General features: G+C 44.8%; 3 protein-coding genes across 6 annotated transcripts; 1 reads left to right on the top strand and 2 right to left on the bottom strand.

The window, feature by feature from the left end:
* Positions 1 to 107,515: 107,515 nt before the first annotated feature.
* On the bottom strand, positions 107,516 to 141,925 carry LPL (lipoprotein lipase). The gene is made up of 10 exons (XM_066574149.1): positions 141,682 to 141,925; positions 125,712 to 125,890; positions 120,143 to 120,322; positions 119,766 to 119,877; positions 118,255 to 118,497; positions 117,900 to 118,142; positions 117,434 to 117,554; positions 116,214 to 116,396; positions 115,218 to 115,325; positions 107,516 to 111,368 (listed from the first exon to the last, which is right to left on the bottom strand). Coding segments are annotated over exons 1-10 (1,467 nt in total). The 5' UTR covers positions 141,779 to 141,925; the 3' UTR covers positions 107,516 to 111,367.
* A 183,771-nt stretch (positions 141,926 to 325,696) lies between these two features.
* On the top strand, positions 325,697 to 343,276 carry LOC136573033 (uncharacterized). Its single transcript, XM_066574148.1, has 3 exons — positions 325,697 to 325,762; positions 339,419 to 339,545; positions 340,771 to 343,276. Exons 2-3 carry the CDS (start codon positions 339,477 to 339,479, stop codon positions 342,679 to 342,681), a joined length of 1,980 nt encoding a protein of 659 aa, XP_066430245.1. The 5' UTR covers positions 325,697 to 325,762; positions 339,419 to 339,476; the 3' UTR covers positions 342,682 to 343,276.
* A 189,739-nt stretch (positions 343,277 to 533,015) lies between these two features.
* On the bottom strand, positions 533,016 to 1,095,125 carry PSD3 (pleckstrin and Sec7 domain containing 3). Of its 4 annotated transcripts, none has more exons than XM_066574143.1 (16): positions 1,094,400 to 1,095,125; positions 934,683 to 934,797; positions 896,068 to 897,121; positions 883,779 to 884,171; positions 836,150 to 836,344; positions 834,281 to 834,361; positions 815,997 to 816,109; positions 812,496 to 812,554; positions 790,331 to 790,420; positions 656,840 to 656,883; positions 629,696 to 629,892; positions 598,229 to 598,299; positions 572,203 to 572,360; positions 568,582 to 568,726; positions 564,224 to 564,367; positions 533,016 to 536,002 (listed from the first exon to the last, which is right to left on the bottom strand). In XM_066574143.1, exons 1-16 carry the CDS (start codon positions 1,095,123 to 1,095,125, stop codon positions 535,787 to 535,789), a joined length of 3,801 nt encoding a protein of 1,266 aa, XP_066430240.1. In that variant the 3' UTR covers positions 533,016 to 535,786. The 4 variants fall into 4 exon arrangements, with proteins under 4 accessions (XP_066430240.1, XP_066430242.1, XP_066430243.1 ...); XM_066574145.1 differs by lacking the exon at positions 1,094,400 to 1,095,125 and adding an exon at positions 947,848 to 948,058; XM_066574146.1 differs by lacking the exons at positions 934,683 to 934,797; positions 1,094,400 to 1,095,125 and adding an exon at positions 913,418 to 913,471.
* Between the last annotated feature and the right edge of the window lie 58,308 nt (positions 1,095,126 to 1,153,433).

Genomic DNA, 1,153,433 nt, shown 5'->3' with positions numbered 1-1,153,433 from the left:
TCGTACCTGGATGCATCAGGGAGGCCAAAAACTATATGATTTATAGTAATCAGTTCCCACAGATACGTAGAGATGAGCCGCGGCAAGTATACAGCCCACTCTGCTTAAGGCGCGTACACTGGAAGTTTATTCACTTTGGTATAGTTCTAATACAGGAAAGGAATACGTCATTAGTCACGGGGTTAATCTTATTGGGTTAGAAAAACATTAAGAATCATATATTGTTCAGCAATCAGCGTAGTGAGAATATATCTGTTATGTTCTCAAGTGTCTGTTTCTCCCAGCATTATCTGGTCCTCCCTTGTATTCACTTTGTGATTCAGGTGGCTGTAGTACAGTCAGTTCCTTTGTCCAAGTCTCCGAATAGAGGCGTGGGAGGGTTTCTTCTGATAAGAACTGTGTCCAGATTTGTTTCTCATGAAAAAGAACAGAGGCACATCATTAGACATTGTACCGAATCTCATGCTCTAAAGCTATTTCTGCTTGAATTATTGTTTCACTACACACAAGCTTATTTACATCTTATAATGCTCCATTTTGTATCTAGCGGCCATTTTGAGACAGATTCTTCCATTTTATGAGCCTGTACTTTCTCAAATATACATTAGGTTTTTTAAATTAAACATTCTCTTTAATGATGGTTTCTAAAATAATTTACTGCAAACTTTTTAATTATTGAAATGAATAATAGATACCTAATATGGGAAGAGATTATACTTAATTAAACATTCCCCCATTTTATTCTACTACTGCTGATGATATATTTTATTTGACTTTTTATTAAAGCTGAAACGGGACTACAATAAAGTGACCATGAATTACAGGGAACAATGAACGTGGTGCAAAAAGTATTCAAGGTAAACTGGATTATGGCTTTTTTGGATCACTATTGAAGCAACCAAAAAATAACATTACATAGAAACCCATGAGACATGTCAGTTCTCACTCTTCTTAAAGGGGGTTATCCCACAAAAACATTTATTTCCTATCTACAGGATAGGTGGAAAATGTATGATTTAAGGTGGGATCCATCTGTTGGAGCCCCCAGAGCTCATGTACCCAAGTCCCGCTAGTAAATGGAGCAGTCTTCATATGCTCTCGGATGGGGGTCTTTGTTAGAACATTGAACAATTGTTTTATGGAAAATAAAGACACCAAAAACATGGAAGTAAGTTTAGTATTTTTTTTTAGTCAGACACCAAGTATTCTTTGAGAAATTTATCTAACTTTTTTTAAAATTAGTTAAGTTGCCCAGTAAGACCACTTTTACTATACGATTCTGTTACAGAAATATCAAAAGTAAACCAGAAAAGGATTCTGCATTAATATCCTGCTCCATGCTGAACAAATAATATATTTAGCCTCTGAAGGCATGAGATCTAGTTCTTAGAAATACTATGTACACATATCATGAGCTTGGTTCTTGGAAAAGGATTAATAATTATAGTAACGATATAGCAGTATATTTCAATCTGGATACAAAATTATCTGACCTGAAGTAAACTTCTCAGATATTAGGAATAATATTGTACAGTTATACAACTTCTGCATGAAAAACCATTCAGCATACGGTATAAATACAGTATAGCTATTATTAGCAATTTCGGACAACTAAACTATAAGGTGTATGGGGGCATTTACGTTTACATTTTCACATCATTCCACTGTTTTCAGATAGTGCTGCTGAAAGAAATCTTTGAGAAATTATGCTGATTACATAACTAAACCTTCAAGGACCAATATTAGTAACGTGCTTAAAGAAGCACAAAATGTGATATAAAGCTCAACTCTTCAATTTTAATTAAACGCATTTCAGGGCTGCTGCCCCCCTTCCTTAGTATTTAGTTGGGGTACACTATGCATGTAATGGGGGGTGCCAGATTGAGAGGTTTGGTAGATGAAGTGAAGACATTACAGCTTGTGACATAGTGATAACCATTAAATTTATACGAAAGAAAGCAGTTATGTGAAAGAAAAAATGGTGTATAAAGAAAAAGCAAAGAAACAAACAGATAAATGAATAAAAATATATGTTAATTAAAAATAATTAGTTATGTATAATAGCAATACTGTTACGTCTGCGCAACACCAGGGCAACAAGCCAAGAACATGTAATATTGGACTGCTCAAGAAAGGCATCCAGGCCACTCTTGAACTCTTTGATCGAGTTCGCCATCACCCCATCCTCAGGCAGAGAGTTCCATAATTTCACTGCTCCTACAGTAAAGAATCCCTTTCTATATTGTGTAGAAACCTTCTTTCCTCCAGACGTAGAGAGCGCCCCGTTGTTATAGTCATAGTCCTAGTTATAAATAGATGATGTATAAATGATCTCTCTATTGTTTACTGACATCTATATATATAAAGGTGAAAGCCCTCACTCACTGACTCACTGACTGACTCGCCACTAATTCTCTAACTTCCCGATGTCGTACAAACATGAAATTTGGCAGGGGCATCCTATAGGTTCTTAATAGGAAAACTAATGGGGTTACAACTCGAAAATTTAATGCTAAGCGCAAAAGTATTGGCGCCACTGCAGATTGTACGAAATCTAATTCTCTAACTTCCCGATGTCGTACAAACATGAAATTTGGGATGATCATTCTTTAGGTCCTAAATATGCAAAGTAAAGGGGTCACAACTCAAAAATGTAATGCTAAGTGCAAAAGTATTGGCGCCCCTGTGTAATGTACGAAATCTAAGTCTCTAACTTCCTGATGTCGTACAAACATGAAAGCTGTGATATGATTGGTTGTTATATATTATACTGGTGTGGTAACATGAAAGCTGTGCTGTGATTGCTTGTTATATACGGTATTATACCGCTGAAGTCAAAGTAACCGTGACTTTATAAAATTTTCCATGCAAACAACACGTAAACACCTGTATCAAATTAACTCGGGCGAGGCCGGGTATATCAGCTAGTATCTATATATACAGTAGTTATTAGAGCGCCCCCATGTTACAGTTCTGGGTATAATAGATGGGAGAGATCACTGTATTATCCCCTGATAGATTTATGCATATTTATTAGAGTGCCCCCTTGTTACAGTCCTGGGTATAAACAGATCATGGGACTGGTTGTTCCATTTAAGTTTACAGTTAACTAAAATTCCCAAGTCCTTTTCCATGTCAGTGTTCCCAGTGGTTTCCCATTTAGTGTATAATGGTGACATGTATTCCCTCTGTCCATATGTGTAACCTTACATTTATCAGTGTTACACCTCATTTGTCAGTTGTCTGCCTAAGTCCCCAGCTTATCCAGATCTTCTTGCAACCACCTTGCATCCTCTCTAGTGTTAATTGCTTTACATAGTTTTGTGTCATCTACAAATATTGATATTTTACTGCACAATCCCTCTACCAGGTCATTGGTAAATATATTAAAAAGAATTGAGCCCAAAACTGTGGTCATTATCATAGGCTATCACTCATGGCTGAGCATGATTGTCTTCCAAGTATGGGGTTCTTGCGGTGGCTCCATAGGTGACTATAGAGACCTATTCTTGATCCGCAGGTTCTTTCATAGTTGGGACATTGGTTTTCCAGTGGAAAACAGTCCCGACAAGGGTTGGCTTGATATGCTTTCTTTTTGATACGTTTCTCCCTTTTGCCCTCTATTCATGCCACTTCTAAATTTACTGCACTCCTGGTAACAGCTTGCCCCCAAATTGAGCACTCGAGGGGCAGGGCTTCCCAATTCTCGATGCTATGCCAAGGTTAGCTTTAAGGCCATCTTTAAACTTTTTTGCTGTCCACCAACATTCCATTTTTGAATTGAGAGTATAGTAATTGTTTTGGGAGATTGTAATCGGGCATTCACACAATATGGCTAGTCCAGCAAAGTTGATGGCAAAGGATCATCGCTTCAATGCTGGTGGACGTTGCTTCTTCCAGAATGCTGACATTTGTCCACCTGTCTTCCCAAGAGATTTGCAGGATTTTTTGAAAGCAATGCTGATGGAAACATTCCAGAAGTTGAGAGTGACGTTTAACCTTATGAGGTCCAGATGTATTCTTTTCTCCCATGCTTCTGTGCAGCTTTTAATGCATTTGCGAGTGTATTGAATGCGCATTCACACACCTCCCATAGTCTTCTATGGAACCTTTGCTGAGCAAATACACAGAAAGATAGAGCATGTTCTATTTTTTTCTGAGCACACAAAATGTGTGTGCAAAAAATGTTAATGGAAACAAACCCATTGACATCAATGGGTTCTATTCTCTGCATATTGCACGCAGTTTTTTTTGCATGCACAAAAACGTGCACAAATACGTCCGTCTGAAGAAGCACCAATGCATAGACATGTCTATAGTGCTGCAAATGCAGATAAGTTTTCCAGATTTTTAAAAACTTCCCCAAAAGCCTAATTGTACACACTGTTCACAACAAACCACCCAAAGTAGGAAAGTTGGCAAAGAGTTTCTCATCTGTAAGTATAGTACAGTCAGCCATTACAGGTCATTCATTGCTTTTATCGCTCACATTGTGTGCTCAGTCCTTTCAAGCGCATGAAGGTCAGACATTTGTGCAACACTTGTGATCCTGTCAACAGTTCTGATGTCGGACAGATGTTCTTCCTATATTAGTACATTGAGGATAGCTATCATGTGGGGCTGCTTTTACAATGTGTCAGAAATGTCCCTCCAGTGAAAGTAAATTTGTGAGAGACATGGAAACCTTCACAGTATGTCAATCATTTACTTCTTGTATGCTATTAACCTCTTAGTAAAATGGAAGTACTTCATCATTAATATTCTCTGAACTTCAGCCAATAAAAAAGAAGGCAATGTTTTCAGGTGTTTGTATATTAAACAATTAGATTTTACCAAGGAAATCGAAAACATTAACTATCCTATAGTACAAAAACAAAATCCCATGGGGAGAATGTACGCAACTTATGATGGCGGGCATGTAGTTGTTGAGCTCCACATTTCCAGCTAATTCCATGGCAGCTAAAACAAGCAACAGGAAGCAAACTTATCCCACTTCCGACAGATCAAACGTAGCATTATTCTCTCGTCACCTTGAATGGCTCCAGTCAGTCGAAAGAGAGCAATGATGACTTTAAGAGGCACTCTATGCTCTGTGAAGGTGCTTCTCAAGATGGAGTTGAGACCATCACCAGCACCAAAACAACAGGCAGCAGGTTAGTAGGTAGTTTCAACCAAACCTGTCTCAGGGTAGCCCTTACTCTCAAGTGTTTCACTTGCTTGAATCATCAACTGAGCAACCTATCAGCCCAGGGGGGTAGACTCCTCATTCCAGGAGTCTCTATTCCCAGAAGAGTCTAATGCACTTTCGGAGGTCCAGTTTAGCAAGTCAGGCCTCTCACCAGCTCCAAAGGCCACAATCCTTGCGCTGGCCCAGTACTCTCCTGACACCATACTTTTTTTCATGTGATTTATTAGCAAGTGAACTTTCTAAAACCACAGTGACAATCACTAATACTCTTAAGTAGGGCTTGACAGATATCAGAAGATTTTTCGATAATAAGGTGGACATCAGTGTCCTAAAATTTTAACAGACTCTTAAAATTCTAAAATGATGACAGATTTCCAGGAACAACTGTAAGCTGCTCATATGAAAATCAAAGACCTAGAAAACAGGTCTAAAAGGAAAATTTTAGAATAAGGGGGATGCCCTTAATCTTGGATTTTGATCCTGTTCAAATGAAGATTGATAGAGCTTGTCATGCTTATCATGCCTTAAAAGCTCTTCATAAGGACAGCCCATCTAGAGATATTGTGGTGAACCCATTTGTATTTAACGAAAAGATGATAGAGGCCTCCAGAGACCATCAATTCATTGTAGGATACGAAATCCAGATATCTTCAGCTAAACCTTAACGGTTTTCAAATTGGTGACCAGTTTTGTTGTTTGTTTCCTCTTATTGTCTTCCACCAAATTTATAAAATCTTAGTTAAATTTGTGGGGTCTCAAGATATTTAGCTTAAAAAACTCTTGGTTCTTTATCTGATTCAACCCGACCAGATGAATAAACTTCTGAAGCTTAATTTTGATATCCTAGCCTAATGTGAGCTCACGGTACCTGGGTGTACATTTCACCAACTATTATGAGACCCTGTACCAAGCCAACTACCCCCATCAATAAAACGTTTAGTACACAATCTAATTGCTTGGTCCTTTTATTTATCTTGGGTGGGCAACATGCATTCCATTAAAATAATTTGGCTCCCAAAAAGTTTACTCTCCCGAAAATTAACTTCACATACTTTTACTACCTGCCCCATTTGGTATTGTTAAGCAACTCCAATCCTAATGATCTGTCTTTATCCAAACTAATAAACCACATCATGTCTCATAGAACACTTTTTATACACCTTGTTCCTCAGGTAATATGGGAGTTCCTAATTTAATGAAATATAATATTACAATGCAGCCCAATTGGCTCAGTTGTTCACTGTTTTCTTCCTATGCCATACAACTACATGAGTGAATATCGAGTAATTTTCAATTAGACCTTATACAATGAATTATATATTTTCGAGTAGAAATCTGGATGGAGGCCTTATAATGTCCCTGGTTCTTTCCATGTCCCTCTCACTTTCGGATAGCTTGGCAAGGAGGCATTTTTTGGTTTCCATGCAGTGCCCTACATCTTGCCTGTTTGGTAACCCAGGATTCCTCTCTGCCTTGAAACAACTAGCTTTGAACAGTGGATTTCCAGGAACCTTACAAGAGTAATTGACTTGGTAGATAGGTTGGTCTTTACACAGCTCGAAAAATTTTGTATAGTCTTTCCCCAACTCAGAGTTATTTTGCCTACAGGAGATCAAACATTGTTTTATGATTTTCGGAAAGTAGAAGGACCTTGTTTAATATGTCAATCTTCAAACAAATTTGACACACTAGCCCAGGAGGTTCTAGAGCGTCTTGAGACTCTACTCCTATTTTGTTTCTCCACTAGGAAAATTACTAGAGATGAGCGAGCGTACTCGGCCACGCCCCCTTTTCACCCGAGTACCGCGATTTTCGAGTACTTCCGTACTCGGGCGAAAAGATTCGGGGGGCGCCGTGGGTGATTGGGGGGTTGCAGCGGTAAGTGGGGGGGAGAGGGAGAGAGAGAGGGCTCCCCCCTGTTCCCTGCTGCTACCCCCCGTGCCGCCACACCTCCCCCCGCCCCCCGGCACCCCCCAAATCTTTTCACCCGAGTACTGAAGTACTCGAAAATAGCGGTACTCGATCGAGTAATTACTCGAAACGAGTACGTTCGCTCATCTCTAAAAATTACCTATATATGAAAATAGGAAGCAGAATTTAATGAGGATTTACCTACATGGGTGTAGCAGAAAATTGCTGTCTCAGTTTCTAAGCTTTCTACCGTATATATGTGACCATCATGAAAGCAGTCTATAAAGTTTTCATGTGCTGCTATTTAACTCCACAGAGACAGTTATATATGTTTCTAGGTGTGGTGGGACTCCATTTTGGTGGTTGTGGAGCAGAGGGTACATTTTTACAAATCTGCTTCCTAGCGGCTAGAATAGCAATTGCACACTTCTGGAGGAAAGCCTCAGTTAGCATAGAAACTGTTAATATTGAGCTGGCAATCATCTTCTTTGAACGCTACGAACTATTTGAGAAAAACAATTTTTTACTAATAGTCTCTGTCCAGGCTGGACAGACATCTGTCTGGGATAATTTAGTGAATCCTGCATTGACCAGAGGGTTGGCCCCAATGACCCTGGAGGTCCCTTCCAACTCTAGCATTCTATGAGTTAATTTGGGGTAAATATAAAATATACAACTTGTAGGAGCCACAACACAATTACACAAACAAGATAAGCTGTAGTCATTAGAAATTATCTTTATTAATTCTGTATAACAAATTTTGAAACATAAAATGAAAGAAAATGATATATGACTATGAGAGGACAATTATTAGGAAATAATTAGGAAAATATATTTCACAATTATTACAGTTCTCCAAAATAGAGCTAATGCATGATCAAGCATTAGTCACAACAATATACAATTAGTTCAGTACTAGAGATGAGCGAACGTACTCGTCCGAGCTTGATGCTCGGGCGAATATTAGGGTGTTCGGGATGCTCGTTACTCTTAACGAGCACCACGCGGTGTTCGGGTTACTTTCACTTTCATCTCTGAGACGTTAGCGCGCTTTTCTGGCCAATTGAAAGACAGGGAAGGCATTACAACTTCCCCCTGTGACGTTCAAGCCCTATACCACCCCCCTGCTGTGAGTAGCTGGCGAGATCAGATGTCACCCGAGTATAAAAATCGGCCCCTCCCGCGGCTCGCCTCAGATGCGTTGTGAGTTAGCTGAGGGAAAGTGCTGTTGTGTTGGAGCTGCTGTAGGGAGAGTGTTAGGAGTGAGTGTAGGCTTCAAGAACCCCAACGGTCCTTCTTAGGGCCACATCTATCCGTGTGCAGTAGTGTGGAGGCTGCTGTTAGGAGTGTTGCACAATTTATTTATTTTTTTCAAAATCGGCTGTGCAGAGCATTGCGCCCTGCAGTAATACTACAGGGACAGAAGTGGTGGTTAGGCAGGGAGAGTGTTAGGAGTGAGTGTAGGCTTCAAGAACCCCAACGGTCCTTCTTAGGGCCACATTTAACCGTGTGCAGTACTGTGCAGGCTGCTGTTAGCAGTGTTGCATTTTTTTTTTTTTCAAAATCGGCTGTGCAGAGCATTGCGCCCTGCAGTAATACTACAGGGACAGAATTGTGTAGGCAGGGCCAGAAGACATATATTATTGATTGAATATAGTCAGTGGGCCTTTTCTTTAAAAAAAAAGGGAAACATTCTATTTGGCCTGCCTCTGACAGTCCTCAGCATTCTGGGTACGTGTGTGGTGGGTGGAGAACGTAAAGAAATCATACGCAGCCAGCTACGTTTAACAGCAGGCTTGCGCCAATTTATTTCCTGCCTGGGAAAAATCACCGCTCTGCTGCACTTCATATAACACTGCAGTTCTGTGGAACACATTTCTAATCTTATCTGATTGAATATAGTCAGTGGGCCTTCCCTTTAAAAAAAAAAGGGAAACATTCTATTTGGCCTGCCTCTGACAGTCCTCAGCGTTCTGGGTACGTGTGTGGTGGGTGGAGAACGTAAAGAAATCATATGCAGCCAGCTACGTTTAACAGCAGGCTTGCGCCAATTTATTTCCTGCCTGGGAAAAATCACCGCTCTGCTGCACTTCATATAACACTGCAGTTCTGTGGAACACATTTCTAATCTTATCTGATTGAATATAGTCAGTGGGCCTTCCCTTTAAAAAAAAAAGGGAAACATTCTATTTGGCCTGCCTCTGACAGTCCTCAGCGTTCTGGGTACGTGTGTGGTGGGTGGAGAACGTAAAGAAATCATATGCAGCCAGCTACGTTTAACAGCAGGCTTGCGCCAATTTATTTCCTGCCTGGGAAAAATCACCGCTCTGCTGCACTTCATATAACACTGCAGTTCTGTGGAACACATTTCTAATCTTATCTGATTGAATATAGTCAGTGGGCCTTCCCTTTAAAACAAAAAAAGGGAAACATTCTATTTGGCCTGCAGGCTTGCGCCAATTTATTTCCAGCCTGGGAAAAATCACCGCTCTGCTGCACTTCATATAACACTGCAGTTCTGTGGAACACATTTCTAATCTTATCTCATTGAATATAGTCAGTGGGCCTTCCCTTTAAAAAAAAAAGGGAAACATTCTATTTGGCCTGCAGGCTTGCGCCAATTTATTTCCTGGCTGGTAAATCACTGGTAATACAGCATGCTGAGGGGTAGGGGTAGGCCTAGAGGACGTGGACGTGGCCGAGGATGCGTAGGCCCAAGTGAGGGTGTGGGCACAGGCCGAGCTCCTGATCAAGGTGTATCGCAGCCGACTGCTGCGCGATTAGGAGAGAGGGACGTTTCTGGCGTCCCCACATTCATCGCCCAATTAATGGGTCCACGCGGGAGACCTTTATTAGAAAATGAACAGTGTGAGCAGGTCCTGTCGTGGATGGCAGAAAGTGCTTCGAGCAACCTATCATCCACCCACAGTTCTGCGCCGTCCAGTGCTGCAAATCCGAATCCTCTGGCTGCTGCTCCTCCTTCCTCCCAGCCTCCTCACTCCACTACAATGACACATGCTCAGGAGCGGGAAGACTCCCAGGAACTGTTCTCGGGCCCCTGCTCAGATTGGGCAGCAGTGGTTCCTCTCCCACCAGAGGAGTTTATCGTCACTGATGCCCAACCATTGGAAAGTTCCCGGGGTCCGGGGGATGAGGCTGGGGACTTCCGGCAACTGTCTCAAGACCTTTCAGTGGGTGAGGAGGACGATGACGATGAGACACAGTTGTCTTGCAGTGAGGTAGTAGTAAGGGCAGTAAGTGCGAGGGAGGAGCGTACAGAGGATTCGGAGGAAGAGCAGCAGGACGATGAGGTGACTGACCCCACCTGGTGTGCAACGCCTACTCAGGACAGGTCTTCAGAGGGGGAGGCAAGGGCAGCAGCAGGGCAGGTTGCAAGAGGCAGTGCGGTGTCCAGGGGTAGAGGCAGGGCCAGACCGAATAATCCACATAACTGTTTCCCAAAGCGCACCCTCGCGCCATGCCACCCTGCAGAGGCCGAGGTGCTCTAAGGTCTGGCAGTTTTTCACAGAGACGCCTAACGACCGACGAACAGTGGTGTGCAACCTTTGTCGCGCCAAGATCAGCCGGGGAGCCACCACCAACAGCCTCACCACCACCAGCATGCGCAGACATATGATGGCCAAGCACCCCACAAGGTGGGACGAAGGCCGTTCACCGCCTCCGGTTTGCACCGCTGCCTCTCCCCCTGTGCCCCAACCTGCCACTGAGATCCAACCCCCCTCTGAGGACACAGGCACTACCGTCTCCTGGCCTGCACCCACACCCTCACCTCCGGTGTCCTCGGCCCCATCCAGCAATGTCTCGCACCGCACCGTCCAGCCGTCGCTAGCGCAAGTCTTTGAGCGCAAGCGCAAGTACGCCGCCACGCACCCGCACGCTCAAGCGTTAACCATCCACATAGCGAAATTTATCAGCCTTGAGATGCTGCCGTATAGGGTTGTGGAAACGGAGTCCTTCAAAAGTATGACGGCGGCGGCGGCCCCGCGCTACTCAGTTCCCAGTCGCCACTACTTTTCCCGATGTGCCATCCCAGCCCTGCACGACCAAGTCTCCCGCAACATTGTACGCGCCCTCACCAATGCGGTTAGTGGCAAGGTCCACTTAACAACGGACACGTGGACAAGCACAGGCGGGCAGGGCCACTACATCTCCCTGACGGCATATTGGGTGAATTTAGTGGAGGCCGGGACAGAGTCAGAGCCTGGGACCGCTCACGTCCTACCCACCCCCAGAATTGCGGGCCCCAGCTCGGTGCTGGTATGTTCGGCGGTGTATGCTTCCTCCACTAAAGCACCCTCCTCCTCCTCCTCAACCTCTGTCTCGCAATCTAGATGTGTCAGCAGCAGCAGGACGTCGCCAGCAGTCGGTGTCGCGCGGCGTGGTAGCACAGCGGTGGGCAAGCGTCAGCAGGCCGTGCTGAAACTACTCAGCTTAGGAGAGAAGAGGCACATGGCCCACGAACTGCTGCGGGGTCTAACAGAGCAGACCGACCGTTGGCTTGCGCCGCTGAGCCTCCAACCGGGCATGGTCGTGTGTGACAACGGCCGTAACCTGGTGGCGGCTCTGCAGCTCGGCAGCCTCGCGCACGTGCCATGCCTGGCCCACGTCTTTAATTTGGTGGTTCAGCGCTTTCTGAAAAGCTACCCACGCTTGTCAGACCTGCTCGTAAAGGTGCGCCGGCTCTGCGCACATTTCCGCAAGTCCCACACGGACGCTGCCACCCTGCGGACCCTGCAACATCGGTTTAATCTGCCAGTGCACCGACTGCTCCACATGTTGGCCAGGCTCTATGAGCAGCGTAGAGCTATAGTGGAATACCAACTCCAACATGGGCGGCGCAGTGGGAGTCAGCCTCCTCAATTATTTTCAGAAGAGTGGGCCTGGTTGGCAGACATTTGCCAGGTCCTTGGAAAGTTTGAGGAGTCTACCCAGGTGGTGAGCGGCGATGCTGCAATCATTAGCGTCACCATTCCTCTGCTATGCCTCTTGAGAAGTTCCCTGCAAAGCATAAAGGCAAATGCTTTGCGCTCGAAAACGGAGGCGGGGGAAGACAGTATGTCGCTGGATAGTCAGAGCACCCTCCTGTCTATATCTCAGCGCGTACAGGAGGAGGAGGAGCATGAGGAGGATGAGGAGGAGGGGGAAGAGACAGCTTGGCCCACTGCTGACGGTACCCATGATGCTTGCCTGTCATCCTTTCAGCGTGTATGGCCTGAGGAGGAGGAGGTGGAGGAGGAGGAGGAGGAGGAGGAGGATCCTGAAAGTGATCTTCCTAGTGAAGACAGCCATGTGTTGCGTACAGGTACCCTGGCACACATGGCTGACTTCATGCTAGGATGCCTTTCTCGTGACCCTCGTGTTGCACGCATTCTGGCCACTACGGATTACTGGGTGTACACACTGCTCGACCCACAGTATAAGGAGAACCTTTCCACTCTCATTCCCGAAGAGGAAAGGGGTTCGAGAGTGTTGCTATACCACAGGACCCTGGCGGACAAGCTGATGGTAAAATTCCCCTCCGACAGCGCTAGTGGCAGAAGGCGCAGTTCCGAGGGCCAGGTAGCAGGGGAGGTGCGGAGATCGAGCAGCATGTTCAGCACAGGCAGTGCAACACTCTTTAAGGCCCTGGACAGCTTTATGGCTCCCCACCAAGACTGTGTCACCGCTCCCCAGTCAAGGCTGAGTCGGCGGGAGCACTGTAAAAGGATGGTGAGGGAGTACATAGCCGATCGCACGACCGTCCTCCGTGACGCCTCTGCCCCCTACAACTACTGGGTGTCGAAGCTGGACACGTGGCCTGAACTCGCGCTGTATGCCCTGGAGGTGCTTGCTTGTCCTGCGGCTAGCGTCTTGTCAGAGAGGGTGTTTAGTGCGGCTGGGGGAATCATCACAGATAAGCGTACACGCTTGTCAACCGACAGTGCCGACAGGCTTACACTCATCAAGATGAACAAAGCCTGGATTTCCCCAGACTTCTCTTCTCCACCAGCGGACAGCAGCGATACCTAAGCAATACGTAGGCTGCACCCGCGGATGGAAGCATCGTTCTGTATCACCATCCAAAACGGTGACATTTCTGCTTCATCAATCTGTGTATAATATTCCTCCTCCTCCTCCTGCTCCTCCTCCTGAAACCTCACGTAATCATGCCGAACGGGCAATTTTTCTTTGGGCCACAAGGCTCACTCATATAATTTTTCCAAACAATTTTTATACGTTTCAATGCTCTTACAAGCGATGAAACTTTAACTTCAACAAATTTTTCGTTAAACTGGGCTGCCTCCAGGCCTAGTTACCACTTAAGCCACATTAACCAAAGCGATTAATGGGTTTCACCTGCCATCTTGGTTGGGCATGGCCAATTTTTTCTGAGGTACATTAGTACTGTTGCTACACCAATTTTTGGGGGCCCTCACCTACAGTGTAATCATTGTAATTTCTATGTTCTTCGCCTGCACTCATGGTACAGAAAGGTGTGTGGGGTTGGCCTACACTTTTGCTACATAAATGTAACTGGGGCCTTGTCTATACTGCAGCTACTGAAATGTGAAAGAGACTGTTATCTCCCTAAACTGCTGCAATGGGAATGTTACTGGGGCCTGTCTTGAGTGCTACTATTACTGAAATGGAACTAAGACTGTGCTCCCCCTATACTGCTGCTAGTGATATGTTAGTGGGGCCTGTCCCTAATGCTACCGCTGAAATGTTAATAATTCTGGGCTCTGCCTATACCGCAGCTAATGGTATGTCACTGGGGTGTGGAAACAGAGGCTTCACAAAGACATGATGGCGGCGAGGCCATTTCCCACCAACGCTGTTACTGTTAAGGTGCATATAACCACGGAGACGTGGAGAGGACACATAGTGCCTCCAAAACATCCCCCTCCTCCTCCAACAATGAAAACATTCTTGGCAAATACCTTTGCATTGGTCCGTCTGGTGGCAGTCCAAGAATTTCACCTTTAACGACACAACAAGAGAGCACCACCACCATCCCCCCGCCACGGACCACTTAATCATGGCCACATTCCGAAAACCAACTACATAAAACCGCGCTACTAGGTCCGCAGTCACCACCACATTACCACCAACGAGGTTACTGTTAAGGTACATATTATCAGTCTGACTGGGGCATGCAGTGTGGCCCAAAGCCCACCTGTATTGTATCTGACGTTAGCTCTGCTGAGTAGGGCACTGCAATGGGATATATTTATGTACCACCGGTGGGTTCCAGGGAGCCACCCATGCTGTAGGTGCACACGGAGTTTAACCTACATCTGTCCACTTGTAAAGAACCCCAGTCAGACTGGGGCATGCAGTGTGGGCCGAAGCCCACCTGCATTAAGCACGACATTACTACCTCAGCTGTGTTGGGCAATGCAATGGGATATATGTATGTACCGCCGGTGGCTTCCTGGCACCCACCCATGCTGTAGGTGCACACGGAGTTTAACCTACATCTGTCCACTTCTAAAGTACCCCAGTCTGACTGGGGCATGCAGTGTGGGCCGAAGCCCACCTGCATTAAGCATGACATTACTACCTCAGCTGTGTTGGGCACTGCAATGGGATATATTTATGTACCGCCGGTGGGTTCCAGGGAGCCACCCATGCTGTAGGTGCACACGGAGTTTAACCTACATCTGTCCACTTGTAAAGAACCCCAGTCTGACTGGGGCATGCAGTGTGGGCCGAAGCCCACCTGCATTAAGCACGACATTACTACCTCAGCTGTGATGGGCAATGCAATGGGATACATTTATGTACAGCGGGTGGGTTCCAGGGAGCCACCGATGCTGTGGGTGCACACGGAATTCCCATTGCGGAGTTGTACCTGCCTGTGACTATTTATAAAAAACCGCGGTCTGACTGGGGCGTGCAGACACCTTGACAGAATGAATAGTGTGTGGCACATAGGTTCCCCATTGCTATGCCCACGTCTGCAGCTCCAGATTGAGGTGGCACAGGATTGGATTTCTCATTGCTTCTGTACAGCATTGTGGGCTATCGCCCCGCCCCTTTTAAAGAGGGTCGCTGCCTAGCCGTGCCAACCCTCTGCAGTGTGTGCCTGCTTTTCCTGTGGCAGACGCACTTATAAATAGACATGAGGGTGGTGTGGCATGAGGGCAGCTGAAGGCTGGGCAGGGACAGTTTGGTGTGCGCTGTGGACACTGGGTCTTGGGGGGTGGGGGGTGGGCAGCATGTAACCCAGGAGAAGTGGCAGCGGAGTGTCATGCAGGCAGTTATTGTGCTTTGTTGGAGGTAGTGTGGTGCTTAGCTAAGGTATGCCATGCTAATGAGGGCTTTTCAGAAGTAAAAGTTGTTGGGAGGGGGGGGCCACTCTTGCCGGTATTGTGGCTTAATAGTGGGACCTGTGAACTTGAGATGCAGCCCAACATGTAGCCCCTCGCCTGCCCTATCCGTTGCTGTGTCGTTCCCATCACTTTCTTGAATTGCCCCGATTTTCACACATGAAAACCTTAGCGAGCATCGGCGAAATACAAAAATGCTCGGGTCGCCCATTGACTTCAATGGGGTTCGTTACTCGAAACGAACCCTCGAGCATCGCGATAAATTCGTCCCGAGTAACGAGCACCCAAGCATTTTGGTGCTCGCTCATCTCTATTCAGTACCAAAGTGGGTAGAAAATATATATAAAGACATACATTTTAAGCAGTGTACTGTGTAATGATGAGGGCAAGAGCAGAGATACAGCTGTCTGGGCATGGGCATTGTGTTTAGCTTACATCCCTAGTCATGTTGCAGGGCCTGTTAAAAGGACGTATATTGCCTCAGAGTAGTGCCTTTCCAATAGGTGGCGCTGTGGAGAAATTATTTAATCACTCATTTGCATACAAGTATAAGTAGCATAAGGCATATTAATTAAGTACATTAATGTCAACCACGGTCTCAGTGGGCCTGCGCTTTGTCAGCAGTCTTCTTCTGTGAATGAAACCAGTCACTGTCACAAAATTCCTTATGGCTACTGAGAAAGCAACTATGAACAATGAGATACAAAATAATAGGATTTTTGGATTAAACCATAATAAATCATTTGTGGGTACTCAAACGTTATTTTGGTGGTTAGGACAATCAGCAGTTTTTGTACCAACACTAGAAAAAAGAAGAATTTCTGCCTTTAGGCTGGCTTCTTGTATTCTTTTTTGCAAAAATGCTACGTTTTTTAGCGTTTTGACCAGAGAATTTTTTAGGCCAAAAAAAAGGGCTACATCTGGATGTTTTCTGAAGGAGGGTAGTAAAAAATGAAATGCCCTACAAAACATAAAATTTTTTGTAGTGGCATTTTTTGTCACTTATATTGGTTTTTGGGTCCATGACATTTTTTGCAAGTCATAGCAGGCTCTGGGTATGGTGTTTTTTAATGGTGTTTGTTCATTACAGTCTCTATAAAAAATAAACACCATTGTAAAGAAACACGTATGACTAAAAAAAGCGACCAAAAATAAGCCAATTTAAAAAAAAAAAAGGAGACATGAGTCAAATGCACACCATTTTTCTGACTTTTCTTCACCTCAAAAACCAGAAAATAGACTATGTCTAAAGGTAGCCTTTAGGCCTTAGTCAGACGGGCGATTTTTCGCACGATTTGCGGATCGCATGACGGATGCGCATCCGCAAATCGCGTGACCGGTGCGCGCAAGTCGCCCGCAAATCGCCCGCAAATCGCCCGAAAATCTGCTCCTAGCCGCGTTTCATTAGAAACGGGCCGGAGCTGTCCAGCGCATTGCATTCAATGGAGACAGCAATACAGCCGTCTCCATTGAAAGCAATGCGCTGCGGGCGAGCCCGGGATGAATTGTCGGTAAGGGCTTAAATATATAAGCCCTTCCCTCAATGCATCCTAAAATGTGTTAAAATAAAAAAAAATTGTATACTCACCTTCTGCCGGCCGTCCTGCAGTGGGTGTGAAGGGGGTGTGAGTCAGACCTGCCCCCTGATTGGCTCAGCGCTGAGCCAATCAGAGGCATGCCTCACTCACACCCATTCATGAATTCATGATTGGATGTGAGTCAGACCTGCCCCTGATTGGCTCAGCGCTGAGAGGCAGCAGTCACTCACCCATTCATGAATTCATGAATGGGTGTGTGAGTGTTTTCAGCCTCTGATTGGTCAGGGCTGTGACCAATCAGAGGTAGATCATTCAGCAGGCGGGGATTTTAACGCCCCGCCGGCTGAATAGTGCCAAGAAGCAGTTCAGGAGAACTGACAGCGGCCGCGGCTGGACTCCGGCTGCAGCGGAAAGGTGAGTATACATTTTTTTTTTATTTTAACACATTTTAGGATGAATTGCAGGGAAGGGTTTATATATTTAACCCCTTCCCGACAATTCACCCCGCGCACGCCGGCAGCCCATTGCTTTCAATGGAGCGGCTGTATTGCCGCTCCATTGAATTCAATGGGCAAACATCGTTCTTCTCTGCCACAGCTGTTACAGCTGTGGCAGAGAAGAATGATTTGTCTTCTATATGTTCTCAATGGGGTCGGCGCTGCTGCCGCCGGCCCCATTGAGCGCATATACAGAAGAGAACAGGAATCACAGATCGCAGATAGGTGCGATCTGCGATTTTTTGTTCTATAATTTATCGGACGAGCGCATAAAAAGTGCTCATGTGTCCGATACCATTGCAAAGCAATGGTTTTAAAAAATCGCCAGACGCATGCGCATGCGCAAATCGCGGCTAAAAACGCCCGTCTGACTAAGGCCTTAGAGTACTATTTTGTATGAAGAACTGCACACACACCAAGAAAGAAATGTTAACACTACTATATATCTATAGATGCAAGAAGTAAGCATTTATAGGATCCTTCCCAATCATTCTCTAATAAGTTTCTTTTTCACAGGAGTATTAATGATGCATTTTTCTGCAAGTTGAACAACACAAACTATAACCAATGTAAAATGGTGGGTCTTACTGACAACCTTCCAGAACAGTTTATATTCTATACAGCCAACGGAAACACATAGAGGGAGATTGATCACTTGAGCCAGTTTTCTGGCGTAAAAAAGTTGCAAAGTTTAGAGTATGCCAACATGTTATCTGTACTAAACTTTTTTGTATATTCTGCCACTCTTGAAACTTCCGAAAAGTTGGCAGGGTTTAGAAGGCATGTACCTTGGCCTCCATCGAACTGAAAAATTTACTATAATTTATGGCAGTAATTAGTGTAAATTATAGCATAAATTTTGCCACCTCAGATCTGCGGTAGATTTGCTTTTCAAGCATTTAGATGGTGCACTAACTGTAATAAGAACACAGATCTGCGACTAAAAAGCTGTTTGATTATTTTCAACTAATTTCCATGTATTTTGGTGTGCTGAAAACGGAAAAAAAATTGAAAAAAATCCTAGACATCAGGATTCACCACAAGATGCATAATAATCTTCAAATTTAGCAAATTTTTCTCAATGTTTGGTATTTTTTTTACCTTATGGTTTTAAACTAAATTTGAAGTCAAAATTACTATTAATTAATTCACATCAGTGCATTTAGGATATACAATGCCAAAAAAACATAACTTTGAAAGAAAAGAACTTCCAGAGTAAGCTAATGGAAACCAGCATCAACATGTTGCAAGCTGATCGTGCAGGCTCTGACATGCATGGGCTTGATTCAATTTTTTTTCTTAATTCTCACCTGTGGTACTATTGTATCTTGACTCCACCGGACGTATGGATGGAGACAAGATACAGGGTGCTTGACAGGGCGGTGATGCCCCCAGCAGCTGATTGGCTGCCATGAGCAAGGTCCTTGCACGCCGCAGCAATCACTATCCCCGGAGCAGCCGTCCCCTTTCCTTCTCCCCCTGGAGAACCACCAGGCGGCCTCTGCACTGACAGTGTGATACTGCAGCCACTCTAGGATTCCCCCTGCTGTGAGGCTGCGCCCTCCCATCTCCCCTGGAAAAGCCCTTGCACTGTGACTTACAAAGTCGCAGAGCATCTCCCCATGCCATCTGCTTCCTCACAGCTCCCTCCACAGACGTGTGTATGCCACCGTGCCACCTCTCAGCTCTGTCCCAGATGCTGGCTCTCTGCTGCTGTGGCCACTGACAGCTCGCTCCCCTACTCAGTGCCTGCCGCCACTGCCAGTGACACCATCTCATTGCTGCTGACAAAAGAAAAGAGAGTCAGTCTCTACGTGTTAGTACGTAATTCTTAAATCATGTTTCCCAAAGTTAGTGTTATGGCTCCGCGGAAGTGTATTAATTCGCCTGACAGTTTTGGTTTCATTTGTGGTGAATATACAGTGTTTAAGCAACAGCTGAATATTACAGACTTTGTGAAAAAAGTATACTTTGCATAACTTGGACTAAAATTTGGAGATCAAGATAAAGTTTGGGGGCCTCAAAAAGTGTACAAACGGTGTGTTAAAGACCTCCGAAATTGGTTCAAGGATAAGAAAAAAGCTTTCCATTTTGGGATTCCTATGGTATGGCGAGAGCAAAAGAACCATAGTGACAACTGTTACTTTTGTATATGCGATGTGAAAGGGTATAATTCCAAATGGAAGCATTCCATTTTATACCCCAATCTTCACTCAGCAATTCGTCCCATGGCACAGATATACCAGTACCCAAGCCCCCTGCTACCTTGGAAGAGATATTTAGCGCCGATGAAGGTGGAGTCATACCTGAATCAGATGACGAATCAAGTTGGATATACAAAATACCCTTGTTTTCTGTGTCTATGGACCGTTAAGACCGACAAAATCACTGGACCAAGAAGAGTTGGCAGTCGAGGGTGCTCACAGTCGGTCAAAAAAATGTCCTCCAAGAAACTTTGGTATCTCCACTTAAATTTCTTCTACCACCTCTTCATATAAAATTGGGATTGATGAAGCAACTCGTGAAATCACTTCCAAGAGATGGAGAATGCTTCAAATATTTGGTTACCAAGTTTCCAAGCCTCTCTGAGGCAAAATTGAAGGAAGGTGTGTTCATCGGACCAGACATTAGAAGGCTTATAGCTGATCAAGAGTTTGTGAATACCATGACGGATTCTCGAAAAGAAGAGTGGATTGTACTTAAAGAGGTCGCAGAGAAATCTTTAGGCAATGAGAAAGATTCTGACTACAAAAAGATCGTTGGACGAATGCTGAAAACATTTCAAGCTTTCGGTTGCCTGATTAGTTTGAAAGTGCATTTCCTCCAATTCCACCTTGACTACTTTCCTGAAAGACATCCCAGATGGTAAATTTATGCTTGTGAGTAGCAAGAGGAGCCTCACAGGGAAGAAGAAACGATTTTAGTGTGTTTTAGTGAGCTCATTTCAGTTCAAAAATGATTTTCATGTAAAACTTGTAATTAAAAATTGATTTTATAAGTCTATTTTCATTTATTTTGAGGTATTACCTTTGACATAGATAACTGAATTGTCAGTAAACGGGATGTCCTATGACAAAACGTAGGTCATTTTTGGATTCAGGATACTGAAAAATATAAAGATCACGTGGAATAACCAAAACAGCTCTTAAAATTTTTTTTTTGCAGAGCTGTGGAATCATGCACTTCCTAATAAAATTGGTGCATTTTATTCCAGAGGACTTTAGATTATGATCAGCGTATAAAACACCAGACATTGTAATTTTTACTTGTAATCCTCTAAGAGTAAAGAACCTTGAGAAGTATAATATCCTTAACCCATTAAGGACCAGGTGCAGTAAATATGTGGCGCCTTGTCTTGGGCTTAAAACCCCACCGATATTAAAAATACAGCGGCTCTTTAAGCCTCCTGCCTCTGCAATCAATTAGAGGCAGGATGGGTTATCAGCTATTAGTGACAGCTGATAACCCGGAGTAGAAGGCAGGAAGGGTATTTAATAGAGATGAGCGAACACCAAAATGTTCGGGTGTTCGTTATTCGGAACGAACTTCCCGCGATGCTCGAGGGTTCGTTTCGAACAACGAACCCCATTGAAGTCAATGGGCGACCAGAGCATTTTTGTATTTCGCCGATGCTCGCTAAGGTTTTCATGTGTGAAAATCTGGGCAATTCAAGAAAGTGATGGGAATGACACAGAAACGGATAGGGCAGGCGAGGGGCTACATGTTGGGCTGCATCTCAAGTTCACAGGTCCCACTATTAAGCCACAATACCGGCAAGAGTGGGCCCCCCCCCCTCCCAACAACTTTTACTTCTGAAAAGCCCTCATTAGCATGGCATACCTTTGCTAAGCACCACACTACCTCCAACAAAGCACAATCACTGCCTGCATGACACTCCGCTGCCACTTCTCCTGGTTTACATGCTGACCAACCGCCCCCCCTCCCCCCCACAGCGCACACCAAAGTGTCCCTGCGCAGCCTTCAGCTGCCCTCATGCCACACCACCCTCATGTCTATTTAGAAGTGCGTCTGCCATGAGGAGGAACCGCAGGCACACACTGCAGAGGGTTGACACGGCTAGGCAGCGACCCTCTTTAAAAGTGGCGGGGCGATAGCCCACAATGCTGTACAGAAGCAATGAGAAATAGAATCCTGTGCCACCGCCATCAGGAGCTGCACACGTAGGCATAGCAATGGGGAACCTATGTGCCACACACTATTCATTCTGTCAAGGTGTCTGCATGCCCCAGTTAGACCGGGCTTTTTAATTCATAGACACAGGCAGGTACAACTCCCTATTGTGAAGTCCCTGTGGACCGACAGCATGGGTGGGTGCCAGGAAGCCACCGGCGGTACATAGAAATATCCCACTGCATTGCCCAACACAGCTGAGGTAGTAATGTCGTGCGTAATACAGGTGGGCTTCGGCCCACACTGCATGCCCCAGTCAGACTGGGGTTCTTTACAAGTGTACAGATGTGTTAAAAACTCCGTGTGCACCTACAGCATGGGTGGCTCCCTGGAACCCACCGGCGGTACACAAAAATATCCCATTGCATTGCCCAACACAGCTGAGGTAGTAATGTCGTGCATAATGCAGGTGGGCATCGGCCCACACTGCATGCCCCAGTCAGACTGGGGTTCTTTAGAAGTGGACACATGTAGGTTAAACTCCCTGTGGACCCACTGCCTGGGTGGGTGCCAGGAAGCCACGGGCGGTACATAGAAATATCCCATTGCATTGCCCAACACAGCTGAGGTAGTAATGTCGTGCGTAATACAGGTGGGCTTCGGCCCACACTGCATGCCCCAGTCAGACTGGGGTTCTTTAGAAGTGTACAGATGTATTAAAAACTCCGTGTGCACCTACAGCATGGGTGGCTCCCTGGAACCCACCGGTGGTACATAAAAATATCCCATTGCATTGCCCAACACAGCTGAGGTAGTAATGTTGTGCTTAACCCTTTCCAATCCAATTTGTATATGGTTTTCCTAGGGGGCTTACTCTTTTTCTGCCGTTATACAACGGCGCTATATGCTGGCTAAAGCCAGTACTGCATGAGCTGACACGTAGGATAGGCTCCGACAGCAGAGAGGCTGGCAATATACAGTAAGAGAACCCCGACGGACGTCTACCAACAACGGAGCTGTACAGCCTTAAACCCTAATGTCTTCACAGGTCACACAGTGGACTGGAAAGGGTTAATGCAGGTGGGTTTCGGCCCACACTGCATGCCCCAGTCAGACTGGGTTTCTTTATTAGTGGAAACAGATGCATTTATAATTCCCTGTGGACCCAAAGCATGGGTGGGTGCCAGGAAGCCACCGGCGGTACATAGAAATATCCCATTGCATTGCCCAACACAGCTGAGGTAGTAATGTTGTGCGTAATACAGGTGGGCTTCGGCCCACACTGCATGCCCCAGTCAGACTGGTGTTCTTTAGAAGTGGACACATGTAGGTTAAACTCCCTGTGGACCCACTGCCTGGGTGGGTGCCAGGAAGCCACCGGCGGTACATAGAAATATCCCATTGCATTGCCCAACACAGCTGAGGTAACGTCAGCTGTAATGCAGGTGGGCTAAAAATTAATTTGATTACACTGTAGGCGAGGGCCCACAAAAATTGCTGTATCAACAGTACTAATGTACATCCCAAAAATTGGCCATGGCCAGCCAAGTGGGCAGGTGAAACCCATTAATCGCTTTGGTTAATGTGGCTTAAGTGGTAACTAGGCCTGGAGGCAGCCCAGTGTAACGAAAAATTGGTTCAAGTTAAAGTTCCAACGCTTTTAAGCGCATTGAAACTTATAAAAATTGTTCAGAAAAAATTATTTGAGTGAGCCTTGTGGCCCTAAGAAAAATTGCCCGTTCAGCGTGATTACGTGAGGTTTCAGGAGAAGGAGCAGGAGGAGGAGGAGGAATATTAGACACAAATTGATGAAGCAGAAATGTCCCCGTTTTGGATGGTGAGAGAGAACGTAGCTTCCATCCGCGGGTGCAGCCTACGTATTGCTTACGTATCGCTGCTGTCCGCTGGTGGAGAACAGAAGTCTGGCGAAATCCAGCCTTTGTTCATCTTGATGAGTGTAAGCCTGTCGGCACTGTCGGTTGACAAGCGGCTACGCTTATCTGTGATGATTCCCCCAGCCGCACTAAACACCCTCTCCGACAAGACGCTAGCCGCAGGACAAGCAAGCACCTCCAGGGCATACAGCGCTAGTTCAGGCCACGTGTCCAGCTTCGACACCCAGTAGTTGTAGGGGGCAGAGGCGTCACCAAGGATGGTCGTGCGATCCGCTACGTACTCCCTCACCATCCTTTTACAGTGCTCCCGCCGACTCAGCCGTGACTGGGGAGCGGTGACACAGTCTTGGTGGGGAGCCATAAAGCTGGCCAGGCCCTTAAAGACTGTTGCACTGCCTGGGATGTACATGCTGCTCGATCTACGCACATCCCCTGCTACCTTGCCCTCGGTACTGCGCCTTCTGCCACTAGCGCTGTCGGCTGGGAATTTTACCATCAGCTTGTCCGCAAGGGTCCTGTGGTATAGCAACACTCTCGAACCCCTTTCCTCTTCGGGAATCAGAGTGGGCAGGTTCTCCTTATACCGTGGATCGAGCAGTGTGTACACCCAGTAATCTGTCGTGGCCAGAATGCGTGCAACGCGAGGGTCACGAGAAAGGCATCCTAACATGAAGTCAGCCATGTGTGCCAGGGTACCTGTACGCAACACATGGCTGTCTTCACTAGGAAGATCACTTTCAGGATCCTCCTCCTCCTCCTCCTCCTCCTCAGGCCATACACGCTGAAAGGATGACAGGCAATCAGCCGGTGTACCATCAGCAGCGGCCCAAGCTATCTCTTCCCCCTCCTCCTCATCCTCCTCATGCTCCTCCTCCTTCTCCTGTACGCGCTGAGAAATAGACAGGAGGGTGCCCTGACTATCCAGCGGCATACTGTCTTCCCCCGCCCCCGTTTCCGAGCGCAAAGCAGCTGCCTTTATGGTTTGCAGGGAATTTCTCAAGATGCATAGCAGAGGAATGGTGACGCTAATGATTGTAGCATCGCCGCTCACCACCTGGGTAGACTCCTCAAACTTACCAAGGACATGGCAGATGTCTGCCAACCAGGCCCACTCTTTTGAAAGGAATTGAGGAGGCTGACTCCCACTGCGCCGCCCATGTTGGAGTTGGTATTCGACTATAGCTCTACGTTGTTCATAGAGCCTGGCCAACATGTGGAGCGTAGAGTTCCACCGTGTGGGCACGTCGCACAGCAGTCGGTGAACTGGCAGCTTAAAGTGATGTTGCAGGGTGCGCAGGGTGGCAGCGTCCGTGTGGGACTTGCGAAAATGTGCGCAGAGCCGGCGCGCCTTTACGAGCAGGTCTGACAAGCGTGGGTAGCTTTTCAGAAACCGCTGAACCACCAAATTAAAGACGTGGGCCAGGCATGGCACGTGCGTGAGGCTGCCGAGCTGCAGAGCCGCCACCAGGTTACGGCCGTTGTCACACACGACCATGCCCGGTTGGAGGCTCAGCGGCGCAAGCCAGCCGTCGGTCTGCTGTGTCAGACCCTGCAGCAGTTCGTGGGCCGTGTGCCTCTTATCGCCTAAGCTGAGTAGTTTCAGCACGGCCTGCTGACGCTTGCCCACCGCTGTGCTGCCACACCGCGCGACACCGACTGCTGGCGACATGCTGCTGCTAACACATCTTGATTGCGAGACAGAGGAGGAGGAGGAGGAGGGTGCTTTAGTGGAGGAAGCATACACCTCCGCAGATACCACCACCGAGCTGGGGCCCGCAATTCTGGGGGTGGGTAGGACGTGAGCGGTCCCAGGCTCTGACTCTGTCCCAGCCTCCACTAAATTCACCCAATGTGCCGTCAGGGAGATGTAGTGGCCCTGCCCGCCTGTGCTTGTCCACGTGTCCGTAGTTAAGTGGACCGTGGCAGTAACCGCGTTGGTGAGGGCGCGTACAATGTTGCGGGAGACGTGGTCGTGCAGGGCTGGGACGGCACATCGGGAAAAGTAGTGGCGACTGGGAACTGAGTAGCGCGGGGCCGCCGCCTCCATGATACTTTTGAAGGACTCCGTTTCCACAACCCTATACGGCAGCATCTCAAGGCTGATGAATTTTGCTATGCGGACGGTTAACGTTTGAGCGTGCGGGTGCGTGGCGGCGTACTTGCGCTTGCGCTCCAACAGTTGCGCAAGCGACGGCTGGACGGTGCGCTGAACTACACTGCTGGATGGGGCCGAGGACAGCGGAGGTGAGGGTGTGGGTGCAGGCCAGGAGACGGTAGTGCCTGTGTCCTGAGAGGGGGGTTGCATCTCAGTGGCAGGTTGGGGCACAGGGGGAGAGGCAGGGGTGCAAACCGGAGGCGCTGAACGGCCTTCGTCCCACCTTGCGGGGTGCTTGGCCATCATATGTCTGCGCATGCTGGTGGTGGTGAGGCTGTTGGTGTTGGCTCCCCGGCTGAGCTTTGTGCGACAAAGGTTGCACACCACTGTTCGTCGGTCGTCAGGCGTCTCTGTGAAAAACTGCCAGACCTTAGAGCACCTCGGCCTCTGCAGGGTGGCATGGCGCGAGGGGGCGCTTTGGGAAACACTTGGTGGATTATTTGGTCTGGCTCTGCCTCTACCCCTGGCCACCGCACTGCCTCTTGCAACCTGCCCTGCTGATGCCCTTGACTCCCCCTCTGAAGACCTGTCCTCCTGAGTAAGCGTTGCACACCAGGTGGGGTCAGTCACCTCATCGTCCTGCTGCTCTTCCTCCGAATCCTCTGTGCGCTGCTCCCTCGGACTTACTGCCCTTACTACTACCTCACTGCAAGACAACTGTGTCTGATCGTCATCGTCCTCCTCACCCACAGAAAGTTGTTGAGACAGTTGGCGGAAGTCCCCAGCCTCTTCCCCCGGACCCCGGGAACTTTCGAATGGTTGGGCATCAGTGATGATAAACTCCTCTGGTGGGAGAGGAACCGCTGCTGCCCAATCTAAGCAGGGGCCCGAGAACAGTTCCTGGGAGTGTTCCCGCTCCTGAGCAGGTGTTATTGTAGTGGAGTGAGGAGGCTGGGAGGAAGGAGGAGCAGCAGACAGAGGATTCGGATTGGCAGCAGTGGACGGCGCAGAACTGCGGGTAGACGATAGGTTGCTCGAAGCACTTTCTGCCATCCAGGACAGGACCTGCTCACACTGCTCATTTTCTAATAACCGTCTCCCGCGTGGACCCATTAATTGGGCGATGAATGTGGGGACACCAGAAACGTGCCTCTCTCCTAATTGCGCAGCAGTCGGCTGCGACACACCTGGATCAGGAGCTTGGCCTGTGCCCACACCCTGACTTGGCCCTCCGCGTCCTCGGCCGCGTCCACGTCCTCTAGGCCTACCCCTACCCCTCAGCATGCTGTATTACCAGTGATTTGATTTCACAGGCAGCTAATAAATTGGCGCAAGACTGCAGGCCAAATATAATTTTTTCCCTTTTTTGAAAACGAAAGGCCCCACTGCCTCTAGTGAATGAATAATCTAAGTTTAATAACTGTGCTGTTTTCCTGCTAATGTGTCACAGAACGTGAGGGTAGCAGAGTTATTAACTGTGGCAGAGCAGGTATTTTTTTTCCCAATTAAGGAAAGCAAATGGCGAAGCCAGGAGTAAAACGTAGCTGGGTGCGTATGATTTTTACAGGTTGCACACGCAGCCGACACGTGTCCACCGGCGTTAGTACGGACAGAGGCAGGACAAATAGAATTATTTTCCGTTTTTTTGCACCAAAAGGCAGCACTGCGTATATTCTATGAACATGAGAAGTTTAATAACTGTGCTGTTTTCCTGCTAATGTGTCACAGAACGTGAGGGTAGCAGAGTTATTAACTGTGGCAGAGCAGGTATTTTTTTTCCCAATTAAGGAAAGCAAATGGCGAAGCCAGGAGTAAAACGTAGCTGGGTGCGTATGATTTTTACAGGTTGCACACGCAGCCGACACGTGTCCACCGGCGTTAGTACGGACAGAGGCAGGACAAATAGAATTATTTTCCGGTTTTTTTGCACCAAAAGGCAGCACTGCGTATATTCTATGAACATGAGAAGTTTAATAACTGTGCTGTTTTCCTGCTAATGTGTCACAGAACGTGAGGGTAGCAGAGTTATTAACTGTGGCAGAGCAGGTATTTTTTTTCCCAATTAAGGAAAGCAAATGGCGAAGCCAGGAGTAAAACGCAGCTGGGTGCGTATGATTTTTACAGGTTGCACACGCAGCCGACACGTGTCCACCGGCGTTAGTACGGACAGAGGCAGGACAAATAGAATTATTTTCCGTTTTTTTGCACCAAAAGGCAGCACTGCGTATATTCTATGAACATGAGAAGTTTAATAACTGTGCTGTTTTCCTGCTAATGTGTCACAGAACGTGAGGGTAGCAGAGTTATTAACTGTGGCAGAGCAGGTATTTTTTTTCCCAATTAAGGAAAGCAAATGGCGAAGCCAGGAGTAAAACGTAGCTGGGTGCGTATGATTTTTACAGGTTGCACACGCAGCCGACAGGTGTCCACCGGCGTTAGGACGGACAGAGGCAGGACAAATAGAATTATTTTCACTTGTTTTACAAGCAAAAGGCAGCACTGCGTATATTCAATGAATAATAACTGTGTTGTGGCCCTGCCTATACAATTCTTTCCCTGCAGTATCAATGGAGGGTGGAATGCTCTGCAGAGGCGATTTTGAGAAGCAAAAAAAAATGCAGCACAGCTAACAGCAGCCTGGACAGTACTGCACACGGATAAATATGGCCCTAGAAAGGACCGTTGAGGTTCTTGAAGGCTACACTCACTCCTAACACTCTCCCTGCCTATGCAGCACTTCTGTCCCTAATGCCGGGTGCAACGCTCTGCAGAGCCGATTTTGAGAAAAAAAAAATGGCACTGCTAACAGCAGCCAACACACAGCTATCAGTGGCCCTAATAAGGACCTTTGGGGGGTCTTGAAGCCTACACTAACTACCAATTCTTTCCCTACAGCAGCTCCGGTACAAACAGCACTGTCCCTCACTAACTCACACGGCATCTGAGCCGAACCGCGGGAGGGGCCGACTTTTATGTTCGGGTGACACCTGATCTTCCCAGCCACTCACAGCAGGGGGGTGGTATAGGGCTTGAACGTCACAGGGGGAAGTTGTAATGCCTTCCCTGTCTTTCAATTGGCCAAAAAAAGCGCGCTAACGTCTCAGGGAAGGAAGTGAAAGTAACCAGAACACCGCATGGTGTTCGTTACGAATAACGAACATCCCGAACACCCTAATATTCGCACGAATATCAAGCTCGGAAGAACACGTTCGCTCATCTCTAGTATTTAACCCTTTCTGCCTTTTCCTTCCCCGAGTACACTTCGCTCAATGAGCACTGTGTATTAGAAAGTGAAAGTAAAGTGTAACTTTCACATCAGGAGCCCTGGCCAGCTCTGCCAGTGACTAATGTCACTACAGGGGTTGCTTTCCCTAGGTAAAGTCTGAAAGTGTCAAATTAAAAAAAAAAATGAATGTCCCCCAGAGGTCTTATATGACGTCATGGGGGACATAGATAGTAAAAAAAACATAATTACATACACAAATAAAACAAAATTACAGAATAAAACAACAATATATACATAGGAAAGAAAATAACACAAAGCAGACGCCAACCAAAACTGTAGCCATATGCGCCCAGTAAACCAAAAACATACATACTATATATCAAAACATCTGAAACAAAGAGAGGAACCCGTTCCCATAATTTATTTTAGCATAAATATACTGAATAAAAAAAATAATTATAAATGTTAAAAAAACATTTTTTTAGCATTTTACCCCCAATAAAACTAAAAAACAGGAAAAAAGCCAGTGAAAAAGATATTTTAAAAATCATCCTACATGTCACAGAAAAAAAAACGCAGTAAAAATAATTTTGGTGGCTAAAAGAAACAAAATAGGGCAGTAAAACCTCCACAAGGGTAAAATCCCTAAAAAGTGTCTAGTCCTTAAGGTACAAAACAGCTTGGTCCTTAAGGGGTTAAAGAATTTGTAGCAGAATATAAAGTTATTTCCTATCCCCAGCATAGCTGATAATGTTATGATCAGTATGTGATTAATTGCTGGGATCCCAAAAATGTAACACTACTTCACTGGGACAGAAGAAAGTCTATTAGGCCTTAGTCACACGGGCGTTTTTTCGCGCGATTTGCGGATCGCATGACGGATGCGCATCCGCAAATCGCGTGACCGGGGCCAAAAAAATCGCCCAAAAAATCTGCTCCTAGCCGCGTTTCATTAGAAACAGGCTGGAGCTGTCCAGCGCATTGAATTCAATGGAGCCGGCAATACAGCCGACTCTATTGAAAGCAATGCGCTGCGGGCGAGCGCAGGATGAATTGTCGGGAAGGGCTTAAATATATAAGCCCTTCCCTGCAATTCATCCAGAAAAGTGTAAAAATAAAAAAAATCTATATACTCACCGTGTCCCGGCAGACGGAGTTCAGAGCGGCCGGCCTGCAGTGGGTGTGAAGGGGGTGTGAGTCAGACTTGCCTCTGATTGGCTCAGCGCTGAGCGCTTATATATTTAAGCCCTTCCCGACAATTCATCCTGCGCTCGCCGGCAGCCCATTGCTTTCAATGGAGTCGGCTGTATTGAATTCAATGGGCAAACATCGTTCTTCTCTGCCACAGCTGTTACAGCTGTGGCAGAGAAGAATGATTTGTCTTCTATATGTTCTCAATGGGGTCAGCGCTGCCGGCCTCATTGAGCGCATATAGAGAAGAGAACAGGAATCGCAGATCGCAGATAGGTGCGATCTGCGATTTCTGTTCTATAATTTATCGGACGAGCGCATAAAAAGCGCTCATGTGTCCGATACCATTGCAAAGCAATGGTTTTAAAAAATCGCCAGACGCATGCGCATGCGCAAATCGCGCGAAAAAACGCCCGTCTGACTAAGGCCTTATAAGGTATTAGCCCTTCACAATATAGACAATTATTAAAACTAAAGTTTATTAATACATTTTAAAATAGGGCTCAGACGGACATGTAGAAGTGACACAATAATCCCCACTCTCTAGAATAGACTTTGAATGATGGTGGTTTGTGGGGATGATATTGATTACAATGATAAACAAACAAAACTGAAGGAACTCAATAATCCTCAAACCAGTAGATAGACCCACCCACACTAGAGGAGGAATGACGGACCAAGATTTAAGTGTGGCGAGCTCTAGATTCTTAGTGGCAAGTCAGAACACAATTCTTGATCTATCCCCTAAAAAAAAAGAGGATATAAATGAAGAAGACCCTAAGCTCAATAGTATCCCTGTTCCTCCTTCGCATCAATTCCTCAGGAGCAGGGACATGGGTCTATAAACACGGGTCTAGTCTACAAGGACTAGATAAAGAAGTACTGTCAATAATTGTTACTAAATAGGTCTCTGGTTATGAAAAGTGATGCTAAATAGCTAGAATTCCCCATGGGAAAGTAAGTTCATGAATTCAAGTCCTCGATTCAACGCATTTCCCTGGAGGGTGCAGTTCATCAGGAACCTGATACTTCTCTTCTATTGGAAAAAGCTCAATGACTAGTCCCTAAAGAGTAATGTAGACAAAAATATATAAATCCCTATTAGGACTAAGATATGATTTCACTCGTGACCCTTAAGGATAAAAACCTAGCAGATAATAAGTCCTTCAATGAGGGCTAGCGGCACGAGAAGAGTAAAATAACCCTGCCTACCTAGCTAAAATAAAGCTCAATGAGGGTTAGCGGCACTAGAAGAGTATAACAACCAGGCCCACCTTGCTGAAAATAACAAAAGTAGTATTATCAGCAGTCCTGTAGGAACTGCGTAATACGCAAGTGCGGCAATAAAACGCAGCATGTACTATTTTGCAGCGTATTACGCGAGAGAAGGACCATTGTTCTCTATTGGCACAAAATCAACACCGCCGTTGATACGCAATGGCATGGAAAATGTAAGCAAAAAAAGAAGTGGACTGCGCATGACAGCATGTCTGAGATACGCTGTTGTGTGCAGTACAATTTCACTGCCATTTAGGCTGGGTCACCAGTGGCTCCACCATTTTACGCTTACGGCCGTGTGAGCCCGGCCTAACAGTCCCTGTCCTGTCCTGTGACATATTGTAGAGGCTTTTATATTGCATCTGCAAACTCTTGGGAGAGGACAGAGCTTCCAAACAGAGCTGACAAGTGCTACTAATTTTTGGTGCTTCATGATCCTAAATTCACTGGCGTGCACGTAAATCTGGTGCACGGCTCTCTTCTTTCTCCGCTTATCCCTGCCTTGCCTGATGGAGAGTGGAGCTTAGCACGTATGAAGCGACTGCTGTCAATAGTGAGCAGGGAGTGGGATAGCGCTCTTCCATCTTACATGCGGACCATCGGGGGCCCTTATTCTTTGGATCCTTGAGGTCTCAGTAGTCAGACCCTTACCTATCATAAAGCTATCCCCTACCTTGTGAATAGGAAATAACTTTATATTTCGGTACAACCCCTTTAAAGACGTTAGGCCATTTTGACACAGCAGTGTTCTGGTCAGTATTTTGCATCAGTATTTTTAAACCAAAACCACAAATGGATCATAACCAGAAAAAAGTTATGATGAAAAGATTTGAACCTCTTGTTTTCTGGACCCGCTTCTGTCTTTTTCAAACTAATAATGTAAAATACTGAGCAACATACTGCCATGCAAAAGTGTCTTTACAGACATGTAGAAGGTGGGTCAAAATGAAAAAAATACTGCCATGAAGTTTACATAACTTTTGACCAACCTGCTATTTTCAGCAGTTGATAGTTTTTAATTTCAGAGTTGCTGTCCCAATTACTAGACCAACAATATTGTCATATGATATACCTGAATTTCCCTCGTTCAAGCTTGTAATACTTTTTATCCCAAAGTTCATGCATTTTCGCTTAATATGGACTATTTTAGTACAGAAATTCTAAAATGTCCAGATTACACATTTCAAAGTAGCATTGCTAAACTGAACTTTGTGTGCTAGACACAAGAACCCAAGGGAAATGGATGTAGACAACATGACTCCTTCCAGTTGGGAGAAATGTAACTATTTCAGCCCAGTTTTGGATAGTTCAATGCCGGGGCCGGCTGGCAAATTTTAGCATGAGAGGCAAGCATAAGTAGTGCCCACCCTTTGGGTATGCTCACATGACAGAATCAGAAACCAAAGCATAAATTTGCAGCTAAGCTGTCACTACTGCATGCAGATCCACCTGAAGACGCCAGAATATTGCATATGTGGATTTTGGCCATTGAAAGAGCTAAAACCAGATGTGAGTGTACAGCGAAATTCAAGGCAGAATATGGTTTTAGAAACACAATTGCATTCCGCTGCGTGAACATATTATAAGGGTTCATTCACATGTCTCTGATTTGCTGCAGATTTTCATGCAGAATTGCAGCAAAATTAACCCCTCCAATTTGAATTTAATTTAAAGGATGAAATCTGCTGCACATCTGCCACAAAAGTGGTGGAAAAACACAGTGCAACGAGCCACACATAGCCAAACCATGGGGGGCAGAAATAACTGCCTGAGAGCTGCTAGATACACAATGTCCTTCCATCTTCAACTTATCAGTTTAACATGAATATAGCACCAGAACAAATTTCAGTACATAAATAGATCCCTAAAACTAAGCTCATGAGATAAATAGAGTACCAGAACCAAGCTCATAATTACAGCATCCAAACTAAGCTAGTGTACCCAGTTACTAGTGACGTAGCATTTACTGTCTAGCAGGGAAAGCCGAATCCTCAGCAGCCTGCTTTATCGCACAGGTGCAGTCTATTACCGCAACTGCTCATGTGCGCTGTATTGTCTCGAGTGTTCATATACTATGTGAACACCAGCGGCCAGGCACTGCGCGTGCGCAATCAAGGCGATAGACTGCGCCCGTGCGATAAAGCAGGCTGCTGAGGATTCGGCATTCCCTACTAGGCAGTAAATGCTACGCCACTAGTAAGTGGGTACACTGACCTAAAGGAAGTGAACTGTAGTGAATGGACGCTGCATCACAGGAAATAGAAGAATCGGGTGGCTGGAGGTGAGGTGGGGGGACTGGAGGAGCCAAGAGAAGATCGGGGAGAAGATGCAGTGGTAAGTAGACTGACAGGGGAGGAATAGATAAGCATAGAATTTTTTTCATGACAAAACCTCTTTAATAACTACAAGATAAAAACGCGTAACTGTTATTCCTACTAACCGCATAAAAATGCAAGTTTCTTAGTGCACAATTTGATCAAATTCATGTGAGGCCATCCACCATGCCAAGGCAAACCTTAAGTGGTGAGTACCTAACTCTGCAGACACCTCTTTTTGGGAACCTCTCCTATGTGACACTGCGTGTGGTGCATGCTGTCTCGCATAGCATTTCCTCACTTCTTCACCCAGCTGCAGCACTCAGAGAATGCTGCAGCAGCACAGAGGAGTGAACAAATGCTGTACAAGACAGCGTGCACCACGCAGCATCAGGTGGGAGAGACGGGAGATGGAAGTCCTATCAACCTCCAAGGAAGCTGTTGCAAGCGCTACCGGCTGCTGGACCTTTAGGAGCAGCAGCTGGGCGGCCCTAAACGGCTGTTGGGGTCCCAGCCCAGGGTACGCATGCGCCCTAGCCCAGCCACCCATGGTTCATGGTGAAAATGATTAAAACTGCAATTTCTTTTGAAGGCTTCACTTAGTTATGATACTACACACTACTACACCAGAGAACTATACCAAGATCTGGGCTGTACAGCTACTGCAGTACCATATGTGATGTCCTTATACTGGCCATATACTCTGATATCTTGGGTCAAAGCAACAATAAAGCTAAAGATCATATAGACCGTTCCATGATACTCTCCTGATGATGAGAAAAAATGAGTAACATAAAGATGTTAACATTTGTTAACATGTGATTGATTTTTTTCATATGAAATGGAATTGTTGAACCTCAGCTGTAAGGTCTCAAGTTCTGACATATTGCAGTTTTGAATACAATATATATGTTGCAACTCAGGATGAATGCTAAGTAATGTATTTACTAAGTGTCTCCAAGTTCTTATCTACTCATGTCACTAAATGCAAAGCAGCAAAAATTCCTAGATGACTTGGAGATGCTATTGAGCACAATCACAGAGCTGTGTAGAAGCAACATACAGGGTGTTCCAAAAGTCACAATAGGGTTTCAAATGATGTACCTGGAATGAAATACGGCAGACAGATGAAATGTGTGTCAAATGAAGGGCAAATTCTCAATTTTGTCTCCCAGAAGTCATGCGGGAGGTTCAAAAGTAAATTAAATAACAAGTTAAACAGATTTTTCCATGTTTATTGAAGTTCTATGTGGGTTTCATTGGTGGCTCTGCAACAAACCCAAGCAACACTCAACCAAGAACATCACGAGTGTCAGATTCAGCAAGGTAATCTTGTAGACATGATACCTTTTAATGGCTAACAAAAAACTACTTAGGGTTCTTCTTCAGGCCTGATTTGCCTCATGAAGCAGGTTTGAAAGCTTGCTGTAAAATCATTTCTTTTTGTTAGCCATACAAGATTTAGGTGCGTTTACATAGAACGATTATGGCTCAAATTTGAACAATAATCATTCAGTGTAAACACAGCCAACAATTGAATGATGAGCGATAATTGTTCATCGTTTATTTCAGGAAAGCATGAAAATCATCCTTGGCTTGTTCGCTAATTGTTCGGTTTAAATAGCAATTGCACAGTCGTTCTCATTCACTAATACAGTAAATGTGAATGACTGACCGATTTAGCGAGTGATTGAGCCAACGATGTATCTGCCTATATAAACAGGCCGCATGACAAACTCTGAAATTGTTCACTCATGAGAACGATAATTTGTTCCATCTAAAAGATATCTTACTTTGGTTCTCTTGCTGAGAACAATCAGATTTTGCTCTACTGGCTAACACTAGAGATGAGCGAACACCAAAATGCTCGGGTGCTCGTTACTCGGGACGAAAATTTCGAATAACGAACCCCATTGAAGTCAATGGGCGACCCGAGCATTTTTGTATATCGCCGATTCTTGCTAAGGTTTTCATTTGTGAAAATCTGGGCAATTCAAGAAAGTGATGGGAACGACACAGCAACGGATAGGGCAGGCGAGGGGTTACATGTTGGGCTGCATCTCAAGTTCCCAGGTCCCACTATTAAGCCACAAAAGCGGCAAGAGTGCCCCCCCCTCCCAACAATTTTTACTTCTGAAAAGCCCTCATTAGCAATGCATACCTTAGGTAAGCACCACACTACCTCCAACAAAGCACAATCACTGCCTGCATGACACTCCGCTGCCACTTCTCCTGGGTTACATGCTGCCCAAACCCCCCCCCCGCACGACCCAGTGTCCACAGCACACACCAAAATGTCCCTGCGCAGCCTTCAGCTGCACTCATGCCACACCACCCTCATGTCTATTTATAAGAGTGTGTCTGTCATGAGGAGGAACCGCAGGCACACACTGCAGAGGGTTGGCACGGCCAGGCAGTGACCCTCTTTAAAAGGGGCAGGACGATAGCCCACAATGCTGTACAGAAGCAATGAGAAATATAATCCTGTGCCACCGCCATCAGGAGCTGCACACGTGGGAATAGCAATGGGGAACCTATGTGCCACACACTATTCATTCTGTCAAGGTGTCTGCATGCTCCAGTCAGACTGCGGTTTTTTATAAATAGTCACAGGCAGGTACAACTCCGCAATGGGAATTCCGTGTGCACCCACAGCATGGGTGGCTCCCTGGAACCCACCCGCTGTACATAAATGTATCCCATTGCAGTGCCCTGGACAGCAGAGCTAACGTCAGATTAAATGCAGGTGGGCTTCGGCCCAAACTGCATGCCCCAGTCAGGCTCGAGTTTTTTATAAGTATACACAGGCACATACATCTCCCTAATGGGAAGTCCATGTGGACCGACAGCATGGGTGGGTCCCAGGAAGCCACTGGCGGTACATAAATATATCCCATTGCAGTGCCCAGCACAGCTGATGTAACGTCAGCTTTAATGCAGGTGGGCAAAAGATTAATTGGATTACACTGTAGGCGAGGGCCCAAAAAAATTGGTGTACCAACAGTACTAATGTACCTCAGAAAAATTGCCCATGCCCAACCAAGAGGGCAGGTGAAACCCATTAATCGCTTTGGTTAATGTGGCTTAATTGGTAACTAGGCCTGGAGGCAGCCCAGTTAAAATAAAAATTGGTTCAGGTGCAAGTTTCAACGCTTTAATGAGCATTGAAACGTATAAAAATTGTTTACAAAAATTATATGACTGAGCCTTGTGGGCCTAAGAAAAATTGCCCATTCGGCGTGATTACGTGAGGTTTCAGGAGGAGGAGCAGGAGGAGGAGGATGAATAGAATACACAGATTGATGAAGCAAAAAGGTCCCCGTTTTTGATGGTGATAGAGAACGATGCTTCCATCCGCGGGTGCAGCCTACGTATTGCTTAGGTATCGCTGCTGTCCGCTGGTGGAGAAGAGAAGTCTGGGGAAATCCAGGCTTTGTTCATCTTGATGAGTGTAAGCCTGTCGGCACTGTCGGTTGACAGGCGGGTACGCTTATCCATGATGATTCCCCCAGCCGCACTAAACACCCACTCTGACAAGACGCTAGCCGCAGGACAAGCAAGCACTTCCAGGGCATACAGCGCGAGTTCAGGCCACGTGTCCAGCTTCGACACCCAGTAGTTGTAGGGGGCAGAGGCGTCACCGAGGACGGTCGTGCGATCGGCTACGTACTCCCTCACCATCCTTTTACAGTGCTCCCGCCAACTCAGCCTTGACTGGGGAACGGTGACACAGTCTTGCTGGGGAGCCATAAAGCTGGCAAAGGCCTTGGAGAATGTTCCCCTGCCTGCGCTGTACATGCTGCCTGATCTCTGCGCCTCCCCTGCTACCTGGCCCTCGGAACTGCACCTTCTGCCACTAGCGCTGTCGGATGGGAATGTTACCATCAGCTTGTCCGCCAGGGTCCTGTGGTATAGCATCACTCTCGAACCCCTTTCCTCTTCGGGTATGAGAGTGGAAAGGTTCTTTTTATACCGTGGGTCGAGCAGTGTGTACACCCAGTAATCCGTAGTGGCCAGAATGCGTGTAACGCGAGGGTCTCGAGAAAGGCATCCTAACATGAAGTCAGCCATGTGTGCCAGGGTACTTGTACGCAACACATGGCTGTCCTCACTAGGAAGATCACTTTCAGGATCCTCCTCCTCCTCAGGCCATACACGCTGAAAGGATGACAGGCAAGCAGCATGGGTACCCTCAGCAGTGGGCCAAGCTGTCTCTTCCCCCTCCTCCTCATGCTCCTCCCCCTCCTCCTCAACGCGCTGAAATATAGACATGAGGGTGCTCTGACTATCCAGCGACATACTGTCTTCCCCCGCCTCCGTTTCCGAGTGCAAAGCGGCTGCCTTTATGGTTTGCAGGGAACTTCTCAAGAGGCATAGCAGAGGAATGGTGACGCTAATGATTGCAGCATCGCCGCTCACCACCTGGGTAGACTCCTCAAAGTTTCCAAGGACCTGGCAGATGGCTGCCAACCAGGCCCACTCTTCTGTAAAGAATTGAGGAGGCTGACTCCCACTACGCCACCCATGTTGGAGTTGGTATTCCACTATAGCTCTACGCTGCTCATAGAGTCTGGCCAACATGTGGAGCGTAGAGTTCCACCGTGTGGGCACGTCGCACAGCAGTCGGTGCACTGGCAGATTAAACCGATGTTGCAGGGTCCACAGGGTGGCAGCGTCCGTCTTGGACTTGTGGAAATGTGCGCTGACCCGGCGCACCTTTCCGGCAGGTATGACAAGTGTGGATAGCTTTTCAGAAAGCGCTGAACCACCAAATTAAAGACATGGGCCAGGCATAGCACGTGCGTGAGGCTGCCGAGCTGCAGAGCCGTCACCAGGTTACAGCCGTTGTCACACACGACCATGCCCGGTTGGAGGCTCAGCGGCGAAAGCCAGCGGTCGGTCTGCTCTGTCAGACCCTGCAGCTGTTCGTGGGCCGTGTGCCTCTTCTCTCCTAAGCTGAGTAGTTTCAGCACGGCCTGCTGACGCTTGCCCACCGCTGTGCTGCCACGCCGCGCGACACCGACTGCTGGCGACGTGCTGCTGCTGCTGACACATCTTGATTGTGAGACAGAGGTTGCGTTGGTGGAGGAGGAGGAGGAGGAGGAGGGTGCTTTAGTGGAGGAAGCATACACCGCCGCAGATACCAGCACCGAGCTGGGGCCCGCAATTCTGGGGGTGGGTAGGACGTGAGCGGTCCCAGGCTCTGACTCTGTCCCAGCCTCCACTAAATTCACCCAATGTGCCGTCAGGGAGATACAGTGGCCCTGCCCGCCTGTGCTTGTCCACGTGTCCGTTGTTAAGTGGACCTTGGCAGTATCCGCGTTGGTGAGGGCGCGTACAATTGTCCGGGAGACGTGGTCGTGCAGGGCTGGGACGGCACATCAGGAAAAGTAGTGGCGACTGGGAACCGAGTAGCGCGGGGCCGCCGCCGCCATCATGCTTTTGAAAGCCTCCGTTTCCACAAGCCTATACGGCAGCATCTCCAGGCTGATCAATTTGGCTATGTGCACGTTTAACGCTTGAGCGTGCGGGTGCGTGGCGGCGTACTTGCGCTTGCGCTCAAACAGTTGCACTAGCGACGTCTGGACGCTGCGCTGAGAGACATTGCTGGATGGGGCCGAGGACAGCGGAGGTGAGGGTGTGGGTGCAGGCCGGTAGGCACTCGTGTCTTTGTCCTCAGAGGGGGGTTGGATCTCAGTGGCAGGTTGGGGCACAGGGGGAGAGGCAGTGGTGCAAACCGGAGGCGGTGAACGGCCTTCGTCCCACCTTGTGGGGTGCTTGGCCATCATATGCCTGCGTATGCTGGTGGTGGTGGCTCCCCAGCTGATCTTGGCGCGACAAAGGTTGCACACCACAGTTCGTCGGTCGTCAGGCGTCTCCATGTGAAAAACTGCCAGACCTTTGAGCACCTTGGCCTCTGCAGGGTGGCATGGCGCGAGGGGGCGCTTTGGGAAACAGTTGGTGGATTATTCGGTCTGGCCCTGCCTCTACCCCTGGCCACCGCACTGGCTCGGCCTGTGCCCATACCCTGACTTGGGCCTCCACGTCCTCGCCCGCGTCCACGTCCTCTAGGCCTACCCCTACCCCTCAGCATGCTGTATTACCAGTAGTGCAGAAACAGAACGCTGTAATTAAATGTGCCGCTTATTGGCCTGTGGTTGGAGGCTGACTTCGCTTACGGAACGCACAGCAGAGCTGGGAAAGAATTTTGCGCAAGCCTGCTGTAACACTTAGCTGGCTGCGTATGAATTAGGACAACTACCCCCAGCAGAGACCCAGTACACTGAGGACGGTCACAGGCAGCCCAAATAGATTTTTTTTCCCAAATGTTTTTGGAAAGGCCCACTGCCTATATACACTAAATATGCCTTCTGTCCCTGCCTCACCACTACTGGCCATGCACTATGTAAAATTACTGCAGACTGTTTCACTGTGCACAGGAATACAGCGGTGATGTAACAGGCAACACAGAGCCAGGAAAGAATTTTGCGCAAGCCTGCTGTAACACTTAGCTGGCTGCGTATGAATTAGGACAACTACCCCCAGCAGAGACCCAGTACACTGAGGACGGTCACAGGCAGCCCAAATAGATTTTTTTTCCCAAATGTTTTTGGAAAGGCCCACTGCCTATATACACTAAATATGTCTTCTGTCCCTGCCTCACCACTACTGGCCCTGGACTATGTAAAATTACTGCAGGACGCAATGCTCTGCACGGCCGATATACAAAAAAAAAAAAAAGTGCAACACTACAAAAAGCAGCCTCCACACTACTGCACACGGTTAGATGTGGCCCTAAGAAGGACCGTTGGGGTTCTTGAAGCCTAAAATAACTCCTAACACTCTCCCTATAGCAACTCCAGCAAGACAGCACTTTCCCTGAACTATGTCAGAATGCATCTGTGGCGAGCCGCGGGAGGGGCCGATTTATATACTCGGGTGACACCTGATCTCGCCAGCCACTCACTGCAGGGGGGTGGTATAGGGCTTGAACATCGCAGGGGGAAGCTGTAATGCCTTCCCTGTCTTTCTATTGGCCAGAAAAGCGCGCTAACGTCTCAGAGATGAAAGTGAAAGTAACTCGAACATCGCGTGGTGCTCGTTTCAAATAACGAGCATCTCGAACACGCTAATACTCGAACGAGTATCAAGCTCGGACGAGTACGTTAGCTCATCTCTAGCTAACACTGTACCAAATGTTTTTCTAGAGTCAACACTATGTCAAAGTAATTGTGTCATGTCGCAGTGCTTTCCTCAAAGATCTCTGGCTAGAACACACCACACATTAATTTTATGCGCATATTCAGCAGGTTCCTGAGATCCTTTGGGAGCCCATATTCTTAGGTTGTGCAAATGAACAAGTCCCAAAAAAATAAAGTGTCCTCCTCACTGAACAATACACAATGTTAAAACTGCTGCTTGTCAGTTTCCTTAATCGTTTATTTTGTGATTATCTGGGTGAATTAAACAAAGCAACTAAAGTGTTTCTTAGAACTCAAAACAGTTTAGAACAGTTGTTTTTGAAAAGCCTAATTGTTGAGCACATTTATGCACCTATTTCTTTCGACTGTGGGTGTAACGTCTTCAATTGTCTTCCATAGACTCATCACTAATGAAGGGACTTTCTGGGCTTCTCATCCAGTAGGCTTCCCATAAGATTCAACTGCCTACCCCAACGATAAATGAGCTATAGATTGAAAAAAAACCACTGCATTTTCCTTTAAACCGCTGTCATATTGTATACATATATCACCATGGATATCTATTCCTACTAACCTTGAGATTGAAAACTTGGAGACTTTGTCTTTCATTTGACACCTACTTCATGTGTCTTTTGTAGTTCATTTCAACAGCATAGCCTTTTAAAACTCCACTATGACTTTAAGAAGAGTTGGGCTAGCCATTTGAAAGGGTCCAATATAGCTAAAAGAATGGTGCAAAGAAAGTACAGCACAATCTACAAATACTTCTGCACAACTTAGTGAAAGGTGCACATATTGATAATGGCTTCCCCACCGCACCTCGTTCCTTGTTGCAAGACCTGTATGCTGACTTAGTATAATAGCAAACTGACATAGTAAGCATGGTGAGTAGAGATGAGCGAGCACCAAAATGCTCGGGTGCTCGTTACTCGGAACGAACTTTTCGCGATGCTCGAGGGTTCGTTTCGAATAACGAACCCCATTGAAGTCAATGGGCGACCCGAGCATTTTTGTATTTCGCCGATGCTCGCTAAGGTTTTCATGTGTGAAAATCTGGGCAATTCAAGAAAGTGATGGGAACTACACAGCAACAGATAGGGCAGGCGAGGGGCTACGTGTTGGGCTGCATCTCAAGTTCACAGGTCCCACTATTAAGCCACAATAGCGGCAAGAGTGCCCCCCCCCCCTCCCAACAACTTTTACTTCTGAAAAGCCCTCATTAGCAATGCATACCTTAGCTAAGCACCACACTACCTCCAACAAAGCACAATCACTGCCTGCATGACACTCCACTGCCACTTCTCCTGGGTTACATGCTGACCAACCGCCCCCCCCCCCTCCCCCCCACAGCGCACACCAAAGTGTCCCTGCGCAGTCTTCAGCTGCCCTCATGCCACACCACCCTCATGTCTATTTAGAAGTGCGTCTGCCATGACGAGGAACCGCAGGCACACACTGCAGAGGGGTTGGCAAGGCTAGGCAGCGACCCTCTTTAAAAGTGGTGGGGCGATAGCCCACAATGCTGTACAGAAGCAATGAGAAATAGAAGCCTGTGCCACCGCCATCAGGAGCTGCACACGTGGGCATAGCAATGGGGAACCTATGTGCCACACACTATTCATTCTGTCAAGGTGTCTCTGCATGCCCCAGTCAGACTGGTAATATGTACCTTAACAGTAACCGCGTTGGTGGTAATGTGGTGGTGACTGCGGACCTAGTAGCGCGGTTTTATTTTGTTGGTTTTCGGAATGTGGCCAGGATTAAGTGGGCCGTGGCGGGGGGATGTTTTTGAGGCACTACGTGTCCTCTCCACGTGTCCGTGGTTATATGCACCTTAACAGTAACCGCGTTGGTGGTAATGTGGTGGTGACTGCGGACCTAGTAGCGCGGTTTTATTTTGTTGGTTTTCGGAATGTGGCCAGGATTAAGTGGGCCGTGGCGGGGGGATGGTGGGGGGGCTCTCTTGTAGTGTCGGTAAAGGTGAAATTCTTGGACTGCCACCAGACGAACCAATGCAAAGGCATTTGCCAAGAATGTTTTCCCTGTTGGAGGAGGAGGGGGATGTTTTTGAGGCACTACGTGTCCTCTCCACGTGTCCGTGGTTATATGCACCTTAACAGTAACCGCGTTGGTGGGAAATGGCCTCGCCGCCATCATGTCTTTGGGAAGCCTCTGTTTCCACACCCCAGAGACATACCATTAGCAGCGGTATAGGCAGAGCCCAGAATTCGTAACATTTCTGCCGTAGCATTAGGACAGGCCCCACTAACATATCACTAGCAGCATTATAGCGGGAGCGCAGTCTTCGTTCCATGTCAGCAATAGTAGCACTCAAGACAGGCCCCAGTAACAATTCCGAAGCAGCATTATAGCGGGAGTGCAATCTTCGTTCCATGTCAGCAATAGTAGCACTCAAGACAGGCCCCACTAACATATCACTAGCAGCATTATAGCGGGAGCGCAGTCTTCGTTCCATGTCAGCAATAGTAGCACTCAAGACAGGCCCCAGTAACAATTCCAAAGCAGCATTATAGCGGGAGCGCAGTCTTCGTTCCATGTCAGCAATAGTAGCACTCAAGACAGGCCCCACTAACATATCACTAGCAGCATTATAGCGGGAGCGCAGTCTTCGTTCCATGTCAGCAATAGTAGCACTCAAGACAGGCCCCAGTAACAATTCCGAAGCAGCATTATAGCGGGAGCGCAGTCTTCGTTCCATGTCAGCAATAGTAGCACTCAAGACAGGCCCCACTAACATATCACTAGCAGCATTATAGCGGGAGCGCAGTCTTCGTTCCATGTCAGCAATAGTAGCACTCAAGACAGGCCCCAGTAACAATTCCGAAGCAGCAGTATAGCGGGAGCGCAGTCTTCGTTCCATGTCAGCAATAGTAGCACTCAAGACAGGCCCCACTAACATATCACTAGCAGCATTATAGCGGGAGCGCAGCCTTCGTTCCATGTCAGCAATAGTAGCACTCAAGACAGGCCCCAGTAACAATTCCGAAGCAGCAGTATAGTGGGAGCGCAGTCTTAGTTCCATTTCAGTAGCTGCAGTATAGCCAAGGCCCAAGTTACATTTATGTAGCTAAAGTGTAGGCCAACCCCACACACACTTCTGTACCATGAGTGCAGGCGAAGAACATACAAATTGCTATGATTACACTGTAGGTGAGGGCCCCAAAAAATTGGTGTACCAACAGTACTAATGTACCTCAGTAAAAATTGGCCATGCCCAACCAAGATGGCAGGTGAAACCCATTAATCGCTTTGGTTAATGTGGCTTAAGTGGTAACTAGGCCTGGAGGCAGCCCAGTTTAACGAAAAATTGGTTCAAGTTAAAGTTTCAACGCTTTTAAGAGCATTGAAACATATGAAAATTGTTTAGAAAAATTAGATGAGTGAGCCTTGTGGCCCTAAGAAAAATTGCCCGTTCAGCGTGATTACGTGAGGTTTCAGGAGGAGGAGCAGGAGGAGGAGGAGGAATATTAGACACAGATTGATGAAGCAGAAATGTCCCCGTTTTGGATGGTGAGAGAGAACGTAGCTTCCATCCGCGGGTGCAGCCTACGTATTGCTTACGTATCGCTGCTGTCCGCTGGTGGAGAAGAGAAGTCTGGGGAAATCCAGGCTTTGTTCATCTTGATGAGTGTTAGCCTGTCGGCACTGTCGGTTGACAGGCGGGTACGCTTATCTGTGATGATTCCCCCAGCCGCACTAAACACCCTCTCCGACAAGACGCTAGCCGCAGGACAAGCAAGCACCTCCAGGGCATACAGCGCTAGTTCAGGCCACGTGTCCAGCTTCGACACCCAGTAGTTGTAGGGAGCAGAGGCGTCACCGAGGATGGTCGTGCGATCGGCTACGTACTCCCTCACCATCCTTTTACAGTGCTCCCGCCGACTCAGCCTTGACTGGGGAGCGGTGACACAGTCTTGCTGGGGAGCCATAAAGCTGGCCAGGCCCTTAAAGACTGTTGCACTGTCTGGGCTGTACATGCTGCTCGATCTACGCACCTCCCCTGCTACCTGGCCCTCGGAACTGCGCCTTCTGCCACTAGCGCTGTCGGATGGGAATTTTACCATCAGCTTGTCCGTCAGGGTCCTGTGGTATAGCAACACTCTCGAACCCCTTTCCTCTTCGGGAACGAGACTGGGAAGGTTCTCCTTATAGCGTGGGTCGAGCAGTGTGTACACCCAGTAATCCGTAGTGGCCAGAATGCGTTGAATGCGAGGGTCACGAGAAAGGCATCCTAACATGAAGTCAGCCATGTGTGCCAGGGTACCTGTACGCAACACATGGCTGTCCGCACTAGGAAGATCACTTTCAGGATCCTCCTCCTCCTCCTACTCCTCCTCCTCCTCCTCCTCCTCAGGCCATACACGCTGAAATGATGACAGGCAAGCAGCATGGGTACCGTCAGCAGTGGGCCAAGCTGTCTCTTCCCCCTCCTCCTCATCCTCCTCATCCTCCTCCTCCTCCTCCTGAACGCGCTGAGATATAGACAGGAGGGTGCTCTGACTATCCAGCGACATACTGTCTTCCCCCGGCTCTGTTTCCGAGCGCAAAGCGGCTGCCTTTATGGTTTGCAGGGAACTTCTCAAGATGCATAGCAGAGGAATGGTGACGCTAATGATTGCAGCATCGCCGCTCACCACCTGGGTAGACTGATCAAAGTTTCGAAGGACCTGGCAGATGTCTGCCAACCAGGCCCACTCTTCTGAAAAGAATTGAGGAGGCTGACTCCCACTGCGCCGCCCATGTTGGAGTTGGTATTCCACTATAGCTCTACGCTGCTCATAGAGCCTGGCCAACATGTGGAGCGTAGAGTTCCACCGTGTGGGCACGTCGCACAGCAGTCGGTGCACTGGCAGATTAAAGCAATGTTGCAGGGTGCGCAGGGTGGCAGCGTCCGTGTGGGACTTACGGAAATGTGCGCAGAGCCGGCGCACCTTTCCGAGCAGGTCTGACAAGCGTGGGTAGCTTTTCAGAAAGCGCTGAACCACCAAATTAAAGATGTAGGCCAGGCATGGCACGTGCGTGAGGCTGCCGAGCTGCAGAGCCGCCACCAGGTTACGGCCGTTGTCACACACGACCATGCCCGGTTGGAGGCTCAGCAGCGCAAGCCAACGGTCGGTCTGCTCTGTCAGACCCTGCAGCAGTTCGTGGGCCGTGTGCCTCCTATCTCCTAAGCTGAGTAGTTTCAGCACGGCCTGCTGACGCTTGCCCACCGCTGTGCTGCCACGCCGCGCGACACCGACTGCTGGCGACGTCCTGCTGCTGCTGACACATCTAGATTGCGAGACAGAGGTTGAGGAGGAGGAGGAGGAGGAGGAGGGTGCTTTAGTGGACGAAGCATACACCGTCGAACATACCAGCACCGAGCTGGGGCCCGTAATTCTGGGGGTGGGTAGGACGTGAGCGGTTCCAGGCTCTGACTCTGTCCCAGCCTCCACTAAATTCACCCAATGTGCCGTCAGGGAGATGTAGTGGCCCTGCCTGCCTGTGCTTGTCCACGTGTCCGTACTTAAGTGGACCTTGCCACTAACCGCATTGGTGAGGGCGCGTACAATGTTGCGGGAGACGTGGTCGTGCAGGGCTGGGACGGCACATCGGGAAAAGTAGTGGCGACTGGGAACTGAGTAGCGCGGGGCCGCCGCCGCCATCATAGCTTTGAAGGACTCCGTTTCCACAACCCTATACGGCAGCATCTCAAGGCTGATAAATTTGGCTATGTGGACGGTTAACGATTGAGCGTGCGGGTGCGTGGCGGCGTACTTGCGCTTGCGCTCCAACACTTGCGCTAGCAACGGCTGGACTGTGCGGTGCGAGACATTGCTGGATGGGGCCGAGGACAGCGGAGGTGAGGGTGTGGGTGCAGGCCATGAGACAGTTGTGCCTGTGTCCTGAGAGGGAGGTTGGATCTCAGTGGCAGGTTGGGGCACAGGGGGAGAGGCAGCGGTGCAAACCGGAGGCGGTGAACGGCCTTCGTCCCACCTTGTGGGGTGCTTGGCCATCATATGTCTGCGCATGCTGGTGGTGGTGAGGCTGTTGGTGGTGGCTCCCCGGCTGATCTTGACGCGACAAAGGTTGCACACCACTGTTCGTCGGTCGTCAGGCGTCTCTGTGAAAAACTGCCAGACCTTAGAGCACCTCGGCCTCTGCAGGGTGGCATGGCGCGAGGGTGTGCTTTGGGAAACACTTGGTGGATTATTCGGTCTGGCCCTGCCTCTACCCCTGGCCACCGCACTGCCTCTTGCAACCTGCCCTGCTGATGCCCTTGCCTCCCCCTCTGAAGACCTGTCCTGAGTAGGCGTTGCACACCAGGTGGGGTCAGTCACCTCATCGTCCTGCTGCTCTTCCTCCGAATCCTCTGTGCGCTGCTCCCTTGGACTTACTGCCCTTACTACTACCTCACTGCAAGACAACTGTGTCTCATCGTCATCGTCCTCCTCACCCACAGAAAGTTCTTGAGACAGTTGCCGGAAGTCCCCAGCCTCTTCCCCCGGACCCCGGGAACTTTCGAATGGTTGGGCATCAGTGACGATAAACTCCTCTGGTGGGAGAGGAACCACTGCTGCCCAATCTGAGCAGGGGCCCGAGAACAGTTCCTGGGAGTGTTCCCGCTCCTGAGCATGTGTCATTGTAGTGGAGTGAGGAGGCTGGGAGGAAGGAGGAGCAGCAGACAGAGGATTCGGATTTGCAGCAGTGGACGGCGCAGAACTGTGGCTGGACGATAGGTTGCTCGAAGCACTTTCTGCCATCCAGGACAGGACCTGCTCACACTGCTCATTTTCTAATAAAGGTCTACCGCGTGGACCCATTAATTGGGCGATGAATGTGGGGACGCCAGAAACGTGCCTCTCTCCTAATCGCGCAGCAGTCGGCTGCGACACACCTGGATCAGGAGCTCGGCCTGTGCCCACACCCTCACTTGGGCCTACGCGTCCTCGGCCACGTCCACGTCCTCTAGGCTTACCCCTACCCCTCAGCATGCTGTATTACCAGTGATTTGATTTCCCAGGCAGGAAATAAATTGGCGCAAGCCTGCAGGCCAAATATAATGTTTTCGCTTTTTTGCAAAGGGAAGGCCCCACTGCGTATATTCAATGAACAATAACTTTTAGAACTGTAGTGTGGCCCTGAAAAAGTCACACACAACTTTAGTGTAGCAGAGTTATTAACTCTAGCAGAGCAGGTATTTGCCAGTCAGGAAAGACAATGGCGCAAGCCTGCAGTAAACCGTAGCTGGTTGCGTCTGATTTTTGTACGTTGTCCACGCAGCACACACGTACACGGAGACCTTAGGACTGACACAGGCAGGCCAAATATAATTTCTTTTCCTTTTTTGCAAAGGGAAGGACCCACTGCGTATATTCAATGAACAATAACTTTTAGGACTGTAGTGTGGCCCTGAAAAAGTCACACACAACTTTAGTGTAGCAGAGTTATTAACTTTAGCAGAGCAGGTATTTGCCAGTCAGGAAAGACAATGGCGCAAGCCTGCAGTAAACCGTAGCTGGTTGCGTCTGATTTTTGTACGTTGTCCACGCAGCACACACGTACACGGAGACCTTAGGACTGACACAGGCAGGCCAAATATAATTTCTTTTCCTTTTTTGCAAAGGGAAGGACCCACTGCGTATATTCAATGAACAATAACTTTTAGAACTGTAGTGTGGCCCTGAAAAAGTCACACACAACTTTAGTGTAGCAGAGTTATTAACTCTAGCAGAGCAGGTATTTGCCAGTGAGGAAAGACAATGGCGCAAGCCTGCAGTAAACCGTAGCTGGTTGCGTCTGATTTTTGTACGTTGTCCACGCAGCACACACGTACACGGAGACCTTAGGACTGACACAGGCAGGCCAGATATAATTTCTTTTCCTTTTTTGCAAAGGGAAGGACCCACTGCGTATATTCAATGAACAATAACTTTTAGAACTGTAGTGTGGCCCTGAAAAAGTCACACACAACTTTAGTGTAGCAGAGTTATTAACTCTAGCAGAGCAGGTATTTGCCAGTCAGGAAAGACAATGGCGCAAGCCTGCAGTAAACCGTAGCTGGTTGCGTCTGATTTTTGTACGTTGTCCACGCAGCACACACGTACACGGAGACCTTAGGACTGACACAGGCAGGCCGAATATAATTTCTTTTCCTTTTTTGCAAAGGGAAGGACCCACTGCGTATATTCAATGAACAATAACTTTTAGAACTGTAGTGTGGCCCTGAAAAAGTCACACACAACTTTAGTGTAGCAGAGTTATTAACTCTAGCAGAGCAGGTATTTGCCAGTCAGGAAAGACAATGGCGCAAGCCTGCAGTAAACCGTAGCTGGTTGCGTCTGATTTTTGTACGTTGTCCACGCAGCACACACGTACACGGAGACCTTAGGATTGACACAGGCAGGCCGAATATAATTTCTTTTCCTTTTTTGCAAAGGGAAGGACCCACTGCGTATATTCAATGAACAATAACTGTGTTGTGGCCCTGCCTACACAATTCTGTCCCTGTAGTATCAATGGAGGGTGCAATGCTCTGCACAGACGATTTTTAGAAAAAAAAAATGATGCAACACTGCTAACAGCAGCCAGCACAGTACTGCACACGCTTAAATTTGGCCCTAGAAAGGACCGTTGAGGTTCTTGAAGGCTACACTCACTCCTAACACTCTCCCTGCCTATGCACCACTTCTGTCCCTAATGCCGGGTGCAATGCTCTGCACTGCCGATTTTGAGAAAAAAAAAAAAAAAAAACCACTGCTAGCAGCAGCCTGCACACAGGTAGATGTGGCCCTAAGAAGGACCTTTGGGGTTCTTGAAGCCTACACTGACTCCTAACGCTCTCCCTACAGCAGCACCAGCACGATAGTACTTTCCCTCAGCTAACTCACAAGGCATGTGTGGCGAACCGCGGGAGGGGCCGACTTTTATACTCGGGTGACATCTGATCGCCCCAGCCACTCACAGCAGGGGGGTGGTATAGGGCTTGAACGTCACAGGGGGAAGTTGTAATGCCTTCCCTGTCTTTCAATTGGCCAGAAAAGCGCGCTAACGTCTCAGAGAGGAAACTGAAAGTAACCAGAACACCGCGTGGTACTCGTTACGAGTAACGAGCATCCCGAACACCCTAATATTTGCACGAATATCAAGCTCGGACGAGTACGTTCGCTCATCTCTAATGGTGAGGACTCATCTGATGTTACAGTACGTATTCCAATGTAGTAGACAGGAGGTTTCATAACCCAAAATTATTATTCAAATCCATTTGTTAATAAAAAAAGTGAAGCATTCTGGGACCAAATTGGTGCATTTTTCCATTTAGCCTATCACTCTAGCGTGTCCCTAAAGTTCGTTTTATTTGCCCATGTAAACGAGCGCTGACCAACAATGAGTCTGTTGGTCAGCACTCATTTGTATAATTCATATGGGCAGATGATCTGCCATATGGGGACCAACAATCGTTAACACAATCAGTCTTGCCTATACAGCCATCATTTTTACACAAGAAGATGTAGCAAGTATTTGCTCATTTGTTGGCCAATCATTTGTGCTGTAACAACAACCTAATGATTAGGTACACGAACGTTCAAGTAACCCCAAAGACTCTCTCCTGTGTTATTGTGGGCCAAACCTAAGGACAGTCTATGGCTGCTCTCTGGGTTTTCATTAGCATTGCCAATGTAAACTAAAGGCCCATTTACACGGAGCGATGATCGCTCAAAGATCACTCAAATGACAGTTTGAGTGACAACTTTGAGGGATCATTTTGCATAAACTATTAAGTAGCTACTCAGCTACTTAAGAGCAATTAGGTGTGCAAATGAAGCCTTAGCTGAAAGCAGTTAATAGCCGGAGGGCTCTTATCTGCATTCAGTGCCTTTGTTCTCCAATGGGAAGCAATGCTATAAGCACTGCCTGTGGAGAACTGCTGATAAGGCTGAATGACGATTTTTAGGTTGGACTGAATTTAACGATCAGCTAGCTGTGCACGAAAAGTGCACGATGGCCACGCGATTAGACACAACGATTATCGCTCGAACGATCGCTTTTTAGCGATTTTTGAGTGATCAACCACGCTCCGTGTAAATGGGCCTTAACTAAGAACGTTCCTGCTATTTGTACTTCTAGTGCCGTTTTTTATAGTCTTAGAGATATTCTCCTAGTTTCTTTGTTACCCAAAATCAGGTCAGAGTTGAGCCGCATATATATATTTGGCATACTGTGGTTTTACTGGCATTCATTATAACTATATGTAACTACATGCTTGCACCTCTACCTTCTGTTACTTTCTCAATGACCAATGAATTATCCTCACCTATATTAATCAATACACTTACCCATGTGCATTATTTGCTAAAATGGTGTTCCAGTTTTTGATATCCACTTTATAAATCCTCTATCTAGGCAAGATTACTAAATAGAGAGAAGTTCAGTGCCCAGGACTCCATGTACTTGCCATGATTTAAGCATTCTCAGCACTAGAGTAATGCAAGACTGTAAGATAAAAGACATAACTGTCTACTCATTACAAAGGGCACTTGGAATTCATTGTTTTCTCACCAGCCTGCATAAAAAAAACTAACATTATGCCCCTCCGTTATAAACCAGCAGCCGCAACCCCAATAATCTGCTCATGAGAATGGAACTGCAATCCTAAACAGGATATACATAAAATTGATATGTTTTATAGAAGAGCTCCTTTGAATCCACAAGTCACTGGTCAGACGACCCATGGAATATTGTGTACAGTTTTGGGCACCCGTATTCAAAAAGGTCCTATTAGAGCTTGAGCGGGTGCGCAGGCGGGCAACTTAAGTAATAAACGGAATAGGCGAACTACAATAATCAGAGAGGTTATCAAAATTTGGGTTATTTTATTCAGAAAAAAAGACAGTCGACCTAATAACTATGCATAGATATAGCAGGGGACAATACAGAGATCTCTCCCATCATCTATTTATTCCCAGAACTGTAACAAGGGGGCGCTCTAATAACTATGTATAAATATATATGGGGACCATACAGGGATCTCTCCAATCATCTATTTATACCCAGGCCTGAAACAAGGGGGAGCTTTAATAGCTACAGTATGTATAGATATATCAGGGGTCAGTACAGAAATTTCTCCCATCATCTATTATACTCAGGACTGTAACAAGGGGTGATCTAATAATTATGTATAACTACTGTATATCCGAGGACAATACAGAGATCTCTCCCATCATCTGTTTATGCCCAGGACTGTAACAAGGGCATGCTCTAATAACTATCAGGGACGGCGGGGGACAGGAAGTAGCGGTGGACTAATGCGGTCAGAAAGGATTCATCTGCATACAGGAATTGGGAAGCCCATAATGGGTGAAAGTGACAGGAAAACCTGCAAAGATATCAGCAAACCCTTACCCCAAAGCCAGCTGAGATGAGGGGAGCGGAGGCCTGTACAGAGGTCAGTACAGAGATCAGGGGTCAGTACAGGGGTCAGTACAGAGATCTCTGCCATTATCTATTACACTCAGGACTGTAACAAGGGGGTGCTCTAATAACTATATATAGATATATCAGGTGGCAGTACAGAGATCTCTCCCATCATCTATTTATACCCAGGACTATAACAAAGGGGCGCTCTAATACCTATGTATAAATATATCAGGCGTCAGTACAGAAATTTCTCCCAACATCTATTTATACCCAGGACTGTAACAAGGGGGCGCTCCAATAACTATGTATAATTATATCTGGGGACAATACAGAGATCACTTCTATCATCTATTCATACCCAGGCCTGTAACAAGGGGGCATTCTAATAACTATGTATAAATATATCAGGGGTCAATTCAGAGATATCGTCCATCATCTATTTATACCCAGGACTGTAACAAGGGGGTTCTCTAATAACTATGTCTAGATATATCAGGGGTCAGTACATAAATCTCTCTCATCATCTATTTATACCCAGGACTGTAACAAGGGGGCGCCCGAATAACTATATATAGATATATCCGGAGACAATACAGAGATCTCTCCCATCATCTATTTATACCCAGGACTGTAACAAGGGGGTTCTCTAATAACTATGTCTAGATAATTTAGGGGTCAGTACATAGATCTCTCCCATCATCTATTTATACCCAGGACTGTAACAAGGGGGCGCTCTAATAACTATGTATAGATATATCCGGGGACAATACAGAGATCTCTCCCATCATCTGTTTATATCCAGGACAAAGGGGCGCCATCTACGTCTAGAGGAAAGAAGGTTTCATTACCAACACAGAAGGGGATTCTTTACTGTAAGAGCAGTGAGACTATGGAACTCTCTGCCTGAGAATGTAGTTATGGCAAATTCGATAAAAAAAACTATAAGAGGGCACTGGATGTCTTTCTTGAGTGTTACAATATTACATGTTATATCACTGATTACTTCAGAAGGGTCGGTGATCCAGGGATTATTCTGATTGTCAGATTGGAGTCAGAAAGGAATTTTTCCTTAAATGGGGAAAATTGGCTTTTACCTCATTATTAGTTTTTTTTGCCATCCTCTGGCATTGTATGAACAATCCTCGTACAGACACGATATGGGGGGCACTCTAAAACCTATGTATAAATATATCAGGGGACAGTACACGGATCTCTCCCATCATCTACTGAAACCCAGGACTGTAACAAGGGGGCGCTCTAATAACTATATATAAATATATCAGGGGACAGTACAGATATCTCTCCCATCATCTACTGAAACTCAGGACTGCAACAAGAGTGTGTTGCTGTGGTGTTCAGTGCCTCTGGGTTTTGGAAAGAGACAGACCTGTATTGCTGTCTTTCCCCTCCCTAGGGAGGGGGGAGCCTTGTGTTTCGTACGTGCTATGCTTCTTATTGGAGCAACCACTGTTCCTTGGGTGGGGACGGCGAGGGACAGGAAGTAGCGGTGGACTAATGCGGTCAGAAAGGATTCATCTGCATACAGGAATTGGGAAGCCCATAATGGGTGAAAGTGACAGGAAAACCTGCAAAGATATCAGCAAACCCTTACCCCAAAGCCAGCTGAGATGAGGGGAGCGGAGGCCTGGGGAGTCCAACAAGGAATGAAACAACTGCATACGTGAGTACACAAGAGAGTGCGAGAACTGTTGCAGCAGATTGAAGACACTGAGGGCAAAGCTGCAGTCTGCAAAGGCTGCATCTCACACAGTGTCTTAAGTAGAAGAGGCTGGAGTATGCTGCTTAAATCAAAAGTCTAAATGAAGGAATGAAACGTTTGACAACTAGGAAGAAAAGGACACCATCCTGCAGATAGGGGGCCCCTTTGCAGAAATCAGGAGTGCTTTCATACCCGCCACAATATCTCCAGCAGGGAGCTGGGAGGGACCTCTCGGTCAGACAGTGATGAAGAAGAAGCAAGTGTAGAGAATAATAAAGTAATACATGGTAAAATATTGAGAACTAATGGTGAGAAGGTGGCAGGTCTGGAGGCGGCTCCATTTGCCCCCACCACCCACCACCACCAACACCCCACCTGCTGGCAATAGAAGTTATGCCAGTGTGGTCACCTGGACGGAGGTGGAGTTTCTCTCTGGTGGTGCTGAGGATCCCAACTTGAGGCGACGTCTCCTAAAAGCCCTGAAGTGGGGTGAGAGGTCGGCTATCATAGAGGATGAACAGTTGGATTTAGAATTTTGGATCCAGCGACATGAGCAGGTAACTGTCTTACTTGGACATCATAACCTGGTTAGGTCGGTATGGGGATGTCCAGGGCGCCACAAAAAAGAACCATGATTAGTATGGTATTTGGTCTGGGGCCTGGACCTTCTTAGTTAAACTAAGGAGATCCAGGAATTCCATTACCCATATTCCCGCCTCAGCATTTCTGGGGGGACAAGATCCTGGCCTTCTACCAGGGGCAGTCAAAGATCTGCCAATGGTGCAGTGACCCCCACACATTTCAGTGCAGCATGCCCTGCACAAGTGTGTGCTTTGTGTGGGGGAGTAGGCCACACTGCTGTGTCCTGTGGGGACAACTGCTGCCACCTGTGTGGTGTCCTAGGGACCCGGTGGAGATTTCTCAAGATGGGGGGGCCTCTGCCGGTGAGCGGACTAGTGGAAATATGGGCGCTAAAAGTCCAGTAGGAAAAATAAATACCTGAGTAAGTTGAGACGTGAGGGGTTTCGGAGGTTGGCAAGAGAAAGGGGGAAGTCCGTTAGGATGATGCCCAATCCTCTCTCAGGTAAACAGCCTGCCTCTGAGGACCGGATGGACAGTGAGTTGGAGGAGGAGGTCAGTAGACTGGAGGAGGAAGTTGCATCTTTGTCCTCTCGCCCAGAAGATAGTATGGGTGAGGGGGACAGGAGGTGGCTGGTAGAAAGCATAAAATGGGTGTACAGAAAAGAAAACAGCGAGGGGAGTTCAAGTACTAAAGGAAGGACTAACCAGTTCCTGGTAGGTCTTTCAAACCATTTTCAACCTCTGGGAGGTGAACCTGAGTCCTCTTTGGTAGAGGAGGAGAAAGGGGAGCTGAGGAAAGGAGGAAGGCTGCTCCCTCCTACTAAGGGGGACTGGAGCCCCACCAGATAGAGACAAAGAATCACAGGGTAAGATGGACACCTCAGAATGCTTGAAACATGGTAATAGGAGTGACAGATACTCTGGGGGGAAGGCTGACGAAGGCTCTGTGCAGTCGATACACATCTGGTTAGAGATGTGTATACCTGGCAATTTTAAATATAACTTAATAAAGGAAGATTACAAATTTTACTCTGCAAGCAAGCGTGGATCACACTTTTTCCTGCATGGAATTTTTTGTTGTTTAAAGCCCAGGACCAGGGGCAGGTGAACCTGCTTGAGCAAGCAGTGGATCGTGAAACATAGCTGACAGCACAGCATACCATATTCAAGTGTTTGTACTCTGGGGGGAAGGTGGTGAGGAAGTGAGGGTCATCTAGCTTGATCATTCAGGATGGTAGCACCCACCCCGTTGACGATGGTGACCAATAATGTTGCCAGCATAAAGTCAGATGCGGCTAGATTTATGCCATTTTTAATTTTTTCAGTCAGGTTGAAGCTGATCTTTTATTTTTGCGGAAGACCAGGCTAACCGATTTAGCCAGTCTTTACAAGGCTAAAAAATAGTAGAGACAGGGTCCCTTTTATTGGTCTTTGAGCCTGAGCAATATAGTGGGCTGGCATTACTTTTTAAAACCACAGCGGTAGAATGCAGACGAATGATCAAGGTAGAAATGGGGAGGTGTTTGGTCTTGGACATTCTTATTGGGGGTCTAGAGCTTCAGCTCATTAATATCTATGGTCCAAACCAAGAGTGATAGGGGACCTATCAGGGAAGAGGAAGTACGGCTGGCTGAACATCCCAGTTTTATAAGACCTTTAAGGAGCAATTGGCTCCACTATTGATCCAGGTCTATAATGAGTGTCTTTCCTCAGGCACTCTGCCTGAGTCAATGGGGAAGTCATAGAAGTGATAGACCCCTCTCTGAAGAGGTTGGGTCGCAGACTGTTGGCCAGGGTCAGCATGGGCCAGGAGGGGCCGGTGTCTGCCCTGAAGGTGATGGGTAATTCTGCTGATGTTTCTGTCTTTGTTTCCTCTCCAGGGGAGGCAGGATGGGTTATGTCAGAGGTTAATGAGTATTCAGAGGTTTCTGGATCTGAAGTTTACTGGGATATGTGTAAAAGTCTCTGGCTGGGAGGAGGGGATCCTTGTTTTGATCTCCAGGGCACTTTCCCTATGCCCCAAGAATTTACAAAAGTGTTTGCCATCTATTTCGGCCAGGGTGATTACCTCTCAAAAAATTGGGAAGGTAGGCCGCTATTTCTAATATTTATGGATACTATTAAGACCAGGGTTGTACCACTGGATTGTCGCATTGCCAATGTAGTTCCAATATACAAAAAGGGGTCCAAAAGAGAGTCTGGTAACTACAGGCCGGTAAGTCTCACTTCAGTAACTGGAAAAATATTCGAGGGGTTTCTGAGAGACGCCATCGAAGAATACCTCAAGGAGCACAACGGAATAACTCCTCACCAGCATAGGTTGATGAAGGGTCGATCACTTCAGACCAATCTGATCAGCTTCTACGATGAAGTAAGTTCTAGGCTGGACCTGGGAGAGTCTATTGATCTTGTATATCTGGACTTCTCTAAAGCATTTGACACTGTGCTGCATAATAGGCTGATATATAAAATGAGACAGCTCGGATTGGGTGAAAACGTGTGTATCTGTGTAAAGAACTGGCTCAGAGTTAGAAAGCAGAGGGTGGTAATAAATGGTTCATACTCAGATTGGGCCACCGTTGCTAGCGGGGTGCCACAGGGTTCAGTATTAGGCCCCATTCTGTTCCATATATTTATCAACGACCTTATAGAGGGGCTGCACAGTAAAATATCAATATTTGCAGATGACACAAAATTATACAAGATAATCAATGCAACGGAGGACAATGTACGGCTACAAATGGACCTAGATAAGCTAGGGGCTTGGGCGGAAAAATGGCAAATGAAATTCAATGTTGATAAATGTAAGGTTATGCAGATGGGCAGGAGAAACGGATGTCACCAATATACAGTAAATGGGGTACTGCTAGGGAAAAGTGATATGGAAAAAGACCTGGGGGTACTAGTGGATTGTAAATTAAACTGGAGCAACCAATGCCAGTCAGCTGCTGCAAAAGCTAATAAAGTCTTGGGGTGCATTAAAAGAGGTATAGGGGCGAAGGATGAGAACATTATTCTACCATTATATAAGGCACTTGTTAGGCCCCATATGGAATACTGCGTACAGTTCTGGTCACCAGTGCTCAGGAAAGATGTTACAGTGCTTGAGGGGGTTCAAAGAAGGGCAACTAAACTAATACATGGAATGACGGGACTGGAATACCCAAAGAGACTATCCAAATTGGCATTATTTATCCTGGAAAAAAAGACAGCTAAGGGGTGATCAAATAAATATGTATTAGGGGACAATACAAGGATCTCTCCCATGATCTGTTCATACCTAGGACTGCGACGGTAACCAGAGGGCCTTAGCTACGTCTAGAAGGAAGCAGGTTTCATCGCCAACACAGAAAAGGGTTCTTCATTATAGATGAGCAAGTATACTCGCTAAGGCACATTACTCGAGCGAGTAGTGTCTTAGCCGAGTATCTCCCTGCTCGTCTCTAAAGATTCGGGGAGCGGCGGGGAGGAACGGAGGGGAGATCTCTCTCTCCCTCTCTTCCCCCTGCTCCCCGCCGCAACTCACCTGTCACCCGCGCCGGCCCCCAAATCTTTAGAGACGAGCGGGGAGATACTCGGCTAAGGCACTACTCGCTCGGGTAATATGCCTTAGCGAATATACCCGCTCATCTCTATTCTTTATTGTAAGAGCAGTGAGACTGTGGAACTCTCTGCCTGAGGATGTGGTGATAGCATCCATAGAGGAGTTTAAGAGGGGACTTGATGTCTTTCTAGAGGGGAAGGATATTGCAGGATATAAATTTTAGGTGACCAGCGGGTTGTTTATCTGGGTATACAGACAGGTAGGAACTATTAGAAGTTGATCCAGGGATTAGTCTGACTGCCATTAGGGAGTCGGGAAGGAATTTTTCCCCCCAAAGGGCTAATTGGCTTCTGCCTCTTGGGGGTTTTTTTGTTTGCCTTCCTCTGGATCAACAAGGAGGTTAAACAGGCTGAACTAGATAGACATTGTCTTCATTCGGCCTTACATACTATGTTACTATGTAAAGTATGCCAGTCGAAAGGTAGATCAAAAGAAGGGATGGTCATTAACCCTGAGGGAAAGGGTGAGTCTTGTCAAGACCTTCTTGCTCCCTTTGCTAATATATCTGGGCAGTGTTTGTGTCTTGCCAGAGCTTTTTTGGACATGGGTCTGTAGTTTGTTTTTCTAATTATTATAGGGGAACAAGCTGAGCCTAATCATGCATGAGATTACATTCCACATAAGAGGACTAGGGGAATTAGGTATGGTTATTCCTGTGATATTCCTGGTGAATACCTTTCTTAAAACTAAGATAGGAAACTTCTGGAATCCAGGAAAGACTCCTTTGTGGGTAGTCTCTTGCAAGGTATGGTTTCGGCCCTTCTCCCAAGAATGGGAGGCAAGGGGACATGTGAAAGACGTTTGTACAACTCATGAACATCTCCCAGCTTATGTTGCACTGGTACTAAAGGTTATCTGTTGGTGGGCTTGGAGGCTGTGGAGATCAGGACCCTGTCAAGGAGATTCCTTGACAGAAGGGTTCTGGCCTCGCACTTCCAGAAACCATTGGCTCTCAGGGACTGCCCAAGCCAGGAACTGGAGGGAGGTGGTTAGTGTTGCTTAATTCAGCCAGGGTCCCATTGAAATTTTGGGATTTGGTTGGCGTTTCTTCAACGGTAAGCTGTATGTGAGGAATAATCTGAAGTACAGGAACTCAGAGGAAAGAAATTGCCCCAGAGAGGCGTGTGGCTCCACAGTGGAGACCATGGAACATTTTTTGCTTTGCTGTCCCTTTAATACAGAGGTTTATAGAAGCGTAGGGGTTTCCATTGGTTGGCATCAGCTGTCTGTCCTCTCCTAACCTGAGTAGGTGTATGGAGCCTTCAGTCATCTAGGTGATCGGTAGAAGTGCCTTTATATCTAGTTAGCTTAGTGGTTAGATATTACATGTGACATGCCAGGTGTTTAGTGTCGACACACCAGAAAATCCTTCCTGTGAATGTGGTAAGTAGGGGCATTATTGGTGACCTGGTGAAGGTGCGTTCCCGAGTGTGTAAAGGGCTGGGGACATCAAGGGCCTCTAGGTTGTGCAGAGGTCTCTCTTTTCGGGTGCCCTAGTCTGATGCCTTCCTCCATGGTGGTGGATTGTGTGTTCACATCATAGCTTTTTGTTTTCAAGTTGATCAGATTGAAAAGGGGCTTGAAAATGCTGAGCCTGGACTCAGATTAGTAAGGTTGGTTAAAGAAAAATGGGTGGTGGGTATGCTTTGATTGTGAATATTTCATTGTATTATTTGTTATTATTAACATTTGTAGTTTGCGTATTTGCATATTATGTGTATAAAAAAAATATGAAGGCTAGTGAAAATTCCCATATATAATGATAAGATGGGATATGTTGTGTTTTTTTTTTTTGGGGGGGGGGGGTTGTTTCTGGGTTATAAACTTATTTACAGTTTTCTTGGTTTTTGGTCTGGAGGTTTTGTCTACTGTTTGGTGATCAGGGTGGCAAAATCCCTGCCACTAGTTAAGGGTTTACAATAGGGGAAAGGAGAAGAAAATTAGGTATGGGTGTATTGGGCTGCATAAATTCTATGTGTGTATGTGTGTGCACGGAGGATGTGGAAGTATGGTATGGTGGTTAGTTCCCTTGCACTGTCGGTAATTAGTTCCTTCTTTCTTTAAAGAGTAGGAGGGGTATAAATGGCTTTTTATTAAAACAGGTCCAAAAATACAGACGGTAGGAACTCAAAGGAAAGTAAAAGATAAAGTCAAGAACAAGAAAGTTTCAAAGAACATTTTCTTTTGGCTTGTTTTTCTTTAATTGGGTTATTCTGTTTATAATTCCATTTGGTATTTTGTTACTTTTGTCACTTCTGTTATGTTACTTCGCTATGTTATTTTTTTTTAGTTTAGGTCTGTTAGCACATGATTTTTGAGTTTTGTTGATTTTTCAATAAATGTAAAATATGCCTTGATTTTGTTTGTAGATGTTTTGTAATGTAATAAATAAAAAGAGTTACGGCTCCTGTCCACGGATGATTTTGCATTGCATTACTCACGGCGATAATCCATCCGCAAATAACGCAGTGCACACTTTCCATAGCGCTGCTATGAAAAGCGCAGCCTCCTGTCCATGAGCGGAGAATCATAGCGATTCTCCGCTCACAGGACTCAAATCACAGCATTCTGCAATTTGCTGTAATTCTCCACGGTCAGCCTATCTGTCAGAGATCTTTCCCATCATCTATTTATACCCAGGACTGTAATAAGTGAGTGCTCTAATACCTATGTATAGATATATCATGGGTACAATACAGAGATTTCTTCCATGATCTGATTATACGAAGGATTGTAACAAGGGGCGCTCTAATAACTATGTATAAATGTATTAGTGGTCAGTACAGAGATCTCTCCTATCATCTATTTATATCTAGGATTGTGACAGTAACAAGGGGGTGCTATAATAGCTATGTATAATTATATTAGGGGCAATACAGAGATCTCTCCCATCTACCTATTTGTATCTAGAACTGTGACTGTAACAAGGGGGCGCTCTCTACGTCTAGAGGAAAGAAGGTTTCTACATCAACATAGAAGGGGGTTCTTTATTGTAAGAGCAGTGAGACTATGGAACCCTCAGCCTGAGGATGTGATAATGGCGAATTCGATAAAAGAGTACAAGAGGGGCCTGGACACCTTTCTTGAGTGTTGCATGTTATATCACTGATCACTTCAGAAGGGTCAGTGATCCAGGGATTGCCAGATTGGTAAAAGGCTGAACTTGATGAACCTATGTTTTTTTGGCCTAATATACTATGTTACTATAAAAGAGAATATTTGATATTTTTGTTTTGCCTTTTCATGCTATTGGCAATTTCTTTTGACTAATATTTAAACCAGAAACTCAACACACATCAATGTCCAATAATGAGTAATCGTTTAGCCTTATTTGATCTACCATAGCAAAATCATCTGATGATGTATAAAATGTCCTCCACAGGTCTTCTGACCTAGAGTGGGTTAAATTGACATCATGGGTACCTTCAGAACTTACGCCAGACCACAGAACAGTCAGCAATCTTTCTTGATGAAGCAATGTGTGCCTTTCTGGGAGCATGCTGTTCTGGAATAAAGTTGATGGAACGATATTAGCAGTTGTGACATGTCAAATCACATATCAGACCCATACCTAGCACTGATATACGTTATCTAAAATAAATAGAGCTACCCGTCAGCCACGGAGGGTTACCTGTCTAAACATGGAAATCTAGTGTGACAAGTATAAAGTAAACTTGAAGAGCATCTGCTGGTCTGTCATACAGTGTGACATTGTTTATCTACTGCATCAAACATATTGATATCCAGATGACACACTGAATGCAGCAAATATAAACTGTAGAACTAACACTAGAGGTTTTGGGTACCTTCAAAAAAACATTTTTGCATGTATTTTTGTAAATAAGACATACTTGCATTTGGTTTTAATTAGCTCTTTAAGTACCAAGCATTGAAAAGAGTTCAAGCATGGCATTAAAAGGACTTGTGCTCTGATTGAAAATTATTCCCTACCCACGTAAGGGGTAACCTTCACATCAATTGGGGGCTGACTGCAGGGATCCCCACCGATTCTGAGAAGGGGACTCCAGAGTGCCCTGAAGTAAAGACAGCTCCATTCAAGTACTCAGCTATCTCTGGAGGTCCCAGTGGAATGATTCAAATGTTAATGTCACGTGTCATTCAGGGGATGGGTGGGGGTCCAAGTGCTCAGAACTTCACCATTCTGATTAGCAGTACCCTGTCCTGTAGATAGGAGATAATTGTCAGACATGGCAATCTTCTTTAACCCCTTAGTGACGAAGCCTGTTTCTGCTATAGTGACGGAGCCAAATTTTGGAAATATGACGTGTCTCTTTAACATAGAAAAACCCCATAAAGGTTTTGCATATCCAAGTGATTCTGACACTTTTTGCCAAAAAATTGTACATTATTTAGGTGGTAAAAATAGACCGATAGAATTTGTGAATATTTATTAAAAGTGCCAAAATTGGGAAAAGTTTGGAAAAAATGTTACTTTTTCACATTTTCAACTGTAATATCTCAAATACATACAAATATTTGCTAAGATATATATTTCCATCTATTTACTTTATTCTGGCACACATTTGAAAAACTTTGTTTATTGAACATTACTTATCAACATTTTGAGGAACACTTTGTTTTCCTGCATCAAGGCATGATTGAAAAGGCTCATAGGTGTCAGACTGATAGCTACCCCTAGAAATGATACAATTTTAAAAACTACACCTCTTAATATATTCATTGAGGGGTGTCATGAGTATTTTGACCCCACAGGTTTTTTTCAGGAATTAATGCAATTTAGAGGAGAAAAAATGAAATCTGATAATTTTGCAAATATGTCATTTCAAAGCCTTTTTTTTCTAAAGTGCACATGAAAATGAGAATTTACACCCCAAAATGGATACCCCTGTTTCTCCGTATGCACAACGGGGCTCAAACCGAAACATACATTTTTCTTGAAGGTGATTTAGGCCCTATTGCCCACTTGTAGAACCCTTGAGTGGCCAAAACGATAGAGAACACCCACAAATGACTCCATTTTGAAAACTAGACCCCTTAACAAATTCATCTAGAGGTGTATTGCGTATTTTGTCCCCACAGTTTTTGAATTAATCTAAGGAATCATGTTATTTAAAGAAACAGTTTTTTATTTTGTACAGCACACACATAAATGAAGATTTGCACCCCAAAATCGATACCCTTGTTTGTCCTGTGTTCAGAAACATACCTGTTGTAGCCATAATCTTCCATCTGTACGCGAGGCTCAAACCAAAAGCAGCAGCCGGTGACTTTCAGAACAAACATTTTGCTTGAAGGTGTTTTAGACCCCATTGCACACTTATAGAGCCCTTGAGCGGCCAAAACAATGGACAGACCCTACAAATGACCCTATTTTGAAAACTAGACCCCTTAATGAATTTATCTATTGGTGTACTGCTAATTTTGACCCCACAGTTTTTGAATGAATCTAAGTAAAGCAGAAGGAAAAAATTACGATTTTCATTTTTTTGGCAATTCTGTCATTTTAAAAACAGTTTCTTTTGTACAGCACACATATGAATGACGATTTGCACCCCAAAATGGATACCCCTGTTTATCCTATGTTCAGAAATATACCCATTGTGGCCGTAACATTATGTCTGGCTGCAAAACGGGGCCCAAACTGAAAGGAGCATTGAAGTTCAACTGTTTTTAACCTTTATGTGATCGCCGTTATCCATTGGATAACAGAGATCACGTGACCAGACACCACTCACTGCAGCCCTTGGTCACCACTTCAGGCTCTCGGTTACTTTTAGTAGCCAGGAGCAAGGACATTTCAAATTTCCCAGAGCCTCCCCAGCTTCTGCTCTTGCATCCGCCATTTTGCCGATGTGTGCATGCGCTAAAGTTGGGTAAAAGGTCAATGGATAAAGATCCCATTGGGGGACATCGCCGGAGGCCTTAGGGCTTCTGCACACAGGAGGGTCGGACCCCGCATGCGGGATTCCTGCAGCAGAGTTTGACCCGATGCCCCCAGAGTACCTGTCCGGCGGCTTCTGCACACGCTGTGGATGTGCCGGCCAGCACTCCATCACGCATGCGCAGTTGCTCCCGGTGCTGGGGGGATGACACGTATCCCGCGATACTTCCACAGTGTTCACTGCGGAAGTGCCGCGGGACGGACGGCTTCGATTGACTTCAATGAAAGCTGGCAGTGCGTGACCCGCACAAAATCGTAGCATGCTGCAATTTCTTCTCTGCGAGCGGAAAATCACAATGGATTTCTGCTCATGGAGATGAAATGGCATTTTGCCATGGAATACTATGGGCTGTAAAGAAAGAACTTCAGCATCTTTCTTTACATTGGATACTCTCTTCAAAAGCAAGATTCGGTTTCTTGGACACTTTGGCTGCTGCATTAGTTGCCTAGCCCTAGATGGGTGTAAATTTGGTGCTGCTGACGTATATCTTCGCTATATTTGGGCTGTATTTGCTGCAGAGTCCGGAGTTGGACGCTCACTGCAGACTCTGCAATGCAAATACGCCTGTGTGCAGGAGGCCTTAGGCAAGTAATTTCACCTCCCCTCATGGATAAGATCTGGGACATGAGGTTAAATTTTAACTTCTTTTTACTTATACTTGATCACCGTTATTTATTGGATAGCGGCAATCACGTGACTAGGGACCGCATACCGCGGCACCCCATGAAATCTCTCTAGGCTCTCAGCTACGTTTGGTAGCCAGGAGCAGGGAGATTTTAAATTACCTGGGCAATCTGCGGCTTTTGCGCATGCGTCCACTATTCTGGCGATGGGCGCGTGCGCAGAAGCTGGGGTGAGGTCCACGGATAAATCCGGGGGCCTTAGGGACGTAATATCATCCTCCTTCATGGATATGGTTCGTGAGAGGAGATGAAACTTTAACTTTTTAAACTTTTTTTTTAACTTTACATGTGAAACGGGAACCGCATACAGCGGTCCCCAGTGACATCTCTCTGCTCCCGGCAATACATGCTAGTCGGGAACAGAGAGATGTTAAATTCCCCATGGTGCGAGCCCTTCTGTGTATGCAGAAGGCGACGTGAGGTTCCCCACGGGACATCAAGGAGGACGTGGGTGAGTATCCCCCCCGCTTCCCTAATCTCCGGTCCACGGTGACATCTCCTGTCTTTCGGCTACCTGTAGGTAGCCAGGAGCCAGGAAATTTTAAATCTCTCAGTGATCCAGGCTTCTGCGCATGCACCACCAATTTTTTCTTGGCACGCATGTACAGAAGATGGCGGAGGGTTCGTTCTGGAGCAGGACATCGCCGGGCATCACGGAGGACCTGGATGAGAAGTTTCAGCCCCCCTCATGGATGCGAATAGTGAGGGGAGCTGAAACTCTATCCTTTTTCACTTTTTATTTACTTTAATGCAATTGGCACTATCTACCGGATAGCGCCAATTGCATTGCCGGGGGGGGGGGGGCCTCCCCACAGCCCGGGATGACAGCTCAAGGTTTGTCGGCTACCTCCGGTAACTGACAGCATGGAGCTCTCACGTCCAGAGCCTGCAGCGCTGTAATCCTTAGGGAATGCATGTTTTTACATCCCTGAGGATTAAAGCACACAAAGCCAGGACGTAAAAAGGCAATAGGGCCGTCACTAAGAGGTTAAAGCCCACAGGACTATTTTTTGTTTTTGCATTGCCTCATTCACAATGTCAGAGATTTTTTATTTCTTCATACAATAGCACGATATTGGGGTACATACAGGAGCATTCCATCCATAAGGCAGATTGAGCCTCAGGCAATGCCTCATAGAAGAATGGGATGGACCTAGACACTGTTTAGTTGATAACTAAATCAGGAACTGCAATGATGTTTTATGGGTGGAGTTTGCCATTGTAATTAGAATGTGTTCTAGATAGTCCTGAAGGTCCTGTGATGATGTCTCAAGGGGCAGAGCTCAGCAGTTTAGACTGAAGGTCCTGTGATGATGTCTCGAGGGGCAGAGTTCAGCAGTGGAAACTGAAGGTCCTGTGATGATGTCTCGAGGGGCAGAGCTCAGCAGTGGAGACTGAAGGTCCTGTGATAATGTCTCGAGGGTCAGAGCTCAGCAGTGGAGACTGAAGGTCCTGTGATGATGTCTCGAGGGGCAGAGTTCAGCAGTGGAAACTGAAGGTCCTGTGATGATGTCTCGAGGGGCAGAGCTCAGCAGTGGAGACTGAAGGTCCTGTGATGATGGACATTGGGTGAAATCCTATTGCCAGGGAAGTGCTGAAACTTGTACTTCTCTTCTCTTATACCTTTAGAAATTCCATAACAACAGCCTGGATGTGCTGTAAGTTGTAGTTCTGTTACACCCCCTCCATGTAATGTCTTCTAATATCAGATAGTGAAAATATGGGCGCATTGGGACTTTTAATCCCCCTCCTATAGTCTTCCCCTGTAATTTCCTCTGATGACCTCTAATGTCCTGCACATGCTGGTACATCTTCTTAATGTATGTTCACATGTTCTACGCTGCAGATTTTCAGCAGCAGCAAAGTGCATGGGATTTTGAGAAATTCTGTTCACATGTCGCTAGAAAAAACTCTGCAGCATAAATTGACTTGCGGTGTGGATATTAAATCCTTAGCATGTCAAATTTTGCTGTGGATTTTCAATGTGGATGTCACCTCATTAAATAATGGTAAAATCCACATCAAAACCCATGCTGAAATCAACGCTACATGTGGATTTTGCTGTGGATTTTAATGTGAATCCTCACCAAAATCGACCACATAGTCAAAGTAGAGGTAGTTCAATGCTTTAAAAACAAAAACAGAAAATGTCTTAGGCTGTCTGCACATGTGCTTAATTCACTGTATGCTGCAATGCATGTGACTGTCACACGGCAACTAGCAAGTGCGCAATGACTATCTTGAAGTGTATGCACATGGAATTTGCGCCAAGATAGAATATGCTGCGATCTATATGTGTGATCCGCAGCATGGGAGCCTAAGGCGTATTTGGAATATGCTGTACCAACACGGTCATAGGAAGGAGCCCTAAGGATAAAAACTTTCAAATAAAACAGCACCCACCTCCTCAGTCTTCCACTAATACAGCGCGCAGGTTCCGGTGGCTGCCCGCTGGTTTTTGCTTATAGGTTGCCAGCAATGATGTGCTAATAACAACCGCTGCAGCTAATCACTGACCTCAAGTAACCCTCGTCTATCCATTTTCTATCACTTACCAAATATACATAAAAGTCTAACAAACCCTTCGGGAAGGCCCGTTGTGTCAGGGATTCATTATATAATAGACAATCTTTACCAATATATAGACATAATGCTTCAAAAATGTTACACAATTAGATTCATTTTTTAATATAAGGGATATGGAACAATACCTCTGCAGCGCCACCTACTGGAAGGCAGCATTCCTGAAAGTCAATGTTAGACTCTTTCTACAAGCCTTGTAACAATGGCTGGGAATTGAAAACCAAGCCAGAATCCATACACAGACAGCTGTTTCAGGGTATTTGCCCTTCATCAGTGTGTGTTAGGAGTCTGGCTTGGCTAGCGAGAGGCCTGTGACGTGTGTCCGGAACGCTATCTTTTCTCGCTAGGGAGAGCACCTAGAAGAACACCCTGGGTAAAATAATCACTAATATGAGCTGGAAATCTTCCTCTCATTGGGCAATCTCTGTGTTCTCTCAGTGTATTTGTTTTACCATGGGATTTTATTCGCTCCTATTTCTAAATTGTCATTCAAATTTTATTTTGTATCTGTTTTCTAACCTTTGTTGTTTCTTTTGTTGTTCGTTATCTGTCTTCCTAACTTTTAATCACTTCTTTACTGATTTTTCTTGTCTCATATTTTAGTACTTTTGCCCAGTTGTCTGATAAAGAGGTTTTAGGTCTCGAAACCCATTTTTTGCTGTTTTTTGAATAAAGCTATTCTTTGTTCACTTCCTTCAGCACTTATCATTTCTTTACATACCCGGGCTGATAGGTTGCATCATGGGTTTATTGCACATTTTCCACCCTGCTTTATATCTTGATGCTAAACACAACCTTTGATCAACCAGCGGCCGGCAGCGCCTTTAGGGCTAATGCCCACGGCTGAATTTCCGCCACGTCGTTGCCTGCTGTTTTTTGCTTATAGGCTGCCAGCAATGATGTGCTAATAACAGCCGCTGCAGCTGATCACTGACCTCTAGTAACCCTCGTCTACCCATTTTCTATCACTCATCAAATATACATAAAAGTCTAACAAACCCTCCGGGAAGGCACGTTGTGTCAGGGATTATGTCTGCATCACTCAGAATATTCCAATTCACTTTTAAAAGCCGCTGGAGATATTTGCATATCACATTATGTTATTTTTTATCCTTCCATTAAGTTTATCAGCGTTGCACCAGTAGTCTAAAATCTTACTATGTCATGTCCTGTCTGCTCTGATTGGACACAGGGTCACCAAGTGATTCCCGTAAGAAATGTATAAGCAATATGTTCTGAGATCTGAAATGTACGATCGCTTAAAACTAAATTTCCACTAAATAAATAGTTTGTAGTACCGAACAAAGTCAATAGACATCTTCGTCATGATGGTAAAATAAAGTATTTGATGTCTATCTAATAATTAACTACAAGTCGGAGGTAATACAAGTTCTTGTTCCCACAGTTCCTGAAAATGTATTACATAACATGATTAGCATCAGGAAATCTCAAGACCAGATTCACAAGATGTTCTCTATGTCTTCTAGAAGATCACCAAATATCTTAATTTTAAAGTACATTCAGGGCAACCTTTTTATTGGGCAGACTTAGGGGTGCGCGACCCACGCCTGCTGAAGGTGATGCTACAAATTTTAATATTAATTGCAGAGGTCTTTTAATAGATCTCTTTATGCACAAAGATATTATTTGGTCACTGTATACTGCAACCTGAGTACTGCATGATGGTATTTACTGAGGCATTGCAAGGCATTGATACATCGGCACTATACTGTATTATTTTTGCAGTGGTAATGTTATTCAGGCTTGGTTCAAACAAACATAACTCTGAGTTGCACCCAAGAGACTTAAGCACAACTTGCATCAAGCAGCACATGGACACCAGCCTGTATGCTGTCCGATGTACTAGAGCCTCCATGTTCACCTGTATTACATCTTGTATCCAAGCTAGAGGTGGGATAACAGGCTACTACAGCCTCCATGCCCACCTGTATCACAGCTTGTATCCAAGATAGAGGCAGACCAACAGGGTACTAGAGCTTCCATACCTGCCTGTATTACATCTTGTATCCAAACTAGAGGCAGCCCAACAGGATACTAGAGCTTCCATGTCTGCCTGTATCACTTCTTGTATCCAAACTAGAGGCAGCCCAACAGGGTACTAGAGCCTTCATACCTGCCCGTATCATATCTTGTATCTAAGCTAGAGGTGGTACAACAGGGTACTAGAGCCTCCATGCCCACCTGTATTACATCTTGTATCCAAGCTAGAGGTGGTACAACAGGGTACTAGAGCCTCCATGCCTACCCATATCACATCTTGTATCCAAGCTAGAGGTACTAGAGCCTCCCTTTAAGTGGTCAGTTCTCCACAATAAATTCTCCTTTTGCTCTGATATTGTAATCACTTACTTATATAAACATTACAATCACACAGAGAAAGTTTAATTCCATCCCGACAACTTCTAGGGGAGGGATTGATTTTGACGATGAGTGTAATTCACTAGAGTGGAAATCCAATAAGGAAGAAAATTGTTTTTAAAGTGCTATTTGCATTCCAACAATTCTGTAAGTGTCTCACTTGCTAAGAAGTTTTCAACATGACTCAGATGCTTATTGAAGGGCAGATCTGTTTTTTGCCTTCCGGACCTTATCAGCAGATAGCCAGTAGTCCGGTTAGTAAAGTGTTTGCAAAGAGTTTCTACAGTTTGCAATGCACTTGCATAAGGTTTAGCACAGACCCTGAGAACATACATTATTATGCATATACTGATCAACTCACCATAGTTTTATGCATGTTAATTATTAAAATACATAAATGTCAGACTACCACTATAATGAACAAATGGAATGTGCGCCACAAGGTCCTGTTGTTCCCTTTTAAAGTCACCGTCCTCAAATCACCTAAGCATAGGGAGAGCTGCAGGGTGGAAGGGGGTTTCTCAGTAGAGAGCCCCCAAAAAAGACAAGAAACAAAAAACTGTTAAAAACACTCTGCGCTGCCAGAGAAGGTGAACATAAAAAGATTATTTGCCTCTATTTCATAAGTAAGTCCAGTCTGGTCTTGAGAAAGGTACCGTTGAAGTACTGAAACGCGTTGTCCGTTCTGCATGTGTGTGTTATACACATACGGCATCTGTGTTCGTCCGCTCTACACATGGGTGTTGTACTCACACGGCATCTGTGTTTGGAGGAGGAGAATAAACCTTTGAAGAATCTTTCTTATATCATTTGGAGTCTTCACTACAAGGAGGGGGATTCTGCATCACATACCCCCCTCCTATAGAGTAAGTGTTTGTTCATCACCTTACTTATGAAATAGAGGCAAATAATCTTTTTATGTTCACCTTCTCTGGCAGCGCAGAGTGTTTTTAACAGTTTTTTGTTTCTAGACTACCACTATAGTGCTGTAATACATCATAGCACCATGCGCAGACTAAGGCTTTCCCGAAACGTGCAGTGGTCCAGATGTTATATTCTCTGTGGGGAAGCTGGTACAAATGTTTAGACAAACAGGTATGAAGAAGAAACATGGGTCTGTTTTAATTTACAAAGATATGCGAAGACAAAAAAACTGCTATCTTGGCGCCATTCTCTAATAAAAGTCGTAAAACAATAGGATAGACTATCCAACTTCTCTTTTATTAAATGAATCAAAAGCCAGCAGAAGATATGTGTTTCAGAGTGAACCCCTTCATCAGTCACAGGGTTGAACTAATAAATAAAGGATAAATGAAATAGTTGAAATAAGTGCAACATACAGTGCGTGTATATTGCGAGAGAGAGGGAGGGTGTAGAAAAGATGGGGAAACAAACAACAGAAAATCTTAATATGAGCAAGTTAATAAATAAATAATGCAAGTAGGACAACAAACATTGTGTCCCATAGTGATAGAAGTAGATTATTGGGTAGTTCTCTGTTTCAGAACACAAAAAAAAGCAACAGAATAACTTATTCACTTATGGTTTCAGGTGAGCTAACTGTTGATCTCCAGAATGGGATGCCAGTGTGCCATTCTGCCTGTCACAGCTGGAATCGCTTGTCCCCCTAAAGGGAGCGGTGGCTAAGTATGCGCGATTGACGCATTATTCATTTCAATGGGGCTTACGGAAATAACTGAGCGCTTTTCATTTGGGTATCACTGCAGCTCCACTGAAAGTGAATGGAGTGCTAATGCACTTGTGTGACCAGCTCTCAATTCAATTTCCTCCTCACTGCTGGGGATGCAGTAACACCACAATGAGAAGGATGGGGGGCTTCTGATCTCCTGATGGAAGGGGGTCTCAACAGCAAGACCCCCACTGATCAGCAAGTCATCCTCTATCCCGTGGATAGAGGATTTCTTGCAATCTTGGTACTGCCCCTTTAACTTATATTATTGCATTATATTCTAGCTGAAATAATAATTGGAATGTATTTTTTAGGCCACGTAATGGGTCTGTATTTCTAAATAATGAACAGCGACGATTAGCAAATGCCAAGGACAGTGTTACATTGTCATTTCTAGAAGTCTTTCGGAATGCAGGGTTTTCAAATCAGGATAAACGGTCACTGAATATTATTGTAATGTCTCCATGATAGCACGTCGTCCTTCAGAAAAGTCTAGCAAAGTTTATGAAATAAAAGGAATTTACTTTTCAAATGTCCATGGAAATGTTTGGTCAAGAAAATACTATAGGAAATCTACTGTTGCCTCTTGTCTTGATATAACTCTTCCTATTCTTATTAGTATAAATTTTATATATATTAAAGTATACCCTCAACCATTAAAGATAATTAAAGGGGCAAAACAAACAAAAAACAACCTTCAAATCCAAAACCCCCTATTAAAATTGACATTTTATTATGATACTTGTTAAAATTTCTTAACACATAAATAGCCTCCCCCCATGTATAGAGAATCAGTCCACGAAAAATCATCTAATATTTAGCACAATAAACTGGAGGATTCCAGAGACACTTATTTTAAGATATATAATAATAAATAAACCATACCACAGGTGTGGCCCGTACAGACCACCAGGAAAATCGATAATCGCCTTCCAGAAATCCCCTATTTACACTGGATGACTGTCAGCTAAACGAGTGTACAGGCGGGTAATGTCACCGCTAGTTGTTTGCGATTGTGCAGAATGTTTAGGCGGGCAGATCACCGCTGAAAATTGCTGACTTCTCGCTCAGCACTTCACATTTTATGTAAAACACGGAGCGGGGAGCATTTAGACGCAGGGAGAGATGAGCGAAGCAGCAATGATTTTTATGCAAACAAATAGTGCACGATCGCTTTGCATTTAGACATAACGATTATCATGTATTTTCCTCTGTTGAATGAATTTTGTGCGACAATCGTTACATGTAAATGGCCCTTAAGCTTCTCTTCAGATAATCCTTTCAGACAGATGACAGTTCTTTCAATACATATTCTGAGTTGGTGTCAGAGAAAGATAAAAGCGTTGAAGTCCAAATGGCATCCCTGGGATGATGGAAGGATTAAAAGACACAAGGTGGTGCTGCAGTCGTTAAGTCTGGAGGGACGTCAATTTGCTCAGAGGCAAAATAGGAGCAGCTGGGAGTGTAGTCAAAAAAGGCATCTTGCTCGAGACTTTGTATACCAACCCATGGGTGCAGCAACAACAATTTAAACCAGACTGGCATATGGTTGAGGGGAAGACCTCTTTGGAGAGTGCTGAATTATGCCCTCCATTGGAAGTAAAGAGATAGGTGGAGGAGTATCCTGTAGTGGTGGGCAAGTTCAAAGGAATTGAGCTATTTTGTCTAGTGGACACAGGGCCCAGGTAATAGTCATGGCTAAGGCTATCTTCAAATCCCACTTTTCCTCCCTGCTACGTAAAAACAGTGCGACTTGGGTGCACCTCAAGGTGGCTAATACAATGCTAATTCTAGTTATAGGAATAATGCAAGTAGACATTCCAATCTGCGACCAAGAACAGAAGAAAAGGAATAGTAGACAGTAATGGGCTCTAGTGTTCCAGTGACACTCAGGATAAATGTATTATGAGAGCTAGATGGGATTATGGCCCATGAGCTGGGGCTCAAGTCCTGGAAAAATTATTCAAGTCTGAACCCCTCAGATAGCTCAGTAGAGAACACTACAACAGCGCCAGATCCAGAGGGCATTGCTAAACCTGTCTGGTATAACAGGCTGTATAAGAGTACCCACTACCAGAAAACTAAAAGTGCCAGTTGGCCATGAAGGGCCTTTTTCTTTTGCCAGTTGGCACCAGGACTAAGAAGTGGTACTCTATTGACAAAACCAGCCCTACAAAGAGATGGGGCAGCTGTGGCTTGAACCCTATGTACTGTTCAGTCGGCACAGGCTCTGCTTAGGGTGACTCTTGCACCCCAAGAGATGATGACAGACGTAGTCCCCAATAGAAGAACATCAGGTTTCTCAATAATTTGAATGGCAGACTGAGCTTGCAGACACAGGTCCTCCTACCCTTCTAGTGTGGCCAGTCAGCTCAAACTTAACAGAGTCTTCAGATGAACAGTTTCTGAAGGAGATGTAGCTAGAGGAAGCTTAGTTTTCCACTGGACAACTTAGCAAGGTAACCAAATTATTGGGAGCCCTTCTTATTGCTTTTATTCACAGTGAGGCAAATTTTGCATTGATCCAGACCCTAGAACATGAGATACTCACAGAGGATGCCATTGTACTTGTGATAAAGGATAGACACTTATGGTTCTGCGTTGACTACAGATCTCTGGTGCGTGTATGGTGTGAGATGGTTACCCGGAATAGAGGACTCCTCTGCAATCTTGGGCCATGCTAAGTTCTTAACCTTGAATATAAATAGATAGGCAGCAGCACAACCCAGTGAAACCACAATGTGGGGGAGCCTTAGTAAAGATTGGTGCACGATTTCAGTGCCGGGTCCGGACTTATCAACCCAAGTTGATATAGTTACCAGATATTATGTTGTAGTGAAATCAGCACTCCAGGACTTCTTTAGTATGAATAAAAAGATCCTTTATTCCTCCATCTGAGAACTGCGATGTTTCGACCTTTAAAAGGTCTTTGTCAAGCATGCAGCACCATTAACAACACATGTATATATAGTAAGCCTACACCAATCACAAATTGACACCCATTAAACAACAACTACATACATATGTTCCAGGACGTGGCTCTCCGTAACTCAGGTGTCGCTATCCAGTGATATAGATCATATACAGCACTGTCCCTGAGGCACATACCTGTTACACTCCATATTGTGGCGCCCCCAGAACCAGACAGAGCATGCGCGATAACAGCAAATCGGCATCCTGCCCATACCCAAAACAAGCACTCATATTCTACAGAGCATGCGCGGGATTAGGGCTCTAAGATCGCACGAGAACGTAGCCCGCTCGATACCCACATGATCACCACATCGTGCCCTTGTCCTATCCGCGCAAGCGCACGTTGAGCCTGACCGAATGCCAGATACATTATTGGCACCAATATCTCGGCAGGCATACCTTGTGTTGTCTTAAAGGTATATTTGGACATGCACTGGTAGATATTATCCAATCTGATGCTTGCACATATTCCGGGCGCCTCAATCCCACAGCGCATGTGCAGGGATAAACCACAAAAGCATATGAGGGTGAATTCAACATATGGCTGTTTTACCTCAAAATACTCATAGGTACTGTCCCAATTAAAAATTGAATATCTCAATAGCCTGCATTCCATTGAGATTGATCTAAATGCATGTGTGGAATAATCCCAACAAATCAATAGTATGGTAAAACAGCATAAACAGAGCCCAAATCTAAAATGGATAGGGCGAGGGCACGATGTGGTGATGATGCGGGTATCGAGCAAGCTACGCTCTCGTGCGATCTTAGCGCTCTAATCCCGTGCATGCTCTGTAGAATATGAGTGCTTGTTTGGCTATATCCAATATCTGGTAACAAGTTCTTAACCTTGAACCTGGCCAGTGGATAATGGCAAGTGCCTGTTGCTGACACAGATAGGGAGAAAGCAACCTTCATTATCGACTTGGACAATTTCATCATCTTTTCGCCCACTTTCTCCATAAACTTAGAAAGGTTGGACCTGGTGTTGACCTGACCAGAGCAGTATGGTTTGAAGGTGAAGGCCAGCACATGTCAACCGTTTAAAGAGAACCTTGAGTACCTAATTAAGACAAGTAATGCAATAACCAGAGAGAGAACAACCCATGGACTCAAAGATGTGGGCAGTGCAGCAATGCCAGTGCCTGACAATATGACAGAGCTCTGAGCTTTCCTGGAACCTGTAGGATATTATCAGAGGTTCATAAGACTTTACAAAGTAGCCGCACCCCTATATGATCTCCTCAATGGTGACCACTGCTGGAGATAGGAAGTGAAAGATTATAGTGTGGAGGGCTGAGGCAAAATAGGCCAAAACCATTTTTCGGATGAGTCGAAAAAAGTGTCCAAAAGTGTCTAAAAACATGGCAAATGTATCTCAAAGCATGTAAGACAGTTTTCTGGTGCAATTTGTATGAGAAAACGGACTAATTTTGAATAGTTAATCTGTCCCTCTGATGTCAGAACACACTGAAGCTTATTTACTAATACTGTATAAGCCTGCCTGCACACGGGTGATCCGTATTCCGCATGTGGGAGCCTGCAACTCTGCGTACCTTGTCTTTTCTGTAATACGGATAACCGTGGGTGCTCGCTGTCATTCATGCACAGTGCAGATTTAATAGAAGAAATATTTGTTTTTCCCGCACTGTCGCTGAGCGATGATGTGGGTACCAGCAGCCGATCTGCAATGTCAGATGGACTGCAGGTCAGATGGCTTCTATTGACTTCAATGAAAACCGTCCACGTGGAGCCCGTAGCGAAATACAACATGCTGCGAATTCCACGAGTGTAAAGGAAAAAGCCATTTTTCCATAGCATGTTTTGAACGGTATTTTCTGCAGATCCTTTGTGCGGACGCCGACTGCGGATTCTGCAGCAAATATCAGTTCGTCTGCAGCTGGTCTAATAGTTAGACAGTGTAAAAGATGTGCCAGATTTATTACGGTAGCTCTGATGAATAATAAATCTGTCAAATGTTAAGACTGGTTTAACTTTGGGCTACCTTTTAGTTGGCTTATGTTACAACAAAGATTGAACCATTTTTTGGTGCAATCTCGGCCACACTTCTTCGCCAGACACAACAAAAAGTGGCTAAAACACATGATAAATGTGGCGCAAAGTATGAAAGACTGTGCCAGAAAAACTGACGAATTTTTCAATAGTAAAATAAGCCCCACTATTTATACAGGTATTATATCCACACAGCATAAAGTGACTTCAATACCAATAGACACTATGCAGTCCGGAGAGGTTACTAATTCTTTAGATATTTGTGTATCAAGGACGGTGGAATTGCAGGCTGTACTAGACCTTCTTATCAAGTGTCCTTAGGCTGATTAAGCAGACTCCTGAAGTAAATCAAAATACTTGATTTTGTAACTTTGTTTGTGTTAAAGTATTGCAGTAATCACTGATTTGTTTTAATGGTCTCTCTTTACATTCGTGATTTTGTGTGCTTTACTCACTGCTTAACTGTTCTGGTAAATTTACATTTTTCATGTGAGCATATTAAGGAACTCTAAGCTAATTGAACAGAAATGTATGAAGCAACAAATGTATTTTCATACAGCCGGCTTTCAAAAGAGTCCCCAGTCTAGACATGTCTGTGTTAGATAATACTTGCATTACCCAGAAAATAGCAATTCTGATGCAGTGGCCCAGTACACCATCCTGGTCCCCTCCATAAATAGCATACATGTTTTGTCCTGTATAGATGCACTGTGCAGAGCATGTCTTGTTATATCCAGTGTGTGTGGTGCACAGCTGCGGTGCTTGAGAGGTTCAGGCCGCCTGCTGACGGGCAGAAATTCCACGGCAGGATTCCCCGCAGAATTTCCGCCTGTACACGCCTGCATAGGATTGCATTACAATACGCAATCCTATGCAGACGGCCGCGGTTTGTCTGTGGGAAATCCCGCGCAGAAAACAAACCGCGGCATGCTTTAGTTCTGTGCGGGGCTCAGTATGTAGTATGTTGCATGCATGTAGATGTATCAATTTATCATGTCATGTGGTATAAGTGAGGGTATAAATAGGAGGGTATTATTGTATCTTAACGCCACCGGAAGCTAGTGGTTTGACAGGAGGAATGCCCCTGTCACACCCATAGGTCCAGATTGGGTGTATTTCCAAAGGTCCTGGAAGCTGGACGTCACGATACAATAATAGGCATAAGGGGCTCTGGCGTTCCCAATACTCTGCTTCCCCTATGCTGCAGCTCTGAGGGATTCAGATGTGGGAAGCGGCGGGTCTGTTGCCTCCCTTGTCCCACACTGTGTAACGAGCCACAGGGAGGGTTGGGGAGCGTGCAAAAAGGTCCGACTAGCCGCTGGAGAAGAACGCGCTTCCGGTGGCAGCACGGAGAGGCTAGAAGAGGGGCCAGGAGGCGGCACTATTGATGTATACTCGCCTGCCAGTGGCCATCAGGAGCTTCTGCGCCTAAGGGCAGGGCAAGCAAGTGCACCATTGCCAAACACAGTGCACAGCCTGGGAGGCTTGCACACTCACAGCAGCAATCATGTTCAATGGGGCCCTTAAGCAGGGGCAGAATTACAGCAGCAGTGATGAACTTCAAGCAGCCGGGACGGGAGGCTGCATATGACAATTATAGTGCGCTGCCAGGACCTACAGGGGAGCCTTCAATGCAGCCAATCTGGTACAGGGGGTGTGACCCCCTGTCAATCTTGTCTCCACCAGGACTTCCTGGTGGTGTCAAGATACAATAATACCAAATAGGAGTGCTTGAGAGTGGGAGAGTTGTTCCATCTTGTCTACCTGAGAGAGTGCTAACACAGAGCCACATGGAAGCACCTTCAACTTTCGAGTGTCTGTGAAGTGACCCCTACCCCCTTCCTCCTCTGCAGTGCTCCTAGTCCAGGAGCGGTGCTGTACGAATAACGTGGACTCTAGGACCGGTTTTCATCCTGTGTATCCTCCCTACCTCTGAGCTCTTCTGTCACTAAAAGAGAATTGTACCTGCATTGTCTGAATACCTGTGTTGTAAAAGTTTATTCTTTAAGTAAAAGTTATACTCGGCCCTAACCATTCCTGGGGACCCGAGGTACTATACCCAAGTCTCTGTTATTTCTCCTCCGCGTAGCATACCGGTGTGTGGGAACGGTGGCGGCATGAGTGATATCTACTACTACCCCCATCAACCCGTTTATTGGCATTCCCTATCCTAGGGGTGTCGAATGTGGCCTGCGATCCTGCTCTGGCCTTGGCTACATGATATTCTTCAAAGACCAGAGCCTGGTAAGTGGCGCTGTGACAAGCCAACACTTATTCCTCCCAGCTCTGCACAGTAGACAAGTGTCCAGGGTCATCCCTCTGGGGTGTTGCACTGAAACATATTTTTTAAAACTTTGCATTATGGTATTCTTGTGCTATTCCTCTTGGAAATGTATTAAAAAAAACTAAGGCTACATGGTGACTTTGGCCAAGTGTAGCCTTGTGATCTGCCAATGCCGTAGAATTCAACGTAACACCTTTGCAGTACGATTTGCTATGAACATGGCTATACCAATTATTTTCAATTTCGTACGTTTGCAGACTTGCCATAAATCATGTTTTAGTGGGAAAATAGTGACATTTTTTGTGCATTTTTTTACATATGTGCAAAAACTTTTTTTTTTTTACCAGATTTATTCGTTCCATAAGAGGACTTAAACATGCAACCTTCAACAGTTATTTTCTTTGACGACACCTAAGCCTATTAGATGACAGCCATTTTCCCCCTGTGAGTGCGTTATGGAGAGGGCATTAATTGAGGCAGGGGTCTCCAATTTACTTAGATCCAATCCAGTCAGTATTGACCACAGCATCTAAGGGGTTAAATCATCCAATGCTGTTAGAAACAGTGTAAGGCCGCTCTCACACGGGACGCTTTTTACCGCGATTAGTGCTCGGAACGCTGCACTAGTTGCGGTACAACACTCACGTTGATTTCAATGGGGCCTGGCAGATCTGCGCTCGAACTTGGCATCTTTAACACTGCGATTTTATCGTGCTGTCTGTTCTACTTTGTGCTTTTTTTGTGTTTTTTTAACACACCTCACAATGATGAGGTGCATTAAAAACTGCTGTCAACCGTTTTGACGTGTTAAAAGACTCCACTCAAAATCACAGTAAAATGCTGAGAATTGGAACGCAGCGTTTGGTGAACACATGTGTGAGGGTGGCATTGGGACAGCAGACCACACAGCACTTCTAAGTCATCCTGAAGTGCTGCTATAGAAAGGCAGCACATCAGAAGAAGTACACTGAACAGCCACTGTAAGAATAATATATGTCAGTCATTTAGGGTTAAAAAAATACCATAAACCGCTTACCACTATATAAAACTACGGAAAAGTTTTGTAAGCATTTTTGATGCCTTTTAAATTAACCGGGACTTACAATGATTTATGCAATTACTGTTATAGCATCCTGCATCACAAAGTCATATGCTTCCAAGAGAGCTTGATGGGGTTTTCCAGGCAGTGCCGGTATGCCCAGGGATGGAGCAGAAGCCACTGCTCCGACCCCTGTATTGTGGACGACGCTTGTAATTGTAAGTGCAGCTCTCATTGAAATCAATGGGACCCCAGCCAACAATTACAAGCGCAGCTCCCATTGATTTCAATGAGAGCTGCGCCTAAAATTTTGAGCACTGGCCACTACACCGGGGTTGGCGCAGTGTCTTTCGCTCCAAATGCGGTGTATCCTGGCACTGATAGCTGGCACTACCTGGAAAACTTTAAACTGCATGCACAGTTAAGGACTAAAATATTTCACCCTATTAAAAGGCTTGTCCCACAATTATATATTATATTACTCTTTTTCAGGTAGGATAATTATTTTTTTATGTTAATGAGTCAAGATATTGCTGTTACAAACTTGGTTTTCTTCTGTTTCCTTTTGAGAACCTAAAACCTAAAAGGATTGTCTAAAGCTGGCAACACATGTTCTGTGGCTGTTAAAGGTGGCAAAGGCTATCTCCTGTGGGAACAAAGGACTAAGCATGTTGCAATCTACCAAGCCAAATCCTTCATACCCTTGACTTCTGCCTACAAAGGACACTCTACCATACGCATTAGATGGTCAGCCAGTCCCACAGAAAGCAGCAACTATATTCAACTTTTAATGTGTATGGCAAACTTAAAGGGGTTTCCCAGCAACTTTAAATTGCTCCACAGTCCCTCTGTCCTTGCTGACTACTGCTGTCCAGGACATGTGTCTACGGCAGCCAATCACTTGCTAAAGAAGGTCACTATTGTCACCAGTGATTGGCTGCAGCAGTCACTTTTCCTGTCAGCAGCAACTAGGAAGGACAAAGCGGTTGTAGAGCAATTTAAAATTGTGGAAAACCCCCTTACAGATATGGAAGAGACTTGATCTAAGTTTATCATTTATTTATTGTTCTAGTAGTTTTCCAATGGGCTCAAACGTTTACTACAGATGGAGAAGCTATTGGTTGTCTTTGCCCGTTATATAAAGCTGTTGCATGAGAATGTTACATAGTGTACACTTCAATGTCATGTTGTCTCACATAACGACTGTAATCATTTGCCAGTGACTCTTGTGACTGTCATGTGGTTGAAGAAAGGAATTTCTCCGCTGATGACCTCTGTGAAAGTATTAGAAGCCGGCAGGAACAAGATGTTTACTGTACATTGTTCTATATCGAAATGTAGTTTAACTGCTCCCATATGTTTGTACTGTACATATTCTCAATTGTCATACCCTTTTACCTTCAGTCCAATGAAATCATAGACTTGGGACCAACACCCATGTTACTGTGGGATACTGCAAACACATACTGAAATTAGGTTCAAAAGCAGATTACTTTTCAATACAAATAGCAACATATGCAACAGTAATACCAAACTACTTGCAGTATAGCACTTTTAGAACAAGATATAACTTTAAAAACTTAGGTTCTCAGTACATGTAACTCCAGGGAGGACATAACCGGCCTTTAGGGGACGCTGTACTTTTCAGAGGCAGCACAGTCTATAAACTTGAGTTTTAGGGCACTCCGAGGTCATATTTGAGCAGGGAATACTTGGCTTAGGAAAATTTGGGAGCCTACAGTATTTAAGCAGCAATATGAACTAGGAGATGGTGGTTGTACGTTTTATGGTGTTATTAATATATGCACTTTTTAAAGAAACACATTTCATTTAGTGTTTAATCTGCTAATGTTGCAAAGAGATTCCGCAACTCATCAAAACAGAATGACTTCTCTGAAAGCTAGTAAAAAACCACATACTCAGCAAACAACCATCCAAATAGCTTTCCACTGTTTAATGTCAAAACTAATTTCTTTGACACATAAACCAACATAAAACGGAGAGCAATGTCCTCTTGTCTGTAGTCACTATAGCAGCATGCTTGCAACACTTCTCTGCTGATATGTGAAACCCAAGAACTACTAGAAAACATAAAGCATATTAGTAAAATGTAAACAATGTGTTGGCATGTTGTTTTAGTTCAGAGCTATCTATCTATCTATCTATCTATCTATCTATCTATCTATCTATCTATCTTTCTCATAGGGGGTTAAGAGAAATTAGGGGGCCCAAGATAGACTTTTGCACCCGGGCCCATGAGCCTTTAGCTACACCCCTATCACTGGCGTAACTATAGGTGATTCAGGAGATGCAGTTACACACGGTCCCAGGAGCCTTAAGGGGCCCATAAGGCCTCTCTTCTCCATATAGGGAGCCCAGTACTATGAATAAAGCATTATAGTTGGGGGCCCTGTTACAGGTTTTGCATTGGGGCCCAGGAGCCTCTGCGTTAAGGTGTTAAGTGAAGTTGGGGGACCCCAAGATAAAAACTTTAACACCCGGGCCCATGAGCCTTTAGCTACACCCCTATCACTGGCGTAACTATAGGTGATTCAGGAGATGCAGTTACACACGGTCCCAGGAGCCTTAAGGGGCCCATAAGGCCTCTCTTCTCCATATAGGGAGCCCAGTACTATGAATAAAGCATTATAGTTGGGGGCCCTGTTACATGTTTTGCATTGGGGCCCAGGAGCCTCTGCGTTAAGGGGTTAAGTGAAGCTGGGGGACCCCAAGATAAAAACTTTAACACCCGGGCCCATGAGCCTTTAGCTTCGCTCATCTATCTATCTATCTATCTATCTATCTATCTTTCTTTCTTTCTTTCTTTCTTTCTTTCTTTCTCATGTCTATCTATCTTTCTCATATCTATCTATCTATCTCATATCAAAAAATCATAGAATGGTAGAGTTGGAAGGGACCTCCAGGGTCATTGGATCCAACTCCCTGCTCAGTGCAGGATTTACAAAATCATCCCAGACAGATATTTGTCCAGCCTTTGTTTGAACCTTTCCATTGAAGGCAAACTTACCACCTCCCGTGGTAACATGTTCCACTCATTGATCACCCTCACTGTCAGAAAGTTTTTTCTAATATCTAATTTGTGTTTCCTCCTTTTCAGTTTCATCCCATTGCTTTTTTGTTTTTCCTTGTGCAAATGAGAATAGAGCTGATGCCTCTGCACTGTGACAGCCCTTCAGATATTGTAGACAGCTATCTATCTATTTATCTATCTATCTATCTCACGTCTATCTATCAATTTATCATCTCTCTCTCTCTCTCTTTCTCTCACACACACACACATCTATCTATCAATTTATCATCTATCTTTCTTTCTTTTTCACATATCTATCTATCTTTCTCATAACTATCTATCTCATATCTATCTATCTATCTATCTATCTATCTATCTATCTATCTATCTATCTATCTCATATTAATGAGACTGTAGCTGTACTAGCATCCGAGTCCGCTTTATGCCCACGATTGCTGAGGGTGTGGGCAGAGGCCGAGGTCCTGGGGGGATGCAACTGCGCCAGGTTTGGCCTATCGTCTTTGGAGCGATGAAAGCAAACATAACTGATTTAATGAGACGTTTGAGGGGTCCGCCTATACACTTGCTACAGAAATGTTTGAGGGGTCCGCCTATACACTTGCTACAGAAAGGTTTGAGGGGTTCGCCTATACTGTGGGTGCACAAAGATTTCCCATTGCAGTGTTTTAGCCATCTGGCACAAATACACTGAATGACTTGGGTAGGGCGCAGAAGGCTTTCCCATTGTGGTGTTCAGCTATCTGATGCATACAAAGAATGAATTGGTCAGAAGTGTGGGCAGAGGCCGAGGTCCTTGGCGGGGTGAAACGCTGCCATGTGTGGGCACTCTGATTTCTTCATATTTAATATTGTCCCTGGGTTGCAGGGGCTTGCCTATGCTGTGGGTGCACAAAGACTTCCTATTGCAATGTTTTAGCTATCTGGCACAAATACACTGAATGTCTTGGGTAGGGTGCAAAGTGCAGACGGCTTTCCTATTGCGTTGTTCAGCTATCTGACACATACACAGAATGAACTGTGTGGGGACACATGGATTTCCCATTGCTATGTAACTCACGGCACCTTGGGTCACACAAGGTTGAGGCTGGGACTGAGTCTGACCCTGGGCCCGCTCATGTGCTTCCCACAGAGAGTATTGCGGGTCCTACCTCGGTCACGGTTTCTCGGGCCTATTATGCCACCTCCTCCTCCTCCTTGGGGTCTGGGGATCAGCGTTGGTCGGCATGTATTATCTCTCATGCTACAAATTACCACAGTTATCCAAGATACTGGATTGGAGCGTTCACAGGAAGCGTAACTGAGTTAATGAGACTCTCACAGGGTCACTGTACACCTGTGGTGGCTACTTTTGCGACACCTCCTGCTTTAAACCAATCTTTGGTGTTAGTATGTGCTGTTGCATTGTGGAGATGTGTAGAAGTGCTGGCACCTAAGTCCCCTTTATGCCCACGTTTGCAGCTCCTGACAATTTTGTGACGGGGGTGGCACGGGATTGGAATTTTAATTGTACGTCAATTTATCATTAATTCCTACCAGCATTGTGGGCTATCGCCCACACTTTCAGAGAGGGTTGCTGCCAGGCCCTGCCAACCCTCTGCAGTGTGTGTCTCCGGATCCTCCTCATCCAAGACGCACTTATAAATAGACATGAGGGTGGTGTGGCTATCAAGCCAGCATGTGGCATGAGGGCAGCTGAACGCTGCGCAGGGAAAATTTTGTGTGCGCTGTGGACGCAGGTTCATGCAGGGGGTTGGACACCAATGCCAGCATGTAACCCATGAGAAGAGGCAGTGGTGTCACCCGCAGGCGGGGATTGGCCTTAGATGCAGCTAGTGTGGTGCTTAGCTAAAATGTGCCAGCGCGTGTGCCTTGCTAATGATGGTCTGTCGCAAGTAAATTGTTAGGGCGGTGACCACCAGGGTCTTGCCCACATTTTGTCTTAATAGTGGGACCGGGGTGTCTCAGATGCACCCATGCATGCCGCCCCTGCCGTTCCCTATCCGTTTCTGTGGTGTTTTCATGACTTTCTCATTTTTTCAGGTGTTTCACACAACCTCCCTCATGCGGAGCATCGGTCAGCTTGAAAAATGCTCGAGTCCCCCATTGACTTCAATGGGGTTCGTTACTCGAAACGAGCTCTCGAGCATTACGAAAAGTTTCACTTGAGTAATGAGCACCCGAGCATTTTGGTACTCGCTCATCTCTAATGCTGAAGCTAAAAGTACTATGTAGCTATAGCATCAGTCTTCATCTCCAATTAAAAACGTAAGACATCACAAATGGCTAAAAAATGTACTAAAAATTCTTAGTTATGATTACTTTATTTTTAGTTTGCTCCTAAACTAAACTTCATTCCATTATCAAGATACCTCAACTTGTTCCCCGTGATGGAACACAGTGATCCCTAATAGAGATGAGCAAGCGTACTCGGAAAAGCACTACTCGCTCGAGTAATTTGCTTTATCCGAGTATCGCTGTGCTCGTCCCTGAAGATTCGGGTGCCGGCACGGAGCGGGGAGCTGCAGGGGAGAGCGGGGAGGAACGGAGGGGATATCTTTCTCTCCCTCTCTCCCGCCCGCTCTCCCCTGCTCCCCGCTGCGACTCACCTGTCAGCCGCAGCGGCACCCAAATCTTCAGGGACGAGCACAGCGATACTCGGATAAAGCAAATTACTCGAGCGAGTAGTGCTTTTCCGAGTACGCTCGCTCATCTCTAATCCCTAACAATCCTTCATCACTTATCAGTGACTAGGCTCCATAGCTGCCGCTGTGTCTACTACCCCAATAGTTGTATTCTCTCCTCATAGGGATATATTAAGATTAGTGTGATACTGTATCCCCTGTGAATAACAGGAGTACCTGTGCAGGGCGCATCCAACAGAGACTTTTTGTGTACTTACAACTGGAAGTTGAAAAAACGGAAGTACCTTGACATATATAGCTCTACTGCAAAACTACATGTTCGCTGCTTAACCCCTATTTTAGCCATAAGGATTTGCGGGGGATTTTCAACTCCTTTTTTCAAAAGCTATGACTTCTTTATTTTTCCGTCGACAAGGCCATGTGAAGGCTTGTTTTTTGTCTGGTGAACTGTAGTTTTTATTGGTACAATTTTTGGGTACATATAATGTATTGTAAAACTTTTATTATTGTTTTGTGGGGGTCAGGGAGAGAAAACGCATAAATTCTGACAGTTTCTTTTTTTTACAGCGTTAATCATGCAGCATAAATGACATAATTAGAGATGAGCGAGCGTACTCGTCCGAGCTTGATGCTCGTTCGAGTATTAGGGTACTCGAGATGCTCGTTACTCGAGGCGAGCACCACGCGATGTTTGAGTTAATTCCTTTTCCTTCCCTGAAAGTTTTGCGCCATTTTCTGGCCAATAGAAATGCAGGGAAGGCATTACAACTTCCTCCTGGGACGTTCCAGCCCTATCCCACCCCCCTGCAGTGAGTGGCTGGCGAGATCAAGTGACCCCCGAGAATTTAAAGTGGGGCCACCCACGGCTCGCCACAGTCACACACTGGGAGAGATCAGGGACAGTGCTGGTGCTGCTATAGGGATAGTGTTAGTGTAGGATCCTGTGTACAAGAACCCCAACAGTCCTTCTTAGGGCCACATCTGACCGTGTGCATTACTGTTGTGGCTGCTGGTAGCAGTTTTGCAAATTTATTTTTTTTTTGTATATCTGGCATGCAGCCCCATTACAGCTATAGCGTTCTCAGGCTGCAGTCTGTACTACATAGTATAGGGACAGCGTTGCTGAGATGTGGTAGTGTAGGATCCTGTGTACAAGAACCCCAACGGTCCTTCTTAGGGCTACCTGTGACCGTGTGCATTTTACAGGTTGTCTGATGGGAGTTGTAGTCCATCACTATTGCACAGCTAGGCCTGTTTGCAGCCTTCCGAATAATTTTTTTCTGGCTGCAGTTAGCGTTACATAACCGCAGTCAGCCTCCAACTGTACACCAATAATTCCAAAATTTTTTACACTGCTCTGTGTCTGCCGTCAACTTCACGCACAGCGTACGGCCACAGCCCCTGATAGAGGGAAAGTCATATACACGCTATATAGCCGGTATTCTTTTTCCAAAAAATTTTTAAATAAAAGCTCCTTCTTACGGCTACCTGTGACCATGTGCATTTTACAGGTTGTCTGATGGGAGTTGTAGTCCATCACTATTGCACTTAGGCCTGTTTGCGGCCTTCCTGACTATTTTTTCTGCCTGGAGTTTGCCTTACTATACTGCTCTCAGCGACAAAGTCTACGCACATAATTCCAAGATTATTTACACCGGGCTGTGTCTGCAGTGAATTAGAAGTAGATGAAGAAGAACAGCAGCACTCACCACCACCAGTCCGGGGGGGAGGAAAATCTTAGACTGTATCCTTCAGCCTTGTCTGCACGCCCAGACCGGGAACGAGTACAAATTCCCAAAAGTATACATATAATAAAAGAGACGTCAGGCAGCAGGTTTGGTGCGGGTGTATTTTATGCATTCATGAGAATACAGAGACAATAATGCCTCCTCAGCACACAAGATGGCGACGTTTCGACTCTAGAATCTGGAGGAGGGCGCAAGCACAACAGAGCGAGGAAGAGAGACTATGCAGACCCGAGCAACCACCAGGAGACTCCCGTAATTGGTTATCAGGCGTTAGTGGTAAATATTTAATCTATTACACTAACTGAATTGGAGATTTCAGTACTCTCCAAGGGCCTGTCGTTTTGCCCGAAACCAACGGTAGATTGGTTCCAATTAGATGTGGACTTGGATGCCTTTATGAGGCGATTAAAACTTAAGACATTTTTTTCCACTATACCATCAACTAATGAGGTAGGCAGCACCCAGACTAATTCCCGTGAGGTGTTTTCCTCGAGGGAAATTGGTCTTCGTCCTGCAAGTCGTTTTGTACCGCCTTCCAATGACCATGTAATTGAAACTTTTTCTAAATTTGTAAAACAGGATGTTCATCATTTGAGATCTCATAGATTATGTAAACCTTGTCGCACGAATATGCGCAAGGATGAATGGCTGGCGGTCAAGAATTTAAGTAAGAATCAATCAGTAATTATTAAACCAGCGGATAAGGGTGGGGCCGTAGTAGTGATGGATAGGTTTAAATATCTGAATGAAATTCGTCGCCAATTGAACGATGTCTCGACATATGAGAAACTAAGACAAGATCCAACTTTACGGTTTCAGATGCAATTACGTGTTTTGATTAATGAGGCGGTCAATCAAGCTATCATTGACCAACAACTTGCGGATTATTTACTTATTGCACATCCTATTACACCCACTATCTACGTCCTACCCAAGATCCACAAGGATCTTGTAAACCCGCCGGGTAGACCGATCATATCCGGCAGGGAGTCTCTATTTAGTACCATTTCCCGCTTCTTAGATAGAGTTCTAAGACCCTTTGCCATAAAAGGCCTATCTTACATAAGTGATACTAGTGACTTCTTAAATAAAATCAAGGAATACAGAGTGAGTGAACACTCCCTACTAGTTTCACAAGACGTGGTCTCACTCTATACTATAATAGCACACAAAAAGGATCTAGATGCGGTACGTGATTCCCTATTAACCCCTTGAGTGGCACGCCCGGAAATTTTCCGGGACGAGCTCCACTGCTCATAGTGACATAGCCCGGAAGATTTCCGGGCTATGTATCACTATGGGAGCTGCAGAGCACAATGCCACAAGCTGTGACATTGTGCTCTGCCTGCACAGACCCACACAGAGCAGTGCAAGGGCTTTGAAAAACCAGCAGAAGATATTGCCGATATGTCGGCAACCTCCTGCTTTGTTTACAGGTTGCCATAGAGACCATCGGCTTGTCAGAAGCAAGCCGATGGTCTCTGTGGCAGGGAGAGCTTGATGCTTGGCTGTCAATGGACAGATAGGTACTAGCTCTTACAGCAGAAATCAGAGAAAACCTCCGATCTCTGCTGTGTTAACCCTTTACATGCTGCAGTCTATGTGACTGCAGCATGTAAAGGTCGGTCACTGCAGCATGTAAAGGGCTGTCACCATCGGACCCCTGGAATGTGATCAGGGGTCCTGATGGGTCCCTGTGGAAGTCCCCTAAAGGGACAAAAAAAAAAAAATTAAAAAAAAAAAGAAAAAAAAAAAGGTAAAAAATTATTTAAAAAAATAATAAAAACACTTGTCTCCCTTTACTAAAAAATCAAAAATACAATCACACATGTGGTATCCATGCGTCGTAATGACCCAGAGAAGGAAGCTAATACATTATTTAACCCCTTAATGACATGGCCCCTTTTTTTCTTTTTTCCTCATTTCTTTTTTTCCTCCCCCCTGTTTAAAAAATCACAACTTGTCCAGCAAAAAACAAGCCCTTATATGGCCATGTCAATGGAAAAATGAAAAAGTTATGGCTCTTGAGACGCAACTGCAAAATTAGTTGAAATTCCATGATTAGACCATTTTAAAAAACCTGCCCTGGTGGGCACGACAGGGTGGTAGGAAACCCGCCACTCAAGGGGTTAAGCTCTGATTGGAATAATGATACTATTCAATTTATTCTGACCTTACTGGAATTCATTTTGACCAACAATTATTTCATCTTTGAGAATGCCTTTTATCGGCAATGCCGTGGGACCGCGATGGGGTCGAATGTGGCCCCAACATATGCGGTTATTTTTATGAATTATGTTGAGACAACATGGATCTATACCTCCCCATCCTGGCACTACGAGCGTGGATGGTGGAGGTATATTGACGATGTCTTTCTGATTTGGGAAGGCACCAAAACGGAACTGACATCTTTCTTTGACGAATTGAATAATATACTTCCAGAACTTAGGTTCACTATGTCGACATCTACTACCGAACTCCAGTTCTTGGACGTACTAGTCATTAAAAAAGATGGCTATTTGGAGACTGACCTTTTTTACTAAGGTCACTGATAGGAATAACCTATTAGTCTTTGATAGCTTCCACCCAAGAAAGACAATAGAATCCTTACCCTGGAGCCAGCTCCTTTGGGTGAGGCGGATCATAAGCAATGAGAAAGTAAACGATCGACTTGAGCAAATGTACTCCAAATTCAGAATGCGGGGTTATCCAGCGAATGTGGTGGGCCCATTAATGGAAAAAGCTGGACAATTTCCACAAGATCAGCTTCTCACCCCGAAACATCGAGATACTGAAGTGTCTCGTATCCCTTTTGTATCCACCTACAGCCTGGCCAGTGATCAAATCATGAGAATCATCAGACGACACTGGCCCTTACTTTCCAAGGGTTGTGGTAATGTTCCCGAATTTCTTTCCAATTATGGCTTATCGACGAGGGCGTAACCTGAAAGACCGATTAGTACGCTCCTATCTGTCAGATATTAGCCCCCCAAAACAGAGGGTTTTGTACCCAGTGAAGACTGGGAATTTTCCATGTCTGAGCTGCACATGTTGCAGCAACATGAGTTGTGGTAACACGTTCAATCACCCAAGGACTGGTAAAAGGTTTCATATCTGACAGAGATACACTTGTAAGTCATCATACGTTGTTTACCTTATATCATGTCCCTGCGTCCACCTGTACGTGGGTGAAACTATTCAAGAGATTCGCTCACGTATTACCAAACATAAGAGCACGATCAGGAATGAGAATATTGAACTGCCCATTCCTAAACATTTTGTTAGTGCTAGACATAGCATAAGTCAACTAAAATTTAGAGTTATAGATGATGTCCCTGAAAACATCCGAGGGGGGGATCGGGTAAAATTACTCAAAAGGAAAGAGGCCAGCTGGATCTTTAATCTGGACACCCTGACCCCATTGGGACTTAACCTTGATTATAATATCTCTGCATTTCAGTGATTTATTTGTTTGCTGTCTGCTTTCTCTATCCTTTATGTGTTTTTAATATTTTTTCTGTTTATTTTTGATTACAGATATTCATATCTGGGTGGATCCTCCTCAGACACTGGAATTCTTTCCCATGACATTGAGCCCTTTTGATTTTCTGTTGTTTTTTTGAAACTTTTTGTGCTAATTTTTTTTATAATTTTAATTATAGTGTATATGTAATATTTATTGGCACATTTATAGATTTTTGTGCATTAATAAAAATCCATATTTCTTGGCAGCTATTTCAGTGTATGTGTGACACCCGATTTTTTACCTCTCATTATCATCGTATATGCTTGGGTGTACTTATTAGGATCTACCTCAGCCGCATGCTTAAAGGGGTTGTCCCGCAGAAGCAAGTGCAGTTATGCACTTCTGTATGGCCATATTAATGCACTTTGTAATATACATCGTGCATTAAATATTGGCCATACAGAAGTTATACACTTACCCCATCCTGGTGCTGGCGTCCCCTTCTCCATGGCGACGAGCAAACTGCTTCTCTGGTCGCCGGAACAGTCGCGCTTGCGCAGAGAGGAATCCCCTTCTGTAAGGTCCTTGCTCACAAGCTGCGTCATGGCTCCTCCCCCTTCTCAGCGTCATCGCATAGCTCCGCCCCCGTCACATGGTGCCGATCAGCCAATGAGGGGGCTGGAATCGGCAATGGAGCTCAGACAGCAGAAGAACATCCACAGTGCACCATGGGAGAAGACCCGTGGTGCATCGTGGGAGAAGACCAGCGTCAGCCATCTTGGAAAGAAGATTTTTTAAAGTTGCTGAACGGGGATTCAGGTAAGGGATTTTTTTTTTTAATAACACCTGGCAGCAGTATTCTTTTACAGGTACTGGGGGACTGGGCAAAAAAAAAAAATTCACTTTAGGCATGGGACAACCCCTTTAAGTATGCCTTCGGGTACCAGTATTGGTAGGATACTCTGAATGAATGGACATTCGGTATGATTACTTTCCCTTTGAGATGTGATCACCCTCTAGGATCTCTGCTCTTAAAATAATCAGGTTCTCTTTCTGGTGTTATAATTGTTCCTCTTAGTGTTTGCATCTATGCTAATTAATACACAGTACTGATATTGTTCCATTGTAAAAAAAAATCCCTTTGGCATAGTTAGGGATGCCGTGCTGGAATTGACTACACATTTGTGCATCAATAAAATCTGTTTATTCAACTAGATATCTGGGTCTTGTAACCCAATTAATGTGAGTTAAATCCTTTTGTCAGTTCAGAAATTATATGATATTATGCGTTTTTTTCCGTTTCATAAGTGAACTATGGGACGTGGTGACAGAATAACTTATGGAGAATACCCCACACATCTCTATTATATGATGTATGGAGTCCCTTACAATGGGTTTGGACTCCTGCCGTTACTCCTTCTTTGCTTCTTGACTGTTTATGGAAGTAATGTGTACATCAGTAATGAGAAGGAAGGATACGGCGGCACTAGGACCATGTGATGACCAGATCTGGTGCCCTGAGAACACGTCATACCATTCAAGTAGGTTTAACACTCTATAGGAAGGCAGAGGCTCCGGATACCATAGCGATGGACTCTGCGTATGCGCAGTGCGGAGTGGGACTCGTAGCAAGCTCTAAGCTGGGATACAGTTATCGCGAGATCCTGGGTTGAAGTCGCAGCTGCGCTCTGCTCTATCTTCAGGGGGAATGATTACCGGTTACTATGGCAATGGTGGATGACCTGTCACGGGCTCTCCCAGCAAGCTGAGGTCAAGCACTTCCGGGTGACACACATGACTGCAATGGCGTACGCCAGCTATGTATCTTATAGGCTGTGAAGTTCACCTTGGGTATCCAGCGCTGAGGTAAGAAACACACCTGTTCCACTTTTTCTTTTTAATGACTGATATATGATTGGTAAAGGAGATTATAAAAACATAGGTTGTGTCAATCGGTAACTAGCTTGACAAAGACTCATTTCTAGAGTCGAAACGTCGCCATCTTGTGTGCTGAGGAGGCATTATTGTCTGTGTATTCTCATGAATGCATAAAATACAACCACACCAAACCTGCTGCCTGACGTCTCTCTTATTATATGCAGTGAATTAGAGACACACAGCATACGGCCACAGCGACTGATAGAGGGAAAGTGATATACACACTATATAGCCTGTATTCTTTGACCAAAAAAAACCAAAAAGCTCCTTCTTAGGGCTACCGCTGACCGTTTAAATTTTACTGGGTGTCTGGTGGGAGTTTTAGTCCATCACTATTGCACTTAGGCCTGTTTGCGGCCTTCCTGGCTATTTTTTTCTGCCTTGAGTTTGCCTTACTATACTGCTCTCAGCGACAAAGTCTACGCACATAATTCCAATATTATTTACACCGGCCCGTGTCTGCAGTGAATTTGACGCTCAGCGTACGGCCAACACAGGTACTTATAGAGGGAAAGTGATATACACAGTATATAGCCTGTCTTCTTTTTCAAATAAACCCCAAAAAGGTTCTTCGTTGGAATACCTCTGACCGTCTGCATTTTACTGGGTGCCTGGTGGGAGTTTTGGTGCATTACTATTGCATTGCTAGGTCTGTTTGCGGCCTTTCTTCCATTTTTTTCTGCCTGGAGTTAGCGTTACGATTCCGCTCTGTGTGTGAAAGTATACGCATATAATTCCATAATTATTTACAGCGGTCTGTGTCTGCTCTATTTGTAATCCACCATGCTGAGGGGTAGGGGTCGAGGATGTGGACGTGGGCGAGGATGTGGAGTTCCAAGTGAGTGTGGGCACAGGCCGAGTTCCTGGTCCAGGTGTATCCCAGCCGGCTGCTGCGGGATTAGGAGAGAGGCACGCTTCTGGGGTCCACAGCTTCATATCACAATTTATGGGTCCACGTGGTAGACCTTTATTACAAACAGAGCAGTGTGAGCAGGTCCTGTCGTTGATGGCAGAAAATGCATCCAGCAATGTATCGACCACCCAGTCTTCTATGCAGTCCACTGCTGAAACTCTGAATCCTCTGGCTGATGCTCCTTCCTCACAGCCTATACTGCTGCTACAAAAATGGTACTGGGGTCTGCATATGCTTCTGCTACATAAATGTTACAGGGGTCTGCTGATACTGCTGCTACAGAAATGTTACAGGGGTCTGAGTATACTGCTGCTAGAGAAATGTTCCTGGGGTCTGCCTATACTTCCACTACAGAAATGGTACTGGGGTCTGCCTATACTTCCACTACAGAAATGGTACTGGGGTCTGCCTATACTGCAGCTACAAAAATGTTACAGGGGTCTGCCTATACTGCTGCTACAGAAATGTTCCTGGGGTCTGTTTATACCTTTGCTACAGGAATGTTACAGCGGTCTGTCTATACTATGGGTGCACTAAGTCTTCCCATCGCTGTGTTTTACCTATGTGGCACAAATAATACAGTGACTGACTAGGCCAGAATTGCTGGCCGAGGCCAAGTTGCTTGGCGGGGTGAAACTCTCCCATGGTTGGGCACTCCGATTTCTTCCTGTGTAATACCATCTTTGTGCACTTACAGCATAGGCTAGGCCAAGGAACTCAAAGACTGCCCCTTCCAGTTTTGAGCTATCTATGTTGCGACACATGGATTTCCCGTTGCTATGTAACTCAGGACACCTTGGGTCACAAAGGTGGAGGCTTGGAACCGAGTCTGATCCTGGGCCCGCTAACGTGCTTCCTACACAGACTATAGCGGGTCCTGGTCATGGTGTCTTGGGCTTGTAATGCCACCTCCTCCTCCTGCTTGGGGTCAGGGGATCAGCACTGGGCATCATGTATTTTCTCCCGTGTTACCACAGTTATCTGAGACACTGTTTTGGGCCAAAGAAGAGGAGCGTTACTGCATTGATGAGACCTTCACAGCTGTACTAGCATCGGAGTCTGCTCTATGCCCACGATTGCTGAGGGTGTGTGCAGAGGCCTATGTACTCGGCACAGTGAAAGTCTGGCATGTTTGGGCACTATCATTTCTTCATGTTTATTACTGTCTTTGGGTTCCTTCGGCTCGCCTACGCTGTGGGTGCACAAAGACTTCCCATAGCGGTGATTTACCTGTCTGGCACAAAGTCACTGACTGACTTGGATAGGGTGCATAGTGCAGATGCCTTTCCCCTTGCGGTGTCACTAGAGCTATCCGACACCTAGACAGAATGAATACTGTGTGGGCACATGGACTGCCCATTGCTATGTCAGTCGCAGCACCTTGGGTCTCACAAGGTATTTGCTGGGACCGAGCCTGGCCAAGGGCCCGCTCACATCCTTTCAACACAGGCTACAGCGGGTCCTGGTCATGGTTTCTTGGCCTTGTAAGGCCACCTCCTCCTCCTGCTTGGGGTCAGGTGATCATCAATGCGCATCATGTATTTTCTCTTGTGTTACCACAGTTATCTGAGAAACTTGTTTGGGCCAAAGGAGAGGAGCGTAACTACATTAATGTTATAGGGGTCTGCCTATACTTCAACTGCAGAAATGTTACAGGGGTCTGCCTATACTTCAGCTGCAGAAATGTTACCGGGGGCTGCCCATACGTCAGCTGCAGAAATGTTACAGGGGTCTGCCTATACTGCTGCTACACAAATGTTACAGGGGTCTGCCTATACTGCTGCTACACAAATGTTACTGGAGTCTGCCTATACTGTTACTACAGAAATGTTACTGGGGTCTGTCTATACTGTTACTACTGAAATGTTACTGGGGTCTCCCTAGACTTCTGCAACATAACTGTTACTGGGGTCAGCTTATACCTTTGCTACAGGAATATTACAGGGGTGTGTGCATACTATGGGTGCACTAAGTTTTCCCATCGCGGTGTTCTACCTATCTGGCCCAAAAAAAAACACTGACTGACTAGGGCATGGAGTGTGGGCCGAAGCCAACATGTATTTTCTCTCACGTTACCACAGCTATCCGGGGCACTGCAATGGGATTTCTTTATGTACCTTTTCTGGGTTCCTGGTCCCACCCATGCTGTGGGTGCACACAGACTTCCCATAGCGGAGTTGTACCTGCCTGGCACTTTAAAAAAAAAACAGACTGACTAGGGCATGGAGTGTGGGCCGAAGCCAACATGCATTTTCTCTCACGTTACCACAGCTATCCGGGGCACTGCATTGGGACAAACAAGAGGAGCGATACAGCGCTAATGAGACGTTCACAGCTACGCTAGCATCGGAGTCCGCTCTATGCCCGTGATTGCTGAGGGTTTGTGCAGAGGCATATGTCCTGGGCGCAGTGAAAGTCTGCCATGTTTGGGCACTCTGATTTCTTTATGTGTACTGTCTTTAAGTTCCTTGGGCACACCCATGCTGTGGGTGCACACAGACTTCCCATAGAGGTGTTTTACCTGTCTGTCCTCAAAAGACTGACAGACTCGGGTAGGGTGCAGAGTGCAGATGGTTTACCCCTTGCGTTGTCGATGAGGTATCCAACACCCAAACAGAATAAGTAGTATGTGGACACATAGATTTCCCATTGCTATGTCACTTGCAGCACCTTGGGCCCCACAAGGTGTTTGCTGGGACCGAGCCTGGCAAAGGGCCCGCTCACGTCCTTTCAGAACAGGCTACAGCGGGTCCTGGTCATGGGTTCTTGGCCTTCTGAGGCCACCTCCTCCTCCTGCTTGGGGTCAGGGGGTCAGCGTTGCGCATCATGTATGTTCTCTCGTGTTACCACAGTTATCTGAGAAACTCGTTTGGGCCACAGGAGTGGAGCGCTACTGCCTTAATGAGACCTTCACAGGTGTACTAGCATCGAAGTCCGCTTCCTGCCTACGATTGATGAAGCTGTTGGCCGAAACCTATGTCCTGGGGGAACTGCAACGGCGCCAGGTTTGGCCCGTGGAGCTTTTTCCTGGCTAATCCAGTCTTTGGAGCGGTGAAAGAAAACGTAACGGATTTACTAAGACCTTCACAGGTGTACTAGCATCGAAGTCCGCTTTCTGCCTACAATTGCTGAAGCTGTTGGCCGAGGCCTATGTCCCGGGGGAACTGCAACGGCGCCAGGTTGGGCCTGTGGAACTTTTTCCTGGCTAATGCAGTCTTTGGAGCGGTGAAAGAAAACGTAACAGATTTACTGAGACCTTCACAGGTGTACTAGCATCAAAGTCCGCTTCCTGCCTACAATTGCTGAAGCTATTGGCCGAGGCCTATGTCCCGGGGGAACTGCAACGGCACCAGGTTGGGCCTGTGGAACTTTTTCCTGGCTAATCCAGTCTTTGGAGCGGTGAAAGAAAATGTAAGTGATTTAATGAGACCTTCACTGGTGTACTAGCATAGAAGTCCGCTTCATGCCTACGATTGCTGAAGCTGTGGCCCGAGGCCTATGTCGTCAGCGCAGTGTAAGTCTGCCATGTTTGGCCACTCTGATTTCTTTATTGTTCATGTCTTGGGTTGCGTTGGACCCACCTATGCTGTTAGTGCACACAGACTTCCCATCGCGGTGTTTGACCTGTCTGGCGCAAAGACACTGACTAACTTTGGTAGGGGGCAGAGTGCAGATGGCTTTCCCCTTGCGGTGTCGATTGAGATATCTGACACCTAGACAGAATGAATACTGTGTGGGCACATGGATTCCCCATAGCTATGTAACTCATGCCCACTTTTGCAGCTCCTGACGGAGGTTGGCACTTTATTGGAATGAAGATCGAACGTCAATTTCTCATTGATTCTCAACTGCATTGTGGGCTATCGCCCCGCCCCTTTTAAAGAGGGTCGCTACCTGGCCCTGCCAACCCTCTGCAGTGTGTGCCTCCGGTTCCTCCTCATCGCAGACGCACTTATAAATAGACATGAGGGTAGTGTGGCTATGAAGTGAGTGTGTGGCATGAGGGCAGTGAAGGCTGCGCAGGGACACTTTTGTGTGCGCTGTGTACGCAGGGTCATGCGGGGGGGGGGGGGCAGCGGTGTGTCAAGCAGGCAGTGATTGTGCTTGGTTGGAGGTAGTGTGGTGCTTAGCTAAGGTATGCCTTGCTAATGAGGGTTTGTCCGAAGTAAAAATTGTTAGGGAAGGGGGGGGGGGCAATCTTGCCGCTATTGTGGCTTAATAGTGGGACCTGGGAACCTGAGATGCAGCATGTTGCCCCTCGCCTGCCCTATCCGTTTCTGTGTCGTTTCCATCATTTTCTTGGGTTTTCCAGATTTTCACAAATGAAAACCTTAGCGGAGCATGGGTCATATACAAAAATGCTCGAGTTGCCCATTGACTTCAATGGGGTTTGTTACTCGAAACGAACTCTCGAGCATCGCGAAAAGTTCGACTCGAGCAACGAGCACCCGAGCATTTTGGTGCTCGCTCATCTCTAAACATAATACATTTTTCTGCAAGCAATTAAGATTATGACGATGCCAACGTTTTTGTTTTTTTTCCACGATAAAAACCCTTTTTTTGTAAATGTTTTTTGTACATCACTGCATTTAAAGTCCTATTAGAGAGATCTATGAGGGCTTGTTTTTGGCATGAAGAGCTATATGTTTTTATTGCTACACTACTGGGGTACATATGGCTTGTTTTGATCACTTTAAGGGTGCATTCAGATGACCGTATATCGGCCGGGTATTCACGCCAGCCGATATACGGCGTCTCTCTCTGCAGGGGAAGGAGGCTGGAAAAGCCGAGAGCAGTGCTCTGAGCTCCCGCCCCCTCTCTGCCCCTCTGCACTATTTGCAATGAGAGGAGGTGGGATGGGGGTGGGGCTAAGTGTCAGGAATTAGCTCCGCCCCTGCCCCGCCTCTCTTCATTGAAAATAGTGCAGGGGGGTAGAGAGGAGGCAGAGAGGGGGCGGGAGCTCAGAGCACTGCTCCTGGCTCTACCAGCCTCCTCACCCTGCAGAAGGAGATGCCATATATCGGCCGGCGTGAATACCCGACCGATATACGGTCATCTGAATGCGCCCTTATTGTGTTTTTTTGAGAGGCAAAATGAAAATAAGAATTTTGCCTGCTTTTTAGGGGTTTTTTTTCAATTCATTGTACAGGTTGTTAAAGATTAGAGATGAGCGAGCACCAAAATGCTCGGGTGCTCGTTACTCGGGACGAGTTTTCGCGATGCTCGAGGGTTCGTTTCGAATACCGAACCCCATTGAAGTCAATGGGCGACCCGAGCATTTTTATATATCGCCGATGCTCGCTAAGGTTTCCATTTGTGAAAATCTGGGCAATTCAAGAAAGTGATGGGAACGACACAGCAACGGATAGGGCAGGCGAGGGGCTACATGTTGGGCTGCATCTCAAGTTCCCAGGTCCCACTATTAAGCCACAATAGCGGCAAGAGTGGGCCCCCCCTCCCAACAATTTTTACTTCTGAAAAGCCCTCATTAGCAATGCATACCTTAGCTAAGCACCACACTACCTCCAACAAAGCACAATGACTGCCTGCATGACACTCTGCTGCCACTTCTCCTGGGTTACATGCTGCCCAACCCCCCCCCCCCCCTGCACGACCCAGTGTCCACAGCACACACCAAATTGTCCCTGCGCAGCCTTCAGCTGCCCTCATGCCACGCCACTCTCATGTCTATTTATAAGTGCGTCTGCCATGAGGAGGAACCGCAGGCACACACTGCAGAGGGTTGGCATGGCTAGGCAGCGACCCTCTTTAAAAGGGGCGGGGCGATAGCCCACAATGCTGTACAGAAGCAATGAGAAATATAATCCTGTGCCACCGCCATCAGGAGCTGCACACGTGGGCATAGCAATGGGGAACCTATGTGCCACACACTATTCATTCTGTCAAGGTGTCTGCATGCCCCAGTCAGACCACGTTTTTTTATAAATAGTCACAGGCAGGTACAACTCCGCAATGGGAATTCCGTGTGCACCCACAGCATGGGTGGCTCCCTGGAACCCACCGGCTGTACATAAATGTATCCCATTGCAGTGCCCTGGACAGCAGAGCTAACGTCAGATTTAATGCAGGTGGTCTTCGGCCCACACTGCATGCCCCAACCTGACCGGTCTTTTTACTTCATAGACACAGGCAGGTACAACTCCCTATTGTGAAGTCCCTGTGGACCGACAGCATGGGTAGGTGCCAGGAAGCCACCGGCGGCACATAAATATATCCCATAGCATTGCCCATCACAGCTGACGTAATGTCATGTTTAATGCAGGTGGGCTTCGGCCCACACTGCATGCCCCAGTCAGACTGGGGTTCTTTAGAAGTGGACACATGTAGTTACAACTCCGTGTGGACCGACAGCATGGGTGGCTCCCTGAAACCCACCGGCGGTACATAAATATATCCCATTGCAGTGCCCAGCACAGCTGATGTAACGTCAGCTGTAATACAGGTGGGCAAAAAATTAATTGGATTACACTGTAGGCGAGGGCCCCAAAAAATTGGTGTACCAACAGTACTAATGTACCTCAGAAAAATTGCCCATGCCCAACCAAGAGGGCAGGTGAAACCCATTAATCGCTTTGGTTAATGTGGCTTAATTGGTGACTAGGCCTGGAGGCAGCCCAGTTAAAATAAAAATTGGTTCAGGTGCAAGTTTCAACGCTTTAATGAGCATTGAAACGTATAAAAATTGTTTAGAAAAATTACATGACTGAGCCTTGTGGGCCTAAGAAAAATTGCCCGTTCGGCGTGATTACGTGAGGTTTCAGGAGGAGAAGCAGGAGGAAGAGGAGGAATATTATACACAGATTGATGAAGCAAAAATGTCCCCATTTTTGATGGTGATAGAGAACGATGCTTCCATCCGCAGGTGCAGCCTACGTATTGCTTAGGTATCGCTGCTGTCCGCTGGTGAAGAAGAGAAGTCTGGGGAAATCCAGGCTTTGTTCATCTTGATGAGTGTAAGCCTGTCGGCACTGTCGGTTGATAGGCGGGTACGCTTATCTGTGATGATTCCCCCAGCCGCACTAAACACCCTCTCTGACAAGACGCTGGCCGCAGGACAAGCAAGCACCTTCAGGGCATACAGCGCGAGTTCAGGCCACGTGTCCAGCTTCGACACCCAGTAGTTGTAGCGGGCAGAGGCGTCACCGCGGACGGTCATGCGATCGGCTACGTACTCCCTCACCATCCTTTTACAGTGCTCCCGCCAACTCAGCCTTGACTGGGGAGCGGTGACACAGTCTTGCTGGGCAGCCATAAAGCTGGCAAAAGCCTTGGAGAATGTTCCCCTGCCTGATCTCTGCGCCTCCCCTGCTACCTGGCCCTCGGAACTGCACCTTCTGCCACTAGCGCTGTCGGATGGGAATGTTACCATCAGTTTGTCCACCAGGGTCCTGTGGTATAGCATCACTCTCGAACCCCTTTCCTCTTCGGGTATGAGAGTGGAAAGGTTCTCTTTATACCGTGGGTCGAGCAGTGTGTACACCCAGTAATCCGTAGTGGCCAGGATGCGTGTAACACGAGGGTCACGAGAAAGGCATCCTAACATGAGGACAGGCATGTGTGCCAGGGTACATGTACGCAACACATGGCTGTCCTCACTAGGAAGATCACTTTCAGGATCCTCCTCCTCCGGCCATACACGCTGAAAGGATGACAGGCAAGCAGCATGGGTACCCTCAGCAGTGGGCCAAGCTGTCTCTTCCCCCTCCTCCTCATGCTCCTCCCCCTCCTCCTCCTCCTCCTCCTCAACGCGCTGAGATATAGACATGAGGGTGCTCTGACTATCCAGCGACATACTGTCTTCCCCCGCCTCCGTTTCCGAGTGCAAAGCGTCTGCCTTTATGCTTTGCAGGGAACTTCTCAAGAGGCATAGCAGAGGAATGGTGACGCTAATGATTGCAGCATCTCCGCTCACCATCTGGGTAGACTCCTCAAAGTTTCCAAGGACCTGGCAGATGGCTGCCAACCAGGCCCACTCTTCTGTAAAGAATTGAGGAGGCTGACTCCCACTACGCCGCCCATGTTGGAGTTGGTATTCCACTATAGCTCTACGCTGCTCATAGAGTCTGGCCAACATGTGAAGCGTAGAGTTCCACAGTGTGGGCACGTCGCTCAGCAGTCGGTGCACTGGCAGATTAAACCGATGTTGCAGGGTCAGCAGGGTGGCAGCGTCCTTCTTGGAGTTGCGGAAATGTGCGCTGACCCGGCGCACCTTTCCGAGCAGGTATGACAAGTGTGGTTAGCTTTTCAGAAAGCGCTGAACCACCAAATTAAAGACATGGGCCAGGCATGGCACGTGCGTGAGGCTGCCGAGCTGCAGAGCCGCCACCAGGTTACGGCCGTTGTCACACACGACCATGCCCGGTTGGAGGCTCAGCGGCGAAAGCCAGCGGTCGGTCTACTCTGTCAGACCCTGCAGCAGTTCGTGGGCCGTGTGCCTCTTCTCTCCTAAGCTGAGTAGTTTCAGCACGGCCTGCTGACGCTTGCCCACCGCTGTGCTGCCATGCCGCGCGACACCGACTGCTGGCGACGTGCTGCTGCTGCTGACACATCTTGATTGCGAGACAGAGGTTGCGTTGGTGGAGGAGGAGGAGGAGGAGGAGGAGGGTGGTTTAGTGGAGGAAGCATACACCGCCGCAGATACCAGCACCGAGCTGGGGCCCGCAATTCTGGGGGTGGGTAGGACGTGAGCGGTCCCAGGCTCTGACTCTGTCCCAGCCTCCACTAAATTCACCCAATGTGCCGTCAGGGAGATATAGTGGCCCTGCCCGCCTGTGCTTGTCCACGTGTCCGTTGTTAAGTGGACCTTGGCAGTAACCGCGTTGGTGAGGGCGCGCACAATGTTGCGGGAGACGTGGTCATGCAGGGCTGGGACGGCACATCGGGAAAAGTAGTGGCGACTGGGAACCGAGTAGCGCGGGGCCGCCGCCGCCATCATGCTTTTGAAAGCCTCCGTTTCCACAAGCCTATACGGCAGTATCTCCAGGCTGATCAATTTGGCTATGTGCACGTTTAACGCTTGAGCGTGCGGGTGCGTGGCGGCGTACTTGCGCTTGCGCTCAAACAGTTGCGCTAACGACGTCAGGACGCTGCGCTGAGAGACATTGCTGGATGGGGCCGAGGACAGCGGAGGTGAGGGTGTGGGTGCAGGCCGGTAGGCACTCGTGCCTGTGTCCTCAGAGGGGGGTTGGATCTCAGTGGCAGGTTGGGGCACAGGGGGAGAGGCAGTGGTGCAAACCGGAGGCGGTGAACGGCCTTCGTCCCACCTTGTGGGGTGCTTGGCCATCATATGCCTGCGCATGCTGGTGGTGGTGGCTCCCCAGCTGATCTTGGCGCGACAAAGGTTGCACACCACTGTTCGTCGGTCGTCAGGCGTCTCTGTGAAAAACTGCCACACCTTAGAGCACCTTGGCCTCTGCAGGGTGGCATGGCGCGAGGGGGCGCTTTGGGAAACAGTTGGTGGATTATTCGGTCTGGCCCTGCCTCTACCCCTGGCCACCGCACTGTGCCCACACCCTGACTTGGGCCTCCGCGTCCTCGCCCACGTCCACGTCCTCTAGGCCTACCCCTACCCCTCAGCATGCTGTATTACCAGTAGTGCAGAAACAGAACGCTGTAATTAAATGTGCCACTTATTGGCCTGGGGTTGGAGGCTGACTTCGCTTACGGAACGCACAGCAGAGCAAGGAAATAATTTTGCGCAAGCCTGCTGTAACACTTAGCTGGCTGCGTATGAATTAGGACAACTACCCCCAGCACAGACCCAGTACACTGAGGACGGTCACAGGCAGCCCAAATAGATTTTTTTTCCCAAATGTTTTTGGAAAGGCCCACTGCCTATATACACTGTATATGTCTTCTCTCTCTGCGTCACCACTACTGGCCCTGGAGTATGTAAAATAACTGCAGACTGTTGCACTGTGGACTGGAATACAGCGGTGATGTAACAGCCAACACAGAGCCAGGAAATAATTTTGCGCAAGCCTGCTGTAACACTTAGCTGGCTGCGTATGAATTAGGACAACTACCCCCAGCACAACACCCAGTACACTGAGGACGGTCACAGGCAGCCGAAATAGATTTTTTTTCCTAAATGTTTTTGGAAAGGCCCACTGCCTATATTCAATAAATATGTCTTCTGTCCCTGCCTCACCACCACTACTGGCCCTGGACTATGTATAATTACTGCAGGGCGCAATGCTCTGCACGGCCGATATACAAAAAAAAAAAAAAGTGCAACACTGCAAAAAGCAGCCTCCACACTACTGCACATGGTTAGATGTGGCCCTAAGAAGGACCGTTAGGGTTCTTGAAGCCTAAAATACTCCTAACACTCTCCCTATAGCAGCTCCAGCATCATCAGCACTTTCCCTGAGCTATGTCAGAATGCATCTGTGGCGAGCCGCGGGAGGGGCCGATTTATATACTCCGGTGACACCTGATCTCGCCAGCCACTCACTGCAGGGGGGTGGTATAGGGCTTGAATGTCGCAGGGGGGAGTTGTAATGCCTTCCCTGTCTTTCTATTGACCAGAAAAGCACGCTAACGTCTCAGAGATGAAAGTGAAAGTAACTCGAACATCGCGTGGTGCTCGTTTCGAATAACGAGCATCTCGAACACGCTAATACTCGAACGAGTATCAAGCTCGGACGAGTACGTTCGCTCATCTCTATTAAAGATACAATAATAGCAAATGTTTTTTAATTTTCTTATTTTTGTTTATACAAGCAGGGGAAAGTAAGGAACAAAGGGGTTTTTGTTTATTTTAATTACAATTTTTTTTTATGGGGACTTCAACCATAAAAGCTCTTATCGCTATGATAATGCATTACAGTACTTCTGAGAGAACATTGATCTCTGCTACTGCAGCAGGAGGCCGGCTATGAGTCACAGCTGGCTGACTTTTGATCCCATATCATCCACAGGACGTAAGTTTACGTTCTGTTGTGTTAAGTGCTCCACCGGCCAGGAGTAAACTTATGACCTGCAGCGTTAAGGGGTTAATATTTTATATTGTTACAATTAACACAAAGACCTTCAACATACAAAAATTACACAGGTTTTTTTGCACTAATAACTTTATTTCTGTAAACATACAATGTTTATTGCATGTTCTGAAAATAAATGATTCCACATATTCAGAAGAAACTATATTTACACTTAGAATAAAAATGTTGTAAAGTCCTAACATATATACAAAATATAATTTACATTTATACATAGTGTGAATAAATAGTGTGTAATATGTTTGTTATGTAACAGTCTTCAGAATTCTCATGTGGTGCGGTATATGCTGTAGCCCCATGACACTTCCACTCAGCTAAAGGTTTAGTTAGGTGTATCGTATGCAGAGTCTCCTTCTATATACCTTTCATATACTGTGTTCATTAACACGAAATTGGCCAATCTTCATATGGCTGCAGCTTAGCTGTTAGGCTGGCGTCACACAAACGTATGCGTACTTAAACGCACATGAGAGTGGAATTTTTTGCAGAAGTAACAATGGTTTTTTGCGCAGGTATCAGCATATATTTTACTGCACTTTTCAGCAGGCAAGGGCATGTTGCTTTGCATGTGGGAAAAAATGCATCAATGCGCTTATTAGTCTAATGAGTTCCAGATGTGTTCTTTTTACTGCACAATTAGGGCTTATTCACACGAGCGCATATACGGCGCGCTTTTACGCCCAACCGTATATAGCCGACCATCTGAGGCATTGGTTTCCAATGTATTCGTTCACACGGGCAAATATACGGCGTGTAAAAATGCCAACCTACTGAAAATAGAACATACACGACCGAAATACGTAATGACGAATATACAGGGGCCAAAAAGATAAGTCTGAAAGTCTGAACAGGCGAGAATACGCTAACTAGCTCCGGCCATGATTGCCAGAAAACGTCCTTCCCGGAGATTACCTGCCGAGGACGTGCGAACGCAAATATGCCTACGTTCCCGTGAATCCAGCCTTAGGGCTCCTTCCCACGGACGGATTTCCGCCGTGTAATTCGCGGCGGAAATCCGCTGTGTTGCCCGCAGCTATTAGGTTGAATTGAACCTAATAGCTCAGGGCTCACGGTGCGGAATTCCACCGCGTAATTCCGCACCGTGAAATCACTCGTCCTCACCTGTGGCATGCTCTATTTGCCGCGGGTGTATGCGCAGAAGGCTTCCATTGCAGTCAATGGAAGCCGTCCGTTCATGCTATCTTCCACTGTAGCACAGCAGAAGATAGCGTGAAATCGCCTCTCCGCCTACCGCCGCCGCGTCATATGACACGGCCAGCTGCGTCATGTGACGTGGTGGGCGTGTCATGTGACGTGGCCGGCGTGTCACATGACGCTGAGGCGCATCACGCTGAAGCATCATGCGGGAGCGAAGACTCAGGATCAGCAGGTAAGTTTGGGGGTCTCTGGGGGGGCGCCGTGACAGCCGGCCTTATGCATTGTTTCACGCATCTCCTTGCGTATTTTGTGTGTATTTGTGCATTCCCATTGACCTCTATAGGGACATTTGGTGTGGAAAGACACAGGAAAATAGAGCATGCTTTTTTTGTGCAGCCACAATGCGCAAGAAAAATAAGCGCATGTGAATGAACCCATTGAAATCAATGGGTTCTATTCTCTGCATATTGTATGCACAAAGTTTGCGTGTGCAAATACACCCTTGTAAGACTGGCCTTAGGACAATAGAAGTACACTTTTCATGTATCGTTGGATACTTAGAAATCAGAGAAATTATTTGGACATAAATTGCAGTGAGATAATGACGAAGTAGATTTTAAAGAGACTCTGCCACCATCTTTTTGCACCCTTCTATGAGGGCAGCAGAAATTAGTGCCTGTCATTTTATTTACACTGATTTCAGTGATATGTCTGCTGTGCAGGAGTTCGAGAAACTTGCATTTTAATCAGTAGCAGCACATTCATAGAGGACTACTTAAAGTAGTCCTCGATATTCATGGGCTGCAGAGTTGCAGTCTATTCCCACCAACCTCACCCTCCAGTCAATTATTGACTGCTTTCTGCTCATTACCCTGCAAAGAGAGCTGCTAATCCTTGGCAGGAGGGCGGGGTGGGTGTGGCTATCCTGCAGCTCATGAATATGCAGGACTACTTCTGTGTCAGGTGGCTACTAATGAAATGCAATTTTCTCCAAACCTTCTGCACTGATGGACACAGGAGACATAACACTGTAATCAGTGTGACAGGCACTACCTTATGGTGCTTTTGGTAAGGGCTGCAAAAAGATGGCGATAGATTCACTTTAGCCTGGGTTCACACAGGGCGGATTTGCTGCGGTTCTGCCGCGGTTTGCCATTGCATATCCGCACTGCGGCAAAACCGCTGCGTTTGCGGTGCAATGCAGTGCAAATGTGTTTGGGCAAAAAGCTGTTCTCACAGGACGAATTTTTTCCGCACTGCCGCAGTGCGGAAATGCAGCTGCGGTGCGGTTTTTCAAGACGCAGCATGTCAATTCTTTTGACTTTTCCGCAGCCCTTTTTGGTCTATAGACCTTTGTGGACACAGCAAAATCCACACCATAATACGCTGCAAAAGTAAAAAAGCGCTGTGGAAAAAAACGCTTGCGGATTTTCTGCGCAGAAAATACGCAAGACAAATATAACCTTTGAAGCGGTTTTGCCACAGAAGCAGTTCTTCTGCGGCAAAACCGCAACGGAAAAACCACAGCAAAACCGCAACAAATCCGCCCTGTGTGAACCCAGCCTTAGGGTGCATTCACACGAACATATATCGGCTCGGTTTTCACGCCGAGCCGATATACGTTGTCCTCATCTGCAGAGGGGGGAGGATGGAAGAGCCAGGAGCAGGAACTGAGCCCCCGCCCCCTCTCTGCCTCTTCTCCGCCCCTCTGCACTATTTGCAATGGGGAGAGGCGGGACGGTGGTGGGGCTAATTTGCACCATTTAGCCCTGCCCCCGTTCCGCCTCCTTTCATTGCAAATAGTGCAGAGGGGTGGAGAGGAGGCAGAGAGGGGGGCAGGAGCTCAGTTCCTGCTCCTGGCTCTTCCATCCTCCCACCCCTGCAGATGAGGACGACATATATCGGCTCGGCGTGAAAACCGAGCCGATATACGTTCGTGTGAATGCACCCTTAAGATAAAATTCTGGATTCAATATTGTACTTGGTAACAAGATGATGTCAAATTTAAAAAAGTTTTATTGGCAGATTACTACCAATATCGATGAGATATAATTGGATGGGAAGCTTAAAGCATTAGTCTCCTTTAAACCCAATTTCACAGTTAATGGCTGCATGAGTTTTTGAGACAGTTTACACATATTTAGTTATACTAGTTAGTACTGATTATTACTAATTTCATGTCTTTTTACTGCATTAATACACATAGATACATACATAAATCTGCAGGCTTTCAATGGAAAAATAGTTTTTTTCAGAAGTGTTGAAAAGTTGAAAATCCTGGGCCCTAATGCAAAATCCATAATAGAGTCCATCAATTATTGTGTAGTATTTTACCACTAATTTTGTGTGTATTGCGGTCTTATATGGAACAGTGGCCATTAGACCCCCACAAGCTCCAGGGCTGAGGTGTGACTCTAACTTCAGCACCCTTTATACAGGATGGTTCTCTCACTAAGGCTGCCTGTCCATGGGCGGGTTTTCATTGCATTCCCTGTGGCGATAATCCGGTGAATGCAGTGAAAGCTCTCAATAGTGTTGTTATAGAGAGCGCCTTCCCCTTGTCCATGAGCGGAAAATCAATGCAATTCTCTGCTCGCGCCCGGTAAATCGCAGTATGCTGCGATTTGCCGCGATTCTTCGCGGTCAGCCTATCTGTCATATAGGCTGACCGGCGGAGATCCTCCTGCTGGCTCCTGCTCCCGGGCGTGGACAGGCAGCCTAAGAAACCCAAATATTCCTCAATAACTTAATTTTTTGTATGAAAATTGACATGGACAAGGATTACGGGTCAGATTTAGGAAAACTGTCTAAGTTAAAAATTGTCTATGTTGCAAATAGCAACCAATCACAGAGCAGCTTTTATATTTCAAGAGCAACGTGAGGAATGAAATTCAAGCAGTGATTGGTTGCTGTAAGCAATAAAGTTTTTGTTTTATACAGTAAAATAAATCTTCCCTATCCCACCTCTCAATGAAGCGAACTGTTCTTGTGATGACGCAACCGCCAAACAGGCGTTAAGAGTTTTGGTTGAACAGCGTGTATTTATTGTTCGTGAATACTGGCAATTGGATTCATTTAAACAATGTAAGAAGGCATTTCGATCCCGTATTTTTCAATCAAACTGTTACCATAGAGGTGTACTTGAACATAGTCAGTGAATTGGTGAATCAGTTAACAGATGATGAATTAACGGAAGATTTCTTTCAACAAGATGGCACAGTGTGCCCCACATCGAGCTTGAGGGGAATTGAAAGTTACTTTGGGGACCGATTAATCTCGAAAAATCTGTGCCTGCCAAGATAATCAGACATGACACCACCTGATTTCTTCTTGTGAGGTTTACTGATAACCCATGTATACAGTAAGCTGCAAACAACTGATGCCTTCAAACAAACAGGATGATGGGAGGTTGCTGTATTACCAATGTCACATTATCAGATGTCTTTGCCAGTAGGCAACCTCACATACAAAGTGCTTGGATACCGGAGAGGGCCATTTCCAGCATACGCTCTAGGGCTTGGCAGACCAGTTTTGCAACATATTGTACGAGGTAAATATGTATCAATTTTCATATTGAAACACACAAACATTAAAAAGTTATTAAGAAAGTTTGGGTTTTTCTCTCTGTAGCTATGCCTCTCAGTTTGTCTCCACTTTGCTGTCAAACATTTGACATTACGATTCAGATCTAAAGACCTAAGAAATAAAGATGAGCGACCGTGTCCGTTACGGACACATCCGCACCCGGACACCGGCTTTGCCGAACACTGCATTGTTCGCGCGTAAAGGTCCGGGTGCCGCCGGGGGGCGGGGAGATGCGCGGTGGCGCGGGCGGCAGTAGCGGAGAACAGGGGGGAGCCCTCTCTCTCTCCCTCTCCCCCCCACTCCCCGCCGCACCCCCCCGCGCTGCCACGGCGGCCCCCGAACTTTTTCGCCCGAACACTGAAGTGTTCGCAAAGTTCGGTGTTCGGGCGAAAAAGGGGCGGGGCCGAACGTGTTCGCTCATCTCTACTAAGAAACAGTCATCTGAGCCGCCACAGGACATTGTCGTAAGGAGGCAGCAGAATGACACGAAAGGAAAAGAACCAATAATGTAACTCAAAATCAGTGAAAGATATGTGGACTGAAATCATTAGGAAGTAACTATTGGCCCTATTCAGATTTAGTCTTTGGTCAGTATTTTTCACCAATCTCAAATATGGAAGATATGAAAATCTTTCCATTACATTTTTTCTCTGTAGGTTTCATTTTTGTTTTTGACTTTCAAATATTGATGCAAAATACTGACCAAACACTGTGTGAAGGGGGCCTAACGGTTCTTTTAGACACGTCAATTATCGTTTGAACGAGCAAGTGACGTCACCATTAGCTCGTTCACTCTCGTGCCACCAGTTTAGATAAGTAGATACATCGTTGGCTTATTCAAATGCGAATCATTCAGAATCGTTTGTTCATTCGTATTCGCTATAAAAGTGAATGAGAACAACTGAACGAGCGCTGTTTAAACCGGACGATAAGGTAACGAGCTGACTGATTTTTTTTGCCTGCATAGAATGAAAAACGAACAAAACTTGAACGATTTTTGCTCATCATTCAAAGATTATCTTTCAATTTCGCTCACTTAAACTATTTTCTGAACAATAATTGTTCCGTCTAAAAGCACCCTTACTTTACACTTCAAATACTTTCACTAAAAATCATCATTACAGCATATAAGGGCACTTGAGGGCAGTTTTTGACCATCATTTCCACAACCATTGGCTGAATTGCAAAAAACCTGAGATATTTATCATATGCACCAACAAACTGAACGATATGAGGTTTCATTATTACTCCTGCTGATAATTGATGGCAGCAAGAAAGTTTCCCATATAATCAAAGTTGATAAAAATAGTTGTCCATTCTTCTGGTCTGGATATATTATATATATTATAAAGGATTAGTTAATATAATAAAATACAGATGTTAATCATTTGTAAAAGCCCTACACAAACTGATTTAAAGGTTAATGGATTTAGGAATGTTTTTATGTGTAACTTGTGATTAAACAATTCGTGTTACCAATTTAGGCTAATCAGATCTGGAATAAATATGTAACCACATTGACCATATTGTGAATGTGCCAACATATTCCAAACTCCTACCTGTTCTAGCGATTAATGACAAAAATAGTGGCTTTTGGAACAATTTAAACTAGATAACCTACGTTTTTTTTAAAGCATGGGCATTTCAAAAACATAACACTTGCACATCACTGTATGCATGTAACCCTTTATATGTGGCGTTGCCCATGTCGAGGTAAGATATTTCGAAGTGGCGGAGATGATAGTTGTGTAGCCCAGAATGGATACTTGTTGGTACAGTGCATGAGTGGACATCTCACAGACACATCTCCTTTAATACAGATATGGCTTTCAAGTCATTGTAAGTGTGTAGCCCGTTGGCTAGTGGGAGTATGAAGGAAGCCTACACGGAACAGTAATACTTTTGACTGTAAAGAATATTGTTACCAAAATACATTTGCACAATATGCAGATGGCTTGGAATGGAAGGTCGATGACCACAAGTTGACTTTTTGTTGTAGAGTCGTTGGTTCTGTCATTGCACTACAAAGAAATGGCTTGTTCACTCTTGTTGGCAAAAGGAGTTTGAGTAGTAACAAACGCCACTTGAATGTTTTCTGCAGCATCAATAACACTGGACGCATGGTTCAAAGTGCAAATTCATTATCACATCTGAAACAAAAATGACATTGCTTATTACAAGGTGAATAGAGCATTTGGCTTTGAGCTAATGGTATGGTATTAATACTAAAGTAAACAGTTAGTGCTGCTTTGCAGGGGCGTACACCTGAGTGCAACCTATTTGCTTTATGTATGAGGCTAATTTGCACACATATTGACACATTTTACTATCACTTAGGGCATGTGCATTTGGGTGAAGTAGACGACACGCCCCAATTCAAATAGCAATTTAGCCTAATAAGGTCGAGTTGTGTTCTTTTCACTTCTTTTCACAAAATTGCACAGTGTATTATGCATATCATTGTGTGTGCAATTGCATACCACCCAATAGATGTCTATGGGGACTTCAGGTGCGCAAATGCACACAAAAATAGAGAAAGTGTGTTTCTTTGCACATGCGAGAAATGTGCACACAATATCAGGAAATGAGAACAAGCTCATTGATATCAATGGCTTATCTTTCTTTGTATTGCAGGAATACATTTTATGTACGCAATACGCCCGTGTGAAGCCGCCCTTATTCTAGCTACACAATTCACGCTGATTTACTAGGAATGAACTGAACATAAAAATTGAAGGTAAGTGAATATGTCATCTCGTCATCATAAATTAATAAAGGTTACATTTGAACTATTAATATCACTGCAACAATGATATATAATGGCAGGGGCACCTATCACTGCTAAAGCATACCCCTTTAAAAATGTAAACCTTTATTCAAAGATACTTTAAAATCTTTATTACCCCCAATATACACACACAACATTATAATAAACAAAAACTATATGCATGCCGTCTTAGTGTTAAGGCTGGGGTCACACGGGGCGGAATCCCGCTGGAAATCTCGCGGTTTGGCCGCAGCAAAAACCACGAGATTTCCGCCGGGAGAAGCTTTGAAGTGGCCCGGCCGCTCGCTCTTCCGCTGCGGCCGACGCTCCCATAGAGGAGAGCGGGGCCGCAGAGGAATGAAAAAATAAGGCTGGGTTCACAGAGGGCGGATTTGCCACGGAAATTCCGCACGGCAGATCCGCCTGCGGCCGCTAATCTCGGGGTTAGCCAGCCATGTGGACGAGATTTCTCATAAATCTCATCCACACAGGGCGGCCCATCCACTGCGGTTAATCCGGCCGAAACCGCGGCTGCGGCGACCGCAGCCGCGGTTTGCCGAATGCAGCATGTCTATTTATTTTTTCATTCTGCTGCGGCCGCGCTCTCCTCTATGGGAGCGCTGGCCGCAGTGGAAGAGCGAGCGACCGGGCCGCTTCAAAGCCAAACCGCGAGATTTCCGGCGGGATAACGCCACGTGTGACCCCAGCCTTAATAGACATGCTGCATTCGGCATTCGGTTTTCGGCCGGATTAACCGCAGCGGATTGGCCGCCCCGTGTGGACGAGATTTCTGAGAAATCTCGTCCACATGGCTGTCTAATCCCGAGATTAGCGGCCGCAAGCGGATTTGCCGCGCGGAAATTCCGCGGCAAATCCGCCCTGTGTGAACACAGCCTAAGGGTTATATAGCAGGTATTACTGCAGTAGTCATGATTTGTTGACTCAAACTCTGATGTTAAGGGTACTACACACACAGAGAACTTTCCAATCACAGCTGGTCTATATTGAAGGCGCTGATCTGATAGCCCAGAGACCAGAGTTTTGTAGGGTTACAGCAGAGTTAGCCGTCAATATAGGCTGGTTGTCCCTGGAAAGTTATATGTATGTGTACGACCATTAGCATCAGAGTTTGAGTCAACAAACCGTGAGTACCTGCTGTATAACCCTTTACCTTAAGGCTATCTTCACACAGGTGAGCGCAATCTGGGGCCGTGAATCCCACCCACATATTGCGCTCCCCACCATGTGAAATCCCTAAGGATGCAAGGTATTTTCATGTGAAAACAGTTTCGCATTACTTCGGGGATGCAGGGATCCCCGACCGTGGTGGAGGTTCACAGAGTTGCTCCCATTGTTTTCAAGAGAAAACAAGAGATCTTGCATTGCATGCACGTGGTGTGATGCTGCTGCCGGTCCCATTGAAAACAATGGGTGGTGCGATGCGAGAGCATGCAGAAAGATAGAACATGCCGTGATTTGTTTCCCACATCACATAAAAAAATTTAAAAACGCTCATGAGTATGACCCCATTCACATCAATGGGGTTCATATTTATGTGAGATTTGTGCATCTCGCAAAGCACAAATATGTCATAATTTTCTTGCCCATCTGAAGTCGGCTTAAGATGGCACGTATATAATTTTTGTTTACTATCATTTTGTGTGTGTATATTGGGGTAATAATGGGTTTTAAAGTATCTTTGAATAAAGGTTTATATTGTTAAAAGGATATCCTTTGGCAATGGTAGTTACATTTGAGCTATTACTACTTTGAATGGGCAGTGGGATTCCTTAGCTGCCATTTATTTGGGCACATTTTTCTTTAATGGTTTGATTGTAGCCTCATCTCTCTGGGTTTTTTTTTTTTTTTAATTCTGTGACAAGTTCATGGAGTTCTGTGAAGGCCCTTTTAAACGGGACGAGTGTTGAGCAAACGATGCCTGACACTCGTCCCGGTGTGTACTCGCTCCTGTGCTGTTATGCAGGAGCGAGTATCGCTGGATCGCTGACAGCTCGGCCAGCAGACGGCTGGAGGAGCATTCTCTCCCCCGCCCCTCTTTATTCTCTGTAAGCAGCAGCCATTTAGTGCTGAATGGCTGCTGTTTACACTGAATGATCATCATTCAGGATTTTAAGTATGCTTAAAACTGAATGAATGGATGATTCTCGTGCAGTCATTCAGTTTCTGAATGCTTTTACACGGGATGATTATCACTCAAAACCCTGCGGGAGCGCAGGAGCTGGAACAACCAGAACGATAATCGTCCCGATTAAAAGGGCCTTAAGCCTCATTGAGGTGACTGGGACAAACACAGTGTGAATATGCCCTAAAGCTGATCATAGCTATGAATAACCTGTTAACCATTTGTCTGTGAACCTCCACTTAAATTGCCTAGATCTGAGAAAAAAATGTCTAATGCCTACGGTGGTCTTTTTTCGTTTGGATAAAATAATTCTGGAAAAACTACTACTAGTATAACCCTTGCTCTGATCTACGCTAGTTCATAGGCTGTCAATGTCATACCAGAACCTATCCGTCTAAACTGGTGTGTAAATAAACTGACTATTGATCTCATGAAAAGGTGATTGGATATATTTGATTTTTGGCTTTTGGTCAGCTAGTTATTGGTACTTCGGTTGAGTATGTTGATAGGGTGATCATTCATATGAATGGTCCTACGATTGGCTGCCTGCAGCATGCCTTCTTTAGGATGTGCATAGACAGCTTAAAGACAACCTTCGCAACATAGTAACATTGTATGTAAGGCCAAAAAAAGACATATGTCCATCCAGTTAAGCCTATTACCCCCCAATGTTGATCCAGAGGAAGGAAAAAAAGCTCCAATGAGATAGAAGCCTATTTTCCCCATTTAAGGGGAAATGTTTTTTCCTGACTCCAATCTGGCAATCAGAATGATTATGTAATCTGATATTTTTCCTAGAGAAGATTTAGCAGCTGGCTACAATATGCATTGAGATGAATAAACGTCTATGTAACATGTGGATGGGTCAGCTCCACTCTGTTCTGGCTCATAGAGGGCCATAGAGAACTCTGGACTATGGCTACTCTACACTGATATCTGAGTGCCCCATCCTCGCATATGAATAGGAGTTGTCCTGATGGAACCAACTGTTTCAGTCAAATTTATACATACATTAACATAATACATTTTAGTGATAAATTCAAACAAGTAAAAAACTTTTAGACTTATGAAAACTAAATCTGCTCATACCAATCTCCTTTTTTCATGTTGGAGTGCTCATTACATCTCACAAAAACCACAGATCCTTGCCCTTGTGCAATAGATGCACGTTCTCCATTTTGAGGACAAAATATTAGCCTGAAAGATATAAACACGTGTTATTTTCTGGTGAATAGGAATAAACATGTTTTTGTCATTTATTATAATTCCTGCTCTGGGTCTCATGATCTCAACCATGCAGGGTCAATTTGCTTGTTTTCACATCTGCGTCAGAACCTCAGTCCGGAGGGTCCGTCACTCAAAATACCAGAAGAAAAAAGCACTGCATGCAGTGCTTTTTCTTCCATTCAAAAGCCGGGCAACCAGGCAGAAAGCTGGTGGACCTCATAATAGTCAATGGAGTCCATCTGGCGCTGTTTGGTTCTGTCCCAGAGATGGAGCTGTTCGGCCATGAGGATTCTACTTTCCTGCTCCCTGAATCCCCAATGCAGATGTGAAACCACCCAGGGCAGGAACAGACTAAAAGTGTGATACGCCCCTGTGCCGCAAAAGTCACATTGGTCCTCCATTCCAACCACTATAGCCATGAGACAGTTAGCTTTGGTTGAGAAATTGCATTTGTAGGAAACTTATTACTCACATTTCTTTACAGCCCCAACATTTAAAGATTAAAGTGGGCCTCCTCTAGCTGTCGGACTTCAATCTCTGACCTATTGCCTGAATAGTCAGTCTACTCCTGCCCCAGTGATCTACTCTATAGTTGGCCAACAAACTCAATATTCTATAGAGTAAGTGCTTGTACAGATCTGATAAAGGTTCATTAGACTGCTATATTGATCTAAGCTATACTGATCTAATTTAGAATAATCTAATTCTGCTCTTACTTCTTTATCCATTGGCTTATGTACATTCTTAAAAAATACTTATTAACGCCTGAACATATAATACAGTCTACAAACATTTTAAAGTGCTAATTGGTTCCATAAATATGACATCATTCAATAGTTGAGAGATAATAGTACTTACTTCTCCTGCATCTCTCCTGATTTTATCCTGATTTTCTGGACATCAAATGCATTTGTTCTGAACCAGTTTGACCAGTTTAAATATGATTCGCTCTCCCATTTAATCTTCAGCATTAGCAGCTCTCCTACATCCAGTTCAGTGTAAATTAAGTAGGAATAAGTCTTGTTGGTCGACATCTCCTCACTAAAAGAATAAATGACATTGGATGTAATTTAATGATTCATTGCATTTTCTGGATGATTCTATGAAAATTTTACTCATTTTCTATGGAATAACTGTTGTAAAGGAAAACATTTACAAAGGTAGCATGGGATAAAAAAACCTGACAATTTGCTTCCAGAAACAACTCCATGTGTGTAGGACTGCAGATATGTTAGAGTCAAATGAATATAATGCCAGACAAAGCCAATGAACAAGAGTGGGATTGTTTGTGGAAGAAAACAGCCTTGTTATAATAATGTTATACAACCACTTTATGATAATATGATAATATAAAGTTAATGTTTGCAGATCAACAGATTATCCTTAAGGGTGCATTCCCTAAGTTCCGAGAATTAGCCCCACCCCTGCCCCACCTCTCCTCATCGCAAATAGTGCAGAGGGGCGGAGAGGAGGCAGAGAGGGGGTGGGAGCTCAGTCCCTGCTTCTGGCTCTTCCATCCTCCCCCCCCCCCCGCCCCCCTGCACATGAGGACGACGTATATCGGCTCGGCGTGAAAACCGAGCCGATATACGTTTGTGGGAATGCACCCTTAGACCTTGTTTTAATTAAGTTAAATTGTCCTTGCAACATATTAAAGAGGAACTGCACTTTTGACTGTTGACTTATTAGGTCATGCTGCAGAGACCCTCACTTAAACGAGGGGGCTGTAGCGCTCAACAGAGTGCTGTTCCCCCTAGGCTGTCTTTGTTGCTTGCAAGTTCTTCTCGGTAGCTGAAGACAGATGCATAGAGGTCTATAGAAGATGGAACCAGCAAACGACAAAGACAGATAGAGGGAGGCAGCGCTTGGGTGATCGCTACATGCCCACATGTTTCAGCAATCAGCAATGGGACCCTGAAGTAATTTGGCATGGAAAAGTTGGTGAATAAAAATATACCTAGTAATAGGTGATTTATGTTAATGTGTGAAATATCCCTGTGATGTATATGGCCAACTGAAAGCTATGATTACAATATATTGTTACAGTTGTATATTTGTAAATATTACCCAATACTTACAGAGTGAGGGGTCTGTTTTCACTTTCTCCCTTTGCTCCATACAATGAAACCAAGAAAGGTTGGTTGGTTACAGTGAAGTTTCTCTTTGCAAAGAAATGCACTTTCACTTGATAGTGGAATACTACAAATTCATGAAAAGAAAAGAAATCAAACATAAGAACTGAAATACAACTATCATGTTAGAATAAGAGCGAAGATTATACTCCTCGTTACTGTTGACGTAGGTTCAGTGGCAAAGCAATAGTAGTTGCAATCGTGACTCTAAGCTAAGTTGGCCTGAAGGCCCCCCCTAACCAATATACTAATGTCTGGGTTTCTCCACCTCCATCCAACCCCCAACCCCACCCCAACCTCCATCCGTCTGCGCTAGTCAGAACAGGCGGACTTCCTCATTCAGCTCAAGGACTCTACTACTTTAAATTGGTCCTCCAATTAAAATATATATTTGCTGTTTTCATATTATTACCTTTAAATGGCATCTGAGCATTTGTTTTTAAGTACATCTTCACACTTCTCTTTCCCCGGACCTTGTTCACTTTGTAGCCCAAAGTATTGCAGCGGTTCTTCCGGCAGCTTAGACAAAGTCCTTTATCAAAGGCCTCCTTTGAATTGCAGCGATAGGCCATGGTTGGCTTCTCTTCGTGAAGTAGAGAGTCAATGAAGAGGTGAATTGAACGTTCATGGGAGCATTTCACAATCTGATCCATGTCTTGAAAAAATAAGAATGTTATTAATTCAACCACCACAGACTAAGGGGTTTATGAACATATCTAATAAAGTTTAAAATGTTAAATTCTAAAGAATAATTGTTTATATTTTACCTATAAAGCCACGAATTCCATTTTCTGCTATAAGTCGTATGGTGTCTCCAATGCTGCATCCTGGTTGAAAGCTTCCACCATTAGGATAAATGTCAATATGCCCAACTGGCCTTTGAATACCAATGCTGCGATCAGGGGTTCCTACACTGTAAGTATGTACAACATCCACAAAGTCTGCATCATCAGGAGATAAAGTAACTGATGTCTCTGCGTATTCAAAGCTGGGACCAGCTGGATCCAAACCTACATAGAAACACATGATGAGTTGGAGAACCTTAAACCAGCAACTAATGTATAGTCAACAATGGGCCATTGACTTTTTTCCTTTCACAGTCTAACAGTGAATCCAATGTCACTGCTAAGATGGCTCTCAGTTCACAGTGGGCTTCTACAACACAGAAGTCAAAATATATTCTCAACCAAAGAGACAGCTGTGGCACTCACTGATACTTAGTCGGTTCCTTTAATGACTCATATATTCGTTAACATCATAGCCATGGGATAAGAGGTGAGTGAGAAGATTCAGATGATTTCCACTTGCGTTAGTTTATACTTCTTCCTGTTCTTGCCATCTCCTGAAACTTCTCACACTCCTTAGTCCATGGCTGTGGCTTTAATAGATATATGAGTCAATAAAAGACTATACAGACACAATGTGTTTGGTTGAGGACTGACTTTTTAGGTTTCGATGTTCAGTTGGCTGTATGCAAAATGATGTTACCCTAATTATTGCCCATAACATTGTCATTTTCAGCCATCTTGAATACAGATTGCATGTTCTAACTCCCTTCCTGGGATTTTCTTTTCAAGGTATCCTTTTTCAGGCTGAAAACTGTTCTATGCAGAAAAATATCTACAAGTCCTAGTACAATTGAACAGGGATGTGATATGCAGCCCTCTTTCTGTTACTGAGTTGTGAAACTACTAGATTTCACGCCCATAACCAGACTCTCTACTCCCTCTTAGAGCGCGTTCACACGGGTGCTGTCGGCGCGCAGTATAGGGGCATGAAAAGATCGCTCCCATATTGCACTACAGATCACGTGAACGGGTTAATTCCAGCTATTTGAGGTAGCCCGTTGACACGATCCGAGGTGTGTGTTATCCAGCTCCCATAGGAGTCTATGGAAAGCACCCACCAAAAATAGGTCAGGTCCTAACTTTGAGCACACCACAGAGCTTAGATGTGACCTTGCAGTTGCATGTCCTATCTTTGATTGATGCGGGGATTTTTAGCGTCTAAAATTCATTCATCTGAACGGTTCTATAGGAAACCATTGGTTCTTATAGAAGCGCGTTCTGTGCATGCCTCAAATGCGCCCAAATAGCGCTCGTGTGATTGAGGCCTTAGACATAGGAGAACTTGGAAGGTCCAACCTCGAATCAAAACTCAGCTTATAGTTTTTGGCTTATGATTAGCCTCACATCTTAAATTCAAGGTCAATTGGTACAATCTTGTTTGTAAGGTCCCTAAAGTGAACACAGAAAAGTTGCCTCCTAAGCACTCTCACCTGTTATCCTGTTAACTTTGTTAGTTGTCAGACTGCCAGCAACACCTGCTGCATGAGCACCAAGACTGTAGCCCAAAATATGAATGTTATCCAATGGGTAATTGAACTTTTCCTTTTGAAGAGATAAAGTACATAAAATAAATGTTAAATAAAGAACAATAAAGCCATTCTTCCTATTCTATTGTAAAGCTCTGGTAATGCAACATAATAACTATTAAGTTATATTAGCCTGTCATGCGCATAATAATTAGCTGTTACTGTAATTAGATTTGAAGTATATCTTATATTCTAACTATCTGATCTGACTTCATTCCAACCTTTCATGTCTGTCTAAAACACATTGATAGTTATGTTAAAATACATTTGTCTTTCCTTACCTCCATCCAGTCTATGAAACTTGCCACATCTTGGCCCACCAGTTGGGTATAGCCTGCTGACACGGGATAGTGCTGTTGTGCTCGATACAGCCAATCTACAACAATCACATTTGAGTGTGGCTCTCTTTTATATAACGCATCTACCAGTTTGGGAACCCAACTTTCATACATGCCAGTTACCTGTATGGAGATGAATATGTAACGTTATTAAAGTGTTTGAGCAGTTTCTGGGATGAATGTAATATACTGTTAGCACAGGCAAATAAAATAGCAATAAAGGGGTTTTCTGGGACTTTAAAAAAAATTCCCAGGCTCAGAATAGTGTAAAATAAAGACATCAGACATGCTCTTCTGCTCCAGAAGCTCCCTGTCTTGTCGGAGCCCAGAAATAGCAGGCTGGTGGTCATGTGCTATTAACTGACCATGTGAACACTTAGCCAATTGCAGTCTTCACTGGTGATTCTTTCATGACCACTGAAGTCTCTGATTGGCTGAGCCGTCACATGCACGATGAACTGCTTCTTCTGGATTCTGAACGGCAAGAACCTGAGTTTTAATACTGAATGAGGAACCGCTGGAGAAGGTCTATTTTCTTTATTTTACACTATTATGTTATATTACTCAATCCTGAGCCTGGCTTCCATTAGAAAAGAAGTGGTACATGGTATGTAGCGATTGGTCACCCTTGTTGACATATTTCCGAATTAATTTCTACATCAGTTTTTTTCGCTTCCTAGTCCTCAAGTATTTCAACAGGTAATCTTTTCAGAATTTCCTCATTATTGCACATTATTGTTGGTGCCTCAGAAATTGTCACAGGTGTTCTTACTATAGGATATCCTGAAAACATGATATCTGCATGATAAATTGTAAGTATTCTGGATTATGTTTACCTTTGGAGATGATATCTATTTGTTGGTGTATTTATTAGTTATGTGTTTTATTATGCCATATTGTGTTCAATGAGTTGATAAACTCGAAGAAGATAGCAAAGTCTAACTAGGAAACATGGAGTAAAGTTTGACTGTAATCTGGATTGACTGACTCGGAACCTTTTGTAGCAGAACAATACTGCTGTTGCTTGGCTATATCAGTCCATACCAGTGGACTCTAACCAGTGGCTCACAATCCCTTGCTGTGCTGTGGGACTCATCACATATTCTTGATATAATATGATATCTACTTTACCAATATTGCATACATATCCCATCCCCGGATAGTTTAAAAACAGCATATCAAATGTTATTTTTATATTGATTTTCTTTAAGACAAGACATACAAAATAGTTTGAACAGTAAAGTCATGAAGCAATGGCAGGGACCAATACTAATATATATATATATATATATATATATATATATATATATATATATATATATATATATATATATATATATATATATATATATGTATTTTATATATATATATATATATATATATAAAATCAATCATAGGGGAGGTCCCCAAGAAGATGAAATCACAAGAAACTTGTGACAGACACAAAACAGGACAGATGTGGAGGAATGGGAGAGATAATGGCTCAATTGATTAAAGACAGTGGAGGGTGACTGTGTAACCCTGCCAACCCCCAGATAATGAGAACAAATGGACCAGACTACAAATTAAATAGGCAGAGTGGAAGATACACTAAAGCCCCATTTACACACAATGATTAACACTCAAAATTCGCTCAAAAGCCATCATTTGAGCGATAATCGTTGTGTGTAAATGCTCCCATTTTTCAGTCTTCGGCTGAACCAATATTTTTTAGGTGAGCATAAAATCCATCCTTTAATTGGAGAGATGATAGCAGGGACCGCACCCTGTGATTCTCCACGAGAGCACTGATTACATTGTATTCAGCTTGCAGCCCCTTGACAGAACAAAGGAACTGTATACAGAGAACAGACCACCTGCTGTTCTCTGCATACAGCTCTGGAGGCTCATTGAGATGCAAATGAAGGTAATAAACTGCTAATAGGCAGCTATTAGTGCCCATTAGCAGCTTATGCAAAATGATCGATCACTGAAACTGTCATTCTCCCTATCTTTTGAATGAATACTGAGCGATTATCTTTGCATGTAAATGGGTCTTAATATACTGACTAATATTTACTTGGGAGAATCTGGACTTGGACTGAGGGGCTTCAATTCATCAACTTTTAAACTGAAGTATTTATCTGAAAATTGAGATTTCATGATTTTGAGCTTCTCGGAGTTACATTTTTTACTTGAAAGTATCACTTGATCATCATTTAAAGTCATATGTGGCTCACAATGTATTAAAGGTTGGGGATTTCTGATCTATATAATAAATGCAATCTTACTAATTTGTCCACATATGTTAAGTATTGTGCCCCCCTATTGTACCACTTTTATTTTTACTAACATGGCTAACTGGTGAAGGACAGAAAGTTCTATCAAAAGGCAGATAAAAGAAATAAATAAGAATAATATTAATTTATTAATCAATTAAGAATTCACCAAATCCCCCTAAAACTATAAAGTAGACTTAGCCCTGCACATAGATCGTATTGATTTCTGCAAGTAATTTTGCAGCAACGGCTGTCACTGCTATGGCAGGTAAAATCTTCCAAGTAACGGATGCCACTGAAATATTCATGTTTGTATAGCTAGAGCCATCTGCTTTCTCTTGTCATATCGTATGACATTCATGTTTGGTGAAAATCCTAATGTATCCCCAAATACCTGTTAGAACGTCATATTCAGGTTTTACTGTATAATATGTTTGGTTTTGATACTAACTCGGTATGCTACATTTGTAGCAGTGATAAATAACATGGTTTGCTACAATGAGAAGCACATGCTAGTGCCGTGCAGAGCTGTTCCCAAGAACAATACGGCATGCAGCCAAATTCTCTAAAGTTTCCAATCTGTTGTTTTTCCCAGCCATTTATTTTACAAGAACCGTTTCATTCCTGACACCACTGGCTGTGACATTGCAGATAAATCTCTTAAGAGACCATTAAAAAGTTTATACAAGTTATAGCTATTTATTAATCTTATCCTCTGAGGTTCTTTAGAAAAGGAAGTAGTTGACAAAGGAAACTACTACATGGAAAAGAAAGTGGACAAAAGTTCTGGTGATAAGACATAAACCATATTACATTAAAGGGGTTGTCCCGCGCCGAAACGTTTTTTTTTTTTTTTCAACCCCCCCCCCCGTTCGGCGCGAGACAACCCCGATGCAGGGACCTAAAGAAAGCTTACCGGAGCGCTTACCTTAATCCCCGCGCTCCGGTGACTTCTATACTTACCGGTGAAGATGGCCGCCGGGATCCTCTTCCTCCGTGGACCGCAGCTCTTCTGTGCGGTCCATTGCCGATTCCAGCCTCCTGATTGGCTGGAATCGGCATGTGATGGGGCGGAGCTACACGGAGCTACACGGAGCCCCATAGAGAACAGGAGAAGACCTGGACTGCGCAAGCGCGGCTAATTTGGCCATCGGAGGGCGAAAATTAGTCGGCTCCATGGGAACGAGGACGCTAGCAACGGAGCAGGTAAGTATAAAACTTTTTATAACTTCTGTATGGCTCATAATTAATGCACAATGTACATTACAAAGTGCATTATTATGGCCATACAGAAGTGTATAGACCCACTTGCTGCCGCGGGACAACCCCTTTAATATGGGGGAAATATCGCATTTCTCTAAGGAGAAAATATACTGGAACGCTATATTTTCTCCTTAGGGAGAACACCTAGATGGTGAGTGAGTAGACTTGTAAGGCCATTCATGCTCCTCTGGGTAATATGCAAATAAGGGAGATGGATTACCCAGAGGAGCATGAATGGCCTTATAAGTCTCCTCACTCACCTTCTAGGTGCTCTCCCTAATTAGAAAAGATAGCGTTCCTGACCCCTATCATAGACCTCTCGATAGCCAAGCCAGAAACCTAGTGCACACTGACAAGGGGCAAACACCACAAAACAGCTGTTTGTGTATGGATTCTGGCTTGGCTTTCAATTCCCAGTCATGGTTACAAGGCTTGTATAGAGTCTAACATTGACTTGCAGGAATGCTGCCTTCTGATAGGTGGGCTGCAGCAAACTAAAATGCACCAATTGCAATGCCTAGTTAGTCTAATGAGTTCCAGATGTGTTCTTTTTCCTACACATTTATGCAGAATTTCACGCATCTCATACGGTATTTTGTGTGCATTTGTACATTCCCATTGATTTCTATGGAGACTTTTGCTGTGCAAATGCGTAGGAAAATAGAGCATGCTGTGGGTTCTACTAAAATGCACCGGAAAAATTGAAATCAATGTGTTCCACTGACTGCATATTGCACGTGCAAATTTTGTGTGTGCAAATTCCCCTGTGCGAAGGGCGTCTAAATGGAGCGAATTTGGCTGCATTTTTAGTTGCGGAACAGCTGAGGAATTTAACCCTTGTATTTCAAGGGTTGAATTTCGCAGCATCATTCCACACATAAATAGACGTGCTGCGGATTTGGAATCTGCAGCATTTTTTTAAAAAGGAGTTGTCGTGGAAAATGTCTACACCATGCAAAGGAGATTTCTGAAATCTCCTCCATATGGCTCGTACTGTAAACACTGTGAAATTTCTGCAGTGATTTCGGTAGTAGAAATTCTGCAACGTTTACTACCTGTGTGGAGGTGGCCTTATGTGCGGATTTGGCAACCACTGAAAATCCACGAAAAATACTCGCCATATGAACATACCCTAGTATTGCCAACTACACTGCTCAAAGAGGAGATGCTTCAGCAAGAAAAATCATTACTGACACCTATGGCATGATTGCCATGGGCCCGCAAATTTGAGAATTGAAGATGCCTTAGGTGATATGCTAAGCCTGCCATGTGGCAACTGCACCCCTAGTTTTGCAAAAGCCAATTTATTAGACGTTAGTAACCATGATAATTTGTGGAGTTTGTACAGTGATCAGTGTCTTTGTGTCCCATTCATGTTCATTCAATCATAAAGAAATAGATGAAAGTCATGTAGCCAGCAGATCTGATGGATCCAAATGAAAGAGCTATACTCTGCCTGCGATAGATAACATCCTCTATGATCTAATGCTGCAACAGCTGCTCGGCTGCGGGATGTGTTGGGTTTCTACACCATATCCATTTGTTCAATGATATATACTGCTGGATTTGTGACACAATTAGTTCTCAGTAGACAAATCCATGCAGAGTGTGTCAGCTGCTCAGTCACTTCCTGAAGAAGTGCTATCAATCTTGCCTGGACGCCTTACTTGAGCATTACTATATTACAAGTTATATCACTCCAGAAGGCTTGGTGATTCGAGGATTATTCTTATTGCCATATTGGAGTTAGGAAGGAATTTTTTCTCTTTAAATGAGGAAAATTAGCCTCGACCCTATAAGGGTTTTTTTTGCTTTCTTCTGGGTTGGGGTGGGTGAGGGGGGGAATACGCTAAATTGAATGGACACATGTTGCACTTTTTTCAGCCTGACTTACTGTGTTACACATTTATATGTAAGCCTCTTTTCAGGGATGTGCCATTTAAATTAACCCTTTAAATTCTGCAAGCAGTTTCATTTCGCCAGGTACTTACCGTCCAGCCATGGATTACTACAAAGCTTTTACTTGTATGATTGAAATGGCAATTTCCAACCGTTTGGTCTTGGCCAGGTATGAGATAACAGGTGTCCTCATCTGGTTCTTCTGGAGTCCGAAGCGAAAATTTGCTCTCGATATCTTTGAAATCAGTTTTCTTCCAGACAGAATTAGCTACTGCAAAATAAGCAATGTGCATATGAAAGTGTGATATGTCATCATGCGTCTTATATATTTCATTTGTATCAATGTAGATACTATATTCCGTTGCATGTGAAAGCACCCTTAAAGCTCTTTGTCATTATTCAAGCTTCTGTAATGTATGGCTGAGCGCTACTGTATCTTTTGTGCGCTGTGATGACTCATATCTGTACTCATATTGAAAACTCCAGATCACACATCCCATATACCGAAATGTAAACTCGCGAATTTACGCCACGGGAGTATCGCGGTGGTAAACAAAAAGTCCCTGCTGGTGATCGCGGAAAAACGCTCATTTTTCTGCAGTCTCCATTAATACTATATTAATGGAGACCTCCACTGCGGTAAAATAGAACATACGCTATTTTTTTCCCGCAGCGGAAATCCATGGCAAAATCACACATCTGAGCACTGACAGGCAGAAAAGCTATAAGGTTCAATAGAACCTAATAGCTGCGTTATTCCGCCGCGAGGAATGCAGCAGAAATCCGTCCATCGGCATTAGCCCTTAAGCTGTTCTCCATGCCCTCAACGGAATCTGAACCTGTGCCCAGCCGGCATCCACGTGTACCTGTAAACCTGTGATGCGGATGATTGTGCGGACATGTGCATTATAGATTTTTTTTTTTTAATCCCTGCTTTTCCCGCGCCATCACTAGGTGAGGCGAAATCCGCGACCTTTCCGCAATGTCAAAAATAGAGCATGCTGCATTTTATTTTCCGCGAGCGGAATTTGAGCTTGCTCGTGTGTGTGGACTAGAGATGAGCGAACGTACTCGTCCGAGCTTGATACTCGTTCGAGTATTAGCGTGTTCGAGATGCTCGTTACTCGAGACGAGTACCATGCGATGTTCGGGTTACTTTCACTTTCATCTCTGAGACGTTAGCGCGCTTTTCTGGCCAATAGAAAGACAGGGAAGGCATTACAACTTCCGCCTGCGACGTTCAAGCCCTATACCACCCCCCTGCAGTGAGTGGCTGGCGAGATCAGGTGTCACCCGAGTATATAAATCGGCCCCTCCCGCGGCTCGCCACAGATGCATTCTGACATAGTTCAGGGACAGTGCTGCTGGTGCCGGAGCTGCTATAGGGAGATCGTTAGGAGTTATTTTAGGCTTCAAGAACCCCAACGGTCCTTCTTAGGGCCACATCTAACCGTGTGCAGTAGTGTGGAGGCTGCTTTTTGCAGTGTTGCACATTTTTTTTTTTTGTATATCGGCCGTGCAGAGCATTGCGTCCTGCAGTAATTTTACATTGTCCAGGGCCAGTAGTGGTGAGGCAGGGACAGAAGACATATTTAGTGTATATGGGCAGTGGGCCTTTCCAAAAACATTTGGGAAAAAAAATCTATTTGGGCTGCCTGTGACCGTCCTCAGTGTACTGGGTCTCTGCTGGGGGTAGTTGTCCTAATTCATATGCAGCCAGCTAAGTGTTACAGCAGGCTTGCGCAAAATTCTTTCCTGCCTCTGCTGTGCGTTCCATAAGCGAAGTCAGCCTCCAACCACAGGCCAATAAGCGGCACATTTAATTACAGCGTTCTGTTTCTGCACTACTGGTAATACAGCATGCTGAGGAGTAGGGGTAGGCCTAGAGGACGTGGACGCGGGCGAGGACGCGGAGGCCCAAGTCAGGGTGTGGGCACAGGCCGAGCCAGTGCGGTGGCCAGGGGTAGAGGCAGGGCCAGACCGAATAATCCACCAACTGTTTCCCAAAGCGCCCCCTCGTGCCATGCCACCCTGCAGAGGCCAAGGTGCTCTAAGGTGTGGCAGTTTTTCACAGAGACGCCTGACGACCGACGAACAGTGGTGTGCAACCTTTGTCGCGCCAAGATCAGCTGGGGAGCCACCACAACCAGCATGCACAGGCATATGATGGCCAAGCACCCCACAAGGTGGGACGAAGGCCGTTCACCGCCTCCGGTTTGCACCACTGCCTCTCCCCTTGTGCCCCAACCTGCCACTGAGATCCAACCCCCCTCTGAGGACACAGGCACAAGTGCCTACCGGCCTGCACCCACACCCTCGCCTCCGCTGTCCTCGGCCCCATCCAGCAATGTCTCTCAGCGCAGCGTCCAGACGTCGCTAGCGCAACTGTTTGAGCGCAAGCGCAAGTACAACGCCACGCACCCGCACGCTCAAGCGTTAAACGTGCACATAGCCAAATTGATCAGCCTGGAGATGCTGCCGTATAGGCTTACGGAAACGGAGGCTTTCAAAAGCATGATGGCGGCGGCGGCCCCGCGCTACTCGGTTCCCAGTCGCCACTACTTTTCCCGATGTGCCGTCCCAGCCCTGCACGACCACATCTCAGGCAACATTGTACGCGCCCTCACCAATGCGGTTACTGCCAAGGTCCACTTAACAACCAACACGTGGACAAGCACAGGCGGGCAGGGCCACTATATCTCCCTGACGGCACATTGGGTGAATTTAGTGGAGGCTGGGACAGAGTCAGAGCCTGGGACCGCTCACGTCCTTCCCACCCCCAGAATTACGGGCCCCAGCTCGGTGCTGGTATCTGTGGCGGTGTATGCTTTCTCCACTAAACCACCCTCCTCCTCCTCCTCCTCCAACGCAACCTCTGTCTCGCAATCAAGATGTGTCAGCAGCAGCAGCACGTCGCCAGCAGTCGGTGTCGCGCGGCGTGGCAGCACAGCGGTGGGCAAGCGTCAGCAGGCCGTGCTGAAACTACTCAGCTTAGGAGAGAAGAGGCACACGGCCCATGAACTGCTGCAGGGTCTGACAGAGCAGACCGACCGCTGGCTTTCGCCGCTGAGCCTCCAACCGGGCATGGTCGTGTGTGACAACGGCCGTAACCTGGTGGCGGCTCTGCAGCTCGGCAGCCTCACGCACGTGCCATGCCTGGCCCATCTCTTTAATTTGGTGGTTTAGCGCTTTCTGAAAAGCTACCCACACTTGTCATACCTGCTCGGAAAGGTGCGCCGGGTCAGCGCACATTTCCGCAAGTCCAAGACGGCCGCTGCCACCCTGCGGACCCTGCAACATCGGTTTAATCTGCCAGTGCACCGACTGCTGTGCGACGTGCCCACACGGTGGAACTCTACGCTCCACATGCTGGCCAGACTCTATGAGCAGCGTAGAGCTATAGTGGAATACCAACTCCAACATGGGCGGCGTAGTGGGAGTCAGCCTCCTCAATTCTTTACAGAAGAGTGGGCCTGGTTGGCAGACATCTGCCAGGTCCTTGGAAACTTTGAGGAGTCTACCCAGATGGTGAGCGGGGATGCTGCAATCATTAGCGTCACCATTCCTCTGCTATGCCTCTTGAGAAGTTCCTTGCAAAGCATAAAGGCAGACGCTTTGCGCTTGCAAACGGAGGCGGGGGAAGACAGTATGTCACTGGATAGTCAGAGCACCCTCATGTCTATATCTCAGCGCGTTGAGGAGGAGGGGGAGGAGCATGAGGAGGAGGGGGAAGAGACAGCTTGGCCCACTGCTGAGGGTACCCATGCTGCTTGCCTGTCATCCTTTCAGCGTGTATGGCCGGAGGAGGAGGAGGAGGATCCTGAAAGTGATCTTCCTAGTGAGGACAGCCATGTGTTGCGTACAGGTACCCTGGCACACATGGCTGACTTAATGTTAGGATGCCTTTCTCGAGACCCTCGCGTTACACGCATTCTGGCCACTACGGATTACTGGGTGTACACACTGCTCGACCCACGGTATAAGGAGAACCTTTCCACTCTCATACCCGAAGAGGAAAGGGGTTCGAGAGTGATGCTATACCACAGGACCCTGGCGGACAAACTGATGGTAACATTCCCATCCGACAGCGCTAGTGGCAGAAGGTGCAGTTCCGAGGGCCAGGTAGCAGGGGAGGCGCAGAGATCAGGCAGCATGTACAGCGCAGGCAGGGGAACATTCTCCAAGGCCTTTGCCAGCTTTATGGCTCCCCAGCAAGACTGTGTCACCGCTCTCCAGTCAAGGCTGAGTTGGCGGGAGCACTGTAAAAGGATGGTGAGGGAGTACGTAGCCGATCACACGACCGACCTCGGTGACGCCTCTACCCCATACAACTACTGGGTGTCGAAGCTGGACACGTGGTCTGAACTCGCGCTGTATGCCCTGGAGGTGCTTGCTTGTCCTTCGGCTAGCGTCTTGTCAGAGAGGGTGTTTAGTGCGGCTGGGGGAATCATCACGGATAAGCGTACCCGCCTGTCAACCGACAGTGCCGACAGTCTTACACTTATCAAGATGAACAAAGCCTGGATTTCCCCAGACTTCTCTTCTCCACCAGCGGACAGCAGCGATACCTAAGCAATACGTAGGCTGCACCCGCGGATGGAAGCATCGTTCTCTATCACCATCAAAAACGGGGACCTTTTTGCTTCATCAATCTGTGTATTCTATTCATCCTCCTCCTCCTGCTCCTCCTCCTGAAACCTCACGTAATCATGCTGAACGGGTAATTTTTCTTAGGCCCACAAGGCTCAGTCATATAATTTTTGTAAACAATTTTTATACGTTTCAATGCTCATTAAAGCGTTGAAACTTTCACCTGAACCAATTTTTATTTTAACTGGGCTGCCTCCAGGCCTAGTTACCAATTAAGCCACATTAACCAAAGCGATTAATGGGTTTCACCTGCCCTCTTGGTTGGGCATGGGCAATTTTTCTGACGTACATTAGTACTGTTGGTACACCAATTTTTTGGGGCCCTCGCCTACAGTGTAATCCAATTAATTTTTTGCCCACCTGCATTAAAGCTGACGTTACATCAGCTGTGTTGGGCACTGCAATGGGATATATTTATGTACCGCCGGTGGCTTCCTGGCACCCACCCATGCTGTGGGTCCACAGGGAGTTGTAACTGCATGTGTCTACTTCTAAAGAACCCCAGTCTGACTGGGGCATGCAGTGTGGGCCGAAGCCCACCTTCATTAAACATGACATTACCTCAGCTGTGATGGGCAATGCAATGGGATATATTTATGTACCGCCGGTGGGTTCCTGGCACCCACCCATGCTGTCGGTCCACACGGAGTTGTAACTCCATGTGTACACTTCTAAAGAACCCCAGTCTGACTGGGGCATGCAGTGTGGGCCGAAGACCACCTGCATTTAATCTGACGTTAGCTCAGCTGTGATGGGCACTGCAATGGGATACATTTATGTACAGCCGGTGGGTTCCAGGGAGCCACCCATGCCGTGGGTGCACACGGAATTCCCATTGCGGAGTTGTACTTGCCTGTGACTATTTATAAAAAACCGCGGTCTGACTGGGGCATGCAGACACCTTGACAGAATGAATAGTGTGTGGCACATAGGTTCCCCATTGCTATGCCCATGTGTGCAGCTCCTAATGGCGGTGGCACAGGATTATATTTCTCATTGCCTCTGTACAGCATTGTGGGCTATTGCCCCGCCCCTTTTAAAGAGGGTCGCTGCCTAGCCGTGCCAACCCTCTGCAGTGTGTGCCTGCGGTTCCTCCTCATGGCAGACGCACTTATAAATAGACATGAGGGTGGTGTGGCATGAGTGCAGCTGAAGGCTGCGCAGGGACACTTTGGTGTGCGCTGTGGACACTGCGTCGTGCGGGGGGGGGGATTGGGCAGCATGTAACCCAGGAGAAGTGGCAGCAGAGTGTCATGCAGGCAGTGATTGTGCTTTGTTGGAGGTAGTGTGGTGCTTAGCTAAGCTATGCATTGCTAATGAGGGCTTTTCAGAAGTAAAAGTTGTTGGGGGGGGCACTCTTGCCTCTATTGTGGCTTAATAGTGGGACCTGGGAACTTGAGATGCAGCCCAACATGTAGCCCCTCGCCTGCCCTATCCGTTGCTGTGTCATTCCCATCACTTTCTTGAATTGCCCCGATTTTCACAAATGGAAACCTTAGCCAGCATCGGCGATATACAAAAATGCTTGAGTCGCCCATTGACTTCAATGGGGTTCGTTACTCGAAACGAACCCTCGAGCATCGCGAAAATTTCGTCCCGAGTAACGAGCACCCGAGCATTTTAGTGCTCGCTCATCTCTAGTGTGGACATTTGAATGCACTATTTTTTTGAATGTGTGTGGAATGCCACGGATCGTCCGTGCGGGTGATGATCGCGGATTAAGCAATTGAAATTTGCCCATGTGAGACTGGCCTTACTTTGAAGTATCAGCTGTTTAACAGACAACTATTTCCCTTCATGTGCGAAGAGAAATTCCAGAAATCAGTATCCACAGATGGACAGACAAGGTATAAATAATGGTTTGCTGGCATTTTGCATTTATTCAATTGAGTACATATGTGAGCAATGTTGGATTATTTTCCCAGAAGATTCTAACAGTAAGGGCTTAAGCGAAGCCATTGATTTTGGTGGATTCGTTCTCACAAGTGTATTTCTTGCACGCAATTATAATGTGCGAGAAAAGATAGGCCTTGCCCAAACTTTCTTGCACATATTTTTTATAAATAGGTCCTGGCAAAGACTTATAACTTGCTCATTCACAACTACGATGTATTGCGGCAGGAGTACTTGCACATGCATTTATCTGTTAAAGCCTTAAGTGCAAAAAAACACGGGGGTGTGCGCAACTACGTTCGCCGCTACGAACCATAGTTGAGCATAAACTGTTTTTTTTTTATCAAGCCATTCAAACTCCGCCCAAAGTCCTATCTTTCCTCGCCCGTACTATTAACAGGCAAGAATACCGCTAATAAAAATGAAACCATTGAAATCAATGGTTTTGTTTGTCTTGTTATGTGGCCAAGATTATCATGTCTGCATAGTAGGACTTAAACACACCCATGTGAAGAAACCCTAAAAGTATTAAAGTAGTACTGCTAAACTGGAGCGTCCTCGTGCTAACGCTACATTCTCACATACTCTACTGCTGCACAGGTCCGTTAGGAATTGTATGAACAAAGCTATTCTTTCCTGGAACTAATGGTCCCCAAAGAAACCCTTCTAGAATGTTCTCTACATACGGCATCTGATGGATAATACTGCAATTTTATTCATCAATTCATATGGAATTCAATTGAAAAACAACCTCCCCATGCCACTTTATGAAATCGGAGGCGTGCACATGTACACTAAGGCCCCATGGGTGCCCTACCACGGATCCCTGCAGAACAGGAAATAATACTAATTGTGCGAGGAAACTCAAGCCTTTCCCATCCACATTTACCCTGCAGCGGTCATGGAAGGTCACGTTCACATCTGTGATAGAACCTCGCAGATCCGGAACAAAACACCAAAAAAAAAGGTCTACATGCAGGACTTAGTCGTCTGCTAACATGCTGGACAGCTAAACAAACGGACACCATTAAAGTCAATGGGGTCTGTTTGGCGCCATTTGCTTCTGTCATAAGACGGATTAATTCGGCCAGGAGATTCCCCTTTCCTGCTCCCATAACGAATAAGGAAAACGGAACACCCGAATGCAGATGTGAACATAGCCTAAGCAATGAATGTGAGGTCGGAGCGGAGAAGAGCGGATGAGCAGGTGTGAGAAGGTAAGTGAAGACACTTTATATTTAGTTTCTTCTACACCGTTCCCTACCCCGGGGCGGTTATGTACACAATGATAGTACTTACCTATGAAAAAGTATTAAATATTTAAGAGTTATTAGCTGCATTACACAAGGTAGGTTATTATGATTTTAGGGTCAGATACTAGTAGGCCAATTTAGATTGTGAGCCCAATGCAAGGAATGTCCATCTCTGTACAGCGCTCTGGAATATGTATGCACTATGTTAATGAGGAAAATAAATACATCTATGTACCATCAACAAAGTTTCCTCGCTTTATGGAAGCTGCTAGTCTGATCTCTTGACCCTTGTGAATTTCCAAGCCCACCCGTGGGAAGCAGTCAGGCCTAATCCATGGCCATTGGAAGGTGAAAACAAAGAATTAGGAATTGGTTAGAAACTTCTGCCAGAGGAGGACTAAGAAGACCACCCCATTCTTGTGATATCAGTTTACATTCAATCCTCTGCATTCACGCTGCCGGTGGTGGTCAGTTGAGGGTTTCTGTTTCTCTCTGCTCTGATTTTGGAGAGAAACTGAAATAAAACTGAAAAAAAAACGGATCTGTTATTTTTTCCCCATTGAATTCAGTGGGGTATCAAAAAACGGACAGCAAATGCAAAAGCTTCAGTTTGCTTCCTTTCATCTCAGGTTTCAGGGGTTTTTTGGATGGAAAAATAAGACTGCAGACTGTTTGACTTCTATTTTTTCACAGGACCAAAAATCGTGATCTACAGCGCTATTGGTTCTGTAAATGAAGTCTAATGGAACAAGTTCAAAAGGAAACATTTCTCTTTTTTTATCATTGATTTCAATGGGAAGAAAATATCTGTTTATATTCAGTTAAGACCCCTTTCATGTATGCTTTTGGGAAAACAGAAATGTTTCCACTTGACTTCCGTTTTCTTTTTACACAACCAATAGCGCTGCATACTTCATTTTTTGATCCTGTGAAAAAACGGATGTCAATTGGAACAGATTCAAATGGAAACATTCTGAGGAAGGGGGGGGGGGGTTCTATAATTGGTTTCAATGGAAAAAAACGGATATAACATTGTCCCATCCATCAGTTTAACTTCAGTTTCTCTATTCCAAAAACAGAACAGAGAAACAGAAAGCAAGAATGCAGATGTGAATGGGCCTTCTGCAGTCTTCCTGGGATACATTACTATGTCAGTGACCTTTACGGCATCAGAGCGGGTGGCGATGCCCGTGGAACAGGATGGGATTTGTCACATTTGTCTTTCATTATCTGCTATGGAAAACTTCTATAGAATAAGAAAGTAAATGCAACCACTCATAGTGTTACTACAACATGTGGCAGCAGGGAATAATCTGCATGCATCAGTATCCCTAGACTAGCAGGAGATACCAGAAAGCAATAGCTGCCAGTTTTCAAGCAGGGGTAATGAGGTGTATAAAGCTGGCACATGGGACCCCGCTGCTGGCGTTCCCAGATTCCTCACTTTTCCCACAGTTTTCACATTCCTTTCCCGTGTTTTTCTCTCCTCCAATGTTCTTTGTGGCAGAGTACGAATAGTTTTTGGAGACAAATTCGCTCTCAGCATTTAGCTTGGCAGATCCAATCCTCCCGAGGATTACTTTCCAAGAACTGCTTGTATTATTGACACTGTCTAGGAACTGCAAGAGTTGGCATGTGAGCGGGGAACAGACACGGAAAGAACTCTTGTTCCCGATGGGACAACATTATATCCCAGCATCATAGAAATCCGCCTGCGATATTCCATGGATGGGCAGCTGCAGTGACAGCCATGAGGTTGATGATGTACAGCCACTAATGCAAGGGTCACCGCTACTCTCATCTCGTGTCCTCACTTTACGCTTTTACTAAGGCTACCTACACACGGAATAACGCTTGCCAATGTGCATTTTACCTGCAAAACACACCTTGCATCGCATCTGTGAAATTCCGATCCTCTTGCGCAAGTTTCGTGTGCGATGGAGGACCGAAAGTGTTTCCCATGTTTCGCATGCGAGGCATTAAAGGCCCCATTGAAATCCATAGGCAATACGTTCCAAGGAACGTGAAAGATAGCTTATGCCACAATTTTTTCGTGTATATGACTCCATTCACACACAAATCTTGCGCAATTTTCTTGGCCGTGTGAAACCGGATTTAGGGCTTAGACACATTTCTGCGCAAGTGAAAATCACGCCTGCAAAGTGTGCTGAATAGAACTCAATGTGATTGTTCTCAGCAAGAGAAACGACGTAATCTTGTAGATATGATACCTTTTAATGGCTAACAAAAATACATGATGTAATAATAGCGAGCTTTCGTACCAACGCAGGGTACTTCTTCCGGCTTAAATGGATTGGATCTGAAGAGGCATGGATATTTATATAAATATGCATGCCTCTTCAGATCCAATCCATTTAAGCCGGAAGAAGTACCCTGCGTTGGTACGAAAGCTCGCTATTATTACATCATGTATTTTTGTTAGCCATTAAAAGGTATCATATCTACAAGATTACGTCGTTTCTCTTGCTGAGAACAATCACATTTTGCTCTACTGGCTAACACGGTACCAGATCTTTGTTTTGAATAGAACTCATTAAAGGAGATGTCCCGAGGCAGCAAGTGGGTCTATACACTTCTGTATGGCCATAATAATGCACTTTGTAATGTACATTGTGCATTAATTATGAGCCATACAGAAGTTATAAAAAGTTTTATACTTACCTGCTCCGTTGCTGGCGTCCTCGTCTCCATGGTGCCGACTAATTTTCGCCCTCCGATGGCCAAATTAGCCGCGCTTGCGCAGTCCGGGTCTTCTCCTCTTCTCTATGGGGCTCCGTGTAGCTCCGTGTAGCTCCGCCCCGTCACGTGCCGATTCCAGCCAATCAGGAGGCTGGAATCGGCAATGGACCGCACAGAAGCCCTGCGGTCCATGAAGACAGAGGATCCCGGCGGCCATCTTCAGCAGGTGAGTATGAAGACGCCGGACCGCCGGGATTCAGGTAAGCGCTGTGCGGGTGGTTTTTTTAACCCCTGCATCGGGGTTGTCTCGCGCCGAACGGGGGGGGGGGTTTAAAAAAAAAAAAACCCGTTTCGGCGCGGGACATCTCCTTTAATTTCAGTGGGTTTGTTCTTAAGAGCATGTTTCTCATGCGCAATTCCTTTACGAGAGAAGAGATAGGATCTGCACTATCGTTCTGTGTTTTATGCAGAAAGCTACCATATGTTCTATCTTTTGTAGGTGCGATTTTTTTTTTTTTTTTGACGAACGCAATACGAACTCTTTTACGTGCGTATAAACACTAGTGTGACTAAGCCCTATGTGCGCAAAAAGTATAGGACTTTGCACTGCTACACACACAAATCATCATTGTTCACTGCGCTGAGGCAAGCTTATTTGCGCAAATGTTCTCCTTAGGCGGCTCTACATTTTTTACCTCCATATCTACTGGTTTATAAGTTTGCCCTCTTCTATTAGCCGGTGTCAGATGAGTGTATAAGACATGTCCATAAGGGCGGCTTCAGGCAAGCATATTTGCACACATAAAATAAAAGTGTGCAATATGCGGAGAATACAGCCCAGTGATGTCAATTACGAATTATGCATGCAAAAAATATAGAAAAAGCTCTATTTTGCTGCGTCTTTGTGCACTAAAGGGCCCCATAGAAGTCTACGGAAGGTGCGCAATTTCGTTAAATAAAGAATTTATCTGGACCCCATTAGGCTAGGCCTTCTACAACAGGGAGGGGAGGGGGGTGTTGCCCTGTGTGTACAAAAAAATGCGATGTGATGTTTGCCGATCCCCTGATGTGCGCAAAACAAGCGCAGGAGGATCGGGATTTCAGAGAAGTGAAGCGAGGCATTTTTGCAGAAGAGAGTATTTTTGCTCCATGTTTGGTCTGTGTTGGGGGTTGGCTGTAATATAGGCTAATGTAAATCTATAGGGTTGATCACATGGTTGTATTTCTTACTTCTGTTTTTCAAAAAAGCAGCATGATCTATTTTTGGCATATATGACTCCATATTTGTACTCTGCTCTGTTGGGCGAATACGGATCTGTATCTGAGCAATAGAGAATAATAAAAATATGGAGCAAATAAAAATGAAAAACCGTCATATGGATGTAATGTCTTGTGAAACACCTCCATAGTATAGATCTGTATGAGGGCAAAAACTCAGTGCCATAGGCACAACTATGCTCGCTGGTACGGAATGTAGCTGCGCCTGAACGAGAGAAAAATGTTTCCCCTACGCAGGTTGTTCAAGCTCCACCCCAGAGTGCAGGAGTTTGAAAAAATACGCGAGAAGATAGGTGCTGCCTGATCTTCCCTGCACCATGTATGCACTACCTGCAGGGAAGATGGCACACATCCTTTATTTTCTTGGCCGTAGTCTTCACAGACGAGAAATCCGATAGTGACATCATGCTCACCCGTATGTGTGTATGTATGTATGTATGTATGTATGTATATGTATATATATATATATATATATATATATATATATCTTTGAATGTAACTCCAGCTCAGCCAAACACGGCATGGGAACAGCAGCTTGCACTCAGCGGCCAGCTCAGGATTACGGAAACGGCTGCGCTGTTCTAAGCGGGTCCCATGACTCCTAGGTTCAGCTGTGGTGAGACTTCCCCTTTAAGTTATAACAGCATCAGTTTAGTGTAATTCCTCCCCAGAGACGGTAACTTCGCTGTAACGTCTCTCCATGTGTGCAAATATTTGCCTTGTTGAAATCCTTTAGAAGATCCCCGCCTGATTACTTGTGATGTTTTATTCATGCCTTTCATTAGCGCTACACTACATTGTGCAGCTCCATTTGTAACATAGCTTCTGAAGTAGATGTGAACCAAACTTACACGGAATCCCTCACCTACCTTTATCCCTTTGAGCTAAGCTTATAGGCTGACAGTAGGTGACCCCCCTGAGTCCGGGAATGTAAGTGCTATACTTTCCTTTGCCACCGTTCCCCCGGTATCAGCGCTGGAAGACGCAGGTCAGTGCATTGAGTGGAGCGCTAAGTAGTCCTCCCACAAAGTATACATGCAGCTATTTAGCTGCATCAAAAAATCACAGCCATCTGAAGCATTTTTTTCCAATTCAGATGGCCATTCATTCAGATGAACGGCTTTGAGCACGCAAAAAAATCACGCAGGGAAAAATAGGACATCGGCGTCTGTTTTCGGTCCATAGGCTTTTATAGAAGCAGGGGAAAAAAGGGAGGGGGAGGGAGTTACTTGGTGTACAACGCTGGGAAAAGAAGACAGCTGGCTCTATTTAAGCATTAGCAGTCTCTCCCGGGATTTCTACCGATCGATGGATTTCCGCGTTGCAGTGTATTTTTTTGCTGGTACACAGCAGCCGTCCGCGTGAACAGCAAAAATACGCTAAAGCTCGGTACTTGATCATAGCTATCATTTATTCATGCAATTTTACAGCGCGTACGGGCAAACGTAAAAACACATACGGTCGTGTATATGAGGCCTAAGGGCGGATTCACACAGGTGTATTTGCATGTATATTTGCATGCACAAAGTTTGTACAAGCAAAATGCAGAGAATAGTATCCATTGATTTCAATGGCTGCGTTCACACTTCCTTACTTATTTTTCACGCATTTCGCACGCACAAAAGAAAATGCAGCATGATCTACTTTTGTGGATATTTGCAAGCCAAAGGTCCCCAAAGAAGTCTATGCGGGGGGCGCAAATGTGTGCGCAATATGCAAGGAGGTGCACAGTACGCCTTCCATAGGAAAAAGAACGCATCTGGAAATCATTAGACTAAAGAGCCATTTAAATTGGTGTGTGGTTGTGTCCCGTGTGCAAAAAAACGTGCATAAAAAGTAAAATACGCTGATACGCGCACAAAAAGCCTCATTCATAGCACAAATCCATTGCGCTGAGACGCAGTCAAAAGGCATACACCCGTGTGAAGCCACCCTAAAGGTCCATTCAGACCTGCCAATTTCTGGTTAGAACAAGTGAACGATATCAGAGTTAGATACATCGTTGTCTCGTTCAGTCGTTCACATTCGCTGTATAAGAGCGAACGACTGAATGATTGAAATTTAAACTGAAGATTAGTGAACGAGCAAGCAATTATTTTTTTTGCCTGCACAGCGATGAACAAAAAGCGTGAACGTTCTATCATTAGTTGTGTTTACACTGAATGATGTGCCTTAAGTGCCACTAAAAGCGCTGACACCGCTGGAACGACACGTTCTCCCTGGACTTAGCAGCTCGCCTACTGTCAGCCCATAAACTCAGTTTCTAGTAAACTGTAAACTCCCTGTGACTTCAGCTACTGTACATGAACTACATGGCTGCAGGTGACAGAGGAAGCGATCAGAGGACAGACAGAGGCAGAGAACAGCCTTCTAGAGCTGCTCCACTGACAATAGCTGGAGGGACCAGCCCCCTCCCTGCACCAATCAGCCGGCCAGTAGAGGGGGTGTGCGCCGGGTGGAGTCACAGTGACCTTGGATTGGGTTAGAAGAATTTGAAGCCTGAGCCTGAGGAAGGTAACCAGCGGTCAAATTCTTTCTTTTTTTTCCGCTTGTCATTCAAACAGCCGTCCCTCCTAGATTCCTGTTGTGTTTCCTAAATTTCAGCCCTGAAGGGGATTATCATGGGAATTAGTATGATTAGTCTGTACAGAGGGAGACAAAACTCCGGCTGCCGTCTGTTTGTCCTTCTGGCGCTGGATTATTATATGTTTTGTACTAAATTTTTCCAGTACGTAAAATATAGAAAAACTGTAAAAGATTACATTCCGGGAATAATTGCATGATTAAGTGCGGCTTCACACGAGTGTGTGCGAAAATGCGTAGGCTTCAGCACAATAGTATTTGTGCTATATGCAACGCTTTTTTCAATGAATATCAGCGCATTTTGCTGTACTTTTTGTGAATGCTTCGCATTTTCTTTTGTGCACCTCCAATATACGTATGTGGGGAGACACTGTGCGCAAAAAATAGATCAGGTCGTATTTTCTCACACATGCAAAAACAGAAAATGTGTACAAACCCATTGATATCAATGGCTTCTATTCTCTGATCATTGCATGCACAAATTAAGTGTACGCAAATACATCCATCTGAACGCTTTGTCTGCCTGTATGATACATATAGCCACTGTTCATTTCATAGACTTTTCCTTGTATACGCTAAAGTTGGGTTTAGCAAACTTTAAGATGTCAAAACCTTACTGTACCTCTAAATACCATGAAGCGTTTTTTGAGTTCATGATGAAAACAGAATAACAGTTTTTTCAGGTGCGACAGATTTGCGTGATGTTACCGTACATCTGAATGGCGTCATTTGGCATTACATGCATAGATTTCTGCAAACTGCATTGAGAAACTAATACTACAAACTACTACATAACACAAGCGTACTTGCGCTGCATATTATGTGCGCAAGTTTTGCGCACATAACATACAGTGACTAAAAGCAGTTAATTTAAATGGGTTTGTTCACATGAATGTATTTTGTTTGTGCAAAAAATATGCAGCATGTTGTCTTTTCATGCATAAACAAATGAAACTTTTAATTGCCTATTGAAATCAATGAGAGCGTGCTTGGGTGTTTATTTGCTTACACAAGTATGCACAAAAAAATACAGTAAAATACATACACGCAACACCGATTGTGCAAATGTGCACGTAAATACGCCTACACCCATGTAAACCTGGCCTTAAATACTTTATAATAAACTTTTCTCAAATCATGAATGCATGAAGGCTGCAGAATTATCATTATATCGAAAGATACATTCAGCAGTGACTGTAAAGCACCTTCTCTCTATGGACCTTTCACATGCAATGAACAGCAAAATCTGCACTGCTGATGTACGGATTTTGATGCGGAATTAAAAATAGCAACAATTCTGCATCAAAATCTGCTTTTAGCGGTGTGGATTTAGGTGCAGTATTTTTGGACGGCGCATTCCGCAACATTATTGCAGAATATTCCATCCCATGTGAAAAGTTCCTATAAGGATCCATATGTTGGCATCAATGTGCCAAAAATACAGTCACCTTCCTTAAGATATACAATTAGCAATACGATACAATGATTTGCACTGCCAATTCAGAGCAGCATTAAATGTATACAGCTGCACAAACAAACATCACACACTTGTAAACAGGACACATGCGAATGAAAAAAGTTGGCAACTTTCTAAAAAAGTGACAATGAATGAAGCATAAACGGATTATCCCGGGACAGATTAAATTCCTTAATTTGTAATCCACCCGTCCAGCACAAAGTAAATTGTATACGTAGTCAGACTTACTTGTAGTAGTAGGTGGCTCAGTAGTGGCTAAGACTTTGTAGCAAGCCAACAGACAGTGCATCCACATAAGCAGTGCAGGGACTTCTCCACTTCTCATGGTTTTTACAACCTTTGCCTACAATAAAATAACAACACCCGTATTCCTTCCTCAGCGCCGAACTCTTTGCAGGCTTTTATTCAACTTTGACTAATGTTTCAGTAACTACAGTGCATTGAATGGAAAAAAGGTCTTCACTAGCAGGAGGAGTCATGGACTGCTATTGGCAGCCTGGAGTCTCCTTATGTTGTGAGCGATATGCAAATCATCCCCATCCCACCCCAAGGAGGTTCTCTGGGCCACTTCTAAAGATTGCTGAGGGCTCTTTACTGGCAACATTCAAGCATTCAGAATATAGTAATATGTATTCACTTATGTAAAGATACATCTCAATCTATTCCTCACTTGAGATCTATCTGCAGGCAATACATAAGAAGTATATATATGTGCATTACTGCATGTATATCTACACACATATATGCACAGTGTGTATATATATATATATAATGTGTGTGTGTGTGTATATGTGTATATATATATATATATATATATATATATATATATATATATATATATATAATGCACATATATTGAACTGTAGAGCCTGCATTTCTTCCGTTTAGGGCCAAACACTGCGAGTTTCGCATGCAAGTTTTGTGCATTGAAGCACTCAAAACGTGCGTGAAAATAGACCTCACTATTTTTAGTGCGTCTATTTACAGTAACGTTATGAGATATAAAAATTGCAGCTTCTTCTATTTTACAGAAACTTTGCCCATTATTTCCCTTGGGTGAGCTAAAAATCGCATTGCAGTCATTTGTACGTGCGAGTGCAATGTGACCTTTCAATTTTCCTGTTACAAAAACATGCAATTTTCACACATATGGAAATCACATGTTCAACAATGTAATGCGGTTTTCTTGTAAATCGCACTCACATAGAAAATTGCAATGTCAGTTTGAGTTTTTCGGACCAATATTGCTCTTTTTTGTGTAAATAAAGCCTAAGGGCTCAGTCACACGGGCGCATCGGCACCCGTACACCCGCGCCGATGCGCCCGTGTGACTGACAGAAGACGGCCGTCTCTCTCTTCAGCGCTGATGAAAGAACACATGACCGGCAATGAAGCCAGTCACATGTTCTTCCTCCTGGCGCTGCAGAGAGACGTCCGTCTTCAGGTACGGCCGTCTGCTGGCTGCAGTAACATGGGCGCCGATGCTCCCGTGTGACTGAGCCCTAAAAGTATCTAAAGGTGGAAGTCTGCTTCTACATGTAGCAAGTACCATGCCCATAGCCAGAGGTGCTGAACTCTTAGGCTAATTTCACACCGGTGAGCACGATATCGGGAGAGGTATGTGCGACGTACCCTTGGATGCGATGCCTTTTTGTGTCAAAAAGCCTCACATCACTTCAGTACAGTTGCGATCCTCCAGCAAGTGTTTCATATTGTTTTCAATGGAAAACTTCACATCACACTTGCGTTCACCTCACATGCCATGCAACTTGTTTTCCGGCCCCATTTAAAACAATGGGCAATGCGTTCCGAGGAAACGCCCAAAGATGAAACATGCTCACGTATATAACCCCATTTCAAAGAATGGGGTTCATTTTCATGCAAGAGTTGTACGTCTCGCAACGCACAAATCTCGTGTGATTATTTTCAACCGTGTGAAAACGGCCTGAGGGCGGCTTCAGACGACTGTATATTGGCCTGGTTTACACATAGCTCCGCCCTTGTCCCGACCCCTCCCATTGCAAATAGTGGTGAGGGGTGGAGAGGGGGCGGGAGCTAAGTGCACTGCTCCCGGATCTTTCACCCTCCTCCCCCTGCAGAGAGGGACACTGTATATCTGCTAGGCATGAAAACCCGGGCGATGTACGGTCGTCTGAATAAGCCCTTAGGGCGAGCACCCACTGGCGTTTTTTTACCTGCGTTTTGCGTTTTGCGTTTTTCCTGCACAGGCATAGAGATAACATGTGTTCCTGTCCACTGGCGTTTTTTTTGTGTTGCGTTTGCGTTTTTAACATAGGAACTGTCAGTTGCATATGTGTCCTTATTTTTCTCCATGGAAATTAATGGAAAAGCCGCGAAAACGCCGCGAAAAACGCGCGGAAAAATCGCGGGAAACGCAAACACCAGTGGGTGCTCGCCCTAAGGCTGCATTTACACTTAGAAGCATGATATCCATTAGAGAATCTCAGACCGGTATCGTACTTGTAAAATTGTGATTTTCTTTGTGAGTGCGATGCGATTTGCAAGAAAGTTGCATTGCATCGCTGAGCATGCAATTTTCACACATTTTTTTTCCAATAGGAAACTTTTAAAAAATTGCACTCCCATGTACTCGCCTATAGGAAATGGATTTTCTGCAAATTCGTTGAAAAATGAAACAAGCTGCAATCCCTTACGAGAGAAAAATCGCACATGCTTGCATCTATTTCTAGGCCAGTTTTGTGCATCTCGCAATGCACAAAACTCCTACAGGAAACTCGCCTGTGTAAATGCAGCCTTGTACAAGTTGATAGCCTGCTCTTCATCTCTCCTTCGTACTCTTTTTTTCCTGTAAGTTACCATACCATGCAATTATGTTTCTAGTAATGTTTTACTTATATTTAGTATGTGGCAACATTGCTGATACATTTTCTCACCTTCATTTTTCTATTGGGATTCAGAGACTTCAGAGAAGTCAACGTGTGAGAAAATAACAGCGAGTAACTTAAAAGAGTGTGAAAAAAAATGAGTGGAATGTTTCAGACAAGGTCATACTCTGCGACTTAAAGACTAAACTCATTAGAACAACAAATCCTGAGCTGCTACTATATTTGCAGGAAACCCATTTAGAAAGAAATGACAACGATTTTAGTGAAGTAACTAAAAGTCCTGTGAATAGGTTGGAAGGGTTAATAAAATGTAGCCTCTAGCATTCATCTTGTGACACTCTTATCCTATAGATTCTCATTACATCAATCACTTATTGAAGATTCTACAGGAAGATCTAAATGTTTGATTGCAAAACTAAAAGTTTGTTTTCGGAGCAGAATTTCAGCCCAAGTGAAACAATAATTACTGTAAGGCCTCATGTTCACGGGCAAAAGAAGAATTAAAATCCGCAGCAGATTTTAACTGTTCTCCTGCACGCGGATCCGCACCCCATAGGGATGCATTGACCACCCACGGGTAGATAAATACCCGCGGATGGTCAATAAAAGGGATTTTTAAAAAAATGGAGCATGAAAAAATCTGGACCATGCTCCATTTTCGTGCGGGTCTCCCGCGGGAGACAAAAATCAGATTTTACTCACTCGCTCCGTTTCTTCTCTTCGCCGCGGCGCCATCTTCTCTCAGTCGCCGCCGGATCATCTTGCTTCGGGCCGGCGCATGCGCGGGGCACGTCACCGACGTCATCCTGCGCATCCGCCGGGCCAAAGAAAAAAGATCCGGCTGCGACGCAGAGAAGATGACGCGGCAGCGAAGGAAGGATCCGGAGAGTGCGAGAGGTGAGTTAATTCTGATTTATTCTTATTTTCAGCGCTCATGTCCGCGGGGCAGGAGGGACCCGCTGCAGATTCTCCATGGAGAATCCGTAGCGGGCCTGATTTTCCCCGTGGACATGAGGCCTAAAGCTATTAAGGCCTCCTTCCCACGATCGGATTTCCGCCGCGTAATTCGCGGCGAAAATCCGTTGCGTTGCCCGCAGCTATTAGGTTCTATTGAACCTAATAGCACAATGCTCATGATGCGTAATTCCACCGCGGAATTACGCACCGCGATTTCTCCCGTCCTCACCCGCAGCATGCTCTATTTTCTGCGGGTGAGGACGGGCTGTACGCACTGACGGCTTCCATTGCAGTCAATGGAAGCCGTCCGTTCACGCTATCTCCCGCTGTAACCAGCGGGAGATAGCGTGAAAAAACGCTTTCCCGCCCACCGCCGCGCGTCATATGACGCCATATGACGCGGCCGGCCGCGTCACGTGACACGGCCGGCCGTGCACGTGACACGGCCGGTGACGCGACGGCGGTGGGCGGTGACGGGCGGTGACGCGGCGGCGGTGGGCGGGGAAGCGATTTCACGCTATCTCCCGCAGGTAAGTATAGGGGCTCTGGGGGGCGCCGTGACGGGCTTCACTGCGTAATATTACGCGGCGGACCCCGTCACGCTCGTGGGAAGGAGGCCTTAGTTCTTCAGTTCCACATTTTGTAGGAACATCCCATTACTACAACATTATCTTGACCCTTCTATCACTGTTCTGTCTGTTACAGCTGCTCTTGCTTGTTATGAGTTTATTGAGCAAATAAGGGAGTGCTACAATGTATTCTACACAGCCAGGGTCAGGCTGACATTTTTTATAATACAATCATTTAGCTTTTTAGCAATTAACACAGAAAAGACAGTATTGCAGATTAATGTCCGAAGTGTATCCACACATTACGGTATATGACTAATTTTCTACTCAAATTCTACTCCAATATATTGCCAACGCTATCATTAATAGCCAGTTTCTCAGGGGCAGGTTTCAAATTTCCCTACTTGACTGACAAAAGTCCATGCACAAGGTGGTGACATGCCAAAGAAGATTATCACTAAACTAATAATCAAAGCAATTAAAAACTAATTATTAGTACACCAGAAGAAGAAAGCTCTGTAAATAAATACAGCACTAGAAGCAAGCTCATAACATAAATACAGCACCAGAACAAAGACCTCCCTTTATCACTCAGCAGACCATACAGCAAGACTGATCAGATGCAGAATAAATTATTCTGACATCCAGGTGTAGTCTCCTCTGATTGAGGTCATTCTTCTTTTCTTCTTCATCTAGCCTAGACTATCATGATTACTTTTGCTGACTAAGACTTCTATTAGGAAAGGTTGCAATGCAGATATTTTTTGCTCTTCATTGTTTTAAAAGGCACACTCCGGCAAAAAAAAACGTTTCCATCTCTACCACACCCGCCACCTGATTACCTGTCATACTCTGGAGCTCTCCTCTGTGTATTCCAGCCACCTCTCTGCAATGCAGCCCCCTTATCAGCCACCATGTTGTTGCATCATAACAGTTATACCATTCCTTTCTGCAGGGGGGATAGTTTAATAAGCATTATTTCCTGTAGTCTTCTAAAGAACAATTAAAGATAAGTACCTTACCCAACTTGCACAGGAACCAACTAGGGGGAAGGCCACCCTGGACTTAGTATTAACTAACAAACTAGACCGAATAACGGGGGTACAGGTTGAGGGGCACTTGGGGAACAGTGACCACAATATAATTAACTTCCAGCTGTTATTCAATAAGAAGCCTTATCAGGGAGTGACAAATAAACTAAACTTTAGTAAAGCAAAATGTGATCAGCTTAGAACTACTATCAGTAACATTAATTAGGACAACGTCCTCAAAAATAATAGTACAGGCAACAAATGGGGGAAGTTTAAAAACATCCTAATAATCTTATGTAAGCAGTTCATACCCTTTAAAAATAAAAGAACAAGTAGAAGGAAACCAATGTGGTTTAACAAGATTGTAAGGGGGGCAATAAACGATAAAAAGAAAGTGTTTAAACTACTAAAACAAGAAGGCAGCGAAGAAGCGCTAAAATCATACAGGGAAAAAAACAAAATATGCAAAGAAAAGATCAAAATTGCTAAGGAGGAGGCAGAAAGACTGATCGCCAAAGAGAGCAAAAACAACCAGAAACTATTCTTCAATTAAATTAACAATAAAAGGATTTGCACTAAGAGCACTGGCCCTTTAACAAATAATGCAGGAGAAATCATTGAAAATGATGGAGGGAAGGCAAACATATTAAACAGTTTCTTTTCAAGTGTATTCACGAACGAAAAGGAAATATCACACAAGATGCAGGGGAATAAAATGAACCCCTCGCAAAATATTACATACCTAACACAGGAGGAAGTGCAGAACCAGTTAAAAAGGATTAAAATCGATAAATCACCGGGCCCAGATGGAATACACCCAAGAGTTCTAAGGGAACTAAGTGATGTGATAGCTAGGTCGCTATTTCTAATATTTATAGACACTATAAAGACCGTGGTTGTACCACTGGATTGGTGCGTTGCCAATGTAGTTCCAATATACAAAAAGGGTACCAAAAGAGAGCCTGTAAGTCTCACTTCAGTAACTGGAAAAATATTCGAGGGGTTTCTGAGAGACACCATCGTACAATACCTCAAGGAGAACAATGGAATAACTCCTCACCAGCATCGGTTCATGAGGGGTCAATCATGTCAGACCAATCTGATCAGCTTCTATGATGAAGTAAGCTCTAGGCTGGACCTGGGAGAGTCTATTGATCTCGTATATTTGGACTTCTCTAAAGCAATTGACACCGTGCTGCATAATAGGCTGATATATAAAATGAGGCAGCTCGGATTGGGTGAAAACGTGTGTATCTGGGTAAAGAACTGGCTCAGAGATAGAAAGCAGAGGGTTGTAATAAATGGTTCGTACTCTGATTGGGCCACGTTCGCTAGTGGGGTGCCACAGGGTTCAGTATTAGGCCCCATTCTGTTCAATATATTTATCAATGACCTGATAGAGGGGCCGCACAGTAAAATATCAGTATTTGCAAATGATACCAAATTATACAAGATAATTAATGCACCTGAGGACAATGTACGGCTACAAATGGACCTAGACAAGCTGGCGGCTTGGGCAGAAAAATGGCAAATGAAGTTCAGTGTTGATAAATGTAAGGTTATGCACATGGGCAGGAGAAATGAATGTCACCAATATGCACCAAATGGGGCATTGCTAGGGAAAAGTGAGATAGAAAAAGACCTCGGGGTACTAGTGGATTGTAGATTTAACTGGAGTAACCAATGCCAGTCAGCTGCTGCAAAAGGAAATAAAGTCTTAGGCTGCATTAAAAGAGGTATAGGGGGCGAGGGACGAGAGCATTATCCTCCCACTATATAAGGCACTGGTCAGGCCCCACATGGAATACTGCATACAGTTCTGGTCTCTGCTACTCGGAAAAGACGTTGCAGTGCTTGAGGGGGTTCAAAGAAGGGCAACTAAATTAATACATGGAATGAAGGGACTGGAATACCCGGAGAGGCTATCCAAATTGGGATTATTTACCCTGGAAAAAAGTCGGCCAAAGGGCGACCAAATAACTATGTATAAATACATCAGGGGACAATACAAGGATCTCTGTTTATATCCAGGGCTGCAACGGTAACAAGAGGGCATCCTCTACGTCTAGAAGAAAGCAGGTTTCATCACCAACACAGAAAAGGGTTCTTTTACTGTAAGGCATAGTGCCCACGGCCGTGACGGGCTCCGCAAGCGGAATTCAACCATGGCGCCCCCCCCAGAGACCCCATACTCACCTCCGGATCCGCTGCCCGATGTCCCGAATCCCGTGCCGGCGCGCAGCGCAGTACAGGGATTTAAGAGGGGACTAGATGTCTGTCTAGAGCAGAAGGATATTACAGGATATAAATTTTAGATGACCAGCGGGTTGTTGATCTTACAGACAGGTAGGAACTATTAGAGGTTGATCCAGGAAATAGTCTGACTGCCATTAGGGAGTCGGGAAGGAATTTTTTCCCCGAAAGGGCTAATTGGCTTCTGCCTCTTGGGCTTTTTTGCCTTCCTCTGGATCAACAAGGAGGTTGAAACAGGCTGAACTAGATGGACATTGTCTTCATTCGGCCTAACATACTATGTTACTATGTTACTAAATAAGTCACAGACCATAATTATATAGTGCGTATAAGCTATGTCATCATTATCAGTAACAATGATTGTGCCTCCCTACAACCAGATCCTGTGTAACAGCATCAGGCTTTATCCACATGAGCGTATATCGGCCACGTTTTTATGGATGATCGGTATACGCGACCATCTGAGTTATTGGTTTCCAATGCATTCGTTCAAATGGGTGAATATACAGCGCGTAACGTCACACCTAAAAAAATGGAACATATGTGATCAAAATATGCGCCGACGCTTAGACGGTGTCTACAAAAATAGTTTTGGTTCTATCTTTTGACCTCTATACGCCGGTGGGTTCCAAAGACTCTTATGGGAGCTGGAAAAAAGGGAGGGGGAGGCATTTTAGCAGCGTCCAATGCTGCGCAAAGCTAACAGATGCCTCTATTGAGGCATTTGAAGACATCCCGAGGAGTTATGCCGAGCAAGGGTTTTCCGGGGGGCGATGTATTTTTTCACTGTTGTGTGAACAGACGAGAAAAAAATAATTATCTCTGCCCGTGATAGCGGAAAAACATTCATTCATGCAAATTTATGAGTAAAAAGAAACCAGTAGTTTCAGATAGAAAGAAGTAACTTACCAAGGTAACACTAGCCCACTTATATATACTGGGGGGATAGCTATATCATGAATGAATAAAAAAATCATCGGTGTGGCCCTTTAACATCCTAACCCCTATATTAAAGGGGTTGTCCCGCGAAAGCAAGTGGGGTTATACACTTCTGTATGGCCATATTAATGCACTTTGTAATATACATCGTGCATTAAATATGAGCCAAACAGAAGTTATTCACTTACCTGCTCCGTTGCTAGCGTCCTCGTCTCCATGGTGCCGTCTAATTTCAGCGTCTAATCTCCCGATTAGACGCGCTTGCGCAGTCCGGTCTTCTCCCTTCTGAATGGGGCCGCTCGTGCCGGAGAGCTGCTCCTCGTAGTTCAGCCCCGTCACATGTGCCGATTCCAGCCAATCAGGAGGCTGGAATCGGCAATGGAACGCACAGAGCCCACGGTGCACCATGGGAGAAGACCTGCGGTCCACCGTGGGTGAAGATCCCGGTGGCCATCTTAGCAAGGTAAGTAAAAAGTCGCCGCAGCGCGGGGATTCGGGTAAGTACTATCCGTTTTTTTTTTTTTACCCCTGCATCGGGTTTGTCTCGCGCCGAACGGGGGGCCTATTGGAAAAAAAAAAACCCGTTTTGGCGCGGGACAACCCCTTTAAGAATAACTCTTAATAGTGCTATACACAATGGCCCTAAATATAATAATGCCCTCTGAATTTAGCATAACTTAACTATAGCAGTGCTACACATCTTGCCACTTGAATAAAATTATGCCCTACACTGTGTCTCTAAAACAAAAATTTTAGTTACACTGTACCCCCTCAATACATAATTAGCCACACTGAGCCCCCTGAATACATATTAGCCAAACTGTATCCCCTGAATGCATAATTAACTACACTGTGCGTCCCCGAATATGTAATTAGCCACACTGAGCCCCCTGACTCCAACAATGGAGACAATGAAGCTATTCTTAATGGCACAATCTGTAGGCTGTGATAAAGAAGATCTTGGCTGGCCAAGGTTTTATTAGATAAAAGTTGCTATATGTCACTCCAACAGCCCACAGATTCCCATATTTTGGGGGACCAGTCAGGAGTGTTCCTTTTCACCGCTATCGTTCGTGGTTTTATTGGGCCCTGGGTTGCCATGATATGAACCTCTACTGACATAGAGGGTTTTAGATATGGGGGAATGGAGAAGCACAAAGCCCTATATGCTGTTGACCAGCTGTTATTTGTTGGAGATGTATACAGTTCACCTTGTAATCTTATGCAAATTTTTAACTGGTTTGGTAAATATTTAGGATTGTCCATTAATTGTACCAAGTGGGTACTCATGGCCTTGCGCAAGAAATTGTATTTCTGCAAATGGAGGGAGTGAAGATCCCCTTATGTGAGTAAATTCAATTATGTTGGGTTATGGATCATCAAAGATGTGTCTGACTCTGCTACCCTCAATTTTCAACCATTTATTTAAAAAGAATAAACATAAAATGGATGGTAGGCATAAATGATCACTGTCAGTATTAGGTAGGCGAGCGTCATCCAAGTGACACTGCCACAATTGCCGGGTATGCTACATGGCTCACCAATGTGGTTTCCATTTAAAATTTAAAGAAAACTATAGCCTATATATAGATTTCTTTTGGAAGAAGGGGGTACCTTAGATTAAAAGTCCAATCCAGTTGGCTGAAGATGATGGCAGAATAGCCCTGACAAATATGAACAGAGAAAGAAAGAAAAAAGTAGGCCACGCTCAGTTGGTATAATGGAAGCAATTCACATATAAGCAAAGCATCCAATGTGAGTGCCATGTGTAAAGACCATGTGATATACATAAATCATTTACTAGTTTAGGGGGACTCCTCCGTGGGTCCCCCCTGCAGCGTACCACAGTGATGAAATATGGAAATTGAAATATGGTTTGCTGTATTCACCCCGTAGCTCACGCACCAATGATGTGACTGTTCCCAGTAAGAGAAACCAGAACCTTAGATACATCCTTGTGGTGGAACAATTTCCATATTTTAGCGCTGTGGTACGCTGCAGGGGGGACCCATGGACCCCCTAAACTAGTAAGTGATTTATGTATATCACATGGTCTTTAAACGTCACCCACATTGGATGCTTTGCCTTTATGTGAATTGCTTCCATTATACCAACTGAGCGCAGCCTGCTTTTTTCTCTGCATAATTTCCTGGAACGCCATCTGGGTCTTCTGGTGTTTTTGCTGACTGCTATCCACACACACTGTGTATCTTAGCTGCATTTGGAGCATTTCATCACTTCTTTTATCGTTTGGAGTGCTGTACCCACCCTGTTTGCCTGACAAATATGTGGGCATACTCCATAGCATCTCAACTCCTTCGGGGAGTGGACACTAAAATAGATTCAAGATTTAACATAAGTGAATATCTATTGGTAGAAAAGCCATCCCTGGACTCATTAGAGGTACATAGACTCCAAATGCACATCCCTGAAATACCTGCTCTAGGCTTAATCCATAAAGTGTGATGGAAATCTGGAAAACTGTGTGGTATAACAGGCTGCACAAAATATATCCCCGTCACCTCCCCGCCCCTGAATAACTCATACCCCTGGGAACTATATATTTTGTAAGGATTTGAGCAATGGATGCGTATGAGAATCCAATATGTATGCCAACTGTATGAGGCCACAATGCTGAGGTCCTTTCAGAACATACAGGAGGGATTTGGATTTCAGCATTCAACTTTTTACTCATATCCACCGTTAACACACAAACTACAATGCTGAGCGCGTACAATTGAATTGACAATATCTCCCTCAGGGGTTTTTGATCACATAATTTTCTTAAATTGATATTTCTAGCATACCAGAGATTAATGATCGGTGTTTTGAAAGATTCCATCAAAGGTCTAAAAGAAAAATGCAAACTTGATATATAACCTATCACTAATGAGCAATGAGAAGAGATTATGGAGGCAATACCTACTATTTCCCTTCATGTAGCTAAACACCACTGTCAACTATTTTTGATATACATGTTGTACTGAACACCACAAATACCGTGTTTCCCTACAAATAAGACCCTGTCTTATAGTAATTTTTGCCCCAAAAGAGGCACTAGGTCTTATTTTCGGGGGCGTCTTATTATATTTACCCAGCAGGTTCAGTCCAAGTCGCTTCCGCTGCTCTCAACAACTCCAACGTGCTTCCCACAGTCCTCGGCTCCTCATACAACATCACTTTCTGGTTATGGGATGCAGCGCTGGATGAACCAATGCAATGGCTGTGATTGGTTTATCCAGCGCTGCATTGATTGGCTGAGCATCGGTGGAAGAACCAATCAACAGCCATCACGCTGTAGTGGCAGAATTTATGAATTGTCTGAGCCTCAGACAATCATAGCCATCGCATTGGTTCATCCAGCGCTGTATTGATTGGCTGAGCAGCAGTCAAAGAACCAACTCTAGCCATTGCTTCCTGGAGGTGGGATTTATTAATCCCGTAACCATTAAGTGATGTACGAGCGGCTGAGGACTGCAGAAACCACGCCGAAACTCTAGAGAGCAGCGGGAGGGACCTGGACCAAGCCTACTAGGTAATGTTTTTTTTTTTTATGTAGTGTAACTAGGGCTTATTTTCGGGGTAGGGTTTATATTTCAAGTCTCCTTGAAAAATTAGGCTAGGGCTTATTTTTTGGGTAAGTCCTATTTTCAGAAAAACTGGGTATTAATCAAGATGGGAGTCTGAGATGATGCTACATGCCCTAGATGTTCAGAGATCAAAGAAAATCTTAAACATATGCTATAGTCTTGCCCATCAATGACCTGGAATGGAGTATACATGATAAAACTTTCAAAGGCCCCATTAATGGACACAGCAGCTGATGCAAGAATTGGTTATTGCCAAAATAGTACACCAAGCTTATTACTAGCAAGTAGTACAGAGTTGTAAAGTGGCACCCCTAGAAGTATGTAGCACTCTATTACACCTCTGTAAGAAATCAATTTCAAACAGAATTCAACAGAAACAAAATGGAATGCTACTAGGTTAGAATACCGATGCAATGAAACTGAAAAGGAGGAGACACAGATTAGATATTAAACAATGAGGGGGATCATTGAGTGGAACAGGTTACCACAGGAAGTGGTGAAAAAAGCTGATGAGAGACGGCGCTCCAACCGCTATGGTATAACAACTATACAGATTAGAGATGAGCGAACATACTCGGTAAGGGCGATTTCGCAATCGAGCACCGCAATTTTCGAGTACTTCACTACTCGGGTGAAAAGTACTCGGGTGTGCTGTGGGTGAGCGGGGCGTTGCAGCGGGGAGTGGGGGGGAGAGGGAGAGAGAGAGGGCTCCCCCCTGTTCCCCGCTGCTACCCCACACTCCCCTCTGCAACCCCCCGCCCCACAGCGCAACCGAGTACTTTTCACCCGAGTAGTGAAGTACTCGAAAATCGCGGTGCTCGATTGCGAAATCGCCCTTACCGAGTACGTTCGCTCATCTCTAATACAGATAATGCAAAGTGGGACTTACCCGGTGTGGGTGGGTGGGCCTCACCAGAGAACCCCCCACCTAACACCTCCACGTCCTGGTAGGCTTTGTATATATTTGTTGGAAAACTTGGTCCAAGTTTCCTCAGGCTCCTATCTCCAGTCAGGAAAAAAGGAAGGGAGCAAGCAGTGGTCTGTCGCCCCCCTGGGTGGGGATGCGACCATATGTCAAAGGATGAGAAAGAAAAAGTAAAAAAGATAAAGTAAAAAAGATTAATACAGCAAGGAGGCCTTTTCTGGGAGCGCTGGATCTTTTTTACTTTTTCTTTCTAATCCTTTGACAGGAAGTGGTGAGTTTTCCTTTAATGGAGTCTTCAAACAAAGGCTGGAAAGATAACTGTCTGGGATGATTTAGTGATCCTGCACTGAGCAGGGGTTGGACCCGATGACCCTGGAGGTCCCTTTCAACTCTATCATTCTAGGATTCTATTAACCCTTTCCAATCCAATTTGTATCCTGGTTTTCCTAGGGGGTTACTCTTTTTCTGCCATTATACAATGGCGCTATCTGCTGCCTAAAGCCAGTACTGCATGGGGTGACACATTGGATAGGCTCCTACAGCAGAGAGGCTGGCAATATACAGTAAGAGAACCCAGACGGACATCTTCCAACATCGGAGCTGTACAGCCTTAAATCATAATGTCTTTAGATGTCAGACAGTGGATTGGAAAGGGTTAATACTTATTTGATTTCAGAAGATTCAAAGAAAAATCTGTTTCAGCGCTCAAAGAGCAGGTTTATCAGCAAAGTGTGTATGGAATAAAGTAAGCTGAAGGGTGGTCCAGGAACCACCAGCAACCCACAATATCCAATTCCTCCAAGAAAGGCTGTCATCAATCAAGCTCAGATATCTTGATCAGACATTCTAAAGTTAGGGCGAGCACCCACTGGCGTTTTTTTACCTGCGTTTTGCGTTTTTCCTGCACAGGCATAGAGATAACATGTGTTCCTGTCCACTGGCGTTTTTTTTGCGTTGCGTTTGCGTTTTTAACATAGGAACTGTCAGTTGCATATGTGTCCCTATTTTTCTCCTAATGCACCCATGAATGTCAATGGAAAGTAACGGAAAACGCCGCGAAAACGCCGCGAAAAACGCCACGAAAAACGCGCGGAAAAAACGCGAGAAACGCGGCGAAAACGCTGCGTTTTTTCCCCGCGGAGAACGCAAACGCCAGTGGGTGCTCGCCCTTAAGCTTATTTTATTGTAAATAAATATATGTATACATAAAATCAAGCAATGCGTTTTGAGGAAGGCTTTCTCTTTTATCAGTACATTGTGTGATTTATATGGATGGATATATCTGTTTATCTGAACACCATTATGATGTGTATATTTTTGCCTATATATGGCTACTTTAATGGACACTGTCTCTCCTTTTTATTTTTATGTCTGTTTTTATGTTTATTTTTTTGTGGCATTGTGCAATGAAGGATGTTATTTGTATTCATACTTTTGTCCTGTATTTTAGACATAATAAGTGTATTAAAATAGAACAGAAGTAAAATAATTTCCTGCTGGGAAGGAACAACATACTGTACCTTCCTCTTTGACGGACCTCAATAGTTCTTTATATAAGAATTTCTAAGTGCATTGTCTCTGCGTTGTAGATGTTCCGTTTGGCAATCTATACAATGACCAATACAAGTATGGCTTTCTGAGATGGCTTATTCACAGTTGGAAATTAGTCTTGATGCCTTTGCATTTGCCATCCAGAAATAAATCTATCATCAGTATTGAATGATTTAGAATGTAGTGTAATACACATAATTCACCAACATGATGCTGTGTTAATTGGTCGAATTCTATGATGGTGCCATATTTAGGTTACACAATCCTGGTAGTGTTCCCATTGTAAATGAAACTTTATTACAGGGTGTAAAGGATAAAACACAAAACATTGATTTCATTTTTTTATGAGCTTACGCAATATGCTCATGCTCCGATTTCCTGCCTAAATTTGTTGTTTGTCAGAAATGTAGGTCAGATGGAATCTGGCGTAGAGATTGTCAGTCTATTTGAAGTAACAGAACTGTGTACAGGAGTCATGTAGTATTCATGGAAAGAAGAACATGTTCTTCTGTCCCTGATTTATTTTCATACTCTCACCTGTTTGACCGCCCCTTATTCCATACATATAAATACATTTTCCTATCAACACATAGTCAATGTGAACATACAATAGGGGGAAGTTTATTGCTAGCATCTGAGGATAAACCAAAAGATGGGAATACCCCTTTAAAGGTGTATTCAGACAGAACATATTTGCTGTAGATTTAGGGTTCATTCACAGAGTATTTGCACCGTATATTAGGCACAGGGTTTTTGCATGTATAATACACAGTGAATAGAACTTATTGATTTTAATGCGGTGGCATAGCTATAGCGTTGCAATTGCAACCCAGCCCTAAAGCTAGGAGGGACCATATGCTACGACACTGAAATGTTGGCTGACCACTGGGTTTTCCAGTCAACGCCTCTAGGATACACCAGAGTCACATTGGTTCATTGAGCACCGCATTGATTGGCTGAGCAGCGCTCGAAGAACCAATCAGAACTATCGCTTCCTGGAGATGGAATTTATGGATCCCGTAACCAGGAAGTGATCTTCTGCGGGCGGCCGAGGACTGCAGAAATCGTGTCAGAGCTCTGGAAAGCAGCAGGACGGACCTGGACTAAGCCTGCTAGGTAATGCATTTTTTTTATGTTATGCAGCTAGGGCTTATTTTCAGGATAGGGCTTACATTTCAAGCCTCCCCCAAAAATCCTGAAAAATTGTCTAGGTCTTATTTTTGGGAAACCACTTTACTAGACCCTCCATGCCCGCTCGTATAACATCTTGTATCCAAGCTAGAGATGGTACAACAGGGTACTAATGCCTCCATGCCCACCCATATCACATTTTGTATCCAAGCTTGATGCAGTACAACAAAGTACTAGAGCCTCCATGCTCCATGGGCCAACATATAAGCAACAACGAATGTCACCAATCAGAAAGATGTCACCTGTGATCTCTGGAGGTAAGATGAGCCTTACACAGAATAACTACCCCCTTTCCTCTAAAATAAGACCTACACTGAAAATAACCCCTATCCTGTTTTTTCAGGATTTTCGGGGAGGCTTGACATATAAGCCCTACCCCAAAAATAAGACCTAACTACATTAGATTAAAAAAAAAGGAATAGATTACCTAGCAGGCTCAGTCCAGATCCCTCCCGCTTATCTCCAAAGCTCCAACGTGTTTATTGCAGTCCTTGGCCACCTACAGAAGATCACTTTCTGTTTACGAGATTTATAAATCCTACCTCCAGAAAGCGATTGCTCTTATTGGTTCTCAATCGCTACTCAGCCAATCAATGCAGTGCCGGATGAATCAATGTGATGCCTCTGATTGGTTTGTCGAGCGCTGCATTGATTGACTGAGCAGTGGCCGAAGAACCAATTACAGCCATCTCATTGTGTAGGCGAGATTCATGAATTGGCCAATCTATGCCGCGGCTCAGACAATTTATAAATCCCACCTACACAATGCAATGGCTGTGATTGGTTCTCCGACCACTGCTCAGCTAATCAATGCAGTGCTCAGTGAACTAATCACAGCCATCGCATTAGTTCACCGAGCGCTGCATTGCTTGGCTGAGCAGTGCTCAAGAACCAATCAGAGGCATCGCTTCCTGGAAGCGGGATTTATGAATCCTGTAACCAGGAAGTGATCTTCTGTGGGGAACTGAGGACTGTGAGAAGCGCGTCAGAATTCCGGAGAGCAGCAGGAGAGACCTGGACCGAGCCTGCTAGGTAAGTATAGTAAGACATCTCCTGAAAATAAGACCTTGTGCCTCTTCTGGAGCAAAAATTAATATAAAACAGGGTCTTACTTTCGGTGAAACACATGTTGGCAAAGAAAAAAATTAAAAATCGCTCAGTTGAGCAACTTTCAGTGAGAGTTGTCTTGTGTTAACATGAGACCCAATCAGGTATTGATCAAGAAATAGCTCAGTAGTTGCTAGTCGCTTTGTTTCAGCTGACTAAAATTAAATGACTAGTGTGTGCCTCACGCTCAGTGTAAATAGGCAGTTGCTCATCTTTGAATGACTGCTTATTCACAGTGAATGGAGACGGGAGGTCCGGAGTGATCTCCAGTGTGCTCTGTCTCCATTCACCGAATGATTATCGCTGCTGTCATGTGGTTATGCTCCCAACAGTCATCCTGTGTAAAATAACCCTAAATGCAATGTATTCACTATCGCCGTGTATAGCTGGTATCTGACTATCATATTATTTTGAGGTATCCTAGTGCAACACCCCAAAGGGATACCCTGGACACTTGACAAGCGTAAAGAGCTGGGAGGGATAAGTGTTGGCTTGTCACGGCGGCACTTACCAGGTCCTCTTTCCTGAGGGATGACACATAGCCAAGGCTGGAGCAGGATTGCAGGGCACCTTCGACACCACTAGGATAGGGAATGCCAATAAACAGGATGAGGGGGTAGTAGTTGTCACGGATGATGCCACTGTTCCCACATACCGGTATGCTACATGATGGAGAATGAACACAGACACGGCTGTATAGTACCTCGGGTCCCCAGTAATGGTTAGGGCCCGGAATAAACTTTATTTGAAATAAACTTTTGCAAAACAATTATTCACAGTAATTCAGGTACAATTCCTCACAGTGCAGGTAGAACAAAGATAAGAGGTAATGGAGGATACACAGGATGAAACCGGTCCTACAGTCCACGTTATCTGTAAGGTACCGCTCCTGGACTGGGAGCACTCCGGAGGAGGAAGAGAGGTAGGGGTCACTCTACAGACACTCTGGCAGCAATTATCTACATTAGAGCTTAAAGGGGTTGTCCCGCGCCGAAACGGGTTTTTTTTTTTTTTCAATAGCTCCCCCGTTCGGCGCGAGACAAACCCGATGCAGGGGTTAAAAAAGAAAACCGCACAGTGCTTACCTGAATCCCCGCGCTCCGGTGACTTCTTACTTACCTGGTGAAGATGGCCGCCGGGATCTTCTCCCTCGGTGGACCGCAGGTCTTCTGTGCGGTCCATTGCCGATTTCAGCCTCCTGATTGGCTGGAATTGGCACGTGACGGGGCGGAGCTACAAGGAGCCGCTCTCCGGCACAAGCGGCCCCATTCAGAAAAGAAGAAGACAGGACTGTGCAAGCGCGTCTAATCCGGCGATTAGACGCTGAAAATTAGATGGCACCATGGAGACGAGGACGCTAGCAACGGAACAGGTAAGTGAATAACTTCTGATAACTTCTGTATGGCTCATAATTAATGCACAATGTACATTACAAAGTGCATTAATATGGCCATACAGAAGTGTATAACCCCACTTGCTTTCGCGGGACAACCCCTTTAACACCCCGCACGGGACACACATGGGTGTGACTTATTAGCGTACTTCTACACAACTTGTGGGATTGAATTAGTGCCTCTGCACTGGGTCTCTCTGTGTACAGAATTACTTATGAGTGCTCTTTCTGTTGTGTTTTGGGGCTCATTCCACTCACATCCAGACTGCTATTGCTATGGGATATATCTCCTTCTCCTCCATCTTCACCACAAGGAAGCGGAAGGTGCATCCATGTGGCTCTGTGTTAAGGCTGATTTAGACACATAGATTATCGCTCACAATTCGTTATAATGATAAAAGTGAGCGATGGTTTTGCTTTTAAAGATGGATGTTTTTCACCTAACGAAAATTGTTGGAAAATATCGGGCTTTTCAGTCGTTGTATTATCGTTGTGTAGTGTTTGCATTAAAAATTCCCCTCAAATCGCTGGATGACTGAAAAAGTGTCATTTTAACCAAACGATAAGCAAACAGCCGAACGACGGATTTTAAGCGGACTGAAAGACAACAATGAGCGAATCTTTAACGAAAACTGCACGACGGGCGCAAGATAAACACAATGATTATCACTTAAACAATGGCTTTTCAGCAAATTTCGAGCGTTATCGTTGTGTCTAAATGGGGCTTTAGTAGAGATGAGCGAACGTACTCGTCCGAGCTTGATACTCGTTCGAGTATTAGCGTGTTCGAGATGCTCGTTACTCGAGGCGAGCACCAAGCGATGTTCGAGTTACTTTCACTTTCATCTCTGAGACGTTAGCGCGCTTTTCTGGCCAATAGAAAGACAGGGAAGGCATTACAACTTCCCCCTGCGACGTTCAAGCCCTATACCACCCCCCTGCAGTGAGTGGCTGGTGAGATCAGGTGTCACCCGAGTATATAAATCGGCCCCTCCCGCGGCTTGCCACAGATGCATTCTGACAGAGATCAGGGAAAGTGCTGCTGATGCCGGAGCTGCTATAGGGAGAGTGTTAGGATTGATTTTAGGCTTCAAGAACCCCAACGGTCCTTCTTAGGGCCACATCTGACCGTGTGCAATACTGTTGAGGCTGCTTTTTGCAGTGTTGCACTTTTTTTTTTTTTTTTGTATATCGGCCGTGCAGAGCATTGCGTCCTGCAGTAATTTTACATAGTCCACTCCACGGCCAGTAGTGGTGGTGAGGCAGGGACAGTGAAAGACATATCCAGTCTATATAGGCAGTGGGCTTTCCCAAAAGAATTTGGGAAAAAATTTTTATTTGGGCTGCCTGTGACCGTCCTGACTGTACTGCGTCTCTGCTGGGGGTAGTTGTCCTAATTCATACGCAGCCAGCTAAGTGTTACAGCAGGCTTGCGCAAAATTCTTTCCTGCCTCTGCGTTGCCTCTTACATCACCGCTGTCATCCTGTCCAGAGTGAAACAGTCTGCAGTAATTTTACATAGTCCACGGCCAGTAGTGGTGGTGAGGCAGGGACAGTGAAAGACATATCCAGTCTATATAGGCAGTGGGCTTTTCCAAAAAAATTTGGGAAAAAAAATCTATTTGGGCTGCCTGTGACCGTCCTAACTGTACTGCGTCTCTGCTGGGGGTAGTTGTCCTAATTCATACGCAGCCAGCTAAGTGTTACAGCAGGCTTGCGCAAAATTCTTTCCTGCCTCTGCGTTGCCTCTTACATCACCGCTGTCATCCTGTCCAGAGTGAAACAGTCTGCAGTAATTTTACATAGTCCACGGCCAGTAGTGGTGGTGAGGCAGGGACAGTGAAAGACATATCCAGTCTATATAGGCAGTGAGCTTTTCCAAAAAAATTTGGGAAAAAAAATCTATTTGGGCTGCCTGTGACCGTCCTGACTGTACTGCGTCTCTGCTGGGGGTAGTTGTCCTAATTCATACGCAGCCAGCTAAGTGTTACAGCAGGCTTGCGCAAAATTCTTTCCTGCCTCTGCGTTGCCTCTTACATCACCGCTGTCATCCTGTCCAGAGTGAAACAGTCTGCAGTAATTTTACATAGTCCACGGCCAGTAGTGGTGGTGAGGCAGGGACAGTGAAAGACATATCCAGTCTATATAGGCAGTGGGCTTTTCCAAAAAAATTTGGGAAAAAAATCTGTTTGGGCTGCCTGTGACCGTCCTGACTATACTGCGTCTCTGCTGGGGGTAGTTGTCCTAATTCATACGCAGCCAGCTAACTGTTACAGCAGGCTTGCGCAAAATTCTTTCCTGCCTCTGCTGTGCGTTCCGTAAGCAAAGTCAGCCTCCAACCACAGGCCAATAAGCGGCACATTTAATTACAGCATTCTGTTTCTGCACTACTGGTAATACAGCATGCTGAGGGGTAGGGGTAGGCCTAGAGGACGTGGACGCGGGCGATGACGCGGAGGCCCAAGTCAGGGTGTGGGCACAGGCCGAGCTCCTGATCCAGGTGTATCGCAGCCGACTGCTGCGGGATTAGGAGAGAGTCACGTTTCTGGCGTCCCCACATTCATCGCACAATTAATGGGTCCACGTGGTAGACCTTTATTAGAAAATGAGCAGTGTGAGCAGGTCCTGTCGTGGATTGCAGAAAGTGCATCCAGCAATCTATCGACCACCCAGAATTCTGCGCCGTCCACTGCTACAACTCTGAATCCTCTGGCTGCAGCTCCTCCTTCCTCCCAGCCTCCTCACTCCATTACAATGACACATTCTGAGGAGCAGGCAGACTCCCAGGAACTGTTCTCGGGCCCCTGCCCAGAATGGGCAGCAATGGTTCCAAATCCTCTCCCACAGGAGGAGTTTGTCGTGACCGATGCCCAACCTTTGGAAAGTTCCCGGGGTCCGGGGGATGAGGCTGGGGACTTCCGGCAACTGTCTCAAGAGCTTTCAGTGGGTGAGGAGGACGATGACGATGAGACACAGTTGTCTGTCACTCAGGTAGAAGTAATTGGAGTAAGTCTGAGGGAGGAGCGCACAGAGGATTCGGAGGAAGAGCAGCAGGACGATGAGGTGACTGACCCCACCTGGTTTGCTACGCCTACTGAGGACAGGTCTTCAGAGGGGGAGGCAAGTGCAGCAGCAGGGCAGGTTGCAAGAGGCAGTGCGTTGGCCAGGGGTAGAGGCAGGGCCAGACCGAATAATCCACCAACTGTTTCCCAAAGCACCCCCTCGCGCCATGCCACCCTGCAGAGGCCGAGGTGCTCAAAGGTCTGGCAGTTTTTCACTGAGAGTGCAGACGACCGACGAACAGTGGTGTGCAACCTTTGTCGCGCCAAGATCAGCCGGGGAGCCACCACCACCAGCCTCACCACCACCAGCATGCGCAGACATATGATGGCCAAGCACCCCACAAGGTGGGACGAAGGCCGTTCACCGCCTCCGGTTTGCACCGCTGCCTCTCCCCCTGTGCCCCAACCTGCCACTGAGATCCAAGCCCGCTCTGAGGACACAGGCACTACCGTCTCCTGGCCTGCACCCACCCCCTCACCTCCGCTGTCCTCGGCCCCATCCACCAATGTCTCTCAGCGCAGCGTCAAGCCGTCGCTAGCGCAAGTGTTTGAGCGCAAGCGCAAGTACGCCGCCAAGCACCCGCACGCTCAAGCGTTAAACGTGCACGTAGCCAAATTTATCAGCCTGGAGATGCTGCCGTATAGGGTTGTGGAAACGGAGTCCTTCAAAAGTATGATAACGGCGGCGGCCCTGCGCTACTCAGTTCCCAGTCGCCACTACTTTTCCCGATGTGCCGTCCCAGCCCTGCACGACCACGTCTCCCGCAACATTGTACGCACCCTCACCAACGCGGTTACTGACAAGGTCTACTTAACAACGGACACGTGGACAAGCACAGGCGGGCAGGGCCACTACATCTCCCTGACGGCACATTGGGGGAATTTAGTGGAGGCTGGGACAGAGTCAGAGCCTGGGACCGCTCACGTCCTACCAACCCCCAGAATTGCGGGCCACAGCTCGGTGGTGGTATTTGCGGCGGTGTATGCTTCCTCCACTAAAGCACCCTCCTCCTCCTCCTCCAACGCAACCTCTGTCTCGCAATCAAGATGTGTCAGCAGCAGCAGCACGTCGCCAGCAGTCGGTGTCGCGCGGCGTGGCAGCACAGCGGTGGGCAAGCATCAGCAGGCCGTGCTGAAACTACTCAGCTTAGGAGATAAGAGGCACACGGCCCACGAACTGCTGCAGGGTCTGACAGAGCAGACCGACCGCTGGCTTGCGCCGCTGAGCCTCCAACTGGGCATGGTCGTGTGTGACAACGGCCGTAACCTGGTGGCGGCTCTGCAGCTCGGCAGCCTCACGCACGTGCCATGCCTGGCCCACGTCTTTAATTTGGTGGTTCAGCGCTTTCTGAAAAGCTACCCACGCTTGTCAGACCTGCTCGGAAAGGTGCGCCGGCTCTGCGCACATTTCCGCAAGTCCCACACGGACGCTGCCACCCTGTGCACCCTGCAACATCGGTTTAATCTGCCAGTGCACCGACTGCTGTGCGACATGCCCACATGGTGGAACTCTACGCTCCACATGTTGGCCAGGCTCTATGAGCAGCGTAGAGCTATAGTGGAATACCAACTCCAACATGGGCGGCGCAGTGGGAGTCAGCCTCCTCAATTATTTTCAGAAGAGTGGGCCTGGTTGGCAGACATCTGCCAGGTCCTTGGAAAGCTTGAGGAGTCTACCCAGGTGGTGAGCGGCGATGCTGCAATCATTAGCGTCACCATTCCTCTGCTATGCCTCTTGAGAAGTTCCCTGCAAAGCATAAAGGCAGACGCTTTGCACTCGGAAACAGAGCCGGGGGAAGACAGTATGTCGCTGGATAGTCAGAGCACCCTCCTGTCTATATCTCAGCGCGGTGAGGAGGAGGAGGAGGAAGATGAGGAGGAGGGGGAAGAGACAGCTTGGCCCACTGGTGAGGGTACACATGCTGCTGGGCTGTCATCCTTTCAGCGTGTATGGCCTGAGGAGGAGGAGGAGGAGGAGGAGGAGGAGGATCCTGAAAGTGATCTTCCTAGTGAGGACAGCCATGTGTTGCGTACAGGTACCCTGGCACACATGGCTGATTTCATGTTGGGATGCCTTTTCTCGTGACCCTCGTGTTACACGCATTCTGGCCACTACGGATTACTGGGTGTACACACTGCTCGACCCACGGTATAAGGAGAACCTTTCCACTCTCATACCTGAAGAGGAAAGGGGTTCAAGAGTGTTACTATACCACAGGACCCTGGCGGACAAACTGATGGTAAAATTCCCATACGACAGCGCTAGTGGCCGAAGGCGCAGTTCCGAGGGCCAGGCAGAAGGGGAGGCGCGGAGATCAGGCAGCATGTACAGCACAGGCAGGGCAACACTCTTTAAGGCCCTTGACTGCTTTATGGCTCCCCAGCAAGACTGTGTCACCGCTCCCCAGTCACGGCTGAGTCGGCGGGAGCACTGTAAAAGGATGGTGAGGGAGTACGTAGCCGATCGCACGACCGTCCTCCGTGACGCCTCTGCCCCCTACAACTACTGGGTGTCGAAGCTGGACACGTGGCCTTAACTCGCGCTGTATGCCCTGGAGGTGCTTGCTTGTCCTGCGGCTAGCGTCTTGTCAGAGAGGGTATTTAGTGCGGCTGGGGGAATCATCACAGATAAGCGTACCCGCCTGTCAACCGACAGTGCCGACAGGCTAACACTCATCAAGATGAACAAAGCCTGGATTTCCCCAGACTTCTCTTCTCCACCAGCGGACAGCAGCGATACCTAAGCAATACGTAGGCTGCACCCGCGGATGGAAGCATCGTTCTGTATCCCCATCAAAAACGGGGACTTTTTCGCTTCATCAATCTGTGTATAATATTCCTCCTCCTCCTCCTGCTCCTCCTCCTGAAACCTCACATAATCACGCCGAATGTGCAATTTTTCTTAGGCCCACAAGGCTCAGTCATATAATTTTTCTAAACAATTTTTATACGTTTCAATGCTCATTAAAGCGTTGAAACTTTCACCTCAACCAATTTTTATTTTAACTGGTCTGCCTCCTGGCCTAGTTACCAATTAAGCCACATTAACCAAAGCGATTAATGGGTTTCACCTGCCCTCTTGGTTGGGCACGGGCAATTTTTCTGAGGTACATTAGTACTGTTGATACAGCAATTTTTGTGGGCCCTCGCCTATAGTGTAATCAAATTAATTTTTAGCCCACCTGCATTACAGCTGACGTTACATCAGCTGTGTTGGGCACTGCAATGGGATATATTTATGTACCGCCGCTGGCTTCCTGGCACCCACCCATGCTGTGGGTCCACAGGGAGTTGTAAATGCATCTGTTTCCACTTCTAAAGAACCCCAGTCTGACTGGGGCATGCAGTGTGGGCCGAAGCCCACCTGCATTAAACATGACATTACTACCTCAGCTGTGTTGGGCAATGCAACGGGATATATTTATGTACCGCCGGTGGGTTCCAGGGAGCCACCCATGCTGTGGGTCGACAGGGAGTTGTAAATGCATCTGTTTCCACTTCTAAAGAACCCCAGTCTGACTGGGGCATGCAGTGTGGGCCGAAGCCCACCTGCATTAAGCACGACATTACATCAGCTGTGATGGGCACTGCAATGGGATATATTTATGTACCGCCGGTGGGTTCCAGGGAGCCACCCATGCTGTGGGTGCACACGGAATTCCCATTGCGGAGTTGTACCTGCCTGTGACTATATATAAAAAAACGCGGTCTGACTGGGGCATGCAGACACCTTGACAGAATGAATAGTGTGTGGCACATAGGTTCCCCATTGCTATGCCCACGTGTGCAACTCCAGATGGAGGTGGCACAGGATTGGATTTCTCATTGCTTCTGTACAGCATTGTGGGCTATCGCCCCGCCACTTTTAAAGAGGGTCGCTGCCTAGCCGTGCCAACCCTCTGCAGTTTGTGCCTGCTTTTCCTGTGGCAGACGTACTTGTAAATAGACATGAGGGTGGCGTGGCATGAGGGCAGCTGAAGGCTGGGCAGGGACAGTTTGGTGTGCGCTGTGGACACTGGGTCGTGGGGGGGGGGGGGATTTGGCAGCATGTAACCCAGGAGAAGTGGCAGCGGAGTGTCATGCAGGCAGTGATTGTGCTTTGTTGGAGGTAGTGTGGTGCTTAGCTAAGGTATGCATTGCTAATGAGGGCTTTTCAGATGTAAAAGTTGTTGGGGGGGGGGCCCACTCTTGCTGCTATTGTGGCTTAATAGTGGGACCTGTGAACTTGAGATGCAGCCCAACATGTAGCCCCTCGCCTGCCCTATCCGTTTCTGTGTCGTTCCCATCACTTTCTTGAATTGCCCCGATTTTCACAAATGAAAACCTTAGCGAGCATCGGCAATATACAAAAATGCTCGGGTCGCCCATTGACTTCAATGGGGTTCGTTACTCGAAACGAACCCTCGAGCATCGCGAAAAATTCATCTCGAGTAACGAGCACCCGAGCATTTTGGTTCTCGCTCATCTCTAATAACGAATATACAGAAGCAAACTTAGACCTGTTATGACCTCAAAGTTACGTATGGTCTCCCTCCCTGTCACTTCTTATTTTTTAATCAGTAGATAACTATTATCTGGGTCTGTTCTTGGCGTGTCCACACACTCAAGACAGACCCCCAATTAACGGAGTGGAGAACTGGCCTTGAGTCCTGGAGTCCCCCCCACTGCACCAGCACTACAATCATGACACCCTCAAGGGGAGGATCCCCCAATACCATCTGTTCTTGATACCAGCACGTGTGATAGAAACAATCTCTCAGTCTCTCCCTTATTCTCTGTGGGAGCATTCTGACAAAGCTCTCCCAAGTCTCAAAGAACGCCTGCACCATCTTTTCTTTAAACAACAACGTTTCGGCCCAGTCCATCTGGAACAGAAATGCCAGCTTATCCAGAAACATTCTAAATGGAGGGGCCATCACATATAATACATTGTAAATGATAAATGTTTTCAATCATGATGAATCTTCATTAGTCTATTCTAATTTAAATAATATGACAGAAAGCACAAGATCAAAATAAGTTATTCAGAATGAACTTTGTAAAGATTGCACAATTATTAACGGAACATAAAACTATTACTTCTCAATCTATTTATATGAGTAATGTATGTATATATAGTAACAGAAATACGCATAGCCAAAAAAAACAGATCACTGACAAATAAATTGTCACGAGTTATATTATCCAGCGAAATTCATATAGCAATTAATATTTAAAATTGGTTAAGGGTGCCTACCCACTGGAGTTTTTTTTCCCTGCGAAATTCGCAGCATTTTTTTTTCTGAAGAGGTCTATGGGACTTGTAATGTTAAAATCGCGATCGCGCAAAATCGCAATTTCCCGTGATTTTGCGGTAAATTGCGATTTTGCGCGATCGCGATTTTAACATTACAAGTTCCATAGACCTCTTCAGAAAAAAAAATGCTGCGAGTTTCGCAGGGAAAAAAAACTCCAGTGGGTAGGCACCCTAAAGGGGTTGGCCGAATTATTTATTTTATATAGTTATGGACCCCTAGTGCCCGAAACTGTATAAAAAATGTACTCAACTTGATGCCAGATCGCCATGACATTTGACAGGTGATGTCACTTGGCAAGAAGACCCACTAATATCTTGTAAACCTGTTACGTTGTCATCAGTGGCTTTATATTGGACCTTCTACTGACTTGGATAAACAACCCTCTTGACTGCTGCACTGCTTGTAAATGGAGTGCAGTGAGCAGCAGCGGGGGAGTAGCATGACAGCGGGAAAGTGAGTACTTTGTTTATTAATTCTATACTTACTGCATCTCCCTACTTGTCACTACTTATTCAGAAAATCCTTTTAAGTATATGATGAAAGAAGTATCACAAGCTAAGAAAAAAAAATGTAATCACACTGGTCATTGAGTCTCATTATAACCTGTTCTGTATAGGTCAGCAGTCATCTAATTATCACTGCAGACCAGATTATAATAAGAGTGGATCAATGAGTGGAGCAGGTTGCTATCGAAAGTGGCGAGTTCTCCTTCAATGGAAGTCTTCAAACAGAGACTGGACAGACATCTGTCTGGGATGATTTAGTGATCCTGCACTGAGCCAGCGGTTGGACCAGATGACCCTGGAGGTCCCTTCCAACTTCACCATTCTAGAATTCTATGAAGAGGTAACACTTGTAGATGTGCCAAAGTTTAACTTGACTCTTAACGACTCTTAGTCGAATTACAATTGTGGATAGACAGCAAAACATTGAGTGCTTTTTAATACCATTATGACAGGGAAAAAAGCACCATTTGTGATGCTGTGTGACCTCTTTTGTGGTTTGCGCTCCACATGCGTAGCGCAAGAAGGGCGTCTCTTGGCATGAAAGAAAGAGGAAAGATGTGAGAAAGGGGGCGGACATTTTAAACAAGTGAGGAATAGATAGATTGACACGGCACAATTTGTTTCTCCCTCTCAGAACTCGGGGGTTCTGATGGGCTGCATTTTTCAGGACCTGATATGTTCATTCTCCCTGGCCACACTGCAGTTTGTCTCTTGCCTCATGCAATTCTTCCCAGTCTGAGCTGTCAGTAGAGCTCTTCTCTACTCTCCTCCTTCCCTCACTGCGCTGGCATAACTATAGGGGATGCAGGGAATGCGGTTGCACCAGGAATCTTAGGGGGCCCATAATGCCTCTCTTCTTCATATAGGGAGCCCAGTGCTATGAAAAAAGCATTATAGTTAGAGATGAGTGAGCATACTCGTCCGAGCTTGATGCTCGTTCGAGTATTAGGGTGTGGCAGAGGATAACGATCTTTATGCTCACAGTGCGGGGGGGGGGGCGCTCTTGCCGCTATTGTGGCTTAATAGTGGGACCTGGGAACTTGAGATGCAGCCCAACATGTAGCCCCTCGCCTGCCCTATCCGTTTCTGTGTCGTTTCCATCACTTTTGTGAATTTCCCAGATTTTCACAAATGAAAATCTTAGCGAGCATCGGCGATATACAAAAATGCTCGAGTCGCCCATTGACTTTAATGGGGTTCGTTACTCAAAACGAACCCTCGAGCATCGCGGGAAGTTCGACTCGAGTAACGAGCACTCGAGCATTTTGGTGCTCGCTCATCTCTAATTATAGTTGGGTCCCCATAAGGCTTCTCTTCTCCATATAGGAAACTCAGTACTATGAATAAAGCATTATATGCGTGGGCCCTGTTAGAGGTTTTGCATTGGGGCCCAGGAGCTTCAAGTTACGCCTCTGCCTTAAGGGGTTAAGAGAAGTTGGGGGGCCTCAAGATAAACTTTTGCACCCAGGCCCATGAGCCTTTAGCTACGCCCTGCCTCACTGTGTCTACTGCTGTCTACTATATGTCATGGGGAAATAAAAAGACGTTTTTACACCGACAACCTGAATGCTGCTGTCTTTACGCATTATATTATCTCCCTGCCTCACTGTGTATGTCTTCTGTACCTGACTAGGGAGATTTCATAAATATATATTTTCTATAGTAACATAGTATGTTAGGCTGAAGAAGACAATGTCCATCTAGTTCAGCCTATTTCAACCCCCTTGTTGATCCAGAGGAGGCCAAAAAAAACCAAGAGGCTATAGTACAATACCTGAACTTTTTCCAGAGCTTGGGTTAACCCTCTCTATGCCATTCATTTCTACTTTCATCTCTGTTCACATGTGTTTATCGTAGATCCAGTCCTAAATGTTGGACAAAAAAGCTGAAAATGCTGCACTATTTTGCATGGTAAAGCACATGGCAGCGTGACAAATATGCAACGCACTCCAATATAGCCAATTGGGTTCGATGGGCTCCATTCATGTCCAACATATACAATAACTACCACGACTTTCATTATTTTGCTCCAGCATAGGAGCACAACAAAAATCAATAGAGCAGACATAAGCAGATGCTTACAAGTAGCCTAGCTTGTATCAGAAGTTGGTTTGTCATGCAATAAGTTTCCAAATCCCAGAAAAACTTGTTTGATTGTGAGGCAACAATGAGTGCGTCCGGTAACATATTTGTTATAATTTTAGTACTTCCTCTAGCTAATTTTTTTCTAGATAAACTGTATTTTTTTCTTTTAAGTAAATTGTAAACTAGATTTTACGTATTTTTTTTATTTCTTATTACTTCACACAGGAGCAAATGAGAAGATGTAGGTTTTGGTTGCCCCCTCTTCTTTTGCACAAAGGGTCACTTTATGAACCTGTATAGTGATTTATGCAGTTAAGTAAGCATTAGAGATGAGCGAACACCAAAATGTTCGGGTGTTCGTTATTCGGAACGAACTTCCCGTGATGCTCGAGGGTTCGTTTCGAACAACGAACCCCATTGAAGTCAATGGGCGACCAGAACATTTTTGTATTTCGCCGATGCTCGCTAAGGTTTTCATGTGTGAAAATCTGGGCAATTCAACAAAGTGATGGGAATCACACAGAAACGGATAGGGCAGGCGAGGGGCTACATGTTGGGCTGCATCTCAAGTTCACAGGTCCCACTATTAAGCCACAATACCGGCAAGAGTGGGCCCCCCCCCCCCTCCCAACAACTTTTACTTCTGAAAAGCCCTCATTAGCATGGCATACCTTTGCTAAGCACCACACTACCTCCAACAAAGCACAATCACTGCCTGCATGACACTCCACTGACACTTCTCCTGGGTTACATGCTGCCCAACCGCCCCCCCTCCCCCCCCACAGCGCACACCAAAGTGTCCCTGGGCAGCCTTCAGCTGCCCTCATGCCACACCACGCTCATGTCTATTTAGAATTGCGTCTGCCATGACGAGGGACCGCAGGCACACACTGCAGAGGTTGGCACGGCTAGGCAGCGACCCTCTTTAAAAGTGGCGGAGCGATAGCCCACAATGCTGTACAGAAGCAATGAGAAATAGAATCCTGTGCCACCGCCATCAGGAGCTGCACACGTGGGCATAGCAATGGGGAACCTATGTGCCACACACTATTCATTCTGTCAAGGTGTCTGCATGCCCCAGTCAGACCGGGCTTTTTAATTCATAGACACAGGCAGGTACAACTCCCTATTGTGAAGTCCCTGTCGACCCACAGCATGGGTGGCTCCCTGGAACCCACCGGCGGTACACAGAAATATCCCATTGCATTGCCCAACACAGCTGAGGTAGTAATGTTGTGCTTAACCCTTTCCAATCCAATTTGTATATGGTTTTCCTAGGGGGCTTACTCTTTTTCTGCCGTTATACAACGGCGTGATATGCTGGCTAAAGCCAGTACTGCATGAGCTGACACGTAGGATAGGCTCCGACAGCAGAGAGGCTGGCAATATACAGTAAGAGAACCCCGACGGACGTCTACCAACAACGGAGCTGTACAGCCTTAAACCCTAATGTCTTCACAGGTCACACAGTGGACTGGAAAGGGTTAATGCAGGTGGGTTTCGGCCCACACTGCATGCCCCAGTCAGACTGGGGTTCTTTACAAGTGGACACATGTAGGTTAAACTCCCTGTGGACCCACTGCCTAGGTGGGTGCCAGGAAGCCACCGGCGGTACATAGAAATATCCCATTGCATTGCCCAACACAGCTGAGGTAGTAATGTCGTGCGTAATACAGGTGGGCTTCGGCCCACACTGCATGGCCCAGTCAGACGGGTTCTTTAGAAGTGTACAGATGTATTAAAAACTCAGTGTGCACCTACAGCATGGGTGGCTCCCTGGAACCCACCGGCGGTACATAAAAATATCCCATTGCATTGCCCAACACAGCTGAGGTAACGTCAGCTGTAATGCAGGTGGGCTAAAAATTAATTTGATTACACTGTAGGCGAGGGCCCACAAAAATTGCTGTATCAACAGTACTAATGTACATCCCAAAAATTGGCCATGGCCAGCCAAGAGGGCAGGTGAAACCCATTAATCGCTTTGGTTAATGTGGCTTAAGTGGTAACTAGGCCTGGAGGCAGCCCAGTGTAACGAAAAATTGGTTCAAGTTAAAGTTCCAATGCTTTTAAGCGCATTGAAACTTATAAAAATTGTTCTGAAAAATTATTTGAGTGAGCCTTGTGGCCCTAAGAAAAATTGCCCGTTCAGCGTGATTACGTGATGTTTCAGGAGGAGGAGCAGGAGGAGGAGGAGGAGGAATATTAGACACAGATTGATGAAGCAGAAATGTCCCCGTTTTGGATGGTGAGAGAGAACGTAGCTTCCATCCGTGGGTGCAGCCTACGTATTGCTTACGTATCGCTGCTGTCCGCTGGTGGAGAACAGAAGTCTGGGGAAATCCAGCCTTTGTTCATCTTGATGAGTGTTAGCCTGTCGGCACTGTCGGTTGACAAGCGGCTACGCTTATCTGTGATGATTCCCCCAGCCGCACTAAACACCCTTTCCGACAAGACGCTAGCCGCAGGACAAGCAAGCACCTCAAGGGCATACAGGGCTAGTTCAGGCCACGTGTCCAGCTTCGACACCCAGTAGTTGTAGGGGGCAGAGGCGTCACCAAGGATGGTCGTGCGATCGGCTACGTACTCCCTCACCATCCTTTTACAGTGCTCCCGCCGACTCAGCCGTGACTGGGGAGCGGTGACACAGTCTTGGTGGGGAGCCATAAAGCTGGCCAGGCCCTTAAAGACTGTTGCACTGCCTGGGATGTACATGCTGCTCGATCTACGCACATCCCCTGCTACCTTGCCCTCGGTACTGCGCCTTCTGCCACTAGCGCTGTCGGCTGGGAATTTTACCATCAGCTTGTCCGCAAGGGTCCTGTGGTATAGCAACACTCTCGAACCCCTTTCCTCTTCGGGAATCAGAGTGGCCAGGTTCTCCTTATACCGTGGATCGAGCAGTGTGTACACCCAGTAATCCGCCGTGGCCAGAATGCGTGCAACGCGAGGGTCACGAGAAAGGCATCCTAACATGAAGTCAGCCATGTGTGCCAGGGTACCAGTACGCAACACATGGCTGTCCTCACTAGGAAGATCACTTTCAGGATCCTCCTCCTCCTCCTCCTCCTCCTCAGGCCATACACGCTGAAAGGATGACAGGCAATCAGCCGGTGTACCGTCAGCAGCGGCCCAAGCTGTCTCTTCCCCCTCCTCCTCATCCTCCTCATGCTCCTCCTCCTCCTCCTGTACGCGCTGAGAAATAGACAGGAGGGTGCCCTGACTATCCAGCGGCATACTGTCTTCCCCCGCCCCCGTTTCCGAGCGCAAAGCAGCTGCCTTTATGGTTTGCAGGGAGTTTCTCAAGATGCATAGCAGAGGAATGGTGACGCTAATGATTGTAGCATCGCCGCTCACCACCTGGGTAGACTCCTCAAAATTACCAAGGACATGGCAGATGTCTGCCAACCAGGCCCACTCTTCTGAAAGGAATTGAGGAGGCTGACTCCCACTGCGCCGCCCATGTTGGAGTTGGTATTCGACTATAGCTCTCCGTTGTTCATAGAGCCTGGCCAACATGTGGAGCGTAAATTCACCCAATGTGCCGTCAGGGAGATGTAGTGGCCCTGCCCGCCTGTGCTTGTCCACGTGTCCGTAGTTAAGTGGACCGTGGCAGTAACCGCGTTGGTGAGGGCGCGCACAATGTTGCGGGAGACGTGGTCGTGCAGGGCTGGGACGGCACATCGGGAAAAGTAGTGGCGACTGGGAACTGAGTAGCGCGGGGCCGCCGCCTCCATGATACTTTTGAAGGACTCAGTTTCCACAACCCTATACGGCAGCATCTCAAGGCTGATGAATTTTGCTATGCGGACGGTTAACGTTTGAGCGTGCGGGTGCGTGGCGGCGTACTTGCGCTTGCGCTCGAACACTTGCGCAAGCGACGGCTGAACGGTGCGCTGAACTACACTGCTGGATGGGGCCGAGGACAGCGGAGATGAGGGTGTGGGTGCAGGCCATGAGGCGGTAGTGCCTGTGTCCTGAGAGGGGGGTTGCATCTCAGTGGCAGGTTGGGGCACAGGGGGAGAGGCAGGGGTGCAAACCGGAGGCGGTGAACGGCCTTTGTCCCACCTTGCGGGGTGCTTGGCCATCATATGTCTGCGCATGGTGGTGGTGGTGAGGCTGTTGGTGTTGGCTCCCCGGCTGAGCTTTGCGCGACAAAGGTTGCACACCACTGTTCGTCGGTCGTCAGGCGTCTCTGTGAAAAACTGCCAGACCTTAGAGCACCTCGGCCTCCGCAGGGTGGCATGGCGCGAGGGGGCGCTTTGGGAAACACTTGGTGGATTATTCGGTCTGGCCCTGCCTCTACCCCTGGCCACTGCACTGCCTCTTGCAACCTGCCCTGCTGATGCCCTTGACTCCCCCTCTGAAGACCTGTCCTCCTGAGTAAGCGTTGCACACCAGGTGGGGTCAGTCACCTCATCGTCCTGCTGCTCTTCCTCCGAATCCTCTGTGCGCTGCTCCCTGGGACTTACTGCCCTTACTACTACCTCACTGCAAGACAACTGTGTCTGATCGTCATCGTCCTCCTCACCCACAGAAAGTTGTTGAGACAGTTGGCGGAAGTCCCCAGCCTCTTCCCCCGGACCCCGGGAACTTTCGAATGGTTGGGCATCAGTGACGATAAACTCCTCTGGTGGGAGAGGAACCGCTGCTGCCCAATCTAAGCAGGGGCCCGAGAACAGTTCCTGGGAGTGCTCCCGCTCCTGAGCAGGTGTTATTGTAGTGGAGTGAGGAGGCTGGGAGGAAGGAGGAGCAGCAGACAGAGGATTCGGATTGGCAGCAGTGGACGGCGCAGAACTGCGGGTAGACGATAGGTTGCTCGAAGCACTTTCTGCCATCCAGGACAGGACCTGCTCACACTGCTCAATTTCTAATAACCGTCTCCCGCGTGGACCCATTAATTGGGCGATGAATGTGGGGACGCCAGAAACGTGCCTCTCTCCTAATCGCGCAGCAGTCGGCTGCGACACACCTGGATCAGGAGCTTGGCCTGTGCCCACACCCTGACTTGGCCCTCCGCGTCCTCGGCCGCGTCCACGTCCTCTAGGCCTACCCCTACCCCTCAGCATGCTGTATTACCAGTGATTTGATTTCACAGGCAGGAAATAAATTGGCGCAAGACTGCAGGCCAAATATAATTTTTGCCCTTTTTGGAAAACGAAAGGCCCCACTGCCTCTAGTGAATGAATTATCTAAGTTTAATAACTGTGCTGTGTCCCTGCTTATGTGTCACAGAACGTGAGGGTAGCAGAGTTATTATAACTCTGGCAGAGCAGGTATTTTTTTTCCCAATTAAGGAAAGCAAATGGCGAAGCCAGCAGTAAAGCGTAGCTGGGTGCGTATGATTTAGCACTGTTCTTCACGCAGCTCACACGTCTCCACCGCCCGTAAGGACGGACAGAGGCTGGACAAATAGATTTGTTTTCACTTGTTTTTCCACCAAAAGGCAGCACTGCGTATATTCTATGAACATGAGAAGTTTAATAACTGTGCTGTGTCCCTGCTTATGTGTCACAGAACGTGAGGGTAGCAGAGTTATTATAACTCTGGCAGAGCAGGTATTTTTTTTCCCAATTAAGGAAAGCAAATGGCGAAGCCAGCAGTAAAGCGTAGCTGGGTGCGTATGATTTAGCACTGTTCTTCACGCAGCTCACACGTCTCCACCGCCCGTAAGGACGGACAGAGGCTGGACAAATAGATTTGTTTTCACTTGTTTTTCCACCAAAAGGCAGCACTGCGTATATTCTATGAACATGAGAAGTTTAATAACTGTGCTGTGTCCCTGCTTATGTGTCACAGAACGTGAGGGTAGCAGAGTTATTATAACTCTGGCAGAGCAGGTATTTTTTTTCCCAATTAAGGAAAGCAAATGGCGAAGCCAGCAGTAAAGCGTAGCTGGGTGCGTATGATTTAGCACTGTTCTTCACGCAGCTCACACGTCTCCACCGCCCGTAAGGACGGACAGAGGCTGGACAAATAGATTTGTTTTCACTTGTTTTTCCACCAAAAGGCAGCACTGCGTATATTCTATGAACATGAGAAGTTTAATAACTGTGCTGTGTCCCTGCTTATGTGTCACAGAACGTGAGGGTAGCAGAGTTATTATAACTCTGGCAGAGCAGGTATTTTTTTTCCCAATTAAGGAAAGCAAATGGCGAAGCCAGCAGTAAAGCGTAGCTGGGTGCGTATGATTTAGCACTGTTCTTCACGCAGCTCACACGTCTCCACCGCCCGTAAGGACGGACAGAGGCTGGACAAATAGATTTGTTTTCACTTGTTTTTCCACCAAAAGGCAGCACTGCGTATATTCTATGAACATGAGAAGTTTAATAACTGTGCTGTGTCCCTGCTTATGTGTCACAGAACGTGAGGGTAGCAGAGTTATTATAACTCTGGCAGAGCAGGTATTTTTTTTCCCAATTAAGGAAAGCAAATGGCGAAGCCAGCAGTAAAGCGTAGCTGGGTGCGTATGATTTAGCACTGTTCTTCACGCAGCTCACACGTCTCCACCGCCCGTAAGGACGGACAGAGGCTGGACAAATAGATTTGTTTTCACTTGTTTTTCCACCAAAAGGCAGCACTGCGTATATTCTATGAATAATAACTGTGTTGTGGCCCTGCCTATACAATTCTTTCCCTGCAGTATCAATGGAGGGTGGAATGCTCTGCAGAGGCGATTTTGAGAAGCCCAAAAAAAATGCAGCACAGCTAACAGCAGCCTGGACAGTACTGCACACGGATAAATATGGCCCTAGAAAGGACCGTTGAGGTTCTTGAAGGCTACACTCACTCCTAACACTCTCCCTGCCTATGCAGCACTTCTGTCCCTAATGCCAGGTGCAACGGTCTGCAGAGGCGATTTTGAGAAAAAAAAAAATGCCACTGCTAACAGCAGCCAACACACAGCTATCAGTGGCCCTAATAAGGACCTTTGGGGGGTCTTGAAGCCTACACTAACTACCAATTCTTTCCCTACAGCAGCTCCGGTATAAACAGCACTGTCCCTCATCTAACTCACACCGCATCTGAGGCGAGCCGCGGGAGGGGACGACTTTTATATTAGGCGAACACCTGATCTCGCCAGCCACTCACAGCAGGGGGGTGGTATAGGGCTTAAACGTTGCAGGGGGAAGTTGTAATGCCTTCCCTGTCTTTCAATTGGCCAGAAAAGCGCGCTAACGTCTCAGGGAAGGAAGTGAAAGTAACCAGAACACCGCATGGTGTTCGTTACGAATAACGAACATCCCGAACACCCTAATATTCGCACGAATATCAAGCTCGGACGAACGCGTTCGCTCATCTCTAGTAAGCATTTATGGATCTATAATAGAGATGAGCGAGCGTACTCGGAAAAGCACTACTCGCTCGAGTAATTTGCTTTATCCGAGTATCGCTGTGCTCGGGTCTGAAGATTCGGGTGACGGCACGGAGCGGGGAGCTGCAGGGGAGAGCGGGGAGGAACGGAGGGGAGATCTTTCTCTCCCTCTCTCCCGCCCGCTCTGCCCCGCTCCCCGCTGCGACTCACCTGTCAGCCGCAGCGGCACCCGAATCTTCAGGGACGAGCACAGCGATACTCGGATAAAGCAAATTACTCGAGCGAGTAGTGCTTTTCCGAGTATGCTCGCTCATCTCTAGTCTATAATAATATTTATATGAATTTTTAGGATTTAAATTTACATTTTAAAGGTATCAAAAGAAGTTTATATCTTTCTCCAGACTGACCATTGGCGCTTTTGAGAGATTGCTGGAGTTAATGCATCAGCAGTTGGCATATGTCAACTGTATGATGAGGAAAGCAATTTCAGTAGAAGCAAGGCTGCTCATCACCTTGTGATAAGAAGCAGTATTATTGAAATATATATTATGTAATATCTTTGTTAGATATATCCACTACTCCAAACAAAAACTTTACTGACTTTTCAAAAAAGATTAATACTATGACACGATTGAAATAATGGCATACTGAGATGTGAACACATTCTAATTTGAAGTTGTTAAATTGGTAATACTTTTTTTCTTATCGTTATGTCATTAATTTATGTATAAATTCAGCATTGTAAGAAGCAAACTGTGTTCCCATGCCTGTTCATCATAACTAAGGCTGTTAAGTGTTTAGAACTTCTTTTCTTAACTTAATAGTTGTGTTTGTATCTAGAGATGAGCGAGCGTACTCGTCCGAGCTTGATGCTTGTTCAAGTATTAGGGTACTCGAGACGCTCGTTACTCGAGACGAGCACCACGCGGTGTTCGAGTCACTTCCATTTCCTTCCCTGAAAGATTTGCGCCATTTTCTGGCCAATAGACATGCAGGGAAGGCATTACAACTTCCTCCTGTGACGTTCCAGCCATATCCCACCCCCCCCCCCTGCAGTGAGTGGCTGGCGAGATCAAGTGACCGCCGAGTATATAAAGTGGGGCCGCCCCCCGCGGCTCGCCACAGACGCACGCTGGCAGAAATTAGGGAGAGTGCTGCTGCTGCTATAGGGAGAGTGTTAGTGTCTACAAGAACCCCAACGGTCCTTCTTAGGGCCACAGCTCACCTAGTGCATTACTGTTGTGGCTGCTGGGAGCAGTTTTGCACTTGTTTTTTTTTTTTTTTTGTATATCGGGCATGCAGCCCTATTACAGCTATAGCGTTCTCAGGCTGCAGTCTGTACTACGTAGTATAGGGGAAGTATTGGTGAGGCAGGGACAGTGGTAGTGTGGAATCCTGTCTACAACAACCCCAACGTTCCTTCTTAGGGCTACCTGTGACTGTATGCATTTAACTCCGTGGTTGCTGGGAGTTGTAGTACCTCAGTATTGCACAGCAAGGTCTGCGTGCAGCCTTCAGTTAATTTTTTTTTCTGGGTGCAGTTAGCGTAACGTAAGCACTGTCTGCCTCCAAGTGCACGTCAAGAAACCACAATTTTTTTTACACCGCTCTGTGTTAGCCGTCAGCTGCCTGCACAGTGTATGGTGACAGAGACCCATAGAGGGAAAGTCCAATACATGCTGCATAGCCTGCACTCCTTTGAAAAAAACATTTTAAAAAAGAAATCCTTTTTACGGCTACCTGTGGCCCAGTGCATTTGACTACGTGGCCTGTGGGACTTCAGGTGCATCAAAACTGCATAGTGCACAGCAAGGCCTGCGTGCAGCCTTCAGTTAAATTTTATTCTGGATGCAGTTAGCGTAACATAAGCGCTGTCTGCTTCCAAGTGCACGCCAAGAAACCACAAATTTTTTTACACCGCTCTGTGTTACCTGTCAGCTGCCTGCACAGTGTATGGTGACAGACACCCATAGAGGGAAAGTCCAATACACGCTGCATAGCCTGCACTGCATTGAAAAAAACAGGATTTTTTAATTTGGTGGTTCAGCGGTTTCTGAAAGGCTACCCACACTTGTCAGACCTCCTCGGCAAGGTGCGCCGGGTCAGCGCACATTTCCGCAAGTCCAACACGGACGCTGCCACCCTGCGGACCCTGCAACATCTGTTTGATCTGCCAGTGCACCGACTGCTTTGCGACGTGCCCACATGGTGGAACTCTACGCTCCACATGTTGGCCAGGCTGTATGAGCAGTGTAGAGCTATAGTGGAATACCAACTCCAACATGGGCGTCGTAGTGGGAGTCAGCCTCCTCAATTCTTTACAGAGGAGTGGGCCTGGATGGCAGATATCTGCCAGGTCCTTGGAAACTTTGAGGAGTCTACCCAGATGGTGAGCAGCGATGCTGCAATCATTAGCGTCACCATTCCTCTGCTATGCCTGTTGAGAAGTTACCTGCAAAGCATAAAGGCTGATGCTTTATGGTCGTTAACGGAGGCGGGGGAAGACAGTATGTCACTGGATAGTCAGAGCACCCTCATGTCTATATCTCAGCGCATTTAGGAGGAGGAGGGGGAGGAGCCTGAGGAGGAGGAGGGGGAAGAGACAACTTGGCCCACTGCAGAGGGTACCCATGCTGCTTTCCTCTCATCCATTCAACGTGTATGGCCTGTGGAGGAGGAGGAGGAGGATCCTAAAAGTCATATTCCTAGTGAGGACAGCCATGTGTTGCATACAGGTACCCTGGCACACATGGCTGACTTCATGTTAGGATGCCTTTCTCGTGACCCTCATGTTAGACGCATTCTGGCCACTACGGATTACTGGGTATACACACTGCTCGACCCACGGAATAAGGAGAACCTTTCCACTCTCATTCCCGAAGAGGAAAGGGGTTTGAGAGTGATGCAATACCACAGGGCCCTGGTGGACAAACTGATGGTAAACTTCCCATCAGACAGTGCTAGTGGCAGAAGGCGCAGTTTCGAGGGCCAAGTAGCAGGAAAGGCGTGGCGATCAGGCAGCATGTTCAGCGCAGGCAGGGGAACACTGTCCAAGGCCTTTGCCAGTTTTATGGCTCCCCAGCAAGACTGTGTCACCACTCCCCAGTCAAGGCTGAGTCGGAGGGAGCACTGTAAAAGGATGGTGAGGGAGTATGTAGCCGATGGTACGACCGTCCTCCGTGACGCCTCTGCTCCGTACAACTGCTGGGTGTCAAAGCTGGACACGTGGCACGAACTCGTGCTGTATGCCCTGGAGGTGCTTGCTTGCCCTACCTCTAGCGTCTTGTCAGAGAGGGTGTTTAGTGCAGCTAGGGGAATCATCACAGATAAGCGTACCCGCCTGTCAACTGACAGTGCCGACAGGCTTTCACTCATAAAGATGAAGAAAACCTGGATTTCCCCAGACTTCTCTCCACCAGCGGACAGCAGCAGTACCTAAAGATTATTTTCGCTGCAACCGCGGATGCAAGCATTGTTTTCTATCACCGTAAAAAATGGGGACCTTTACCTTTGTCAATCTGTGTATGATATTCGTCCTCCTCCTGCTCCTCCTCCTGAAACCTCACGTAATCACCCCGAATGGGAAATTTTTCGGTGGCCCAAAAGGCTCATATAACTTTTGTAAACAATATTTATACGTTTCAATTCTCATTAAAGGGGTTGTCCGGCCATGAAGAATATATCTCATTACTTCTGTTTGCCCATTATCATGCTCTTTTTAATATACATTGTGCATGGTAAATTAGGCAAACAGAAGTTATTGACTTACCTTTAGGGGTGCCCCCCCCACGGGGGGTGGGGAGTGCTGGAGGTGGCCAGGCTGTCAGATGCCGCGGGGGGTGGGGGTGCTGGAGGTGGCCGGGCTGTCAGATGCCGGGGGGGTGTGTGGAGGGGTGCTGGCGGTGACCAGCCTTTAGGTGCCACGGGGGGTACTGGAGGTGGCCAGGCTGTCAGATACTGCGGGGGGTGGGGGGGTGCTGGAGGTGACCGGGCTGTCATATGCCGCAGGGGGTGGCTGGTGGTGGCCAGGTTGTCACATTGACTTGGTGGGGTGTGCTGTCACATAGACTTCTTGCGAGGGTGGTGGGGGTGCTGTCACATTATAGTAGGGTTGGGGCGCTGACAACCAGCCGGGGGCCGGGGCGCTGACAACCAGCACCCTGACCCCGACCGGTTGTCAGCACCCTGACTGGTTGTCAGCACCCCGACCGGTCGGGGTCGGGGTGCTGACAACCAGTCGGGGTGCTGACAACCAGTCAGGTCGGGGTGCTGTTAGTGTTACTTGTGGTGGGGGAAGGGTGTCTGTCAGTGTTACTTGTGGTGGGTGGGGCGCCTGTGGAGTAGGTAGCCATGCAGTGGGGGGCTGCAGGAGAGTTCTCTCACAGCTCTCCCCTGCCCCTCTCCATTCACTATACACAGTGCTGCTGTTTACACTCATTGTAGGATTTTATCCTGAACCATGAGTGTATAACACAGTCTCTCCTGGCCACACCCCCTCTGAGTATAGTATGCAGCAGGGGGCGGGGCGATACTGTAGATCAGTTCAATAGAGGTGGGCGTGTCACGGGCGTGCCGTGGGCGGGGCTATGACGGGAGAGGAGCGAGGCCAGGAAATCCTGCCTTTTCATGCCTCTTACTGCCATCGGAGCGCGCACACAGAGGAGGGACAGCGCAGAGCATTGTGGGAAGGCAGCACAGAGGCGCCATCTTTGAAAGCTGCAGTGAAGATCAGATTCTAAGGTAAGAAACTGACATTTCAGCTAATCTGCCTGCCGGTTTGCGCCCCTGTATGCTGTGTGTTACTATCCTTACTGAAAGAGAAGCAACAGCATTATAAAAAATTTGTATCCTGTGTGGCCGGACAACCCCTTTAAAGCATTGAAACTTCCACCTGAACCAATTTTTATTTTAACTGGGCCGCCTCCAGGCCTAGTTACAAATTAAGCCACAGCAAGCTAAGCGATTAATGGGTTTCACCTGCCCTCTGGGTTGGGCATGGGCAATTTTTCTGGGGTACATTTGTACTGTTGGTACACGAATTTTTCAGGCCCTCGCCTACAATATAATCCAAGTAATTTTTATGGGCTTTGCCTGCACTCATGGTACACCAATGTGTCTGGGGTTCGCCTACACTTTTGCTACAGAAATGTAACTCTGTTCTGCCTACCTATACTTCTGCCACAGTAATGCTAGAGGGGTCTGCCTATACTTCTGCAACAGAAATGTAACTTCGGTCTGCCGATACTTCTGCTCCTGAAATGTTACCTTGCTTTGTGTATACTGTTACTACTAGAATGTTACTAATATTGGCCTCTGCCTATACTGCTGCTATGGAAATGTTACTGGGGCCTGTCTATACTGCTACTACTGAAATGTAACTAATACTGTGCTATGCCCATACTGCTTCTACCGAAATGTTACTGGGGCCTGTCTATACTGCTGCTACTGAAATGTAACTAATACTGGGCTCTCCCCAAACTGCTGCTACGGAAATGTTACTGGGGCCTGTCTATACTGCTGCTGCTGAAATGTTACTAATACTGGGCTCTTCCTATACTGCCGCTACGGAAATGTTAATGGGGTCTGTCTATACTGCTACTACTGAAATGTTACAAATACTGTGCTCTCCCTATACTGCTGCAACGGAAATGTTAATGTGCTGCTATGCCTATACTGCTGCTACAGAAATGTTACTGGGTCTGTCTGTACTGCTACTACTGAAATGTTACTAATACTGGGCTCTGCCTATACTGCTGCTACGGAAATGTTACTGGGGTCTGTTCATACTGTTACCACTGAAATGTTACTAATGTTGGGCTCTGCCTATACTGCTGCAACTGCAATGTTATGGGCTCTGCCTATACTGCCGCTACGGAAATGTTACTGGGGTCTGTCTATACTCTTACCACTGAAATGTTACTAATTCTGGGCTCTGCCTACACTGCTGCTACTGCAATGTTACAGGCTTGTGGAAACGGAGGCTTTCCAAAGACATGATGGCGGCAAGGCTGCGCTACTAGGTCCACAGTCGCGACAATTTTTCACCAACGCTGTTACTGGGAAGGTGCATATAACCACGGACATGTGGACAGGACATGTACTGCCTCAAAAACATCCCCCTCCTCCTCCTCCAACAATGAAAACATTCTTTGCAAATGCTTTTGCAGTGGTCCGTCCGGCAGCGGTCCAAGAATTTCACCTAAAACGACACAATAAGAAAGCCGCCCACCACCCCCCCACCACGGCCCACTTAATCCTGGCCACATTCCGAAAACCAACTAAATAAAACCGCGGTACTAGTCCGTTATCCCTAGCTGAAGCTTTCAGCCGACTGGTAGAGCAATGGTGGCTTCCAACTTGTTGGTACTGCTAAGTCCAAAGATAAGCGTACAGCTTAAGAACACAGCATCCCTGCAGGGCAAGGGACAGAGTAGCAGCAGGCACCGATCCCTGGTGGAAGCAGGCCAGCTGAGAACCACATACTCCCTGAATGATTTTGGACTGACTGATGACGAGGCCTTTACTTGTGATCATCTTTGGTAATTCCTAAGAAAGATGCGTGGTAGTAGCCGGAAACTTGGATTGCTATTTGCTAACACTTTGAAATGGACAACAGAAAACATATGAATGAAGCCTTTCCATATTTCAGCTTGAGATGAGGAGGAGTGCAGACTTTCAGTACCTTCAATATCCTTTTCATTGCATTCAAATGCCCCTCTCTTGTCTCAGAAAATACTAGCTTTTCCACATAGGTGTTGTCTATCTGTCTATACTGTTACTACTGAAATCCCACTAATACTGGACTCTGCCTATACTGCTGTTACGTAAATGTTACAGGGGTCTGTTGATACTGTTACTACTGAAATGTAACTGATACTGGGCTCTGCCTATACTGCAGCTACTGAAATGTTACTGGGGTCCGTCTATACTGTTACTACAGAAGTGTTAATAGGGTCTCCCTAGACTTCTGCAACATAACTGTTAGTGGGGTCAGCTACAGGAGTATTACAGGGGTCTGTGCATACTATGGGTGCACTAAGTGTTCCCATCGCGGTGTTCAACTTACATGGCCCAAAAAAAATAACCCAGACTGACTAGGGCATGCAGTGTGGGCCAAAGCCTACCTGCATTTTATCTCACGTTACCTTAGCTATTCGTGAATAATTCACTGAAAAAGCCAAAAATCCAATACCCCTTACTCTTCAAAGCAGACACAGTCGCCAAAGGCAGTATCACCACAAGGCAGGCACAATCGCCATCGGCAAAATCGCAGTAGGACAGGCACAACCACCATAAGCACTACAAATATGCCGGCAGCCAGACAATGCTGTGGAGGACAAACTTGTCCATGGCAGGCTAATATGCTGTCACTCACTCAACCCACCCCGTCGGTGGGTTCCAGGGAGCCACCCATACTGTGGGTGCACACAGACTTACCATAGCGGAGTTCTATGTACCTGTGACAATGTAAATTACACATACTGACTGGAGCATGCAGTGTGGGCCAAAGCCAACCTGCATTTCTTCTCACGTTACCTCAGCTTTAAGGGCGGAACTGCAATGGGATATTTTTATGTACTGTCGGTGGCTTCCTGGGACCCACCCCTGCTGTGGGTGCACACAGACTTCCCATAGCGGAGCTGTACCGACCTGTGACTATGTAAATTACCCAGACTGACTGGAGCATGCAGTGTGGGCCGAAGCCAACCTGCATTTCTTATCGCGTTACCTCAGCTTTAAGGGAGGCACTGCAATGGGATAATTTTATGTACCATCGGTGGGTTCCAGGGAGCCACCCATGCTGTGGGTCCACTCCACACAGACTTCCCATAGCGGAGTTGTACCTACCTGTGACAATGAAAATTACCCAGACTGATTGGGGCATGCAGTGTTGGCCGAAGCCAACCTGCATTTTATCTCACGTTACCTTAGCTGTCTGGGGCACTGCTATGGGATTAATTTATGTACTGTCGGTGGGATCCAGGGAGCCACCCATGCTGTGGGTGCACACAGACTTACCATCAGGGAGTTCGTCCTATCTGTGACAAATCTTAATTACCCAGACTGACTGGGGCATGCAGTGTGGGCCGAAGCCAACCTGCATTTCATCTCACGTTACCTCAGCTATGAGGGGCACTGCAATGGGATTTATTTATGTACCATCGGTGGCTTCCTGGGACCCACCCATGCAGTGGGTGCACACAGACTTCCCATAGGGGAGTTCTACCTACCTGTGACTATGAAAATAAGCCAGCCTGACTAGGGCTTGCAGTGTGGGCCGAAGCCAACCTGCATTTCTTCTCACATTATCTCTGCTTTAAGGGAGGCACTGCAATGGGATATTTTTACGGACCGTCGGTGGCTTCCTGGGACCCACCCCTGCTGTGGATGCACACAGACTTCCCATAGCGGAGTTGTACCGACCTGTGACAATGTAAATTACCCAGACTGACATGCATGCAGTGTGGGCCGAAGCCAACCTGCATTTCTTCTCGCATTACCTCAGCTTTAAGGGAGGCACTGCAATGGGGTTAATTTATGTACCGTCGGTGGGTTCCAGGGAGCCACCCATGCTGTGGGTGCACACGGAATTCCCATTGCGGAGTTGTACCTGCCTGTGACTATTCATAAAAAAACCCAGTCTGACTGGGGCATGCAGTGTGGGCCAAAGCCCACCTATATTTTATCTTACGTTAGCTCAGCTGTGCAGGGCACTGCAATGGGATTTATTTATGTACCGCCGGTGGCTTCCAGGGAGCCACCCATGCTGTGGGTCCACTCCAAACAGACTTCCCATAGGGGAGTTGTACCTGCCTGTGACTATTCATAAAAAACCCCAGTCTGACTGGGGCATGCAGTGTGGGCCAAAGCCCACCTATATTTTATCTTACGTTAGCTCAGCTGTGCAGGGCACTGCAATGGGATTTATTTATGTACCGCCGGTGGCTTCCAGGGACCAACCCATGCTGTGGGTGCACACGGAATTCACATAGGGGAGTTGTACCTGCCTGTGTCTATTTATAAAAAAACCCAGTCTGACTGGGGCATGCAGTGTGGGCCAAAGCCCACCTGTATTTGATCTGACGTTAGCTCTGCTGTCCGGGGCACTGCAATGGGGTTTATTTATGTACCGTCGGTGGGTTCCAGGGAGCCACCCATGCTGTGGGTCCACTCCAAACAGACTTCCCATAGGGGAGTTGTACCTGCCTGTGTCTATTTATAAAAAAAACCAAGTCTGACTGGGGCATGCAGTGTTGGCCGAAGCCCACCTGTACTTTATGTCACGTTAGCTCAGCTATCCGGGGCACTGCAATGGGATTTATTTATGGACCATTGGTGGCTTCCTGGGACGCACCCATGCTGTGGGTCCACACAGACTTCCCAGAGCGGAGTTGTACCTGCCTGTGACTATGAAAAAAGGCCAGACTGACTCTGGCATGCAGTGTGGGCCGAAGCCAACCTGTATTTTATCTGACATTAGCTCAGCTGTCCGGGGCACTGCAATGGGATTTATTAATGTAGCCTCGGTGGCTTCCTGGTACCCACCCTTGCTGTAGGTCCACACAGACTTCCCAGAGCGGAGTTGTACCTGCCTGTGACTATGAAAAAAACCCAGTCTGACTGGGGCATGCAGTGTGGGCCGAAGCCAACCTGTACTTTATCTCACATTAGCTCAGCTATCCGGGGCACTGCATTGAGACAAACTAGAGGAGCAATACAGCGCTAATGAGACGTTCACAGCTACGCTAGCATTGGAGTCCGCAGTAGGCCCGCGATTGCTGAGGGTTTGTGCAGAGGCCTATGTCCTGGGTGCAGTGAAAGTCCGCTTCCTGCCTACGATTGCTGAAGCTGTGGACCAAGGCCTATGTCGTCGGCGCGGTGCAAGTCTGCCATGTTTGGCCGCTCTGATTTATTTATTGTTCATGTCTTGGGTTGCCTAGGACCCACCTATGCTGTTGGTGCACACTAAGTTCCCATCGCGGTGTTTGACCTATCTGGCACAAAGACACTGACTGCAAGGGGAAAACCATCTGCACTCTGCCCCCTCCCCAAGTCAGTGTCGATTGAGCTATGCGACACCTAGACAAAATGAATACTGTGTGGGCACATGGATTCCCCATTGCTATGTAACTCATGCCCACGTTTGCAGCTCCTGACGGAGGTGGCACAGGCTTGGAATGCAGATCGAACGTCAATTTCTCATCGATTCTCTACAGCATTGTGGGCTATCGCCCCTTTTAAAGAGGGTCACTGCCTGCCCCTGCCAACCCTCTGCAGTGTGTGCCTCCGGTTCCTCCTCATGGCAGACGCACTTATAAATAGACATGAGGGTGGTGTGGCTATGCAGCCAGTGTGTGGCATGATGGCAGCTGAAAGCTGCGCAGGGACACTTTTGTGTGCGCTGCGGACGCAGGGTCGTGTGAGGGGGGGGGGGTTGGGCAGCATGTAACCCAGGAGAAGAGGCAGCGGTGTGTCCCGCAGGCAGTGATTGTGCTTTGTTGGAGGTAGTGTGGTGCTTAGCTAAGGTGTGCCTTACTAATGAGGGTTTGTCCAAAGTAAAAATTGTTAGGGGGGGGCACTCTTGCCGCTATTGTGGCTTAATAGTGGGACCTGGGAACCTGAGATGCAGCCCAGCATGTTGCCCCTCGCCTGCCCTATCCGTTTGTGTCGTTTCCATCACTTTCTTGGGTTTTCCAGATTTTCACAAATAAAAACCTTAGCGGACCATGGGTCATATACAAAAATGCTCGAGTCGCCCATTGACTTCAATAGGGTTCGTTACTCAAAACAAACTCTCGAGCATTGCGGAAGGTTCGATACGAGCACCCGAGCATTTTGGTGCTCTCTCATCTCTATTTGTAAGACATATTGCAGAATAGTTTACAGAGATTACAAAGAAGCGTATAATCCAGCAACCACGAAGGAAAGGATTACTTTCTGTTTACGTAAAACTTTATTTCTTCTTTGTAGATTTTTGGTCAGAGGAGAGAGCTGCGCATCTCTGCATCTCCAAATTTGGGTTAGTTATTCTGCCATTTCTGAAATTATAAGGCATATGTGCAAAGTTCTCTAGCAGAAATTTCAGACCATTGTAATGTCTTGCCGAACCGAGGAGACCTGGCTGTAAATTGCACTAGGCTTTCAAACTTTAACCAATTTCACTAACAGTCTAGACACTGTTGATGGTAAACATGTAAATGTGTTTCAGCCATTGTATTCTGGGTCGCACTTTTTTAATTATAATTGTTTTTCTCTAAGTGGTCTTAGCGGCAGTAGCTGATGCACAATACAAATTTGTTGCCATTGATGTTGGTGCCTATGGCAATACTAGAGATCCTCGGGTGCTACCAACATCACAGATTGGGCTACAAATTACTCAAGATTGCAGAACAATTCTGAGCCATTTTCCTCTCTGGGGAACTAAGAATCCAGTCCCCTTTTTGATGGAATTGAAAGAGGCTTTCATTCTTATGACAAACCTGCTGTGCCCCTACACATGAAGAGTGCTGGATGACCGTAAAAGAATTTTTATTTATTGGCTAAGCCGAGCATGATGAGCTGAGGAGTGTGCCTTTGGAATAATGGTTAGTCAGTGGAGGGCATTAACAATAACCATCCAGGTCTTAACCCACCACAGTTAATGCTATAATCACAATGTGCGGGATGAAAGCCCAGATATAGATGTGGACTCCATGGATGCAGCTTTTGACACAACTATTCACTGGGGTCCTAGGCGACCAACAATTTTGGCATCACTTGTCCGAGATGCCTTCTCTGACTATTTCATTAGTTCTGAAGGTGCTGTGCCCTGAGATTACCCCTGTGTTGGTGGTGCTGCATACCTGAAATTGTGTTCCTCATTTAGCAATACTTTTTACCATACTCTAAATTATTGTTACTTACTGACCAACATTACTTTTATACATGTACTTAGCCCCTCATTTACACAAAAGCATACACATTAAGCTACCACGGAGCAGTATGTTTTTTTTTTACTTTTAAAAACTATGTTCCACAACCAACATTTATTTTAAATAACTTTTTTTTACACAAAAGTACACCATATATTGTTACTTTTAGAATATCCATCAATCCTTTAACAGTTTTTAAAAGAAAAGAACTTTATACTGCGTATCTTTCCATAAGGAAATGTTACATTATATAGCATTTACATGGTTGTCATTTGTCAGTACATCTTTTTATATATGGTATCACGTAGGTGAATAAGCAGACGCAGATGTAAAGGAGGAGCTGCAATTTGTGCTCGCTGTAACTATGGCTGTGGAATAAGTGGAGCTATAATGACCCTAGTAATTATTTGTATTATAAGACGTAGTGATGGAGTTCTTAAGGAGAACAAGATGAGAAGTTGCTAAGCAAGTTGAAGGGTCTTTAGTCTGGTTGACTCAGGGTAAACATAATTTGCTTACTGCTGATTTGGCTAGTAAGGACCAGCTTCGCTTGGTACATAAGTGTCTAATGTTAACCCATTAACCCCTTAGTGACGGAGCCAAATTTTGGAAATCTGACATGCGTCGTTCAACGTAGCATAACTCCGTAAAGGCTTTACATATCCAAGTGATTCTGACACTGTTTTTTCGCCACATGTTGTACTTCATTTAGGTTGTAAAAAGAGACCGATATCATTTGTGTATATTTATTAAAAGTACCAATATTGGAAAAAATTTGAAAAAATTGTCATTTTTTCACATTTTCAACCGTAATATCTCAAATATGTCCAAACATACTGTACAAATTTTTGATAAGATATGTATTTCCATCTGTTTACTTTATTCTGAATGCACACTTGAAAAACTTTTGTGTTTTTTTTAACCATTTAGAGGACGTACAAATTTAACATTACTTTTCAGCATTTTGAGGAGCACTTTGTTTTCCTGCACCAAGCCAAGTTTGCAAAGGCTCATAAGTGTCAGAATAATAGACACCCCCACAAATGATCCCATTTTAAAAACTACACCCCTTAATGTATTCACTGAGGGGTGTCATCAGTATTTTGACCCCACCAGTTTTTTTCAGGAATTGGTTCAATTTAGGGGAGAAAAAATAAAATTTCATATTTTTGCAAATAATGTCATTTTAAAGATATATTTTTTTCCTATAGAACCCATGAAAATGAGGATTTACACCCCGAAATGGATACCCCCGTTTCTCCCGTGTTCAGAAACATACCCATTGTGGCCCTAATCTTATGTCTGGATGCACAACGGGACCCAAAATGAAAGGAGCCGTCGGTGTCTTTCAGAACATAAATTTTCCTTGAAGGCGTTTTAGGCCCCATAGCACATTTGTAGAGCTCTTGAGCGGCCAAAATTAAAGAGAACCCCCACAAGTGACCCCATTTTGAAAACTACACCCCTTAACGAATTTATCTAGGGATGTACTGCCCATTTTGACCCCACAGTTTTTGAATGAATTGAAGCAAAGCAAAAGGAAAAAACTGTGATTTTCGTTTTTTTGGCAATTCTGTCATTTTAAAAACTGTTTTATTGGTATAGCACACACATGAATGAAGACTTGCACCCCAAAATGGATACCCCTGTTTCTCCCGTGTTCAGAGACATACCCATTGTGGCCCAAATCTTTTGTCTAGATGCACAACGGGGCCCAAAATGGAGTAGTCGGTGGCTTTCAGAACAGAAATTTAGCATGAAGGTGATTTAGGCCCCATTGCCCACTTGTAGAGCCCTTGAGCAGCCAAAACGACATTGAACCCCCACAAATGACCCCATTTTGAAAAGTAGACCCCCTAACGAATTTATCTAGGGGTGTACTGTGTATTTTTATCACTACAGTTTTTGAATAAATCTAAGCAAAGCAGTAGGAAAAAAATTACAATTTTCATTTTTTTGGCAGTTGTATCAATTAAAAAAATTTTTTTTGTACAGCACACATAGGAATGAAGACTTTCACCCCAAAATTGATACCCCTGTTTGTCCCGTGTTCAGAACCATACCTCTTGTGGCCCTAATCTACTTAAAGGACACATGGCTAGGCCTATAATGGAAGGAGCACCCGTTGGATTTTACGGTACAACGGAATAAATTCCAGGCCTCATTGCCCACTTATAGAGCCATTGAGCGTCCAAAACTATAAAGAACCCCCCCAAATGACCCCATTTTAAAAACTAGACCCCTTAACGAATTCATCTAGGGGTGTATTGCATATTTTGACCCCATAGTATTTGAATAAATTTAAGCAAAGCAGAAGGAAAAAATTACGATTTTCATTTTTTTTGGCAATGTTGTCAATTTAAAAACTGTTTTTTTTGTACAGTGTACATAGGAATGAAGACATTCACCCCAAAATGGATACCCCCCGTTTGTCCCGTGTTCAGAAACATACCCATTGTGGCCCTAATCTACTTACAGGAAACATGGCAAGGCCTGTAATGGAGGGAACACCCGTTGGATTGCAGGGCTCAACTGAAGAAATCCCAGGCCCCATTGCTCATTTGTATGGAATAAAAATTGACTCCCTAAAAATATCCCCCCCCCCCTCCACGCCCTTTTCGGCGTTCCCCAAATCATAGATAAAAGTAATAATGTGAACTGTGTGGTATTTACAAAGACGGGTAATTATGGAGGCTGGTTGGGATGGGTACATGGGGCAATAAAACCATGTATCCCCCCTCCTCTCATGGGGGTATTTCTTTACCTCAGTGGCGGGTATGGGGTATAAAAAGTGGCGCTCCGTGAGTCTCCGTAAGCTTAATAAGGTGCGGTGGTCTCACATAGAAGGCGCTCAACAAGCTGCTCCTGGAACTGCAGGAAGGCGAGCGTTCCCAGGGCTTCTTGTAAAATACGTATAACAGGTATGAATAACGCCGGGCTCACGCAGCCGTAGGCGGAATCTGCTTGCGGAGGCCCGCAGCGGATCCCAGCTGTGAGCCCGGCTGTGACCCTGCGTACGGCCACATAATGTACTGCGCATAACTGCCTATTCACACAGGCGGTCATTCGTAGTACACTTTTTTTTTGTTGTTGTTTTTATTTCCCGCACCGTCGCTTAGCGATGACACGGGTACCCGCAGCCCGTATACAACGTAGTTGCGTATGGACAGCGGGTATATCTACAACCATGGAGCACAATTGGCTCTATGTTGCCGATATCCGCGGTAAAATAGAACCTGCTGCGTTCTCTTTTCTGCAAGTGGATTACATAATTCCAACCCGCTAATGTGAGCGGAATTGTGTAATCCAATGCGATTGATCTGCGTATTACCGCAGATCAGACGCATGCGGAATCCGTAATTCCTATCCGGTCATGTGAGACCGGCCTAAGGTAGATAGCTACCTTTTTTTCACGTGACCGGGGACCGCTCAATGAGGCCACCCGTCACTGCTCCAGGCTCTCGGCGACCGATGGTCGCTGAGAGCAAGGAGATTTTAAGTTTCCTGGGCTCCCCGACTCCTTCGGTGTTTTGCCGGCGGTCGCATGCGCAGAATACGGGAAAGTTCACGGAAGAAGATTGTGTCGGGGTGCAAATACGGAGACCTCCGGTAAAAAGTTTCATCTCCTCTCACCGATCGCATCGGTGAGGGGAGATGAACCTTCACTTTTTTTTACTTTTACGTGATCACCATTATCCATTGGATAACGGCGAACACGTGACCAGGAACCGCTCATTGCGGCCCCCCGTGAAATCTCCAGGCTCCCGGCTAAGTTTTGTAGCCAGGAGCAGGGAGATTTTAAATTACCACGGCTTTTGTGCATGCGCCTGCCATATTGGCGACGGGCACGTGCGCAGAAGCTGGGGTAAGGCCCGCGGATAAATCCGCGGGCCTTAGGTACGTCATTTCATCCTCCCTCACGGATATGATCCGTGGGGGGAGATGAAACGCAAGCTTTTTTTAACTTTTTAAAACTTTTTTAAACTTTTTTTTTTACTTTTTGCACTTTTTTTTTAACTTTACATGATCACTGTCATCCATTGGATGACAGTGATCATGTCCCTTGTGACATCCCTCTGCTCTTGGCTACACATGGCAGCCAGGAGCAGAGGAATTTTGAATTTCCCGGGGCTCGAGCCCCTCTGTGCACACGCCCGATGTCAATCATCGGGCGCGCATGCGCAGACGGGGATTTCGGGTCCCGGGACATCGCAGAGGACCGGGGGTGAGTATTTTCACCTCCCCTCATGGATCCGATCCATGAGGGGAGGTGAAACTTCACTTTTCTTTAACTTTTTCAACTTTTTCGCGATCGCCGGTATCCAATGGATAGCGGCGATCGCGGGCCCGGGGACCACTCACAGCGGTCCCCGGTAACACCTCCTGGTTCCTGGCTACCTTCAGGAGCCGGGAGCCAGGAGATTTTAAATTTGCCGGGGACACCCGGGCTTCTGCGCGTGCGCGTGATGTCATCGCCTGGCGCGCTTGCGCAGAAGGCCGCCGGCGGGTCCGGGAGGACCAGATCTCCAGGGGACACTGCCGATAAGCCGTGTGAGTATTTTCAGCTGCTCTGATGGATCCGATCCATCAGAGCAGCTGAATTACTACTTTTTTACACAGTTTTGTTTACTTTATTGCGATCGGCGCTATCGATTGGATATCGCCGATCGCAATGCCGGGGGGGACTGCCCGCATCCTGGGATGACAGCTCCATGCTGTCGGCTACCTGCGGGCACCGACAGCATGGAGCTGTCACGTCCTCAGGCCAGTGGGCATCAATCCAAAGAGGATGCATAAAACTACGTCCTCTAGGATTAAAGCCCACTTTCTGAGGACGTAGTTTCCCGATGGGGCAGTCGTTAAGGGGTTAAGGAAGGAGCCATTTTTTTACATTTTTGTTTTAAATCTTTTTAATACATTTTTTAGTTAGGAATTAACAAGCTTACAAAATAAAATATATAATAATAGTTACAGCTGACAAAATTGATAAAGCGTAAAACTTTGAGATACAACCACATAGTAATCAAAAATCCTCACGGGCGGAGTCCTGCATGGTGTAAATGGTCACCATCCTCTAATATACATAAACAAATCATCTCCATTACAAACTTTCTTTGGTGTCCTGCTTGACCCGACTGGCCAACTACTCCGGTTCTCATAGGAGGGCCGAAATGGTTCCCACCGGGGCCCCGCCGGACACCAATAAGCTATAGAAAAATTTCTTTATAAAACTGACAAAGACAAAAGCAGCAAAAAATAGGAGAAAGGAAAAAAAAAGGGGGGGGGGGTGGGAAAGGAGGGAGGGGAGTCTCCGGCCTTACTACCAACCTCGTAATCTGATTATTCTACTTGATTCTATATCCTCTCGCCTCTCAGGCCTCTCCAATGACCTAACCCTTCTCCTATGTTGGCACCCAATGCACATTGAGGACCAGCTGAATCTTTTCCAGATCTCCCAGGTTGCATTATATGCCAACCAATTAATTTCATCCTTGGCTCTGAGTTCCTCTATGTCATTAATCTCATCTATGGCGAACATCCAACTGGTGCATGTAGGTGGAGCCTGAGATTTCCAGGATCGTAGAATCACGATTCTCATGGCCAAGATGAAAGAACACAGGATGTCCCTTTTACTTTCTGCAAGAGAGTCTGGTAAAATTGAGAGAAGGCCATCTCTGGGGTAAGTACCACTGATCTCCCCCTCAAAGTATTATATAAAGTCAAATCTCCAACTAAAGGACAGTTATAGTGGGCCAGGACCCAATCCCACTGAGCATCTCGAACACATATTCAACAACCCAGAGTGCATCCTGGCAAGGAGATTATAGTTCAGTTCCTGATGTCTACCCGACAGAGATTTTATGGGTCATAGTCAGAGACCTGGACCAATCCCTATCTAATAGGGGTTTACCCATTTCCCCCTCCCCCCCCTCCACTGTTCCCTGAACCATACCTCTTGGCCCAGTACCTCCCTGGCTGCCAAGAGTCTATTGGCCACATAGATCTCGCCCCTAGAGGCCTGAGGAGAGGTACATAATTCCTCAAAGGGTGTAGACGGAACAAGTCAGAGTCATAAGAGAACCCTGACTTTCTATAAAATGACGGAGCTGTAAGTATTGGAACCATGCACCTTCCATAGGTCCGCTGTCCCCTAGAGGCTCAGTTAATGTTTTAATTCCATCTGCCCGCATGATATCTCTAATCCTGCTAATATATACCCTCAGCCTATCTAGCAAAGGCAAAGCTACATCTCCCAGAATGTCCGGATTCCCCACCAATGGAGTCCAAGGGCAGGGCCAGGGAATGTTACTAGGCCACTTTGGCTCATGAAGCCATCCCAGGCCCTTAATAGGGAACTCAGGAAAGGCGAGCCCCTCACTCCACTCTCTCTTTTCCCTTGACCCCTCTGAGCCAGAAAAGGCCCTCTATTCCAGCTATAACCGAGGTCTGCTCCAATTCCACCCACAGTTTAGTGTGCTGCCTATTTAGAAAATGTATTACTGTCTTGCCAACTACTGCTCAATAATAAAGAAAGAAATCTGGGAGACCTGTGCCCCCATTTTCCTTTCGCTAGGTAATAATCTTATAACTGAAATGGGGCTTAGACTCTCCCCAAACAAAATAACTAATAGACCTTTTTATTTTAAGGATAAATTTCCATGGAATCCGTATATGAAGAGTTTAAAAAAAAAAATTCGCAGGAGATTCATTTTAATAGTATTGATTTTCTCGAACCATGAGAGAGTCAACGGATGTAGAGATGAGCGAGCACCAAAATGCTCGGGTGCTCGTTACTCGAGACGAATTTTTCGCGATGCTCGAGGGTTCGTTTCGAGTACCGAACCCCATTGAAGTCAATGGGCGACCCAAGCATTTTTGTATATCGCCGATGCTCGCTAAGGTTTTCATTTGTGAAAATCGGGGCAATTCAAGAAAGTGATGGGAACGACACAGCAACAGATAGGACAGGCGAGGGGCTACATGTTGGGCTGCATATGAAGTTCCCAGGTCCCACTATTAAGCCACAATAGCAGCAAGAGTGGCCCCCCCCAACAACTTTTACATCTGAAAAGCCCTCATTAGCAATGCATACCTTAGCTAAGCACCACACTACCTCCAACAAAGCACAATCACTGCCTGCATGACACTCCGCTGCCACTTCTCCTGGGTTACATGCTGCCAAATCCCCCCCCCACGACCCAGTGTCCACAGCGCACACCAAACTGTCCCTGCCCAGCCTTCAGCTGCCCTCATGCCACGCCACCCTCATGTCTATTTATAAGTGCGTCTGCCACAGGAAAAGCAGGCACACACTGCAGAGGGTTGGCACAGCTAGGCAGCGACCCTCTTTAAAAGGGGCGGGGCGATAGCCCACAATGCTGTACAGAAGCAATGAGAAATCCAATCCTGTGCCACCTCCATCTGGAGCTGCACACGTGGGCATAGCAATGGGGAACCTATGTGCCACACACTATTCATTCTGTCAAGGTGTCTGCATGCCCCAGTCAGACTGCGTTTTTTTATATATAGTCACAGGCAGGTACAACTCCGCAATGGGAATTCCGTGTGCACCCACAGCATGGGTGGCTCCCTGGAACCCACCGGCGGTACATAAATATATCCAACTCAGATCTCTCATTTACTCCCTACATCCAGTCAGTGGCCCGAACATGTCGGCTGCACCTAAAGAACATCTCAAGAATCCGCTCCTTTCTCACCATAGACACGCTGAAAACGCTTGTTGTTGCCCTCATCCACTCACGGCTCGACTATTGCAACTCCTTGCTGGTCGGCCTCCCCTGCACCAGACTCTACCCTCTACAATCCATCCTGAATGCGGCAGCCAGGCTCATATTACTGTCCAGCCGCTACTCAGATGCCTCTGCCCTGTGCCAGTCACTGCACTGGCTGCCAGTTAAATACAGAATTCAATTTAAACTTATTACCTTCATCAACAAAGCCCTCCACAGTGCAGCGCCCCCCTATATCGCCTCCCTCATCTCAATCCATCACCCAGCCCGGGCTCTCCGCTCGGCAAACGAAACTAGACTGCACACCCCTCTAATTCGAACTTCTCACTCCCGCCTCCAAGACTTCTCCAGAGCAGCACCAGTCCTCTGGAACGCACTACCAAAGAACATCCGGGCAATCCAGGACTCGAAAAACTTCAGGTGTGCTCTAAAGACGCACCTCTTCAGGGATGCATACCGCATTCCCTAAACAAACCCTTCTGTTCACCGCCTGATAACATGTTTTCCTGACCTACTGACTGCAATCCCTGCTAGCCATCATAAACCGCTCCTGTAGTCATATTGATCCTGCCGTCGCATAGCTAAATGTCTGACTGTTGTCTGTATATAGCATCCCTCACTCTCCAGCACGCAATACTGTGCACACCTCCAGCCATTTTACCTTCTGTATCACCCCATTACTTGTAGTATGTAAGCTCGTTGGAGCAGGACCCTCACCCCTATTGTTTCCATCAGCTGATTACGATTGTAACCGTGGTTCTGTAATTTTTTGTACTTTTGTCTTTCTGTATTTCCCCTGTCTATGTAAGCGCTGCGGAATATGTTGGCGCTATACAAATAAAGATTATTATTATTATTATTATATCCCATTGCATTGCCCATCACAGCTGAGGTAGTAATGTCATGTTTAATGCAGGTGGGCTTCGGCCCACACTGCATGCCCCAGTCAGACTGGGGTTCTTTAGAAGTGGAAACAGATGCATTTACAACTCCCTGTGGACCCACAGCATGGGTGGGTGCCAGGAAGCCACCGGCGGTACATAAATATATCCCATTGCATTGCCCATCACAGCTGAGGTAGTAAGGTCATGTTTAATGCAGGTGGTCTTCGGCCCACACTGCATGCCCCAGTCAGACTGGGGTTCTTTAGAAGTGGAAACAGATGCATTTACAACTCCCTGTGGACCCACAGCATGGGTGGGTGCCAGGAAGCCACCGGCGGTACATAAATATATCCCATTGCATTGCCCATCACAGCTGAGGTAGTAATGTCATGTTTAATGCAGGTGGGCTTCGGCCCACACTGCATGCCCCAGTCAGACTGGGGTTCTTTAGAAGTGGAAACAGATGCATTTACAACTCCCTGTGGACCCACAGCATGGGTGGCTCCCTGGAACCCACCGACGGTACATAAATATATCCCATTGCATTGCCCATCACAGCTGAGGTAGTAATGTCATGTTTAATGCAGGTGGGCTTCGGCCCACACTGCATGCCCCAGTCAGACTGGGGTTCTTTAGAAGTGGAAACAGATGCATTTACAAATCCCTGTGGACCCACAGCATGGGTGGGTGCCAGGAAGCCACCGGCGGTACATAAATATATCCCATTGCATTGCCCATCACAGCTGAGGTAGTAATGTCATGTTTAATGCAGGTGGGCTTCGGCCCACACTGCATGCCCCAGTCAGACTGGGGTTCTTTAGAAGTGGAAACAGATGCATTTACAACTCCCTGTGGACCCACAGCATGGGTGGCTCCCTGGAACCCACCGGCGGTACATAAATATATCCCATTGCATTGCCCATCACAGCTGAGGTAGTAATGTCATGTTTAATGCAGGTGGGCTTCGGCCCACACTGCATGCCCCAGTCAGACTGGGGTTCTTTAGAAGTGGACACAGATGCATTTACAACTCCCTGTGGACCCACAGCATGGGTGGCTCCCTGGAACCCACCGGCGGTCCATAAATACATCCCATTGCAGTGCCCAACACAGCTGATGTAACGTCAGCTGTAATGCAGGTGGGCTAAAAATTAATTTGATTACACTGTAGGCGAGGGCCCCCAAAAATTGGTGTATCAACAGTACTAATGTACATCAGAAAAATTGCCCATGCCCAACCAAGAGGGCAGGTGAAACACATTAATCGCTTTGGTTAATGTGGCTTAATTGGTAACTAGGCCTGGAGGCAGCCCAGTTAAATTAAAAATTGGTTGAGGTGAAAGTTTCAACGCTTTAATGAGCATTGAAACGTATAAAAATTGTTTAGAAAAATTATATGACTGAGCCTTGTGGGCCTAAGAAAAATTGCCCGTTCGGCGTGATTATGTGAGGTTTCAGGAGGAGGAGCAGGAGGAGGAGGAGGAATATTATACACAGATTGATGAAGCGAAAAGGTCCCCGTTTTTGATGGGGATACAGAACGATGCTTCCATCCGCGGGTGCAGCCTACGTATTGCTTAGGTATCTCTGCTGTCCGCTGGTGGAGAAGAGAAGTCTGGGGAAATCCAGGCTTTGTTCATCTTGATGAGTGTTAGCCTGTCGGCACTGTCGGTTGACAGGCGGGTACGCTTATCTGTGATGATTCCCCCAGCCGCACTAAACACCCTCTCTGACAAGACGCTAGCCGCAGGACAAGCAAGCACCTCCAGGGCATACAGCGCGGGTTCAGGCCACGTGTCCAGCTTCGACACCCAGTAGTTGTAGGGGGCAGAGGCGTCACGGAGGACGGCCGTGCGATCGGCTACGTACTCCCTCACCATCCTTTTACAGTGCTCCCGCCGACTCAGCCGTGACTGGGGAGCAGTGACACAGTCTTGCTGGGGAGCTATAAAGCAGTCAAGGGCCTTAAAGAGTGTTGCCCTGCCTGTGCTGTACATGCTGCCTGATCTCCGCGCCTCCCCTGCTACCTGGCCCTCGGAACTGCGCCTTCGGCCACGTATGGGAATTTTACCATCAGTTTGTCCGCCAGGGTCCTGTGGTATAGCAACACTCTTGAACCCCTTTCCTCTTCGGGTATGAGAGTGGAAAGGTTCTCCTTATACCGTGGGTCGAGCAGTGTGTACACCCAGTAATCCGTAGTGGCCAGAATGCGTGTAACGCGAGGGTCACGAGAAAGGCATCCTAACATGAAGTCAGCCATGTGTGCCAGGGTACCTGTACGCAACACATGACTGTCCTCACTAGGAAGATCACTTTCAGGATACTCCTCCTCCTCCTCCTCCTCCTCCTCCTCAGGCCATACACGCTGAAAGGATGACAGGCCAGCAGCATGTGTACCCTCACCAGTGGGCCAAGCTGTCTCTTGCCCCTCCTCCTCATCTTCCTCCTCCTCCTCCTCCTCACCGCGCTGAGATATAGACAGGAGGGTGCTCTGACTATCCAGCGACATACTTTCTTCCCCTGGCTCTGTTTCCGAGCGCAAAGCGTCTGCCTTTATGCTTTGCAGGGAACTTCTCAAGAGGCATAGCAGAGGAATGGTGACGCTAATGATTGCAGCATCGCCGCTCACCATCTGGGTAGACTCCTCAAACTTTCCAAGGACCTGGCAGATGTCTGCCAACCAGGCCCACTCTTCTGAAAATAATTGAGGAGGCTGACTCCCACTGCGCCGCCCATGTTGGAGTTGGTATTCCACTATAGCTCTACGCTGCTCATAGAGCCTGGCCAACATGTGGAGTGTAGAGTTCCACCGTGTGGGCACGTCGCACAGCAGTCGGTGCACTGGCAGATTAAACCGATGTTGCAGGGTGCGCAGGGTGGCAGCGTCCGTGTAGGACTTGCGGAAATGTGCGCAGAGCCGGCGCACCTTTCCGAGCAGGTCTGACAAGCGTGGGTAGCTTTTCAGAAAGCGCTGAACCACCAAATTAAAGACATGGGCCAGGCATGGCACGTGCGTGAGGCTGCCGAGCTGCAGAGCCGCCACCAGGTTACGGCCGTTGTCACACACGACCATGCCCGGTTGGAGGCTCAGCGGCGCAAGCCAGCGGTCGGTCTGCTCTGTCAGACCCTGCAGCAGTTCGTGGGCCGTGTGCCTCTTATCTCCTAAGCTGAGTAGTTTCAGCACGGCCTGCTGACGCTTGCCCACCGCTGTGCTTCCACGCCGCGCGACACCGACTGCTGGTGACGTGCTGCTGCTGCTGACACATCTTGATTGCGAGACAGAGGTTGCTTTGGAGGAGGAGGAGGGTGCTTTAGTGGAGGAAGCATACACCGCCGCAGATACCACCACCGAGCTGGGGCCCGCAATTCTGGGGGTGGGTAGGACGTGAGCGGTCCCAGGCTCTGACTCTGTCCCAGCCTCCACTAAATTCACCCAATGTGCCGTCAGGGAGATATAGTGGCCCTGCCCGCCTGTGCTTGTCCACGTGTCCGTTGTTAAGTGGACCTTGGCAGTAACCGCGTGGGCGAGGGCGCGTACAATGTTGCGGGACACGTGGTCATGCAGGGCTGGGACGGCACATCGGGAAAAATAGTGGCGACTGGGAACTGAGTAGCGCGGGGCCGCCGCCGCCATCATACTTTTGAAGGACTCCGTTTCCACAACCCTATACGGCAGCATCTCCAGGCTGATAAATTTGGCTATGTGCACGTTTAACGCTTGAGCGTGCGGGTGCGTGGCGGCGTACTTGCGCTTGCGCTCAAACACTTGCGCTAGCGATGGCTGGACGCTGCGCTGACAGACATTGCTGGATGGGGCCGAGGACAGCGGAGGTGAGGGTGTGGGTGCAGGCCAGGAGACGGTAGTGCCTGTGTCCTCAGAGCGGGGTTGGATCTCAGTGGCAGGTTGGGGCACAGGGGGAGAGGCAGCGGTGCAAAGCGGAGGCGGTGAACAGCCTTCGTCGCACCTTGTGGGGTGCTTGGCCATCATATGTCTGCGCATGCTGGTGGTGGTGAGGCTGGTGGTGGTGGCTCCCCGGCTGATCTTGGCGCAACAAAGGTTGCACAGCACTGTTTGTCGGTCGTCTGCACTCTCAGTGAAAAACTGCCAGACCTTTGAGCACCTCGGCCTCTGCAGGGTGGCATGGCGCGAGGGGGTGCTTTGGGAAACAGTTGGTGGATTATTCGGTCTGGCCCTGCCTCTACCCCTGGCCACCGCACTGCCTCTTGCAACCTGCCCTGCTGCTGCCCTTGCCTCCCCCTCTGAAGACCTGTCCTCAGTAGGCGTAGCAAACCAGGTGGGGTCAGTCACCTCATTGTCCTGCTGCTCTTCCTCAGAATCCTCAGTGCGCTCCTCCCTCGGACTTAATGCCCTTACTACTACCTCACTGATAGACAACTGTGTCTCATCGTCATCGGCCTCCTCACCCACTGAAAGGTCTTGAGACAGTTGCCGGAAGTCCCCAGCCTCATCCCCCGGACCCCGGGAACTTTCCAATGGTTGGGCATCAGTCACGATAAACTCCTCTGGTGGGAGAGGAACCACTGCTGCCCAATCTGAGCAGGGGCCCGAGAACAGTTCCTGGGAGTCTGCCCGCTCCTCAGAATGTCTCATTTTCATGGAGTGAGGAGGCTGGGAGGAAGGAGGAGCAGCAGCCAGAGGATTCTGAGTTGCAGCAGTGGACGGCGCAGAACTGTGGGTGGACGATAGGTTGCTGGAAGCACTTTCTGCCATCCACGACAGGACCTGCTCACACTGCTCATTTTCTAATAAAGGTCTACCGCGTGGACCCATTAAATGTGCTATGAATGTGGGGACGCCAGAAACGTGCCTCTCTCCTAATCCCGCAGCAGTCGGCTGCGATACACCTGGATCAGGAGCTCGGCCTGTGCCCACACCCGGACTAGGGCCTCCGCGTCCTCGGCCGCGCCCACGTCCTCTAGGCCTACCCCTACCCCTCTGCATGCTGTATTACCAGTAATGCAGAAACAGAACGCTGTAATTAAATGTGCCGCTTATTGGCCTGTCGTTGGAGGCTGACTTCGCTTACGGAGCGCCAGGAAATAATTTGGCGCATGCCTGCTGTAACACTTAGCTGCCTGCGTATTTATTTGTAGAACTACTACACCCAGCACACACGGACCCAGAACACTGAGCAGCACAGTGACAGGCAGGCCAAATAGATTTTTTGCCCAATATTTTTTGGAAAAGGCCAACTGCGTATATTCAATCAATAATATATGTCTTCTGGCCCTGCCTACACAATTCTGTCCCTGGAGTATTACTGCAGGGCGCAATGCTCTGCACGGCCGATATACCAAAAAAAAAAAAAAAGTGCAACACTGCAAAAAGCAGCCTCCACAGTACTGCACACGGTTAGATGTGGCCCTAAGAAGGACCGTTGGGGTTCTTGAAGCCTACAATCACTCCTTCCACTCTCCCTGCCTAACCACCACTTCTGTCCCTGTAGTATTACTGCAGGGCGCAATGCTCTGCACGGCCAATATACCAAAAAAAAAAAATGTGCAACACTGCAAAAAGCAGCCACCACAGTACTGCACACGGTTAGATGTGGCCCTAAGAAGAACCGTTGGGGTTCTTGAAGCCTACACTAACTCCTAACGCTCTCCCTATAGCAGCTTCGGCACCAACAGCACTGTCCCTCAGCTATGTCACAACGCATCTGAGGCGAGCCGCGGGAGGGGCCGATTTTTATACTCGGGTGATACCTGATCTCGCCAGCCACTCACTGCAGGGGGGTTGTATAGGGCTTGAACGTCGCAGGGGGAAGTTGTAATGCCTTTCCTGTCTTTCAATTGGCCAGAAAAGCGCGCTAACGTCTCAGAGATGAAAGTGAAAGTAACCCGAACATCGCGTGGTGCTCGTTACGAGTAACGAGCATCTCGAACACGCTAATACTCGAACGAGTATCAAGCTCGGACGAGTACGTTCGCTCATCTCTAAACGGATGTCATCTTTCTAAGTCTTTCACAAGTGAGGCATACAGGGGTTTGTAATTCAAGTCAAATAATTCTCCCGGATCTGAAGACAGCTATCCCCTAGGTACTTGACACAGTCTTTACTCCATTTCAGTGGAAAAATGGGTCTAAGTTGATTAACCTCTATAGGCCGAAGTGTTATATTTAAAACTTCAGATTTATACATATTAACCTTAAAATTACTAACTATACTATATGTCTCAAACTCGCACAAGATGGCGGAAAAAACTCGTTGGGGGTTTGAAATATAAATTAAGAGGTCTTCAGCGAATACAGCCGTCTTATGCTCTACACTCGCTACTTCATAGCTGTGAATATCCTTGTTTGCTCGTAGAGCATTTCCTAGAGATTCCATTACTAGGACAAATAATGTTGGAGATAGCAGACAGCCTTGTTGTGTTATATTCCTGATACTGATTGAATTTGAGTATTTCCCATTCAATCGTATCTTTGCTGAAGGGCATTCATAAAGTGACATTATCCAACCCCGTAATCTATCTCCCAATCCTATCTTCCGTAAAGTGGCCTCCAAGAATTTCCGGTCAAATGCCTTCTCAGCATCGACTGAGAGAAGACATAAAGGGTGATTTGCAGCGCTTTTTCCATTTTAGTTTTTTTCTCCCCCCTTTTTAAAACTCATAACTCTTTTATTTAACCATTGGCATATATGTCTGAGGGCTTTTTTTTTGCAGGAAAAGTTGTATTTTTCAATGGTACTATTTAAAGTACCATATAGTGCACTTTTTAACAATTTGAAGTGGACTGAAATGAAAAAAATGAAATCCTGCCATCTTTGGGTGCGTCTTGTTTTTACCGCATACACACTGCAACAAAAAGGGCATGATAATTTTCTTCTATGGGTCAGTTTGATTACTACGATACCACATTTATATAGTTTTTTTTTGCTGTACTACCTTTTTTTCTGAAGATATTTAATTTTTTAACATTATTTTCTGCTGCCATCTTCTGACCGCCATAACTTTTTTATTTTTCCATCAGCATAGGTGTGCAAGGGCACATTTTTTGTGGGACATCCTGTAGTTTTAAATTCTAACATTTCGGAGTAAGTACAACTTTTTAATCGCTTTTTTTTACATTTTTTCTTGAAGACAGAGTGACCAAAAAAAGTACAATTCTGGTATTGTTTTGCTTTTCTAATGATGTTCACTATGCAGGTAAATAATGCATAACCTTGATAAATCAGACTTTTACAGACGCAGCGATACCAAATATGTTTTTTCTTTTATTATTTAGATTTTATTAGGAGTATGGCAAAAGGGGTGTTTTTTAAACTTGTATTGCTATAAATTCTTTTCAATAATTAATGAAACTTTTTGAAACTAATGTTTACATTTTTTTTAAGTCCTCATGGGGGACAAGAACTTACGATGGTTTGATCGCTCTTGCAATATGATGTAATACCATAGCCTTTTAGAAGGCACCATGGCAACCGCACAGCAACCTGCGATCTCATTGCGTGACCCCCAAACATCAATTGGGACATATAAAGTGTTAATAGCTCTGATAAGTGGCACGGCTTATCGGAACTGTTGTGGGTAGGTGTTGGATGTAAAAGAAAAAACAACCAACACTCGCATTGTATGGAGTGGGATCAACCTGCGATACCCCTCTATACATATTCCTAACCTGCAGGACGTAACTAAGGGTCACCTGATGAATGCTGTTGAGTGTGTGCTTGATTTTTTTAGAGAAATTAATCAAGTCTTATCTAAAGGGTATATGATGTGGGGAGCCAGAAAGGTCCATCACAGCAAACAGTACACATGGCCAACATCTATGTTCTGGCAGAGCATTGCTTTCTCTACGAAGGGCTTTAAATCCCCGCCTCCAGAAACACACGTGCCTTCAGCCAATCACAGCCAATGACAATGATGTCATTGAATGGCTGTGATTGGCTGAAGGCACGTGTGTTTCTGGAGGCGGGGATTTCAACCACTGCGTTCCAGAAAGCAATGCTCTGCCGGGGACCAGGAGGGAGCGACAGCCTGCAGCAGCACCGCAGAACGCCAGGAGAAGTGAGTAATGATTTTTATTCTTTGCTCCGCTGTATTCCCGGCGTATAAGGTGACAGTTGGGGGGTCGTCTTATACGCCCCGTCGCCTTATACGCCGGTATATATTTTTATTGTAACACATTTCTGGATGAATTGCAGGGAAGGGCTTATATATTTAAGCCCTTCCCGACAATTCATCCCGCGATCGCCGGCAGCCCATTGCTTTCAGTGGAACCTGCTGTATTGCTGGCTCCATTGAATTCAATGGGCAAACATCGTTCTTCTCTGCCACAGCTGTTACAGCTATGGCAGAGGAGAACGATCTTTATGCTGACAGTGCGGGGGGGGGCCACTCTTGCTGCTATTGTGGCTTAATAGTGGGACCTGGGAACTTGAGATGCAGCCCAACATGTAGCCCCTCGCCTGCCCTATCTGTTGCTGTGTCGTTCCCATCACTTTCTTGAATTGCCCAGATTTTCACAAATGAAAACCTTAGCGAGCATCGGCGATATACAAAAATGCTCGGGTCGCCCATTGACTTCAATGGGGTTTGTCACTCGAAACGAACCCTCGAGCATCGCGAAAAGTTCGTCCCGAGTAACGAGCACCCGAGCATTTTGGTGCTCGCTCATCTCTAATATTTATATATATATCATCATAGACTATCACTTGTGGTAAAGCATGATTGCCTTCCAAGTATGGGGTCTTTGTGGTGGGTCTGTAGGTGACTATAGAGACCTATCCATGATCCGCAGGTTCTTTCGCAGTGGGGACATTGTTTTCCAAGTGGAATACAGTCCCAACAAGGGTTGGCTTGACATGCTTTCCTCTTAATACGTCTCTCCCTTTAACCCTCCATTTGTGCCTCTTCGAATTTCACAGCACTGTTGATAACGGCTGACCCTCAAATTCAGCGCTCAAGAGCCAGGGCTTCCCAGTTCTTGATGTCTATGCCACAATTCTGTCTTTCCTAGACTTTAAGGAACTGGCCGTACAGGTGCTAAGTAGAGAAGTCCTGACAGGGACTAACGTAACGTCAAAAGCCTCTCCCTATAAGACAAAAGAACATTTGTATACAGAATCCCTGAAGAATGTTGTGGTGTTACAAGTGGGTCAGAGCCAGTCTGACAAGAAGGGGGTCCTCGATATTGTACAGCAGGATGTTGCAGCAGTAGCCCATAGTGTATCTGCCCTCTGCAAGAAAATGGAAGAACTGCAGGCGAGATTAGACAGGCAAGAGGACTTAAAAGTCCTGCAACAGAAGGGTAATTTCCATCCAGCTACCATGTCTACCAGAACACGACCGAGTAGACCAGGCTCAGTTATCTGCAAGCATTGCCAGAAGAGAGGACATACCGAAAGAGACTGTTGGCAGTTAAACGGATATCCCCTGAGGCTAAGGACTGTCCCTCTGAGAACCATCTGGGGACTTCAGGACCTACTCTTGGTTTCCCTAAGTATGTGGGACCCTGCCCGGAGGTTATCATCCACCTTGATGGCATACCTTTTCCAGCGCTACTCGATCTCAGGTGACCACCATATGCAGAGCCATATTTCAGAAGTATTGGTCCTTAGAAGAACTAGTACAACCTCTGGAACAGGTTATGAAAATTGTCGCTACCAGTGAACAAAATGTTCCCTTTAGTAGGCTACTGGGAGGCTACGGTGATGACTGGAAATGCCGAACTGCCCCATTAAGGAATCTTAGTCATAGATGTAGTAGAGAGAAATGCTCCAACATCATTATGGGCATGAATATTCTTAGAAATTGTTATGGAGAAATGCTGGAAGCCTTATAAAATTAAATTTCTTCTGCTTCACAAGTCCAACAACAAATCTTACATCAAACCATTAAAGTCTTGTCCACCCACCAGAAATTTACCAACGATAAAGGTCAAGTAGGATGTGCAAGAATAATAGATGTGAGACCGATAATTTTTAAACCCGGGACTGAAACTATTATCTGGTGTCAAACTTGACCAGGTCTCCAAGGAAGATATTACCAAGCCTTGATAGAGCCTCTTTAATTGGAAGAACTTCCAAGTATCATGGCAGCCCAAAGTATAGTAAACATCTCAAGTGGAAGACTGCCTGTCCGCCTACTTAATATAGGAGAGTCTGCGGCACAATTGAAGAAATATTACCCAGTGGCACAGATCTCACTCTTACACGCCGACGATATCATCACCCTCTCCGGAACAGAGGTTCAACAAAATACACAGAGTTTTGACCACAGAAATAGCCAACCTGAGACCCCTTGGTGGGCTGAATTACAAATTGGGAATGCTGACACCCCTGCTATTGAGAAAAAAGGAGTAGTCAGAGTGGCTCAGAAATTTCACCGAGCCTTCAGTAAAAACCCATTAGACTTTGGCCGAACTGAAGGTGCCTGTCACTACATCTCAACAGGATCTCATCCACCAATCAGAGAAAAATACCAACCCATATGACCAGCCATGTACCAACCTGTAAAGAGACTAATGAAAGAAATGAAAGACACCAAGGTGATACAGGAAAACCATAGCCCATGGGCAGACTCACTGGTACTAGTGAGGAAAAAAGATTGAGGCATTCGATTTTATGAGGATTATAGAAAACTGAACAACATCACGCATAAAAATATCTATCCTTTGCCCCAAATTGAAAAAATCCCTCAATGCTTAGGGGTCAGCAGCTTACTTCTCCACCCTAGATTTGACTAGTGCATACTGGCAAGTACCCATGGCTCCAGAAGACAAAGAGAAAACAGCTTTTACTACCTCAATGGGGCTATATGAGTTCAATTCTATGCCCTTCGGCTTATGTAATGCTCCTGGCACTTTTCAAAGACTCATGGAAAGAAGCTTTGGGCATAAGGATTTCGAAACGGTATTACTATATCTGGATGACATCATCATATACTCCAAGACTTCTGACGACCATCTGAAACACCTGGCTAAAGTATTCAAGTTACTAGTTCGCCATCACATAAAGGTTAAGCCGTCCAAATGTCATGCTACAAACCAAGTACGATAGTTAGGACACGTTATGAGTGCAGAAGGAGTTAGACCCGATCCAGAGAAGATTGCAGCAGTGCAAGAATGGCCAATATCCAAAACTGTCAAATAAGTGGGCAGTTTCTTAGGATTTGCAGGATACTAGCAAAGATTTATCCCAGATTTCACCAGAATTGCAGAACTATTGGTTGCCCGACTTTGGTTGCTACAATGTTCAACAGAACTTTATCCAAACCGCCAGGACTAATGAAGACAGATCTGTGGAGGAAAAACAGTGGATTGATCTTCAAACTGAAAGTCGCACCTTAGGAGAACTCAGTCTGTTCTTGACCCATGGTACTGTACCCATCAGAGAGAGAAACAGGAAAACAAACCCAGTGTTTCCCCGGTTGTGGCGACAAAGAAGAAGACTTTGTAAAAAGAGGTCCCTTGTACAGAGGAACCATAGACCCTATCACTTATACAAAGATACACCAAATCCTCATTCCCCAAAGAGATGCACATCTTGTACTAACAATCACCCATGACCAATCTGGGCACTTTGGAGTGCACAAAACAGAGAATACCATCTGGAGAACATTCTATGGGGTAGGAATGAGATATAGAGACATGGTGTTCAGAATGTCAATTATGTGCTAAAAGGAGTAAGAACAAAGCTGACCAAAAAGCTCCTTTACATCCAATTGTGACAAAGAAACCATTAAAACTACTTGCCCTTGACCACTTGAAGACTGAGCTGAGTAACAGAGTGGCTATACCTACTTATTTACCATAATAGACCATTACACCAAGTTCATAGTAGCAATTCCCCTAAAAGACTTATCTGCCAAAACATCTGCCAAAACGCTCTGGAAAAACTTCATATTGCCTTGTGGAACACCAAAAAAGATACTCACTGATCAAGGAACAGTATTTGAGCCTCAACTATTTCAAGAACTGTGTAAACTTTATTAATGCATGAAGATCAGAATGACAGCATACCATCCTCAAGGAAATGGAGTCTGTGAGAAAATGAACCAGACGATTCTAAATTTATTACGTACCATACCAACCTCCAAGAGAAGTGACTGGCCGGATTTACTACCAGAATTGATGTATGTATACAATAACACCATCCATTGTTCAACGGGATATACGCCTTATCTAATGTTTGGTTGATAAGGGAAGTTGCCTGCTGATTTGTCAGTGGAAGTACAAGTGTTTAAAACTCAACAGAAGACTCAATTAAGTTAATACCGTAGTAACGTTCAAGTTTTAGTACCCTGAAAAACTATTCAGAGATTTGTTAACCCCAGTTCATAGTTCCTGTTTTACCCAAAGACTATCTCCGACATCCAGTTTCTCATGACTTGTTACAGCCGGCACAAGAAACTTGTTATGGACTGTGCACCCCAGGTTGTGTCTGGGGGCGATGCCCTTAGTTAGTGGTAGCAAGGCTGTCTACCAAGGTTCCTAGAAGGACTGCCTGAACCCTACTTAGGTTTGTTGTTCGAGCTACAACCAGAAGGACAAAGACTCTAACGAAGATGAATCAAGAATAAAAATCGTAATATTTGATTTGCATGCCTGCATAACCAAAATTTTTGCTTCCACCAGGTAGATCATATTAAGAATGTCTAAATATTCCAAATGTTATTATGCATAATTTTGTTGTATATAAAACTTCAGAAATCCATTATTTGATGACTGTAGGGAGAATAAGTGTAGGGGACCCATAGCTCTTTTGAAGTAGGTGGTTCAGCCCCGCTTCAAATCCCTTGCTAAATAATAAGTCAAATTTACGTTAACAGGCATTTTGTCATATACTCTAGCCATCAACCTGCTCCATCCTCAGAAAAAAAAGAAGAAAAAAAAAGAGGACGGCTGTTCTCAAACAAGGAGATGTAGTGGCCTGGAAAAAAAGGCACTACATAGCATTGCTTAGTTATGGGACCAGTAATATAATAACCTGCCCTAAGGTTTAATCTGAGTGAGTTTACACAAGGGATACAGGTAACCTAGCAACCAGTTAGAACATTTATTAGCCAGTTGCACAAGATAGAAAAAATGCAGAGTCTCAGAAAAGGCAGGTAGCCTAGCAACTAGATAGGCTGTGATTGGCTGCAGACAAGCTGGTCAGGTGACAGAGATTATAAATAGCTGGACAAAGGTCACAGGTTAGAGTGAGCCAGTGAGGGAGGGAGGGAGACGTGCCAGGCAGAGAGAGCACCAGAGAAAGAAGTGCCCTACAGGAAAAAAGAAAGTGCCAGGCAGGAGAGAGAAGTGAAAAGATACAGAAAGAAAGAGGAACAAGAGAAAAATCTGAGAAACCATGAGTAACTGAGGAGGAATGACAGCTTTGACAGTGAATATAGGGAAAATAAAAGCTGTAAATATGAAGAGAGGGAGATAAAGAAATAAAGAGATATAAATACAAAGAAGTATAGAGAAAAGAAATCCAGAGTAAGCTCCCAGTATATGAATGAGTTAGACACAGGTGTCTATATTGTTGTAAATTAAGTATAATTTATTATGCACTGAATGTTATGAAGAAAACTCTCTCATCTCACTACCTTATTTAATAATACTGATTTTACAAGAAATTAAGCAAAATATCTGGCTCCCTGTATTATTCCACACCACACCACTCACAACTACAAATTGTGCCCAAGGGCACTGGCATCCGAACCAAACACATCACAAGTAATTGCCAGCCACAAAGAATAAAAATAAAATTAGTGCTCACCATAGCACTTTGTGGCATCACAATACTGCTTTGGGCTGGTATGACAGCCATTTGTGGTGACATGGCACGCATGTCATGTAGCAGACCTGCGTTTGTAACATTCGCATGTCATGTAGCACAGCTGTGTCTGTCATGTACATATAATGGAGCAGAGTTGTGTTTGTACCTTGTGCATGTCATGTCTGCCAGGTGCATGTCATGTGCCAAAGCTGTGTCTTTGACGCGCATGTCATGTAGTAGAGCTGAGTTTGAAACATGCGCACGTACTGTGGCACAGTTGTGTCTGTCATGTGCATATAATGTAACATTCTAACATAGTAACAGTTCGTAAGGCTGAATGAAGACAATGTCCATCTAGTCCAGCCTGTCTAGCCTCCTGTTTTGTTGATCCAGAGGAAGGCAAAAAACCCCAAGAGCAGAAGCCAATTAGCCCTTTTGGGAAAAAATCCCTTCCCGACTCCCTAATGGCAGTCAGACTGTTCCCTGGATCAACCCCTAGCAGAGCTATGTTTGTACCATGTGCATGTCATGTTTGTCAGGCGCACGTCATGTACCAAAGCTGTGTCTATGACACACGTGTCATGTAACAGAGCTGTTTCTGTGCTGTGACGCACATGTCATGTAGCTGGGCTGAGTTTGTAATATGCGCATGTACTGTGGCACAGCTATGTCTGTCATGCACATATAATGTAGCAGAGCTGCATTTGTACCATGCGCTTGTCATGTCTGTCAGACACATGTCATGTACCAAAGCTGTGTCTGTGATGCACATGTCAGGTAGCAGAGCTGTTTCTGTGCTGTGCATGCCATGTATCAGAGCTGTGCGTGTCTGTCACACGCCCATGTATGACAGCTGTTTGGGTGCATGATGTGCATATAGCAAAGCTGTGTGGCGTATTGCGCCACCATAAACACTGGTACTATAATTTCCTAATAATTGCTAGTACTTGTAATATACATGGAGTGTAAACAATATATTGACATATATGTGTACACACTGTTAAAAATGAAAATACGCTACTTATTATCATTTGCTACTTGGCAGTAGCTTTGTCCCAGTTTGGGCATAGTGCCCTGAAAACTCAGGCGCTCACTTCCTGCAGAGTGAATGACCTCTATCCAGGTGTCAATTTTCTTGTCCCGATCATTATAGCTTTCGGAAGCAAGATCTCGTATAACAGACAGGGCCTTAACGTTTTGTGTTTAAAATGTCATATTTATTTACAATTTTTAAAATAAAATGATTCTGTGTCACCAGGGCCAAATATATATATTTGGCCCTGAGGATTAAAGCCCACAAAGCCAGGATGTATAACAGCAATGTGGCAGTCACTAATGGTTTAAACTTTACAAATTATTTCTGAAAATGTATAAATAAATACTGTCTTTCCCCGAAAATAAAAACTGTCTCATTTTAATTTAATTTTTGTTCCAAAAGAGGCACAGTGTCCTATTTTTTTTTTTTTTTGGGGGGGGGGGGAGGCTTATACTCACCTGTGTCCTCCCCGTCTGACTTCTGACCTTCTTCCTGGTACGAGGCTTTGAATACCCCACCTTCAGCAAATCGAGCACTGTGATTAGCTAATCGAGCCCCAGCCAACCAATCACAGCCAGCGCTCGATGAGTCAATCACAGCCATTCAATGAACGACGATGTTCTGTGAGCACTGAGAACTGCAAACAAGCCTGCCCAAAACTGCAGAGACCAGCGGAAGGAACCTGGATGGCAACTGCAAGGTAAGTATAAGACATCCCCTGAAAGTAAGACCATGTGCCTCTTTTGGGGAAAAAATTAATATAAGACAGGGCCTTATTTTTGGTGACACACAGTTTATATGTTTTAAAATGTGAAAAAATTCAGTGCTTTTATTATACATATAGATATAGACATATATAAATAAATATATGTGAACTAAATTACAGTTAAATGAACGCTGTTAGATATACCCTAAATAAACAAACAAACAAAATAAATATATATATATATATATATATATATATATATATACACTACCGTTCAAAAGTTTGGGGTCACATTGAAATGTCCTTATTTTTGAAGGAAAAGCACTGTACTTTTCAATGAAGATAACTTTAAACTAGTCCTACCTTTAAACAAATGCACTCTATACATTGCTAATGTGGTAAATGACTATTCTAGCTGCAAATGCCTGTTTTTTTGTGCAATATCTACAAAGGTGAATAGAGGCCCATTTCCAGCAACTATCACTCCAGTGTTCTAATGGTACAATGTGTTTGCTCATTGGCTCAGAAGGCTAATTGATGATTAGAAAACCCTTGTGCAATCATGTTCACACATCTGAAAACAGTCTAGCTCGTTACAGAAGCTAAAAAACTGACCTTACTGTGAGCAGATTGAGTTTCTGGAGCATCACATTTGTGGGGTCAATTAAACGCTCAAAATGGCCAGAAAAAGAGAACTTTCATCTGAAACTCGACAGTCTATTCTTGTTCTTAGAAATGAAGGCTATTCCATGCGAGAAATTGCTAAGAAATTGAAGATTTCCTACAACGGTGTGTACTACTCCCTTCAGAGGACAGCACAAACAGGCTCTAACCAGAGTAGAAAAAGAAATGGGAGGCCGCGTTGCACAACTAAGCAAGAAGATAAGCACATTAGAGTCTCTAGTTTGAGAAACAGACGCCTCACAGGTACCCAACTGGCATCTTCATTAAATAGTACCCGCAAAACACCAGTGTCAACATCTACAGTGAAGAGGCGGCTGCGGGATTTTGGGCTTCAGGGCAGAGTGGCAAAGAAAAAGCCATATCTGAGACTGGCCAATAAAAGAAAAAGATTAAGATGGGCAAAAGAACACAGACATTGGACAGAGGAAGACTGGAAAAAAGTGTTGTGGACGGATGAATCCAAGTTTGAGGTGTTTGGATCACAAAGAAGAACGTTTGTGAGACACAGAACAAATGAAAAGATGCTGGAAGAATGCCTGACGCCATCTGTTAAGCATGGTGGAGGTAATGTGATGGTCTGGGGTTGCTTTGGTGCTGGTAAGGTGGGAGATTTGTACAGGGTAAAAGGGATTCTGAATAAGGAAGGCTATCACGCCATTTTGCAACGCCATGCCATACCCAGTGGACAGCGCTTGATTGGAACCAATTTCATCCTACAACAGGACAATGACCCTAAACACACCTCCAAATTGTGCAAGAACTATTTACAGCAGAAGCAGGCAGCTGGTATTCTATCGGTAATGGAGTGGCCAGCGCAGTCACCAGATCTGAACCCCATTGAGCTGTTGTGGGAGCAGCTTGACCGTATGGTACGCCAGAAGTGCCCATCCAACCAATCCAACTTGTGGGAGATGCTTCTAGAAGCGTGGGGTGCAATTTCACAAGCTTACCTCAACAAATTAACAGCTAGAATGTCAAAGGTGTGCAATGCTGTAATTGCTGCAAAGGAGGATTCTTTGACGAAAGCAAAGTTTGATGTAAAAACAATGTTATTTCAAATACAAATCATTATTTCTAACCTTGTCAATGTCTTGACTCTATTTTCTATTCATTTCACAACGCATGGTGGTGAATAAGTGTGACTTTTCATGGAAAACACAAAATTGTTTGGGTGACCCCAAACTTTTGAACGGTAGTGTATATATATATATATATATATATATATATATATATATACTAGCTGATATACCCGGCTTCGCCCGAGTTAATTTGGTACTGGTGTTTATCTGATGTTCAGACGGAAAATCTTCTGAAGCCGTGGTTACTTTAGAGATACCGGAAAAACATATGTTCACCATTTTGCATAGTTCTCTGCGTTACCCAGGAAACATCATGGGAAGGTAACCATGCGAAGTTTCCTTTATATAAAATGACATGAGGAAGTGAGAGAATTAGATTTCATACGTAAAATTTGGACGCTAATTCTTTTGCACTTAGAATTGAATAATTGAGTTGGGACTCATTAACTTTTCCTATTTATGACATAATCAATGCCCGTGCAAAATTTCATGTTTCTACGACACCAAGAAGTGAGAGAATTAGATTCCGTACGTAAAATTTGGATGCTAATTCTTTTGCGCATAGAATTGAATAATCAAGTTGGGACTCATTAGCTTTTCCTATTTATGACATAATCAATGCTCGTGCCAAATTTCACGTTTCTATGACACCGGAAAGTGAGAAAATTACATTCTGTACGTAAAATTTGGACGCTAATTATTTGCGCATAGAATTGAATAATCGAGTTGGGACCCATTAGCTTTTCCTATTTATGACATAATCAATGCATGTGCCAAATTTCACGTTTCTATGACACCGGAAAGTGAGAAAAATACATTCCGTACGTAAAATTTGGACGCTAATTCTTTTGCGCATAGAACTGAATAATCGAGTTGGGACCCATTAACTTTTCCTATTTATGACATATTCAATGCCCGTGCCAAATTTTAAGTTTCTATGTGAGAAAATTACATTCCGTACGTAAAATTTGGACGCTAATTCTTTTGCGCATAGAATTGAATAATCGAGTTAGGACCCATTAGCTTTTCCTATTTATGACATAATCAATGCTCCTGCCAAATTTTGAGTTTCTATGACACCGGGAAGTGAGAGAATTAGATTCCGTACGTAAAATTTGGACGCTAATTCTTTTGCGCATGGAATTGAATAATCGATAGAGATGAGCGAGCGTACTCGGAAAAGCACTACTCACTCGAGTAATTTGCTTTATCCGAGTATCGCTGTGCTCGTCCATGAAGATTCGGGTGCCGCTGCGACTGACAGGTGAGTCGCAGCGGGGAGCAGGGGAGAGCGGGCGGGAGAGAGGGAGAGAAAGATCTCCCCTCCGTTCCTCTCCGCTCTCCCCTGCGGCTCCCCGCTCCGTGCCGGCACCCGAATCTTCAGGGACGAGCACAGCGATACTCGGATAAAGCAAATTACTCGAGCGAGTAGTGCTTTTCCGAGTACGCTCGCTCATCTCTAATAATCGAGTTGGGACCCATTAACTTTTCCTATGTATGACATAATCAATGCTCGTGCCGAATTTCACGGTTCTATGACACCGGAAAGTGAGAAAAATACATTCCGTACGTAAAATTTGGACGCTAATTCTTTTGCGCATAGAATTGAATAATCGAGTTGGGACCCATTAACTTTTCCTATTTATGACATATTCAATGCTCGTGCCAAATTTCCCGTTTCTATAACACCGGAAAGTGAGAAAATTACATTCCGTACGTAAAATTTGGACGCTAATTCTTTTGCGCTAGAATTGAATATTCGAGTTAGGACCAATTAGCTTTTCCTATTTATGACACAATCAATGCACGTGCCAAATTTCACGTTTCTATGACACCGAAAGTGAGAAAATTACATTCCGTACGTAAAATTTGGACGCTAATTCTTTTGCGCATAGAATTGAATAATCGAGTTGGGACCTATTAGCTTTTCCTATTTATGACATAATCAATGCCCGTGCCAAATTTCGAGTTTCTATGACACCGGAAAGTGAGAAAATTACATTCCGTACGTAAAATTTGGACGCTAATTCTTTTGTGCATAGAATTGAATAATCAAGTTGGGACCCATTAACTTTTCCTATTTATGACATATTCAATGCCTGTGCCAAGTTTTAAGTTTCTATGACATTGGGAAGTGAGAGATTTAGATTATGTACGTTACATTTTGACGCCAATTCCTTTGCGCTAGAATTGAATAATCGAGTTGGGACCCAATTACTTTTCCTATTTTGGAGATAATCTATGCTCGTGCCAAAATTCATGTTTCTACGACATCGGGAAGTTGGAGAACTTTTGGCGAGTCAGTCAGTCAGTGAGTCAGTGAGTGAGTCAGTGAGTGAGTCAGTCAGTGAGTCAGTGAGGGCTTTCAGCTTTATATATATATATATATATATATATATATATATATAATATATATATATATATATATATATATATAATATATATATATATATATATATATATAATATATATATATATATATATATATATATATATATATATATAGTGGCTTCTCTGTGAGTAGTGGCCGTGAAGCTTCGCCTCCTGAGGCAAATAGCATGTAATCACTCTGAAGATACAACCCCAGTAGGGATTGTAAATGAGGCTAGCTCCCACCTAAACTCTGCCTACCAGTGACATGTTGGCCAACTGCCATCTTTGCTATAAAAAGAATTGTGGCTGGAGCTCAGTAGACACAGCAGAGCAGTGGTAGTGGCCATAGAGCCGTGACCTGCATGCTGTCTTTAGGCTGGGATTTGGACCCAAAAGATGCATATGGCATTGTGGATCCAAGACAATGAGAGATGCAGAATATGTAAGACTGGTCCAGAAAAATTAGTTATCACATACTATGGACACTATGATAGATGAGTTTGGACTGATACTTCATGTAGTAGCTCAAGATTCCATTATATTTACTCAGTTGTTGACATTATGATACCAACAATTGTACTTTTATATTTTCATTATCTAAAAAGCACTTAAATATTGACAACACTATTGTAATATAGCGAATCCCAGTTAATAAAATCTATAAACTATTTCCAAGATGACATCATCCTTCAGTACCCATGATCTAGGATGGCCAGTTCAAGACCTATGTCTGATAGCATTACCGTGCCGTCATGCAATCACTCTTATGGACTATTTAGACTGGCATACAGTACATTTTTAGAATTTAGCAACTCTCTCCTGCATTTCTATATGAGCCATTCGGCCCAGGGATTCCCCTTTCCTGCTCCCCAAACGGACCAGGAAAGCAGAAGCCCCGATGCAGGTGTGAAACCACCCTAATTTTACTAATTAATTTTTATATAACTTCTTTATCCAACATTCTAATAAACTTTATGTACTAATTTCTTTCTGGACCCTGCTGGATACTAGAACTTGTGACAATGTGCTTCACAGTGATCTCTATTTATAGTCTTTGACTAAATATGGGATGTAAATATCTTTTAGAGATGTAGACATTGTTTATTCTATTTATACTTGTGCAATCTTTGCAAAATTCATTATGAATCATTTTTTACATATATTTTATTTTATTACCCCTAATGTTATATTTATCATAAAAAGGGGTCTGATGAGGGTTCATAGTGAATCAAAATGTTTACTAATGAATCTGAATTGTGAGCCTGTTCTACTTTTAAAGGTGATCTATCACATCAAAAATGGCATCTCATCTGTAAGCATTACATATGGAAACAGGAGAGGCTACACAGTTTGATATATAGTTATTGGGAAAGGATTTAGTCTAACTAGTAATTTATTCATTTCAACCTCTGGTCATTATGGGTTTACTTGTCATGTGAGCGATCTCAGTCAGTGATTGATAGCCATGGCTGTATGCATACCCGTATTGAACAAAGCTGTCAATCACTGATTAGAATGGCACACATGACTAGTAAGCCCAGGTCTAGTGACCCAAACTCAAAGCATCATAGATCCCTATGATACTTTGTGTTTGGGTCAGTAGACCCCTGTTCGGGTCAAGACATTCATCCATATTATGCTTCGGTGAAATTGATTTATTTTGATTTTTTTTTTTACTATTTATCTGATGTATCTAGTATATTAAAATTTACAGGAGTAGAATGCACGCTGGCAGGAATTGGGTTCATTTTTGCTGATCTTACTTATTCATTGACAATAGCATTTTTCTAAGATAGAGGTGTTTAAACTAAGGTTTGACCATTTATGCCAAAAATGGTCACAAATTTTGTGCTACACCTTGCTTTGCAAAATATTGGCGCAAAAGGAACAAAGTAGAAAACTACTAGGCAAGCAAATAACGTAAATGGTATAGCAAAGTCATGACTGTTCTGTTAGGTTTTCTCCGTTATTTTGTCTAATATACTGGCTATGCATAAAAATAAAAAAAATAATAATTTCACCCATCCTGCCCCAAACACTAAAGTCTGTGATTGGCTGCAGCAGCCTGTGATATTCCGTTCACAGGCTAACTTTCCAGATTTTAAACAGACCTGATGGGGTGAAGCTAGACCCGGTGCTGGAGCTGTCGGGATGAGTGAATACAGTCAATTATATTATTTTTCCACATAACCAGTATTTTTTACAAAAAGTATATATATAACATAACATGAACTTCATTTACAGGTTTTCGGAGGAAAAATGTATATTATACATTGTGATAATAATGGTCAAGTTGTGGATGCACTAAGATTGCACTACACAGCCCGGTGATGATGGGCATGTTATATAAGGAGTTTGCTCACAGCACCTTGTGACAGTTGTTAGAGTGGTAAGACAGTGATAAGGGCAGAGGAGTGTGAGCGGTTGCACATGGGGGAGGAGTGTGAGCGGTTGCGCACAGGCAGAGGAGAATGAGCGGTTGCTCATGGGCGGAGGCACATGAGGAATGTGATCTAGTCAATCTTCACTACTTCCACAAGTAAATTGTTGATCCCCATTAGGATGAGCTCCATGCCTGACAATGTCATCCAGTGTGCTACTTGTGCAATGTATGCAGTCTTTGATCAGCTGATCGAGGGTGCATACTGTTGGGCAAGATGCGTGCTCATCACACATTTGGAAGCCCAAACCCTGGATCTAAATGAGCAACTGGCAACAGTGAGATCTATTGACAACATGGAAGGGAATTTGCTTCTGACTTAGCAGGCACTCGCTGGAGTAGAGGCAGGGGCGGACGGTAGTACGGAATAGCTGGGGGAGCAGGCAACTCACTGGGTGACAGATAGAAGGAGGGGTAAAGGAAAGAGAACCTGGGAGGCTAGTCTTGAACTGGCACAACCCAACAGGTTTGCAAAGTTGGCAGATGAGGGGGCTGCCATTACAGAGCCAGCACCACTGCAGCCCGACATACCCTCTGAACGCCAGGGGGATGACTGCTCCAGTGAGAAAGGGACGAGGAGTACAGGGTAGGCTAGACAGATCCTAGTGGTGGGGGACTCAATTATAAGGGGTACAGATAGGGCAATCTGCCATAAAGACCAGGATCGTCGAACAGTGTGTTGTTTTCCTGGTGCTCGAGTTCGACACATCACGGATCATATTAACAGATTACTTGGAGGGGCTAGTGAGGATCCAGTGGTCATTGTGCATATTGGCACTGAGGAACAAATTTGAGGTCAATGGAGGGCCCTCAAAAATGATTTTAGGGACCTAGGATCCAAGCTTAGGGCAAGGACCTCCAGTGTAGTTTTCTCTGAAACACTACCTGCACCTAAAGCCACACTAAAAAAGGCAGCAGGATCTTAGGGAGGTAAACAAGTGGCTCCGGAGTTGGTGTAAGAAGGAGGAATTCGGGTTCCTGGAGAACTGGGCTGACTTTGCTGTCAGTTACAGGCTATACCGTAGGGACGGGCTGCATCGTAATGGGACGGGTGCAGCTGTGCTGGGGGAGAAGATGGCTAAAAGGCTGGTGGAGTGTTTAAACTAGGTACTGGGGGGGCTAAAAGTGAAACAGGGGGGTAGGCAGTGTAGATAGCAACCTGGGGTCAACTAAAGGGAATGGGGGTCGAGCAGGAAGATTGGTTAGTACAGTTAGAACTGACAGAACAGCTAATAGTACCATTAGTAGCAAAAAGAATTTAAAGAACAAAAACAGCCATTTAAGTTGTATGGCAGCGAATGCAAGAAGTCCGATCGGCAAAGTGGGTTAGCTTGAAGCGAGAATGACTGATGAAAATTATGATATAGTTGGAATAACGGAAACATGGCTTGATGATAAGTGCAATTGGGTGGTGAATTTACAGGGTTACAATCTCTTTAGAAGAGACCATGGGGAACAGAAAGGGGGAGGGGTATGTATGTATGTTAAATCCTACTTAATGCCGAGGCTACGGGAGGATATAGGGGCAGGAGATGAACACATGGAATCTCTATGGGTAGAAATACAGGGAGAAAAAAAACCCAAAATACTTCTAGGGGTTTTCTATAGACCACCAAAAGCAACAGAAGAAACTGAAAAATTATTATTTAGGCAGATAGAAGAGGTGTCAAACCGCAATTAATTAATTAATATGGGGGACTTTAGTTATCCAGATATAACATGGGAAAAAAAACCTGCAAATCTCACAAGGGTGTTAAGTTCTTGAGAACAATTAAAGATAATTACTTTACCCAACTGGTGCGGGAGCCAACTAGAGGGAAAGCCACTCTGGACTTAGTACTAACTAATAAACCGGACCGAATAATGGGGTTGCAGGTTGAGGGGCACTTGGGTAATAGCGACCACAATATAATTAATTTCCAGCTGTCATTCAATAAGAAACCTTATCAGCAAATGACAAAAAAAAAAAAACCTTAGTAAAGCGAAATTTGATCAGCTCAAAACCACTATCGCAAACACTAATTGGGACAGCATTCTCAATAATATCATCAAACATGGAATGAGAGGACTGGAATACCAGGAGGCTATCAAAATTAGAATTAAGGGGCGATCAAATAGCTATGTATAAATACATGAGGGGACAATACAAGGATCTCTCCCATGATCTGTTTATACCCAGGACTGTGTCGGTAACAAGAGGGCATCCGCTACGTTTAGAAGAAAGCAGGTTTCATCAGCAACACAGAAGGGGGTTCTTTACTGTAAGAGCAGTGAGACTGTGGAACTCTCTGCCTGAGGGTGCGTTCACACGAGCGCATAAACGGCGCGTTTTTGCGCCCAATCGTATAAACGTGACCATCTGAGGCATTGGTTTCCAATGTATTCGTTCGCACGGGCGATTTTACGGCGCGTAAAAACGGCAACCCGAAAAAAAAACGGAACATATGCGACCGAAATACGCACCAACGCATATTCGATGGCCGAAAAGATAGTTTGCAAAGTAGGAAGAAACGATAATACGCTTTCTAGCTCTGGTCATGATCGCCGAAAAACGTTCTTTCCGGCGATTAAACGCTGCGCATGTGCGAACGTAAATACGCCTACGCTCGTGTGACCGCGCCCTGAAGACGTGGCGATGGCAAAATCAATTGAGGAGTTTAAGAGGGGACTAGACGTCTTTCTCGAGCAGAAGGATATTACAGGATATAGACATTAGGTGACCAGTGGGTTTGTAGTTCCGGGTCTTACAGCCAGGTAGGAACTATCAAAGGTTGATCCAGGGATTATTCTGATTGCCATTATGGAGTGGGGAAGGGATTTTCCCCTAAATGCGCTAATTGGCTTGTGCCTCTTGGGTTTTTCGCCTTTCTCTGGATCAACTAGTGGGTTGAAACAGGCTGAACTAGATGGACATTGTCTTCATTCAGCCTAACATACTATGTTACCATGTACGTTGTGTCCAAGAGAAGTTGTTATGTCGGTCTGAACTGGATGGAGAATAAAACAACAATGCTACTTAGAGATGAGTCACCATATCATTTTTTGTTCTGCCACTAGTTGCTTTTCATCAGTCATATAGTCACTGTATGGTCTATAGAATGATGATGGGTAGTAGCTTTCTTGTTTGTGAACTGACAACTCTCATCATACTTTACCATTGTACAGGTTGTACTAGGAAGTTCAAACTTAAATAGCAGGGATTGACTTGACTTTATAGCTTATCCCTTTATAGATCTTGGTTCTGGTACTATATTTATGTACTGAGCTTGGTTCTGGGGCTGTATTTATGGTATGAGCTTGGTTCTGGTGTTATACTTTAATTATGATTTTGGTTCTGGTGCTGTTCTACTATTAATGATTACAATAATATATATTTGGAGTATTGTAATTGTTTTATTGGATTATTAGTTTATGGATCATTTTCTGTGGCATGCTACATTGTGGGCATTTCCCACACATCACATCCCTGAAAGCATCTCCTTGTAATAATTCTGGCCACCATCAGATGTTCTGTGCAGGCTAGTGAGATCTGAGTAGAAAATGTTTTCGAAGTCCTCATTTATTGTATTTACCCAAATGATTACAGCCAATGATGCTTTTTAGCTCAAAAATAGATCGAAATTTGTCGCAGCATGCATTGCATACCCCTATTTTTCCCGTAGTTTGGAGGGGCAGTATTGTATGTGGACCAGTGAGGTTTATGTGCTACAACTGCTTTTTAATCCCAGGTACACCATTTTCTGTCATAAATTATACATAAATCTGTTAGACCGAGGTGACCATGCTGGTTCCCGATAAGCCCCATCCACTTTCTTAGAAAAGTGGTGGGGCCGGCGCAAAAGTCGCAATGTTATTGTAGGAGCAGGGCTTGCGCAAAAACTAGCGACTTTTCTATGCCAGAATTCTTATGAAGACCTGATAGTAAATGTCCTTAAAGTTATTGTCCACTATGTTTCCGGTGGATTCCTTGCTCTCTTACCCAATAGCGATATTTTTTCCTGCGATGCACAAGCGATGATTATGAAACTAATGATTTTCAATGGTCTCATACTAATTTGTGTTTTTTCACTGCAGCCTCGCAGCACTGAGAAGATATATGCGATATCGCTCAGTGTTGTCAATGGAGCCAGCGGCAGCAGCCCCATTGAAAACATAGGGAGTGCATTATGGACTTCTGCCACAGCTGTGACAGCTGTGGCAGAAGTCCAGGATGCTAAACTATTGCTTTTAATGCGGCCGGCTCTGCCTGTGATTGGCTGAGCGTTCAGCCAATTAGCACAACCCTCTCAGGAGGCAGGGATTTTTAAATCCCTGCTGAAAGAGCTTCACAGCAGTGCGATGGAGCCAGACGAAGGATGCGCCTGACCGGCGGAGAGGTGAGTATATAATTTTTTACCTTTTTTTTCTAGCTAGGGATGATTTTCAAGGAAGGGCTTATATTTCAAGCCCTTCCCCGAAAATCATCGCTGTGGTGGTTGCCTGCTACCCATTGCTTTCAATGTGGCCGCAGCAGCACCAACCCCATTGAAAGCAATGGGATAGCATTCTGGACTTCTGCCACAGCTGTGACAGCTGTGGCTGAAGATTCCTTCATCCCCACGGTCCCTACGGGGATGAAGGAAACCCCGATATACTCTTTATGTTTTCAATGGGGCTGACACTGCTGCTGGCCCCATTGAAAGCATTTAGCGATATGCAGAGTTTTCTTTGCACTGCGAGGCGTGTTCACTTGCTCTCGCAGCTCAAGAAAAAAAAAAATCGCTAGTGGGTGGGAACCCTTAGGCTGGATTCACACGAGCCTTTTAATTGCTTCAATTTTGCTGTGATAAAATGCTGGCCGAAAATCGCGACCATCTGAGGCATTGGATTCGAATGCACTTGTTCAGATGGGCGATTTTCCGGTGCATAAAATCAGATGGACGAAAAAGATAGCGCATACGGTTTTTACGCCCGGGCCTGAAAAGATGGTTCTGGACCTATCTTTTGTGGGAAAATGGCATCTGGTTCCATAGACTCCTATGGGAACCAATGAGAGTTGCCTGAAAAGGGGCGTTTAGCGGCTCTGCAAAACTCCCTCCCCCTCTTGGCTCCTTACCAGCAGCCGTCAGAGAGAGGGGGTGGATCAGGACAGGGCGGTAGAATAGCCCACTATCTCTGCTAAGTTCCCGAGCAATCCCGCCCCCCCCCCCCCCCTTCACCCTTGCCAGCAGCCAGCAAGGGGCGGAGATGGGAAGGGAGTTTAGCAGAGTTAGAGTCTCTCCCCCCGCCAGACGTTATTCCGGTCTGCGGCGTATACACGCCACAGCTAGCTGTCTGAAGGGGCGTTAAAACGGGAGAGGCAGGTGCGACTTGGTCACAGCTGCCTCTCACTCATGCGAACTTTGGCCACGATGCGGCCATGATGTGGGTGGACGAAAATCGCAGAGCCCATATGAAGGAGCCCCAATTGAGATATTCAGATTTTTCATTTATGTTACATGACAATATGTCAATTGTTGGCAAAAATTACCACATCTTTTTTTCCCCTTTTGTTTTATCTTTAATACCTTTTTTAAAGGAAAATCTGTTTCAATTTTGAAGCAAGAAAATCCAGCAAAGGAGGATTAGTATACACAATCCAAGAGCAAGCTAACATTTATCCAGCACTACCCTCCACAACAAGACAATATCTTCCTCCCCGTTGTACATCCTAAATAAATTGGAAGGGCACGTCTCTAATTAAGAAGGCAGCTACCTGCAAGCGGCTTCTGACAAGTTTCATCCAATTTTTTTGTTCTGTAACCAATATAACCCAATCAAAGATCTCATAATAAATTGACATCAGTTTGATTTAGCGTTTCAATTTCTCAACAGATCAACTCAATGAGTATAAAAAAAGCAAAGAAGCAAATACAGCGTGACGTATACCGAAAAGAAACATACGCTCATATTGACTTCTATCTGAATTAATTTGATGCGTTGTATAAATTCATCAGAAGCCATTATTTTTCATTAACCCTTAAAGGGGTTGTCCCGCGGCAGCAAGTGGGGTTATACACTTCTGTATGGCCATATTAATGCACTTTGTAATATACATCGTGCATTAAATATTGGCCATACAGAAGTTATATACTTACCCCCTCCCGCTGTTGGCGTCCCCGTCTCCATGGCGACGAACAAACTTCTTCTCTGGTCGCAGGAACAGTCGCGCTTGCTCACAGAGGATTCTTCTCCTAGATGGTCCGGGCTCATGAGCTGCGTCCTGGCTCCTCCCCCTTCTCAGCATTATCGCGTAGCTCCGCCCCGTGACATGGTGCCGATCAGCCAATGAGGTGGCTGGAATCGGCAGTGGAGCGCAGACAGCAGAAGAACATCCACGGTGCACCATGGGAGAAGACCAGCGGCAGCCATCTTGGACAGAAGATGTTTTAAAGTTGCTGAACAGGGATTCAGGTAACGATTTTTTATTTTTTTTTAAAAACACATGTCAGCGGTTTTCCTTTACAGGTACTGGGGGACTGGGCAAAAAAATTTTTTTTATCTTTCGGCGCGGAACAACCCCTTTAACACTGGCAGCATGCTGTACAAGGCCCACTCCCCAATGTCCCATACTCTGAAGGGGTTCTGAATCTGCTCGAGTCCAACAAAGGTTCTGATGCTAGCCAACGTGAGGACATTGTGTATTTTAGCAGAAGTTCATACAAGTCAGAATACAGTGTCTAAAACCGCTCAAAGGGTTTATTTACATGGGCATGAAAATCATGCAGGAGTTAGCCGTGCCAAAAAAAAACAAAAAAAACGCTGCTAACCTTCGAGAAAATCGTATGAATAGACAATTTCCTGCTATCAAGTTCCAAGATTAATTATCAGTGAAATTGCAAATTCACAGGATTGGGAGCTGCATGTTGCTGAAAAAAAGTGCTGCTGCTCCGGGAGGAGAGAGAGGGGTTTTCCTTCATTGTTGGGGACTCCCTTCATCTCAGCGGGGATGTGCAAATACGCTCGCCTCAGTGTCACATATTTGCGCAGTAAAAGTGGTTGATTTGCCCCTGTATAGGCAGATTTTACTGTACTTTGTGCATGCAGGGCCTGTTCACATGTGTGCGCAACACAACCCTGCCGTCAGAGGCGTAACTTGAAGCTCCTGGGCCCAAATAAAAACCTGTAACAGGGCCCCCAACTATAATGCTTTATTTATAGTACTAGGCTCTCCATATGATGAAAAGAGGCCTTATGGGCCCCCTAAGGCTCCCGGACCCAGGTGCAACCGCATCCCCTATAGTTACGCCAGTGCCTGCCATCATATATAGAATGCATTCGGAAAGTCTTCAGACCCTTTCACATATTTACATTTTATGGTGTGAGCTTGTACAAATTGAAAAGAAAAAACATTTCCCCATCATTTTGCCCTAAACACCCCATAATGACAAAGTTAACAGAATGTTAGAAACCCTTGGAATTTTTAAAAAAAGGAAAAAGTAACATTTTGCATTGACATAAGTATTTAGAAGCTTTGGTATGACACTTGAAATTGAGCTACGGGGCCTCCCATTTGTCTTGATCATCTTTGAGATGTTTTTATACCCTGATTGGAGCCATCTGTGGTAAGTTCAGTTGATTGTCTTGTAAAATTATGTCCACACTGCTGTCTTTATAAGGTCTCACAGCTCACAATGCATATCAGAGCCAAATACAAGCCTTGAGGGTGAAAGAACTGTCTGTAGAGCTCAGAGGCAAGATTGTGTGGAGGCACAGATTTGGAGAAAGCTACAAAAAATTTTCTGCACCAAAAGTTCCCAAGAGTACTGTGGGCTCCATAATTCTTAAATGGAAGAATTTTGGAACAACCAGGACCTTTTCTAGAGCCAGACGACCAACCAAATTAATCAAAGGAGAAGGGCATTGGTAAGAGAGGTGACCAAGAACTCAATGGTCACTCTGGCTGAACTCCAAAGATCCTGTGTGCAAATGAGAGAAACATTCAGAATGTCAAACATCACTGCAGCCTCCACCAATCTGAGCTTTATGACAAAGTGGCCAGAAAGAAGCCTCTCCTCAGTAAAAGACACATAAAAGCCACCTGGAGTCACCAAAAAGCAGCTAAATGACTGTCAGACTGTGAGAAAGAAGATACTTTGACCTGATGAAACCAAGATTGAACTTTTTGGCCTACATTTTTCAGCGTCTGGGACAGGGAGACTGGTCAGGGTTGATGCAAAGCTGAATGGTGCAAAGTACAGAGATATTCTTAATGAAAACCAGATCTACAGCGCAAAGGAGCTAAGATTGGGCAGAAAGTTCACCTTCCAACAAGACAATGACTCTAAGCGCACAGCCAAGACAACGCAGGAACGGCTTAGGGACAACTTTGTGACTGTCCTTGACTCGTCCAGCCAGAGTCCTCACTTGAACCCAACCAAACATCTCTGGAGAGACCTGAAAGTGGCTTCCACAGACGACCGCCATCCAACCTGACAGAGTTTGAGACGATCTGCAGAGGAGAATGATAGAAAATCCCCAAACAAACCTTGTGGCATCATACCCAAGAAGACCGGAGGCTGAAATCACTGCCAAAGGTGCTTCAACTAAGTCAGGGTGTGAATACTTATGTCGATGCAAAATGTTAGTTTTTCTTTTTTTTTATTTGAAAAAAAAATTCTAACATTCTGTTTTCACTTTGTCATTATTGGGTGTTGAGTGCAGAATGATAGGAAAAAAACATTAAAAAAATGTAATAAAAAGTGAAAGGGACTCAAGACTTTCCAAATGCATTTATATGTATTTATTTATATAATTTAAAAATCTATTATGCCTATGCACCTATTTGTTTATTAATATATATGGTTACATGTATGTATGCATAGAGAGATAGAGGACATATATGACATATATGATTAGATTTATATACCCATGCTTTTCTCTCTTATATACATCTACACTTAAAGAACACTGCATTAGGAACAGCTGGCACATGACATCTTATGATCAGTATCATAGTACCACATGATGGGTGCATCACAATTGTCTCTTTGATAATGGGCTGACTTGTCCTCTGCACAGCAGTAGGCAACATTTGCCAGTTATAGGTAAATGTGGTGGTCACTTCACAAAATATGCATGAACTAATGGAGCTGCTGCAGCAGGCATGGGTCAGGTTCTGTAAGCAAGGGCAAAGTTGGTAAATTGTTTCCCACACCCAGGGCTTTTTTCATTGATGCATTACAGTAAGAAGTACCTCCAGAAGTTACGGGGTGCCATATTCTTATTTGTGCTCAATGAGAACAGTGAGTACCTATGTTACTTTCAACAGGATGGCGCACCTCCGCACTTTGCTGTGGCTGTATGCAAATAGCTGGATGTGCTATTCCCTGAGCACCAAATTGGGCATAAAAGGTATGGTAGAATCATTGTCAAGGTGGCCAAATGTAAGACCTTTGAACCTTTATCTCTGTGGCCATTTAAAGGCCCTTGTGCATGCAGACAAAATATGCAATATGGTTCACCTGAAATGGCGAATCCTACAATACTGTGAAGAAATATCACCTGCAATTCTTCAGCTTGTTCACGATGACTGGATTAACTGTTTAACCACGTGCATCTGGCAAAATGGTGGAGACATAAAATACGTAATGTACAGCACTTTGTGAACATTTGCCCTTACTTAACCCCTAAACAATTAAGATAGGGAAAAACTGACATTTCCAATGTCTTTCTGAGAAAATTTTAAGTTTCATATATCACATGACTCTCTTCCCATTTATAAAACCTGATATGAATTCAATATGGTAGAGTTCAAAATGGCAGCCAAAAATGAACGGCACACATCTTAAAAGCCTGAGTCTCAGGTTGAGAGGAATGGTAGGTCAGCCTGAGTAGCACAGAGTCAGTAAGGCTCTGGGCTTATCATGCTGAAATGAATGTCAGGTTAGCCTGAGCATCACAGAAGCCATTGGGCTTCTCTCAGACAAATATTTGGTCAGCCTGAGATATCAGAGATACCATAGCCTATTACAGTACTTGTGGTACCACGTTTGTCAATTAAATATAAAAGCAAGATTTGCACATCTAAATGTCATGGCCAAGCTGTGCTGGATGGGCATGAGCATGACATAGAAAAATGTTTGATTATCTGTTTCTGTTCCAAAGTCTTTTCATATTCTTAATTACAATTGTATTGTAAGTGATTTGTTTTGGAATTATGCATATTTCCAAAACAGACCTAATACTTTTTCTACTTTGCTGAAGGTCTCAAAATGAACCAAAAATTGAGGATGAATCAGATGTTTTGAATTAGAATCTGACTTTGAACCATCTTTCCAGTAATGATTTTACACTTATACGTCAAAGTGTATGCAAAACTAATATTTTCATTAGTGAAAAAAAAAAAAATTATAATTTGTAGAGTGGTATGTCTAAGGATGAAATAACCAATACAGTCATTCCCCCAACCAGAAATACTAACCCAGTGAGTATATAAGGCAAAGTACTTGAAATGTATCATTTTTTAAAATTCTGTTTTCATATAAAATTTTAAGCAGGAATTTCAATTTTTTAATCAAAAGCCTCATACACACCGGTGGATTTGATTGCGGAATCCGTGGCGGGCATCCAGCTCTGGATTCTCCGCAAATACAGCCCACAGCGTGCTATGGGTAAGTGATTCTTCATGCATATGAGCGGAAACCAATTGAAGTTTCTGCTTGTAGATGAAAAATCGTAGCATATGTCATTTTTCGCAGATTCTGCTGTAACGGCTTACATTGAAGTCAATAGAAGCCGTCTGACCTGCAGCCCTCCTGTAATTGACATCGCAGAAAAGTCACAGATTCCAGGAAATGCAGGAAAAGCAAGAGCTTAAAAAATCTGTACTGCGTATGTACGACGGCGAGCTGTGTGGACCATCTGCAGTACAGAGCAGCCATGATGAAGGCCAAAATTGGTGCGGGATTCTGCAACCGGAATCCGGACGTGCCCTGTGAATGTACCCAAAAGCTTCTGGATATCATAGATGATGAAAATCGATTTACAGTCTTGGTGGTTTCAGAATGATCCACATTGCAGATCTATTGAGGAATATACTACTGCATTGGAGGATACAGAGGTAGGCTGAATTACTTAAGCCCCATTTACACGGGACGAATGTTTGGTAAACGATACCCGACACATGTCCCTGTGTGACTCGCTCCCATGCTGTTACACAGGAGCAAGTATCGCTGGCTCTCTGACAGAGCGGCCAGCAGGGGCCTGGGCGGCTGGAGGAGATTTCACTCCTCGCTCTCCCCACACCCTCTCTATTCACTTAACGCAGCGGGTGCTGTTTATACTGCATGATCATCGTTCATCTCATCTTTCTTTGTTTAGGCTGCATAAAATCCTTAAAGGGGTTGTCTCGCGAAAGCAAGTGGGGTTAAGCACTTCTGTATGGCCATATTAATGCACTTTGTAATATACATCGTGCATTAAATATGAGCCATACAGAAGTTATTCACTTACCTTCCCTGCGCTGGCGTCCCCGTCTCCATGGCTCCGTCTAACTTCAGCGTCTAATCGCCCGATTAGACGCGCTTGCGCAGAAGGGTCTTCTGCCTTCGGCTCTGTCCGGCAGCAGCGGCGTTCTGGCTCCGCCCCCTTCTACGCGGCATCGCGTAGCTCCGCCCCAGCACGTGTGCCGATTCTAGCCTCCCTTCTGTTATGTAAAGTGATTTTAATCACAATTAAATGTGATTTTTTTTGCAAATATATGCCTCATTTTGATTTTATTTTCATATTTTATGAACCTAATAAAACTTAGATATTATTTTAGAAATAAGATAGAAACTCATTGTCCACTGTGCCCTAAGAGATTCTTCTAATGTCTTTCAATTTGCATCTGGAGTTATGAGCATTTATGTTTTTTTTCCTGTTATGAGCTACTGATGGTTTATCAACAGGATAGGCTATCAAAAGCTGATCAGCAGGGGTCTGCTCCTCTGAACCTACACAAATAAACTTTTCAACAGACTGCTATATTCCGCCCAAGCTGCATTCAAAGGGAACCTGACGACAACCTTCGCCTTGCGTGCCCCGCATTGCTATTGCAAGCCAAATTTCCATTTATGTCAGTGGAGACATGGACTGCAATTCCAAGCTTTGGGAACGTAAATGGGAACAGAACTGTCCAGTTGTGACAGAAATCATCTCCGTCACAACCAGAGAACACCTTACCTGTGGAGTGCTCCTGAGCCTCAGCCAGTCATCAACCTGTTATAGAAGGGTAACCCTTGTGATAGCACATCCTTTGCTTATTACTTAACTGCCATTACTTTGAAAGGTTGTTTTTAGTGATCCAATCTAGTGAGTTTTGCTTCCAGTGGCATTTGAATGGCAGATTTTGTTCACCTAAGGCCTCAATCACATTATCATTGTAGGGTCCATTCAGAACCTTGGCACAAATCTGGCATAAAATTCCAGGTAGCAAGGTGCACTACTGCAGTTATCCCCTTAGTCCCAGGAGGAGCGGCGGCGGCTGTGACCACAGCAAGATGGGAGCAGTCGGGACGGGAGCAGACCAGTCAGAGGAGGAATGATGGAGAAGATGAGCCAGAGCGACAGGAAGATGGATCAGCAGCTGGTGGGTCCACAGCCCCTATGCAGCCGGGTGAGTTACACTCTGTGTCATGTGTGTCAAATTTAATGGGGTATTTTGCGGCGGGACGTGTTGCTAAAGTGACTGGGAGCGAGCGGGCGGTAGAAGATAGGCGTGGGGTGTGTAGCGATTTTGGGAGTTTTATTGGACAGCTTTGGGATTGTTGGCAGAGACGGGAGTCAGGTGGGGGTCTGTCGCCGTTGTCGGCATGGACTACGCCATTGCGAGTGTCTACCAGCTGTGAGAGCGTCCAAGACGGAACCTCTGTTCGGGTGACAGGGACGGAATTGTCGGCGGGGGTAGCAGTCGGGGTGCAGATTGAGAAGGACGGTGATGGGGTGCGTTTAGGCGATGCAGCTAAGGGTGAGGTTTACGTGTACTTTGAAGGGCCGTTGGGGGCACACTTAAAAAAGGAAGTGAGAGAAAAAGTATGGCGAATACGTGGAGATTTTTTCTACGTCTTCTCCTAGGGTTTCTTCTATGAAGCAATCGCCTGTCCGAATACATTGATGCTCAATTGCAAAAGTATGTAAAGAATTTACCATCATACCTTAAGGATACAGGTCACCTATTAGACATCGTCAAAGAAATTCCCTGGAAGAATTCATACAGGTGGTGTACCATGGATGTGGATTCCCTGTATACGAACATAGATCACAAAAAGGGTATTTTAGCTATAGAAGAAACCCTAGGAGAAGACGTTCTCATGCCAAACAAACAGAGAGAATTTCTATTAAAGGCCATCTCATTCATATTGAATAATAATTTCTTCACGTATAACGGGGACTTCTACAGGCAGATTATTGGGACCGCGATGGGCACGATCTGTGCCCCAAGCTATGCAAATTGCGTTATGGGGGTTTTCGAAAAAAGTCGTTTTCTGGACAAAAGGATCATTCTATATAAGAGGTACATAGATGACCTGATAATAATCTGGGACGGTGAAGAAAAGGACCTAGAACAGTTTATTGATAATTTAATGGAAAATGAGTTCGGGTTTAAATTTACCTACACAACGGACCCTAATAAGATAGTGTACTTGGATTTAGAGCTGTCGGTGGAAGAACAGAAAATTACCACCCGTACCCACTTTAAGGCTGTGGATACCAACAGCTATCTGGATTTCCACAGCTGCCACTATAAACAATGGAAGGTAAACGTCCCTTATGGACAATTGAGAAGGGTGAGAAGGAACTGCACCAGTCTAGAGGACTTTGAAGAACAAGCTAAAGAAGTCAAAAAGAGATTTCTAAATAAAGGATATCCAATCACCATAATAAACTCAGCTTACAAAAAAGCAGTGGAAAATCAGGATGTGAATAGTGAACAGGGTACAAAGAAATCTCAGGACAACGTAAAAAGGAAAGAGGGGTCCAACGACAGGTTTAGGACAGCATTTACTACGAAATATAGTAAACACTTCAGCACTATAAAGAAAATCAAGAGAAAAAACTGGACGCTGTTACAAGAGGATCCATTTTTACATAAAACTATACCGGATAAACCAATATGTACGTTTAGGAGAAACAGAACCCTGAAAAATATATTAGCACCCTCGCGTCCAAAAAAGGAGAAAAATAAAGAGTATGGGAGGGCGAAGACACAGAAAGGCCCTAAAGGGGTCTACAAATGCGGAGATAAAAAATGCAAATGCTGCGAGAATATATCAAATGGAAGAACAGAAATAGAATCAGAAGGAGGACCTATAAAGATCAGACAGCGGTTGACGTGTAAAACTGAATCGGTAGTGCATCTGTTGGAGTGTCTCCGTGCCACCTAAGATATGTGGGTAGGACTATCAATGTGATGAGAGACAGAATGAGCAAACACCGTAATAACATCAAAAACGGTTTTCTAAAACACAGTGTTTCTAAACACTTTTTAAATAAACACAACAAAGACGGTACGGTTTTGAGAATCACCCCACTTGAATATATAGACTCCAAATCAATACAGGAACTTAGACAGAAAGAAATGTACTGGATTTTTAGGCTCAACACACTCGCACCCAATGGTTTAAGCGAGGTACTAGAGAAAATTTGAGGTACCAAAACAATTTTAAATAAATGTTTCATTATCAGTATGACTAATGCAGTATATATATATATACTTTTTATACAAAAGTATTGGTATGAACAATGTTTTAATTAAGGCTGTATATGCATATTTTTATTCATATCTGCATATATGGGTTCTTTTAGGAGACAGATATTTTAAATATTCATTATGTATCTACATGCATGTAACTAATTAATCATATGCACAAAAATATGCATGTACAATATAGAATGATGGTGAAAAAACTTAGAGAACTAGCACCATAGATATATCTATATATAAATGTAATTTTTAATAATTGAGGTAAGATGTATTGAATCTGTATTTTATACACACATATGTATTCATTATACTAAGTAGTGGCATTCCTATTCCAGTCCCAACTTTATTTCACATATCCATCACATAAACAAATGGACACATCTATTTTTTATATATATATTCATATTTATATTTTTATTGGGAGATGGTAGGTTAAAACAAAACATGAACCGGCCAACAGAGGGTTACAGCTAATTAAGAAATAATTATATTCAGAACATTAATTTAATAAACACCTTAAGATATAACAGTTAAAAGTAATAGATTTAGAACAGTGCTGCATTTATATAACAGGTAAGGCTTCCATAAGCATAAAGCGCTGTAAAATAAATAGACAACATGTCCCCTGCAGTCGCCTATGATACGGCCCAAACATAAGAGCCCCACACGTGACCCACTCATCTACGTCACATGAGGAGTAGTAACACACGGCATAGGCGCTATTATACAGCCAGTATACCTGTGACTGACGCGCTATGATTGACAGGCCATGGAACCAATAGGATAAGGAGGAGATATAGCCCCACCTCTACTACGTCTGACGTCACTACGCACGGAGACGCCGCACGGACACCCACCCCTCCCGAGTAACACACGGCATCGGCCCTATCATACAGCCAGCGTACCGGAGACTGACGCACTACGATGGACAGGCCATGGAACCAATAGGATATGGAGGAGACATAGCCCCACCCCTACTACGTCTGACGTCACCACGCACGGAGGCGCCGTACGGACACCCACCCCTCCTGCTGCGCTCCGCTCCACAGAGACGCCCGGAATGCCGACTCATACGAAATCGGGACGTATAGGATGCCACTACTTAAATGTAAGTTGTCTATAAATAGTGAGATTGTGTAATGTTATGCTGATTGTGCTTGACAAAGTCGTAGGATACAACGAAACGCGTTGCACTGGGTATGCATAGAATGTACTAATAAAACCTTTGAAGCGAGTGATGTTTGCAGCCTGATCCTGGGGTTCAGGTCCTGAGAGCGCGGGCAACTTTTTCTCATCTTACGATTCTATACGTTGGGATCAGAAGAATATCGGGCTGTGGTTAAGGGTGATGGCCCCGGTGAGATACGGGCAGCCCTTTCACGGAAGGAAGGGGCATCAGGCTCGGCAGCCAGTTTACAAGGAGTTAGCCAGACAGGGCAAGGTGGAGGAAACCGGCCGGGTTTGTGTTGGCAATTTAATGAGGGCCAATGCATGTTTGGGAGCGGTTGCAGATTTAAGCACGTTGGCTCCGTCTGCAACATGGGATCACATGGGGCAGCGAAGTGTTTTAGGAAGGGAAAGGAAAGGGAATGGGTTTTAGTGAAAAAAGGGATGACGCCAGTGAAGCTGGAAAAGATGGTTCCCTTCCTAAATAGGTATCAGTATAGGGAAAAAGCAAAGCTGCTGTTCAAGGGATTCAGGGATGGTTTCAAAGTTCCACCCCCGGATCACGTTGTCCCCTTTCCAAAAAAGAACTTGCAATCGGCACTGCCGTGTCCGGCGGTGGTAACGGAGAAACTGGAAAAGGAGGTTCACTTGGGTCGCATGGCGGGACCTTTTAGAGTTCTATATAGAACACTTAGAAATTGTTGTATTTTGAGAAGACTATATTCCCCTAAGTACAACCGCTGGAGATACAGTATAAGGACATTTCCAACTGATCTGTAGCCATTTTTGTATTGACTTTCCCAAAGTGTTGTTTTGCACCTGTTATCACACCTTACATGGACAGTGAATGTGTATTCAGACTAGTTTGGCCAAACATTCTGTTTCTGCTTCGCATTGAATTAGTGAAATGCAATCAAAACCCAAATATTTCCATTCATTTGCATGACTATTCTAATCTCAAAATAACTATTTAAATCTATCATATCCAACTTATATTTCCCCATCACTGTGAGCCAAAAAACTTCTTCATCCTCTTGGCTGAAAGGTGAAATCTGTCATCCTGCGGGTCCACTATAGTGGTTATACTTTCTTCTTTTCTCACAGGTAATGTCTCCAATCAGAAGGGTTTTTGTGATTTTCCTCACACTCTGCAATGGGTGGCAAAGAAAATTTCCTTGATGGAAGGTAATAAAGTAATTTCAGGATCGCCCATAGCATCCTATTTTTTGTATTTTCTTCACCAAATAATAAGTGTAGTCATAGTCAATGAGAAAATCTGGTCTCTTATTTTACTGGTTTTACTTTCAGTGGTGTGAAAGCGGGGAGGCAATTAGATGTCATTTCCTCAACATTTTGTTTAAATGTAATATCATTCTCCCTTCGTGAAGGCTGTGATACATTATCTGATATAATTGTTAGCTGAACATTGTTTGAAGACCTTGAGTGGTCGTTAACGAATTGCACTCCTCACTATTCGAATCTGAACTTGACTCATAAAATCAGTTTTCATTATTGTTACGGTTGCTTCACAGTTCTCACCTATTGGTATTGGAAGAAGATTATATAATATTCATCTGTCTTTTTTACGAATTTTGAATTGAATGGACTTGTCTAGTTGTAAATGTTGCTGCTCCATATTCATGGCAAAAGAATATTTGTTCAGTAATTAGTCAATTGTAGGAAGCATTTCTTCACTTTCAATGATATGTTGAGAAGGATCAAAAGTTTGGTATTCTGCTTTTAGCTTATAGGAAGCCAAAGTACAAAAGATGTTTGAGGTGCCCTGGCTTACAATTGAGGACTCTTCATTAGTAGTATGTATAGTGTTGCTTTGGGTTATTTTGGAGTTACTGAGCCTTAGAAGTAGCAGGAATGTCAAAGATTGCATGCAAGCAATGTATGTTTGTTCTCACATCCTAGTGCACATACACAGTGGCAAGAATCATCTGCGCATGTGCCTATCTGTGAGAACAGATGAGGAGAATATCAACCTTTCCTTCCTTGCTGATGCAATTAATGACCATTCTAAGTCATGACAGGAAGCCATGTACAGTACCCTGAATGGATCATCACTGGAAGAAGAATAATCAGGGGGATAAGGATCACATGACCGAGCACCCAATCATGAAAATCACTGCTTATTGGAATATCAAGTATACTTAAAACTACTCTTTCTTAGCTAGTGATTAAAAATGGTCTAAAGTCAAAAAGCAACCAGAAAACACCTTTAAAGGGGTTGTCCCGCGCCGAAACGGTTTTTTTTTTTTTTCAACCCCCCCCCCGTTCGGCGCGAGACAACCCCGATGCAGGGACCTTAAGAAAGCTTACCGGAGCGCTTACCTTAATCCCCGCGCTCCGGTGACTTCTATACTTACCGGTGAAGATGGCCGCCGGGATCCTCTTCCTCCGTGGACCGCAGCTCTTCTGTGCGGTCCATTGCCGATTCCAGCCTCCTGATTGGCTGGAATCGGCACGTGATGGGGCGGAGCTACACAAAGCCGGCATTCTGCACGAGCGGCTCCATTGAAGAGAGCAGAAGACCCGGACTGCGCAAGCGCGGCTAATTTGGCCATCGGAGGGCGAAAATTAGTCGGCTCCATGGGAACGAGGACGCTAGCAACGGAGCAGGTAAGTAAAAAACTTTTTATAACTTCTGTATGGCTCATAATTAATGCACAATGTATATTACAAAGTGCATTAATATGGCCATACAGAAGTGTATAGACCCACTTGCTGCAGCGGGACAACCCCTTTAAGCTCTGGTTAACGCTTCATGCATATAGCCATGTTCAAGATTTACGTAACATGAATCCAGAATATGCGTTCTCGATGAGAATTAGTGAAAACAAAAAGTGCTGCATGCTCCATACATGCTGTATTACAGAGGTTATGAACCCTTGAAGCAATGATTCTAGGTGCAAATATGAAAATGTCTCATGGAGTACAATATAGGTCTGTACTATGGAAACATGCTGGACGTCATATGATGCCTAAGTATATTTTAAAGGAGATCAAAGTCACTTAAAAAACTGATTCTACAATATGAAAGCATATATAATAGCAGCTACACAGCGCCATATCATAAACAAGAAGAGTAGTAGATAAATTGAGTAGCTTCCACAGTACAAAACTGTGTTTGACATAATAGCAGCTTAATAAAAACAAAGGTTTGGTACCGTGTTAGCCAGTAGAGCAAAATGTGATTTTTCCCAGCAAGAGAAACCACGTAATCTTGTAGATATGATACCTTTTAATGGCTAACAAAAATACATGATGTAATAGAGAGCTTGCGAACCTCTCGGGCTCTTCGGGCTCTTCGTGTGGGCACATTGAACAGCAGTCGGTGCTCTGGCAGCTGAAACCGATGTTGCAGGGTCCTCAGGGTGGCAGCATCCATGGTAGACTTGCGGAAATGTGCGCAGACGCGGCGCACCTTGCCGAGCAGGTCAGACAAGTGGGTCAGACCAGATTGAAGACGTGGGCCAGGCATGGCACGTGTGTGAGGCTGCCGAGCTACAGAGCCGCCACCAGGCTACGGCCATTGCCACACACAACCATGACCAGTTGGAGGCTCAGCGGTGAAAGCCAGAGGTCGGTCTGCTCTGTCAGACCCTGCAACAGCTCGGGGGCCGTGTGCCTCTTGTCACCTAAGCTGATTAGCTTCAGCACCGCTTGCTGACGCTTGCCCACTGCTGTGCTGCCGTGCTGCGCGCTACCGACTGCTGGCGACGTGCTCACACTTCTTAATTGAGAGGTAGAGGTTGCGGAGGAGGAGGGTTTGGAGGAGGTGGCATAAAACGCCGCAGATACCAGCACCGAGGTAGGACCCGCTATTCTGGATGTGGGTAGGACGTGAGCGGTCCCAGGCTCTGACTTGGTCCCAGCCTCCACCAAGTTCACCCAATGTGCCGTCAGAGAGATATGGTGGCCCTGCCTGCCAGTAGTTATCCACGTGTCTATGGTTAAGTGGACCTTCCCAGTAACCGCGTTGGTGAGGGCATGATTTATGTTGCGGGAGACGTGCTGGTGTAGGGCGGGGACGGCACACCGGGAAAAATAGTAGCGACTGAGGACCAAGTAGCGGGGGACCGCCATCATGTTTTTGAAAGCCTCCATTTCCACAAGCCTGTACGGCAGCATCTCCAGGCTGATTAATTTGGCAATGTGCACATTTAAAGCTTGTGCATGCGGGTGGGTGGCAGCGTATTTTTGCTTTCGCTCCAACGCTTATGTTAGCGATAGTTGAATGCTGCGCTTAGAGATATTGTGGGAAGGAGTGAAGGACGGTGGAGATGAGGGTGTGGGTGCAGGCCAGGAGGTGCTCGTGCCTGCGTCCTGGGGGGGGATTGGTTCTCTGTGCCAGGTTGTGGCACAGGGGAAGAGGCAGTGGTGAATGGCCTTCAGCCCACCTTGTGGGGTGCTTGGCCATCATATGCCTGCGTATGCTGGTGGTGGTGAGGCTGGTAGTGGTGGCTCCCTGGCTGATCTTGGTGCGACACAGGTTGCACACCCTTGTTTGTCGGTCGTCTGCGCTCTCACTAAAAAACATCCACAACTTTGAGCACCTAGCTCTCTGCATGGAGGCTTGCCGTGAGGGGGTGCTTTGGAAAACAGTTGGGGGATTCTTCGCTCTGGCCCTGCCTCTACCCCTGGCCACTCCACTGCCTCTTCCAACCTGTCCTGCTGCTGCACTTGCCTCCCCCTCTGAAACCCTGTCCTCAGTAGGCTTAGCAAACCAACTGGGGTCAGTCACCTCATAGTCCAACAGCTCTTCCTCCAAATCCTCTGTGTGCTCCTCCTTCATACTTGCTGCCCTTACTACTACCTCACTGACAGACAACTGTGTCTCATCATCCTCATCCACAAAAAGCTCTTGAGACAGTTGCCGGAAGTCCCCAGCCTCATCACCCGGACTCCTGGAACTTTCCAAAGGTTGGGCATCGGTCACGACAAACTCCTCAGGTGAGAGAGGAACAGTTTTTTCCCACTCAGGGCAGGGACTCAAGAACAGTTCCTGGGAGTCTGCCTACTCAGAATATGTCTTTTTTATGAGGAGGCTGGGAAGAAGGAGGAGCAGCCAGAGGATTCAGAGTTGCAGTCCCTAGGCCGGGAGTAGTGAAGTGCGTACAAGACTGGGTGGTCGATACATTGCTGGACGCGTTTTCTGCCATCAACGACAGGACCTGCAAGCACTGCTCTGTTTGTAATAAAGGTCTACCACGCGGACCCGCAAATTGTGATATGAAGCTGGGGAGGCCAGAAACTTGCCTCTCTCCTAATCCCTCAGCAGCCAGCTGTGATTCACCACGCCCAGGAACTTGGCCTGTGCCCACACCCTCACTTGGACGCCCGCGTCCGCATCCATGTCCTCGACCCTTACCCCTACTCCTCATCATGGCGGATTAAGAATAGAGCAGGGCCCAAATAAATTACCCCACTGTACAGCTCTGACAACTGTGTCTAATTCACCGCACACAGAGACTTGTAGATAGCGAAGGCTCTATGCTGGGACTTGAAAAAGTTAACCTGCTGTCTTGCGCTGATACCTAGGGGTAATTTACCGCTCACAGAGACTTGTAGATAAGAGAGGCTGTATGGAATGGGAGAAGACTCTAAAGACAGTGTATAGTGCTGATAACTGCGGCTATCTCAACCCCACCAAGGAAAGGGTATTGTGAGACGCTCTGCACAGTGGCAGAGCTGAAATACTTTGCAGTATATAGGCAGCTCTGTCCCTAAACTCTGCGGTATGCACTGCACACACAGAACGGTATAACTGAAATACTTTGCAGTACCCTAGGAAATTTTAGAGTGCAGTTTCACGATGAGAGCTCCTGTAAGGCACTGCAGGCTGAGAACGCTATAACTGCAAGGCTGGGAACAGGCCTAGATGCGTAATACCAACGTTGGTACACTACTGCTCCCAGCCAGCCACAACTATAATGCACATGGTGAGATAAAGCCCTAAGAAGGACCGTTTGGGGTCTTGCACAGAGGATCAGGAGTTCTGTAAAACTTTCCCGATATAAGCAGCTCTGTCCCTAAACTCTGCGTTATGCACAGCACACACAGAACGGTATAACTGAAATACTTTGCAGTAGCTGAGGAAATTTTAGAGTGCAGTTTCACGGTGAGAGCTTGTTGTAAGGCACTGCAGGCTGAGAACGCTATAACTGCAAGGCTGGGAACAGGACTAGATGCGTAATACAGAAGTTCGTGCACTACTGCTCCCAGCCAGCCAGCCACAACTATAATACACATGATGAGATGTAGCCCTAAGAAGGACCGTTGGGGCTCTTGCACAGAGGATCAGGAGGACTGTAAAACTCTCCCTGTATAGGCAGCTTTGTCCCTAAACTCTGCATAATGCACTGCAGACTGAGAAGGATATAGCTGAAATGGCCTGCACAGCCCAAGATGTTTAAAAAATAATAATTTGTGCACTACTGCTCCCAGCCAGCCACAACAGTAATGCACACTATGAAGAGTAGCCCTAAGGAGAACCATTGGGGTTCTTGAAGACAGGATCCTACGCTAACACTATCCCTGTATAAACAGCAGAACTTTCCCTAACCTCTGCCAGCATGCGTCTGAGGCGAGCTGCCGCGGGACCAGTTTAAGTACTCGGCGGTCACCTGATCGGCCCGGCCACTCACTGCTGTTGGCGGGCAGAGGGCTGGCACGTCACAGCAGGAAATGGTAATGACTTCCCCGCATGTTTATTGGCTAGAAAAAGGCGCTAAACATGCGGGGAAGGAAATGCAATTGACTCGAGTACTGTGTCGTGTTCGTCTCGAGTAACGAGCATCTCGAGTATCCTAATACTCGAACGAGCATCAAGCTCGGACAAGTGTGCTCACTCATCTCTAATATTGAACAATATCACATTCTATAAGATATTATGAGCGCAACATAAATTAATATACCAGTAAGACCCCAAAAATAAATGCCAGCATGATGTCCAAAAAGTATTCCAGCATAATCTGTGCTCTTTGCCTAAAAGCACTACCATGTGTTCAAAAAGCCACATATGGGATATTTTTTAAAAATTGCATATTCGTTATAATAAATATTGATTTCTGTTTATTGCTAACTCCTGCCATGTTACAAAGAAAAAAATATTAAAACAAAAAATCTGTGAGAAAAATCTCATTTTCAAATTTTTTCTTCACTTTGCTTTAACTCCTGTGAAATATCTGGAGAGTTAACATACTTTATAAATGCAGTTTTTAAAACTTTGAGAGGTACAGTTTTTAAAATGGGTTAATTTATGGAAGTTTCTAGTATATAGATCCCTCAAGTTGCTTCAAAACTAAATTGGTCCCTTTGGAAATTTTCTTTAAAATCAGAAAACATTACCCCTTATCTATATGCTTTCTGACATCCAAAAATAAAATAAAAATGCTTACAAAAGTATGTCAAGATAAAGTGGACATGTGGTAAATGTTATTTATTAATATTTAGCGTAGTATGAGTATTTGTCTTACAAGTGCAAAAAATTCCAAGTTTGAAAATTGAGAATTTTTAAATATTTTTGGTAAATTTAGGATTTTGTTTTTTATTAAATAAACACAAAACACATCAACTAAAATTGACCACATGAAGTGCAGTGTGTGACAAAAAAGCAACCTCAAAATTACTTGGATAAGTAAAAGCATTCTAAAGTTACCACATATCAGAACTGGAAAACATAGCTTGGTTACGAAGGCCAAACCTAGTTGAAGCAGGAAGGGGTTAAATGTAATATTTCATATCCTACTAGTCATTTCACAAACACCATCTGACCCAGACAGGCATTTCACTTGCATCATCACTTTATAACTTATGTGGTATTTTTATCAGTATTCTTTGGGCATGATAACATTGAATGAAAATAGATAACCATTATCATTCCGATTGTTTCTGACCTACATACTGCTCATCTGAAGTTCAGCTCAAGGACCACAGATTGCTTCATATTTGATTCATTTTCAAATTAATTTACTTAGTAAATGAAGATTTTATGCAATACAAATACAATGTAGAAGAATTGCCGTAGTCTGCTGTTCTTCTGAAATGAACTTTTATAGCCATGAACGTACGGTCAGTGTAAGGATTTTGTCTTTGTTTTTTGTGGCTAAAATACACAGCAAAATGCACTTGCCCAATGTGTTAAAAAATCCTGTCATTAGATCTGTACATGACCCACTAAATAGTACTAAAGGGATTTGACATTTTCTTATGTTTTTTAGAAACTTCTAGCTGGAAGGAAAACCATTAGTAATAGTAACGTTGTTGAGACAGGGCCACATGAGCATCAGCGTCCATGTAGATCTTAGATCATAGAATGGTAGAGTTGTAAGGGACCTCCAGGGTCATCGGGTCCAACCCCCTGCTCAGTGCAGGATTTACTAAATCATCCCAGACAGATATTTGTCCAGTCTTTGTTTGAACACTTCTATTAAAGGAGAACTTACCAACTCCCATGGTAACCTGTTTTACTCATTGATCACTCTCACTGTCAGACAGTTTTTTCTAATATCTAATTTATGTCTCCTCCCTTTCAGATTAATTCCATTGCTTCTAGTCTTTCCTTGTGCAAATAAGAATAGGGTTGATCCCTCTGCATTGTGACAACCTTTCAGATATTTGTAGACAGCTATTAAGTCTCCCCTTAGCCTTTTTTTTGCAAGCTAAACATTCCCAGATCCTTTAACCGTTCCTCATAGGACATGGTTTGCAGACCGCTCACCATCTTGGTAACTCTTCTCTGAACTTGCTCCAGTTTGTCTATGTCTTTTTTAAAGTGGGGTGCCCAGGACTGGCCACAGTTTGCCTGCATCACATTGTTGACTCATGTTCAGTCTATGATCTATTAGCATACCCAAGTATTTTTCACATGTGCTGCTACTTAGCTCTATTCCTCCCATTCTGTATGTGCTTTCTTCATTTTTCTTGCCCAGATATAGGACTTTGCATTTCTCCTTGTTAAATACCATTCTGATAGTCGCTGCCCACTGTGCAAGCATTTCTAGATCTTTTTGAATACGCTTTCCCTCTTCCCTAGTATTAGCTATCTCTCCTAGCTTTGTGTTGTCGGCAAATTTGATCAGCTTCCCATCAATTCGCTCCTCCAGACCATTTATAAAAATGTTAAACGACATTGGGCCTAGGACAAAACACTTGATTCATTCTTCCACTTGGTGGAAACCACCTATTGTGGTTTTAAATTGATTTAGATTGAACCCAGTTGTTTCATTACAATCAACTGGTTTTCGCAAAATCATGTGGCCACAATCAATGTCAAAATTGCAACGGCCACATTATAATGCTGTTTGCCTGTATAATGGCTGCATCAGTGCCACTCCATGTAAGTCTAGCATATATTAATCCAACGCCAGAAGCGAGCCGAGAGCAGGGCGGAAGGTGACATCGGAGCGCCACAGGAGCCGCCGCCAGGAGACCAATGGAGCCACTGGAGGATTACCCGCTGAAGAATCAGCGGGCAGAAGAAGAGCAGCGGGTCCCGGAGTGGCAGGAGAGCAGAGAGTGCGGCCACCAGGAGACAGGTCTGATGCTGAGCTGGCAGGTGATGTTATTCGCTGCTGAAGAAGAGTCGTCTGCTGCTGCTGCTTAGGGCTGATAAGTATACTCTGTGTGTGTGAGTCTGTGTGTGAGTGCCCGTCAGTGAGTCCCTGTGTGTGAGTGCCCATCAGTGAGTCCCTGTATGTGTGTGCTCATCAGTGAGTCCCTGCGTGTGTGTGCCCGGCAGGTGACATTATTGGCTACTGAAGAAGAGTCGTCTGCTGCTGCTAAGGGCTGATAAGTATATTCTGTGTGTGTGTGTACCCATCAGTGAGTCTCTGTGTGTGAGTGCCCATCAGTAAGTCTCTGTGTGTGAGTGCCCATCAGTGAGTCCCTGTGTGTAAGTGCCTGTCAGTGAGTCCCTGTGTGTGTGTGCTCATTAGTGAGTCCCTGTGTGTGTGTGCTCATTAGTGAGTCCCTGTGTGTGTGTGCCCATCAATGAGTCCCTGTGTGTGTGTGCCCGTCAGTGAGTCACTATGTGTGTCTGCCCATCAGTGAGTCCCTGTGTATGAGTGCCTGTCAGTGAGTCCCTGTGTGTGTGCTAAAAGAAAAAGTGTGAGCGGTTGCACACGGGAAGAGGTGCGTGAGGAGTGTGATCTAGTCTATCTTCACTATTTCCAAAAGTATATTGTAGATCCCCGTTAGGATGAGCTTCATGCCTGACAATGCCCTCCAGTGTGCTACTTGTGCAATGTATGCGGTACTTGATCAGTTGATCGAGGGTGCATACTGTTGCGCAAGATGCATGCTCATCACACATTTCGAAGCCCAAATCCTGGATCTAAGTGAGCGACTGGCAACACTGAGATCTATTGACAACATGGAAAGGAGTTTGCTGCTCACTGAGTAGGCACTCGCTGGGGTAGAGGCGGGGGGTGGATGGTAGTACGGAAAAGCAAGGGAAGCTGGCAGCCAGCTGGGGGACAGATAGAAGGAGGGGTAGAGGGAAGAAAACCAGGGAGGCTAGACCTGAAGTGGCACAATCCAACAAGTTTGCAAAGTTGGCAAATGAGGGGAATGCTATTACAGAGCCAGCACTGCTGCGGCCCAATATGCCTTCTAAATGCCAGGGGGATGACTGCTCCGGTGAGAAGGGGATGGGGAGAGCAGGGCAGGCTAGACAGGTCCTAGTGGTGGGGGACTCAATTATAAGGCAGATATGGCAATCTGCCACAAAGAGTGGGATCGTCGAACACTGTGTTGTCTTCCTGGCGCTCCAGTTCGACACATCGCAGATCGGATTGACAGATTACTGGGAGGGGCTGGTGAGGATCCAGCGATCATTGTGCACAATTTGGCACCAATGAACAAATTAGAGTCCCTCAAAAATGATTTTAGGGATCTAGGATCCAAGCTTAGAGCGAGGACCTCCAGGGCAGTTTGCTTGGAAATACTAACTGCACCATAAGCCACACTAGAAAGGCAGCAGGATCTTAGGGAGGTAGACAAGTGGCTCCAGAGTTGTTGTAAGAAGGAGGGGTTTGTGTTCCTGGAAAACTGGGCTGACTTTGCTGTCGGCTACAGGCTCTACCATAGGGACAGCCTGCATCTTAATGGAGAAGGTGCAGATGTGCTGGGGGAGAAAATGGCTAGAAGGCTGGAGTAGTGTTTAAACTAGGGACTGGGGGGAGGGCAATAAGAGAAACAGGAGGGCAGACAGTGTAGATAACGACCTGGGACCAAGTAATGGGAATGGGGGTTGAGCAGGGGGTGGGGTTAGAACAGTTGAACTGACACAACAGCCAGTGGTATTATTAGTAGCACAATGAATATAAAAGAACAACAACAACCATATAAATTGCATGGCAACGAATGCAAGAAGTCTGATTGGTAAAGTGGGTGAGCTTGAAGCGAGAATGACTGATGCAAATTACGACATCGTGTACAATAAATCCTACTTAATGCCGAGGCTACAGGAAGATGTAGGTGCAGGAGATGAACACGTGAAATCTCTTTGGGCATAATATGGGAAGACGAAACCTACAAATCTCACAAGGGTGATAAGTTCTTGAGAACCATTAAAGATAACTACCTTACCCAACTTGTGCGGGAGCCAACTAGAGGGAGGGCCACTCTGGACTTAGTATTAACTTACAAACAGTACCGAATAATGGGGGTGCAGGTTGAGGGACCCTTAGGAAATAGTCACCACAATATAATTAATTTCCAGCTATCATTCAATAAGAAGCCCTATCAGGGAGCGACAAATAAACTAAACTTTAGTGAAGCAAAATTTGATCAGCTCAGAACTACTATCGGTAACATTAATTGGGACAGCATCCTCAAAAACAAAAGCGCAGACGACAAATGGGAGAAGTTGAAAACCATCCTAATTACCTCATGTGAGCAGTTCCTACCCTTTAAAAACAAAAGAACTACCAGTTAAAAGAAACTAATGTGGCTCGACAAAACTGCAATGGGGGCAATAAACAAAAGAAAAAAAAAAAAAAAGCATTTAAACTACTAAAACAAAAAGGCAGCGAAGAAGTGCTAAAATCATACAGGGAAAATAAAAAAATATGTCAGGAAAAGATTAAAATTGCTAAGGAGGAGGCAGAAAGGCTGATTTCGAAAGAAAGCAAAAATAACCCTAAACTATTCTTCAATTAAATATAATTGAAGAATAGTTTAGGGTTATTTTTGCTTACTTTTGCAAATCCTTTTACTGTTAACAAACAGTAAAAGGATTTGCACTGAGAGTACTGGCTCTTTAACAAATAATGCAGCGCCGCTAAATCTTGCATGCCTAACACAGGAGAAAGTGCAGAGCCAGTTGAAGAGGATTAAAATCGATAAATCGCTGGGCCAAGATAGAATACACCCAAGGGTTTTAAGGGAATGAAGTGACATAAAAGCTGGACCGCTATTTTTTTATATTTATGGACACTATAGAGACCGGGGTTGTACCACTGGATTGGTTCATTGCCAATGTGGTTCCAATATACAAAAAAGGTTTTAAAAGAGAGCCTGGTAACTACTGGCTGGTAAGTCTCACTTCAATAACTGGAAAAATATTTGAAGGGTTTATTAGAGACGCCATCCTAGAATACATAAAGGAGAACAGTATAACTACTCACCAGCACAGTTTCATGAGGGGTCGATCATGTCAGACCATTTTGATTAGCTTCTATGATGAAGTAAGTTCTAGGCTGGACTTGGGAGAGTCTATTGATCTTGTATATCTGGATTTCTCTAAAGCATTTGACACCAAGCCACATAATAGGTTGATTTGTAAAATGAGACAGCTTGGTCTGGCGAAAACATGTGTATCTGGGTAAAGAACTGGCTCAGAGATAGTAAACAGAGGGTGGTAATAAATGTTTCATACTCTGATTGGACTACCATTGCTAGTGGGGTGCCACAGGGTTCAGTATTAGGCCCCATTCTGTTGAACATATTTATCAATGACCTGATAGAGGGAATGCACAGTAAAATATCAATATTTGCAGATGACACAAAATTATACAAGGTAAATAATACAACGGAGGACAATATGCAGCTACAAAAGGACCTAGACAAACTGTGGGCTTGGGTAGAAAAATGGCAAATGAAGTTCAATGTTGATAAATGTAAGGTCATGAACATGGGCAGGAGAAACAGATATCACCAATACACACTAAATGGGGTACTGCTAGGGAAAAGTGATATGGAAAAAGACCTGGGGGTACTAGTGGACTGTAGACTTAACTGGAGCAACCAATGCCAGTCAGCTGCAGCAAAAGCAAATAAAGTCTTGGGGTGCATTGAAAGAGGTATAGGGGCGAGGGACGAGAACATTATTCTTTCACTATATAAGGCACTTGTCAGGCCCCACATGGAATACTGTGTACAGTTCTGGACACCGCTGCTCAGGAAAGATGTTGCAGTGCTTGAGGGGGTTCAAAGAAGGGCGACTAAATTAATAAATGGGATGAGAGGACAGGAATATCCAGAGAGGCTATCAAAATTGGGATTATTTACCCTGGAAAAAAGACGGTTAAGGGGTGAGCAAATAACTATGTATAAATACATTAGGGGACAATACAAGGATCTCTTACATGATCTGTTTATACCCAGGACTGCGACGGTATCGAGAAGAAAGCAGGTTTCATCATCAACATAGAAGGGGGTTCTTTACTGTAAGAGCAGTGAGACTGTGGAACTCTCTGCCTGAGGATGTGGTGATGGCAAAAACCGAGAGTAATTTAAAAGGGGGCTAGATGTCTTTCTAGAGCGCTATGATATTACAGGATATAGACATTAGGTGACCAGCAGGGTTGTTGAACTCAAATGTTGGTCCAGGGATTTCTCTGGCTGCCATTATGTAGTCAAGAATGAATTTTTCCTCCAAATGAGCAAAATGGCTACTTGGGGGGGCCTTCCTCTAGACCAACAAGGATGGGGGTTGAAACCAGCTGAACTAGATGGACATTGTCTTCATTCAGCCTAACATACTATGTTACCATGTAGGATATCTCGGGTGCTTAATTGCAGCCACTTGACCTATAATATGGTAGTCCTTTAAGGACGCCAATGACGTGAATCACAGTAGTAAATTACTTAACCCCTTAGTGACCAAGCCTGTTTGCGCCTTAATGACCAGGCCAAATTTTGCAAATCTGACACGTGTCAATTTAGCATGGAAAAACACCAGAAAGGTTTTGCATATCCAAGCGATTCTGACATTGTTTTTTCGCCACATGTTGTACTTCATTTAGGCGGAAAAAAAAGACCGATAGAATTTGTGTTTATTTATTAAAAGCGCCAAAATTGGGAACATTTTGAAAAAAATTGTAATTTTTTCACATTTCCAACTGCAATATCTCAAATATGTGCAAACATAATATAGAAATTTTTGCTAACATATATATTTCCATCCGTTTACTTTATTTTAGGCGCACATTGGAAAAACTTTTGTTTTTTTAACCATTTAGGAGACGTACAAATTTAACATTACTTTTCAGCATTTTGAGGAACACTTTGTTTTCCTACACCAAGCCAAGATTGGAAAGGCTCATAGGAGTCAAAATGATAGATACCCCCACAAATGACCCCATTTTAAAAAACTACACCCCTTAACGTATTCATTGAGGGGTGTCATGAGTGTTTTAACCCCACAGGTTTTTTTTTAGGAGTCAATGCAATTTAGAAGAGAAAAACTAAAATTTCATATTTTTGCAAATACGTCATTTTAAAGACAGGAATTTTTTCTATAGTACACATGAAAATGAGGATTTGCACCCCATAATGGATAAGCCTGTTTGTCCCGTGCTCAGAAACATACCCATTGTGGCCCTAATCTTACGTCTGTATGCACAATGGGGCCCAAAATGAAAGGAGCAACCGGTGGCTTTCGGAACAGAAATTTTGCTTGAAGGAGATTTAGGCCCTATTGCACACTTGTAGAGCCATTAAGTGACCAAAACGATGGAGAACCTCCACAAGTGACCCCATTTTGAAAAGTAGACTCCTGAACGAATTTATCTAGGGGTATGATGACTTTTTTGACTTCAGTTTTTGAATGAATCTAAGCCAAGCCGAAGGAAAAAATTATGATTTTCATTTTTTTGGCAATTGTGTCAATTTAAAAACAGTTTTTTTTGTCCAGTGTACATAGGAATGAAGACATTCACCCCAAAATGGATACCCCCGTTTGTCTTGTGTTCAGAAACATACCCATTGTGGCCCTAATCTACTTAAAGAAAACATGGCTAGGCCTATAATGGAAGGAGCATCTGTTGGATTTCAGGGTACAACGGAATAAATTCCAGGCTCCATTGCCCACTTGTAGAGCCATTGAGTGGCCAAAACTATAGAGAACCCCCACAAATGACCCCATTTTGAAAACTAGACCCCTTAACGAATTCATCTAGGGGTGTAGTGCGTATTTTGACCCCACAGTATTTGAATGAATGTAAGCAAAGCAGAAAGAAAAAATTACAATTTTCATTTTTTGGCAATTGTGTCAATTTAAAAACTGTTTTTTTTGTACAGTGTACATAGGAATGAAGACTTTTACCCCAAAATGGATACCCCTGTTTGTCCCGTGTTCAGAAACATATCCATTGTGGCCCTAATCTACTTACAGGACACATGGCTAGGCCCATAATGGAGGGAATGCCCGCTGGATTTCAGGGCAGAACTGAATAAATTCCAGGCCCCATTGCCCACTGATACGGGGAAAAAAATGACTTCCTAAAAATAATCCCCCACCACCCCCACCCCCCACCATCCCCATTTTTTGGCATTCCCTAAATATTAGATAAAGGTAATAATATAAACTGCGTTTTATGTCCGAAGACAGGGGTAATTACGGAGGCTGGTTGGGTTGGGCACATGGGGCAAGAAAACCGTGTATCCCCCCTCCTCTCATGCTTTTGGGGGGGGTATTTCGTAACCTCAGCGGCAGGTATGGGGTGTAAAAAGTGGCGCTCTGTGAGGCTTTGTAATCTTGCTGCGGTGCAGCGATCTCACAGAGAAGGCGCTCAACAAGCTGCTCCTGGAACTGCATGAAGGCGAGTGTTCCAGGGGCTTCTTGTAAATTATGGATTACAGGTAGCGGTCTGAATAACGCCGAGCTCACGCAGCCGTAGGTGGAATCCGCTTGTGGAGGCCCGCAGTGGATTCCAGCTGTGAGCCCGGCTGTGACCCTGCATACGGCCACGTAATGTACTGCGCATAACTGTCTACTCACAGAGGCAGTCATGCGCAGTACACCGTTGTTTGTTTTTATTTCCCGCGCCGTCGCTTAGAGATGACCCGGGTACTCGCAGCCCGTACACAATGTGTTTGCATATGGGCTGCGGGTATATCCGCGGTCATAGAGCACAATGGGCTCTAGGTCGTGGATATCCGCTGTAAAATATAGCATGCCGTGTTCTGTTTCTGCGAGTGGATTACGTAATTCCGACCCGCTAATTGGGGGGAATTGTGTAATCTAATGCATGCGATTGATCCGTGGATTACCGCTGATCAAGCGCATGCAGAACCCGTAATTCCTCTCCGGTCATGTGTGACCGGCCTAATGTCAGATCGCTACTTTATCACGTGACCGGGGACCGCTCAACGAGGACGCCGGTCACTGCTCCAAGCACTCAGTGACCTGGGAGCAAGGAGGTTTAAAATTTTCTGGGCTCCCCGGCTCCTGCGAATGTGTCCGGCATTTTGCCGGCGGGCGCATGCGCAGCAGCCGGAAGGGTCCATGGAGGATAATCGCATCTGGATTCAAATGCGGAAGCCTCCGAGAAGATGTTTCATCTCCCCCCACCGATCGCATTGGTGAGGGGAGATGAAACTTCCACTTTTTAAAGAACTTTTATGTGATCGCTAGAGATGAGCGAACGTGTTCGTCCGAACTTGATATCCGTGCGGATATTAGGGTGTTCGGGATGTTCGTTATTCGTAACGAACACCATGCGGTGTTCGGGTTACTTTCACTTCCTTCCCTGAGACGTTAGCGCGCTTTTCTGGCCAATTGAAAGACAGGGAAGGCATTACAACTTCCCCCTGCGTCGTTCAAGCCCTATACCACCCCCCTGCAGTGAGTGACTGGGGAGATCAGGTGTCCGCCTAATATAAAAGTCGGCCCCTCCCGCGGCTCGCCTCAGATGCCTTGTGAGTTAGATGAGGGACAGTGCTGTTTGTACCGGAGCTGCTGTAGGGAAAGAATTGGTAGTTAGTGTAGGCTTCAAGACCCCCAAAGGTCCTTATTAGGGCCACTGATAGCTGTGTGTTGGCTGCTGTTAGCAGTGGCAATTTTTTTTTTCTCAAAATCGGCTCTGCAGAGCGTTGCACCCGGCATTAGGGACAGAAGTGTTGCATAGGCAGGGAGAGTGTTAGGAGTGAGTGTAGCCTTCAAGAACCTCAACGGTCCTTTCTAGGGCCATATTTAACCGTGTGCAGTACTGTGCTGGCTGCTGTTAGCTGTGCTGCATATTTTTTTTCTTCTCAAAATCGCCTCTGCAGGGCATTGCACACTCCATTGATACTGCAGGGAAAGAATTGTGTAGGCAGGGCCACAACACAGTTATTATTCATTGAATATACGCAGTGCGGCCTTTTGCTTGTAAAACAAGTGAAAAAAATTCTATTTGACCTGCCTCTGTCCGTCCTAAGGGCTGTGGACACGTGTCGGCTGCGTGTGCAACGTTTAAAAATCAGACGCACCCAGCTACGTTTTACTGCTGGCTTCGCCATTTGCTTTCCTTAATTGGGAAAAAAAATACCTGCTCTGCCAGAGTTATAATAACTCTGCTACCCTCAAGTTCTGTGCCACATTAGCAGGGCCACAGCACAGTTATTAAACTTCTCATGTTCATTGAATATACGCAGTGCTGCCTTTTGGTGGAAAAAAACTGAAAAAAATTCTATTTGTCCTGCCTCTGTCCGTCCTAAGGGCGGTGGACACGTGTCGGCTGCGTGTGCAACGTTTAAAAATCAGACGCACCCAGCTACGTTTTACTCCTGGCTTCGCCATTTGCTTTCCTTAATTGGGAAAAAAATACCAGCTCTGCCAGAGTTATAATAACTCTGCTACCCTCAAGTTCTGTGCCACATTAGCAGGGCCACAGCACAGTTATTAAACTTCTCATGTTCATTGAATATACGCAGTGCTGCCTTTTGGTGGAAAAAAACTGAAAAAAAATCTATTTGTCCTGCCTCTGTCCGTCCTAAGGGCTGTGTGTACGTGTCGGCTGCGTGTGCAACGTTTAAAAATCAGACGCACCCAGCTACGTTTTACTGCTGGCTTCGCCATTTGCTTTCCTTAATTGGGAAAAAAATACCTGCTCTGCCAGAGTTATAATAACTCTGCTACCCTCACGTTCTGTGACACATTAGCAGGGCCACAGCACAGTTATTAAACTTAGATTATTCATTCACTAGAGGCAGTGGGGCCTTTCGTTTTCAAAAAAGGGAAAAAATTATATTTGGCCTGCAGTCTTGCGCCAATTTATTTCCTGCCTGTGAAATCAAATCACTGGTAATACAGCATGCTGAGGGGTAGGGGTAGGCCTAGAGGACGTGGACGCGGCCGAGGACGCGGAGGGCCAAGTCAGGGTGTGGGCACAGGCCGAGCTCCTGATCCAGGTGTGTCGCAGCCGACTGCTGCGCGATTAGGAGAGAGGCACGTTTCTGGCGTCCCCACATTCATCGCCCAATTAATGGGTCCACGCGGGAGACGGTTATTAGAAAATGAGCAGTGTGAGCAGGTCCTGTCCTGGATGGCAGAAAGTGCTTCGAGCAACCTATCGTCAACCCGCAGTTCTGCGCCGTCCACTGCTGCAAATCCGAATCCTCTCTCTGCTGCTCCTCCTTCCTCCCAGCCTCCTCACTCCACTACAATGACACCTGCTCAGGAGCGGGAACACTCCCAGGAACTGTTCTCGGGCCCCTGCTTAGATTGGGCAGCAGCGGTTCCTCTCCCACCAGAGGAGTTTATCGTCACTGATGCCCAACCATTCGAAAGTTCCCGGGGTCCGGGGGAAGAGGCTGGGGACTTCCGCCAACTGTCTCAACAACTTTCTGTGGGTGAGGAGGACGATGACGATCAGACACAGTTGTCTTGCAGTGAGGTAGTAGTAAGGGCAGTAAGTCCAAGGGAGCAGCGCACAGAGGATTCGGAGGAAGAGCAGCAGGACGATGAGGTGACTGACCCCACCTGGTGTGCAACGCTTACTCAGGAGGACAGGTCTTCAGAGGGGGAGTCAAGGGCATCAGCAGGGCAGGTTGCAAGAGGCAGTGCGGTGGCCAGGGGTAGAGGCAGGGCCAGACCGAATAATCCACCAACTGTTTCCCAAAGCACCCCCTCGCGCCATGCCACCCTGCAGAGGCCGAGGTGCTCTAAGGTCTGGCAGTTTTTCACAGAGACGCCTGACGACCGACGAACAGTGGCGTGCAACCTTTGTCGCGCAAAGCTCAGCCGGGGAGCCAACACCAACAGCCTCACCACCACCACCATGCGCAGACATATGATGGCCAAGCACCCCACAAGGTGGGACGAAGGCCGTTCAGCGCCTCCGGTTTGCACCGCTGCCTCTCCCCCTGTGCCCCAACCTGCCACTGAGATGCAACCCCCCTCTCAGGACACAGGCACTACCGCCTCATGGCCTGCACCCACACCCTCATCTCCGCTGTCCTCGGCCCCATCCAGCAGTGTAGTTCAGCGCACCATCCAGCCGTCGCTTGCGCAACTGTTGGAGCGCAAGCGCAAGTACGCCGCCACGCACCCGCACGCTCAAACGTTAACCGTCCGCATAGCAAAATTCATCAGCCTTGAGATGCTGCCGTATAGGGTTGTGGAAACTGAGTCCTTCAAAAGTATCATGAAGGCGGCGGCCCCGCGCTACTCAGTTCCCAGTCGCCACTACTTTTCCCGATGTGCCGTCCCAGCCCTGCACGACCACGTCTCCCGCAACATTGTACGCGCCCTCACCAACGCGGTTACTGCCACGGTCCACTTAACAACGGACACGTGGACCAGCACAGGCGGGCAGGGCCACTACATCTCCCTGACGGCACATTGGGTGAATTTAGTGGAGGCTGGGACAGAGTCAGAGCCTGGGACCGCTCACGTCCTACCCACCCCCAGAATTGCGGGCCCCAGCTCGGTGGTGGTATCTGCGGAGGTGTATGCTTCCTCCACTAAAGCACCCTCCTCCTCCTCCTCCTCCTCTGTCTCGCAATCAAGATGTGTTAGCAGCAGCATGTCGCCAGCAGTCGGTGTCGCGCGGTGTGGCAGCACAGCGGTGGGCAAGCGTCAGCAGGCCGTGCTGAAGCTACTCAGCTTAGGCGATAAGAGGCACTCGGCCCACGAACTGCTGCAGGGTCTGACACAGCAGACCGACCGCTGGCTTGCGCCGCTGAGCCTCCAACCGGGCATGGTCGTGTGTGACAACGGCCGTAACCTGGTGGCGGCTCTGCAGCTCGGCAGCCTCACGCACGTGCCATGCCTGGCCCACGTCTTTAATTTGGTGGTTCAGCGCTTTCTGAAAAGCTACCCAAGCTTGTCAGACCTGCTCGTAAAGGCGCGCCGGCTCTGCGCACATTTCCGCAAGTCCCACACGGACGCTGCCACCCTGCGCACCCTGCAACATCACTTTAAGCTGCCAGTGCACCGACTGCTGTGCGACGTGCCCACACGGTGGAACTCTACGCTCCACATGTTGGCCAGGCTCTATGAACAGCGTAGAGCTATAGTCGAATACCAACTCCAACATGGGCGGCGCAGTGGGAGTCAGCCTCCTCAATTTCTTTCAGAAGAGTGGGCCTGGTTGGCAGACATCTGCCATGTCCTTGGTAATTTTGAGGAGTCTACCCAGATGGTGAGCGGCGATGCTACAATCATTAGCGTCACCATTCCTCTGCTATGCATCTTGAGAAATTCCCTGCAAACCATAAAGGCAGCTGCTTTGCGCTCAGAAACGGGGGCTGTGGAAGACAGTATGCCGCTGGATAGTCAGGGCACCCTCCTGTCTATTTCTCAGCGCGTACAGGAGGAGGAGGAGGAGCATGAGGAGGATGAGGAGGAGGGGGAAGAGACAGCTTGGCCCGCTGCTGACGGTACACCGGCTGATTGCCTGTCATCCTTTCAGCGTGTATGGCCTGAGGAGGAGGAGGAGGAGGAGGATCCTGGCAGTGATCTTCCTAGTGAAGACAGCCATGTGTTGCGTACAGGTACCCTGGCACACATGGCTGACTTCATGTTAGGATGCCTTTCTCGTGACCCTCACGTTGCACGCATTCTGGCCACGACGGATTACTGGGTGTACACACTGCTCGACCCACGCTATAAGGAGAACCTGCCCACTCTCATTCCCGAAGAGGAAAGGGGTTCGAGAGTGTTGCTATACCACAGGACCCTTGCGGACAAGCTGATGGTAAAATTCCCAGCCGACAGCGCTAGTGGCAGAAGGCGCAGTACCGAGGGCAAGGTAGGAGGGGAGGTGCGGAGATCGAGCAGCATGTACATCCCAGGCAGTGCAACAGTCTTTAAGGGCCTGGCCAGCTTTATGGCTCCCCACCAAGACTGTGTCACCGCTCCCCAGTCAAGGCTGAGTCGGCGGGAGCACTGTAAAAGGATGGTGAGGGAGTACGTAGCCGATCGCACAACCATCCTCGGTGACGCCTCTGCCCCCTACAACTACTGGGTGTCGAAGCTGGACACGTGGCCTGAACTAGCGCTGTATGCCCTGGAGGTGCTTGCTTGTCCTGCGGCTAGCGTCTTGTCGGAGAGGGTGTTTAGTGCGGCTGGGGGAATCATCACAGATAAGCGTAGCCGCTTGTCAACCGACAGTGCCGACAGGCTAACACTCATCAAGATGAACAAAGGCTGGATTTCCCCAGACTTCTGTTCTCCACCAGCGGACAGCAGCGATACGTAAGCAATACGTAGGCTGCACCCGCGGATGGAAGCTACGTTCTCTCTCACCATCCAAAACGGGGACATTTCTGCTTCATCAATCTGTGTCTAATATTCCTCCTCCTCCTCCTGCTCCTCCTCCTGAAACCTCACGTAATCACGCTGAACGGGCAATTTTTCTTAGGGCCACAAGGCTCACTCAAATAATTTTTCTGAACAATTTTTATAAGTTTCAATGCGCTTAAAAGCGTTGGAACTTTAACTTGAACCAATTTTTCGTTACACTGGGCTGCCTCCAGGCCTAGTTACCACTTAAGCCACATTAACCAAAGCGATTCACCCGCCATCTTGGTTGGGCATGGCCAATTTTTACTGAGGTACATTAGTACTGTTGGTACACCAATTTTTTGGGGCCCTCACCTACAGTGTAATCATAGCAATTTGTATGTTCTTCGCCTGCACTCATGGTACAGAAAGGTGTGTGGGGTTGGCCTACACTTTAGCTACATAAATGTAACTTGGGCCTTGGCTATACTAAGGCTACTGAAATGGAACTAAGACTGCGCTCCCACTATACTGCTGCTTCAGAATTGTTACTGGGGCCTGTCTTGAGTGCTACTATTGCTGACATGGAACGAAGACTGCGCTCCCGCTATACTGCTGCTTCGGAATTGTTACTGGGGCCTGTCTTGAGTGCTACTATTGCTGACATGGAACGAAGACTGCGCTCCCGCTATACTGCTGCTTCGGAATTGTTACTGGGGCCTGTCTTGAGTGCTACTATTGCTGACATGGAACGAAGACTGCGCTCCCGCTATACTGCTGCTTCGGAATTGTTACTGGGGCCTGTCTTGAGTGCTACTATTGCTGACATGGAACGAAGACTGCGCTCCCGCTATACTGCTGCTTCGGAATTGTTACTGGGGCCTGTCTTGAGTGCTACTATTGCTGACATGGAACGAAGACTGCGCTCCTCCTATAATGCTGCTACTGATATGTTAGTGGGGCCTGTCCTAATGCTACGGCTGAAATGTTACGAATTCTGGGCTCTGCCTATACCGCTGCTAATGGTATGTCTCTGGGGTGTGGAAACAGAGGCTTCCCAAAGACATGATGGCGGCGAGGCCATTTCCCACCAACGCGGTTACTGTTAAGGTGCATATAACCACGGACACGTGGAGAGGACACGTAGTGCCTCAAAAACATCCCCCTCCTCCTCCAGCAGGGAAAACATTCTTGGCAAATGCCTTTGCATTGGTTCGTCTGGTGGCAGTCCAAGAATTTCACCTTTACCGACACAACAAGAGAGCCCCCACACCATCCCCCCACCACGGCCCACTTAATCCTGGCCGCATTCCGAAAACCAACAAAATACAACCGTGCTACTAGGTCCGCAGTCACCACCACATTACCACCAACGCGGTTACTGTTAAGGTACATATTACCAGTCTGACTGGGGCATGCAGACACCTTGACAGAATGAATAGTGTGTGGCACATAGGTTCCCCATTGCTATGCCCACGTGTGCAGCTCGTGATGGCGGTGGCACAGGATTATATTTCTCATTGCTTCTGTACAGCATTGTGGGCTATCGCCCCGCCCCTTTTAAAGAGGGTCGCTGCCTAGCCGTGCCAACCCTCTGCAGTGTGTGCCTGCGGTTCCTCCTCATGGCAGACGCACTTATAAATAGACATGAGGGTGGTGTGGCATGAGGGCAGCTGAAGGCTGCGCAGGGACACTTTGGTGTGCGCTGTGGGGGGGAGGGGGGGCGGTTGGTCAGCATGTAACCCAGGAGAAGTGGCAGCGGAGTGTCATCCAGGCAGTGATTGTGCTTTGTTGTAGCTAGTGTGGTGCTTAGCAAAGGTATGCCATGCTAATGAGGGCTTTTCAGAAGTAAAAGTTGTTGGGAGGGGGGGGGGGCCCACTCTTGCCGGTATTGTGGCTTAATAGTGGGACCTGTGAACTTGAGATGCAGCCCAACATGTAGCCCCTTGCCTGCCCTATCCGTTTCTGTGTCATTCCCATCACTTTCTTGAATTGCCCAGATTTTCACACATGAAAACCTTAGCGAGCATCGGCGAAATACAAAAATGCTCTGGTCGCCCATTGACTTCAATGGGGTTCGTTATTCGAAACGAACCCTCGAACATCGCGGGAAGTTCGTTTCGAATAACGAACACCCGAACATTTTGGTGTTCGCTCATCTCTAGTGATCGCCATTATGCATTGGATAACGGCGATCACGTGACCAGTAACCACATACCGCGGCTCCCCGTGACATCTCCAGGCTCTTGGCTACCTTTGGTAGCCAGGAGCAGGGAGATTTTAAATTTCTTGGGCAATATTTCACTTTTGCGCATGCGTCCGCCATCATGCTGACGGGCGCATGCGCAGAAGCTGGGGTAAGGTCCGCGGATGAACATCCCATCAGGGAACAAATCTGGGGACCTTGGGTACGAAATTTCATCCCCCCTTACGGATACGATCCGTAAGGGGAGATGAAACTTTAGCTTTATAAACTTTTTTTTTTTTTTTTTTTAACTTAAAGGGGTTCTGACATGAATAATTTTTTTATGCTTTAGCAGCCATTGTTCCCTGGTCTGCCTAATGAACCCAGGGAACCCATGGGTTAATGGCTGCTAAAGCATAAAAATCTTATACTTACCTTGTCTCCTGTTGTTGTTGACATCGGGGGGTCATCTCCCGGCAGCATATTAGCACTTTCTGCTTCGGTTAAGCAGCCTGACTAGAGCCACCTGATTGGTGCACGCTGTGCAGTCACGTGGTGCTGAAGAGCCAATCAGGTGGCTCTAATCAGCAGCGCTGCTTAACCTAAGCAGAAAGTGCTAGTATGCCTCCCGGCAGGCAGTCTTCTTCCTCCAGCAGCCGCGCCGCTCCGGGATCGCGCGCATGCGCAGTGGAGAGGTGCCCTCTGACAGGAGTCAGGACGGGCTGCGTCTCCACTGCGCATGCGCAGCACTCCGGAGTTCAGCCAGGACGGACGGGCCGCCCACAGCAAGCACTGCTTGTGACGTGCTTGCTGTGGCGGTCCGTCCGTTGACCTCGGAAGTGCCTGACGGACGGACCAGAGCAGGAAGCGGTCTTTTTGACCGCTCCTGCTCTGCTTTAAAGGCACAGAAGAAGATGCCGGCTGGAGGGGACATGCCTGGCGATCGGGCCAGGCCAGGCAAGGTGAGTACAATTTTTTTTTTTCATGTCAGAACCCCTTTAACTTTATATGATCACCGTTATCCGATGGATAACGGTGATCATATGACTGGAAACCACATACAGCGGTCCCCAGTCATATCTCCCTGCACTCAGCTATCTGTGACAGCCGGGTGCAGGGAGATTTTGAACTTGCCGGGCTCGCTGGCCTTCTGCGCATGCGCGCCACATCGGCACATCGCAGAAGCCAGCGGGGGGTCCGGAGATCGGCCGGAGGACATGGAGGAAGCGGGGTGAGTATTTTCACCTTCCCTCATGGATCCGATCCATGAGGGGAGGTGAAACTTCTTTTTTTTTAACATCTTTGTTTACTTTTCCACGATCGCCGTTATCCATTGTATAACGGCGATCGCGGTCCCGGGGTCCACTCGCCGCGGTCCCCGCTGACATCTCCTGCCTCCCGGCTACCTACAGGAGCCGGGAGATTTTAAATTTCCCGCGCCGCCGGGCCTTCTGCGCATGCGGCTGATGGGGGGCCGGAGCATCGGGAGAGTGGGGAGCAGTGCGGTGGACCTCGGTGAGTAATTTCAGCTGCCCCGATGGATCCGATCCATCAGGGCAGCTGAATGTGTAACTTTTTTTCAACTTTTATTTACTTTTTTGCGATCGGCGCTATCCGTTGGATAGCGCCGATCGCATTGCCGGGGGGTGGGCGGGGGTCCGTACAGCCCGGGATGATAGCTCCATGCTGTCGGCTACCTGCGGGCACCGACAGCATGGAGCTTTCACGTCCAGAGCCCGAGGGGCTTTATTCTCTGCAGGACACATGTTTTTACATCCTCAGAGAATAAAGTCCACTTCAGGAGGACGTAAAAACACTATGGGCTGGTCGTTAAGGGGTTAAAAGGGTTATCCCTTTATCAGATGGCTATGGCATTAGAGGTCTAACTTGAAGCTCCTGGGTCCCAATGCAAAACCTGTAACAGGGCCCCCAATTATAATGCTTAATTCATAGTCCTGGGCTCCCTATATGGAGAAGAGAGGCCTTATGGGCCACCTAAGGCTCCTGGGCGCAGATGTATCCGCATCCACTGCATCCCCTGTAGTTACGCCAGTGCATGGCATAAAGTAACAAAAAAGACAAGGCTTACTTCTCTTCTCCTCCAGGAAACAGTATAGCAGCTACCGTAGTGATCACAGTCTGTACTAAAAGCGGTAGTCAAGTGACCACTGCTGACAATCAGAGGCTGCAGCATTACAGCCTATTCTTCTGGCATCAGCAGTCACATTCTTGGTGCTATGATGCCAGGAATTTGGAACTGTGAAGCTGCGACTGCTGATTGACGGCAGTGGTCATCTGACTTCCATTGTCAGTACAGACTGGGATCATCTTTAAAGGGGGAAAAAACACTTTTGGAATTTGCCAAACAGCATGTGGAAGGCACCCCAGACACATAGAACTAGAAAGTGAAGAAGAAATTAGAATTTAACTCTTTGGCCATTATATGCCATTGTTGATGTGGCTACTCCCACCACTTCCCCTGCTGCATCTACCAGACCAATGCAAGCACAAATTAACCGATCTCTGTCTTGCTGATGATTAAATACCGTGCTGCTGCTGAAGCCATGACTTCTACCACCATCCATGATGCTGCTACCCCAGCCCTGAACGACTGCAGATCAACAAGAGGATCCAAAAAAAGAGACTTTTTTCCAGCTTTATATTTGTAAAAAGCCCTTTCTTCTTCCCTTTCCAGACCACCAATCCTTTTGCTACTTCCCAAAAAGGGATAATTTTTGACAGCCATTGCTTCATCTTCACTTTCCAGGTGCAAAACATGTTTCCTCTCCCAAAAAAGGTTAACTTTTGAGCCAATTGGAAAAAGCCATTGCTTCTTCCGTTACCACCATATATTTATAAACACTGCCAGACGTCTGCCACCAAAAAGTGTTAACTTTTGGACCTTTTTTTACTTTTGAAAAGCATAAAAAATCTGCTAGTGCAGTGTGTTTTTAATCCAGCTGTTAATTACCACTGGTTACGATCCGTTTACCCATAGCCACACATGTTGCCATAACTTTGACATTAACTTTGCCTTAAAAACAAAACATATATACAGGGATTATATGGTTTTTAGACAGTGTTACGCACTAGTTTTAGGGGTTTTTATGAACTTCCGATGCTGGTAACATCTCAATGGTTTTTATGGTCACTTTGTGTTGATTCTTTCTGTTCTTCTCCTCTGGAGCAAAAAAAAGACGTGTGGTGGCTCTGTTGCTTTGCAGAGATGGAGTTGTAGGTTCAAATCTGACCAAGGTCAACATAGCCAGATGGAATAACTATAGAATGTACGAGGTATTAGTTCAAGATTCTAAAGCTCACCACCCCAACTTCAAGGGTCTCGTGGGCCCCTACACTAACGAGACAACTAACTCCAGGAAACCTTCCTGCAATGCGGTACGATTATCCCAATAGGGATAACCCTGCACTGGAACCTAGGGACCTACCTCGTCCTAGATGATAAAGGACCCACAGCAAGACAGTTCACACTACATATACCGAGAGATGCAGGAGCATGACAACGTTCACACTGAACATCCTAAACGCTGCACAGACACTTCATGTCCAACCATATGCATGGACACCTCATGTTCAGCTACATGCAGACATACAGGAGCATGACACTGCCCACACTGAAACAGAGAAAAGGCCAGCAGCCTCTAGCAAAGGAGCTGGTATATATATGAACACAGACCTTGGGGATTAGCTGACTGGGAAAATCCCCACACAGCCAGCTCATTCATTCCATACCTGTGGGGTTGTGCTGCTGAATACCTATGTAGTACAACAGATCCCAGCAGCAAACCTAACAGCAACATTACTAACACAACTGAAACACACATTCGCTCACACTTGATTTTCTGGTGATCGTTGCAAACAATTGGATCATGTCACCCTGATCCAATTTCATCACAACAAGCAACACTAGCACTGATCCAGTCATCTAGCCATCACAATTTGGACCTTGTTATAGTTGCTCAGAAACTTGCATATTTTTCTTATTTTCAGGGCCCAATGACCACAGGCGGATTTGAATTGTGGGTCCCGCGCAGACAATCCGCGGTTCAAGCCGCCATTGGGAAACATGGGATTCTGCACTGGAATCAAAGCATGCGGATTTTCCTGTTTTTGCAGACCCTCTTGGGCAAAAACAGGAGATTTAAAAAACAAAACTATACTGCACATGTCCAACAGCGAGTCATGAGCACCATGCACAGTACAGCGAACCCAGAAGTAGCGAGGTCCGCGCGGACACCACAGCCTGCAAGACACAGGTACGCTGGGCTCACCAGCATACGGGCACGGGTGGATTCAGTGTGAGATTCCCCGCATGGAATCCGAGCCACCCATGGACATGAGGCCTAAGGATGCGTTCACATGGGCGAGTTTCACGTGTGAGTTCTGAACATTAACTTCAATGTGTTTTTTCAGATGAGCAATTTTTCACTCACAGTGATGCTATGAGATTGAAAAATCATCGCATCTCCTATTTTTCTATGGGATCCTTAAAAAAAATCATATCGCGCTCGCATGCCATGCGATTTCCATGTAAGGCTGGATTCACACGAACGTATATCGGCTCGGTTTTCACGCCGAGCCGATATGCGTCGTCCTCATCTGCGGGGGGGGGGGGGGGAGCATGGAAGAGCCAGGAGCAGGAACTGAGCTCCCGTCCCTTCTCTGCTTTCTCTCCGCCCCTCTGCACTATTTGCAATGGGGAAAGGTGGAACAGGGGTGGGGCTAATTCTCAGAACTTAGCCCCGCCCCTGTCCCACCTTTTTTCATTGCAAATAGTGCAGAGGGGCGGAGAGGGGGCGGGAGCTCAGTTCCTGCTCCTGGCTCTTCCATCCCCCCCCCCCCTGCAGATGAGGACGACGTATATCGGCTCGGCGTGAAAACCGAGCCAATATACGTTCATGTGAATCCAGCCTCAGTGCAATTTTTATCATTTAAATCTATTGGAAGCACTTTCAATCTTTTCACGCAAGTGGAAAACATGTGAAATTCACAAGTACATAGATGCCAGGTGATACATATTTTTTAAGCAAAAACTTATCATGCTCGCATTCAGATTTGCAAGTTTACAAGCGTGATATCAGTCCGGTATCGCGGTCACCCGTGTGAATGCACCCTAACACAGCAACTTCAAGAGCTGCCTAATATATCCCAGCCTTTGCCATTGTAGCAAGTCATTCAATGTTATTCACACCCAACCTGTTAACCTGTTAGTAGTTTTAATATTAAGGGCTGATGGCTATTAAAGTAGGGAGGGTGTTCAGACCACCCAGAGAATGGACTTGTTTCCAATGAACTCTGTATTTCAGAAGGGCTAAAATGTAGTTAATAGAGATGAGCGAACGTACTCATCCGAGCTTGATGCTCATTCGAGTATTAGGGTGTTCGAGATAGGCCGCCTGCAGACGAGCGGGTCGGATCCGGCAGCGAGAATTCTCGCTGCGCGATCCGACCCGAGCGCCTGCAGGGACGAGCACGTACTCACCCGCGCCTGGCGGCCCCGGCTCTTTCATGTGCCGGCTGCCGCGCAGCCGGCGCATGCGCAGACCGGAGCCGGCGGCCGGGTGAGTGCGTGCCCCGCAGAAAATTAGGACATGCCGCGGTTTGTTTGCCGCGCGAGATTTCGCGCGGCCAAACCGCGGCCGTCTGCATAGGAGTGCGTATTTTAATGCACTCCTATGCAAACTTTCAGCTGCGGAAATCCGGCGGGAAATCCCGCGGCGGGATTTCCGCTCGTCTGCAGGCGGCCATACTCGTTACTCGAGACGAGCACCATGCGATGTTCGAGTTACTTTCATCTCTGAGACATTAGCGCGCTTTTCTGGCCAATAGAATGACAGGGAAGGCATTACAACTTCCCCCTGCGACGTTCAAGCCCTATACCACGCCCCTGCAGTGAGTGGCTGGCGAGATCAGGTGTCACCCGAGTATTTAAATCTGCCCCGCCCACGGCTCGCCACAGATGCATTCTGACAGAGAGACAGAGATCAGGGACAGTGCTGCTGCTGCTATAGGGAGAGCGTTAGGAGTTATTTTAGGCTTGAAGAACCCCAACGGTCCTTCTTAGGGCCACATCTGACCGTGTGCAGTACTGTTAAGGCTGCTGTGAGCAGTGTTGCCCTTTTTTTTTTTTTTTTGCATATCGGGCGTGCAGAGCATTGCGTCCTCAGTCTGCAGTCCTTGTATATAGTATAGGGCCAGTACTGGTGAGGCAGGGAAAGAGATATACTGTCTATATAGGCAGTGGGCTTTTTCAAACAAGTTTGGGAAAAATACTATCTTTGGGCTCCCTGTGATCGTCTTGAGTGTACTGCGTCTCTGCTGGGGGTAGTAGTCCTAATTATTACGCAGCTCAGTGTTACAGCAGGCTTGCGCAAAATTCTTTCCTGGCTCTGCATTGCCCGTTACATCACCGCCGTCATCCCGTCCAGAGGGAAACAGTCTGCAGTCCTTGTACATAGTATAGGGCCAGTACTGGTGAGGCAGGGAAAGAGATATCCTGTCTATATAGGCAGTGGGCTTTTTCAAACAAATTTGGGAAAAATACTATCTTTGGGCTGCCTGTGATCGTCTTGAGTGTACAGCGTCTCTGCTGGGGGTAGTAGTCCTAATTATTACGCAGCGAAGTGTTACAGCAGGCTTGCGCAAAATTCTTTCCTGGCTCTGCATTGCCCGTTACATCACCGCCGTCATCCCGTCCAGAGGGAAACAGTCTGCAGTCCTTGTACATAGTATAGGGCCAGTACTGGTGAGGCAGGGAAAGAGATATCCTGTCTATATAGGCAGTGGGCTTTTTCAAACAAATTTGGGAAAAATACTATCTTTGGGCTGCCTGTGATCGTCTTGATTGTACAGCGTCTCTGCTGGGGGTAGTAGTCCTAATTATTACGCAACGAAGTGTTACAGCAGGCTTGCGCAAAATTCTTTCCTGGCTCTGCTTTGCCCGTTACATCACCGCCGTCATCCCGTCCAGAGGGAAACAGTATACATATACGCTGCCTACAGTATCTGTCTGCTGTCTCAGCTCAGCCTTTAAAAAAATAGAAGCAAAATAATTAAGGCCTACTAGTGGCCTTTGGACACTTGACTGCTTCTGCGCTATGAATTCCACTAGCTCAGTCATACGCACCTACGTCTCACTACAGGCTTGCGCAAAATTGTTTCCTGGCTCTGCTGTGCGTTCCGTAAGCTAAGTCAGCCTCCAACCACAGGCCAATAAGCAGCACGTTTAATTACAGCGTTCTGTTTCTGCACTACTGGTAATACACCATGCTGAGGGGTAGGGGTAGGCCTAGAGGACGTGGACGCGGGCGAGGACGCGGAGGCCCAAGTCAGGGTGTGGGCACAGGCCGAGCTCCTGATCCAGGTGTATCGCAGCCGACTGCTGCGGGATTAGGAGAGAGGCACGTTTCTGGCGTCCCCAGATTAATCTCACAATTAATGGGTCCACGAGGTAGACCTTTATTAGAAAATGAGCAGTGTGAGCAGGTCCTGTCGTGGATGGCAGAAAGTGCATCCAGCAATCTATCGACCACCCAGAGTTCTACGCCGTCCACTGCTGCAACTCTGAATCCTCTGGCTGCTGCTCCTCCTTCCTCCCAGCCTCCTCACTCCATTACAATGACACATTCTGAGGAGCAGACAGACTCCCAGGAACTGTTCTCGGGCCCCTGCCCAGAATGGGCAGCAATGGTTCCTCTCCCACCAGAGGAGTTTGTCGTGACCGATGCCCAACCTTTGGAAAGTTCCCGGGGTCCGGGGGATGAGGCTGGGGACTTCCGGCAACTGTCTCAAGAGCCGTTGTCTATCACTCAGGTAGTAGTAATTGCAGTAAGTCCGAGAGAGGAGCGCACAGAGGATTCGGAGAAAGAGCAGCAGGACGATGAGGCGACTGACCCCACCTGGTTTGCTAAGCCTACTGAGGACAGGTCTTCAGAGGGGGAGGCAAGTGCAGCAGCGGGGCAGGTTGGAAGAGGCAGTGCGGTGGCCAGGGGTAGAGGCAGGGCCAGACCGAATAATTCACCAACTGTTTCCCAAAGCGCCCCCTCGCGCCATGCCACCCTGCAGAGGCCGAGGTGCTCAAAGGTGTGGCAGTTTTTCACTGAGAGTGCAGACGACCGACGAACTGTGGTGTGCAAGGTTTGTCGCGCCAAGATCAGCCGTGGAGCCACCACCACCAGCCTCACCACCACCAGCATGCGCAGGCATATGATGGCCAAGCACCCCACAAGGTGGGACGAAGGCCGTTCACCGCCTCCGGTTTGCACCACTGCCTCTCCCCCTGTGCCCCAACCTGCCACTGAGATCCAACCCCCCTCTCAGGACACAGGCACGACCGTCTCCCGGCCTGCACCCACACCCTCACCTCCGCTGTCCTCGGCCCCATCCAGCAATGTCTCTCAGCGCACCGTCCAGCCGTCGCTAGCGCAAGTGTTTGAGCGCAAGCGCAAGTACGCAGCCACGCCCCCGCACGCTCAAGCGTTAAACGTGCACATAGCCAAATTGATCAGCCTGGAGATGCTGCCGTATAGGCTTGTGGAAACGGAGGCTTTCAAAAACATGATGGCGGCGGCGGCCCCGCGCTACTCGGTTCCCAGTCGCCACTACTTTTCCCTATGTGCCGTCCCAGCCCTGCACGACCACGTCTCCCGCAACATTGTACGCGCCCTCACCAATGCGGTTACTGCCAAGGTCCACTTAACAACGGACACGTGGACAAGCACAGGCGGGCAGGGCCACTATATCTCCCTGACGGCACATTGGGTGAACTTATTGGAGGCTGGGACCGAGTCAGAGCCTGGGACCGCTCACGTCCTACCCACCCCCAGAATTGTGGGCCCCAGCTTGGTGCTGGTATCTGCGGCGGTGTATGCTTCCTCCACTAAACCACCCTCCTCCTCCTACGCAACCTCTGTCTCGCAATCAAGATGTGTCAGCAGCAGCACGTCGTCAGCAGTCGGTGTCGCGTGGCGTGGCAGCACAGCAGTGGCCAAGCGTCAGCAGGCCGTGCTGAAACTACTCAGCTTAGGAGAGAAGAGGCACACGGCCCACGAACTGCTGCAGGGTCTGACAGAGCAGACCGACCGCTGGCTTTCGTCGCTGAGCCTCCAACCGGGCATGGTCGTGTGTGACAACGGCCGTAACCTGGTGGCGGCTCTGTAGCTCGGCAGCCTCACGCACGTGCCATGCCTGGCACACGTCTTTAATTTGGTGGTTCAGCGCTTTCTGAAAAGCTACCCCTGCTTGTCAGACCTGCTCGGAAAGGTGCGCCGGCTCAGCGCAAATTTCCGCAAATCCGAGACGGACGCTGCCACCCTGCGGACCCTGCAACATCGGTTTAATCTGCCAGTGCACCGACTGCTGTGCGACGTGCCCACACGGTGGAACTCTACGCTCCACATGTTGGCCAGGCTCTATGAGCAGCGTAGAGCTATAGTGGAATACCAACTCCAACATGGGCGGCGTAGTGGGAGTCAGCCTCCTCAATTCTTTACAGAAGAGTGGGCCTGGTTGGCAGACATCTGCCAGGTCCTTCGAAACTTTGAGGAGTCTACCCAGATGGTGAGCGGCGATGCTGCAATCATTAGCATCACCATTCCTCTGCTATGCCTCTTGAGAAGTTCCCTGCAAAGCATAAAGGCAGACGCTTTGCGCACAGAAACGGAGGCAGGGAAGACAGTATGTCGCTGGATAGTCAGAGCACCCTCATGTCTATATCTCAGCGCGTTGAGGAGGAGGAGGAGGGGGAGGAGCATGAGGAGGAGGGGGAAGAGACAGCTTGGCCCACTGCTGAGGGTACCCATGCTGCTTGCCTGTCATCCTTTCAGCGTGTATGGCCTGAGGAGGAGGAGGAGGATCCTGAAAGTGATCTTCCGAGTGAGGACAGCCATGTGTTGCGTACAGGTACCCTGGCACACATGGCTGACTTCATGTTAGGATGCCTTTCTCGTGACCCTCGCGTTACACGCATTCTGGCCGCTACGGATTACTGGGTGTACACACTGCTCGACCCACGGTATAAAGAGAACCTTTCCACTCTCATTCCCGAAGAGGAAAGGCGTTCGAGAGTGATGCTATACCACAGGACCCTGGCAGACAAACTGATGGTAAAATTCCCATCCGACAGCGCTAGTGGCAGAAGGCGCAATTCCGAGGGCCAGGTAGCAGGGGAGGCGCGGAGATCAGGCAGCATGTACCGCACAGGCAGGGGAACACTGTCCAAGGCCTTTGACAGCTTTATGGCTCCCCAGCAAGACTGTGTCACCGCTCCCCAGTCAAGGCTGAGTCGGCGGGAGCACTGTAAAAGGATGGTGAGGGAGTACGTAGCCGATCGCACGACTGTCCTCCGTGACGCCTCTGCCCCCTACAACTACTGGGTGTCGAAGCTGGACACGTGGCCTGAACTCACGCTGTATGCCCTGGAGGTGCTTGCTTGTCCTGCGGCTAACGTCTTGTCAGAGAGGGTGTTTAATGCGGCTGGGGGAATCATCACGGATAAGCGTACCCGCCTGTCAACCAACAGTGCCGACAGGCTTACAATCATAAAGATGAACAAAGCCTGGATTTCCCCAGAGTTCTCTTCTCCACCAGCGGACAGCAGCGATACATAGGTTGCACCCTAAACAATACATAGGCTGCACCCGCGGATGGAAGCATCGTTCTCTATCACCATCAAAAACGGGGACCTTTTAGCTTCATCAATCTGTGTATAATATTCATCCTCCTCCTCCTGCTCCTCCTCCTGAAACCTCAAGTAATAACGCCGAACGGGCAATTTTTCTTAGGCCCACAAGGCTCAGTCATATAACTTTTGTAAACAATGTTTATACGTTTCAATTCTCAATTCAATAAAGCGTTGAAACTTGCACCTGAACCAATTTTTATTTGAACTGGGCTGCCTACAGGCCTAGTTACAAATTAAGCCACATTAACCAAAGCGATTAATGGGATTCACTCGCCCTCTTGGTTGGGCATGGGCAATTTTTCTGAAGTACATTTGTACTGTTGGTACACCAATTTTTTGGGCACTCACCTACAGTGTAATCCTACTAATTTTTAGCCCACCTGCATTAAAGCTGACGTTACCTCAGCTGTGATGGGCACTGCAATGGGATATATTTATGTACCGCCGGTGGGTTCCAGGGAGCCACCCATGCTGTCAGTCCACACGGAGTTGTAGCTCCATGTGTCCACTTCTAAAGAACCCCGGTCAGACTGGGGCATGCAGTGTGGGACGAAGACCACCTGCATTTAATCGGACGTTACCTCAGCTGTGATGGGCAATGCAATGGGATATATTTATGTACCGCCGGTGGCTTCCTGGGAGCCACCCATGCTGTCGGTCCACACGGAATTGTAACTCCATGTGTACACTTCTAAAGAACCCCAGTCTGACTGGGGCATGCAGTGTGGGCCGAAGCCCACTTGCATTTAATCGGACGTTACCTCAGCTGTGATGGGCACTGCAATGGGATACATTTATGTACAGCCGGTGGGTTCCAGGGAGCCACCTATGGTGTGGGTGCACACGGAATTCCCATTGCGGAGTTGTACCTGCCTGTGACTATTTATAAAAAACCCCGGTCTGACTGGGGTATGCAGACACCTTGACAGAATGAATAGTGTGTGGCACATGGGTTCCCCATTGCTATGCCCACGTTTGCAGCTCCTGATGGAGGTGGCACAGGATTGGATTTCTCATTGCTTCTGTACAGCATTATGGGCTATGTCACCGCCCCTTTTAGAGAGGGTCACTGCCTGGCCGTGCCAAGCCTCTGCAGTGTGTGCCTGCGGTTCCTCCTCATGGCAGACGCACTTATAAATAGACATGAGGGTGGTGTGGCTATGAGGCCAGCGTGTGGCATGAGGGCAGCTCAAGGCTGCGCAGGGACACTTTGGTGTGCGCTGTGGACACTGGGTCGTGCGGGGCGTTGGGCAGCATGTAACCCAGGAGAAGTGGCAGCGGAGTGTCATGCAGGCAGTGATTTTGCTTTGTTGGAGGTAGTGTGGTACTTAGCTAAGGTATGCCTTGCTAATTAGGGTTTTTCAGAAGTAAAAATTGTTGGGAGGGGGGGGGCCCACTCTTGCCGCTATTGTGGCTTAATAGTGGGACCTGGGAACTTGAGATGCAGCCCAAAATGTAGCCCCTCGCCTACCCTATCCGTTGCTGTGTCGTTCCCATCACTTTCTTGAATTGTCCAGATTTTCACAAATGAAAACCTTAGCGAGCATCGGTGATATACAAAAATGCTCGAGTCGCCCATTGACTTCAATGGGGTTCATTACTCGAAACGAACCCTCGAGCATCGCGAAAAGTTTGTCTCGAGTAACGAGCACCCGAGCATTTTGGTGCTCGCTCATCTCTAGTAGTTAACAGTAATAATAGCAAAAAAAAAGTTAGGAAAACATTCAGTTTTAGAAAAATATTCTTCATGTTCTGACTAAATCCAGTTATTGAACACAAGTACAATTACAAATACTTAACATTTAAAATGTGTGTTTCTCTTTTAGTGACATTTGTTTAAAGACCCACTTTATAGTTGATCACTTGATATTAATTAAAAGGGAAGTATAATGATGTATTTGCTTTTGGACTGATGACTAATTCTAGAATTACAGAGGGACTTTTCCATTCACACACAGTTAACTAAGCCTAAAGTTAAACTATAAGGAAGTTGCCAATAGTTTAAATCAAGTTTTCATTGTAAGCAGTTTTTATTTTTCTATAGTTTTCATTTTCTACATAAGAAATATTTCTGAATGATTGCAGTTTTCACACTCACCGATCAACTTCCCAATAGTCTGATGATTTCTGTACTATAGAAATAACTTCTCAGTAGTCACCTTATTAGAACCACAGGTAGGATTACAACGACAGGTAACACCTTTAGGGTGCATTCACACGAACGTATATAGGCTCGGTTTTCACGCAGAGCCGATATAAGTCGTCCTCATCTGCATGGGGGGGGGGGGAGGATGGAAGAGCCAGGAGCAGGAACTGAGCTCCCGCCCCCTCTCTACCCCCTCTGCACTATTTGCAATGGGGAGAGGCGGGACAGGGGCCGGGCTACGTTCCAAGAATTAGCCCAGCCCCCGCCCTGCCTCTCCCTATTGCAAATAGTGCAGAGGGGCGGAGAGGGGGCGGGAGCTCAGTTTCTGCTCCTGGCTCTTCCACCCCCCCCCCCCCTGCAGATGAGGACGTATATCGGCTCGGCGTGAAAACCGAGCCGATATATGTTCGTGTGATTCCAGCCTTAGGCCGGCTTCACACGACTGTATTTGCGCGTGCAGGAATGTAGTGGCTTTATTTGCTGAATGAACTATGCTTTTTGCACGCACATCGGTGTATTTTACTGTACTTTTTGTGCCCACAAGCCATGTTCATTTGTGCACTGCAAACAAAGACGTGCCGATTGAAATGACTAACTAGTATTAATGCGCTCCAGATGTGTTCTATTTCCTGCGAGACTATGCAGTGTTTTACGCATCTCCTAGTGTATTACGTTCCCCCATTGACTTCTATTGGGACCTTTGGTGCACAAATACGCAGAAATATAGAGCTTGGTCAATTTTTTTTGCGACCAAAATGTGTGTGCAAAATACGGAAATGTGAACTAACTCCCCCCAGGGCTTTGGCCATATGGGGGCGGGGTTATGGAGGACGCCTGCTGTGACTCACCCCCGGCGACAGTCTGTTAGCTTAGCCGGGATGTCAGCTCCTGTCCGACGGGCTGAGTGCTGGCTTGAGTTTTGGCAGCGCTGGGGCTCCGGCGCTGTTACTGTGGACGGCGGTGGGCTGCGTTCCTCCTGGGGCCACTGAGACAGGTGAGACAGTTGCATAGCACAGCAGCGACCCCAGCCAATCAGCGTCTACAAATATCAAGACTGCTGTATTATGTTGCCACCCCTAACTTCCAGTGGCGACATAATACAACAGTACCGGCTCCCTAATGCTGAAAGATAGCACGCCCACATAATGTTCTCTGCCAGGAGCCGTGTCTTTTGAGGCGAGCCCACACAGTGTGCTCTGAGCCGCCGCAGAGCAGAGCACACTGTCAGTGTTTAGTGCTAGTCTGTGGCGGGGTACTGTTGCATTAAGTCGACACTGGAAGTTAGGGGTGTCAACATCATTAAGCAGACTTGACATGGAGGTGATGCCCCCAGCATCTGATTGGCTGTTTTACCTGCAGCCATGCTATGTGCCATCTGGACCCCGCTGTTCACACTGTCCGGTTCAAAGTCATGTTCCCGCTGCTCTGCCATCCCCAGCTGGCATCTGTGATGTGCGCAGCACACACGCTGCTGTAACTTGTCCCGTACATAGGCTGTGCCCACTGGCCTGCTTGTTACCGCTGCCCTGCCATCTGTAGGTCTGGGATGTGATGTTGCGTCCGGACCCCGCATTAGTTTGTGTCCCGACCCTGCTGCCAATCGCCTTACTCTGACTTAGCACATGGCAGCGCCGAAGGGGGGTTCACTCACAGGAGCGGAGCAACGGAAGACAGCGCCGACAGGCGGTGGAGACGGAGCACCGCACCACATCTACTGTCAGGGCAGCAGACCCCCGCTGGTGGTGAGTCTGGGAGTGTCAGCACCGGAGTACTTAGGTGACGATAGTATCTGCGCTGCAGACGCACGACCGCAGACATTTAACTGCACAATGGCAACAGCGGCCTCCAGAGAGATGAGTTAGCAGGCCAGCATTCCAGCCAATCAAAAGGTGGGGGCGTCACCTCATTGTAAAGTCTGCTGACAGACAGTACCCTGCGGCGGCGCCACTGCGGACCGGCAAAAGAACCCCAACGGCCCGGGCCTGGTCCGCGGACCGGTGGTTGTGGACTCCTGACATAGAACATATTGAAGACATAAATTGTACAGCAGTTCTATTTCTATGGATTGTAGTCCTGCTAGCTGTTGGCTTTTCACTACTAAGATTTATAATACTTCTATCCTACGAACACCCCCAGTAATTGTATATATATGACTCTTTCTTATCTGATTCCATCTCCTATTAAAGCCTACACAGAATGGTCAGAGAAATGATGATTTATCTGATTTATCATGTCTGCTTTGTTATATGTTTATAGTTTAAATCAGAAACATTTGTTGCCTTTATATTGTTAACAAACATACAACACCCTTCTTCCAAGCTGACACCATGGTCTGCCTGGGGATTAATGGGGAGCATATGTAAATGTGTCTTTGTTCCTTATGTACAGCAGATGCCATTATGCCTCCTGTAGCCAAACTGCAATCCTTCCATGGCTGCTTTCCAAATGTGGGTGGATGAAGGGCGTGTTACACAAGTTGGCCTCCTCATTGGCTCACTATATAGCGTGGAGATCAGATTTTGGCTGTAGAGCAGGTCACATGAACTAGAAAGTAAAGTATTTCTGTGCATGATATGTGAGGCATGCACCCTTTTATGTAGGATTATGTAACTACTGGCAAGGTCCAGACAGTGCAAAGCACAGACTCACTAAATGTCCAGCCAGGCAAATTTCCGGTGGGCTGCCGATCCGAGACCATCATCGCTGTCAACTGTATTGGCATCCACAGACTCAATGTCAGGCCACTTCAGGCCTGCAGCCTATAAGATGCAGAGATTTTACACAGGGTGACAGCATCCTGGTATAAATAGTGTGATGATGTCATGGCATTGCACGGCTTGCACCAGGACACTTACAATAGAGGAAGACACTTCTCACCAGGGGATGAGTAATTGAGTATAAGTTTTGGGTTTTTTCTCCTGCGGCAGTGAGGGGCCACTATTACAGTTTAAGGGGGCACTGAAGGGCCACTATTACAGATTAAAGGGGCAGTGAGGGGCCACTATTACAGTTTGAAGGGAACAGTAAAGGGCAACTATTACAGTTTAAGGAGGCAGAGAGGGGCCACTGTTACTGTTTAAATGGGGCAATAAGGGGACACTATTGCAACATCCCATAGGGACATCCCGGACACTTGACACACGTGAGGAGCAGGGAGGGTTAAGTGATGGCATGTCATGGCGGCACTTACAGGCTCCTTTTCCCAGAAGTATGACATGTAGCCAAGGCCAGAGCTGTATTGCAGGCTACTGTGGACACCCCTAGTATAGGGAATGCCAATAAATGGGATGATATATCACACGGTGGAGAATAAACACTGACACTGGTGTATAGTACCTCGGGTCCCCAGGAATGGTTAGGTATAAACTTTACTTGAACTAAACTTAGGCAGGAACAATTATGTACAACAATTCAGGTACAATTCTTCACAGTGCAGGTAAAAAAGAAGTTCAGAGGTCAAGGAGGATACACAAGATGAAACCCGTGCTACGGTTTGCGTTCTCTGTACGGTACCGCACGTGGACTGGGAGCACTCTGGAAGAGGAAAAGGGGTAGGGGTCACTCCACAGACACTCTGTTAGTATTATTTACTGTTAGGATTTGCACCCTGCACTGAAGACGCGTGGGTGTGAATTAGTACCTCTACACTGGGTCATGTCAGGAAAAGTAATTACTTACAAAGCTCTCTCTCTATTTTAGGATTGGAGCTCACTCCACAGTCATTCAAAAGGCAATCACTTCAGGAAGTATCTTTCTCCTCCATCTTCACCACAAGCAAGCTGAAGGTGCTTCCATATGGCTCTGTGTTTGGTGGCTCTCTGGTAGCAGACAAGATAGAAGACCTCTTCCCACTCTCAGGCACTCCTATTCATACCTTCAGTCATACCACATGACATGACAAACTGATACATTTACAGGCAGGCAATGATTTTATTGAAGTTAACCTCTCAATTGCTGCAACTATGTAACACACACATTGGATATGACAAGACAGGCTTTGTACAGTGCATCTACATGAGACAAACATGTATGACATTTATGGAGGGGGCCAGGATGATATTCCGGGACACTAAACTATTACTGTTTAAATGTTTCTCAATGGGGTCATTATGAATTTTAATGGGCACTCATGTGGCATTATTACATTTAAAAAGCACAGAATTGCCACGATTACCTTAAACGGACATTACCACTGCTTAGGGGGCACAAAGAAAGATTTATATTCTAAAGGTACGCAGATGGCATTATTTCAGTCTTGGGGACAAAGGGACATTACCTTATAAAGTGCATTATTGTGGGTGTTATTACTACTAGCTGATATACCTGGCTTCGCATGAGTTAATTTGGTACAGGTGATTACCTATTGTTAGCATAGAAAATTTTATGAAGTCGTGGTTACTTCAGAGGAACCGAGGAATAAAATATGTATACACATAGAGGAGCATTAGATTCTCCTCAGAATGCATGTACTGATATCCCTCTGCAGAATGTGCCAGCCCTCCCACTCTCCTCACTTTTTACCCTTAAAGGTAACGCTCCTTCTATTTAAATTTAATCCCAGACTAGAGGTTACAGCCCCTCCTTAGCCTTAAAGGCATGCTGCATCCCTGTAGTCCATGGCCGCTTCCTTATGTACTTTATAGCATTTCAGTATATACACACAGAGGTCAGTTGTATTCTCCTCAGTATATACACATAGAGGTGAGGTAGATTCTCCTCAGTATATACACACAGAGGTCAGCTAGATTACCCTCACTATAGACACATAGGTAAGGTAGATTCTTCTCAGTATATAAACATAGAGGTGAGGTAGATTCTTCTCAGTATATACACATAGAGGTCAGTTAGATTGTTCTCCGCATATACCCATAGAGGTGAGGTAGAGTTTTTGAAAAATGGCCTAGATCCAATTGAGATTGTGGAATGTATGTACACATTCAGTAATACATCCTGGTACCATACTCAAGCAGCGGCGAACCATTTGGGAAAACGAAAAATATTATAAAACAATATTGCAAGCCTCAGAGTATGATACACCGAAAAGACAAGTGGAAAGGGCAGATCTTGATATGATATGACATAGGCCTAAAAAATAGGGAGTCGGGAGAGAAAGCATGAAGACGCACCTTAAATGTCTACCTTTATTGGTTGTTTGTTGTTACAAATACAACACAGAAGGGTAAATATAAAAACATAAAAGTAATCACAGAAAATGGCCATATACAAAGGCCGCCTGCAGACGAGCGGGTCAGATCCGGCAGCGAGAATTCTCGCCGCGCGATCCGACCCGAGCGCCTGCAGGGACGAGCGCGTACTCACTCGCGCCTGGCGGCCCCGGCTCTTTCATGTGCCGCATGCGCAGACCGGAGCTGGCGGCCGGGTGAGTGCGTGCCCCGCAGAAAATTAGAACATGCCGCGGTTTGTTTGCCGCGCGAGATTTCGCGCGGCCAAACCGCGGCCGTCTGCATAGGAGTGCGTATTTTAATGCACTCCTATGCAAACTTTCAGCGGCGGAAATCCCGCGGGAAATCCCGCGGCGGGATTTCCGCTCGTCTGCAGGCGGCCTTACTGACTAAGGAGGGCAGATAGCTGCATCCCCTCAACATGCAGGTAGCAAACTACCAAATGAGGGAGCTAACTACACCTGTCAGGGACACCGATGAAACAGCCACTCACACAACCTCTTAATATAGAGGGGGGTAGCTGCTTAGTGTATACTTCCACACAGAGTGGAACGTTATCCTTCTCTGTGTGGGAGTATACACCAAGCAGCTAGCCCTCTCTATATTAGGAGATTGTGTGAGTGGCTGTTTCATTGGTGTCCCTCACAGGTGTAATTAGCTCCCTCATTTGGTAGTTTGCTACCTGCATGTTGAGGGGATGCAGCTATCTGCTCTCCTTAGTCAGTCATTATATGGCTATTTTCTGTAATGGTTTGTTGTTACAAATGTTGACAAGTTATAGTAATTATTACAAATATAAATATTAAACAGTACAATACCAATTTTACATCATACTGGATGAATATAATACTTTTATATTGAAATTCATTTCTGAAAACACTAGAGGGTTTACTCTGGTTCAAGTGTTGGAGCTGTAGATGATTCCTGATTAACAAACATGGTATTACCATGTATGATACAATAAAAAAATAGTTAAAAAAAAAGGGCATCCATTAGGTCTAGAGAAACAAAGGTTTCATCACCAACATGGGGGTTCTTTACTGTAAGAGCAGTAAGACTGTGGAACTCTCTGCCTGAGGATGTGATGATGGCTTTTTCCTAGACGTAGAGGATACCCTCTTGTTACCATCACAGTCCTGGGTAAAAACAGATCATGAAGAAATTCTTGTATTGTCCCCTAATGTATTTATACATAGTTATTTGATCGCCCCTTAGCTGTCTTTTTTTCCAGGGTATATAATTTTGATAGCCTCTCTGGGTATTCCAGTCCTCTCATTCCGTTTATTAATTTAGTCGCCCTTCTTTGTACCCCCTCAAGCTCTGCAACATTTTTCCTGAGCACCGTTGTCCGGAACTGTACACTGTATTCCATGTGGGGCCTTAAATGCTATGTTACCCCAAGGGGTTCAAGATGGATCCAAAGAAGGTGCAAGCGGTACAGGACTGGGTGCTACCAGAGAATGTGGTTTCTGGGGTTCGCAAATTATCGGAAATTAGGGAATTTACAGTAATGGTCAAACTTTTAACAGATATGACAAAGAAAGGGTGCTTCCCTTCTAAATGGTCGCCAAGGGCATTACAATCTTTTCCTGCTTTGAAGAAATGTTTTGCGACGGCTCCGGTTGTAGTGCAACGAGACTCCTCCACACCTTTCGTGGTGGAGATTGATGCCTAGAAAGTTGGGGTTGGGGCAGTGCTGTCTCAGGGATCTAGTATGTTACAAGATCTTCGTTCTTGTGCATTTTTCTCACATAAATTTTTTACTGCTGAGCAAAATTAAGGAAAGGTGACAGAGAGCTGTTGGCTATTAAGTGAGCTTTTGAGAAGTGGCGGTGTAATAGCCTGTTCGTGAAGCCAACTTTTGTGGTGACCCGTGAGCGACACCAACTTTTGCAATACCCAAGCGTGGGATATTGCAGGGAAATGACTCGCTACCCAAGCATACGGCTGGAGCTGGGAGGGTGTAGTGTGTGGACCTGTCACGGTGGCACTTACTAACTCCTGTTCCCGGAGGGAGTTACCGCAGCATAGGATAGGGCCAGTAGTCCTCAGGATGAGGGGGTTAGTAGTTGTCAATTCGTGACGCCACCGCTTCACACACCAAGACAACAAACTTCAGCGGCAGCAGTAGTATAGTGCAAAAAATATAAAAAGATCTTTATTCTTTCATGATAAAATGCAACATTTTGACCACCATGCTGTCTTTTTAATGCATAGCATACAGAGTCAAATACATGACTTAAATACTAAAACCACCACTAACATGATTGCAGTTACAGCTCCTCCCCTTGCAGAACAACCCACAAACATGTGTGCACAATGCAATCAATACCACATCCATGATAATCTATGTCTCCATCTAACATCCAGGTCTGTGTGGACAGTGCCAGGGTCCCTGACTGTGTCCTGCCACTCCTCTGCGCATGTGCAATCTGTTAACAACATCGGGGCAGAATCCCTGCATTGTGGAAACTAGGAGGCAATGGCTACAATTAGCTTAGGAAAAGCTTATTCTCCTCATAACATCAGTATATCCTGTGTGTATCCCATGCCTCAACTTAATACCTGCTCAGAATAAATATCACTACAGCTCATATGAAAACTGCCTATCATACTGTAAATGAATGCTATGTTCGCTAATCAAAGATATTCAAGAAACATTATAATACATCCTTATATTGGACCCTGGTAAGGGTGCTGGAATTGAGTGCTGCTGATAACCTGCTTGTGATACCGTTTCACACACTGACATTCATACACGGCGGATCAATAAACACTGGACAAGTGTGTCGTACCTCGAGTCCTCAGGAACGGTTGAGGCCCAGTAAGACTTTACTTAAAAGTTTCAAAAACAGGTAGTTAGTTACAAGTACATTCACGGCAGTAGTTACAGACAGAAGCTCAGAGGTTGGGAGGAAAAAATACACAGGAACAATACAGCCCTATAGTCCACGTTATATATATGTCACCGGTCCTGGACACAAAATGTACTCCAGAGGAGGCAAGAAAGCAAGATCCTCTCCACATACTCTCAAAATACAATTACTTAGCAGAAGACTTAAAATAAATGCATTCCGCACACTCTCTGCGTGGGTGTTGAAATCACGTACTTCTGTGTGGTGATCCACTGGCTGATGGCCACACAGGAAAAGTTAATTGCCGTGATATGAACGGGTATATGGTACAAAGGCTCTGGTACAAGTGATTCGCTTTATACAGAATCACTTGTGGAATTGCTCTCTCTCTGGAATTTTAGTGACTCACTCATTCTCTCATGCGTTTCACATGCGGTAAAGCTGTCTCTCCGTCTCCTCTATGTTAGACACGGGGAAACCAGAGATGTCTCCCCTGCGGTTTCTTCAACTGATCAGGGAAAAGGGAAGATCCTCAGCTCCTCATAGGAGGCCTCTCCTTTTTCTCCTCCAACAGCATGGTGAGATGGAAGATCAACAACCACTCATGCTTTCAGACACTCCCTTTTATCACCTCACTTGTACCACATGACACTATAAGATAGATACAATCAGCATGCAGCAGAGCTGACAGGCAATGATTTTAAGGGGGTTAACACTTCAGACGCTGCAGCTGTGCAACACACATACAGAAAATTGACATGACAAATTTGCATAGTGCATCCACATAAGACAGACATGTTAGACAATTATAGAGGGGTCCAGAATGATGTTCTGGGACACTACAGCGGCACTACTTAGAAGGGGCTCGAAATAAGATGATGGTTTTAACGGACCACAAGAACTTGATCTACAAAACAGGCGCGGTGGTTACAGTTTTTTTTTCAAACTTCGACTTTATGGTTACATATTGTCCTATCAGTAAAAATCTTAAGGGTGATGTGCTTTCCAGCAATTTTGTTCTGGTTGATTCAGACAAACCCCCTGCGCCCATTCTTTCTGAAGGGGTTGTAGTGTCAGCAGTTTCACTAGATTTGGAGGAGCAGATCCGTAAGGCACAGGATTTAGCCCCAGTAAGCCTTCCGCTGGGAAAGCTTTTTGTCCCTGTTCATTTGAGGCTGAAGGTGCTGTCTGAAGTACATAGTTCTGTTTTTGCCGGTCATCCGGGGATTAGTAATACCCGAAAATTACTCACAAGAACTTTTTGGTGGCTGTCATTACGGCAAGATGTTTTCAGGTTTGTCTCCTCTTGTGAGTTTTTTTTACCAGATCACAATCGCCTCGAACTGCCCCTGCCAGGAGGTTGATGCCTTTGCCGATACTAGTAAGACATTGGACTCATTTGTCTATGGACTTTATTACAGATTTGCCACTTTCTGAAAGTAGTACTGTCATCTGGGTTGTGATAGATCATTTTAGTAAGATCTGTCATTTTGTGTCTCTTTCCGGTCTTCCAAATGCTAAAACCTTGTCCAGATTGTTCATTACTCACATTGTGAGATTGCATGGGTTACCAGCTAATATATTCTGACCGTGGGGTCCAGTTTGTTTCCAGGTTCTGGCATTTTGTTTGCTCTTCGTTGGGGATTAGGCTCTCTTTTTCCTCGGCACATCACCCAGAGACTAATGGACAAACTGAGAGATATAACCAGGGTCTGGAACAATACTTTCAGTCTTATGTCGCGGGATCTGCATAATCGCTTAGCGATGGCATGGAATCATCTGTACTGCGCATGTGTGCTGGCGCGACGGACGGCACATTCGTAGCACAGGAAAGAAGATGCCGGACAGGTACACAGGGGTCACTGGCTGGGCACCGAGTTGAACTCCGCTGTAGGATCCTGTATGCAGGGTGTGACCTGGCCGTTTGCACATAGATAAACTAGCACAGAGAAAGCATATACAGGGTGTCAGGCCACATGGTACATGTAGTGCACCATGCAGGCTTACGACCTATTAGTGACGCTATATTTCAATCCTGCTGGCTGCCCTGCACCTCATAAGTGAACCACACTGACACCTTAGGCTTCCCTAGCATTTAAAGCCGCACTGCATGGTGCAGGGCCCATTGGATTGAAATAAAGCATCACTAATAGGTTGTAAGCAGAGGCGTAGCTAAAGGCTAAGAGGCCTGGATGCAAAACTTCAGCATGGGCCCTCCCCCCCAAAAAAACTTTCCCCTGCAGCAATGGGTCTCTTAAGAAGCCTATTGATTCAACACTAGCATTGCTAGAATTTTAAAAGATTAGGCAGAAGCTAAATATAGGGAGCCCCAATGCAAAATCTGTAACAAGACCCCTCAACCATGTGCCATTTATAAAACTGGTGCTCAAGGGACTGGTTGCTACTGCTACCTCTGCATCCCCTATAGCTGCACTCCTGGTTGTAAGCCTGCATGGTGCACTACACATATTATGTCAGCTGACACCCTATAAATGCTTTATCTATACTTGCACATAGTACTAAAAACTTTAAAAGAACATAAGCAAACAAAAAACAAAACATTGGCCATATATTTACTATTGTGTAACATAAGGGGTACAGGTAATGCACCATATGCCTCAGCATGCAGACAGCCCAACTGCTATCAGGAGGAGCAAGGTGCTGGTAACCAACTACTCACACATCCTACATATATGGAGGGCTGCCCACCACCATGCCTGCACATAAGTAAAAAATGTAGACAGGGTGTCAGGCCACACAGTACGTGTAGTACACCATGCAGGCTCACAACCTATTAGGGACACCATATTTGAAACCCGCTAGCTGCCCTGCACCCCAAAGGTGGACCACACTGACACCCTGGGCTCCCCCAGGATTCAAAGCCACACTGTATGTTAAAAATGCGTATCTACAATTCTCGATATATAAGAGGTATTGGTGAGTGGAATGCCTGCTGCGACCAGTATGGGGGACACTATTACTACTGGGACCATTATAAGGGTCAGAATTATTATTGGGGGTTACTATGGGGATCACTTACTATGGGGGCCGCTATGTGGGATACTTTCATTATTGGGGCCATATAACTACTGGGGCCACTATGAGGGCACTATTATCATACAGTCTTTCCATTACAATCGCTCTTTGAAGGCAACCATAAGGCTGATGTGGCACTCGATAAAAATGGGTTCGACACCCCTGTCTGTATGTATATATATATATATATATATATATATATATATATATATCCACTGAAAGGCAAATAGAGACAGAGTTAAATCAAAGATTTGTAACTGTAAAACTAGAGTCAGTGATAGGTCATACTTTCCAGCTTGATGTAGTTTTCACATATATATACGGTAGTAGCCAAAAGAAGAAGTGGAGCCTAAAACAAATTAATAACTATATACTTCTTTTGCTTTTTGGAACCCATTTTTAGTTTTGCAAAAAAGCCAACATCAAAATGCAAAATGTAAACTTGACCTTCAACAGTCTTGCAGCTACAGGAAGGGAAAACTTGCTTTATATCTCGTTCAGAGAGAGCTGTATGGATAAACATAACCATGTCCTATAAGTTAAAATGTTACGGCCAATGTACTAAATACTCAATACATTTATAATTGTAACAATTCAGTCCCTTAAATCTTGGCACTGTATGGGCAGCATATGTATGGGAGACATCGCTGGCAAGATGCACGCATTTTTTTAAATCTCTCAATCATTATCTCAGTGTAACGCACAATCTTAACATATGCACATTCTTAGCTGGGAGATATGGAGGGGGCCTTGACCATTTTATCTTATGGAGCTAAATATTTCTGCTGGAGGCACTAGAAGTTGCCATTTGCCTCAATAAGATTCCGGCTCTTATTTTTACTGAACCTTTGGAAAATGAAGCATCAGCTAGACTGGTTGCTAAAATCCTCCACTTTTTCCTTAAATTTTTAAACAGTGGGGCACTGAAATTAAATGTTCATGAGTTAGTGAGGCAGTCCTCGTTATTCCAGAATATTATTGGCTAATGAATTTGCCTGATAGAATTTGCCATGAAAATTCTATTTAGAGGGGTATTCCCATCTCAGCCAATCACCCACCAGTGGCCAGTGCAACACTCCAGAGGGATACTCTGGACACTTGACTAATGTGAAGAGGTAAAGTGTTGGCTTACCAGGCTCTCTTCCCAGAGGGATGATACGTAGCCAAACCAGAGCTGGATTGCAGGCCACCTTCGACACCCCTAGGATAGGGAATGCCAATAAACGGGATGATGGGGGTAGTAGTTATCATTTGTGATGCCACCATTACCACACACTGGTATGCTACACGGCAGAGAAAAAAAAAATACAGACACCGGTGTATAGTACCTCGGGTCCCCAGGAACGGTTAGAGCCCGGTATAACTTTACTTGATAAACTTTGATAAACAATTATTCACAGTAATACAGGTACAATTCTTCACAGTGAAAAGCAGAATAGAGCTCAGAGATCAGTGAGGATACACAGGATGAAACTGGTCCTACAGTCCAAGTTATCTGTACGGTACCGCTCCTGGATTGGGAGCACTCCGGAGGAGGAAAGGGGGTATGGGTCACTCAAAAGACACTCTGGCAGCAATTATTTACTTAAAGGATTTGCTCTGACACCCCGCACGGGAGACTCGTGGGTGGGACTTGTAGCGTACCTCTGCACGGTGATTCTAACTATAGATTGCTGGAACAAACAAGGTATAGGGTATAGAATTGGTACCTTTATGATGAATTTCTCTATACAGAATTACTTAAGAATGCTCTCTTATGGTTTTGGGACTTACTCCACTTACATCCAGATTTCAATCGCTATGGGAAATCTCTCCTTTTCCTCCATCTTCACCTACATGGAAGCTGAAGGTGCTTCCATGTGGCTCTGTTTTAGCACTTTCTCTTAAGACAAGATGGAAGACCCATCCCACTCTCTATCACTCCTATGAGTGATAGAGAGTGGACTCCTTCCCACCCTCTATCACTCCTATTTATACCTTCACTCACATCACATGACAGACTAGTACATTTACATGCAGGCAAGACAAGCTTTGCACAGTGCATCCACATAGGACAAACATGTATGACATTTATGGAGGGGACCAGGATGGTGTTCTGGGCCACTACAGCCGGGATTATGGAACCAGTCGAAATACTGTTCTAAGTGGATTCCATAACTCCCATTATCTGAGAATGGTTGGCCAAATTTTAGCCCAGATGGCAAGCATATGCCACTGCTCCATGAGCAGTGGTCCACCCTAGAAGTGGAGACACATGGTGCAGCGGGACGCATTCAGCCAAACCATAGCCCCACAAATACTGACAAAATGGTGTGTGGCTATTGGTTATCACAGGCATGCTTGGTTTGGCCTTGTGAAGCCAACTGCATTTCGTTTTTTCCTGAACATCTAGTTAACATAAGTACAACTCTTGAACTGACCTTAGTACATATAAACACAGCATTGAAACAGAGCTTATAACATAAATACACCGCCAGAACCAAGCTCATAACATGAACACACCACCAGAACCAAGCTCATAACATAAATACACCACCTCTCTGCACTTTCCCCTTGTTCTGCCACAAACCCCAAATGTACCTTCAGTACCCACATAATAGTGTACTGACTGTGGTCCCACTAAGTAATAATGCCTTTGCTGGGGCTCCACCACGTAATAGTGACCCTGCTGTGGCCTGCCCCTGCCCCTTATGCTTCCATTAATTAGGATGCCAAATTAAACTGCCTGCAATCTGCTTAAATGATGACTGACTTGAGAATTTGTTGTATTATAGGAACATACATTTATTTACAGTGGAAAGTGTATCTACAGTTATAATCATCTATAGGAAGGTCATTATAAGCACAAGTTTATCTTATAGTCAAGGAAAATGATAAAGCGTGCACAGGACTTCAGAGGTACAAGAGCAATGAATCAATGATGCCTAATCTGTCTTAAGGGGCACATGCACTCCATTGTTGTCCTGGGGTCCTTAGGCCTACCCCCTGGCTATTCATGTGTATGGAATTCCTAATTGCATCATAATAACCTTTGTGATCTTTTTAGATTAGTTTGTCAATCCACAAAAAAGGAATCAAGTCATAGGCTATAAACCCTAGTAGCAAGTAATGACTTTAGATCATCTCCAAACTGGGCTGTCCCCTGCTTAACTTTTGGGGACTGCATTATATTGTCAAAGCCTGGGCCCACCAATTACTTCTAGCAAGCTCCATCAGAGTAAATTACATGTTTGCACGGCCAAACTCATATTTGTAGTGTGAAAATCTGTTACTTGCTTTGGATCTGTTAAACCCACTATAGGATGTATATTTACGTCCTGCAGTGTTAGGTATGTATGAAGAGAGATCCCACGGCAATCCTTACAGCTGGCGCCCGCTCACAACAGCTCCAATAAGTGGCTGATTGTAGCTGTTAACCCTTTAAATGCTGCTGTCAATTCTGACAATGGCATTTAAATTGCCCAAACAACGTTTGGAGGTCCCATACATCCCCCCCCCTCTCTCTTCCCCGCAATGAGATCGCAGGAAGCCATGTGGGTGTCATGGGAGCCGGGGGCCTTTTGAAAGGTCCCAGGGCTGTCTTTGCAGAATGCCTATGAAGCAATGCCCGTGGGGTGGTTTGATAGACTGCCTGCCCGATCGCAGTATGATGTAATGCTATGGCATTACATCATATTGCAGGAGCGATCAAAGCATCGCTAGTTGTTGTCTAGAGATGAGCGAGCACCAAAATGCTCAGGTGCTCGTTACTCGAGTCGAACTTTCAGTGATGCTCGAGAGTTCGTTTCGAGTAACGAACCCCATTGAAGTCAATGGGCGACTCGAGCATTTTTGTATATGACTGGTGCTCGCTAAGGTTTTCATTTGTGAAAATCTTAGCAAATCACCAAAGTCATGTAAAAAACACAGAAATGGATAGGGCAGGCGAGGAGCAACATGCAGGGCTGCATTTCGGGCTCCAAGGTCTCACTATGAAGCCACAATAGTGGCAAGAGTGAGACCCCCCCACTGTCAGCATAATGATCGTTCTCCTCTGCCACAGCTGTAACAGCTGTGGCAGAGAAGAACGATGTTAGCCCATTGAATTCAATGGAGCCGGCAATACAGCCAGCTCCATTGAAAGCAATGGGCTGCCGGCGAGCGCGGGATGGATTTTCGGGAAGGGCTTAAAAATATAAGCCCTTACCTGAAAAAGAAAGATTTTAGTGTAAAAAAGAATAAAAATGCAGGCATTCTCTTCAATGGAGCCGCTGCTGCTGCCGGCGACTCCATTGAAGACAATGGTCCGCTGGCACACCTGAATTCTTTTTCAGGGAGGGGCTTTACATATAAGCCATTCCCTGGAAATGAATTAAAAGTGATTTAAAAAAACAAAAAATAGATACTCACCTCTCTTCAGCTGGGCACAGCTGCGTCTCCTCCTGCTGTCCCCTGCACTGTGGTGCTGAACTGCTGTCATTCAGCTAAGAGCTGCGCTGAGCCAATCAGAGGCAACACTCACCCATTCATGAATTCATGAATGGGTGTGAGTGAGATCTGCCTCTGATTGGCTCAGCGCTGAGCCAATCAGGGGTATGTTTGACTCACACCCCCTTCACACCCACTGCAGGCCGGCCGCGCTGAACTCCATCTGCCTGGACAAGGTGAGTATGTATATTTTTTTTATTTTTACACATTTCTGGATGAATTGCAGGGAAGGGCTTATATATTTAAGCCCTTCCGGACAATTCATCCCGCGATCGCCGGCAGCCCATTGCTTTCAATGGAGCCGGCTGTATTGCCGGCTCCATTGAATTCAATGGGCTAACATCGTTCGGCCAGGACAAGGTGAGTATATATTTTTTTTTTATTTTTACACATTTCTGGATGAATTGCAGGGAAGGGCTTATATATTTAAGCCCTTCCCGACAATTCATCCCGCGATCGCTGGCAGCCCATTGCTTTCAATGGAGCCTGCTGTATTGCCGGCTCCATTGAATTCAATGGTCAGTGCTCGTTTAATCGAGACGAGTACCGCGTGGTGCTCGTCTCGAGTAACGAGCATCTCGAGCACCCTAATACTCGAACGAGCATCAAGCTCAGACGAGTATGCTCGCTCATCTCTATTGTTGTCCATTCTATGGACTAAAAAAAAATTATAACTAAAATAAATTAAGTTTTACTAATTTAAAAAAAAAGGAATAAAAGTGAAAAAAAAACCTTTTGCCATATTTATAATAAAAGAATCTAAATCAGAGAGCAAAAATACCTATTTTAGATCTATCAAAGTAACGCATTAATTGCCTTGCATGATGAACACCAGTGATGTATTTTTTTGGTAACCCAGTCTCCAAGAAAAAATGCAATAAAAGGCAATTAAAAAGTCGTATGTATCCCAAAATGGTACCAACGCAAACTACAGGACGTCCCACAAAAAATAAGCCTCGCACAACTATGTTGATGGAAAAATAAAAGTTATTGCTCTCAGAAGATGGCGGCAGAAAATAATTTTACATAATTAAACATCTTTGTAAAAAAAAAAGTAGTACAACGGAAAATAAAAAACAACATAAGTTTGGTATCGTAGTAATCATACTGACCCATAGAATGAAGTTATGTCATTTTTGTTGCAGTTTGTGTGCCGTAGAAACAGAACACACCGAAAGATGGCGGATTTTTTTTTTCTTTGCTCCACTTAGAATTTTTTAAAAGTTTTTCAGTAAATTATATGACACATTAAATAAAACCATTGAAAAATACAACTAGTCCTGCAAAAAACAAGCCCTCATACAGCTACGTGGATGGATAAATAAAGGAGTTACGATTTTTTAAAAGAGGAGAGGAAAAAACTAAAATGGAAAAAAAGGGCTGCGTTATTAAGCGGTTAATGTTAATTCAAGTGGGTGGTCTTCATTGCTCAGTGTCAATGGCTAGTGTCACTTTTGATGAACATTTGAAGGTGGAGACCACCCACTTGACAATGGATTAGTGTCAGACTCCATATGTAAAGGAAGCTATTTGGGGCAAACAGAGGTTACAAGAAAAAGAAAAAACAACAATATTGGATTTAGCTGGGATGTAGCTGTAATGTATGCGGCCTATTCTTCTGGTCAAAGGACTTGACAGGTCATCTTTAGTGCAAATACCAGCAATGCTTAAGGCAATATCGTTCAAAAAAATCATTTAAATAGGTGAAAATGAACAAGAGTCATTCAGTGTAAATGCAGCCAACCATCGAACGACGAATGATAAATCATTTGCTTTTCATTCATTTTAGGGCTCTTTCACACAAGCGTATATCGGCCGCCGTTTTCACAGCTGTCCAATATACACTACGATCTGATGCATAAGACTCTAATGCATCAGTTCACATGGCCATATTTCTGCGGCGTAAAAGTGCCTGGCAGACCAATATAGCGTCGGTCGCTTTCACGCCGGGCTGAAAAGGTAGCCCTGGAACTATCTTTCTATTCGGAATACATCGGCCGCTGCATGGGCTCCTGTAAGAGCCAATGACAGTGGCCGAGAAGGGAGGTGGGAGGGAGTTTAGCTGTGTGACTGCTAAAATCCCTCCTGGAACTATCTTTCTATTCGGAATACATCGGCCGCTGCATGGGCTCCTGTAAGAGCCAATGACAGTGGCCGAGAAGGGAGGTGGGAGGGAGTTTAGCTGTGTGACTGCTAAAATCCCTCCCTCTTCTTTTCTCCTCTCTCCTCCCCTCTGTCTGTTTGCAATGGGAGGGGCGGGACAGGGGCAAAGCTAAACTTTGCTCTGCCCTTCCATTGCTGGCTGCGGACAAGGGACGGGGAGGGGGCTGGTGTTTAGCTCCGCCTGTCCTACCCACTCCCATTGCAAACAGCTGGAGGGAAGGAGAGAGGAGCCAGTGAGGGGGAGGAAAGGGGAGGCAATGACACTGCGGCCTCGGCGTATATGCACAGGGGCCCGTGCCATCTGAATGGGCACACAAACGTTAGATTTGTGCATCCATTCACATGTTTTGTTTTTTTGTAACAATAATTTTTATTGAGTTTTCAAATAAGTATACATACAAGGACACAGCAGTATGGAAGAGTTTCCAATCTAAATGCAAAAATGTAGTTGTAGGCCTTGTTTCTTCTGAGAATGAGACTATAACGAAGTAATAGCGATCAGTTGTTATTTTAGTACACAGCTGTCAGTGCTAATTACCGGGAGAAACATTTTTCAGCAAGCAATGGCCTGGCCAGGGCCAACTAGTATTTAAGGAAGGGAAAGGGGGAAGGGTGGGACTCTGGGGTGGGGGTATTCCCTCTCTCTCAGGACTGCCGCCCGTGGGGGCAAGGGCATCAAGAAGTCGTATTTAGGTTAGTAGATTCGTCCCCTCCGTAGGAAGGGCATAATTTATCCATGGGGTCCATATACCAAGAAATTTATCAATTTTGTCTTCTGTTATCGAGGTTAACCTTTCATTTATCAGGTACCAATTCATGCGGCATTTAACTTAAAAAAAGTCCAGAGAAGCTTTACGCCAGGAATGGGCATCCATTCACATGTTTTTACGCCAGCGGACGCATGTAAATACGCCTACGGCTATGTGAAAGAGGCCTCATGCAGGCATAAAAATCATCGTCGGCTCGTTCACTAATTATTTGGTTTAAATATCGTTTGTTCAGTCTCTCACTTATACAGTGAATGTGAACGGTTCAACGATTTCTCATCTGAACGAGCCAACAATGTATCGGCTAGTCTAAACAGGCTGCCTGAGCGAAAGAACGAACTCTGACATTATTTGTGCATTCAAACGAAAAATCATTTGGTGTAAACGAACCATTAGGGTCTTTTTAGACGAGCTGATTCTCGTTTGAACCAGTAAATGAGCGAGTGATATCACCGCTAGCTCGTTCATTCGCTTGCCCTCAGGCAAATTAGAATTGTTCAGGATTGTTCGGTCTTTCACATTCGCTGTATAAGTGACTGAAAGGGACTGAAGGAGCGCTGATTACACCAAACGATAAGTGAGCAAGCCAACAATGTTTTTATGCCAGCAAAGAAATGGAAGAGCGAAAAGCAAATGATTTTCGTTCATCGTTCAGTCATTGGCTCACATTTAGACCTAAATCATTCATTTGAGCAATTTTTTAAACAGTCATTCTGTCTAAAAGCATCTTCAGTAGTTAAAGGCGTTTTCCAGGGAAAATACTATTGATGACCTAGTTATTCGGCTGCTGTCTGCCGCTTAGGACCCTGACTAATAGCCGATTGTGTGCCCGCTGATAGTGCTGAAAATACACAGGGGTCAGAGCGGAAGCAGCGGACGTTTCTGCTCTGACCTCTGTGTAGCGGCCGGTGCTTGTAACTACAAGAGCAGCTCTAATTGAAATCAATGGGATCCGTGTCTGTAGTTACAAGCGCCAGCCACTACACAGAAGCCGTAGCAGACACTTCTGTTGCTTCCGCTCCGACCTCTGTGTATTTACGGCGCTGTCAGCGGGAACACTTTCAGCTGCTTGGTTGTGGTCCCAAGCGGCAGACCCCAGCCGATCAACTATTGATGACCTATCCTGAGGAACATCATCAATAGTATTATCCCTGGAAAATCCCTTTAACCTGTAATAATAAGATAACATTTAGGCATACTTAGGCTTTCATGTAAAAAAAGTCAATGGACAATGACCTGCTGCAACACTAGGACCTACGGAAGATCCTATTTCAAGAAAGACTCTTGAAATTTTAGATTTTCATTTGCTTTCAAGGGATTCTCCCACTTCTACCTATTGATAAGCTATCCTCAGGATATGTCATCAATAACACATCTGTAGGGATCCACCGTTCATTTCAATGGGATTCAGCCTGCTGTGCAATGTACAGAGTTGTCAGCTTCCAGCAGTATACAGCTGATCGCCTAAGGTCCAAAGCAGGGGACCCCCACTGATCTCCTATTAGTGACCTATCTTGTGGCTCGGCCTTTGATAGTTAGAATAAAGGTCAAACCATTCAAACATGCATATTCCTTTTTGCTTTAGCTAATCAATCTAATTAAATAGTTATCACAAATTACAGAGCCATTCAACGCATGCATGTATTATGTCTTAATGTTTTAATTCTCCCTACTATTTGGAGTCTAATACTTCTCATATAAGTTTTTCTTTATGTGCTTGGTCCTGGGCTTTAATTCCGGCTAAAATACAGCGTGGGATTAAAGCTCCTGATCCTGTTATTCAGCAGGAGCTGTTCGGGTCTTCAGCTATTAGTCACAGCCAAGGACCTCGAGAAGGCAGGAGCGTTTTTTAACCATTTTGCCTTCCTGTTTGTAGGCTACATAGCGCAATGTAGAGAAGAGAGAAAGCAAAAGGGTTACTTCCGCTATTCTACCAAGTGATCATGTGATTGCCAGGAGGTTCCTGCCACAACAGAGCTGCAGGGACCTAGCAGACCCAGATCAGCTCTGGTAGTGACTAGAGATGAGCGAACGTACTCGTCCGAGCATGATATTCGTGCGAATATTAGGGTGTTCGGGATGCTCGTTACTCGTAACGAGTACCACGCGGTGTTCCGGTTACTTTCAGTTTCCTCTCTGAGACGTTAGCGCGCTTTTCTGGCCAATTGAAAGACAGGGAAGGCATTACAACTTCCCCCTGTGACGTTCAAGCCCTATACCACCCCCCTGCTGTGAGTGGCTGGGGCGATCAGATGTCACCCGAGTATAAAAGTCGGCCATTCCCGCGGCTCGCCACACATGCCTTGTGACTTAGCTGAGGGAAAGTACTATCGTGCTGGAGCTGCTGTAGGGAGAGCGTTAGGAGTTAGTGTAGGCTTCAAGAACCCCAACGGCCCTTCTTAGGGCCACATCTACTAGTGTGCAGTACTGTGTTAGCACAGTATTTTTTTTTTTTTTTCCAAAATTGGATCTGCAGAGCATTGCGCCCTGCAATAGGGACAGAAGTGGGGGTTAGGCAGGGAGAGTGTTAGGAGTTAGTGTAGGCTTCAAGAACCCCAACGGTCCTTTCTAGGGCCACATCTATCCGTGTGCAGTACTGTCCAGGCTGCTGTTAGCAGTGTTGCATTTTTTTTTTTTTTTCTCAAAACCGGCTGTGCAGAGCATTGCACCCGGCATTAATACTACAGGGATAGAATTGTGTAGGCAGGGCCAGAAGACATACATTATTCATTGAATACACGCAGTGTGGGTGTTCCTTGTAAAAAGCAGGCAAAAAATTCTATTTGGCCTGCCTCTGACAGTACTCAGGGCTCTGTGTACGTGTGTGCTGTGCGCTGAACGTTCAGAAAAAATCAGACGCAGTCACCTACGTTTTACCGCAGGCGTGCGGCAATTTTTTTCCTGCATGGGAAATCCCTGATCTGCTGTAGGTAGCGAATTACTTTGCATCACTGCAGTTCTGGGACAAATTGGCAGGGCCACAACACAGTTATTAAACTTAGTATTCATTGAATACACGCAGTGTGGGTGTTCCTTGTAAAAAGCAGGCAAAAAATTCTATTTGGCCTGCCTCTGACAGTACTCAGGGCTCTGTGTACGTGTGTGCTGTGCGCTGAACGTTCAGAAAAAATCAGACGCAGTCAGCTACGTTTTACCGCAGGCGTGCGGCAATTTTTTTCCTGCATGGGAAATCCCTGATCTGCTGTAGGTAGCGAATTACTTTGCATCACTGCAGTTCTGGGACAAATTGGCAGGGCCACAACACAGTTATTAAACTTAGTATTCATTGAATACACGCAGTGTGGGTGTTCCTTGTAAAAAGCAGGCAAAAAATTCTATTTGGCCTGCCTCTGACAGTACTCAGGGCTCTGTGTACGTGTGTGCTGTGCGCTGAACGTTCAGAAAAAATCAGACGCAGTCAGCTACGTTTTACCGCAGGCGTGCGGCAATTTTTTTCCTGCATGGGAAATCCCTGATCTGCTGTAGGTAGCGAATTACTTTGCATCACTGCAGTTCTGGGACAAATTGGCAGGGCCACAACACAGTTATTAAACTTAGTATTCATTGAATACACGCAGTGTGGGTGTTCCTTGTAAAAAGCAGGCAAAAAATTCTATTTGGCCTGCCTCTTACAGTACTCAGGGCTCTGTGTACGTGTGTGCTGTGCGCTGAACGTTCAGAAAAAATCAGACGCAGTCAGCTACGTTTTACCGCAGGCGTGCGGCAATTTTTTTCCTGCATGGGAAATCCCTGATCTGCTGTAGGTAGCGAATTACTTTGCATCACTGCAGTTCTGGGACAAATTGGCAGGGCCACAACACAGTTATTAAACTTAGTATTCATTGAATACACGCAGTGTGGGTGTTCCTTGTAAAAAGCAGGCAAAAAATTCTATTTGGCCTGCCTCTGACAGTACTCAGGGCTCTGTGTACGTGTGTGCTGTGCGCTGAACGTTCAGAAAAAATCAGACGCAGTCAGCTACGTTTTACCGCAGGCGTGCGGCAATTTTTTTCCTGCATGGGAAATCCCTGATCTGCTGTAGGTAGCGAATTACTTTGCATCACTGCAGTTCTGGGACAAATTGGCAGGGCCACAACACAGTTATTAAACTTAGTATTCATTGAATACACGCAGTGTGGGTGTTCCTTGTAAAAAGCAGGCAAAAAATTCTATTTGGCCTGCCTCTTACAGTACTCAGGGCTCTGTGTACGTGTGTGCTGTGCGTTGAACGTTCAGAAAAAATCAGACGCAGTCAGCTACGTTTTACCGCAGGCGTGCGGCAATTTTTTTCCTGCATGGGAAATCCCTGATCTGCTGTAGGTAGCGAATTACTTTGCATCACTGCAGTTCTGGGACAAATTGGCAGGGCCACAACACAGTTATTAAACTTAGTATTCATTGAATACACGCAGTGTGGGTGTTCCTTGTAAAAAGCAGGCAAAAAATTCTATTTGGCCTGCCTCTGACAGTACTCAGGGCTCTGTGTACGTGTGTGCTGTGCGCTGAACGTTCAGAAAAAATCAGACGCAGTCAGCTACGTTTTACCGCAGGCGTGCGGCAATTTTTTTCCTGCATGGGAAATCCCTGATCTGCTGTAGGTAGCGAATTACTTTGCATCACTGCAGTTCTGGGACAAATTGGCAGGGCCACAACACAGTTATTAAACTTAGTATTCATTGAATACACGCAGTGTGGGTGTTCCTTGTAAAAAGCAGGGAAAAAATTCTATTTGGCCTGCAGGCTTGCGCCAATTTATTTCCTGGCTGTGAAATCACTGGTAATACAGCATGCTGAGGGGTAGGGGTAGGGCTAGAGGACGTGGACGCGGCCGAGGACGCGTAGGCACAAGTGAGGGTGTGGGCACAGGCCGAGCTCCTGATCCAGGTGTGTCGCAGCCGACTGCTGCGCGATTAGGAGAGAGGCACGTTTCTGGCGTCCCCACATTCATCGCACAATTAATGGGTCCACGCGGGAGACCTTTATTAGAAAATGAGCAGTGTGAGCAGGTCCTGTCCTGGATGGCAGAAAGTGCTTCCAGCAAGCTATCATCCACCCAGAGTTCTGCGCCGTCCAGTGCTACAAATCCGAATCCTCTGTCTGCTGCTCCTCCTTCCTCCCAGCCTCCTCACTCCACTACAATGACACATGCTCAGGAGCGGGAAGACTCTCAGGAACTGTTCTCGGACCCCTGCTCAGATTGGGCAGCAGTGGTTCCTCTCCCACCAGAGGAGTTTATCGTCACTGATGCCCAACCATTGGAAAGTTCCCGGGGTCCGGGGGATGAGGCTGGGGACTTCTGCCAACTGTCTCAAGACCTTTCAGTGGGTGAGGAGGACGATGACGATGAGACACAGTTGTCTTGCAGTGAGGTAGTAGTAAGGGCAGTAAGTGCGAGGGAGGAGCGCACAGAGGATTCGGAGGAAGAGCAGCTGGACGATGAGGTGACTGACCCCACCTGGTGTGCAACGCCTACTCAGGACAGGTCTTCAGAGGGGGAGGCAGCAGCAGGGCAGGTTGCAAGAGGCAGTGCGGTGTCCAGGGGTAGATGCAGGGCCAGACTGAATAATCCACCAACTGTTTCCCAAAGCGCCCCCTCGCGCCATGCCACCCTGCAGAGGCCGAGGTGCTCAAAGGTCTGGCAGTTTTTCACAGAGACGCCTGAGGACCGACGAACAGTGGTGTGCAACCTTTGTCGCGCCAAGATCAGCCGGGGAGCCACCACCAACAGCCTCACCACCACCAGCATGCGCAGACATATGATGGCCAAGCACCCCACAAGGTGGGACGAAGGCAGTTCACCGCCTCCGGTTTGCACCGCTGCCTCTCCCCCTGTGCCCCAACCTGCCACTGAGATACAACCCCCCTCTCAGGACACAGGCACAACCGTCTCATGGCCTGCACCCACACCCTCACCTCCGCTGTCCTCGGCCCCATCCACCAATGTCTCGCACCGCACAGTCCAGCCATCGCTAGCGCAAGTGTTGGAGCGCAAGCGCAAGTACGCCGCCACGCACCCGCATGCTCAATCGTTAACCGTCCACATCGCCAAATTTATCAGCCTTGAGATGCTGCCGTATAGGGTTGTGGAAACGGAGGCTTTCAAAGCTATGATGGCAGCGGCGGCCCCGCGCTACTCAGTTCCCAGTCGCCACTACTTTTCCCGATGTGCCGTCCCAGCCCTGCACGACCACGTCTCCCGCAACATTGTACGCGCCCTCACCAATGCGGTTAGTGGCAAGGTCCACTTAACTACGGACACGGGGACAAGCACAGGCGGGCAGGGCCACTACATCTCTCTGACACATTGGGTGAATTTAGTGGAGGCTGGGACAGAGTCAGAGCCTGGGACCGCTCACGTCCTACCCACCCCCAGAATTGCGGGCCCCAGCTCGGTGGTGGTATGTTCGGCGGTGTATGCTTCCTCCACTAAAGCACCCTCCTCCTCCTCAACCTCTGTCTCGCAATCTAGATGTGTCAGCAGCAGCAGGATGTCGCCAGCAGTCGGTGTCGCGCGGCGTGACAGCACAGCGGTGGGCAAGCGTCAGCAGGCCGTGCTGAAACTACTCAGCTTAGGAGATAGGAGGCACACGGCCGACGAACTGCTGCAGGGTCTGACAGAGCAGACTGACCGTTGGCTTGCGCCGCTGAGCCTCCAACCGGGCATGGTCGTGTGTGACAACGGCCGTAACCTGGTGGCGGCTCTGCAGCTCGGCAGCCTCACGCACGTGCCATGCCTGGCCCACGTCTTTAATTTGGTGGTTCAGCGCTTTCTGAAAAGCTACCCACGCTTGTCAGACCTGCTCGGAAAGGTGCGCCGGCTCTGCGCACATTTCCGCAAGTCCCACACGGACGCTGCCACCCTGCGCACCCTGCAACATCGCTTTAATCTGCCAGTGCACCGACTGCTGTGCGACGTGCCCACACGGTGGAACTCTACGCTCCACATGTTGGCTAGGCTCTATGAGCAGCGTAGAGCTATAGTGGAATACCAACTCCAACATGGGCGGCGCAGTGGGAGTCAGCCTCCTCAATTCTTTTCAGAAGAGTGGGCCTGGTTGGCAGACATCTGCCAGGTCCTTCGAAACTTTGAGCAGTCTACCCAGGTGGTGAGCGGCGATGCTGCAATCATTAGCGTCACCATTCCTCTGCTATGCATCTTGAGAAGTTCCCTGCAAACCATAAATGCAGCCGCTTTGCGCTCGGAAACAGAGCCGGGGGAAGAAAGTATGTCGCTGGATAGTCAGAGCACCCTCCTGTCTATATCTCAGCGCATTGAGGAGGAGGAGGAGCATGAGGAGGATGAGGAGGAGGGGGAAGAGACAGCTTGGGCCACTGCTGACGGTACCCATGCTGCTTGCCTGTCATCATTTCAGCGTGTATGGCCTGAGGAGGAGGAGGAGGAGGATCCTGAAAGTGATCTTCCTAGTGCGGACAGCCATGTGTTGCGTACAGGTACCCTGGCACACATGGCTGACTTCATGTTAGGATGCCTTTCTCGTGACCCTCGCGTTACACGCATTCTGGCCACTACGGATTACTGGGTGTACACACTGCTCGACCCACGCTATAAGGAGATTCTTCCCAGTCTCATTCCCGAAGAGGAAAGGGGTTCGAGAGTGTTGCTATACCACAGGACCCTGGCGGACAAGCTGATGGTAAAATTCCCATCCGACAGCGCTAGTGGCAGAAGGCGCAGTTCCGAGGGCCAGGTAGCAGGGGAGGTGCGGAGATCGAGCAGCATGTACAGCCCAGACAGTGCAACAGTCTTTAAGGGCCTGGACAGCTTTATGGCTCCCCACCAAGACTGTGTCACCGCTCCCCAGTCAAGGCTGAGTCGGCGGGAGCACTGTAAAAGGATGGTGAGGGAGTACGTAGCCGATCGCACGACCGTCCTCCGTGACGCCTCTGCCACCTACAACTACTGGGTGTCAAAGCTGGACACGTGGCCTGAACTCGCGCTGTATGCCCTGGAGGTGCTTGCTTGTCCTGCGGCTAGCGTCTTGTCGGAAAGGGTGTTTAGTGCGGCTGGGGGAATCATCACAGATAAGCGTACCCGCCTGTCAACCGACAGTGCCGACAGGCTAACACTCATCAAGATGAACAAAGCCTGGATTTCCCCAGACTTCTCTTCTCCACCAGCGGACAGCAGCGATACGTAAGCAATACGTAGGCTGCACCCGCAGATGGAAGCTACGTTCTCTCTCACCATCCAAAACGGGGACATTTCTGCTTCATCAATCTGTGTCTAATATTCCTCCTCCTCCTCCTGCTCCTCCTCCTGAAACCTCACGTAATCACGCTGAACGGGCAATGTTTCTTAGGGCCACAAGGCTCACTCATCTAATTTTTCGAAACAATTTTTATATGTTTCAATGCTCTTAAAAGCGTTGAAACTTTAACTTGAACCAATTTTTCATTAAACTGGGCTGCCTCCAGGCTTAGTTACCACTTAAGCCACATTAACCAAAGCGATTAATGGGTTTCACCTGCCATCTTGGTTGGGCATGGCCAATTTTTACTGAGGTACATTAGTACTGTTGGTACACCAATTTTTTGGGGCCCTCACCTACAGTGTAATCATAGCAATTTGTATGTTCTTCGCCTGCACTCATGGTACAGAAGTGTGTGTGGGGTTGGCCTACACTTTAGCTACATAAAAGTAACTTGGGCCTTGGCTATACTGCAGCTACTGAAATGGAACTAAGACTGCGCTCCCACTATACTGCTGCTTCGGAATTGTTACTGGGGCCTGTCTTGAGTGCTACTATTACTGACATGGAACGAAGACTGCGCTCCCGCTATACTGCTGCTTCGGAATTGTTACTGGGGCCTGTCTTGAGTGCTACTATTGCTGACATGGAACGAAGACTGCGCTCCCGCTATACTGCTGCTTCGGAATTGTTACTGGGGCCTGTCTTGAGTGCTACTATTGCTGACATGGAACGAAGACTGCGCTCCCGCTATAATGCTGCTAGTGATATGTTAGTGGGGCCTGTCCTAATGCTACGGCTGAAATGTTACGAATTCTGGGCTCTGCCTATACCGCTGCTAATGGTATGTCTCTGGGGTGTGGAAACAGAGGCTTCCCAAAGACATGATGGCGGCGAGGCCATTTCCCACCAACGCGGTTACTGTTAAGCTGCATATAACCACGGACACGTGGAGAGGACACGTAGTGCCTCAAAAACATCCCCCTCCTCCTCCAACAGGGAAAACATTCTTGGCAAATGCCTTTGCATTGGTTCGTCTGGTGCCAGTCCAAGAATTTCACCTTTACCGACACTACAAGAGAGCCCCCCCACCATCCCCCCGCCACGGCCCACTTAATCCTGGCCACATTCCAAAAACCAACAAAATAAAACCGCGCTACTAGGTCCGCAGTCACCACCACATTACCACCAACGCGGTTACTGTTAAGGTGCATATAACCACAGACACGTGGAGAGGACACGTAGTGCCTCAAAAACATCCCCCTCCTCCTCCAACAGGGAAAACATTCTTGGCAAATGCCTTTGCATTGGTTCGTCTGGTGCCAGTCCAAGAATTTCACCTTTACCGACACTACAAGAGAGCCCCCCCACCATCCCCCCGCCACGGCCAACTTAATCCTGGCCACATTCCGAAAACCAACAAAATAAAACCGCGCTACTAGGTCCGCAGTCACCACCACATTACCACCAACGCGGTTACTGTTAAGGTACATATTACCAGTCTGACTGGGGCATGCAGACACCTTGACAGAATGAATAGTGTGTGGCACATAGGTTCCCCATTGCTATGCCCACGTGTGCAGCTCCTGATGGCGGTGGCACAGGATTCTATTTCTCATTGCTTCTGTACAGCATTGTGGGCTATCGCCCCGCCCCTTTTAAAGAGGGTCGCTGCCTAGCTGTGCCAACCCCTCTGCAGTGTGTGCCTGCGGTTCCTCCTCATGGCAGACGCACTTCTAAATAGACATGAGGGTGGTGTGGCATTAGGGCAGCTGAAGGCTGCGCAGGGACACTTTGGTGTGCGCTGTGGGGGGGAGGGGGGGCGGTTGGTCAGCATGTAACCCAGGAGAAGTGGCAGCGGAGTGTCATCCAGGCAGTGATTGTGCTTTGTTGTAGCTAGTGTGGTGCTTAGCAAAGGTATGCCATGCTAATGAGGGCTTTTCAGAAGTAAAAGTTTTTGGGAGGGGGGGGGCCCACTCTTGCCGCTATTGTGGCTTAATAGTGGGACCTGTGAACTTGAGATGCAGCCCAACATTTCACACATGAAAACCTTAGCGAGCATCGGCGAAATACAAAAATGCTCGGGTCGCCCATTGACTTCAATGGGGTTCGTTATTCGAAACGAACCCTCGAGCATCGCGAAAAGTTCATTCCGAGTAACGAGCACCCGAGCATTTTGGTGCTCGCTCATCTCTAGTAGTGACTGCTATCACTACAGGGGGGTGGTTTCTCCTGTAACTAAAGTTCCTATGGATGCCCCAGCCGCAGTGGAAAAGTGTGAAATAAAAAAAAATACAATGTGAATTACCCCTAGAGGTCTTATATGATGTAATGGGGGACATAGATGTTAAAAGAAATTAGCTATAAAAAGAGGTTAAAAAAATTGCTGAATAAAATTATATATAAACAAGAAAATGACGCACCATCAACATCAACCAAAACTGTCACCATATGTGCTTTGTAATTCGATACTATACAAATTATAAACCAAAATGTTCGAAACAAAATGAGGAACCAATTCCTGTAATTTATTTTAGCATTAATATACTAATTTTACAACTGAACAACTATAAATAAAAAAATATGAAAGGGGTTTCCTTTACCCTTTCACCTCTTACCGTATTAAGCTTTAAAAAAGGTAAAAGATATTTTAAAAAATAGACCAATATGTCATGGGAAAAAATGCAGCAAAAATAATTCTGCTAGCTTAAGAACAGAATAGAGCAGTAAAGTCAGCACATGGGTAAAATCCCTAAAAAGTGTCTAGTGCTTTTTGACCAAAACACCCTGTTCTTTAAGGGGTTAAAGGAGACTATTTCTCCCTACTGCAACAAGACAATACATGTATTATTAATTATGTTCTACTTATTGTGCAATAACACATTATAAATCCTTAGTATGTGAGAGGCATTTTGTTGCTATAAGCTTAATGCTGGCTTAAATACTGGATTTTTGTTCATACTAAAAACAATAAAATACTGTATGCCGCATTCTCTCTATTTTTACTAGCCATAAATCCAGAACTACAAACATTCTGCTACATAATTAATAAGTCAACATAAGTCGAAAAGTAATTAACATCTGTAATTAATATTTAACTAAGCACAATGTCAATTTAAATATGTGATGCGCTAAACATCGTATTTGTTAAATAGCTGTGGCCGGGCTTTATATTGTACGCCATAACAATCACAAGTATATAGAGCATTTATAGAACATAGAAAAGTTTATCTAATGCCAGACAGGGCCAAGCAAGTTTATCACAACTTAGTAGCAACTTGGGGGAGACAACCAGAACACTACTGTGGCCGGCTAGCTTTATAAGCCCAAGTACTCCCCTATAATGTCATTATTTAAGGCCACTAGACCCACGATCGGGCTGTTTTACACTTGTGAGAAACTGGATTGAGACTGGGGCTATGCAGTGACAGAAAATGTCAAAATGACAGTGATTTGTGCAGCCGCTGGGCTCAGACCTTCGGCCGGGAAGACAGCGGAGTACAAGATGGTAGGGGTTATGGTGGCTCTACTGTCTCCACCCGGGACATCCAAAATGCGGCTGCGCACAGGGAATAAAGTTAGCAATGGTGCTACGAACTTTCGGTACTTATCTTCCCATGTGACACCAGTGCCTCTTCCAAATGATGAATCACTCGAGCGGAATAAGAGAGTCCACAATCGAGAGATAGTTTCAAATCGGAGGCACACAGTTTTTTTACTCACAATCTCCCAACTCTAATTTTCCAAGAACAAAATACTGCAAACAGTCTTAGATACAACACTCTTGGCACCTTTTCTTCCTGCACAATCGCTGACACACTGCAATTAGAAGTCACTCTTCCCCCAAAGTACAAACGTTATCACTCAATTATCTGATGGGAGAACTCTTTGGAGAACACTCCTGACCCAGAGGGCAAACAGATATTCTTCCCTCACTTGCTACATCCCTTTTCTTGCTTCTCTAAAGGCATTTTGCAGAGTAGTTTACTGCAGACTTTTCCTTCGACCTGCATTAGTGGAGTCAGTCCCATTATGTAGTTACACAGGGGAGTGCGTGACCATAACTGCCAACTTCTACAGGATCTGACCTCTGAGCTCTAATCCCCAGCAAGGATGCATCCCATGGAGGATTAGAAAGCAGTGGGGCACTTCCCTGCAGGAGTGTCAGAGCCTTAGCATCTTGCTCACATATCCTCCTTCACTGTCTACAACTCTACTCTCTTTACACACTACACACTACTAACTCCACCCACAACCTCCCTAAGAGCCAATCATGCCACACAGAGCAGAATAGGGAGACAGACATGCCGACACCATCAAGAATGGTGACACCAGCACGAACACACGACACAGACTAACATAACTACACACACCAAGGTACAAAGACAATCCACCTGGGGCAAACAAACACCAACCTAGAGATACCCTAATTCTGGGCCATTATAATTGCAATAAATGATAGATGAAATATAACTCACATTATTCTCTATTAGATAAAAAAGGTCCATTTCTTAGGTCATCCTTCACTTTCAGTAGACCATCACTTCTCATACCTTCCCTTTTTTTTGTTATTTTTTTTTCTCTTTTCCTCCCCCCTCCCTTTCCCCGTAATAATCTATAGACCATGTGACACATTTATATATCCCCACCTTATCCCATAGCAGGTACCAGTAAATATGTTCACATGTTTAGTATGGTAATTTTAGTTCATGTTTTAGTCTATATAGTATTTCCTATGAATTTTTTATATATTTATTATTTTAAATGAGCAACCATGATTCCTTTATTATTATATTAATATTTTTACTGATTGCCATAATTCTTTGCATGTTTATATTGTCTTTTTTTATGTAACAATAAAGATTTGTAGTTGCAAGTGAATGACGGGGAGACGTTGGGTCATGTGATACAAGTGGGAACGCACGTTTGCGTTCCAACGTTTGTAGTCCACACCTCCATCCAGTGGACCCTGGTATGCACATTGTCACGAGCACCAGCAGCAGTCATGTGGCACATCCCCCTGTACGTCAGAGTAATGCGCCGGACACTGAACGGCACCAGATGGAATTCATTACACGGTATGTGTATTAGGCTAATATTTAAGCTTGTGGCTATGTATTCATTTTATACTTGAAAAAGGCTTTACTGCCGAAACGCTTTGTATATGTTGTATGTTTTGACTTTCCTGATGGAGAGTCTACCGTTCGTGCAATAGATCTGATCCTTTAACATGTGGAGTCCTTGCGGATCTGGTTAGACCTGGAGTAGGATGTGGGATTCTTACTATACTTACTTAAGGCTGTCCTGGACCTAGGGGGGGGGGGGGATTTTTACCCAGTATCTACTGGGTTTTTCTCCCCTCTCCCGAGTGAACACACACCTTTCCATACATGCTTAAAGCGCAGTTTGGCTTGTTCACTTTCGGATTGTCTGACCCCCCATCAAGTTTTGATGTGGGGTTTATTTTTGCTCTTTATTGCAGCTCTTCACTGAGTGGATCACATGTGGATCAGAAAAGACCCCCTCGGTACCGATATTGTTGATTTATATGGTATTTTGTGCATGTTCCTTGACCCAAGACGCAGTCCTCATCATCTCTCTAGATAAAAAAGGTCTATGCATCTACATGTGGTACAGAAATTACAGATTTAGGCCTCCTGTCCACAGGAGATATGTCACTGCATTATCTGTGGTGATAATCCGTCTGTGGGTAACAGAGTGAATGCTTCACATAGACTTAAATATGGAAAGCGCAGTCCGACATCCACGAGCGGAGAATCATAGCGCTTCTCCCCTCGCTGGATTCAAATTGCGGCATGCTGTGATTTGCCATGATTCTCCAGCACCCCTGCGTACCTGTCTGCCGTCTTCTGCAAGCATTGCAGATGTGCCTGCCGACACTCCATCGCGCATGCGCAGTTGGCGCCAGCGCTCTGCAATGACGTGTATCCCACAATGCTTCCACAGTGCGGGATTTAAGTTTCTACTTCTGCAATCAAGAAGTAGCAGGTCAGGTCTTCAGCTGTCAGACACAGCAAAGGACCGGAGGAGAAGGGAGAAGCAGTTTTTTTATGTCTTTTGCCTTCGCCTTTCCAGACTACATAGCGTTCAATAAGTGCTAAGTACTAAAGAGTGAAAGTATTACTTCCACTACGCAACCCAATGATCATGTGACTGCCAGGTGCCTAGCAGACCCAGATCCGCTCTATTGTCAGTACAGGTGGATGTTTTCCCCTGTGACAGGAGCTTCTATGGATGCTGCTCCTAAAGATGCCAGAGCTACAGTGGAAAAGTGTGAAAAAGAAAAGACAATGTGAATAACCCCAAAAGGCTTATATGATGTCATGGGGGTCATAGATGTTAAAAAAAATAGTTACAAAAATAAGTAAAAAACCGCAAAGTTACTGATACCTATGAAATGGTTGAATAAAAATCCACCCATGATATCAGAGTGGACATACAGAGTCTTTTAGATATGTTGTCTAAAAGAAATGTGCCTGGTTACACGATATATGTGTAAAATTATGGACACCCTGATTTACATGGGACTTGGTAGCCCCCTCAGGGTCAGGCAGTTAACGAGGTGGTGAGCCATACAGAGTAAAGAAAGTATGATCTTTATTCTTGTCGAAGCTTTCTTTCTTGTAGAGAACATCTGTTACAAATGTTTTATCAAAGTTTGATTTAGTTGTGTGTGTAGTTAATTAATAAATTTGATACGTGCATATCTCATCATTATTGCATGCCCAATACTCAAGGATATATAAAAATATGTAATCTAACTATTATTTATCTATGGCTATATATAGAGATGAGCAAGCACCAAAATGCTCGGGTGTTCGTTGCTCGAGTCCAACTTTTCGGAATGCTCGAGAGCTTGTTTCGAGTAACGAACCCCATTGAAGTCAATGGGGGGCTCGAGCATTTTTGTATGGGACTGATGCTCTGCATAGGTGATGACTTGTGAAACACCAGAAAACATCAGATATTCGTGGAAACACCACAGAAATGGATAGGAAAAGGCAGGGGCAGCATGCATGGCTGCATCTGAGGCTCCCTGGTCCCACTATTAAGCCAAAATGGGGGCAAGAGCCTGGCAGTCACCCCCCTAACAATTTACTTGGGACAAACCCTCATTAGCAAGGCACACGCGCCGGCACATCTTAGCTAAGCACCACACTACCTGCAACCAAGGACAATCACTGCCTGCTGGTGACACCGCTGCCTCTTCTACTGGGTTACATGTTGGCATTGCAGTCGAGCCCCCCCCCCCCCCCGCACGACCCTGCGTCCACAGCGCACACAAAAGTTTCCTTGCACAGCGTTCAGCTGCCCTCATGCCACACGTTCGCTTCATAGCCACACCACCCTCATGTCTATTTATAAGTACATACTGGATGAGGAGGAACTGGAGGCACACACTGCAGAGGGTTGGCAGGGCCAGGCAGTGACCCTCTTTGTAAGTGTGGGTAATAGCCCACAATGCTGTTAAGAATTGATGATAAATTGATGTACGATCATCATTCCAATACCATGCCACCTCCCTTACAAAATTGTCAGGAGCCGCAAATGTGGGCATAAAGAGGACTCAGATGCCAGCACTTCTACACATCTTCACAATGCAGCAATACTCTGTGTGGGAAGCATGTGAGCAGGCCCAGGGTCAGGCTTGGTCCCAGCCTCCACCTTGTGTGACCCAAGGTGCCACGAGTTACATAGCAATGGGAAATCCATGTGTCCGCACACAATTCATTCTGTGTAGGTGTCAGATAGCTCAACACCGCAATGGGAAGTCTTTGAGTTCCTTGGGCTCGCCTATGCTGTTGGTGCACAAAGATAGTATTACACAGGAAGAACTCAGAGTGCCCAAACATGGCAGAGTTTCTTCTACCCTAGTCAGTCATTGTATTTGTGCCAGACAGGTAAAACACTGCAATGGGAAGTCTTTGTGCACCCACAGCATAGGCGAGCCCCTGAAACCCAAGGAAAGTATTACACATAGAAATCAGAGTGCCCAAACATGGCAGAGTTTCGCCCCGCCAAGGACCTAAGCCCACAATTCTACCCTAGTCAGTCAATGTATTTGTGCCAGACAGGTAAAACACCGCAATGGGAAGTCTTTATGCACCCACAGCATAGGCGAGCCCAAGGAACTCAAACATGGTGTTACACATTAGAAATCAGAGTGCCCAAACATGGCAGAATTTCACCCTGCCAGTGACCTCGGCCCACATTTCTACCCTAGTCAGTCAGTGTATTTTTTCCAGACAGGTAAAACACCGCAATGGGACGTCTTTGTGCACCCACTGCATAGGCAAGCCAAAGGAACCCAAGGAAAGTATTACACATAAAAAAAAAATCAGAAATAACATTTCTGTAGCAAGAGTATAGGCGGACCCCAGAACATTTCTGTAGCAAAAGTATAGGCAGACCCCAGTATCATTTCTGTAGCAAAAGTATAGTGAACCCCTCAAACCATTCAGTAGAAACTGCATAGGCGGACCCAGGTAACATTTCTGTAGCAAAATGATAAACAGATCCCTGTAACATTTCTGTAACAAGAGTATAGGCAGACCCCAGTATCATTTCTGTAGCAAAAGTATAGTGAACCCCTCAAACCATTCAGTAGAAACTGCATAGGCGGACCCCAGTAACATTTCTGTAGCAAAAGTATAGGCAGACCCCAGTAACATTTCTGTAGCAAGAGTATAGGCGGACCCCAGTAACATTTCTGTAGCAAGTGTATAGGCATACCCCACTAACATTTCTGTAGCAAGTGTATAGGCGGACCCCAGTAACATTTCTGTAGCAAAAGTATAGGCAAACTCCTCAAACCATTCAGTAGAAACTGTACAGGCGGACCCCAGTAACATTTCTGTAGCAAGAGTATAGGCCGACTCTAGTAACATTTCTGTAGCCAAAGTATAGGCGAACACCTCAAACCATTCAGTAGAAACTGCGTAGGCAGATCCCAGTAACATTTCTGTAGCAAAAGTATAGGCATACCCCTGTAACATTTTTGTAGCAAAAGTATAGGGAGACCCCAGTAGCATTTCTGTAGCAAAAGTGTAGGCGAACCACTCAAACCATTCAGTAGAAACTGCATAGGCGGACCCCAGTAATATTTCTGTAGGAAAAGTGTAGGCAGACCCCAGTATCATTTCTGTAGCAAAAGTATAGGCGAACCCCTCAAACCATTTAGTAGAAACTGCATAGGCGGACCCGAGTAACATTTCTGTAGCAAAAGTATAAATGTTGATGAAGTAGTGGAAACAGCAGATCAAGGTGCAAAGCAATGAAGTTTCTTTATTTCTTTCCTCCCAGACAGAAAAACACGACGTTTCGACTACAAGAGTCTTTGTCAAGTAGACTACTCTTGTAGTCGAAACGTCGTGTTTTTCTGTCTGGGAGGAAAGAAATAAAGAAACTTCATTGCTTTGCACCTTGATCTGCTGTTTCCACTACTTCATCAACATTTGTACTAAAGAGCGGCTTGGCTTGGATCCCAAACCCAGTGGGCGTGCAGGATACCTGTTCAAACCATATGGTACTCATATTGTGCTGCTGACAACTTCTTTGCCTTTGTAGCAAAAGTATACGCAGACCCCAGTAACATTTCTGTAGCAAGAGTATAGGCGGACCCCAGTAACATTTCTGTAGCAAGTGCATAGGCGGACCCCAGTAACATTTCTGTAGCAAAAGTATAGTCAAACTCCTCAAACCATTCAGTAGAAACTGCACAGGCGGACCCCAGTAACATTTCTGTAGCAAAAGTATAGGCAGACCCCTGTAACATTTATGTAGCAAGAGTATAGGTGGACCCCAGTAACATTTCTATAGCAAGAGTATAGGCCGACCCCAGTAACATTTCTTTAGCAAAAGTGTAGGCGAACCCCTCAAACCATTCAGTAGAAACTGCATAGGCGGACCCCAGTAACATTTCTGTAGCAAGAGTATAATCGGACCCCAGTAACATTTCTGTAGCCAAAGTATAGGCGAACACCTCAAACCATTCAGTAGAAACTGTGTAGGCGGATCCCGGTAATATTTCTGTATAGGAAAAGTATAGGCAGACCCCAGTAACATTTCTGTAGCAAGTGTATAGGCTGACCCCAGTAACATTTCTGTAGCAAAAGTATAGGCAGGCCCTGTAACATTTCTGTAGCAAGAGTGTAGGCAAACCCCTGAAATATTGGTGTACCAAGAATATAGGCGAACACCTGAAAAAATTTGGTTACCAAGAGTGTAGGCGAAGGCCGGAAAAATTAGTTTGATAACAGTATAGGCGAGGGCCAGAAAAATTGGTGTACCAAGAGTACAAGTGCACCCCTGAAAAATTGCTCAACCGCGAGGGCAGGTGAAACCCATAAACATTTTTTAAAGATACAGCTCGCTGTTGCTTAATTTGTAACAGAGCCTGGAGGCAGCCCGGTGAAAGTAAATTGCTTTCTGTTAAAGTATCAATACTTTTGAAACTTTGAAAAATTGTAAAAAAAATTTTTTAAAAGTTTAAACAGAGCCTTTTGGGCCGCAGAAAAATTGGCAGTTCAGCATGATGACGTGCGGTTTTAGGAGGAGGATTAGGAAGAGGAGAAGTAATAATATCCGAGAGTGATTAACAAAGCTAATTCCCCTTTTTTTGTGGTGATAGAGCATGCATTTTTCTCCTGTTGCAACGAAAAGAATCATTAGGTTCCACTTCTTTCCGCTGGTGGAGAAGAGAAGTCTGGGGAAATCCAGCCTATGTTCATCTTTATGAGTAAGCATGTTGGCACTAGCAGTTGACAGGCGGGTAAACTTATCCGTGATGATTCCCCCAGCTGCACTAAACACTCTCTGACAAGACGCTAGCGGCAAGGCAGGCCAGCACCTCCATGGTGTACAGCGCACGTTCGTGCCACGTGGCCAGCTTTGACACCCAATAGTTGTATGGAGCAGAGGCATCACGGAGGACAGTGGTATGACTGGCTATGTACTCCCTCACCATATTTTACAGTGCTCCCTCTGACTCAGCCTTGACTGGGGAGTGGTGACACAGTCTTGCTGGGGAGCCATAAAGCTGGCAAAGGCCTTGGAGAGTGTTCCGCTGCCTGTGCTGGACATGCTGCCTGATCCCCGCTCCTTCCCTGCTACTTGGCCCCCTGAACTGCGTCTTCTGCCACTAGCGCTGTCAGATGGGAACTTTAGCATCACTTTTTCCACCAGAACCCGTGGTATTGCATCATTCTCGTACCCCTTTCCTCTTCGGGAATGAGAGTGGAAAGGTTCTTCTTATACCATGGGTCGAGAAGGGTGTACACTCATTAATCCGTGTTGGCCAGAATGCGTTTAACACGAGTGTCATGGGAAAGGCAGCCTAACATGAAGTCAGCCATGTGTGCCAGGGTCCCAGTATGCAACACATCGCTGTTTTCACTAGGAAGATGACTTTCAGGATCCTCCTCCTCCTCTTCAGCCCATACACGCTGAACAGATGAGAGGCAAGCAGCATGGGTACCCGCTGCAGTGTGGCCAGCTGTCTGTTCCCCCTCCTCCTCCCTCTCCTCCCCCTACAAAACGCGCTGAGATATAGACATGCGGGTGGTCTGGCTATCAAGCGACATACTGTCATCCCCCATCTCCTGTTCCAACCGCAAAGTGTCGGACTTTATGCTTAGCAGCGCACTTCTCAGCAGGCAAAGCAGCGGGATGGTAATGCTAATGATCGCATCGCTGCTCACCATCTGGGTGGACTCCTCAAAGTTTACGAGGACCTGGCAGATATCTGCCATCCATGCCCACTCCTCAGTAAAGAATTGCGGAGGCTAACTACCAATCCGCCGCCCATGTTACAGCTGGTATTCCACTATTGCTCTACGCTGCTCGTACAGCCTGGCCAAGCCTCTTGCATGGAGGATCAGGACTGTATAACTTTCCCTATAGAAGTGGCTGTGTCCCTAAACTCTGCGGTATGCACTGCAGACACAGAACGGTATAACTGAAGTAGTTTGCAGTAGGCTAGGAAATGTTAGAGTGCAGTTTCACGGTGAGAGCTGGTTGTACGGCACTGTAGGCTGAGAACGCTATTACTGAAAGGCTGGGGACAGGCCTAGATGCATAATACAAAAGTTGGTGCACTACTGCTCTCAGCCGGCCACAACTGTAAAGCACACGGTCAGATATAGCCCTAAGAAGGACCGTTGGGGTTCTTGTACGGAGGATCAGGACAGTCCCTAAACTCTGCGTTATGCACTGCAGAGTGAGAGCGGTATAGTTGAAATGACCTGCACAGCCCGAGATGCTTAAAAAAATTGGTGCACTACTGCTCCCAGCCAGCCACAACAATAATGCACACTATGAAGAGTAGCCCTAAGAAGGACCGTTGGGGTTCTTGATGACAGGATCCTACTCTAACACTATCCCTATATCAGCAGCAGCAGCATCCTCTGCCAGCATGCGTCTGAGGCGAGCCACGGGTGGGACCACTTTAAGTACTCAGCGGTCACCTGATCGGCCCAGCCACTCACCACTGTGGGGGGGGGGGGGAGGGGGAGAGCTGGCACGTCACAGCAGGAAGTGGTAATGCCTTCCACGCATGTCTATTGGCCAGAAAGTATCACTAAACATGCGGGGAAGGAAATGCAATTGACTCGAGTACTGTATGGTGTTCGTCTCGCGTAACGAGCATCTCGAGTACCCTAATACTCGAACGAGCATCAAGCTCGGACGAGTGTGCTCGCTCATCTCTAGCTATATATCTATGTTGAAAAATCTTGTGGTGCAATCTTCTGTTATGTATATCTTTGTTAATCTGTAATAAAATGAGATTTGATTAAAGAAAAAAAAGTAAAAAGAGGTTACAGAATAAAATAAAATATTCATAAAACCAAAACCTACGCCATATGGTCCGTGTAATCCAAAACGATACAATTTATATTACAAAATTTCTAACACAAAATAAAGAACCCATTCACATACTTTATTTTCACACAAATATACTAATTTTAAACATATACAGCTAAAAAATGTAAAAGAGCAAAGAATCCCTGTAGGCAGGGAGATTGCTGGGAATAGCCATGTCTAGCTGCTCGGAGAACATCACCAAACCAAAAATTGGAGCTGCAGGAAGATCATTTACATATTGGCTGTGCATTCTGGGAAAAGCAAAGTATCACTGTAACCAGGAAGATTGCTGGGAATAGCTGGGTCCAGCTGCTTGGAGGACTTTGCCAAACCAGAGATTTGATCCGCAGGGAATCATTTGCATATTCTCTGTGCATTCAGGGAGGAGCAAAGAATCACTGTAAATAGGGAGATTGTCGGGATTAACCGGGTCTAGCTGCTCGAAAGGCATTGACAAACCAGAGATTAAAGCTGCTGGGCGATCATTTGCATATTCCTTGTGAATTCTGGGAAGAACAAAGAATCAGTATAAGTGAGGAGATTGGAGCTGTTGGAAGATCATTTGCATACTCTTTGTGCATTCTGGGAAGAGCAAAGTAATACTGTAGGTGTGGAGATTGCTGGGATTAACCAGATCAAGCTGCTGGAGGACATAACCAAAACAGATATTGGAGCTGCAGATAGGTGATTTGCATATTCCCTGTGTATTCTGGGAAAAGCAAAGAATCACTGTAAAAGGGGAGATTGCTGGGATTAGCCGGGTCTACCTGCTCAGACAACATCACCAAACCAGAGATTAGAGCTGTATGAGGGTCATTTGCATATTCCCTGTGCATTCTGGGAAGAGCAAAGTATCACTGTAGGTGGAGTGATTTTTCAGAGGACATCGCAAAACCACAGATTGGAGCTGTAGGAAGATCATGTGCATATCCTCCCTGCATTCTGCGAAGAGCAAAGAATCACTCTAAGCGGGGAGATTGCTAGGATTAGCCAGGTCTAGCTGCTCATAGGGCATCGCCCAATTTGAGATTGGAGCTACAGGAAGATCATTTGCATATTCCTTGTGCATTCTGGGAAGAGCAAAGAATCACTGTGAGGGGGACATTGGATCTGCAGGGAGATCATTTGCATATTTTCTGTGCATTCTGGGAAGAGCAAAGATTCACTGTAAAACGGGAGATTGCTGGAATTAGCCACGTCTAGCTGCTCGGAGGACACCGCCAAACCAGAGATTGGAGCTACAAGCTGATGATTTGCATATTCTCTGTGCATTCTGGTAAGAACAAAGAATCCCTGTAAGCGGGAAGATTGCTTGCATTAGCCATGTCTGGCTGCTCTGAGGACATCGCCAAACCAGAGATTGGAGCTGCAGGATGAACGTTTGCATATTCCCTATGCATTTGAGGTAGAGCAAAGAATTACTGTAAGAAGCAAGATTGTTTGGAGGACATTGCCATAGCAGATATTGAAGCTACAGATAGATAATTAGCATATTTTCTGTGCATTTTGGGAAGAGCAAAGAATCACTGTAAAACGTGAGATTACTGGGATTAGCCAGGTCTTGCTGCTTGGAGGACATCACCAAACCAGAGATTGGATCAGCAGGAAGATTGTTTGCATATTCACTGCATTCTGGGGAGAGCAAAGAATCACTGTAAGCGGGGAGATTGTTGGGAGTAGCCAGGTCTATGCACGGAGGACATCACCAAATCACAGATTGGAGCAGCAGGAAGATCATTTGCATATTCTCTGTGCATTTTGGGAAGAGAAAAGAATCACTGTAAGGCCTCCTTCCCACGAACGGATTTCCGCCGCGTAATTCGCGGCGAAAATCCGCTGCGTTGCCCGCAGCTATTAGGTTCTATTGAACCTAATAGCACAATGCTCACGATGCGTAATTCCACCGCGGAATTACGCACCGCGATTTCTCCCGTCCTCACCCGCAGCATGCTCTATTTTCTGCGGGTGAGGACGGGCTGTACGCACTGACGGCTTCCATTGCAGTCAATGGAAGCCGTCCATTCACGCTATCTCCCGCTGTAACCAGCGGGAGATAGCGTGAAAAAACGCTTTCCCGCCCACCGCCGAGCGTCATATGACGCCAAATGACGCGGTCCGGCCGTGTCACGTGACACGGCCGGCCGTGCACGTGACACGGCTGGTGACGCGAGGGCGGTGGGCGGTGACGGGCGGTGACGCGCGGCGGTGGGCGGGGAAGCGATTTCACGCTATCTCCCGCAGGTAAGTATAGGGGCTCTGGGGGGCGCCGTGACGGGCTTCACAGCGGAATATTACGCTGCGGAGCCCGTCACGCTCGTGGGAAGGAGGCCTAAGTGGGGAGATTGCTCGGAGGACATCGCCAACACAGATATTGGAGCTGCAGATAGATAATTTGCATATTTTCTGTGCATTCTGGGAAGAGCAAAGAATCACTGTAAGTGTGGAGATTGGATTTGCAGGGACTCATTTGCATATTCTCTATGCATTCTGGGAAGAGCAAAATATCACTATAGGTGGGAAGATTGCTGGGATTAGTCAGGTCAAGCTGCTCGGAGGACATCGTCATACCAGAGATTGGAGCTACAGGCAGATCATCTGCCTATTCCCTGTGCATTCTGGGAAGAGCAAAGAATCACTGTAAATGGGGAGATTGCTGGAATAACTGGGTCTATCTGCTCAGAAGACATTGACAAACCAGAGACTAGATCTGCAGGTAGATCATTTCTATATTCTCTGTGCATTCTGGGAAAAGCAAAGAATCACTGTAGGTGGGGAGTTTGGATCCGCAGGAAGAGCATTTGCATATTCTCTGTGCTTTCTGGGGAGAGCAAAGAATCTCTGTAAAATGGGAGATTGCTGGAATTAGCCAGGTCTAGCTGCTCGGAGGACATCGCCAAACCAGAGAGCTACAGGCAGATCATTTGCATATTTCCTGTGCATTCTAGGAAGAGCAAAGTATCACTGTAGGTGGGGAGATTGCCGAGAGGACATTGCCAAACGAGAGATTGGAGCTGTAAGAAGATCATTTGCATATTTTCTGTGCATTCTGGGAAGAGCAAAGAACCACTGTAAACGGGAAGATTTCTCGGAGGACATCGCCAAATGAGAGATTGGAGCTGCAGATAGATAATTTGCATATTCCCTGTGCATTCTGGGAAGAGCGAAGACTCATTGTATGTGGGGAGATTGGATCTGCAGGGAATCATTTGCATATGCTCTATGCATTCTGTGAAGAGCAAAGAATCCCTGTAAACAGGTAAATTGTTGAGATTAGCTGGGTCTAGCTGCTCTGAGGACATCGACGAACTAGAGATTGGAGCTACAAGCAGATGATTTGCATTTGCCCTGTGCATTCTGGGAAGAGCAAAGACTCACTGTAGGTGGGAAGATTGCTGGAATTAGCCAGGTTAAGCTGCTTGAAGGACATTGACAAAACCAGAGATTGGAGGTGCAGGAAGAACATTTGCATATTCCCTGTGCATTCTGGGATGAGTAAAGAATCGCTGTAAGCAGAGAGGTTGCTCAGAGGGCCTTGCCCAACTAGAGATTTGAGCTGCAGGAAGAATATTTGCATATTCCCTGTGCATTTTAAGAAAAGCAGAGGATCACTGTAAGCAGGGAGATTGCTCGGAGGAAATTGCCAAATCAGGGATTGGAGCAGCATTTGCATATTCCTTGTGCATTTTGGGAAGAGCAAAGACTTACTGTTAGTGGAAAAATTGCTGTGATTAGCCGGGTCTGGCTGCTCAGAGGACATCACCAAACCAGTTTGAAATGGCAGGAAGATCATTTGTATATTCCCTGTGCATTCTCAGAAGAGCAAAGAATCACTGTAAGCTGGGTGATTGGAGCTGCAGGAAGAGCATTTGCATATTTCCTTTGCATATTTCCTGTGCATTCTGGGAAAAGTAAAGAATCGTTGTAAGCAGGTGAGATTGCTCGCAGGATATCACCAAACCAGAGGTTGGAGCTGCAGATAGTTTGCATGTTTTCTATGCATTCTGGGAAGAGCAAAGAATCACTGAAAAATGGGAGACTGCAGGTATTAGCTGGGTCAAGCTGCTTGGAGGACATCGCCAAACCAGAGTTTGAAGCTACAGGCAGATCATTTGCATATTCTCTGTGCATTCTGGGAAGAGCAAAGAATCACTATAAGCGGGGAGATTGGATCTACAGGGAGATCATTTGCGTATTCTCTGTGCATTCTGGGAAGAGCAAAGAATCACTGTAAGCGGGGAGATTGCTGGGATTAGCCAGGTATAGCTGCTCAGAGGACATCACCAAACCAGAGATTGGAGCTGCAGATAGATAGTTTGCATATTTCCTCTGCATTCTGGGAAGAGTGAAGACTCACTGTACGTGGGGAGATTGGATCTGCAGGGAATCATTTGCATATTGTCTATGCATTCTGTGAAGAGCAAAGAATCCCTCCCCGTAAGTGGGGAGATTGTTGGGATTAGCCGGGTGAAGCTGCTCTGAGGACATCGCCAAGCCAGAGTTTAGAGCTACAGGCAGATCATTTGCATATTCTATGTGCATTCTGGGAAGCGCAAAGGATCGCTGTGGGTGGGAAGATTGCTGAGAATAGCCTGGTCTAGCTGCTCAGAGGACATCATTAAACTAGAGATTGGAGCTGCAGGAAGATCATTTGCATGTTCCTTGTGCAGTCTGGGAAGAGCAAAGAATCACTGTAAAATGGAAGATTACTGGGATTAGCTGGGTCTGGCTGCTCGGAGGACATTGCCAAACTGTGTGCTGAAATTGTACACTTAGTAGTATTTTGCAGGTTATATATCTTCACTGCAATTCTTGACTTTTAGAAGTTTGGAAGAGGACATCAACTGATAATGTGAAAAAATAGAGGAGCAATGTATGCTATATGTTTACAGACCTATCAGAGGAAAAGCTAATTTTCACCTGCCAGAAATGCAAGCTTGTGTCTCTACTGGAGGAAAAGGTGCGTAGTCCTGGACAGAGTAGAAGAAAGTCTTCAAAATTTTGAAGGAAAAGAAATGTCCAGTGCATCTGCCGAAGTCGAGGAATGGAAGCATGTGACCCAAAGAAGCAGGAAGAACATGAGTCAGCTAGCACTGGAAGCTTGTGACCCAAAGAAGCAGGAAGAACATGAGTCAGCCAGCACCCATACTGCTTGGGAACCGGTACGAGGTTCTCACGCAGGGGGGGCTGGTACTGGTTCCTGAGCAGAAGGAGAAAGAGGTACAATAAGAAATGACTACCCACAGAGAACAGAGCAGGGGAGAAAGATGTACAGCAAGAAATGACTCTACCCACAAAGAACTGTGTAGGACGTGCACAGAGTCCTCTTGAATGGAGAAAAAGAATTGCTGTTATGAAAAAGAAGAGGAGAGGGCTGGTTATAGGGGATTCCCTATTGAGAGGAACAGAGGCCGCTGTCTGTAGACCTGACATAACCTCATGAGAGGTGTGCTGTCTTCCAGGTGTGCAAATCAAAAATGTGTCTGATAGGCTTTTAAGCCTGTTCAGTCCTACAGAACACCACCCATTCCTACACCACCCATTCCTACTAATACATGTAGGGACAAATGACACTGCAAAAAAGGACCTCGCAACTATCTGCTGAGAGTTTGAGGAAAGAAGATGAAGGAACTAGGAGCACAGGTGGTCTTCCCATCCATCCTCCCAGTGGATGGTCATGGAATAAGAAGATGGAACAGGATTCTAGAGGTGAACAACTGGCTACGTCGATGGTGCCGTCATCAAAGATTTGGATTCCTAGACCATGAAGTGAATTACCTATATGATCGACTGCTTGCTAGAGAGGGGTTGCACCTTACAAAAACAGGTAAGCACATTTTTGGAAACGCCTTGCTTCTCTCATTAGGAGAGCTTTAAACTAGAACAATACGGGAAGGGAAAAGCCAGGTAAAAATGTACAGCTAAATAATACATTTGAGAACCTCGCTATTAGAAGTGGAAAGAAAAAACAGACAAAAAAATTGAGAAGTCAAGTAGAGGAGCAACAGACACCGATCACAAACTAAAATGTTTTTACACAGATGCATAGAGCATAGGAAACAAACAAGGAGAATTGGACCTCCTAACACAGGAAGAGAAATATGATGTCATAGGCATCACGGAAACTTGGTGGAATGATACACATGATTGGACACAAGGCTTGAAGGATACAACTTATTTATAAGAAACAGACCAAAAAAAGGGTGAGGAGGTATTGCGTTGTATGTTAGGAAAACATTCATCTCCACAGCAATTCAAGCTTCAGAGAATGGGAGTTCTGTAAAACTGTTTGGGTGAGAATACAAGGAGAGGACACCATTGTAGGCATTTACTATAGGTAACCTCGACAAGCAGAAGATATTGATGAACTGTTTCTACATCTGATGGCCAAGCTCTCAAGAAAGCATGAGAGTGATTATGGGAGATTTTAACTATCCAGACATTTGTTGGGAATCTCTCTCAGGTAAAAGTAATGGATCCAACAAATTCTTATTCGCTTTTGCTGACAATTTTATCTTCCAAAAGGTCGAAGAGAAAACAAGATTTGCTATCTTGGACCTAATTCTTACCAACAGGGAACATCAACTGATCTTCCCTGTGCTATTGGGGGAATAAAAGTATGCAGGCTACCTGTAAGCAGAGATATGGTGAGGGAATACTTAGCTAACTTAAATGAATTCAAGTCTCAAGGTCCAGATGAATTACATCCTAGGATACTAAAGGAAGCAGCAAAGGTAATTGCTGAACCACTCGCCATAATTTTTGAAAATTCCTGAAGAACAGGAGAAGTCCCAGAAGATTGGAAAAGGGCAAATGTTGTCCCTATCTTCAAAAAAGGGAAGAAGGTGGATCCAGGAAACTACAGGCCTGTGAGCCTGACTTCTGTACCGGGAAAGATCTTTGAACAAATTATTAAATAGCATGTATGCAAGTACTTGGATGAAAATGGAGTAATTAACCAGAGTCAGCATGGATTTGTTACAAACAAGTCATGCCAGACTAATCTAATTTACTTCTATGATAGTATCACCGACTGGGTTGATCAGGGAAATGCGTGGATATAGTTTATCTTGACCTTAGTAAAGCATTTGACAAAGTGTCTCATACTATACTTATTGAAAACAATGACCAAATATGGGATTGACAAGGCAACTGTTAGGTGGATTCAGAACTGGCTGAGTGATCATACTCAAAGAGTGGTCATAAATGGCTGCACAACCAAGTGGAAGAATGTATCCACTGGGGTACCACAAGGCTCTGTCCTAGACCCAGTGTTGTTCAACATTTTAATAAATGATCTGGAGAAGGGAATTGATGGAAAACTGATCAAATTTGCTGATGACACAAAGCTAGGAGGGATAGCTAACACTAGGGAAGAGAGAGCATTCAAAAAGATCTAGAAAAGCTTGCACAGTGGGCAGTGACTAACAGAATTGTATTTAACAAGGAGAAATGCAAAGTCCTACATCTGGGCAAGAAAAATGAAGAAAGCACATACAGAATGGGAGGAATTGAGCTAAGTAGCAGCACATGTGAAAAATACTTGGGTATGCTAATAGATCATAGACTGAACATGAGTCAACAATGTGATGCAGCAGCCAAAAAGGCAAACAATTCTGGGATGTATTAAAAGAAGCATAGAGTCTATATTAAGTGAGGTCATTACCCCCCTCTACTCTTCCTTAGTCAGACCTCATCTGGAATACTGTGTCCAGTTCTGGGCACCCCACTTTAAAGACCTAGAAAAACTGGAGCAAGTACAGAGAAGAGTTACCAAGATGGTGAGCAGTCTGCAAATCATGTCCTATGAAGAACGGTTAAAATATGTTTAGCTTGCAAAAACGAAGGCTGAGAGGAGACTTAATAGCGGTTTACAAATATCTGAAGTGTTGTCACAGTGCAGAGGGATCAGTCCTATTCTCATTTGCACAAGGAAAGACTAGAAGCAATGGGATGAAACTGAAAGGGAGGAGACACACATTAGATATTAGAAAAAACTTTTAGACAGTGAGAGCGATCAATAAGTGGAACAGGTTACCACGGGAGGTGGTGAGTTCTCCTTCAATGGAAGTGTTCAAACAAAGGCTGGACAAATATCTGCCTTGGATGATTTAGTAAATCCTGCACTGAGCAGGGGGTTGGACCTGATGACCCTGGAGATCGCTTCCAACTCTACCATTCTACGATTTTACGGTCCATCCTGATCCACAGACATCACACACACAGCTCCGCTACATCCATCCTCATCTCTAGGCATCACACACAGCTTTACTACATCCATCTTGATCCCCAGACATTACACACACAGCTCTGCTACATCCATCCTTATCCCCAGACATCATACACACAGCTCTGCTACATCCATCCTGATCCCCACAGCTCCACTCACTCCCTCAATCCATCCATTCATCCTGACCCCCCAAAGCTCCACTCACTCCCTCAATCCTGACCCATCAAGATCCCCATAGCTCTAACACACACACACACACACAGAACACAGCAGAGTCCTACATTTACTGATCTCCCCCATGGTCATGTGATCCCTGACCCCTCCCAGACCGGTGATCACATGACGATGACATCACACAGGTCCTATAAGCTGCCAGCTAGAAGTGGGACTACAGGGTACTAGAGCATTAATGCCCGCTCGTATTCCATCTTGTATCCAAGATAGAGGCAGTACAATAGGGTACTAGAGCCTCCATAACCATCCATATCACATCTTGTATCAAAGCTAAAGGCACCCTAATAGCGTACTAGACTATTCATGCCCGCCTGTATCACATCTTGTATCCAAGCTAGAGGCAGTACAACAGGGTACTAGAGTCTCTATGCCCACCCATCTTATATCCAAACTAGAGGCAATACAATAGGGTACTAGAGCCTCCATGCCCAGCCCATATCACATCTTGTTTCCAAGCTAGAGGTTGCCCAACAGGGTACTACAGCCTTCATGCCCATCCATATAACATCTCGTATCCAAGCTAGAGGCAATACAACATGGTACTCTAGAGACTCCATAACCATCCATATCACATTTTGTATCAAAGCAAAAGGCATTCTAATAGCGTACTAGACCCTTCATGCCCGCCTGTATCACATCTTGTATCCAAGCTATGCAGGGTACTAGAGCCTCCATGCTCACCTGTATCACATTTTGTATCCAAGCTAGAGGCAGTACAATAGGGTAGTAGAGCCTCCATGCCCACCCATATTACATCTTGTATCCAAGCTAGAGAAAGTACAACAGGGTACTAGAGCCTCGATGCCCCCCTAATCACATCTTAAATCCAAGCTATAAGCGTTCCAACAGGGTACTACAGCCTCCATGCCAGCCTGTATCACATCTTGTATTCTAGCTAGAGGCAGCCAAAGAGCGTACTAGAGCCTTCATGCCCGCCTGTATCAAATCTTGTATCTAAGCTAAAGGTGATACAATAGGGTACTAGAGCCTCAATGCCCAGCCTGTATCACCTCTTGTATCCAAGTTAGAGGTGGTACAACAGGGTACTAGACCCTTCAATGCCTGCCCGTATCACATCTTGTATCCAAGTGGTAATAGTTCACTAAATATATAGAGCCCAGTTCATATCTAGTCTTATGTTTAGGTTTATTGTATACCCCAAGAAAATCTCCAGACATATATTTAAACAGAGTGGCAGTGGCATCTGCCACACATATACTATAATGGTGTAAACTTAGTTAAGTTATTGTATGTTTATAATGAGCTCAGTTTTAGTACCATATCAATTTAGTGCATTCAGTTCTTGTGCCATATGTATGTAGTGAGCTTGGCTCTTGTACCATATCTATGTAGTGAACTTGATTCTGGTACCATAACTATGGTACAACATTTATACAGTTTGGTTCAATTATACAGCCTAGGATCCATGGTAGACTTAATCTTCCCCTGCTGAGGATGCACACAAAGTGAACGTCATGCAGGAAGTATGCGAACACACTGCTCAGAGATGCCAGGGTGGGAGAAGCCACAGGAGCTGTATGGGCAGAGCGGTGCAGCCTGGTGTGAGGACTGGGGTCTGATATATAGTTTAAATTTAGGGTGGTCTCCTTTAGGTCGAGAACTGGAGTAAACATGATCATATTTGTATTAATTTAGTGAGTCGACAGAGCGCCACTGTGTTGGTATTTCAAAATGTAGGGCCCCACTTTTAATTTTGCCCAGGTCCACACTTCATCTAAACCAGCCATGGACACAATGGATGGAAGTGATTGACTTAGGCTCTCACAGCCGTGTTTCCAGTGTCTTGTGCGCATAAGAACATAACTACAATGCATACTTGCTGCATGCCGCCAATCCCCATACACTATCTTGGCTTGGCTATGCATGTATGATAGCCACCAACATACGTCAATTTTTTTTGCGCCCATATTTTGTGCGGATTGTGTGAGCGGCACATAGAAGGTGTATAGGAGGTTGCTACTGCGTATTACTCAAGCATACGGTCATGTGAGCCTGGTCTTAGCGGTGGTGCTATGTAAGATTAATGCCCTATGAGTGGTGAGAGCAAGTCAACTATACAGAAGGGTTCACATAGTTCTCCGTCCAGCACACTCCATACAGGTAAAGGAGGAACGCAAAAGTTGTTTTATTAAACAAAATCTAATTGGATAATGTGAGCTGATTTAGAAAAATAAGACCAGCTGTACAAAGAAAAAGCTATAAAGCCGATAACATGAATCACTTTGCATTCCCCCTCCCTTGCCCCCACCAAGAACTTTGAAAATCTGCAATATCATAATGCTAATTGTTTGCCAAATGAGCTGTACTGCTTTTCCGCTGTTTCTGTGTTCTTATAGTCTGAAACTCAGCTTATATATTCTGGCAACGTATAAAAATGTAATCTAATACTTGCATGTTATTTAATGATATGCAGCAATTTATTGGGCACAGTGCTTAAAGATCCAGCAATGCAGAATGCATAAGTACATTCAGCAAGCTCCCATTAAGGAGATCATTTGTCTCCGAGAAGGAAGAACATGCTTCCTGTGCAAAATACTAGTAAGGCCTCTAATCATGAGCTCTCTGACAGAGAGTTCGTCTGATCACCTTCAGCTCCATCCAATTGGCTATTAGATTTTCTGCTTGCTTCCAGCTAAGAGAAATAAGATTTAATCTCAAATTATAAATGCTGCTGTTACATCCCTGCAGGCAGTGGGAACAATGACCTACATGAACGCAATGCAATTAAGGGCTAGAGGAAAGAGAAACGGGCAAGGGTATGCAATCGAACAGACACTAACAACATACATAAACTGAATGTGCATGCAAACAAGCAAGCAAAGAAAGCAGATGCCAAAATACTTACCAATAGGTGATGTCACAGCTCACCTCCTCCTCCCTGCACAATGACCCCTGCACAGGTCACAGAACATACCTGGAATACTCTCCCATAGAAGTTCTTTCACACAAGACAGAATATTAAGCAACAGCGTTATGGAATATGCTGTCCCGGAATTCAGTACCAAATTCCGCAAGGTTTAAGTGCGGATTTTGCAAGGGAAATGCTGGCAGAATTCTGGTATTTCCAATTTTGCATCAAAATCCGTACATTAGCAGTGCAGATTTTGGTGCAGAATATTCAACAGGAGGGTGTATTCCTCATCACTGCTATGGAATATTCCGTCCTGGGTGAAAGGTGCCATAGAAGTCTCCTCTTGCCCATTGAATGGCCCATGAGGCTGCTGTAAAGCATCTCTCTGCAGCAAAGGCAAGATGGTAGCTTGCATAGTTGTATGCAGACATTAAAGGGGTTGTCCCGCGGCAGCAAGTGGGTCTATACACTTCTGTATGGCCATAATAATGCACTTTGTAATATACATTGTGCATTAATTATGAGCCATACAGAAGTTATAAAAAGTTTTATACTTACCTGCTCCGTTGCTGGCGTCCTCGTCTCCATGGTGCCGACTAATTTTCGCCCTCCGATGGCCAAATTAGCCGCGCTTGCGCAGTCCGGGTCTTCTGCAGTCTTCTATGGAGCCGCTCGTGCAGAATGCAGGCTCCGTGTAGCTCCGCCCCGTCACGTGCCAATTCCAGCCAATCAGGAGGCTGGAATCGGCAATGGACCGCACAGAAGAGCTGCGGTCCACGGAGACAGAGGATCCCGGCGGCCATCTTCAGCGGTAAGTATTGAAGTCACCGGAGCGCGGGGATTAAGGTAAGCGCTCCGGTAAGCTTTCTTTACCTCCCTGCATCGGGGTTGTCTCGCGCCGACCGGGGGGGGGGGGTTGAAAAAAAAAAAAACCCGTTTCGGCGCGGGACAACCCCTTTAAAATAAAATCTGTCGGAAATGAGTAAAAAAGATATCTAGGTGATACATTCCCTTTAAACATCCAGGCACACAGAAAACTTGTGGACTGAAGTTTTTCGACTGCAGCTCATTATCTTCTACTGCAGTGATTGTGATTTCTGATGAATCTTCACTGCCATCTACTGGTCACTAGAAGAGAATTGGCCGGAAAGCTGCACAAAATAGCACATAAAAAATGGTTTGTGAAAACTAGGAATCATGACAGGGACCCGTCGAAAGAGAAGTAACCGTCACAATTTGTGTTTACGGTCTACATTACAATAGCTGAGCAAACTGCAATTACATCAGACCTTGGATTGTAGAGAAAAATATCTAACTCTGCTAGCAAGAAGGTCAGTGCAGTATTTAGTCTATATAGGCACAAGGATTTCTAACAAACCAGCAAAAACCTTTTATATGGCTTAAATGGCAGCTATATCTGCACAGCGATGGACGACACAGCGACGGACGGCACTGCGATGGACAGCACTGTCGCATTGTGGAATTCATTAACTTCAGTTAAAGGGGTTGTCCCGCGAAACAAAGTGGGGTTATACACTTCTGTATGGCCATATTAATGCACTTTGTAATGTACATTGTGCATTAATTATGAGCCATACAGAAGTTATCAGAAATTTTTCACTTACCTGTTCCGTTGCTAGCGTCCTCGTTTCCATGGAGCCGTCTAATTTTCAGCGTCTAATCGCCAGATTAGACGCGCTTGCGCAGTCCGGTCTTCTTTTCTCAATGGGGCTCCGTGTAGCTCCGTGTAGCTCCGCCCTGTCACGTGCCGATTCCAGCCAATCAGGAGGCTAGAATCGGCAATGGACCGCACAGAAGCCCTGCGGTCCACCGAGGGAGAAGATCCCGGCGGCCATCTTCAGCAGGTAAGTAAGAAGTCACCGGAGCTAGGGGAATTAGGTAAGCGCTGTCCGGTGTTCTTGTTTAACCCCTGCATCGGGGTTGTCTCGCGCCGAACGGGGGGGCTGTTGAAAAAAAAAAACCCGTTTTGGCGCGGAACAACCCCTTTAATGTTCTTGCTTTTCCATCTATCTTTTTTTCGCTCTTCAGAATCGCCTACTTTTTCATTTGCTCTCTCATTAAATTGTGTAGCTATTTCTTTGAAATAGTTCCCTCCTGTGTTCTTCAAGAAACTTATAAAGTAAATGGTCTAAATTGCAGGTTTCTATAAGAGAAGTAGTCAGTCATTTATTATATGTCACCTGAGAAATGCAAGCAGCCCAAAAATTAATTTCCCATAATAATGTACATTACCTTTCCCAACAATAAGGCTCTTTGTCTGGAACACGTACTGAATGTAATAGCATCACATGAAATCACACTTCAATGGAAAACTCTGCAGTATGCAATGGGATTTTAAAGGGGCGGTTCAAAATTAAAAACCCTGCACCGTGAAGAGAGACTGAGAACAGATGGTGAGTAAAAATGAGAAAAGAACGCCTCTAAAATAATAAGCAACCATTTCTACAGAGTTCAAAAAGATACACCGCTGCTCAGGCGGCCGAGAAACTATTATCTAACGTATACAGTAAGGAAAAAACAACCAAAGAAAGTTTTAAAATAATGAGTCGCTGCAAACTGTTACATTCATGGACGGGCCTGTACATGTAGCTGCGCAGGGCAGCTTATCGTTCCTGCAAATACCATACATATTGCTGAAAACTACGTAATACTGTTAGGCCGCATGGGTGTAAGCGCGTTGGCATGTTTTAGACCGGATTCACACGAGTGTAAGCGGATTTGTGGTGCGTTTTTGCAGAATGGGTGTTGCATATTTGCACGTGCATTACCGCATTACTGCATTCTTTTTGCGCACGAATGTCATGCTCGATTGCACAATTAGAAAAAACCTGCACTGATGCTCACAGCCTGTGAAGGCGCCCAAAGTTTCATGAGTTTAAAAGGTTTGCTTTCCCTGTGCAGGTAAATAGAGCACACTGAGTATTTTTTGTGCCACCAGAATGCACACCCAAAATATGCGCATGTAAACGAGCCAATCGATTCTATTCTCTGTGTATTGTGAATAAACCTTAGACCTTCTTCACACGACCATATGTGTTTGTACGTTTGCCCGTACGCGCCATATAATCACATAAATGAAGATTTGCCACGATCGAGTGTCGTTCTGTATTCACATATTTCATGCCAATCACATGGAGGCGCTGCTGCATATAGGCAAAAAAGTATGCAGAAGCGATGAAAGATAGGCAAGACCCATCTTCTCATGCAGTGTATAAAACAGTCAATTGAAAATGGCTGATTATGTGCAATTTTTCTCAGCAATCTTTCATCTGAATGAACCTATTGAAATCCAAGGGTCGCGGGGTTTTTTTTGGCGATTTCTTTTTTTACGCGGCTACATACCTGACGAAATATGGTTGTCTAAATAAACCCTTAGGGTTATTCTGACAAACGCATTTGTGCTGCATATTACACAGTATGTTCTATTTATCCCAGTGGAAGTGATGGATTGAAGGTTCCTGTTGAATGACAGCAAGCAGAGATCTTGAAAATGGAGAATTCAATATAGAAGGTGCAATACAAAAATTTTGTAAATTTTCATTTTACAAATAAGCTTTATTTCTTGAAACTTGAAAACCTCAGTAAATTCCTTTTCTTAAAGGCAATGTATCATCTGAAAATGACACTATTTAAGTTCTGTTTTTAGTGTAAATATATTTCTAGGAATTTTTAGTAGTGAAGATATCCACATTAAGGGTGAATGCAGACGGCCGGGTTGGACTCAGACGGCGAGAATTCTCACAGTGGGATGCAACCCATGGCCCTGCAGTGATCCGCGGCTCACCTCCCCTGGCGTCTTCTCTCTGCTTTGCGCTGTGCCGGCTGGCGCACAACCACACATGCGCGGAGCAGAGCCGAACCGTCAGCGTCGACGTTTCTGAAATAGGAAATGCCACGATTTAGTTACCGCACGAGTTTTCACGCTGTCAAATGGTGGCTGTCTGCATAGGATTGCATAAATGAATGCATGAATACCCCAGGTTGGGCCTCCAACTTATATTTAGGGCCGTCTGATCAGTTCCTAATACTGCAGCCGCTGAAAGGGGTTAACTCACTCACACGCTGGTTGCCTTTTGACACACTGCGTCTCCATGATTTTACATGGCGGTTGACTACTATGCACGAGAAAAGATGATATGACTTGCCCTATCTTTCTCACATGTAGTTAATAGTACAGACAGGATCTATCTTCCTGCTTTTTTTTCAAACTCGCACAGACTAGCGAGGAGTTGCAATAGTCTGGAGGAAAAAAAATGGTTTATGCCCTAATACGCTCTGTACCATATTCTTGCCCTTAGAAAATGCAATACAAACATCTAAATATTTTCACACGCATGGCCACTAGAGGCAGATCTGCTGAGGATTCTCTGAGAAGCTACAGAAAATCTGCAGTGGTAAAATGCACCAAAATAAGTGTTCTTTGTCACAGATTTGGGTACAAAGGTGTTGCGCCACAGATTTTACCTGTTGTGTGGTAGACCTGTTAGAGACGCCAGAAATTAGTTGTGTCCTATAAGAGCCACCACAACTTGCATGACACGGGGACAGAAACCACTGGACTTGGTTATGACCAGAGGCCTAGATGCATTCAGCAGCAGAGCTGACAGGCAATGATTTTAAGGGAGTTAACCCTTCTGACGCTGCAGCTGTGCAACATACATACAGAAAGTTAACATGAGGGTTTTGCACAGTGCATCCACATAAGACAGCACATGTATGACAATTATGAAGGGGTCCAGGATGTTGTTCTGGGACACTACAGTTGTATATTAAAGAGTGAAATCCTGGGAATTTTGTGCAGATTTGTTTTCCATTAAAAGCCACATACTATATATAACAAGTTACCAAGAAAATACATTACAAAAATCAAACTACTGACGACCACTTGTCTATCAAATTTGTGTGTGTGACATGTGAGTTTCATGCACAGCACCTTTGATGTCAGTTACCAGCTCTTAGCTTCGCCCCCTGATCACATCACGGGGACATCATCACAGGTCCTTTATTCTTGTGCACTGAATGAGGGATTATGGGCAGGCAACATCCCCACAAACCCCTGCGGCCTCTGTTGCTATGGATACAGCAGTACTCAGTCTGGCAGTTTGTACCTGCTCGTGAGAAAGTTGGACACCTGTGTGGAGAATCCAATAAATAACACCTCACAAATATACACATACATAGCTGGCGGTGCATATTCACCAACAACATTGAAGCATAGTCCTTCACCACTATCTTCACATCTCCTGAAAGTGATATCATGTCATCTCAAGTGCTAATGCCACCAACACCAGTCCAACCTTCATCTAATAGTGAACCGTTGTCCAGAGTTGTAACTAACAATCGTTGTCGTGCAAACATGTCACTATAGAGGGTTCAACGCTTCCATCAAGCTAATGCAGTTTACATGACACAGCGACAAGCCACGATGTCACCTCAGCCACCAGCTGAAGTTTGTAAATCTTGTGCAGCTCATATGTGAAACTAACAACATGTCTCCTGAGCGAGCTGATGAAGTTCGTTAATCCACATGCAGCTAATGCTGCGTGTGTGACGTGCATGTAGCAGAGCTGTGTCTGTGTGACATGCATGTAGCAGAGCTCTGTGTGTGTGTGACGTGCATGTAGCAGAGCTGTGTGTGTGTGACGTGCATGTAGCAGTACTGTGTGTGTGTATCAGAGTAGCTGCTGAACAGGAAGGTGAGCCTGGCTGCCGCATTCAGGATGGATTGAAGAAGGGAGAGTCTGGCGTGAGGGAGGCCGATCAGCAGCAAGTGCAATAATCGAGCCAAGGGTGGATAAACTTTATATAGCACCAATATAATGTGCAGCATTTTGCAAGTCAGAGGGTACCTGAACAAAATAAGAAATTACATACAGTATTAAACCAATATATAATTTGAACAATTGGATTGAGGGCTTTGTTCACAAGAGCTTACAGACTGAGGAATACAAGAAGTAGCAGTACTTGTTCTGTATGATGGTCAAGCTAACTTTTAAATAAAGGTGGGTACTACACATAAAGCTGTATGAGCTGGTTATCAACCAATTTCTGTTTATATACAGTTATGAAGTGCATTAGGGTGTAATGAGGTTTGAGAGATACTGTGGGCTGTGGGGTAATATTAGAGTAGGGTAAGCAGAGAAGGGTTTTTAGGGCACTCTTAAAATTGTAGGCATTGAAAAATAAGCTGATTTTCTGGGGTAGTGCATTCTGGAGAACTGGTGCAGCTTGGGAGAAATCATTATCTTTAAGGGAATGTATCACCTATATATGATTTTACTAATCAAAACCCAGATAGTGAAACATTTAATTTTTTAACCTGTTTTTATTTTATGATTGTAGATTTTTTTATTCTATTTTCGGTACATGACTGTCAGGGCGGCCATCTTGCCTGAGCTGCATTAGCAGCATTTATAGATATGCTTTATAGCAGCCTAATGAGACATAGGTACAATAGCTAGGATCTTACTCATTGACTTCTATGGGAGAGAGTATATGCCCTGTGCAGAGGTCACTGTGCAGGGAAGGGGAAGAGGTAACATTTGACCATCACTTGTTGTGAATGGTTGAGCCTATGTTATCTATGTATAAATTGCAATATAATCCTCCCTATGATGATATTGATATGAAAAGCTTTCTGTACATAACATAAGTATTAGGCCTAGTTGTCACTGTGAAAACTGCAAGATATTAAGATTTTTTTTAAACATAGACATAATTCTTAAAATTCTTGAAAAATATGTTTAACATAAAAATAAAAACCTGTTATACAATACTTCATTTTATGATGAGACATTCCCATATAATATGTCACCATTAGAGATGAGCGAGCGTACTCGTCCGAGCTTGATGCTCGTTCGAGTATTAGGGTGTTCGAGATGCTCGTTACTCGAGACGAGCACCACGCGGTGCTCGACTCCATTACATTTCCTTCCCTGAGAAATTTGCGCGCTTTTCTGGCCAATAGAAACACAGGGAAGGCATTACAACTTCCTACTGTGACATTCCAGCCCTATCCCACACCCCTGTAGTGAGTGGCTTGGGAGATCAGATGACACCCGAGTATTTAAATCTGCCCCGCCCGCGGCTCGCCACAGATGCACGCTGAGAGACATCAGGGAAAGTGCTGTCTTGCTGTAGCTGCTATAGGGAGAGTGTTAGGTGTTATTTTAGTCTTCAAGAACCCCAAGGGTCCTTCTTAGGGCCACATCTGACCGTGTGCAGCACTGTTGAGGCTGCTTTTAGCAGTGTTGCACAATTATTTTTTTTTTGTATATCGGGCGTGCAGACCATAGCGTCCTCAGTCTGCAGTCATTTTACAGAGTATAGGGGTAGTACTGCTGAGGCAGGGACAGTGGTACAGGGAAATCCATATACAGGCTATATCACAGGCAGTGGGCTTTTTCCCAAAAAGTGGAAAAAAATACTATATTTGGCCTGCCTGTGACCGTCTTCAGTTTACGGCGTGTGTGCTGGAGGTAGTAGTCGCTGATTATTACCCAGCCTTGCGCATAATTGTTTCCTGGCTCTACTGTGTCCGTTACATGATCGCCATCATCCCACCAGAGGGAAAGAGTATACATATATACGCTGCATACGGTGTCTGTCTGGTTTTTCACCTCATCATTTTAAAAAATTGAAGCAAAATACTTAAGGCCTACCACTGGCCTTTGGCCTCTTGACTGGTTCTGCCCTGTGAATTCCAGTAGCTCAGTCATACGCACCTAGGTCTCACTACAGGCTTGCGCATAATTGTTTCCTGGCTCTGCTGTGCGTTCCGTAAGCGAAGTCAGCCTCCAACCACAGGCCAATAAGTGGCACATTTAATTACAGCGTTCTGTTCCTGCTCTACTCGTAATGCACCATGCTGAGGGGTAGGCCTAGAGGGCGTGGACGGGGGCGAGGACGCGGAGGCCCAAGTCAGGGTGTGGGCACAGGCCGAGCCCCTGGTCCAGGTGTATCGCAGCCGACTGCTGCGGGATTAGGAGAGAGGCAAGTTTCTGGGGTGCCCAGATTCATCTCACAATTAATGGGTCCACGCGGTAGACCTTTATTAGAAACAGAGCAGTGTGAGCAGGTCCTGTCGTGGATGGCAGAAAGTGCATCCAGCAATCTATCGACCACCCAGTCTTCTACGCCGTCCACAGCTGCAACTCTGAATCCTCTGGCTGCTGCTCCTCCTTCCTCCCAGCCTCCTCACTCCATGAAAATGACAGATTCTGAGGAGCAGGCAGACTCCCAGGAACTGTTCTCGGGCCCCTGCCCAGATTGGGCAGCAATGGTTCCTCTCCCACCGGAGGAGTTTGTTGTGACCGATGCCCAACCTTTGGAAAGTTCCCGGGGTCCGGGGGATGAGGCTTGGGACTTCCGGCAACTGTCTCAAGACCTTTCAATGGGTGGGAGGATGATGACGATGAGACACAGTTGTCTATCAGTGAGGTAGTAGTAAGAGCAGTAAGTCCGAGGGAGGAGCGCACAGAGGATTCGGAGGAAGAGCAGCTGGACGATGAGGTGACTGATCCCACCTGGTTTGCTAATCCTACTGAGGACAGGTCTTCAGAGGGGGAGGAAAGTGCAGCAGCAGGGAAGGTTGGAAGAGGCAGTGCGGTGGCCAGGGGTAGAGGCAGGGCCAGACTGAATAATCCACCAACTGTTTCCCAAAGCGCCCCCTCGCGCCATGCTACCCTGCAGAGGCCGAGGTGCTCAAAGAACAGTGGTGTGCAACCTTTGTCGCTCCAAGATCAGCCGGGGAGCCACCACCAACAGCCTCACCACCACCAGCATGCGCAGACATATGATGGCCAAGCACCCCACAAGGTGGGACGAAGGCCGTTCACCGCCTCCGGTTTGCACCACTGCCTCTCCCCCTGTGCCCCAACCTGCCACTAAGATCCAACCCACCTCTCAGGACACAGGCACGACCGTCTCCCGGCCTGCACCCACACGCTCACTTCCGCGGTCCTCGGCCCCATCCAGCAATGTCTCTCAGCGCAGCGTCCAGCCATCGTTAGCGCAACTGTTTGAGCGCAAGCGCAAGCACGCCGCCACGCACCCGCACGCTCAAGCGTTAAACGTGCACATAGCCAAATTGATCAGCCTGGAGATGCTGCCGTATACGCTGGTGGAAACGGAGGCTTTCAAAAACATGATGGCGGCGGCGGCCCCGCGCTACTCGGTTCCCGATGTGCCGTCCCAGCCCTGCACGACCACGTCTCCCGCAACATTGTATGCGCCCTCACCAACGCGGTTACTGGCAAGGTCCACTTAACGGACACGTGGACAAGCACAGGCGGGCAGGGCCACTATATCTCCCTGACGGCACATTGGGTGAACTTAGTGGAGGCTGGGACCGAGTCAGAGCCTGGGACCGCTCACGTCCTACCCACCCGCAGAATTGCGGGCCCCAGCTCGGTGCTGGTATCTGCGGCGGTGTATGCTTCCTCCACTAAACCACCCTCCTCCTCCTCCTACGCAACCTCTGTCTCGCAATCAAGATGTGTCAGTGTGATACGTTTGAGACATGATTGATTGAGAGATTGTGTCAAAAGGTGTAGGTAGAAGGTAATCATAACTGCTTGCTGTGTGCACTTACCTATCTCTATTACTAGTCTACTATTTTAACTTGCTTGGTTAACTTGCTTGAGGTATTCTACAGAAGCTCTGGACAAATATGGTTTAGAAAAAAGACCAGTTACAGTGACTCATAGTTACGGGATGTTGCACAGTAATATTGTCCAGATATGGATATCTTCATAGAGAAACTATGCAGTAGTATATATATTGCCAAAACACGTGCACCGCTTTATTTACCTAAGAATGACGTGTTTTATCATACTGCGCAGAAGCGAATATGTTACATAACCAAACAGTAGTATAAATAAGGGTGATCTTCAGAAGGATTTTGGGACTCGTTTTGTGGCTGACAACTGTCAGCATTTTTCCCGGATCCTCTTACCAATCGTACCTGGAGATCCCCCGATTGCGGAGTGATGCTACAATATCCGGTGATGTATTGATGCTTATCTTTGTTACCCATGTGATCTCAATGCCTATATGTTAATTAACTGTTTCACTTACATTCATATACTAAAGAGTGAATAAACTCGTGTTTTATATTTGTTTTACCTAAGACTGTGCTTAGCTCGTACGTTAATGAGGTAATTGAATAGCTAAATAATGAGCAGGTAAGACATAAATTGACGTAGTCGGCAGGATATATATATATATATATTGTTGTCTTTGGTAAGGTTATATTACTGTATAATTTGGTATTGTGACAGTGCTTCTCAGTGCACGGGGGGCTGCTGTCACCATATTAGATTTTTGGCCCATTGCCAAGGGGTTCAAATGGTTATAACTTTGCTTTGATAAGTGATAGAGTAATAATAGTAAATACACATTGATAGTCGCAGTAAGTAGTCCCTGTTGAACCCATTGGCATTCTGCCAAAATTTTATAAGTTCTGTAACTTTGAAGCAGGACTTGGGAGATTGGTGCCAGTTTGCACGGTGGTGTCTAGCAATAAGCGGGACCTTTGTGCAAAATTTCACCAATTGGCACGTTGCCAAAATTTTCGGAGTTCTGTAACTTTGAGACAGGACTCGGGAAATCGGTGCCAGTTTGCAGGGTGGTGCCTCGCCGTAAGGGGGACCTCTGTGCAAAGTTTCACCAGATTGGCACGTTGCCAAAATTTTGTAAAGGGGAACTCTGTGCAGAGTTTCACCAAATTGGCACGTTGCCAAAACTTTCGGAGTTCTGTAACTTTGAGACAGGACTTGGGAAATTGGTGCCAGTTTGCAGGGTGGTGCCTCGCCGTAAGGGGGAACTCTGTGCAGAGTTTCACCAAATTGGCACGTTGCCAAAACTTTCGGAGTTCTGTAACTTTGAGACAGGACTTGGGAAATTGGTGCCAATTTGCAGGGTGGTTTCTCGCGGTGAGGGGGACCTCTGTGCAAAAAAAAAAAAAAAAAAAAAATTTTCACCAATTGGCACTTTGCCAATAAGACAACAATATGTTTACAAAAAGAACCAAAAAGGTTAAATCTGAACAGAAAATAGACATCCCCGGCTGGTCCGAGGGTCCCTATGATATATTAGCTCAGGAGTTGATGCATAGTGGGCTTGCAGAATCATGGGATAGTAAGCTAAAAGATTCAGAGCCCCTCGATGTTGTTAAGGTACTCGAGGAGACCCCTGCCAAGGCAGGTGATGCAGTTCAGTTGGGTAGGAGAAATTGGGTATTGGCCTCAGCCTATAGGAATATCCATAAAAAGAAGTCCCAACTAATAAGAAAACTTAATCAGGCGGAACAAAAGTTAGCAGAATCTGAAGGAAAGAGAGTGGTGTTGGAATGTAACCAAAGGCTGATAAAGGAAAAAATAGAACATTACCAGAATATTGCAGAAAAGGCTGTTGTAAAAGTTGCTCAGAATAAATATAAGGGACGCAAAGGTAAAGTTGATAAGCGAAAGGTATCGAAAGCTATAGCTTCTGCTTCTGTGAACTGGGACCCAGATAAGTGGGATGGAGACTTATGGGATTCCTCATCTTCTTCGGGGGAGGAGGACTGGCATAAGGGGGATTGGGAAGACCCACCCAATCCAATAATTGATCCACCTGCTTTAAAACGTGCCCAGCCCATTAGCAGAAGGAAGGAAACTACTGAATATGGACCCGATACCCAGCCTATCGTAGGTCATGATGGGCAAAGGTTGCCCAGGTATGACGATCAGGGAAACTATATGTACGATGCCGATGGGAGACTGTTGGTGCAAGAAGAATTGGTGCCACATAGGCGCACCAGGCTTACCCTAGAGGATTTCTCTCAGTCAGAAGTTGATGATATACTGAGTAGATTTAGGCAAAAGCCTGGGGAATCTGACATACCATGGTTGGTCCGTCTATTTGAGCACGGGGCGACTGGGGTAATGTTGGATCCAAAAGATGCAATGAGATTTGTTACTCTAACCAGAGATCCAGTAATCAGTAGAAATTTTAGAGAATACTTTCCTAATCATCAAGGAGAAAGTGCTATTTCCCTGTTTAATATAGTAACCAATGGGTTTCTTAATAAGTTCCCGACAGAGGCAGACATTCCAATCAATGACAAACCTTGGTACACTATCAGGGATGGCATTGAAAGGTTGAAGGAGGAAGCTATGAGGGTCTCATTAATTATCATCGAGCATATGGAAGATTATTTGGAGACTCGGCTGACAGCAGGAGTTAGAAATCGTTTAATTAAGACTGCACCTCCGGCTTATAAAGCCGTGATGATGACCCTACTTCTATCCATGACTAATGAGCCAATGTCTGCGGTCGTGGCTAGAATGCGGGAATTGCAAGATATGGGAAACTGGGATAGAGAGGAAAAGCGAACAGATCGTGATAGGTCTAGGAATCCTAGTTCCCAGGGGACTGGTGATTCAGGAGTGCCAAGGGTATCTCGTAGAGATATGTTTCAGGCTCTCCTGAAAGCTGGAGTCTCCAAGGACGCCATTGATGGAAAAGATACAGGTGATTTGTGGCGTCTTTATAAACAGAAGGTATTATCCAACAAAAAGGTGGATAAAAGGGAAGATTCAGTGGCCCCAAAAGCTTCTAAAAAGAGAGAGAAGCAGGTCACTAATTTAGAACCTAAGAAATTAGAATGGGAGGACTTTCAAAAGATCTATCCATGGAAGGAGATGGCTGCAATGGTAGCTACCCAAGTGCAGGACCATTTCAAGCCATCTGCTCCGCTCCTGGAGGAATCAGATTCTGATTCCGCATAGGTAGCAAGCCAAGCCCCTGTCTGGGTTAGGCGGGATGACAGACCCTACGTCCCGCTAGCCATACATTGGAAAGGGGGTAATGTCCAAAGGGTCCCAGCTTTAGTAGATACAGGGGCGGAGGCTACTCTGATTTATGGAAATCCCAAAAAGTTTAAAGGTCCAAAAGTTAATATTTCAGGATTGGGAGGAAAAGTTACCGAAGGAGTACAGACACAGGTAACTTTGAAATTGGGCAATTTGCCCTTACGTAAATACACGGTGTTAGTAGTACCTATTCCGGAATATATAATTGGCATAGATATTCTGAAAGGATTGACACTACACCTTGAAGATGGTAAGTTTGCCTTTGGCGTAAGGAAAATAGGGATAAAAGCTTGTCCAGTTACGGTGGGAAAGGTCAAAATGCCACCCGTACATATCCCTCCTGCAGGAAAACTGGTTGCTATGAAGCAATACAGAATTCCTGGAGGTCACAAGGAAATAGGAGAAACCATTAAGGATTTGGTCGATGCTGGGGTTGTGAGGCCTGCAACCACAGCATGGAACAATCCGGTATGGCCTGTGAAGAAAAGTGATGGGTCTTGGAGGATGACTGTCGATTACAGGGAGTTGAATAAACAAACACCTCCCTTGACGGCAGCTGTCCCAGACACCATTACAATTGTGGAGCAGATCCAAAGTCACAGTGGACAATGGTACGCTGTGATTGATATCGCACAAGCCTTCTTCACAATTCCAATAGAAGAAAAGGCGCAAGATCAGTTTGCCTTTACGTGGCAAGGACGTCAATACACGTTCACTCGATTGCCACAAGGTTGGATACATAGTCCAACCATCTGTCACCGGACGGTGGCAGAACATTTGGATGAGTTTGATTTACCATCAGAAATGCAGTTTTCACATTATATCGATGATATAATGATTCAGGGACCGGATGAACAATCTGTAAAGAAACAATTGGACGGATTGTTACATCATCTGCGAGAAAAAGGATGGGAAATAAATGATAGCAAGGTGCAAGGCCCCTCTCAGACGGTGAAATTCTTAGGAATTCAATGGAATAAGGGCCATAGGGAGATTCTCCCTAAGGCAAGGCAGAAAATTTTAAATTTTCCCACTCCAAAAGACAAGAAGGAAACACAATCCTACATAGGATTGTTTGGATTCTGGAGACAACACATTCCGCATCTGGGGCAGCTTCTTGCTCCTCTTTACAAGGTGACTCGCAAGAAGTACGAGTTCACATGGGGAGAAGAGCAACAGGTTGCATTTGAGGCAGTAAAAGAAGCCATACAACAGGCCGTAGATTTATGGCCTTTACAAGATGGTGAGATAGAACTTCATGTATCAGTTCAGCATATGTATGCAAACTGGTCATTGTGGCAGAAGCAAGGGGGCAAAAGAGTGCCACTGGGCTTCTGGAATCGAAAATTACCAGATGCAGGAGAAAAATACACTCCACTGGAGCAACAGCTGTTGGCATGTTATTGGGCCCTGGTGGATACTGAACAATTGACAACAGGACACATAGTCCTTCTAAGGCCGCAAATACCCATCATGAGTTGGGTATTATCTAATCCAAAGTCCAATCGGATAGGACATGCCCAGGAGCAGAGTATCATTAAGTGGAAATGGTACATCTCAGAAAGAGCGAAAAAAGGTGAAGGGGGGATAGCTGCCCTGCATGAAAAGATAGCTGATATCCCTCCAGATGGTCAGGTTACACCAGTAGCACAAATGGAGGAATCCCCAGTAAAGTGGGGAATACCTTACTCTGAGTTGACAGACTCCCAAAAAGAGCATGCTTGGTTCACGGATGGTTCGGCCAAGTATATCAGTGGAAGGCGTAGATGGAAAAGTGTAGCCTTTAATCCAAATTAGACAAGACGTTGGTCATGGAGGGAGAGGGTAAGAGTAGTCAATATGCAGAACTTTGTGCGGTATTCTTAGCTCTGAAGCAGGAACAAGGGCAAGAATGTCACTTGTATACGGACTCATGGTCAGTTGCCAATGGTTTGGCCACTTGGATCATGGGATGGAAGAAGAACGATTGGAACATTCATGGTAAGGAATTGTGGGGGAAGGAGCTTTGGCAAGATATAGAGGAATTCATTAGAAGTACCAAAAGTACTGTGTTTCATGTTGATGCTCATGTCCCTCTTGACTCATTGGAACGTTTATTTAATTCTCAAGCAGATGCGGCAGCATCGATCTCTGTTGCCGTACAAGAACCTGACAAGGAAAAGGAAGCATGGCTTCAAGGTACAGCTGTTTGGGCTCACCAAAAAAGTGGACACTTGGGAGAGAAGGCCACTTACAGGTGGGCACAAGAAAGAGGTATCCCATTGACAGTGGACATGATCAAACAAGTAATCGCGCAATGTCCAGTATGTCAACATGTTCAAAAACGAGAAGTGCCTCATACAGTAATGGGACACATAGGGAGAGGCCAGTTGCCAGCGCAGATTTGGCAGATGGATTTTGTAGGGCCCCTCCCTGAGAGCAGAGGATGTAAGTATATTTGTACAGCAGTAGATACATTCTCAGGTCTGATGGTGGGATTCCCATGTAAAACAGCAACACAATGGAGTACTTTACGTACTCTGGAAGTTATTACCCAGTATTATGGGACTCCCCTGCAGATCCAGACAGACAATGGTTCACATTTTACCGGAAATCAGGTAAAAGAGTATGCCAGTAAAAACAACATAGAGTGGGTATATCATATGCCCTACTATCCACAGGCCGCGGGCCTGGTGGAACGAATGAATGGGTTATTAAAATCTACCCTGAAGGAGCTCACTGAGACCGACAAATATGGTCAATGGAGAGATAATCTGACTGCTGCTTTACAGATTATCAACAACAGGCCCATCACTGATTCTATGACACCCTTAATGCGCATGCTAACACCCAATCTCAGTATAGATGTAGCTAAGGTAGAGACAATCTTATACTGGAAAATTAATCCAGATGCGCAGGCACCTTATAGAGCCACTCCTGCCGCTGCAGGGTTGGATCTATACGCTCTTGATACGGTGGTGATAGCCCCAGGAAAGGTGAGTACTATTCCCACAGGGCTAGGATGCAAGATCCCGGAGAATCACTTCGGGCAGATAGCTACTAGATCAAGTTTTGCTCTGAGAGGTGCAGTAGTCCTAGGGGGAGTCATAGATGCAGATTATCAGGGGGAAATTAAAGTAATCATGATAAATTTAGGAACAGATCCTCTGATAATAGGAAAAAAGGAGCGCATGGCACAGCTGCTATTGATACCAGTGTATCTGACACAAGTGGAAGAAGGGGCGGCTCCCACTGAACTTACAGTAAGAGGAGATAAAGGCTTTGGCTCAACTAATGTTACTAATGTAGGGGCCAAAATATGGGTTCAGAATCACCAAGGACCGCCCTCCCCAGCAGAAGTTATTGCTGTGGGGAATGATCGAACTTTGCTTATTATGCGACCCGGAGTAGAGAAATGGGAATATGTCCCACAAGAAAAGTGCTATTTGCGGGAATAATGCTTGTTTCCTTGCCTTCTCTAGAATCACATAATCATTTTTGGAATCCTTGGCGTCATGTGTTCGGTGTTCGCAGTAGGTGATGCGTGGACGCCAGGGATCCGCGTCAATGACACCGGAAGGAATGACTATTCGTGGGGCTGGAGGAATTCAACCCGAACCAGGAAGCAAGGCAACTTCACTTGTGAAGCCAACCAGAAATGTTATATCGTGAATATTACCTTTGATGGGACTATCTGGAGTGGAAATCCATTATCGCATATAAGTTCGACCTACCGTCCTTCATATGCTCTGCATAAGGCAACGGGACAAATAAACATTACGTCACTTGTGAAAGTGTCCTGCTGTCAGAGACCAAAAGAGTTGCCATATCTCAATTACTCCCTGGTGATACAATATGTTCAGAATTGTACAAATACGGGAGTGCAGTTTTCATTTCCCTTAAATGAGACAGAAGTAATTACGTGTGGGAATGCAACGGAGATCGAGAATCGGGCCATGTGGGGCCAGTTCCTGGTATTCGTGAACATTAATGCTTCTAAAATAGATCCTGGACATATAAAAAGGGTTCCATCCACCTGTCGCCTGGTGGGACGAGATGCTCAAAAGACTGTTATACAAGCTTCCGTGCAGTTTCCACCCTCAAGGACTTGTCCTACCAAGCGTTCCCGTCGAGCTTGGTATGATACCTTACTCGGAGGCTACGGAGCGCTTTCTGGGACTATTAATGGTTTTGATATAGAGACTTTAGCTAATCGAATGCATAACGCGGGAAGTGGTATTAAAGATGTGCTCACATTGCAGGCTAACTGGATGCCCACTATATGGCAGCCCTTTAGTATGCAAGCGGATGTGGACACAATAATGCTTGATTTGCAAGATGCATCTAATAAGTTTTCATATGAAATAAATTCTAACATATCTAACTATGTTAATTGGTCAATATGTACCTTGCAGACCATTTATCAGCAACAACAAAAGAACACACTTCAAACTATGCTCATGACTGGCAATGAGCAGGTGTGGAGGACCGTGTTCAATCAGACTATAACTGAGACTGATTGGATACAGTTGGAGGCGCAGAAAATGGTTTGCAATGATACATTATGTAAAGGGACCATATTCATATACAATGTTACTAAAAAGAGTGTGATGTGTAAGTTTGTAGTTCTCCCCTTACTTATAGGTGTTCCAGAAGATATGCATTTCTGGGTACCTAGATTTAACGGGATTTACATTGATGACCAAAATAGAACTCATGATTTATCATTGTGTGATGATACATTAGAGGGGACCATATGCAAGGTCCAATCGGCTGTTTATGAACCATGCTTATTACAAAATACGATCAATGTATGTGAATGGACTGTGCTGCCACTCACTTTTAAGATGATGGTTGAAATAGCCCCACAGGAGGTATGTTTGGCAAGTAATTATCCTGTTGTACCTGGGATGGTTGTCCCATTTTCAGGATGCTTGCGAAACGTATCGGCACTTGTTTGGGAAAATGAGACCTTTGTGTTATTACCTGAACGAGACAAGACAGTGGCTGTCAATTGGCAACCACTGCCTTTAAATGTGTCAAATTGGGATCTAAATTTGACCAAATTCAAAAAGTTGTTAGAAGACACAGAAGAAGTACAGCAACATATTAAATTGCTTAATAAATCTTTGGCAACGCATATTTTAAGTACTACTGTAATAGCTGGCAAAATTGTAAAGATGGGATCGGCTATTGCTGATGCCACGTCACACCATTGGTATGACATCTTTATGGGATATTCATCATCTGCACAAACCACTCTTAATTGGCTAATACATCCTGTTTTGGCATTGGCCATAGTTGTAATACTTTTATCGCTATGGAATTGTTTCATGGCATATAAGGTATTCTGTAGAAGACCCCAAATTTTAATGGTATCATACGGCAAGTAGTGAATGATTAAGGACCGATTGTGATACGTTTGAGACATGATTGATTGAGAGATTGTGTCAAAAGGTGTAGGTAGAAGGTAATCATAACTGCTTGCTGTGTGCACTTACCTATCTCTATTACTAGTCTACTATTTTAACTTGCTTGGTTAACTTGCTTGAGGTATTCTACAGAAGCTCTGGACAAATATGGTTTAGAAAAAAGACCAGTTACAGTGACTCATAGTTACGGGATGTTGCACAGTAATATTGTCCAGATATGGATATCTTCATAGAGAAACTATGCAGTAGTATATATATTGCCAAAACACGTGCACCGCTTTATTTACCTAAGAATGACGTGTTTTATCATACTGCGCAGAAGCGAATATGTTACATAACCAAACAGTAGTATAAATAAGGGTGATCTTCAGAAGGATTTTGGGACTCGTTTTGTGGCTGACAACTGTCAGCATTTTTCCCGGATCCTCTTACCAATCGTACCTGGAGATCCCCCGATTGCGGAGTGATGCTACAATATCCGGTGATGTATTGATGCTTATCTTTGTTACCCATGTGATCTCAATGCCTATATGTTAATTAACTGTTTCACTTACATTCATATACTAAAGAGTGAATAAACTCGTGTTTTATATTTGTTTTACCTAAGACTGTGCTTAGCTCGTACGTTAATGAGGTAATTGAATAGCTAAATAATGAGCAGGTAAGACAGTCAGCAGCAGCACGTCGCCAGCAGTCGGTGTCGTGCGGCGTGGCAGCACAGCGGTGGGCAAGCGTCAGCAGGCCGTGCTGAAACTACTCAGCTTAGGAGAGAAGAGGCACACGGCCCACGAACTACTGCAGGGTCTGACAGAGCAGACCGACCGCTGGCTTTCGCCGCTGAGCCTCCAACCAGGCATGGTCGTGTGTGACAACGGCCGTAACCTGGTGGCGGCTCTGCAGCTCGGCAGCCTCATGCACGTGCCATGCCTGCCCCACGTCTTTAATTTGGTGGTTCAGCAGTTTCTGAAAAGCTAACCACGCTTGTCAGACCTGCCGGCTCAGCGCACATTTCCGCAAGTCCAAGATGGACGCTGCCACCCTGCGGACCCTGCAACATCGGTTTAATCTGCCAGTGCACCGACTGCTGTGCGACGTGCCCACAAGGTGGAACTCTATGCTCCACATGTTGGCCAGGCTCTATGAGCAGCGTAGAGCTATAGTGGAATACCAACTCCAACATGGCCGGCGTAGTGGGAGTCAGCCTCCTCAATTCTTTACAGAAGAGTGGGCCTGGTTGGCAGCCATCTGCCAGGTCCTTGGAAACTTTGAGGAGTCTACCCAGATGGTGAGCGGCGATGCTGCAATCATTAGCGTCACCATTCCTCTGCTATGCCTCTTGAGAAGTTCCCTGCAAAGCATAAAGGCAGAAGCTTCGCGCTCTGAAACGGAGGCGGGGGAGGACAGTATGTCGCTGGATAGTCAGAGCACCCTCATGTCTATATTTCAGCGCGTTTTGGAGGAGGAGGAGGGGGATGAGCATGAGGAGGAGGGAGAAGAGACAGCTTGGCCCACTGCTGAGGGTACCCATGCTGCTTGCCTGTCATTCTTTCAGCGTGTATAGCCTGAGGAGGAGGAGGAGGATCCTGAAAGTGATCTTCCTAGTGAGGACAGCCATGTGTTGCGTACAGGTACCCAGGCACACATGGCGGACTTCATGTTAGGATGCCTTTCTTATGACCCTCGTGTTACACGCATTCTGGCCACTACGGATTACTGGGTGTACACACTGCTCGACCCACGGTATAAGGAGAACCTTTCCACTCTCATACCCGAAGAGGAAAGGGGTTCGAGAGTGATGCTATACCACAGGACCCTGGTGGACAAACTGATGGTAAAATTTCCATCCGACAGCGCTAGTTGCAGAAGGCGCAGTTCCGAGGGCCAGGTAGCAGGGGAGGTGCGGAGATCAGGCAGCATGTAAAGCACAGGCAGGGGAACACTCTCCAAGGCCTTTGCCAGCTTTATGGCTCCCCAGCAAGACTGTGTCACCGCTCCCCAGTCAAGGCTGAGTCAGCAGGAGCACTGTAAAAGGATGGTGTGGGAGTACGTAGCCAATCGCACGACCATCCTCCGTGACGCCTCTGCTCCCTACAACTACTGGGTGTCGAAGCTGGACACGTGGCCTGAACTCGCGCTGTATGCCCTGGAGGTGCTTGCTTGCCCTGCGGCTAGCGTCTTGTCAGAGAGGGTGTTTAGTCCGACTGGGGGAATCATCACGGATAAGCGTACCCACCTGTCAACTGACAGTGCCGACAGGCTTACACTCATAAAGATGAACAAAGCCTGGATTTCCCCAGACTTCTCATCTCCACCAGCGGACAACAGCGGTACCTAAACAATACGTAGGCAGCACCCGCGGATGGAAGCATCATTCTCTATCACCATAAAAAACAGGGACCTTTTAGCTTCATCAATCTGTGTATTATATTCATCCTCCTCCTCCTGCTCCTCCTCCTGAAACCTCACGTAATCACGCCGGACGGGTAATTTTTCTTAGGCCCACAAGGCTCAGTCATATTACTTTTGTAAACAATGTTTATACGTTTCAATTCTCATTAAAGCGTTGAAACTTGCACCTGAACCAATTTTTATTTTAACTGGGCTGCCTCCAGGCCTAGTTACAAATTAAGCCACAGTACGCTAAGCGATTAATGGGTTTCACCTGCCCTCTTGGTTGGGCATGGGCAATTTTTCTGAGGTACATTAGTACTGTTGGTACACCAATTTTTTTGGGCCCTCGCCTACAGTGTAATCCTAGTAATTTTTATGGGCTTCGCCTGCACTCATGGTACAGCAAGGTGTATGGGGTGGGCCTACACTTTTGCTACATAAATGTAACTGGGGCCTTGTCTATACTGCAGCTACTGAAATGTGAAAGAGACTGTTATCTCCCTAAACTGTTGCAACGGGAATGTTACTGTGGCCTGTCTTGACTGCTACTGCTACTGAAATGGAACTAATACTGTGCTCCCCCTATGCTGCTGCTTCGGAATTGTTACTGGGGCCTGTCTTGACTGCTACTACTACTGAAATGGAACTAAGACTGTGCTCCCCCTATACTGCTGCTTCGGAATTGTTACTGGGGCCTGTCTTGACTGCTACTACTACTGAAATGGAACTAATACTGTGCTCCCCCTATACTGCTGCTAGTGATATGTTACTGGGGCCTGTCTTGATTGCTACTATTACTGAAATGGAACTAATACTGTGCTCCCCCTATACTGCTGCTAGTGATATGTTACTGGGGCCTGTCCAGACTGCTACTACTACTGAAATGGAACTAATACTGTGCTCCCCCTATACTGCTGCTAGTGATATGTTACTGGGGCCTGTCTTGACTGCTACTATTACTGAAATGGAACTAATACTGTGCTCCCCCTATACTGCTGCTAGTGATATGTTACTGGGGCCTGTCTTGACTGCTACTATTACTGAAATGGAACTAATACTGTGCTCCCCGTATACTGCTGCTAGTGGTATGTTACTGGGGCCTGTCTTGACTGCTACTACTACTGAAATGGAACTAATACTGTGCTCCCCTATACTGCTGCTAGTGATATGTTACTGGGGCCAGTCCCTAATGCTACCGCTGAAGTGTTACTAATTCTGGGCTCTGCCTATACCGCTGCTAATGCTATGTCACTGGGGTGTGGAAACGGAGGCTTCCCAAAGACATGATGGCGGCAAGGCCATTTCCCACCAACGCGGTTACTGTTAAAGTGCATATAACCACGGACACGTGGAGAGGACACGTAGTGCCTCAAAAACATCCCCCTCCTCCTCCAACAATGAAAACATTCTTGGCAAATAACTTAGCATTGGTCCGTCTGGTGGCAGTCCAAGAATTTCACCTTTAACGACACAACAAGAGAGCCCCCCCACGGCCCACTTAATCCTGGCCACATTCCGAAAACCAACTAAATAAAACCGCGCTACTAGGTCCGCAGTCGCGACCACCTTCCCACCAACACGGTTACTGTTAAGGTACATATTACCAGTCTGACTGGGGCATGCACTGTGGGCCGAAGCCCACCTGTATTGTATCTGACGTTAGCTCTGCTGAGCAGGGTACTGCAATGGGATACATTTATGTACCGCCGATGGGTTCCAGGGAGCCACCCATGCTGTGGGTCCACAGGGACTTCACATTACGGATTTGTACCTGCCAGTGTCTATGTATTAAAAACCCCGATCAGACTGGGGCATGCAGTGTGGGCCGAAGCCCACCTGCATTTAATCTGACGTTACCTCAACTGTGCTGGGCACTGCAATGGGATTTATTTATGTAACGCCGGTGGCTTCCTGGGACCCACCCATGCTGTCGGTCCACACGGAGTTGTACCTGCCTGTGTCTACTTATAAAGAACCCCAGTCTGACTGGGGCATGCAGTGTGGGCCGAAGCCCACCTGTATTTAATCTGACGTTAGCTCTACTATCCGGGGCACTGCATTGGGACAAACTAAAGGAGCAATACAGCGCTGATGAGATGTGCACAGCTACGCTAGCATTGGAGTCCGCTGTAGGCACGCGATTGCTGAGGGTTTGTGCAGAGGCCTATGTCCTGGGTGCAGTGAAAGTCCGTTTCCAGCCTAGGATTGCTGAATCTGTGGGCCAAGGCCTATGCCGTGGGCGCGGTGCAAGTCTGCCATGTTTGGCCGCTCAGATCAATTTTTTGTTCATGTCTTGGGTTTCCTAGGACCCACCTATGCTCTTGGTGCAAACTTAGTTCCCATTGCGGTGTTTGACCTGTCTGGCACAAAGGCACTGACTGACTTGGGTAGGGGGCAGAGCGCAGAGGGCTTTCCCCTTGCAGTGTGGATTGAGCTATGCGACACCTTGACAGAATGAATACTGTGTGGCACATGGATTCCCCATTGCTATGCCCACGTTTGCAGCTCCTGACGGAGGTGGCACAGGATTGGAGTTCTCATTGCTTCTGTACAGCATTGTGGGCTATCGCCCCGCCCCTTTTAAAGAGGGTTGCTGCCTGGCCCTGCCAACCCTCTGCAGTGTGTGCCTCCGGTTCCTCCTCATGGCTGACGCACTTATAAATAGACATGAGGGTGGTGTGCCTATGAGGCCAGCGTGTGGCATGAGGGCAGCTGAAAGCTGCGCAGGGACACTTTGGTGTGCGCTGTGGACACTGGGTCGCGCGGGGGGGGGGGGGGGGGGGTTGGGCAGCATGTTACCCAGAAGAAGTGGCAGCGGAGTGTCATGCAGGCAGTGATTGTGCTTTGTTGGAGGTAGTGTGGTGCTTAGCTAAGGTATGCCTTGCTAATGAGGGTTTTTCAGAAGTAAAAATTGTTGGGAGGGGGGGGGCCCACTCTTGCTGCTATTGTGGCTTAATAGTGGAACCTGGAAACTTGAAATGCAGCCCAATATGTAGCCCCTCGCCTGCCTTATCTGTTTCTGTGTCGTTCCCATCACTTTCTTGAATTTCCCAGATTTTTACAAATGAAAACCTTAGCAAGCATCGGCGATATACAAAAATGCTCGAGTCACCCATTGACTTCAATGGGGTTCGTTACTCGAAACGAACCCTCAAGCATCGCGGGAAGTTGGACTCGAGTAGCGAGCACCCGAGCATTTTGGTGCTCGCTCATCTCTAGTCACCATCTTTAATTACACTGTGTTTTTGCCTTTATAGTACTTACAACATACCAAAAGCCCTCCTTGAAGACCGGTCAATTACATTCCGCACGTAAAATTTCGACGCCAATTCTTTTGCGCTAGAATTGAATAATCGAGTTGGGACCCATTCGCTTTTCCTATTTATGACATAATCAATGCTCGTGCCAAATTTCCCGTTTCTATGACACCAGAAAGTGAGAAAATTAGATTCCGTACGTAAAATTTGGACGCTAATTCTTTTGCGCATAAAATTGAATAATCGAGTTGTGACCCATTAGCTTTTCCTATTTATGACATAATCAATGCTTGTGCCAAATTTCCCGTTTCTATGACACCGGAATGTGAGAAAATTAGATTCCGTAAGTAAAATTTGGACGCTAATTCTTTTGCGCATAGAATTGAATAATGGAGTTGGGACCCATTAGCTTTTCCTTTTTATGACATAATCAATGCTCCTGCCAAATTTCACGTTTCTATGACATTGGGAAGTGAGAGATTTAGATTATGTACAAGAGAGAGAGAGAGAGAGAGAGAGAGAGAGAGAGAGAGAGAGAGGAGAGAGAGGAGAGAGAGGAGAGAGAGAGAGAGAGAGAGAGAGAGAGGAGAGAGAGGAGAGAGAGGAGAGAGAGATCGCTATTACATAGTCATGAGTATTACTGCCATCACTCACAGTGCTGCTGGAATGAAGGGGGGGAAAGACGGGGAGCGTCCCCCCCCCCCTCCCCTCCTGCCCTGCTGCTCACTTCCATTAAGCAAACACTGTTCCTCCAAGCCACAAATCTTAGTAGTATAGGGCACAGCACGTATAAAGCATTTTAAATGCATGAAAATTAAAATGCAAAGCAAAAAACAGATAAGTGCAACACTTTTTTTCTGCAGGAACTTAGTGAGATATGTGTGTACTTATTTTTTTATGCATGAAGACTTCTGTTGCCTTTAAATGCAAGGGTTTACTTACTTTTCCTCTATGCACTGTGGATGTGAACAATAAAAGACATGAATGTTACAACCATTTGTGTGTTATTAGTTTAGTTAGATTTTGTTTGTCTATAATTTAGACGGGACGAATGTCAGGCAAACGATGCCCGACACTCATCTCCGCACATACTCACTGCAGTGCTGCTGCATGGAAGCTACCGTATATTCCGGCGTATAAGGTGACGGGGCGTAAAAGACGGCCCCCCCAACTGTCGCCTTATACGCCTGGAATAGGGTGTAAAAAAAAAAAAAGCAGTACTCGCCTCCCCCGGCATTCTACGGCGCTGCTGCAGGCTGTCGCGCCCTCCTCGTCCCCGACAGAGCATTGCTTTCAGGATGCGGGGCTTGAAATGTGATTGGCTAATTCACGCGCCGTCAGACAATCACAACCCCCCGCCCCTCTCCACTGACTTAACATAACGGCCGTTCAATACTGAACAGCTGCTATTTACACTGAGCGATCAGCGTTCAGTTCATCCATCGGTTATGCAATATAACCTCCTGGGCAATGAGCTAAACGCTGATCACTCAGTGTAAATCGCAGCCGGTCAGTACTGAACGGCCGCTATGTTAAGTCAATGGAGAGGGGCATGAAAGAGCGAGGAGAGAAATCTCCTCCAGCCGCCCGCCCCCCTGCTTGCCACTCTGTGAACAAGCCAGCTATACTAGCTCCCGTGCAATAGCATGGGAGCGAGAACACACAGGGCTGAGTGTCCGGCATCGTTTGCCTGATATTCGTCCTATCTAAATGGACCTTTAGATAACAATCATACTACATGTTATTAGTAATCAATGCAGAAATCCAGGTAATTCAAAAGGGTATACTTACTTTTTCTTGCACTTTTGATGTAGGTCCTGTGGATATGCCATCAATATCTGACTAGGAAATAACACTTATGCAACAAATCTAGTCTTTTTGTTATCCTTAGAAACAATGTGTCAGGGACTTTTCACACAGAACAGAATTGATCGCAGGATGCAGTGCAGATGCGGATTTTGTCAATTAGTGCAGATTTTGCTGTGTGTTTAACTGTGGAATGTTCTATTGAACCTAATAGCTGAATGTTCACGCTGCAAAATTCCACTGCGGAATTTCGCAGTGTGAAATAACCCGCGGCATGTTCTATTTGCCGCGGGAATATGTACGGCCAGTTTCCATTGTAGTCAATGGAAGCCGTCCGTCACACTATACTTCCGCTGTAGCACAGCGGGAGTATAGTGTGAATATGCGTCCCGCCCGCCGCCGACTGCGTCATATGACACCGATGACGCATCATGCGTTGTACTGCGCATGCACGCCGGCGCATCATGCGGGACTCGCACAGTGGATCCGGCGGTGAGTATGCGGTCTTTGGGGAGCATGAGCCCTAATTGTGGAATTACATCTGTGTGTTAGAAATCCGCAACAAGTCCACAAGACGTCATTAAAGGGGTTGTCCCGCGGCAGCAAGTGGGGTTAAGCACTTCTGTATGGCCATATTAATGCACTTTGTAATATACATCGTGCATCAAATATGAGCCATACAGAAGTTATACACTTACCCCCTCCGGTGCTGGCGTCCCCGTCTCCATGACGATGACTGAAGCCTTCTTCTCTGGTCGCCGCAACAGTCGCACTTGCGCAGAGAAAAACCATCTCCTGGAGGTTCTGGGCTCACGAGCTGCGTCCTGGCTCCTCCCCCTTCTCAGCGTCATCGCGTAGCTCCGCCCCATCACATGGTGCCAATCAGCCAATGGGGTGGCTGTAATCGGCAGTAGAACGCAGACAGCAGAAGAACATCCGCAGTGCACCGTGGGAGAAGACCCGCGGTGCACTGTGGGAGAAGACCAGCGGCAGCCATCTTGGACAGAAGATTTTTTAAAGTAGCTGAATGGGGATTCAGGTAAGGGAATTTTTTTTTTTTTACTAACACATGGCAGCGTTTTTCCTTTACAGGTACTGGGGGACTGGGCAAAAAAAAAAATTTTAGCTTTTGGCGCGGGACAACCCCTTTAATTCAACAGCAGAAAGTTTTCGCACTGTGAAATTTAATCTGGCATTTTGAAATAAAAACATGCAGCTTTTTAACAGGTGCGGAATTCAAGCCCATAGAGTTAACACTGTGATACAGAAATGTCCTCGCTGACCAATTCTGTCCCATGTGAAAGGTCCCTGAATCTGTTTTGTTTTTCCATGTGTAAATAACCAATTTGTGATAACCTTCCATCCAAACTGATCTTGAGGATACACTGCTTCTCCAGCTCTTAGGCCTAATGTCCACTTGTATGCATGGATTCCACTGCTGAATCCTGCAGCGGAATCCCTGCGTGCCCACGGACATGGAGAGGAAAAGACAGTTTCTTACTTCTGCGGATCCAGCACGGGTCTCCTCCGTCATGGCCGGATCTTCTTTCTTTAGCATGGCGGATGTGTCCGGGCACTCCGGCTGATGTGCCAGGCGCATGCGCAGTGCCTTTTTTTCTTTTTGGACCTCCTGCTTTCCCGCGGATCCACGGCACGTCCACAGTTACAGCTGCAGGTGTGCCGCTGATCAGACGGCTTCCATTGACTTCAATTAAAGCTGACCCTTCAGCATCCGAAGGAAAATGGAGCATGCTGCGATTTCTTCCCACGCATGCAATCCACACACCGGAAAAAACTCACATTCGCATGCTTTAAATTGCCTTGCGGATGTTAATGCATCCCTATGGGCAGCTAGAGCTGCGGATCTCCTGCACAGGAGACTTACATGGATTTTTTTTAAATTAAAATCCGCACGTGGCCATTGGGCCTAATTCCATTTTCACTAATCCTTGCTTCTGGTAGGCTTACATTTCATTGAATAATGTTAGAACCATATACAAGTTTTGAAAACCATTTTATACATCTGTTAGTAGGAGACTGAAGGAAGTATGACTACACAGTCAGAATACAAGTGGGTTGCTTGTAGTCGGCAACTATGGATGGCTATATCTCTGCTGAAGAGTTGTAGACACAAGCAGTTGTTTCATTTTTTTTACTTATATATACTAGAGCAATAAAAGTAAAAAAAAAATGGTTAAGTGTAAAATTCGTTTATGTGTTCTTTGATTTATCTTCACTGGGCAGTTGGTGAAAAGCAGCCAGATGTTAGCTCCTTGAACGCAAAGATTAGTATTCCAAGTTCCATATACTGTATAGTTTGTTTCCAAAAGTATGCGGAAGGTTGCTTGAAATTAAAATGTAACAAAGCGGAATTAGCCATCTTTTTTTTTTCAACCATTTTTAAAGTATTCCTCTCATAAGGGGGAGGTGAGATTATAGAAACTCAGAAGACAGAACAAAGTTGAACTTTTTTGAGCTTCTTTTATTTTATTATTCTCATTTTTATTTTTAAATAAATGTATAAAATCAATAGACCCTATGCATGTTATACTTCTCTCAGCGAAGGTTATGGAATGTGCTATCCACCCTTTAGCAAACAGGAATTATTGCAGTGTTGCAAAATTTCTGCCAGTTATATGCTCCAGCAATAAATTCAGACAAGTAAATTTTGCTAGTCAGGAAGTATGAAGGTCAGATTTAAGAAAGTGTTATATAGCATTATAAAGAACATTAAAAAGCCTATTTATCAGTGTTTGGATGCACCTTTATTCACCAGTGTGCAGTTCACTTACATGATGTTTAAGTATTTATTATATAATCAAATTGAATAGAGCAACTCACTCCCTGAACTAAAAAGAAAGGCTTGTTGCTATAACTACCCTGTTTCCCAAAAATAGGACCTACCCTGAAGATAACCCCTACCCTGTTTTTTCAGCTTTTTGGGGGGAGCTTGAAATATAAACCCTACCCAGAAAATAAGTCCTAGCTGTATTACATTAAAAAGAAAGGAATACTTACTTAGCAAGCTCGGTCCGGGTCCTCCTGCTGCTGTCCAGAGCTCCGCCGTGCGTCCTGCAGACAATCATTTCCTGGTTACGGGATTCATAAATCCCACCTCCAAGAAGCGATGGTTCTGATTGGCTGAGCAGCGCTCTAGAACCAATCAATGCTGTGCTTGATGAACCAATGTGATGGCTGTGATTGGTTCATCGATCACTGTATGAGCAGCATTCGAAGAACCAATCACATCCATCGCGTTGTGGAGGTGGAAATTATGAATTGGCTAATCAATGCTGCGACTCAGCACAATGGAGCTTCGAAGAGCAGCAGGAGGACCTGGACAGAGCCTGCTAGGGGAAACACAGTAGTATAAACTCCCTTCTGGTACAAGTATAAAAGAAGTAGTGCTATAGCAAATATCCAACGGAAACTATGAAATATCAACCACACGTTTCACTGTCCCCTATCCCCTTTTTGTTCCGCAACTACCTGCACTTCAGGGAAATATTAGTTGAGATATGGAATTATTCTCCAATTTGTAAACTGTCAGAGGTTTGTGCAAGACTCATTTCGTCAGTACCAAGAGTTTTATGACCACAATTTAGATAAGTAACCACATTTACTATTGAAAATATGACAGTTTTCTGATGCACCAGGAAACTATCTTACCTGTTTTGCACCATATCTGGAATGTGTTTTCAAAACCTTTTTCTGTCTGAAAAGATGGCATAGCGTCACTAAAATAGGTATGACTTAAATGAGACATCATGCGCAAAAGCTGGTGTAAACTTCGCCAACTAATAGGAGGTATAAAGTTAGGTATAATGGTGTTTAACGCCATATCAGATTTAGCATCCAGCATGAGTAAAGTCATGGATCTGACACTTAATCGGCAGCAGAAATCTAAGGCTGAGTTGCTGATTTGCATGTAGACCTGCATGCACATCCCATGCCGGTCAATGAATCAAAACTGCATACAGCGGTGAAATGCAGTTTCTCTGCGGATTCCACACCAAGAATTGACAAGTCTATTCTTTTATTCTAAAGAAAAATGTTTGACAGGTCTATTCTTTTATTCTAAAGAAAAATGTTTGGTATGATGTTAGCCAGTAGATTGCTCTCAGTAAAAGAAACCAAGTAATCTTGTGGATATGATACATTTTAATGGCTAGCAAAAAGACATGATGTTATAGTGTTCGTGTACCTCTAGTAGTGACCTATAATTCACAGCAAAGAAACTTCATCATACCCTAGGCAAGGATGACCGTCTGAAAATCATATTCCCAGACCCTGCCCTCCTGTGTTACAGACAGGGGCGTAACTATAGAGGGTGCAGGGGATGCGGTTGCACCCGGGCCCAGGAGCTTTAGGGGGCCCATAAGGCCTCTCTTCTCCATATAGGGAGCCCAGTACTATGAATAAAGCATTATAGTTTGGGGCCCTGTTACAGGTTTTACATTGGGGCCCAGAAGCTTCAAGTTATGCCTCTGTGCAGAATGGTTTAGGTATGGGTACGGGTACAGATAGAGAGGGGGCCCCAGCTTACCTTTTGCATCAGGGCCCCTGAGCCTTTAGTTACGCCCCTGGTTACAGACATCCTTGAAATTTGAAAAACTTTATAATCAGGAGTACATTGCCCTCTGACATACAGAAAGGAACTTATCTCTGCAAGGTAAGGAGCTGCAAGACCTGCTCACATGAACTGACTGCGGACAGGATAAAAATCCTCAGCACACAACGGACTATAAGATCCCGGGGATATTAAAGCTGCCTGTGCACGGGCGTTGCGGTATCCTGCAGGAGCCGCCGGCTGGGAGCAGGAGCCGGCAGACAGATCTCCGGCAGTCAGCCTATCTGACAGATTAAGAGCCGGAGACTGATACGCCCCCTCTTGGAAGCAAAACGCAGGGCCGAGGCAACATACAGATGGGGGCACCCCTTTCATCTGATCCTCCGAAAACGGGGACGGCTTTTCACGGTCAGATCACCGGCAGACCTAGATGGGGCATTTGACCTCCTCAGAGTCCCCTCAACGCCAATCCTGGACTGGACCCTACTCCAAGAGACTGTTCCGCCCAGCATGTGAGACCCAGAGGCCCCACAGACTCTTGACCCCGTAGACGCAATACAGCCTCTGGAACTAATGGATCACTTCTCAGACAAAACTCGGACTTTCATACATTTCTCTGACCCATAGGCTGTCACCCCGCAGTTAGTGCTAACAGGCCACCATAATGCTTTGGGACGTTTAACTGCTTCCCCCTAAACATTTAAACACCCTTTCCCAGGTCGTCTCCACGACAGCACCACCTGAGCTCGCCTCCTCCTGATAGGACAGGAACACACCGAGAGGTTTAAATCCCCCCCCCCCCCCCCATCCTCCCCTCCTCAGTGTTTTTCCTGTCCTGCCAGGAGGCAGGATCACCGAGAGGGGCTGGTGGAGACGCCAGCCTGAAGAGCTTACCGGAAGATTGGAGGGCAGTGGTCCAGCCTGCCCTCCCTTCCTGCAGAGTAACTCCCGCGGCGGCCCATGGGGGGTTCAAAGCGGGGCTCCAGCTCTCCTCAGACGCCAGCTTAGGACCGAGCGCGGCGCTTCCTGCTTCTCCTTAACGAGAGTGGGGGGGGCGGGGCGCCGCGCCATGTGACTAGCGCGATGACGTCATCGTGACAGGCTCACCCGGCTCTCGAAGGGGGTGGGGCTTATAATTAAAGGCGCCAAATTCAAAAAATTTAAAAGGAGCCTGAGAGAAGATGGCGCAGAGCAAGTAAAGGCTATTCAGTGAGTATTTGGCTTACTGCCCCAAGAGTGTCTGCAGCACCAGTAACAAGATATGAGTGCTCCAGCACCAGAGGTTGCGGAATGTTCAGCCGCAGCGGGAACCGTAAGTAGCCAGTGGGGCAAAACAAGGCATGCATATTCGTGTGCGTTATTTGTGAATGTTGCATCCTTACACGCAAAAATCTTGTTTATCTGCCAGGGGGATAAAAGGGATGCCCCTCCCAGAACCAAAGCGAAAAAATGCGCAGAATGCGGTGCAAGACTGCCAGCTTCGCATGTGAGGTCATTATGCAAAACATGCATAGCCAAGCTAGTCAAGGAGGAATTGGGGGGATTTCTCGAGGACGTCAGGAAGGTAGTCCAAGAGGAGGTACGGTCAGCCCTGACAACTCCAAAAACGCCACCAAAGGGGGCATCAGGGGCGAAACGCCGGAGAAAGGCGTATAGCCCAGAGGAGCACTCAGACTCTGAAGACAGTTCGGGATCAGAACCAGAAGAGCTGGTGCTCGAGGAGTCCTCAGAAGAAGAGGACTACAAAAAGTACCTCTTCCACAGAGAGGACCTAATCGAACTTATCAAATCCGTTAGAGCCACGCTAAAGATGGAAGAACCCAAGGAACCCCGCACCATACAAGACGAGGTCTTTGGGGGATTAGGGGAGAGGCGGAAGCATACCTTCCCGGTCCACAACAATATATCCAAGATGATACACAAAGAGTGGAAGAAACCCGACACGGGATCCTTCTCCTCTAGGGGGGTTAAGAGACGCTATCCGTTTGAGGAGGAGGTATGCGCGAATTGGGAAGAAAAACCCAGAGTGGACGTCCCAGTGGCTAAGGTGGCTAAGAGGACAACCTTGCCCTTTGAAGACGCCACACAGCTGAGAGATCCAATGGATCGGAAGGCGGAAGGCCTATTAAGTAGATCCTGGGAGGCAGCCGCCAGTACGCTCAGACCAGGGGTCGCAGCCACGTGTGTCGCTAGAACCCTGGGGGTATGGCTAGAGCAGCTGGAGCTGCATATCTCAAACAAAACACCGAGGGAACAAATTATAGATTCCCTCCCTATACTAAAGATGGCCACCAATTTTTTGGCGCACGCAGCGGCGGAGTCGGTGAAACTCTCAGCGAAAACAAGGGCCCTAACCAACTCTGCCAGAAGAGTCCTGTGGCTGAAGTCATGGTCAGGTGACCTGGCATTAAAAAATAAATTATGCTCGCTCCCTTTTCATGGCCAGTTCCTCTTTGGTCCGGATCTGGACAAGATCCTAGAAAAGGCATCAGATAAAATGAAAGGATTCCTGGAAGAGAAACAGCGTAAAGGGAAGACCTTCTTCCGGGCCCCAGCACAACAGCCGAAACCGTATAGGGGCAAGACTGGCCACTGGAGTTACCCCAAGGGGGGCAGAGGAAGGAACTTCCTCTTCAACCCTCACCAGGGGGATCCAGCCAAGCAGAAGCCCTGACGCCATCTCAGTGGGGGCGAGGCTGCAGAGCTTCGCGGATCGATGGGCCTCAATTTGCAGGAGCCTGTGGATCCCGGAGATCCTGCAGCAGGGATACCGAATCGAGCTGGTGTCCCTACCCAGGAGAAGATACATTACCACCAGAGGTCCAGCGCAACAACTGCACCTGCTCCAGCAGGCGGTTCGGGACCTACAACGTCTAAAAACAGTGTCCTTCGTGCCACAGAGAGAAGAGACCTGGGGGCATTACTCCAGACTCTTCCTAATAAAAAAAAACGGGCGGAGGCTCACGCTTGATTATAAATCTAAAACCCCTGAACATCTTCGTCAAATATCGAAAGTTCAGGATGGAATCAATCACTTCAGCAGTGAGGTTGATCCCCAAGGGAGCCTACATGGCATCGATCGACCTGAAGGACGCCTATTTTCACGTACCAATCCACAAGGACTCACGAAAGTACCTAAGGTTCGCGCTAGAGATGGGCAAGAGGACAAGACATCTCCAATTCAGATGTCTGCCCTTTGGAATCTCCTCGGCACCCCGCATCTTCACGAAAATCATGGCGGAGGTCGCAGCCTACCTGAGGCAGAGGTCGATTCCCCTATCTGGACGACATCTTAATCATAGCCGAGTCCAGAGAACTCCTAGCAGAAAACCTGGCAATGGTGCTCAACCTACTACAGTTTTTAGGATGGATAATAAATTGGGAGAAGTCCAGCCTAGACCCCAGCAGGGAGAAGGTGCTTTTAGGCATAACACTCAATTCAGAAGCTCAATGCTCCTTCCTCCCCGCGTCAAAAGCGCAGAAGATCCGACAGTTATTGAATCCTTCCTTTGGAGACAGTCATGCTCAATCCGGTAGGCTATGTCCCTCCTAGGAAGCTTAATATCATGCATCCCAGGGGTAGCATGGGCTCAGGCGCATACCAGACCTCTGCAAGCAGCAGTTCTCTCAGCATGGGACGGCAAGCAATCCTCACTAGAAAGGAGAATGCAGATAAGGAACTCGGTGAAAATATCTTTGCGCTGGTGGACGTCCCCAGGAAATCTGCGAAGGGGGGTCCACTGGATATTGAATCCGGCCGTGCAGGTAACGACAGACGCAAGCTCCTGGGGGTGGGGGGCGCACGTCGGAGACAATCTCCTACAGGGCCCATGGGCGCTGGGGACGAAACACCAGTCCTCAAACTACAGAGAACTACAGGCGATCTGGAAGGCCCTACAGCACTTGGGAGACACAGTAAAAAACCAGCACATAAGAGTGCTATCGGACAATACCACGGCAGTAGCCCATATTCGGCACCAGGGGGGCACGAGGTCGCCAGCTCTACAAAGCATCACGCAAAGAATCTTTCGCTGGGTGGAGGGCCGCATCCTCTCATTATCAGCAGTACACCTAAAGGGATCCCTGAATCAGAGGGCAGACCTCCTCAGCCGAAGGCGTATAGACCCAGGGGAATGGTCTCTATCCCAGGAGGCATTCAGGATTGTGACGGACAAATGCGGTCTCCCACAACTGGACCTGTTCGCATCCAGACAAAACGCCAAGGTCACAGGCGTGCACCCTGATCCTAGTGGCTCCCTTTTGGCCAAGGAGGAGCTGGTTCAGGAGCCAGTCACCCTTCCGGCTCAAGCGAATCTCCTAACACAGGGGCCCTTGAACTACCGCGACATAAGCAGACTCCATTTAACAGCCTGGTTACTGAAGAATCCATACTGAGGGGCAGGGGATTCTCGGACAAAGTAGTCAGGACGCTAATGTCGAGTAGAAAAGAGACAACCAACCGCATCTACCAAAAAATCTGGAAGAGGTTTATCTCTTGGAGACAGGGGAAGGACTCCTCGAGCAGCGGCGCTGACATCCCATTGATCCTGGACTTCCTGCAGGAGGGCCTGGATATGGGCCTCTCCCCGAACACCCTAAGGGTCCAGACAGCAGCCCTTAGCGCTCTATTCGACACTAAGCTAGCAGGGGACAGGTGGATCAGTAGATTCCTGACAGCGGCAGATAGGTTGCGACCTAGATCTACCAACATATGCCCAGACTGGAATCTAAATTTGGTCTTGGGGGCCATGTCAGGGGAACCCTTCGAACCAATTGAGGGGCTCTCAATAAAAATGCTCACAATTAAGACAATCTTCCTAGTGGCAATTTCCTCAGCTAGACGGGTCAGCGAGCTACAAGCCCTATCCATCCGCCACCCGCTCCTTAAGATAACGGACACCGAATTAGTCTTCAAAACGGACCCGACCTTCTTGCCTAAGGTAGTGTCCCCATTCCATAGGGCCCAGAACATAGTAATCCCCTCGTTCTATAATCACCCTAAAGACGAGAGAGAGCTAGCCCTGAATTGCTTAGATGTCAGGAGAGCGGTCCTGAGGTACATCAACGCCACAGGCCCATGGAGGCAGGACGACAACCTGTTTGTCCAGTTCTCAGGCCCTAACAAGGGGAAAAAAGCGGCTAGAAGCTCTATAGCCAGGTGGATCCGCCTGGCCATTAGCGAATCGTATAAGACATTGGGGAAGGAGGCCCCCTCGCCTCTTAAAGCCCATTCCATGAGGGCAATAGCGACTTAATGGGCCGAGCATAGCTCTGCATCCGTAGAGCAGATATGCAAGGCAGCAGTGTGGAAAAAGCCACACACTTTTGTCAAACATTATAGGGTAAAGCTGCAGCTAGACGAGGACATGACCTTCGGTCGTAAGGTCCTCTCGGCGGCAATCCCACCCCAAAATAACTTTAGTTGATACGTCTCAGGTGGTACTGTCGTGGAGACGACCTGGGAAAAGGGTGATTATACCTACCCGATAATCGGGTTTCCAGGAGTCTCCACGACAGCACCCGTACATTCCCTCCCTAAAAAAAAAAGAAATACCAGATAGGTAAAAAAATTTTAGTTAGCTCCTACCCCGGCAGTTTCATTATAATACACTGAGGAGGGGAGGACGGGGGGTGGGGGGATTTTAACCTCTTGGTGTGTTCCTGTCCTATCAGGAGGAGGCGATCTCAGGTGGTGCTGTCGTGATCACCCTTTTCCCCCCCACATAACGGGAAGAAGGAATCATCACCCTTACGCCAACATCCTCTTCCCCCCTGTGCTAAGACTTTCTTACTCATCAGTCGCAAGACATACAAGTTGCGGCGATACGGACCGCCGGAACCACCTGGATCAGACCTTACGGTTTTTTGGTTATTGCCTTACTGCACAGAACGTTACCTATTGATCTGATCATTTTTGTTCCCTAGCGCTCCACAGCTCCGGGATTTGTGGCAGCTTGCTCCTGTGCGCTCTCTTACATTTCCCCCAGTAGGGCTACAGAGTTCCTGATATCCCCCCCTTGATCGTGGGAATACAGGCTCTCTGACTAACTCAGAAATAACAAAAATCCCCATCCCCCACCCTCTCGTGTGTTCTACCCGCCTTTTACCTAACCTCTTTTTCCTCCTCTTCCCGGCCCCTCTTCCGGCCTGTCAGACCACACCTCAGCTAACCTCTTAACAACTCCCTGGTACCACCACAAGTGCCTTCGATCATGCCTTTTGCTTCCTCAAATTTAACTGTCGTCTCTCTTAATGCACAGGGTTTGAACGCCCCCGAGAAAAGGTCCTCCATTTTCCATCTTCTTTGGAACAAAAAGGTGCAAGTAGCCTTCATACAGGAGACCCACTTCCGAGCAGAAGGGGCCCCCCGATTCTCCGACGCCAGGTGCGCGAACGCCTACCACTGCTTGAACCCAGTCTCCAAATCTAAAGGGGTGTCGATCCTAATTGCCAGTTCTATCCCATGGGAGCACACAGCACTCTGAGGGAAGATGCATCTTCATCAAAGGTAAGCTCGCCAGCACTCCAGTCACACTCGCAACCATGTACCTCCCCAACACCAACCAGGTGTCTTTTCTAGAAAGGGCCCTGGAGGACTTGGAAGAATTCAAGGAGGGCACCCTGGTACTGCGAGGAGATTTCAACATTCCGCTCGAGCCACTTACAGACACATCTAAAGGAAGTAGTTGTCTCACACTGTCTGCACACCGTAGGATTAGGAAAACACTTCACAAACATCAGTTGCCAGACGCCTGGAGAGTCTTACACCCCGACACCAGAGACTACACGTACTTCTCCACCCCACACATTTAATACTCCAGGATCGACTTCTTTGTGATACACCACTCGACCATTCCATTGCTAGCTTCAGCGGAGATAGATAGCTTCACACTCTCCAATCATGCGCTCATAACCTTCTCTCTGACACTCCCCACAATTCACGACAGAGTCTGGCACTGGCGCCTAAACAAATCCCTCATCCACAACCCTGAGACATCAGGAGAAATTCAAAAAGCCATAACAGACTACTTTGAAAACAACTGTACCTCAGATACGGACCCTTGGTAATCTGGGAGCCGCACAAATGTGTAATCAGGGGCTACTTGATAGGACTGGGGTCTCGCATTTAAAAAGAACAAGGAGCACACCTATGCGGGCTATTAGACAAAATCCAGGTGCTCGAACTCTTACACAAAGCCACTCAGGACAGCACCAGAGGGGCGGAACTAATTCAACTCAGGGATCGGGTGCGGACACTATGCTTGGGACAAGCGAAGGAGTCCTTAGCAAAATGTAGACGTCACTTCTACGTGTTCAGCAACAAGCCGAGCCGTACACTGGCCTGGACCCTCCGGGCTACCAGAGCAAAAACATATGTCCTGCATATCTCTTCTCCCACCGGCCAAACTATGCACCTACCTCAGCAGATAACGGAAGCATTTCGCACCTACTAACAATCCCTATACAATTTAATCCCCTCACTGTCAGAACAAGATAGGGCCGCTCGGAAAGCCAAAATACAGGAATACTTACAACAATCAAATATGCAGGGCTTCACAGAAGAGACATTAGACATATTAGAAGATCCGATCACACAAGATGAACTTGCAGCAGCACTTTCAGAAACCCAAACAGGAAAATCTCCAGGGCCAGACGGATTCACTCTCTCATACTACAAAAAATACTCAGAGACCCTGACCCCACACTTTCTAAAAGCCTTTAACTCCCTCACTACAGGAAAAGAGATGCACAGAGACACCCTAAGAGCCCATATTACAGTAATCCCAGAAGAAGGAAAGGACCCCTCACAATGTCAGAGTTACCGCCCCATCTCCCTGCTGAACGTAGATCTGAAACTTTTCGCAAAAATATTGGCAAACAGGATTTCCCCCCTCTTATAACATACAATCCATAGAGATCAGGTTGGATTCGTCCCACTCAGAAAAGCAAGGGACAACACAACGAAAGGGATAAACCTAATCCACCTGGCCAAAAAACTAGCAATACCCGCTTCCCTGTTGTCCACAGACGCAGACAAAGCGTTCGACAGAGTGGATTGGGATTTCTTGTTTGCCACTATGACCCACCTGGGACTGGGCCCTAGAATGCTAAGATGGATCTCTAGTCTGTACTCCTACCCCCACGGCCTCGGTTAGAGTTAACGGACAAATCTCACCCCCCTTCCTGATTTCGAACGGCACGAGACAAGGGTGCCCCTTATCACCCATAATTTTCGTCCTGTGCTGGAGCCTTTTCTAGCCTGAATCCGCTCCAATCCAAATGTAACGGAGATCAAACTTGACGATACTGAACTTGTTGGCCGAAATCAAACAATACTCTAAGGTCTCAAACTTCAAAATAACAACCACAAATCTGTGGCTCTCAATCTGTCTCTCCCTCAAACGTTAGCCAGTGAACTTAAAAACTAATTTCCATTCACATGGGCCGGTAACCACATTCAATAGCTAGGCATAAGTCTTACCCCGGAAGTGGAGGGCCCGTATGCGGCTAACTATTCCACACTCCTAAGCAAGATTAGGACAGATCTAAACTTGTGGACTAGAGGACTTCATTTCTGGTTCGGGAGATGCACAATCTTCAAAATGAACATCCTCCCCAGAATATTATATCTGTTTCAGGCACCCCCCCATCTATGTTCCCAGACAATTTTTTCCAACAATTATCATCATCTTTAACGTCCAAATTCACATGGGCGAATAAACCAACGCGCATTGCTCGCAATACCCTGACAAGACCTAAAAAAGAGGGGGGGGTGGGCCTCCAGCATTTCACGCAATACCATCAAGCAGCTCACTTAGTCCACATAATAGATTGGCACAGACATGGGGCCCTTAAACAATGGATCACTATAGAACAAACAGCTACGTCTGAACCGCTGAGGGTTCTGCCCTGGATACAGAAACAGACCCCCAGGGAACTGAATCACCACCCTACAATCGGTCCCACCCTGACGACAGCAGCGAAAGTATTGATAAGGCTGGACATCGCCCCCAGCCCCTTACCAATGTTCCCAATCCTGGGCAACCCCTCGTTTCCCCGGGGAACGAGAACAAAGCCTTCCGCCTCTGGTTTCGGAGTGGTAGATTTCGAGCTGTCCACTTCCTACATGAAGGCCAATGGCTATCTATGGACTATCTGATAGGGACACAAGACCCATCCCCAATCCCGTTCTGGCAAACAGTGCAACTGAGACACTTACTCAGTTCTCTCCCCCTCCCTAGTTCATTCACTCGCCCAAAAACCCAGTTTGAGTCAATATGCAGTGCAGAGGGCCCATCCAGACACACACTGTCCCTTGTATATGACATTCTCAATACACAACTAGAACCCCCAACCCCTAGGTTTGGCCAGAAATGGGAGGAGGATCTTGAAATAACACTCTCCCAGACAGAAAGGGAAAAAATCTTTATGCTCACACTCCTCATCCATATCCAGTAAAATCCAGGAAGCCGGATACAAGGTACTATCGCGCTGGCACAGGGTGCCCGCCCGCCTAAACAAAATATACCCATCGGTCTCTCCTCTATGTTGGAGATGTGGTACCACTCGAGGGACTCTCCTACACATCATCTTCTGGGACTGTCCTGTGCTGGCGAGCATCTGGACAGACGTCTTGCAGACTACCTCTAAATTTACTCAATATCCTATACCCAAAACACCCGCCTGTTTTTCTTCTACATCATAGCGAGATTTCTCTTTCAAAGTACAAAAAATCAGTAGTGCGTCATCTTGTTGCTGCAGCACGGTCTTGCATATCGAGACTCTGGCGTCTGACGACTCCACCCTCGATAGCTCTATGGCTTAATACGATAAAAATACAAGTAATCAACAGAAAAATTCCAGCGCTCCGTTATGTCATACACAATACCCTATATAGGGTCTTACTTGTTGCGGGGTGTCCTGGTCCTGTGGCACCCCTCCAATCCCGATAGGCACAAAGGTGAATGCAAAGAGATGATCCTAAGTAAAATCCTGTTTTATTTGCGACGCATTTCGGCCTGTAACCCAAGCCCTTCTCAAGCATAAATATAAATGTAAAACATACCTCTATATATACTAACAAGTACAGAGTGATCCGATATTGTCCCGCCTTCATTAGTTGGATTGTCTTCTGGTAACGGATCTGCATTGATGCCGGTCAGAGCTGGCAAACAAGCGGAAGTCACGTGTATTCACACGACCGCGCTAGTGACCCCTACGTGGTGACGTCATGAAGCAACGTCATCACGTGATTGTGCTGATGACGCCAATAACGGTTGGGGCTGAGAAACAAGTGGAAGTCACGTATACGTGGCTGCAAAAACCCCTACGTAATGACGTATTGGGGCGACGTTCACGTGATTGTACGTGGTGACGCTGCATCACATGACAGCATGGTGACCCTTAGGGAGGACGCGGTCCGGATCGGTCACATGGTGTGGACGTACTGACGTCCGCTCCATAGTGTTGATATCCCGGACTCAGAGTTACCACGCTATTGAAGCACCATAATTACTGTGGGTATAGTTAATATAATAATATATAATTACAATGTATATAACTAACACTGAATTCTATTTTACATAACCAACACATGCTAGATATAAGTAAAACTTAATTGCGTCTATTATTCTAAAAAATATAATATTGCATTATAAAATACAAATGTATTGTTTATCATAGACTAATAAAAAAAAAAAAATATATATATATATATATATATATACATATATATGATTCTATTTCTAAAAATGTATAAACATTTCAAGGTTAATAAGACCATAATAAAACTGAATTAAATTTTCTCAAGGGTTTCATTTAAACCTGAAATAGATAGAAAAAATATGTATCAAGGAGAGCGCCTTTCACTTCAAAAAAGTCACTTACTTCAAAATAAATAGAAGATAAATAAGGTAACTCACCCGGTGCTCAACATGTCACCCAAAGGTGATCATGTCTGCACCAAAGATCCAAGTGGACTTATCTAGGTTCCTTTATCCAGGGTTCGCCAAGATCCAGTGGACTGGAGAGCCGCAGATCGAGCCAATAATCCGTTCCTCGTAGAGGTCGGATAACAATAAGCAATGTAACAGAAAAATGTGCCCCTGCGCTACTTGCTTGAAAACCTGTTCAAAATTACGTGCAGGAAAAAACCTCAATTAATACCAAAGAGAGGTTTAATACTGATAAAAAGGAAGAGGTAACAAGCCTCTTTTCACAAAATAAACAAAGCAAAATAATACATAAAAATGCACATGTGACGCGTTTCAGCGTAATAAACTCCTTTCTCAAGCATAAATTGTCAAAGATATTTCTTAATATATAGAGAGTAAACACCTATTACATAATTGCATACCACATGCTGAAGTGAAGATCAATTGCAGGCGGTGTGTTCCGATGCGAGGCGCCATTTTGGTGAAGAATGATGACGTGTCCCTAATGAACAACGTAATCGATGCGCTTCAGCGGCGCGGCACATGATGCGCCTCCAAGAATGACGCCACTTGAAGTTGTATGGAACGCAACGTTGCGCTCCACGAGGACTTATTTGTAAGGAAGTGAGTTCCACTGACGCCGTGTCACGTGATACGTCCTCGTGGAGCGCAACGCTGCGTTCCATACAACTTCAAGTGGCGTCATTCATGGAGGCGGTCATCCGCCGCACCACTGAAGTCCGTCGATGCGCTCTGAGGTGCATCGATTACGTTGTTCATTAGGGACACGTCATTATTCTTCACCAAAATGGCGCCTCGCATCGGAACACACCGCCTGCAATTGATCTTCACTTCAGCATGTGGTATGCAATTATGTAATAGGTGTTTACTCTATATATATTAAGAAATATCTTTGACAATTTATGCTTGAGAAAGGAGTTTATTACGCCGAAACGCGTCGCATGTGCATTTTTATGTATTATTTTGCTTTGTTTATTTTGTGAAAAGAGGCTTGTTACCTCTTCCTTTTTATCAGTATTAAACCTCTCTTTGGTATTAATTGAGGTTTTTTCCTGCATGTGATTTTGAACGGGTTTTCAAGCAAGTAGCGCAGGGGCACATTTTTCTGTTACATTATTTAAACCTGTAGGATGTAAGGTATTAAATTTATATATAAAAAACATCTCTTTTGCTTTGAGTCTAGAGAATTCACTTGATGGGATCTTTTCCAATGGGGTAATAGATAATCCTGAGGGGTCCGAGTTGTGGTACAGTGAAAAATGTTTTGATACGCTGTGTTTCATAAAACCTCTTTTGATGTTGTACCTATGTTGATTGAGTCTACAGCGTAAAAAGTTAGTAGTCCGTCCTATATACCGTGAATGACAGGGGCACTCTATCAAATAGATTTAATTTTCCGAACTGCAGTTTAAAAATTGTTTGATTTGATATGGCGGAATTTCGGGTCCCAGAGAAACAGTTTTCATTTTGTTGCTAATATTTTTGCAACATTTGCAACCTGTTTTTCCACATTTGTAGGAACCTATTGATTGAGAAATAGGTATTATATTGATTTTATTAGCTTTATTTGTGCGCGGGCGAGAAGGGGCCAATATATTGCCAAAGGTCCTATTTTTCCTATAAGTCAAATTGGGATTTTGGGGGAGGTCTGATAGTAAAAAGGAATCCCCTTTCAAAATATTCCAATGTTTATTCATAATATACCTTATCTCTTTGTGTTTATTGTTGTATTTTGTAATAAAACGTAATTCCCCTTTTTTCTATATCTGGATTGGTTTGCTGTTTATTCAACATTCTATCTCGCTTTTCTCTTTTAGCTCTTAAATAGGAGTTCTGTGTTAGTGTATCGGGGTATTTTTTCTCTCTAAATCTATTACATAGCAAATTGGCTTGTGTCTCAAAGCTCTTCATGGAAGAACAATTACGCCTGATTCTTTTGAATTGTCCATAAGGGACATTCAATTTCCAAATTTTTGCATGATTACTGCGGAAGTTTAATAGGCTGTTCGCATCGACCTGTTTGAAGTGTGTCTGAGTTTGGATTTCATCGTTCTCAATGATGCTAGATCCACATATGTGATATTAGTTGGACTATAAGACCTGTGAATTTAGGGTTCCACAGATTTAAATGTAATTGTTGAATGAATGCTTCAACCTCCTCAATAGTGCCTTCCCATATGAGTATTACATCATCTATAAAACGCTTGTAAAAGCAGATGTGAGGGTAAGTGATAGATTCTTCGAAAACTCCCATGTATAAGTTCGCGAAACATGAGGCACATTTAGTGCCCATAGCTGTTCCGCGAGTTTGGATGTAATACTGGCTACCAAATTTGAAATAATTGTTATGGAGTATGAAATGTAGACCATCTAGAATGAATTGTTTTTTCTTACTCCATTGTTTCCTATTGCATCTTGTCCTAAGTGTTTGTTCTTATCTGTTCCTACCTAAGGTTGTTTGAGTTTTAATCCTATTTGATTGTTTTTTAAGAACTGGAAACCAACAATGACAATCTAGCTTAACTATAACAAACGGTCTTTGTCCTGAACAAAGGATCGTACGGTTTGGTTTCAAGTGTGGATGGTACCCACACACATAGTTTAAAGTTCACTTAATGTCTAGAGTTAGACGGCATCAATGTTTCCTTATCATCAGTTTGAAAAGGAATGTTTGTCAGGAATATAACTTGGATTCCATTTTACGGTACCGTATAAAGGTGCTCGACTGACTTTTAATGTTTGTATTAAACTTGAAAAAGGAAAATAAAGAATTTAAAAAAAAAGAAATCTATAGCGCAGATAACAGACAGGCCTGGTGACCCCCCAACACCAATTTAGAGACCATAAAACTTTCACATTCCTTATCAGTGGACTAATTAAGTATTTACTACTCTACACATACTGCTCTGGTAAAGCTTTAAGTGCAAATAAATCACACAATTTCTGTGCCTTGTCATATGTATGTGTGTATATATGAGTGCCTTTTCAGATCTGTTCCATTATGCCAGAGGAAGAACCATGAGTAGAATTGAAAGCCCGCTATAACATCATGCATTTTTGTTAGCCATTAAAATGTATCATATCTACAAGATTATTTGATTTCTATTGCTCAGACCAATCACATTTTATTCTTTTTTAGAGGGAGTGGCAGCACATACTTTTTGAGGGGATTTGCACTTGAGTTTACTGCAGTCTCACATCAGTATGTAGCTCTTTTCATTTGATCAAATCTGCCCACAGGTGGATTTTTTGATGTGGACTCCCATGTAAGAAGTGACATTTCAATTTTCAGCCGGAAAAAAAATCGCATCATATAGACTACAGCACAGATTTCTATTGCAGCCAGTAGAACACTTTTAGGGGTGCAGATTATACTTCCAATCCACAGTAAAATCTATCATGTGAACAAGACCTAAAGATTTAGTTTAGGTTCACTTAGACAAGTTCTACTGAACAAATTTACTAAACGTGCTTAAAACTTGGTACTTCCTACAGGACTCCATTTATTTAACAGCAGATCTCTTAATTTGTACTAGGACCTAGTGCAAAATAATAATAAACTAGGACAATCTCCGTTCTCATATTTTCCAGCTCTAGATAACCTTGGGGTATATTATGGAAAAGGTAATATGAGCCGACGAGGTCTGTTTGCTATGTAGCAATTCTGTTGCTTTATATTCAATTCTGCATTACTCCTATGATGAATGTAAGTGATTATGTTTTTTTTCCTGAGCTTGATTTAACACTATCCATATGAATATATTTGTTTCTAGTAGTAATATCAAGTTAAACCAGAATGCATAATGCTAAATCTATAAAAATGGAATAAAAGAGCAGAAATATGCAGATTAATTATGTAACTTGAGGCAAGAGACTATCTGCACTTATTGAATTTGATAGCTTTTATAAAAAAATTATGATCTGCTTACAAGGTTATTATACTGAGCTTGCAAATGTGCTCATTTGTGAGCCAGTATGCATTCATCCCCTCTAATGAAATGTGATTTTATACATACAGTAAACGAACTACAATTAACTTGCTAGGTGAATAAATTACTAAAATCTAAGTGGGACAAAGGACATTTCCTCAGAATCTGCCTTCATATATTGTCTTCTGTTTTGATCATGTCCATTACCTTGGCTTCAAAAAATATGCTAGGATATGGAACTGCCTATACTACTCTCATTAGGGGCACATTCACACAGGCGAATGCAATATCGGTCCGAGAAACTCAGACCAACATCGCACTCCTAGCCCTGCGATGCTCTATGTGAGTGACGCCCTTCATGAGAAAAATGCATCACATTGCAATGCGTGTGATTTTCAATCATGTGCAAATTGCATATGGCTTCAATAGTAACATAGTATGTAAGGTCGAAAAAAGACATATGTCCTTGCAGTTCAGAGTTGATCCAGAGGAAGGCAAAAAAAACTGTGAGGTAGAAGCCAATTTTCCACATTTAAAGTAAAAAATTAATTCCTGACTCCAATCTGGCATTTAGAATAATTCCTGGATCACCGACCCTTCTCAGGAATCAGTGATATAACATGTAATGTTGTATCACTCAAGAAAGGCATCCAGGCCCCTCCTAAACTCTTTTATTGAATTCACCATCGCTGTGTCCTCCGGCAGAGAGCTCCATTGTCTCACTGCTCTTACAGTAAAGAGCCACCTTATATGTCGGTGTAGGAACAGCCTTTCCTCTAGTAAAAATAAAAAATCACAGTCACATAAAATCCGCATCTTAATGCAATTTCTCTCCCACAGTGAAGTATAGTTGATACTTGAACAAAATGGTCGAATGACCAGCCCAATTATCACATCCCCTTCAGACCCGCACTCAGCGATCTTCATAGCGATTTACAGAATCTCGCCACATCTCTGAACACTATGCTGTGCCATTCATAATGCAAGGTATCTCTGGAGTAATATTATTGCAAGCTTTCATGGAAAATTTTAATTAAGCCGCACTGTAAAAAAGATTGTCTAATAAGTAATCCGTGACTATAAGATGTAATATTGTTATATACAAGGAAGGTATCCAGACCCGTCTTATCCCTACAAGATATGATTTTATTTTATTGTGTCCACTTTGCATTTTCAATCATATGTATCCAAAATTCTACAGCATGCATTGTAGGGTAAACTTTTTTAGTGAATTTCACAACATCACTTCCTGAGGCAGAGAGTTCCTTAGTCCATTGTAACTTTTATAAATTTTATGACCTCTTTGCCACTTTTTAAAAATGATGGCGTGGTGGGACTTAATGGCAGGAACAGATTTACTATAACCTATGACAGAAATTAGTGGAAATTATAGTGGAAATTTATGTCAGCTTATAGCTGTTAAAGATTTCAGTTTGTGGCACACGGCTGCTGAAGAAGCGCCAAACTTATTAAGTGGCATGAACCTTTCAATAAAATTAGCACATTTAATTCCAGGAGTTTTTTGTTTAACACTGGTGTATGAAACACCAATCTCAATAAATGTCCCTCAGTGTATTCCTTGCACTAGGCACTGTCCATATACAGATGCCTCATATGCCTCATAAACCTATACTGATCCCCCACTTTTATTTTTAAGAACTTTTTTCAGAAATGAATCTATAAAGTGTGTTATTACCCTCTTTCTAATATCACATTTTAATTCCCAACTCACGCTATGTCGGTTTCAGTAAATTGTCTGTAGTAGTTGAATTTATAATAAGGCAGGATTAAAATAGTGTTTCTGTATGGTAATCCCAGGTCTCCTCTGGTTTGACCGCTATAAGCATTACTCTAGCTGGTGCAATAAATGAGTGTGATATGATCAATTTTTCAAGCAGATATCATTCCCCACCTCACGGCAACATACCACAAAAACTTCAGGTATTTTAAATTGGACTTTTAATTTTCACATAATTGTCTTCAAATGTAAAGGAATATTCTATGTATGATGTGTATATTATTTACCTATAATTTAGTCAGGGTTCACATCTGCACTGGAACCTCCGATTGGAGGTACCATTGCAGATTTGGTACAAAATACTGAGGAAAAAGCTCTGCTGTGTAGCAGAAACTGAACAGACCTCATTACAGTTTTGCTAGATATATGCATACGATGTTTGAAAAGTTGGTGACTGTCCAAATTTTGATAAACTACCTTCAGACCACCTATAGACTACAAACATTCGGATTGTTGATCCACTTCCATCTTTGCATGAACATCCAACAGAGATCCCACACTTCCCACTTTGTAACTGTAGTGGCCCAGTACATCTATTCCTGGCCCCCTCCATAATGCCATACATATCATGCCTGTTGTTGGTGCGCTGTGGATAGCGGTGATCACGAAAAAGTTCAAAAAAAGTACGATCCATGAGGGGAGGTGAAAATACTCACCTCGGGTCCGCCGATGTCCCTGGTGTTCCTGGGAGCCGAAGTCCCCATCTGCGCATGCGCGCCTGATGTCAATCATCGGGCGCGTGCACAGAGGGGCTCGAGCCCCGGGAAACTTAAAATCCCTCTGCTCATGGCTTCCATGTGTAGCCAGGAGCAGAGAGATGTCACCAGAGACATGATCACTGTTATTCAAATGGATAACAGTGATCATTTAAGGTTAAAAAAAAGTTTTAAAAAGTAAAAAAAAAAAGTTTAAAAAAGTTTTAAAAAAGCTAAAAAAGCTTACGTTTCATCTCTTCCCCATGGATCATATCTGTGAGGGAGGATGAAATGGCATACCTAAGGCCGCGGATTTATCCGCGGACCTTACCCCAGCTTCTGCGCACGTGCCCGTCGCCAAAATGGCATGCGCATGCGCAAAAGCCGTGGATTGCCAGGGTAATTTAAAATCTCCCTGCTCCTGGCTATAAAATTTAGCCGAAAGCCTGGAGATTTCACTGGGGGCCGCGGTGAACAGTTCCTGATCACGTGTTCACCGTTATCCAATGGATAATGGCGATCATGTAAATGTAAAAAAAAAGGTGAAGCTTCATCTCCCCTTACCAATGCGATCGGTGAGATGAGATGAAACTTTTTACCGGAGGCCTCCGTATTTGCAACCCGACGCGATCTTCCTCCGTGAACTTTCCCGGATTCTGCCCATGTGACTGCTGGCAAAACACCGGACACATGCGTAGGAGCAGGGGCGTACCTAAAGGCTCAGGGGCCCGGGTGCAAAAGTTCAGCTCGGGGCCCCCCCACCCTGGGCCTCCACCCCACACGCCCCCGTACCCATACCTAGATCGTGCTGCATACATGATCTGTCCCTTGGCGTAATCTTTCCAAACATGATGCATTTCCTGCACTACATGAATATTTGTTTGTAGCCCTGCAGGCCACACTCACACACACCGCTTTTTACCGCTATTAGCACAGCACCCCGAGTGCCGTACTAACCGCGGTACAACACTCCCATAGATTTCGATGAGGTTATTCAAATTAGCGCTCGAACACGGTGTTTCTAACACTGTGATTTTCGAGAGCTGTCTGTTCTGTTCCTGCATTTTCGTGGTTTTTAACACACCTCATCACCCATCACAATGATGGGGTGCATTGAAGAGTGCTGTCAAACGCTGTAACCTGTGTTCGAAAATGCTGCTCGAACTTACGGTAAAAATGTCACGATTTTGAGCTGCGTTTTCTGAACACATGTGAGAGCGGCCTTAGGGGGGTCATGTTTATGTTCACTTAGAAAACAAAAAACTTTACTATACCAGACACATAAACACACCATAACCTAAACAACAATACCTCATGCAGTATTTAAAGACCGCGTACGGTATTAGGGTGAATGCCCACTAGAGGTTTTCTTCACGACGAAATTTGCAGCGGTTTTTTTTTCTGCAGGGGTCTATGGGACTTGTAATGTTAAAATCACGATCGCGCAAAACCGCGATTTCGCGGTAAATTGCAATTTTGCGCGATCGTTATTTTAGCATTACAAGTCCCATAGACCCCTGCAGAAAAAAAAAAACGCTGCAAATTTCGCCGTGAAAAAAAAATGTAGTGGGCAGTCACCGTAAAGGAGCTGCAGACACTATTAATAACAGCATGCGGTTTTGATGCGGTTTTTAATTGCGTGTAAAGGGTGCAAATAAATACAGTAAATCCAGGGAGAAGGAGAGGGAGAGAGATACACATACAGAGACACACACAGATATACACACACACAGATATACACACACACAGATATACACACACACACACAGATACACACACACAGATACACACACACAGATATACAAACACACACACAGATACACACACACAGATATACACACACACAGATATACACACACACACACAGATATACACACACACAGATATATACACACACACACACAGATATACACACACACACAGATATACACACACACACACACACAGATATACACACACACAGATATACACACACACACACAAATATACACACACACACAGATATACACACACACACACACAAATATACACACACACAGATATACACACACACAGATATACACACACACACACATATATACACACACACAAAGATATACACACACACACATATATACACACACACACAGATATACACACACACACACAGATATACACACACACACACACAGATATACACACTTACCCCAGGGCTCGGTCCACTTCTCCTCCATGTGACAGCAGCAGCAGGAGAGGTAAACTCAGAAGCTTCCCCGTTCAGCAGGAAGCAGGGGGGGCAGCACATGATCCCTGTCCCCTGCCGTCCCATGTGACCTCCTCTCTCCTCCCCTGCCGGCCCATGTAAGTACCTCCCTGCTTTTCCTCTCAGGCTGGCTGTTCTGACTGCCGCATCATGCGGGGGAAAGAACGGTCAGCCATTAATGCACTGAATGTGCATGGGGGTATGTCGGAGGGCGGCTCCGGGGCCCCCTGAGCTCTTGGGCCGGGTCGCCATGGCGACCCCAGCACCCCCTGACGCTACGCCTATGCGTAGGAGTCTGGGAGCCCAGAAAATTTAAATTCTCCTTGCTCCCAGCGACCAATGGTCGCCGAGAGCCTAGAGCAGTGACCTTGTTGAGCGGTCGCCAGTCATGTGATAAAAATGTAGCGATCTACCTTTGGCACATGACCGGATAGGAATTACGGATTCCACATGCGTCTGATCCGCGGTAATACGCAGATCAATCGCATTGGATTACACAATTCCACTCACATTAGCGGGTCGGAATGGCGTAATCCACTCACAGAAAAGAGAACGCAGCAGGTTCTATTTTACCGCGGATATCCGCAACATAGAGCCCATTGTGCTCCATGGTCGCGGATATACCCGCAGCCCATACGCAACTACATTGTGTACGGACTGCGGGTACCCGTGTCGGTACGGGAAATACAAACAAAAAAAAATGTACTGCGCATGACCGCCTGTGTGAGTAGGAAGTTATGCGCAGTACATTACGTGGCCGTACGCAGGGTCACAGCCAGGTTCACAGATGGGATCCGCTGCAGGCCTCCGCAAGCGGATTCCACCTATGGCTGCGTGAGCCTGGCGTTATTCAGACCACTACCTGTAATACGTAATTTACAAGAAGCCCCGGGAACGTTCGCCTTCATGCAGTTCCAGGAGCAGCTTGTTGAGCGTCTTCTGTGTGAGACCGCCACACCTCATCAAGCTTACGGAGACTCATAGAGCGCCACTTTTTACACCCCATACCTGCTACTGAGGTCACAAAATACCCCCCAAAAAGCATGAGAAGAGGGAGGATACATGGTTTTATTGCCCCATGTACCCATCCCAACCAGCCTCCGTAATTACCTCTGTCTTTGGAAATACTACACAGTTCACATTATTACTTTTATCTAAGATTTGGGGAACGCCGAAAAGGGCGCGGAGGGGGGGGGGATTTTTTTAAGGTGTCAATTTTTATTCTGTACAAGTGGGCAATGGGACCTGGAATTTATTCCGTTGTACCCTGAAATCCAACGGCTGCTCCTTCCATTATAGGCCTAGCCATGTGTCCTTTAAGTAGATTAGGGCCACAAGGGGTATGGTTCTGAATACGGGACAAACAGGGGTATCCATTTTGGGGTGAAAGTCTTCATTCACGAAAATCACAATTTTTTCCTTTTGCTTTGCTTGAATTCATTCAGAAACTGTGGTGTTAAAATGGGTAGTACAGCCCTAGATAAATTTATGGGGTGTAGTTTTTAAAATGGGGTCATTTGTGGGGGTTCTCTTTGGTTTTGGCTGTGGGGTCAAAATACTCATGACCTCCCTCAGTGAATACATTAAAGGGTGTAGTTTTTAAAATGGGGTTATTTGGGGGGGGTATATATTATTCTGACACTCATGAGCCTTTGCAAACTTGGCTTGGTATATATATATTTTTCTTACACATTTTTCGGATGATTTTCAGGGAAGGCCTTATATTTAAAGCCATTCCCCAAGAATCACTGCAGGGCTTCCCGGCAGCCCTTTGCTTTCAATGGAGCCGGCTGTAGTGCCGGCTCCATTGAATTCAATGGGAGAACATTGCGGTCCTCTGCCACAACTGTGACAAAGCTGTCAGCGTGTTCAGTGACAAGGGGACTCCCCGCGGAGGTGAAGAAATCCTCTGCCACAGCTATCACAGCTGTAGCAGAGGATCGTGATGTTCTCTGTATGTCAATGGGGCCGCTGCTGGCCCCATTGACCAAAGGTGAAACCCCTGGATGTGACAGTATCCAGGGGTTTTACATCCAAGGAATCCCCTGCTGCAGCTGTCACAACCTCAGCAGGAAATAGCAGGCAGCGCACTTTTTGTGTGAAAAAATGCGGCCAAGTGCATTTTTTTCTGCGTGCCGCCTGCTTCGGTCACGCTAAGTTTTGAATGCATGCATTTTACGCACAAAAGTTTGTGCATTAAAACGCCCGTGAGACTGAGCCCTGAAATGGCTCAGTAGGTTCAGATGTGTTCTTTTTCCAGTGAAATAATGCAGCGTCTCATGTATCTCCTAGCGCATTGCGCACACATTTGCACACCCACCATTGACTTCTATGGGGATCTTTGGTGCGCAAATATGCAGTAAAATAGAGCATGCTCTATTTTATTTATTTTTGCGCAAAATACGAAAATGGGAACAAACCCATTGTAATCAATGGGTTTGTTCCCATTTCCGCTTAGTATTACAGTTCAATGATGATGCATTTGATCATTTCAGGGCTTATGTCCACAGCCAGCAATGGGAGGGTGCTGAATGGGGTGGAGCTTAGCTCCATCCCGATCCCGCCTCCTCCCATTGCAAATAGCCGTTGGGGAGGACAGAGGCAGAGCGCCAGCGAGGAGGAGGGAAGGTGGGAGACAGCTCAAATGGTGGCGTATATTGGCTGACCATGAAAACAGCAGCTGATATACGCTTGTGTGAATAAGGCCTCAGGTTGTCTTAATTCAGGAGAACCTGGGAGGGCCAAATGTGTTAATACTGTGCTGCTTGTAACCCGGCTTTCTTATAGATGCTTCAGGGGGCTAGCAACAGTTGCCATACAAATCTATTCCTTCAAAAACCTTCTAACATTTCTTTACATGTAACATTCATGAGGGGTGGGGATTTACATACTCCTGCAGAACTGCCATTGGTAACGTTTGGTAACATAAAAAAAAAATTAAGATTAAAATCACACAGACATTGAAAAATAATTGAGGTTTTAGTTTTTGGACAAATCACCCAGCCCCACCTATAGTACTATAGTATAGCAGAATGCCCCCCCCCCCCCCTTCCCCCTTCCCCTTTAATAAATACATGACGACTTTTGTTTTCGAAGATGAATAGGTTTTGAACACTTTTTCTACACTTCTTCATGTTTTTGTCACTAATGGAACAGCTAAGCATTGCTTTAGTATGATTTCACTATGACAACATCCAACAGGACATAAAATTATATTACAAATATCAATATAACCAGATAAATGTAAGTAATTTAGCTTTTTATTTTCCCCAAGTGAAACTTTAGTACAATTGATCATAAAACCACAACGGTAGAAAAATATAGGTTTTCTAATAAAATAGTGTTTGTTTTATAAAGACTGGAGGACTTTATATCAACACATTCATGTGTGACCTGTTTTCCGAAACAGATGGAAACCATCTGCTGTAAGTGTATATGGGCCAAAACTGATCTAATAGCACAAAGATATAGATATTTTGAATTGTACAAAAAATTCGGAAGATAATTAGGACTAAAAAAAATCTTAACATGCTTCATAAAAGTTTATTTAACCAATAAAACATATTGTTCTTTCAGGGCAAAACAGTATTAGACTATTACAATATGCAACTCAATTTCCCTTTCTACAGGCAGGAACTCTTTTTTTAATAACAACAGCCTCTTAAAAATAATTTTAAATTGTCTGGTTTGCCCTGAAGATGGAAAGTGAGATCACTCAGTGTTTGATATCTTTTAACGGCTTGCTGAAAAGATGATTCCAAATAGCGGGCCCTCAAGACTTTATTGGCCAGGTGGGAAAAACAACCCGATTTTCACCAAATCAAGTCAGTTAAGTCTGACCCAATTTTTTGTAAAAATTGGGGGAAAATCAAATCTCCGAAAAAGGCCTGCTATAGAGATCAGAGTGCAGCCAATCAGCAGCCAGGGAGCTTCGATGATGTCACCAAATGTGTCTTCCATAATGCAAATGGTCAGCAATTTCATTGGATACCTGCATTACATGACCTAGCTATATATAACAGGCACAGTGTATCCAGTGCCCATTTTACAGTTGAGCAATGAACAAAGAAGCCGAGGGGAGGGAGCAGAGAAAGAAGCTGCATCACTTGTATATGCCAATACAAAACATGGTCTGTACAGTGGGAGAGGAAATAGTTCTGCTGCTGTCAACATATATATTACCAACAGATAGAGATTCCCATCCAGCAAGAAACACACTAGAGTTATATGCCATCCATTAGAAGAAACAGAATATAAAAAAACTCTGCGCTCATAAGCGGATTACAGAATACTTTGTTCCCCCAGATGTTTAACAAGTTAACAAACAAGTGTCACTTACTTTGAAGGAGGTGGGTATTGATTTAACACACTAAGGCCGCCTGCACACAGGCGGAAATCCCGTGGCGGGATTTCCCATGGGATTTCCGCCACTGAAAGCCTGCATAGGAGTGTATAACAATACGCACTCCTATGCAGACGGCCGCGGTTTGGCCGCGCGAAATCTCTCACGGCTTGCAGAGCTCCACACAGAAACGTCACTCACCCGGCCGCCGGCTCCAGTCTGCGCATGCACCGGCTGCCCGGCAGCCGGTACATGAAAGAGCCGGGGCCGCCGGGCGCGGGTAAGTACGCATTCCTCCCTGCAGGCGCTGGGGTCGGGTCCCGCGGCGATAATCGCCGCCGGATCCGACCCGCTCGTCTGCAGGCAGCCTAAGCCCCCTCCTTCTGGTAGTAACCAGTGATGTTCAGGAAAGGTGTTTATTTATAACATACAGCAGGCGATGGCAAAGTGTTTTAGTGCTATAAAAAGCTGCTTTCTCAAGCTTAAACAAAATGGTAACACAGAGGTAAATTTATAGTTACAAAGATAAATTACCCTTGTCTATGGAGTTCAGCTTTGGGGCGGAGCAGCCCTCCCCCTGCTATTAGAACGCACAGAGTGCGTTCCAGGGACAGTGAGTAGTCGCAGCGCAGTGCAGAGAGCGTTGCATAAGAGGGGTGACGTCATCACGTCAAAAACGTTGCTACGTCATCGCGCAACGTGCACTTCATGAATAGCAACTTATCCTGATGTCATCATGTTAGCAACATCATCACGTCGTCACAGCAGTGTGCACGACTCCCCTAAGTGTGTATGTGCTTCGAATAATAATAATCTTTATTTATATAGCGCCAACATATCCCGCCGCACTTACGAAACAGGGGAGAACAGATACAAAAAACAAGAACCACTGTTGCATATAGTAATCCAGGCTGAAGGCAGTACAACAGACAGTGGCATAGCAAGGTCAAGTGGTACCCAGCATGAAAAAAAGTTTTGGTACCCCCCCTCATTTAATTTTAAAACTATTAGAAAAAGGAAAAACAAGATACTCAGGCCCAATGCACACGGCTGCAGAATCCGGAGTGGGCGTCCATAGCATGCAATGCAAAAAAGATTCTTCATGCACTGGAGTGGAAACCAATTGCTCTTCCTGCTCGTGGATAAAAAATCACAGCATGCTCTATTTTCCTGCATTTCCCGCATCGTCCTTTTGGAATACCTGCCTGCTCATCAGAAAAGACTCGGGTGCCGGCGGGGGTGAGAGGTGGGTTGCGAACGTGAGCAGGGGGAAGTGGAAAGGGGGGGGGGGAGAGATCACCCCGCGGGCACCTGAATCTTTTCTGACGAGGAGGCAGGTACTCGAAAAGGACGAAACTCGCTCGAGTATCTGCCCTTAACGAGTATGCTCGCTCATCTCTACTGAGTATGTAATGTATATATTGTATGTGTGTAAGGGCTCACACAGTTGTATTGTCCCTGCATATTACACACGTGTATATCCTGTTCGTAAAACGCAGTGAATGGAGGCAATGATGGTCAATAGACTTTCATTCTTCCATGCACGCCGGCATGTGGACACTGCCTATCCGCACGCCGGAGAAATAGATCACAGCATGCTTTGTTTCTCTGTGTATCCTATGCAGTCCTAGTATGGGCTGTGTATGATACGCTGTCCATACGCAATACATTGTATACGATAAAAATCAGAGGGGCAGAAAAAGTCTATAAATGTATCAGTAGCCTCTCATACTGGGCTAAGACGAAAAACACTCAAACTCAGACAAACAAACAGATAACATGGACCATGCCTTTCGTCCTACTATTAGTGGGAGTCAACACAAAGTTGGCAATAGGAACGATGCAGGTGTAGAATTGGTCCTAATATTCAAAGCATCTGAATAAGTTCCCAGAGAATTGATGTAGGGGACAAAATAAATGAACTTCAGATGTTTTAAAACAGAAGGGAGCCGTAATGTTCAGAACTTTTGGTTACATCTAGAGATGAGCGAGCACCAAAATGCTCGGATGCTCGTTACTCGGGACGAAATTTTCGCGATGCTCGAGGGTTCGTTTCGAGTAACGAACTCCATTGAAGTCAATGGGCGACTCGAGCATTTTTGTATATCACCGATGCTCGCTAAGGTTTCCATTTGTGAAAATCTGGGCAATTCAAGAAAGTGTTGGGAACGACACAGCAACGGATAGGGCAGGCGAGGGGCTACATGTTGGGCTGCATCTCAAGTTCCCAGGTCCCACTATTAAGCCACAAGAGCGGCAAGAGTGGGCCCCCCCTCCCAACAATTTTTACTTCTGAAAAGCCCTCATTAGCAATGCATACCTTAGCTAAGCACCACACTACCTCCAACAAAGCACAATCACTGCCTGCATGACACCCCGCTGCCACTTCTCCTGGGTTACATGCTGCCCAACCCCCCCCCCCCCCCCGCACGATGCAGTGTCCACAGCGCACACCAAAGTGTCCCTGCGCAGCCTTCAGCTGCACTCATGCCACACCACCCTCATGTCTATTTATAAGTGCGTCTGCCATGAGGAGGAACCGCAGGCACACACTGCAGAGGGTTGGCACGGCTAGGCAGCGACCCTCTTTAAAAGGGGCGGGGCGATAGCCCACAATGCTGTACAGAAGCAATGAGAAATATAATCCTTTGCCACCGCCATCAGGAGCTGCACACGTGGGCATAGCAATGGGGAACCTATGTGCCACACACTATTCATTCTGTCAAGGTGTCTGCATGCCCCAGTCAGACCGCAGTTTTTTATAAATAGTCACAGGCAGGTACAACTCCGCAATGGGAATTCCGTGTGCACCCACAGCATGGGTGGCTCCCTGGAACCCACCGGCTGTACATAAATGTATCCCATTGCAGTGCCCATCACAGTTGAGGTAACGGTCGATTAAATGCAGGTGGGCTTCGGCCCACACTGCATTCCCCTAGTCAGACTGGGGTTCTTTACAAGTGGACACATGCAGTTACAACTCCGTGTGGACCGACAGCATGGGTGGGTGCCAGGAAGCCACCGGCGGTACATAAATATATCCCATTGCATTGCCCATTACAGCTGAGGTAATGTCATGTTTAATGCAGGTGGGCTTCGGCCCACACTGCATGCCCCAGTCAGACTGGGGTTCTTTAGAAGTGGACACATGCAGTTACAACTCCCTGTGGCCCCACAGCATGGGTGGCTCTCTGGAACCCACCGGCTGTACATAAATATATCCCATTGCAGTGCCCATCACAGCTGAGGTAACGTCCGATTAAATGCAGGTGGGCTTCGGCCCACACTGCATTCCCCTAGTCAGACTGGGGTTCTTTAGAAGTGGACACATGCAGTTACAACTCCGTGTGGACCGACAGCATGGGTGGGTGCCAAGAAGCCACCGGCGGTACATAAATATATCCCATTGCATTGCCCATCACAGCTGAGGTAATGTCATGTTTAATGCAGGTGGGCTTCGGCCCACACTGCATGCCCCAGTCAGACTGGGGTTCTTTAGAAGTGGACACATGCAGTTACAACTCCCTGTGGCCCCACAGCATGGGTGGCTCCCTGGAACCCACCGGCTGTACAGAAATATATCCCATTGCAGTGCCCAGCACAGCTGATGTACCGTCAGCTTTAATGCAGGTGGGCAAAAAATTAATTGGATTACACTGTAGGCAAGGGCCCCAAAAAATTGGTGTACCAACAGTACTAATGTAAGTCAGAAAAATTGCCCATGCCCAACCAAGAGGGCAGGTGAAACCCATTAATCGCTTTGGTTAATGTGGCTTAATTTGTAACTAGGCCAGGAGGCAGCCCAGTTAAAATAAAAATTGGTTCAGGTGCAAGTTTCAACGCTTTAATGAGCATTGAAACGTATAAAAATTGTTTACAAAAATTATATGACTGAGCCTTGTGGGCCTAAGAAAAATTGCCCGTTCGGCGTGATTACGTCAGGTTTCAGGAGGAGGAGCAGGAGGAGGAGGATGAATATTATACACAGATTGATGAAGCTAAAAGGTCCACGTTTTTGATGGTGATAGAGAACAATGCTTCCATCCGCGGGTGCAGCCTACGTATTGTTTAGGTATCGCTGCTGTCCGCTGGTGGAGAAGAGAAGTCTGGGGAAATCCAGGCTTTGTTCATCCTGATGAGTGTAAGCCTGTCGGCACTGTCGGTTGACAGGCGGGTACGCTTATCTGTGATGATTCCCCCAGCCGCACTAAACACCCTCTCTGACAATACGCTAGCCGCAGAACAAGCCAGCACCTCCAGGGCATACAGCGCCAGTTCAGGCCACGTGTCCAGCTTCGACACCCAGTAGTTGTAGGGGGCAGAGGCGTCACGGAGGACAGTCGTGCGATCGGCTACGTACTCCCTCACCATCCTTTTACAGTGCTCCCGCCGACTCAGCCTTGACAGGGGAGCGGTGACACAGTCTTGCTGGGGAGCCAGAAAGCTGGCAAAGGCCTTAGAGAGTGATCCCCTGCCTGTGCTGTACATGCTGCCTGATCTCTGTGCCTCCCCTGCTACCTGGCCCTCGGAACTGCGCCTTCGGCCACTAGCGCTGTCAGATGGGAATTTTACCATCAGTTTGTCCGCCAGGGTCCTGTGGTATAGCATCACTCTCGAACCCCTTTCCTCTTCGGGTATGAGAGTGGAAAGGTTCTCCTTATACCATGGGTCGAGCACTGTGTACACCCAGTAATCTGTAGTGGCCTGAATGAGTGTAACGTGAGGGTCACGAGAAAGGCATCCTAACATGAAGTCAGCCATGTGTGCCAGGGTACCTGTACGCAACACATGGCTGTCCTCACTAGAAAGATCACTTTCAGGATCCTCCTCCTCCAGCATGGGTACCCTCAGCAGTGGCCCAAGCTGTCTCTTCCCCCTCCTCCTCATCCTCCTCATGCTCCTTCTCCTCCTCCTCAACGCGCTGAGATATAGACAGAAGGGTGCTCTGACTATCCAGCGACATACTGTCTTCCCCCGCCTCTGTTTCCGAGCGCAAAGCGTCTGCCTTTATGCTTTGCAGGGAACTTCTCAGGAGGCATAGCAGAGGAATGGTGACGCTAATGATTGCAGCATCGCCGCTCACCATCTGGGTAGACTCCTCAAAGTTTCCAAGGACCTGGCAGATGTCTGCCAACCAGGCCCACTCTTCTGTAAAGAATTGAGGAGGCTGACTCCCACTGCGCCGCCCATGTTGGAGTTGGTATTCCACTATAGCTCTACGCTGCTCATAGAGCCTGGCCAACATGTGGAGCGTAGAGTACAGCAGTCGGTGCACTGGCAGATGAAGCCGATGTTGCAGGGTGCATAGGGTGGCAGCGTCCGTGTGGGACTTGCGGAAATGTGCACAGAGCCGGCGCACCTTTCCGAGCAGGTCTGACAAGCATGGGTAGCTTTTCAGAAAGCGCTGAACCACCAAATTAAAGACGTGGGCCAGGCATGGCACGTGCGTGAGGCTGCCGAGCTGCAGAGCTGCCACCAGGTTACGGCCGTTGTCACACACGACCATGCCTGGTTGGAGGCTCAGCGGCGCAAGCCAGCGGTCGGACTGCTCTGTCAGACCCTGCAGCAGTTCGTGGGCCGTGTGCCTCTTCTCTCCTAAGCTGAGTAGTTTCAGCACGGCCTGCTGACGCTTGCCCACCGCTGTGCTGCCACGACGCGCGACACTGACTGCTAGCGACGTGCTGCTGCTGACACATCTTGATTGTGAGACAGAGGTTGCGTAGGAGGAGGAGGGTGGTTGAGTGGAGGAAGCATACACCGCCGCAGATTCCACCACCGAGCTGGGGCCCGCAATTCTGGGGGTGGGTAGGACGTGAGCGGTCCCAGGCTCTGACTCTGTCCCAGCCTCCACTAAATTCACCCAATGTGCCGTCAGGGAGATATAGTGGCCCTGCCCGCCTGTGCTTGTCCACGTGTCCGTTGTTAAGTGGACCTTGCCAGTAACCGCGTTGGTGAGGGCGCGTACAATGTTGCGGGAGACGTGGTCATGCAGGGCTGGGACGGCACATCGCGAAAAGTAGTGGCGACTGGGAACTGAGTAGCGCGGGGCCGCCGCCGCCATCATACCTTTGAAAGCCTCCGTTTCCACAACCCTATACGGCAGCATCTCCAGGCTGATTAATTTGGCTATGTGCACGTTTAATGCTTGAGCGTGCGGGTGCGTAGCGGCGTACTTGCGCTTGCGCTCCAACACTTGCGCTAGCGACGGCCGGACGGTGCGCTGAGAGAAATTGGTGGATGGGGCCGAGCACAGCGGAGGTGAGGGTGTAGGTGCAGGCCAGGAGACGGTAGTACCTGTGTCCTGAGAGGGGGGTTGGATCTCAGTGGCAGGTTGGGGCACAGGGGGAGAGGCAGCGGTGCAAACCGGAGGCGGTGAATGGCCTTTGTCCCACCTTGTGGGGTGCTTGGCCATCATATGTCTGCGCATGCTGGTGCTGGTGGTGGTGAGGCTGGTGGCTCCCCGGCTGATCTTGGCGTGACAAAGGTTGCACATCACTGTTCGTCGGTCGTCTGCACTCTCAGTGAAAAACCGCCAGACCTTTGAGCACCTCGGCCTCTGCAGGGTGGCATGGCGCGAGGGGGCGCTTTGGGAAACAGTTGGTGGATTATTCTTTCTGGCCCTGCCTCTACCCCTGGCCACCGCACTGCCTCTTCCAACCTGCCCTGCTGCTGCACTTGCCTCCCCCTCTGAAGACCTGTCCTCAGTAGGCGTAGCAAACCAGGTGGGGTCAGTCACCACATCGTCCTGCTGCTCTTCCTCCGAATCTGTGCGCTCCTCCCTCGGACTTACTCCAATTACTACTACCTGAGTGATAGACAACTGTGTCTCATCGTCATCGTCCTCCTCACCCACTGAAAGCTCTTGAGACAGTTGCCGGAAGTCCCCAGCCTCATCCCCCGGACCCCGGGAACTTTCCAAAGGTTGGGCATCGGTCACGACAAACTCCTCCAGTGGGAGAGGATTCGGAACCATTGCTGCCCATTCTGGGCAGGGGCCCGAGAACAGTTCCTGGGAGTCTACCTGCTCCTCAGAATGTGTCATTGTAATGGAGTGAGGAGGCTGGGAGGAAGGAGGAGCAGCAGCCAGAGGATTCAGAGTTGCAGCAGTGGACGGCGCAGAATTCTGGGTGGTCGATAGATTGCTGGATGCACTTTCTGCCATCCACGACAGGACCTGCTCACACTGCTCATTTTCTAATAAAGGTCTACCGTGTGGACCCATTAATTGTGAGATGAATGTGGGGACGCCAGAAACGTGCCTCTCTCCTAATCCCGCAGCAGTCGGCTGCGATACACCTGGATCAGGAGCTCGGCCTGTGCCCACACCCTGACTTGGGCTTCCGCGTCCTTGCCCGCGTCCACGTCCTCTAGGCCTACCCCTACCCCTCAGCATGCTGTATTACCAGTAGTGCAGAAACAGAACGCTGTAATTAAATGTGCCGTTTATTGGCCTGTGGTTGGAGGCTGACTTCCCTTACGGAACGCACAGCAGAGCCAGGAAACAATTTTGCGCACGCCTGTAGTGAGATGTAGGTGAGTATGACTGAGCTAGTGGAATTCACAGCGCAGAAGCAGTCAAGTGGCCAAAGGCCAGTAGTAGGCCTTAAGTATTTTGCTTCTATTTTTTTTAAATGCTGAGCTGATACAGCAGACAGATACTGTAGGCAGCGTATAATATTATGTATACTCTTCCCCTCTGGCGGGATGACGGCGATCATGTAACAGAGACAGCAGATCCAGGAAACAATTTTGCGCAAGCCTGCTGTAACGCTTAGCTGCGTATTAATTAGGACTATTACCCCCAGCAGATAGATACTGTAGGCAGCGTATAATATTATGTATACTGTTTCCCTCTGGCGGGATGACAGCGCTGATGTAACAGAGACAGCAGATCCAGGAAAAATTTTGCGCAAGCCTGCTGTAACTTTTAGCTGCGTATTAATTAGGACTACTACCCCCAGCAGATAGATACTGTAGGCAGCGTATAATATTATGTATACTCTTTCCCTCGGGCGGGATGACGGCGATCATGTAACAGAGACAGCAGATCCAGGAAACAATTTTGCGCAAGCCTGCTGTAACGCTTAGCTGCGTATTAATTAGGACTACTACCCCCAGCAGATAGATACTGTAGGCAGCGTATAATATTATGTATACTGTTTCCCTCTGGCAGGATGACGGCGCTGATGTAACAGAGACAGCAGATCCAGGAAACAATTTTGCGCAAGCCTGCTGTTACGCTTAGCTGCGTATTAATTAGGACTACTACCCCCAGCAGATAGATTCTGTAGTCAGCGTATAATATTATGTATACTCTTTCCCTCTGGTGGGATGACGGCGATCATGTAACAGAGACAGCAGATCCAGGAAACAATTTTGCGCAAGCCTGCTGTAACGCTTAGCTGCGTATTAATTAGGACTACTACCCCCAGCAGACACGCAGTAAACTGAAGACGGTCACAGGCAGCCCAAATATAGTATTTTTCCCCAATTTTTTGGAAAAAGCCCACTGCCTATATAGCCTGAATATCTCTTTCCCTGCCTCACCAGTACTGGCCCTATACTCTGTACAATGACTGCAGACTGCGGACGCAATGCTCTGCATGCCCGATATACAAAAAAAAAATTGTGCAACACTGCTAAAAGCAGCCTCAACAGTACTGCACACGGTCAGATGTGGCCCTAAGAAGGACCGTTTGGGTTCTTGAAGCCTAAAATAACTCCTAACGCTCTCCCTATAGCAGCTCCGGCACCAGCAGCACTTTCCCTGATCTCTGTCAGAATGCATCTGTGGCGAGCCGCGGGAGGGGCCGATTTATATACTCGGGTGATACCTGATCTCGCCAGCCACTCACTGCAGGGGGGTGGTATAGGGCTTGAACATCGCAGGGGGAAGTTGTAATGCCTTCCCTGTCTTTCTATTGGCCAGAAAAGCTCTCTAACGTCTCAGAGATGAAAGTGAAAGTAACTCGAACATCGCGTGGTACTCGTCTCGTGTAACGAGCACCTCGAACACGCTAATACTCGAACGAGTATCAAGCTCGGACGAGTACGTTCGCTCATCTCTAGTTACAACCCAATAAGGTAAGAATCGGAGTATGAAATTCCCAAGCTCTTTTTTTTTTCGTTCTGTTCTGAACATACACAATAGATCCCAAATGTTAGGTGTCTGAGGAAAAAATAAATTCTCAAAGTCAGATGCTCAGCAAAGGTAAGTATTTGAGGATGGAATTCTAAAGCTCAAATGATCTAATTTGACGTGTTTCCCCACGATTCCTCACGGATCATCAGGTAAAAAGTGAGCTTAACAAAAAAAATTTTAAAAATCTGACAACAATCAATAAAATAATCACTAAATAAAGTACAGTAGTTATCACTAGTAAACTGTACTTAGGCTGATGGGCGCTTTACTGCAAAACTGAAGTACTATATTGGCTCCTATACTATGCTGATGTACACTAGTCCTTCCTGATAAGAAGGCACCTAGGAGCTAATGAATTACCCAAAAAGTATTAAATTGTCTTATATAGCTAGATTTCTGACAGAAAGCCTACAAGCCAATGGTATCATGAGACTATTTGCTTCTAGAGCAAGGACAATGGCTCATGGTGCAGCAGCACGCCCTATCTTGATACAAAAATAAAAAAAAGGAGCAGAGCCTCTGGCCTTGATGGTAGGCCAGGGCATATGAGAAGCCTGCACCGAAGCCCAGTATATATAGCAAGCTCAATATCCACCCAGAGGGTGTAACACCCACATCACATGCATCATTTGGCCAATAAGGAGTCCTTGACAGTAAATAAACACTATGTCTCCCCACACGTTGTTTATATAAAAATCCAATTTTTACATAAAAAATCCACTTCTTGCAGTCGCTACCTAAATAATGTCCTAAATAGTGACACAATATAGATTGCAGGCTGATGTGCAATACATCTACCGCTAGGATCACCATCGCATACATAAACGTCCAGAACAAAGCGTCCCCACTGTAGTTATAGTAACCAGATAGCGCACCGCCAGGTCCACCTCTCTTAGCATCATCAGGAGTTGATACGCTGGGCGCTGCGAATGGGGGCGGGGCCGGATAACAGAGGTGTTGCGTCACACCGTGCTGACGCAACCAAAGGGTAAGAACGTACGGAGCCATCTTGGAAAGTGGCAGATATACAGAACAGTCGCGTCACACATTGCTGACATGAATAAAAGGCAGGGGAGCGCAGCGCCATATTGGAAGTTGGCAGTGATAATTCCCCACTGCAGTTATAGTAACCAGATAGCGCAGGGCCCAGGTCCACCTCTCTAAGCGTCATTAGGAAATGATACACTGGGCCGCTGTGAATAGGGGCAGGGCTTGATGATGGAGGCATCACGCCGTGCTGACGAAACCAGAGGGCAAGGATGCACGGCACCATCTTGGAAGTTGGCAGATACAGAACCATTGCGTCACGCCTACACAGTCTCTGCCGGCAGGGCTGTAATATGCACAACAGCACGGAGACCCACAGTGTTGTACGCATAGGCCTGTGTGAACGAACCCTTTAGGTCAAATAACATCAGCGTTGGAGGTTCAATTCGGAGCCCCCATTACTGATTTCGCTGAAAAATTAAAAGACTTAAAGGAACTTTCAAATGTTGATCCAGGGATTATTCGGACTGCCATTATGGAGTCAGGAAGATTTCCCCCCCCCCCCCAAGTTGGCTAAATTGGCTTTTGCCTCATAAGGTAGGGTTTTTTTGCCTTCCTCTGGATCAACAAGGAAGGGGGGTGAGGGTGGGGGTGAAATAGGCTGAACTGGATGGACATTATCTCCCTACAGCCTAACATACTATGTTATTATATATGTTACTTCATTCTGTAAGATGCATGATTGAAACCAAACAGACCCCATTATATTCGATGGGGTCTGTTCAATTGAACCATTTGACCGGGGATGCTGCTCCCCAAACTGAGCAGGGACGCACAATCCTTGAGCACTAATGAGAAAGAGCCCTAATATGTGTCATGTATGTGGATCTGAGTCGTGTATGTAGTGCAAAGGCAGCAAAACATCTTTAAGGGTGTGTTCACACGTCACAGATTTTGGTGCAGATTTGCATCAGATTTCAACCTTTTAACTGGATTCAAATTGATAGGATGAAATCTGCAGCAAATCGGTGATATGCGAATGCACCCAAAAATTAGTCTGCCTCACTTCAGGCAGAAGGACGGTGCTGCCAGCTAAGTGTTACTGTTACATTAAATGAAGATGAAGAAAAAAATGGGGTTCCTGCGCTGCTTTATATGGAGCAAAAACCAATTCTTCTTTAAAAAAGAATTCGCAGCGATCAATGATAATTCATAATAAAAATCATTTAATAGGTATAGTAAATTAAGGTACAAAGCCTTATATAAAATAAATAAAACAAGTAGAGATATACTTGCAAAGTGAAATATGCGACGCGTTTCGACGTACTAGACGTCTTTCTCAAGCATATACAAACACACATCAAGCCAGGTATATATAGCACCACAAATCATTGCATACTTTACCCTGAAAGGTCACCGGTGTTGTACCACGTTCCGGTGTCCGGCGCCATCTTGGGCCGTGGATGATGACGTAACTGGGGGCCGGCGTACAGGATTACGTCCCTTGACCCCCCTTGAAAAAAGGTTGTTTTTACTTGACGCAATACATTTCATACTGACAAACAATTACTTTACATATAACGGTACCTTTTTCCAGCAGACTAACGGCACCGCAATGGGTACCAAATTTGCGCCAAGTTACGCGAATTTATTAATGGGTTTTTTCGAAGAAAAGGCTTTTCTAGATGATCGCATTATTCTATTTCGTCGTTTCATTGACGACATCCTGTTGATTTGGGAGGGTGAACGAGAGGATCTGGAACAGTTCATTATAGAATTAAATTGTAATGATTTTAACCTTAAATTTACTAGTCACATCAGTGAAAAAGAAATAATCTTTTTGGATTTAGTTCTCTCATCTGAAAAGGGCCTCATTAAAACAAAGACACACTTCAAACCCACCGACTGTAACAGCTACCTAAACTTTGGGAGCTGTCATCAAAAAAGCTGGAAGGTGAATATACCTCACGGGCAGTTTAGGCGAATTAAAAGAAACTGCTCCACAGTAGGAGATTATGAACATCAATCAAAAGTTCTTATGACTAGGTTCCAGGAAAAGGGTTATCCCTCTGAATTAATTCGTTCTGCATATGTAAAAAATCTACAAGACCCACCTTTGGATAAGATCTCTAGGAAGAATAGAATACATGCAATTACCTTGGATAATAGGGTGAATAATAAAAAACCATTGTTTATCACTAAATACAACGTTCAACATAAGAAAATTGAAAATATTATAGCAAAACATTGGATGATTCTTAAACAAGATCCGTTCCTTCATGATAATATTCCTAGTCAACCGAAAATTGTGTACCGTAAAAATAGGACCCTACAGAATATATTGGCCCCTTCCAACCCGGATAAATATCACCTAAAAGAATGCAATTCTAAACATGCAAATACAGTAATTGGCATATATAAATGCCTTAAGGTTCGTTGCAAATGTTGCCCAGTAATAACACAGGGCAAGAAGGATATATTCTTGAAACGGGAAAAAAAACGGTTAGTATTGGACCAATTTTTTAACTGTGGTTCATCTTTTCTTATTTATCTCCTTGAATGTCCGTGTGGCCTACAATATATTGGACGTACCACCAAAACACTTAGAACTAGAATTAACCAACATAGGTATAATATTGTTAGGGGTTTTCAAAAACACAGTGTCTCACGACACTTTTTAGAGAAACATCAAAAGAATGCTTCATTATTAAGAGTCACTCCGGTTGAATGCATCACTTCTAGGTCATTTTCTCGCCTTAAAACGAGAGAAATGTTTTGGATTTTCCGTATGGATACTCTCTACCCAAGAGGTTTGAATGAATCTTTGGAAAAGATATTTTAAAATTTGATAAATCAGTGTTTTCTGTGAAGGATAGCGTCATTTACTCTGAAAAGTGTCAGTTTCAGATAAGTATTTAAGGGTAATCACGAATTTATATTTTGTACATATAGGGTCAGTAATGAATTTAATATCTTAATACTTCTATATTATATCAATATTTTAATAATTGCATATTTATTACTTATATATATGTTTATCTTTATTTGGTCATGTTTATTTATGTTGGTAATCCTATAGGACTCTTTATGTATATATGTATATCTATAAGAGTGTGTATATATATATATTTTTTCATCTTCATTCCCCATTCCCTTCCCTATTTTAGCCTTTTTTCTTTTCCTCCTTAATAGCTTGTGGTTATTATGCCCACATGACCCAATTAAGTGTATTGAGGTAATTCATATCTAAATCAGTTTTATATACATTAATAGAGTTGATGGCTGCATATATACGCTTTCCCTTATTTAGTTGGCTGCGGGAAAAGAGTCCCGGGACTTAGCTTGATTTCATTATCGAGCTGTCACGTGACACGGCTCCTGGTTGCCGCCCACGGCCCGTTCTTTGCTTCATGGAACGCAGCGCTGCGTGTCATTCACGCAGCGCGACCCCACGTGGGGAGTCATGTGACGGGGCACAACACTCGGCCGCTGCCTTCGGTAAACCACCGAGGTATGGAACGCAGCGCTGCGTGCCTTCTGTACAACGTAGCTCCAGACTGGGGGTCAAGGGACGTAATCCTGTACGCCGGCCCCCAGTTACGTCATCATCCACGGCCCAAGATGGCGCCGGACACCGGAACGTGGTACAACATCGGTGACCTTTCAGGGTAAAGTATGCAATGATTTGTGGTGCTATATATACCTGGCTTGATGTGTGTTTGTATATGCTTGAGAAAGACGTCTAGTACGTCGAAACGCGTCGCATATTTCACTTTGCAAGTATATCTCTACTTGTTTTATTTATTTTATATAAGGCTTTGTACCTTAATTTACTATACCTATTAAATGATTTTTATTATGAATTATCATTGATCGCTGCGAATTCTTTTTTAAAGAAGAATTGGTTTTTGCTCCATATAAAGCAGCGCAGGAACCCCATTTTTTTCTTCATCTTCATTTCTGTGTGACCCGACCTCTTAGGAGGATCGGATTTCTCTGGGCAGTACCTGCAGCTCTCCATTGTATTATAATTCGGTGGATTTTTCTGTGATAGCAAAAAAGAAAAATGCTATATGCCTGCTTGGATACTAGGTGCTGACATGCCCACCCTAGGGTGTCATGTCTGGCGCCAGGTGAGTGAATAGAAGTTACCAACTCACATTTGAAAAGTGTTTGGCGCTCTTCCTGATTTCTTTTCTTTTTTTACTGTTACATTAAAGGGATATACTGACATTTTCACCCCTGAGGACTCACCCCCTCCCCTTTTTTTTTTCCATTTCTGCCAGAAAGGAGAACTTGGACACAGTGTGAAGAGCTGGCGCATCTTCTGGCAAATCCAGATGGTCGGTACCTACAGCGTGCTGCAAGAGGAAGAAATAAAGAGATATAAGAATATACATTTTTCTTCTCTCCACTTCTGGACACTTGGCATTGAAATATAACATTCGGAATGTTTTCACTTACAGGGAAAGGTTTAAATGGTGGCACTATTCTCCTCTGTTCCAGTTCCTCCCAGCGCATGTCTCTGAAAAATGGGTGGCTTCTGATGTTTCCTGTCAGTCCCAGACAACTCTTTGGATCCTTGCGCAGCAGCTTGTTTATCAGATTTCTCAGGTCTGCATCCAGCCACGGTGGAAAGCTTGGCTTGTCGGTGGTGATGGACTGGCAGGCGATGTGTCCCTGTTGGCCATCAAAAAATGGTGATCGTCCGGTTACAATTTTGGACACAACGATGCCCATACTCCACCAGTTCACCGCTACATTGTAGGGCTTCTTCAGGATCATCTCTGGGGTCATGTAGCAGAATGTTCCTTGCAGTTCGCGGATCTTGCTGGACGCAGTCAGACCATCTTGTGCTAGACCCAGGTCAATTATTCGGAGGTGCCCATCTCTATCCAGCATGATGTTGTCTGGCTTGATGTCTCTTCAATGAAATGAAAGACGTTTTTAGAAACTGCCCCTTTCCTGTCCATGGCAGTATCGGGTATTGCTGCTCAGCCCCATTCAAGTACATAAAGCTAAGCCGCAGTACCAGACACAGCTCATAAAACACAATGACAACATAAATGCTGTTCCTTTTACTGATGCATAATGCCACGCCGGTGGAGGAACTGGAGGCCGCAAATCAATTTTGCTGTGAAGAACCTGATGAAGAGAGGAAAGTGTTTAGTATCAATGATGAAATCATAACTGCATAACTGCTGTAAAGGAATATCTCATCTTACCTCTGACATAACCAATCCGCCCATACCCCAGAATTAGTTACTCACTGTGTAGTACGACAGTTCAGTTTACCCGACATATCAATTAGGGTCTGCAGGCTACCGCCGGACTGGTACTCCATGACGAAATAGACGTGACCATGTAATACAAAGCACAATGCTATAGTAAGAGCTCCCACACAGGACACGGGCAAAGTGTCTGTTTCCTGTGCGATGTGAGTCGGCCCTGGGACTCGCGCTTGCCCGTGTGAATACGCCCTAAAAAATGCATTTTCTAATAGGTGACTGGAGCGGGGAGATCCCTGTGTATACCTCAGACTGTAGCGTGGCACTGAGATGACATAGGATCGGGCAATCTCTGTCCGCCAAGAGTAGTCGTCTCTCGCACTGCAGCTCTTCCATGTTGTCCTCCTCCTTGTTGATGATCTTGATGGCAAAATAAGAATGGCAATAAGAACTACAGCTGGGATTTTATATCTGATTAGGATGAAATAGAGAAGTGTAAAAACTTACCTTGCAGAAGCTGCCCCTACCCAGTACCTGATGGAACCTGAACCCACTGATGGAAAGTCGGGCGCTAAAGTGTAACAGAGGTGCTGGGTCCTGAAGGGAGAGAATAAAGAATGCCATGTGTAAGAAAAGTAATAAGCCAAGCAGAGAACATGAGATGAGTCCCTAGAAAACTGCAGAAAGCGCTATTTGTCGACAACCTGCTGAGCGATATCTAAAAATATGGTATCACCAAAATCATAATATCATTGTGCAACACAATTTTTGTAAGCTATAGGCAGCTTATAGTAACTTTAGTGCGCTGAATTCAAATATGATATCCGTTTTTTCTGCCAAGTAAGGTTTTCCAATTGGCGGCAGAAAATAATTAAAAAAAAATTAAATGTCTGTAAAAAAATAAAAGTAGTACAGCACAAAAAATAAACTACATAAGTTTGGTATCGAAGTAATCGTACTTACTGATAAAATAAAGTAATCATGTCATTTTAGTTGTAGTTTGTGGGCCGTAGAAACAAGATGCACCAAAAGATTGTGGATTTTTTTTTTTCATTTTACTCCACTTAGAACTTTTGAAAATTTTTCAGTACATTATATGGTACATTAAATAGTACCATTGAAAAATACAACTCGTCCTGCAGAGAAAAAGCCCTCATACAGCTACATTGATAGATAAATAAAGGAGTTATGATTTTTTAAAACGAAAAAAAAGCTTAGTTACTAAGGGGTAAAATAATTTGAAAATGAGACGGGACGCTATTATTTGGTTTTACCACTGGAATCCGCATGTTCTAATTTTGCAGAAACATATCAATTACTTTTGATTATGAAAATGTTTTAAAAATTTGTTGCACAGTGTATTGGGGAGATTTATGAAACTATCTGAAAAGAAAACTGTCATTGCTGCCCCTCACAACCAATCACAGCGCAGCTTGCATTTTGTATTTTGCTCTTGTAAAATGAATACTGCGCTGTGATTGGTTGTTAGGGGCAACTAAAACAGATTTTCTTTTAGACAGTTTCATAAACTTGCCCTATTATTTTAACTTTATGGTCAATGAGAGACAAAGAACTAAGGAATAAACTGCTGTAGTTTTACTGGAAGGGACACTATATAACCAAAGAGTCTACACAGACCCAGGAATAAAATCATCTTTATTAATAACATATATATAACACCTTTGTGTGGTGGTAACATCCATAATTGTAAATCTCCTCACAGTCTGATTACAGCCCTATATCATAGTAATACCGTCTTGTTACTAACTAAGCTGTAATCTACAGAAGGACCATTACCACCAGAACCCCACACCCTGCTACAATGTATAAAGTGGACTTAGTGTTATAAATATAATGTCATTAATATGTGAATTTACATATATATGTAGCTATATGTTATAAATGGACCCTTAATGAACTCTTACTGGTTATATGGGATCCTTTACATAAATACATCGACAACCACTTTATAGACTTTAAATATTCCCCAATGAAGGACGTGCCCTACCTGCTCTTGTCTCCTCATCTTCCAACTCTCTGGTGTTGGGTCTAATCCTCTTCTTCTTCCTGAGGTCTTTATTCAGGCTGTCTCTTTCTCTCTTCCTCTTCTCTTCTCCATTCTTCCTAACTTCTCTTCCTTCCATCTCCTCCTCTCCTTCTCTCCTCTTCTTATTGTCGTTTTCTCCACTGGATGTCATCCTGCAGAAATCTTGTAGAACAATCCAACGATCTTCCACACGCGGCAGTCAATGATTGAAAAGTGAACAGCAGTTAGCTGGTTACATGACATCATAGACGCTACCTGGCACATGCCATGCTGGTCCTGAATTTACCTGCTCTGCTGCCATATACATTCTACTGTAGGCATCATGAGTGGTATCTGGGGTGTAGATGAGCACAGAAATTAATGGATGGGTTTTCCAGTAAAAAAAATAGGAGATAGAGGATCAGATGGTATGACTGGTATATCTGGGTTGGCAGTGATGTTCATATTTCATTTCAGGCTCCTGGAGGTTGATAATAACTAAAATTGATGGAAATCAGGGCAGTTTGGGTGATAAAGGAAGGAAATAATCCGGTCGAGGGTAAGTTTTGTCCAATATTCAGTACAGTGACTTGTCAATGATTGTAAATTTGCATGGAAATCCACTTTTTTGACATAGATCTACAGCTGATATCACCCTTTAGTGTTTCCTTAGACAATTATGATTTTGGAACATTTTGCGAGCGTGAAAATCACAATAGCAAAATGTGACAAAGCGAAGCATTGATTGCAATGGTTTAGTTTTCACTAACATGATTCTTGCGCGATATTACTACATGTCAGAAAAAATAGGCCTTGCTCTTTCTCACATATAGTTTTTATACGTGCAAGAAAGAATAGTGCCGGATGAATCTTTCTGATGTTTTCTTTTTTTGCGCGCTATAGCACAAAGTTTGAACATGCAAAAGACTTTTGACAGGTTCATGTGCAAATACGCTCTGCAGCGGTGTGCATTTGCCATCTTAAGAAGTCCTTAAATTGAAGGATTAAAATCTGCTGCAGATCCTCATTGAAAATCTGCACCAGAGATGTAGATTATGACTCAGCTTGAGTGGGTTCAAACATAGTATGTTAGGCTGAATGAAGACAATGTCCATCTAGTTCAGCCTGTTTCAACCTCCTTGTTGATCCAGAGGAAGGCAAAAACCCCAAGAGGCAAAAGCCAATTAGCCCTATTGGGGGAAAATTCCTTCCCGACTCCATAATGGCAGTCAGAATAATCCCTGGATCAACCTCTGATAGTTCCTACCTGACTGTAAGACCCGGAACAACAACCCTGCTGGTCACCGAAGGTCTATATCCTGTAATATCATAGCATTCTAGAAAGACATCTAGCCCCTCTTAAACTCCTCTATGGATTTTGCCATCACCACGTCCTCAGGCAGAGAGTTCCACAGTCTCACTGTTCTTACAGTAAAGAACCCCCTTCTGTGTTGGTGATGAAACCTGCTTTCTTCTAGACGTAGAGGATGCCCTCTTGTTACCTCTATACCCTCCTGGGTATAAACAGATCATGGGAGAGATCCTTGTATTGTCTCCTAATGTATTTATACATAGTTATTTGATCGCCCCTTAGCCGTCTTTTTTCCAGGGTGAATAATCCTAATTTTGATAGTCCCTCCGGGTATTCCAGTCCTCTCATTCCATTTATTAATTTAGTTGCCCTTCTTTGAGCCCCCTGAAGCACTGCTACATCTTTCCTGAGCACCGGTGTCCAGAACTATACTCAAGTGCCTTATATAGTGGAAGAATAATGTTTTTGTCCCTTGCCCCTATGCCTCTTTTGATGCACCTTATTAGCTTTTATGTAGAGCTGGTATAAGTTATATATCTCCCTGTATATAGGTGTATAGACCATGCTGGGATAACCTGGGTATCTCCTGTATACAGAAGCGTAACTTGAAGCTTCTGGGCCCCAATGCAAAACCTGCAATAAAGCCTCCAATTCTAATGCTTTATTAATACTACTAGGCTCCCTGTATGGAGAAGATAGGCCCTATGGGCCCCCCAAGGGTCTCGGACCTGGATGCAACTACATCCCCTGCATCCTCTATAGTTACGCTCCTGCCTGTATATAATTATATATGTACAGCTGGTATAAGGTATATACCTTCCTGTATATAGTTATCTAGACCATGCTGGTATAACCTGGGTATATCCTGTATATAATTATATATGTATAGCTGATGAAAGTTGTACATCTCCCTGTATACAGTTTTACAGACCATGCTGGTATAACCTGGGTATATACTGTATATAATGATATATGTACATGCTGGTATAACCTGGTATCTACTGTATATAATTATACTAGCTGATATACCCGGCTTCGCCTGAGTTAATTTGGTACTGGTGTTTATCTGGTGTTCACACGGAAACTCTTATGAAGTTGTGGTTACTTTAGAGATACCGGAAAAACATATGTTCACCATTTTGCATAGTTCTCTGCGTTACCCAGGAAACACCATGGGAAGGTAACCATGCAACGTTTCCCTTATATAAAATGACATCAGGAAGTGAGAGAATTAGATTCCATACGTAAAATTTGGACGATAATTCTTTTGCACTTAGAATTGAATAATTGAGTTGGGACTCATTAACTTTTCCTATTTATGACATAATCAATGCCCGTGCAAAATTTCATGTTTCTATGACACCAAGAAGTGAGAGAATTAGATTCCCTACGTAAAATTTGGATGCTAATTCTTTTGCACTTAGAATTGAATAATCGAGTTGGGACCCATTAATTTTTCCTATTTATGACATAATCAATGCCCGTGCCAAATTTCAAGTTTCTATGACATCAGGATGTAAGAGAATTAGATTTCGTACGTAAAATGTAGATGTTAATTCTTTTGCGCTTAGAATTGAACAATCGAGGTGGGACCCATTAACTTTTCCTATTTATGACCTAATCAATGCCCGTTCCAAATTTCATGTTTCTATGACACCAAGAAGTGAGAGAATTACATTCCGCATGTAAAATTTGGACGCTAGTTCTTTTGCACTAGAATTAAATAATCGAGTTGGGACCCATTAACTTTTCCTATTTATGACATATTCAATGCTCATGGCTAATTTCATGTTTCTACAACAACGGGAAGTGAGAGAATTAGATTCCATATGTAAAATTTGGACGCTAATTCTTTTGCACTTAGAATTGAATAATTCAGTTGGGACCCATTAACTTTTCCTATGTATGACATAATAATCAATGCCCGTGCTAAATTTCAAGTAAGAAAATTAGATTACGTACGTAAAATTTGGGCGCTAATTCTTTTGCACATAGAATTGAATAATCGAGTTGGGACCCAATAACTTTTCCAATATATGACACAATCAATGCCCATGCCAAATTTCAAGTTTCTATGACACCGGAAAGTGAGAAAATTAGATTCCGTACGTAAAAGTTGGACGCTAATTCTTTTGCACTTAGAATTGAATAATCAAGTTGGGACCTATTAACTTTTCCTACGTATGACATTATCAATGCTCATGCCAAATTTCATGTTTCTATGGCATCGGGAAGTGAGAGAATTAGATCCCGTACGTAAAATTTGGACGCTAATTGTTTTGCGCTACAATTGAATAATCGGGTTGGGACTAGAGATGAGCGAATGTACTCGGATAGGCACTACTCGTCCGAGTAATGTGCCTTATCCGAGTACCGCTGTGTTCGTGCTCAAAGATTCGGGGCGCTCCGCTGCTGACAGGTGAGTCGGAGCGGGGAGCGGGGCAGAGTGGCCGGGAGAGAAGGAGAGAAAGATCTCCCCTCCGTTCCTCCCCACTCTCCCCTGCAGCTCCCCGCTCCGCAGCGCGTCCCGAATCTTTGAGCACGAACACAGCGGTACTCGGATAAGGTACATTACTCGGACGAGTAGTGCCTATCCGAGTACGTTCGCTCATCTCTAGTTGGGACCCATTAGCTTTTCCTATTTATGACATAATCAATGCTCGTGCCAAATTTCACGTTTCTATGACACCGGAAAGTGAGAAAATTACATTCAGTACGTAAAATTTGGACGCTAATTCTTTTGCGCATAGAATTGAATAATCAAGTTGGGACCCATTAGCTTTTCCTATTTATGACATAATTAATGCTCATGCCAAATTTCACGTTTCTATGACACCGGAAAGTGAGAAAATTACATTCCGTACATAAAATTTAGACGCTAATTCTTTTGCACATAGAATTGAATAATCGAGTTGGGACCTATTAACTTTTCCTATTTATGACATATTCAATGCGCGTGCCAAATTTTAAGTTTCTATGACATTGGAAAGTGAGAGATTTGGATTATGCATGTAAAATTTCGACGCTAATTCTTTTGCGCTGGAATTGAGTAATCGAGTTGGGACCCAATTACTTTTCCTATTTTGGAGATAATCTATGCTTGTGCCAAAATTCATGTTTCTACGACATCGGGAAGTTGGAGAACTTTTGGCGAGTCAGTCAGTGAGTGAGTCAGTCAGTCAGTGAGTCAGTGAGGGCTTTCGTCTTTATATACATAGATATGTACAGCTGGTATAAGTTAAACATCTCCTGTATATAGTGATATGAAGCATGCTGGTATAACCTGGGTATTTCCAGTATATGATTTCACACTTTAGGCCACCTGCACACGGGTGGATTTGCATTGCGGAGTCTGTGGTGGGCGTCCACCTCTGGACCCCGCAGCAAATACCGCCCCATAGCATGCTATGGCAAATCGCAATTTCATCTCCATGAGCGGAAACTAAATGTAATTTTCCGCTTGCGGAGAAAAAAAATCACAGCATGCTGCGATTCTGTGCGGGCTACACACAGACTGCTTCCATCGGAGTCAATGGAAGCTGTCCATCCCACAGCACTTCTGCAGTGAGCACTGCGCTGGTATTGCAGGATCCGCGTCATCGCCTAGCGCCGGCATCTACTGCGCATGCCCGTGTGCAGGAGGCCTTACACATAATTAAAAAATGTATTAAAAACCTACATGCAGTTTAAAAAGAATACAGTATTGTTTAAATCTATATGCGGTTTTTAATAGTGCATGCAGTTTCTTATCTACATGTGGATTTTGAATACCGCATGCAGTTTTTGATGTGTTTTTTTAATTGTAGTTCAAAAATGCAACCAAAAACAAATATTTTCACATAGTCCTCTTTTTGGAAAGCTTATGCCAGGGGCCTAAGTCATGTATGTAAATTATTTTGCAGCTGTATGTGGCATGGTTTAGGTATGGGTACAGGTGGAGGTGGAGGGCCCGAGCTGAACTTTTACACCCGGGCCCCTGAACCTTTAGTTATGCCCCTAATGCAGAGGGTAAACTCTGCATCAGGGACATAACTAAAGGCTGCTATTGGTCGTCAGAAGGATGCTTGAATGCTGTAGCTGCTATTCATTATGACTTGACTCACAGCAAGGAGGCTGGAGGAGATTTCTCTCCTCGTGCTCCCCCGCCCCTCTCCATTCACTTAACACAGCGGCCGTTCACTACTGAACGGCTGCTATTTACACTGATCGCTGAGCGTTTAGTGTAAATAGCAGCCATTCAGTACTGAACAGCCGCTGTGTTAAGTGAATTGAGAGGGGCGGGGGAGCACGAGGAGAGAAATTTCCTCCAGCCTCCTTGCTGTGAGTCAGTGATACTAGCTCCCGTGCAGGTGCACAGGAGCTAGTATGTGCGAGGAAGAGTGTCGGGAATAGTTTGCCCAACATTCGTGCTGTCTAAATGCGCCTTAAAGCGGTGTGGTGGCTGAATCGGTATGACTGTAGGGGGCGGCTATCAGGGACTGCGGTCACTAAGACGGGGCGCATGTTATCAGGTGGAGTACAGAGGGGTTATTGTTACTATATTTTACTTTATATATAATAATACCGTAATAGCGGACAATCAGTCATGTGACTTGATATTGATGACGCGGAAGGTTAGATGATGCCTTAAGGGTGACACGGCAGGTCAGGTGACTATGCACACATGACCGGCATCGGAGAGTGCCATAACTTCCGACCACATGATCCGATGCGAATGACGCAGGTCAGCAGGTGACATTGGATCAATGACGCGGCAGGTCATGTGACTGTGTTCACGTGACCGATGCCGGAAGGGACTTGTTTTATATCATTTTCCCCGTACAAGCAATCCAAATCCCTGGAGAGCGAACAAATTACATGGTTACAACTATACATATTTATAGTTACAACAGGTAACAACTATAAATAAATAAATAAATCTTGTTGCTTGTGTAGCACCAACTTATTCCACAGCACTTTCAGGGAGCTATTGTTTGCTGACAACCGCCAACCTGCTGGATCATGCGGGGATTGAACTTGTAACCTTCAGGTCATAGGTGAGAGCTTACACTCTGCACAACACGTTGCTCATGGAATACTATGTATGCAGCATCCTATGTCACTTACTGATTATTCTGATCTGGGTTGTTGCAGTAGGTACATTATCTCACTAAAATCCTTAAGGGGCAACCACGGAAGCTCTAATTTGATAAGGAGGCACACACCTTCTGGGAGGGAGTGGCCACACCAGGCTTTATAAGGAGGTAACTTGTCCAACCCAATTCATATGCCTCCAGCCTACCTTCAAGGCTGGAGTTGCTACTAGGTTTCTACTTTACTTGTTTTGGTTCCTTTACTAACAAACCTACGCCTGGATACTAAGGATTAGTGCAGTAGGGCACGTGAAGTTTATCAAAACAGGGTTTGTTATCTAAACCCCAGGCACTATAGGGACAGAACACAGTTTTAGTACAAGATTAAGGGAGATGATGCGTGTACTCCTGTGCGTCCTATCTAGCTGTTTGACCTGGGGAACCAGTATATTACATAGCATTCCTTTGTTCTTGTTTGTAGACACACACTATCATTGCTGGTGCATACCTGGACTTCCATTGTGATCTTCAGAGATCAATATCGTATCCAGCACTTGGGAGCACACACTATTCATTTGGGTATGCTCTTTGAGTGTTAGAAATATACACACGCTATCATTGCTTGTGCATATCTGGAGTTCCATTGTGACTTTCAGAGATTAATGTCATATCCAGCATTCGGGATCGCACTCTGTTTATTTGGGTACGCTCCTCGAGTGTTAGAAATATAAGAACCCTTTGTTTCGATACTGTGGAGAAAGGCTCCTGATGAGTCGCTCCGGCGACAGAAACACATTGAGCCTATGAATATCTCTCTTCTGCGCTAAGAGATAGCCTATATATAAGTACATCTAGGGCTAAACAAAAGAGCAATATCTATGTACATGAACCTACTGACAGTTCTACTTTAAAATTATACAAACCTTTTTTCAGTCTGGTATATATCCAGATGAGTCATAAAGTCCTATGATAGGAAACCAGATACAATCAAGGACTACATATTCATTCAGTTGAATTTTGGACTGAAATATGCACCGTGGTACTCTGGAGCAAGATGAACTCATCAGCGCTATTGTTCTGATAAGATAGCTCTTGCTGACAGAGGAGTCATCTGGGCCTTCCATTTCTTGCCCTAGATGATATGGTATATCCTGATTCCAATTATAATTGGAGGATATTGGACTAGATATAACACGGTGCATATTAGAATATTTTTTATGCATTTACATGTTTCCTTATGAGGCCTTCCTTATTATTATGATTCCCTTAAACTGGCCATATGGTATATTTGTCTTCCAGACTTTGGCATGGCAGCTTGAGAAATTAAGATAACTGTTAGTACCACGTTTCCCCAAATATAAGACCTGATTGGCTAGCGCTCGATCCAATCGCAGCACTCGCTTGCTGGAGGAAGGGTGTTCAAAGCTCTGTCACCAGAAGGAGAGTTCTGTGTCAGTGCAGAGGACAATGCAGTCTGCCGCAGGCCAGGGACCAGCGCAAGAGACTCAGACGCCACCGGCTAGGTGAGTATTGATGTTTTTTTAGGGCTTATTATCGGGGTAAGGCTTATTTTTGCAGGAAAACAGTATCTATTGTTTTAAAGTGTGTTTTTGTATGGATTTTTCCATCTTGGATAAATATTTCTTGATCTAAAAAAGTGGCATTAACAGGGTCAGAGTTGCCCGTAAATTCGAGTCCCCAGTCATTATCATTAAGGTTCGCTACAAACATATGAAGATCATTGGGATAACCTTTCTAAAATATCATCGATAAATCTATATATATAAAGACGAAAGCCCTCACTGACTGACTGACTGACTAACTGACTGATTCACTGACTGACTGACTGACTCGCCACTAATTCTCCAACTTCCTAATGTCGTAGAAACATGAAATTTGGCACAAGCATAGATTATGTCCATAATAGGAAAAGTAAAGATGTCCCAAGTCGATTATTCAATTCTAGCGCAAAAGAATTAGCGTCCAAATTTTACGTACATAATCTAATTCTCTCACTTCTCGATGTCATAGAAACTTGAAATTTGGCACGAGCATTGATTATGTCATAATTAGGAAATTTAATGGGTCCAAACTCGATTATTCAATTCTAGCACAAAAGAATTAGCGTCCAAATTTTATGTACGGAATCTAATTCTCTCGCTTCCTGATGTCATAGAAACATGAAATTTGGCATGGGCATTGATTATGGCATAAATAGGAAAAGTTAATGGGTCCTAACTTGATTGTTCAATTCTAAGGGCAAAAGAATTAGCATCCAAATTTTATGTACGCAATCTAATTCTCTCACTTCCCGTTGTCATAGAAACTTGAAATTTGGCACGAGCATTGATTATTATTAGAGATGAGCGAACGTACTCAGTTCGGGTGTTTTTGGACCCGAGCACCGCTTTTTCCGAGTAACTGACTACTCGGATGAAAAGATTCGGGGGGAGCCGGGGGAGGGTGTGGTGGAGCGGGGGGTAGCAGTGGGGAACAGGGGGGAGCTCTCTCTCTCCCCCCCCAACCCCCCGCGCACCCCTTGCACCCCCCAAATCTTTTCGTCTGAGTAGTCAGTTACTCGGAAAAAGAGGCGCTCGGGTCCAAAAACACCCGAACCGAGTACGTTCGCTCATCTCTAATTATTATGTCATAAATAGGAAAAGTTAATGCGTCCCAACTCGATTATTCAATTTTAAGCGCAAAAGGATTAGCGTTCAAATTTTATGTACGTAATCTAATTCTCTCACTTCCCGATGTCATAGAAACTTGAATTTTGGCACGAGCATTTATTATGTCATAAATAGGAAAATTTAATGGGTCACAACTCAATTATTCAATTCTAGCGCAAAAGAATTAGCATCCAAATTTTACGTATGGAATGTAATTCTCTCACTTCCCAATGTCACAGAAATTTGAAATTTGGCACGATCATTGATTATGTCATATATAGGAAAAGCTAATAGGTCCCAACTCGATTATTCAATTCTAAGTGCAAAAGAATTAGTGTCCAAATTTTACGTACATAATCTAATTCTCTCACTTCCTGATGTCATTTTATATAAAGGAAATGTTGCATGGTTACCTCCACGTGGTGTTTCCTGGGTAACGCAAAGAACCATGCAAAATGGTGAACATATTTTTTTCCTTGGTATCTCTAAAGTAACCACGACTCCATAAGATTTTCCGTGTGAACACCAAGTAAACACCAGTACCAAATTAACTCGTGCGAAGCCGAGTATATCAACTAGCCTTCTATAAAAGACACTACAATATGCCATCTATTTTCAATTTTTCCTTCCCCATTTTAAACAATCATAACTCTTTTATGTATCCATTGACATAGCTGTATGAGGGTTGTTTTTTGCGAATTGAGTTGTATTTTTTAATGGTGCTACTTAAAGGGGTTGTCTCGCGAAAGCAAGTGGGGTTATACACTTCTGTATGGCCATATTAATGCACTTTGTAATATACATCGCCATACAGAAGTTATTCACTTACCTTCCCTGCGCTGGCGTCCCCATCTCCATGGCTCCGTCTAACTTCAGCGTCTAATCTCCCGATTAGACGCGCTTGCGGCTCGGTCTGGCACGAGCGGCGTTCTGGCCCCGCCCCTTCTACGCATCACCGCGTAGCTCCGCTCAGTCACGTGTGCCGATTCCAGCCAATCAGGAGGCTGGAATCGGCACACGTGATAGGGCAGAGCTACGCGATGACACGTAGAACGGGGCGGAGCCAGAATACCGCTGCTGCCGGACAGACCCGAAGGCAGAAGACCCTTCTGCGCAAGCGCGTCTAATCGGGCGATTAGACGCTGAAGTTAGACGGAGCCATGGAGACGGGGACGCCAGCGCAGGGAAGGTAACTGAATAACTTCTGTATGGCTCATATTTAATGCACGATGTATATTACAAAGTGCATTAATATGGCCATACAGAAGTGCTTAACCCCACTTGCTTTTGCAAGACAACCCCTTTAATATACTATATAATGTACTGAAAAAAATTTTAGTGGAGTGAAATAGAAAAAAGACAAAATTCTGCGATCTTTGGGAGGGTCTTGTTTCTAAAGAATATAGACTGCAACGAAAATAATATGATGACTTCATTCTATGGGTTATTATGATTACTACAATACCGAATTTATATAGTTTTTTTCCCATCCTACTTTTTTTTTAAAGATATTTAATTTTTTAAATTCTTTTGGTGTCCCATTCATTTTTTGTGGGACATCCTATAGTTTCTATTAGTACTATTTTGGAGTAGAAACAACTTTTTGATAGCTTTTTATTACATTTTTCCTTGGAGATGGGGTGGCATATGTTACAGAAGCTAAGCCAGCAGCAGAGAGCAGATATTGTATGTCATTAGCAGTAGCTGTATAAAGGTTAGTCACTTGACACCTTTGGAGTGGCTTCAGATCAAAGGCAGATTGCAATGAACTCAGAAAGAGGGTAGGAAGAATCCAATGGCTGGATGTTCTTAAGGACAGAAATGCCCAAGAAGGTTGGGAAATATTGCAAAATGAGATTCTCAAAGCACGATTATTAACAATCCCTAAAAGAAGGAAGAATTTGAAGCAATTAAAGAAACCAGGATGGATGAACGCAGAACTTGCACACATGTTAAAAACAAAGAAAAATATGTTTATCAAATGGAAAGAGGGGGAATATCTAAAGAAGAATATAATGTGGTTTACAGAAACTGTAGGGGAAGTATCAGAAAAGCTAAAGCTAATAATGAATTGAGGCTTGCAACAGAGGCCAAAAGCAATAAAAAAGGATTTTGGGGGTATGTCAAAAGCAAAAGAAAAGTCAAAGATGCTATTGGATGCTTACAAGATGAAAATGGTGAATTGGTTAAGAATGATGTTGAGAAGGCCGAACTTTTAAATTCCTATTTTGTATCTGTTTTCTCTCAGAAAGTAGATGGAACATCAACTGATCTTCCCTGTGCTATTGGGGGAATAAAATCATGCAAGCTATCTGTAAGCAGAGAGATGGTGAGGGAACACTTAGCTAAGTTAAATGAATTCAAGTCTCAAGGTCCAGATGAATTACATCCTAGGATACTAAAGGAACCCTAACATTCTATGATTCTATGTTTTAGCCTACTTTAGGGAAGCGACCAAAAAGGTCAGTCGTGATGTAGCACTAATCAGTATGACCATCCCTGTTCTCTGACTGCGAGAACAGATGCTACAGGGCCTAAGGGGTAATGATTAGAGATGAGCGAACGTACTCGTCCGAGCTTCATACTCGTTCGAGTATTAGCGTGTTCGAGATGCTCGTTACTCGTGACGAGTACCACGCGATGTTCGAGTTACTTTCACTTTCATCTCTGAGACGTTAGCGCGCTTTTCTGGCCAATAGAAAGACAGGGAAGGCATTACAACTTCCCCCTGCGACGTTCAAGCCCTATACCACCCCCCAGCAGTGAGTGGCTGGCGAGATCAGGTGTCACCCGAGTATAAAAATCGGCCCCTCCCGCGGCTCGCCACAGATTTGTTCTGACATAGAGGAGGGAAAGTGCTGTTGGTGCCGGAGCTGCTATAGGGAGAGTGTTAGGAGTATTTTTGGCTTCAAGAACCCCAACGGTCCTTCTTAGGGCCACATCTAACCGTGTGCAGTACTGTGGAGGCTGCTTTTTGCAGTGTTGCACTTTTTTTTTTTGTATATCGGCCGTGCAGAGCATTGCGCCCTGCAGTAATTATACATACTCCAGGGCCAGTAGTGGTGGTGAGGCAGGGACAGAAGACATATATTGTGAGGCAGGGACAGAAGACATATATTGTGAGGCACGGACAGAAGACATATATTTATTGAATATAGTCAGTGGGCCTTTCCAAAAACATTTGGGGGAAAAAATCTATTTGGGCTGCCTGTGACTGTCCTCAGTGTTCTGGGTCTGTGCTGGGTGTAGTTGTCCTCCTAATTCATATGCAGCCAGCTAAGTGTTACAGCAGGCTTGCGCAAAATTATTTCCTGGCTCTGTGTTGGCTGTTACATCACATTCCAGTCCACAGTGCAACAGTCTGCAGTTATTTTACATACTCCAGGGCCAGTAGTGGTGACGCAGGGACAGAAGACATATACAGTGTATATAGGCAGTGGGCCTTTCCAAAAATATTTGGGGAAAAAAATCTATTTGGGCTGCCTGTGACTGTCCTCAGTGTTCTGGGTCTGTGCTGGGTGTAGTTGTCCTCCTAATTCATACGCAGCCAGCTAAGTGTTACAGCAGGCTTGCGCAAAATTATTTCCTGGCGTTCCGTAAGCGAAGTCAGCCTCCAACCACAGGCCAATAAGCGGCACATTTAATTACAGCGTTCTGTTTCTGCACTACTGGTAATACAGCATGCTGAGGGGTAGGGGTAGGCCTAGAGGACATGGACGCGGGCGAGGACGCGGAGGCCCAAGTCAGGGTGTGGGCACAGGCCGAGCTCCTGATCCAGGTGTATCGCAGCCGACTGCTGCGGGATTAGGAGAGAGGCACGTTTCTGGCGTCCCCACATTCATCTCACAATTAATGGGTCCACGCGGTAGACCTTTATTAGAAAATGAGCAGTGTGAGCAGGTCCTGTCGTGGATGGCAGAATGTGCATCCAGCAATCTATCGAACACCCAGAAATCTGCGCCGTCCACTGCTGCAACTCTGAATCCTCTGGCTGCTGCTCCTCCTTCCTCCCAGCCTCCTCACTCCATTACAATGACACATTCTGAGGAGCAGGCAGACTCCCAGGAACTGTTCCCGGGCCCCTGCCCAGAATGGGCAGCAAGGGTTCCGAATCCTCTCCCACTGGAGGAGTTTGTCGTGACTGATGCCCAACCTTTTGAAAGTTCCCGGGGTCCGGGGGATGAGGCTGGGGACTTCCGGCAACTGTCTCAAGACCTTTCAGTGGGTGAGGAGGACGATGACGATGAGACACAGTTGTCTATCAGTCAGGTACAAGTAAGGGCAGTAAGTCCGAGGGAGGAGCGCACAGAGGATTCGGAGGAAGAGCAGCAGGACAATGAGGTGACTGACCCCACCTGGTTTGCTATGCCTACTGAGGACAGGCCTTCAGAGGGGGAGGCAAGGGCAGCCGCAGGGCAGGTTGCAAGAGGCAGTGCGGTGTCCAGGGGTAGAGGCAGGGCCAGACCGAATAATCCACCAACTGTTTCCCAAAGCGCCCCCTCGCGCCATGCCACCCTCCGAAGGCCGAGGTGCTCAAAGGTCTGGCAGTTTTTCACTGAGAGTGCAGACGACCGACGAACAGTGGTGTGCAACCTGTGTCGCGCCAAGATCAGCCGGGGAGCCACCACCACCAGCCTCACCACCACCAGCATGCGCAGACATATGATGGCCAAGCACCCCACAAGGTGGGACAAAGGCCGTTCACCGCCTCCAGTTTGCACCGCTGCCTCTCCCCCTGTGCCCCAACCTGCCACTGAGATCCAACCCCCCTCTCAGGGCACAGGCACTACCGTCTCCTGGCCTGCACCCACACCCTCACCTCCGCTGTCCTCGGCCCCATCCACCAATGTCTGTCAGCGCACCGTCCAGCCGTCGCTAGCGCAAGTGTTGGACCGCAAGCACAAGTACGCCGCCACGCACCCGCACGCTCAAGCGTTAAATGTGCACATAGCCAAATTGATCAGCCTGGAGATGCTGCCGTATAGGGTTGTGGAAACGGAGGCTTTCAAAAGTATGATGGCGGCGGCGGCCCCGCGCTACTCAGTTCCCAGTCGCCACTACTTTTCCCGATGTGCCGTCCCAGCCCTGCACGACCACGTCTCCCGCAACATTGTACGCACCCTCACCAACGCGGTTACTGCCAAGGTCCACTTAACAACAGACACGTGGACAAGCACAGGCGGGGAGGGCCACTATATCTCCCTGACGGCACATTGGGTGAATTTAGTGGAGGCTGGGACAGAGTCAGAGCCTGGGACCGCTCACGTCCTACCCACCCCCAGAATTGCGGGCCCCAGCTCGGTGGTAGTATCTGCGGCGGTGTATGCTTCCTCCACTAAGCCACCCTCCTCCTCCTCCGCAACCTCTGTCTCGCAATCAAGATGTGTCAGCAGCAGCACGTCGGCAGCAGTCGCTGTCGCACGGCGTGGCAGCACAGCGGTGGGCAAGCATCAGCAGGCCGTGCTGAAACTACTCAGCTTAGGAGAGAAGAGGCACACGGCCCACGAACTGCTGCAGGGTCTGACAGAGCAGACCGACCGCTGGCTTGCGCCGCTGAGCCTCCAATCGGGCATGGTCGTGTGTGACAACGGCCGTAACCTGGTGGCGGCTCTGCAGCTCGGCAGCCTCACGCACGTGCCATGCCTGGCCCACGTCTTTAATTTGGTGGTTCAGCGCTTTCTGAAAAGCTACCCACGCTTGTCAGACCTGCTCGGAAAGGTGCGCCGGCTCTGCGCACATTTCCGCAAGTCCCACATGGACGCTGCCACCCTGCGCACCCTGCAACATCGGTTTCATCTGCCAGTGCACCGACTGCTGTGCGACGTGCCCACACGGTGGAACTCTACGCTCCACATGGTGGCCAGGCTCTATGAGCAGCGTAGAGCTATAGTGGAATACCAACTCCAACATGGGCGGCGCAGTGGGAGTCAGCCTCCTCAATTCTTTACAGAAGAGTGGGCCTGGTTGGCAGACATCTGCCAGGTCCTTGGAAACTTTGAGGAGTCTGCCCAGATGGTGAGCGGCGATGCTGCAATCATTAGCGTCACCATTCCTCTGCTATGCCTCTTGAGAAGTTCCCTGCAAAGCATAAAGGCAGACGCTTTGCGCTCGGAAACAGAGGCGGGGGAAGACAGTATGTCGCTGGATAGTCAGAGCACCCTCCTGTCTATATCTCAGCGAGTTGAGGAGGAGGAGGGGGAGGAGCATGAGGAGGAGGGGGAAGAGACAGCTTGGCCCACTGCTGAGGGTACCCATGCTGCTTGCCTGTCATCCTTTCAGCGTGTATGGCCTGAGGAGGAGGAGGAGGATCCTGAAAGTGATCTTCCTAGTGAGGACAGCCATGTGTTGCGTACAGGTACCCTGGCACACATGGCTGACTTCATGTTAGGATGCCTTTCTCGTGACCCTCGCGTTACACGCATTCTGGCCACTACGGATTACTGGGTGTACACACTGCTCGACCCACGGTATAAGGAGAACCTTTCCACTCTCATACCCGAAGAGGAAAGGGGTTCGAGAGTGATGCTATACCACAGAACCCTGGCGGACAAACTGATGGTAAAATTTCCATCCGACAGCGCTAGTGGCCGAAGGCGCAGTTCCGAGGGCCAGGTAGCAGGGGAGGCACAGAGATCAGGCAGCATGTACAGCACAGGCAGGGGAACACTCTCTAAGGCCTTTGACAGCTTTCTGGCTACCCAGCAAGACTGTGTCACCGCTCCCCAGTCAAGGCTGAGTTGGCGGGAGCACTGTAAAAGGATGGTGAGGGAGTACGTAGCCGATCGCATGACCGTCCTCCGTGACGCCTCTGCCCCCTACAACTACTGGGTGTCGAAGCTGGACACGTGGCCTGAACTTGCGCTGTATGCCCTGGAGGTGCTTGCTTGTCCTAGCGTCTTGTCAGAGAGGGTGTTTAGTGCGGCTGGGGGGATCATCACAGATAAGCGTACCCGCCTGTCAACCGACAGTGCCGACAGGCTTACACTCATCAAGATGAACAAAGCCTGGATTTCCCCAGACTTCTCTTCTCCACCATCGGACAGCAGCGATACCTAAACAATACGTAGGCTGCACCCGCGGATGGAAGCATTGTTCTCTATCACCATCAAAAACGGGGACCTTTTAGCTTCATAAATCTGTGTATAATATTCATCCTCCTCCTCCTGCTCCTCCTCCTGAAACCTGACGTAATCACGCCGAACGGGCAATTTTTCTTAGGCCCACAAGGCTCAGTCATATAATTTTTGTAAACAATTTTTATACGTTTCAATGCTCATTAAAGCGTTGAAACTTTCACCTCAACCAATTTTTATTTTAACTGGGCTGCCTCCAGGCCTAGTTACAAATTAAGCCACATTAACCAAAGCGATTAATGGGTTTCACCTGCCCTCTTGGTTGGGCATGGGCAATTTTTCTGAGGTACATTAGTACTGTTGGTACACCAATTTTTTGGGGCCCTCACCTACAGTGTAATCCAATTAATTTTTTGCCCACCTGCATGAAAGCTGATGTTACATCAGCTGTGTTGGGCACTGCAATGGGATATATTTATGTACCGCCGGTGGGTTCCAGGGAGCCACCCATGCTGTGGGTGCACACGGAATTCCCATTGCGGAGTTGTACCTGCCTGTAACTATTTATAAAAAAACGCGCTCTGACTGGGGCATGCAGACACCTTGACAGAATGAATAGTGTGTGGCACATAGGTTCCCCATTGCTATGCCCACGTGTGCAGCTCCTGATGGAGGTGGCACAGGTTTGGATTTCTCATTGCTTCTGCACAGCATTGTGGGCTATCGACCCGCCCCTTTTAAAGAGGGTCGCTGCCTAGCCGTGCCAACCCTCTGCAGTGTGTGCCTGCGGTTCCTCCTCATGGCAGACGCACTTATAAATAGACATGAGGGTGGTGTGGCATGAGTGCAGTTGAAGGCTGCGCAGGGACACTTTGGTGTGCGCTGTGGACACTGGGTCGTGCGGGGGGGGTTGGGCAGCATGTAACCCAGGAGAAGTGGCAGCAGAGTGTCATGCAGGCAGTGATTGTGCTTTGTTGGAGGTAGTGTGGTGCTTAGCTAAGGTATGCATTGCTAATGAGGGCTTTTCAGAAGTAAAAGTTGTTGGGAGGGGGGGGCCCACTCTTGCCGGTACTGTGGCTTAATAGTGGGACCTGGGAACTTGAGATGCAGCCCAACATGTAGCCCCTCGCCTGCCCTATCCGTTGCTGTGTGGTTCCCATCACTTTCTTGAATTGCCCAGATTTTCACAAATGAAAACCTTAGCGAGCATCGGCGATATACAAAAATGCTCGGGTCGCCCGTTGACTTCAATGGGGTTCGTTACTCGAAACGAACCCTCGAGCATCGCGATAATTTCGTCCCGAGTAACGAGCACCCGAGCATTTTGGTGCTCGCTCATCTCTAGTAATGATGCATTATTGTCACAGGAGTAAGGGATACCAATCTCCCAACTGTCTGGCCAGTCCACCAGTACACAGCACCACAGGAAGGTTGGCTTTGGGCAAGAAAGGGGGGCATCTTCTCCAACATGTTTCTCCACCCATGAGAGAGGTATATAGGAGGAAGAGCAGGAAGAGGAAGAAGAATGGGATAATATAGGTGCAGAGGGGGCTATGCAATGTCTTCCATCCATCTCTAACTGCAACTATTTTACGTGGACTAGGGGATGAGCCTTTCGGCACTTTGAGGCATATGAGTGCTTTTATGCTGCAGTGCTTGCAGAAGGACTGTCATAAAACCCACAACAAAACATCAGATCATTACTAGGTGGCTACCCTCTGTCATTCCTGCAAAAGGCCAAAGTGGTAAAATTCATTCCAGCAGTGGAGAGGGACCTCAAAATTCAGTATCAGGACAGACTGTTAAGCAGCTTTAGCAAAGTATTTCCCCGTGGTTGCAGGAATGTATCTGCAGTGGATTGCAGCTCTGCAGCTCATAGCGGACAAGATGGAGCCCACCACAGTGGTCCGACCAATGATGGCAGGAAGAGGCATAACTTGAAGCTCCTGGGCCGCAATGCAAAATCTGAGAGCTTTTTAACCCCTTAATGAAGCAGCCCCTTTTTCTTTTTCCATTTTTTTTCTTCCTCCCCCCTTCAAAAAAATCATAACTCCTTTATTTATCCATCGACGTCACTGTATGAGGGCTTGTTTTTTGCAGGACAAGTTGTAGTTTTCAATGGTGCTATTTAATGTACCATATAATGTACTGGAAAACTTAAAAAAAATTCTAAGTGAAGTAAAATGAAAAAAAAAACGACATTTCACCATTTTTAGTGCGTCTTGTTTCTACGGCACACAAACGGCAACAAAAGCGACATGATAGCTATATTCTTTGGGTCGGTACGATTACTACGATACCAAACTTGTATAGGTTTTTTCTTACTATACTACTATACTACTCTTACTATACTATTTTTTTCTGCGGTCATTTTGTGCGCGCAATAACTTTTTTATTTTTCCGTCGACATAATTGACCAAGGGCTCCTTTTTTGCGGGATGTCCTGTAGTTTACAATAGTATCAATTTAGAATACATACGACTTTTTGATCGCTTTTTATTGTGTTTTTTCTGGGAGACACGGTAACTAAAAAAGTGCATTTCTGGCTTTCTTTATTTTTTTTTCGGACGACGTTCACCGTGTGGGAAAAATAATGCACTACTTTGATAGATTGGACTTTTACGGACGCGGCGATACCAAATACATATTTTTATTTTATTATTTAGATTTTTTAATAATAGATATGGCAAAAGGGGGGTGATTTAAACTTTTATAACTTTTCTTTTTTTTAACAATTAAAAAAACTTTATTGTTTTCTTTTTAAATTTACTTTGAAGTGCCCCTAGGGGACTTTAACATGCGATGCTTTGATTGCTTCTGTAGTATGGCGTAATGCTATAGCATTACATCATACTGCAATTTAACAGGCAGTCTATCAAACCACCCCACGGGGATGGCTTGATAGGCAGTCTGGTAAGGCAGCCCTGGGGCCTTTCTAAAGACCCCCGGCTGCCATGACACCTGCACGGCTCCCCCGATCTCACCGCAGGGGGGCGTGCAGGACCGGATCTAAATGCTGCTGTCAGAATTGACAGCGGCATTTAAATGTTTAATAGCCCCGAACGGCCGATTAGCGGCTATTGCCCGCAGGTGTCAGCTGTTATAAACAGCTGACGCCCGCACTGTATGAAGAGAGGTTGCCACGGAAAAATGTACGAGTCATAGTTTTTGAATTAAGACGATGAAAAAAACTGAAAAATGAGTTGGTCAATAAGACGCAAAGAGTCTTTGGTACTAAGCGGTTAAATTGACTGGCTGCAGCTTCCCCTGACTATAAACATTGATAGTGGTGGGTTTCTGAAGGTGGAACAGAAATGTTCAGCTAATTAGTGGGTCCGTTTCAATTTAAAAAGGGGTTCAGGACAAATGGAATACTTCAAATTGGTTTTCTAAACTTGACGTCCCATTTATTGAATGCATGGACTTGATATGAACCTACATGGAAATCCCAGACAAGCACATGGGCAGATTATTTGGTCCAAAATTCTCTAGAAGCATTCAGTGGACCAAGTGGAAAATTTTAGGTTACTGGAGGGAAGGCTGATGAGTAAAGAACACACACCCATCAATTAAAATGAAAAGCCCTCCCCCCCAACCTTTTCTCTTCCTTCCGGCACAACTCTACCCTGAAACCAACACACGAAAAATGGATTCACACACAGCGGAATCCTGACGGAAATCTCGCGGTTTGGCCACAGCGAAAAACTGCGAGATTTTCGTCTGGGAGAAGGGCTGCTTTAAAACCCACGGCACTTAGCTGTGGGTTTTGAAGCGGCCTGGCTGCTCGCTCTTCCACTGCGGATGGCGCTCCCATAGTGGAGAGAGCGGCCGCAGCGGAAGAGGGAAAAAAACTAACATGCTGCGGCCGGCGAATCCGCGCCGCAGCGCCGGCTTCTGGCAAATTCGCCATCCCGTGTGGACGAGATTTCCCAGAAATCTCGTCCACATGGCTGGCCAATCCCGGGTTTAGCGGCCGCAGGCGGATTTGCTGCGGCGAAATTCCGGACAGAATTTCTGTGGCAAATCTGCTCCGTGTGAACCCAGCCTAATGGTTGCAGCATTTATTCAAGCATAATAAGCTGTGTCCACCTTCTCCAATCCCAAATTTATATAAAATTGTATGACTTTTTGTGTAATGTGTATATATATATTTTATCATATAAAAAAAAGAATTGTACGAAGTTGTTCCCTTCCCTTCCCCACTAGCCCACTCTGTCCAATAGCAGCATTCAGGTCGCAGAGTAGCAGAATTTTAACCCTTGCTGCCCTCAGTCCAAGAGCACTCCCCACTAAGCAGATGATCCACCTAACCACCATATAGTTCTAGTATTCAGGTATTACCTGCTGACCCTGCAGGGTAGATTGCACGTCGGCTGGAACGCACGGCTGACAGCGCGACATGGTAATGGTGGAGGGCGGCTTTTGGGCCGCCTTAAGCTCATAGGCCGGGTCGCCATTGCGACCCCTGCACCCCCTGATGCTCTGCCTATGCTGCCACTTCTGTGCCACAGCTGTCACAGAGGAGCGCGATGCTCTCTAATGAAATTCAATGGAGCCGGCAATACAGCCGGCTCCATCGAAAGCAATGGGCTGCCGGCCAGCACTGTAGTAATTTTTCAGGGAAGGGCTTAAAATATAAGCTCTTCCCTGAAAACCATCCTAAAAATGTGTAAAAAAAAAATGTATACTCACCTCTCTGCAGCTGCCGGGGCTCAGCTGTGTCCAGACGGCTCTTCTCCCTGCACTGCTCTCAGTAGTATTCAGCAGGCAGGGATTTAAAATCCCCCCCTGCTGAATGGGCTGCCTCTGATCAGCTGAGCACTGTGACCAATCAGAGGCAGCTCTCAGCTATTGAATGACAGCTGAGAGCTGTCTCTGATTGGTCCCTGCATTCAGCTAATCAGAGGCAGCACTCACCCATTCATGAAGTCATGCGTTCTGTGAATCGTTGTGTCCTATAATTTTCGCCGCATGCGTTTGTGCGCATGTAAAATTTGCACATGTGACTACTCCTATTGAAAAGCATTGGTTTTATATAGATGCGGATTGCAAACGCAACTGATAAATGCACGTAAAAACGCCCGTGTGACTGAGCCCTGACTTTTGCACCCCCTGGCAGATCCCACTAATTAGTTTTACTTACACATGACTGAGCATAGATTTAAATCAAAGACCACATTTTGCCTTCAAGATGCTGTTGCTGCTGGTGGTGCTGTTCTGCTCTCCTCCTGCTTCCGTCATGTTTCCTCATCCTCCTTATTTTACCAAAATGAAAGATTTCTAAAGCACAAGAAACATCTCTAGCTCTAGAACTTTCCCCTGGAGATGGTCCATGCCTGGCTGTTCTGTTTATCTCGTATGATTTGTCCTTTGAAAATTTATGACATTGCTTTTAAAGGGAATCTGTCACCTGCCTAAAGCACTATAAAATAACCTGTTGTTACTAGAGATGAGCGAACGTACTCGTCCGAGCTTGATACTCGTTCGAGTATTAGCGTGTTCGAGATGCTCGTTACTCGTAACGAGTACCACGCGATGTTCGGGTTACTTTCACTTTCATCTCTGAGACGTTAGCGTGCTTTTCTGGCCAATTGAAAGACAGGGAAGGCATTACAACTTCCCCCTGCGACGTTCAAGCCCTATACCACCCCCCTGCAGTGAGTGGCTGGGGAGATCAGGTGTCACCCGAGTATAAAAATCGGCCCCTCCCACGGCTCGCCTCAGATGCGTTGTGAGATAGCTGAGGGACAGTGCTGTTGGTGCCGGAGCTGCTATAGGGAGAGTGTTAGGAGTTAGTGTAGGCTTCAAGAACCCCAACGGTCCTTCTTAGGGCCACATCTAACCGTGTGCAGTAGTGTGGAGGCTGCTTTTAGCAGTTTTGCACATTTTTTTTTTTTTTGGTATATCGGTCGTGCAGAGCATTGCGCCCTGCAGTAATAGTCCAGGGACAGAAGTGTGGAGGCAGGGAGAGCGTTAGGAGTTATTGTAGGCTTCAAGAACCCCAACGGTCCTTCTTAGGGCCACATCTAACCGTGTGCAGTACTGTGGAGGCTGCTTTTAGCAGTTTTGCACATTTTTTTTTTTTTTGGTATATTGGCCGTGCAGAGCATTGCACCCTGCAGTAATACTCCAGGGATAGAATTGTGTAGGCAGGGCCAGAAGACATATATTATAGATTGAATATACGCAGTGGTCCTTTTGAAAAAAATATTGAAAAAAAATCTATTTGGCCTGCCTGTCACTGTGCTCAGTGTTCTGGGTCCGTGTCTGCTGGGGGTAGTAGTTCTCCAAATAAATATGCAGCCAGCTAAGTGTTACAGCAGGCTTGCGCCAAATTATTTCCTGGCTCTGAAATCACCGGTCTGTTGCAGTTAATAACAGTGCAACACTGCAGTTCCGTGACACACACATCAGGGACAGAATTGTGTAGGCAGGGCCAGAAGACATATATTATAGATTGAATATACGCAGTGGTCCTTTTGAAAAAAATATTGAAAAAAAATCTATTTGGCCTGCCTGTCACTGTGCTCAGTGTTCTGGGTCCGTGTCTGCTGGGGGTAGTAGTTCTCCAAATAAATACGCAGCCAGCTAAGTGTTACAGCAGGCTTGCGCCAAATTATTTCCTGGCTCTGAAATCACCGGTCTGTTGCAGTTAATAACAGTGCAACACTGCAGTTCCGTGACACACACATCAGGGACAGAATTGTGTAGGCAGGGCCAGAAGACATATATTATAGATTGAATATACGCAGTGGTCCTTTTGAAAAAAATATTGAAAAAAAATCTATTTGGCCTGCCTGTCACTGTGCTCAGTGTTCTGGGTCCGTGTCTGCTGGGGGTAGTAGTTCTCCAAATAAATACGCAGCCAGCTAAGTGTTACAGCAGGCTTGCGCCAAATTATTTCCTGGCTCTGAAATCACCGGTCTGTTGCAGTTAATAACACTGCAACACTGCAGTTCTGTGACACACTGCAGGGACAGAATTGTGTAGGCAGGGCCAGAAGACATATATTATTGATTGAATATACGCAGTGGTCCTTTTGAAAAAAATATTGGAAAAAAATCTATTTGGCCTGCCTGTCACTGTGCTCAGTGTTCTGGGTCCGTGTCTGCTGGGGGTAGTATTTCTCCAAATAAATATGCAGCCAGCTAAGTGTTACAGCAGGCTTGCGCCAAATTATTTCCTGGCTCTGAAATCACCGATCTGTTGCAGTTAATAACACTGCAACACTGCAGTTCCGTGACACACTGCAGGGACAGAATTGTGTAGGCAGGGCCAGAAGACATATATTATTGATTGAATATACGCAGTGGTCCTTTTGAAAAAAATATTTGAAAAAAATCTATTTGGCCTGCCTGTCACTGTGCTCAGTGTTCTGGGTCTGTGTCTGCTGGGGGTAGTATTTCTCCAAATAAATACGCAGCCAGCTAAGTGTTACAGCAGGCTTGCGCCAAATTATTTCCTGGGGTTCCGTAAACGAAGTCAGCCTCCAACCACAGGCCAATAAGCGGCACATTTAATTACAGTGTTCTGTTTCTGCACTACTGCTAATACAGCATGCTGAGGGGTAGGGGTAGGCCTATAGGACGAGGACGCGGGCGAGGACGCGGAAGCCCAAGTCAGGGTGTGGGCACAGGCCGAGCCAGTGCGGTGGCCAGGGGTAGAGGCAGGTCCAGACCGAATAATCCACCAACTGGTTCCCAAAGCGCCCCCTCGCGCCATGCCACCCTGCAGAGGTCAAGGTGCTCCACGGTGTGGCAGTTTTTCACAGAGACGCCTGACGACCGACGAACAGTGGTGTGCAACCTTTGTCGCGCCAAGATCAGCTGGGGAAGCACCACCACCAGCATGCGCAGGCATATGATGGCCAAGCACCCCACAAGGTGGGACAATGCCCGTTCACCGCCTCCGGTTTGCACCACTGCCTCTCCCCCTGTGCCCCAACCTGCCACTGAGATCCAACCCCCCTCTGAGGACACAGGCAGTACCGTCTCCTGGCCTGCACCCACACCCTCACCTCCGCTGTCCTCGGCCCCATCCAGCAATGTCTCTCAGCGTAGCGTCCAGACGTCGCTAGCGCCACAGTTTGAGCGCAAGCGCAAGTACGACGCCACGCACCCACACGCTCAAGCGTTAAACGTGCACATTGTAAAATTGATCAGCCTAGAGATGCTGCCGTATATGCTTGTGGAAACGGAGGCTTTCAAAAGCATGATGGCGGCGGCGGCCCCGCGCTACTCGGTTCCCAGTCGCCACTACTTTTCCCGATGTGCCATCCCAGGCCTGCACGACCACGTCTCCCGCAACATTGTACGCGCCCTCACCAACGCGGTTACTGCCAAGGTCCACTTAACAACAGACACGTGGACAAGCACAGGCGGGCAGGGCCACTATATCTCCCTGACGGCACATTGGGTGAATTTAGTGGAGGCTGGGACAGAGTCAGAGCCTGGGACCGCTCACGTCCTACCCACCCCCCGAATTGCGTGCCCCAGCTCGGTGGTGGTATCTGCGGGGTGTATGCTTCCTCCACTAAACCACCCTCCTCCTCCTCCTACGCAACCTCTGTCTCGCAATCAAGATGTGTCAGCAGCAGCACGTCGCCAGCAGTCGGTGTCACGCGGCGTGGCAGCACAGCGGTGGGCAAGCGTCAGCAGGCCGTGCTGAAACTACTCAGCTTAGGAGAGAAGAGCCACATGGCCCACGAACTGCTGCAGGGTCTGACAGAGCAGACCGACCGCTGGCTTGCGCCGCTGAGCCTCCAACCGGGCATGGTCGTGTGTGACAACAGCCATAACCTGGTGGCGGCTCTGCAGCTCGGCAGCCTCACGCACGTGCCATGCCTGGCCCATGTCTTTAATTTGGTGGTTCAGCGCTTTCTGAAAAGCTACCCCCACTTGTCATACCTGCTCAGAAAGGTGCGCCAGCTCTGCGCACATTTCCGCAAATCCCACACGCACGCTGCCAGCCTGCGGACCCTGCAACATCGGTTTAATCTGCCAGTGCACCGACTGCTGTGCGACGTGCCCACACAGTGGAACTCTACGCTCCACATGTTGGCCAGACTCTATGAGCAGCGTAGAGCTATAGTGGAATACCAACTCCAACTTGCGCGGCGCAGTGGGAGTCAGCCTCCTCAATTATTTACAGAAGAGTGGGCCTGGTTGGCAGCCATCTGCCAGGTCCTTGGAAAATTTGAGGCGTCTACCCAGATGGTGAGCGGGGATGCTGCAATCATTAGCGTCACCATTCCTCTGCTATGCCTCTTGAGAAGTTCCTTGCAAAGCATAAAGGCAGACGCTTTGGAATCAGAAACGGAAGCGGGGGAAGACAGTATGTCGCTGGATAGTCAGAGCAACCTCATGTCTATATCTCAGCGCGTTGAGGAGGAGGGGGAGGAGCATGAGGAGGAGGGGGAAGAGACAGCTTGGCCCACTGCTGAGCGGACAGATGCTGCTTGCCTGTCATCCCTTCAGCGTGTATGGCCAGAGGAGGAGGAGGAGAAGGAGGAGGGGGAGGAGCATGAGGAGGAGGGGGAAGAGACAGCTTGGCCCACTGCTGAGGGTACAGATGCAGCTTGCCTGTCATCCTTTCAGCGTGTATGGCCAGAGGAGGAGGAGGAGGAGGATCCTGAAAGTGATCTTCCTAGTGAGGACAGCCATGTGTTGCGTACAGGTACCCTGGCACACATGGCTGACTTCATGTTAGGATGCCTTTCTCGTGACCCTCGCGTTACACACATTCTGGCCACTACGGATTACTGGGTGTACACACTGCTCGATCCACGGTATAAGGAGAGCCTTTGCACTCTCATTCCCGAAGAGGAAAGGGGTTCGAGAATGATGCTATACCACAGGGCGCTGGTGGACAAACTGATGGTAAACTTCCCATCCGACAGCGCTAGTTGCCGAAGGCGCATTTCCGCGGCCCAGGTAGCAGGAGAGGCGCAGAGATCAGGCAGCATGTACAGCGCAGGCAGGGGAACACTCTCTAAGGCCTTTGACAGCTTTATCGCTCCCCAGCAAGACTGTGTCACCGGTCCCCAGTCAAGGCTGAGTTGGCGGGAGCACTGTAAAAGGATGGTGAGGGAGTACGTAGCCGATTGCAGCACCGTCCTCGGTGATGCCTCTGCCCCCTACAACTACTGGGTGTTGAAGCTGGACACGTGGCCTGAACTCGCGCTGTATGCCCTGGAGGTGCTTGCTTGTCCTGCGGCTAGCGTCTTGTCAGAGAGTGTGTTTAGTGTGGCTGGGGGAATCATCACGGATAAGCGTACCCACCTGTCAACCGACAGTGCCGACAGGATTACACTCATCAAGATGAACAAAGCCTGGATTTCACCAGACTTCTCTTCTCCACCAGCGGACAGCAGCGATACCTAAACAATACGTAGGCTGCACCCGCGGATGGAAGCATCGTTCTCTATCACCATCCAAAACGGGGACCTTTTTGCTTCATCAATCTGTGTATAATATTCATCCTCCTCCTCCTGCTCCTCCTCCTGAAACCTCACGTAATCACGCCGAACGTGCAATTTTTCTTAGGCCCACAAGGCTCAGTCATATAATTTTTCTAAACAATTTTTATACGTTTCAATGCTCATTAAAGCGTTGAAACTTTCACCTCAACCAATTTTCATTTTAACTGGGCTGCCTCCAGGCCTAGTTACCAATTAAGCCACATTAACCAAAGCCATTAATGGGTTTCACCTGCCCTCTCGGTTGGGCATGGGCAATGTTTCTCAGGTACATTAGTACTGTTGGTACACCAATTTTTGTGGGCCCTCGCCTACAGTGTAATCCAATAAATTTTTGGCCCACCTGCATTACAGCTGACATAACATCAGCTGTGATGGGCAATGCAATGGCATATATTTATCTACCGCCGGTGGGTTCCAGGGAGCCACCCATGCTGTGGGTCCACAGGGAGTTGTAAATGCATCTGTTTCCACTTCTAAAGAACCCCAGTCTGACTGGGGCATGCAGTGTGGGCCGAAGCCCACCTGCATTAAACATGACATTACTACATCAGCTGTGATGGGCAATGCAATGGGATATTGTTATGTACCGCCGGTGGCTTCCTGGCACCCACCCATGCTGTGGGTCCACAGGGAGTTGTAAATGCATCTGTTTCCACTTCTAAAGAACCCCAGTCTGACTGGGGCATGCAGTGTGGGCCGAAGCCCACCTGCATTAAACATGACATTACTACATCAGCTGTGATGGGCAATGCAATGGGATATTGTTATGTACCGCCGGTGGCTTCCTGGCACCCACCCATGCTGTGGGTCCACAGGGAGTTGTAAATGCATCTGTTTCAACTTCTAAAGAACCCCAGTCTGACTGGGGCATGCAGTGTGGGCCGAAGCCCACCTGCATTAAACATGACAATACTACCTCAGCTGTGATGGGCAATGCAATGGGATATTTTTATGTACCGCCGGTGGGTTCCAGGGAGCCACCCATGCTGTGGGTCCACAGGGAGTTGTAAATGCATCTGTTTCCACTTCTAAAGAACCCCAGTCTGACTGGGGCATGCAGTGTGGGCTGAAGCCCACCTGCATTAAGCACGACATTACATCAGCTATGATGGGCACTGCAATGGGATATATTTATGTACAGCCGGTGGGTTCCAGGGAGCCACCCATGCTGTGGGTGCACACGGAATTCCCATTGCGGAGTTGTACCTGCCTGTGACTATATATAAAAAAACGCTGTCTGACTGGGGCATGCAGACACCTTGACAGAATGAATAGTGTGTGGCACAAAGGTTCCCCATTGCTATGCCCACGTGTGCAGCTCCAGATGAAGGTGGCACAGGATTGGATTTCTCATTGCTTCTGTACAGCATTGTGGGCTATCGCCCGCCCCTTTTAAAGAGGGTCGCTGCCTAGCCGTGCCAACCCTCTGCAGTGTATGCCTGCTTTTCCTGTGGCAGACGCACTTATAAATAGACATGAGGGTGGCGTGGCATGAGGGCAGCTGAAGGCTGGGCAGGGACAGTTTGGTGTGCGCTGTGGACACTGGGTCGTGGGGGGGGGGGGTTGGCAGCATGTAACCCAGGAGAAGTGGCAGCGGAGTGTCATGCAGGCAGTGATTGTGCTTTGTTGGAGGTAGTGTGGTGCTTAGCTAAGGTATGCATTGCTAATGAGGGCTTTTCAGATGTAAAAGTTGTTGGGATGGGGGGAGCACTCTTGCTGCTATTGTGGCTTAATAGTGGGACCTGGGAACTTGAGATGCAGCCCAACATGTAACCCCTCGCCTGCCCTATCCGTTGCTGTGTCGTTCCCATCACTTTCTTGAATTGCCCCGATTTTCACAAATGAAAACCTTAGCAAGCATCGGCGATATACAAAAGTGCTCGAGTCGCCCATTGACTTCAATGGGGTTCGTTACTCGAAACGAACCCTCGAGCATCGCGAAAAATTCGTCTCGAGTAACGAGCACCCGAGCATTTTGGTGCTCGCTCATCTCTAGTTGTTACACGAAGTGACAGGAAGTTGGGTTCTGTTTTATTATACTCACTCGCTTCCTGCAGTGCTCGCTGGTGAAGACTGCACATCAGTCAAAAATATAAATCTTTTCAGAGTCCCATGCGCACACTCTCCTGTACAAGTTTTCAGCAGCGGGCGCTGCGGAAACCTGAAAGCGGGGGAGTATAATAGATACAGTATCCAACTCCCTGCCACCTCGCCCAACACCAACAAAAGTTAGTATATGGTGCTTTAGGCAGGTGACAGATTCCTGGCACACCTGCTGTCTTAAGTAGTGTAATTTATGGTAGCTCTACAGCTGTTCCTTGGAGCAGGTCCATGCTTGAGTTTGCTGTTCAATTTGTCCATGGAAAATTTATGACAGTGCTTTTAAACCTTTCTTCCCTGGTGCAGTTTTTGATCTAGGAGACACTGCTGTTGTTTTCAGTGACAGCTGCATGTTACCATTGACTCAGCATACCACTGTACACTATTTTGACACATTTTTGAGGAGTACAGTGTTCTTGATATGTGTGGCTGTATTCCTATGCATTTTGGGGGGGGGGGTGGCGGGGGGGTGGATGTATTGGGGACCTTCTGGAGGGCAGATTAGTGAACCCAATTTTTACTCCCATTGACTTTAATGGGAGTCTGAATTGGCCACTGTTAGTGCAAACCAATATTTGCTAAACAATATGCTATTGGGGTCCAAATTCAATTTTAAAGGTAAGTTGAGCTCAGGAGACTAACAATAAATCACACAGCATGGAATGTGATCCAAAGTAAACTGTTTACTGAGTGACAGGTGACAGGTTTTATAGGGTCACATATTCAATTACAATAATTCAAATCTATTGTAATTCATTTTTTACCATTGTTCAAAGAAGTATAAACAAAATATAAATATACTGTAAAAGATAAAGAATAGAGATGAGCGAACGTACTCGGATAGGCACTACTCGTCCGAGTAATGTGCCTTATCCGAGTACCGCTGTGTTCGTGCTCAAAGATTCGGGACGCGCTGCGGAGCGGGGAGCTGCAGGGGAGAGTGGGGAGGAACGGAGGGGAGATCTTTCTCTCCTTCTCTCCCGGCCGCTCTGCCCCGCTCCCCGCTCCGACTCACCTGTCAGCAGCGGAGCGCCCCGTATCTTTGAGCACGAACACAGCGGTACTCGGATAAGGCACATTACTCGGACGAGTAGTGCCTATCCGAGTACGTTCGCTCATCTCTAATAAAGAATTTAACATCTAAAATGCCAAGCAAACGCACGTAGGTGCAGAGTTGACCATATATGATTAACTTATTGGAATGGTAATTCTAAACAAGTTGTTTAGAGAGAATGTTTAAGAACATATGCGAACAGCTATGAACATGTCAGTTTGACCTGCTGGCCAGTCTAAATGCCATATAGCTATCTTTCTGCAGGACAAGCCTTAGTGATTCACTCAAGGCTTATTAAACAACCATTTAATGTCCATAAATCCTTCAGAAAGAGGACAAATGAATATAGTGAAAAGAGACACAGAAGATGGCTAATTGTTTACAAAATGGCTATGCATAGGATAGAACATGGAGATATATTAATTTTACTAACAGCACCCCTCTACACAATCATTTTAGTAAAATTGGCTTGATCTTGACACGATTATTCCACTAATCACTGATCAGTATTCAAGACTACTTTTCATCAGGCATTGTTTGAAAGATATCGTTTACGCTGATAATTTGCTGGCCAACTCTAGGCTGCCATTTGTGGACGTCTGTAAATAAACTCCAGACTACAGGCTGTCTTAAAATGGGAAGTCAAACTTGTTTACTTCAAGACACTCAACCCCTCTTCAAGTCCACCAACCTCTCTCGTGGAATATAAGATTGTTGCCTTGTTAAATTGCAGAAACACATTCAATAGCTTGCTTCTATGCAGTAATGTACTCTACCACAATTCATATCAGAAAGATACATTTCCTTGAAAACTACTTGATATTAGCATATAAACTAAAGAGGTACACAAGCAATGCCTATAAAAGAGTTACGATACAGAGATCTTTATGCAAATCTATGTTTCTGTCCAAGATATAATGTAGTTGGGCCTAGCTGTGGATGAAAAAAAATTGTGCCAAATTGTATGCTGGAAATACCCAATAACACTTTGATTCTGTTTATACTAGTTTTCTTTTCATTCAGTCTGGTTTCGCGCTTTTTTTAACTACAGAAATATCATAGTCCGCAGTGCTATTCTTGCTGTAGAAAACAGTAAGACAATTGAGACCTCATGAATTCCATTATAAGTCAATGTATTTATCAAGATTCATTGGAATCTGTTTGGAAATGGGTCCTTCATGCCAGCGTAGCTTTATTACAAGCGTTAGCCATGATGGTAATGGAATAAAGCCTATAACAAAATGTTTTGGTCATTATGTTTACAATACAAAAATAAAAATACATACTGTACAAGTATGCAAAATAAATCTAATCACTTTTCTCAGTGTTCCCACAGATAAATAGATAGTAGAGATGAGTGAACGTACTCGTCCGAGCTTGATACTCGTTCGAGTATTAGCGTGTTCGAGATGCTCGTTACTCGTGACGAGTACCACGCGATGTTCGAGTTACTTTCACTTTCATCTCTGAGACGTTAGCGCGCTTTTCTGGCCAATAGAAAGACAGGGAAGGCATTACAACTTCCCCCTGCGACGTTCAAGCCCTATACCACCCCCCTGCAGTGAGTGGCTGGCGAGATCAGGTGTCACCCGAGTATAAAAATCGGCCCCTCCCGCGGCTCGCCACAGATGCGTTCTGACATAGAGGAGGGAAAGTGCTGTCTTGGTGGAGCTGCTATAGGGAGAGCGTTAGGAGTATTTTAGGCTTCAAGAACCCCAACGGTCCTTCTTAGGGCCACATCTAACCGTGTGCAGTACTGTGGAGGCTGCTTTTTGCAGTGTTGCACTTTTTTTTTTTTTGGTATATCGGCCGTGCAGAGCATTGCGCCCTGCAGTAATACACCAGGGCCAGAAGTGGTGGTTAGTCAGGGACAGAAGACATATATTGTGAGACAGGGACAGAAGACATATTTATTGAATATAGGCAGTGGGCCTTTGCAAAAACATTTGGGGAAAAAAATCTATTTGGGCTGCCTGTGACTGTCCTCAGTGTTCTGGGTCTCTGCTGGGTGTAGTAGTCCTCCTAATTCATACACAGCCAGCTAAGTGTTACAGCAGGCTTGCGCAAAATTATTTCCTGGCTCTGTGTTCGCTGTTAAATCACCGCTGTATTGCAGTCCACAGTGCAACACTCTGCAGTTATTTGACATACTCCAGGGCCAGTAGCGGTGACGCAGAGAGAGAAGAGATATATTGATTGAATATAGGCAGTGGGCCTTTGCAAAAACATTTGGGGAAAAAAATCTATTTGGGCTGCCTGTGACTGTCCTCAGTGTTCTGGGTTTCTGCTGGGTGTAGTAGTCCTCCTAATTCATACGCAGCCAGCTAAGTGTTACAGCAGGCTTGCGCAAAATTATTTCCTGGCTCTGTGTTGGCTGTTAAATCACCGCTGTATTGCAGTCCACAGTGCAACACTCTGCAGTTATTTGACATACTCCAGGGCCAGTAGCGGTGACACAGAGAGAGAAGAGATGTATTTATTGAATATAGGCAGTGGGCCTTTGCAAAAACATTTGGGGAAAAAAATCTATTTGGGCTGCCTGTAACTGTCCTCAGTGTTCTGGGTCTCTGCTGGGTGTAGTTGTCCTCCTAATTCATACGCAGCCAGCTAAGTGTTACAGCAGGCTTGCGCAAAATTATTTCCTGGCGTTCCGTAAGCGAAGTCAGCCTCCAACCACAGGCCAATAAGCGGCACATTTAATTACAGCGTTCTGTTTCTGCACTACTGGTAATACACCATGCTGAGCGGTAGGGGTAGGCCTAGAGGACGTGGACGTGGGCGAGGACGCGGAGGCACAAGTCAGGGTGTGGGCACAGGCCGAGCTCCTGATCCAGGTGTATCGCAGCCGACTGCTGCGGGATTAGGAGAGAGGCACGTTTCTGGCATCCCCACATTCATCGCACAATTAATGGGTCCACGCAGTAGACCTTTATTAGAAAATGAGCAGTGTGAGCAGGTCCTGTCGTGGATGGCAGAAAGTGCATCCAGCAATTTATCGTCCACCCAGAGTTCTGCGCCGTCCACTGCTGCAACTCTGAATCCTCTGGCTGCTGCTCCTCCTTCCTCCCAGCCTCCTCACTCCATTACAATGACACATTCTGAGGAGCGGGCAGACTCCCAGGAACTGTTCTCGGGCCCCTGCTCAGATTGGGAAGCAGTGGTTCCTCTCCCACCAGAGGAGTTTATCGTGACTGATGCCCAACCTTTTTAAAGTTCCCGGGGTCCGGGGGATGAGGCTGGGGACTTCCGGCAACTGTCTCAAGACCTTTTAGTGGGTGAGGAGGCCGATGACGATGAGACACAGTTGTCTATCAGTGAGGTAGTAGTAAGGGCAGTAAGTCCGAGGGAGGAGCGCACAGAGGATTCGGAGGAAGAGCAGCAGGACAATGAGGTGACTGACCCCACCTGGTTTGCTACGCCTACTGAGGACAGGTCTTCAGAGGGGGAGGCAAGGGCAGCAGGGCAGGTTGCAAGAGGCAGTGCGGTGTCCAAGGGTAGAGGCAGGGCCAGACCGAATAATCCACCAACTGTTTCCCAAAGCGCCCCCTCGCGCCATGCCACCCTGCAGAGGTCGAGGTGCTCAAAGGTCTGGCAGTTTTTCACTGAGAGTGCAGACGACCGACGAACAGTGGTGTGCAACCTTTCTCGCGCCAAGATCAGCCAGGGAGCCACCACCACCAGCATGCGCAGACATATGATGGCCAAGCACCCCACAAGGTGGGACAAAGGCCGTTCACCGCCTCCGGTTGGCACCGCTGCCTCTCCCCCTGTGCCCCAACCTGCCACTGAGATCCAACCCCCCTCTCGGGGCACAGGTACTACCGTCTCCTGGCCTGCACCCACACCCTCACCTCCGCTGTCCTCGGCCCCATCCACCAATGTCTGTCAGCGCACCGTCCAGCCGTCGCTAGCGCAAATGTTGGAGCGCAAGCGCAAGTACACCGCCATGCACCCGCACGCTCAAGCGTTAAACGTGCACATAGCCAAATTTATCAGCCTGGAGATGCTGCCGTATAGGGTTGTGGAAACGGAGTCTTTCAAAAGTATGATGGCGGCGGCGGCCCAGCGCTACTCAGTTCCCAGTCGCCACTACTTTTCCCGATGTGCTGTCCCAGCCCTGCACGACCACGTCTCCCGCAACATTGTACGCGCCCTCACCAACGCGGTTACTGCCAAGGTCCACTTAACAACAGACACGTGGACAAGCACAGGCGGGCAGGGCCACTATATCTCCCTGACGGCACATTGGGTGAATTTAGTGGAGGCTGGGACAGAGTCAGAGCCTGGGACCGCTCACGTCCTACCCACCCCCAGAATTGCGGGCCCCAGCTCGGTGGTGGTATCTGCGGCTGTGTATGCTTCCTCCACTAAAGCACCCTCCTCCTCCTCCTCCAAAGCAACCTCTGTCTCGCAATCAAGATGTGTCAGCAGCAGCAGCACGTCGCCAGCAGTCGGTGTCGCGCGGCGTGGCATCACAGCGGTGGGTAAGCGTCAGCAGGCCGTGCTGAAACTACTCAGCTTAGGAGATAAGAGGCACACGGCCCACAAACTGCTGCAGGGTCTGACAGAGCAGACCGACCGCTGGCTTGCGCCGCTGAGCCTCCAACCGGGCATGGTCGTGTGTGACAACGGCCGTAACCTGGTGGCGGCTCTGCAGCTCAGCAGCCTCACGCACGTGCCATGCCTGGCCCACGTCTTTAATTTGGTGGTTCAGCGCTTTCTGAAAAGCTACCCACGCTTGTCAGACCCGCTCGGAAAGGTGCGCCAGCCCTGCGCACATTTCCGCAAGTCCCACACGGACGCTGCCACCCTGCAACATCGGTTTCATCTGCCAGTGCGACGTCCCCACATGGTGGAACTCTACACTCCACATGTTGGCCAGGCTCTATGAGCAGCGTAGAGCTATAGTGGAATACCAACACCAACATGGGCGGCGCAGTGGGAGTCAGCCTCCTCAATTCTTTACAGAAGAGTGGGCCTGGTTGGCAGACATCTGCCAGGTCCTTGGAAACTTTGAGGAGTCTACCCAGATGGTGAGCGGCGATGCTGCAATCATTAGCGTCACCATTCCTCTGCTATGCCTCTTGAAAAGTTCCCTGCAAAGCATAAAGGCAGACGCTTTGCGCTCGGAAACAGAGCCGGGGGAAGACAGTATGTCGCTGGATAGTCAGAGCACCCTCCTGTCTATATCTCAGCGCGTTGAGGAGGAAGAGGAGGAGCATGAGGAGGATGAGGAGGAGGGGGAAGAGACAGCTTGGCCCACTGCTGAGGGTACACATGCTGCTTGCCTGTCATCCTTTCAGCGTGTATGGCCTGAGGAGGAGGAGGAGGAGGATCCTGAAAGTGATCTTCCTAGTGAGGACAGCCATGTGTTGCGTACAGGTACCCTGGCACACATGGCTGACTTCATGTTAGGATGCCTTTCTCGTGACCCTCGCGTTACATGCATTCTGGCCACTACGGATTACTGGGTGTACACACTGCTCGACCCACGGTATAAGGAGAACCTTTCCACTCTCATACCCGAAGAGGAAAGGGTTTCGAGAGTGATGCTATACCACAGGACCCTGGCGGACAAACTGATGGTAAAATTCCCATCCGACAGCGCTAGTGGCCGAAGGCGCAGTTCCGAGGGCCAGGTAGCAAGGGAGGCGCGGAGATCAGGCAGCATGTACAGCACAGGCAGGGGAACACTCTCTAAGGCCCTTGACAGCTTTATGGCTCCCCAGCAAGACTGTGTCACCGCTCCCCAGTCAAGGCTGAGTCGGCGGGAGCACTGTAAAAGGATGGTGAGGGAGTACGTAGCCGATCGCATGACCGTCCTCCGTGACGCCTCTGCCCCCTACAACTACTGGGTGTCGAAGCTGGACACGTGGCCTGAACTCGCGCTGTATGCCCTGGAGGTGCTTGCTTGTCCTGCGGCTAGCGTCTTGTCAGAGAGGGTGTTTAGTGCGGCTGGGGGAATCATCACAGATAAGCGTACCCGCCTGTCAACCGACAGTGCCGACAGGCTTACACTCATCAACATAAACAAAGCCTGGATTTCCCCAGACTTTTCTTCTCCACCAGCGGACAGCAGCGATACCTAAACAATACGTAGGCTGCACCCGCGGATGGAAGCATTGTTCTCTATCACCATCAAAAACGTGGACCTTTTAGCTTCATCAATCTGTGTATAATATTCATCCTCCTCCTCCTGCTCCTCCTCCTGAAACTTGACGTAATCACGCCGAACGGGCAATTTTTCTTAGGCCCACAAGGCTCAGTCATATAATTTTTGTAAACAATTTTTATACGTTTCAATGCTCATTAAAGCGTTGAAACTTGCGCCTGAACCAATTTTTATTTTAACTGGGCTGCCTCCAGGCCTAGTTACCAATTAAGCCACATTAACCAAAGCGATTACTGGGTTTCACCTGCCCTCTTGGTTGGGCATGGGCAATTTTTCGGAGGTACATTAGTACTGTTGGTACACCAATTTTTGTGGGCCCTCGGCTACAGTGTAATCAAATTAATTTTTAGCCCACCTGCATTACAGCTGACGTTACATCAGCTGGGTTGGGCACTGCAATGGGATATATTTATGTACCGCCGTTGGCTTCCTGGAACCCACCCATGCTGTCGGTCCACACGGAGTTATAACTGCATGTGTCCACTTCTAAAGAACCCCAGTCTGACTGGGGCATGCAGTGTGGGCCGAAGCCCACCTGCATAAAGCACGACATTACCTCAGCTGTGATGGGCACTGCAATGGGATATATTTATGTACCGCCGGTGGGTTCCAGGGAGCCACCCATGCTGTGGGTGCACACGGAATTCCCATTGCGGAGTTGTACCTGCCTGTAACTATTTATAAAAAAACGCGCTCTGACTGGGGCATGCAGACACTTTGACAGAATGAATAGTGTGTGGCACATAGGTTCCCCATTGCTATGCCCACGTGTGCAGCTCCAGATGGAGGAGGCACAGGATTGGATTTCTCATTGCTTCTGTACAGCATTGTGGGCTATCGCCCCGCCCCTTTTAAAGTGGGTCGCTGCCTAGCCGTGCCAACCCTCTGCAGTGTGTGCCTGCGGTTCCTCTGGCAGACGCACTTATAAATAGACATGAGGGTGGTGTGGCATGAGTGCAGCTGAAGGCTGCGCAGGCACACTTTGGTGTGCACTGTGGACACTGCGTCGTGCGGGGGGGGGGTTGGGCAGCATGTAACCCAGGAGAAGTGGCAGCGGAGTGTCATGCAGGCAGTGATTGTGCTTTGTTGGAGGTAGTGTGGTGCTTAGCTAAGGTATGCATTGCTAATGAGGGCTTTTCAGAAGTAAAAATTGTTGGGAGGGGGGGGCCCACTCTTGCCGCTATTGTGGCTTAATAGTGGGACCTGGGAACTTGAGATGCAGCCCAACATGTAGCCCCTCGCCTGCCCTATCCGTTGCTGTGTCGTTCCCATCACTTTCTTGAATTGCCCCGATTTTCACAAATGAAAACCTTAGCGAGCATCGGCGATATACAAAAATGCTCGGGTCGCCCATTGACTTCAATGGGGTTCGTTACTCGAAACGAACCCTCGAGCATCGCGATAATTTCGTCCCGAGTAACGAGCACCCGAGCATTTTGGTGCTCGCTCATCTCTAATAGATAGTAATAGAAATGGTTGCAGAAATTCGCATGTACCAAGAAGGTCAATGGTGTCACAGCGGTTGAGCAATTGCCCTATAGACCTTTATCAGATTCCATTAAGACATTTTGGCAGTATACTACAATAGAAGATACTGTGGGCAGATTTTTCGTACTGCTACATTCCAATAGAAAGGTCAGTTCAGCTAAACAGAACATTTTATTACCAGGTTTCAAGTGAAAATTATAAAGTACTCAGCAGTAGCTTTTCAGAGACTATATTTTCAATCTCCTGCTATAAAGGTTATGTGTGCTAATGCTGTATGTTTTTCATGGATAAAAACGACAAGAAGAGAGTTAGAAAATGTAAGCCTGCATTCTGCGAAAATGTGAAGTGAGTGGTTACTGCAAGACAGGAAACATTAAGGCTGCATTATGCCGAGGTCAACTTGTGCTTCATGTCCATAATGGAGATGGATTTTGGATTCAGCCAAAGTACTTTTTGTATTGTTTTATGCGGCACATTTCAACTTCAGTTGGACCTATCTAGTACATATACACACTCATATATGATCTATAATATATATTATATATATGTAGGGAGTGGACAAAAATATGGAAACACCGTACGACATGCATGCCTTACATTACATGAGATTATAAATCATATTTCAATAAGACATGTGGAGACGGATTTTGAGGTAATAAACCACAGATGCTGCTGGGCAGAAGTGAACATCTGCCCAAGCAACAAGGTTCCATTGGTCAGGGGTTTGAACCACTCAGCTGCTGTTGTCCGCTGGCTCCCAAAACCACCCAAAGTAGGGCAAGAGGTGAAGTGAATACAAATTTGGCATGAAAACTCTCATTCATGGGGTGAATGGGCAAATCTCTCCTGGGCTCATGCTGCCAGTGCTCTGGGCAGCATCAACCTGGTGACAGGTTCCCTTTTAGCAATTTTTTTTATAACTATATAAATTATGTAAATCTAATCTAATTCTGTCAGTATTAACACAATAGTGGGCTAAACTACTACAACATTTCCAAAAAACAGCTTAATGAAACTGCAGCAGTAAACAGACAAGTCCTGGTACTCTTAAGGCTCATTAACATGAGGCAATTTGCGCAGCTAACTTACACACGCAAAAACTCATGAATACTAGAACCAATGGTTAACTATAGAAACATCGCACCTAAAAAGATAGGACATCAGCCACTGAAATTCCCTGCCACGTGAAAATATAGGTCTTGACCTATCTTTGGTGTGCAAAATGCAGGAGTGTCTATAGACTCCTATGGGGGCTGGAAAAAAAGGGGAGTGAATTCTGTTGAGTCGCTAAACCCAGAAGCACTACATCCCCCACGGACTCCCCCTTCATCCCTGCGGCTGGGCTTCCCTTCACTGGAGAGCGAGAGATGAAGGGAAGCGTCAGTGGATTCCCTTCATCTCCCCGAGTGTTCTCTTTATCGCAGGGATGAGGGAACTCCCTGGGGCTTCTCTTCATCTTCAGAGGGGTTCACAAACGAAAAGGAAATGCCACACGAGATGCAGGGGAATAAAATGAACCCCTCACAAAATATCTCATACCTAACGCAGGAGGAGGTGCGGAAGCGACTAAAGAAGACTAAAATTGATAAATCGCCGGGCCCAGATGGATTACACCCAAGGATACTAAGGGAACTAAGTGACGAGATAGCTAGGCCGCTATACCTAATATTTCTAGACACTATCAAGACCGGTGTAGTACCATTGGATTGGTGCATTGCCAACGTGGTTCCAATTTACAAAAAAGGGAGCAAAAGTGAGCCTGGTAACTACAGGCCAGTAAGTCTCACTTCAGTAACGGGAAAAATTTTCGAGGGGATTCTGAGAGACGCCATCGATGAGTACCTCAAGGAGAATAAGGGAATAACTCCTCACCAGCATGGATTCATGAAGGGTCGCTCATGTCAGACAAATCTGATCAGTTTCTACGATGAAGTAAGGTCTAAGCTGGACCAGGGAGAATCTATTGATCTCATATATCTGGACTTCTCTAAAGCCTTTGACACCGTGCCACATAATAGGCTAATATACAAAATGAGGCAGCTCGGACTGGGCGAAAACGTGTGTAAGTGGGTAAAAAATTGGCTCAATGATAGAAAGCAGAGGGTGGTAATAAATGGTTCATACTCTGATTGGACCACAGTCGCTAGCAGGGTGCCACAGGGTTCAGTATTAGGCCCCACTCTGTTCAACATATTTATCAATGACCTGATAGAGGGGCTGCACAGCAAAATATCAATATTTGCAGATGACACAAAATTATACAATATAATTAATGCAACAGAGGACAATGTGCGGCTACAAACGGACCTGGATAAGCTGGGGGCTTGGGGAGAAAAATGGCAAATGAAGTTCAATGTTGAAAAATGTAAGACTATGCACATGGGCAGGAGAAACGGATGTCACCAATATTCACTTAATGGGGTACCACTAGGGAAAAGTGATATGGAAAAGGATCTGGGGGTATTAGTGGATAGTAGGCTAAACTGGAGTAACCAATGCCAGTCAGCTGCTGCAAAGGCAAATAAAGTCTTGGGGTGCATTAAAAGAGGTATAGGGGCGAAGGATGAGAACATTATCCTTCCATTATATAAGGCACTTGTCAGGCCTCACATGGAATACTGCGTATAATTCTGGTCACCGATGCTCAGGAAAGATGTCACAGTGCTTGAGGGGATTCAAAGAAGGGCAACTAAACTGATACATGGAATGAAGGGACTGGAATACCCAGAGAGGCTATCAAAATTGGGATTATTTACTCTAGAAAAAAGACGGCTAAGGGGTGATCAAATAACTATGTATAAATACATGAGGGGACAATACAAGGATCTCTCCCAAGATCTGTTCACACCCAGGACCACGACGGCAACAAGAGGACATCCGCTACGATTATAGGAAAGTAGGTTTCATCACCAACATAGAAGGGGATTCTTTACTGTAAGAGCAGTTAGACTGTGAAACTCTCTCCCGGAGGAAGTGGTGATGGCAAAATCAATAGAGGAGTTTAAAAGGGAAAATGATGTCTTTCTGGAGAGGAAGGATATTATAGGTTATAAATCTTAGGTTAATTGTCAATCCGGGTATATAGGCAGGTAGGAACTATTAGCGGTTGATCCAGGGAACAGTCTGATTGCCATTAGGGAGTCGGGAAGGAATTTTTTCCCCAAAAGGGCTAATTGGCTTCTGTCCTTGGGGTTTTTTTGCCTTCCTCTGGATCAACACAGGAGGATAGACAGGCTGAACTAGATGGACATTGTCTTCATTCAGCCTTACATACTATGTTACTATGTTACTTAATCGCGGAGATGAGGGGATTACCAGGGGAGATGAAGGGAAGCCCAGGGCGGTCCCCTCATCCCCGCGATGAAGGAAACCTCAAGGTAGATGAAGGGAAACCCTGGCAGGGATGAAGGGACTCCCTACATTCCTGCCATGGTCTAACAGGAGATTACTGTGGGATATTTAAAAAGTGAAAACTTGTTGTTTAGAGGGACTTCGGGGCTGCTGCCATGATCTCCCTCTCTCGTCCCCAAACTCCAGCGCATTTTTTCCGCTCGTCAGCATTGTTTCAACACTAATACAGCTTGGGACTTCAGCCCGGAAAAGTCGTCCATTCACATGATTTTCGATTTAGTTAGCCGCAATTTTTTTGCTCGGCTATTTTCCTCGTGATTTTGACACCCATGTGAATGTTCCCTTAATGTGAATAATTTACAGTAAGCGGTAGATAGTAACTTACAATACATACTCCAGCAGCTAGAGTTCTTCATTCTCCTGAGTAGGGAATCTGTATGTAAGTTTGATTCCATACTATGTCAGTGTATCTATAACCAAGGTTTTTTTAACTTGTGGTATGTGTAGCACGGGGGAAAAGGGGGGGAAGGGGGAGGGGAGTGTTGCATGGCAAATCTCTAGGGGCTACTCTCAATGCCCTAATGCTTTGCTTTTTAATGTGGATGTAAAAGTGTGATACACTTTATTTCTTTGAACAACAGCCAAAGACATACAAAGAATTAATGGCGACCTCCTAGTGAAATTTGGATTCGCCCCCTTCAGTTAAAAAAAAAAGATATATGTTTTAGGAACTCTGATGGTGAAACTCACTTTGTTCATATATACTAAAAACAGAGTAAATAAAAAGTTCCAGCGCTCCAAGGGTTTAATAAGAACAATACACTAATATAGTTAGAAATTAAGTCAGATAAATTCTCACTTACATACTGGGTGGTCCCGAGACAGAGAACCCCCTCTAAAATTCAGGTGTGACTTGAACTGACCAGTGGTCTAGAAATAAAGTCTGGGGCCATAATTCTAGTCTAATGCCATTATATTACTAATATACATATAGATACATCAATGGACTATACAACACGTATTAAAGGTTCTACCTCCTTTATCAAGCCTCTTGATCCCCCAGGACTTTTTACTTACCCAGTTTTTAGCTACAGCATGCCCTTGTTTGTGCCCCTAATGACACCCAGCTCCTGGAGTAAATGCCCCGTCAGCCCTCCTCCTTGCTACATTTCTGCATTGTGTACGAGATGGATGAGATATAGCTGTAATGCCCATCTACTGTACAGAGAATGTGAATTATCTTTACATATAGAACAAAGAAAAAACGAAATTGTCACCCATTGTAATTTTAAATCACATTAAAGAGTCAATATACAAGCAGTTTGGTTACAAAAGTAACACACATCATAAGTATTACTACTATAGTTAAAGAGAAATAGTTATGGCTACACAAAATGGGAAAGAGGAGAGATGGTGTTCAATAGGCATAAATGATTCCATTACAATGTATCAATGTATACAAATATTTATGTCTGAAGATAGGGTTTTTTTTTTCTGACTTATTTTTGATGAAAGAATTCCAAGCGAAACTAATGTATTTGGGATTCAACCCCCATTGTTCATTCTGGGAGCTTTGATGAACGTTTATGATCCTCATGTTTTAGAACATTTCTGAATTACCATTTTTATAATAGAAGAATTACAGTGACTGGAAAGACAATAAGAATGATTCATGTCTTTTCAGCACAGCAACTTTTATGTGCTCACAAATATGTAAAATGAACCACCTCTCCAGTACTTCACTTCCCACACATAATTCTTCACTACTTTATATTTGATAGCTCTACAGTTGGCTTCTGCCCCCACACACCAGAGTGGGTGCACCTTGCTTTGATCTTGTTCAATTGCCATAGAAACACGGACAACATCCTTGGAAATGAGAGCTGCCCCTGCAGGGTGGTAAGCAGCACTTTGTTCAATAAGGAAAAGTAGCATGGCTGGAAGTATATGCGCAATACTTATATACACGACATATGTGTGTGTAGAAAAATATGCATTCATTTGAAAGCAATTAACCCTTTGCAATCCAATTTTGGATTCAGGGTTTCCTATGGGCCTTTCTCTTTCTGCCATTTTACAATGGCGCCATCTGTGGGCTAGAGCCAGTGCTGCGGTATGGGGCATGCTGGAGAGGCCCCCCGACAACAGAGTGACCAGTAATATACAGTAAGAATACCCTGCTGGACGTCTTTTGACATCGGAGCTGTACAGCCTTCAATCAGAATGTCTTCAGACGTAAGACAGTGGATTGGAAAGGGTTAATGACAAGTTTTCAAAGCAAACTCCAAATCATGCAAAGGAAGGTGGGTGCTAGAAAAACTTATGGATGACCATAAATAAGGTACACAGAGTTGCACACAGGGAACATCAATAGTAATGTGAAAGAGAAAATGATGTACAGGGGGTGGACAAAAATATGGAAACACCGTACGAAATGCATGCCTTAAACTCGGTCTCTACATGTCTTATTGAAATATAATTTAGAATCCTATATAATTTAAGTGGAGATAATGACACAGATGCTGCTAGACAGAAGTGAACATCTGCCTGAGCAACAAAGTTCCATTGGTCAGGGGTTTGAGCCACTCAGCTGCTGTTACCAGCTGGCTCCCAGAACTACCCAGAGCAGGGCAAGAGGTGAAGTAAACACAAATTTGGCATGAAATCTCTCAGCCAGGCAGGATCAAAAGGGCAGCTCAGTGCTAATGATTAAAATCCCATGCATTTCGTAAGGTGTTTCCATATTTTTGTCCACCCCCTTACGTGTACAGGCTCAGGCTTCTCTCACACGAGCGCATATCGGACGGCCGTTTTCACAGGTGGCCGATATATGCTATGTTGTTAGTGAAAAAACTGGTGAACGGGCGCAAAAAACGAATATTTGTGCGCCCGTTCATATGGCCTGGTGAGGCCAGCGCATATGCGCCGACCTCACCAAGCCATCTCCCATTTCCCCTCCCTCCCCATCGCAGGCTCACCTCTCTTCCTCCCTGCTTGTTCTGTGCAATGGAATGGGGCGGGACGGGGGCAGAGCTAAGCGCCGGTCCACACCACCTCCTGCTATTGATGGCTATGGACAAGGGGCGCCTTGTCCACAGCCATCAATGAGATGAGGCAGGGCGGATCGGCACTTATCTCCGCCCCCATCCCGCTCCCTCCCATTGCAAAGAACGAGCGGGGAGAATGAGAGGTGAGCCTGTACGGGGAAGGGGAGGAGAACAGAGGGAGGGAGTTTAGCAGCCACGCTGCTAAACTCCCTCCCACGTACGGCAGCTGTCATGGGCTCCCATAGGAGCCCATGCAGCGGCCGACGTATTCCAGCCCAAAATATAGTTCCAGGACTATGTTTTTGGCCCGACGTAAGAACACCCGGCGCTATATTGGCCGGCTGGGCGTTTTTACGTCTCACAAATACGCCCATGTGATCTGATGCATTGAAATCCAATGCACGGCCGGCCGATATGCGCTCGTGTGAAAGAAGCCTCAAGAAGATGTGTACTCACAAAATCCAAGATACTCAACAAATCAATAAATGATGCAGAATTATATTTAATTTCATAAGACACAAGAAGACAGACAAGTAAAAAATCAATTAAAAGTACAAACCGATACACAAACCAATCCACAAATACACAACAGGACTGCTGGAACAATGATTGGCAGCTCTGTAAAACCCTTTATTAATACGAAAACACTTCTCGTGCATAAATAAATCGAGAAAGTTCAATACTAGTGGTCCTGTCCACATCCTGCAGCCAGATAAGATTGATCAAAGTATACAGCCAGAAACAAAAGTGACCAGTGCAGAAAATTAGCAGCACAATCACTAAGGCCGGCTTCACTAGGACATATGCGCAATTGCGCAAAGCCTTAACACAATCTTTTTTGCATTATGAACAATGCTGTTTTGCACGTGTGTGTGATTTCAACTGTACTTTTCTGTCCGCAGGGCATCCTTTTTTACATACGGGACACGAAAAAAAAAAAAGTGAAATTACTAATTTGTCTAATGAGTTCCAGATGTGTTCTTTTTCCAGTGGAATTACGCAGTGTTTCACGCATCTCCTTGGATATTGTGCACATATTTGCACATGCTCATTGACTTCTATGGAGACCTTTGGTTCGCAAATATTCCGAAAAATGGAACATGGAACGCGCACACCAAAGTACGGAAATGTGAGCCGTCACTGCATTCAATTCTCTGCATATTGTGCATGTAAATACATCCGTGTAAATCCGAGCTAAAAGATTAAATGTCAGAGAAAGGCTAAATGAGCGCTACGGCAGACAGACATGTTGCATCTATGTGAATAGCAAGATGGAAGGGAATACAGAGGCAAGAGTACCCAAATATATATCACCACACTCGGTACTTCCACAGGGGTAATGAGCCTCTCTCCTGCTGTGCTATACATACCCTACAAATAACAAACACCTGTATATATCAAGAAATATGTCAAAGACAAGCAGAGGCGCCATGCCCTGTCTATCTTCCAGAAACTACACCGAGCAGCTTTGCCAAGGCACAGTTATCCCCATTCAGTGTCACCGAAACAACCATTTCAAATCTGACATCCAGGAATACATTGGTCCACCTGCATTGAGGTACATTGCAGGCACAGTGATGTCCCTCAATATCACCTGAATCTAGATAAAGATGTAACAAATGTACTTGGGCATTTAAAGCAGTTGCACCAAAAATAACTTTTATCACTATCAACAGGATCAGACAGATAATAAAAGACTGATCAGTGGGGGCATCACTGCTGGCACAGTGACCGATGCCAAGAACAAGGGTACTGAGTTCCCATCTATTCTTCACAGTGTGTGCACTGCACCTTCCACAGTAGAGTTGAATGGAGCGGCGATCGTACATGCGCAGTGCCACTTCATTCATTTTCAATGGCACTGTTGAAGATAGCCGCACGCTTGTACTCGGCTATTTCCTTCATTGCTCCATTCAATCTGAAGGCACTGTGGGAGAGTACAGCGAGACCACAGTGATGAGATAAGGGGGACCTGTCCTGTGGATAGGTGATAAAAGTGTTTTTTGGTGCAACCCCCCCGATAACTCAACTACAATGTATGGCAATGCTGTAAATCAAGTTATCAGTCATGTTAACGGCTGCTACATCTGTAGATGGGTAGTGATGCTAATCCAGACATAACTGTGTGAAGTGGCATAGGGACACAATGGTGGAACTTCACCTTCACAAGTGGTAATGGCACTGCTGTATAATCAGGAAATGAATAATCAAGGGTTGGAAGTGCTGCTAAATAACAATCTCAGCAAATCAATAGTATAATATAATTCCATTTTTGGGGGTCGTGTTTCAGAGTCCGTCTGATGCTTTTGTCATGCTCTAAATTTACCAGTTTTGTTAGTTACCTTTATAGGCTTTCTATTCAAGGCAGAAATATGTTGCCAAATAAAGTGAATTATATTACTGATTTCCCGGGATTGTTCTTCAGCAGCGCTTTGAACTCTCTATTTCAATTCTCTTTGATCCATCCACTTATTGTAAATCCTCTCCGCTCTGACTGATAGATCCTGATCAGAATATCTTCACACATACAGGCACTTAACAGTGAGCAGTAAGAAACATCTAACTTTATCAAGCTTACTTAGTAAACTAGTTTAGAAAACTCCTTTCATGAAGAAACCAGATTGTTAACCAGTTGTTTACCTGGAAGTTTATTTGCTTGAAGGGCATGTAAGGATCCCACAACAGATTTATAATCTATGGAAGTAAACAATGAGGGTTTCTATTTAGTGACAGTGTAGTGACCTACAGGGTATTCAGGCACTCAGAGGTGTGTATACCTATGAGCGTCTCAGGAGAGATAGAAGGTATCGTACGGGAGAGAGACCCTGTCTTTCCCCTAAATGCACGGGTTAAAGCTATTCTACCTGGCAACAGCTTGCTTCAGATTGGCTGATTGTCATTAATTTCCCTATTTGGTCGTGGGGGAGGAGTTGTGAGAAGCCCAGGGAAGTGAGCAGGGTAAGGCAGGAAATGAGTCAAAGTCTAGAGGTGAAGTGCGGGAAATGACAGGAAGTGAAGGAGAGAGTTAGGGGGAGTCGTCGGGAGGTGGACAAGTGAGAAGGTGCAGCATGGTGCTGCAGAATTTAACAAGCTTACCAGAATGGAGTGGAGAGAAAACTAACTGGAATCAGCAGAGTGGAAGAGAGGATCCAATTACAGTATCCACAACAATGAGTGTGATCTGCCCCTGGGAATCTCAAGTCAGTAACAGTACAGGCAGTTTGCTCTTCATCAAATACTACAAAGTAATTCTTAACCCCTTAACGACGGCCCCATCGGGATTCTACGTCCTCAGAAAGTGGGCTTTAATCGTAGAGGACAGAGTTTTATGCATCCTCTTAGGATTAATGCCCACTTGCCTGAGGACGTGACAGCTCCATGCTGTCAGCGCCTGCAGGTAGCCGACAGCATGGAGCTGCCATCCCAGGATGAGGGCAGTCACCCCCGGCATTGCGATCGGCGCTATCCAATAAAGTAAATAAAACTGTCAAAAAAGTTAGTTATTCAGCTGCCCTGATGGATCGGATCCATCAGGGCAGCTGAAAATACTCACCCGGCTTGTCCACGGTGTCCCCGGAGATCGGGTCCTCCCGGACCCGCCGCCGACCTTCTGTGCATGTGCACCAGACGATGACGTCACACGCATGCGCAGAAGCCCGGGAGCCCCCGGTAAATTTGAAATCTCCTGGCTCCCGGCTCCTAAAGGTAGCCGGGAACCAGGAGGTGTTACCGGGGACCGCTGTGAGTGGTCCCCGGGCACGCGATCGCCGCTATCCATTGGATAGCGGCGATCGTGAAAAAGTTTTTAAAGTTTTTTAAAAACTGTCAGTTTCACCTCCCCTCATGGATTGGATCCATGAGGGGAGGTGAAAATACTCACCTAAATCCTCCCCGAAGTCCCCGTCTGTGCATGAGCACCCGATGATTGACATCGGGCGCGTGCACAGAGGGGCTCGAGCCTCGGGAAATTTAAAATCCCTCTGCTCTTGGCTGCCATGTGTAGCCAGGAGCAGAGAGATTATACCGGGGACATGATCACTGTTATCCAATGGAACTGTTATCCATGTAAAAAGTGTAAAAAGTAAAAAAAAAAAGTTTAAAAAAGTTTTTAAAAAGTTAAAAAAGCTTGCGTTTCATCTCCCCCCACGGATCATATCCGTGAGGGAGGATGAAATGTCGTACCTAAGGCCCGCGGATTTATCCACGGACCGTACACCAGCTTCTGCGCACGTGCCCGTCGCCACAATGGCAGGCGCATGCGCAAAAGCCGTGGATTGCCAGTATAATTTTAAATCTCCCTGCTCCTGGCTACAAAACTTAGCCGAAAGCCTGGAGATTTCACGGGGGCCGCGGTGAGCGGTTCCTGATCACGTGTTCGCCGTTATCCAATGGATAATGGCGATCACGTAAAAGTAAAAAAAAGGTGAAGGTACATCTCCCCTCACTGATGCGATCGGTGAGAGGAGATGAAACTTTTTACTGGAGGCTCCGTATTTCTGCACATGCGACCGCCGGCAAAACACCGGACACATGCGCAGGAGTCGGGGAGCCCAGGAAATTTAAAATCTCCTTGCTCCCAGCAACCAACGGTCGCCGAGAGCCTGGAGCAGTGACCTTGTTGAGCGATCGCCGGTCACGTGAAAAAAAGGTAGCGATCTACCTTTGGCCGGTCTCACATGACCGGATAGGAATTACGGATTCTGCATGCGTCTGATCCGTGGTAATACGCAGATCAATCGCATTGGATTACACAATTCCGCTCACATTAGTGGGCTGGAATTGTGTAATCCACTCGCAGAAAAGAGAACGCAGCAGGTTCTATTTTACCGCGGCTATCCGCAGCATAGAGCCCATTGTGCTCCATGGTCATGGATATACCCGCTGCCCATACGCAACTACGTTGTATACGGGCTGCGGGTACCCGCATCATCGCTAAGCGATGGTGCGGGAAATACAAACAAACAAAAAAAAAATTGTACTGCGAATGACCGCCTGTGTGAGTAGGCAGTTATGCGCAGTACATTACGTGGCCGTACGCAGGGTCACAGCCGGGCTCACAGCTGGGATCCGCTGCGGGCCTCCGCAAGCGGATTCCACCTATGGCTGCGTGAGCCCAGTGTTATTCAGACCGCTACCTGTAATACGCAATTTACAAGAAGCCCCGGGAACGTTCGCCTTCCTGCAGTTTCAGGAGCACCTTGTTGAGCGTCTTCTGTGCGAGACCACCGCACCTCATCAAGCTTACGGAGACTCACAGTGCGCCACTTTTTACACCCCATACCCACTACTGAGGTCACAAAATACCCCCAAAAAGCATGAGAGGAGGGGGGATACACGGTTTTATTGCCCCATGTACCCATCCCAACCAGTCTCCGTAATTACCACACAGTTCACATTATTACTTTTATCTAAGATTTGGGGAACGCCGAAAAGGGCGCGGAGGGGGAGGGATATTTTTAGGGAGTCAATTTTTAATCCGTACAAATGAACAATGGGGCCTGGGATTTATTCAGTTGTGCCCTGCAATCCAACGGGTGTTCCCTGCATTACAGGCCTTGCCATGTGTCCTTTAAGTAGATTAGGGCCACAAGGGGTATGTTTTTGAACACGGGACAAACAGGGGTATCCATTTTGGGGTGAACATCTTCATTCCTATGTACACTGTACGAAAAAAACTGTTTTTAAATTGACAAAATTGCCAAAAAAATGAAAATCGTAATTTTTTCCTTCTGCTTTGCTTAGATTTATTCAAATACTGTGGGGTCAAAATACATGATGCACCCATAGATGAATTCATTAAGGGGTCTAGTTTTTAAAATGGGGTCATTTGTGGGGGTTCTTTATCGTTTTGGACGCTCAATGGCTCTACAAGTGCGCAATGGGGCCTGGAATTTATTCCATTGTACCCTGAAATCCAACGGGTGCTCCTTCCATTATAGGCTTAGCCATGTGTCCTTTAAGTAGATTAGGGCCACAAGGGGTATGGTTCTGAACACGGGACAAACAGGGGTATCCATTTTGGGGGGAAAGTCTTCATTCATTTGTGTGCTGTACAAAAAAAAAAAACAGTTTTTAAATTGATACAACTGCCAAAAAATGAATATTGAAAATTTTTTCTACTGCTTTGCTTAGATTTATTCAAAAATTGTAGGTTAAAAATACACAGTACACCCCTAGATGTTAAGGGGTCTAGTTTTTAAAATGCGGTCATTTGTGGGGGTTCTATGTCGTTTTGGCCGCTCAAGGGCTCTACAAGTGGGCAATGGGGCCTAAATCACCTTCATGCTAAATTTCTGTTCTGAAAGCCACCGACTACTCCTTTCATTTTGGGCCCCCGTTGTGCATCCAGACATAAGATTAGGGCCACAATGGGTATGTTTCTGAACACGGGAGAAACGGGGGTATCCATTTTGGGGTGTAAATCATAATTTTTATGGGCACTATAGGAAAAAAATATGTCTTTAAAATTTGCAAAAGTATGAAATTTTATTTTTTCTCCTCTAAATTGAATTAATTCCTGAAAAAAACTGGTGGGGTCAAAATACTTATGACACCCCTCAGTCAATACATTAAGGGGTGTAGTTTTTAAATGGGGTCATTTGGGGGGGGGTATCTATTATTCGGACACTCATGAGCCTTTGCAAACTTGGCTTGGTGCAGGAAAACAAAGTGTTCCTCAAAATGCTGAAAAGTAATGTCAAATTTGTACGTCCTATAAATGGTTAAAAACAACACTAAAGTTTTTCAAGTGTGCATTCAGAATAAAGTAAACAGATGGAAATATATATCTTATCAAAAATTTGTACAGTATGTTTGGACATATTTGAGATATTACAGTTGAAAATGTGAAAAAAATGACAATTTTTTCAAAATTTTTCCAATATTGGTACTTTTAATAAATATACACAAATTATATCAGTCTCTTTTTACAACCAAAAGGAAGTACAACATGTGGCGAAAAAACAATGTCAGAATCACTTGGATATGTAAAGCCTTTACGGAGTTATGCTACATTGACCGACGCATGTCAGATTTCCAAAATTTGGCTCCGTCACTAAGGCGCAAACAGGCTTCGTCACTAAAGGGTTAAGGGAAATCCCAAGATAACTGAGACTGATGGGTTCATCTCTGGTAACCAGAAGAGAGAGTGTTAGGTGCAGCTGTTCATACACAATCTTCTGTTTGTGTGTCTGGCAAACATGAGTGTTGTCCCAGTCTATCTGTTCCTTGAGTTTGTATTTACTCTCTTCCAGCATTCCTAGGGTTAATAGTTTCAGGCCCTGTTCAGCTAATGCACCTTTTCCAATCACCACCCTATTTAGCTTCCTGGACCTTTCAGACTTTGCTGCAGTGTTGATGAGAGTTTGTTCCTATCTCTTCATGTCCAGTTGCTGCTTCAGCAGTTACTTTGCTGTCTGCTTATGTTCTGCGTTCTTCGTTCGTGTACTCTGTTATTTCAGGGTAAGTCAGCACCTAGTGAAAAACCGTGAGGTCATCCTTAACGGGATGAGTGCTCCGCTTATAGGCAGGGGTCTCCCTCTTCTGGTTATCAGGTTAGGGCAAGATACCTTCCCTAGTTTCCATCTATATATGGGGCTGTTAATCTGGTATCTTACCTCCCACGCTGGGGTTGGCTGTCAGCCGTGCTGGATCGGATCTTCACCTACCCAGTAGGTTGACACAGTGGTTCCACATCCACAGTCCTTACAGAGAGCATTGAAGAAAAGGAAATGTGCTATTTATGTTGCTGAAATGCTTGTTAAAGTGTATGCTAACTGAAATCTGCAAACTGTATTTGCTCATTTGTTCAATAAGCGTGGAATAAATTGTACCACAAAAGCTAAGTGGACTAGCCTCAATTATTTCACCAACATTCATCAGGGTTCACCCTCTCTAAAGGTACTGACGTCATGTGACATTTCATTACTGAACACTTTCAACAATAGTTTGACATTGCACCTGTGTGCCACCAAGCTAGGCCCAACGTAGCCATTACATAGAGGGACTGCAGAGCCGCCGTTGATATCCATCTAATTTTCCCCTCTAAAGGCTGATGCCCGCTCTGACGCCGCAACAGCAAGCAGAAACATTAAATAATTGATGCAGAAAATATATAGCAAATTTGTGGAACTTTGTATTATACATTTATTTGCAGCAACTACAATTTCTCCATAAATGTATTCTGCATTTGAAAATACTAGGATTATACCGGTTTTACATCTGTGTTGTAACATCTGTACAGAGATTCCCTTACAGGTCTGGCACAAGGTACCAGAAGAAAAAACGCTGCATGTAGTGCTTTTTTTCCAGCTAAAAGCCAGGCAGCTGAGTGGAAAGCAAAACAGACTCCCTTATAGTCAATGGGGTCCGTTCTGTGCTGTTCGGTTCCATCATAAGACAGAGCCATTTGACCAGAGGATTCCCCTTTCCTGCTCCCCGAATGGAGCAAGAAAATGGAACACCTAATGTAGATATGAAACCACTCATATATCTTTAGATAAAAGAAAAGAAGAAATGCAGCTTGAGCATAGGATGGCCATGCCAAGCCCCATTAAACCAGTGTTAGGATGTATTCACATGGGCGAGTGCGAAAATATTGGTCGTAGAAACCAATATTGCACTTGTAAACCAGTGATTTTTTTTTTTTTTTTTTTGTGAGAAATCTCATCACTGCACATGCAATATTCATGTAATATTCAATATAGCATTTCATGTTATTCCAGTAGTATGGATGCATTCTTCTGCCAGATTCACACAAGCGTATGAGTATATATGCGCCGGTGAGCATAGAGTTTTTGCATGCGACAAACAGATGCATTGATTAAAATGGCTAATTAGTCTAATGAGTTCCAGATGTGTTCTTTTTCAGCGGAATTATGCAGCGGATCATACATCTCTTATCATTTTGTTCAGCCCGCATTGACTTCTATGGAGACCTTTGGTGTGCAAATGTGCTAGAAAATAGAATGCTCCAGGGTTTTCGTGTGACACAAATAAGCAGGAAAAATATTCGCATGTTAACAAATCCATTGATTTCAACAAGTTCATTCACAAGCGTGTATTTTGCATGCACAATTCCATTGCGTAAAAAATACACAGCCTGCTCTATTCTTCTGTGCATTTGCACAGGGAAATAGAACATATGAAACTAATTTGCCTAATTAGCCATTTCAATGTATGGGATGCAGGCATTTTTGCTTGTGTAAATGCGTACAATTTGTGTGTGCAAAGAGTACAGTGAAAAACGCAGTCGCGTGCAAAAATGCAACGTCCAATGCGAAAAAATGCAGTTCAAATGCGCACACAAATACGCATACACTCGTGTAAATCCAACCTTGGGGTACTTCCACACAGGCTGTTTTTCAAGCTTCCTTCATATGAGCGCATATTGGCTGGCGTTTTCACGGCTGGCCGATATGCGCTGTGATCTGATGCATTGGATTCCAATGCATCAGATCACATGGGCGTATTTGTGAGACGTAAAAACACCCGGCCAAGCCAATATAGCACCGGGCATTTTTACGTTGGACCAAAAACATAGTTCTGGAACTATGTTTTGGCCAGAATACGTCGAACCGCTGCACGGGCTCCTATGGGAGCTCCTGGCAGCGGCCGTAGGTGGGAGGGAGTTTAGCAGAGTGGCTGCTAAACTCCCTCCCTCTGTTACCCCACCCATGCAGGCTTACCTGTCTTCCTTCCCTCTCGTTCTGTGCAATAGGAGAGGGCGGGATGGGGCAGAGCTAAGCGCTGATCCACCCCACCTCCTACCATTGATGCTATGAACAGGGGGTGGGGCGGAGGTAGATCTCAGTACACGCCCTCTTCCAACCCCTTGTCCATAGTCATTAATGGGAGGAGGCGGGGTGGACCAGCGCTTGGCTGCGCCACCGTCTCTCCCCCTCCCATTGCACAGAATGAAAGGGGAGGAAGACTACCTGTATGAGGAGGTATGTAGAAGCCTGCAATGAGGAGGGAGGGGAAATGGGGGATGGCCTGATGAGGTCGGCGCATTTACCAGGCCATATGAACGGGCACACAAACGTTTGATTTGTGTGCCCGTTCACCAGAATTTTTGCTAACAATGCAGCACATATCGGCCGGCTGTGAAAACGGCCGGTCGATATGCGCTCGTGTGAAAGAAGCCTCAGTCTGGAAATCAGATGGAAATTTGCATTCATTTGCAGACTATCCGAGTAAAAAAAAAAATCACACCGTGTCCTATGCTTATCTAATTTTTGGACAAGATTCACACATGTCCATGTTCTGTGTTCAGCATATAGGATAGCATAGGGATGGGATGTCTGAGTGCTGTCCAATGCAAGTTGCACTTGAAAATCTTGAGCGCAACTTTTTAATCACCTGTGTAAAAGTAGCCTTAGTTTTAAAAAACTACATTTATGTGGAGAACATGTTTTTATATCAGCTCTTTGTATCTTACTAATCACAAACATATATTACAAAACAAAAATTGCATATACACACATTTTATATCTCTACATATACTATATATATATAATATATATATATAGTATTTTAAATTCTTCCAATACTTAAGTTCAGACCATCTTCCCTGATTTGTTGCTCTGAGCCTCTTTGTTCTAGAAAAAATCACAGACGTTTTATAGACACATTGGAAAACCATAATGAATTATAAGGCTTCTCAGTGATACGTGTTTACTGGTCAGAGACTGATATGAACTCATTACCAGCATTTACTGTGCACTGTAAAAGGATGATAATTGCACACATAATAACCTGCTCAAAAAAATTCATGGACATATCTATATTTTTACCAGACATTGGAAAAAAGTGCAGTGCCCTCATTTTTAAGGACTGACCAGGAATTTCTGAAGAGTTGGCAATTATGGCTATGAATGATAGTTCAAAGATTTGCTTTACAACCACCCCATAAACAGAAGAAACCTCAGTCAGAAAAGGATCCACTGACTTCTAGTGCTGTAAGTTTCTTCTATAGTCTGTGGAGATGTCATTGTGCAGGGAGGTGGAGGAGGTGCCCATTAAATATAAATTGTGGATCATGTGTTATCTATATATAGGTATTGTGAGCCAAAGGAGAAGATAACGATACACAGACAGCTGTTTTGGGGTTTTTGCCCCTCATCAGTGTGCAGCAGGTTTCTGGCTTGGCTAGTAAGAGGCCTATGAAGTGGGTCAGGAAGGGTATCATTTCTCGCATGATTATCTTCTTGTTATGGAGAAGACTCTGACTTTGGCTCACAATTCACAGTCATTGTTACAAGGCTGCTTAAAAGTATGGCACTGACTTGAAGGAATGCTGCCTTCCAATAAGTGGTGCAGTAGAAGTATGATTCCATCTTCCCATTTGCATATTTCCCAGACGAGCATGAATGGCCTTAAACGTCTCCTTACACATTTTCTAGGTGATATCCTTACGGAGAAAATACTCTTCCTGTACCACATGATAGGCTTCTCATTAGCCAAGCCAGAAGCCTACTGCATACTGATGAGGGGCAAAATACCCTGAAACAGCTGCCGTCTGTGTATAGTTATTCTGGCTTTGGCTCACAATTCCCAGTAATTGTTATAAGACTTATTTAAAAAGTCTGATATTGACTTGCAGACTGCCTTCCAATAGGTGGTGCTGTAGGGATATTGTCCCATCTTCTCATTTGCATATTTCCCAGAGGAGCATGGATGGCTTTAAAATTCTCCTCATACACCTTCTTGGAGAAACCATACCCTGTAAAGGAGAAAAGAGAATGGAGTTATTTCATTTTTAGTTCTTCATTAACTCGCATCTAGATTTCCTGCGATGACCTGTTTGTGATTCCTTCTCTTTCTGTGTTTGTCTATTATTTGTATGAAGAAGTACACTATATGTCCATAATAGGTTCTATAGGCTTCACACACATAAGCATCATCCCAATGTACCTTAATTAAACGTAAAGAAATATTTTATGAGATTTTCATGCCAGTAGAATACAGTATGTAAACATTTGCCAACTAGACAAAATTAAAACTGTGTCCTGGCTCATCCAAGAACAAACACTAAAATCTCTCTTCTGCAGGCTACTATTCTACAGCATTTTATACAATGGCTATATTATTGGCAGCAACACCCAGAAGCTGTTCAGGCATGTAGTACCTAAAATCAGTCTTTGCTAATATTTGGCTTGAATGACTAAGCTGTACTAAAATCTACTCTAGAACAGATGTCCTCAGCATATGGCAGAAGTGTCATAAAGGAAGCACAATCAGCATGCGCTCAGATACTGTAGTAAAAAGACTCTGTGGGAATGCGCCCTTTTCTTACAAGTGCATCATGATCAATGGAGGGGAGGGGAAAGCTTAATAAGAAACTAAACACCAGAACAAGGGGGCACAACCTGAAATTAGTTGGTTGAAAGATCAAAAATTATTATTAGTTTAGATGCTTGAAACAAACCTCCAGTTGACGTGGTTGGAAAATCAACAATAAGTCAACTTAAACATGCCTGCGATAAGTATAGATCTATGCTAAGAGAGAAATAACATAAGGGTAGACTAGATGGATCAGAGGGTCTTTTTCTTTCATCAATCTTCTGTTTCTAATACTAAATTGGTCTTTCAAGATATTTCTGCATTCCATGTTGGGATGTCATTCCATATTGGGATGCATTCACCCTCATGCCTGTGTCACTCACTAACCCTGATAAGTAACAGGAAAAAAAACACCATAAGAGTAAACCAAAAGACCAAAGAATATATCTGAGTAATAAATCTCTGAACTTATCTGAAAGAACCACAGAAACCTGATCCGGAGATGTCCTCAGTCCACAGTAGAAGGAGATTGTACTGGAATTGACCAGCACAGACTCCAAGGCCAGGAGGGAACTAAAATCCCTCTCTAATTGCCTCCTGGTGTACACCAATAGCTGACACCCATCGTAGTCAAAGAAGACCACATGCACAGTCAAGCTCAAACTGACACAAGTATGTAACACCAAGCATTATATCTTGCAGCAACTTTAAAATATACCATAATTACTGTATGTTCTGAATGGTATATTCTGCACTGCTTTAGAAGAACAGTGCAGAAGTGTCCAGTAGGTCTTATTTATCACACTATTTCTATGTCGTTTTGTGCATAAACATATGACTCTTCAGATAGTTTTAAACCATGGCTGGTAAAGAGACCTAAGTGGCCTGGAAACATTACTATTTGTCACCATCTAATAACTTTCAATTTTTTATCTTTTCTATTTACTGGCTAAAACACTACCAAGATATTTTGTATGCATTGTAAAACTTCTAATAATATGTAGTAGATGCAGAAATTTAAAACAACTTGTAAACATTAAAGGGGTTATCTGAGACTTTTGAGGGCAGAATAACATAGTCAACTACAATAGTTTGTTTAGCTCAAATGCCAGAAATAGATGAAAATCTGGTTTGGCCTGAATCAGTTCTTTGGGGATTTAGATGAAAGCCTGGGATACACATATAAGTATGGTGTAAATGGCCCATAATCCTAGCCCGGGGCAGGAGTATAATAAACAACCGAAAAGTAATTAGACTATTAGTGAGAGATATGATGAGAAACAATAGTAAAAAAAAAAAAAATTCCTTCATTGTTCAATTTATGCATGCCTAAAAAAAACTAACAATGAATCAGCTCATGCAGACATGCAGTCATTCATCTATGAACCTGTTTACCGTGAATGGAGGCGGGTAGCCCGGAACAATCCGCGACCCGCTCTACGTTCATTCACTGATTGATGATTATTCCCATGTAATAGCGCATTGCTGGGACGACTTGTCAGGCATATCCACCTGACATGTCATCCCTTGTAAAGGGTGAGCATCAAGGAGCGATGTTACCCCTCCCAACCCATCTCATAGGCCTCTCTCTAGCCAAGCTAGAATCCTACTGCACAGTGATGAGGGGCAAAAACCCCAAAACAGTCTGCTTTGTATCGATTCTGGCTTGGTTTTCAATTCCCAATCATTGTTATAAAGACCTGTATAAAGGGTCAAGCATTGATTTGAAGGAATTTTGCCATCCAGAGGTATTGTTCCATCTTCCTTATTTGCATATCCCTTGTAAAAGGACCCTTAATCAGTTAGATAAAAGAGATGCAATGTGTGTATGGGCAATATAATTTCAAATAAGAAGGCCAGCAAAATCCCAGAAATGAAAATCACATAGCAATTGTACCCTGTTTCCCTGAAAATAAGACATACCCTGAAAATAAGACATAGCATGATTTTCCAGAATTTTTGAGGATGCAAAATGATTTTTCAGCCTTTTTGAGGATGCTTGAAATACTTCATAGGAGTTTCTTGTAGCATAAAATTTTATTAATAAGGGTACAGGTTTAAAATACAGGACAAAATCTGCCTTGCCTGCGCTGACACTCGGGGCTATAGTTTATTCTGGTTTTCCAGGCAGTGCCCGCCAGGATATGCTGGGGTCAGAATCAATTGGACCCCAGAAAGCAATTACGAGGGCCGGAATACACACGGGTCAGAGCAACGCTTCTGCCAACCCCAGTTTATTCCGTCGGGCGCTGCCTGGAGAACCCTTTAACTCCCATACCACTCCATTTGTATAAGCAATTGTTCTGTAGGAGAGATTGTACCAGTGAAGTTTGAGTTCACAAGCAACATATTGTCCATACCAATCACTTCTTTGCTTCATGTCCCCATATTGATAAACCCATGTAACGGGGCAATTTTCCCCGACCAGTCGTAAAGAAAAAATAAAAAAACTTGTTATTTGTATTGCACTAACTTGTTCCACAGCGATTTCAGGTAATTTAATACCCCCACGCCCTTTCTTATGATGAAACTGAAAAGCACAGAATGGACCCCATTGACAACAATGGGGTTTGTTCGGTTTCCGTTTAGCTGCCCGGCATTTTATTAGAAGAAAAAGCGCTGCATGCTGTACTATTTCTTCTTGTATTTTGTGCCAGATCTGCAGATCTGTGTTGGAGGTGTTTTTACAGACCAAAATTTCAAATCACACAGGCTAGCTGTTGAAGAGAAATAAAATGTCAAATAAACCTTTAGCAGGACTCTCCTTATTATAGAGGAATTGACACAATTAAGAAGTTTAGTGAATTGGACCCATCACACCCAGGACAGGCCTCAGTAATAAGAAATAAAGCATATTTAACATCATTGAAAATATAGATAATTTAGAAAGCGGATGCAATACAGAATTCAAATATGGATAAAAGATGGATGAATCAGATTCACATGTAAAACGAATCAAATACTGTTGACATATTATGACATATGATCCATAATATGTCTGTCCTATGGATCTAGAGGTAAAAGAAAAAATAAATACTTCAATTTATTAATAAATCTATATATATATATATATATATATATATATATATATATATATATAAAGACGAAAGCCCTCACTGACTGACTGACTGACTGATTCACTGACTGACTGACTCTCTGACTGACTCACCACTAATTCTCCAACTTCCCAATGTCGTAGAAACATGAAATTTGGCACAAGCATTGATTATGTCATACATAGGAAAAGTTAATAGGTCCCAACTCGATTATTTAATTCTAGCGCAAAAGAATTAGCGTCCAAATTTTACGTACGTAATCTAATTCTCTCACTTCCCGATGTCATAAAAACGTGAAATTTGGCGCGAGCATTGATTATGTCAAAAATAGGAAAAGTTAAAGGAGATGTCCCGAGGCAGCAAGTGGGTCTATACACTTCTGTATGGCCATAATAATGCACTTTGTAATGTACATTGTGCATTAATTATGAGCCATACAGAAGTTATAAAAAGTTTTATACTTACCTGCTCCGTTGCTGGCGTCCTCGTCTCCATGGAGCCGACTAATTTTTGGCCTCCGATGGCCAAATTAGCCGCGCTTGCGCAGTCCGGGTCTTCTGCAGTCTTCTATGGGGCTCCGTGTAGCTCCGTGTAGCTCCGCCCCGTCACGTGCCGATTCCAGCCAATCAGGAGGCTGGAATCGGCAGTGGACCGCACAGAAGAGCTGCGGTCCACGGAGGAAGAGGCCATCTTCAGCGGTGAGTAGAGAAGTCACCGGAGCGCGGGGATTAAGGTAAGCGCTCCGGTGAGCTTTCTTTACCTCCCTGCATCGGGGTTGTCTCGCGCCGAACGGGGGGGGGGTTGAAAAAAAAAAAAACCCGTTTCGGCGCGGGACAACCCCTTTAATGGGTCCCAACTCGATAATTGAATTCTAGCGCAAAAGAACTAGCGTCCAAATTTTAAGTACGGAATCTAATTCTCTCACTTCCCGATGTCATAGAAACTTGAAATTTGGCAAGAGCATAGATTATGTCCAAAATATGAAAAATAAAGGGGTCCCAACTCGATTATTCAATTCTAAGAGCAAAAAATTAGCATCCAAATTTAACATACGGAATCTAATTCTTTCACTTCCAGATATCATAGAAATTGGAAATTTGGCCCAGGCATTGATTATGTCATAAATAGGAAAAGTTAATGGGTCCCAAATCGATTATTCAATTCTAGCGCAAAATTCTCTCACTTGAAATTTGGCACGAGCATTGATTATGTCATAAATAGGAAAAGTTAATGGGTCCTAACTAGAGATGAGCGAACGTACTCGTCTGAGCTTGATACTCGTTCGAGTATTAGCGTGTTCGAGATGCTCGTTACTCGAGGCGAGCACCACGCGATGTTCGAGTTACTTTCACTTTCATCTCTGAGATGTTAGCGCGCTTTTCTGGCCAATAGAAAGACAGGGAAGGCATTACAACTTCCCCCTGTGACGTTCAAGCACTATACCACCCCCCTGCAGTGAGTGGCTGGCGAGATCAGGTGTCACCCGAGTATATAAATCGGCCCCTCCCGCGGCTCGCCACAGATGCATTCTGACATAGCTCAGGGAAAGTGCTGCTGATGCTGGAGCTGCTATAGGGAGAGTGTTAGGAGTGATTTTAGGCTTCAAGAACCCCAACGGTCCTTTTTAGGGCCACATCTGACCTGTGCAATACTGTTGAGGCTGCTTTTAGCAGTGTTGCACTTTTTTTTTTTTTTTTTGTATATCGGCCGTGCAGAGCATTGCGTCCTCAGTCTGCAGTAATTTTACATAGTATAGGGCCAGTAGTGCTGAGGCAGGGACAGTCAAAAACGTGAAAGACATATACTGTCTATATAGGCAGTGGGCTTTTCCAAAAAAATTTGGGACAAAAAAATATATTTGGGCTGCCTGTGACCGTCCTGACTGTACTGCGTCTCTGCTGGGGGTAGTAGTCCTAATTACTACGCAGCCAACTAAGTGTTACAGCAGGCTTGCGCAAAATTCTTTCCTGGCTCTGCGTTGCCCGTTACATCATTGCTGTCATCCTGTCCAGAGGGAAACAGTCTGCAGTAATTTTACATAGTATAGGGCCAGTAGTGCTGAGGCAGGGACAGTCAAAAACGTGAAAGACATATACTGTCTATATAGGCAGTGGGCTTTTCCAAAAAAATTTGGGACAAAAAAAAATATTTGGGCTGCCTCTGACCGTCCTGACTGTACTGCGTCTCTGCTGGGGGTAGTAGTCCTAATTAATACGCAGCCAGCTAAGTGTTACAGCGGGCTTGCGCAAAATTCTTTCCTGGCTCTGCTGTGCGTTCCGTAAGCGAAGTCAGCCTCCAACCACAGGCCAATAAGCGGCACATTTAATTACAGCGTTCTGTTTCTGCACTACTGGTAATACACCATGCTGAGGGGTAGGGGTAGGCCTAGAGGACGTGGACGCGGGCGAGGACGCGGAGGCCCAAGTCAGGGTGTGGGCACAAGCCGAGCTCCTGATCCAGGTGTATCGCAGCCGACTGCTGCGGGATTAGGAGAAAGGCACGTTTCTGGCGTCCCCACATTCATCTCACAATTAATGGGTCCACGCGGTAGACCTTTATTAGAAAATGAGCAGCGTGAGCAGGTCCTGTCGTGGATGGCAGAAAGTGCATCCAGCAATCTATCGACCACCCAGAGTTCTGCGCCATCCACTGCTGTAACTCTGAATCCTCTGGCTGCTGCTCCTCCTTCCTCCCAGCCTCCTCACTCCATTACAATGACATATTCTGAGGAGCAGGCAGACTCCCAGGAACTGTTCCCGGGCCCCTGCCCAGAATGGGCAGCAATGGTTCCTCTCCCACCGGAGGAGTTTATCGTGACCGATGCCCAACCTTTGGAAAGTTCCCGGGGTCCGGGGGATGAGGCTGGGGACTTACGGCAACTGTCTCAAGAGCTTTCAGTGGGTGAGGAGGACGATGACGATGAGACACAGTTGTCTATCACTCAGGTAGTAGTAATTGGAGTAAGTCCGAGGGAGGAGCGCACAGAGGATTCGGAGGAAGAGCAGCCGGACGATGAGGTGACTGACCCCACCTGGTTTGCTAAGCCTACTGAGGACAGGTCTTCAGAGGGGGAGGCAAGTGCAGCAGCAGGGCAGGTTGGAAGAGCCAGTGCAGTGGCCAGGGGTAGAGGCAGGGCCAGACCGAATAATCCACCAACTGTTTCCCAAAGCGCCCCTCGCGCCATGCCACCCTGCAGAGGCCGAGGTGCTCAAAGGTCTGGCAGTTTTTCACTGAGAGTACAGACAACCGACGAACACTGGTGTGCAACCTGTGTCGCGCCAAGATCAGCCGGGGAGCCACCACCACCAGCCTCCCCACCACCAGCATGCGCAGACATATGATGGCCAAGCACCCCACAAGGTGGGACGAAGGCCGTTCACCGCCTCCGGTTTGCACCACTGCCTCTCCCCCTATGCCCCAACCTGCCACTGAGATCCAACCCCCCTCTCAGGACACAAGCACTACCGTCTCCTGGCCTGCACCCACATCCTCACCTCCGCTGTCCTCGGCCCCATCCACCAATGTCTCTCAGCGCAGCGTCCAGCCGTCGCTAGCGCAAGTGTTTGAGCGCAAGCGCAAGTACGCCGCCACGCACCCGCACGCTCAAGCGTTAAACGTGCGCATAGCCAAATTGATCAGCCTGGAGATGCTGCCGTAAAGGCTTGTGGAAACGGAGGCTTTCAAAAACATGATGGCGGCGGCCCCGCGCTACTCGGTTCCCAGCCGCCACTACTTTTCCCGATGTGCCGTCCCAGCCCTGCACGACCACGTCTCCCGCAACATTGTACGCGCCCTCACCAACGCGGTTACTGCCAAGGTCCACTTAACAACGGACACGTGGACAAGCAAGGCGGGCAGGGCCACTATATCTCCCTGACGGCACATTGGGTGAATTTAGTGGAGGCTGGGACAGAGTCAGAGCCTGGGACCGCTCACGTCCTACCCACCCCCAGAATTGCGGGCCCCAGCTCGGTGGTGGTATCTGCGGCGGTGTATGCTTCCTCCACTAAACCACCCTCCTCCTCCTCCTACGCAACCTCTGTCTCGCAATCAAGATGTGTCAGCAGCACGTCGCCAGCAGTCGGTGTCGCGCGGCGTGGCAGCATAGTGGTGGGCAAGCGTCAGCAGGCCGTGCTGAAACTACTCAGCTTAGGAGAGAAGAGGCACATGGCCCACGAACTGCTGCAGGGTCTGACAGAGCAGACCGACCGCTGGCTTGCGCCGCTGAGCCTCCAACCGGGCATGGTCGTGTGTGACAACGGCCGTAACCTGGTGGCGGCTCTGCAGCTCGGCAGCCTCACGCACGTGCCATGCCTGGCCCACGTCTTCAATTTGGTGGTTGAGCGCTTTCTGAAAAGCTACCCACGCTTGTCAGTCCTGCTCGGAAAGGTGCGCCGGCTCTGCGCACATTTCCGCAAGTCCCACATGGAGCTGCCACCCTGCACACCCTGCAACATCGGTTTAATCTGCCAGTGCACCGACTGTTGTGCGACGTGCCCACACGGTGGAACTCTACGCTCCACATGTTGGCCAGGCTCTATGAGCAGCGTAGAGCTATAGTGGAATACCAACTCCAACATGGGCGGCGCAGTGGGAGTCAGCCTCCTCAATTCTTTACAGAAGAGTGGGCCTGGTTGGCAGACATCTGCCAGGTCCTTGGAAACTTTGAGGAGTCTACCCAGATGGTGAGCGGCGATGCTGCAATCATTAGAGTCACCATTCCTCTGCTATGCCTCTTGAGAAGTTCCCTGCAAAGCATAAAGGCAGACGCTTTGCGCTCGGACACGGAGGCGGGGGAAGACAGTATGTTGCTGGATAGTCAGAGCACCCTCCTGTCTATATCTCAGCGCGTTGAGGAGGAGGAGGTGGAGGAGCATGAGGAGGAGGGGGTAGAGACAGCTTGGCCCACTGCTGAGGGTACCCATGCTGCTTGCCTGTCATCCTTTCAGCGTGTATGGCCTGAGGAGGAGGAGGAGGATCCTGAAAGTGATCTTCCTAGTGAGGACAGCCATGTGTTGCGTACAGGTACCCTGGCACACATGGCTGACTTCATGTTAGGATGCCTTTCTCGTGACCCTCGCGTTACACGCATTCTGGCCACTACGAATTACTGGGTGTACACACTGCTCGACCCACGGTATAAGGAGAACCTTTCCACTCTCATACCCGAAGAGGAAAGGGGTTCGAAAGTGATGCTATACCACAGGACCCTGGCGGACAACCTGATGGTAAAATTCCCATCCGACAGCGCTAGTGGCAGAAGGCGCAGTTCCGAGGGCCAGGTAGCAGGGGAGACGCGGAGATCAGGCAGCATGTACAGCACAGGCAGGGGAACACTCTCTAAGGCCTTTGACAGCTTTCTGGCTCCCCAGCAAGACTGTGTCACCGCTCCCCAGTCAAGGCTGAGTCGGCGGGAGCACTGTAAAAGGATGGTGAGGGAGTACGTAGCCGATCGCACGACCGTCCTCCGTGACGCCTCTGCCCACCACAACTACTGGGTGTCGAAGCTGGACACATGGCCTGAACTCGCGCTCTATGCCCTGGAGGTGCTTGCTTGTCCTGCGGCAAGCGTTTTGTCAGAGAGGGTGTTTAGTGCGGCTGGGGGAATCATCACGGATAAGCATACCCGCCTGTCAACCGACAGTGCCGACAGGCTTACACTCATAAAGATGAACAAAGCCTGGATTTCCCCAGACGTCTCTTCTCCACCAGCGGACAGCAGCGATACCTAAACAATACGTAGGCTGCACCCGCGAATGGAAGCATCGTTCTCTATCACCATCAAAAACGGGGACCTTTTAGCTTCATCAATCTGTGTATTATATTCATCCTCCTCCTCCTGCTCCTACTCCTGAAACCTCACGTAATCACGCCGAACGGGCAATTTTTCTTAGCCCACAAGGCTCAGTCATATAATTTTTGTAAACAATTTTTATACGTTTCAATGCTCATTAAAGCGTTGAAACTTGCACCTGAACCAATTTTTATTTTAACTGGGCTGCCTCCAGGCCTAGTTACAAATTAAGCCACATTAACCAAAGCGATTAATGGGTTTCACCTGCCCTCTTGGTTGGGCATGGGCAATTTTTCTGAGGTACATTAGTACTGTTGGTACACCAATTTTTTGGGGCCCTCGCCTACAGTGTAATCCAATTAATTTTTTGCCCACCTGCATTAAAGTTGACGTTACATCAGCTGTGCTGGGCACTGCAATGGGATATATTTATGTACCGCCGGTGGGTTCCAGGGGGCCACCCATGCTATGGGTCCACAGGGAGTTGTAACTGCATGTGTCTACTTCTAAAAAAACCCAGTCTGACTGGGGCATGCAGTGTGGGCCGAAGCCCACCTGCATTTAACATGACATTACCTCAGCTGTGATAGGCAATGTAATGGGATATATTTATGTACTGCCGGTGGCATCCTGGCACCCACCCATGCTGTCGGTCCACACAGAGTTGTAACTGCATGTGTCCACTTCTAAAGAACCCCAGTCTGACTGGGGCATGCAGTGTGGGCCGAAGCCCACCTGCATTTAACATGACATTACCTCAGCTGTGATGGGCAATGCAATGGGATATATTTATATACCGCCGGTGGGTTCCAGGGAGCCATCCATGCTGTGGGTGCACACGGAATTCCCATTGCGGAGTTGTACCTGAACCATAGGTTCCCCATTGCTATGCCCACGTGTGTAGCTCCTGATGGAGGTGGCACAGGATTGGATTTCTCATTGCTTCTGTACAGCATTGTGGGCTATCGCCCCGCCCCTTTTAAAGAGGGTTGCTGCCTAGCCGTGCCAACCCTCTGCAGTGTGTGCCTGCGGTTCCTCCTCATGGCAGACGCACTTATAAATAGACATGAGGGTGGTGTGGCATGAGGGCAGCTGAAGGCTGCGCAGGGATAATTTGGTGTGCGCTGTGGACACTGGGTCGTGCGGGGGGGGATTGGACAGCATGTAACCCAGGAGAAGTGGCAGCGGAGTGTCATGCAGGCAGTGATTGTGTTTTGTTGGAGGTAGCGTGGTGCTTAGCTAAGGTATGCATTGCTAATGAGGGCTTTTCAGAAGTAAAAATTGTTGGGAGGGGGGGCCCACTCTTGCCGCTATTGTGGCTTAATAGTGGGACCTGGGAACTTGAGATGCAGCCCAACATGTAGCCCCTCGCCTGCCCTATCCGTTGCTGTGTCGTTCCCATCACTTTCTTGAATTGCCCAGATTTTCACAAATGGAAACCTTAGCGAGCATCGGCAATATACAAAAATGGTTGAGTCGCCCATTGACTTCAATGGGGTTCGTTATTCGAAACGAACCCTCGAGCATCGCGAAAATTTCGTCCCGAGTAACAAGCACCCGAGCATTTTGGTGCTCGCTCATCTCTAGTCCTAACTCGATTATTCAATTCTAAGCGCAAAACAATTAACGTCAAAATTTTATGTACAGAATTTAATGCTTTCACTTCCCGATGTCATAGAAATTTGAAATTTGGCAGAAGCATTGATTATGTCATAAATAGGAAAAGCTAATAGGTCCCAAATCGATTATTCAATTCTAGCGCAAAAGAATTAGTGTCCAAATTCTACGGACGTAATCTAATTCTCTCACTTGAAATTTGGCACGAGCATTGATTGTCATATCATAAATAGGAAAAGTTAATGGGTCCCAACTCGATTATTCAATTCTAAGCGCAAAAGAATTAGCGTCTAAATTTTACGTACATAATCTAATTCTCTCACTTCCCAATGTCACAGAAACATGAAATTTGGCACAAACATTGATTATGTTATAAATAGGAAAAGCTAATGGGTCCCAACTCGATTATTCAAATCTAAGCGCAAAAACATTAGCGTCCAATTTTTACGTACGGAATCTAATTCTCTCATTTAAAATTTTGCACGAGCATTGATTATTTCATAAATAGGAAAATTTAATGGGTCCCAACTCCATTATTTAATTCTAGCGCAAAAGAATTAGCGTCGAAATTTTATGTACATAATCTAATTCTCTCACTTCCCGATGTCATAGAAATCTGAAATTTGGCACGAGGATTGATTGTCATAAATAGGAACATTTAATGGGTCCAAACTCGATTATTCAATTTTAGCGCAAAAGAATTAGCGTCGAAATTTTACTTACGTAATCTAATTCTCCAACTTCCCGATGTCGTAGAAACTTGAAATTTGGCAAAAGAATAGATTATGTCCAAAATAGGAAAAGTTAATGGGTCCGTACTTGATTATTAAATTCTAGCGCAAAAGAATTAGCGTCGAAATTTTACTTACGTAATCTAATTCTCTCACTTCCTGATGTCATTTTATATAAAGGAAACGTCGCATTGCCACCTCGACGTGGTGTTTCCTGGGTAACGCAAAGAACCACGCAAAATGATGAACATATTTTTTTCCTCTGTATCTCTAAAGTAACCACGACTTCATAAGATTTTCTGTGTGAACACCAGATAAACACCAGTACCAAATTAACTCGGGCGAAGCTGGGTATATCAGCTAGTATATACCGTATATATATATAGATATATATAAATAAGGGTGTATGTGCCACCATAATTCGTGAATGCCTGGAGCAATTTTGAAATCAACCCACAATGCAATCACTTCTGCTGACACATTTCTAACTCCAATCTGGCCTCTTTAGTCGTTGAGAGCGGTGACAAAGTAGCGTTATGTACCAGTTGACCAGTGTCGGCATCCACCCGCAACCCCCGAAGCAGGTGAGCGTTGGAGAGGCGCCGTAACACATTGTATATTATAAATATTGTAACTTGAGGGATCGCTGTGGATATGAATTGATGAACACACAGAAGTATAGCACATTTATATCGACTTTTGTACTTTTAAGTCAAACAGAATAAGTCATGTATCTACTGTTTGATTTGTGTTTCCCCGCTGTCTGCCAGGTACAACAGTTTATACTACATTAATTATGCTTCCTTGAAATTTGCCCCATAAAATTTATAGAAAAAGCCGCAAAAATAAAACCTGTTCCTTCTAGGTTTGCCTTTACATTTATTTCACAGCAGCATTTTTTTTAATACTATCTCTTTCTTCCTGTAAAGCCAATTTTCAAACAACGGGAATCTATATCTATTTTATTCAAAGACAACAAGTGCGCATTAGGCATTATTTTTATATTTGGTTATAAATTAAATCTATCTCGTCAATCTTTTTTTTAACGAGGTGCTTCACAGTTTTATTATTGCATATCCTACAAACTGGAATTCTTATCAGCGGTAATTTTCAATTAACATCCATTAACTTAAATAGTGTCTCACTGGGCTTCTCTGCAAATCATCTATCACTTTGACTGGAATACAAGTCAGGCATATTTTTGCCCTTTTTACATTAAACCCTAGAAACATGCACCAAAATACCTCATTATATAGTCTGGCTCGATCCTAGAATAAAGCCCATGTGATGATACTGCATGGGCACAAATAACCAGAGACCTCACGGGCCAATTCTGTCTGCTCCTATAGAATATAAACAACATAACAACTTTTAAAGACACAAAATCTGCAAATAAAACTACATTAACAACATATAATAAAGAAATACAACATAAATATCCAGTTAATTTCTTTGATGCATCAAACAGTTCAAGTGCCCAAGAACAAGGTATCAATCTGTGTAGACAAGTAATTATTAGGAAATTATAGTACCAGTGTTTCTGGCAGCGCAGTGCGCCACACAGCTGTGTTACATGGTACATCTGTTATGATCCCCATACATCACACACACAGCTCTACTACATGCACCCTGATTCTCTCACACACAAACACACAGCTGTGGTACATACATGCTGATTCCCAGACATCACAGGCTCAGCAGACTTCTGGATACAGTGATCAGCCCCTGGTCATGTGATCTCTGACTTCACCCACATAGGTGATCACATAACAGTGACGTCATCACAGGTCCTGGTGGCTGCTGTCGGCTTATCCAGTATACAGTACCTTCTACCAAACTGCACAATGGCTTCTCCCACAGCAGTGACGTCACTGTTCCCTTAGAACACTGGGGAAATGTACTGAATCTTATCCCATAAAACTATATATCAATCTGCTCAGCACGGCCGGTTCCATGTTTATGTGGGCCCTTAGGCACTAGAGTTGTCCAACTTTTTCTACATCATTTACCACAAGATTAAAACAATGTACCCTGTTTTCCCCAAAATAAGACCTACACCCCCAAAAAGCGCTAGCCTAATTTTCAGAAAGGCTTAAAATATAAGACCTACCCTGAATGTAAGCCCTAGTTACACTACATAAAAAAGAATACATTACCTAACAGGCTCAGTCCAAATCCCTCCCCACTGCATTCTAGTGGTTCGGCTTGGTGCCTGCAGTCTTCAGCGGCTTGTACAACATCACTTCCTGGTTACGGGATTCAGGAAGCGATGGCTCTGATTGGCCGAGCAGTGGTCAAAGAACCAATCAATACAGCGTTGGATGAACCCATGCGATTGCTGTGATTGGCCGTGGCTCAGCCAATTCAAATCCTGCCTCTAAAACACAATAACTATTGATTGGTTCTTTCACCACTGCTAAGACAATCAATGCAGCGCTGGATAAAGCAAACACAGCGGCGTTCTGGCTCCGCCCCCTTGTACGCGTCATCGCGTCGCTCCGCCCCGTCACATGTGCCGATTCCAGCCTCCTGATTGGCTGGAATCGGCACATGTGACGGGGCAGAGACAGAATGCCGCTGCTGCCGGACCGAGCCGAAGGGAAAAGACCCATCTGCGCAAGCGCGTCTAATCGGGCGATTAGACGCTGAAATTAGACGGCACCATGGCGACGGGGACGCCAGCAACGGAGCAGGTAAGTGAATAACTTCTGTATGGCTCATATTTAATGCACGATGTATATTACAAAGTGCATTAATATGGCCATACAGAAGTGCATAACCCCACTTGCTATCGCGAGACAACCCCTTTAAGTAATTCCAAGAAATAGACAACGCTCTTTCCCACCCAAAATAAATAAGAGCTGTGGAGTGTGTGGGTGGCAGGGAAATTGGATTGCAAAGTGTTAAGTCTCTCCTTATAGGTTTTGTGCTCCATCTGTCACAAAAACACAATAAAATGAAGTTTCATGTTGATTTTTTTAGCAAATTTTTAAAAATTAACCCTTTTACTATCCAGTATCGACTTTCATCCATCATCACGTTTTCCCTGAATAGCTCCGCCGTCGGACGAAACATCTAATAGTATGCAGGACAGCTCTCCAATGTCGGAGCGCTGTCCTGTATACTGTAGCATACATATGCAAATAGCCTCCAACATCGGAGCGCTGTCCTGCATATAGTTAGAAACATGTGTCGGCCCTCATCTCACTAAGATTTCCCTGCATAGCTCCAATGTCGGATGAGAGCTGACACGTGTTTCTAATAGTATGCAGGACAGCGCTCCAATGTTGGTGCGCTGTCCAGTATACTCTAACATACATATGCAAATAGCCTCCAGCATCGGAGCGCTGTCCTGCATGCTGTTAGAAACATGTCGGCTCTCGTCTGACATTAAGATTTCCCTGCATAGCTCCAATGTTGGAAGAGAGCTGACACATGTTTTTTTAATAGTATGCAGGACAGCACTCCAATGTCAGAGTGCAGTCCTCTGAATATTGTAACATACATATGTAGAACAGCCATCGGAGCGCTGTCCTACATACGGCTAGAAACGTATCGCCCTTCATCCAACATCGGAGCTATCCAGGGAAATCTTAATGTCTGACGAGGCCAACACTGGATTGGAAAGGGTTACATAATTTAATTTGAATAGTCTGGTGGAAAGGGATAACATGACTGATACATATAAATGCGTAAAAAAATTTAAAGAGACATTCCCATCCCAACCATTCATGGCTGAGATGGAAATAGCTATCCTAATGCTATGGCCACCCACAGAAGATACAGCAAACCAAAACTCCTGAGTCGCAGAAGCAGCATACTGCACTGTGCTACAGTGTTTCCTTAACTGCCATTAATGCTATAGGAATTATAGAAACAGTGGGGAAGAGTCAGTTCAGTTGTTTCTGTAAATCCTAACCACCACAGGCCATGAGGGTGAGTCTGGACGAGGTCAAGGGACCTCCTTTCTTTGGACAGGTGCTGGTCTCAGAAGTCAGGCCCCATCTATCAGACATTTAAGGCAGACCCTGTGAAATTGCTATAAATGAGATGTGAATACCTGTTTAAATCCTTAAAGGGGTTGTCTCGCGAAATCAAGTGGGTCTATACACTTCTGTATGGCCATATTAATGCACTTTGTAATATACATCGTGCATTAAATATGAGCCATACAGAAGTTATTCACTTACCTGCTCCGTTGCTAGCGTCCCCGTCGCCATGGATCCGTCTAATTTCGGTGTCTTCTTGCCTTTTTAGACGCGCTTGCGCAGATCCGTCTTCTCCCTTCTTCTCCCTTCGGCTCCGCTCGGCAGCATCGGCATTTTGGCTCCGCCCCCTTGTACGCATCATCGCGTAGGGGTGTAGCTAAAGGCTCATGGGCCCGGGTGCAAAAACATTTTATTTATTTTTTTAAATTGTATTATTATGGGTGGAGGAGGTATATGGTTCACTAGCAATGCAGTCAAAAGCAGGTGTATTAACCCTTGTCAGGAAAGGTTTAAATATCGAAGTACAAAAGCAATGGCAGGAAGTAGAGGGAAGAATTCTGTGTTTATGGGTCACATTGGGAACAGAAAACCTTAGTATCTATAACGTTTATAGTCCCAATACAAATAACAAACAATTCTTGACGAAACTCTCAGACAGACTCTTAACAGATATGGAAATTCAGAGAGTGGTGGGAGGTGACTTTAACACAGTAGTTTGATCTGGGAAAGATAGATGCAACCAGGCAACTCAGGGTGATAACATCAGGTACCATAACTACAATTTACAGAATTGTATTTACGCGCTTGGGCTCAGGAACAGATGGCGGGATCTCAACCAAGAAAGACAAGAATTTACACATTTTTCTCATGCGCACAACTTGTGGTCTAGAATAGACTACATATTTATGTCACCACACCTGACGTCAAGACTAGCTAAAATTTTTATAGGAGACATGGTGGTCTCAGATCATACTCCGGTGGTGTTGACTTTCGAGAGGCACAGATTTTCTAAGAAGGTTTCCATCATCCATGACTGAAGACAAGACATTTTGTACACTATTAACCCCTTGAGTGGCGGGTTTCCTACCACCCTGTCGTGCCCACCAGGGCAGGTTTTTTTAAATGGTCTAATCATTGAATTTCAACTAATTTTGCAGTTGCGTCTCAAGAGCCATAACTTTTTCATTTTTCCATTGACATGGCAATATAAGGGCTTGTTTTTTGCGGGACAAGTTGTGATTTTTTTAAACAGGGGGGAGAAAAAAAAGAAATGGGGAAAAAAGAAAAAAAGGGGCCATGTCATTAAGGGGTTAAATAATGTATTAACTTCCTTCTCTGGGTCATTACGACGCATGGATACCACATGTGTGATTGTATTTTTGATTTTTTACAAAGTAAAGGGAGACAAGTGTTTTTATTATTTTTTTTATAATTTTTTACTTTTTTTTTAAATTTTTTTTTTTTTGTCCCTTTAGGGGACTTCCACAGGGACCCATCAGGACCCCCTGATCACATTCCAGGGGTCCGATGGTGACAGCCCTTTACATGCTGCAGTGACAGCCCTTTACATGCTGCAGTCACATAGACTGCAGCATGTAAAGGGTTAACACAGCAGAGATCGGAGGTTTTCTCTGATCTCTGCTGTAAGAGCAGGCACCTAGCTGTCCTCTCACAGCCAAGCACCAAGCTCTCCCTGCCACAGAGACCATCGGCTTGCTTCTGACAAGCCGATGGTCTCTATGGCAACCTGTAAACAAAGCAGGAGGTTGCCGACATATCGGCAATATCTTCTGCTGGTTTTTCAAAGCCCTTGCACTGCTCTGTGTGGGTCTGTGCAGGCAGAGCACACTGTCACAGCTTGTGGCATTGTGCTCTGCAGCTCCCATAGTGATACATAGCCCGGAAATCTTCCGGGCTATGTCACTATGAGCAGTGGAGCTCGTCCCGGAAAATTTCCGGGCGTGCCACTCAAGGGGTTAAAGGGTTGGTGGCTGAAGTTCATGTCAGATAATGAGGCCCATTCAAACAACCCCCAACTGCTGTGGGATTCGGCCAAAGCAGTTACCTGAGGCAAGATAATTGCCTATATAGCTTCCAAAAGAAATATTAAAGATAAAATTAGTCAACTTAGTGATCAATTGCGCAATGCCTACTCCCGGTTTCAAGAGAATCCAAATAACCAACATTAACAGAAATGGATATCAGCAAAAGAACCATATGAATCCTGGGTGTATAAAAGAGAGTTACTATTATATTCGCGTAAAGAAGCAAAATTATTTAAGTTTGGGAATAAAGCAGGAAAAATCATGGCTAACTTAGCAAGGGGTCCCTTCTGGAAATGCAATATCGTGCGTTTGAAAGACTCTTCAGGGAAACTTCATACGCATCCTCAAAAAAATTAATAGTATATTCTCTAAGTTTTACTCAAAACTTTATTCGCAATCACAGTTAGAGACAAACGCAAGGGGTAACACATTCGCAAATATATCCTGGCCTACACTGAGAGAGGAACAACGTACTTTGTTAAATTCCCCAATATCCCAGATGGAAATTAAGAATGGAATCAAAGGGTTAGGAAGTAATAAAGCTCCGGGTCCAAATGGATACATGGGAGAATTCATTAAGATATTAATAGATCAAACTACTCCTGTCTTTGAAACTTTATTTAATGGATGTATGCAGGACAGTCCTATCCCATCTGACATGAACATTGCATACATTAAACAGATACCCAAGCCTGGAAAAGACCCGACTGATGCAAAATCTTATAGGCCAATCTCCCTAATCAATGCTGACATAAAATTGATGGTTAAAATTATGGCAGATTGTCTAGCCCCCATCATGCCCCATATAATTTCTCAGATGCAAACCAGCTTTACAAAAGGTCACTCGGCTATTATAAACATAAGGAAGATCCTGACAATTCTCGATGACATAAAGCTACACCCGACTCTTCTTACAATAGATGCGGAAAGAGCATTTGATCATAAATGGTCATGGTTGAAAAAAATCAATGGACATAATCGGATTTACGGGCCCCTTTTGCTCCTATTTGTGGAAACTTTACTTCCCCCCTCAGGCGCAAATAAGTACTCCAGGTTTTCTCTCCCTATGATTCCCTCAACAAAAAGGTACTAGGCAGGGCTGCCCCTTATCCCCACTTTTATTTAACCTAGCAATCGAGCCATTAGCATGCCTGCTAGAAAAAAAACTCTCAGATCAAAGGAATAAGGGTCAGGGATAAAACATTATAAACCATGTTGTTTGCAGATGATATTTTACTAGCGCTTGCCCAACCAAAATCTGATCTACCAAGAGTTTTTGCTCTATTAGAGGCATTCGGGGAAATTATCTGGCTTCAAAGTAAATACCACTAAGTGTGAATTACTGGACATTTTCCCCCGGGGCACTATTGCGTGCACAGACCTTGAAAGTTGTCCTGCTAGCCTAGCTAAAAGATGTATCAAATACTTGGGCATAAGTATAGGCAAGAGACCAGAATTGCTTTATGCCTTGAACTTTCCCCCAATAATACTCAAAATAACAAAAGAGCTAGACCAGTGGAGTAATTTGCCACTCTCCTTCTTGGGCACATGTCATCTAATAAAAATGGTTAGTTTTCCAAGACGTCTATACCCATTGCAAACAATACCACTCATGCTCCAGAGGCATGGTTTGGGGTAATAACACACGGCTTTTTTAGCTTTTGTGTGTTCACGTAAAAGGGTTCACGTATTGCTTTGAAAAAATTAATGCTCCTTTAGAGTGGAGGAAGACTTAATTTCCTGGACATCCGATTATATAATGTCGCTAGCTTCGCAAGACACTCATTAGATTGGCTACGGGATTCTAGCGATTATTAGAATACCGCCCTGGAGGCAGGATTGTTTGACCCATGGAGTCTTAATGCCCTCTTGCACACTAGCTATGCTAACCTCCCTATCGAATGCAAAACTTCCATTATGTCAAAACGCACCATAGCCGCCTGGAAAATAACCCATAAGACGTTCCGTCTGTCAGTTAAAATCTCTAAACACATGGTGCTATGGAACCACCCAGAATTCAAAGAGGGGTGGGGAAACAAAATTTTAAAACATGGCGACATAAAGGGATTATGAGAGTTCAACATTTACTTCACCCTGTAACCCCTAGATACAAGACTTTTAGAGAACTATGTGAGGAATATGACCTGTCCACGTCCCATATACCTGAGGGAATAATCAAAAGCTGGAACTCGGTGAGAGAAGCAGTATCAAATGAATGTCGGCGAGAAACTTACTTTACGCTAATTCATGGGGCAATATATGGTTTTGATAAACCTCAGAACCCCATTGGCCCACCTAGGTTACAGGCTTGTCCCATATGCTCCCAACCTAATTCAGACTTCCTACATGGCATCTGGTATTATCCTAAGATTAAAAACTACTAGGTGGGAACCTAAAAATTGATACAGGACATGGGAGGTCAGAACCTACAGTTAACTCTGCAAATTTTTGTACTTCACCAATTGCCAGATGAGGCGAGAAATACCAAAAATTACATGATAAATCATGAAGGAGAGGTGATCGTTGGAAGGTTGCACTGCGGTTTAGTTTAGTTAGGCAATTATTATCAATGCGACATATTTCTGATTTTATAGTAAGATTCTAAATTTTGGGATGTTTAGGGAAGGGGAATGGGGGTTCCGGGAACAAATTAAAAATGGAAGATGTTTATATGAGTTTGGCTTTCTAAATACACACAAACATTACTAAGGTGGATAACCAATGCTGCTTGATAAAGGCGGAAACGCCTCTGTAATAGAAATGTGTATTACGTAGTCATCATTTTCTGTAACAATTAATGCCTACTTCTGGATATCTTCTTTGAAATGCTAATAAAAAAGAGTTATAAAAAATGTATTTCCATCCCAAAGCTCATAACACTTTTATTTTTCTGCCAACAGATTGAGGTCTTGTTTTTTGCAGGATGAGTTGCAATTTCAATTAGTACCCTTTTGGAGGACATGCAACTTTGTGATCACTTTGTATTGAATTTTTTTTGGCATGTAGATGGACGTAAAACAGCAATTATGGCATTTCTTTTTCTTTATGGCACTCATCGTGCACTACTAATATTTTTGAACCATAACCCCTCCCCTTCTCTTTTGTTTTACAAAAAATAATTGTATTTACCTAGTTGTATTCAATGACCCATAATATTTTTATTATTTCGCCTTTCAAAGAGAGGTTTCATTGGAGGGGTTACTGCAGCTAACAGCTATATAAGTAGACAAGTATATGTTTTGATCTGAATTGTATTCTGTCTTAAGTGTGTGATTTAGGATTAAGTGACTTTACATTCAGAAACTTTAGTAGTCAGTCACTTGCATCTATTTGCTGTTTATCTCTTTTTTTTTCACTTGTATAATTTTTATCTGAACAATCCCTATTCAGAATGGGTTCCATGATTGACAATGCTGTCCAGGCTACATCTTATGCTATGCATGCAGTCCTTGAACAGTCATTTGAAAATGCATACTCAATTGTATGCGATGTGTGCATCTTGCACATTTGGAAGCCCAGATCCTGGATCTAAATGAGCTGCTTGCAACACTGAGATCCATTACTTACAGGGGTCGGTGAGATAAGGGAGGTAAATAAGTGGCTCAATAATTTGTGTAGGAAGGAGGGGTTTGGGTTCATGGAGAACTGGGTCAACTTTATTGTAGGCTACAGGTCTTACCATAGGGATGGGCTGCATCTCAAAAGGGAGGATGCAGCTGTGCTGGGGCAGAAGATGGCTAGAAGGTTAGAGGAGTACTTAAACTAGGGACAATCGGGAGGGCAACCACCGAGATAGAGGGGAAATTAGTGTAGACATTGATTTGGAACTATGTAATGAAAATGCGGGTGGAGCAGTGGGAGGGGTTAGTATAGTTAAAATTGGCAGAGCAAGAACTTCTAACCTGCATAGTGACTAATGTTAATTATTAGAGATGAGCGAGCGTACTCGGAAAAACACTACTCGCTCGAGTAATTTGCTTTATCCGAGTATCGCTGTGCTCGTCCCTGAAGATTCGGGTGCCGCTGCGGCTGACAGGTGAGTCGCAGCGGGGAGCAGGGGAGAGCGGGCGAAAGATCTCCCCTCCGTTCCTCCCCGCTCTCCCCTGCAGCTCCCCGCTCCGTGCCAGCACCCGAATCTTCAGGGACGAGCACAGCGATACTCGGATAAAGCAAATTACTCGAGCGAGTAGTGCTTTTCCGAGTACGCTCGCTCATCTCTATTAATTATCTGACTAATAAGGTAGGTGAACTGGAAGTAATAATGTCCCAAAAAAACCTATGACATAGTGGGAATAACAGAGACATAGTTGTATGAAAGTTGTAACTGTGGGATTAGCTTACAGGGTCGCAGTTTGTTCAGAAGGGAATATTTAAAGCCAAAAAGGGGAAGGGGTTTATCTTTATTTAAATCCTGTTTAAATCCCACACTTACGGGAAGATATATGTGAGGGAGATGAGCATGTGGATTCTCTATGGATAGAAATACACAGAGGCAAAAACAACAATAAAATCCTCCTTTTCTATAGGCCACCAAATATAACAGAAGCCACTGAAAATCTATTACTAAGGCAAATAAATGAAGTGGCAAATCACAATGAGGTAAATATTATGGGAGACTTTAAGTAATCGAATATAAACTGGGAAGCTGAAACCATGCTGGGCTGCATTTAAGGTTCCCAGGTCCCACTATTCAGCCACAATAGCGGCAAGAGTGGGTCCCCCCCCCCCTAACAATTTTTACTTTGGACAAACCCTCATTAGTAAGCCACACCTTAGCTAAGCACCACACTACCTCCAACTCAGCACAAGCACTGCCTGTGGGACACACCCCTGCCTCTTCTCCTGGGTTACATGCTGCCCAACCCCCCCCCCCCCCCGCACGACCCAGTGTCCACAACGCACACCAAAGTGTCCCTGCGCAGCCTTCAGCTGCTTTCATGCCACACGCTGGCCTCACAGCCACACCACCCTCATGTCTATGTATAAGTGCGTCAGCCATGAGGAGGAACCGGAGGCACACACTGCAGAGGGTTGGCAGGACCAGGCAGCGACCCTCTTTAAAAGGGGTGGGGCGATAGCCCACAAAGCTGTACAGAAGCAATGAGACATCCAATCCTGTGCCACCTCTGTCAGGAGCTGCAAACATGGGCATAGCAATGGGAAATCCATGTGCCACACAGTTTTTATTCTGTCAAGGTGTCGCATAGCTCAATCCACACTGCAAGGGGAAAGCCGTCAGCGCTCTGCCCTCTACCCAAGTCAGTCAGTGTCTTTGTGCCAGACAGGTCAAACACCGCAATGGGAACAACGTTTGCACCAACAGCATAGGTGGGTCCTAGGAAGCCCAAGACATGAACAAAAAATTGATCTGAGCGGCCAAACATGGCAGACTTGCACCGCGCCCATGACATAGGCCTCGGCCCACAGCTTCAGCAATCCTAGGCAGGAAGCGGACTTTCACTGCACCCAGGACATAGGCCTCTGCACAAACCCTCAGCAATCGCGGGCCTACAGCGTAGCTGTGCACGTCTCATTAGCACTGTATTGCTCCTGTAGTTTGTCCCAATGCAGTGCCATGGATAGTAGAGCTAACGTCAGATTAAATACAGGTGGGCTTCGGCCCACACTGCATGCCCCAGTCTGACCGGGGTTTTTTATAAATAGTCACAGGCAGGTACAACTCCGCAATGGGAATTTCGTGTGCACCCACAGCATGGGTGGCTCCCTGGAACCCACTGACGGTACATAAATATATCCCATTGCAGTGCCCAGCACAGCTGAGGTAACGTCAGATTAAATGCAGGTGGGCTTCGGCCCACACTGCATGCCCCAGTCAGACTGGGGTTTTGTATAAGTAGACACAGGCAGGTACAACTCCCTATTCTGAAGTCCGTGTGGACCGACAGCATGGGTGGGTCCCAGGAAGCCACCGGCGGTACATAAATAAATCCCATTGCATTGCCCAGCACAGATGAGGTAACGTCAAATTAAATGCAGGTGGGCTTCGGCCCACACTGCATGCCCCAGCCTGACCGGGGTTTTTAATACATAGACACAGGCAGGTACAAATTCCCTATGTGAAGTCCCTGTGGACCGACAGCATGGGTGGCTCCCTGGAACCCACCGGCGGTACATAAATATATCCCATTGCAGTGCCCAGCACAGCTGAGGTAACGTCAGATTAAATGCAGGTGGGCTTTGGCCCACACTGCATGCCTCAGTCAGACTGGGGTTCTTTATAAGTAGACACATGCAGTTACTACTCCGTGTGGACCGACAGCATGGGTTGGTCCCAGGAAGCCACCGGCGGTACATAAATATATCCCATTGCAGTGCCCTGGACAGAATGCTTTCTTTGTTGGAGGAGGAGGACGGGAAAGTTTTTGAGGCAGTACATGTCCTGTCCCCGTGTCCGTGGTTATATGCACCTTCCCAGTGACCACGTCGCTGAACAGTTGTCGCGCCTGTGGAACCTAGTAGCGTGGCCTCGCCACCATCATGTCTTTGGGAAGCCTCCGTTTCCACTACCCTGTAACATTGCAGTAGCAGCAGTATAGGCAGAGCCGAGAATTAGTAACATTTCAGCGGTAAGAGTATGCACAAACCCCTGTAACATTTCATTGGCAGCAGTCAGGACAGACCCCACTAACATTTCATTTGCAGCAGTATACACAGACCCCAGTAACATTTCAGTAGTATCAGTATAGACAGACCCCAGTAACGTAGAAGCAGTAGGGACAAAGCAGCAGATTCACATTTCCCTGGCAGCAGTGTAGGGAGAGCATAGTATTGGTAAGATTTCAGTAGTAGGAGTATAGTCAGGCCCCAGCAACAGTAACGTAGAAGCAGTAGGGACAAAGCAGCAGATTCACATTTCCCTGGCAGCAGTGTAGGGAGAGCGTAGTATTGGTAAGAATTCAGTAGTAGGAGTATAGACAGGCGCCAGTAACATTAACGTAGAAGCAGTATGGGCAAAGCCCACTATTAGTTACATTTCTGTTATAGCAATATAGACCTGCCCCAGTAACATTTCCATTGAAGCATTATGGGCAGAGCCCAGTATTAGTAAAATTACAGTAGTAACAGTATACACCAACCAAGGTAACATTTCAGGAGCAGAAGTATCAGCAGATCGAAGTAACATTTCTGTTGCTGAAGTATAGTCAGATCCCTGTAGCATTACTGTGGCAGAAGTATAGGTAGGCAGAACAGAGTTACATTTCTGTAGCAAAAATGTAGGCCAACCCCAGACACAGTGGTGTACCATGAGTGCAGGCGAAGCCCATAAAAATTACTTGGATTACATTGTAGGCGAGGGCCCGAAAAATTGTTGTACCGACAGTACAAATGTACCCCAGAAAAATTGCCCATGCCCAGCCCAGAGGGCAGGTGAAAGCCATTAATCGCTTAGCGTACTGTGGCTTAATTTTTAACTAGGCCTGGAGGCAGCCCAGTCTAAAAAACATTTAGTTCAGGTGGAAGTTTCAATGCTTTAATGAGAATTGAAACAGATAAATATTATTTTGAAAAGTTATATGAGCCTTTTGGCCCACAGAAAAATTGCCCATTCGCGGTGATTACGAGAGGTTTCAGGAGGAGGAGCAGGAGGAGGAGGACGAATGCCATACACAGATTGACAAAGTTCTTTAGGTAGCGCTGCTGTCCGCTGGTGGAGAAGAGAAGTCTGGGGAAATCCAGGCTTTGTTCATCTTTATGAGTGTAAGCCTGTCGGCACTGTCAGTTGACAGGCGGGTACGCTTGCCCATGATGATTCCCCCAGCTGCACTAAACACCCTCTCTGACAAGACGCTAGCCTCAGTGCACGCCAACACCTCCAGGGCATACAGCGCGAGTTTGGGCCACGTGTCCAGCTTTGACACCCAGTAGTTGTATGGAGCAGAGGCGTCACGGAGGACGGTGGTACGATCGGCTGCGTACTCCCTCACCATCTTCTTACAGTGCTCCCTCTTACTCAGCCTGGACTGGGGAGGTGAGAGACAGTCTTGCTGGGGAGCCATAAAGCTGGCAAAGGCCTTGGAGAGTGTTCCCCTGCCTGCGCTGAACATGCTGCCTGATCTCCGCACCTCCCCTTCTACGTGGCCCTCGGAACTGCGCCTTCTGCCACTAGCGCTGTCAGATGGGAAGTTTACCATCAGTTTGTCCACCAGGGCCCTGTGGTATTGCATCACTCTCGTACCCCTTTCTTCTTCGGGAATGAGAGTGGAAAGGTTCTCCTTATACTGTGGGTCAAGCAGTGTGTACACCCAGTAATCCGTAGTGGCCAGAATGCGTCTAACACAAGGGTCACGAGAAAGGCATGCTAACATAAAGTCAGCCATGTGTGCCAGGGTACCTGTACACAACATATGGCTGTCCTCACTAGGAAGATCACTTTGAGTATCCTCCTCCTCCTCCTCAGGCCATACACGCTGAATGGATGAGAGGCAAGCAGCATGGGTACCCTCTGCAGTGGGCCCAGCTGTCTCTTCCTCCTCAGGCTCCTCCTCCTCTACGCGCTGAGATATAGACATGAGGGTGCTCTGACTATCCAACGACATACTGTCTTCCCCCGCCTCCGTTTCCGCCTGCAAAGCATCAGCCTTTATGCTTTGCAGGGAACTTCTCAACAGGTATAGCAGGGGAATGGTGACGCTAATGATTGCAGCATCGCCGCTCACCATCAGGGTGGACTCCTCAAAGTTTCCAAGGACCTGGCAGATATCTGCCATCCAGGCCCACTCCTCTGTAAAGAATTGAGGAGGCTGACTCCCACTTCGCCGCCCATGTTGGAGTTGGTATTCCACTATAGCTCTACGCTGCTCATACAGCCAGGACAACATGTGAAGCGTAGAGTTCCACCGTGTGGGCACGTCGCAAAGCAGTCGGTGCACTGGCAGATTAAACCGATGTTGCAGGGTGCGCAGGGTGGCAGCGTCCGTGTTGGACTTGCAAAAATGTGCGCTGACCCGGCGCACCTTGCCGAGGAGGTCTGACAAGTGTGGGTAGCCTTTCAGAAACTGCTGAACCACCAAATTAAAGACGTGGGCCAGGCATGGCACGTGCGTGAGGCTGCTGAGCTGCAGAGCCGCCACAAGATTACGGCCGTTGTCACACACGACCATGCCTGGTTGGAGGCTCAGTGTCGAAAGCCAGCGGTCGGTCTGCTCTGTCAGACCGTGCAACAATTTGTGGGCCGTGTGCCTCTTCTCTCCTAAGCTGAGTAGTTTCAGCACGGCCTGCTGACGCTTGCCCACCGCTGTGCTGCTGCGCCGCACGACACCGACTGCTGGCAACATACTGCTGGTGACAAGTCTTGATTGCGAGGTAGAGGTTGCGTTGGAGGAGGAGGAGGAGGAGGAAGGTTTAGTGGAGGTGGCATACACCGCCGCAGATACCAGCACCGATCTGGGGCCCGCAATTCTGGGGGTGGGTAGTACATGAGCGGTCCCAGGCTCTGACTCGGTCCCAGCCTCCACTAAATTCACCCAATGTGCCGTCAGGGAGATATAGTGGCCCTGCCCGCCTGTGCTTGTCCACGTGTCCGTTGTTAAGTGGACCTTGCCAGTAACCGAGTTGGTGAGGGCGCGTACGATGTTGCGTGAGATGTGGTCGTGCAGGGCTGGGATGGCACACCGTGAAAAATAGTGGCGACTGGGGACAGAGTAGCACGGGGCTGCCGCCGCCATCATGTTTTTGAACGCCTCAGTTTCCACCAGCCTGTAGGGGAGCATCTCCAGGCTGATCAATTTGGCTATGTGGACATTTAAAGCTTGAGCGTGCGGTTGCATGGTGGCATATTTGCGCTTTCGCTCCAACGATTCTCTTAGCGACAGCTGGACGCTGCGTTGAGAGACATTGCTGGATGGGGCCGAGGACAGCGGAGGTGAGGGTGTGGGTCCAGGCCAGGAGACGGTCGTGCCTGTGTCCTGAGAAGGGGGTTGGATCTCAGTGGCAGGTTGGGGCCCAGGGGGAGAGGCAGTGGCGCAAGCTTGAGGCGGTGAACGGCCTTCGTCCCACCTTGTGGGGTGCTTGGCCATCATATGCCTGCGCATGCTGGTGGTGGTGAGGCTGGTGGTGGTGGTGGTGGCTCCCCGGCTGATCTTGGCGCGACAAAGGTTGCACACCACTGTTTGTCGGTCGTGCGGCGTCTCCGTGAAAAACTGCCACTCCTTAGAGCACCTTGGCCTCTGCACGGTGGCTTGGCGCAAGGGGGTGCTTTGGGAAACATCTGGTGCATTATTCGCTCGTGCCCTGCCTCTACCCCTGGCCACCCGACTGCCTCTTCCAACCTGTCCTGCGGCTGCAATTGCCTCCCCCTCTGAAGACCGGTCCTCAGTTGGCTTATCACACTAGGTGGGGTCAGTCACCTCATCGTCCAGCGGCTCTTCCTCCGAATCCTCTGTGCGCTCCTCCCTCGGACTTACTGCCCTTACTACTACCTCACTGATAGACAACTGTGTCTCATCGTCATCGTCCTCCTCACCCACTGAAAGCTCTTGAGACAGTTGCCGGAAGTCCCCAGCCTCATCCCCCGGACCCCGGGAACTTTCCAAAGGTTGGGCATCAGTCACGACAAACTCCTCCGGTGGGAGAGGAACCATTGCTGCCCAATCTGGGCAGGGGCCCGAGAACAGTTCCTGGGAGTCTGCCTGCTCCTCAGAATGTGTCATTTTCATGGAGTGAGGAGGCTGGGAGGAAGGAGCAGCAGCAGCCAGGGGATTCAGAGTTGCAGCAGTGGACGGCGTAGAAGACTGGGTGGTCGATAGATTGCTGGATGCACTTTCTGCCATCTACGACAGGACCTGCTCACACTGCTCATTTTTTAATAAAGGTCTACGACATGGACCCAAAAATTGCGATATGAAGCTTGGGACCCCAGAAACTGTCCTCTCTCCTACTCCCGCAGCAGCCGGCTGCGATTCACCTGGACCAGGAACTCGTCCTATGCCCACACCCTATCTTGGGACTCCGCATCCTCGACCGCGACCGCGTCCACGTCCACGTCCTCTGTCCCTACCCCTACCCCTCAGCATGCTGGATTAAGAATCGAGCAGAGACAGAGCGGTGTAAAAATGCTTGTGAATTATTGCCGCGCAGTTGGTGGCTGCCAGTGGTAATATAACGCTAAATGAAGCCAGAGATAAATTATAAGGAAAGCTGCACGCAGGCTAGGCTGTGAACTATGCAGTTTGGATGGACGTGCGTTGTAGAAAATGTGTGGTTTCTTGGCGTACACTTAGAGGCACACTGCAGTGAGGCTACGCGAAGTGCGGACAGAAAAATATTTGTAAATGAAGGCTGCACGCAGGCTAGGCTGTGAACTATGCAGTTTGGATGGACATGAAGTCCCACAGGCCACGCAGGCGCATGCACTGGGTAACCGTTAGCTGTAAAAAGGAATTTTTGTTTAAATCTCCTTATTTTACTCTGCAATGCAAGCTGAGGCTAGGCAGTGTGTATTGCACTTTCAATCTATGGGTGTCGGGCAGACCGTGAACTTCTGAGACAGCACACGTATAACAGAGCGTTGTACAAAATGTGTGGTTTCTTGGCGTACACTTAGAGGCACACTGCAGTGAGGCTACGCGAAGTGCGGACAGAAAAATATTTCTAAATGCAGGCTGCACGCAGGCTAGGCTGTGCAATGCAGAGGTACTACAACTCCCAGCAACCACGGAGTTAAATGCACACAGTCGCAGGTTGCCCTAAGAAGAACCGTTGGGGTACTTGTAGACAGGATTCTACACTACCACTGTCTCTGCCTGACCAATAGTGCCCCTATACTGAAGTACAGACTGCAGCCTGAGAACGCTACAGCCTGCACGCCCGATATACATTAAAAAAAAATTGTGCAAAAGTTATCACAGCACCCACTACAGGTACTACAACTCCCAGCAACCACGGAGTTAAATGCACACAGTCGCAGGTTGCCCTAAGAAGAACCGTTGGGGTACTTGTAGACAGGATTCTACACTACCACTGTCCCTGCCTAACCAATAGTGCCCCTATACTGAAGTACAGACTGCAGCCTGAGAACGCTACAGCCTGCACGCCCGATATACATTAAAAAAAAATTGTGCAAAAGTGATCACAGCACCCACTACAGGTACTACAACTCCCAGCAACCACGGAGTTAAATGCACACGGTCGCAGGTTGCCCTAAGAAGAACCGTTGGGGTACTTGTAGACAGGATTCTACACTACCACTGTCCCTGCCTGACCAATAGTGCCCCTATACTTAAGTACAGACTGCAGCCTGAGAACGCTACAGCCTGCACGCCCGATATACATTTAAAAAAAAATTGTGCAAAACTGCTCACAGCAGCCACAACAGTAATGCACTAGGTGAGCTGTGGCCCTAAGAAGGGCCGTTGTGGTTCTTGAAGACGCTAACACTGTCCCTAAAACAGCAGCAGCATCAGCAGCACTGTCCCTGATCTCTCTTAACGTGTGTCTGTGGCGAGCCGCGGGCGGGGTAGATTTAAATACTCGGGGGTCACTTGATCTCGCCAGCCACTCACTGCAGGGGGGTGGGATAGGGCTGGAACGTCACAGGAGGAAGTTGTAATGCCTTCCCTGTGTTTCTATTGGCCAGAAAAGGGCGCAAATTTCTCAGGGAAGGAAATGTAATGGAGTCGAGTGCCGCGTAGTGCTCGTCTCGAGTAATGAGCATCTTGAACACCCTAATACTCGAATGAGCATCAAGCTCGGACGAGTGCGCTCGCTCATCTGTAGTTAGGAATAAGAGAAAACCAATGTGGCCTAATAAAGATGTATAGGGGGCAACAAACAACAAAAAGAGTTTTTAAACTAATTAAACAAGAAGGCAGTGAAGTATTAAAAAGCTATAAGTAAAAAAATATGTTATGTAAAAAGCAGATAAAAGCAGCAAAGATTCTTTTAGAGACTTATTGCCAAAGAGAGTAAAACTAACCCTAAACTGTTCTTCAATTATATAAATAGTAAAAAGATTAATACTGAAAGTGTTGGCCATTTAAAATGTAATGAGGGAAGAATTGTAGGGGTTGAGGAGAAGAAAGCAAATCTATTAAATAGTTTTTTTTCGAGTGTATTCTGAGAAGAAAGCAAATCTATTAAATAGTTTTTTTTCGAGTGTATTCTGAGTGGAAAATGAAGTGTCAGGAAAAAGTGTAGAGCCACCTTAAAAAGACTAAAATACACAAATCACCAAGTCCCAATAGCATACACCCGCGGGTTTTAAGGGAATGAAACAATGTAATAGACTATTGTATCTTATATGTAAGGACACTGGTGGGATCTGTTCCACTGAATTGCTGTATAGCAAATATGATGCTAATATTTAAAAAGGAGTCAAAAAGTAAACCTGTAAATTACAGGCCGGTAAGTCTTACTTCTATTGTGGGTAAAATGTTTGAAGGCTTTCTAAGATGCTATCCTGGAGAACCTCAAGGAAAATAGCTGTATAATCCTTGGAGTTAAAATTTGTTTTAAAATGGACAAGGCCTAACTAATAGATTGTAGATTTATTCTAGAAAAAAGGCTGTCAGTATAGATATATGGGTCAGTATTGGGCCCTAGTCTTTCTAATATATTTATTAATGACCTGGTAGAAGGATTAGGCTGGGTTCACACAGGGTGGATTTACTGCTTATTTGCCGCGGATTGACGTTGCATATCCGCATTGCGGCCATTCTGTTGCGTTTGCAGTGCAATGCAGTGCAAATGTGTTTGGCCAAAATGTCGTTCTCACAGGGCGTAAAATTTTCCGCAGAGCCGCAGTGCAGATAAGCAACTGCGTCACGGTTTTGAAAGATGCAGCATGTCCATTCTCTCGACCTTTCCACAGCACCTTTTTTTCCATAGGCCCCCATGAACGCAGCTAAAACCGCTATGAAATCCGCAATTGCTTTTTTTGTCGCGGTTTTTCACAGCGGTTCCGCAGCAGATTGCTCGCATGAGAAAAGAGGGGCAATAAAGTTTGTTCACAGGAAGTGGTACAGCGGCCATTTTAGGTGCTTGGCGCCAATTTAGCCTGGACTGCGTGCAGAGAGGAACCGCATCAACCGCGCCTATGCAGTTAGGAAATTTGGCAACAGCTTGAAGGCCCGCTGCGACACGTTGCCAAGTGTCCTCGGTTGGTGAAGGCATCACGATGGGCTGCAACTTGCCAGATGGCGCTGCATGTGCACCTCACAATTTAGATTGTGGTAGATTTACCAACACGAAATTGGAGATGCAGGGATGCATAGCTCTCTCCTGTGGCCAGAAAGGTGAAAAGAAGCAGAGAAGAAAAAGAAATGTTAGTACACTCACAAGACCTGTATTGCCTCATCACTTCAATATACACAGTATTCACATGTTGCTCTCTACACGAAATTTATAGGAGAAAGTGTTTTAGAATTTGTGTGACGGAAATAAAATCTGCATTGCAGCAGTAGGTAGCCATCCGCTGACACCCGCGGTCAATAGCCGCGCACGGCCATCCGGCCAAGCACGGCTATTAACCCTTTAAATGCCGCTGTCAATTCTGACAGCGACATTTAAATACCCCGAATGCTGTTCAGGGGTCCCGCACGGGCCCCCCTCCCCCCCGGTGAGATCAGGGTAGCCGTGCAGGTGTCATGGCAGCCGGAGGCCTAATGAAAGGGTGGCTTAATAGACTGCCTGTCAAAAAGCAGTATGACGTAATGCTATAGCATTACGTCCTACTGCAGGAGCGATCAAAGCATCGCATGTTGTAGTCCCCCAGAGGAACTTTAAAAAAAAAAACAATAGTTTTTTTAATTGTAATAAAAAAAAAAATTATAAATGTTTTAATCACCCCCCTTTTACCATACCTATTATTAAAAAATCTAAATCAGTAAATTTTAACTATGTATTTTGTATCGCCGCGTCCGTACAAGTTCGATCTATCAAAGTAGCACATTATTTTTCCTACACGGTAAACGTCGTCCGAGAAAAAAAAAAAGATATATACACTTTTTTAGTTAACCTGTGTCACAGAAAAAACGCTATAAAAAGCGATCAAAAATTCGTATGCATTCATAAATAATACTATTGGAAACTACAGGACATCCCGTTAAAAATTAGCCCTTGCTCAAGCACGTCGCCAAAAAAATAAAAACAGAATTGCGCAAATACTGAAGAAGAAAAAATACAAGTACTACAGCAGACGTTAATGCTGTGCAGTCGCAAATTACATGACAGATTTAACAACAGTGAAAGAATAACAAAGGTTACTTCCCGAAGGGTGATGAGCAGCCTTTTTTCTGCAGTGATCGCCTTCCTCATCTGCGTATCTTGGTACGTAAGGTCCCGGCGCACCAGCTCCAGAAGGCGCTCAAAGGCCTCCATGGGCAGCCGACAGAAGGAAACGAACTTCTCCGGATGGCTGCAGAGAGAGAGAAAGAGCGAGCAGGCAAAATTAAATAACAATTCTTTGTGCAATCTCAAAAATATTCACGTGCTATACTTGGCTTACTTTTTTAAATCCTGGAAAAGACTTGCGAAATGGCCCTTGGTCCCCCTTTCCGTGAGCAGGGGATGGACCCAGTAGCGTCTGTGATGCCGGGAAGCACGATCAGTCTGCAGTAGAAAATTGGCAAGAATTAATAAAACACATGGCCGCAATCGCACTGTAGTGCACAATGCATCAACAAACAACAAGGCAGTTAAGCACACAATTTCCAGTAAAAAACATTGCTCACCTTTTTTGCTTTTTCTGCCTGCATTAAGACCCCCAGCAGAAGAAGTTTTCGGCGGTAAGCACGCCAGAGATGCAGTCTGCGTGCTGGCTCCATGATGTGCCTGCAACAGACAAAATGGCCAGGAATACAATGCTCTTCCTACCCTTTTCAGAAATGGGCGGGAACGATTACATCACAGGAAACAGTTTTGTTTTTTTTAGAAGCCTAGAATCTGCACCTAAAATACGCACGCAAATCCGCAACTAAAACCGCGTCTGTCATGAAAATTCCGCTGCGGTTTTAAACGCAGCACTGCTCCTGCGGATTTACCTGCGGTAGAACCGCTGAGAAATACACGGTGAAAACCGCATCTAATTTTGGCCATTAGTTGCGGATTTGCCGCCGATGCGGCAGGGTTGCGGCAAATCTGCAACGGAAAAACTGCAATATATCCGCGGTAATTCCGCCCTGTGTGAACCCAGCCTTACATAGTAAAATATCAATATTTACAGATGATACAAAACTAGGTAAAGTAATTAACAAAAGAGGGCACAGAATGTGGTTGTAAGAGGACCTGGATAAGTTGGGGACAGAAAATTGGCAAATGAGGTTTAACACTGATAAATGTAAGGCTCTGCACATGAGCAGAGGGAATACATGTCACCATTACACACTAAATGCAAAACCACTGGGAAACACTGACAAGGAAAAGGACTTGGGGATTTTAGTTAACTGTAACCTTAACTGGAGCAACCAGTGTCAAGCAGCTGCTGCCAAGGCAAATAGGATCATTGGGTGCATCAAAAGAGATCTAGGGGCACATGGTCTCTAAGGCAAGCAACTAAAGTAATAAACGGAATGGGCAGACTACAATAATTAGAAAGGTTATCAAAATTTCTGTTAATTTGGTTTACAAAAAAGATGGCTGATGGGCGACCTAATAACTATGTATAGATATATCAGGAATCAATACTGAGATTTCTTCCATGATCTATTTATACCCAGGACTGTAACAAGGGGGCGCTCTAATAACTATGCATAAATATATCAGGGGACAGTACAGAGATCTCTCCAAAAGTATACAGAAAAAGATTTAACATGGGAATATAAGAAAATACAGGTATGCGCAACAAGACAGTATTTTTAAAATAAACAGGAGAAAATAAAAGAAAGATACCAGATTTAGGATACACAGCCCAATGTTCCAATGTGCAGAGTCACTGAAGCGAATAAGATAGCCTTTCGCCAAGGGCGTATTTCTGAAGTCTGACCCTAGGTCTCTCCGAGACCCTTAGTTTTAACATTTTCCCAGAACTCACCTCCCCCAGCCCCCTCCGAGGTCATTCAGGGTGGTGAGGGTTCAACGCATATGGACTTGTGGAAAACGTAATTCCCCATTTTGGTCATATCTCCGCACGGGGTCCTCGAATCGGAAAGATATGCCTGCCATGTTTCTGGCCAAGATTTTATCTATTCATTGATATCAAGCATGACACGGGAATTAAAACAGGTCTGGGGATACGTAGTTTAAGGGGATTCCAGGGACCGTACTGAAACGTTTGAGGGTGCATTTTATTCAGCTGAGATGCCCAATTCTGAAAATATAATTTATATGGGGCTAGGAATAGAGATGAGCGAGCATACTCGTCCGAGCTTGATACTCGTTCGAGTATTAGGGTGTTCGAGATGCTCGTTACTCGAGACGAGTACCACGCGATGTTCGAGTCACTTTCATTTTCTTCCCTGAGAAATTTGCGCGCTTTTCTGGCAATAGAAAGACAGGGAAGGCATTACAACTTCCCCCTGCAACGTTCAAGCCCTATACCACCCCCCTGCAGTGAGTGGCTGGCAAGATTAGGTGTCACCAGAGTATTAAAATCTGCCCTCCCGCGGCTCGCCACAGATGCCTTCTGACATAAATCAGGGAAAGTGCTGCTGCTGGTGCTGCTGCTATAGGGAGAGCGTTAGGAGTTATTTTAGGCTTCAAGAACCCCAACGGTCCTTCTTAGGCCATAGAAATCGCAGATCGCACCTATGTGCGATCTGCGATTGCTGTTCTCTTCTCTATATGCGCTCAATGGGGTCGGCAGCAGCAGCGCCGACCCCATTGAGAACATATAGAAGACAAATCATTCTTCTCTGCCACAGCTGTAACAGCTGTGGCAGAGAAGAACGATGTTTGCCCATTGAATTCAATGGAGCCGGCAATACAGCAGGTTCCACTGAAAGCAATGGGCTGCCGGCGATCGCGGGATGAATTGTCGGGAAGGGCTTAAATATATAAGCCCTTCCCTGCAATTCATCCAGAAATGTGTTACAATAAAAATATATACCGGCGTATAAGGTGACGGGGCGTATAAAACGACCCCCCAACTGTCACCTTATACGCCGGGAATACAGCGGAGCAAAGAATAAAAATCATTACTCACTTCTCCTGTTCTGCGGCGCTGCTGCAGGCTGTCGCTCCCTCCTGGTCCCCGGCAGAGCATTGCTTTCTGGACACAGGGCTTGAAATCCCCACCTCCAGAAAACACACGTGCCTTCAGCCAATCACAGCCATTGTCATTGGCTGTGATTGGCTGAAGGCACGTGTGCATTGGCTGTGATTGGCTGAAGGCACGTGTGTTTTCTGGAGGTGGGGATTTCAAGCCCTGTGTCCAGAAAGCAATGCTCTGCCGGGGACCAGGAGGGAGCGACAGCCTGCAGCAGCGCTGCAGAACGCCAGGAGAAGTGAGCAATGATTTTTATTCTTTGCTCCGCTGTATTCCCGGCGTATAAGGTGACAGTTGGGGGGTCGTCTTATACGCCCCGTCGCCTTATACGCCGGTATATACGGTATATATTTTTATTGTAACACATTTCTGGATGAATTGCAGGGAAGGGCTTATATATTTAAGCCCTTCCCGACAATTCATCCTGCGATCGCCGGCAGCCCATTGCTTTCAGTGGAACCTGCTGTATTGCCGGCTCCATTGAATTCAATGGGCTAACATCGTTCTTCTCTGCCACAGCTGTTACAGCTATGGCAGAGGAGAACGATCTTTATGCTGACAGTGGGGGGGGGGGGGCCCACTCTTGCCGCTATTGTGGCTTAATAGTGGGACCTGTGAACTTGAGATGCAGCCCAACATGTAGCCCCTCGCCTGCCCTATCCGTTTCTGTGTCATTCCCATCACTTTCTTGAATTGCCCCGATTTTCACAAATGAAAACCTTAGCGAGCATCGGCGATATACAAAAATGCTCGGGTCGCCCATTGACTTCAATGGGGTTCGCTACTCGAAACGAACCCTCGAGCATTGCGAAAAGTTTGTCCTGAGTAACGAGCACCCGAGCATTTTGGTGCTCGCTCATCTCTAGCTAGGACCTTCACTCAACTAATAATTCTTATTAAAGTTTTTTCCCTAATCTGAATTTTTTGACTCCAGAGTGTCTGCAAAAAGGCCTTTGCTAGATGAATGATTTTCTAAGACTTCATTAAGAAGTGCATGGTCAAACAACTCAGTATCTTCCAATACTACCCAAACAAATACAGGTGGGAGAAGAAAGAAAGGGGAGTTATTTACATCACAGCTCAGCTCTTGTTCAGGGAAGGTGAGACAATGGTCCTGCCAGGACTCTTCCAGGTGAGCTATTCCTCCTGACTACAGCTTCCCTTTGTGTGTGGTTCCTTGCTCCAGCTTTTGTTTCTGAAGAGACTCCCCCTAGTTTTCATTAATTAGTCTGGCTATTTAAACTTGGTCCTGGCACATCTCCCTTGCTTGATTATTGAGCCTTTAGCCTTTAGTCAACACCCTAGTCGTTCTTGCTTGCTGCCTTGCTGAATCTGCTGCTCCATGTATGACCCTGGCTTCCCATTGACTACGTACCTGCCTTCTGCCTTGCTGTATCTGCTGCTCCGTGTATGACCCAGGCTTCCCACTGTCTATGTATATCCACCTTCTGCCTTGCTGTATCTGCTGTTCCATGTATGACCCCAACTTCCCACTGACTATGTACCCGCCTGATGCCTTGTTGTATCTGCTGCTTCATGTATGACCCCGGCTTCCCACTGACTATGTACCTGTCTTCTGTCTTGCTGTACCTGCTGCTCAATGTATGACCCAGGCTTCCCACTGACTACGTATCTGTCTTCTGCATTGCTGTACCTGCTGCTCCGTGTATGACCTCCGGCTTCCTATTGACTACTTACCTGCCTGCTACCTTGCTGTATCAGCTTTTCCATGTATGACCACCAGCTTTCTCTGAGTAGACTATTCCTGATGAGTTGGCCACAACCTGAGAACTCTGATCCAGACCCTCTTCCTAAAAGGCCCTTTCTAAGGGCCCATTTAGACACAACGATTATCACTCATAATTCGCTCAAAAGCCATCTTTTGAGCAATAATCATTGTGTCTAAATGCACGGCCATCGTTCGTGCAATATTCGTTCATCGCTGATTTCTAGCAAGCCAAAAATCTGCCAAAAATGAGCCTTATCAGCGACACATGTTGAATTCTCAGCAGGATACCAGCTGATAGTATTCTATCAGCTGGTATCCCACATAGAGATCTCAGTGATAGCTCTGAAAACAAAGCAGCTCCTGCTGTTCTCGGCACTATCAGCTAAGCAGGATACCAGTTGATAGCTTTGAGAACAAAGCAGATGTTTGCAGAAGATACAACGCCCCAGAGGGATGACTCCGGACACTTGACTTCTGTGTAAAGCTGGAAGGGTTAAGTGTTGGCTAGTCACAGCGGCATCCACCAGGCTCTGGTCCAAGAGGGATGACACGTAGGCAAGGCCAGAGGAATATTGCAGGCCAGCTTCAACACTCCTAGGATAGGGAATGACAATAAATGGGATGAGGGGAGTAGTAGTAGTTATCACTCATGACGCCACCGTTCCCACACACCGGTATGCCACGCAGCGGAGAAATAACACAGAGACTTGTGTATACCCTTTTCCCCCCGAAAATAAGACAGTGTCTAATATTAATGTTTGCTCCCAAAGATGCGCTAGGTTTTATTTTTAGGGGACGTCTTATTTTTCCATGAAGAATAATTCCCATTTATTGTTGAACAAAAAAATCCACATTTATTATATACTGTACAGTAGTTGTCATCACAAACCAGCATAGGCAGACAAACTGTGAATCCTATCAAAAATTTCTTGTTACTACCATTATTTCCATGTACACACTGGAGACTGTAATGATGACCCACTAAAGAATCAAAGTGACATACTAGTTGCCTGACTCACACACAGGGCCACAAAAAATAAGTGCTATAAAGTACCTGGCTCCCACACACTGTAGGGGTCACTCCACAGACTCTCTGGCAGACAGTTATTTGAATGAGGGCTTGAACAATATCACCCCACATGGCAGGCATGTGGGTGTGGCTCAGTAGTGTACCTCTGTGCAGTGATCTTCACTCCGGATGGACGCACAGGAACAGCCTGTAGTGTGAATTGGTACCTGTACGGTGGGTTCCTCTATACAGAATTATTTGAAATGGCTCTCTCTCTCTCTCACTAGAATCTTGGGACTCACTCCAGTCATATCCAGACTTCGCTATGGGATATCTCTCCTCTTCCTCCATCTTCACCTCCATGGAAGTTGAAGGTGCTTCCATGTGGCTCTGTGTTAGCACTTTCTCCGAACTCCTAAAGATGGACCCTTTTCCCGCTCTCAATCACTCCTATTTATCCCTTCTGATACACCACATGACATGAAAAATTAATAACATCTACATGCAGGCAATGATTTCATTAAAGTTAACCTTTCAAGCGCCGCAGCTGTACAACACACACCCTGGATATGACAAGACAAGCTTTGCTCAGTGCATCCACATAGGACAAGCATGTATGACATTTATGGAGGGGATCGGGATGGTGTTCTGGGCTTATGTAAAGTGATTACTCAAAACTATCACTCAAACTGACATTTGAGCTTGCCATGTAAATGCACCGTAACCCCTTGAGTGGCACGGCCGGAAATTTTCCGGGACGAGCTCCACTGCTCATAGCGATATAGACCGGAAGATTTCCGGGCTATGTATCATTATGGGAGCTGCAGAGCACAATGCCACAAGCTGTAGCAGTGTGCTCTGCCTGCACAGTCTCACAGAGAAAAAAGCAGGACATTGGGATGCAGGAAGATATTGCCGATCTGCCGGCAATCTCCTGCTTTGTTTACAGGTTGCTATAGAGACCATCGGCTTGTCAGAAGCAAGCCGATGGTCTCTGTTGCAGAGAGAGCTGGTGCTTGGCTGTCAGAGGACAACTAGGTACCAGCTCTTACAGCAGAGATCAGAGAAAACCTCTGATCTCTGCACTGTTAACCCTTTACATGCTGCAGTCTATGTGACTGCAGCATGTAAAGGGCTGTCACCATGGGACCCTCCCCCCCCCCCCCCCCCCCAGAATGTGATCAGGGAGTCCTGATGGGTCTCTGTGGAAGTCCCCTAAAGGGACAAAAATAAAAAAAGTTTTTAAAAAAGTAAAAAATTATTTAATAAAAACAAAATAAATAAAATTAAAAACACTTCTCTCCCTTTACTTTGTGAAAAATTAAAAATAAAATTACACATGTAGTATCCCTGCGTCGTAATGACCCAGAGACAGAAGTTAGTACATTATTTAACCCCTTAATGACACGGTCCCTTTTTTTCTTCTTTCCCCATTTCTTTTTTTTCCTCCCCACGTTTAAAAAATCATAACTCCTTTATTTATCCATTGACATCGCAGTATGAGGCCTTGTTTTTTGCGGGGCGAGTTGTATTTTTTAATGTTGCTATTTAAACTACCATATAATGTACTTAAAAACTTTTACAAAAATCTAAGTGGAGTAAAATGAAAGAAAAATGACATTCCACCATCCTTCAGTGCGTTTTGTTTCTACGGCACAAACTGCAACAAAAATGACATGATAACTTTATTCTATGGGTCAGTACGATTACTACGATACCAAATGTGTATACTTTTTTTTACTGTAGTACTTGTATTTTTTTTCAAAGACATTTAATTTTTTAAAATTATTTTCTGCTGCATCTTCTGCGCGCAGTAACTTTTTTATTTTTCCATCGACGTACTTGAGCAAGGGCTCATTTTTTGCGGGACGTCCTGTAGTTAACGTTGGTACCATTTTGGAATACATATGAATTTTTGTTCGCTTTTTATTGCATTTTTTTCTGGGAGACGGGGTGACTGAAAAAGTGCATTTGTGGCGTTCTTTTTTTTTTTTCGAACTAAGTTCAACATGCAGGGTTAATAATGCACAACTTTGATAGATCAGACATTTACGGATGCGGCAATGCCAAATTTGTATTTTTCTTTTATGATTTAGATTTTTTTATTATAGATATGGCAAAAGGAGGGTAATTTAAACTTGTATTCCTTTTTTTTTTCTTTTTTTTTTAAAGGGGTTGTCCCGCGAAAGCAAGTGGGGGTATACACTTCTGTATGGCCATATTAATGCACTTTGTAATGTACATTGTGCATTAATTATGAGCCATACAGAAGTTATTCACTTACCTGTTCCGTTGCTGGCGTCCCCGTCTCCATGGTGCCGTCTAATCTTCAGCGTCTAATCGCCCGATTAGACGCGCTTGCGCAGTCCTGTCTTCTGTCTTCTGAATGGGGCCGCTCGTGCCAGAGAGCGGCTCCTCGTAGCTCCGCCCCGTCACGTGTGCCGATTCCAGCCAATCAGGAGGCTGGAATCGGCAATAGACCGCACAGAAGACCTGCGGTCCACGGAGGGTGAAGATCCCGGCGGCCATCTTCACAAGGTAAGTAAGAAGTCACCGGAGCGTGGGGATTCGGGTAAGTACTACCCGTTTGTTTTTTTTTATCCCTGCATCGGGTTTGTCTCGCGCCGAACGGGGGGGCTATTGAAAAAAAACAAAACGTTTCGGCATGGGACAACCCCTTTAAGTGTGAAAAAGTCATGAAAAAGAAAAAAAATTATTACAATTTGGTATTGGCATAATTGTACCAGCCTGCAGAATTACTTTAATATATTATTTATACTGCTCAGAAAATGCAGTGAAAAATAAAAATAAAAAACATGCCAGAATTACAGATTTTGTTAATCTTGCCACTAAAAAAAATGGAATAAAAAGTGATCAAAATTTTACATGTTCCAAAAAATTTGATAAATGAAGACTGGAGTTCATCCCGCAAAAAACAAGGCCTTCTGAAGCTCTGGCAATGGGAAAATAACATTAATGCGGCTCTTGGAATGTGGCTACACAAAAGCAAACCTTTAAGAAAAAAAATGTTTTAAATGTACAAAAATAGCAAAACATAAAAAAACTGTATAAACTTGGTGTCGCCAGAATCATGTGACTCAGAGAATAATGTTATCACATTATTTATTCTGCACGCTGAACGCCATAAAAATGAAATAGAAAAAACAAATGGCAGGATTTATTTTTTTCCCCTAATCTCCCTACAAATTTTTTCACAAAAGTTATGCAATCCATTATATATACCCAAAAATGATGCCATCAAAAAGTACAACTTGTCCCGCAAAAACAAGCACTCACATGGCCTTGTCAATGGAAAAATGAAAAGGTTATGGCTCTTGGAACGCGACTTCAAAATTAGTTGAAATTAAATGATTAGCCTATTTAAAAAACCTGCCCTGGTGAGTCTGACAGGGTTGTAAGAAACCCGTCACTCAAGGGGTTAAATGTGAATATCAACAGGCAGGGGAAAGTGAGACACTTCTATAATGGCATTCCAACTATTCAAGGCCTGCAGATGTGAGGATGGAAGAGGGATTTGAACATTGAATTCATTCAGCTTTCTGAGGGTCCTGACAAATTACAGCTGCTAGCTAACTGCACACAACATGGATGCCATACAGCCAGCACTCTGAATGGGCTAGCGTAATATGGAAGCTGAGATAGGCCCAAGGCGTGACACACACCAAAATGTCTGATGGCCTAGCAGACCTAGTTTACATTACATTATGCATTATGAGTAATTTTAAGTACATAAATTTAATACTGGAACAAAGTGGGTAGACATACCACTTTTGTAGCCAGCTTGGCTGCACAGAGGCCCAAAAAGAGATGGAGGCCTGGGGCTAAATGACCTCCTTCTGTCTGACTACTGACACTCTGAGCCCCCATTCCTCACAAAGTCCTGGCTAATATCATGCATTATGTTCACAGCATAGCTCTTCCCCTGTCTCTGGCTCCAAGTGCAGTGTGCCCAGGAGATAGAGGAGGCATTATACTGTGAATAGAGCACAGCAGCATCAGCCAGGACTGTGTGAGGAAAGAAGATAGTTCTGATGCTGCTGCCAGAGGTTTGGAGGCTGTAGATTGCAGGAATAGAGAGGGGCACTATTAAGGAGGTGGGTACTATCACTAAATGGGGATACAGTGGGCGCTCTATTACTTTGTGGGAGCACTGAGTGAGGGAATAGTGGTAGGATGAGGAGATTGTGCAGGGATAAGTCATGGCCGAAAGAACTCTTCATGGTAGTCTGGGGCCAGATTAGAAAAGTGGACAACTCTAATCAGAGAAGGTCACAGGTAGTCAAAAGCACAATCCAAATACCTTAGTGAAGGGGCAATGATGCAATGTCACACAGCATCACAATCCATGGATCCAATATATAGACCATAAAACAGATGTGACAACATCCAGGGTGCAGTAAAAACACAGTATTTATTATTCCATAGGCAGAAAAAAGGAGATTCAGAATCCAATCGAGTCCTATTATAATCAAAATCAAAAATGCTCTTGCCATAAGCAATAACTATGAATTGAATCACTTTAAGGGTGCCTACTCACTGGCGATTTTTTTCCCTGCGATGCTAAATTGCGTTTTGCGTTTTTTCTGAAGAGCAATTAGCATAGAATGTGTTCTTGTCCATTTGGGTTTTTTTTTTTTGTTTCGTTGCAATTTTTCACATAGGAACTGTCAGTTGCATATGTCTCCTTATTTTTCTCTTAATGCACCCATGATTGTCAATGGAAATTAACGAAAAACGCCGCGAAAAAGGTGCGGAAAACGCGTGAAAAACGCTACGTTTTGCACGCACGAAAATCAGCAACACCAGTGGGTAGGCGCCCTAAAATGTAACTTTTATTAGATTGCTTAACAAACAAATTGCACGTTGCAACAAAAATATTTAAAACCCAGTATATAGTGCAGACGTATACATTTTTATATTATGGTTTATTGCCATCCACAATCTCAATGTTATACCATATTCTGAAAGCTGTCAGTCTATGACTATAGTTATGTTTGCATTTATTAATCAGCAGATTTATTTATTAAATTTATTATCGCTCTACTTCTTCAGTTAATGTAATTCCTGATTGTATAGGTTTTGCCATCTATTGGATTTTTAAACGTTTTTGTATTCAATATAACTGAACAGAAGGAACATGTGCCACATTTATAGCAACCCATCAGTTATCTATTTCCAGAGGCATTCAATGTTTGGTGAGATGCCAAGATTTGGCGTACCAGCATATCCCTAAGGTTCTAAGGACCGTGATGCTTGGATGAGTTTCAACAGTATCAGTTCTGGGTCCGCAGAAAGTAATGGCCAATATTTATGGAAGATTTTATAGATTTCATCTGTATAGCCATCAAAAGTCCCAATACATCAGATAATATTACTTCTGTTATTTTTTTAATTTAGATTTGTTTTAATAATATCAAGGTTAAGAAGACCCTCACAATCTTGTGTTATAGCACTTTTGTGGGCCTTCTGTAGACAAGACGGACGGTAGCATCTGTTTCTAAATTTCTTTATAATGTGTCAAATTCTGTTCCAAATGATGAATTGTCTGAGCAGTTCCTCCTAGCTCTTCGATTCTCTCCTGTAGGAATGCCCTTTTTAACAGGTGGATGCAAACTTTGCTAATCTAGCAAGTTGCTAGTAGCTGTTTCCTTACGGAATATCTTCATTTGTACTTCGCTCTCTTGATCAAAGCAAAATCAATATAGGGGTCGGGGGTGTGGCTTGTAAACTTCATATCAACATTGTTGTTGTTTAGAAAGGTGACAAAGTTTTCAAAATATTTACTATCCCCCTGTAAAGAATTAGAATATTGTTCATATATTGTGTCCACAAAATCGGACACAAATGGAAGGACTTGTATGGTCATCAGCGAATATGACCGTGGCCTTCCACCAGCAAAGGAATAGATTAATGTAGATCGGTGCACATGCCGTACCCATTGCTGTACCTGTCAAAAAGAAAATAATTATGATGTAGGATTTTGTTCTTCCAAAAAATGCAACATTTCGACCAAAATGCTTGATAAAGACCTGTTGGTCTAAACATTGCTGCTTATGGAAAAATAAAGACTGTGTTTTTACAGCATCTTGGATGCTGTCTCATCTACTTTATGTTCCAATCAGCTGTGATCACTAAAAGTAGCTGCACTGTAATCACTATCACCAAATAGGACTGGTATGCATCATTTGGTGACTGCATTATTAAGAACACTAGAGATGAGGCGCTCTACAGATGTAGCAATTGTTGACATAATTGGCACATCATGATAACGCAATTTGCAGCATTGTAGTTAAGTCATCGTAACCTGGGAAATGTCAACGTTTGCTACATTTGTATGTGAACCCGCAGTGTTGTATTACAGTGTATGTCTAGCTACATATATTTAGTCTCTCTCTTTCTCTCTCCACACATATTTTTGCAAGGGCGAGCGAGGTACATTCTCTGTGCTCCATCTTCGACCCTGAAACAAAGTAAGATTTTTTTTTATGTAATGTCACTTGATAACTCCAGTGACTCAGGTAAAAAAGGTTAATATACAAGTAAGCAATCTATTGTACACGAGGGAGAATACAATTTCCTGATTTGCCTGAATGTAGAACAAAACAATGGCCATCAATTCCAAATGATTCTACTCCTGTAAAAAAGACATTTCCAGCAATAACAAATTGGGTTTTAAGCCTCCCATGCAATTATGTTTCATTTACGCAGTGTTTTATAACTGTACCACGGGTCACAAAAAGTGAAGGTGTCAAAACATGAAATAATAAGATGTTTACTTGTGATCAGCAAAATCTGACAATTAAAGGAATCATTTGCATAAAACTCATTCCTGCACTGTCCACTGCTAGCAAATTACTTGTGGCATGCATTCGTAGAAGAGTCAAGAGTGAAGGCAGACCGATAGAGCTTATTACAGTAATGCTATGTCTGCTCTATTTCGGAGTGCTTTGAAGTGGTCTCTGATTCCCAGAAGTAGAATATTAAACCCTTTACGGAATTATTTTAATTCAGCTTAATTTTATGGAACTGAATCTATACTGCTAAATAATTGAAGTAAGACTATGGTACATCAATGTCACCATTTAAAATGTGTATTTGTCAAAAGGATATATCGCACTATTTATATACTGGAGAAAATTATGCGTGAATAATTGTTGGCTAAGTTAAAAGTCAGAGCATATATTATTTCCTAGCACAATTTTCCAACTTCAGTCTTTATTACCCTAAATGATCGCTGAGTTGAATCATTTTTCTGTGATGTAATCACTATGTGCAAAATTATCCTCCAAAACAGATCTGACGCACAAAACCAATAACAATTGTAAAATCATGAAGATGCAAATTGCCAAACTTATGCACAATCATATAATATACTATAATATACTACACTATTATACTAAACTACAATATACTGTATTATATTACATTACACCACAGTGCAGTACACTATACTATACTACACTATAATACTTTACTACACTACACTGCACTGCATTACACTATACTACACTACACTACTATACTATACTACACTACACTGCATTACAGTATACTATTAGACTATACGACACTACACTGCACTATACTACAATACACTATTATACTTTACACTACACTATTATACTATACTACACTAAACTGCACTATACTACAGTACACTATTATAATATACACTACACTATTATACCATACTACATACACTACACTGTACTATACAATACTACTATACTACACTATGGTACACTACTGTACAATACTACATTATTATACTATACTACACTACACTGCACAGCATTACACTATACTGCATTATACTACACTACACTATTATATTAAACACTACGATATACTACACTGCATTACACTATACTATACTACACTACACTATTATACTACACTACACTAATACTACATTGTACTATACTATTGTCACATCACTGCCAGCACACATTTTCTTCATTTGGTCCTGTCCTGTCTACTTAGGGTTAATATCTCCTGTTCAGACTAGTTGGGGTAATATATTAAAACTAGCTGATATACCCGGCTTCGCCCGAGTTAATTTGGTACTGGTGTTTATCTGGTGTTCACACGGAAAATCTTCTGAAGCCGTGGTTACTTTAGAGATACTGAAGAAAAACATATGTTCACCATTTTGCATAGTTCTCTGCATTACCCAGGAAATACCACAGGGAGGCAACCATGCGACGTTTCCTTTATATAAAATGACATCAGGAAGTGAGAGAATTAGATTACGTACATAAAATTTGAACACTAATTCTTTTGCGCTTAGGATTGAATAATCGAGTTGGGACCCATTAACTTTTCATATTTATGACACAATCAATGCTTGTGTCAAATTTCATGTTTTTATGACATTGGGAAGTGAGAGATTTAGATTATCTACGTAAAATTTGGACGCTAATTCTTTTGCGCATAGAATTGAATAATGGTGTTGGGACCCATTAGCTTTTCCTGTTTATGACATAATCAATGCTCGTGCCAAATTTCCCGTTTTTATAACACCGGAAAGTGAAAAAATTACATTCCGCACGTAAAATTTTGACGCCAATTCTTTTGCGCTAGAATTGAATAATCGAGTTGGGACCCATTAGCGTTTCCTATTTATGACATAATCAATGCTCGTGCCAAATTTCCCACTTCTATGACACCGGAAAGTGAAAAAATCACATTCCGCACGTAAAATTTTGACGCCAATTCTTTTGCGCATAGAATTGAATAATGGAGTTGGGACCCATTAACTTTTCCTATTTATGACATAATCAATGCTCGTGCCAAATTTCACGTTTCTATGACACCGGAAAGTGAGAAAATTAGATTCCGTACGTAAAATTTGGACGCTAATTCTTTTGCGCATAGAATTGAATAATCGAGTTGGGACCCATTAGCTTTTCCTATTTATGTCATAATCAATGCCCGTGCCAAATTTCCCGTTTCTATGACATTGGGAAGTGACAGATTTAGATTATGTACGTAAAATTTCGACGCCAATTCTTTTGCGCTAGAATTGAATAATCGAGTTGGGACCCAATTACTTTTCCTATTTTGGAGATAATCTATGCTTGTGCCAAAATTCATGTTTCTACGATATCGGGAAGTTGGAGAACTTTTGGCGAGTCAGTCAGTGAGTCAGTGAGTCAGTCAGTGAGTCAGTCAGTGAGTCAGTCAGTGAGTCAGTCAGTGAGTCAGTGAGGGCTTTCAGCTTTATATATATAGATATGATAGTCACTTGAATTGCAAAAAAAGTTGGAAGACAGCTGACGAATTAAACATACAGCCAGCAGAAACCATTTAGCTTTCAGTGATACCAATTATCTTACTGAAATTGCCTAAAATACAAGATATCAAGTACTAAAGGCTCATTCATACAGACATGTGCCATTTTGGTCCATGAAATATGCAGCATTTTCACTGACCAAAAACTATTCACTGGGTATTGGCCTTTTTTTGTGCACATTTTCATTGTGTATTTTACTTGTACAAAATAAACACAAGAAGGTCCTATTGACTTCAAGTGTAAAAGCACAGTAAACATGCGCGATGCATGCGTATTTACACAGTCCTATTGACGTTAATACAGACTGAAATAGGACATGCTGCTATTTTTTTTTCACACCTGTAGAATGCATATCTGAATTGCCCAATGCGAATCGATACGGCTTCAGCACTCCATTTGGCGCTCGTAAAAAAATATGCATGTAATACAGAGCACAAATATGCCCATGCAAATGAGGCCCAAGGGCATATTCACACCATGGGATTCGGCAGGTAATTTTCCATAGTGAATTCCGCTTCAAGAACTGTGTCAAGATCTGTGGCTTTTTGCAGCAGTTTTGGCACAGATCTGCATGCAGATTTTTCCCTGTCAATGGCCAAAATCCGCATATGGAATTCCACCACAAAAAAAAAAATCGCCTTTCTGCATCAAGAAGCGACAAGTCACTTATGGGATTTTTGGGTCAGATTTCTGGATTATGACATGTTTTTGAGGTGGAATTTGGCACTGAACATTCTGTGGCTAGCTTTGCTGTGTGAACATACCCTTATAGATATGGTAAGGTAGCCTGAAACATATCACCTTCTTCACACTCAGGGCTTATTCAGATGTCCGTATATCGGCCGTGTTTTCACGCCCGGACTATATATGGTGTCCCTTCCTGTAGGGGGAGGAGTCTGGCCGGGACGGGAGCAGTGCACTGAGCTCCCGCCCCCTCTCCGCCCCTCATCTTTTTGGCGCAACTCAGGACTTCGACAGACGAATGTTTGAGCAAAAACGTATGAAACTCTGCAGTGGCTTTCAGCAGCAGCAGAGAATCGCAGAGTATTCACACTGTTTTCAGTGGGTAAACCTTGCATTGCATTCACAAGGCTTTCCCGGGGGAACCCCCAAAAGTGGACCATGCCGCGATATTTTATTTCAAAGGATTTGCTCATGTGTATGAACCCATTCAAAAGAATGGGTTTCATATTCATGCATCTCAGAAGGCCCAAATCTTGCGCGATTTTCTTAGCCGCGTGAAAGCGGCTTTATTTTTATATAATTGTCAGTCCAGTGCATTTTATCTGTCATTTTAATTGGAAAGAGAAAACCTTTCTGTTGTATGACAAGATAGAGTTCCAGCAGAATCCCAAAGTGTTCCAATCCTTGTGCGTCTGCCATCATATCTATGTAGCACAGTTGCAACTTCAATCAAACAAATATTATTGTAGATGAGAGTTGATTAGATAACAGTCCTAAGATGTAAGGCTTGAAGATTTTCACGGAAAAGAAATCAGCCGTTCCATTTCTGTCCCGCTAATAAATGGCAGAAGTCCAGCAGACAAGCTTTTGAGAATTGGAACTTGTAACCTTTTTTCCTATTCTGAAATGGATTTTGGAAATGCAATTTCACACAGAACCTCAATCCCTCAACTGAATCTACAAGATATAAATACAAGAAGCAGAGATTACTTTTTTGGAATGGTAAATGATATTTCCTGTATGGTGATGGTACCCAACTAATTTGGTCCTATCATATCAGTAAGTGCAGTGGCATCTACCAGGGCTTCTCCTGATATTGCAAACCAGTCTGCAGCAAGGAATTTTGGAACCTGCCTATCTCGTTGAGGGTAAGTTTCTGGTCTTGCATTAATTAGTAATTAAGGATCCGCAAATCCTCTAGGTTCATTATGACACATGTTGTTGACAACAGCAAGACATCTATGTGTGTGTGTGTGTATATACATATACAGAGTGGCCTACAGAATGTATACACTCTTTAAGAGCTAATAACTCACTGGGGGAGGTAAATCACAAAGGAAAACTGACTTCGTTCCACCTATGGAAAACGAAAGCAGGGACCTGATTAATAGTGTTAAGCATTCAATGAAATATTTGTTTCAGAAATATCGAACCTGAGTTTATAGAAATTATCATAAATCGGGATGGCCGATTCCAACTGCCATTGAAATTAATAGACGTAAAAATTTATGTCAAGAACGCGCGTGTGTGTGTACGCGCCTGTGTTCTATGAATGTGGCTTAGTTCCTAGCAATCTTAACTTTCACTGCTAAGGTCGTTCGGTCCAAATATCATGGCTAACAGCTGCCTGACTTCGAAAAACTCTATCCAGATGTTGCCCTTGGTGAGATTTGAACCTACAACTCCAACACTGCATAGCAGCAGTGCAAAGAGCTGAGCCACCACACCTGTGCTTTTTACCCCTAAGGTGAAGAACAGGAAAAATAACCACAAAGACAACATAAAAAGCTCCTCCAAACATTGCCCATGGTGAGATTGGAACCTATAATTCCAGCACTCCAGTGCAAATGACTGAGCTGCTATGCTGGTTCTTCCTTCTTCCTCTTTCTTCTTCTTCCTCCTCCTGTGGTGAAGGAGAAAAAGAATAAGGAGAATGAGAAGTATATGAAGCAAGTGAAGGAGAATGAAAAGGAGAAAATAAAGGAGCTGAAGAAGATATTATTTTACATTTCCTTCTCCTCTTTCTGCTCCTGGAGAAGAAGCAGCAGAAGGAGGAAGCATAAAGAAGCTTGGTGGCTCAGTGAGTAGCAATATTGCCTTATAGAGCTGCAGTTCTATGTTCAAGGCTGATCATTGACAACATTTGCATAGAGTTTCTATGTTTTCTTTGCATTTATGCTTCTTCTCTGTGTTGGCTCAGTTGTTAGAACTAATGCTTTGCAGTTCTGGCATTGTAGGTTCAAATCTGACCATGGGCAACATCTGAATGAAGTTTATCAATTTGAACCTAGGACTCAAATTGCAGTGAAAAACAAGATTACTAGCAACACATACCCCTCCCTCTCTTTTACATTTTTTTGTCTTCCTCCTCTTAAAGCCACCCTCCAGGCCTGGAGAAACAAAGATGGTCGAACCACTTCTCTATCTACCTGATGCACACTGTGCATAACATGCATTGATAGCCTAAGATACTACACAGTGCTCTGATTGGCTAGCACTGCTCATGTGGACAGCACTGGTTCATCAAAGCAGGTGTAGTGTCTTAGACTACTGATGCATAATAATACAGTGTGCTTCAGGTAGTCAGCAAAGTGATTGCGGCCATCTTTACTTCTCCAGGCCTGGAGGATCACCTTATTTTCCACCCCTTTCCAGGCTTAACCCACTAGAAACTAAATTATGAACAAAGGACATTTATTCTAAAGTTCTACAGGAAGTTTAAAAATACACTTGAAGTGCAAAGACAGCTTTGGACAAAGTTTTAAAGGAATCCCTGTATGCAACTTACTATCATTTAAAGCATTTTTTGGGACATGTATGTATGTTCTGTTATACATCTTTATACGGATAAGTATTAAGCTATCTCTTAAGGTAGCTTTACATGGGATGACTGTGGAGCGCATGACCCGTCCAACTGACTATTGCTCATGTGCTCTCATATGGGAACGATAGTGATTCAGAGAATGGAGGCATAGCGGCCGGGGATGTCCTCTAGCCTCCGCTCACTGCAAATAGACTAATAGTCACTTGGTTTGTAATTATTGGTTCAGAAGTTATTCACATGATAATTGTGCTGTGTAAAGGGCTTTAGGGCTCCTTCGCATAAGCGATTTTGTGCAAAATCGCTTGCGCAGACTGCATCTATTAAAACTCATTTATTTCAATGGGTTCCCTCACATGGAGCGTTTTTGCACTCAAAATTCGGTTGCATAAAAAAATACATGACATGCTCTAATTTTGTCCACATTTGTGCACCCGAGGCCTCCTAGGAGTCTGTGGGGTGCACAAATATGCATTTGCCCTGAACAAAATTGTGCACTGAGCTGCACAATTTTGTGGTTTTCATCAGGCTTACCCCCTCCCCGACTAAATAGGCTGTCCGCCTGTTCAAACATGGCATGAGAGGAGAAGATAGCGCTCTATTCAGAGCACAATTACATCATTCTCTCATGAACGTGACTATGTCACGCTCATGTGAAGGCGCTTTAAGGCTTCATTCCAATCTACGCTGTGGCTTTCCTTTTTCTAGTCTATCAAAGGAATAGCAAATTAGTATGCCAGCCGGGGATTGATGAATGGGAACAGAGGTGAACATTATATCTACCCAACCAGGTTGTAGCTGCAGGTTAGCAGTTTTATGACCGCGTCTGGGTGCTGCTCCTTAGTTACGTTATCCACTCATATTACTGATCCTCTTCATCACGTAGGACTCTGGTCTCTTACACGCGAAGCTTACAATTCCACACGGGAGTAATTTCCTTTTGAGGCTTTCGCAGTACTTTGGATATGTATGATGGCTATCAGGGTTCCCGGCGTACAGAACGCGGCAGGACACATTTCAGCCGAGAGCCATTCTGAGAAGCATCCTGAGATATTTTATTAAAGAACTGCACACTTTCGAGCCCGAGCTAATAACTACTGCAGTTAAGCATCTTTTAGATGTATATGCTGTCAGACGAGCTCCAACCAAGAAATCTGGATTGTTAGCACTCCAGGGCCAGTTATATCTCTACATATGTTAAATGGCTAAATCCTACTCTTTTTTGCATTTGGTATGCAGACACATATTTTCATTAGAATACATATGCAACTTATTAGATATTTTATATTTGGCCTCAGGATATCTAGTGTTCTGGAGTCTTGGATGATCCAATGCTGTTTTTCTTTTTAATAATAAATCTGGGTTTTAGATGTTGCCATGGAACATGATTAGTTAAAGGAAATGTGTCACCATTTTTTAGCAGCCCTCACTGAGATTACCATAAGGTAGTGCGCGTGTGGATCTGTGCAGTAGTTTTGGAGAAACTTGCATTTTATTAGTAGCAGCCAGACCCAGAAGTAGACCTGTATCTTCCTGAGCTGCAAGCTAGCCACACTCAGCCCGCCCTCCAGCCAATGATTAGCACAGTAATAGGCAGAGAGCTGTCAATCAATAGCTGGAGGGGTGGGTCGGTGGGACTAGCCTGCAGCTCATGAATATCCAGGACTACTTTAAGTAGTCCTCTATGTATGTGCAGCTACTGATAAAAGGTAAGTTTCTCCCAAACTACTGTACAGATCCACACAGCAGACATATCACCATAATCAGCATACCTGCCATTACCCTGTGCTACTGTCAGAGAAGGATGCAAAAAGATGGTGACAGCGTCTCTTTAAATATGACATGATAAATGTTCCATTAGAAATATAAGCCAATTAGGGAACATATTATTACATGCTTCAATTAATTTGAAATTGCTGGCTGAAAATGCTTAAATTTAATTATTCACTTAGGGGACATAAAATCCTAATTACCTCTCTGAATCCACCCGTAATATTGAGCATCGATTTCTTCCCATTCAATCAGTCATCTTTCTGACACATCATTGTGCAGATTTATGCATCCGTGGGACCGATCTTCCCAACAAATTACTATTGGAACAATCTTTTTTTTTTTTTTTAGGTTCAGGTCTCATTTTTGTTCATGAACTATTAATGAAGTCTTAACTGTCGGGAAACATTAATCATTCTTATTGTATTTGGCAGTAGGTGTTCACTGAAACACTGTAGATCTCTACTGCTAAGCATTAGTGGATTTCAAGTGCTTTGCCATTCACGAATACCAACCCAAAGGAACCCCAAGCGATCTGGGGGAAATGTGTAGCAAATTTTCAATTCCAAACAAAACCACGACAATCAAAATGAAATATTTCATGGTGTCACTGAGCAGTTTGTACAATCTACAGATGTCCTGCAGATTCAGAGTCATTTTTGTAGTTGGTCGCCTTCCATGCTTAACCCCCAAAAGGAGTTTTATCAGAATAGCAAGTTATGCCTTACCTACAGGATAAGGGAAAACTTGCTTATCAGTGGGGAGGTCTAACCACTGAGACCCCTGCTGATCTCAAAAACAGGGTCCATTGTCTTCATCCTCTTCACTGTGGGGTTACTGCACCCTCCGCAATGAGGAGGAGACTGAATGGAGCACTGGTTTGCAAGGGCACTAGCGCTACGTTCATTTTCAATGGAACTTCTGAGTATACAAATGGGTAATTCCGTCACTCTGATTGAAATGAATGGAACGCTAACCATGTATGTCCGGCCAGCTCTGCATTCAGAGTTACGTCACTGCTGGGGAAGAAGTGACCTCCGAAGTGACAGAAAAGTGAGGCACAGAAGCCCCAATCTCCAGATCAGTGGGGATCTTGGCGGTGAGACCCCCAGTGATCAGGAAGCCCATTCTCTCTGCTGTATTGGGTTACATATAATGTGTTGTACAACTTATTACATTTTGAGTTTTACTCTTCATTTATCTTAGGTTTTGGAACAAAACATTTTGATCAGATTTTCTTCCATTTTTTTAGAGGTATGTTTTTATCTCATTTTTACGCTCTTCAGCATGTGGTATTAGTAATTTATATCTTTTTTATGTTTTGATGCTTTTTTACACTTTATGCTAACAAAAAAATATTTTTGCATTGCTGCATACAATGATCCATAACTTCTTTTCTGCCAATAGTGTTTTGTGTGTTTTTTGTTTTTTGTGGGATGTGTTTTTAATGGTAACATTTGACATTTTGATCACTTTCTTTCCCATTTTTTTGTGAGGCAAAATATGTAAAATTAGCTCTTTTGGTCATGTTACATACACTACCGTTCAAAAGTTTGGGGTCACCCAAACAATTTTGTGTTTTCCATGAAAAGTCACACTTATTCACCACCATGCGTTGTGAAATGAATAGAAAATAGAGTCAAGACATTGACAAGGTTAGAAATAATGATTTGTATTTGAAATAACATTGTTTTTACATCAAACTTTGCTTTCGTCAAAGAATCCTCCTTTTGCAGCAATTACAGCATTGCACACCTTTGACATTCTAGCTGTTAATTTGTTGAGGTAAGCTTGTGAAATTGCACCCCACGCTTCTAGAAGCATCTCCCACAAGTTGGATTGGTTGGATGGGCACTTCTGGCGTACCATACGGTCAAGCTGCTCCAACAACAGCTCAATGGGGTTCAGATCTGGTGACTGCGCTGGCCACTCCATTACCGATAGAATACCAGCTGCCTGCTTCTGCTGTAAATAGTTCTTGCACAATTTGGAGGTGTGTTTAGGGTCATTGTCCTGTTGTAGGATGAAATTGGTTCCAATCAAGCGCTGTCCACTGGGTATGGCATGGCGTTGCAAAATGGAGTGATAGCCTTCCTTATTCAGAATCCCTTTTACCCTGTACAAATCTCCCACCTTACCAGCACCAAAGCAACCCCAGACCATCACATTACCTCCACCATGCTTAACAGATGGCGTCAGGCATTCTTCCAGCATCTTTTCATTTGTTCTGCGTCTCACAAACGTTCTTCTTTGTGATCCAAACACCTCAAACTTGGATTCATCCGTCCACAACACTTTTTTCCAGTCTTCCTCTGTCCAATGTCTGTGTTCTTTTGCCCATCTTAATCTTTTTCTTTTATTGGCCAGTCTCAGATATGGCTTTTTCTTTGCCACTCTGCCCTGAAGCCCAAAATCCCGCAGCCGCCTCTTCACTGTAGATGTTGACACTGGTGTTTTGCGGGTACTATTTAATGAAGATGGCAGTTGGGTACCTGTGAGGCGTCTGTTTCTCAAACTAGAGACTCTAATGTGCTTATCTTCTTGCTTAGTTGTGCAACGCGGCCTCCCACTTCTTTTTCTACTCTGGTTAGAGCCTGTTTGTGCTGTCCTCTGAAGGGAGGAGTACACACCGTTGTAGGAAATCTTCAATTTCTTAGCAATTTCTCGCATGGAATAGCCTTCATTTCTAAGAACAAGAATAGACTGTCGAGTTTCAGATGAAAGTTCTCTTTTTCTGGCCATTTTGAGCGTTTAATTGACCCCACAAATGTGATGCTCCAGAAACTCAATCTGCTCACAGGAAGGTCAGTTTTGTAGCTTCTGTAACGAGCTAGACTGTTTTCAGATGTGTGAACATGATTGCACAAGGGTTTTATAATCATCAATTAGCCTTCTGAGCCAATGAGCAAACACATTGTACCATTTGAATACTGGAGTGATAGTTGCTGGAAATGGGCCTCTATTCACCTTTGTAGATTTTGCACAAAAAAACAGACATTTGCAGCTAGAATAGTCATTTACCACATTAGCAATGTATAGAGTGCATTTGTTTAAAGTTAGGACTAGTTTAAAGTTATCTTCATTGAAAAGTACAGTGCTTTTCCTTCAAAAATAAGGACATTTCAATGTGACCCCAAACTTTTGAACGGTAGTGTATATATATATATATATATATATATATATATATATATATATATATATATATATATTCACCAATCGGGTTGAGTAATATGCTACATTTTTTACATGGGTTATTGTGAATGCAGCAATACCAAACTTGTGTTTGTTTTTCTTACATAGTGAGTAGCAAAAGGTGAGTTGTGACTTTTAAAATATTTTTTACCATTTTTAGTACACTTTTTATTTTTGTCTAACCAAGGGACTTGAATTTCATTAAGCATAATGATTCCTATAACACACTGAAAGATATTAGTATTACAGTGTATTACATTGGTCTATGAGATCTTGCCTCTGGGTCTCACAGACCACCGTAGATGGCAGACCCGGAGGCCATTGCCAAGCCTACAAATAGCATAGCAACCTATCAACACCCCATGATCATGTCTGAGTGTCCAACAGGTGTCAACCTTTTATATGCCGTGGTCACTATAACAGCTGCATGTAAACGGTTAAAAGGCTGAAATTGGAGGTTTCTTCGCTCCCAGCTGTTAGGCCTTATTCACATGGGCGTATGTGTATTTTTGGCCTATGTATTGTGTTTTTGCTGCTATTTGGATGTGTGTGGGTTTTTTTTATAGGCATATTTCCTGCATATTTTGTGCACAAAAACAACCCATGTAGGTCCCAATAGTGTGAAATGTGTCCAAACCCACAGAACACTCCCATAAAACAGTCAAATTATCACTCAAACGCCATTCTTTAGTGATTCTAGTGCTTTCCTGCATTTCTTTGAGAGAGTTCTTAGTCTTCTAAACATGTGACTTGAGACACTATCCTGAGAAGTTCACTGCCTTCTGTTGCTTGTCCATCATTGTTTGATAGGCTTCTGGAGGAAGTGCATCCTGGGCTTATGTAAGTCGACACCAACATGCATCTGTGCATTTCTCCTGAGGAACTGCTCTTGGTTACCCTGAGGTAAGAACACATACCGTTTTATTTAATAATGTCACAAATGCAGTAGTTAGAGGGTGCATTTTTCCCTGTTATTCTATTTTTGTGTTTCAGGTTCCTTGCCTACAGGGAATTCATTTGCATCACTGCATTTCAAGTTCCTGAGCATCTCTACTGTAATATGGATTGTCAAGAAGACCTTGCAGGAGTTGATGGCTTCCCCCTCTTGTTAAAACTGGATGGACAACATTGATGTGTTCCAGGATTCTTACCAAGGACAATATCTGCATGAAATTGGAAAACCTCATGCAGATGTTGACTTTGGTCAGATTTGAACCTACAACTCCATCACTACAAACTACTGAGCCACCATATGTTTTCCTTCATGGAAGCAGAAACAACATGAAGAGAACATAAAACTCCATGCAGATGTTGTCCTTTGTGAAATTTAAACCTAGTATTCCAGCATTGTTAAGGAAACAGAGCTAAACGCTCAACAACTATCATGATCCTTCTTCCTTTTCCAGAGGAGGAGATAAAATATAAAGAGACCATACATACCCTTTACAGATGTTGTCTTTGGTGAGATTTGAACCTAGGACCCCAACGCTGAAAGCCAACAGTGCTAATCACTGAACCACCAAGGTTCATAGTCCGTCTTCCTCTGGAGGAGAAAAGGTTACCTTTATCCTCCTCGTTTTTTTCTTTCATTCTTTTTCTTCTCATCTAAAGGAACAGGAAATGGAGGAAAAAGGAAGAAGCATTGTTGAGTGGTTAGCCTTGCACTGCTGGGGTTCTAGGTTCAAAAATGACCTAATGTAACATCTGTATGGAGCTTGTATGTTCTCTTTGTGTTTCTTCTTCCCCTCTGGAGAAGGAAGCCACATGGTGGCTAAGTGTTTGGTCAGGTTTAAATAGGACAATTATGCCAAAGACAATGTCTGCATGGAGTTTTCCATGCAAGGTAACAGTGCTAATCCTTTGAAGAATAATAACCACCACCCTCAATGCTTGTTTTCGGGGCTTTTATGAACTTCTGGTTTGGCAGATACAAACCATATGAGGTTCAGGTTCTGACCAAAAAAGATTTTTTTGCAAAGTACTACCTGACCTCAGGTATTACAGGTTCAAATTGTTCATCTCTATTCTTTACTGGAAGAACAGTGGAACTCTCTGCCACATGTTAAGGTGATGGTTGATTCACAGAAAACATTCAAGAGGGTCGTGAATATTTTTCTTCCAAAATTTAGTACCATAACATATGGAGATGGGCCATTCATCCAGGGATTTATTTTGAATGGGGGAGTGAATTTTGTTTTACCTTTTAATATGGCGCAGATGATATCCAGTTCATATGGTTTTTTGCCTTCTTCTTGATGAACTTGTGTTTCCTTCAGGTATTTTGGTTTTCTTCTCAATATCAAACTGGTAAGATAAAGCTATAAGAACCCAACTTTATTACAGCTCTGTACAAGTTACAAATTCTTTAAAGGCTTTAAAGTTAACTTCTGGCAGTTGTATACCTTCATATGCTTGTATAGAGATTCTTTGCATCTCTGTGCCACTATGATATATGAAAAAAAGGGGTTTGGTACTGTGTTAGCCAGTGACAGTTTCTTTAGAAGATGTTTCAGTTCCATTTGTGGAACTGAAACATCTTCTAAAGAAACTGGCACATGTTCCACATCCAATGTTGTGTATCTGATCCGGTGCAGTAAATGTCCTGTTGGGGGGGGGGGGGGGGGCTTTATATTGGGAAAATAGGACAAAAACTGAGAGCCAGCATGCGATCTCATCACCACTCAATTGGAGAGAAAAAGACAGAGTCACCTGTGGCAAAACATATTTGTGGTCACGGAAATGGCATAGAGCAGATGAGGGTTATCATACTGAAGGGCAACTTCAAATCACAGTGTCACAGATGATTATGGGAGCATAAGTTTATGGCCATGTTTGAATCCCTCAAGAATGCAATGAACCTGAGCTCGTTTTTTTTTTTACATAAATGGAGAATATGAAAGGTCTGAAAGAGGTAAAGATGGGTGTCCTCTTCCCAATCATTGTTTATTTTTTTACATAATAATTCAGAAATTGATTGTAAGAATGTTGCCATCCAATAGGTGGTGCTGCAGAGGTAGTGTTTCCACCTCCTTCTATGCACAGCTTTTAAAGGAGAGATAACAGATATCATAAAACTGTCACATTCCTCAGCTCAGTGGACTAATTAAGTATTTATCTCTTTGCTTAGATTGTCTGGTGTTATTTTAAGTCTCACATTTCATTTATTAAGATCAAGAGGGGTGTCCCCCCTCCCCTCTGCCTTTGTATGGTTATATTTGTGTCCCATCCAAACCAGTTTCATTTCAGACTGATGAAGGCTCGATAAGAAGAACCCAAAAGCTTGCTGTAACATTATGTATTTTTTTAGCCATTAAAAGGTATCATATCTACAAGATTACCTGTTTTTTCTTACTAAGAACAATTACATTATGATATATAGCACTGGTTTTCAGGGCTGTGGAGTTGGAAAGCTAAACCTCAGTTTTGCCAGATTCCTTTGTATGTGACTTGTGGTTTTTAAGTGATAAATTTGCTGTATTACCATGGTTACATCAGGCTTTTCATCACCATTATGATAAAATAATCAAGCGATTCAGATACAAGATAAAATATATTTATTGGAATACAATTTCAGAACACAAAACTGCACTAAATTATAAACATGCAGAACACAATGTTTTTGATAAATAGGGGGAACAGAGCATATATTTATAGCACATTTCAAACCTTTGCTAAATTCCTATAAAAGCAAATATGCAACAAATGTGGCATTTAATTCAAAAAATTATATATATATATATATATATATATATATATATATATATATTTATAAATGTTATTTTATTATAAGCCTGAATTAGTATATCTCTACTGACTGCACAAAAATGGATCTCTGTCTGCGACTCTCTGACTCCACAGCACTGCTAGTTTTCCCCTTTAGATCAATGCATACTGAAAAATCAAATGAGTGTATATGGAGTTGTGTCAGACCCTATGTATGAATACCAATATGTTCCCCTAAAGTTCTGGCAAGGACAATTGATTTTGCAGTAGGAAACTTTAGAACTTATATAGTATCTGTACATAACATCATACAGAAATGCAAGGAAGTCGTATGATACCAGTACTGAACACCATGTATTCAAAAATATAGTACAGCTTGTGTATTTGTGCAGAGTGCTGTATGGTATGGATGTATCATGTAGTACCGTGCACGAGATCTAACCTGCTTCATATGGCTATAGAACATGATTATACTCTAGAAATGTTGGAAAGTGAATTTAGACTCACAAAATAATTATGTTTTTCTTTAAATATTTGACATTATTTTCACTTCAAATGATGGAAGGAATGACTTATGGTAATTATCGTGAACTACAGGGTACCCCAAAAAATGTACACACACTTTGAATGATTATAAAGTCAGTGTTTATTAACATATTCCTTCATACAGAAATGAATAAAGCTGCATTCACACTTCAGTTTTGCTACATGTAGACTGAACGATTATGGTTCAGAAAATCGTTCAAACAAGCGAAATTGAAGAATTGTTCAGTTTAAATGCAGCCAACGTCTGAATAAATTGCGCAGATGTTTTCCATCATTCAGTTTCAGCCAACATAAAAATCAGCACTGACTTGAGCACTAATCATTCATAGGAATGTGAATGATTAGTGAACGAGAACTACACCATTCTCAACAAGAATCGTGCAATCTAACAGGCTCGTTCACTCAGACAGGTGAGAATAGTGAGATTCTCATTCCGTGTAAAAGCAACATTACGCTGCCAGTTATAATTTTGTTTCTCTGTTCTGTTTTTGGAGTCGAGAAACTAAATTAAAGTGGAAATAAACCTATCAGTTTTTTTTCCCAATTGATTTCAATGGGGTTAAATAAACGGAAAGCAAACAGAAAGCTGCGCTTTTTGTTCAGTTAATAAAAACAGAAACAAATGGAACGGAAGAAAACTAAAATCTTTCCGTGTGTTTTCTGTTTTTTTAACCCTATTGAAACATTTTTATTTCAGTTTTTATCTGCCATTTATCTGCTCTAATAACTAAATGGAGAGATGGAATGCAGCCTGATTCCTTTTGACTGTTTGTCAACGCCTGTTTTCAAACTGCTGACCGTTCTGTTCCTGGCACTGCAGATAATGGGAAGCAATGGAATTGCAAACATCAAGAATCTCTTCATTTGGTATTTGTGTGCATTCTTGTTCAGCAGCTGCCTTCAATTTATTGGCTGCTGCTGGATTTTTTGCAGTAAATTTTATCTTTCAAGTATGCCTACAAAAAAAGTCTACTGACAGCATGAGGTCTGGTGAATGCGAAGGCATTCTACTGAACCTCTTTCTAAAATCCATCTGATTGGCAGATTGTTACATCTTACATCATGGTGACAGAGTAGGGAATGTTCCGTCTTGTTGGAAATGAAACTCCTCATCCTTAATTCGTGGCATGACAGATTACTGCAGCAAATAAACGGCACCAGTTACAGTAGTGTAAAAAAAGAATGATCCAATTAATCCCTTCATTGATTAGCCATACCACATTGTAACTCCTGGTAAATCAACATAATGTTCCATCGACAACGTGGATTCTCATGTCACCAGTAGGTGTAATTGTGGCGATTAATTGAGCCACTAAATTGAAATGTAGCCTCATCTCTCCAAACAATCTTTCTTCAAAACTGTACATCCTCTGTACATCTTGCCAAGTATCACTCGCAAAACTGCCCTTTCTGGATCATCTTCATGGACAGCATGGACTATTCTTGCAATGAAATATTTACAATGACGGCGCTACAAAATGCGTTGGTTACTTGATCTTGAAATTCCTGTCCCATGACTTGCTTTGCTGTGCAGATTTTCTAGGACCCCATCAATCTTTCTTGCTTTTTGGGCCCCATCGATGACCATGGTCTTCGGGAATGTTTCTTGTGGATATTTGGTAAAAAGAAAAAAGTTTGATACTGTATTAGCCAGTAGAGCACAATGTGATTGTCAATAAGAGAAACCAAGTAATCTTGTAGATATGATACCTTTTAATGGCTAACAAAAAGACATGATGTTATGGAGAGCTTTTATACCTACTTAGGGTTCTTCCTCAGGCCCTGAGGATGAACCCTAAGTAGGTTCAAACGCAGGCTCCACCAGACTAAGCTTTAATCGTGATTGGTTGCTGTGGGCAACTAAACCAGTTTTCCTTTGAACTAGCTTTCATTTATTTCCCCCAGAGGAGTTAATGAGTTATAAGCTGTTAAAGTATGTATCCATTGTTTGGGGCACCCTGTATTATGCTGCTATACTTTCAATTAAATCAAATCAAATCAATCAAATTACATAATTTGCAACCTAGTGATTAATCAATGCACAATTTGTTATCAAATACAACTCTAAAAACATTCTACATTAGAATGACCATAAGCTGTACGTTATTTATAAGACCTTAGGGAACACTGAATAAAAGATCATGGTTAATAGTAAAATAAAAAGTGACCCTATTACACTGGTAGGATCGCTGTTCTTTATTTCACCTGCATTGATCTGCACAGCAGCTTTGCAGTTATAGAGGGTCCATTCAGGAATACCAGGTAAGTGTGGAATATGTTGAAGCATTAGGAAATAGTTTACATCATAATGTTTAAAGCCAGAGCAATGAAGCCGATTGTTAAAATTCTAGCAGATTGCCAATTTCTGCTTTCCCAGATGGTACAAGTGCTGTATTTCAAGATGATTGAAGCAATGCCAGATAAAGATGCGGCACAAAGATGCCAAGTTGGAACTTCATCTCTGCTGTCCTTTGAATAGTGCAGAAATGATACTGACATCTGGCCTTTTAGAAATAGCTATGCTACTAAAAGATGAATTCCAACAAGGAAAATACCTGGACCTTTGAGAAATCATCTTTTATGACTGTACTTCCAAGACCAAACTTTGCAGTCTGGTGTGACATTCTGCCATCAAGTCACAGAAAGTGGGAATGGCTTCATATCACTGGAGAAAGATACTTTCTGATGCCAGGTTAAAACATCAATTCCTACCAGAATGCAGATAGGGGTCCCAGGGTTCCAATTACAAGGGCTCATGTACACAAGCGTATTTACACATGCTTTTTTATGCGCATAATACGCTAATAGAACCTATTGATTTTAATGGGTTCATTCAAATTAGCGTATTTCCACTGCATATTTTGGTTGGCTACAAAACCCGCAGTGCCTTTTCTCATGCGTATTTAGGGACTGGAATACTATATCTAAGTTTGTGGTGTGTGTAAATATACTAGTAAAAATCCATGCACGTACATATAATCGCTGCGTTTCTACGCAGCATATTTATGTGACCAAAACCTGCATTCTGCTTGTGTGAATGAGCCCAAAGGGTGTGATGGGGCAAAGGAAGAACTACAAGGGGCATCATGTGTGACAGGGGAGCAGAGAGGGAACTACAAGGGGCATCTTGTGTGATAGGGAAGCAGAGAGTGAACTACAAAGGGCCTCTTGTGTGATGAGGGAGACAAAATCAGCATTTTGTGGGACAACTAGAACCATGAAAAAGCATCCTGTGTAATGATGGGGCAGGGGAGAGAATCAGGAACTACTTATGAGGGATGGGGTAGAACCAAAAGGATTCTGTGTAAAGATAGGGGAATGATGGGGAGCAGTTTGTGTGAGATTACTTATTAGAAGTAAAAGCTGCTTGGCATTATTATAGGGGCAGCAGGATAGAGGTTTGGGAATAGTGTGGGGATATGGTGTGTGGTGGGAAAGTATGGAACCAAAGATGTTTGTTACAAATTCTACAGAGACGAGTAGTGGCTGGAAAATGTCATCATGGCAGTCTGGGCCAGGTAGAGGTGAAAAACAAAAGTGAATGATAGTAATTAGATATAATGTCACCTGTGATACCTGAAAGTAACTGCACTGTAATCATTATCACTGTATAGAACTAGTATCTGACCATTATGTGCTATGTTCACTATTAGAGGTACACTAGAGCCAAGCCGCTGTATCTGAGCCTAGCAAACTGTGGAAGTTATCTTATGTTGTCTTCAATCTGTACATACAGTATATTTTTTGCTTTTTGTGGGGAAAACAAAATATTTTGCAGCCTGTGCTGCATTGATGTATCACTTAAAAGGCCAGCGACGCTGCTAAAAGTGATGGGCGAGACACCATGAACCTTTAGCTGTGCCCCTGGACAGGCCACAACGCTACATGAGACATGTTCCACAAGTGCAAAACACTGATTAACATCCAGTCAGACACCCAGCACTCATGAGGGGTGGCTGTGCCTGTCCTTCATCACTAAATGTGGTCTTTTTCTTTTTGTCATATGAAGTTTGATCCCACCACTAGCATAGACTCACAAGACGTTGAGGAACTTTGACATAGGTTACAAGCTTTGGCCAAAATATCTACAAAAATCTAATATATAAGATTTTTTTGTAGATATTCTGGCCAAAATGTGCATTATCTCCAGTACTTCAAAGTCACTGAGCAGCCTGCCTTACCTGATCTTACCTTATGTGTAACCTCAGCAGGCTAATACATATAACGGTGTTACTAGCACCTTATGAACATCTTATTTGTAGCAAATATAATACCTAACAGCCAGCATGCTCCTGCGAGGTAACTGTGCAAATGCATGTTCATCTGTATATTGATGAACAGCATTACAGCTTGTCGGCTGCAAGCTGCTATTTTAACCTGCTTTTTGTATTTACATCTTTTCCTTGAGTGATATTCTGTATTACGAATCCATCAGACTCTAAGGCAATGCAAAATTAAATTTTATTGCTCTGATATTTTAAAAATATGTATTCCTGAGAAAAAATATAGAATATATGGGTGAAAGAAGCAGCTTTCTACAATATGTCCCTCAACACGACTGAATCCAACCACAGGAAAAGGACTAAACTTTATTATTTCCTTTTAAAATTAGGCTGATACATATAAAATATTACTTCAAAAATCAGCTGCGTCATTGATCTCAGTAGCCCCATCCAATAGCACAGAAGACAGATGAAGCGTACCGATAGAGGAGAGCTGACAACAGTAGGAAGAAATTGCTTCCGCAATATTCAGTTGTCTGCTAATATCTGCTGCCACCTCTCTTCTCTGTTAGACACAAGGTTATTCAGCTTCTATGCTAAAAAGCTCATACAAGGCAATAATAAAATATGCCTTATGCTAAATAAAGCTCATTGAGAAGGCAGTATTTTTAAGCCAAAATCAAGAGTGGTTCTGTAAGCGTCGTACAGGCATTACGTAGGAGCCACGGATGTAGTAACCGTGCAAGCCTGGAGAGGTAATCAGGGATGAGCCAGAAATGGTCTCGGTATGCAGTACAGAAGGATGAGGCAGGTACGCAGTCGGATGGAAAGCCAGGAGTCAGCAACAGGTGGTCTCGGTATGCAGTACAGAAGGATAAGGCGAGTACATAGTCAGAAGGTATAGCCAAGGTCTAGTACACAGGACCAATCTTCTTTTGTAGGGAACAGGCAAAGGTAGGAGCAGGTTTACAGGCTCAAGCACAATAAACATGCAAGGGTGGGAGGTTCAAGGTCAAGTTTATATTGTGCAGGGTGGAGCCAATTCTGGAACTAAGTGCTAGGAGTCAGATCAAGGATTACAGATAGTTTCAGGAGAAGAACTATCCAGATGCAGGATAGATCAATAGAAAAGGCTAGTGCAGGAGGTCGTGGGTTCGAACCCTGACAGTAGTCCCCCTCTTTGAGGATGGCCTCTGGACATTCCAGGTATCTCCAGTTTCTCTGGGTATCTCCTGTGAAATTCCCTTGTGAGCCTCGGACAGCATGCACCTTTTTCTCTGGCCCATACCCCTGCCACTTGACGAGGTACTCTATTCTACCTCTCTGTAGTCTAGAGTCCAGAATCTTCTCTGTTACGTCCTCATCCTGAACTTTGACAGGAGGGGGAGGCAGTTGATGTCTTCCTGAAAAGGTATTTTTCTAAAATGGCTTTAGCAGGGAGATGTGGAAAACAGGGTGAATCCTTAGGAGCTTCAACTGAAAAGCCACCTGGAAGGGGCTAATTAATTTTTGCCCATGTTTGGGAGAGCGTACATGGGCCTTCAAGTTTTGACTGGACAACGACACCTTTTCTCCAACCAGAAAGGTAGGAGCTGCCTGGCGGTGTCGGTTGGCCGCTTTTTTATAGGCCTTCTGGGCTTCCCTCAAGGCTTCTTTTAATTTCTTCTGGGATTCTGCTAACGCCGTCAGTCTGTGACTGACAGTCAGAACAGGGGTGTTGATAGAAGGCCAGGAATGAAAACAGGGTGTGTCCGATAGTTGACATAGAATGGGCTCTGGGCGGTAGAACGGTGTTGGGAGTTATTGTAAGTAAACTCCGCTGTCGATAAATTATCCACCCAGTCGTCCTGCAGATGGGAAATGAAGCAGTGGAGATACTGCTCCAGAGTATGGTTTGTTCTTTCAGTCTGGCTGATAGATTGAGGATGAAAGGTAGAAGAGAGATTCATGGTAGTTCTCAGGGCCGTGCAGAAGTGTTTCAAGAACCTTGATGTGAACTGCACCCCTATGTCAGAGACCACATTATTGCGAATGCCATGTAGGCGGAAAACTTCTTGGTTCATCAACTCCATGGTGTACTCAGTGGTGGGAATTCCTTTGATGGGGATGAAGTGAGCCATCTTCGTAAGTCAGTTTACCTCCTTTCAAGGGAGGTAGCTCTACAATGAAATTCATAGACATAGACCCCCATGGCTTGGATGGGACTGGAAAGGGTTGTAGAAAACCCAGAGGGCATGCTTGTGGTGTCTTATTCTGAGCACATACCTTACAATAGGTAACATACCTCTTCACATCTTTCCTGCAGTCGGGCCACCAGAAGAAAGGAAGCAGAAGTTCCAAAGTCTTTGTGACCCCAAGGTGACCAGCCAGCTTGGAATCATGGGCCCGTTTGAGGCCCGTTAGCTTCAGGGATGTATAGTTGATGTTCTTGTCACGCAAGTCTATTCTTGAAAGAGAGATTCACATCCTTAGAAGGACGACTCAGGAAAGGATGACTTTCGTAGCCTCTCTTGAGTTTTGTTAAGAGGTCCTCAGAATGCAGAACACCCCAAAAATTTTGGGGGGGCCAGAATTGTATGGTCTGTATTTGACTTCTCTTCAGGCTCCAAAAACATCCTGGAAAATGCATCTGCCTTGCTGTTTCTGGCATTGGGGCAGTAAGACACAATGAAATTAAACCTGGAGAAGAACAGGGCCCATCGTGCTTGTCTCGCAGATAACCTCTTAGCAGGACGGAGAAATTCTAAATTTTTATGGTCAGTAAGAACCGTCACTGGCTTTTTCCAAGAGGTGCATCCATTTGGTAAAAGCCACCTTGATGGTCAGAGGTTCCTTGTTCCCAGTGTCGTAGTTTTTCTCCGCAGGTGATAAGGTGTATGATAGAAATGCACAAGCATGTAGTTGCATCCTATCTTTGACTCATTGTGACAAGATGAATCCCACTGCTGAGTCGTAGGTGTCCACTTCCACAACGAAAAGGTCATTCTGGTCTTGGGTGGATCAGTACCGGTGTTGAAGTAATTAGAGTCTTTAGTTTCTCCAAAGTGACTCGTGCCTCTGGGGACCAGGAAAACATTTGTGCTTTCTTTGTGAGGGAGGTGATGGAAGAGATGACTTTTAAAAAGTCCTTGATAAATCTTTAGTAGAAGATTGCAAGACCAGTCAGGCACTGTACTTCCTTTACATTTCTTGGAGTGGGCCAATCCAAGATGGTTTTAATTGTGTCTAGGTGGTACAAAACCCTGGCATTACTTAACAAAATAGATCCAGATTATTCCCCCCTCTGCTGGAGATGCTTAAACAATAAAGGTTCGTATGTACATATCTGGTTTTCATACCCACTTATAAGACCATTTAGGGAAGAAATGCAAAGAATACTCTGCCTCATTTTTTAAACTAATACTACTTTTTCTTCTGAGATTTTCCTTCTAAATTTGGATACATCGGGCTCTTTAATTAAGAACAAATCGTTTTTCCGTTTCTTATAAATGCAGCTAAAATCTTGATGCCCAGATGTTGGAGAGATAGTATAATCCCCTCTGTTCTAGAATGGTATAACGAGATGAATACTATCTGGTTCTTTGAAAAGATCAAAAACAGATGAGAAGGGGACATGAAGAAGTTCCAGAATCTTTGGAGTGCTTGGTTTACCTTTTTCTATGGTACACACGCTTCCTCACCAAGCCTTTGGATTATCACCCCTCTGTTTTATTTTACCCTATCAATGTTGTATCTCTCTTTACACTGTTTACAATGCATATTCCAACAGAGTTGTCATTATTTTTATTTTATACTCGTCGGTTGTTTGACTGATTTACGCTGTGATTACTTCCCTACCCCAATCTTATTTGTGTTGTATTCCCCCCACCCTATACGCTTAATGAATAAATAAGAAATATTTACAAAAAATGTAAATAACACAATTTCATGTACTTGAATTTCTTTAGCTTCAATTACTAAACTGTAATTTCTCCCAACTGCGGATCCCGAAGTATAAGAACCATTCTTAACGCCAGAAACGTCATATTTTCAGCTAGTTTATTATAAATAACTAAAACTAAAAGTATATCATTATTTATATTGTACACTTACCATTTTTCAGTTCACCAGCTGTATTTTTGTCCAGTATCAAAAACTTTGAATGTTGAGTTAAGGACACTTGGAGACTAATAGATTCTGTACTGGAGGATCACAGGACACTTTGCTGGGTTTCCTCGGACAAAATGTCTGACCTCTAGTAGTGTGATTGGACATCACTCTAATGAAATAAGAAAGGGTGGAGCACACGCCTCGACATATAAATGCCAAACAGTAAATGGAATGCTCTGAGAAAATAAAGAAACACACCCTGTATATATAATTCGGAAAAGGAGGGTCAGAACTCTCATTGGCTGTTGTAGTCACATGAGTAGCTGTACCTATTGCTGATGCGTGTCTGACCTGTAGACTTTTGATCGGTCCAGTCTAACTGAGCCCCGAATGGGTGGGAGTAGTTGTGTGCTTCAATATTCAGCATCTTTGAAATCCCCCCTAGTATTTGTCATCTGGTATCAAGTCTACTGCTAGGGGTGGATGTGCTCTGTTGTTCTGAAGTGCTAAGTAGTAGACCTACTGATATGGTAACATCGTAACATAGTATGCTAGGCTGAAAAAATAAAAATGTCCAACCAGCTCAGCCTGTTTCCCAGGCAAAAAAAACCCCAATGAGGCAGAAGCCAATTTACCCCATTATGGGGGGGGAAGGGGAGGAGGGAATTCTTCCAGACTCCATAATGGCAGTCAGAATAATCCCTGGATCAACATTAATGAAAAGTTCTTTCCCGACTCCAAGGCCAGCAGTCGGAGGATTCCTGGATTAACAACCTTTTTGGTTATTTATATCATCTAATAAGACGTCTATCCCCTCCCTTCTTAAACTCTTCTATCGATTTTGCCATTACCACGTCCTCAGGCATAGAGTTTCATAGTCTCACTACTTTTACAGTAAAGAACCCCCTTCTATGTTGGTGATGAAACCTTCTTTCCTCTAGACATAGAGGATACCCTCTTGTTACCGTTGCAGCCCTGTGTATAAACAGATCATGGAAGAGATCCTTGTATTGTCCCCTAATGTATTTATACATAGCTATTTGGTCACCCCTTAACTGTATTTTTTCTAGGGTGAATAATCCTAATTTTGTTAGCCCCTCTGGTTATTCCAGTCCTACCATACCATTTATTAATTTAGCTTACTGTCTTTGAACCCCCTCAAGGACTGCAACATCTTTCCTGAGCACCGAAGTCCTGAAATGTACACAGTATTCCATGTGAGGCCTGACCAGTGCCTTATATAGTGGAAGAATAATGTTCTTGTTCCTCGCCCCCATACCTCTTTTAATGCACCCTAAAACATACACAGTACCGAGTGCATTAATGCAGATTTTTCTAGCATAGGGCATAGTGTAGTAATGCCTTGTATGAGCATTTAACATAGAAGCTGGATAATCTTGTGATGTATGAGTTGGGATACAAAAATTGCTTATGTTTTCAATATGGTATTGTGAAATATGACTGATCCATTGCTGTATCTCAGTACTGCTGTCCTATTTTGGAATAATAGCATACTTGAATAGGAAGGCATCGATGCGCTACATAATGGTATGCCATAAAGCCCATTAAGGGTCCCGGAACCTGGATTTCAATTTTGTGTCATGGCCCATGTAAGAGATAAAGAGTAAAATCCAACTGCAAAGTTAAGTTGCATGTGAGAAGCAGAAATCTGCTGGACCACTGCTATAACTCAAGTATAGAAAACATACTCAAAGTGGCCTCCTCCGTCAACGATACATGCATGGGAGCCGTTTGACAGTGCAGTTCAGGGTTGACGCTCTTATTGCATTACCGTGCTGGTGAATGGTAAAGCACTAATTTAGTCCAGAGGCAATTTAACCCTTTCCAATCCACTGTCTGACGTCTTCCTACATTCTGATTGAAGCGTGTGCAGCTCCAATGTCTGAAGATGTCCAGCAGGGTATTCTTACTATATATTGCTGGACGCTTTGTTGTTGGGGCCTCTCCGGCATGTCACATACTGCAGTACTGGCTCTAGCCAGCAGATAGCACCATTGTATAATAGCAGAAAGAGAAAGCCCCCTAGGAAACCCGGAATCCAAAATTGGATTGCAAAGGGTTAAATTACTAGTAAGAGCCATTTAGAAGATGATACAAATTTCAGCCTGAACATGTGGGTTCAGGCACAATCACTTTGTTGGACCTGTTCAATTGGCACAATCACTTTGTTGGACCTGTTCATTCCAGAGATTCGCAACACAGATTGGTACCTGAATTTCCTGCAGACAAATGGTGGATGACTTCTTGGCTGATTTGCCCCTATTCTAGCAGGAAGAAGCCCCTTTGAGCATACTTTCTTTTTTACTTCAGTGATAGCAGCAGTTCCAAGGGACTTATAGAGATGAAGAAAACGGATTTCTGCTGATTGAGTTTTACTCTCTCTCTCTTACAGGGGCCAACACACAAAATTGAAATCCATGTTCTGGGGCCCCCAGGGAGTCTTGCGCCATACTATCATGTAGCATATACACGCCTTCCTACTCAAGTGTACTACTGTTATTTTAGTATAGGACACCAGTATTGAGCTATAGCGCTGGATCAGTTTTCTTTTTTATTATACCCTGTATAGTCAAGGTGTTGTGCTCCAAAGTAGAAGCTCAGGCTTAGAGAATTGTTCTTTACGATCTTTGAAAGTAGTTTCTACAATAACTCTGTTCCACATTTATAGCTTTTCTGGCACTAATTTGATCAGCAGGGGGTCTGACTTTTGGCACGTTTACCGATCACTGCTTACTTGGCTGATGAGCAATGATACTGGGTATGAACCGTTCCAATCAAACATCAATGGCCTATCCTGAATTACAGAAGAAAACCCCACTTAATGCTTTTTTGCCTGTAGAATGATAAGTACATTTGTCATATGATCACATGTTGATAGGTTATCATTGTTACCTTACATTATTAGTGTAAAGGCTAGTACATAGAAGTATTTTGGCTACACATGTGCCTTGCAAGTGTCCAATCCTGTTTTGGGTCAAACAGTATAGAGGGACATAGAATGACAGGAACCTTAAAAAGGACATGGAGAGCAACTAGAAAGATAATGAGAAGCCAGTCAAGTCTGCAGGAGAAATACATTTGTTTTATTTCTTGCTAAAGTTTGTACATTTACATATGTCATATACACACTTTGTTTCTTTAGATCCTTCATTAATTTGGATGATTTACGTTACATAAAAATCATATTTGATGCTGTAAAGTTTTGTATTTCATTTTTGTAAAGCAACAATATCCCAACCTATAAAAACACAAAGTAACATTTACACAATAGAGAAATGTACTAGATCACAGCTTCTATAAATATAAGGGGACTCATCAGCTAATGTACAATAAATTGGAAAGAAAAGCCTATTGGAATAATGTACATCTGAAATTGAATTAAAACCTATGTAAACGTGATAAATGACAGGATGCTTCTATTGCCGTCATATTCTAAATGACTAGTATTATTTTACGGTTTTAAAAGTGCTCCATCCAGCTTTTTTTTGCACCCGTGTCATGTCCGCACTTAGCTAGACTTTCATATTGTAACGCTAAATTCTAGCTTATATTTTCACGTCTCACAAGGCCAGTCAAAGCAATCTGCCACCACAAAACTGTCAACGGTGATGTATTGAAAGAGGTGTGAGAATTACTTTCTTCTGCTGCCTTCAATCTAGCACAATCTTTTATTAGAAATGCAATTATACAGACGCTCCATTGTGTGAAACTACTCTGAAGAAAGATGGATTGTGATACTCAGAGGAAACTTATTTGGCTTCCCTATGTGCTCACATAGCATTATGTTAAATATGCACAGTATTCTACATCTTACTACAAATGGGAGGCAAAGTCGACAAAAACTCAATCAACATAAAACACAATTTACAGTTGGTGCAAATTTATGACAATGGCCATAATAAATAGGTCCCTCCTTGCATTCTACATAGGAGTGTCATGACTACTTGTTTTATCCTACTTAGACTCCTTTCAGATTTCTGCTGGTGTCTTTCGTCCATGGATTCCATCATAAATGCTGGAAATAATTACGGAAGCTATGACGGAAACCGGATGGAACTCATTATAGTCAGTGGGTTCAATCATTTTGACAGATACAGCAGGCGGTTATGCTTTTGTTCTACTGTTCAATAATGGAACAGAAGAAAGGAAATCTGAGTCTTATTTGGCCATCTGAGCTAGATCTGCTTAAATGTAAGGCTCTGTTCAGATCATACTATGCCTGTATGCAGATATAGGAAGGAGCATACTCACGACATATGCCTCCAATGGCACAGTCTATTGGCATGCTTTACTTTTTTTTTTTTGCTGCCGCCCACTGTATAGGACTCAGTGTGCGACACTTTTCTAAAAGGTTCAAATTAGACCGTGGGGAACATCTGTTGGAAGCCAAAAAGACACTTCAATCTGGTGAATCGGGGCATACGGCTACATTCAGCATATTGCATGTGCTGCGAGCTTTCCCATTGCATATACTGAATGTGTTCATATGGTGTTATGAGAACACTGACTAGGTTGTGCTAAATCACTTCCTGTTCTTAGTAAATGCTTGCAAGATACTGGAGTATGTTCACAGCAGAACACATAGTTACACTCTATATAAACTGAGTAAATTATTACTTATCTTGCACTGATCTCAATTTACATCCTGTATTATACGGCACAGATGTATTCACAATTCTGCTGGTTGTTACTGGACATCGTCAACACACTTGTAGTCAGACACAAGTTTCTGCAATGTAGTGGTACAGTTATTACTACAAACCCTTAAGGATCAAGCACCGTAAATTTACGGAACTTGGTCTTGCGTTTTAATTCTGGATGATGGTAAAAATGCGCGGGATTAAAGCTTCTGCAATGTAGCAGAAGCAGGTGCCAACCTAAACCATCGCCATATGCACCTTGTAATCCAAGACTATACAAACTATATCAAATCATCCAAAACAAATTGAGGAACCCATTTCTGCACTCCATTTTAGTGTAAATATACTAATTTTAAAAATAAACTATAAATTTTAAAAATCTAAAAAAACTAAAAACCAACAAAAGAATTCAGTTAAAAAACATCTAACAAAATAGCCCTATATGTCACGGAAGAAAAAAAACTGCAAAAATAATTTTAGTAGCTAAAGAAAATAAAATAGGGCAGTAAAACCACTACATGGGTAAAATCCCTAAAAAGCGTTTGGCCCTTTTGGATCAAAACACCTTGGTCCTTAAGGAGTTAACACGATTTCTGTAAAGTGTTTGGTGCAAATCACTATGCAATCAGTGAATCAGAATTGTAAATGCAGTTCGGAACTACAATAGAGGCTGTATCTCAGAGTTCATACAAGCTTAATAATAATATAATGTATTCAACTGTGCATTTAAATGAATTCCATATGCTAGCCTCCATCATGCACTGGTAGTTATTAGGCGGTATGTCACTGTCAAACACCCAGCTGAGTGATAGGATGCTGCAATCTAGTGTCAGACCAGCATTGATCTGAGAATGGGAGACAGCCGAGTACAATATAGTCATTAAACATGCGGATTAGAACAAAAGTCATATCTGTGTATCCAAGAAGGAAACATCTTATCACTCAATTAACTTTCTGTTCCTATCTAGTTTCCTCATACCAACATCCAATATTAACGTTTCCAATCATAACACCCTTTTAATTACTGTTTTCATATAAACCCTAGATGACTAGCAGAAAAAGAGGTCCCCATTAAAATATCCTGATTCTCCCGATCATAAAATGCTCCACACTCTTGGTTTGCAAGCTTGATTAATTATTGGAGGACATTAGTAGGGATGACTGAGTGAGGTGTGACCGCCACTGGAAGTGATAAAAACTACAAGAGGTTGTACGTTACATAACAGCTATCTTATGAATTGACTTTAAGGGTCCGTTTACACCAAATGATGCATCAAGCAAACAATGTTGTTCGCTCCGGCGGTCTGTTTATACAAGCAGATACATCGTTGGATCGGTCAAACTAGAAATCGGTCAGTCGTTCACATTCACTGTATAAGTAAATGAGAATGACTGAATGATCGGAATTTAACCCTTTCCAATCCACTGTCTGACGTCTGAGGACATTCTGATTGAAGGCTGTACAGCTCCAATGTCAGAAGACATCCGGCAGGGTATTCTTACTGTATTTTACTGGCTGCTCTGTTGTTGTGGGCCTCATTAGCATGTCCCATACTGCAGCACTGGCTCTAGCCAGCAGATGGTGCCATTGTATAATGGCAGAAAGAGAAAGCCCCCTAGGAAACCCTGAATCCAAAATTGGATTGCAAAAGGTTAAACCGAAGATTAGCGAACGCGCCAACGATGATTTTTATGCCTGCATAAAATGAATGATGTACGATTTATCGTTGCCAGCGTTTACACTGAACGATTATCGCGCACTTTCGCTCATTTGATCGATAATCATTCCATCTAAAAGGGATCTGAAAAGCTTAGCAGAAGAGACGACCTCCGGGTTTCTAAACAACCCATGTTTGTTTAGTCAGCATAATTTTAATAGCGCTCAATAATAATCTTCATCAGAGAGCCGTAATGCCGCTGCATAGTCACTGCTGCCTTTCCACCATGCTTCTGTTATAGGCAGTTGGGGCTAAAGTTTTTAATGCAAGTGACCAACTGTATCTCGTGCTGTTAGGCATCAGTATTAACATATCAGTCTGCTAACAGTGCAACTAATCATTTACTATAAAATCCCAAAAAACTGTTTACTATGGGAAGGTTTCGTGTTTAGGTAGCTGAGAAATGCAGTAATAGATGTATGGCAAAGCCCTACAATTCCCGTAATCAGATTAGTACCATTTCATGTCACGATTGTCACAGTGCGTGTGTTACAATTCTACATGCACTGTCATATTGTGCACACTTCCATAAGTTTTGATTGTATTGAAATGGCAGAATCTACTATTTTACAGTGGAAAGTTCACTTACTGTTTTGTCTAAAGGGAGATAGCGCGCCGTCCTTAGATGTCAGCGGGAAAATATAATGTTTACCCATTTTATAGATTTAGAAGTGTGAATTTGCTAAATGGACCTGTCTGAGCAGTGTGACAGCAACACGAGTGTCAAGCTGCAAATGGCCAGAAAACATCCTGTTAGCACACAGTGGTGATAGCCGGGATTTGGATAGAATGTAGATTGTGTTACTCAGGCGAGTAACAGCATCTGTTTAGAGCTGTATTTTCTATCTAGAGAGATGATGCATGAGAAAACAAATGGAACAATTTTCAGTTTTATCCCGCTCCTGTGAGGCATTAAAGACGCCATTTGTTTCTTCCACCTTCTCACATCTGCTCAAAATATCATCAGAACCCCAGTGGTCCGTCAGACTTATAGATGTCAGTACAGCAGTCCCTTGTCTTTTCACTCCTGACTGGGTGACCTTCGTTTAAGCATTAAAATGGGTTGTAGCAAAAGGCACAAATCCCTCTCTGAATGCAGATCCCCGAAGCGAACAGGTGATCATAAACAGTTGACTTTGTCTGGAGAAGTCACAGCCAGCCTGAGCTTTCACCTGCAGGGGAAAAATAGTACTACAGGATGGCCATTGACATCAACAGCCATCCTTTAATGGCAGGTCGGCACAAGGTCCGTTAGAACGAGCTCTGCTCTTACTGAGCAGCTTTCTGTTCTGGGTCATAGAGACCGGTCTCAAGAGGAAACCCCAATCTTATGACTTTCATATTCCCTAATAGGTCATATGAACGGAAGGTTCCATCTTGGCACAACCCTTTTAATACAAGGTGAGCACCTTGCTTATACAGTGCAGTCAGCACCAAATTGTGAGCTGTATTATACGTGGTGCTGTCCTTGTTTTTCACTTCATTTTCTATGTAGAGAGATTTGAGAACAAACGAGTAAGGGGGTTTAAAACTCTACTTGAAATAAAGTGGCATCAAAACAGAAAAATAACCAGAATTTTAAGTGAATTCCTGGTTGAGATATTTCATTCAATATTTGGCCATTTAGAGAGCTTGTAAAGAGCCAAGTGAGAAAATGCAATATTAATATGCAGCAGGCAATCGGCAGCTCACAGAGAGACAAAGCTGTTTTTACAGGTCGCTAAAATGGTTTTTGAGATTGCACTGCTGTGCAGCTATGTTGAGCCGGAGCCTCTTTCTAAAGTGCCTGTAGCTAGACCTGTTCCTACGGAGACATTATCATGTGAATTACCGCAGCGAAAGCTAGTTCCCGACATCCATTGGAAAAAAGTTTCTATTTTAATTTTTAAGGACTAACACAATTTTGCAACCCATGTGATGACCCATAATATGTAATAATGGATACAATTAGCACATGCTCATTTTGCAGGATTAAATCCATACTTCTACTTATATGGGAATATATGGACCAGAAATAACATTAGTAAATACTGTATTAAATTGACATCTCAGGGACTTGTAGGAACCTAATGCTCTCCGGTTAGATTCCGACTGGTTGATAATAGAGCAATCACTAGCACTCTATGAATTACATCAGAAATGGTTGTGTGCAACACAACCTTTTGTTTTCTTCTATTAGTGCTTAGAGCTACATTGCATGTATATTAGTAGCGGAGAAGGATTACTTGACTTTCTCATAGGGCTGCCAATAGACGCAGGCCTCTTGAGTCTGCTAGAGATTTCTGCCTTGAGTAAATATACCGTCTTTTGCAACATGGTGATATTTCTATTCCCAAATCTGTCATAAAGTGGTCACCTCTTAGGATCCCTGATGATTAGTTAGTCCTCTGGCCCACAGTCAACGCAAAAGGTCCTGACATAGTCACCACAGATCAGGGACGAAATTGCAATAGAAGACTTCACTTCCATTCAATTCAATGGGAGCGATGCCTTCTATTACATTTATGGCTCTTCATTGCTCCCACTCCCAACCAATATTCTAGTAGACTTTGGGGAACTTGATGGAAAAGTGTGAAAATAACAACTAAAGCTATTTTACATTATAACATACAGAAAAATAATCTAAGTACCTTAGGAGAGAGCACTTAATGGCCCTAGCTGCTCTAATCTCCTCAAATGTGCCATGTACCAAACCTCTCCAGGCTTGTACTCTGGCTAGATTCAATTTCCAGTCTACACCGATTACATTTTGTGTGGGCTTATGTGTCATAGTCTGACATAAAACAGATATGCCAGTGAAGGAAATAAACAAGGTGTGCAGAAACTTTACATTGTGTAACAGCAGCCACAAATAGTATATAACAAGTCTGAAAGTTGACTCTGTATAAAGTGCCATTAATTCTATCTAATGACAAGGAGACGGTAGCAGATACTTAGTAAAGGTCTCCTGGGAACAGCAATGGAAGTCAGTTCATCATATTTTACCTGTGCTGCTGTTCCTATTTTATGCTAATAATGCTTACAAAATCAGAAATAAATGTACACAAAAAATACCAAACTTGGAACCTTATAGTTAGAGCTACAGTGTGTATATAGTACTTATGGACGATATTTATACTGTATATATATACCGTATTAGAATATAGACATGGACACTGCCTCTATGTCAATGAAATATTTCACTAACTAGAAAATGGAGTCAATGTGAAACCAAGAAAAGATCCTTTAAATAATGAATCTTTACAGTGCTATTTCTCGTACATAATTTAAGGCTTTGCAAGCTGGGTGACGTTCTTATAGATTTCCCTTGACAAATGCAGGACATGTTGGTTAATAGTCTACTCTTTCATATTTCGTAGTTAGTGACTTAACATGTATTCCTCAATTTGATAAACATAAGGATTATTAACTGATTACAATAAAATATAAAGGCATCTGTATTAACATTGCATTTGCAGACTCCCATAGCTTGGTAGAGTGCAGGCTGCCAACTGGGAGTTCTGCTCAATGTAACCAAAACACATAAAGTTACGTGGATATTGCATAATATTTTTTTTCTATGGAAAAATCAGCAATTCTTGGGGACCCATTTTGCATATTTTCAAACATTCATTAACCTTGCCATTACTTATTCTGTTTGGTAAACGTAAAGGAGTTATTCCACCAAAAACATTTAACTTCTTTTCACAGGCTAGGAGATAAATGATCTATGATCACTGAGGATTCAAATGCCTGGACTCCCAAAGATCATTAGAATGGTGCACCCCAAGTCCCCCTAGTGAATGGTGGGGATGCATGCCCTATGCTCCATTCACTGTCTTTGGAGATAGCCAAGTGATGTGCTCGACTATTTCCCTCAGTCCCAGTGAAGTGAATGGAGGGGTGAGAAATGTTTTTGGTGGGATAACCCCTTTAAAGTGGAGAGCTGACTGAAGTCATATATTAAAGAATATCCATACATCATCTGTTTTCTAATATACAAGTATTACCCTAATCACTGACTTTACCAGTAGGAAAGGTTTTGGATATTGAAGGGCAGCTGAAAAGACTTCGGGTACTGGCATAACTATAGGGGATGCAGTTGCACCCGGGCCCAGGAGCCTTAGAGGGCCCATAAGGCCTGTCTTCTCCATATAGGGAGTCCAGTACTATGAAGAAAGCATTATAGTTGGGGGCCCTGTTACAGGTTTTGCATTGGGGCCAAGGAGCTTCAAGTTACGTCTATGCTTTAAGGGTTAAGAGAAGTTGGGGGGACCCGAAGATACATTTTTGCGCCCGGGCCCATGAGCCTTTAGCTACGCCCATGCCTTCAGGTACTGCCAGCAAAATCAATCGAAAAACTGAAACCAGCCCACCCATACCGGACACTATACTGGAATCTAAGTAGCATAGTGCAGCGAAGAAAGCCACACAGTCACGGATGGGACCAATTCCAAAACACAAGATTTCTTCCGCCCTTATATGTACTTATAGCAAAACTTTTATCATGGCATCCTTCAAAATATCCTCATAGAAGCAGATAGAAAAAAGGGGAACGATTTTTACATGTTTCAAGCCTCACAAATTGGGCTCTTCCTCACTTGGCTATCTCTAAAGACAGCAAAGTGAACAGAATGACGAAGAGCCCAGTTTATGAGGCTTATAACATGTACAAATTGTTCCACTTTTTTCTGCCTGTTTCTGTGAGGATGTTGTTTAAGGATGCCATGACAGAAGTTTTGTTTTTAACTTTATATGAGTGCTGGAAGACATCTTGTGTTTTGAAACTGCCAGCAAAAGGCTGTCAATGGAGACACTGGATTGTCACAGTGTGCAGAAACTGTTGCTATTCGGAACAGGGATGTCCGTATTGAGTTGTTTAGCACTTTAATGGTGGTGTCCACAAGTTAAAGTACAGAAAAGCATCATGAGAGCTCCTCTGATCACTCTACTGACAGAGGCACACAGCAGTGGGAAGGCAGTTGCTCCTTTACCCAAATTGCTCCTGTGTGTAAGGAGAGTGGATTCTTTTAACATTAATCAGATACTCAATTCTAATGTGTAGGGGGATCTCTAGACTTATCCCTTGAAGGCAGATTCAGGGGTAATTAGAATCAGACATGTTGGGTTTCAGCACATCTTCTGAAGGAACAGACATATCAGGCAAGCTGCTGACATTGATGTCTGGCGGCGGCCTGTCTCTTCTTCCCATTTCTAGGTATAGCCGTCAGTCAAGCAGATGTTCGGCTGACACATTTCTTGTGTGTGGTCCATTTTAGTGAATGCCATTCATTCATATAACGTAATCTACAGCCATGCAATCATTTCTGCAAAGGAATGGAACATGAAATGTAGATCAAAGTAAATTTTATAAAGAGTAAAAGAAAAGAGAGAAATAAAACGGACTTATCACAAACACTTGCTTTTGTCTAGTTCTAGTCTAGAAAATCGTCTTACTACTCATGGGCCATGCATTGCTTCCACCTGCAGCATTTACTCATTGCCACGAATGTGAATATTCCTTAATGCTTGGCAGATTTGTCTCAAAAGTACATAGAAATAATTAAATATAGATTTTTAATAAGTTGATCGCAACTTGTGAATAAACCCTTACTTATACATGTCCATAGCGTATATGGGAATTATCCATAGTATCTCACACCAACTGGAGTGCTGCTGAGTATTTCACTGACATCGCACATATAATAAATGTTACCTCGACATTTGTGGATAGTGAACTAACGACATAATCCGGTATGCCAAGAATTCATTGTAAATTATTGCATAAAAAATAAGACAAACACAAAGCTAACTACGATACGAGATGAAAATCGGGCAACGGATGTATATTAGAAAATAATAGGAAGAGCAAAATTGCACTGCGTAAACCAAGATGATTCATAAACCTCAATGTAAAACTGTTGAGGAATCGTACCTTATTGAAAGAAAATAAAAATAATTCCCTCACACACAAACACTATATATACATTTTTACACATCACTTCTACACAGAGTAAGAGCCTCATCCTGCACCTAAGCCATCTGGGGTGTAGGGTATTAAGTGTCGGCTTCACGTACCTCGACATAATGCCATATAATTGGAGATTTTAAAAAACACAAATAAATAAAAGTATTAATCATACCGATTGTGTAGCGGACCTAGTCTTCTGAGGTTAACCCCTGGTAACTGGTGTCACAAAGACCCTTGAAGTGAACTCTTCTTAGCTTCATTGTAAAATGAAATTGTGATACTTTTTACGATATATTGGGCTCTTTCCATAACCACAATGATGGTGGCATGTAAGCTTCCAATACAAGTAGAAATGCTTTATGCAGCATACTGAAGATGTTAAAGGATTGTTCTGTGTTTTTTCCAGCAACAGCACCACACTTGTCCATTGTCCGCTTCTAGTATTGCAGTTCATCCCAGTAAACAAGACTAAACTGCCGTACCTTACAGTGCTCATAGATGTGGCACATTTTTATCTTACAGGACAACCCAATCACGTCCTCATAGAAACATGTAGCCCCTTTGTGGACTGAAGAACTGAGCTGACCTTATTCACTTTTGTGGTCCTACCCAAATAGTTCTACCAGAGGTGGGAGGGCGCACTCGCTGCGCCCCGTCCTACCGGACTCTAACAATTACATTCAGTAATTATAAAGTGTCCCTGTATAGAGAAGCCCTTTCTATTAATGTCTTATTTTCTGCTTCGATATCTCCATTATTTTGTACATTTAAATAAACATGTTGCCCAACATTTCTGGAGTGCATTGGACATGGAAGGTATATTTACAGCATGTGCAGCCTTATAATGTGCATATCGGAAGCGAACTGCACGGCTCGAACACTAATCTAATTCAGTTAATTCTGTGGATAAATAAATGCATTATGTAGAAATCATGTAATATAATGATACGGAGTGTATTGGGTGAACCCAAGGTTTTAATATACAGTACTTGCTTCTTTCCCTTGGATCTTGGAAGCAAAAATTGAAATATAGTTTGGAGTGCCAGGTCTTCAATGTTCAGAGTCCATTGTAAATGCGCTTTCCAAACAGAAAGCTGTTAGCTAAGCTGCTGAGCAAGGAAAGGTCGGTTCATTAATCATACCGCCATAGCCTTGGCTTAGGGGATAAGAAGAAATATATACCTTAAACCGCTACATTTGGAAAGCGCAATAATTCTATAAATGGACTCGTCTGGCAGCCTTAATAGTAATCGTGAAACTGTTTTTTGGAGAAAACCGCATACAAATTAAGCTAAAAGCTTATTTCACATTAATTAGTTGAAACCAATAGCAACTAATTAGACATTAGCTTTGGTTGGGCAATAAACCAAGCCGGAGGAAGCAAACATGTAATTGTATTGTATCTTGATGTCTCACGGTGTTCTCTGTAGCTTGGGTTATGGCATATTCTAGAACGGTCGAAAGCTACTATGTTAGCACATATGGAATCCGCTTGATCAGCCATTAAAACCAGCTAACAAAATTTTTGCATGTACTTTCTCAATATAGCCCGAGTAGCATGAATCTAGGAGAGTCTACCCTCTGCCTGATGATTGGAAATAGTAAAATGGCATATTATGCAAGTCATCTCATGATGATTATCATAACAGCACGAAGCCCGGCCTTTCGTCTGTAATCATGTTGAGAAATTTCCATTTCTATATATTTGAGATGATTTATGATCTGCCAGTAATTATACCCTTTGGATTCGGCATCTCCTCATTTTGAATCAACTAGAAAGTTCAAAGATAGTGAAAAAAAATCTCTAACACGTGGATGGAAATGATAGCTTTCTTTGAGTCCTGTACTAGGTGTACAGTGCATAGAGCTGATGAAATGCGCAGCAGTCAGGGACTGTAATTAGCGGTAATTATTCTTACTGCAAATCACTGGTAACGGCCCGGCTATCTACATAGAATAGGAGACCTACTGTACTATTTCTCTGCATTGGGAGAAAGAAGATCAGAAGATCTTCTTATGCGAAAAGGACATCTAGCTTTGCTAACCACTGAGATGAAAACTGTACAATACATTCATATATTGATTGGCCTTGAATAATAATTATATATATATATATATTGTGCAGACCAAAAACTGAATGTGCAATATCCACCCAGTCCAGCACCACAGACATTGCTCGGACCCAAATCGTACACTTTAATTAAATGTTCCACACTACTCAAGCCCAGATGTGCAATTATGTCTTAAAATAACCAATGTCAGTAAAATTAAGGATTCAGGACGCTGGATTCTGGTCTGGCCTGTGCTGTCTATCTAATGAAATGTGGAATTTCAATTTAGGCCTCTTAGCGGAAATGGCGTCATATATTAAAAAAAAAAAAAAGTTTTCAACTGTAAACCAACACCCGTCTGTATACCTTCTGTTACAGCTAAGAACAGATTGAAGGTGTATAATGGTGGACTCTGGGGCACGCATGGATTCTAACCCCCTATGGAGAAAGGTGCATTCTTGGCTATACCTTTCAGTACTGGAGTGAACCTGCGCTCATGAGTTGTCATAAGCCAAAATACCACACTCTGCAGATTGGGAACAAAGACATCTACGATATAGTGAGCAGTCAACAGCAAAAAGGAATGTGCAAGAGAAAATGCTATCAAGCTCCAGTCAGTCACGACTTGTTGTTTGAATGAACCACAGATAGTAACAATTGTGACAGACAAAATATTTTTGCTGCTCTTGCTGACTGACTCCAGCTTTTATTCATCCTATGCCTCTTAGGTAACCTTCTGCTTGATGCTGGGCGTCTCTGGCCGGTAATCCTTCCTCTCCGAAATGTTGCGCTTGACCTTGGCACTGGCTGGTGATGAATCTTGAGTGAGGGAGGGGCTGGAATGCGATTTTTTCAGGCCAGAGGTATCATTTTCTCCATTGGCCAGCAGCTCCTTGCCACCATCTTTCAGCAGCTGGACATAAACTTCATATCTGGTCTTCTGTAGAAACAAAACAAATGAGCCTTTTGTTATAGTAGCAAACGATTAAATGTCTCATTTTTTCCATTATAATTAAGCTTTTACACTTGAAAAGGAAAAGAACCTCCCCATAAGTACCATGTGTACTGTAGGCAAACACATAGGGCACCATTCGGGGACGGATACAATTTGCAGCAAATGTGAAGGGGATGGTGGAGAGAAATGCAAGGTACACAACACCAGTAGAGGATTGGCAGAGGGTTTTTGGCAGGTGCAGTTGCGACCACTAGATTAAGCAATTCCCTTCTATAGTATAATAGAAAGAGAGCAGAAGGAAAGGTACTTTTACAAAGCTGAGTCCTTCATATGCTTTGATGCAGTTATTATAAAACAATTTAGAGGTCCATACTGATGGTGCAATGGGAATGGAAACATCACATTAAAGAAGACTTTAACCCAGCAGTCTCCCATAACTGATGCATAAACTTTGTAAGGCTGGTTTCACATTAGCGATGGAACCTCCTTTTCGGAGGTTCCGCTGCAGATCTGGCTCAAAATACTGGAAGAAAAAGGGCTGCACACAGTGCTTTTTCTTTGGGCTAGAAGCCAGGCAGCTGAGCGGAAACAGAATCGACCCCATTATAGTCAATGGGGTCCAATCGGCTCCATCCTGAGACATCAGGATTCCCCTTTCCAGCTTCCTGAACAGTACAGGAAAGCAGAACCCCTGGGCGCAGGTGTGAAACCACACTAATCCTGTTATGAACACAAGAAAAACGCCCATCTTTGCTGATGGCTTCACTATGGGATTATAAAATATAAATCTCTACTGAGGGCACCATAAAGTTGTGACAGACAGGGTGATTTCAGCAATCTGTTACTTATGGGATAATGTGCAGTGGTTTTTAAGAACTTACAGGTTATTCCTGCAGTTACAAAGCAAGAGTAGAGTCCAGTTTATGCATGAGATGCGCCTAGCGCGGCTCATCCACCATAATTGGCAGTTTTCTTGTATGCACTGTGCTAGCAGAAGCCTGTCAATCACAGGGTGTGGGCGAGCCGGACTAGCAGCACCTCATGGATACATTTGAATCCTCTTTTGCAAGTAATTGTAGGAAGAAGCTGTAAGTTCTTAAAAACAGCTGCACATTACTCCAAATGTAACTGACTACGGAAATCAGCCAGTCTGACACTACTTTCCTCTGCGCTTAGTAAAAACAGCATATAAGACAAGACAGAAAGGATGGCTAATTGTCAATGTTAAAGGGGTTGTCTCATGAAAGCAAACCCTTTCCATATGTTTATTAAGAAAAATAACCACCACACAGGGGCATTCTCTAATGAAATAGCCCCTTTAAGAACATCATTACATCTGATATCATAGAATGGTAGAGTTGGAAGGGACCCCCAGGGTCATCGGGTCCAACCCCCTGCTCAATGCAAGATCACTAAATCATTCCAGACAAATGTCTGTTCAGCATTCTATTGTATGTTGGAACTATGGTTTAACGTGCACCTATAGATTTCTATTGGGAGGTGCTGATCTATTTTATGCTATAGCATTACGTCATACTTCAGGAGCGATCAAAGCATCGCTGGTTGTTGTCCCCCAGGGGGACTTTAAAGTAAAGTAAAAAAAAAAAAAAAGTTATAAAAGTTTAAATCACCCCCCTTTTGCCATATCGATTATTAAAAAATCTAAATCATAAAATAAAAATATGTATTTGGTATCGCCGCATCGGTAAAAGTCCGCTCTATCAAAGTAGTGCATTATTTTTCCCGCACGGTGAACGTCATCTGAAAAAAAAAAAAAAAAGAATGCCAGAAATGCACTTTTTTAGTTACCCTGTCTCCCAGAAAAAATGCAATAAAAAGCGATCAAAAAGTCATATGTATTCCAAATTACTACTACTACTATCAGAAACTACAGGACATCCCACAAAAAATGAGCCTTTGCTCAACTACGCCGACGGAAAATTAAAAAAGTTATTGCGCGCACAAAATGACCGCAGAAAATAATAGAAAAAAATTAAATGTCTTTGAAAAAAAAAAAAGAGTAGTATAGTAAGAAAAAACCACAAGTTTGGTATCCTAGTAATCGTACCGACTCATAGAATAAAGTTATCATGTCGCTTTTGTTGCAGTTTGTGTGACGTAGAAACAAGATGCACTGGAAGATGGCGAAAAGTGGTTTTTTTAAAATTTTACTCCACTTAGAATTTTTTAAAAGTTTTTCAGTACATTACATGGTACTTTAAATAGCACCATTGAAAAATACAACTCGTCCCGCAAAAAACAAGCCCTCATACAGCGACGCCGATGGATAAATAAAGGAGTTACGATTTTTTTTAAAGAGGGGAGGAGAAAACGAAAATGGAAAAAGAAAAAGGGGCCGCGTCATTAAAGGGGTTGTCCCGCGGCAGCAAGTGGGTCTATACACTTCTGTATGGCCATATTAATGCACTTTGTAATGTACATTGTGCATTAATTATGAGCCATACAGAAGTTATAAGAAGTTTTTCACTTACCTGCTCCGTTGCTAGCGTCCTCGTTTCCATGGAGCCGCCTAATTTTCGGCGTCTAATGGCCAAATTAGACGCGCTTGCGCAGTCCGGGTCTTCTTCTTTTCTCAATGAGGCCGCTCGTGCAGGATGCCGGCTCCGTGTAGCTCTGCCCCGTCACGTGCCGATTCCAGCCAATCAGGAGGCTGGAATCGGCAATCGACCGCACAGAAGCCCTGCGGTCCACCGAGGGAGAAGATCCCGGCGGCCATCTTCAACCGGTAAGTAAGAAGTCACCGGAGCGCGGGGATTCAGGTTAGCGCTGTGCGGTTTTTTTTTTAAGTCCCTGCATCGGGGTTGTCTCGCGCCGAACGGGGGGGGGGGGGGGGGGGTTGGAAAAAAAAAAAACCCGTTTCGGCGCGGGACAACCCCTTTAAGGGGTTAATGGCTAACAAACATACATGATGTTACAGCAAGCTTTCCAACCTACTTAGGTTTCTCTTACTGACAACAATCACAGTTTGCTCTACTGGCTAACATGGTACTAAACCTTTTTAGTTTGACGGATGATGTGGTATGCTTCAGATCATGAGCCTTTCCTTTCCCTCTTCTAAGGCTGGGTTCACACAGGGCGGATTTGCTTCTATTTTGCCGCGGTTTTTCCATTGCGGTTTTGCTGCAGAAGAAATGCTTCTGCGGCAAAACCGCTTCAAAGGTTAATTTTGGCTTGCGGATTTTCCTGCGGATTTTCTTGCGGAAAAATTCGCAAACATTTTTTTCCGAAGCGTTTTTTTACTTTTTGCCACGTATTTTGGTGCGGATTTTGCTGAGTCCATAGAGGTCTATGGACAAAAAAGCGCTGCGGAAAAGACAGAAGAATGGACATGCTGCATCTTTGAAAACCGCACCGCAGTTGCATTTCCGCACTGCGGCTGTGCGGAAAAAATCCTCCCTGTGAGAACAACTTTTTTGCAAAACTCATTTGTACTGGATTGCACTGCAAACGCAGCAGTTTTGCCGCAGTGCGGATATGCAACGGCAATCTGCGGCAAAACCACAGCAAATCCGCCCTGTGTGAACCCAGGCTTACTGTTTTCTTTTCCTATCATTCTGGTACAAGTTAATCTTAGTTTCACCTGTCCAAAGTATCTTGTTCCAAAACTGAGCCACTTTTTAAAAGATGTTTGCTAGCAAAGCATTCACAGATTTTTCTGTTCTTGAGTATTACTAATGGTTTCATCTGGTTATAAACCCCCTACACTGATGAGGGCATCTCTTGTTTGTTGACTTTGACCTATTTAGTTATTGGCTTATAGTAACTAGATGTTGTAGAGCAGTTTTTGGTTATCAAGGAAGGAATTCTATAAACATATGCTTATGGCCTCCAGCACGCAGTCAGAAATTCCGCTGTGGGATTTCCCGCCCGTGCCTGTTGCCATAGGATTGCATTAGATAATGCAATCCTATGCAAACAGCCGCTATCTGACCGCGTGAAAACTCGCGAGGTAAACAAATCGTGGCATGCCATATTTTTGTGTGAGCAGAGTGAGAGAGAAGACATTGTAGAGCAGAGAGAGAAGACGCCGGACAGGTCAGTAGAAGCTCAATACCAGGGCACGGGTAGCGTCCCGTTGCAAGAATTGTTGCAGCGGGATCTGACCTGGCCATGTGCAGGCGGCCTTAGGTGTCTTCCGTGCTCTTCTAGGCCTTTTAGTGCTGCTAAACTCACCAGTACTTTCCTCCTTTTAAAGAGTGTACCAAATCTGGTTGATCTGGTCATTGCTAAAGTTTTTGTTATTTCTCCAATAGTTTTTTTTTTTTTTAGTTTTCATGCACAGCTACCAAATATAAAGCCAACACTAAGAATCGTCTCTAAACTCTTTATCTTCTTAATTTGTCATAAAATAATGAGGCAATAGGCCGCACTGGATCATGAAACTGCTTAACACTCAGTTGGCCTATTACCTTTGAGCTTGAAAATGTAGATAGACTATGAATAAAATGGCTGTAATTCCTAAATGGTTACTGCAATATTTTTGTTAAAACCCTTGAATTAAAGATGGAAGTTTCAATCACATCTTAATGGCTCTATTTTAAATCCATTGTGGTATTGTACAGAGGCTAAATTATGAAAATTGTGTCGGTGCTCAAACTACTCTAGACCCAACTGTACATGCAAACTTTGCCATTAAATGTGAGGCATCAAAGTTTTCCAAAATGAATTTTACTAATCACCTTTTATTTAAATAAATCATTTCAGTCTGTGAAAATCCAAGTAGCAGTATTCAGTATTCTATTGCGGTATATGATGACAGCATTTGGGTCATAACTGACAATACTTTAGGGGAAATGAATGGAATTTTTTACTGTTTTTACTTGGATATTGAGGAACAATTTAGTGATATCATTTGGGCATTATGTTGCAGTACTATGTAGGCAATGTATGGTGTACCATGTTTCGACGAAAATATGACATCGTCTTGTATTAATTTATGCCCTTAAAGAGGCCCTTTAATTTATGCCCTTAAAGTCTTATTATTCTTCTACTCGCCTGGTCCGCGGCGCCTGGGTTCCTCGCGCTGCTTTACGGCACTGCAGCAGGCTGCAGTGTAATCCTTAACGTTGACACAGCCCTCTCTTTCTGATGACGGGGCTTTCAATATCCCGCCTCCAGCAAGCGAGTGCTGTAATTGGATCCCGAGCGCCGCTGCCTCAGCCATTCAGAGCCGGTGCTCGATGAACCAATCACTGCCATTCAGTGATGTAATTCACTGAATGGCTGTGAATAATCGTGCGCCGGCTTATATTTCAAGCTCCCACACAGAAAATCAGAGTAAGGCTTATTATCAGGGTAGAGCTTATTTTCAGGGAAACACAGTAGTACTGAATGAAGTGGACATTAAATTGGTGTTTTATTTAGTAATGCAATATTTTTTTTATTTGCAATATTTATGTCCAAATACCACTATCCAATATCAAAGAGTATGAAAGATAGATATGTACTGAAAGAATCTCTAAACAGGAAAAGTATTTTCTTTCAGCTAACATGATTCAAGAATAGTTAACTTGCGAAGTTTGTTTTGTGCAAAGGTATCTTTACTGCTAACTGCAATTCCAAGTTGTGGCCCAGTGACTTCTTTTCTTTTCCTTTCAGGAACAAAGAGACCCAGAAGAACAATCATATTTAAATGCACTTAGTTTCATGGGGTTTAAGAACAGTCATCACAGCTAGAGATACCTGGAAAGGCTTTATAACTGTAGCTGGTGCACTTTACTGTGCTGCCAATGAATGCCTGAGCGTGCATTTAATCATAATTTTTAATACAAAGGTGCTCTGCAGCAGCTAATCTCTCTCTATTCATCTGTGCGGGGCTCAAAGCTCCGTCCATAAAATGCATGAACAGAGGATTCAGCGGGGAGCAGTGCGGGGGCGCGTTTCAAATGTTTGCAAAATAATTTTATATAACCTTTTCATTGTTGGATATTTTGGATGGTAACATGTACAGACTGAAGTTTTTATACATATCTTGAATTTCTAAAATTTACAATAAAAGAAGCCGAAAGATAGCAATTTTCAAGTATGGCTTGTAAATTTAATATTAAAAAGGTACACGAAAAGTGAAGATTAGTTGATATTTGCCTTAATGAATTGTACAAAAGTCACATTTTAGGAGAAAGGAAAAGCATCTATCTGTAAGTTACAGTGAACACTATAGACGCCTAATATCTCCTTACACAAAATATAGAAAAGGCTTTTTATATAACAAACCTCACAAACTATATGCGGATAACTTAAAGCTTTCCCATTGTTCAGCAAGTGGAAATCAGCTTCATCAAAACTAGTACTCCTCTACTACTCCCTTGCATCCAAGTCACGATAGATGTTGCACAAGCCTTCCCACTAGTACACAGAAAGAACATACTCTACTGCTTTCACACACTTACTTTAGGTCTAGTGATGAGCGAACGTACTCGTTTAGGGTAATTTCGCAATCGAGCACCGCTTTTTTCGAGTAACTGCCTCCTCGGGTGAAAAGATTCGGGGGGCGCCGGGGGTGAGCGGGGGGGGGGGGGGGGGGGTTGCAGAGGGGAGTGGGGGGAGAGAGAGAGAGCTCTACCACGCGGCCCCCCGAATCTTTTCGCCCGAGTAGTCAGTTACTCGAAAAAAGCGATGCTTGATTGAGAAATTGTCCTAAACAAGTACGTTCGCTCATCTCTATTTAGGTCCTTTCCACTGAAGAAACATATGTAACGCAGAAGATTTGTGCTCTACAGCAGATGGCTCTTGTGTTACTATGGAGGAGGCTGAGTGACACCGATAGTCACATGCAGTAGTCTACAAGGGAGATGATAAGGGACTGAGATTATGTACAGAAGCCTTTTTCTTTGGTTTTGCAGAACATATTCATAGTATCCGTCAGAGCTCTTCACTGGCTGAGAATCATCATGTGGTTCTCCCTCAGACTCTACCGCTTCCTAGAAGATATAACCAGTGGTACATCTTTCGGTGCCTGTGAGGAACACTATCACCACGATGGGCAATACACTGCACTGAGAGACCAACAATCGACTGAACAAATAAAATGCAGAGTTTTTTTTTTTAATTATCTGCGCATGTAAATGAATATTGTTCATTCTGTAGTTCCAACGATTAAACGCTCCGTGGAACCTAAGTTGTGGACTTATTTCTGCAGCTATCCCTGACAATTAAAGGGGTCTTACTGTAGGCCCAAATATGTAGTTTAACCCCTTAACAATATATGACGTAAGTTTATGTCCTGGGAGGGTGGTACGTAATGCAGTGGGATGTAAACTTACACCATGTGGATGGCGAGGGCTCAGAAGTGAGGGCGCACCCTCCCGCAGTGGGAGTTATCTGTGACTGATAGTTGGCCTCCTGAGATTGATGAGACCATCGATCTCCACTGTTAACCCCCTGCATGCCGCAAGGTATGCAGATCTTGCCATGCAAAGGGTTTACAGAGGGAGTATGTTCACTGTGACGTTATTGGACCTCTGTGATTGCATTTGGCATACTGGCTTGCCATCGCCTATCATCGCTATTGTAAATTATAAGGTATTACAGTACAGAAGTATTGTAATGCATTATCATAGCAGTCATAGATGTTAAGGTTCAGGTCCCTTACGGGACAGAAAGAGATGTAAGGAAAAAAAAACACCTTTTTTTGCACACTTTATCCTATTTGTATAAAAAAATACAAACTGTAAAAACTTTCCACATATATGGTATCATTGTATCTATAACAATCCGTACAGTTAATTTAAACACAGTATTTATGCTGTATAACAAAAACTGTAAAATAAAAAAAATTTAAAACTGAGGCAACATGTTTATTTTAATCGTTTTGACTCCCAAAAACTCAATAAAATTGATTAAAAAAGCCAAATGTACCGCAAAATAGTACCAATAAAAATTATAGCTTATCATGCAAAAAAACAAGCTCTCAAAATGCATCATTTATTGAAAAATAAAGTTATGGGACTTAAAATGTAACGATGTAGAAAAAAATAATAATTTCCCCAAAAATGGATTTTATTGTGCAAAAGGTGAAAAACCTAAAAAAAATTATTATTTTGATATTGTTGTAATCATATCGACCCACAGAAAACAATTATCACGTTATTTATGCTGTATGATGAACACTACACAAAAAAAAAAACAACGGCAGAATTTATGTGGTTTCTTTCTCTGTTCTCAAAAAAAGAAATAAAATATACGCCTATTACAAGGGCCCTATCAAAAAAAAAGAAAAAAAAAGTTTTAAAATACATTATATTGACCCAAAAAATGGTCCTAATAAAAACCACAGTTTGCCACGCAAAAACAAGCCCACATATGGCCATATCGACGGCAAAATAAAAAAGTTATGGCTTTTCAAAAGGGCAGATGAAAATCCCCCCCAAATCATTGTGCCTTATGACCAAAATAGGCCATGTCATCCAGGGGTTAACTAAAAATTGCCATTCATAATTGTCTATGCTACTGCTTACTGCAGTCATTAGAGCAGGGAACTAAGATTTGTTTAAGGGCTCAATGAATGGCTAAGTGCTGCCTCTGATTGGTCACAGCGCTCAGCCAATCAGAGGCAGCGCTTTTAGGAAGCAGGGATTTTTCAATCCCCAGCCAGAAAAAGAGCAGTGCGGGGACCTGGAAGAAGATGCCGGAGAGGACAGCGCTTCTAAGGTGATGTGTATATATATATATATTTTATCTGCAGCTAGAGCTTATTTTTAGGGAAGGGCTAATATTTAAATCCCTTACCCGAAAATCCCTGAGGGGGTTGCCTTCATCCCATTGCATTCAATGGGGTGGCAGCAGCGCCAGCCCCATTGAGAGCAATAGGAGAACATTGCGCTCCTTTGCAACAGCCGTGACAGGGAATTCTTCAGTGCTGTCACAATGTTCAGTGATGAGGGGACTCCCCGCGAGGATGAAGGCATTCCCTGTCACAGCTGTGGCAGAGGATCACAATCTTCTCTGTATGCCGCCAGCCCCATTGACAACAAGGTGAAACCCCTGAATGTGACAGCATCCAGGGGTTTCACATCCAAGGAATCCCCTGCTGCAGCTGTCACAGCCACAGCAGGGCATAGTGATCCTCTCCCATTGCTTTCAATGGGGCCGCACTATATCTGCGAATTTTAGGTGCGCGTGTAAATCACTGTCCCATTTTTTGCATCAGCGAATTTTATTCGCATGTGAAAACCGAACATGTGACTGCTTTCATTGGAAAGCATTGGTTCTAATATATGCAAATCACAAATGCACCTAACATGCGTAAAAAAACTCCTCGTCTGACAGAGCCCTAATATGGATACTTTTCTAATTTCTCCGTTCCTCAATGAGCTTCAGAGTAGAAGCAATCTTTCTCCTAGAACCAATCTTTTGTACAGCAGTGAGGTTGCCAGCCATCATTTCTTACTCATTTCTCAAACAGAGCAGCATTTATGCATTTCCAATATTCTGCAGAACAGTAATAGTTTTATCGATTCCCACTTTCGGTTCATATATAAAACATCTGCAGCTTTCCAATGCGGTAATATGGTAATCTGATTTCATTAGAGATTTCAAGGGACAATTTAAACAGCATTCTCATTTTACGGTGCACAGTATTAAAGTTTTAAGGTAGGTCACCGTTCTGTAGTGGCCAAATGTGTGTCTTTTAAGGAAAAAACAAGCTGCAATATACTGTTTACGAGCTACTTCATAATGTTTAGGTTTACTAGTATCACCGAAGAAAAAGATATACAACTGAACAGAGAAAGTTGTTAAAGGAGATGTCCCGCGCCGAAACGGTTTTTTTTTTTTTTTAAACCCCCCCCCCGTTCGGCGCGAGACAACCCGATGCAGGGGTTAAAAAAACCACCCGCACAGCGCTTACCTGAATCCCGGCGGTCCGGCGTCTTCATACTCACCTGCTGAAGATGGCCGCCGGGATCCTCTGTCTTCATGGACCGCAGGGCTTCTGTGCGGTCCATTGCCGATTCCAGCCTCCTGATTGGCTGGAATCGGCACGTGACGGGGCGGAGCTACACGGAGCTACACGGAGCCCCATAGAGAAGAGGAGAAGACCCGGACTGCGCAAGCGCGGCTAATTTGGCCATCGGAGGGCGAAAATTAGTCGGCACCATGGAGACGAGGACGCCAGCAACGGAGCAGGTAAGTATAAAACTTTTTATAACTTCTGTATGGCTCATAATTAATGCACAATGTACATTACAAAGTGCATTAATATGGCCATACAGAAGTGTATAGACCCACTTGCTGCCTCGGGACAACCCCTTTAAGTTCTCACTTTCAGCAACTGTCTGCAAATTAGCAAATTACTCCACTCCCCTTTAGTTATTCTAAAAAAATCCAATGAGACGAGGCATGGGGAGACGTTCCTGCATTGAATGGTAACAGGGGACAAAGTTGTCACCTGTCCCTTTTCATGATCCATATAATGGGTAAGTAATCTTTCACACATCCTACGCTAGGGAAAAGTGATATGGAAAAGGACCTGGGGGTACTAGTGGATAGTAGACTAAACTGGAGTAACCAATGCCAGTCAGCTGCTACAAAGGCAAATAAAGTCTTGGGGTGTATTAAAAGAGGTATAGGGGCGAGAGATGAGAACATTATCCTTCCATTATATAAGGCACTAGTCAGGCCCCACATGGAATACTGCGCACAGTTCTGATCACCGGTGCTGAGGAAAGATGTTACAGTACTGGAGGGGGTTCAAAGAAGAGCAACTAAACTAATACATGGAATGACGGGACTGGAATACCCAGAGAGGCTATCCAAATTGGGATTATTTACTCTAGAAAAAAGACGGCTAAGGGGTGATCAAATAACTACCATGTTTCCCCAAAAATAAGACAGTGTCTTATATTAACTTTTGTTCAAAAAGGTTTAACTTTTTTACATGTATAGCTGTCTGGACACATTTAAATTGACTTTTTTAAATTAACTGTTAGCAGGGCTTAATTTTGGAGTGAGGCTTATATTTCAAGCATCCTCTAAAAGCCTGAAAAATCATTTTGCATCCTCAAAAATTCTGGAAAATCATGCTATGTCTTATTTTCAGGGGATGACTTATTTTCAGGGAAACAGGGTATGTATAAATACATGAGGGGGCAATACAAGGATCTCTGCCATGATCTGTTTACACCCAGGACCGCGACGGTAAGAAGAAGACATCCGTTACGATTAGAGGAAAGCAGGTTTCAGCACCAACATAGAAAGGGATTCTTTACTGTAAGAGCAGTTAGACTGTGGAAATCTCTGCCAGAGGAAGTGGTGATGGCAAAATCAATAGAGGAGTTTAAAAGGGGACTTGATGTCTTTCTGGAGAGGAAGGATATTATAGGTTATAAATCTAAGGTTAATTTTTAATCCGGGTATACAGGCAGGTAGGAACCATTAGGGGTTGATCCAGGGAACAGTCTGATTGCCATTAGGGAGTCGGGAAGGAATTTTTTCCCCAAAAGGGCTAATTGGCTTCTGCTCTTGGGGTTTTTTGCCTTCCTCTGGATCAACACAGGAGGATAGACAGGCTGGACTAGATGGACATTGTCTTCATTCGGCCTAACGAACTGTTACTATGTTACTATGTTACATCTATGACATGAGTAGAGAGTGGACGACTGTTCTTGAATTACTCGGCTTTGCATGGTCTATTTCCTGTAACTGTTTGTTGTGTGTGATTGAAAACTTTGTTTGCTACTGGTATGAATGCAACGTCTGTGACGGACGGTACATATACTGAGTTTGACCACACTCATAAATTAAAACCTTTTCAGCACAGTCATGCCTTGAAAAAGGAACCCTGCACTTGGACAAAAGACTCCTGCGACAAAGCGCATAGCTACTGCCCAAGCTGTTGAAACCTTTCAGCAGACTAAGCCTGTCTTTGTATTTGCATTTAGATTTTTTTCAAATATGTTGAATGTTCGGCTTAGTGGGGGGCTCTTTCTATGAAGGGCATCTACTTCTGCACTGCTGTCACCCATGAAAAAACCTGAAGAAATAAAGGTGATGCTTCCAGATTGTCTTTGTAAAACGGAGGCAACAGAAATCTGATTGTGTGGTAGACTTGCCCCTGGATCTTGAACGTTGGCATGTATCTTGACTCCACCACGTTTTCCACATCCAAATGACATCATCTGGAAGGGACTGTTGTAGACCTGGATAAGTGAGCGATAGTCGTTCCGTCTAAACGCAGCCAACGACCGATTGACAAACGGTAATCGGCACAAAACCCGTCGCTGGCTCATTCCTTTATGATTTAAGTTTAAGCAGCACTCATTCTCATTCACTTATACAGCGAATGTGAAAGACTGAATGATTTCTTGTTTGAATAAGCCAACAATGTATCTTCCTGTCTAAACCAAAACAGTCTGCAAGAGGTAACAAACTAGCAATGATGTCATTCGCTCGTTCAAACGATAAACCGGCTTGTCTAAAAGTCCCCTAAGAGTCGTGTTGCTTTTGTCTCCTATATGTGAGGTGACATGCAGACTCTATTTCCACTACCACTAAGGATTATAATTTTTACATCAGTCATGCCAATGGTTTTGTACAGGATTCTAATGGATTGCATGTAATTGCAATACGTCTATCATGTTTATATTTTTTCTTACCAAAAATAATACCATAATAGGCAGCTATTGGGCTACATCTTCTCTAGGTATGTTCTTATATTGCACATATTCATGAAAATCTGAATTTATTTCCTGAAAAGTACAGTAAAATATGCACTATGGAAAACTATCTACTATGAATTTATAATCGGGAAGATGATGTGATGCTAGTGAAGAACATAGATGAAAAGTCAGGGTTAAAATGGATCACTGTAAGTGGCTTTAAAGATGTGGTTGCCTTCTTTAATCTATAGTTGCAAAGCAAGGCTTCTCCTATTAATCTTCCTCAAGTCCAATTATGGATGACAGGGTAAGTCACCTTTGTGCTCACAGTAAGGAACTAAGGAACTGAGGATCTTAGTGAATGGAAATACTGTTCACACATTAACAAGGGCAGTCATAAATTAAATGGCTAGGTCCCAATGTTATCACAGTGGAGGTGAGCTACCCTTTAGAAAAAGGTGAATCAAATACTTTAGAGACTATTCAAGCACATAAGCATATTAATTAGTCTTTTAATAAATAATAAGTTGCTTCAAGGGGTATTCTGGGACCTTTACTAGTTACTTCCATTGAATCTGTGTCGCATGGCGCAGTGGGTACTTGCTCTACACGGATAGGCAATCTTCTTCTGATCTCACATCCATTGGATTCCTAAGCTTCCTTCTAATCGTCTCTGAGTGCATTGACATTGGCAGTTATCTAGTAACAAGGGAGCTGGGCTGGGACCGGATGAGCATGTACAGAAGACAAGGTCCTGAAACTGCCAGAGCTACAAATCACATGTGAGGAGAGGGCAGAGTCCAATGAACATGTGCAAAAGATGCTCTAGAAGGTGCCGTGGCAGGAGATCTCCGTCAAAAACAGGGCACGTTTTGGCAGTAGATTCAGGATAGCAGCAAGATGGCTCATAAGTGGGTGTGGGGGTAATGAGTGTAAGGACTTCTTTTAAAAATGATTTTAGCTCGTCTGACAGATTTTCAGAAATTCGCTTTAAATATAAAACCCAATTAAAAATTATTGAAAAGAAATGGAATGGGCTGATTTCTAATGGAAATATCTAACTTATTTAGGCAGTCACAGGATATCTGGCCATTCATGTAATCTGAGAATGTGAAAATCCAACTCTATCACTATCAGTAGAAATCCAAACAATCCTAAATAAAAAATACATCCCAAACCTAACCCCTATTAAAGGGGTTGTGTCACAGATCTATTGTGCAAATGGGGCATACGGACCAATGGGGCAGAAGGTATCCCTCTCAGGCTTTCTTCCATAAGCTAGAGTGAGGAACTACTAACAAAAAGCAACTCTCATTCTGGCAAACTTTGGCCAGCCAGGTATTATGTCATGTTGCACATGAAATGTGTGGCTGCTGATATTTTTTCTAGCAAATTCAGCTTTTTATGAGAAGGTGGACCTGGATTCTATTGAAAAAGGTTTTTAATGGGGATTTCTGTCATGGTTAAAAATACCTGTTTGCATCTGTCTTATAAGTTTGTCAGGATCCTGTTTTCAACAGGACAGACCAATGTAGACATCTTGTTTCACCATCCTGTTTTTTCTGAAACTCGCAATATCAGTTAGCACCTTTACATTTATCTATACGTCTCTCTCATATACATATATAGACAGGCACTGCTACTTACATACACACATATATCCATGTTTATATGTCTATCTACAACACCAATTCCAAAAAAGTTGAGATGCTGCGTAACATGTAAATAGGTGTGTAAAAATAATGCAATGATTTGGCAATCTCATCTAACCATATTTTATTCACAATAGAACATAAAACATATCTGAAGTGGAAAGGGAGCCTTTTTTCCATTTCATTTTTAAAAATTTACTCATTTAGAAAATGCAACACAAATCACAAAAGTTAGGCCAGGGCCCTGTCTACCATTGTGTAGCATCCCATCTTTTTACAACAGTCTGTAAATGTCTGGGAAGTGAGGAGAACAATTCTGGAGTTTTGGGAGAGGAATGTTGTCTCATTCTTCTTGTCCGATGGAGGATTCTTGCTGCTCAACAGTCCTGGGTCGTCTTTGCTGGATTTTTAATTTCATAATACACCAAATGTTTCTATTTGTGAAAGGTCTGGACTGCAGGCGGCCGGCTCATTACCGGACTCTTCTTCTGTGAAGCCAAGCTATTATGATGGATGCATTATGTAGCTTAGCATTGTCTTACTGAAATATGCAAGGCCTTCCCTCCTTGAAAGAGATGTTGTCTGGCTGGGAGTATATGTTGTTTCACAACCTACATATACTACTGCTCAGCATTGATGCTTTTCAAGATGTGTATTTGCATATGTCATAGGCACCACTGCAACCCCATACCATCAGAGATGCAGGCTTTTGAACTGTGCACCGCAGTACACGGTGTCTGTGGTTTCCAAAAATAATTTCAGATTTTGATTCATCTGACCACCGAACAATTTTCTATAGTCCATTTTAAAAGCACTTCGGCCCAGAGAAGACTCTGACATTTCTGGATTGTGTTGATATATGGCTTATTCTTTGTATGATAGTTTTAACTTGCATTTCCAGCTTGCATGGCAAACTGTGTTGACAGACAATTTCTAGAAGTATTTTTGAGCCAATGTAGTGATTTGCATTACAGAATCATGCCTGTTCTTAATGCAGTGACACTTGAGGGCCTGTAGATCTCGAGTATCCGATATTGACCATCGGCCTTGTGTCTTCTGTACATGAATTTCTTTAAAGGTAGGGATTATTCTTACCGATAATACCCTTTCTTGAGTCATCATGACAGCATACATATGGAGGTCGCCCTCTTGACCTCTGTAGGGACAGGAAGCAGGAGAGTATAAAGGCACCTCCCCTCTACCGCATCACCAATGTGTACCGAATGACTACAGTGACTGTGCTTTTTTTTTCTTTTTATTGTGAATCAACCGTCAGATAGCAAAAAATAAAGGATCTTACAACACGTTTACCTCACGTCTAAATATTTTAGAAAAACTAAAATAGGGAGTGTAGGCCCGTATGCTGTCATGATGACTCAAGAAAGGGTATTATCGGTAAGAATAATCCCTACCTTCCCCTTCGTTAGCATACACATGGATAAGTACCATATTAATTGGCGTAGGGTGGGACTACAGCTTGTAGAACCTTTCTCCCGAAGGCCAAGTCACGACTGGTCTATAAATCTAGGCGATAATGCTTAACAAATGTATGCACATTGGACTATGTAGCGGCCCTACAGATTTGTTCTAAGGAGGCTTGCGCCCTCTCAGCCCAAGATATGGCTCTTGTAAAATGAGCTTTGAGTCCTTCAGGAGGAGGAATGTCTTGGGCTTTGTAGGCCTCTTTTATCACCCTTTTCACCAACCGGGCAATCGAATGCTTAGACACTGCCTTTTTCCTGGCCAGCCCCTGGAATTGAACAAACAAACTATCAGTCTTTCTAAACTTTTTAGTTGTTTCTAAGTATGATAGAATGGCTCCTCTAACATCTAAGTGATGTGTTAGGTGCACTGTTCAGACACAATTTTCTGCTTCTGTGTCTGGCAAATATGGGCATCGTTCCATTCTCTCAGTTCCCTGAGCTTATATTCACTCTCTTCCAGCACTCCTAGGGTTAATGGCTTCTGGTCTCCTGTTCAGCTGATGCTCCTTTTCTAATCACTGTCCTATATAGCTGTCCTGGGCCTTTCAGACCTTGCTAAAGTGTTGATGAGAATTGTTCCTATCTCTTCATGTCAAGCCGCTACCTTGCTGTCGGCTTATGTTCTGAGCTCTTCGTTCGTGTACTCTGTGGTCTGTTATTTCTGTTGTTCGCTTCTCTGTTTATCCTTGTCAGCTCATTCCTTCTTTGTTTCCGTACTTCCCTTTGTTGTTCTATCTTTGTCCTAAAGGTGTTCTGGCCCGTCAGGGTAAGTCAGCGCCTACAGGAAGACCGTGGGGTCGTCCTTATCGGGACGAGTGCTCCACTTATAGCCAGGGGTTTCCCTCTCCTGGTTATCAGTTCAGGGAAAGATACTTTCCCTAGTTTCCATCCGTATACAGGGCTGTTCATCTGGTATCTTATCTCCCACACTGGTGTTTGCTGTCAGCCGTGCTGAATCGGATCTTCACCTACCCGGTAGGTTGACACAGTGGTTCCACATCCACAGTCCTTACAGTACACTGCAGCCATGGATCCCACTGACTCCTAACATGAAGGTCTTCCTGAATTATTCCAGGAGATGATGCATTAATGTGAGAGGCAAGAGCAAATCTTGACGTATCTTTACAATCTGAGTACCCGTCGTTCTGATATTCCACCTGCCATAGCGGTACCGCAGTTCCCCACTGTTGCGACAACCGCTGCATTGCATCCACTGTCAGCCGCCGTTTTTGGTTTCGAACCCGGCTTGCGGCACCGCCCCGCTATGATGGGGATTCCAGACAATGTTGTGGTTTTGTTATTCAATGTTCCTTGCACTTTGAGCTTTTGCCACACCTTTCCCCTTCAGATCGCACCAAAATCGCATTCATGGTGTCTCATCTTACAGGTCAGGCTTTGGCATGGGTCAACTCCCTCTGGGAACGTAATGATTCACTGGTTAATAACCTTGGCTTGTTCTTTGAGTCCTTTCAAAAGGTGTTTGACGAGCCTGGTTGCTCATCTTCAGCTGCGTCCACCCTGTTGTGTCTCCGTCAAAATAACGTCACTGTAGGCTAATATGCTATCCAGTTTCGAACTTTGGCCTCAGAGCTGGGATGGAACAATGAAGCTCTGGTGGCGGCATTCTGGTAGCGGCTAGCAGGCTGCATTAAACATAAGTTGGCGGTTGGCAAGGTTCCTAGCTCGTTGGATGCCCTGATTTCTCTGGCTACGAGGATTGACCGGCGGTTCCAAGAGACATCTAGGGAAGTTATGCAAGAGAGGAGGTCAATCTGTCTGGCCCTTCACTTCCAGAGACCACTCTTCTCACCGCCGACCACTACCTAGTCTAGCGATCCTGAGCCCTGCTGGTGATGTCTGGGGCAACCAGCTCTCTACTTCTAGGTTTGCCATGGCTCCGATTACACAACTTCACCTTGGACTGGAGTACCGGTGAGGTATTAAGTTGGGGCACCACCTGCTATACCAAGTGCTTGTGTCCTGTGCATCCTATCTACCGGGTTACCTTACCATCTAACCTACAGGGTCTACCGAAACCTTATCATGGTTTTGCAGACATCTTTGACAAGAAAGAAGCTGAATGTCTGCCATCGCATCGTCCCTAGGATTGCCCAATTGACCTTGTGCCTGGTTCCGTGCCTCCTCGAGGTAGAGTATACCCTCTTTCCCTGCCAGAGACCCAGGCCACAGCCAAATATGTTACGGAGAACCTGGCTGGAGGGTTTATCCGTAAGTCATCATCTCCTGCAGGTTTTTTCTTTGTCAAAAAGAAGGATGGATCACAACAGCCCTGTATTGACTATCGTGGTCTGAATGCGATCACGATTAAGAATAAATACCCTTTACCCTTGATCCCTGAGTGATTTGATTGCCTGCAGGGGGCTCAGGTTTTCACCAAGCTTGATCTGCGTGGTGCTTATAACTTGATCTGCATCCGCGAGGGAGATGAGTGGAAAACAGCTTTCATTACCCGAGACGGACACTATGAATACTTGGTAATGCCCTTTGGTCTGGTTAATGCTCTAGGTGACTTTCAGGAATTTGTTAACGACATTTTCAGAAATCTCCTTCAGCAATGCGTTGTTGTGTATTTGGACGATATCTTGATTTTTTTCCCCCAGATATACCCTTGCACCAGAGTCAGGTTTGCACGGTGCCTGAATTGGCCTTGTGTCCACAGTCCTAGAGCAATCCAGCGATTCCTGGGCTTTGCAAACTAATACCGGCAGTTTATCCCACACTTCTCCTCCCTGACTTCTTCCATCTCTGCTCTCACACGTAAGGGAGCAGATGTCAAGCAGTGGTCCCCGGAGGCAGAGTCTGCTTTTCATGCTGTAAAGGTAGCCTTCATCATTGACATCATTGAATGGCTGTGATTGGCTAACGCAGCGCCGGCTTTCATTGGCTGACGCCGCGCTGAGTTAGCCAATCAGAGCATTAGCTTTCTGCAGGCGAGGCATCCAAGACCTGCATCCGGAAAGCAATGCTCTGTCGGCGTGGAGGAGGGAGCAACAGCCTGCAGCAGCGCCGCAGATCATCACAGAGCGCCGTGGGAGGTGAGTAATGATTTTTTTTTTCTACAGCTTATTCCCCTGCGTTTAAGACGATCCCCGACTTTAGACAAGATTTTCCAGGGTTAAAAATTTGTCTTATACGCCGGAAAGTATGGTAGTTTTTGGAAGTGGATGAAAAACAAAGTTGCCACCAAAACTGGTTCAGGCTGGAAAGATTTGGCAAAAACTGCAGCATTTTGCCACAATCTCATGGTAATCAAGACAATTAACTGCAGTTTTGTGTGCACATCATACTTCTGATATCCGTTTAGGTTGTACAACTTGAAAGTTCTGGACATACACACAAAATATGTTAGTCCAACAGAGGCTAAAAGGGTGTCCTTTTGGCTTCCGTCTGGTTGGTATGTCAGTGTACCGCAAAATAAAAAAAGTGTATAAAAAACGGAGTAAATTATGTTATTCCATACAACGTGAACCAGTTAAAAACTGTAGATATATATATATATAGTGTATAGGTTTTTGCTTTATTTTTTTACAATCCCGCAATGGTAACAGCGCGATTGAACCTCATGGCATTCTGCCTGCCAATGCTCACTCGAGGAATTCTGCCGCAGATGTCCGCAGCGGGAAATAAACCGCGGCATGTTCTATTTGCCATGGATTTATGCTGCGGGAGGTCTTCATTAATATAGCATATTAATGGAGACCGCAGAAATTCGCGATCACTTACAGTAACTATCTTGTTGTTAAACGCTGTACTCCCGTGGCGTAAATCCATGGGTGTATCCTACAACACTAGTGGGCCTGAGCCCTAAGTGATATTGAAGTAAGCAACATTGTTGCAGCAGTCTCTAACTATATAAATCATTCCAAAGCATGTTCTATTGCAGTGACTGATGAGGCTGTTTTATGGACACAATGGAGCCAACTTATCTATACATTTACACCAAGCACATTTGCATAAATACATGTTGGAATACTGCATTTTGGCAAAACGCGTATTGACTAAAGGCCCATTTACATGAATCGATCAATCAAAAATCACTCAAATGACAGTTTGAGTGACAGTTTTGAGCGATCATCTTTGCATAACTCTAAGTACCTAATTAGCTACTTAAGAGTAAAGGCTCATTTAGACGCAACAATTGTCACTCAAAATTCGTTAAAAGTGTCAAATGTGAGCGATAATCATTACGTGTAAACGTGCGCCCATCGCGCACTTTTCGTTAGTCATTCGTTCATCGTTGTCTTTCAGTCCGCTTAAAATCCAATGTTTAGTAGTTCGCTTATTGTTTGGTTTAAATGAAAATCATTCAGTCTTAATGATTTTTGCCTCATTTTTTTACCTTCACTGATGCACATGTCATTCAAACAAACTATCGTTCAATTATATCGTTCATTTCACGACTATAATTGTTATGTTTAAACGCTAGTCTTTAAAAGCAAAACAATCACTCACTTTCAACACTTTTAACAAATTTTGAGTGATGATCTGTGCATCTAAATGGGCTTTTATGCAGGTGTAGCGAGATACTGCTGACAGCCGGAGCACAAAGCAGCTGTTTCGAATATGCAAACAACTGCATTGTTCACACTACTTTCAACTGCCAGTGGGATACCAGCTGAAAGAATACTATCAGCACCACCTGCTGAGATATCAGCTTGTGGCACTGATAAAGCTCATTGCTAATTTCTAGCTGGCTAGAAATGAGCGATGAATGAACAGTGCACGAACCGTGCACGATGGCAGCGCGTTTGGACACAACGATTATTGCTCAAAAGACGGCTTTTAAGCGAATATTGAGTGATAATCGTTGTGTCTAAATGGGCCTTAAAGGCCTGTATGAATGTGAATGTTTCAGAAAAAGTAGGTGGTGAACGTATTAAACAATCTTACCACAAGTTGCTTATTAGAATTTGTATCATATTATTATAGCCCAGCAACTTATCTATAGATCCCCCAATTCTAGGTAATACGGATGCTTTTAAGTGTGCATTCCACAACAATGTTATTTTCCTTGCAAACTCAAATGTGTGATTCTATGGTGCTTCTAAGCTTGCAGAGCAGATTGCAGCTTTACTACAATATCAAGAAGCTTTGCTAAGTGGGAATGGTGATTTAAACCACAGTGTATCTGTCTTCTACTAGAAGGTAGAGATTATCACAGTGGAAGGCATGGTGGGGTAAAGCAGCTGAAAGATCAGTATCTGTGAGACTTTGTCTGCAAAGCCCAGTTATTACGAAATACTTCAAAGACTCCGACCTCTACAGTATAAGTTACTGTTATAGAGGGAAGCTGTCTTGCATCAGCCATTGGATGCTGCTTTTACTGGACAGTGTAAAGCTAGGGCGGCCTCTGCCGTATACTCCATCAGTAAAGCCAGAAAACACAGTACAGCGCACTTGCTATTTCCTCTGATAAAATGACAGACACAGTGACAGAAACCTGATAGACTGCATTACAGTCAATGTTGTCTGTCAGGCGCCGTCGCTGTCTCTTATGTGACAGCCATCATTTTCGGTTTTCAGTTCCTATGATGGAACAGAAAATAAGAAATGATTAGAGCAAATATGAACCTAACCGAACGAGTTCTTTCTATAAGGTTTTCAGTGTTCACTATATGCAGACACTTAGTTAAGGGTTGTCTAGTAGTATCAAAGTTTTGCTTTATTTTTTTCAGCGCTATCGTCATGATTAGCCACAGGCTTTGTCTAGTAACTGGACATGCATACTCGCTGTGTGCCGCCAATCCCCATGAACTATAATGGCATGCCTGCACATGTACGTGCCAAGATAGCGCATGGTGCGTTTTTTTCCCGCGCGAGTAATACATAATACTATGGTTACAGGAGACTAATGTTATAGGAAGTGACGCAGGAAGCAGGGGCACATCGGCGTCAGGAACTCAGCAGAGCCGCCAAGAGAACCGGCATCGGCAGTGGCAGAGGAACTGCTGGAGGTAAGAGTATACAAGAGTAATCAATCTAATTCTCTCACTTTCCAATGTCATAGAAACTTGAAATTTGGCATGAGCATTGATTATGTCATAAATAGAAAAAGCTAATGGGTCCCAACTCGATTATTCAATTCTAAGCGCCAAAGAATTAGCGTCCAAATTTTACGTACGGAATCTAATTCTCTCACTTCCCGATGTCATAAAAACATGAAATTTGGCAGGAGCATTGATTATGTCATAAATAGGAAAAGTTAATGGGTCCCAACTCGATTATTCAATTCTAAGTGCAAAAGAATTAGCGTCCAAATTTTACATACGGAATCTAATTCTCTCACTTTCCAATGTCATAGAAACTTGAAATTTGGCACGAGCATTGATTATGTCAGAAATAGGAAAAGTTAATAGGTCCCAACTTGATTATTCAATTCTAAGCACAAAAGAATTAGCGTCCAAATTTTATGTACCGAATCTAATTCTCTCACTTCCCGGTCTCATAGAAACTTGAAATTTGGCACGAGCATTGATTATGTCATAAATAGGAAACGTTATTGGGTCCCAACTCGATTATTCATTTCTAAGCGCCAAAGAATTAGCGTACACATTTTACGTACGGAATCTCATTTTTTCACTTCCCGATGTCATAGAAACATGAAATTTGGCATGAGCATTGATTATGTCATAAATAGGAAAAGTTTATGGGTCCCAACTCGATTATTCAATTCTATGCACAAAAGAATTAGCGTCCAAATTTTACGTAGTACGGAATCTAATTCTCTCACTTCCCAATGTAATTCGGCACGGGCATTGATTATGTCATAAATAGGAAAAGTTAATGGGTCCCAACTCGATTATTCAATTCTAAGCGCAAAAGAATTAGCGACCAAATTTTACATACGGAATCTAATTCTCTCACTTCCTGATGTCATATATATATATATATATATATATATATATATATATATATATAAATGAATGTCTGTCTGTCTGTCCTTTATGCATTACTACACCATTCATCCAATCACCATGAAACTTTGGGAAGTTGTAGAGTACACTCCTGGGAAGATTACTGGCATAGTACAACTATCCTACGATAGGTGGCGCGCGTGCGAGCATCGTCGATAGTTATGCCCCCCAGACAAAGATCGTTTGATTTCCATCTCAAGCACGAAAGCAAAAGGCATTACGAGCAAGCGTGTTCAACTACAAAATGATGCATCCGCCGAATGTTTCGCTTGACAATTGCTGGATATTGAGAATGCTGAGGCAAAATGAAAGCTGTGCTGTGATTGGTTGCTATTTCTTATACTGCTGAGGTAACATGAAAGCTGTGCTGTGATTGGTTGCTATATATTATACTGCTGAGGCAACATGAAAGCTGTGCTGTGATTGGTTGCTACTTCTTATACTACTGAGGTTACATGAAAGCTGCACTGCGATTGATTGTTATATATTATACCACTGAGGTAACATGAAAGCTGCGCTGTGATTGGTTGCTATCCTTATACTGCTGAGGTAACATGAAAGCTGCGCTGTGATTGGTTGCTATTTCTTATACTGCTGAGGTAACATGAAAGCTGCGCTGCGATTGGTTGTTCTATATTATAGCACTGAGGTAACATGAAAGCTGCGCTGTGATTGGTTGTTATATATTATACCGCTGAGGTAACTTGAAAGCTGCACTGTGATTGGTTGTTATCTAGATATATAAAAACGAATGTATGTATGTCTGTCTTCGCAGCAACGCGCGACGGGTAAGCTAGTTAATGATTATATAATATTGTATCACTCAAGAAAGGCATCCATGCCTGTCCTGAACTCTTTTATCAAATTTGCCATCACCCCATCCTCAGGCAGAGAGTTCCATAGTCTCACTGCTCCTACAGTAAAGAATCCTTTTACTTGTGTGAGAAAACCGCTGGCGTGAGTGGCTCAATACAAATCAATAGGCTACGGGCATCGCATGTCGCAACGCACCAAGACAATAAGCCCATGTGAGGACGGCCTTACACTCATGGGTGTATTCATGATATTTTGGAGCAAATTAATGTTTGTGGATAAAAGTCTGACTTATATCAACTTAAAAATAAAAAGTATATATGTGCAGACGTACATTTTGGAGGGCACCTTGAGAGGACATAACTATGGCCATTTTGCTTCTGAAACGATTTACAATCAAAATGACCGTGTGTGTATACAGTATATATATATAATTTACATGCGGTTCTTCAGCTCTCAGTAACCTTCTGTCATTAAAGTCATTATTTTATTCCAACACAGTAGAAAAGTAAGATTTCAGGCTTTGTTCACATTGGTGTTCTCATTTCACCGGGATTCTGTTGCTTTTTTATGTACTTTGCAGTGCTATTCTTCCTGTCAAAAAACATTGAAAACGCTGAACCCCTTTAGAAGTTAAAAGGATCTGTCAAGATTTGTTTGGATCGGTTGAAAATGAAAGGCGTGACGCTAGTGTGTACAGAATGTAACCCAATGCATTCAAGGCAAAAAAAAACATAAGAACAGGTTAACATATCTAAATCCGTAAATGCTGTAAAGATGAATCCTAAAGTGCTAGGAGCCTTAGCAACAGCATAGTTACATGCCTATTTAGCTGCTGTACCTCAGCATGAACAAAGGGGTGAGAATGCCATATCAACAAGAGAAAATGGGGAAAAGTAAAAAAAACATTGTGTGTTCAAAAATCTCAACTGTGTGACTCGTATTATCATCTACATGTTGATTATCTTCCCTTTTTGCTAATATGCATTATATATATATATATATATATATATATATATAAATATATATATATATGTATTGTGATATACACGCTTTGTCAAAAATAAAACTCGTTACATCTCAGGCAATATGAGTAAATGATTAGAGTTGTGGTGTGATTAGATGAACAGTCTTGCCACCTGAGACCCTAAAAGTATTTCCATCCAGGGGCATAACTGTAGGGGATACGTTTGCACCCAGGCCCAGGAGCCTTAGGGGGCCCCCATAAGGCACTCTTCTCCATATAGGGAGCCCAGTACTATGAATAAAGCATTATGGTTGGGGGCCCTGTTACAGGTTTTGCATTGGGGCCCAGGAGCTTCAAGTTACACCTCTGGTTCCACCCTTGGGATATAAAAAAGGCTCTCAAAGGCTCCTTGCGTGTAGTGACCTCTTCTTCCGATTGTGTATAGCTTGTTGACCACTAGACGCCTCTACGACGCAGAGAAGAGATTTCACCCCGTTACCAGAGTCTGAGAGGGGCGAAGTATTGGGAAGTGAGAAGCTGGAAGGTTGCATCGACGAATTTCCCACCACTTAGGCTGTTCTGATCAGACTGCTAGGAGGTGTTGGGACCAGTGTATGTGTGAGGGATGCACAATTTAGAGACTCAGATACAGCAATTGTATCACATCTTGTATCCAAGCTACAGGCAATACAATGGGGTACTAGAGCCTCCATGCCCGCTCGTCTCACATCTTGTATCTAAGCTACAGGCAGTAGAACACGGTACTAGAGCCTCCATGCCCGCTCGTATCATATCTTGTATCCAAGCTAGAGGCGGTACAACAGGTACTAGAGCCTCCATGCCGCCCATATCACATCTTGTATCCAAGCTAGAGGAAGTACAACAGGATACTAGAGCCTCCATGCCTCGCCGTATCAGATCTTGTATTCAAGCTAGAGGCGTTACAATAGGGTACTAGAGCCTCCAAGCCTGCCCGTATCACATCTTGCACCCAAGCTAGAGGCAGTACAACAGGGTACTAGAGCCTCCCTACAAGGGTTCAGTTCTCCACAATAAATTTAGCTCTGCTATGAAAGTTTTAATTCTGGCAACGTCTATGGGAGGGATGTTACTGACAATGAGTGTGTATGTATATGTGTGTATATATATATATATATATGTATATGTGTAATATATATATATATATATATACACACACGTACTCCTTCTGGGGAGATGTTACTGACAATGAGTGTATGTGCCGCTACAATTCTACTTTCCACTAACTTTACAGACTATGTAAAATGAATAATACATTGACAGGTCTTTCAGACATCATTTATTTATATACTAATTGAATTATCATGGAACATGAATAGATATGTTCATACCAAGTAATTCACTAATTAGGCTTTCAGTAAGACCCAGAATATATTGTATTGTCAGACTATGCATCTGCAGAAATCATTAGTATTTATCTATGCAAAATCCAATTACTGTTTAGCACTTTTGATTAGATGTATTCCACCCATAAAGTAGCATGAACATTTTAGACAATGAAAGTGAGGGTTAATGTCTGTTTCACTTAAAGATGAACAATACATACATTGTGTAACTGCAACAGGAGTAATTTTCTAGTAATAATCTTTATATAGCCCCAACATAATCTGCAGCAGTTACAAGCTCTGCATAGTATAAAATATACATATTATTGGAATCATTCTCTGCACAAGTGGATACGATTTGGATGAACAGCTCACTGGAGTACAAAGGGTTGCATGAAACTAGAATATACGTTTGTTTTTTTCCAAAATCTGTGCTACTCTCATCCAAAGGCTAAGAATTGTATTGCAGGTCAGCACATTGTAAGTGGAAAAAAAGGCATATTTCCCCTTGTGTCCCGGAAAATCAATACCCCCCTGCCCATAAAGTAATTGTTCTTCCTCTACATGACTATAGAATAGTCCCCAAGTAATACGTGTCCCTATGTACCCCATCAATTAATAGTGCCCTTCTTTAATAGTACCCCTCTGTGCCCCCAAAAAGTAACAGTGCCACTATGTGTCCACAAAATTAATAGTACCACTCTGTGCTCCCATAAAGTAATAGTGCCCTCTCTGACCCTCAAATGTATTTGTGCCTCTATGTGCCACCAAAATTGATAGTGCCACTCCATTCCATAAATAATTTCTCCTCTGTACCAACAATATGTTCCCAAAAGGTAATGCTAACTTCACATGGGCGGGCGTGATATCGAGCTATGAATCACGACCTGATATTGCGCTTGGCACCATGTGAATTTCCGACAGATGCGAGGCATTTTTATGCCAAAAGAGCCTTGGATCACTTTGGGGATGTAACGATCCTCTGCTGTGATTGACAGTTGCGGGGTTCCTCCCATTGTTTTCAATGGGAGGCCTCGCATCGCGTGCACCTAGCACGTGGTGCAATGCTGCCGCCGGCCTCATTGAAAACAATGGGCGCTGTGTTGCGAGAGCATGCAGAACGATAGAACATGCCGCAATTTGTTTTCCGCATCACATCGCAGTGCCATGTGGGAATACATCGCTCATGTGTATGACCCCATTCAAAAGAATGGGGTTCGTATTTTTGCATCTCGCAACGCACAAATTTCACACGATTTTCTCACTCGTGTGAAGGCAGCCTAATACTGCCCCTTTTACTACATAGATGTAACTACAGAGTCAAGCTTACTACATACTGTAGATACAACAATAAAAAAACCAAGCTTCCTACACACAAGACACCAGAATCAAGCTCACTACATAGAGTAACAAAATCTGACTTACTACGTAAAGAAAGGTACCAGAATCAAGCTTACTACATAGATATGGTATCAAAATAAAGCTTGCGTTTGCCTCTGTCAAAAAAAATATACATCCACTACCACTGTAAAAATCAACTTAAAAAAAACAGATCCGTCCAAAAGTACATATAGATGACATATGTTCCCCTATATTTGTAGCATATGTGTTACATTTGAAAATACCATGTGAATCGAGCCTAAGTTGGGATCTCTTCATGAAGTGTTTTTGTTTTCATTGTGGTCTTCTTTCAGGGTTCCTTCAGAATTCCAGGATTTAATGTGTCAGACAGGTATATTTATCAGTTTCCATTCCTTTCTGGCATTTTAGTGGGTCAGATAGGCATAACTGACTGCGCTTTTCTGTCAAACACCCGTTTGACACATCAAAGCCTAGGGATTTATACAGGATTCCACCAGAATGTCGTTTTTGACACGTCTGATGGAACCCTGGGACGGAAACAATAACACTGTGAGAAAAGACAGTCTACAGATTTAGTAATGCCCCAAACATAGGAGTAAGTTTTCACACACACCCATATTACATACGCACAGTGGTGAATCTTACAAACCCAAAGACACACTTGTAGGGTATTACCACACGTAGGATCTTCTAGTGTAAACTTCATGTGGAAACATCTGCAGCGAATCACAGTACAAGCAATGTGAAGGAGATTTCACGAATTCTCAGCCGCACGCTGTGGAGTAATCTGCAGCATAAACTGACCTGCGGACTGAAATTTATTTCTTCAGAAAGTCAATTTATGCTGCAGATTTTCACTGCAGATTTGACCCCATCAATTTGCCCCCAGAAACGACCCACCCAGTGGCAGGGGGCCCTTGAGCCAGGGTGCTTTGTGCAAGTGCATCGTTTGTCCTACGGTTTAAGATGGGGTGACTTCAGGGATCTAAGTTCAGGGATGTTAAAGACATACCTCAAAATCCAGGTAGTGATCTTTCATCTTGTATTCATCTATTTCCTTGGCCTTTACCTTCTTGTCAGGTGGATATGAGCGATGCTCAGCCAGCTCAGTGGAGATTTGCTTAAGTTTTGTTTCATGTGATTTCAGCTGTTCATCCTGAAACGAAATGATCTCATTGTTATAAAAGAGGTTGTGCAAGATAAAAGTTGTCTAAAAACAGCTCCTCCGTCATTAAAACAAAACCCCGTCCCCAAGCTGGGCCCTGTCTAAAATAATAAAGGAGGATATACTCACCCCTCTAGGGTTCCCGGGACGCATATTTAGGATTTCAGCCGCAGTTCAGCAGTGCTGCTGATTAGAGCCAACTGATTGGCTCTTCGGCACCACGTGACTACACAGCGTGCACGCGGATTGCCTTCAGCAGCCGTGCACTACACACTACAGTTAAGCAGCCGTGCACTACACACTACACTTAAGCAGCACAGGATTAGGGTTTAGGGTTAGGTTTAGAGTTTAGGGTTAGGCTTAGGTAACCCTAACCCTAAACCTAACCCCGTGCTGCTTAAAGGAGATGTCTCGAGGAAGCAGTTAAATTTTTTTTTTGCCCAGTCCCCCCCATTAAGTACACATTACTAAGCCCCCCTGTAAATGACATTTCTAGCTGGTTTGTACTTACCGTTCCAGCGTTTCAGCAACTTATAAAGTTTTCTCAAGATGGCCGCCGGCTCTTTCCCCGTCGCTCGCTGCAGCCCGACGTGCGCGCTCCCGAGACGCCGCCAGCTGTGTCTCCATGGCAACCGGACGCATCGCAGCCGCCGACCAGACGCCCCGCAGCCGCCGACCAGACGCCCACCGCCAGGCAGCAGGTAAGGCGCTAGCCCCCGGCTCCCCAGCGCTAGACCCTCAGCCCAGGTGAAGGCCCCGGAGCCCAGCGCTAGGTTCCGGAGCCCAGCGCTAGTTCCCCCGGCCTAGCGGCAGCCCCCCCGGCCTAGCGGCAGCCCCCCCGGCCTAGCGACAGCCCCCCCCCGGCCTAGCGCTAGTTCCCCCATCACAGCGGCAGCCCCCCCCCGGCGCAGCCCGGCGCAGCGGCAGCCCCCCCATCGCAGCGACAGCCCCCCCGGCCTAGCGCTAGTTCCCCCATCGCAGCGACAGCCCCCCCCCGGCGCAGCGCTAGTTCCCCCCCGACCCATCACTTACCTGGGACGCTTCTCGGGGCTGCTGGGCTGGGCTGGGCTTCTCCGCTGGGCAGCTCCAGTTTCTGCACCTTCCTCTAACAGAGGAAGGTGCAGAATGGCCGCTGCAGCGCGCTCCCGAGCAGTGACAGCTCGTCTGCGCATGCGCAGAAGAGCTGTAGCGGGGAGCACACTGAAGCGGCTCGTGCTGAATAGAGAAGACCGGACTGCGCAAGCGCGTCTAAAAAAGCAAGCTGCCAGCGAATTTAGACGGAACCATGGAGACGAGGACGCTAGCCACGGAGCAGGTAAGTGGAATAACTTCTGTATGGCTCATATTTAATGCACAATGTACATTACAAAGTGCATTAATATGGCCATACGGAAGTGTATAACCCCACTTGGTTTCGCGAGACCACCCCTTTAAGTGTAGTGTGTAGTGCACGGCTGCTTAACTGTAGTGTGTAGTGCACGGCTGCTGAAGGCAATCCACGTGCACGCTGTGTAGTCACGTGGTGCCGAAGAGCCAATCAGGTGGCTCTAATCAGCAGCGCTGCTGAACTGCGGCTGAAATCCTAAATATGCTCCCGGGACACAGCAGACAGCCGATGCTGGAATTGGCAGTTAATTCTGGGTAGATAAGCCGGGATGAAGCATGTGACTGCTGCGGCCAATCAGAGAGCATAGTCTCACTGTTGGCGCTAGTGGCATCAGCGTTCAAATCCTGGCCGCCATGGTGCTGCGGCCTCTGATTACCCAGCCCATCTACCCAGAAGTAACCACCGATGCCAGCTCCAGCTGTCAGCTGCGTTCTGGGTCCCCAGGAGAGGAGAGTATAGCCTGATGAAAACCAAACTCTAGTCCGATATGAAAACTGGTTGACAACCCTTTCTCACTCTTAAGATTCAATGACATATGCCTCAGCATTTCCAACCCTTATTTGTTATTACTTATCTCAGCATAGACAACCTCTTTCATATGGGCTGTAGTCCTCCAGAGTTGGACATGCTCTTACAGAATAGATCTCTCCATTCTGGTTCGTAGAGGAAATCTTGAGCAATAGACTCTACCCATGGCATTGATAAGCCCTACGGCATATGGGCATAGGTTGTCTTCATGAAATGACCCTTTTACTGTTCTGGATCCCACAGTATCGTAAGGCGCTGCCTATGTTGGGCACAGAAACCTTGTTGCCAGAGGTGAAGATAAGAACAGATGAAAGTACAGTATTTTTCAGGGTAAAATAGTTAGCAATTTGTGGTCTATCCAGAACATGAGAAAAATGAAGTGTGAATGTGGAAAAAGCTATTTAGCAACCTGTCTCTTTGAATGTGGTAACATGATGTCTAATCTGCAGGGACCATATTATGTAGAGACAAAAAACTGAGCAGATTGATGTATAATTGTGTGGGAAATGATTCCCACACAATGACTGGTTAGGAGTCCAGCAGATGGTCTTGCTCATTGATTCGGTGTAAGTATACATACAGAAATAACTGTCGATCACTCCGTAGGACCGCCCACTGGACTTCTAAATCCAGAATGAGCAGCTTTAAATGAGCATAATACAAGTTATACTGAATCATTTCTTATAAACTCTGCTCAGCTCCTTCTGCTCTATAATATGCTGACTTACAATAGCATCTTCAATATGACAGGCTTCCTTTTAAAGGGGTTACCTGGTCTAGGAAGCCCATATTCAAATACTCTATTCGGTTATCATGAGTTAACAGAAAGAGTTTTCTTTTCAAGACAATTAACCAGAGTAGGGGATGGCATCAAAGAGGGTCTTTCTGTAGGAGGCGGCATGTTGCTGTATTACATGGACATCCCAATGATTACAGTGGGAACAGGGTAATGCTACGGCTTCCGCTGTGGTGGTAAGTTAAACTTGTAGGAGCAGCAAGATACCCTTTGATCAATTTATCATCAAGGGTTGGTGGTCTTCTACAACACTTATCAGTCTTGCCTCTCCCAGCACTTCTGTTTCTAAAACTTCTTGTGCCGATCCACACGACATGAGCCTAAAGGCCCTTTCAGGCGGAACAATTATCATAAAAAAAAACATTTAAATGAGCAAAAGTGAATGATCATTCAGTGTAAACGCAGCCAACGACTGAAAGACGAACAATAGTTGTTCACTTTTCATTCGTTGTTCATTTTATGCAGGCAGAAATATCATCGTTGGCTCGTTTACTTATCATTCAGTTTAAATAGCGCTCGATCAGTCCTTCTCAATCACTTATAAAGCGAATGTGAATAACTGAACGATTTCTTGTTTGCAGGAGCCAACAATGTATCTGCCTGTATTAACAGGCTTTACAAGTGAACTCTGATGCCATTCGCTCATTCAAACGACAATCATTTGGGTGTCAAAGGACCTTAACACATGTGCATCATCTGTTGATCTACACTTGGGTAATGTATAACACATCTACTGCACTAGGAGTATATATTTTATATTTAGCAGGCCGATTTTAGCTCTTGGGTAAAGCTTGTATAAGGGCTCAGTCACACGTGCGCCGATCCGCGCGTGTTTCTGCACGATAAGACGGCCGCACCGCGTGTGGATGACTCTGCATGACCGGCTCCAATGCCGGCCATGTGTTCTATCTCCTGGGCAGTGCGGAGAGTCGTCCGCACCTGCAGTGCAGCGGTCTTATCCTGCAGGAACACGGGCGGATTGGCACCTGTGTGACTGAGCCCTGAGGTGGACTAATGCCTATAGATCAGTTCTCATCTTAAATCACATCAAAATTGTTTGTAATTTCAAAATGTACTAAAACCAGTTTAGAAACAAACTAGTCTAGAATAACGTTTAACTTGGGTCAACAACCATTGACGGCTTGGCTACTGTATGTCTATCGAACATCTACAATGGGAATTCCCATATGATAAACACTGGTATTAAATATCCCCCATCGTTCTATTACTATATTCTGTTTTTATAGATGGATGGATATAACTTATACAATTTAGACAGAAAATAAAAGCTATCACTATGCTATTCCTCCAATTTCTGCTTTCCTAGACTGTCCGGTACTACAGTACTACTTCAAGTGTCTTCTCAGGTGACGTGGAAGATGGTGAAGTCAGGCTTGAAATGAACTGCTGAATAAAGAATTTTCGACAATTAATTAAAGTGGGGCACGTCATCAGGCAGCAATCAGTGCCACATGCATAGGCTGAATCACTAACCTTTGACAGCTTAGTAGTGGTAGCAGGCAGCAACGGGCGGCTAAATTTCTTTTGGGATCCTATAGCAGCTGGGAACGGTGGGGCAGAAAACACTGCAGCCACACAATTAATTTTGTTAATCCATGCTTCCATCTCTTCTGTGCTCCTATAAGAGAAACATGCATAGTAGTTGTGTTTGATGATCATATTGGAACCAATAACTTAGTCTGTTTTGTATCATTTGTTACACAGTGTTACTTTATAATAGATGACTGATTGGCCTGTAATGGATATTGATGGAGTCTTCCGATGAATATACTGGATACATTTCAGTGCTTCCAACCATTCTAGAAAGCTAAAATCAACTGAACTGGCGATGTATACACAGCATATATGACAATCGGGAAATGACCTTTAAGAACAGGACTGCCGAACACCCTCTGCATACAGTGTAAAACCTCTGCTGGAAACGGCATCTGATGCATTATTTTACAGTATGCAGCAGTCAATTATTCCCAGTGACACAATGTTTTTAAGCCTCTGCTGTCTTTATGTGAAACCAAAGCCTTCTCTTTACCTTCGGGAGCTACATGGGCTTCGGCTAAGGAAAATGCAAGAGCATGAGGTGTTTTTTGCATGGTGAACCAACTTACAGAAAGTACCAATGTTTCACCCAAAAAAATCTACAATTTGTTGTTTTTCTTGTGGTTATGATATAGTATAAGGTATTAACCCTTTCCAATCCAGTTTCGGACATCGCCTTTTATTGAGAATTCCCTGTACAGCTCCCATGTCGAGCCACGCCTGGTACATTTTTCTAACAATATACAGAAGAGAGGTTCATCATCGGAGCGCTCTTCTGCATACGTATATTACACTATGCAAAAGCGAGCTCCGATGTATCACCTCTTGTAATATACATATACGAGGGGCTGCTGATAAGTCTTTGGCTCTACCCAGAAAGAAACCAGATAGGAAGATGAAACTTTACATTTATTCCACATACTCTTGACTGATGTCACACTTCTTACATCGGTACTCCAAGTTCTGTGGGCCTTGCAAAAAGAAGGTTTTCGGTTGTGCCTCAAACCAGTCATACATAGCAGCCATGGCATCAGAAATGGTGTGAAATTTTGTTGAGGTGTTTTTTTCAGGTTTGAAAACAGATGATAGTCGGAGGGAGCTAGATCTGGTGAATAAGGTGGGTGGTCAACCAGCTGGAAGCCTAGCTCCACCAGTTTTGCCGTGGTCACTAGTGCAGTGTGAGCGGAGGCGTTGTCTTGCAGGAACAAGATTCCTTTGGACAGCTTGCCGTGCCTTTTGGCCTTCAGAGGTGCCTTCAATGGGTCCAAAAGTTCAATGTAACAGCTTGCATTGATGGTGGAACCATTTTGAAGGTAGTCCACTAACAGAACACAGATGCCATCACCTTAGTGGCTGAGAACCACTGTGCCTCCACTCTTTTGACTGCTCCTTGGTTTCAGGGTCATACAAATAAATCCAGGTCTCATCCATAGTGACCAGCCGATCCAGGAAGTTCTTATCAGTCTGGAAACGCTGACAAATGGACCGGGAATTTTTTACTCGCATACTTTTCTGATCTCTTGTCAAACATTTGGGGACCCACTTTGCAGATAGCTCCTTCATGTTCAAATGTTCATGGATAATGACACAAACATGTTCATGACTAATCCCCATGATGTCTGCATCGACGATCTCCAGAACAACAACCTCTCTCGGTCGTCCAGGACGTTCTTCATCATTGGTGCTGAAGTGGCCCGATTTAAATTTGGCAACCCAGTTCTTAACTGTAGAATATGAGGGGCATTGATCCCCCAATGTCTGCGACATATCACCATGAATATCCTTCGCAGACTTTCCTTGCAGAAACAAGAATTTCATCCCTCCTCTACTCTCATTTGCTGGGAATATTGCCTTAGACTCCGCCATTTTGTTTTCCCACGGGCCTAGATCACTGTTACCATAAGCTACAAACACAACTTTTTGAAAACACATATTAGACACATAAGGCTTTCATGTGATTTAACATTCGTTACCATAGAAACAAAAAAAGAATACAAAGCTACAGACTTATCAGCAGCCCCTTGTAGAATACTACTACTACTATATATATATATATATATATATATATATATATATATATATATATATATACACACACACACATATATATTATACAAATGTATAATTATACATGTAGTGTAATATACATATTAACTCGATCTTATATTTTAAAAAAATGCTAATGAAATCATTATGACATCATTTTTAGGTGTTTTTGTTGAGTAATTACAAGGAATCCACAACAGGCTTTCCCAACGAAAATAAATAAGATCTCGAGAGTGTGCGGGTGGCAGGGAAATTGGATAGGAAAGGGAAAGAGTGAAATGCTTCTTTCAGGTATGCTTCTCAATCACTGGCTTGGCTGGTTCTCTGCGTTTTCCATGATGGTGACATTACACAAATATGATAGGGAGTTTGAAGTACCATGACACCACGGGTCTCCTCGACAATGTCTATTAAATTACATCTATGGATTGAGTTTACAGTGTCTGTAGGAGAAGCAGCGCAGACAGTAGTACTTGTCTCTAAATATTCATAATTCTGTTGAAGTACAAATCCCTGCATGAACACAAATGATTAGTTTTTTCCTGGTCAAGAAAGCAAGTGCTTATACTATATATGATTAAAGGAGTGGTAAAGTCGGATTTCCTCCAGTTTATGCTTGTCTCTCAATAAGCATCAATGCTAATACTTAAATAATAGGAATTATCAGGTGTACATAATAAAGCTAGTTTATGTCCCTGTGGCTGACCTAAAGAAAGACTATTGGCATAGAGATTTAAATCAGCAAGCTAATATTGTGAAGAACCATATCATGGTGCAATATCCTCCTGCAGTAATTTCTTGTGTTCTTTGGGGCAAGCAAATTTTGTCCTAAAATGTATATCAGTTAAAGGGGTTACCCTTCCACGGCCACTGGGATCCAGGGTTGCAGCATGCTGCAGCCCCAGAGTTTCCTGTGACAGATGATGTCACAGGAAATTATTTGACTGCTGCAGCGTCACCACCAATTTATCTGGCATTGGCGCTCACATCCTAAGCGCCATGATGCCATGAGTTAAAGAATGTGGCTGCAGAAGTCACATTATTGGCTGCAGTCGTCACATTATTTCCTGTGACATCATCTGTCCCAACAAACCCCTGGACTGCAGCGCTGGATCACAGCATCTGTGGAGAAGTAAGTATCCCTCTGTTCATTAACACGTGGAGGGTCCTATTAAAAAGGGGTTATGCTGTAATCAGATAATCCCTTGAAATGTTGGCTGTAACATGTAACAAGCCTACAATAACTTTAAACTGGTCTCCCAATATCTGAAACTACATATCTTAACTGGGTCTGCAATGAAAATGGCTACTGAAAATTCAGCCTTACTTCAAAGCAGTTTTTCCCCTGACCTGACTGACCTGAAGTGAACACTTCTTTTTTCCAAGATTCCCCACTAATGCTCCAAAATATAAAGTTATTCATTTCTGCAAGTCCTTTTAATTTACTCTTTCACAGAAGTACATACATAAAAAGACCCGCAAATGCAAAGACTTATCACTCATTATACTTACTGTGCCTGGAAAAGAAAAACCCTCCAGTCTGCAGTTTTTAGCTTGAGGACATTGGGTCTCTTCTCGTAGTCTGTTGCCTTTGAGGCCAGAGCATGATGTACACTTACAGCATTTTTTAAATCATCTTCGGACAAAGCCTTTTCGGGTTTATATTCATCCTGTATGCCAAACACAAGTAAAAGACATTGCTTATATAGAAGGCCAGGATGCCTAATGTATTCCCTGCATACCATATTTGAATCATAAATGGCAACCGATGGGACATAAACCAATGACAGATATTATTACACTACAGGTAGGCCTATAGAATGTAACCCGAGGCATCAATCTCATAACAAAATAACCTTTACAAAAGCAACAGGTAATATCACCCTGTACAATGATACATTTGCCTAATGCAACATATTTCTATGGGGTTTATCAGTATCCCCAAAGCTTACTGTATACCAACATATCTAACATTGTTCTGGTTTGTTCTACGTGAAGACCTCGGTAAAGTCATTCTTGGTACAGAGTTCTGCCCCCGGACACCTCGTACACACCGTTTATTTGGACCGTCTGTGATGTTCTCTTTAGCATTTGAAACTAAGCTTATTTCTAAGAAAGCACTGATATTAAATCGCATATGTTCATCTTGTGGTCCAGAAGCTAAACAGCACTGAGGAGGTTCAATAGACATGTCACTGATTTATTGACTAGGTTTACGGTGTCCTTCGCAGCAGTCACCTCCCTCCCCGTTCCACCTACAGAAAAGGGTTTATTTTCTTTGGTCTGTCGCACTGATGGATCGATATCCCGTAGCCCTGTCTTATGAATCTCATTCCCTACAGTCCTTGTCGCTACAGGATTTTAAACCTTAAGGACCAGGCTGCTTTGGTGCTAAAGGACCTGAACACCTTTTAGGGATTTTACCCATGTGGTGGTTTTACTGCCCTATTTTTTTTCTTTAGCTACCAAAATTATGTTTGCTGTGTTTTTTCCCCAACTTCCCGTGATGTAGCGTTATATTTTTAGATCTTTTTTCACTGACTTTTTATTTTATACGGTTTTTAGTTTTATTAGGGGTAAAAAGCAAAAAATTTTTTCTAATTTATAGTTTATTTTTAAAATTAGTTTACATTTATTAAAACATTTTAGTATTAAAATGTTGTTTACACTAAAATCAAGTACGGGAATAGGTTCACATTTTCTCTTGGATGTTTTGATATATAATTTGCCTAGTTTTGGATTACATATGGCAATAGTTTTAGTTGGTGTTAGCAGTGGGTCATTTTCTTTTGTATGTATATATTCTTATTTTATTTTGTAATTTTTTAAAACTTATTTTTGTAAATATTTTCATTAACCTCTATGTCCCCCATGACGTCACATAAGACTTCTGGGGGTCATTCACATTGTCTTTTATTTTTAATTTCAGTTTTCCACTGTAGCTGGGACATCCATAGGAGCCGCATCCACAGGAGCCCCAGTTACAGGGGAAAATATCTTCTGTAGTGATATCAGTCATTAACAGAGTTGATCTGGGTCTGCTATGATCCTTGCAGCTCTGCTGTTACAGAGGACACCCAACTGTTACATGATCACTGAGTCCAATAGCGGGAGTAACACTTCCACTTTCACTCTTGAGTACATACACTCATTGAGTGCTATGTAGCCTGTAAAGGAGAAAGCAGAAGTGGTTAGAACAGCTTCTCCATTCTCCTCCAGGTCCTCAGCTGTAACGAACAGCCAAGGACCTGACCAGCTAGATTGCAAGAGCAGGAGCTTTAATCCTGCACCTTATTTCTTCTATCGGCCGTGACTAAAGCCCAGGATCAAGCGCCATAAATTTTCTGCACTTGAAGCTTAAAAGGGCTAACTGGTAACCACCTCTATAAAATTCGTCATCTGCATACATATGCTCTTTCCTCAAAAAGGATATTCTTTAAGGCCAAAACAACTATTATTCATTTGACTAAACAGTTATTTACACATTTTCTGTCCGTATTATGTATGATTAACTTCGAACCCACATGGTTAAGGGCGAGAGTCTTTTACTTATGTGTATAGTATGTGAATGTTACAGAAGTTTATTTAAATAGTAGTTACCTGAGGTAAAGGCAAAAGTTGGGATACAATGCATCTAAAATAGATTACCCACAAAGATACCATGTGTCCTTTATAATATACTATCCTACCAAAAGTAGCTGGGCACCAGAGCAAATATCGATGGTAGTATTTATTCACATATGTTAATACTTAATAGGGTCTCCTTTGGCCCTAATGACATTGGATACTCTCAGTGGCATACTTTCTACTAACAGCTGATACTCTTCAGATGGTATTTCCCTCCATTCATCCTGCAAATGTCTTGTAAGTTCCTGACCTGACGTTCCAGTTTGTCCCAAATATGTTCAGTAGGGTTTAGGTGCAGGCCAGTCCAATTGTGGAACATCTATATCCTTACACTAACATAAAACTGCATTGGATTTGTGACAAGGCGCGTTGTCTTGTTGGAAGTATGGCTGAACATTCCCAGAGTATTACCACATTTTCAGCAGCACATTATTTTTGAGAATATCAAGGCACACCTCCATGTTCATGGTTCTTGCCACTATAACCAATGGACCGAGACCATACCACGTAAAACATCTCTCGACCACAACGGAGCCTCTGCTGTACTTAACTGTTGGCACAACATACTCTGGTAGAAGGCGTTCGTCCGGTCCCCTCCACACCCAGGTACATTCACCTGATTTGAAGATAGAGCAGTGCGATTGTTCAAGATTTGGGAAAACTACAACTGAAATCATGCCCTGAAAGTCTGCAGCTGTCAGAGCATGCTTGTAGTTTCTTTGTTTACCATTGGTTTTAGGTTGGTAACTAGAGATGAGCGAACGTACTCGTCCGAGCTTGATACTCGTTCGAGTATTAGCGTGTTCGAGATGCTCGTTACTCGAGACGAGTACCACGCGATGTTCAAGTTACTTTCACATTCATCTCTGAGACGTTAGCGCGCTTTTCTGGCCAATAGAAAGACAGGGAAGGCATTACAACTTCCCCCTGCGACGTTCAAGCCCTATACCACCCCCCTGCAGTGAGTGGCTGGCGAGATCAGGTGTCACCCGAGTATATAAATCGGCCCCTCCCGCGGCTCGCCACAGATGCATTCTGACAGAGATCAGGGACAGTGCTGCTGGTGCCGGAGCTGCTATAGGGAGAGCGTTAGGAGTTATTTTAGGCTTCAAGAACCCCAACGGTCCTTCTTAGGGCCACATCTAACCATGTGCAGTAGTGTGTAGGCTGCTTTTTGCAGTGTTGCACTTTTTTTTTTTTGGTATATCGGCCGTGCAGAGGATTGCGTCCTGCAGTAATTTTACATTGTCCAGGGCCAGTAGTGGTGAGGCAGGGACAGAAGACATATTTAGTGTATATGGGCAGTGGGCCTTTCCAAAAACATTTGGGAAATAAAATCTATTTGGGCTGCCTGTGACCGTCCTCAGTGTACTGGGTCTCTGCTGGGGGTAGTTGTCCTAATTCATACGCAGCCAGCTAAGTGTCACAGCAGGCTTGCGCAAAATTCTTTTCTGCCTCTGTGTTGCCTCTTACATCGCTGTATTCCTGTCCACAAGTGTACTGGGTCTCTGCTAGGGGTAGTTGTCCTAATTCATACGCAGCCAGCTAAGTGTTACAGCAGGCTTGCGCAAACATTTTTTCTGCCTCTGTGTTGCCTCTTACATCACCGCTGTATTCCTGTCCACAAGTGTACTGGGTCTCTGCTGGGGGTAGTTGTCCTAATTCATACGCAACCAGCTAAGTGTTACAGCAGGCTTGTGCAAAATTCTTTTCTGCCTCTGTGTTGCCTCTTACATCACCGCTGTATTCCTGTCCACAAGTGTACTGGGTCTCTGCTGGGGGTAGTTGTCCTAATTCATACGCAGCCAGCTAAGTGTTACAGCAGGCTTGCACAAAATTCTATTCTGCCTCTGTGTTGCCTCTTACATCACCGCTGTATTCCTGTCCACAAGTGTACTGGGTCTCTGCTGGGGGTAGTTGTCCTAATTCATACGCAGCCAGCTAAGTGTTACAGCAGGCTTGCGCAAAATTCTTTTCTGCCTCTGTGTTGCCTCTTACATCACCGCTGTATTCCTGTCCACAAGTGTACTAGGTCTCTGCTGGGGGTGGTTGTCCTCATTCATACGCAACCAGCTAAGTGTTACAGCAGGCTTGTGCAAAATTCTTTTCTGCCTCTGTGTTGCCTCTTACATCACCGCTGTATTCCTGTCCACAAGTGTACTGGGTCTCTGCTGGGGGTAGTTGTCCTAATTCATACGCAGCCAGCTAAGTGTTACAGCAGGCTTGCGCAAAATTCTTTTCTGCCTCTGTGTTGCCTCTTACATCACCGCTGTATTCCTGTCCACAAGTGTACTGGGTCTCTGCTGGGGGTAGTTGTCCTAATTCATATGCAGCCAGCTAAGTGTTACAGCAGGCTTGCACAAAATTCTTTTCTGCCTCTGTGTTGCCTCTTACATCACCGCTGTATTCCTGTCCACAAGTGTACTGGGTCTCTGCTAGGGGTAGTAGTCCTAATTCATAAGAAGCCAGCTAAGTGTTACAGCAGGCTTGCGCAAAATTCTTTCCTGCCTCTGCTGTGCGTTCCGTAAGCGAAGTCAGCCTCCAACCACAGGCCAATAAGCGGCACATTTAATTACAGCGTTCTGTTTCTGCACTACTGGTAATACACCATGCTGAGGGGTAGGGGTAGGCCTAGAGGACGTGGACGCGGCCGAGGAGGCCCAAGTCAGGGTGTGGGCACAGGCCAAGCTCCTGATCCAGGTGTATCGCAGCCGACTGCTGCGGGATTAGGAGAGAGGCACGTTTCTGGCGTCCCCACATTCATCTCACAATTAATGGGTCCACACGGTAGACCTTTATTAGAAAATGAGCAGTGTGAGCAGGTCCTGTCGTGGATGGCAGAAAGTGCATCCAGCAATCTATCGACCACCCAGAGTTCTGCGCCGTCCACTGCTGCAACTCTGAATCCTCTGGCTGCTGCTCCCCCTTCCTCCCAGCCTCCTCACTCCATTACAATGACACATTCTGAGGAGCAGGCAGACTCCCAGGAACTGTTCCCGGGCCCCTGCCCAGAATGGCCAGCAATGGTTCCTCTCCCACCGGAGGAGTTTGTCGTGACCGATGCCCAACCTTTCGAAAGTTCCCGGGGTCCGGGGGATGAGGCTGGGGACTTCCGGCAACTGTCTCAAGAGCTTTCAGTGGGTGAGGAGGACGATGACGGTGAGACACAGTTGTCCATCAGTGAGGTAGTAGTAAGGGCAGTAAGTCCGAGAGGGGAGCGCACAGAGGATTCGGAGGAAGAGCAGCAGGACGATGAGGTGACTGACCCCACCTGGTTTGCTACGCCTACAGAGGACACGTCTTCAGAGGGGGAGGCAAGGGCAGCAGCAGGGCAGGTTGCAAGAGGCAGTGCGGTGGCCAGGGGTAAAGGCAGGGCCAGACCAAATAATCCACCAACTGTTTCCCAAAGTGCCCCCTCACGCCATGCCACCCTGCAGAGGCCGAGGTGCTCAAAGGTCTGGCAGTTTTTCACTGAGAGTGCAGACGATCGACGAACAGTGGTGTGCAACCTGTGTCGCGCCAAGATCAGCCGGGGAGCCACCACCACCAGCCTCACCACCACCAGCATGAGCAGACATATGATGGCCAAGCACCCCACAAGGTGGGACGAAGGCCGTTCACCGCCTCCGGTTTGCACCGCTGCCTCTCCCCCGGGTGCCCCAACCTGCCACTGAGATCCAACCCCCCTCTCAGGACACAGGCACTACCGTCTCCTAGCCTGCACCCACACCCTCACCTCCGCTGTGCTCGGCCCCATCCACCAATGTCTATCAGCGCACCGTCCAGCCGTCGCTAGCGCAAGTGTTGGAGCGCAAGCGCAAGTACGCCGCCACGCACCCGCACGCTCAAGTGTTAAACGTGCACATAGCCAAATTTATCAGCCTGGAGATGCTGCCGTATAGGGTTGTGGAAACGGAGGCTTTCAAAGGTATGATGGCGGCGGCGGCCCAGCGCTACTCAGTTCCCAGTCGTCACTACTTTTCCCGATGTGCCGTCCCAGCCCTGCACGACCACGTCTCCTGCAACATTGTACGCGCCCTCAACAACGCGGTTACTGCCAAGGTCCACTTAACAACGGACACGTGGACAAGCACAGGCGGGCAGGGCCACTATATCTCCCTGACGGCACATTGGGTGAATTTAGTGGAGGCTGGGACAGAGTCAGAGCCTGGGACCGCTCACGTCCTACCCACCCCCAGAATTGCGGGCCCCAGCTCGGTGGCGGTATCTGCGGCGGTGTATGCTTCCTCCACTCAACCATCCTCCTCCTCCTCCTCCTACGCAACCTCTGTCTCGCAATCAAGATGTGTCAGCAGCAGCACGTCGCCAGCAGTCGGTGTTGCGCGGCGTGGCAGCACAGCGGTGGGCAAGCGCCAGCAGGCCGTGCTGAAACTACTCACCTTAGGAGAGAAGAGGCACATGGCCCACGAACTGCTGCAGGGTCTGACAGAGCAGACCGACCGCTGGCTTGGGCCGCTGAGCCTCCAACCGGGCATGGTCGTGTGTGACAACAGCCGTAACCTGGTGGCGGCTCTGCAGCCTCACGCACGTGCCATGCCTGGCCCACGTCTTTAATTCGGTGGTTCAGCGCTTGTCAGACCTGCTCGGAAAGGTGCGCCGCCTCTGCGAACATTTCCGCAAGTCCCACACGGACGCTGCCACCCTGCGCACCCTGCAACATCGGTTTCATCTGCCAGTGCACCGACTGCTGTGCGACGTGCCCACACGGTGGAACTATACGCTCCACCTGTTAGCCAGGCTCTATGAGCAGCGTAGAGCTATAGTGGAATACCAACTCCAACATGGGCGGCGCAGTGGGAGTCAGCCTCCTCAATTCTTTACAGAAGAGTGGGCCTGGTTGGCAGACATCTGCCAGGTCCTTGGAAACTTTGAGGAGTCTACCCAGATGGTGAGCGGCGATGCTGCAATCATTAGCGTCACCATTCCTCTGCTATGCCTCTTGAGAAGTTCCCTACAAAGCATAAAGGCAGACGCTTTGCGCTCGGAAACAGAGGCGGGGGAAGACAGTATGTCGTTGGATAGTCAGAGCACCCTCCTGTCTATATCTCAGCGCGTTGAGGAGGAGGAGGAGGAGCATGAGGAGGAGGGGGAAGAGATAGCTTGGCCCACTGCTGAGGGTACCCATGCTGTTTGCCTGTCATCCTTTCAGCGTGTATGGCCTGAGGAGGAGGAGAATCCTGAAAGTGATCTTCCTAGTGAGGAAAGCCATGTGTTGCGTACAGGTACCCTGGCACACATGGCTGACTTCATGTTAGGATGCCTTTCTCGTGACCCTCGCGTTACATGCATTCTGGCCACTACGGATTACTGGGTGTACACACTGCTCGACCCACGGTATAAGGAGAACCTTTCCACTCTCATACCCGAAGAGGAAAGGGGTTCGAGAGTGATGCTATACCACAGGACCCTGGCGGATAAACTGATGGTGAAATTCCCATCCGACAGCGCTAGTGGCCGAAGGCGCAGGTCCGAGGGCCAGGTAGCAGGGCAGGCGCAGAGATCAGGCAGCATGTACAGCACAGGCAGGGGAACACTCTCTAAGCTGCTGCTCCTCCTTCCTCCCAGCCTCCTCACTCCATTACAATGACACATTCTGAGGAGCAGGCAGACTCCCAGGAACTGTTCCCGGGCCCCTGCCCAGAATGGCCAGCAATGGTTCCTCTCCCACCGGAGGAGTTTGTCGTGACCGATGCCCAACCTTTCGAAAGTTCCCGAGGTCCGGGGGATGAGGCTGGGGACTTCCGGCAACTGTCTCAAGAGCTTTCAGTGGGTGAGGAGGACGATGACGGTGAGACACAGTTGTCCATCAGTGAGGTAGTAGTAAGGGCAGTAAGTCCGAGAGGGGAGCGCACAGAGGATTCGGAGGAAGAGCAGCAGGACGATGAGGTGACTGACCCCACCTGGTTTGCTACGCCTACAGAGGACACGTCTTCAGAGGGGGAGGCAAGGGCAGCAGCAGGGCAGGTTGCAAGAGGCAGTGCGGTGGCCAGGGGTAAAGGCAGGGCCAGACCAAATAATCCACCAACTGTTTCCCAAAGTGCCCCCTCACGCCATGCCACCCTGCAGAGGCCGAGGTGCTCAAAGGTCTGGCAGTTTTTCACTGAGAGTGCAGACGATCGACGAACAGTGGTGTGCAACCTGTGTCGTGCCAAGATCAGCCGGGGAACCACCACCACCAGCCTCACCACCACCAGCATGAGCAGACATATGATGGCCAAGCACCCCACAAGGTGGGACGAAGGCCGTTCACCGCCTCCGGTTTGCACCGCTGCCTCTCCCCCGGGTGCCCCAACCTGCCACTGAGATCCAACCCCCCTCTCAGGACACAGGCACTACCGTCTCCTAGCCTGCACCCACACCCTCACCTCCGCTGTGCTCGGCCCCATCCACCAATGTCTATCAGCGCACCGTCCAGCCGTCGCTAGCGCAAGTGTTGGAGCGCAAGCGCAAGTACGCCGCCACGCACCTGCACGCTCAAGTGTTAAACGTGCACATAGCCAAATTTATCAGCCTGGAGATGCTGCCGTATAGGGTTGTGGAAACGGAGGCTTTCAAAGGTATGATGGCGGCGGCGGCCCAGCGCTACTCAGTTCCCAGTCGTCACTACTTTTCCCGATGTGCCGTCCCAGCCCTGCACGACCACGTCTCCCGCAACATTGTACGCGCCCTCAACAACGCGGTTACTGCCAAGGTCCACTTAACAACGGACACGTGGACAAGCACAGGCGGGCAGGGCCACTATATCTCCCTGACGGCACATTGGGTGAATTTAGTGGAGGCTGGGACAGAGTCAGAGCCTGGGACCGCTCACGTCCTACCCACCCCCAGAATTGCGGGCCCCAGCTCGGTGGTGGTATCTGCGGCGGTGTATGCTTCCTCCACTCAACCATCCTCCTCCTCCTCCTCCTACGCAACCTCTGTCTCGCAATCAAGATGTGTCAGCAGCAGCACGTCGCCAGCAGTCGGTGTTGCGCGGCGTGGCAGCACAGCGGTGGGCAAGCGCCAGCAGGCCGTGCTGAAACTACTCACCTTAGGAGAGAAGAGGCACACGGCCCACGAACTGCTGCAGGGTCTGACAGAGCAGACCGACCGCTGGCTTGGGCCGCTGAGCCTCCAACCGGGCATGGTCGTGTGTGACAACAGCCGTAACCTGGTGGCGGCTCTGCAGCCTCACGCACGTGCCATGCCTGGCCCACGTCTTTAATTCGGTGGTTCAGCGCTTGTCAGACCTGCTCGGAAAGGTGCGCCGCCTCTGCGAACATTTCCGCAAGTCCCACACGGACGCTGCCACCCTGCGCACCCTGCAACATCGGTTTCATCTGCCAGTGCACCGACTGCTGTTAGCCAGGCTCTATGAGCAGCGTAGAGCTATAGTGGAATACCAACTCCAACATGGGCGGCGCAGTGGGAGTCAGCCTCCTCAATTCTTTACAGAAGAGTGGGCCTGGTTGGCAGACATCTGCCAGGTCCTTGGAAACTTTGAGGAGTCTACCCAGATGGTGAGCGGCGATGCTGCAATCATTAGCGTCACCATTCCTCTGCTATGCCTCTTGAGAAGTTCCCTGCAAAGCATAAAGGCAGACGCTTTGCGCTCGGAAACAGAGGCGGGGGAAGACAGTATGTCGTTGGATAGTCAGAGCACCCTCCTGTCTATATCTCAGCGCGTTGAGGAGGAGGAGGAGGAGCATGAGGAGGGGGAAGAGATAGCTTGGCCCACTGCTGAGGGTACCCATGCTGTTTGCCTGTCATCCTTTCAGCGTGTATGGCCTGAGGAGGAGGAGAATCCTGAAAGTGATCTTCCTAGTGAGGAAAGCCATGTGTTGCGTACAGGTACCCTGGCACACATGGCTGACTTCATGTTAGGATGCCTTTCTCGTGACCCTCGCGTTACATGCATTCTGGCCACTACGGATTACTGGGTGTACACACTGCTCGACCCACGGTATAAGGAGAACCTTTCCACTCTCATACCCGAAGAGGAAAGGGGTTCGAGAGTGATGCTATACCACAGGACCCTGGCGGACAAACTGATGGTGAAATTCCCATCCGACAGCGCTAGTGGCCGAAGGCGCAGGTCCGAGGGCCAGGTAGCAGGGCAGGCGCAGAGATCAGGCAGCATGTACAGCACAGGCAGGGGAACACTCTCTAAGCTGCTGCTCCTCCTTCCTCCCAGCCTCCTCACTCCATTACAATGACACATTCTGAGGAGCAGGCAGACTCCCAGGAACTGTTCCCGGGCCCCTGCCCAGAATGGCCAGCAATGGTTCCTCTCCCACCGGAGGAGTTTGTCGTGACCGATGCCCAACCTTTCGAAAGTTCCCGGGGTCCGGGGGATGAGGCTGGGGACTTCCGGCAACTGTCTCAAGAGCTTTCAGTGGGTGAGGAGGACGATGACGGTGAGACACAGTTGTCCATCAGTGAGGTAGTAGTAAGGGCAGTAAGTCCGAGAGGGGAGCGCACAGAGGATTCGGAGGAAGAGCAGCAGGACGATGAGGTGACTGACCCCACCTGGTTTGCTACGCCTACAGAGGACACGTCTTCAGAGGGGGAGGCAAGGGCAGCAGCAGGGCAGGTTGCAAGAGGCAGTGCGGTGGCCAGGGGTAAAGGCAGGGCCAGACCAAATAATCCACCAACTGTTTCCCAAAGTGCCCCCTCACGCCATGCCACCCTGCAGAGGCCGAGGTGCTCAAAGGTCTGGCAGTTTTTCACTGAGAGTGCAGACGATCGACGAACAGTGGTGTGCAACCTGTGTCGTGCCAAGATCAGCCGGGGAGCCACCACCACCAGCCTCACCACCACCAGCATGAGCAGACATATGATGGCCAAGCACCCCACAAGGTGGGACGAAGGCCGTTCACCGCCTCCGGTTTGCACCGCTGCCTCTCCCCCGGGTGCCCCAACCTGCCACTGAGATCCAACCCCCCTCTCAGGACACAGGCACTACCGTCTCCTAGCCTGCACCCACACCCTCACCTCCGCTGTGCTCGGCCCCATCCACCAATGTCTATCAGCGCACCGTCCAGCCGTCGCTAGCGCAAGTGTTGGAGCGCAAGCGCAAGTACGCCGCCACGCACCCGCACGCTCAAGTGTTAAACGTGCACATAGCCAAATTTATCAGCCTGGAGATGCTGCCGTATAGGGTTGTGGAAACGGAGGCTTTCAAAGGTATGATGGCGGCGGCCCAGCGCTACTCAGTTCCCAGTCGTCACTACTTTTCCCGATGTGCCGTCCCAGCCCTGCACGACCACGTCTCCCGCAACATTGTACGCGCCCTCAACAACGCGGTTACTGCCAAGGTCCACTTAACAACGGACACGTGGACAAGCACAGGCGGGCAGGGCCACTATATCTCCCTGACGGCACATTGGGTGAATTTAGTGGAGGCTGGGACAGAGTCAGAGCCTGGGACCGCTCACGTCCTACCCACCCCCAGAATTGCGGGCCCCAGCTCGGTGGTGGTATCTGCGGCGGTGTATGCTTCCTCCACTCAACCATCCTCCTCCTCCTCCTCCTACGCAACCTCTGTCTCGCAATCAAGATGTGTCAGCAGCAGCACGTCGCCAGCAGTCGGTGTTGCGCGGCGTGGCAGCACAGCGGTGGGCAAGCGCCAGCAGGCCGTGCTGAAACTACTCACCTTAGGAGAGAAGAGGCACACGGCCCACGAACTGCTGCAGGGTCTGACAGAGCAGACCGACCGCTGGCTTGGGCCGCTGAGCCTCCAACCGGGCATGGTCGTGTGTGACAACAGCCGTAACCTGGTGGCGGCTCTGCAGCCTCACGCACGTGCCATGCCTGGCCCACGTCTTTAATTCGGTGGTTCAGCGCTTGTCAGACCTGCTCGGAAAGGTGCGCCGCCTCTGCGAACATTTCCGCAAGTCCCACACGGACGCTGCCACCCTGCGCACCCTGCAACATCGGTTTCATCTGCCAGTGCACCGACTGCTGTTAGCCAGGCTCTATGAGCAGCGTAGAGCTATAGTGGAATACCAACTCCAACATGGGCGGCGCAGTGGGAGTCAGCCTCCTCAATTCTTTACAGAAGAGTGGGCCTGGTTGGCAGACATCTGCCAGGTCCTTGGAAACTTTGAGGAGTCTACCCAGATGGTGAGCGGCGATGCTGCAATCATTAGCGTCACCATTCCTCTGCTATGCCTCTTGAGAAGTTCCCTGCAAAGCATAAAGGCAGACGCTTTGCGCTCGGAAACAGAGGCGGGGGAAGACAGTATGTCGTTGGATAGTCAGAGCACCCTCCTGTCTATATCTCAGCGCGTTGAGGAGGAGGAGGAGGAGCATGAGGAGGAGGGGGAAGAGATAGCTTGGCCCACTGCTGAGGGTACCCATGCTGTTTGCCTGTCATCCTTTCAGCGTGTATGGCCTGAGGAGGAGGAGAATCCTGAAAGTGATCTTCCTAGTGAGGAAAGCCATGTGTTGCGTACAGGTACCCTGGCACACATGGCTGACTTCATGTTAGGATGCCTTTCTCGTGACCCTCGCGTTACATGCATTCTGGCCACTACGGATTACTGGGTGTACACACTGCTCGACCCACGGTATAAGGAGAACCTTTCCACTCTCATACCCGAAGAGGAAAGGGGTTCGAGAGTGATGCTATACCACAGGACCCTGGCGGACAAACTGATGGTGAAATTCCCATCCGACAGCGCTAGTGGCCGAAGGCGCAGGTCCGAGGGCCAGGTAGCAGGGCAGGCGCAGAGATCAGGCAGCATGTACAGCACAGGCAGGGGAACACTCTCTAAGCTGCTGCTCCTCCTTCCTCCCAGCCTCCTCACTCCATTACAATGACATATTCTGAGGAGCAGGCAGACTCCCAGGAACTGTTCCCGGGCCCCTGCCCAGAATGGCCAGCAATGGTTCCTCTCCCACCGGAGGAGTTTGTCGTGACCGATGCCCAACCTTTCGAAAGTTCCCGGGGTCCGGGGGATGAGGCTGGGGACTTCCGGCAACTGTCTCAAGAGCTTTCAGTGGGTGAGGAGGACGATGACGGTGAGACACAGTTGTCCATCAGTGAGGTAGTAGTAAGGGCAGTAAGTCCGAGAGGGGAGCGCACAGAGGATTCGGAGGAAGAGCAGCAGGACGATGAGGTGACTGACCCCACCTGGTTTGCTACGCCTACAGAGGACACGTCTTCAGAGGGGGAGGCAAGGGCAGCAGCAGGGCAGGTTGCAAGAGGCAGTGCGGTGGCCAGGGGTAAAGGCAGGGCCAGACCAAATAATCCACCAACTGTTTCCCAAAGTGCCCCCTCACGCCATGCCACCCTGCAGAGGCCGAGGTGCTCAAAGGTCTGGCAGTTTTTCACTGAGAGTGCAGACGATCGACGAACAGTGGTGTGCAACCTGTGTCGTGCCAAGATCAGCCGGGGAGCCACCACCACCAGCCTCACCACCACCAGCATGAGCAGACATATGATGGCCAAGCACCCCACAAGGTGGGACGAAGGCCGTTCACCGCCTCCGGTTTGCACCGCTGCCTCTCCCCCGGGTGCCCCAACCTGCCACTGAGATCCAACCCCCCTCTCAGGACACAGGCACTACCGTCTCCTAGCCTGCACCCACACCCTCACCTCCGCTGTGCTCGGCCCCATCCACCAATGTCTATCAGCGCACCGTCCAGCCGTCGCTAGCGCAAGTGTTGGAGCGCAAGCGCAAGTACGCCGCCACGCACCCGCACGCTCAAGTGTTAAACGTGCACATAGCCAAATTTATCAGCCTGGAGATGCTGCCGTATAGGGTTGTGGAAACGGAGGCTTTCAAAGGTATGATGGCGGCGGCCCAGCGCTACTCAGTTCCCAGTCGTCACTACTTTTCCCGATGTGCCGTCCCAGCCCTGCACGACCACGTCTCCCGCAACATTGTACGCGCCCTCAACAACGCGGTTACTGCCAAGGTCCACTTAACAACGGACACGTGGACAAGCACAGGCGGGCAGGGCCACTATATCTCCCTGACGGCACATTGGGTGAATTTAGTGGAGGCTGGGACAGAGTCAGAGCCTGGGACCGCTCACGTCCTACCCACCCCCAGAATTGCGGGCCCCAGCTCGGTGGTGGTATCTGCGGCGGTGTATGCTTCCTCCACTCAACCATCCTCCTCCTCCTCCTCCTACGCAACCTCTGTCTCGCAATCAAGATGTGTCAGCAGCAGCACGTCGCCAGCAGTCGGTGTTGCGCGGCGTGGCAGCACAGCGGTGGGCAAGCGCCAGCAGGCCGTGCTGAAACTACTCACCTTAGGAGAGAAGAGGCACACGGCCCACGAACTGCTGCAGGGTCTGACAGAGCAGACCGACCGCTGGCTTGGGCCGCTGAGCCTCCAACCGGGCATGGTCGTGTGTGACAACAGCCGTAACCTGGTGGCGGCTCTGCAGCCTCACGCACGTGCCATGCCTGGCCCACGTCTTTAATTCGGTGGTTCAGCGCTTGTCAGACCTGCTCGGAAAGGTGCGCCGCCTCTGCGAACATTTCCGCAAGTCCCACACGGACGCTGCCACCCTGCGCACCCTGCAACATCGGTTTCATCTGCCAGTGCACCGACTGCTGTGCGACGTGCCCACACGGTGGAACTATACGCTCCACCTGTTAGCCAGGCTCTATGAGCAGCGTAGAGCTATAGTGGAATACCAACTCCAACATGGGCGGCGCAGTGGGAGTCAGCCTCCTCAATTCTTTACAGAAGAGTGGGCCTGGTTGGCAGACATCTGCCAGGTCCTTGGAAACTTTGAGGAGTCTACCCAGATGGTGAGCGGCGATGCTGCAATCATTAGCGTCACCATTCCTCTGCTATGCCTCTTGAGAAGTTCCCTGCAAAGCATAAAGGCAGACGCTTTGCGCTCGGAAACAGAGGCGGGGGAAGACAGTATGTCGTTGGATAGTCAGAGCACCCTCCTGTCTATATCTCAGCGCGTTGAGGAGGAGGAGGAGGAGCATGAGGAGGAGGGGGAAGAGATAGCTTGGCCCACTGCTGAGGGTACCCATGCTGTTTGCCTGTCATCCTTTCAGCGTGTATGGCCTGAGGAGGAGGAGGAGGAGAATCCTGAAAGTGATCTTCCTAGTGAGGAAAGCCATGTGTTGCGTACAGGTACCCTGGCACACATGGCTGACTTCATGTTAGGATGCCTTTCTCGTGACCCTCGCATTACATGCATTCTGGCCACTACGGATTACTGGGTGTACACACTGCTCGACCCACGGTATAAGGAGAACCTTTCCACTCTCATACCCGAAGAGGAAAGGGGTTCGAGAGTGATGCTATACCACAGGACCCTGGCGGACAAACTGATGGTGAAATTCCCATCCGACAGCGCTAGTGGCCGAAGGCGCAGGTCCGAGGGCCAGGTAGCAGGGCAGGCGCAGAGATCAGGCAGCATGTACAGCACAGGCAGGGGAACACTCTCTAAGGCCTTTGACAGCTTTCTGGCTCCCCAGCAAGACTGTGTCACTGCTCCCCAGTCAAGGCTGAGTCGGCGAAAGCACTGTAAAAGGATGGTGAGGGAGTACGTAGCGGATCGCACGACCGTCCTCCGTGACGCCTCTGCCCCCTACAACTACTGGGTGTCGAAGCTGGACACATGGCCTGAACTCGCGCTGTATGCCTTGGAGGTGCTTGCTTGTCCTGCGGCTAGCGTCTTGTCAGAGAGGGTGTTTAGTGCGGCTGGGGGAATCATCACGGATAAGTGTACCCGCCTGTCAACCGACAGTGCCGACAGGCTTACATTCATCAAGATGAACAAAGCCTGGATTTCCCCAGACTTCTCCACCAGCGGACAGCAGCGATACCTAAACAATACGTAGGCTGCACCCGCGGATGGAAGCATTGTTCTCTATCACCATCAAAAATGTGGACCTTTTAGCTTCATCAATCTGTGTATAATATTCATCCTCCTCCTCCTGAAACCTGACGTAATTACGCCGAACGGGCAATTTTTCTTAGGCCCACAAGGCTCAGTCATATAATTTTTGTAAACAATTTTTATATGTTTCAATGCTCATTAAAGCGTTGAAACTTTCACCTGAACCAATTTTTATTTTAACTGGGCTGCCTCCAGGCCTAGTTACAAATTAAGCCACATTAACCAAAGCGATTAATGGGTTTCACCTGCCCTCTTGGTTGGGCATGGGCAATTTTTCTGACGTACATTAGTATGGTTGGTACACCAATTAGGGGCCCTCGCCTACAGTGTAATCCAATTAATTTTTTGCCCACCTGAATTAAAGCTGACGTTACATCAGCTGTGTTGGGCATTGCAATGGGATATATTTATGTACCGCCGGTGGGTTCCTGGCACCCACCCATGCTGTCGGTCCACGCGGAGTTGTAACTGCATGTGTCTACTTCTAAAGAACCCCAGTCTGACTGGGGCATGCAGTGTGGGCCGAAGACCACCTGCATTTAACATGACATTACCTCAGCTGTGATGGGCAATGCAATGGGATATATTTATGTACCGCCGGTGGGTTTCAGGGAGCCACCCATGCTGTGGGTCCACACGGAGTTATAACTGCATGTGTCCACTTCTAAAGAACCCCAGTCTGACTGGGGCATGCAGTGTGGGCTGAAGCCCACCTGCATTAAACATGACATTACCTCAGCTGTGCTGGGCACTGCAATGGGATATATTTATGTACCGCCGGTGGGTTCCAGGGAGCCACCCATGCTGTGGGTCCACAGGGACTTCACAATAGGGAGTTGTACCTGCCTGTGTCTATGAATTAAAAACCCCGGTCAGGTTGGGGCATGCAGTGTGGGCCGAAGCCCACCTGCATTTAATCTGACGTTAGCTCTGCTGTCCAGGGCACTTCAATGGGATACATTTATGTACAGCCGGTGTGTTCCAGGGAGCCACCCATGCTGTGGGTGCACACGGAATTCCCATTGCGGAGTTGTACCTGCCTGTGACTATTTATAAAAAAACGCGGTCTGACTGGGGCATGCAGACACCTTGACAGAATGAATAGTGTGTGGCACATAGGTTCCCCATTGCTATGCCCACGTGTGCAGCTCCTGATGGCGGTGGCACAGGATTATATTTCTCATTGCTTCTGTACAGCATTGTGGGCTATCGCCCCGCCCCTTTTAAAGAGGATCGCTGCCTAGCCGTGCCAACCCTCTGCAGTGTGTGCCTGCGGTTCCTCCTCATGGCAGACGCACTTATAAATAGACATGAGGGTGGTGTGGCATGAGTGCAGCTGAAGGCTGCGCAGGGACACTTTGGTGTGCGCTGTGGACACTGGGTCGTGCGGGGGGGTTGGGCAGCATGTAATCCAGGAGAAGTGGCAGCGGAGTGTCATGCAGGCAGTGATTGTGCTTTGTTTGAAGTAGTGTGGTGCTTAGCTAAGGTATGCATTGCTAATGAGGGCTTTTCAGAAGTAAAAGTTGTTGGGGGGGGGGGCCACTCTTGCCGCTATTGTGGCTTAATAGTGGGACCTGGGAACTTGAGATGCAGCCCAACATGTAGCCCCCCCTGCCCTGTCCGTTGCTGTGTCGTTCCCATCACTTTCTTGAATTGCCCAGATTTTCACAAATGAAAACCTTAGCGAGCATCGGCGATATACAAAAATGCTCCCGTCGCCCATTGACTTCAATGGGGTTCGTTACTCGAAACGAACCCTCGAGCATCGTGATAATCTCGTCCCGAGTAACGAGCACCCGAGCATTTTGGTGCTCGCTCATCTCTATTGGTAACCTTAGTTGAGGTGCATGAGTTCCCCCAGTAAGACAAAATTGCTGCGTGAATTGCTTCTTTTTTCTTGCTCATCTCATTGCCGGCCACCTAACACTCTGTTTATTCCCTTCTTCGTTTTGTCACCTAGGAACCGTGTATTTCAACTGAGGAAAATGCTCCAAAGAAAATGTGTCAATATGCTTTGTTTTGTGCACTGATATCACTAACCTGCACTGGTGAAGCTGTCTACTCTGAGTTTGTAAAAGGTAGACAAGCAGCGATTCAATGGTTTTATAGAGAAATCTTGAAAAGGATTGTCGGAGTTTCCACTCACATAACGGGTCACACACAGCAAGGTTATTGATTAAGAAACTTTGCAGAAAACATATTTCTACATTTAAGAACTTTCTATTTTTGCCCATGTAGGATGCAAAGTATGCAATACCGAACGATGGGGAGTTCAAGTCCCATGTGGAGACCAATAAAAAAAAAAAAAAAGTACATTAATGATAAAATAAACTTTTTTTCAATTATTATAAAAATGACAAATTTAAAAAGCTAAAAAACGGAAAAGTACTTTTATTGTTTTTTAAGTATTACTATATAGAAAAAAACCGACACACATTTGGTATTGCTGTACCGTTGGGCCCCCTGCACACAGGTGGAAATTCTGCGGTGGGATTTCCCGCAGAATTTCCGTCCGTGGCCGCTGCCATAGGATTGCATTAGAAAACGCAATCTTAGGCAGACAACCGCGATTTGTCCACGTGAAATCACACGTGGAAAACAAATCGCGGCATGTTCTATTTAGGCCCACACAGAAATGTTACTCCCGGGGCGGCCGGCTCCGCTGCGCATGCACCGGCTGGACGACAGCCAGCACATCACAGAGCCGGAGCTGCGGGAGCAGGTGAGAGCTGCAGTGGTCCCTGCTGGACCTCTTGCTGAATTCTCGCAGTGGAATTCCACCTGGCCGTCTGCAGGTGGCCTTACTGCCCTGCAGAATAAAGACAATGTGAAAAATTTTACTACAACCGCAAAAATACCACCCTCCAAAAATGGTGTGTTTTTTCCCCATTTACCCCACTTAGAAATTTTTTAAAGTCCTCCTTTTCATTATGTAGTATGTAAAAAAGGGGACATTGAAAAATAGAATGAGTCCAGCAAAAAACAAGCCCTCATATAGATAGGTCACCCCAGAAAATCATGATTTTCTTTGAACCTGGGAATACCAGAATGTGACTCAGGAGCATCAATGACCCTTGGTCATGAAAGGGTTAATATAACCTGATCAACTACACTATCAGTTTCACTATAATTAGGAGATTACATAACTGGGAAGTTATACCTGCTAAACATATCCCAAAGTAACTAAATTTTTCAGGTAGGGAAGACATGGGTTTTCTATTAGGTTGTGATTACAGAACTTGTATTAAATCCACGTTTTAGTGAAATAACGGTTGCCTATTCACAGTTAGAATTACTGCGATAGATCAGTATATTCTCCTGACAGAAATAATTACAGCAACCTTGTAAGATAAATGTCACCCACTATGAAGCATGTACTTAATCTGCATCAAATGTATTTAGCTGTGAAAAACGACAACTTCATAATGTGCTTTATTCAAAGGTCACTCATTTGGACTCACAAATTGGCTATTTTTACATTTATTTTCCCCAGAAAAGGAAAGCACAACATAAAACATCTGTTGGAAGTTTTTTTGATAATCAAAATCCATTCTTGGATATTCAAATAATGACAATGACATCTTAATAAGGTCATTTCTTACAGCCAATGCATTGGTCCTACTACGTAGGTTGCAGTCCTACCTTTAAAGATTAAGGCCGCCTGCACTTACAGGGGTTGGATTCGGCATGCGGATTCCGTTCGCGTGTACCTGTATTTTCTTTTCTCTATTAGCACTGCGGAGAGCCGTCGTCAGACAAGCACAGTACAGATTTTTTTAAGTGTTTGTTTTTCCCACACTATAGCTAGGCGATAATGCAGAATCAGCAACCTTCCCGCAATGTCAATTGTAGATGGGCCACGGGTTGGATGGTTTCCATTGACTTCAATGGAAGCCGTCCATGTGGAATCCACACTAAAATAGAACATACTGCAATTCGATTCCGCAAGTGTGCAGGAAGAAGCGATTTTCCGTAGCATGTAACGAATGGTGTTTGCTGCAGATCCACAATGCAAATCTGTTCAAGTGCAGGCGGCCTTAGTCTACCGTTACATGTTTTATTACTGCAAAGCATCTGCAATTACCAAAAAAGCAATTAGGATTAATTATACCAAACCATGACCATATCTATGGTTACAGGCTAGAAACACAAAACCTAACTATTTCTTAAGGCCCTTTTACACGGAACGGTTATCGTTAAAAAAATTGTTTAAATAAGTGGAAAAGAACAATAATCTTCAGTGTAGACGCAGCCAGTGATTGAACGTCAAACAAATGCTTATAAGCCGGAATTGGTACATTTCTACTAAGTCCGACTCCACAGCCCTGCCACTAGGAGCAGCATTTTACCCCCTAATCATGTCTCCTCCACTGGCATTATCCCCCTTCACTCCCCTCAGACTTACATGTGATGTTTGAGATGGAGGGAGCTACACAGGCTTCAATCATACCTCCACAGCAGACTGAGGATGAATTACATGGTGAAGGACCTGCGATGGTCATGTCATGGCAGTTCCTTCATTCACTTTAGGTACTGTAACTGCACTGATAATACAGGGCAGTACCACTAGTGCAGTTTGTACAATGTAGTGAGTGCCGCCACTGACTGACTGGTCCTCCAGGAATCCACCTGGCCAGATAGATTACTAGTCCAGGCCTGATAGATATAATCAGTACTGACACTGCAGAAAAGATGTACTTTGAACACTGCATATGCCGTATACAAATGGGTTTCTTGGAGTCATGGAGATGGGGCTGCTTAGCTTAACAGTCACAGTGACTGTTTCTTCAAAATTCCTATTCTGGTTTGCTTGGTCTCTTTTCGGACAGACTGGTGGATCCCAGTGCATGAGTAGAGCCAATTGCACCCAACTTCATTGCAAATGTGTCTGAACTACAAACAACAGAGCATGTTTGGGAAAGGCTTGTTAATGACATACTCCTGCTGAAGAAACACCAAGCCAGAATGGGCATTATTAGGGAATAAGGAACATTACTTTTCAATCGAGCAGTTCCAACTCCATTACTCTACCAAAAGCATTTGCATACAGTGAGTACATTGATCGCGGCATGTAAGGGGTTAAGAACAGGGCTCAATGTTCTCACCGATCCCCGCTGTGGCAGCTGGAGGCTGGCTATTAGTCACAGCACGCTCCCGCTCAGAAGTGGGCCAGCGCCACCCACAAGATGTAAGTTTACATCCTGTTGCACTAAGTACCCCCAAGCCAGGAAGTAAACTTACATCCAGTGGCGTTAAAGGAAGCCGTAAGAAGAAAGGTATGCAGGGTCACCCGTCGCAGTCAGGGTCGGATTTCTGCTAATATGACATCGGTAATGGCAGTAACCTCCCGCTGTATTGCATCAATAGTTCATGGTTTATTATTTAATGCTTTTCTCCTCACGAGGAGAAATCAAGTGGCATCAGGTCTGGTGATCTTGACAGCCAAAAATGTTTTTGAAATTAATCGGTTACTGAAATAACTTTCAATTTTCCTCATGCTTGCTTTAGATGTGGGACGTTGTGAAGAAGTAAGAAGTAAGCTTCTGTTAATTCGTCATCTATTAATGGATTTACAAATCCACAGAAAATGTTCACATTGACCTCCGTGGAATCAGTAAGGACCGACGAGTCATCTACAGGACAAGGCACACCATGCCCCAATTTCCTCCGAATGTAATGGCTCCATATAAATTTCACATGGGCATTTTCTACCCATACACTCGTATTTTGTAAGTTTATGTAACCACTCAGATGAAACTAGACTACATCTGTAAACCATGTAATGTCCAAAATGCCTGGACATAGCCCAACTGAATGTTAGAACCATAAACAATAGTGTACACATTTCTCCAAATCTGTTGGAAGCAACTCTTGAACTACAGACACATGATATGGGTGCAGTTTTGTTTTTTAGCAGCGCTTAAACACATGTAATAAGAAATGCCAGTTTCTTGTGGGAGCTTCTTAAGGATTTTCTTGGTGACGCCCGTAATAGATCCTTCACATCCTGCACACATCGGTGCAATCAGTCATTTTCTGGCCTTATGCTTGTTGAATCAACACACTTCTGGTTGTCTCAAATTTCTTCACTAAATTTCTTTCTTGCTACACTTCTTTCACCATACTTATACCAAAATGCCCTTTCTCATTGTTTCAATGAACCTGTTCACCAATATTCACTAACGATAACCACACGTTGTTCAGCTGAGTAAATCTGTAGCACACCGAGTCAAACGTTACGGATGCAATCCACTTCATTGAGAGGTGGGATGGTTCGATAGATGTAGGGGGAGATTTAGAAAAACTGTCTAAAGCAAAATCTGTCTTTATGGCCTATAACAACCAATCACATCACAGCATTCATTCCTCATTGTACTCTTGTAAAATGAAAGCTGCTCTGTGATTCGTTGCTAAGGGCAATAAAGAAGCTTTTTCTTTTAGACTGTTTTGATTAATCTGCTCTATAACCTTCATCCATGTCAATTTTCATAGGAAACTGTACAAAAATGTAAACGTTTTTGAGAGATGTTTGGGTTTTCTAAGGAGAGATTCACTCAGTAGTTTCACAACAGCTGGGAGGCCATAGGTTGAACACTGTAGACCTACTGTTTGCTTCGGTCAACACTTCTATTGAAATAGGTGTGAATGTAGCACAGTAATTGCAGCAAAGGAGGAGGGATGGATAAACCCCCAACATACTATTCAGTACAATTATATGTTAGCCAAATTAGCAGCAGCCTTGAATACCTAGTTCATCTCACTAGCTCTTGCAGAACAACGTGTAGGCAGAAAGCTCATGCAGAACAATGACTGCACGATGATCTACTGCTGCTGTCATAATGTTCTCCAGCTTTTACAGCCATTCAGGGAGAACTCTTCAGCTGATGGAAGCAGCTATATCTCAACTTTACACACAAACATTTGGAAGATAAATCAAGGAGCATAGTTAGAAGAGCGACTGATTGTCACAAAACTGTCAACAGAGTAGAGAACAACAGTTTAATATTGGAGTCCACCACATAAGCCCCTTTAGGCTGGGTCCACACGGGGCTAATTGGCAGCGGAATGTCTGCTACAGATCAGCCACAGAAAGCCTGCCTCCAAACTCACACCATTTAGAGCAGGTTTTGACGCAGGCTTTATCATGAATTTCTGTGCGTATTTCACCCCTTCATTGAGGAGAGGCAAATACTGCAGCGAAAACTGTGATAAAATTGACATGCTGCGGAATTGAATTCGTACCACATGTCAATTTCCGCATGGGTTTTGTGCGGGTTATTAACGCAGGTTGTAGATGAGATTTTTAAAATCTCATCCACTTTGCTGCTACTGTAAAATGACACAGAATTTCTGTTTGGAGAATTTTTTAGGATACAAATGGGAAGATGGAACAATGCCTCTACAACACCACCTATTGGAAGACAGCATTCCTGCAAGCCAATGTCAGACTTTTTAACAAGTCTTGTAACAATGACTTGTTCCATCTTCTGTTCACATTTTACTGTTGGCGTCAGGTATCCAATATTAAAACCACTGACCCATAGGGAGTCATAATTTTGTTCTTGGGAGTAATTTCTAAATGAGTTGAACAGACTTTCATCGTCCATTGATACTTTGACCACTCAGTAATGGTCCAGTTAATGTGCTGCTTAGAGAACTCCATCTTAGCATTCTGATTCTTCTTAGAAACAAGTGGTTTCTTACATACTCAGGACTTTTTCACACAAGCATATATATCGGCCGCCGTTTTAATGGCCGGACGATATAAGCTACCATCTCAGGTAACTAACGTTTGTGCGCCCGCTCAGAGATCATGGGCCCTGGCGCATATACGCCGAGGCCACCATGCCATTGCCTCTTCCCTTTCCCTCAGCCTTGCCGGCTTACCTCCTCTTTGGCTGTTTGCAATGGGAGTGGGAGGGGACAGGGGCGCAGCTAAGCTCCTGACCCTTTTCCACAGCCAGCAATGGGAAGAGGCGGGACGGGGCAACGCTTAGCTCTGAGTCCGTTGAGCGCTCTTTTTGCCCGTCTTATGCTGGATCTGATGCCAGATGGCATGATGGAAACCTGATAAGACTCTATGTAGTCAACGAAGTCCGTTGAGCGCTCTTCTTGCCTGTCTTGTACTGCATTTGGCACCTACGCCATTTTCCATGTCAGGACAAGCTAAAGTGTGAGCAGTGCCAAAATGAATTATTTTGTTTGTGGTTGGATTTTCTGTATAATATGTGAAAACATTTGCTATAAAATGAAATCATGGACTGGAGCTTGTAGCAGTGTAAAACTAATAATTGCAGCTAAGCAGACTTTTACTTCCTGTACTCATGGGCTCTACTTCTTCCCTTCCCAACAAATCTATTGTGAGTGCATAGAAACCATTAATAATGTCCCTGTTTGATGCTCCTATGTTTGATGCATTTGGTGCAGCAGGTTTCGGCTTCTGATGTCAGTAGTGTTTAATCTGTTAGTGACAGCAAGCTATGACGGATAAATAACAGAATGTAGCGTTACAACAATTCCTCAATCTATTATTTAGGAGTTTTAATTAAAAGATTAATTCCGATAAGAACTGCAAGCAAAGAATATTCTGCAGATCACCACAGTTGTTCTAATCTGGGATACCGAGGGAAATGAATAGAGGCATTGTTTAAACTGACGACGCTCAGCATTAAATCAATGGTCTTCATTCTGGAGTTCTAATTCAATTCTGATCGCACAGCAATTCAAGACTATAGGCTACATTAGGCCAATTAATGCACAGAACATCATTCATTGCCTATTCATTACAGAGGAGCACGGAGTCAAAGTTGATGGGTTCTTTTATATTAAACGGTGAAATACACAAGATAATAACTGCCATTGTGGTGTGGTTAGATATATTTAGCTAAGTGATATGAGCAGGCAGATTTCCGTATTGCATAATTCTAAAACGTTCACACCTAGCCCATTCTCTCATTCTTGGTAGACCTCTCTATAGCCTATTTTTTTCCACAAGTCCAAACTGACTAATGTAGTTCTAACTTTGAGGAACTTGACAACTGACTCTTAGTGCTAAATGTCTTTTAATTCTAGATACATTGTTTTTTTGCAGAACGAGTTGCTTACCATTTAAGTTTATGATCCCCCCTGCAAAAAAGCCTCCTGGGTGAAAGGGGTATTCTGGTTTCAGAAAGTTCATAATTCATGATTAGAATTACTCATGGAATAAAGGAAAGATTCTGCAATTTTCTAATACATTTGAATATTATTTTCTAACAGCTCTTTACTTACAGACATTTAGGGGGAGATTTATCAAAGCTATTGCACCTGGATTTTGTCTTAAAATGTGACTTTCTCTGGTCTAGTTAGCATGTGCCTGATTTAGGAACCTTGTGCCCTCTTTAACTTAGTTTATGGTGCTTATTGGATGTGACATGTTTTCTTTAATGGGGTTTTCTGGCATGTTTTAGCATTTGGGGGCAAACACGCATACTCACCTCCCGCTACGCACTGCTCCACAGCCGCTGCTGGACACAGTGGCAGTCAGCTGTTTACATCGGCAGCAGTGTTCATGTGGACTGTTTACCCATGTGACAGATGCAGCCAATGGGAGGCTGGCAGGGACCTCATCAGCGGTGTCCCATAAACCTATCTTAGGGCTGCTAAATTAGAAGCCTATGTGACAGCTCAGCAAAGGGATCCCAAAATTATATAGCTCAGAAAATCCTTTAAATGCTTACATCCTACAGTTATATTGCAGTTTCCAGAGCTGTACAGAACCATGCACGTTTGTGAGTATTACATGACAAGGCTGGACCTTCATCCTTTGTAGTTACATAACGAATGTTTCCATTCAATAACTGTAAGCAGGTATTATGAAAATTGCAAGGAATTGTTGTCAGGGTATAGTAGGATATCTCATTTTGGGAAATCTTGCTCTAGACAATGTAAGCATTGAGCATGAATAAACTTTACATACAAGTAAAAACCCAGAGATAGCTACAAACACCACGTAAATACATCTAATACATACTGTATATGTGTATACCTTTTGCAAGTAAAGGACAGTTCCCTTCAGAATAGCGTAGAATGTCTTCCATCCCCGTTTTCCCCTTGGAGCTGTAGAACAAAATAAAAATATCTTCAGACGTCAGTGACATAACAAAGCCTGATATAATGTGTCATACAAGACAGTAGACTTAGGAAGGAGGCGAAAAACTTACCTTCCAATCAGAAACACACTGAAAAACATTAGTTTATGCAGTACAGAAATGACACACTGCTCGAACTTAAATGTCTGTTTTCAGTTATATTGCTTAGAATATGTTATTTGCATATAGTGCCAAATTATTACATACATTTAGTGACTGATTCTATAAAAGATCACTAATCATTCCCACCCTTGTAAGATGCTGATGGTAAGAGGGAACATACACCTTATTTTTATGTTCTTTAATACATTATGTCCACCTGCAGCCTATAGTTGCCCACCTTGGTTTGAACTGAGAGGATTAGCGGAGGGCCGCTGACAAAAAGCAGGCTCCCTCAGGCAGACCCATGCATATAGTATATGGTAAACAATTCATTTTAACGGCCAGCATGAAATTCTACATTTCCCTGCGTTGGTTTTTCTTTGAAGTGGCCATCTTTCAGACTTTTCAATCAACAACATAAATCATAATACATATTTATTTTAAAAGTTATGTGAAAAGCGTATGCCCGATATCTGACATTTTTTCCTAAGGATAAAAGAAAATCATGGCTGCAGTGTTTAACATAGCAATACTGTGTTAACCTCCTATAAAACATTGGTGAACTACCGGTATATATGCCAATGGGCAGATATAGCAAGAAGAAGCAAGGGGAACCTCTGGAATTACCTGGATTTGTGCATTGATTACTAATAGTCTGTTATTTAAGTCACAATTATAGATGCACAATATAAGTTAAACTAATAACACAAATAGTTGTACTATTCTATTATTGAACACAATACATAAACATCCACTGTGCAGGGAGAACAAGTAGGTGAACTCATGAATTTAATAGATATAGATGATCTGTAGATCCTCCTTAGTAGCAATCACCACCAAATGTTTCCTGTAACTTCAAATAAGATTTACAAAACACTAAAGGAGGAATTGTAGGCCACCCCTCCCTGCAAATGCATTCAGTTCATCAACATTTCTAGAATGCCTTGTGTGCACAACGCTCTTCTGGTCATACCACACCATCTTTATATGGTTAAGGGGGTTTTGTGACTTTACATGCTCAGGACAAGTCATCAACAGCAGATTAGCATAGATCCTCCACTCGAGATCCTCACTGTTCAACTGATTGTCCAGGCTGCTGTCAGTGCAGTAGGGTCAGACATTTGCATCGGTGGTCAGGACCAAAAGCGTAATAGGCCGCTTCACTCCCATTGAAATCAATGGGATCAAAGCGGTGTATTACACCTCTGGCCTAACCACAAATGTGGATGACCATCCCCGGGCCAGGCGATAAGCTGATCGGCTGGGATCCCTGCCCATCTGCTATTGATGACATCAAAATTGAGGATATCAACAGTAAAAAGTGACAAAACCCCTCTAGGCTCAGGACTCTGACTTGGCCATTCAAAGACACAAATCTTCCTTCTCAACCATTCTTTAGTTGATGTATTTGTGTGCTTTGAGTCATTGTCTTGTTGTCTCTTCAGCATGAAGTCTTAGACTGCCCTTACATTCTTCTGGAAAACGTTTTAATGCACCTTAGAATTCATAGTTTCCTCAATGATTGCAAGACGTCCAGGCCCCAAAGGCAACAAAGCAGCCCAGAACTTTGCTCCTTCCACCATGCTTCACAGTTGGGATGAGGTTTGAGTGTGCGCAGTCTTCTTTTTTGCATTCAACCTTAAAGTGATCTTAATAGGACACTCACTACTAAGGAAAGTAACAACAGTGGTAACAGTCTGAAATTTTCCTTATTTATAAATAATTTTTCTAACTGAGGACTGATGTGCACCCAGATCTTTAGCAATGCTTTTGTAGCCTTTTCCAGCTTCATGTGCCTTCAACACATCATCTGAGGTTTTCTGAAAGTTGCTTTCTTTGAGGCATGGTTAATAAGAACCAATCTTTCAACCAGCCTTTCTTCAGAACACAATTGTCTGTAACCATGCTTTGTGTACTTTATTTAATGGGCAAAGCACCCGTGAAAAACAGACTTTCAAATGTCATCTCCTTACCACTTTTGCCAATTAGCTCTCAGAGACGTCATTAAAACAGAGAATGACTTACCTTTTCTCCCTGCCTTGTTGATGTTTAATCAATGTGCTTAATAAAAGACATGAACGGTAGAACTATTTATGTTGTGACTTACATAACAATCAGGCCACATTTGATCAGTAATCAATTTAGAAATCCAGGTAATTCTTTTTTTTGCAACTGTATAATTAATTTTCTTGGAACAGGACTGTCCTCTTATGCCACATGTGCAATTAACGAGCAAGCACCTCACTAAAAAGCTGCTGCTTTATATATTTGTGTGAAAGCTCTTGGTGTTGCGCTGTGTGAAACAGAACCATTTTTTCTCAGTTACATGTTAATGTTATTGGCAGTTTTATGCAGAGTCTAGCTGTGACAGCATGCTATCTGTCAACATACTGAGAGCATATTATGTCATTCCTTCTGATGGGGAGATACAATGAATTTGCTTAAGGCAACAAAAGAATACACTGCAGCATAGCCCTTAGTTTCATTGACAAAGATATATTTTGGGGGTTAGAATTTTCTGTAGTTAGAGCTGAACTAGTCCAGAAAAACACTTCCACTGTACCATCTATGGTTTTAGAAGTACGAAGTATAAAAAGCATGTTCTCCATAGGCTAGGAAGCCTTTCACATGTGAATAAATGCCTCAGTTTAACTCTGACACTAGTTTACTGAGACAACAGGTTCCTGACTACTGCATCTCATAACAAGCCGGTAGATCAACTTCTCAGCTTCAAGTCTACTTTTGCTGTATGTCATCTAAAGCAGTTCTTCAGATTAACAGAAGTGCTTGCCACATCTAGAGACCTTTGTAAGGGCAAACAGCCTAGCCTTAAATTACACAAGATCGGATTATTATAAACAACACAGCTGCACACAATTCGGAGATATATCACTGGATCCTTGACAGTGGGTTAAAATAGGTCATGCACTCAAAAGATGTAATGCATTTTGTATGAGCTACAAGGTAGCACTGGAAATTGAACAATGAGGATAAAAATAAAAACTCGAAACATACAAATGGCTTATATTTAAAAATGTTAAACGTTCCTTAAAAAAAAAGTTATTAGAAAAAAATGAACAAAGATGATACACAGTATCGAAACATGAGCACATCAATAGCACACAATAAATAAAAAGGAGATGTTAAAATGTATCAAACATTGAGTGTAGTGTCCAGAATTACAGAACTAAACGCTCCACTTACATTCCATTTCTATTTTGAGTTTATTACAAAATTGGCAGAATAAAGATTCCCAACAGAAAAAAATTGAAATTAATCAAGGGGATAAAACACAATAAACCCTCACAGCGTGACATAAAAGATCAAGAAAACAGAACATTATAAAGTGGTACTATTAAGTCCCATTTAGACTCAACGATTCTGGCTCAATATTCACCCAAAGCTGTCTGTTAAGCAATAACCTTTGCTTTTAAATGCACGGACATCGTGCAGTTTTTGTGCACGAGTCGTTCCTTGCTCAATTCTAGTTTTCTTGAATTGAGCGATGAACTCTTATCAGAGGTGCAGGCTGTTATCACGGTCAGCAGTGCTGATAAGATTCTTATAGCCCGTGTCCCACTGGTAGTTCACAGCAGGCGCGACTGTAATCACAGAGAACAATACAGCTGTTTGCTTAAGCAGAACAGCTGTATTGTTCGGCGAGTGATAGCGGTGATGTCCCGCTCTGCCTGCATAGCTCTTAAGTAGCTACTTAGCTACTATAGACTATGCAAAAATGATCGCTCAAAACTGTCACTCAAACTGTCTTTTGAGCGACTTTTGAGCGATCATCTGTTAGTGTAAATGGGGTCTTACACATCATTTGCACCCAGGCTCATGAGCCTGTGACTATGCCCCTGACCAGGAGATCACTGGCAATCCCACAGAGACAGACCCTGGGGTGCATAATACTTGGAGTCCTCAAATGAGATTCCATAAATTGAAGGACATCTCACAAGTAGTCCTGCAGGATACTACACTCCCAAAACATATGTATGACCATGCCCACAACTGTCAACGCCCCAGACGATGTTTTTCTGAAGGAGACAAACTCATAATATGTAAACGAGAGGAAGTCTAATAAATCCTGTGTACAACAAACTTGACCTGTATCAGTTTATCTTGGACATTAACTAAAGGAAGATCAAAATTAGCCAGCAAATTCCGTCCATTCCCAGAATTCATATCAGGAATATCCAACATCCACTTCTAGAGGGCCTTCCCCTTTAACGGAGCACACTTTTGTCAGGTGACTACAGAAACTTAGAAAGTGATGTTTAGCTCCTATGGTGGAGGCGAATGACGGAAATGAAAAGCACTAGTGTGACCCGAGCCTTAGTTCTCTTGATACAATATCTAAGGATACAGAGGTTGAGGTGGAACTGATATTCGTTTTAGTACTCTTCAAACTTTGCATGTTTTGTTCTGATTTGCATACAGACAACCTTGCATAATGTATTCTATTAGGTCTTAGTAACCGAGAGGAAGTAGGCATGATAATACCGTACATTTAATCACAAAAGCCCACGTCCCGATGTAATCCATAAAATTGCAATTTTTCATAAAATACACTGACAAAGCAGTTAGTAAGTACTACTAGAAATGATTGATTTTTCAACGTGCAGCAGCATAAATGTGCAGCTCATTGCAATATAGTTTTTATTAAATACATCTTAGCCACCATTTTATATACTAGGTCAGACCTGGGTCATTTACCTGCTATAAGACCAATCAGCAAAGAATCATAAAGCTGTGCCTTGAAGAAATATTTCTGCATGATTGGCACACGATGATAAAGTGCATCTATTCTACAAAGCCATGGTCCCACCAACTGTTTAACATGAGCACACTTTCCATCTCGCTTCTTTTTTAGTCCACTCCATCATGACTTTTCTTCCATTTCAGGCGGATGTCAACTATTATTTGCAGTGATTGACATGGCGTGAAGCGCCCCCCCCCTCCTCCCCCCCTCCCCCTTTCATTTTTTCAGAGAGGATCTACAGCTGCTTGAAATACTAGATGTCACCTACATTATATGACCGGTATACAGTAAATGCCACAAAGTTCCTTGGTGAATGTTTAGCTACAGAAGAGATCTCAAAAATTGTTACATAAAAAAATGACAAGTAGAATAATAGCTATTTCACTTCTAATAAAAGGCCATTTTCACGCGAGTGTATTACAGCCGTATTTCTGCAGACGTAATGCAGACATGTCTTTCAGACCGATCGCGGGGTTTACTGACCTGAACCATTGCCATTGTGGAAATGCGGCTGTAGGAATTTTGTCTGAAACTGGACAAATAGTGTATTTTTTAGGCTTAAGACAGGCCATTTACTGCTTTACTGTAACCTAAGTTGTACAATTTGTTTACTTTACGACCATAGTCTTCATGTCATACTTGGTGTCACACAGGATATATTCTAACAATGAATCCCTATTATGGCATTTTTTATTTTAAGAAATTTCCTTCATAAATCATTTTTTATAAATTGGAAAGGCTGCCAGATTCACTTTGATTGTCAATGTAACAAACCCGAAAGGGAACGGTGTGGAACATGAAAAGTAACAAGCCAGCCATTAGACATAAATACTGAGTACAATGTAAATGCTAAAGGTCCATCTGTCCAAGCATTAAGCGCTGCGGAATATGTTGGCGCTATACAAATAAAGATTATTATTATAAAGATTATTATTAGTGGAGCATATTATTAAGATACAATGACTCCCCGAGACGTGAAATGGATCAATTTGAGAAAGTGTAAAAAGTTAATCATCATTTATCACTGATTACTTACAAGCTGGCCTTAGGATAGCGTTCATCAAGAAGACTAGACCACAAGTATTATCTCAATTTTTACTTGTTCTTAATATTAACACATAACGCAAAAATGATCATATTATAAAAGAAGATATAAAGTATCTTTAAAGGAAACCTATCATCTCCCTACAGCACCATAGACTAAGTTATGGTGCTGTTAGGGTAGGTGGTAGGTAGCCGGATGAGATACTTTATATACTCACCTGCTACCTGGTCCTCGCTGTGTCCACCTCTGAAGTCCGTGTACCGCACTGAACATCCGATTCTTTTCACAGTGCTGTGCACGCTCTCCCATATACTTGTACAAGAGAGATGTATGAGGAGTCGCTCCTGTCAAACCAACCTGATCAACTTCTACGAGGAGGTAAGTTCTGAATTGGACCGGTGTGAGTCATTGGATCTTGTCTATCTGAACATTTCCAAAGTGATCCTGTGGCGCATAAAAGGTTGGTATATAAAATAAGAATGCTTGGTCTGGGCAAGAAGGTGTGTAAGTGGGTAAGTAACTGGTCAGTCGTAGAAAGCAGAGGGTTGGTATAAATGGTACATACTCTGATTGGATCACTGTTAGGGTGCGGGCAGACGAGCGTAGGCGTATTTACGTTCGCACGAGCGCAACGTATAATCGCCCGAGCGATCGTTTTTCACCAATCACGACCAGAGCTAGAAAGCGTATTTTCGTTTGTTCCTACTTTGCAAACGGTCTTTTTGGCGATCGAATATGCGTTGGCGCGTATTTCGGTCGCATATGTTCCGTTTTTTTTCGAATTGCCGTTTTTACGCGCCATAAAATCGCCCATGTGAACGAATACATTCGAAACCATTGCCTCAGATGGTCACGTATATACGTTTGGTCGCAAAAACGCGCCGTTTATGCGCTCGTCTGCCCGCACCCTTACTAGTGGGATACCACAGAGGGCAGTACTGGGCCCTATTCTTTATTAATACATTTATTAATGACCTGGTAGAGAGATTGCACAGTAAAATATCAATATTTACAGATGATACAAAACTATGTAAAGTAATTAAAAGAGGAAAGAATGCAATTGAAAATGGATCTGTATAAGTTGGGGGCCGAAAAGTGGCAAATGAGGTGTAACACTGATAAATGTAAGGTTCTGCACATGGGTAGGGAAATACATGCCACCATTACACACTAAATGGGAAACCAATGGGAACACTGACATGGAAAAAGACTTGGGGATTATAGTTACCTGTAAGCTTAAAGGGGTTGTCCCGCGCCGAAACGGGTTTTTTTTTTTTTAACCCCCCCCCCCCCCCCTGTTCGGCGCGAGACAACCCCGATGCAGGGGTTAAAAAAACACAGTACTTACCCGAATACCGGCGGTCCGGCGTCTTCATACTCACCTGCTGAAGATGGCCGCCGGGATCCTGTCTCTCTGTGGACCGCAGGGCTTCTGTGCGGTCCATTGCCGATTCCAGCCTCCTGATTGGCTGGAATCGGCACGTGACGGGGGGGAGCTACACGGAGTCGGCATTCTGCACAAGCGGCCCATTGAAGACAGCAGAAGACCTGGACTGCGCAAGCGCGGCTAATTTGGCCATTAGAGGCCGAAAATTAGTCGGCACCATGGAGACGAGGACGCCAGCAACGGAGCAGGTAAGTATAAAACTTCTTATAACTTCTGTATGGCTCATAATTAATGCACAATGTACATTACAAAGTGCATTAATATGGCCATACAGAAGTGTATAGACCCACTTGCTGCCGCGGGACAACCCCTTTAACTGGAGCAAGCAGTGTCAGTAAGCTGCTGCCAAGGCAAATAGGATCACGAAGTGCATCAGAAGAGGTCTAAGAACACATGACGAGAAAATTGTTCTTCCTCTTTGTAAGGAGAATTTATGTGTTTATCAAAGAGAAGACGATCCCAGATCCCGTGCAGAAGTCTGGGCCCAGGAGAAACACATCACACTAGCCTGAGCTATATCAGATGATTTCTAATTTATTCCAAGGCGTATTTGGTTCTTATACTGTAAATGACATCACAGCAAAAGTATATACCTCCAAGATTAATAATAATACATGATAGGTTAAACCAAAAATGATTAACATAAGTTACACCTCCTTAAGTGTATCTATTACATACAATAAGACCGTCATAAATTCAGGAGAAAGGAAGGCCTGGGAAGGTGCCATACAGTCTACCCCGTCTTCCTGTATACATTATCTATAAACATACATGGGTGATTTAGTAGACTGGCTGATCTTCTAATCTTTCTTCCTCAGAAGACATGCAGGCCTATAGAAGAGTTTCGTTTAACCCTTTCACTGCTATATATTCCTAGTCTACAATGCAATATAGAATAATTAACTGATACATTGATCTACAATTTTCTTAACACTCTTTACAAGTCACTGGTCAGGCCACACATGGAATATTGTGGACAGTTTTGGGCACTGGTACTCAAGAAGTTTTTATGAGAGCTTGAGTGGGTTCAAAGGCGGTAAACTAAATCTTTTTTCGTGCTGCCCATGTAAAAAATAAAAAAAAAGAGAGCCTATACTTTCTCATCACGGGCTGCCACACCTCCAACCACCCCACTGTGCCTGTTTACAGGCTGCAGTGTCAGACTGTGAAGGGAACATCACAGACTGCTACAACCAATCACAGACCTCAGCAGTCGACTGTTGAGGTCTGCAACTGCCTACGGCCGCCTGCAGACGAGCGGGTCGGATCCGGCAGCGAGAATTCTCGCCGCGCGATCCAACCCGAGAGCCTGCAGGGACGAGCGCGTACTCACCCGCGCCTGGCGGCCTCGGCTCTTTCATGTGCCGGCTGCCGCGCAGCCGGCGCATGCGCAGACCGGAGCCGGCGGCCAGGTGAGTGCGTGCCCCGCAGAAAATTAGGACATGCCGCGGTTTATTTTCCGCGCGAGATTTCGCGCGGCCAAACCGCGGCCGTCTGCATAGAAGTGCGTATTTTAATGCACTCCTATGCAAACTTTCAGTGGCGGAAATCCCGCGGGAAATCCCGCGGCGGGATTTCCGCTCGTGTGCAGGCGGCCTTTAGCAGTCTGTGAAGTCCCGTCAACAGGTTAAATGTAGCCAGTAGAGCTGTTAGCATTGGAAGTATAAATATATTTATCACAGAAAACCCCATAGTGGCCCCAGAATTAATACTGATGTCATAGTGGTCCCAGTAGTAATAGTGACTTCCAGAATAGTCCCTGTAGTAATAATATCCCTCTTACTCATAGTGACCCCAGTAATAATAGTGATCCCCATTGTGGACCTCCAGCTGGGCAGCAACCCAACATTGAGTATTTAACTCACTCCGTCTGGAGCTCCAGTCTGGTGGTCACCACTTCTGTAATCAGTCTGTGACAGCTAAACTCTCCCCTCGGTGTCTGCACTGCATACAGGGCGGCGTCTGCATGCAGAATCGCAGATGCCATGGGGAGAGGTCAGGGGTCACAGACTGATTACAGCAGTGGTGGTGCCGGACCAGAGCTACAGAGGCAGTGAGTTATATGCTTGTTGGGTTGCTGCCCAGTCAACTTGCAGCTGGTATTTAATTGTTATGGGCCATTAATATTGCTAGTAAAAGATAACTACCAGCCGGGCTGGTGAATTACACTACCCTAAAATCGGCCCTCTGAGGTCCTGCAGGCTGCTGCCTCAGGTCACCTCATGGTAGGGGCATCCCTGTGTGTGATGCATATTTGACTACAACTGCCTAATGTTAAAACATACAAAAAAACAGGCATTACATCATTTTTTTCCTAAAGGTAACCTGTCATCACCTTTAGGTCCCATAAACTTATGAGCTCAAAGGTGAGGGAATGGAGAGTCTGGTGAGCTGTGTTTCATATTCACTAAGTGCCCTATTCCCAGGTTGTGTCCCTGTGAAGTTGGCGCATGAACACAGCGTGACTCTTTTCATACAGCTTTGTGTATGCGCTTTCCCATTCATTTTTGTGTGTGACAACTTCACGAGACAGATCCCGGGAACAAGAACACACCTCCCCAAACTCCCTGTTCCGCCACCATTGAGCCCCGTAATGTGGTTTATGTGGTGCAAATGTGATCACATGTTCCCTTTAAAAAAGCAGTTTTAGGAGCTGCTCCTAACTGAAAGAGTGCCTAACATTTTGGAATAAGCTGCCACATCTGTAAATAAGGAATAATACTATCTATGTCCACTACATTAGTTGTATCCTGCAATTTTCACTAGGCTTTTCCCCTGCAGGCCCCATCTCAAACTCTAAGGCCTCATGTCCACGGGGAAAATCAGATCCGCTGCAGATTCTACATGGAGAATCTGCAGCGGGTCCCTCCTGCCCCGCGGACATGAGCGCTGAAAAGAGCAATTTAAAAGCATTTACCTATCCGTAGCGGGCGGCGAAGGTCAGCTGTTCCTCACGGCCGGATCTTCATTTTCGGCCGGCGGATGAATTCCTGACGCCGGCGGCACGTCGCCGGCACGTCGCCGACGTGCCGCGCCCATGCGCCGGGCACATCCGCCGAGCCGAAGCAAGGGAGATGCGGCCGTGAGGAAGAGCAGAGCTTCGCGGCCCGCTGCGGGTGAGTAAATGCTTTTAATTCCTATTTTAGGTCTCCCGCGGATCCGGACGGCTTCCATAGGCTTCAATAGAAGCCCGCGGGAGCCGTCCCCGCGGGAGACCCGCATGAAAATGGAGCATGGTCCAGATTTTTTCATGCTCCTTTTTTTTTTTAAATGCCTTTTATTGACGATCCGCGGGTATTTATCTACCCGCGGGTGGTCAATGCATCCCTATGGGGTGCGGATCCGCGCGCGGGAGATCCGCTGCGGATTTTAAATCACATTTTGCCCGTGGACATGAGCCCTTAGTCTTCCCTGAGCTGGTGGGTGGTAACTAGCTGCTATGTCTTTTATCCACTGCACACAAGGAGGGCAGAATATCTTTTCTACCTCTCTGTAGAACACCCTCAGCATCATCGAGGACATTATACAGCTATACTGAGAAGTATAGAAGTAATTTCAGTATCTGCAAGACAGGAAATCCCTTACCACTAAATTCAGCAGCCTGTATTTCTGCTTCTGTCTACCTCCTGCAGCTGCTCCCCTCTCAATTCTCCATAGACTTCTATGGGTCCATGAAATGGTAGCAAACAAAGACCCACACACTCCACTTCCTGTAATCCATCTTGGTGTCAGCACTACAAAAGAATTTCACCTGACGGTTATAAAGAAGTGATATCCCTAGTGGCCAGCACTTTATAGGGATTTTTCAACATAAAAATGTCACTTTAGTTAGAAAATAGTGTTTTGGGATTTTGCTAGTTATCACATTGGCTACCACATAAGCTCATTTGTTGGAAAGTTCGTGACATATGAAGTAAAACAAAGATAATACCTGCTGTTTTGAAAGATGGTATTTCCTAAAATGAAAGGCTTTTTTAACTGCATTGTGTAAATGGGATTTATACAGTTTACTACACTGTAACCAACATCTGTCTGCTGTTGATGTCTATACAGTGTTGAAAGCTAATGGTCACAACTCCAAAGCTCCTGTAATCAATGCTATTCAGGATGTGTGGTGTTAAATGTCCAGTGAGACTTCAAGCTGAAACTTAATTAAAGCAGAATGTTACCTTCACTGGATTTGGATCATATCTACTGGAAAAAAAATCTATCTTAGCACAAATTGTGAACACAAATGCGTTATATTTTGTAACATTTTGCTTAATTTATCATAAATCGTTGGCCATCCAATGTGTCACTGAAGTTAGTTAACGGTTTGTTATCCAGTCATAAATGATTAAAGTGATTCCTTAGTTATGTTCAATTTCACAGTTGAAATGTTATTGGTTGTAACAAAAGAAGTTTATCCTTTTAGGAGGATAAAAGATGTGAAAAGCCTGTGCAAGTGACAGAAGCTCTAAATGAAGCATAAATGGTTTTGCAGAGGTAGAACGTATTTTATGCACAGTGAATAGGCATATAAGCTATTAAAGTCCCTCTGGGAAAACAAAGTCAGATTTTGAAAAACCGTAAATGCTGCAGAATTTCCCAGTGGATTTTTCTGCAGTACAAGCAACGTGGACGATTTCCAAAATCTTGTTGACATGGAGCATAATAAAAATAATAAACCCACAACATGCCTATCAATGCTGCAAATTTCAACCCCAGAAATATAAGGGTTGAAATCTACAGTAATCCGCTATAAAATTCACAGCAGAATGTGCACCATCTAAGGTGGATTTGGCCGCTGTGGGTTTGCTGCAGGTCTTCTGCTGCGGGAAAACTCACAGCAAATAAGCTTTGTTTAACCCCTTCCTGACACGGCCCTTTTTTTTTTCCATTTTCGTTTTTTTCCTCCCCCCCTTAAAAAAATCATAACTCCTTTATTTATCCATCAACATCGCTGTATGAGGGCTTGTTTTTTGCGGGAGGAGTTGTAGTTTTTAATGGTGCTATTTAATGTTCCATATAATGTACTGAAAAACTTTTAAAAAATTCTAAGTGGAGTAAAATGAAAGAAAAAACAACATTCTGCCATCTTTCAGTGCATCTTGTTTCTACGGCGCACAAACGGCAACGAAAATGACATGATATCTTTATTCTATGGGTCAGTATGATTGCTACGATGCCAAACTTGTATAGTTTTCTTTTTACTATACTACTCTTTTTTTTTTTTCAAAGACATTTAATTTTTCTTAATTATTTTCTGCGGTCATCTTGTGCACATAATAACTTTTTTATTTTTCCGTCAACGTAGTTTAACGATGGCTCATTTTTTGCGAAATATCCTGTAGTTTCCGTTCGTACTAATTCGGAATACCTACGACTTTTTGATCGCTTTTTATTGCGGTTTTTAGGGGAGACAGGTTGACTGAAAAAGTGCATTTCTGGCGGGTTTTTTTTTCGGACGACATTCACCGTGCGGGGTAAATAATGCGCTACTTTGAAAGATTAGACTTTTATGGACGCGGCGATATCAAATATGTATTTTTACTTTAATATTTAGACTTTTTAATTATAGATATGGCAAAAGGGGGGCGATGTAAACTTTTGTGACTTTTTTTTTACAATTAAAAAAACTTTATTGCTCTTTTTTTAATTTTACTTTTAAGTCCCCCTGGGGGACTACAGTATGCGATACTTCGATCGCTCCTGCAGTATGATGTAATGCTCTAGCATTACGTCATACTGCATTCTGACAGGCAGCCTATCAAGCCACCCCACGGGGATGGCTTGATAGGCAGTCTCTCAAGGCAGCCCTGGGGCCTTTCAGAAGGACCCCAGCAGCCATGACACCTGCACGGCTCCCCCAATCTCACCGCAGGGGGCCGTGCGGGACCCCCGAACAGCGTTCGGGGGCTTTAAATGCCGCTGTCAGAATTGACAGCGGCATTTAAAGGGTTAAAAGCCTCAATCGGCCATTCGGCTAAACAGCTAACGCCCACGCTATATGCAGAGAGTTCGCCGCGCGACCTCTCTGCATACATACCTCGACGCTTCAGGACGTAAATGTACTGCCTGGGGCAGGAAGTGGTTAAAGGCACTGTATGCAGGTCACTACTACTCCGTATACTTGCATCCCTATACAGTGCAAAGCATTAGATTTCCCTACAGCAAAATGCTCGTATGTACTCCTCAGTACATATTGGTTCAACTAAACAAAATATCCTCATTAACTCCTCCCCTCCAACATGATTTAGTGAACTTGGGAGTCTCCACTGCATCCCTGGGTTGAAAAAGGCCAGAACTGTGATCAGGTTTGGAGCCCCTAGTAGTGTAGTGAGGCAAGACAGAGGTCGGTACACTGGCAGTACTGGTTGAGGTACAAAAAGGAGCAGGCAGGTAGTGGAGTCAGGGTGAAGCCAGAGGTCGGTATACAGGTAGTATCAGTTGTGGTACAAAAGGAGCAGGCCGGTAGCATAGTCATGGAGAACCCAGAAGTTAGTACACAGAAGCAGCAATTTTAGTGAGAGGAAAAGGTGGTAGCAGAGCTTGACTAAGGGCTGAGAGCACAATAAATCATGCACTGCAGGAGGGACATGCCTAGGTTTATATAGTGTGAGCAATCAAAGAAAAATGGGTGGAGCAATCAGGAACTGGGTTGTAGAAGCAAGAAAATGGACAAGGTTAGGGCGGGGAGCCATCTAGCAGGCTGAATAGATCACCAGGGAAAGACGTTGGTTGGAGCACAGGAGTTCCCAGGTTGGAGTCCTGACAAGAACTCTCAGGACCATGAGGTCAATAGATCCATGGGGGCAGTAAATTCTTAAAGCTCATGATGTGTTGTATCCACATTCCAGCACAGTGATAGTGGAAGGCAAGTTCCAGGACTAGTTGTAATTAAAAATCCTGCAGGCTGCTAAGGATTTGTTGCTTTTTCGGCAGTCTACTATCAATTATTGAACAAGTGAAGCAATCTCAGCTGAACTAGTTCTAAGTCATTCTTTACATAGAACAGAGATTAGCTCAGATTAACAGGACATTTTTTCATGTTGTTATTGAACAATTTAGAGAAAATATCTAAAGATCTTGCGGAGGTGAAAGATGTTCCAAAGAACAAACTTCCTGTGCAAAAAGGTTTTTGTGATTTTGATATGTGGGCAAGATGGCTTCTGCATACACAGATCGAAGAACATTTGGCAGGTGGGAGCCAGAGAAAGAAGTGTTGTGCTAGGAGTAGCTGTCTGACGTTACTATCAGATAGAGGGTGTACAGCATATGACTAATAGAACCTAAGATACTGTACATTGGGATAACGCTCCATCATTAAACAATATTGCATATATGGTAAGCAATACTTTAGCATTTTTATATTTTTGTTGCATTTTATTTTTATCTTTTTGCAGTTTTTACATATTTTTCTGCAGTGAAAAGATAACATCTGTATAACCCGGAAACCTAAAAATGAATTAAAGATATTGTTTAAAATAAGAATGGAAGCTTTAATAAGGTCCACACCAGTGAGCAGCCTGTTCATAGATACAGGAGGTGGAGAAAAATATGGAAACACCATACGAAATGCATGCTTTAAAATTGGTCTCTATAAAACTCAAGAATTAATCAGTATGAGTTAAAACAAAGTATAGGAAATTTATAACTGCTTTAAAACATATTTTGAATGTAGAACCATTTGCAATTGTATCCTACAGTTCTTTAATAAAATACCTTTGAACCATAACATTGGTCTCTACATATCTTATTGAAATATAATTTATAATCCCATGTGACTTTTAAGTGGAGGTAATATGACACAGATACTGCCGGGCAAAAGTGAACATCTGCCTGAGCAACAAGGCTCCATTTGCCAGGGGGTTGAGCCACTCAGCTGCTGTTACCAGCTGGTCCCAAAACTACCCAGAGTAGGGCAAGAGGTGAAGTAAACACAAATTTGGCGGGAAATCTCTCAGCCAAGCAGGGGTCAAAAGGGCAGCTCAGTGCTAATAGGTTAAAATTCCATGCATTTCTTATGATGTTTTCATATTTTTGTCCATCACCTGTAGTTTTCAAGTAGTCTGAAGATCCCCTGAGAAAACTAAGGGCGAAACACGCTTTGGGGCACCCGACCTCAGGTTTGCTGTTATAAATGTTGCTATTGTATTTTTTGGCTGTTTGATATAATCTAATACTTTCGTTGGCTATTTGTATTAAACTTTATGACACATTGTTTTCTCTCCAAGTATTTTTGCACTTGCACTTTATTATTGTTATTGGTATGGCCGTTCTTTCTACTGATTCCTATGCGTCTCTTGGTAGCTATTTATTTGCTATTTGCACTTCGTCAATGTATGCTTACCTCTAGTTTGGTTTTTATTATGGCTTTATACCTTCCTGGTTATTTTAAAATAGTTTTTTAATAGAGATTGTCTTTTTACTTTATAATGATGGGCTGGGTTGTTAATTAAGATTATCTTGTTACTTTATAATAATTGGCTGGGCTGTGATTCTTGTTTAGTTGTAGATAGTTTCCAAGTAGCAGCAATTGGTTCTGTGCTGCACAAAGTAAAAGCAAACAGCACAAGCTAATGAAGGTGGAACTTTAAGGCATGTTCACACATAAAACATACTTTTTAAGTAGTAAGTTGTCACCAATATGCCTTTTATATATAAAGGTACTAATTGGTACTAATTTGGTACTAGTCCCTACAGTTGGTATGCCACGCACTTAAGACTTGTGTTACATTTCATGTTAAGACTACAGTTAGTAGAATTAATATAGAGTCGATACGAATGGCACGTTTCTCTAATTACTAATTTTTTCTTACAAAAGACTATATGAACAGAGTTTCTTAATGCAATAAGTCTTTTCCATGATATGAACAGACTTTCTGTCTTGCAAATACGTTTCTAAAATAATAAGAAGCCATCCCGTGGGCGAGCAGAATGGTTTCATCTCCCTAGTAAACACAAGACTGTTAACTATTTGGAAAGACTTGCAAATGTCAAACTCTCAAGGGTTTATGACTGAAGTTAATCAGCCGCTGCGCTAGAAAGTGTTGTTAGATCAACAAATATTTTCTGGAATAATACAGCACATAATAATTATAATAATAGCTATTGTTGTTTATTCGTTCAGTCACTTCCGAGTCTTCGTGAGCTCGTGGACCAGCCCGCAGCAGAGCTTCCTGCCGACTGTCGCCACCCCCAACTCCACCAAGGTCCAGTCCGTCACCTGAAGGATATCATCCATCCATCTTGCCTTTAGTCAGCCACTCTTCTTTTTGCCTTCCACTTTCCCCAACATCATCATCTTCTCCAAGGTATCCTGTCTTCTCATTATTTGGCCAAAGTACTTCAGCTTTGCCTTTAATATCATTCCCTCCCGTGAGCAGTCTGGCTTTATTTCCTGGAGTATGGACTGGTGTGATCTTCTTGCGATCCAAGGCAATAACAATAGTGCACAGATTTTAAAAAAACATGCATATTCACAGTTACAGCTGTGAATAAAATGCATAAAACTGCTACAGATATGCATTCAGACTTAGTCCAGGTCAATGGGGGCAAATCCACAATTGACTTCCTTGATACGGAATCCGTATCAAAAAGTGACGTCACTTCCTTTTTTCCTGTGTGCAGTTTTCAACAAAGAAGAGGATTTTCTTTACAGTAATAACTTAATCGTACACTTTCATGATGCTGATTTTGCAGTGGATTTGAAGTGAAATCCACATGGATTCTGCAGTGAAATCTGCCATGGCCTACAGTATGGCATCAGAATTTGTACTTTCAAACATTCTAGTAAACTTTCCATGAACGAAGGCCACTTTTTCTTCCTCATCCAGTCTTAGGTCGAATGCACACAGCCAGGTCAGATTCCGCATGCAGGATCCCACAGCAGAACCCAACCTTGTGCCCGTCTGGTGACCCTTGCCTATCTGTCCGCAGTCGTCTCTTCCGTATTGCGGATGCACCGGCCAGCGCATTATGGAAAATGCTGCCCTGTCGCTAGGCAATGACGCAGGATCCGCGACCCTTCCTCATTGTCATTGAAGAAGAGCTGCGGATCGGACAGCTTCCATTGACTTCAATGGAAGACATTCACGTGGAATGTGAGCTGGAATAGGACATGCTGGGATTTTCCCTACACGAGCGGAAATCACTATTGATTTCTGCTTGTGGACATGAAAAAGCGATTTTCCATAGCATGTGTACGGGCAGTATTTGCTGTGGCATCCGGAGGTGGACGCCCGCTCCGGATTCTGCAATGCAAATACACCCGTGTGGAGACGACCTCATGGTAAGAAGACAACTAATCTCTACCAAAACTTATCTGCAATAAAAATAAGTTGCTATACTTTTTTGTAGCAGTGCACAAGTCCAATTTATAAAAACATGCTCAAATCACATTGCTTCAGGATCTTTCAGGAAAGATCACCAATCTCTACAGAAACGCCAGCAACAAATGTCTACAAAATAATTTAACCCGTGCAATTGCTATCTGGAAGGAAGGGGCCATTCTATGTTGACCCGTTCCCATTTTAGTGGATGGTGCACAGAGATGTGGTCTACATGGATGCCGACATGTTAACAATGTTTTGCAATTCCTTGTTTGCTAAGGCACATAATAGGGGCATGAGGACCTCCCGTTAGGAGTGGTTTGGAGTGTGGTGGTATGAAGCAGCGTCAGTTCTTAGTCTACTTTCTTTGGCCTTGGGCCCCACGTTCTATTCAGGGCTGTTTTTTCAGTATTAGGCATGGGGATTTGGAATAGGTGAATAGGGTAAAGCTATGTAACATTACTATCAAACAGCTAATGGTGTAACTCACGAACGATAACTCTGTACAGAGAAACTACAATAGACAGTTCATGACTTTCATTCAGTGCAAATCTTTCATTTGGAGGCCAAGAATAAAAAGTGCGTTTAATGCAATCATTATTCTTTGCAATACAATTTATGTGCTGAAGGGCATCAAAAACAAACTGTATGACTAAGCAGAAATGTCAAAAGCAATTATGAGGAGCAAGTATAATTCAGAAGTTATGAAATGAAAGAGCGTCGCTGCATATTGGGACGGAGATGGGAGAATAAATGGAAGTTGTGATGAAGTGTAGAGTCTACCTTTGTCTTCACACCGCATCATCTCAAACAAAACAAAATCATTTGCATTAAAAAGAAACAACTTCAACAACTGTTCTTAAGAGGCGAAGTGCTGATATTACTGCGCAGTGGTCCCGCAAGTCACAATATTCATTCGTTCTGCGATGCCCAATACAAGACGGAAAAATAATTATTTGTTCTAAAGCCTAAAATCTCAACTCAAAATAAAAAGAGAAAAAGAAAAATCTGCAGACAAATAATGATAGACATGGGGTTTGGTCAGGTGGGGTAATGTTTTACTATAAAAACAAAGATCTCTAGTGGGAATAGTTAGCCCTGAGGAAGACCCACAAAACGTGCATTGGGGTCTCTGACAAGGATGACATGGGTATGTTGTAAGTCGATATATGGACTCATTGAGTGGGGATTTTATGTACATTACTTATGTCTAGTTTACGTGTGTAATTAATCCTTATGGATTTCTGAGACATTTTTTGATATTTCTGGTGTCTTGTGTTTTGGAAATGTTTCTTATATTAGTTATTTACTATATGCCTATGGCTTATTTGTTAATAAACGTATTATGTCTTAGATAGGGTTATACTTTGTACTTTCTGGGTTTCTAAGATAAATAAAGGTGGTTTCACATCTGCGTTGGGGATTCCTCTTTCCTGCTCCGTTCCTGGATGGAACCGAACAGCTCTGGGCAGACCACATGGACTATAATGGGGTCCACCTGCTTTCCGCCCAGCTTTTGGATGGAAGAAAAAGTGCTGCATGCAGCGTTTTTTCTTTCGGTATTTTCAGCCGCATCTGTGACGGAGCCTCAGGCCGGAGGATCCAACACAGATGTGAGACTGGCCTAATAAAAATAAAGCAAGTCTTTATCTATAAAAGTCAGAAACAGCTGTCCAAAGCAGTAAATCACTTTACATAGAGAAAAGGAGCTTCTCCAGTATAGTATAGTATGTACATATAGTGTCTTCGAAAAATAAAATGGAGCTGCATTCAACTTGTGTCCAAAGGAGCTGCACATCCCGGTTCAGGTAGGGGGCAGTATAGAACATTTAGTACCGCACTGCACTGTAGATAGGCGTCACTAGACAGCCAATCAGTGCATGCGCTTCAGTAATATAGGTGCTTTACCAGTAAAATGCCCATGCCGATTGATGCCCTTGCTCTTCTGACAATCACTCATGCCGCAAATTGGCAATGCCGTGACATGGATTGTGGTTTCAAGCTATAGCTTCCCAGAAAAGTCCACTGTACGTTGAAAATATTGTAAACTGAGCCACTGTAACTTGTATACTGGAAAATGTACAAAGCAGTTGGGCCAAACACATCAAATAATTACAATTTCATAGCGTATACCAGATGCCAATCTGTCCTTTAACTCAGAGTATTTTGTAAAATGAACAGTTAAAATTCATACTATATGCAGTGCCAACAAATTATTTTGAATTTTCTGTTGTATGAGATTTTTGTGTGGATGCTATAGTTTTCTTGCAATTTGATATTTTTGATTTTAGTCAAAAAGTTTATGCTTTCCCATTACATTTTTTTTTCGTCTTTCAGGTTCCACTGACTATGTGCTACATTGTGATTTGTTTACAGTCAAGTAGAGGAGGTTAAATAGAGTGAAGGCCGAACCCCAGAAGGGAATAAGAACACGTTATCTCACAGTTTGTAATATGGCTTCATCACGTAGAGACAGACGTGTGAATAAACCTGATGCCTTCTGCTACATATGTGGATGCTACACACTTCCTCATCAGAGACAGAATATAACGTCTTTTGCGAGGCTTGCTTACAAACCTTACTTCAAAATTCCTCTTGGTGACCAGGACAAGAAATGGGCTCTGCATATTGTGTGCCATAACTGTGAAGAAATGCTTTGTGACTGGATGAAAGGAAAACAAAAGGGTCTACCTTTTGGGGTTCCCATGGTTTGGCGAGAACCCAAGAACCACATTACTGACTGTTATTTTTGTCTTGTCAGCATAGGAGGTGTAGGGAAGAAAAATCGTCATGCAATCACGTACCCTAATATACCTTTGGCAATAAGACCTGCACAACATGGTGAAGATCTCCCGATTCCACTTTTCAAAGGCTTTGCAAGTGAAGGAGGTGATGATAGTGAGGATGATGAAGACCATAACATGGGGGATGAAATGGTTCTAGAAAGAGAAGAATTTGTTTTTTGTCACGATATTCCAGGCCTTCTCCATCAGTTAGGGATAAACCCGTACAGTGCAACAGAATGGCGATTGTTTCTTAATAGCTCCAAGCGTTGCTTAAAGTGTGTTCTCTTGCACAATGGTAACGTCTACGGTTCAGTTCCAGATGGACACTTTGTGAATTTGCGAGAAGAGTACAATGATGTCAGGGTAGTAATTGTTCTAGTGAAATATCATGAGCACAACAGGATCATTAGTGTGGATCTGAAAATGGTTATAATTGGATACATATGGCGATTGTTTCCAGTATATTGTTTCTGCACTTACAGTTTTATCTTTTGAGAAAATTAAAGCAGGAATGTTCAACGGTCCTCAAATTTGTGTTCGTTTACGTTCTGAGAAATTTGTCAAGAAGATGAATAGGCAGCATGGATGTCTTTTGTAGAAGTTACAAAAAAGTTTCTTGGTAACAAAAAAGCTGAGAGGAACTTGTTGAAAAAATGTTAATGAGCTTTCGTGAACTTGGATGCAACATGGGTGTTAAGCTGCATTTCTTTAACCCTTTCCAATCCAATTTGTATCCTGGCTTTCCTAGGGGGCTTACTCTTTTTCCAACATTATACAAGGGCGCTATCTGCTGGCTAAAGCCAGTACTGCATGAGGTGACACGTTGGATAGGCTCCAACAGCAGAGAGGCTGGCAATATACAGTAAGAGAACCCCGACGGACGTCTTACAATATCGAAACTGTACAGCCTTAAATCATGATGTCTTCAGAAGTCATCTCGATCAGTTCCCAGAAAACCTTGGGGATGTTAGTGATGAGCAGGGAGAACGCTTCCATCAGGACTTGCGTACATTAGAGGAAAGATATCAAGGACGATGGGATAAGAACATGATGGCAGACTACTGCTGGTCCATAAAACGCGATTGCCCCGAGCAAGTACATAAACGCAAAAGCTCTAAACGTAAATCTCTGCCGGACTAGAACTAGTGCCGACTGTAACGGCCTGTCAGAAAGTTGTTCATTACCCTACATGTTTTGTAAATAATAAATACATCTGCATCATATCAACTCTGGTTTTTATTTCCCTATGTACCATGTACTTAATTATGTTGAAAATGCCTTAAGTGAAATATTTTAATGCTAAATTGCAAAAAAACTAGAGCTTAAAGCAAAAAACTAACTCCAGATTTCAAATCTGCATACTCAAATTATACTAAAACAAGTGTTCATATAAATGCAACAGAAAATTAGTTGTCCAGTGTTATTAAAAGTAGCTAATATCACAGACATACCTATATCTGTCTCCAGGGTTTCTGCAAATAAAGTAGTAACCAAAAGCAGACTATTCTCTGGATTTTACTCTTGAAAGTCGCTATACTCCCTGACTAATGGGGCTGATAACTGCTGGCCAAATGAAATGTAGTACTTCCCAGCTTTTTAAGAGGTTCTGCAGTTGCTGCATAAGTATTCTACAGTACTGTGCTCCAGAAGAACAAAAGTCCAACTGCTGCAGCCCTTCTTTATCGTTATAATGTAAAATGATAAATATAGAGCTGAGGCCGACAGAACCCCTCTAAAATACGTTGTAGAGTATTAGTTACCTTGCAGTTCTGCATCCCGGGTAATTGCATTTGATATTTTTGCCTTGTGCTCTTATATGGTCATGGAAACCTCAGTGACCGCTATCAATCTTAACGTTTGACATGGCGTAATCTCACTGCAGATTTGGGTGTGGACTCCATGGACCAATCCGAGGCAAAATCTGCACCACTTTAGCGTTCTAATGAATGCTATGGAAATACACGCTGCAGCTCATACGGCACAGATTTTTGCACACATGGATTATGAAATCTGTGTTGCGTAATAAAAGCAGTAACATGTCAATTCTTGGCGGAATCCAGCATGAAAATCTGTGTCAAAACTTCGAGGCTCTGCATTAGATTTCTGCTGTGGATCAGTGGCAGTTCATGCTGGAACAATCCAATGTGGGTTTGACGTTCCAAAGACTATGTGAATGGGGCCTAAGGCATGCAGTACACTGGATATTAAATCTAGTCCATTCATTAGATGTAGAGAATGCACTATATAATTGATGACTGCTAGAAATCCAGTCTCTTCACCACTGATGACATTTCAAGAGTGCTTCATCTGCCTAGTGGCTTCCAACGTAAAAGGAAACCACAATGCAGTGCCAAATCCACAGCACAATAAATACTGGTGGTGACGACAGACCGGGACCTATAATGAAATCTGCTGGATTTTTCCAGTCTCCATCATTTTGATGTTCCCATCAAATAGAGCTACAGTCAAACAAAGCCTTCAAAGAAGGTAGGAACATAGCCTTTAAATAGTGGGTGATTGGAACTTAATGAGTGGATCTATGGCCAGTTTTTGCATCAACATTCAAGCTGTAGATCTTGCAATTTCTTACACTAAAAGTACAATATTTGAACCCACATAATCTGATTACATATTTATGTTGGAACGTCCGGCCGGAGGTTCCATCACAGATCCAGCTCAAATTACCGGAAGAAAAAGCTTTGCATGCAGTGCTTTTTCTTCCATCTAAAAGGCAGGCAGCTGGGAGGAAACCAAACAGACCCTAATACAGTCAATGGGGTCTGTTCAGTGATGTTCAGTTCGCTTGTTAGACAGAGGTGTTCAGCCACGGGGGTTCCCCTTTCCTGCTCCCCGAATGGAGGTGTGAAACCACCCTAAGGCTACGTGCACACTGGCATCATGGGATACATTTATAATACTGTGGTGAAGAGGGACCCAAATGGCAAGTAACAGACTCCATACACTTATTATATATTGGGGGTTCCATCAAGGTTTTGCTGTTTGCAGGGTAAGAAATGCACTACATACTGTTTTATTCATGCAAAAGTGAAAGAGGTCCCCCAGAGGCTCCTAGTTGCAACCTGAACACAGCCTAAAAAATCTTTGCTTCGATTATTATAAACATATAACTAGCCCAGGGGTAAAATGAAGGCTGAATGCACACGGCTGGGTCGGATTCTGCATGTGGGATTCAGTAGCAGAATCCGACCCTGTGCCCAGCCGGTGACCCCTGCGTACTGGATTCTTCATAATCTGTATGCGGATAAGCCGGCCAGCGCACTGGTGCACATTTGCAGTACAGATTATGCCGCAGATTCTGTGACCTTTCTGCACTGATGATTGGGGAAGGGCCGTGGATCGGACGACTTCCATTGACTTCAATGGAAGCTGTCTGCGCGGAGTCCGAGCTGAAATAGAACAGGCTGTAATTTTCCCTCCGCGAGCGGAAACTCACAATTGATTTTCACTCATGCACAGGAAAAAGCGAATTTCAATAGCATGTTTATGGGCAGTATTTGCTGCAGAATCCGGAGGCGGACGCCTGCTTGTAAATCCACAACGCAAATACGCCCGTGTGCATTCCGCCTTAAAGGGACCCGCTGCCATACTAGTCAGCAAGCACCCACGCGCCTTTTGGCAGAAATGAATACTCCGTCCCCCTATTTTTCCATTCCTCAGTGATTTAGTAAGCTTACACTGATTTGCTAAACTATGCTTGATAAAGGAGTTTATCTCTTGAACGTGTGGCATAACCACATTGTCTAATATGTATGTTGTGTGACTTTGCATTGTATATCTCTATGTTCCTGATTTATTGAAATAAGAAAGAAAATTGCACCATTTACGCCAGGCTGTTGGTATTCATAGAATGGTTTGTATTTCTACGAGCCTTCCTAGATTTTAGAGGACTCCCACCCATCTATTTTATCATCCCACCGGTGGCGCAGGATTTTTGGCATTTTATTTTCATGTTTAAAGGGAACCAGTCAGGACGCTCGTGCTATCTGAACTACATGCAACATGAAATAACCCGGTCCCCCATTAGAAGCAGCAATGTTTTACTCTGAAATGTTGTACCATTTCAGAGAAAACTAGTTTAAAAACGAGCCAAGAGCAGCGAGAAGAGTCATTTGGGCTTTCCCTGCTTGGATCAACTAGGTTGATGGATCTCTACCTAAACACAAGTTTCTTTTGGATTAAATCATATCAATTGAAATATTAATATTACTTGAAACAGTTAATCAAGTTGTTTGTAGTCGCAAGCTGGCTATCCATTAGGGATTTCAGACTGCCTTCTTCTGTCATTCATGGTTGGCCTCTGGGAGGTTGTCTTTTTGGACGGCAATGCCATAGCTTAAATTGACAAATCACTGATTGATCTCCGGCATGATCTGCAGCCCAGTTTTAGTTTCCACTGATGGGATACAGATCTGTCATTTGGCAGCAATGATTTTAACTCCAAGACTAAAATGTCCAATGCATGGGACAGATTTACAAAAACAAGTTGTCTAGTACAGCGAGGGGGAAAACACGAGGCCGCTGACAAAGTTAATGAGATCTGGAGTTTAGATGCATGCACTAGGCACATGCTCACAAGGCCAGGGATCATTTGAATGCACAGCCTTAGGAACCAGTCACTGATTATAATCTAGATGAATTCATCCATGAATTCTAGTGAGTGCCCACAGTTAATTTAATTTTTTAGAGCTGTCAGTTGAAAATAGCTTTTTTCATTTATCGTACATTGAAGAAAAGCTTTCTGGCTTGTTCTTGCTTCACTGCATAGTTTTGGGTGAATAATATGAATGTCAAACCTCCAGAAAATTGCTCTTCAGTACTTGATGCTTGTACGGCAGGCTGCGAAGTTCTAAAGGATACAATGTGCTATCTCCTACAACTCACTATAGCGGATCAACAATAGATAAAACACTGGTACAACAGTGCTAGCTGGTCCATTTCATAAATGTTACAGACTTATGGACAGATTAATATGACCAGGACCACACTTTATGCAAAGTGGTTGTTACTCTGCTGTGGGCATAACCAAATGTCTGCACTGGTGAATTGTTCCAGACCATTAGCTGCAGCATATGACACAGTACGGCCACTGAATGCAATCCTTATGGACCCATACATACAAATGCTATGGCTTTCGTAATGCAGTTACAGCTAATCATTTTTTAAGTGTTTTTAGTGAGCAAAAGTAGTTAGACCTAATGCACACAGGTGGATTTTTGCTGCAGAATCCATGGCAGGCGTCTGTCTGCAGATTTTTACAGCAATGCCCATCCATAGCATGCAATGTAAAATGATTCTGCCATGCAAACGAGCAGAAATCACTTGCGATTTCCACTCGCGAAGGAAGAATCGCAGCATTCTCTATTTTCGTGCGGGGAATCCCATGGATGGCCTCCATTGCAGTCAATGGAAGCCGTCTGACCCATGGCGATTCCAAAATGTCAATTTTTAAATCGGCGCGGCTCTGCGTGATCGGCAGATTCGCAGTACACAGAAGACCAATCTAAACAGGTACGCGGGGGGTCACTGGCGGGCAATGATTCTGCTGTGGGATCCCGCACACGGAATCCGACCAGGCCGTGTGCATTTGGACTAATACACAAAAACGATATACACTTGGTATCGCTCTAATTATGCTGATCCAGATAATAATGTCATGTTTTTTTTAACTGCATAGTGGGAGCCAATAGAAGAAAACCCATAATAATGGTGGAATTTTTTAACCATGTCAAAATGTATAAAAGTTTTACATGTTAAACATAACCCAAAGTGGTGTCATTCAAAAAAATACAACTTGTCGTGCAAAAAAAACAAACAACAAGCCTTCATATGGCTATGTCGACAAAAATAAAGAAAAAAAATTATGGCTCTTTCAATACGATAGTGAAAAAAGTTTAAAAAATAGCTTGGTCAGTAAGGTGTAAAATAGTTCAGCTACCAAGCGGTTAGACTACTGGCACTATGCAATGCAATCTACTGATTAGAGATGTGACATTGCTGCTGATGGATGATTGTTCTCTAAGATCAGCAGCTCTCCTGCTGCATCATCATCTCTTGCTCCCTAGTCTATTGTTGAGGAAGTTGCTATGAAAGTGTTCACGCAATGGACCTGTGGGGAGGGGATCAGCTGACCATACTGCTCAACCTATTCTGTTTACAGAGAGGAGTATTTGATTGGCTAGCCCTTTTAAGTATTCATGGTTTCTGCAGTTTGGTGCAGATTAGAAGTGTAAAAAAAGTGTTTCATCCAGTATTCCTTGTCCTTGTTCTACATACTTTGTTCTAGTCTAGTCTGGCCAGTCTATCTTGTCCCTTGGTTATTTCTAGTCCAGTCTGTGTTTTATCTTATGTTTCCCTGTGGTGCTTCAGTCTAATTTGCTTCTTAGTTCTGCATTGCTTTTAAGCCTCTTGTCTGTGCCCTAGTGCCCTTTTCTTCTCAGGGTTAGTGGTTTAGACAGGGAGTCCAGTAATCACAATTGAGGATTACTCAGGGGCTGTGGTTCCTAGTGTTAAATTTCAAGTAGAGATTACAGAAAGGCGTAGGGAGAGCTAGCATTAGGGACAGCATTTCTATGGATGCTGTTCTAAGTATTTTGTGCGATTGTGGATCAGTAGATTACAAGCAAGTCAAGTAATCTGATATGGCCTAGGTGAAATATTTTGAGGAGCTGCATTTGTCTACACTTGAACTTTAAACTTCCCTGTTGTGTTTTTCAGCCATTGCCATTCTGCTGTGGAGTTTGTTTATTCTGGTTCTGTTTAGTTGTGTGTTCTATGTATCTATGCTTCTAGTGAAGTGTTAATCGATTTGCACTTGATCTGTAACTGATTGCAGTTACAGTATTACTGCTTTGCACTGGACCGAAATTGGCCCATCCATTGCGATCAGTGGGTGCATGATTTTGCTGGTAATATTGCACTTTTACTGGCAAAATGCTGTGATCATTGGCCATCGTGGGTGGGCAAGGCTTTACTGCATACACCTACCACTGTTTTGCCATTGAACACTGCTACTCTATCTGGAATGTCTGGAAGTCATTGATTAATGGAAAAGTCCTGGAAAATTCCTTTAATTCTGTATTATAGCTAAATACAATATGTTGTGTGTCTCCCCTACTGGATTCTACATACATCTCTATTTTAAGCAGGTTGTCCGAAGCAGATAACCCATCAGAATTAATTTACCAAGTATCAGTTGATTGTATTGGATTCTCACTAACCTTCAACAAACATTTGTTAATGCTATGGAAGCTGTATGCAGTTGTTAATTTTCCCTCCAGTATTCAAGCTTCTTTCTAGGGGTTCTTAAAGGGGTTGTCCCGCGCCGAAACAGGTTTTTTTTTTTTCAACCCCCCCCCCCCGTTCGGCGCGAGACAACCCCGATGCAGGGACTGAAAAAAAGAACAGCACAGCGCTTACCTGAATCCCGGCGCTCCGGTGACTTCTATACTTACCGGTGAAGATGGCCGCCGGGATCCTCTACCTCCGTGGACCGCAGCTCTTCTGTGCGGTCCATTGCCGATTCCAGCCTCCTGATTGGCTGGAATCGGCACGTGACGGGGCGGAGCTACACGGAGCTACACGGAGCCCCATAGAGAACAGCAGAAGACCCGGACTGCGCAAGCACGGCTAATTTGGCCATCGGAGGGCGAAAATTAGTCGGCTCCATGGGAACGAGGACGCCAGCAACGGAGCAGGTAAGTAAAAAACTTTTTATAACTTCTGTATGGCTCATAATTAATGCACAATGTATATTACAAAGTGCATTAATATGGCCATACAGAAGTGTATAGACCCACTTGCTGCCGCGGGACAACCCCTTTAACTCAAATTCATATATTGAGGTCCCGAGTTGGAGCTCTCCACCATGATGTCCTTATAATCTAATAGAGTAAATCAAAGTCGATGACCCTGGAGGTCCCTTCCAACTCTACCATTCTATGATTCTATGAAAAGGAGCTGCCCAGATAAGACAATCCATTTAAAACATATGTAATCCATATAGAAAGCAATGAATCAACAAGTACCATGAAAATAGCTAAACACAATGGGACTTATTTTCTAATACTGTCTAAAAGTTGGACAGTGCAAACTTAGATATCCCTTCCTAAAATGCACCAGATTTGTCACAGCTGGATGATAAATCTATCAAATTTTAAAATGGTCTAGCAGGGCTGTGTAGTTGGTAAGCCGAACCTGCGACTCCTTCATGTAGGACTCATGTTTTTTAAGTGATGAAATTATTGTATTAACATGGTAACATCAAGCTTTTTATTATCATTATGATAAAATAATCAAGCTCCATCCTCCATTCCAGATCATGTTTTTGATAAATAGGAGCTTGGATGAACAGAACATATTGGACATGTCAAAACTTTCCTAAATTCTGCATTGAATTAATTAAACCATATTTATAATATATATTTTTTTATAAGTTGGAGTCAGTACATTTCTATAGGCTCTGACTCAGACTCTTCGTCACCGAGACAGAAAAAAATTCCCTAAAGGAATAAATAGATCACCGAGGGAACCACTAACTAATAAATAAAATATAACCTTTAATAATAAAATGTAAAAATTTATTTCCATAAATAATTCCAAAGTATTGCAGCAGTCATCGATGTATGAGACTGCACTGCAACCATAGCTTGTGTAAACGGGTAGCGAAGTGAACAGCCTGACCGGCTGTATACAAATTTGCAGTGCAGTCTCATACATCGATGACTGCTGCAATACTTTGCTAAATTTGTGATGCAATCTCTCTACTTTGCTATTGCAATCTAATAGACCATCCTGATGATACAGCTTATGTGCTATAAGCTGTTGAAACGCGTAGATGGTATTGTTCATTAGACTAAGTGATCAGTAGTGTGACTGTAGTAACACTGGGGTCACTTTACTACTACACTACCAAGTGGGCTAATCAGCTTATCAATAGATCTAGTGTCAGGTGCGTTTTTGGACGCAGTAAAACCAGTCCTGCCCCTGACGCTGATTCTATGCGTGCTATCTATACGGGTTCTAGCACTATTTAGAAGTCCAATCATTAGGCAATTGTTTGAGGACTATAAATCAGTCCTGCCCTTTTTATTGGATCTTCTTCCAGTTACTTATAACTTATAATTTGGTGGTTCCACCTGGTCTAAACAATGACTTCTGGTTACCACTGATGGAGTTATAACTATTCAGTGCTTTCTCAAGGAAATCCAAATAAGCACTAAGCAGCAATCTAGTGTATGTATATGGTGAGCAGTACACTTTAGCCACCAATTACATACCAGATGAATCTATACCTTGAACAATTGATTTGACGAAATCGTGCAGGTTATATCTAAACACAAATTTCTACTAACATTTCACCATAAGGGATATATATCTCGCTTTTGTTGCTACCCTTATTGGGACATATGACATGGTGATATGAGTACTATCATATCCATTAGAGCATATACACTGGTTTATACTCCTCAGGTGTATATAGCCTAATGGTATTAGTAAAGTACACTACAAGTGTTCTCATCTAACAAAACTGTTTCAAGGTATCATATCATTGGAAAAGTGCCGATTGGTCGTGACAGGCACGTTACTTATAAAGAATTAATCACGCCCTTTTATACATATGGAAATAAATTTTTAAATTTTATTATTAAAGGTTATATTTTATTTATTAGTTAGTGGTTCCCTCGGTGATCTATCTGACTCAGACTCCACAGCCCTGCTGTCTAGTCTACCTTTATACCACCTATTAGTGACTTAGTTTACACCAAAAATTGCACCAACATTTTGGCACAATTTGCCACAATTTTGGGTACGATTTAGGCCAAATACCTTTTCCTATGAGTTGGTAAAACGGTCCGACAGTGTATAAAAACATGTAGTAAATGTGTCACAAAGTGTGTAAGGCAGTTTTCTGGCACAATTTGCGCCCCAGAACTGTCATATTTTGAACAGTAAATTTGTCCAAATGTAATCCAAACTTTGTCCTAGTAACTTCTGTTCCTGTCCACGTGAAGAGCACAATAAGCAAGGCATAGAGAGCAAATTACTTTTATATGAAAACTATTCCATACAAGTTCGACTCTGTCTGAAGCACACATGGTCAATCTACTTTAAAAAGTGTGTTAATAAAAGGCGCAAATGTCACTTATGCCAGGCTGCTCTCACACTGGTGTTGGGGTCAGTTCATGGTTTCTCTCCTCTTTTGGAGGAGAGAAACTGATATAAAAGGGAAAAATAGCGTTTAAAAAAAACGGAAAGCAAACATTTGCTTCCATTCTCTTTTTTTGACCGGGAAAATAGTGCAGTCTGCAACGTTATTTTTCTGTCCAAAAACTGGAAACCTGACAGAATGGAAGCAAACAGAAGTCTTTCTGTTTGCTCTCCATTTTTTAAAACCCCAGTGAAATTAATAGGGGAAAAAAACGATTTTTTTCCCCTGTTTTATTTCAGTTTCTCTCCTCCAAAAACGGAGCAGAAAGATGGAAACCCTGAACTGACCCTAACGCCGGTGTGAAGCCTGAAATGCATCTCCTCCACACAGAGCTCATAGTAAACGTCTTTAAAGCTCCAGAGCCAGCTAAAACAACGTATCTATTGCTGACATTAACATAATATTTGTCAGTAAAATCTATTTACCTACATTTTGCAGGAAATAAAATTTTCCTATTACTGCAGTGATGATGTTTGTATTTTACTGTGGGAATGCAAGGAACAAGTGCGATGATTAAGATCTCACTAACAGCACCAGCAGATACCGCATTTCATTTTATAGTCGGCACTTTGCGCAGCAATTTTCCAGTCTGCCCTGATTACATATGCAAATATATATTTTAGAAAGTCACAGAGGAGCGGGGTCGAGGCACACAATTAAAGACATCGTTACATTTCTTACTTTTTTTCCCATCCATGTCTGCATGGATTTTGCGTGCAAGGAAACCAGCCTTGTAAACCGCAGCGTTGGGATCGTGGGGGATGTCCAGGAACGGGTTGCTGCTACTTCCAATCCGACTAACACTCTTGGATCCCATGCCATTAGATTTGTCATCATTGCTGTCTGATGGGGATTTCTTCAGCGCATCAACATCATCTCTGTGATGACAAAAAATAATCCATGTTTTACATATATTTATAGTCTGCAATATCCAGTACAGCAATTCTCTGTGTCTGACTGTCTCAGTCGCTGTGCCTTTAATCTTACCAGCATACGCAGAGTGCGAATTACAACAGTGGTGTCTATAGTACACAATGCCGACAGTTGGCTCACCTATAACACACAGACTGCAGCCTACACAAACAAATATAAGGGCTCCTGCACACAGTGTACATACGCCGGGAATTTACGCAAACTTTTCTTATTGATTTCAATGGGTTCACTCACATTTGCGCATTTTCGTTTGCACAAAAAAATTGGTCCTGCTCTATCTTTCTGTGTTTTGCACAGCAAATGCCCCCATAGAAGTCCATGAGAGGTGCGTGAATACACAAGGGGATGTCCCAAGAGAGAAGCATTCTGAGAGGTAGGAACCCAACTTTCCCAGGTTGAGATTTACCACCTGCTATTAACGTTAGGACCCACCTGAGCTTGGTCACCTGGACGTTGGTAGATGGGCCAATGTAATTCGATCGAATTATATACCAAGAACCTTGCATTATTTAATGTGGTTAGAGTATTGATTATAGGTACGTATACCTCTTATAGTAAATTTATTTTGCGTGCTGTTGCCATTTTTGGTTTCTGCTTCTACTGTATGTCGCAGCCATGGTTTAACGTGCACCTATACATTTCTATTGGGATATATTTCCATTTGGTAGTGCTGACCTATTTTATCTCATTTTTATACACAAGGGGATGTGTGACACACTGCGAGAAAAACAACATATCTGGACCCCATTAGGCTAAATAACCTTTTAAAATGGCAATTACCGTATTTTCTGTTCTATAAGACGCACCGGTCTATAGGACGCACCCCCGTTTTAGAGCGGGAAAATAGGGGAAAAAAAATTTGAACTCACCCAGGGATAGCGCAGGGTTAGTGCTGGGCGATAGAGCAGAGGGAGCAGCAGAGGTCCGAAAAACCGGCGCTCCATATCATAGCGCCGCATCTGTGCAGCAAGGGGAAGGAAGGAAGCAATTTGGTGGAGGCGGGGAGAAGCAGAGGTACCCGCCGACGCTCACGACCAATCACAGGTATGTATGGGCGGCAGTAAGGAGGAGACTGGTTGCACATTTGTTCGTGCGATCGCGAGTTTAACACGCAATCGCGCTAACTAAATAGTGATCCCGCGTTAAATTCACGATCGCGCTAAAAATGGCGATCTGAACAAATTTTTTTGCACATTCGCTCTATAAGACGCAGCAAACCCACCCCCCTCCCCGCTTTGGAGGGGGAAAAAGTGCTTCTTATAAACCAAAAAATACGGTATCACTTTGAACCATCTGCTGTGCATTAGTTTCTGCAAGACAGAACCCTGTAACAAGGGGGCGTCCTCTATGTTTAGAGCAAAGAAGGTTTCTACACAAAAGGGGGTTATTTACTGTAAGAGCAGTGAGACTATGGAACTCTCTGCCTGAGGACGCGGGGATTGTGAAAGATAAAACAGTTTAGGAGGGTTCTGGATGCCTTTCTTGGGCGTTACAATATTACATGTTATATCACTGATTACTTCAGAAGGGTCGATGATCTGGGGATTATTCCAATTAGCAGATTGGAGCCGGGAAGAAATTTTTTCCCTTGAATGGGGAAAATTGGCTTCTACCTCATTGGTGTTTCTTGTCTTCCTCTGGATCAACATTGGGGAAGAGGGGTGGAATAGGCTAAACTCAATGGACATATTTTTTTTTTCCGGTCTAACATATTAAGTTCCTATGTACTTGACGTAAAGGGTTTGTTGCGCACATGTGTGAACTGGCCCTTTGTGCGCAAAAAGTACAGTACTATGCACAGACACAAGGTCAAATCGACCTTGTTCATAGTTCAATTACGTTGCACTAAGGCAAGTGCATTTGTGTATACGCTCGTTTGTAGCCGCTCTAACAGAGCCTCATTATTGTTACAGGTTTCATTAAGGTCTTTACAGTGTTACAAATGTATTAAAGCTCTGCAGAAAAGAAAGGTATTTAAGCCATATGCGCATAATGCTTGGTGCAAGAAGCCTGTCATGCAGTCACTATTGGTGGTTCCCTGGTGAGATTGTCAGTAAATTGCTTAATTACTTAGCACTTGGAATGAGACGTATATGCAGCAGTCGTGCTGTTCCTGCTATACCTTATATCCTATACATTTGTACTGCAAGAATAGCGTGATACCGCGTCAGCCAGATCAATTTATTGGATGGATAAATACTCTTGAATAAGGCAAATATTATAGCGGTGACACCTTTATTGGCTAACCAGAAAAATGATATTTGCAAGCTTTGGGGCACACAGGCGGTATTTTTGTATCTTGACGTCACCGGAAGCTAGGGGTTTAACAGGAGGAACGCCTCTGTCACATCCTCTAGCTCCCGATTGGCTCAAGAAGCGAAGGTCCTGGAAGGTGGTAAAGTGGATGGTGAAGCGCCGTTGTAAGTCAGTGAGGAGGGCTTGGTGTGTTAGGCGCCGCTGAGCTGCAGCGCTGTTACAGCAGCTAAGCGCCTGTCCCCCGGCCTCGCAGCTGTCCTCCTCCTTTTGCTGTTTGCGGCCCGGTGTCTCTAACGCTGACTCCCCCGCCGCTCTTGGCTGCTTGCTCTCCTAATGCAGTGTGCGGGGGGCACATATCAGAAAGTCATGACCTCCGCTGCTGGCTCTCTGCTGTAGTGCTGCTGTGGGTGGACGGCGTCTGTTACTTCATGGACCCCAGCCGCTGTATTCTCGCTGATGCCAAGTGGAGGGAAGGAAAGGGAGAGGGGAGGGCCCCCAGCGGCGCCACCGGCAAAGCCGTTTGACAGCCCTGTGGCCTCCCTCATGCCGACCCCGCTCTACGCTGTAACACAGAGTGGGGTGCCTTCTTCTGGCCGGCCGGCGTAGAGGTGGTTTCACCTGAGCAAATGCGCGCCTCCAGCGGGGGCCGGGGAGGAACGGAGGTGCAGGCCTCCCTGGATTGCTGTGGGGTGCCTTCCTCTGCCCGCCCGGTGGGGAGGGCGTTTCACCAGGCCAAATTCGCGCCTCCAGCTGGGAATGGGAAGGAACAGAGGTGCAGGGCTCCCTGGATTGCAGCTACAGCATGAGTTTAGTGGGCTGCCAGGACCTGCAGGCTATCCAGCTCTGCAACCAATCAGGTCCACGGGGTGTCACCCGACTGTCAATCTTGACTCCACCAGTTTTTCCTCGTGGCGTCAAGATACAATAATATCCACACAGGCTCCTTCAGATGTATTAAAATTCCCCTTACAGGCTTTATTTCAGATGGTACAAGTAACAAGGAATGTTCTTAGCCGCCTCCACTCACTAATTACACACATCATTTATATGCAACAACAATAGCCTTCCGGTCTACTGAACATATTTAAATGTAAATGTCTTGGCTACCGGAATATGTAGGATCTTTATGTGGTAAAATAATGCTTGCCAGGTGACAGCAGCTTGCAACATGAATTAAGTCACTGGCATTCCATTCCTCCATTCAGGGCGCAGGAAAGGGGAATCCCCGCAGCTGAACGGCTCCGTCACTGGATGGAATTATACATCGTTCGACGGGGACCCTGACTATAATGGGGTATGTCGCTTTCTGCCCAGCTGCTCAGCTTTTGGATGGAAAAAAAAGCTCCGCCTGCAGCTCTTTTTCTTCTGATATTTTGAGCCAAATCTGTGATGGAACCTCCAATAACACAGGTTTGCAAAAAAAACTTTTTTAAAAATTGCTTTGATTTTGTTAAATCATCTTTATGTAGTTTTTTGCACAGATTTCAAAAATGGCATGGGTTTTTTTCTATCACGTAAGGCTTGCCTATAAAATAAAGTTGAAGTATTTGGAAACAATACAAAAAACAGAAATTTTTTATTTGTTTTTATTATTTTAACATGAAGTAAAAGCAAAAAAAAAAACAACAGTACATAGCTAAAATAAGCATAATAGTGATACACATGTGTTGCAAAGTTATTATAAGTCTTTGTAAAAACGTTTTCTTTTTCCATCAAAGCTTCTTTTGGTACTTTTTCGGCTGTGTTCTTGTGATTTTTCCCTTTTTAACATCCAACAGTAGTCTGCCATCATGTTTACATTCCATCGACCTTTGTATCTGCGCTCCATTTCTTTTAGATCTTGATGGAAACGTTCTCCTTGTTCCTCACTTACAGCCCCAAGATTTTCTGGAAAGAAGTCCAGATGTGAGTGAAGGAACTGGACTTTGACACTCATGTTGCAGCCCAAGATTTTGTAGTTTTGTAACAATTCAGCAACTAAAGTTTTGTAGTTTGGGTCTTTTTTATTTCCAAGAAAGCCTGTTACAACAAATTTAAATGAATTCCAGGCATTTTTTTCTTCCATTTCCATTTTAGTGACAAAGATTTCATCTTTTAAAAGTTTTCTTATGTCAGGCCCAACAAAGACTCCCTCTTTCAGCTTAGCATCTGATAGACCTGGAAACTGTTCACAAAGATACTTGAAACACTCTCCTTCTTTGTGTAATGCTTTCACAAACTGTTTCATTAGTCCCAATTTGATATGAAGTGATGGAAGTAAGATCTTTTTAGGATCCACTAAACCTTGTCTTATAACATTTTTAACTCCAGGAATAAGAGCCTTTCTGATTGGCCAGGTCTGCTTGACATAGTGTTGTTTCCTGTCACAGCTATCCCATTCACAGAGGAAACATGGAAACTTTGTGTAACCACTTTGTTGAGCTAGTAACATGGAAATAACTTTCAAATCCCCACAAATGGTCCATTTATGGTCAGAGTAGCTGAGCTTATTAAGAACAAACCCAAGATTTTCGTAGCATTCTTTCACATGGACTGAGTGTCCAACAGGCACAGAAGCATATTGGTTACCATTGTGAAGAAGTACGGCTTTCAAACTCCTTTTTGACGAATCTATGAAAAGTCTCCATTCCTCTGGGTCATACGTTATATTGAACATTTCCATGATTCCGGGTACATTGTTGCAGAAAACTAGTTCACCCTCTTGTGTAAAAAAAGGGACAAATTCCTTTTCTCTAAGTCGGTACCATGAAAATGAAACACCGGAGGCTAACATATGTCTTTCTTTAAGTCTAGACCCTAACACTTCCGCTGAATCCTTTGGTAGGCCCAGATCTCGTACTAAATCGTTCAAGTCTGATTGAGAGAAAAGTTCAGGGTCATTGGTACCTGGATCATAGCTGTCATCATTATCGCTGCTACTATGTGACATGTGGTCTAAATCGTCTAAAATATTGTCCAGGGTATCCGGAGGTGAAGGAATAGGCAAGTCAGGTCCGTGAGGAACAGGGCGAATAGCCGAACGTATGTTGGTTGGGTATGAAATGTCCTTCCTGTTTTTTAAATTGAAACCTTGCACTGAACAAGAACAAAAATAACAGTCATCACTGTGATTTTTAGGCTCTCTCCAAACCATGGGTACTCCAAAACGAAATGATTTCTTCTTACCTTGAAACCATTGCTCAGTTCTTCAACACACACAGAATACACTATATGGGGAGCCCAAGATTTATCTTGGTCCCCTAATTTCATACCAAAGTATGCAAAATACACCTTCTGAACAAAATTAGAAATGTTCCTTTGTTGCTTCTTGACGGTATAAGACCCACAAATATAACAGAAACAGTTAGGAGAGTTGACACATCTTCTAGTAGCCATTTCTTCTAAATACCGTATCACAAAACTGTTTGATGCGTACACCACAGTGGCTGGCTCCACACTGAGTCACTGACTGCAGTCAAGGTCACGCCTAGCAGACAGTTTAGATTCGTTGTCGTACGCGTACCGAACCTGAAAAACCCTGAAAATAAGAAAATTTCAGGTGAAATTTGTGACTTATCTAGGGGTGATGGACTTTTTCCACGATTTTTACCGTAATCAGCACAAAAAATACTGTTAAACCCACTAATTAAATATGCTACAATTTTTTCATCGTAGACCTGTGTAATTCGTGTTTTCCATTTGCAATAATTTATGTTTAAGCTATGCTTTTCATAGGCCAAATATGTTTGTGCCAATGCCAAGTGATGAATGATGCAACTCGCAATACTGCATTGTGAGGAGCCTAGTGCGGTGCAGAGTGTTAAGGCAGCAGAAATGCAGTCCTAAGCTCTCGCTCACAACCTTAAAGGGGTTGTCCCGCGAAAGCAAGTGGGTCTATACACTTCTGTATGGCCATATTAATGCACTTTGTAATGTACATTGTGCATTAATTATGAGCCATACAGAAGTTATCAGAAGTTATTCACTTACCTGTTCCGTTGCTGGCGTCCTCGTCTCCATAGTGCCGTCTAGCGCTTGCGCAGTCCGGTCTTCTTCTTTTCTGAATGGGGCCGCTCGTGCCGGAGAGCGGCTCCGTGTAGCTCCGCCCCGTCACGTGCCGATTCCAGCCAATCAGGAGGCTGGAATCGGCAATGGACCGCACAGAAGCCCTGCGGTCCACCGAGGGAGAAGATCCCGGCGGCCATCTTCAACCGGTAAGTAAGAAGTCACCGGAGCGCGGGGATTCAGGTAAGCGCTGTGCGTTGTTTTTTTTAAGTCCCTGCATCAGGTTTGTCTCGCGCCGAACGGGGGGGCTGTTGAAAAAAAACAAACCCATTTCGGCGCGGGACAACCCCTTTAAGGTTGTGAGTTCAATCCCTGCATGGATCAGGCAGCCGACTCAAGGTTTACTCCTTCCTTTTGAGGTCGGTAAAATGAGTACTCAGCTTGGTGAGGGGTAATAAATTAAATCTGAAAGTGCTGCAGAATAAATTGGCACTTTACAAATAAGATTTATTTATTATGATGAAGGCCTGAATTAAAGTATTGGCCTTCTTAAATACGCAATATGGAAACCATCGCTTTGTAGTAGAGTTTGGAAAACAACCAAAGAATATAACTAGTAACATTACCCCACCACAACATAACCTGACATGGCTCTACTTGTGTGGCTGCTCTCCAGGTCCTACTCCCCAGGCCAGGGCTTCCTTGATTTAGGCTGCCAGCACACGAACAGGTCAGATACCGCAGCGCAATCTGAGCCTGTGCCCGGCCGGTGACCCCAGCATACCTGTCTGAAGTTTTGTAATCTGTACTGCGGATGGCTGGCGCTCATGTGCAGTACAAATTTTGCCACGCCATTGCTCGGCGATGACGCGGATCCTGCAACCTTTCCACAATGATGATTGCAGAAGGGCCGTGTGTCTGATGGCTTTCACTTCAATGGAATCTGCCTAAAAAATAGAGCATGCTGCGATTTTTTTCTCCGTGGGCGGAAAATCAAACTTGATTTCTGGTGGTGTACAGGCAAAAAAAAAATCGCTTTTCCGTTGCATGCTATGGGCGGTATTTGCTGGGGAATCTGGAGGAGGACGCCTGCTCTGGATTCCGCAAAGTAAATCCGCCCGTGTGCAGGAAGCACATACAATTTAGTTTAACCTCTTGAGTGGCACGCCCGGAAATTTTCCGGGAGAAGCTCCACTGCTCATAGCGACATAGCCTGGAAGATTTCCGGGCTATGTATCACTATGGGAGCTGCAGAGCACAATACCACAAGCTGTGGCAGTGTGCTCTGCCTGCACAGACCCACAGAGAACAAAGCAAGGGCTTTGAAAAACCAGCAGAAGATATTGCCGATATGCCGGCAATCTCCTGCTTTGTTTACAGGTTGCCATAGAGACCATCAGCTTGTCAGAAGCAAGCCGATGGTCTCTGTGGCAGGGAGAGCTTGGTGCTTGGCTGTGAGAGGACAGCTAGGTACCTGCTCTTACAGCAAAGATCAGAGAAAACCTCCGATCTCTGCTGTGTTAAAGGGGTTGTCCCGCGGCAGCAAGTGGGTCTATACACTTCTGTATGGCCATATTAATGCACTTTGTAATGTAAATTGTGCATTAATTATGAGCCATACAGAAGTTATCAAAAGTTATTCACTTACCTGTTCCGTTGCTAGCGTCCTCGTCTCCATGGTTGCCGTCTAATTTTCGCTGTCTAATGGCCAAATTAGACGCGCTTGCGCAGTCCGGGTCTTCTTCTCTTCTCAATGGGGCTCGGTGTAGCTCCGTGTAGCTCCGCCCCGTCACGTGCCGATTCTAGCCAATCAGGAGGCTGGAATCGGCAATGGACCGCACAGAAGAGCTGCGGTCCACGGAGGTAGAAGATCCCGGCGGCCATCTTCACCGGGTAAGTAAGAAGTCACCGGAGCGCGGGGATTAAGGTAAGCGCTGTCCGGTGTTCTTTTTTAACCCCTGCATCGGGGTTGTCTCGCGCCGAACGGGGGGGGGGTGTTGAAAAAAAAAAAAACGTTTCGGCGCGGGACAACCCCTTTAACCCTTTACATGCGGCAGTCTATGTGACTGCAGCATGTAAAGGGCTGTCACTGCAGCATGTAAAGGGCTGTCACCATCGGACCCCTGGAATTTGATCAGGGGGTCCTGATGGGTCCCTGTGGAAGTCCCCTAAAGGGACCAAAAAAAAAAGTTAAAATTAAAAAAAAAAAAAGGTAAAAAATTATAAAAAAAATTATAAAAACACTTGTCTCCCTTTACTTTGTAAAAAAATCAAAAATACAATCACACATGTGGTATCCATGCGTCGTAATGACCCAGAGAAGGAAGTTAATACATTATTTAACCCCTTAATGACATGGCCCCTTTTTTCCCCATTTCTTTTTTTTCCTCCCCCCTGTTTAAAAAAATCACAACTTGTCCCGCAAAAAACAAGCCCTCATATGGCCGTCTCAATGGAAAAATGAAAAAGTTATGGCTCTTGAGATGCAACTGCAAAATTAGTTGAAATTCAATGATTAGACCATTTTAAAAAACCTGCCCTGCACGACAGGGTGGTAGGAAACCCGCCACTCAAGGGGTTAAAGGATTTGACAATTTAAGGGCTTATCTGTCCATAGCTATCCTAAAATAATTTTTAGTAGAAAGCTTTTTGATTCAATTACTTCTACCGCACGGTAACAGGTACAATTTTACAAAAACAATTAAGCATTTTTTTAAAATGCTCAAAGCTAACTGAAAGTAATTGAATTAGGGAGAAGTTACAATGTAGCCAAGGGCCAGGAACGTTGCTTGGGATCCTTGTAAATGGTGTGAAGAACTGGTAAAAAGTACATACATAGAAAACTTATAAGGGTTTTCCAGGTAGCACCCACCGGCTTACACTAGGGTCAGAGTGGAGGCTGCAGCTCCAACCCCTGTGTGGTGGCTGATGTTCATAACTGCAGGTGCAGCTCTCATTTAAATGAATGGAAGCTGGCATTGTAATTGCAGTTCTTTCTTAATTAAGAGATATATTACTAAAAATATTCCCATCCCTCTCAATAAATCAGTGTCTATATTAAAAGCTTGTCGCTTGGGTAATATTGATTTTGATTAAATAAATGGTTTGAATAAACCAATGTTGTCAAAATATATTACACACTTAGATGATTTGTAATGGATGATTTATTTAACAGGAGACATTTCTTGGAAGAAAACATATTGTAAGTGACTGAGTATAGTAGATTGACGTTTTTTCATTAGCGCTCATGCACACAGCAGAGTCATATGTACATGGCCTGTAAAACCAGGGCTGTGTTGAACTTGCCATGACTTGCTTTTCCTTACAGATCTGTACGGAATCTGACAGGAAAATTTCTGTAAGTGTCCATATGACACACGAGGGAGAAGAAGTTACAGAAGAGGACCCAAGCACCTCTCTATTACAGGTTAATACAAAATGAAGCATGAGAGCATGTCTTATATAACTGGGGCTGACAGTAGATAGACTGGGGACAATTTAGCAGAGCGTGCACTGGCCCTTTAGCGTGTGCCCTAATAGGAGAAGTAAGAGATTGTGCAATGGGGTGTTACATGTGCTGCTGGGATCTGTAGTATTAAGGTTCTTAGCAGCACAGCTCCACAGGTCAGGGTTAATTGAGCTGGCTGGGTGTGGTGTTCTCCAGCAGCCAATCCCCTTTAGCCTGCAGCACATATAAACCCAGCTCCTGTTAGTAGTTGTTGCTGGTCTTGTACTGTTTGGATGTATCTGTCTTGTTCCCACTCAGGTCTGTGCTTGCATGTAGGTCTGTTGTGTCTCTCTGCTTCCCTAAAGATGGTTTGACACCTGTAGTCCTAGTCTGCAGCACATGCAGCTCCCCTTTTCCCTTCCCCTGACAGGTACGGCCTCCAAACGTCTTATGTCTCGCTCTGTGTGTCAGTTTGTGGATCCCTGACACAGTTCTCTATGTCAGCACGGTGGCTGACTGTCTATTCCCCCTGTATGAGGACACTTGGATTTGCTGTAGCGTTTCATCTGTGTGCATGTGAGCTCTGGGTGAAGTCTGTGCCGGTAGAGTCCATGCCCTGTTCTGTCCTGTTGAAGCTTGCTGTGTGATCTGTGCTCTGTTCTGTCCTGTTGCAGCTTGCTGTGTGACCTGTGCTCTGTTCTGTCCTGTTGCAGCTTGCTGTGTGACTTGTGTCCGATGCCGCTGGACTTCTGGTTAGTATAGGGACTAGCAGTATAGCCAGGAGCCGTGAGGTGGTCCGCTAGCTTCGACGTTTTGATCAAAATGTCAACTAATACTGGTATTTTATATTCAGTTTACTATCTGCTATTAGTGGTTGCATTTTGGCTGCTGTATGCTGTGTTTTCTGGCTCTGTGTGTCCTAGTCTTCTGTCCCTGTCATGTGGCATGTGTATGTGTCCTGTTCTGGTGCCGTAATTCCTAGGAGCAGCTAGGGCCGAGATACGAAGACCGCTGGGCTGCGCTTCATTGGGGCGATGTCCCCGCTTAGGTAGGGCCATGTCATCCTCCCTGTAGTTCAGGGCCAGTTGCCTGAAACCCGTGTATGTGTACTCTTTGGTCCTGATTGTGTTGGCCCCGTGCTTAGTTTGCCCTGACGATCGTAACATGGGGAAGATGTGGCGTCTGGTGAAGGAATGTGAATGGTAACCAACTGGAACAGTAGCAGGTAAGCCAAGATGGCGGAAGAGCGCCGTGATAAGTGGCAAAAAATGTGCCCTAAGAGGCTTTTTCTTTTCTTTCACCAACAGATTCAGGATCTTTTCTAGATTAGCCCCGAAGCATGCAATCATAAGTCACAGTGCCGAATTTAGTAGCAATTGTATACAAAATGAAAAAGTTTGCTTAGTCTACAGATCGCTTCACTTCATCCTATCCAGCAGAATGATGGTCCCATACTTCATCGTCTCTGCGGGGAAACCAGCATTAATGCACTGTACCCAAACCTGCTGTTTGGGTTCTTTACTCTTACAGCAGTGAGACTATGAAACTTTATGTCTGAGGACGTGGTGATGGTGAACTCACTAGGAGAGTTCAAGATGGGCCTGGATGCCTTTCTTGAGTGTTACAACATTACATGTATAGTAACTAATGACTTCAGAAGGGTCGGTGATCCGGGGATTATTACGATTGCCAGACTGGAGTTAGAAAGGAATTTTTTCCCAAAATTGGAATCTACCTCATAGTTGTTTTTTGCCTTTCTCTGGGTCAATATTGGGGGTAGAGGGGGTGGTAACAGGCTGAACTGGTTGGAGTTATAACTTTTTTACAACCTCAAATTCTTGTATCCTAAAAATAAAGATTTAAATTATTTCCGTTTTTTTTTTCTCCCCAGAAAAGGTTACCCCAAAATCATATTATTGGATATATGGATGCATCCTGTAGGGCTAGAAGACATTTAGATTTTCCCCTGCTATTCCAAACATGCCCTCAATATAGTATTTATGTATTCTGCTGGCCAAGGACACCATATAGGCACACCAACACCCTATATGCATTAACTGACTACAGACTGCCACAAACTGCACCTGTCAAGAGGATTTTGAATCCCCTATCTTATAGCCCTGCAAGGCTATTAATGAAGCACTCCCATTGCATAGCGAGCCTGCCTAATAATATTATTTCAAATGTTTCCAAGTCATACAATCACCTAACATAGCCATTTTTCACACTTCCCACTATATATTGTCATTAGAATTATAAAAAGTGATAAACCGTCATTTAAGGTTCTCTATAGGCTGCCTGTCCACGGGCATTGCGGTATCCTGCGGCAGATCTCCGCCGCCTTGGAGCAGGAGCCGACAGACAGATCTCCGCCAGTCAGACAGATAGGCTGACCGCAGAGAATCGCGGCAAATCGATTTGTTGGCCGCGAGCGGAGAATCACAATAATTCTCCGCTCATGGACAGGGGGAAGCACTCTCCATAGCACCGCGTTCCCTGCGGCCGGATTATCGCTACAGGGAACGCAATTCAAACTCGCCCGTGAACAGGCAGCCTAAGACATTACGGCTTTTTCAGGCTGTACAGCTCTGTTCTCTTCCTGGGCCCCTGGATGGTATTTATTTTTAAATCACATCTGGCAACTGTTTTATATAGAAAAGATGAACATTATGTATTCTTTAACCAGGTCAAGGAATGAAAATATATCTTAAAAAGTTTGTCCAAGATTAGCAAAATACTTTCCAAAAGCAGCGTCATTCCTGTCCACTGCCTGCACTTAGCTCATTCACTTCAGTGGAATGAAACTGCTATACCAGAAACAACACACGGACAGGAGTGGTCCTGATTCTGGGAAATAGCGGCCATAATTTTCTAACCTTGGTTAACCCCTTTAGCGCTGACATACAAAAGCATTCCTTTTCAGTAAATAGTTTAAAACAATATATAATTACGTTTCCTAGTGTATGGGACTCTTAGGGCTCATTCACACACCCTTATGAGTAAAGCGCTGTGGGTGTCCCGCAGCCCTTTACCATTCTGTGAGATGCTGGCAGTGAGTGTACTGCGCACGACTGCTATTTCACAGCAGGGTTACATATGAATCGCCGCCCATATTGCGTATGAACAATGTTCCATACAATGTCCATAGAAAAGAATTGGGCTCACGCTCTTTGTTACGCCGAGAAATAGAGCTATTAGTATCTACATGTGTGTCCTGTGCATGAGCCATTAAAGTGGTTTTCCAAATTTATATAAATAATGCTATTGCAATGCCTCCTAGCCAAGATCTCTGCTTGCTGTAAGGGCTTCTTCACATGACCGTGCACGCAAAAACACTTGCTGCAGCACAACGTATTAGCGCATGAAATAGGCTTTTATTTTGTGAGATTTGCGAGTGTTTGCTCATAGTACTGTAATTTTTGTGCTCGCTGGGTCAGTTCACATGTCGACACACCTGTTCTGGGGATCAAAAGGCTAATTATCCTAATGAGGTCCAGATATGTTCTTTCCCCCGTGTTTTGAGCAGTGTTTCATGCTTCCCGTATAGGGCCTTTGCGGAGCAAATGCAGAAAGATAGAGCGGGTCCGACCATTTTCCGCATTCTTGAGAACAAACCCATTGAAATGAATGGGTTCTATTCTCTGTGTTTAGCGTGCACAGATTTTGTGTGCGCAAATATCTGCACAAACACGGTAGTTTGAAGAAGCTTTTAGTCAACAGGACCATTTTGATTTAAATCCAGAGGCTGAAAAAAGAAACAAGTCTAATATTTCTCATATTAGGTTGGTAATGTAGCTAATTATCAGCTAAGATTTTAGCTTTGGATTTTCTGAGGACGATCTGTGATCTCAACTATACAGTAATTGCTAAAATATCCACTGGTTCAAGAATGCCAATTAAAATCAAGTGACAATCATTATGCAAATACATTTACTTATTTATTCAACCACAATCTCTGACATGGAGATTAATGAGGGTCGGATTTTACGGGAGGCCACTCAAGCAGTATATTTAGCAGGAAGTCAAAATCAACTAGACTTGGCCTTGTGTTAAATGTCTTCTAGACTTCTGGTTTCCTCAGTTCATCTGAGTATTGTCTATCTACCGTATTTTTCGCCTTATAAGACTCACCGGTCTATAAAACGCACCCCTGTTTTAGAGCGGGAAAATAGGGGAAAAAAATCATTACTCACCTCCCCCGGCGTTCTGCGGCGCTGCTGCAGGCTGTCGCTCCCTCCTGGTCCCCGGCAGAGCATTGCTTTCTGGACGCAGGGCTTGAAATCCCCATCTCCAGAAAGCTAATACTGTGATTTGCTAACACACGCCATCAGCCAATCACAGCCATTCAATGACATCATTGAATGGCTGTGATTGGCTGAAGGTGCACGTGTGTTAGCCAATTACAGCCATTCAATGATGTCATTGAATAGCTGTGATTGGCTGACGGCGTGTGTTAGCCAATCACAGTATTAGCTTTCCGGAGGCGGGGATTTCAAGCCCCACGTCCAGAAAGCAATGCTCTGCCGGGGACCAGGAGGGAGCGACAGCCTGCAGCAGCGCCGCAGAATGCCGGGGGAGGTGAGTAATGATTTTTTTTTTTTTTGACAGGAGGAGAGAAATCTTCTAACTGATCACACATTTGTTCGTGCGATCGCGAATTTAATGCGCAGTCGTGCTAAATAAATCGCGTCCGCGCGTTAAATTCGCGATTGCGCTAAAAATGGCGATCGGAACGAATTTACGGCACATTCGCTTTATAAGATGCAGGAACTCCCCCCCCCCCCACTTTGGAGGCGGAAAAAGTGCGTCTTATAAAGCGACAAATACGGTATAAACTAATGGATACTAAAAAAAAGAAGGGAGTAATCTGGTTCCATAAATGCCTGATAGGTGTGGGTTTAGGAGGCGAGACTCAAACCCATCAAGATGACAGGTCAATGTATGGAGCATGTGGCAACTGGGAATTGGCACATGGGAATCACTGGTTCCCTATTATTCTTACGGTACGTGATGGCACGGAAGAGACAGATGGAAGCAACACCTTTTTTTTCCGAACAACTAAACCTTACTGAATGGAAGCAAAGGTTAGATAATTACGCTCCTTTGGAGGCATCAAACTACTTAAATGTTGGATCGAACATCGCACAGATTTATAACACATTACTTGTACAATAATACTTGGGTACATCTCTATACAACAGGAGGTCTCCTTAAATGTTGCAGTTCCATGCTTTCTGCTATACCCTACCACAAACCTGTGGGCAACTAAGCACAACTAAGCACAGTCAGGAAGCTTGACCCTAGACCACATCAATGCTCTAGGTCGCCGTACAGCAACTCCAGCTACTCTACATCTGAGTTTTATGGCAGGCACAGTGGCCCCAACCTTCTTGACGCATTGAAACGGCGCAGCTATTCAGGCCCCTCAGTACTTGCCAATGGGCAGGGTATTCAGCAGCAGCTATCAGTACCTGTGTCCTCCTTGGGGTTTCTCTGCTTCAATTTCTGGTCAGCTACCCATACGCGGCTTACACCAAACTTGGGCTCTCCAGCAGCCTTCTGGCCCCATTTGGGACTCTCCTTGCAGCAGTCTCTGCCACTTAAGAACTGGACTGTCGTGGCCCTTTGTCTGGCTACTGCACTCTGCTGCTCTCTCCTCGCTGCTGCACCTGCGGCACCACCTGCTGATGGCACAGCTTCCCCCTTCTGACCTCTTCACTAGCTAGAGAGGACGGTACCTACTTGTGGCTTTCAGAGCCAATGATTCGAGGGGCTATAAGCTGCTACAGTGTAGAGCGGAGAGAACAGCATCACTACCCCTATACAATCCCAATCGTATTAGATATTTATGGCATAGCATGTGGATATACCATTAATGCTTAATGGAGTATTGCCATCTCAGACACAGGATACGCCATGAATGCCTGATAGGAACAGGTCCCAGATGAGACAAACATCTAAGTCAAGAATAGGGGTCCTCCAACCCCTCATTCCCCCCCAGTTGAGGCAATTGTTGATGTTCACATCCAGGCAAAGAATGAATGGAGAGGTAACTACATCTATGCAGCTCTTTCCATTCACTTCAGTGGAAGTTACGGAAACACTTGATTTGGGAGTTTTTTTTTTTAAAACAAAGCAACGTTAGCTAATGGCCAATCAAACTACTGTTGTATTTGGACTGTGGGAGTTTAAACAGTACCTTATAACTTCTTATCATTACTATACAAACAGGCTGAAGAGCTAAATTTTGCTCCTAAGGGCACTAGTACTAGGGCTGGCGGATGCTACTAGTGCCCATGGTTTACTGTTAACTGCCAAGATGAACATGGTGAACCAGTCGGGCAATCGGAGCTAAACAGGAAGCATTAGCAGCGCCCTAAGGCTCTGGTATTACGTACACTTGAGTGAGGCCAACGTGTGTTCTTAATCTCTTGAATATCTATCAGTGTTTCCCACCTCCAGTCCTCAAGGACTCCCAACAGGTCATGTCTTCAGGTTTTCCTCAGTGTTGCACAAGTGATGTAATTATTGTCAGCGCCTCAGACATTGCCACAGATGTTCTTACTATAGGATCTCCTGAAAACATGACCTGTTGGGGTGCCATGAGGACGGGAGTTGGGAAACACTGTTCTATGTTGTAGAGAACAATTTGAAAAGATAAAATCTTGAGTTACACCAAATGCGAAATGACACACCACAATGGTTACATGAGTAGTATAATAACAGAAACATGTGAATGATAAGTGCACACTAGATGTATACATGCGGACAATGATCGCAGAATCTGAAATTCAAGTCTGCTCATGTGAGACTGCCCTTACTGCAAGTAACAGGGTATCCTGGGGGTCTTTGTCAGTCCCAGGGCTGTCCACATAAAATGGTCAGCCCCACTGATAAGGGGATTCCTCACTTATTGCTTACTCTCCCAGCACACTGCAGTAAGACGTTAATCAGGTATCAATATAACATGTGACAAACTTGATGAATAATATGATTTAACATAATTTCAACAGTAAATATTAGAAATGATGTTGTAGGCATAAGGCCGGGTTCACATCTGCACTGAATCCTTCGTTCGGAAGTTCCACCGCAGATCTGACACAAAATACTGGAAGAAATCATGCTTCATGCACTGCTTTTTCTTCCAGCCAAACAGCTGCACAGAAATCGAATGAATCTTATTTTAGTCAATGGGGTCCGTTCCGAGCTCTTCGGTTCCGTCATAAGACGGACCCATTCGGCCATTCAATTCTCCTTTCCTGCTCCAGAGTAAAAAAAAAAGGGAACCCCCTGAAGAAGATGTGAAAGCAGCCTAACCCTACTGGAGGTCTTTTGACCAACTGTGTGTCTTGTTATCGGATGCCTTTGCATTGAATCAATTCCACTGTATATATAATTTTCAACTATATTGCTGTTGAGTCATTGGTAGACTAAAGGTTAAACACAATGCACATTTTGAACATTAGATTTGAACCATCATCTGGAAACAGCCGCCCACAACCCAGCTATTGTGAATGACAGTGATTGTATATTATTATTACAGTGACCACCTACACAATGTTTGAGCAGCATATTCACAAAATCAGCGGTGGACTGAAAGCCTTATTCCTCCCCATCAAACTGTGGATATTGCCTCTATGCATCACATACAGATGTTTCAAATGCTCTTTGAGTGCACATAAGAACTAATTCACTTGCTCCATTTGTCCAGAGTACACTAAGAGCTATTTCCTAGGGTGAACATTTGTACAGTATCTTCACTAAAAGGAGAATGCTAGGTGAAGTCCCTGAACATTTTCACACTTCCGATCAGTGTCATAGCACTAGAATGTTCTGACAGAACCTCGGACATGAAATTCCCCTACTGTGACAAGTGCCATCACTCATCGTGGCCAAGAGCCAAACTCCTATCTACCAATACTTAAAAATGCTGGATAGTTACTGCATGTGGTCAAGCAAAGCCAGGTCCAATTTATTCTAAACTGAGCTGATCACTGACATGGAGGCATTGTGAATAAAGCCTAACTTAACTTCTGACAGCTCCCTATCACATGAACATTTGTGCCCCATCCAACTTAATTCTTAGAACAAAGCAGTTGTAAAGATTTGCAAAAGAAAAAATATAGAAAAAACCATCTCAGTGCCTTAAATTTGAATTAGAACATTTAGCACATGGATAATTTAGTACCACTAAAAATCACTGTCAAAAGATTTGGAACAACAGTGTTCATTCATCTGCGCCACAAATATACTTCAAGCGCTTTTGGACACATTGGGAGGGAGATGAACATGTGGAGTCTCTATGTGTAAGAAATACATGAGGAAAAAACAATAATAAAATCCTCACAGAGGTGACCTATTGGCCACCAAATATAACTGAAGTTACTGAAAATCTATTACTGAGGCAAATGGATGAAGCAGCAAATCACAACTAGGTAATTATTTAAATATTGTTTGGGACTTTAACTATCCGGAGATAAACTGGGAAGCCGAAACCTACGGATCTCATAAAGGTAACAAGTTTCTATCATTTACTATAAATAATTACCTTACTCAACTTGTACAGGACCAGAGTAGAGGGACAGCCATTTTGGATTTAATATTAACCAACAGACCAGACAGAATAACAGGGGTGCAGGTCGGGGGGCACCTGAGAAATTGTGACCATAATATAATAAATTTTGACTTGTCTTTCAAAAGGAAGTTTTATCAGGGAGCTACGAAAATACTAAACTTTAGGAAGCTAAGTTTGACCAGCTCAGCGATGCCCTAAACCAGGGGTCCCCAACCACCGGGCCGCGGACCGGGGCCGGGCCGTTGGGTGTTTAGCGCCGGTCCGCGGCGGGAACTTTTGCTCTAAACACAAGGCCCGCGGGCCGAGTCAGGCCCGCTGCCTTGTGCTATGTGGCCTGCGGCGTGCCGACGCCGCTGACCACTGAAGCGATTACCAACGGGGGCGCCGCAGCTCCCCGCTGGTAATCGCGCTGATCCCGGCGCACACACTGACGTCTGTGCAGCCAGGATTCTCTTCCCCGAGTCCCCTGCTCATTAGTTCCGCAGGAGAGGACTCGAGGAGGAAGCGTTCCGGGCTGACGTCAGGGCAAGCAGACAGAGCGACAGCAGGGAGGAGGTAAGTATATGGGTTGGGGGGCTGCCTATTACTGGGGGGGGGGCTACTTATTACAGGGTAAGGGGCTGCCTATTACTGGGGGGGGGGCTAGTTACTACTGGGGGGGACGGGTTACTACTGGGGGCTGCATATTACAGGGGAAGGGGCTGCCTATTACAGGGGAAGGGGCTGCCTATTACAGGGGAAGGGGCTGCCTATTACAGGGGAAGGGGCTGCCTATTACAGGGGAAGGGGCTGCCTATTACAGGGGAAGGGGCTGCCTATTACAGGGGGGGCTGGTTATTACTAGGGGGAGGGGCTACTTATTACTGGGGGGGGCTACCTATTACTGGGGGGGGGGCTGCCTATTACTGGGGGGGCTGCCTATTACTATGGGGGGGGCTGCCTATTACTATGGGGGGGGCTGCCTATTACTATGGGGGGAGGCTGCCTATTACTATGGGGGGGGCTGCCTATTACTATGGGGGGGCTGCCTATTACTAGGGGGGGTTGCCTATTACTAGGGGGGGCTGCCTATTACTAGGGGGGGCTGCCTATTACTAGGGGGGGCTGCCTATTACTATGGGGGGGGCTGCCTATTACTATGGGGGGAGGCTGCCTATTACTATGGGAGGGGGGCTGCCTATTACTAGGGGAGGGGCTGCCTATTACTAGGGGGAGGGGCTGCCTATTACTAGGGGGGGGCTGCCTATTACTAGGGGGGGGCTGCCTATTACTATGGGGGGGGCTGCCTATTACTAGGGGGGGGTTGCCTATTACTAGGGGGGGGGCTGCCTATTACTAGGGGGGGGCTGCCTATTACTAGGGGGGGGCTGCCTATTACTATGGGGGGGGGCTGCCTATTACTATGGGGGGAGGCTGCCTATTACTATGGGGGGGCTGCCTATTACTATGGGGGGGCTGCCTATTACTAGGGGGGGGCTGCCTATTACTAGGGGGGGGCTGCCTATTACTATGGGGGGGCTGCCTATTACTATGGGGGGAGGCTGCCTATTACTATGGGAGGGGGGCTGCCTATTACTAGGGGGGGCTGCCTATTACTAGGGGGGGGCTGCCTATTACTAGGGGGGGGCTGCCTATTACTAGGGGGGAGGGGCTGCCTATTACTAGGGGGAGGGGCTGCCTATTACTAGGGGGAGGGGCTGCCTATTACTAGGGGGGGCTGCCTATTACTAGGGGGGGGCTGCCTATTACTAGGGGGGGGGCTGCCTATTACTAGGGGGGGGGCTGCCTATTACTGGGGGGGGCTGCCTATTACTGGGGGGGGGGCTGCCTATTACTGGGGGGGGTGGCTGCCTATTACTGGGGAGGGGGGTGGCTGCCTATTACTGGGGGGGGGGCTGCCTATTACTGGGGGGGGCTGCCTATTACTAGGGGGAGGGGCTGCCTATTACTAGGGGGAGGGGCTGCCTATTACTAGAGGAGGGGCTGCCTATTACTAGGGGGAGGGGCTGCCTATTACTAGGGGTAGGGGCTGCCTATTACACCTATTACTGGGGGAAGGGGCTGGTTATTACTGGGGGGGATAGATTATATACTGCCCTATGTGTGTACTGCCAGGACATTCTAAATGTCATAATTAAATAATAATGCACTAAACTCCAACTCCCTTCATAACCCCGCCCCATATAACCAAAGCCCCGCTCATGTCCCGCCCCACCCTGCTGGGCCTTGTAAAATAGGTCTTGCTTGAAGCCGGTCCCTGGTGCCAAAAAGGTTGGGGACCACTGCCCTAAACCATATTGACTGGGATAATGCCCTCAAAAATAAGAATACAGACAATAAAAGGGAAATGTTTAAAAACATTCTAATTACTTACTGTGAGGAGTTCTTAACTCACGGGAACAAAAGGGTTAGGAATAGGAGAAAACCAATGTGGCTCGATAAGGACTCAGGCACACGGGCGTTTTAACGTCCAATTATTCACGCGTTCAAAAAGATCGCACTATATAGAACCAATGCTTTCCAATGGCAGCGGTCACATGTGCGAATTTTACATGCGCAAAAACATCTGCAGCGAAAATTATTTGTTAAAACACAGGTCACTGCGGCATCTGTTTTTTGAATGTGAAACACCTGGCTCTCACATCCAGGGGTTTCACCTTGTGCTCAATCTGGTCGGCGACAGCAGCGCCGACCCCATTGAGAACATACAGTGAAGATCGCGATCCTTTGGCGCAGCTGTCACAGCTGTGGCAGAGGAGCGCAATGTTCTCCCATTGCATTCAATGGAGCCAGTGCTACAGCTGGCTCCATTGAAAGCAATGGGCTGTCAGCAAGCCCTGCAGTGATTTTTGGGTAAGGGCTTTAAATATAAACCCTTCCCTGAAAATCCTCCCTAAAATGTGTAAAAAAAAAAAAATAAATTATATATACTCACCTCTCTGCAGCCGCCGGGGCTCAAGCGCGTCTAGTCGGGTCTTCTCCTGAACTGCTATGAAGACCTTTCAGCAGAGAGCTGCCTGTGATTGGTCCCTGCGCTAAGCCAATTTGAGGCAGCACTCACCCATTCATTGAATTCTATCAATGGCTGATGGAGGAAAAGACCCGGCTAGCCGTGCCTGAGCCCCGGTAGCTGCAGAGAGGTGAGTATATATATATTTTTATTTTTTACACATTTTAGGGATGACTTTCAGGGAGGGGCTTATATTTAAAGCCCTTCCCCAAAAAATCACTGCAGGGCTTGCCAGCGGCTTCATTGAATTTAATGGGAGAACATTGCGGTCCTCTGCCACAGCTGTGACAGCTGTGGCAGAGGATTTCTTCATCTCCGTGGGTCCCATTGTCACCGGAGATATAGATATCCTCTGTCTCAGCTGTCACAGCTGTGGCAGAGGATCGCGATGTTCTCTGTATGTCAATGGGGCCACTGCTGCTGCAGCCAGCGCAGTTGACCAAAGGTGAAACCCCTGGATGTGACAGCATCCAGGGGTTTCACATTCAAGGAATACCCTGCTGCAGCTGGCACAGCTGCAGCAGGGAATAGCAGCTGGCACACTTTTTGCAAGGAAAAACGTGGCCAGATCCGTTTTTTTCTGCGTGCCCCCCGCTTCGGTCACGTGAATTTTTGAACGCATGCGTTATGTGCATAAAAATTTGCACGTTAAAAAGCACATGAGACTGAGCCCTAAAGATGTAAAGGAGGCAATAAAAAGTAAAAAGAAAGCATTTAACCCCTTCATGACATGGCCTATTTTGGGCTTAAGGACGCAACAATTTTTGGCGGATTTTCTTCTTATCAAAAGCCATAACTTTTTTATTTTTCCGTCGACGCGGCCGTATGAGGGCTTGTTTTTTGCGTGGCGAACTGTAGTTTTTATCGATGCCAATTTTGGGTACATAGACTATATTGTAAATTTTTTTTTTTTTTTTAATGATAGCAGAGAGAGAAAATGCATCAATTCTGCCATAGATTTTTTATTTTTTTTTTTTACACCGTTAATCATGCAGCATAAATGAGACTTTCCATTTTTTCTGCAGACCGGTACGGTTACAATGATACCAAAATTCTAACTTTTTTTTTAGGTTTTCCCACTTTTCTGCAATAAAAACCCTTTTTTTTGGAAATCTTTTTTCTATTCTAAATTGCTGCATTCAAAGTCCCGTAAGTTTTTTATTTTTTGATGTACAGAGCTCTATGAGGGCTTATTTTTTGCGAGACGAGCTGTAGATTTTATTGGTACCATTGTAGCGTACATACAGCTTTTTTGATCACTTTTATTGCATTTTTAGTGAGGCAAAATGCTAAAAATGAGCATTTTGCCTCAGTTTTTTTAGCTTTTTTTTTAGCGTTTTTTTCCGTGCACAGTCAAAAGCATGTTCAACTTATTGTACGCATCGGTACGGGCGCGACAATACCAAATATGTGGGGTTTTTTTTTTTTTTACCTTTTTTTATGCTAATCTGAGAAAAAGCATTAAAAAATTTTTTTTTATTTTTATTTTTTACATTTTTTTAATTCATTTTTTAAATCTTTCTTTTTTTTACACTGTTTGTGTCCCTCTGAGGGACTTTAACCACTGCCCTGATGATCGCTGTCATAAGGCATGGCAGAGCTACTGCTCTCCCATGCCTTATCGCTCATACAGCGATCTCAGGCATAGGCAATACAGGACGCCAGTGTCTGGCGTCCTGTTGCCATGGTGACAGGCCGGGCTCTCGCGATGTCATCGCGAGTTCCGGCCGGAGACACAGAGGGAGCCGCGCTCCCTTTGTGAACTCTTTCCCTGCCGCGATCTACTTAGATCGCGGCAGGGAAGGGGTTAACAGTGGCGGGCGCATCTCTGATGTCCCCCCGCTGTTGCAGCGAGACGCCAGCTGTGACTGACAGCCGGCTCCCGCTGCGGGATAGCGCTGGATCATATGTGATCCCGCGCTATCTCCAGGACGTAAGTTTACGCCCTGTTGCGGGAAGTACCCCGCTCCCAGGACGTAAACTTACGCCCTGCAGCGGGAATGGGTTAAACTACTAAAACAAAAATGCAATGAATGAGCAGTAAAAACCTATAGGGAAAAAATAAATTATGTAAAGAGCAGATAAAAGCAGCAAAGATGGAGACAGACAGACTTATTGCCAAAGAGAGTAAAACCCTAAACTGTTCTTCAATTATATAAATAACAAAAATATTAATACTAAAAGTGTTGGCTCTAATAAATAATGTAGAAGAAATTGTAAAGGCTGATGAGGAGAAAACAAATCTATTAAATAGTTTTTTCTCCACTGTATTCACAAAGGTAAATGAAATGTCAGATGAGATGCAGAGTGATAAAGTAAGCGCTCTACTAAATGGCACCAGTCTAACCCAGAAAGAAGTGGAGAACTATCTTAAAAAGATTAAAATAAGCAAATCGCCAGGTCCTGATGACATACACCCCCAGGTTTTAAGGGAATTAAGTAATGTGATAGACAGACTCTTGTTTCTGATATTTAAGGACTCTATAGTGATGAGGTCTGTCCCACTGGATTGGCGCATAGCTAATGTGCCGATATTCAAAAAGGGGTTAAAAAGTGAACCTAGAAACTACAGGCTGGTAAGTCTTACTTCCATTGTGGGTTAAATGTTTGAAGGGCTTCTAAGAGATGCTATCCTGGAGGACCTCAAGGAAAATAGCTGTATAACTCCGTACCAGCATGAGTTTGTGAGAGATTGCTCCTGTCAAACCAATCTGATAAGCTTCTACGAGGAGGTAAATTCTAGACTGGATTGGGGAGAGTCATTGGATCTTGTATATCTGGACTTTTCCAAAGCGTTTGATACTGTACCGCATTAAAGGTTGGTATATAAAATGAGAAAGCTTAGTCTGGGGGAGAATGTGTGTAAGTGGGTAAGTATCGGTCAGTGATAGAAAGCAGAGGGGGGTTATAAATGGTACATACTCTGATCGGATCACTGTTACTAGTGGGGTACCACAGAGGTCAGTTTTGTGCCCTATTTATTTTAATATATTTATTAATGACCTGGTAGAAGGATTTCAAAGTAAAATATCAATATTTACAGATGATACCAAACTATGTAAAGAAATTAACACAAAAGAGAACACAAGGATGTTGCAGGAAGATCTTGATAAGTTGGGGGCTTATGCAGAAAAGTGGCAAATGAGGTTTAAAACTGATAAATTTAAGGTTATGCACATGAGCAGAGAAATACATGTCACCATTACACACTAAATGGGAAACCACTGGGAAACGCTGACATGGAAAAGGACTTGGGGATTATAGTTACCTGTAAGCTTAACTGGAGCAAGCAGTGTCAGGCAGCTGCTGCCAAGGCAAATAGGATCATGGGGTGCAAGAGGTCTAGGGGCACATGATGAGAACATTGTTGTTCCTCTTTGCACTTAACTGGACAGACAACACATGGAATATTGTGTACAGTTTTGAGTACCGGAACTCAAGGAGGACATATCTGAGCTTGAGCGGGTAGAAAGATGGGCAACCAAAGTAATAAATGGAATGGACGGACTACAATACCCAGAGAGGCTATCAAAATTGAGTTTATTTAGTTTATGAAAAAAACATCTGAGAGGCGCTCTAATAACGATGTATTAATATATCACGGGACAATACAGAGATCTCTCCCATCATCTATTTATACCCAGGACAAGGGGGTGTCCTCTATGTCTAGAGGACAGAAGGTTTCTATACTGACACAGAAGGGGGTTCTTTACTGCAAGAGCAGTGAGACTGTGGAACTCTCTGCCTGAGGACGTGGTGATAGAGAATTAAATAAAAGAGTTCAAAAGGGGCCTGGATGCCTTTTTGGAGCAATAAAATATTATGTCCTATAATCATTAATAGCTTTAGAAGGATCAGTGATCCGGGAATTATTCTGATTACCAGATTGAAGTCGGGAAGGAATTTTAATTTTCCCTTAAATGGGGAAAACTGGCTTCTATCTCATTGGGATTTTTTTTGCCTTCCTCTGGATCAACATTAAGGGGTAATAGGCTGAACCTGCCTGCCATATATTTTGTTTGGTACGAGAAAAATAAAAGAAGATTAACCATTGAGGACCTGGCTTCCCTGAATCTTCAAATTCTGTGCAGCAATCCCATACCCCCCTCCTCCAAAGTAAGTTTCCTATTTTTTCATTTGGAAATGAAATATATAGAACAATAAGAACTCTCTTCTTATGAGTTTTTATACATTTTTATATAAATTTTTTAAATAAATTTCATTTGTTCTGTTTTATGGCATAAGAGGATCTGTCTAAGATATGAAGACCAGGACTACAGGTGTATCGCCTGGTTACCCCAAATAAATTGTTTTCTTTTTAAATTTTTTTTAACCCCTTGAGGCACTATTCTAACTACACTGTAACAAAATGAAGAACCCATTCCTGTACTTTATTTTAGCATAAATATACTAATTTTAAAAATAAAATAAATATGAATTTTTAAAAATACACTTTTTTTTTAGCTTTTTACCTCCAATAAAACGGAAAAAAAAAGTCAGTGAAAAAAGAAATAAGAAAATAGCCCTATATGTCACAAACAAAAAAGCTGCAAAAATAATTTTGGTGGCTAAAGAAAAAAAAAATAGTGCAGTAAAACCGCTGTTGGGTAAAACCCTGAAAAGTGTCTGGTCTTTAAGGGGCTATAACATTGCATGACCATAGAATAAACATCCATGGAGCAGCAGTTAAGAGCATGAGTATGTGTTCTGCTGTTCTATTTAATGTGTATGAAGCTGACTAAAACAGATGGGTGCTCAAACACACCTCAAATCAAAGTCAATTTTCATTGGGATTTTCATTTTAGTGATCAGCAGGAGTCGCAGACGTGGGGACCCCCAGTGATCAGATATTTATCGCCCATCGTGTAGATAGGTGATAGATGCCCATTGTGGCACGGCCCTTTTTAGAAATGTTCCTTATAACTTTACAATAACCAAGAATGAATATAGATTACATCACTTTATTTCATCCATAACAAGTGGAGACACTCCAGGGAGGGACAGAAATGAGAATTTCCACTGGCAGCCAAGCCATGAAAGGGACATTGTTGAATAGGGCTACAGAGCAGCAATCAACTACAAACTACCAGAAGTGGTAACAAAAAGACAACAAGCTTTTGGTACTATTTAGCAGCAAGTTGCTACAAACCCACTTATGAAGCACTCAGTGGGTCAGTAGGGGACTGCGACAGGCAGCTGTATCCATAGCCAAAGAGTGATGGAGGTAAGCGTTGTTTCTTTACTGGAGGACGATGAGTAACCCCCCCATGACTCCTCTAAGCGTGGCCTGCCACAGTGCAGCCAAGGCGGTTGGTGGACGTAGGCCATTGCTATTTGAAGTGGCATGCTTTCTTTTAAGATGATGGGCGGTTTGAGTAGCCATGGGCCCTCAGGAGTCTTCAGCCTAGAGAAGGCGCCCAAACCACCCCTATTATAAACTGCTATTGGACAGAACAATAATATATTAGGACTCCATTGGGCAAATACATATCACAAAGGATAAACTGTTATAGGTGTAGCTATATAGGTGCAAGGACGATTTATCATTACTGAAGTATAAAGAATGCAACCATAATATTCAGGGAAGATATGCTTTCACAAAGAGTAAATGATACTTACGCAGCCCATTCCAGCTTCTCATTTTTGATAGAGTTGTACAAAGCCTATAAAGAGTAAGAAAAAAGACTATTAATATATAAAGTAATTTAGGCTAACTCATGCTGGAGCATAGATTTTGCTTTAGAAAGTAAAAGAGGTGTCAATAAACATGATTAGAGCATCCTAGTCACACATGCTTTGCTAAACACAGCCGACATTGTGGAAACAACTTACAGTAGATCTGGAAATGAACAAAATGAATATATCAGATATCAACTAGAATGCAAAGATTGGAAAGCGAGAGGAGGGCACATTAATGAATGCAGCGAGAGAAACCTTCACAAGCCACTGCGCCAGCCATTACATTTCAGCTGCAGCCACAGTTAAAGGATAAGTTTTCGTTCCCCATCAATGGTAATGTGTCAGCCTTAACATCAGGCACTGCGGTGTTTCGTAGCCATGTCACAAATATGTTCATTATGGATAGCACATTTGTTAGAGCTGACAAGGAAAAGTATTATTCCAGTGTGCTGCAAGCTTTCTGTAATATTATACATTACATGCAAATTACACCTCATTGACATTTTCTGAAATGTAATACCGCACACTGAAACACTGCAGTAACCGTGCTCTACTGTGCATTATAGGAAGGACTTTTTTTCTCTAATACTTTTTTTTTCTTTATACTACTGATTCACGGCGTATTGTGACATACGGTAGAGATGAAGAAAGCAAATTGACATCTAAAAATAATTCTCCGGATCTTCCCGGTTTATGCGGTTGTAGGTTATTCAGTCGCTGAAATGAGGGTGGAAGATCCACACAGTAAGTTGGCAGATACAATGAAAAAAGATGAAAATGAACAGGTGATGTCTAACCCATTTTCAGTACAGCTGTAAAGAAGCAAGTAAAGTCATATACAGAATACTTGATTGTTTAAAAGAAAATCTTCTGCCATACATCTAGTGCGGGAAGACACAACTCCGTTTCCAAGATGGAAGTCGCGCACCTTCAGTAGCGCATCAGTTGAGTCCGAGTCTTCCTTTAATAAAGGCTATCTGTGGGATACAACAGGTCCTTTACTATAGTGTATTCTGTATATAGAGCTCTATGGACCTTATGCTCGCAGAGTATATTCCTCAGTCTAGGAAGCGTCTTCTGTACGGACATTTGCCTGGCAAGGGGGATAAATGTAAAAAGCACTGTCATGGGCACAGTTCAGTAATAAAAACAATCTGGCACTTAAAATGGGTTGAGAATTTTGCCTCATATTCCATGCCCAAATCTGCACCATTTTAGCAGTCTATTGAATGCTATACAAATGCACACTGTATTACATACTGCACAGATTTAGCCGCACACAGATTTGGAAATCCGCAATGTGGGGGGGGGGGGGGGGGGAGTTTACATGTTACAATAGTCTATTGGTATTTGATCGGTGGGGATCAAACTCCCAGGATCTGGTCAACTGGCTGTATGAAGGTACCAGGACGTTCACCGAAGCACAGTGCCATAAGTCCAATTCAAGTGCATGGGGCAGAATGGCTATAGCAAACAGCCCATGGAAGAAGTGTTTCTGGAAAGCAGAAGCTGTCCCTATATCAGTATATGTAGTACATATAAGTGCAATGGTTTTCATCCTCTTTCTCTTTAATTTCACTAAATGCACAGATGTATTGTTCCCTAACTTTTCTCAGAACCTGAGGATGTCATGAGATGCATGGTGCAAAATGTGAAAAAAAGTATATGTTGTATACATTCTTCCCTGCATTGCTGAGTTGACAGTCGATACCCATGTTAAACCAGAAAAAAAAACAAAAAAAAAAACTGGATGGCACAAAACTGTATTAAATTGGCATTATGTCATGACAAATTATATGAATTTGGCTGCATTCAGACCTGCATTAGAGGTGTTAGGGCTTTCTTCTGCAACAGCGAATCTACGTAAAATTAAATGGAAATAAATGGATCACTTTTTCCTTCCATTGAGTTCAATGAGTTTAAAAAGCAAAAAAAAAACCCAGAAAGCTTTGAATTTGCTTTTGTTACGTTTGCTCTGTTTTTTAAACTGAACAAAGACTGCGAATGTGAATGGGACTTTAACACAATTCAAGAAAAGTGTAGACACATCTGGAACTACATGTGAATGTGATATTTATGATAAAAAATGTGGAATGGTTACAATTTGTCAATATGTACACATATATCTGAACAACATTAGTTACTGCTCCCAGTATAAAATAGCGATAGATCGCTGACTGATCGGCTGTGTGAATGCATCGGACCCTGATGTGTTTAGTGCTAGCACTGAAGAACTGAATGACAGGTTGATGAAGTGGGCTACAAGCCCTGAATGTTAACGCGTGCTGCAGTATTGATTGAAAATAGATCTTGTGTTTCCTTGTTGTCCAGTAGTGCTTTCAAACAAAAATCTGATGCTAATAGGTTGGTGATTTCAATGGCGTGTAGCGATAGTTTTGAGCAAGTAAAAAAAAAAATCCTTTGTTTTATAAGAACCTACATTTGCTCCAGAACGAGAAGTTCAAAAAAAAGATCTGAGAGTGACTGCCCCTGTGTGGCTAAGAGATGCATCACACCTAGTAACCTCCTAGTCAGCTCTGCAGCAAACGGCAGCAGAATACGTGGTTGGCTCAAATAGGTTTCTATAGATGTGGAAGAAGTCACTGTAGGTCTGCTGATCATCGGAAAACATCTGTTGCATTTTTTGGGGGGTAAACCCATTAAAATTAACACATGTATGACTTGCGATGCAGACCATGTAGTTTGTTGTATTACCTGCACAATATATTGGATGCATGTTGAGAAAACTGAAGGTCCACATCCAGAGCATTTATCTTATATTTGCAAAAATCTATCCCATTCATCAGCAGCGGCGCAGCATGTTGCTGACATGTATGCACAAAACACTGCACGTTATTTTTCTTTGCTTTTGAAAGAGTCCATAAACCAAAAAGAGGAGGGTCTGGCAGGGACACTTGTATAACATGGAGGCTTATTGGATCCTACGCTTTAAATCTATGCATCCAGAAAGTATGAAATAGATCGCATCTTCTATGCTACACTGTGAAACATCATGGGCCAAGATAGTGGGAGGTGATTATGCAGCATAGGGAACCTTCGGAGACCCAGTGCCTGCTGGAGGCTTAGGCCTTATGTCCACTCGAAAAATACAATCCGCTCAGAATCTGCCGCGGATTTCCGCAGCAGATTTCGCGCGGATTTGCTTTAAATTGTATTTTTTTGCATGCAGATATCTGCACACATTGCTATCAATCTGATAGCAATGTTGCTGATCCGCGGCAAAATAGAGCATGACGCATTTTTTCTCCCGCTCGTGCAAAACGCAATTCTTTTAAAATGCCATCCGCGGGTGCAAAAATCAATTTAATGGACCGCGGATGGCCAATGATTCCCTATGGGCAAAATCCGCTGCGGAATCCGCAATTCCATTTAGCTAGTGGACATGAGACCTTACTCTTTTATATGCTTCTGAAAATAAAGATTAGTAGATGTTATTCTGCATTGCTGGAGCTCTCTATGTATATTACCGGCAATTACTGCTACTATAGCTCCAACCTGCACAACTTGGCAGTAGGTAGGGGCCAAAATTAAAATCGGCAAACCTCTAGGGTTCGCAGATAGGTTTCTAGCAGCTTTGAAATGGTGATAAAGATTGTATTCCTTCGGAATGGCGATAACGTCTTGGCAAACAAGGCACAATATTTTGTCCCTTATGGGAGTAAACACATTTGTCCACTCTGGATTAAACACCCTATGTTGTAAGTGGACCTTACTTATCTTTTTATCACTCAATTTACATTGTCACCCCAAAATGTTTACACTTGATAAATCTGCTCACAGGTCCTGCATTGTTGTTGGATCCCTAGGAGTAACTATGTGCGTCTTTGTAATGCTTTCCACTCCTGCAGCGCTGTTGGTTGCACAGCCGCTCCCATGGCCTGAATGACCTTCCCTGATATTATGCACGTGACTGGCCACACAGCGGGGAAGGGCACAGTTGCCTTTTCAACGCCAGTTTCAAGCTACACAGCTGACGCCTGCTATCCTCCCCCTCGCAATACAACCGGTCACATGACTGTGATTCAGGGAAGGCCCTTTAGGCTAGTCACACTAGCTGCTAGCGAGACAGGACTATGCCATGGACTGTGACCTGACTGTGATGTCAAGAGGCTAGCTGCTAGCGTCTCGACTTCATAGTCGTTTCATAGTCCATGGACCTCCAAAAATCCTTTACCAAGCTGCTTCTGGCCCCTGGGCCACATGTTGTGTAACAGGCTCATGGGCTAGTTGCAAAAGTTTATCTTGGCGACCCAACTTCTCTTACCCCCTTAACGCAGAGGCTTAACTTGAAGCTCCTGGGCCTCAATGCAAAACCTGTAACAGGGCCTCCAACTATAATGCTTTACTCATAGCACTGGGCTCCCTATATGGAGAAGAGAGGTCGTATGGGCCTCCTAAGGCTCCTGGACCCAGGTGCAACCACATCCCCTATAGTTACGCCAGTGTTGTGTGGGCCTGCTATAGCTTATACCATGGTATATAGATCAACAAGCTTATTTGACATATATTATGAATAATTTAATTACCATGACAGAGGTTAAGTAAGCTTCTTAGGATGAAACATGGAGAAAAGAGAATAAGAAAGCAGGAGAATGTCCATCTACAACCATGTTGAAGCCAAGAGTACCTATCTTCTAATTATGTCAATGTTGAGTCTGGGGTTTCTGTCTAATATGGTCTTATGAAAGGCTCCATATATCAATCAACACTATGGTATGTAAAATACTATTTCTGCCGCGGTTAATCTCTATGAATTCTCCTTATTATCTCCGTTAGACCCAATCACTCATGTTTGCTGTGAGAAGACAATCTCACATTCTGCACTCTAATATTTATTGTGACTATTGTCAAACCACTTCTTCGACTGCCATTTAAGACTACTACTTATGCACATGTTGCTGGCTGTCCCAGACATCAAGTGATTTCATTGTTTTTTAGTATGTATTCCACAAGTGCTGGTAAGACACACACAACAGAACAAATCAATTTCTATTTCTTTCTTTCAACTTTTCCTAGAGGAGAGATTTCTCTTGTACCACGAATGTGTTAAGCATGTTCATCTGACTGCAGGAATCAATTTATTTTACCTTACAAGAAAGGCGCTGCCAAGGAAGAACAATGATAAAGTGCAGTCAATACAAGGTAAGAAACAGCCATGTAAATTAAATCGGAGTGCATTTTACACCACGCGGGGCAGAATATAACGTTATCATGAGTCTACTGCTTGAAGATCAATGCAGGTCTATTTTGAAAATAAAATTAGTTCTTTTAATGTGAAAGGATTTGGATACTCTGCAACTCAATACATTGTAACTCGCATATTAAAGAGATTTTTTCCTTTCTTGTATTAAAAAAGCACAAATAACTCTCTGCTTCTTATAGAGGCTTCCATTTTTTTCAGAAAGGACAAGCCCTCAAGGGAACTACAAATGGCAAATGTCACATATGAACAAGAGAGAAATATCAGAAATAAGGAAGAAACAGATGAATAGAATTAGGTTTCATTGGTTTGTACTGAAACATTTTCCAAAGAAGACAATGGTAAAAAAAAAACAGCTCTTCCATCAATGCAATCAATCAGAAAATGAAATCCAGCTATACAATGACAGGAAAGGGTGCCAGGGAAGGGACGAGGCAATGAGGCTGCATACCATAATAGTGCCTAAATAATCTGCATTAGCACTAGTTACTTAAAGAGGCCCCGTCACCATCTTTCTGCAGTCCTTGGTGAGAGCACAGTAAGGTAGTACCTGTCTCACTAATATGTCTGCTAGGTAGATTTGTGAAGGTTGGAGAAACTTGTATTTTATTAGTGGCAGCCATACACAGAACTAGTCCCTCATATTCATGAGCTGCTGCCAAGCCACACCCACCCCGTCCTGAAGCCAATGATTGGCAGCTCTCTTTGTATGCACAGTAACAGGCAGACAGCTGTCAAATCAGTGCCTGTAGGGCAGGGTCAGTGAGACTAGCCTGCAGCTCATGAATACTACTTTAAGTAGTCCTCTATTGCATGTGCTGCGGCTGATAAAATGTAAGTTTTTCAAAGACTGCTGCCGACATATCACTGTAAGCAGTGTCACTGTCACTACATAGAGAGAGAGGTGCAAGAGTCTCTGTAGCGATTTCAGACACTAGGGTGGATCCTCAGGTGTAGCAGCAGTAGGTCTGGAGAGTAGTCAGGGATGAGCCAGGAGTCAGGAACGGGAGGTCTTGGTTTGGAGTACAGATGCATGAGGCAAGTAGCGTAGTCAGGAGACAAGCCAGAAGTCAGTATCAGAAGGTCTTGCAGAAACGGAAGAGGAACAGGCTAGATCAAACGGTGCTGTGGAGCAAAATAATCACGCACTAAGATAGGAAGAACAATCAAGACATAGGCGGGGTCTGGACCAGGAGGCAGGTACTAGGTAACTGGGATCAGGAAACATGGCTGAGAGTCATGCAAGGGAACTGTCCACCGACTGGATAGCTCAGTAGTGAGGGCTATTGACTGGAGTGCAGGAGGTCCCTGTTTCATTTCCTGACAGTCTAATGATGGCATGGTTTCTGTGGCATGTTTTCTACCATATCAGGGAACAAAGTAGTCACAATAAGTTTCAGTTCTCATCAGTGTTCCACATTTGCAATGCCCATCCATGTGATGTCTCACTGACCTCACTGACTATAATGAGGCCTTCCGCCTTCCAAAAAGCTCCACCGCATTTTCAGAAACAAAATAGTGCAGTATGCTGTACTATTCTGTCTGGCATTTTGTTCTGGATCTGTGCTGGAGGTTTTGAATGGAAAGGTAACAGAGCAAAACCCCGCTGATGGCAGTATGGAAGGTGTGTGCGCCGTTAGTAATTCAAGGATGTTGAATTACTGTGCAGAATTAATTATTACTGAATTGCTCCTAAGAAGGGAATGACAACATTGTGTAATGGCAATTGAGAGTATATGATTTAAATTCTCTGTGGTCACAGGACAGAATTTGTCCCAGAATCGAAGGGGTGTGGGGTATTATCTATGCAAACATTTCAGGACTGTTATAAAATGTGATTGAATTATTAGTAAATGGCTCACAATCTCATATTTCCGGCTTTTAATGGAAGTTCTTTATCATGTAAATGAGAATCTTGCCCCAGCAAGAAACCATTAAGTAACTAGAAGCTAAAAAAAGCACTTAAAGAAGACTTGTCACCTGTTCTGGCCCGTCTGTCTTAGCAAATACTTGCCCATAACAACAATCGTAAAGCATCTTTTCTTAGAACTTTATATTGTACGTGGTTCCTCTGCGATTCCTCCTAGAAATTTCTGAAAAAATTGACAACTGGGTGATACCATTCTCCTTGTCAAAGAGTCTTTGTCCTTACACAGTCTGATACTGTTAGCACTGATTGGACAATGTCAGGCTGTAGAAGAACAAACCCCCAACCAGTTACACCCAGCTGGTAATTTACTGATTAATCTAGGAGGAATGGCACAACACAGAGGTATAACAAACAATGCTCCAGAGTATTACAAGGGATTGAAAATGTCAGGAAGGGTGACAGGTCCTCTTTAAAACGGAGGGAAGATGTTGCAAAATGTACTGAGTAACAACATTTTTTTTTCTAATCAAAAACAATAAGAACATTTGTTAAAGGGTGGTAATGAGGTTGGCCATGTTTGAACAACATATTCTCTTTGTTGGTGTCTCCCTCAGAGTGTACTAATTAGTGTAATAAAGCATGAACAACAGTAAGTAACATAGTGTTGGCTTTTTATAGTAAAATATTGTGATGTAGAGGGCATCTAGCCCAATGGGTTAACAATTAGTCCATGTATAGTGACTTTTAAGGCTGGGTTCTAACGGGACGGAAATCTCACAGCTTGGCCGCACCCAAAAAACGCGAGATTTCTATGGAAGAGCCGCAGCTTCAAAACCCCACGGCATTACGCAGTGGGTTTTGGAATGGTTCGGCGGACAGTATTCTGCTGTGGCTTTCTCTCCCCAAAGAAAGGAGTGAGGCTGCAGCGGGGAAAAAAAGGAATTGACATCATCTTTGACAAGAAATAAATACTGTAACACAAGTTGATGACTACCTTAACTTAAAAAAAGTTGCATTATGATTCAGCCTGCAACCTTCATTTATTCATCATGGGGCCTGTAATAATGTTCACATTATTACAGGCCCCATGATTCTCAGCTTTCAATCTGCTCCTAGTCCCCTCTTAGCAAGACATACTCTCATGTATCAGCATAGCTCCATTCCCGTACTGCTAACCCCTTTTATAGCTCATAAGTAATCTGTCCTTTGTGCTGACAGGCATTAATATTGAGCAGTGCATGATTTTTGCCTCCCCCGCAGTCCACTGTCAGTCCATCGCTCTCTCCGTACACCTATACAGTGCGCTGCTATGTCACTTACACCCCCTTCCACCGCGCTTTCCTCATCTACTGCCCTGCCTGAAGAGTTGGATTCTTTTACAATTTCTTCTCTTTGATCTGGAGTGTAGATCTTCCTCCTCATCGCAGCTGCCATCTATAAAACTGACAGTGAGTGCAGGCAGAGCAGAGAGCCAACACCGCCAAGACCAGTGTGCTGGATCTATATCAGTTTCAACATGACAGCCAGCTAGGTGAAAGAATTACACAAACTCTACAGCAGCAAAATGGTAGGAAATTTTTAAAGAAGACCATTTAGAAAGCTGCTTATTTTTGAATTTAGGAAAAAGCTGAATAACAAAAAATATTTGGTGCGAAGATGTTTACAGTCTTAGAAAAGGACTTTTCACCATATGAAGAGGAGTTTACAAAGCCTCCAAGCAAAACCAGCTTGTTTTATTATTATAAGCAATCCTTTTATTAAGAAGTTAAGATGACGTTAGCATTACAGGCAAATCAGCTGAATAAAACGGTATTACAATTATTAATTTTTTGTAATATTAGTTGAACAGTCAACTGAATAAACATAAATTCAATAGGAAAGGAAGGGAGTGGAGAGGGAGGGGGGATGACAGGGATCACAGATAAGTAGGTACACTAATATAAGTCTGCACATCCAATCACACTCCTCAGATACTGAAGAAGTAAAGGCGATGTGAATGTTGCATACAAAAAACTATCCGATGAGTGCCAGAAGTGTGTGGGAGGGGGAGGGGAGGATGAGATACATTATGAGCCGTCATTATCCATATTTGCCCTGAACTCTTTCCACAGCTTCCATAAATTGATTAAGTGAATATTCATTCTCAATCCTGTTTTCTAAATTAATATACAGAGAACTTCCGAGCCCCAAAAATCTTTCCTGCTGTAAAAACACTTTTAGAGGCCCTTCAACCCAATAACCATACAAGTTTGATGCCATTTTGAAAGCTCCAAGTTTTTTTCGTTGTATTTATCCTTAAAAATTTTCAATACATTTTAATGAAAAAAATGTAAACAATTGATATTCAACCACAAAACTGGATACTTTTAGTAATTAATAAGACTAGTCCTTAGGATGACAGCAGAATGGTAATTTTTAAAGGGAATCTGCCAAAAGGACAAGTTCCCATTAGGCTAATTAGAACCGGATAGTGAAACAAAATGCAGTGTTCTAATCTGTTTTCATTTTTGGATAGTATATTTTATAGTTCTATTTTTTGTACGTGACTATGCGGGGTGGAGGGATGGCAGCCAATTTACCTGAGCTGCAGTAAAACAGCATTTACAGAGATACTTTACAGCAGAACTCAGGGCTTTTACACAACAGGACAGGAGGCGAGCCACTGACTTACATGGGAGAACATTCTAGGCATGTTCTGTGACATGTGGTGGTTGTGAGTAGATAAGCTGTGACTATCACCTATCTGAATGGTAGATCTTGTGTTATCTTAGTTGTCAATTATAGCAAGATCTCTATAATCAAGAATAGCTTATCAACTTGAACACAATGTAGGCGGTGGATATAGTATATCTTGACTTTAGTAAAGTATTTGACAAAGTGTCTCATACTATACGTATTGAAAAAATGACTAAATATGGGATTGACAAGGCAACTGTTAGGTAGATTCACAACTGGCTGAGTGATCATACTCAAAGTGTGGTCATAAATGGCTGCACATCCAAGTGGAAGAATGTATCAAGTGGGGTACCACAAGGCTCTGTCCTAGGCGCAGTGTTGCTCAACTTTTTTATAAATGATCTGGAGGAGAGAATTGATGGGAAACTGATCAAATTTGCCAACAATACAAAGCTAGGAGGAATAGCTAACACTAGGGTAGAGACGGACAGTATTCAAAAAGATCTAGAAAAGCTTGCACAGCGGGCGGCAACTAACAGAATGGTATTTAACAAGGAGAAATGCAAAGTCCTACATCTGGGTAAGAATAATAAAGAAAACACATACAGAATGGGCGGAATTTGGCTAAGCTGCAGCACATGTGAAAAAGACTTGGGTATACAAATAGATCATAGACTGAACATGAGTCAACAATGTGATGCAGAAGCCAAAAAGGCAAACGCAATTCTGGAATGTATTAAGAGAAGCACAGAGTCTACATCATGTGAGATAATTATCCCCCTCTACTTTTCCTCAGTCAGACCTCATCTGGAATACTGTGCCCAGTTCTGGGCACCGCACTTTAAAAAAGACATAGACAAATTGGAGCAAGTTCAGAGAAGAGTTGTTACGGTATACTACCCTTGATACGCCAGCCCGGGTGCCCTAGATCTCACCCACAACTCCTGTCCCTGCCTGCTTGCCTCCACACCTGGCTAACCCCGGTGGGCAACTGGGCGGTGGTCCCTACTCTCACTAGGGACCGGAAAGGGATGCTGGCATACCTGGATGGAAAGGGTAGAATACAGACAGAAAAGGCAGATGTAAATAACCAATACCAACAATACCAAGCAGAACTTGAGGCAGATGGAAAAACCTGGCGGACAACAGAAGAGCATAACAGACAAGCTGACAGTGGCAGGAGACCAACAGAGGCAGACTAGCTAGCACACTGAGGGAAACCAATAACTGTCAGTGATTGTCAGTATCTGCCCGACCTTTGAACAAAAGCCTCTGCCCAGGGGCAGAGAGAGGGAGGCAGCCCATTCCCAACACACCATACTAAAAGGGAGCTCGTGCACGGCACCAGCACCACGCCGCCCATGCCGGCCAGGCACCTGCGCCCCCGGCAGCCAGACAGCAAGCTGGGGGAACGTGCCCCGACTGCGGGACCCTGCACACCGCCGCCCCGGGAGGACCAGCAACAGCCGCATGGTAACAAGAGTTACCAAGATGGTGAGCTGTTTGCAAATCATGTCCTATGAAGAACGGTTAAAGGATCAGGGAATGCTTAGCTTGCAAAAAAGAAGGCTGAGTGGAGACTTAATAGCTGTCTACAAATATCTGAAGGGCTGTCACACTGCAGATGGATCAGCCCTATTCTCATTTGCACAAGGAAAGACTAGAAGCAATGGGATGAAACTGAAAGGGAGGAGATACAGATTAGATATTAGACAGTGAGGGTGATTAATGAGTGGAACAAGTTACCACAGGCAGTGGCGAGTTTTCCTTCATTGGAAGTGTTCAAACAAAAGCTGGACAAATATCTTTCTGGGATGATTTAGTAAATCCTGCATTGAGCAGGACCCTGGAGGTCCCTTCCAACACTACCATTCTATGATTCTAGCCACAAGAAACCAAAGGAAACTTTAAATGGCCTATTCTTGGCCCAATATAATGAATGCCAATCGATAAAGCATGTCAACAAAAGAAAGAAAAGGGCAAACATCATATATCCTATAGAAATAAATGGGTTCACAGAAAGCTATACACTAGTAACGACAGTCAAGCAAATCAATACCAAGGTAGTGTGTATCAGTAGCAATCTGGAACAACTAACAATAGCGGGATAACAGATTATGTAATAATGCAAAAGAGAAAAATCATATTTATGGAGGACATCTACACAAAAAAATTATGCACTTATGCTACATTTTATCATTCATTTTATTCATTTTGACTACACTGATCCATTTTACTTAATTGTGTGATACATGTATATCCATTGTGAGTCAGGAGCGGTATCATCTCTCCTTAAGGAGAGGACCTAGAAAGTGAGTGAGGAGGCTTATAAAGCTATGCATGCTCCTGCTGTTGGTGTTGCAGAGCTATTGTTCCATCTTCCTTATTTGCATATTTCCCAGAGGAGCATGAATGGCCTTATAAGTCTCCTCACTCACCTTCTAGGTGTCTCCTTAAGGGGTAATGTTACCTCTCCCGACTCACATCATAGGTCTTTCACTAGCCAAGCCAGAATCCTACTGCACACTGATGAGGGGCAACCACCCCGAAACAGTCTGTCTGTGCATGAATTCTGGCTTGGTTTTCAATTCCCAATCATTGCTATCAAGACCTGTATAAAGGGTCAAGCATTGATTTGCAGGAAATCTTGCTATCCAGGTCTATAACTTTCATCACTCTTATTATCAGGAAGTGCTACATTACAGTTCTTTGGTGGAGGATGGGCTCTTTGTTTCTGTAGCAGCCCAAGCACTGTTACTTGATTTTTAAATGCTTTTAATGAGTGTAGTGTTTGTATTTATGTGCTCATTAAACTAGGATTTTTATATTATCATATATGTTGTCATTTTTACGTTATTGTTGGTATGCCAGATAACTAACACACTACCTTACTGTTCTGATCAACAAATCATATTGATCTGTGTTCATTTAATTTTTTAACTACACGACCTGAGAATAACTGATATGGGGATGAATGATCTTTACTAGGACTGTTTGTCCCCAGAGAGCTCCCCCATCCATATATCAGATGGTCCGTCAGTCCTGCCGACTTTAGTCCAATGGTCAGTTTTATACACGATTTCTATTATGGGTCTCAACCAGGTTATTCCTCAATAAGGGTTCCAGAGTAAAGTTCATTCCCTTTAAGGCCATGGGGACAACCCGAAAAGCCACAAGCTAAAATAATGACTAAAGCAACAATTCTGGAATATGCTTGTTTTTTTTATCATAATGGAAACTCTAAGTAACAAAAAGCATTATAAAGCTGTCTGCAGACAAAGATTTTTGGAGCTTGTAAATAAAACACCATAAATTTCAATTTTTAGGGGTAACATTTTTTCTACATGCAGTATAAAAATACAAAAGCACCACTAAAAAAGTGCAATTTTTCTGGAAAATGTCTAGTGTGAAACCACCTTAATGTGTCCCAAAAAGATGTAAGGTAAGCCTGTTCTGTAATGTCCGTAGTCACAAATCAATTGGCAACAACAGAGCTACTTAATAATTTCCTAATAGCACTGAATTCTCAAAGCCAATTTCAACAAGAGCGTGGCACTCCACAGAAGCAGAGCTTGTTTAAATGAAATTGTAATTGCTTGTGGATTGTACGGTCTTAACAAAAAAAAAAGGCTGCGAACTAAATCAGAAAACAACGAGGAGAGAGGTGAACTTGTGAAGGTCAAAAGACAGCGGCACTCATAATTATCCGATACATTACAGAACAACATCCTGGCGGTCTATCTGGGTCCCCTCTGTACTTCTGTCAAGGATCACAATGCTATTTATGTGGGTTAGCTATGTTCTCCAATAGTAGGACTGCTGGTGATTTACTGGTCACGTTCTATGCTGCAGTCATCTGCAGGGCATGATGGCTTCTGGATTGCTTTTTACTACATTTTTAAAAGCAAACAAAATAAAAATTGCATTATTTTTTAAATAATTTTTATGAAGTTCACCATGTGCAAAAAATAATAAAATATTTTCATTATTTGGGTTGTTACGAACGTAGTAAAGCCTATAATGTGTTGCTTTTTTGGTATTTTATCCATTGTAAAAGGTTTTTTGTGGGGAAAAGACAGGAATTAGGTTTACCTATTAATTCCCTTTCTTGATGTCATCCTGACAGATTACACCTGGAGGTTGCCTGCTGGACACCTGTTGGGACAGGAAGCAGAAAATACAAAAGGCAACTCCCATTACCAGCTCACCAGTGTGTACCAAGTGACTACAGTGACTGGGCTTGCTCAACAAATGTTTCTTTAATGCGAAAATCATAAATTTACAGTATGTTACTGCACGTGAACATAAGACAGAAAAAAGGGGAGGGAAAAGCCCCTATGCTGTCAGGATGACATCAAGAAAGGGAATTAACAGATAAACCTAATTCCTGTCTTCCCCTCGTCATCCTGACGGCATACACCTGGAGAATGTCAACAACATAAGGGCTTTTTTAGGGGGGGACTACCGCCTGGGGTACTTTACGCCCGAGGGCCATATCCCGGCCGGCTTCCAAGTCCAGGCAGTAGTGCCTGGTGAACGTGTGGGTATTTGACCATGTGGCGGCCTTGCAAATTTGGTCTGTTGTTGCCTGGGCTCTCTCTGCCCAGGAACAAGCGACCGCACAGGTGGAGTGGGCTTTAAGGTTGCCCTGGGGGGAAATTCCTTGGGACCGGTACGCGTCCTCGATAGCCCTTATGACCCATCGCGCTATGGAGTCCTTAGTAGCGGCCCCTCCTCTGCCCGGACCATGAAATTGAACAAAGATATTGTTAGATTTCCTGAAGGAATTGGTGGCCTCCAAGTACCTTAAGACTGCCCACCTGACGTCTAGGTTATGGAACCACTGTTCTTTGATGTTACGACGATCCTGGCAGAAGGAGGGAAGGACTGTGACTTGCTCCCTATGAAAATTCATAAGGCCTTTGGGCTGGAAAAAGGGGTCAGGTTTGAACACTACCTTGTCTGGAAACACAATCATATAGGGGGTCTTTATGGAGAGGGACTGAATCTCCCCAATCCGTCTAGCAGTCGTGATGGCGACCAGGAAGGCTACTTTGTAGGAAATGATCCTGACTTAGAGCTCCTCCAGGGGCTCAAAGGGATGTTCACAGAGTGCCTGCAAAACTAAATTAAGGTCCCAGGGGGGCATTGTTTCCCTAACAATGAAGTCTAACCGCCCCTTTAACATATTTCCTGATCAGCCTATGGTCACCTAAGGGGGAGTTAAAAAAAAGGCTCCCAAGGGGGCTACCTGAACCTTGAGGGTATTAGGACTTAGTCCCATATCCAGACCATCCTGCAAAAAATCTAAAATTTGGTTGATGTTTGGCTGACGGAGATCGTGGATGCTATGGCCCAGCCACCTAGAAAAGGTATCCCAAATCCTGACATAAATCTTCCTGGTAGATTTCTTAAGACTCTCACATAAGGTAGATACTACTCTACCTGACAGACCCTGGTTCAGGTATTTTACCCATTCAGTTTCCAGGCCGCCAGTCTGAACCTTCGGAACTCTGGGCATAACAGAGGACCTTGCTGCAGGAGGTGTGTCTGTTGTTCTGTCCAGCCGAGAAGGTTTGCCGCTAGGCCTTGGAGTCGTGGATTCCAGGTAGACCCCTAGTGACAAATGAGGGACACAGTTGTCATATTGTCTGAAAAGACTTTTACGTGTCTACCTCTGATTTCCGCCTTGAAGCCACGAACCGCCTTCCAAACGGCACACAGTTCTTTTATAATTGGAAGACTGAGCCGCTTCCTTCTGATTCCAGCCCCCCTGGACGTAAAAACGCCCCAAGTGGGCCCCCCAGCCAGTCACACTAGCATTGGTGAAGATAGAGATTGGGGATGCAGGGTACCAGACTGTGGATTTGGCAAGGTTGGTCGATGACAACCACAACTCTATAAGGATTTTTTGATCCTGGGGGAAAGCGAAACTAACCAATCCAGGGAAGAAGGCGATCTATCCCACTTACTGAGGATACATTTTTGTAGGGTCATGCAGTGAAGCTGGGCCCATGGGACTACTCCAATGCATGATGTTATGAAGTGGAGGACCCTCATGCCTTTCCTGATGGAAATTTTAATGGAGAGAAAAAGTATCTGACATTCATCTAACACCGCCTTCTGTCTGGAGGAAAGGAAGAACTCTGTAGGCAAGAATCCAAGATAACCCCTAAAAACTTCTTTTGGTGTTCTGGAAGGAGACTAGATTTATCGTAGTTGACAATCCAACCCAGTGATTCAAATGGTGGCCATGACGCTACCAGGCGCGATTAAAGGAATCACTGACTGTACTGACTCCATCTTAAATCTCCTGTAAGAAATACATTTGTTCAGAAATTTTAAGTTAATGATTGTTCTATAAGAACCGTTGGGCTTCTTGACAAGGAACAGGGGGGAGTAGCAACCCCTGAACTGCTCCTCCACAGGAACCTGAACAATAGCCCCTAGGGATAGCATTTCCTGCACTCCCTGCTGAAGAGCCTGGGAGAGCGAGGGCGACTGGCATGGGGTAACCATGAACCTACAGGTAGGGGAGGAACAAAATTCAATCCTGTAGCCTTCTTTAATAAGGCACAGGGCCCAGGGACTGGATGTCACTTCCTCCCACCTGGAGGCAAACCGAATCAGTCTACCCCCGACCTGTAGGGTCTCAGCCGTAGGTGGCCCCGAGGGCGATGTCTCATCCTTTCCGCCCTTGGGGTAGGACCAGCGTCCGGTCTTCCCTTTCCCTTTGTATGACCTGGAGGAAAAAGATGGAGGGTAGGAGGAGGGAGGGTGCCTGAAGGTCCACTCCGTAGGGAGCCCGTGGCTCTTGTTCGAGGTCTTCTCCAACAACGAGTCCAGGGAAGGACCGATAATTCTGTGGCCTTGGAACAGCAGGGCGCAGAGCCTATTTTTTGAGGTACTGTCCCCCGTCCAGGCTTTGACCCAAATAGTTCTCCTAGCAGTGTTGGAGAGTACTGCCGAGCGGGCTCCAAACTTTACAGACTCCATGGAGACGTCCGCCAGGAATTCTGTTGCTAGCTGGAGTAAAGTCAAGCAGATGGCAATGTCTTCTCTGGAGCCCCTTTGGGCGACCAGCGACTGGAGCTGGTCCAACCAAACAGTCATGGACCTTGCAACAGATGTGGCTGTGATATTCGCCTTCATAACCAGGGCAGCGACTTCCCATGTTTTTTTCATTGTGGAATCCACTTTGGCATCCAGTGGATCCCGTGACTGTGAGACGTTTTCAAACGGTAGAGCCGTTTTCTTGGATACCTCGGTCACTGCTATGTCCACCTTGGGGGTAGTTTCCAAGAAGTCAATGTCGTCTGCGAAAAATATCAGGCGATCCCTGAATTCTTTTGGAAGGGAGAATTTATATTCCGCCTGCCTCTAGTCTGATAAGATCAGCTGTTTCAGGATGTTGTTCACCTGAAACGTCAGTTTGGGCTGTGGTTGAAGACCTCGGAACAGGCTGTCCTGGAGCGAGGACTGTTGTGGAGCTTCTTCCTCCACTTGCATAGTGCGCCTAATTGCGCTCAGAAGTTGGCCCATGTCTGCCGACGAGAAGAAATACTTTTTAGCATCTTCCGTCGGTGGTGCAGATTCTGAAGGGGAGTCTTCCAGGAGACCCTCTTCTGAATCAGAATCTTCCATAAGCATCCGCCTCGCCCTTTTAGCTGGAGGTGGAAGGGGAAGACTGGAGAGAGATGTCTCTATTTCTTCATGGATTACCGCACGAATGTCCGCCATGGCCAAGGAGCCTTCCTCTCTGACTACCTTGGCCGTACAATGCCCGCAAAGCGGCTTCGAATGACCATCCTCAAGCCACCGCATACAAACAGGACACTTGCGAATCCGTTTCTTTGCATCTCGTTTTTTTTGCGTATCTCTGTCCTATAAAACAGAGATAGGCAGGATTCCAGCAACATTCAGACAATACTTAAACAGAAATCCCGCAAAAGAGGTTTACTTACAAGTAAACTGCCCTCAGTATCTTCCCTGGCTGACAGCCTGCATAGCAGGAGGAATTTTGGCTTTAAATTTCAAATTTGGCGCCTTCCTGACGCTGAACACACCCCCTTGGGCGTGGTTCCACCCCCTCAAGTGACGCATCTCCACCCCCCATGATGCGGCGACGCCGACGTCACTCCGCCGTGCCAGACCCGGGGGATACTCTCACCTCCTGGAGTCAGCCGCTTCTGCTGCCTTCTATCACTGTCGTGCCACACCAGACAGGCGTTCCTGCTGGTGGATCCGGCGATGCTCCTGCAGCCGAGAAAGGGACAACTGCTGCTGCAAAGCCAGGTACCTAGGATTTCCGTTCCTCCAGCCAGCAAACCCTATGGCCAGCATGCTGGGGAGAAAATGTTGCTGCACGTGGTATGGTCATGCGGGTGAGGTGCCCTCTTATGTGGTCTCACCCGCGCAGACACTGCCAGCCCAACAGAGAGGGACCCTCCCCCAGGGCGGACAGGCTGCCTGGAGTTCCTTTCTTCTCCTCCGGCATACACTTGAGGGTCCATCCGCTAGGACTATCCTGTAGGGACAGGAAGACACTGGTGAGCTGGTGATGGGAATTGCCTTTTGTATTTTGCGTTTCCTGTCCCAACAGGTGTCCAGCAGGCAATCTCCTGGTGTATGCTTTCAGGATGACGAGGGCAAATGTGTATTTTTAAAACTGGATTTTTTTTCTTTAAATTAAACTTTATTGAACTTTGGCCCTATTTTTTAGTCCCTCAAGAGAACTTGAAGATGTGATTCTTTGATCTCTAGAATAGGAGGCGTGCTCTAATAGACAGAGTTATATGGCAAACACGAAGGCCTTTATCCAGCCTCCAGCTGCAATGGGAATCCATTGTTCCTTGGGATCGCATTGTGGGTTGCGATGGATGACAGAAAGAACCCCCTCCCCCTGTCATCTGCTTATATACTACAGTTGTTATTTGATTGTGGTATTGAAGGCGTAAACTGCCAGCATCTGAGGTTTCTCCACTACTGGTGGTTAGAGCAGGAGCCTCAGCTAGGCCACTGCCTTAAAAAGATGTATGTCCAGGTTTAAAGGCCATTAGTGATCACCGTAAAAAAAAGAGTATTGGCAGTCACTAAGGGGTTAAGCAGGATGTTAGTTAAATAAGTCTTCCTAATAATGATGTTAAGGCTGCCTGTCCACGGGCGTAGCAATATCCCGCGGCATATCTCCGCGTGGGAGCCGCCGCCCGGGAGCAGGTGACAGCTCTCCGCGCTGAGCCTGCCTGACAGATAGGCTCACCGTGGAGCAGCATGCTGCGATTTAAATCTCACAAGCGGAGAATCGCTATGAGAAGCTTCAGACAGTGTGATTCGCCGTCGATTTACCGCCGGCGAATCATCGGCCGTGGACAGGAGCCCTGATAGTTTGAAACAATGGAGTTAATTTTTTAGTTATGGTCTTGGCATCCCATTTACAATTAGTATATTATTAATGCCAAGGTTAATAAATGCTCTTCTTCCACAGACTAAGAAAACCAATTAGTGAAGAACGACCTGAGATTATGCCCTGACTTTTTTTTTTCCTGGGTCCTGCTGTTATTGTAAATGCAATGCTTGTTTTTGTGTTGCATTGAAGAATCACATTAACCTACAATTTGTCAAGAGCAAAGCAACAAATCGATCCCGCAGGAGTGATGCTGCTGCGGTGTATTATAGGGATTTCTCTCCAGCACGGACTCTTTATTTTAGTGGTAGACCACAATCTAATATTTATAACCTGCTCCTTCCCAAGGGAGAAACGGAGACTTCTTTCTTTTTGCAAGCATGTTCTGGGCACATGATACAGTTATGAATTTTTTATGAGGCAACAGATCGCATGTTTACACATAAAGACTATGTAGGAATTTATTAAGGTATAATTGTCATTTACAGGAAGCAGTTCCAATAAGCAGTCACCAATTAGCCAAATAATGCCAGTGACACAAGGATCAATACACGGACAATGCACTCATTCATCACTGTAAACTGAAATTCCTTGGGTTTCCTATGAATCAAGGGCTCAAAAACATATTTCAGCTCCATTTTGTACAAAGCTCAAACAACGTTTCTGCCCTTACATGAGGATGTATACAGAGGTTTTTCTGTTTGATTGCATTCTGTTGCATGTTCCGTCTCTGTACACACAGAGTCTGATGGGGACTGTACTTTTTTATTTTTTGTAATATCATGTTGGCTGAAGCACCACAGCGCTGCTACACTTAGGCCTCATGTCCACGGGGAAAATCAGGCCCGCTACGGATTCTACATGGAGAATCCGTAGCGGGTCCCTCCTGCCCCGCGGACATGAGGGCTGAAAATAGGAATTTAAAAGAATTTACTCATCCGGCGCGGGCGGGGAAAGCCTTCTCTTCCTCACGGCCGGATCTTCTTTTTCGGCCGGCGGATGAACTCGTCACGGCGGCGGCACGTCGCCGACGTGCCGCGCGCATGCGCCGGGCACATCCGCCGAGCCGAAGCAAGAAAGATCCGGCCGTGAGGAAAAGAAGACCTTCCCCGCCCGCTCCGGATGAGTAAATTCTTTTAAATTCCTATTTTAGGTCTCCCGCGGATCCGGACGGCTTCCATAGGCTTCAATAGAAGCCCGCGGGAGCCGTCCCCGCGGGAGACCCGCACGAGAATGGAGCATAGTCCAGATTCTTTCATGCTCCATTTTTTTTAAAATCACTTTTATTGACCATCCGCGGGTATTTATCTACCCGCGGGTGGTCAATGCATCCCTATGGGGTGCGGATCCGCGGGCAGGAGAAGAGTCAAAATCTGCGGATTTTAATTCTTCTTTTGCCCGTGGACATGAGCCCTTAACATGGGAACTTTGACCTTGACTCACAGGTCACTCAATGTATCAAACTCAAATTTTAGGATTTTGCGGTGGTGGTGAGGATGTGCCAAATCTAAGGGGGGGTTCACACAGGGCAAATCCGGCAAATCCGCCTGCGGCTGCTAATCTCGAGATTAGCCAGCCATGTGGATGAGATTTCTCAGAACTCTCGTCGACACGGGACGGCCAATCCGCTGCGGGTTAATCTGGCCAAAACCGCGGCAGCGGCGCGGCTTTGCCAACCGCAGCATGTCCATTCTTTTTTCTTTCTGTTGCGGCCACACTCTCCTCTATGGGAGCGCCGGCCGCAGCGGCAAAACGAGCGGCCGAGCCGCTTCAAAGCCGCCGCGGGTTTTCCGCGGCGCTTCTCCCGGCGGAAATCTCGCGGTTTTTGCTGCGGCAACACCATGAGATTTCCGGCGGGAATCCGCCCAGTGGGAACCCACCCTAATGACACCAAATTCATCCACCAAAGGCCACACAAAGGGTTCAGAGCGTGGTGCAAGGAAAAGCCTGTAGGCTTTTTTTTTTATATCAGATGTAACTATTTTTGACACCACTGTGTTAGTGTGGCTGTGAAGCTATGCTGGCTGTCTTATGGCTCATGTATGTAGACCATGTTGGGTAGCAGAGACTCACAGTTCATCTTACAGATCTGTAGGCACCCTGTATTCCTCCTCGAATATCATGCTTCTAGTGGTATTGTGTAATGGAGATACAAGCGATGTGTTTAACCCCAGTTATACTCTTTCAACTATGTCATAAATGTTAGCTTGCTTCTGTGTCTAAAATACATTTCATCTGTCATGGTGTGCTAATAAAGTATTAGTGATGCAAGGCTACAACTTCCTACAGTCATACACACCTAATCGCATCCCTTATTGACTACAGGTCACAGCAGGACGTCATTTAATGCGGATACAGAATAATATATGTATCCCTCCACACTGGTCTTTTGTGCAGCCCAAGCTGTAATCAGATTAGGCAGTTTTAGAAAATATTTAACATGGGACCCCTGACAATATTTAAACTTGTGCCCCTCAGAACTTAAAGGGAACCTGTCACCATCTTTTTGCAGCGCTCACTGAGAGCACCATAAGGTAGTGCCTGTAATACTGAATGCAGTGATATGTCTACTGCATGTATCTGTGAAGTAGTTTGGCAAAAACATGCATTTTATTAGCAGTAGCCAGACACAGAAGTAGTCTTGCATATTAATAAGCTGCAAGCTGGCCACACCCACCCTCCAGCCAATGATTGGAAACTCTCTCAATATGCACAGTAATTGGCAGACAGCAGTTAATCAATGGCTGCAGAGCATAGTGGGTGTACCTAGCCTGCAGCTCATGAATATCCCGGACTACTTCAAGTGTCCCTCTACGCATGTGTTACCACTGATAAAATGCAAGTTTCCCCCAAACTACTGCACGGATCCACTCAGCTAACATATCACTGTAATCAGTGTGACAAGCACTACTTGTGTTGCCCTCAGAGGGGTGCAAAAAACATGCTGACAGAATCTCTTGAATTTGGTGCACTAGTTAAGCTGGTCCTACTGATACAACATCTTCCACATACCTTCAACCACTTATCTATATAAACTGGTTCATATCCGCCACAGCACACTGGTTTATTCTACTAATTTTGTACACACTGCTTTTATCCAGAAAAAACAGAATGAAAAACACTACTGATGCATGAGCCCCAAATAACCTCGACCGACCGGACAGAGTATACAGTACACTCCTATGTTATGACTAAACCATTGCCCACTTATTCCTATGAAAACCTTCACCCCAATGGTAAGAATACTTAGGCCACCTACACATGGGCAGGTCGGAGCCTGCATGCGAGATTCCCGCAGCGGTGTTCGACCCGGTGCCTGGCCGGTGACCCCAGCATACCTCTTCGCTGGTCTTCTCCTCTGCTGCGAATGCGCTGGCGCACATGTGCAGTACAGAGGACGCTGCGCCGTCGCTATGGCAACGACGACGCTCCCGCAACCATTGTGCAATGATGATTGCAGAATGGCGGCCAGACGGACGGCTTCCATTGACTTCAATGGCCCGCACAAAACCACAGCATGCTGCAATATCTCCCTCGCGAGCGGAAAATCGCAATCGATTTCCACTCGTGGGCAGGAAATCGCGTATTCTAATAGCATGCTATGGGCTGGATTTGCTGTAGAATCCGGAGGTGGAATCCCGCCCCGGATTTCGCAATGCAAATCCGCCCGTGCGCAGGAGGCCTTACTGTGGTAGACAGCAGCCAACTTTATAAACAATATTTTCACAAAAACGCAAATGCTTTACATTTATAATGATAAATACATCTTCAAAAACATAAACACATCATCCAGACAATTTAATATGAATATACGGTAACAACTAGTGTAAAAACTAACTTTAAATTATATCAGTCTATTAGAAAGTAAGTCTGGGTTCACACAGCGGAATCCCACCGGAAATCTCACGGTTTTGCCGCAAAGTGAAGCTTCAAAGCCTGTGGAAGTTAGCAGTGGGCTTTAGAGTGGCTTGGCCGCATGCTTTTATTTTGTGGCCGGTGCGCCCATAAAAAGGACTGCGGCTGCAACGGAAAAAAAATAAAATCAGACATGCTGCGGCCGGGGAATTCGTGACGCAGCGCCAGCTAATGTTGGCTTTGCTGCGACGGATTGGCCGTCCTGTGTGCTGAAATTGTTGACAAATCTCGTCCACATGGCTGCTAATCCCGGGATTAGCGGCCGCAGGCGGATGTGCTGCAGCGTAATTCCGCACAGAATTTCCGTGGCAAATCTGCCCTGTGTGACCCAGCCTTAAAGGGGTTGTCTCGCGAAATCAAGTGGGGTTATACACTTCTGTATGGCCATATTAATGTACTTTGTAATATACATCGTGCATTAAATATGAGCCATACAGAAGTTATTCACTTACCTGCTCCGTTGCTAGCGTCCCCGTCGCCATGGTTCCGTCTAATTTCGGTGTCTTCTTGCCTTTTTAGACGCGCTTGCGCAGATCCGTCTTCTCCCTTCAGCTCCGCTCGGCAGCATCGGCATTTTGGCTCCGCCCCCTTGTACGCATCATCGCGTAGCTCCGCCCCATGATGTGCCGGTTCCAGCCTCCTGATTGGCTGGAATCGGCACGTGACGGGGGCGGAGCTACGCGATGATGCGTACAAGGGGCGGGGCCAAAATGCTGATGCTGCCGAGCGGAGCCGAAGGGAGAAGACGGATCTGCGCAAGCGCGTCTAAAAAGGCAAGAAGACACCGAAATTAGACGGAACCATGGCGACGGGGACGCCAGCAACGGAGCAGGTAAGTGAATAACTTCTGTATGGCTCATATTTAATGCACGATGTATATTACAAAGTGCATTAATATGGCCATACAGAAGTGTATAACCCCACTTGCTGCCGCGAGACAACCCCATTAAGGGTCCTCAACAGCACACTTAACATACCCTCTCCACAACCCATATTATTATACAATACTCCCCAAACAACAAAGGGTAGCATCTTCACTTTAACAATATTTTGTTACTCCTTCATTTCCCCAAATTGCTTCATTCTAAAGATCCCTTACCTGCCAATCTAAAACACCCTAGGAATATGCTGGTGGATAACTTACACAAATCGGGTGGGTGATTACATTTTCTTTCTAGAGTGTCACGCTGAAAGAGGCCTTCCCCCTCCTGACAGCCCCTTATAAACCCATTATTCCTAGCATCCAGTAGGGAAGTGTATTAAGGTTTAGGTGTTAGTGAGCCAAAACATGTAACTAATACATACAGTATGTTAGGCTAAAAAACGCCCTATGTCCATCCAGTTCAGCCTATTACTCATCAATGTTGATTCAGAGGAAGGCAAAAAAAAAACCCCAATGAGGTAGAAGCTAAATTTTCTCATTTAAGGGAAAAAAGTCTTTCCCGATTCCAAGTCTGGCAATTGGAATAATCCCTGGAGCAACAACCCTTTTGAGGTTATTAAGGATTATAACATACAATATTGTATCGCTGAAGAAATACGTTCAGGTCCCTCCTATACTCTTTTTATCAAATTTGTCATCGACCTCAGGAGAGAGTTCCATAGTCTCACTGCTCCTACAATAAAGAACCCCCTTCTATGTTGTGTAGAAACCTTCTTTCCTGTAGATATAGAGAGAGCCCACTTGTGACGGTCACAGTCTAGGGTATAAATAGATGATGGGAGAGATTTCTGTATTGTCCCTGTTATAGTTATACATAGTTATTAGAGCGCCCCTTTTTACAGTCCTGGGTATCACAGAAAAAGAGAATTACCTGTGGCTGAGCACTTTTCTAACCATGGACATGACATAGGAGATATGAGAGTTTTGATATTGAAGGGTGGTTTCAAGTCACAAAACCATAGAAGAATTTCGGAATATAAATTGATAACAAGCTTTGACACTCTGAATACTGGGTTAAATTATTCCCCAGGATGTATGCGTGAATGGGAAGTGTGAGACCTTTCACTCCCTTATCAGTGTTTAGCTAAAAATGTTTGTGCACCTCTTGTAGCATTTCTAGCCTGACGATCTCCCCCCCCCCCCCAACAGTAATTTAGGGACCAAAAACTTTCACTCCGCTATCAGTGCCTAGACAAAAAAGTTTGTTTGCTGTTCCAGAATTCCTTTTAAGTGCGAACCAATCACATCCATATATGTGCCTTGTCATAAGTATGTATGTTATAAGTGTGTATAAATATTCGTGCCTCCTCAGATCCAATCCATTTAAGCCTGAAGAAAAACCCTGCATTGGTTTGGAAACTCGCTAGAACATCATGTATTTTTGTTAACCATTAAAAGGTATTATATCTACAAGATTATGTGGTTTCTCTTGCTGGGTATAATAGATGATGGACGATATCTCTGTATTGTCCCCTGATATATCTATACATAGTTATTAGAGCGTTGCCTTGTTACAGTCCTGGGTATAAACAGATGATGAAAGAGAGCTCTGTATTGTCCCCTGATATATCTATACATAGTTATTAGAGCGCCCCCTTGTTACAGTCCTGGGTATAAATAGATTGATAGAAGAGATCTCTGTATTGACCCCTGATATATCTATACATAGTTATTAGGTCGCCCCTCAGCCATCTTTCTAAACCAAATAAGCTCAATGTTGATAACCTCTCTGGGTATTGTAGTCCGCCCATTCCATTTATTATTTAGTTGCTGCCTTTGTACCCGCTGAACCTCTGATATGTCCTTTTTGAGTACTGGTGCCAAAACTGTCCACAATATTCCATGTGTGGTCTGACCAGTGACTTGTCAAGAGGAAGAACAATGTTCTCATCATGTGCCCCTAGACCTCTTCTGATACCCTCCATGATCCTATTTGCCTTGGCAGCAGCTGCCTGACACTGGTTGCTCCAGTTAAGCTTACAGGTAACTATAATCCCCAAGTCTTTTTCCATGTCAGTGTTCCCATTGGTTTCCCATTTAGTGTGTAATGGTGACATGTATTTCCCTGCCCATGTGCAGAACCTTACATTTATCAGTGTTAAACCTAATTTGCCACTTTTCTGCCCCCAACGTATCCACATCCTCTTGGGCCTCTCTTTTGTTAATTACTTTACATAGTTTTGTAGCATCTGCAAATATTCATATTTTACGGTGCAATCCTTCTACCAGGTCATTAATAAATATAGATCAAGTATTTTGGCTAAGTATTAACCAATAACTCGTATTCATCAATATTTATCAGTAACATGCGGAGAGGCTTTGAACGCTGAGGGAGCCCGGGGTGCCAGTGCCAGAGTGGTTCACCTGTGGAGTGCACCTGCCCTCTTGTATCAGTATATCAGTAAGTATATGGTGATTTTTTGTGGGTTTTTTTTCTTTGTTTATATTTCCCTTTCGGTGATCTTACTTTGTGCTGTTACACAGGAGCGAGTGTCACAGGCATTGCAGAAGGTGTTGTCGGCATGGAGGCGTAGTGGGCCAGGGAGCATTCTTCGCCCGCCTCCACTCACTTTATAAAATAGACAGTCGTTCAGAATTGAATGACTGCTGTTTACACCGAGTGGCATGGGATTATTTACCCTGGAAAAAAGACGGCTAAGGGGCGATCAAATAACTATGTATTAATACATTAGGGGACAATACAAGGATCTCTCCCATGATCTGTTTATACCCAGGACTGCGACGGTAACAAGAGGGCATCCGCTACGTCTAGAAGAAAGCAGGTTTCCTCACCAACATTGAAGGGGTTCTTTATTGTGGGAGTGGTGAGACTGTGGAACTCTCTGCCTGAGGATGTGGTGACGGTAAAATCCATAGGGGAGTTTACGAGGGGACTAGATGTCTTTCTAGAGCGCTATGATATTGCAGGATATAGAGATTAGGTGACCAGTGGGATTGATGATCTCAAATGTTGATCCAGGGATTACTCTGGCTGCCATTATGGAGTAAGAAAGATTTTTATTCCTCCATAGGAGCTAATTGGCTCGCTGTTTTTTTTTTTTTGCCTTCCTCTGGACCAACAAGGGGGAGGTTAAAACCGGCTCAACTACTATGTTACTATGTTCGGTTTTCAGCATGCAATTCTCATTCAGTAACTGTATGCATGTACACGGAACAATTATGGTTCAGGTTCATGGGAGAGTGGGAATTAAAGGAATTCTGATCGATAAAAGGGCCATTACAATACAGTCACACTCAGCTTACACAATCCCTTATTTGCTTCATAGAGCACTTATCTCTAATACTTCTGCTCCTACTCTGGTTGGAAACAAAACTGTCTTTAAAAACGTGCTACTCCTAAATTCCCCTCTAGTCCAGCAGTCTTACTGCTTACAACCTTTTCTTCTTATTATGGACAACCACTTTAATTTATGTCCACTAGTCAATTTTGGAAATTGCTGCACCATCACATTAGGGAACTGCCATACATGTACTTTAATATATTCCTTAGAACATTCCCAAGTCTGGCCTTCACTCGTTTCTTCTTTCATGTACTTCAAAACCCCATACTTTGTTGACGAAATGAAACAAAATACTGCAGTAACCTCACATGTTGCCAATATGCTCAAGGTTTAGCCTACCTGGTTTAAAAATATGCAGAGTTTAATCCGCTTTGCCTTGAACACGGCAGAATATTGATAAATACGCATATAAATAATGAAAGGCTTATTTCCTTCATAATCCAAAATTGAAAATTGCATCTGTCTTTGTGAACAGTAAAGAACTGAATCACTTTGTTTGATGTCCTCATTCTTTGCATCACAAGGACGAGTAGATGCTGTTATACACCTTCATGTATTAATGTTTTATAACCAAATGTTCCAACTCATTCTGTATAGTAATTTCGCAGTCTTTAGTGACAATCCACAACTGAAATACATGCTTCACATGACTCCGAGCTGTGTAATGCTCAGAAAGAAATTACTGCTGCTAACTTTAAAGAGTGTTGCATAATTTACCATATTTTGTGCTTTCCTGATGCATGGTTAGGCACGCTTTTTAATTTTACCTATAGAAGGAGATTTGCGCGAAGAAACAGAATCCTTTCTGGAGTGTGAAAGTTGTTCTATGTGACCCTATAAAGGATCTATATATTCTTATACATGGAATAGTCTTCCTTCTTGCTTCACTCATTGGATCTGCTGCTAATATATACAGCAAGAGTCCAGCCGGCCAGGCAGTCTGCTGCAGTAATTCCAACAGCTGAAGAGGCAGAGTGCAGTAGCAAAGTGGCTCTCACTAACCAACCATGACAATGTTTTTAGCCTCCGAAGAACAAGCTAAACCTGGCACACTCTCAATTTTTTCCATTGCTTCTAAAGGATTTTCTCTTTTGTAACATTTTCATTCCCCATTGTCAGGCCCTGTTGTGTGCTAAAAGTCACACACCTAGACAGCTGTGCTACTGTGAGTCATTATGTTTCCTACAATAACAGAACATTCGTCTTTCTTCTCACAAATGCATTCACCCTGTAGTCTTGTCTTTTTTTCAGACAAGTAAAATGATTTAGGTGCACTTGTCACTAGAAGGAAGCAGCTTTATTACTACATGGTTGTGGTCTCACCATAGGTATACTATGTGCTATGCTGCAGTGTGGGTTTTTTTTTTGCATTTTTTGCAATTTGAGCTGAAATCTACTTTTTATTTTTTTTTTACAGAATGTTTCTTGATAGCACATTGCAGCATTGCACACGGCATACCCAAAGTGCGAGCATATTATAATTCTGTGTGTGCATATAATGACTGTGAAACACAGCCATCAAGATGTGACTGAAGTGTAGACTTTTAGCTTTAATTCAAGGGGATTAATAAAAATATTGCATTAACTATTTAGGAATTCCAGTCATTTTTTTACATAGTCCCGTCACATGCGATTGGACAATTTATTGATTCACGATCCGCCCTGCCTTGTTCTCTCATTATTTCATGACAAATTAAGGTGATGAAAGGTGTACAAAGGCTACATTCTGAAACTGTATCAATGAGGCTAGTAGAAATATCTCTTCTCATTAAATGTCGGGACTTGAACCCGGGAACTCCTGTGCTCCAAATAATGGCCCTGCCTGCTGATCTATCCAGCTCTCTGGATAGCTCCCCCTGCATAACCTTGTTCTTGACCCTAGCTCCTGCTCCCCATTCCTTAATTGGACTTCCTATAAAAGCCTGGCCCTTCCTCCAGTTCCTTGCGTGATTATTGTGCTCTCAGCCTGCAGTCAAGCTCCTCTGCTCCTCCTTCTACAATTGCTACTATCTGTGTACCAATCTCTGCCTTCTCTTTTGTACCGCAAACCGATACTACCTGTGTACCAACCTCTGGCTTCCCCCGACTCCGCTACCTGCCTGCTCCTTTGCACTGCAAACTGATACTACCCATGCACCGACCTCTGGCTTCCCCTGACTGCGCTAAATGCCCGCTCCTTTGTCCTGCAAACCGATACTGCATGTGTACCGACCTCTGGCTTCCCATGGCTACGTTACCCGCCCGCACTGGTCGCATAACAGGCTCCAAACCTGCACCTCATCATTATATTAAATTACCTAAGACCAGGCTTTTCACTAATTCTTTGATTTAAAAAACAGTTTAACAGTTGATGTTTATCGGACTTTCGACAGATTAATTAAAGGGCAGTACGACTGCAAACAGTACTTGTGACCACCAGGATTACACAGAGCCTGATAGGGGTCTTATTACTAATCACTGGGGCCTTGATGGAATGTTCTACTGACTACTAGAAAACAAGACACTGAATGCTGTTAACCACTGGGCAACAAAAAAATGGATGCTGAATGTTTTACAAGCCACCAGGATATATACACGGCTAATTTATCAGAAGCAGAAGTTAAAGGAAAGCTGCCACTTGCCTAAAGCATCATAAACTAAGGTATATTGCAGTAAGGGCAGGTTACAGGAAGCCGGGAGATGTATTTTTTATACTCCTCTGTTTCCTAGGTCCTGCGGCGCCGGCTGCTGAAGTTTGCACAGCTGACGAAAATCTAACTTTTTTGCTGTGTGTGTGCTCTCCCATAGACTTGTACAGGAGAGTGTATGCGTGACCATCTGAAAAGCGTGGTGCGTGAACTTCAGCAACGGGAACCAGGAAGTGGGTGAGTATAAAAAAATACATCACCTGGCTCCCTGTCACCTCGCATAACAGCACCATAAGTTAGTATTTAGTGTTTTAGGAAGGTAGCGGGTTCCTTTTAAGTATCCCTACGACCTAACACTTTGCCTCACGTACTCAAATATAATCTTGTGCAATTTTCTCTATAGAGTGCTATGCCCGTGCCTTGCTCTGAATTGAATTTAGAACGCTGCTGCGTTCTAAATTCAGACCAGTCCAAAGTCTAATGTAAACTACGTATGGAAGATGTGCCTGGCTCTGCAATACTGGCAGAGATGCCAATTGTAAGAACATGCCACATGCTGGCACCATGCTAAGAGCATTCAGTGTCTTTATGATTATGAGCAATGGATGCTGTTATCTGCAACATAACCAGGCTTATTGGTTGTTGCAGATTAGCATGTAAAGCAAACTTATTATTTTTTCTTATACTTGTTTTTATTTAGTTTTTGCATTTTACACAACAAGGAAAACAGACAATAAGATAAGTACTGAGTACAATGCAATGAGTAACTTAACCAGCGACTGACCCAGGGGCAAGGGTATAAAAGAAAAATGCCCGAGACAAATCTTCAATATATATAAAGTGCATATGTGTCAGAGTAACAAACTCTTTGCACCAAAGGGGGTCACATATGAAGCAGTGGCTTGGCCAGGTCCGAATTGGGAAGAGAGGGATAAAAAAAAGGGAGAGGGAGGAAAAAAGAAAAGGGTAGGAGGAAAAACAAATGAAAAGCGAGGGAAACCTTCACTCTCAGAGTCGACAACTCAGACAAACAACCCAAGACCATGATGCGAAGATACAATGGCCCTACTACAATAACATTAAAAACATATTATTTTGGGAGGGGAGAGCATAATTTAACCACGGGGTTCAGACTCATGAATACGGTAGGAGGAGTGAACCCAACTGGAGCATATTTGGAAGATGGGGACCCTGACACCTGGGTAATTCAAGTAGAATGTCTCAAAAGAAGTTAGAGTCAAAGGTGGGTTGATGTTTTTAAGAAAAGGGGGATACATTATGTTTTAGTTGTAAATATTGAAATAGCTCACAGGAAGGCAAGTTGTATTTCCTTTGAAGTATAGAAAAGGGGGTGGCGCACTCCAGAGAAAGCAGGTGATGGAGGTTTGTGAGACTGTCCAGTCTCTGAAAGATTAGAGACAGCCATTACCAGGAGGAAATATGGGGCTCCGCAAAAATGATAACAGAGGCAAGTGGGGGAGATTAAGCCATCTGGGTATTTAATGGAATCCCAATCCCTAAGACAATGTTTAGTAATAGGGGGCCTGCGTACTAGTAGAGTCCATAGGACGGAATCAGTAGTGAGAGTGGAGACCTCAAGGGCCTCTAAAGAGAGCCAAAGAGGAGAGCTGGTGGTTGAATGAAGAAGAGCCAATTGGGCTATCCTCTATAATGCGCTCATTGTGGTCATGACCGAACAGAAGTGTCATAGTTCCTCTAGGCTATGTAGTCGCCCCCACAAAGGGCACCAGTGTAAAGCAAGTCAACATATTTGTAGGCAGCGATTATTTCGCTGTCATAGTTAAAAGGTTTAATAGAAGGTAGTCATCCAGCATACAAGGATTTAGCAAATACAGGCAGGGTAAATCCACAAAGTGTGGGTCCAGGAAACAGTAGATCAGTGATCTCCTGTCAGCTCGTTCAGATGCCAGAAATCTATGACACAACTTAGGCAGACCAGTATGGCAGTCAACACTAGGTGGAGGCAGAGCTCACAGAAAATGCTATATGCTGCTCAGAGGAGAACAGGCTTGAAAAATAATGGAATAATAATAATAATGTGATGGTCCCTCTTAGCCTATAAAAGGGAAAAAGTTACAGCTCTCCTCCTCCTGTAAAAAGTAAGTGTAGCAGGTAATTAAAGGTGCACCCCGCACTATGTGCAGTGAAGGATTCTCCCTGATACACAAGCAAGCCTGCTGATAAGAGATCCCAGGAAGTCAGCCAGGCCTCTTTGTACAGGGAACCTATTGTGCCCAGGGGTCTGAAGTGCCAAGTTTGTTGGTCAGGGGTGTCCACCAATGGTAAGGGCTAGTATGCTGGCCACAGGTGTTCAATTTGCAGCTGATGTCGTACTGTCAAGATGGCGGCTGCGGAAAGAACGAGGCTGCCGCTAGTGCCCTTGCTATCGGGTGGCTGCAGAGGAGGCCAGCAAGGATAAGTCCTAGACATCAAACGGCTCAGATAAGTGGATGCAGCAGGCAGTCAATCTTGGGTTTTGCCACCAGGAAAGGCTGGTGTCCTGTCCTTCAATTAGGTCACTTTGCCAGAAGCACATGTAAAGACTGAGGTTGCACCCAGACTGAAACCCTCGATGCAGGGCCAGCTGCTGTTGAGATCATAGAAACTAGATACATTAGAAACTAGAACTAATTAATGTGTTTTTGTCCTGGATCCTTTATCAACAGACAGTATAAAAATTGCCCTTTTTAGACTTTTGTTGCTGGTGAGCATATAGCCATCTATATACCAATCCAGATCAACAAACATCTGTAGAATTTCATATCGGTGATCAATTAATGTATAAGTTTACTTCCTTATTTCGTTGTAGAAGTAATCTTTAGTATGCCTCTGCTGGCCGCGTTGTTGGGTCTTGTAGTCTGCATTCCCAAAGACATTTAAAAAATGGATGTAGTTAAATAAACCAGTCAGCAGGAAAACTTGTGCCCTGTCCGAGTCTACAATGTAACAGCGCCGGGGTTCCAGGATGGAGAAAGGATTGTGCTAGAATACCGTTTTATTAATTGTGTGGTCGCTAGGAGCAGTGGTCTGGTATATCCATGACATGTGTTGGATATCCTTCCGTCTTGCTGCAGGTGATTGACAGTTTCTTCCCATGTATACCAAAATACATAACACAACGTTATCTTCATCTGGTTAGTAAATAAGATTTACCCCGCTTTAGCTTGAACCTTACAGCTGTGATCAAGAAAGAAGTGTCTTTTGAAACGTTTCTATCACTTGTGATTTTATGGATTTTTTTTTTAATAAAAAAAAGTGTTTTTAAGGCGTCGGCTTCTCTCCTTTGTTCTTCCCATAAGTACACTGGACCCCAAAGTTATACTATCAGAGGGGTTAAGCAAAGTTACCAACTATAACCCCTTGTCTGAAGCCAAAGAAATCAAGCCACTTTGCAACTAGAATGCCATTTCCAAACTGAAGTACACCGGTCTCAAAGCCTTCATCCCCCGCCATCCCCTCTGATAGTTGTCCAACCATTGCCCCAAGACCCATCCAATAGTAATTTAATGCGCAACATGGAGGAGCCTGGGCAAAAAATTTCCATATTTTTCGCTGTATAAGACGTACCATATAATAAGATGCACCTAGGTTTTAAAGGAGGAAAATAGGAAAACAAATATTTTGAACTAGGTGACAGTGCAGGGTGATGGAGCACCACTACAACTCCCTTCCACAGCAGGAGCAGCGGAGCTCTATAATAGCAGCACTCGGTATTATTGCACCTTGACGCCACCGGAAACTAGGGGTTTGACAGGAGGAACGCCCTCTTACATCCCTAGATCCCAATTGGCAGAATGAGTAAAGGTGCTTGAAGGTCCTACCACAGTAATGAATGTAGCCTGCCGTGTAAAACAAAACTTACCCTAAGCTTACAGGGCAGCATAAAAGCAGTACCGATGCTGTCCTCCCTCATTAAGTAGGGCACAGAATCTTGGGTGGGTGAGGTTCAGCAGCAGAGGAGCCGAGCACTTCAGGGGGGTGCAGATAACGATGCTGCTAGGACAGCAGGAGTGGTAGAAGTGAAGGGGAGTCTGACCTTTGGACGTGACCACGACCGTAGGACTGGAGGAGCTCAGCTACAGATGGCCGATAGCCGGTGTGTGTGTGTGTGTGGGGGTGGGGGGTGGGGGGGGGGGGGGTTACTGTCAGCAGCGGCCAGAAGATCTGCAGGGTCCTACGAACGGAGGAGCGCTGCAACAAATCGGGGACTGCAGGAAGGGGGTGAGTGTGAGTTGCGGTCTCAAGATTACCACGCTGCTGGGACTGGAGGAACGCAGCAGCGGGAGCAAGAAGGGGAAGGGGGACAGTCTGAAAGCACGCTGCTGGGACAGCAGGTGCGCAGAAAACCATCCCCGACAGGGGGGAGTGGGAACACTGTGAGCAGCAATGCACATCACGGACGGCAGAACCATACAGACCTGCCAGGACCTGCAAGTGAAGCATCTTGCCAGCCAATCAGCTACAGGGGGCGTCACCCCCCCCCCCCTTTCAGTCTTGTCTCCACCAGTACTTCCTGGTGCCGTCAAAATACAATAATACAGCGGCGCTCTCTGTAACAGTGGCGCTTGTGGTATGATAGGAGGAATCTCACCACCAATTAGCGGTACATACGGGAGGCAGTGCGGAGGAGAAAGAGAACTGCTCTCCTCCCCTGCTATGGAGCGGATTCGGCTGGACATACGAATGTCCTGGTCACCCCGAATTTCGGTACGTTCGCTTATAAGACACACTGAAGATGGGGGAAAAAGTGCCTCTTACTGAGCAGAAAATACGATACATGCTGAAAATATTGTATCCCGAAGCCACTGTAACCTGAGAGACCTCGTTTTTTTTAGTTTGCATTGTCTTTTTGGAGGTTCTCTACAATTACGCTCCACATGTTGTAAATGAAAATCAGGGTATTACTGAATATTTGCTAATCAGACAATTATCTGAGCCAATTAATGACAGATTAAATACCCTTTGTTTTGTTTTATTAACTGTAACATGTATTCTTTCTCCGATACACTGAAATATGCTACACTTAACAACAATTGTGTAACCGGCTGCAAACCAGCTATATGCCATATGTGATGCACCTTAGTGGTAAAGACCCCCTGCGGAGCAGAATACGAAGCAGATGTGATTAGTATTAGTTATATTAAATCCTCTATTCATCTTCACAGCTTACGTGCATGTGAGATTGTCAAGTTTATTGTGTAGTAACAAACTTGAGAAAGCCACTGACTATTTGTCTACAGTTGCTTTATAGCCCTATGGAGGAGTATAGGGAGGCATGAAAAACATGATATCAGTCACTTCCAGCAACTGCAAAGAACAGAAAATCAGTTAATTCATATTTAAGTTATAATCAGTCTTACAACATGGAATGTTTGCACTGTTTTTGAATCATGATCAATTTACTTTACTAAGAGTATCCCTGACGAACAGGAGTCGCAGTCTGTTATCCAATACATCAGTCTGTATGTATTTCATATTAACTTCATAGAATCAATGTCTTTCTCTATGCAGCAAAATATTCTGTGCTTTCAGTGACAAATGTTGTCTCAATATGCATACTACAGTGGTTTTCATTTTGGGATTCCTTTCAGTCACGCTCCATCCTCTCCTTAAGGGCCCCTTCACACGCTGCATGTTTGCAGAATGAATGATACTTTTTTGAGCGCATAGGCGTATTTTACTGTACTTTGTTCACCCGCAAGTCATGTTCATTTGCACGTGGCAAACGATTAAAATGCCTAATTAGCCTAATGAGTTCCAGATGGGTTCTTTTTCCTGCGCAATTACGCAGTGTTTCACGCATCTCGTAGTGTATTGCACGTGCATCCCCATTGACTTCTATGGAAGTGCAAATGTGCAGGAAAGTAAGAGCAGGCTGCTGTTTGTTTTTTTTTACCTGCAAACGAATCAAGAAGTCCTATTCTCTGCGTATTATGCCTGCAAATGTTGTGTGTTCAAATACGCCCTAAGTCTTTAATTAGTTGCTTGAAACATTCCACGCAGGCTACCAAAGAGGTGGCTTATGTACATAGAGTATGTCTCAGTTATTTACCCTTGATTATAGAGCACCGGCATATTTTGCATTATTGTAACAGGGAACATCACCGTCCAAATTTGTCTTTTTTCAAATTTCAACCTAGTGCTTCAAGGCTATAGTAAACATTATGTCAAGAATTTTTTATTTTTGGGGCACCCACATACGTCGGACACAGGAAAAGCCGGACCATACCAGCATCAGAAATAAGAACAGCAGTGTTGGAGCTACCATGTAAGCCCGGGAATAGATAATTATATAATGTGAGGTCAAGGTGCTAGAGCAGAATTTCACACAATGTATCTGCTATGTGATACATGGATGTGTGTATAAAGCAGTTGCATGGGTAAAACCACGTAATGCTCATTTGAAATACTCTGCTTCAAGGTCAATGTCTTTCAGCACCAATATTAATGGTAGCTTCGTCTAGACGCAGCAGAGAAATTAATCACAGGCGGATTCTGCTTGCCTGAATAACGCGGTACGCCTAGGAGGATTTCACCTTACTGACTTTTAGAGCTGCAAAGCAAATTCAACTTTTTTATTTCAGTTTTTCTGTAGGACGAATAATTGAACGCTCTATCTTCCCACATCAGGGTCACAACGTGATCTTCTCTCGCCCTCTCCTGTTCCCACTATACCCCGTTTTTGATTTGTCTCCCTACTTCCATTTGCTGCCTTTATCCCTGATGATTGAATACTGACTGCATTCAAAGTGAAGCAGCCTACTTACCTCCACTGTTCCCTGCCGTTTTATTATACCTCTTACATTGTGTTTGTCCTATTGCTGCTGTTTAAAATGTAAAACATCTTTAAAAAGATAAAAATAAGAATTAAAAAAAAACATATTTTAGGAAAGAATAGCAGTTTGCATGGAGAATGTGACAAATGAGCTACAGATTTCTTTACATTCGGAAGGTCTATAGCGACATCTTATGGCAAATGGCTCTGACTACATCCAGAATCTACAAAGCTACCGTGTGTCCTACCTTCATCTGTTGTAACGAAAAGTGTTCTCTACTCAGGGCAAATGCAAAACAAGAACAATAAAACTCCTCGACAGACCGACAATTCGGTAACCGCATATGGACAAAGCCCCGACAACCTATAGAAGCCAAAGGCACACAATCTTGCCAGGAACACCGGCAAGCTTGTGCAGACATTCGCTGCTGTGGGTGGGCAGGTTTTTGGCCACATGCAGTTACAGTACCGTGGTGCCACAGCTTTAAGGATTCTTCCTATGAATATGCCTGGACCAGCTATTATTCCGACCAATTTCTGATGGATCTGTAAAATAATTAGTAATAAAAATACGCAAGGTTTCTATGGGTCTGCCAGTCCCACGGACAGCACCTGTCCTATTCTATTAGCTCACCCAAGAAGTGCAGCACTAGAGCAGTCCAGCAGCCGCTAATATTTTACTACCCCAGCCAAGCCAAATTGCATGGAAATGAAGGGAATAGGACATTTTATTTGTGATCATTTGGCAGAAAACTAGAAAACACTCGTGGGCAGCTAATTTGGGTTATGTTACCATTTTCTGCATCCAGAAAGCAATGATATAGCTGCCAGGATCCTGTACTGACCAAAATAATAAAAAGATTAGTCCAATCTGTTTTCCGGAAGTGCGAGGTATGAAATACATGGTTATAAAATCTCAGGTTTACCTACCCGGCAATTGTGGATTACATTATCACAGCGAGAGCCTTAGCATTAACCCCTTGAGTGGCACGCCCGGTAATTTTCTGTGACGAGCTCCACTGCTCATAGCGATATAGACCGGAAGATTTCCGGCAATCTCCTGCTTTGTTTACAGGTTGCCATAGAGACCGTCGGCTTGACAAGCCGATGGTCTCTGTGGCAGGGTAAGCTTGGTGCTTGGCTGTCAGAGGACAGCTAGGTACTAGCTCTTACAGCAGAGATCAGAGAAAACCTCCGATCTCTGCTGTGTTAACCCTTTACATGCTGCAGTCTATATGATTGCAGCATGTAAAGGGCTGTCACTGCAGCATGTAAAGGGCTATCACCATCGGACCCCCGGAATGTGATCAGGGGGTCCTGATGGGTCCCTGTGGAAGTCCCCTAAAGGGAAAAAAAAATAAAAAAATTAAAATAAAAAAAAAAAGCTAAAAAATTATTTAAAAAATTATAAAAACACTTGTCTCCCTTTACTTTGTAAAAAATAAAAAATAAAATCACACATGTGGTATCCATGCGTCGTAATGACCCATAGAAGGAAGTTTATACATTATTTAACCCCTTAATGACATGGCCCCTTTTTTTCTTTTTTCCCCATTTCTTTTTTTTCTCCCCCCTGTTGAAAAAAATCACAACTTGTCCTGCAAAAAACAAGCCCTTATATGGCCATGTCAATGGAAAAATGAAAAAGTTATGGCTCTTGAGACGCAACTGCAAAATTAGTTGAAATTCAATGATTAGACCATTTTAAAAAACCTGCCCTGGTGGGCACGACAGGGTGGTAGGAAACCTGCCACTCAAGGGGTTAAAGAAAAATGGCACTGATGTTTAGCAGTTAATCATGTACCGCATTAGAGGTTAGGGTCAACAATCAATATACCTGCATCAGCCATCATATTAAAACTACTTGTCAAATATTGTGCAAGTCCTCCTCAATGGTGCCAAACAGCTCTAACCCAACAAAGCATGGGCTCTACAAGACCTCTAAAAGGTCTCCTGTGCTATTTGGCATCCATAGCAGCGGATCATTTAAGTCCTAATTGTGTGGTGGGGCTTAATGGATTGGACTTGTTGTTCCAGCACATTCCACAGATGCAAAGGTGGACTGAGGGGAATTTGGAAGCCAAGAGAATACCTTAAACTCTTAAAGCCCATTTACACCAGCAGATGGTCGCTCAAAAATCGCACAAACGACAGTTTGAGAGACAGCTTTGAGCGATTATTTTGCATAAAAAATAATTGGTAGTTAAATAGCTATTCAGCTACTTAAATACCAATTATGTATGCAAATGAAGCCTTCTCTAAACTCAGCTAATAGCCAGAGGCTATTATTTGTGCTCAGATCCTTAGTTCTCACAGCCAGTGATGTCATTCACTGAATGGCTGTCAATGATCGAGCGCTGGCTGTGACTGGCTGGTGCTCAATCCAATCACAGCACTTACTTGCACAGTGCTGACGGCAGGGGAATTCAAAGCCGAGCAGGGAAAGAACAGCGGGGAGAATTCTCAAGCAGCTTGCCGCACCGCCGGGAGACCATCGTGCCGGGGATACAAACGCCGTCTGGTAGGCGAGTATTGCGTTGTTTTTTTTTACCTCACTCGAGTATAAGCCAAGGGGGGCCTTTTCAGCAAAAGAAAATGTGCTGAAAAACTTGGCTTATACTTGAGTATATACGGTACACATTTTTCCGCTCTGCCTTCATAAAAATCATAACGTTTTTATTGTTTCGGTGACGGCCACATAAGGGCTTGTTTTTTGTGGGATAAGTTGTATTTTTCTATGCTATCATTTAACATACTATTAGAGATGAGCGAACGTGCTCGGCCACGCCCCTTTTTCGCCCGAATACCGCGATTTCCGAGTACTTCCGTACTCGGGCAAAAAATTCGGGGGGCGCCGTGGCGGCATGGGGGGTAGCAGTGGGGAGTGGGGGGGAGAGGGAGAGAGAGAGGGCTCCCCCCTGTTCCCCGCTGCTACCCCCCGCACCGCCACGCCTCTCCCCGCCCCCCGGCGCCCCCCGAATCTTTTCACCCGAGTACTGAAGTACTCGAAAATGGCAGTACTCGGGTGCGTAAGTACTCGAAACGAGTACGTTCACTCATCTCTACATACTATATAATGTATTGTAAAACATTTCAAAATTTTAAAGTGGAACAAGATGGAAGAACGAAATAGTGATATTCTTGGGGGTGGGATGGTTGTTTTTATGGCATTCACATTGCAGTAAAAATAACATCAGAACTTTATTCTTCAGGTCAGGACGGTTACTACAATACCAAATTTATATAGTTTATTTAAAGTAACATATTTAAAAATAAAATGCCATTTAAAAAAAGGGTTTCTTACGCCATTTTATTTTTTATTAATACCATTTTGGGATGAATATTCAATCTTTTCTTGAAAACGGCATGACAAAAAAAGCATAATTCTGGCACTGCATATTTTTTTCTGACAGTGTTCACTGCGCGGGATTAATCCAATATTTTAATAAACTTGATTTTTATGGATACCAATTTTTATATATTTTTTATATTTTTTTGATGCAATGAATAGAAAAAGGGGAATTTTCCAAAAATTAATATATATTTTTATTATAATGGAACAAAATCTTTATTTTACTTATTTTTACTTTCTTTAGTCCCTATAGGAGATTTGAACTTGCGACTGTTTGATTGCTTGTACAGTATAATGCCATACTATAGCATTGTATTGTACTGTATTTTGACCAGTGTTCTCTTATGGCATCCCACAGGCATGTCTTAATAGGCAAACAGTCATGACAGAAGGCTTGTAGGCTGCCATAACAGACAGGTGGCAACTAACAATCTTATCGTGGGGGAAGAAAGGTGTTCAGGAAACCTCAGTCCTGATTGGGATGTTTAAATGCCACTGACAGCGGCATTTTAAGGGTTAACAGCCATGTTCAGAGTTATATTCAATTGCATGGGCTGCAGGCAGGTGTCGGCTGTGGAAGATAGCAGCCAACCGCAATGCATGGAGTGTGCTCATCTTCCAAGCCCACTCCGTACCAAGACATGAGATATTCATACATATATGGCGCATGTCGGATAGGTGTTAAGAAATAGCGATGCAAAGAAAAGACGTGCTTGCTTTGCAAGAATGTTTAGGTAGGTTGTACATATCAAAGTAACAAGCACATGAACACCAAGATGTAAGGTTTACCAGTAGAACACTGTCCAGAGAATCACACTGTCTCTGCTAGATTGTCTTCTCATAGAGACACACCTGGCTGTCCATATCAATGAAGAAACAAACGGCATTCATCAGACCAGGCGATCTTATTCTATTTCTCCATAGTCTTTCACTGGCGGAAAGGGGTTCTACAATGAACACTTTGACTAGTCTGTGTCTTTGCAGCCCCATGCACAGTAAGCTGCAGTGCACTGCGTTCTGACATCCTTCTAGCATAGCCAAAAATTATTTTCAGCAATTTGTGCTACAACAGCTTTTCCATGAGTTTAAACAAGATGGGCTCAATTGAGATGTTTTGGAATGAGTTGGACTACAAAATGAAGGAAAAGCAGCCAAGAAGTGTTCAGCACCTCTGGAAATTCCTTCAGGACTGTTGGAACACCATTCCACCTCATGAAGCTGATTGAGAGAATGCCAAGAGTGTGCAAACCATCATTAAAGCAAAAGGGGGCTACTTTGAAGAATTGAAAACATAAAACATAATCCGATTTTATAGAATCATAGAATGGTAGAGTTTGAAGGGATCTCATGGGTCATCTGGTCCAACCCCCTGCTCAGTGCAGGATTCACTAAATCATCCCAGACAGATCCAGCCTTTGTTTGAGGACTTCCATTGAAGGAGAACTCCCCACCTCCTGTGGTAACCTGTTCCACTCATTGATCACCCTCACTGTCAGAAAGTTTTTTCTGATATCTAATCTGTCTCCTCCCTTTCAGTTGCATCCCATTGCTTCTAGTCTTTCCTTGTGAAATACTAGATGACTTGTTCAAAGGTGTTCTGTGGTACTGTTGCATCTTGTCTCCACCGGAAGTGTGGATCGAGACAAGTATTTGTCCTGCTGGATTCATATGGAAAGCCCACACCTGGCAATTAGCCCATGAGTCCTAGGTCATTTCCCCCTCCGATCGTGTCAGCTCCCCGCTGCTGTCAACATCCCTGTTGCTTGGACTTTTTGGCTGCCCGCTCTGCCGCACTCCGTCTCCCATAGTGACTGTTCCTGATGGCCTCCCAGCAACGCTACAATATGTCTTGCCGCTGTCAGGCTTCCGCGGACAGGAGGATACATTAGGTGACAGCGGGAAGACTGACAGTGGCCGACGCCAGCCCAGCCTAAATGCAGAAGGGGCGCAGTGATTATACCGCAATTAGGAGCCATGGGGTGAGACTGATAGCGCCAGAGTTAGCAGGGTAGAAGGCAGAGCGTCAGCGAAAGCCTGCAGGGGAAATTATGTCACACGACCGGGTGCAGTGAAAGCGGAGTGCCAGGGGAGGGGGGGGGGGGATTGACAGCGGGCTCAAAAGATGATACAGGAGAACGGTGGCAGGAGCGTTACAGAGGCGCTAGGAACACAGAGGGGAGCATACATGCCTGAAAGCTGGGGTGGAGATGTGCCCTTGTATCTGGGGAGCAGCCAATCTTCATTAGTGGCCGTCACCTGCCCCACCGCTATAAGTCAAACCACACAACACATGTCTCCACCCTTTCTTCTGGTGGAGACCAGATACAACAGTACTATATTCTGTTTACCACTTATTGCATGAGTGTTCCTTCAGTTTTCAGGTCTTCAATATGGAGCTACAATGTCGAAAAATAAAAAAAAACAACATGAAAACCATTGAATGAAAAGGTGTGTCCAAACTTTGACTAGTATAGTATAGATATTCTTGGAGCACAATTCGATCTATCAATAATGTCAGAGCCACGTTCTGTCCCTACACTGTCATTACTATCAACGATGTCTGCAAACAGTTGCATGAAAAATGTCTCTAATACGGTATATTATCATTAAAGGGTTTTTTTCAGAATCAGAATTCCACAAGTGCCCTGTTGTACACCAGCTTCATTTTTTTAGCATTGGAAATGTTTTACCTTTTGCAGAAAGTATATGCATGTTTTCTACTGAGCTCAATCCAACATTCTAAAATATTAAATAGAAATCCATCACAGTATCAGTGACCTCTGCTGTGAAAAATCAACTTCTGTAGCTTGTCCTCTCCAGACTATGTATTCTGATTTTTAATTCCAGACTCCAGGTCACATGACCAGCACTCTGACTCTGCTCGGTGTCCTGCAGTTAATGCAGCAAATTTATAATAAATGTCAAAAAGACACTGTCTTGCCCTTAGCAACCCAATCACAGTGCAGTTTTCATTTGCAAGAGCAGAAGAAGAAATGGGCAAGAAATACAGTTTTCCTTTATAGCAGTCATCACAAATCTGCCTCATTAACTGCAGGACACAGAGGGAACTGGATTCTTCACAGCCGGGGTTACTGATATTGTGATGATTTCTCAGATTAAAAACCCAGAGTCTTTCTTTAACCTTGGAATACTATCCTATATGAAAATTCACTCTATCAAATTTTCGTAGTGGTGCTACTGGAACGCTATTAATTTAATTGATAGCAAAACTGCATTGAACTCTTATATGTATGATGATGTACTTGGCAATTGTCGTACATCACCTTTTGAAAAACGAAGTGTAGTATTAACATCTGTCCAGGATGGTGTAGTATTGCAGTGTTATCTGGATATCATTGCTGATAGCTACTATTGTGTCCACCAACTCTGATGTAGATATATGGTAAATGCATCAAGTGACTTGGCTCCATGTGGGGTGTTCTACTATGATGGTGACATTACACTATGCAAGCGAAGTAACCTGTAAGGCTGACATTACAGCGTAGAGCTTGGCAGTTAACATGGAAGAATACAGCTTTGTGGATACATAATAAATGCAAATTGGATTACTTTTGTGATTGGAGATGAGCGAGCATACTCGCTAAGGGCAATTGCTCGAGCGAGCATTGCCCTTAGCGAGTACCTGCCCGCTCATGAGACAAGGTTCGGGTGCCGGCGCGGGGGAGTCGTGAGTAGCGGCAGTCAGCAGGGGGAGAGAGGGAGAGAGAGATCTCCCCTCCGTTCCTCCCTGCTCTCCCCCGCAGCTCCCTGCGCGCCGCCGGCACCCGAACCTTGTCTCTCGAGCGGGCAGGTACTCGCTAAAGGCAATGCTCGTTCGAGCAATTGCCCTTAGCGAGTATGCTCGCTCATCACTATTTGTGATCTTTTCTTTAACATTAATGTAAAGCAAATACATGAAGTGTAGATGGCAGGTAGTTACCAGTTTCTGAATTCCATGGCAACTGTGCCTGTAATTACCAACCTGGGCCGCTGCAAAGCGAACAGAACTGACAGCTGACCCAATATCAGCTAACCACCATGGCTCCTGAGTGGTAGACCCCTGCCGACCAACTACGGTTGACCTATGCTGAGTACAGGTCATCAATAGTTAAAGGGGTTGTCTCGCGAAAGCAAGTGGGGTTAAGCACTTCTGTATGGCAATATTAATGCACTTTGTAATATACATCGTGCATTAAATATGAGCCATACAGAAGTTATTCACTTACCTTCCCTGCGCTGGCGTCCCCGTCTCCATGGCTCCGTCTAACTTCAGCGTTGAATCGCCCGATTAGACGCGCTTGCGCAGAAGGGTCTTCTGCCTTCGGTTCGGTTCGGCAGCAGCGGCGTTCTGGCTGCGCCCCCTTGTACGCGTCATCGCGTAGCTTCGCCCAGTCACGTGTGCCGATTCCAGCCAATCAGAAAGCTGGAATAGGCACACATGACGGGGCGGAGGTATGCGATGACGCGTAGAAGGGGGCGGAGCCAAAACGCTGCTGCTGCCGGACAGACCCGAAGGCAGAAGACCCTTCTGCGCAAGCGCGTCTAATCGGGCGATTAGACACTGAAGTTAGACGGAGCCATGGAGACGGGGATGCCAGCGCAGGGAAGGTAAGTGAATAACTTCTGTATGGCACATATTTAATGCACGATGTATATTACAAAGTGCATTAATATGGCCATACAGAAGTGTATAACCCCACTTGCTTTCGCAAGACAACCCCTTTAAGTCTGGGAAAACCCCTTGTGCCGAATAGAGCAATGTTTAGAAGAATCTCCATGCTGAAAGTTTCATTGAGCATCAGAGACCAGATGCTGGTCATCACAGCAAAACCTCAGGTCAATATACATTAATTATTGTGGGGGGAATTGATTTGTTTTCCTACGGGGCCCCATAACACTCAATTTCCATAGTACAGCATTTGTGCAGAGATGCTTTCTAGTAAAGTTAGATTTTCTTTCTACATGGGATATCTTATAACACCTGGTAAAAATATTGCTGCTGAATATGCTGGTGGGGGTGAGATTTGAGTTCTGGTTGAAAAAGATGTTGTATATCAAGTAAATCAATGTATTTGTTTATACTTGGATGAAAACCATTAGTATTCAAATACGAAATATACTGTAACGAGAACAGACTCTGTCATCTTTTAGGCCTGTGAGCTAAGCTTATGGGCTGAAAGTAGGTCATCCATGTAGTCCGGGATGTACATTTTGTACTTACCTCCCCTGATGTGAGTGCTGGAAGCTGCCACAGCAGTGTGTTGGGTGGTGCTGCTAAGTAGTCCATCTATTATAAACTTAGGATGTGAGAAGAAAAAAAAAACTGGTATTTGGGTGCTACTCTCCAATTAATATAATAAGACAGTGGGATACATGATCCAACTTTTGTTCTATTAATTCAATTAAAAACAGAAGATACCTGTTTCGGGGTTAGGACCTTCATCAGTCGAAAGCTGGGTAGGACATTGCTCTTGGGAATGGGGGATATGACCCAAAAGTGCTGGTGGTACCAGGAGCGTAGGATGCAGGACTGAGAACACCAGGATAAAGTGACTTTTGGGTCATATTCCTCAGCCCCAAGAGTGATGTCCTACCCAGCTTAACTGATAAAGAGGCTAATCCTGAAATGCGTATCTGCTGGTTTTAACTGAATTAACAAAAAAGAATTTGGATAATTTATCTGACTGTCTTATTATATTAATTGGAGAGCAGTGCCCAAATACCAGTTTTTTTTCTTCTCACCTCCCACTTGACCACCGTTGGTAGATCCATTTGGCTGGCAGCGCCTCCTTAATGTATTTCCGTCCATATATATACAATTTTTCTTCAGCCCATTTTAAGGTTTCAGGGCCCTGAACATTTGTCTGGACCTCAGGCCTATAACTTCACTGGGTTTGCTCCACCTCTTTTTCTTTCTCTTTTCGTCCATTGTAAAATGAGAGCGGACTACTTAGCATGCCTCTCAATGCATTGAGTAATGGTTTTCAGAGTTGACACTGGGGGAATGATGGGGAAGATAAGTATAACACTTACATTCCCAGACTCAGCAGGTCACCCACTTTCAGCCCATAACCTTAGCTCATAAGGCTAAAAGTAGGTGACAGATTCCCTTTAAAGTCATAGTTACTACTGGATGTTCTCATGTTGAACGCAAGTGCTCTCTATGCTCACAAAGACAGAAAAACATTCCATTGCTGTGAGGCTGAAGATGGGATTTCCATTTGCTGTGTGATCTTCACCTGCAGAGACAAGCATCTGAAAAGCAAAGTGGTAACTTATAGCTCAATGGCCTCCAAGGCAAAATCTGCAGCATGGGTCACAACCTTCCATTTACCATACAGGTGCCACTTATAATAGTAGACCCCTCAGATACTGAGACCTGGTTGCCTCTGCTACATTTGCATCTCCTATAGTTACTGTACAACAATGCCGAAGAGGTCAAAAAAGGATTCAGTATCATAATTACCACCTACCCCCGTATTCAGGAAGGTTGTGTCTAATGTGGGCCCAAGGCATTGTATATTCCATGAAGAAAGGTCAATCAATTCCAATGTGACTTACACTGTCATAATTTATGGTCGGCATTTAGAGGGGGTTTTCAGTACTTAAATATTGATGATCTATCCTTTTTTAAAGAAAAAAGCGAGTGGGTTTCTTTGAGCCAAACCAGGAGTAGATGTGGCAGGAGAAAGTCATCCTTCCCTTATAATCCACTTCTGACGGATTCCAAAAACTACATGAAAAACTGTCACAAAACAGTTTTTTCAGAAGGGTCCATGTGAAACCACGCTAACCATATGTACTAAACAGAGAAGTGATGACATCCATAGTCAACCAAGGCGCAATATCAAAACTAAAAGCTGCTATCCTTTCCAGCCTCACTTTTTAGCATGAGAATGAATACATAAAGCTTTTTAATGAACCTTCTGCTCCACATCTTGAAGTTTCACACTTACAATAACAAATTACTTGCTGGCAATTTTATATCATCCTATAAATCACCAAAAAGAATGTACTGATACTTATACAGTGTATTATGTAACAAGGAATGGCAATAAGTTCATGGGTAAAGGCATGTATTGGTAACCAAGACACTAAAAGCAGGTCATTGGATTGAACGTACTGTAATTGACAGCTTAGCTTACTATCAGCACAATAGGAAACACAAATATTAAATATATCCATTAAAGGGTCATTCTGGTGAAATTCTTTTTATTGTGTAGCTACCCCCCAGTATAGCGTCAGGTGGTATAATCTTGTTTAGTTATCGCTTTATACCTGAAAAGTCCTGCAATCCTTCTCTTCGGGAGGGTTGTGTGATCTCACTACAGCTGACTTACTTGTCTCTCTGTTCTTTCAATGAGTCACTTTTTCAGCTACTAGAATTCCTGTATGATGAAACTGCATGGACTGTACCACACAGGCTCATCATGGTGGTGGAGCGGAGACGGAAACTCCTATCGCAGTTACTGCTAATGATTAGAGTCTTTTATCACATAGTTATAATGAAGGAGAAGACAATTCATCTTCCCTGACGGTACACTAATGGACTTTAGTTTATTTAATGATAATTACAGTGTCCTCCTAGCAGGTCAAGATGGTACTGCCTCTAGCTGGCCATGTGATGCTGTGATGATGCATCATGGGATTGCTAGCACAAAGCACGGAAATGTCTAAGAATTAAATGGTGTCTGACGTGTATCAGACAGGCGTCTGCACTGCATGGAAGTGCCTGCAATATACATAGGAAACGTCCATAGTGTGTCAGGCAATTAGGTTACAGTTGCAGGGGTGGAAAAATTTGTTTTCTTTCTGGAGTGACCCTTTAATTGTTATTCATTGCTAAGAGTTTAGCAATGATGATATATCCATCATTATAATGAATTCTTTAGTCCTAGTCTTGCCAATACTACAGATGGGGACATCAGGGTGTTCACTGTCCATGTGTCCACATTCTGGGGATTTCTCCATTTCTTACAGCCTGGAAATGTTGTTTTTAGTTTACAATGTGATGCATATAGCCATGTGGTTGCCAGGGGGAAACAACAATACTACTTTGTTTCAATGACACTAATACTTTTAACTAACTGCCAGAGCTGCGTTGTGCCCAGTGGCCATTTTACTTCCATGGTGCCCAATAAAAAGGGATACTGTTGACCTTTATAAAAGACAAGCACAACAACCTAGGGGTAGGTGAGACAACGGCATCATCTCGTTAGCACAAATAACCGCATTATCCAACATAAAACCAACACTTCTGCTTTCCCATAGCTGAACCAATCTCCTAGTACAAAATACATTTGCAACCTTGATGCAATTCATTCTAACAATTAAATGTAAACCGGCATTCCCTATAAGAAACATATTTTAATTCATGACAACCCAAGTGGCTTAATTGCCCTAATTATTGCATTAAATAAAGGGAGTAGCCCGAGTCTGCTTATACTGCCAGTCTGTACTGCCTCCATATAGCTCGTCTTCCTGATGTCCCTGGCATGCCCGCACACCCCACTTGTTAACATGCCCACTGCTTGGTGCACAGTTGTGACCATAATAGACCAGAACTGTTCGGATATCCTCATGAAGAAGCGTCACCATTCTGTCTGCACATGCAGCGTCTCCACACCAGAGACCCCCACTGTCTCCCCTCTTACTGCTGTGTCTCGCTGACATAATTAACAGATCTAGTATTCATTTTATAAATGACTTCTGTTTTAATTACTTACATTTACAAGAGTGAGAATATTGTTCTATTGATGCTAACAATATACCATAATTATGTGCTTCCAGCTATGACATACCCTAATTAGTATTTTGGTAGTAAAACTAACAGACCAAGCTTTGGTGGAGGCAACACATATAAGCGCTGTACTGCTGTATCACACATGCAGAAATCCTCTGAACGTGGCGAGAAAGCTAAAGATGTCCTTTTCTTCTCCATATAATCTTAATACAGGCTATTACAGTACTACATATGAAAGCCCAGTTTGCACACGACAGGGTTAATTCAGCTATTCAAATTCCTTATAGCTCATTCAAGCATTGATAATGGAGTCATTATACCAACTCATATATATATATATATATATATATATATATATATATAAGTATTTAAAAAATTATATATAGATAGATATTTTATAAAAATATATTTCATATTATACATGTATAATAATTTAATAAACGGCATGATGACAATTCCCAAGAGGAAGGCAGGCGTCTTACTATACCTTGCTTTCTTTGACATGTCCAGATGAGAATTCAGATGAATGGGAGACTTTTAGGGATTTGGACCTGTGGGACTGGCGTCGGACAGATTCCTCCCGGGCATATTTCATAGAGCCTGTGGCTCTCACCCGCACCTTGCTTGCGCTTTGGACGCTGTTAACTCCAATCATTTCCAAAGGTTTGGAAATAGGAAAGCACAAGGGAAAATGAAGATGTTTATAAACGGCACAATTTACTCCTTAGCAAATTGCCTAGTCTGGAGACCCCTCTAAATGAACTCTACATGTGCAGCTTGCAATGCGGAGATGATCAGCATTTGCTTAAGATGCACAAGGCTGCTTGTGCCAGCATCTTCAAATCTACTGTTTTCATTCTGCCTGATCGTTCCAGGCATATCTCACGTCACTGGCTGTAAGTTAGAAAAAAACCTGAAATCCAGCCTCTGCTCCACTCCTCCTCTTTTGTCTCTTACACACACACATACACCTAAATCTACATGCAGAAGGCAATGGCAGTTACCCAGGCAAGTAATTAATTGCAATCCAAATAACACTACTATAACTCTTCTTGCTGCCAGCTCGGTGTCTGCATAGCGAAAATAAAAAATCCTTGAACAGCCTGTCAATCTCCACTCTATCAGGAAGCTTTAAATCCTCTCCATGTTATGCGAGACTGCAACATGTTAGCAGCGAGGACGTAACTTAATACAATCAGCTCGTCACCTTTCAGTGGTGGTCTAGACACTTACATGATGGGCTCTTTGTTTTCCTGCCTTTTACATGTTTAACCCTTTAATTACAATGCAAATCATCAGAGGAAAGAATGGCAGGCATTACTAAATATTTATCTGACAAAGTGATGTTCTATCCTCAAATCAGAGATGTCCAATGGACATACTGCTAAGAAGCTGTGCCTTTAAATAGGTTTCTTTGCCGACACTACAAAGTAGCACTATTGAAATAAATGGGTATTATCTGTCCTGTGTCTGTAATGCTGATCGATCGTTATGGTGTGGAGCACTGAAGCAGCACAGGTATCCCCTTGTGTCATTGTCCCTGGTGTGCAGTGCACAAATAGGCAGCATTCCCATGCATACAAGGCAAGAATACAAGATCACCACTTCGGGGAATCACCCAAATGTTACTGGACTCAAAAACCTTTGGGCGCAGTGACTAATCTGCTGCTTGTTGTCATGTTGCCGAGGGCAAACATACGTGTTAATGCAACATGCCTTACATTTTTCCCAATGTCCCATGAAGGTCATCCACCTTATTGTTTGAAACTTTCAGATTCATAGACAGAATTGCTACTAAGGGAGCTGTTAGATGGAACGACTACCATTCAAAAAATGTTCAAACGAGCGAAAGCAAACGATAATCGTTCAGTCTAAATGCGAGCCAACGACCAAACGAGAATTGTTCGCTTTTTGCTCATTTATGTTATGCAGGCATAAAACCATCATTCAGTTTAAGCAGCGCTCGTTCAAGTCTTTTACACTAATATAGCAAATGTGAAGGACAGTACGATCCTGAATGCTTCTTATTTGAGCGAGTTAACGATGCCAGGCTGCACAAGAGCGATTGGACTAGCGCTGACGTCACTCGTTCATTCAAACTAGAATCAACTGGTCTAGAAGGACCCTAAATTGGCATAAAAGAAAGAAGTAGTGTCCGTGGTAGCAATAGGTAAATATCCAAGTATATTATCAAATTCATTCACACACAGAGCTACAACGTGGCTCAATAAAACCATTGGCCATGTTTGTATACTAGCCAGTGAGGACTTGTAAGACTGCAACATTGCAGATTTGTCATCAATACATTGTGTGATATTTATATTACTGCATCCTTAATTCTGTTAAAAGGCAACCACAGCAAAATGTAAAATTCTCTTAGTTTTATTCTACAGTAAATACAGGGCACGTATCCAGCTCTGCAGCATCTGCTATGTGACGGCCTTACTACATGCAGTACGAGAAAGAAGTGGAATGGTGGACACATCCATTCTCCATTGCTACAACAACCTAGGCTTTCCTTAGTCCAAACCTCATTATTTGCATTTTCTGTAAACCTGACAAGATGATCCATCTTCTTTAGTCAGCGGATCCTCTGACTGTCCTCTGTCTCAGCTTGCTGTATTAACTTCTCTCCCAACTTCTCTCCGCAGCTTATCCTTTGATCCAAAACCCTTTTTTCTTTTTACTTCTCCTAAACTGCTCAAAATCTCCCCGAAGCTCAGTTACTGTGTGTAAACCCAATCGTGACCTTGCAGAGTTTTATGAAGTGACTTTAAATCTCGGTCAACGGTAGACAGATTACTGGATAAACATTTTGCTATAGAAAAAAAAAATGTTTCACAGAAATGCAGGTTTGGACAATGCAGCCTCTTACTAAGGAAGCCACCTTGTCGATTGTTCTTCATTATGGTTAGACATATGAACAATGCAAAATTCTGAAACCTGACGATGGAGGTCTGTTGTTCAGAGAGGAATGAAAAAAATGGAAATTTACAGCTTCAAGGCTACGAACGTGAAGCCTCGAAGAAGAGTCGATGCAAAGTCCACACTGCATGTTAAATAGACCTGTCTCTATTAATTCTCAGGATTGGGGATAGCTGTTCTCCTGAAATAGGAAGAGCCATACAGCATCTAACTTACCAAACCAGCTGTAAAGGCAAAGCCAAAGTAAAGGGTGTGTTATGCCTTTACCCATTGCCGATATTAGAAACAGAGCTACAGCTCAGCATCAGAGAAGCCATGTACTGCTTCAAGACAGTCTCTTCAATTCTTAATTTTCTCCCAAAAAGTATGACTATTCTTTAGTGCTAAAAACTAATTTTTAAGCAGTTTATGTGCAACTATTTGTTTTCTGCTGCTAAATCTGGGATGAAAATTGTCCCGGTTGACGAAACTTCAGGATGTAGTTTCTAAGCTCAGCGTATAGAAGCGCTATAGCACACATGTGAAGCAAACGATACCGTACAAGAAGGAATATCTTTATGCGACTCTGCATTAATTTGTGTAGAAAAGGGAAGATTTGCCACTCTGTAGGGAACAGCGCAGCGGTGATAACAGGAGAGATATCACAATGTTAAACTAAAAAGATGAGATTTTACACATCGGATTAAGGGAACATCTAGACTGCCCTCCATCGAATCCAATTGTTCACAGTTATAAGCCCTGCTTGAGTTCACTGGCGATCGACTATCTTACTGTCACCATAGACAATGTTTGTGTGATGCAGAGAAAATACCTGTAGGCTGAAATACCCACAACCATCATATGCCTATGGCCCTTGCTGAAAAACAAGACGGGCTCCACACATATCATTCCCTTCAACAGAGCTGAGCTGCCATACCAGACAAACTGCTCTGAAGGAAGTAGTCCTATTGTACTAATCCTGTAAAACTCCTTCAGTATCAGAAGAAATACAATTTCTGCTTCTGAATCTGCTCTTCTCCTCAGTGTCAGCACTCATCCTTATCCGCAAAGACCAAATTGCCATCTATACTGAATGGACACTTAATTAGAGACACCCGTCTCGTATTGAGTTGGACCTACTTTACACTTCGGAACCACATCAATTTTTCTGGGCATCTATCCATGGGCATCGGAGGACCCAAGGTGTGCCAAGAAAACATTCGCCACATCATTACTCATTCTCCAACAGCCTGAACTATTGACATCTGAAAGGAAAAGTTTATTCATTTACACTGCTTGCACCAAAATACAATTCTCTACCAGCACGGTAGAACAAAAATCTAGATTCACCCAAGGAAGCATTTTTTCTAACCATTAGTATTCCAATTTTGGCGCTGCTTTACCATTTCTCTTAGATAGTAATAACACTCAACTGGTAGCCGGCTGTTACAGCCCATCTGTGCTAAGGAACAACAGGTTGTGCATTCAGATACTTTTAGCTGGAGCACCAGTGTTGCATTGTGCTGAAATTTGCTTGATTGTGTATCACATGTTCATCAGGTTGGCAGTTTTTGGAATAATGGCCCGGCTAGTCTACCATTGAGAACCATGCCTCATTCGAAGTTGCTGAGCTTGCTATTTTTCCATTTTAATGTGGATTCACTCTGAAACTGATCCATGGAAAACTTGCTTGATTGATTTCATGATGGATTACAGGGTCACATGTCTAATTCCCATACAGAAAATCATGAAAGGGTAGATGTCTCTAATAAAGTGGCGACTTACTGTACATACAGCGGATAGGAAAATCTACACACCCTTGTTAAAATGCCAGGTTTTTGTCATGTTAAAAAAAATGGACAAAGATTAATAATTACGGATTTCTTTCCACCTTCAATGTGACCCGTTATCTGTACAAACCCATTAAATTGGAGACTCAAATCTTTTAGGGCAAAAACATAAAAATAGCAAAAATAATGTGGAAGCATAAGTGTGAACACCCTCTTATATTTGGGGATATAAGGATATATATACCAATGTGACCAAATCCTTTAGTGTTTTGCATCACCTGTGAATCCCTTACGGATTGTCATTACCTGAATTGAGGCGCAACTTCAGATCAATCACATTTGCCCTGGTTGACCCTGAAGCAAACTGCAGGGCACCAATTTATTGCAGTTTGGAGCCTGTTGACAGCCTGGAGGGAAAATATATTCCATACGATCTTGCAGCTCTAGCTGAAAATTGCTTTTATTTGTAGAGATTAAAGTCAATTATTTTTGGAAATTGGGAACATTAGGAAATGCAGATACAGTCATTTATTTTTTCCTCTGTACCTTCAACCTAGAGGCACGGGGACTGATTGAACCATCATTCACTTTATTCTCTAGATCTACGATTCATATCAGTGCTGAACAGTCTTCACCAGGCATTCTGCTATATGCTGTGCTGCGGTCAGTGATCGGGTGAGGACTGCAAGGTCCCTTATTAGCACTACTGATAGGGCGTGTTATGAAAATACTTCATGCACATGAACTAATTTGTATACACATCCATATGAATTACAGCGGTCATATGAAAAAAGAGCACGGACTCACGGCACGGTCAAAAAGCACATAGAAAATAATGCAGCAACCATGCAGAATGACACGGCATACACGGTATACCCAATGCAGCCTTTCATGGCTGATGGCCCATTTTCCATTCCAAAAATACAAATGCAAAAACAGATTTTTGCTATCTTCATTTTTGGTGAGACGTATGCTCAGACTGGGGCTTCTGGGATCATCTTTAAGGAGTCTGTCAAAACCAGGCATGCATCACATACGCCGCAGGCCACATGCAGTCCGGTAGAGGATTTCTGGTGGCCAAGCGGACTGTGACATGGCTATGATGCTAAGAGACTGGTGTCTAGCGGAAGAGCCGTGACATGAATGTTCAGGGTAAAGGACCATCAATGAATATCAGTAATGTGACCGGCCACGCTGCGCATCCAGTCACATGGCTGTCATTCAAGTCAGGGAAGGTCCTGCAGACCCTGGTAGTGGCGGTGCAGCAGAGTCTTCCAGTTTTTGGAGCTGTGTGTTTATGCTGCAGTTAGTGCATTGCAGGGTAGGAAGCTAGACGTGATTCCGCTACGACTTTTTCTTGGGTTAAAAAGTATATTGTAAATGTAAATTGTTAGTATTTTGAAACATAAGAGCTTAGGAACAGAGTCATGGCGGCAGAACAAGACCAAGAAGTCCATCCAATCTGACCCTTTATGTTTACTTATTGACCCTTATTGACAAAGTAACTTGGCTTTAAAATTGCAAAATGTGTTGAAAAATGTATACTGCTCAGCAAAGCAGTTTGTGTGATAGTTTAATCACTATAGAATACACAGATCTTCAGAGGCTCATTTTGTAAGTGAGCCTTTAAAAACCTATCGGCGACTCCAAGAGATTCGCCAATTTTAATTTTGGCCCCTACCGACTGCCAGGTTGTGCAGACCTGCTCTAAGCCATTCTATCAGGCTGCTCGGATGCTACTGTTGGGAAACCAGAGATTTACAATGCATTCATGGTAGATCTGCTTCTAGTAATTTATGCCCAATAGCTTTGGTTATTACCATGTAGTTTTTAGGAAATGTTAAACCCACCCCATGATTACAGAACAAGTAAGCCAAGGTGATGTGTTGGAGTCCTGCATATAACGGGGGTGGGTGTGTCCTGTACAGCAACCCACGATGAGATTGCAGAAAGCCATGCGGGCATAATGCCAGCCGGCGGATTTCTGAAAGGCCCCGGGGCTATCATGGCAGAATCCCCTTGGGTGGCTTGATAGACTGCCTCTTAATTTGCTGTATGATGTCATACTATGAAATTACATCATCCTGCAAAAGCGATCAAAGCATCGCAAGTTGTATGCAACGGAGCATTTTGGAAATAAACATCTCATGGGTGAGCACATTGTTTTGCTCTTCGGTGCAAGGAGAATGTGAACTGGTATCTACTGCCTTCAGAAGTCTAGAAAAGCTGGAGGCAAAAACACAGAAAAGTGGGGCTTATTGAATAATACTGTCTTATAGTTAGGTAGTGCAAACTAAAGCCACGGCATGATTATATCGTTATATATATTATCGTTATTATCGTTAAATACACGGCATGATTATCGTTCAAGTCACTCATCAGACTGAGCAGGTTGCATGATAATTGTGCCGTGTGAACGCATGCAGAGAAAGAACGATCAGTGATAAACTGCTGAATGGATCTTTCATGCAGACCTAAAAAACGATCATTGTTCTGTCGCTGCATTGTTCAGTGTAAATAGGCCTTTGTTCAACTACGAACGACAGCCTGTTTACTGTGAATGGAGGCGAGCGGACCGGAATGATCTCCACAGAGCCATGATTGTTCCTGTGCAGCAGCACAGGGGCGATCGTCGCTGTCTTAGAGAGCCGGCAGTCATTCTACACACTAGATAAGATTTAGCACAGAAGCTCTGCTAAATGATAAATCTGTCAGATACTAACATGGTCTGCTCCACCTTTTGTTGGCGTAGTTTACAGCAATAATTGCCCTATTTTTTGCACCAGAGAACTCAATTTCTGATTAGTAAATAAGCCCCAAGTTTCTAGTTAATGGAGTAGGAGACGTTGGAGATACACTTGGAAACAAGAAGCTGGTGAACTCCGTCAAGCAACAGACTGACACGTTTCATTATATTTCTTTTGCGAGGAAGGTAAAAGACTTGAGATGGGACTGGTATTATAGAACTGCATTTGCACAAATCTACAAAATATGGAAAGTGACAACATTAGAGCGAACTAGTTACACAGTATGTATGAGTTGCCATTATCCAGATTATTCCTAGTTTCACATTCTGCTATTGTCTTACTCCCTTCCATTGTTATCATTACTGCGGTGGATGAAGACCCAGCAGTAGCTTTCTCCACCTTTCTGTGTCCGTCATTACACTTTTTAGGAGACCCACTAGTGCAGGAGGCCGTAAGGCAGCACAAGGAGTTCCTCTTTCTCTGTAGTGGGAAGCCACAGGTACACCGAAAAAACAATTCCTTAACCCCTAAGTGGCCGGCCTATTTTGCACCTAAATGGCCAGGCAAATGTTCTCACTTTTTACATTGTTACATTCCAAGAGCCATAACATTTTTATTTTTTTGAGCTAGTCATATAAGGCCTAATGTCCATGGGTAGATTTTAATTATAAAATCCGTGCGCGTCTCCCATGCGGGAAAGCTGCGGATCTGGAAGCCCATAGGAATGCATTAGCATCTGCAGGGCAATTTAATGCATGCGGAGGTAATTTTTTTTCCCGGTGTGTGGGTTGCATGCACGGGACAAAATCCCAGCATGCTCCATTTCTCTGTGGATCTCGCAGGGATGGCTTCCATTGAAGTCAATGGAAGCTGTCATATCCATGGCACAGCCACAGCTGTCATTGTGCTGCATATCTGGGGGAGAGCAGGAGATTAAAAAAAAAGAAACCATGGCCCATGTGCACAGCACGCCTCTGGCGTGCTGAGCGCATCCGCCGGGCAGAAGAAAGAAGATCTAGCTGCAATGGAGGAATGTCATTTTTGACCTCATGGCTGCAGGCACAGGTGGAAACCGCTGCGGGATTACACACTTGGTAACAGTGTGTGCCCATGGACATGAGGCCTAAGGGTGGCTTTACAGGAGCGTGTTTTTGTGCGTACATATGTGCGTACATAGGCGCGCACCCCTGTACGTGCAAAAACACGCGTGTAGGAAGGTCAGTACATTGCCTTCAATGGAGCTGCGGCTTCTGCCGGCACCCCGTAATTGTTTTCCAGGGAAGGGCTTTACATATAAGCTCTTCCCTGAAAAACAAGAATTTTAGTGTAAAAAAAAAAAAAAAAAAAAAGAAGAATACTTCCCTGTCCGACTCTGCCTTGTCCCCCGCGGGGATGAAGAACACATCTGCCGCATGCGGCAGATGTTTCCTTCATCCCCGCGAGGAAAAAGAATTCCCTGCTGCACCTGCTACATCTGTGACAGATGCAGTAAAGGAATTCTTCATCCCTGCAGGGAATAAAGAATTCCCTACCACAGCTGTCACAGATGACAGCTGCGGTAGGGGATCCAGATGCCAGCATCCTGAAATTGTTTTTCAGGGAAGGGCTTTAAATATAAGCCCTTCCCTGAAAAACAAAGAAAAGTGGTGTAAAAAATAATAAACACCACATACTCCCCTTCCTTCAGCTGCCAAGGCTCAGCCGCGTCCTCTCTGCACTGTCCCCGGCTCTTCAAAGCAGTTTTTTCAGCAGTCAAGGATTTAAAAGCCTATGATTGGCTGAGGTGCACTAAAGTTCTTGTTTTTCAGGGAAGAGCTAATTTTTTTTTTATTAATTCACTTTTTATTGAAAATTTCTTAGTCATAGTGTTCAACATTAAAACCTTACATAGGTGCATTTAGATTGACTGAGGCATTGCATCAATTTGTACAATCAGATTCTTATCAAATGAATGCGTATATTACAGTATTGAATGATCATATTTTCTTAGCCAGACATAGGTCCCGGCCACCCTCTCCGGCCCAGACATCCAGGCTTTATTCTCCGGGTCGGGGTGAGCGGCAGCGACCGTCTTCCAGATATGCTTTTGCACCTGTACTTTTAATAACTTTATAAATTGTTTAAATAGTGGAATAGTAATAACCGGGGTAAGAGGGGAGATGGGGAGAGGGGTAGAAGGGGGGGGGGCAAGGTAGGGGGGTGCCAGGTAGGGGGGGGGGGTCTCTGTTGTCCGCATTAAGACTTCCATCGTATATTTAGCAGTTTATTCCACTTTGTTATTTATAACTCATGTCTCCGGTACCTCCGTGAGCGCATCCTCATCAATTTATTGAAATATAAGTAAAAATCGTTTTTCTTCGGGGTTTGGAGGTAACCCACCCCAACGTAATCACACCGGGGCAGGTGGTCGCGTCCCTGTCAGGGGATTGCAGGGAGGCAGCCTCCCGGGTGGCGTTTCACCTGTTGTCCCTTTATTGGGACAGAGAGTCTCAGCCCAGCAAAAAAGGCATTAATCGTGTCTACTGTCTGGGAAGGCAAGGTGGTATGAGACTACTACGCTAACTCGGTTCCCAGTATGTGTTGTTTAAAGGTTGTGTTTGCTATGTGGGGGGAATGTGCTCAGCTAATGTCTTTTCTTGTTTTCTGTTTGATAGTGTCATTACGCCATTGTGGTCTATTCGCCAATCCAGTGGTATTTGCTGGGAGGGGCATAGTGAGACCTCTGTTGGATCTGATTTCCACTGAAAAAGAGATGTTCGATCTAGGGGAGGAAAGAGCTAATTTATAAAGCCCTTCCCTAAAAAACAATTCAGGGGAGCCGGCAGACCATTGCCTTCAATGGAGCCGCCGGCAGCAGCCGTGGCTCCATTGAAGGCAATGTGTGCATTCTCTGTGGTGCACGCATGTCCTATCTTTACAGGCACGCACTTGTAAAACACGGACATGTACACACATCATAGGGAATGCATGTGTTGTAATAGAGGCGTGTTTTTGTGTGTGCATATGCACGTACGAAAACACGCTTGTGTGAAGCCTCCCTAAACCTTGCTTTTTGCAGGACGAGTTGTTTCTTCTATATGTCCCCATTTGGGGGGCATTATAATGTATTGTTTAACTTTTTTTTGAGAGAAGTTCAAAAAAACTGAGATTCCGGCATTGTTTTTTATGGTATAAATGAAATGCTACTTTAATTCAGCTGGTCAATACAATTATGGCAATACCAAATGTATATAGCTTTTTTATGTATTATTTTTCTACAATAGAAACGCTTAAAGAAAAAGATGCATCACCGCATCCAAGATGCATAACATTTGTACATTTTTGCCATTGCAGCTATGTGAGGTATTGGTTTTGCGGGAAGAGTTGTAGTTTCTATTGTTACAATTTTTGGGTAACTGTGACTTTTTGATCAGTTTTTATTTTTGGTAATAAGAAAACAAAAACCAGAGAAAGATGAAAAAAAAAAACATATTTTTTTTCTAATTGTACTCACTGTGTGGTATAAATAATATGCTAACTTTATTCTTCTGGACAATACAATTATGGAATATATACACATATACATATATGTGTGTGTGTGTGTATGTATATATATATATATATATATATATATATATTTATTTATTACTTTGGCACAGTAAAGCCCTTTTTATATGTAAGAAAAAGTAATTGGATTTCCATTGCCGCCTTCAACGACCCATAACATTTTAATTTATTGCCTAAATAAGCTTTGGGGGCCTTGTCGTTTCCAAGATGATTTGTAGTTTTCTTCCGTACCATTTCGGAGTACATGTGACCTTTTGATTACTTTTTATTGGACTTTTTTTTGGAGGCAGATGAATGAAAAATTAAAAATTTTGCGTTGTATTTCAATTTTTTTATGCAGTCTACCATGAAGAATAGGAGTCATTACAAATGCGTTGATGTTTATTTTTTTTCTATGTAAAAGGTGCGATGTTATTCTTTTTTGTTTTATAAACTTTAACTTCATTGAACTCTTTTTTTTTTCACATTTTTTGTCTCTTTAAGGGTCTTGAAGATGTGATCAGTCGATCGCTGGTACATTACACTACTTATGTAGTGCAGGATGGTGTACAATTCACCAATCAGCTATTAGACCCACATGCAGGGTTTCATATGCTAGCATGCCTGGCAGATCTGGAAGCGCGCTGCCCTCGGAGTCCATTAGCACCCTATTATCACATTATGGGGGGCTGGTGAATGATACAAGTAGCCCCATGATCCCTATTGATCGAGGTATGTAAGGTATTAAACGGTTGGGAAAGGAGTATTCGACGCTCCTGGCCATTAGTGTATGGCCCTGGCTGACGCCTGACATCCTGGACACGGCTCTTCCCTGCATGGGATTTCTGTACCAACCTTACATTCTGCTGCTGTAAAAACACTGCAGTCTGTATGGCTGGTCAGTAAGGGGTTCATAAAACATACAGATTGAATTTGAGGCATACAGTATAAGCCTACAGCCTATAGGTGCTACATACAACACAGAGCTGTAATACCTGTAATATGGCCGTGTGCACGAGGACGTAGGATCTTGTGTGCTTTCTGTCTCATCATCTTGATGTCGGCAAGGTGTTCACATACAGGACAGAGCAGTTAAGGATTTATGTCAAGTGTGCTCAAAGGCTGCAGTCCGCTCTATGGGGTTGTGTTTTATTTCCTCTAAATCCATGTATTTTTACATAAAGTTACATAGGTAATTGTAAATTATTAAAACTTTTTAACTGCTTACTTTCTGGACCGGTCTTGTGTCTTATTACAGTGATAGTTGGAGGACTGAGATTCTTGTAAGATCAGTCAGGCAGACTTTGGAGGTAACGGCAGAACATGGAAATTATATGGGGCCAAGATCAAGGAAGTTTCTGTAGATTCCACAGTGCGAGCTTTGTCTAGCCCAAGACTCCTTCACTGGACGGGGATTTAAATAACTAACTGCACTTTTTCTCCCTTTATAAGGGCCGGCTCACACGAGCGTATGCGTACAGCGCAGCGTTGTACCGCTGTCTGACACATTCTGAGTTTACTTGTTTTTTAACATTTTTATTTCCCACTCTGCCTCTTAGCGTTGTTGCGTGTAAACGCCGCACATATACAATGTAATTGTGTATGTACATTTGTTATGCACCCATGGAGAACAATAGGGCTCAATTGCCTGTAATGCGCTGTAAATAAAACATGCTGCACTCTTTATTTACACGCAATAAAAAACGCTAATGTAAGTTGGTCAACAAAAATCTATTTTCCCTGACTCCATTCACCGTGTATTACGCGGGCATAATACATGGTTACATTACGCCTGAGTGAGCCCGCCCTAACACTGGACGTTTGCCTAACAGGAGGGATCATGTGGTAATTGAAGTGTTACACCCATTAATCTTATTAAAGTAAACATCAGGAACAATCCGGTAAATGTTTGGGGGACAACAGTGCAGATTTGAGAGTGCTGGTCAGTTATATGCTACACAACATGTATCCGAGGGAAAGACAACATGTAGCTGGAATCAATAGCGTCCCTATCTAAGTGCTATATGCCATAAATGGACAAATGCCATAAAAATCATTTTTGCTAAGTGTCAAGGGAAACTGAAAAACCAAAAACCCCACTATGTATTCATACATGTATAATGTGTCACTTCAGTGGTGCACATAGTAACATCTGTCATTGTTAAAGTGTGCAGAAAACTGTAACCATAGTTACAAATTTCAAGAAAGAGAGGTATGAATTATACACAAGCAGGTTAAATTAACCATCAATGGTCTGTGTGCGGAGATCCTACATTTTATTGTATGTGTAACGACTAGAGATGAGCGAGCGTACTCGGATAAGCACTACTCGCTCGAGTAATTGGCTTTATCCGAGTATCGCTGTGCTCGGGGCTAAAGATTCGGGTGCCGGCACGGAGCGGGGAGCTGCAGGGGAGAGCGGGGAGGAACGGAGGTAAGATCTTTCTCTCCTTCTCTCCCGCCCGCTCTCCCCTGCTCCCCGCTGCGACTCACCTGTCAGCCGCAGCGGCACCCGAATCTTCAGGGACGAGCACAGCGATACTCGGATAAAGCCAATTACTCGAGCGAGTAGTGCTTATCCGAGTACGCTCACTCATCTCTAGTAACGACGCCAAGATTACGGGCAATTTGCTAGATCCTCGATGCTTATTCAATGTTAGGGCACCCGCCTGCATGTAATGCGTAAGGCCGGGTTCACATTTGCGCTTTTTCTTCCGGTAAAATGCAGGGCAGCTGCACGGAACCAGAACAGACCCCGTTATAGTCAGTGGGATCCAATTGGCCAGGAGATTCCCCTTTCCTCCTCCCCACACAGAACACCTGCTGCAGATGTAAAAGAGCCTAGAACCTCTTTGGACTTGTAAAGACGCACAGAACCATATATGCACACATGGTATATACAGATTGTCTACTGCATGGATGACTATGTATCCGCATAGTGTGGTCACCAGCAGCACGGCGCAGGGATTGAACTGATCATTATTACCAATTTGTTGCACGATTAGCACTATTCTTACACAAGTCTATTCTTCATTCTGCTTTTAACACTTCACAGTCTGCAAATGACTCATAATTGATACCATTTATATACTGTACATAGCCGCTTTCAAAACTCTCTTGGTTGCCCTGGGAAACAGACAATTATCTTCACTTTCCAGACAATAATGTGCTGCCAACAATGTGACAATACTCTGGGAATGGTTGGCCATACTTCCAACAAGACAACGTGCCTTGTCACACATCCAGCACTGTTTTACATTGGTTTGAGGATATGGATGTTTCCGACCTGAACCCTATTGAACTTCTCTGAAATTAAATGGAACGTCAGATGAGGAAACATGAAAGAGTCCATCTTGTTTGAAGGAACTCACCAGACATTTGTAGGATGGATGGAGGGAAATACCAGATGAAACTCATCAGACATTAGTAGAAAGTATACCACAAAGAGTGTCTCATGTCACTAGGGTCAAAGGAGCTCCACTAAGTATTAGCATATGTGAATAAACACCACTTTTGATTCTTGATCAAGTGTCCAATTACTTTTGGTAGGATACTGTAAGTAACCCAAAGCATTTATAAAGACAGTAAGGCACAACATTTTACCTCATTTTAAAAGGTTGGAAATTTGTGTTCAGCAGTTTCAGAAGTCATATCTGGGCTTCTTCCCTGTGGCAACCAATCACAGCACTACTTTTATCTTTACAAAAATTAAAGCTGAGCTCTCAGAAATTGAGGGTTTCATTATTTATCAAGGTCTAAGGCCAAATGTGCCCGCCATCAATACCCGCTTTACCTGGGAGAATACATACATAGCGCTCACAGCATCTCAAAGCAATTACACATGAAACATTTTTTCTGTTATCAAATGCGTGGGCAGCGCAGCGATCCTTTCAAACTACAATCACATTTCTCTTCAACCCCTAACTCCTGGAACGTGCGAGATGGTACATGGCCGCTGCCATGCTTCATCCTGACAATACATCTGTTGTCAAGTAATTGGGACGCTGTAATGCTGTGCGTTGTCGCCAACCCAGATCTTGATGATGAAGCGGTATGCAGCACATGTTTGTATACACAGCACTCCAATACAGTCATTTCTTGGATGAGCTGCATAAATTGAAGGGTTTTCCAAGACTAAACACAGATGGACATCAATATTTCCAACTTCGGGGTGTGATTCTCCAAATCCTTGTATATATCAGCAAGCACCCCTGCCCCTGTATTGTCTACACAGTCCGAATTGCATGTTTGAACATGCCTGGTACTGCAGCTCTGGACAATTCAAGGGGAAGGCCAATTTCACACAGGCGAGTGCGATATCAGGCCGTGAACCTCACCCTGATAACACTTCACTTTAGGGAAGTAGCGATCCTCCGCTATGGAGTGTTTCCCATTGTTTTCAACTCACGTGCACCTCGCAATGCCATGCGATGCTTTGCTGGCCACATTGAAAATAATGGGCGAGGTGTTCTGAGGGGACGCCCAAAGATAAGACATGCTGCGATTTTTCACTCAGGTCTATGACCCCCTTCAAAAGCACGAAGTTCATATTCAAGTGAGATTTTTTCTTTTTTTTCGGCCGTGTGAATCCTGTACTGCGGATGATCTGGCCCGGGAAGCCGACACACATGCGCAGTACAGATTATGCTGCAATGTCGCTAGGCGATGACGTGGATCCCACAGCCTTTCCGCAATGATGATTGTGGAAGGGCCACGGGTCAGACGGCTTCCATTGACTTCAATGGAAGCTGCTTGCACGGAATGTCCCTAGAAATAGAGGACAATGCGATTTTTCCCCCGCGAGAAAAAAATGGCAATTGATTTCTGCTTGTGGGCAGGAAAAACAGCTCTTCCATAGCATGCTATGGGCGGTATTTGCTGTAGAATCCGGAGACGGTTGCCCCGGTACGGATTCTGCAATGCAAATCTGTCCGTGTGCAGCCGGCCGTAGGGTCCTTTTAAATGAGCCGATTCTCGTTTGAATGAGCAAGTGACATCACTGATATCTCGTTTGCTCTTGTGCAGCCTGTGTAGACAGGCAGAGGTATTACTGGCTTGTTCAAAGGAGCATCGTTCAGTAATTCACATTCGCTGTAAAAAGACCGAACGATAAGTAAACGCGCCGGCAATGGTTCCTATGCGTGCATGAAATGAACGACAGGCGAAAAGCAAATGATTCTCGTTCATCGTTCAGTCGTTGGCTTTTGTGTAGACCGCATGATTATCGTTCACTTTTGCTCATTTGAACGATAACCGTTCTGTCTGTAAACACCCTAATGGGCCCAACCCCTTCATTCTGAAGATCACACAAGGTCCTGGGGCCCTCACTAGGGATAGGTCTTCTGTATTTTAGTTCTAGAAAACCCCTTTATAGTCTAGTCTAAGCAAGTAGTCTTTCCATAGAATCACTGCATGGACCGACACATATCGTACAGAGAAAAGCAACATTTTTGTTTTTTCCTCCTCCCTTTTAAAAAATCATAACACTTTTATTTATCCATGAGGGTCGCTGTATGAGGGCTTATTTTTTGCAGGACAAGTTGTATTTTTTAATGCTACTATTTATTGTACCATATAATGTACTGAAAAACTTTTTAAAAATTTTAAGTGGAGAGAAATGGAAAAAACGATTTTCCGCCATCTTTCGATGCGTCCTGTTTCTATGGCGCACAAACTGCAACAAAAATGCTTTATAACGCGTATATGCTTGATAAATTTACTCTATGGGTCAGTACGATTACAACGATACCAAACTTATATCGTTTTTCTTTTGCTGTACTACTTGTATTTTTTTAAAGATATTTAATTTTTTTAAATTATTTTCTGTCTCCCACTTTTTGCGCACAATAACAACTTTTTAATTTTTTTCTGTCGAGTTGTGTGAGGGCTCATTTTGTGCGGTACGTCCTATCATTTACGTTGGTACCATTTTTTAATGCAAACGACTTTTTGATCTCTTTTTATTACATTTTGTCTTGGAGATAGGGTGACCAAAAAAAGCGCATTTCTGTTTTTTTTTTTTTTTTCAGACGACGTTCACTGTGTGGGATAAATAATGCGTTACTTTGATAGATCGGACTTTTATGGACACAGCAATACCAAATACGAATTTTTGCTTTATTATTTAGATTTTTTTATTGCAAATATGGCAAATGTTTGTTTTTTTTAACTTTAACTTTTTTTTAATAATTAGTAAAACTTTATTGTTTTTATTTTTACATTTTCTTTCAGTCTCCTGGGGGACCACAACCAGCAATGCTTTGATCGCTCCTGCAGTATAATGTAATGCCATAGCATTAAAGCCACCGCATTCTGACAGGCAGCCTACCAATCCACCCTACGGGAACAGCTTGATGGGCAGTCTGCCAAGACAGCCATAGGGCCTTTCAGAAGGCCCCTGGCTGCCATGACACCTGCACAACTCCCCCACTCTCACTGCGGGGGGCCGACCGGGACCCCTGAACATTGGTCGGGGCATTTAAAGGGTTAATAGCCGCGATCATTAGCGTGGCCGATTGCAGCTATTGCCCGGGAGTGTCAGCTGTAATAAACAGCTGATGCCCGTGCTGTATGGAGAGAGATAGCGGCGCTATCTCCCTCCATACACATCCTGCAATGGCATAACGTAAAAACACTATTGGGCTGTCACTAAGGGGTTAAGGCCAGGTTCACATGACCGCATGCGTAAAACCCTGCGTAAGTCACGCAAGGTTTTACTGCGACGCAGCCAGTGTATGGGAGCAATATTGTACTGCGTATGACAGCAACATGCACAGTCTTTCTGTTTTTGTTTTTTTTGCATATATGCACCATTGATTACACGCCTATAAAAAACTGGCTCCTTTGCGCGTAATACGCGGGAGAATAGTACATGCTGCGTTCTTATCTGCACTCGCCTACTACGCAATGCAAACATGCAAATATGAGCGAAACAGCGCAAGGCAATGCGTTCGATTGCCTGCGAATTACCGCATAATACACGGTAAATGTGCGCTCGTGAAGACATGAAGCCAATCAGACCTAGCACCAACTTTAAATGTGTGATGACGTTTGTTCTAAGATCACATTGAAAAACATGTGGGCATCCATGTCAGATGCAGTTAGCGAGTGCGCTATACTGTATATATGAGAGCTTATGTAAATACCATGTAAAATGCCGCCACAAGTCCCTTTTACCTGTAATATTAAAAGCTACTGATAAAAGAAAGTGACGCAGGATCCTGGGTGATTGTGCTGCAGACCTTTCTGCTGGGTGAGATAAGCTGCTGCTGAAACATGAAGCAACCCTTCTTGAAAGAATACATAATCATGCTCTTTATTTTTATTACAAGTCATTTAAGCGCTCGGTGGCTCTCCGCTGGTTGTTGCCTGCAGACCTACAACTGCAAGAAGACTTAAGGCAATTCTCTAAGTGAAGACTAACAGAACTTTAAAGCACAAGCACAGAAGTCAGTGAGTGAATACCATGCAGGTCACCCCTGGTGGGGCAAGGTGCTCACATCCATACTGAAGCCACATAACACAGCTACTGCAGGTAAACGAGGCAGTGGTGCCAGCGGTGTGGGCATTGGGAGACTGAAAGGAAAGCGGAGATGTCTACAAGCTTGTGCCCCAACATAATGAGGTCAAATGATAGCCTAAGGCTGCCTGTTCACGGGCGATGATCAACCGGCGATTTAATTACGCTGTGTAAAGTTTTCCATAGCGTTGCTATGGAAAGCGCGGCGCCGACGTCCACGAGGCAGAGAATCATAGCGATTCTCCGCTCGCCGGATTTAAATCACTGCATGCCACTATTCTCCGTGGTGAGCCCATCTATCAGACAGGCTTACCTCGGAGACCTGACAGCGCTCCACCCTCCTCCACCATGGTGGAATATCGCTAGCACGTTGCGAGATGCACAAATATAAAACCCATTCTTTTTAATGGGGTCATACAAATGAGCAATGTTTTACAGCATGTTCTATCTTCCTGCGATGATGTTTTTTTAAATAATCTTTATTAGGTTTTTTAATAAACAAAGAATAAAAGAAAGTTGACATATTTGTTGTTATAATACGATTTCTGTACTGTGACGTTAATATTTTAAACATGCAATGTGTTGTTAAATAGTAATGAGACTAATGTTCTTTTTTACGAAAGAGAAGAAAATAGTTGCCAGGTTAAGGCTCAGTCAGAATGGCTGAATTCAATGAATGGCTGAGCGCTACCTCTGATTGGCTAAGGGTTGGGATCCATTACAGGCAGCGCTCAGCTCTTATTCAATGAATGGCTGAGCGCTCATCTAATCAGACACAGCCCTTTCAGCAGGTGGAGATTTTAAATCCTCGCCTGTTGAAAGAACTTCAGAGCAGTTGAGGAGGACCAAGGGGCTAGATGCACCTGAGCCCTAGCAGTGGTGGAGAAGTAAGTATATATTTTTTATTCTTTTACACATTCTATATTTAAAGCCCTTCCCTGAAAATCACTGCAGGCGTTGCCGGCAGCCCATTGCTTTCAATGGGGCTGCAGAAGCGCAAGCCCCGTTAAAAGCAATGGGAGAACATTTCGCTCCTGTGCCACAGCTGTGGCAGGAGAATTATTCATCCCTGCGTGGAGTCCCTTTGTCACTGAACACTGTGACAGTGCTGTCACAGTGTTCAGTGATGAGGGGACGCCCCGCAGAGATAAAGAAATCCTCGGCCACAGCTGTGCCAAAGGATCGCGGTCTTCTCTGTATGTTGTCAAGGGGCTATCGGTCCCATTGACCACAAGGTGAAACTTCGGATGTGACAGCATCCAGGGATTTCACATCCAAAGAATCCTGATGCCACAATTTGTTGCGTTTTGCAATTCGTTGTCCTATTTTTTACAGGTGCGTTTTTTTTGGACATTTGACCACTGCCATTGAAATGCATTGGTTCTAAAAGATGTGAATCGCTAACGCAAAAAACATGCACAACACAAAATGCTTGTGTGACTGAGACTTTAATGTAGTGCATCACTTGAGTACTAGATATCAACTATGAACCAAAAACTGGAAACTTATTTGTATCACTTATGGCAAAAAGAGTATGTTAGGGGAAGGAGAGGGGTTAAAACATGGAGATATCTGGAAGGGTGGTATGTGAAGGGATTTGTATGCTAGTTAATTGAGAGATGATTTGTCATCCAAATGTTCTATTTGGATATAAAGGTGCAGTTGGGTGGGGCCGGCAGCAGCTGCATCAGCCCCACTGATAGCAATGGGGGAACCCCGCGATCCTATGCAGCGGCTGTGACAGCCACAATGGGGGAGTCCCTTCATCCCTACAGTGATACGAGGCTGTTTTCACATGAAAATGGGGTCTTCTCCACACACTAATCTTTCCTTACACTAGGCTATGTTCACACTGGTGATTTTAGATTTCAGTCAAGAGTGAATCTGGACTTTTTAATTATTTTCTCACATATGTAGCTTTTATCACACTTGGAAATTCCTTTTAATGAAGAGCAAACTTTATTATAAAGTTCAATGAGCAGTAATTTAAAGGGGTATTTCAGCCACACAATGTTACGATCGCTGTGTGCGCAGGGTGTCAAACTATAGGACCAACCTCCAGGCACACAACTGCAGTGAGAAGGAATTTGGATGGAGCGGTCACCCACAATGCTCACTTGTAACTTCAGACTGTCATGTAGTTCTATGGATTTCCAGTAGCACACTGATGCAGGTGTGGTTGTTCCAGCTGGCTGATGTAGTGTAGTTCTCCAGGTAGCCAATCACTGTGTGTCTGTATATATAAATACCAGCCTCTCCTGCTAGAGCGCTGGTCATTATCCATTCCTCATCATTCCCTCTAAGAACTCTTGCATGCTGTAAGGATAGTTTGAGTTGTTCTTCCACATACTCACTGAAGATGATCTGGACACCTGATTTGCCTGTTTGCATAGGTTGCGGGCCCCTGCTCGTTACCCTTCTGTAAGGTGTGGTTCCAGACATCGGATCTTTTTTATGCTGTCAGATGGGTAATGTCTGATGCATCGTCCCTTCTCTGTCAGATGGGTTATGTCTGAAGTATTGTGCCTTCCCTGCACCCTACATGTGGACATTTAATCTGTCTGCTTCGGTGTAAGTATGCATGTATGAGGTTCTGGGTGGGATTTCACTTTAGGCGTGCAGACACCTGGTGTGAACAATGACTTGTTCAGTGCCTGCCTGTAAGGCCTCCCTCACACAAACCTTTTTTACAGCGTTTAGCGCTGCCTTTTCAGCGCAGCGCTAAACGCTGTACAACCCTTTCATTCATATCAATGTGGCTGTTCACACAAGTGTCAAAACGCAGTGTCTTCAACGCTGCACTTTGACAACGATTCATGTCCTATCTTTCACTGTTTTCAGACCTGCATCGCCCATTGAAATGAATGGGCAGCGTTAGCAGTGCAGCTGAAAGCGCGGTACAACTTGGTGCCATGTTTTGGGCAGCGCAAGATGCAGCGCTAGCTGCACTACCAAAAAAAAAAAAAAAAGTTATACTCACCTAGCTGGGGCTGTCCGTTTCCCTGGCGCTGCTTTCTGGGGCTCCAGGAAGTTATCAGAGGATCTTTGCTAGTGATATGGTTTGAAGATACCGACTCCAGCAAGAGAGTGGTCTGAAGGACTTGTTCACCTGGTGTAAACAATGACTTGTTTAGTGACTGTCTGTACTGTGCAGACACCTGGTGTGAACAATGACTTGTTCAGCATTCATCTGTAGGTTCGCAGACACCTGGTGTGAACAATGACTTGTTCAGCATCCATCTGTAGGTTTGCAGACACCTGGTGTGAACAAGGCCTTGTTCAGCATCTATCTGTAAGTATGCAGACACCTGGTTTTAACAATAACTTGTTAAGGGTCCATCTGTGGGTGTGCAGACACCTGGTGTGTATTATGTTCTATGTTGGTGTTCCCCTACATCTGTAGGTGTGCAGACACCTGGTGTATGTCATGTCCTCTACTGATGTTACTGCCTGTTCATATCTTGGTTGAGACAGATGGCCCCTACATTCCAGCATGGTGCTGTCTTTATTGGGGCGATCGCCCCACTTGTAGGCAGGGTTCCTTTTCCTGGGTTTAGTTGTCTCATTAGTGTAGGGACTTACAAGACAACAAGGACCATTGACGTGGGCTGTGAGCTTACGTATTCTAGCTAAAATACTAACTAATACCTCATACTTATTTATATTACCATCTACTTGTTGTGTTAGTATTTTTGGGCGCCTGGTGTGGTGTTGAGTCTATATCCCTATTTTCCCTTTGTTGCTTGCACGTTCGGTTTATGTTTGGTGTAAACTGTGTCTGATCGTGTGTTTAACCCTTCCCTTTTCCCTCAAGCCTTAAATGTATTGTGTCCGTGTTGGCAAGGTAAATGAGACCGGCACATGAATGTAACAGAGTTTATATGAGGATGCATGATGCTTGTTCAAACTACCTCACCATAGTTGTTCAGTTGGGGGGGAAGGAGTTAGTGATTATGTGGATCCCAGTGATCAGACCCAACTTATGTTAAATGTTTGACTAATCCAGTGTAAAGGCAAAAAATAGTTTGGAGCGGAAATATTGCTGTAAGGGAAAATGTAACATCCCTGAAAAAGTGATTCAGACACACAGTATGCGGCACTCGTTAATTTTGTTACTACATTGAAATTTTTTGTAATGAAGCATCAAAGCAGATGGGACAGCTGTTAATGTACCTACATGATGATCAAGGGAAATTTTTATGAATTAAAACAGGAAGCTTTGCCGTTTTGTTTAGTTTCCCTCGCTCTAACCTTACATGCAGTCTGAATTACCTGAACCAACAGTTTCCTACAGTAGACTACAAACTGCATGCTAGGCTGATCACTAATAACTGTGCTGCCAGAGCTGCGACACATCCCTTAGTCTGGCGACAACATACTGCAGTGAGTACACTTTCATGTACAGTTCTGTTTGTCATCCACAACTCACTTCCTCGCCTCATCCTTGTACGAAAAACCTGCTACCGATAAAAACTACAGTTCGCCACACAAAAAACAAGCCCTTATACGGTTGTGTCGACGGAAAAATAAAAAAGTTATGGCTTTTGAAAAATGGAGATGAAAAAATACCAAAAATTGTTTGGTCCTCAACACCAAAATAGGCCATGTCCTTAACGGGTTAAAAGAAATAAAAAAAAAAACAAATGGACCCCTGAACAATAAGACAAATTAGTTTTACCAAACAGAGCATTGTGGGCGGCAGAAGAATTCGCTCATCGCCTCTCCTGGCACGAGTGTTTCACTTGTTGGGCCTCATTCACACAGACTCATCACCTATCAGATCCAAGTTGGATTTTTCTAATGTGGATCTGACAGTTTACTCCGCAGCATCTGGTAGGGACCCACATGTAGATTTACCCATTATCAATGGGGCAAATCCTTTTGCGGCTGCTAAAGCGATTTTCTTGGCAAGAACGAACATGTCAATTTTTTTTTCTACAACACGGATTTCAGAATCTGCATGTGAAAAATCAGCAGTATATCAACTGCTGTGCAGAATGTCACAGCATTCGATAAAATGCTACAATGATGCAAATTTCGCCGTGTGAACGATGCCTTAGATCAGCGCTCCAAATCTGAATTTGCTATTGTAAACTGGTAATGAAATTGCAACCGTGGTCAGACATTTCAGAGGACGGCCACTAAGTCACCAGAGCTACACACCGATGACTAGCATGTCTGTAAGGTGGTCTTGTCTCTGCGCCTACGTAGTGCATGAAGGGAAGTCACTTGCATATGACATACAACAATGTCAGCTCTTCAATCTATTCTAATGGAAGACAAATCTTTTCCTAAGCAATTGGACACAAATATGTTCCCCCTTATAGAGCTTAAAGGGGTGGTCTCGCGAAACCAAGTGGGGTTATACACTTCCGTATGGCCATATTAATGCACTTTGTAATATACATTGTGCATTAAATATGAGCCATACAGAAGTTATTCCACTTACCTGCTCCGTTGCTAGCGTCCTCGTCTCCATGGTTCCGTCTAAATTCGCCGGCAGCTTGCTTTTTTAGACGCGCTTGCGCAGTCCGGTCTTCTCTATTCAGCACGAGCCGCTTCAGTGTGCTCCCCGCTACAGCTCTTCTGCGCATGCGCAGACGAGCTGTCACTGCTCGGGAGCGCGCTGCAGCGGCCATTCTGCACCATCCTCTGTTAGAGGAAGGTACAGAAACTGGAGCTGCCCAGCGGAGAAGCCCAGCCCAGCCCAGCAGCCCCGAGAAACGTCCCAGGTAAGTGATAGGTCGGGGGGGAACTAGCGCTGCGCCGGGGGGGGGGGGCTGTCGCTGCGATGGGGGAACTAGCGCTAGGCCGGGGGGGCTGTCGCTGCGATGGGGGGGCTGCCGCTGCGCCGGGCTGCGCCGGGGGGGGGCTGTCGCTAGGCCGGGGGGGCTGTCGCTAGGCCGGGGGGGCTGTCGCTAGGCCGGGGGGGGCTGCCGCTAGGCCGGGGGGGGCTGTCGCTAGGCCGGGGGGGCTGCCGCTAGGCCGGGGGGGGGGGCTGCCGCTAGGCCGGGGGGGCTGTCGCTAGGCCGGGGGGGGCTGCCGCTAGGCCGGGGGGGGCTGCCGCCAGGCCGGGGGGGGCTGCCGCTAGGCCGGGGGGGCTGTCGCTAGGCCGGGGGGGGGCTGCCGCTAGGCCGGGGGAACTAGCGCTGGGCTCCGGAACCTAGCGCTGGGCTCCGGGGCCTTCACCTGGGCTGAGGGTCTAGCGCTGGGGAGCCGGGGGCTAGCGCCTTACCTGCTGCCTGGCGGTGGGCGTCTGGTCGGCGGCTGCGGGGCGTCTGGTCGGCGGCTGCGATGCGTCCGGTTGCCATGGAGACACAGCTGGCGGCGTCTCGGGAGCGCGCACGTCGGGCTGCAGCGAGCGACGGGGAAAGAGCCGGCGGCCATCTTGAGAAAACTTTTATAAGTTGCTGAAACGCTGGAACGGTAAGTACAAACCAGCTAGACATGTCATTTACAGGGGGGCTTAGTAATGTGTACTTAATGGGGGGGACTGGGCAAAAAAAAAATTTAACTGCTTCCTCGAGACATCTCCTTTAATCCAATTTAGTGAAATGTTCTTGAATATGGATAGTAAAGCGTTAATAAGTAACTGTTTTGTAGATACATTAGAAACGAACTCTCGTCCGCCGATTAAAAAAACAAATTGTATAAGGATGCGTGGAACAGACCTGCCTAGCAGCATACGCCATCGCTTCGCTGTGAGGTCTACCAATAGCACATGCTCATACGTCACCCACAATGGCTATCCTCACAGTCACATGTATTTTTCACCTTTTCCATAACTCTTATTTTTACGTATCCTTTCTAGTCCATACTTCATAAATGTGGCACGAGTGACACCCCCTCCCCGAACTGGAAATCGTAAGAGAGGACAACAATAAGCTCAAATAGATGGCCATAATTTTAGTATAAAAAGAATGCAATTCCTTGCGGCAGAAAACCTCAGGGTGGCTTCAAACGACCGTATTTGCGCGCCCATTGTTTTCAATAGGTTTATTCTAACCGTTCTTTTTTTTACTCATGTGAAAAAATGCAACATTTTCATGTGCACTGGACCACCTAAGGCACCATAGGAGTCTAAAGGGTGTGTGCAAATGTGCAACTGATCCCCGCGAAATTGCACAGTGCAATTTTGCATTGGAAATCGACAGCATCGGGGACTAATTAGGCTGCATAGCCTTTTCAATCACAGCGCGGGTGTGTCTCGAGTCGATGTGAACTGTCCATCGCAGCGCAGAAAGTACAGTCAAATTCACTAAAATGCACACGATAGCAGGACCTTCACAGCACAAAAAGTTGCACTACCAGAAGGGTTTTTGTGCTTCTGGTCATCTGAAGCTGCCCTTATAAGTGTTCCTCGGTGCTTTACTAGTCCACCTTAAGGCCTCTCGCACACGAGTGTGTGTGTAATACGCACTGCCAATCTCCCATAGACTCTAACCGTGCCTCTCACACAAAGCACGAAAAAGACGCTTGCAAAATAAACGGTGGCATGCGCTATCTTGGCGTGTATTATGCACATATACATGCCAAGATAATGTATGGGGATTGTTGGCACGCAGCTAGTACGAATGCCCTTACGTACTTCCTGCGTGCTTGAAAGATACACGCTTGGCGCGCAGTAACTTACGCAGGTGTGAGAGAGGCCTTAGCCAGACTCTAATAGAAATGTTCAACAAGTTATGGCAAATACTCTTTTGACCAGATAACTAGATATTATAGGTGTTTCCATAAACTCTTCTAGTGCATACATGTTGCTCACATCCGTAATGTCCTCGCTATGCGGTTCCCATAGAAACAGGCATTTGTGTTATTTAATTGTCCTGTTTTGCCTATTATAAGATATGAAAATGCACTTTGTATCATTGTTCGCACTGTAATTCTTTATGTTACTATTTTATGTAAGAGAATATTATTACTACTACGTCGCCCCATGTGTGTAATTATTCAATATTAAAGAAATTTTTTTTATTTTAGGGGTGAATTCCCACATATGGCATAAAATCTGTCACAACTGAATCCACAGCAAAATCTGTATGTCTTCCACCTGGATTTCGTAGCCGATTTGCTGTGGAATTGCTACAGGTTAGACCTTCTGCACTGCAGAGAGCGCAATCTGCAGCACATTGGTGGAAAATGTTTACGTCACACTTAAAAGCCCCCTAAACACCCACGTTGGTGATTGTGGGGCTATCCCACATAACAGTGCATGCATGAACGTTGGGTAGGCTCTTCTGAAGTATCATTTGTCCTGCCCAGCCAATAGACAGAATGCTATTTACGATGGTCTCACACTTGGGTTTTGTCATAGTTCTTGAACCAAAGTCAGAAGTAGATGCAGCAGGGAAGAGAGTCCTGCAGTGTCCTTCACATCCACTTCTGACTTTGGCTCAAAAAGCAGCATGAAAATCCGCCATGAAGCCATGTGTGAAACCAGCCTTAAAGCCTTATGGCAATGTTTGGGTTGAGGGCTGCGGCTTTATGCAACATTATAAAGCTTTATCCTTGATCCATTAAAGGCTTTTTTAGAAGAATCATGTAAAGTTTAGGCTTCATGCGGACAGCAGTATGGGCAGCCTAAAAGACAATCTGTCAGCTGGAATATCCAAACAGCAGGTTATAGAGCAGGAGAAGCCGAACAGATTATACACTTGTATGGGAAAGGATTCGCTAGAACTTGTAATTTATTCATTTTTATCTCTGCTCTTCCAATGATCGACAGCTACCGCTGTATGTAGTCATACACGGATGACTGTCATTACTGATAAGACCGCCCGCTAGACCCCTAAGCTCACAGAGAGCAGAGATATACACACATATACATATATATTCCAATTCTATCTGTTCAGTTGTGTCCGACTCTTGGATACTCTGTAGGCCGGTCCTCTCTACGGCTGCTGATGTCCATTCCTGTATCCTTCTTCATGGTTTCCAGTCAACGTGTCTTGTCTTCCCTGTTTCCTTTTACCACTGACCATTCCAAGTAGCATCTCTTTCTTGAATAAATATTTAATATGTAATATTATATATATTGTGTTATTCCTCTATTATTCTGCCTAAAAATGTATGAATAATAATATAAAAACAATTCTGGATAATCTTTTCTTAGAACTCTACATTGTGCTGTTCCTCTGTTATTCCTCCAAGCAGTTTATCAATAAAGTGACAATTGGGTGTCTTTCTTCATAGTACTGATTGGACAAGACGCAGCCCCTAGATGGTAATGCGCAGTTTGTCAATCTATTCATAAAATTCTAGGAGCAATAACAGCAGAACAAAACACAATTCTAAGGAAAATTACCCAGAATTCCTATACTATTAGAATACAATTAGCTACAAATTGACTTACAAAGAGGTCTACTTAATCTTAATAAATGAAGTTTCTCTAACAATGGGCACTGACTTAGGTAGTGCCTAAGTAAAGGCCAGTGTGATAAGCACCAAAAGTGCAAGTAGCTGAAATTACCTAAATTACTTTTCGTGCTAACAATCCCTCTGATGTGCTGGCAAATGGGGACCTTTCCTCTAACTTGGTGTCCACTGCTTATTGCCATGTGAAGTCCATTTCTAGTAAGTAAGATAATACAATTAACAGGAAGTAGAGGAGGGTGATGACTCATGCTGCCCATAGAAGTCTATGGAGAGGAGAGGAGAGAGAGAGGAACAAAGCCTCACATAGACAAGCTGGTCGAGCTAATGGTGAGTTATTTGCTCTCTTATAGCTTCCACATTGATGGCCTTTCACCTAGCCAACCAGAATCCTACTGTACACTAAAGAGTGTCAGTCTGGATTTCTGTAGGATATCCTTTAGTAAATATGTAAATCTGAGAGGTGTAAAGACACCTCAAGAGTCGGACAGGGGAGGACTGCACATTAATCTTCATACTAATCTCCCACATTTCATGCAAACAGCGGCACTTCTAAAGGTATATTTTTGAGTAAACAACAGAGGAATCAGGAATAGCTAATAATCTAATCTAAACAAATCCTATGAGCGGCAGATCACGGTATGATAGTGTGCGCGCATCTATTGGCTTGTTGATCATAAAAATGCCATAATTGCTTTTATATCCAGGCAGCTATCAAGCTAGCTGTAGTTGCTTAGCAATAAAGGGAATTCAAATATGTTTAAGTAGATTTATAATACTATTAGTTGAAAACTTCCAATTCTGCACCTTTGTATTATAAGAAGTGACATCAGCAAGCAGGGTGCCATGCTGCGAGCTTGTCATGCTGTCAGTCTCGGTGGAAAAACATTGACAAAGGAAAGGCTCGCAGATTCTCTACACCTTAGGTACTGATAAAAGTGAGGTTCATTAGCATTATTCCAACTAACCATGGAAAATACTAAGTCAAGAAAATAAAAATCTATCAAAGCAGTTCATTTTTCTGCATTGGGAGACAGTAATATAGGGGAAAGAGCTGCAATAAAAAACAGTCCGTGGACACATGTGGCACATGCTGTTTATTCTACAACTCAGCAATACTTTCTCAGGTTTCCCATAAAGTTTATATATTTGGTTAGGTGAAAACTAGCAACTATTTCAGCTTAAAAAAAAATAAAATAAAAGTATAGCAAAAAGATACAAAAAAATATCAAATTAATGCTTTTGGTTTATTCTCTTTTATTGTATTCACGTAAAAATGTTTCTTGTATAATACATATTATATTACGCTACCTTCGTTCATTCCAGAAGTTTTACACTGCGCTGAACACAAAATGTTGTCACTTTCCACTGTCTTCTATTTAAATATTAATTTCCCCAGCGGAGATTTCAGAGTCTGGCGTTGTATGTGCAGAATGTGTTATTCTACAATACCCGCCAGTGCGGATGATTCTACCAAGGAGCCATGTTGGTGTTTATCCACACTGTCCATCCCGAATCAGCTGTAAGGTTGAGAATCCGCAAAGGCAGCACAGGTCCAGAGGTCAAACCCTTTATGACTACAGGATAGACTTTGCAATGTGCTATGTTTGCGGTTTCTCTTTTTTTCTGCAGTTTCCTGTCATAAACAAGTCGAAGTGATCAGGAACATCATAAGAAGTGCTCAGTCTGACATTTTTCTTTCTTTTCAAGTTATTTACCTTAGACGGTGTAAGTGAAATGTCTCCATGGACAACCAGCAGGGTTAAGTCGGTGAACTTCAAACTACAGGCTATCATATGGAGGGGTTACCTGAAACTCCAAGGTCCAGTGCAAAATCTGGTGGTGGTCTTGGTATATGAGGCAGTGGGATCTGTCACCCTCCTCTGGCGGAGGGCAACTTTTGCACCCCATTATAATTACATAACTACTGTCTTATTTGAGAAAATTTACAGATTCTTAATATCATAGTTAATTAATCAGTCCTTTGATTGGCTTGAGCTCGCTACCTGGAACTGCTCTGTATATAGATGATGGTGTGAATGCCAAGCACAAAGTAAAAATGCAGCTTCTCACGTCCCATTAGGTGGTGGTAAATCCTTAAATCTAGGCAACTATTGGGGTTAAAGAACCTCCAGTGGGTTTCAGGGATCACAAACTAAAATCCACTGAGGAAAGGGTTCTTCGACGTCGATATGTGTCTGGATGTAAGGAATTAACCTTCATTTGACCATCACTTAGGCCACTCGCACACATGCACTTTCAACATACATTTTTTTTGAGCTGAGCCAAGAAAGGTATGCTTGTTTCTAGACCAACACAATCATTTTGATAATATTTAAAGAGCCCTATAGGTCACATTTAGAAGAGGTGAAAAACGAGGTCATATTTTTAATAATGACATTATATTAGAAAATACTTCAATTCCTGCAGTCTCCAAATATTTTAATTAAAGCAGGTTGAAATTTGAATTTTTGTGCTGTGCTCTGTTTTATCAAAACTACTACTAGCCCCTACGGAAAGGATTTAATTAAGTATTAAAAATGACTGAAGTCCACTAGCGTTCCACTGAATGGAGCCTGCCATACAATTATGGTATATCTCCGCTTCCTGGATATATACAAGTGGTTGGGGGGACTGGAACTGCAGTCGTTCAAGCTTGCAGCACTCTTATAGCAAACCACATAAGACTAGAGCTCCTTGGTGACATAGCCATGACAGTTGTGTTAAGCAGATTTGTCCAGGATTACACAACCATGGCTGTTTTTTCTCCAAAAACAATGCCACATCAGTCCACAGGTTGAACAATGTATTGCAGCCCATTCATTTTAAAAAGTAGCTTAGCTGTAATACCAGATACAAACTATGGGCAGATGTGGTGCAGTTTCTGGAAGAAAGTAGACATCTTTTTCTAAGCCCTTTAACCCCTCAAAGACCTTTGAGTCTTAAAGGACCAGGTACTTTTTAGCGATTTTACCCATGTGGAGATTTTATGGCCCTTTTTTTTTCACCTGGCCAGCCTAAATTATTATTATTATTATTATTATTATTTAGTGACAGCCGACGACCTGACCTGCTATCATTGAACTGCAGGTGCCGGAACCTTTATCCCCTGCTGTATTATTACTATTGCGCAAGATTAAAGCCCAGTACCAATCACTATATATTTACAGTGCTTGGTATTCAAGGGGTTTAAAATGTGGAATTACGGAAACTTCAATGTTTCCCAATAAGAAAAGAGTTACTGGCAACCTTTGCAAGAGGAAGGCAATTCCAAATATGTTGTGAAGCCCGAAGATAACTGTCCCAGAAAACAACGCGACAGAAGGCCACTGGACTACAATAAAGCCACACAAACAAACCTGTGACAAGGAACATATACGTCCTACGATGCTGAGCAAAACATCCTAATCGAAAATATATACGGTAATAGGGGAGAAAAATAGAACCTGATCAATAATCAATGAGACATCTGTAACAAATGTATAGAATGTTGCGTTACAGTGTTTATATGGCAGAAACCACCTTCTTGTATAGGCTGACTTGGCTAGTTTGCAGGACGGGGAATGGTATCTATGGTAGTAAGCAGGAAAGGCTCCTACCACATTTCTGTCAAATGTTTCATACATATCGGATAATAGGAATTGATTTGAAAGTTGGGAACTGCTGGACATTTGCTTAGCAACAGTGTGAACAGAACGTAGCAGCTACCTATTAGGAAACATGTTGGTGCATTTAAGGAGTTAAACAAGTACTAATCTCATGGCATTCTAGACGAGCTCTGCAGCAAACAAAGGTCATATTGCGCTGATTTCATGCTATCTGCAAAGCCTGGTTACAGTCGTCTACAAATCCATGGAAACTGTGCACTGAAAATAGGAATCTTTTACTGAACATGATTCTTCTTTTCTGTCCATTAGATTCACAAACAGAATTTGATTTTGGCTTGGATGGAGGTACTCGGGGCAGGGGAAAGAAATGGTAGAAACCTCTGTTATTGAGCAAGAAACTTAATTACAGAAATGTATACAACAGAACACAAACATCATTTACCAACTGAGAGATTTACCCCACCACCACCACGTCGAACACCCAATCAGAGTCAGAAAAACCATAACTTCCGGTAGGTTCTACCTTTTGTTTGTGTTGTTGAAACTGGAAATTCACAAACCAGAAAGGGAGGGCTGCTAAAGGACATCTTATTTTGGCTTACAATCAGTTTGATGTATACTGCTACAATGTTCGGACATCCATGCAAAATGACAAAAACATTTTTTCTGTTCTCTTTATTCACGTCAAATTCCATTCTTGCAAACTTTACAGTGGCGGGCAATCTAGATTTCAAGTCCCGACTGCTGGACTTGGAGTCAGGAAAGAACTTTCTCTGAAGAGTGTTGATCCGGCGATTATTCTGCTATTATGAAGTCGGGAAGGATTTTTTCCCCCCAGGGTAAATTGGCTTCTGCCTCATTGTTTTTTTTTTTTGCCTTCCTCTAGATCAACATGGGGGTGGAGGGGGACAAGCTGAACTAGATGGACAATAGTCTTTATTCAGCCTGGAATACTATGTTGCTATGTTCTATTTCTCCCACTATAATATATAACGGACTGAAGTGCAACATTTTGCCTGTTTTTTCATAATACACCACGTAGGGTAGATGTTCCCATCTTAATTTAAGGAATATTCATATGATATGCTGTAAAAAACCTCATAGGTGCAGGTCTTGACTGATAGACTCCAGGTCTATCGGAAGAATGAAAAACTGAGGAATGCTTGCCTCTTTCGATAACTTCCATGGACCACACTACTGGTCCATTCACCTGTATGTTGACTGTGGTAGCGAAAAATTGGAAAACTGGAGTCATTAGACCCCTGTTCTGCCAATGGGTGTGGATCCCTAAAGTGTGACTCACACCTAGGAGGCATTCTGGATACTATACTAAAGGCTACTAAATACTCTGTTTCCTTGTGCTAGCACTGCATGAGCTGAGTGTGTTTAATAAAAGTCCTGCCCTGAGAGCCTACGATAGATAGGAGACTAAATAATGGAGGCCTCAAAATCTATCATTCAATCATTCAATGTAAATATACTAGTAATGTGATGAGTTAGAAGCTCTGTAACCACTGCGCTTGATGTTCTTACCTAATTCCGCTCACAGCATTCAGCCTCCCGAACACTGTGAGAAATTAGAGCTGTACCCCTTTCCCCTCCTCTCTGTACACAATTTACTGTATTACTCCACTTTTTTTTAAAAAAGGAAGTTCTTTAAAAAAAATTAGAGTCTGCATGTCAGTGAAAATGGAACTATGGGCGGCTGGAAGAGAAGGAAGATGTCAATTTCCCATAGAAGATATATTGCAAAGATTCATATACGCACATAGAATAGGAAATTGAGACAATTGTAATGCCAATTATCTGTATGAATGGGAGGAAGGAATAAAGTAATACACCTAAATTCCTTTGAAATAATTCCCATTGTCCAGAAGATGTATCTGACATAGCGGATTGTAACTTTTAGGCTACTTGCACATGGACTGAAAAAAAGTTAGGTCCAAGATTCTCGGATCCAACTCTCATCGAAGAGCACATGGACATCCCACCCACGTGCTGTCCAATGTTTCAGACCCCACACATGTATATCTGCTATTTTCGTGCGAGAAACCAACAAGAATAGGACATGTTGTGATTTTTTTGACTCGGACTTTGCATCTGAGTGAAGAAAAAGCCCATTTGCAAACACCTATTTAAGTGAATGGGTGCAATTTCTGTCTTATTTTTGTACTAAAAATCAGATAAAAATATTGTCCGTGTGCAAAAACAGAGGAGACACCATAAGTGAATAATAATGGGGAGGTTTGGGCTACAGTGGAAAACTCCGATCAGATAAACACTGTCCTAACCATTGAAAAATCTCTACATATCATTGTATAACTTAATTTTATTACATGAAAGACTCCCAATCTTAAAGATGGAGGCAACTTGAATAAGATATGTACAGATGTAGCAAACGTGAAGTTAACATTTAACGGTTATATCCTACAATGCTGCGAACTGAGTTACCACGATGCGCTTGTCATGTTAATGATTGCTACATCTGTACAGCTCTTCCCATTTTTTAATCCTTATTTATTTCCAAAACCTTCCTCTAGTCTCACTGTTAACGGTCTACTGTATATGAGCCGTCATTGTGAATGTGTGTAGGTGGAAAGTACCGCTTTATTGTTCTAAATGCTGAGGCCGTATTGACATTCAAGATCTCTGCAACTTCTCTTTCTACATGTTGGTTATAAAGTATGTCATCTCCGATAATAATTCATTATACTGGAGATGGAACGTGATGAAAACCAATCCGTATGCATGACAAAATCAATGTAGACATTTTTCATTATAAATAAACACATTTTGTGAGTCTCCAACAGCCCAAATTCTGCAAACGCGATCTCCGTGAAAGGGTCCAACAAAATATCCATAAACTGTTCAGCATATTTAGGATCCAACTTCTGAATTGTTGTGTAGCAGATGAGAGTCAGTAAATAAGAAAAACCTTAAAAGGCTATTCCCATCTCAGACATTAATGGGGATCCATAGGATATGACCTAAATGTCTGATAGATGTGGGTTGACATCTTGGAGCCGCACCTATTTCCAGAATTGCCCTCTTTCCCACCCAAGTCTCCGTCACTTCCTGCTTGAGGTGGTTGGGATTCCGAAAACAGTTGAACTGGTCATTCCACGCTGTTTCTGTAATGCTCATAAAAGTGAATGGGAGTTGCATAAATAGCATACTGTAGCACAGCGAGCTACATAGTATCCGCATCCCAAAAATATGGAAAGAGCATTGATCACTGTGCTATGCCATTTTCTTAAGGGGTTTTCCAAGCAGCGTCTGTTATGAGTGCTGAGATACAGGATACACAGGAGTCAAAGTGGAAGCTGCTGCTCCAACCTGGGGTAGTGCCTGGCAATTATAATTGCAGGCTGGGGTCCCATTTCAATGAGAGCTGCACATGCAGTTACAAGCGTCAGCCACTACACAGGGGTCGGTGCAGTGATGTCCTCTCCGCCTCCTGTGTAACCCGGGAAGGACAACAGGCGCTACGTGGAAAACCCCTTTAACTCCCATTCATTTGTCAGCATAGGACAGATATTTTGACTGCCTCCATAATCCTAGCCGGCAGTGGATGCAGAAACCAGACTGGTATTTTCATTCCAACAATAATAGGCTGAGATAGGAATAGCCCATTAAATATTGCTTACTTTAAACATCTGAACAAAGAGCACATATGAAAGGAGGACCAAAACTAAATGCTACAGAAATTCTACTGAAACCATGAAGTTAAAGACATTGGAACAGATCTGATAACTATTAATGGACGCCTAGACAATATAAAAACTCCATGTTTACAAAAGGTGCAGAAGGTCAATTTAACGACGCCTACTAAAAGGCAAGTCGTCTGCATTTTTCTATTCTCCTAAAATCCTGGGAATAGATAAAAAACCTTGTGAAAAGGAGAACAAAGTGTTCTCCATCTCAGACGGGTTCTGTCTGGTAAACCTATCTTTATTAACAATAATAAAGTTTAAAACATTGGAGTGGTACACACATTTAGATGAAGGATAGACCCAGGAACTAATAATGTAGTACAGGTTCCATTACAAGACATACAGTTAATGTCCCGATGAAGCACAGAAGCTCCAGGTGAAGTCTGCCTAAACAAAGTTAAGGGGAACAGATATAACTTAACAGGGAAAAAAGGGAATATGGATGGGAGCGAGGAAGAGAGGAGGCACATGGTATGAATGACTTACCTTCAGATCTACTACAGCTATGCATAACTGGATACAATACAGTGATATCTGAGTGCCCAGAGTAGTGGGCTACATCTCTTCCAAGGCTAATGTAGGTACCGTAGCCCACTACCTCAGACGCTCAGATGTCACTGTATCATATCTAGTTATGTGTAGCTGTAGTAGATCCGAAGGTAAACCGGTAATACCATGTACTCACAAAGGGATCATGGAAGTCTATGTATGGCCGCCATCTCTTACATACACATGATATGATCTGAAAATTCTGTTCTGAAAGGCACAAAGCACAATTTCCATATGTCTCTGGACCAAGATTCGAGCTACACCCATGAAATGGCAGAGCCAACCTTTACTCACCTAAGAAATGGGGCCTGCTAGAAGAGATTATAGTGCCATCTCAAAAGTTAGCAGAATTGAACTGCCGCAGACAAATATGGCTCCATCTGAATGCCAATGTCAGTATCTGAGATGGAACCCCATGTCGGAAAGCAGCGGTAGGTGCAGAAACACTGTCACCTAACCTTAATACTCTGTACACGCCCATATTTTGAGTCCACATAGGAGTTGCATTTTGAGTGTCATGGTTAGGTCCTATCTTTTCAGACCAAGAAAGCCGCCATCAAAGAACCTGCTATATATTTAGTGCCAATGATTGGTTCGGTCCAGTTTCATGAGATCAAAGCAACTTTTCCTAAACAGTGCTTTGGAAAAGACTTTCTGACCTCAGAATACAAGATCCAATCAGGTCCTAGGCACAAAATGTATGAGTTCTACACAGTGTCTTCATATGCTTGTGTACACAGAGCCTACCAAGGAAAAAGAGAAAGATGAGAAACTTGCTAAGACACATCATCAAGTGCGAGAATTGAGAATGAGTAATAACATTAGAGACATAAATATGCATATGCCTCCGACACATGTTTTATTTCTCCTACTCTTAATTCTGGTGTGAACTTGGTTGGTAGGAGCAATCTGTTGTTCTGATTACCTGAAACATATTACAAATACCATGTCCACTGAATGTACAGTAATGTGCAAAGGTTTTAGGCAGGTGTGGAAAAATGCTGCAAAGAAAGAATGTTTTTCAAAATTAGAAGTGTTAATAGTTTATTTGGGTCAATTACCAAATGCAAATTGAGTGTACAAGAAAAATATCTAAACCAGGTCGATATTTGGTGTGACCACACCTTGCCTTCAAAACGGCAACAATTTTGGAGGGTACCCTTGTATAGAATCAGGGATTTTGTAGGATTATAGTCTGGTGCATCAGTAACCAATTATATCAAACAGGTGATACTGATCATCATTTTCATATTTAGGTTGAAACACAGCCATTAACAGAAACAGCTTTGTAAGGCTGTAAGCATTTTTATTGCGTTTCTTGCAGTACTCCCGCTATTAAAAACAACATGAAAAAACGGCTTGCTTTTTTTTTTAAACCACGTCTTGTTAAAAATCGTATGTGGTTTTTGGAAAACTGCAACAAAAATGCCACTGCAGCCTAACACTGGGTTAGGAATGGCTAAACTCTGCTACAAACTGTGAGGTTGCGGAAGACAGATTCCTGTCACAAATCATACACCATGGGAAGACTGAGCACAGCAACAAAGCACAAGGTAGTTCAGAATCAGCAAGGTCTCTCCCAGGCAAAGATTTCAAAGTCGGTTGGGGTTTCAAGATGTGCTGTTCAAGTTCTTTTGAAGAAGCACAAAGAATCGGGCAATGTTGGGGACGGAAGACGCAGTAGTAAGCCAAGGAAATTTAGTGCAGCAGATAAAAGATGAATCATGCTTACTTCCTTTTGAAATCAGAAAACCTCCAGCCGTTCCATCAGCTTACAACTGGCAGAAACCAGTGGGATCCAGGTACGCTCATCTACTATTTAGAGAAGTCTGGCCATAAGTAGTCTCCATAAAAGAATTGTGGGCAAAAAACCATACCTTCAACGTAGAAACAAGGCTATGCAACTCGACCATGCATGAAAACATAGGAAGTGGGGTGCAGAAAAAATGACAGCAGGTGTTCTAGACAGATGAGTCAAATGTTGAAATATTTGGCTGCAACAGAGGACAGTTTGTTCACTGAAGGACTGGAGAGTGGTACAATAATGAGTGTCTGCAGGTAACGGTGAAGTATGGTGGAGAGGGGTACAATAATGAGTGTCTGCAGGCAACAGTGAAGTATGGTGGAGAGGGGTACAATAATGAGCGTCTGCAGGCAACAGTGAAGCATGGTGGAGAGTGGTACAATAATCAGTGTCTGCAGGTAACAGTGAAGTATGGCGGAAAGCGGTACAATAATCAGTGTCTGCAGGTAGCAGTGAAGCATGGTGGAGAACTGTATAATAATGGATGTCTGCAGACAGCAGTAAAGCATGGTGGATAGCAGTACAATAGTGTCTGCAGGCAGCAGTGAAGCATGGTGTAGAGCGGTACAATAATGAGTGTCGGCAGGCAGCAGAGAAGCATGGTGGAGTGTGGTACAATAATGAGTGTCTGCAGGCAGCATTAAATCATGGTGGGGAGTGCTACAATTATGAGTGTCTGCAGGAAGAAGTGAAGCATGGAGAAGAGCGGTAAAATAATGAGTGCCTGCAGGCAGCAGTGAAGCACGGTGGAGAGCGGTATAATAATGATTGCCTGCAGGCAGCAGTGAAGCACAGTGGAGAGCAGTAGAATAATGATTGCCTGCAGGCAGCAGTGAAACATTGTGGAGTGCAGTACAATAATGAGTATCTGCAGGCAGCAGTGAAACATGGTGGAGTGCAGTACAATAATGAGTGTCCGCAGGCAACAGACACTCATTATTGTACTGCATGGTAGAGGTTTCTTGCAAGTTTAGGGCTGAATTTCAGCAAATGGAGTTGGGGATTTGGTCAGAATTAATGGTGTCCTCAATGTTGAGAAATATGGGCAGATACTTATTCATCATGCAGTTCCATCAGGGATACATCTGATTGGCTGCAAATTTATTCTGCAGAAGGACAACGAACCCAAACACATAGCCAATGTCATTAAAGGGCCACTCAAGTGAAAACACATTTTTACATCTCTGCCCCATTGCCTATGTGAATTCCAGCCACTTGCCAGCAGTGTAACCCCCTCATCAGCCACCATTTTGATACTGAGATATTTTCATTTTACTTGCACATCTATCCCATGATACATCAGCTCCGCTATACCATGTTTATGTTCAAAAGATTTTTACTGAAGCCTTCAGATACAGACATTGACATATATTAAAACAATATGGATAGAATAAAGTATCAACGTCCCTCTTCTATATAACAATAAGCGACTTCCATTTTAGATGAATACAACTAACACAAGGGGGTGTCGCCTCCGGGGGACCAACATGATCAAGTTTCATATGACTGGTTCAGACAACTTCCTGTAGCATCTGGTACATCAATATAGCCCCTTTCATAGAAGCATTTCCCGCCAAGGTATAGGGAAGACAAAAAGGAACTAAGAAGGAGAGAGAGAGTTTAGATTACCCTAGAAAAACGAAAGGGAGAGAAATAGAGGGAGAATGGGGTGTTCTCTCAGATATAGTTTTACTACTTACGGAATAGCATCCATTTAGGGAAGGAGGATGAGTCACAAAAGTCCATTCGCACTGACCAGCTGGAAAAAAAAACCTGTAAGCTCTGAATCCGGGTCCGAACATCGAAGTTCCCCCATGTATTTCAGAGAGTCCATGGCCTCAACCCAGACTATACTTGGGATCGCTGTAATTTGGTGCATGGCCATTATAAAATGTCTCAGGAGTCCTTTTTTGAATTTTGAGATCGAGCCGGGAACATGAATTGAAAGGCTAACTCTGGTGTCTATCACGTTCTACATTAGGCCTTATAAAGTCTAGAGCTATCCTGCCAGAGAGGAGCTATGAGGGGACATTCCCACCATATTCTCCTTTCTGTATTTAGAACACATGCACGGTCAGCTAAGAGCGCACTTGTACTCTTGCACTCTTTGAGACAGCAGTTGGCCAGAGGCGCATGTATGGTCACCATTAGGCCGCATTTACACAGGCAATAACACACAAACGCTGTGCATTTGTGAGATGCACAGAACTTGTGCGATATAAAAGTCCATTACTTAAAATGGGTGTATCTGCATGCGTAATTTTTCTCTTGCAGCAATGCAATGAAAAATAACATTATGTCCTATTTTTTAGACGATATTTCCCATTATTTTCTATGGGAGCAGGATAAAAACTTGAATCGCATTTGCATGCAGATGCAATTTTTTATGCAATGTGATTTTTATTTTTCCTATTTAAAACGTGATTTTCATGCATGTGAAATCTCGTTTATTACGTTTATCTTGCAAAGCTCCTGGCAATCACATCCCTACAAGCAGAATATCAATCCGAGTTTCTCAGTACCGACATTGTGCTCGCCGTTGTAAATCTGCACTCAGTCTAGTTTTGTCGTTACATCAAGTCATAAGAAGCTTCCCTCCAACGCGGCCGGGCAGGGGCTGGTAGGAGGCATTTAACTGAAAAAGCAGCCTCAAAAACAAATATTTCCAATACACTTTAACCCCTTAGTGACGAAGCCTGTTTGCGCCTTAGTGACGGAGCCAAATTTTGGAAATCTGACATGCGTCGTTCAACGTAGCATAACTCCATAAAGGCTTTACATATCCAAGTGATTCTGACATTGTTTTTTCGCCACATGTTGTACTTCATTTAGGTTGTAAAAAGAGACCGATATAATTTGTGTATATTTATTAAAAGTACCAATATTGGAAAAATTTTGAAAAAATTGTCATTTTTTCACATTTTCAACCGTAATAGCTCAAATATGTCCAAACATACTGTACAAATTTTTGATAAGATATATATTTCCATCTGTTTACTTTATTCTGAATGCACACTTGAAAAACTTTTGTGTTTTTTTTAACCATTTAGAGGACATACAAATTTAACATTACTTTTCAGCATTTTGAGGAACACTTTGCTTTCCTGCACCAAACCAAGTTTGCAAAGGCTCATAAGTGTCAGAATAATAGATACCCCCCTCAAATGACCCCATTTTAAAAACTACACCCCTTAATGTATTCACTGAGGGGTGTCATGAGTATTTTGACCCCACCAGTTTTTTTCAGGAATTAATTCAATTTAGAGGAGAAAAAATAAAATTTCATATTTTTGCAAATATGTCATTTTAAAGACATATTTTTTTCCTATAGAGCCCATGAAAATGAGGATTTACACACCAAAATGTATACCCCCGTTTCTCCCGTGTTCAGAAACATACCCATTGTGGCCCTAATCTTATGTCTGGAGCGCAACAACGGGACCCAAAATGAAAGGAGTAGTCGGTGTCTTTCAGAACATAAATTTTGCTTGAAGGCGTTTTAGGCCCCATAGCACTTTTGTAGAGCTCTTGAGCGGCCAAAACCAAAGAGAGCCCCCACCAGTGACCCCCATTTTGAAAACTAGACCCCTTAACGAATTTATCTAGGGGTGTACTGCCCTTTTTGACCCCACAGTTTTTGAATGAATTCAAGCAAAAGCAAAAGGAAAAAATTGTGATTTTCGTTTTTTTGTCAATTCTGTCATTTTAAAAACAGCTTTTTTTGTACAGCACACACATGAATGGAGCCTTGCACCCCAAAATGGATACCCCTGTTTCTCCCGTGTTCAGAAACATACCCATTGTGGCCCTAATCTTATGTCTGGATGCACAACGGGGACCAAAACCAAAGGAGTAGTCGGTGGTTTTCAGAACATAAATTTTCCTTGAAGGCGTTTTAGGCCCCATAGCACATTTGTAGAGCTCTTGAGCGGCCCAAATCAAAGAGAACCCCCACAAGTAACCCCATTTTGAAAACTAGACCCCTTAACGAATTTATCTAGGGGTGTACTGCCCATTTTGACCCCACAGTTTTTGAATGAATTCAAGCAAAAGCAAAAGGAAAAAATAGTGATTTTCGTTTTTTTGTCAATTCTGTCATTTTAAAAACAGCTTTTTTTGTACAGCACACACATGAATGAAGACTTGCACACCAAAATAGATACCCCAGTTTGTCCCGTGTTCAGAAACATACCTATTGTGGCCCTAATCTTTTGTCTGGATGCACAACGGGGCCCAAAATGAAAGGAGTAATCGGTGGCTTTCAGAACAGAAATTTAGCATGAAGGTGATTTAGGCCCCATTGCCTACTTGTAGAGCCCTTGAGCGGCCAAAACGACAGAGAGCCCCCACAAATGACCCCATTTTGAAAACTAGACCCCCTAACGAATTTATCTAGGGGTGTACTGTGTATTTTTACACTACAATTTTTGAATAAATCTAAGCAAAGCAGTAGGAGAAAAATTACAATTTTCATTATTTCGGCAGTTGTATCAATTTAAAAACAGTTTTTTTTGTACAGCACACATAGGAATGAAGACTTTCACCCCAAAATGGATACCCCCGTTTGTCCCGTGTTCAGAACCATAACCCTTGTAACCCTAATCTACTTAAAGGACACATGGCTAGGCCTATAATGGATGGAGCACCCGTTGGATTTCAGGGTACAACGGTATAAATTCCAGGCCCCATTGCCCACGTATAGAGCCATTGAGCGTCCAAAACGATAAAACCTCCCCACAAATGACCCCATTTTAAAAACTAGACCCCTTAATGAATTCATCTAGGGGTGTATTGCGTATTTTGACCCCACAGTATTTGAATAAATCTAAGCAAAGCGGAAGGAAAAAATTACGATTTTCATTTTTTTGGCAATTTTGTCAATTTAAAAACAGGTTTTTTTGTACAGTGTACATAGGAATGAAGACCTTCACCCCAAAATGGATCCCCCCGTTTGTCCCGTGTTCAGAAACATACCCATTGTGGCCCTAATCTACTTACAGGAAACATGGCAAGGCCTATAATGGAGGGAACACCCGTTGGATTGCAGGGCACAACTGAATACATTCCAGGCCCCATTGCCCACTTGTACGGAATAAAAATTGACACCTTAAAAAAATATCCCCCCCCCACACACACACACACCCACCCCTACCGCTCCGCCCTTTTCGGCGTTACCCAAATCTTAGATAAAAGTAATAATGTGAACTGTGTAATATTTCCAAAGACAGGGGTAATTACGGAGGCTGGTTGGGATGGGTACATGGGGCTATAAAATCGGGTATCCCCCCTCCTCTCATGCTTTTTGGGGGTATTTTTTGACCTCAGTAGCGGGTATGGGGTGTAAAAAGTGGCGCTCTGTGAGTCTCCGTAAGCTTAATGAGATGCGGCGGTCTCACACAGAAGGCGCTCAACAAGCTGCTCCTGGAACTGCAGGAACGTTCCTGGGGCTTCTTGTAAAATACGTATCACAGGTAGCGGTCTGAATAACGCCGGGCTCACATGGCTGTAGGTGGAATCTGCTTGCGGAGGCCCGCAGCGGATCCCAGCTGTGAGCCCGGCTGTGACCCTGCGTACGGCCGCGTAATGTACTGCGCATAACTGCCTACTCACACAGGCGGTCATACGCAGTATATATATATTTTTTTGTTTGTATTTTCCGCACCGTCGCTTAGCGATGACGCGGGTACCCGCAGCCCGTATACAAGGTAGTTGCGTATGGGCAGCGGGTATACCCGCGACCATGGAGCACAATGGCCTCTATGTTGCGGATATCCGCGGTAAAATAGAACCTGCTGCGTTCTCTTTTCTGCGAGTGGATTACGCAATTCCGACCCGCTAATGTGAACGGAATTGGGTAATCCAATGCGATTGATCTGCGTATTACCGCGGATCAGAAGCATGCGGAATCCGTAATTCCTATCCGGTCATGTGAGACCGACCTAAGGTAGATCGCTACCTTTTTTTCACGTGACCGGGGACCGCCCAACGAGGCCACCCGTCACTGCTCCAGGCTCTCGGTGACCGTTGGTCGCTGGGAGCAAGGAGATTTTAAATTTCCTGGGCTCCCCGACTCCTGCGCATGTGTGCGGTGTTTTGCCGGCGGTCGCATGCGCAGAATCTGGGAAAGTTCACGGAAGAAGATCGCGTCGGGGTGCAAATACGGAGGCCTCCGGCAAAAAGTTTCATCTCCTCTCACCGATCGCATCAGTGAGGGGAGATGAACCTTCACCTTTTTTTTACTTTTACGTGATCGCCATTATCCATTGGATAACGGCGAACACGTGATCAGGAACCACTCACCGCGGCCCCCCGTGAAATCTCCAGGCTCTCGGCTAAGTTTTGTAGCCAGGAGCAGGGAGATTTTAAATTACCACGGCTTTTGCGCATGCACCTGCCATATTGGCGACGGGCGCGTGCGCAGAAGCTGGGGTAAGGTCCGCGGATAAATCCGCGGGCCTTAGGTACGTCATTTCATCCTCCCTCACGGATATGATCCGTGGGGGGAGATGAAACGCAAGTTTTTTCAACTTTTTTAAACTTTTTTTATTTAACTTTTTGCACTTTTTTTTTACTTTTTACCCCTTTTTTTATTTTTTAACTTTTTGCACTTTTTTTTTTACTTTACATGATCACTGTCATCCGTTGGATGACAGTGATCATGTCCCCAGTGACATCCCTCTGCTCTTGGCTACACATGGCAGCCAAGAGCAGAGGGATTTTGAATTTCCCGGGGCTCGAGCCCCTCTGTGCACGCGCCCGATGTCAATCATCGGGCGCGCATGCGCAGACCGGGATTTCGGGTCCCGGGACATCGGGACATCGCAGAGGACCGGGGGTGAGTATTTTCACCTCCCCTCATGGATCCGATCCATGAGGGGAGGTGAAACCTTACTTTTTTTTACTTTTTCAACTTTTTCGCGATCGCCGCTATCTAATCGATAGCGGCGATCGCGGGCCCGGGGACCGCTCACAGCGGTCCCCGGTAACACCTCCTGGCTCCCGGCTACCTTCAGGAGCCGGGAGCCAGGAGATTTTAAATTTGCCGGGGGCTCCCGGGCTTCTGCGCATGCGCGTGACGTCATCGCCTGGCGCGCATGCGCAGAAGGCCGCCGGCGGGTCCGGGAGGACGAGATCTCCGTGGGACACCGCCGACAAGCCGGGTAAGTAATTTCAGCTGCCCTGGTGGAGCCGATCCAGCAGGGCAGCTGAAGAACTAACTTTTTGACAGTTTGCTTTACTTTTTTGCGATCGGCGCTAGCCATTGGCTAGCGCCGATCGCAATGCCGGGGGGGACTGCCCGCATCCTGGGATGACAGCTCCATGCTGTCGGCTACCTGCGGGCACCAACAGGATGGAGCTGTCACGTCCTCAGGCAAGTGGGCATCAATCCAAAGAGGATGCATAAAACTACGTCCTCTAGGATTAAGGCCCACTTTCTGAGGACGTAGTTTCCCGATGGGGCAGTCGTTAAGGGGTTAAAATAGCAGCAAAAACTACTTGGCAGGATTATCCAGATGTAACAACTCCATCTCTCCTTCCCGGCCATTAAAGTGTCGTTTAACGACATAGTTTGCAACCCATATACAAAATTATATTTACAGGCCATTTCATTTTTAGCCAAGCGGTAATAAAAATAAAAAGTCATTTTCTGAAGTATCCTGTGTTATATCTTTCTCTCGTCGGCGGTAGAGATCACAGCAAGGTCTTGAGAACAGATGGAGTTTGGCGCTCTACATTTAATTTTAATTATCAGCATTAGACACAGAAACAGTCGTGCCCCGTTGAAGGCTAAACGCATCAAGGAAAAAAGAAATGTGTTCAGTCAAATATCAAGAGCCGTGGTAATGCGAGACCATCCGGATTGAATAGATAGGAGCTGCATTTTCAACCTGTTACTACAAGGTTTTCTTAATATATACAATGCTATCCATTTCACCGAACAGAGTCTCCCTTGTCCACAGTCATTTAAAATGCCATTGTCTGCTATATGTTACTAAAAAATTAAGTATCAATTAGAAAGTCTAGTCAGCGGACATCTGCTTTTACTTCTGTTTACCTGTGCCGGTAAGTTACCGTAGTTTAACACTTTATGGTAAAAATGTTCTTTCATGGCAACACACAATGTTTTCTTACAGTACTACTCCCAAGTTTAGGACTACAAGTTACGGCAATGGTGATTTTTTTAAAATACATAATTGCGATACGGCTTTCCTATTCAGCTACTTCTGTCAAATAATCAAGAAAACCACAAAATACAAACTAATTAATGGCTACTTTTGCAATTGATTTTTTTCTCTTTTAAAGCAACTTTATAAACACTGTTGCTTGTGAATACAGCTAATATGCAGACCTAAGTGTCTCCATGGCACCTGTTATGTGTGCTGCTGAGACATGTTGTACTACTGTGCTTCCAGCAGCACACGTAACAGTACCTCCCCTTTAAAATCACACAGCAAACTTCAACAGACAAGGATTCATAACTGCTCACCCTGAACACCAGGCAGAGACTGACCAGGAGCTGGGTTTATATGTGAGCACAGACCCAGGAGATTGGCTAGCAGGAAGTACCACACCCAACCAGCTCAATCATTAACCCTGAGAGTGCTGTGCTGCTGGAAGCACAGTAGTACAACATGTCTCAGCAGCACACGTAACAGCACCAGACTAAAAACCAACTCGGTGTAGTCTGATCCTGCAGTCATGTGTTACTCTGCCCCCCTCTCTCCACTAACCTGCAGATAGTGGGACAAAGAGCTGTTGGAAGGGATTTCTTAGAAAAGTGTACATAACCTTTAATCAAATAATCGCTACAATTACCATCGTTTGATGAAAAAACAGGTTACAAAACCCTCATGCTCCAAAGTGTGTGAGAAGGAGATCTATAGAGATTGTATATATAAAGTTTTTACTTACTTGAATGAGGGGTTCGCGGTCTTTGGCGAAACTCTTCAAGAATCCAGTTTAACCCCTACATTACCACACATTCAGCCATGTATCTTTTCGGAGAGTCTGTACTCTTCTGATGTTTATTTCATTAGCATTTGGACAGTTAATTCAGTACAGGAAATGCAACGCATTTCGGAGGGCTTACTGAGAATTTTACCTCCTTTCTCAAGCATTTCAGCTGTAGGATATGCTTGTGAATGGAGGCAGATTTGTCAGTAAGCCATCTGAAATGCGTTGCATTTCCTGTACGGAATCAACTGTCCAAATGCTAATGAAATAAACATCAGAAGAGTACACACTCTCCGAAAAGATACCTGGATGAACGTGTGATAATTTAGAAGTTAACCTGGATTCTTGAGGAGGTTCACCAAGAATTGCGAACCCCTCATTCAAGTAAGTAAAAACTTTATAGACAATCTCTATCAATATCCTACCTACCTACACATTTTGTAGGGTGGGGTTTTTGTAACCTGTTTTTTCCTGATTTGCAGCCAAGGCATGGGAATCCCCTGAATTTCCCCTTGACGCTCTCCTGGTCCATGCAGACCCCAATGTGGCTATAGAGGTGGAGTGGATGACCGTACTAGGACCAGCGGTGTGGCGACCTATCTGGAACAGGCTGTCCACACCAGGCGAGTGCTACTTTTTTTTACGGTTCTATTGTTTTTATTGACCTTCTTGGGAGGTTCCACGTCAGTTGATCAGCAAATCGTCAGTGCCAGAAGGACTTATATGGAAGATGGGTTGGTATTAATTGGATAGGTTCATAATCTCTATACTTATTCAACAAGTGATGCCGTTGAGAAATTGGTTAATGAAGGCATATCGTAAAATTAAAGAAATGGGAGTGGACTACAGACAAGGATTGCAAATAATGAATTTATAATCAAAGAGCAAACTAAAAATTACTGAGCAGTATTTCATCTTCAGTGCGATTTCACTTTCACACTACAGCAATGCAGGAACTTAAACGCTGAGCAGCTAAGTGGGTGGAAGATGAAAGAATATTTTTTTTTTAACATTTAACTCTGCCCACACAGTGGGAGTAATATGTCAGCAGGACTAAAGAGAATGTGGCAGCGTATTAGAGATTTTCCCTGTTCAAGACGATTCGGAAACTTAAGTTTTTAAAGCAACAAGCATGTGCGTCTTTCATCTACAATGTAAATGAAAAGATCCAAAATGACATGTTTGTCTGCTCCTACAACAAAAACCTCTGCCCTGGAAGCCTGGTTCCCAATCTCTTCTGCAATACAAAAGCTGTAGTTGTATTAAATGAGCGCACCCCTGGAATGCCAATTATTTGTAATTATAAACATTTTTTAATGGCAACATTCCCACACAAGCTCGAAGCCATGAAAAACTGTTGCCATATAAAATGACATCTACTATACACATCCAGACTCTGTATATTGGCAATATAAGGAATTAGATGTAAAATGAATGCAGTAGTGAACCAAACGGCCTACCAAGCAAGGTCAAGGTGATGAAACCTTCGGCCGGTTCTGTGGCAGATTCGGCTGAAAATAACAGAAGAAAAAGCGCTGCATGCAGCACTTGTTCATCCACCCAAAAGCCTGGCAGGTGGGTAGAAAGCGAGTGGACCCCATTTATAGTCAATGGGCTCGTCTGGCACTGTTTGCTTCCGTCCAGAGACAGAACCATTTAGGCGCGAGGATTCATCTTTGCTGCTTCCGGAATGGAGCAAAAAAGTGGAACGCCTGCCACAGATGTGAAACCAACCTAAAGTCCCAAGTCCACGGCCATGTTTGTAAATACCGGTTCTGCCTGTAGAGAGCTAGCAGAGACAGTGTAGGACTGTGAGTGTACTGTGCATGGCCGTGTCTCATACGCACATGGTCATGCACACTGGGACTAGTTTTTTAATTCCATGCTCTGTTTCATAGCAGGGTTGCATATGGAAATGCCATTGCATATGCTGCCTACACAAATGCATAGGGCTCACACTGCGTGGTACGCAGAGAAATAGAGCATGCTGTGAACTATTTCTCGTGCGTATCTACACGCAGAGTCTACACACACGGGCATGGATCAATGAAAGTTCATTGATTTCATTCATCACGTTTCATACAGCCATGCAACGCACATTTAATACGCGGTGGGAAAAAAAGCCTGTGGACATGAGGCCTAAGACAAAGAAATTCCATATAGAATAACAAATATTGATCCTTCATATTTTGTAATAAATAGGATAAAAAATAATTGTGTCTGTTCTCAGGCGAAGCGGTGGAAACCCTGGCTTCTAGGATGTTAACTGGCAATTTTCCCTAAATAAGGCTAATTTCCCTACACATCCCAGTAATTCGTTCCAGTGATAACATTAAATTACGAGCCCCATGTATCCACGCAGCGTACACTGAATACTAATCAATAATTAGACAATTCTCTGTAAGCTGCCAATCATGCAATAACCTGCTGCTGTAGATGGCAAGGGCAATGTAGTCATGAGACACACAACAGCTTGCATATTTCTACATCTGAATTACCCAGTTAAAAGAGGAGATGTTTTGTGTATTTCTTCTTTAATGCTTATGACTTAAGTATACCTTACAGTTCAATCTTCCTTATATAAATCATGTTCGTGACTGTCTGCAGTGTAAGGGCAACAAGATCCTCTGCTCATTACACCCCCACCAGATTGCTGACACTAAACTTTACCGTGTCTGAAAGCAGCCTTCTTGTCCAATTTAGATCAGACGTTATTTACAATTTTAAATTTCACCCTTTTTCTCTTCCCCTGCTTTATGTAAACAATCCCAAGATGCTACAGGACAGCATCCACTATAGATGTGGAATCCTTATAGTCCAACATCCAATACGAGGATTGACTGACCAAATGTCAGATGTACCTTGAGGCCAATGGGACGGCCTCTGTATCTGTGATACAACTCACAGAATTCATCCTTATACATAACTATTTCTTCTTTTGTGAAGACCTGTATCTTCTACTCACTGGAACCGCCATGGGCAGTAAAATGGCACAACAATACGTCACCCTTTTCATGGCACAACTGGAACTTGACTTCCTGGCATCCTGTTCCATCAAACTATTGGTCTATTTCTGCTACGCTGATGACATAATCATCTGGACTGACTCTGAACAAGAACTAATAAAATTCCATGAAAAGATTAAGTGAATTTTACCCCATTATAAACCTGTCACTGAGCAACTCAGATACAAAAAAAATCAACTCTTTGGATGCCACCAAAATTATAAACAACTCAATTTAGACATCCCTATACTGAAAGGCCCACATACCTTAGATGGGACAGCTTCCATCATCAACACATTAACATAGTATGTAAGGGGGAAAAAGACATATATAACATTGAGGCTATTACCCCCTCAATGTTATAAAGCCCACTGTCTACAGCCAGGCCATCAGATACAACGGATCTGTTCTAGCCCAACAGGCAGGGATGAACATTTATGCCATCATAAATCAGGGCTACCATCCAACTTCAGTTGATGATCAAATCACCAAACCACCAGGATACCCAGAAGTAAACTACTCCAACACACAGAAAAAGATCTGGTGGTGACCTTCAATCCACAGCTAGAGGTTCAAAGGAAAACTGCAAGGTAACTTCATCATATCCTACACAAGGATGACTACCTGAAAATCATATTCTGAGACCCTCCCCTCCTATGTTACAGACAACTTCCAAATTCAAGAAACTTCAAGACCAGAAGTTCACTGCCTTTTGACATACAAAAAGGAACTTATCCCTGCAATATATGGAGCTGAAAACATGTCAACATGTACAGAAATGACTACAGATAAGATATGGTTGTCCAACAAACAGCAGGACTATAAGACCTCTGGGACATTCACATGTTCAACGTCCAATGTTGTGTACCTGATCCTGTGCACTAAATGTCCTTTTGGGAGGCTTTATGTTGGAGTAACAAGACAAAAACTTAAAGCAAGGATGAAGTCTCATTGCCCCACAATGAAATAAAGAGTTAACTGTGGCTGACCATTTCTGTAGCCAAAGACACACAGGGTTACATTAAAAGACAACTTCAAATCTCAGAGAGACAGATGAGTCTGGGAATAGAAGTCTATGACCATCTTTGATACTGTGAACATGGGCTATAACATTTAATAGGCAAAGTGGGAGCATCAAGTCTAATATCAAGCTAGTGACCATAAAGCTCCCACATCCGTATCTGTAGACTAATTAAAAATCTAGTCTTCCTCTCACCCTGCTATTATTTTAAATGCAAATTAATAGCCCCATGTTCCTGTGTCTCTCTCATATTGTATACATGGCCAGAAACATAGTGGGAGAGAAAATTTGACACCACGAAAACACAGTCACACAATTACAGTATCCATATACACTATATATGAGTAGCAGAGTCAACTATGCTATTCTGACAAGTACAAATGGCGAATAATTGGTGCCCACAGTCAAAGGATGCTGAAGACCCTGTAGAGAGGCCAGGAACGTTTTTCACTGCTTTTGTCTTCTGTGTTCTCACAAACTGTTACAGACTGAGAGTGTGGACCCACTGTGCTAACCAACCAGCCTGGCTTTTGGACAAGACCTAGTGTGATTGGCAGCTGACCCCAGTAGTCAGAGGTACTGTAAAAGGCAATATCAGATGGGAAGTCTAGCCCTTAGCTGATAAGGAAGATGGGAGGCCTCCTGCCTGTAAGCAGGATGATCATCCTGATAAGGACAGCCCTGTGTTGGAACCTCAGGGCTTACTATCCCTGACAGGACACATGGACTTTGTACTAAACAGAGAACATGACTCCCACAGAGACAGTAATGAGATAAGGACTGAAAGGAAAATGGACAAAAGCACAAGGCAAAGAACTTATAGAATAAACAGAAACAGACAAAACAGACCTGAGACAGGTGACCTAGAAATGAGTGCCAGAGACAAGCACACATCAATTCTCAGGCAAAGAGGAAGTGCATCAGTCCAGCTTAAATAGGAAACTAATGCCTATTAACCCCACAGCTGGGCTGAGAGCCAGAGAACTGGTTAACCCTTTCAGTGCTGGTAGAAAACAGACATATAGAGTCCATACACACAGGAGGAGCAGAAGGATGCTTGCATCTGCCCGGAACTGCAAGAGAGCAGCAGACACGGGTAGCAAACCTAACACATGCACAAAGGTTAATGAGTGTTGTGTATGGAACAAAAGATTTGCTGGGTTTAATGAGACACAGCCCTAAACTGTGACTATAGTGCCTGAAACAAGGCTGATTTCCCTGGTAACAGTATAGTAAAAAGGGGAAAAAAACTAAAAAAGTATTTAACATGCATATTCCCAATTGTCTTTTTCCACCTTGAAGTGAGGATAATAAAAATGAATGTGCAAGAAAGTTATGTACACAAAGTGATGGGGGAAAAGCCTGTGTAAGTCACTAAATAAAACCCTGCAAAAATAACATTAGTAGCCCAAATACTAACTTAGTTATAGCTGTTAAAATAACGCAGTCCAAAACGGATTTAACAGTGTGTGATACTGAAGTTCAAAAGTACCCTGGACTTGAAATAGTTTATATATTCAATACCCGCAAAACAAGCAGTCTCTGTCATGTGAAAATATAGCTGCTTGTATATAAAGCAGCTATAAGTCAACAGATTTTTTGGTCATTTTACAGTCTTTAAATTATGGAATATCTATACACTTTAGGCCTCCTGCACACAGCAGAGACACATCCCACATGCGGAATCCGCCCCTGGGAGCAGCATCATCTCCACGTACCTGCTTACTTTAATTTTAATCTGTCCTGCGGATGGTTTTGACGGCTCGCCGTCGGACATGCACGGTACACGGTACTTATCCTGCGTAATCACCTATCGATGACATGGAATCCGCAACATTTCTGCAATGTCAATTGTGGAAGGGCCGTGGTTTGGACGACTTCCATTGACTTCAATGGAAGCTGGCCGTGCAGAATCCGGGTAAAAATGGAGCATGCTGCAATTTTTTCTTGATTTGTGGAAATCACAATTGGTTTCTGCAAGTGTGCAGGACGAATCGATTTCCCCTAGCATGCTATGGGCAGTATTTGCTGCGAATTCCGCAGCGAATATCCGCCACTGAGCAGGAGTCCTACAATTTATAGCATCCAATTTGTGTTATGAACGCTACTTAGTAACAAAAAAAGAAACGTACAAATATAACAAAAAAGTTTGCTTTCTTACTGTGTTAAAAGGGAAACCAATACAAAAGAAAGAAAGAAAAAAAGGCTGGCTGCTACAGCGATCAAAGCTTTCCTGAAGAACATCTAACACCTATCTACTAGCAACATTAATGGCAAGATCAAGAATCACATTTAGGTTGCAGCAGACTTACTACTTAATCAAGACATAAAAGGAAGCACTTTCATAAAAGTCCAGTATGACTATAATAAACCCTGTATAGCGATTCTCTGTTGTATTATAGATCATCGCGATAAATAATGACCTTTGGTGAACACTGCAACCTGTTGATCTTCTCAAAAGTGTATCACATGATAATTCCAGTGGAACAAAATAGCACAACACACAATTGATTACATCGGGTGACTCTTTTGCTAAGAAACCCAACATTCCTCAAGAACTTTAATTTTAGTATGGCCCCCTATGAAAACTAACAGCTGAAGATTATGGAGCAGATTTATGAAAAGTATCTAAAAGTAAAACGGTTTATTGTTCAAGAATGCTGGTGAAGGGGTTAATTTAAACAATGCCAAAGGGCATTTTGGAATAAGTATGGTGAAGGAAGTGTACTGACAAAATCCTATATTCACAAATTGGTGAAGAAATGTGAGTCAACCGCAAGTGTTTTGACTCAACACACAGGAGGCCGGAAGATGTCTGGTCGCACTGAGCAGGATGTGAAAGATTGATTACTAGCATCGCCAAGAAAATCTTCCTAGAAGGTTTTTGCAAGAAACTGGCATTCCCTATTCCAAGCATCAAAGAGCTGCTAAAAAAGCGAAACCGCACCCATATCGTGTGTCCGTACTCGGATTTGGAGAAATGTGTACAATATTGTTTATGTTTCCAGCGTTCAGTCAGGGAACATCTAGGAATATTCGACATTACATGGCTTCATCTGAGTGGTTACATACCCCAAAAACACCAACTTATGGGCAGAAGAAAATGCAGCTGAAATTCATAGGCAGCCATTAGATTTGTAAAAAATCAGGGTGTGGTGTGCCTTGTCCTGTACACGAAACATCAGTTCCATATTCTTTACTCGAACTGTTAACCCGGAGGTGTATTTGACGATAATCAATTTGTAAATCAGTTAACACATGACGAATTTAAGAACAGCTACTTTGAACACAACGGCAAATCTATAGCTAGAAACAGAGAAATTGAGTTATTTAGGTGACCAATTAATGAAAAAAATAAAACGGCCAATATCAACAGACCCAATGCCTCCTGATTTCTTCTTGTGGCGTTTACTAAAGGGCTGTGTATACATCAATGCGCCATGAACAATTGACGGCCTCAAATAACGATATGGCAGTAGGTTGCTGTCATTACCAATGTCACATTAGCAGCTGCCTTCAGCAATATGCAGACTCACATTCGGAAGTGCTTGGATGCTGGAGGCGCCATTTTCAGCATATGCTCTAAGCAGACCTTGTTTTGCATCATACAAGATAAATACATATCAATTTTCATAGGAAATATACTTAGGAAACCATACAAAATTAAAAGTTATTGAAGAATGTTTGGGTTTCCCAGCAAGAGAATCACCCTGTACCTACATTAGATAAGTAGTGAACTATGATCTCATTCGATAAGCTCACTTCAGTGTCAATTTGGAAAATATATGTATTAAAGGAAATGATGAGTAAGTGATATAACTGGTGGCATCTAGCGAACTTACTGGTCTATCCTGTTCAGGAAGCATGTCCCAGTCATTGCCAAAGTAAAAACTAAAGATGGCTATATCCAGTATATTAGATCCACACTAGCTGACTGACAGCCTTCTCCCCTAACCTTCTCAAGTATGCATGTTTATATCAATGGAAATAGGAATTATTACACAAATTTAACATGCCTGGTGATTCTTTACCCCAATATTGTCTGTCAAGGGACTGCCGAGCTGTCATTATGCACATTTGATTGGTTGATATCAGCTGGTATAGGCAACTTTAATGTGTATGGCAATGTTTCAAAAACTATACACAAAGTGTGGTCCTCGAAGGAGGGTAGGTAATCGTAATGAACATAAACATCTGGTATTGACTATTGCCAAGCATGGTTCCAGCAAAGAGACATAAACAGAAGACTGACATAGTAATACCGGTAAGACTATAAGCTAGGATTGGCGCATTAGGCAATATGTCTTGAATGCGGCCCCAGGTGTTGCACAAGTGTGAAAGTTCATAGCTGTCATAGCATTAAGAGGACAAATGTCCCAAACTACAGATTAACGTCTTAACACCATTGAAGAGAAGAGAGATTGGTGTTGTGGTCACCATTTACAGGTGGTTTCAACTCTATAATGGAACGTCCGATCGGAGGTTCTGTCACATATGAGGCTGAAACTACTGGAAGATGATGTGCTGCATGCATCCCTTTTTCTTCCATCCAAAACCAGGCAGCTGAGCTGGGCGAAACCGGGTGGACCCAATATAGTCAGTTGGGTCCACCCAATGCTGTTTGGTTCCATCCAGAGACTGAACAGTTCGGCATGTGGATTCCCTTTCCTGCGCCCCAAACGGAGCGGGAAAGAGGAATCCCCAACACAGATGTGAAACTACCCTTAAATAGTCCCATGATCATCTTTAGATAGAATGTGATCACTATAAATGGCGCACACAAACCCTCCCATATATATATATATATATATACATACACACATATCAAATATTCCTCAGAATTTTTTAGACAGTAGAAATCCTATTTTTATCTGCCAATAGTCAGTGGAATTGTATAACAGCGTGAACCCTGGCTATAGCTTTCCAAGACATCAATAATACCGTCCAGGCAAACTGTTAACTGACAGCTTTCATTAGATAAGTGCGGGGTTAGGACTATATTGTCTTTTCTGCAGATCCGCGAACGCTGGTCTTCCTCTGGCAGTACATTAATGAGGATCTGCCAGCAAACATTATTTTGAAACAGGAAGCAAGCGCTATGCACAACAGAAGTAACACATGGCTTCTCAATAACCCTAAAAGACGTGAGGCCTTCACACAAGAAGAAATGCTAGAAAGGTGCTGCTCAAGGCTACTGTTTTTCGAGCAAAGTCAATTCTATCAGCTTTTTCCATCTTCTATGTGGGATTATGAGAACAGAAGATGATATTTTAGAACAAGATTGTGTCTGGCAAGAATAATGTGACCAAGACCTGAAAAGAGAGATTTCAACAGACTGAGAAAATGTCCCACATGTAATATTGATCGTCTAGCACCAAAGGGAATATGGCTACAATGTATAGCACACACATGAATTGCAGTAGTTTTATTGTGTAGTCTATTAGTACTTTGTGTTGCAGAGTTCTACTTTACAATTATATTACAGTGTTTATTGACGCAGTCCTCGAGTTCTCTCAAGCTTGTAATTGTAGATGTCTGCCTAAGAGCTATAATTAAAGCCTTTTGCATGGGCAATGATGACATTTTGACACTAAAACTCCAATTAATCAAATGTAAATTAATAAGAAAACCAATGCTGTCAGTGCCACCACGTACCGCACTGATAATGCATGATACAGTCCTAATGCGTTCAGTTTAACAAAACAGGTAAAAAAAACAATATAAAAAGGTGAGGCTCCGCTTTCAATCTCATAAATAGTAATTACAACAGTTCTCATTAACTCCAGCAGTGTACCCTAAAGCAATCGGTCTTAGCATCCATTAACACAATATTTTGCAGAATACACCTCAGCCCTGATGAATATTTCTGCAACATCCCATTATATAAGACATACAAAGGGGAGAGTCCCTTACCCCTCTATCATGTAAAAAGGCAGGAGTGCGATAAACTCTATGCAGTAAATATCAGTGTGACAATCTATGCAACTCAGTCAGACAGTTTGGGAGTCACGATGGGATAATATTTCAGCTATACCGTAGAGACTAAGGCCCCTCTCACACAGGTGCTTTTTACCGTGATTAGCATGGCGCTTTCAGCACCAGGCTAATCGCAGACAGCCACTTGATGAATGGCTGTGATTGGTACATCGAGCACTGTCTCTGATTGGCTGTGTCTGCACTTGAGAACCAATAAGAGCAATCTCTTGCTGGAGGCGGGGTTTTTAACCCTGTTACCAGCAAGAGATGGTCTGTCAAAGGCTGACAACTTCACCGAAGCCTGCATGAATGCCGGAGAGTAGCGTCAGGGACCCAGACGGCACCTGCTAGGTTAGTATTCACTTTCAGCTTCCTTGGCTGCGTTTCAGCTGCTGAAAAGGCAGCCAAAATGGTGGCAAATTGCACGCCAATGCTGCTGAAACCGCAGTAGACACAACATTGAAAAACACTGCAAACGCCTGTGTGAGGGAGGCCTTAGGCGATTAAACCGTCATCACTAGAGATGAGTGAGCATACTTGCTAAGGCAAACTACTGTGAAAGATCTCTCACTCTCTCCCCCCCGCAACTCACCGCTCTCCCCCGCCGGCACCCGAATCTTTTGAAACAAGCGGGCAGGTACTCGCATAAGGCACTACTTGCTCAAGTACAATAGTACATACTTAACCTGATTTTGGGGGACCGAGCCTTTCTTTCCTCTCTTTTATTCTGACGCTTTAACCAGATTTTGAGGTATACTACTCTTGGGGTAATCGTTTGCAGACTGAGTCTATATTTCTTCTCTCCCCCACACAGACGGTCTTTCCTTGGCTGCAAGACAATTTTTTCAAGCTCAGCTTGTTACTGAAACTCAGGTTCTCGATCACAATCTAAAAGACTATCAGTTGTCTTTGTTTGGATTTCTGGAGGTCTACTTTTAGGCCTTAGTCAGGCGGGCGTTTTTTCGCGCGATTTGCGCATGCGTCCAGCGATTTTTTTAAAACCATTGCTTTGCAATGGTATCGGACACATGAGCGCTTTTTATGCGCTCGTCCGATAAATTATAGAACAGAAATCGCAGATCGCACCTATCTGCGATCTGCGATTCCTGTTCTCTTCTCTATATGAGCTCAATGGGGCCGGCGGTAGCAGCACCGACCCCATTGAGAACATATAGAAGACAAATCATTCTTCTCTGCCACAGCTGTAACAGCTGTGGCAGAGAAGAACGATGTTTGCCCATTGAATTCAATGGAGCCGGCAATACAGCCGGCTCCATTGAAAGCAATGGGCTGCCGGCGAGCGCAGGATGAATTGTCGGGAAGGGCTTAAATATATAAGCCCTTCCCTGCAATTCATCCAGAAAAGTGAGCCAATCAGAGGCAAGTCTGACTCACACCCCCTTCACACCCACTGCAGGCCGGCCGCTCTGAACTCCGTCTGCCGGGACAAGGTGAGTATATAGATTTTATTTTTACACTTTTCTGGATGAATTGCAGGGAAGGGCTTATATATTTAAGCCCTTCCCGACAATTCATCCTGCGCTCGCCCGCAGCGCATTGCTTTCAATAGAGCCGGCTGCATTGCCGGCTCCATTGAATTCAATGCGCTGGACAGCTCCAGCCCGTTTCTAATGAAACGCGGCTAGGAGCAGATTTTTCGGGTGATTTTTTTGGCCCCGGTCACGCGATTTGCGGATGCGCATCCGTCATGCGATCCGCAAATCGTGCGAAAAAACGCCCGTGTGACTAAGGCCTAAGTGTTGTAGTTTCTCGGACTCTGTTTTGCTACCATAGCACAAAGGGTTGTTGATGCGGGGACTATTTCCATTGCCAGATTGAAGTCAGGAGGAATTTTCCCCTTAAATGGGTAAAATTAGCTTCTACCTCATAGGGATTTTTTTGCCTTCCTCTGGATCAACATTGGGGGGAGGGGGAGTAATAGGCTGAACTGGATGGACATGTGTCTTTTTTTGGCCTTATACACTATATTACTAAGACCAGCTTTCATAGGACTCCGTGAGATCTTGAGAAGACGTGTGCACTCAACCTTTCTTAACCTTCTTTCCTCCCACGCCCCCTACTTTTTTTTATCTCTCCTCCTAATTCTTCCCTAGTTTTATCTTTTGCTCTATCCCCCAAACCTAACCTAGATTACCTTCCCTCTTTCCTCCTACACCTCCCCTCGGGTTCCTATGGCATTCATTGTATTAAAGTCATTTGGATGAATGATCTTCATCACTAACTTGTTTAATTATTTAGATAAAATTTTCTTTAGTATGTGGTCTTAAGATAAGTTAAACAAAAATCTGAGATACTTTTTTGTAAAATCACTGCCCCGAAGCAAAAACTCATCTGAACTAATTTTGGCTTCCAATCCCCAACTACATGTCTCCCTTATTTAGGTTTTTGCGTTCCAGATTCCATTGACAAACTATATTCTTTATATTATCTTAAACTTTAGAAATAAAATTAGAGCAGATCTCTCCAAAGGGACTCTTCTATATTTATTGTGGATTGGGAGAATCAATGTCGTGAAGATGAGAATAATGCCTCACTTACTCTACCTCTTTCACACATTATCTATCCACATTTCTATTCAGGATTTAAGCACTTTACAAAAATAGGTTTTTGATTTTATTTGGAACACTCCCCGAAAACATATATCTAAATCTGTGATGTATATTCACTAAAGAATAGGGGGATTTATCTGTCCCAATTTTTTTAAATACTAGGGAACAGCCAAGATTGCACAATTGACCTTGGTCAACTCCTCTTCTAACTATCGAGACTTGACTCAGACTTGGGTGCTCCATATGGAAGCTTTGATGTGGGCTACGAGTCCCGAGTCCCTCCGCCACTTTACTTACACTATACTCCTTGAATCTTTGGAGGGTTGTGAGATTTAAATATAATTTGCAATCTAGAATTTCTCCTGCTACCCTCATATTTGGTAATCCAATGTTTCAGCCAGGACTGGTATTATCTGATTTTAAATGATGGTGCAGAGACGGACTCACAAGATCATTTTTTTTAGCTCAAAACCGCTGAATGTCTATAACCATATTTATCAGTAAATACCAACTACCCAACTTGGAGTCCTTCTAAATTCAGCATTTTTTTTTTCAATTCCCTACTGCCTTATGGGAATTCTTTTTCTAATAAATCATTAGCATATATTGCCGTTTATACACCACTACAAACCGGCCTATCATTATTACAGTATGGCATTATCAATTTACCACCATCTGATGGTAAATTACTGTTCAATCCACAGTGGGTGGAGGATTGTACCCCATCACTGCGGAGATGGCGAGTCTGCTGTGAAACTCTTTCTAAAGGTAGCTGGTAAATGACATTGACAGAGACTATGTTGAAAATATTAGATAAAGCTTATTTTGTCCCTTTCAGACTTCTCAAAATTTACTTATCTCTATCTCTGCTATGTTTTCGTGGCTGTTTGCACACTGGCAGCATGTATCATATATGGTGGTCATGCCTCGTGGTTGCTAATTTATGGTTCATCGTCACAGCTTTAATTAAAGACGTTACTGGTATCCCTTGCTCTAAATTATCGTCTATATGCCTATTGGGCGATAAGCCTCTTAATATGTCCAATTCCATCTTCAGATTGACTCAACATATTCTTTTGATTACCAGAATCCATATTGCAGCTGAATGGAAAACCCCATCTTTACAGTTCGCGGCGGTAATTTCCAGAGTTATAAATATTATGCTCTGTGAGAAGCTCAACGCCGTCCGCGATGATACTGTGGAACGATTTGAAAAGATATGATCCTTGGCTGTCTCCCCCTCACACTTCTGATGTCAGATACTATATATCATTAGCCATTGTTACATTTATTTGTTGTCTGTGAAAGTCCACCCCACCAGTCACAGTGTGTACGGACCCGACTTCGCCCCCAAAGCACAGTGGCAGTGGCTGATATTACATGCCAAAGTAAAATGAATGGGACTCAGCATGTAATAGCTGCTGGGGCTACTGTGAAATGTACTCAGCTGTCTGCTTTTGGCACACAGACATCTCCATACTCACAGTAATCGGCACTGGAGAACAGCTGATCGCAGGGGGGAAACTTTATGCTGCGCAGCAGTGAAACCCAGGCTCTCCCTGCTCAGCTGTATATTGGCAAGTGCAGGAAGAAGGTTTCTCCTCAGTGCTCCGCTGTACATAGGGAGACAGGGAACAGTTATATGTATGAGAGAGCTGAGGATAGAGGTACCTTCTACCCTGTCCAATGTTACCAATGATGAACCTTAGAGAGGAAGGAACTAAGAGGAAAAGTTCCCCAGTCCACCCTTCGAGGCTGGTCTGGTCTTCTTTCACATGAAGGGTTTCTCCATCTTCATCAGCTTAGCAGTCAGGATGATGAGGGAAGGGGATGGGAGAGTGTCTGTAGCCTGAAGGAGAGGATGATGAACTTTCACATGTTCTGGACTCCTCTTCTGCATAAAAAGTCCCCAAATACCTTAAAAAAACAAAACTGCATCTGTGTGTTTGTGTATTTAAAATATATGAAATTGTGTAGTATGTGTATGTAATGTGCATATTTGTGCTGTGTGTGTGATATATTTACATGTATATCATGTACAATAAATTGTGCATGTATGTTTTATGCACATATAGTAGCATGTATGATCAAATTATCGTTGGGCTTCCCGCTTTCCTGTTCCATCATGGAAAGCGCTCTGCCTCCATTCAGTAAGCGTTCTTCACTCCTGGGCATAGGAGCGATAATCGTCAGGTTGGCTGACAGGCGCTTATGACCCTTAGGGGGACACTGGTCACGAGGGGTGGACCCCTACGAGCCTGCTATTGACCTACCCTGGGGACAGAACAGCACTAGTAAAAAGTGGGACAATCCCAAAATCATATGTACAAATAAAGAAAAGTGTAGAAACTTGAAGACAGTTGTATGTAAAGATAAGATTAACACATAAATGTTCACTAACTATATATTCCTTGAAGATGTAATTTAACTTTATGTAGAATCCATGAAAAGTAAAGCATTTTCTCATCGCTTGTGAAATGATTATCGGACAGCTAGATATTACAAACTATACAAATGAGTAAAAAGTTATGCGGTTCTTTTAAAACAGATTTCCAGAATAGAATTCTTGATGTCACATTGATTACAATTATGTAGAAAATATGTATATTAGGGACGAAGGCAGAACATTGTTTTGTCACTTTATAGTAATAAATATTTGCTATATGTAATACGGCCATAAAAGGTAAGATATACCCCATCTTATGCCTGAAAAGTGCAGATGTTCAACAATGCATAGATTTCTAAAATTGCCTACTAGTAGTCACTTGCAGGGCAGCAGTCAGCTGTGGTTACTTCACATGCACACTTACTGTATGTACTGTCCCGAAAATGCCATCACAGACTGAAATAAAGCCAATTCCGTCTATCATGTGCTGTGCTGGGAAAAACCTTGTCAGCCTATAGTATCACATCAATAGAAGCTTAAAATATAATATTTAGTGTCCTCCTTTATGCAGAAAATGATTGTCTCATTAATTTACTTGTACTTGACCTAAAGAAAGGTATAAGCTGTCAGGTAACAAGAGGAATGTATATGATGGAATCAATAAAATGCACAATACAAATGATCAATCTTGGCTACAATAATAAAAGTTATAGAGGGCAAGTTCTATCTAGCGCTAATGGATAAAAAGTTGCAAGTTTTTGTGCATGCTGTATTTGTGCAAAAAAAAAGTTGGAAAATGGTGCAAATAGCAACTAACTGTGCAAAAGTTTGCAATTTTTCAGCATTTTGCGATGCCAATATTTGTTGCACATGGACTGAATTTAGCAAAAGGCATCAATCAGAGAGAGAATTATAATTTATGTCTGCTGCAACTATTTGTCACATACTCAATTCGCCTGTGCGGTAAATACAGTATCCCTGCCTCTTCATATACAATAGAAGAAAAATACATTTACATTCCAATTAATTGTTGGCTCCAACCTCCTCCTGAGGAGAAATCATACTGTGGAGTTGTATACAATATCACACACTATACCCGGGGAGTTCTCCGTCACATAATACAGATTGTAACTATTTAAATAATAATGCAGGCCGTCAAATCTCAAGCTTACCGCTTTATATTAAGGACAAAAGTAAAAACCATCTGACATGTTTGGAGTAATCTGAGGCCGCTTCATTTGGAACAGAGCAACAATCTGGCGAGAGAATAACTAAGCCCTGAAGATACTGCTTAACTACTGCCACAGAAGAGAAGCTGATCGCAGTCAACAACATCTATTCTTTATTTATCTACTAGCCTATTATACTAAATCAGACTGTGTAGAAAGAAGTGCAGCGTGTCGGCCTCATACTACAAATACAATGGATCTTGTAAACTGAAAGTCTGGGGCTCGCATTGAAAGACTTTGGTTAGTAATTGTTTTTAGCACAGTAAGATCTCACTTTGCAAAGGACACAAGCAAAAGAGTGAATATCCAAAAATGTGCAAGTGCACCAAACAAGGTAGCTACTACGAGTTTTTACAGTACTGATAGATGTTAAAAACAAGTAACATTAATGTAGATATAATTCAAGTCCTGAGAGATGACCAGGAACATCATTTATCCGAATGTGTGGAACACAGCTTCACGGAACAATCCCTACTTAGAACAGATCAGTAAAATCCATAGATCAGGACTTTCTGGCAGATGTGTTATGGATGCAATGTGAGTCCTTAGTCATTAAGGACGCACGCTGGGTCCGAAACATATCTGTCAAGAGGGCTAGTAAAACTCATAGATCTATTCCAAATAAAGTTGGTTCTGTGTCGCTGGAGTGTGTTGTATGCTGTTTCATGCCTGGCCTATACAGGATCCATGCTCCAGGCGGAACAAGAGCTAAACACAAAGGTGGTGAGCAGGGTAGATTTCTTCCCTTTATCCAAATTTGACCACACTGAGCTTCATAGGCTTAATAATACACTGCTATATTGAAGTATAGCCGTGTATTATAAGAATGATAAAATATGGTGACATTCAAGTCCCCTAGTGGTACAATATAAAAAGCTAAAATAGTATTTTACAAAAAACCTTCAAAACCCTCAAAAATCTAAAAACTAGTATCGCCGCATTTGTAATGATAGAGAAAAAAAGTTAGTATTTAACATTATTTAACCTGCACTCCATGAAAAAAAAAAAAAAAACATGGCGAGAATAGCAAAGGTTAGCAAAAGGATCTGTACATCAGTGTACACTGCTGTACTGGCTCTGTCGGACTTCATGAGGAGATGTTCAACTGGAACACGCCACAATTTTTTCCTGTCACGCAGAACGGGTAAGAAAAAACTCTGTCTGGCTCTGCTTGAAAACAGAGACATATGGAGGTACAATAGAGGCCCCATGCACCTCTATAGCAGCCCTATACAAAATGGAGACAAAATATGGCCATGAGAATAATGTAAGCAGCATTATAGACACTTCTGGCAACTAGAAACACTCCAGATCTCTTATTTTTACGCTAATTGCATAATATATTGTGGGATTAACAGATCTTTGTCTCAGAAGAAGTAGATATGCCAAAAGGAAAAAAAGTGGGCACAGCTAGGGGAGTGGGTGCTAGACTGTGGGATAACAGCCTGGCACTTGCTGAGCTTCATAGGCTTTATAATACACTGCTATATTGAAGTATAGCAGTGTATTAGAAGAATGATAAAAGATGGTGACATTTAAGTTCCCTAGTGGGACAAAAAATAAAAAAGTTAAAAAAGTATTTTAAAAAAATAGTAAAAAAAATAAAATAAATAAAACTATCAAAACTCAAATTTTCTTCCTTTACTCTGTTCATAATGGCAGAGAGAAAAAAAGTTAGTACATTATTTAACCAGCATGGTGTACCCCATGAAAAGAAAATATATGCAAAAAAGAAAAACCAGGCAAAATTTGCTATTTTTGCCATATCTCACCTTACAAAGAAATGGAATAGGAAGCGATCAAAACGTCATATGGATCATCAAACGGTACTATTAAAAGTAAAACTCATAGTACGTTAGGCTGAATGAAGACAATGTCCATCTAGTTCAGCCTATTTCAACCCCCTAGTTGATCCAGAGGAAGGCAAAAACCCCAAGAGGCTGAAGCCAATTAGCCCATTTGGGGGAAAATTCCTTCCCGACTCAATAATGGCAGTCAGAATAATCCCTGGACCAATCTTTGATAGTTCCTACCTGACTGTTAGACCCAGAACTACAAGCCCGCTGGTCACCTAATGTCTATATCCTGTAATATAATTCCGCTAATCCAATGGTACAAGCCCGGTCTTGATAGTGTCCATAAATATAAGAAATTGCGGTCTAGCGATCACATCACATAATTCCCTTAGAACCCTTGGGTGTATTCCATCTGGACACGGCAATTTATCGACTTTAATCCTCTTTAACCAGCTCTGCACTTCCTCCTGTGTTAGGTATGCAATATGTAGCCGGGGGTTCGTTTTATTCCCCTGCATCTCATGTGACATTTCCTTTTCATTCGTAAATACACTTGAAAAGAAACCATTTAATGGATTTGCCTTACACACATCGTATTCTATGATTTCCCCTGCATTATTTGTTAAAGGGTCAGTGCTCTCAGTGCAAATCCGTTTGCTGTTAATATAGTTGAAGAATAGTTTCGTGTTGTTTTTGCTCTCTTTGGCAATCAGTCTTTCTGCCTCCTCCTTAGCAATCTTGACCTTTCCTTTACATATTTAGTTTTTTTCCCTGTATGATTTTAGCGTTTTTTCGCTGCCTTCTTGTTTTAGTAGTTTAAACGCTTTCTTTTTTTCGTTTATTGCCCCTTTACCATCTTGTCAAGTTACATTGGTTTCCTTCTACTTGTAGTTATTTTATTTTTAAAGGGTATGAACTGCTCACATGAGGTAATTTGGATGTTTTTAAACTTTTCACATTTGTTGTCTGTACTGATATTTTTGAGGATGTTGTCCCAATTAATGTTACCGATAGTAGTTCTAAGCTGATCAAATTTTGCTTTACTAAAGTTTGTTTTCTTGTCGCTCCCTGGTAAGGTTTCTTATTGAATGACAGCTGGAAATTAATTATATTGTGGTCACTATTTTCCAAGTGCCCCTCAACCTGCACCCCCATATTCGGTCCGGTTTGTTAACTCCTTCCTTACAAAAAAAAAAATGCCTTAAAACACTACTGTTGACGAGAAAGAAAAATGTTAGGGGTCTTTGAATGCAGCGATAAAAATCATTATTTAAAAAGGCTGTAAAAATAAAAGATATATAAATTTTCTATCAATGTAATCGTACTGGACTGAAGAATTAATTTACCATATTATTAATACTGCGCAGTCAACGCTGTTAAAAATAGAAATAAAAAACATGCCAGAATTGCAGATTATTGATCTTGCCTCTAGGAAAAAATTGAACAAAAAGCAATCAAAATGTTGGATGTTCACAAACTGAAACTAAATTGGATAAATGAATACTAGACTTCATCCCACAAAAAACAAGCCATTATAGAAAGCTTTATCAATGGAAAAATAAAAATGCTATGGTTCTTGGAGTGCAGCGACACAAAAGCAAATTTTTTTTTATTTAATGTTTTTAGTGTACAAAACTACCAAAACAAAAAACACTGTATAAACTTGGTATCACTGGAGTTGTTCTGACCAAGAGAAAAATGTTATCACATTGTTTATTTTGCATGCTGTACGCCATAACACTGAAATCCAAAAAGAAAGACAATTTCCCCCCTAACCCCCTAAAAAAATAATTAAAGTTATCCAATACAGTATTTGTACCTAAAATGATGTAATTAAAAAATAAAGCTTGTCCTGCAAAACAAGCTCTCATATGGCTGTGTTGACGGAAAAAAGTTATGGCTCCTGGAATGCGGCGGTGCATAAAACTGAAAAACTAGTTGGTCATTAATTTGCAAACAGGCTTCGCCCCTAAGGGGTTAAGATGGCTGCTTGATTATTAATATAGACATCTGAAAATACTTATTTCTCTGCTCCCTCGTAGACAATTAGGTTCTTAAATTCTATTCCTACTTTCTCCCAGTAGTGTTTTCTGAATTACGATTGAGAGCGCTGTAGTGAAGTTATGGCGGCACAGTCTAATTGTACACATCCTGGGGATTACACACATTTGTTGAGGTGAAGATATGATTTAAAACTGTAATAATAGAATTAATTGAAATAATTTTGCCCCCAAAAATACCTTTCGAAAGCCAAATGTCAGATGGAATCTTTTCTGATCTTGAGAAGTCACTGAATGGTATCAGAGTCAGAGGAACGCATTTCGTCCGAGCGCTTTTACGTCTTTCAGGAAAGATAGTTCAGGACTATCTTCCTGGCCTGGATACTCCTATATGAGCCTATGGGATCTGCCGGAGAAGGGGAGGTATTTAGCAGCTAAACTCCCACTCCCTTCCCTCCTTCTCTCCGCCCCTTGCCAACTGTTTGCAATGGGAGGGGGCAGGACAGGGCGAGCTGAAAATTAGTTGCTAAGCTCCAGCACCCTCCCATTACTGGCAGCCGACAAGGGGTGGAGAGGGGGCAGGAGATTAGCACACTAACTCCTGCCCTGTCCCACCCCCCTCCCTTGCCAAGAGCCGGCGAGGGGGCCGAAAGCGGGAGGCAGTGTAGCTAAATTGTCTCTCTACGCCGACGGCAATCTGTGCTTGGCGTATATGCGCCGGACTCGGGCCGTCTGAGCGGGTGCACAAACAGAAGATTTGTGCGCCCGTTCAAAAGATTTTCAGTTGCACTGTGGGCATGACACAGCCGACTGAAAATAGCTACGCTCGTGTGAAAGTTGAACTTCAGCTCACAGCCAAAACCCATCAGTTCTTTCTGATTGACCCATCGTAAAATTAGAGAAATTAACTTCGCCACCTACTATCAAATTGTTAATTTCGTCTTTTGCTTCCCAAGTTTATTTTGGTTTGTTGCTGGCTACAACCTTAATCATCATCATTTCCTAGATAAAGTTTACTGCATCTTTCCATTTATACCTAAATGGATTAGTTCTAATTAACTTTTTACTGCACTTGTTCTCAGGAATACGTAATATATGCTTTTAAAATAATAATCTCAAAATCTCATTATAAAATGTTCAAAAGCTTTTATATGTTACAGCTTAAAATAATTACACTTGGATTAACAAAGTGTAATTCGATGGTGTACATCACATCTACGATTTGGCCCATGATTAACAATTAATGCATGCAACGTGCTAGTTTAATGTCAAGATCAAAAGATACAAGACAGCGACGGTTCTGCTCCTTTAGAACTCGTATTTATAGTGAATATAATGAATCCCAGAATGATAGCTATCCTCCGTAAATGATATGATGATAAATTATTTAGTCCCACATATGCTATTTATTTATTTATTTCTTTTTGCAAATCTCTCCATATGTGCATGATTTAGGATATCTAAACTGCAGGATGTTATTGCTGGCACAGTTTGTAGTTTTACACCATAGCAAAAAAAATATTTTTTTTCCGCATACAATATCTAGTACTTCAGGCATACAGCAAAACACAAAGTTAACACCTCAGCAATATTAAAGGGGTTGTCCCGCGAAAGCAAGTGGGGGTATACACTTCTGTATGGCCATATTAATGCACTTTGTAATGTACATTGTGCATTAATTATGAGCCATACAGAAGTTATTCACTTACCTGTTCCGTTGCTAGCGTCCTCGTCTCCATGGTGCCGTCTAATTTTCAGCGTCTAATCGCCGGATTAGACGCACTGCGCAGTCCGGTCTTCTTCTTTTCTGAATGGGGCCGCTCGTGCCGGAGAGCGGCTCCTCGTAGCTCCGCCCCGTCACGTGCCGATTCCAGCCAATCAGGAGGCTGGAATCGGCAATGGACCGCACAGAAGCCCTGCGGTCCACCGAGGGTGAAGATCCCGGCGGCCATCTTCACCAGGTAAGTAAGAAGTCACCGGAGCGCGGGGATTCAGGTAAGCACTATTCGGGTTTCCTTTTTTAACCCCTGCATCGGGTTTGTCTCGCGCCGAACGGGGGGGGCTATTGAAAAAAAAAAAAAAACGTTTCAGCGCGGGGCAACCCCTTTAATAAGCCTATTAAAGAGGTTGTCCAGTTACATTCAACCTGTAGGTCCAACTGTGCTAAAATAACAAAACAATATGCTCTCTCAGCCTTCATGCCTTGACATGTCTTTGGAGGACCTTATAGGACCCCTGATCTGGTTCGATCATGCTACAATATATATATATATATATATATACACCCCTCAGCATTCTTGATCTGGGGCCAAAAGCATGGACTTAACGGTCCTCTAGCTTAAGATCTGGTCTGTAAAACATACTTCTTTAAAGTGATAGAGGAATTTTTGGAGCATCATTCCCATGAACATACGCCTCTTCCCATCCAATGGGAGGTTCCAAAGTGCAGGTCTAGTGGCATTTTTATTAGGTATGGAGTGCTTCTAAAGAAAGAATGTAATTTTAAGCTGAATCAGCTCTTAACCCGCCTAAAACACCTTGGGGTCCACTTGTAAGAGGTCTGTTCTTGTAGCTAGTGCTGTGGAACTGCTGGACATGAGAGAGCAGATACAAAAACTTATCAACCACCAATACCTCTTGTTTCAACGCGGGTACGCAAACACTTTAAAGAACACTCTGATAAATGCAGGAAATATCTGACCAGAACATTTCAACTCCGTTTCTTGCCACACATATGTTCCTGGCATTAGCTCTCCGGGGGGCACACAGTCTGGTAGAAATAGTGAACACTTTTATGTCCTGCAGCCGAAAACCAGGGTGGATGGTTACATATCAGAAACACACTTACCCAGTCTCTCTGAAAAGACCTCCAAAAAAGTTAGATGAGCCCTTCTCCATTGATGAGCTTTTGGAGACAGTGAAGTCCATGTCTCCTGACAAGCCTGGAGCCTGATGAATCCACTCCTAGTTTTTATAAAATTTTAATTTCTCAGCTTTCCCCCTCTATAATTTGTGTTTTTCATGATGTGTCACTAACAAGCCTCTTTACCTGTCAGGCCTTTGGGCTATTTTATTTGAGATGACTGTTGGATGCAGAAGGGCCTGACAGTCGTCAAATGATTGGTTCTGACCTTTAACACAGGAACGATCATTGCTAGTGCGTGGAGATGGAGCGGGTCAGGGAGCATTCCAGCCTGCCTCCGTTCACAGTAAACAGTCGCTCATAGACTAATGACTGCTTCTTTACATGAGCAGATGATCGATTAAGTATTTTATGCCAGCAGAACAACAAAGGAATTGTCGTTCATCGTTCAGATCGTAACAGCATTTACACTGAAGGATTGTTGCTCAGATTCCCGTGAACAAGAGAGAATCTGAACAAAAATCATTCCCTTAGATATTACTAAGCGGGGCAAGGATTTGGCCATCTGTGGCAGTTACTGACCATTTATTTTATTAACTGTGATGACAAAGTTTACTCTAAGCAGTTTGCTTCTTTTCCTGCCCACATCTCTGAAGTTTTTCTTACTTGCGTTTTCATAATTATCTATGCTGTTACAATGACAACTCTTTCTTCCTGTCGGCGTAGATATTATTCTACGCTTGTTGCTTAAGTCCAATATTAAGGTTCTATTTTTTTTTCAATCCAAGGACCTCGTCTGCATTGCCTGATCTTATATTTAGCTGCATCTATGCAATATTTCATTTGATTCTACACCTGTTATGTTTTGCAGATGTTTGCTGATATCAAAGAGATGTTGGCCGATATCAAAGAGATGTTGGCCGATATAAAAGAGATGTTGGCCGATATCAAAGAGATGTTGGCCCATATCAAAGAGATGTTGGCCTTGCGGTTTGCAACTTTTTCTTTCTGTAATGAATTTTTGATCTTTAATAAAAACGGATTGCAAATAAAACCACAAAGCGAGCTATACTTAGCCATCCTCTACCATGAGAATCCAGCGCTGTAGCCCCACCGTCCTCTCTAGGTTAGTTGTGGAAGATGATGCCACTGGGTATCACCAAACGGCTGCAGCCTCTGTAACTGCAGGTTCCCCTGGCATCAGCGCTTACATCTTGGGTGCCATGATGCCAAGAGCTTGGAATGGTGTTATTGATATCCTTACCATATAATGAAAGAGCTTGATTCATTATAATGGCTTTAGATGGAAACACTTATTCAAGATCGCATGATTTTTAGACAGTGGGGAATATTTACTATTCAAAAGACGACAAGCAAATTACGCCAGAAAACAGTCTTACATGTTCTGCACCACATTTACTGTGTGTTTTTAGACACTTTCAAACTGTTTTTCTGACTTGTCAAAAAAAAAAGTGAGTGGCCTGAATATGCCAAAAATTGTGTCAAATTGTCGGGGATTGTGCAAAAAGTTTCGTTCGATTTTTGGCAAAAAGTAAGCCAACTAGCCGGTGGTCTAAACTTAGAAAAGACTGTCTTACAATTTTACAGATTTATCATTCAGCACAGCCACTGTGAAAAAGTGGCATATTTTAAGACTGGTTAACTTTTAGATACTATTACTAAGTAAACTTCAGTGTCTTTACCTTTAACCCCTTAAGGACCAGGTTGTTTTGTACCTTAAGGACCAGACACTTTTTAGGGATTTTACCCATGGGGCGGTTTTACTGCTCTATTTTTTTTCCTTTAGCTACCAAAATAATTTTTGCTGCGTTTTTTTTCCGTGACATATAGGACTATTTTTTAAAATCTTTTTCACTGACTTTTTTTCCGTTTTTTAGTTTTATTGGGGGTAAAATGCTAAAAAAAAAATGATACTTTTAACATTTATAGTTTTTTTAAAAATAATTTTTATATTTACACTAAAATAAAGTATGGAAATGGGTTCCTCTATTTATTTCGGACGTTTTGATATATAGTGTGTATGGTTTTGGTTCACAGGGCGCATACGGTGACGGTTTTTGTTGGCGTCTGCTTTGTGTTATTCTCTTTCTTATGTATGTATTGTTGTTTTATTGTGTTGTTTTGTTTTACTTTTGTATGTAATTGTGTTTTTTACTATCTGTGTCCCCCATGATGTCATATAAGACCTCTGGGGAACACTCACTTTTTTTTTTTTTTTAACTTTATTTGACATTTTCCCACTGTAGCTGGGGCGTCCATAGGAGCCCTAGTTACAGGGGAAAGCAACCCCTGTAGTGGCATTAGTCACCTGCAGAGCTGCCAGGGTCTAAGTCTGACCCTCCAGCTCTGCAGTAGCAGGGAATCCCGGGAGGTCACATGACCCCCCGAGGCTCCCGTAGTGAAAGAACTTCTTACTTTCACTTTGCCCATACAGTGCTCGCACTGTATATCGGGGAAGCAGAAGGCAGGAAGGGTTAAAAACCCCTCCTTCCTTCTGCTCCAGGTTATCAGCTGTCACTGACAGCTGATAACCCGTTCCTGCTCTGACTGAGTGCAGAGGCAGGAGACTTAGAGCACCGCCGTATTTTTACGATCGGTGGTCCTCTAAGCCCAGGACCAGCCGCCGTATATATACAGTGGCTGGTCCTAAATGGGTTAAATAGAATTTCTATTAAACTGTATTTTCTGAAGCAAGACAAGGCACAGACTGCAGAGTGCATGTACTGTGGTTCCAAAACCCCAAGCCAGATAATGGTCCTAATGGGGGACTAAGACTAAACATAAAATAACCAAAAGGATTATAAAACACATTAAAAATAAGGAGGAGTTTAATACTGCAGGCTTTGGATTCATCCTTGCAGACTACATGTGACAGTCCTGGTAACATTGACTTCCAAGCTCTATGTTTAGCATGAACTATACAATACAAACAGTGGAAGTGGCACATACAGCTGTATGGAGCAGAAAAGCTGATAGGGAGTGCAGCCTTTGTAACATGCAATTTATGACTTGTTGCAGCTGAGATATGAACATTTCAGGCATAAAAAGAAATCCGATATACCACAACTGTATAATAAAGTGTGACCTGTTGATGAGAACTATAAATTCCTGTACATAAATCTATAAAATGTTGTACATAATAGCAGAGCTATAAAAAAAAAACAACACAAAAATTATGTTAAAATGGAAAATTCTATTTTTCTATAACCCCGAGTAATGCACAAGTGACATATACACTTATCGGATAATTCCCTGTGAAGTAACATTATATCCTCTCCTTGTAACTCTTAAAACCAGTCATTTCCTAAATTGCAATTTTTTTTATCTTAGTTACTTACATTTGCCTAATTTTTATCAATCACATCTCTTGTTATTAGCATGAAAGAATAACAAGCAAACAAGAATAAACAAACATACTATGTCAACAGAAGAAAGCGCTGCACGGGTCCCTCAGTAATATTATCCAAACATAACACCTTAAATCAATCACAAATGCATTGACATATATATGTAATACAGGTAATACACTCGTTGTCAAAGAAAAATACCTCCACTAGAGTGGATGAAACTTTCTCTATGGCATGGAGGCTCTATACCCTGTTGTACCACCTCTAGCTTGGATACAAGATGTGATACGGGTCGGGCATGAAGGCTCGAGTATCCTGCTGTACCACCTCTAGCTTGGATACAAGATGTGATATAGGCAGGCATGGAGGCCCTAATACCCTGTGGTACTGCCTCTAGCTTGGATAAAAGATGTGATACAGGTGGGCATGGAGGCACTAGTTCCCTGTTGGGCCACCTCTAGCTGGATGCAAGATGTGATATGGGCAGGCATGGAGGCTCTAGTACCGTGTTGTATCACCTGTAGCTTGGATACAAGATGTGATACAGGCGAGCATGGAGGCTCTGGAACCCTGTTGTACCACCTCTAGCTTGTATACAAGATGTGATACTGGTGGGCATGGAGGCTCTAGTACCCTGTTGGGCCGCCTATAACTTAGGTGCAAGATGTGATATGGGCAGGCATGGAGGCTCTAGTACACAGTTGGGCCGCCTCTAATATGAATGCAAGATGTGACATGGGCGGGCACAGAGGCATACAGGCTCCACCTGGTATCCTGCAGCATACAGCTTTACATTTGCGGCAATTGAGCCTTTAGACTACGCAAACTCGTAGCTATCGAAGTTGACGTCAGGGATAATCTGTTGACCGGGCAGCCACGGAAGTGTGGCAATGTTGTAGATGCATTCCCGTGACCCTCTTGTGTGTCCGGCAGAGCATTATGCTGCTGGAAAATGCCTTTCAGAAGCCGTTATGAATCGAACACATGTGGCTGCAGCACATCCTGAACATATGAGCTGTCACTAACAGTCGGGTCAGGACGGCTGATGAGGTGCAATTCATCAATAAGACCATCCAGTTTCTTACATCCCAATAATGCGCCCCTCTCAGACTCTGGTAATGGGGTGAAATTTCTTCTCTGTGTCGTAGAGGTATCTAGTGGTCAACAAGCTCTACACAAGCACAAAAATATCTCTACTACATAAAAGTAGTCTCAGAGAGCATTTTTTAGGCCAAGGGGGGAACCAAATTTAGGGCATCAGCTGAGAATACCGTTCATCTAATCACGCCACAACTCTCATCATTTACATATCTGCTTGAGATGTAACTACGTGCCGAGTCTTGCAGCAAAACACAACTTCTTCTAGATGCTGGAATATTTTTAAAAAACTAGTGTATATGAGAGCTCTAGCATATCATTAAGCATTACCGTAAAGAATAATTAACAGTAAAACTAGTAAAAGAAAACTAGTTGTGTGTGAGAAAGCTTAAAAGCAAAAAAATTAAAAATCTATATGCAAGTGATAGCTAATGATCAGAAAAGGTTGTTAGTAGGAAAACGGAGTTTCTGTGAGTTACCCAAGGTCTAGGTTTTAAGGAAAAAGTCTTAATTCTTATTTTCCCAATCTGCTAGCTCCTCCATTTTGCATAATTGCTGAATTTCATCCTTCCATAAATCTATACAGGGGGGGTTCAGAATTTTTCTGTTTCAGGAAAATAAGAAGCTCTGCCGCTATAATAAGGATTGTAACGAGGCAAGTTTTGTTTTTTTAAAAACCTTTAAAGGGAATCTGTATGCTGGAACACGCTATCTAAACTGGAGGCATGATGTTATAGAGCAAGGAGGAGAAAAGCAGATTGATATATAGTTTTATGCCATCTTGGAACTGTGACTGTCAGCTTTAACCCCTTCAAGACGTGGCCCTCTTTTTTTCCATTTTCATTTTTTCCTCCCCTCTTTAAAAAAATTGTAACTCCTTTATTTATCTATCGACGTCGCTGTATGAGGACTTGTTTTTTGCGGGACGAGTTGTAGTTTTCAATGGTGCTATTTAATGTACCATATAATGTACTGAAAAAAATTTTTACAATTCGAAGTGGCGTAAAATGAAAAAAAAATGACATTCCACCATCTTTCAGTGCATCTTGTTTCTACGGCACACAAACTGTAACAAAAGCGACATGATAACTTTATTCTATGGGTCAGTACGATTGCTACGATACCAAACTTGTACAATTTTTCTTTTTACTATACTACTATACTAAATAATGTGCTACTTATTATTTAGATTTTTTAATTATAGATATGGCAAAAGGGGGGTGATTTAAACTTTTATTACTTTATTGATCTTTTTTTAACTTTACATTCAAGTCCCCCTGGGGGACTACAATATGCGATGTTTTGATCACTCCTGCAGTATGACGTAATGCTACAGCATTACGTCATACTGCAATTTGACAGGCAGCCTATCAAGCCATCCCACGGTGATGGATTGATAGGCAGTCTCTCAAGGCAGCCCTGGGGCCTTTCAGAAGGCCCCCGGCTGCCATAACACCTGCACGGCTCCCCCGATCTCACCGATGTTCAGGGGATTTAAATGCCGCTGTCAAAACGGACAGCGGCATTTAAAGGGTTAATAGCCGCGATCGGCCGATTGTGGCTATTGCCCGCGGGTGTTAGCTGTAATAAACAGCTGATGCCCGTGCTGTATGAAGAAAGGTCGCCTCGCGTAACTGTACGTCCTGGAGCGGGAAGGGGTTAAAGGGGTTGTCTCACTTTTAGCTGTTTTGCTGCAGGAAACAGACCGCTTTGTACATTGCACTGTGGACAAAGTAGGTACTGCATGCTGGAAGCCCCGCCATGAGAGTAAACACATGTGGCTGCAGGATGTCCTGAACATATGAGCTGCCACTGCACAATGTACAGAGCTATCTGCTTCATGCAGAAAAACAGCTAAAAGTGAGACAACCCCATTAGGGCCAATAGTATCTGGGTCTTGTATAAGGGTTTTTTGATCAATGTTTCCATGACCAGTATGAAGAGGGTAGACGAGAGAGGGCAGACTTGCCTTGTGCCATAGCTAAAAAAAAATGGTTTAAACAAGGTTCCATTTACTTGCATCTTGTCAGTGGGCGAGGACTATAAGCAGAATATGGAATGAATGAAAAGAGTGAATGTCAAATGCTTCTAAAACTTTCCCCATGTAAAGCCAACTGATTAAAACTACCTCAGCAGAGGCATAGCTATAGGAGTGCAGAGGCAGCAGCCGCTAAGGGGTCTAAGAGCCTTAGAGGACCTAAAGGCCCCTCTATCATGTAAGAAAGCACCAGCATTATAAATTGATGGTTGGGGGGCCACATTACAGATTTTGCACTGAAGTTCCTTACATTTATAGTCTGGCTAACCTTTTAAGGTTCTAGCAATGTCTATGGCTGCTAGTGTTGTATTGATAGGCCTCTTAAAGAAACCCAACAATGCAGAGGAAAGTTGTGAGGGCCCCCAATAGTGAACTTTTGCATTTGGGCCCCTGAATCTATAGCTACATCTCTGCTTTTCAGCATCAGTGCCAAGAATTTGATTCTTCCTACCAACATAGACAGTGAGTCCGTGTGTGTGCGTGCCCATTAGTGAGTCCTTGTGTGTGTGCCCGTCAGTGAGTCCCAGTGTGTTTGCCCGTCAATGAGTCTGTGTGTGCCCGTCAGTGAGTCCGTGTGTGTGTGCCTGTCAGTGAGTCCGTGTGTGTGTGTGCCCATTAGTGAGTCCTTGTGTGTGTGCCCGTCAGCGAGTCCCTGTGTGTGAGTGCTAAGAAAAAAAAAAGTGTGAGCGGTTGCGGAGCCCCTTGAGGAGTGTGATCTAGTCTATCTATACTACTTCCAGAAGCAAATCGTAGATGCCCATTAGAATGAGCTCCATGCCTGACAATGTCATCCAGTGTGCTACTTGTGCAATGTATGCAGTCTTTAATCAGCCGATCGAGGGTGCATACTGTTGCGCAAGATGCATGCTCATCGCACATTTGGAAACCCAAATCCTAGATCTAAATGAGCGACTGGCAACACTGAGATCTATTGGCAACATGGAAAGGAGTTTTCTGCTCACTGAGCAGGCACTCACTGGGATAGAGGCGGGTAGTACGGAAGAGCAGGGGGAGCGGGCAGCTAGCTGGGTGACAGATAGAAGAAAGGGTAGAGGGAGGAGAACCAGGGAGGCTAGAACTAAACTGGCACAACCCAACAAGTTTGCAAAGCTGGCAGATGAGGGGAATGCCATTACAGAGCCAGCACGGCTGCAGCACGACATGCCCTTGGAACGCCAGGGAGATGACTGCTCCAGTGGGAAGGGGACAGGTTCAAGCAGGGCAAGCTAGACAGGTTCTAGTGGTGGGGGACTCAGTTATAAAGGGGATAGATAAGGAAATCTGCCATAAAGACCAGGATCGTTGACCGGTGTGTGGTCTTCCTGGTGCTCAAGTTCGACACATCGCAAATCGGATTGACAGATTACTGAGAGGAGCTGGTGAGGATCCAGCGGTCATGGTGCACATTGGCAACAATGAACAAATTGGAGGTTAATGGAGGGCCCTCAAAAATGATTTCAGGGATCCAGGATCCAAGCTTAGTGCGAGGACCTCCAAGGTGGTTTTCTAGGAAATACTACCTGCACTTAAAGCCGCACTAGAAAGGCAGCAGGATCTTAGGGAGGTAAACAAGTGGTTCCGGAGTTGGTGTAAGAAGGAGGGGTTCGGGTTCCTGACTTTGCTGTTGGCTAGAGGCTCTACCGTAGGGATGGGATGCATCTTAATGGGGATAGTGCAGCTGTGCTGTTGAAGAAGATGGCTAGAAGGCTGGAGAAGTGTTTAAACTAGGGACTGGGGGGAGGGCAATAAGAGAAACAGCAGGGCAGACAGTGTAGACAATGACCAGGGACCAAGTAATGGGAATGAGGGTTGAGCAGGGGGTGGAGTTAGAACAGTAAGAACTGGCACAACAGCCAATAGTACCATTAGTAGCACAATGAATATAAAGAACCACCACCATATAAATTGTTTGGCAACGAATGCAAGAAGTCTGATCGGTAAACTGGGTGAGCTTGAAGCGAGAATGACTTATGAAAATTACGACATAGTGGGGATAACAGAAACATGGCTTGATGATAAGTGTGAGTGGGCTGTGAATTTACAGGGTTACAATCCCTTTAGACGAGACTGTGAGGAACAGAAAGTGTATTATGGGGGACTTTAATTATCCGGATATAATATGGGAAGACGAAACCTGAAAATCTAAAAAGGGTGATAAGTTTTTGAGAACAATTAAAGACAACTACCTTACCCAACTTGTGCGGGAGCCAACTATAGGGAGGGCCACTCTGGACTTATTATTAACTAACAAACAGGACTGAATAATTGGGGTGCAGGTCAAGGGACACTTGGGAAATAGAGACCACAATACAATTAATATCCAGCTGTCATACAATTAGAAGCCCCATCAGGGAGCGACAAAAAAACTAAACTTTAGCAAAGCAAAATTTGCTCAGCTCAGAACTACTATCGGCAACATTAATTGGGACAGCACCCTTAAAAACAAAAGCGCAGACGACAAATGGGAGAAGTTTAAAAACATCCTAATTACCTCATCTGAGCGGTTCATACCCTTTAAGAAGAACTACAAGTAAAAGGAAACCAATGTAGCTCAACGTAACTGAAGGGGGGCAGTAAACAAAAAAAAGAAAGCGTTTAAACTACTAAAGCAAGAAGGCAGCGAAGAAGTGCTAAAATCATACAGGGAAAAAAACAAAATATGCAAAGAAAGGATCAAAATTGCTAAGGAGGAGGCAGAAAGACTGATTGCCAAAGAGAGCAAAAACAACCCAAAACTATTCTTCAATTATATTAACAGTAAAAGGATTTGCACTGAGAACACTGGCCTGCTAACAAATAATGCAGGAAAAATCGTAGAATATGATTGGGGGAAGGCAAATCTATTAAATAGTTTCTTTTCAAGTGTATTCACGAACGAAAAAGAAATGTCACATGAGATGCAGGGCAATAAAACGAACCCCCCCCCCCCCCCCCCACTAAATATTGCATGCCTAACACAGGAGGAAGTGCAGAGCCAGTTAAAGAGAATTAAAATCGATAAATTGCCAGGCCCAGATGGAATACACCCAAGGGTTCTAAGGGAACTAAGTGACGTGATAGCTAGATTGCTATTTCTTATATTTATGGACACTATAGAGACCGGAGTTGGACCAGTGGATTGGCGCATTGCCAATGCGGTTCCAATATACAAAAAGGGGTCTAAAAAAGAGCCTGGTAACTACAGACCAATAAGTCTCACTTCAATAACTGAAAAAATATTTGAAGGGTTTATGAGAGATGCTTCCTAGAATACATCAAAGAAAACAACAGTATAACCCCTCAGCAGCATGGGTATATGAGGGGTCGATCATGTCAGACCAATCAGAACAGCTTCTATGAAGAAGTAAGTTCTAGGCCTGACCTGGGAGAATCTATTGATCTCATACATCTGGATTTCTCTAAAGCATTTGACACTGTGCTGCATAATAGGCTGATATATAAAATGAGACAGCTCGGATTGGGTGAAAACGTGTGTATCTAGGTAAAGAACTGGCTCAGAGATAGAAAGCAGAGGGTGGTCATAAATGGTTCTTACTCTGATTGGGCCACAGTCACTAGTGGGGTGCCACAGGGTTCAGTATTAGGCCCTATTCTGTTTAATATATTTATCAATGATTTCATAGATGGGCTGCACAGTAAAATATCAATATTTGCAGATGACACAAAATTATACAAGGTAATTAATACAACGGAGGACAATATCCGGCTACAAAAGGACCTAAACAAGCTGGGGGCTTGGGCAGAAAAATGGCAAATTAAGTTCAATGTTGATAAATGTAAGGTTATGCACGAGGGCTGGAGAAACGGATGTCACCAATACACACTAAATGGGGTACAGCTAGGAAAAGTGATATGGAAAAGGATCTGGTAGTACTAGTGGATTGTAGACTTAACTGGAGCAATCAATGCCAGTCAGCTGCTACAAAAGCAAATAAAGTCTTGGGGTGCAGTAAAAGAGGCATGGGGCGAGAGATGAGAGCATTATTCTTCCACTATATAAGGCACATGTCAGGCCCCACATAGAATACTGCGTACAGTTCTGGACACCGGTGCTCAGCAAAGATGTTGCAGTGCTTGAGGGGGTTCAAAGAAGGGCGACTAAATTAATAAACTGAATGAGACGACTGGAATACCCAGAGAGGCTATCCAAATTGGGATTATTTACCCTGGAGAAAAGACGGCTAAGGATCGATCAAATAACTATGTATTAATACATTAGGGGACAATACAAGGATCTCTCCCATGATCTGTTTATACCCAGGACTGCAATGGTAACAAAAGGGCATCCTCTACGTCTAGAAGAAAGCAGGTTTCATTACCAACACAGAAGGGGATTCTTTACTGTAAGAGCAGTGAGACTGTGGAACTCTCTGCCTGAAGACGTAGTAATGGCAAAATCGATAGAGAAATTTAAGAGGGGCCTAGATGTCTTTCTAGAGCTCTATGATATTACAGGATAGAGACATTAGGTGACCAGCGAGTTGTTGATCTCAAATGTTGATCCAGGGATTACCCTGGTTGTCAATATGTAGTCAGGAAGGAATTTTTTCTCCAATGAGCAAAATGGCTGCTTGGGGTTTTTGCCTTCCTCTGTACCAACATGGGTGGGGGTTGAAACAGGCTGAACTAGATGGACATTGTCTTTATTCAGCCTAACATACTATGTTATTACGTATATCTCTTCTCTGTGAGCGGCATCTTAGCATCTTCTTCATCTTACTATAAACGAAGACCAATAGTGAAACCCAAACGCTCTGCCACAGGATCCTGTAACGGCTAATTCCTTGAAAGAGCTTACAAGCAGCCTGGTGCGTTCCTTAAAAGTAATAATGTTATACCCTATTGCTACTAAGTAACTGGAAATAGGTCGCTGATCCAGGGATTTGTCTACATTCAGGTTTGGGAAGGAATTCTTCCCATAAAATGTGGAAACTGGACTTCTTCCTCATGGAGGGTTCTGCCTTCCTCTACTGGAAGGCAGAAACCTCCATGGATAAAGGGTTAACAAAAAAAACCTTATGAAATAGACTACTAATAGGCCATGAAAGAGAAGCACTATAGAGAATCTGCTATATGTGGACCAAGGACATGCGGTATGCTGATCCACAAGGTGACTGGAAGTCGGCAACGACTGAATGGATAAATCATATGCAGACCACGCTATGCACTGAGTACCAACTACATTATTATTTTATACTCAAATTCATAATCGTTTGAGAAGTGTTTTAAAAAAAACATTGTTTTAAAAAACAGCCAAAATCCATTTACTGTAAATTGATTTCTTTTCTTTAATTAAACGAAAGTTATAAAATTATTGAAAAAATTAATTTTCTTTTTAGAAAATCCATTTTACATTATGAAATGCAGCCCGCAATAAAGCAGACACTTCAGATGGTATCACTGTATAACAAGCATTCGGAATCAGATTGAGCCACCGTTCCAGGAAATGCGGACACAACACTACATTTTACACTTTTCCACTGAAAAAGAAATGTAAAAAAAAATAAAGGAATGAATATATATATATTAGTAATTGGTATTAGATCCGAAAGCAATCAGCTTTAACTAAAACCCTTGCCAATTGAGGTAATTAGTACCATAGGAATCAATGTACATCCAATTAATTTGTTCTAGACATTCCAAAAAATACACCAAACCACATTTACTGGAGAATAAATATGGTCTTTAATACCAATACCAATAATAAATGGATATAAAAGACTACTGTAAAGAATAAATGAACATTTAACGTGTTATTGAACATGTTACTGTAGTGTTATCTGTGGGGTTACATAGGACTGCAGGTCACAGCTACTTCATCATCTGTCCTCAGTATTATCACTGTGTTCTCTGTGCTGTTACATAGGACTGCAGGTGACATCATCATCTGTCCTCAGCATTATTACTGTGTTCTCTGTGCTGTTACATAGGACTGCAGGTTACATCTACTACATCATCTGTCCTCAGCTGTGTTCTCTGTGCTGTTACATAGGACTGCAGGTCACATCTACTACATCATCTGTCCTCAGTATTATCACTGTGTTCTCTGTGATGTTACATAGGACTGCAGGTCACATCTACTACATTATCTGTCCTCAGCATTATCACTGTGTTCTCTGTGCTGTTACATAGGACTGCAGGTCACATCCACTACATCATCTGTCCTCAGCATTATCACTGTGTTCTCTCTGCTGTTACATAGGACTGTAATTGTACAGTACTGTACTAGTGTATTATCCGCCGCCGATGATGGAGAAGAGTGGGTTGCATTAGCAGCAGCAGGAGGAGGAGGCGCCAAGCAGGAGATCACGTGGGTTTAGTAGCAAGGTCATGTGCTTTGTTTCTCTCCTTGTCAAACACTAAGTTGGAGGCGCTCTGTTGGATTGTGAAGAGGCCTGAACTAGTCAGAGACTTCTGTCTGCCTATAGTATATTGCTAAGCTAGGAAATAAGGTGGTAAATAATTGTCGTAGAATTTTCCGCAGTGAATTCCGCCTTTAAAAACTTGAAATACGCAGTTTTATGCTGTGGATCCTCAAACAGATTTTGCCCAGTCAATGGACAAAAGCCATGTGCAGAGTTCTGAGTTTCCAGGTCAAGAAGTGACATGTTATTTCTTGGCGTGGAAGTGCTTGTTTCTACATGTGGATTTTGACAGAGTGAAATTCCCGTGCAGATCTGCACCAAAAACTGCACTGGACAGATTGGTGCAGATTTGGTTGTGGGTTGCAACGCAGATTTTGGAATTCACTCCCCGATTTGAAAAGTTGGAATACACACTGCAAATACAGTGCAGCTAATTGACATGTTTTGGATTTATTTCTGCATGGATTTCCTCCGCAGCATGTGAACGACATTGTAAAAATCTCATTCACATTGCTGCTAATGTAAATGCTGTGGATTTTCCGCGTGGATAGGCTCTCTGGAAAGTCCTTGGTATATCCGCCTCGTGTGAACACACCCTAAAGATTTTGTCTTTTACATGCAGCAATGCGAGAGGTTTCTGGTTAAAGGGAACATTTTGTCCAATTATGCAAATAAAGCAATTTTTTTTTGCATACATCTATCAGAAAACAACAGTAATACTTTTAAATAGTGGTGTCATGTGAATGGCTGAGAAGCTAATGGGATGTCCTCACTCTAGGTGGCCTGTTATCACACCAAAACTAAATACTAAAACAAAGGTGACACATTGGGTCAAAGACGGGGGATTAGAGCTAAATTTAAAGGGGTTTCCTGGGACTTTAATATGGATTGCTTAACCTTAGGATAGGCCATTATTAACAGATCGGTGGAGTTCAGGTCCAACTCCAACCACCCACACCTATCAGTTGACCAAAGGGACCACGGCGCTGTACTGGAAAGTACCGGGTCCTGTTATTCTTTACCAGCAAAGTTCAACATTTTGTAATGCTAATAGGCTAATATACAATAATAGGCTAATATACAAAATGAGGCAGCTCGGATTGGGTGAAAACGTATGTAATTGGATAAAGAATTGGCTCAATGATATAAAGCAGAGGGTGGTAATAAATAGTTCGTACTCTGATTGGGCCACCGTCACTAGTGGGGTGCCACAGGGTTCAGTACTGGGCCCCATTCTGTTCAATATATTTATCAACGACCTGATAGAGGAGCTGCACAGCAAAATATCAGTATTTGCAGATGACACAAAATTATACAATATAATTAATGCAACGGAGGACAATGTGCGGCTACAAACAGACCTGGATAAGCTAGGGGCTTGAGCAGAAAAATGGCAAATGAAGTTCAATGTTGATAAATGTAAAGTTATGCACATGGGCAACAAAAATGGATGTTACCAATATACACTTAATAGGGCACTGCTAGGGAAAAGTGATATGGAAAAATACCTGGGGGTACTAGTGGATTGTAGACTAAACTGGAGTAACCAATGCCAATCCGCTGCTGCAAAGGCAAATAAAGTTTTGGGATGCATTAAAAGAGGTATAGGGGCGAAGGACGAGAAAATTATCCTTTCATTGAAGAGGCCGAAGGTCCTGTAATCAACTGATCGGTAGAACTGCCGGTAGGACCCCCACCTATCTGATATTGCTGGTCTATACCAGTGGTTCTGCAATGGAATTTCTGTCTTCTTGATGGCAATAGAGGATACAATAAACACCATATGTGGGCTTACATTATCATAAACCTCACAGTTATATCTCCTTTGGCTTGATACCTTGAATTTTAAACCTAACAAGCAATCTCTGGCCGTACATCTCCTTTCGTCAACTAAGTTTCTTATAACTATTATTGCTGCAAAATGACCCACACTATACAAACGTGGATAGAAAAAGTTGATAAGATACATAATCTAGAGGACCTCACATCATGTATTGAATGTATGCATGAAGAATTTGTAAGGATTTGGGAGCCTTAGAGACAGTTCACAGGTCTGACATGATTAATATGATTAATCCAATAGCTACGGCACCTACTGTGCCGGTTTATAGCAGATTAACTCTGCCCTAGGGTTGATGCAAGAGGGAAGAATTGCTTAATATCTATTGCTCTCCACACTCCAGAGAGAGATTACAGTAAGAACTGGTAGTAATCTCAATCACTGGACTTTACATTTAGAGTGAATTGTGCATAAATCTAAAGCAACACAGAAGCACGCGTGTACAATAATGGATGGATCTCTGACATTAGTGGGAAAACACAATGAGCATAGGCTGGCATAGTAAGATTATAATGTAAAGTGCTTAAAATGGTAGGACTGACCTTGAGAAGCCCCCGTGGGAAATCTGTACCTTCGTTCACCCCTTGAAGATTTGCAATGAATTCCTGACAGCTCATCTTCTTGCCAATATTCTGAAAAAAAATGTAAGGTCGAGCATTACAATGACATATTGCCTTGTAACACATTAATTAAAGCCGAGGCCTGTGACTGGGCCAGGGATACAGACAGATATTGTGAAATGAATTGTTTTGTACTGCTGCAGGTTTTTTATGGCATTAACCACATATATGCAGTTGGAACATTGGCGATGAGATACGGCATGTACTAAGATTAGCTCAAACGAAGCATGAGAAGAATATGATCTGGTGCCTTCCTAGACGCTCAAAAGTGCAAAGGAATTAAGTGTGTCGCTGACGATATGTACGGCATACTGATGTGGAAGACACCGCACATTACTAGATCAATTTAGATATTGTAGGTCATCCTGTGAAATAATAAAACATAGCATTCTCTCCCCTCTTCAGTTTAAGACGTCTCTGTGTGATGGCATTCTTATAAATTATAATCGCACTTTTCTTCAAGATGGTCGTTTACAACTCAACAAGATAGATGACCTAAACTTGACTAATCAAATCTTTGCCTGTAATAAATCATTAAATACACTTCAGTTCTGTGACATGTGCCAAAATACTGTGCTTGGTAAAATATATCTGTCAGTAAGGAACATTCATCAAGTGCAAGTGATAAAATGAAATACTGAACACAGAATAAGCCTTGAAAACCCTAAAAAAACACCTTGATAACCGTGTAATATGGTACCCTAGTTCTACTGTATTCTACAATGCTAAGCAAGAAAACCTCCGACTCCAACTCCCACTACTCTATTTTTCCAAACTCCGTCTCATAAATGTCTCATGTCCAGTAACAAATTTCCTGTAGTAAAATCAGGCTTAAAGGGGTTGTCATTCAAATATGATCTCAACCTGCTCCGCTGTGTCTAAAAATAATAAACCAGCTTATACTCACCTCTCCCAACTCCCTGCTGTGTCCAGTGCCACGGCTCCGGGTCTGTTTATTGTATAGCGCCAACTTATACCGTAGCGCTTTCAGGTAATTTGTTTATTCCCCCCCCCCCTTCCTATCCAGCAAGCTGGTTACTCATTCTACAAACCTCGGAAGGATGTAAGGCTGAGTCAACCTTGAGTCGGCAACCTGAGCCATGCAGGGATTGAACCCGCAACTTTCAGGTTGTGAGAGCTTAGGACTGCATTCTGCATTCTATTATGGATAAAAAACAAGGGGTGATTCTGCAACACGTTTCGAGGGGTTAGGGCTGCCCCATCCCCCCTTTATCAAGCAGTCAAATTTTGTATATATTTATTTGTGAATTAGCTGCAGCAATCCATCTCGTCCCATACATAGGCTGCTGCAGCCTGTAAGCATTACGTCAGAGGGGAGGCCTGGAGCGGTGGCACAGGACATAGCGGGGAAACCAGAGAGGCGAGTATAAGCTACGTTTAATATAGTTACATGTTGAAGTCAATACGCTTCTACCAATTCCACAGTCGTGGTACTAAGTGCTACAGTAAGAGTTTATACCAGCCTGTGTGGAATTCGTACTGATACAACAAATGAATATTTATGATTAAGTCATTAGCAGGAGATGCTACCCTGACGCAGACAACATACACATAAGTGGTGACCTAATAAAACAGCTAGCTACTGTATGCTACATGCTCAGGTATCTGGCAGAGACATTCCCTACTATAAAGAACAGCTCACATTTCTTTGAAGGATTCAGTCAATAGTAACAAAAGATATTATCCATGTTTACTGCCACGGTAATAATATATATGGAAGCAGAGTTAAATAAACATTCGTATAAAGCACCTTGTTGTGGATGAATAATTAACAAGGTAACCTAAAGAATAACTAAAATAATGTCGGATATCAAATACTTACACTACAAGCATATATGTTTATGAGCAACAATTGTAACACTTTCAGAAATGCAACTTTGATGCAGTTGTTGAAGTGAGAAGCAGAACGGAAAAGAATAGGAATTCTGTAGGAAAGACCGGACTTTTCTCATGTCCACGGGCAAAATAAGAATTAAAATCCGCAGCGGATTTTAACTCTTCTTCTGCCCGCGGATCCGCACCCCATAGGGATGCATTGACCACTCGCGGGGTAGATAAATACCCGCGGATCGTCAATAAAAGAGATTTAAAAAAAAATGGAGCATGAAAAAATCCGGACCATGCTCCATTTTCATGCGGGTCTCCCGCGGGGTCGGCTCCCGCGGGCTTCTATTGAAGCCTATGGAAGCCGTCCGGATCCGCGGGAGACCAAAAATAGGAATTCAAAAGAATTACTCACCCGGAGCGGGCGCTGAAGGTCTTCTCTTCCTCACGGCCGCATCTTTCTTGCTTCGGCTCGGCGGATGTGCCCGGCGCATGCGCGCGGCACGTCGGCGACGTGCCGCCGGCGTGACGAATTCATCCGCCGGCCGAAAATGAAGATCCGGCCGTGAGGAACAGCTGACCTTCCCCGCCCGCTACGGATAGGTAAATGCTTTTAAATTGCTATTTTCAGCGCTCATGTCCGCGGGGCAGGAGGGACCCGCTGCAGATTCTCCATGTAGAATCTGCAGCGGATCTGATTTTCCCCGTGGACATGAGGCCTTAATCCAGTCCAGTCCAGGTTTTGGATTCAAAAACTGCATCAAAAAGGCAAGTATGACCTCAGTAGCTGCTGCAATAGAACAAGTCCACTCTTCACTGCAGAATCCCCGTCTTCACATGTGGTAAATGTCACTGTATATGTGTCCACCTACAGTATTACATATTTGATCAGAATCATGTTTATTTGTATCAGAGGCAAAGTCCTTGCAGATCGTTGAGTGGTTAGTGCTGCATACACTTGTAATAAAGCACACGTACGAACATTGTCCTAAAGCCTTCATACCAGTCAGGACTATCTATTGACTCTACATTCCTAAAACATTTAGTCTAGTACTTTTATGTTTAGGTCTCAGTTGTTACTTATTACATGCCACCATCGGAGTGTTCATCAGGTAATGCAGGAGACAATACAAGTGCACAGACATATTTGGAACTATTATCTACAGAAGAGTATCAGACTTAGAACTGTTAATGTCTTGTAACAACCGGCAAGTGAAAAATAAGGTTGAAGCATGAAGGTAAACTAACAGGTATTCCCAGTAGTATACAAACTGCTGAGGTTCTAGTAACAACCTTGACAGGCTTTGAGCTTATGAGGATCTGTGAGGTCTCACCAACCAGCAGGTAAGCACAATTAGCAGTTAGTTTCTGCAGCGCCGGATGCTTGGCTGCGATTTCCCTCGGAAATTCACCGTCCGTTTCAGGGCAATGCTATCTTTCCACCATGCTGTAAATTGCAGCTTGCATTGTGTGTCAGGGCCGGTCACACGAGTGGAATTTCATTGCGTATTACACATGTGTAATATGTGATGAACTGAGTCAATAAAAGTACATTGCTTTTTACTGACCCACTTACTCTAGCGTTTTTTATTGCGTATCATACACGCATAAAAACAAACACAGCATCTTTTATTTTACCGCGTATTATGCGTTGTAGAGCCTTATTCTTCTCTATGGCTGTGTAATTAACGCTGTACATACACATTACATTGCATATGTGCGGCATTCATATGCAACGTCACTATGTGACAGAGCAGGAAGTCAGACTGCGCATGACATAATGCATGGGACGAGGGGATCTACAAGTGTATCGTCCACATGACCAGAACACTACATTAGTGTAATTACTGCTCACACACGTAAGATTACAGCGTATTATACGTGCGATTCACGGTAATTCAAAGGCATTCAAATACATTGAGTTATGCAGTTCTGCTCACATTTGCGCGTAGGAATTGCGTAATACGCAAGCGCAAGAAAGAGTGCAGCATGTTCTATTTTGCTGCTTATTACACGCGCAAGAGCCCATTGTTCTCTGTGGAAGCATAATCAACGTCACCCGCAGGCAATTACATTGTGTTTGGGCGATGTATATGTGCTGGAAATTTAAACAAAAAAAACCTGTAAGAATGTGCGTGACAGCATGTGTGAGAGACGCTGTCATGGGCAGTGCAATATCACTGCCTTATGCACCGATATTGAAAGTATATAGGAAAAAAAGACCTGCGCTCCTTAAGGAAAGTAAATCCTCTGGTGCCAATAGTAGATACAACCTCCGTTTATTTCGTACGACGCGTTTCGTCCTTAGGACTTTATCAAGTACATACATATTAAAAAACAACAACACTTTATATAGTGCATGCATTTACCTTTCCTGATGGGGATCCATGGCTGCCTCCGTGTCTCCGGCGCCCTCTGACGTCCGCTCTGCGTCCCGCGTCAGACGTTACGCTCGGGCACGCAGCGCGATGACGTCATCACGCTAGACGCTTCCCCTTATGCGGGGAGGAGTTTGGAGCATACAAGAATTAAAGAATATTAGACAAAAAACCCATGATCTTTATCAATTCAAAGAACAGGAATTCAATCTGGAAGATCCGATAGTAACAGACCTTAGACCTCGTAGTAGATTTTATCCCATAGAGGCCAAGGGTGAATATGTGGAACTGTTTTATCGAAGGACTATGGAGGATTTCACAAAAATGTGTAAAAATAAAAATGATGGATTCACACACTGCAATTTAAATAAAAACCAAAGGAACACACTTAAGGCACTTATGGAAGAGAAATCTATAGTTATCAGAAATGCGGATACGGGACGGGCAATAGTTGTTATGGGATATGATCAGTACCATGGAGAGGCACTTAGAATTTTAGGTGATGAGACATACTATGAGGAACTAATTGGTGATCCTACAGAGACCATTACTAAAGAATTTTTTGTTTTGATTCAGAGTGCATACTGTAACAATAGCATGTCTAAAGCAGAATACCACCATTTGAAAGAAACATCTATAGGAATCCCTTATTTTTATCACATTCCCAAAATTCACAGGGATCTACCCCCCCCCCCCCCCCGGCCGCCCTATAGTTGCAGGTATGCAATCTGTCACCCACAGATTGTCTGAATACATAGATCACCAACTCCAAAAGTACGTGATTAATTTACCATCATTTGTAAAAGATTCCGGACACATCTTGGAGATTATAAAGGACATTCATTGGAAACCTACTTTCCTGTGGTGTACCATCGACGTGGAAGCACTATATTCCAACATTGGTCACGATATTGGTGTCGAAGCAGTGGGTGAAATACTTGGTGAAGATTTACTCATGCCCTCTCATCAGAGGAGTTTTATACTCCAAAGTATAACCTTTATCTTGAAAAATAACGTGTTTTCTTACAATGGCGCATTTTATAGACAGCGAATGGGTACAGCGATGGGTACCAAATGCACGCCAAGTTTTGCCAACCTTGTTATGGGGCATTTTGAAAAGGAGAGATTTAGAGACCCCAGAATAGTGCTATATAAGAGGTTCATAGATGACCTCCTTATGATATGGGATGGAAGTGAAAAGGAATTAAAAGCATTCGTTCTTGGTTTATCTAAAAATGAATTTCATTTTAAATTCACTCATTGTATAAGTGCTAATAAGGCGGTGTATCTAGATTTGGAACTGGAACGTGAAAAAGAGAAAATAATATCTCGCACCCACTTTAAGAGTGTGGATAGTAATAGCTATCTCAATTATTATAGTTGCCATCATAAGAATTGGAGGCGAAATATTCCGTTTGGCCAATTCCAACGTATTAGGAGAAACTGTACGAAATTGGCAGATTTTGAGTTACAAGCACAAATTATGAGGAAGAGATTCCTGGATAAAAAGTACCCTAAAGGTTTGGTGGATGCCGCATATAATAAGGTATTGACGCAGAATAAAGTGAAACCATCTCCTAGTCAGAGTACCAAGAACAATGAAAAGTATAAGACAGCATTTGTAACCAAATTTAGTATGCAGTCCAATAAAATCAACCATATTCTCCGAAAGAATTGGGCTATCCTCAGGGAGGATCCTTTTTTAAGTAACAAATTACCAACGCAACCTCCCTGCATTTTTCGGAATAAGACCATAAAAAAATCTGATTGCTCCCTCATGTCCTAGAAGGGAGAAGAAAAACAAGAAAGTGATAAGGATAGAAGATAAAAATATAGGGGTCTATAAGTGTAAAGAAAAGAAATGTAAATGCTGCCTTAATATCACACATGGTACAAAAAGTATTAAATTAAACGATGAGGAATTTTAAATTAGACAGCATTTGACATGCAGGGCAAAAAATGTGATATATTTGTTGGAATGCCCGTGCGGGTTAAGATACGTAGGGAGGACGAAGAACGTACTTCGTGAGAGGTTAAATCAACATCGGAGCAATATCCGCAAGGGATATACCAAACACAGCATATCTCGCCATTTTCTCAATTATCATAACAAGGACACCTTAGGGCTTCGTGTTATACCTATTGAATGCATCAGTGAAAGGTCCGTACAAAAATTGCGAGAAAAAGAGATGTTTTGGATTTTTAGGTTAAATACGCTTGTCCCCAATGGTCTTAATGAGATTTTAGAAAAATTATGAGTATTTTTTAGGATGTTTTTAAGATTTATTATATGTGGATGTGTATATATATATATATATATATATATATATATATATATATATATATATTTATTTTTTTTTTGGATAGGAAAAAATATTTTGGAAAGAAAAAATCTTTTTTAGGAAAAAGTTCTTATTCATATTTATATCAATTATTTCTTATTTATATATTTATCTATAACTTTTATACTCATTAATAGGTATGTATATACATACACATTCAAATTATCCTATATCGTGATAATATTGATGTATTTTTAATTTTTATAATCTAGTAAGGTCTCTTAAAATTGATTAATATGTGTAGTCTTTTGTAGGTGATAAACCAGGAAAAGGAGTAATATGCATTTTTTGTATCTAAGTTTGAATTTTATGCAACACAATCGTTTTTCACTTCTCTTATATATGTATAGTTAAGTTATATTATAAAATGGCTTCTAATTGTGTTTTACGCTAGAAGCACAATTTAGAGGACAGTTTACAGGGCACAATAGTGCAGGATATTATCCGGCCGGCTCCAAACTCCTCCCCGCATAAGGGGAAGCGTCTAGCGTGATGACGTCATCGCGCTGCGTGTCCGAGTGTAACGTCTGACGCGGGACGCAGAGCGGACGTCAGAGGGCGCCGGAGACACGGAGGCAGCCATGGATCCCCATCAGGAAAGGTAAATGCATGCACTATATAAAGTGTTGTTGTTTTTTAATATGTATGTACTTGATAAAGTCCTAAGGACGAAACGCGTCGTACGAAATAAACGGAGGTTGTATCTACTATTGGCACCAGAGGATTTACTTTCCTTAAGGAGCGCAGGTCTTTTTTTCCTATATACTTTCACTGTTTGCATACAGATCCCTGCAAGGATACGGCTGATAGAATCTGCTGGCTCTCCTAGTCTCTAGCCTGACAGGATAAAAAGGAACTCTGGAGGAGGATTAATCAATCATTTATTTAAATTAAAGCTCACGTGGATATGGGGTGTTAGTGGGTCCCTATTCAGGGTCCTACTAAACACCGGGTAAGTCTACATCTTACTTATTCAGCCAAAGAAGCCACATTTATTGAATTCTCTCTGCGAACGCTGTCCTTATATATTTTTTGTTATATTTTGTTATGCACCGATATGCCTGCTCGCGGCAGTGAAATGTTGCATTATACCTGCAGCATTTTACACATATGCTGGTGTGAGCCAGCCCTTAGTCCAAGGAGTGCAGATCTCTATTACATCATGGACAGAACTAGAATTAGAGACTAAAAGCTACTACACCACCAATTAGAGAAGCTAAATCTGGAGATTCACAGTACATTATGGTGACCCTGTTCAATAGACCTCACCTGACTGATTATTGTTGATATTCAAGCTCAATATTATATATAATGTATATGGACCAGATGCACTTACTTTCATTAATACAAGACTTAATTATCATTTTGTTAGTTTTCCAACAAGGTTGTGTGGAAAGATGTTCCGATTTCTAGTGCCTTATAATCAAAAACTATCAAGGTCATATTAAGGACTTGAGTGGAAAGATCCATGAGTGGAAACGGTTACCACAGGAGGTGGTGAGTTCTCCTTCAATGGAAATGTTCAAACAAAGGCTGGACAAATATCTCTCTGGGATGATTTAGTGATCCTGCACTGAGCAGGGGGCTGGACCCGATGACCCTGGAGGTCCCTTCCAACTCTACCATTCTATGATTCTATGACATGTTCCAGCCCAGAATACCATTTGAGCACATTTGCCAATAGTCAGAGAGACGTTAGGTAAGTTGTATATTATTATAGTATATTGTGTGTCGTGCATTTGTGGAGTAGTCTAGAGTTATTGGCATAGACTTTTCATTGTGGTCTGGTAAATAAAGCGATCTTTATTTTGGTGAAGGTCATGGGGGTTGCTGCCTTATGCTCTTCTTAAAGCATCTAGTGTGTCATTTTTTTCCAGGTAATCACTAATTATTTTCTCTCACAACGGGCTAACCAAATTACTTTAGAAAGCATCTTGATGATTTGTTTTGTTATTGCTGCATGACTTGTGTTCTCAAGATGCCTATAATTAAACCTGTTGGATAGCAGCTGAGTCTTTGCCACAAGAAAATTCACATTTTTTCAATAAGAAACACTATAAGAGACTTGGGTGCAATAAGAGCATTAAACTCACACTTCAGGGTTTCTTGCCAAATTACTTTTTTTTTTTAAACTAAAGTGCTTTGATTAAAAGGTAAAAGGATTTTACATCTCTAATAATACAATATTACCTAATGACCGACCAGTATAGCAGAGTTCAACTTCCTCAATATTCCTTCCAAATCTTACAATTTTACAATGAAGAAAAGGCAACATAGTTTACAGATATAGGGTACTGTAACAAAAAAATTCAAACGCATTAAAACGTAATACAAACCTGCAAATAAAAACAGGTCTAGAGCTGAAACAAGAGATATATGTAAAATTGACATAGGAGTACAAGTGTTTCAATTAAAAGTGCATGACCCACAGCCAAGTGCATGTAGAGACAGGAGAGCGGACATTAATAATTAAAGGAAGAGAATCATTGGAAGGGTGAAAGGAGAAGGTGTCCAATGAACATCAGAAGGAGAGGAATAATCTGTAGAACTTTAAAAGGTCACCGTGTCATATATACAGCTATGTGTGAGAATACATTACTGCTCATTCCATAATGTTATTGCTAAAGGAAAAAGCTTATTCCAAAACAATTTTCTTTTATTTTTTACTACTATATTCAACCCTTACTGCAAATTTAGGTTCAGTTGCAAAATTTACAAGCTTTGAACAGTTTGCAAAAAAGCCAATCAAAAAACCAATTTAAATAGCTCAACACAACTAATAAAACACAAGTGGCTTCTCCAACTGCAATACAGAATGTCACTTTTAATGATTACTACAGTCGCAGAATTATTCAACTCACTGAATAGAATCCCTCATAAGAGAACATATTAGCAAATCAGATGTTGTCTCAAGCACACCTGCTGCAACTAATCAAGGGCTTCATTAGTTGCACCGGGAGTGCTTGAAATGAAACACATCTAATTCCTGGACTGGCGAGGGTTTTGTTGACTGAGTCGACTGCATATTAGAAATATGGCCAAGTCAAAAACTTGAGAGAAGATTACCTTGTACAAACAAGGAAAAGAATATGTAAGATACGTAAAGTTAGCAAAGGTAACGAATGCTCATAGAGATACACTTGGAAGCAGTTCACAAGTTCAAAGTTAAAGGATCACTGACTACACTACCTGGATGTGACAGAAAGAACAAGCTAACACCAGCTGCCACCATGAAGGGACAGGTGGTTGTAAAAACTCAAAGTGACTTCAAAAAAAACTGCAGCAAAATTTGGCGAAGAAGACACTGCTGTTCCTATCTGCACAGTAGGGAACATACTAAACACGGAAGGTCTCCATGTCCAAACGTCAAGGCGAACACCTCTGCTGACCGAAAACCACAAGAAAAGTCAGGGCCAATATGTTGAAAACCATACGAATAAGCCACAGACATTTTGGGATTCTGTTTTGAATAGCGACAAAAAAACCCCCAAACTTTTTGGGCCAATGTATCAGCGGTAGGTCTGGAGAAGGGAGACTGAAGTAGATGCCGAAAAGAACCCCCTACCTACAGTGAAGTATTGCGGTGGTTTGGTGATGCTCTGGGGCTGCTTTGTCTCTTCCGGAAACCTACAGCTTGTGGAGGACAAGATGAATTCAATCAGGAATCAGGAAATCCTAGGATAAAATGTTATACCTTCTATGAATAAGCCGAAGCTTGGATGTCTTGGACTTTCTGATAGGATAGGGATTCCAAGCATATCTCAAAGTCTACCAAGACTTTGTTCAGTGGTCCTAAAAGATTCTAGAGGGCTGTCATAGAAAATCTTTGGTGGGATTTAAAAAAGGCGGTTGCAGAATGCAAACCCAAGACTATTAGTGAACTGGAGGCCATTGCCCAAGACTCCTCATGAACACCGTCAGAAGCTGGAGTCTGGCCATGTAGCATATTTGCAGGAGGCCATAGCAAAAGGGTCTTCTACTAAGTACTAAAGATGCCTGTGATGAAGGGTTGAATAATTCTGAAACTGCAGTAGTAATTAGTGGCTTTTTGTGTTGAATTTGGAAAAACCGCTTGTCATATTATTTATATTGCACTTTACACTACTAAAAATACAGCCGATAATACCTCAACAAACAGTTAGTAAAGGCCACGTTGGCAGCTAGTTTATGGTCCAAGTGCAAAGCACCGCTGGATAGAGCCACATACGATTGCAGCATCCATCCCTCACAGACAGGCACCCAGTACATGGCATATATGCTAGCACCCTAATCCTACCATTACAAAAAACTCAGGACTGCAGAAACTCAAGGTTGGAAATGGTGACTGTTAAGATCTAAGGCAGAACAGATTGCATCCCAACAACTAGAATCTTTGCAACACAGCAAGAAAGTTAAGTCCGCTGATCCTCTTCCTTTATCCAAGTCAGAGCCTTTAATTAGGTGCCATGAAAAGACTCACCAGAAATGTGGGTCCGACCTGGAATACCAGTGGTACGAGATGCAATATACCACAAGTGCTGCATATTCTATTTTGTCTTTTAGGGGACCCATTACAAGAAAGAAATATAATCTGCCCCCACCCCCCCTCAGCTCTTGGAAGGGCTGTAGAACAGTAGGCACATCCATAAGAATATGGGAACGTACATCTCTGTATACAGAAGGGCAGGTAGGCAAGTAGGCAAGCATTGCAATTATCCCATAATGCCACAATTAAAGTGTTGATTTATAATATACAGTAGTAGTTTTATTTACAACCATTTTTTTAATGGATGGGGATAACCTTTAAAGGCCAAGCAATTTAAGCGGTTTTATGATTAATAGATAACCAGCATTTTCTCTTGGTGCTGCGGCTGATGTGCATTCACCAATATACAATCAATTACTAGAATGCTCATAAACAGTCACAAAAACTAAAACTGATCAATGTAGCTAGCGTCGTGTCAGATCCTTATGTAATCCAATCAAAGGACAAAGAAAAAGCCATAAAAAGGCCAAACTGGAGACTCGAGACGCCTGTGATCTAGCATGGGTGTAGATCATAATAGACATATGTCCCGCATCCATCCATTAGCCTCCTGTACACAGCACATTCTTCAGGACTACCGTATGTTCATCAGCCAACTGTCAACTAAAAGACTAACTCCTATTACAAAGATCTTCAGCATCCTTAGGAAACCAGCAGGCTTTTATCACTTCCCTATACCATGGTACGGCAGAGCACTGCTGCCCCCAAGTGGTCAACTGGGAAAAGAAAGGCAGCATTTCTCTAAACATGACTACATAAAAACAGTATATGGAATCAGATACCATATTAGCCGGGGACACAAAGCAGAGCAAGCCCGTGGATTTACTGTTAGGGCTCAGTCACACCGGGGCATCAGCGCCCGTGTTACTGCAGAAAGGAGACGGCCGTGCCTCAAGACGGACGTCTCTCTGCAGCGCCGGGAGGAAGAACATGTGACCGGCTTCATTGCCGGTCATGTGTTCTTTCTTCAGCGCTGCAGAGAGACGTCCGTCTTGAGGTACGTCCGTCTTCTTCCTGCAGTGAGGGCTCAGTCACACCGGAGCATCGGCGCCTGTGTACAGGTGCCTATGCGCCCATATGACTGAGCCCTTAGGCTGGTTTCACACAAGCACTAATCTTTTGAATGGACTCATACACATGAGCGATGTTTTCCCTCACTGCGATGGTGCAAGGAAAAGAAAATCGTGGCATGTTCTACTTTTTTGTGTTCTTCGGGACGCATCACCCATTGCGATGAGTGAGCCAACAACGATTTTCATACTTAGATGAAAAGAGCGATGAACGATAAGCGAATTATTGTTAATTGTTAGCTGTGTTCACGCTGAATGATTATCGGTCATTTTCGGTCATTTAATTGATATTATGAACACTAATCGTTCTGTGTAAAAGGGCCTTTAATGATGACACGACTCTAAAACACTCATCTATATTCCTCGCTGCTGTATATGGAAGAGCAAGCGCAGCCGGCTCCACGCCATTTTCAGCCTTTACGAATTAGTGAGCATCAGATAAGATAATGGTGATTGGAGACCCTTCTGCGACGGCAGGTTACCCCGTAATCATCTATCAACTTCCCACAATCCTGTACACTCTGTATTTAATGAGCGTGTAGCCAACACACAATCCGGCTAAATGGTCCATCTGCCAGGAGCAGTCAGGTCATAACAAGACTGAACCCCTAGGAGCAGCATAGGGGGGACGTCATTAATTGGGCATCTCTTCTCTTACTGCTACACAACGCTGTCTCCATATAGCAGATGCTGAAAATAGCAAATCTGGCTTTTAATTGGACTATTTTGAGGTACATGTAAATGATTAATTTTAGTATTTTCATTGGAGAGTTGGAAAAGGAACAAAATCCGTTTGTTTGTTTTTATGTCGTTTACCATGAAGTTAAAAAAACGTAGTTATTTTATTATTACACGGGTCATTACGACTGCAGCAGTACTACATGTGTAATTCTTCTTTTAGTCCCCTTAGCAGACTTTCCAGCATGATCGGCAGTTCTCATATATAATGCTCTGGTATACTCCGTGTACTAAATGATTATTGCCTACAAAAACCAGTGATGTCAGCATCTGTTTGTGGGTCTTTTATGGTCTACAAATAAGTAGCATGAAACAATTCCTCTGCAGCGCCACCTATTGGAGGGCAGCATTCCTGCACGTCAATGTCAGACTATACAAGTCTTCATAACAATGAATGGGTATTGAAAACCAAAAGCCAGAATCCATACACAGACAGCTGTTTCAGGGTTTTTGCCTCTCATCAGTGTGTAGTAGGCTTCTGGCTTTTGGTTTTCAATCTAAGTAGATTTAAGGAGTCTAAAATGTTCTTGCTGAAAAAAAAAATTACAAATAACCAAAAATGAATTTAAAAAGACAGAAAACGGTTGTGCATAATAACGCGAAAAATTATAATAAGAATTTATTAGATATTATTCCACAGAGTCACTCAGAACCTACAATTTAGAATACATTAGACAATTGCCTGAATAGTAATGCCCTAATTTGGCGGATAGATCTGAACAGAACTCTGTAAATTCCCGTGATTGCTTGTCTAATCACTAAGGTCAGGAAGTAGATGAGTATGACGTAACAAAAGGCAGGCTAAGGCTCTCAAAATGGAAAATCCGGCAAAATTGCATAGTACTTGGCCTCCCCCCTTGCATATGTGTGTGATATATCTTTATATAAAGATGAAAACCCTCACTGACTGACTGACTTGCCACTAATTCTCTAACTTCCCGATGTCCTACAAACATGAAATTTAGCAAAACCATTCTTTAGGTCCTAAATAGGAAAAATAAAGGGGCCCCAACTTGATTATTCAATGCTAATTGCAAAAGTAAGTGCACCCCTATGTAATGTAACTTCCTGGTGTCGTACAAGCGGGAAATTTGGCACAAGCATTCTTTCTGTCCTAAATGAGGAGAGTGGGAGGGCTGGCACATTCTGCAGAAGGACATCTGTACATGCAGCCTGAGGAGAATCTAATGCTCCTCTATGTGTATACATATTTTATTCCTCGGTTCCTCTAAAGTAACCTTGTCTACAAAAATTTTTCTGTGCGAACAACAGGTAAAAACCTGTGTCAAATTAACTCAAGCGAAGCTAGGTCTATCAGCTAGTATTGTATATAGCTATGTCTAGATCTATTTGTATATAGTACACACTCAGTCTCACGGAGACAATGCCACAACATGCAGATTCTGCTGCGACATTATGCAATTTCCAAGGCATGTTCAGACAAATACGTTACGCAAACTGATGCCAATCACATTTGGGCCAATCACATGATTGGAGTGTGGAAAAAAAAGTGGAAGACCAGTCTGTGAAGCTAACTTTGGCAACGCTGATTTAGTGAATCCTGCATTGAGCAAGTGGTTGGACCTGAAGACCCTGAGGTTCCTTCCAACTCTACCATTGAAGGATTCATTCCAAATGAAATGGCCTTGTGTCATTTTTTTGTGTATGGATAAAGATTAAATAGTTAAGATGCCTTTAAGACATCATCAAGAACAGTTTCATCAAGCACAGAAGTTTACCAAGATTTCACCATAGGGCTACGGGCAGCCCATTGGTCTTTGCATCATAAAGTAGCAGAAACTCAACAAGATGTCACAACCGTGGTTTTATTTTGGAGATGGTGGTCAGCAGAATGAAATGTGCATGGTTGGAGTACTGGGACGAACGTCACAATGCACAGATTGATGTATACCACGTTATGCAGTAGCGGCCGCAATCTGGTGAGATTCTGTGAAGTGTAAGGACAGATATAGATGCTCAGATATTGACAATGACAGTGTCTTGAAGATTGGCAGGTTTGTGAACAGGCCGTCTATTGTGGAGACTGTCCCGAACTTTTGTAGCGTGTCGCTAAAGAGCTGCCTGGTGTGATGAATGGCAGTGTGGTGTTCAGTGGCAAATCAAGATCCTGGCTCAGTAAGGACCGCCTACTGGGGATCTGGAGGGGGAAGTGCAAATCCTTTCACCATTTTGGAGTGCTATACAGCTTGTCAACGTCAAGTCATGGTTTGGGTTGTCATCAGCATCAACAGACCAATCATCTCTAGTACACATCAGGGGGACATTGATTGCATGCCATTATATTGATGAAGTACTGCAGCCCATCACCCTACCATACCTTGAGGATGCACCCAAGGCAATTTTCCAGCATTATAATGAGCAGTCCCACACAGTGAACATCAGCATAGGTGCTTTGCTACGTGTCCACGTGATTCCTTGGCCAGCACAATCCAAGCGAGAATCTGTGGGACACAATTGAACCGGAGACTGGTCTCCCACAACCTTGTAGGATAAACTGTGGACTACAGTCAATAGCACATGGTCAACACTACCCGGGACAGTATTCGACCACTCACTGAATTGATGCCACGTCACATTAATGACTGTATCACCCAACATGGTGGCCCCACTACTTACTAATTATCTTGTTTGTTGCATCGCAAGAGGGGTGTAATGGCTTGAACTTAAAATTTATTGTTCAGAACTTAATTTTCTATGTGCTGAATTTCGCCTCATTTAAAGTATTTAAAATAGTATGCAAGACCATATGTCCATCCAGTTCTGCCTATTACCCTCCGATGTTGATCCAGAGGAAGGAAAAAAACCCCAATGAGGTAGACGCCAATTTTTCCTATTTCCTTCCCGACTCCAATCTGGCAATCGGAATAATCCCCGTATCAACAACCCTTTTTTTGATAGTGTGTAATTTTCTCCTCGAGGCATTATGTATATATTATATATACACAATTACATGTATGTATGCACATAGACAAGTATTGTATCTAAAATAGACGAGACGATTAAAGGAGTTTTGCCACTTTTTAGTATTAATCATCTATAGCAAATTGGCAGGGATTTGCCGTTCGGGATCTCCAGCAATCAGCTGATCCTCCGGTCCACTGTCCATGCAGCAGGGCCGGAGGCCCGCAACGGTGGACAGGGCAGGAAGTGTAATAGGCAGCTTTGGAGTGAAGTAGTCAATTACACTTCTGTCCCAGACCACGGAGGTGGGCATCCAGTCGCTCTGCACTGACATCCAGCCGAGGGACCAGCAGGGTTCCCGAGCGGTGGATCCCCACCAATCTGCTTATTGCTGACTTATCCACAGGAAAAGCAATCAATAGTAATAAGTGGTAAAACTCCTTTAATTGTGTAACGTGTGGAAGACATACATACAAAATATAAAAATATTCAACTTACCACCTAGAGAATATAAGTAACACAGGAAGTCCAAAAAGACAACCACGAGGATAAAGAAAAAAAGTAAGATACCACATTAGTTGATTCATCTTGTATTTCTCTACTGTATTCTATGTACTAATTATGCAGAAAGGAAAAAGAAATGGAGATGAGTTCAAAACTGGTATGTGGGATGCATGCAGTGATGGCCTCCATGTATAGAACGTTTTTCTCATCTTAGGGTAAAAAAGTAGTTACAGCTTGGGACAATAAAAAAGTAGAAAATCTAATAATGGTAGATTATGAATTTCTGACAGATGCAGAATAAGTGATATGACGATGGCCCTCCATTCCCAACTGAGTGTTTTCCGGCTTTGCACGGGTATGCAGTCATCATTTACATTTCTACAAAGGTTTCTTAAGGCTTTCCTCCTACTTCCACTAAGCATGTAGATTCATAGTGACATTTACAGTCCGCACTAACACATAATATTGTAAAAACAAATAGGATTATTAATGCATTGCCATTAAAAAGGCTTATCTACTTCACACATATTCTTGACAGCAAACCAAACACATTGTACATGAATATTAATGGAGTTCTTCAAAGAATAATTTAGATTACATGTCAGTCAAACTTGTCAAAAATGATGATTTCCCCCATAAGTACCCTGCAACAAGGGGATCCTCCTCCTCATTCGCCATTGCAATGAAGTGAATGCGGGTTGCACTTGAATGGAGAGTCAAAGGTAAATGTATATGGGATGAATAAGCGCACAGAAAATTCACAATGCAAAACAGTAGCAGTAAAATAGATGAGATTTTAACAGATCTCATCTACACGCTGTGCAAACCTGCTGTGTGGTGCCGATTTTTGAATCCCCAGCATGTCAATTGTCAATTTATTTGCCAAATTTCAGAAAGAAGCCCTTTAACATCAAAACAAAGTTTCTATCTCATAAAACCACAGGGCAAATTTAATCACCCACTGAGCCAAAGTGGGAAGCTGGCTTACTAGCCTAATACTAAACAAGTGCAGCTCCAATAGGGACTACCGCTTGATAAGTTACACAGCCTCCCTGACAGGTTTTGCGCGTTGTTGGCCCCAATCCCCTGATGACGCCTGTCTTAGGTACAACATGTTGTGGGAGTTGCGTCTTATCAAGCACTAGTCTCTATTAGAGCTGTATATACCTCTGTGAGCTTTCCCATTTACAGCAGGCACTTACCTTCCTCTGTATACCATCGAGTCAAGTGATCCTGTTGTTGGAAAGTTATGTCGAGGTGGTGTAGCATCGTTAAATATGGGTGTATTTACATTCGTATTAGGCTAGTGAGTCAGCTTCTTACTTTAGCTCAATGGGACTACTGAGTTTTCAAATTTGCCCAATAGTTTTAAAAAATACCAGCTGATATACCCGGCTTCGCCCGAGTTAATTTGGTAGTGGTGTTTATCTGGTGTTCACACGGAAAATCTTATGAAGTCGTGGTTACTTTAGAGATACCGGGGAAAAAATGTGTTCACCATTTTGCATGGTTCTTTGCGTTACCCAGGAAACACCATATAGAGGTAACCATGCTATGTTTCCTTTATATAAAATGACATCGGGAAGTGAGAGAATTAAATTACGTATGTAAAGTTTAGACGCTAATTCTTTTGCGCTTAGAATTGAATAATCGAGTTGGAACCCATTAACTTTTCCAATTTATGACACAATCAATGCCTGTGCCAAATTTGAAGTTTCTATGAGACCGGGAAGTGAAAGAATTAGATACTGTACGTAAAATTTCGACGCTAATTGTTTTGCGCTTAGAATTGAATAATCGAGTTGGGACCCATTAGCTTTTCCTATTTATGACATAGTCAATGCCCGTGCCAAATTTCATGTTTCTATTACACCAAGAAGTGAGAGAATTGGATTTTGTACGTAAAATGTGGACGCTAATTCTTTTGCGCTTAGAATTGAACAATCGAGTTGGGACCCATTAACTTTTCCTATTTATGACATAATCAATGCTCGTGCCAAATTTCCCGTTTCTATGACACCGGAAAGTGAGAAAATTACATTCCGCACATAAAATTTTGACGCTAATTCTTTTGTGCATAGAATTGAATAATCGAGTTGGGACCCATTAGCTTTTCCTATTTATGATATAATCAATGCTCATGCCAAATTTCACGTTTCTATGACACCGGAAAGTGAGAAAATTAGATTCCGTATGTGAAATTTGGACGCTAATTCTTTTGCACATAAAATTGAATAATCGAGTTTTGGGACCCATTAGCTTTTCCTATTTATGACATAATCAATGCTCGTGCCAAATTTCCCGTTTCTATGACAACGGAAAGTGAGAAAATTAGATTCCGTACGTAAAATTTGGACGCTAATTCTTTTGCACATAGAATTGAATAATCGAGTTGGGACCCATTAGCTTTTCCTATTTATGACATAATCAATGCTCCTGCCAAATTTCCTGCTTCTATGACACCGGAAAGTGAAAAAATTACATTCCGCACGTAAAATTTCGACGCTAATTCTTTTTCGCTAGAATTGAATAATCGAGTTGGGACCTATGAACTTTTCCTATGTATGACATAATCAATGCTCGTGCCAAATTTCACGTTTCTATGACACCGGAAAGTGAGAGAATTAGATTCCGTACGTAAAATGTGGACGCGAATTCTTTTGCAATTAGAATTAAATAATCGTGTTGGGACCCATTAGCTTTTCCTATTTATGACGTAATCACTGCCTGTGCCAAATTTTACGTTTCTATTACACCAAGAAGTGAGAGAATTGGATTTTGTACGTAAAATGTGGACGCTAATTCTTTTGCGCTTAGAATTGAACAATCGAGTTGGGACCCATTAACTTTTCCTATTTATGACATAATCAATGCTCGTGCCAAATTTCCCGTTTCTATGACACCGGAAAGTGAGAAAATTACATTCCGCACATAAAATTTTGACGCTAATTCTTTTGTGCATAGAATTGAATAATCGAGTTGGGACCCATTAGCTTTTCCTATTTATGATATAATCAATGCTCATGCCAAATTTCACGTTTCTATGACACCGGAAAGTGAGAAAATTAGATTCCGTACGTGAAATTTGGACGCTAATTCTTTTGCACATAAAATTGAATAATCGAGTTATGGGACCCATTAGCTTTTCCTATTTATGACATAATCAATGCTCGTGCCAAATTTCCCATTTCTATGACAACGGAAAGTGAGAAAATTAGATTCCGTACGTAAAATTTGGACGCTAATTCTTTTGCGCATAGAATTGAATAATCGAGTTGGGACCCATTAGCTTTTCCTATTTATGACATAATCAATGCTCCTGCCAAATTTCCTGCTTCTATGACACCGGAAAGTGAAAAAATTACATTCCGCACGTAAAATTTCGACGCTACTTCTTTTTCACTAGAATTGAATAATCGAGTTGGGACCTATGAACTTTTCCTATGTATGACATAATCAATGCTCGTGCCAAATTTCACGTTTCTATGACACCGGAAAGTGAGAAAATTAGATTCCGTAATTAAAATTTGGACGCCAATTCTTTTGCGCATAGAATTGAATAATCGAGATGGGACCCATTAACTTTTCCTTTTTATGACATAATCAATGCTCCTGCCAAATTTCGAGTTTCTATGACATTGGGAAGTGAGAGAATTAAATTCCGTAGTTAAAATTTGGACGCCAATTCTTTTGCGCATAGAATTGAATAATCGAGTTGGGACCTATGAACTTTTCCTATTTATGACATAATCAATGCTCGTGCCAAATTTCACGTTTCTATGACACTGGAAAGTGAGAAAATTAGATTCTGTAATTAAAATTTGGACGCCAATTCTTTTGCGCATAGAATTGAATAATCGAGATGGGACCCATTAACTTTTCCTTTTTATGACAATCAATGCTCCTGCCAAATTTCGAGTTTCTATGACATTGGGAAGTGAGAGAATTAGATTCCGTACATAAAATTTGGACGCTAATTCTTTTGCGCATAGAATTGAATAATCAAGTTGGGACCCATTAACTTTTTCTATTTATGACATATTCAATGTGCGTGCCAAATTTTACGTTTCTACGACATTGCGAAGTGAGAGATTTAGATTCCGTACGTTAAATTTCGACGCCAATTCCTTTGAGCTAGAATTGAATAATCGAGTTGGGACCCAATTACTTTTCCTATTTTGGAGATAATCTATGCTTGTTCCAAAATTCATGTTTCTACGACATCGGGAAGTTGGAGAATTAGTGGCGAGTCAGTCAGTGAATCAGTGAGTCAGTGAGGGCTTTCGTCTTTATATATATAGACTAGCTGATATACCCGGCTTCGCCCGAGTTAATTTGGTGCTGGTGTTTATCTGGTGTTCACACGGAAAATCTTATGAAGTCGTGCTTACTTTAGAGATACCAGAAAAACATATGTTCACCATTTTGCATAATTCTCTGCGTTACCCAGGAAACACCACATGGAGGTAACTAATTGTTTTGCGCATAGAATTGAATAATCAAGTTGAGACCCATTAGCTTTTCCTATTTATGACATAATCAATGCTCGTGCCAAATTTCCTGTTTCTATGACACCGGAAAGTGAAAAAATTACCTTCTGCACGTAAAATTTCGACGCCAATTCTTTTGCGCTAGAATTGAATAATCGAGTTGGGACCCATTAGCTTTTCCTATTTATGACATAATTAATGCCCGTGCCAAGTTTTAAGTTTCTATGACATTGGGAAGTGACAGATTTAGATTATGTACGTAAAATGTCGACGCCAATTCTTTTGCTCTAGAATTGAATAATCGAGTGGGGACCCAATTACTTTTCCTATTTTGGAGATAATCTATGCTCGTGCCAAATTTCATGTTTCTACGATATTGGGAAGTTGGAGAACTTTTGGCGAGTCAGTCAGTCAGTCAGTGAGTCAGTCAGTCAGTGAGGGCTTTCAGCTTTATATATATAGATTAAGACTTTGTGGGAAATGTTACTAAATCGGGTATTTCTTGCGCAGGGCTTAATAAGATTTCCTGCAGCGCACTGTGCGTTAAATACATGAAGATGTACACGCACTTCAGGTGTTCAGTGCATCCCTGACACCTCCATGCACATTCACAGATAGGTACACCAGGTTCCAACCAGGCGTACCCTTCTGGCATAATCTATACTAGTTTGTGGCGTAAATTATACATATATCCGAGCCCCCTCCTTATAAGTCTGCCCACATTTTGAAAAATGGTGGGCTGGCACAGGAGGAAGAGAAGTTGCAAAATTGTTGCACAAATTGGACTTGCGTATAAATCTGCGACTTTTCAGCCCCAATAGAATAGCTAGTGATTCTCCCCCGTTGTTTTTACCTGATAAGGTAGTAAAAGGGCTTGTTTTTGCCATTTGGCAGCTGTGTTGTATTGGGAGTCTCTGATGCCCCATTGCCATCCTGGGTCTGGTTTTATTATTCTCAGTTTATGTCGTAGATTCATTTTAGATTTTTTCAATTGATTTCAATTGGGAAGATTGCAGAGTGTTTGTACTCAGCATTTTCTTGCGCTGGCATTGAAATGAATGGAGTGGTGGCGCTGCGTTCATTATTGAACCCTCTGGGACCTCGTTGTCATAATGGGTGGCGGTCCCAGCAGTGGGATCCCAACCGATCAGCAAGTTATTCCCTATCCTGCTGAAAGAGGATACTTTTGTGATTCTGGGAATACTCCTTTAATATTCTGATGTTTGTATTATGTGTATGACCGTGTAAATGTAGTAAACATGCAAATACTTACATGTCCATGTAGATCAGTATTAAGAAGCATAATTGCACAGGTAAGACAGTGGATGCCATCTACAAGATATCGAAATATATACATGTTACTGTGGGAATACCCCGGGTTTAATGACCCCTTAAAGTGAATGCATCATCTATACTTTTGTCTACTAAATAAAATCAAATCGTGAAACGTTCTATTTTTTTTCTGACTGTGGATGACTATGGGGGCGGCCATCTTGCCTCAGCTGCAGTTATCATCATTTAGGCCTCATGTCCACGGTTATAACTAAATTGCGGATCTGCGTGGGTTACTCGCGCGGATGATCTGCAGTTCAATATGCCCATAGACTATCATTGGGCATCCGCAGGTATTTAAATACAGAAGATTTAAAAAAGAAAAAAGGCACGGCGCATGCGCGCGGCACTCCGGCTGGTGTGCCGAGCGCATCCGCCATGCAGAAGAAAGAAGATCTGGCTGTGACGGAGGAGACCCACGCCGCATCCGGACAGGTGAGTAAATGTATTTTTTTCCTCGTGTCTGCGGGCACAGCAGGAATCCGCTGTGGGATTCTGCACTCAGAATCCGTGCGTGCCTGTGGACATGAGGCCTTAGCGATACGCTTTGCAGCAGTTTATTGGTTGTAAACACAATGGATAGGAACTAACCCATTGGCTTGGGAGATTCTTGAGAACGTGCTCTGTGACCTCTGTAGGAGTGATCACACAGGGAAGGGGAGGAGGTGAGCTGTGACATCACCTATTATGAATGGTGAATCCTGTGTTATCTATATACAGCTGTCCTGTCTGTGATGATAATGAGATGACTGCTGTAATGTATTTTAAGGCTTATGCAGCTTTTAGATGGAGTGATTTATAGCTCACACGGGCGAAAAATGTCAGTCATGCAGATTGTTCATACAGGCAGATAAATTGCAAATCGTTCAGTCATTCACATTTACTATACATGCTTTGCATATGTGGCTATACATGCCACATTTACTACCATGGTTCTCCGAAAATAAGACCTACCCCGATAATAGATCCTACTCTGATTTTCAGGAGGTGGGAGAGGGGGGGGGTTGTAATATAAGCCCTACCCTGAAAATAAGCCCTATCTATTCTACATGATAAAGAAAAAGCAACACTCACCTAGCAGGCGCCATCTGGGTCTCTCCCGTGCGGTCCTCAATGCCGACGGAGCATCTCTTGCTGGTGACAGGGTTTGAATAGCTCGCCTCCAGCAAGCGATTGCTCTGATTCGTTCAGGAATGCCAGAGCTCGATGAACCAATCACAGCCATTCATTAAATGACATCATGGAATGGCTGTGATTTGTTCATCGAGCGCCAGTTCTGATTGGCTGAGGCGGCGCTCCTGAACCAATCAGAGCAATCACTTGCTGGAGGCCGGGTATTCAAGCACTGTCACCAGCAAGAGATGTTCCTTTGCATTAAGGACTGCACGGAAGCCTGCCTAAGCGCCGCAGCCCGGTGAGAGGGGCCCAAACGGCAACTGCTAGGTGAGTATAAGACACTCTCCGAAAAAAGACCCTGCGCCTTTTTCAAGGCAAAAATTAATATAAGATAGGGCCTTATTTTCAGGAAAACACGGTATGTGTTTTAGTCCTTTTCGGACACAATTTCCGACTTTTTTCCGACAAATTTCTGAAAAATTATAGCAAAATTTTGGTGCAATTTTTGGCATAAACTAAGCTAACTAATGGTGGTATAAACTAAAGGTCCATTTACACATAATGATCATCGCTCAAAATTCACTTACAAGCCATCTTTTGAGCAATAATCACTGTTTAAACGTGTGGCCATCTTGCACTGTTTGTGCACTATTCGTTTATTGGTGATTTCTAGCAAGCTAGAAATCACTGATGACGGTTATCAGTGCCGCATTTTCTTAGTGGGCGGCGCTGATAGTATTCTTTCAGCTAGTATCCCACTGGTAGTTCTCAGTGGGACACCAGCTGAAAGCTCCGAGAACAATGCAGCTATTTGCATATACACAAAACAGCTGCATTGTTCTCTGAGCCATCGCGAAGGTATCCAGCTCCGCCCTGCATTAACTCTTAAATAGCTAATTAGCTACTTAAAGTTATGCAAAGATGATTGTTCAAAACTGTAACTCAAACTGTCCTTTGAGCAATTATCTTTCAGGGTAAATGGGCCTTTAGACTAGCCATTCAACAGAGTTATCATTTAGCAGAGCTACTGTGATAATTCTGTCTAGTCTAATTTGCACAGTCAAACTTTTAGATTAGATTTATTATTAGTATTTAAGCCCCAATGACTGTAAACACATAAACCATTCACACATATAACACAAGGACACACTAATGGCACGTCAGATCAGTTGGTGCCTACGGCTGCATTCAGCTAATATGAAGATAACCAAAATGTTTATGTGAGCAAGGCCCCGTGGCTGTAACTACATGCTACAAGGACAGTTTACTGCCTTGGTGCACATGAGATTTCCCAAAGTATACACTGAATCAAAAATCTAAACATGATGTGAACAGATCCTTATACTGGGCTAACACTAAGAGCAATCTTTCAGATTATTTCTGGTGTAATGCCAGACGCAGCAGCTAGTGGGAGCCAAGAGTTCTCAGTATTACCAGTATTAGGTGTATGGTGAATGTGGGGAGCTGCAGAACAGGATTCTGTGAGGTGAAGCTTTACCACAGGGTGTCAAACTCATTTTCACTGAGGGCTGCATCAACCTGCTGGTTGCCTTCAAATGGCTGATTGTAATTATAAGACTGTATAGTAAAAGGAACTTCAATAGTGGTCACAGTAGTAATAGGTACCCCCATAGTGGCCCCAATAGTAATAGAGTTCCCCATATTGGCCCCAGCAATAACAGTGGCCCCAGTAGAAACCGTCCGCTATATTGATTGTTCTAGTAATTATACTGCCCTCTATATTGGCCCCAGTAGTAATAAGTGACCCCCCTCTATTGGCCTCTGTACAGGCTTTCCACTCACCCAGCCTGCAGCTCCCGTCCGGCGGAGGCTGCTGCTGAGTCTGTGACTGCTGTCCGCTCCCCTCGGCATCCGCACTGCATACAGGACGGAGCACGCAGACACCAGGGGGAAGAGGTCAGCGGTCACAGACTCAACACTGCCGCCGTCAGACTAGAGCCTGCAGGCTGGGTAAGTAGAATGCCTGTTAGGTTGCTGCACATCCGGTGGGACACATAAAATGAATTGGCGGGCTGGGTTGGGCCAGCAGGCCTTGTGTTTGATACGTCTACTTTAGGCAATAGCACAAAGTGATGAAGGGGCTCCAGGACTCTCAGTAACATGCAGTTATTATCCCGTAGTGTTCAGGATCCATCGTTTACAAAGAAGATTGAAGGAATTAATGGACCTCAAGCGGGTGAATACAAGGTGCATACAAACGGATTAAAAAAACTGTAAATAGCTAATATTAGAAAGTATTATATCCAATAAAAAGAATGCTTGTAGTAATGAATATGAAGGAAACACCAAGAAGGACATTACATACCTGGAGAAAATATGGTATTTGGATTGCATTGAAAGTATCTGTTGGAGAAGTGGATTAATACTCTCTCCCTTTCCTGAGTTTCCCCAATGAGTGAGAAGGCTTTAAAGAAACTCCTGTGAAAGAGAAAGGAAAAACATAAAATTACCTACAAGACACAATTATGCAACAGAGAGTCTATTATGTGTATTAGCCAAAAACATAACAAATGTGAAGGACTGAACGACTTTGAATGATTCTCGGATTCCCTCTAAATCCCCCCCGCCCCCCAGAAGTTATCAGAATAGGCTGAAACTTTCTCTGTGTGATTGTAATGTTTATATAAGTGATTACAATATCAGAGCAAAAGGAGCATGTTTTTTTATTTTTTACAAAAGAGGTAGATATATTTTGGTATGAAGACATAATCTGTATTCTTGCCACCTACAGTATTTCCTTTATTCACCAATAGGTGGCACTGTTGTTAGTGTTGTACTCAGTAGTAACATTTTCTGGTTAGATTCAAACATCCTGAAGTATTCAACCCATTTCTGGAAACACAACTACTAGTGAATAACAAATAATGACATTTCCTTAATGACCTCCAAATGCCTTTTGTGGTTTTGTCGGTTGCAGCAATTCTTATCTCTATGACTTGCAGCTGCAGCAAAGTTTAATTCAACTGATAAGATTCCTCGCTGCAGCAAGTTAATACAACAAAGGTCATTGAAAAGCTGCAACAAGCGGCAAACAAACAAACTTCACAGAACTTTTACTTACCATGTTAAGGCCAGGCTCACATGAGCGCATCTCGCAGCGTGCCAGCTGGGCAAGCGGCATGCAGCAAGTTCTTGGTGACACTGTGTACTGGCTGTGTGCCGCCCATCCACATGTACCATCTTGACATGTATGCTCACGTAATATGCGCCAAGATAGAGCATGCTGTGATGTTTATTGCATGCGTATCTCACGCAACTCATGTGAGCGGTAATATGGCCGCCAATAGGAGATCGCCACAGCGTATTATGCGCATAATACACGGTCACCACACCAAAATACTAGTATATCATGTACCCTAATAATAAAAGTAGTAGTAATAAACCTGCAAACTGTGATTCAATGTTTAAATATTTAATCACAGAAATCAAAAGTTGTGAATGTGTTGTGGACTAGATACAGCGTAATTTGATGAATTGCTGTACTGTGTGATTGTGGAAGATTAAACTATTAATTAGGTCAATTAAACAGAATTTAAATAAGCCACAACAGTGAGAACTGAAAAAAATGCATGGACCCCCCCCCCCCCCCCACATTATACACTGATCTATTGCACGCAAGCGCAATTTGTAGAAGATGAACATGAGGTTCTTAATACACATTTTGATCAAACTGTATAAGCCCATCGGCCCGCTCACGGCGACTTGTTTAAGGCCCAATGCCCACAGCCGTATTTGCACTGTGGTATCCGGAGCGGGAGTGCACCCCCTGGGATCTTGCAGCAAATAGACATACTATGCAAAACGCTTTTCCATGCCCACGAGCGGAAATCAACTGTGATCTTCCACTTGCGGGCAACAATCACAGCATGTCCTATTCTAGTGTGAGCCTCGCACGAACGGCTTCCACTGCAGTCAATGTAAGCCGTCCACCACGTGGCGATCCCGAAATGTCAATTTCAAAATCGCAGAGGATCCGGGTCATCGCCGGCGCATGATTCTCTGCACTGTGCATATGCAGCAGCGCACCAGCCGGCACATCTGCAGCTCGGAGAAGAAGACATTGCACGGGTACGCTGGGATCACAGCCGGGGCACATAGTCTGATTCCAATGCGAGATCTCGCAGTCAGAATATGACCTGGCCATGGGCATTCGGCCTAGGTGGGTCCCTACTTTATTGAGTGTGGCACGACACAAAGTTTCACCAAACTTTGAACCAAGAATGTTTATTTTTGTTTAGTAGCGATATATCAGCGTATATGTGTATGTGCGGTCCACGGCTTTTTTTCCTGATCTATTTGCGTGTTCTTTTCCATTTTTTGCTTGCACCTTGGCAGCAGCACTGCACTCATTTGGACCAAGTGCCTTTTAGCAAATCCACACCAAAATCCCCGTGCAGATTTTCACTGTGGAATTCCCTCATAACATTGCAATGAATGGTACTTCAGCAACAAATACAGCCTGACTATCTGCTACTGTGCATGTTTTCCACTGTAAGTGAATAGGTTCGTTAAAGCCCCATTCACTTACATTAGACTGTACATTACTACTTCTGCAGCTATTCTGCTGTGTGTGAACTAACTGTTTGGATGCTTTCACACAGTTGTGGTGGAAGTGCTGCTAAAATCGCATGAAAAAAAATCAGTGTTGGATGAGAAAAGAACCTAATATGTGGCATTATTGTGGTTCCACAATAATAAGACAGGGGCTTATATTAATTTTTGCAGCAAAAGAGGTACTAGGGCTTATTTTCAGGGAATATCTTATTTTACTTAGCCAGCAGGCTCGGTCCAGGACCTTTTCCACTGCTTTCCAGAGCTCCAGCGTGGTTCCTGTAGTCCTCGTCCCCCCACACAGTATCATTTCCTGGTTACGGGATTCATAAATCCCACCTCCATGACGCGATGGCTGTGATTCGTTCTTCGAGCGCTGTGTTGATTGGGTGAACCACTTAGCTCGAAGAACCAATCCCAGCCATTGTGTCGTCAAGGCAGGATTTATGAATTGGCTAAGCCACGGTCGAATACTGTGAGAACTGTGTCAGAAATCTGGAATGCAGTGGGAAAAAACTGGATCGCGCCTATTGGGTAAGTAACTCAGCTGACTGGAAAAGCTATTGTGTTTTTACAGCCCTTTTCATGCGCCCAATGCATTCCTATTGACTTTTTTTTTACTGTAGCTAGGGCTTATTTACAGGGTAGGGTTTATATTTTAAGTCTCCCCGAAATCCTGAGAAATCGTGCTAGGGCTTATTTTGGGGGTAGGTCTTATTTTGAGGGAAACGGGGTAGCAGTGCTTTAACCTCAACAGTGGTAATACAGCCCAAGGATGAGTTTACATATCAAGTATTTGCTCCAGATTGATGTCACTCTCACAACTTCAAATAAAATTAGCTAAGGAATCCAGCATATAGAGTTGTCTCTAACTCTACACAGGTTGGTAAATACTTTTCTGTAAAGACAGACAAAAGTATTATAGGAGTGCTAACTTTATCAAATCTCACAATTACAAATATTGTTAGCTTCGATCCCTGAGAACTTGCATCATCTTTGTGGAACTTTTGTTTCCCTGCTGAAAACACATCTTTGCAAATGACATCAGAGTACAATGCTCGGGTCTTGTATAGGGCAGCAGATTATGGGCTACTGTCAATTTAAATTGAAGGCTTCAGTTGTCCAGGAACAGAGGTAGAAAGACATTAAGACAATACTGTCATTCAGATGTCCACAACGGAAGGTACACCTGTTTGCTGATGGATACTTTAAAAGCAGCAGCTACTCTCAGCAAGAAGCCGATCAGAAAGCCCCTGTGAGAACACAGTATGGGGACACAGATTGGTTTGGGATCGGCAAAGGTGTCCGACAGGGCAGCATCCTCTCCCCCTTCTTGTTTAACCCCTTGAGTGGCACGCCCGGAAAAGCTCCGTGACGAGCTCCACTGCTCATAGCAACACTATGGGAGCTGCAGAGCACAATGCCACAAGCTGTGACATTGTGCTCTGCCTGCACAGACCCACAGAGAACAAAGCAAGGGCTTTGAAAAACCAGCAGAAGATATTGCCGACATGTCGGCAATGTCCTGCTTTGTTTACAGGTTGCCATAGAGACCATCGGCTTGTCAGAAGCAAGCCGATGGTCTCTGTGGCAGGGAGAGCTGGTTGTTAGCTGTCCGAGGACAGCTAGGTACTAGCTCTTACAGCAGAGATCAGAGAAAACCTCCGATCTCTGCTGTGTTAACCCTTTACATGCTGCAGTCTATGTGACTGCAGCATGTAAAGGGCTGTCACTGCAGCATGTAAAGGGCTGTCACCATCGGACCCCTGGAATGTGATCAGGGGTCCTGATGGGTCCCTGTGGAAGTCCCCTAAAGGGACAAAAAAAAATAAAAAAATTTTAAAAAATTAAAAAAAAAAAAGTAAAAAAATTATTAAAAAAATAAAAAAAACACTTGTCTCCCTTTAGGCTGCCTGCAGACGAGCGGAAATCCCGCCGCGGGATTTCCCGCGGGATTTCCGCCGCTGAAAGTCTGCATAGGAGTGCATTACAATACGCACTCCTATGCAGACGGCCGCGGTTTGGCCGCGCGAAATCTCGCGCGGCAAACAAACCGCGGCATGTTCTAATTTCCTGCGGGGCACGCACTCACCTGGCCGCCGGCTCCGGTCTGCGCATGCCAGGTGCGGGTGAGTACGCGGTCGTCCCTGCAGGCTCTGGGGTCGGATCGCGCGGCGAGATTTCTCGCTGCCGGATCCGACCCGCTCGTCTGCAGGCGGCCTTACTTTGTAAAAAATCAAAAATACAATCACACATGTGGTATCCATGTGCGTCGTAATGACCCAGAGAAGGAAGTTAATACATTATTTAACCCCTTAATGACATGGCCCCTTTTTTCTTTTTTCCCCATTTCTTTTTTTCCTCCCCCCTGTTTAAAAAATCACAACTTGTCCCGCAAAAAACAAGCCCTCATATGGCCGTGTCAATGGAAAAATGAAAAAGTTATGGCTCTTGAGACGCAACTGCAAAACTAGTTGAAATTCAATGATTAGATCATTTTAAAAAACCTGCCCTGGTGGGCACGACAGGGTGGTAGGAAACCTGCCACTCAAGGGGTTAATGATTAAAAATGAAAGTGAAAAAATGGGCCTCTACCTGAATTTAAAGCGGTTCTGACAGGGAAAAATTTTTTTTTACTCATCTTGCCTGGCCAGGACCAATCGCCAGGCACGTCCCCTCCGTCGGGCATCTTCTTCGATGGCTTCTAGAAGCAGAGCAGGAGCACCTGCTCTGCTCCGTCCGTCAGCCACTTCCGAGGTGAACGGACGGGCCGCCCACTGCAAGCACGTCCCAAGCAGTGCTTGCTGTGGGCGGCCCGTCCGTCCTGGCTGAAGTCAGAGTTCTGCGCATGCGCAGTGGAGACGTGGCCCGTCCTGACTCCTGTCAGAGAGCACCTCTCCACTGCCCATGCGCGGATTCCCGAAGGGGGGCAGCTCGTCGGAGGTAGAAGAGGAGCCTGCTGGGAGATGCAGAACAACATCAGGAACAAAGGTAAGTGCAAGATTTTAATGCTTTAGCAGCCATTAATCGTGGGTTTCCTATGTCCATTAGGCAGACCAGGGAACAATGGCTGCTAAAGCATAAAAATCTGCTTTGTGTCAGAACCCCTTTAACCCCTTGCATGGCATGCCTGGAAATTTTCCAGGACAAGCTCCACTGCTCATAGCAATATAGCCCGGAAGATTTCCGGGCTATGTATCACTATGGGAGCTGCAGAGCACAATGCCACAAACTATGGCATTGAGCTCTGCCTGCACAGTCCCACAGAGTACCAGTGCAGGACTTTGAAATAAGAAGCAGGGAGATACTGCCGATCTGCCGGCAATCTCCCGCTTTTAATTTTGAACTCCTGCACTAGTTTGTATACAGGTTGCCATAGAGACCATCGGCTTGTCAGAAGCAAGCCGATGGTCTCTGGCAGGGAGAGCTAGTGCTTGGCTGTCACTACCTCTTACAGCAGAGATCAAAGAAAACCTCTGATCTCTGCTGTGTTAACCCTTTACATGCTGCAGTCTATGTGACTGCAGCATGTAAAGGGCTGTCACCATTCGACCCCCAAAATGTGAACAGGGGGTCCTGATGGGTCTCTGTGGAAGTCCCCTAAAGGGACAAAAAAAAAGAAAAGTAAAAAAAAAAAGTTAAAAAAATTATTAAAAAATAAAAAACAAAAACACTTGTCTCCCTTTACTTTGTAACAAATCTATCTATATATATAAAATTGAATGTATGCGCGTGTGTGTGTTAGTGTGTCTGTTTGTCCTTTATGCGCTTTGCCATTCATCCGATCGCCATGAAACTTTGGGAAGTTGTTGAGTACACTCCTGGGAAGATTATTGACATAGTACATATATCCTATGATAAATGGCGCGTGCGAGCGTCGTCGACAGTTACGACCCCCCCCCCCCCCACGTAGATCGTTCGATTTCCATCACTGCCACTAATTCTCTCACTTCCCGATGTCGTAGAAACATGAAATTTGGCACGAGCATTGATTATGTCATAAATAGGAAAAGGTAATGGGTCCCAACTCGATTATTCAATTCCTATCGCCAAAGAATTAGCGTCCAAATTTTACGTACGGAATCTAATTATCTTGCTTCCCAATGTCAGGGAAACTTGAAATTTGGCACGAGCATTGATTATGTCATAAATAGGAAAAGCTAATGGGTCCCAACTCGATTATTTAATTGTAAGCGTCAAAGAATTAGCGTCCAAATTTTACGTACGGAATCTAATTTTCTCGCTTCCCAATGTCATAGAAACTTGAAATTTGGCACGAGCATTGATTATGTCATAAATAGGAAAAGCTAATGGGTCCCAACTCCATTATTCAATTCTATGCGCCAAAGAATTAGCGCCCAAATTTTACGTACGGAATGTAATTTTCTCACATAGAAACTTGAAATTTGGCACGGGCATTGAATATGTCATAAATAGGAAATGCTAATGGGTCCCAACTCGATTATTTAATTCTATGCGCCAAAGAATTAGCATCCAAATTTTACGTACGGAATCTAATTTTCTCGCTTCCCAATGTCATAGAAACTTGAAATTTGGCACGAGCATTGATTATGTCATAAATAGGAAAAGCTAATGGGTCCCAACTCCATTATTCAATTCTATGCGCCAAAGAATTAGCGCCCAAACTTTACGTACGGAATGTAATTTTCTCACATAGAAACTTGAAATTTGGTACGGGCATTGAATATGTCATAAATAGGAAAAGCTAATGGGTCCCAACTCCATTATTCAATTCTATGCGCAAAAGAATTAGCGTCCAAATTTTACGTATGGAATGTCCTTTTCTCACATAGAAACTTGAAATTTGGCACGGGCATTGATTATGCCATAAATAGGAAAAGTTAATGGGTCCCAAGTCGATTATTCAATTCTAAGCGCAAAACAATTAGCATCCAAATTTTACATACGGAATCTAATTCTCTCACTTCCTGATATATATATAAATGAATGTATGTCTGTCTGTCTGTCCTTTATACATTACTACACCATTCATCCAATTGCCATGAGACTTTGCGAAGTTGTTGAGTACACTCCTGGGAAGATTATAGGCATAGTACAACTATCCTACGATAGGTGGCGCGCGTACGAGCATCGTCGACAGTTATGCCCCCCAGACAAAGATCGTTTGATTTCCATCTCAAGCACGAAAGCAAAAGGCATTACGAGCAACGGGATGAGTGTTCAACCAGAAAATGATGCATCCGCCGAACGTTTCGCAAGACAATTGCTGGATATTGAGAATGCTGATGTAAAACGAAAGCTGTGCTGTGATTGGTTGCTATTTCTTATACTGCTGAGGTAACATGAAAGCTGTGCTGTGATTGGTGGCTACTTCTTATACTACTGAAGTTGCATGAAAGCTGTGCTGCGATTCGTTGTTATATATTATACCACTGAGGTAACATGAAAGCTGTGCTGTGATTGGTTGCTATATATAATACCGCAGAGGTAACATGAAAGCTGCGCTGTGATTGGTTGCTATTTTTTATGTTGCTGAGGCAGAATAAAAGTTACGCTGTGATTGGTTGTTATTTCTCTTACTGCTGAGGTAACATGAAAGCTGCGCTGTGATTGGTTGTTATATTTTATACTGCTAAGGTAACATGAAAGCTGCGCTGTGATTGGTTGTTATATATTATACCACTGAGGTAACATGAAAGCTGCGCTGTGATTGGTTGTTATCTAAATATATAAAAACGAATGTATGTACGTATGTCTGTCTTCGCAGCAACGCGCGACGGGTAAGCTAGTTAAAAATAAAATTACACATGTGGTATCCCTGCGTCGTAATGACCCAGAGAAGGAAGTTAGTACACTATTTAACCCCTTAATGACACGACCCCTTTTTCCCCCATTTCTTTTTTTCTTCCCTCTGTTTAAAAAATCATAACTCCTTTATTTATCCATCGACGTCGCTGCATGAGGGCTTGTTTTTTGCAGGACGAGTTGCAGTTCTCAATGGTGCTATTTAATGTACCATATAATGTACTGAAAAACTTTTACAAAATTCTAAGTGGAGTAAAATGTAAAAAAAATGACATTCCGCCATCTTTCAGTGCGTTTTGTTTCTACGGAGCACAAATTGCAACAAAAATGACATGATAACCTTATTCTACGGGTCAGTATGTTTACTGCGATACCAAACTTGTAGAGTTTTTTTTTTTGCTGTAGTACTTGTATTTTTATTCAAAGACATTTAATTTTTTAAAATTATTTTCTGCTGCATCTTCTGCGAGCAATAACATTTTTATTTTTCCGTCCACATACTTGATCATGGGCTCATTTTTTGCGGGATGTCCTGTAGTTTACGTTAGTACTAATTTAGAATACATACGACTTTTTGATCACTTTTTATTGCATTTTTTCTGGGAGACAGGATGGCTTAAAAAGTGCATTTGTAGCGTTTTAATTTTTTTTCGGACTACGTTCACCGTGCGGGGTAAATAATGCACTACTTTGATAGATCAGACATTTACGGAAGCAGCGATACCAAATATGTATTTTTCTTTTATGATTTAGATTTTTTTATTATAGATATGGCAAAAGGAGGGTGATTTTAACTTTTTTTTTGTGAAAAAGTCGTGAAAAAGAAAAAAAATTTACAATTTGGTATTGGCATAATCGTACCGGCCTGTAGAATGACTATAATATATTATTTATACTGCTCAGTGAAAAATAAAAAACATGCCAGAATTACAGATTTTGTTAATCTCGCCACTAGAAAAAACGGAATAAAAGCAATCAAAATTTTACATGTTCCAAAAAAATTAGATAAATGAAGACTGGAGTTCCTCCCGCAAAAAAGCCCTTCTAGAGCGCTAGCGATGAAAAATAAAATTAATACGGCTCTTGAAATGTGGCAACACGAAAGCAAACCTTCAAGAAAAAAAATGTTTTAAATGTACAAAAATAGCAAATCATAAAAAACTGTATAACCTTGGTATCGCCGGAATCGTGTGACTCAGAGAATAACGTTATTACATTATTTATTCTGTATGCTGACCTCCAAAAAAATGGAATCCAAAAAACAAGTGGCACAATTTCTTTTTTTTCCCCCAATCTCCCTACAAATTTTTTTACAAAGGTTATACAATACATTATACCCAAAAATGATGCCATCAAAAAGTACAACTTGTCCCGCAAAAAACAAGCCCTCATATGGCCGTGTCAGAGGAAAAATGAAAAAGTTATGGCTCTTGGAACGCGACTGCAAAATTAGTTGAAATTAAATGATTAGACCATTTAACCCCTTAACGACCAGCCTATAGTGTTTTTACGTCCTCCCGAAGTGGGCTTTATTCTCTGAGGACGTAAAAACATGTGTCCTGCAGAGAATAAAGCCCCTCGGGCTCTGGACGTGACAGCTCCATGCTGTCGGTGCCCGCAGGTAGCCGACAGCATGGAGCTGTCATCCCGGGCTGCACGGATCCCCCCCCCCCCCGGCAATGCGATCGACGCTATCCATTCAATAGCGCCGATCGCATAAAAGTTTAAAAAAGCTGAAAAAAAGTTAAAGATTCAGCTGCCCTGGTGGATTGGATCCATCAGGGCAGCTGAAATTACTCACCCGGGTCTGCCGCACTGCTCCCCGCTCTCCTCGTCCTCCGGGCCCCGAAGCCGGTCTTCTGCGCATGCGCGCTAGGCATTACGTCAGCCGCATGCGCAGAAGGCCCGGAGCCGCGGGAGATTTAAAATCTCCTGGCTGCCGACTCCTGTAGGTAGACGGGAGGCAGGAGATGTCAGCGGGGACCGCGGTGAGCGGTCCCCGGTACCACGATCGCCATTATCCAATGGATAACGGCGATCGCGGAAAAGTGAAAAAAAGTTAAAAAAAAAAAAAGCAAAGTTTCACCTCTGGAGGTGAAAATACTCACCTCGGTCTTCCCCGATGTCCCGGGACTCGAAGTCCCCTTCTGCGCATGCGCACCCGATGATTGACGTCGGGCACGTGCACAGAGGGGCTCGAGCCTCGGGAAATTCAAAATCCCTCTGCTCCTGGCTGCCATGTGTAGCCAGGAGCAGAGGGATGTCACCCAGCATGTGATCACTGTTATCCAATGGATAACAGTGATCATTTCAAGTTAAAAAAAAGTATAAACAGTAAAAAAAAAAAGTTTTAAAAATTTTAAAAAAGTTAAAAAAAAGCTTACGCTTCATCTCCGTGAGGGAGGATGAAAGTACGAACATAAGGCCCCGGATTAATCCGCGGACCTTACCCCAGCTTCTGCGCACACGCCCGTTGCCAAAATGGCGGACGCATGCGCAAAAGCTGTGGATTGCCAGGATTATTTAAATTCTCCCTGCTCCTGGCTACAAAACGTAGCCAAGAGCCTGGAGATTTCACGGAGGGCCGCGGTGAGCGGTTCCTGGTCACGTGTTCGCCGTTATCCAATAATGGCGATCACGTAAAAGTAAAAAAAAAAATTTGAAGTTTCATCTCCCCTCACCGATGCGATCGGTGAGAGGAGATGAAATTTTTTTACCAGAGGCCTGCGTATTTGAACCCCGACGCAATCCTCCTTCGTGAACCTTCCCGAATTCTCCACATGCGATTGCCGGCAAAAAGCCGGACCCATGCGCAGGAGTCGGGGAGCCCAGGAAATTTAAAATCTCCCTGCTCTCAGCGACCAACGGTCGCCGAGAGCCTGGAGCAGTGCCAGGTGGCCTCGTTGAGCCGGTCACATAATAAAAAAGCAGCGCTCTAACATAGGTCGGTCTCACATGACCGGATAGGAATTACGGATTTCGCATGCGTCTGATCCACGCTAATACGCAGATCAATCGCATTGGATTACACAATTCCGCTCACATTAGCAGGTTGGAATTGTGTAATCCACTCGCAGAAAAGAGAATGCAGCAGGTTCTATTTTACAGCGGATATCTGCAACATAGAGCCTATTGTGCTCCATGGTCGCGGATATACCCGCTGCCCATACGCAACTACGTTGCATACGAGCTGCGGGTACCCGCGGCATCGCTAAACGACGGTGCGGGAAATACAAACAAAAAAAAGGTGTACTGCGCATGACCACGCGTGTAAGTACGCAGTTATGCGCAGTACATTACGCGGCCGTACGCAGGGTCACAGCCGAGCTCACAGATAGGATCCGCCGGGCCCTCCGCAAGCGGATTACACCAACGGCTGCGTGAGCCCGGCGTTATTTAGACCGCTACCTGTAATACGTATTTTACAAGAAGCCCCGGGAAAGCTCGCCTTCATGCAGTTCCAGGAGCAGCTTGTTGAGCGCCTTCTGTGTGAGACCGCCGCACCTCATCAAGCTTACGGAGACTCACGGAACGCAACTTTTTACACCCCATACCCGCCACTAAGGTCACAAAATACCCCCAAAAAGCATGAGAGGAGGGGGGATACATGGTTTTATTGCCCTATGGGCCCATTACACCCAGCCTCCGTAATTACCCCTGTCTTCGGAAATACCACACAGTTCACATTATTACTTTTATCTAAGATTTGCGAACGCCGAAAAGGGCGGGGAGTGTGTGTGTGTGTGTGTGTGTGTGGGCGGGGGGGGGGGGGAATTATTAGGGAGTCAATTTTTATTCCGTACAAATAAGCAATGGGGCCTGGAATTTATTCAGTTGTGCCCTGAAATCCAACGGGTGTTCCCTCCTTTATAGGCCTTGCCATGGGTCCTGTAAGTAAATTAGGGTCACAATGGGTATGTTTCTGAACACGGGACAAACGGGGGTATCCATTTGGGGGTGAACGTCTTCATTCCTATGTACCCTGTACAAAAAAACTGTTTTTAAATTTAAAAAATTGCCAAAAAAATTGAATATCGTAACTTTTTCCTTCTGCTTTGCTTAGATTTATTCAAATATTGTGGGGTCAAAATACGCAGTACACCCCTAGATGAATTTGTTAAGGGGTCTAGTTTTCAAAATGGGGTCATTTGAGGGGGTTCTTTATAGTTTTGGCTGCTCAATGGCTCTATAAGTGGGCAATGGGGCCTGGAATTTATTCAGTTGTACCTTGAAATCCAACGGGTAGGCCTAGCCATGTGTCTTGTAGGTCTATTAGGGCCACAATGGGTATGTTTCTGAAAACAGGACAAACAGGGGTATTTATTTTGTGGTGAAAGTCTTCATTTATATATGTGCTGTACAAAAAAAACTGTTTTTAAATTGATGCAATAGCCCAAAAATTGAAAATCGTAATTTTTTTTTTACTGCTTTGCTTAGATCTATTCAAAAATTGTAGGGTTAACATACACAGTACACCCCTAGATAAATTCGTTAAGGAGTCTAGTTTTCAAAATGGGGTAATTTGTGGGGGTTCTCTATGCTTTTGGCCGCTCAAGAACTCTACAAGTGGGCAATGGGGCCTAAAAGGACTTCAAGCAAAATCTATGTTCTGAAAGCCACCGATTACTCCTTTCATTTTGGGCCCCGTTGTGCATGCGGACATAATATTAGGGCCACAGTGGGTATGTTTCTGAAAACAGTACAAACAGGGGTATCCATTTTGGGGTGCAAGTCTTCCTTCATATGTGTGCTGTACAAAAAAAGCTGTTTTTAAAATGACAGAATTGCCAAAAAAACGAAAATCCTAATTTTTCCCTTTTGCTTTGCTTAGATCTATTCAAAAATTGTAGGGTTAAAATACACAGTACACCCCTGGATAAATTCGTTAAGGAGTCTAGTTTTCAAAATGGGGTCATTTGTGGGGGTTCTATATGGTTTTGGGCGCTCAAGAACTCTACAAGTGGGCAATGGGGCCTAAAAGGACTTCAAGCAAAATCTGTTCTGAAAGCCACCGATTACTCCTTTCATTTTGGGCCCCATTGCGCATGCGGACATAAGATTAGGGCCCCAATAGGTATATTTCTGAAAACAGCACAAACAGGGGTATCCATTTTTGGGTGCAAGTCTTCCTGTATATGTATGCTGTACAAAAAAAGCTGTTTTTAAAATGACAGAATTGCCAAAAAAACGAAAATCTTAATTTTTGCCTTTTGCTTTGCTTGAATTTATTCAAAAACTGTGGGGTCAAAATACACAGTACATCCCTAGATAAATTCGTTAAGGGGTCTAGTTTTCAAAATGGGGTCATTTGTGGGGGTTTTCTATGGTTTTGGGCGCTCAAGAACTCTACATGTGTGCTATGGAGCCTAAAATGACTTCAAGCAAAATGTCTGTTTTGAAAGACACTGACTACTACTTTCATTTTGGGCCCCGTTGTGGACTCAGATATAACATTAGGGCCACAATGGGTATATTTCTGAACACGGGAGAAACAGGGGTATCCATTTTGGGGTGTAAATCCTCATTTTAATGTAAACTATAGGAAAAAAATATGTCTTTAAAATGACAGATTTGCAAAAATATGAAATTTTACTTTTTCTCCTCTAAATTGAATTAATTCCTGAAAAAAAACTGTGGGGTCAAAATACTCATGACACCCCTCAGTGAATACACTAAGGGTGTGGTTTTTAAAATGGGGTCATTTGTAGGGGTATCTATTATTCTGACACTCATGAGACTTTCCAATCTTGGCTTGGTGTAGGAAAACAAAGTGTTCCTGAAAATGCTAAAAAGTAATGTTAAATTTGTACATCTCCTAAATGGTTTAAAAAAAAACGAAAAGTTTTTCCAATGTGCACCCAAAATAAAGTAAACGGGTGGAAATATAAATCTTAGCAAAAGTTTCTATATTATGTTTGCACATATTTAAGATATTGCAGTTGGAAATGTGAAAAAATGACTATTTTTTTCAAAATTTTCCCAATTTTGGCGCTTTTAATAAATAAACACAAATTCTATCGGTCTATTTTTTTCCGCCTAAATGAAGAACAACATGTGGCAAAAAAACAATGTCAGAATCGCTTGGATATGCAAAAGCTTTCTGGTGTTTTTCCATGTTAAAGTGACACGTCAGATTTGCAAAATTTGGCCTGGTCATTAAGGCGCAAACAGGCTTGGTCACTAAGGGGTTAAAAAACCTGCCCTGGTGGGTACGACAGGGTGGTAAGAAACCCGCCACTCAAGAGGTTAAAGAACAGAAAAATTATGACAACCGCAAAAAATGGCCAAATTTAAGTCAAAATTGACTACGAGGCCATAGAATTCGAGCAAGACTTCATCTTCCTTGGTTCAAAAGTTGACCAAGATGGAGAATCTATGCCAGACATAAAACATAGGATAGCATTGGGCCAAGTGCAATGCTAAACATGGACAAAATATGAAAAAGTAGGGATATCGGTATAGCAACTAAATTCAGGATAAAGCAAACCACTGTTTCCCCCATGGCTAGGTATGGATGTGAAAGCTGGACTGCGAGGTAAGCTGATAGAAGGATGATTGATGCGTCTAAGCTGTGGTGCTGGCAAAGCTGCTGCGTATGCCCTGGACAGCGAGCGAACAAACAGAGAAGTCCTGAATTGTATAAAACCCAAAATATCACTGGAGGCCGAGATAACCGGGCTCAGGCTCACGGGCACCAAGATGACCAGACTCAAGCTCACGGGCACAAAGATGACCGGGCTCAGGCTCATGGGCACAAAGATGACCAGGCTCAGGCTCACGGGCAACAAGATAATAATCTTTATTTATATAGACAGTCGGTGGTGTTCTGGAGGAATGTTTCTGTGATGTCCCGGGAGGAGGTGTATAGCTGGGTATAGCGGGCTCAGGCTCACGGGCGACAAGATGACCGGGCTCAGGCTCATGGACGACAAGATAACCGGGCTCAGGCTCACAGACGACAAGATGACCAGGCTCAGGCTCACGGGCGACAAGATGACAGGGCTCAGGCTCCCGGACGACAAGATGACGGAACTCAGGCTCCCGGACGACAAGATGACTGGGCTCAGGCTCACGGACGACATGACAACCAGGCTCAGGCTCACGGGCAACAAGATGACGGGGCTCAGGCTAACAGAAGACAAGATGATGGGGCTCAGGCTTACAGACGACAAGATGACCGGGCTCAGGCTCATGGACTACAAGATAACCGGGCTCAGGCTCACGGACGACAAGATGACCAGGCTCAGGCTCACGGGCGACAAGATGACGGGGCTCGGGCTCACGGGCGACAAGATGACGGAACTCGGGCTCCCGGACGACAAGATGACTGGGCTCAGACTCACGGACGACATGACGACCAGGCTCAGGCTCACGGGCAACAAGATGACGGGGCTCAGGCTAACAGAAGACAAGATGATGGGGCTCAGGCTCACGGACAATAAGATGACGGGGCTCAGGCTTACAGAAGACAAGATAACCAGGCTCAGGCTTACGGACGACAAGATGACCGGGCTCAGGTTCACGGATGACAGGTATTTTTTTTAATTACAAAATATCGAAAAAATTAAAAAACCCTTTTCCCAGTTGTCCCATCAAAAAAACTAAACTAAAAATTGGTATCGCTGCACACATAAAGTCCAATTTAATAAAATATCACATTAATAATTATTAACACTGTGAACGCCATTCAAAAAAAATGCCAGAAGTGCGCTTATTTTGGTCAAAGAAAAAACAAAATTTAAAAAAAACTATCGAATAGTTGTATGTATCTATGATAATAGTGGTTAAGATGGCTATTTGTAGCCTGCATTTTGTATAGTTGAAGCCATGTATATATAAACTATGCTTTGAAGATAGCTTTGTTGCAGATTTCCTAGGACCCTGAAAGCATCCAGGCTTAGTGCCATTCTTGTCTTGTGATCTTGACTATCTCGCAACTGGTAATTGGCCACTACTAGGTGCGATGGTTTCGGTAAACACGTCAGCGTTGATATGTAAGCACTTGATTTGAGTGTTAAATAAGCTGGGGAGCCACGATTGAGTCAGAAGCTCTGCAACCGTGGCCGGAGACGTCTGCCCGGTGTTATGAATTTCCAGGGGTTCTCTGTCTTCGTTGGCGCTTCCCCAGCTGATGACAGGAGATGTTTATAACAGCCTTTGGTGATGCTGAAGGAAGTACTTAACCTTGGCTACAAATAATTGCTAAAGTATCTGCGATATCACATACTATATGCCACTGTATTACAGCTCATTCAATTAATAACATTGTGTTAGATTTAACTCCTTGTCCTTCTTTAAAGGCGCATCAGAACCTCAAACACAAAAAACTCTGCAATACAGGATCCCAAAACAGCATCAAGAAAAACAAAAACTACACATCTCCTTACAAAAAGCGGGCCCTCACACAGCCCCATTGACAGAAAAGTAAAAGTTATAGGGATCAAAAGACAAAGACAGAAAATATATATTTTTTAAAAGTATAATATTAAATAGCGCTACATAAGCGGCAATATAAAATTTGGTACCGCCGTAACTGTATTGATCAAAATAACATGTCATTTTCACTGTACTGTGAATGCCGTAAAAACAATCCCCCTCCCAAAAAAAGACAGATTGTGGTTTTTTTTTCCCATGTCACTGTTATGTTAAATGGTAGCACGGAAAAATACAACTGATCCAGCAAAAAAACTGGCCCTCATGTAGAGGTATTGCCAGAAAAATAAAATTTGTAGATTTTTGACAGTGGAGAGTGAAAGTAAAAGTGAGGAAAACAAAAAGAGGCAGCAGCAGGAAATCGTTAATCAGTGTGAATACAAAAATGTTGATAATTTTTCGCAGAATTGTAAACCATATTTTCCGTGGGATAGCCCCATCTTATTCTTATCATTAACTGGTAAATACTAGTACTGTGTGGTTTTCTACATCTGTAAGCTGTGTCATGGAAGCAGTATTTGTATGGCCCTTACAATTTAGTATGTGGTGTTAAATTCATCATTTTCAAAATGGAGGTCCTTAAAATGACCCGGATTTCTTAAGTTGTGATCACATGATTTACATTTAGCACACTATTGGCTGCTATTTTAGTTTTTTATGTCCCTTGTATGTTATGACTTAAGCTATCACTGAGGGGTCATTCACACCACATTTTGCTGTTTGTGGCCAGATTTCATTCTGGGTTTCTCTCGGAATCCTTCAAAAAGGGTTTCAGATAGAATCCTGGAAAAAAAACATAGGCTTCCATTGCTCAGAGACCTACAACCAATGGAAGCCATGGAAGCCTATGGTCTCATCCGGGGCTCATCTGATTTTGGGGATTAAGATGAATCCACGGATGTTCACCAAAACATGATGTGAAATGTCCCTAAGGAATGTATGGTCCTGAAACGCATGAGCATCTTGTGTAGGCAGTTGGATTTCATGTAAAGCTAAACTACAGGCAGCATGAACTGAGGACAGGTAAGCACATTGTGCATGTGTAGGTTTTATTCTGAAGCACATTGGCATTTCAGAATAAATACTTAGACTCCAAAACAGTGCTCCGGGTCATGGACGTGGGCCATGCCGGCCCCTTCCCACCCTACATACAAAAGTGCAGAGAGCGGTCCCTCTAGATGCAGCAGGCATAGACGGGCCACCACTACCCTCCCCAATGACTCGAAACTCAATTCAGAGTCAGACTTCAAAGTAGGTTTATTCTGAAACGCCGTAACATTTCAAAATAGAAAATACACGGGCAACACTTCTACCCCTGACTGTTTATCGGAGCCCCCTTCCACCATCAAACATGTTAAATGCCACAGTCACAATTGCCCGAGCCATCTAAGGGGGTTTAAAAAAAAAACAAAAAAAAAGCCGTATTAGAGGTTTCTGATGTTCAACTTTCATAGCAGCGGTGTCAATGAAAGCCGGGCTCCCGTTGTCAAATGCTTGGGCACAACTTCTGTACCCGTGTGATATAAGCATGGAAACTTTAGAGAAGCCATTCCATGACATGCAAATGTAACGGGGGTTAAACCTGCTGAAAATATACAGCAGCGATAGCACTTACTACTTTTATAAGTAGAGGCTGATGAAAAAAAATGATGCGTAGCCTGACAAGCCAAACCTATAGCCTTTTAAATAGTACATGTGGTATTAAAAATTAGTAAACAGTCTCTTCAAACTGAATGGGTTAACATTGCACTAAAAAGAAGATTAACCAAATTTGAAAATGGACCATACAAGAACTGTAAAGAAGCAAGTTTGACTTACCTGAGTGACTGATCCAGGGACAGCCCCGTGAAATCAAAAAATGTTAGATATTCTTCTGCCACAAGCTTGCTGAAATCATTACTAAAAGAAAGCAATGAGAAGGCTTTCATCATGTTCTCTATACAATTAAAAAGAACTTTGTTAAAAGAGATGACTGGACATTAATTAGTGCTGCATTCACACTACAGAGCAGCATGTTCAATACAAACTATATGCAAATTAAAGGGGTTTTCCAAGATAAGTAAACATTCACAGGGTGTTAAATACCACAGCAGTCACTTGCCTTAATCGCTCACGTGATCAGTCAATCACTGGCAGCCATCTGTGCATAAACGGCATGTCAGTGATGAGGCCACTGATTGGCTAAGCAATCATGGGAGCAATGAATGGCACATGACCGCTGCAGTCTCTTCTGGGATTGGACCGGTGAGGAGGCCAGAGCGGGATATGAACATTGGAGGCCATCGAAAAAGTTTTGATGATGGCTATAAACCTACACAAAGACACTTCAGCGATGGCAGATTAGTGCAACACAGCAGTAGAAAAAGTTTGTAGTAGAAAATGATAACTTTTGATTACAAAAACAATTATTTACCACCAGTATAGACTACACAAATAGCCACTCTCGTCAGGGCAGTAATTACGCCTTTTTCATTCTAGGATACACTAAACCAGTGTTTCTGAACTCCAGTCCTCAGGGACCACCAACAGGTCATGTTTTCAGGGTATCCAATAGTAAGAACAGTTGTGGCAATATCTGAGGCACCGACAATAATTACATCACCTGTGTAACACTGAGGAAATCCTGAAAACATGACCTGTTGGCAGTCCCGAGGACTGGAGGTGGGGAACCCTGCACCAAACTATGAGGGTTTATAGGGACAGTAATTGGTCCCTTCCCCAGCGGCTTCAGATGCCAACACCAGAACTCCGAAGCATTTAGTATGGACACCATGAACAGGTTTGTGGACTTAGCCACTTCTGAATGCTAGGACTGTTCTGATATTAACCATCATAATGATAATCATTAGTATTAGTATTAGAGTCATCTTTGCTTTGACATCATGATTGTGTTTTGCTGCTGCAATTGTACGCATTAGGTCCCAATATTTTACATATCACAGAATAAAAGTTACGTTTTAATGTGGCCTTTAATCGCCAATTCTGTATAGGATTGTACCAGGCTGATGTGATAGTGTGGAGAGACTATTAAACGGAGCTCTCCCCATTTCGTTTGTGTACTAGAATAAGGTGGCAACTACTGTCCTACACGTACAATGAAATGCCGACCAAGTGGTGAATACTTTCTGCAAAAACAAACATGCGGATGCTTTTAAGTTGTGCGCAATATCCACAAATGTGTCAGGGAGCCTTCAGTTAGAGCAGACTGGATCCCACTGTCAGGAGCCCGTTTAGTGTAGAGTTCCATCTATAAGAGGTCGTTCTGTCGCTGGCAGATGGGCTCACATACTTTGATCAAAATGTGTACTAAAGAAGCTCCCATTTTTATCAGTGTGATAAATAGTGATGCAATTTAACAGTCCCATATGTAAGGCTTGTAGTAACCGCTTGTATCTGCTTCTACTCTCTGCGGCATACGAGCACCTGCACAGATATTTAGTTTTGCAGGAAGTGCTCACCGACATCATATATTCCAAAATCTCACACATTTTCACACTGCAAAGACAGTCCCAGCTAAAGAGTCATGAGAAATGAATATACCAGGTCTGCTCGCTGGTACGGATGCCACAGCAGATGCTGCCCGCCAGGTAACATCCCAGCCAATCATTCAGCTACATAACACAGATATTGCCATCAGTGAATGTCATGTTTTTAACCTCCTTGAACATCCTTTGTTATCATACGTACTTTTTCCCCAAGTGCTTTGCAACATCAGAACGTTTAAAGCCATCCAGCTGGTAGAGGCGTTTGGCCAGGCGCTTAGCAGCTTGTACGTTACTGTTGGTCCCATTGCTGAGGTTTTCAGTGCTTCCTTTTTCAAGGATTTCAGTGCTGCCCATGTCATGTGAGGCCTCTAGGGGTCTTCTGCTGGGTCCCGCATCACTGCAAAACATCAAAAACAATATATGTGTTCACAATCATATCTTCAGTTAGCAAATATTACATTGTAGCCTTCATATACACCAGTGTAGACATAAAAGGCTACATATCTCCTAAGACATTATTCTACATACTAACAAAAGCCAGTATACTGTAATACATTGTTAACAAATGAGTCCATTAACCCTTTCCAATCCAATTTGTATCCTGGTTTTCCTAGGGGGGTTACTCTTTTTCTGCTGTTATACAACTCCACTATATGCTGGCTAAAGCCAGTACTGCATGAGGTGACACGCTGGATAGCCTTGGACAGCAGAAAGGCTGGCAATATACAGTAAGAGAACCCGGACGGATGTCTTCGAACATCGGAGCTGTACAGCCTTAAATCATAATGTCTTTAGAGGTCAGACAGTGGATTGGAAAGGGTTAATCCCCATGAGGCAACACACACCAAGGTCAGCCTGTATTCTTTCATATAGTATTTCTAATCGGACTTTCCATAGAGCCAAGCAAAGTGGCGACCAACCCTTAATGCGGTCTGTGTGCTGCGGTACCTACTAACATCTACCACTAGTTCTGTCACCTCTGAACCTAAAGGCTAAAGGTTAATGACTTAAGGGTCCGCTGCTCACCCAAGTTATGGAAAGTAATTTGAAAGAAGCTATTTATGTCTACTGACGAGGGAAGGATTGTGTCATTAGTTATATGTACGCTATTTTAGGTTGGGAAGGGTCTCATTTCTCCTAAAGGAGAGCACTCACTGTGTTTCCCCGAAAATAAGACACTGTCGTATATAAATTTTTGCCCCAAAAGAGGCACAGTGTCTTATTTTCGGGAAGGGGGGCTTACACTCACTAAGCCGGCTGTGTCTGCAGCCCTCGCGCTGATCTTTGGCGCTGTGTCAGACTGCAGTGTAATCGCCAGTGTTGACACAGCGCTCTCTTCCTGGTAATGGGGCTTTGCATACCCCACCTCCAGCAAGTGAGTGCTGTGATTGGATCATGAGCGCCATGGCTCAGCCAATCAAAGCCTACTAGTCATTGCATACTAGTCGCATGCTAATGCACGGCACGCCTGAAACATGTTTTTGTGATCCCAGCCTTACAGAGAGAGGGGAGCAGGATCTCCTCTGTTTATGTATGGTGTATGAGGGGCATCCTCGCAGCTGGTCCCCACACACACGACAAATACACGTGCTCCTTTATACATGTCGGCTTGAGTCATAATGGCATCTTGTCTGAAAATATTTAGATTCATTTTTAGAAAAAAGTGCTTTTAATATATATTTTGCTGTAATAGAAGTCAATCGTATTTAGTGCCTGCATTTTAGGAATAGTTGTAGGAGACGGAGGGTAAGTAATGCCGGCCGTGAACTGACCCCATACAGACTTGATCCAATTCTTCATGCGGCATTACACAGACATCATGACATTTCGGCCTCTTTACTCTTCCTATTCTCTAATTCAAATTAATAGATTTAGCTTGTCTTTTTAAGCCAAGATAACAAAAAACTCTTCTGCTAGCAGCGAAAAGAAAAACCCACACATTGATTTTGGTATTAACATCCATGCAGTTTGTAGGGAAGATTTCCCGGGCATATGAACCTCGTATGTCAAGTCATTGGCACTTCTAATCTTAGTTGGCACAGACCACCAGAGCGTGAGTGCCAGTACGACCCCTGCACCAGTACCACCACTAGCATCGGGACAAGTGCCACGTGACAAGTTCGCTCGGAAAACTGAACTGCAGAAGTTGTACGCCATTAAATCCACGTAAAAGGGCTTCACATCTAACATCGCAAATATCAAATACGATATCAAATATCCAATGGGCATTCTGTAATCTCCTCTAGAGACAAGTGAGCAGATTGTCCTGGCAGCGTTCGCAGGCACACATTCCTTCCAGTATGGTATGCAGCTACATTCCAAGACTAACAGCAGAAACACACAAACTGCCCCTCCGCTGGCACTTCTAGGAATCCGCACACTTGAAAGATGCTTATTACATAATAAGTAATAGTGTAAATATATAAGAGAGACATAACATTAAAACCACTGATAGGTGATGTGAAGAACGATGCATCGTGCAGCAATGACGCCTGATATAGGGGGTGAGATATATATATATATATATATATATATATACACACACACACACACACACACACACACACACACATATATATATGTTAAGGTGAATGCACACGGGCAGAAATTCTGTAGCGATGTTTCCCGCACAATTTCCGCCCATGCCCGCTGCCATAGGATTGCATTAGTTTATGCAATCCTATGCAGACTGCCGTGATTTGACCGCGAGAAAAGTCGCAGGGTAAACAAATCGCTGCATGCCCCATTTCAGTGCGAGCCTCACAGAGACCCACACAGAAACGTCACCGCTGACGCACCGGCTCTGTTCTGCGCATGTAAGGCTGTGCACCAGCTGGCGCATCGCAGTGCAGAGAGAAGATGCCGGAGGAGCCGCGGGTCACGGGTTCCGTCCCGGCCGTCTGCATTCACCCTTAAGAACAGCCAGGCCTGGAAGGTGATGCGTTGAGAGCAGAAGCTGTAATTATCTGAGTTACAAGAACCAAAGAAATGGAAAGATGGAACAATAGCTATACAGCGCCACCTTTAGGAAGGTCACATTCCTGCAAGTCAATGTAACACTTTTTAAACAACTCTTATACGACTGCGAATTGTAAGCCAACGCCAGAGAACCATACGTAAGCTTTGTAAGCCAAGTGTAAGCTTTAGGCCGCCTGCAGACGGCCGGGTCAGATCCGGCTGCGAGAAACGGCTGCGGGACCCAACCCAAGCAGAGCCGGCGGCCGGTGAGCCCCGCAAAGAAATAGAGCATTTCTATGTCCGCGATTTGTTTGCAGCGCGAGATTTAGCGCGGCCAAATCGCGGCCGTCTGCATAGGATTGCATTTGTTAACGCAATCCTATGGCAGCTTCCAGGGGCGGAAATTCCGCAGGAGATCCCACCGCAGAATTTCCGCCCGTCTGCAGGCGGCCTTAGTGTGCAATTCCCAGTCATTGTTACAAGATTTGCTTAAAAAGTGTAACATTAACTTGCAGGAATGTTGCCAGCCAATAGGTGGCACTGCAGAGGTATTGTTCCATCTTCCTTATTTGCATATTTTCCAGAGGATCATGCATGGCCATATAAGTCTCCTCACTCACCTTCTAGGTGCTCTCCTCAAGAAGAAACTATACCCTTCCTGACCAAAGGACCAAACAGTGATGGCTAGATGACTGAGTCACAGTATCTCCAAAATAGCAGGTTATGTGGGGTGTTCCCAGTATGCAGTGGCTAGTAACTACCAAAAGTGTTTCAAGGAGGCAATTAACTAATGAGAGAGCCCAAGGAGCATTGATGCACACTGGGAGCAAAGGCTAGCCCACCCAGTCTGATTCCAATAGAGACCTAATGTACCACAATTTGCTGAAAAAGTTAATGCTGGCTACTAGAGGCGACAGAACCCACAGGGCATCGCAGCGTTCTAGTTATGGGGTTGCGCAGCCATCAGAGTGCCCTTGCTGATGCCTGTCCTCCGCCAAAAGCACCTGCAATGTGCATATAAGCATCAGAACTGGACCGTGGATCAATGGAAGGAGGTGGCCTGCACATTCACATTGTCTTTGACATCATGCGGGCAGCCGGGTGCCTGTACATTGCTTACCTAGGATGCACTATGGGAAGAAGGCAACCTGGCGGAAGCACTGTGAATTCTGCTGTGAGTACCCGGGTCCTGATATTTGAGGACCATAACCAAGAAGTCTAGGTGTTTTGGTAGCACAAGAGGGACAATATTAACCCCTGTAATGTAATGTTGTATTAACCCCTTAATGCTCTAGGATGTTCATTTACGTCATGGAGATTCAGGGTTTGTATGGAGGGAAAACGGGGAGGGGGGGAGGGGGTTGATCCCGCTCAATACAATGTGGGTGCAAACTATTTCTTACAGCTGGCACCCACCGGCAACAGCTACAATCAGAATTGCCGCTGATCACAGCTGTTAACCATTTAAATGCTGCTGTCAATTCTGACAGTGCCATTTAAATGCCCCAATCATTGTTCGGGGTCCCCAAACGGCTTGGATCACAGGCTGCCATTGCAGATTGCCTACCAAGTCATACCTGTGGCGTGACTTGATAAGATTGCCTGTCAGATCGCGGTTAGAGATGAGCGAGCACCCAAATGCTCGGGTCCGCGTTATTCGAGTCGAGCTTTTCGTAAAATTCGAGAGCTCTACTCGACTAACGAACCCCATTGGCTACAATGGGAGACTCGAGCGTTTTTGTATGTGGGACGCCGGGTCCCGAGCTTTTTTTTTTTTTTTTCTCCTCGGTCTCGGTCTCTCTCTCTCTCTTTCTCTCTCGGGGAGGGGCCAAAACAGGCACGTCACAGGAGGGAGGAGCCAAAAACTGGGGCGGGGTCGAACACGGCTTGATGCTCGTTCGAGTAATGAGCACCAAGTACGCTAATACTCGAATGAGCATCAAGATCGGCAGAGTATGTTCAATCAACTCTAATCACGGTACAACATAATATTATGGTATTACATCAAACTGCAGGAGCGATCAAACCATCTGAAGTTCATGTCCCCTATGGTGACCAGAAAAAAAAAAATGTATAAATCACTTGATTATTAAAAAACATATAATAAATATTTGAAAAAAACCCTTTTGCCATATTTGAAATAAAACAATCTAAACAAAAAACAAAACACATATCTGGTATCGCTGCGTCTACAAAAGTACCCCATTATTTACCCTGCACTGCGAACAATGCCAGAATCGCGCTTCTTTTGGTCACCTGTCTCCAAAAAAAAAATGCAATAAAAACCGATCAAAAAGCCATGTATACTCCAAAATGGTACCGATAGAAACTACGAGAACTCACAAAAAATGAGTTATCGGACAACTATGTCGATGGAAAAATAAAAAAGTTATGGCGGTCAGAAGATGGCGGCAGAAATTAATTTAATTTTTTTCCAAAGATATTTTAGGTTTTAAAAGTAGTACAGAAAAAAAAAATAACTATATAAATTTGGTTTCGTAGTAAAGCCATTGAATAAAGCTATGTAATTTTTCCCACAGCGTACACCGTATCAACAAGATGTCCTCAAAGATAGCAGAATTCCGGGGGATTTTCGATTGCACTCCACTTTGAACAACTCGTCCCACAAAAAAGAAGTCCTTGGACAGAGACGGATAAATAAAAAAAGAGTTATGATTTTTTTTTTAAAGGGGGAGGGAAAAAGGAAAATGATTTCTTTTTAAAAAGGCAGCGTCTTTAAAGGGTTAATGTTCTGGCTGATCACAGGAGTATATGTATATACAAACTAGAGAGGTGAGTTGCGGGAGTGAGCATAGGGGAGCTGGGGGGGGGGGAGAGAGATCTCCCCCGCCGCCCCCCGAATCTTTTGGCACGAGCAGGCATGTACTCGAAAATGGCAGTACTCGCTCCAGTAATTTGCTTTAGCGAGTACGCTCGCTCATCTCTAATACAAACACTTAATATATCTCCACCCTTACATACTCAACAAAGGAGAATGCTGCACCATGAAGGTTTTGTCGCAGTATTATGCAATTTTCACGATATGCTCAAAAAACTAATTATGCAAACTGATGCCGTTTCGAGCCAATCAGGGGATCATGGATCATTACAAAAGGGGGGGGGGGGGGGGAATATCTATGTAGCTAACTTTTGAGATGTTGCCACACCTATGGAAATGACTTTGCGTGTTTTTTTTGTTTCTAGATGAAGACTGAGTGAAGGGACACGTTTACTAAGGTATCATCATAGGGCTACGTATGGCCAGTTGGTCTTTGTGCTGTAATCCAGGACTGAGGAAGGTTTGCAGTCAAGCCATCCATTACGAAGACTGCACCTCACACACTGCACAATAATTGTGAACACTTGCAGTGGTGGTGCTCTGGAACTACCTGGTGTGACCACTGGCACGGCGTAGTGTTTAACTAATGAAGACTCTGACTCATCAATGATGATTGCTGAGCGAGAGTCTGGAGATGATGTGGCAATCAGGCTGATCCTTCTGCAATTTTGGAGCACCATGCAGCTCATCAATGTGATGTCACGGTTTCGGGGTGGTATCAGCATAAACAGCCAATCACATCTGGGGGACACTGATGGCACAAAGTTATGACAATGATGTGCTGCAGCCCATTGCACTACCACATGGACATGGGCATTCCCAACATGGAGCCCTACACAGTGAACATCAGCAAGCATGCTTTGCAAGATGTCTAGCACGATCCGCAGAGTTTTCTGCAATCAAGTCTGTGGGACACAATTAGACGTTCAGTGATCGCTCTCCAACAGCCTCCTAATGAAGATGAACTGTGGACTACGGTCAATACTACTAGGTCAACACTGCCAAGAGACTATTAGAGCACTAACTGAATCAATGCCATGTCACATAAATGACTGTATTGCTCAACATGGTGGGCCCACTACTTACTGATCGTCCTGCTTCCTGGGCCACAGGAGACGTGCAATTGCTTGAAATTAAAATTGATTGAACCGAACTTAATTCTCTGTTGAGTTCCATCTCATTTCGAGCATTTCTTCATGGCGTGGCATTTGCTCTATGTATGTTTAAACCATTCCAGCAAATTACCACAGTATATTCAAGTAATCAGCGGGAGGTAATGGCTGCAAAATCCCTAAGGCCTTATTCACATGGGATGCATCTTCTGCAGCAAACCATTTACTGCCAATTATGATGCATGCCCGCTTCTACATCTCCAACAAAATCCACGAGCTACATGACCGAAAACATTCTAGAAGAGTCTCCCTTCAACATGTACTTTTCTTCTAACTATATTAAAAAGTCTAGTCATCCACGCAGAATATGTTTTGGGGTTTTTTAGATGGCAGAGAACATGTAACACACGTGTGGTATGAATTGAGCTTCAGAGTTTTCACGTTGCTTTAAACATCTCATTTTCTTTCCTGTTTTTTACCCTTTTGGGCCGGCTGCACATGGCCAGGTCAGATTCCACATACAGGAGCCCGCAGCAGAATCTGACCCTGTGCCTGGCCGGTAACCCCACGTCTTTTCTTGAATTCTTCTGTACTGCAGATGGTCTGGATGGCGAGCCGCCAGTCATGCGCAGTACAGATCTGCCCACGCCGTCGCTAGGCAATGACACAGGTCCCGCGACCTTTCCGCAATATTGATTGTGGAAGGGCCGTGGGTTGGAAGCTTCCACTTACTTCAATGGAAGCCGTTGGTGCGGACACCGCACAAAAATAAAGCATGCTGCGATTTTTCCCCTCGCGAGCGGAAAATTACAATTGATTTCCGCTTGTGTGCAGGATAAAGAGCTTTTCCATTGCATGGGCAGTAGTTGCTGCAGGCGCCCGCTCTGTATTCCACAATGTGCAATGTGATGCTCCATGACCAGGAGTTACCAGCAACTCCTAAGTAATTTCCCATTTGTCAGTGTCTAGTTCTACCAATTACTAGCTACAGATAATGTGCACTGCATCATATAGACGCAATAGCCTCTCCACACGGTTCTGTTTTGTACAGCTTCCTTCAGTTTGATTATTTCCATGTTGCTGTCGCCTTTGATTGTATCAAGCCAGCACTTTCTTTAGCAGCCCGGTCTTCTTTTACTGCTGACCACTCCAAGCATTATCGATGTTTCTAATGAATTACCTCATAATATGTAGCCGAAGTATGAAAGTCTCTGTTTCGGATTTGCCCTCCAGTCAAAACTTTGGTGTGATGCGGTCCAGGACTGTTTTGTTTGTGATCTTGGCGGTCGAAGGAATTCGTAGGAGTTTCTTCCAGCATAAAAGTTGGAAGGCATCAATCTTCTTCTGCTCAGTTTTCTTCAGGGTCCAACCTCTAGTTGTGATTGGGAAGATGACTGTTGACTATATGGCAGTTTGCTGCAATGCTTAGGAGTTTGTTTTTCCAGATCTTATCCATACTTAACATTGTGCTACGAACTACTGCGGTTCATCATATTATTTCTGGTCCCGATTCTCCATTCCGGTCGATTTTTGATCCAAGAAGGATGAAGTCTTGAAATGCTTCGATTTCTTCATTGTTGATTGTGATTTTTCCTGTACCATTACCAGTGGTCATCATGATCTTAGTTTTCTTGGTAGTAAAGTATAGGTGGCTTCTTCACTTCCTTCTTTAACTTTTATTATCAGTTGTTCAAGATCTTCCTGACTTTCTGCCAGCAAGGTTGTGTCATCTACAGATTGTTGTTGGTTTCGTCTAAATTGCATAGCCTCAAGATTGTCTCTGCATACAGATTGAACAATGCAGGGGATAATAAGCCTTGGTGGACGCCTTTCCAGATCCTGCACCTTTCCATGTTACTGTTGCAGCTCCCAATCGTAGCCTCTTGGTTCACATATAACGACTGTCCGAGTTGCCGCATATGTCCCAGGACTCCCATTTGTCTTAGGCAAGACCACAGCTTGTCGTGTTCTATGCAATCGAAGGCTTTGCTGTAATAGATAAAGCATGTGTAAACCTCCTTTTGGTATTCCTGGGCTTTTTTCTCGATCCACCGGAGATTTGCAATTTGGTCTCTTGTTCCTCTTCCTTTGCGAAAACCGTCTTGTGCATCTGGGAGTTCCCCTTCCACTATTGCTATGGTGTGTTTTGTATAATCCTTAATAGGATTTAGCTTGCACAAGATATTAGGGCTATCAGGTGGTCGTTTGAGCATTCTTTCTGGTCGCCCTTTTTGAGAAGCGACACAAAAACTGACCTTGCCCAATCTTTTGGCCACAATTTGGTTTCACTTCTCTCTATCACTTACCAGTACTGTCTACACATGGATACCCTAGGCCTCATTGAGACAAGCATTTTGTAGATGTATTTCAGCATCTACAGTTGATCTAAAAGTCTACACACCCCTGTTAAAAGATGAATCATTTCAGACTTATTTCCGCCTTCAGTGTGACCCGTTATCTGTACAATTCCATTGAAAAGCAAACTGTAATCTTATAGGGTGGGGAAAAAAATGTGGTTGCATAAGTATGTGCGCTCAACCCCAATGTGTACAGACATATCTTGGACAATGTGTGTCCCTAGCTTCATGGCCGAGCACCATGTAATACGGCACGCAGTGTTGAAGCTTGGTTTGAAGAGCAGAATGTTTGCAAACTACCATGGACTGCTCAATGTTCGGATCTCAATCCCATCAAACATGTTTGGGATGAAGTAGAATGCTACATATATACATGCCCAACATGTCCATGATCCCACGCATTACAATCTGAAAAGCTCTTCAAGAATTCTTGCAGCGGGATGCGAGCCGTGCCCCTGCAGTGAACACTGCGCCTCACCTCCTCCCGGCGTCTCCCCGCTCTGCTATGTGCCGGCTGCCGCCCAGCCGGCGCATGCGCAGAGCAAAGCTGGCGTGTCATCGATGCCATTTATGTATGGGTCTCCGCAAGGCTCGCACAGAAATCGGACATGCCGCAATTTGTTTTCCGTGCGAGTTTTCATGCGGTTAAATAGCATCTGTCTGCATAGGATTGCATTATCTATGGCAGCGGGCATGGGCAGAAATTCTGCAGGAAATCCCGCCGCGGAATTTCCGCCCATGTGCAGGAGGCCATAATGTACAATACTGTAATAGTACCTGAGGAACTGATCACTGAGATTAGTTCTGATTTTGTTTGAAGTGTCACCGGTCAGTATTGAGCTCCGTTCATACATGGCGTTTTGGGTTATATTTTTCAATTGCAATTAAAAATCACATTAAAAAAATTCATGCATTTTTTAAAAACCACATGCGGTTTCTAAAAAACACATACCATTTTTGAAAACTGCATACTTTTTTAATTGTGTCTCAGAAACACTACAAAATACACCATGTGTGAGCGCAGCCTTAAGCCGGGTTCACTCGGCCGTATGAGTAACCGAGCGTTTTACGGCTGTGGAGCTAGCGGTCACCCAGCCTACTGGCCCACATGGCAGTGATATTGCACTGCCCATGACAGCGTCTCTCACACATGCTGTCACGCACATTCTTCTTGTTTTTTTGTTTAAATTTCCAGCACATATACATCGCCCAAACACAATGTAATTGCCTGCGGGTGACGTTGATTATGCTTCCATACAGAACAATGGGCGCAATAAGCGGCAAAATAGAACATGCTGCACTCTTTCTTGCGCTTGCATATTACGCAATTCCTACATGCAAATGTGAGCAGAACTGCATAACTCAATGTATTTCAATGCCTTTGAATTACCATGTATCGCACGTATAATACGCTGTAATCTTAAGTGTGTGAGCAGTAATTACACTAATGTAGTGTTGTGGTCATGTGGACGATACACTTGTGGATGCCCTCATCCTTGACCCTCCCTTAGCTCCATATTTTCATTCTGCCTTTGTCTCCTCTCTTCTATGCATGCGAGGCAATTTATATAAAAAGGTCGATGTTGGAGAAGTTGCTGACTAATGCAAGAAAGTAACTGAAAAAGAACTCCGACCAGCTGAGCATTTGTGCGAATTGTGTTCCGGCTCTCCCTCCCGTTGCTAGTAAATGGCTGCTGCCTTGGGTAGAGCTATAATGACATCACGGTACTAACAGATGTGCAGCGGGCGCTCGATATGCAACACACAGAGAAAACACATCGAGTCTGTTAACAGCTAAGAATAGTGCAAAAGGGGGAGGGGGATAAAGGATGTGACATTAGTAATATGCAGTGGGGTAATGCACGGGCAAGGAAAGTGCAGGATGTGCCGCTGCAGGTCAGCATGGAGGACTACCGGCAGGAAGCCATGAACAGACAGGATGGCACTTTATCTGGTAGACTTTCCTTCTCATAAGTAATTGAAAAGGAACTTCGTTTATGGAAACTCCCCTTGTTAACACTGTAATTCACCTGCACAGCTTACCAGCCATAATTATGTGGCATTAACACCACGCTGACTATTAATTCTGACAACCGCTGGTTTTTCATGAAAAACAGTCACAGTCCAGTCTTTATACCGGCAGCTATTTCTCAAAGGTGAACTTGTTTGTGCCCAGATTATGTATATTGAAGGCAAGTTTAGGTTCATATCTTCACTGCCGATTCTGCAATTTGTCTGGAAAGATAGCTCAGCACGCTAAACCGATAGACATGATGACAGAGACCTGAATGACCCATTATAAATCAGTGGAGCCCGTCGGTCACCGTTGGTGTCGATCCTTCCGTTTTCTGTCGCTATGGTGGAACAGTAGACTGGAACCGTTTAGTGCAGATGTGACTCTATTCTAGCAGCCCATACATGCTAGACAAAAAGTTGATTAAAATGGAAAATTTCAACCAAAACTATTGTATGTCAGGTGAAATGTAACAATGAACATTCGGTTCAGCCGACCGACTGGCATCAACTAGAAAGTAGTCGGACGCAACTGGTGTGCTTCCATCTTCTCAAAGAAGATGGAAGCACACCAACCGCCATCGATTAGTACCTTAAGGAGAACAAGGGAATAACTCCTCACCAGCATGGATTCATGAAGGGTCGCTCATGTCAGACAAATCTGATCAGTTTCTACGATGAAGTAAGCTCTAAGCTGGACCAGGGGGAATCTATTGATCTTGTATATCTGGACTTCTCTAAAGCCTTTGACACTGTGCCACATAATAGGCTAATATACAAAATGAGGCAGCTCGGACTGGGCGAAAACGTTTGTAAGTGGGTAAAAAATTGGCTCAATGATAGAAAGCAGAGGGTGGTAATAAATGGTTCGTACTCTGATTGGACCACAGTCGCTAGCGGGGTGCCACAGGGTTCAGTATTAGGCCCCACTCTGTTCAACATATTTATCAATGACCTGATAGAGGGGCTGCACAGCAAAATATCAATATGTGCAGATGACACAAAATTATACAATATAATTAATGCAACGGAGGACAATGTGCGGCTACAAACAGACCTGGATAAGCTGGGGGCTTGGGCAGAAAAATGGCAAATGAAGTTCTATGTTGAAAAATGTAAGACTATGCACATGGGCAGGAGAAACGGATGTCACAAATATTCACTTAATGGGGTACCACTAGGGAAAAGTGATATGGAAAAGGATCTGGGGGTATTAGTGGATAATAGACTAAACTGGAGTAACCAATGCCAGTCAGCTGCTGCAAAGGCAAATAAAGTCTTGGGGTGCATTAAAAGAGGTATAGGGGCGAGGGACGAGAACATTATCCTCCCACTATATAAGGCACTTGTCAGGCCTCACATGGAATACTGCGTACAGTTCTGGTCATCAGTGCTCAGGAAAGATGTCACAGTGCTTGAGGGGGTTCAAAGAAGGGCAACTAAACTAATAAATGGAATGACAGGACTGGAATACCCACAGAGGCTATCAAAATTGGGACTATTTACTCTAGAAAAAAGAAGGTTAAGAGGCGACCAAATAACCATGTATAAGTACATGCCTTACATACTATGTTACTATGTTAACCTGAGAATATAGTGTAAACTGCTTGTAGGCTTTAAGAGAGAGTCAGGCCGGCTGCACACGGCTGGATTTGAATTGCAGAGTCTGGAGCGGGCTTCTGCCTCCGGATTCCATAGCAAATACCGACCATAGCATGCTACGGAAAAGCGTTTTTTCCTGTCCACAAGCAGAAGGAAAAAAATCACAGCATGCTCTATTTAAGTGCGGATTCCGCATGGACGGCTTCCATTGATATCAATGAAAGCCATCCAACCCACGGTTCTTCTGTAATGATGTTGCAGAAAGGTCGGAGATTCTGAGTCACCGTCTAGTGACGACACGGGAAATGTCGAGATTGAAAAAAAAGAAATGTGCGGATCTTCTGCAGTAGAGAAAAAAGGTTTGCTTTTGTGTCGCCACATTCCAAGAGCCGTATTAATTTTATTTTTCCATTGCCAGAGCTCTAGAAGGCCTTGTTTTTTGTGGGATGAACTCTAGTCTTCATTTATCTAATTTTTTGGAACATGTAAAACTTTGATCACTTTTTATTCCATTTTTTCTAGTGGCAAGATTAACAAATTCTGTAATTCTGGCGTGTTTTTTATTTTTATTTTTCACTGCATTCTCTGAGCAGTATAAATAATGTATTAAAGTCATTCTTCAGGCCGGTACGATTATGCCAATACCAAATTGTAATATTTTTTTTTCTTTTCACAAAGTAATAAAAGTTAAAAACACCCTCCTTTTGCCATATCTATAATAACAAAATCTAAATCATAAAAGAGAAATACAGATTTGGTATTGCCGCGTCCATAAATGTCCGATCTATCAAAGTAGTGCATTATTTACCCCGCAGGTGAACGTAGTCCGAAAAAAAAATAAAGAACGCCACCAATGCACTTTTTCAGTCACCCTGTCTCCTAGAAAAAATGCAATAAAAAGCGATAAAAAAGTCGTATGTACTCCAAAGTACTAACGTAAACTACAGTATATCCCGCAAAAAATGAGCCCTTGCTCAAGTACGTGGACGGAAAAATAAAAAAGTTATTGCGCGCAGAAGATGCAGCAGAAAAAAAATGTTAAAAAATTAAATGTCTTTGAAAAAAAATACTAGTACTACTGCAAAAAAAACTATACAAGTTTGGTATCGTAGTAATCGTAGTGACCCATAGAATAAAGTTATCATGTCACGTTTGTTGAAGTTTGTGTGCCATAGAAACAAGACGCACTGAAAGATGTTGTAATGTCATTTTTTTCATTCTACTCCACTTAGAATATGTAATTTTATTTTTAATTTTTTAGAAAGTAAAGGGAGACAAGTGTTTTTGTTTTTTATTTTTTTAATAATTTATTAACTTTTTTTGTACTTTTTTTTGTTTTTGTTACTTTAGGGAACTTCCACAGAGACCCATCAGGACCCCCTGATCACATTCCGGGGGTCCAATGGTGACAGCCCTTTACATGCTGCAGTCACATAGACTGCAGCATTTAAACGGTTAACACAGCAGAGATCGGAGGTTTTCTCTTATCTCTGCTGTAAGAGCTGGTGCCTGGTTGTCCTCTGACAGCCAAGCACCAGCTCTCCCTGCCACAGAGACCAGGAGTTTGAAATTAAAAGTGGGAGATTGCTAGCAGATCGGCAGTATCTCCCTGCTTCTTATTTCAAAGTGCTGAACTGCTCTGTGTGGGTCTGTGCAGGCAGGGCACAATGCCACAGAGAGAGAGTATTAAAAAAGAAAAGCTAGAAACAATGGGCGGTGACTAACATAATAGTTTTTAACAAGGAGAAATGCAAAGTCCTACATCTGGGCAAGAAAAATGAAAAAAGCACAAACAGAATGGGAGGAATTAGGCTAACCAAAAAGGCAAGCACAATTCTGGGATGTATTAAGAGAAGCATAGAGTTTAGATCATGTGAAGTAATTATTGCCCTCTACTCTTCCTTAGTCAGACCTCATCTGGAATACTGTGTCCATGAGGACGATTAAAAGATCTGGGAATGTTTAGCTTCCAAGAAAGAGACTTAACAGCTGTCAACAAATATCTGAAGGGCTGTCACAATACAGAGGGATCAGCCCTATTCTCATTTGCACAAGGAAAGACCAGAAGCAATGGGATGAAACTGAAAGTGAGGAGGCACAAATTAGATATTAGACAGTGAGGGTGATCAATGAGTGGAACAGGTTACCACAGGAGGTGGTGAGTTCTCCTTCAATGGAAGTGTTCAAACAAAGGCTGCACAAATATCTGTCTGGAATCATTTAGTGAATCCTGCACTGAGCAGGGGGTTGGACCCGATGACCCTGGAGGTCCCTTCCAACTCTACCATTCTATGATCTAGGATTCTAACATCAACTTAAGTATTTCAACCCCCCACCACCACCCCACCCCTGAAAATAAGACATTGTCCCTTGGGCATTGGGCATTGGGCAAAAATAGATATAAGACAGTGTCATAATTTTCAGAAAACACAGTAAGTCTCTTCTCAGGGCTAAGTTCCGAGAATTAGCCCCGCCCCGTCCCACCTCTCCCCATTGCAAATAGTGCAGAGGGGCGGAGAGTAGGCAGAGAGGGGGCGGGAGCTCAGTTCCTGCTCCTGGCTCTTCCAGCCCCCCCCCCCCTCCTGCACACGAGTACAACGTATATCGGCTCGGCGTGAAAACCGAGCCGATATACGTTCGTGTGAATGCACCCTGAGTAAAACTAACACAAACTTTTTAAATAGTTAAAAGATCACTACTGAAAGTGTTGGCCCTTTAAAAAATATAGAAAACTTGTGCAGGGTGATGAGGAAAAAGCAAATCTATTGAATAGTTTTTTTTATCAGTGTCTTCACTCAAGAAATTGAAATATCATGTGAAATGCAGTTATAAAGTAAACTCTCCATTTTAACCCATGAAGAAGTGCAGAGCTACCTTAAAAAGATTAACATAGAAAAATTGCCAGATCTTGAAGGCATACACCCCTGGGTTCTAAGGGAATTAAGTAATGTGATAGATCATTGTTTCTTATATTTAAGGACTCTGTAGTGATGAGGTCTGTTACACTGGATTGGCACATAGCAAAGGTGGTGCCAAAATTCAAAAAGGAGTTAAAAAGTGAACCTAGAAATTACAGGCCGGTAAAAGGTCTGAGGGGTTTCTAAGAGGTACTATCCTGGAGGAGCTCAAGGAAAATAGCTGGATAACTCCATATCAGCATGAGAAACAAAAGTCTTGCCCTTCTGTGGATTGCAGGAGAAAGGCAGTGTTTTATTTAAAATTTCAGGGATAAAAACATCTTCCAAAATTGCGCTTAGAAGTTTGGAACACAGTTTTTATTCATGCATATTTGTTTACAGGATGATCGTTCGTTAAATACACAAAAGAATCAATGATGTAACAAAAGAGTCACAACTAATAACAGAATGACATTCATTATAGTACACTGCTAAACAGCAAGGCATCTAAAAGCCGAAGGGTGCTCAAGAGAGTTGGGTCATCCGATTAATACTGATATGCCAAATCGGACCTCTGATTCAAGCCCACTAGACATCTAGTTCACAAAGTGAATATCCAAAAGGCTTCTCCTTTCAGTAAGCTCTCCTCCTATCTCCTCCTCTCTCTGGTGACTTAACCCTCTCTATACCAATTTCTCGGCAAGCTGATGTGTCTACTTTGTACACCTCCAGAAAATGCTTGGAAACTGCTGATGTATTAATTGCACTCTGTGAGCACTGACAATGTGGTGTTGCAATTAATATGTTACTTTAAATGTCTAACCATCACTACAGGATAAAAAGTGTCAGTGTTACCACATGCTGCACTCTACACATTAATGTCCACACTTGTAACATCCCTTCACCGCTAACCATGTTAGTGATTACTGCAGAGCGATATTTACTGACCCATATTTTGTTTTTGTATTTAATGGGCAATGTTTTATTTCATTCAGGCCAGCTTAACAAGGGGCAGGATGGTTCCGCCATGGAAGAGGCCTGCAGCGGATTTCGGCTGTGAGCCTGGCCGACGACCCCGAGCAGCTGAATTTTCCATATTGCGTATGACCCACAGAGGCTCGCCATCGGTCCTGCGCAGTACAAGTTTTTTTTTCCTGTTTGTATTTCCCGCACCGTTATTTAGCGATGACGCAGATAACTGCGGCGCATACACGATCTTAATTGCGTATGGGCTGCGGGTCAGGCACCTCCATTGACTTAATCTGCAGCATGCTGCGATTTTTCTTCCGCTCACAGAATATGCAATGCATATCCGCGGATGTGAGCAAAAGCGCAATTTAATATGCTTTTCAATGCCCGTGTTTTGCCGCGAATCCTCCATGCTGAAGCCTCAATAGGTGCAATATTTTCTCCGTCCCTGGCAATTATTTCCAAGAGCTACTGCGAACACAAATATATTTTGTTTCTAATTCTCGGTTTGCGGGTTCTCTGATCTGGTATAGCCATTCAACTGACAACCTAAATATGATTTATGGTGGCGATAAGATGGCCGCACCGGATTTCATAGAATACCTCAACCGAAATTATTTAAATCTCTGTTTTTCAGCAGAGGTGCAAAAATAGGAAATAGCTTTTTGGAAATTGGATTTTTTGGGGGATGTGGCTTCAGGTGTAGTGGTGTCTTCTCCTTTGTTGTAAGCCCATTGCTGGATACACGCTCCTCCAAGCACAGCAGTCATCTTACCCAATGCATAAAAAAAAAATGAGTGTTATGCTAAGGGTGCCAACCCACTAGCGATGTTTTCTTGTGATGCATAAGCGAGTGAAAACGCATGATTATGAAACCGATGATGTTCAATGGCTTCATACTCACTTGTGATGTTTTCACTGAAGCTTCGCAGCGCTGAGACAAATCTGCGCTATCGCCCATTGTTCTCAATGGGGCCGGTGGCAGCAGCGCCAGCCCCATTGAAAACATATGGAGTACATCGCACTCCCTGCCACAGCTGTCACAGCTATGGCAGGGGATTCCTCCATCCCTGCGGGGAATGTGGGGATGAAGGAATCCTCTGCCACAGCTGTGGCAATGGTCCGCAATGCAATGGGTTACAGGCAACCTCCACAGCGATGATTTTTGGGGAAAAAAATCTAACTCAACTAGAAGGGCTGTCCGGCTCTTCTCTTCGGCCCAGAAGAGAGAAGACGACTGCCGGGGCCAGAGAGTAGAGCTGGACAGCTCTTCTAGGTGAGTAAAAAAAAATTATTTTTTTTTATCAGCTAGGGCTGATTTTCAGGAAAGGGCTTATATTTAAAGCCCTTTCCCAAAAATCATCGCTGTGGTGCTTGCCTGCAACCCATTGCTTTCAAAAAGGGTGGCAGCAGCGCCGACCCCATTGAAAGCAATGGGATAGCTTGCGGACCTCTGCCACAGCTGTGACAGCTGTGGCAGAGGATTCCTTCATCCCCGTGGTCATGGAGAAATCCCCTGCCATAGCTGTCATAATTGTGGCAGGGGAGTGCTATGTATTCCCTATGTTTTCAATGGGCCCAGCGCTGCTGCCGCTGGCTCCATTGAAAGCAATGGGCGATAGCGCAGATTTTTCTTAGCGCTGCGAGGCTTTAGTGAAAAGATTGCAAGTGAGAATGAAACCATTAAAAAATCATTGGTTTCATAATCATGTGTTTTCACTCGCTCTCGCATCGCAAGACAACATATCGCTAGTGGGTAGGAGCCCTAACGGTATGTTCACAGGAGCGTAATTACATTGCGTGCGCAATATACGCACACATAATACGCGGTAAATGGAGTCAATGAAAGTAGATTGATTTTCACTGACCCATTCACACTTGTGTTTATATTCAATAGCGAACATTTCAGAGAATGAGGATACACTAAAGGGTTAATAGAACCAATAAAATCTAAGGCCACAATGACAGATCTTACACTGGTGCTAAAGTTGACTCCAAGTTTGTACTCCAAGCACAAATAAGCCTGGTTGTCAGTGAACGGATGTTACAAATGTGGACATTAAATGCATGAAGTGTGCAGCGTGTAGTAAAGACACCTTCATCTGCAGTGATGGGGGGACATAAAATAACATCTTATATTACTGCATTGGTTCTTGGGGGTATTTAAACAATGGTCATTTTGCGAGAGAATATGCTATGAATAAGGAGTCTGTCCGAAACACGGAAGTGCAGTATTGGAAGATGGTTTTATCCATGAAAGTTAAATAAAAGGCTGTTTTCTATTCTGGAATCCACGGAAGTGCTGGAGTCTTGTTGCTATTGCCGTTTACACCTGTCTGCGCACCTGGCGGGAAGGGCATCCATGCGGTGAGCTGGTGTTTAGGGTTGCACTCCATATCGCAATGCGCCTATTAGACATCATTTAGTTAAAAAATGATCTGATCAAAGGACTTGGGGGTTTTAATTAACTGTAAGCTTAAAGGGGTTGTCCCGCGGCAGCAAGTGGGTCTATACACTTCTGTATGGCCATATTAATGCACTTTGTAATGTACATTGTGCATTAATTATGAGCCATACAGAAGTTATAAAAAGTTTTTCACTTACCTGCTCCGCTGCTGGCGTCCTCGTTCCCATGGTTGCCGTCTAATTTTCGCCGTCTAAAATGGTCGAATGGCCAAATTAGACGCGCTTGCGCAGTCCGGGTCTTCTGCTTTTCTGAATGGGGCTCCGTGTAGCTCCGCCCCGTCACGTGCCGATTCCAGCCAATCAGGAGGCTGGAATCGGCAATGGACCGCACAGAAGAGCTGCGGTCCACGGAGGAAGAAGATCCCGGCGGCCATCTTCAGCAGGTAAGTATAGAAGTCACCGGAGCGCGGGGATTCAGGTAAGCGCTGAGCGGGTTTTTTTTTAAGTCCCTGCATCGGGGTTGTCTCGCGCCGAACGGGATGGGGGGGGGGGTTGAAAAAAAAAAAAAAAGTTTCGCCGCGGGACAACCCCTTTAACTGCGGCAACCAGTGTCAGGCAGCTGCTGCCAAGGCAAACAGGATCATGGGGTGCTTCAGAAGAGATCTAGGGGCGCATGACAACATTGTTCTTCCTCTTTTCAAGTCACCGGTCAGACCACACATGGAATATTGGGGACCGTTTTGGGCGGGTACAAATGCGGGCAACTAAACATTGGCACTTTACTTTTATTTTACTTTGCATGTTTATCAGAAATTACATCTGGCAATGTAACTCCTGATTTATCTGTTCAATCTATTGGCCACTGGACTTTACTCACGACTGTAATGTTGGAATTCTTGATTGATATATTTGGAACATCATAAAACCAATAAATATTTTGTTAAACAAAATCGGGCAACTAAAGTAATAAATGGAATGGGTGGACTACGATACCCAGGGAGGTCATCAAAATTGGGATTATTTAGTTTAGAAAAAAGCCAACTGAGAGGGGAACTAATAACTATGTATAAATTAATCAGAGATCTCTTCCTGGTCATCTTTGCCTCCGTGAGTCTCAGCCCGATCCATGTTGTCCTCTATGAGCCTGAGTCCAGTCATCTTGGCCATCGTGAGTCTGAGCCGATCATCTTGCCCTCTAGTGATATATCAGGTCTTATATCAGACTTCTCTGTTTGTTACTCTCGCTATCCAGGGCATATGCAGCAGCTTTCACCAGCACCACAGCTCCAGCGCATCAATCCTCCTATTGGCTTCCATCGCAGTCCAACTTTCACATCCATACATAGCTCTGGAGAAAACGATGGTTTGCATTATTCTGGGTTTAGTTGCTATACCAATATCCCTACTTTTCCAGATTTTATCCACGTTTAGCTTTGCGCTTCGCCCCAATGCTATCCGTTTTATCTCTGGCATAGATTCTCCAGCCTGGTCAATTTTTGAGCCAAGGAAGATGAAGTCTCTCATGCATTCTACGACCTCATTCCGTGATTTGAAGTTTCCCATTTTTTGCAAATGTCATAATTTTAGTCTTCTTTAAATTCAGAAAGAGGCCCATTTTTTCATTAATCTTCCATATCAGCTGCTTTAGACTGGCTTCTGTTTCTGCAAGCAGAGTTGTGTCATCCGCATAACGGAGATTGTTGATGTTTCTTCCACCTATTCCCAACTCGGTTTCCAATTCGTCTACATCCATTTTCCGCATGACCACTTCTGCTTATAGGTTAAGCAAGAAGGGTTAGAAGGATGCAGCCCTGCTGGACACCTTTACCGATCTGAAACCAATCTGTGTCCCCATATTGTGTTCTCACCGTGGCTTCTTGATTCGTATAAAGTAATTTTATCAGCTTGACTAGATGTAACGAAATGCCCAGCTCTTTGAGGGCATGCCATAGCTTGTCATTGTCGACGCAGTCAAAGGCCTTGATGATTGGTTTGGGATCGGCAAATGTGTCCGGCAGGGCTGCATCCTCTCAACCTACCTCAAGGAGAACAAGGGAATAACCCCTTACCAGCATGGATTCATGAATCGCCGCTCATGTCAGACAAATCTGATCAGTTTCTACGATGAAGTAAGCTCTAAGCTGGACCTGGGAGAGTCTATTGATCTCGTATATCTGGACTTCTCTAAAGCCTTTGACACTATGTAATAGGCTGATATATAAAATGAGACAGCTCGGACTGGGCGAAAACTTGTGTAATTGGGTTAAAAATTGGCTCAATGATAGAAAGCAGAGGATGGTAATAAATGGTTCGTACTCTGATTGGGCCACAGTCACTAGTGGGGTGCCACAGGGTTCAGTATTAGGCCCCATTCTGTTTAATATATTTATCAACAACCTGATAGAGGGGCTGCACAGCAAAATATCAATATTTGCAGATGACACAAAATTATACAATATAATTAATGCAACGGAGGACAATGTGCGGCTACAAACAGACCTGGATAAGCTGGGGGCTTGGGCAGAAAAATGGCAAATGAAGTTCTATGTTGAAAAATGTAAGATTATGCACATGAGCAGCAAGAATGGATGTTACCAATATACACTAAATGGGGTACCACTAGGGAAAAGTGACATGGAAAAAGACCTGGGGGTACTAGTGGATTGTAGACTAAACTGGAGTAACCAATGCCAGTCAGCTGCTGCAAAGGCAAATAAAGTCTTGGGGTGTATTAAAAGAGGTATAGGGGCGAGGGACGAGAACATTATCCTCCCACTATATAAGGCACTAGTCAGGCCTCACATGGAATACTGCGTACAATTCTGGACACCGGTGCTCAGGAAAGATGTTACAGTGCTTGAGGGGGTTCAAAGAAGAGCGACTAAACTGATACATGGAATGAAGGGACTGGAATACCCGGAGAGATTATCCAAATTAGGATTATTTACTCTAGAAAAAATACGACTAAGGGGTGATCAAATAACCATGTATAAATACATGAGGGGACAATACAAGGATCTCTCCCAGGATCTGTTTATTCCCAGGACTACGTCGGTAACAAGAGGGCATCCGCTACGTTTAGAGGAAAGCAGGTTTCATCACCAACATAGAAAAGGATTCTTTACTGTAAGAGCAGTTAGACTGTGGAACTCTCTGCCGGAGGAAGTGGTGATGGCAAAATCCATAGAGGAGTTTAAAAGGGGACTAGATGTCTTTCTGGAGAGGAAGGATATTATAGGTTATAAATCTTAGGTTAATTGTTAATCCGGGTATACAGGCAGGTAGGAACTATTAGGGGTTGATCCAGGGAACAGTCTGATTGCCATTAGGGAGTCGGGAAGGATTTTTTTCCCCAAAAGGGCTAATTGGCTTCTGCTCTTGTTTTTTTTTTGCCTTCCTCTGGATCAACACAGGAGGATAGACAGGCTGGACTAGATGGACATTGTCTTCATTCAGCCTTACATACTATGTTACTATGTTACTTGTTTTATCTTTACACAAACCTAAAAGCAGATTCTCTTACTACATGGCAACATGATAAAAGTGGTAATGGCAATTATCATCCCTACCAAACTACTTCAAATGTCCAAGTAAAACCACTTGATAGAGACCACAGCCGCTATATTTAACTGGCAGTAAACTATAAGCTTCAGAGTGCATAAGAATGGGAGGAAGTCATAAGACAGGAGACGTAGACAATGATGAGAAGTACTGCCGCTACCTGCCGCAGCTACTTTGCATCTAGCAAGAAATCAATACTTTTTCTTTTAGGCTTTCTTTACATACTTTCTTTATGGCACTTTTTGCCAATTCTCACTTTTTTTGGATGCATTTTCTTCTTGTTGCACATCTTTCACGTGCATTTTTTCCTATGGGAAGACAGTTGGAGAAAGCAAAAAGCCACAACTAGAGTGTGCTGTGCTTTGAGGCTTTAAAAAAACATAGACTTAAAAAATTACACCAGAAAAGAAAGAAATGTTTCACAAAAAATGCAAATGACTCAAAAACAAACAAAAAAGAATATGCAAGTAGTACAAGAAAAGCATCAACAACAAAAGAAACTACATTGTTTGTAGAATATTCATTATTTCCCTAGCTGACCAAAGCATTTTTTTCAGAAAAGGAAAGAAAAAACATCCCTAACAAGTTCCTTTTTTTTTTTAAGAAACCATCTTTATTACCTTTAAATTATTCTACAGCGGAAACTGGTGAATGCTGCCACACATTGCTGAATCTTAAGTGAACCTCACCTAGAAATGTCTTCGTCCCACCCAAGAAACTCCGGCCTCCTTCTGGTCACATAGTCATACTGCGCCGCTGAGACATTTACTTATGCCCATTCACAAAGAAACTAAAACATTGAAATCAATAGGAAAAACACGGATCCATTTCTTTCTTAAAGGGGTTGTCTCTCGAAAGCAAGTGAGGTTATACACTTCTGTATGGCCATATTAATGCACTTTGTAATATACATCGTGCATTAAATATGAGCCATACAGAAGTTATTCACTTACCTGCTCCGTTGCTAGCGTCCTCGTCTCCATGGTTCCGTCTAAATTCGCTGGCAGCTTGCTTTTTTAGACGCGCTTGCGCAGTCCGTTCTTCTCCTTTCAGCACGAGCCGCTTCAGTGTGCTCCCCGCTACAGCTCTTCTGCGCATGCGCAGACGAGCTGTCACTGCTCGGGAGCGCGCTGGAGCGGCCATTCTGTACCATCCTCTGTTAGAGGAAGGTGCAGAGCCGCCCAGCTGTCCCGAGAAGCCGCCCAGCTGTCCCGCCGTCCTGCCGCCTAGGTAAGTGATGGGCCGGGGGGGCTGCCGCTGCGCCGGGGGGGTGGGGGGGACTGCCGCTGTGATGGGGGGGATGCCGCTGCGCCGGGGGGGGGAACTGTCGCTGTGATGGGGGGGCTGTCGCTGTGCCGGGGGGGGGGGGGGGCTGTCGCTGTGCCGGGGGGGCTGCCGCTGTGATGGGGGGGCTGTCGCTGTGATGGGGGGGGCTGTCGCTGTGACGGGGGGGGGCTGCCGCTGTGATGGGGGGGCTGTCGCTGTGATGGGGGGGCTGTCGCTGTGCCGGGGGGGGGGGGGGGCTGCCGCTGTGATGGGGGGGCTGTCGCTGTGATGGGGGGGGGGGGAGGGCTGCGCCGGTTACCAGCTGCCTGGCGGTGGGTGACTGGTCGGCCGTGTTCAATCCCGGGGTCCGGTCTGCGGCTGCGGGGCGTCTGGTTGTCAGGGAGACACAGCTGGTAGCGTCTCGGGAGCGCGCACGTCGGGCTACAGCAAGCGATGGGAAAAGAGCCGGCGGCCATCTTGGGAAAATTTTTATAAGTTGCTGAAACGCTGGAACTGTAAGTACAAACCAGCTAGAAAAGTCATTTACAGGGGGGCTTAGTAATGTATGCTTAATTAGGGGGACTGGGCAAAAAAAAAATTCAGTGCTTCCTCGAGACAACCCCTTTAATTCAGTTTCTATGTTCCAAATACAGAATAAAGAAATAGGAAGGCAAGGCAGCCCTAACGCAGATGTGAACGGAGCTCCTCCTCATATCATCATTGCAGCTAGTATAGAAGGTCGGACCGATGTCCAAGAGTTGTACTTTCATGAAATCACATCTGTACAATGCTCCCATTCATTTCAATAGGGCTGTTCACACAAGCGTCAAAACACAGCGTCTTCAACAGGGATGCATGTCTTATCTTTGTCCGCTTTCACCCGTGAGTCATCCATTGAAATGAATAGGCAGTGTTTTCAGTGCTGCTGAAAAACATTGCACAACTTGTAACCCTGTGTTTTGCAGCGCTAAACGCAAGCACTAACTTCACTGGCAACAAAAAGAAAAGGAATACTCACCTATCAGGCACCGTAGGGGTCCCCGCCACTGCTCTCCGGAGCTCCGGGCAGGCTGCCGGGCACTTGTCAAGCCGACAAAGCATCTATTGCTAGTGACGAGGATTGAAATCCTCACCTCCCAGCGAGAGATTGCTCTGATTGGTTCAGGACCACCGTCTCCGCCTAGTTTTGAATCTCATCAAGGGTATCATCAAATTTGAAAAGCTCTACACAACCATAACCCTTGGTCAGATTTTAGCCTACTAATAAACAGGCAGCAGTGCTAACAACTAAGCTTGAGAAGCAGAAGAATAAACATAATGCAGATGTTGTCCATAGTCAGACATGAACCTAGAACTCCAGCGTTACAAAACAACAGTGCTAGCCACTGAGCCATCAGGCTTCTTCCTCCTGCTCCTTCCTTCTCTGGAGGAGAATATTATCTCCTTCACTTTCTTCTTATTCTTCTCCTCTGGAGAAGGGGGGAGAGGAGAAGAAGAAGAAGAAAAAACATAGTTATTACCGCTGTTGCATTGCTGTGCTTGGTTCCTAGGTTCAAACTTGACCAAAGACAACATCTTAATAGACTTTGTATGTTCACTTTATGTTTCTTGTTCGCCTACTTCAGAGAAGGAAGAACAAGTATGGTGGCTCAGTCCTTAGGGCTGTTGCCTTGCAGTTCTGGTTCATATCTGACCAAGGGTGATGTCTGTGTTGGCATTTTATGTTCTCTTTGTGCTTATTCTTCTTGCTCTTCTATTTATCTGGCAATGAAAGAGTAAACGTGGTGGCTCAGTTGTTAGCACGGTTACCTTGCAGTGTTGGAGTTGTAGGTTCAAATCTGACCAAGGATGACTGTATGGAGGTTTTCAAAGTTGATATTGCTATTGATGAGTATTGAACCTAGGACCCCAGTATCACGAGGCAACAGTGCTAACACTTACGGTACATTTATTGAAGAGCCACCACCAGCTGTGTTTTAAATGCTGAAAAACAGAAGTAAGCAGAAAGTGCGCAGACACTATCCGTTCAGTTGAAAAAATGCTAGTGCAAATGTAACCTTACAGGTGTGAAAAGTAACAGCAAATCCATAAATGCACACATTATTAAGTAGAAGTAAAAGCACAACTAAAATTGCTGTTATTGACTGCAAACCCTCTGACATCCCATAAAGCGGCAGGGCTGCAACTGTAAACAGAATCCGGAGCGGGGGACCGAGCACCGTGAGTAGGAAGCGGGGGGTATATGACAAATTGTTATGTTACTCAATGGGGAAGGAGTTGTACCGAGATGCTACAACTCTGATACCCCTTAAAACATAGAAAATGGGATAATTTTAAGTAATCCTGGTCAGACAGACAACTTTCTCAGAACTTCTAAGGAAAACGCAGAAAGTCACTATAACCAGGACCAAACTACCTGTTCTAAAATAACCGGCATTCAGGGCACATCTATCAAAGCATGACAAAAACTACCAGCATGTACACAATACTGATTAAACACACCAAAGTGATGCCCCCGCTGCTGATCAGTCCTACAGGAGACGGGAGGGGACAGAAGTAGTACAAGAAACAGTTACCTCTCCTACAGTCAGCCCATGTTACTGTAAGTTGTCTCCAAACTTTCTGCTTGACAGACTTTCTTGTGCAGGGAAGCGCTTCATTCCATGCTATTGTCTGCGGGGCACATACATAGAGAGGTGCTATCTACTCTGACATTTTCCCAGAATGCCTGGACAGTGCTCAGGGCAAGAAGCACAACTCAAAAAAATGTTTAACAACTTCCCCTCTCTCCACTCCCAAAGAGTTCCACCCTTTCAGTCATTCCCGCAGTACCCTGTGACCTCCCCCTCCATCCAGACCTGGCTGCATGAAACTACTGCATTGTGCATCTAGGGATTGTCCAGGCCGATACAGGCGGGTGATCAAAAGGCTGCTGCTGCTGCGTAACCTCTTCACTGCCACCATGCTGGAAGGTAATGTCCAAGAAACAACCGCATTATCTACGAGCAGCACCTCTGTGTGATTGCAATAGTGTTTGGATCCAAAGTTTTTTTTAACTTTTAAAGTTATTTTTCGTGTGTATTTTATATTGCCTGTTAGTTAGAGAACTCCAGTAACTGCTCTGGCAGTTATATACTGTAAATATACGCCTTATCTCAGCAGTATTAGGCTGGCGTAATACGCTACGGGGGTCCTGCAGCACTTTAGAGCTGTGCAGCTGGCCGTGATTCGGCGTACGGTGACAGAGTTGTACTGTGGTTGACCGCTATCATGTGCGGGACGCCTGTTTTTGTTTGTTTATATTTCCTGCGCCACTGCTTAACGATAATGCGTATATGCACAATGTAATTACGCATGGGCACGTGTATTTACAGGGCAATAGAGAACAGTGGGCTCTATCTCACATATATACAAGGCAAAAATAAAATATGCTGCGTTCTATTTTGCACCCGCGTATTATGCAATCCCGACACGCTAATATGAGCGGAACTGCGTAAGGCAATGTAATTGATTGCCTGTGAGTTACCACGTATCACGCGGGCAGAGCCTGCGTAATATGTAGTAAACGTACAGCCTTAAGCATACAGGCTTGGCTATGTACGGACCTTTTTACCCAGTAGCATCATGGGAATACTATGGGCTGGATATCAGTCACAGAAATGTTACTTTTATGTCACTGTTACATAATAGCATAAAATAAATAAAATGTCGGCCACATATCAGCGTCTGAGGTTCCATCTGGAAATGGGAAATATCCGGGCGTATGTTTGTGCCTACATTGTCTCGTAGGCCTCTGTCACACAAGCCAGGAGTCCGTGTTGTACCCAAGAGTTTCTGGCACAACTGGCATCAAACCGAACATAGACGCACTTGGCATGCCGTATTCCTCATCCATGAAACAGATAGAAATACTACATGCCATGAGAGTTCTCAGGTGGACCATCCGTCCATGTGAGAAAGTGCATAGTTTAATAGTGGATTAACACAGACAGCGCACGGTCCCAAATACAGCAGTGCGCCAGAGGCCTAAGTCAGGCCGGTTTCCCATTTGCGTCAGGCGGTACCGCCGCAGATCTGGCAGAAAATACTGGAAGAAAACAGCCAAAAGCTGGACTGCTGAGTGGAAAGTGAATGGACCCCGTTATAGTCAGTGGGGTCAGTCCAGTGATGTTCAGTTCTGTCCAGAGACAAAGCCGTTCCGCCACGGGGATTCCTTTTTCCCCAAACGGGGCAAGAAAACAGATTTCCCGCCGCAGATGTGACACCACCCTTAAACCTTTAGTGACTGCCGATTTGCCTTCTGACGGCCTGTATCGTCGGTCTATGTTCGAAGAGAGATCGCACGGCGATCTCTTTAAAAAACAAAATCAGAACTTTTTGTACATTTCCGTTTACAGAGCTTCACAAGGCTTATTATTTTGTAGGATGAGTTGTATTTTTCAATGGTGCCATTTAATGTACCACAAAACATACTAGAAAACTTAGAAAAGTGGAGTGAAATGGAAGAAAAGATACAATTCTGCCATCCATCTTTGTTTCTACAGTGTGCACATTGTGGCAAAAATGACATGCTAACTGTATTCTGTGGGCTGATCTGGCTGCGATGATACAACATTTATATCGCATCGCTTATAAAAATATGTATAGAATCTTTGGAAAAAATAAAATGATTTTCCGCCGCCAACTTCTGACAACCATAACATTTGTACTTTCCCGTCTATATAGTTGTGCGAGGGCTCATTTTTTGTGGGACATTCTGTAGTTTCCACTGGTACCATTTTAGATTTCCTGTGACATTTTGTTCACAAACAGGGAGGTAAGCTGTCAGTCTTCATGTTGCAGGCGGGGAGAGGCCAGTGCGGTCGGCCACCGTGACGTGGAGCTCAGCAATAGTCTTCTCCGTCTCCGGTTCATGCATCCCGTAGTTCAGGCAGCATGAATGTAATAACAAAACTCCTTTAAATTATTACCAAAATTAAAAGTTAAAAAAGAAATCCCAGTTGTCACATCAACAAACAAAAAAATGGGAAGTGCTGCGTCTACAAAAGTATCACATTATTAATCCTGCATGGTGAACGCTGTCAGAAAAAAAATCCACAATGCCAGAACTGTGGTCTTAGGTCCCCCCATCTCCAAAGAAAAGAATGAACAGCAATCAAAAAGTTACAGGCACCCCAAAAACTACAGGATGCCCCGCAAGAAAACAAGCCTCACCCGATTCAGTCATCAGAAAACTAAAAAACTAAGTTACGGGCGTCAAAAGATGGTGACATAAAAATAACGATATAAACTTGGTATTGCCGTAATCATTCTGACCCAAAGAATAAAGAAAATGTGCATTTTTATCATGCTGTAACCACTCACTCCCCCCCCCCAAAAAAATATATAAATTGCAATTTTTCCATTTCAACCCACTTCAATACTTGTACGAGATTTGTAATACATTATATGGTACCAATGAAAAATCCAACTTATCCCACAAAAAAAACAAGCCCCCATGCAGCTGTTGCTGGGAAAATTTTAAAAAGTTAGGATTTTTTTGACAGTGAAGATAGAAAAAATGCGTAAGGGGTTAACCAAGCCTGCCGATGCAGATTTATCGGTACACGACACACCGGGCACAGGGATCATAGGTGTTACTGGTTTATTATAACTAAACAGCTGCTAGTGATACCTGTAACTAATGAGATGCTGTGATTGGAGACTTCAGCAAAGTTAATCAGGTCTCCCCAATGTCATTCTGTGTGTTCCACTCAAAATGAACTAAAAAATACCAAAAATAAGATAAGACACAAGTCATGGGGGGGTGCGTGTGCCGCATTTAGTCGGAATAATTATTGCTCAGAAAATCGTTCAAACGAGTGAAACCGAAGGATAAACGCAGCCGACGACTGAATAAAGAATGAGACTCCTGCGCTTCTCATTCATCATTCATTTTAAGGCCTCGGTCACACGGATGTTTTTTCGCGCGATTTGCGGATCGCATGACGGATGTGCATCCGCAAATCGCGTGACCGGGGCCGACGATTCACCAAAAAATCTGCAGCTAGCAGCGTTTTCGGTGAAATGGCCCAGCGCTGCCCGCTCTCCTCTGCCACAGCTGTATCAGAGGAGAACGATGTTTGCCCATTGAATTCAATGGAGCCAGCAATACAGCCAGCTCCATTGAAGGCAATGGGCTGCCGGCGAGCGCGGGATGAATTTTCGGGAAGGGCTTAAAAATATAAGCCCTTACCTGAAAACCATCGAAAAATGTGTTAAAAAAAAAAAAAAAAAAGTATACTCACCTTCTTCTTGCAGCCGGAGTTCAGCCGCGTCCGGCCGGCAGTTCTCCTAAACTGCTCTGTGTAGTATTCAGCAGGCGGGGATTTAAAATCCCCGCCTGCTGAATGGGCTGCCTCTGATTGGTCACAGCCCTCACCAATCAGAGGCAGCTCTCACTCACCCATTCATGAATTCATGAATGGGTGATTGAGTGCTGTCTCTGATTGGCTGAGCGAACGGAACAAGCAGGGGCAGCTCTCAGCTGTCATTCAATAGCAGATAGGCGCGTTCTGCGATTCATTGTGTCCTATAATTGATCGCACATCCGCATAAAAAGCGGACATGTGACCGATCCCATTGGGATGCATTGGGTCTATAGATCTGCAGATCGCAAGCGCGTTTGCAGATCGGACCAAAAACCGGTCGTGTGACCGAGCCCTCAGATGGCATAAAAATTGGCGCGGGCTCGTACAGTCTAAACAGTGATCATTCATAGCAATATGATAGACCCAATGATTAGCGCGAGAACTCTAAACACGCTGCGCGCACGAGCTGCTGATGACGTCACGGCCTGTGTAAGAGGCATAACTGTATATACTGTCATCTTGGTTGCACATTGTTGGATTGACGACACACATCCCCTTACTTGCATATTAAAGGGGTGGTCTCACACACAGACAGATCCTGGTCTATCATGTCCATATGCTATAACTTGCCATAGGGACAGCATTTTACTTTGAGACAAGCTGTTTAAGTTACTGTTTTCTCATAAGTTACATGAACGGTTAAAGATTATATACAGTTTTATGGGGAAAAATTCAGTAGAACTTGTGTTTTATTCACTTAAACCTCTGCACATTCTGAGCTGAACAGTCCAATGGGCGGAGCTATCAGTGATTGACAGCTACCTCTGTATGTACACAGCTGTCAATTACGGGTAGGACCGCCCATTGGACTGCCCAGCCCAGAAGAAGCACCAAAGAACACGCTGACTGATACTATCAAAGCCGACACCAACATGCAAATGATCCATCATGGCCTGCTGGCCGCGACGGGTCGTGGCACGGTGGTCTCCATGCATAGACGGTCTGGCTGCACTGTTCCAGTCTGTCTGACAGGTTGATGTTTATGTTTTTGTGGTTTGTTATTTCTTTAGGTGTTACTTTGCTTGTCTGTCTTCCCTCAGTGATTTAGTTCTCATGTTTCGTATTTGGATTTTACCCTGGTGTTTGTGGACCTCTGTCTGTCCAGTTTTATTACCTCAGTCGTTATTTGAGTCAGCTTCTGGGTCTGATTGTTGCTGATTACTTCCTCAGTCGGTGTGGCGAGAGGTTGTGTTTGTGGTGGTTGGAGTTCTGCTGTAAAGCTAAGCTTTGCTTTTGTTTGTTGATTTGTGTTTCCCTTCTTTTAGTTGCTAGAGTTAGTGGCTGAGGCATGAGACGTGGGACTGCCTTTATCAAGGTGATAACCTCATTTTAGGCAGGGTGGTTCTTATCCTAGTATTCGGGGTAAGGTTGTCCCTTCCTTCTATTCTTTAGATGACATAATATTTTACTCTGTTCTGCGGTCTGCTCCCTGTGTGAACACAACCTTACGTCCAACCAGTGTATGGTGCTCAGGGTGAATGTGACATGATGGAACTGAAAGCCGACAAAACAGAACCGTGTGGAGAGGGCTGCTCCATACAGTTTCCGAGAGTCGGCCCCGACTGCACGCATAAAGATAGATAGAAGACAGATTTTTTGTCTATTATTTTTTAAAGCATTGTTCAGTTTTGATCCTGCTGCTCTTCTGATGACTTCAGGGTATGTTCAGTCCATTATAAAAACCAGTTGATAGTGGAGTGAATGAAATGTCTCATGCCCCTTGTCACACCCAGACCCATATTTATGCGGACAGCGTGTATGTGTATTTAGTGACAGCATAAGAGTTCTATTAAAGGAGTTAAAATGTCTCCGCTGTTTGTATTGTGCATTCTGGAGGGGCAGTCTGGAGGGCCGCGGTCATGTGATAATCTTACCTCGTTCTTCTTACTATAGCCACAGACCCTTTGATTACCATTTATTGTGTAATTTGGACAGGTCTTGGATAACTTGGGCTTGTCCTTCTAACTATCACATGACGTGTGCTGTATGGCTAATATCTGCTTTATTATAGGCTGATGGTTTGCATATGTACTTACAATGAAAGAGTCAAAACTTTCTTGCTGTCGGCACAACATATTCCAATGCGAGGTTTGAAGCTACGTCAGCCTCACAAGTCACTTCGTTTTCCTGAGCTGTCAACAGCAAATTAGTTCTTGCCTTGCAGATTAAACAAATTGTATAGCCGCAACAGTCACTTAGGGGGCTTTCACATATGTGCTGGGAATCCGCTTTCCTAGGCCATTCCCAAGAGCAGGAAAGAGGAATCCCCGTGGCTGAACGGTTCAATCTCTGGACGGAACCAAATAGCGCTGGACGGACCCCACTGAATATAATGGGTCTGCCCACATTCCACTCAGTTGCCCGACTTTTGCACAGAATTTTCAGGTGCTTCTGTGATGGAACTTCCAGACGGAGGTTCCAACCCAGATGTGAAACCACCCTTAGATGTGGCGTTTGATCTATATGCATTTTGCTAGATTGTAGATACTTTATGACTTCTCATGGCCGAGATATGGGGGTCTCTTTGCGTTAATTGAGAGGAAGTGCTTGGCAGCCATGTTTGATGCACATGGGGAGGAAAGATAATACCTGTTTATGTGCTTATATGGGAAATTAATAATGTGTTTTCAATCTTCATGTTAGCATTGTTGTATTTATTGATGCTAATCTAGTATGATGACAGCTACGACTAAGGACGGTTGCCTGAAACGCATCGGCGGTCACGTAATGTATTTGAACTCTGCTTTTAAAGGATTTATTAAAGGTTGGAGTTTTTATTCGGACCATCTGATGCGCTGGACATTACCATGTATGAACTCGGCAGAACACATCTGAGTTACAGCGCAGAAGACTTGCATAAGCTTCTGGAATCAGCTGAAGGGAGATCTCCGAATGTTGTCATCCATCTGATATCGTTACTTGGCCTAAGTCCAGTTGCAAATTGTTACCAAATACCAGATCCCATGCGATTGGCTATCTGGTTGCTTAAATTGGGCATCTGCCTACTTCACATAAGGTATTTATGCCAGATGTTGATACTAAAAAGGATGAAAAGTAGAAATTAAAAATGTCTTATTTATTTGTAATAACTGTAAACTGCATTGACCAACCACCTTTTTAGAGACTGGAGTTCAAATTTTCTGCTTTACTCCACAGACTTGGGCAGTTTTTCTGAGCCTATTTTATGAACTGGAGTGAACAGAATAAAATAAATGAAATCTTCATTCATTGCATTAGATGTTGAGGCAGTAAAGGTTCCATCTTGGATTCTCAGTTTTCACAAACCTAGTAGGTGAAGCCTAGCTTTTATGGGGTCTCACACACACAGCCAATTTTGAGAAGAGATCCTGGTCCTCTATTTTTCTGTAGCACAACCTCAGAAAAAGCAGCAGCATGGAGGACAACATACAGCAGTACTGAGCAGTGTAGCTGTGAATCCAACATTGAGGAGAGATAAAGCAATTTACTAAAAGCTGTTGTAGCAACTCTGAGTTTTTCTGTGACTTTACATGACAGCAGGCAGTGAACAGTAAGTTAGAAGGAAGTGAGACCCCTAGTGGGAAGGATTTTAGAGTGATACTATCATCAGGAGTGGTCATCAATAGTTAATCTGCTGAGGTCTGTCACTCGGGACCTCGATCGATCAGCTGCGCTGGAGTCGGAGCAGAAGCCTCCACGCCGAATTCAGTGTAGTGGCCAATGCTTGTAACTATCTAATTGGCTATCACATAAGCACAAGTTTGATGAGCAGTTAGTGACCATTTATTCTGGTAGCCAGTGGTCTGAAAATCTTGATAAACTGTCTAGTGACAAAAATAATCCTATGATGGATTACCAAAAAGATAGTCCATTACAGGTGTAATTACTATTATGTTTGTTTCAGGCTGAAACAAAACAGATGGCTCTGCAAACCGGAAACTAGGTGGAAGTGACATATTATTCATGCTGCTTCTAGAAGATAATTTTCTACTTTCACAAATTGACTTCTTGCGCGGTATTTGAGATTTCTTCCCCAGATGTTTTTGAAACGCTGATAGAAATCAATTCAAAATTCGCCATCGCTGCCATTTGAGCTCATCATTTTTAGGCTTACCGCAGATTAAAAAAAGCAGTTCTGAGGTCCCGTTGCGGATCTGGCACAAAATACCAGAAGAAGAAGGGCCAATTCACCTTGCACTTTTTCTTCTGGTAAAATGCCAGGCACCTGAGTGTAAAATGAATGAACCCCATTATACTCAATGGGGTCCGTTGGGCGCTGTTTGGTTCCGTCATAAGACAGATCCGTTCAGCCAGGGGATTTCCCTTTCCTGCCCCCCAAACAGAGCAGGAAACCAGATTCCCGACGGAAATCTTGCAGTTTGGCCGCAGCGAAAAACCGCAAGATTTGCGCTAGGAAAGGGCTGCTTCAAAACCCGCGGCACTTAGCTACGGGTTTTGTAGCGGCTTGGCCGCACACTTTTCTGTTGCGGCCGGCATTCGCATAAAGGAGAGCGCGGCCACAGCGGGGAAAAAAAAATTGACATGCTGCGGCCGGGGAATCCGGCTTTGCCACGACGGATTGGCCGTCCTGTGTGGACGTTATTTTTTACAAATCTCGTCCACATGGCTTGCTAATCCCGGAATTAGCAGCCGCAGGTAGATGTGCAGCAGAGAAATTCCGGACAGAATTTACGCGGCAAATCCTGAACCCAGCCTAAATGTTATCACTATATTGATTGCTACAGCAAAATGTGTTCTCAACCTTAGGGCTTATTCACAAAAGCAATATTCCCGCGCGAGGGTTGTGTGATGTGCAATATAATATATATACACACACATAAATATTTTTTGTTTTGTTTTCTTGCAGCGATGCGGGGGTGGGGGGGGGCAGCTTTATGTTCTATCTTTGGGCGTTCCTGCCGAACGCCTTGCCGTTCTTTCCAATGGTACTTTAAAAGACATCATATGGCACTAGCATGCCGTGCATGTGAGTGCGATGTAATTCAGAATCATAGGAGTATTCTCATTAAAATCATGGGAAACACTTGCAATTCTTTGTGTGAAACACGTGCCTGATGATCGCAATGTCACATAAGCATAAAGAACGCCTTGCATCCAGGAGCATGTGCATGTTGACAAGCATGATATTGGGCTGAGTATCTGGGCCCAATATTGCGTTCATCCATTTGAATGAAGTCTTAGGCTACTTTCACACGAGCGTGAAGCCCGGCCGAGTTTTGGGCGTCGCTAGACACACAAAAGTCACGTGAATATGAACTCCATTCTTTTGAATGGTGTCAGACATATGGGAAGGCATCGCCCAATGTGAGGAGTTTCTGCCTGAAAAACACCTTGCTTCCATGGGTAAAATGCACGCTGACGAGTAGAGATGAGCGAGCACCCAAATGCTCAGGTTCGCATTATTCGAGTCGAGCTTTTCGTAAAATTCAAGAGCTCTACTCGAGTAACGAACACCATTGACTACAATGGGAGACTCAAGCAGTTTTGTATGTGGGACGCCGGGTGCCGAGCGGTTTTTTTTCTTCCCTAGGTGTGTCTGTCTCTCTCTCTCTCTCTCTCCCGTCGTGGCGGGGAGGGGCCGAAACAGGCACATCACAGCAGGAAGAAGCCAAAAACTGGGGCGGGGTCGAACACGGCTTGATGCTCGTTCGAGTAATGAGCACCACCGAGTACGCTAATACTCAAATGAGCATCAAGCTCGGCAGAGTATGTTCAATCAACTCTACTGACAAGCGTGACACTGGGCCGAGTTTCTTGGCCTGGTATCGCGCTCGCCTTAGGCCTTTTTCACACGGGCTACAAAATGTATGTGAAGCTCATGGTTTCCAATGGTTTCATCCACATGAGAGGTTTTGTAGCCTGAAAGAACCCATTGGGAACCATGAGCCTCACATACTTGCGGTTTGTAGGGATGATGTTTTTTTCAGCAGTGTGTCAGTTAGTTGGTCACAATTGTTTCCAGTTACTGACAACAAGCAGAGATCTTGTAATACACAAAGTATCAGCTGCTGAACTCTCCATAATACAATTATTATATATAATTATAATAAGCTTCATTTACATAAGTGTAAAACTCCTTTAAAAAAAAAAAGGGGAAATAAAACAATATTTGTGACAAAAGACTATTTTGGCACTGACAGAAGAACGAACCCTTCCATGTAAATTGTCTGTATTCTGGTTCCTTTTTAAGGAGTAATCACTTCCCCGTCCTCTGACGGCTCTCACACCGGGGCGTTGTGCCGTATTATTTGGTTAATTATAAAGCAGTGAACAAAACACAAATAAGGTGATTTCTACATGTTTAATAATACTTAATATTCAAAACACTGAGACAATAAAACTTTTAAAAACCTCATTCCTACTCGGCCATCACCATGTGGTTACTTGTGTCTATATGATGTGGTACTATATGGTGAGGTGCTATATGATGCCTAAATGATGTGTACTATATGATGTCTATATGGTGGGGTACTATATGATCTCTATATGGTGGGGTACTAAATAATGTCTATATGATGGGGTACTATATGATGTCTATATGGTGGGGTACAATATGATATCTATATGATGTGGTACTATATGATAACTATATGATGGGGTACTCTATGCTAACTATATGATGGGGTACAATCTGATCGGGTACTGTATGATGTCAATATAATGAGGTAGTATATGATATCTATATGATGGGGTACAATATAATGGGGTGCTATATGATGTCTATATGATGGGGTACTATATGATATCTATATGGTGGGGTACTATATGATGCCTATATGATGGGGTGATATATGATGTCTAAATGGTGGGGTAGTATATGATGTCTATATGGTGGAGTACTATATGATGTCTCCATGGTGGGGTACTATATGATGCCTATATGATGGGGTGCTATATGATGTCTATATGATAAGGTACTACATGATGTCTATATGGTAGGGTACTATATGATGTCTATATGGTAGGGTACTATATGAAGTCTATATGGTAGGGTACTATATGAAGTCTATATGGTGGGGTACTATATGATGTATATATGGTAGGGTACTATATGAAGTCTATATGATGGGGTACTATATGAAGTCTATATGGTAGGGTACTATATGAAGTCTATATGATGGGGTACTATGTGATGTCTATATCGTGGGGTATTTTATAATGTCTATATGATGGGGTACTATATGATGTCTATATGATGTGGGGTACTATATGATGTCTATATGATGAGGTACTACACGATGTCTATATGGTAGGGTACTATATGATGTCTATATGGTAGGGTACTATATGAAGTCTATATGGTGGGGTACTATATGAAGTCTATATGGTGGGGTACTATATGAAGTCTATATGGTGGGGTACTATATGATGTATATATGATAGGGTACTATATGAAGTCTATATGATGGGGTACTATGTGATGTCTATATCGTGGGGTATTTTATAATGTCTATATGATGTGGGGTACTATATGATGTCTATATGATGTGGTACTAAATGGTGGGGTTTTATATGATGTCTATATGATGGGGTACTATATGCTGAGGTACAATATGATGTCTATATGGTAGGGTACTAGATCAAGTCTATATAATGGGGTGCTATGTGATATCTATATGATGGGGTACTACATGATGTATATATGGTGGCGTATTATATGTCTATATGATGGGGTACTATATGATTTCTATATGGTGAGGTATTATATGATGTCTATATGATGGGGTACTATATGATATGATTTCTATATGGTGGGGTACTATATGGTGAGGTAATATATGATGTCTATATGATGGCATCAAGCACGTAAATTTCATCAAGATGAATGGGACAGTCACACAAATTTCGGCAGCAAATCTCCCGTATGTGAATACACCCTAATAGATTTGCTCTACGATGAGATGAGACGACATCCCACTGAAACACATTTCGGCCAAAGTTACACTAATTGAATGGGCTGTGCCAAATTTAACACTTAACCTTCCCACAGGAAAAATGATTAGCGAGGGTCCAACCACTGGGATCCACACTGATCACAAAAACAGAGGTCTTGGGTGCTTGTATGTGGCTATCTCTGGCTGTCGCATTGAAATGATAGGAACAGCAGCGTGGACGCTCCACCGCAACGTCATTCATTTGGAGATATATGGAACCTATTTCTTGTGACTGGCAGGGGTCCCCAGACACTTAGAAGTGGCATGGCCCCTTTAAGCATAGTCTATAAAACAACATTAGAGATAGGAGCATATTACAAAGTAATTGATTATATTATTGAAAGCGAGCTGCAAGGTGACAGAACCTAAAAGGGGTTACCCAGGCAGCACCCGCCGGGGTCAACGGGGTTGGAGTGGAAGCTGCGATTCTGGCCCCTGTGAAGTGGTCAGCACTTGTAATTGCAGGCGCAGCTCTCATTAAAATCCATGGGAGTTGTGCTTGTAACTGCAGGCTGGAGTCCCACTGATTTCAATGAGCTATGCGCCTGTAATTACAAGCGCCGGCCATGACACAGGGGTCGGAGCAGTGTTTCCACTTTGTTTCCACCTTTTCAGGCTTAGGGGAATCCCTGGGAAAAAACTTTTTTCAGAGGGCAGCCCTACCAAAAAGGGGTGTGGTAAGGGGCGTGGCTTACCACGATTTTACCTCCAATATTCTGGGCACCTGGCGATGTACAGTGAGCGCAGCGCCGCTGGCCACTTGCACAGCAGCACTGCGCTCACTAGAGGCCGCCCAGTGAAGGAGGCGCCGAGAGAGCACTTGGCCAACTGGTACTTCAGCTTTACTACGGCACTCTCTCTCAGAAATGGAACTGGAGACTCTGAGAATGGACTGACTTTCCCACTAAGATACTCCTATTTATAGCCTTACTCATACCACGTGACAGGACATAAATTAATACATTTAGGCTGCCTGTCCACGGCGGATCCCCGCCAATGTCCCTCCGATCCACTGGTTCAGGATCCTGGTTTTAGCTTCCAAGATGGGAACTGCAATTTTCTAGTTACTGGAAGCACAGTGCGTTGCTCTCTGATTGGCCGGCATGGGTTATACAGGCAGTGCTGGCCAATCAGAGAGCAGGTATAGTAAATTGGTAGCCTAACACTACAAATGCACTGTGGGGATTAGATTGCACAGGTCATCTTAGATGCCTGAAAATGTGACCCAGGAACTGAAGCCCAAGAGCACGTAGTATAACTCCCTCTTTTGGTCCCAAGACAAGATTTTGTCCCCAAACTGTAGGGTCATTTTAATGTATTCTAGAAATATGGAAAAGCAACAAAAGTACTGACACGTTCTGAGGAGAGACGGTTTCCAAAAAATGCACTTGGCCAACGGGTACTTCAGCTTTACTGCTTCCAGTAAGGACATCCCAGACTATTTATTACACCCCACCTACATCTAACAAAACAGCGACCGGACCTTCCAAACACTCCATTAGTTGCCAACCATGCCCGCTCTGCCAGGCTGTATGCAGAAAGAGAAGAGCAGTAAAGGAAATGTTGCATCAGAAAACGACCTCCTCTATAATCCAGTGTTTACAGAATCTTAGGCCGTGTCTTTTTGGTGATTTTAAAAAAATTTTTTTTTTTTTTTCAGTGTCATGATTTTTATTCAAAGGGAACCTGCAATAACTTAATCGCAGGCGAGTAGAAAAAATACATCTCCTGGCTCCGTCACCTTCCGTTACAGCACCGTAACTTAGTTCCCCTTAACCATTTAAAGACCAGCAACTTCTCTAAATTTCCTTTTTGTTTTGCGTCCTCACTTTTCACCTTTTTCTGTTATCATAGCTGCCTGTTGGCTTTTCATTTGTTGGACACACTTTATTTTTTATTAATACTATTTAGAGTCCCATATAATGTATTGAAAAAGTTAAAAACATTTTAAGTGTAGCGTCATTTATTTTTTAGGGCTTTTTACAGTGTTCAAAAGACATATTTGCCTTATTTTGTGGATCATTACAAATGTGGAGATACCAAATAGGGTTTTTAATGTATTATTACTTTCAAATAAAACAAGAACCTTTCGAAAAAATAATGCTTTCTGTCAGCAAATTCTGAGATCCATACGTTTTTTTATTTTTCCATCAGTGTGGCTGTGGAAGGTCTTTTTACAGGCTGATTTTTAGTTTGTATTTGTACCATTTTGTGTCATAAATTGCTTTTTGATTACTTTCTATTCTATTTTTTAGGAGACATGGTGCCCAGTACAGCTCAATTCTGCCAAATGATTTTTTTCCTGCAACATTCCCCATGTAGAAAAATTAAGTATTTTAATATTTCAGATTTTTACGAATGCAGTGGTCCCAGTTATGTTTTTTTTTTTATTTCTTATTAGTACGGTAATTGGAAAAGGGCATTTTTAAACTTTTACATTTTATTTTAGATTTTTTTAAAATTTTAACTTACCTTTACTTTTTTTAGTTTTGTATCAGTTTGATCGCTTCTACTTTATACTGCAATACTTCATTATTGTAGTGTATTGTATTTTTAACAATAGCTTATTGAGCCCTGCTTAATAGACTGCAACACATGGTATCTCTGGGACCTTCCTTAGGCTCCGGGCTACTATGTGAACCTATTAGCACCCCAAAACGGTGTTGCCTTGGGGATAAATGGGGCACCGGAGGCAGCCTTCTCTCCAGCTTGATGCTTAGATGCGCTGTCAACTGTTACAGAGGTATGTAAATTATTGCAGACAGGTGTCAGAAACAGCCAGCACCCGCGAGGTGATATCACAGCTTATATTCTCTCCCCGACTCACAGAACATGCCTACAACACTCCCACAGAAGTCAATGGGTCCCCTTTCCTCCATTGTTCTGGGGCCACAAGGCTGCTGTAAAGGGCTACTACACAAGGGTCGATTTGAATGGGTTTGTTCTCAATTCCTTATTTTCTGCGCTCAGTGTAATTGCACCAAAAAAATGCAACATGCTCCACTTTCCTTTACCTTTGCACACCAAAGGTACCTATAGAAGTCAATGGGGGATGTGCAAAGGTGTGCAATATGTAAGGAGATGCGTAATATACTGCATACGTCCGCCGGGGAAAAGAACAGTTCTGGAATTATTTAGCCGTTTCAAACTGTGCGTTCAGTAAAGCACACAGATGCGCGCACAAAAAAGCATTGTTCGTTCTGCAAAAACACTGCTCAAAGGCGTGTGCAAATATGCATGCGCTTGGGTGAAGGAGCCCTACATGCTGTTAGCTGCAGCCCCAGCACGACCATCAGAAAATATCATCAGATTGTGAAATCTATTCCATAAATATGTCTAATCTGGTTTTAATTAATAAAAAACATATAGGCGATACTTCCCCTTTAAGACAAACCAGGTTGAAAATCCAAAAGCAGAATACAAGCAGAGAAGTGAGTAGACCTGTGTAAACTGTGCACCGCAGCTCAGTAGTCCGCAGCCAACAATCATAGCCAAGAAAGGTGCGACTTACTTATTGCAGCGCCCGTCCGTGCGTGAGAGGCGAGGGAGAGGAAGGCAGGCGGACGAGATCAAGCCCATCAGGACAGGTAGTGGCTGACATGTCCTGCTCTGCAGAATGGGAACCAGCCTCCCCGAGAACAATGCCGACTCCTTCCTGCTACAGTTATATACTATCACTTCCATTCTTCCAGTCCATTAGACACTGCAGCCTAAACCGCTGTCTGATCAATGGTCAGGTTCCCAGCAGGAAGACCCCGGGGAGTATACAACTATCCTTCCATCTGTAGACCCAACTCCTTGTCACAGGCCGCCCATCTACATGTAGATTACTAGCCGCAGGCAGAAGTGGCCCTATATAGTCCTGATATAAGGTTTAACCCCCAATGTAGTAGTATATACGTACCTATATATCCATACAGGCTGTATGGGGATATATATATTAGACTAGCTTACCCGTTGCGTGTTGCTGTGAAGACAGACAGACATACATTCATTTGTTTTATATCTAGATAACAACCAATCACAGAGCAGCTTTCATGTTACCTCAGTGGTATAATATATAACAACCAATCACGGCGCAGCTTTCATGTTACCTTAGCAGTATAAAATATAACAACCAATCACAGCGCAGCTTTCATGTTACCTCAGCAGTAAGAGAAATAACAACCAATCACAGCGCAACTTTTATTCTGCCTCAGCAATATAAAAAATAGCAACCAATCACAGCACAGCTTTCATGTTACCTCAGTGGTATAATATATAGCAACCAATCACAGCACAGCTTTCATGTTACCTCAGTGGTATAATATATAACAACGAATCGCAGCACAGCTTTCATGCAACCTCAGTAGTATAAGTAGCCACCAATCACAGCACAGCTTTCATGTTACCTCAGCAGTATAAGAAATAGCAACCAATCACAGCACAGCTTTCATTTCACCTCAGCATTCTCAATATCCAGCAATTGTCTTGCGAAACGTTCGGCGGATGCATCATTTTCTGGTTGAACACTCATCCCGTTGCTCGTAATGCCTTTTGCTTTCGTGCTTGAGATGGAAATCAAACGATCTTTGTCTGGGGGGCATAACTGTCGACGATGCTCGCACGCGCAGCACCTATCGTAGGATAGTTGTACTATGCCTATAATCTTCCCAGGAGTGTACTCAGCAACTTCCCAAAGTCTCATGGCAATTGGATGAATGGTGTAGTAATGCATAAAGGACAGACAGACAGACAGACATTCATTTATATATATCAGGAAGTGAGAAAATTAGATTCCGTACGTAAAATTTGGACGCTAATTCTTTTGCGCTTAGAATTAAAGGGGTTGTCCCGCGCCGAAACGGGTTTTTTTTTTTTTCAACCCCCCCCCCCCCGTTCGGCGCGAGACAACCCCGATGCAGGGACGTACAGACAGCTTACCGGAGCGCTTACCTTGATCCCCGCGCTCCGGTGACTTCTATACTTACCTGTGAAGATGGCCGCCGGGAACCTCTTGCTTCGTGGACCGCAGCTCTTCTGTGCGGTCCACTGCCGATTCCAGCCTCCTGATTGGCTGGAATCGGCACGTGACGGGGCGGAGCTACACGGAGCCGCTCTCTGTCACGAGCGGCTCCATAGAAGAACACAGAAGACCCGGACTGCGCAAGCGCGGCTAATTTGGCCATCGGAGGCCAAAAATTAGTCGGCTCCATGGAGACGAGGACGCTAACAACGGAGCAGGTAAGTAAAAAACTTTTTATAACTTCTGTATGGCTCATAATTAATGCACAATGTACATTACAAAGTGCATTATTATGGCCATACAGAAGTGTATAGACCCACTTGCTGCCTCGGGACAACCCCTTTAAATAATCGAGTTGGGACCCATTAGCTTTTCCTATTTATGGCATAATCAATGCTCCTGCCAAATTTCACGTTTCTATGTGAGAGAATTAGATTCCGTACGTAAAATTTGGATGCTAATTCTTTTGCGCATAGAATCGAATAATCGAGTTGGGACCCATTAGCTTTTCCTATTTATGACATATTCAATGCCCGTGCCAAATTTTAAGTTTCTATGTGAGAAAATTACATTCCGTACGTAAAATTTGGACGCTAATTCTTTGGTGCATAGAATTGAATAATGGAGTTGGGACCCATTAGCTTTTCCTATTTATGACATAATCAATGCTCGTGCCAAATTTCAAGTTTCTATGACATTGGGAAGCGAGAAAATTAGATTCCGTACGTAAAATTTGGACGCTAATTCTTTGGCGCTTACAATTAAATAATCGAGTTGGGACCCATTAGCTTTTCCTATTTATGACATAATCAATGCCCGTGCCAAATTTCAAGTTTCTATGACACTGGGAAGCGAGAAAATTAGATTCCGTACGCAAAATTTGGACGCTAATTCTTTGGCGCATAGAATTGAATAATCGAGTTGGGACCCATTAGCTTTTCCTATTTATGACATAATCAATGCTCGTGCCAAATTTCATGTTTCTACAACATCGGGAAGTGAGAGAATTAGTGGCAATGATGGAAATCGAACGATCTACGTGGAGGGGTCGTAACTTTCGACGACGCTCGCGCGCGCGCCATTTATCGTAGGATAGTTGTACTATGCCTATAATCTTCCCAGGAGTGTACTCAACAACTTCCCAAAGTTTCATGGTGATCGGATGAATGGTGTAGTAGCGCATAAAGGACAAACAGACAGACACGCACACAGACAGACATACAGTCAATTTTATATAGACAGACAGACAGACAGACAGACAGACAGATAGACAGATAGACAGATAGACAGATAGACAGATAGACAGATAGATAGACAGATAGATAGACAGATAGATAGACAGATAGATAGACAGATAGATAGACAGATAGATAGACAGATAGACAGATAGATAGATAGATAGATAGATAGATAGATAGATAGATAGATAGATAGATAGATAGATAGATAGATAGATAGATAGATATCTGGCAGTCATTCTATAGACTTTTCTGGCCACATAAACTTTGTGACTTCTTTAAAAATTGTGATGCCTTACAATACTCTTGCAAACAGGCGATGGTACAATCCATCTGTAGTGCCACCTACTGGAAGGCAGCTTCCCTACAAGTCAGTGTCTGACACTTCTATCAGGCCTTGTAACATGACTGAGGCCGGTGTCTCACGAGTGAAAAATAACTGCGGATTCCGTGAAGAATTGTTCCGCGGTTCTATCAAATGCATTGGATTACACAGTTCCACTCAAATTCGCAGGTTGAAATTGCGTAATCTAATCGCGAAAAATAGAATGCAGCATGTTCTATTTTACCGCGGAATCCGCGACCATAGAGCTCGTTGTGCGACGGTATGGGAAATACAAACGAAACATGTTTGTGAGTCAGCGGTTATACGCAGTTCATTGCGCGGCCGAATGCAGGGTCACCAGCTGGAATTCGCTGCGGCCCTCCGATTCCACATACGGCCATGTGAGTATGGCCTAAGGATATAAGAAAAGCTCATCTGTCTGCAGAAAGCTGTTTTGGGTGTTTTGCTCCTCTCCAGTGCAGAGCGGGGTATTGGGTGAGAGGCCTTTTGACTTGGGTGTAGGGGGAACAAACTGCATATCTCTTTCCCAGGGTGCATTGCATGGCCTATCAGACTCCCTAGATTCTTACAATTCTAGCATGCTGCTCTTCTGTATGTGAGTCAGGAGGGGTATCATCACTCCTTAAAGACAGCACCTAGAAGAGGAGACTTATAAGGCCATGCATGCTCCTCTGGGAAATATATAAAAATAAGGAAGATTGAACAATAGCTCTGCAGCGCCACCTATTGGATGGAAGCATTCCCGTAAATCAATGTCCGACCCTGTATACAGGACTTTAGAAAAATGATTTTTAGGGAATTTAGCAATTCCCTAAAAATACAGTATAATTTGTTTAGGCTACAGCTTACAACACTGTATGCCGATGTGCCGTACGAGTACCCCGGGGGGGGGGGGGGGGGTTTGCGCCGCACGCTCAGGGGATACGTCAGGAATAAAAAAAATCAAATATTAGACGGCTTCCCCCTGATGTTTATATATTCACTCTATAAAACTAGGCTCACGTGGGTGGATTTCAATTGCGCAATCCGTGATCGACAACCGTGCAGAGGATCCACAGCAAAACGCAGGCATTGAAAGGCATATACTTTCGTTTTTATGCTCACACTTGCAAATACGAATTACGTATTCCATGAGTGGAGGAAAAAAATTGCAGCATGCTCTATTTTGCCACAGACCGCCTTCATGGCGTATGGACATCGCATATGGACTGTGGGTACCTACATTATCAATACAGATTTTAAAAAAGAAAACTGTACTGCACATGACCGACAGCGAGCCGCCGCGGTCATACGAAGTACAGGAAAATAAGGTACGCCGGCCGGGCTCACAGCCGGAATCAGCTGCGGGCCTCCCACATGCGCCCCTTTTGAGCCTGGCCTAAGACAAGTTTTATGATACCTTGGACTTTGATACAGTGGCTCAGCTGTAGTATACTTCTAAGGCCGCTCTCACACTAGCGTGTGCCTGCGCATGCCTCGCACACGGAGCACACAGAAGTATGCAGTACGCTGGGCGCTGCTGCGGGCCGACAAATCACACAATGCATCACATAATACATGACAAGATAGAGCATGTTGCATGTGTCATACAAGCTAAAAACGGTAGTGTCAGAGCTGCCTAAGTAATTTGATTACTGCATAATAACCAGTTCCGCCCAGTAATAGTGATTGCAGTACAGTTACCTCCAGTCATCACGGGTCCTATTCTCTGATTAGTGATATCCAGTGTCACTTTTCTTCTCTATCGGGGCCCAAGACCACTAAGAAGACTTCTTCCAGACTCATCTTGGCACGACACAATGCCTTAAATTCTACCATAGCCCTAATGAAACTTTCAGTAGCCCCCCACTTAGTAACAGCGTTCCCCTCTATGGCCCCCACTTACTACTATAGTGCCCCCCTTCAGTACGCAGCCCCCACACCTCCGATAGAATAAGCAGTGTAAGTAATAAACCAATTGTTCAAGGATCAGAAGAGTTGCCATCTGACCAAAGTGTAATAATGTTATACTGGCAATCTACATTGCCGGTAAAAATGTCTTACCAGCGCAGGTCCCTAGGTGTAATTGCCATCCGGGCTGGTCATTAACCGGCTGTGCGTCTTACCCTATGAGGCGTTTGGCACGTCTTTGGGTACCAAATGGATAACTGGCCTACATTGTAATAATAAAGAATAGTAGAACACATTATCTCCGAATTATACAGCCCAAGGTGTCAGAGCTGTCCCAGCTTTCATTCATCATGTCTCATAATATGAATGTGCCAATAATATTCTACATGGATGAACCTCCATAGTCCCGGAATGTCTAAGAGGTAGCCAAATCTCCTGCCCACTCCACACACTCGCCTCTCCCTGCTCCTCCACTTTTCAGTGTTGGTTGCCTATTAAGCCTTGCCACAGGCCAAGCCATGGCCATTCATTGAGCAAGTTGCAAAAAGTGTCACGTTGTACATATAGCCATTTTTTTGACACAAACTGAGCCACAATTCTGGTGACTGGTTGCCAGGAACGCCACAAATAACAAATATCCATAAAACAGATGAGACAAAATCAGGGCCGAGGAAAGGACAACCAAGAAAAAGAAAGGGTGGTAGCTAGGGCCACAGTAGACCACACTTGGTCCACCAATGGTGTAAATATTTTTCCATTCATTCATTCTTGGTGTCTAATACAAACTGTGAAGCAAAGCATCAACCAATAGTACATCTATACCAGCCCAAGCAGCCTCGGAAGCTTGCACCATGAGCATCATCATTCTGTTAGCCAATAAAAAGTTTATCTACAAAATTATTTAGTTTCTCCTGCTTTTGAGCCATAACATCTGAAACCACATTTATCAGCACCTTTTATGGAGGCTGCAGGATAATTCTACATTGTGATGGTTGACATGAACCTCATCAGCAGATGCAATGTCTTACCTTCCTGAGATGTCCAGCTCCTCACTTGTTTTACTTAGTTCTACATCTGTGGAATCGTCCAAACCATTGATTACGTCGCTTCCGTATTCCATAGTTATTCCGCTGCTAGAGTCAACTTTAAGAAACTCTTGTTCGACGTCGCTAGACGCGTTCCTCTCCAAATACTGGTGGGTTTCCTTGATTCTCTGCTGAATCATTGGTGTGAGTGGCATCTCAAAACTGAAAAAACTATCCGGCTCATAATATAAGGTGTCCAATGACTCCACGCTGTAATACAAAGATGTATTGTCCAGGATGTTCTCAAACTGGGAGCTGTACAAGTCTGTGGAGTCCTCGGAGCATCTCTTTGATCTAAAAGCGTCTTCATATTGGTCATCGACCACAATCCTAGGACTGGAACAAAAACAATCCAATTAGAAGTATATTCTAATAAAACTTACCCTAGGCTCCGCGGAATTATTCACGGGAACGTATCATCTAAGGACTGCTTTACTCATTAAAACCAGATAGCGAAACATTTCCCATTTGTCTAGTCAGTTTTTATTTTTTGATAGTAGATTTTATATTCTGTGGTCTATGGGGGCTTTCATCTGGCCTCGGCTGCAGAGAGATGCTTTACAGCAGCCCCATGGCCCATTCACAGAACGGACAGGAAGGGTTCCATTGACTTGTATGGGAGACTGTGCTAGGATTGCTCTGTGATTTGTGAGCAGGTCCTTGTGCAGGGAGGGGAAGGGGTAAGCTGTGATATCACCTATAGTGAATGATGGATCCTGTGTTATCTATATGTTACCTTTCAGTGTAATCCTACCTGTGATGATAATGAGATGTCTGCTAAGAAGCTCCATACAGAACATGAAGTGTCACCTATTATTAGGCTTACGATCCTTTTATACCTCACGATACTTGAAGCCATCATCACCGAGTCATTCGCGCTCAGGCAGCCTGTTTAGACAGGCAAAGCAACGTTCGGAATCGTGAACTTCTCGTTCAGTGTTTCACATTCCTAAGTGAAACATTGAACTATCCGTATTTAAGGAATTATTCACATAAGTGTATATCGGCCGCCATTTTCACAGCAGGTCCATATATGCTATCATCTGATGTATTGGATTCCAATGCATCAGATCAGACAGGCATATTCCCGTGGTGTAATAGTGCCTGGCCGGCCAATATAGCACCGGATGCTTTTACACCAGGCAGGAAAGATAGTCCTGGAACTATCTTCCTGGCCGGAATACATCGGCCGCTGCATAGACTCCTATGGGAGCCAATGACAGCGGTCGGAGGAGAGAGTGAGCTTAGCAGCGTGACTGCTAAACTCCCTCCCCCTTCTCCCCGCCCTCTGCGGGGTGTTTGCAATGAGAGAGGGCAGGGCAGATACGGAGCTAGCTGCTAAGTTCCATTGCTGGCTGCTGACAAGGGGCGGGAGCTCCCGCCCATCCCGCCTTTTCCCCTTGCTGAGAGATAGCGATAGGGAGGGAAGGGGGAGTCAGTTTAGCAGAGCTAAACTGTCTCCCCCCGCCCAGCGGCATTGCGGGCTCCGCATATATGCACAAGGCCCCGGACGTCTTAGCGGGCGCACAAACGTTAGCTTTGTGTGCCCGTTCGTGCATTTTTACAGCGCAAGTGAACATAAAAACGACAACACCCATGTAAAGAGCCCTAAATGCAATGAGAATCCAACGATGATTTGTACGACTACAGAAAATGAACAATGAAGATAAGCGAATGAATTATTGTTCGATCGGTGTCTATATACAGCCTATCCGTGTTTATAATGAACGATTAACGTTCAAATTCCAACGATCCTGAGCTTAATTTGTTTTTCTTTTTCTGAACAATAATAATTCCATGGAAAAGCACTTTAAAGGACATGATTTAACCCCTTAGTGACATCCATCAGGGAGACTATGCAGCAGCCCATTCTGTAGCGATCAGCTCCTTCCTTCAACTGACTGACTACCTCAGTGTCCGCCATAGCAGCAGCTCCAATCAAGACCAATTAGCTACTTAAAGGGGCGGTCAGGTTAAAATAACAAATACAGCAGTACTTACACCGTCTTCCGCCCCGGTGTTTCAGCCTCACATTTGTCCTGGTCTCTGTTGACAGCAGAACTCAGGTGAGCGCTGGCTGCCAATCATGAGCACTTATATGCTGGGTACTATGATGCCAGGAGTTCTGTATGGTGACGCTGCAGCCTCTGAGGTTGCAACGCTGGGTCGCCAAGGATGTATTTGTTATTTTACACATCTGCACCTACTATTAAATTTTCAAAAAGTACCTGGACCGCCCCTGTAAGCATCTAAATGGTAGTATTTATCCAACATGGGGAAGTCCATAACGAAACAAAAAAATCACAATGCCAGAATTGTGCTTTTTGTTCATCCTACCACTCAAAAAACTTATAATAGAAAGGAATCAAAAAGGCTTCTATACCCACAATAGTGGCAATACAAACTACATCTTGCCCTGCAAAAATACCCCCTGACACCGCTGCTTAGGTGAAAAAATAAAAAAGGTATGGGTGTCGGAATGTTGCAATAAAAAACACTTATTTTTCTCAAGTTTTGTATCTTTTGAAAAATAGTAAAACAGAACAAAGACTAAATAGATTTTGTATTCCCATAATCACACTAAGAGCTTATTCCGACATGCGTATATCGGTCGGGTTTTCACGCCGGGCCGATATACGCTGTCTCTCTCTGCAGGGGGAGAAGGCGCACCGGACCAGGAGCAGTGCTCTCAGCTCCCGCCCCCTCTCCACCCCTCTCCACTATTTGCAACGGGGCGGGGCGAAACTTAGCTCCACCCCTGCCCCGCCCTCCCATTGCAAACAGTGGCGAGGGGCTCAGAGGGTGCGGGAACTCAGTGCACGTGGTGAATGCCATAGCAACAGCATCCCTCCTCCACACCCCCAAAATACAACTTCTTTGTTTCCATTTCACCCCACTCAAAAATCTTTCAGTACATTACATTGTACATTAAATGGTGGCAGCGGAAAATACAACTTGTCCCACAAACCAAACAAGCCCTCTTGGTTATAGTAAAGGACAGCTAAAATGAAAATTAGCCGTGCCTGCAAAAGAGGCTAAAGCAAATCTATCGCTTTGCAGGAATGCAGTATCAGAATGGCCTGCAGCGGCTGCTAGGCAGTCATTCTAATACTTGAAAAAAAAAAAAACCAGGGGGTTAACATCCTGGGTTTGGCAGGAGGGGATACAAAAGGGCCAGTTCCTGTCACACTCAGGGAAGGTTACAGCTCAGTGGAGCTGAAGGGCTAGTAGCCCGAGGTCCAGTTTGGACCAGTGAGGCCTGGTGCGGACCAATTCATGAACCGTCACAGGTCTGACGGAGAAGGATGCCATCCAGATGCTCCAGCGGGGTAGCGACTGTGGCCCTGTAAGGCTATGTATTTGTTTGCTTGCGAATCATACTTGTGTAATGCGCGATAATATTACGCTCGTGAGCCCAGCCTTTGGTTTAGTGAACAGGATGAAAGTTGCAAGATGTTTATTTTTTTTTAAATATACAAAGTGACATGGAAAATTAAAAATCACCAAAAGTTTTTAAAATATGTGTAACATTTAAACTTCATTTATGATGCCATATTACCTTTCAAAGGAAGCGGTCATGTACCTTGTGCTGCCTTCACTGAGGGCCGCATAAAGTAATGACAGACGCGCTGCTTGCAGCAGTCTCACACTTAGGGCTTATTCACACGAGCGTATATCACAGCTGGCCGATATGCGCTACTAACTGATGCATTGGATTCCAATGCATCAGATCACACAGGTGTATTCCTGCAGTGTAAAAGCACCCGGCTGTCCGCTTTTACACCGGGCAGGAAGGATAGTCCTGGAACAATCTTTCTGGCCGGACTGCGGCCGCTGCCATAGACTCTTATGGGAGCCAATGACAGCGGCCGGAGAAGGGAGGTGGGCGTGAATGCTAAACTCCCTCCCCCTTCTCTTCTCCTCTCCGACCCTTGCCGCTGTATGGGAGGAGGCATTGCTGGCTGCTGACAAGGGGCAGGAGCTTAGCTCCACCCCTGTCCCGTCCCCTTCTATTGCAAACAGCTGGAGGGGAGGAGAGAGGAGGTGAGTCGGAGAGGGGGAGGCAGCTTAGCCAAGCTAAGCTGTCTTCCCCTGCCCAACGGCATATACGCTGAGCCCGTGAATCACATGGTAGCGTATATCAGCCGGCCGTGAAAACGAGAGCCGATATATGCTCGTGTGAATAAGCCCTTAGGCTAACTTCACACGGGCGAGTGCGATATTCATAGCCCGATATCGCACTCGCCAACATGCGATTTCCCCGAGGATGCGAGGTGTTTTTAAATCAAAACTGCCTTGCACCACTTCAGGGAGACCTCGCTCACATAGCATCCCACTAGTGATCACAACGGGCGATGCGATGGCACACCCAAAGATAGGAAGTGCCGCGATTTTGTTTCCCGCATCGCGAGACTCTCGTCCCGTGCAAAGTCGGCCTTATGGGGTAATGTGTTGTGGTTTTTAAGAACTTATAGCTTGTTCCTGCAGCTTCCAGCTAGAGAGGAGTCTAGATGAAGTGTTGCTAGCCCCGCCCATCCACCATGATTGGCAGTTTTCTCAGTATGTAGCGTAATAGAAGACTGCCAATCATGGCAGATGGGCAGGGCTAGCAGCACCTAATGAATAAACTGGACTCATCTCTTGCTGGGAGCTGCAGGAACGAGCTGTAAATTCTTAAAATTACTACACATGACCACATAAGTGACAGACCATTGAAGCAGCCAGCCAGCCTGCCACCATGCTGTAGTCATGAGGGCAACAAACAGGACATGATGGGTTCCCTTTAACTCTGCACTCCAAAACATATTTTTACAATTATTGATTTCTGCTTTGTTAAAACAGAGACAGATGTTCTGTAAGACTTTTCCTGTTACAAGTATTCATTTATTCTAATGACTGCTGGAGATTAACGGATTACTACTACCAACTAATTAAGGGTGCTACACAAGTATTAGCAGCAGTGGTTAATGTTCAGGATTTACCGCTACTTGCTGGGCTGCATCTGAACCTGCAAGTGTTTCAAGAACAGGTGCAGGCTGGAAATCATTGGTAAAACATGAACATTACCCGCTGCCATGTAATAGCACTCTAACTGTAAAGGGGTTATCTAGTTGTAAACTATTCATGGTCTATTCTTAAAATAGGTATCAATAAAAGATCGTCAGAGATCCACTGTCAGCCACCCCTGCCAATCAGCTGTTCTTTGTGCTCTGACACTGAGCTCATTTTTGCAGGAAACAGACAGCTCCATTCCCACTGTAGTGGGTAGGCTTGGTATTGCAGGCATTGAAATAAATGGGAACTTGGCCTGCAATACCAAGCCAGACCACTCAAGTAGGAGCGGAGCTGTCTGCTTCCTGTAGGGATCAGCTCTGTGCACAAGCACATCAGCCCAGAAAACAGCTTATCAGTGGGGTTTCTGGATAACAGACCCCCCACCAATCTACTATTGGTGACCTAACCTGATTGCAATCAATAGTTTACAACTGGACAATCCCTTTAATTTGTGAGCTGATAAAAGGCACAAATATCACTAATTCCATTACTTGGTCAAGTTTCCACTTAGAATATACAGGGTGCCCAAAGATACTGCAGATAATTTGTGGTAGCCACATCGCTAATTACAAGGATGCGCCTAGACTTGCCAATTAAAACAGCAGAACTCCAGGTGCAACCCAGTAATCAGCAGTAATCCGCAGCAAATACAGACCCCAAGCAAAGTGAAATACTAGGGAAACTTCTCTGACTACCTGATATACACTGTGCATTAGTAGCATCATTAGTCTAAGATACCTGCTCTGATTAACAAATGCCGTCCACATGAGCACACTGGCCAGTAAGATCAGCATGTAGTGTATACTTTACACACTGTGCATCTGGCAGTCTTAGGAGTGGTTTGGCCATCTTTATTTCTTCAGGCCCGGAGAATCACTTTTAGGGTAGATTCAGACGACCGTATATCGGCTCGGTTTTCACACCGAGCCGATATATGGTGTCCTCATCTGCAGGGAATGGGGGGGAAGAATGGAAGAGCCAGGAGCAGGAACTGAGCTCCCATCCCCTCTCTGCCTTCTCTCCGCCCCTCTGCACTATTTGCAATGAAAGGAGGTGGGACGGGGGCGGGGCTAAATTGCGAAATTAGCCCCACCCCCATCCTGCCTCTTCTCATTGCAAATAGTGCAGAGGGGTGGAGAGGAGGCGGAGAGGGGGCGGGAGCTCAGAGCACTGCTCCTGGCTCTTCCAGCCTCCCCCTCCCCCCCCCCCACAGCGAGAGACGATGTATATCGGCTGGGCGTGAAAACCCAGCCGATATACGTTCGTCTGAATCCAGCCTTAGGCTGCCTGCACACGACCGTGTTCAATTTTCACAATCTGCGATAGTTTCCCGCTGCATTCCGCACCAATTCAAACCAATGGAGCATCCGCATTTCCGCTCATACGAGTGCAAGAGACTGCGGTTTTCCACTCGCAAAAAAAAAAAATTCGCAGCATGCTCCATTTTTGCGTGGACGGCTTCCATTAAAGTCAATCGAGCTGTCCGACCCGCGGCCTTTCCTCAACTGACATTGTGGAAAGGCCGTGGATGGCACAGGAAAAGCAGGAGTTTAAAGAACAACATCTGCCCAGCGCATGTCGTGCAGACCAACCGCAGTACAGCTGAAGAAGCATAATGACAGGGACGTGTGGGCACTGGCCGGGCACAGGGTCAGATTCCGCTGCGGGCTGCCACATGCATAATCCAACCCGTTCGTGTGCAGTCGGCCTTACTATTAATGGCTTCAGCAATGTGAGTTGAGAATAGTAACTATATGTGTCTAATCTAGTATTCCTTGCTCTAGTCCAGTCTGTTCGGTCGGTGTGTCTTGCTTCTTGTCTATTTCTAGTCTGTGTTTCCTAATCTGTTCTTTGTTTCATCTTTCCCTGTTGGTTTCCATCTGCCTTAGTTTATATTTCAGCATTACTTTGTTTTTTTTCTAGGCCCTAATGCCCTCAAGTTCTCAGATAGGACCTCCAGTAGGGACAGCTGAGCTCTACTTAGGGACAGCGGTGTCTGGTGTCAGTGACAGTGTCAGGGGGAGATTAGTGAGAGATGTAGGTTGAGCTAATGTCCAGACAGTTATTTTGGTTCCATACCATCTGTTCCAGGCTTCACAGACCATTTCATCATATTCATAATAGTCTTCTAGTTAGCATCTAGTAACGAGTCCCTGGTTTGTTTTGTGTCTTTCCTTGTTAATACAAGATTCATATTTATCTTTGTTGCAATGTCCTGTTGTGCTCTTTGGTTCTACTGCAAGTCCTAGGGTATTTGAGTACTGGGTGACATGGTTAGTACACTGATACCACCAAGACTTGGAACCGCAACTACTATAGGCCCCTGCACACAGGCGGAATTTCCTGCCGAATTTCCGCCCGTGCCTGTTGCATAGGATGGCATTAAATAATGTAATCCTATGCACACAGCCGCGATTTGTACGCATGAAAACATGCGTGGAAAACAAATCGCGACAAGTTCTCTTTCTGTGCGGGTCTCACAGAGGCCCGCACAGAAATGTCAGTAGTAACGCACCAGCTCCGCTCTGTGCATGCGCCGGCTGGGCAGCAGGTGCCGCATCAAAGAGCAGAGGAGACATGGGAGCCGGTGAGCCGCAGGGCTGTGCAGGGGGAACAGGTCCGCATCCCGCTGCGAGAATCCTCGCAGCAGGATCCGACCCGGCCGTCTGCAGGCAGCCTTAGGCTGCCTTCATACTGGCGTGAAAATTGCACAAGATTTGTGCGTTGAGACGCACAAATATGAAGCCCACGTTTTGAATGGGGTCATACACATGAGTGCGGTTCTCCCGCATGGCACTGCAATGCAATGCAGAAAACAAATCGCAGGATGTTCTACCTCCCTGCGCGCTCTCGGATCGCACCACCCATTGTTTTCAATTGAAAACAATGGAAGAAACTCCGCGAACCTCTGCGGCAGCTGTGACAGCCGCGGAGGGGATTCCCTTCTTCCCTGAAGTGATGTGAGGCTGTTTCCATATGAAAACCCCTCGCATCCCTGGGCTTTCACATGGGGAGCCTGATATGGCAGAGGGGTTCACGGACCCATATAGCGCTCGCCCGTGTGTAGTTGGCCTTAGGTGAAACCAAGTTCTGGCGTTGATCTAATAGGTAGGAGCTGAGCGATAGAGGCGAGTATCTTGCTGCCCCATACTAAGGTGTGGAGGCAGTAAAGGGGGCATTATTACTGCGCACGGTTACCTAATACAGGCTGTAAAATGAAAGCTGTAATCTGATTGGTTGCTACGTGCCACTAACTGTGGTCAGGGCCTTTCTCCGCATTCCTTGTAAGACTTCACCCATCTTTTCGATAAGTTGTGGGACGTCGCAGCTTTATGTTCAATGTGGGAGGTAAAATGGGTTTAGAATTCCCTAAATTCTCCATTCACGCAGGAAGCATTGTCAGAAGTTACAGTGATGCTTCCTCGCATGAATATCAAGTTTTTAACCACATTTATGCCTCCATATTGTTTGAATTACTGCAAATTGCGTACTTTTGATTGGCTTAAAAAAAAAAAAAAAAACTTTAAAAAACTGCAACTTTTACTCTTTTGGAACAAGTTGTGTGACCCACGGCGCCTCCTGCAGCTGCTGAGCAGTGTCTCCGCTCAGTGTGAGGGTGGCGGATGTGACCACTTGGTACCTCTCTAGCATCAGGAGGAAAGGCACTTAATCTTTAACCCCTTCATGCAATCCAACGTCAAGGTCTGCTATTATGCTGAGCCCATTCTATACGCGGCAGCTGCCGGCTGTCCTATACAGCTGTCAGGATCAGAAATAACTCTTAACCCTGTCAGCGCCGACTGTGGCATTTCATTGGCTTGATAGAGGTATGGGGCTCCTTCCGTTCCCCAAATGCCGCCCTTTCCCCATGACAACATTGCAGAGTGCTGTATGGTTGCCATGGCCGCATACCGCGCTGTAAATTTTTTTTAAAAATGGAAACCTAACAGAACAGAAGAAGACCGAAAGGTTTCCGTTTTTTTGAAAACCAACTTAAATCACTGGGGAAAGCCATTTTTCTGTCCGAAAATACAACGTAGAGACAGAAATCCACAACTCAGATGTGAACGAGCCCTTAGCGAAATTAATAGAAGAGATCCTAAAAAAAACGTTGGCGCCAGATTTGTCCCGCTTCAGCGACGGACATTTATCCACGAGCTCATGTCCAAATGATCACTTATCAGTGGGTAAGGCTACCTACACACGGGTGAGCGTGATCCCGGGCCGAGAAACTCCACTTAATATCACGCTCGCCAATGTGCGTTTTCACAGCAGGCGTGGCGGTTTTCAGTCAAAAAAGCCTCCCATCACTTCTGTGAAGCAGCGATACTTTGGCGTGGCTTTCAGGAGCGTTAAAGGATCGGCAAGTGTTTCCCATTGATTTCAATAGTAAACCTCGCATCGCACCGGCGTGCGTATCTCATGCCGTGCAAGGTGTTTTACTGTCCCATTGACAACAATGAGCGACACCTTCCAAGGAACATGAAAAGAAGGACATGCAGCGAATTTTACCAGCACCGCGATGCGTATACGGTTCCATTCAAAAGAGTGGGGTTCATATTCGTGCGGGATTCTCACAACGCACAAATCTCACAGGAGATTCTCGGCCGCGTGAAAGTGGCCTAATAGTGATAGAAGCACCGCTACTACTCATTACAATATAAAGCTCAGTTTAAGGCTACAGTCACACGGGCGAGAGCATTATTTTTTTTCTCGCTGCATTACTTGTCTGAACGAATCCATTCAAAAGAATGTTTTTTTTTTACAATCGTGCCTGTCTTCTGCACATCGCACAACGCTCCGCCCAGAAGATCGCTCGTGTGGATAAGCCCTTATGGTGGAGGGCATTATTACTCTCTCTTGCTGATGCAGTGAATCCATGGACCATAACTGAGAGGGTACCTGGACTGAGCTGAGTAACTGTATAAATCTGCTACAGTCCCTGGCAGCCCCCAGAATTCAGTATATGGACCCTGCAGACCGCTTTCACACAGGCGACAACATTATGCGATTTTTCTCGTGATGCGACATCGGTACGAGTCGCATGTATGTGAAGCCCATGCTTTCCAATAGGTTCTGACACATTAGCGACGTTTTGTAGGCGGCTACATTGCGAGGGAAAAAAAATTGCGGGTTGCTGAATATTACCGCGCCCTGTGACGTTTTGTAGCTCAGGTTTCCCTTTGGACTCTTCCTTTCTATTGCATCACACGAAATCGCGGTTTTCAAGCGGTGCGATGCCACCTTTACAGTAGGAAGTCCTACTGTAAAAACGCTAAAATAACCCCTAGCTGCAGTAAAAAAAAATTTTAAAAAGAATACCTCACCTCACAGACGCTGTGATTGGTTCAGTGAGTGCTGCAGTGATTGGCTGAGCCGTGGTGCTCGAGAACCAACCACAGCCAACGCTTCCTGGAGGCGGGGATTTTGAACTTCCAAACCAGGAAGCGCTTGCTAAAAAGTACAAGCAAGGCTGCCGCTGCTGCAGAGGAGACGTGCGGTGTAGCCAGACAGCGCTTCCTAGGTGATTTTTTTTTTTCATTTTCTTATTGTAAATAGGGCTTATTTTTGGGGTAGAACTTATATTTCAAGCTCCCCCAAAAATTCCAGCAAAAGAGCACTACCAAGTCACGCGACTTTGTAGCGGCACAATATCGCGATGTCGCCATGAGAAAACGCAGTGATGTCGTACAAAACAGAGATGCGATATCACTGCGGCCTGTGTGAAAGAGGCCTCACAAGCTGATGAAACACCAACAAGGATATTGCCGCTTCTGTTAAAATGCAGCAGGGTTGTATATATAATAAGGCCGGCTCACACGTGAGTCACGCATGGTCTTACCGCTGTGGAGGCGGTCTACTGCAGCGTAGGGCAACGATACTGTACTGTGCATGACAGTATATCTCACGCACGCTGTCTTGCGCAGCCTTTTGGGGTTTTTTTGTTGCTTACATTTCCTGCGCTGTCACAATGTAATTGTATGGGCGGCGTTGATTCCGCATCCCTAGAGAACAATGGGTTCTCGCACACGTAATACGCGGCAAAATAGAAGATGCGTTCTTTTTTGCGCTTGCATATTATGCAATGCAAACACGCAAATGTAAGCTAAACGGCATTAGGTAATATATTTGATTGCCTACGAATTTCCACGTATCACATCTACGTAATACGCGGTAATCTTACACTCGTGTAAGTCCAGCCACAACTGGCATGTAATATATGTCCCATGATATCATCCGTGGCCTCTTGGGCACACACAGATGAGTACACAGCATCACACAGCATGGGCAATCGCAGATCTATTGATCACATTTGGTTTAAGTATATACACACGGCCTTCAAATGTGATGAAGGACTTGTGATGGGAAGCAATCATCTGTCGCATACTTTTATTTGCATCTGTTTTATGACTTTTGGGTCCCAGAACATTAATGTAAGCTGAGCCGGGCAGAGAAACTGTAACAGGAACCTCCCTTCCACACAAAAGTATTCGCTATTTTACACTCTTAGGCATTCCTTCCAAAATTAAGGAAAAAACCGTAATCTAAGATATAATCTGCACAAGCGGAGCGGCCACGTATACAGCTGTAAATAATTTTTCACAGTAGTACATTGTATCACAGGAGGCGCTGGGTTATTCCAGACCGCCAGAATAAGGGGAAGTTTTGATCACTATGAGGAAATATCACTATGAAGAGAACACACATCACTTCCTGTCCCCAATGAGGCTCACAGTCTAATCCCTCTTTCATAAACACTTAGGGTGGTCTCACATCTGTATTGGGACCTCCGGTTGGAGATCTGGCGCAAAATACCGGAAGAAAAAGCGTTGCATGCAGCACTTTTTTTTGTCCAATAAAATGCCGGGTAGCTATATAGTCAATGGGGTCCGTTTGGTTCTGTCCTAAAACTGAGCTGTTCAGCCATGGAGATTCCCCTTTCTTGTTTCTAGAACGGAACCCACAACGCAGATATGAAACCACCTTTAGGTAAGTAGCCCATCGGTAAATGGGAGTACCAGGAGACATGGATAGAACATGCAAACTCCATGCAGATATTGTCCATGAGCAGATTCTATCTCAGGAACCCAACACTGCTCACCATGCTGCCAATTTCTATGTGTCATCTTCTATGGACACACTTAGAACTCATCTAATGAAAACGATTAGGACTTACCTTTGGGGAATCCGAACGCGTCCTGAAATCTCCTCCTCATGTTCTGTATCCTTTATGAAGACCTCGTTGTCTACCCCATCTTGAGTACATGAGTCGGAGGCGCTCCTAGGCCTCTGAATTACGGAAGAAAATGTTGCCCCAACTGAACTTCTAGTCCTCTCAGTTGTTGGAATGTAAGTGCTCGTTCCGGGAAATATGAGGGACGTCGTATCACTTTGTTTGTCATCCACCGTAGAAGGAGAATTGTCCTCCCATCTTGCAGCCACTTCTGGTTGTACCTCCGATATAGTCATACCATTAATAGCAGCGTTTTCTAAACATACCGATATAATTGGAGATTGCGAGTGGGTAGCCCCGGAATTATCTTCCACACCAACTCTTTGTAAAGCAGTTTTTTCCAGTGGACCATCGCTGTGGTCCATGATAGTTGACATTGAAGAGGAATTAAGTTGCGACTTGGGAAAATCAGCAATCTCTGTGATTTGTGATAGAGAAGACTCTGAGAGAGTTTCTTCCTCGGAAATGGCTGCTAACTCTCTCTCTACGTATAAATACGATCTCCTTTCCGGGGCGGCTACTGTAGGAGCAACGAATGGTTCTTCTTGACTTGGAACCATAACGTTATCTACTTCTTCTTCTAATGATGGAGGACTTTTGAGGTAGGGATTATCCCGACTGTCCTCCAAATTCACACAACCCTTAACTATCAAATTACATTCTGCTTGAGATTGTCTGTTGGGATGCGGAGACGTTACTTGTAGATCTGGAGAAACGTCATGGTCCCCACCATCGTTGTCCTCTAAATTTTGAGACCCGCTCTTTAATTTGTCGTATAAACATTGTTTAGAATTGTCTGTGAAATTGTCGTTCCGTGTGACAATGGGGCAGTTCTCCTCCAGCCCTCCTAGATCTTTTGGACATTGCGTTGGCTCACCTAGACGTCCATAGGCAGCTCTAAATCTGTCATTCTCCCTATGCTCGGTAGTTCCGTATTCGGGGAATTCATTGTTGACACTAGCAGCTTGGGGAAGCAATCTTGTATTTCCAGGGTCATCTGTTAAAAAACAAAAATGATGAGAAATATAATAGTAAGCATAGTAAACCACTAATACTGTATGTACATAAAACATTCTCCATATAGCCACGGTCTACATACTGGCCCTATACTTTATCCTACAGCATCCCTACAGTATTGTGTTATAAAAGGGACCCCAAACATCCTAAAAAGAAAAGTCCATCATGAGTCCCCTATGGATTACCCTGCAGGACTTCCCGTCAGCTGCAGAAACCAGCAGTTTAGCAGTAATGCTGCAGACAAAGAGAGCGCCTTTTCCTCACTGCCTCCTTCATCTTCTGCCGGAGACCGGCTAGCATCTCTCGTTCAGCAGCGTGCACATGCATGACATCACGCCTGACACCAGAAGTTGGAGACTAAGGGGGCGTGGCTTTGTTCCCATTGATTCCAATGACTATGCAGAAGGAGGTGAAGCAATGAATCCGTGCAAGAATCACTCTTTCAATAGACCTTTTTTACTGTTCTTTGTTAATCTCCTGTGCGTTGGGTTGGGTTGGTGAGCGCAGCTAGCAGGCAGAGGGGCTATTACTATGACAAAAAAGGCCAGATGTGAACATCCCCTTTCAAGCTTTACCCGGCTTTCTCAAGTTTCTGAAAGGCAATTCTGCCTAGCCACGAAACATCTAACAAGAAGGGTCTCTACGTGTTCTGTATCCTGAATGATAGACATCTTCAGCTTCGCTACAACATAACTAGAGAGATTTGGCAGCTTCTATTACAGCTTCCCAGGAAACCCGACGCGGCTTTCAGAGTTTCCCGAATAGCAAATGTGACTAGTAATTCTGTGACATGAAGGAAGGGGGGGGGGGGGGGGGGGTTATTAACCCATTCCAGTCACGGACTTTTTTTTTTATTGTCATTTTTCACCCCGAATATAAACTCTTGATTTTTGCATATGATGGTTGTTGTTTTTGTTTTTTTGGTGGGACACGTATTTTTTTTTTTTTTAGTGGTATCATATAACACATATCAGGGGGGTGGAATGGAAAACAAATGTGTTTTCAGATTTATGGCGTTCCCTGTAAAGTATAAAATGCTATTAACTTCATTCTGTGGGTCAATCTGATTCCAGTAATATTGTATTTATACAGTCCTTATAATAAGATGATTGCAAGTGGAATAAACAGCTATCCCCGACGCTCTGCGTCCGTCGCTGCGGCACCCATGCAGAAGAAGCGGCAGGTGGTCACCTATCGTACATTGAGCATGTGACCAATCGGCCACTCACAGGCTTCAGCTGCCATGGAAGAATAGCCGTTGTACGGTACATGGCTGTGGAATGTCAACTTGAAATCAGCAGCAAATCTGCGCTGTGTGAACTCGCCCTAAGGCTGCTGTCACATGGGCGTACGCACGCAAGCACTGAAATGGGCAATTAAGTTAATTAGTTCAGTATGTGCAATTTTTTGTGTAAATGTGCAGGAAAATAGAGCATGCTTGCGTGAATGAAATGCACATGCAAACTACAAGTACTGTGTGTTCTGTATTCAATGGGTTCTATTTACTACTTATTACATGTGCACAATGCCACACAAATACGTTTGCGTGGCACAGGCCTACCTGCGCATTCACAAGTGCCAGATTTGGTGTATAATTTCCGCATCAGCAAATCCACACAAACATCCATACATACAAACACACGATATATATTCTAAGTGTGCTTGAGTGTACGGATTTTGCTGTAGAAATAATACCCAGGTGAAGGGCTCAGCCCCAGCGGAAAAGCATATTGGCGCTGGGCAGCCAGGCATAGGAAGAGAAGAGCAGGGAAGGGCACTGGATTACAGGAACATGATGTGAGCACAGTCTTCCCCGTATGATCAGTGTAAGTGTGGCCAGCACCGCTTACAACTGGTGGTGGCAGGCCGCTACTGCAGTCTGTAAAGTTCTCTGTGCAGCTGGCGGGGTACATGTTGCCCCTTGAGCAGCCGTGGTCTTGTGAGCAGCCTGGACATATGTATTGGTAAGATATGCAGCAGTGATGAGGGTCACGCAGAGCATCTAAGATCAGCGGTTCACCAGGAATGTGCTTGGTAGGGCATATGGGCACCTGGGCCTGCTTCTACCCCCTGTACGGGCAATCCATAAGTGTACAGTGATCTGGTGCTGTATTTACTACTGATAACGTCGTTCTATGCTGGCCAATCATATTGTATAGACAGAAAAAACAGCCTGCAGTCCAAGCCCAGTCCGACCTCTTAAGCATTTTAGAGGAGGAGGGTAAAAAAGTGGCCGCCTAGCAGGGCTGCGGCTGCGAAGGACATTACAGCTCCTCTCTAAGTGATGAAGAGTTCTATTCTCTACACACACAAAATGTTAAAAAAAACTAAATAAATACAAAGAAACAGCTTATAATTGTATTCTACACAATCTAAAATGACTGTAATAAAAAAGCAAGGCATACCGAAACGTCATGGCAAGACCCCAAAATACCCACCTTACCAACTCACGGATATGTAATCTCACTGTAATTGAAACTTTTATTGTGCACTTATTCACTCTTGTTAACATGCAACCTGCAGTATTACCCTACACACCTGCTTACTATCCTCTATATACCCTTTTTTTGTTGTGTTTACATTTTGTTCTAAAAACTCATTTATTGTAAAAAGTAAATTTTACTTTAGGCTGCCTGTCCACGGGCGGGTTTTCATTGCGTTCTCCGCGGCGATAATTCGGCTGCAGGGAACCCAGTGAAAGCTCTCCATAGCGATTCTCCGCGGTCAGCCTATCTGTCAGGTAAGCTGACCAGCGGAGATCCGCCTGCCGACTCCTGCTCCCGGGCGGCAGCTCCCACGGCAAAGATCCGCCGCAAGATACCGCAACGCCCGTGGACAGGCAGCCTCATTGTGCAAATTATTTAATTTGCTGATTCATTATGTTACTCATCTTAAAAAATAGTGGAGCATAAAATATGTTCAACGCAGCTATGATTGTACGACTTTATTCCACCACCAGAGGGAGCTGCTGTACATAGATTGTTATATATACTCAAAACAATCCCTCCCCCAGAAGTTGTCGGAATCAAATGAAACTTTCTCTGTGTGAGGAATATCGGGGATACAGGATACAATGGGTAGTAGCTGCCACTGGGAGGCGACATAAAGCTTCAAACAAAAGGTTACTCCTCCTGTCAGCTATAACCCTTCTTGTCTGCTAGGGAAAGTCAGTTTTAGCTTTATTTCCAAGAAGGTCAGACATTGCAGGTCTGCGAAAAGAATTTTGCCAAGACAAACAGGATTTGTGGGTTTAGGTCTTCCAATCCTTCCTACAGGGGAGGGGGAAACAAGCAGCTTCGTAGCCCACTTGTTTTTCCCCACTCCTGAAAAGGATTGAGGCACTGCCGTCCAGACGAGCTGCACCCCCGCCCGTCTACCGTGTAGGCTGCTCCACACCCCGTTTCACGGAAGATACGCAGCCTGGTCGCTGCATACAGTGAAACCTACACAGAGGGGTCCCAGGCTCCATTCGCCCACTCAAAGTGGACGCTGCAGGAGCCCAGCTGGGTCAGCCCCCTGGTTAGTGCAGAAATGCGGGCTCCCCGTCTCAGTTTGTCTCACTGCTGGCTGATATTGCATCAGCTCAACCACAGCTCAGGACTTACATCCGCCTGTTCTGTGGCATGCCCTACCTGCCACTCGGCTTCGGCGCAGGGAATGCTTGGAGGCCTCCAGTTTTGTTAATAATTGAGCCCCAGGCTTCATGCCCATTTAGGCCACACACCCTCCCTTCACCATCGCAGGGGCATGGCCTAATGCAGTGATGGGCAACCTTTTCGGCTTGGTGTGTCAAAATTCGCCAAAAAACCGAGCATAACTCGGGTGGTGTGTCACTTTGAAAAACAAACAGCAAAATTTGTGATATTAGTAGTTTAAATAAGAAAAATGTATACTTGTAACATAGAACTATATTGAAAAAAACAAAAATTAATTATTTTAACTTACCTGCTTAGTGACTTCTTTGTTCATCCGTCAGTCGGTTTCTTCTGTTGATCTTGAAATTAATTAACGGTCCAATATGCAACTTTAACAGGTGTGGGGTGCCGTAAACTGAGATAAGTGAGGGGAGGGGGAATTCTTTAACTAACCTGCCTATTAGTGACTTTTTTTGTTGCTGAATTTCAGTGGCTAAAATTAAATCTTCAATTGAATGTGTTAAGGCCCTAATGTGTTAAGAAAGGTGGGTGCTGCTGGCTGCTCCTTCCTTTCTCCTCATGGGCTGCTAGACTGCGGGGCTCATTCTCAGGGGACGCCAGCTGCTGGTGTAAGTGGGTAAGGCTGCCATTGGGCAGCACAAGTTCCCCCTTATTGTTCTCAGCCAGTGGTAGTTGTTTCAAGTCTTCATACTCCCATCATGTCACTGAGATCTAAGGGAGCAGAACCTATGCCTGGTCTCCTCACTTATTATGCGTGCAAACGCTGTCTGAAGCAGTTCTCTTGTGGCCATGTAGTCCGCTCTGCAAAGCCTGCAGCCCCTTGCGGCCCCCTCACTCAGAATCAGATTTTGCTGCAGCGATTTCCCAGCTGCTACCCACCGCCAAACCAGATTGGTTAAGACCCCAAACACCAGCGGTTCGTTCCATGGTGGATAGGTTTGACCGTGGCATGCCCTCTCGGGGTAGACCACGCAAGCGCGCCAGGCGTTCACAGTCCAGCTGCCGCAGCGTCTTTCCGGGGTCCATTTCCCCGTCCTCAGCCTCCTTGATTCCATCGCAGGCGGTGAATCCAGAATTTCGGAAGGGGAAATCTCAGAGGACCGTTCCGTACCACGGTTGGAGGCGGAGCGCTTATCCAAGATGGCAGCTACAGTTGATAGCCTGATTACCGCCATAAATGATAACTAATCTATCTAAGGAGAGCTCCTCTGCTGATCAGGATGCTCACTCCTTCAGACACCCTAGGCGGGGCTCCTAAGCTCTTTCCCAGGCACAAGGAGTTTGAGGAAGCGCTTTCCCTGGAGTGGACTGACGCCCTGCTAAATTGAAGGGTTTTGATGTTTTATACCCTTTTCCACAGGATTTAATCCAGAAGTGTTCAGTTTCCCCATACGGTGGACCCACTGATTGTCCGCTTATCCAAGCATACCACCATTCCAGTGGAGGATAGCGCGTCATTTGATGACCCGCGAGACAGGAATATGGAATCCCTCTACAAGGCGATTTTTGAATCCGTGTGTTGTGCTCTGATGTTCACAGCAACATGGATATGTCACAATGTTGTCGCATGGGCCAAACAACTTCGAGAGGTCCTCCCTGCAGGCGCCTTTCCGCAAGCGGAAATGCTTCTTGCGCAACTAGAGGTAGGTGGCGGTTTCCCTTTGAGGCCTCCTTAGATGCTGCGTGACTGTAAGCATGTGCCTCGGCATAGTCAGTGATAGGTCGTTGCATCCTCTAGCTGAAGGCATGGGATGCAGACACCGCTTCTAAGAAAAGGCTAACTAATCTTCCCTGGTTTGGGGACAAGCTTGACAAGATTATTGCAGAGTCTACAGGGGGCAATTGCACTCTCTTACCTCAAAACAGGCTAAAACGTACTAGGCCCGCACCAAAGGGCCACACGTCCTTTCGTTGCTCTAATCTGCAATCGGCAGACCGCGCTATGGGTGCGCAAGAGCAAAGGAAGCATCCCTTCTACAAACTGCGCCCTGCATGGCAGCAGCGAACTCGCCCCACAATGCCCTCTTCCTCTAAGCCCTCTGCATGAAGGTCGGCCGCTGCCAATCCTCACGGTTGGGGGGGTTGGTTGGCAAGGTTCCAGTCCACATGACTCCAGTTTTTTGCCAGACGCCTGGGTTCAGGAAATCGTTATGCCATAGAGTTCATCAGCACTCCACCGGATCCTTTTTTTGCATCTCCCATTCCCAGATGCCGCACCAAGGCCAGAAAGCTCCTGAGGGCGATCGACCATCTATTGGCGCACAAGGTCATAGTGCCAGTCCCGCAATGGCAGCGCTTTACTGGGTTTTATTCAAACCTGTTCATCGTGCCAAAGAAGGATGGCTCAGTTCATCCAGTACTGGACCTCAAGCAACTGAACGTGCAAGTGCGGTATTTTCGTATGGAGTCCATCCGCTCAGTCATCGCGTCCCTGGACCACCACGAATTCCTGTCGTCTATTGACATCTAGGATGCATATCTACACATTCCGATTCGGCAAACGAATCAATAGTTCCTGTGGTCTTCACCAAGGTACTGGAAGACATAATGGAACTCCTTCACTCCAAGGGAATCATAGCCATACCCTATCTGGACAATATCCTCATCAAGGGCCCATTGTGGACGGCCAGCCTGGAGAGTTTGCACATCTCCTTACTTACTCTGGAATGGTTCGGCTGGAAGGTGAATTATGCCAAGTCGTCGCTCGTCCCCTCACAAGGTCTGGAGTTCCTGTGGATGACCCTGGACACTGTGGAGGCACAGAGTCAGGTTCTGGGCCTTTGCCAATGGCGCTCCATCTCCATCCGACATGCGATGAGAGTCTTGGGCCTCATGGTGGCATCCTTTCCGGTCACACCCTTCGCGCAGTTTCCAGGGCCTATGGTCCGCTGCGGAAGTGTGTCTCCTAGTAAATGCCATTGAACTTTGGGCAATTTATTTGGCAATTCTTAATTTCGCCCCTCGATTACAAGGCCACCCACTCCGGGTCCAGACTGAAAACGCAATGGCCGATGCATATATCAACTGACAGGGCGGAACCAGCAGCAATGGCAGAGGCGGCCCGCATCCTAGCCTGGGCTGGGGTCAATGTGCCGGCGATATCGGCAATATAACACTCAGGGTGGACAACTGGGTCACCGATTACCTGAGTAGAACAACGGTAGATCCAGGTCAGTGTGAACTTCATCCAGACGTCTTTCAGCAACTTTGTCATCGTTGGGGACGGCCGGACGTGGACCTCATAGCCTCCAGGCTCAACTGCAAGATCTTGCAGTTAGTATCAAGGTCCCAGGATCCTCGGGTCTTAGCAGTGGATGCCCTCGTCATCCCATGGTCGGGGTTCCTGTTCCCATACCTATTTCCACAGTTTCCTCTGTTACACAGAGTCATCAAGAAGATCAAGAGGGAACACATTCCGATGCCGCTCATCACTCCAGGTTGGCCGCATCGGGCATAGTACGCCGATTTAATAGATCTACTTGTAGACATGCCGTGGCGTCTCCCGCTCCCAAGGATCTCCTCCTGCAAGGGCCCCTCTTCCACCAGCATTTACCAATGTCATGTTCAAGCCGCCTCCAAGGGCACGATTTTGCGCTGGAATGGTTTGAAGGTGGCTGAGGCCTATCGGGCCAAAGGTCAGACTCCCCCCTTAGGAGTGACTGCTCACTCGACCAGGGCTATGGGAGCATTATGGGCAGTGCGCCATGGAGCATCTGCCGTGCAGGTGTGTAAGGCGGCTACATGGTCTTCTATGCACACCTTCACCAAATTTTACAGGGTGCACGTGGCCCTCGGCAGCAAGGTTCTACAATCAGCTGTGGTCTGACAGCGGCCGCACGTTATAATTCCCACCCAAGGGGACTGCTTGTGTACTGTATCCTGTATCCCTGATATTCCTGACAAGAAAATAGGATTTTTTTTTACTTACCGTAAAATCCCTTCCTTAACAAGAATATCGGGGATACAGCACCCTCACTTTATTGTGTTACCAGGTTATGTGGGTCCCTGTTGGAGCCCTCAGTTCTCAGTTTTCACATGATGTTACTAGTATCATGCTGATTTGTACCGTGTTGTTGTTTTTCACGTTTATGTGTTTCACGGGTTTTGGTTGTGCTTCTCTGCTAGGACTCTTACCACTGATTGCTTACAAACTGACTTTTTCCAGCAGGCAGGAAGCTGAAAGGAGGAGGCAACTTTTGTTTCACGCTTTAGGTCGCCTCCTAGTGGCAGCTACTACCCACTGTATCCTGTATCCCCAATTTCCTGGTCAAGAAAAAGATTTTACGGTAAGTAAAAAATCCCATTTTTAGACGGGCAAACTATTCCCGACACTCTTCCCCGCACATACTAGCTCTTGTGCACCTGAATGGGAGCTAGTATCGTTAGCTCTCAGCGGGGCGTCTGCAGGAGATTTCTCTCCTTGTGCTCCCCCACTCTTCTCAATTGAGTTAACATAGCAGCCGTTCAGTACTGAATTATTTACACTGAACGATGAGCGATCAGCTTATCGACCATCATTTATGCAGCATAAGTAGACTCAGTGGGACCTAGTATTTAACTTTAGAAGGGGGTGCCCAAGGACCCCAAGAAAGATGTCCGCACATGAATGAAGTGGAGGTTGCGCACGTGTGATGTGCTTGACAGCGCTGTAGTCTGCAATTTCTAGCACGGTCATTTAAATGAATGGATCAATGCACATGCGCATCCTCCTCTACATTCACAAAATAAAAAAAGAGTTATGGCTTTTGAAAAGTGGAGAGGAAAATCGCCAAGAAATCGTTGTGTCCTTATGGCCAAAATGAAAACATGACTTTTATCTAAATAAACTCTAAGGCCAACTTCACATCGGCGCTCAAAATCGTACGAGATTTGTGTGTTGCAAGATGCACAAATCTCACACAAACATCAACCCCGTTCTTTTGATTGGGTCATATACATGAGCGATGTTTTCCTGCATCGCATCGCCATGCGGCACGTTCTATGTTGTGCGTCCCCTCGCAGCGCCCAGTGTTTTCAATGGGGTCGGCGTCAGCATGGCACCACGTACTAGTTGCACACGACGTGATGCAAGGTCTCTCATTGAAAACAATGATCCTCCACAGCGACTGACAGCCGCGGCGAAGGATTGCTTCTTCCCCCAAAGTGATGCGAGGCTGTTTTCACATAAAGACACCTTGCATGCTCGGAGAATTCATATTGGGGAGAGCGCGATATGTGTGCAGGATTCATGGCCCAATATCACGCTCGCCTATGTCAAGTTAGCCTAAGGCCAGCTTCACACGGCCGAGAATCTCACGCAAGATTTGTGCATTGCGAGAGCAAAAATATGGACGCCAAAGAATGGGGTCATATACTTGAGTGATATTTTCTCTCGCATTGCTGTGCGGAAAAAAAATTGCGGCATGTCCTATCCTTGGGCATTTTAATGGGGCCAGCACAGCATTGCACACAAGTGCAATGGGAGGTTTACTCATTGAAAATAAGCTTTCACCCGCAGCAGGGGATCGCTACTTCCCTGAAGTGTGTCTGCAGTGACATCCCATGTTGGCAAGTGCGATATTGAGTCGAGGTTCACGGCCCAATATTGCAGTTGCCCGTGTGAAATTAGCTTTAGGCTGCTATTACCCTGTTTCCCTGAAAATAAGACATACCCTGAAAATAAGACATAGCATGATTTTCCAGAATTTTTCAGGATGCAAAATGATTTTTCAGGCTTTTTGATGATGCTTGAAATATAAGCCCTACTCCAAAATTAAGCCCTGCTAACAGTTAAATTTAAAAGTCAATTTAAATAGTGTCCAGGCAGCTATACATGTAAAAAAAAGTTAAACCTTTTTGAACAAAAATTAATATAAGACACTGTCTTCTTTTCGGGGGAAACACAGTACTCAGCAGCATTTTATTTCCCTTTACAAATACAGCAAACATGCACACTGAAAAACAGATGTAAAAAGGGACTAGTTTTGCATTTTTAATAAATGTTGCTTATTCGCAGTCACGAAAAATACTTGCGCTTTTACATGCGTTTTTCAAAGTGTGTTTCTTGTGGGTTTATAAATGCAGACATTCAACTGCAGCCTTAGGGAGCGCTCATTTTCATGGTGAGCCCCTTTATGATATGGCCATGATTATATGGCATTCATATCCCGGCCTGCAGGCCCGGCGCTGGTAGAACCGAGGAGGCTTACATAAGCCCCTGCGCCTCATTACTATGTGACCTGTCATTTACACCACTTGGAGGATCTCTGGGAATGTAAACTGTTGTCTTAGCATGTCAGCTCATCAATCCCCGCAGCGATGGACAGCTGAGAGCACTACGTATCATACACTACAGGACCGTAGATCAGGGACCGACAGATGAAACTACAACTGGGAAGAAGTACGAAAACTCCTGTAGGCCTGGAAGAACAAGAACACTGACCAGGACGTACGTTAGGAGGGGTTTATTAAACATTTTTTTAGCTGAATATCTGTATACAAGGATTTTGATATATTCCAGTTTTGGCGCTGCCTACAATAGAACGCACAAAAGAGTTTTAGAATGGCGAGATTAGGCGGATTTTGCTATAAACCGATGTATGTTGCCGACACCGCTGAGAGGTGTTAAAGCCGCATGGAAATCTGCAACATAAATGTACATGCCGCAGATTATAAACCAGCACTGCAAGTCGATTTCCATGTGGATACTGCATTATTACCCCCTTCCATAGTGGTTGTATGAGATTTGGTAAATCCACTTTGCTGCTACTGTAAACACTGTGGGGGACCTTATCAGCCCCTTTTTTGGCGGTAAAACAGTGCATTTTGATGCAAGTACCAAAAATTGTGCAAAAAGTGTACGACTTTTTGAGAAGTAACAGCGCTCTGGGCTACTTTCCTGAAAATGGGGCATGGCTGCCCCAGACCGACATATTTGTCTTTAATTTATGCCACAAGTCTATGCCACCTCCTAGTTGCTGGAGATTTCATTGTAGGCCCATGAAGCAGCAAAGATGTGCCTAATGCATGCTGGAGTGTGCGTCTCTGCATGATTCAGGCGTGTTGTGGGTTTCTGGTGCCCAATCCGCAAGAAATCCGCCAATGCTGTGCTATCACTAGCGCCATTTTACACAGGCCGACAAATTGTTAGTCTTGCATCCAGCGAGAATCCGAACGACCAAGGAGAATGGGTTCGCTTGTAGTTTGTCGGTCAGTTTCTGCATCGGTCCGTATAAACAGGCAGTCGGTTATTTAGGAAGGACTGCCTGCTTACTGTGAATGGAGACAGGTGGGCCAGGACAATCATTGCTGGGACAACCTACCGGGCGTCTGCACACATATTGAAGTAATTACCTTAATTGCTTATTTCAATAAATAGGAACATTGCTAATTTTTAGTTATTATATATATAAATATGCAGAGACTAAGAGTCTGACACCAGCCTTAGGGCTCATGCCCACGGGCGTATGTGTAAACATCGGCTCTTGTGAGAGAGACAGCAGCAACCGCATATGGCTGCGTGCACACTGCGCACGGCCGCGTATCACACAGACATGCTCAGTATGGATTGCATATAGACAGCATTTCATACGCTGCTATACCAATGTATAGGGCTCACGCTGCATGGTAAGCAGAGAAATAGAGTGTGCTGCCATCTCATGCGTATCGATATGCAGTGTCTACACGCACATGGATCAGTGAAAGTCCATTGACTTTCACAGACTCCATTCACAGTGTATCACGCAGCTGCGCAGCGCACACGTAATATGCGGTGAAAACACAGTCGTAGACATGAGCTCTGAGGCTGCTCTCACACATGCGTTCACTAAAGTCTGAGTTCGAAACCGCGGCGTTTTACTGTGATTTCACACGGCATTTTCAAATGCATAATACAATATTTGGTTGCGCTTTTTAACGCACCCCATTATTGTGGTGGGTGATGAGCTGCGTTAATAAAATGTGCTAGAAAATAGAAACGCTGCTATTTTTGAGCGCTGTCTGTTGTAACACACAGCGTTTCGGGCACTGGTCTGCGAAGCCCTATTGAAATCAATGGAGGTGCTATACCGCGATTAGCGGGACGTTTGAAAGTGGCCTGAGAGTCTGACTTCTACATGTCTTCAGCTGACAAGTACTGCAGCACCTCAGCCCCCCCACTGACGTGTTTCCCCTCCACTTCTTTCCATTGGGTTTATTTGTATAGTTTTCATTACAAGAAACCCCAAACTGCCATTCCTTCTATACAGAGCCGGCCGCCTTCACTGCTTACAACTGCATATGTTGCTACTATAATAACAAGTGACTATTGTCTTACTTGTAGCTATTAGTTACTTGTAAGGAGAGAGGAAGATGTCTTGAGCATATTCTCCTCATCCGGGCAGGCGACCAACAGAAGCCGATGATGTAACTAATGGGCACGCCACCAAAAACCAGGAAATCACGTCCCTCGTAAACTATTATGTCGTTAGGCACTCCTATAATACACCGAAATCCTTATATCAAGTCCGCTGCGGAGGTTATCTGCACCATTTGGTGGAGATCTGCAAAATCTCCTCTGCATTGTTTGTACTGTAAATGCTGCAGATTTTCCCTACAGAAAATCCACAAAAATGTATGCTTTGTGTGAACAAATCTGTAGAGCACACATGTTATACTTGAGGTCCGTGGGTCGAAGCTGGCCGGTCACATCATATTATGGTGGCCTGTGAGGACCGGACACAGAAGGACAGGCTCCTCACTTTCTCTGGAAGACGCACCTAGGACTTGGTAGATGGGGTGGCACTAGCACAGGGAGAAGGCGCCATCTTGGATTCTGAGCTCCGGCGCACCTCCACATCGCTGTCTTCAGCAGCTCACAGGCAGTGGCTCAGCTCTGACGGCCTACCAGGCACCCTAGCCACCCGCCAAAGTAGGAAGTTCGGTGTTAAAGAGGTAGAAGGGGAGAGACCATATCATAGTGCAGAAAGCTCCATAGCCATGTTAAAGGGAAGTTACATTCAGGGCTCATTCACACGGGCGGATGCAGTTTTGGTCCATGAAATAAGCAGCACTTTCAAGGGCCAAAACTGTGCGTATTTTTTTCCCGTGTGCGTATTTACTGTGTTTTTCACTTGCACAAAAAAACTCTAGAAGGTCCCATATATTCTGTCTTCATGTGTAAATACATCTACAATACACCTTACAAGGGTTTCAAACGACCTTCTGACAGACAAATCGAGGGGCGATTACTCCCTACTGATCCTCCTCGACCTCTCCGCAGCATTCGACACTGTTGACCACAAACTGCTCCTCAGTATGCTTCGCTCCATCGGCCTAAAGGACACTGCCCTCTCCTGGTTCTCCTCCTACCTATCTGACCACTCCTTCAGCATCTCCTTTGCTGGCTCTACCTCCCCTCCTCTTCCCCTTGCTGTTGGGGTCCCCCAGGACTTGGTCCTTTTCTCCATCTACACAACCCCTATTGGACAAACCATCAGGAGATTTGGTCTCCAATACCACCTGTATGCTGATGACACCCAGCTATACACCTCTACCCGTGACATCTCTGCACCTTTCCTCCAAAACATCACTGACTGTCTGTCCGCTGTCTCTAACACCATGTCCTCTCTCTACCTAAAACTAAACTTCTCTAAAACTGACCTACTGGTGTTTCCGCCCTCTACTAACCGACCTCATCCTGATATCTCCATCTCAGTGTGTGGCACCTCCATAACACCCAGACAGCATGCCCGCTGCCTTGGGGTCATATTCGACCCCGATCTCTCTTTTTCCCCCATATATCCAATCTGTGGCACGAACATGTCAGCTGCACCTCAAGAACATTGCAAGAATCCACTATTTTCTTACTGCGGACACGCTTAAAATCCTCACTGTTGCCCTCATCCACTCCTACCTCGATTATTACAACTCGTTGCTGATCGGCCTCAGCCGCGCCAGACTCTACCCTCTCCAATGCATCCTGAATGCGGCAGCCAGGGTCATCTTCCTGTCCAGTCACTACTCGGACGCCTCTGCCCTGTGCCGGTCACTGCACTGGCTCCCCTTTAAATACAGAATTTAAACTACCTTCATCCATAAAGCCCTCCACAGCGCCGCGCTGCTCTACATTGCCTCCCTCATCTCAATCCATCACCCAGCCCGTGCCCTCCGCTGTGCTAACGAAACCAGACTGAGTGCCCCTTTATTTAGAACCTCTCATTTCCGCCTCCAAGACTTCTCCAGAGCAGCACCAGTACTGCGCAGCGGAATATGTTGGCGCTATACAAATAAAGATTATTAATAATGTGTTCACTGAATATTTACACAATTCCATTGACTTTAATAGTCAATTTCGGTCCATAATAAGGACCAAAATTGGACGTGTGATTTTTTTTTTTTTTTTAACCCCCATAAAATACATGCATGAAATACGCATATCTGAACAGCCCAAAGCAAATCACTGCAATGCGTAATATACAAATACATCCACGTGAATGAGCACTTATAAATGGGCATATGGAGGCAACCATAATGCTGATATGGCCCTTGTTGAAAATTAGTTTGACACCCCTGGGCTAAATAAAGCATGACGGAGAGTAACTTTACAAAAGTTTTAAAGCTGTATTGTGGCTATTAGATGAAGCACGTTAACGTAAACCATAGGGCCCAATACACATAATATAGAATGTAGTGCCTCTAATTACCAGACTAAATATGGGTCTCATACCGATGTATTCTAGAAAAAGAGATGAGTAACAATGAGGATATCTAGGAGGGAGAGGGGCTTAGGCCGGCTTCACAAAGCCAAGAAAATTGAGCGAGATATCAAGATGCACCCCATTCTTTTGGAAGGGGTCACACACATGAGCGATGCGGTGCAGGAAAAAATTGTGGAATGCTCTATCTCGTGTTCCTTGTAACGCAGCGCCCATTGATTTCAATGGGATCTTGAATGTCTTGCATGCCGTACGATGTGCATGCGAGTTCGATGCAAGGTTTCCCATTGAAATCAATGGGAAACCCTTCCGATCCTGTACTGCAAGTGAAACTTAAGTGAGAAAATCAGAACGTTGCAGATGTGTTGCGAGGCGTTTCTGTCTGAAAAACACCTCGTATCCGCAGGCAAATCACGCGTTCATGAGCGCAATATCGCACTTGCCCGTGTGTAGATAGCCTTAGGGTGCTTTTAGACGTAATGATTATTGTTGAAAAAAATCGTTCAAACGAGCGAATACCCACAACTGAATGACGAACGAGATCCGTTCACTTTTTGTTTGTCGTTCATTTTATATAGACATAAAATCCATCAGCGGCTCGTTCGCTTATCGACCGGCTTAAACAACAATTGTTCCTCCTTTCGCTTATACAGGGGCTGAACAATTCTCGTTTGACCAAGCCAACGATGCATTATCTTCTATAAACTGCCTGCGTGAGTGTGAACGAGTTAGTAATGACATCGCTCATTCTAACGAGAATCAGCTCGTCTACATGGACACATATTTTCTGGGCAATAGGTGATAGCGAAGGCGTGCTGGAAGACAGTAGGATAGCCCTTCATCGGTCAAATTAAACCTTCCAGGTGGGTCGGTCTCCTAAACTCAGAATGTTCCGTTTTGGTCTTGAATTTCACTTTAAAACAAAAGCATTGCAGGCCTACTGCCACAATCACAAATGCAAATTTTTTACTGCCTGCTAGCAAAAACCAATAAAATCTGAGTGAAAGTGGAAACGTGCGTCTGTGATGATAAAACAAGCTGTTTGCAGTCTTGCCATTCTTTTCTGGAAAGCAAAAGTGCTAAATATACACTGGTTCTCCGGAGGTTAAAATAGAACTCCAGGCTCCGACTCTTCCAAGAGCATCCCAGAAATAGACTGCAAAATCCAGCTGAAGTCAGGAGAACAGTCTGCATACAGAGCAGTCAATACATTATATCTGTCCACGTGGAACCTTCGCCAAAAGAACAGAAGTCTTAGGAAAGCAGGCGTGATTGTTCCTGGCACAGGAGTCTCCTTTAACATGTGCTGTCACTTAAGAGATGGGCAAGGCAGCCGCATAGCATACAGTAGAAAGCCATCCAAAGCCGGCACAGCCTGCACTAGGTAGCAGTACTGCAACCATACAGCAGTGTGCCCTTTAACAAAGACTCCTCCCATTGTGACTGTGTTTTCTCTGAAAAAAGGATAGAAGGAAATCTGTCGTGGATTATATTGCGAAGGTCAGGCTGGATCTGATATCAGGTGAGGAAAGCGGTGTTCATGGTCTGTCTATGGCAGAGAAGCAATGTTCATGGTCTGTATAAAGCAGGTAAGTACGTGCAGTCGGCGTCTGCTTAGTTAATGCAGCACAGGCTTTTGTGTGGGAATCAAGCTGACACTGCATTTTATAGGGATGCGGGGAGAGGCATAATGAAATCATCCATCAGGGTTTTTTTTTTCCTTCCACATTGGAGTTTCAGAATAAATGATGGAACAGATCTGCTCTTGCATTCTGTATATAGAATCAGTATATAGCCTTCCACGCAGATTCCGTTATAGAAATGCATGGCTCTCGACATGTAGGAAAAAAGCAAGATTTCTACGAAAACCCAACAGCCACTTAGGTCTTGAGGATTTGCTTGTGACCGAGAACCCATTTTAAAGAGGTGATTAAAGAGGTTACTTACAGTAGCAGTGGCATCTGCAGCAGTTACCCATTGGTTTGCATGGGGAGTCATCGGTATATTGCTTCAGTAAAGTTAGCTGAGAGGAGACGGTGTTAATTCACGCTCTGCTATTCCACAAAATGGGATGCATACTAGTTTCAAATTTCCTGGCACTCTCCTGTCCAGCGCTGCACACAGTGATGTAAATGGTAGCATGATGGGAGCGAGGAGGGAGCTGCAGACTCATTCTGTCCAACCTTAAAGCAGAAGGGAAAAAAGAGCAGGATGTTCTAATGTATAACATTAGTACATCAGATTCCTGCACCGCTTGCTGCTAATTCTGCTCTCTTTAATAATGCAAGGGAAAGGTTTGACAAACAAGCATTGGGGAATATTTCTTAGTGGGTGTCAGATTTTGCTGCAATGAAACAGATGGGTGAAATAAGTCTGCAACTTTGTAAATAAATCCATCATCATGGCCTGTCTGGCATCTTCTACATCACTGGGAGAAATTCGGTTTTCACACCATATGCCTGTCCCAAGACAAGTCCAACTGGCTGGTTTTACTGGTGGCTCCGGGGCCACGTCTCGTGGGCGCCCCAGACCAACAATAGCTGTGTGTGATGTCTCCTTGGGGGAGATCGCCAATACAATGTATAGACAGAGTACGAAGCGAGCACTATCCTAGCACAGCCCCCTCAACAATGCGGTGGTCTCTGCTGATGGGTTTCTTCTCCTTGACCTGAGAAGTTGTACTGTGGTTAGGGGATACTTGGATGACTCCAGGGGCCAGTTTATTCTATTTTTTTCAGTAGCCAGACCATAATAACTTCCCTAGATTCTATGGTATTACCAGAAAAAACACAAAGTTGCTCAGCAGCAGTCAGGCCCCCTTCACATGAGCGTATGTGTATTTGCACGACTAGCGCTGCGTATTTACGGAATGAACTATGCGTATTTTATTCTACTTTTTGCGCCTGCGAAACATTTTCACATGCATGCGGCTAACAAAGACGCACTGATTGAAATGGCTAATTAGTCTAATGAGTGCCAGATGTGTTCCTTTTCCTGCAAAATTATGCAGTGTTTCACACATTTCCTAGTGTGTTTTCCGTCTCCCTATTGATTGCTGTGGGAATTTGGGTGAGAAAATACGCAGGAAAATAGAGTAGGCTGCGTTTTTTTTTGGGGGGGGGGGGGTTGCGCCACTGAACTGCGCAGGAAAAATACACACGTGAATAAACCCACTAAAATCAATGGGTTCTATTCTCTGAGTATTGCGGAAAAATATGCCCATGTGAAGCCGGCCTAAAAGTCCGGGTGCAGTGGATTACCGGGCTCATGGATTGTACAGCCCAGTGCTGCACCAATATAGTGACGGAGAGTTTAAAGGGAAAATTTGTAATAAATGTTGCAAAATAATCATATACAAATCGATACATTATAGTGTTGTTCTGTGGAGTCATGAACTACGTCCCCTAAGTATGTGTCTGAACTGGTGACTTAGGTCATGTTAGGCCGTGTGACATTATGCACATTGATATGCGGTCCTGGCACAGGCTTTATTCTCAGGTATTGTCGTGTCCCCACAGAACTATAAAGTAAATTATGGTGACCAGGAGCTGAATGATGTATATTTTAAACTCCCTTCCTCCTGCTATACCGTACCATCACCTTGTGAAGATTGTGCGGAGCAGGAAAATTGGACTCCTTTCAGAGTCCTGCACACACACTCTCCCATACAAGTCTATGGCAAAGCACTCACACAAGAAACTATTTCCCTGCGCTGCATGATCTTTACGGGGTGACCGCTGGATTGTGGGAGCAGGTGAGTATAAGGGCTTATTCATACGACCATATATCAGCCAGGTATTCACGCCGGCCGATATACGGCGTCCCGCCTCCTCTCAACCCCTTCTCCGCCCCTCTGCACTATTAGCAATGAAAGGAGGCGGGACAGGGCGTGGCCAAGGTCCGGGAATTAGCTCCGCCCCGTACCGCTTCCCCTCATTGCAAATAGTGCAGAGGGGCGGAGAGGGGGCGGGAGCTCAGAGCACTGCTCCCGACTCTTCCAGCCTCCTCCCCCTGCAGAGAGGGATGCCGTATATCGGCCGGCGTGAATACGCAGCCGATATACGGTCATCTGAATAAGCCCTAATACATACATCACCCAGCTGCTGGTCATCTCACTTAGATTGTGTTGAAGTGGGGACATGATAAGTTCCCTTTAACCGCTTAGTGACGAAGCCTGTTTGCGCCTTAGTGACGGAGCCAAATTTTGGAAATCTGACATGTCACTTCATATATCATAACTCCGTAAAGGTTTTGCATATTCAAGTGATTCTGACATTGTTTTTTCGCCAAATATTGTACTTCATTTAGGTGGTAAAAATAGACTGATATCATTTGTGTATATTTATTAAAAGTGCCAATATTGGGAAAATTTTGAAAAAAGTCATTTTTTCACATTTTCAACTGTAATATCTCAAATATGTGCAAACGTACTGTGCAAATTTTTGCTAAGATATATATTTCCATCTGTTTACTTTATTCTGGACGCACATTTGAAAAATGTTCGTTTTTTTAACCATTTAGGAGACGTACAAATTTAGCCTTACTTTTTAGCATTTTGAGGAACACTTTGTTTTCCTACACCAAGCCAAGATTGGAAAGGCTCATAGGAGTCAAAATGATAGATACCCCTACAAATGACCCTATTTTAAAAAGTACACCCCTTAATATATCCACTGAGTGGTGTCATGAGTATTTTGAGCCCATAGTTTTTTTTCAGGAATTAATGCAATTTAGAGGAGGTAAAATAAAATTTCAGAATTTTACAAGCACGTCATTTTAAAGACATATTTTTTTTTCTATAGTGCACATAAAAAAGGTGATTGACACCCCAAAATTGATACCCCTGTTTGTCCAGTGTTCAGAAACATACCCATTGTGGCTCTAATCTTATGTCTGGATGCACAACGGGGCCCAAAATGAAAGGAGTAGTCAGCGTCTTTCAGAACAGAAATTTTGCTTGAATTTCTTTTAGGCCCCATAGCACGCTTGTAGAGCTCTTGAGTGGCCAAAACCATTAAAAAACCACACAAATGACCCCATTTTAAAAACTAGACCCCTTAACGAATTAATGAAGACTTGCACCCCAAAATGGATACCCCTGTTTCCCTCCGTGTTCAGAGACATACCCATTGTGGCCCTAATCGTATGTTTGGATGCACGAAGGGGCCCAAAATGGAAGGAGTAGTTGGTGGCTTTCTGAACAGAAATTTAGCTTGAAAGCCTTTTATACCCCATTGCACACTTGTAGAGCTGTTAAGCAACCAAAACCATAGAAAACCCCCACAAAACACCCCATTTTGAAAACTAGACCCCTTAATGAATTTATCTAGGGGTGTATTGCCCATTTTGACTCCACAGTTTTTGAATGAATTCAAGCAAAGCAGAAGGAAAAAATTATGAGTTCCGCTTTTTTGGCAATTCTGTCATTTTAAAAACAGCTTTTTTTGTACAGCACACACATGAATAAAGACTTGCACCCCAAAATGGATACCCCTGTTTCTCCCGTGTTCAGAGACATACCCATTGTTGCCCTAATCCTATGTCTGGATGCACCATGGGGCCCAAAATGAAAGGAGCAGTCGGTGGCTTTCAGAACAGACATTTTGCATGAAGGTGATTTAGGCCTCATTACCCACTTGTAGAGCCCTTGAGCGGCCAAAACCGTAGAGAACCCCCACAAATGATCCCATTTTAAAAACTAGACCCCTTAACGAATTCATCTAGGGGTCTACTGAGAATTTTCACTCCACAATTTTTCAATAAATCTAAGCAAAGCAGTAGGAAAAAATTACGATTTTCATTTTTTGGCAATTGTGTCAATTTAAAAACAGGTTTTTTTTGTACAGCACACATATGAATAAAGACTTGCACCCCAAAATGGATACCCCTGTTTCTGCAGTATTCAGAAACATACCCATTGTGGCCCTAATCTGCTTACAGGACACATGGCTAGGCCTATAATAGAAGGAGCACCCGTTGGATTTCAGGGTACAACTGAATTAATTCCAGGCCCCATTAAAGCCATTGAGCAGCCAAAACAATAAAGAACCCCCACAAATGCCCCATTTTAAAAACTAGACCCCTTAACGAATTCCTCTAGGGGTGTACTGCATATTTTGACCCCACAGTATTTGAATGAATCTCAGCAAAGCAGAAGGAAAAAATTACAATTTTCATTTTTTTGGCAATTGTGTCAATTTGAAAAGTTTTTTTGTACAGTGTACATAGGAATGAAGACTTTCACCCCAAAATGGATACCTCAGTTTGTCCCGTGTTCAGAAACATACCCCTTGTGGCCCTAATCTACTTACAGGACACATGGCAAGGCCTATAATGCAGGGAACACCCGTTGGATTTCAGTGCACAACTGAATAAATTCCAGGCCCCATTGCTCACTTGTACAGAAAAAGAAAATTGACTCCCATCGGGCAATAAAACCGGGTATCCCCCCTCCTTTCATGCTTTTTGTGGGGTACTTCTTCATCTCAGTTGCAGGGATGGGGTGTAAGGCTGGGTTCACACTGGGCGGATTTGCCGCGGAAATTCCGTCCGGAATGTCGCTGCGGCAAATCTGCCTGCGGCCGCTAATTCTGGGCTTGGCCAGCCATGTGGACGAGATTTCTCAGAACTCTCGTCCACACGGGACGGCAAACCCGCCGCAGGAAAGTTTTTTTTTTACTTTGTTATCCATCGGATAACAGTGATCATGTCCCCAGTGACATCCCTCTGCTCCTACACATGGCAGCCTGGAGCAGAGGGATTTAAAATTTTCCGGGGCCTGAGCCCCTCTGTGCACGCGTCCGATGATTGACATCGGGCGCACATGCGCAGAAGGGGACTTCAGGTCCCGGAAGCCCGGGATATCGCGGAGGACCCGGGGTGAGTATGTTCACCTCCCCTCATGGATCAGATCCATGAGGGGAGGTGAAGTTAACTTTTTTTCAACTTTTTTACAACTTTTTTGTGATCGTCGCTATCCATTGGACAGCGACGATCATGGGTCCGGGGACATCTCCTGGTTCCCGGCTACCTTCAGGAGCCGGGAGCCAGGAGATTTTAAATTTACCAGGGCTCCCAGTCTTCTGTGCATTTGCGTGACGTCATTCGTCTGGCGTGCATGCGCAGAACAGCGGCGCCGGCTCCCGAAGGACCCTTTCACCGCGGCACACTTTGGGGAAGGCGGGTAAGTAATTTCAGCTGCCCTGATGGATCCGATCCATCAGTGCAGCTGAATCTTTAACTTTTTTTACTTTATTGCGATCGGCGCTATCCATTGCCTGTGGGGGACTGCCCGCTGCCCAGGATGACAGCTCCATGCTGTCGGCTACCTGCGGGCACCAACAGCATGGAGCTGTCACGTCCTCAGCTAAGAGGGCTTTAATCCAAAGAGGATGTATGTTTTTACGTCCTCTAGGATTAAAGCCCACTTAGCGAGGACGTAAAAAGGCAATGGGGCTATCACTAAGGGGTTAAAGCTGATAGCGGTGATGACTGTCCGGCCTGTTTAACTCTGTATTGATTCTGTTGTGTCTGTGGGTGCAGGAATTGGGGACGCGTATCTGTGTGTGCAGGAACTGTGGTCACATGTCTGTGTGTGCAGGAACTGTGGTCACGTGTCTGGGTCTAAGTAGAGACCTTGAGATTTGCCTGGGGGGGCTACTGACTACCACCTATGCTGTGGACTGTTAGTGACCTAGACTGATGGAGGCAGCTGGCCCTAGCTACTGCATCTGGTTGTGGACGGCTTCTGCACCCCATATTGAGTGCAAATGTCAGAACCGTGAGAAATCCTGAGCGATACGGCTACCATGCCCCAGCCAGCCAATCCCCGTAACCACCTGCTGCGTGGGTAAAAACACTAAGTTTGTGTCCTCTGAAAGACTGTAATGTATGCTTTTTGCTTCAACTGAGTAAACTGCTATTCAAAGTTAAAAGGGTTTTTCAGGATTTTTGGCTTAAAACTGTGTAAAAGAAGACATATACACACACGCACTTCTTAGTGGCTCCCTGTATAACACTGCAGCTCTAATGCCCACCACTTGGAACCAAGAAGAAGCAGGCTGGGGGGCAGCGATCAGAGTTCAGCGGTGATTCTTCCATAGTCATTGAAGCTTCTTATTGGCTGAGGAGTCACATGCACAATGAGTGGCACTTGACCATGAGCCTGCTTCTTCCAGACTCTGAGAGGGGCACTAGGGGTCTGGATGGGGAGAGGTGGGTGTACGTCTTTTCTTTTTAAGGTTCTGGAAAACCCTTTTAAACCTTTCAAACTCCGTGAGTCCTTGTGGCATCTTCCAATGGGGCTTTACAATAAAGGCCAACGACCATAATCTTACAGATCTACTATTAAACATCATGTTTGTTATAACAATATTTGCAACAATGTGCACATCTACATCAGAAGCTCCTTTCGGTGCCTCTGGTTCAGATCTGGCATGAACAGTTTGGACAGAACAGTGTTGTACGCTGCTCTACTATATCTAGCAAACTGACGGAGGCATGATGGAGACCTGACAGACCACATTACAGTTTATGGTGTCCGTCGGGCGCCATTAGTGCTCTTCATGTGCCAGATTCCACACTCTAGTTCTTTTCATTATTCAGCTACTATTAGCACTTATGTGATCCCAGCCTTGGCCATTATTACATGGAGCATCTGGGCTGAATTTTTCCACATTCTGCACCGCAAGTCGCAGTAAATTCCACGCAGCTCTGTGTGGATTTTGATGAGGAATTTAAAGTGGTTTAGTTCTTCAGGGAATTCTGCATCAAAATCCACAATGAGACTTGAAGGTTTTGGTGTGGAATTTGCAGCGGCGGATTAAGGTGCGGAGTTTTGGCGTGCAATGCGGAAAAATTCCACCGGTGTGAAAGGACCCTCTCTCGGCTGTAAAACACAGGCAGAGCTACGCTGATTGCTGGACTCATCAGTTTCATCGCTATAAGGAGTCCAGATGCTGGCCGCCATCAATTGAGTTCTCCCTGCGAGGAATGATGCAGTATAATAGCATCCTAATGGCTGATTGCATACAACGTAATGTATTCCTTTGAAGTGCAGTTAAATAGTTAAGATGAATCGGCATCCCTGCACCATATCTCAGGTTGGTCTAGTCCAGGGATGGGTCGCATGTAGATCACATGACACTTTCAGTTTTATCTGCGTCTTCATGATGTGGATGGATGAAATCCATGGTGGAGTTCATGCCCTGCTGATCGCCCCAACTTCATGCCTCCGGCCTACAAGAGGTCTGCAGCAAAAGTAAGAAGTCAACGGACTGCAACAGGCGGTCAAGCAGATCACTTTTACTATGTTCAGCTTATTCCCTGGCTGCTCAGATCTTTAATGTGGGCATAAGAGATGCTCACTTGCCAGCAGCACATATACCTGTAATACCTACCAGCCCAATAATACAGGTTTTTATTTAACCAAGACAAGATCAATTCTTTTATCATCACTCAAAAGACCTGGAAGCTAATAAACCTATAGGGATTGTTGGCTGTGCAGTAAAGGTCTGCCAGTGTCCCTTCACAGCCCAACGTCAAGTTCAAGAAAAGCTAATGAGAAGCCTTGTGTAGGACAGCGACACAACAGCAAGGACTCGCTTAGTGATCGCTCAGGGCTCGTTCAGATAGCAGTATTTTGGATCAGTATGTGTATGGCTGTAGTTAATCCTCCACAGTGCCACCTATTGCACTGTGGAGGATTTATTCCATCTCCCTTATTTGCATATTACCCAGAGGAGCGTGCGTGGCCATTTGAGTCTCCTCACTTAGTTTATAGTATATAGTTGCTCTCCCTAAAGAGAAAAGAGCGTTTCTGACCCCTATGGCTGTAGTTGCACAGACGATTTTCAAGTGTGATTTCTGCACATTGTGAAATGCAAAAAAAATAATGTGTAAAATTAATCCATGATTTTCAGTGGTGTAATATACATGTGCGTTTTTTACTTTTGCCGCAATAGTGCAGTATGGAAAAATCGCAACTTGTCGTATTTTCAGGCAATTCTGTTCAAGAATCGCCCATTATCTTCTATGGGGCGCATAAAAATAACAAACACTTCTCATTCACTTGCCACTAGTACTCAAAAGCAGTAGATTACCCCAAAAGTGAATCCTATTTTGGAAACTAGAACTTGTCATGGAATATAAAGTGTTAAGTTTCAGAATGCAATAAGTGTATGTTTCTTACCTTGTATTGGATTGACCCTTAAATAGAAGACTAAAACCTATGCTTTGTAGTGAAGTCAACAGACAAATTAAATAAGGCTAAGCTATGTTAACAGAGAAGACACACAACTAATGCAGAAATATTGTCTAATGCAACAGCAATATCCTGACTTAGGTAATTTCTATGTCTGAGACGTGCCTTAAGAGCTTTGAGACTATTTGGTAGATGTCAATAAGTCTTGTGATCAATAAGTATTTTCACCTTTGTAACAGTACGCTGCGTAACACTAATCTTTGTACCAAGCAACATTTGGATACGCCCTCGTCTTTCTGTATAAGAGTTGGCAATGTTCATAATAAAGTAGAATTTTCTTGAGATTCTCACTGGAGAAATGTCTTGACTTAACATGGAGTGATTTCATGCTATTGATAGATAATTGCTAGCAAATCTCCTCATCACGGGCTTCCATATCTACCAATTTGGCACCTGGCAACGAGGTCATCAGATCGGTACCGGTGTGGTCCGATAACAAACTCTCACGAAATCATCAAGGAATGTAATTAGGATTTTGACCCCACAGGTGTTTGGTGGTAGTTGCTAAGACTGGGCCATGAAAATGAAAAAAATTACAACTTTTTTCAAAAACATGTGGATTTACCTTCACTTTTCTGTCATTACCCAATTTCTCTGGTGTACGGAAATGTCCCATCTGTGGACATGAACTGCTGTTTGGATGCAGAGCAGGGCTGAGGAGGAGTGCAGGTTTAGCTGGAATAACTTTCGGATAGCAGGTCACAATTACAGCGCTCCTGAGATACTAAAATAGTAAACCTTCCCCAACCAAAAAAAAGTGATCCCAATAAGAAAACGACATCCTATTCTTGCAGGGGTATAAGTAGTAGTATTCTACTAGTAATGTTAATTTATAATATAGGGCAATCACCAATGACCAAACAAAACAGTCGTATGGCGGACTCAAACAGCACTCAATGAACTCCGTTGACTAGAATGAGGTTAGTCCCATTTCCAGCCGTCTGTCGGGCCCGTTACAGGATCGGACAGGACAAAATAGCGCTTCACGCATCCTCTCCTTTAATTTTATAAGGTTTAGAAGGAAAAACAGTAATTTCATCATTTTTGTACGGATTTTGCTTTTATTGAGGGATTTTTGAAGTTCAATCACTTTTATTAAACAAGAAAAAAACATAACACCGGAGCCGAATCGGTGATGATAAAATGCACAATATAGTGTCACAAAATTGTCAACGGTTACAAAGCTGGGGCAACAGTTTGAATATAAGAACAAGCAGTCAATCTGCAAACAACAAAGGAAAAAAGAAAGAAAAAGATTAAAAAAAAGAGAGGGAGGGATAGAAGAAAGGGGGTTGGAAGGCGGTGGAAATAAACCAGTAAGTTGTAGGCGAGGTAGCCAGGCAGACAATTCAGGGGCATCTTGAAACATTATCCAAGGTGTCCAAATATGTAAGAAATTATCATCTCCGTCTTAGTTCTCTTCCAGGAGGTAGAATTTTGAGAACGTGTCGTACCACACCTTTAGACTTGGAACCGGAGTGGAATTCCAGTGACGAGGGATAACTAAATGGGCTGCTTGCAAAAATCACTGCTTCTTGTTAGTGCTGCTTATTGTTAGTGGTCGGGCAATAAAGTCAGAGCAATTTTTGCCAAATTGGATTGATTCTCTCCAATCTGAATTTTTCAAAAAATCATCAGCATAGCATGTGTGTGTCTTTTAACACCCACCCAAATTAATGTGGCTCAGCACTCCTTTCAGTGCTGGGGTTCTAGGTTCAAATCCCAATATGGACAATATGTACTTGACCTTGGTCAAGTTTGAACCTACAACTCTATCACTGCAAGGAAACAGTGCTAATAACAGCCCCCACACTAGTCTACACTGATCCTGAGAAGGGATAGAACATGAATAATCACAAAGAGAACGTAAAAAATAACTTCCATTACGGAGAAAAAGCGGGAGGAATAAGAAGGTATAAGCTTAGGGTCTAGCACTGTGGCCTTGTAGGGCCGGGGTTCTAGGTTTTAATCTCATTATAGATTTTGTATGTTCTTTGTGTTTATTACTATTGTTCTTCTGCATGTTTTCCTACTCTGGAGAAGCGAGAAAGAGAAGTGTGGTAGCTCACTTGTTAGCAAAAATGGTGATTTTCAATTTTTTTCGCTGGGAAGGCGGGTAGAAGTTAGCATGTGAAAACATTTATTACTACTGTTTCTCGGGTACATTTATTCATCCCGCAAGGGGACTTTAGGAAGCGATAACTTGGATAACACAGTTTCAGATAATACAATTCAGTGCATTATCTGAAAATGTTACTTTCATCACTGATCACACTAATCCACCATTCATGGAAGGACATGATTTGCCGTCTGGATGCCTTGGCCACCATCAGAAAACTACGATCAGATTGCAGGCGTAAAAGGAGGTTCCCCCTGTCCTCTCCAAATACCAGAGGTTGCTGTCTGCATTGAAATTAATATCGATGGGGTTAAAGCCCATCCCAGCGACTACAGAGGGAATCCAGCTGTCAATTATAGCCGACTCCTGCTGTTAACACTGTACATGTACTGTAGGTGGTGCCAACACCTTGACGCCCGCGTTGTACATGTACATCACATCTCACCAAGCGGTTAATTGTATCGCCCATAGTTTAACAATGTTGGAGTATCCTCTCTTAGATCTTTAAATTATACTGTTCCTCTGTAATCCCTTCTAAATACATGAATAAATTGACAGCTAGATGCCACAAATTGGGGTCGTGTCCCCAACGAGAGAAGAAATACCTGGCCTGCCATACAGAGCAAGACGAAAATGTAGGTTTTTAAATGCTCACCTCTAGAAGTTGTGTAAATGTACCCACAACTTTAGTGGAGGCACAAACACAATTATTTTTTGATTTCACGGCTGCTACATTCCCTGCAGGTGGAATGGGTACGATGGTAAAATATACTTTGTGTTTTGGGAGCAAACAGCTCCTTTCATCTGGTCTAGTTATCTAACACAAGCAACACAGCTTCCCATGTATACATCAACTGGAGAGAGCATGCAGACATCTCTTGGTCAGGCCTGAACCCGGACCGGAGGGGCAGCAGCACTGATGACCACTGAACCGTCGTGCAGCCCAGGCGGTACATCTCTTCTGCCCCCTTTGACTCCGCTGCCCCGGCTGCTCCTCACTACACCTTTGCTAACGACAACGAAGCCCAACCAACATTCTAATCAGATTAGATTGCATTTGATTTCAGAATACTGTCTTATGTATATATTCTGCTAATACGGCACTTTTAGTGTAAAGAACATGCCCCTTTTTTCCTGATGGGGTTTGATATATAAATATTGACCTGTATTGTTTGTATTATATGAATTCGCTCTGTGAAGTCCAATATATTTTAACATACTAGTCAATCCATCTGTGGGTATCTAAGTGTACGTTCATCCAGGAAGTGCAGTCAAAACCCTGCTAAATTCACCTTTAGGACTCTTTCACACAAGTGTATATCGGCCGCATTTTCCTGGCCAGCCGGCATACGCTGCCTATCTGATGCATTGGCTTACAATGCATCAGTTCAGATGGGCGTATTTCCGTGGTATAAAAGCACCCGGCCAGCCAAGATAGTGCTAAACTCCCACCCCCTTCCCTCCTCCTCTCCGCCCCTTGCCGGTTGTTTGCAAGAAGAGAGGGTAGGGTGGGAGCTTAGCAACTAGCTCCCGCCCCCTCCAATAGAGTCTATGGGAGCTGCCGCCATATTCTGGCAGTGCACACTAGCGCCGAGAGCCGGCGAGGTGGCGGAAAGGTGGAGGCAGTTTAGCAGAGCTAAACTGTCTCGCCTCGCCTTACGGTATGCCGGGCTTGTCATATACTCGCCAGACTCAGGCCGTCTGAACAGGCACACAAGCGGGAGAAGCAGACGTGGATCAGCAACTTGTTCACGGCTGCATCTCATTTCCGCGATTTTTTTTGGTTGCACTGACTGAAAATCGCCTACGCTCATGTGAAAGAGCCCTTAGGGCGCTTTTACACGGGACGATCAGTAAAGCAACAGATGCCTGACAGTCGTCCAAGTGATAATCGCTGCTGCGCTTTCACACAGGGATGATCATCACGGGTGAACGCAGGCGGAGCGGTTGGGCATCGTTCCGATTCTCCCGCCTCTATTCACAGTAAGCAGGCAGTCAATTATAAGTAAACGACGGCCTGTTTACACAGAATGATGCGTCCTTTAGTTTTCTGCATGCAGAAACTGAACGACAAAAAAAAGGAGGTGAATGACTTCTCATTCCTCATTCAGTTGGGGTGTAGATTTATACTGACCGATAATTGCTCACATTCTTGCAGGAATCTGAAGGATAATCGTTTTGAGTAAAAGCCCCTTCATATGGTATCGCTGCATAGCCTGACAATATCAGGTGCTGTAGGGATGCTCCTATTTCAGAAGGGAAATGGTACACCCAGTTGTCAACTTATCGCAACATTTCCAGGAGGAACAACAATGCCGAGGTCCCAGACAAGGAGCTCCAGAATTATTTTATGGAAACCACCTACATTTACTAAAATCGACGTGTCAGGAGAGCTGAAAGACATCAATATGATACTAGAGGCTGCCGATTGGCTGAGAGGAGTAACTCGGCACCACGTAGGACGTTACTGCAGCAGAGGTCATGTCATACCCACGGTGACTCTGCAGAAGCAGGAAAGTGTTTGGTACCATTTATTAGGGTGATTCTCTTTAATACCGCAACAGTATTCCACTTATGTCATAAAATCGCTCCATCAGATAGTTCTAATTTTTCCTCATATGACATGTTTAGCATGAAAACCCACTGCTATAACCTTGTAGGAAATGAGTATATGTGATGAGTTTACACCCTACAGGTTGTTCACGCTCATCTATTCTTGGAGTATTAAAGGGGTTGTCCCGCGCCGAAACTGGGGTTTTTTTTTTTGCATAGGCCCCCCGTTCAGCGCAGGACAAACCCAAGGGATGTGTTGAAATTAAAAAAAAATTTTTACTTACCCAAATCCCCTCTCTGCAACTTCTTCCTTCTTTTCCTCCAAGATGGCCGCCGGGATCTTCACCCACGATGCACCGCGGGTCTTCTCCCATGGTGCACCGTGGGCTCTGTGCGGTCCATTGCCGATTCCAGCCTCCTGATTGGCTGGAATCAGCACACGTGACGGGGCGGAGCTACGCGATGACGCTTAGAAGGGGGCGGGGCCAGAACGCCGCTCGTGCTCGGACCGACCAGAAGGGAGAAGACCCTTCTGCGCAAGCGCGTCTAATCGGGCGATTAGACGCTGAAATTAGACAGCACCATGGAGACGGGGACGTCAGCGCAGGGAAGGTGAGTATATAACTTCTGTATGGCTCATATTTAATGCACGATGTATATTACAAAGTGCATTAATATGGCCATACAGAAGTGTATACCCCCACTTGCTTTCGCGTGACAACCTCTTTAAGGGTCCCTACAAACTAACATGTATTTTCTTGCCCCCCAGTAGCTGCTGCCCCCCCCTACACATCCTGCCAGAAGGACTGCATTTCATCTCACGTCGTCCTACATTGCCTGCTATTACCGTTAGTCATTTCTTCAAAGAATAACAGAGGTCGTCCCCTTTCTAATAGAACGTGGGCATTTACTTACATTGCTGTAACTTTTACTATTCACTTTTTTTCCCCATTTGTAAGCAGCGGCTACTAAATTCATACTTATTAGTTGGATCGACCACTACCAAATAATCACATGGAATGATAAAAAAAAACTAAATATCAACCCCCACCGTCCAATGCCGAAGAGCCGCCAAGTGATTATCATATCATGGAGTGCATGTAGAACTACAACACAATATAGTTTATGCAACATACTGCAAATCTGGTACAAAGTTTTCTTAAACTCCTGTTAAACTATTACGTATAGCCTCTGGCACACTGCTGTATTTGGGACAGCACACAGTCCAATTATAGGATTATGAGGCAATGAATACTGACATTTTGTCACACAGACCCATAGTATGCATGAAAAACTCATTGCAAGTCCTATTTTAGTCCATTTCACAGACAGAGAAATACGATGTGCCAATGTGCTGTGTCTCTTTAAATTGCATATAAGGAAGATGGAACAATACCTCTGCAGCACCACCTATGGGATGGCAGCATTCCTGCAAATCAATGCCAGACTCTTTATACAGGTCTTTATAACAATGATTGGGAATTGAAAACCAAGCCAGAATCCATATACAGACGGCTGTTTCAGGGTGTTTTCCCCTGATCGGTGTGCAGTAGGATCCTAGCTTGGCTAGTGAGAGGTCTATGATTTGGGTCAGGAGGGGTACCATCTCTCCTTAAGGAGACACATAGAAGGTGAGTGAGGAGACTTATAAGGCTATTCATGCTCCTCTGGGAAATATATGCAAATAAGGAAGATAGAACCCCAAAACAGCTGTCTGTGTATGGATTCTGGCTTGGTTTACAATCCCAACCATTGTCAGAAAGACCTGTATAAAGGGTCGAACATTAATTTGCAGGAATGCTGCCATCCAACAGGTGGCGCTGCAGAGGCATTGTTCCATCTTCTCTATTTGCAGATTTCCCAGAGGAGCATGCATAGCCTTATAAGCCTCCTCACTCACCTTCTAGGTGCTCTTCTTAAGGAGTGATGATACCGCTCCTGACCCACTCTATATATTACACAATACGTGGACTGGTGTCTAATACGAGTTGCGCTTGAGCCTCTCGGGCGCAACTCACTCTCACGGCTAGCGTACTGGAGGCCTATAGTATTTTGCCGGCTGTTAGAACTGGAACATTCTCATGTTCCATAAAACCACTTTCCTATAGCGCCTGTCTCGCAAGGATGACCCCTTTCTCCGAGCCGTATTAGATAGAGCACGCCAATGTAGCCAATCGGTAAACTGGATATAGATATACGATATCATCTGAGATCCAAGGAAAGAGGACATGGTCCCCCCTAAAATATTCCTTCCCCGGTAATAATTAGACTTGTATGTGAAGGTTCCCTTCATTAGCTTCTGTGTCTAATCAGCTAAGTTTAGACATTTCTAAAAGCCAAGGATAAATCCCAATAAAGCATAAGGTGTGTTACCGTACACGGAGGCGTTAGATCATCAAACATGGACCTTGAGCCGGACAAGAGCCGCTCCACCTACCTCTAGTTAGGTCGCATCTGATTATCTTGTGTACGAAAGAAGAAAAAAAAAAATCAACTTTCAGTTTCTTTCATGATCACATACAACACACTAGCATTTAAAGAGACGGTCACCAACTTTTAGCCCTACGAGCTAAGCTTATGATCTTAAAGTAGGTGACCCGCTTATACTTACCTCACCTGTCGTTCTCCTGGCGTCAGCATTAGAAGCCGCTGCTCAGCGCATTGAGCGATGCTGCTCAGTAGTCCGCCCATTATAAAATTAGAGAGGGCGGACTACTTAGTGGTCACTTACAACGTTGACCCCGGGGAAACAATGAGGGGGCAAGTATAAATCTTTCATGTCCAGACTCAGGGGGTCACCTACTTTCAGCTCATAGGGATAAAAGTAAGTGATAGATTGCCTTTAAGGGCTCATGCCCATGGGCGTATGCGTAAAACGCCACACGCAAACAGCCGACAGAGACTGCGTATGGGCTGAGTATGCACTGCGCATGTCCGAGAATCTAACGTCATGGACTTGCGCAGTGTGTTTTGTTTTTTCTTTTTTTTTTAAATTCCCCGCTCTGTTCAGAGTGGAGATGCGTATTGAGAGAGAAATAGTGTATTCTGCTATTTATTTCTCTTGCGTACGGATACACAGTATCCACACGCTGGTGTGCACGGATCAATAAAAGTCCATTCACTTTCATTGCCTCCCTTCATCGCGTATCATGCGTGTGTGAAAAAATGCCCGTGGACATGAGTCGTAAGGCCTTCCTCACACAGGCGTTCCGGAAAGCACCGCAATTTCAATCACGGCGCTTTGTGAAGATTTACTTCCCCTTTCGGCTGCAGCGATGTCGCAGCTGACAGCAAAATTTATCCAATGAATGAGGTGCGCTAAACATCAAAAACAGAACAGACTGCACTTACAAAGCGCTGCGATCAGGCAGCTGTCTGCGAGGCTCCATTGAAAACAATGGGAGCGTAATACCACAATTAGCACAGCGCTAAAAAACGTCTGTGTGAGGGAGGCCTAACCTTCATACTTGCTATACCAATTCATGTAACCCTTTCTAACTGTCTTTGCAGGTTACTGTGCGCAGGACAGAGGTGCATCCTGCCCTTTAGGAAGACGACGGGTCAACGCAAGTACTAGAAGAACTACGGACAGCGGACTCTGCTTCTCGCCATCCTTCATTGCGGGACATGTTCCCAGAAGGTCTCCCTCTCCCAGCGCTGAGGACACATACCCCCTGCCAGCCGGCCATGCCTCGCAGCTAGGTATTGGATTGTCAGACGTCTCCCGCGCTGCAAGCTGACTAATTATACTTTGTATATGCAGTGATAAACACGAATGGAGATGAAGGTGACAGCCGTACGAAGGGCAGAGATGTGTCGGTATATGTGGGCTTACTTTAGGCTTGTTCTCTCTCCTGTATGAAAGCGCCCCGAACCAGCGATGCAGCTGCCGTCATCCTCCACGGAATCCCATGTTATCTGAACCCTCTAGGAAGGTAATGGTTACATTATGGAGTCTAAGCCACTATCCGGGTTGTCCATTTAGCACCGTTAACACAGAGCTGAGTCTTTGTGACTTTGTGATTTATTTTATGATGGTTTCTTCAACTGGAATTATTTAACTCCTTATTGACACAAGATGTGCAGTTACATCCTGCGTGTTCGGGGCTTCTATGGAGGACGACCGAGAGCCGATTCCGCTCCAAACAATGTGGGTGCTGGATGTTTCTTACAGCTGACACCCACAATGAGAGTGAACGCTGATTGCAACTATTAACCCTTTAAATGCCGCTGTCAGAATTTTATATCCCCCAATCGAAGTTTGGGGATCCCGAATGCCCCCTCCAAATTTGTTCAGTTGTCAGGGCAGCCTGGGGACTTCTGTAGGCCTCGAGCGCTGCAATGGCCGATGACCTATCGAGCCAAGCTTGGCAGAATGCGATATAACGTAATACTATGGTACTACATCATACTGTGTGAGCGATCAAACGATCACAAGTTCAAGCTTCTTGAAGTAAAAATAAGTAGGGGTTCATTCACATCAGCGTCAGAAGATCCGTTCTGAACCTCCCTCGCTGATTTCCACTGGATGAGATAGTGCAGCAAGCTGCACTATTTAATTCTGTAAACTGCAGCACAATGCCTGGAAACCGAGCAGACCCCAATTATAGGCAATGGGGGGACCATTTGGCGTCATTTTGTTCCGTCATAAGATGGGACCGTTCAATCCAGGGTTGCAGTTTTCCTGAACAGAGCAGAAAGACAGAATCCCCTAACGCTGATGTTGAATGAGCAATAAAATAACATTTTAGGAATTATTAGAAAAAAAAAGTACTGTATTTTCTGGTGTATAAGACGACTTTTTAACCCAGGAAAATCTTCTCCAAAGTCGGGGGTCGTATTATACCCCGGGAATACGCTGTAGAAAAAAAAATCAATACTCACCTCCCGCGGCGCTGCTGCAGGCTGTCACTCCCTCCTTTACGCCGACAGAGCAATGCTTTCTTGAAGCGGGGCTTGAATGCCCCAACTCCAGAAAGCTAATGCTCTGATTGGCTAACTCAGCTCTGCGTCAGTCAATGAAATCCGGCGCTGCGTTAACCAATCACAGCCATTCAATGATGTCAATGAATGGCTGTGATTGGTTAACGCAGCGCCAGCTTTCATTGGCTGACACAGTGCTGGAGCATTCAAGCCCTGCATCCAGAAAGCAATGCTCTGTCGGCGTGGAGGAGGGAGTGACAGCCTGCAGCAGCGCCGCAGAACGCCACGAGAGGTGAGTATTGATTTTTTTTTTCTACAGAGTATTCCCGGAGTATAAGTCGACAGTTGGGGGTCGTCTTAGACCCCCTGCACACAGGCGGAAATTCTGCGGTGGCATTTCCCGCAGAATTTCCGCCCCTGCCCGCCTGCATAGGATTGCATTACAAAACGCAATCCTATGAAGACAGCCGCGATTTGTCCGCGTGAAAATGCATGCGGAAAACAAATCGCAACATGCTCTATTTCTATACAGGTCTTGCAGAGGCCCGCACAGAAATGTCACAGAATTGTCACTCCTGGCACCCTGGCTCTGCTCTGCGCATGCGCCGGCTGGCCAGCAGCCAGCACATCGCAGAGCCAAAGAAGCGGGAAAAGGTGACAGCCGCACTGGTCCCTGCAGGGGTTCTGGTCGGGTCCCGCTGCAAGATTTCTCGCAGGGGTTCTGACCCGGCGTCTGCAGGCGGCCTTAAACGCCCAGTCATCTTGAACGCCGGAAAATATGGTAAACGTTTTAACCCCCTTCACATATTAATAATAAAAACTTCAAAACAAAAGCATATTTAGCACCGCTGCATTTGTAAAAGTCTGATCCATCAAAGTAACGCAATATTTGTCAGCACAAAAAAAATTACACAACACCAAAATTCAGCGTTTTTTGGTCACTTTAACTCCAAGAAAAATGTAATAAAAAGCAATCAAAAAGTCACATGCACTCGGTACCAACAGAAACTACAGGACGTCCAGCATATATGAGCCCTCGCATCGCTATGTCGACAGAAAAGTAAAAAAGAAAATTATTTTAGATTTTTTTGCTAGATATTCTGATTTTTAAAAGTAGCACAGCAAAAAAAAAATATTTAAATTTGTTACCATAGTAATCGTACGGACCCATAGAAAAAAGTCATTTTTGCCACAGTATGTACATCGTAATTAGAGATGAGTGAGTAGTGCCTTAGCCGAGTATCCTCCCGCTCGTCTCTAAAGATTTGGAGGCCGGGGGGGGGGGCAGGGAGAGCGGGGAGGAACGGAGGGGAGATCTCTCTCTCCCTCTCTGCCCCCCGCTCACCGCCGCAACTCACCTGTCACCCGCGCCAGCAGCCGAATCTTTACAGATGAGCGGGAGGATACTCGGGTAAGGCACTACTCGCTCGAGTAGTTAGCCTCAGCGAGTATACTCGCTCATCTCTAATCGTAATAACAAGACTACCAAAAGATGGTGGAATTGGATTTTTTTCCACTTTACTCCACCTAGAAATTTGTTTCTGTTTTTCAGTACATTATATGGTAATACAACTCCTCCTGCAAAAAACAAGCCGCAGACTCCTACATGGATGCATAAATAATTTTTTATAAGTGGGGCGGAAAAAACGAAAATGCACAAAACAAAGGGGGCTTTGTCATTAATGGGTTAATACAGATGCCCCCGTGTGTAGGTACTACTGTTATATACTTGTTATGGCAGCATATTTCACCTTCACATTGAAGGGGTAAAATCTGCAACAAATCAGTGACGTGTGAGCACACCCTTAAGGTGTTTGTCGGGTAATAATCGGGGACATCAAAGGAAGCTGAAACAACTACTTCACTTCTGTGCCGTCGCCGGTCTCGGAGGTGTAACAGCTGCTTCAGCGTCTACTGATTGAAATGAAGTGAAACTGAACTGGGAGTGAAACCAGTTAAGCCATTTCCGCTCCCGTTTACTACGATGTATGTCCGGCCTGCTGACAGCAAGCTAATCAGGTGATCGACAGGGATCCCCAGCGATCAACGATTGATGACCTACCCTGAAGATACGTTTTTGCCTGGAAAACCCCTTTAGGAGGTGAAGTCAAAGTGCTGTCCATTTTAAAAACAAGTTACGCGATACATGAATCTATCAAACACCAAAGTTAGACCAGTGCAGATGTAATGGAGCTGTAGACAGGGGCCCCTATAGAGCTGCACCCAGCGACACACACGTGGAAGCAGGATCATGCACAGATCAAATCAACGAACAGATTCCTTTACCTCGAAGAATGCTAAAACAACAAACAAGGTTAGGCCGGCTTCACATCTGCGTCAGCCAGAGGTTCCATCGCAGGTCTGGCTGCAAATACTAGAATAAAAAGCATTGCATGCAGCCTTTTTATTTCCATCCCAAAACCGGGCAGCTGGGAGGAAAGCGGGAGGACCCCATTATAGTTAATGCGGACCATCCAGCGCACTATGGTTCCAAAATTGCTCCACAACCCCTCTGTCCTTCCTGGTAGCTGCAGACATCATCTGGAATACTGTGTCCAGTTCTAGGCACCCCACATAGACAAACTGGAGCAAGTTCAGAGAAGAGTTACCAAGATGGTGAGCGGTCTGCAAATCATGTCCTGTGAGGAACGGTTAAAGGATCTGGGAATGTTTAGCTTGCAGAAGAGAAGGCTGAGAGAAGACTTAATAGCTGTCTACAAATATCTGAAGGGCTATCACAGTGCAGAGGGATCAGCCCTATTCTCATTTGCACAAGGAAAGACTAGAAGCAATGGGATGAAACTGAAAGGGAGGAGACACAAATTAGATATTAGACAGTGAGGGGGATCAATGAGTGGAACAGGTTACCACGGAAAGTGGTAAGTTCTCCTCCAATGGAAGTCTTCAAAAAAGTCTGGACAGACATCGGTCTGGGATGGTTTAGTAAATCCTGCACTGAGCAGGGTGTTGGACCCGATGACCCTGGAGGTCCCTTCCAACTCTACCATTCTATGATTCTATGTGACTGCTGCAGCCAATCACCAGCCACAGCAGTGACCTTCTATAGCCAGTGATTGGATGCAGCTGTAACATGACCTGGTGAGCAGCAATCAGGAAGTACAGGGTGGTTATGGAGCAATTTTAAGTCTTGGGAATACCCCTTTTACTTAGACATATGCATTTCTTAGTGATTTTTGGACAATGCACCGCCAACAAAAAGAAAATACTACAAAAAGGTATAAAGAGGAGCAGATGGGGAGCAAATAAAACCTCGTTGTAAAGCCTTCCTCCTGGTATTTCTCCTTACCCAAGTTTACATGTCACAGTCTAGATCATAAATTGGCGTACGTGCTTACCTGGCGCTTCGTCATCGGTTGTTGGTTTGGGTTCACCAAATAAGAATTCATATTTCGCCTTTGCAACGTTCTGTGAGTGTGCCGATGTGTTGTTCACCCAAACATACCTTTCTGCCTATTGGAAGAAAATAATTTTAATTATTTTAGATTAAAAACAGAGAAGAAATCAAGAATCTGGCAAAGTAAAGCCTCCTATCACATCTGTGTCGGGGTTCCGTTTTCCTGCTTGGTTCAGAGAGCAGAGAAGGGGAATCCCCTGGCCGAATAAATCCATCTTATGACAACACTGAACACACCCCATTGACTATGAAGGGCGTCTGTTCGGGTTCCGCTCAGCTGCCCAGCATTTTATGGGACAAAAAACTGCTGCATGCAGAGTTTTTTTCCCCAGCATTTTGTTCCGGATCTGCAAACTCCTACTGGAGGTTCCAACGTAGATGTGAAGGCAGCCTAACTCTCACAGTAAAGGATAGCCCAACCAGGTCCTAGTTTTTGAGAGTGCAGAAAAGTACCGTCAGCTCCAGCGCACATTCCTGCCTGTCGGGCTCTCTTCATATCATGCTTCCATTTAAAATGTTCTCAATATATAGCTGTCTACAAATATCTGAAGGGTTGTCACAGTACAGAGGGATCAGCCCTATTCTCATTTGTACAAGGAAAGACTAGAAGCAGTTGGGATGAAACTAAATGGGAGGAGACACAAATTATATATTAGACAGTGAGAGTGATCAATGAGTGGAACAGGTTACCACGGGAGGTGGGGAGTTCTCCTTCAATAGAAGTCTTCAAACAAAGGCTGGACAAATATCTGTCTGTGATGATTTAGTGAATCCTGCACTGAGCAGGGGGTTAGACCCGATGACCCTGGAGGTCCCTTCCAACTCTACCATTCTAGGATCCCATTATACTACTGCACACACAGCCCTACAGGACAACGTTGTAAAACATTTTTTCTCCTTTGGTAGCGGTCTGTATAGGAAAATGATGCAGAACAAAGCAATCACATAAAAAGTATATCAGAAGTGATTTTTTTTTGTGTGTGATATTCATCCATTTTTTATGCATATATATAGAAAAACGTAAATGTACAAGCTTTGCGCTTCTTGGTTCTCTTTATTTCATTTTATATGGTCCACACGGCTGTAAGTACGGCTTTAATGAGACATAGTAAAATCCCAACAGGAAGAGCATAGAATGGCGTGACAGACCGGTATCATACATAGACCGGGGTCATACCAACCTGTGTGCCAGTGGATTTTCATTAACTGCAGAGTATTAGTTGTTATAGCAGCCACTAGAGGGTCGTATTAGACAAACTAACCTTTAGTCTAAGCGAACAGGTGCTACATTAACCCGTGTCTATCTGAAGAAATCTTTAGACAGTTGGGAACACCATACTGATTATTACATCAGTGATACTCCAGGGGGTCACCGTATAGCATCAATGATGCATTGAGTGACCAGCCTGGACCTAGAGGTGTGAAGCTCCTTTTATCCCTCGTCTGGGGTGTGATCTGATCTACCCACAGAAGGGTTGGAGCAAACTAGGTTATAATTCAGCACCAACTGAGTTTCCCTTTAGGGTGTGCACACCTGGGAAATCCGACAGTGGTGACAACACAGACACCGCGCCGGAAACTATAATATTAAAGTAGTACCGTGACTTACGCAAAATATCAAGCAGGTGGTATTACCCAAAATTGGGTCCCACTACTTGATACAAGGACTTGATTAATTACCGAACCCCGGCAACTATTGGTTTATTGCATAACCACTACACATTAGCTTATGGTGACAATCACCGTCGCTCCTGAGGAACTGTCCTGTATCAGGACAGGGAAACGCGTCGAGCCTTCTGAGCCCTCTTGTTTAGCACTATTGATGTGCACTATAACATTGTGTTACAATTGGGTACCTCTACATCACTCACGTACCGCATAATTATCTAAATAATCAAATCTCTATCATTTGGACGTGGGTGTGATAGACATGATTATTTATAAAATGTCTATCGATTAATATAACCCAAATGTATTTTGCTGTTGTAATGACTCTAAGCTCTGTGGAGTCTAAAGGACACACACAATCTAATCATGGTATTTGCTAGCCAATGGATGGGTGATGTATTTGCTCTAAGTACATAGAAGTTGCTCAACCAGTTTCTAAGAGTTAAAGGGCCATAGTGTCGTGTATATCCTGTGTTTAATACTGAGTGTTTACCTAGCCCCCTTCCACTCCTCATCCTGAAGCTAGGTAAACAATGATTCATCACTACAGGGAGATGACTTCAGCTAGGACAAAAGTCCATACCACCTCAACACTTGGAAGGGGGTGGGCAGAGAGGTGGGGGATTCTATATGATCCGACAAATGAGAATCTTATATGTTACTGATGTAATCTGTTGCACGCCCATTAAAGGGCGGTTGTCATGTGTTATAATAAAAGGCCTGAGCCTCTACACATTGTAGAGACTCTCCCGCTTTTAGACAAGCATTTGTGTCTGATTCTGGTCGACGAAGTGTGCACACAATATATAATTAGGAAAGCGACAAAATACCCCAAAAGCCTGCTGGAGAAAATCATAATCCAGATCAGTGGAGTCCCTGGGTGAGCGAGTGGATCTGTGAGGTCACAGCCTGGAACGTACAGAGATCGGCAGATGGCACGCAGAACTCAGGGGCCCGAAAATCTACAGAACACGGTAAGATTGCTTTATGTAAATCTACCGATGTGAGCTGGGTTCTGACTGCTTTTCTGCCTGTTCCTGATCCAGACTGGACCTTCACTGAAAGACAGGTAATAACTCTAGTTCTGTCCACTCGGAAAAACCACCACGTTACCTGTCTAGGGGTATTTTGTACGCTGTGTATGCTGTTGTGTCTGAGACGGTTAAAAATTGTTTATACAAGACCAAGAGATAAATTCTGTGAGGGTTAATGTGTCAGAAGGGCGGACTCGGCTGTTTAAGTCTGAGGGAACACGCCAGAGACACGTGCTCCTAGGTAAAACTAGTGTGAGGTTAGGAAGATTTATGATACGTATATTTACATTTTATGATTGAGCGTGTTATGTTCTCATATGTGAAAAGGTATGAAGTATAGCCGTTGTGTGACGGCTGGCTCCAGAAAACTCTTGGTCATTGAAAATAATCGTCAGTCTCTGTGTATAGCTAAAATGTCCTGTCTAGGACGTGTACAGGAAGTGCTCTTCGGGATTGCTAGTAGACCTTGGGTTGATATAAAGGTAGATGAGATATATATATACCCTGAGCCGTTGTGGGTATTCTCCAGTAATCCCGTCTGTTTGGTACTATAGAAAGAATGTGCAGTGTTTATTGTTGGGGGGAGGGCTGCTGATAAGAGTGAACTGAAAGCTTTTTCCAATTAACCCTTTCTGTTTACTTTGTCGTTCCCTGTGTTTTGTAGAATTAATGTGTAATGTGCATTATAATTCTGAGTGGGAAAGAGAGGTTATATGGGAAGAATTTTAAGAAAGCAGATTTTACAAGAGAAACACTACTGTGTCTTCGAATAGAATAGGGTTGAGCAAAGTGAGCAAGGACAAAGGTCATAGAGCTTGTGATTTGGTTACTGAACAATGGGAAAGGACCAGGAAAAGTTGCAGAAAGAAATGTTAGGTCATGGACAGATAAGCAGAAATGTGTATGGACAGATAAGATAGGCTGTAGAAAGTTTACAGAAGATGAGCAGGAAGCCTAGCAGAAAGAAAGGTGTTTTTAGATTGCTAGGAGGAGGTATAATGTAGTTGAGAGATTGAAGAGGGGAAAGCATGTAGGGGGGTATGTGTATTGCTTATGAACAATGTAATGTCTTTGTGTTGACTACAGCCCCTCCCTGTAATGGCGGCCGTGCTTGCAATGTTTACAATCCAACATACTGTGACTCTGCAGTAAATGTAGTGAGGCCTGCCCCCACCCTGAAGTTACTTCCCCCCATGTGCTCACTTTCAGGGTGTGTGATGTTACTTCCGGTCCCTCCCCATCCGGGACAGGACCTGGGCCCGCCCCTTCCTCCTCCAGCGGCCATCTTGCCTCACCTGGAAGTGCTGCTGCCCCTGGCCCGCCCGGTCCTCCAGCGGCCATTTTGCCTCACCTGGGAGATTTGTAGCCCCGCCCCTTTCTGCCTCTGGCAGCCATTTTGCTGCACTTGGGAGGCCTATATTTCCCAATGCCACTGTATCCAGTGCTAACATCATGATTGTCTGAAGTAAGGTTTTGTTTGACCAGACTTTGTTACGCTCCAAGATGTGGCCACTTTGGATGTGTGATAAGTTCAGGGAAACAAACCTTTGTGGAGATGCAGCTTGGGACATAGTAGATGACTAAGCTGGTTTATAGTGCATGGAAGGTTGGAGTTGATGCATGGGGGGCAAAGACCAGGAATACATGACAGGGGACGCTCTCTCATGTTCCCAGGGGCTCTGTTTTCCACTGCCCGCTTCTCCAATGGATACTCAGACCGATGATGTTATGGAAGGCTCCTACAGATGAAATAATTTCCCTATAGTCACCCAGCAAACTTTTTCATGCAATTTGGTGAAGTAATTTTACTTTTTATGTGAAGAAAGAGGGACTGAATTGCCCAGAGTAGGATGTTAATTCATCCGTATTCTTTAGTTTTTCTTTAAGTCTTTGGTGTATTCTAGTGTCAGTCTACACTAAAGCTATAATTATATTCCGACAGGAGAGTAAAAGCTAAACGCTGGCCATACCCTGAAATACTATTACACTGGGTGACGTAAAATTTGAATTGTGTGGCGCCCCCTTGTGGTAAAAAATGCTAACTGCGACCTGAAATAAAAAAAACAACATTTTTTTTTTGTAAGGAGATTTTCGCTCAGACTTCGCTGTATACAATGTCACCTTGACCTACAAAGTGCTTGTTTTTGTGCCTCTTGGTTTACTAGTTTGAACGCAATGACTCTTTTTCCATTGAGTATTCCGCTTCGAAAGGGGGGAGGCAGAGGTGATCTGGGCCATAGATGATCTAGGTGTTGTAGATCAGCTATTGGGTTTGAAAAAAAAATATATATATAAATGGAATAAGATAACAAGATTCCGAGCCATGTGAAATAGAACATCAGCACGATTATTTAGTACTAATTCAGTAAGAAACTGCAGGTATGCAAACAGTTATCAGAACCTCTGTTGATAATGCATATGTTGAGCTTTTTGCAGATGGTACCAGGGTGAGGACTGATGACTCCACATCGGATATGCAGTGGTCACACAACAAGATGTCCTAGAAGCAGAAGCTCTGCCTCCGCATGTCACAGTACAAGAAGCGGAATTGAAGGCCCTCACTGAGGCGTGTAGAGTGGCGAGAGGTAAGACGGCAACCCTTTACACTGACTCCTGGTATGCATTTGGCATAGCTCATGATTACGGCCCAATATGGAAGGCCAGACAGTTTTTACCTCAACAGGACAACCAATTGAGAATGGTGCAGCGGTACAGAGTCGCATGGAGGCCCTGCTTCTACCTGACAGAGTTGAGAGTTCGCACCGATTCCTACACTGGAGAGGCGAGAGACGACACCCTCGCTGACAGCGCAGCAAAGGCAGCGGCCCTCAAGCCGTGGAAGAAAGAAGAAAGATACTGACAGCATGAGTCAGTGGTAAAAAACTTTGGACATTGACAAAAACTTTGGACTTTGATATGCTAAAAGACTTTTACAGTTACAAGCCAGCAAGGAAGAAAAGAATAAATGGACTAATATGGGAGCAGCAGAAACAGGACAGCGTGTGGTGAACGGTCAACAGCACTTGCCCACCACAGTTCCTGTATCCCATGATGGCCCAGCTGATGGACGCAAAGACCCACCTAGTAAAGCAGCACTGACGACGACGCTTGAAAGAGGTTGGGCGACTTCTGGGTTCTCTGTAGCTGCTGCATCATTTGTCCGGTTTAGCATGATCTATGCCATAGGTGAGTCAGGGCAGAAGTAAATTTGCCACATCACACTTGCCGGGACCACTCTACCCATTTCAGGGATCGCAAATTGACTACGTTCAGCTCCCACTTGTTGGGAAGTATGAATACGTGCTTGTTGTTGTTGATGTCTTTGCAGGTTGGAGGCCGACCCTGTTACCAAGGTAAACAAGTAGGTAACCGCAAAGAAGCTCATGAACGAGGTAAACTGTGAATATGGGGTACCAGAAGTGATTCAGAGTCAGACAGAGGTATAAACTTCGCAGGTGAATGTAACATGTCATGTCTGCTCTGGGTGTATCCCAGGCCTTTTACATACTCTACCATCTTTAGAGTAGTGGAAAGGTGGAGAGACGTAGTGGCACGCTAAAAAGTAAGATACTTAAAAATGACGCCACTTTGGAAAGACTGTCATCCAATAGCCTTATACAGTGTTAGATATGAACCCAGGGGGGATTATACATTATCTCCCTACGAGATTGTTTGGGCTAGCCCCAAGGCTAGGTTGTTACTATCCTCAGTAGTTACAATTACAATCTGATGTGTTGACTAAGTATGTGATTTCCGTTGTTAAAGAACTAACCAAAGCCTATGCACAGGTGTTCTCTTCCAGACTCAGAGGCAGACACTGGGACACATATCTTGCAGCCTGGGGATTGGGTGTGCGTCAAGAAGTTCCTCAGGAAGCACCCTCTTGAGCCCCGATTTGATGGCCCCTACCAGGTGCTTCTGACTACTGCCACAGCTGTGAAACTAGCCGAAAGACTTACATGGATCCATGCTTTATACTGTAAGAAAGCTTCAGATCCGGGAGACCAATCTTAGTTGTGCCAAAGACATTACTCTGGTTAGGGCTAGTGAGAGAGGAGGGTGGCAACTGGAATCCTTAGTCGGAAGAATATGAGGGTATGGTTACCTTCTAGTATAACTCGTTCAATGCTCAAGTAGCCGCATATTCCTTCGACTATTGTACTGTGGTCCCGTGTCTAGGCACAAGATCCCACCGCAGGCCAGATTTAGCTCAGTCCAGCTGGTTATATGACTCATATACCCGGGGAATACAATATGTTCGTGCCACTGATAACGTCTGGGGAGAAGACTGCCGTTATTGGGGATTAGTGGGATGGAACGCAGGAACAGACTAGTCCTATAAACCGCGAAGTGCCTTAAATAAGAAAGATAGGAGCGGGAAATCCCTAATTAGTCGTATAACCCTCCTTGAGAATAATAAGGACAGCAGGTATTGGAAGGCTGAACTTAGTATGTTGCTTGGTTTTAATACGGTTTTTACATTAACCATGGGAGATCCAAGCCCAGGGGACAGGGAGACTTATAGTCTGGGGACATACCGGTACGGGAGGACAGATCCCTTAGGGAAGTTTAAAATAAGGGGTATGGTAGATGCATCCGAATGGAAGCCTTCACTTAGTCCCGTGCCCATAATTAACCCCCTCCGCCGTAAGATAAAGACCTTGACGAACATGATGATCATAGCCAACCCTACCTTTTGAGGACACCTTGACAGTAGCGACTGGCTACTCTGACCAGAATCTCTGGTTGGAGTTGATGAGGTACAATGCTAACAGGAGCAACAGGTCTAACTGTTGCGTGTGCGGTAGTGCCCGACTACACTCGGGGATGGTCCCCCTAAATCTCCCTGTAGATGCTGAAGAGTGGTTTGTTAGTCTCTTCACGAACATTTCCGCTAATTACACTGTCCGTGAGAAATGGAAGAAGGAATACTCTATAACTACTTAAGTGTTTTGCACCGGAGAGAGTATTACTGACTACCCTGGAAACTACACCTGCCAGGCAAATAGGCAGGGTGGAGGGAGATTTTTGGGGAACTCGTCAACGGGTATTGCTCCTCCTACAGTATGATAGGAGGGGAATAGATGCAGAATCAGGTCCAGTCCTTAGGAGACGTTTACTGGCTTTGTGGAGACATGAGGTAGAGGACCCGCCTGGAGGGTAATTGGACAGGGGAGTGTGCCTTAGTAAAGCCCTTATGCTCCTCCACATCCTGTCAGACACTAACGTTTCCCTTGTTTGAAAAAGATGAAGAGCCAGTTCTGATAATGCCAACCACGTACGCTACCAAAGAAAAGGAGAAATGTACTAGTACTGCGCCTGCCCCGATCTCCTAAGATGGATTGTCAGTGGAATTCCCATTTGCCAAGGGATAGTGCAGAAGACCTTAGGTTCCGGCGAGGGCACACCCTGTGGGGTGTTAACTTGTACAGATAGAGGGTATGGATGCCCGGAAATGAGCCCAGGGAATCCATGGCCTCCCTCTGAGGTGAGGTAGGGATCCCCCCCCTCCTAGGAGTAGGGACTTACGGGCAGTGGGAAAACCCTGACGCAAGGGTGAGGCGACTTGGACGTGTTCACCATTAGGACTATCTCCAGGAGGGACATTGGTGTGGGTGAAGATTAGGGAGTCCCACACCGTGCGTGCCTGTGCACACTACTTTATGCTAGAGCGAGAAGAGAGACCCCTGGTGGTAGTTTTGATCTACACGTATAAATTGACGTCATAGGATAGCCAAGGGGGGTACCTGACAAGTTTTAAAAATTAGAGATCAAGTTAAAACTAGATTCGAGTCCATTTTCCTGATCATTAGGGTAAATAAATGTTGACTGGATTAATTATGTTTATTATAATTAGCAGTGGTTTATAAATTATACTAGAGACGCCTTATAGGGACTAGTCGACCAATAGGACCTACCTCGACTATGACTTTTTTTAAAAATAGAGTGACCTTAGATATGACTTTAGCTAAAAAGGGGAGTGTCTGTAAGATGATAGGGGAGACTTGTTGTACCTACATCCTAGACGACACGTGACCCGCGGGTAAAGACGCAGTTGTCATTAAGAAGCTGACCGCACTAACTAAAAAGAGCTAACTTTTGGGACCAGCACTCGCCATGGATGAGCGGGTGGTAAAGGATCCTGGCACAGACGGGCGTCGCTGTTGTATGTGAACTGATGGTTACCTTTTCTGTTCTAGTCTGCTGTGTTATCCCCTGTGTCAGAGAGACCTGTGAAACTGATGCTGGAAAAGCCGCTCCCACCATGAGTTTGCTGGATGCATCCCCAGAAGGAGTGGACAAGTCCTACACCCCCTTGAAGACCCTAAAACGAACCTTCAACGCGCTCCAGTTATAGGCGCAGAAAACTGTGAAAATTAGATAGCGAATTAGAGGATAGACATTTTAAGGGGGGATTGTGATAGACATGATGATTATTTATAAAATGTCTATCGATTAATATAACCCAAATGTATTTTGCTGTTGTAATGACTCTAAGCTCTGTGGAGTCTAAAGGACACACACAATCTAATCATGGTATTTGCTAGCCAATGGATGGGTGATGTATTTGCTCTAAGTACATAGAAGTTGCTCAACCAGTTTCTAAGAGTTAAAGGGCCATAGTGTCGTGTATATCCTGTGTTTAATACTGAGTGTTTACCTAGCCCCCTTCCACTCCTCATCCTGAAGCTAGGTAAACAATGATTCATCACTACAGGGAGATGACTTCAGCTAGGACAAAAGTCCATGCTGCCTCAACACTTGGAAGGGGGTGGGCAGAGAGGTGGGGGATTCTATATGATCCGACAAATGAGAATCTTATATGTTACTGATGTAATCTGTTGCACGCCCATTAAAGGGCGGTTGTCATGTGTTATAATAAAAGGCCTGAGCCTCTACACATTGTAGAGACTCTCCCGGTTTTAGACAAGCATTTGTGTCTGATTCTGGTCGACGAAGTGTGCACACAATATATAATTAGGAAAGCGACAAAATACCCCAAAAGCCTGCTGGAGAAAATCATAATCCAGATCATGGGTACATATTTTTGTGAACTGTGGGACTCAATTCTGGGCCCAACTACTACACAAAAATTCTCTATCATCTATCTTTATTAGCGGTACTTCAAAGACTCGTATATATTTATCCACGACGTCTTAAGCATACCGGAGAGCGAATAAATAAAATCCTAACAATCTCCCTGAATTATCTAGATCTGCTCCCCTACACGATCACCAGCCAGGGGCGATCCGTTATCATTTGTGTTACCTTTTTGTATTGTCTCAATGTCTGTGTTATATGTGAGCCCACGTTTATAATTATGTAATAAAAGTTATTAAGTTTTAATATCTATATCTGTGAAGGGTCTCTGACTTTAAATATATAGATCTCTATACCACTGTGATTCCTCTTCTTGTAGACAGGGTGAACATAAGAGTGCACTTTTGGTGGGGTTTTTTTGCTGACGACGTTCATTGTGAGGTAAATAAAGCGCTACTTTGGCAGATCGGACTTTTACGGTCGCGGCGATACCAAATGTGTTTTATTTTACTATTTAGAATCTTTTATTGTACATATGGCAGGTTTTTTTTTTTAATTAGTAAAACTTTATTGTTCTTATTTTTACTTTCTTTTTTAGCCCCCCTAAGGGACCACAACATGCAGTGCTTTGGTCACTCCTGCAGTATAATGTAATGCCATAGCAGGCACTATATCAAGCTACCCCACAAGGATGGGTTGATAGGCATTCTGCCATCACAGCCCTGAGGCCTTTCTGAAGGTCCCCGGCTGTCATGACATCTCATTGTGGGGGGCCGTGTGGGACCCCACCCCCCCGAGCATCATTCGGGGGATTTAAATGCCACTGTCAGAACTGAAAGCGAAATTTAAAGGGTAAACAGCCGTGCGGCCGATTGCAGCTGTTGCTGCTAGGACACAGCTGGCACACGCAATGTATGTCGCTGCGCGATCTCCATTCATACCCCGACACTGCAGGATGTAACCGTACATCATATAGCGGGAAGGAGTTAAAGAAAACCAACGGACTCTGCGTCGCCGCATTCTAAGACCCACAACGCTGATACTTTCCCGGCGGCGCAGCGGCGTGGGATCTTGGGGTTTTTATTGCTACTATTTTGGGGTACAGGTGAGTTTTGGGTTGTTTTCAACTGTTTTTTTGGGAGGAGAATAAAAGAAAAACAGCAATTGCTGCGTTAGTTTTTTTAATTATTTTTATGGCGTTCACTATGTGCGAAATTCTTTCCCCTGCCTGGGTGGCTACGAATGTGGTAATACTGACGATGCGCGGCTTTTTAAAACAAAAAAAAAAACTTTGGTATTTTATCCGTTTAAGGGTTTTTGTGGGGAAAAAAAATGAATATTTATTTCAAACTGTATTTTTTTTTCATTAAGGCCAGCCTCGCACGACCGGATTTGAATTTCGGACGATCTGCGGTAAAACGCGGGCATTGTAAGACATGCATTTTCGAATTTTCCTTTACACTCACAGGTACAAATTGCGCATTATACAAGAGGAAGAAAAATCGCAGCTTGCTCTTTTTTAACGCAGATTCCGTGCGAGCGGCCCCCGCTGATGTCAATGGAGGCGTGCGACCCGCAGCCCGTACACAACCAACACTGCGGATGGGCGGCGGGTACCCGCGTCATCGCTAAGCGACAGCGCAGAAAGACGATGATGAACCTGCGAGCCGCCGCGGTCATCCGCAGTACAGTTACTCCCGTACGCAGCGTCGCTGGCCGTGTTCACAGATGGAATCCGCTGCGGTCATGTGACACGTATGGTAAGACATTGCGTATACCGAGCGTTTTAGCGCTGTGAGCCGGGCTGGCACTGCACACAGCAGCGTATCTCACACACGTATCTCGCGCTCGCTGTCGTGCGTAGTTTTTTGTTTTTATTTTCCTGTTCTGTAGTGACGTCACGTATACAATGTAATTACGTCTATACGGCGTTTATTACGCGCCCGTAGAGAACATCGCGTGTAATACACGGTAACATACAGCAGGCTGCGCACGTATTATACGCAACGAAAACACACAGGTGCGAATGGGTCAATGAAAATCCATCTGCTTTCACGGATTCCATTCGCGGCGCACGCACATTGCAGGCGTAATTCGCTATTACATTACACTCGTGTGCGGCCGGCGTACGTTAAGCTTTATTGTACTTTTTTGATGCTATTTCTAAGGCTGCTTTCATATTTACGATAAAAACGTGCGATGCCAGAGAGTGAAAACGCAGAATTAGAAAACCAACGGTTTACTTCCTATTTGTGATGTGGCGCTATTAAAAATATAAATCGCAGCATGCACCATCTTTCTGCGTTTTGCAGTTTTTTTCTTTGTTTTGCCTGTTTCCCCCCTTTTTAGCGCAACACACAAGCCTGCGTTTTTTGCGTGATGCGATCCGTTTTTAACATTAGAAACTCCTATTGACTTTTGCGCAAAACAATCGCAGGCGGCAGCGATGCATGATTTTTCACAAGAAAAAGCATCTCTGACGCTCAAAAATAAATAGCCAGAACACAACTGCGATATTCTCGCAGGAAAATCGCGATCGCCAGTGTGAAGGAGCCCGTGGTCCCTCACAGGGACTGGATGATGTGAAGGTTCAGTCGCTGGGACAGTACACTGCATTACTTAGATACTGCATTGTACTATGCCTAGGGCAGCAGCCTATTAGACTCTGGGGGGCGGGGCCTAGTAGGCTCTGTGGGAGGCGGGGCCTAGTAGGCTCTGTGGGAGGCGGGGCCTAGTAGGCTCTGTGGGAGGCGGGGCCTAGTAGGCTTTGTGGGAGGCGGGGCCTAGTAGGCTTGCGGCTGCCATGGGAACCTATCCTACTTTGTAATCACACTGAGGGATCCCCACCATCTGCAGTTGCCATTGATTGTGGCATGTAAGGGGTTACGCCTGAGGCTTCTCCGCTCCTGGCGGTTAGAGCCCCGCTGGCAGTAGTCCGCTGAGCCACCGCCTTACAAAGATGTTTAATGGTTCCATATATACACGACGGCCATAACGTCCATCTACAGCATGGAGGACACAGGAGTACACTGCTATCACCTGGATGTCACTCTGCCAGGACATTACTAAGAGCCCAGGCAGCTGTAACCCAGGGGGACACCTATCCAGGGTGCACTCACGGGGACACCTATACACGGCGCACCGTTCATCGCTGCGACCGTGGAGTCAACACGCCGGGCGCCATCTAGTGGTAGAACTGAGCATGACCCCAGAGCTCCCCAGCAGATGGCGGCCAGCAGTGTGCGGCGGGGAGTGTCACCGCTCCGGCGTCTTCCCACTCGCTGCTGGCCGGAGCTCCGGTTACAGTCCTCCCTTGTGCCTGGACCTACCTCCCGACCACCTACCAGCTCTACACACACCTACCTGCTCAGCTGTCTTCCTGTCATGCAGGCAGCCTCCTATAGTGGCAGGGGCCATTCCTCCCTGCCCCTTCCTGGTGCCGCCGTGCAGAGCCAACGTAGAGCTGGTGCCTAGGACAGAGGAGGCTGGCACATGAGGACGGGACGGAGCCGGGCTACTGACACTGTGGGAAGCTTCCCCTCCCCGTCCTCCTCAGCCCGACTGCTTCCCGAGTACCCCGCGGGCCGCCATCTGCCGGTAACAGAGGAGCTCCTCAGCTGTAATGCGCCGTTGTCACCGGCAGATGGCGCGGCGCTTCACACACAGGCGGGCTGTACAATGGCCGCGGCGGCTTCCATCAGCCCGTCCTGTGTGAGGGGTCCATCAGCACCTCTGTGTAGTGGAGGATGAAGCTTACAATAGGGTCTCGTCAACGGAACCATTACTGTTCCACCAGCGAACGGTAATCGTTTGGTCTGACTGCGGCCAACAACTGACCAATAATCATAGTTCGCAGGCGTACAAATCACGGTTGGCTGAGGCTACCTTCACACGGGCGAGTGCGATATTGGGCGCAGAAACCCAGCCTGATGGCGCGCTTGTCACTGTGCGTTTTACCCACCAATGCGAGGGGTTTTTCATGCAAAACCACCTCATCGCCGCAGGGAAATTGCGAACCTCTGGCGCTTGTTCTGCGCACGGAGAATCGGCCAGGCACATCACATGGCCTGCGATGTGCTTGACTGTCTTTTTAAAAACAATGGGCGAGGCGTTCCAAGGGACACGCCACGATTTTTAACCTCACTGTGAGGGAAAATTTTTTTAAAAAAACGCCCGTGTGTATGACGCCATTCAAAAGAACGGATTTCGTATCCGAGCAAGCTGTGTGCATCTCGCAGCGCACACGAGATTCGGGCTCATGTGCTTGTAGCCTCCGGCCGAGGAAGTTACACGAGATTTATACGTTGCTAGATGCCAAATATGAACCCCGTTCTCTGGAGTGGGGTTCACACCCATTTACCACATCACAGGAAAAAATTGCGGCACGTCCTATCTTTGGGCGTTCCATCGCATTGCCCATAGTTTTCAATGGGGCCGCTAGCATCACGCGGGAATGCGAAGTGATGTTTTCCAAGGGGAACACTCCGCACCGGAGGATCGCTATTTCCCTGAAGTGATGCAAGGCATTTTTAACACAAAAACGCCTCACATCCGCGGGAACATCACACATTGGCGAGCGCGATATCGGGCTGCTTTTCACAAGCCTACATTGCATTCGCCCGTGTGATATTAGCCTTATCGTTCGGTGTAACCAGCGCTCGTTCCGTCCCTCTCACGAGCCAACCATGTATCTGCCGGTACAAACAGGCGGCACGAGCGGACGCTGATGTCATCGGCTTGTGTACAAGGACGCTGATGTGCGTACTACACAGTGATAAGAGCCCATTGATTTTACGGCTGTGTATTTTTCATGCAACAATGTTCTATCTTGGGCCGTATCACACCCCAACAGCCCCGTGACATCAACAACGTAAACGTGCATTTATTTAGATTTTTATCACACAAAACTGGCCGTTTTCTAGGATGGTTGAGCAGTTGCAGGATCATTTCCTAGAACCTCATGTAGCGATTTGTGGTGCGACAGTGAAAGGCTTCTGTTTGCTTCCAGTCCGTCGGGTTTTCATTTTTTTGGACGGAAAAATAGCGCAGTCTGCAGTGTTATTTTCCCGTTAAAAAAGCGGAATGGAAGCCTTGGACTACTTTCACATGAACGTGAATCTCAGAATGCACGTTGACGAGCGCGTTTTCGTCACGTGTTTCTCAGCGGATACCGTGCTCGCCTGTGTGAGAGCCTTACCATTTGCTTCCTTTTTTTTAAAATCCCCATTGAAATCAATCGAGAAAAAAAATGGATAATTTTTGAGTCTGACCCGTCCTTTACCCTCCCCCTCCTCCAATCTCTGGCCCGAACATGCTCCTCAGGAATATTGCTAAAATCCATCCGTTACTCACCACGGACACGGAAAGACCCTTGTTGTTGCCCTCATCCACTCCCGACATTCGTCGGCCTTCCCCGCACCAGACTCGCTCCAATCCATACTAAGTGCGGCAGCTAAACTCATTTTTCTATCCAGCCGTTACTCAGACGCCTCTGCACTATGCCAGGTGCTGCATTGGCTGCCCATCCACTGCAGAGCGAAAATTTAAACCCATCACCCTCAATGCTTTCCATGGCGCCGCGCCACCGTACATCGCTTCCCTCCTGTCCGTACACCACCCAGCCCGCACACTCCGATCCACTAACACACTCAGACTAAACACCCCTCTAATATCAACCTCACATGCTCGCCTTCAGGACTTCACCAGAGCAGCACCCATCCTCTGGAACGCTCTACCCCAAGGCATTTGGACAATCGCTGATGCACTCAACTTCAGACGCACCTTAAAAACGCACCTCTTCAGGGAGGCATACCTAATCTCCTGACCTAGTCCCCCACCCCTCCCTATAGCTCCCCACACCCTCCACCCTACTTATCACATACGACCTCTACCCCTGCACCTCCTTACTGCCCCCACCCCATTTGCTTCCTAATAACCGATTTCCACATGTACATCCCGTACTACCTGTGTTCCCCCATGCCTCATTCCCCCTCTTGTACCTCCTGTATCACCCCCACCCCTTTCTTTCAAACTGATTGTATATGACATGTATTTGTTGTACTGTCTGTGTTCTCCCATTCTTGAAAGCGCTGCGGAATAAGTTAGCGCTATACAAATAAAGATTATTATTACATTGCGGAATGTCCTCATCTTTTGTAGATTTTGGTCTGAATCCGCATCCAAATCCTCCACATGTGTTATGGGCGTTTTAGTGCAGATTGCAATCATTTGTGGAGAAATCTGCAGCATAAATTGACATTCTGCAGATTTTGATTCTGCACCACAAGTCAATTTGTGCTGCAGATTTTTTTCTCCAGCATGTGGATGAGATTTATTGAACTCTCATCCTCCGGCAAGAGAGATGAAGCAAAGCCCTGAGAGAACTCCTTTTTCCATGGGGCTTAGCTGGGCTGGAGGATTATCCCCACTGCGGGGCGAGAGAAGCTGTAGGGGAACCCCGTCATTGCGCTGCTGGAGACTTCCTTATTCTCTCCTACAGGGGAACCCAGTCATTGCAATGCTGGAGATTTTCTTATTCACACCTGCAGGGGAACCCGGCATAGCGCTGGGATTAAGGGGGTTCCCCGGGAACACCATTCATCTTGCTATCTCTCTCCCAGCTGCGGGGATATCCCTCCAGTCCCACGGAGAGTCCCTCTCATCCACGTGCTGACATTTAAAACCTGTTTCTGGGTTTAGCAGCTTGACAGCACTCCCTCCACTCCCTTCTTATCCTGCTCCCATAGAAGTGTATGGAAACTCCTGTGCATCACACACCAGAGGTAGGTCAGGTCCTATCTTTTTGAGTTGCGTGAATATCCTTTCCTATTATGTGCAAGTTTTTTGCATGGCTAAAATTGCTTCTGAACGTTTCCATAGGAAGCCATTGGTTCTAACATTTTTTTTGCGCATCTATATTAGCTGCGCGAATTCTCCTGTGTGAAAAAGAGTCCTAAAGCAGAATGGAAAAAAGAAAAGCAGGACCAGTCCATGCTGCTGGATCCTTCTTGGGTGAGGGTCTGCCAGGCCCCACTGACATTAGATTGTTGGCAGATACTGACAAAATTGGCAACCCACTGAAAGACACGTAGTGCTTATGGCCAACTGTGCGTCTTCCTTTACCCATTATTGTGTGTTTCACATGTAAAATCAAAAAGAAGCGTTTAAAAAAAAAAAACCAAAGAAATGATGGAATTTTCAAATGAAGTGGCAGCTCAAGTTCATACAATACAGCTAGCATCCTCATGGATTGAAGTGAAAAGCCAGGATTCGTAAAAGTACAGCATGGTCAGATGGATCCATGCACCAAAAGTACACCTTCATGCCGGGGAAAATCTGTGCGAAAATCAGGGTATGCTGAGGAATGTTACATCCATCGCACGCCCATTCTGTCTCCTAAAAAGAGTAAAGTTTGGTAATGCATTAAGGCTCTTTTACACGGAATGTTTATCGTTCACATGATCAATAATCGTTCAGTCTAAATGCAGCCAATGACCAAATAACGAACGATAAATCGTTCACTTTTCATTCATTTTATGCAGGCATAAAAATCATCGTTGGCTCGTTCACGAATCATTCAGCTTAAATTACGATTGTTCGGTCATTCTCAGTGAATGACTCAGCGGTTTCTCGTTTGAACGAGCCAACGACGTATCTGCTGGTATAAACAAGCCACACGAGCGACTCTGACATCATTCGCTCGTTCACTTGATATATCGTTCAGTGTCCTTAGGGCTCCTTCATGTGTACATATTGGTACACATGCGGGTGCCATACGCAGTCAATAGAACCCATTGATTTCAGTGGGTTTGTTCACATGCCCATTTTTGGCCACCAAAAAAAACATAGAACGTACTCTATCTTTCTAGATTTGCGCATTAAAGGTACACTGGGGGGGCACGGCACAAATGCGCATGCAATGTGCAAAGAGATGAAACAGTAAAATATGCTGATAGTTGTGCAAAAAGGCCTAGTTAATGGCACAAAATTTTTTATCGCTCTCAAGAGAAATAAGTATGTTGCGCTTATGATACCTTTTGACGGCTAACATTTTATTTCCCTTCTGTCTCAGCAATGCCACAGATTTTCACACCAGATTTAATCCTTTGCAATGAGAAGAGTAAGCCCTCATGTCTACGGGCAAATTATGAATTAAAATCCGGAGCGTTTTTCCTGCACACGGATCCGCGCCCCATAGGGATGCATTAGATACCCGCAGGTAGTTAAATACCTGCGGATGTCATTTTTCCCTGCAGGCGCGGGTCCCGCGTGCAGGAAAAAATCCGGACATGCTCCATTTAGGTGCGGGTCTCCCGCGGGGAAGGCTCCCGCTGGCTTCTATTGAGGCCTATGGAAGCCGTCCGGATCCGCGGGAGACCTGCACCAGAATTTAACTCACCTGCTCCGGACGGTACGGGTCTTCCCTTCTTCGCTGCTGGATCTTCTTTCTTCGGCCCGGTGGATGTGCCCGGCGCATGCGCGCGGCATGCAGCCGGCGTGCCGAGCACATCCACCGGGCCAAAGAAAGAAGATCCGGCCGCGACGGAGAGAAGATCAGGCCGCGAAGAAGGGAAGATCCGGAGCCTGCGGAGAGGTGAGTAATTCTTATTTTCATGAGGCCTAAAACCCCTGCCAAAACTGCAGCAAAATGCACAGATAACACATGCAGATATTACCGTGGATTCACAGCGGAAGATGACTTACATGTTTGCTAACACGGTACCAGATCTTTGTTTTCATTATACCTACTGTAGTCTGTAAGAACGATACAATGTAGCTAGTCCAAAGTGACAGGAGGCTGCTGATGCAGGGAAAGTTTTCATGGCGCATAAGTGCTCTTGTACCAAGTCTAATGGTAAGTCAATGTGAAAGGTCCCCTCAGCAGACACTACATGTATGATTCTCTACTGTGTGGCTTCAATGTGGCAGCACAAAAGACTCATTCATCCTTATGAATACAAGCAGCTTTCTAGCTGGAAAAAGGCTAACATTCCTCTATGAAACTTGGGGGGGGTGGGGGGGGGGGTGAGACTAATATTTACTAGAGAAGAGAAAAGCCCATCATATACTGCCTATGCAAATATTCCAAGGTCAAACAAATAACTTACACTGTACATAATAATAATCTATATTTGTTTAGCGCCAACTTATTCCGCAGCGCATATGAACTCATTGTCTCATAAAAACCATCCCAACACCTCCCAACAGTCTGGTCAAAACGGCCCGGTGGGGACAATTCATCAGCTTCTCACATCCCAATAATGTGCCCCTCTCAGACGGGGTGAATCTCTTCTCTGCGTCGTAGAGGCATCTAGTGGTCAACAAGCTCTAAACAAGTGGAAGAAGAGGTCACTACACACAAGGAGCATCCGAGAGCCTTTTATAGGCCAAGGGGGAACCACTTTTAGGGCCTCTGGTGACAAGATCGTTCATCTAATCACACCACAACTCTCATCATTTACATAACTACCTGAGATGGAACCGCAGGATGAGCTTTACAGCAAAACAACAACTACACTCTTAAAGGGGTTGTGCTAGATGTTAAAATATTTACCAGAGACCAGGGGATTTACCAGGTGAGTAAGGGCTCATTCACATGACTGGTTCTGTAAAACTTTTTTTTATTGAAAAACACCTCACATCACTTCTGTGAAATTGCAATCCTCAGGCGCGTGTTTCGCAGACATCAGAGGATCGCAAGAGTTTACCATTGTTTTCACACGGCATGTGAGTGCATGCGATGTCTTTGAAGGTCCCATTGAAAACAATAGACAAGATGTTCCGCAACGTCGCGCAATGCACAAAACTGTCATGAGATTCACGCAGGCTTCAAACGGGCGAGAAAAATCGCACAAGATTTGTGCGGTGCAAGCCGCACAAATATGAGCCCCATTCTGTTGAATAGGGTCATAAATAGAGATGAGCGAGCGTACTCGGAAAAGCACTACTCGCTCGAGTAATGTGCTTTATCCGAGTATCGCTGTGCTCGTCCCTGAAGATTCGGGTGCCGCTGCAGCTGACAGGTGAGTCACAGCGGGGAGCAGGGGAGAGCGGGCGGGAGAGAGGGAGAGAAAGATCTCCCCTCCGTTCCTCCCCGCTCTCCCCTGCAGCTCCCCGCTCCGTGCCGGCACCCGAATCTTCAGGGACGAGCACAGCGATACTCGGATAAAGCAAATTACTCGAGCGAGTAGTGCTTTTCCGAGTACGCTCGCTCATCTCTAGTCATAAACGTAAGCGATTTTTTTTTTGCAATGGCGATGGGGAAATTAAATTGTCCTATCATGTGCGTGCTCTCGCATTGCACCACCCATTGTTTCAAATGGGGCTGGCGGCAGGATTGCACTATGTACAAAGCACACATGATGCGGGGTCTCCCATTGAAAACATCCTCGGGGATTTCACATGGATGGCGAGGGCGATATTGCCGTCACCCATGTGAAGTTAGCCTTAGTCTTCTTTCACACACATTTGAAAAAATGCCATGAATTTCAAGCATTTTTCATGGCAGTTTTCCCATCTAGTTACTTTCATGTCCTACAGAGTGTATGGAAAAACCGCAATACCTAGAGCATGCTGTGTTTTGAAAAAAAAAAACTGACCCCCCAAAAATTGCAATAAAAGCCACCAAAGTGCCACAAACAAAATGCAATAGTTTGTCTAACATTCTACTATAGACACTCTTGCAACACAGCGTTTTTGGCCAAAAAAAAACAAACAAATGAGAAATGGCAGGAAAAACATTGTTGGGAAGATTTATGACAACTGTCATACAGCAAACTGTCTTTCCTGGCCGCGGTTTTATGACAACTGTCATACAGCAAACTGTCTTTCCTGCCCACCGCGGCCAATCACAGCCCAGCAGCTTTCATTTTCAAGAGCAGAATACAAAATTAAACTTATTATGGGCCAATTGCAGTGAGAGATGTGCTAATCCCCTGTATGTTGTATGCACAATGTATGTTGAGTGTGTGTAGCTAGCCAGCTTGCACATAACATGGGCAGATGGAGGGTGGATGCGAAATCCCAGCAGCTGCCAGTCTGAGTGAGAGTACCTGAGACTTTACTGAGAGCGCAGCATATATATTGATCCGAACTATTGAGAAGAGTTACTGTGTTCCAGCTAGATCGGACATATACGGGAAGGGGTGAGCTGACATGTGCCTGGCTGCTGCCACTTTAGAGAAACCAACAAATTTTATGTTTTGCAACATTCAAGTCACTGGCTTAACTATAGGGATGCAGTTGCACCCAGGCCCAGGAGCATTAGGGGGCCCATAAGGCCTCTCTTCTCCATATAGGGAGCCCAGTACTATGAATAAAGCATTATACACAGGGGCCCTGTTACAGGTTTTGCATTGGGACTCAGAAGCTTCAAGTATTCTCATCCTCCTATAGAGTGCTGTGTAAATAATACTTATGCTCGTCTGGGTAATATGCAAATAAGGGAGATGGAATAATACCTGCACAGTGCCACCTATTGGAAGACAGCATTCCTTCAAACTAAAGTTATACAGTAGGAGTCTGGCTTTGAGTCTCCTCATTTACCGTTTAGGTGCTCTCCCTAAGGAGAAAAGGTAGAGTTTCTGATCCCCATCTCAGGCCTTTTACTAGCAAAGCCAGAGACTTACTGTATACTGATAAAGGGCAAATACCCTGAAACAGCTGTCTGCACATGGAGTCTGGCTTTGCTTTTAATTCCCAGTCATTGTTATAAGACTGGTATAAAGAGTCTAACTTTGGCTTGAAGAAATGCTGCCTTTCAATAGGTGGCGCTGCAGAGGTATTATTCCATCTCCCTTATTTGAATAAGGCCGGCTGCACACGGCCGTGATGGGCTCCGCCGCGAAATTCCGCGGCGGAGCCTGTCACGGCGCCCCCCAGGAGACCCATACTTACCTGTGGATCCGACGTCCTCGCTCCCGCATGACGCTTCCCCACCCACCTCCGCCGCGTCATGTGACACGCCCACCGCGTCACATGACGCGGCCAGCCGTGTCACATGACGCGGCGGCGGTGGGCGGGGAAGCGTTTTTTTACGCTATCTTCCGCGTGAATGGACGGCTTCCATTGACTGCAATGGAAGCCGTCCGCGCGTACACCCGCGGCAAATAGAGCATGCTGCGGGTGAGGACAGGAGATATCGCAGTGCGGAATTTCGCGATGGAATTCCGCACCGTGAGCACCGAGCTATTAGGTTCAATAGAACCTAATAGCTGCGGGGAACGAAGCGGATTTCTGCCGCGAATTACGCTGCGAAAATCCGTTCGTGGGAAGGAGGCCTTATATTTATGTTTCAGTAAAAATTGAGTATTGCTGCAGTGAACTGCTTCTGCTCCGTCTGTCACCACCGCGCCATCAAACATCCCACCTTTCACACATATACAACATATCTTCTGGGGGTATGTTTGGGTTTCAATGGGCAGGCCATAGCTTTTAGGTTATTTTAATTGGAAAGTCAAAGAATGTGAATGAGATTAAATAGATATGAGAGAGAGAGAGAGAGAGAGAGAGAGAGAGAGAGAGAGAGAATAGATAGATAGATAGAAGAGATAGATAGATAGATAGATAGATAGATAGATAGATAGATAGATAGATAGATAGATGAGTGAAATGTACGTCACTTTTCACTGGGATGGAATATTCCACAACAGTGTTGTAGAATACGCCGTCCCTGAATTCCGCACCAACATCCACACTAGTAAGGCCTCATGTCCACGGGGAAAATCAGGCCCGCTACGGATTCTCCATGGAGAATCTGTAGCGGGTCCCTCCTGCCCCGCGGACATGAGGGCTGAAAATAAAAATTAACTTACCCGCAGCGGACCAGGCAGATCTTCTCTTCTTCGCGGCCGGATCTTCTTTCTTCGTCCGGCAGATGTGCTCGGCACGCCGGGGGCATGCCGCGCACATGTGCCGGACACATTCGCCGGGCCGAAGAAAAAAGATCCGGCCGGGAAGAAGAGACGATCTGCACGGTCCGCTGCGGGTAAGTTTATTCTTATTTTAGGTCTCCAGCGGATCCGGACGGCTTCCATAGGCTTCAATAGAAGCCTGTGGGAATCGTCCCCGCGGGAGACCCGCACCTAAATGGAGCATGTCCATTTTTTTTCATGCTCCATATTTTTTTTAATTCACTTTTATTGACCATCCGCGGGTATTTATCTACCCGCAGGAGGTCAATGCATCCCTATGGGGTGCGGATCCGCGGGCAGGAGAAGAGTTAAAATCCGCTGCGGATTTTAATTCTTTTTTTCCCCGTGGACATGACTGTGGATTTTGATGTGGAATTGCTGGTAGGATTCTGCTGTTTATAATTCCGCACCAAAATGTGCATGATTTTTGGACTGAATAGTCTGCAAAGGGGAATATTCTATCCAACGTGAAAAGTGACTTACATCTGACTCATTAGATATATGTATATATTCCACATCAAAATCTGCATTCAGTAGTGCGGATGTTGGTGCAGAATTCAGGGAGGGCATACTGCACAACTCTGTTGCAGAATATTCCATCCTGTGTGAAAGGGCCCTATCTGCTCTCGTCGTTCCTGTGCTCTGAAACTTGTTAGCATCTGATGAATCCAGTCCTTTTTGTATTCACTGAGCTTTTTCTCGTAAACAACATATAATTACGCATTTAGCCATTGTCACAGGTTTAAAAATTAGTGGAGCATCTAATTAGATGAAGCTTACGCTTTTATTTATCAGGCAAAACAAATTTGGAATGACATGGTATAAGGAACTCTTTGTGCAATACTCCCATTTTAACTGCTTGACTTGCAAATATATAAAAGTGGAGCAACACGAAGAAAACGAGAGAAAAAAATGCTTATTCTTCAGCAGTGTTAATAGTAAGAGCCTGAGAACATCTGCAATATGTACCCTTACAATGCTTTCATGTGTGTCTTAGGCTCCATCAAGTGCGTAACTAAAGGCTCAGGGGCCCTGATGCAAAAGGTGAGCTGGGCCCCCCCCTCTATCTGTATCTGTACCCGTACCCATATCTAAACCATGCTGCACAGAGGCATAACTTGAAGCTTCTGGGCCCCAATGCAAAACCTGTAACAGGACCCCTAACTATAATGCTTTATTCATAGCACTGGGTTCCTTATATGGAGAAGAGAGGCCTTATGGGCCCCCTAAGGCTCCTGGGCCCGGGTGCAACCGCATCCTCTGCACCCTCTATAGTTACGCCTCTGGGCTCCATGATAGGTTTGGTCTTGGTGGAAAACTTAGACTTTGCACTGTTGGCTTTTTGGAAAAACAGAAAACCGGCCTAAAGTCTGATTGGGGAAATGTTGGGCAGTAAATAAATTAGTAGAAGCTGCACACGTGTATTAAGTTGGTTTCACGCAAGAGTATTACGGCCATGTTGCAGACCGTGCATGTCCGGACCTGAACTCAAAACATCTTAGATCCCTACGATGTCCTGAGTTTGGGTCAGCATACCCGCAATCAGGGCCGGCACACTCGACTGTATTGTTAAATCAGCCTAAAAAAATGCACTCACAGGAGGGAATCTATGAAGGCACTTGCGCTACAATTGTGCAGTAAGGCCCTTTTTACATCTGTAGGTAGATTTCCACTGTCCGGCTTCACCTTCAGAACCAAACAGTGTAAATAGAGAAAGTGCCAGATCCGGCATATGGGGAATATGAACGTTGCCAAATGGACTCTACTGACTCCCCAGCATTTTCCCAGATTAAATATTGTACAATGCTGCGCTATTTCATTTGAGGTTTTATGCTGCATCTACACCAGAGGCTCAGAGCGCAGACTCCAGAACAGATAGAAATGTGGCCTAAAAAAAGTTAAACTTTTTTGTGCAAACCATAGTTTTTGCGCCTTTTTTGCCATCCTTGCTACTTAACAAAAAAAAAAGTTGGACAAGACTAAGGGCGCCTACGCACTAGCGATATGTTTTTTTGCAATGCGAGAGCAAGTAAAAACGCATGATTATGAAACCAATTGAGTCACTGTACTTGCGATTTTTCATGTGCATTTTTCATACACATGAAAATTGCATTTACATGCAAGTTCTATGCAATTTTTTCTGGCTCCCATAGGAAATGATGCTCCCTTACAAGCATTCAAGTCATTAGTCAAGTCATTGGATTATTTTAGCTCCTCTTTGTAATGGACGGCTCATATGGACACAATCTGATAATGAGAGAATAGCAGGGAAGCATATGGTGAAGCCTAGGGGTGGAATCAGACAGAACACTCTGCTGGCTAACCTGATTTCATTGACATTTAGCAATACAGCAATAAGCAGACGATGCTTCATAAATTATACAGGAGGGCTGCTCCTGGCTGACCCCTCATGGTCAGCAACTTTATCACCCACATTGGATATAGTAATCAATGTATTTGACAATGGGATAAATGCATTATGCTGTGTGTCCACAAAGTGATAACCGTTTGAGACCAAAATCTGCAGCAGCCAATGGCTGTATGTTTTTTTTCGGCACCACTAACAAGATGGGTGTCGTGGATAGGCAGGGTTTCATGCCAAAATTGTGGCTTAAAAAGTTGCACTTTATGGCACAAGCCAGGTTGCACTTTATGGTACTTAAGGACATATCAGAGCTTGAGTGGGTACAAAGACGGGCAACTAAAGTAATAAATGGAATGTGCGGACTACAATACCCAGAGAGGTTATCAAAATTGGGGTTATTTGGTTAAGATAAAATAACTATGTATAACTATATCAGGGGTCAGTACATAGATCTCTCCCATCATCTATTTATACCCAGGACTGTAACAGCAGGGCGCTCTAATAACTATGTCTATATATATCAGGGGTCAGTACAGAGATCTCTCCCATTATCCATCATACCCAGGACTGTAACAACAGGGCGCTCTAATAACTATGTATAGATATATCAGGGGTCAGTACAGAGATCTCTCCCATTATCCATCATACCCAGGACTGTAACAAGGGGGCGCTCTAATAACTATGTATAAATATATCCAGGGAAAATACAGAGATCTCTCCCATAATCCATTTATACCCAGGACTGTAATAAGGGGGTGCTCTAATAACTATGTATAGATATATCAGGGGTCAGTACAGAGATATCTCCCATTATCTATTTATACTCAGGACACTCTGGATCAACACTGAGGAGTAATAGGCTGAACTGGATGGATATATGCCTTTTTTCTGCCTTAAATACTACTGGTATGTTACTATATTTGCGTAATGTTCGTTGCGTTTTTGCCTGCATTTCGGCATATGTTACTGTAGTTTCTGCGTGGTGCGCAAACTGTGCGCTCAAGAAAGCATGCACCGATGCTCTCAGCAATTGAAATGGCCAATTAGTTTAACCCCTTCCCGCTATATGATGTACATTTACGTCATTTAGCGTCAGGGTATGTATGAAGAGAGATCGCGGGGCGACCTCTCTTCATATAGCGCGGGCGTCAGCTGTTTATTACAGCTGACACTCACAGGCAATAGCTGCAATTGGCCGCGCAGCTGATCGCTGCTATTACCCCTTTATATACCACTGTCAGTTCTGACGGCGGCATTTAATTCCCCCGAACAGTTCGGAGGTCCTGTACAGCCCCCCTGCGATGAAATCGCAGTGAGCCGTGTGAGTGTCATGGCATCCGGGGCCTTCTGAAAGGCCCCAGGGCTGGCTTAGCAGACTGCCTATCAAGCCATCCCCGTGGGGTGGCTTGATAGACTGCCTGTCAGATTGTAATATGATGTAATGCTATGGCATTACATCATACTGCAGGAGCGATCAAAGCATCGCTAGTTGTGGTCCCCTAGGGGAGCTAAAAATACAAGTGAAAATAAGATCAATACAGATTTACTAATTGCGAACAAAAAAGAAGTATTAAAAGTTTAAATCACCATTCTTTTGCCATATGTATAATAAAAAAATCTAAATCATAAAACAAAAATACATATTTTGTATTGCCGCGTCCGTAAGTGTCCAATCTATCAAAGTAGTGCATTATTTACCCCGCATTGTGAATGCTATCTGAAAAAAAATAAATAAAGAACACCAGAAATGCACTTTCAGTCACCCTGTCTTGCAGAAAAAATGCTGCAAAAAGTCGTATGTATTCTGAAATGGTACCAACGTAAACTACAGAATGTCTGGAATATAATGAGCCGTCACACAACTAAATCGATTGAAAAATAAAAAAAGCTGCCGGCAGACAATAATAAAAAAAAATTAAATGTCTTTGAAAAAAAATGAAAGTAGTACAGCAAAAAAAACACTATGCAAGTTTGGTACCGTAGTAATCGTACTGACCCATAGAATAAAGTGATCATGTCGTTTTTTGTTGCAGTTTGTGTGTCATAGAAAGAAGATGCACTGAAAGATGGTGGAATGTTTGTTTTTTTTTCATTTTACTCCACTTAGAATTTGTTAAAAGTTTTTCCGTACATTATATGGTACATTAAATAGCGCCATGGAAAAATACAACTCGGAGTTACGATTTTTCGAAAGGGGGGGGGAGGAGAAAACGACAATGGGAAAAAAAGGGCCGCATCATTAAGTGGTTAATGAGTTCAATATGTGTTCTTTTCCGGTGCATGTGCGCTGGAAAATAGAGCATTCTGCATGACCAAAATGCGCAGGTCAAATATGCACTTGTGAATGAACCAATAAGTTCTATTTTCTATGTATAGTGCATGCAAAATTTAAATGGGCAAATATGTGTGCAAATACGACCATTTGAATCTAGCCTAAGTGCTTATTCACATGGGCATAAGCGCATTTAAGCGTGCATTTGTGCACTTGCTCTTGTGTGTTTGTGTGCACAAAATAAAAAGTGCAAGCAAGTTTATTGAGTTTAATGGTCAATTCATTTTAGTTTCATATGTACTATTTTCCTATGCAGAAAATGCGGCATATTTTTTTGTGGGAACGAAATGCATGCGCAAAATACGCTCATGTGAAAAAACCCATAGAAATCATACATGCAGCACAAATACGCCCATGTGAACCTGGGCTAAGAGCTTACACACACGCAAATTTTGCACGAGTAATAAGCATTGAATAGAAACCATTAATTTAAATTTTTATGTGTATTGAAATCAATGGGAGCATGCTTGCGCTTTTTTGATTACGCAAATATGCAGTGCATGCATGTGCAAAAAAAAGGACAAAGATGCAAAGGCAAATGTGCACGTGAATGCACTTACGCACGTGTGAATAAGCTCTCGTTGTGACAAAGCTATCCACACTTTATAAGACATTGATAACCTGTAATTCCAGCATCTTCTAACAGCTAGCTCTTGGAGATTAAAACTCACACCTGGGCGCAGACAGCAGTGACAGAGTGTTTACTCATCAAGCGCTGAACGCCGGCCGGAACCTCCCCAACCACTTAGATTGTCAGGCAAGCGTGTAATAACACTTGTAAGAATTAGGCACTACAGAACCCTGTGCCTCTTCAGCAACAGACAGGGGGAGTGACTGAGTGACAGCTGGACAGATGGGGGCTGAAGACAATGGCGTGTGTTCAACCTATGTGAATGGCAAATGAAGAGGTTAAATAACTGAGATGTGCCTTCCCAACAGTCTGTCTGCAAAAACACTCTCAAATACAGGAGACAAACCAAATCCCAGTAAGGCAACAGGGCTTGAAATGGCTCTTCATGTATAGAAATACACACACATTTATTTATTGTACTTCTTTTGTATAGCACGTACAGATTCAGCAGCGCAATACACACATTGTCGCCACTTAAGGCGCTTGTACATGGAACGATTATCGTTAAAAAAAAAGACTAAATTCAGTGGCCATTCTTTGAAATCGCAGGTGATGACAGAAGCGTGGTCATATGTAAGATCTGCAGTAAGTGTTTAAATGTGGCAAGAACATAAACAACATCAACACAATGTGTATGAACAGCCACATGAACTCCCACCACCCGCTGCCTTGGAGAGCCCAATTGGACCAGAGGGCAAAGAGTCAGCCTCATCCTGCTTCCTCTTCCTCCATCTCCCTCATTGTTCATGCAGTAGCTTCTGCACACAGAGAGGCAGTTTTGTATAGAGGTGGTAGCATGCCTGCTTCAGGCCTCTACTCTGTAACTGATGACTTGGATACAGGCTTCAAGTCAGACTTACAGAGGACACTCTTAGGCCTGACCTTAAGAAATGTGGGCCATCACCCTAAGGCGCTTTGAGTTATGAGTGATTTAGGCTGCAGTGCTTGCAGAAGGACCATCACATAGTCCCCACTCGAACATCAGATAGTTCCTGGGGTGGCCACCCTCCAAATTGTCAAATCTCATTCTGACAGTGGAGAGGGACCTCGAAATGCAGCAGTATTGAAACAGACTGTTAAGCAGCTTGAGCAGAGGGGAAACATGGGGATGCATCCACAATGGATCTCAACTCTGGGGCTCATGGCAGATGAGCAGGAAGCCACCGAAACAGTACCACCAATGGTGGCAGGGGAAGTCTAATAGATATGTGGAATAGTTTTTTAGCCCATCACAGCCTGTAGCAACAGCACAGTAACAGGCAGCATTTATTCATGATGGCCCATGATGGTGTATATCAGCTACCGTATGGGCGTTGACTTCTGGGTGTATAAGGTGGATGAATGGCCGGAGCTTGCACAACATGCTTTAGAGGTTCTTACCTGTCCTGCCCCTGGTGTGATATGAGAAAGGCTGTTTAATGTACCGGGAGGGGGTGGGGGGGGTGGGGGAGTGTTGGAGAGGATAACTGACAGACACATCCGCTTGTCCACAGACCATGTGGATGGCCTGACATTTATAAAAATGAACCAGACATGGATTTCACCTGACCCCCCCCCCCCCCCCACACACACACACACTCCCCATGGCAGATTCCACTGATTAGTTAGCCCACTGGCAATTTTTACTCACATATGACTGAGCATCGATTTATATCAAAGACCACACTGTGCCCTAAAGGTCCTGTTGCTTGTGGTAGAGGTGCTGTTGCTCTCCTCCTGCTTCCTCCACATGTTTCTTTCTCCTACTCCCCCCCCCCCCCAAATAGAAAATATGTCATTTGCAAAAGGAAAGACTAGAAGCAATGGGATGAAACTGAAAGGGAGGAGACACAGATTAGATATTAGAAAAAACGTTCTGACAGGGAGGGTGATCAATCAGTGGAACAGGTTACAACAGGAGGTGGTGAGTTTTCCTCCAATGGAAGTGTTCAAACAAAGGCTGGACAAATATCTGTCTGTGATGATTTAGTTACCCTGCACTAAGCAGGGGGTTGGACCCGATGACCCTGGAGGTCCCTTTCAACTCTACCATACTATGATTCTATGAAATATGGAGCTACAAATTTGCACGCACAGTATGCAGAGAAAATATTCGATCTATAGAATTGATTTAATTTCCTCAGTTTGCATTTTTCTCCCTTGCGTAAAAATATTGGACCTGCTGTATTTTTTTCGCATTTGCGCACCAAGGGTCCCTTATAGAAGTCTTAGCGGAGTACGAAAAAAACCTGCACATTTCCCAAGGGGATGCATGAAAGCTGCTTAATTCCGTGGAAAAAAAAACACATCTGGAACTCACTAGCCATTTAAATCTGTGTTTGTTTGTATTATATGCAAAGAAATGCCCTGCAATCGCAAAAACTACAGTAAAATACACCAATACGTGTGCAAAATAGCCAAGTACATTGCGCAAATACATTTGCAGAGGCATACGCAAAACCACATACACCCATATCAGGCTGCCCTTAGAGAAGTGGTGGGAGGAGCCTGATAAGATACATTGCGATACAGGTTTTAATAAGATACATTGTGAAGTTTTTTTTATCTTCGCTGTTGATTTATGGGACGCTGTTTATAAACGACGGTAGACTTTAATTGGCAGCTGAACAAATCATGTAACAACAATCTGAACATGATTGAGAAACTTCTGCACTGTACCAAGCCATACACTAAAGTTGCAGAACAGGAACTGCACAGATTAGAGATACTTTGGGGAAACAGACAGACATCACTGTAATGTGCTTATTCAATAAATACAGGATCCAATTAGTAAATGCATTCTGCACATGTTCAAATATAATTAGAAATTGCCTGAGGAAACTCTGGTTTGTTGCAGCGTGTGACACGCGGGCCGTTGGGAGCGCAAAATGATCTCTACACAAAGAGCAATCCCTTGAATGGAATCCATGCAAAGACTAATGTCATAACCATTGCCTACTACGTGCTCCTTGATCAGGCGGCTCTGCTGTTCTGTTCTCCGGCTCTGCCACATTTCACCAGTCAATAAACAGTTATTCACACAATACGCAGTGAACAGAACCCATTGACTTCAATGAGGTCATTTACATGTCTGCATTTTGCAAAAGAAAAGCACCAGAAGCAGAAGCACCTTTTAAATGTCCCGCTGTCAACGCCTGGTAGCCCCCGCAGGGATAAGGGGACTCCCGGAGAGATCTGTTAATCCCCACGGAGAGTCCTCTCATCACTGAACACTGTGACAGCACTATCACAGTGTTCAGTGATGATGGGACTCCCTGCGGAGATGAATGAATCCCCTGCCACAGCTGTAATCTTCTCCCATTGCTTTCAATGGGACAGGCGCTGCTGCTGCCTCATTGAAAGCAATGGGATGAAGGCAACCTCTGCACTAATAGTATTTTAATTAGTAATATTTTGAAAAAGACAATGATGACTAATCAGTAATAACAGATTTCTACTGTTTCACTGGTAGCAATGGACCTGAGATCTCTTGAAAGCTACAGCTTCGAGTCATAACCTTCAGTCAGAGGTTCCATCGCTGTTACGGCACGAGATGCCAGAAGAAAATACCTCTACATGCAGCACTTTTTCTTCTAGTAAAAAGCCGGGCGGCCAGCTGAGAAGAAAGGACTCCATTATAGTCACTGGGGTCCAATCGGGTACGTCATAAGGTAGATGTGTACGGCCAGGGGATTCCACTTTCCTGCTCCCGAACGGAAGATGAAAACGGAAATCCCCAGCACAGATGTGAAAGCAGCCTTTGGGCGTGTTCACACAAGCATATGCGTACAACGCTGTGAATTTCCCGCAGAGTTGAATGCATCACAACCATCCGCTTTGCCAGCAGAGAGTACGGGGTTCAATTGGCACTGCACATGCCCAGGAATCTGACGTCACAGACATGCGCAGTGTGATTTTGTATTTTTTAAGGGCATACAAGGGCTGCGTATGATATTCTGAGAAATAGAGCATGCTGCGATTTATATCTCCTGCGTATACCCACTGCCCACATGTAGGTGTGAATTGAGGAGTGAAAGTCTTTAGGCTTTCATTGCCTTCATTCACCATGTGTTACGCGTGCGTAATAAGCGGTGACAATACGCCCATATGAATGAGCCCTTACATGAAGATAAAAATCTCTGCAATCAAGATGCCAGTAAGAAGGGCATAAAAGAAAAAGTGGTCACAGAATCACACATACAAATTTTGTGGTTGGTTTTCGGACAAAAAACTAAGAACGGATACAAAGAAAGGTAAAGTATAAGGGGGGGTCCAGACGGGCGGATTTGCTGTGGAATTTCTGTGCGGACCTTTAGAGTAGCAGCGAAGTACATAGGATTTTTAAAATCTCGTGCACAATCTGCAGAAATAATTTGCACGAGACTCGGCAGAAATTGAAATGTGGTGCGGAATTCAATTCTGCAGCATGTCAATTTTATCGCCATTTCTGCTGCGGGCAGAGTTGTCACCTAGCCGGTAATTCACCAGCCTGGCCGGTATTTTTCCCGCCAGGCCGGTGCTGGTATTTTTTTTTTTACAACCCACTACAACACGAGGACACCATGGCGGCCGCTGCAGCCTAACCGCAGCACGGAGGTGCCACACCGTTGCTATAGTGATGGCACAGGGGCAGGGCCCCTGTCAACGGCCGTGATGGAATATCGCCAGCGATATTTCGCCACGGGGGACAAGGGGGGAGCACTGAGAGTTCTCAGCGGTGAGCCTATCTGACAGTTATGCTCACTGCGGAGAATCACGGCATGCCGCGATTTGAGTCCTGCGAGTGGAGAATCGCTATGATACTCCGCTCGTGGGCAGGGGGCTGCGCTTTCCATTGCAATGCTATGGAAAGAGTGCACTGCATTACTCGCAGACGGATTATCGCTGCGAGTAACGCAATGCACTATCGCCCGTGGACAGGAGCCCTTAAAGTTCAGCAAGTTAGTACTTGATAGCAGGATTGCTGCCCTACTGGGGGTTCAGGGGTGGGGAAGGGCACAAAGGGGGGCACTATTACCACTGGAGCTACTGAGGGGTCACTATCACCAGCAGCCACTGGAATAATAAAGGAGGTAAAAAATGCAGTGATAAGCCACGCCCCCAAACACGCCCTTTTTTTACCATGGCCCATATTTTTTCGTGACAAAGGTGGCAACCCTAGCTGTGGGATTCACCTCTTCCCAATGAAGGTGTGAATTCTGCACAGGAATACGCGATAAATCCTGCTTCAAAATCCGCACCAAATGATCCAGGTTTGGAGGCGGGCTTTCTGTGGCTGATCTACAGCGGTATGCCCGCTACGGACATTCTGCCGCAAATGAGCTCCCGTGTGAACTCAGCCTTAAATAGAGACATATATTTCCCAGCAGAAAATACATGAAAAAAACATACAAAAACTGCCTGTGAGATTCCAGCCTTTCCAGGCAGAATTGTTGCAGAGATTCTGTTCCGCACATCTGGATGTGGCTGCGCTGCTCTTCTGCTCATTCAGACGAATACAATAGAAACTTCTGTTACAAATTTGCCTCATGTGAATATACTTTATAGCTGCACAAAGGGAAACTATATTCTCTCATGCAGCTCCTGCCTTCTCTTCCACATGATCAGAATCGCTGACCTCAAATATGTGCGCATACATAGGAATAGGTGAATCCAGGTATATAATATATAGAATTATTAATCCAGGTTTATTATATATAGAACTATTAATCCAGGTATATAATATATACAATTATTAAGAACGCCATGTACGTTGGAAACGCGTTTGGAGACATTTGAACACTCATGTGAAACTTAACTTGGACCCATGAAATATTATATATGAAATATTCATCTGGATTTTTCCTTTTCTATGCATTTATAGGCGGTCAAGGGACTGTCCGCGCTCCAATATTTGACTATGTCAGGTGAGCCTGTTCCTGTTTTTGTTTGTACCCTCAGATCTGATCCTAGCCCCCATAATATTTTTAGAACATGCAATTACTGAAAAAGCCTCCTTGTCCAGATAAATTGTTACTCACAGTCCATGAGGGGTCTTCTGTCTCTCTCGGTTGGCATTGGAGCCATCTACAATGAAGAAGGTGGATGCACAATATGTCCCAGGTCCTCTCTGTATCGCCTCGGTCCTCTATAAAGGATGGAGCTGGAAGGTGCACTGATGCCAGCAGCACGGCTCATGTCTTTTGCTTCAGCTTGGAGCCGTGCTGCACTGAAATAGGATACCCACAATAATCTATATCCCCCTGTGTCTTACCAGTGCTCTCATTGCACCTGCCTCAGATGAGCCGAGAACTTACAAGAAACATCAAAGGAATATAGAAAACTGCTGTAAACTCGGATTGGTAGCACTTTGTACAGATGTGAGTTATGTTTATCACTGAGCAGTGGTCATGTAGGCGATGGTGCGCCCTTAGACAAATCCAATGGACTCAACAGTAAAGGCTCTTTTAGACTTGCGTTTTTCTTGGGTGTTTTTTTTCACACGACATTGCTGCATTTTGTTTAACACGATTGTCAATGGGACTTTCTGATGTTAAAAACACATCGCACAAAAATCAAAAAGCACAAACTTGCGATTTTTGTGCGATGAGTTTTTAACGTTAGAAAGTCCCATAGATATTCACGTTAAAAAAACGCAGCGATATTGTATGAAAGAAACGCGCAAGTAAAACGCAAGTGTGGAAGAGCCCTAAGAAAAATGAGGTGAGGCCGGATTCCCATTAATGTATGTGTATTTATGCACGCATCTGTGTGCATCTTCTTTTTTTGTGGAATTTTGAAGATGATTGCTAGGATAGTACACTGCAATTACTTATGTAATGCATTATAATAAGCCTATGACAGCAGCCTATTAGAGTCTGAAGGAGGCGGAGCCTAATGAGCTGAGTTACATGGCCACTGGTACTTTGCAATCCCATTGCAGGGGTGCCGGTGGGTGACTGAAGGAGCCCCCTCCCCTATTATCTGCTTACATGCTACGGTTGCTCTTATTGTGGCTTGTAAAGAGTTAAACTGACAGGATCTGAGGTTTCTTTGCTACTGGATGTTAGAGCAGGATATCAGTAGTCAGTCAAGCCACCATCTTAGGCCTTATTCACATGGCCGTATATATGCGACATAAATAAAAATTGTGCCGGAAAAAATAATACATCGGTGACCGTTTTCAGTCACTGATTTTATACGCTGCGACCAAAGGTAGGTCTTGCCCTATATTTGGCCGAGATATGCTGGAAGCTCCCATAGGAGTCTAAAAAGGAAGAGAGTTTGCTGCATCCAATGCTGAGAAAAGAAGTCAGCTCTATTTAAGCGTTAGTAGTCATTCTAAGGATTTCTGGTGATCACGGGATTTCCGTGCAGCTGCGCATATTTTTTCTGATACGCAGCAGATGCCCGTATGAACGGAAGAAAATACGTGGCTAAAGATTGGGACTTGATTGCGACTATTCTTCATTCATGTGACTTTACAGCGTGTACGGGCAGCCGTAAAAACGCATATGGCCCTGTGAAAGAGGCCTTAGAAAGATGTATGGGAAGGTCTAAAGCGCTTTTGTGAGGTCAGTAAAAATGTGTATTGCAGTCTCTTAAGGGTTAATGCACGCAGATTTACTTGTGTAAATTTGGCCTTGTTCTTGAAAGGGTTAACGTAACCATGTCCATTGTAGTAGTTAGTAACCGCACCGAGAATCAGCATTGTAGGGAGCGCATTATGTGACAATCATTATTATGTAATCCTTCCTTGTAGAAAGTGGAACATTTGTACCCCAGGTGTTCGGCTCCTCTCCCCCTCCTTGGCACAGCAGAAGGTCTGGGAATGGGAGACGTCTTCCCATATGGCCATCTTAATGGTGACGACAATGCAGCTCATATCAGTCCTCTAGTGACTGAGCCAGGTTCTCCTCTGCTTTTGTCTAATTGTTCATTGATATTCATTATTGGTCATTTTACTTCTTTATTAGGTCACCAATTGTAAAGTGCTGCGGATAATGTTGGCACCTTCTGAAGAAAGGTAATTATTATTACTTTGTGTGATGTAAGAATAGAAGTAACTAGCAGAAGCCCCATGCAAATACTCCACAGCACACCGTCTGTATGAAGATGGCCAGATAATGTGTAGTACAGGCAGTGATTGCTATATATGCTGCTATATACTCCAACATAACTGTGCCAGGGCATTTATACAGTATTTACAAAGGGGCAAATTATACATTAAGGACTCATGCCCACGGCCATGACAGACTCAGTGAGTGGAATATCGCAGAGTCCAACACGGCACCCCCCCAAAGACCCCATACTTTCCTCCCAGATCCGCTGTGCACGTCCCACCTAATCTAATCTATTTTTCTAACTCACCAAACACAAATGTTGTAATCTTCAGCCAGACAACATAGCCTAGAAGAGTGATGAGTAACCTGACAGTTTATGGGGCCTCCGGTTTTAGCAAATAAAACTGATTCTTTATATAATGAGAGATTATACATTTTTTCTACCGTATATATTTTCTACATCAGTTTCTCAGTTCTCAAATGAAAGTCTGTCATCCGTATTTTGCATATGCAGATGCAAAATCGCACGTGGAGCACGCATAACACACTTACTATAGGATAACTATGGAAACCGCAACCCAATGTACACGAGCAGAAAAACGCTCGCAACTTTCCCCCCACGTCAAAAAATCGCGGCATGCCGCAATTCTCCATGATGAACCTATCTTAATGATAAATGAAAAATGTGCAGAAAGTCGCGGTGCCATTAGTGCTCCCCCGTGGCGGAATATTGCTTGTGATATTCCGTTCCTCCCGTGGACACTCAGCCTAAATATCTGAGAGTGGCTGGGATATGTCTGGAAAATGTAACAAGTTGGTCTACTCACGTGGTGTTGTATGATATAAATATGAGTCATTGAGAGAGTTCCAAAGAAGAAGGAAGAGGTCTCTGAAGTTCCATCTTCTGCAACGAGAGTGGAGGGAGAGTGCCGGCCACATGGAGGTACCTTCAACCCTTATGTGATGAAGGACAGAAGGTGAGGAAAGATATCCTGATGTCCCCAATTCCAGGTTTACCATGTAAGGAGTGAGAGAGAAAAGGAGTCTGCCGTGCAGCAATTAAGCTACTAATTCTCAAGTGAGTGTTTGTGGAGTGTTGTGTCCCCCTCCGGTGTTATCCTACATCCCAGAGTATGTGTGTCCAGGAGCAGAGTCGTACAGAGAGTAACAGTAGGCCCATTTTCATCCTGTGTTCTCCTCCCTGACCGTCTTCTAAACGGTCTTTTCCGCACTGGCGTGTAAATCTGTATTCTACAAGTGAGAAATAAAGTTTTCCAGTCATTGTCCATTCCCAGTGATTGAGTTTCCAAAGTTAACTGTGTGTGGACTCTATTATTTCCACTGCCGGTGTGAAGGAATGGTGGCATCACGAGTGACTCTTCAGCCCATTACACATATACAGGTAACCGCTGTCCCAGTGTTACCTGGAAGAGGCTTAGCGGTGCCTTGGCTGAGGTTGTATGCGTCCCTCTGGGTAGGAGTTTAGTAGAGCCACTATGACAAGTGCCATCTCTACCCCCTGTTGCGCATCACTACAGTAATGGCAGCTTAACTTCTGCATCATGTAGTGGCCCAGAGTTGGGGTGTCTTTAGGGTAACTTTATGTCTGTTCCATGTAAACTGTCTTGTGTGTGTATACGTGTTTATCTGTGTAGGTCTATGGTCTGTGTGGTCCTAACAAGCTGTGTTGTGACATTCCTGTCTTGCTTAACACGTTGTTTGTGTGTATTGGATCCTGGGATTTTAGGATGAGTTGGGAGGCAGAGTCTAGTGACAGAGATGTAGCTGTAAGCCTACCTTAGTCTGGTGGGATGATCTCCTCCGGACGCAGAAGCACAGAGCGGCAACCCCTACCAAGACAAGTCATTAGGAGGTGTATGAGGAAAGAAGATGTGCAGTAAGTTCGCAGGAGTAGAGTTGCTAGAGTAAACCGTAAGAGTGCCTTGAAACTACAGAAGTGAGCACAGTATGGTGGAAAAACAGAATTGGAAGTCGTCTACATGACAGTGAGTTGTACGAGCCTCTGTTAGATGAAAAGCCAGGGAAGTGCAAGTGGCCCTACCACAATTACTCCATTACCTGCTAAAGCAATCTCTGGGAAGACAGCCTTCAGATAACTAGGACTGATGGGAATTGTTCTGGAGAAACATTAAGTGGAGAAAGAGAGCGTGGAAGCGAAATCTTGTGTTAATCATATGTTCCGAGCAACGTTGATTCAAAAGCCAAGTAAGATTTCTCTCCTCTCGCTCCACCGCCCCTCTCCATTCACATAACACAGGCGCCGTTTGCTATTGAACAGCAGCTGTTTAAGCTGCACAATGAGCTATGATCTTCATCGCTCATCTTTTAGCAGCACAAAAGATGAGTGATGAAGCTCATCGTGCAGTTTAAACAGCCAGCATTCCATAGTGAACAGCGCCTGTGTGAATGGAGAAGGGCGGGGGAGCGAGAGGAGAGAAATCTCCTGCACTGCCCTGCCCCCCTGCTAGCTACTCCGTGTGCGAGCCAGCTGTGCTAGCTTCACGGGAGCGCAGGGATACAGGGACGAGTGTCGGACATCGTTTGCCCGACACTCGTCCAGTGTAAATGGGCCTTAACGTCAACTTTACATATGAGACCCTGCAATTCTGGTTGTTGTCAGCAATCTCTTGTCTCCTTTAAGTGTGCGCTTTGGAACTCGCAGTCAGTGTACAATAAGTCCACAACTTCCTCATTACAAAATCTCTCACAGAAATATGGTCAACCGTCTGACACCATTTTTCCTGCTTATCTTCTGTTGGGGGGGGGGGGGGGGCACCCGTGACGACCACCATGAAATCCCTGCCGTCTCACCCTGCAACGGCCCGATACACGGCCTGGTCACCACAATCACATTTTTCCTGCTGCTGGGCCATGTGCCTCACTGTCGCATTCCATGTCCTTTGTCATATATATATATATCTATAAAACATTTCATATACATATAACACTCCTACTGCATAACATAACTACATCACTCACCAGCCTATTAATCATTGTAAGGCCTTCTTACTCAAACCCACACTAAAGAACCATAACTATGCTGGTGACATTGCAGTCCTGTGAGTCCATTTACTCTGACCCTGACCAGGGATTTTGCCTCACGCAATACTGGGGGGTGTAGTTCGCTCATGCTTACTGACAAAATAGTTTGCTGCTTGCCTTGTTTTCCATCTACAGCATCCGTGGCGAATTTTCAAAGTGGTCTGGTAGGGAGAGGAGGAGGGAGACTGGAGGAGGGAGACTCCAGCTTTACCCCAAGGAATCAGTCTGTCTCCCATTGAAGCAGTTCTTCATCCTCAGATCATCAGGGTGCTCTCAGTGACCTCTTTAGCACTTCTGCTCAGCATTGGACTGGCAACACTCTGTTGCCCCAGTGAATTGGCTGCCGCCTTGACTCATGCAGGTCTAATGGTGCTGCTATGCTGGCATGCAGCTAGACCTTCTTGGAGCCCAATATCTCTCTATCTGAAACTGCATCTGGGCTGTGACGCAACTCCTTATCTTATATAATGGTGAGGGGCTTGCCAGCTCACATTGCCCTGCAGTAAGAGCCGGATCCTCTGGTGGTGGCATGCTAACCGCATCACCGCTGGATCATCACTAGGGGTGGAACCCCCTCTACTGAAGCCTCTAAGAGGTTAAGCCCAAATGATGCTTCCAGGCACTCTTCAACACAGCGCTCTTGTATGGTTCATCTATGCCTAACTCTCCTGCTCTGTCTCCCCTCCCCGGCGGTGACTCGGGCCAGCAGAGGGAAGCTTGCAACATAGCGTGGCAGTACTATTCAGTACGTTGCTGGCAAGTGCCATTCTCCTGTTTCCTGCCACTCCTCTTCCCTGTGGGATACTGGATCGGAGGAGGTGGGGTGTCACATGGTCATCAGCTGCTGCTCATAGAACGGTGGAGCCGGTCACCTGTAGGAGGGGAGCATCCATTGTATATTAGGGTGATGACTTTTTGACTTTTTTTCTCAAAAATTATTTCCTGTAGGACGAGTGAATGAACTTTTGCCTCTTAATGACTAAAATGACATTTATTCCTTTGAAATGTTATGTAGACCATTGAATGACTACCCAACAGGTCTCAAATGCTTGAAAATCCACTGGAAAACAGATGAATCTCCAATCAACATTCCCCGAAGCAACCAGTGTTGTGAGCGTGCAATCAAAGTTATGCGAGACTTGCACGAATCCTACCACAATAAGGACAATCTACCACTGAGATTCATCCTGTCCAATGACATTATTGTGAATAATTGACTTCCTTTTGTGTTTGATGACCCTATATAATGTTGTATAATGGGACTTTAAGGGTGCATTCCCACGAACGTATATCGGCTCGGTTTTCACGCCGAGCCGATATACGTTGTCCTCGTCTGCAGGGGGGGGGGGAGGATGGAAGAGCCAGGAGCAGGAACTGAGCTCCTGCCCCCTCTCTGCCTCCTCTCCGCCCCTCTGCACTATTTGCAATGGGGAGAGGTGAGACGGAGGTGTGGCTAATCCCCCACTTAGCCCCGCCCCATCCCGCCTCCTTTCATTGCAAATAGTGCAGAGGGGCGGAGAGGAGGCAGAGAGGAGGTGGGAGCTCAGTTCCTGCTCTTGGCTCTTCCATCCTCCCCCCCCCCTGCACACGAGGACAACGTATATCGGCTCGGCGTGAAAACCGAGCCGATATACGTTTGTCTGAATGCAGCCCCCAGCTTGTGTTTAATTTTGTATCTGTTTACAGTGACTTCAAAAAGTGGCAAAAAAGCTGATAAATAAAATTTTCAAATAATTTTGTGCGTGAGGTTTTTTTATCAAATCATCTTGAAAATAAGATTTTACCTAATGTTTAATGAAAGCTCATCAAATTATGATACAGGGAAACGAGGTTGTAAAAAAGTCATCACCCTATTGTATATACCCCCTGCTTTAATGTTGCCAGTCCCTTGCAACCTGGCATGACTGGACCGTTGGGGGTTCGCCGCTCCCTGCCGCCATTGCTAGTACCATCGTGCCGACTACGCCAGAAAATATGTCACAGGTAGGGACAGGTGACACAGGAGCTCGCAGAGAGATATACGCTGTTTGCTAATCAGGTGAAAAGACTATTATTAAGCAGCCAGATGTCCGGCAATGTGTTTTGTAGCAGGAACTCTGTGATGATTAACAGTGTGAAGAGTGTATTACTGTAGCTTTTTTTCTGCAATAAAGACTGATTTAACCAACTTTTAGTGAACTTCTGGCTTGGACTTGGTTTTCTGATGATAAATTTTGGCACAATTTTTATCATAAACAAAGCCAACTAATAGGTGGCATAAAGTTAGACTAGACGGTGTGAAGATATAAAGATTGATCATGCACCATGTACATGAGGCTTAACTGGAAAATGAGTCTGATTGACTGGTACCACTACCAGACTGTGAATAACAGAAGGCAGAAATTTCCTTCTCACTTGCACTGAAGGTCAGAAGGAGTCAACCACTAATTAACAGAGCAAGATTCCTTTCTCTGCCAAGACTTCAAAAGTACTTATCTGTGCTTTGTTTACAGTTCCTTTTCCTATTAGCCATAGCTAACAAAACTTGGCATGGTGTGTCAGACTTTCTAATTGCTCACCAGGAAAGCTGTGCGCCAGAGTCCCCACTACTTGGGGTACATTTACATGGGGCAAATATCGCCCAAATAATTGATGGAAAACAGCAAATTTGGGCGATAATCATCCCATGTACATATGGCCGCCAACAGGGCACTGAGCAGGAAATCGCTCACTAGTCGGAGTTGCTTGGTTCTTAGCAGAACTAAAAACCAAGCGACTATCAGGCCGTGTGAACAGGAGCTGCTCGATGTTTTATTGAATTCTGTTTATTGTGAATGGAGGCCAGAGACTGAATCGATCCTGGCTGCTCTGCCTACATTCACTTGAACGCAAGAGCAATAGTCCGTGGAATGGCTGTTGGAAACTTAAAGACCTTAATCTTTACAATCCAATACAGGCTTATCTAGTTTAGTTTATGTGTTGACCTCAGCAAGGTGACATGTTTCAGGTTAAAATACGACCTTAAAAGTTCAGTTAATACTAATTATTACAATATTCTGCCTCAGAAATGCGTTTGGATAGGCATCTTTCAGGCTTTTCTGCAATTAGATACAATGTCTGCTTTTTTTGTCCATGGGCTCCCAGCAGTTGTTTGGGGCCGCCCTACGTCCTGATGGTCGCTGTGGCTGCCTTCCTCTCATTGGCATTCTGACTTAGGCTGCAGAAGGAAACTGCCACGGTGGAAGTCAGGACATTAGGACGTGTTGCCATTAAGTAGCTGCATGTGGTCATCCGCACCGTGTGTTTACACCGTTAGTATGGGCCTCTGCTCATGGGCCAGTCTTGTGTACTTGTGCAGCATCCCGTAGGGAGACCCCGGACACATGGCATACGCTGAGGAGCTGGGAGGGCAAGATTCTGGCTTGTCACAGCGGCATTTACCACACTCCCTCCCGGAGACACACACACAGCCAAAGCCAGGGCTGCACTGGGCCTCTTCCAGACACCCCCTGCATGGGGATGCCCAATAAACATTAGGACAGGTGAAGGGGTTGTCACAGGTGATGCAACCGTTCCAGCACATACCAGCATGAACATCAGCGGGGAAATAAATGAGCTACAGACAGTGATATAGTACCTCAGGTCCCCGGATCGGTCAGGGCCTGGAATAACTTTTACTTGAAAAATAACTTCAGCAATACACAAGACACAGGAATTATAAACTGAGACAAGTGCAGGCAATAAATAAGCTAGAGTACGTCCACACGGCACGGCCAGACTTAGGGACGCTAGTGTGTGATGAATTAAAGACGTATACCTCCTCTCAGCAGACCCAGACTTCAGGATGCTGGAGTGTGAACAATAAGATTAGAGTACAGGCCCATTTACACGGAGCGATGATCGCTCAAAAATTGCTAAAAGGCGATCGTTTTAGCAACAGTCGTTATGTCTAAACGCACGCCCATCGTGCACTTTTCGTGCACTGCTAGCTGATTGTTAAATTCAGTCCAACTTAAAAATCGTCGTTCAGCCTTATCAGCAGTTCTCCATGGGTAGTGCTAATATGCATTGTTTCCCGCTGGAGAACGAAAGAACTGAAAGCAGATATGAGTGAGCCCACACGTAATTGCTCTTAAGTAGTTGAGTAGCTACTTAATAGTTTATGCTAAATGATCGCTTAAAGCTGTCACTCAAACTGTCGTTTGAGCGATCATCGCTCCATGTAAATGGGCTTTACCTCCACCCAGCAGTCCCAGACTTCAGGATGCTCGGGTGTGAAAGACAATGAGAATAGATGAGTACTTCTGCCCTAGGCCTTGGAATGAAAATACTCACTTGTTGCTCACTCTCTCTCTCTGTCTTCATAAATGCAGGCACACGGGAAATCTCTCCTCCTCTTCCATTTTCAACACATGAGGGTTGAAGGTACCCTCTTGTATCTGTGCTTTTCTCTCAGCTCCAGAGGATGGAAGACTACTACCTCTTTCCCACTCTTAATCACGCACATTTATGGCCTCACTCATACCACTTGACAGGACATGAATTGATACATTTACAGACAGTCAGCTCTCACTTTGCCGACATTAACCTTTCACTTGCTGCAGCTGTGCAATACACATATCAGAATGACGAGACAGTTTTGCACAGAGCATCTACATAAGACATACATGTATGACATTATGGAGGGAGCCAAGAAAGCATGTACTGGGCCACTGCACTTGCTTCCTGAGCTAAAATTTGCCAGCCAGCCCTTGCTGAAAAATGACAGAAAATTCTAGAAATGGTTATATGAAAATCTGCTTGCTGTATATACTGTACATGTTCTTATCTACACTTTGGAAGAATCAATCTGACAGACATAATCTGACTCGCCTCAAAGTTTACAATGCAGATCTATTCAGTTCTAGACATATCCCAAACCTCCTAGAGATTACGTCATTCTGTGCTGCAAATAGTAGAGCGTATGCTCCTAACACAGACAAGGGAGAAGTGAGGGGAGCAGAAAGCAAATATCCAATATTCACTTTGTTCAGACAAAATCATACCCCGATAACACTAAACTAAGCAAAAGTCTGTCCTTTGATGATACCAAATATGGGTTTTGTTAGATTTTTTTATTCTTTTTTTACATAGAGGAAAAAAGTGTTTGCATTTATTTGTTATTTTTTTATGTATTTTTTTTATAGTTTCAATCTTCATGTTAGCTGTTTACTTCAAAATCCACCACCAATTTATGCCTTCGATGCAGTCTTCTATCCACATCGGCCCCTCTCCCCTTCCCTCGCTCACATGAGCTACTCACTTTCTTAATCCCTTTAAACCATCTAATTCCACTGCACAGTACAAAAGTCGCTCTCATAAATCACTAATCCATCTGCTGATACTCCTGTCACTTGCTGCAGGGGACATCTCTGCTAATCCTGATAGATCTTCTGTTACTACTAAAGACCCATTTACATTGGACGAGTGTCATGCAAACGATGCCCAACACTCATCCCCGTGTCTGCGCTCCCGTGCTCTTGCACACGAAGCAGGCAGCAGGGGGGCAGGGCAATGCAGGAGATTTCTCTCCTCTCGCTCCCCCGCCCCTCTCCATTCACATAACACAGCCGCCATTCACTATGGAACGGTGTCTGTTTAAGCTGCACAATGAGCGATGATCTTCATCGCTCATCTTTTAGCAGCACAAAAGATGAGTGATGAAGCTCATCGCTCATCGTGCAGTTTAAACAGCCAGCATTCCATAGTGAACGGCGGCGCCTGTGTTGTGTGAATGGAGAGGGGGGGGGAGCAAGAGGAGAGAAAACTCCTGCAGTGCCCCGCCCACCTGCTGGCCACCCCGTGTGCGAGCCAGCTGTGCTAGCTCCACGGGAGCGCGGGTATATAGGGACGAGTGTCGGGCATCATTTGCCCGACACTCGTCAAGTGTAAATGGACCTTAACGTCAACTTCTTACCTGCCCCATATGAGACCCTGCAATTCTGGTTGTTGTCAGCAATCTCTTGTCTCCTTTAAGTGTGCGCTCTGGAACTCGCAGTCAGTGTACAATAAGTCCACAACTTCCTCATTACAAAATCTCTCACAGAAATATGGTCAACCCTCAGATCTGGGAACAGGCACAGTGGAGGGGTAGGCTTGCTTCTATCTTTACAGGGAACTTTCCAAGATATTTCCCCAGTACCACCACTTACTTCCCCCCTCATTTGAAGTCCACACTGTCAGACTCTTCTGTTCTTACTTCCTGTGATTGGCAGTCATCTACCGCCCTCAGGTCCACCCGGCCAGGTCTTGGATCCCTTTGCTGCCTATCTCCCCATTTTCAATCATCTTATATTCCAACTTTCGTTATGAGCAGTTTTAACATCCCCACTGTAAGGTGACCAGATTTTCCCACGGTCAAAGCGGGACAGAGAGGTGTGGTCAGGACTGGGGGGGGGGGGGGGGGACTTACCCACTAAACCCGCTCCCCATTAAACAAAGACAAATACAAGTATATGCTGGCTTATTGTGGGTAGGCCACAGCCTTTATTTAACCATATAAAATTCAACCATTAATCCTTTTCTTTTCTCTCTCCTTCCATGCCAAATACTAAAATGTCCAATTCTAACCAAAACGTTCGCTGTATAACTGAGGCGTAAGAAGGCCCCCTAACGGCCTGAAAAGCCCTTCCATTCCTTGCTGGCATGGAAGTCCTAGAATTCCGCCTACCGGCTGTGACAACTTCCTGAAACCACTTTCCACCCCTTCCATATTCTCTTCACCCCCCACCCCCCTCAGCTCAGAGGGCAGGTGGGCGGGCGTCTTCACTCTTCTTCTCCACGGTCCAGACTGATCCTCCTCTTCCTTCTTCTTCCTCTCACTCTGTTAACTCCTCCCCTACCCCTGGTCGCTTCCTCTCTTCTTGACTCCTCCCCCCAGTCCTCAGCATCTTCACTATTACGTTTTGCTGCTATCTAGACTGGGGGACTTACCCACTAAACCCACTCCCCATTAAACAAAGACAAATACAAGTATATGCTGGCTTATTGTGGGTAGGCCACAGCCTTTATTTAACCATATAAAATTTAACCATTAATCCTTTTCTTTTCTCTCTCCTTCCATGCCAAATACTAAAATGTCCAATTCTAACCAAAACGTTCGCTGTATAACTGAGGCGTAAGAAGGCCCCCTAACGGCCTGAAAAGCCCTTCCATTCCTTGCTGGCATGGAAGTCCTAAAATTCCGCCACGAAGGATGCAGCATATTCCTATGCTGCACTCCGCCCCCCACATGCCAGCAAAAGAGCCGACTCTACCCCATCCTGCAACCTGGACAAAAAGGTATCAAGCCCTATATCACTGAGATGCACTCTGTCACCCCGCATCATCCCGCGCTCTCTTCTTTCCAGCTCCCAGTGACGTATTGCTATCCCACCTAAAGCTTGCACATGCTTGGACATCCTAAAGTTAATGGTCCTCCGTACTCGCTCGATGGCTTCATTGTCTCTTGCTTCCCTCCAAATTCTTCTGGCCATGATGTCCGACCACACAATTATGACTCTCCTAAAAAACTGTTTGAAACGATAGATGTCCTCCTTCATCAATGTAATGAGCTCGGCTACCTTAATCCTTCCAAGATCATTTCCTCCAGCATGAATGACTAAAATCACTCTATCCCTATTCCAGCTGCTGATTCTCAAGACCTCCCGAAGCAGTCTGGGCCATTGTAAGCCTCTAATACCGTGCCAACGCACTTGAACATTGAGGCCTAAATTCACACCGATAGGCCTATTTCTGGCTCTCTTTTCCGCCCAGTATATATAAGAGTGGCCTACCACCCATACTGTCCAATCCGACACTGTGAATAAAATAAAAGAAAAAAGAAACACCGAAAACACCAATTGCAACACAGTAACCATCATTTATAGAACTCTCAAATCCGGTCGAGCATATGATCGGTACGCATCTGATCTCCAATGGCCCACCTTTTTAACACCCTCAATACCCATACCGCACGAAAAAGCGGACGTCGCAGCTCCAATCCTGAAAGAGTGTGATCCGAATTCTGTAGGGTTAAGGCCTAGCTTTTTTATACTACCACGCATGACCGCCGTAAATTGGTATTTTGTTAGGGGGAGGCCCGCCGCATGTCTCAAAAACGGGCCCGTCCCGCAATGTCTTCTTGAAAATTCTGTTATAAGTAACACCGGGCACCACTTTGTCCCCAATTTGCCTATCCTGATCCATTCTCCCATCCCGTATATATATCTGTTTTTGATCTTCTAACACATATCTTAATACAGTCTTCGTCAACTACCACGTCTGCGAAACGCAGTCCCCCGAGTCTCGTTTTACACGCTGACACCAACTCCCCTATTCGCAACGCTGCGAAAAAGGCGAGAGAAAAGGCCACGCGGAAGAGCTCTACTTCGGAGTCCTCCGTGCAGACTAACTCTAAAACATCGAGTATAGCATTTAATAATTCGAACGTAATTGGGCGCCTTCCGTCCTTAGTCGCCTTGTCCTTCTTCCACCCTTTTACAATTTGCCCGAAAACGAAGTCCTTCGTCACATCTCTTGCTCCGTGCAAACGTAACAAAAAGGCTATAGCCGATAGCTGTTTTTTCACCGCGTCTGCCGATGCCCCGTTTTTTCGCATTGCCGACAGAATATCTAGTGTTACCGCCCTCGCTCTTTCTTCCGTTGGAAAACTTCCTCCCGCTGCCGCTAACCATTCTTTCCATACTTTGTTATATCGTCTCCATGTGGTACTTGTTACTGACGCTTTTACGAGAGCTAAGAGCTCTCCTCTATCACTTCCCACAAGAAAGCAGGGCAACATACCCCCTCGACATCCGCTGTCGGGTGCAGCTCCCTGAAATTCGACATCTGAAAACGAGAAAGAGCGTCAGCCGTAGCATTCAAATATCCAGGTACATGTCTCGCTTTAAACTTAACGTTGTGCTGTAAACACCGTAAAATCAAATGGCGTAATGCTGCCAGCACCAACGTTGACAATGACGATTGCTTGTTGACCGCCTGTACAACCGATTGATTATCCGACCAAAAACAGATATTACTGTTGGCCAACCTGTGACCCCATATTTCCATCGCCACCATTAACGGGAAAATCTCCAATAATGCCGTGTTCTTTATCCACTTCCTTTTAATCCATGTTCCGGGTCATGCAGCGCAACACCATTGATCATCAAATATTACTCCAAATCCATATGAGCCAGCTGCATCCGATACCAAACCGATCTCCTCATTTTGCCTCTCCTCCTCCGAACATATTACTTGTCCATTAAACGAACTCAGAAAAACTTTCCAGATGTGCAGGTCTAACCTCATCCCTTTTGTCACCATGACAAAATGATGGGGTTCCTTTGCCCCTTTCATCGCTAGTGACAAACGCCGGGAAAAAGCTTGCCCTATCGGAATGACCCTGCACGCAAAATTAAGTAAACCTAATAACACTTGTAGTTGATGCAGTGTTACTATCCGCGAACTGCCAACCAACTCCACCACTTGTCGCAAACGCGCTACCTTGTCATCTGGCAAGCGGAAAGTCATTTCCTCTGTGTCGATTTCTATGCCTAAGAAGCCTAGCCTCGACGCGGGGCCCACCGTTTTCTCGTCTGACAGTGGGACCCCGGCTTTCTGCATTAACGCGCGAAAAGACGATAGTAAAAACTCACAGACCGTCGAATTTGCCTGTCCAACAAAACGAAAATCATCTAAATAGTGCAATACCGATGAGATGCCCGTCTCAACTCTTAACATCCACTCCAAAAAGGAGCTAAAAACTTCAAAATAATAACAAGAGATGGAGCAACCCATCGGTAGGCACATATCCACAAAAAACTGACCCTCGATGCTGCATCCCAGCAGATGAAAACACTGCGGATGCACTGGCAACAGCCGGAAAGCCGATTCTATATCGGCCTTTGCTAGCCAGGCGCCTCTACCAGCCTGTCTAACCAAAGCAACCGCGCAATCGAAAGACGCATACGACACCGCCGCTTGCTCCTTTGATATTCCGCCGTTGACTGATTCACCCGACGGATAGGATAAGTGATGAATAAGTCTGAACTTGCCCGTTTCCTTCTTCGGTACTAGTCCCAAAGGGGAAACCCGCAAGTTCCCGAAAGGCGGCTCCTGAAATGGGCCTGCCATTTGTCCCATTTCTCCCTCCTTCAGCAACTTTTCCATCACTAATTCCTTGTTATCGCGAGCGGATTTTAAATTCTGGCAGAACGACGCCGAGGAAACCAGGGAATGCGGAATAAAGAAACCTTCAGCAAAGCCCGCTCTAAGCAGGTTTGCTTCCAGTCTCCAGGGGTTCCGGTCAAGCCACGGCTCCAGGTACTGGACGCTCACCGGCGTTCGCCCCTGTGCCGGGAACTCCCGTCGCTCGTTGGCGTCGGAAACAACGCAGCGCCGCATGCGAACCTCCGCAGATTGAACATTCATGCCGAAATTTGCATGATGCATAAAAGCGGCAGTGGCCTTCGTTGAAGGCCCAGCATGAACTGGATGGTTTTGGGGCCACAAGAGCCTGCTGTCCGCTGGCTCCTGTAGCCGTTCCTTGAAAAATAGGTTTCACCGGTTTCTGCGCCAGGATCAGTTGGATCCACACATCCGTCGCCTTTGACGCCCAGCTGATATGCTGTGAACCCGATATCCTACGACGAAAATCCTCGTCGTAGCGCCACCAAGCCGATCCCCCGTGCAACTTATATGCACTGTGGATCGTGTTGATGTACACAAGCAATTCAGGTCCCTTCTGCGGCTGCTGTTTGCACACTACATGTGCCAAAATCAAAAAGGCTTGTAGCCAATTCCCAAATGTTTTAGACACCTTGGGTTTCTTTTCACTCCCACGCTCCGCGAACCGTTCCCTGTCGACTGGCACATGTTCGACGGATAACAGCGACCATATGTCCACATAGCATCCACTTGTTATCTTTGACACCACCTCGTCCTCCAGCCCCGCATCCAACGGGGCTACGCCACAGAAAAGCGAGTCTGCTAGTTTCAGACCCTCGCTCACCCCTGCCCCCGAGGGCAGGCACCTTTGTCCTTGTAATGGACCACCAACCTCGGGCGAGGCCGACCTCCCCGGTTGTCTATAGGACACTAGAAGCCCTTTATCCATATCATACTTATCCACCAAGGCTCTGAGAGCCACCATAAAATCATCCTTCCGGCTCGCGCCGGGCAAATTTTTCCAAACTTTATTTAATTGTACCAACTCACCCGCCTCGTTGACCTCTGGCATGGCCAAGGGAAATATAGGGGCGGGCAGTGCTGATTGCTGGTAATCTCGAGCCACGTGTCGTGCCGTGCGACTTTCTTGGGGGACACCCCGGCTCCTCGGGCTCTTTGGCCTTGTAGCCCCGCAGGCTGACATCCCGATACTAAGTCTGCTCCCACTCTCTCCGTGCCTGAAATCTGCAGAAGACGCCGGTGAACGTGAAAACAAATGCCTTGCGACCCGCGTATTCGCATCTCGGTTGCTCTGCCTATCCTCCCATGTCACCGCTTCTGACTGACGACTCCGTGCGAACCTGCTCCTCCTAACCTCCACTCGTTCTGTTGATGACGATGAGCAGCTACGCTCCTCCCGCGTGCTAACTGTCTGCCTACTTTTTGCAACCGCTAGCCGCCTGCGCCTAGCCTGCCCTAGATCTCTATAGCTGCTGTAATGGGTGCGATATGTGCTAGTATGCGCTGTGCAATCCTCTGGGGATTCTCTCTCTACACTGCTACTAGTTGCAAGCCTATAGTCCCTGCGTTTACCTGCAGTTACACCGGGGTGCCCAGGGCCCCCCCGCGCTGAGGCGCGAAAATTCGCCGCCTCTTCCTCCCTGGCTGCCGCCCCCCCCCCCGCCCTGCGGCGCGAAAAAAACGTTGCTTCTTCGCCCCTAGCGGCCGTCCCCCCCCCCGATTCTTCGTCCCGTGCTGTCAGCCCCTTCCGCGCTGTAGCGCAAAAAATAGCCGCCTCTTCGACTCTGGCTGCCGGCCCCCCCCTGCCAAAATCCCCCCCTTCCCCCCCTGAACGCTGCTGGCGCCGGGTATTACGCCCCCTACCTGGCTGACCCATGCTCGTTTCCCTCCCTCCCCCGCTTTCCCCCCCGCTGCTATCAGTGCGCGATGAGGGAGATGTACTCTCTGGCATCTCCCTCCTAACGGTCGCTGCAGATCCGTGGCCGGATCTACATCCCGTGCGCGGATCCCTACGCGCGCCTGCCGCTCCACGTGGGGAGCGCTCCGGGACCTCGCTCCTCGCTCTGCCGTCAGCCGCGGGGATACCTCCCCCCGCACTGCACTTACCCGACCTGGACCCCGCCGGACCTCCACAGGTTAGTGCTGTCCTCTCTGCTACCTCTGGCTCACCGACACACGTGCGTCCTGCTGGCTCCGCTTCTTCCCTACTGCGCTGCGACCACGCGGCGCTGCTCCTTACGGGTCGCTCCGACCTTGGGCTGTCGGTACGTCCGCCTCTCTTCGCCACTGGGCTGGGGCTCAGTCACGCTGGCGGGTTTCTTCTCTGGGTTGGTCTTCCGCGGGGCTCCGCACTGCTGGGCAAAACTGGCTGGCTGGAATTTGCCCCGCCTTTTACCGCTGTCGTCCCTGAAAGGTCTTCAGCCATCTTCACGAGCCAGCTAGTGCCCTGGCTGGCCACCACGTCCTTGATCTTCTGCATGAGCTCCTCCATTCTTCAGCTCTTCTGGGTCCGTCTTCACTCTTCTTCTCCACGGTCCAGACTGATCCTCCTCTTCCTTCTTCTTCCTCTCACTCTGTTAACTCCTCCCCTACCCCTGGTCGCTTCCTCTCTTCTTGACTCCTCCCCCCAGTCCTCAGCATCTTCACTATTACGTTTTGCTGCTATCTAGGAGCAGGGCTTATCACGACTTATGATTTTACCTCTGTCATTATAAGAAGTACAGGGCTGCTCCAAAGAAGAAAGGAAGCAAATTCCAGATCCAAAAAACAGTCAAAATCTGTACCATTGGTGCAGATTTTGACTGGAAATCAGCTGCATATACGTAGCTGATTTCATACAAGGCAGTACTCCCCCTCACCTCCTCTGAAGGCTTCCCGCTGTTAGGGCTCCCTGGCTTACAATTTCCTGCGGTCTCACCTGACCAGTGCTGCTGGGAGCTGGAAGCCGAGGAGCGCTGACGGTCAGAAGCCTTCGGAGGAGAGGAGGGGGAGTGCCACATAGTATGAAATCAGCTGTGGATATGTGGCTGATTTCCAGTCAAATGTCTTTTGGATGTGGAATTTGCCACAGAGATTTCTGCTGCAAACATTTCGTAGCATTTCCACCACATGTACACAAGTACTGGCTGGTGCAGCTTTATGTCTACTACCACATTTATAAAAAAAAAAAAAAAAAAAAGAAAAATGATCATTATACAGAAGAAGCACTTTTATTCCGTTTCATTGTTAGGACCACATAACAATATTTTGATTAAGCTTTACTTGATGAATCAGTAATGGTAACAGAAACAAATAACCACAGTCTCTACCGGTATTACAATGTATTGTCAGTATGGTTGATGATAGCATGTGGCAGGCGACTTGTGAGCTCAATATTCATAATAATAGTTCCACAGTCAGCAGCTTAACACTCTGCAGTGATGCGGACTACAGTGTCAGCCATTAACGTAGCTTCTTAGTAAACTAGAATGCTTCACGACAGAAGCACCTATACTCGCTGATATCTCAGTCCCTTCTTCATTAACTTCCAGTGCCATTTCACTCTGTGCAGGAAGCTACTCAGTTAGGGCTGTCCAATTACCTAATGGCAAAATCCAACTATGCATGCACAGCTCACCATGTCACCCTCCACTACAAACCAAAATGGTTGAACATTTAAAGAAACCGCATATATAAAATGTCCAAATAGTTATTTATCACTATAGAACAATAAAAATATCGAAAACCGCAGAGGAAACAACCTACCCACACAGGCCTTACATATCCCCCTTCTTTTTTGATTACTGTCCCCAGCAATGGCACAAAATTTAAACTTTGGATTTTATCAATTAACATACTTTTAACTAACATCACTGAAATATATATTTTTCATATAGTGACTGTTACGACTAGTGAGTGTGGACCCAAGCTGCCAAATACTCGGTTTGACATTGAGCTAACTCTAAGGGTGTTATCCCGAAGGTTCCCCGGTTTGCTGTGGGGAACCGAAGAGGCAGCTACCTCCTGTAGTTGGCAGCTGACCCATGGGGGTTGGCGACATTAGTGCAACGCACCACAAGAAAGGCCAGAGAATAGTTCTGGATACAGACCTTCTGTCAGAGCAGGTGGTGTATAAACGAAATCTGGGTCGAGCGTCTGAGGGTCAAGCAGGCAGAGTTTGAGCAAGTCCAGATTATGATTCCAAGGGTCAGGGCAGGCAGAATTCAGGCAAGTCCAGTAAATAGGTCCAAGGGTCAGTACACAGCAGATGAAGATCAGAAAAGCTATCTGGGACCAGGAAACAAACAACACCAATACTCAGGCAAGGAGAAAGTTCCCCATCTCAGCTTAAATAGGAGAGTAATTCTTATCAACCCTGCAGCTGTGCTGAGAGTATGGAGGAGGGTTAACGCTAGCAGTGCTGCTGGAAAGCATACAGCACTGGGGAGGATTAACTCCAGCAGTGCTAATAGAAAGTAAAAGAGCTATTTATTCAGAAGGGGCAAGGCGATGCCCGAAATAGCAGGAAGGCGGCAGACCCGGGTAGCCGACCTAACAGTAATGACCCAGTTTACCAATCTCAAAAAGTAGGCCGTGGAGTGGGTCCAGCCTGACTACCCTGCACAAGTTGAATTAGATTAAACTGGATTCAAGTGGATATTCACTGCATGTTCATCATGTTGCATGAGATTTGTACTATTCTCCTCTCTTCCAATTCTTTGATTTTTGTTGTCTTTCTGGAATAGCTCTAGCATGTCACTGTCCATTTTCCCCATCTATACCCAAGTCTTTAGGTACATAAACAGCCTTGAACAAGCCTAATTGGGTACTGGACATGAGGATTCTCCAAAGGGCACACACCCACAAAATTCCGGCATCCGTTCTTCTGCATCCAAATCTTTACACAGTGGGGAATCAGTAAGAGAAGAAAAAACTGTCTCTGTCGATATCATAATGTATTGTTTCTCCTTAAGGAGAGCAGCTACAAAGTGTGATGAGACTTATAAGGCTATCCATGCTCCTCTAGGAAATATGCAAATGGAAAGAGGAAATAATACCTCTACAGCGCCACCTATTGAAAAGCAGCATTCCTGCAAGCCAATGTCAGACTATTCAACAAGCCTTCTAACAAGGACTGGCAATTATGAGCCAAAGCCACTGTATTGCTGGTATGACTGACAATAGAATTGTTCCCCAGTCAACAGCTTGACACTCTGCAGCAATGAGAACTTGCCAGACACTTACATAGCTTCTTAGCCAACTAGAATGCTTCGTGATGTCAGGATTTGTTGACCTCTATAGGAATTGGATGTGATACAGCTTCTTGTATGACCAGTCTATGTCCTGTTGGTGAAATCCTCTCTAATCCATATAAATAACTGTGCTATTATCTCTGGCACATCAGTGACATTTAAAATAGGAGCCGGTGCAGATGTTAGTTTTACAAATAATGTTACGCTCATTTCTTTGGACAAACCTGTACACATGCCATGCTGACAGAATAACAGAGCACACATGATTGACAGTTTGTAGTCTAGGAACACAGATAATCTGCTGAAATTATACTTTTTTGTGATATTCTTTTCTCCTATATACATCTAAACTGTATATAGTTAAGATATTCTACTTTGCTACAGTGCTAATGTGTTGACTTCGTGCACATAGGCTAGGTCTACATTTTATTGTGGCAGTTTATAAGAATACTGTCACGTCTGTCTCCTGGGACCGGTGGTTTTACAGGTGCTCTGGAGTTCTCCTGCTCAGGTGTGGGGAAATGTGCTGGCTGGGTGTGTGTGTCTCCAGTCAGCCAATCACTCCAGGTCAGTACACATATAAACTATCTTCCCAGGTGTGGGTGCGGTCAGCTTTCTCTGTTCTCATCTCTCTCTCTCTGTGGTGTGAGCAGGTTTTATGTGTGGTGGCAGCAAAATAAGGTTTGTGTCTTGTGGTTTCTTTGGTTATGTCGCTGGACTCCTGGTTAGTGTAGGGACTAGCGGTATAGTCAGGAGCTGTGACATGGCTGCTAGCTTCCATATCTTGATCAAAATGTCAACAAATACCTGGGATTTACAGCTGTTGCGTCCTCCGGACGTGCAACCTCAATGACATAAATCAAAGGCACAACTGTGCAAAGAAAATGTTACGGCACTCTGCCCCCCGAACGCCAGGTGGTGTGCCCTGAACTTCCCGCACCCCACTGTCCCTGCCTACTTGCCTCGGTCCTGGCTAACCCCAGGTGGACAACTGGGCGGCGGTCCCTGCACTGGCTAGGGACCTGGCGACTACCAAGAAGGAACTAACTAACTGGGGACAGAGTGCCGACAGAAGAGGCAGGTGGAACAGACCAACAGAACTTACAAGGCAGAGTCAGGCTGGAGATGGAGCTCACAGGCAAACTGGAAGGAAATTGAATAGCAACTAGTGCTGACTGAGACAGACCCGACTAGAGGCTAACAGAACAGACAAGAACAAGACTGAGCAATAGGTAACTAGAAGGAGCTGACCGGCAACTAGGGACTGGCTGAGGGAAACTGCAGACAGACTGGCTAGATGCATGCAGAACCAATAACTGGCAGTGAGCTCAAATCACTGCCAGTCTTTTAACCACAAGGCTCCGCCCAGGGGTGGAGAGTGGGAGGAGGCAACTCCACCCACTGCTGTATAAGAAGGACAGAGGAGTGCGGGCGGCACCCTATGGGCGGACACGCCCATGCCACCGCCCACCGGCCGCCCCCAAGCCGCTGGGAGAACCCCGACACAGAGCTCCAGGCCGCCGGAGCGGACACCGGAGCGACGTGCCACCCTGCATGGTAACAGAAAACATAACACTATGGGGAATACTCTCCCTATAGTCCCCTAACCCGGGAGGGGACCCTGCATACTCGGCGGACCGATCGCTCTGACAAGTGCGAGCCCGCACGCGTGCCTGGGCCACTAACAAGTCCCTATCAGGGAGCCCTAGCACAAAATAGAAGCGAAACAGAACCAAACAAAACAGAAAAGAACTTATCTTGCAAGGAGAGCTTCCACCAAGCTGTGTTGCTCCGTCGCTGTCCAAAATGCAACTGAAGTGATTGACCAGCACAGGAGATAGTGCTGGCCCTGTTTAAATAGGAGCCAGGCTACTCAGCACCAGGTGCTGACTGACCTTCCTCCTGCAGCTACCACACCCCTCAGCTCCTGGAGAAGCAAGGGCACACCCTAAACCTGGTCTGGCCTGCAGGCAAGGTGCAGGCCTCAGCACGGCTGCAACAGTACCTCCCCTTCTAGAAGGGGCCCCAGGACCCTTAGGACCAGGACGACCAGGGTTTGATATGTGAAAATTTTTTACCAGACGATCTGCATGAACATCCGCTGCAGGAACCCATGTCCTCTCTTCTGGGCCATAACCGTGCCAGTGCAGCAGGTACTGCAGGGAATTCCTAACTCTACGGGAGTCCAGAATGCGACTTATTACAAACTGCTCCTCCCCATCAACTAGCACAGGAGCCGGGGGTAGTGAGTCATTCCCCGAATCGATGAATCTTTTGAGCAGAGATTTATGGAACACATTGTTAATCTTCATCGTGCTGGGAATTTCTAACCGGAAGGCCACCGTGTTAATCTTCTCAATTATTTTAAATGGACCGATAAATCGCGGGCCCAGTTTAGCGGATGGTTGTTTGAGTTTTATATTTCTGGTAGACAACCACACCAAGTCTCCAACAAAGAATCCCACCCCCTCAGAGCGGTGCCTGTCTGCAACTCGCTTGCTGTGCCGAACGGATCGCTGTAAATTTTTCTGCACCTCCGCCCACCCGGCCTCAATATCAGAACAAAACTCATTTGCTCCTGGTACCTCCGAAACCCTCTTGGAAAGGGGGCCAAAACATGGGTGAAATCCGTAGTTACAGAAGAACGGTGAAGTCCCCGTAGCCTCCAGTGATCTATTGTTTAGAGCAAACTCGGCTAGTGGTAAGAACTTCGACCAGTCCTCCTGATTTTCCAAAGCATAACAACTAGAGATGAGCGAACGTACTCGTCCGAGCTTGATATTCGTGCGAATATTAGGGTGTTCGGGATGCTCGTTACTCGTAGCGAGCACCACGCGGTGTTCCGGTTACTTTCAGTTTCCTCTCTGAGACGTTAGCGCGCTTTTCTGGCCAATTGAAAGACAGGGAAGGCATTACAACTTCCCCCTGTGACGTTCAAGCCCTATACCACCCCCCTGCTGTGAGTGGCTGGGGCGATCAGATGTCACCCGAGTATAAAAATCGGCCCCTCCAGCGGCTCGCCACACATGCCTTGTGACTTAGCTGAGGGAAAGTGCTGCTGCTGGTGCTGCTGTAGGGAGAGCGTTAGGAGTCAGTGTAGGCTTCAAGAACCCCAACGGCCCTTCTCAGGGCCACATCTACTAGTGTGCAGTACTGTGTTAGCACAGTATTTTTTTTTTTTTTTGTCCAAAATTGGATCTGCAGAGCATTGCGCCCAGCAATAGGGACAGAAGTGGGGGTTAGGCAGGGAGAGTGTTAGGAGTTAGTGTAGGCTTCAAGAACCCCAACGGTCCTTTCTAGGGCCACTTCTATCCGTGTGCAGTACTGTCCAGGCTGCTGTTAGCAGTGTTGCATATTTTTTTTTTTTCTCAAAACCGGCTGTGCAGAGCATTGCACCCGGCATTAATACTACAGGGATAGAATTGTGTAGGCAGGGCCAGAAGACATTTATTATTCATTGAATACACGCAGTGGGGTCTTCCCTTTGCTAAAAAGGAAAAAAATTATATTTGACCTGCCTGTGTCAGTCCTAAGGTCTGCGTGTACGTGTGTGCTGCGTGTACAACGTACAAAAATCTGACGCAACCAGCTACGCTTTACTGCAGCCTAGCGCCATTGTGTATCCTGACTGGCAAATACCTGCTCTGCTAGAGTTAATAACTCTGCTACACTATACTTGTGTGACACTTTTTGAGGGCCACACCACAGATATTAAACTTCTTGTTCATTGAATACACGCAGTGGGGTCTTCCGTTTGCAAAAAAGCGAAAACATTATATTTGGCCTGCAGGCTTGCGCCAATTTATTTCCTGCCTGGGAAATCAAATCACTGGTAATACAGCATGCTGAGGGGTAGGGGTAAGCCTAGAGGACGTGGACGTGGACGTGGCCGAGGACGCGGAGGGCCAAGTGAGGGTGTGGGCACAGGCCGAGCTCCTGATCCAGGTGTGTCGCAGCCGACTGCTGCGCGATTAGGAGAGAGGCACGTTTCTGGCGTCCCCACATTCATCGCCCAATTAATGGGTCCACGCGGGAGACCTTTATTAGAAAATGAGCAGTGTGAGCAGGTCCTGTCCTGGATGGCAGAAAGTGCTTCGAGCAAGCTATCATCCACCCACAGTTCTGCGCCGTCCAGTGCTGCAAATCCGAATCCTCTGTCTGCTGCTCCTCCTTCCTCCCAGCCTCCTCACTCCACTACAATGACACCTGCTCAGGAGCGGGAACACTCCCAGGAACTGTTCTCGGGCCCCTGCTTAGATTGGGCAGCAGCGGTTCCTCTCCCACCAGAGGAGTTTATCGTCACTGATGCCCAACCATTCGAAAGTTCCCGGGGTCCGGGGGAAGAGGCTGGGGACTTACGCCAACTGTCTCAAGAAGTTTCTGTGGGTGAGGAGGATGATGACGATGAGACACAGTTGTCTTGCAGTGAGGTTGTAGTAAGGGCAGTAAGTCCAAGGGAGCAGCGCACAGAGGATTCGGAGGAAGAGCAGCAGGACGATGAGGTGACTGACCCCACCTGGTGTGCAACGCCTACTCAGGACAGGTCTTCAGAGGGGGAGGCAAGGGCATCAGCAGGGCAGGTTGCAAGAGGCAGTGCGGTGGCCAGGGGTAGAGGCAGGGCCAGACCGAATAATCCACCAAGTGTTTCCCAAAGCACACCCTCGCGCCATGCCACCCTGCAGAGGCCGAGGTGCTCTAAGGTCTGGCAGTTTTTCACAGAGACGCCTGACGACCGACGAACAGTGGTGTGCAACCTTTGTCGCGCCAAGATCAGCCGGGGAGCCACCACCAACAGCCTCACCACCACCAGCATGCGCAGACATATGATGGCCAAGCACCCCACAAGGTGGGACGAAGGCCGTTCACCGCCTCCGGTTTGCACCGCTGCCTCTCCCCCTGTGCCCCAACCTGCCACTGAGATCCAACCCCCCTCTAAGGACACAGGCACTACCGTCTCATGGCCTGCACCCACACCCTCACCTCCGCTGTCCTCGGCCCCATCCACCAATGTCTCGCACCGCACAGTCCAGCCGTCGCTAGCGCAACTGTTGGAGCGCAAGTGCAAGTACGCCGCCACGCACCCGCACGCTCAATCGTTAACCGTCCACATAGCCAAATCAGCCTTGAGATGCTGCCATATAGGGTTGTGGAAACGGAGTCCTTCAAAGCTATGATGGCGGCGGCGACCCCGCGCTACTCAGTTCCCAGTCGCCACTACTTTTCCCGATGTGCCGTCCCAGCCCTGCACGACCACGTCTCCCGCAACATTGTACGCGCCCTCACCAATGCGGTTAGTGGCAAGGTCCACTTAACTACGGACACGTGGACAAGCACAGCACAGGGCCACTACATCTCCCTGACGGCACATTGGGTGAATTTAGTGGAGGCTGGGACAGAGTCAGAGCCCGGGACCGCTCACGTCCTACCCACCCCCAGAATTGCGGGCCCCAGCTCAGTGGTGGTATCTGCGGCGGTGTATGCCTCGTCCACTAAACCACCCTCCTCCTCCTCCTCCTCCTCAACCTCTGTCTCGCAATCTAGATGTGTCAGCAGCAGCAGGACGTCGCCAGCAGTCGGTGTCGCGCGGCGTGGCAGCACAGCGGTGGGCAAGCGTCAGCAGGCCGTGCTGAAACTACTCAGCTTAGGAGATAGGAGGCACACGGCCCACGAACTGCTGCAGGGTCTGACAGAGCAGACCGACCGTTGGCTTGCGCCGCTGAGCCTCCAACCGGGCATGGTCGTGTGTGACAACGGCCGTAACCTGGTGGCGGCTCTGCAGCTCGGCAGCCTCACGCACGTGCCATGCCTGGCCCACGTCTTTAATTTGGTGGTTCAGCGCTTTCTGAAAAGCTACCCACGCTTGTCAGACCTGCTCGTAAAGGTGCGCCGGCTCTGCGCACATTTCCGCAAGTCCCACACGGACGCTGCCACCCTGCGCACCCTGCAACATCGCTTTAATCTGCCAGTGCACCGACTGCTGTGCGACGTGCCCACACGGTGGAACTCTACGCTCCACATGTTGGCTAGGCTCTATGAGCAGCGTAGAGCTATAGTGGAATACCAACTCCAACATGGGCGGCGCAGTGGGAGTCAGCCTCCTCAATTCTTTTCAGAAGAGTGGGCCTGGTTGGCAGACATCTGCCAGGTCCTTCGAAGCTTTGATCAGTCTACCCAGGTGGTGAGCGGCGATGCTGCAATCATTAGCGTCACCATTCCTCTGCTATGCATCTTGAGAAGTTCCCTGCAAACCATAAAGGCAGCCGCTTTGCGCTCGGAAACAGAGCCGGGGGAAGACAGTATGTCGCTGGATAGTCAGAGCACCCTCCTGTCTATATCTCAGCGCGTTCAGGAGGAGGAGGATGAGGAGGATGAGGAGGAGGGGGAAGAGACAGCTTGGCCCACTGCTGACGGTACCCATGCTGGTTGCCTGTCATCATTTCAGCGTGTATGGCCTGAGGAGGAGGAGGAGGAGGAAGAGGATCCTGAAAGTGATCTTCCTAGTGCGCACAGCCATGTGTTGCGTACAGGTACCCTGGCACACATGGCTGACTTCATGTTAGGATGCCTTTCTCGTGACCCTCGCATTCAACGCATTCTGGCCACTACGGATTACTGGGTGTACACACTGCTCGACCCACGCTATAAGGAGAACCTTCCCAGTCTCATTCCCGAAGAGGAAAGGGGTTCGAGAGTGTTGCTATACCACAGGACCCTGGCGGACAAGCTGATGGTAAAATTCCCATCCGACAGCGCTAGTGGCAGAAGGCGCAGTTCCGAGGGCCATGTAGCAGGGGAGGTGCGTAGATCGAGCAGCATGTACAGCCCAGACAGTGCAACAGTCTTTAAGGGCCTGGCCAGCTTTATGGCTCCCCAGCAAGACTGTGTCACTGCTCCCCAGTCAAGGCTGAGTCGGCGGGAGCACTGTAAAAGGATGGTGAGGGAGTACGTAGCCGATCGCACGACCATCCTCGGTGACGCCTCTGCCCTCTACAACTACTGGGTGTCGAAGCTGGACACGTGGCCTGAACTAGCGCTGTATGCCCTGGAGGTGCTTGCTTGTCCTGCGGCTAGCGTCTTGTCGAAGAGGGTGTTTAGTGCGGCTGGAGGAATCATCACAGATAAGCGTACCCGCCTGTCAACTGACAGTGCCGACAGGCTTACACTCATCAAGATGAACAAAGCCTGGATTTCCCCAGACTTCTCTTCTCCACCAGCGGACAGCAGCGATACGTAAGCAATACGTAGGCTGCACCCGCGGATGGAAGCTACGTTCTCTCTCACCATCCAAAACGGGGACATTTCTGCTTCATCAATCTGTGTCTAATATTCCTCCTCCTCCTCCTCCTGCTCCTCCTCCTGAAACCTCACGTAATCACGCTGAACGGGCAATTTGTCTTAGGGCCACAAGGCTCACTCATAATTTTTCTAAACAATTTTTAGATGTTTCAATGCTCTGAAAAGCGTTGGAACTTTAACTTGAACCAATTTTTCGTTAAACTGGGCTGCCTCCAGGCCTAGTTACCACTTAAGCCACATTAACCAAAGCGATTAATGGGTTTCACCTGCCATCTTGGTTGGGCATGGCCAATTTTTTGGATGTACATTAGTACTGTTGATACAGCAATTTTTGTGGGCCCTCGCCTACAGTGTAATCAAATGAATTTTTAGCCCACCTGCATTACAGCTGACGTTACATCCGCTGTGTTGGGCAATGCAATGGGATTTTTTTGTGTATCGCCGGTGGGTTCCAGGGAGCCACCCATGCTGTAGGTGCACACGCAGTTTAACCTACATCTGTCCACTTGTAAAGAACCCCAGTCTGACTGGGGCATGCAGTGTGGGCCGAAGCCCACCTGCATTGAGCACGACATTACTACCTCAGCTGTGTTGGGCAATGCAATGGGATATTTTTGTGTATCGCCGGTGGGTTCCAGGGAGCCACCCATGCTGTAGGTGCACACGGAGTTTAACCTACATGTGTCCACTTGTAAAGAACCCCAGTCTGACTGGGGCATGCAGTGTGGGCCGAAGCCCACCTGTATTAAGCACGACATTACTACCTCAGCTGTGTTGGGCAATGCAATGGGATATTTCTATGTACCGCCGGTGGCTTCCTGGCACCCACCCATGCTGTGGGTCCACAGAAAATTATAAATGCATCTGTTTCCACTTGTAAAGAACCCCAGTCTGACTGGGGCATGCAGTGTGGGCCGAAGCCCACCTGCATTAAGCACGACATTACTACCTCAGCTGTGTTGGGCAATGCAATGGGATATTTCTATGTACCGCCGGTGGCTTCCTGGCACCCACCCATGCTGTGGGTCCACAGGGAATTATAAATGCATCTGTTTCCACTTGTAAAGAACCCCAGTCTGACTGGGGCATGCAGTGTGGGCCGAAGCCCACCTGCATTAAGCACGACATTACTACCTCAGCTGTCTTGGGCAATGCAATGGGATATTTTTATGTACCGCCGGTGGGTTCCAGGGAGCCACCCATGCTGTGGGTCCACAGGGACTTCACAATAGGGAGTTGTACCTGCCTGTGTCTATGAATTAAAAACCGCGGTCTGACTGGGGCATGCAGACACCTTGACAGAATGAATAGTGTGTGGCACATAGGTTCCCCATTGCTATGCCCACGTGTGCAGCTCCTGATGGCGGTGGCACAGGATTCTATTTCTCATTGCTTCTGTACAGCATTGTGGGCTATCGCCCCGCCCCTTTTAAAGAGGGTCGCTGCCTAGCCGTGCCAACCTCTGCAGTGTGTGCCTGCGGTTCCTCCTCATGGCAGACGCACTTCTAAATAGACATGAGGGTGGTGAGGCATTAGGGCAGCTGAAGGCTGCGCAGGGACACTTAGGTGTGCGCTGTGGGGGGGAGGGGGGGCGGTTGGGCAGCATGTAACACAGGAGAAGTGGCAGTGGAGTGTCATGCAGGCAGTGATTGTGCTTTGTTGGAGGTAGTGTGGTGCTTAGCTAAGGTATGCCATGCTAATGAGGGCTTTTCAGAAGTAAAAGTTTTTGGGAGGGGGGGGCCCCACTCTTGCCGCTATTGTGGCTTAATAGTGGGACCTGTGAACTTGAGATGCAGCCCAACATGTAGCCCCTCGCCTGCCCTATCCGTTGCTGTGTCGTTCCCATCACTTTCTTGAATTGCCCAGATTTTCACACAAGGAAACCTTAGCGAGCATCGGCGAAATACAAAAATGCTCGGGTCGCCCATTGACTTCAATGGGGTTCGTTACTCGAAACGAACCCTCGACCATCGTGAAAAGTTCGTCCCGAATAACGAGCACCCGAGCATTTTGGTGCTCGCTCATCTCTAATAACAACGTAAATACTGCTCCAGGTTCTGATTACACCTCTCAGTTTGCCCATTGGTCTCAGGATGGTATGCCAAGGAAAACGAAAGCTGGACACCCAAACGAGAGCAGACTATTCACCAAAAGCTAGAAACAAATTGTACGTCACAATCGGAGACTATATTCTCTGGCAAACCATATAGTCTAACAATGTGGCAAATGAACAAACTCACCAACGTCTTGGCATTAGGTAAACCGGGGAGTGCGACAACATGGCACATTTTACTAAACCAGTCCACTACCACCCACACAACCATGTTGCCATCGGAAGGTCGTAAATCCGTAATGAAGTCCATGGACAAATGCGTCCATGGTCTCTTAGGAATAGGCAGCGGCAATAGCATACGAGCTGGCCGACTGCGGGATGACTTGGTTCTGGCACACACCTCAAATGACAAAACAAAACTGAATGTATCCCGTCGTAATGAAGACCACCAATATGTTCTAGAGAGTAACTTACGGGTATTATTAATCCCCGGATGCCCGGCCAACACCGAACTGTGAATCTCGGCCAGCACCTGTAACCTTAGATGCACAGGAACAAAAAGCTTCCCAGCCGGAAGCTTTGACGGGGCCAAATTTTGTGCTTTACGGACTTGCTCCTCTAACTCTAATGACACTGCCGACACCACCACCCCTTCAGACAGGATAGGGGCAGGAGGTTCCTCAGAAACTACTGGAAGAAAACTTCTGGAAAGGGCATCGGCCTTCATATGCTTCCAACCTGGACGATATGTAACTAAAAAATTGAAACGGGAAAAGAAAAGCAACCAGCGTGCCTGTTTGGAATTAAGTCTCTTGGCAGATTCCAGATATATCAGGTTTTTGTGATCCGTGAAAACCATTACTGTGTATCGCGCCCCCTCTAGAAAATGACGCCACTCCTCGAATGCCCATTTAATCGCCAGCAATTCCCTGTCCCAATGTCATAATTTCGCTCCGAAGATGAAAATTTACGGGAGAAGAATGCACACGGGCGAAGATCTTGCAATGTCTCCGTTCCCTGAGATAGAACTGCTCCAACCCCCACCTCTGAAGCATCGACCTCAACAATAAAGGGCCTGGAAGAATCTGGTTGCACCAGAACCGGAGCAGTAGCAAAACACCTCTTTAATCTCTGAAATGACTGCATAGCTTTCGTCGACCATTTAGTAGGAAAGCACCCCTTCTTAGTCATATCAGTAAGAGGTTTAACTATCACCGAAAAATTCCTAATGAATCTACGGTAATAGTTGGCGAACCCCAAGAACCTTTGTAAGGCTTTCACATTTTCTGGTAGGACCCAATCCTGCACCGCTCGGACCTTCTCAGGATCCATCTTGAACCCTTTGTGGGTAATTATATGCCCCAAAAATGTGATCTCTTGTACAGCAAACACACACTTTTCTCTTTTGGCGAACAAACAATTCTCACGCAAAGCTTGGAGGACCTGGCGAACATGAGAAACATGGGACTCAAAATCTGGAGAGAAGATCAAAATATCATCCAAGTATACTAGTACAAATCTGCCCACAAACTGAGAGAGAACCTCATTGATCACGGACTGGAATACTGCAGGGGCATTAGTGAGACCAAAAGGCATCACCAGACCCTCAAAATGCCCCTCTGGGGTATTGAAAGCAGTCTTCCGCTCGTCCCCCTCCTTAATCCGGATTAAATTATATGCCCCGCGCAAGTCTAGTTTGGAAAACTAGTTGGAGCCATTCAACTGCGAGAACAGATCCGGAATAAGGGGGAGAGGGTATGGATTGCGTCTCGTGATTTTGTTCAATTCCCTAAAGTCAACACAGGGACGTAACCCGCCATCTTTTTTCTTTACAAAAAAGAAACTAGCTGCTAGTGGGGAATTAGATGGCCATATATGATTCCTTCTCAGGCTGTCCTGGATATAATCTTTGAGCGCCAGTCTCTCAGGGGCCGATATGTTGAACATGCGACTCTTGGGGAACTTGCAGTCAGGGAGAAGTTCAATGGCACAATCCCCCTTTCTGTGCGGTGGTAATTTGTCTGCCCCCTCTTGGGAAAACACATCAGAGAAGTCAGCTATAAATTCAGGCAACTCCTCTGCCTGAATGGAGGCTATATCAGCAGAAATGCAACCGGACAGACAACCAGGGCTCCATTTAACAATGTCCCCCTTTTCCCAGTCCACTACCGGTTGTGTAAGCGCAGCCAGGGCAACCCCAAGATTACTTGTGTAGGGAGGGATTCCATGACATATAGTGTTATACATTCCATGTGGAACAGCCCAATCCTTAAATGGACATTAGGTACACAAAAACTCAGATTTCTCTGAGATAGTGGAGCAACATCAATGGCGGACACAGGGATGGGACAATCCAAAGCACTCATCTCTAAGCCTAAACGTTTGACAGTCTCCTGATGTATTAAATTAATACTAGCTCCACAATCCAAAAAGACTCGTATGGGACTGTCAACACTGCCACAACGAATTTCAGCGGGAAGTACCAGCCTGGAAGAGGATACCCAAGCAATCTGATGGCCCAGAGGGACCTTCTCTCTAACCTCCAGGCCATCTAATTTTTCCCACTGAGCATTACGACGTGGGCAAAACTGAGCCATATGACCTGTACAATTACAGACAAAGCATCGGCCATTAAACTGTACCGTCCTTCTCCTCCTAACCCTGCCAGCTAGAGACCCCAGCTGCGTGGGCCCTTCCATACCTGTAGGTAGGAGGTCGGGATCCGTAGACAGTTCCTGATGCCTCTCCCTGATCCGTCTCCCAACTTTAATAGCCAGAGACATGGCCTCATCCAGACTGCGAGGTACTGGATGTCCTACCAGTATGTCCTTGATCTCATTGGACAGACCACAATGGAACTGGCTCTTTAAAGCAGGGTCATTCCACTGAGTTTCTGCTGCCCAACGTCGAACCTTAGCACAATAATCTTCAACAGTGGAATCTCTCTGTCGCAAACGTCTGATATTTCCGCCACCGCTATCTTATCGGGGTCGTCATAAATAAGATCCAAAGTAGCAAAAAAGTTATCCACTGAGGTCAGAGCCTCAGACGTCAGGGGTAATGAAAACGCCCAATACGTGTGTGCGCCCCCTGCAGTCTGGACATTACAATGCCCACCCTCTGGGCGTCGTCCCCCGAAGAGCTAGGACGCAGTCTGAAATAGAGCTTACAGGCCTCTCGAAAGGATCCGAATTTCTGCCTATCACCAGAAAAACGTTCGGTAGCTCAATTTTTGGTTCCCTGCTGGGAACCTGCAGCGCAAGTTGTCGCTGTTTAATCTCCGCAGCCAGCATACCGAGCTGGTGCAACAAAACCTCAAGGGGATTCATGTTAACAGCACAGAATCTCCCTGAGTAGGTAAGGGCTGGTCAATCTGTTGCGTCCTCTGGACGTGCAACCTCAATAACATAAATCAAAGGCACAGCTGTGCAAAGAAAACATAACACTATAGGGGACTATAGGGAGAGTATTCCCCAACCCGGGAGGGGGCCCTGCCTACTCGGCGGACCGATCGCTCTGACAAGTGCGAGCCCGCACGCGTGCCTGGACCACTAACAAGTCCCTATCAGGGAGCCCTAGCACAAAATAGAAGTGAAACAGAACCAAACAACACAGAAAAGAACTTAGCTTGCTAGGAGAGCTTCCGCCAAGCTGTGTTGCTCCGTCGCTGTCCAAAATGCAACTGAAGTGATTGACCAGCACAAGAGATAGTGCTGGCCCTGTTTAAATAGGAGCCAGGCTACTCAGCACCAGGTGCTGACTGACCTTCCTCCTGCAGCTACCACACCCCTCAGCTCCTGGAGAAGCAAGGGCACACCCAAAACCTGGTCTGGCCTGCAGGCAAGGTGCAGGCCTCAGCCCGGCTGCAACAATTGCATTAACATCTGCTACTAATGGTTGTGTGTTTGCTGCTGTATGGTATGATTATGGCTCTGAGTGTCATCTTATCCTGTTCAGCTGTCCCTGTCAGTGGTGGCATGTATGTGTCCTATCCAAGGTGTGTGGGTTCCTAGGAGCAGCAAAGGCCCAGATTGGAAGACTTTCCCTTTATTGGGGCGATGTCCCCGCTCAGGTAGGTCTGTGCCGCTAACCCTAGTAGAAGATAGGGAGAGGTGTTCATCTGTGGTAGTTTTATCTGGTGTTCCCTATCAATCTGGGTCACGTTCGTGTGGGCCCGGTGCTCACTTGCCCAGACAAACGTAACAAATACATTGTTTTGGCAGACAAGTTTTTTTTTTTTATAACTGTCTTTATTGCACAGATCAGGTTACACAAAAAGTAATGTCATAAATTTGTTAAAGTCCTTCTTTCTTTGCATATGTGTGTTAGTCCTAACCTGTTTCATTTTTCCTTTTTCTTTCAATTACTAAAAAACATAACATACTCAACGTAAAAACATGTAGTTGACATACATTAACTCAGACTCTTGATCTACTACGACCACCTATATTTTTGGTCTACTGACCTGTGTGTTGAGGATCTTCAAGTTTATGGAGGCCTCCCGTGTCCACGGCACAACTTATGTATCACCCTAAACAGGTGTTTCCCCAGCTGCTATTTGTTCCTGGTACCAGCAGGTATAGCTAAAGCAGTCCCTCAGTTTATCTTTTACCCTTTGTGGTAGTTGTTGGATAAAGCTCTCCCAAGTTTCGAAGAAGGCTTGTACCTTTTTTTCCTTGAATAGTGATGTTTCCGCCCAGTCCATTTGGAACAGGAATGCTAATTTATCCAGGAACAATCTGAATGGGGGCCCTGTTGGCTGAATCCATGTTTGCAATATGGCTTTCTGTCCTGCTGCTGCTATGAAGTGTAGTAGTTTTCTTACGCCTCTTGTGCATCGGTATGTTTCTGGGTCTAGATATCCAAATATTGCCCAAATCGGCTCTTGTGGGCAGAAATTCGTTAAGTGTGTTTTTGTATACTCTCCTATACGCGCCCAAAAGGCCTGTATTATGGGGCATGTCCACAAGCTGTGATATAAATTTGCATGGGGTCTCTGGCATTTAAAGCATTTTGAGGTGGCGTAGATTCCCATGTGGAAACCTCTACTTGGGGTTAAGTATGACCTGTGGACAATCTGCAGTCTCATTTCCAGAAACCTTGCCGATGGCAGGAATCTGTGCGCTGCAGTCAGGGATTTCTTTATCAATGAGGGTGTGAATTCCGGGTTGTCCACAGTCCATTTGCTCACCCCCGGGTCAGTATCGTCTTCTTCTCTCATGTTTCGTATTGTTCTATACAGCTTGGAGATCATGCCCCTTGGCCCTGTTTTCCTAGTGATCCATGTGTCCCCTGTCTGTTTCCAGTCCTTTTCTCGGAATTTTGGTATGAGTTCTGTAATGTAGTGCCTAGCTTGTAGGTATGAGAATAGTGGGACTCTAAGTTCCGGGTATTTTTGTTTCATTTCGTCATATGTTAAGATCCGTCTTTCTCTTGTGTGTAGTAGTTTGTCTATTGAGTGTATTCCCTGGTTCTCCCATTCCATGAAAGTGTTATGGGGTTTACCGTTTTGGAAGTCGGGGTTGTCTATTAATGATATGTGTGGTGATGTTAGTGGTGAGGTTTGGCTGTCTTTACGCAATTTGTTCCACGTCTTCCAAGCTATTAGTATCAGGGGGTTCCTTTTGATCTTTTCTGGGAGTTCCGCGTATGGGCGGTGTAAAATGTTCTGGAGTTTAACTGGGCCAGCCATTTCCTGTTCAAGGGATTTGTTTGTGAAGTATGTCCTAGAGTGGATCCAATCATGGATGATTCGTGCCTGTGCTGCTAAGTTGTAGTCTCGAACGTTAGGTAAGTTGGTTCCTCCATTTTCTCTGTGTTTGTGCAGTGTTTTAAGTGCAATACAGGGTCTTTTCCCCCCCCATATAAATTTCCTGTATAGATAATTAATTTTCTTTATATCTTTTAGTCTTAAAAGTATGGGTAACGTGTGTAATATATATAGTAAGCGTGGGAATTCTATCATTTTTATTAGGCTAATCCTCCCCAAGAAGGATATTGTAAAATTTTTCCATGTGTTCAAAGTTATTTCCAATTTTTTGATATGGGGTTCTATATTTGCGTCGTATAATTTAGAGGGGTTTCTTGTTATTTGTATTCCCAGGTATTGTATAGCTTTTTTTTCCCATCGAAATGGATATTGTGCCGCCCACATAGGTTTGGCCGGGCCTCTGAGAAGTAAAGCTTCTGTTTTGTCCAGATTTATGGTGTAGCCTGATAATTTACCAATTCTTTCAATATTCCGTAATAGGGGTGTTAGTGTCTCCCTGGGGTTGTTTACCACCAAAAGGATATCGTCCGCGAATGCCTCTGTCTTTATCTTTGTGCTTCCGCAAATTGCCCCTGTGTATAGTGTTGTGTGTGTTAGATGTCTAAGTAACGGGTCTATAGATAGATTAAACAGTAGCGGTGAAAGTGGGCATCCCTGTCTGGCCCCTCTAAATAGATCTATTTTGGGGGTATTAAGTCCATTGACTGTAAGGGTCGTGGTGGCGTTTGTGTGTGTTGTGTCTATGTAATTTACAAAGGTCTGTCCAAAGCTTCTTCTTTCTAGTAGCATATTCAAGAATGGCCAGGCCATCTTATCAAAAGCTTTCTCCGCGTCTAAACTTAGCAGCATCATCGTCTGGCTTTCGGGGTTCTGTGCTATAACTGTTGCCGCTATGGCGGCTCTGATGTTTTTTAAAGCACCTCGCCCTTGTGTAAAGCCCTTTTGTGCTGGGTCTAGTATGGACGGAAGAATCAGCTGGAGCCTATCTGCTAAGATCTTGGACAGAAATTTGTAATCGCAGTTCAACAGCGCTATTGGTCTATAAGACCTTGGGTCCGTTATGTCTTTGTTTGGTTTTGGAAGTAGAATGGTTCTGGAGGTCCCAAAGTCTTCTGTTTGTGTACCATTTATGTATATTGTATTGTAAAGTTGGGTCATTATTGGTACGATATCGGTGGTTAGTATTTTATAATATTCTGCCGAAAATCCATCGGGGCCCGGCGTTTTCCCCCCTACCGCCGTCGCTATTACCCTCCGTATCTCTTCTTCCTGTATGTCGGCATCTAGTAGTGATTTTTGTTCTTCAGTTAGTTTTGGTAGATTTATGGAATCTAGGAAGTTGTTTATGTCCTGTGTGTTCGTTGGTTCTGCCCTGTATAAATCCTCGAAGTATTCCTGCAGTATTTGGGCCACCTCCTCCTGTTTTGTTACTATGTTATCTCCGTTGATTTGCCTTAGGGTCAGTATTGGTTTGTGTGGTTGCTTTTGTTTGGCAAGATTCGCTAACAGTCGTCCTGCCCTGTTTCCCCATCTGTAAAATTTGTTTTTCGTCAGCTGGTTTTGCCAGTGTGCGTGGGTGTGCACGAACGTGTCTAGCAGGTGTTTTGCTGTAATGAAGGTTTGATATGAGTTGTCATTATGGAGGCTCATGTGCTCTTTTTGTGCTGTCAGGAGGGAGTGATGCAGTGCCTCAAACTCCTTTTGAAATTTTTTCCTCCTGTGGGACTGATAGCTTATTATATGGCCTCTCATTACTGCCTTTGATGCCTGCCAGAACAAATTTATGTTGTCTATGTGTATGCTGTTATCATCTACGTAATTGTTCCAGTTGATCTTCAAGTATGTCCTGAAATCTTCCGATTCCCACAAATATGAGGGAAAGCGCCACGTTTTTGTCAGTTTTCGTGAGGTGATCAGTTGTAGTTTTATTGCTATTGGCGCATGATCACTTAAGGCTATTGGGTGTATTACCGATTGATGGTGATGTTGGAAAATGTTATCTGAGATTAGGAAGAAATCTATGCGTGAGAATGAGTGATGGGCATTGGAGCAGCATGTGTATTCCTTGTTAGTAGGATTGAGGAGTCGCCATGGGTCACATACGCGGAGTTGTTCCTTTAGGGTTAATAGTGCATGTGTGGTTGCTATTGTCTGGGTAGATGGTCCTGTTCTGTCCAGCGTTTCGTCTTGTGTGCCGTTAAAGTCCCCTCCCATGATTATTCTGTCATTTGGGTATGGTTGTAGCTGCTCTATCAGAGCGGTGTAAAATGTTGCTTGGTTTGTGTTGGGGGCGTAGATGTTTATCAGGGCATATGTTTGTTCATCCATGGTTATTCTTGTTATTAAGTATCTTCCCTGTGGGTCAGCTATATTTTGTATTATTGTATGTGGAATGTTTCTCCTAATCAGGGTGGCCACCCCTCGTGATGCTGAAGTGTGTGAGGCTACGTAGCACGTTTCTATCCATGGTGCTTTTAGTTCTCCCTTCCCCTCTTTTTTCCAGTGTGTTTCTTGTAAAAACACTATGTCTGGTTTGTGTCGTTTTAGATGTGTAAGCACTTTTTTTCTTTTGATAGGTGTGTTTAGTCCGTCCACGTTCCAGGACAATATTTGTATCGTTGTGGGTGTTTGGTATTCGTTTGTCTCTGTATCTATAGGCATATTAGTGTGCGTGCATTGGTCTTATTCACCGTTATTTTTGCCTTTTTGTCCTCGCCACTTCCCTCGGTCCCAACGAGCCGCGGGCGTGGCTGAATGTTGGTTGTGCCGTGTCCACGGGGCCCTCCGATCCTCCCTTTGTTCTGATTCCTAGAGGTCAGACAGATCAAGAGAAAATCAAAAAACATAAAAAACATGAAAAACATGGCAATAAACACATTAACATTTAGCATCTATTTTGCCTATTCTTTTGCATAACAGGCGTCACATCCACAGTCCTTGGAAAGGGGTTATAGTAAGAAGCTGTGGTACATTTCCTTCCCGTCGGCATTTTCATCCCTGTTCTCCCAGCCCTTCCATTTGTAGGTGCCTTCTCGCTTCCTCCGGCGTGTTAAACAACAAAGATCTATTGCCGTCTTGGATTCGCAGTTTTGCTGGATATAGTAGTTGAAAACGGGTGTTTCGTTCGTGTAAGGCTTGACAGATCGGGGTGAATAGCTTACGTTTTTGTGACACTGCCGCCGAAAAGTCCTGGAACATAAGGATCTTTGTCCCCTGTATTGTTAGTTCCCCTCGTCTTCTGTAGGCTTGCAGGATTATTTCTTTTGTTGCCCAGTGCATATATTTCGCTATCACTGGACGAGGTCTATTTCTGTTGTTGTGCCCGTCTCCTGGTGGACCAATTCTGTGGGCTCGTTCTATTGTTAGGGGGTCATTAGATATGTCAAGCTGGAGTGCTTGCGGCAGGTCTTTGGTTAGGTAGGCTGTGAGCTGATTATTGGTTACCGTCTCTGGTATTCCCACGAAATGTAAATTGTTGCGACGGTGTCTATTCTCTAGGTCGTCGATCTTTTCCCGAAGCGTTTCTGTTTCTGATTGGCTTCTTTGTAGCGCGACTTCTAGAGTTGCAATAGTTTGTTCTGTACTCTGTGTTCTTGTTTCTAGTTCTGTCAACCTTTGAGTATTATCTGTGATTTGTGACAATGCCGAATTTATCGATTTGTGCAGTGCCTCGAGCCTATTGTCAAATAGTGGGAGGAGCAACTTTGAGACCTCTTGTGCCACTAGTGCCGCCTGCGTCATTTCCACACTATTGGTTGTTGATTGCTCGTTGGTTTGTATGGGGGAGGTGTCTAGTGTTTCGTGGTCGGAGTCTGGTGAGGCCATGGCGCGAGGTGGGGTGTTCTTTGGAGGGGACCTTAATTGCTGTGTGGTCTTACCCTCTTTTTCCTTGATATGTTTGGCAGGTCTATTCTTTTGTTGTCCTCCTGTGGTTGTTTTGTCTGTATTGAGCTGACGTGTTGTTCGTGTTGAGGTGCCCGCACTTCTATCGTTTAGATATTTGTCCATATTTTGACTGCTCAGGTCAGGCGATTTTGCGGGTTGGATTCGCAGAGGGGTCTTTCCCTATTTCCAAGATTACTGCTGCTTTGTTGTTGGTTCTTTATTGTGGATGTGACTTCTCATTTGGTACTTATCTATTCATTTCCATTTGCTTGTGCTCAGTATTTTTGTTAACGGTTTTGTTTCTGTTGGGTTTCTTTTGGTCTCTTTCTCCCCACTCTCCTGTCTCCGAGGTGCTCAGCTGTTCTACTGTGTGCTGTTTTCTGTCTAGCTCAGAAGTTGTGCTGTTGCTATGTTGTTAAATCCCTCTTTAGGGTCTCGACCAAATGGGGGTTATTTGTCTTGTTGTTCTGTGTTTGAGGCGCTGTGGCAATTGCCCTGTTGGGCTATCTTACTTGTTTTTTATGTGAGGCTCCTGGGCTTTTTTCCAATTTTTCCCTGGAGCCCTCTCTGCAGCGCTGGTGGGTCTGCGCTGTGTGGCTGTGCTTCTCCACTCCTCCCCTTCTCTATTGTGGTGGGCGGGGCTTGCCGCGGGTGTTGTGGCCGAAAATTTAGGCCGTGGCTTCAGGCGTCGCTAGGCCGCAGTGCTTCTGGAGGCCTCCGGTGGCGCCCCTGCCCTGGGGGAGACCCTCGGACCGTCCGGATGTCTCCCGAGGACTCACTCCCCTCGTTGTATCTTGCGGATGTCGCCTCGGTTGGGGGGCAGGGTCGCGGCCTTCTCCGCCGTCCGGTTCCGACTCTCCGGCGGCCTCCCGGTGGTTTCCCGGCTTGCCGGCTGTCTCCCGCGCCTCCCCGCAGTCTTTTGGAGTCACCCCTCTTCTCCCTGGTTTCCACCGGGGTCTGTCGCGGCCTTCCTGGCCGGAAATCTAGGCCGCGGCCCTGGATCTCGTTTAGGCCGCGGCTTCCTGGGGTCTCCCGGCGCGTCACGAGCGGGTCTCGGGGTCTCGGCGGCGCTTACCGGGGTTCCCCCGACGAGGTAGAGTCTCGGCGGCTCGCGAGCAGTGCGGTCCTTCTCCTCCCACGGCCACTCTCCGGCGCCCTGCTTCTGCGGGCCGCGTTTGTGGGTATGCGGTAGGTTCCCCCGGTATTTTTCCCGTGACTCTGGGGGGGGGCTTCCGCCGGGCAAGCAGGGGGGGTGTTTGTCCCTTGCAGCTGCCTTTTTCTCCGGACACTTTAGGGCCCCGGTGTCTTTGGGGGTTGATATCTTCAGGAGCTCTGTCAGACACGTCCTGCTCCTTCTGTGTCCTCTTGGCAGACAAGTTTAATAGTTATTAGGAGCTCGTTTCACAGTTGTCTGTATTAGCTCTATAATAATAATAATAAGAATCTTTATTTGTATAGCGCCAACTTATTCCGCAGCGCTCTGAAGTTTATTGTAGTCTCAGAAAGCAAAGAATGCAATGTACATCAGTTCGGTTTATAAATGTAAAACTGCTGATAGAGCTCTCGCTAGGATAAGCACTCTTAGCTATATCAGCTACATCATTGCAATTTTGTTTGTATGGAACCTTGTTTCTTGAAAACTCAATAAAAATTGATTTAACAAAACAAAAAAAAACAAACAAATACATTGTTTTGCATGTACATGACAAATAAGGTCAATAGGTTACATGCAAATCAAACACAATTCATGTGATGTAATATGATCTGTCACATAGTAATGGCATCTCTGGTTGAGATCATACTGTGATGTTGGCTGTTATGGCACCTATTCACTACTATATATGTTCTGGCACTGTTACAAAAAGCATTCATTTTTCTGCGGAATCCCACAAGACGGCTTCCATTGAAGTTAATCAGTTTAGCAGGAGATATAAAAAATAAAAAAAAGATTGCAATGCGCATGCGTTCAGCACGTCGCCGGAGCATCTGGACGCATCCACCGTGCTGAAGAAGGAAGATCCGGCCAGCACAGAGGAGAACCACGCTGGATTTGGACACGTAAGAAAATGTATTTTTCGGACCATGTCTGCAGGCACGGCTGGATTCCGCTACGGGACTCAGCAGTGGAATCTATGTGAGCAAGTGGATGTTGAGCCTTACTCCACTTAAAAAAATTTATTGTTTTTAGAATATACCCATATAAAGGCAAAAATGTTCACGTGTGAACAGGGACCTATGTGTTTCAGTACAAAACTAAGCCTTAGGCCAATTTCACATCTGCATTGGAACCTCCAGTCACAGGTTCCATTGCAGATCTGGCACAAAATATCAGAAGAAAAAGCGTTGCATATGGGGCCTTTCCTTCTGGCTAAAAGCCAGGCAGCTGGGTCCATGGAGTCTGTACGGCGCTGTTTGGTTCCATCCTAAGACGGAGCTATTTGGCCATGGGGATTCCCCTTTCATGCTCACTTAACGGAGTAGAAAACCGAAACCTTCAGTGCAGATGTAAAACCACCCTTTATCATAGCATATAGCCTGCATAAGAAGCAAGTCATTTAAAGGTAACAGGGGTGTGACATTACAAAAGCGTGACCACTAGAGATGAGCAAGCACGCTCGGTAAAGGCAGATACTCGAGCGAGCGAGCATCGCTCTTCTCGAGTAACTGCATTCTTGTCCAAGCAAATGCGGGGGGGTGGGGGTGGCAGGGGTAAGCGGGGGGGGGGGGGGGGGTGAGAGGGATCTGTCTCACTCTCCCCTCCGCCCCCCCGCATTTGCTTGGACGAGTATGCAGTTACTTGAGAAGAGCCATGCTTGCTCGAGTATCTGCCTTTACCGAGCGTGCTCGGTCATCTCTAATGACCACTCCTGCTAATGAGGGAATTATTCTAGGAGTGATCATGCTTTTGTTATGTCACACCCCTGTTCACTTGTGAGCATTTTAACCTTTTCTATGGATATATTCTAATAACAATTAGTTTTTTATGAGAAGTGCTAGAGTTATATACACATTGCTTTCCTGAGAAACCGGCTTGGCGTCGTTCTCCATGCACTCCCCTTATTCGAGGTGGGCTGTTCGACATGATGCTGTGGATCAAGATTTCTGGTGAGCTGTATGTAACCTTTTTTGCTGTTATACATATTTCCAGTGTTTTACAAGCTCCTATTTAATATTTGTTATGTGTGTGTATATATATATATATATATTTTTTTTTTTTTATTTTTTTTTACATATGTATTCCAGGATACCAGGATATTATCAAGTTAATACTTCACTGATAGTGATTTATTGCTTATGACTCTCCCTATGATGGATATTTCGTCTGCTGTGTCATCTCCAGTTTTAACCAACCTGACACACTTAAATAAAATTGCTGAACTGTTTTCTGGACAGTCTAATATGAATGATGATATCTATAATAATATAAAAAGCCTCATGAACACCTTCGAAGAACAGATGACAGCGAAATTGTGCATTTGGTGAGATTTTACTACTTTAGAACATTGTCACTAAAAAAATAATACTTATAAATCAAAAAGACTCCCATATTTGAATATCTTAAATCTTTGTTGGTTCGGTGGAATGATATACTTTCCACATGTTCACGTGATTTGCTGCAGCTGATTATCTCGTTTGAACACAGAAACGCAAACGCCATCAGTCATCCAGACGACTCGATCTTCACTACAATTATATCAAACTCGTAAAGTGTATATGGCATTGCACAAGCCCTTACAAGATAAACTGAAAGTCATAATACTCCTATTAAAAAATCCAAAAGTTTGAACAAAAAACATGTGACTACAGACTACTGCTGTTTATACTTGGTGCTTACAGTGCAAAACACCTGACGACAAGCCAAAATCTATTTTTCTCCACATTGCATTTCTGAGAAATTCCAGCTTGGCGCTGCTCTCCGTGAACTCCCCTTATTGCAGGCTGGCATAATGCTGTGGAACAAGATTTTTGGTGAGCTGTATTATACCTTTTTACTGTGTCCATATGTAATCACATGATCCCTACATGGATTGTGGGTAGTTGTGCTCGTAAAATACCTGTGAGGACTGGTATCAACGAACATTTCCATCAACTCGTGAGGTTCACACAGGTGTGCAAACTTATTGGACTTTAGCCATCCCCTCCTTATCCAAATACAGAAATCTTTTTGACTTTAGTAAAGGCGTTGTCGTGTAATGATCAGAAATGTCTCTAAGTTCTGACTACATTTCATTTTAGTGACTCTGCTAAACGTCCCCCACTGGTCGAGTCTTCACTGCTGTGTGCTACAGTGACTCCATGAATAAAAATAAAAAGCCAAGGAGAAATGTCACATTTCTGACTGATCTACTTTTACCTTTTTCTCCCAGTTTGTACCTTTTGTGAATCATTCCATTTAATTGATGCAAATGAAACAACCTCTTTGCAAAAAGGGAAGGTAGGCAGCAAAGTGCTTCTATAGAATAGAGCAGCGTGATCTAAATTGCCGTTGAAAATACATTTTTTAATGTAGACCACTCTCCGTAAATTAACTCTCTAATAATAAAGAAATCCTCCAAACCATTCAGGTTTTCCTTTTCTTTCAGCAGTAAGCTTGGCATCTCATGCTGTTACAATGTGGAGGGATTTTATACTGCACTCTAAAAAAAAGTATTTCCCTATTTAACCTAAAGCACAAATAGATGTGATACATTTAATGAAGTTTATGTTAATAATTCAGGATGACGGCACCAATAATATTTATTTCATATCATCGTATATGTAAGTAATGCGGCTGGAGGCAACTGTTCCCATGTGTGAGAGCAGTCCTCATGAGTTAGTTTATGCAAGGAGATGTGAATGAACCAATTTCCATAACAATTAAGGTGATTTGTTACAATGAGGGGTCTATAGTCAGGGGAATACTGACTCGACTCTTATTGGCAACAATACAGCTAAATGCTCCATTTTCTGCCTTTGTTTCGGGTAACAATTTTTCTTTTTTCTTCAGCCTCAGTGATGTCACGCACAGACATGGCATACGGCACTGTATGACAGATATAGCCTCTATTAGAGGAAATGTTTCCAGTGTAGAATACCACAGATGGAGCCATGTTACACAGTAGGCATAATTATTTTCTGTTTATGGATTCATTCACACAAGTGTATATCGGCCGCGCTTTCACGCCCATCTGATGCACTGGTTTAAAATGCATCAGTTCAAATGGGCCTATTCCCATGGTATTTACGTCAGCCAGAAAAGATAGTTCAGGAACTATCTTCCTGGCTGGAATACGACGGCGGCTCCGTAGACTCCTATGGGAGCCTATGGTAGCTGCCTGAGAATGGAGGTGGGAGGGAGTTTAGCTGTGTGTCTGCTAAACTCCCACCCCCTTCCATCCTTCTCTCCTCCCTTGCCTGCTGTTTGCAATGGGAGGTGGTGGGACAGGGCAAAGCTAGTTGCTAAGCTCCCGCCCCGTCCCCTCCCATTGCTTGCCGAAAGACTGTGTGGGGGCGGAAAGGGGGAGGCAGTTTAGCAGAGCTAAACTGTCTTTCCCCACCCAATGGCAATCTGGGCTTGGCGTATATGCGCCAGGCCTGGGTCATTTGAACGTGTGAATGATCCCTTAATCTGTATGCAATCACTTTTGTATACAGAATGGCAGTATGGGGTTGCAGGTGGCGTATTAAGGATTTATACAACATGGATGTGTAAGGGTTCTTTCACACGAGCGTCATTTAACGCTCAGATAGCTGCACTAAAACATCACGGCTATTTCACCGTTAAATTGGGTGAACGAATAGCAGCCGCGAGCATGCCACTTTCCCTCCCTCTCTTTTTGTCCAGCTCCCATAGGGGTCTATGGAAACCCTGAAGATAGGTCAGGTCCCATCTTTTCACACAGCAGGGAATTTGAGTTGTTGGATTTTAGTTGCTGAGGTCCTTTTTTTTTTTTTGGAGCTGTGATTGTTGTACATGGCTAAAATCCCATCGTCTAAATGTTTCCATAGAAAACCGTTGGTTCTAATAGTTGCATTTTTTTTTTTGGCGCGCCTGCATCACATCAAAAGGATGCTTGTCTGAATAAGCCCTGAGGCTGCTTTCACAGTTGCGTTAGGGTCTGTAAGATATTTGATTATGGACAATTGATATATATATATATATATATATTGTATGAATTTAAACTGCGCCATGACAGACACCGTCGAATATACCAGAAAAGAACTTGTCTATGTACTAAGAAACATATGGTGATATAAGATAAGGAAATGTTCTACACTTGGCCTCTTGGCACCCTGTCAAGATGTTATTTACCGCGACTTAAAGTTTCTTGTAAGAAATGCAAATGAAGAATCAGAATGTATTCAATAAATGCCATGTAAAAGTCTAAAAGTAACTAATCAAAGGTTGGATTGAGAACTGTCCAACGAACTATGATATTTCTTGGAATTTAGAAACCATACAAAAAAAAATTAGATGTAACCAATGGACACGAAGAAGTCTTAAATTGACCTATGAAATGTTGGATTGTAAACTAACCAATAACCTTGCATAGTTAATTGTCCAATGATGTTGGGACACCCCAATGTAAGGGGGCTATAAATAAAGATGCCTGATGACCATCAGGTAGGAATTCTTTGCTGAATTCATAACTGTGTGGGCTCTGTCATTTAATTCCCCTGTCATATGACGCTTGAAGTCTTGGTGTGACTGCACGGGTCATATGACATCATTCACAAGGGTACACTCTGTTGTCCTTAAACAGCCATACATTTTATGCCGTAACAGGGTCAATTCAGGGTTTCCGTCTCTTTGCTTTGTTTTTGGAGAAGAGAAACTGAAATAAAACTGAAAAAAACGATCTGTGTTTTTCACCATTGATTAAAAAAAAACAGAAGGCAAACAAAAAAGCCTCTGTTTGCTTCTATTCCATCAGGTTTCTGTTTTATTTTACAGAAAAATATCACTGGAGACTGTGCTTTGTCCATAACTTATTGATTGGTGGGGGTCTAAGCCCTCTGCCAATCGGGAGAACGGCACTCCCGTGTCCCGCTCTCCTGTCACTACGGTGGTCACTTCTCCCCCCACAGTGGTGTCGCTCTGAATGGAGAGCTGGCTGAGCATGCATGGTCAGCGTTTCATTCATTTCAACAGGAGTGACGGAAATAACCAAGTGGGTGCCCCACTCAGGTGCTCCCATTGAAAATGAATACAGTGCTGGTCATGCAATTGCATGACCAGCACTCCATTCAGTCTCCTCTATATTGTGAGGGTCGCAGTAACCCTGCAGTGAGGAGAATGGGGAACACGGGACCCCGGTTCTTGAGATCAGTGAGGGGCTCACTTGTGAGACCTCCACCAGTTAGCAAGTTATCCTGATACAAACTCCTTAAGCAATAACCATGGTGCGCGCAAAGATAGGACCTGACTATAGATGAGCGAGTATACTCGCTAAAGGCAATTGCTCGAGCGAGCATTGCCTTTAGCGAGTATCTCCCCCGCTCGAGACTGCAGGTTCGCGTGCCGGCAGCGGGCACGGAGCTGCGGGGGAGAGCGGAGCAGAACGGAGGGGAGATCTCTCTCTCCCTCTCTGCCCCCCGCTCCCTCTGCTGACAGCCGCTACTCACCGCTCCCCCGCGCCGGCACCCGAACCTGCAGTCTCAAGCAGGGGAGATACTCGCTAAAGGCAATGCTCGCTCGAGCAATTGCCTTTAGCGAGTATACTCGCTCATCTATAGTCAGGTCCTATCTTTGATGCGTGCTTTCCATAGACTCCTGTGAGAGCTGGAAAGCACGCACCTCGGATTGTGTAAACAGACTAATTCAAATAGCTGGAATTAACCCGATCTTTAGTGCAGTATACCCGCAACTATATAGGAAAGGGCCGGAACGTGCCACGAGGGGCACATACGTGGAGGCCCTGCATGACAGGGTTGGCAGGGAACGAAAAAGGTAGTATAGGGTTAACTGATAAGGTGAGGGGAGTGACGGTTAAGAGGTAGTTTAAAGGGATTGGTTAGTGAGTGAGGAGGGGGGGGGTTGCGGGGGGGTTAGATATAAAAGGGGGTATTCGGGCGGGAGCGCCATCTTTTTTGAAGCATTTTAGAGAGAGAGAAAAGTAAAAAGTATAGGAGCCGATAGAGAGGAGTACAGCGGTTATCTCTGCAGCGGAGCGTAGCTAGCGGTCTCGGAGTACCTAGCAGGACAAAGCGGCAGCGGAGTGAGAGCTGAGGGCAGAGAAAGGAAGCAGGTTACCGGTATGTCGTCTGTGGAAGCGGCGTTAGCGATCCTCAGGGCAGCGGCGGTGAATCATCCCCCTGGGTGGCTGCAGGCTCAAATGACAGGAGCGGAGAGAGGTGAGCCCGCAGCAGGCAGCGGAGAAGGAGCCCCGGCACGGCGCGCGCGCAGGACACGTCCTCCGGCTAGGCTGATAGCCAAGGAGGCGGAACCCCGGACCCGGCGCAGGGTTAGGAGCCCCTCCGGGGACCCTCTGACCGGTCGCTCATCACCCACAGCCAGGGTGGCTGGGGACAGACCGGCCAGGAGGAATCCGAGACAACGCCCGGGTCCAACGGCCAGCCGCAGGTCTCGCTCTCCTCGGGGGGCGGGGCTTGCTAGGCCCGACTCCATCTTAGATGCACAGGACACGGCTACCCCCCAGGGTGAAGTGCCGGCCCGGGGGGGGGGGGGGGGGCAGGCAGCGAGAGAGAGGAAGAAGCGCGGTAGGAGCCGTACGTCACCTGCAAAATCCACCTAGGGCAACGGGGAGCTCGTCCGAGCGCCCCTGGGTTTCGGTCGCGGAGCAGGTAGCAGGACCATCTCACCAGCAGGAAGATCCGCCTAGGGCTACGGGGAGCTTGTCGGAGCGCCCCAGGGATTTATTTCCAGGAATTCATTGCGAGGTGGCAGGAGGTAGTCAGCAGGTCAGGTCGGCCATTTTTGTGCCACTACCAGACGGGCGCCAAGTTGGCCCGGAGCAGTTAGACGATCCGGATCAACCGCAACGAGAGAGCTTTTTTCGTTACCAGCGGGACGAGCAGGCGACTGGCGCAGTTCGTGCGCAGGAACGACGACCGGATCCGCGGATGACGGCTGATGGGATCACAGCGCCCATGCGGCCCGGTGAGCATGAATGTTATAACCTTGATGATGTTAATTTGCCTAGGGGGAGCGGGGAGTTTATGATTGGGGGGAGCGGGGGTAGTACAGGTGGAGGTCAGCGGGAAGTTGAATTACGCTCGTTGTTAGGTAATATGCGGGAGATGTTGGTCCGCTGTGAGCAGGGCCTGAGTTTGGGGAATCAGACAGTTGCATCGCCAGTAGCGGCGTGGTTGTCTGCAGGGTCAAGAGGTGTTTCACAAGAAAGTGGCGCGGTTGGTGGGAGCCAAGGGTTGACTACTGGATCCGCGGTGTCGGGGGTGACTGTAGGAATTCAGACGAAGAAAGATGGGGACGCGATCCGTTTAGACGATAAGGCTAGAGGGGAAGTCTACGTGTGCTTTGAGGGGTCCCTGGGTGCTCATCTAAAGAAGGAGGTTCGTGAGAAAATCTGGAGAGATGAGTATGTAGAGATTTTTTCCCTTTAACCTTTGGAAAAGTTCAACTTGGACAAAGGAAAAAGGACCGATTCTAAGAAGGAAGACGAAGAAAAGAAACGGTGGCGGTCGATTCCGCAAACGTTTCAAAATTGGTTGCAAGCTTTTGCGATTTTGGCAAGTGTAATAGGCGAAAAAGCCCCGGAGAATTGTTCGGGCCTTTTTTGTTATTTGGATGCGATAGGGGAAGCGTATCGCACGTATGGCGGGCAGACATGGCTTCGCTATGACGAACAGTTTCGTCAGCGAAATGCGGTCAGGCCAAGCATACGGTGGGATAATAAAGACATAGGTCTTTGGTTAAGGGTGATGGCCCTGGTTAGGTACGGGCATCCTTTTCACGGGGGGGGGGGGGGGGGCGGCGTCGGAACAGGGGGAGGAACGGGACAACAGTCGGGGCAACAAAATGTTAAGATGCCCGGGGTGTGTTGGGCATTTAATGAGGGGAGATGTAAGTTTGGGGCCGCCTGTCGATTTAAGCACGTCTGTTCGGTTTGCGGCGGAGTGTCGCACGGAGCAGCGCGTTGTTTTAAAAGAGACAAGGCAAGAAGTGCCGGTAGTAGTGGAAAAAGGGATGACGCCGGTGATGCTACAAAGGATGGCCCCTTATCTAATTAGATATGGGAACCGGGAAAAAAGTGTTTTACTGTTTAACGGTTTTGATGTTGGTTTTCGTATTCCTCCTCCGGGGCATGTAGTTCCTGTTACGTTAAGAAACCTGAAGTCAGCATTGTTGCACAAGGAGGTGGTAAGGGATAAGTTGGAGAAAGAGGTGGGATTAGGAAGAATGGCGGGCCCCTTTTTAGCTCCACCATGGGACGATTTGATTGTATCACCGCTTGGGGTGGTGCCGAAAAAAGAGTCGAACAAGTTTCGGCTTATTCAGCATCTATCCTATCCAAAAGGGGCCTCGGTCAATGATGGGATTGACCCCGAGCTGTGCTCGGTGGATTATACCTCATTTGACATAGCGGTTAAGTGGGTTCAAAAGTTTGGTAAGGGAGCCTTGTTGGCCAAGACCGATATCGAATCGGCTTTTCGTTTGCTGCCGGTTCATTCGGAAAGTTGCAAACTGCTGGGGTGTTTTTGGGAAGGGCAGTATTACGTTGACAGATGCTTGCCCATGGGTTGTTCTATTTCTTGTGCGTATTTTGAGATGTTCAGCACATTTTTGGAATGGGTGATGCATGAGGTGTCAGGGGCGCGTTCTATTATCCATTATTTGGATGTTTTTTTATGCATTGGCGAGGCAGATTCGGCCATGTATGCTAATTTGTTGGCAACGGTCCAATGGGTGGCCAGTCATTTCGGTGTTCCATTGGCTCCCGAAAAGACGGAAGGGCCAACTACATCTTTGAGTTTCCTAGGGATTACAATTGATACTGAGGCAATGGAATTTAGGTTACCAACGGAGAAGTTAGAGGTTTTAAGGCAGGATTTGCAGAAGGCAAAGGCGGGAAACAAGATTACATTGCAGCGGTTACAGTCATTGTTAGGAAAATTAAATTTTGCCGGGAGAATAATGCCCATGGGAAGAATATTTTGTAGAAGAATGGCACGCGCGACCGCAGGAGTTAAGAAGCCTCACCATTTTATAAGGGTGTCAAAGAGTTTGAGGGCTGATTTGGCGGTTTGGTTGTCCTTTCTTGAGAGGTACAACGGAAGGACTATGGTGATGGAAGAAGTGGTCGATAGTGCAGTATGTGAGTTGTTCACTGATGCAGCCGGAAGCGCAGGTTTCTGTGCATTTTTCGGGGGTCAGTGGTATGCGGAAGCTTGGCCGGAAGAGTGGGTGACAGCGGGGTTAACTAGAAATCTGACGTTGCTTGAATTGTTTCCGATTGTGGTAGCCGTAGTTATTTGGGGTGAATCCTTCAGAAACAAAAAAGTAATTTTTGGTTGCGATAACCTGGGAGTAGTGCAGGCCATTAATAAGGGATCTGCGTCTTCGGCGCCGGTTATTGACTTGTTGCGACAATTAGTTTTGTCAGGGTTAACGTTGAACGCTTGGTTTGTGGCTGAGCATGTTCCAGGGGCAAAAAACTGCATAGCTGACTCACTCTCTCGCTTTCAGTGGGAGCGCTTTCGGACCCTGGTGCCAGAGGCGGATACGGAAGGACGAGTGTGCCCTCCAGAACTTTGGCGATTGGTCGACGTGCGGCGGAGCACCTGATTCGGGGGTCGCTGGCGGCCGGCACATTGAAAGCTTATGAGGCAGCCTGGGGGGAATGGATGCAGTGGATTGAAAATATAGGGGAGGTACATTCTGAGGAGGACCAGGTAGGGGCTTTGTTGTTGTTGATAAGTGAGGCGCATGGGGCTAATTGGTCGGTGGCCAAGATCGAGAGATTAATGGCGGGTTTGGTATTTGGCTTCAAACTTAGGGGTGCGGAAGATATTACAAAGCGTTTCATTATATCCCAGGCTTTAAAGGGTTTCAAGAAAGGAAGGAGGGTGAAGGATAGGAGGAGACCAATTTCATTTTCCATGTTAGAAAGGATTGGTAGGATATTGGAAGACGTTTGTTTGGATGATTCGGAAGTTGCGCTATTTCAAGCGGTTTTCTCGTTTGCATTTTTTGGGGCGTTTCGTATTAGCGAGCTGGTGTCACCTAACAAAACGACAGTTGGCGGTTTACAGAAGACAGACGTCAGTTTGAGTGAAGATAATGTTGTTATATGGCTGACACACTCAAAAACAGATCAGATGCGAAAAGGGAAGAAGATTGTATTGGGAAGAGTGTCGGGCGCTCTGATGTGCCCTGTAACGTGTTTCACTAGCCTGATGGGGAAAGTGCTGGGCGACCAGGGTCCTTTATTCCAACATAGGGATGGGTCTTTTGTATCAAAGTTTCAGTTTGGAGCAATGCTGGGGAAAGCGTTGCAAGAATTGGGCATGGAGAGGATGGGTTTTTCTTCGCATTCGTTTCGAATAGGTGCAGCTACGGAGGCATATGAGCGGGGCCTGAGCCCGGGAGTGTTACAAAAAATTGGTAGATGGAGATCCAATAGATACCGGCTGTACGTCAGACGGGAAGGATGGTTTGGAAATGTATAATAAAAAAAATAAAAAAATAAAAATTTACTTCTTTTACATCCTATGCTTTGAATTGCATTATAATTTTAATACGTAAAGGTATTCTGCTTACGGTCCCCCTTTTTTTCCTTCCTTTTTTCTTTTGGTTGTTTTTTCTTGACAGAAGGAAGCCCAGCGCTCGTGTGGATATTAGGGCATTCTTTTGTGTTTTGGGCAGCCGAGCGGGCACAGGTTAGACCAGAAGGAAGACAGCTGGGATTTTCCAGAAGGGATGCCATCATTCGCTGGATGGGTATTCGGGGTATGATGTGGGGTAAGGTGTTACCAGAAATCACTTCTTATGCAGAGCTGGATAGGGCTCCAGATGTTCTGGTAATACATGCAGGTGGTAATGATCTTGGGGGGCGTCCAGCCAGAGAGGTTAGACGGGACATCCAACATGACTTTCTGCGACTGCGCAGGTTATTCCCAGCCATGGTAATTGTATGGTCTGAAATTTTGCCCAGAAAGTCATGGAGGATGGCCAGATCTGTTCAAAAAATTAATAAAGCCAGAATAAAAATAAATAGGCATATTTCAGCTTTTGTAGTTAGGAACGGAGGTGTTAAAGTGAGACACGAGAGCTTGGAAGGTGGGGTAGGGGGGTACTGGTTAGATAACGGCGTACATCTAAATGACGTCGGCTCGGATATGTGGTCATTGCGGATACAAGAAGGGATAGAGAGGGCGTTGATGGTATTGAGGGCGGCGCAGACTTAAGGGGTTAAGTCGTGCTGGCTGTGGCAGGCGGGGGGGGGGATCCTTGGAGGCAGTTTATATTGGGTGGAAGGAGTTACGGTGGGGACGGCCTCACCTGGAGTGATTATCACCCTAATGGTTTTGGTTGGGTCTGGCGCGGTGGTGGTAGGCCAGGGAAGTGGTCCCGGTTGGCCTACAATATTATATGGTGATTGCCTCCCAGAGGGGGCTTTTTTGGGCCTCCGAGCCGGGGTACGGTTGGAGGCCAGGTACAGTTTTGGTTTATGTATTATTATACGTCAGACCCTTATTATTATTATTATTATTATATTGGATGGGACTCCAAGGGCCTCCTCCCCGTATAGTTTAACGATACTGTGTTAATTTTGTTTATGTTTAATATAGGCTGCTGTGGCCAAAATATTCCAACTAAGAAGTTGTTTGGACAGTCATTAACAAAAAGAGGTATGAATTTAGTTAATACCGGGTTAGTCGGTCATACCCTGGTCATGCGTACCCACAGCGCTTGTGTAAACAAGCCCCAACATTGTAATGTTCATCTGTAAACCACATACATACAAGGCATATTGGAGAAAGTAAAAATATTCATCTATCGTACAAACGTATTGTTTTAACACTTCTAAACGCTCGGTTGTTATGACCTGCTATAGGGAAAAAAATGGCAACTAAAAATCAAACACGCTGCTGTACCTTTTATAGTAAATTTCTCTAAAGCTCACAAGCACCCATTTGCAATTAATGAATTCGGTCAGCAGCTATTTATTTGCCCTTTCAGATCTTCAGATTTTCATTGTTGTATCCTGCTGCATGTTGCTCTACATTTGCTGTTACAGAGTCTCTAGGTCATGCAAACTCGTAGGCTGTAGAAATTGGCGTCCCAGATGGCCCCATACATGTTCTATTGGTGATAAATCTGGTGACTGGGCAGCCACAAAAGTGTGACAATGTTGTGGGGACTCCTGTGACCCCCTTGTGTGTGCGGTCGAAGATTATCCTGCTGGAAAATGCCTCTTGGAAGTCGCCATGAGAGGAACACATGTGACTTTAGCACACCCTGAACATATCGCTGAGCTGTCATTGTCCCTCGTACCACTACTAAGGGTGACCGACTGTTAATAATAATAATAAACTTTATTTGTATAGCGCCAACATATTCCGCAGCGCTTACATAGACTGGGGGGATACAGAAAGACAAAAGTACAAACATTACAGAACCACAGTTACATAGTAATCAATTGATGGAAACAATAGGGGTGCGGGTCCTGCTCCAACGAGCTTGCATGCTACAAGTAATAGGGTGATACAGAAGGTAAAGGGCTGGAGATGTGCACGGTATGGCGAGGTGGAGAGTGAGGGATGTTATACACATAGACAATGGTCAGACATTTAGCCGTATGACGGCAGAAACAGTATGACTGCAGGAGCGGTTTATGATGGCTAGCAGGGATTGCAGACAGTAGGTCAGGGAGCATGTTATCAGGCGGAGTACAGAGGGGTTTATTTAGGGAATGCGGTATGCCTCCCTGAAGAGGTGCGTTTTTAGAGCACGCCTGAAGTTCTGCGAGTCCTGGATTGCTCGGGTAGCCTTTGGTAGTGCGTTCCAGAGGACCGGTGCTGCTCCAGAGAAGTCTTGTAGGCGGGAATGAGAAGTTCGAATTAAAGGGGCGCTCAGTCTGGTTTCGTTAGCAGAGCGGAGAGCCCAGGCTGGTTGATGTATTGAGATGAGGGAAGCGATATGGGGGGGCACTGCACTGTAGAGGGCTTTGTGGATGAAGGTAGTGAGTTTAAATTGAATTCTGTATTTAACAGGAAGCCAGTGCAGTGACTGGCACAGGGCAGAGGCGTCCGAGTAGCGTCTGGACAGGAAGATGAGCCTGGCTGCCGCATTCAGGATGGATTGGAGAGGGTAGAGTCTGGTGCAGGGGAGGCCGATCAGCAACGAGTTGCAATAATCGAGCCGGGAGTGGATGAGGGCAACAGTAAGAGTTTTTAACGTGTCTACAGTGAGAAAAGAGCGGATTCTTGCGATGTTCTTGAGGTGCAGCTGACAGGTTCGGGCAAGACATTGGATGTAGGGGGTAAAAGAGAGATCAGAATCAAATATGACTCCAAGGCAGCGGGCGTGTTGTCTAGGAGTTATGGTGGCACCACACACTGAGATGGAGATGTCAGGAGGAGGTCGGTTAGTGGAGGGTGGAAATACCAGTAAGTCAGTTTTAGAGAGGTTTAGTTTTAGGTAGAGAGAGGACATGGTGTTAGAGACAGCAGACAGACAGTTAGTGATGTTTTGGAGTAAAGGTGCAGAGATGTCACGGGAAGAGGTGTATAGCTGGGTGTCATCAGCATACAGGTGGTATTGGAGGTCAAATCTCCTGATGGTTTGTCCAATAGGGGCTGTGTAGATAGAGAAAAGGGGGCCGAGGACAGAGCCCTGGGGGACCCCAACAGCAAGGGGAAGAGGAGGGGAGGTAGAGCCAGCAAAGGAGACACTGAAAGAGCGGTCAGATAGGTAGGAGGAGAACCAGGAGAGGGCAGTGTCCTTTAGGCCAATGGAGTGTAGCATGCTGAGGAGGAGTTTGTGGTCAACAGTGTCAAATGCTGCGGAGAGGTCGAGGAGGATCAGTAGGGAGTAATCACCCCTCGATTTGGCTGTCAGTAGGTCATTGGATACCCTTGTAAGGGCAGTTTCTGTCGAGTGTTGAGGTCGAAAGCCAGACTGTAGGGGATCTAGGAGAGAGTGCTCTGATAGGTAGCTTACAAGGCGGGAGTAAACCAGCCGTTCTAGTAGTTTGGAGATGAAGGGGAGGTTTGAGATGGGTTGGTAGTTGGCAGCATCAGTCGCATCCAGAGTCGGCTTCTTTAGCAGTGGGGATATGATGGTGTGTTTGAAAGAAGAGGGAAAGATGCCAAAGGTCAGAGAGAGGTTGAATATAGTGGTGAGATGGGAGATGACCACTGGGGAGAAGGAACGGAGGAGGTGTGAGGGGAGGGGGTCGCTAGCGCAGGTGGTGGGGCGAGCAGAGAAGAGCAATTTGGAGACTTCTTCCTCTGTCGCTGCTCTGAGTACAGACAGTGAGCAGGAGCTAGATGCAGTGCTGACAAGACTAGGGTCGGGGCTAGTCTGGTATTGGGAAGTTATTTCCTGACGGATGTCATCAATTTTCTTTTTGAAGTAAGCAGCCAGCTCTTTGGCACTGAGATCCATCACCGGGGACTGCGGTTTAGGGCTGAGAAGGGAGTGAAAAGTATCAAAGAGCCGTTTAAAGTTGTGCAATAGTGAGGAGACTAGAGAGGTGAAGTAGACTTGTTTGGCGTAGTGGAGGGCAAGGTTGTAGGTTCTGAGCATGAATTTGTAGCGGAGGAAGTCTGCGGACGTTTGCGATTTCCTCCACAGCCGTTCAGCACTTCTAGAGCACCGCCGGATGAAGCGCATTTGAGGCGTGAGCCAGGGTTGCCGCAGTCTACATCGGATGGCTCGGGTCCTGAGGGGCGCCGCTTCATCCAGGGCATGTTTGAGAGTGGTGTTGTAGTGAGCGGCAGCCAGGTTGGGGCAGGTGAGGAGAGAGATGGGGGACAGAGAGGACTGTAGGGATTCAGCAAAGTTCTGGGTGTGAATGGGCTTAAGGTTCCTGTAGGTACTGTAGGTAGGTGGGTCTGGAGAGATGTTAGGGAGCGTGACAGAGAAAGAGAGGAGGTTATGATCCGAGAGTGGGAGAGGGGAGTTAGTGAAGTTGGAAGCAGAGCAGAGCCGGAGGAAGACCAGATCCAGAGTATTGCCATCCCTGTGAGTGGGAGAGGCTGTGAGTTGAGCGAGACCAAGGGAGGAGGTGAGCGAAAGAAGCTGAGAGGCAGATGGGGAGTTGGGGTCATTAGTGGGGATGTTAAAATCACCTAAGATGAGGGTTGGAATTTCACAGGATAGGAAGTGGGGGAGCCAGGCGGCAAAGTGGTCCAAAAACAGGCGAGCAGCACCTGGGGGGCGATAGATAACTGCTACTCGCATGGACAGCGGGCAGAAAAGCCGTAGCGTATGTACCTCAAATGATAGAAAAGTGAGTGAGGGTACAGGGGGGATGACCTGGTAGGTACATTTCGGGGAGAGAAGAGCACCTACTCCTCCGCCACGCCTGTCATCTGGTCTCGGGGTATGGGAGAACTGCAGGCCATTGTAAGACAGTGCAGCAGGGGAGGCCGTGTCAGACTGCTGTATCCACGTTTCTGTGAGAGCTAGCAGATTTAAAGATTTAGCAGTAAAAAAGTCATGGATGGTGGGGAGTTTATTACATGCTGACTGGCAGTTCCAGAGCGCACATTTAAAGGAGTCAGGAGAGGGTATACATGGGCTAGCAGTTGGGCTTGGGGATTTTATTAGTGAGTCATGTAAGGGGTGATAGCTGGGAGCAGTGGAGGGTGGGCCAGGATTGGGAGAGATATCCCCAGCAGCTAGTAACAGCAGAATAGTGAGGGTTAGCAGATGATTAGGAGATTTATGAGGAAGACTGTTATTTTTGTTAGTGACATGAGGGGGTTTGAGGCTAAGCAAGAAGGTAAAGAGTGCATGCGAGCTGTGCATAGGTGAGGACAGGAGAGAGGGGCTAATATGAATAGTGGGCCCCAGAGGTTGGCACTTAAAAGAAGTTCTGAAACTGAGAGCAAGAATGAGAACAGAGGTGACAGCATTAGCGATAGCTTTTAAGTGTAAAGCATTAAGGCAGAGTTTGTGGCCTACCTGTCTCCTACCCTGTCGAACTGCCTTGATCAAACTGTATCATACTTTCTCCAGCTCATACTTAATACAGCTCATATTCGCATGGCAGCCACCCGCGTGGCATGCATGCTTACACTGATATTATAGTGAAAGTTTAAGGTACGACTACAGCTGGGAGTGGCTAATCAGGTTCCAATTGACTAGCCAGCTGACTTTAGCATTGCAAACCTAATGACCAAATGGGGGGGGGGGGTGTGAAATTTATTGCTCTCCCTAGATAAGGAAAGCATCTCAGCAAGGATGGATGAAAGATGCCATTTGGGGGAGGTGGATGGCAGAGGTGACTAAAAGTAAAGTTTCATTTACCGATGCAAACAGATGAAATGCAAAATACACAATTCACAGCAAGCAAGCAGCACAGAGGATTTAAGCAGAGGGAGATAGCAGGAGTTCAGCTTGGAGTGGGATGGTGCAGAAATGAACGTTGAATGCGATTGCCCCCCCCCCCCCCCCCAGACCATCACACCAGCAGGGGGAGTGTGCTGCTCCACAGCAAAGGCAGGATAGAGATGCTGACCCTGAGGTCTCCAGACATGAACACTGCCTTCGCCAGTACCCAAACTAAACCTTGATTCATCACTGAAGACAACCCGGTTCCACTCAGTAACAGTCCAAGAATGTCATTCACAACACTCCTTAAAAATATGAGTCAACTTTCGGTGAATGTCAAAGGCAGTACACGTAATAGACACCATGAAACCAAATATCCTTCAGCCCAGTACCTGGAAATGGTTCTGACAGACACAGGGGCCTGTAACGATAGCGCTGCCTGTCTCTAGATAGTGGACAATGAAACGTTTGGAGCTGCTCGTGCTTGTTGAATGATCAGACGATCCTCTCTACTGCTGGTGTATTGATGGTTTCCTGAGCCCGTTTGCATTGTGTGTGCTCCTTATGCATCCACTGGTCCAAACACCTCCTAACAATCTGGTCAGAACGGTTTAGGTGATGTGCAATTCTTTGATAGGACCATCTAGCTTCTCGCATTCCAATAATGCGCCCCTTCTCAATCTGTGTTAACTGGGCGAAATCTCTAGGATTGCGTTGTAGAGGCGTCTAGTGGTGAACAAGGTCTACCCAAGCAGAAGAAGTCGTCACTACACACAGGGAGCCTCCGAGAGACTTTTTATAGTTCAGGGTTTCCATATCTCCACACTGACAGCAGTGTCAGGAATCAGCTGATTGGTAGGAATTCCAAGTGGCAACCCCTGCAAATCAACTATTGATAACCTATCCTGAGGATAGGTCATCAGTACTAAAAGTACCTAACAAGACCATTTAGGTCATAAGATAGGCCCATAAGTACTGAATTTTAGCTTCTTGTCTTTTGTGTTTGGTTGCATACATACATTCTTTGTTAAAGAAAATCAAGCATGTAGAAGGAGTTGTCATTTTGCTGCAAAACTCGGCATGCAGTTACATCTCAGGAAGACATGCAAATGATTAGAGTTGTGGCATGAATATATCAACAGTCTTGCCACCTGAGGCCCTAAAAGTGGTTCCACCCTTGGCCTATAAAAATTGCTCTCAGAGACTCCTTGTGAGTAGTAGACATCTATTTCTATTTGGGTAGAGCTTATTCACCAGTAGGCACCTCTAAGATTCAATCGAAGAGATTTTCACCAGTCAACGGAGTTTGAAAGGGGACATATTGTTGGAATGCGAGAAGCTGAATGGTTGTGTTGACGAATTGTCCACCACCTGAGCTGTTTTGACCAGACTGTTAGGAGGTGTTGGGACCAGTGGATGTGTGAGGGCACACAAGGTGACCGGGCTCAGGATGCCCCGACAGATCACCAGTAGCGAGAAGCGTCTAACCAGACTGTTAGGAGGTGTTGGGACCAGTGGATGTGTGTGAAGCACACAAGACGACTGGGCTCAGGACCCCCCGACCAGCAGTAGTGAGGAGCGTCTGATCATCCGACAAGCAAAAGCAGCTCCAACTGTTTTGTTGTCCACCATCCAGAAAGTGTATGTAAGAGTAGAAAAAACTAATGAAATCCTATGTATAACTGTATCATTCTTATATTCATACTTACTTTTGAGAGAAAGCAATAAATTGTAGATAATCATAAATTTTGATATGTTTTCTAATAAAGAGGTTATCCACTGTTTCTATCTTGTGCTGATATATAGGAGCACAACATATTATTAGGAATCTTACATGACTGTAGCTTACATTCGGCAAGGGGTCTGTTTTGTTTCACATCTCGTTACCTAAATATTAGTAAAGTATGGAGAGAGACAGCATTATGAGTAAGCTCTGCAGTATGTTAATTACACATGGATACGGCCTAATTTAGGTCAATTGACATGATTTTCTCAAAAACAAGAAAAAAAACACAAGCATCGCTCTATTCTCCATCTGGTAAATTTCTGAAAAAACATTTTAATGATTATTGAACTAAAGAAGAGGTTTATAAAACAGTTCATGCTGTTAGTATGTACAAGCAGTTAGGCCTCATGTCCACGGGGAAAATCAGGCCCGCTCCGGATTCTCCATGGAGAATCTGCAGTGGGTCCCTCCTGCCCCGCAGACATGAGCGCTGAAAATAGGAATAAATGAGAATAAACTCACCTCCCATCCGCTCCGTTTCTTCTCTTCGCGCGGCGTCATCTTCTCTGCGTCGCGGCCGGATCTTCTTTCTTCGGCTCGGCGGATGCGCATGATGACGTCAGTGACGTGCCCCGCGCATGCGCCGTCCCGAAGAAAAAAGATCCGGCCGTGACGGAGAGAAGATGGCGCCGCGCGAAGAGAAGAAACGGAGCGTGTGAGTAAATCCCGATTTTTGTCTCCCGCGGATCCGGACGGCTTCCATAGGCTTCAATAGAAGCCCGCGGCAGCCGTCCCCGCGGGAGACCCGCATGAAAATGGGGCATGGTCCAGATTTTTTCATGCTCCATTTTTTTTAAAAATCCTTTTTATTGACCATCCGCGGGTATTTATCTACCCAGCGGGTGGTCAATGCATCCCTATGCGGTGCGGATCCGCGGGCAGGAGAAGAGTTAAAATCCGCTGCGGATTTTAATTCTTATTTTGCCCGTGGACATGAGCCCTTATAGTCTAATCCCAGGGTTACCCCACTTCTGATGGGAGAGAGCAGATAAACAGTAAGGGCTCCTGCCCATGGGCGATAGTTCATTGTGTTATCTGTGGCGATAATCTGGCCGTGGGTATCGCAGTGAACGCTTTCCATAGCGTTGCTATGGATAGTGCAGCTCCGCTGTCTACAAGCGAAGAATCATAGCGATTCTCCACTCCACGGTGAACTTATCTGTCAGATAGGCTCACCGCAGAGAACTGACAGCACTGCCCCCTGCTCCCCCGCGATATTCCATGATGGCCGTGGACAAGGGGCCTTAAAGTTACTGTATTTATTTAAATCCCAAACTGGCAGCTGCGCTGGTTACTATTTTGTTTTCCTTTGTAACAGATAGTATCAACTTTACTTCCTCTCAGGAATCTAAATTTGTAGTATTTGCATCTGCAGACTTATGAAGCAAATGCACTGCTGAACCTATGAACCTTGTGGTTCACAAAAGGTTAAAGTGTATACAGTTCCCACATTTTTGTGATTCAAGTAGGCATATATTATATTGCTGTACATCAGCAAGTGGCTACATGTCAGAAGAATGCTTCATTTATAGTGAGAGCAGTATTACATGGACTGGTTTAGAACGAAAGCAATAAATTAAATGTACTATATTTACTAAGTATTAAAGGGGTTGTCTGAATTAAGGAAGCGCCTGTCACTGCATCTCCATTAGGGCCCTTTTACATGGGGCAACTTGTCCAATGCAAAAGCCCAAGAAGTCATCCCAGCAAAAATCACTCCATTGGTTTTACACAGAAATAAGAATAACTTAGTAAATGGAAGCAGTTTAGTTTAGTTCCAGTCTACCCACCTCCATTCACAGTAATCAGACAGTCGCTCATAACTGCCTGTTTACACAGGCCAATATATCATTTAGTTTCTGCAAGCAGAAACTGAATGACAGACAAGACAAACCAATTCTCGTTCATCCATCAGTCGTGGCATGCATTTACAGTGAACGATCATTGTCAGGATTTGAACCTGGGAACCATGCTCCAGGGGGCGTCTTTCCCTAGTGATCTATTAAAACTGATAGACAGCTCCCCCTGCCTAACCTTGACCAGTTTCTTGCTCCTACAGCCCAACTCCTGATTCACCCCTCACTGATTAGACACTAGATATAAACCTGGCCCTCCCTCAGTGCATGATTATTGTACTTCCAGCCAGTAGTCAAGCTTTTTCACCTGCTCCTCCATACTGCTACCTGACATATCTATCTATATATCAACCTCTGTACCACGAACTGATACCTACCCATGTTTCCCGACACTACCAATCCGCACCAGTTACAAACAAGAGACTCCAACCCTAAACCGGATTCACTGGATGTGAGAATCTGAACTATATATCTGCCCATATAAAAGGGTTTTTAAAATAACAAATCAGAAGTTACTTGCCTTTCCAGTAAACCTGCTGTAACAGCCAATGACATCGCTCAGCTATGATTGCTGGGCGCTGCCATTGGCTGCTGCAGCCTGTAAATTGATGCCACAGGGAGACAGGAGCCTCCAGAAATGGATGAGTGGGGAGACGCGAGTAACCGCTTTTTTGTTTTTTTTAATGCATGGGGGATAGGGGGGGGGGGGGGGGTCTCCTCAACTCAGGGAAGTAAAACAATTTTAGCAAAAATTGGGTTAATTCTGGTAGCGAGGTTCAACATAGACATTGGACACTAGATGTGCCCCCCATGTTCAACTAATGGGGTTCAGTCAGTGTGCCTTGTGTCAGTCACTAGCACAAGGTTCTTGACATTTTGTCTTCTATCAGGGTGAGCTTTTCATTACAGTGGTCTGACCAAAGGGATGAATGTGAAATGAAGCTGATAGGCACTTTCCTAGCCTCATTGACACTCTGTTCTAGGGATTAACTGCAAGTTCTATATCTGGCAGATGCTCTAGTGCTTGATATGTTAAAAATTTGAAGATTACATTAAGTAATTTAAATAACCTAATGTAAACATCTATGTAAATACCACGAGTAGTAATAACATTTCTTAGGCCCCCGCTATGTAAATTCTCTCTTCAGAGTGTATGTAGCCCTCAATAGTGCTGATTGACACTCAAGACTTTCTTCATGTTTGCTCTTATCTGTATCAAACTACCTCAATGACCTGGATAATGAAACAATCATTAAAGGAGTTTTTCAGGCAGTGCTGGATGTCCGTGCCGGACTACATTGGGGTTGGAGTGGAAGCTGCTGCTCTGACCCCTGCCTAATGGCAGGCACTTGTTCTTGCAGACTCAGCTCTCAATGAGATCAATGGGAGTAAGTTCCTAATTGCAGGCTGGTGTACCATTGTTTTCAATGAGAGCTGCACATTTAAATGATTGGTGGATAGAACTGTCATTAGCATAGCTTGGAAACATGGAAACCTTTAAGTTAGGAAAGAAAAGGGCAGGGGATTTGGCAGAGTTTTCTAGAGCTTTTCTTCCACCAATATTTTCTACACTGAGGCTATCAAGCTAAAGGCTTTATTTCTGTTCAGACTGATTGAACTGTATTAGGGTGCATTTACACCGCAAATATGATCACTCAAAAGATGGCTTTTGAGCGATCATTTTGCATAAACTACTACTTGGCAGTAATGCCTAGTAGTAATGCTGCTGGGAGTTGTAATCAGGAAACAGAACTCCTGCTATTTCCTGAATAGTTTCGCTTTGATCTGCTGGCGGGGGTGGCAGCTGATAAAAGCTGATACAATGTTATCAGCTGTAATCAGCTTTTTCCCAGCAGAGCACAGCAAGCGGTCCTGCTTATCAGCTGTTCTGCTGAACAACGGTTTTCAAGCAAAACTGAAAAACGTCATTCGGTAAAAAACTGAAAGATGGGCACATTTAGACACAATGATTATCTCTCAAAAGATGGCTTTTGAGTGATAATCGTTGTGTCTCAATGGGCCTTTAGATATTGAATAGACCGGCTCCATTAATAATTCGTATGGTAACACCCAGTTATCAATTTATTCATTCATTTTCAGGAGGGATAACAGAGGAACGGCACAATGCAGAGTTCTAAGAAAGCATAATTCTGCATTGTTTTGTTATGCGTAGTGCAATTATTTACTGAAATAGTCATGTTACCGTAGGAGAGCTGACAGTTTATGCTTAACAAGATATAGACAAAAGTCATAACTGTGAACTGTAAAACAGCAAATCATTTGGAGATAATGTTCAGTAAAAACTTTAAACTCATCAGAGATTGTTTTTTCCTATATTAATGCAGTATTTTGTATTGGATTATTTAAAGGGGTTGTCCCGCGCCGAAACGTTTTGTTTTTTTTTCAACCCCCCCCCCCCCCCCCCGTTCGGCGCGAGACAACCCCGATGCAGGGGTTAAAAAAGAACACCGGAGAGTGCTTACCTGAATCCCCGCGCTCCGGAGACTTCTTACTTACCTGCTGAAGATGGCCGCCGGGATCTTCACCCTCGGTGGACCGCAGGGCTTCTGTGCGGTCCATTGCCGATTCCAGCCTCCTGATTGGCTGGAATCGGCACGTGACGGGGCGGAGCTACAAGGAGCCGGCATCCAGCACGAGCGGCTCCATTGAGGAAAGAAGAAGACCCGGACTGCGCAAGCGCGGCTAATTTGGCCATTAGACGGCGAAAATTAGTCGGCTCCATGGAAACGAGGACGCTAGCAACGGAGCAGGTAAGTGAAAAACTTCTTATAACTTCTGTATGGCTCATAATTAATGCACAATGTACATTACAAAGTGCATTAATATGGCCATACAGAAGTGTATAGACCCACTTGCTGCCGCGGGACAACCCCTTTAAGTCATTCTTTGCAGATATCTTATTTTGCAGTCTACTATTCAAATCCAGTTACTACTTCATAACATTAAAGCCATATCCATGAGTGAATACAAAATTGTGCCCAAAAGATAAATTATAATGAAATATTAAAGCGATATTAACATTGTTAAATGGTAAAATATTAACATTAAACCCTAAATTGCTAGAGGTCCAGGCTAATGAGTTATGAATTAAACATTACCAGAACATCCACGCTGAAAATGTTCACATGCAGTTAGATAACAGCAATTTTTCATTACAGCTCATAGTTAAACTATGAATCTATAGAGGGTGAGCATTAGAGCTATTGAAACTATCCTTAATGTTGACTGTGGCAAACGTCAGCAAACTCATCACTATATGGTGAAACAAATGTGTGACACAGATCATCAGAATCATTTCTGTTCTTTTCTGGGGTCTCTGCTGTGACCTACAGTCTTAAAAAGACTCTGTCAGCTACTTTTAGCCTTATAAGCTAAGCTTTTAAGTTGAAAGTAGGTGAACAACTGAGTCCGGCAATGAAAGTTTTATACTTGCCTTCCCCGCTGTTCCCCACGCCCATTCGAAGTTTAGAATGGGAGGACTACTTATACTTGGCACACCATTGAAAGCACTGCGGCTGCGGGTTTGAGCGCTGACAGTGGGGGAACAGCGGGGAAGGTAAGTATAAAACTTACATCCACATACTCAGTGCGTCAGGAACTTTCAACTCATAAGCTTAGTTTAAGGCTAAAAGTAGCTGACAGAGTCTCTTTAAGTGCCTTACATAATCCTCTCCCCATAACTCACTGATTACTTTTTTTCGGCCTGGGAGATGTTCCTATGATTAGAAAACTCTAATGATGTCATCACAGGGATTTCCTGAGATCTAGGGGATCGACAGATAAAATAGGCTGTTGAATCAGATGGGCAGTTCTGGTTTCCCACCCAATAGACAATGTTTGTATTTGCAGTGAGCATATGTGTATAATGTAAGCGTAATATAGGCATAATATGAGCAGAATTGACTTACAGAATACGTACAATTGTGGCATCCAGGAATGGAGATGCTAACTCGGTGGGCAGTAAACTAAATGGGAAAAACTGTCTTCTGCCTCACTGTTTTTTTTTGCCTTCCTCTAGATCAATAATAAGGGGGGTAATAGGCTGAACTGGATGGCCATATATGCTTCTTTCGGCCTTACATACTATGCTACTATGGAGGAGATTTTTAAACTAATTTTGGAAACATTTTTATGTAAATTAACATGTCGTTCATATATGCAGCATATCAGTTCAGGAATCTTCACTGCAGATTTCACCTTTGCAATTCATAAGATAAAATCCACAGCAAATTGTGATGACAATCTGCATATAAAACATGCACAATAGATTTTTTCCATCTAGTATAGACATAACCCGAGGCTCTGTACTATCACACTTCATGCAAGCAGCTCTATGAATTCATATAATCATTAATCTTAGCAGCTCTGCTTTTTAGTTCACTGGAAAATGTGTGTTTTACTGGTATCCTGCAATTGAAAGTGAATGATGAAGATTATAAAACTGCGCTGTAACACGGAACTGGAAAAAACTGGTCCAATGAATCACAGCTCTGGTTCCCAACAACTACAGCCTATAAGAAATAACAGCTGCTCCTTTTAGCATGGGGACATCATTCTTACAAAAAGACCCATGAAAAAAGAAGTGCAATAAAGAGACTTTTAAGGGGGTTTTCTACTTAAAGATAATGGTTCGGATTTAAAGGGATGTCACCATCTCGGCCAAACAAGGTTGTGATGGAAACACTGGTCTGTACAAAGCGGCTAGGTGGATGGAAACAGCCGAGTGAGATTGGGATTTACTGTCCCCATAACTCTGGTTTGCATAACTCCCAATGAAAGTTAAACAAGCAGTGTACCTCATCCTGTGTGGCTGTTTCCATATTGTACAGCTGGGCCACGGGCAGTGGGGTCACAACTACAAACAGGTGAGGGTCCTAGACATGTGACACACATGTGACATTTATGGCATATGCTGGTGCATTTAGAATGGTCTGTTTGAATTTCTTTTAAGCCTGTTATAAGCAGCCAAACATTTGTACCAGCTTACCTTACTTTTGCCTTAAATAAATGGGTACTTTGGTCAGTATTGTGCATCACAATCTGTAAGCCAAAACCAGGAGTAGATCTAAAAAAAATAGAAGAGTGTAGAATCCACTCCTGGTTTTAGCTTTACAAATACTGATGAAAGTGGCCTAAATACGACATGCAACCACTGAATGTCTGCCCACTGTATGTATGGTAGGTTAACTAGGTCCTTAAAATCTGTGGGATATTATATAGTTTGTTTATTGTAGTAATGTCTGCGTTGGGGATGGAGTTCGGCAAGGACATATTCATACAGTCCATACAAAGTACATCTAGCTTTATATTATTTCAGCAACAGAAGATCAGTGGAGAAACAGCTACTGGCAGCACATAAACTTTGTGCAATAAACAAAAATAAACCCCTGCCCGTCTGGGCACTAACTACACAGTGCTTTGCTCATCTAGCAAAAACATGCAGCAGTTGTCAGCAAACAGTCAGAATTATACAGTAGACTTGTGTGGATCTCCTGGGCTCTGACCAAGATTGCCTGAGATTGCAGTCTTTTTTATTCCAGTAACCAGCTCAGTGGAGACAGCTGAATTGACTGTGGACTATGAAAAAGTCCCACTGCTGGATTGGCAGAGTGATTGATTGGGTCCCACTACCAACCTACCCATGAAACCAATGAAAATTCAGCCCGTAATATACTGCAATAACAGCTCAGCATACTAAGTTTACTAAACAAAACCATCATTGCTGGATTTATCATCTGTGTACACTCCCACCAGTAACTTTCCTGTCACAATATATGTATAATATATGTGTGTGTGTGTAATGACAGGACCATTTTTCCAGGTACCTGTCTTATACACTATTAGAGCTCTTTCCCACGAGCACATATCGGCCGGCTGTGAAAATGGCCGACCGATATGCGCTTGTGGGAAAGAGTCCTTAAAGTGACAAACTGGGATAAACTGTGAGTAAGTTTGCTCTCACACAGGCACCTTTTACCATGATTACCGTGGCATTTTGAATGCTGCTATAATCGCGGTATAACACTCCAATTAATTTCAATAGAGCCATGCAGATATGTATTCAATCGCAGCGCTGGACGGCGCTTTTTAGCATCAAGATTTTTGAGCAGTGTCTGCTCTATATTTAGCCGTTTAGCACACCTCATCACCCATAACAATGATGAGGTGCGCTGCTACATGTGCATGTCAGACACACAGCTCTGCTACATGCACACATCACACACAGAGCTCTGCTACATGCGAATGACACACAGCACCCACGGTTCTGCTACATGCGCATGAAGCACACCACACATGGCTCCGCTATACGTGCGTGACACACCGCACACACAGCTCTGCTACATGCACATGACACACAGTAGATACAGCTCTGCTACATGCACATGACACACAGCACACATGGCTCTGCTACATGCGTATGACACACAGTACAAACAGTCCAGCTACATGCACGTGACACACAGCACACGGCCCTGCTACATGCGTGTGACACACATGGCTCTGCTACATGCTCGTGACACACGGCTCTGCTACATGCGCATGACGCACAGCACACATGTTCTGCTACATGCGCATGAAGCACACCACACATGGCTCTGCTACATGCGCATGAAGCACACCACACATGGCTCTGCTACATGCGCATGAAGCACACCACACATGGCTCTGCTACATGCACATGACACACAGTAGATACAGCTCTGCTACATGCACGTAACACACAGCACACATGGCTCTGCTACATGCTCGTGACACACAGCTCTGCTACATGCGCATGACACACAACATATACGGCTCTACAAAATGCACGTGACACACCCCACACACAGCTCTGCTACATGCTCATAACACTCCACACATCGCTCTGCTACATGCGCATGACACACAGCAAACGTGGCTCTGATACATGCAGGTGACACACAGCACACGTGGCTCTGCTACATGTACGTGACATACAGCACACGTGGCTCTGCTACATGCACATGACACATAGCGCACACACCCCTGCTACATGTTTGTGACACAGCGCACACGGCTCTGCTTCATATGCGTGACACACATGGCTCTATTACATGCACATGCCAAACTCACGGCTCTACTACAAGCACATGACAAACACACTACTCTGCTACATGCGTGCATGACACACAGAGCACACGGCTATGCTACATGTGCATGACACACAGCGCACACGGCTCTACCATATGCATGTGACACACAGCACACACGGCTCTGCTACATACGCGTGAGACAGCGCACACAGCTCTGCTACATGCGCATGACAAACAGCACACAAGGCTCTGCTACATACACGTGGCGCACGCGGCTCTGCTACATACGCATGACACAGCACACACGGCTCCGTTACATACATTGTTAATCAGCCTCTGCTGGTTTAGGATCTATCATGATGTCACCATCATGTGATCAGGGGGCGGAGCTAGTGACTGATCACATGCGAGTGAGATCATCATAAGTCCTGTCAACACATGGCTGCTGTCCGTCTCTGCAGGTTTTTAATAAAATGAAGCACCTGTGATGATGTGACCATTATGTGATCAGGGGCGGAGGTCAGAGCCCAGGTGACTGATCACATGACGGGGACATCATCACAGGTCTTGTCAGCACACGGCTGCTGTCAGTGTCTCCATGTTTTTTGCTTTAGGACCCACGATGACATCACTGTCATGTGATCAGGGGCGGATCATCCAATGCACCTACTCACAGACTTACAAACAAGTGGCCATTAGCACTTTGATGGGTTCTATTTTCTGCATATTGCATGTGCAAATATGTCCATATAAATCTAGACTAACAGTGGCAATACGCACAATGGCAGGATTAATTTCCCCTGTAACTGGGGCTGCACAGAGGGAGTATATAGTGTTAAAAAGGTCCTTTTTGATGACCAGGAGACCATAAACATAAAAACACTAGAGTAAAATACATTTAAAAAATATACATAAAATATCCCCCTATTAAAAATTACGATATAGTAGGAATAACGGAAACATGGCTTGATGTTAAGTGCGATTGGGCAGTAAATTAACAGGGTTACAATCTCTTCAGAAGAAACCCTGGAAACCAGAAAGGGGGAGGGGTATGCCTGTATGTTAAATCCTACTTATTGCCGAAGCTATGAGAGGATATAGGTGCAGGAGATGAACATGTGAAATCTCTGTGGGTAGAAATACAGGCGAAAAAAATAACAAAATCCTGATTGTTTTTTACAGGCCACCAAAATTAACAGAAGAAACTGAAATCTTATTATTAAGGCAAATAGAAGAGATGTCAAACCGCAATTAAGTAATTATTATGGGGGACTTCAATTATCTGGATATAATATGGGAAGACGAAACTTGCAAATCTCACAAGGGTGATAAGTTCTTGAGAACAATTAAAGATACTTACCTTACCCAACTTGTGCAAGAGCCAATTAGAGGGAGGGCCATTCTGGACTTATTATTAACTAACAAACCGGACAGAATAATGGTGTGCAGGTTGGGGTGCAGGTTGAGGGACACTTGGATAATAGTGACCATAATACAATTAATTTCCAGCTTTCATTTAACAAGAAGTCCTATCAGGGAGCGACAAAAAAACTAAACTTTAGTAAAGCAAAATTTGATCAGCTTAGAACTGTTATTGGTAAAATTAATTGGGATAATGTCCTCATAAATTACAGTACAGGCGAAAAATAGGAAAAGTTTAAAAACATTCCAATTACATTATGTGAGCAGTTCATACCTTTTAAAAATAAAAGAACTGCAAGTAGAAGGAAACCATTGTGGCTCGACAAGACTGCAAGGGGGGCAATAAACAAAAAAATAAAGCGTTTAAACTACTAAAAAAAGAAGGCAGCGAAGAAGCGCTAAAATAATACAGGGAAAAAAACTAAATTGCTAAGGATGAGACAGAGAGACTGATCACCATAGAGAGCAAAAATAACCCTAAACTATTCTTCAATTATATAAACAGTAAAAGGATTTGCACTGAAAGCAGTGGACCGCTAATAAATAATGCAGGAGAAACCATAGAAGACGATAGGGGGAAGGCAAATCTATTAAGTAGTTTTTTTCCCCAGTGTATTCACGAATGAAAATGAAATGCCACACGAGATGCAGAGGAATTAAACGACCCCCCCCCCCCCCCAGTAAAAATATTGCATGCCTAACATAGGAGGAAGTGCAGAACCGGTTAAAGAGGATCAAAATCGATAAATCACCTGCCCGGATGAAATACACCCAAGGGATCTAAGGGAACTAAGTGACATGATACTTAGACCACTATCTCTTATATTTATGGACACTATTCAGACCGGGGTTGTACCACTTGATTGGCGCATTGCCAATGCGGTTCCAATATGCAGAAAGGGGTCTAAAAGAGAGCCTGGTAACTACAGGCAGGTAAGTCTCACTTCGATAATTGGAAAAATATTTGAGGGGTTTCTGAGAGACTCCATCAACGTCAAGGAATACAACAGCATAACTCCTCATCAGCATGGGTTCATGAGGGAACGATCATGTCAGACCAATTTGATCAGCTTCTACAATGAAGTAAGTTTTAGGCTGGACCTGGAAGAGTCTATTGATCTTGTATATCTGGATATATCTAAAGCATTTGACACCGTGCCGCATAATAGGCTGATATAGAAAATGAGACCGCTCGGTCTGGGCAAAAACGTGTGTATCTGGGTAAGGAACTAGCTCAGAGCAGAGGGCGGTAATAAATTGATCATACTCTGATTGGGCCACCGTTGCTAGTGGGGTGCCACAGGGTTCAGCATTAGGCCCCATTCTGTTCAATATATTTATCAATGACCTTATAGATGGACTGCACAGTAAAATATCAATATTTGCAGATGATACAAAATTATACAAGACAATTAATACAACGGAGGACAATATGCGGCTACAAAAGGACCTAGATAAGCTGGGGGCTTGGGCAAAAAAATTGCAAATGAAGTTCTATGTTGATAAATGCAAGGTTATGCAAATGGGCAGGAGAGACGGATGTCACCAATATACACTAAGTGGGGTACTGCTAGGGAAAAGTGATATGGAAAAAGACCTGGGGGTACTAGTGGACTGTAGATTTAACTGGAGCAACCAATGCCAGTCAGCTGCAGCAAAAGCAAATAAAGTCTTTGGGTGCATTAAAAGAGGTATAGGGGTGAGGGACGAGAACATTATCCTCCCACTATATAAGACACTTGTCAGGCCCCACATGAAATATTGTGTACAGTTCTGGACACCGATGCTCAGGAAAGATGTTGCAGTGCTTGAGGGGGTTCAAAGAAGGGCAACAAAATTAATAAACGGAATGGGAGGACTGGAATACCCAGAGAGGGGTTATTTACCCTGGAAAAAACACAGTTAAGGGGCGACCAAATAACTATGTATAAATACATGAGGGGACAATACAAGGATCTCTCCCATGATCTGTTTATACCCAGGACTGCGATGGTAACAAGAGGGCATCCTCTAAATCTAGAAGAAAGCAGGTTTCATCACCAACATAGAAGGGGGTTCTTCACCGTAAGAGCAGTGAGACTGTGGAACTCTCTGCCTAAGAACGTGGTGATGGCAAAATCCATAGAGGAGTTTAAGAGAGCACTAGATGTCTTTCTAGAGCTCTCTAATATTACAGGATATAGACATTAGGTGACCAGCGGGGTTGTCTATCCAAAATTTTTCCTCTTCTGGACAAACAAGGGGGATGTTAAAACAGGCTGAACTGGATGGTCATTGTCTTCATTCAGCCCAACATACTAGATAGATAGATAGATAGATAGATAGATAGATAGATAGATAGATAGATAGATAGATAGATATGTAACTTAAATTAAAAAAAAAAGTTGTGCACCAATATTTTATTGCTTGACCTGCTCCAATAACCCTAGAATAGATGTGTGGTATATCAAAATTAACGGTGCATGAGGATGAACACAAATTCTATTTAAGGGTAGCTCTACGATTACCAAAAAACTAACTAGAATATAAAAATGCACGTTTGTTTTTTTTTCAAACCATAAGCCTAAAAATTCTAAAAAAAACTAAATACTGTGTAAAACAATGATAAAGTATTAATCCCAAAATAACGCTACAAAAATCACATTGATAGATGAAGAAATAAAGTTATAGTTGTTCAACTAACATGTTCTCAAATCAGTATGGCACAGTCCTTAATACATATGTCAGCTTCCAAATTGTATCAATTGCAATAACCCAAGAATCAACCTATCATATTTAATCCTCAATTTTAAACTATTTGGGTTCGCAATGGAAGACCGTAACGTGTATTGCTATAGAGGTATAAAGTGAACTTGTGGAATGTAAATACTCATGGGCTAAAGTCTCATGGGCCCTGGTGAAAATGTACAGTTTGGCTCCCATGCAACTTCTCTTCCTGGCTGCCCACTGTGGTTCTTCCATAGCTTTAAAAGATCAGGAACACGTCTCAAAACATGTCTTGTGATAGACATGATGATTATTTGGTATAAAATGTCTATCGATTTGTATAACGTATTTTGCTGTTGTAATGACTTTTAGCTCTGAGGAGTTTAAAGGACACACACAATCTAATCATGGTATTTGCTAGACAATGGATGTATAATGTTAATGTTAGCTAAGTACATAGGAATTACACAAGTTGCACAACCAGCCTCTAAGAGTTAAAGGGCCATAGTGTTGTGTATATCTGTGTTAAACACTGAGTGTTTACCTAGCCCCCTTCCACTCCTCACACAAGCTAGTTAAACAATGGGTTGCCACATACACAGAAACTGCTTAAGGTTGTCTGCATGCTAAAGAAGACAAAGTCCATACTATGGCGGACGTGAGGGAGGGTGGGCAGAGAGGTGGGAGATTCTATATGATCCGACAAATGAGAATCTTATATGTTACTGATGTAATCTGTTGCACGCCCATTGAAGGGCGGTTGTCATGTGTTATAATAAAAGGCTTGAGCCTCTATACATTGTAGAGACTCTCCCAGTTTTAGACCAGCATTTGTGTCTGATTCTGCGCGACGATGTGTGCACACGATACAATTCGGAAGCGACAAAATATCCTGAAGCCTGCTGGAGAAACCATAATCCAGAACAGTGGCGTCCCTGGGTGGGCGAGTGGATCTGTGAGGTCACAGCCTGGAACGTACAGAGATCGGCAGATGGCACGCAGAACTCAGGGGCCCGAAAATCTACAGAACACGGTAAGATTGCTTTATGTAAATCTACCGATGTGATCTGGGTTCTGACTGCTAAATCTGCCTGTATCTGATCCAGACTGGACCTTCACTGAAAGACAGGTCTGTCCACTCGAAAAATCACCATGTTACCTGTCTAGGGGTATTTTGTATGCTGTTGTGTCTGAGACGGTTAAACACTGTGTATACAAGACCAAGAGATAAATTCTGTGAGGGTTAATGTGTCAGAAGGGCGGACTCGGCTGTTTAAGTCTGAGGGAGCACGCCGGAGAGACACTTACTCCTAGGTAAAACTAGTGTGAGGTTAGGAAGATTTATGATACGTATATTTACCTTTATGTTTGAGCGTGTTATGTTCTCATATGTGGAAAGGTATATACGCGGGAATATAGCCGTGGTGTGACGGCTGACTCCAGAAAACTCTTGGTCATTTAAAATAATCGTCAGTCTCTGTGTATAGCTAAAATGTCCTGTCCAGACGGATTACTAGTAGAGGTTGGTTGTTATAAAGGTAGATGAGATATATACCTTGAGCCGTTGTGGGTATTCTCCAGTAATCCCGTCTGTCTGGTATTATAGAAAGAATGTGCAGTGTTTATTGTTGGGGGGAGGGCTGCTGATAAGAGTGAACTGAAAGCTTTTTCCAATTAACCCTTCTGTTGCCTTTGTCTTTGTTTTGTAGAATTAATGTGCATTGTAATCTGAGTGGGAAAGAGAGGTTATATTGGAAGGATTTGAAGAAAGCAGATTTTACAAGAGAAACACTACTGTGTCCAGAAACTTCGAATAGAATAGAGTTGAGCAGATTGAGAAGGTTAGGCATAGACGCAGGTTGTTTAGAGAATGGGGAGCAAAGTGAGCAAGGGCAAAGGTCATAGAGCTTGTGATCTGGTTGCTGAAGGGAGCAGAGTTTACTGAACAATGGGAAAGGACCAGGAAAAGTTGCAGAAAGAAATGTCAGGTCATGGACAGATAAGATAGGTTGTAGAAAGTTTTCAGAAGATGAGCAGGAAGCTTAGCAGAAAGAAAGGTGTTTTTAGATTGCTAGGAGGAGGTATAATGTAGTTAAGAGATTCAAGAGGGGAAAGCATGTAGTGGGGTATGTGTATTGCTAATGAACAATGTAATGTCTTTGTGTTGACTACAGCCCCTCCCTGTAATGGCGGCCGTGCTTGCAATGTTTACAATCCAACATAGTGTGACTCTGCAGTAAATGTAGTGAGGCCTGCCCCCACCCTTAAGTTACTTCCCCCATGTGCTCACTTTCAGGGTGTGTGATGTTACTTCCGGTCCCTCCCCATCCGGGACAGGACCTGGCCCCGCCCCTTCCTCCTCCAGCGGCCATTTTGCCTCACCTGGAAGTGCTGCTGCCCCTGGCCCCGCCCCTTCTTCCGGCAGCCATTTTGCCTCACCTGGGAGATCTGTAGCCCCGCCCCTTTCTGCTTCTGGTGGCCATTTTGCTGCATTTGGGAGGCCTATATTCCCCAATGCCACTGTATCCAGTGCTAACATCATGATTGTCTGAAGTAAGGTTTTGTTTGACCGGACTTTGTTACACTCCAAGATGTGGCCACTTTGGATGTGTGATAAGTTCAGGGAAACAAACCTTTGTGGAGATGCAGCTTGGGACATAGTAGATGACTAAGCTGGTTTATAGTGCATGGAAGATTGGAGTTGATGCATGGGGGGGCAGAGGCCGGGAATACATGACAGGGGACGCTCTCTCATGTTCCCAGGGGCTCTGTTTTCCACTGCCCGCTTCTCCAATGGATACTCAGACCGATGATGTTATGGAAGGCTCCTACAGATGGAATAATTTCCCTATAGTCACCCAGCAGACTTTTTCACGCAATTTGGTGAAGTAATTTTACTTTTTATGTGAAGAAAGAGGGACTGAATTGCCCAGAGTAGGATGTTAATTCATCCGTATTCTTTAGTTTTTCTTTAAGTCTTTTGTATATTCTAGTGTCAGTCTACACTGAAGCTATAATTATATTCCGACAGGAGAGTAAAAGCTAAACGCTGGCCATACCCTGAAATACTATTACACTGGGTGACATAAAATTTGAATTGTGTGGCGCCCCCTTGTGGTAAAAAATGCTAACTGCAACCTGAAAAAAAAAATCTAAAGGATATTTTCGCTCAGACTTCGCTGCATATAATGTCACCTTGACCTACAAGGTGCTTGTTTTTGTGCCTCTTGGTTTACTAGTTTGAACGCAATTACTCTTTTTCCATTGAGTATTCCGGTTCAAAAGGGGGGAGGCATAGAGGATCTGGGTCATAGATGATCTAGGTGTTGTAGATCAGCAATTGGGTTTGAAAAAAATAAATAAATAAATGGAATAAGATAACAAGATTCTGAGCCATGTGAAATAAAACATCAGCACGATTATTTAGTACTAATACAGTAAGAAACTGCAGATATGCAAACAGTTATCAGAACCTCTGTTGATAATGCATATGTTGAGCTTTTTGCAGATGGTACCAGGGTGAGGACTGATGACTCCACATCGGATATGCAGTGGTCACACAACAAGATGTCCTAGAAGCAGAAGCTCTGCCTCCGCATGTCACAGTACAAGAAGCGGAATTGAAGGCCCTCACTGAGGCGAGTAGAGTGGTGAGAGGTAAGACGGCAACCCTTTACACTGACTCCTGGTATGTATTTGGCATAGCTCATGATTACGGCCCAATATGGAAGGCCAGACAGTTTTTACCTTAGCAGGACAACCAATTGAGAATGGTGCAGCGGTACAGAGTCGCATGGAGGCCCTGCTTCTACCTGACAAAGTTGAGAGTTCGCACCGATTCCTACACTGGAGAGGCGAGAGACGACACCCTCGCTGACAGCATAGCAAAGGCAGCGGCCCTCAAGCCGTGGAAGAAAGAAGAAAAGATACTGACAGCATGAGTCAGTGGTAAAAACTTTGGACATTGACAAAAATTTGGACTTTGATATGCTAAAAGACTTTTACAGTTACAAGCCAGCAAGGAAGAAAAGAATAAATGGACTAATATGGGAGCAGCAGAAACAGGACAGCGTGTGGTGAACGGTCAACAGCACTTGCCCACCACAGTTCCTGTATCCCATGATGGCCCAGCTGATGGACGGAAAGACCCACCTAGTAAAGCAGCAATGACGACGACGCTTGAAAGAAGTTGGGCGACTTCTAGGTTCTCTGTAGCTGCTGCATCATTTGTCCGGTTTAGCATGATCTATGCCATGGGTAAGTCAGGGCAGAAGTAAATTTGCCACATCACACTTGCCGGGACCACTCTACCCATTTCAGGGATTGCAAATTGACTACGTTCAGCTCCCACTTGTTGGGAAGTATGAATACGTGCTTGTTGTTGTTGATGTCTTTGCAGGTTGGAGGCCGACCCTGTTACCAAGGCAAACAAGTAGGTAACCGCAAAGAAGCTCATGAACGAGGTAAACTGGGAATATGGGGTACCAGAAGTGGTTCAGAGTCAGACAGAGGTATAAACTTCGCAGGTGAATGTAACATGTCATGTCTGCTCTGGGTGTATCCCAGGCCTTTTACATACTCTACCATCTTTAGAGTAGTGGAAAGGTGGAGAGACGTAGTGGCACGCTAAAAAGTAAGACACTTAAAAATGACGCCACTTTGGAAAGACTGTCATCCAATAGCCTTATACAGTGTTAGATATGAACCCAGGGGGATTATACATTATCTCCCTACGAGATTGTTTGGGCTAGCCCCAAGGCTAGGTCGTTACTATCCTCAGTAGTTACAATTACAATCTGATGTGTTGACTAAGTATGTGATTTTCGTTGTTAAAGAACTAACCAAAGCCTATGCACAGGTGTTCTCTTCCAGACTCAGAGGCAGACACTGGGACACATATCTTGCAGCCTGGGGATTGGGTGTGCGTCAAGAAGTTCCTCAGGAAGCACCCTCTTGAGCCCCGATTTGATGGCCCCTACCAGGTGCTTCTGACTACTGCCACAGCTGTGAAACTAGCCGAAAGACTTACATGGATCCATCCATGCTTCATACTGTAAGAAAGCTTCAGATCCGGGAGACCAATCTTAGTTGTGCCAAAGACATTACTCTGGTTAGGGCTAGTGAGAGAGGAGGGTGGCAACTGGGATCCTTAGTCGGAAGAATATGAGGGTATGGTTACCTTCTGGTATAACTCGTTCAATGCTCAAGTAGCCGCATATTCCTTCGACTATTGTACTGTGGTCCCGTGTCTAGGCGCAAGATGCCACCGCAGGCCAGATTTAGCTCAGTCCAGCTGGTTATATGACTTATATACCCGGGGAATACAATATGTTCGCGCCACTGATAACGTCTGGGGAGAAGACTGCCGTTATTGGGGATTAGTGGGATGTAACACAGGAATAGACTGGTCCTATAAACCGCGAAGTGCCTTAAATAAGAAAGATAGGAGCGGGAAATCCCTAATTAGTCGTATAACCCTCCTTGAGAATAATAAGGACAGCAGGTATTGGAAGGCTGAACTTAGTATGTTGCTTGGTTTTAATGCGGTTTTTACATTAACCATGGGAGATCCAAGCCCGGGGGATGGAGGGACTTATAGTCTGGGGACATACCGGTACGGGAGGACAGATCCCTTAGGGAAGTTTAAAATAAGGGGTATGGTAGATGCAGCCGAATGGAAGCCTTCACTTAGTCCCGTGCCCATAATTAACCCCCTCCGCCGTAAGATAAAGACCTTGACGAACATGATGATCATAGCCGACCCTACCTTTTGAGGACACCTTGACAGTAGCGACTGGCTACTCTGACCAGAATCTCTGGTTGGAGTTGATGAGGTACAATGCTAACAGGAGCAACAAGTCTAACTGTTGCGTGTGCGGTAGTGCCCGACTACACTCGGGGATGGTCCCCCTAAATCTCCCTGTAGATGCTGAAGAGTGGTTTATTAGTCTCTTCACGAACATTTCCGCTAATTACACTGTCCGTGAGAAATGGAAGAAGGAATACTCTATAACTACTTAAGTGTTTTGCACCGGAGAGAGTATTACTGACTACCCTGGAAACTACACCTGCCGGGCAAATGGGCAGGGTGGAGGGAGATTTTTGGGGAACTCACCAACGGGTATTGCTCCTCCTACGGTACGATAGGAGGGGAATGGACACAGAATCAGGTTCAGTCCTTAGGAGACGTTTACTGGCTTTGTAGTGACATGAGGTAGAGGACCCGCCTGGAGGGTAATTGGACAGGGGAGTGTGCCTTAGTAAAGCCCTTATGCTCCTCCACATCCTGTCGGACAGCATTGAGGATAATGAGGTTACCCCCAATAGTTAATTTATCTCGATCCAACTCAGTCTGTGTTTTGTGGTTATCCTGTCATGTTGGTCTATCCTTGTTTTCCGCATAGGTACGGCGGTTCCTTCCAGTCTTGTCACTAGGTAGTGTTGGGTCAGGGTGAGGCGACCTGGACGTGTTCACCATTAGGACTATCTCTAGGAGGGACATTGGTGTGGGTGAAGATTAGGGAGTCCCACGCCGTGCGTACCTGTGCACGCTACTAGTATTGTAACATTATGCTAGAGCGAGAAGAGAGACCCCTGGTGGTAGTTTTGATCTACACGTGTACATTGACGTCATAGGATAGCCAAGGGGGGTACCTGACAAGTTTTAAAAATTAGAGACCAAGTTAAAACTAGATTCGAGTCCATTTTCCTGGTCATTATGGTAAATAAACGTTGATTGGATTAATTATGTTTATTATAATTAGCAGTGGTTTATAAATTATACTAGAGACGCCTTATAGGGACTAGTCGACCAATAGGACCTACTTCGACTATGACTTTTTTTAAAATAGAATGGCCTTAGATATGACTTTAGCTAAAAAGGGGAGTGTCTGTAAGATGATAGGGGAGACTTGTTGTACCTACATCCTAGACGACACGTGATCCGCGGGTAAAGACGCAGTTGCCATTAAGAAGCTGACCGCACTAACTAAAAAGAGCTAACTTTTGGGACCAGCACTCGCCATGGATGAGCGGGTGGTAAAGGATCCTGGCACAGACAGGCGTCGCTGTTGTATGTGAACTGATGATTACATTTTCTGTTCTAGTCTGCTGTGTTATCCTCTGTGTCAGAGAGACCTGTGAAACTGATGCTGGATGCATCCCCAGAAGGAGTGGACAAGTCCTACACCCCCTTGAAGACTCTAAAACGAACCTTCAACGCGCTCCAGTTATAGGCTCATGCGCAGAGAACTGTGAAAATTAGAGGATAGACATTTTAAGGGGGGATTGTGATAGACATGATGATTATTTGGTATAAAATGTCAATCAATTTGTATATCGTAAATGTATTTTGCTGTTGTAATGACTTTTAGCTCTGAGGAGTTTAAAGGACACACACAATCTAATCATGGTATTTGCTAGACAATGGATGTATAATGTTAATGTTAGCTAAGTACATAGGAATTACACAAGTTGCACAACCAGCCTCTAAGAGTTAAAGGGCCATAGTGTTGTGTATATCTATGTTAAACACTGAGTGTTTACCTAGCCCCCTTCCACTCCTCACACAAGCTAGTTAAACAATGGGTTGCCACATACACAGAAACTGCTTAAGGTTGTCTGCATGCTAAAGAAGACAAAGTCCATACTATGGCGGACGTGAGGGAGGGTGGGCAGAGAGGTGGGAGATTCTATATGATCCGACAAATGAGAATCTTATATGTTACTGATGTAATCTGTTGCACGCCCATTGAAGGGCGGTTGTCATGTGTTATAATAAAAGGCTTGAGCCTCTATACATTGTAGAGACTCTCCCAGTTTTAGACCAGCATTTGTGTCTGATTCTGCGCGACGATGTGTGCACACGATACAATTCGGAAGCGACAAAATATCCTGAAGCCTGCTGGAGAAACCATAATCCAGAACAGTCTATCCCCCCCACACAAAAACAAATTATGCACATCAGAGGTGGTATAAGACAACTTTTATAACATGGCAGGCTCTAAATCACTGTAGTATATCTCTAAACAATGCAGCTACCATATAACAGTCACATATCAATTCTGCAGAGTGATAGCATGTACAATAGTACAGTTACCTCTCATGATCACAGGTGATGTCATCTGTGACCGAAGTCATCCTTTTTAGTTTTTTTTCTCTGTGCCCAGACTGCCATGATTTCTTTCAGCCACAATTTGTCTATGTGCCATTTTGTGCCCTTCTCCATATGTGCCTGACAACAGTACTGCAATGGGTCTGGTGTGGGTTTGGAGACTTTCTGTTGTAACGTGAGCAGACTGCGTAGTCAGAGGAAAGCCGGAGGTCTGTAATGGGTAATATCTGTTGTGGTACAAAGAAGCAGGCACATAGCGTAGTCAGAGGGAAGCAAGAGATTGGTAATGGGTAATTTCTGTTGCAGTACAAAGGAGCAGGCATGTAGCGTAGTCGGAGTAAAGCCAGGGGGTCGGTAACTGATAATAATTCACAGTATGGAGGAGCAGGCAGAACGTGAAGCTTGACTATTGACCCAAGGACGAAGTGGCAGAGCCAGGCTTTTATAAGACCTCCAATCAAGTGGGAAGGGCTGAGAAAGTCAGGGAGGCAGGAACTGCAACAATAGGAGCAAGGACTAGGCTATGATTCAGCAGGGATGCTGCCCAGCAAGCTGGATAGCTCAACAGGGAGAGCTGCTGCCTGGAGCACAGGACTTCCCATGTTCAAGTCCTGATGTGCTTTACATTTTTAATATATATATGACCCTCAACTCTCCCCTCCATGTAGCCTCAGCAGCTTGATGACAGAGCCTTTTCTCTCTGTTCTGAGGCAACTGGATTGGAGGAGAAAGGACTAGGGAGGAGAATGCATCGCAAGACCCTGTTATCAAGCAGCCACAGCAAATCTGGTGATAGGGGCCCTCTAACTGAGGAGCTCAGTCCCACCTAGACTCCTACAACCCCTTAACAGTAAAAGGAGAGGTGCTGCTACACATTTTGAATGGTCAGTATCCTCCAATTTTTTACATTACTGTCTGCTAAAAGTGAACACAAGACAATTTTGGTTAAAACCAGTTCTATGATGTAAACTGAAGGGGAACAGAGTAAAGAAAGGATATCCCATACAGTTTAATCATTACATATAGTACATAACATTGCAATATTAATATTCGATTTACTGAAGTCTGAGCCCTCTTCCTTCTGCTAAAAAATAACTATCCAAAATGTATTATGTTGCTGTGAATAAGCTTTCACTTTTAGTAAAACTGATGAAATCCGATTGCTGATTTGAGCCTATGAATCATCAAGCAATTTAATTTCAGATGAAGGTTGTTTAACCCTTCTACTGCTGTACTATGGACTCATAATTTATGGAAGTGAAGCAAAATAAATCCACAGTGAAAATTTGCCTAATCTAAACATGTTCTTACATGCTGCGGCAGAAATATTTGGAATTCTGATATCTTCCCATATCACTGTAGTCACACCTGTCTGTTTTAAATACTGGAGTCTGGACACAAAAAAACTCTAGAAACTTTCTAACATCCCATACTTTATTTTTCAGGAAGAGGGAGTAGGTCTAGCATAGGATGAAAACTCTCTCTTTATTGAAAAATCTAGACAGACAGAAGAACAAGAAGCGGGTGCAATCTTACATGTTTTAGGCAAGCTTGTTGCCTTTAGGCCTTATTCACTTGAGCATTTTTACGCGGCTATTTAGCCGCAATAAAACACTGTCCTAAAATTGCAACCATCTAAAGCATAAGATTCCAATGTATTCATTCAGATGACTGATTTTTAGCTACGTAAAAACTGTGCGCCAGGATTAATAGGACATACACGGCCGAAATCGATGACCGAATTTATACGCTGTTGGAAAACATAGATCTAGCCCTATTTTTCAACCGATATATGCTGGCAGCTCCCATTGGCTTCTATGGGAGCTGCCGAAACAGGGACAGGGAGGGAGTTTAGCAGCAGCCAATGCTGCTAAAACATGCCAGGTGCCTCTATTTAGGCATTAGAAGTAATTCTGAGGATTTATGTCGACCAAGGGAATTCCAGGCTGCAGCATATATACACTGCACCCAGCGTGTGAATGGACGAGAAAACGCTAATTAAGCTAGGGACTTGATTGCGGCTTTTCTTCATTCAAGCGATTCTCTCCCGTGATGCGGCCAGCATGAAAATGCATGCACTCGTGTGAACAAGCCCTTAATCATATAATATGATATATATAATATGATTAATCATAGGATTAAGGGCAACATGCTCACCTGAAACATGTAAGACGGCACATGCTTCTTGTTCCTCTGTCTGTCTGGATTTTCCAATAAAAAGAAAGAGTTTTTATCCTATGCTGGACCTACTGCCTTTTCCTGTGCATCTGTTGTGGTTTTCAGTCAGTCCTTGAGTGGGAGTGACTGCAGAGGAGCTGGTTTCTGGTTTGCATACTTTATCCTTTAACTCTACTTCACACTCAGAATTTTTAGGAAAATACCACATTTTCGCTTTTTTCGTCAAAAAAAATTCTACAGCCAGATATTAACTGTGGGTCAATAGAAAATTATGAAATTTACTACAGACAGTATATTTTGTGGCCCTTTTTTCAATTTTACATGAATTTTTAGAACTAAAAAAACACCACCAAAAAGTTGTGTGTGAAGGAAGCCTAAGGCCACCTTCACACGTGGAAAAATCAGGGTGGGTATTCTGCAAAGAAATGCCTGCAACAATCCAACTGGAAATCCATGATGGCCAACTTTGCACCTAAATAGTGTGGATTTGTCTGGGTTTTAAGCTTCGAATCAGCTGCAGAATTTAACCCTTGTATTTCCACAGCATAAAGCCACTGCAGATTTAGAATCAGCAGCGGTTTCCAAAAATGCTACAGATTTGTTGTGGAAATTTTCCGCACCATATGAAGGAGATTTCAGAAATTTTCTTCACATGGATAGAATCGTAAACGTTCCAGAATTTCCACTGTAGTTCCACCAGTGGAAATTCTGCAGTGTTTACTGCCCGCATGAAGGTGGCTTTATGGAGCTTTCATCATCAGCAAATACTATGCAAATCTACCATAACCAAATCCACACCTAAATGGGATCTACCGCGGGTTTTAACGCTCGTATTTCAAGGGTTGAAAACCGCAACAAAAATCTGCAGCATAATCAAGTATGCTGCGAATTTAGAATCTACAAAAAGTTCACTACCATAAGCCGATACGCACGCATAAAATCCTCATTCAGTGCGCATAATAGTTGCGCTAGGGGGCGCACAAATGCGCATATGCTCATGTGAGGGAGGCCTAAGTCAATGCCTGTTTTTATAAGCAATATATATATATTTTCCCAAGCAAAAGAGTTTAGCATTAATAAGCTTAACTAATACTATAAGGAATTGCATGAGCGTAATATTTTCTGCATTTCTAAAATATAAAGCAATCACGTTATAATAATGCAGAAAATTTGGCTTCCAGTCCGTGAATATCCATAAACAGCAGCTTATAAATTGTTCCAACACAGTTGATGTCTTTTTTTTTTTTAGATTGCAAGTCAAAAGGGAAAAAGAATCATTTACAACACAGAAACATTTGAAGTGTTTCCTAGCTGGCAAATGCTACAAAGATGTGCAGCTCCTGCAGTGAAATGATAAGGAAAGTAACCATATAGGTAGGTATAAACATTGCATTTCACATGTAACATACAAACAAATGCTGAAATTATGTAAAAATAGTCACATCTTCTTGCAGGGAACTAAAATGGCATAGACTTGTGTGCATAAAGTCATAAAACGAAATCAAAGGAAGCTCTATATGCCGACAGTAATAATTTTACAAGTAAGGGCTCTGAGAAAGTAGAGGCATAAGAAACAAAGAATTAAAAAAAATGTATTATTCAAAAGTAGTCAAAAACCCTACACATTTGGCATTCTCATAATCATAACTACCCACAGAATAAAGTTATTGTGTAATTTATACAACACAGTGAACAATGTAAAAACACATCAGAAAACTTTGGCAGAGTTGCTGCTTTGTTTTCTATTCCACTCACCCCTACCCCCAAAAATGAAAGAGTTATTGAATACATTATATATACCCCACAGTAGTGCCATTAAAAAATACAACTCGTCTTAGAAAAAAAAAAACACAAGCCCTCATATAGCTACATAGACAGAAAAACACCTTTGGCTTTTGGAATGTTGTGATTTAAAAAAAAATGCTAATAGGGTTTTTCAAGGGAAAATACTATTAATGATCTTCAGGATAGGTCTTCAATAGTTAAATGGCTGGGGTCCACCACTTGGAACTGATCAGCTGACTGTGCGCCCACTGACAATGCCACAAATACAGAGGGATCAGAGCTGAAGCCGCTGCTCCTAGCCCTTTGTACTGGCCTGCGCTTGTAATTGTTGGCTGGGGTCTTACTGAAATCAATGTGAGTCGTACCTGCAGTTATAACCCCCAGCTACAACACAGGTGTTGTACCAGCGGCTTCCACTCAGTGTATTGTTGTGCTGTTTCCTCGGAAAACCCCTTTAAGGGGTTCGCTTCGCAAACAAAAATGAAATTGATTCTGTTACATCACACATCTCGGATCCTTTTGCACACAGGTGGCAGAGTAATTCCAGGCCAGCTGATAAGATTTGGTATACTATAGTACCTTATTCTCAGTGGTCATATTAGGTGATCATGATGGGGAATCATAATAGCACCAGGAATTACCATAAGCAACAGCGGCAGCAGCTGTTCTCTCCATAGGACATCCCTAAATCACGTTGGGGTACTTGAGACCTGGAGCTGAGAAACGCTAATTTCTGCACAGAAGCATTTTCTCTCTATCATTCCAATTGAAAAATTGTTGTATTGTGTGCAATTTAACACGGTAATGTAATATCTAATCTAAGTCCCAAACTAAGCCTTCATTAAAAGAGTTTTCCCACGACTTAAAATTGCTTCACAACCCCTCTGTTCTTCCTAGTTGCTGCTGGCCAGGACATGTGACTGCTGCAGCCAACCACTGACCATACCAGTGACCTTCTGTAGCCAGTGATTGGCTGCAGCAGTCACATGACCTGGTCAGCAGCAACCAGGAAGAACAGAGGGGTAGTGGAGCAATTTTAAGTTGTGAGAAAACCACTTTAAGGCATTAAATAGTTCAAATTTCAAGATGCAGTGATATGAATTGAAAAAGAATGATGCAAAATGCAAAGTCAAATATTACTTTTTATTCTAAGCATTTCTCTGAGATTCTACAAGTTTTCTCAAGACAACATATTTCTTCTTTCATTCTCCATTAGGGGGATAGAGGAATGTGCAGCTGGAACGGGCTCTGTTTTATAAATACTGAAACTTGGGCATATTACTGAAATAAAATCTGCATTGTTCCCTGCTCAGGCTGACCACGCGTCTCAACATTCGAGTGGGTTTTGTTGTGTTTGGCCTTAGTAGGAGGTTGTTTTATTGGCAGATAAACTGTAGCAAGTATAGTACATCCATTGTGGCTAGTCACAACAAGCAGTTACAATCATGTTGGAGTTTAGTCTAATTTTTAAAATATCCCTGACAAATAACTGGAGCGTGAGGACAGATAGACTAACTATTATTTCTTTGAAAAAATAACTTTAGGCATTTAATGACTTAACCAATTACTGATCAGAGTAGTTTTCCTTCAATCTTCCCCATAGTTATGGCTGTATTGTCATTGTTAAAATTCTTTTTTATATTAACTCTGGTGAAAATGATAAAAAATCATTTCTCTGTCTTTGTATTCCCACGGTATAATCATATGCAGGAAATTGCTGATATCTCTGCAACCATTCCATTAATCTGTGGAAGAGAATAAACGGAGAAGTGACTGTGCGGATCTCTCCATTCACTGTAATGGGAGTGACTAATGAACAAGACATCAATGGGGTTAGAAATATAGAAAACTGACAGGAGAAAAAATACCTCATTTTCTATTTAGTTATATTATTTCCTCTTTATTTCTCTCTTAGGATAGATTTATACTTATCCCAACCATGCATGAGGTCATTTTTGTTGATTTCCCAACTACATCTAACCTCAGATTATGCCCATTGGTTATAGTGTTTGTCTTCCTAATGAAAATACTTCTCTCCTAAAACTTATTGAAACTTCTAAACATTTAGGGCTCCTTTCCACGGGCAATATGTTACTTCGTTACCCGCAGCGATAATGCGGCCGCGGGTAACACAGTAGATGCTTTCCATAGACTTAACTATGGAAAGCGCAGTCTGACGTCCACGGGCGGAGAATCATAGCGATTCTCTGCTTGCGAGATTCAAATCACGGCATGCTGTGATTTGCTGCGATTCTCCATAGTGAACCTATCTATCAGATAGACTCACTGTGGAGACCTGTCATTTCTCCCCCCTGCTCCCCCGCAGCGGAATATTGCTAGCGATATTCCATCACGGCCGTGGACAGAGGGCCTAAAAGGTTTCGATCATGTCCCCCTTTCCTCTATACTACACAAATGAAGTCTTTCCTCATAAGACTTTCCACTATTTATGTAGCCCGTCGTTGGACTCGTATTTTATCAATGTCTTCATGTTTGGAAATACAATTGTAGTGACTACATGACCAAACACCTGTAGTGGCTATTGTCTTGCGAATTGTGCAACCTTGGCATTGTGCAGCATGATATAGCTTCAGGAGCTGATAAAAGAGTGAATGCGGAAGACTATATTTGAACACAACATCTGGAAAAGACTTGACTGTTCCCCATCACACAGCTGGTGAACATACTGAATTCCCCTCCTTTCTCAACTCCTTCCAAATTGAAGAACTTCCAAAGATCTTCATTGTCTCATACAGGCATGTATTTGGTATATGCTCCCTGCATTTCCACCACATTTAAAGCATAAGGGAAAGCATAGGCGTTCCATGTAACTAAAGGTTAAAGGGATATTCCGGGCTTTTGGTATTGATAACCTATCCCCAGGACATATCATCAATAGCTCATCAGTGGGGACTACCTGCTATGGATCTCCACCGATCAGCTGATCCTCCGGCCTGCTGTCAGTGCCACAGATTTCATTATCAGTCGTCCGGCCCGGACATGTAATAGAAGGCTTCACTCTCATTGAAATCAATGGAAGCAATGCCTCATATTGCACTTCTAGCTTCGCATTGTGGTCAGAACTGAAAATATGACAGGAGGCATCACTACCATTGATTTCAATGGGAGTCAAGCCATCTTTTACACATCCAGCCCTGAGCACCAATAACAACATTTGGCCCTGCTGCACTAATAAGCAGACTGGAGGATCAGTTGATTGCTGGGGATCCTGAGTGGCAGATCCCCAACTATCAACTATTGATGACCTATCCTAAGGGTAGGTCATCAATAGTAAAAGCTTGAACTACCCCTTTAAACCTATGTGTCTCCAAAGAACTTAACAATGGATTTCCCCTTAATATATGCTAAATTATCCTGCCTCTAGAATCCATATAACCTTCTGCTCCTCAGCCCTGTAAATATTGGAGTTGCGATGCCAGAAAGTACACCCATGGAAATGGTAAGGCCATACCCCATCTTCCTTAGCTGCACTGTTAATCTTTTCAAATGGGTTAAATGAGAGCAACACTGGTGTGTTGTAGCGACCATATAATATTTGGGTCATTAATGTCATTTTCATGAGGTTGGCACATTCCAACTAAGACATTTTAATCCAGAAATGTACCTTTTGTTTAATTGTTTCCATTTACAGCTGTATATTAGGGTAAGAAAGAAAGATGGCTGAATAGCTTCTCTGACTACCTGATGCACACTGTGCATAGTATGCATTGGTAGTTAAAACACTATTGCTGGCTGGTGCTGCTCATGTGGTGAGAACTGGGCAATCAAAGCAGGTGCAGTGTCTCATACTAATGCATAGTGTATCAGGTAGTCCGAGAAGCTGATGTAGTCATCTTTGTTTCTCCAGGCCTGAAGGGTCACTTTAAGTGTATTCAGCAACATCTCTAATAATCCATATGTAGTGGCCCAGTACATGCTTTCCTGGTCCCCTCCATAATGGCATACATGTATGTCTTATGTAGATGCTTTGTGCAAAACTGTCAGGTCATTCTGTTTTGTGAATAGCACAGCTGCAGCAAGTGAGAGGTTAAGTGTTTGCAAAGCCTGGAGACTGTCTGTAAATGTATCAAATTATGTCCTGTCACGTGGTATGAAAGAGGTTATAAAATTGAGTGTTTGAGAGCAGGAAGAGAGTACATGTCTTCTGGAGTTGTAGTCAAGAGGTCCAGCTACATGGGGGTACCTTTAGCCCTCATGTAGTGAAGCATGGAAGAGGAAGAGAGGTTTTCCCAGCTTGGATGTGCATGTAAGGAGGAAGAAGTGAGCCCCAGCTAAGCAGAGCGAGAGCAACCGTGAGTGAGTGCTTGTCAAGGCCCAATGCAGAGGTATTGTCTACATAATAATTTCCTACGCTGCCGTCCGGATCTAGTGGATCACCGTGTAGAGGTACATCCGGGAGGAAGCTTGGTAAGTGCCGCCGTGACAAGCCATGTGTCCGGGGTCACCCTACGGGATGCTGCACATTCACCCAGGTATTTAAACTTATCTATACCATGAATCCTTATTCCTCCAGACTGCATAAACCTCAGGTGAAATAGGCTGTAAAGCAAATTTGGTCCAATTTATGGACAAGTTTGTAAAGTCCCCAAACCTATCAATGACGGTCATATATCTTCTTCAAAGAGCAATACATTAGGGCTCACTGATGCCCCCCTTAGGGCTTTCTAGCAGAATTCCCTCTCTATTTTCCTTTTTAGAAAAACAAAATTAAAGATTTCTATTTTTCCCCAGCATTTTCAATGGGTTGTGGAAAAACAGAAATATTTCAGTTTGCTTCCATTTCGTTAGCTTTCAGGTTTTTTTTTCAACCAGAACAAATAGTGAAGTCTGCAGCTCTATTTTTTCTGGTAAAAAAAACCTCAGAATAGCCCATGAAAGCAAACTGAAAGATTTCCATTTTTCTACAACCCATTGAAAACTATCCGGAAAAAAACATAATTCTGCTAAATAGCCCTAATGAAGGTGTGGATGTCGCTCCTTCACACGAATGTCATTTTAGCTAAAATAAAACGCGGCTATCGGAGCACTAAAACGTGTGAAAGAAAAATAGGCGCAACTAAGTTGCGGCTATTCTCCACAAGTTTACCCAGCTGGCTGCGGTGTCTTACAGTGCACCGACTCTGCAGCCCTGCAAACCCACGGCCAGCTGGGATTTTTTTGGCACGTCAAAAATTGTTCATCTAAAAGAAACCATTGATTCTTTTAGATGCAATTCTTTGACGTGCCTACTCTGCGTCAAAATAACGCTTGTGAGAAGGAGTCCGTATCCACAACTAATGCAACTCATTCCTCAACTTTTCCATAATGAAACCCCATAATATTTGCTGAACATCTCAACAAGGTACAGTAGCTAGGGGTTCAACTGCGCTTACTAAAATCAATGGAAAGAAGGGATGGCATTGGTAAGCCCCTCTCTCTAAGAAGAAGCAATCTAGCAATACATCTTTTACCATAATTCTAGCCTTTGGAGCTACATATAATTTCATCCACTTAATGAATATGGGACCAAGCCTCATTTTTTCCAGTACAAGGAAGGCATTCACTGTGTTCCACACCAGTCCAAACTTCGCAGAGCCTTCATTATACCAAAAATATTCTCTGAGTGTGTAAGTATGTTAAGCAACCTAACTTCAACCAAAAAGGTCTTACGTGTCCATCTTATTATATCCCGAGGAAAAGCGCTGAAAAGTTGCAGCAATACAGAAACTTGGGAATGGTCCAAGGCATATACTCTACATGGGACACACAAGTGAACATTGGATAATTTTATAATGCCTTATTTATATTGGATAGGAAGTTGTATGTGGAAGATGCACTTGAGAAATTCTGTATTCCGGGATTCCACAGCCATCACACATGCTCTAGGCCTCTTTAATGAACCTTCCAAACGTAATTAGAGGATGAAGAACACCTTCTTGGTAATTTATCTAATGTGGGACGTACATAATTATCAAAATCCACTATAAATAATAGTGGGGCAGTTGGAGCACAGGAAGCAAATTTCAGTGTATGAGATAGGACCACATGGGAATATGGAAGTGGAATACACAGTAGATGACTATAAGTACACTTTTCACATCACAGTGAACCCCCAAATATCATCCCTCAGTATTCCTTTTAGAATGAATATCTTGAAATGGGATATCTTTATGTACCAACCAACTGACTCCCCAGAGATAGTCAGAGAAAACTGCATGGAATGCCCAACCTGTCCATCTCTTATGCATTGCAAGGTGCTAAAGAAAATAATCATTATCAATCAGTATAGCTTTCACTAATGTCAATATAGTGTGAGATAACACATGTACACTGGTTTGACATTTGCCTTACACAGTTAACAAGGAATTATGCGTGCAATAACAAAATGTCCTTCATGTAATCTTAATGTACTGTAAACAATTGTTTGGCCCTGAGAGTAGTGTTCCCTCTCTAGGTACATACACTAATTTTAGGTTTAGTCTGACTAGTCAGTGTCTAACTGTAAGCAAAACAATCAATGTGAATAGGAATGTGTTAATAATAATAACTCATCAATGACGGGTCAGTAATGGGCCAATGAATATGTAATGTGGTTCTTGTTGGCACTTAACTGGAATCTTGCCTTAAAAGTTCCTTCCGCAGGAAAGAAGACAGTTTCTTTCATCATTACCTCCTGGCAATAATCTCTGTGGCCGCATGTTCTTATTCTTTTATTCCTTATTTCTCTCAAAACTTTGTACTTATTCTAAAAAAAAACTTTCATAAATCCTTATTGACAAAGGATGTACAGTTACCTTCTGTGCATTTGGGGCTCATATTAGAAGCCGTTCCTGCACCATACACGGTGGGCCCCAGCTGTTTCTTACAGCTGACACCCACTGCCAACAGCCGCAATCAGTGCTCAGACTGATAGCAGCTGTTAACTCTTTAATTGCTGCTGTCAGTTCTGTCGGTCCTTAATAACCCCCTCTCGATGCGATAACGTGGTGCCTTTTAGTTGCTATGGCAGCTTGGGGTCTTCTGAAGGCCCCCAACATTGCCATGGCTGATTGCCTGTCAGTATTGTGCTGCATTGTAATAATATGGTATTAGATTATACTGAATGAATGATCAAACAATTGCAAGGTCAAGTGGGGCTTAAAAAAATGTAAGAGATGAGTAAAAGAACCCTTTTCCCATGTTTATAATAAGAAAATAAAAACAATTCAAAACTAAAACCTATTTGCTATCACGGCCTCCATAAAGGTCCTATCTCTCAAAGCAATGCATTGTTTGTCACTCACGGTGAATGTTGTCAGAAAAAAATATATAATGCTCGACCTGCGCTTTTTTCGTCGCCTTATCTCCAAGATAACCTTTTTAAAAAAAAGTATCAAAAAGTTGTATGTACTCCAAAAGGGCATCAATAGAAACTTCAGGATGTCTTGCAAAAAACGAAGCCTTCACACAACTATGTTAACAGAGAAAAAAAGTTATGGCGGTCAGAGGACAAAAAACAAACTTTTAATGCTTCTATTTTTGAAAGCGTTCTTATTTTGCGAAAGTTTTTGGCAAAAATGCTGCAAAGTCCAAGATAACAGACCAAAGTTTAACATAACAAGGTGTGTAGAACTTTGACAGATTAACATCAAATAGCTCAAGAAAATATCAGCAAGACATATCTCGGAGGATCTGAGTCTCCTGCACATCCAACCATCTTAAAGGTATCCTTAGGAGAATCAAAGAAGGCACTGTAGTATTATCCAATGCATCCACTCTCAACTTGTTGGCTTAAACCGAAGAGTAGAAGCCTTTAATTGATGAAGCTGCTTTTTGATATTCAGAATCTGTGCTTCTTAGCGCTGCACTTCCACTGAGTAATCTCGGAACAGTGAAATCTTTGTCCCTTTGATAGTAGTGGCTTTTGAATAGCTTTTTACAGCACTAAATCACAGTCTTTATAGTGCAGTATCTTTATCAACATCAGGCACTGTGGTCTTCCAGGGGTCGTGGTCTCGCGCCATTGTGAATAAATGTGACAGTGTTCTTTCATAAAGTCTGAATTAGACACTATTCAAAGAATACATCTGGGTCTCACCTCCCTGACCTATCAGGATATATTGTTGCAATGGAGTCTATTTTCAAGATCATCTATTTTTGCAAAGATATTATGTAAGGCTGATAAAAGACCTGTGTCCATCCAGCCTGATATCCTACAATGGGGAGCCAGAGGAAGCCAAAAAACCCTCCATGAGATAGAAGCCAATTTTTTCGTAATTTTTATGAAATATTGTTGCACTCAAAAAAGTAAAAATTTTCCGGGGGAGTGGCTGACGGCCGATGGAGTGAGCTGCCTCTGCTCTGAGCTCCCGCCGGACCCGCCGACAGCACAGACCAGTGGACCGCCGCAGAACCCAAACTGACCTGGCATGTCAAAGAGGAGGCAGGCTGAGACCCCCAGGCACCCGCAGAACACCTTCGGAGCCGGCATGGAGCGCTTCCTCCGCTCCCCTGAAGAGATCCCCGCATCGAGTGGGAGAAACAAGATGGTGCCGCGCCGGCAGATTAAAGAAGTAAAAGGGGGGAGGGAGGAAGCGCGGAATGGAGACACAGCGAACCCGGCCACAGAGAGCACCAGGGAGCTGAATGCCGCAGAAAGGAGAGAGAAGGAAGCGGCAGTCCCCAGTGCTGTTTCAGCCCCACGGAAGCAAAACACAGAGGCAGGGGAAGGAGAGAGCGGCGGGTCGCCAGGAAGCAGAGGGACAGAGGCTTCATATAACTTGCCTATCCAAGCTGCAGGAGCCCCCCCCCCCTAGATCAAAGGCAAAGGCAATAAGGGTCACAATGAACCCTGCCCAACAGCTACCCCAGATAGCAGTCATGCACAAAGTGACCCACAATTAACCCCTCAAGCCCCCAAGAAGCAGGGGAAGGGGAAAAGGAGCCCAGACTGTGGCCCATACAGAGAACACACAAGTGAGGTGGACTATGCTGCTACTCCCCCTCCACAGAGGCCCCCCAGGGACCCAGAAGGGCAAACAACATTCCGCACACCAGCTACCCCTAGTGAATCAACTGCCCATATAAAAAAGGGACAGGCTACCCTTCCTGCCAAGCCCAGACAGAAAGACTCCGGAACGCGCGCTCCGATTCCTGATAAGAGTCGACACTCTGGTCCCATGACGTCCCAAGCCCCACCGCCACGAGACGAGGAGTGGGACTGGAAGGCACACTTAAAGTCTATCACCACAAAAGGGGAAATGAATGACCTGCTGTTGAAGCTGGATGCGGTACATAAAGAAGACATAGCCGTACTACAAGAAGACATTAGAAATATAGGGCAGAGGGTTGTCGAAGTGGAAGAAACCCAAGACAAGTTCCAAAACACCTTAACTGAACATGCGCATATCATGGAAATGCAAGCCTACCAAATTGTAGAGCTAACAAATCATATAGACGATATTGAAAACAGACATAGGCGCAACAATCTTCGCATCAGAGGCTTATCAGAAGAGATTGACAGCAAACAACTGGAAGACTGGGTCACGGAATTATTCAATCATCTACTGGACAGACCCCCAGACGCAGTCCTGGAGTTAGACAGAGTACACCGAGCACTGGGCCCAAAATAGCTAGACCCGGCTAAGCCCAGAGATGTGATCTGCTGGGTCCATTTCTATAAAGAAAAGGAACAAATCTTGCAACGTTCCCGCACAATCGAAGACCTACAATTTAAGGGCCACACGGTGGCCATATACCCAGACTTATCAAAACGCACCCTTCAGCTCCGCAAAGCTCTTAAACTATTGTTGACTGCCTTAAGAGAGAAAGACATCCCGTACAGATGGGGATTCCCTCTTCAGCTACAAGCTAAAAAAGGAGATAAATTTGCCACCTTCAGACACCAGGGCGACCTCCTCAAGTTCTTAGGAACCCTGGAATTACCCCAAATAGCAATCCCAGACTGGCCCAAAATCCGAGGGATGTTGGTCCCTCCGCCCAGAATGGAATGGCAAGCGGCAGGCGACGCAAGAAAGAAGACCAGGAACAGAGCACCAAGAGACCAAAGCACTGACTGAGACCTGCAGAGCAACATAAACGGGAATGTGCTCTATGCTGCTTCACATTTTCCCGATGGCCATCCATGAAGGAGGCCCTGAAAAATGGCCTCCCTCCTACTTGAACCTGAAGCTACTAACCCATGTTCCCACAATTGGAAGACATTAAAGGGTCCTGCGGCGGACACGACAGCAGTCTGCAGACAAGCAAACTCTCTATGTCACCCTTAAATTTTCTCTATGTCGCCCCCGTACCCCCTCTCCAATCCCCCCCCTCCCCCCCCTTTTTTTTCTTCTTTGTTCCTCTCTCATCCTACCTTACTTGCTAGCCCTTTCTCTTCTTTGGCCCCGCCTTCCTATCCCCCTCTTTTCAAGAGAGTATAAAAGGCGCACTTACTCGGCGGTGAAGGTGTGGACAGACCCCCGTTGTCGGTCTACCCTCTCCTCCACCTAGATTAGGCAGTTTATAGCTGCACTATTGATAGTCTACTTAGTTTTAGTTAACATACTAATTTTGAAAGGCCTACCTAAGGCCTCATAATGCCTCTGTATAATACCCCCCCTCACCCATCCCCTCCCAAACGCTACCCGCCCCCCCCTCTTCCCTATCCCCATCCAATCTCAATCTCGCAAATGTTATGTAGGGAACTTGCCTGATACCTGGCCTAATGGCTAACCTAACGGTGTGCTCATATAATGCCAAGGGGTTGAACATTCCCACTAAAAGGAGGTCAAATTTTATATTATATACAGCAAAAAGGGAGAAAGGTGATCTTTTTTCAGGAAACGCATTTTAAATCTGGAGAGATCCCAACCTGCTCCACGAAAGCATACCCCTCTTGGTTCCACAGCCCGAACCCAAACCGCAAAACGGGAGGAGTATCTATTGCTTTTCATAATTTCCTGCAGGTCCAACCCCTTAGCATAAAGAGCGACCCCCAAAGGAAGGTACCTTTTCATCAAAGCAGATCTTGCGGGCAGAATAATAACACTAGCTAATCTGTATTTTCCAAACCAGGGACAGACTGCCTTCGGTATAGACACCTTGAGGGAACTATCGGAATTCACTGATGGAACCGTCATCATCCTAGGGGGCGACTTCAACTTGGCGATGGACCCAGAACTAGACACGTCATCTGGTAAATCCTCAGTCTCTCGCTCGGCGATACGATCCCTTGTAAAGGAGCTGGGGAACATGCACCTAGTAGACGTATGGCGTCTGCTTAACCCGGGCGCTAGGGACTACACATTCAACTCAATAGCTCACAATAGTTATAGTAGGCTCGATTACATCTGGATCTCGCATGCCTGGATCTCACTGGATCACTGGATCTCCCTCCTAGACTTTAAACCAACATGCACGTTTGGACCCTTCATATGGTCAGACCATGCCCCGGTATATGCTGACCTAGATGGCCCCCTCAGGAACCCCCGAACACGACATTGGGGACTCAACGACAATATTTTAAAAGACCCTGCATGCGTACAAGAGATCAAATAAACTATAAACAACTTCTTAACTGACCATAACAGCGACCCCACACAGACCCCACTTAAATGGGAGGCATTAAAATGTGTACTGAGAGGCACACTGATATCACAAGGGGCCAGATTAAAAAAATAATGTGCAAGGGAATTGGGAACTCTGTTTATTCTACTACGAGAAAAAGAATTAACAAATAAAAAATCCCCAAGAAACACCCTGCGGGCAGAATTATCGACAATCCGACAGAAGATCATATCCATCCTAAATCAGAAGACATTAGCCTTTAGAGATATGCTTCCTTTCGGATTCTATGAGACTGGAGATAAATGTGGGCGCCGTCTAGCACGAGTCCTGCACCCCAGAACCCCTCATACATTCGTCCCCAAGATACAGAAAGCCAAGGGAGGGGCGGCGATCTCCACAAAGGATATCCTAGAGGAGTTTGCCTATACTACAAGAAACTATATGATGTAGACAGGTCCACCCAGACAAGTGAAGGGGAACAAACTGCAGAAAGAGACTTTCTAAACAGATACGGACTGGGCCCGCTGGGAGCTTAGGAGGTCGGGATTATGGAGGAGGACTTTACCTGCGAGGAGATAACTGAAATAATTAAAAACCTTAAGCTAGGGAAGAGCCCGGGCCCGGATGGCTTTTCAGCCAGGTTCTTCAAGCTTTTTTATGGACGACTTGTCTCCCTTCCTAACTCAGGTTTTTAATTATATCTCCAGGGGTAGCCCCCTCCCCCCACAGGCTCTCCAGGCCCATATAGCAGTAATCCTAAAACCAGGCAAAGACCCCTCCTCATGTGCTAGCTACAGGCCAATCTCCTTGTTGAATATTGATATAAAATGATGGCGAAGCTTCTAGCAAACAGGCTTCGCAGACACATCCCCGACCTGATACACAAAGATCAGGTGGGATTTGTCCCTGGTAGAGAAGCACGTGATAACACCATCAAAGCCATTTCCCTAATCACGCGCGCAAGAACGGCAGGCAAACCATTGTGCCTGCTGGCTGTAGACGCTGAAAAGGCGTTCGACAGGGTCAGGTGGAGCTTCTTGGAGGGGACCCTCCGCCGGGTGGGACTAGGGCAAAGGATGAGAGAGTGGATCATGGCGCTATATAAAGGCCCCTCTGCAAGGATACGAGTGAATGGCACCTTGTCAGATGTGATAACGAAAAGAACGGGATGTGGCAGGGATGCCCCCTCTCGCCCCTGTTATACGCTCTCACCATGGAATCCTTGGCCAATGCCATCAGGGAGAATGGCTCGATCAGAGGTCAGGTGGAGGGCCCCTCTGAGCATAAGTTAGCACTGTTTGCGGACAATCTCCTCCTGTTCCTGTCGAACCCTAGGATAGGGCTACCAGTAGTGATGAATGAATTCGAAAGATTTGGTCAAGTTATCAACTTTAAGGTAAACCTACAGAAATCGGAAATCCTCAATGTAACCCTACCCCAGGAGGAAGCTGAGACACTAGCCAGCTCCTTCCCCTTTAAATGGAAGCCATCCGCCATAAAATATCTAGGGGTTCAGCTACCGGCGAACCCGGCACAAATTTTTGAATTAAACTTTCTTCCCTATGTAGACAAGCTGAGGGCAGACTTAAACAGGTGGAACCCACTGTATGTTTCATGGATGGGTAGGATTAATTCCATAAAGATGGACGCCCTCCCGAAGTTTCTTTATCTATGTCAGACCCTCCTGATCCACTTAGGACGACAATACCTCCTCAACATTCGCACCCTAATAATTAACTTCATATGGAAGGGACGTAGATCAAGGCTTAGCCACAGAATGCTTACACGAACCAAGGAGGAGGGAGGTTTGGGACTACCAGATTTCATGTTATACTATAAAGCGAGTATAGCCAACTTCGTCCTCACACTGCTACAAGGAAAGGAGACAAAACTATGGGTAGAAATAGAACACGAAGCGGACACCAGAATAATACAAGGAGTCCCATGGATTCCAAAGAGCTCCCTAGCTACTCTTACTTCCTGTCACCCCTAGTAAACAAAATCTTCAAGATCTGGGGAACATTCGCGCCGAGGTTAGGACTTGTAATGATACCGGGCCCCTTCACCCCACTGTTGGCTAATCCTCAATTCTCGGCAGCTAGAAGCAACACATCGATACTTTCCCTCCCTGGCCTTCCAATACCAAGAGTTAGGGACGTAGTTACACACACCGGGATGAAGTCTCTGACGGAGATACATGGAGACTCTACCCCACACCCAGGAGCATGGCTGAGATATCTCCAAGTTAGGGAGTTCGTGGGGTCCCTGGCGCCCGCGGGATGTGGTAGTAAACAACTAATGCCGTTCAAACGGCTGTGCATGTCCTCAGCTCCTACCGAGCATGGAATATCTACTATCTATAAGATGCTGCTGAGAGAGGAGACGGGGGACCAACCACCTAGCTATACAGCCCATTGGGAACGGGAGCTTGGTAAAACACTAACGAGGGTAGACTGGCAGAGAGCATTCACTTTATGCCACAAAAGCTCCAGATTCGGCAGGCTTCAGGAGCAGAACTATAAGGTATTATCCAGGTGGTACTGGACACCGTCGAGGCTGCACCAACTCGATAACCAAATCCCCCTGACCTGCTGGAGGTGTCAGAATGGTCTCGGGACAATGTCACACATATGGTGGGAATGCCCACCAGTTAGAGACCTCTGGCATAACGTTGAACTATTATACAACGAAATGACCAGGTCGGCGGTGTCCCTGACAGCTGAGATGGCCCTGCTTCTGATGCTCCCTGGGTCTATCGCCAAGGTCAAGGCAGACCTACTGAGAATGGTCATACTGGCAGTAAGGATGTCTATCCCTGGGTTGTGGAGATCAACAATCTCGCCGTCCAGAGTAGCTTGGACCGAGAAGTTGAACCTCCTCATGAGATATGAGGAAGAGGGGACTGAGTACGAGCAGGACCGATTGAATCATCATGACTTCTGGAGTCCCTGGACAGCAATGAGAGCCTCAGATAACTTTAAACTTTGGCTGGAATCAGGCCGCTTCGAGTAATAAAAATCACCAAGAGCAGGTAAGCGAGGTCGACATACACCGCTAATCCCACCTACCCCTTCCCCTACCTTACCTTTACCTCCACCCCTTCTCCCCCCCTCCTCAGTTCTGTCCACGACAGCTTAACTCCATGCTTTGAAGTTTTCAGTTATGGATATGAGACATGGGATACCATGCTACTCAATTGAACCCATGTTATATGTGTTATGATACTAAGGCGGAGTACATCATATTTATATAACTGTATGTAATCATTTATACTGCCCGTCCCATGTCTGTATAATGTACAATGTTTTTTCCTGAGAAAAAAGAATAAAATCTGATTGAATCTAAAAAAAAAGTAAAAATTTTCCTTACTGTATACCACCGTTGTCGTTAATGCCAGCAAATACATTTATGATCGTGGCTCAGATTTATAGAACAGCTTGTTAAAAAAAAACCATGGCATGTCGTATTCTGGTGCGTATTATGCACCGCAAAAGGCCATTGAAGAGACTGGGTTGGCACAAGTGCACAGGGAATATTCAGGAAAACGGGAATTTTTTCTTACCGATAATTCCCTTTCTGGAAGACATCATGACAGCATACGCTGGAGGTTGCTCACCTGCTGACCTGAAGGGACAGGAAGAGGCAGAATATAAAAAGCACCTCCCCTCCACCAACACCAGTGCGTTCCAAATGACCACAGTGACCAGTTACTTAACCAGAAGGTGTGTTTTTATTGACATCACACACCTCAGAAAACAAAGTTAAAGCATACACATTACCTCATGTGTTGGACAAACTAGGGTAACCATGTTGGTAAGGGGGGGAAAAAAGCCCGTATGCTGTCATGATGTCTTCCAGAAAGGGAATTATCGGTAAGAAAAAATTCCCGTTTTCCCCATGACATCATGACAGCATACGCTGGAGGAATACCAAATAAGTGGCATGGGCTTTTTAGGGAGGGATTACGGCTTGGAGCACCTTCCTACCGAAGGATGCGTCCTGACTATATTTAAAGTCCAGCCTATAATGTTTGATGAAAGTATGGCCTGAAGTCCATGTGGCTGCGTTACAGATTTGCTCAATCGATGCGTGCGCTCTCTCCGCCCAAGAGGATGCCACCGCTCTCGTTGAGTGGGCCTTCAATCCTTCTGGAGGGGGGATGCCCTTGGCCTTGTAAGCCTCCTGGATGGCTCTCCTGAGCCACCTGGCGATCGCATCTTTAGAAGCGGCCTTTCCTTTGGCCTACCCCTGAAATTGAACGAAAAGTTTGTCAGACTTCCTGAAACTTTCTGTTGCCTCGAGGTACGCTAGTACCGCTCTTTTGACGTCTATATTATGGAGCTTTTGTTCTTTTGCATTTTTGAAATTTTGGCAAAAGGCTGGAATAACTATTGGTTGGCCCCTGTGGAAATCTGACAATACTTTAGGCTGGAAGGATGGGTCTAAAGAAAAAACTATTTTGTCCGGGTGGATAGTCATATATGGGGCCCTTCGTGAGAGGGCCTGGATTTCCCCCACGCGTCTGGCTGACGTAACTGCCACAAGCAGGGCTACCTTGTATGTCAGCCAGGCGATGGATAGATCCGTAATCAGTTCAAATGGGGGGGGGGTCGCATAAGGCCTGAAGGACTATGGTTAGATCCCAGGGTGGTGCCGTGGCCCGTGTGAATGGATGTAATCTGCTCGCCCCTCTAAGAAATCTCCTAATCCACCTGTGCTCCGCTAGCGCGAGATCGAAGAATGCCCCCAAGGCCGCAATTTGGACTTTGAGCGTATTCGGACTCAAACCTTTATCCAGGCCCGCCTGGAGAAAATCTAAGATTTTCCGGACGTCTGGCTGATCCAGCTGCTGGATGTCCTGGCCTAACCACTCCGAAAATTTTTTCCAGACTTTGGAGTAGATTTTGTGTGTCAAGGGTTTAAGGCTCTCGCTAATGGTGGAAATAACCTTAGGGGAAAGACCCTTTCCTAGGAACTTTACCCGCTCCAGCTCCAGGCCGTAAGCCTGAACTTGTGAACTTCCTGGTAAAGAAGAGGGCCCTGCGACAGTAGGTCCGGTCTTGTTGGAAGGTGGAAGGGCTCTCCCACTGACAGGGATCTCAGGAGGGGGAACCACGGTCTTTTGGGGCAATATGGTGCTACAAAAATTACTGTTAGGGTTGACTGCAGTAATTTCCTTAGCAGAAGCGGGATTAGTGGTAGAGGGGGAAAGGCATATGCTAGGTCCCAATCCAGGGGTGAGAGAGAGCGTCCGTGCCCAGGGCCTGTTTCTCTGCGCCTCTAGAAAAGAAAAGCCAGCATTTGGTGTTTGCGCTTGACGCAAAGAGGTCTACTTCTGGTACCCCCCACTTCTCCACAAGAAGGCTGAACACCTCTGGATGGAGTTCCCACTCTCCTGGGTCCACTTTCCTTCTGCTTAAAAAGTCCGCGGCTGAGTTCTCGGCTCCTCTTATATGAAAGGCCGATAGGGACTTTGTTGTGCCTTCCGCCTATTGAAGGATCCGCCCCGCCAGTCGTTGTAGTGGAGGATTCCTGGTGGTACCCTGGTGGCGAATGAGTGATACTGTTGTCATATTGTCTGAGAAGATCCTCACATGTTTCGCCACTAATCGTGTTTGCAGGCTACGCAGGGATTTCCACTGATCAAGCGAAGCCTGCAACTTGTCCCAATTCTGGAGAATTAGTGACTGGAGTCCGCGACTGTGGAATTGGGCCCAGGGGACCACGCCGATGCACGAAGTCATTAGTCCCAGGATCCGCATTGCGTCTCTTATCGTTACCCTATGTTTTTTATATAGGTTGGAACATTCCTCTATGATAAGATGTTTTCTTAGGGGAGGAAGGGACGAATTTTGTAGACTGGAATCCAGGATGACACCCAGGAATTTCTTCCTGGTTTCTGGCTCCATGTTGGATTTTGACTCGTTAACAATCCAGCCAAGCTCCTTAAATAATTGCAATGTGGACTCCAAGTGTGATCTCAGAGCAGACGGGGAATCTGCCACCAACAGGAAGTCGTCTAAGTAGGGGATGATCATGACACCCTGATTTCGTAAGAAGGCCACCATTTCCATCACGACCTTGGAAAAAATTAGCGGAGCCGAGGAGATTCCAAATGGTAGGCAGATGAACTGGAAGTGGCGGATTTCCCCCTCCACCCTCAGCGCAAACCTCAGAAATTTTTGTGAGTTGGCGTAAATAGGGATATGAAAATAGGCATCCTTAAGGTCTATTGTAGCCATTACGTTATCCCTGGCAATTAAAGGAGTTGCAGTTCTAATGGTTTCCATTTTGAATCTCCTATATTCAATGAATTTATTCAGTTGTTTTAAATTGATAATGGTGCGGTGGGAGCCGTCTGGTTTGGGAACCAGAAAGAGGGGGGAATAGAAACCTTTTCCCTGTTCCTTCTTAGGGACTGGGATAATTGCGCCGAGACCCTGCAGGTTCCGTACGCCCTCCAACAGAGCCTGTTCTAGGCCTGGAGACTGGGTTGGGGTTATCATAAACCTGTCCGGGGGGGCGGGATAGTAGCTCGATCCTGTACCCCTCCGCCACTAGGTGCAGTACCCACTCATTAGTTGTAATACTACGCCAGCTATTGGCACAGCGAGTCAGTCTACCCCCTACCGGGCCCGAAAGTATGGGCTGAGGGACAAAAGTTAAAGTCTTACCCCTTCCGCCCTTTGGATAAGACCATCTTCCGGTCTTTCCCTTCCCGGCGTACGTAGACGAGGGATGAGGGGTGAAGGGTCTCTTGGGTGGTCTGGTGGCAGGCAGTCCGTGACTCTTGTCAGCTGCTTTCTCCAGCAGACGATCCAGGTCTGGTCCGAATATACGCCCGCCCCGGAACGGTAGGGTACATAGCCTATTTTTGGACGCTGCGTCCCCTGACCACTCTTTCACCCACACTGCCCTTCTGGCGGTGTTCGATAGGGCTGCCATGCGGGCTCCGAGGCGGACTGTTTCCATCGAAGCATCTGCCAGGAACCCTGTTGCCATTCGCAGCAGAGGGATGCCGCTTGCGAACTCCTCCCTAGGGGCTTTTTGGTCGACTAGGGCTGCGAATTGGTCCAATCAGATTGCCATGGAACGAGCCACGGAAGTGGCCGCGATGTTAGCTTTCATGATGAGACCGGAAGTAGACCAGGCTTTACGCATGGATGTGTCCACCTTATGGTCCAACGGGTCCTTTAAGTGGGACGTATCCTCAAAGGGCAATCCGGACTTTCTGGATACCATGGCAATTGCAGTATCGACTTTTGGTATCTCGTCCAAAAAGGACACTTCATCTCCCGGAAATAACAGGCGTTCTTTAAATTCCCTGGGGATTAGCGGAGCCTGATCCACGCTCTCCCACTCATTTAGAATCAGCTGCTTGAGTGTGGCGTTTACGGGGAATGAAGATTTTTGTTGCGGGAGTAACCCCGCGAACATATCCTCCTGGACTGTGCGGGGTTGCTGCACATCTTCCTCCACCTGCATGGTCCTGCGTACTGCTTTTAGCAGTTGATCCATGTCCGTGGTAGAGAAAAGATATTTCTTGTCCTCCTGCGTCACTTCCCCGTCAAAATCCACATTTTCCGCTATGTCGGAGTCAGACTCAGACACCGCCGGAACCGACCTGCGTGTAACCCCGGAAGGCCCAGGTTGGAGGTCCGAGAGAGAGGACTGCACTTCTTCTCGGACGACTGACCGAATTTCGGCCATAAGGGAAGTTTTTTCCTCCTGCATAATTTTCGCGGAGCAGGTAGCGCATAACGTTTTGGTGCAGGAGTCGTCGAGTTTGGTTAAACATACTGGACATTTTTTACTCCTGCGTCTAGCCTCCCTCGGTTTTTGAGTATCCCTGTCCTGTAAGACAAGGGAAACTCTGTTAGTCGGGAAGTGTATGTAGTGCAGGTGTAGGTTGGTCCACTGGACCACTTACAGTTAGGAGGGTCTCTGGGTCCTCTCTGGTCGACATCTTGCGCCTTGCAGGAACGCTTCCTGTGCTTAGGATCGTTCCTTAGCGTGGAGAAACACCACCAGCTGATGCAGGGTCAGCAGATTTTTGAATTTGGCGCCGGCCGCGCCAGGCCACGCCCCCTTTGCGGAGCGTCTGACGTCACCGCGCTGTATCCGAAGCCACGCTCCTGTCGGCCCTGGACCCGGAGATGGCGGCCGCCGCCGTAATGACGGCCGCAGTGGTGCCGGCAGCCCGTACTTGGACCCCAGCCCACCGGAGATGGCGGCCGCCGCCCGAAATGACGGCCGCAGTGGTGCCGGCAACCCGTACTTGGGCCCCGGCCCACGCAGTCCCCGGAAAGCTCCCAGATGGGGTCCTTCCCACTGGGTTTGCCGGGGCTGCCCGAAAGATCCACGCCGCCGCTTCGCCGGTAAGTCCTCCTCCGGCATGGGACAGCGTTGCTGGAGTTCTGCCGCTGCTGTCCTGAAGGGACAGGAAAAACACTGGTGTTGGTGGAGGGGAGGTGCTTTTTATATTCTGCCTCTTCCTGTCCCTTCAGGTCAGCAGGTGAGCAACCTCCAGCGTATGCTGTCATGATGTCATGGGGAAACCTGCATATTCATTGCGTATTTGCTCAGCAAATACACGGACCCTGTATTTTTGTTTTTGCATGTGCAAATACGCACTGTATTTGGGCACACAAAATCCATAAGCGATTTTCAGACCTCGTCGAGACTGCATCAAACAGATATTCAGATTTCCTCTGAAAGCTGGAGGTGTCAAAAGAATCTGGGGACAATGCTTCACATTTGGTGGGAGTGTCCCCCAGTCAGAGAATTGTGAAGTAGTGTTGAATTGCTGTATAATGCTATGACCAGGTCAGCGGTGTCCATCACAGCGAAGATGGCTCTCCTTATGATGCTCCCTGGGTCTATCGCCAGGATCAAGGCAGATCTACTGTGGTTGGTTATTCTGGCGGTGAGTATGTCCGTCCCTGGTTTGTGGAGATCCACAGCCCCCCCTTCAAGAATAATTTGGACCGAGAAGCCCAATATGCTCATGAGATATGAAGAAGATGGTTCTGAGAATGAACAGAAGCGACTTGGAATTGACGATCTTTGGAGCCCTTGGATCTCGATGAGAGCTTCCGATCCTTTCAAAAATTGGTTTGTGTCAGGCCGGTTTGACTCATAAGAGGTCAACAACATTATAAGGCGAGGTCACCAATTTTCCCTAGATCCCTTAACCCTGTTTCCCTACTCTATCCTCCCCCCCCATCCACCCACTTCCTACCTAGTTACTAATTTTTGTATATTTTTACCATTTTATTGTTTGAATTGCGGAGAATTATCCATCTGTCAGTTTTGAACGTAATTTCAATGTGATGGTTTATTTTCGAAAAATGGACAGAACTGCGTATTTATGATTGATGTACCGCACCATGAATGTTTATTTGAAAACTCAATAAAATTGATTGAACCATAAGCGATTTTCAGTCACGTAAATAAGCAGCTTGCGTACTAGACCAAAATGTGCTGATGCCTGTATGAACGAGCTCTTAGCAATGGGAAAACCATTACCTGGAGTCTCTAGGACCAATTGCTGAGCGTAAAAATGGATAGAATGGCATTCTCTTTAGTTGTGTATAGGCTGTGTTGAGGAATGAAGCAGCAGCTCCTTGCAGCACATCCAATCAAGTCGCTCGTTAGATCATGTTCTGGAAAATGGAAATTTAGGGGTCTAGAACGGGGGTTGAATTTAGGGATGAGTGCTGGGGTTTCAAATCTCCCATGTCCCATCACGTCCGGGCGCGCAACATTTGATTCGTCACGTGACGCCATTCACTCCATGTGACGCCCCCGGTGACATGTGACATCTTTACGTCACTGTGCTACCTAGCCTATTAGCGTTCTCGCTGCCAGACTCATAGTACAGCGTCCCCCTGCCATTCAGCCTGTGGAACGCTCTAGTAATATCATTGAGCACAGTCATTTTGTCCCTTCGTGCCTTCACATTATTATGCCCGACTCCTCCTCCCCCCCCCTGACGTAATTCACGTGACTGCACACGTGACCCGGAAGGGGCGGATACCTACAAGCCGTTTCTGATACTTCCCACTACCAGGTACCTTCTTTTGCCATATATAAATATAACTATTTTTTGCAGTTTATTGTATGCTTGATAAAGGCTATTGTATAGCCGAAACGCGTTGTACATCCCGAATAAACGTTGCTTCTTTTGTACAGGGTGGAGCGCGGTAATTTGCTAATTTGGGAGTGAAATAAAAAAATAATGAACTTGTAAAAACTTTATTTTATATTTTATTTACATTGAACAGTAGTGGAATTTACAAATTATTTGGTTTTAAATATTGTATCTGGCAAATGTTGACCTTCGCTATCCACACACTGCTGCATACGTTTTCTGAAGTTCTCATGCACTCTTTCAAGCATGTCGACTGGTATTCTGGCAATCTCAGCGACAATATTGTTCCTTAGGTCTTCCAGGGTGTTGCTTTTTTGAGTTGCAGGTTGTGGCAGCGCTGTTGGTCGAAGAGAGGGGAGAGTGGGCGTTGCTTATAGTGGCTGACGGGAAGTTTGTCTGCAGCTGCTTTTCAGTTGCCATCATGCAGTGGACACGTGAGGAGCGTTCATTTTGTGTTGAAGCGTATTTTTCAAATAACCACTCGATCATTGCAATGCAACGTATGCAGCAGTGTGTGGATAGCGAAGGTCAACATTTGCCAGATACAATATTTAAAACCAAATAATTTGTAAATTCCACTACTGTTCAATGTAAATAAAATATAAAATAAAGTTTTTACAAGTTCATTATTTTTTTTATTTCACTCCCAAATTAGCAAATTACCGCGCTCCACCCTGTACTATACGGACACGATTTCATTTCTACGAGCCCACCAGGATTTTAGGGGTGTTATTTCCACTGACACCCCTACGAAGTAAGTCTTTTTCTTTGCTGTTTCCTCATACCCGCTTACTGGAGCACTGAGTTTTTTTTTTTGCTTGTTCTTCATTGCTTCCATGTCCCATCCTGTATATTCCGCTTATGTGACTAATAGTGTGTGTTATGCCATCATCCCAGCATACCCTGGTTATTGGTCAGGTCACAATGGAGGTTTTTGCAGAGGTTGTGTTCTTTATTTTTCTTTAACTCAGCTGCAGAGTATTAACAGACTCAGATGAGCACTACCAGTGACTACTGTCACTACAGGGGGATATTTTCCCCTGTAACTGGAGCTGCTATGAACGTGGGCATAGATGTTAAAAAAAAATAAGTTAAAAAAATGATAGAATAAAGTAAAAATATATCAAAGAAAACCGAGGCTATACAAATTATATATTAAAACATCCAAAACAAAATGAGGAACTCATTCCGGAATTTTATTTAAGCATAAATATACTAATTTCAAAAATTAACTATAAATTTAAAAAAAATATTTTATCTTTAGTTTTTTACTCCCAATAAAGCTAAAAAACAGGAAAAAAATTAATTGAAAAAAAAGGTATAAAACTCTGCCCTATATGTCCCGGAAAAAAAAACGCATTAAAAATAGTTTGGGTAGCTGAAGAAAAAAAAAAAAAAAAAAAAGAGCCGTAAAACCACCACATGCATAAAATCCCTAAAAAGCGTCTGATAATATTGGACCGAAACACCCTGGTTCTTAAGGGGCTAAAATCTGTGCCCGTCTTCTGCTGTTTACTGTAGTCAAGTTATACTGCAGAGGATGTGAAAATTATCTTGCTCATTAATTCCCTGGAGTTGCTGTTCTTTGCGCCTAAACAGATATACGTAAATGTGCTCTCTACCCCCAGGGGTGCATAAGAGATGGGTTCTTTGAGAGTGTTAAGTTTCCAGGGAAACCAAGAAATTCTTGAGGCGCTTTAGATGGGAAATACATGGCTGTTTGTAACACATGAGTCACCAGCGGTGAATCATGCAGTAAAGTTTTTGGTGCTAATTCAGTGGGTAACAAGAATATAAAGCAGAAAAGCAAGTACATAATTATCTTTATCTCATCGCGGCATTGAAAAAAAATGTGTTACTAATGACTTCCTATAATCATTCATTAAACAAAGGAAATTCTACATAGCAGGAAGTGTATTAGAGACGGACACACCGCTATAGCTGTGATGCCACCTACTGGTCATTCTATGAAAATCGACAACAACTTTCTTAGTTTCCATCAATCTTCAGCCCTGCTCTGCCTGGTTTACTTTTTTTGGTGTAACATGCAATACTAGATATTTCATAAATACTACATCAAAGCCAATTTTTAAGACTAAGCACAACCAAAGAAGCAAAAGCCATGTCTAGCAGAGTTGGGCTACCATATGATATCTGATTCATATGTTTCTCCTTCAGCAGCTTGGAAATAATTTATGATCTTTCTCATAGTAAATTATTCTCTTGTTTCTTAGTGTTCTCCATTTGGGGGAGTTCTCGCAATAAACTAAGAAACTTTTTGCTATTTGAAAGAATTGTAAAGAGAAGACAATATTTGGATTTTTCTGCAAGAAAATCATTTATCCTTCTGCACAGTAATATTCCAATAAGATCCCTTTTCTCCTGTTGATTTACCTAGCTTAAAAAGTTAGTAAAAAGTTTTTGCCAATCACTAAAAACAATGACCAGAGTGTAAAATTAACCCCTTCCTTGGCTAAAACCATCAGAGATTTTAAAATTACTACAGTATTTCACTCCCTAACACCAACAGAGCTTTGATATTATGAGAAGAGCTGTCTAAAAAAAGACTCTCAGAGAAGGGTTTAGTGGGGTTTTCATTGGCCTACTTAAGGGCTCATGTCCACGGGCAAAATGTGATTTAAAATCCGCAGCGGATCTCCCGCGCGCGGATCCGCACCCCATAGGGATGCATTGACCACCCGCGGGTAGATAAATACCCGCGGATCGTCAATAAAAGGCATTTAAAAAAAAAATGGAGCATGAAAAAATCTGGACCATGCTCCATTTTCATGCGGGTCTCCCGCGGGCTTCTATTGAAGCCTATGGAAGCCGTCCGGATCCGCGGGAGACCTAAAATAGGAATTAAAAGCATTTACTCACCCGCAGCGGGCCGCGAAGCTCTGCTCTTCCTCACGGCCGCATCTCCCTTGCTTCGGCTCGGCGGATGTGCCCGGCGCATGCGCGCGGCACGTCGACGACGTGCCGGCGACGTGCCGCCGGCGTCAGGAATTCATCCGCCGGCCGAAAATGAAGATCCGGCCGTGAGGAACAGCTGACCTTCGCCGCCCGCTACGGATAGGTAAATGCTTTTAAATTTCTATTTTCAGCGCTCATGTCCGCGGGGCAGGAGGGACCCGCTGCAGATTCTACATGTAGAATCTGCAGCGGATCTGATTTTCCCCGTGGACATGAGGCCTTAGGCGGGTCTCACATGAACAGATTTTAATTGCTGAATCTGTAGGGATGAGCGAATGTACTCATCCAAGCTTGATGCTCGCTCGAGTATTAGGGTACTCAAGATGCTCGTTACTTGATACGAGCACCACGAGGTACTCGAGTCAATTCCATTTCCTTCCCTGCATGTTTTGCGCCATTTTCTGGCCAATAGACATGCAGGGAAGGCATTACAACTTCCTCCTGTGACGTTCCAGCCCTATCCCACCCCCCTGCAGTGAGTGGCTGGCGAAATCAAGTGATCGCCGAGTATATAAAGCAGTCCCGCCCGCTGCTCGCCTCAGACACAAGCTGGCAGAGATTAGGGAGAGTGCTACTGGTGCTATAGGCAGAATGTTAGCGTCTTCAAGAGCCCCAACGGTCCTTCTTAGGGCCACATCTGACCGTGTGCATTACTGTTGTGGCTGGCTGGGAGCAGTTTTGCACAAATTATTTTTTTTCATTTCGAGCTGTGCAGGCCATTACAGCTATAGCGTTCTCAGTCTGCAGTCTATTATACAGAGTATAGGGAAAGTGCTGCTGAGATATTGAAAGTGGTAGTGTAGGATCCTGTCTACAAGAACCCCAACGGTCCTTCTTAGGGCTACCTCTGACCGTGTGCATTACTGTTGTGGCTGCTGGGAGCAGTTTTGCACCAACTTTTTTTTTTCATCTTGAGCTCTGCAGACTATTGCGTTCTCATGCTGCAACCAATTATATAGAGTATAGGGGCAGTACTGGTCAGGCAGGGACAGTGGTAGTGTAGAATCCTGTCAACAAGTACCCCAAAAAAGCTCCTGCTTAGGGCTACACGCTATCTAGGCTCCTGTTTTTTTCAAAAGCATATGAAAAAGAAAATCCTCCCTAGGGCTACCTGTGCGAGTGTGCAGTTTACTGCGTGGCTGTTAGGAGTTGTAGTGGCTCACTATTAGCCAACTAGGCCTTTCTGCAGCCTAGCGTATAATTTTTTTGGCCTACAGTGTGTGTAACATAACCGCTGTCAGCCTCCAAGTGCAGGCAAATAATTGCCTAATTTTTTACACCGCTCTGTTCGTCCCGTCAACTTCACGCAAAGCGTACGGCCACAGCCGCTGATAGAGGGAAAGACATATACACGCTATCTAGGCTCCTGGTTTTTTCAAAAGCATCTAAAAAAAAAAAAATCCTCCCTAGGGCTACCTGTGCACGTGTGCAGTTTACTGCGTGGCTGTTAGGAGTTGTAGTGGCTCACTATTAGCCAGCTAGGCCTTTCTGCAGCCCAGCGTATAATTTTTTGGCCTACAGTGTGTGTAACATAACCGCTGTCAGCCTCCAAGTGCAGGCAAATAATTGCCTAATTTTTTACACCGCTCTGTGTCTGCTGTATTCGAAATACACCATGCTGAGGGGTAGGGGTAGGCCTAGAGGACGTGGCTGTGGACGCGGGCGAGGATGCGGAGGTCCAAGTGAGGGTGTGGGCACAGGCCGAGTTCCTGGTCCAGGTGAATTGCATCCGGCTGCTGCGGAATTAGGACAGAGGCACGTTTCGGGGGTCCCCAGCTTCATATCACGATTTATGGGTCCACGTGGTAGACCTTTATTACAAAATGAGCAGTGTGAGCAGGTCCTGTCGTGGATAGCAGAAAATGCATCCAGCAATGTATCGACCACCCAGTCTTCTACGCCGTTCACTGCTGCAACTCTGAATCCTCTTGCTGCTGCTCCTCCTTCCTCCCAGCCTCCTCACTCCATGAAAATGACACATTCTGCTGAGCAGGCAGACTCTCAGGAACTGTTCTCGGGCTCCTGCCTTGATTGGGCAACAATGGTTCCTCTCCCACTGGAGGAGTTTGTCATGATCGATGCCCAACCTTTGAAAAGCTCCCGGGGTCCGGGTGATGAGGCTGGGGGCTTCCGGCAACTGTCTCAAGAGCTTTCAGTGGGTGAGGAGGTCGATGATGATGAGACACAGTTGTCTATCTGTGAGGTAGTAGTAAGGGCAGTAAGTCCAAGGGAGGAGCGCACAGAGGATTCTGAGGAAGAGCTGCTGGACGATGAGGTGACTGACCCCACCTGGTTCGCTAAGCCAACTGAGGACCGGTCTTCAGAGGGGGAGGCAAGTGCAGCAGCAGGACAGGTTGGTGGCCAGGGGTAGAGGCAGGGCCAGAGCGAAGACCCCCCCCCAACTGTTTCACAAAGCACCCCCTCACGCCAAGCCACCCTGCAGAGGCCTAGGTCTTCAAAGGTGTGGATGTTTTTCAGTGAGAGCGCGGACGACCGACGAACAATGGTGTGCAACCTGTGTAGTGCCAAGATCAGCCAGGGAGCCACCAGTACCAGCCTCACCACCACCACCAGCATGCACAGGCATATGATGGCCGAGCACCCCACAAGGTGGGACGAAGGCTGTTCACCGCCTCCGGGTCGCATCACTGCCTCTTCTCGTGTGACCCAACCTGCCACTGAGATCCAACCCCCCTCAGGACACATGCACGACCGCTTCACGGCCTGCACTCACCTCCGCTGTCCTCAGCCCCATCCAGCAATGTCTCTCAGCGCAGCGTCCAGCTGTCTCTAGCGCAAGCGCAAATACGCCGCCACGCACCCGCACGCTCAAGCATTAAACGTGCACATTGCCAAATTGATCAGCCTGGAGATGCTGCCTTACAGGCTTATGGAAACGGAGGCTTTCAAAAACATGATGGCGGCTGCGGTCCCACGCTACTCGGCTCGCAGTCACCACTATTTTTCCCAGTGTGCCATCCCAGCCCTACACCAGCACGTCTCCCGCAACATCAATCGTGCCCTCACCAACGCAGTTACTGGGAAGGTCCACTTAACCACGGACACGTGGACAAGTACCGGCGGGCAGGGCCACTATATCTCCCTGATGTCACATTGGGTGAATTTGGTGGAGGCTGGGACCGAGTCAGAGCCTGGGACCACACACATCCTACCCACACCCAGAATAGTGGGTCCTTCCTCGGTGCTGGTATCTGCGGCGGTCTATGCCACCTCCTCTAAACCCTCCCCCTCTTCCTCCTCCTACGCAACCTCTACCTCTCAATTAAGAAATGTGAGCAGTGCGTCGCCAGCAGTTGGTGTGGTGCGGCGCGGCAGCACAGCGGTGGGCAAGCGTCAGCAGGCCGTGCTGAAACTACTCAGCCTAGGTGACAAGAGGCACACTGCCCCCGAGCTGTTGCAGGGTCTGATTGAGCAGACCAACCTCTGTCTTTCGCCGCTGAGCCTGCAACCGGGCATGGTTGTGTGTGACAACGGCCGTAACCTGGTGGCGGCTCTGCAGCTCGGCAGCCTCACACACGTGCCATGCCTGGCCCACGTCTTCAATCTGGTGGTTCAGCGGTTTCTGAAAAACTACCCGCACTTGTCAGACTTGCTCGGCAAGGTGCGCCACGTCTGCGCACATTTCCGCAAGTCCACCATGGACGCTGCCACCCTGAGGACCCTGCAACATCGGTTTAATCTGCCAGAGCACCGGCTGCTGTGCGACGTGCCCACACGGTGGAATTCTACACTCCACATGTTGGCCAGGCTGTATGAGCAGCGTAGAGCTATAGTGGAATACCAACTCCAACATGGGCGGCGTAGTGGGAGTCAGCCTCCCCAATTCTTTACCGAGGAGTGGGCCTGGATGGCAGACATCTGCCAGGTCCTCGGAAACTTTGAGGAGTCTACCCAGATGGTGAGCGGCGATGCTGCAATCATTAGCGTCACCATTCCTCTGCTATGCCTGCTGAGAAGTTCGCTGCAAAGCATAAAGGCTAAGGCTTTGCGGTCGGAACAGGAGACAGGGAAGAGAGTATGTCGCTTGATAGTCAGAGCACCCTCATGTCTATATCTCAGCACGTTTTGGAGGAGGAGGAGGGGGAAGAGACAGCTGGGCCCACTGCAGAGGGTATCCATGCTGCTTGCCTCCCATCTGTTCAGCGTGTATGACCTGTAGACGAGGAGGAGGAGGAGGATCTGGAAAGTAATCTTCCTAGTGAGGACAGCGATGTGTTGCGTACTGGTACCCTCGCACACATGGCTGACTTCATGTTAGGCTGCCTTTCTCGTGACCCTCGCGTTAGACGCATTCTGGCCACTACAGATTACTGGGTGTACACTCTTCTCAACCCCCGGTATAAGGAGACCCTTTCCACTCTTATTCCCAAAGAGGAAAGGGGTTCGAGAGTGATGCAATACCACAGGGCCCTGGTGAACAAACTGATGGTAAACTTCCCATCTGACAGCGCTAGCAGCAAAAGGCGCAGTTCCGAGGTCCAAGTAGCAGGGGAGGTGCGGAGATCAGGCAGCATGTTCAGCGCAGGCAGGGGAACACTCTCCAAGGCCTTTGCCAGCTTTATGGCTCCCCAGCAAGACTGCGTTACTACTCCCCTCAGTATCATTGATGACCTACTCAGGATAGGTCATCAATAGTTCATCTGCCGCTCGGGACCCTGACCAATCAGCTGTGCAGGCGCATGCTGTCAGCACCGTAATAACACAGAGATCGGAGCGGAAGCCTATGCGCCAACCTCCGTATAGTGGTCGGCGCTTGTAACTGCAGACATGGCTCTCATTGTAATCAATAGGAGCTGTGCCTGTAGTTACAAGTGCCGTCTATTACATGGGAGGTCGGGGCAGAGGCTTCCGCGCCGACCTCTGTGTATTCGGAGACGAAGTCTCCACGCCCATTGATTTCAATGAGAGCCGTGTCTGCAGTTATCAGCGACGGCCACTACATGAGGTCGGCACGGAGGCTTCCGCACGAACTTTGTTCGCGTCCACTCGACTGATCGATCAGGGTCCCGAGCGGCAGACACCGGGCGATCAACTATTGATGACCTATCCTGATAATAGGTCCTCAATAGTATTTCAGTGGAAAACCCCTTTAAGTGGTGTTTTGTCTCCTTTTCTCCATTGACAGACGCAAGGGATACATTTTGCTTACAATATTTCACAATATGTTGACAAAGCAAATTCTATGAAACAAAAGAGTAAATAAATGGTCCCTCTTACCACCACTAGTCAAAGCTGCAAGCGCTGTTTTTCCAAACCACACAAAGGTATAAAAAGATGGTTACGTCAAATATTCCCTATTATTGTTTGTCCTTGAATGAGTACAGTTGTGCTGTTTCTATTCTCTCAATTTCTCCTTTCTCAGCAGTTCAACCTCAACATTAATAGCGTTTTCTAAATTTGCAGCGTGTGAATAAAAGCTTTCATGTACACATCTGAGGGCTTCATTTCCTTTCTGTGCAGACTTGCTTGATGTAAGCCAAAGACTTCATTGAGTTGTAAATTAACACTATATATCTGTTCAGTAGAAAAGTACAAATGACTTTACTGCTTTGTCATGTGTTTACTCCAAACAACACTATGAAAATGCCAACCAAGCAATTACATTCACAATAAAATCTCATGTAAACAGCAAAATGGACTAATAAAAACCTCATAGTGAAAGTTTATAAACATAAGATCTTCGTAGAACTCATCTTCAATATAATGATATGCTGATATTGAGAACAAGTGCAACAGTTTCGGGACCACATGCAACTATTCGGAACAGCTTGTGGTAGGTGGGGTAGTCACAATACATAATAGTATTTACTACATCTGTCCTGTATGAATAGCGCAAATCAAGAGATTGGAAAGACACAATCCTGCACTATGATTGTCCCCCCTACTTGCTGCATGCAAAGGATGGTGGCTGGCTAAAGTCAATGAAGTTTAATGCCATGCTAAAAACCAAAGGGTGGAGTCATGGGCTTCATAAAGTGGCATCAGAAATATTGATTCTTCGGCTGCATGGTAATACTTTTAACACATGGTGTCACAGTCGGATGAAGTATAAAAATTGTTTCCCCACCCCTTTGAATCTTGTCTTTAGCCAGTCATAACTGGGGATGCTCAAACACACCATGTCAAACCCAAATGCATGTGATTGGAGGAAATGGAAAAGAAGTTTTCACTGCATGTTTTTCCAAAACACATCCGAAAATAACAGTGAAAAAAATATGAAAAATACTCAGAAAAACTCTTCTAAGCCCTAGAGAACATAATATGACAAAATAGTTGAGTTCTATCCTGCGCATCACAACATATTCACAAAAGCCACCTAATTTAAAAGATTATACATATACATTGGCAAATTCTCAATAAACGACACCCAGACATTGTACCATAATCCCACAATGGCATATAAACATGTCAAAAACCTCAGGAACACTTTAGTAAGATCAAACATTAGCTGAGGTCGAACAAACTACTATTCACAGGGAGCCATTTAGGTTCCATTATGGGAATGTACACTCACACATCCTACATCCGGCAGAAAGTTTATAAATGTAGGTCATTTCTCATTACTCAGTAACTATGTGAGTAATGTAAAAAATAGCTTTTTTGGCCTTCTGCTATGTGAATGAAACAGTCCAAAAATCTAAGATATGAAATCTTCCAACACAAGTCAAACAGACTCCTGAAATAAGAGCTGACATTGGTGGAAGATTTCATATCTAGTAGTCACCAGATAACTTATGTTCCAAGTCACTGACTGGGATACCCTACTACAGAGAGAAGGTAATATGGAAAAGATGCTTCTTGAGACAGATGAACTGGGTCAAGAGCCTCAATATGCCCCAACCCATCAACTCAATGAGGACTGTACACGGTCCTTGATCAGCCGATCGAGGGTGCATACTGTTGCGCAAAATGCGTGCACGTCGCATATTTGGAAGCCCAAATCCTGCATCTAAATGGGCAACTGGCAACACTGAGAGCCATTGACATCATGGAAAGGAGTTTGGTGCTCACTGAGCAGACACTCGCTGGAATAGAGGCGGGGGCGGATGGTAGTATGGAAGTGCAGGGGGAGTAGGCAGCTAGCTGGGTGACAGATAGAAGGAAGCGTAGAGGGAAGAGAACCATGGAGGCTGGTCCTGAACTGCCACAACGCAACAAGGCTGCAACGTTGGCAGATGAGGGAGATGCCATTACAGAACCAGCACTGCTGCAGCACGACATGCCCTCTGAACGCCAGGGAGATGACTGCTCCAGTGAGACGGAGACGGGAAACACAGGGCATGCTAGACAGGTCCTAATGGTCGTCTGCACATGCGTCCACGGGACAGAAGAGGAAGACTGCGCAAGCACGTCTGTTCGAGCCAGGAGAAGGATTCGGTCGGCGCCAGGGAGACGGGGGCGCCAGCTTCTGTATAGCCAATATTTAATGCACGATGTATATTACAAAGTGCATGTATATGGCCATACAGAAGTGTTTAACTTTACTTTATTTTGCGGTACAACCCCTTTAAGTCATTCAAAAACTATTGTTCTCTTAACTTTACATCGGGGTTTGTTGTGTTTAGATATCAGCTGAGTAAATTTAGGGCTTTTACCCACTAGCGTTTTTTAACGCTGCGATATTGCTACATTTTTTTTACCGCAAACATTAATTTTCAAGTGTTAAATTACATCGCACAAAAATCGCAAGTTAGCACTTCTGCAATTTTGGCGAGATGCGATTTTAACAATAGAAAGCCCCATTGACATTTGCAGTTTAAAAAAAACCACCGCGATATCGCAGTGTTAAAAAAAACGCTAGTGGGTTTAAGCCCTGTGATAACAGAAAGTTATCAGAATGCATTAAAAGGCATGTTAAACTTTGCTACATCTGTATACTGTTATCTTTATGACAGTTCCAACCTCCACAGTAACTATTCTAAGGCATTCTTGTTGTCAACCCTTTATTCCTATCTGTAGATGAATTACCAAAATCTGACATGCTACTTTCTGGGTTTACCAACAAATTAGAGACAGTTTTAATATGGCCATATATGGATTTTGGCAGCCCATACATAATCTTCACAAAAGTTTAATGCCAATGATGGACTTGTAACCACAAGAATTAAGATTGCTACAGGTGTTAGACTTGAAATTGCCATTCAGTATGATAACTCTCATCTGCTCTATGCTGTGTCCCTGACCACAAAAATGTTTTGCCACAGGTATTATTTTTGAAAGTGGGAAGGTAAAAACATTAAGTAATGAAAAATGACCATGTCCTCAAGGGGTTAAATTGTTGATTTTTTTTTTTGTGTGCAATGAAAGAAAAAAAACTTTAAAAGGGAAGCTGTCATGACCCCACAGCACCATAAGCTAAGTTATGGTGCTGTTAAGGGACATGACAGGGAGATGGGTGTTGTATTTTTAATACTTGTCTGCTCCCACGATCCAGCACTGTCACCCAGTGAAGTCCGCATGACACAAAACTCTAACTCTTTTGTATGATTTCATCACGGGAGCAGGTGACTATAAAAAATACATCAACCATCTCCCTGTCACATCCTGTAAGAGCACCATAACTTAGTTTATGGTGCTGTCTGGGTGTGACAGGTTCCCTTTAACTTATTTTTACTTTTTTTAGTCCCTATACTGGACTTCAACTAGTGATCTGCTGACCAGAAACTGAAGCTCTAGGAGATAATTTGCATATTTCTGGTGCATTCTGGGAAGAGTCACTGTGAGCAGGAGGATCGCTGGGTTTAGCCATTGAAATCAATGAAAGAATGACCAAATATGGGATTGACAAGACAACTGTTAGGTGGATTTACAGCTGGCTGAGTGATCTTACTCAAAGAGTGGTCATAAATGGCTGCACATCCAAGTGGAAGAATGTAGCAAGTGGGGTACCACAAGGCTCTGTCCTAGGCCCAGTGTTGTTCAACTTTTTTATAAATGATCTGGAGGAGAGAAGTGATGGGATACTGATCAAATTTGCCAACAACACAAAGCTAGGAGGGGTAGCTAACACTAGGGAAGAGAGAGAGAATATTCAAAAAGATCTAGAAAAGCTTGAACAGTGGGCAGCGACTAACAGGATGGTATTTAACAAGGAGAAATTTGGCACATCTTTATACAATTTTGTATAACTTTATACCACCCATTGGTTGGCTTAATTTATGCCAAAATTCTGGAATTTCAACTAACTGTTTGCAGAGATGTCTCCTGGGCTATAGCGGTTGACTGGTCTGTAGGTAATTGCAAGCTGAGCAAGCTGATGTTTTTTGGTTATATTTTTGTCCCCCACTTGGGATGATAATGAAGGGATCTCTACTTTCTTTCCTAATGTGTCCTGCCGGGTCCCTGCCTATTCCTATGCTTCATACTGATACCACTTGAATAGCTTATTTCTCTATACTGTATACTTCTACTGCTATGATTGTTCTATTGATTGTATGGTTAACATAGAAACACAATAGGGGTGAATGGGTTAATGTGTGTTCTAGGCTATGTCTGCAATAGAAGTACATTGATTTTCAATGACTTACTCACACTAGCATTTATTCATTGTGTATAATACACTGTGACACAGCGGGGGTTAAAGAGTACTCCAAACTGTCACTTTACTTCTTTATCTTCATTTTATTAACACCTATTTTAACCAACACAAAGATGACTGGGTCTCCAGGGGTAATAATCAATACATGAAACAAAGTCTCTGATGGCTTTAACCCTTCACAGTCCATAGGGTAGAGCAAGTACATCCTCCATTAAGGCAGCAATACAAGTCCCTAGGTTCTGCACAGACCTGTGGGTATCCAGGGCGCAGCTGGTCCTCAATCTTTAGGGCCTTCCATCTCTTCAGACTCTAGTGCATGGCAGGCGTTCCCCAGGGATCCTGCTACCTCTCTGCTCACACTGGAAGTCGCCCTGGGCCTGGCAGCCCAGCACTCTCTCTGGCTGGCAGCCCAGCACTCTCTGGCTCTCAGCCAGACACTGTCTCTGTTGCAGCAGGGTACAACCCTTTTTATATCACTGACCACACCTGTGGGTGTTTTCCTTCTTCCTTCAGGCATCAGACTGATTGTCTGTTGCCCCCTACAGGCAATCCTCTGTAGCACATCCCTACATATCCCTCCCCCTTGATGAAGGCCGTAGGCCGCATCACATTTTTCTTCTTCTGGTCCTCCAGGGTCAAAACTCCAGCCTCGGGGGTCTCTTTCTGTTTTTATCTGTCTGACGGGTTCCTCTTGTAGCTCATGCTCCAGCATGGCCTTGTTATGGACTACAGTCTCCACTTCATTTTTCAATTTATTCAGGTTTATAACTATCATTTTTTTCTCACTTTGCAGCAATTCCATCCCTTTTCTTAGTACAGTGTTGTCATCGGTTAGAACCAATAGCATTCTTCAAAGTTCCTTTACCTCTGACTCTGACTTTTGCTTGGCAGTATGCAGTTCACTGATGAGTGGGTCCTTGGAGCCAGCATCCTTGTGATAGGCTTCTACTATTTGGACAAACTGTTTCTTCACTTTCTGGGTTTGCCTTTTTATGTCATTATTCTTTTGCTGCAGTTTTTCCAAGTCTTCTGCGGCCACTTGTGAGGCCTTCCGAGCCTCAGTAGTCTCCTTTTGTAAACATAATTTGGCATTCTTTACTACTTGTAACTCTTTCAGATTCTTTAACAAGATCACCTTTTTCCTTCTCTGTCTGAACTGGGTTTTAGACATCTCTGGTCTCAGAACATTTCTTTCAGCCGCTTGGCTATCTGATTTACAGCATTTAACCCCTTAGTGACCGGGCTTTTTTCCATTTTTGTTTTTTCCTACTCCCTTTTAAAAAATCGTAGCTCCTTTATTTATCCATCGACGTCGCTGTATGAGGGCTGTTTTTTTGCGGGATGAGTTGTATTTTTTAATGGCACTATTTATTGTACCATATAATGTACTGAAAAACGTTTTAAAAATTCTTAGCGACGAGAAATGGAAAAAAAAACGACATTCCACCATCTTTCGGTGCGTCCTGTTTCTACGGCGCACAAACTGCAACAAAAACGACCTGATATTTTTATTCTATGGGTCAGTACGATTACTACGATACCAAACTTATATAGTATTGTTTTTGCTATAGTACTTGTGTTTTTTTTTAAGATATTTAATTTTTTTCAATTATTTTCTGCGGTCATTTTTTGCGCGCGATAACTTTTTTATTTTACCGTCGACGTAGTTGAGCAAGGGCTCATTTTTTGTGAAATGTCCTGTAGTTTCCGATAGTATCAATTTGGAATACATACGACTTTTTGATCGCTTTTTATTGCATTTTTTCTGGGAGACAGGGCAATTAAAAAAATGCATTTCTGGCGTTCTTTATTTTTTTTTTCGGACGACGTTCACCGTGCAGAAAAAATAATGCACTTCTTTGATAGATCGGACTTTTACGGACGCGGTGATATCAAATACATATTTTTATTTTATGATTTAGATTTTTTAATAATAGATATGCAAAAGGGGGGGGATTTAAACTTTTATAACTTTTTTTTTTTTTTTACAATTTAAAAAACTTTATTGATCTTTTTTTTAACTTTACTTTGAAGTCCCCCTGGGGGACTTTAACATGCGATGCTTTGATCGCTCCTGCAGTATGATGTAATACTATAGCATTACGTCATACTGCTTTTTTACAGGCAGTCTATGAAGCCACCCTGTGTGGATGGCTTGATAGGCAGTCTGCTAAGACAGCCCTGGGGTCATTCATTAGGCCCCTGGCTGCCATGACACCTGCACGGATCCCCCGATCTCACCGTGGGGGGCCCGTGCGGGACCCCCAAACAGCATTCGGGGGATTTAAATGCCGCTGTCAGAATTGACAGCGGCATTTAAAGGGTTAATAGCCGTGATCGGCCGAACGGCCGAGCCCGGCTGTTGCCCGCGGGTGTCAGCTGTAATAAACAGCTGACGCCCGCACTGTATGGAGGGAGATAGCGGCGCTACCTCCCTCCATACACCTCCTGCAGCTGCAGGACGTAAAAACACTATAGGGTGGTCACTAAGGGGTTAATGTTCGTGCACAACGTCTCTGAGAACTGCTGAAGCTCTGCTCTTTCTTCTGACACTACTTTCAGGGGGAGCTTCAGGTTTAGCGCTTCAGTCTTTTTCTTAATATTCTCCAACAAGGACTCCATTCCTTCCACTGATTGTTGGAACACACCTTTTTGCTTTTCCCGTATCCGGGTTCTCTTTTCAGCATCTGCCTTGGCGCTATACCAGTCTTGTATTTCAGTGCGCACCCGCTTGTTACGCCTTTCTTTTGCAACTTTAGGAAACACCAACTTCCCCTCTGTAAGCCACTGTTCATACATCTTTTGTTTCTTCTCCCAGTTGGACACCATCTGACATTGGTAACCAAGCTCCACACTAATGTCTTCTACTTCCTGCTGAAGACTCACTGTAACCTTCTCAAGTTCATCATAGACATCAGGTTGAAGACAAAACAGCTGATTCAGCACTTCCACTTCTTCTAGGATTTCCCTGTCTTGCTCAACCATGACATGCGCAGAAGACCTGTGCGGCGCGAGCACGCCGCAGCGGCCCCATTCAACAGACCAGAAGAACAGAAGAGCAGACTGCGCAAGCGCGTCTAATGGAAGGAGAAGAAGGCTTCGGTCGGCGCCATGGAGATGGGGACGCCAGCACCGGAGGGGGTAAGTGTATAACTTCTGTATGGCCAATATTTAATGCACGGTGTATATTACAAAGTGCATTAATATGGCCATACAGAAGTGCTTAACCCCACTTGCGTTCGTAGGACAACCCCTTTAAATTGGGGGAATGAAAGAGGCACTAATAGGTTGGCCAACATTTACAGGAGGATCTGAGCTTGGTTCTATAACCTCATAAGGGACTATTGATACCAGGGTGTCCAGGTTCTTTCAAACAGTTCCTCTTGATCTGTAAGAAGAGCAGCCAACTTCTTGCTAACGATTATCCAGGACAGTTTGGTTTTGTCAAGGTCAATACTAACTGATGTTTTCCTCCAGGAGCGAGCACTGGCTTTACGGGCAGGCAGGGAACACAAGGAAATCTGTCACAATATGTACTTGGGTATATCTGGAGTTCACCTACCGAGGAGGGCCTCTCAAGGAGCCTTGCCCAGGCTTATCTTGCAATAGCAGATATTAAAGGGGTTGTCCTGCGAAACAAAGTTGGGGTATACACTTCTGTATGGCCATATTAATGCACTTTGTAATGTACATTGTGCATTAATTATGAGCCATACAGAAGTTATTCACTTACCTGTTCCGTTGCTAGAGTCCCCGTCTCCATGGTGCCGTCTAATTTTCAGCGTCTAATCGCCCGATTAGACGCGCTTGCGCAGTCCGGTCTTCTCCGTGTTGAATGGGGCTGCTCGTGCTGGAGAGCTGCTCCTCGTAGCTCCGCCCCGTCACGTGTGCCGATTCCAGCCAATCAGGAGGCTGGAATCGGCAATGGACCGCACAGAAGACCTGCGGTCCACCGAGGGTGAAGTTCCCGGCGGCCATCTTCGCAAGGTAAGTAAGAAGTCACCGGAGCGCGGGAATTCGGGTAAGTACTATCCGTTTTGTTTTTTTAAACCCCTGCATCGGGTTTGTCTCGCGCCGAACGGGGGGGCTGTTGAAAAAAAAAAAAAACCCGTTTCGGCGCGGGACAACCCCTTTAAGGAGTAGACTTGAATGCAGAAATGACAAAGTCTGGGGCAGTTTCACCAAATGTGCAAAAAGGTGCCCTACTCTGGACATTATGGGAAATAAGGGACATTGATTTAATCACCATAGTGAACCGAGCAATTATGTAACAGTTTCAAGCTTAAAGACAAAAAATTCAAATGAAAGAACTGGACTTTGTGTAAACAGACAGGAAGTTTTATTCAGTGTGTGAGGCAGCTAGGCTGCAGTTGAGAAGCTACACTGTTGCAACATGTTCAAGCTGACAGACTCCCTTTAAAGACATGTATCTTAAATATTGTATTATTCACTAATTAATACAAGAAATATCATAAAGCAACCCCCTTCCCCTGGGTGAAAAATTGCTTCCAATCACCTGGGGCCTTCCTCTGGATCAAACAGGTGGGTGTGTAAAAGGTCAGACTTAAGGGACAGGTGTCTTTGAAGCCTATTTAGTTTAGGTTTTTATTACAACACGCACTTTCGTGGCATGGCCAAAAGCTATTGCCTCTTCAGACTGCAGACAGTACCTTGGAATATAACGTTATGTATGTCAACTAAAGATAGACCTACAAACAGATAACATTCAACCATTTACAACATTGATGAACATCTGAATGGCAATCGTTCAATCAGCTATTAATTGGATTTAACTACTGGCTTCATCTATTACCAAAATGGGCCATGGATTTTGATTTAAGGAGGATACTATACTTGTCAACAATAACAAAATGTAGTACAATGTAGCCACACAACTGTCAGTCCTACTCTGAAAGAAAATATCAAACTAAAATAAACAGCATAAGTAAGAAATATGCAAGACGACACAGTTACACCAATATGTAACGTTATTGGAGGAAGGAAAACTCTGTTGTGGACTGATACTTGGGTATAGTAGGCAGGACCTAGCATTTAGTCATATGTTCCTCTGAGTTCATAGTTAGCTGTTAACACCCACTCGCATCATGGGGAATATATAAGGAACACATCATTTAGAACATGTAACCAAAACAAAAGCATTTTTGTGAGTATAACGCAATGTTAACAGTTGATTACAGCAAGTCCGACTTGCTCATATGGACAACAAATGGCATTATTCCCAACCTACATCCTTGCTTCCAGCTCCTATTACATTACCATTCATAGTACAGTATTATAGAAAGACACTGATACAGCCTGGATACATGTGCTGTTTATTGGAAAATCATTTCAGTTTAGGAAGACATCCTGTTGTACTTTTAGATGTTACCCGGTTACCAGACAACATTGCCCCTGTACTATAACTAAAAGAGTGGTACCTACCCCTCCTTTTCCTTGGGGATCCAGCACTGTAGCCCCACTGTCCTCCCAGTGTTTCTTGTGGAGATGACGTCACAGGAAGTCACCTGACCGCTATAGCCAGCCAGAGGCTGCCACATCACCACCCGTTCTTCTGGCATCAGTGCTCACACCCTTGGCGCTAAGAGTTGAGAACAGTGATGTTGCAGCCTTTGATTGGCTGTAAGGGTCCGGGAACTTCCTGTGACATCATTTTCCACAACACACAGCAAGAAGAGAGTGGAGTTACAGCACTGGATCCCCGCGGCAGAGGACGGGTAGGTAGCACTCTTTTTTTGTTATATTATAGGGGCAATCTAGTCTTCTAACCGGACAACTCGTTTAACACACTTTTATGTCTACACAATTGTTTTATCCCTGAAAAAGAATCTGGATAATTCGAATTTGAACGATAACAGTCCAACGTAAATATGGCCAATAATTGAATGATAATTCGCTTGCTTATAATTGATGCAATCATAAAAATCATCATTGGCTCATTCACTAATCGCTCGTTTTAAAAATCGTTCAGTTGTTCTCATTTACTGGTACAGCGACCTGAACGATCCTGTTAGAACAATACATTAATGATTTATTTGTGTGTCTAAACTGGCTGCCCGAGTGAACGAGCAACTGTGACATTGTTTGCTCGTTCGTTCGGGCGAACGGTACTCATTAGTACCCTAACTCCTTCCTTACGGAACTGCAGTATATAAACATTTGTACAACAAAACCGAGCTACACGTAACTTCAATACCCCGCCACTACCCTGCAGGCGTAGTTCATGACCAGCTGTTCTATGAATGGAGTCTTCCTAGGCGCTGTGGTGATGTGATGATGGACATAAATTACTACTACTAATAGCAATAATAAAACAATGTTTTCACACCACAGTTAATGGACTGTGAACCAGAGCTTCGCTGTAAATTACTGATACAAAGACTCAAGGCATTGCATTAATATGCTGTATTGTAAATGGCATAATATTGGTATAACAAGATACAATTGCTAATATAAGCCCAAATAAGGAGTCTAATCTTCGCATTAAATGTAATTGACATACAGTATATATATTTTTAGGATCTGACTTACCTTTTCCAGTTTGACAGGGTTAGCAGTAGTAACTGACATAGGATACCTAGTCGATAGTCTCTTTCCTTCTAACCGCTGCCCCATATATCTGTCATGCAATCCTATTAATGTGGCAGATTTCTGTACGACTGCATCCTGGAAAGTTTTAAACTCAGGACTTCTACAGAGAATTGGAGTGTTGGGGTTGAAAACTTCCACTTTCCACCACATCTTTTCTTCCCCTGGATTGTAACGTTGATCCATCAGATTCCAGCTGCTCGAAACATTGCTGTGACTCTTGGAGGGATAGGAATTTGGATCAGACACATACTGGCTTGTCACTGGCACATCAGATCTGAAAGTTCCATTTTCTTGCAGCTCATTACATAATCCAACCCCTTGATTGTGAAGATACGTTGTATCTTTTGCTTTCGCAAGTGACACAATGTTTCCTTGGGCAGAATTTTTGCTTTCTTTGGTGCCATTGCTCATTGCGGTGCAGATGTTTGAACATGACACTGTGCTGTGGGCAGAACTGCCTGCCTCTGCCTCCCGCTTGCTACAGGCAGCCTGTGTGTCTTCTCTCACAGGAGAATCTGGCCTCCTAGTGTCACATGCCTTTCTGCTTGCAGCTAACAAAGTTTTCTCTGCCAAGCAGCACGCCTTCTGTGATCGCTCAGCACATTTGCTTGGTGACTTCAGCTGGATGAAGAGGAAGGAAGTTTTCGTCTGCTGCTGCTCTGCCATTTCCCCACCATGAACTTGTCAAGAGACAGTTGTATATCCTACTATGGAACTGTATCGAACCTTTCCCAAGACCACCCTGAAATACACATCTTCTGAACGCCTCATACCTAAAGCAAAAAGGAACATTTTGTTATGTCAAATAATTACAATTAAAGGGGTTTTGCTAAGATATAAGTTATCCACAGTATAGGTGCTATCTTTGGGGTTTGGGTCTGGCTGCTGGTAACCCACAGATCCTAAGAACAGGGGTTGCGAAGGTCCTCAAGGGAAGGGTTGAGCATGCACATTGCTGCTCCATTTATTTCAATGGGACTGTCAAAGATAGCTGAGTTCAATTGTTCGTCTATGTCCATCAGGGCTCTTTCACACGACCGCATAAACGGCACATTTTTACGGATGACCGATGTACGCAACCATCTGTGGCATTGTTTTCCAATGCAGTCATTCATATGGGCGATTATACATCGCGTAAAAACGTGAAAACATGAAAAATGGAACATACGTGACCAAAATACAGACCAAAGGACAGTTCTGGAATGATGTTTTGTCCAATATACACTGGCAGGTCCCATAGACTCCTATGGTAGCAGGGCAAAAAAGGGACGGGGAGGCTGTGAAAAGCTTACAGGTGTCTCATATTATGTAGGCATTAGAAGTCATTCAGAGGAATAAAGCCAAGCGAGGATTTTCCGGGGTGCAACGTATTTTTTCACTAAAAACTATGCTCAACGGTCGGGTGAATGGGTGAGAAAACACTAATTACCCTGGCGGAAAAAAGTCTTTTCACGCGATTTCATGGTGCCGACGAGACAACGTAAAAACGCATGTGCTCGTGGGAAAGAACCCTCAGTCCCATGAATAAAGTGTCAGCGAACATACTTGACTCTCATTCCATTTATGCAAAGGCCTTTGGGAACCCCATTCTAAGGCTAAGTAGGTGTCCCTCACCGATCTGAAAGTTATTCCCTATCCTGTGGATAAAGGATAACGTTATATCTTGGCAAAACCCAGTTAAATCTGTAACAGTTACCAATGTAAAAAGTATTTCCAGCTAAGGGCTCCTACCTACTTGCGTTTTTTTAACGCTGCGATGTCCTGCGTTTTTTTTAATGCAAATGTCAATGGGTCTTTCTAATGTTAAAATCGCATTGCACAAAAATCACAAAGCACAAACTTGTGTTGCTAGTGGGTAGGAGCCCTAAAATGAAAAATAGCTGCAAATAAACATAGTGATATGTTCCCAATAGTATGGTGGGGTGTTTCACTAAGGACAATATGGTAATTTTAGAGGAAACAGTCTTTAGGCAAGGGTGCAGTAGTGAACAAATGAACATATAGAACTATTAATGGAAAGTCTGTGCTCTTGACTTTATAGTGTTTATCTTTTACATCTGTTATACTGAATGATGCTGTATAGAAGGGTTAATTAGTTCTTATGTATTACAAGGATGATGGTGTAATGGCCAATCAATGCAAATATTAGATATAAATCACTTCAATATATTATTGAATTCATAGACTGTAAACAATGAACATGCAATATTTTGCACTAAGGCTACGTACACACAGGAGAGCGTGGTATTGGGCCAAGACACTCTGCCTGATATCACGCTCGCCAGCGTGCATGTTCCCACCAATGGCTGTAGGCATTTTTCACATGGCCGTAGGCATTTTTTTTCCCCCTAAATGCGCGATCGGGCGCACAAATCTAACGTTTGTGCGCCCATTCAGACGGCATGGGCCCGGCGCATATATGTCAAGGTCACAATGCTATTGGGTGGGCGGAAGCTGTCTCCCCCTTCCTTGCCACTCGCTGGCTCTCTGCCCCTCTCCTCCCCTTGGGCTGTCAAAGGGTGGATAGGGGAAGGGGGGGGGGGGGAGTTTTACAGTCACACTGCTAAACTCCCTCCCACCTCCCTTCTCCGGCCGCTGTCATTAGCTCCCATAGGAGTCTATGGCAGCGACCGTATTCTGGCCCGGAAAGATAGTTCCAGGCCGATCTTTCCTGCCCGGCGTAAAAGCGCCCGGCACTATATTTGCCCGGCGCTTTCACGCCTTGGAATACGTCCATGTGATCTGATGCATTGGAATCCAATGCATCAGAGGGCAGCATATATCGGCCGGCCGTAAAAACTGCTTGCTGTTAGAAAAATAGAAAAAGTCTTGACAACATCAAAAGGCTAAAAAATTGTATCAGCAGAAAGGCACAGTATGTTCACATGTAGCAAATACGCAAATGATTTTCTACCATGGAATTGCGTGTTTAAAAACACAGCATATTCCACTATCAGTAAACATTTTAACAATTTTTATCCATAGTCCACTTTAAAAAATCTAGAGCGGAATTTAACTTGGATTTTCGACTCTGGCTTAAAGGGAACCTGTCACGTCCCCACAGCACCATAAATTTTTGTACTTTTGTCTTTCTGTATTCCCCCTGTCTATGTAAGCGATGTGGAATATGTTGGCGCTTTAAAAATAAAGATTATTATTATTATAAACTAAGTTATGCTGTGACAGGGAGCCAGGTGATGTGTTTTTATAATCCCTCTGATGTCGGCAGGCGGCACGAAAATCTGACTCTTTTCAGAGTCCCATGCACATGCTATCCTACATATGTCTATAGAAAAGCATGCGCACAAGAACCTGAAAAGGGTCAGAATTTCGTGCCGCCTGCCATCTTCAGAGGGGAACACCTCTGGATTGCAGGAGTGGGTGAGTATAAAAATACATCACCTGCCTCCCTAAAACATCCCCTAACGGTACCATAACTTAGTTTAGGGTTGCTGTGGGGACACAACAGGTTCCTTTTTAATCTGTGGCATATCAATTTATGCTATAGCTTTTCAACATGGATTTCACCCCTTTTAATGGGCAAAATGCACAGCAAACTTTGAGCTAAATCCAGTTATACCGCATGCAGAATTTGCTGCAGAGTTGAACGCAGAGGCTCTTTGTAGCCATAGCCTTATATTTTTCACGACTAAGAATGTATTGCAATGGTGATCAATCTGGACAATCACTCTTGAGTTCAGTAGTTTGCTATATTATGTCACTGTGGGTAAAATGTATCAGATTGTATTACTGCTTGTTTAGCTCGCTGAGGATCCCAGCTGTGAACAGGGTTAGGTATGTATTGGTTCTCAGGACTGGATCTCAACAAGAATGTGTTCATTTATTGACGGTGCAAAGAGCAATTTAAATTAGTAAGGAATAAAATAGTAAGCGTTAGAGAGTTAAAGGGGTTGTCCGATATACATTTTTCTTGTGAAATCATATTATTATCTATGCTGAAAAATAAAAAACAAGCTAATGCTCGACTCTCTTGGCTCCCTGCATGTCCGCTGCTGAGAGCTCCAAGCTCATATTGTCACAGGCTGCTGCAGCCATAAAGACAGAGCCTGAACAATACACCACAGCGGACTTTCGGAATGGTTGATGGGAGACATGTCGTACCTGGAAAGGTGAGTATTAGCGTGTTTGTTATTTTTCAGTATAGGAATATGATTTTCCAGGAAAAATATATGTCTGACAATCCCTTTAAGAAGTTATCCAGCCTTCTAAAATAATGGTCCATACTTAGAATGGGCCATTTATATTAAATCAGCTGGGGTCCAATAAGTAGTTTGAAGAAATGGCAGCACTCTTGCAAGTACTGGAGCCTCTTTAATGTTTATATCAGTTTTGGGCTGGTAAGTACTTGGAAGTCCTGAAACTCTTAAGAATGGGCCATCAATTTTAGGAGAATGTGCAACCAGTCTAAGTAGGTTTGCTTATTTTATTGTTATAAGCTAAAACATAATAATGAAAAATTATATTCTATAGTATCTAATATATGAGACCCTGTATATCGCAATATGCATTAGTACAGATTTACTATTGAAAATTCAACAATTTTCTGGCGGACATTACATCAGAAAACTGTTACATGGTGTGAGCCACATTAATAATCAGTTTTTAGACACATTGGAGAAAAAGTATTTTTAGACATTTCTGAGAAAAGGGGTGTGGCTTTGTTGAAAAGGGGGTGTAGCCTAAATGCAACACTGTCATAAAATATTCTGAACTAAGCTTCCTAATAGGTGGTATAAATTTAGACTACACAGTATAAAGATGCACCAGATTTACCATCACACTAGTGAGGGCGATATTGGGCCATGAATTATAGCCCGATCGCTCTCTCCCAATGCATGCGAAACCCCTGGATGCAAGGCTTTTTCATGTGAAAACTGCTAAACTGCCGCCACCAGCCCCGTTGAAGACAATGGCCGATATCACAAAAAGAAAAGACATGTTGCCATTTTTTTTCACAGAGCATTGCAGAAGTGAAAACATTGCAAATGAGAATGAAACCATTGAAAATCATCGGTTTAATAATCTTTAATTTTTACTCTCTCACATTGTGAGAATATCGCACAATTTTCACACCAATGTGAAGGCCTCCTCACTGCAATAAATCTGGCACAGGACAGTCTAATTAAAGTTTGCACTAACTTTTAGACAGTATTAGTAAATTTGGTCCATCGTCTTTTCGTTCAGTTTGGAAGCATGTTAACCGAGCTCGAACGGTGGCACATTGAATAAGTAAAACATAAGGTGAAGAGGAATATCATATCTCAGGACCCTGAATATAAGAGATTTAACATCTAACCAGAAAGGCTAGATTAATGGACAAACCCAGAACAGGTGGGGTACGGTACCACCCAGAACACCACATCTCCAACAAAATCTGGTAAATAAGTGTTCAACCAATGGAGGAGAAAAGGGGTGTAGGAAAGCAATAATTTATATTGATTCCCCCTATAGGGTACACATAAAGATGTATTAAACCCCAAGTATAAGGGGAGACTTTGTCCCCCTAGAAGGATTCACACATAGTCATATAGTTCTGCCTAATGACCCCAACAGTATGGATCGATAAGGAGTTTATATATGTCTGAAAGCAAACTCTTAGTAGAAGTGCCCATTTTACAAAGCCTCTCAAACTCTGTCAGCAGAGATACTGATGAACCTGCAAAAAGAGACTGCATGAAATGCTTAATTTGAAGATAATGATATTGAGTAGAGGAAGGCAGTGCAAAGGTTTGCTTTAAAGTACTAAAAGGAAGAAACTCTTTTGTCCTGAAGTCCATGATATCCACAAAATGAAAAAGTAGTCTGTCATACCAAAGTCTAGACATGCTGCTTGTAAGACCATCTGGGGACAATGGGTTGTAGAAAAAGGAGGTCATGGCAGAGAGTGGTGAGGCCAATGGGAACTTCATGGAACAAGTACACCATGTATCACTGGTAAAGGATGAAGGGCCCAGGAGGGGAGTATTTGGTTTAATGTGGAAGGTCAACCAAAGGAGGGAACTGGGATGGATCGGAACCATAGTTTTTCTATATCCATCTTGTTTAAACGTTAAGAGTGACGCAGGCCAGGATCTGACAAAGATGAGCTGTCCAATAGTATTCAATGACATGCGGGGCCGCTAAGCCATCACCTTTGCTTACCAGTAAGTAGAATACTCTTCGCAATTCTATGCTTATTTGCTTAAATAAAACAAAGGAAGGCAGCTTGAAACACCCGCAGCTGACCAAGGATTTTGAACAGATGCATCGGTTTGGGGAGTATTGTTATTTTGATTATTGTGGTTCTCCCCCCCCCCCAATAAAAGGGAGGGAGTTCCACTTATGAAATAAACAGTGAATTTCTTAAAGTAGTGAAGGGAAGTTACACGAGTACAACAATGAGTATGAAGCTGTTATCTGGACTCCCAGCATTGTTAAGGGAAGTGGCTTGCCAACGATAGTTATAATTCAAGTGTAAGGCAGCTAATTGAGCCTGTGTGTCTTGGCCACATTCACTTTATACCCTGAGGGGGTACCAAAATCTTGGAGGAGCACCTGGTGATTAGAGAGGCTAATATGAGTTTGCATATGGATTGACATCAGCGGCAAACAAGGAAAGTTTAAATTCTCTAACTTTAACTCCATGAATATTAATATCACTGGCCAACCAAAAAAATATTTTGAATGTTTCCTTAATTTCATGAGTCAAATTTTACTAATTTGGGGGTGAGAAAAACGAATATGACAAAGAAAATTTTTTATTAGCTCTAGTTTCTGTGATATACAATAGGCGGAAGTATGTTTTTTTAACGGATTAAGAGAAAATGATGCATTTTAATTACATATGCTAACAACATTGAAAGTGCATTTTAAATTTTTTGTAATGACATTTACATTCTAAGAGTTCTAAATTGATGGAAGAATTCCTGTCAGGTGGTTCAGTGTGAAGAGAATCAGGTCATGACTTCATGAGATCATTTTCTTTTGGCTTGCCTCTTGTGAGTTCCGGAGCATCTCTACAAACAGACCAGCAGTAATCTGCAAGAATTGCTTCATTCCAACGGCCCTGATATCTTTGTTCCATTACAGAAATCTCCTGGTGGAATCTTTCTCCGTGTTCATGACTGAAAGCTCCACAACTAGGAGGGGAAAAGTCTAGGTGGGAGTGGAGAAAATGGATTTTAAGGGACAGGTTGCATCCGAGTTGATGGTATTTTTCCAGAAGTACTATCACCAACTGAGTGTAGTTATCATCTCTTTTGTTGCCTAGGAATCCATGAATAACTCCCTTTAAGGCTTGCCAAGCTTCCTTTTCTTTTCCCTCCAAAACTTGGTCAAACGCAGAATCCTTTACAAGTTGTCAAATTTGTGGCCCAACAAAAATACCTTCCTTAACTTTTGCATTACTCAATCTAGGAAATCTGTCCCTTAAGTACTGAAATGCCTGTCCTTCCTGGTTCATACCTTTGACAAAATGTTTCAGTAAACCCAGCTTTATATGAAGGGGTGGAAAAAGAACATCTTTTGGGTCCACGAGAGGCTCAGCAATGACATTTTTCTCGGTAGAGTCAAGATCAGCTCGGATTGGGTGAAAACATGTGCAATTGGGTAAAGAATTGGCTTAATGATAGAAAGCAGAGGGTGGTAATAAATGGTTCGTACTCTGATTGGGCCACAGTCGCTAGCGGGGTGCCACAGGGTTCAGTATTAGGCCCCATTCTGTTCAATATATTTATCAATGACCTGATAAAGGGGCTGCACAGCAAAATATCAATATTTGCAGATGACACAAAATTATACAATATAATTAATGCAACGGAGGACAATGTACGGCTACAAACGGACCTAGATAAGCTAGGGGCTTGGGCAGAAAAATGGCAAATGAAGTTCAGTGTTGAAAAATGTAAGGTTATGCACATGGGCAGCAAAAATGGATGTCACCAATATACACTTAATGGGGTACCGCTAGGGAAAAGTGATATGGAAAAGGACCTGGGGGTACTAGTGGATTGTAGACTAAACTGGAGTAACCAATGCCAGTCAGCTGCTGCAAAGGCAAATAAAGTCTTGGGGTGCATTAAAAGAGGTATAGGGGTGAAGGACGAGAACATTATCCTTCCATTATATAAGGCACTAGTCAGACCCCACATGGAATACTGCGCACAGTTCTGGTCATCGGTGCTGAGGAAAGATGTTACAGTACTGGAGGGGGTTCAAAGAAGAGCAACTAAACTAATAAATGGAATGAAGGGATTGGAATACCCAGAGAGGCTATCCAAATTGGGATTATTTACTCTAGAAAAAAAGATGGCTAAGGGGTGATCAAATAACTATGTATAAATACATGAGGGGACAATACAAGGATCTCTCCCATGATCTGTTTATACCCAGGACTGCAATGGTAACGAGAGGGCATCTGCTACGTTTAGAGGAAAGCAGGTTTCATCACCAACATAGAAAGGGGTTCTTTACTGTAAGAGCAGTTAGACTGTGGAACTCTCTGCCTCAGGAAGTGGTGATGGCAAAATCCTTAGAGGAGTTTAAAAGGGGACTTGATGTCTTTCTGCAGAGGAGGGATATTATAGGTTATAAATCTTAGGTTAATTGTTAATCCGGGTATGCAGGCAGGTAGGAACTATTAGGGGTTGATCCAGGGAACAGTCTGATTGCCATTAGGGAGTCGGGAAGGAATTTTTTCCCCAAAAGGGCTATTTGGCTTCTGCTCTTGGTTTTTTTTTGCCTTCCTCTGGATCAACAACACAGGAGGATAGACAGGCTGGACTAGATGGACATTGTCTTCATTCGGCCTTACGAACTATGTTACTATGTAAGATTTCTTGCAGGCCAGTCTGCTTGAATGTAATGGGATTTCCTATCCCTACTGTCCCACATACATAAAAAAAGCAATAGTATTCAGTGTACCCCAGTTGAAATACCCTACGAGTACAGCAATGACTTGTGTTCAGCATATTTGATTGAGTCGAGGAGGGCTGTCATGTTTGCATAAGTCTCCTTCATGTGAGCTGCATGACCAACAGGAATAGAAGGAAGACAGTTGCCGTTGTGAAGTAATACAGCTTTCAAACTACGCTTAGAGCAGTCTATGAATAGCTTCCATTTAGTTGGATCATGGTTCAAATTCAAGCATTTCATCAAGCCATTAATGTTGCAGAAAACAACCGGATAGTTTTTCTTCTAAAAAAAAAGGAAGCAGATCCCTCTGACGTTCTCTGTACTGTGAGACCCTGACATCACATTGGAGAAGATTTCATTGCTGTAGTCTTGACCCTAGAAGTTCCTCCTTCTCCTTTGACAAGTCAAGGTGTCGAATGAGATCACTCAATTCCACTTGACTCAGTCTGTGCGGTGTATGATTTTTTACCTCAAAGTCAGGGTCATGGGATGTGGAAGGCTTGTTGGATTCTTCTTTTTTCACACTTTTTCATTCTCTACTTCAAGCTCATAATGTTGGGGTGGAGTAGGAACTGGTACACTATCTGAATGCGGAATAGGTCGAATAGCAGATGGAAGATTCGGGTATTGAACTGTTCTTGTTTTCTTCATTGACAATCCTGCCTTTATGGATGGAGTTAAGCAGAAATAGCAGTCATCTGTATGGTTTGTAGGCTTCCGCCAAACCATAAGCACAGCAAAAGACATATATAGTTTTTTAAAATTTTTCAGCCGTTCTCGTAGTTTAACTGAGGAAGAGTTGCAACTTACACTACCGTTCAAAAGTTTGGGGTCACCCAAACAATTTTGTGTTTTCCATGAAAAGTCACACTTATTCACCACCATGCGTTGTGAAATGAATAGAAAATAGAGTCAAGACATTGACAAGGTTAGAAATAATGATTTGTATTTGAAATAACATTGTTTTTACATCAAACTTTGCTTTCGTCAAAGAATCCTCCTTTTGCAGCAATTACAGCATTGCACACCTTTGACATTCTAGCTGTTAATTTGTTGAGGTAAGCTTGTGAAATTGCACCCCACGCTTCTAGAAGCATCTCCCACAAGTTGGATTGGTTGGATGGGCACTTCTGGCGTACCATACGGTCAAGCTGCTCCCACAACAGCTCAATGGGGTTCAGATCTGGTGACTGCGCTGGCCACTCCATTACCGATAGAATACCAGCTGCCTGCTTCTGCTGTAAATAGTTCTTGCACAATTTGGAGGTGTGTTTAGGGTCATTGTCCTGTTGTAGGATGAAATTGGTTCCAATCAAGCGCTGTCCACTGGGTATGGCATGGCGTTGCAAAATGGAGTGATAGCCTTCCTTATTCAGAATCCCTTTTACCCTGTACAAATCTCCCACCTTACCAGCACCAAAGCAACCCCAGACCATCACATTACCTCCACCATGCTTAACAGATGGCGTCAGGCATTCTTCCAGCATCTTTTCATTTGTTCTGCGTCTCACAAACGTTCTTCTTTGTGATCCAAACACCTCAAACTTGGATTCATCTGTCCACAACACTTTTTTCCAGTCTTCCTCTGTCCAATGTCTGTGTTCTTTTGCCCATCTTAATCTTTTTCTTTTATTGGCCAGTCTCAGATATGGCTTTTTCTTTGCCACTCTGCCCTGAAGCCCAAAATCCCGCAGCCGCCTCTTCACTGTAGATGTTGACACTGGTGTTTTGCGGGTACTATTTAATGAAGATGCCAGTTGGGTACCTGTGAGGCGTCTGTTTCTCAAACTAGAGACTCTAATGTGCTTATCTTCTTGCTTAGTTGTGCAACGCGGCCTCCCACTTCTTTTTCTACTCTGGTTAGAGCCTGTTTGTGCTGTCCTCTGAAGGGAGTAGTACACACCGTTGTAGGAAATCTTCAATTTCTTAGCAATTTCTCGCATGGAATAGCCTTCATTTCTAAGAACAAGAATAGACTGTCGAGTTTCAGGTGAAAGTTCTCTTTTTCTGGCCATTTTGTGCGTTTAATTGACCCCACAAATGTGATGCTCCAGAAACTCAATCTGCTCACAGGAAGGTCAGTTTTGTACTTCTGTAACGAGCTAGACTGTTTTCAGATGTGTGAACATGATTGCACAAGGGTTTTCTAATCATCAATTAGCCTTCTGAGCCAATGAGCAAACACATTGTACAATTAGAACACTGGAGTGATAGTTGCTGGAAATGGGCCTCTATTCACCTTTGTAGATATTGCACAAAAAAACAGGCATTTGCAGCTAGAATAGTCATTTACCACATTAGCAATGTATAGAGTGCATTTGTTTAAAGTTAGGACTAGTTTAAAGTTATCTTCATTGAAAAGTACAGTGCTTTTCCTTCAAAAATAAGGACATTTCAATGTGACCCCAAACTTTTGAACGGTAGTGTATATGTGGAGCCCACGACGTATCCTGGTCCCCTACCTTCATACCAAAATAATGATAGGCAGTCTTTACAAGAGGCATCAGATTGCGTTTCTGTGATCAAAATGTTATTTCACCACAAAAGTAACAAATTATTCAGCAAATTTACACATTTTCGTGGCATTTTGATATAGCAAATTTTACACTTCAAAAGCACTCCAAAACCAGAAATTCTGAAAAAAAGAAAAGCAGAAACAATATGAAACTCAGTCATAGCAACATTTATTATGTTTATAACTTACAAACATATTTGAATAAAATAAAAAAATAAAAAAACATATGGAGAACGTTGTGTTATGTCAGTTGAGAGGGAGCTTGTAAGTCACTCTGACTAGCAGAAGTACCAGGGTCCTGTGCACACGGTAATGGCGGTTGTGATGGCTGGTGGCTGGGAATCCACTAGATTGTCCTTCAGTGATGTCTGGGTTTCACAGAGGTCTTGGGGCCCCTTTTAGCAGCTTCCCCCTTTTCTAGGCAGCAGGTTGTAGGAGCTCTGAGTTTAGGCAGCCATTTTCAGCCAGGTTCAGGGCATGCCCCTTTTCCTCATCATTTTCAAGATCTATGTTTACTGTCAGGAAATGGGAATATTCTTATTTACTTCAAAAGACTAAAAACCTGTGCAGACCTAGCACTTCTCCCAGCTGAACACATTGCCAGCACAAAACTCCCTTCTGCCCTGATAATTTCTCTCAGTATTATCAGGTAAAATGTCAAGACTTTTAATTAGGTCCACAGAATAGACTACATACAGTAGTAGCAAACGCACACTGTTCGAATGTTCCAAATAGAAGTCATTGGGCTACACGTATTAAGATGTATCGCACCAGATTTTTGGAGCATTTTGTAATCGGAGGATTTATTATTGTTTTGCACCAAAAAAGATAGTATTTGGCAATAAGTTCAACACTTTGGGTCATAAATTTAGAATATGGATGTCGTTTTGTTGACTTGTGAAAGATGCAGCAGATTTACTGATTGCATGGTTTTCGGTGTAAAAGATTGGACTAAAAATTCTGCTTTAGTCGTCACCAGGGAGATATGAGACAAAATAGCTGCTAAGGAAGACGGGAGAGGATTTTGTGTCCTTGATTTTGGGATCTACCAGTCTGTTATTAGTGTGTGGTGTCATTTTCTAACAAAGTTTGGGGAAAATCTCCCAGTGGGTGCACAATTCGTAAGCAGTATTCCACAATTTTTAGGAAAAAAGTTGTATCTGTAAGCGAAAGTTATCCAAATGTCCACCAGCAAGCGAAGAAGCAGTGGAGCGTGTCTGTGCAAGTTTAGAATTATAAAATCATAGAATGGTAGAGTTGTAAGGGACCTCGAAGGTAATCGGGTCCAACCTGCTCAGTGCAGGATTTACTAAATCATCCCAGACAGATATTTGTCCAGCCTTTGTTTGAACACTTCCATTGAAGGAGAACTCACCACCTCCCGTTGTAACCTGTTCCACTCATTGATCACCCTCACTGTCAGAAAGTTTTTTCTAATATCTAATTTGTGTCTCCTCCCTTTCAGTTTCATCCCATTGCTTCTAGTCTTTCCTTGTGCAAATGAGAATAGGGCTGATCCCTCTGCACTGTGACAACCCTTCAGATATTTGTAGACAGCTACTAAGTCTCCTCTCAGCCTTTTTTTTTTGCAAGCTAAACATTCCCAGATCCTTTAACCATTCCTCATAGGACATGGTTTGCAGACTGCTCACCATCATGGTAACTCTTCTCTGAACTTGCTCCAGTTTGTCTATGTCTTTTTTAAAGTGGGGTGTCCAGAACTGGACACAGTATTCCAGATGAGGTCTGTCTAAGGAAGAGTTGTATAAAAAGTTAGACACAAAGTCCGCAGAAATCCACCATTGGAGCAAGCAGAGAATTGGACATCCCACAACCAACTATGTGGAAGATTCTGCATAAACATTTGTAATGTTATCCCTGACGGTTGCAATTGTTCCTGGCCCTGAAACCACATGACAAAGCATGGGGATGTTCTTTTTGCAAGGGTATGCAAACTCTAATAGAAAGCAATGGTTTCATGGAGTCTTTAGTGTTTAATGATGAAGTCGCCTTATACCGTTCAAGCACAGTTAGCAAATGTAATGTCAGAATCTGGGGAGAGAAAACCCACATGTCTATGTAAAGCATATGGGTGACTTCCCCAAGGTCATGTGCATTTTGCCTATGACCTGTAGGAAAGTGTACGGCCCCTTCTTTTTCCATGATGAAACAGTCTTGTGGATTTCATACTACAGATATGGCTTCTGCCACAACTGGAACAGGAAATCCCAGGTTTCATCTTCCAACAGGACGGGGCACTCCTTCTTTCACCCCATTGTCACAATGGTGTCAGAAATTAGTTCAATAGGTGACTACAAAACAGATGGATTGGCCGTGCTGGTGGTGACGTTAGGGAACTTCTTTTTTGGCCTCTTTGTTCCCCGAACCTTGCGTCATGTGATTTTTTTCCCTCTGGGGAGTGTTACAGATAGTCTACATGCCACCCTTACCACCCACCATCAATGACCTGAGGCATCACAGAAGCCATTGCAACAGTCCATCGTGATCCAATGTATATGGCAGGAACTTGACTACAGCCTTCATGTGTGTTGAGTTTAAGAGGGGACTTGATGACTTTCTAGAGTGGAAGAATATTACAGAATATAAATTTTAGGTGACCAGCGGGTTGTTGATCCGGGTATACAGACAGGTAGAAACTATTAGAGGTTGATCCAGGGATTAGTCTGATTGCCATTAGGGAGTCGGGAAGGAATTTTTCCCCCAACAGGGCTAATTGGCTTCTGCCTCTTGGGTTTTTTGCCTTCCTCTGGATCAACAAGGAGGTTACACAGGCTGAACTAGATGGACATTGTCCTTATTCGACCTTACATACTATGTTACTATGATTGATAAAGGGGACTCAAATTGAATGCCTCTGATGGAGAAAACCTTTCTGACATTGTATAAATGTGAATTATGGTTTCAAATTGCAAAGAACATTTGTAATAACCCTGTACTTGGTGCATCTTCAGATCAGCTCCTCTAGCTTTAGACTGTCTGTATTTAAACCATTATTAAAGGAGATGTCCCGCGCCGAAACGGGTTTTTTTTTTTTTAAACCCCCCCCCCGTTCGGCGCGAGACAACCCCGATGCAGGGGTTAAAAAAACCACCCGCACAGCGCTTACCTGAATCCCGGCGGTCCGGCGTCTTCATACTCACCTGCTGAAGATGGCCGCCGGGATCCTCTGTCTTCGTGGACCGCAGCTCTTCTGTGCGGTCCACTGCCGATTCCAGCCTCCTGATTGGCTGGAATCGGCACGTGACGGGGCGGAGCTACACGGAGCCGCTCTCTGGCACGAGCGGCTCCATAGAAGACTGCTGAAGACCCGGACTGCGCAAGCGCGGCTAATTTGGCCATCGGAGGCCAAAAATTAGTCGGCACCATGGAGACGAGGACGCCAGCAACGGAGCAGGTAAGTATAAAACTTTTTATAACTTCTGTATGGCTCATAATTAATGCACAATGTACATTACAAAGTGCATTATTATGGCCATACAGAAGTGTATAGACCCACTTGCTGCCTCGGGACATCTCCTTTAATAAATCTGACCCATTGTTGTAGCTAAGGGGTTGTCTACATTATTTGAGGAACACAACAAATATGATTATCTCTAAACTTCCTTTTAAATAAAACCTCAATGAGAGATATAATTATCACGTTTCCTTTAAAGGGGTTGCCCGACCACATAAAATGTTTAAGAAACGCTCAGGATGCTCTAAAATGATAAAGGATGTAATATAATACTCGCTGTACTTCCTGTTCCCTGTAGAAATGAACATGAGACCACTACAGCCAATCGTTGGGCCAGTGATTGGCTACAGTGTCCCATGTCTGTGCCAATAGGGAAAAAGAAGTACAGAAACCAAGACAGGACCCAAAAATGTTGGAATGGGAGCTGCAGGGGATCGGTAATATGAGTGTTACTTCTATTATCATTTTAAAACAAACTGAGCTTTATTTTATGTTTTCATTTAAGGTGCCAGACAACCCCTCTAAATCTCACACATCTAAACCTACTGTAATCTTATAATGCCAGTCACACATTCTCAAAATTTCTTTTTGGAAAGTTGTTAGATTGCACATTGTTCTTTGGTTTCCTTGAAACCAAAACTTGACATAAATCTTGTATAATGAGGTCTTCCATCTGTACGTTATTTTATATAAATCTAGTCTTCTGTTTGCATGGCTTAGTATACACAAAAGGCACATACCTACAGATGGCCCTTAATGAAGGTTGCCTGCTACAGCAAGATATTTCTTTGAAAGCACATTGTGCAATTATGCGGTGGATTATGAAAGCATTTTACTAAAACAACTGTGGACAGGAGCTCAAAAAGTGGCACATCTAATTATAAAAATTATATTTATTTATATAGCACCAACATATTCCACAGTGCTTTACAAATTGTAGAAAACATATAAAAAATAGGTCATAATATCCAGGAATGAACCAATGCACCTGAACAATAGGAGTGAGGGGCCTGCTCGCAAGAGCTTATAGACTATGAGGAGGTATAGACATAGGATACTATACATCTATACATAAAGCTGCGTTTGTGAATAAACAGATAATACGTGTGATATGGTGTTACCATACAGTGCGGCATGGGGTCCCGCGGTCGGCGCGCGTCGCTCCGGCGTCGGCTCCAGCAGCCTGGAGCCCTGTGTCGAGGTCATCCCAGCAGCTTGGGTTGGCCAGTGGGCGGCGGCGTAGGCGTGCCCGCCCGTAGGGTGCCGCCCGCACTCCTCTGTGCTTCTTATACAGCAGTGGGTGGAGTTGCCTCCTCCCACTCTCCGCCCCTGGGCGGAACCTTGTGGTTAAAAGACTGGCAGTGAACTGAGCTCATTGCCAGTTATTGGTTCTGCATGCACCCAGCCAGTCTGTCTGCGGTTCTCCTCAGCCAGTCCCTAGTTGTCGGTCAGCTCCCTCTGGTCCCCTATTACTCTGTCTGTTTGTGTTGGTTCTGTTTGCCTCTAATCTAGTCTGGCCCAGTCAGCACTAGTTGCTATCCAGCACCCTGCCAGTTTGCCTGTGAGTCCCATCTCCAGCCTTGCAAGTTTTGTTGGTCTGATTCATCTGCCTCCTCTGTCGGCACTCTGTTTCCCCCATTAGGTAGTTTCCTGCTTGTCAGTCGCCAGGTCCCTAGCCAGGGCAGGGACCGCCGTCCAGTTGTCCGCCTGGGGTTAGCCAGGGCCGAGGCAAGTAGGCAGGGACAGTGGGGGTGCGGGAGATCAGGGCACCCCAACTGGCGCTCGGGAGGCAGAGTGCCGTAACATAATAACTGGCCCTTAAAATACTGTTTTTCTTTTCATGGCGGCGATCAGCGCCCTTGCAAACCAGCTGCAAGACCTGGTGCCGGTGATCCGGGATTTGTCAGCTCGCATGGTGGCCCAGGAGCAGTGGGCATTGTCGCAGGAGCAGAATGCCGTTCCCAGTCCCGAACCCAAGTGCCCTCTTCCCGAGGTGTTCTCTGGGGAGAGGAACAAGTTTTTCGTTTTTCAACAGGCGTGTCGCCTGTTTTTTCGGATGCGTCCCCGCTCTTCCGGCTCGGAGGTCCAGAGGGTCGGGCTCATAATGTCCCTGCTGCGGGGCTCTGCCCAGACTTGGGCCTTTTCCATTCCCGAGGGTTCCCCCTCCCTGCATTCGGTGGACTCCTTTTTTCAGGAACTCGGGGGCATCTTCGATGAACCGGACAGAGTGGGGTTGGCGGTTTCACGGTTGCTGGCGCTGCATCAGGGGTCGCTTTGTGTGGAGGATTATTGCTCCAATTTCAGACGCTATGCGGGTGATACTGCATGGAACGATAGTGCCCTGAAAGACGTTTTTATGCAAGGTCTCTCAGACGCGGTCAAAGAACTGTTGATCTCCCATCCCGTTCCCGGGTCCTTAAAGGAGGCTATGGAGTTAGCAGTGAAGGCAGATAGGAGGCTCAGGGCTGGGAAGCAAGATAGACCGACCCATAGAGTCAGGGAGGTCATTTGTCCTGTTCCCTCCCCGTCCGTACCAGTCTCTGTTCCCGAACCTATGGAACTGGACCCGCTGGACCCCAAGGAGCGACGCCGGATTCGGTTATTACATAATCTCTGTCTCTACTGCGGGAAAGCTGGACATCGGGTGATAACTTGCCCCTGGAGGCCTCAGCGTCCACAGTCTGAATCGGCAGAAAGACTTCCAGTCCTAGGCGACTGCAGGGAGAGTCGCCTAGGACCTCAGGTACGTCCTAGACTTCTGATACCCTGCCAGGTTAGATTCCGGAACTTCTCCCGCCTAGGGCAGGCGTTTATTGATTCCGGAGCAGCTGCTAACCTGATAAGCACGCGTCTCGTTGAGCCCCTGAGGGCTGAATTTGTGGCGCTGAAGACGCCAATTCGTTTTGCTAGCATTGATGCTACTCCTCTTGCTTCGGGCTTGGTACGATGGAGGACCCCAGTGTTACAACTCATGGTGGGGGGTCGCCATTCGGAAGGTCTATCATTCCTGGTGATGGAGAAAATGTCGGTAGACATGGTACTAGGGATGCCGTGGCTGGCGTTGCACAACCCCCAATTCGATTGGGCCACTGGGGAGCTAACCCAGTGGGGGCCGTCCTGCCATAGCCATCGTGCTCCCCCTCCCCCCTGCTCAGTCGAACAGAAGGGGTACCGGTCCTCTGGAAATCGCAAAAGGAGGGGTCGCACGGGGTGCCATAAGTCTTTGTCGAAACCTGTTGTCTCTTCGGTGATGCCCACCTCCGGTCCCCCGCCGCCCACCCTGGTCTGTGATGAAGTGGAACACAAGGCCCAGGAGGTCCTGGATTCTTGCCGGGGTCCAGGAACCTTACAATTTTTGGGGGCCCGGAAGAGTTTTTTGGAGTATGATAGCTCAGATGACAGTGATTTTAAAGTTAGAGATGCCTCAGATTTTGAAGGCAGCGTCATTGGTAGCGAGGATCAGTCCATGGTGCCCGCTCAGGAGGGTCACATTCTCGGGTTGGTACAGCGTTTTCACAGCCTTTGCCTGGATAAGCCTGGTCGAGTTTCCAGGGGCCCGGAGGTCCCCCGTCAGAGGGGGGGTAATGTTACCATACAGTGCGGCATGGGGTCCCGCGGTCGGCGCGCGTCGCTCCGGCGTCGGCTCCAGCAGCCTGGAGCCCTGTGTCGAGGTCATCCCAGCAGCTTGGGTTGGCCAGTGGGCGGCGGCGTGGGCGTGCCCGCCCGTAGGGTGCCGCCCGCACTCCTCTGTGCTTCTTATACAGCAGTGGGTGGAGTTGCCTCCTCCCACTCTCCGCCCCTGGGCGGAACCTTGTGGTCAAAAGACTGGCAGTGAACTGAGCTCATTGCCAGTTATTGGTTCTGCATGCACCTAGCCAGTCTGTCTGCGGTTCTCCTCAGCCAGTCCCTAGTTGTCGGTCAGCTCCCTCTGGTCCCCTATTACTCTGTCTGTTTGTGTTGGTTCTGTTTGCCTCTAATCTAGTCTGGCCCAGTCAGCACTAGTTGCTATCCAGCACCCTGCCAGTTTGCCTGTGAGTCCCATCTCCAGCCTTGCAAGTTTTGTTGGTCTGATTCATCTGCCTCCTCTGTCGGCACTCTGTTTCCCCCATTAGGTAGTTTCCTGCTTGTCAGTCGCCAGGTCCCTAGCCAGGGCAGGGACCGCCGTCCAGTTGTCCGCCTGGGGTTAGCCAGGGCCGAGGCAAGTAGGCAGGGACAGTGGGGGTGCGGGAGATCAGGGCACCCCAACTGGCGCTCGGGAGGCAGAGTGCCGTAACATATGGTATGTAGGCTATGCAGTGGGAAGAAGGGGGTTGGATTTCCCAGGGGGGTGTAGAGGCAGGGTAGATGGTGAAGAGTTTAGGGAATATGGTAGGACTCCCTAAAAATATGTGTTTTTAGGGCACACTTAAAGCTGTAGGAATTGGGAATTAGCCTGATTGCCTGGGGTAGCACATTCCAGAAAACTGGTGCTGCTCAGTAAAAATCTTGGAGGTCGGAGTGGGAGGTCCAGATTCTAGAGGAATTTAGTCTAAGGTTATTAGTAGATCAAAGAGCATAGGTGGGGTTGTAGACAGAGATGAGGAAGGATGTATAGGGTGGTGGAGTTTTATAGAGAGTCTTATGAATAAGACTGATAGGAGTTTAAATTGTGTAATGACTGGCACAGGGTGGAGGCATCAGTATAGTGACTGGCATAGGGCGGAGGCATCGATGTAACGACCGACACAGGGTGGACCTATCAGTGTAACGACTGACACAGGGTGGAGCCATCGATGTAGTGACTGGCACAGAGTGGCAACATCAGTGCAGTGACTGGCACAAGATGGAGGAATTGGTATAGTGACTGGCACAGGGTGGAGGTATCAGTGCAGTGACTGGCACAGGGTGGAGGCATAAGTGTAGTGAATTGACAAAAAAATAAGCCCGGCAACTGCATTCAGGATGGATTGGAGAGGGGAGAGTTTAATGATCGAAAGATCGATCAGTAGAGAGTTGCAGTAATCAAGCCAAGAGTGGATAAGGGCAAGAGTAAGAGTTTTTGCTATTTCCACAGTAAGGAAACAATGGATTCAGAAGATGTTTTTGAGGTACAGGGGGCATGAGCAAGTGAACGAATATGCATATTTCTGTTCTTGAATACGCAGCTTATTCAAGCGCTGAAATATCCTGTTCTCTAGCATAATCCTGCCTACCGGAAGTCTTTTGATGCATATAAGAAAAGCCCCAAATTCATTGATTTAGTGTGCAAATATACAGTGAATATGCTGTGTGTTTCCTGCGTATTTACGCACACCTGTTGATTTCAATGCGTTATTATGGTGCAGAATATTGTCCAAGATAGGATTTGCTGCATTTGTTTTCATGTGACTTTCGGCTTTCAGATGTAAATGAACCCATTGAAATCAATGGGCTTTATTTACTGGCCATTAACCAATGGCTTGCCCTGGCAGCAACCTGCTGTGGGGATGCTTTTCATAATTAGCGACTGGAAAAGAGGTCAAAATAGAAAGAAAATGGCTGTCATTAAATACAGGGCAAATATTGAAGAAAACCTGTATCAGTCTGCTGGAGAGTTGAGACTGGAGGGTCATCTCACAGCAAGACAATGACCCTAAACATACTGATAAAGCTACACTAGAGGGAATTAAGGCAAAACATGAAAATGTCTTGGAATGTTCTAGTCAAAGTCCAGACCTCAATCCAATTGACAATCTGTGGCAAATGAAGACTGTTGCACATCAGCACAACCCATCTAACTTGGAGGAGTTGGAGCAGTAATGTCTGGAAGAATGGTCAAAAATCACGGTGTGTACTTTTGCAAGGCATTGTATCTTACTTATCTGTAGGAGGAGGACACTTAGAGAATGACAAGGAATAAATTGTTTATATACTATTTTCTAGTAACATAGTATGCTAGGCCAAAAAAGACATCCAGTTCAGCCTATTACCTAACTCCACCCCACCCCTACCCAATGTTGATCCAAAGGAAAAAAAAAACAATGAGGTAAAAGCCGATTTTCTCTATTTATAGCGAAAAAAGTTCCTTCCTAACTCCAATCTGGCAATCGGAATAATCCCTGGGACCCCGACTCTTTTAAGTAATTAGTGACTATAATATGCAATATTGTAACACTCAAGAAAGGCATAATTACATTGACATGAAGGGGTGTTCAGCATCAAACTTTATTTTTTTCTACTACAACATCAAAAAAGGAGGCATAAACCTGAAATAGTTCAATAGCTGCTGCATAATCCTCAATAGAAGTGGGTAATCTTTTGGAGTACAAGATGGAACAGTTGACTGTAACTAAACCAAAAAGGGAGGAGAAAAGAGTATATGAAAAATTGGTTGAGTTCTAATAAAATGTATTGGTATGTTTTAAAACTACATCATATTCTTAAATACATAAAGCCAAAATTATTATAATCAGTTTTGATAAATGTAAACAACAGTCCTGTAATATCAGTCATAGGCCGCCTGCAGACGAGCGGAAATCCCGCCGCGGGATTTCCCGCGGGATTTCCGCCGCTGAAAGTCTGCATAGGAGTGCATTACAATACGCACTCCTATGCAGACGGCCGCGGTTTGGCCGCGCGAAATCTCGCGCGGCAAACAAACCGCGGCATGTTCTAATTTTGTGCGGAGCACGCACTCACCTGGCCGCCGGCTCCGGTCTGCGCATGCGCCGGCTGCGCGGCAGCCGGCACATCAAAGAGCCGGGGCCGCCAGGCGCGGGTGAGTACGCGCTCGTCCCTGCAGGCTCTGGGGTCGGATCGCGCGGCGAGATTTCTCGCTGCCGGATCCGACCCGCTCGTCTGCAGGCGGCCATAAACTGCTCTTTCCTTATATGTTACTTTATAACACGATGATGCACTATTGTCATTAAATTAAACTGGTTACCTAGAGGAAGCCAACTGCTGAAATACATGACGTATATATGCAAACTCAATGTGTAGCTAATTAAGTAGAATCTCTTCCTTCTACAGAATAATATTATATTGGTTTACTGCTCAGTAGTATATATCAGTAAAAGTGCCAATTGCAAAAGTGGTTTGTGGTCTGTTTAGACCATGTCCCGTCTGAATACTAAAATACCCATGAAATTCTGTTTGGCGCAAATGCTGGAAAGGACTGGACACATGCTAAAACAGAGATGTTATTGGTCTCTGTTCAAGTAATGAAAGCCTACAGTTCCATCCTAGAGGTCCATCAAAATCCAGCTTTAATGGATTTAGATAGAACCCCAGGATATAGTGTAAAATGTGGTCTGAACAGACTATTATTCTGGTGTACAGTACAGATGAATATAGCAATAAAACATGTAATGGTTCAAAGATTCAAAAGTAAGTGAAAAATTAAATATTATGAAGTTTTAACTTGAAATGCAACAATAGTCTGAATTTATGATTCAAACCAAAGGGCTTTTTCAGGGAACAGATCAAAGACTCCTTTTCTGAAGCACAGAAAGCAAATAATGGTCTGAAATTGGATGCAAACTATTCCTACAGGGGCCTCACCTTTTGTAGATTACTTTCAAATCATCTGATTCTGTATAGCCAGTATTGGAACAGACTGCATTATAACGACCTCTCGGGCAAGATTTAGACAGTTTTGCTCCTCAGGACAGAGCACATTGCTATCATAATGGCAAAAAAGGCAATTAACCAAAGAAGACAGACAATTATAACCCTTTGAAGTGTTAGTCTGTCCTACACAGAAATTGTCAAAAAAGCCAAGATGGCAGTCGATACAGTTTCCTATACCGTCAAAAGGCAACCAAAGGAAACTCTGACAGGAAGAGGTCTGGCAGACCAAAGGGGACTACAAAATCAACATCGCATGGTACCAAATCTTCAAGCGCAGCTTAATGCAGCAAAAAATAAACAAGTTTCCATTTCAACTGTGAAGAGAAGACTTCTATCTGCAGTTTTGATGGGTAAGTATCAGTAAGAAAGCCACTTCTAAGATTGCAAAATAAATAAAAAACACTTGCTTGGGCCAAGCAGCACCGCCAGATGGCTACTGAAGATTTGAGAAGGTCTTTTAAACCAGATCCAAAATAGCACCTCTTCCATATTATAATGATAAACGCAAGACTTATGCAATGCTATATTCCAACAGTTGATATAGCATTATAATGGAACTAGACATGTGAGTTTTCTAATGCCACATATTACCAAGGATACTATATGTTCCATATTATAATGTTAAGACAAAGAATGGATTAGCTAAAAAGGGAAATATATTTTTTCGTTTGTATTTTTTTCATTTTGGTGTGGTATTTTCTATTAATTATTTTTGAATTTATTATTATTATTTTTCATTTTTTAGATCAGGTCTCATTTTTCCAGACCTCAGTATCGAATACCTCTCCCTTATCTTTTGCCCTTCCCATTTTTAATTAGGAAAATATTGGGAGAAGTAGGTCAGGTTCCAGTGTGGGGTTATTCTGCTTGCTCATCTAGATAGTATAGTTTGGGATATTTTAGGGTACAATTAGGTTTTTTATATAATTTAATTACTAATAAAATTTACATTTTAATTAAAGGATACTGTACATTTTTCTGGTACTTTCTAGATTCTCTTTAAAGCAGCAGTTATCTTGACTCATTCATTGATCTAAGGCCTCCCTCACACAGGTATTTGCAGAAACGTATTTTTCAGCGCTGTGTTTACTGCAGTTTCAGCAGCATTCTCATGCATTTTTTTTTTTTGAATCAGAGATTTTTATTCAATTTCAGACATAACATATGATTTACAGTTACAGATTGCCATAGTGTAGGGAATTAGTATAGCATCAAAGGTGAGTCTAACGTTTGCAAAAGCAAAACAAATAGAAACCTGACATTGAGTAATAATTCACACATGCTCATAAGGCTGGCCATATTTCATTGGACTTCCAGATAATTTGCATGCGGCGAGCTCAATGTGAAAATATAACTACTTAACACAAATGGGGGGGGGGGGGGAGACGGAGTGGAAGTGGAAGAACGGGGGGGAGGTTGAAAGGGTTGGCAGGGGGTGAGGGGAGTGTGGAGGGGTAATATGTCCACTTACAACGATTCTTCTGTCCTCCCCTATCTCTCCTGCTCTGAACCGGACTATTCTGTCCTCTTCTTGACTGGGGCCTTCATGTCTCCTCTCAGACGGACATCATTGAGATATGTACTGGTATAGGAAAGCAGTGGCACGAGGTCCTCCCCTCTCAAGGTGTCTCAGCTAAAGTATCTCCAAGGGGTCCACATTTTCAAAAATCCATCGTGGTCTCCCCTAGACCAGCTTGATAGTTCCTCAAGGTTACAGATCATGTCAACCTTTTCTTTCCATTGGGATAGTGTGGGAGGGGCTTTCTGAAGCCATAGTATGGGGATTAAAGTTTTTGCCGCGTCTATCAGGAGCGCAATTAATTTGTTTTTTAATGGGTGAAAATTAGTAGATGGCCTCCAAAGCAAGACCATGTCCGCTGATAGCACCAGATTCGGGGAAAGTTTTTGTAGGGTTTTCTCTACCTCTTTCCAGAAATGATGCAATGATTGGGCATTCCCACCAGATGTGTACGTAAGAGCCCACGGAGAGGCCGCATCTCCAGCACTTATTGTGGGGGGCTAATTTGTATGCGTATAGCCATTACGGGGTTTTATACCATCTTACTAGAAGTTTATAATGGCTTTCCTGTAGTAAGACGCATGGGGAGAGGCCGAAAGCTGTTTTCATAATAACTTTGGTTTCCTCTGGGGAGAGTGAGATATTTAGTTCGCTTTCCCACGAGATTAGAAAAGCTGTTTTTGTGGGGATGGTTGGAGAGATGAATCGTCTTCTTAGGTTTGTTAGTTTCCTTTGACCTAGTGCCCTCTCCCTTAAGGCCCCCTCAAATGGTGTCTTAGGTCTAGTTGACTTGAATGATTTCTGGAACTTCTCAATAGTTTTAATAACGTGAGCTTTTTGCAAAATTGAGAAAGTATGCTGAGGAAGGAGGGTCGTGAGGACCTCAGTGGGGGTCCTATGTGCTTGGGCCTGAAGGTCTCCCACCGAGAGCTCGTTAAATTTTTTCCATATACTAGCAGTTGTCAGGTCTGAGGAGGTGTCTACCAGTTTACATATTGCGCGTATGGGCATTGCTGGGGATGGATTCGGAGCCAGGCAATCCCTACGTTTGCCCCAGGTCTCGCAGGGGCCACGGAGAAGTGGTTCAAATTTGCTGCTCTCAAACCTAAACCTAGGGGGGAACCATAGGTCTTACACCAAGGACTCCCCATACACACCCTCCGCTAATAAAGACAAAGTCAGGTCCCTTATGGGATCTCTTGAGAGGTGAATTCAGGCCCCGGACATTGAACGTGGAGATGCGGATCGTATCCATTTTTAGCCTTGATGGACAGGTGTACAGAAGGGCTCTGTTCTTAGTTTGGAGTGCTAGGAGTAAAAGTTAGAATGAGGTTCCACGAAATTTAACTGTATCAGCGGGGTGATTTGGGAGATCTCTCTCAGGAGTAGTATGGGGGATGGGAGGTGGGGGAGTGGGAGATGGGAAATGGGAAAGGGGGTAACACGAAAGGACAAATAGACAGAGACTAAGAGGCAAGAAAGGGGAGTAACTCGTGTAAATTGCTGAGCGTTGTTCTCGTCCAATCCTCCTCCTGTGTGGGCACGTGTGCACAAATGCGATCAAATGTGCACAAATGCACACAAATATGGGAGAAACAAGAAGAGATATACGACACTATAAGTTGAGTTTATCTCCTAACTGAACTTTAGCCCGATCGGTACAGACACAACGAGGGCCCATTAAACTATTCATGCTCGGGATGAGCAAGGTGACTATGGTCATTTGAAATAACTATGGTAGCGGTATGCGACTATACCTAGCCGCAACCAGTTAACTAAACATTTAGAGTGACCGATCATGGACTGTCCTCTGGAACAAAATACTACTTCGGTAGTCAACTTGAGGGGACGTCCAGTCGGTCAAGAAGGTTTAAGTGGGAGAGTCAGCGTCCCTGATTTCAGGTGTCACTTAGCATGGCATCTTCTCTGTTTTTCTTCTTTTTGTTCTTCAGGATTTCTGGTTTCTGGCTAGCTGCCACATCTCAGGTGCGGGCAAGTGTGTGAAATTTTGTAGTTCTGGTAGGGGCAACCAGCACGGCAAGTCAATTGGGTCAGTTTCCAAGTGAGGCCAGCAGCTCTGTAAGTCTTCTGGAGAGCGTATATTGAAGCGCTTGCTTTTGTAGCTGAACCCCAGGCCGAAGGGAAACAGCCAGGCATACTTTATATTTTTTGATTTTAGGACCTCCAGCAGCGGTCGTAATGCCCTTCTTTTCGTCAATGTGGAGGGGGCCAGGTCTTGGTAGATTTGGATGGCAGAACCTCCGTATTGAAGATCTTGAGAGTTTCTAGCAGCCCTCAGAATCGCCAGTGCATCCGGGAAAGATAATAATTTGCAAATTATATCCCTGGGTGGTTCGGTGTTAGATGGGACTGGTCTCATTGCTCGGTGAATACGTTCAATGACCATAGAAGTTGTTCTGTCTGGACCTACTAGTGAAGTGAAAATTTCCGTAGCAACTTTTTCAAGAGCTTCTGCGGCCCACGATTCAGGGAGTCCTTTTATACGCACATTATTGTGCCTATTGCGGTTTTCTAAGTCCTCTTGTAGTAAAAGAACTCTGTTTAATTGGTCATGTTGGTTTTTCAGGGCTTGTGCTAGCTCTCGGGAGTGTGTTGTAATGCAAGATGTGGAGGACTCTAGGTCATCTATCCTCCTCCCCATGCTTCTGACTTCTTCTTTTATTTCATTTAGATCGGCCATGACAGGGCGAAGAGCTGAAGAGAAAAGCTCCTTCATAAAGCCCTTTGAGATTCTCTCACCGTCCTCCCCATCAGATGAGTCCTCTGTCTCCTTGTCGGTCACTAGTGCTGCGGCAGTTTGCTGGGACAGCACCGCTTTGCCTGCTACATGGGGAGAGCGAGTGGTTCTATCTTTCAGGAATCGCTGGAGGACAGATTGCCCTCTGGCCGGGCGAGGGGTTCCCTGGAGTTCCCCCCCTTTTTCTTTGCTTGTTTTGACCATTTTCTTTATCTTTTCTTTTTATGATCGCAGCTGAAAGGGGCCCGGGAGTGTCCCTTTGTAACGGAGCTCTTAAGCGGCCATTATACTCCGCGGTCGGGTAGAGTTGAAAAATTGACTTTCTATATTAGAGTCTCTAGTATAAAAATTGTTGCAGTTTAGAACCTACACATTAGGTTCTGCAAAAATTAGAGCAAGGCTCTTGTAAGCACCCCTGGGTGACTTGGAGAGGTAGGCAGTGGGTGACCAGGGTTAATTGCTTCCTCTTTAATGATTCTTCCCTCTATCCTCCTCCGGGGTGGGGGTGGGGGGTAAAATGGTGGTGAGGTTCTGGCGGGAAACTCTCCCCCGCGAGGAAGAAGGAGGGGGGGGTAGAAGATGGAGATGGAGAGGGGGCAGGGGCCCCAGCAATGGTGACTTCTGCCTTTTTGCCCTGGCTTACGACCGTATCGGAGCTGCCACAATCTCCTGCTCCTCTAACTGGCAGCCCTGCTTGAGTCCGTCTCCCCCCCCCGCTGTTTCGCTCACCCGTCCGGACGTCCTCTTCAGTAGCACTGGTGGAGCCGGGTGCCCGCTAGGATGGTGAGTGTCGCCTGTCTCGCTTCTCTCTCCTCCGCTTGCCGCGGGGGAGTGAGCCGCTGCCCGCTCTGAATCTTATGAGCCTCCGCTGGGCACTGCAGTCCTCCGGACGGCGCGCTCCCTCTCAGCACCAAGATGGCCGTGGCTTGTCTCCGGCGCACAGCCCGGGTGTTCAGGCACTGTTCCATCCGGTGTGGGGTCTCACCCAAAGTTGTCTCAGCCTGCAGGGGATGTAATTGTAGTTCTCCTGGATCCTAGGAGGTTTTTGAGTGCCAACAGACGTCTTAGGCAAGCAATAAATCGCTTCTGTCTGGAGAGCCCTGGATCCGTGCGACCATCCGTTCTGCAGGTTAAGCCACGCCCCCCATTCTCATGCGTTTTTAACAACGTTTTGACTGCGTTTTTAGCAGAGCTGAAAATGCAGCCAAGGAAAAGGAAATAAAAAAAAACTCACCTAGCTCCCGCTGTCTGGGACTCTCCAGCTGTTCACCGGAGCTCCCTGCAGGCTGCCAGGCACTTTTCAAGCTGACAGAGGAGGATCTTCTGCTAGTGATAGGAATTGAGGCCGCTGAGTGTCAGCTGGCTTTGCCAATCACAGCCAGTGCTGAATGAATGGCTGTGATTCATACATCCAGCGCTGGCTGTGATTGGCGGAGCCAGCTGACACCAGCAGGCTCCGCCAATCAGAGCAATCTCTTGCTGGGAGGCGGGGAATTCAATCCCCGTCACTAGCAGAAGATCCTCTGTCAGCTGACAAGTGTCCAGGAGCCTGGACAGAGCCCTGGAGAGACCCGGACGGCAGCTAGGTAAGGATTCCTTTTTTTTTAATTAGGTCCTACAACTAGTGCTGGCATTGAGCACTGCCAAAAACGTGGTACCAAGTTGTGACACGTTGTCAGCAGCGCTGAAACCGCTGCCCATTCATTTCAGTGGGCGACGCAGGGCTGAAAATGACCAAAGATAGAACATGCATTGTTGTCGAAGTGCAGCGTTACAGACGCTCTACAAAAACGTCTGTGTGAGGGAGGCCTCAGAGGGCCCTTTCAAAAGTTTACTGTGAAGCTCAGTAATTTCTAGTCATGTCTCTGGCCATAATATGGACACTGATTTATGGCAGCCTGTAGTCTCTAAGAGTTTTGAAAAGTTTAGCTTTCACATACTAGGATTTAGACAGATTGATATTATTTCTCACTTCAATTTTTGGCAGCCGAGTATATTTAATTCCATAGGAAAATGCTCAATAGTAAGATTGTAGTGCAACTCTCCATCTCAGGAAGGAAATAGTCTAATAAAAAGAATCGCTGCAGGAAGAACAATTCGTCCTAATTTGTTCTGTAGAGCCCTCATCCCAACTGACATCATTACATATATACATATAAATTATGCTGAACCACAATCTCTGACTGAAGGAAGGATGAGTCAGTTCACAGTGCAAGGCAGCAAGTATATGGAAGGTCTACATTTTTATACAAGCTATAGAAGGAAATAGTGCAACCTTAAAAACTGTGAATTTGTGAATGTTTCTATATTCATCCTGTTCAGGTCACTTTTTACTAGGAGCACCATTGGCAGCAAATACAACCTTAAACATTTAGTATCACCTATCCAGACCACTAGAACAGTGAAGCTTCCCCAGTAAGATGACTGTGTAGGAGAATGGTGAATGGTGCAGTAGTTGAGCATGTGCAGCCTCTTCTAACTGCATGGGAACCGTGTATGAACAGCTATTTTAAAATATAGGCATAGATTGTTAATTGGAATGAGACGTGGAGGCCCTCAGGACATCAATATTGTTGTTTTTAAACCATTCACATGTTATATTGACCTAATTTTCTAATGCAGGAAAATCTGTCTTCCAAGAATATATTTCTTTCTTACCACCTCCATTGTATAAGACTTGTACCATCACAGACAACAGGTCTGGCTCCAAAGCCCAGAAAAGAGCTGATTTAGGGCTCCTGCACATAAGAGTAAGTGCAAATTCAGATGCTGCTGCACAGTGAATGGGTTTTTTCTCAGCATAATTGGCGTATATTTCTCTTTTTTTAGTTCACAATAGCTGCGCTATTGGGCTCACATAAAATCCCGCTAGCAATACGTCATGCTGTCATTACTGACCCAGCCCCCTGTAATCACCCATAAATATTCTACATGTGCGGTGAGATGCTATCCAGCGGTGTTTTGGGTACTTTCTAACTTTGGTAGAGAGTAACTGATGTTAGAGGCATGCCTTCTGATGACAAGGATGCTCTTTAGCCTTGGCAGCTGTCGCACAGGTGTTGGTAGACACATAAGATGGCGGAGTTTGTTCTGAAAAGGAGGAGGAGTTAGGGGCTCATTCTCTGTGGTCCCAGAGTGCCGGACTCTGATCTACGAAATTTATGAGCAATTTCATTTCCGCTCGATGGAGGAGGCTTCCAAAAGGAGACTCTACTAAATACTCTACAAAATACATGCCGTGCCTTCCCTGCAATTACCTGAAAACTTTACAGTGCCCTGACAGGTGGCTGCAAAAAAACATTTACCACGCATGTTTCGTGCACATTTGCGCACACAAATAGACTTCTATGGGGCATTTGGTGCGCAATTCCGCACAAAAATAGAGCAGGTTGCGTATTTTCTCAACCGACGGAAATGCGCGCAGAAAACTGAGCAATGTGAGGGAACCCATTAAAATCCAAGGATTCTATTGTATGCAGTTTCTGCGATGGTATTCCTCCACACAAAAACGGGCACAGGAGCCCTTAGTTGGGGAAATTGCCATTAAAATTGATTAAACGAGCAAAAGTGAACGATTATCGTTTAAAAGCAAGCCAACAACGAACGTCGTTCAGTTTCAGTTTTTCTGTTCGTCGTTCAGTTTCAGCAGGACTAAAAATCATTGTTGGATCATTCCGTTCTCGTTGTGTTTAAGCAGCTCCTGCTTAGCGTTTCACCTAGGAATGTGGAGCACTGAACGAGCAGTGAACGATTGTCAATGATGATCTTACTGGCTAAACAGTTTGCACGGGTGCGAACGAGTTAGCTCACTAAATCGCTTGTTCAAATGAGAATGGGCTCATTTAAAAGGGGCATTAGAGGAGTCCCAGACGGCACCCATGTGCTCAGATGTGATAGCCCCATTAACTGTGCAGGTCACCCATTACAATATTTTTTTTCTTTAATTTATTTATTTTTGTTCATTTCTTTCTACATCTAGTGTCACTTTAAATGCAATATGCTGCTCGTTTTACCAGCAGCAAGTGACAATAATAGAAAATTAGCAGAAAGAGCAACTAAGGACACCAGTGCGGTAATTAACTAACATTTGCTTCTAGCCAATGACATTGCCGTGGTATGTTTTCTATTAAATACCATACACAAATTCTGTATCTCTCCTGGGACCAGCACATTTCCAGCACTATAAAACGTACATGCATAAAGCAAAATAAAAATAGTAACATTGACAAGCAGGAAACCCAATCTGTCAACCACTGAGTTGTGAACTAATGGTGATTTACTTCTGAGTCTATTTTCTCTCACATTTCGAGTAAACAAATTAATGTATTAAACTTATTTGGTTGACTTTGTGTGATCTACCAGTAACATAGTATGTACAGGAGAAAAAAGACATGTGTCCATCCAGTTCAGCCTTTTACCCCCAAATGTTGATCCAGAGGAAGGCAAAAAAAACCCAAAACAATGAGATAGAAGCCAATTTTCCCTATTGGAGGGCTCCTTCACACAGGTGCTGCAACTTTCGTCCAGCCGCAGAGTGGCTGAAAATCACATGAGCAAGAGGCAGCCGTGACCAAATCACGGCTGCATCTCCCATTTATGTGCCCATTCAGATGGTCCGGAGAGTATACGCTGAACCCGTAATACCATCAGGCGGAGAAAGAGAGTTTAGCTCTGCTAAACTCCCTCCCCCTTCCCTACCCCTCTCCGCCCCTTGCTAGCTGTTGGCAATGGGAGGGGGCAGGATGGGGCGGGAGCTAGTGTGCTAATCTCTCACCCCCTCCCTTTTCCAACAGCTGGCGAGGGGTGGAGAGGGGAAGGGGGGGAGTTTAGCAGAGACGCTGCTAAACTCCCTCCCACCTCCCTTTGCTAGCAACTCTCATAGGCTCCCATAAAAGTATATGGGACCAGCCAGCATATTCCGGCCAATAATATGGGTCCAGAACTATCTTTTCGAGAATGCGCACTGTGTGTGCTATTTTGTCTGACTAGCCATTTTTACGCACTGGAAAATTGCCCATCTGAACTGATGCATTGGAATCCAATGCATCAGATGGTCGCGTATACAGTTGAAACCGTGGCCGATATACGCTCGTGGGAATAAAGCCTAAGGGGAACAAAATTCCTTCCTGATACCAATCTGTCAATCGGAAAATTCCCTGAATCAATGACCCTCCTGAAGTTATTAATGATTATAACATTAATATATGCCACTGAAATATAGTACTAGGACACCAAGACAAATTAGGAATAGAGATGAGCGAACATACTCGTCCGAGCTTGATATTCGGGATGCTCGTTACTCGTAACGAGTACCACGCGGTGTTCCGGTTACTTTCAGTTTCCTCTCTGAGACGTTAGCGCGCTTTTCTGGCCAATTGAAAGACAGGGAAGGCATTACAACTTCCCCCTGTGACGTTCAAGCCCTATACCACCCCCCTGCTGTGAGTGGCTGGGGAGATCTGATGTCACCCGAGTATAAAAATCGGCCCCTCCCGCGGCTCGCCTCAGATGCCTTGTGAGTTAGCTGAGGGACAGTGGTATCGTGCTGGAGCTGCTGTAGGGAGAGCGTTAGGAGTTAGTGTAGGCTTCAAGAACCCCAACGGTCCTTCTCAGGGCCACATCTAATAGTGTGCAGTACTGTGTTAGCACTGTATTTTTTTTTTTTTTTTTCAAAATTGGATCTGCAGAGCATTGCGCCCTGCAATAGGGACAGAAGTGGTGGTTAGGCAGGGAGATTGTTAGCAGTGAGTGTAGGCTTCAAGAACCCCAACGGTCCTTTCTAGGGCCACATCTATCCGTGTGCAGTACTGTCCAGGCTGCTGTTAGCAGTGTTGCATATTTTTTTTTTCTTCTCAAAACCGGCTGTGCAGACCATTGCACCCGGCATTAATACTACAGGGATAGAATTGTGTAGGCAGGGCCAGAAGACATACATTATTCATTGAATACACGCAGTGTGGCTTGTCCTTTGAAAAACAAGGGAAAAAATTCTATTTCGCCTGCCTCTGACAGTCCTCAGGGCTCTGGGTACGTGTGTGCTGCGTGCAGAACGTTAAAAAAAATCAGACGCAGCCAGCTACGTTTTACTGCAGGCTTGCGCCAATTTTTTTCCTGCATGGGAAATCCCTGATCTGCTGGAGCGAATGACTTTGCATCACTGCAGTTCTCTGACACATTTGCAGGGCCACAACACAGTTATTAAACTTAGTAGTATTCATTGAATACACGCAGTGTGGCTTGTCCTTTGAAACACAAGGGAAAAAATTCTATTTTGGCTGCAGGCTTGCGCCAATTTTTTTCCTGCATGGGAAATCCCTGATCTGCTGGAGCGAATAACTTTGCATCACTGCAGTTCTGTGACACATTTGCAGGGCCACAACACAGTTATTAAATTTAGTAATATTCATTGAATACACGCAGTGTGGCTTGTCCTTTGAAAAACAAGGGAAAAAATTCTATTTTGGCTGCAGGCTTGCGCCAATTTCTTTCCTGCATGGGAAATCCCTGATCTGCTGGAGCGAATAACTTTGCATCACTGCAGTTCTCTGACACATTTGCAGGGCCACAACACAGTTATTAAACTTAGTAGTATTCATTGAATACACGCAGTGTGGCTTGTCCTTTGAAAAACAAGGGAAAAAATTCTATTTTGGCTGCAGAAAATCAAATCACTGGGAAATCAAATCACTGGTAATACACCATGCTGAGGGGTAGGGGTAGGCCTATAGGACGTGGACGCGGGCGAGGATGCGGAGGCCCAAGTCAGGGTGTGGGCACAGGCCGAGCCAGTGCGGTGGCCAGGGGTAGAGGCAGGGCCAGACCGAATAATCCACCAACTGTTTCCCAAAGCGCCCCCTCGCGCCATGCCACCCTGCACAGGTCAAGGTGCTCTACGGTGTGGCAGTTTTTCACAGAGACGCCTGACGACCGACAAACAGTGGTGTGCAACCTTTGTCGCGCCAAGATCAGCTGGGGAGGCACCACCAACAGCATGCGCAGGCATATGATGGCCAAGCACCCCACAAGGTGGGACGATGCCCGTTCACCGCCTCCGGTTTGCACCACTGCCTCTCCCCCTGTGCCCCAACCTGCCATTGAGATCCAACCCCCCCCCTCTGAGGACACAGGCACTACCGTCTCCTGGCCTGCACCCACACCCTCACCTCCGCTGTCCTCGGCCCCATCCAGCAATGTCTCTCAGCGTAGCGTCCAGACGTCGCTAGCGCCACAGTTTGAGCGCAAGCGCAAGTACGACGCCACGCACCCGCACGCTCAAGCGTTAAACGTGCACATTGCAAAATTGATCAGCCTAGAGATGCTGCCGTATAGGCTTGTGGAAACGGAGGCTTTCAAAAGCATGATGGCGGCGGCTGCCCCGCGCTACTCGGTTCCCAGTCGCCACTACTTTTCCCGATGTGCCGTCCCAGGCCTGCACGACCACGTCTCCCGCAACATTGTACGCGCCCTCACCAACGCGGTTACTGCCAAGGTCCACTTAACAACAGACACGTGGACAAGCACAGGCGGGCAGGGCCACTATATCTCCCTGACGGCACATTGGGTGAATTTAGTGGAGGCTGGGACAGAGTCACAGCGTGGGACTGCTCACGTCCTACCCACCCCCAGAATTGCGGGCCACAGCTCGGTGATGGTATCTGCGGCGGTGTATGCTTCCTCCACTAAAGCACCTTCCTCCTCCTCCTCCTCCAACGCAACCTCTGTCTCGCAATCAAGATGTGTCAGCAGCATGTCGCCAGCAGTCGGTGTCACGCGGTGTGGCAGCACAGCGGTGGGCAAGCGTCAGCAGGCCGTGCTGAAACTACTCAGCTTAGGAGACAAGAGGCACACGGCCCACGAACTGCTGCAGGGTCTGACAGAGCAGACAGACCGCTGGCTTGCGCCGCTGAGCCTCCAACCGGGCATGGTCGTGTGTGACAACGGTCGTAAGCTGGTGGCGGCTCTGCAGCTCGGCAGCCTCATGCACGTGCCATGCCTGGCCCATGTCTTTAATTTGGTGGTTCAGCGCTTTCTGAAAAGCTACCCCCACTTGTCATACCTGCTCGGAAAGGTGCGCCAGCTCTGCGCACATTTCCGCAAATCCCACACGCACGCTGCCACCCTGCGGACACTGCAACATCGGTTTAATCTGCCAGTGCACCGACTACTGTGCGACGTGCCCACACAGTGGAACTCTACGCTCCACATGTTGGCCAGACTCTATGAGCAGCGTAGAGCTATAGTGGAATACCAACTCCAACTTGCGCGGCGCAGTGTGAGTCAGCCTCCTCAATTATTTATAGAAGAGTGGCCCTGGTTGGCAGCCATCTGCCAGGTCCTTGGAAAATTTGAGGAGTCTACCCAGGTGGTGAGCGGCGATGCTGCAATCATTAGCGTAACCATTCCTCTGCTATGCATCTTGAGAAGTTCCCTGCAAAGCATAAAGGCAGACGCTTTGCGCTCGGAAACAGAGCCGGGGGAAGACAGTATGTCGCTGGATAGTCAGAGCACCCTCCTGTCTATATCTGAGCGCGTTCAGGAGGAGGAGGAGGAGCATGAGGAGGATGAGGAGGAGGGGGAAGAGACAGCTTGGCCCACTGCTGACGGTACCCATGCTGCTTGCCTGTCATCCTTTCAGCGTGTATGGCCTGAGGAGGAGGAAGAGGAGGAGGAGGAGGATCCTGAAAGTGATCTTCCTAGTGAAGACAGCCATGTGTTGCGTACAGGTACCCTGGCACACATGGCTGACTTCATGTTAGGATGCCTTTCTCGTGACCCTCGCGTTACACGCATTCTGGCCACTACGGATTACTGGGTGTACACACTGCTCGACCCACGGTATAAGGAGAGCCTTTGCACTCTCATTCCCGAAGAGGAAAGGGGTTCGAGAATGATGCTATACCACAGGGCGCTGGTGGACAAACTGATGGTAAACTTCCCATCCGACAGCGCTAGTGGCAGAAGGCGCAGTTCCGAGGGCCAGGTAGCAGGGGAGGCGCAGAGATCATGCAGCATGTACAGCGCAGGCAGGGGAACATTCTCCAAGGCCTTTGCCAGCTTTATGGCTCCCCAGCAAGACTGTGTCACCGCTCCCCAGTCAAGGCTGAGTCTGCGGGAGCACTGTAAAAGGATGGTGTGGGAGTACGTAGCCGATCGCACAACTGTCCTCCGTGACGCCTCTGCCACCTACAACTACTGGGTGTCGAAGCTGGACACGTGGCCTGAACTTGCGCTGTATGCCCTGGAGGTGCTTGCTTGTCCTGCAGCTAGCGTCTTGTCAGAGAGTGTGTTTAGTGTGGCTGGGGGAATCATCACGGATAAGCGTACCCACCTGTCAACCGACAGTGCCGACAGGCTTACACTCATCAAGATGAACAAAGCCTGGATTTCCCCAGACTTCTCTTCTGCACCAGCGGACAGCAGCGATACCTAAGCAATACGTATTATGCACCCGCGGATGGAAGCTACGTTCTCTCTCACCATCCAAAACGGGGACATTTCTGCTTCATCAATCTGTGTCTAATATTCCTCCTCCTCCTCCTGCTCCTCCTCCTGAAACCTCACGTAATCACGCTGAACGGGCAATTTTTCTTAGGGCCACAAGGCTCACTCATCTAATTTTTCTAAACCATTTTTATATGGTTCAATGCTCTTAAAAGCGTTGAAACTTTAACTTGAACCAATTTTTAGTTAAACTGGGCTGCCTACATTAGTACTGTTGGTACACCAATGTTTTGGGGCCCTCACCTACAGTGTAATCATAGGAATTTGTATGTTCTTCGCCTGCACTCATGGTACAGAAGTGTGTGTGGGGTTGGCCTACACTTTAGCTACATAAATGTAACTTGGGCCTTGGCTATACTGCAGCTACTGAAATGGAACTAAGACTGTGCTCCCACTATACTGCTGCTTCGGAATTGTTCCTGGGGCCTGTGTAGGCTGCTACAATGACTTAAATGGAACTAAGACTATGCTCCTCCTATACTGCTGCTTCGGAATTGTTCCTGGGGCCTGTGTAGGCTGCTACTATTACTGAAATGGAACTAAGACTGTGCTCCCCCTATAATGCTGCTAGTGATATGTTAGTGGGGCCTGTCGGTAATGCTACGGCTGAAATGTTACTAATTCTGGGCTCTGCCTATACCGCTGCTAATGGTATGTCTCTGGGGTGTGGAAACAGAGGCTTCCCAAAGACATGATGGCGGCGAGGCCATTTCCCACCAACGCTGTTACTGTTAAGGTGCATATAACCACGGACACGTGGAGAGGACACGTAGTGCCTCCAAAACATCCCCCGCCACGGCCCACTTAATCCTGGCCACATTCCGAAAACCAACAAAATAAAACCGTGCTACTAGGTCCGCAGTCACCACCACATTACCACCAACGCGGTTACTGTTAAGGTACATATTACCAGTCTGACTGGGGCATGCAGTGTTGGCCGGAGCCCACCTGCATTAAGCATGACATTACTACCTCAGCTGTGTTGGGCAATGCAATGGGATATTTCTATGTACCACCGGTGGCTTCCTGGCACCCACCCATGCTGTGGGTCCACAGGGAATTATAAATGCATCTGTTTCCACTTGTAAAGAACCCCAGTCTGACTGGGGCATGCAGTGTGGGCCGAAGCCCACCTGCATTAAGCACGACATTACTACCTCAGCTGTGTTGGGCAATGCAATGGGATATTTCTATGTACCGCCGGTGGCTTCCTGGCACCCACCCATGCTGTCGGTCCACAGGGAATTATAAATGCATCTGTTTCCACTTGTAAAGAACCCCAGTCTGACTGGGGCATGCAGTGTGGGCCGAAGCCCACCTGCATTAAGCACGACATTACTACCTCAGCTGTGTTGGGCAATGCAATGGGATATTTTTGTGTATCGCCGGTGGGTTCCAGGGAGCCACCCATGCTGTCGGTCGACAGGGACTTCACAATAGGGAGTTGTACCTGCCTGTGTCTATGAATTAAAAAGCCCGGTCTGACTGGGGCATGCAGAGACACCTTGACAGAATGAATAGTGTGTGGCACATAGGTTCCCCATTGCTATGCCCACGCGTGCAGCTCCTGATGGCGGTGGCACAGGATTCTATTTCTCATTGCTTCTGTACAGCATTGTGGGCTATCGCCCCGCCCCTTTTAAAGACGGTCGCTGCCTAGCCGTGCCAACCCTCTGCAGTGTGTGCCTGCGGTTCCTCCTCATGGCAGACGCACTTCTAAATAGACATGAGGGTGGTGTGGCATGAGGGCAGCTGAAGGCTGCACAGGGACACTTTGGTGTGCGCTGTGGGGGGGAGGGGGGGCGGTTGGGCAGCATGTAACCCAGGAGAAGTGGCAGTGGAGTGTCATGCAGGCAGTGATTGTGCTTTGTTGGAGGTAGTGTGGTGCTTAGCAAAGGTATGCCATGCTAATGAGGGCTTTTCAGAAGTAAAAGTTTTTTTTGGGGGGGGGGGGGGCCCACTCTTGCCGCTATTGTGGCTTAATAGTGGGACCTGTGAACTTGAGATGCAGCCCAACATGTAGCCCCTCGCCTGCCCTATCCGTTGCTGTGTCGTTCCCATCACTTTCTTGAATTGCCCAGATTTTCACACAAGGAAACCTTCGCGAGCATCGGCGAAATACAAAAATGCTCGGGTCGCCCATTGACTTCAATGGGGTTCGTTACTCGAAACGAACCCTCGAGCATCACGAAAAGTTCGTCCCGAGTAACGAGCACCCGAGCATTTTGGTGCTCGCTCATCTCTAATTAGGAACTCTACTGTATATCAACTCAATAGGAAAATCAAAATGTACCTAGATAGATTCTATTAGACATCATAACTGGCTGAGATAGGCTGGTTTATAGCTGTTTTATTACTTACAAAATATACAATCTTGCAACACAGAAAACATAGAAATGTGTAGTGATACTGTATGTTGATGGTTTACCTCTGCTTTTAACAATCCATTCTGGTTAGAAGTGTGCCTTGACAATAAACTGTTTACAATGTGTTTTCCTGCTGGAACCTGCAGCGATTAGCTGTAATTTGTGGGGAAATCTGTCAGTAAGCAATTTTCTTGCAGTGGCATCACAGAGAAAACAAAGTATTACACAGTGACCATTCAAATCAATGGGCTGTATGTGTAATACTGGATTGGTCCTCCAGTGCAGGAAACACTGCTTAGAATCGCTCTTCAGCCTAGCCAAGATCTTAGGATTCTGAACAAAGGACACTTCTTTATTCGTTAAGAATTTCTTAAAGGGAACCTGTCAGGTACTTCTATTGCTCTTACTGGGGGCAGCAAAAAGTAGTGACAGACAGCTGACCCTCTGTGATTGTCAGTTATCTGAAAAACCTTGACCTATCTCTTGCTGGAAGCTGCAGGAGCAAGCTGTAAGTTCTTAAACTACTGCACATTACTCCGATGTGTGAGTGAAGCTTTCTATTACACTTCCGGCCCTGACCACAAATGCGGATGTCTGGCCCCTCTGCATGAGCTGATCGGTGGGGATCCCGAGCAGCATATTCCTACAGATCTGCTACCGATGACCTATCCTGAGAATAGATCATCAATAGTAAAACTGAGAAAACCCCTTTAAGTAGTGTTGCAGGGCATTGTCAGACTAGCCTGCAGAGGGTGCTAGCTAGGCATTCTGACACCTGCAAAAGGAGAAGTAAGGGTTAACACCTGATGGGTGTAGCAGGAAATGACTACAAAAGAGCCAGTTCCTGTCAAAAATACATAGGGAGACATTGGCTGAGGGAGCCAGAGAGGCAGTGAAGGGAGCCGCATCAGGGACTTGGAGCCTGAGGTCCGGTGCGGACCAATTGCGTCTGTCACCCTGTCTGATGGAGGAAGACGCCCTCCAGACGCCCCAGGAGAGGTTAGTGACAGCACCCTGTGGGTTGTAAACCCTAATGCTTATATGGACTGTATATGATGTTTGATGTGCTGTGGATAAAGGCTGGCAGGAGCCAGATTTAAAGAAACCTTCTGACTGCTGGAACATATTTTCGTGCAAGGTGCATCACTTCCTGACCTTTTGAGCTATTCTAGATTCCAGTAGTACACCCACAGATATTCAGAGGTCAAACTACAAGATGGAGCAATTATATTCTATGAAATTACCCCAATTATGTTCTGCAAATAGAGTATGGGCTAATTAGCACACCAATTAATAGAAGTCATTTGTGGGACTTATTTCTCTCTGCAATTTAGGACAAGATGTGCCTGTCCTACATACGTACTCTAGTAAAAATATGGTTTCCTTCATTAAATTAAATATGTCATTTGGAAATCAAACAGACTGCAGAGAAAAAGGTGACACCATTATAATGAAATTAAGAAAAGTCTCCAACGTTAGATCCATTGTATGTTAACCTGGTGGTATCTGTATCACTATAGTAAGGGATGCATATTCCTATAAACACGGGAGGTCCTATGCACTAGTTTTCTTGATTAAGAATATTTTTGTTTTCTAGTTAAAAGTTAGTGAATAGTTAAACATTTATACGTTTCACAGGTTTGGGATTATGTGATGTTGCCGGAATTTTAAAATTTTAAAGATTTTGAATTTTGGCAGAGAAGCAGAGTGAATAAGGTAATTTACTTATTCCATGATTGACAGTTAGGCCTTAGTCACACGGGCGTTTTTTCCCGCAATTTGCGGATCGCATGGCGGATGCGCATCCGCAAATCGCGTGACCGGGGCCGAAAAATCGCCCGAAAAAACTGTTCCTAGCCGCGTTTCAATAGAAACGGGCCGGAGCTGTCCAGCGCATTGAATTCAATGGAGCCGGCAATACAGCCGACTCCATTGAAAGCAATGCGCTGCGGGCGATCTCACGATGAATTTTCTGGAAGGGCTTAAATATATAAGCCTTTCCCTGCAATTCATCCAGAAATGTGTAAAAATAAAAAAAAAAATATATACTCACCTTGTCCCGGCAGACTGAGTTCAGCCGCGGCCGGCGGCAGTTCTCCTGAACTGCTCTCTGTAGTATTCAGCAGCCGGGGATTTAAAATCCTCGCCTGCTGAATGAGCTGCCTCTGATTGGTCACAGCCTGACCAATCAGAGGCAGCTCTCACTCACACCCATTCATGAATGGGTGAGATGAGTGCTGCCTCTGATTGGCTCAGCGCAGGGACCAATCAGGGGCAGCTCTCAGCTGTCATTCATGAATTCATGAATGGGTGTGAGTGAGAGCTGCCTCTGATTGGTCAGGCTGTGACCAATCAGAGGCAGCTCATTCAGCATGCGGGGATTTTAAATCCCTGGCTGCTGAATACTACAGAGAGCAGTTCAGGAGAACTGCCGGCCCTTCCCGAAAATTCATCCCGCGCTCTCCGGCAGCCCATTGCTTTCAATGGAGCTGGCTGTATTGCCGGCTCCATTGAATTCAATGGGCAAACATCGTTCTTCTCTGCCACAGCTGTTACAGCTGTGGCAGAGGAGAATGATTTGTCTAGTATATGTTCTCAATGGGGTCGGCGCTGCTGCCGCCGGCCCCATTGAGCGCATATAGAGAACAGAACAGGAATCACAGATCGCAGATAGGTGCGATCTGCGATTTCTGTTCTATAATTTATCGGACGAGCGCAAAAAAAGCGCTTATGTGTCCGATACCATTGCAAAGCAATGGTTTTATAAAATCGCCGGACGCATGCGCGAAAAAACGCTCGTCTGACTAAGCCCTTAAAAGTCTTTGACTTATTTCATCTGGAATTTGATCTACTGCATAGTAGGTTTTACCAGTACTTGTAGTTGATGCAACAAAGGATTTCACCTATGAGGCCCTCAACTTGTGCATCCTATATAGAATTAGTGGCCAAAGCAGCTAAATACAAGCGGATTATAGTTCTACATTATAAATGCTTACTAGAGGCATTTGTGAAACAATAGCTCTGTGGATTTGAAAGCTAAATGTGTGCCAGATGAATATTGTTGGCTAAGATATATTACAGGACATCCCAGAGAATCCTTTAGTGATTGGCATAGACTCTCACAAGTTCATTTGATTCATAGATTGTCATAGAGTTTGTCTATTTTAATTATTTTATTTTTTGTCTCAAAAGTATTTTATTGAAGTTTCACAATGTAATAAGTTGTTGCAATAATTAGTCCCCACGTAGGGGGCGTAGTAAAATCAATATTTAGTTTTTAAACATTAAACATATTAGAAAGAAAGGGTAAAAGGTGATGGTCCACACTGTGTTGAAAGGTTTAGTGAGAGAGCCTATATGTTCGTGATCTTTCTCTCCTCCTCTCTCCCCCCCACTGTTGATATGTGACATGTTATTTTCTTGGTTGTCTCTTATTTTGTATTTATGTCTTCCTCGGCTTTATCCTAATGATATTATCCTTCTCTCTCATAGTTGTTAAGATTTACCGAGGTCTGTACTCAACTCGGTACCTCATGCGCTGAGGGGCCTATTTAGGCCCGGTATGTCTAGAAAATCGACCCAGGGTTTCCATGTCTTGAGAAATAGGTCCATAATATCTTCTCTCATGGCTGACAATTTTTCATAAAGCATCATTCTAGATACTCTTGCTAGAACTGGTTCTAAAGAGAGATTGGGTGATAGCCATTGGGATGCGATGTATGTTTTGGTCACCATACATATCTGTTGAGACAATTTATGCTGTTGGCTATTAAAGCCCAGAGGTTTGTCGGGCAGGAGGCAGACAGATGGGGCGAGAAAAAAGGTCTTCCCCAGGACTCTAGATATGAGATTGGTTACTTTTCTCCAGAGTGTGATGACTAGGGGGCAGATCCACCATGTGTGGGCTAATGTTCCCAGACTGTCACAGCCTCTGAAGCAGTTCGGGGAAGTGGAAGGAGAGTATTTGTGGATCATTGCGGGAACTAGGTTTGTCCTGTGTAGAATTTTTATTGCTGATTCTGCAAGAGTTACTTGGTGGCTGCCCTTTGCGATAAAGGTGCAACAGTGCTACCATCGAGGTAAGGAGAGGGAGACGCCAAGGTCTGATTCCCAGCGTTGCATGAAGGGGAGTTTAGTTTCTGAGAGGGGTTTATTTATGTTGGAATAAAGTGAGGATATTATGCCTGGTTGGAGTGGAGACCATAAGCATACTCCCTCAAAGGGCGTGTGGGTAGCAGAGGGGCTAGCCGTGTTTAGTAATGAGCATAGGAAGCTGTGTATTTGCTTCAGTTCGAGCCATAGGTGTTCTGGGACTGAGTATTTTTCAGCCAGTTGCTGTGGGGAGAGGATTTTACCATAAGACATGAAATGGTGTGAGAGCGTTATTCGTTTGGATCGCCACCATTGATAATTTTCCTCTTGTAGACTTGGCAGGAATGCCCGGTTGGGGATCACTGGTAGCAGCGGCGAGATGGGTGACATCATGTTGTGTTTAAATCTATTTTTTCTCCATATCAGGATGTGGTGGTAGGTTAATGGGGCTAAGTGGGATAAGTTTGTGGGTTTCCAGTTTCTATCCCAAAAGATGGTTTCCAGGTCTAACGGGTTCAGGAGGGAGGATTCTATGTCTACCCATAGGGGTCTTTTTCTGCCTGCAAACATAGAAGGAATTTGTGTTAGTTGGGCTGCTAAGTAATATTTCTTCAGGTTAGGTACTGATAGGCCTCCTATTCTTTTGTGATAGTGCATTACTTTCTGCTTGATTCTGGGTCTTTTATTTCCCAAAATGAATTGGAATATGGAGTTTTGCATATCCTGTAGCTCTTTTGGGGGAATGTCTATAGGGAGGCATCTAAATGGGTAGAGGAGGCGGGGCAGAATGTTCATCTTAACTGAATTAATGCGGCCTATCCAAGAGATAGTGGGTTGGCTCCATTTCTTCAGGTCTGCTTTTAGAGAGGCAAATAGGGGGGGGGGGGTAAATCCATTTATATAGTGCGTCTAGACTAGGGGTAAGCTTAATACCTAAGTAGGTGATGTAGTGTGGGCATGCCTTGAATCCGAAGTTTAATTCTAGAAGTTTCTGGGAGTGTGGGGGGGTGTGGAATAGGGCCTCCGTTTTGTCCATGTTGACTACCAGTCCTGAGACTTCTGCAAAGGAGTCCAGGGCTTTTATTAGGTTTAGTAGTGAATTGAGCGGTTTAGATAGAGTGAGCAGGCTGTCGTCCGCGAAAAAGGTAACTTTATATTCCCTGTCTCGAGCCTTCACACCAGATAAGTTTGGATTCATTCTGATAATCTGAGCTAAGGGCTCCATCGCCAGTGCAAAAAGGGCTGGAGACAAGGGGCAGCCCTGTCTTGTTCCCCTCTGTACCATTGTTTTATTTATTGTGGAAGAGGGAAGTTTTAGTTCTGCTGAGGGTGTTGAATAGAGGGCAATAGTTTTTCAAGTGAAAGAAGTTGGAACAGCGGGGGATCGCTCTGGTCGCTCGCTTCCATTCACAGTAAGCAGGAGTTGCTCAAAGATTGAATGACTCCTGTTTACAAGGCCTGATAGCCGCTTGGTCTTTAGTTTTGCTAAAAACCAAGCTACGTCTGTCAAGTGATTGATTTGTTGCTTAGCGGCCTGTTGACAGCCATTTGTACATGAGACGATTATTGCCTGAATAATTGCTGGAAACAGGGAATTCGGGTGATAATTGCCCCTTGTAAAGATATCTGAAGAACTGTTTTCAACTTTAAGAAGAACAAGGAGTCCCGGAAGTGATGATATGGCCCCACAGAGCCCTGATCTCAGCATCATCCTGTCTGTGTGGGATTACATGAAGATACAGAAGGATTTGATCAAGCCAACATCCACAGAAGATCTTTAGTTAGTTCTCCAAGATGTTTGCAACAACCTCCCTGCTGAGCTCCCTCAAAAACTGTTACAAGTGTACCAAGAAAAATCGATGCTATTTTGAAGACAAAAGGTGGTCACACCATAAACTGATTTGATTTTGATTTCTCCTTTACTCGTTCACTTTGCATATAGTTAATTGATAAAAATAAACTATTAACACTTCTATTTTTGAAAGCTTTCTTACTTTGCAGCATTTTGTTCACACCTGCCTAAGGCCTCATGTCCACAGGGACAGATCCGCATGCATGATCCGCGCCCCATAGGGATGCATTGGACACCTGCAGGTAATTAAATACCTGCGGATGTCATTTTCCTCTGAGGCGTGGATTGCATGTGCGGGAAAACACCCGCAGCATGCTCCATTTTAGTGCGGGTCTCCCGCGGGGAAGGCTCCCACAGGCTTCTATTGAAGCCTATGGAAGCCGTCTGGATCCGCGGCACACCCGCAGCTGAATTTCTGCTCTCCAGCGCGGGAGAGCAGGAGTGCAAAAAAAAAAAGGAGCGCGCGGCACACTGCCGCAGTGCCGAGCACATCCGCCGGGCCACAGAAAGAAGATCCAGCCGCGACAGAGGGAAGATCCGCAGTGTCTGGACAGGTAAGTAAATCTTCTTTTTAGGCCTCATGTCCACGGCAAAGGAGGGACCCGCTGTGGGATTCTGCATGAAGAATCCGCGGCGGGGCTGATTTTCCCCGTGGACATGAGGCCTAAAAGTTTTGCCCGTACTGTACCCCTCTAGGAAAAACAAATATAGATACAGTGTATAAGCTATGAGACTACTGTGACTTGATTCAAAACAAATTATAATTACAAATAAGTAGATATTTACTCAGCAATGTCCACTTAATCTTAGTAACACACTACACAACACCACTCTCACATGATCTCACACTCATTTTTTTTCTTTGTATATATAACTCTTTCCTGCAGTAACTCCTCCAATGAAACCTCTCTTTGGAGATCACCTGTTGTATAGATGCGAAAGATGGTTGGAGCCAATTAAACAAGACAGCTCTTAGCAACCAAATGTATAACATAAATCATCATAGGAGACCCGATATTCCCTGGAAGGTGGAAGGTGTTGGGATAGATAACTCTGAGGCTCTAATAGTAAATCTATATCCCAAGACTTCACCCCAGAATTTCTGGGTATCTGTACACAACCATTTACTATATGTTTAATTTGACTTTAGTTGTTGACATTTAGAACAAGCACCAATGTATCAGCAATAGTGATGAGCGAGTATACTCCCTAAGGTACTTTACTCGAGCGAGTAGTGCCTTAGCCAAGTATCTCACCGCTCGCCTCTAAAGATCGGGGGCCGGCGGGGGGTGGGGAGTGGCGGAGGAGAGCGGGGAGGAACGGAGGAGAGATCTCTCTCTCCCTCTCCCCCCCCCCCCCCCCCCCCCCGCTCCCCCCTGCTCCCCGACGCAACTCACCTGTCCCCTGCGGCGGCCCCCGAATCTTTAGAGACAAGCGGGGAGATACTCGGCTAAGGCACTACTCACTTAAGTAAAGTGCCTTAGTGAGTATACTCGCTCATCTCTAATCAGCAACATATACATGAGGTGCTAGATTGAAGCCGTATATCACTTCATCAATTTAAAGTGCAACTCTCGCCTTTTCTTAATTACAGCCATTCATTAATTACTTTCATTACTGCTTTTTTTACTTGATTCCAACCATCTAACTTCTTTTAGTGTTTTTCTGGGACTTGAAACTCATGAAACGTTTTATGCTGGGTTCCCACGGGCCTGTTTCATTGCGGAAATCTTGCGTTTTTGCCACAGCGAAAAACTGCGAGATTTCTGTGGGATAAGCCGCGGGTTTTGGAGCGGCTTCGCTGTATGCTTTCCCATAGTGGCCACCTCTCCCATAGAGAGGACTGAGGCCGCAACAAAAAAAAAAATTAAGAATTGACGTGCTGCATCCCGGGAATCTGCGCTGCAGCACCGGCTAATGCTGGCTTTGCCGTGACCGTGTCTGCCCCGTGTGGACGAGATTTTTGACAAATCTCGTCCACATGGCTGGTAAACCCGAGATTAGCGGTCGCAGGCGGATTTGCCACAGCAAAATTCTGCAAGGAAATTCCGCAGGAAATCCGCCCTGTGTGAACCCGGCCTTATTGTAATTCATACCATTCATCTCATCAATATTAAAACGTTTATTAATAATAATTAAAAACTGTAGGAATAAAATTATGGGAATCAAACATAAACAAAAACATGTATTTTCTCAATATATCCTTGAAAATCTTCACCATTTTTACACTGGCATTGTACGGATTCCCTACTGCATCTGTTTAGACTCCTCACCTAGGCTGGCTAGCTAATTACAGGTTCACACCCACTGTGACAAAAGTGAGCCATTGACTGGCTGGCCCACTCACAGGCTTTTCCAACACGTATACCGTAGTATATTATAGTTTATGTGTAGACAGAGATGCAACGGTTGAATACCAAGAGAGTGGAAACTGAAGAATTCTAAAGCTAAATACGGCATACTTGGAAATATGTTTTTTACACCAAGCCAACTCCTTTAACCCCTTAAGGCCATGGCCTTTTTTTTTTTCATTTTCGTTTTTTCCTCTCTCATTTAAAAAAATCGTAACTCCTTTATTTATCCATTGACATAGCTGCATGAGGGCCTTATTTTTGGGGGACGAGTTGTATTTTTCAATGGTGCTATTTAACCCCTTAACGACCAGCCCATAGTGTTTTTACGTCCTCCCGAAGTGGGCTTTATTCTCGGAGGACGTAAAAACACGTGTCCTGCAGAGAATAAAGCCCCTCGGGCTCTGGACGTGACCGCTCCATGCTGTCGGTGCCCGCAGGTAGCCGACAGCATGGAGCTGTCATCCCGGGCTATACGGATCCCCGCTCTGGCATTGCGATCGGCGCTATCCAATGGATAGCGCCGATCACAAAAAAGTAAATAAAAGTTGAAAAAAGTTACATGTTCAGCTGCCCTTTAAGTTTATAAAGTTAAAGTTTCAACTCCCCTTACGGATCATATCCGTAAGGGGGGATGAAATTACATACCCAAGGTCCCGGATTTGTTCCCTGATGGGATGTTCATCTGCGGACCTTACCCCAGCTTCTGCACATGCGCCCGTTAGCATGATGGCGGATGCATGCGCAAAAGTGAAACATTGCCCAAGAAATTTAAAGTCTCCCTGCTCCTGGCTACCAAAGGTAGCCAAGAGCCTGGAGATGTCACGGGGAGCCGCGGTATGCGGTTACTGGTCACGTGATCGCCGTTATCTAATGCATAAAAGTTCTTTAAAAAGCGATTGGTGAGGGGAGATGAAACATCTTCTCGGAGGCTTCCGCATTTGAATCCAAATGCGATTATCCTCCATGGACCCTTCCGGCTGCTGCACATGCGCCCGCCGGCAAAATGCCGGACACATTCGCAGGAGCCGGGGAGCCCAGGAAATTTTACATCTCCTTGCTCCCAGCGACCAACGGTCGCTGAGTGCTTGGAGCAGTGACCGGTGGCCTCGTTGAGCGGTCCCTGGTCACGTGATAAAGTAGCGATCTAACATTAGGCCGGTCACGCATGACCGGAGAGGAATTACGGGTTCTGCATGCGCTTGATCAGCGGTAATCCACGGATCAATCACATGCATTGGATTACACAATTGCCCCCAATTAGTGGGTTGGAATTACGGAATCCACTCGCAGAAACAGAACACGGCATGCTATATTTTACCGCGGATATCCGCGACCTAGAGCCCATTGTGCTCTATGACCGCGCATATACTCGCAGCCCATATGCAAATACATTGTGTACGGGCTGCGGGTACCCGGGTCATCTCTAAGCGACGAAATATAAGCGAAATATAAGCAAACAACGGTGTACTGCGCATGACCGCCTGTGTGAGTAGGCAGTTATGCGCAGTACATTACGCGGCCGTACACAGGGTCACAGCCGGGTTCACAGATGGGATCCACTGCGGGCCTCCACAAGCGGATTCCACCTACGGCCGTGTGAGCCCGGCGTTATTCAGACCGCTACCTGTAATCCGTAATTTACAAGAAGCCCCTGGAACGCTTGCCTTCATGCACTTCCAGGAGCAGCTTGTTGAGCGCCTTCTCTGTGAGACCGCTGCACCGCAGCAAGATTACAAAGCCTCACAGAGCGCCACTTTTTACACCCCATACCTGCCGCTGAGGTTACGAAACACCGCCCAAAAAGCATAAGAGGAGGGGGGATACACGGTTTTCTTGCCCCATGTGCCCAACCCAACCAGCCTCCGTAATTACCCCTGTCTTCGGACATAAAACGCAGTTTATATTATTACCTTTATCTAATATTTAGGGAATGCCAAAAAATGGGGATGGCGGGGAGGTGGGGGGGATTATTTTTAGGAAGTCAATTTTTTTTCCATATAGGTGGGCAATGGTGCCTGGAATTTATTCAGTTCTGCCCTGAAATCCAGCGGGCATTCCCTCCATTATGGGCCTAGCCATGTGTCCTGTAAGTAGATTAGGGCCACAATGGATAGGTTTCTGAACATGGGACAAACAGGGGTATCCATTTTGGGGTGAAAGTCTTTATTCCTATGCACACTGTACAAAAAAAAACAGTTTTTAAATTGCCAAAAAATGAAAATCGTAATTTTTTCCTTCTGCTTTGCTTAGATTCATTCAAATACTGTGGAGTCAAAATACGCAGTACACCCCTAGAAGAATTTGTTAAGGGGTCTAGTTCTCAAAATGGGGCCATTTGTGGGGGTTCTCTATCGTTTTGGCCGCTCAATGGCTCTACAAGTGGGCAATGGGGCCTGGAATTTATTCCGTTGTACCCTGAAATCCAACGGGTGCTCCTTCCATTATAGGCCTAGCCATATGTCCTTTAAGTAGATTAGGGCCACAATGGGTATGTTTCTGAACACAGGACATACGGGGGTATCCATTTTGGGGTGAACGTCTTCATTCCTATGTACACTGGACAAAAAAAACTGTTTTTAAATTGACACAATTGCCAAAAAAATGAAAATCATAATTTTTTTCCTTCGGCTTGGCTTAGATTCATTCAAAAACTGTGAAGTCAAAAAAGTCATCGTACCCCTAGATAAATTCATTAAGGGGTCTACGTTTCAAAATGGGGTCACTTGTGAGCGTTCTCCATCGTTTTGGTCACTCAATGGCTCTACAAGTGTGCAATGGGGCCTAAATCTCCTTCAAGCAAAATTTCTGTTCCGAAAGCCACCGGTTGCTCCTTTCATTTTGGGCCCCATTGTGCATACAGACGTAATACTAGGGCCACAATGGGTATGTTTCTGAGCACGGGACAAACAGGCTTATCCATTCTGGGGTGCAAATCCTCATTTTCATGTGTACTATAGAAAAAATTCCTGTCTTTAAAATGACATATTTGCAAAAATATGAAATTTTAGTTTTTCTCTTCTAAATTGCATTGACTCCTAAAAAAAACTGTGGGGTTAAAATACTCATGACACCCCTCAGTGAATACGTTAAGGGGTGTAGTTTTTAAAATGGGGTCATTTGTGGGGGTATCTATCATTTTGACTCCTATGAGCCTTTCCAATCTTGGCTTGGTGTAGGAAAACAAAGTGTTCCTCAAAATGCTGAAAAGTAATGTTAAATTTGTCTCCTAAATGGTTAAAAAAAAACGAAACTTTTTCCAATGTGCGCCTAAAATAAAGTAAACGGATTGAAATATATATCTTAGCAAAAATTTCTCTATTATGTTTGCACATATTTGAGATATTGCAGTTGGAAATGACGATTTTTTTCAAAATTTTCCCAATTTTGGCGCTTTTAATAAATAAACACAAATTCTATCGGTCTTTTTTCCCCCGCCTAAATGAAGTACAACATGTGGCGAAAAAACAATGTCAGAATCGCTTGGATATGCCAAACCTTTCTGGTGTTTTTCCATGCTAAATTGACACGTGTCAGATTTGCAAAATTTGGCCTGGTCATTAAGGCGCAAACAGGCTTGGTCACTAAGGGGTTAATGTGCTGAAAAAATGTTAAAAAATTCTAAGCGGAGTATTATGAAAAAAAATCCGAAATTCCGCCATCTTTCAGTGCGTCTTATTTCTACGGCGCACAAACTGAAACAAAAATGACGTGATAACTTAATTCTTACTCTATGGGTCAGTACGATCACTATGATACCAAACTTATTTAGTATTTGTTTTGCTGTACTACTTTTATTTTTTTCAAAGATATTTATTTTTTTTCAATTATTTTCTCCTGCCATCTTCTGAGCGCAATAACTCTTTTATTTTTCCATCAACACAGTTTTGCAAGGGCTCATTTTTTGCAGGATGTACTGTAGTTTGCGTTGGTACTATTTTGGAATACATACGACTTTTTGATCACTTTTTCTTGCATTTTTTCTTGGAGACAGGGTGACCAAAAAAGCGCACTTCTGGTGCTCTTATTTTCACTGTAAATGTTTATCAAGTGGGATAAATAATGCATTACTTTGCTAGATCAGACTTTTATGGACGCAGCGATACCAAATATGTATTTTTGTTTTATTATTTAGATTCTTTTATTAAAAAATATGGCATGAAGGTTTTTTTTTAACTTTTATTTATTTTTTATTTAAGTAGTAAAACTTTATTGGTCTTATTTTTACCTTTTTTTCTTAGTCCCCAGAGGGGACAACAACTTGCGCTGCTTTGATCAGTCCTGTAGTATTACATTATACAGTAATCTGACAGGCATTCTATAAAGCCGGCTTGATAGTCACTCAGCTATGACAGAATTGACAGCGGCATTTAAAGGGTTAACAGCTCCAAAAAACAGCATTGCTTATCAAAGCTGTTGCCACCAGGTGTCTGCTGAAAGAAACAGCCGGCACCCGCGTTGTATGAAGAGAGATTGACGTGCAATCTCCATACATACATACATACATACATACATACATACATACATACATACATACATACCCCAACAATGCAGGACGTAATTGTACGTCCTCTAGCGTTAAGGGGCTTAAAAATATTGCCCTAGTTATGCTCTTTTGTAGTACACATGCAATGAGTACAGTATTAGATGAAATACCTGAAAGACAACATTAACCCTTTAAGGATGCAGCCCTTTTTTTTTCATTTTCGGTTTTACCTCTCCACTTAGAAAAAAAATCATACCTCTTAATCATACCTCTTATTTATCCATCAACGTAGCTGTCTGAGAGTTGTGTTTTACACTGGTACTGTTTGTACTGAAAAACTTTTTAAAAGTTTTGGAGTGAAATGGAAAAAGCACAATTGCGCCATCTTTCGGGGGAGTCTTATTTCTACGGTGTACACACTGCAGCAAAAATTACATGATAATTTTATCCTGTGGGTCAGTCCGATTACGACGATACCAAATTTATATGTATTTTTTTTTCTTGCTGTACTACTTTTAAAAAATAAAATATCTTTGGAAAATAATACAATTATTATCTGCCACCATCTTCTCACAGCCATAACTTTAATTTTACGTCGACATAGTTGTGCGAGGGACAAATAAGCGCAATACGGACGTGTTCTTTTTTTTCTGACGACATTTACCGTGCGTGGTAAACAATGCATTACTTTCATAGATCCGACTTTTATAGACGCAGTGATAAAAAGTTTGCTTTAAAAAAAACAAACCTTTAATTACCTTTTTAAAAAATAATTAATGGTTTTTTAACTACTTTTAAAAAATTTTCAGTCCCTATATGGGACAGGAACTTGTGATAGTTTGATCGCTCCTGCACTATAATGTAATACAATAGTATGACATCATACTGCAATCTGACAGGCAATCTATCAAGCCACACCACAGGCTTGGCTTGATAGGCATTCTGTAATGGCAGCACTGAGGGCTTTCAGTAGGCCCCCTGCTACTATGGCAAATGAACGTCACCCTGCAATGAGATTGCGGGGCACCGTTTAGGACATCTGAACTCCAATTGGGGCATTTAAATGCCGCTGTCAGAATTGACGGTGGAGGGAGGGGGTGCTGATCGAAGCTGTTGCGGGTGTCAGCTGAAAGGAACAGCCTTCTATGTAGCTGGTTGGGCTCCCGATTTCCTCCATACAAACCTCCATTATGTAACTGCACGTCATGGAGCGTTAAGGCTGGGTTCACACAGGGCGGATTTGCCGCGGAAATTCCGCACGGAATTTCGCCGCAGCAAATCCGCCTGCGGCAGCTAATCTCGGGAGTAGCCAGCCATGTGGACGAGATTTCTCAGAAATCTCGTCCACACGGGACGGCCAATCCGCTGCGGTAAGTCAGGCAGGAACCGCGGCTGCGGCGGCCGCAGCCACGGCTTTCAAATATGCAGCATGTCTATTTATATTTTCTTTCCGCTGCGGACGCGCTCTCCTCTATGGGAGCGCCGGCTGCAGTGGAAGAGCGAGCGGCCGTGTCGCTTCAAAGCCGCCGTGAGTTTTTCCGCGGCGGTTCTCCGGGCGGAAATCTCGCGGTTTTTGCTGCGGCCAAACCGCGAGATTTCCGACAAATCTGCCCCGTGTGACCCCAGCCTAAGAGGTTACATTAAAGTGTAAACGGACCCAGTACCACGAGATGTTTGTAACGCAGTATTGACATGCATTGACAGAAGGATCAAAAACAGCAAATTAAGACCTAATTAGTAAACGTTAATTATGTGCACAAACATATTATATTGTATTACATATACTGCCAAAAATAACAAAAAAGCTACATCTTAACACATACATAGTTGATGAAGGAGTTAAAATATGACGAAGCTTTCACTTATGCACCCATGCAATTACCGTTGGAGATGTCATGGGACTCGGCGAACACTTCAACTGCTTCTAGTCCCTGCAGTAATTATCCACATGTAACAGATACCTAAACTCTACTGGCTTCTTGGATGAAAATAAAGTAAGCAAGATTAGCACTCAATTTCCTTCATGACTCACAGCTATAACTGTATTTATAACTGTGTTGGATGGAAAATGTAGTTTAATGTAGGCAAGCAGAAACCCTAAGACGCTGAAACAAACAAGACATCGGAGCACCATAGTTACAGTCTACTAAGGTAAATACATTTCATTTTAAGAATAGTATTCTTTGTCCCAAAACACAGTTTTCCACTAAACATTGTAGTTTTTGAGCTGTGAAAAAGGAGGCTCTATGAGAGTTAAATAAGAAAGCATAATACTGTATAGAAGTAGCACTGTTATCGTTGGATAATATGGAACGGGCAGCCCCAACTATATGATGTGCCAATCTAGGAACACTTTGAATAGAGGTTTGCTCTGTGACATTAGATGATGAGGTACCTGAAACAACAGGTCCAGACTTGGTTTTTCCTGAGGTGAATGCTTCCTGCCTCAGAGACAAAGAGAGAGGCATTTTTGTTTGGGAGTCTTCATGGGATGCCAGTGTGGCTGTATTATCTGTCTGGGAAGTCGTTGCTGTCTGGGGGAAGAATAGAGGGGCTGAGCCATTCAGGACACTGGTTGTCGCAATTTTGAGTCTGAGCTCCTACTTGTTCCCTCATATTGTAAGTTAAAGAATTATCTCATAGAAGTATTATCTGATCTATCCAAAGATCTCCTATACTTCTCTTTGGGCATGTTTATTTCAGGTGATTTAGGTGAGTCTACTCACTTTCTTGGAGGTGCCTCCAATTACTATTCCAGATTGGACTCTCTCAGCCATGCCCGCATCTCTTTGGGATAGCTCAGTGGAATACTTCCTTCCCCAGCATCATACAATGGACCATGATTGGCCATCCTTCAGGAAATCTCACTGAACAGAATGGGACTATTTACAAATTAAATCTACCTATCTATATGTTACATGTTCCTAACTGGTTATCCCTCTTTTTTTGTAAACCACATGACGTCCCATTACTAATGGAAACATGGATAAATTTGTTTTTTCTTAATTTTTTAGTTGCTTCTATTTACCATGTGGTTTTCCTAGAGCGCTTGGATTTGATATCTTTATTGTGGTCTCGCCATTCTACTCTACACCATTAGTGTTTTGTGTGTTTGGTTTTCTCTCTGGCACTCACTGATGGGTGTCTGGGAGAGACAACACACAACAGTACATAGGAGCTCTTTGTTCGGCTTCATTTTCCTTTTAGCTTTTCTCTTGGTCCATCTACAGTTCATTTAGAACACCATTAGTTTTTTTTTCTCTTTTATTCCTCTCTTTCTTACTGGGTTCTTCTTCCTCTTCCCTTTCTTTTTCTTCTTCTCCTTTCTTTTTTTTCTTTCCATCCTATTTCAATAAGAATGTCAAATTTATGTTACTTTTAACTTTGTTACCCAAAGTATTTTATTGTACTGTATTTCACAATTATTTACCTATGCTTATGAATCTACATACACATGGCAATCATATGTAATTTGCTACTTTCAACATTTTCAAAAAAAAAAAAAGGAATGTCAAGTTTAGCCATTATATCACTTAACGCACAAGCCTTGAACATACTAGAAAAGAGAACCTCCCTCCTGCATCTCCTTTAGAAGAAACGTATGCATCTAGTTTTTCTCCAGGAGACTCTATTTTGCACACATAATGCCTGATTCTCTGATGCCTATCATAGCACATATCCTGACTTCAAGGAGTTTCAATCTTAGTGAAATGCTATAACTTGGGAATATTTGGAGACTCATGGAAATGAAATGGTTAGATACCTTTTGTTAAAGGGAAGCTGGCCAGCTCCTTGCCCACCCTAGCAGCAGTTTATATCCCCAGTTTTGATCAAGTATACTTTTTTGAAAAACAAAAACCTCTGGTGGACTTGGAAGCATTTAAAGAGAGCAACCTTATACTGGTGGTGGTGAGGGTACTTTAGTATCCCTGTTGACCCTCATCTCAAGGTCATACTAGTCTTCCCAGATCTACACACTGTAGAGTTTGTCAAATTTTACATGAATATCAATTGACAGACATTTGGAGGATACTTAATCCCACAGTTAGAGACTGCACAATTTTCTCCCCATAATCTGTACTCCAGAATAGATTACATAGTTTTGCATCACTCACAGCTATCCCAGGTTTCAAATGCTTCTATAGACGATATCTTATTCTCAGACCATGCCCTTATCTATTTGGTCATAAAATTGGTTCATTCTTTCAGAGGCCACTAGCATCTGACTGAATCGTTTTTACAAGACCCCCAAATGTGCTGCTTCTTTAAAGTTTTCTTTGGTATGTTATCTATTTTAAGAAAGTTTTTTTGGGAAAAACGTGTATTTTTTTCACTGGATTTTTTCCCCTTAATTTAAACTTTTTTTTACTCTATTTTTAGTAAGTCAAGGAGACTTGAAGATGCAATAGTTCAATCACTAAGATAGTACACTGAACTATTTTTGTAGTTCTACTTAGCCTATGACAGTAGCCTATTAGATTCTGCCAGGGTCGGGTTCTAATAGGTTGAGTTACATGCCAGATATTGAGGCCTTTGTCAGGCTTTCGGCTGCCATTGACACCTTGTAATCATACTGTGGGATGCCGATGGATGACAAAAGAAGCCCCCTTCCATCTGTCATCTACTTAAAGGGGTTGTCTCGCGAAATCAAGTGGGGTTATACACTTCTGTATGGCCATATTAATGCACTTTGTAATATACATCGTGCATTAAATATGAGCCATACAGAAGTTATTCACTTACCTGCTCCGTTGCTAGCGTCCTCGTCTCCATGGTTCCGTCTAAATTCGCTGGCAGCTTGCTTTTTTTAGACGCGCTTGCGCAGCCCGGTCTTGTGCTCTCAGCACGAGCCGCTTCAGCCTGCTAGCCGCTACAGCTCTTCTGTACCATCCTCTCTTAGAGGAAGGTGCAGAAACTTGAGCCGCCCAGCTGTCCCGAGAAGCCGCCCCGAGAAGCCGCCCAGCTGTCCTGCCGTCCCGCCGTCCTGCCGCCCAGGTAAGTGATGGGCCGGGGGGGGGGGGCTGCCGCTGGGCCGGGGGTCTGCCGCTGGGCCGGGGGGGGGGGGGGCTGCCGCTGGGCCGGGGGGGGGCCTTCGTCTGTTGTCAGGGGTCTAGTGCCGGTTACCTGCTGCCTGGCGGTGGGTGACTGTGCGCGTTCAATCCAGGGGTCCGGTCGGCGGCTGCGGGGCGTCTGGTTGTCAGGGAGACACAGCTGGTAGCGTCTCGGGAGTGCGCATGTCGGGCTACAGCAAGCGACGGGAAAAAAGCCGGCGGCCATCTTGGGAAAATTTTTATAAGTTGCTGAAACGCTGGAACTGTAAGTACAAACCAGCTAGAAAAGTCATTTACAGGGGGGCTTAGTAATGTATGCTTAATAAGGGGGACTGGGCAAAAAAAAAAATTCACTGCTTCCTCGAGACAACCCCTTTAAATGTTGCAGTAGCTATTGATTGTGGCATTTAAGGGGTAAGTCTGAAAGGATCTGGGGTTTCTCCACATTTGCTGGTTAGAGCAGGATCCTGGCTGTCAGCAGTCAGCAAAGCCACCACCTTAAAAAGACGTATGTACAGGTTAAAAGCCCATTAGTGAGGTCAGTAAAAAAGCGCATTGGCTAAAGCATTAAAATCACAATTATTATTAAATTCTGCGTGCTTGTAAAGCACAATATAATTATTGTAATATAATTGCAATCTAGATTTTCCATGGCAATGTCTCCAAGACGACTTAAGATAATGCAGTCAAAAAGACCTGAATGATTTTACTATAAATTTGCTGCATTTTACTAATTTTGAGCATGAATAATTACTCACTAGCAAAAACAATTATTTCTAACTTCCGCTTTCAAGTGAAAATAACTCAGCTTCTTGTGCTTTACAGTTTCCGATTTATCATTTTCATGAACCGTAAGTTAGGCAGATTTTCAGGAGTGGTACAATCTATCTTGGTAAGGTAAGCAGGGGTTGCAAAATGAACGTCCCTCCAGTCTGAAGCAAGGAAACTCTTAAATAGACAATTACTCAGTCAGAAGCTATCATCCCTGATTAACACGTGAACATACGTTTGACTGTTCTGCATATGCATGATATGTCTGTGCATGTAACATTTGTGTGTGTAATGTCCATATACAAATAAGGAAGATGAAGCAATACCTCTGCAGCAGTGCCACCTATTGGATGGCAGCATTCTTTCAAATCAATGTACGACTTTTTAACAAGTTTCACAGACTTGTTAAAAAGTCGCACATTGATATGAAAGAATGCTTCCATCCAATAGGTGGCGCTGCACAGGTATTGTTCCAGCTTCCTTATTTTCATAAACTACCCAGAGGAGTGTGCATGGCCTTTAAGTCTCCTCACTCACCTTTCAGGTGTCTTTTCACACCCCTTATGGGAGCTCTCCTTTGGGAGAGACGATGCCATCCCCCTGCCCACTCACCCCCTAGGTATCTCCACACACTTTTTGAGTGCTTTCCTTAAGGAGTGATGACACCCCTCTTGTCCAAGGTACATATACACTGACATGGGTATTAACTAATATAGTGCAGAATCCCCTCTAGCCTGCAGAAGTGAAGCAATGTTATGTGGCATCAATTCCACAAGTGAACTGAAGATGTTTGTAGGGATGTTGATCCATGCCATCTGGATAGCCGCCCACAGCTCTGTGGTGTTTGTAGGTGCAGTATCTCCACCACATCCCATAAAAGCTTAAATGGGCTTAAGTCAGGCAAATGTGCAGGCCACACCATACATAGGTTTTTTTCCCCAAAATTTTACTTGAACCAATTGTGAGAAATTTATGTCCAATAGTGTGGTGCACTATCCTGCTGGAATATCCCATCATTATGGGGTACATGAAGTCCATAAAGGGGTGAAAATGGTCACCAGGCAGTTAATCACAGGTGCACCAGTCAATGATGTGTTTAGGTGGGTCAGTGGATCCAACCCATACCTTGAAAACACGCCAGGATAAAACCACCACCAGCCTGCACAGTGCCTTGTTGACAACTGGTGTCCATGGCTTTATGGGGTCTGCACCACACATGAAATCTACCATCAGCCCAAAACAATTGGAAACAAAACTCCTCAGACCATGCCACATGTTACCAGTCCTCTAGTGTCCAATTAGCAACCTCACAAGCCCAAGTAAGACGCTGCATCCAGTGTCGTGGTGTTAAGATATGCACTCTGGTGGGCCTTCTGCTCTTTATCCCATGGAAGCTGCAGAATGCTGCACTAACCTGCAGGATATGTGTGTGGGGTCGCCTGCATTCAATGTGTATATGATAACTTCCAGAATCTCTTATCTGTTTGCATGTTCATGATGTAGATATCCCTCAGCTAATGCTACATTGGTGGGTTGTTCCTTTCTATCTGAAACTCCTGGCGTCTTCACGTCTTTATCCTCAGATGAACATGTGATCTCCATTCTGACCAGCTCAGATTTACTTGGCATTATGCTGTTTGAAACTAGTTAATTTTTTAGTCTGTGTGATGCTGTTACATGGATCCTACCACAGAAACTGTATAGAAGGGGACACAAACACTCCTATCACAGTTGCTG

The sequence above is a fragment of the Eleutherodactylus coqui genome, chromosome 7, assembly GCF_035609145.1.
Source record: "Eleutherodactylus coqui strain aEleCoq1 chromosome 7, aEleCoq1.hap1, whole genome shotgun sequence".
Classification (NCBI taxonomy): Eukaryota; Metazoa; Chordata; class Amphibia; order Anura; family Eleutherodactylidae; genus Eleutherodactylus; species Eleutherodactylus coqui.
The sequence above is the reverse complement of the archived record's forward strand: the minus strand, read 5'-3'. Positions and strand labels throughout refer to the sequence as shown.

What these genes read in the sequence shown, in the direction of transcription:
- LPL (XM_066574149.1), bottom strand. Translation starts at nt 141,778, where the DNA reads ATGAGAAGTGGAGAAGTCCCTGCACTGCTTATGTGGATGCACTGTCTG. An exon ending in TAGTAATCCATGGCTGGACG is followed by an intron (nt 120,323 to 125,711) that starts GTAAGTACCTGG and finishes ATCTCCATACAG; the next exon opens with GTAACTGGCATGTATGAAAG. An exon ending in GTTTCATAGACTGGATGGAG is followed by an intron (nt 119,878 to 120,142) that starts GTAAGGAAAGAC and finishes TCTCTTCAAAAG; the next exon opens with GAAAAGTTCAATTACCCATT.
- LOC136573033 (XM_066574148.1), top strand. Translation starts at nt 339,477, where the DNA reads ATGGCTTCAAGGTACAGCTGTTTGGGCTCACCAAAAAAGTGGACACTT. An exon ending in GGAGAGAAGGCCACTTACAG is followed by an intron (nt 339,546 to 340,770) that starts GTGGGCACAAGA and finishes TGCCTTCTCTAG; the next exon opens with AATCACATAATCATTTTTGG.
- PSD3 (XM_066574143.1), bottom strand. Translation starts at nt 1,095,125, where the DNA reads ATGGCAGAGCAGCAGCAGACGAAAACTTCCTTCCTCTTCATCCAGCTG. An exon ending in AAATACCATATTTTCTCCAG is followed by an intron (nt 812,555 to 815,996) that starts GTATGTAATGTC and finishes GATATCTTGTAG; the next exon opens with ATGGCATCCACTGTCTTACC. An exon ending in ATCACTACCTGGATTTTGAG is followed by an intron (nt 536,003 to 564,223) that starts GTATGTCTTTAA and finishes TTGTTTCTACAG; the next exon opens with AAGACCAGATATGAAGTTTA.